The 1153433-nt window shown below is 37.8% G+C and overlaps 3 protein-coding genes and 2 long non-coding RNA genes across 6 annotated transcripts; 2 read left to right on the forward strand and 3 right to left on the reverse strand.

The window, feature by feature from the left end:
• Window positions 1-11701: 11701 nt before the first annotated feature.
• On the forward strand, window positions 11702-766662 carry LOC5572184 (ecdysone receptor). Of its 2 annotated transcripts, XM_021854524.1 has the most exons (10): window positions 11702-12583; window positions 116203-116869; window positions 175872-176663; window positions 329506-330396; window positions 338332-338504; window positions 751188-751358; window positions 751667-751977; window positions 752053-752199; window positions 752281-752433; window positions 763872-766662. In XM_021854524.1, the coding sequence occupies exons 4-10, from the start codon at window positions 329804-329806 to the stop codon at window positions 764652-764654; spliced, it is 2331 nt and encodes a 776-aa protein (XP_021710216.1). In that variant the 5' UTR covers window positions 11702-12583; window positions 116203-116869; window positions 175872-176663; window positions 329506-329803; the 3' UTR covers window positions 764655-766662. The 2 variants fall into 2 exon arrangements, with proteins under 2 accessions (XP_021710216.1, XP_021710217.1); XM_021854525.1 differs by lacking the exons at window positions 11702-12583; window positions 116203-116869; window positions 175872-176663; window positions 329506-330396; window positions 338332-338504 and adding exons at window positions 577992-579076; window positions 616797-617712.
• Window positions 221847-222813, reverse strand: LOC5573788 (general odorant-binding protein 45). The gene has a single exon (XM_021850819.1). It carries the CDS (start codon window positions 222811-222813, stop codon window positions 221962-221964), a length of 852 nt encoding a protein of 283 aa, XP_021706511.1. The 3' UTR covers window positions 221847-221961.
• Window positions 297781-306286, reverse strand: LOC5573790 (protein transport protein Sec61 subunit alpha). Its single transcript, XM_001660992.2, has 3 exons — window positions 305974-306286; window positions 305003-305913; window positions 297781-298792 (listed from the first exon to the last, which is right to left on the reverse strand). Exons 1-3 carry the CDS (start codon window positions 305978-305980, stop codon window positions 298280-298282), a joined length of 1431 nt encoding a protein of 476 aa, XP_001661042.1. The 5' UTR covers window positions 305981-306286; the 3' UTR covers window positions 297781-298279.
• On the reverse strand, window positions 554285-557251 carry LOC5573789. Its single transcript, XR_002502590.1, has 2 exons — window positions 556660-557251; window positions 554285-554757 (listed from the first exon to the last, which is right to left on the reverse strand). It is a non-coding gene; the product is annotated as an uncharacterized LOC5573789 (long non-coding RNA).
• A 49678-nt stretch (window positions 766663-816340) lies between the features above and the next one.
• Window positions 816341-923836, forward strand: LOC110679100. The gene is made up of 3 exons (XR_002502207.1): window positions 816341-817106; window positions 823088-823692; window positions 923782-923836. It is a non-coding gene; the product is annotated as an uncharacterized LOC110679100 (long non-coding RNA).
• The last annotated feature ends 229597 nt before the right edge of the window (window positions 923837-1153433 follow it).

Below are 1153433 nucleotides of genomic sequence, written 5' to 3' on the forward strand. Positions count from 1 at the left end.
TCTCTCTGGTTTCCTAATTGTCCTTCTCGGCCTTTCTTCGGAATCATCTGTTGTCTGATTAGTTGACTGTACAGACTTTTCTTCGCGTGGATCCTGTGTACCTGATTTTGAATCGTTCTCTTTCGAAAAGCTCAATTTTGGAGCCCGTTTAACATCTGCAACATTCCGCGCATACTGTACTCCTTGCTCGCTTTGAATGACTATCTTTGCTCCTTGGCGTGTCAGCACGGTATATTGCTCGGTAGAGAAGGATGGGTCCGTCTTATTCTTCTTTGGGGTTAGAAGTACTACCTTATCTCCGACCACTATGTCAGAGTCTTTGGCCCCTCGACGGTTGTCAGCGTATTGCTTACTTACTAGCTTTGATACTGCATCCTGATCTCTCACGTCTGATCTATCTAATGCCTTGTGCAGCTTAGACTCCCACAAAGTAGGAAAGAAGCCACGGTATCTCCACCCAACTAGTAACTCGAAGGGTGTTACGCCAAGGCGAGCATGCGGCTTGATAGTATTATGGATGTGTACGTATGATTGTAAAGCATCCTTCCAGTTGCAACCATCTTGTTTGGCACCTGCCAAGGCTTTGATGATGCCCTGGTTTTGCCGCTCGACAGCGCCGTTGGACTGTGGGTGCAGAGGAATCGATTTTTTGATTTTCACACCCTTTTCTTCCCACGTTTTAATAAACTCACTGCTCTGAAAAGGAGGGCCATTGTCACTCTGCATGGTCAGTGGCAAACCCCAAGTGAAGAAGATGCGATTTAGAGCCATGTTGGTGCTCTTTGCATCAGTGGCTTTCATTTCTGTTACAGCGATGTACCTTGAATAGGTATCGACTAAAACTAACAATTCGCCGGACCCGCATCCTGGTACTGACAAAAAATCGATCTGGAGCACTTGCCAAGGTCCATCTGGTAAAGTGCGGCTCGTTAACGGAGTAGGCGGATTCTTTCTAGAGATAACTAGACAGGTTGTGCACCCCTTGACGAATAACTCTACGTCCTTACTCATATTTGGCCACCAAAAGTACTCCCGCATTATACGTTTCATAGCCGCGCATCCTATGTGACCTTGATGAGCTGTACGCATTATTTCCGTTCGTAATTCAGTTGGCGGTACAACCTTGTCGTCTTTGAAAATCATTGATCCTAGCGAACGCAATGATTTTGATTCGGCCTCGAATCTTCGGAGATTTTCTGGCCAGCATCGGGTTCCAATGGACAATTTCACCGCAAGAAGCTCTGAATCGTTTTCTGAAGCTTCCTCTATATCTTTCCACGTGACGCTCATCATACCGCCTTCTATGGCGTAGAGAAGATGCTTGTCATTATCTTCATCAAACGGTTCATCTTGGCGGGATTGAGCGATTAGACGAGACAGGGCATCTGCTACATTCAAGTGACCAGGTATACGCTTTACAACAAAGTTAAAAGCTTGAAGCCGTAGTGCCCATGACTCCGCCCTAGTCACTGCTCGTTTACTTGTTCGATGTCCTTCGCCAAAAATGAACTCGTTTGCTTCGGAGTCCGTTCGTATGGCAAACGATTTTCCAGTCAGATAAAACGAAAACCGTTCCACCCCCCATACGATCGCCAACGCCTCCCTCTGGGTTTGAGGATACTTCCTTTCTGCCTGTGTAAGTGCTTTGGAAGCACATGAAATGATTCGGGGCGTTTCATTCGAGTCGAACTGGACCAAAACTGCGCCTAAACCTACAGGTGAAGCGTCCACATAAAGTTCTGTCGCGTCCTTGGGATGAAAATATCCGAGCCGTGAAATCGACTTCAGTGCTTCGTGCTTCAGGAACATGAATTCGTCTTCTTCTTCCGAGGACCAATAAAACGAATCAGATTTGGCTAGATCTCTCAAATGTTTGGTTTTATCTGCTCGCATATAAATAAACCGCTCCGAAAAATTCATGAAGCCAAGAAAACTCTTAACTTCATGCACAGTCTCTGGCCTACGGAATTCCCGAACTGCTCTTAATTTTTGATCCTCCACGCGCAGGCCTTCATCGGACATTGAAAATCCAACGAACTTAACTTTATTTTGCCCAATTACGCATTTGTCCATGTTGATTCGCACATTGTGTTCATGAAGTCGACGAAGCACAGCGTTCAAGTTTTCATCGTGCTCTGCCTTTGTCGCTCCGTGAACTATTATATCGTCCAGATAGCATTTTTGACCGCGGCATCCAGCAAGAACTTTTGTCTGCAATGCTTCCTGGAAGATATCAGGAGCATTGCAAAGCCCAAAGGGCAATCGTTTGAAACGGTACGTAGCGTCACCCGCAAAAAAATTGGTCAAATGACGCGATTCTTCAGCTATCTCTACGTGAAAGAAAGCGCTGGTTAAATCAATAGTGGAAAACCACTTGGCACCATGAAGTTCGGAAAGTATTTCTTCCAGCGTAGGCATTCTGAAAGGAGTACGTATTATGCACTTATTCGGCCCTCTAAGGTCTACCACCAGCCGGATATCGTCCTTGCCTTTAGGCACGACTAACAACGAGGAGCAGAAAGACCTATCCATGGAATCCGTCACACGTTCTATTATCCCAGAACTTAAGAGATCGCCCAGTCTTCGTTGTGCTTCCCCACGGAATGGCAAGGGAATGTTCGTGAAGATGTTACGAGATGGTGGTTTACTCTTATCATACATCAACACCACAGGAGCAAGGTTAAACTTCGGGAACTCATCGGGAGTGTCAATTACCAGAATCTCACCAGGAAAATCGTCGAAGGCACTATTAATAGATACTGTGTTCCGAATAGGTACGCTTAGCCCAACGTGAAGGACGCTGTAACGGAGTGCTGTTTCTTTGCCCAATAAAGATTTGGCGTTACTTATAACGTAAAATTTCTCGAAAAAACGAGGTCGATCTTCGGAAACGAACAGCTCGGTCACAAACGTTGCCACAACAGTAATCTCACCCGGGCTAGCATATGCTCGTAGGGGTCTCTCGGACCCACTTTGAACACAAAATAGTTGTGCTTTGGAATGCTCGTTGCTCATCAGTCTCGTGAAAATTATCTCATCAATCGTATTGACTTCAGCGCCGGAGTCAATTAGGAATTTCACCGACACGTTAGCAATACGAGCGACAATTGTTCCTTCTTGCTTGTCCCAATCATAACATCTGTTGACGAACATGGCCTCTTGCTCAACGCTCTGAAAATAACCATTAATGTATGTTAGTCAACTAGTTAAACCCTCATAAACGCTTGGCAAAGCAAAACTTTTCTCCTAATATCAATAATATCAATTCGAGGTAATAAAATGATTGAACATATAAGCAACCTATTCCTGCCTTTATTCGAATTCATTTATAACAGGTAAAATTAACATAAAAAGAAGATAACTGGCGGACGGCAACTAACTGTCCAGCATGTCGATTAGTTTAGGTTGAATAATCACTTACAGTATCGGTTTCCTGGCTCTCGCTTTCTTCCTTTGACACGATGGCTATCTTCTTCGGCTTTGAGCTCTCTCCATCGTCGCTGGTTCGGCGTTTCGGTGCTTTCGGAACTGGCATTGTACGGCAGGCCCGTTCGATATGCCCCACGATCTGGCAGTTTCGGCACACCTTCTGAATAGCATGACAGTTGTTTGGTGTATGAAAACGGCTGGTACACCGCCAACATGGGACGCCTTCAACACCACGCTCAGCGCCGGTTCTTGCATCGTTTCGGTTACGGTAACTGTTGTTACCTCGGAAGTTCTGCCAGACCCCTGGACGTCCTGGAAATCCGCTGTTCTTGCCTCGAAGCCCTCTAAAGGACCCACCTTGATAGTTCAGACGCTGGTAACTTGTCCCTTGCTGCCCATGTGTTACAGCTGCTACCATTGCCTCCACTGCGGGTGGGTGGGTTTTTGCAAAAATCTCCTCATTCTTTTTGTCCAACTCGTAACCGAGAATTTTATCAACTAGTTCTGGCAATGAACCTCCCTTTCGCAATAACTTACGACCAGCTTCGCGCACTTTTATGTTGAGGGCATGCAGCTGAATAACCTCGGCTACACTCTCCGACAGTTTATCGCCGTCGAAGTCGCACAATTTTGCCGCAGCGATTACTCTTTTCACGTATCTTGTGTCGGATTCGTTGGAAAACTGCAACATCGCTCGCAATTTCTGACGTTGCATGAGGTTATACTCGCGTGAGCCGAAAAAATCCTTCAGTCGCTTCATCGCGTTCGAATATGGTGCAGAAGATACTTCTGGGACGGTTTGCAAAGGGGTCCCATCTAGGACCTCCAGCAATTTGGGACCTGCTTTTACCTTAAACACGTTCATTTTAGTAACTTCGTCGGTTACTCCAATAAGGTCCATGGAGGCCTCAAGAAGTTCCTTCCAAGTCTCAAAAGACTTCCTATCGATATCTTCCTCGTTCTCTGCTGGTTTGCATTCCGCGATGTTTAGCGAAGCAACCGAAAGCGTGTTCATAGATGATGTTAGCAGCAAGTTGCTGTGGTTTCTTGTAAAATCATCGCGCATAGTTGAGTGTCCGGGCATATCATTAACATCTACGTCCAAACGAGACTTTGATTCGCGAAGATGCTTGTTGTCAGCACGAACTTCTTTCAACTTTGCGGATAGGTCAGAACTTCGCTTTATTTGTGCTTCCAGAGCCTTTTCCAACTCTTTTTTGTAGATCGAATGGGTTTCCTAGAAAAATGGTATCGTGGAATATCGTTACTTGCCGTGCAAATGTTAACGTATCTTTTATTTATTTATGGATGTTGTGATTTGAAAGTTCATATATGCTGTCTTATAAATTCATTTATAAAATTTTTCTGTCTACCAACATTATTTGCGGGTTTACGTATTGAAAACATAACTTTAACATAATGGCATGGCAACACATGTTCTAAAATTTTCTATCCCCATAAATACGAAAAAAGGTCAGAACATAAAATTAAAACTGATATATTGAACACACATACAAGTGTCTATTCGTATTGTGGATTTCTTCACAGCAATCGCAGAGACACTGAGCCTTCACAAAACGAAAATAAATTCAACACATACGAGCGTCTAATAAGGTATGAAACACACAGGTGTCTATTTGTATTTAAGACTTTCTCAAAGCCTTCACATAGATACTGAATCCGCCTTCGCAGAAGGTAATTAAATTCAACGCACACAAGCGTCTAATAAGATAAAGGGCCAGAACAGAAAATTAAAACTGATATATCGAACACACATACAAGTGTCTTTTCATACTGTGGATTTCTTCTTAGCCTTCACAGAGACACTGAATCAGCCTTCGCAAAACGAAAATAAATTCAACACATACAAGCGTCCAATAAGGTATGGAACAAACACGTATCTATTTTTATTGTAGACTTTCTAAAAGTCTTCACATAGACACTGAATCCGCCTTCGTAGAAGGTAATTAAATTCAACGCAAACATGCGTCTAATAAGGCTAGACGACCCTCTCAGGAGAGCAAGAATAAAAATATATGGCACACACACAAGTGTCTATTTGAATTTCCTGAAAGCCCTCTCAGAGGCACTGAAACAGCCTTCACAGAAAGAAAAGAAATTCAACGCACACAAGCGTTGTGTAAGATAACACGTCCCTCCCAGGGGAACAGGAACAAACAAACTACAGAAGGTAAATTAAACTTAACGCACACGAGCGTTTAATAAGGCAAAACGTCCCTCCCAGGGGAGCAAGAACAAAAAATAACAGATACATGGTACACACAAGTGTCTTTTTGAATTTCCTGAAAGCCCTCTCAGAGGCACTGAATTCGTCTTCGCACAAGGTAATTAAATTCGACGCACACAAGCGTTTACATGGGTTTTTTCAAAGCCCTACATGGATTTCTTCAAAGCCCTCACAGAGGCACTGAATCCGCCTTCTCAGAAGGTAAATTAAATTCAACGCACACGAGCGTTTAATAAGGCAAAATGTCCCTCCCAGGGGAGCAAGAACAAAAAATAACAGATACATGGTACACACACAAGTGTCTTTTTGAATTTCCTGAAAGCCCTCTCAGAGGCACTGAATTCGTCTTCGCACAAGGTAATTAAATTCGACGCACACGAGCGTCCATTATCCATCAAGCATACACAAGCGTCTACTAGAACTGTCGAGTTGTGTTTGTGCCTACCCAGGGCTTCTGATTTTTTTTTCACTGAAGTGGCAATTATGTGGACGCGCACGAGCGTCTTTTGGTATTTCTTCGTAGTTATCACTATCACAGCAGCGGTTAAGAAAAAAATGTAGCTAACACAGCAACAGGTGCCGCTCAAACTCTCATCTGGCTCTTCTCCCTTTTACACTAAAGCTCCATTTCTTATCACATTCCATGATTAACAGTCACCAATTAATGAGCTTATATTCTATATTTCAGACGCCATTTTTTTCATATTGTATTTCATATTGCAGTCGCCATTTTTTTTTTTTTTGCGAAAAAAGCCAAAGCTACATGTTTTACATCACCGAAACTCAGTCGTTTGAACACTTTTTAGCACTATACTCACTTTTTGGGAGCGCGGTTTGCGCCATTGTCGAATCCGCCGTTCATCCTTGGTGAGTTTCGATTTTTCGGCCAAACCACTATTCATGCGCAACGGAGACGAGAGCTAATTACGTGCTTTCACGTTAACGTATCTCCAAAAACTGCCTGACCTGTCTCTATTTCATCATCCATCTACCTCTCCAAGCTTCGCTAACTCCATGCATTCCCACACTTACACACCCGTATCCCTTGATACATATGTGTATCTCGCCAGCCGATCAATGAGCTCGTGTTAAGCTGCTAGTGCCGAACAATCTCGAATACACACTCAATCCATTCCGGGAGGTGCCTACCATCGTACGGACACGGTTTATGGAAAGAACGAAGAACCGTTATACATACATCTGCAGTTGAGATTTGTGATGCACTGAAACAAATGATCTGTTTTGGCTCATTTAGTTTATTTTGTTTATTTGATCCCCTTCTACATGATATTATCTGTTTAATTCATATGTATTAATTCATTTATTTTATTTTGCTTATCTGTTTCCCTACAAGCTGCATTATGTAATAGGAGCCGTCTATTTATATTAAGTATTGTGGTTTCTAGATATTGAAAACCTTTCAAAAAATTTTTGCTCGAATTTTATGGGCGTAATATATTTATCTACAAAACCATGAAATATATTTGAGAAAAAATCGCGAGTAACGTAGAAGATTAGTAAATTTGTTTGAGATCATAGTAAAGACAAAAACTTCTTAATATAATATATGGGGTTCGATTTTTAGGAACTTTTATGAAAAAAGTCTCGTTTTGAAAATAAGTGGGGTGTTAAGGAATTATCTATTCTAACTTTTCAAAGTTACTAAACTCATTCGATTTATGCCGTAATATATTTCAATATAGTTTTGGGTTGTTCCGTGAAGTTAACCTGCAATGTAAAGTTAAGGAATCTATTTGCTAAGTAACTGAATATCACCAAAAATGACTTATCTCAAAATGTATCCAAATTGGTAGGAAAACGTAGATAAAAACTGATTAATGTGAATATGGGGTTTTCATGATAATATTTTCAAAAGTTGTTCCATCACATTGGTGAAAAGTTAGGAAATAGGAATGATTATCTTATTTGAGATGGTTTTGGAGCTATTGATTATTTTAAGCACTGCCTAGGTCTCAAATAAACAATAATAATGTAAGGTTTTTTCCGAGCTCTTTTTGGAAAACTTTTTATTCTTCGTGTGTTAAGTGTTTTTGAGCATTGAAAACATTGTGATATAGTGTGTGCGATTTCCGCTCTTTATTGGAAATTTTTCGTAACGATTTTTCCGATCATGCCAATTCTGGGTGTTACATGCAAATCCGTTATTTGGTGTTGTGCTTTATCGAAAAGGCAAATTGGACACTTGCCCTATTCAAACTTAAGTCATGACAAGGTTCTAGGATACGAATACTGCACATAAGTATTATAAAATCTTTACAAGGCAATTGTGCGATGCACTGATAGCTTGCTTGAAAATAAAATCAATATGTATATGTCTTCTTCTTCATTCTGGCATTACGTCCCCACTGGGACAGAGCCTGCTTCTCAGCTTAGTGTTCTTATGAGCACTTCCACAGTTATTAACTGAGAGTTTACTATGCCAATGACCATTTTTGCATGCGTACATCGTGTGGCAGGTACGAAGATACTTGATGCCCTGGGAAGTCGAGAAAATTTCCAACCCGAAAAGATCCTCGACCGGTGGGATTCGAACCCACGACCCTCAGCTTGGTCTTGCTGAATAGCTGCGCGTTTACCGCTACGGCTATCTAGGCCTCTATGTATGAGAGATCTAACAGTTAAAATAAAACGGTTAACGGTTTCAGGTGATCTAACTTGAATTATATTGAAGTAATATTATCTTTAGATTGAACAAGACTTTGAAAATTGAAAAGACACATCTACGATATTGACCTTGCTGTTGGCATTATATAGTTTTATTTACAATGCTCAAAATCCTTAACACCCCATTTTGGGTTTTCGTCAAAAATCACACATTTTCATGATTATTTCAGAAATCTTCCATAGGATTGTCTTCATTACACTGCGGAACACGTTTTTGTCTCCAGCACCAAAATACCGCTATTCACTTAATTAAGGGTTGCTGATTCCATTGCCGTTTTCAGAAACATCATAGCACGTCTAGTTTTTGAGATATTGACTGTTGAAAATGCAAAAAAATGACTATTTCAGCCAACTTGCATGCAAGTTTGCCAGCTTGTAAGGTAATATATTTGGCCTAATTTGCCACAGAATTCAAACTTTATGTGTATAACAATACTTACCATCAAAGTTTGTATTACTTTCGATACGGAAAAGTTATTTTTTGAACCGTATTTTGTTCAATTATTGACATACTAGAAGTTGCTCGAAATTTAAGTAATTTTTTTTCTCATCCCTTAACACCCCATTTTACGGTGCATTAAAAAAAACTTACATCGTAGTAGCAGTTGATTTGTTCTGACAACCTATGGACCTATGCACGGGTTCACTATTTGACGTTTTAGCGATGCCGGATTATTTATGTGACCATGGAAACCAGTGAATTCGGCACCGCTCAAACGTCAAATTAGTGAACTCGTGCATCGGTCCATATATGCTCAGTTTAATTGTAAAATGTTCATTCCTCAATAAACCTTCCTAGAAGCTAGACATAACTTTAGTCCCGTTAAATATGGTAAATCATTGACTTTCTATTCTGTTTTCAATATTATGTTTCCATAGAAAGTTCACAAAGTACTTCTTCATACTTCATTGTTATATTTAAGTATCGTCGAATGAGTTTCGCGCAACAATCGATCACTACAGGTACATCGATATGGTACGCCATGAGTGGAGTGAATTAGATGTTCGCATGAACCGATTTATCATTTATCATCATTTTTTACGAACTGTACTTTGTGGCTGTGAGCCATTTCAACGATTCGTTTAACTTTTAGTTAAAATTTGACAGTTCGATAGTTATTTCTTCTCTGGTTGAAAGTTGCTCTGGACCAGAGTTAAACTTGACAGTCCATAATTTATTTTATGCACCCGGTAATTTTAGAATAACTAATCATCTATAAACCTTCTGAAATACTATTAGTCTATCAAGATTGAAATGGTCGACCGCGAAGTTAAATTTAACCACTGAGTAGAATTTTTTGCGTGCCTTAAGTACAGTCAGGCTCTCTTGACCAATGCTGGGAATGGTAATACCATTTTGCTTCGAATTGCTTGACGCTTCGAAAGCCGGACACTATTTTACATTTTTAATAATAGACTATTTTTTTTAAATGAAGAGCCAAGTATTATGTCCTATTGATGTCAAGTGGAAATGACAAAAAATGCTCAGATTAATGGTTTTATGTGAAAAATACTCAGTGTCCGGATAAAGAAGCATATTAATTGACTGCAAATTCGAATTCGATTCGAAGCAAAAGTGTCCGGAATTCGAAGCAATCTATTAATAGTGCCCGGATTTCAAATCAAGAGGTTTATGAATTATAAAAATGGTGCTTGAAATTAACCCGGTGCTTAAGTGTCCGGATTTAGAGTCAAAATGGTAGTAGTAGGCTTGAATTTCGAGAAACTCACGTGGCTCTTTCAGTACAGTAGTTAAAAAATGTGAATCTCATCAAGTAGCCTATGTTAACTAGAGTGAAATTTGACAGGTAAACAATTTATGTTTTAGCTCAGTCATGAAAAAAATCAACTACCGTTTTGATTCATATTACGGACACTTAAGGCCTCAGTGAAGTGTTACTCATCGAAAAGCATATAAAATAAATCAGTTTGTATGATTCCTCCGCGTCATTGAGCCTTGAAAACCCTTAGCTTTCGAATGGTGGGTGAAGATTTTGATTGCGCAACATGAATAATTTTAAATAAATGAAAATATGTGGACTTTCCATGCTTCTTATTCCGGACGCTTGCTTCCTTTGCCTTGATTCCCGGACACTTCGATTCCAATTCCGGACAGCTCATGGAAATCATTAATAGAGAAGTCAAATGATCGAATGAAATCGCCCAACCACTAAACAGACGTCTAAGGCAGTTGGGCATTGTAAATTTTCATAGGTATTTGTGAAAAATACTTATTAAAACAAGCTTTGAAAGGGCGAACTTTTGAACGACAAAAATTGAAACATTTCGTGTGAAATGTTTCCCATACAAAGAAGAGTGTCCGGAATTGAAAGCTGTCCGTAATATGAATCAAAACGGTACATCACTATGAATGAAAACTGCCGACAAATTGCAGTGTGGGAAATGAATGTGGTAACGTCTTATAGGAGACCTGACTGTACTTGTATTGAATGTTGCATACAATATACACAAAACCACGATTCTGATCAAACTTGAGTTATTTCTACAAAGAGCCAAGATATAAAACTCAAGATTGATTATATTTAAGATTATCATTAACCAATTATTAAAAATATCTTCTAATTTGTGTCTACTTTACGCAATATTTTATTTTTCATCTTCCATGGTAACATTGCATTTCACCAGAATTTGGTTTGCAGGCTTATCAACAGAATAAAATATTTCATAAGTTGTCTCGTCTTTTTGATTTATTGCGTTAGTTCTATAGGGGCTCTGTACTGTTTAAATTTTGTATGGGATTTGATGTCTACTGAGCTCGTTGTTTACTAATTTAATAGCAGAGTGTGTGTTAAGGAATGATTTTTGTGCAGAGCCCCTTACGCATGTATGAGAAATAACAAATCAGTTAAGGTTTTCACTGGTTCATGCAAATTTTCCACAACTTTGACACAATTTTTGACGTCTTGAGCTGGTATAAGGATTTTTGCTTCGATGTCTCAAATAAAGAGTATGAATTTACACCAGCACTGAAGGCCAACAAAGAATGTATCGCTGTTTATATTTTGTTTGGTTAAATATTAGTATGATTTGTACACATGAATTTGAGAGTGAAAGAACTTTTATTCAACTTTCATAGATCTCATACTGATTCAGAGATTGGGAACGCAATACAGTCGAATACATGCTGTCGTCCGTGAAACAATTATACGTATGTGTTTGTATCTTTTAGTACAGTTGTATTCGTACCATCTGTGGCACTGTATTTCCATTGGATGAAGCGAGACAATCCAATTGGAGTTTTGACAGTTCTCCTCCGTACCAACAGGGCCGTAGGAAGGAGATCGATACAAAAACAAAGCATGGATGGTAAATACTGCTGTGCCCATTAGAAGGTGTTTGTGAATGGACGGGTGGCAATAAGCAGAAGCGACTATCTTTGGACGGACGGATTTACTTTGCGTGTTATATTTGTAAACCTTGTCTCTTGTCGGTGCTTGGTGCAAGTGAACTAAACCCAAAAATACGAGGGCCCACGACGAATGTGTCTCGAATGTCTACGCGTTTATATCCGGAGAAAAGTCGTGCGAATTCGTGTGGTTTGGAACGTAGTTGGATTGTGTTCTGAACCAGGATTTAAGTGTTTAATCGTATTCCCCATTTTTTCCCTGTCGCGTTCCGTACACAATAAGTCGATTTCGGTCAAAGGAGATCAAATCGCAGAATCTCTCCATGTATAGCACTAGAGAAGCAAGATAAGCGGAATTCCGTAGTGGCGTCATAAAGGTGTAAATCAAAAGTGAGGAAGATTGCAATTTCGGGTGGAGGTTTTGTGTTGTTGTCGTCGTTCTTGGGATGGTTCCGCAAATGGAGTCTGAGATTGAAGACATCGCGATGGAGGAAATACACAGCTTGTGAGTCACTTTCCTGGGGGTTCCGTGTACTATAGTGAATCTCACCCATGAAAGGTATTTGCATGTCCCAGAAAAAAGTGATTTCGTTGCAATATTCGCCAAAGGCGATGTGTGTGAAACAAGGTGTGAAAACTTCGATTTTATGTGTGTTCTTGATCGACTATCAAGAGTGGTGCAATAATCCTTGAGAAAAGGGAATGGGAGTTGGCAAAAAAGGTGCGTGTTAACCAGTGTTTTCCCTATTCAACTAATATGCTCCACCGAGCAATAGCTCTCCTGGTTGCTAGGTGAAAGTAGGTGTAGTTCTATCGGAAGTGTAAAACAGAACGCCTGAACGCCCAATTATGAGGTAAACAATAATTGTTTTGTTTAAATTGCAGTTGTTTGGTTATTTTTTTTGTCGTACACAATACAACACAGTGTGTCATCATAACTGACATGCGTCTCATAATAATTGACCGTAGATATAGTGTAAAACATAAAACATGTTTTGCATTTATCAAATAATTGAAAATGCTGTTCAATGCCATCAATAACTGTAATTGAACTTGTTTCCAATACATTCAATCATAGAACATATCAGATAAACGACGAAAGCTCAATTCTCGAAAATTTTTATTAAGATTAAAAATTCATCGAGGCCATACCTCGAATTTTCGAGAGCACAAATCTAGAGAACCAGACAACCGTTCGCGCTTCACCTTAAACGAGAACAGTTCTCAAAACTACATAAATTCGTCTGAGATCTAAGATAACCAATCTTCTTCAAACAATTCAATTTTCCTAGAACACGAACAGGCATTCGACTGCTGTTGTTACCATGATCTATAATTTCAGCAAGATCTCCTTAAAGCCCTGTGCAACGTCGATGAACTGTCATATTTTCGTTCAGCACAATCGTTTACAGACTATAGTGAGATTAAGCGGTGATTGGAACAGTGATTAGATCTCTAAATCAAGTGATTTTTTGCTTGCCATACAGAAAGATTACTTATCATAAATTGCGAAATGTTACACCTGGCTGTTTAATTACGAACATATCTTCAGAAAAAATCATCATCAAAATCTAGACATAATGTAAGTTTATATTTCCGTTGGAATTTCTGTCAGACATCTGCGCAACTTTCAGCTTGAACACCTATAGCCATGAAGAACATGAGCTAGAGCTACAACTGGATACAGATTACAAAGAATGAAACTGATGACTTCTTCATCTATGCCACCTATGGAACAACAATTCTGCGCTAATCAATTCAAGAGCCTGATGTTCAACTGTGGACTAAAACTTGCAATTGACATCTATTTCAAAGCTAGAAGATTCAGCTGACACCAATAGGAAGAGGGATCAGTAATCGATTGTCAACGTCCTTTACTTCGAATACTGATTTTAGCTACCTGACTCAGTTCTGTCAAGGTCTATAAAGAATAACGACAGTTATAAGCAACAAATCTCATGAGAGATGTTTTAAGGACACGTTCCAAATCAGCTGAGGATATTGAATAGCTCCATAGATCTCCTCTAAATACTGGCGAGAATTTCTGGAAAATCAATCGAAATCTTTCTTCTTGGATACACTACGAATGAACATCATGCATGGTCAAAGTGTTTCCTCGGCAGTCAGCATGGCTCTTCATAGGAGTTTATCTATGATCTGTTACCAAGGACAACATTCATTATTCGAACATGTCAGTTTGGCGACGAGAAGTCTCTTGAGCGAGAATACCGAGTACCGACAATCTTCAGATTGTAATCATCTGAATTCTAAAGAAATACTTCCAGAGCACCGAAACAATTATGCAGGACGTGAACACATAATGGATTCTTTTACAATAATTCTTCAAGCAATTCAGCTTCATCCTAGAACACCTACTGACATTGGACTTCTTGTGTAACAGATTCACAACTCCAGCAGGTTCATGAAGCCCTGCACACCGTCGATAAACTGTCATATTTCCTATCGCCACAACCGATTGACGACTTAAGTGTGATTTGATTTTAATACAGTGGTTGCAGGATACTGCTAAAATACCTTCGGAAATTTAACTGAAAACTGGACAAAAAATTCCAACGAGAAGTCCATCTCCAGCTAATGCTACGATTGCATCCAGATATCCAAGAATGATACTAATTACACAGACAAACAGACGTAACACGTAACAGACATCATAGTCGCGAGAGCATGTACGCCCAATGCTAAAATCACTGCATTTGGCCGATGGGCTAACAGGTGTCGGTAGTATGTAAATGTCAAACACGAACAAAAACGGTGCGAACGCTGCGGGGATGGATTGACCATCTACATTCTATTTGAATCGACCGTTAAACAACAACAATGATGAGAGTTAGACGTTTACCTATGCTGGTACTTTTCAACTTTGGTGTTTTTTCGTTACTAGGCTCAGCTCTGTCAGGGTCTATAAAGGATAACTAAAGGTATCTGCTAAAAATCTGTTGACAAAGGTTTCAAGCAGGCGTTGAAAATTAGTTGAAGAAAATGAGAGAATCATGCCGGATATCTAACTTGAAACGTGGATCTTGCAAGGAATCGTTTCGCGATATAATTAGGAATCCCTTGATAATCTCGCAAAAGTAGAAGCTTATCATCTTATCATCAGCCAACCAATTATCACGAGCTGAATTTATTAAAAAAAATCTTCCTAACAGGTTTGTCGTAGGTTTCAAAAAGATTTGACAAACTTTCAACGATCTGCATAAATTTACCGGTGACATTGCAAGGAGTTCGCAAAGTATAACGCAATAATTTCATCGAATATTTTTTAAAGAATCTGTATACTTTAAAATTTTCAAAATTCGTGTGCTATTGATTTGTAAGGAATCCCATCAGAATCTCTTCACAAATTGCTTAACACTGAAGGGGGTGGGTAGGTGGCATAAACTTGGAACGGCTTACACAAAAAAAATGAAAAAAAAAAAATCATTCAAAAAGCGAAACAAAAAGGTGATTGTTGAAACTCAATTTCCAGCATTTTGAAATGTTCGGTTGAACTCCGAACATTTCTTGAACCTTGATCAAGAATCAGACAAGACTCTTGTTAAGAATCATCTTCTTTCTGGCGTTACGTCCCAACTGGGACAAAGCTTGCTTCTCAGCTTAGTGTTCTTATGAGCACTTCCACAGTTATTAACTGAGAGCTTTCTATGCCAATTGACCATTTTTGCATGTGTATATCGTGTGGCAGGTACGAAGATACTCTATGCCCTGGGAAGTCGAGAAAATTTCCAACCCGAAAAGATCCTCGACCGGTGGGATTCGAACCCACGACCCTCAGCTTGGTCTTGCTGAATAGCTGCGCGTTTACCGCTACGGCTATCTGGGCCCCTTGTTAAGAATCAATGAAGGACTTAAAAAAATATTCCACGAAATCATCAAGAACATTAAGATTTAGTTTGTTCAGGGAATTTTTGAAAAACGTCGCATTGAGCTCATTAAGAGATTCTTCCAGGTGTTTCTGCTACATTTATTTCCCAGGGAAAAACACTACCAATTTCTAAAGGTTTTTAAAAAAGTGCACCAGAATTTATAGAAACATTTCATTCATAAATATTAAAGCATGTAATATAATAATAATCTTGTTATTTTAGGATTTTCTTTATGAATACCTCACGGATTTATTTCTCAGTATTTCTCTGGAGGCATTCCTGAGAGAATTCCTGAAAATAAACTTTCAAGACTTATCTGAGAAAGTCTCATAGCATTACTGGAAGAATTTCTGTAAAAATCTTAGAAGCAATCTCAGGAGATAGCTGCAATCCTACATAATTCCAGAAAGACTAGTTTTAAGGAAATCCCTAGAAATTGCTGAAGAAGAAGTCTTTAGTCTGAACTTTAGAAGAAGTACCAGGAAAATCGATTGATGAATTACTTGATAAAATCTTGGAGGATTTAGGATTATACGGTAATACTTGTCGTAATGTCACGAGGAATTCTCAAGGAAAAAAAAATATTGGGTCTTAGAGAAATGATTGCTCTTATGCTAAAAAGAATCGAACTTTTATCTCCTGGCTCTTTCTAGGTTCTGTTCTTTTTCTTGGTTGATTTTTGGTCTCATTTCGACCTCTTTTCGATTCCTTTTATTTATGTATTTATTTATTTATTCTCATTAAGTAACATAAGACTATTGTCTCTTTGAATTGTTACCTTTTGTAGAAAGGGGCACAGAAAAGTGCATCAACATATCAAAACTAATTCAGTTACAATACAATAATTCATCGCTTAAATCTAATTTAATTGTTAAAGTGCTCTGTACATCTCTTCTTAAAAGCTGAAAGGTTCTCCGACATTACCCGGAAAACCATTACCCGGAATGCAATTTACCGGAAGACCATTACCCGGAAAACCATTTACCGGAATGAACCATTTACCGGAAGACCATTACCCGAAAGACCATTTATTATTTCTCTACAATGTTTACTTTCCTTATTAACGTCATTTTAACCGTTTTACGGCCATTTAGGTCAGTATGTTTTAAGTTAATTTTTTGCATTTCATATATGATTCACCCTTCTTTTAAAAATAAGCAGTTCTTTCAACTTATCTTATTGACAATTCGAGTGACAATTAGAAGTTCGGCAGTCAAAACTTCGGCAAAGTTCGGCGTCGGTATTCTAGTGCTTCACCGACGCATAAGAAATGCCTTTGTCGGCGTAGCCCTTCATTAGATTGCCGACGTCGAACTTCGGCGAACTTTTGTTGGTGATATTTCATTTCTCTTATGAACTTCGGTCTAAAGTTAATCTGAATGCACAATGTCTTATCAATTCACTGAGTCGAGAATGACCAAATATCTTCCTCTTATGATTGCTTATTGTTCTTTCTAGTTTCTCACCCTAGAACTAAATTCGGGGTACAGACATTCAGAGGTATGAAATTCGGAGAAAAATAGCAAAATCAAGAAAACTCAAGGCAAAAGTAGATCTATTAAGGTGCAACATTTCGGACCATTGCAACATCTCGATAACCAAGGTACCAAAGTAATACTTGATTTTTTAGCTTTCTTTGAATAAAAAAGCTAAAATGAGAATTGCACTGTTGTATGTTGCTTTCTTTGCTAAATTTGTCTCTAAACTGTTTTAACTTAAGAAGATTTTTAATTGCAGAAATGTTATATTTACTCAAATGCACCATATCTTATTTTATAGGCGATATTTTCTAAAATGACTTCGGTGTTATTTGGAATCAAATATGCATAATACAAATAACTCTTCTTATACTCTCTATCCTTGCCTGTAGTGTTTCATTTTAAAGCCTAAATTTGAAGACATAGTTTTCCGATTTATATCAGGCGATTCTTTTCTAATTAAATCAGTAATAAATTACACGTTCAATCAAATTCGTAATATTCGTTCATAGCCTATGGCCTACGTTGCGGCAAAGTGAAGCTATGCAAAAAGATTCAGATGAAGTTGGTAGAATTGAATACCGCTGGTTCAAAATTATTTCTGGTTGGCCAGTTTGACGACTCTTCAAAGTACTTATATACTCTTCAAACTATAAACGAATGCAAAAATGATCGGTTGATTTAAGGCTAATAACTGTAGAAATGCTCCTAGCACAGTTAAGAAGCAGGCTTCGTCCCAGTCGAGTCGTGACGCCGGTAAGAAGAACAACATATTTAGTCCATAGCAGTTTGGAGATGTCTTTTGAAGAAGTGTATATGGAAACCGAGGGTGTCGAGAATGTCTTCTTCTTCTTCTTCTTTCTGGCGTTAGGTCCCAACTGGGACAAAGCCTGCTTCTCAGCTTAGTGTTCTTATGAGCACTTCCACAGTTATTAACTGAGAGCTTTTTTTGCCGATTGACCATTTTTGCATGTGTATATCGTGTGGCAGGTACGAAGATACTCTATGCCCTGGGAATCGAGAAAATTTCCTTTACGAAAAGATTCTCGACCAGCGGGATTCGAACCCACGACCCTCAGCACGGTCATGCTGAATAGCTGCGCGTTTACCATTACGGCTATCTGGGTCGAGAATGTCATAACATAATTTATGCATCAATGAGAGAACAAAAATTGTATACAAATGTACTGATGAACATTTGGTTTTCCGGGTAATGGTGCATTCCGGTAAATGGTTTTTCCGGGTAATTGTACATTCCGGTAAGTGGTCTTCCGGTAAATAGCATTCCGGGTAATGGTACTCCGGGTATTGGTTTAAAATCGTTGCCGTACAGGGACTTGTTGTGACGTGAGATAGCGTATTTTCTTGCACGGGAACTACGTAAGGGCTTCAGTTTTGTATAAAGATATTCAGGAGCTTTTGTTCTTGCAAGTTTGGATAAAAATAGGCAACATCTTAGCTGCGAGAATTTTTTAAATGGACAGCCTATCAAATGATATTGAAGATAAGAAACTCGATCATATTTATTCAAAGTGATTGCAAATCTTACACAAGCATTCAAAACTACTTGCAACCTTGATTCAGCATACTTCGACGATTCGGTTAAAAGGAAATCACAGGCAATGAAATAAGGTAGAACTAAACTTTTGAAGAGTTTTAATGTCCGTACTTAAGAAAGAGGAAACTGCATATAGAATTCGTAAACTTGCATATATTTTCCCACATTGTTTGAAAATTAATTTATCAAATTTGAAATTTGTTTGAGTCATAATACCCAAGCTTACACCTTCTTCCAAATACGCATTGACAGTATTGTTCAGCTTCAGAGTTGGTTTAAATATATTATTAGATTGAGAATGGCTTAGGAATAAAGCACAAGTTTTATCGGCATTTAGCAAAAGCTTGTTTCTTAGAGACCGTGCATGTATATTGGACAAATTTTCATTAATTTTCTCGGAGATAGTTATGGCAGTATTTTCCATAAACCCGAAGTAAAACTGCAAAAATATGTATCTTACAGTGTTTTTAAACTTCTGGCAGATCGTTGATGTAGAGAGAAAATAGAATTGGCCCTAGAATGTGCCCGATGATATTGGAAGATAATTGGAAAATATTCCATTGTTCAGGACCGTTTGAGTTCGGCCACTCAGATATGATCTGATGAGATTCTTATCGAGAGTAGAAAATCCAAATCTAGTTGTGAGTTTTTGACATAATACATCATGTGAAATGTTATCGAAAGCTTTCAAAAAATCTATGAGCAGAAGCACAACTGGTCTCCCTTCATCCAAAACTAATCCTATGTCATCGAAAACCTTCAACATAGCGGTTTTCGTGCTATGTTTTTCTCGATACCCGGATTGCTGTTTAATTAGCAAATTCTGCTGGTTGATATAATTGCAGACTTGATTCGTAATTATGCGTTCAAAAACTTTCGACAACGCTGAAAGTATACTTATGGGACGTTTGTTCTGCAAGCTATTGATATGAGTTTTTTCTTCAAGGGTAAGATTTTAGTTTTTGTTTACCATTCATCGGGAAGAGCACTGATTGTAACAATGGAATTGAATAAATGTGTAACAGGTCTAACTATAAGTGGATCGATTGATTTTAAAATGTTTATAGGTAGATTATCCAAATTTGTGGCATTTGATTTCATATGATAAAGGGCATTGATTACATCAATTTAATTTACTTGGTCGAAATAGAGAAATTACTAGCAAAATTTGCATTAATCTCATTGGATTCAAATTCATTTTCTGAACTCTTAGTTCCCTTAACAACACCGATATTTTCACTCTTTTCAATAACTCTTTAGAGGGAAGTTTCATATCTAAATTTTTGTTCATAGTATGCTCTTTTTGTCTGGCGAATGATTGTTGATGTTTTTTGAAGAATCAAGGAGACAATTTTGAATAAAATAATTGAGATATTCCTGGATTATTTCAAGTGTCAATACTGGAATTCTTGGAAAGAAAAATGAATCCCCGATAAATTTCACACTTTAAAAATTACTTTAAGAAAAAGTTTTGGCGAAACCCTAGAAATAAACAAAATAATTATTTACATATCTTAAACGAATAGGATGTTTCTCAGAAAAAAAATTTAGAGATAATATCTAAGAAGGATTTTGAGAATACCATCAAATAAATTCCTGAAAAAATCTGTGACATTAGTTTTGCAAAAATCCCATGAGATCTTAGTATAACTTCTGGAGAAATTTAAGGCAAGGGGCATTTCTTGAAAAAACTCTTAACAAATTCTAACCCTAAATTCTTAACTAATCTTCAAATCTTTAATCTCTGTCTCATGTCAGTAAAGCGGAATCGTCGTTGATCCATCACCATCCTCTACCATTAGCGTACAAAGCGGAATATTTCCAAAAAAGGACACCGAAAGTATTATGACAGTGTTGATACACGATTTAGCTGATGGAGATTCCCGCTGCATGCATGCCCCCTCTATTAAAAGCGAAAAGCAGGTATCGAATATCTCTTTCGAATTTGGGTCATCATCCACCGAAAAAAAAAACAAACCGGATTCATCGAAAATATGTAGGCCGCGTTCCTTGCCATAGCGGTGGATGGTGGATGATAGTTGCACTAGGTTTGTTTAGAATATGGGGCGAAGGATAGAAGCATGGAATAATTTGAAGCCCCAGAATTGTTGCCGTTGTTGTTTGCTGCTAGTGGCGGGGAAGCGCAAAAATAAAACAGGAAGCTGTCAGCGAATTTGTTAATGCTCGCGTTATTGTTTTGCTCGGCTGTTTACTGGGGGAAGCCCGGTGTCGATTTCAATCCATGGAATGGGGTTTTCGGTAAGCTCACTGAAGAGATAGGACGAAAGATCGGACCTATCGATGTTGACAAAAATAAACGGAATACATCATATTCTTCTTGACATAACGTCCCCACTGAGACAGCATGCTTCTCGGCTTAGTGTCCAATGAGCACTTCCAGAGTTATTAACTGAGAGATTTCTTTGCCAAAGTTGTCATTTTCGCATTCGTATATGGTCGGCGTTAAGTCAGAGTGGACCAAGTGACATTTTTCATGTATTGAGAAAATTGGTTTTAAAGTCTAACGCTTTGTTATATTTTGACTCGTTAAAATTTTGGGTCAATATTTCTACACATCTTTGTGTTACTTCCAAACAATATAATGTGAAGTGATAAACATGAAAAATCATAACCCAAATCTCTGATACAACGATTTTTTGATGGTCTATGTGTACTTGGTCCACTTTGACTGAACTAAAGACCATCGTTCAGTGAGTTAGTTCACTCTGACTGAACAATTTCTAGGCAAATAACAATCATTTAATACTTGTTTGGTCAAATCTCTAAGATAAACAGATTATCAAGATCTTTCGACACCAGTATCGTGAATTCTTCAATAATCAGTGCCAATCCCGTAATCAGTGGCATTACGATAGCTTGAAATTTAAGGTTTTGCAGGGTCAGGGCATTGAAGACCAGAAATATTCAAATATGCGTTCAGTCAGAGTTGACTTAGTGAAATTCTTGAGTACCGATCAAAATATACTGGTCCAATAAACGGGTTTCTATTGCATTCCACACTATAAAACTACCATAAACTTCAATCGGACTCTGAAATTGACTCAAAAAATGCAACAATCAATCAGTTTATAGTCTGCACAGAAATTGTTGCAATCTAAATCAAATGCATCGAATTTAGTCATATTTATGAATTTCTGTTCAGGGATGAGTAAAAGAATCATTCGATGACGAAAAATCTGAAAAACCTCTTGAAATGTTTTTCATTTCCTCGCATTCCTCAGCGAGCTGATCATTTTCTCTGTTAGGTAATAAGTACTTGCTCCACCCTGACTGCATACTTTTATCGATTTTTATTGATCATTCAAAATTAATTTATTACATATCTCTCACAGTTTACAACATTCATCAAATCTGATCAGAATGAAATGGAGGTAAGGTGAGGAATAATCCAATTTTCCCAAGTTTTGTACTTGGTCCCCTCTGACTTAACGCCGCCCATATCGTGTAGCAGGTTCGGAAATGTCACATTAAATTTTCACAGTTCTTCAAAAATAACTTGAATCTTAACTTTTAGATTTAAGCAATTTCTTGAAAAAAGACTTCAGAAACATTAACGGCTCAACTAAAGTGAAATTTAAGACAAATTTCGAAAAGCAAGATTTTTTTGTTGGAAATCGTCAGAATATGTTTTGGATTTTTGGCAAGAAAGAAATTTTCGGATTTTCTTGGAAAATAGCTAAAAATTTGTGAAATTCTTTTACATTTCCTTTTTTTGTGAGATGGAAGGTGTTATTCATTTTCGATTTTGCGTTAAACAACTTTAAAGGTTATTCGCTCTTCCTAATAAATGGCCTTGTTACACTCTTGTACGAACTCAAACATAAATTTGATTGATTGCTATAGTTATTTTCACAGGATTTGTAAAAAAAAGGCAAAAAGTTATCGCATTGTTAAAAAAGCATTTGCTCGTCATTCAAGGTATAGCACATGCTCCAGATTGCCAGAGGGGAAAGTACACATAGAAAGCTCTCTGACTACATGCAAGGGGCGTTCCGATTGATGTGTACTCTGAGGCAATGAACTTGTACTTGAAAATTCGTTTATTATCCTCCATCAACGAAACCTTTATCGTTCCGATGCCAAAATTCAATGCACCACAGCACCAATACCCACACATTTTCAGGTTACTCCTGCTGATGGTCCATATTTTTTCGGGGAAAGGTGGAGCATATTGCACAACTTCTTAATCGTGCCGGTTGTTGCGACGTAAGGAACCCCAACATCAAAACGAGCAGGGTAGGGTTACCATATTTGCACAAACCGGAATGAGTAATTTTTTTCAACTTTTTCTCAAAATCAATAGTTCAGTATCTGTGGCGGGTTTGTTTTATTTTTTCTTGTGTTGACCATTTTTTTTTTAAATTGTGTGTTTCCGAAACCTTTTCTTTTATTTTATCTGGTTTATGGAATAAATTAACTTGTATGATGGGCAATTCTGAGAAAAAAGAAATGTAAACAAGGTTCAGGCCAAAAAAGATTACATGCACTCTAGAAAAACTACGTTTGGTAACCCTAGAGAAGGAACGGTCACATGCGCAATGCACATGCGATTTTGCTCTACCACAGCACTGTTGCAATTGGTGTTGGTACTACGATGACGGGTAGCTAGGTAAGGTACATACCGAACTTCATTTTGTCGTTTTCGCGGTCAGCGTCCGCTGCTGACTGCACCTCCCGCAAGGGACCGAAGCATACGACGAGCGTGCGCTAGGTCTACGATCTACGACAACAATCGTCGTCACCCATTACAGAACCAATAAACGACCAAAGCGCGACCTCTGCCGTATGCGATAATATTAGTGGTTGGAAGATAGGTACCCGATCAGTGAGTTACACAAAATTTCTTCTACGTGAAAGGAAATAAGTTTGAGATTAAACAAAAAGTCAATATGCTTAAATTTAAAATTTACATTATGTTGTTTTCCATAACTTAATTATAAGAATTAATTGCTGTCGAATTATGTTGCAATCATGTTTTAAACTAGAACAGCCTTTGTTATTCGGGCCTTCCTATTCCAGTCAGGACGTGATGCCAAGAAGAAGAGCCTTTGTTATTGTATCTTATTTTATTTGAAAAATAATTGTGTTATAATTCTATCCATCAACTCAGGAAGCTCCTAGCCAAAATGAAACAAAATCTGTTGTTCGTAACAAATCCTGACATGATTGTGATACAATGTTATTATCATCCACTGGTCGGATAATAGGACTCTGGCCGTAATAAATATACGAGAAGCGCGTTTCACTAATGGTGTTTGTTTTTGGCGTTATTTCCTTTTTTTTGGTTTCGTGAGTTTGTTTGCCTTCTTATTAGAAATGGGAAAATTGGAAATAACTGGCAGCATTTGCGAATGCGTTTGAGGAGAATTTTGGTCAACGAACTGCCATGTTAGCGTAGGTGACGTTCTGACACGATCGTGTCAGAATGAGCTGTTTTATTTCATCCTTTTCTGTTCTGCATATTCATATTCATACTTTCTAGATTTTTGATTCGACCATATGTCATAGATTCAGGTTGACCTATAAATAAAGATGATCGAGCACTTATGGTAACTCTCTGTCTTTCAAGAGAAACTTTGAAATTTTGTCTTACGGTCATTTACACTAAAATCATTTCATATTTCATTCGTATATAAAATAAACCAAAATGTAGGACACAGCTAAATTGCTGGTCTTTAATCAATATATCAAAAATGTATAATTTAGTGTCTTTTTTAACGAATGTTTGTTTGAAACCTGCTCGAGGTTTTGCTATCTAATAATGATTGTGTGCATCAACGAAAAAGATTGCATCATGGCCACGAACAATTTATATTTTTTTCAAGATAACTGATTTGATCATTCAGTACAGTTGTTTCAAAATCAAGTGGAATCTTTGTTACCGATTCTTCGTAGCAAACAACAATCTAATAAAACCATCTGGTGCAGAATACAAATTCAAATTTTAATCAGCAAAATTCTTGAAAAAATACCGAAGGAATGTAAGATAAAGTTCAGAGATATAAATTTAACGGAAAAATATCATAATAATTAGTGAACAAATTTTTAGATCATTTTCTAGCGATGTTCCTAAGGAAAGCATTTCTTGGCAACATGTGTGGTAATTATATAAAAAATTGACAAAAAACAATTGCAGTTGAGTTTTCAAAAATGTATGAGTGAAGGGTCAATAAGAAGCAGTATAATAATCTAGAGAAATTTTAGCAGAAATGTCTAAAGCAGGCCTGTCCAACTTTTCGTCTCATTTTTGACATAAATGATTGATGCGTCCGCAGTAAAAGTACGATATGAGAAATTTTTACTTCAAATGAGAGTTTTCTTTGTATATTGTATATCTATTTGATCCATAAGTTAAAGTAAAAATTATCTTACATTGTAAAGCTACCGATACAGTTTGGTCGAAAAATTCGTGTGGCCCGCTGGTCAGACTGAATTTTGCTGTTATTTTCCTCGCTAGCAAAATTAATGTCAAGTAATTCAAATCTTTATACAGTGGCATTATGGCAATAAAATGGATCCATTTTTGGCAACCTTTTTGAATACCATAGATATTTGTACCTTTTTGTAAATATTATTGTGTCTGTTGCTATAGTAATTTGAATAACAAGCCAACTACACACCGACCAAATTCCAGAGCTCAATTTTCGTCGATATTCCCCCAAATCCCACCAACTACTAAGGGCTTTCGTACGCGCCTATTTACTTCGGGATGGTCATGGGTCATGCATTCGTATCGTTTCATGAGGCCATTAATCACCTCCAGTATCTCAACTAGAGAATAACCTTTTTTCTTAGGCATTAATAATGCATGACCAGGCCACATGAGTCTGCTGGTGGGTGATTTACTTAATGAAACCACAGGGACCTTTCTTTTGTTTCAACGTATTCTTGAGGATATCTGAAGATTCCTAGCGGGCACTGAAAGTTTTTTTTGCTGAATCCTGAGAATGTATAATTGGTTTTTGGGGAGTGGTTATTGGGAATTATGTCCAATATCTGGTGATTCCTAAGAAATTCTTAAGATTTCTAGGACGTTCTGTGAATTCCTAGCGGATTTCTATTGGTATTTTGAGTGTGTCTGGCGAAATTTTGGGGTTTTTAAAAAAAATGTTTCCAGAGTAATTCAGTAAGTACCAGTGGTAGCCTACAAGTTATTAACTATGGAAAATTTTCATCGGAGACTTGAGGATTTTCAGAAATATTGAAAGGAAATTTTAAGCGTGATGCTGAAAATTCTAGGCGGGATTCTGCGGATTCCTAGCAAGATGCTTCAGATTCCTAGCGTGTTTCTGCAGATTGCTTACGAGAATTCGAAGATTCCTATCAGACTATTGAGGCCTTACAACAGGATCGACGATTTAATAAGGTAGATTTATAACATGTATCAAGCTCAATTTAAACGCATCTTCTTCTATATAAATAAAAATGGAGTGGTTTTTGTATGTCACGAAATAACTTGAAAACGGATCAACGGATTTAGGTGAGTTTTTCACTGTTGCACTCGACAAGGGATGCGACGTGTTAGTGCAAGGAACAAATTTAGGAAAGCCTCCAGAATAAACGGGAAAACGGGAGAAGACTCAGGTGTCATTTTGTATGGGGGATTACATAACGTTTTGCAACAGCCTACTTGATGGCAAGACGAAGTTTGCTGGGACCTGAGACAGCTCACTGGCAATTGGCTTGTTTTCTTGCCTTCTTTGACCTCTTTCTTTTATTCTTTGGTTGTGCACTACGGTAAGATGAACTTATTCTGGTCAAAATTATATTAACATCCTGTAGTTCACTATGAAAGAGAATATGAATATCAAAAATCAATAGTAGTTTGTCAACACACAACTATATTTAGTAATTCAAATTTTTGAAACGTGAAATTATCGAAAAACACCTGGAAATTTTAATTAAGTTTACTTGAGTTTGACGGTTTTTCACGCTCTGCCCTTCGAATGTGCGGTTTTCCAAGGACAGTTGATGACAGATTCCCATGGCTTTTGGGAGCTCGCAATCTAAGCCAGCTAGCTGTCTCCTCTCTCTCAGACCGGGACCACTAGTTTCAAATAAAAATGATAGAATGCCTGTTTGTGTATTCTACAAAATTACGAGCCGCATTTATGGATGATGAGATGTAGTTGTTTATGTTTGCCCTTTGAATTGCAGTAAATCATTTGTTAAGAGATGCTTTGCTTTATCAGGAACATAAATTAATTCAAAACTTACCGAATTTCAAGACAAAAAACTACTAATAATACTTCACTTTTGCAAAAGAAAAAATCAAATACTAAGAATCACTAGTAAGGCGAGCAAATACCTTTAAACTCTAATATATTGCTTATCTTGATAGATAGACCTATTTCGTCTGCGACTTACAGACTTCTTCAGTGTCGAGTGCTCAACTTGAAGACGACATCTGTCAAGATAAGCAACATATTAGAGTTTAAAGGTATTTGCTCGCCTTACTAGTTATTTTTAGTATTTTATATTTTCTTTTGCAAAAGTGAACTAAATTGTTAAAGTTCATTTGTAGTTTTTTTTCTTGAACATACTCTAATGATCCCTTCCATAAATTTTAAATTTAAAAACAGTGTACTTATCGAATTTTGTCAAATTTTAAGTTGAAGCCTGAAAGGTGAATTGATTTTTAATTTTCATTAAATTAAACCAAAATTTGCAGTTTTGTAATAGCCAGCGCCTTTGCTTTGTCGTTATCGTTGTAAGAATACGGTTATACATTTCATTATTTTGTATTCTTACACAGTTTTAAGGAAAAGTGCATTTCTTGAATAAAGGTCACTTATACGGTTATTGATTTTACGTGACCCACTCATACAAATAATGTACATAAAGCTGCTAAAAAATCATCGAAGACATTTAAGCGATAAAAAGTAAGTAGGACGATGGTCACAATTAACATTACGGGGTTGTAGATTTATAGCATAGTCCCACCCTTCGGAAATCTGCTTCGAAGTGAACCATTTCGAAGTCCCGATGCCATATGGTTCCATAAGAATGATGTTATAACATTCCAATGATGTTCTCAAAACCAATAGTATAAAAAAATGGATTTCGGTTTTGTCACGGTTCCGTTTATGGCAACTGAAAATTTCAAATTTGTTGCCAAAAACGGAATCTCACTGAACATTGATCAGAAAGATAGACTTTTAAGCTTTTGTTTGTGGTAAAAATATCTAATTTCGGATTATTTTTGCGAACGCTCCAATCATTTATGTCAAAAAAGAGCCAAAAATGTTGGGCAAGCCTGCTCTAAAAATATCTTTTGCGAAATTTTCAAAAAAAAAAAAATTTGAAATGTGGGAATTTTGAAGTAATTTTTGGAAGATTTATCATAGATTTTTCTAGAAGAATGTAAAAATCAATTTCTTAACCCGCCCAGCAAATGTAAAAAAAAAATCAGATTGACCTTCAGCCAACTCCAAGGAGGTCCCATAAATAACAAAAACAATACCAAAGACCAAAGTTGGTGCTATTGTGTAATTGAGCTCTCATATGTCGTCCGTAGTCAAAACTATAAAACAAGTCGAGTGGGACTAATACTAGTAAGTTGGGCAAAAGTTGAATGAAAAAGAAGTTGGGGTCATTTTCACCCGACTTAACCCAGTGACCCACCGTATTAACTCCGAACTGTTGGACATTTCCAAAAAATCTAATGCTCCTCGAAAAATCAGACATCCAGATTATTCCATTCGAACTAAAACGAAAGCAATCCATTTGGAATTGTCGAAATGACTTCAAATGAAATTTGAACTTTTGTTCATTTGCTGGGTGGATACGGTCAAAAGAATCTCTTGTATAACGTGGGATCAAATCGAAAATTAAATCCATTTCTTCAAAAATAAAAGCCCTGAAGAAAGCTCAAGATAAAACTTTTGAAAGAATCCTTGCATTATTTCCTAGTGGAATTGCTGGATTCTTGATCTCTCTAGATCAACTCTCAGGATAAAGTCCACTTTCACGGATGTTCTCGATCTTCCGGAGAACCAAGAAATGGCCATTCGAGAGCATGCTGAGGAAATGATGGTATATTAATTGAAGGCTCATCATTGTAAGTCGTTTGAAGCAAAATTCTCAGCTTTCTTGGTCAACTTCCAGGATATATCCATTTTTACGGATCTTCCAGAGGACCATAAAGTGTTCTTGACCAAAATAGGTTACCTCACTATAATACAATATTACCCGAGGGTACATATATTTATTTTTTTGTTTAATTTTAGTGTTGAAACACCATTTACTATGTTTGGCTGTTGATCGAATTTTTACCCGACCTGACCTAGGAGGACAACGGAGTAATTCCGGTCGTCGGAAATAAATTGGTCCACTTGTGGTAACATATGGAACAAAAAGCCTTTAGATTGCCTGTAGTGCAAAACGTATCTAAATTAGTTGAATTGAACGTTCACATTGACAATTTAAAAATAAATCTTCGGTTGGACACAGGTTAAGACAAAAATGACAAAATTATGTTCCCCCTGAAGAAGCCACCAACCTCGTGTCGAAACGTTGGGCAAGTATACTGCTTCGCGTTAGAAAATGGGTTAACTAACGTGCGAAATTTGATTTTTGACCAGCTTCGCCGTGTCACAGCTCGATTCTCAACAGTGCGCATAATACACACGGCGGAGGGCATAGATGCGCACTATAGCGAAGTGACTCGCGACGCGGCGAAGTTGTTCAAAAATCGACCTTCGCACGTTGGTTCATCCAGTTTTAGTCGCGAAGCAGTATAATAAATCTCGTTTCATTTTCTTACAAAACTACAGTTTAACCGTTAGATAAAAACAATATTAGAGAAATCCCGACCAGTAGCTTACAACAAAATAGTAGCACGAAAATATCAAAATTTGTTACTAATGATAAATTTTGTGTGATTTATGTTAAAAGCACTTTGAGTATATGGAAGAAAATAGAACATAATTAAAACAAAATCAGTTGTAATAACAAAGCCTGTTTCAAATCTATTTCAATTTTATAACATAATTTTAACAAATTTTATTATAAACAATTGAATTCAGTTATGGAAAATAACAAAATGAGTTATATTTTTTGTTAGATTTTAAACAAAATGAGTTACACTTTTTGTTTAAATTACAACATATTTTATTTCAATTTTGTTCAGTGTAGAGAAAATTGTGTTATATTTTTTGTTATTTTAACTACTAACTAGCCAAAATTATAACATATTTTGTTAGAAAAAAAACGTGCTAACTGAGTAACAAAACTTGATACAAATCTGTTGCAATCCACTGGTCGGGATCCTTGGAGAATTTATAGATACCCTGAGCATTCCTTAGTCTTATGGGGTACGTACGAGGGTATCCTGTGAAGCCATGCAGAAGGTGTCTAGATTAGATCCCCGGATGGACCGGGACTTTTCATAATGGAAATTTCCCTGACATCCCTGGCTGCTGACAAACACCTTACCTTCCACATGATATGCGAATATATACTTTTACATTTATAGCTCACAGCTGATTAAGCATGATCAAGTAAAAAAAAAATGAGGAGCAATCTCTTTCTCAATGTCCAATATATTTAAGCATAGCATAGACTGACTGTACATATCAATGGTTGCTACTCCGTGATTGATCGGAACTGGTAAGAATTGCACTACGATCCAAATGAATAAGGGATGGGAGTTTCCGCTTACTCTCGAAGTGCAATTTTAGCAGATCTAATATTATTGATCAATAACGGCGCCGGCCAAGTGTTGCTTCTAGAGACCGAGAATACCTTTGCATCTCCACAATCACCACGGGAAGGGTGTTTATTAGTGAGGGAGGAAAAGAGTCACCTCTGGTCGATGATGCGATCCATGGACAAGGGGGAAATAAACGACTTATATTTAAAGCTAGTTTTGTATTTTTGTCTCGAGAAGTTTTTGGTAGACGCTTTAAAAATACGACAACATCTATAATGTCGAACAATTCAAAAGATGTTTTTATTAATGACGAAAACTGAAAATTACATGTATATATTTTGAATTATCTTCTTCTTCTTTCTGGCTTTACGTCCCCACTGGGACAGAGCCTGCTTCTCAGCTTAGTGTTCTTATGAGCACTTCCACAGTTATTAGCTGAGAGCTTACTATGCCAATGACCATTTTTGCATGTGTATATCGTGTGGCAAGTACGAAGATACTCTATGCCCTGGGAAGTCGAGAAAATTTCCAATCCGAAAAGATCCTCAACCGGTGGGATTCGAACCCACGACCCTCAGCTTGGTCATGCTGAATAGCTGCGCGTTTACCGCTACGGCTATCTGGGCACCCTATATTTTGAATTATATGAAACAGGAATAATGCCGACACTTGTAGTGACGATCTATATATAGTTTGTTTGAAAATTACATATGAGTATTACTGTGCATTTTGTCTCGATATGGTAGAAGTTTTTAAAAAAAAACGTCAACATTCACAATGTCGAACAATTCAAAAGATAATTTTTAATAATCTCAAAAAGAGAAAAATATATGTATATTGGAATTGTATAAGAAAAAGGCATAATGCCGACACTTATAGTGACGAACCATACAATGTTTGTTTTAATATTACTTAAAAGTTACGCTTTCAAGTAAAAATGTGTTATCACAAGCATGAAACAAACTCACCAGTTGGTAATCTATCCTCGACTGAACACAAAACTTCTTGGCGTCCCGAAAACAAACCGTCTTGCTTGGGCTTTCCCAAATACCTACCCAGCAAGACGCTCCAAAACAGAAAAAAAATTCTTCGGCGACGAAACCACGCGCGAAACCGTGAGCAAAACCTATCTGACGACGCAAAACCGAACCGTCCTGCTTGTGTTTCACGAAGTACAAGAAGAAACCTGGTGAAATTTTTGGAAGAATATCTGAAACTTAGAAGAATAAAGCAATGAAGCAATAAAGCAATGAAGATTTTACGAAAAATTAGTGTGGGTATCAATAGGGCAGCATCCATTTAGGTTTTTGAATGAACATTTTTGAATAAAAAAGAGTCGTAACCTTACCTGCTCTCTCTTTCAATGCATTTGATAGTCCTGAGAATAATTGAGAAGCCCAAACGCAGAAAGAAGTAGTTTTGAGTTGAGTAAACTAAAAAAATCTACTGTTTTTAAGTTTTCTTACAGTATTTTAGGCAATTTTTTGTATTTTTTTGGCTCCTATAGTACAATTTGTATGGAATGAAAAATTGCTGAAAAAAAAACTTCAGAGTCTATTCTTTAAAAACTAGGTTTTTGTCACTTACAGTGTTCACACTATTATTGGCCACCTTGTCACGATTATTGGTCACTCTGTTTTGCATGCAATTCAAATGGAAATGACCCATAATAGTAGGACCACTGTACATCCCCTCTATTATTTGAGGTAAAAAAAGTGACAAAGGACAAATAAACTTTTAAGTATTGCTCTTAATGTGATGAGGGCATAGGAGTGATTCAATTCTACTTTTGAAACGGTTTTGTAGCTTTTAAGCAATATTTCACTACATTCAAATTTTAAACAAAAAACCACGGTTAGAAAGCTTGAAAACGGTAGAATATTTCAGTGAAACAATCTCAAAACCAATCATAATGTCACAAAACCGACCATTGATGATTCCTTTGCGTTTGGGCCCTTCAGTTCTAAACCATTTTCATATGTTCATGCATGGTTGATATATTGAGGCATCGTTCTATGTTACAGTAATGTTTGAATCGGTAGTTAGAATTCAGGGGTCATCCTTATCCTGGTAAAACGCCGACCGCGGTAGCATAAAATATAATCGTGTCTACCCCATGATATACAAATGCCGAAATGGTAAAATTCGGAAAAGAAAGCTCTCTGTGAATAATTGTGGAAGTGCTCTTAGAACACTAGGTCGAGAGCAGGATCTGTCTTGTAAGAACGTAATGCGAATAAGAAGAATATGAAGTAGCAACTAACAGAAACATATAAAGGGTGTACGGAATCAATTGGCACTACTTTTAAATGGCTGTAACTTTTTACTCTTTGGGTATTTTCTATTGAAATTTCGGGTGTATTTTGTTCAATGTGTATTTGTTTACGCTGTGAAAGTTTCATTAGCAGATGTGCAATCGTTGTGAAGATGGAGTCGAAAGAACAGCAGAGGCGCAAATAGTTTTTACGCACGTACCTCAAAAATTCGGAATTTTCTCATCGTGCAATCAGCAGAAAGCTGGGAATGGTACATTCTACGATGCCTCGTGTTTTAATTGGTACCACGAACATTTGACCATCGATCGGAAAGAAAAAAGTGACAAAAATGGATCTCCGTATAGTGTCAAGGGTAGTTCAAGCTTTCAAGAGAAATCCCAATCCAAAACTTTCGTGCAAGATGCGAAAAAACGTGAAGGATTACAGATGTTTACGAAACCACATTGGCTCGTTATGGATGATGAGACGTATGTAAATGCAGACTGCCGGCAGCTTCCGGGGCTCCAGCTTTTCACTGCTCATCATAAATTCGATGTCCCCGAGGACGTTAGAAAGCAGATGATGTCAAAGTTTCCCAAAATATACATTATTTGACAAGCAATTTGCTCGTGTGGAAAGCGGAGTATCCCATTCGTGACAATTGGAACGGTCAATAGGCAGGTGTACCTAAATAAATGCCTCCAAAAGCGTCTACTTCGTCTTCTGAGGTCCTACGATTTTCTGGCCGGATTTGGCCTCATGCCATTACTCGAAAGAGGTTTTGTAATAGTACAAGGCTAAGGAGGTCAATTTCGTGCCGAAGCATCTCAACCCTCCGAACGCATCGGAACTGCGGCCAATTGAAAATTACTGGCCCATCATGAAGCAGGCCCTTTGGAAGCATCCTAAGGAAGCGAAATCGGAGGAAGATATCAAGTAAAAATGGACTGCCACCCAAAAAAAAGCTGGTCCAAGTGTTGTACAGAACCTTATGAGTAATGTGACGAGAAAAGTTCGTGCATTTGGATATGGAATTGAAATTGAATAAAACAAACATCGGAAAACATTTTTGCTTTGTAGCCGCGGACTCTAACCACTCGGCTAAGGAAGGCCCCCAGACTCTTCTTTGTATATAGATTAGTTGTAGAAAAATAGAAACTGAAGCTGAAAAATAGATCGATTGTTCCCTCGACGGTGATGGCCAATCGATCAAATTTCCATTGTGATCGGTTGCCTAGTTTTTCAGATTTGTACTTTTGAAAATTTGAATATTGGCTACGAATCACTTTCACCCAATATGACCCTCGAGCATTCGTAGGATACAAACAAAAAAAAATACAAAAATATTCCAAAAATATATTTTTCATGTAATGCGTGTTATGATACAAAGTGTCAGCCAAAAATGAAATCATTTTCAGTTCCGAGCAACGAAAAAATACCCAAAATTTCAAAGAGTTCTCCGTTGGGATTGGGTATCTGAAGCTTAAAGAATTCTTAGCTAGATCGTAATTATTCCTGGGAAATTAAGGATACCTTAGTTGAACTAAGTAATGTGGTGAATGAATTGTATTTATCATGTACACATCGAGAGATGTCTATGTTTTTTCCGATGCAAGCTTAGTTTTTAACCAAAACTTTTCACGAAAACTATTTCAATGAACTTCCTGGGTGTGACCAAAACACCAAGACAAAACACATAGTTCGTTAAACCTCTTATTTATTCTACGTTAAAAATATACACGCTAAAAGTTCATCGTCTCCGTTCATCGATTACATAAACTCTTGTTTACATAATAGAACTCAGCATCCTCAAAGGATGCTCCGAACGCCATCAGCCATCCCCATCTTGATTCTATGAGCTAACGAACCCCTTCTTCTAACGAAGCTTTTGCTTAGCTCCATCTCTGTGCGACCGAAAAACTAAACAGAACAAACATAAACAGACGAGAGATCATCATCCCCAAAAAATCCACCAACACTTTCTCTCTTGGAGGCTGACGGTGGAGCAGATGTCTGTAGCTACATAATCAATTTCCTGCATCCTTTTCGGTTCCGTAGAATTTCCCTCTCCGCGCACGGTTCAGCAGCCTTGATGGACGAGAAAGCCGTCATCTTCGTCTCTCACGCTCAAGGACTTTTTCTGTGCCGTCGTCATCATTTCAGTTGGAGGCACTCATCTCGTCTGGACTGTTATTCAAACGTCCTTGACCCCGGCCGAGTCAGACGAGAGTCTGATTGTGTCTGTGTGTGCATTATGTCAGCGAGATCCGACAACCGGAACAATGGCCAGAAAAAGCCCTCCTTATGGACACTCCAGTGCAAAAGTTTGATGTCACCTCTTGAAAAGCATACAAAATTGTTTGTTCAAATTTCTGTGATAACATGTCTGATTGAAACTTTTTGTAACTCCACTTGTCAGTGGAGACTAGTAACTGACACTGAAGAAGACTGCAAGTGGTAGTCGAAATACGCATATCTGTCAAAGATAAGCATTTAGGGCGGAATTAAAAGGTACTCCAATCTACTTTTTAGTTTCTCCTCTGAAAATTATTCTAAATCATTAAAAATTTGTATGGTGCATGTATCGTGTGGAAGTACAAAAGGGTGACTCCAAACTTTTGCACAGGAGTGTACATATTTCAGATGCTGAGATGTGGCTCCATTTGAGTGTCTGAGTGGTGGTGGAAAATTGTCGAACGACGGTGAGAACTCACGCTGCTGATTTCTGGGGTGCAAGCCTTCATCTCCACCGTCGCATCTTCCGAGACTGACATGGGAAAACGACGTTGTGGCGAAAACTGCCTGCTGTGACGAAGGTGAGCAGAACTCAGCAGGGATGCTGCGTGGATTAGAATTTCTGTGCCTTGCGGTTGGAGCGTGGCTGCGGTGCCAAGGGTGGGACGATTAATGCGTCTGCAGGTCGTTAGAAGCAGATGATGGGGCTTCAGGTTTTATACACTGTACCACTGAAAAAAAAAATGGAGTGGATTAGTTTTCACTTATACAAATTCCATTAAAAAAATGAATGTACCTCTGTACATGTTCATATGATTTGTTTGTAGTTGTACGACAACCTTGCTTAAAAATATTGTACGAGAGATCTAATCTAGTTTTTCCTTCAATTTCAGGTACTATATGGATCTAGAATACGATAAAATTAAGTTTGTCGTGAGTATGTTATTAATAATAAATTACAAATATCTTGTTTGGAAGCGCATCGAGCTGAACTGAATGTCATTACAAGCATACCTCGATATATTATGCAGCCCACAGACGCTCAGACGGTTTGACCAACATTGACTCCGCCCCCAAGTTAGTCAAGCCGATTAATGTTGCTGCAACCGTTTGACCGACTGTCAAAGTTTGTTGCAGCAACACCATATTTCTTCGCATGTTTTGAATGCTCTCGGCAAGCCTAGTGAATATGTGATTGTTATTTTTTTCGATTTCTGTGGCTGTGGGGATGAAAATTTCTATGGCAAAAATCGTTGTGAGAAAGAGCAGAACTTTCAGAATTTAAATACCGGAAGAAATGGATATTGAGGAGAAATTACAACTACAATTCGCACGAAGTTTTCCGGCAGAATATTCTGAGCAGTCATCGATATGAGAATGGCTAGGGTAATTTCTTCAAAGTTTGTATCCGGAGTCTTTAGCGGTTTCCTCTAGTTATTCTACTTTGAAGTCTTTCCAGAACCATTGATTATACTAGGGATTCCACCAGAAAGTCTTCCTGGGATTCTACCAGGAATTTCATCAACAATTCCTCTAGAAATTTATCCACAGATTTACCCAGAAATTCCTCCGAGGAAAATTCTTCAGGCTGGCTTTCTTCCAGAGGTTTCTTCAAAGATTCCTCTGCTAGTTATTCAGGGTTTCCTCTACTGATTCCTTCAAAGATCAAAAAAAAAATCCTCAAGTGATTTCTTCAGTAATTTTTCAGAGTTTACTTCAAGGCCGACTTCAAGAATTCTTCCGGATATTGCTTTCACAATTTTCAAAGATTCCTTAATTTCCTCTAATGGTTATATCATTATTCAGGAATCACATAACGAATTATTTCAGATACTTCTCAATAAATTTATCACCATAAATTCCCACAAGGATTTCACCAGAACTTTTTTTCAGGGCTTCTCCTAGGACTCCTCCTTAAATTCAACCAAAAGGAATTTCTTCAGCGATTCTTTCTTGTAATTTTCTCTATAGAGTCCTCCAGAGATTTACCCAAAAACTTCCGGGGGATTTATTCATTCAATGCTTCCTTCAAGAATTCCTCCAAAATATCCTCCACAGATGTATTTAGGAATTTCTCCATCGAAATTTCAAGAAATTCTTTACAGATTATATAAGGTTTTTTCCCTGCGCTTCTACTAGGAATTCCTCTAGAAATTTTTATAGAGATTGCTCAAGAAATTATTACAGGAATTCCATCAATAATTCCATTCATCAATAATCCTATGCATCAAAAACCTTTTCCTAGGAATACCTCCAAAAAATCCTTCAGTGATTAACCCAAACATTCTTCCAGAGATTCCTACGCGATTTTTGCTAGAAATTCTTCAAAAACTCCTACAGAAATACATGTAGAGATTCACTTCAGGAACTCTTACAGTGATTCCACCCAAAATTTCTCCAAGGATTCATTAAGGAATTCCTCTTGAGATTCCATCAGGAAGCTTTCGGGAATCCAGCAAGAAATACTGCAAAATAATTCAAAAAAAAATTTCACACACGGGATTTCACCAGGAATTCCTTTAGAAATTCCGCTTGCAATTTTTCGAGAAATTCCCCCAGGTTTCTTTCAGGGAATTCTTCTAGGGAATCTTCAATAAATTATTTTATGAATTCTTCCTGTATTTCCTTAAATGATTTTTCTTTGTTTCTCTTAAGGGAACCCACGAGGCATTCGACTTCGAATTTTTGAAGGAATTACTTCAAGAATCTACCGGATATTTCTCCGAGGATTCCTAAAGTAATTTATCCATCAATTCCTTTCTTGGAGGATTTTTTCCAAGAAACTCCTTCGGGGATTGCTTTAAAAGATCTTACGGAGATATATTAAAGAATTTCCCAAGTGAATTTCTCCAGTGTTTTCTTTGGTGATTCCTCCAATGATTTTAGTATAAATTATTCCATGATTTTTTCCAGAAATTTTCCAAAAAATCCTTCAAGGAATTCAACTTGAAGTTCAGCCCTTCGTGGAATTGCTGGTCGATTCTCTCACGGTTTTCCAGAAAAAAAAGTCATATGAACTTGTGGTTTTTTTTTATTGATACCCTGAGCTCCTGATGGAGGAATTTCTGATGAAATTCGTAGATTAACTAGTGATGGAATTCCTAGAGGAACCCCTGATAGGATCAGGTGGAATCTCTGAAGGAACTGCTGATGGAATTTCTGGAGAAACTTCTAATGGAATTGCTAGATATATTCCTGATGGAATCCCTGGAGAAGTTCCAGTTGCAATCGCTGAAGGAACTCCTGATGGAATCCCTGAAGAAATTTCTGATGAAACTCCTGTAAGAATCTAGAAGAATTCTTTATGATATCCCTAGAAGGAGTCCTGATGGAATTCCTCAAGGAATTCCTGATATAATTTCTGGAGGAAATCCTGATTGAATGTTTGGAGGCAATTCAGGTGGAATCTCTGAAAGAACTCTGGAGGAACTCCCTATGCAATCCCCAGAAGAACTCTGACGGAAGCCCTAAAGGTATTCCTGATAGTATCCCTATAGGAACTCCTGATGGAATCCTTGGAGGAACTCCTGATGGAATCCTTGGAAGAACTCCTATCTATAGATATTCTTGAAAAAACTCATAATCATTGGAGGGACTTCTGATGGAATTCCTTTAAGAACTCCTGATAAAATCCCTGGTAGAAATCCTGATAAGTTTCCAGATAGAACTCCTGGTAGAATCCCTAGAGGAACTCCTCATAATATTTCTAGAAGAAACATTGATGGAATTCCTCGAGGAACATTTGATTTAATCTCTTGAAAAATTCCGGGTGAAATCTCAGAAGGAACTCTTGATGGAATTCCTGGAGGAACTCCTGATGAAATCTCCAGAAGAACTCTGATGAAAGCCCTAAAGGTACTCCCGATAGAATCCAGATGCAGATACATAAATACAGATAATATAAATACAGGAGCCATTGATGAAATCCCTGGGGGAACTCCTAAAGGAATCCTTGGAAGAATTTGTAAAGATATTCTTGAAGGAACTCTGTATGGAATCATTGAAGGAATTCCTGTTGAAATCCCGAGAAGAACTCCTAGAACTAAAGCAACGACGACAGAGTCCATGGAGGAATTCCAGGTGGAATCTCTGAAATATCTCCTGATAGAATCCCTGGAGAAACTTCTGATGAACTCCCTAGTTGAGTTCTAGGTGCAATCCCTTAAAGAATTCCTGATCGAATCTCTGGAGGAATTCCAGATGGAATCCCTGAATAAATTTCTGATGGAATCCCTAGCCGAACATCTGATGATACCCCCAGAAGAATTCTTGATGGAATTCCTAGAGGAACTAGAATCCCTAGAGCTAGTCCTGATAAAAACCCTGAAGGAACTGCTAAATGAAACCTTCGTGAAATTTATGATTGAATCTTTAGAAGTTCTCCTGATGGAATGCCTGGATGAAATTGTGTTTAATTCCCTAGAATAACTCCTGATTCTAGAGGCCTTCCTTAGCCGAGTGGTCAGAGTCCGCGGCTACGAAGCAAAACCATGCTGAAGGTTTCTGTGTTAAATTTCCGGTCGGCCCAGAATCTTTTCGTAATGGAAATTTCCTTGACTTCCCTGGACATAGAGTATCATCGTACCTGCCACACGATTTATGAATGCGCAAATGACAACTTTGGCAAAGGAAGCTTTCAGTTAAAAATTGTAGAAACTCTAGATTAGAACTCTAAGTTGAGAAGCAGGCTCTGTCCCAGTGAAGACGTAACACCAAGAAGAAGAACTCATCATTCTCAGAGGAATCACTGATGGAATCTTTGCAGGAACTCCTGATAGAATCCCATGAGGAATTTTAGTTAAACTTTCGGTAGGAATTTATAAAGGAATTCTTACAGAAATTTCTTGTTAAATCACTAGACAAAATTTTGATTGGATTTCTGGAGGAACAGCTGGTGGAATCATGAAGGAGTTTTGGAAGAATTCCTAAAGATATTGCAAGAGAATTACATGAAGAAATTCCTGGTAAAATTCTTGATGGAATCCCTGTAGTATTGCTGTTTGCATTTGAGGTGCAAATCTTGACTAAATATCCTCCAAATGCGGTAACACAAACCAATCAAAGGACTCCTAGCAACGATTATCTAAATCACCGCTGACCTAGATAGAAAAACCTATCTTTGACATCGCATTTCTTGTGGAAAATCTTACCGCGTTTGGTGTTCCCGCATTTGATATTTGCGTTTCAAACGCACACAGCAATACAAATCCAAATACAATCCATGGATGGATTTTTTTGAATCACAGGTAAAACTGCTGATGGATTCTCTGAAGATATTTCTGGAAAAATTGGTTCAGGAATAATTAAAGAATCCTTGATGAATTTGCTAAAGAAAACGGTTAGAGATAGTTGGAAACGATATTTTACTATCTATATAGAAACAACTCAAGAGCGCGCATTCGATAGATCACTATGGCTCTGACGCTGCGTAAATTCACGCATTTTGACTTTCCACCCATCTGCATCGGTAGTTCATGGGACGTCGAAGCTTCAATTTGACATGATGACGTCGATGTTCCTGCAACATCCTTACAGACGGTACGATCGGTTCGTCAAACATTTGGCTCCGCCCACCGGTGGTTTGAGCAAAATCAAACTCGTTTGATTTTGGCCGACCGACTCGTCAACCGTCAAATCGGTTTCACAAACTGTCAAATTGGTTCGTCAAACAGCATCACACACGGTCAAACATAGCACCAACATGAGCATCAACCTGGGTGGCGGAGTCAATGTTGGTCAAACCGTCTGAGCGTCTGTGGGCTGCATTAGACAATTTTATTCCAAAATTGCCCATTGAATCAAAACTGTGCATAAAATTGCAGCAAATTAATAAATTTACTTTTCATTTTTTAACCAGTCAAAAGATCTCTAGAATGTATCGCTGAAAAACGATCCTTCAATTCAAGGCTCAATTTTCCAAGCACGGCTAGACTTAACGATTTCTTCATGAAAGCAGTCCGACAAATAAGTATTGTTTACTAATACAAATTGTATATGCTTTTCGTCAAACCACCGTGAAAAGATGAAAACTTCTTGATTGCTTCAAATCGCTGTTACCTTCGGTTACAAAAAAAAAACAATGATTATATGATAAATTTTCAATTAATTTTCTTTAGATATCCCAAGAACTTTTCAGTAACCGAAAAAATACCCAAGGCCAAAGCTGGTCCCAGTGTCTAATTTAGTTTTTCCATAACGTCCAAAATTTTGAAAACAAATTGAGTTGTAGTCAGAAAGTTGGGGTCATTTATACCCGACTTGACCCAGTAGCCCACCGGAATAACTCCAAAAAATCCAATGATGATCGAAAAATAGACATCCGACGATTCCAAACGAACTAAAACGAAGGCAATCCGTCAATAACTCCCAAAATAGCAGCAATTTTAACTTTTGTTTCAATTTGCTAGGCGAATACGGGTTAACCCTTAAAATCCCGGGACGAACCTTGAATTTTTAAATGGCTTCATTTCGGAGACTAGTAGATCAATTGATTAAAAATATTTTTTGGAGTAAATGCGGTTAGTTGGTTTTAAAATCCTTGGATGGGACTTCCGACCTGGGTCCTTTCTTAGCCGAGTGGTTAGAGTCCGCGGCTACAAAGCAAAGCCATGCTGAAAGTGTCTGGGTTCGATTCCCGGTCGGTCCAGGATCTTTTCGTAATGGAAATTTCCTTGACTTCCCTGGGCATAGAGTATCGTCGTACCTGCCACACGATATACGAATGCGAAAATGGCAACTTTGGTAAAGAAAGCTCTCAGTCAATAACTGTGGAAGTGCTCATAAGAACACTAAGCTGAGAAGCAGGCTCTGTCCCAGTGAGGTCGTTAATGCCAAGAAGAAGAAGAAGAAGAAGACTTCCCACATGACCTTTCTCCCTTTTCTAGGCAAAGGAAAAAGTGTGGACACAAACATCTGAATGCTAGAAAGTTTGAGTCTGCGGCAAAATTATTCAGCAGATCAAGGGCTATCTGGCGATGAAAAATCTGATTAAGAATTCATCCACTAGGTGGCTTTAGTGACAAATTTTATTCAATCATCTATATCTTAAGATCCTTATCAACTAGAAAGTTGTTGTTTTCGACAAAGCTGTTCAGCAGATCAAGGGCTAACTGCACCAATGTATGGCCGATCAGAAATGATTACCAATGCGTTATTCAAACAGTTTTGAAGTTTACCATATGCTATGCCTGATTATTTAAAAATGCTGATAAGATTTGGATTGGCTGTTCAAAATCTGATGAACAATATGCAACAGTATTGTTGCTCAACATCCTTATCAGCTAGAAGGTTGGAGTCTTCAGCAAAGATATTCAGCTTTCTGACGGTGAAAAGATTGATTGATTGGAAATTCATCATCTAGGTGGCGCTAGTAAAAATAAATTTTCAATTTTCTCTATCTAAATATCCTTATCAGCTAGAAGGTTGGTGTCTTCCGCTAAACCGTTTAACAAATTAAGGGCTATCTGGGAAATCTGATTTGAACATATCCACTAAGAGGTGCTTGTACGGAATATTCTTCAATTTTTTGTAACTCAAGATCCTTATCAGCTTCACCGAGATCACGTATTCACCGTCAGATAGCTTTTGATCTGCTGAACAGCTGTGCCGAAGACACCAACTTTCTTACTGTTAAGGACCTTGAGGTAAAGACGATTGAAGAAAACTTGTCACTAGCACCATCAAGCGGGAAAAAGCTCAATCAAGCTTTTCACCAACAGAGAGCCCTTGATCTGCTAAACAGCTTTGCCAAAGACACCAACCTTCTAGCTAATAAGCAGGCCCGGATTTGGGGGTGTGCAGAGGGGGCAAATGCCGAGGAACCAAAATTAAAATCAAAAAATATTTTGAAATACTTTTCAATATTTCCTGTTCAGATATATAATTCTAACGTTAAACATTCGAATATTTGAGTAGATTTTTTTTCTTTTCCTAATGTTTGAATCTCACAGTATGGTTTGTTCTTTTATTATCCTTCAATATGTTATAAAAATCTTAAATATTGAGCCAAAAGCTTCAAAGTTCTTCTCACTTTAGTTTTAAAAAATTGAATCAAAAATGCGTTGAAGTTTAATTTGAATTCAGCTTAAATTTATTTCAAATTAATAGATCTACTGCTCTCCGAATTGTGGTCAGTTAAAAATTCAAGGTTCATCTCGGGCTTTTAAGGGTTAAGATATCATTGGGAAATATCATAAAAAACAGGGGTAGTAGCGGCTTAAAAATAGGAACTTGAGAGTCTTCATGTCTGAAAAATAGAAAAATATATCAAAACGGGATCATTCTGAAAACGAGAAGTGATCCTATCGAAAACCAAAGAACAAAAAGAATTCAAACAGGAACCAAAAGATAAGCGATTCCTTAAGTATTTTTCAGAGGTTTATGCCAGAGAGTTTTCTATCAACTATCAATAGAACTTTTTATGACGTCAAGTAACACTAGTAACATTAAGATAAGTATTACGGTTGTTAAGAAAATTTTCCAGTTTGCGGTAGCCGCAGAGTTCTACCGCAGCTGTCAAAGTTCTACCGCAGACTTCGAAATCATTCCATCATTGAAGCAAAAATTCAATTATAGTATGCTTGGAAGAGAAAACGCTATGAAAAATAGCAACAAACAACAATCATCAAGACGGTATCCAAGGTATCATCGGAGCCTACTGATGATTTATCAGTGCAAATCAGTGATGTGACAGCTGCGGTAGCTTTTCGTTGAACCGTAAAACGGAAAGTTTTCCCTAAAATTGCAATATTACTGAATAAATTTTTCCATGATTCTAATCTAATCAGAAACTTATGCATGTATTTACCTAAAGTTTCCTCCAAGTATTGCTCCGAAGACTTCTGCTGGAGTTCTTTCATTATTTATTTCCAAGAAAGTCCTAGGTGCTCCTGATTTTGTTCCATAAATTCTTTGAAAAGTTTTCCAGAAGTAATTCCCGGATGACATGCTGAAAAAAATGCTAGACAAATTTCTAGAGACGAATACCTGGAAGAATAATAACTAGATTTCTTAGAATAATTTCTTCAGGAATTCCTGGGAAAATTCATGGTCCTAAAATTTTGGAAATTCATTTTCAATTTTGAAAAAAAAAACCCTTTGAGAGACTTTTGAAAACACAATGAAGATTTCCCTTTGGGGAGGAATTCCCCAAGAAGAATCATTGGAAAAAATGTATTTCTGGAAGGATTTATAGATGATCTCAAGAAGGTATTTTTGAAGGAATTGTTGGCCATCCATAGAGACAGCACCAGAATAATTTCAGCAGGCATATCCTACTGAATTCCTTAAAAAGTAAATATTCTTGGAGAAATTCGTTAGAATTCCATAAAGTAATTCGTGCTGGAGTTAATTAAACCACTCATTTCTAGAAAGTTCTTGCGAAGCTTTATAATAAAGCTCTGAATCCTATGTAGATAAGGGAGATTCAAAGCAATAGCACTTTTTCGCAAAACTAAGTGGAAATGTAAAATTTTTGTGACATTTTTCGCTCGATCAGGCAAATTTTGCTAAATTTGAAGAAAATATATAGATTTCAGGCAACTTGAAATTTTTTCCGTGAGTTTATACATGGGTCTAACTTTTGCCCCGTAGATTCGAACTTTTGCCCCGCTATGGGCCAAAAATTGTTTCCAACCATTTATGCAAAAACTAATACACGTCAAAGCATCCTTATGATAGGCCTAGAAACGCCCTTACATAAAATATTGTAAAATATTTTATTTTCATTTGGTTCCATGCATCGAAAGTTTGACCAAATTTTACAATATTTACGTCGGAAAACTACAAACAGCCATAACTTTTCCAAATCTCAATCGATTTTTATGATATTTTGAGTGAAAGTCTCTTACTTGAATAGCATTCGATCCACCATGACATTTCTAAGTTTTGTTTCGAATTGAGCTAGAAATGTTAAAGAGAAACTCTTACCCCACTCGAACTTTTGCCCCACTTTACTCTAATGTAGGTACAAACTTATCATCCCATAGTGGAAACTCATTCTTCAAAACCTTCATGAAGGATGTTGCTGAAGAAACAAATTTTTTTGAGCTAATTTTGTGTGGAATTTTGGTAGATGCTTGCATTATTCTACCCCGTTTGGCGTAAAGTCGTTTGGCATAAGGTCGTTTGGCAAAAAGCCGTTTGGCATAAAGTCGTTTGGCACTATGGTTGTTTGGCATAATGGCCGTTTGGCATAATGATGGACTTAGAATGAATATCGACATTTTCGAAGCTTTTACCGAGATCAACACCACCGAGCCCATAGCAAAATTTTTATCGTAAGTTCTCAATAAGCGTGGTGATTATTCAGAGAATGTCAAAAATTGTCTTTACGAAATAATAATTTTCTCCACATCCCAAAACATAGAGTATCTATGAACTTGTTGAGATGTACAGGTGCTTCTACCCTATTGAATATTGGCAGGCACTAAAGTAACAGCAAAATATGAAAATATTTAACATTCAGCTAACTAAATAATAATAATTTAAAATAGTATAAACATAAAGAACAGCCTATTTTTCAAAAAAGGCAAAATTTATTATTAAACCAATAGAAGATTGGGGCCTGCCTAAGCCGAGTGGTTAGAGTCCGCGGCTACAAAGCAAAGCCATGCTGAAGGTGTCGGTTTTCGATTCTCGGTTGGTCCAGGATATTTTCGTAATAGAAATTTCCTTGAGTATCATCGTACCTGCCACACGATATATGAATGTGAAAATGGGAACTTTGGCAAAGAAAGCTTTTAGTTAATAACTGTGGAAGTGCTCATTTAACACTAAGCTGAGAAGCCGGCTCTGTCCCAGTGGGGACGTTAATGCCAAGAAGAAGAAGAAGAAGAAGAAGTATATAAAATCGTAGTAAAATTAGTCGAGGGTCACACAGTTATTTGAAAACACATTTTCAATTATCCCATTACAATCTTAAAGCAGAAGTCCCTGTTCAAAATTGAAGTGTTCAAATTTTCCACAAATCGAATTCACCAAACAAACCAAATCCACTTGAATAAATTACCGAACCACAAATCCTTCCCTCCGAAGCGCACCGTCATCTCCATCCTCCATCTCGTTTTTCGCATCCTCCCAAAACCGGAGGAAAACAAAAACGGCCTCGTCCTTTGCCAAGGACGAAAGTTCAACGAACGGTCTCCCGACGCCTTTCAGACTGTTCCGGAACTGTGCCAGTGTTTGTGTGCGTCGTAGGTTTCTTCTTGTGCGAAACTGAGCCGTCTGGCGGCATCCTTGTTTATTTGCAACGGTGTGTAGGCGGTCGATGTACTCGAGAAATAGGCTACCACGCGCGTTTTGTCTGCTGCCTGCAAAGGTTTCGGCTTTCCCGGAAGATGGAAAAGGAAAATGTAGGTATTGACGTGCTTTTGAAAGAAATCTCAAAACTGAAATAGCGGATTTCTTTGGAACGTTAAACCAATCGAAGAAAATGAGAATGTTAGCTTGGTTTGTTTGCCACATAAGACAATCTGACATTTTTGCTTAGTTCGATTTGTTGACAATTTTGACGAAAACTGCCATTCCGCATTTGATATTCGTCGAAACTGAATTGAGCATTAAATGTTGGCAAACGAGTGACGACGATGATGACGGGGTTCAACTGGAGAGATGGCGGCACTCAATTTCGTGTCCCATCACCGCCAACTTCTCATTGAAGCCTGAAGCCTTACGTACATTGAATGAATCGGGCCGACAACAAAGCATCTAGGGCGGATCAAGGGAAAAACTTTCACCGTAGTACAGAGAGACAGCATCTTCCAGTGTTAAACGGGTGGCATTGTGCCTCCGGCTATTCGAATAGCACCTTTTTGTTTGTATTTTTCAACTTTTTTTTCAGCGTTTGAATTAGGATATCAATTAAGTTTACATACTAGATAAAAAAACGATATAATATTTTACTATTCTCGTTGTCAAAGCTGTACGAATAGTCGTTGAAAATAGAAATTACGGATTATATGATTATAGGGGCCTTCCTTCCCGGTCGGTCCAGGATCCTTTCGTAATGCAAATTTCCTTGACTTCCCTGGGCATAAAGTATCGTCGTTCCTATCACACGGTATACGAATGCAGAAATGGCAGCTTTGATAAAGAAAGCTCTCAGTTAATATCTGTGAAAGTGCTGATTGAACACTAAGCTGAGAAGCTGGCTTTATGTCAGTGAGGACGTAATGCCAAAAAAAAAAAGAGAGAACTCTTATAAGGATATCTTGAGGTGAATCAAAACTCTTGGAACGTCCTGGAAAATCCCTTGATGGATTTATTGTTGAAGAAACTTTTGGTGGAATCATTGGAAGTAGCTACTGGATTGACCAAGAGAGTATGAAATCTACCACATAGTCGGAAAAGGAAATCATAATGTTTGCGTCAATAAAACCACTCAAAACCTTGTAATCCCGCAAGCAAATCGTCCAATAAATGCGCAACGAATCATTAATTATGCGCTTATCAGAAACCCATGAACCACCATTAAGGATCGCCGCTTATCGATTCGCTCGACGACTCGGATCCAAAAGAGTAAGGACAACAAAGTCAAACAGCAGAATAAGGAAAAAAAAAACTGGTCCAACGACGTGATTATAGCGCCCGGATCTCGATCCGAACTGAATTGCATACATTCAGTGACGACGCATAAACGACCATCATCATCTTCAACTTCGTTGGGTAACCTTGCTCCATAGCGGCGCACTTCGATAAGATCATAATGTCGATGCTGGCTCTGATCGGGACCGGATTTAGGATTCGAGGAGGTCCTGAATGTGATACACAACTCACAATATCTAGCTGAACAAAGGATTTGAAACACTTTTTACTCAGAGGCTTATTCTGCTATCTTAGTGTTCAGTAAAAGACACCTTGAACCAACCTGTTTAACATTCATTGTTTTTTGGAAAAACAAAATTTTGACCATTTAAACTGGTTTCTTAGTTATCGATTACAGATTATACTATTTTTCACATAATCGAAAGTTGATTTTCGACCTTGTGGTAACTTTGATAATAGGTTTGTAAACAATGCAAATGTCCCTTTTGCCCGGCCCCCTCCAATCCGGCCCTTCCTCCGATGCACACATCCTTGTTTGTTACTGAAGCTCGAGATGGTCCTTGGGAGCGCTGCAATGTTTCCAGAAAAACTTGTTTCTCACGCAGTCCCAACATCGATCGACTCAATGGGGTTAACAATAAATTAAGAGCTTATTCGGACGCTATACCAACACAGCGCACTTAGGATGGTGGGTGGGTGGTTGGAATGCGCCGGGTTTGACCCTCGGACCCGTGTATTTGCGGTGATGGTCATAATTCTAAGTGAGCACGCAGAATGGCAAACAAGCAACTGCTTTTTAGTTGGTTAGCACTTTGTCCTTCCCCAATGGAGGGAGTAACTTTTGCGAGCTGCTCGAATGAGGTCATGTTGGTTATTATGGAGGGGGCGTACTCCAGCTTCCTCCCGCTATTACTATCGCCGCGGGATACAACGTGCCCCACATTGCAGCAGGAAGGAGGTGTTGCACTAGTTAATGCGCATTTATTGAATTATTAGTTTGAAATTCATGATATTACTTCCGCTCGGTCGTTCGACCATCCGTTGAACAATGCACAGTGTTTTAATTTGCCGATTGCGTGCGCTTTTAAAATAGCTCCTAAACCGTCGTTTTTAACGTAATGTTTTGTATAGAGTAGTTTCTTTGTGTATTTAAGCGCCTCTCTGTATAAAAGCATTTTTTTGATTATTTCACCCATAAGTGCAGAATCATCATTGACAACGTTGTGGGAAAAAGCAATTCGAAACAATTTTGTCGAAGACACGATTTTTTAATATCTTGTTCTTCTTCAGATGTATGTCATTGTATGTGAATTACCCCTAAAATCATACAAATATGATCCTGACTTATTTACAATAGAGAAACTTAAAAGTAGATGGAGTACCGTGTACCTTTTAATTCCGCTCCTAAATGCTTATCTTTGACAGAAAGGCGTATTTCGACTACCACTTGCAGTCTTCTTCAGTGTCAGTTACTCGTATCCACTAAGTGGATACACGGTACTCCATCTACTTTTACGTTTCTCTATTGAGATTCTGCTCAGAGGATTCGAACATTAATAAGAGTTATTTACAATATTTTTTTATTGTTTTTTGTCTTTTCTATTTTTGCTGAACATTGCATCACCCCATATTTTAGAAAAAAAAACTTATACCATTTTTTTATTTAAAGGGGTAGTTTTAGATCGAAAATCTGCTTCTGGCGTAATATGGCACAGACAACCCTTATAAATTAAGAAAATACCAAACAAAGTATTTCAACTGCCTTCCGGTAGGCAATGAGAACTTTTATCTACAAAAGCCTTTTCATGTGTTTTACTATCAAATAAAGAGGATGTCTATACCAATGATAGTGATAGTAGTAACAGGTTGAGGATAACAACATCGCCAAAAACATAAGGAGCGCGATTTCAATACTCGAATACGTCATACGCAAGCTTTTCTATTTCCTTTCACGTTAAAAAAAAAATCTTAAAATGATATATTCATTGTAACTTTGAAAAAAGCACTACCTTCATTACAGGAACTAGTGCCACATGCTCTCAGCCACATGCATGTTGCTATCCTATTAGGGTGTCATTTTTTATTCCAAATTTTGTTTGCTCGGAGAACGGGATAGAAATTGTAATTTTTGGAATTTGTTAGGATCCCGGGAAATATTAAAAAAACGTTGAAGAAATTTGACGAAAAAATTATTGAATAAAATCTCCGCGTTCTTCTCATCTTCCAGTCAAACTTGATAGAATTTTTGTTTGTTATTACCGTAATCTGGAGTAACATTCATTACTTTTTTGAATATTTCTTAAAAATTCAATTTCAAAATGCATGTTTTGCAAGTTTGATATTTTTATAACAAGTACTGAAACCAATTCTCGTGTCTATATTCTGTATTTTGTTTTCTGAAAATTTAAAGCATGTTTAAAAAATGTTTAGGTAATTTTTTTTAGCTTTAGGTAACATTGATGAAAATAACGTTCGGTAGTATTGAAAATATCATTACGTACTAAAATCATGGTCTCTAAAACCGAATATGAAGGCCAAGTCATTTACTTGTGTCGGAACATCAATTTTGATCATTTTGCAGCTATTGAAATGGTTTTAAAAAAACCGCGCTTCTCTAGAGCGAGTTTTGTTGATTAACCATTTTTACGGATGTTCCGGATCTTCCCGCAGGACCACCCATCGGCCACTCTGGTCCATACATGTATCAAAACATCAATCTCGACCACTTTGCAGCTATTGAAATGGTTTCAAAAAACCCGCGTTTCTCTAGAGCGACTTTTGTTAGAGGGCCATTCTTACGGATGTTCCGGATCTTCCCGGAGGACCACACATTGGCCACTCTGGTCCATATTTGTGTCGGAACATCAATTTCGATCATTTTGCAGCTGTTGAAATGGTTTAAAAAAAAATTGCGCTTCTCTAGAGCGACTTTTGTTAGATGGCCATTTTACGGATGTTCCGGATCTTTCCCGAGGACCAGGGTATTGTTTGCCAAGATAAGAACCTTTACACTAAATTTCAACATTCTGATAGGTTTCTAGATATCAGTTAGCCAATTTGGTCAAACACTATGGCAAGTTTCATATAAATGTAGGAAAAAATGAAATAACACAGACATATTTGAATCTTCTTAAAACGGGGAGGGTTTTAGCGGGGCGGGGCCAACGCCAAAAGTTAGTACAACTATTCCCCTTCACTAAAAGCTCAAAATTTCGAAATTCGGTTACCCCAGAGATTCCAGTATTTTTTTAAATTGGTTCCGATAGAACTCCATTCCATTACTCCAGTAATTTCTCAAAAGACACCATCAGGGATTCCTTCAACGATTTCTCTAGAGATTCTTCCGGAGGCTCTTCCGGCGATTCCTCCAGAATACTTTCTACAGGGTTTCTTCCAAAGATTTTTGCAGGTGTTTCTCGAGAAATTCGTCAATTTTTCCAGCGATTGTTTCAGAGATTTCTCTAGGGATGCATAGTCTTTACAGTCAAGAAATTCTTCTGGAATTCCTCCGAAGATGCCTCCACAGATGCCACCGAGGATTCCTTCAAGAATTTACTCAGGTAATCAGAAATTTCTACAGATTTTTTGAGATCCTTTTGAGAATTTTTTTTGAACATTTTTTTTTTCAAGGAATTTATTTAAAACTCTCTTCAAAAATAGTTCCAGATTTTTTTCAGGAATTCCTAAAGAGATTTCCCAAGTATTCTTCCAAAGACTCCAGTTTTTTCCAGTGCTTCTTTCAGATATTAAACCTTAGATTCTCCCAGTAGTTCCTCTAAAGATTTTATTTGTAGGTTCCTCTATGAAATCCTACACAGATTTTCCCATATATTTTTTTCTAGATGTTCTTCTAGGCAGGGGTTGCCACAAGAGTCCATACAGGTAATTTTTAAGGAAATTAACCAGGTTTGTCTCTAAAAATATCTTCAAAAAAGAGAATAAATCTTGGAGGAATAAGATGAATTCTTGAGGTTATTTGTGATGCGATTAATGGAGGAAACCTCTGGAGGAATTTCTAGAGGAATCCTCGGAAAAAAATTGGATATTCAAAACAATTCTCTCGAAAAATTTCTGGGTGAATCCCTAAAGGATTACCTCGAAAATCCTTGGTGTAATTCTTCTGTGAGAATTAAGGAAAATATTAAGAAATTCATTATGTAGTTACTTGCATAATCCCTGCATAAACTTCTGGACGAATGCTTGGAACAATCCCTGCAGAAATTACTGAAGAAATCTTCGGAATTATTCATGGAGTAATTTCGAGAGTACTACCTGAGATAACCACTGAAAGTAGCCCTGGGGGAATTTCTAGAGACATGTCTTTAATAATCCTAAAGAAGTTGTAGGAATTTATGGAGAAATCCGTGGGGGCAACTTTGCAAGAATCCCTGCAGAGATTTTTCAAGAGGAATCCTTCGAGTAATCTCCGGAAAAAAAAATCTAGAGAAATCTGAAAATCCATGGAACAATCTATGAAGGAATCTGTCTGTGTACCAGCTGCTGGAAAAATCTCATTAAAAATATTGTCGGAGCAATCTATAGAGGAATCACTGGATTCATTCCTGAAGGAGCACCTACTCTGCAGAGTTTTTCCTGGAGGTGCCTTTGGAATAATTTTTGATGAAATCCTGGAGGAATTCCTATTAGAATTCCTGGAGGAATTGTTCAACGTACTCCTGGAGCCACATCTGAGCCGGTCTGAATAAATCGGGTTGCAAATGAAAGTTCTTCTTGGGGGAATTCCCTGGAAAAACCGCTGTATGTCTGTCGAGATTATCTTGGACAAATTTCTGGTAGAATCCCTGGAGAAATCTTCGATACAAATCCTGGAGAAATCTCTGAAGTCTGCTTTCCGACACCAATGTTATTATTTATCAATCTATGACGAAAGAATAATTCCCACTAAACAACTTTCTATGGTTGCTATGCAACACAAGTTCGACGAACCAACATGATTGAATGCATGAATATGTTTCTAAAAGTAGTTCGTGCACATATTATATAGTTCGCGCGAACATTCGTGCAATTTGCACAAATGTTCGGGCATTGCGCGCACTGTGTAATCAAGGCTTTACTTTAAATTTAAAAACACCTTGAATTGAGTAATACGCCTAAAGGTAGGCAATTTCCTAAGGAAATCGCGCAATCTTCATAGTATTTAGTGAATTATGCTTAACCGAACTTATTTATGAAAGTTTTGACAACGCCATCGTTTTTGGTGATGTCATTTAGTAACAATAGAATTTCTCTTGCTCATATTGTTTTCTGATCTCATGTAAGACATGAGTCTTTGATCGTGTCATCCATTATTATAAAAATCATTGTTTCTAAAAGTTGAAAAAATTACGCTTGAACACAACTCAGTTTTACAAAAACCCCTGATGTTTATTGAAATTTTCATCGATAAATTTTGAATCGAACTTTTTACGATAAGGGTCATTGCGACTAATGTTACCCCGCTGATCAATGTTATCCCAGATTAATTCTATTACACATATTTTTTTATTTTTTCCAAAACTATTCCATTTGGATTGATTTTTAGCGAAAGGCCTTGAAACATTTTCTAACACAAGGTAAATGTTTTTCCTTTAATTCTGTAAATATTTACTTCCATAGCTTCCTTTCCGTCCATTGATTTATGTGTATTTTGGATTGTATGATATTTGCCTTTTCCCAGAATGGACCATTAGCTTAGCTAAGCTTAGACCAGGGCTTCCCAACCGGTGGTCCGCGGACCCGTAGGGGGCCGTGACGACTTCTCAGGTGGACACAAAGCTATTGGTGATGAATAAATGCTAGTTACCTCTTCCTTCGTTTACTTTGCAGGAGATCATCGATTGGGGGTCGTCCATTTATTACGTAAGGGTTTATGGGAGGAGGGGGGTTTGAAATTTCCTACTCACCACACAAATTATTTTTGATTATCACACTAACAATCCTAGCAGGGTAGGGGTCAAAAACTGCCAAAAATGTCTTACGTAATTAATGGACAGCCCTTTATCGGGGTTCAGTACAGATTTCTGATATCTCAAATATTTTTGGAATTTGACTAAGCTTGCTATTATTTCTAAGAGCAGTGTTGGAAAAATTTCAAATTATCATTAACGCTTGAAATTACTTATGCATGAGTTGTTACTCACGTAACTTAAAAGTCCTAAATCAGTGAATCAATTGTCACCCAACACGCGGCAACAAAGACATTGTCATTTCCTATTCTTGTTGCAACAATTTTATTCCGCAACATCAGATTATCATCACTTGAACAGAATATGACAAAGATCGATCACCACGTACGCAGCGATTTTCTGGGCTTCGCATTGCAATTTACGAGAACTTTCTTCATGTTGGTAAACATTGACACACTATCGAACAGCAGCCATAAGAGAATTTTGGTTTTATGTTTAAAATAATTGATTAATCGTGAGTTGAAAAGGTTGCAACAATGTTGCGCCCTGTGATTGTCATGACAATTTTGATTTGAATTGTGTCCTTATCTGCAACAGTTGCAACAAACAAACGAGCTTGCTTTGTTGTTTGTTTTTCGTCTATTTTGATGACAATTTTATTCACTGTCCTAAATTCATCAATGAGTAGGTTTATCCCTAAGACGAGACGTGTCAAGTCAAAGTACAAAAATGAAACCAATTATTGAATTTTTAAATTAGCTGTGGATGAATGAAACGTTCAAGCAACAACCAACACATACTGGTAGCTTTGGCTTTTGTATCGTCAAGGTTATCAACTGCAAAACTAAGGGGGCAATCTTAGTTGAGCTGTCACGTCCTGTCCTAGATTCATCCATTTGACTAATTGTCATGTTTTGCAGTATTTTTTTTTTAATTATGAGATTTTCGTGGCAATACTCTGCTAATTTTTTTACTGAAGAGTTCTATAAAAAAATGAGTGTAAGCCTAAAGATATATACATAGGAAATTTCTGGCATGTTTTCGGCCAAATCCTTGATAAATTTTGCCGGGAAGGCGAGATCCTGAAAACTGGAAGTGCCTTCGCAAACTATTGAAGGGATTGTCGAAAATGTTAACTTTTTTCCAATCAGATGAAGGGCCTTGATTATTATCAGACAAGATTTTTGAAGAATTCCTGGTTAAATATTTAAATAAATCGTTTTCATAAAAAGGTCTTTGATCAGTTCCTATTAGCTAGTTTGGAGGTGTCCATTAATTACGTAAGACAATTGATGAGTTTTTTTAACCCCCCTCTCCCAATGATTAAAAATAAATTGTATGTTGCGTAAGAAATCTCAAACCTCTTTCTCCCCCATAAACTCTTACGTTATCAATGAATGGCCCTTTTATTCACTCTCAAACCCCCAACGTCTGACTTTTCATTAGAAATGAACTTTAAAAAATCATAACTTGGCCAATTATAGACCGATTTTGGATATTTTGAACGAAAACAAACCGCATACGCTTAAAAAATTATTATGTTTCAGAAGAAATGGGATTGGCCTCTTGGTTCCGGAGTTATTCCGGATTCAAATGGGGTATATTCGTTCCGGAAGTGATGGTTCACGTATATTTTTCAAAATTAGCGATAAGAAAATTATTCATTCATTCTATAAGTAAAAAGCTGCCAGAAGGCCGAATGACATCGTTTCTCATTAATTCTGGCCATTTCGGATACCCGGTCATCTGGCACCGGTTCCTGAATGTACTCAAAGAGGACATTTTCTGGAACTTACAGAACAGTAGCGTGCGACGACTCAAAATTCATGTTTTTTCATCCTGAACATCATAGATATAATTCCAAAGAGCAATATGAGGTTCTGGCCACATCCTGATACTCCGGAATGAGTTCCGAAAAGGCCTCAGTGGGACGCTTTTGTAATCCTACTCACTCATATAGTGAGACGGCTCAAAATTCATGGACTTTTATCTTGAATATCGTGGTTTTAACGCCATGAACCAATATGAAGTTCTAGCAACTAGGAACCGGCTCCGATAGGGACTTAGAGTGACACTTTAGTAATCCTATTCACTCATATCGTGCAGTGGTCCAAAATTCTCGATTTTTTATCCTGAACTTCAAAAATGTAATGCCAAGAACAGCCTGGCACTTATCAACAAAGTTCATGATATTTTTGACGCTTAAAAGCTGTTTTTTGATGGTTTAGAAAAATTTTGTATTTTTCCATGTAAGAGAAAAATCTATTTAGGTATGGAGATTGCAAGCATGTCAAAAAAAGTCGATTTAATCTAAATTCAAACGTGCAATTTGAATCAAATTACATCTTAAATGAATGTTAAAATCTTGGTGGATTAGATCACTAAAAAGTTTGATGAATCATACTTTAAATTTCAAGTTGACATCAATGAAACTAGTGTTTTATACAAATTTTGCGATATCACTACGGAACACGTTTTTGTCTCAAGCTTCAAAATACCGCTATTTACTTATTTCAGGGTTGCTGAATCCATTGCCGTTTTCAAAAATATCAGAGCACGTCTAGTTTTTTTAGATATTGGCTGTTGAAAATGCAAAATTGGACTGTTTCAGCCAACTTGCATGCACCCAGCAAACCAGAGATCATACAAGAAAGTTAATTTCAAACCTGACCGCATCACCCGCCCCCGCAGGAGCAAGCGACACGGACAAAGGATCAAACACTACTCCTTCACCTTAATAAGGATTATCCTATTTTCCAAGAAGACGTAAAGTTGAATTATGATCAACTTCTCTAAAGACACGTATAAAATGAACGATAACTGAGAAAACACTTTTTTTTTGCTACATTGTCAATTCGAAACACTGTGCGTTGTGAAAACTAGAACACATTCATTCAATTTTATGTTCCTCGATGAAAGCAATTCCCGTACGATGGGTGGCGATTCTTCATGAATCTTTCCATACCAATCTATGCACGCGTAGCGTGAATCCTTCTTGCGACGAAGCACGGCACCGAGACGAACTAACGCGCGAAGGACCTACCCCAAAGTCCTTTCCCTCTTCCGGAAGAACAAACGTGAAAGTAGATCAAACATTATCCCAACTATTTCTCGGTCCCTCCGTGATGAAGTCCTTGGAAAGTGATAACAATTTCATCTCGATGCACACCGAGGCAACCCGCCCCTCTAGCTTCGTATTAGTATCTGAAAGTGTAATTTGCTGTGGCATCCACTATTCTTGTTACATGGAAGAGAAACTAAAGTTATTAGCAGTTGGGCGGAGAAAGTTTCTGTTCCCGTCCCGAAAATCCTGTCGTCAAAGTTTCAAAGTACATTCATTTTGTCGCCATTCAAACGGGATTAGTCGACGTGTCGTGTGGATAGCCGTGTCATCGAAGCGAGACATTTCCGCTTAAATTAGATGTCTTGACAGTTCGGGCTAGACCGGAAGATGGGATGTTTACGAGGTGGAGATAGTTTTCGATGACTTTCTGACACATGTCAATTTTCTGACGAAGAACGGAGTTCCGTTTGATCTTTCGACCTTGACGCTTGCTTCTGCGGGAGCGGGTGACGAGGGCAGGATCAAACATGTCGCGCGTCGGTCGAGTGAAAGTGAAAAAGTGGCGTGATCGTTTGATCTTCCGACCTTGACGCTTGCTTCTGCGGGAGCGGGTGACGAGGGCAGGATCAAACATGTCGCGCGTCGGTCGAGTAAAGTGAAAAAGTGGCGTGATCGTTTAGTTCCGTTTGATCTTTCGACCTTGACGCTTGCTTCTGCGGGAGCGGGTGACGAGGGCAGGATCAAACATATCGCGCGTCGGTCGAGTAAAGTGAAAAAGTGCCGCGTCCGATTAATTCCTTTTTGATCTTTCGACGTTGACGCTTGCTCCTGGGCAGTGCGTCAAGAAAGCCCGAGCAGTCGTCAGTTGTTTTCCCTCTCGGGTCGCGCACCTATTTTCTCTGAGTGCTTTTATATAGCCGAGCAAACGAGTGAAGCTGAAAGTGGATTATTGCTGCTCAAGGATGACGGATCAATTGGTGAGCTCGTTTCATGCTACTATTTCTAATCTTTAAAATATGTATGACTGCACCTTTAATCGTTACAACGGTGAGACGTAAATATGATTTTTCAACAAACTATGAAAGGTTCGTCACTGTGAGTTTCGACATAAACTCTGATTCATAAATTATTTATGTCTTAATTTTATTTTTTTTTTTCAAAAAACCTTCTTTCTTTTACCTTTATTTTTGTAATTAAAAAAATAACTTTGAATGGTTCGACACTTCGAGTGTAGACTTGCGAAAGGTTCACTTTATTCAACATACTTTGAAAGGTTCGTCACGTCAAGTGTCGGCATGATTTTTCTCTACATAGATATTGTTTATATCAAATGAAAATATTATATTCACATATTAGCATGTTTATATCTCACCAATAATTATTTATCATGGTCTAATCGCTTATCAAAGTGAATCCTGTGACCCAACGATCCTCCCCATTAACAAACATCCCTCCCAGTAACCTTTGTGGAGATGCAGAGGCAAACACGGTCTCCAAATAGCAAAGGTTACACACTAACATTCCTTCCCCCAATCCCACCTGACTGCAAGGACGTGGCCGGCGCCGTTATTGACCATGTAAATAGAGGCACTGAATTATGCACACTGAAGAAGATTATGGCCAATCCCAGCCGATCTTCTAGTTGATTCTTTGTGCATTTTCACTGACTTCGGTCAATCACGGAATAGCAACCATTGATATGTGTAGTCAGTCTAAGCTAAGCTAAGCTAAGCTAATGTCAATTTTCTGACGAAGAACGTGTCATCAAGGATTGATGAGAGGTGAAATGTTTAGCTCATTTCTTGTACAATGGACAAACTATTATCCAAACCAATTCAATTTATCTGTTGGATAATGGAGGGCGTTATCGGTTTGACTCCCGATTGGAAAAAAAAATGGCTGCTGAATCGATGTATGGTCCTATTGACCAGAGCCACAGCAGTTGGAGGCACGAATTCAACCTGAGTTCCAAACAAAACATTTCTGCAGACATTAAAACTAGCATTTATGAACCAACATCTGAACGAATTTTTGTGGCAACCTTGAAAATCTTCCTAAAGTTTTCCCAGTATACCTGTTTGCTCTCATTTACTGAATACCAAGACTAAGACTGTTACTATTTCATAGAAGTTTATCAAGAAATTCTTTGAGTAATCATGATGCAATTGCAGAACAAGAAGGCGTAGAAAAAAATTTTGTCGTGAATCCTAATGTGATCATCTCCAACACAACTCTTCCACAGGTTATTATGTACATTTTTATTTTAAATTCCTGAAGGAAGTACTACAGGAGTTGTTCCGGTGATTTATTCAGGATCCATCAGATATTCCGTCAGAAGTTCCAGCAACACCAACTCTCACAAGACCTCGTCCAACAAACCTCTTAGCGATTTGTCAAGAGATGCTTGAAGTAACTCCACCATAATTTTCTACAAGAGATCCTTCAGGAGTTCTACAGCAATGTTGGTAGGGATTTTTCAGAAAATTCGCCCAGAATTTTCTCTTTTCTTCTTTTTTATCCTACAGAAGAATCATCATAAAAAATCCTTGAGGACAAAACACTTTCTTAAGAAAGAAATCTTTAAATAAAATTCTGGAAAAATCACTTATATGTGATCCTGATTGAATTCTTGAAGAAATCTCAATCAATACCTAACTGAAAAATTCAAAGGAAAATAGGAGGCACTGGTTTCTGAACGATTTCCTGAAAAAATGCATGGAAGTAATTTTCGCAAGGATCTAATAAAAACGCATGTTTTTATATTTGTTTTAGAAATCAGTTGAAGACTCACCGAATGAATTTCAGAAGAAATCATTGGAGTAAAGTGGTGTCATGTATAGGACTTATAGATGTTTTAGAAATACCGTCACAGTCTGGTTGTATTCTTTATGTAATTTTCTTGAAACTCTTGGAATATTACCTGGTTTCAGTTTGGCCCCCATCATACACATCAAATTCTAAAAGAATCACAGAATCATAAATCCGTTCTTAACAATTTAACCATAAGTCTTCACAGATTTTAACTGAACTCTCCACATAAGTCTCCATAGGTCTCCACAAAAATGTCTACAAAATAGTTTCCGCAAGAGATTCGTAGTGGTCTATTTAAAGGTTTTCATAATGTGCACAGAAGCTTCTAAAGAGTAGCCCAAAGTAATCTTCGAGAGGCTCCTAAATCTCTGTACTGAACTCTCAACAGAGACCTCATCAGAAGTATCCACTAAAATCTTCACAAAAAACTAAACAGAATCAGAGATACCAATAGATTTTTCTGAAAGGTATTCAAAGTGGTCTCCGTAGAGTTCTTCTCTAGTCTCTTATATTGAACCCAACGGATATTAACTTAATATAATTGTTGAAATTTTTTTTTGACTGTTTCAACATTTTTGTGTACTTGATAAATGTTTGGAACATTGATTTGTTTTATAGCCTACAAATACCTAGGCCTTATTAAATGTAATAATAATACAAAAATTCGTACATTTTATATTTTTTCTGCAATCTGCCTATCAAAGAAAAATAGCCTAGTGGTATTTAAATGATTTTAAAACATACACGGAAAATAAAATATATATCAGAAAAAAAATTATATCATGTCAAAATACTGTCATTTAAGTTTTTAATGCTGTCAAAAAAAGGAAAACAGAAGAGGCTTCAAGAAAAAAGTAAAACGGGTAGGGGTTTTCATAGAAAAATAAAATAGCTCAATAACCAAAATTCAAATATTTGTGAATGAACATGAATGATTTTAGATAACGGATAATTATATCTCGATCTAAAATTGACAAAATGGCTATTAGGCGTTTAAGGATATCATTAGAGTTCTGATTTTCAAAGCCTAGTCTAGAATTATTTTGTATTTCTTCTTCAAATCGCAGGATTTAATCACGAATGCATCACAAGCTGTACGTGTACTGATTACCACAGCCATTAAAATAACGTTCTCCTACGGTCTCTAACCATAAATAACGATATTTGTACCAACACGGAATATTAGATTACCTGCCAGTGACTCTACCCCTGTCAAAAAATTACCTCTCTAACCGCAATCAACTGATTATGTGAAACAACGCCATCAACCGTCCTCGCTGTCGCACTGTATGATGCTAACCTTTTTTTTCCATTCGGACAGGAATTTGTCCTAGGTCAGGGCTCTGCGCACTCGAACGCATTCCACCTGCTGCTAGCTTCTCCTCTCCGCAAAAGGTAGCGAGCGACTATGATAAGAGTTCAACGGTTTCTCATTTTTAGTCGGTCGCTCGTTCTTCGGCTCAATTCGGTTCGTTTATTTTTACTCGTCCCATCCATTGAGCATTTTATTGACTCCTATCAGCAGCAGCATCATCAGCTGCTTTGCAAAGAGATTAGAAGCAACACTCACGATGCCAAACCGAACAACTTTACGATACAGTAATAAGGGGAGTGAGAGATGCGAGAAAGCAAAGGTATGACCGTTCATGTGAAATTGATTTCGTAGCTGCTATTGGAAACGGATCGGAATCTTGCCATGAAACTGTGCGAGCTCGTTGCTTCGTCATCGTTGTTACCCAAGTTGATTGGAAGGAGTTTGGTATCCTGGAGTCGGACACGTCAAGAAGAAAATGTGAAACTAATTCCCAAAGCAGTTCAACATCCGGAGCGATGAACCACGGGTACTCAACCTGCAAGTTCGTAATCGTTAAAAGTTGGGAAAAAATTCCTATAATTGGGAGGTGGTGCCATTTTACAGAGTCGCTGCTATGAGTAGACAGGGAGACTGGGACAGCCGAATGTTGAACCAAACGTAGGTAATGTTAAACCGAATTTCAATTATCTGAATGCCAATAGGCCGAAACGTTCCAAACGGGTCGTCAATACGAAAAAGTTATCAAAATGGAGAGGCAGTCAGATAAAAAAAGTGAACAAGCCGAAAGGGTCGTTGGGCCGAAAGGCCTTGATAAAAACTGTAAGTAGAAAGGTTCTTATGGACGAATAGTGCAAGACAGAATTTCCCTATGTCAAATTCCATTAGTTAGAAAAGATTGTTAAAAAAAGTTGATAGAGAATGGATTAGATTTAGAATTAAGCGATTTGCATAAAACACGTAGATGGTACAATTCTTTATCGAAATCTGAGGTTTGCCTCTTTCTCGTCATTTATAAACCAATTATTTCCTATATAGACAGATGTTTAAGATTGAGGTGGTTGAAAGTATAGATGGGATTATCTTCTTGCTTTGAAGTTTAGTTATATTTTTTCCACATTGCCTAATAACAAGCAAATGATCTACAATGATTAATGTGGCCTCAATCATCGTTACAGATAGGACTGTAGGTCTTATGTTCTAAACATTACGACTTCCCAGATTGTTCCTTAATGTCTGATGAACATTAGAAAAGATTTGATAAACATAATTACATACTTATCGTATGTTTTCATAACAAAAATCTAGTTGGAAAGTAATGAAAAATGTTACTGATACGACTGATGATCTTATCGTCATACGAGGTTCCCAGGTTTTGTCATGTTATGGTTATGTTCGTTACTTGAAAACTTAATAAATACAGTTGAATACTTATCGAAGCTATGTATACCTACCTTACCTTGATGGCTACAGCGTAGCGTCACGCCATTTCCGGGCGTATTGTACAGCTCCATCTTTCGACATTCACACTAAGTGACCAGCCCACTGAAGTCTGTCGTAGTTTACAAGCATGATAATATTCGCATCTTTGTACACTTGATACAACTCGTGATTCATGCGTCTGCGTCACACACCATTTTCGAGTTTCAGCACTGTTTAATTGGAAGGCAGCACTGTTTAATTGGAAATTTTACCCCTACGTGGCGCTAGTGTGTATGAAATTCGGTTATATTCCGCAGTTTCTAGCTCATGATCCCGACCACCTAAAAAGTTTTGTCTTCGACAAAGTAGTTCAGAAGTTTGAATGCAATTTGAGGCAGCATTGTTTAGTTAGCAATTTTTCCGCTACGTGGCGGTGGTTCCAGGTCATTTAACCGAATGCCGTTTGGCTGAAATTGAAAATCAATTGTGAAATACAGTTAGCATTTATTTTTGTAATGAATTTCCAAGCTGAATTTCAAAGAACTTATCCAGCTTATTCTGAAAGAAGGATGAATGACCATTGATATACATACAATTAGCTTCTAAGTGTTAGTTTTTAGAAACAGCGAGTGCTGAAAGAAGAACATCCTATATGTAAGAAATTATTTATTTCTCTGCTAGCGATAATAGCTACCAGCAGAGGTTTTTGCATTGCGCTTGTAGTCAGCTTTTAACAGTAACGAAAACAGTTTACGGCTTCGCTTGAAAGAACACCGTTTGCAATTTCATTTTTTTTTAATACGAATCAATAATAATCGGCCGGACACCATGGTGGTAGTGTGAATGTAAATCGGGCATATTATAGGGTATCCGTCCTATTATGGAGGACGTAAGCACGGTGTTGAAATGAAAATCGTATTGCAGTGTCCAAAATCTAATTATTATAGTATTTTGCAATGTTAAGTGGTAAAACTATCCTTTATCTGGAGTATAGTGAAGTAAAAAAGTAATTTGTGGAATCATACATACATTTTCTTGACATAAATCTGAAGCTCTACCTCTGTCCTATTATTGCGGTATTTTATCCTATTATTGCGGTAGTGCCGTCCTATTATTGCGGTATACCAAAAATCATAGATTTTATTACATTCAAGATACATTCAATACCACACAATATTCGAGCATTGAAATTATGCTCCCTCCATGTTAATGACACTGCACAGTACTGTCAGTTTGTGTGACTTTGGACATATCTATGAGGAAAACTGATTCATTACTTTATGTCACGATTCGAAAACAAATCAACAGAATCGAATGATTTTCTGCCGGTTTCGTCTCCTCTTTCGTCGTAGGTGGACAATGTTAAAATGAATAGACAAGCTTCTTCCATCTGAGACCACTAGTCGCTATATAAGAAATGAATTTGTTGACTTAAGTATAACCTACAATTTTGATGCTTTTAAAAATATTTTCCATTAGCAACACAATTTCAAAGAATTGCTTCCTTGCAATCATCTTATATCTTAGTTTTTTAACATATTTTTGGCATTTGTTCCGATTTTCAGTCAGTTTACGTGATTTTTTGGTAAAACATTGTATTTATTTGCAAAATATTTGTAAATACGAGGAATTACACGGTAAAAAAACATAAATCTTTTTTTGACTAAATAAATGTATGAATAACTCAAAATTCTGTCCCAAATTAGTTTCCTAATAATATAATTAATGTTTCCAGCAATTACATTTAAAATGACTATTGAAATATCGAATTTTTTAATGAGATTTACAGATACCGCAATAAAAGGCAAAAAGCTATTTTCATTGTCCTATTATTGCGGTATACGCTTTTTCTCAAAAATATAGAACTTTTATTCAAAATTCAATATCTATCATGTAACTACATCTATACTGAACTGATATACCCGCTACATATAATTGTTTTGGTTCTAAACTTAAAAATTTAAGCTTATGAAAACAGGCCCGTAGATAGAGAGACTGGTTAAAAATATAGAATTTGCTTGATGCATCATCTAAAACTGTTCTTCCAACGATCAAAATCGTTTAATTTTTAAAGCATTTATCTGGTACAGCTTGGGAATACTATAAGCTTTCATCATCATCAATAATATTCATAGAAAATAGAGTTTTCGTTTAATAATGAGGGTTTAATTCTTATACCGCAATAATAGGGAATACCGCAATAATGGGCAAATTACCCTAGCATGTTCTAGCTCAGGGGTCATGCACAAATTTCATCACACTCCAAGGGGGGGGGGTCAAGCCAAGCGTGACAAGCCTTACAAAATGTTCGTAGGACTTATGCAAAAAAAACATGACGTGGAGGGGTAGGGTGGGGCTTATATCCAAAAATCTTCCGTAGTCAGGATTTACAAAGTGGAAAATGATCACCGGTCCCAAAATAACATCCTGTGAAAAAATGAGAATTTTCGGTGAAGGTTTAGAGGTGGCGCAAAGGGCGTAAGTGCAATTTTCCCATTTTAGTGAACTCTGAAAAAATTTGGTATGTTTTTCAGCTTGTTTTGGTGATTTTAGGACCTTTCAGGGCAAAAAATCACCTCAAAATTGCGATGTATCTACTCCTTTAGATGATATTTGACGAAATATATTTATGCATGCGATTTTTGACCCTTGTATAGGTTACGCTGACTGTTTACTATGAACCCGAATAAGCATATGATTAGCTTGGGAGAATTCCTATGCTAGTAAAATGGAGCGAAGAGCAAAGAAGAATGAGAGAAAGAACAAAGAACACAGAAGAATGTAAGGTGGGGTGGGTTAAACAGTTGGGTGACTTCTATTTAATATTACCTACTTCAGAAATATGTCGAGCAATGTTTCTTCAAGTAGGGGAAGAGCACCAATTTTTGACCCATTTCTAGTTTTTGACCCATGCATACGATTTTAGATTACTCTTAATAGAAAAATTGCAGTAACGGCTAAAATGTCCTCAACTCCATGCGAAGTTTCATCATTATTCTCCTGGTAGGTATTGATAAATGCATTTCCACTTCACTGCTTTAGTTCAATAATCGTTTTTTTTTCCTGGATGTTGATAGCAATTTATCGAAATGGACCGTTGCAAAATATACATCCTGGAAATTCAGCCTCACACAGTATAAATTAAATTCATAACAAATTTATATAAGCATTTATATATACATAGGACATCCTGTGAAAATTCCTTCATGTAGCTCTGTCGAAAAATATGTTTCAGAACTGTGAAGCTTAAATTTTGTTTTAATTCGACAGGTTTTCAACCTGAAGTGCTTTATCTCTTGCACCATATAGAAGCTCGTGCAGTAATTTGAATTTTGACTACCGATTTTTTCCTTCTGTTGTTGTTTATATACATCGATTTCATATACAGATGTAGAACGATGTATTGAACTTCAACTGCATTTTCGTTTGTCCGAAGTTATGTTGAAGGTGTTGTGGCAAAAGTGAAGTATTGGAAGCCCAAACGCAATTAATTGTTGAAATGGCATCATAATTCAAAAATTCCTGTGGAAATTCTAAGAGGAAGTGTTACTGCTAGAAAGCAGAAATCGTTTATGAATTTACCTAATAAGGATATATTGTGCGGGATCAAAATCCAAACACCTATGAAATGAATCTAAACCCTTCCACTTCATATAAAACTCCTTCTATTTGTATGCAGTGTACGGATTTTGAGCCTGTATGGGTTTAGGCCCCTCTCTAATTTCTTTCAGATTATAAAAGCAATTGCTGGAGTTATATTAAACGGGCATTCTAAAATACAAAATTAGTGTTAAACTTGCATATAATCACATCTCATACATCCAACCGAGATATTTTCACGGTTCCGTAGCTCATTCTAATATAATATCATCAGTTAAACCTTCCCATGTTTAACTCACCCCACCCTACATTCTTCTGTGTCCTTTGTTCTCTCTCTCATTCTTCTTTGCTCTTTATTCCATTCTACTTGCATAGGAATCCGCCCCAGCTATTCATATGCTTATTCGGGTTCATAGTAATCAGTCAGCGTAACCTATACAAGGGCCGAAAATCGCATGAATAAAATATTTTTCGTCATATATCATCTAAAGGAGTGGAGATATCGCAATTTTGAGGTGATTTTTTGCCCTTAAGGGTCCTAAAATCACCAAAACAAGCTGAAAAGCATACCCAATTTTTTCAGAGTTCACTAAAATGGGGAAATTGCCCTTACGCCCTTTGCGCCACCTCTAAACCTTCACCAAAAAATCTCATTTTGCTTTTGAACAACTTTCTAGATCGTGAGATCATGAGCTAGAGTATGGAATATGACCAAATTTACATGCACACTAGCGCCAGTTAGCGGCAGAGCAGCTAAACAAACAGTGCTTATTCAAATTGCTTTCAAGCTTCTAAATAGATTTGCAGAAGAGAAGAAGTTTCTAGGTGGTCATGATCATGAGCTGGAGTCTATTGAAAAATGTCCAAATCACATACACTCTAGCGCATTGTAGCGTCAAAATTGCTAACTAAACAAAGCTTGAGGCAGCTTCCAAATTTTCTGATCAACTTTGCCGAATACGCGAACTTTCTACGTGGTCCGGATTATGAGAATGTACTGGAATATGACCAAATGACATGCACACTAGCGCCACATTTAGCGGCAAAATAGCCAACCAAACAGCATTGCCTCAAATTGCTTTCAAGCTGCTGAGCAACTTTGCTGAAGACACGAACTTTCTAGATGGTCATGGTGATGAGTTAGAGTCTACTGGGATATGACCAAATAATATGCAAACTAGCGCCACGTAGCGGCTAAATTTCTACCTAAACAACGCTGCCTCAAATTGCCTTCAAGCTTCTGAACAAGTTTGCCGAAGACACGAACATTCTAGGTGGTCAGGATCATGAGCTAGAATTTGCTATAATATGACCAAATTACATGCACACTAGCGCCACGTAGCGGCAAAATTGTGCATTAAAAACTTCACCTAATGAATGCCATAAGGTTGCTGGACAACTTTGCACAAGACTGCAACTTTCCAGAAAGCAAGGATTTCGAGGGGGTGACTCATTTCGCAAAAAGACGTTTCGCATAAGGACGTTTGGCATAATGGACTTTCAAGAATTTATCTGTCTAAAGTGTTATGTTTTAATATCCTCCAAGCATGACAATAAACTTTATCCAAAACATGTCACATTGATTTCTCTACGAATTAAACCTACGACTAAGTTGATGGTCATAATTTTGAAAGAATCCTAGAAGGTATTCCAAAAATAATTTTCAATCAAATATTATAAGAATTTTTCAGTTTTTCTCAAAGACATTCCTAGAAAACCTTTAGGAAAAATCGTTTAATATTTTGCATTGAAAATCTCTCAATTAAATTCCTTAAAAGAGATCGATGGAAGTATACTGGTGATTATATGATATTCTTGAAATAATTTTGAATTGATTCCTAAAATGAACTTTGAGAGTATCCCTGAAACAATCCCTAGAGGAATTCTGAGTGGAAACTTTCAACAGAATATGTTGAGGTTTTGTATCATAGTGGAACTCTAAATACTAGGATAATATTTGGAGTAGTTTACTAATTAATCTTTGCAACATATTTAAGTTTAAAATTGATGAGCCTTGTATTTTTATAGTTTTACATTTGATGAAGGATTAATCAAATCCTGAAAAAAAATACTACTTAAATTCCTCTAAACTGCTACGGCAAATGAAATGTCTTATGTTGCTAACAAAATGTTGATAAAATCTTAAATTTGTTTCACAAAATTAGAAAGATAGTGTTGTTTAACACAGAACACCTAGAAATAAAAAATAAATGAAATGTTTGGAATGATACTAATAAAAAATTTAAAAAAAAAACCACTTGAATACCGAGACATTTTTTGGGAAATTACTGATGGATTTATTACAGGAATAGTTTGAAAAAATACTTTAGGATGCCTGCAAACATTAGGGATTTATTTTTTATTGTTTTAACCTACCTTAAGAAGGGTTCAGGATGAAATGTTGATATATATTCTAAGTTGAGCACTATGTTGAGAAAGTGCACAGTGCTCCCCTGATCGTTATTATCAGAAAAAAATCTCCACCAAATCTGTGTATGTGTTTTTTTTCTGTAGCTAAGCTGCATTTCTGGACTAAATTAAAACAAAAATCGTGTTGCCCGTTTTGAAAATACGCCCTTTTGATTTCATAAGTTCACAAATTCAATAGAAATCTGAGATATTTGAACGGTTTTTTATTGACCGTGATTATCAGAAAAAGAAATATACCATCAAAATTTGATTCAAAGTTGGTTTGTCTTAATTATTTGTAACCTCTGGGCGGAGTTTTGAATGAAAAGGGCAGTACAAAGATGGCCAGAACAGCCGGAGGGAAGCTTGTTGGACCATAACAATATGAATAATAATTGAGCCTATGAAAAATCAGCAAATTGTGAAATACTTCAGCGGCATGTACGTGCAATGTGTCATTTAAAACATTTAAACATCTACCGAAAAGCCAAACATTACATATAATTTGCAATTGGATTAGATGGACAAATTGATGTGAAGATTTGCGAAATAGTTACACGTCTTCTCAGTGAGAATCGAACTCACGACTCCCCGATCTCTAGTTGGGGCGCGTTAACCACTACGCCATGAGAGGACTCATGAACGCAGAAGTTAACCTGAATTCGATTTCAGCTCAATAATCACGTGGTCCTTTTCGCAAAGTGCATCTCTTTCGGAAGAATTAGATGCCCATCCAAACACAACGCTTTCTATATATATATCCAATGCCTAGCCCGAGAGCGCATTGTTTTTAGGTATAGGAATAGCACACTACACTAGCCAGCAACTGTGCTGGCTGAGGTTTCTATTGTGTGGGCTTCCAATGGGTCGTGACATTCTCAAACGCCCGATTACGGAACACGAGTCCGTTGCTCGATAAATACTTGTTTTTAATCAATTTTAATGTTTAGCCGTAACCACGATTCAGTAAGATTTAAGAATGTACACAAAAAAAGCGAAATAAAAGGTGACATGGAGATCATTTTGCTAACAGAAGTGATTTTAGAGTCATCTCATATCTTAATAATAAAGTTTTCAAGGGTCTAAGCCAGGTCTGCCCAACCTTTTTTGATCGCGGGCCAAATCGCAGAAACGATTTTGTTTGGTGGGCCATATTTTTAAATGCAAAAGTCTGACAAAAGTCAATAAAGGAAGCATTTTTTTTTTATTTTGAGAAATTGGAAACTTGCATTCTGCTGGATTTTGGGAAAGTCCCGTTCAAAATTTTGCAATAATCTCGCCAAGTATATTTTGAACCATCTACCCCATTTTTAGGTCCTGCGGGAATAATGCCCAAGATTTTATAAAAAATCATTCTCAGAATTCTGCCAGAATTATTCCAAATCTTACATAGGTTATTTTGATATCATGACCCGTAATGTGTGAAAATCCTGTCAAGCATATGCGAAAATCTTGGTCAGAATTGAGTGAGAATTCTGTCCAGGATTTTACAAGAATTGTGCCAAGAATGTCTTAGGATTCCTTCATAATCACTCCCAATATTCATTTCAAAATCCTACCTTGTGAACGTTGTCCAGCATTTCAAAAGAAACCTGCTCACAGTTCTATTATAACTTCACTTAATATTCTTTCAAAATCTCTTCTAGTGTTATATTGTAACCTAGCCAGGATTTTCAAAAAATACGCATTGATTTTTTTTTTCGAAAATATTGGCTAGAATTCTATTGGAAATTCTGTGAGAATCTTGACCATATTATTCGTGAAAGTCGTGTCCTCAGTTCTTTGATTTCTCCAAGATTTTGTGATAAGTAGTCTATTTCATATTTTACAATCCTGCCAAAAACCCTGCATAAATCACTCCTAAAAGTTGATTAGATTAATTTCTAGAAATTTGTGAAAATCTTAGTATATCATCTAGTGCAATAATGTTAGAAAATTCAGTCTTTTGGCAATTACTTTTGTTCAGGCATCGTTCATCGTATATTGAAGGAAGTCTATCAAGCCCGCTTTTCCGTAATTTTGAACTACTCTGGTTAATAATAGTTCTATATTGGCACGTGCTATACAATTACTTGCGCTTTTTCTTGTAATTCTCTCAACGTTGTTTTTATATTTTTTAATGAATTTTAAATTAAGAATTTGAATTGCAAATTTATAAATTAAGTGTGAAAGAAAATGCGGAAAAAGATTGAACGAGCTAAAATATAAGCTTGAAACTCCTTCCATGGGTCGTACAAAATGAGGTCTGGTCTTTGCCTTGTTATGAAACAATCAATTATTTCTAAAATCTACCATACTGATGAGAAAGTAACTTTTTATTTCCAATCCTCAATACTGACTTTGTTCAAAGTACATGTACCTTTTTGCCCAAGTGATGTTCGACTACCACCAGAAAAAAAAGTAGAATCACCAACTTCTGACAGCGATTCCAAGTCATGCCCTGACCGACCGGACACGTACCGACAGTTATTCAATCAGAACCTGACAGCAACTCATTCAAGCGACTCGGGTTCGAAATCCTAAGGGTTTTGACCGTCATCGTTGGGTACTGGGACTCAATTCACTGCTGCTGATGCTGTTGTGATATGGTGGCGTCAATTCACAGCCGTAGAAGTCCTAGCCTCTTGCTCTTACTCAGCACAACCGGATGATGATGGGGTTTCACTGTTCTGGGAAAATTGAATTCGACCGTTTCCGTCGGTGAACTCCATAGCAGGAAAGTACGCGGCAGCAAATGTTGGAAAGGAGCTTGAAAGGATGATAAAGTTAATATCCTCACGTGACCTGACGTCTCGAACGAGCGTAATGGGAAACGGGTGTGCGAGATGTTTTCATTCGATAATGGAATTGCTGCTCGATTGGTGTTTGCTCACGCATTTATGAACAAAATTTAAGTTGTTGCAGAGTGTTGTTCTTGTGCTAATTCCGCACCGCAAGCAGACAGTCTATGACCAACCGCAAGCATGTCCTTCGCGGTTTGCAAACATAAACCCACGTTCGAAGCGATGATCATCGATGACGACCAACGCGTAGCACCACGACAGCAAATAACATTAACCCACAGTTCATACATGTGTGTAGAGATACCACAACGCATTGTGTAAACTTGTCATCAATCCATCATACTGCACCCATAAATGTATTCATAAACTCCAAGACATCTCGCCCTTTTGTCATGTCGTAGTCGTACTCATCATGCTGGACACCCCCACCCTCCCATATCCAGACTGCATCCTGTCCAGACCCAATCGAACGAAATTGCGATGCACGGAATGAGTTGCTGTCGTCATACGCGGGAGACAAACTTTTGAGACACTTCCTTTTGAAGAGGCCTACCACCTAGACTTCGCCTGTGTTGACCGGTGTGACGATGAGGATACGACCCTCACTATACTGTTTGTCTGTCTGCGGTCTTTGTGGTGCAATGTGTACCTTCAGTTCAGTGCTGAGGCCAGGACCAGACAGGAGGTTGTAAATATGAACCTTCGATGCGTTGTCGTTAGACGTTTTTTACTGCTGGTCGGCACATTTTCTTAACCACATGTAGGGTTTTGCGCTGTTGGGATATGTTCTTGGCCTAAATCAATTAAAAGCTCTGTACCCATCATAACGATGTATTCCATTAGTAATAGAGTGGAGTTCATCAATTGTCTTCGTTAAGAATAATGCGAAAAAATAGCTTGCAAATTATTGTTGCAGAAGTTCCTACTAGGAAATTCTACAAAAAAAAAATACCAGCGATGCTTCCAACGATTGTTTCAGAAATTTTCCTAATTATTTCTACAAGAATTCCTTCAAGACTCTGCCAGAGACATTCCTCACTAATTGTACTGCCCATAACTGCATATTTTTCACATTCGACATTTTTGACAATTTCAAGTTAATACCGTGGAGATTCATTAAATGATAAGCACTTTAGATTAACTAACTGAAATATGTGAGATTGTTCTAGAAAATTGTTTTGTTCCATTGGTAATAGTCTGAGACGAGACTCGCAAAGACGGTTTTTTTCTGTGATTGCTGAGAGTTTTTCTTATTCCACCTTGTGTTTATACCACTCATGCGTAAGCCGTTCAAACCCTCACATGAACCTCTCAACAAAAAATGTTTGCGTTAGCATCACACCGACTCATAAATAGCCTTTTGAGTGAAATGTCATGCCAGCAAACGTAGCAAACATTAGAAATAACTAATCTTGTGTTTAGGTTTATCAGCAACTTTGGAAAAACTGCTCCGCCGACTGAAGGTTTTTAATAACAGTTTATTCTGAACACAATACTTTTCACTTTTTCAGCCATTTGGGCTGCATTTGACGTTTCGTGACAGCGGAATCTGGGCTGCATATGACGTTGATATTTTTCCTCTTCGCGAGTCTCTCTCAGGTAATAGTAACCGCATAAATGTCATCCTGTTATACATGATCATAGTAATGTACAGTCATCTCTCCCTTACTCGATATTGAAGGGACCATCGAGTTAGGGAGGTATCGAGTTACAGAACACAAATGCAGTGCAACTGCGTTCCAAGGGACCATCGAGTTAGTCATGAAAACCAACTTTTACTATGGTTCTCTAACTCGATATCGAGATACGGAATATCGAGTAAGGGAGAGTTAACTGTAGTAGCAAAGAAATTTATTTCAGAATTATGTTCTGACTATTCACCCATTATTCACTATTAGCTGTACAAAATTTCAGTCTTTAAAGAGCATTTTTGAGTTCCTGGTAATTTTTAGAAATTTTAGTTTCTTCCCATACTGCCATAAAATGCAAACTTGGTATTCGATTTACTTAAGGTGAAGCGGCGTGTAAGTCAAAGAATCATTAGAATCATCATTGATGTAATAGTAGTAGTGTCGCCTTTCCATGTATATTTTCAAAACAAACAAACAAAAAATATAACATCTGTGTTAAGCATATTTTTATGTAAACACATGGGAAATTTAGTAGATTGACGAGTATTGGAAATCAAAATCAGCTCTTCAATCGTACATATCAAAAGAAAACATTACAATTCAATGAAGGGCAACGAAATTTCTCAGTTTTTAATTGGATTTATCTCATATTTTTGTTATGCATCGGTACGGTTTATGTTTGCAAGGGATGACGGTGTTGCCAGGTGATTGGTGACAGATTTTTCTAGCAATTTTTATATGCTTGTTTTCGGAACATTTGCTGCATATCATAAAAACTTATCATTTTGCAAATAGTTTTCCATCACAAGATCACTGATTTAATGAAATTTTAGTGATTTTTGTGATCAATTCACATTAAATGCTATGATTTTACAGATAGCAACTCTGACATCACTGCGCTCAACGATCGCGATGATTGTGCACACACGATAAACGCGTTCCGACGCATCCCGACGCATCGCACTGTGGAGCTTTTCAATTATTTTGGGTGGTCCAAATTGATAAACTATTGGTATGATTTTATGCTTCGTAGAGATGGTTTTTGTAATTTGAGAGAATCGAAAAACAAACAACGTATGAATTTCAAGTTTCTATGCTTTGCCCAACCTATCCGCACTGAAAATTAATACAACAGAAAAAAAAGTTTAGATATTTTAGACTATAAACACAAGCATGTCTCTGTGTGCGGTGGCGGCGTCGATTCGCAGCAAGTGAAAACCACCGCCATAATAGTTTTGAGTGTTGCGGTTGATAAAACTTTATAAATATTTGATTCCCGTTTGAAATGTGTTCCTTTAAGGGAAGTAAATGAAAGATTTGTTTAGTGGAAGTGTAGTGAACGCAATATGAAATCCAAAACACAAATGTTTGCTGCAGAAATACAATGGAAAAGGTAAGCACCTTCTATTTACAAGTGTAGTTGTGTGAGGCAATGAAATGCGGCATAAAATCGGAGATTTTTTTGAGAATATAAATCTCATGTATATTGTCGCTAAATTGATAATGCTGTACCTGAAAGTGTTGATTAAATATTGAAATACCACCTGAAGCATTTTTCTTCGCAAAAATTATCCATTAAATCAGGTGATAAGCAGTTATATTTCATCGATGTTGCAAATACCAATACTATCATAACAATATGTTAATGATTTTGGAAGAAGCCATTTTGTGATGACGCACCAAAAGGCCTTAATGCCTACTTTAATCGAATGTTCCAAATATGCAGAAATGCATGTTGTTCAAAACTTCCAAAAACTTTGCTAGCGACTTCTTAAGGAAATCCTCCAAGATTTCTCTGAAAGCCCAGGGTTCCTTCCAGAGTTCCTCGTAGAAGGACTGTTGGCAACACGGATCAGCGCATTCAGCACCACTCTCACAAAGATACCACAGGGAAGCAAATTGAGTGACATGCGAATGCAATTGCGCTGATAGGGAGTTTAAGTAGGGCAGCTGTCACGGAAAAAAGAGCGCAAAGATTGAAGTCATGCTTGCATTATAATAAGTAGAGTGAATACATTTGTTACTACTCATTCTACATAATTTGTTATTCTAAATTAATCCTAAATTTGTGAAACAACGTGAATTGAGAGTACTTAATGAATTCCTCAAACTATATATTCTAAACACAATTTATAATACAATTGGCCTTAACACAAATAGGAACAAAACCCTACTGTTACAAACGACGGACAAAATAAAGTTGAGGACAAATTAATGTAAGTTAACCTATGAAAAAAAAAAATTAAAACCTATTAACGAAATTGATAATAATCAATTACAGCTTAAAGCATACTCAACCCAAAATTACGAGTTTGCTCTGAAGAGGTCCGCAACTGGTCCGCTCCCTTAATAATAATCTTTATGATTGCTTTCCTAAGATCGCTTGCCGTCTAAACCGATCCTACATGAAGCATCTGCTGATGCTTAGTGCATTGCATGTAGGCAACTTAATGTGGCCGAAGCCAAGATGGTCCAGTCAGTGCGGTGGGTGCGATCCGCACCGGGCCCCAGGTTCCTAGGGGATTCGAAATCATAGTGAATATTTCTCATAATAGTAGAAATTCAGTTTTTAACAAACTAAAATGTATACAGGAAGGGAAAACCAGGCTTGGAGAGAAACTGAATTGGTAATGTGTAGGGGCCCCTGTATCATATTGATAAATGTAACGTTTATTTAAACCCTATGGAACGGTAATTTTTACAGAACAATTTGATGACAATATCCAGGGACACTCTGTAATTTGATCCTGGAGGAGCCCAGAATCTGCTTTGAGAACATTCCATACCAAGGCGGTCTCCAAACCTTTCAAAATGCTTATACAATCTCCAAAGATTAATACGTAATTATTTCATAGGTTTACCGATTCATCATAGAACAGCTTTAGGAATTCTAGAGCTTTCTTCAGTAGCACATACAAAGACTCATCCAGAGATTCCTCTAGTGATTCTCTCAGAATTTCAGTTTGAAATCTTGAAATGGTTTTTTAAGCTATGCCAATTGAAATTTCTTCACATTATGCTACAGAAAATCGTTCACCATTGTAACAAAAGGATTACTCCTCTTATCATCCCAGAAATTCGTACAGGATTTCTTAGAAAGCTTCTTTTAGTTTAACCGATTTCTTCAATAATTACAATCTCGGAGTAATAACCAGAAAAATAATACATAGGTTATTCTAGGGTTGAAAAAAATCGTGTAGAAATTATTTTGAGGAACAAAACAAGAATTTCTTCAGAAGTCCTGTTATTTTTTCAGCATACTTTGTTTTATTTTAGAATCACTTTTTCAGGAATTACCCCACAGATTATCACAGGAATTGTTCTATAAATTCAACTAAGAATTAGGAATTCTTCCATAAATTTTACTTTAAATTTCGCCGGGGATTCCTCATACTTCTCTTCAAAAATTTTGAGTTTCTTCAAACATTTCAGGGATTTTGAAGTAAATTCCCAATGGATTATTCAATTAAATAGTTCATTTAGGATTTAACACCACAAAATGCAACAGCAAGGCTTCCTGTAATTCCTTCAACAATTCCACTAGATAACTACTTCATCAGTTTTCCGGGACACTTATCCAAGACTTTTAAAAGAGTCTAGAAGAAATCCGGAGATCTTTAAAAGACTTCAGTCTTGTAGAAATTTATCAACTATTTTGCTTGAATCTGTGTAATTTTGTGAATTTAATTTAGAAATATCGACGATATTTTTTTTTTTCCAGGAATTCCATCTTATTATTTCTGGACAAATTCCTTGGAGACGATCTTAGGGAAATCCTGGATGAATTCTTTGCGAAACATGGAAAAAATCTCTCAAGGTTATATTTTGACAAATTTATAGTTACAATATTAAAGAAACTAGGAATGATGATTAAATGAAATTCAAAAAAACCCCCGAAGGAATCTTTCTATTTTTATATCTAATTATTTTTTATAAGAAGTTATTTCGGAATTCTATGGAAAACGCACTAGTAGAGCGCCGAGGAAGATCATTTCCTCGAGAAATTTATCTTTGAAAAAATCTGAGGGTCATGGATAAATCCTTCAAGAAATCCTGAAAAAAAAAATCTTGGAGGAATTCTTTGTGAAATTTGTGTAGGAATAGGTCAATGAACTCCTGAAAAATATTTAAATCTTTAACTGAAGGAACTCTAAGCAAACACATGAATTACGCAATCATGAAATTGTTAAAAACATATAGTAAAATTTGGCGTAACGTCTCGAGAAATCTTCAAAGAAATTTTTAGAAAGACCTTCTTAGAGTTGATTGGTTTCTCTAAGGAATCTTTACTTAACCTTGGTACCTGATCAATATTTCTTTTGATCACGTTTTCAGACATGAGGTCTCTAAGTTCATATTTTAAAATACTTAGCCGCTATCAGTCCTGTTGACTAGTCACATGTCAATTATATGTTAGCATAGCGCCCCTATTTTAAAGGGCCCCCGTATTTAACTCCGCGTCGGGTCCTGAAAGCCCTAGCTACGCCATTGCGGTCCAATGTGATGGATGCCACCACTGGTACCACTTTTCGCGCGCCGGCATCGGCGATAGTTTTGAAGCAGAAGATCGTAGTTATCAGAGCCTGTCCGAGGAGTTCTTGAGCGCCGTTATAGGAAAAATCCAGAGTATCGACCAGTGCAAGTGCAAGAGAGACATGGTCGCAGCTGGAAATGCAGCATCTGATTGAAGAAACGGAGCTTTATGGCTGAAAAGGTTGGAGCCAAGTTGATGGCTGAAAAGGTTGATCAGGATCGGGAGATGCAGGAGAAGGCTCTGCAGTTGGAAACCGAAAGGAGTGCAAAAATGATGGACCATCTGATGAAACTGGAAAAGGAGTTTTTGGACCGTAAGTTCCGGTTACTTCACGCCTAGCGGGGTGAGGACGCGAAGACGAGCTCGAGAGCGAGGGGTTAGCGCAGCCGGAAATGCCGATATATTTCGGAGCTGGATCGACAACCACCTGGTGATCCTGAGTGCCAATTCTGGAAAAGAGGTTTTTGCTGGACTCATTTCACAGATCGGTGGCCACATCGAGCCAACGAGATCGACACTGGTAGAAAGCCCGGTAGATCCAGTCGCAGCAATTAGCAGCCACGAAATTAGATCCAGTCAAGCAGTGACCCAACCAAGTGTGTTTTCAAATACGTTCGACGGCGTCATCTCACCTATAGCGACTGTACACCAAGGAGGTTCCACCGGTGGTAGGTCATTTGGCATAAAGTCGTTTGGCATAAAGCCGTTTGGCATAAAGTCGTTTGGCATAATGGTCATTTGGCATAAAGTCGTTTGGCATAATGGTCGTTTGGCATAATGGCCGTTTGGCATAATAGTCGTTTGGCATAATGAGTCTGAAACCAGGAATTTCTTAAGATGACATTCGATCTTACGTTTCTATTGAATCTTTCTGAAGATATCAAGTTTGTTTTGGAACCAATTGATATAAAATGACACTTATTCAAAAATCATATGCTCTTGAATAAACTAAAGCATTTAAGGAAAGTTATTGCCAATAGTATTTTATCATTTATCCAGAAATTACCCTTTTTCCATAATCCTTTTTTTGAGTTTCGCTATTGGAATGTTTTTTTGCACTGAAGATTTATATATATTTAGCACGATTTTACCCTTCTTTCAATCATGTAGATGTAGGGTTGTGAAGGAGAATATGAGGTCGTGACTGACTTTGATTTCAGATTGGCCGATTACGCTGCAGAATCGTTACCCGTTCGGTGGCGCAGTTGGTTAACGTGCCCAGTCTAACGTACTGGGAATCGTGGGATCGAAGTCCACCAGAACGATTCCATTATTTTTCACAATTATACATCTCAATTAGTCCAAATTGACTTTTGTGTCTACCAACTTCAGGTTTTTTCAAAACACCTTCGGCTTGTTTAAGCCGTAATACACATGTTAACCCTAGTTGCGAAACATTCTATGATTTTTTTTTTTCTAAATATGATGTAGCTATAATTATAAATATAAAGACTGTTGATTTAAAATTAAAATAAATTTCACCTTCTTTTATACATAGGCTGTTCTTTAGAGCAATATTTTTAAGATATTGTTTTATAACTGGAAAAAGGGCGGCAATCGATAACATTGATCTGGTCAAGTTATTGGCGAAAAAAGAAATTGATTTCCGCAGTTACCTCTATGGGTTGTGCTACTTTTCCCTGAATGTCGTTTCCCTGAACGCCAGTTCCCCGAATTCCAGTTCCCTGAATATCCCGTTTCCCCGATTAGCCCACTTCATCCAAAAATTTTTGGCATTCATAATTGTCGTACATTCATACATTTCAGGGTGGTGAACGAACTTACCATCTGATATGCACCCTTCTTTATTTAGTTGGCGGTTCTTTGGAGTTTTACCGTCCTCAGCATTTTTGCCAACATGTGTATAGCCGAGAATGATAGAATACCTCCTTCATTTGATGGCTTATCTTTTTTTATCGTTCATCATCCAACCACTGAAGACTATTACTGAGAACTAGCATTCGGGGAACCGATGATTCTGAACGCCATTTTTGATATCTTTTCGTTTTATTATGCCACAATATATTTTTGCGTCCAATCTTCTATTGGTTTTATCATAAATTTTGCTTTCTTTTAAAATTAAGCTGTTCTTTATATTTATACTGTTTTAAATTTTATTATGTAGTAAAGCTAAATGTTACCCTTTTTAAATATTGTTGTTTAATCAATTCTTGCAAGACGGCTGTTAGAATGATAATTACTTTAGAACCTGCCAATATTTAACTTTTTTTTGCAAGCGCATGATTTCCTTTCGATATATGCTGAAAAAAATTTCAATCACAAATTTTCCCTTCTTTCGATAATAGACGGTGTTTTTGACGTACACTTCCAAAATTAAAATTTATAGTGAATCGTTCAAACATTTTGTCACACATATTTTCTTATAAAAATCTGTTGGTCATTTGATTTATGCTGTGGGAAGATTTTTTGCGTTAGAGCCTTAAACATTTTTAACGAAAAACAATCTGCTCTCGTATATAGGCTATTTTTGTATTATGCTGCAATATTAGGTCTTTGGATAAGAGCTTCAAATATTTTGCAAATAAATTTTCCCTTCTTTTATCAAGTAACTTTCATCAAGTGTTACGTTCAAACTGGGACAGAGCTTGACCTGCAGCGAAATATTCTATGAAAATTCCCTTTATTGATAACTGCGAACTTTCTTTGACCATCTAATATGGTGGTGATGTTGATCTCGGTAACAGCTTCAAAAATGCCGATATTCATTCTAAGTCAATCATTATGCCAAACGACCATTATGCCTAATGACCATTATGCCAAACGGCCATTATGCCAAACGACCATTATGCCAAACGACTTTATGCCAAACGGCTTTATGCCAAACGACCTTATGCCAAACGACTTTATGCCAAACGGGGTACAATCGGTTCCACCAGTTCTACAATCAACGCCGCGGATGAAATCCATAACGCTGTCGAATATTCCAATCGTGCACCCCACTGTATCGTGGCAGAACGATATATATCCGAGTTCGTATGCAGTTAGCCAACCGACTCCGGTTATTGGTTCAACCGTCGGCGGAAGTTCGATGCTTCCTCGGGTCCCGGTATCGGTATCTTCACATGGAAGATACGAACAATCACAAGACGTCAGGCGCAAGTGCATGAATCCTCATGCTGGGTAGCATAATCCGTATGTACTACCTAGTTCGACTGTGGTGAGTACTACATATTCAGAAGTCATTGCAACGATTCTTGAAATGGGATGGCGAACGTTCCTGAGATAATCAACACGTTGCGGATTGTTTATGCACTCCCTGAAGCGATCATCAGTTCTCTGCTGGCTGAAGTGTGCGATCATCAATTTCGGCTTAGCTGTTCGAAATTTATGTACGCATCTAGTTTCGACTGGACAACAGCTGCATTTGGCTAACCGGATCTTGAGCGAGAAGCTAGTAGAACAACTGCCGACCAATTTCAAGCTGGATTGGGCGATACATAAACAGCGAGTACATAACTTTTGCGGACTACATGAACGTGATCGTGGGGCCTCCCTTAGCCGAGTGGTTAGAGTCCGCGACTACAAAGCAAAGCCATGCTTAAGGTGCCTGGGTTTGATTCCCGGATCTTTTCGTAATGGAAATTACCTTGACTCCCCTGAGTATAGAGTATAATCGTACCTGCCACACGATATACGAATGCGAAAATGGCAACATAGGTTTCTATGCTCTCAGTAAACAACTGTGGAAGTGCTCATAAGAACACTAAGCTGAGAAGCAGGCTCTGTCCCAGTGAGGACGTTAATTTCACGAAGAAGAAGAAGCATTAGTCCCAAGAAGTGAGCCTATGTAAAGGCTGTAGAGTTCGTATCTGCATGGTAAATGGCCGTGCAAAGCCTAGAACAGCGGAGTAAATGGCTGCCATAAACAACATCATCAGTTGCTCCACCCAGAAGATTCACTCGAATCAAGACTAAATAGATCGTCTCAGGTTTCTGGCATGATCTCCGTTCATCGGCAGCAACAGGAAATCCTATTCCTTATTGTCACAGCCGGACGTCATGCCGGAAGCGGTCTAGCTCTGCATGACCACCGCTACCGTATAACTCGAAAACAGCCTCGTCGTACGATGGCTGTCCACTACCGCATTGCTCTACGCGTCGTCGTTTGCGATCTTTCGCAATCGAAGCGGAACATTGCAGCTGTGTTGACTGGGGCTGCTGCTGTACCGAATAAACAACGTGTTGTTGTCGTCGTCTTCGGGCTCTCTCGGTTTTTCACCAGACTACTACTGCTCTGCTACTGCTGCTCTGCTTCTGGTGTGTCGTCTTCAGCATCGGACTATTGAATGAGCTAGTCAAAGCAATCGTTGCGCGTTATAAAGATGCCAACGTCTGCACTACAACCAATCAGAAGGAGCGAAGGGGAAATGACGAAGGAAAAAATAAGATAGGGATGCAACGGTAAGAAACAACTAGAAAAAGAAGCAGTGCGGCAAATTAGCTCCACCCTTTTCAATTCCAACGAATTGCTTTTTGCTTTGACGCAATTTATCGTTCACGCCAACGGTCGACCGGTACAAACCTTGGATGGTGCTCCGATACCACTTTGTTGGAACGATCTTTGGCAAAACAGTAGGGTTTGCAATGTCTAACATCTCCGCTTGTATAAAATGCACCAATGGAGTTAAGCGTGTAGAAGAGGAATACCAGAAAATTCAGCTGGATAGTACGGATAGGTAGTTTACTATACGGAGAGTACAAACCATCGAAGGGCTAGAGCTTCCGCGACAGTTTGTGAATATCGAGGAGCTGAGGTACAAATATCCGCATCTGAGGGGTCTGCCAGTGCAAAGCTACAACGACGCAGTTCCAGGTATCCTGATAGTGTTGTTCAAACTAGATTGAAGACTACGTTGAAATTGCGGGAAGGCCGAGAATACGAGCCGGTTGAGCCAAAACTAGGCTGTGCTGAGTTCTTTACAGCCGATCTGGTAACGACGTCAAAAGCTCGTTACAGCGAGTTCTGCATACGTGCACCAAATCTCGCGACGACGAATTGCACGGACTGGTGAAAAGTTTTTTATCCATGGAAAGCGTCGTCATTTCGGTAACTCAGGCGAAGCAATCAGCAGATGACAAGCGGGCTCAAGAGATCCTTCAAGAAACCGTGAACAGGACTGATACCGGCAGATTCGAATTGCACGGCGACAACGTTGAGTTTCCCAATAGCAGGCATATGGCTGACAAAGCTAGCCGGCAAATCGCAAGCTATGTATCTAAGGGTTTGGTGCTATTGGGCCTAAGGGAATTGGGGCCTTCCTTAGCCGAGTAGTTAGAGTCCGCGGCTACAAAGGTGTCTGGGTTAGATTCCCGGTGGTCCAGGATCTTTTCGTAATTGAAATTTCCTTGACTTCCCTGGGCATAAAGTACCATTGTACCTGCCACACGATATACGAATGCAAAAAGGGCAACTTTGGCAAAGAAAGCTGTCAGTTCTTAACTGTGGAAGTGTTCATAAGAACACTAAGCTGAGAAGCAGACTCTGTCCCAGTGAGGACGTAAATGCCAAGAAGAAGAAGATGTCCAACACCACAGGTGCTGACACGCATTTGAGAACAGAACACGAAGTCAGTGAAGAGTTTTACCATGGACAAGGGCAGCAACCAGGAACGAGTCTTAAAAAAAAGATCTGCAACGTCTACTGGATGATTCCGTCGTGCCAACCAAGCGTCAGCTACTGAGCCTCGTCATGAGCGTTTTTGGTCCATTAGGTATGGTTTCTCCTTTCGTAATACATGGCAAAACGATCGTTCAGGAAGTGTGAAGATCCGGAATAAGCTGGGACGAGCCACTACCTGAGGATATCGTACAACGATGGAAGCAGTTTGCCAAATTGCTCGGAATGGTGAAGATACCTAGATGCTATTTTACCAGATACAATCCTGAAGCTTACGATTCGCCTGAACTACACGTTTTCGTGGATGCTAGCAGCTCAACATATGCCACTAAATCTTATTTCCGAATGTGGACTGTGGAAAAGTATGCTGCAGTCTGGTATTTGCCAGAACCACAGTAGTGCCGACCTTTCATCTGTCAATTACTGTCAGTTCCACGGTTGGAGCTACAAGCCGCCGTAATCGGAGCACGCTTCGCAAAGTCTGACATTTCAAAACACTCTTTGAAGATCAAGCGCAAAACTTTGTGGATTGATTCTTGAACAGTGCTGAACTGACTACGATCTGATCCACGGAAATCCTAGCAGTTTGTAGCGTTTTGGATAACAGAGATCTTGGAGGAAACAGCAGTCACCGAATGGAGAAAGTCTCAACGAAGATGAACGTAGCTGATGGTGCCGCCAAGTGGGGGCGATGAACAGAGCAGGTGGTATATGGGCCCGGAATTCCTATATATATAGCCGAAGATTGATTGGCCAGAGGAAGCGATCCAGCCCATTACAGTGGAAGAATTACGAGTGGTTCATGTGCACCAGCAACTACCAATGCAATTGATCATCGAGTTGGAACGTTCTTCGAAGTTGGTGAGACTAACCCGCTCAGTGGCATTCGTTCTTCGCTTTGGCTGCAAGAGGAGGCGAAGAAACGGAACGATGGATGGAAAAGCATCCCTAAACAGCGTGGAATGGAAACGAGCTGAGTTGACTGTGTTCAAGCTGATTCAAGCGAACGAGTATCCAGAGAAATGTAGTATTCATCATAGAAACCTTACGTTGCAGCCATATGAACGTAAAAGATTCCAGAAGAGCAAAGTATTTAAATTGACTCCGTTTTTGGCCGGAGTGATGAGAATGGAATCCCGCATCGCCAGCGCGGAATGTGTTTCGGACGAAAGCAAATTTCTCGTCATCTTGCCTAAAAATCACTATGTCACGCAACTAGTGATCGACTGGTATCACAGGAAGTATCGACACGCCAATAATGAAACGGTGGTGATCTTGATTCGCCAGAAGTTCCACGTTTCTGACTTGAGGAAAGCCGTCAAGAAAGTGGCAAACAACTCTAACTGGTGCATCGTTTACAAAGCCCTCTGCTCGTCTCACGCCGTATGTCCAGACCTTCACATTCACGATGCTGGACTACTTCGGCCCGAATAATGTTCGCTTTGGATGGGGTAGCGTTAAACGAGAGGTATCACTCTGTACCTGTCTGGGGACCCGAGCTGTGCATTTAGAAATTGCCTATAGCCTATCTTCTGAATGATGCAAGATGGCCATACGCAGATTCATCGCCCGCAGAGGTACACCGCAAGAAATATACTCGGATCAAAGTACCAATTTCCAGGGGGCTAGCGCAGAATTGACACAATAAATCAGAGCGGTAAAACGAGGTCTAGTGGAGACGTTCACGTTCCCATATGGGAGGCCTGAGGGAACGGCGTAGGTTTAGCGTACAAGGAGTTGCCGAGGATCCCGAAAGAGAAGACGTTCATAACAGCCCCTGCGGAGGTGGAATCTACGGTGAACTCGTAACCTCTAACTTACCTTCCGCTGGAAAGTGAAGAATCTATCGCCCTAACGCTGAACCACTTCCTATTGGTGAGTTGCAGCGGATTCGTCCAACCATTTGTCCGGCCAACTGAGGAGAGTGCGGCGTTTAAACTTGCTCAGGTTATGTTGGACCGATATTCTAGATGTGATGGATCCGAGAATAGCTTCCGGTTATCGCTCGACAGCCAAAGTGGTTTGGAGAGGTTAAGGGGATCAACGTCGGCGATTTGGTCATCGTCGTAAACGAAGAAAGGAGAAACAGCTGGATCAGAGGAAGAGTCATCCGAGTGTATCCTGGACGTGATGGACGAGTCCGCAGCGCGGATATTCAGACTTCTTTTGCTATCATGCGACGCCCAGTGGCTAAGCTCGCTGCCCTCGATGTAGCCAGGGAAGCTAGTACAGCTTAAGAATACTTGAAGCAGTGGTTGTGTGCTGCCAACACGGATCAGCGTGTTCAGCACTGCCCTCACAAAGATACTACAGGGAAGCAGATTGAGAAACATGATAGAGAGCATAAGTTAGTTTTAATCATGAGACAATTTGACTTGCTGGTTTCTTTCTATTTTTTTCCGAACAAATCATATTATTTCATTAGTGCAGCTGAAAGAGCATTATAAGAGATGTTGAAAACTGAACTTAACTCAATTTTAATGAAAATGGACTGACTTGCGATTCACGGCAGTTTAGCCTAAACACAAATCGGTACAAAACCCTACTGTTACAAACAACGTACAAACTAAACTATGGTTTCTCTCTGAGTATGACAACATGTTTTTATACCATATACAAAATATTATAAAAATTGTTTAAAAAAATAGTTGTACGCATGTCATTCTATTCGATTTAAAACTGTGCTCTTTGGGGCAAGTGTTTGTGTTGAAGCAATACTTATTGAAAAGTGAAAATTCCAGCAACACAATGATAATTACAATTTTCCTAATATTTTATATTGAAATATTTTCCTTTGTGTTGTGTCTATGTAGCCTCTCGTATTTCCCTCTCGATCATTTTGAAAGCATGATTTTGTAGTATTTAAAATAAGCAAAATATCAAACTTTTGCCGTAATTTGGTGCTGATTTAGTGGAATACTACATACGCAGTAATCGAATGCTTTGATTTCATCGCTGGAAAACATCCAAATTCTAACAGCGCAAAACATTTTGACCCAAGTATCCTTTTCAAAGTTTGTTCGCTTCCGAGTAAACGGCATTGATCCTCGACAAACATTTGCCGAAGTCAGCATAGAGGGACCCAATCCCAATGTCAATTATTTTTCAACAAAAAAAACTACCAAACTTGGATGAAACAAAATCCCCCAAGTAAATAGTCCCCACTTCATTTTCTCTACGAAATATCGAAAAGACCGCCAAAAAGTGTGCCCTGCACCGAAGTACGCAAGCCTCAAGGCGGTAGTCATTGTCCTAGGTCAGGTCGTTGCACAACACCGCACCGGCAAACAGCAGCAAAAGCAGCCAGGCAGCGAAGGGAATCAAGCATGTGCACAGCAAAATGCAAATGACTGGCTGACGAAGGCAAGGTTCAATCACTTCAGTCGAACTTTGGTTGGTTGGTTTGACTTTATTAACTTTGTGTTTAGTGGTGATGTCGTCGCACCAGGTCAACCGACGACGGGGGTCACCTTTTCTCCACGTAACGCTTTGGTGATTGTGGGAAATTGATTGTAAAATGTCACCTTGCCCGGTAAGGGTATGCGTTTCGTCTGTTTTGTCTAACCGTAAATATTCCAACGAAATTGTTTGTAAACACTCGAAATAAAACGGAAATTCACGAAAGATGAAATTATGGAAAATTATTCCGCAAAACGAGTTCAAACTTTGGTTTCGTTTTGGAAAATTTTGCATTTATTTGGATTTTGTATTGAGTTTAGCAAAAACAAAATCATATTTATTTCGTTTCGTTTCGTTATCAATGCTGGAAATTCTGTGCATCGTTTCGTTTAGTTTTGCCATTGAATCCATATCATATTCCCTTATTGTCCGGTGCAAGGAATCACGAAAGCATTCACAGCATTTTTTGCCAACGAACTGCTATTCCCAAGAGAGGGGAATGTCGTTATCAAATTTCTACCATTCAAATTTTCTATAAGTTTATGATGAACATAAAACCCTTGTGCCCTTTGGAGTTCTTTGAAGTACGAACGAGAAATGCAGTCGGATCAAAGACGAATGAAATGCAAAGTGCATCAACACCGTCGTCGGTAAGGATGAGTAGAATACATAAACGAAACAGTAAACAACAATAACTACCACCATTATACAAACATTTCCACTATGGCAGTAACGATGGCGCTTGTTAAAATGGAACGAATGCAACAGAATGGGGATACCTATCATCAAACTGTGTACCAACAAATTTTCGAGTGTCCTTGAGAGTTTTGCAGTGAAGGTGAAACGAGATTGTTGCTGATTTCACCCTGGAGAAATTTCATTTGTGGAAAATGGTGGTGTCGGTAATTTAGAAATGCTTTCATTATCAAAGTGGAAATACAATTCCTAGTTAAAAATTGACCGAGGGTGACTCGAAAATGTGCATCATCTTTTTCTATTCTTTAAAGAGTGGCCAGGATATCTATCATTTCAGAATATGATTTTGGAAACATCATCTTGAAATTTGATGCACAGCTTCATACAGTTTCATGCCTTCAAACATAAGATTTAAATTCATGCGATTCTTTCATCAAGTGCTAAAAGTGCATTTGCAACTCAAATCACTCAATCACGGCACATCCAAAACGGCCAATTCAGTGCCCAATTTTCGTCTGACCCAGTAAAACATTTTCATTAGGGATGCACCACATCGTCACCCCCAACTGGCCATCGTGCACCAAAAAACGCCCATGCACGCCGCCAAATGAATATAAATTGCACTTTTATTAGCCTGATTTTGGCAAACCGCTCCATCTGCGAGGCTTTACCGTTTCCCATCGTTAGCCAGTGGTGCCTTGCCCGTGACCACCCCGCAGGAAGGTCCACCGAAAACGTCCAGAAACATGCCGAAATGCACTTGACTCAAGACTTGATTGCAACTGACTGATGCCTGAATCAAGAAACGCGCCTGGAAAGACAACAACTTCGATGTTGAAGACGTTGATAAGTAAATGAGGTCATAAAATGCGCAATCCCGTCCAGACTGGACAAGCACGCAAAATCACTCTCACATGCGGTCGCGGACTTTTTATGTATGTTTCAAATATTTAAATATTCTGATCATCATCCATCGGTGCGACGTGGCTGGATCGGAAGACATCCCGCCGACGATTGTAGGTTGGGAAACTATTGACTAAAGACCTGCAGTATTCCTTGCATTTGTGGTGACAGAGTGCGTGCTTGACCTTGTCGTGTGCCAGTCTAGGTCGTCCGTTGCTAGCATTATGTCTGATCTTGTTTTACAAAATATTGCAAATTATTCAATTTACTAGTTTCAGAGCACGAGATATTTGTATTGTTGAGCTTGAAATAGCTTGGATGAAGCTTCATGCGAAATTTCATAGCAACAAAAGAAACTTTAAAGTTCCGATCAAGTGACGAGGTGCACCATGAGCAGCTTTCAAGCTTGATAAAGGTTTTCAGGAACATCACGAAAACATTTCTGAATAGTTCAATGTTTGTCTTCGTCAGTGTTTCCCGTGAGGTATATGTTACAATTACCTCCGAGCACATTAATCAAACAGCTTAACATCTGAAGGAGCTTGCAAAAAATGTTCCAGACAAAAAAATAAAATCTGTTGTTCCCAGGTCAAGTTAAGGCATCACTGTTGACTTCTATGAAGTGTAAAGTTGCTTTGGAAATAAGCATCAAACATTCAACAGCATTGGCGTAGCTAGGATTTTTTTCTGGAGGGAGCCTAGGCGGGGCCTAGCAAATACTTGTTTTATAGAAGTAATGTCACGATTTTCACAAATTTCGTAGTTTTAATGGATTTGTATTGATTTTAGTTATATGTTATTTTCGTTATATTCGTGACACATCAGTGGTATTCGTCAATTTTGTTTTTCGCTACGGAAAAGATTCATTCTTTTTGTCAGTCAAAAATCCTTGCTTTGAAGAGATTCCTCTGAGAATTACTACGGGAATTTCTTCATAAATTATGTTCGTACTTTTCAGTGGATTCTTCAAGAACTCCTTTACCAATTTTAACTTAATTCATCCTGGGATTCCCACGAAAAATCATTCCCAGACTATTCGATCTCACCAGGAAATTTTTCGAAGAATTTCTATCGAATTGTTTAAAAATCTCTTGAAGAATTCCTCCTGAGAATGCTTTAGTAAATCTTTTAAAAATTTCTTTTGGAAGGGCTTATACGTATTAATTATATATTAATTCAAATTGTTTGTTTAAAGTATCCTCCAGTTGTTTGTGAACAAATGTTTGGGCATTCCAGAAATTTTGTTTGAACAAATCGCAGCAGAAATCCTCTAGACTTCCTGCAAAAAAAAAAAATTCTACCAGATATTACTCTAAGGATTCCCCTTAATATTCCACATGAATTTCATGAGCAATTAAAAAGAATTCAATTGGGAAAATATTTTGCACGTTTTCTCAAAAAAGTTCTATCAGCAGATCTATCTACATTATTCTTTCACAAATAATGTTTCTTTAGATTTCTCTAAAGTCAATGAGCAACACCCCGCATTCCTTCAAAACACTCTCGAAAAAATGGTTAAAGAATTCTAACAGTCTTATAAATTTCTAGCGGATTACGTTCAACTGATTTTCCCAGGAATTAGTTCAGGGATTTCTTAGAGAATTATATTATTGTTTTCCTAAGATCCTCCCGAAAAATGTAACAGAAATTTATCTAAGTATTTTCGATTGATTTGGGAATTTCTTGAAGAAATTTTTCTCAGATTAAATAAGATTTTACAATTCATTCTTAACATATTTCTCAAAAAGTTCCATCAAGTATTCTTTCAGGTTCTAGAAATAACTGCATTTTTTCGGAATGATAATCTCAGGATTCTTCCATAAATAACACTTGAAAATTTATCCACGCTCCATTTTTGGTGCAAAACTACTCCAGGAATATATCAATATTTTTAGGGGGGTCTGTAGCCATGAGGTTACGCTTTCGCTTCATAAGCGGAAGGTCATGGGTTCGATTCCCAGCCCCTCCACAAAAAACCCGTCCAGCCACCAGAAGACGCCTCACGGAGGACCGTGCTTTGGGGAGCACATCCATCCTCCGTCAGTATCAGATGGTGACTGAGACAAACTGACCCTCTTCGCAGGCAGCTAGCCTCACTAATAGCAGAGCTCTCTCCTACCTGCTAGGTGTGAGAGTAAAAAAGTAGGAGAGAGTGAAACTAGATGTAAATATAGATAAGTTGAAAATAGATCTGTATCGGTATAGTAGTTTACGTAACAAGTTGCAGAATGACGATTTTTACAGCACGAGTCGTACATTTGTCCAACGAGGCTTGCCGAGTTGGATAACTACGACGAGTGCTGAAAAATCGAGTTCTGCAACGAGTTGCGTACAACATTTTTTGCAATTTCGTAGAACACCACTGAAGGGTATCAGAAATAACATCTAGATGCTTGCACCATCATTTTGCAATTTCTGAAAACAGTTGCGTAATGAGAAAGCGTTGCGTAATGAACCATTACAGCACTGGTTTCAGTTAGGTAATGACTATTCCCGCACTGCATACTTCAGTGTAGGAAAGTAGGCCGTTTCATGACAGATTGGCGTGATGAAAAACAGCCTATTACGATGAGAAATTGCAAAAAAGAAGTTACAAGATCAACTGAGTCCGGCACAGTAGTGGCCACGAGCACGGAGTGCCTTAAAAAAAATCAATATTTTTGGGGATTGCATTACAAATTCCGCTACGAATCACTCCATATTAGTTTTCTAGAGAAATACATACAAAATAAGGTTTGAAAGAACTTTGTTGGATTTTTTAATAATTGCGGCTTTAATATAATTCGGAAAAATTTACAAAAATAGTCTGTCGTAAAATTCAAGAATTCAACCGTAGAATGAAAATTGTTCACAATGTACTTTACAGAAAAGCTTGAGTGGTCCATGATGGATTTACTCTAAAAATGTTTGTTCTTTTTACTTCGTCTTTTGAAATAGAAAATGATTCGTGTTAAAATGGATGAAATTTTTACAGGAACTATTATTAAATAAAATCTTAGAACATATGTTGTATATACTCCAAAATTTCATGATACTGTGGTGAGTATATTGATGTGGAATGAACCCATTTTTCCTACCTTTAAAATTCCAAACAAACTTGTTCGATGAATTTATTATTGATTACTATGAGACGGGGTTGGTGGTCTGATGGCTACCGCTTCTGCATCGTAGGCAGAAGGTCATGTGTTCAATCCCAGGCCCGTCCCTTTCCTCGTACTTTGTAGTTGTATATCTCTTACTTGTTTCTGACTTCTATTCTAAATCTATCACACTCAAACTATTCGTTCATAGCAAACGCTAGAACCAGAGACGGACAAGAAACCGCTTCCCTAACGTTTCCATTATTCCACGCGCATGCCTTTCCTTACGCCTGATACATAGGCAGTCTGCTAACCACAAAAGGCCAATCAAACTCAAGCTCAAGCTCAAGAATTTATTATTGATTAGTATATAGTACTGTAGAAGATTAACACGAAAATATTTCAGGAATTTTTAAGAACTTTATCGAAGATATGTTGTGGTAAAATTCGTAATGTAAGATTTTAATGAATCGAAATCTTAGGGGAAACTTTTGCATTACTTTGAAAATTTGTTGAGAGATTCCTGATGGACTTTTCGAAACCATATGCATAAGAATTTTGCTTTTTTTTAAACTACCTTTTTTTAGATTCTCTAAAATGTTGATTTTTTGGAGTATGGAAAGATTTTTGTAAGAAATTCCTCAAATGTTGAAGCAGGTAGAACAATGTATTGGTGCAATGAAAGATAATTTATAATCTTTTCTTTAGAGGTAAATTATAGGTTGGTTAAAATTTCTTTAATTAATTTACAAATAAAATAAATTTCTCATGAAGTTCCGTCAGAATCTTTTTAAGAAGTCATCTTTGAAATATATCCATCCTTGACTTCTGGATCTCTACAATTCTGCCAGGAAGCCTTTAGAAATTTCGCCCTCGTATCGCACAAAAATTCAAACCAAGAATATGGATTCTGACAATAATTGGTCGGTTTTTAGACAGACTGAATCAAGTATTTTTAAATGATTTCTGAAAAACGTACTTCAAGCATTTGGAGCAACAAATATTTACCTTGTTTGCTGTAATGTTGGAACTTATCGATTTAATAACACATCTGTGTCAAAATCGTACCGAAAAGATCAAATTTTATAAAATCGTTGACTCATCTTTAGAAGGCCAAAATATCATCTAATCCGGTCTGCCTGAACACCGACCAATTGGTGAAATTATTTCTGAAGAAGCATTTCAAGGAAGATCAATACAAATTTCTTTATGAATATCTTAATGAATCATTTCCCTCTTGCCAGTTTCTCTATAGATTACTTCACCACTATTGAGGAATTTGATTATACTAAAATTCTACAAAGAATATCGAAAGATTTTTTAAAATTTTACTAAAAACCTGTTGGTAATTAATCAAATTAATTGAAACAAATCGAATTAATCAAATTTATTCATGCGAAAATACTTAAAAAATTGAATCAAAAAGAGAATTTATTGTTGGATTTTGTTACATTTATTCACGCCAGGTTAAATTTTTGCCATCCATCTGAAGAAAACTTGACCATGCCGAAGCTCCTTGAAAGTTAAGCCTTATTTTTCAACAAGAATTTCCACCATGTTTGGTCTGAGAAATTCTTTTAGTAAGTTTGTCAATCTCTTCAATTATTTTTTTCGGACGCTATACGAGTTAAAATACACTATGAAGTTAATGCATGGATTTTTTTAGTAAATTTTCATTAGGGACATCATCATCACCAGACACCTCGAGCAGGGTATCCTAAATACATGCGAGATCAGAAGGCACTGAATATGCTGCTTTATGGATGGATGATTCTGGAGGGGGGCAGGCCCCCCTGCCCCCACCCCCCACCACTGTTCCTACGCCAATGTTCAACAGTGATGTCTTAACTGGCACACATATCTAATTTCTAAAAGTGATCAGAGGATCTCGGGAATGTTCATGTGGTCGAAGATATTCCGGTGGGTCACTGGGTCAGGTCGGGTAAAAAAGGGCTATTTTTTGGGACACACCAAGTTATCTTTATTTATTTGCAATGGAATGATTGCCATTGCAAATAAATAAAGATAAATTTCCAAATAAATTAGCATAAATCATTAAGATCTGATATTCAACATTATAAATGAAAAAGTTTGCAACGTTTAATGAATGTATTGGATGTGACCACTCGGACTTAATGCTCTGAAGAACCGGCTATAGTTTTGTTGGATACTGAAGCGTTCCAATTCTCTAACAGTAGAGATGAAACATAATAGTTTTCTGAAATGCGTTCCCATAGGCTTGACACATATGTTTAGATACAAATTGACCACTTTATTATAAATTTGAGGCGCTTTGGGGACCCTAAAATGGAGGATAAAACAAATGCAGGATCCATGGTTATCCAATTCAATCGTTCCTCAAAAGGTTTACGCTGACGTGGTTTTTTGATTCTTTGATATAGTGGCCAAATTATAGCCGATTCCGGAAATTATGTGTGACTTGAAATTTGTCTACCTCCAAAGGCACAGAAGCACAACACTCTTTTCAGCCGACCTGACTCAACAACCCACTTGAATACCTTTGGCCAAATGAACATTCCCGAGATCCTTTGGCCACTTTTAGAAACAAGATATGTGTGCCTGTAAACTGACAAAACATTATTTAAATCCGATGAGTATTCGCTGAGCGATGAGGGTTAAGTTATGTTTCTTTCACTAAGGCCTATACGGATAAAGGCTAAGTAGCCCGTCATTTGTTTCGACAGCCATGTTGATTTTGCTGCTCGCAATTCCAAATTGATAAAACTCAGTCATCATAAGAAATATTGATTCAGAAAACTATATAAAAATATTGTTATAGTTCTCATAAAAAAAGAATTAGAAGCATAAAAAAGCTTTTAGTTTGTTCTCAAGGAGTTTTGCGAAGAGGTGGAGTTTATCCGTGGTTCTTCTCAAGGGTATCAATAGAGATGATTATAGACGGCGCCAGATGAATAGAAGCCGGAAATCGATGTCTGACGACATTTTGGAATTCAAGACAGCGACATTCAGTTTGTGAAAATAATTTGAAACCCATGCAATATGAGTATTTTTGGAACCGAATAGATGAGTCGACGCCATTGTGCAATTCAAGATGGCGATTTTTGGTTTGTGGAAATCACTTGAAAGTCATGCAATATGGCTATTTTTCGAACGGGACCGTTGAGTAGATGCTTGAAACGGTCTTTGACAATACATATTTTGGAATTTCAGGTGGACATCAATTTTGGCCGCCTTAAAAATCGTTATCTTGGATTTCAAAATGGCGTCAGACATCGATTTCCGGCATCTACTCATCGATCTCGTCTCGTAAATATCCATATTGCATGGGTCTCAAGTGATTTTCACAAACCGGAAGTTGCCTTCTTGGAATCCAAAAATCTTCAGATTTCGATTTCTGGCATCAACTCAACGTCCCGATCCAAAAACTACCAATATTGCATGGGTTTAAATCGTTTTTAACAAACCGAAAGTCGCCATCTTATATTACAAAATGGCTTCAGACATCGATTTCATGTTCCAACAATACCCACATTTCATGGGTTTAAAATGTTCTACAAAACCAGATGTCGCCATCTTGGATTCTGAAATGGCGTCGAACATTAATTTCCGTCATCTATCCATCGGTCCCGTTCCAAAAATACCAATGTTACATTGGTTTGCGTAGGTCGTCATCAGGCAGCAGCGTAAGATTAAGTTTTTGAAGTGTAAATGGCAAAAATTTTTCTTATATAAATAAAAATAAAATGTTGTTTGTATGTCACCAAATGGCTTGGGAACACGTCTACGGATTGACCTGATTCATTCACTGTTCGATTCGAGTTTAGGAAAATCTACGGGAAAGACAGAAAAAAGGTAGAAAAGCAGCCGTTCATGAATGACACAGCATTTTAGGGAAGAGTGGGGAGTCTATGATTGTGTGATGAACCATGTATTAGGTATGGGAAAGTAGGCTACGATGGGGGAGGGGTGTGTCAAAAATTGTCCAAAAAATGCTACCTCATTTATGAACGCTGCCAAACTAATCTGTCATTTTGCATGGGAAATTATATTCTAAAAAACATAAGACTTTAAAAAAGGATCTCACGAGAAGTTTTTAGTGAGTCAGCAACTAAGATTTCGTGAGCAGATTCCTCAAGAAGTCTTTCATAGCAATTCCACTACTAATATAGGGTTCATACGCCGCGTCAAAATTAATTTTCCACTGTGCTTGCAATGAATCGAACAAGATCTTTTAACAAAAATTTTCCAATGAAATTACTGAAGATCTGGAGAAGAATTGACACGGATTACTTAATGGGAAATCGCCAAAAACCATCCCGATCACTATGGCAGAAGTAGCGAAAGTTTCAGATTATAAGGATATGCCAGATAGCATCTGATCTTCAGAAATCTGGTACAAAAAAATGCCACGTACCATTCATCGAAGATCTTACAAGTTATGTTTCCAAAATAATAATTGGGTTCCAAAGTTTATTGAAAGGTTGAATTTTCTCGACTGGAAAGAGTTGCAGAGTGGTATTGTCGGCGACGCAGTCCAGTAATGAATTAAAAGCCCTTTTTACTTCAAGGTCTGTTATTGGACTGCATCACAGAAAATTACACTCAGCGATTCATTAAAGATCATGACAAAACTTACTGCCGAGTACATAAGATCGTAAGAAATTTATTAGAAATCCGCTAAAGATCAAGAGTAGATGCCGTCTAGAATCTTTTGGGAAATTCGTCCAATCCTATAAGGACCTTCGAACAGGAATAACAAGGGTTATGTCAGAAATTCATCAAAAATGTTGTCAGGCATCTGCCAAAAAGTTTATCCTGAATATGGCAAGAATTTTGCCAAAAGTCCACTCAAAATCTCGCCATGATGAGGCACCAAACAATCTTCATATACATCTTAATAGAAAAAAAAAGATCCTCCTAAAAGATTGAAATCCATCCAGGATCTCTTCAAAAATATATCATATCAATAAGTGATCGATAAAACAGCGGAACAAGTTAATAATTCAGGGTTGGAAAAAGTCACGAAATTCACGCTACAGTAGCCAAGCAGAGCAAATCGCAGTCAGCGAAGCCAGTGAAATTCAGCCTCTCGGTGCTGTAGGCAAAATGCCTAGAATGTAGTAAAACACCCGTTGCTGAAGACAACCCAAAACTACTGTAGAAAAATGTTTTATTTTTCGGAACATTTCCCGCATTTACAGCCTTGGATGACACTAATGATTAAGAAAATTCATGCACCCAAAGTAGGCTACTTGATAAGATTCACGTTTTCAAAGTGTCACTACAGCACGTGAGTTTCGCGACATTCAAACCTACTACTATTACCATTCCCAGCCCTGATAAAATTCAATTACTCAATAGAATAACCTTAGTTTGAAAGAAGGGAAAATTTCTGATGTTTAATATTAGCAGCCTTGTTGCCAAAAATTTTTCTATCGGTATAATTCGGAAGAACGGCAAATTTTCAAAAGAAGGGTGATTCTCTATGAAAATGGCAGTAGCTATAACTGATATTTATGTTGATGGATTTATTTATCAGTTTAAACATTATTAATTGTTCAAATAGCATAACTCGAAAGAACAACCTATGTATGGAAGAATGGCAATTATCCAATGAAAATGTAGCCTCACTGACTTAATTCATTCTTTTCGATGCATTTCGCTGGTATGAACGTCGTAAAAACTAATCTATGACAATCTAGTGGCATTTCACAAAGTATTCTTGGAGCTTGCCACATTGTTTTTAAGATTCTGATATTACTTTGCTGAAAAAATGGCTTTAAACTGGAAATTGCTTATTTTCTTTTTCATTAAGTAGCTTTCCGGGAAATGGTTTTCCGGCAAATGGGTCATTCCGGGAAATGTCTTTCCGGGAAATGGGGTATCCAGGAAATGATTTCCGGGAACGTCTTTCCGAGAAATGGTATAGAGCCAATTGAAATACTTTCGGTTTTAAAGGTACGGTCTGATGGGTTGGGAATGTATTGAAAAGTGTATAAGGAAAACAACGAATTTTGTGTGGAAAAAGCAATCATGTTAAAAATTCTAGTAAATCGATATGTAACCAACCAATGAAATCAAAATATATTTTAAACAAAAGTTTAAGTTTTATTTTGCATGTTCGATAAATTGAATTACTAAAAATAAATAATTCATAGTTTAAAATTTATTTAAACATCAATAAAACCAGTATTTCATACAACTTTGACGACCTGTAGCACAAAATAGAAATGTTTCTGAAAGCAGCAACGGATGATAGAAAATAGAAAATAGAAATGTTTCTGAAAGCAGCAACGGATGCAGCAACTCCAAATTGACTGGAAACACATAATTTGATTATTGAGACAAACAAAAAATCGGTTTTTATTCCGCTATGCAATCTTGTTAGAAGTCAGTCATGTGTATTTCCAAGAAACCTCCAAAACTCCAATATTACTAGGAAACTGCAAATACTTCAACATAAGAAGCTTTTTTTAGTGAGGATATTAAACAACCTAAAATCCTCGCCAGAAATCTGGCAAAAAAACAAAACTAAAGTATGTTGTTTGTCGTCAAACTGCCCACCTCCGTAATTCTGCCAGAAACAGCATTAACTTTGCTTTGATATCATCATTTTCATAAAAAACATCAACAATATTGCAATTGATCTACATACGCTTAGGGAGCAATTTGCCAGGTATCTATTAAAGATATCTTCACAATCTGGTCGAAAATCTCAATACTGATTGATTTGAAATTGAAAGATCTTCACTTCCTAGAATGTCACCAAAATGGGGTCTTCCTTAGCCGAGTGGTTAGAGTCCGCGGCTACAAAGCAAAGCCATGCTAAAGGTATCTGGGTTCGAGTCCTGGCCGGTCCAGGATCTTTTCGTAATGGGAATTTCCTTGACTTTCCTGGTCATAGAGTATCTTCGTACCTGCCACACGATATACGAATGCAAAAATGGCATCTTTGGCAAAGAAAGCTCTCAGTTAATAATCGTGGAAGTGCTGACAAGAACACTTAGCTGAGAAGCAGGCTCTGTCCCAGTGAGGACGTTAATGCCAAGAAGAAGAATGTCACCATAATCTTAATGTTCACCATAATCTCGTATAAACCCATCACATACCTTATTTATCATAAAATTGTTTCGGAAAGATTTTGCTCAGGAAATCAATTCATAAACCAGTTAAAGACCTCCGAAAATTCATCGTACTCTTTTCTGACTTTATGACGATACCATTAAAGTGGGACCTAAAATAGAATATCTGGCTCGTTTGGATTTAAAACTAAGCTATGCGTATCTTTCAAGCATGTGCTAGAATAAGGGCGTAAGTCGCATGGTATATTTCTCTTCATCGATTCTCTATTCTGTGAATAAAGGTGACAAGATGCGGGATTGTTAGCATTTTTTCACTTCAGACCGCTTGACAGCGATGCAATCTTGCGTCCTGAGATGGAAACATTCTGACAAACCCGCATCCTGTCACCTTTATTCACAGAAGAGAGGATCGATGAAGAGAAATCGATCATGCGACTTACGCCCTTATTCTAGGACACGCTTGATATATCAATTTAAAGTACAAACTTGAAAACAAAGCGGTAAAATGTTATGTTCTTTGAGCAAAGTTAACAGGCTTTTAGGCAGTTAGGTATTTCAAAAATAGTAGAAACCTGTAGATTAGAGGAAACTTCAACTGTGCAGAAAATTCACATAAAAGCTCAGCTCAAACCAAATTGCAAATAATTTGGCTTCGCACGTAAAAAAATATGTTCATATAAACGACCTTAATGACGTGAAAAATCAGAAATAAATTCCACTCGAAAAAATAATAATAATAATAAAACCATCCGTCAACCATAATCCATCGCACGCCAAAAGCGGATGGTTGATGGGACAAATCGCGGTAAATATTTTAGTCTCGTTCGTCACATCGCGATCACACTGGAAAACCGGTTCCCGCCACTCAGCGCAAAGATCGCGAGAAAGCGAAATCAAACAAAACACATAGAAAGATGCGCAAAAGCGCAGTTCGCGATTCGCGACAATAACACACACGGCCAGTCGCGAAAATAAATGCAGCACAGTCAGTACCGTGTGCCAGTCGACAAACTCCCGCCCGCTTCAACCGGACTGGATGAGGTGCGATGAATGGATTCGCAATGTGCAATGGGTGGGTGGATGGCGAGCTTGTATGCGTGCGTGAGTGTGAATTCCATCACACGGATTTCAAAAGGGTACTCACGAGAACTCGTGCTGGGTGTGTGGAAAGAGAGTATAGCTCTCGCCGTTCCCGCAATGTTGCCAAATTTTAGGTTATGCTTCTTTGAAAATCACAATAATCAACTATTAGAATTGTGTCTTATGCATAGAAAAATAACAATGTCTTTTTTCTATATGTTTTTCAGGTATGACGAAATGTGCAATGAAACAAGGAAGCTGCAATAGAACAAGTAACATAGTTGATCGATAGTAAGCAATTAAGATAAGCATGATAATTGTAAAATAACACAGCATAATAGATTAAATAGATGTAGGATAGTAACGTTCTCTGCAAACCTGTCCTCTTAATCGCATCCTGATATTACTCGTTCAGTACATCTCCTCATGCTTAAACGAAGTAATCAAAATTGATTACGATTCCCACAAAATTAAGCATTTCCGGACAAACACATTGTGTGTTATTTTGAAACATTGTAGAAAACTGCTCCTGGGCTGATTTCTTCTTCTTGTTCACAAAGTATTCTGAGAGTTTTGCAGCATTAAGCATCTCTGTGTATGGTGAAATCTAAAAAAAACGAAGCCAAAACCAGCACAAAATTAATCATTCAGCATGTGTTAAAATTATACGCAGGTGTATTGGCCCAGAAGATACAGATATAACTAGGGGAACTTACGTATTCTCGGCAGCTTAAGCCGATGCCGTGCTTCTTTTGTAATTTTCTCGGACATCAGCAGATAAATTCCGTGTTTGTCTATTTACATTTATGCGTTGCTCTATCCTCTATCGATTCACACCGACAGACTTGTCAAAATGCTTTTGGAAACGTTTTTACAACGCTGCGAACATCCCTTGTCAGTGTGACTATTGTCGGCAGCCTCATTCTCTTCGGCAACTTTCCCATAACAACTGCTAGTGAATCACTTCGGCAGCTCCAAATCAGTCGCATTAGGCGTGCTCATTTGAATTGATGGTATCTCCGGCAATATCGTTTGTTTAGTCTCGGAAATCTCGCCAGCGGGAAGCGGGCAGAATAAAGAATCATCTGAATGTTTCCACTGATGTGTTTTGATAGAAAAATACTGTGTATTGGGCGTTTGAAATTTGGTTGCCGATAATAGTCGAATGGTGCCGAAGCCGTAAGTCTCCCTATATGTTAGACTTAATTAATAATAAAAAAAGCCAGTCATCAAAAGACTTGCTCAATGTTATATCATGATTGAAAAATAATTTATTTTTTCTTGTATTTGTGCTCTATGTGTTATACGATAAGAAGAGGCTTGAAATTATAACAGAGCTTTAGCTTAAATGTTACCTCAATTAAAAAAAAATCATTTATTACTGCAAATAGTCCATTATGCCAAACCATCTTTTGTGATTCTTATGTGAGAAACGTCTTTATGCGACATGGTTCACCCTCGTTATGAATATTAGAGTAAGAATTGGATATCGCATAAAAAATACTGCTTTATTCGATATGGGAGAGACCCTCGATTCAATGCTAATGGTCCTTTTGTGACAAATTGACTTTTTGTTAACAAATTTAAAAGCAATTCACGAAAAAAGAGAAGCTTATCAGTAAATGATGAAGGATTCTTTCTAAAATTATACGATAATGTCTTAAGAAAATAATCTAACTAATTTTCTGGATTTTGCTAGGAACTCCCAATCAGTAAAAGATGTCCCTAAATATCTTTCAAGGATTTTTACAGGAACCTTTAAATGATTTTTCTAGGGCCTCAACAATGTATTTGCCAGTAATTTAAAAGCGTACTTGTCAAAAAAAATCATCAAGGACTTTGTAAGAAATTCGTTGAAAGCCTTGAATCCACAGATCATCCATAATATGCTTCTAGATGACGTGAATTTTCCATAAAATTCGACTAATGATGTATTTAGTTAAAGTGACCAGACGTCCACGGTTTATGCCATATATCCAAGCATTCCGGAAAATGTCCTAGATTTGATCAGTTGATCGCATACGTACATTTAGAATAATGGAAGTTTCGCATGAAGCAGTTTCATGCTTTTAAAATAAAATGTTCTATGTATGCAACGTCTCATCATCGTCAAGATGTCTCGAAAATTCTTCATGGGAAGAATTGAGAGAAGTATGAAATTTTCTGCTTTATAGTTTGCTTATGAAAAATTACGTCCAAAACATTCAAGTCCGGCAGCAATTTTGAAAAATAAAACATTATTCTTGTTGTGTTTGACAAAAAAAAACACTTTCACGGTGGAATTACTTCAAAAGTTTGATTCTACTGGAAATTTATTGATTAACTTAATAAACCCAAAGCTAACACTATTCTTCTGTTTAGTTTACTTGAACTTGCTTTTTTCAAGTGATTGAAGTCACAACTGTTACAAGGTGTACAACATGAACACAACAGCAACATATTTTGTGCCTAATATATTCCTTATAATTATTCATATTTTACCACAAATGAGCTTTACCTGAAAGTCTTCGGATTGCCACTCCGGGGTATCTCAGCGATATGTTTAATGAAGATTAAAGCTTAGACTTGGGGTATAGGGCGTTGAACCATGTTTCCTTCCTTTTAAATTCCTTGTGGAAGCTGTTGAGATGTTGATCGGTTCTACTTTTCATCAATCTCATAAAAAAAAACAATACAGATAGTTTTTGTGTAGCCTTTCTTACTAATACTATTGTTTTGGATCTTTCTGAGACATCTGTGAGTTTGATCGCGCGGTATACAAGTTCGATCGTCGTGAGGTATCTGGATTTCAACGCAGATAACCCATTTCAGCATAAAATATTCATATTCATTCAGTGTTGATAGAGTCACACTCAAATCTCAATCAATACGCTCTCCCGTGAGAGCAAACTCATTAGAGATCTGCTTCGCAAATCTCACGCTTAAGATTTTGATGCAAAAGCACTCAATCAACTCAAATCGCAAAAAATGATTCAGTCCCAAAACTCGTGAAAAACTCGTGAAACCCGAATGTTGTTGTTTACGTTAGAAAGGATTAGTATAATTTTACCAGACTAACAAGAAACTATTGCCGTGTGTGAGTTAACTGCGGAAATACGCGACAATGAGTCAAAAGGGTGAGCCAACGCATCCATGAGATTTTGACTGCTGAGTTGCGTGATTGACAACTCACGCATGAAAAAAAAATTCAAGCGTGAGTTATGAGAAATTGAGTTTTTCAGAACACTGTATTCATTCATAGATCGCACGATCATAAAGTTTATTGATTCTTATACACAACATACAAATGGTTGATTGGTAAAGAAAACTCTCAGTTAATAACTTAACGAAAAACTAAAAGAAACGAATTGATATACTTCCACTGTATGAATAAGTGTACGAAAGTCCAACATCCAATCGTTTAAGTGTTCTATGGCTCATTAAGTCCCGAAATTCGCATAGGTCAGTTTTGTCTTCTACAAAATAAGACCTGATACATCTTTATTTTATAAGCATTTATTTGAAATTGAAGCTTCCATAGAGCTAAAAAGGATAAAAAACCGTTACATTTAAAACTAATGTATCCTTCTGAACAAAAATTTAAAATAGAAAAAAAGATCGGGATCCGTAGGTGAATTTTTTTGGGGAACACGTCAAATAAAAGGTAAAAACCTATATTTTCGAATAATGAAAGACATAGCGATGCCTATTCAGTTGCACAGACTGTAACTCAACACTAGAAAAAGGACATGCTGCAATGGCACAAACTTTTTTTATCTTTTTACTGAGATTTTGAGCCCTGGGCTTGTTTACAGTATGGCCCATAAAAAAATGCGAAAATTTTAGAACGTGAATATAGCATCCACAAGGGTTATTTTCATTGTTTTTGCTAGTGAATGAAATTTCTGATTATTGTAGTATTGTATGTATTGCCTTAAAATTGAGAACTTTTGAACAGCAAAAATTGAAACATTTCGCGTGAAATGTTTCCCATACAAAGTAGAGTGTCCGGAATTTGAAGCTGTCCGCAATATGAATCAAAACGGTACTTGTCAAAAAAAAAATCATCAAGGACTTTGTAAAAAATTCGTTGAAAGCCTTGAATCCACAGATCATCCACAATATGCTTCTAGATGACGTGAATTTTCTATAAAATTCGACTAATGATGTATTTAGTTAAAGTGACCAGACGTCCACGATTTATGCCATATATCCAAGCATTCCGGAAAATGTCCCAGATTTGATCAGTTGAACCATATATGGGGGTGAACCATATCGCATACGGACATTTAGAATAATGGAAGTTTCGCACGAAGCAGTTTCATGCTTTTAAAATAAAATGTTCTATGTATGCAACGTCTCATCATCGTCAAGATGTCGCAAAAATTCTTCATTGGAAGAATTAAGAGAAGTATGAAATTTTCTGCTTTATAGGTTGCTTATGAAAAATTACGTCCAAAACATTCAATTCCGGCAGCTTTTTTGAAAAAAAAACATTCTTGTTGTGTTTGACAAAAAACTTTCACGGTGGAATTACTTTAAAAGCTAACACTTTCTTTCTGTTTAGTTTACTTGAACTTGCTTTTTTCAAGTGACTGAAGTCACAACTGTTACAAGGTGTACAACATGAACACAACAGCAACATATTTTGTGCCTAATATATTCCTTAAAACTATTCATATTTTACCACAAATGAGCTTTACCTGAAAGTCTTCGGATTGCCACTTGCTCCGGGGTATCTCAGCGGTATGTTTAATGAAGATTAAAGCTTAGACTTGGGACTTGACTTGACGTTGAACCATGTTTCCTTCCTTTTAAATTCCTTGTGGGAGCTGTTGAGATGTTGATCGGTTCTACTTTTCATCAATCTCATAAAACCCAATACCAATTGTGTAGCCTTTCTTACTAATACTATTGTTTTGGATCTTTCTGAGACATCTGTGAGTTCGATCGCGTTGTATATAAGTGCGATCGTCGTGAGATATCTGGATTCCAACGCAGATAATTCATTCCAGCATAAAATATTCATATTCATTCAGTGTTGATAGACTCACACTCAAATCTCAATCAATACGCTCTCCCGTGAGAGAAAACTCACGTTAGAAAGGATAAGAATAATTTTACCAGACTAACAAGAAACTATTGCCGTGTGTGAGTTAACTGCGGAAATACGAGGCAATGAGTCAAAAAGGTGAGCCAACTCATCCATGAGTTTTTGACTGCTGAGTTGTGTGATTGACAACTCACACATGAAAAAAAAAATCAAGCGTGAGTTATGAGAAATTGAGTTTTTCACAACACTGTATTCATTCGTAGATCGCACGATCATAAAGTTTATTCGTTCTCATACACAACATATAAATGGTTGATTGGCAAAGAAAGCTCTCAGTTAATAACTTAACGAAAAACTAAAAGAAACGAATTGATATACTTCCCCTCTATGGATAAGTGTCCAAAAGTCCAACATCCAATCGTATAAGTGTTCTATGGCTCATTAAGTCCCGAAATTCGCATAGGTCAGTTTTGTCTTCTACAAAATAAGACCTGATACATCTTTATTTTATAAGCATTTATTTGTAATTGAAGCTTCCATAGAGCTGAGAAGGAAAAAAAACCGTTACATTTAAAAATAATGTATCCTTCTGAACAAAAATTTAAAATAGAAAAAAAGATCGGGATCCGTAGGTGGATTTTTTGGGGAACACGTCAAATAAAAGGTAAAAACCTATATTTTCGAATAATGAAATACTTAGCGATGCCTATTCAGTTGCACAGACTGTAACTCAACACTAGAAAAAGGACATGCTGTAGTGGCACAAACTTTTTTTTATCTTTTTAATGAGATTTTGAGCCCTGGACTTGTTTATCTCGGGACCAATCGGTTTACTTCCCTTCCAGAAAGAAGTCGTCACTATAGCCTTTTAAAATTAGTGATTATGTCGGGGATGGGATTCGATCCCAGGTCCTCGGCATGAGAGGCGTGAATTCTAGCCACTACACCAGGTCATTTCCCTTGCACAAACATTCTAGACAAAAAATTTCAATGGCTGAAGCAGGAATCGAACCCACACCCCATGGCACGATGCGTTTAATTGACTGGCGACACTTATCACATGGCCACAAGGCCCATAAAGTTAAGGTTTCCTAAGTCAGAATAACTTCACAATCAGGAGGCCATTGATGGAAATTGAAACAAATTCTGAAAATAGAATTTTTATTTTAGAAGTCGTGTAAAAGGATTGAAAAACAATAAAAGTTATTGGTATGAAAATAATATGCTGACAATAAGGTTTTATGAGTTGATATCGAGTAATGGAGCATCGACTTATGGAAGTTTTTATTGTACAGTCAACTCTCCCTTACCCGATATTTTGTATCTCGATATCGAGCTAGAGAACCATCGTAAAAGATAATATTCATGTCTAGTTTGACGGTCGCTTGGATGGAGTTGCACTGGTTTAATGTTCTGTATCTTGACACTTCCCTTACTCGACGATCGCTTCAATCTTGAATTAGTTGACTGTAGTTAAGGCGAAGTAGGCCGTCATTGAAATTTGTACGCGTCGTTGATGATTATTGCTAATTCATCTTTCGTTTTCGATTCAAAGAAAATCATTTGGTTTTGCACTGACACAGCTGAAAAAGTATCAGCATACTTTATGTATGTTAGCGCGTACAGTGATACTTTTTCAAGTCAATATAAACTATCGAGACTGAGTTTTATCACTTTGAAATGCAAGCTGAAAAGTCATCATTGTTGCCAAAACGAATGACGGGCTACTTAGCCTTAACAGTTTTCATAATATGTATCTTGAAATTTAGTGGGTTTGAGTTAATCTCCAGTTTTTTATCAGTAGTACCGAAATCATTCCTAGAACCAATTTGTAATCCCTGCCTTATCATGTTAAACTATGTTTACCCAAGTATTTCCACTTCAAGCCTTGGAGATATGCTTATAGGTTTTCCTCTGATTTCCCGGTGAAATTCAATAATTTTCCAGTTTTTTTCAAGGTTGTTAGCTTTTTCTGTAATATGTTTTAGTGATAAATTAGCATTTCCATGTAACAACGCAAATTGATGGAGGAGCCTGGTTGCTATTATTCGTTCTTTCAAACAACTTTTCGACACGATTTAAAAGCGTAAAATAGGTCAAAATCGGAAAATGTTTTATGGTGACAGCTAGCAAATATTGTATAATTAGTTTTAGCATATACAACAGTCTTGAAATGTACATTTTGGACCATTCTATTTCACCTTACTCAGGCGAGTCCACCAAGCCTTAGATCCGGAGAAGTAATTCAGGTATTCTGTTTTGTAGTCTCAATAACCAGTAGAACAATCGGTTCAATTCTGCGCCAACGTTCCTTAGAACTTTCCTGTATACTTATCATTTGTAACACGCCTCATCCCATCATCACTGTTTTCTTAAATATTCTTGTGTACCTTATACTTAGCGTGTATCTTCTAAATACAGTGAGAGCAAGAGTTTTGCTGTGATCAGCTGAACACTGCAATAACAAACAAAATTTCACATAAATGGACTATCCATAGAACGTTCCAACATTTTCTAAATGTTTTGTTTCGATTTTGTTTAATTTCTTATAGTTTTATGTATTTAATTCATTTCATTATGAAAGAAATTAAACTATTTATCACACTTTCATTAATCGACGAGCTTCTCTAGTTTTGCGTGTTTAACAGTCACTCATCAAAGCGTCCCGACGCGACGCTACGAGTGGAGTTGTATTTTGCATGGTACTCACCGTGCCGAAGAAGAGCCGGCGGATCACAGTCATCATCCACCCAAATACTCCCGCTCTCGATCACCCACCACCCATCGGCGACGGGCGGCCTCATTCGCTCTGCTCTGTTGGTATTGGTGTGTCATTTTCGTTTATGCTGGTACAGAACCTCCCAGCCACTCCACCACCCTCTCTAGGAATGATCCACACATACCGTGCTGCTAGACTATTCGAGCTTTGGGGAGCTCGGCGATGTTTTTCCTTCTTCTGCTTTCTACACAACGACGTCGACGTTTTTTTTCTTTTATTCGACATTTATTTTTCATTCGTTTGCTTTTCGTTCTGCCGTTCGGCGGCCGATTATTCGCGGTTTCTGGTTTCTCTCTGCTGGTGAATCGCTCGACTCCACTCACTTGGCGCTTACGACGTCAGTCTCTCACCATCCATTGATTCGCTCGGTCGCGCGCGCTTCTGTCTTCTCGACTTGGTGCGGTTGAAGTTGGCATTCGGGGAAGCGACCCAAACCGCCGTTCCGTTTGTGTGTGGATAATAGGAAACGACGACCGGATTTTCTCTAGTGGATTTCCACCGACTGTAAACGACGACGACGAGTTTCTCGGATGGTCGCTCGTTTGTGTATTTCCAGTGCTTTGAAGTGTCTCCACTCGGCAAGTGAATGCTATATGGTTAACCCCAAAACGGCAGATCGAGTCATCTTTTGGCAGCGACATTCAGTGTAAAAGTGCAAGTGCAAAAATGGGTGCAGTAGCAGCACCGCCACTGGGTGACATCCCGGGGGCTTGAGGCCGCGACCGCGAAATCTACCAATACGTACCTTGAACCATTGAAGTTACGGGCCCTCGCATTTTGGATTTGTGTCGACACCCAGTTGGGCAGTCGTCAGCAGTCGAAAACGAACAAAATAAAGTTAAATCACGAAGATCAGCAGAAAGGGAAAAAGCTCGTTTTCGTGTGCCATTCGATACCTACTGCCTGTTATAGGGTAATGTGAGTTGCAGACTAGGTGCAAAAGTGAATCGTACGGAAAAACAGAAGCAAAGAAAACAAAAGATTCGGCGCGCGTGATTGTTGATTAGGGTGTTCCAGAAAAATAAAACAATGTTCGAAAAGTCGCAGTGCTTAACTCCTCCAGCTTAGAACGGAAAAGTGATAGGTAAATGTTTGTTATAATGCGACCATGCATAAATTCCTTAAAAAATGATAGATAATTTCCGGAAGCATCCTCCAAAGATTTCTAAGGAATCTTTGCGAAAGATTCGCATTTCGAAACTAGGAAATCTACTGAGGATAACTACAGAAGTTACCTCAAAGGATTCAGCAGGAATTTCTCCAAAGATTATTCAATGTTTCTTCTATCCTTTTCTCTAGAACTTCCTGCAAGATTCTCGTTTTGAACATTTGCTAAAATTCAACCAGTATTTCCTCCCTAAGCATTTCCAAAGATTTCCACAAATTTGTCCTTCAATATTTCTCTAGGATTCCATCAGGAGTTCTTATATAAAACTTTTGAATTTTTTTCTAAATCGTATTTTTTTTCCAAATTTTATTTTCAGAGATGTCTACAGAAAAATGACATGGATTGTTTTTCTGAAATTAATGCAATTGTTTTACATAATTTGGGATGAGTTTCTGAAAGAAATACTCAAGTCAGATCTGATGAAACTTGATTGAGTTCTAGAGTAACCCTTGATTAGCTCCCACAATGTTCTGTGTCAATAACTGACGGTATATCTGTTTCTTGATTTCCATACAGATTTTTGTTAAGCTTGCTTATCAATTCAATTACATTTCACTACTTCCTCACTCTATCGTGCAGAAATTTCTTGAAAACCATCGGAATGATTCCTTGAAGAAATTTGTGTACGGTGATTAGAGGTATTATTGAAATGATAACAGAAGTACTACCTGGTGTGAAATCACCAAAAAATTTCAAAGAATCCTGTTAGATTTGACTTGAGAAAATACTCAAGAAACTTTTTGAAAGATCTACAGCATCAAACCTTGAATGTACTACAGCGTTTTTTAAGTAAATGTGGATGAATTTTCATTGGAATTCGTACGCCAGGAAAGATGACTGGAGAAAGTGGCGCATGAATTCTAGTAAATCTTCCTGCAAAAATCCCTGAACAATTTTTTTTTTCAACAACCCTGGAATGAATTTTTTTTTGACTTTCTAATCCTGTAGGAACCTTTGAAAAATCTCCTGTAGTAACAACTGGGACAATTCGTGTTAGTTCGTCATTTATATCAGGAGAAATTACTGAGAATTACTTCCACCATTATCATTGTAGAAGTTACTGGAGCGTCGGAGTGTTTAAGTATTTTTCGTAGCTATTTCTAAATCAATTCCTCTAAGCATCCCTTAAATTACAGCTGGGAGATTTCCTTTGAGAATTGGTCAAAGAATCTGAAGAGGAATTTCTGTAGGGATCTCGGAAAGAAGTCGCCGAAAGTATGCAAGAGGAAATCTCCTAATACAACACCAGCTGAATTCCTGACGCTTTTCTCGAGGAATCTGAGGAGAAATTTCTGAAGAACCTGTAAATAGACGCGTAACAGTCTTTGAAGTTTTCTCTAGAACCTTTTAAATTTGACAGCAGGATTCACTGCAAGGAGAATAAAGAAAAAAGTGACTTAGGAGACCATTTTTGTAAAAAAAACTGACCTTCCGTCAATAGAGACTTTTTAAGACTTACATTAAAAAAGAGACCAAGTCTCTAAAAAGAGATCTGCTATTAGCCCTGCTATAAACTGGGGGAATCTTTATTTCTTTCAAAATTCTGTGAAGAATAAAAAACAGATTTACAGAATTTCAATAAAGGAATTAAAGACCAATACTAGTGGCTGATGTGTTTCGCAGTTTGTTCTATTTTTGTATTTTTTTTTTTGTATTTATTTACTGTTAGCTATTGTGTACGATAACTTGTTGTTTATACAAACGTTTGCTCAAGTCAAGGAATTTTTTTTTGTAGAATCTGTCTAAGTAAACTGATTAAAAAAGGATTATACATTTTTAAAAAAATCTGAATCTATGATTTTGAAGCATTCTCACAAGACTTATGACCGACATGAAAACAGTCACTTTCAATTTGAGTCGGGGAATTTTGAAATTTGAAAATTTCTGGACTTCCTTAGACATAAAAAATTTATCCTACCCATAATTTTGAATGTGGACGCGCCTCTGTAGTGAAGTTTTGAAACTATTTTACGCATTCGAACCCTCTGAGAACCCCCGAAAGTCTCAATAAAGAGAATCAAAAAAGTAGATTTGAGTATTATAGCTTTTGATTGCGCCCTAATTAATGTCAACTGAATTGCTGATAGACCTGCTGCGATTATTTAGAAAAATTTCTGGAGAAATAAACTAATTATAGCTAGGGAGGACTTTTGGCCTATCTTTTGAAGAAAGCTCATTAAAAGTCATTCAAGAAAGAAGGCTGACACTTCTATGTTATTTAAAAAAATATGGCCTATGAGAATTTACCAAAAAACAAGTTAAGAACTTTATCAATAAAAAGATTCCAAAATATTACAAGAAACTTGAAACCCTTCTATCTCTTTTTATTCGAAATACGCACTTCGAAATAGAAATATTCGTTGCTTTAACACCCAAATCATGCTCAAATTACTATGGCACAATAGTCACCTGATTCAAATTTTCTCAAGTTCATCGAAAATAGATAAAGCTTCGAAGCTACCGTCTAAGATAGCGAGGGTTAAATTTCAAATAAATTCTTACTGAGATTTTTTCGTCCTCTCGTCGGGAATTCCACAAGAACGTCCCCCAAGTAGCACGCGAAACAACTTTCAAAGAAATGCTTGCCAAAAATGGTTTCAAAAATGTATCAATAAAAGTATCTGTAACTTACCTAGTTCTAGTTCCGTTGCATATTATTCAAAAACTCATAAGGTTACATTGTCGTTCCAATGAACTTGCATTTCACCTCGTGTTTGACGTCTAACATCATTGAAACGGCGAGATTTGTTGCAAATGTCCTCTGCAAGCATCAATGAAGTCAAGTTTATCAAGATGTGTTCTGTAACTTTTAAAATAAATTCTTGCAACTTCTCCAAAAATGCCAATTTTAATGTTATGTTTCAATACGCTTTCATTTAGAGCATCCGCAACATAACTTCATTGCATGCAAGCTGCGTTTCAATACCCACAACTCAAGAAGATTCATCCCAGTTGCGTGAAAGTTGCACTGAACTACGTGTTTGAGAGCTAAAAGTTTGTTTGTTTCAATCAAGTGGCAGTATAGTTTAGTTGCACCTTACGTATCATGAAACAACGAAAACATGTTCTAGCAACAGTTTTTTTGTTTTCATGGTGTTTCTCATATGTTGCGCGAAAGTTTTTGCAAAAACTTTAGCTATGTAGTGCGTTTCCATATTTTGCCAGTAACAAACTTGTATTCCGAAGGGTGCAGTAAAGTATTAAGCAACAAAGCAATGTGGTCGCTTATGTAGTGCATTGGTGAGGCAGTTTTTCGAAGAGCTGGTGGAGTAGTGAGTAGAGGAGAAGATTAATGATCTAGAAGTGGAATTCGATTCTCGTTTATATTTTTGTTTTCATTTTTTTCCTCTTAAGTATTTTGCAACAAATATGCATTTTCTCTATAACATAAATATGTTGCAAACTGGCTCCGCCTCTTGCGCTTTTTGCGTTGCTGTTCACTGCAATTGTAAGTCATATTTTAAACGATTTTCAACTCTGATTTGTTTCAAGAGATATGTTTATTCTTGAGTTGAAACAAACTGTGTTGCTTGGGCCTTGAATTTCTACAATTTTTGTAAGGGTCGCCAGACAACCTTATTCTCGAACTCTTCCTAATACCAATCCTAATGGCAAAGAGATCTGTCAAAATTACTTTTTTTATATTTGATGAATTTTGTATTTCCAGGAGATTTTCTCAAGATTTAAAGTTGTTGCGTATGCCTAGCTCTGCGGCCTAGCTGTTATGCGCCCGTACATGATTTACCTTTCTTTTTTTATTGCACACTCTGTTCCATGATAATGTTTTACAGTCGGCTCTCCACATCTCGATGATTCTGCATACATTTTCACTCTCCATATCTCGATATCCTCCGTATCTCGATATCTCCCTATCTCGATGTGATTTTCCTTCCCAATTTTCTCTCCATATGTCGATATGCCCATTATCAAAGGTTACTAGCAGGGTTGGGAAAAATCTTGAAATCCACTCTACAGTAGCCAAGCAAAGCCAATCACAGTCAGCGAAGCCAGTGAAACTCACGCCCATCGCTGCTGTAGGCATAAAGCCTTGAAAATGGCAAAACACCCGTTGCTAAGGGCAACCCAGAATTACTGTAGAAAAATGTTCTATTTCCCGCTGCATTTCCCGCATTTGTTCTATGTCTCGATCTCTCCCTATCTCGATGGTCCTTTCGGTATCGAGATGTGGAGAGGCGACTGTATATCTATTGTAATTCGGTGAATTTATCTGTATACGTTGAAAGCAGTTATGTATTAAGACACATTTTGAAATACTAAAGGTATTTTTTTTTAATTTTACGTAATGTGTAGGCTTGTAAACATTTTTAGTAATAAATGCAATGTTTTCGTTTCTTAACATTTATTTTGGAAAAATGATCGAAGTTATGAAGTTGTTTTATAGTAACTATTTGTTCACTTTTTTGGTAATGTTAGCCACTTTAGTCACTAATATGTTGCTGTGTGATTGCTACCAGCCATGTGAGTGTAATGAATAGTACTGTTTGGGTGCCAATGAAAAGGCATATTTGTTTAAAAACCATTAAATAAGATACTTATATAACGATTCTCAAGGTTTCCATTTTCAAATCATTCACAAGCTGGGCTCATATAGCTTGACGGAGCCAATATCCCATGTTTATAATATATAATTCTAATATATGAAACAATGATTGTGCTACTTTTCCTCGAATGTCATTTCTCCGAATGCCATTTCCCCGAATGCCAGTTCCCCGAATGACCCGTTTACCCGAAAGCTATTATTCCAACCAAAAGAAGAAGATGTTTGATCATTCTCGACTAGACACATATTGTCATATATGCTGAGGACGGTAATACCCCAAACAACCGGCAATCAAATAAAGAGGGTCCATATTCGATGGCCAGTTTGTTCACCACCTTGAATTGCAAAATAAAATAAGACAATTTTGAGTTGTTTGTCTTAGTTATTGTCGAATTGAGCGTAGTGAAGTTTTTTGCCTTAAGAATGTTCATTTCTATGAAAATAATACGTAAAATTCCAAAATCATGTTTGTGGTGCTATTAATATGCACCCATGAACATTTAGTTCGAAACAAGGATTGGGACATGGTGTCATGGTGTCAAATTTGTAAGGATGCTTAATGTATATTTATAAAACAGATTATATCATCAAAATTCCTACGTTTTTTCTCATTTTGTTGAAATAATTGAAATTCTGTTAGAAGTAAGGAAATTCTAATGGAAATTGCATACATTTAGGCGTTTCCGCGATATGTTCTTAAATTAATTATGGTTTATTTCCATATATTTTGAATTTGTTTATCGGCATATCGGTCTATTTTGCTCGAAGTAAGAGGGAGCATGGAGAAGAAAGCAATGAATACTAGATGGATAGGTACCTTAAGGGAACGGCGAGAGAAATTGGATCAGATGTTGAAGAGGGCATACCATATGAACCAGTATTACTTGAAACGTCCTTCCTTGTGTGGGTGTGTTTTGAGAATGACATTACCAAGACAACCTGTCAGGCTGTGTGAAGGGGTAAAAGTTTGTTTAAGACAATTAATTTTAAAACCGTTTTAACTAAAAATAGTTGAATATTCTGACACAAAGCAAAATTGAAGCCAATATGTCGAACGTTCACTGTGTGGTATTTATTTATTCCAATGACTACAGAAATATTGATAATTTCACTAATGTAGATTTTTTCCCCAGTTCATTGTATAGACAAATTATCAACAAAGTAAAGATTCACACTGGCTAGAAATATAAGCGACGAAAATATCAAGTATTCAAATATTTTTTTTTTTTTTTCACGACATATAGTTGTCGACTCATTGCTAAAAAGTGACTGTATTGCTAAAAAGTGAAATTGATTTGATTTGAATTTGTTACAAAAAAAAAAACCTGTTTCAAACCAAATATATTGAACCACTAACTCTTAAATCTTATTTTTTTCAATTCAATCGGCTTCTTGGGAAATGAAAAGCTTATTAGACTGATTCTTATCAACCCTCTGAAGTTGGCATTATTGTGTGAAGAAAAAAAAGGAAGAAAAATGTAAATGCCAACAACTTAAGCCTACAAAACACCAAGCTATTGTAACAGAATTACAACAATCCCCTTTTATTCACTCTCACTCTGAAAACTCTGAAAATTTTCGGTTGTTATCGATCACTTTTTTCCAAAATAACTATTTTACCTAGCATAAACGACCGACCAGTTAAATGTTTTTAATACTGGGAGAAAACCAGTAGTTTGAAATCAGCTATTTACTGGCCACCTTGGGTTCGCACTAAAATTTTTGAAGCATTATGGCATCCTTTCTCGTTAAAATAAATATCAGAATTAAAAAAATATCTAAACTACTATCTGCGTATTAATTTAATATCATGTTTTTAAAGTGAAAGGTTTACTAAGTAATAGTATTAGAATTACACAACGGTCTTACAAGAAGACTGGTTTACTCAGAAACCGGCTGCCTGAGATAATCTTCCGGCAATGTTGAAAATCCTGTAGTAATACCGCACCAATCAGGTTTCATTTGGAATAAACATTTGATCAATCATCATTCACTGCCTGGTCATGAAAATTTAGATGAAATAGATTGTTCGAAACGAATGAAACGAATGTTCAAAAATACGCATTGAAGTTTTTCGGAAAAAAAAACCTAATAGATTTACAAACAATGGGGCCCAGATAGCCGTGACGGTAAACGCACAGCTATTCAGCAAGACCAAGCTGAGGGTTGTGGGTTCGAATCCCACCGGTCGAGGATCTTTTAGGGTTGGAAATTTGCTCGACTTCCCAGGGCATAAAGTATCATCGTACCTGCCACACGATATACGCATGCAAAAATGGTCATTGGCACAGTAAGCTCTCAGTTAATAACTGTGGAAGTGCTAATAAGAACACTAAGCTGAGAAGCAGGCTCTGTCCCAGTGTGGACGTAACGCCCGAAAGAAGAAGATTTTCAAAACATCTGTACAAAATATATAAATATGAAAACAATCGTCAAAAATGACGAACTGGCGAAACTTCAAATCGATTTCCCAGAAAATTGATTCGTTGTACAGAAAATCTAAAAATAAGCAAACCTATCTTTCATATTCACTTGTTGAACAATGATTTTTTTCTGGAACACCCTACTGTTGGTGTAACATATATCTCATCCAACCGCGCGTATTTCGACGAGCAGTCAGTACCGAGTGCAGAAAGCATAATAGGTCCCAACAGCCCCCCGTGAAGGTGTGTGTACCCTCGATGGTAACCAAAGTTGGGTGTTTGCGTTGAATGATGATCGTTTTTTTTTTGGTGAAGGCGGCAGAAGAGGGCGGCAATGTCTGTTATTGTTTGTCTGATGTATGTATGGCAGCATCTGAAATGAGCATCCAGCCATTCATTCTTCGATGATATGGTTAGATGAAATTGGTGTAAGAGAGGGAAAAAGACGGACGAAGTTGAAGCGAATGGAGAAATTCTAGAATAGCGGATCTCTTGTAGTCTGCGCTGCTCCATACATTACCGCGCGGAAAAAACGGTGTGTGGTGTGTTGGAAGCGCAATCATTCGATGGAGCGAGCATTCTGGTAATCGATGAAGCGCCTAGAAGAGGAAACCGTTTGAAGCTTCCATCCGGCGTGAGTTGCTTTCGTTGCAACAGCGTTGTCGATCGGACTAGGAGCGTTCTGGTTTGCCACGATTGGCCGGAGATAATAACTTGATCGCTTGGAACATATGTTTTGCAATATACATGTGTGTTTGTGTGATATTTGCTTACAAGTTTAACAAGTGTTGTCGAATTATCAGTACATAGACCATACTTCCAATGCAAATTAAAGGTAAATTTGTTTAAAGTATTAAGGCTGAAATTTGCAATATAATATTTTATTTTAAATATCTACCCTAAAACTAAACATTAGAGTAAGATGGGACAAAAGTTCGACCTTGGTGGTATAATCAATGTTTTCGGAAAAACAAAATAAATACCATACAATGAACCTTCAACATATTGGCTATAATTTTGCTGAACAAGCTTGTGTTAAAATATTTACCCATTTTTAGTTATAACAGTTTCAAAATTTATTGTGTTAAATGAACTTAAATGGGCAAGATTTCGAATCTAGGGTGAGGTAAAAGTTCGCTGACTTAAACACAAAATATCGATACTTTTATGACAGGCATACTTTACACCAGCCGTAAACTTATATTTGTCGAAAAGTAAAAACCAAATTATCATCAAAAAATTGCCTAAAACAGAGTTAATAGTAATTGTGGGATATTTTTCTAAGATTGGAAGTTATGAATTTTGAAAATTCTCTGAAAGTAGAATACTTAAGTACTTCCCAATAAATAGATTAGAAGACATAAATTCTCTTCATACATGCTATCTATTTTTTATGATTCATAAACCCAGTGGGTTTTTTTTTCTATTTTTTTTTTAAATTTGTACAATACAAACAAAATCATCGATACGTGAATTCGAAATTTCATTAGTTTTCAGCTCGTTTGAAATAAATGATCCTAATAAAGTCAATTTCCCTTCCATTTACAGGTCATCCACCAGAACACAGTAAGGGAACACCAATTCCTGAACATCTACGTCCATAGTCAACCAAAGTTTGGGGCGGCAAAAAGTGTTCTTCTCACTGAAAACGTTCAGCATTAGACAAGCCGAATTCCTTCGTCGATCGTCACTTGCATGAAGAAGATGATCCCATCCCGGGAACGCCAAGAAGAATTTTCCACATAATTTCAGTTTGTATCTCAAATTGTGTAATAAAGTGTTTCTGTGGGCTCTTTCATTTTCGTGTGCTGGAAGTTCCATAAAAATAAAAGAAAAGGAAGAAGCAATAGTTGAATAGAGTGCGCGCAGACGAAGAGCGCTGTGGCGGCGAGGAGAAGTGAATAATAGTGGAACGGAGGAGGTGGTGTGGAAAAAGTGCGTGGAGAAAAGCGATTCAAGTGCCCGAGAAGCGGAGGAACAGGCAGAGAGCAACTAAAATCCTCTGGTGTTCGCACTACTGGGGGGAAATAGCTGGGCCGCGCAACATAGAAAAAAAAAGTAATTAAATAACAGTTAGATTACGCTGGCTGCCTTGTTGGTTCTCGGGAGCATCGGGGCATCCAACGGCTCCAGAAGCAGAGCTCAGACGAAGCAGAAACCGTCCGGCTTCGGAAATCGGAGAAGAGCCATGTTCAACTTCAACGACGGAATGAAGGTAAAGAACCATACTCAATTTGGTGGAAGGGAATTGTTTGGACCCAGTTTGGATTGGAAGCGTTTGCTGACAAACGATTTTAGAGTAAATTAATTTATGAAGCATTTAGCGTTTTCTATCACAAATGTTGTTGATGAGTTACTGTTTGTTCTTACGTAGACCAACATATTTTGAATTTCTCAAAAAATGACTCCAGCGTTATAATTTGAAAATTGCGCCATGATCAATTTTTGGGAGTCCCTACTAAAAATCATGCTTTTGCCGGAAATAATTCAAAAATGTTGTTAAGAATCCGCAATGGGTTTTGCGAGGAATGTGCCGACAATTATTATCATGGAATCCATCAAAACTCTGCCAGCAGAACTGCTGGATTTTTAAATCGTAGTTTTTTAAGGGGTCATCCATAAATGACGTAGCATTTTAGGGGGGAGGGAGTTTTCACGCATTTGTGACGAGGGGGAGGGAGGGGTCCCAACTAGTGGACGTAGCATTTTGAAAAATTTTGGTAAAAAGAGTAGCACTGAAAAACTGACAAACAGTTTTTTTCTATCAATCTTCTTTGTCTGACTTATCAAACTTGGGTTATGAAATGATGATTTAACTTCAAAACAGGTTGAAAACTTCTATGAAACTTCAAATTTTCCTGATAAATACAATCAAACAGATTTTATGAAGCATTAAGGTGAAGATGAATCGAAGCTGAAGTTCAAATTTTCAAAAGCACGGATCTGGAGAACCGAACATCCGTTTGAGCTGAAAACCCAGCGCAAAACTCAACTAAATTCAATAATTACTATTATTTTTTTTAAAGAATTCGAAATAGTTTTAAGGATTTCTCCAACTTTGTCTAGCAATTCCACAAATAGTTATTCCTGGAAATTCTTTGTATTGTTCTTAGGAAAATTCATTAATCATTCCCTCTTAAATTCGTTTTTTTTTTTTGTTGTCCACTCAATATTTTTTCTTTATTATATGTGCAAATGCATCCATTCTTTCTAATGAACGGTATCCTAAGCTAAATCTTTTTCCGTGTAGTTCTTGTGAAATTCTGCTTTGAAGAACGCAACTAAGTTCTTTAATATATTTTTAATAGTTTTTGCAAAGATTCTTACAGAAATTTCAATTTTTTAAGGATTGCTCCAACTTTGTGTAGCAATTTCACAAATAGCGCTTCCTGAAAATTCTTATCATATTTTTCAAGGAAAATTCATAAGGAATTCCTAATTCAAATTGTCCAGTTATTAAAATAGAATTATCTCAAAGGATTTTTTAACGTCTTCTGGTCGTCCTTACAACATTTTTAATAATCTGAGAAAATACATCTATTGCTTTTCTAACGAGTGGTATCTTGAGTTAATTCTTAAATATTTCTTCCATATAGTTCTTGTGAGATTTTGCTTTGAAAAGCTTGAAAATAAAATTCCCCTTAAATTGTGACGAATTGTAATTTGTTACTTATCATATACTTCGTCCAGCAATGTTGGTACCAGGTCTCTTTTTACTGACTTGGTGACTTTGAAACAAGTATGTAAAAAATATCTATTTTTAATGGACTAACTCTTATGTCTTTATTTGAGCCAACATAACCTTTAAAGTCACTATTCTTCTTTTTCTCCTTGCAGTGAATCCTGATGAAAGTTATTAATTATCAGGTTCTCCGGTAATTACTCTAGGGAAGATTTCTATAGGAATTTGCGCAAAAATCCCAGAAAGCAAGATTATTTCAGCATTTTTGATGAAATTTGTTAAGGGAATTTTCCAGAAGTTCAAGGCCGATTTTTGAAGTTTCTTATTTTTCAACCTTTTTCAATGTGGATACTATCATGACATCATCTACGGTTTGGTTTGTGTCAGGAATTGCTCTTGAATTCTTCCTGGGATCATTCCCACTAAGAAGATTAGAATTCTTCTTAGTAGTCCTCAATAAATACAGCCAGGAATTTCATATTTAGTTATCCCAAAATTTATTTCCATGTAATAAATATGCAGTTCTTTCAAACTAGTCATGCGTCATTTTTCAAAAATTTCCCAAAATATACCCTGGAGACATTCCTTGGGATTTTGTCCAAAAACTTCTGGCGGATTTTCAAAAGGAATCTTAAGAGAAATATCTGGAGTAGTTTCTGAAGCTATCCCTCGAAGATTTCCTGGTTGCATTGTTGAAAAAATTCTGGAGCTGACAAATCAGCTTGAATGTTTGAGGATGTTCTTAACAAAAATCCTTAATCCTTAATCGAAATCAATGGAATAATCACTGGATAAACTCCTGGAAACATAATAAAAGTTTAAAAGAGAGTCATGGTATAATCTCTGTATTTCTGAGGTCATCCTTCAAACAACAGGTTATATTCTTGCAAGTATCATGAAATAAATTCATGGTTAAATGCCTCTAAAAATTCATTGAAGAATCGAATACCTGTTGAAATCTTCGGAGTCGTTAGGAATCTCGGAGAAGAGCTTAACTTCTTCTTTTTGGCATGACGTTCTCACTGGGACAAAGCCTGCTTCTCAGCTAAGTGTTCTTATGAGCACTTCCACAGTTGTTAACTGGAAGCTTTTTTGACAAAGTTGCCATTTTAGCATTCGTATATCGTGAGGCAGGTACGATGATTCTCTATGCCCAGGGAAGTCAAGGAAATTTCGATTACGAAAAGATCCTGGACCGACCGGGAATCGAACCCAGGCACCTTCAGCATGGCTTTGCTTTGTAGCCGCGGACTCTAACCACACGGCTAAGGAAGAACTTAACTTATTTCTGATGAAATTATCTTTTTGGTTCATATTCGATCTCTTTTCTCAAGTATGAGTTATCTAAAGTTGCAATTTTTACTCGGTCTCTACAGTCATGGTCCTCCGAGAAACATCCTAAAATAAGTTTCAATGAATTTCAATTATTTTGATTCAACTCTCAATCAGCGGCTGCAAAATTTCAATACAACTCTGCAAACAAAAATCAAAAATATTGTTTAATATCGTGCAGAAAATGTAAACTTATTACATGGTGTTTGTATTAAAATCTAACATTTTTTTGTAAGAAATCCTTACATTTTTGGTACATCTAACGATAGTATACAATTCTTGAATAAGATCTTTGTTTGGGTGTAGAGTCTTTTAGGAGTAGTTTTGTCAGGAATGTTTACAAGATTTCCTGGAAGAGATTTTTCTATAAGCCTAGGGCAGAAAAAACGTAGTTCCTCTTAGGAGAATTTTTGATTTTAAAAATAAAGACCTACAAAAAAATTAGTTAAATGTTTAAAATTCTATGAGAAATTTGTATTGAAGATTTTTAAACAAAATCCGCTAGAATCTTTTAAGGACTTGTTTATTTATTTTTCTAAAAACACTTCCAAGAAAAGAAAGGGTCTGAGTGATCTGTTGGAATTTGAATTCTTGTAACCTTCTAAGTGTCTCGGTAGCTTAGTTGTTAAAGCACTCGTCTAGCATACAAGAGTCGTGGGTTTGAATCCCACTTGAGTACATGATTTTTTTCCTCTTTTTTCTTTAACACGCGTAATGAGCTAACTAATTTGAAAACCATGTAGATTGGATCACCGAACATCCCAATATATGTATCAATTTACTTCCAGGAATTTCTCTAGACAAGGATATCACAAAAAATCCGATCAGATTTTTTCAAGTTTTCTCCATATATATAACGGAAATACTTTCATAAATTGGACTAATTTTAAGGTAATCTCCCTAAAAGTTCTCCACTTTTTCATATAATTCAGGAAATTAAAATAAATTTTCAAAAAAATATCTCTTGAATATTATTTTGCGCCAAATCGTATTCCGAGCTGGCAGCACTTTCTCAGGTATCAATGAAACTTTATGGATGTGTAGACCTTGACTAAGTAAGCCACTTTGCATACTCAGTTTTCCAAAATTTATCTGGACTGATGTTGTTTGAAAAGGGCCAAACTGTTTTACCCGTTTTTTTTTAAATTGTGTATTCGAAAAATGGCAACTCCTACAAAAAAATGTTGTATCGTTGACTTGTGGATAATTATCTAAGTTTTAGAGTAAAAATACTGAAAAACAATCTCATTTGTGGCCTACACTGAAAAAAATGGTTTTAAAAACTTGAAGTCGATTTAAAAAAATAGTAATATTTTATTTTATTGAAACTGTTTTCTCAAGGTAAGTAATTATGTTAATGACGAACCGTCCATACATCGCGAGATGAGCACTATTAAGGAAAAAAAGTTTTTCCCACAAATCTTTTTCTTGTCTTAAGGTGATTATAAAACGAAGCCAAACTTTGAATTTTCAAATGCACAAGTCTGGAATCGCTATTTCGTTCTCAAGACTTGTGTCCTTGTAAATTCGAGTTGTAGCTTCGTCCTATAATCAGAATTTTAAGCGTGGCATTTTCAAACAAAACTAAACAAGTGAAAGACACAATAATCGTAGAATTCACTAAAGTTCAATAACTCAAAAAGGGAAAAACCTACTGAAATTCTTGCATGATACCGGATTATATAAGCAATTGTAACGGAAAATGAATTGTAATAACAACGAATTGTCAATTCTACCTGACGCCAACACGAATGCACCTCCTGATGTAAAGTGTCGTAAATACAAAAACAAATAACAAACAGATTAGTATGATCAGTTTACTTTAAATTATCAAAAATTCCATATAAAAAGGGTTCCTGACGCGTTTCTCGCCTCATTATATTCGTAGTTGGCAGCACTCTTTTAGAATACAGAAAAAATTTATATGAAGCCTTATCGAAAATTTTATTCCTTTATTGTTTTGTTTAGTCCTGAGGGAAATGGGACAACATGTGAGCGAAAAAAACATCATTTAGATAAATTCCAGAAAAACTAAGTATGCAAAGGGGCTAATTTTGTCACGGTATACACATCCAGAATGTTTCGCTGTGATCTGAGAGGGTGCTGCACACATCCATTCCAGTTGACGCGAGATGCGTCTATTCTTATATTTTACCAAACTTTTTTTTTTTCAAAACTGTTGGCTAAGAAATTTTTTTCTGAATATCTTCCGAGGAAGCTCTCAGAATTTGATTAAAAATTTTTACAGTTATTTCAACTATTTATTTGATTCAATTTTCTCAATTTTTTCAGTTCCTTTTTGTTCAAGATTTGCTCAAGTAAATGAACAATCTCATATTCCTGGAGGTGTTTTTGAATGAATTCCTGAAGGGATTTTTACTGGAATCATGATTAAATCCTTAGAAATTCCCGACGAAATCCTGAAGGAATCCTTGAATCCTGCAATTGAAATACTGTTTTTAGTGTTAAAATAAAAGTTAAACAAGGATTTATCAAATTTATTCGTCATCTAATGCACCAAACATTGAAAATTTTCCCTAAACTTTTATGTAAGAAAATAATATGTATGTCAAAATCTATAAATTAAAAAAAAATAATGTCACACATGCTGGTAAACTGGTGGGCTTCGTTAGCGTGCGGTTAGTGTCACCAAGCATTTAGCCGCATCGAGTCAAGAAGTGTCGGTTCGATTCCAGAAAACGTCCTGATGCAAAAGGAATGTATTTCGACTGTGCCACTGGGCGTTGCATGCGAATCCGTTGTTTAGAGCGGTGCTTCCTTCAAAGAACATAAATGTCCACTAGAAGCATTAACGTGTCGGTGTCTTTGACAGAAATTGACAAATAATGCATATTCAATAGCCAATATCTCAAAAACTTGACGTTGGTTGATATTTGCGAAAACTACAATAGATACAGTTCCACTTAACTCAGTATTTTAGTACTTAGGACTAAATTCATGTGTGAAATTTATCAATATTACCTTTACCGTTTGTCCCCCTCGCACCTAATGAATTGCCGACTACGACCATGCTTGTGGCGCATACCCGCCACAACAAGAAACCGGAAAACGCGCAAGCCACCGGTCACCGGTTGACGTCGAATTTCGTTGAATGTAGAGTAAGGTGGGGCAAAAGTTCGACCTTAGTGGTATAATCAAAGTTTCCAGGAAAATAATAGCAGATGAAACAAAACAAATACCATACAGCGAACCTTCATCATATTGGCTATGACTTTGCTGAACAAACTTGTGTCAAAATATTTACCCATTTTTAGTTATAACAGCTTCAAAATTGATTGTCTTATTCGAACTTTTGCCCCACCGGTGGGGCAAAAGTTCGAATCTAGTGTGGGGCAAAAGTTCGTTGGCTAAAACACAAAATATCAATACTTTTATGCCAGGCATACTTTCTACCAACCGTAAACTTATGTTTGCCGAAAAATACACACTAAATTTTCATTAAAAAATGCCCAAAACAAGGTTAATTGTAATACACCCAAAAAATAGCAGTTTTTCGCAAAACTAAGGGAAATGTAAAATTTTTGTGACATTTTTCGTACGATCAGGCAAATTTCGCTAAATTTGAAGATAATATGTAGATTTCAGGAAATTTGAAAAAAATTCCGTGGGTTTACACATGGGTCGAACTTTTGCCCCGCAGATTCGAACTTTTGCCCCGCTATGGGCTAAAAATTGATTCCAACTATTTATGGAAAATCTAATCCACGTCAAAGCATCCTTATGATAGGCCTAGAAACGCCCTTACATAAAATATTGAAAAAGATTTTATCTTCATTTGGTTCCATGCATCGAAAGTTTGACCAAATATTACAATATTTACGTCGAAAAACAACAAATAGCCATAACTTTTCCAAATCTCAATCGATTTTTATGATATTTGGAGTGAAAGTCTCTTACTTGAATAGCATTCGAACCACCATGACATTTCTAAGTTTTGATTTGATTTGAGCTAGAAATCTTAAAAAGAAACTCTTGCCCCACTCGAACTTTTGCCCCACTTTACTCTAAGCAATAAATTTCGGAGTCAACAGCGACTGCTGCAAAAGTAATTAACATAAACCACTTGTATTATTGCCGCTACCACCGAGTGATTCGTAACCATCAGTCAGCGGTGGCGATCATCACACCACTACCAAAACAATTAACCGACCTTAAATCGGATGGATTGAGGTGACACACATTTATGCTGCGAACTCACCTGGTCCAGAAACCGGAAAACGAATCTCGCGACTCAGTGTGTGACACTTTCATCTCGTCTACTAATCTTTCCAGAGCACAGTAGGTTTTTTTTTTCCTGGCATTAACGTCCTCACTGAGATAGAGCCGGCTTCTCATTCTAGTGTTCTAAGAGCACATCCACATTTATTAACTGAGAACTTTCTTTGCCTAATTGCCAATGATACTCTATGTCAAGCAAATTCCTACTAAGAAAAGATGCTGGACCTATCGGGAATCGAGCCCTGACACCTTCATCATAACTTTACTTTTTTGTCGAGGATGTTACCACTAGATTAAGGAAGGACCAGTAGCATCTAATGAACGCTAAATTACGTTGGCGTTGCTTGACCGAGCAATTTCCGAGAAAACTTTTCAAGAAGAATTGCGCGAAAGTTGTTCCCCATCAAAGTTCGGACACTTAGTCAGAAATTTAAATTCTAGTTCTACTCACGAACAATGAGCAGGTACCTTGAGTGATTCTTGCGCGTAGGAACCTCGTGAGACTGCGCAGAATTCCTGCAGCTTAGCCTTGTCATCGTAGTCGTCGTCTATGGCGGCGACTTCGGTACCGTGACCAGAATACACAAATCCGCTAAAAGTGAGTGTGGGTCTCGAATGGACGTTCTCCATGCATACACATCATTGTGGTTAGGAATATTAATTAGCACCGGGTAAAGCCGGGTACCCCTTCCGCAACCCTCCAAGATGTTCCCGAAGTTGAGCCGCTTCTGGTGGGACGGACGCTGAACAACAAACGGCAACATGCTTCGTTTCCGTTCGACCGCGACCTGCGTTCTACAGCTGGCGGCATCTAATGTAACGCAACAACGTGATGGAAGATTAGACGCGTGGAGGGATTTAGTGGGTGAGAGTGAGAGTCAATGCGGTGTGTAATGCAAGGAAGGTGCGTTATGTGGAGGATCAATAAATGCTAAATTTTAACTCATCTGCTGAAGTTGATCGTTCCTCTGAAAATACTTCTTCGAATTTTTATAAGAATTTTCAGAAGATCATTCACTTATTATCAAGGAATACTTACATGGATTCCTTTAGCTAGTCGTCCAAATAATCGTCATGATGTTTTTTTCCTGGGAGTCCATCTGGTTTCCATCCACACATTTCTTTAAAAATCCTTCAAATAATTAAAAAAATACTTCAAGAATTATTTCAACATTTACCCAAATCATCCCTCCACGTATTTGTTAGATATTCGTCCAGTATAAATCATGGAAGAATTTGAAATGAAATGTGTCAAATGAAACACTTATCAAGGCTAATCACTTAAAATGTCTTCCATTCCCTCGCTTTCCTCAGCGCGCTGTTTATTTTCGCTGTTATGGTAATAAGCACTTGGTCCACTCTTACTGGATACTTCTATCGATTTTTATTGATCATCCAAAGTATTTTTTTTAGATATCTCTCGCAGTTTACAGCACTCATCAAATCTGATCAAATTGAAATGAAGGTAAAGTAATTTCGCATTTAATGAAAGAATAATCCAATTTGCCTTAATTTTGTACTTGGGCCACTTTGACTTAACACTGACCAGTTGTTGGTTTTGCATGAAATTTGTGAAGGTTTGTGAGGTCATTCTCAAACCATATCTTTGTTTGTTTGAATAATTAAGGTGTGGAATACAATTTAATACTGAATGAGATAATCCCTTGTCGTACAATTGATCCATTGTACTTAACCGTTTTTAGTAAGGCTAAAGATTCGATTATGCATCCATTCGTCTTCAAGTACCCCTCGTCGCAGTTTCGTACGAGAAACTGCTTGGCGGTTAAGTCATGTTCGCGGCGAACAATTCTACTTCGATGGCCCAGAATGATGGACACCAATGTGACTTTGAATTTTTATATTTTTGCAAACGCCATGTCTGTCCGAGTGGATTTACAGTGAATCGTACAGTGACAAATGATCCTCCCGACGTCCCGCACTACCTATAGGTTTACATGAGCGCTTCAGGTTCAAAAAGCGCGCTCGTAAAAAATATTTCGCTGAAATGCATCAGCGTCAGCAGCAGTCAGCGGTGAAGACGACAACGACGACTACAGAACGCTGAATCGCTAAAACTCAGCTCAGGGGTGAACAACCCCCACTTCGGCGTCCTTCAGAGCACGCTCTCACGTTGTTTTGTTGATTGTGTAGTTCAAGTCGCGTAGCCATCAAACAGCACACCTATTGCATCACAACTGCCATTGGCGCGAGTGCACACAGCGCTGCACCACCATCACCACCCACCGCCAAACAATAAGCGGCGCGAAAATGCCGAATACGATTCAGCACCAGCGATCGCGGATTCTAGGTTGATAATGGTGGTGTTGAGGGTATGCGATATGCTTTTATTGCCGATACGAAACAGAACGATACACGGAATTACTGGTTAGGGTGTCTCATTTTTTTCCCGACCATCGCAGATTTCACCTCCCCGTAAATTAACTGTTCGCTTATAAGAATCTGAGATTTCCTGCAAAATTTCAGCTCAATCTGTCTTAATATCAAGCATCGCAAGCAATTTTCCGGAATTATGCGCGTTCATTGAAAACCTCATGAGGATGTATGTGACAAATTTGCATGCAAGAAAAATATGCATAGTGTGCGGCAATACTGGTGTTGCTAATGACAAAATGGAAAAAGTCTCGTAAAACAACCCAAAAAATGCACGGAGATTGTCGGAACTAAACGAAATTTTGATTTTGTTCAGCAGTATGTATTTCTTTGCAATTTATAATTGGAATCTGTCTTTCATCATACTTATATTATTTCAAACGTCCCACTTCCCAACACTAAATTATGCGGTATCGTAAATCATTATGAAGATCATTTCAGTTGCGTAATGAATCATTATGCAATGCTTTTATTATTACGCAAAACTTTCGAGTTGTGTAATGACTGATTTACAGAAAAGATCGGAAATAGCAAAATAATGGTGAGCACTTCGTGAACTGGTTTTTGATACCTTAAACTAAATTCTGATAATCCCAAATTGAAAAAAAAAGGTTACGTAACTCGTTGCAAAACTCGATTTAGATCCGGGACAATGTCTATGAATGGTTTCTGCCAAAAGATTTTCTAACAGAATCATCAATTATAATTCAATATATATTCACACAGGAATCTGTTTTGAAAAGGCATCTCATATATCTTCAGTGATTCCTCACAGGATTCCACTTTATATTCCACGAGGTATTCTAACTGAGATTCTTCAAGGAGTTTCTCCTATAAACAGTCCAGGGATTATTATACAAAATGTTCCTGGGAGTATCTCGAATTTCATCATGTACTACCTATGTTTGCAATAATGACGTAAGAGCCACTGAAGTATTCGGTACATTTGCGTCATTTAAATGACAAATAAATAACAAATGTTCTAAAATAGCCCTATAGATATCAAATGAACGAAATCATATGCTGAATAATGTTGATAGAATGCTGAACTTGTCAATAGCACTTACTTCGACCTTGTGTTTGTTGAGGAATTACTTCAATAAGTATCTACTTGTTACATGAAACTGGCCATTAGAGTGATGCAAATTTTGAAATGTTTGCTCCCCTATGCTTAAACAATTTTAATTATGGAAAATAGCATCCTCCCATAGTTTGAAATGATTCGAAAAAAAATTGACTGTGCACACGTCATTTGAAGCTTATATGTAGATTACTATGGAAAACGCCAATCTTTTGTGATCATCCCTCTATCTCTTTGTCATAATATTTTATGGAAAAGTGAACAAATTCTTCTAATGTGAAATTCTCCCAGGTACAACTTTGCCGAAGACCACTTTTTTATTGGGCCTCAGGATAAATTGCTATTCATCATCATAAAGTTAGTTTGCATGTAGCATGCTTCACCAACTGTTCGGCAGGCAACAGTGGTGCTCTTGGCGGGAAGAATAGATCAAAGTAATCCAGGCTACTATGTTCTACAGCAAAAAAGCAGTGTTGCTCTGAAAGTAATTGAATTATCATTTCAGCATGATTTAGACTTTGTTATCAAAAATAACAAATTACACTGCGGAACACGTTTTTGTCTCAAGTACTAAAATACCGCTATTCATTCAATAAAGGGCTGCTGAATCCATTGCAATTTTCAAAAATATCATAGCACGTCTAGTTTTTGAGATATTGGCTGTTGAAAATGCAAAAAAACTGTTTTAGCCAACTTGCATGCAAGTTGCCAGCTTGTATGGCAATTTATTTGCTTAAATTGCTACAGAATTCAAACTTTATGCGTAGAGTAAGGTGGGGCAAAAGTTCGACCTTAGTGGTAGAATCAAAGTTTCTAGGAAAATAATAGCAGATGAAACAAAACAAATGCTATACAGCGAACCTTCAACATATTGGCTATAATTTTGCTGAACAAACTTGTGTCAAAATATTTACCCATTTTTAGTTATAACAGTTTCAAAATTGATTGTCTTAAACGAACTTTTGCCCCACCGGTGGGGCAAAAGTTCGAATCTAGTGTGGGGCAAAAGTTCGTTTACTAAAACACAAAATATCAATACCTTTATGTCAGGCATACTTTATACCAGCCGTAAACATACACACTAAATTTTCATCAAAAAATGCCCAAAACAAGGTTAATTGTAATACACGCAAAAAATAGCAGTTTTTCGCAAAACTAAGTGGATATGTAAATTTTTTGTGACATTTTTCGCACGATCAGGCAAATTTTGCTAATTTTGGAGATAATATGTAGATTTCAGGAAATTTGAAAATTTTTCCGTGAGTTTATACATGGGTCGAACTTTTGCCCCGCAGATTCGAACTTTTGCCCCGCTAAGGGCCAAAAATTGATTCCAACTATTTATGCAAAAACTAATACACGTCAAAGCATCCTTATTGTTCGGACTGAACTTTTTAGAAGCGGGACCACAGAACTGTAGTATCAAGGCAACTTTAACTGGAATATATTTTGTTGTTAGATTACATATGCGTTCATAGATATAGTAGATTACTTACAAATTTTCAGTTTTTGCTCATTCACGGATTCCTCTCCTAGCATTTACTTTAAGGGTTAATCTTCCAGCTGTAGACTATAATTTCATGTTATTTTTAACAATTTTAACTATGAACTATTAGTTACATTTACTCACTATGGTAGCTTAGCTTTATTTTTAATTTGTAAGCCGTAAGCTTTGTTTAAATGTTTGTGTTGATAGAATCAATCTATGCTGTGTAAATGTAAACATTGTAAATTTTAATTAGTAGTAATAATTTTCTTTTTTAGTTCTACAACTCTTACTATTATCTCGGGAAAGGCTCTCTGTCCGCTTCAACTACTAGTATTGCGCAAATTCAACTTCGATAGCTTCAACTTCAATATAATAAAGAATTCCAATAATCCAAATCATTCCATTTCTTCTTCTCTGCTTATGACTCAGTTCAATCGCTGTTTCTCGAACTGTCGAACTGACATAACGGGAGGGAATTCAGGTACAAAAAGCACAACAGGGCAGTCTGGCTAAGGCTAGGGTTGTTCGCCGTCACATTCCCCCTCCTGTGAACGACTACGATGTCCTAGATCTTGTTCACAACTCTGAGCGACGTCGAGCAACGCCAACTTAACTGACGGTCGACGATGCAATCCTCCAGCTGTTCGTACCCAAGCTTGTCGAACTTTACCGTCCGCACCCATAATCACCTTCTCCACACGTCCTCTTGTCCATTGATTCCTTACTTCTCCGTTTATAACGAGTACCAGGTCGCCTACTGAAATGTCCCTAACGTTGTCGAACCATTTAGATCGGCGTGATATTACTGGCAAGTATTCTTTCAACCATCTTCTCCAAAACCCGTCTGCCAAATGCTGTGCTAATTTCCAGCTACTTCTTAGGGTTGTTCGGTACTCTGTTGGTAACACCGGTAGTTGCTTGACACCATTGGAGCTACCCAGTAGGAAATGGTTAGGTGTTAAGGATTCCTGATCAGCAGACTCCACAGGAATGTACGTCAACGGTCGAGAATTTATTATACCCTCTGCTTCAATAATTACCGTCTCTAACGTTTCATCGTCGGGTTTTCGAGTAGCTTCGGTAAAGGTACCTATGGCAACTTTTACCGAGCGTACCATTCGTTCCCACACTCCCCCCATGTGAGGAGCTCCAGGCGGGTTGAAGGACCACTTCGTATTGGCGTTAGTGAAGATTGCAGCAAGCGTACGGTTGCGCTCTTGGATTTGCTTCTTCAATTTATTATTAGCTCCATGAAAGTTTGTTCCATTATCGCTAAATATTTCAGCTGGTGAGCCACGACGCGTAACAAATCTGCGGATGGCCAGAACGCATGACTCCGTCGACAAGGCATGAACTACCTCCATGTGTACAGCACGAATGCTCAGGCACGTGAATAGCGCAATCCACCTTTTAACGTTACTTCGACCCTGTTTTGCTAATATGGGGCCGAAGTAATCGAGGCCTACGAAAGTAAATGGTCGAACAAATGGGGTGAGGCGCACTTTCGGCAAGGGAGCCATAACAGGTGTCCTAGGAAGTGCCTTGCATACTCGGCATTGCATACAATTCTTGGCTGTTTTAGCGATCAATGCTCGCAGTTTCGGGATTTGATAATACTGCCTCATTTCATTAACCACCGTTTCCCGGTTTGCGTGTTGATATCGCCGATGAAACCAATCTGCCAACAGGTTGGTAATAACAGATTCTGGTGGAAGTATTACTGGATACTTTGCTTCGTATGGTACGTATGTAGATAACTCAAGTCGACCTCGCATGCGAAGTACATTGAATTTATCCATGAACGGACACAGCTTAAAAATTTTACTTGATTTCGAGACTACCGTATCGCCATTCTCGCCAAGCTGCTCTACTTCCACAGAGTAATATTCTTGCTGAGCAAACTTCCACAGACTTCTTTCTGCCTTTACCAACTCAAACTGGGTGAGATTTCCAACCTCCAACGGTGCTCCTTGTCGCTTCCGCTGAATGTTGTCCGTGAAACGATGAACGTATCCCATCGTTCGATGAAGCCTTTCCCAACGACTAAAACGTGAAAGATCTATGGGTAGCTCTGGTTTGGATACGTGAATGTTGCAAGGTCTAATTTCTTCTACGGTTGAGTCTATTTCTCGGTGTTGCTGTGGCCACATATCCTCTGGTTGGCGTAGGAATTCCGGTCCACGAAACCACACACTATTTCCGCTAAAATCGGGTCCAGCACCCCACTTAGTAGCAAGGTCAGCTACGTTAATTCTAGTGGGAATCCACCGCCATTCCGATAATTCCGTTGTAGACAGAATTTCTGCTACACGGAAACCTACGAACTGATGGTATTTGCGATGATCGGAGTTGATCCACGAAAGTACCGTTCGAGAATCAGTCCAGAGTACTCGTCGGGTTACTTGGAGATTGTGCATAGAGATGACACTGTTCAACAGCCGGGTTCCCAACACAGCTGCCTGTAGCTCCAAGCGGGGAATAGACAACATTTTCAGCGGCGCTACTTTTGATTTGGCTGACACTAGCGCTACTTTCGCTCCCGAGACTGTTTCCACGCGGAAATAGATTACACTGGAAAATGCTGCTTCACTAGCATCCACAAAAACATGTATTTGCAACGTTGAGTACGTCTGCTGATTCCCTCCTGCAAAGTAACATCGTGGAATACGGAGCAAATCTAATTGTGGTAGGTATCCAATCCACAAACGCCATCGTTCGCACAGCTCATTATCAATGACGTCGTCCCAGTTGATCTTAGACGCCCATATGTTTTGCTTTAGGATTCTACCGTGAATTAAATAGAACGTTATCAATCCTAATGGGTCGAAGAGACTCATAGCGACCCGCAATACTTCTCGTTTTGTGGGAACATGTCCTTCGGCCACAATGTTTTGCAGACTTTCTCGAAACTGCATGGAATACGTAAAGTTGTCACTTGAAGGGATCCAACTCATTCCTAGGACGGATTCCGCATATTCTTCGTTTCCTGCTGGAAACAGTTTCTCCATCGCCGTTGACTGGGATCCTACCGATTCAGCTAGTTCTGCTTTGTTGGACAGGAAATTCCGAATTTCAAATCCACCCCTTGCGTGAATTTCTTTCACCTCTCGGCCGACTGTAACCGCTTCTTCTATCGTCCCGAAACTGTCTAGATAATCGTCAACATAATGATGGCGAGTAATTGCTTCGGCTGCTCTAGGAAACTCACTTGCAAATTCCCGCGCGTTCTGGTTTTTTACATATTGGGCCGAACTTGGAGAACAGGTGGACCCAAATATTGCCACGTCCATTACAAATGTTGACGGTTCCAAATGTGGTCGATCTCGCCAGAGGAATCGTTGAAATTGTCGATCCTCTTCCCGTATCTTGATGCGATGAAACATTTCCTTGATATCGGCAGCCAAGGCGTACTGAAACAGACGGAAATGGCTTAGTACTGACGGTAGCGACACCAGCATATCCGGTCCTTTCAGCAAAGAAGAATTGAATGAAACACCATTTACTGTGGCTCTCGCGTCCATAATCAGCCGAACCTTATTCTTCCTTGGATTGACCACTACTCCAAGTGGCAGATACCAACATTTCTCCGGGCTTGTTGTGGCAAGCTCATCCTCCGTAGCTTCATGTGCATACTGTTTCTCCACGTAATCTCGTATCGTTGTTCGCACACACTCGTAAAGCGGTTCATCCATCGAGAGCTTTCGCTCCAAGCCACAAAGCCGCCTATAGGCCATACCGTAACTGTTGGGCAGCTGTACGTAGTCCGTCTTCCAAAGAAGACCGGTTTCAAATCCGGTAGAAATTCTCCGTGTGGTCGCTTCTAGTATTTCACGTGCACGACGATCTTCATCTGACTCTAACTGAGATATTGGCGATATTATGCCAGCATTATCCAAAGCTACATAATTTCTGACCAATTGGTTTAACTCTTGATCTTGATTGGTCCATCCTCCAACATGAAACCCACAAGTAATCGGTCCCTCACCGTTCGGTGAGCACCCATAGATACTCCAACCAAGACGACATTTGGCTGCCATGGGATGCCCCCAATCGCCTTCACGAATCTTCAACGGTATTGTGAGCTTCAAGTTGTCAAGACCAATGAGTAGCTTTGGCGCAACCTTCTCGTAATCCTTAATCGGAAGCCCTCGAAGGTGGGGGTAACGTGTTTCCAAGCTGCTGTAACACAGTGTTTGTGTTGGGAGCATCAATTTATCGACCGTTCGAGCATCGGTTAGCTTGAATTTCTGATCCAACTGGGCTCCAGTAATATCCATAAGAAGCCGTCGTGATTTGGATTCGTTACGCGTAATATTTCCAGTCCATAATAACTGCAGTGGTTCACAGGGTCCATAAAGACCAAGTTGAGATGCAATTTCTTCCTCTAGAAGCGTTATTTGGGATCCCTCATCAACAAAGGCGAAAATGTCAATCTTTCCAGACGGTCCATATAACGTAACTGGCAGAATTCTAAACAGAGGACCGTTAGATGACTGTTTTTGATCTAGATGACTTGTAGATACAGCAACTGAAATGCTCTGCGCTGATGGATGTAGCAGCGTGTGATGCCGCAGTCTACAGCCTGAGATTCCACACCCTTGCCATGTACGACAAGGCCATCTTCCATGTTGATTTAAGCAGGTTCTGCACAGTGAATTCTGATTCACGATCTTCAACCTTTCATCAACGCTTAACAGTCTGAATTTCTCGCACTCGTGGATTCGATGATCTTCCTTTCCGCATGTTACGCACATCCTCTTCCGCATTTTCTCCTGCCGACCATCGACGCCGATTTCAATCGCACTAGTCGGTTCGGAATGAGTTTGAATGTAAGCACGTTCCTTCGGTTTTTGTTGCGATTTGTATGAGCTCATCGGATGATCATCCGCTACATCAAAGGCAAGCTCTACGATGGAGTTCATAAACGTTCCAAAAATTCGTAGATCGGCGTCAGCACGAGCACCTTTGAACGCTGCCCATTTCATTCTATATTCGACAGGTAGCTTACCGACCAAGTCGTGTAAAAGTGACGGGTTTGTCATATGAGCAAACTGTTTTGCTGTCTTCAGATGCTCAACTAGGTTGTCCACGGCCATACCGAAGTCGATGATACTTTCCAAGTTATCCATCTTCGGCGAAGGGAGGTTTCGAATTTTCTCGGTGAGAGCTCGAATCAAAGTTTCTGGGCGACCGTAACGCAGTTGTAACGTCTTGATTACATGTGGCACACAAGCTGGTGTTAGAAGCCTTCCGCGGACCATTTCAAGGGCTGGTCCCTTAAGGCAACGTTGTAGTCGAATTAGATTTTCATCTTGTGAAAACCCGCATGTCATTGTAGACCTTTCGAAGTTGCTCACCCAAATAGGCCATTCTTCTGGATTTCCAGAAAACACGGGAAGATCTTTACCCATTACTTGACGCGCACCAAGTTGACGATTTGTGGGACCCGCCTGATGATCATACGCGTACAATTGTTCGTTTTCAGCATTTTGTCTGCCAAGTGACAGACACGTTTGTTCCGGAACGTTTATACCACTACAGTCCCGTTCTTGTTCGCGTCTTGTGTTGCCGGAAACAACATTCTGCCGGGAAGTTTCAGCATTCAATCCTTGACTTGACCGTACTTCATTAACGAAATCGTTTAGATTTTGATGGAATCCCGACGGGTGGCCGAAAAACGCCGTTCGTCCCTCGCCTTCCTGATTCGATAAACCGAGCTTTTCGAAAGAATTCACCAGCGCAGGATTACTCAGAACGCTCAGTCCCAAATGATTGTCTTGGTTTTGATCGGCATGTGTATCTGTCTTTTCTAGCCAATTAGTCACTTTTTCACTCACTTCCGATGCACTTTGACTGATATTCGACGAACGACTACTCCCACGAAATGACTGCTCGCGAATAAGCTTAACTTTTTCCTCTAAAGACTTTTTCTTGATGGCCATTTGATCCCTACGAAATTTTAACTCTTCGGCCGTCTTCTTTTCCAAAAATGCCTTCTCTTCGGCTAGCTTCTTAGCCTCTATCTCTAACTCACGATCTTTAATCATCTTTTCTTGTGCAATTTGCCTGGCTCTAATCTGCTTCTCCTCTTCCAGTTCTAATTCTTCTAACTGTTGCTGTTCGTTAAGAACTTCTAACTCTAAAGCTAGGCGTGCTCTTGCACTTGATGTAACACTTACAGTTCTACTAAGGTTGGTCTTTTTCGACTTACGGGATCCTGCTTTGTTACCGGCCGGCTTTGCATTCTTCTTCATGGCTCCAGTGGGAACGGCCAGACTTGCACCGGCTCCTGTAATCGATGCAGTGTTTAATGGGAGGAGTCCACAAGGTTCGCACTTCCATGATTGGTCTTTGATGGCTTCGTCAACCTTCGCACAACCATAATGGTGCCACTTGCCACAATCGTCGCATGCGACCATATCTTCGATGTGGTCGGGGCGGTTGCAGGCCGGGCAGCTCTTCTGCACCTGTGGATCATTCGCTCCGGAAACCGACATGCTGGAGGAATCGGTGAAAATTTTTAAAGGTTGTTCGGACTGAACTTTTTTAGAAGCGGGACCACAGAACTGTAGTATCAAGGCAACTTTAACTGGAATATATTTTGTTGTTAGATTACATATGCGTTCATAGATATAGTAGATTACTTACAAATTTTCAGTTTTTGCTCATTCACGGATTCCTCTCCTAGCATTTACTTTAAGGGTTAATCTTCCAGCTGTAGACTATAATTTCATGTTATTTTTAACAATTTTAACTATGAACTATTAGTTACATTTACTCACTATGGTAGCTTAGCTTTATTTTTAATTTGTAAGCCGTAAGCTTTGTTTAAATGTTTGTGTTGATAGAATCAATCTATGCTGTGTAAATGTAAACATTGTAAATTTTAATTAGTAGTAATAATTTTCTTTTTTAGTTCTACAACTCTTACTATTATCTCGGGAAAGGCTCTCTGTCCGCTTCAACTACTAGTATTGCGCAAATTCAACTTCGATAGCTTCAACTTCAATATAATAAAGAATTCCAATAATCCAAATCATTCCATTTCTTCTTCTCTGCTTATGACTCAGTTCAATCGCTGTTTCTCGAACTGTCGAACTGACATAACGGGAGGGAATTCAGGTACAAAAAGCACAACAGGGCAGTCTGGCTAAGGCTAGGGTTGTTCGCCGTCACACTTATGATAGACCTAGAAACGCCCTTACATAAAATATTGAAAAATATTTCATCTTCATTTGGTTCCATGCATCGAATGATTGACCAAATATTACAATATTTACGTCGAAAAACAACAAATAGCCATAACTTTTCCAAATCTTAATTGATTTTTATGATATTTGGAGTGAAAGTCTCTAACTTGAATAGCATTCGAACCACCATAACATTTCTAATATTTGATTTGATTTGAGCTAGAAATATTAAAAAGAAACTCTTGCCCCACTTGAACTTTTGCCCCACTTTACTCTATAACAATAATTATCATCAAAGTTTAGAATACTTTTGATGCGGAAAAGCTATTTTGTGATGTTTTAAAAAAGTTTTGTATTTTCCCATATAAGAGAAACGAAGAATTTTTTATGGGATAGCAAGCATGTTGAAAAATCGGTTTAATCTAAATTTAATCATGAAATTTCAACCAAATTATGTCTGAAATGAAAGTTTAAGCCCCAATTTGCATGCTTGGGGGATAAGATCACAAAAAAGTTCGATAAGGCGGCATCCATTTATTACGTAACGCTAAAATTGGAAATTTTTGACCCCCTCCCCCCCCTCCGTAACGCTTTTTGTATGAAAAATTTCAAATTTTTGTATGAGCCGTAACGCTTGAACCTACTCCCCCCCTCCCCCTAGAGCGTTACGTAATTTGTGGATGCCGCCTAAGCTATACCTTAAATTTTATGTGAACATCGATGAAACCAGTGTTCTATCCAACTTTGGCGACCTGTGGCTAAAAAGTGTGACGTGCTGGAACTTTTCTAAAAATGGCATCAGATTCAGCAACCCTAAATCTACTCGAAACACATAATTTGATCCTTGAGACAAGCAAAAATGTCAATTTTGTTACGCTGTGATATCCTTACGTTCCATCGAAATGTGGTCTTCCGAAGAGCGTCTTCGGCAAAGTTGTAGCTGGGAAGTTTTCACATGAGATGAGTGTGTTCACTTTTCCATAGATTATTATGACGACCAGTTAGAGGACTGAACACAAAAGGTTTGCCTTTTCCATAGTAATTTCCATATAAACATCAAACAGCGTGTGCACAACCAAATTTCTTCCGAATCACTTCAAATGTAGGGAGGATCATTTTCATCATAATTTACATCGTTTAAGCATAGGGGAGGCAAAACTCCAAAATTTGCATCAGTCTACTGGTCATGGAAGTTTTCTTGCGATGTATGGCTCTAAAAGCTCTTCAAAGGATTCGTTGACTCATAAAAATACGCAAAGCTTTCGCAAAAACTTCTGGGAACTCATACAAGAAATGTTGTGGAGATTCCTTCAGAAATTCCTTTGCTTGTTCATCTGGAATTGGGGTTGGGTGAAGATTATTTCATTCTCGGATTCTTCGTTTGAAATGACGCCAAAATCCAATTTATGTTAATATTATACTATTTGAAAAAAATATTTTAAAATATTTCAAAATTTCATCCCGGATAACATAGCATTGACGAACTGTAGGCTAGACTTCAAAGTGTTAATCTTCACAAGATGGCCTCCTTTGCAGCACGACATACTGATACCACTCAAATTTGTAGTAAATGTTAACTGTCATTATGTTATCGGTCTTACAATGAGCGAAATTTTATTTTCATTCATTGATTTCTTGCAAAAAATCTTACATAATTTTTTAGATGATCGAAAAACTTACCTGATTGCCTTGAAAGGTATTTCTCAAGAAATTCTTTCACCTAGATTGCTTGAATGATTTCTTGAACTGCACCAAAAAAAAACTCCAGTAATTTGCCTTTAGTAGTTTTCAGGCACTACCGTAGATATTTCTCCCGAAGTGCTTACTGGGCTTTCTTAGTTATCATCTTCGGAATACTTCCCCAAGCATGACTCCTTGGATGAAACAAACAATGTCTCAAGATATTATTTTAAAAAACTCCTACAGCAATTACTGTTGAAGTTTTTTCAGACAATTCTCTGGGATTTCACTGAAGATTTTACCAAGAAATTAATTCAGTAATTCTCCCTTGAGTACTTCTTCAAAAAATCTTACCGATATGACTTTTTGGTGTTTCTTTGATAAATTATCGAGGAATTCTACAAAAAATATTCTGGTATCCATTTATGTATTATGTTTTAATTTCTGCCAGCAAATATAGCAAACTTTGTCTAAAATATATTATATATATATATTACTTTTGGAGCCAATTCTGCGTTTTCTTTTTATCATCAAACAGATATTATTCCAAGAACACTTCAGATATGATTCATTTATTCTGGACTACCCTCGTCTACCAATCCTGAATCCTGAAAAAAATCTGATGTTTTTTTAAAGAAATGCCTTAAGCATTTTCTTGATGATCCTTCAAATAAATTTTAGTAACATTTTTTTTGGAAACCTTTGTATGAGTATTTTGAGAAATTCATTGAATTATGCCTCTTGGAATTGCAAGAGGAGCTCCCAAGAAAAGATGGGCAAAACCGGATCTTTTGAACGGTTCAGTGGCTCAGCGCCTCACAAAGGAAGAGCAAACTGAACCAATCGAACGGAAAAAGAGCGGTTTACTCCGTGTTGCGCGACATGTGTCGTACCTTTCGTATCTTTCACTTTCTCTTTCTTCGTACCCGAACCAAAAGGAAACAGTAGAATGTGCTTTGCCATTCCAGTGGGTATACTTTTTCTCTCTGTCTCGCCTTGTGTTCAAGTGGGCGGGGCAAATTTGTATGTCTATACTGAGAGCACAGAGAGCACGGAGCAGCAAAAAACTTTGCTTGCATGTGTGGCGGGGCGCGCAAAGCAAAGCACATGTTAAGTGTTGTAATAAAACCAAGGAACGAACGAAGGAGAATAGGGGAAAATGTTCGGTTCGTTATTTTTCCGGGTCACTTTTTGTCTGAAACGTGCTGATCAAGTGAACCGACTCTCGCAAAAAGAGAGCCACGGATGGCTCGTTATTTAAAGTGATCCGGATCTTTTGAACGGCTTCGATTCTTTTTGCCCATCTCTACAAAAAAACATTTTTTGTCTTTTTAGAGGAGAAGAAGAAGAAAAGAAGAAGTCCTTGGATGAATTTTCATTTTAAATTTTTGTAGAAGAACAGACGTTTTCTGACAGACACCACACCACACTAGACAACGGACTAGCATGCAACGGCCAGTGGAAAAGTCGGAAAATATTCCACGGGACGGGAATCGAACCCACACTTCTTAGCGCCTAAATGCCTCGGTGACACTAACTGCACGGTTACGAAGCTCACAAAGCTTTAGGTGCCTAAATGCTAAACAAATGCCAAGGAGAGCTCCAGAGGAAAATAATGTAGCCGTTTTGGAGGATTTTCTAAAGATATCTTTAGGTAAATTTTAATATGAATCTCAGAAAGAATCACGATACCTAATGTGTGAGAACATAGGTGCCATCTTTGGGGAGATGGTTGCGAAGCACTGTTGGTTTTTGTCCCAATAATTTTTCGGAGGGGCGAAGTATCGTTTCGCCGTTTCTATAATTCCGACAAAAATCCTTATTTTGAAATACCTATCCATATTAAACTGAGGATTGTTTCAAACTTCTTTAATAAAATGTATAAATTCATTCCTATTCATTAAGAAGTATAGCCTTAATCCTGCCCCAGTAGTTAATTTACAGTTCTTAAGTAATGTTGTTAAATCAAAACACTTTGTCCAATTCGAGTCCAATATCTCACAGAGTCTAAGCATGCTAATTTGTAAGGTGAATTCTTGGAAAAATTAACTTGTTCGGTTCTCGACAGCTTTGTTCTCGTTGTTAGGTGAAGTTTTGTTAGCCAAATCGTTTGGAATTTAGCAATCAGATGCGCTTTTGGACATAGAATAGAAATGAAAATGTTGTCAACTACAACAGGTTTTCAAAACTCAAACGACTCCCGATAAGTTTTTCAAATGGTATTGGAAGAAATATACATAATATAAGTATGATCCCTTACATGCTTCTAAACATTACTCGACATTTTTAATGAGAGTTAAACGATCTTCTATATATCTTCAATATATCAAAACACTTTTTTAACACATTTAAACAATACAGCATATAACAATACAGCAATTGGAAAAAGTAGAGGACCAAACAAAAAACGGTTCTAGTTTTTTTCGGGATTTGATGCAATTTGAGCCATACTCCATTAATTCTAAAAAAGATCATTATTCTGATCTGAAATCTGCAAAACAGTTCTGCTTGGGATTTTTAGAGTGTTCTAGCACAAAATAACAGATTTCATTAAGTTTGTTTGGAGTACACCTGATTTGGTGATCGCCCGAAACATACCATAATCGTGAATCAAGAAATTTAAAACAAATCACATGAAATTTAAGCTTTAAAACTTTCTACGGTCTAAACGTTTTAAAATTTTCTAACACAACGACCTCAAATACATTTTCAAAGATATTTCCTTAGCTATTTTTAAAATATAAATTGAACGTAACACATATATTTTCTAGATTTTGGCTGGTTGTTTTTACCCCGTAAATATTTTCATGAAGTTAGCGCCTATGCGTGAGAATGCCTTCAACTAGCGGTAATTCCGAAAGAATCTAAGCAGGTATGCTCGTAACGAGTTCTGAAGAGCTCTAAAAATATGATATATATTTTCTTGAAGACTTCTTAAAGAAATTTAGGAGATATCTTTGGATGCATTTCATTCAGAATTGCCAGAGCAATTTTTTTTTGGTGTTGGGATTTAAACCACTGCGACCATGAATTTGATCTATTGTGGTATACCCCTATTTAATTTGCATTCTTTCAGGACGACGAATTACCATTTGGGGTAAATGCCGTTGACTGATGATGCGAAGTGCTCCAATCCGGTATGATTCTTAGAATGAAACCAATAACCAGATTGGGATTTTCTAACCAAATTTCAAAAGGGCTTAAAATGCCATTATTGAAATATTGTCTTCTACGTACATATAACGCTGGACAGTCACAGAGCAAATGTTGTGAGGTCTCTATTTCACAGTCACAAAACCGACAGACACCAGTTTGACATCGATTCATTTTATTCAAATGATATCTTGTCGGACAATGTCCTGTGAGAAGTCCAATAAGTATGCTTAAAGATTTTTTGTTTAAACCTAAAAGTTTTTCCGTAACGTTTTTATTTGGAGTTATGAACAGTTTTGATTGCCTTAAGGTTTCTGTTGCAATCCAGTTTGACTGTATCATTTGATCCTCCCATTGTTTCAATTCTATTTGTATTAAACATTTTGATACACCGCAGAAGGGTTCTGGTCCTATGAACTGGACACTTGACCCTCTCCTTGCAAGTAAATCCGCTTTTTCATTACCTTCAATTCCACAATGGCCTGGTACCCAGTATAAATTAACCTGGTTCTTAACGGACAATTGCTTTAGCAGTGTTATGCATTCCCATACCAGTTTTGATTGGCTTGTGAATGATTTTAAAGCTTTCAGCGCCGCTTGGCTATCTGAAAATATGCAAATCCGTGCATACCTGTATTTCCTTTTCAGACACAAAGATGCACATTCTAGAATGGCATAAATTTCTGCAAGGAAAACAGTGGTCCATCTTCCCATTGGTATTGAAATATCAATACCTGGTCCTGTAATTCCAGCCCCGGTTTTATCATTCATTTTTGAGCCATCAGTGTAAAAAATTATCGATCCTGGTGAGATATTCGGACCCCCTGATTCCCATACTTGGCGGTTTGTTTCAACCACGTTACCATATATCTAAGTTCATCCTATTTTCCATCCAGTCTTCGTTCTTTACTACCAATGTGCCAGAGCAATTAAACAGGATAGAGATATGGCAGGATCCTAGAATGGCTTGGATATGGCAGGATCTCATCTCCAGGAATAAAAACAGCAGCTGCAGTGATATATTTAGGATAACACGATTGCTGAACAAACTTTGGCAGCATGTATTCCTGAAACAATCCCGAAAAGAATTCCGATTGATATTCCCAAATGAACTCAAGAGAAACTATTTGAAAAATCTGTTGAGAAATTCCTAAATGTGTAATACGAAAAATACTTAGTGGAATCTTTAAAAATGGTTTCTGGGAATTCCTTTAAATAGTTTATGGAGAAACCTTCCACAATAATAATATGAAATTCACGTACACAAGCCACAAACGATTACATTTAATAGAACACATTGCAGAATTTCTGAAAAATAACTGGAGGAAAACTTGGGGAACAAATAATTGATAGAATATGTGTCAGATTTCCTGAAGGAACACTTGTTTGAGGGATACTTGGAAAAATTATGGATTTGTTTCTAGATAATGTGCTGATGAAATCTATTTTGAGACTTTCCAAAGAAATTGTGTGAAATTCACATATAAGCTTATGTAACTAGAAACTCAGGATGGTCTCAGAGCAGAATTTCCAGTCCAAAGGACCGCAATGAATCGAATTCTCGAAATTTCTCTTATCTGGATTTATTCAACACATTTAACCCTCTAATACCCCGCCTTTAAACGGGGTACACTTTGGAATCTTGTGTAATTTTTCGTAGCTCGGAAATCAAAATGATTTTATTTTTGGCTTAAACTTTGACTCATAACACGCATATAAGAAAAGTTTTTTATGACTTTTGAAACTTTTTTGTATTTTTAGAAATTGTTTGAAAAATTGCATTCTTATATAACCTACAAATGCCTGGGCTTCATTTAACGTGTAATATAAAAAATCGTACCTTTTACATTTTTCTACGATTAACCTATCACAAAAGAAGAGCCTGGTGGTATTAAAATCATTTCAAACCTGCTTTTCCGTTAGTTACACGGAAAATAAAATACGCTCCGAAAAAAAATTAAAAATTTAATATTTTTTAACATACCGTAACAATTTAAATTTTTATTATTGCCAAAAATCAACAACTAGAAAAGGCTTCAAGAAAAAATGAAAAAAGCTAGGGATGGTCAAAAATAAAAATTATAAAAATCATAAACCAAAATTTAAAAATTTGCGAATTAAAATTGATAAATGCCCAAAACATGTTTAGAACGATTTTAGATGACGAAAAGTAATAATTAAATCGAAAATAAACATTTGGGTATTAGAGGGTTAACAGACCGGTTGCTCAGATCCATAGTTCAACGTTACATGCAAAAATGGTGTAAAGGTTGTGTATAATGATCGTTTTGCGTGAAATTCGCGAATAAAATTATGAGGCCGCACGCCACTAATGATGGGTATCATGGCTAGGCCCATGGTCCAAAATGCATAGGGACAAAAAGTCATAAGATAAAACGTCAGAAGGACAAAACGTCGAAAGGTGGGATATTTTTCCTTCTTTGATAAAAAAAAACTTTTGTCATAGATTCCCCTTTTATGTGACAGTGAAGAGTCTAATCTTGCAAAATTAAGAGAAACAATAGATTTATATTGAGAACGGCAGATTTTGTGAAATATGCATTTAGTGGCAATCCAAGCCTGTGTTTCACGAAATTTTGTTTTTTGTTTATTTGGAACGTTATTTAACGAAATAATTCTCAGTATCGCATACCGCTCGGTGGATTTGTCATGCCCCTCGCCACCAAACCGTTTGCATTCGCGCGGTTCTATCTAAGTCAACAAACTCAACGAATCGCCGTCATTATTTGCTTTATGTATTTTCTATTTTTTCGACACCAATCACTATGCATGACGGAGTGCACTCGCGGCATAGTCGTCTCGGTAGTCGTCAGGCAGCCGATGAGCCAAAATGTGCCCGAAGTTAGTTTTGCTTTAAAAATATACGCAAACTCATATCGACACCATCACCACCACCAAAAGTGGGAACAGATAGCGGCAAATGCGCAGCTCTTCAGCATAACAAAGCTGAGAGTCGTAAGTTCGAATCCCACAGGGCATAGATCATATTCGTGCTTGCCACACGATAAAAAATATTCGTGCTTGCCACACGATTCAAAAATAGTCAATTGGCAAAGAAAGCTCTCAGTTAATAACTTGAAAGTGCTCATAAGAACACTAAGCTGAGAAGCAGGCATTATCCCAGTTGAGACGTAACGTCAGAAGGAAGAAGAAGTGGGTACACAAAAAACAATCGCGAATTCACCCTCTGCTCCTCACCCAACCGAAATCCGAGCTAGGCCGAAAGTGGCGTTTTTTTTCCTCCGCACAGAGAGCACGAAACTCGGTGAACACACTTTTTGGGGTGGTGTTTGTGTCGGCATGAATGCAACTCAGAGCACAGGTACGAACCGATATGCAGCTTGCAATTTGGGCCAAGGTCGTGCATGGCTCGCTCGGTGCAATTGCACGATGGCACGACTCGACTCGAGGGAGTTCAAAAGCATTTCTCGTGGGACTGACTGACACTCCGTAGGGTTGAGCGTTGCACTTTGAATATACATTGATCCGCAGGAACGTGGCGTGGGGTAATTCTCACATTGTTTGGGGTTCATTGTGGTGGTTTTGTTCGCGACTGATGGATGTCTGGTTTTCGCGGGTTTTTTAAAGGTGTTAATTCACGAACTAGCACATTGTGGTGCGGTGTGAGGTCAAATAGCGACGCAGTTCAAGTGAGCGAGGTTGTTCCACTGGATTGGATGGCAACAGATCTATGGCTTTAAAGGGAATATAGAACGAATCCACACGTTGTACGCTTTAGAAAAAGAAATCTGAGCAACACATCGAAGCAAGTTTCAAGTAAAAAAGCAAAGGGTTCCGCCAATCGTGGACAGTATTTTCTTATTTGATGGATTTATGAAGGAGATCTTAAGCTTCATAAGATGAATGAAGGTTAAAATTTAATCATGCTAATCAACAAGGTAATTTTCTTCCTATCCACTTTGCGGCGGGTTAACTTTAGATATTATTTAAAACACAGCTTGGTAAATATACTTTTAATACACTGGACAGCAAGTTCATCTATTTCAAACTGATTGGAATTGAGTGTATTTTTCGACATTGGAGCAATTCTCAAAGTAATTCCGACGGCAAGATTTTATTTGATTAGTGCTCCTCAGGATATTTTTCATTCAAAACGCTGATAGCCCTACTTGTTGTTTTCTTTTATAGAAACCTTTCTACAATTGATTTAATTTTAACCGATTCTAGTCAGCTTTGTAGCCAACTTGTTAGTGTGATTTAGGATAGGTAAATTACAAGAATTGCCGAGGTTCCATGATGAGATCGCTTGTGAATTGTTCAGTGATATATGAAAGACTCCTTGCAAAAGCTTCGGTTTATTTCTCGTACGATCCTTAATGTATTCAACACAAGATCTAAACGATATTTTTTGTGATATACTGGTAGTTTGTTAATGAAGCCCATAGGAGATTTGAAGTGAATTCTTGGGAAAATATTAATTGATTGTTCTTTACATTTATAGTGTACGCCAGATCCATGTATTTTTTTTTTTTTTTGTTTTAGCGTATTACAGTACCTACATCATTCGAAAACTTTATTGAGAGTTTTTTGGCTTAATCTAGAAAAGTGTATAGATTTTTGGAGAAATCATAGGATTCAAATGGAAAAAGAAAAAAAAATTGATCGGGATCGCAGTAAGCCGCGCGCGCGATTGGACGTGTTTTTTCTTGTTTCCGCATATTATTTTAATTCGGTTGCCAAAATTGCTTATCGGCTAAAACCAAAATTTTATTGGAACAAGCATTAATATAATTATAATTACATTGTAGTTTCAACCTTATTGAAATATATTTTGTTATAGTGTGCTTTGTGAAAAACTAACACGGTGAAATATCATTACGATTCGTGGAAGTAAAACTATTTGTTCTTGTACTTGGAATCAAATTGTGTTAAATGTGAACATTAGTCAAACCATAATTCTAGAGAATGCGGAGAAAAGTTATATAGTTTTTTTTTTATTGTTGAAAACATAACAACAAAAATTGCCCTTCAAATGGCATAAAAAAGAGGTCACATCGTTGGATAGCAGAATCGATTTGATGAATTTGGTGAGTTCGTTCCGATACACACTTTAAATATGTGTTTTTAATGAAGACCAGAATTCGATTCATTTGCTATTATTCAACTAAATTTATTGCAAATGGGTAGGTTTTCATCTCTTTCCAGAGAGCGAGGAAAGGCGCTTAAGCCAAGGCACTTGAGCCAGAGCACAAGGAAGAAATACCTGTGTCCCATCCCAGGATTAGGAACTCATGGAGTGTGCATTAACATTCTTAGCAAAGTCACTTCCAACGATTTTATCTATCTCTCTGAAATGAAACGGTTGGTAAGGTTTTTAAAAAAGTTGGATGGTTAGAAATTTTCCAGAATTATTTTCAGAGTATTTTTGCAGGAATTACTCTATTCATTTGTTAAAATATTTTCCATTCAACATAATCAGGAAATTTCCCATAAATTAAAGAAAACAATCGAAGGATTTTTGACCTACGTGGTATAATGAGCGATTTTTGAAGAGAATCTCCAAATCTAAATAAATAGGTGTTTCTAAAGTAATTTATTAGGTATGATATATTTAGTTTAATATTCAAATAAATTCGCCATAGTTTGCTGTGACAATCTTGGCCCAATGCCACCCCGCACGAGAGTATCTGGAAAATTTCTCGAAGAATATCAAAAGAAATTCACGTATGCATTATAAGGACTGTTTCCCGAGAATGTCATCCAAAACACTTTCATGATTTGTTTTGGGAAACCTTCAGGATATATCTGTAGACCATACTCATTATAATCATTCTGAGATTCTTAGAAAAAAATATTTCTCGATTTCCATCACAAATACTTCACTTTATGGTTTTCCTAAGAAATTGTTCAGAAGATTCTTATCAAATGCAGCTAAGTTTGTTCCGCTAGTCCAGAAATAATAACACCTTTAAGAGTTTTACTCTTTGAATATTTTAGAATTATCACTGACAAATACCCAAGCAGGGTAGGCAATCGTCACCGTCAAATGGAAAAAGTCGTCGACGAAACTAAAAAAAGAATCGTCACTCAACCAGCGTTGGATGACGATTTTCTGCAGTGGTCCGCCACAAAGGCTCGGCGTCATGACGAACAAATAAGCCTCCTTCGTTATGGTCGAATCTTCATTCGGGAGCTCTGAGCCGACTAAAACTATGAATTGTGGCGTCGATAGATTATAAGCCTTTTTTGAAAAATAAAACAAAAAAAAAATAAAACTTGTCCGGAATTGAACAAACGATCTCTGAATCGTCAACGTCACGCGCTTACCAACAGAACTATTGTTGAAGCTTGAGAAGCACGGGTTAAATTGCCAATACCAGCAATTCTGGGATGGCATTCGCCGTTTTGTGCAAAGCAAGCGAATAATACAATAAACGCCTCCTTCGTTTGAGAAAGGGGACCGAACGGAATGAAGACAAAGTTGTTCGTTGACGATGTTGGATTGACGTTCGTCGTGCACTCTTTCATCGATGACGAGGCGACGACCTGCCAGAGTTATTATACTGGATGACGATGTATTTTTTTTATTTCGTCATCGCACTGTGACGAATCTGACGATTGCCTGCCCTGTACCCAAGTTACCAAATAGCACTGTAGATTACTCTGCGTGCTAATATATGCTATTAAACAGCTTATATGCCCTATATTTGCCGTATGATATCCCTATGAGCCCATTTGCCTTTTGGGCTAGTGGTTACCTGGATACTCGAGTAATCAAGATAATTCTCTAATCTCACTCAAACGCCAACAAAGCGCCAATCTCCAAAAAAAAGCTTTCAAAACTCCTCGGAAATATTAACAGTTATTTCTTCACAAGCTTTTTCTTATAGTTCGTTTAAGCATGCTGCTAGAAATTTTATCAGCAGTTTATTTAGAGATCTCAAACATTTCCCAAAAAAAAAAAAAACCTTCTGTAAATTCTCTCGGTGGGAATTTCTTCTACTAATACTGTTTTGCCTACTACTTACGTTACAGTAATTTGCGGCTCTTTGAATGAATTATTTGTGGCATCCTGAAAGCAATACGTACAAAACAATTTCCCAGGGATATTGTTGGATCAGCTATTGAAAAAATCTCTGTGCTGAATGTTGGAAAAAATTCAACGCAAATCTTTGTAGAAACCAAGCCAAAAAATATTTCAGAAAACTAATTAGAAAAATAACAAAACAAATTTCTGAAATACTTGTAATAATCTGTTGAGTCACTTCTTAAAGATTACCCAGGAGATCTTCGGGAAAAAACCCTAGATGAAACTGTTGAAAAAACCTATGATTAAATCATTGAGAATCCCCTCAAGAAAACGCCTCAGGAACTACTTTGAGAATTGTTTAGTGTCTTCGAGTATTTCTTGGAAGAATCCGAAAGGTACGACTGGAAAGAGACAAAAAAAAATAGAAAAGTAGAAATTCCTATCAACTTGATAGAGAGAAAATGCGAAACAATTCCTGGATTTCATTTTTTTCCTTCACAAAAAATCATCCTTGTTTATCCATATTTTTATGAATACTTAACTGATTCCAAACCTTCGAACATACTTTCGAAGCAAATTTATTTGTTTTAAAACTGTTAACACCATACATTTGATTAAAAAATAGTTTTGAATTAGTTATTCAACAACAAAAAACTACCGGAAAACATGTTTTCTATGCAAAATAAAAACATATGTGCTTATTCTGCGTGGCGTGTGAGTCGAGACGACTCGCTTTCACCGCGAGTGACGTGAGACGACTAATGTTAATCAAATGGGAGTGAGTCGACAAATGTCACCTCATTTGACTCGTGTCACCTCACACGCCGCGCAGAATAAGCATAATATTCGCAAATTGCAACAAACGGTCCAATTTCACTTTTCCCTCTGAAAATAACATATTTTCTAAATACTGAACTGAAATTTATAAATCACCTAGTAAAAGCAACGAGTTCATTGATAAAAAAAATTGTAGCTAAGACATTTATGAAGGTACAATGAATGAGAAAAAATAGATTTTAGATTAAATAGTAACTACTTTGACTAGCAAAAATTTGAATATTTGGTATTTTATGTTAAAAATCATGTTTTTTGTGCAGTTTTTGTTAAATAATTAAGTTCAAATCTTTTTTAATTAACTGTGTTGTTAAAAAGTTTGAAAACAACTAAATTCACTTCAAAAGCATTTTAAATGATTCAGAATGCATGAATTTATAATCAAACAGAGATGAGGAAAAAAATGGAGGAAATTACTAGTAGTTAAATATGACTAGTTTTGATTTTAGACAAATTTTATGTTCTACAAACTTTTCATAAAATCAATTTTAAAGAAAATGAAGCTAACAGCTTCAAAATTGGTTGAAAAAAAAACGAAGATATGAAGATTTCACTGAAAGTCTTTGTTTATAATTTAAAAATTCACCATTTTATCGCTTGAGCCACAGTAAATCTTCATATTCTTGGCTAAAACTTTAAGGATTTTTTTATATGCTTTGAACCCCAATACACAATTTTTTGGTTTTAAGAACTTTCCAAAAATTAATGGCAGCCTAATGAACACACATATATTCAATTTTGATCAGAAATTTGCCTGAAACAGGTTAAATTGTGAAATGTGAATTTTTTTACTCTGTTCACAGCATCAGGCATATTCTACTAAATTTGAATTTTTGCAATTTAACAAGTTTGTGTGATGATAAATGACTCTAATCTTTGCCTCCAATAATACTTTCGATGCGCCTAGCTGGGCCAATACGTATGCAAACGAATAAGATTTTTTGTATGTTCCATGCAATGAAAGTTGGATCGGAAATAAATGTGTTTTTTTTTTATTTAAAAACAAAAAAAAACCATATGTTTGACAAAAATCGATTACTATAATATTTGGTGTGGAAGCGTTTTACTCGAATACAATTCGAACCATTATGACGTATAAACTTTTGCATCATCTGATTTTTTGCCTCACCTTACTCTATACAAGGAGCAATTAAAAAAAACCTTAGAGAATTGCTTGTAAGCAAATAGTAATAAATGAATTTTAGTTTAAAGTACTTACTGAAAAAATCTCAATAACTTTTTATTTATTACTGAAACATTTTGTTCCGGCTCACCGCATCGTTTCCCACATTTAGGCAGGCGCAGTTAGGTACATCAGCAGTATTTTTAAAGTGGACATTTTTTTTTTCAATTTATGAATGAAATCGCAATAGATTTTCTGTACATCGTTCGACTATTATTGTACTATTATTGTTTGATTTTTTGTAAATAAAAAAGCCATCAAAATAATTAGTTTTCACACGAATCAGGATCAACGTTTCGAACGATTGATTTTAGGAGGTTATAAGAAACAATGGTTTTTAGAAATTGGCCGAAAAACTCGACAATCTATTTTTTTTTTTTTTCAAAAAGGGCTTGTTCTTTAAAAGCATCATCAATATGAAGTATCCTAAAAATAATCAAGTTATTTTTGGAGCAACAAAATATAACATAGAAACAATTTTCACCAATGTTTTAGAGACAAATATTTTAAATCTCAAGGGACTGAAATGAATAGATTTTTTAGGTTCAAAGTAAGTCATGACAGAAGTAGGTACTAATATAGTATTTTTATGAAAAACAACCTACGCTTTCTTTAAGTTACTTAGTTAGCCCCCATGTCATATTTAAAGTAAAATAGAGGCTTTTTTCAGACGAGCTCTCAAAGCATAATGAAAATTATCAAAATTGGAAACACTGCTGTAATGGAATCGAATTTTCTTTCCATGTATTAGTTTCATAATTTGTTATTCTGAGATTACCGATCGAAATATTTGGAGTCTTTAGTAGTCTTAACTTATTTCAAATGCGTTTCTTGCTTTACTTTTATGCTCGGTGTAAAAGTATGGTATTTCAGCAAATTTCGCCATAAATGGATAAACTACTGGAGTGACCTACTGTCAGAGATTTGTGGAATATTATTAGTGGTTTCAAAACTCAACCTTCAGTAGAATAGTGCAGGATACCAACATACAATTTGTTCATAAAAATGAGAATTTTTGTTTTGTGAAAAATAATGTTTAATTTTGAAAAACATCTTTTATTTAGTTAAAAAAAACTTTACGGCTCGTGAACCAGAAGGGTTTTGTTAGATCTTATATATTAAGGTGAAGATGAATCCAAGCCAAACCTCAAATTTTTAAGAGCACAAATCTAGAGAACCGAATACCCGTTTAAGCTGAAAGCTTAATCGATTGATCACCACCAGCTAGTGACCAATCGATTAAGTTTTCAGCTTAAACGGATGTTTGGTTCTCCAGATTTGTACTTTTGGAAATTTGAGGTTTGGCTTCGATTCATCTTCACCTTAATAACATCGTAGAATAGTAGTTGAACGATGTACAGAAAACTGATTCCGATTTCATTAATAAATAAAAAAGTTATGGCATTATGGGGTGTCCACTTTATAAAATAAACAGTCCCTTACTGCTATAAAACTATAATTAATACTTATTTATTATTAATTTTATGTTTATCGTTTTTCCTCTTGTCTCAATTTTCCTGATGAATGAGACATTCAACAAGCTGCAACATAAAAATTAGGTTTAATTGTTATCAAAATCTATGACTGAAGTGTTCTTTTTTTGTAGTTGGATTATAATATTATGATAATAAATTTTGAAATTAAAGTTATGCTCGGCAAACCCAAAATTCGTCTACCACATCTAATGCTTCCATCATTATCCGCCTTGTAAACAAGAACGACGCCATCGTCGGATGGCGACAGGTGCCAAGGAAGCGATAAAATCATAAACCGGAAATGCGTAAATTTTCTCTAATCGTTGATGGGATCTCAAAATTCCTAGACATTATCACCCTCCAGCCCTACCCAACCGTCCGTTACTCTTGGATGCATCCATCTAGCCGCCGTGCCATTGAATGTTTGTGCATATAGGTACCTTGCGATGGTCAAAGAATACTAAACAAAAATCAACACCGTCGGTTCTTTGCGCGCCCAAATGTAAAACCCGCCGAGCAAACGTTGTTGATGAAGATGTTTTATTAATGGGCCAGTTGTGCGAAGGTCCCCTCGTCGTCGTCCGGCTTCCTCTGCTTCTCAAAGATATTGGTCGATCATTATTCATTCACACTGTGAATTCCTACGGCGAACTAAGGGATATTTGGGCGATCCAGCTGGTCAAAAGTATTGTGATGCATTTTTCCGCATTCCTTATATTCAGTTAGTAGCGAAACACATTTTGAACGGTACTTTGATGTATACAGAACAATGGAAAACTGAGTAGGGAGCCGGATCCTATTCTTGGCACTTTTGATTCACTTCGGCAGTGGGGTTTTTTGAAAGCAACAGAACTCATATTTGGCCACAATATGCGTCGAACTAAAGCACTCTTTATCGCAAAGTTCGCCCGATAAAAATCCTCCATGTCAAAGTGAATCATGGAAGTGCTGAAATGGTTCTGCACCCTATTAGACATTTTTCCTCAACTTTTTTATATATCTTATGTAGAAAACTATTTCAAAATCTGAGTGAATTTTGATTATGACTTTTGACCAGCTAATTTTACCCCATAGTGCGCAACGTCGCGTCCCGAGAGAAGATCGATGAGACCCGGTGCTGTGTGCTGCTGAGCGCTGCGGGGTGGGTCACCTCGAAAGATCTCCCGATGCAGATATCGATGCAGAATGCACTCACCCATTACCACTTCTCGTCGGGGGTGTCACACGATGGCGGCAGGCGGTCGTCGTTTGGTCGGTGTCCCCGTGAGAGACAATGCGCCTGTTGCCAGTGCTCAGTCTGACTGAACCGAGAACCGAACTGAAGACGAGATGGATGGATTGGCTTGGCCTCCTAGAGGATGTGCCTATCGGCTATATGCAAAGCAACAACGTTTCAGCTTGACCGTGGAGGCGAAAAAAGTGGGCAGACAGCGAGCGCATAAGGGTGGCAGCAAAGGTAAATATGCTAATAAGGTTGTCCTTGAACGGGTCTCGTTCATCGCTGCTGCTGCTGGCCGACGGATATCGCTGTTTTATGTGGATCCTCCCTCTATAATGATAATTTGCCATCGCAGCCGTTCTTTACTTGTGCATCCACACGAATGCAATGCGACTCTGCGATGGGACCACACCGTCTCGTCTGGCCGGATGGCGATGCAAAATATTAATATGGGTGTTTGGGAAGATTGCGCGGGTCAGACTTAGTGAGGCGTAAATTATTGGAAATGATGTTATATTGGCTTGCTCGAACGTCGTGTTTGTTCGACGAATTTGAGAACAACGCAATGTATAATAAACACAGAATTTAATTAACTGTGATCAATGTAAGACAGTACACAAAAATCAAATGTTTAATCTCCTATGAATGACTTTGCTTATAGAAGGAGAAGCATCTAAGAAAAGCTTTCCCAAGATTCTAAGAGAAGATTTTCAAAGCTTCTAATAGAAGCTTTCTCAAGCTTCGAGGTGAAACTTTCCCAAGCGACTGAGAGAAGCTTTCGTAAGCTTTTAAATGAAGTCCAAAGCTTTCAAGGGAAGCTTTCCCAAGCTTCTACGACAACCTTTCCAAAGCTTCTAGGAAAAGCTTTCTCAAGGTTCTAGGAGAAGCTTCCCCAAGCCTCTAAGAGAAACTTTCCAAAACTTCTAAGAGAAGCTTTCCAATACTTCCAAGAGAAGCTTTCCTAAGCTTCTAGGAGAAGCTTTCTCAAGCTTCTAGGAGAAGCTTTCCCATGCGACTAAGATAAGATAAGGTTTTAGGAGAAGCTTTCCCAAGCTTCTATGAGAAGCTTTCACAAGCTTCTAGGATATGCCATCCCAAGCTTCTAGGAAAAGCTTTCCCAAGCTTCTAGGACAAACTTTCCCAAGCTCCTAGGAAAAGCTTTCTCAAGGTTCTAGGAAAAGCTTTCTCAAGCTTCTAGGAGAAGCTTTCCCAAGCCTCTAAGAGAAACTTTCCAAAGCTTCTAAGAGAAGCTTTCCAATACTTTCAAGAAAAGCTTTCCTAAGCTTCTAGAAGAAGCTTTCCCAAGCTTTTAGTAGAAGCTATCCCAAGCTTCTAGGAAAAGCTTTCCCAAGCTTCTAGGAGAAGCTTTGTCAAGCTTCTCAGAGAAGCTTTCCCATGCTTCTAGGAGAAATTTTTCCAGACTTCTAGGAGAAATTTTTCCAAGTTTCTAGGAGAAGCTTTCCCAAGCTTCTAAGAGAAGCTTTCTCAAGCTTCCAGGGGAAGCTTTCTTAAACTTTTTCGAGAACGTTTCCCAAGCTTGTAGGAGAAGCTTTCCCAAGCTTCTAGGAGAAGCTTTCGCAAGCTTCTAGGAGAAGCTTTCGCAAGCTTCTAGGAGAAGCTTTCCCAAGCCTCTAAGAGAAACTTTCCAAAGCTTCTAAGAGAAGCTTTCCAATACTTTCAAGAGAAGCTTTCCTAAGCTTCTAGGAGAAGCTTTCCCAAGCTTTTAGGAGAAGCTATCCCAAGCTTCTAAGAAAAGCTTTCCCAAGCTTCTAGGACAAACTTTCCCAAGCGACAAAGAGAAGCTTTCTCAAGGTTCTAGGAAAAGCTTTCTCAAGCTTCTAGGAGAAGCTTTCCCAAGCCTCTAAGAGAAACTTTCCAAAGCTTCTAAGAGAAGCTTTCCAATACTTTCAAGAGAAGCTTTCCTAAGCTTCTAGGAGAAGCTTTCTTAAGCTTCTAGGAGAAGCTTTCCCAAGCTTTTAGGAGAAACTTTCTCAAGTATCTAGGAAAAGCTTCCTCTAGCTTCTATGAGAAGCTATCCCAAGCGACAAAGAGAATCTTTCCCATGTTTCTAGGAGAAATTTTTCCAAACTTCTAGGAGAAATTTTTCCAAACTTCTAGGAGAAATTTTTCCAAAGTTCTAGGAGAAGCTTTTCCAAGCTTCCAAGAGAAGCTTTCCAAAGCTTCCAAGAAAAGCTTTCTCAAGCCCAGGGAAAGCTTTCTTAAGCTTTTTGGAGAACATTTCCCAAGCTTTTAGGAGAAACTTTCTCAAGCTTCTAGGAAAAGCTTTCCCAAGCGTCTAGGAGAAGCTTTCCCATGCGACTAAAATAAGCTTTGCCAAGCATTTAGGAGAAGCTTTTCCAAGCTTCTAGGAGAAGCTTTCCCAAGCGTCTAGGAGAAGCTTTCCCAAGTTTCTAGAAGAAGCTTTCCCAAGCTTCTAGGAGAAGCTTTCAAAGCTTTCAAGAAAAGCCTTCTCAAGTTTCTAGGGGAACCTTTCCCAAGCTTTTAGGAGAAACTTTCCCAAGCCTCTAGGAGAAGCTTTCCCAAGCGTTTAGGAAAAGCTTTCCCAAGCATCTAGGACAAACTTTCCAAAGCTTCTAGGTGTAGCTTTCCCAAGCTTTTAGGAGAAGTTTTTCCAAACTTCTAAGAGAAGCTTTCCCAAACTTTATGGAGAAGCTTTTCCTTGCTTCTAGGAGAAGTTTTCCCAAGCTTCTTGGAGAAGCATTCCCAAGCTTCTAGGAGAAGCTTTCTCATGTTTCATGGAGAAGCTTTTCCACGCGTCTTGGAGAAGCTTTTTTTTCCACGCTTCTTTGAGAAGTTTCCCAAGCTTCTAGGAGAAGCTTGCCCAATCTTCTAGGAAGAGCTTGCCCAAGTTTCTAGGAGACACATCCCCAAGCTTCTTGGAGAAGCTTTCCCAAGCTTCTTGGAGAAGCTGTCCCAAGCTTCTTGGAGAAGCTTTCCCAAACTTCTTGGAGAAGCATTCCCAAGCTTCTTGAAGAAGTTTTCCCAAGCTTCTTGGAGAAGCGTTCTTAAGCTTCTTCGAGAAGCTTTCTTAAGCTTATTGGAGAAGCTTTCCCAAGCTTCTATGGGAAGATTTCCCAACTTCTTTGAGAAGCTTTCTGGAGCTCATTAAAGAGGCTTTCCCAAGCTTGTTGGAGATGCTTTCCCAAGCATTTCGGAGAAGCTTTCCTATGTTTCTTGGAGAAGCATTCCAAGCTTCTTGGAGAAATGCTTCTTGGAGAAATGCTTCTTGGAGAAGAGCTTACCTAGTCTTTTAGGAGAAGTTTTCCTAGGCTTCTAAGAGAAGTTTTCCCATGCTTGTGAATGAGCTTTCTCAACCTCTTAGGAGAAGCAAACCCAAACTTTTAGGATACCTCTTCTATGGTTTTTTTTAAGTATTTTTAAGCTTACAGGAACAGCTTTTCGAAGCTGCTTGGAGAAGTTTTTGCAAGCATCTAGTAGATGCTGGTGCCAAGTTCAAAGGAGACTCGTAAGCTTTCTAGAAAATCTGAGAGAATCTATATAGCTTATAAGAGAAGGCTTTTCCAAACTACTAGGAGAAGCTTTTCCAAGCTTCTAGAATAAGCAGTAATCCGCGGTTCAAGGTATATTTAATTTTTAAATTACTCATAAAGTGAATGACTTGTAAGAGTTTGGCCTTCATATTCGGCATCAGGGGGCATGGTTGGTAAGTAATGGCATTTTCGATATTTTCGAAAGTTTTTTACATGGGTGATCAATTTTACCCCACATCAGAAGAATAAAAAATTCACTTGAAACATTTTTTTGAACATGCTTAAATCGTTCAAAACACAAAATACAATATATAGTCCCGAGCAGTAGGTGTCAGTACTTGTTTTAAAAATATAAGAATTAAAAATTGCACCATTTGCCTTTTCAAATGGAATATTTTAGAAATATGCAAAAAATCGATCAATGTTAGCCTGGATTACGATATCTATAAAATATCAACCAATCGATTGTTAAGATTAGGGCTCAATAATTCAAAGAAATTATAAATCAGTTTAAAAGACTAATTAAATGTTGTACTAAAACTTTTAGGGCAAAAATCATTCGAAGGAAGCCACGAAAATAGTGAAATTTTAATTTAACTATTGTGTTAGATTATGGCCATATTTCGTTTCTGATCTGATTCACATTAAAACAAAAAGATTCCACATATTCATTACTTATATTATCACACAAACCAGGACACAATGTCCATTATAAAATCTTGGTTTCAATTTCCACATAGGGATTTTGACAGAATACCATTCGAGCTTTTGACAAAATTTTAAGTAGCATTCCTTGTCAGTTCTGGAGGGTGTCCTCACGTGATTCTCGAATGTTCATAGAATTTCATCCAAGAATCTGATCGTATCTTCAAAACAATTCTCACATTGAATCACAATGAATCTTTTATTGCATAATGCTAGAATTTACCAATTAATTCCATGCTGTCATTTTTATAGAGATTTATGGAGATATCTTAGTAAAATTTACTTTTAAGTGGGCTTTTCATCCCTCTGAGAATGTCCTTAAAAATTATGCAGCAAAATATGCCTTATAAATTGTATTGATGGAATTTATTCAATACCATGGACAATAATTTAAGAAACCTAAGCAAAAATACATGGTACAGCAATTGTCTATAAGCATTTCTTTGGGAATATACACTATATTGATAGAACCCAGTGATTTCTGCAAATTTATGCCTAGCCATATAACAGTAAATGTATCAGAAATATATTAATAACCTTCGGGCAAACAATCCTTCCAAGAATAAAATTTGATATATTGTATATGACTTCTTACAGAATTTGATCCAAAAATTCAATGTATGTATTCAAAGTTTTAATAAACAGCATTATCATGACCCTTGAGGGTTTCAATGAACCATTTTTACAGAAGTTGCACTAGAATTTGGAGTATTATAGTTAAGAGTAGAATGCCTTATCTTAAGATATTAAAAAAAACTTTAGCTTCAAACAAGGGGCGCTGAAATGCCGGTTCGCCAAGGGCGCCATGAGACCACGCTACGGCTCTGCGAATAAGCTTTTAAAAATTATTGGGAGCAGCTTTTCTAAGCTTTCCCAAGCTTATAGGAGTAGGCTTAAGCTAGTAGAAGTATGGAAATGTTTTCAAGCTTCAAGCAGAAGCATTTCCAAGCTTTTGGTAGAAGCTGTACTGAGCTACTAAGAAAAGTTTAACGTGCTATTCAGTGATTATCTTCTGAAATAAGATTTATAAGCTTTAGACGAAGTTTCCCTAATATCTATGAGCAGCTTTCCCAAACATTTATGAGCAGCATATTTAAGGTTCCAGAAGTATTATTTTTACAGATTTAATCATATTTCCACTCATTTTGACTTTGGAAAATACATTTCTCAAATCAGCATACCGCACAACCTAAGAAATATATTTGGAACACATAAAAGCCTCTTAAATCTCAGTATTTGATTTGAACAGTGGGCAGATTAGATGATATTTGCTATCGTTTATTCAAAATTTCTCAATTGGTTAGGGTTAACATGAAACGATGTTTATATATACATATGCGAAGCCAGACGGGGGAAGGGGAGGGTCGTTGCCCTCTCCCATCTGGCTGACGGATAACAAATCAAAATCGATTGGCTTGCTACATAGGTGAATATAGTTTTTGAATTTTTGATTCATGATCTTCAGAATTTATAATACTGTTAAAATGCGTCATTTCCACGAGGGTGTCACTCTTTCTATGCTGACGATGTCAAATTATATTTAGTTTTTGTAGATAAATTCGACTGGGATGTTTGAGATTTAAACTACGTTTATTTGGCTTTCTCAGTCATGGGAAAAAAAATCAAAACGGTATGTTTTGCTTTTTTCCCATGACTGAGAAAGCCAAACAAACGTAGTTTAAATTATATTTAGTAGTTCGATGCGCCGAAGACTGCCTTCGGATGCAAAATATGATAAACTGTTTTGAGCAATGGTGCTTTTTTAACTTCCTTACATTAAGTATATCAAAATGCAATGTTATCACCTTTCATCGCAAGCTGAAGCCGATTCTACATGAACACAGGATTGGCAGTCAACTACTACAACGAGTTGATAACGTTCGTGACTTAGGACTCCATCTCCACACAGTTTTGACTTTCAACATTCACTACTCGAATATCAAATGAAGCAGGTAGGCAGGGATTCATTTCAAAATTGCCAGCGAATTTCGTGATACATTGTGTTTGAAAGCTCTATACTGCTCCCTTGTCTGGTTAATATATAATTCTATTAGAAATATTCAACTAACTGTTTACAAGTGTACAATGTAGCTCATTTTTATTCTGCATATTCCTTCCGAAGCCCAAACATCCCAAAATCGATCAACCCAATTTCCCAAAAACGATTGACCTCTTTCTCCGGTCGAAAACTTCTCCTGCAATCCAAAGCCACAAAAATATTCAACCAAATCACACGAGCAAACGACAGCCCAACAATGCCGGACACACCTCGCCAAACCGGTTTAAATCCGCACGGCAAAAATATGCACCAACGAAAAGGAAAGCGGCTTCACATTGCATCGATCGCCTGCCTGCCTGATGATTTCCAAGAGGAGCGATGAGACCGGTCGCTACTCCACCACCAAAAACTTGCATCTTCGCGAGCGCATACCTTATTCTTATGTTCCGCTTTTTTTGTTATTGTCAAATTTCTTTTTCGCCTTCGCCATTTGGGATCTTCACGGCGGTGACCAACATTCGGTGGAAGGAGGAATTCGCGAAAATAAATACAAAATATTTGCACCGCAAGCAACACCTTATGGGGAACGTCTTCTTCGGGGCTTTCTTAGCATTCCTGGTGTTTTTTTTTGATTTAGAACCAGAAGACGAAAACTAACCGGACAAAGGCTGAAGGAGTGTTGATTTATTTTTTATTGAATTTGCATTTTATGCAGCTTTCGTGTGGCTTGCCTCGTTTGATGGTTCGGAAGTTGCTTTGTTTGGGAAGTGGGGTTGATCAAGTCAGAGAGTTAGCTGATCTTCAATTCGGGGTCTGAATTTTAATAATAAGTTTGTTTAAGAATTTGAAAATTGATTTCCAACTAGGAATTTCACTATTCTTATTCTGGAGCACTTTCGCTTTAAAACTCAAAGCATTGAAAAGCACCTATGAGCTTCTAATAGACGTTTTTCCAAGCTTATAGGAGAAGCTTTTCCAAGCTTCTAGTGGAAGCTTTTTCAAGCTTCTAAGAGGAACTTTTCCAAGCTTCTAAGAAAAGCTTTTCTAAGCTTCTAGGAGAAACCTTTCCAAGCTTCTAGAAGAAGCTTTTCCAAGCTTCTAGAAGAATCTTTCACAAGCTTCTAGGAGAAACTTTTCAAAGCGTCTAGGAGAAAATTTTTCAAGCTTCTAGTAGAGAAACTTTTCTAAAGTTCTAAGAAAAGCTATTCCAAGCTTCTGGGAGAAACCTTTCCAAGCTTCTAGTGGAAGCTTTTCTAAGCTTCTAAGAGGAACTTTTCCAAGCTTCTAAGAGAAACTTTTCTAAGCTTCTAGGAGAAACCTTTCCAAGCTTCTAATAGAAGCTTTTCCAAGCTTCTTGGAGAAACTTTTCCAAGCTTCAAGGAGAAACTTTCACAAGCTTCTAGGAGAAACTTTTCCAAGCTTCTAAGAGAAACTTTTTCAAGCTTCTAGTAGCAGCTTCTAAGAGGAACTTTTCCAAACTTCTAAGAGAAGCTTTTCCAAGCTTCTGGGAGAAACCTTTCCAAGCTTTTCAAAGCTTTTAGGAGAAACTTTTTCTAGCTTCTAGTAGCAGCTTCTAGGATGAACTTTTCTAAACTTCTAAGAAAAGCTTTTCCAAGCTTCTGGGAGAAACCTTTCCAAGCTTCTAGTGGAAGCTTTTCAAGCTTCTAAAAGGAACATTTCCAAGCTTCTATGAGAAACATTTCCACGCTTCCCGGAGAAGCTTTTCCAATCTTCTAGAAGAAGCTTTTCCAAGCTTCATGGCATACAACATTAAATTACCCAATAATCACATTGCAAGTCTTAAAGCATAACGTCATCACTCGCTTTCCCTGCATCCAACTAATAAGGACTTCCCCTTCCTGCATGTGTGGGGAAAAAGTGTCACGCAAGTGTCACAGCGTGTATTAATTACGCTGAAAGCATGGCATCGGGAGAGCTCATGTAGACCAAAGTTGGTTCTAGTTGTGTTTGACCTGATTTCCGTTGCTGTTTTTCACTGCATTCTCTCTCTCTATCGCTGCCATGCGATTTCCATTGTTGCTTCGCAGGACACATTGGAGGGTCATTCCAATAATTACTGCGATGGATCGGAGGATCGATAACATCAGCCTATGCAACTCATTATAAAAAACTGCAATTTTACATACAATTAAATGTAATACTTTGCATTTTTCTTTGTCCATTTCAATCGAAAGAAAGAAAATACATTCCTTTGTTTTCTTTGTTACACTACAAAGAATTATTCGAGAAAAATAAACTGTTTTATATTTCCTTTCTCCCACCTCCTCCATTTCACCCCCTGGGCAGACTGTGAAGTGACAACAACAATGCAAGAGGCGGGTGTTAAAACTTTACGACCAACCTTCCGTTCATTAGCACAAAGGTAGGTCATGATAGCGATGGTGCATTTCCAGCTCAAAACGCAAAAATATCACGTATGTTACTATCATTTCTATCCAATATGACATTTCTAGCGAAATATTTGAAAAGGACCTATCTGAAAAAAGTAAATAGGGTAGAAGCACCGGTTTTGGCCATGCGTCAGTTGTAGCCATAGTGGATTTTACACCGTTTAACATGGCCAATCAGCCGAAACTTTTTGTGTTCAGTAGATCACATTGATATGATAGAGCTACATTCATTTACTCGTCCAAATTGATTAAAAACATAAGACAAACAATTCATTTTCCTTATAATTTTAACTCCCATATACCTAATTTGGCCAAGGCACTCCTAATTTGGCCACTCTCATGAGAAATCAATGCAATTGGCCAATTTAGGAACCGAAGTTAAATCTATGGCCGAAACTGGTTCCGTTGGCCTATATTGACCAACGGGATTTTCAAATCGAAAAAATGGTTTTAGCTCAGTTTTGATATTTTACACACATAATATGGATTGAAAGCTTGCATTTGACATATTTGTAGTATAAATACGGCTTCCCATTTAATTTTTATTGACATTTTCTCTTAGGCTGGCCAAAACCGGTGCTTTTACCCTATTTTAATTTCAGGGAAATTAGTAAACTTTTGATGCGAAATTTCATGTTGTTACAAATACATGTGCGAAGTTTTATTCAATCTGGAAAATGTAGCATCTTCACGATTTGGGTTTTGAGCTGGAAATGCTCGATGGCATTCATCGTTCACCAGTAATGTCCCAAGCTCAGAATTCCTCTAGAGCGGGAGACAACCTTACTAAATGGATTGATTTGCACCTTCAGGTCACGAAACCAAGTGCCACTTTCCGATTGCATCCATCCATTTGTTGTTGTTGTTCGTCCGTCCTGTTGCTAAGTAGCTTCGCCATTAATTAGATTGCAGCCAGTAAACGGAACGAAGACCGCTTCGGGTTCACAGAGTTGGCAGAGCTGCTTTCCTTGGAGAGGCGCTAGGGATGTAGGCGTTCGTGATAAATAGTCCCAGAGCGTTGCTCGGCAGAAGATCGGGTGTTGATTTGCAGCGTTGGAAAAAACATTTCTTTGGGAGAAATTTTCCAACATACTTCGGAAGATTCCACAAACGCGTTAGAAAGCATTTCCAATATCAGATTGAAACTATTGTTTCGCTTGTTGTCTCTTAGCACAAGCCGGAAGCATTGTTTTATCCATTTTAGAAGCGTTTCTGAACTTTTGTAGAAGATTTTGATACTTCATCTGATAATAGAGAGTTCATTAATTAATATGCTCTTCGTATGCATTTGTCAAGCTTCTTTAAGGTCTGTATTATGGTTTAACAGCCTTTTGGAGTTTTTGTTTAAAGCTTGTTAAAGCATTTTCCAGCTTCTGTTGAAAACTTTTCCAAGAACGCATTAAAATTTATAAAGACTTCTAGGAGAAGCTTTTCCGACCATTCACTTCATCTAGAAGAAGCTTCCATAATTTTGAAAAAGTATTCTCAAATTTTCAGAATAAGTTTTCAATGCTCTTTCGTAAATCTCTAGCAATTAAAACAAACCTTCCTTAGCATCATAAAAAAAACTTTTCCAAAATGGTAAGATAAGCTTTCTCAAGCTTTTAAGTTTCTTGGAAAACATTTCGCAAGCTTCTTTATGAATTGTTCCTATATTGCTTGGAAAAGCTTTGCCAAGCTTCTTGAACAAGCTTTCCCAAGTTTCTTAAAAATCTTTCCTAAGCCCGTAGGATTTTTTTTTAATTTCCAGGATATGCTATCCCAAACTTCTATCAAAAGCTTGTCTAAGCTTCTAGAATAAGATTCACTAGCTTCTAGAATAAGATTCACTTATTATTCACACACCTTCGCATAAAAGAAGGTTCATCAAGTTTATATAAAAAGATTTTTCAAATTCATAGGAGAAACATTTTAAAACTTCTAAGATAGTATTTTTAAACTCCTGAAAGTTTATAAATCAAGGCTTCTAGAAAATTCTGCTAACTACATCTAGAAACTTCTCTCTTTGTTTTTGCCCTCCAGAGATGCTGTTTGGAGTTTTTTTTTTGCAAGCTTTTACCAGCTTCTTTTGGGAACATTTCCAAGAACGCGTTAAAAATATATCAAGGTTTCTAGGAAAATCTTTCCCAACTATTTCGAAAAAGCTTTTCAGTACATCTAGAAGAAAATTCTCTAACGTAAGTTTAATGAAATTTTTAGGAGACGGATTTTAATGCCCTTAGAACAAAGCTTTTCCAAGATTTTTAACCAAGGAGCTTTTCCAGGCTTGTAGGTAAGGCTTATCTAAGCTTCTAAAAGAATGGTTCCCAAGTTTCTAGCAGAAGTTTTTCCCTACTTCTATGAGAAGCTTTTAAAAGCAGCTAGGAGAAGATTTTCTAAGCATATAGGAGTAGCTTCTCCAAACTTCTCGGAAAAGTTTTTTTTGGAAAACCAAGCTTCTAGGACAAACATTTCCAAGCTTATAGGAGAAGCTTTTCAAGTATCTAGGAGAATCTTTTCCAAGCTTCTAAGAGAAGGTTTTACAAGCTTCTAAGAGTAGCCTTTCCAAGCTTTTAGGAGACGTTTTCCAAGCTTCTAGGAGAAGCTTTTGGAAGCTCCTTAGAAAATCTTCTCCAAGCTTCTAGGAAAAGCTTTTCTTAACTTCTATCAGAAGATTTGCAAAACTTCTAGAAGAAGTTTTCTCAAGCTTCTGTGAGAAGTTTTCTCAAGCTTATAGGAGAAGCTTTCTCAAGCTTCTAGGAGAAGCTTTACCAAGCTTCTAGGAGAAGCTTTTCAATCTTGCAGGAGAAGCTTTACTAATCTTTTTTGAGAAGCTTTTGCAAGCCTTTATGAGAAGCTTTTCCATGCTTCAAGAAGAAACCTTTCCAATCTTCTAGTAGAAGCTTTCTTAAGCTTCTGGGATGAGCTTTTCCGAGCTTCTGGGAGACTAAGCTCCCTCGTTGTCCAGTGTTTTGTTTATGTAATAGAAATTTCTTGGAATTCTTAGGACTTAGAATGTCATTGCTCTTGCCAGCTAAGTAATTTCCAAGCATCTATGTGAAGCAATTACAAGCTTCTAGGAGAAGCTTTTCCAAGCATCTAAGAGAAGCTTTTCCAAGCCTCTTGGACAAGCTTTTCTAAACTTCTAGGAGCTTTTCCAAGCCTCCAGGAGAAGCATTTCCAAGCTTCTAGGAGAAAATTTTCCAAGCTTCTAGGAGGAGCTTTTCCAAGCTTCGTAAAGAAGCCTTTCCAAGTTTCTAGGAGAAGCTTTCTCAAGCTCCTAGGAAAAGCTATTCTAAGCTTCTAGTAGCAGCTTTTCCAAGCTTCTAGAAAAAGCTTTTCCAAGCTTCTAGAAAAAGCTTTTCCAAGCTTCTAGAAAAAGCTTTTCCAAGCTTCTAGAAAAAGCTTTTCCAAGCTTCTAGTAACCGCTTTTTCAAATTCTGGAAGAAGCTTTTAGAAGCTCCTGAGAGAAGTTTTTCCTAGCTCCTGGAAAAGCTTATCCAAGCTACTAAGAGAAACTTTTCCAAGCTTCTAGGAGAAGCTGTTCCAATCCTCTAGGAGAAGCTTCTACAAGCTTCTAGGAGAAGTTTTTCCAAGCTTCTAGGAGAAGTTTTTCCAAGCTTCAAGGAGAAGCTTTTCCCAGCTTTTAAAACAACCCTTCCTTAGCATATAACGAAAGCTTTTGAAAAATTGTTTTCCAAGCTTCTTGAATTTTTTTTCATGTTTCTTGGTGAAGCTTTTACATGTTTTTTGAGAAGCTTTTCCAAGCTTCTAGAAGTAGTTTTCTGAAGTTTCCAGGAAATGCTTTTCCAAACTTCTTTCAATTTTTTTTCCAAGTTTGTGGAAGAAAACATGCTATGTTTTAAGAGGCCTAATCATGTTTTTATGAAAACAAATTCAAAATCTTTAGGGGTACATTTTAATATTCCAATGTGTGAAGAGAAGTGAAGAGAAACCATCAACAATTTGGGGATTCTTCCTGTATTTGTGAAGAAGCTCTTCCAAATTGTGGGAATACTACTATAAACTTTTGAAGAATTCTTTTCATATTTAGGGATTAACTTTTCAAAGCTTCTTGAACAAAATTTCTAGAATCTGCTGCTAGCTGCAAGTAGATGTTTTTTCTCTACGTTTTGCCTTTGTTCTTTAGAGGAGCTAGCTCCAATTTTAAAGAAAAATCATCAAGATTATTCCCGAGCTTGAAGGATACATTTTGTTTTTTTAAGCTATTTTAATAGCTTATTTACACTTTTAAGTGAACCATTTATTTACAAGCTCATATATACAGGATGTAGAGAAACTATCATTTTTTGTTATAAAACCTTCGTTGGAAGTTTTTATCTTAAGTTTCAAGTTTAAACTCTTCCATGTTTATATTGGAATCTCTTGCAAGCTACTTTTGATAGCTCTATCAAGCATCTTTAAAAGCTCTTCCTAGCAGCTTCCAAACTATTCTAAGCATCTATTGGAAGCCCTCCAATTTCAAAGCTGCTGTTAAAAATTTTCTCGGGCTTCTGTTGGAAGCTGTTCAAAGTTTTCCAATTTTCTGTTTGACGCTTTTCCAAGCTACTGTAATGATTTTCTCAAGGTTATGTTGGGAGCTTTAGCAAGATTTTGCGGCTACTATCTGAATCTTTCCATAAATTCTGATAGATAATTTGCCCATCTTTTGTCAGAAGTTCGTTCAAGCTTTTTTTGAATGCTTTTGAGGCTTCTGTTGAAAGCATTTCCATGCTTATGTTGGATATTTTTTTAGGCTTCTGCTAAAAGTTGTTTGAGGTTGTCCAGGTTTTTGTTTGACGCTCTTCCGAGATAGTGTTATTATCATTTACAAGGAAACAATCCAAGCTCCTTTTGAAATCTTTTCCTATTGATCGTTTTTCCAAGCTACTGTCATAAACTTTCAGAAGCTTCCTTCGAAAGTTTGCTCAAGATTTTGTTGGGAACTTTCCCGAAATTCTAATAGAAAATTCGTCAATCCTATTTCGGAGGCTTGTCCAAGCTTCAGTTGAAAGCTTCTGAGGCTTCTGTTCATAGCATTTCTATGCTTCTGTTGGATGCTTTTTCATGCTCCAATTGAAAGCTGTTTGAATTTTTCCAAGTTTCTGTTAGGCACTTTTCCGAACTTCTTTCAAAATCATTTAAAAACATTTGTTTGAAGCGTTTCCAAGCATCTGTTAGCAGCTTCCCCAAGCTATTGTTGAACGCTTTTCCAAACTTCTGTTGGGAGGTGTTAAAAAAAATTGGTTTGAAGTTTCTCCACGCTCCTGTTGGAATTGAAAGCTTCGTGTGAAAGTTTTTCCAAAAATCTGTTAGAAGCTTTTCCTAGCTTCTGTTGGAGGTTTTTTCAAGCTTGTGTTTGATCCTTTTTCGAATTATTGGACACTTCAAAATTTCTGCTGGAATTTCATGCTTTTTTCGGATACTTTTTCAAGCTTCTGTTAGAAACTCTCCCAATGGATGCGGTTTCAAGCTGCTGTTGGGTGGAAGGAATTTCAAGCTTTTAGATAATGGAATTTTTTAAGCTTCAATTTTAAGCTCTACCAAGCATCTTTGGAAGTTCTTCCAAGCTTCTATTGGAAGCCCTCCAAAGCTTCTACTTAAAGGTTTTACAAGCTCCTGTCTGAAAATTTTATCAGTTTCTGTGGGAAGCTTTTCCAAGTTCCAGAGCTTTTCCAAGCTTCTGTTGGAAGTTATTCAAAGTTTTTGTCGGAAGCTTTTTCAAGCTACTACTAGAAATATCAAAAGTTTTGACTATTTGAAGCTTTTCCAAGCGTCTATTGGCAGCTTTTCCAAGCTTCTTTTAAAAGTTTTTCGGAATATCTGTCGCACGATCACTTCTTAAAGCTTTTCAAAGCTAACATAAACTTTCCGTAGTTTCTGTTGAAAGTTTTCTCAAGACTCTGTTGTAGCTTCTCCAAGATTTGATGTTATCTGAATCTTTCCTTCAATTCTGGTAGTCAATGCTCTGTCGGAACCTTATCTAAACTATAATTAAAAGCTTATGTGGTTTCTGTTGAAAACATTTCCTTGTTTCTGTTGGAAGCTTTTTCGGGCTTCTGTTGGAAGCTGTTTAAAGTTTTCCAACTTTCCATTTGATGCTTTTCAAAGCTACTGTTATGAATTTTTAGGAGCTGCTGTCGAAAGTTTTCTCAAGAACCTGTTTTTGCTGCATCTTTTGATAGCATTTCTAGGCTTCAGTTGGATGTTTTTCTTTTCAGGCTTCTGCTAAAAGTTGTTTTGATTGTCCAAGTTTCTCTTTGACGCTATTCTGAGCTAGTGTTAATATCATTCACAAGTAAACATTTCAAACTTCTTTTGGCAATTTTTCCAGGCTATTGTTGGCCGTTTTCTTAGGCAACTGTCATAAAATTTTCGAAGCTCTTGTCAGAAGTACTTGTCAGTATTCTCAAAATTTCGTTGAAATCTTTTCCAAAATCCTAATAGAAAATTTGCCAACCCTTAGCCAGAAGCTCATCCAAGCTTCAATTGAAAGTTATTGAGACTTCTGTGATAAGCATATTCATGTTTCTGTTGGAAATTTTATGTGGCTTCTATTGGAAGCTGTTTGAAGTTTTCCAACTTTCTGTTTGATACTATCCCGAACTTTTTTTTAACTCATGCTTCAAATAGATGTTTGCTTAAAGACTGATAGAACCGATAAAACTTCAGAATCAAACATCTGTTTGAAGCATTTTCAAGCATCTGATGGCCACTTTTCTAGCTACTGTTGGACGCTTTTCCAAACTTCTGTTGGGAGGTTTTCTAAACTTTTGGAAGCTTCTCCACGCTTATGTTGGAAGCTTCCAAAGTTTAAAATGAAAGTTTTCCAAACTTATGTTAAAAGGTTTTCCAAACTTTTGTTAGAAGATTTTCTGAGATGCCTTATAATACTTGAGCATGCACATCATTAGTTAATTATGGTAAGTTCTTAAGGAATTGTATGGTTTTATATAATTGAATATAATTATATGTATTGAAATACATATATTGAATTAAAAATCAACGTTTTCGGCCGTTACGTCTTAAAAGGGCCTAACTCAAAATTTCGTCGAAAGATTTTTTCTGCCGAAAGGTGTAGAAAATCTGCCGAAACGTGTAGAATAGGTATATAAACCAACTGGCGTATAAAGTTTTGATGGCCACCGGTGGGGCAAGAGTTTGAATCTAGTGTTACTCAAAAATAGCAGTTTTTCGCAAAACTAAGTGGAAATGTAAAATTTTGGTGACAGTTTTCACACGATCAGACAAATTTAAATAAATTTGAAGATAATATGTGGATTTTAGGTAATTTTCAAATTTTCCCGTGATTTTATACAAGCGTCGAACTTTTGCCCCGCTGATTCGAACTTTTGCCCCACTATGGGCCAAAATTGTTTTCAAGCATTTATGCAAAAACTAATACACCTCAAAGCAACCTTATGATAGGCCTAAAAATGCACTTACATAAAATATTGAAAAAGATTTTATCTACAATTGGCTCCATGCAACGAAAGTTTGACCAAAAATTACAACATTCACGTCAAAAAACAACAAATAGCCATAACTTTTCCAAATCTCAATCGATTTTTATGATATTTGGATTAAAAGTATCTTACATGAATAGCATTCGAACCATCATGACATTTATAAGATTTATTTTGAATTGAGCTAGAAACCTTAAAAAGAAACTCTTACCCTACTCGAACTTTTGCCCCACTTTACTCTAACGGTAAATGAAGCACCGTGAATGTTTTTTCAAAGTTCTGCTAGAAGTTTTTCCAAGAAACTGTTGTTCTAATTTTTAACACTGAGGTAGTTGCACTGATGTATTTTGTACAACACAGCTATCAAAATCTCGCTTGTTGTACTCAACAGCAGTGTGATTATTCTGACGTTGGAAAATCGCGAGATAGGTAACAAGAATGTTATATTTATTTTGGCTAAGTTACTGATGGATGCTTTTCCTAAATTGCTTGCTAATTTGCTGACTTGCTTCTGATGAAAACTATTGCGAACTGTTGGTCCCTTTTCCAAGCTGTGTTGGATACTTTTTCAAGCTTTTAATGGGCACTTTAAAAATTGTTTTGAAAACTTTCAAGCTTATGCTTGAAACAATTTAATATATCTGGTGAACAACGCTCAAAAATTTTTTGGTTGAGTTTCCGAGCTTCTATTGAATGTTTACCAAGCTTCAGTTTGAAGATTTTCGAAGCTTTAGTTAGAAACCTATTCTGCTTCTGTTGGAAGTTATTCCAAGCTTTTGTAGGAATCTTTTCTTTGTTGCTATAGTAATCTTTCCCAAGCTTCTCTCAGACGCATTATCAAGCTTTTGTTGGACTCTTTCTTCCAACTCATTTCGTAAGCTTTTCCAATCATCCTTTGGACGTTTTACTTAGCTTCTGTTGGAAGCTTTTCTGAGTCTTTTCAAGAAACATTCGGAAACTCCTGCTTTGAAGTTTTACCAATCTGTTAGATGCTTTCCTAAGGAATACTGGATAAGTTTGCATAGCAGTACCAAATCGAGCATATTGAGTCAGTAGAACTCTTACCTTCACTTCCAGGTAGTATTCTTCTGACCTAGAGCAACCTTAAGAAACAAGAATTTTCGCAAAAAAATCACGATGAATAATTTCTGAAGAGTTTTAGCATAATGTCTTTTTGAAACTCGCTCAAAAATTCTCGAACAAAGTCATACAGAATTATGGAGATAGGATCTCTTAATGAACTTGCAAAAAGCATATGCAAATCAATCAATTTGCATCAAGGAATTTCCTATAAGAAATTTTCGGCGCGTCGTACCCCATATCACAAACGAATTGCCAATCTAGATCTCCCCAAAACCGGCTAGATCCCATTCGATCCCGGCAGCTAGTTAGTTCTTCCAGTCCCACAACCATCGACTTGAGAGAGATGTGAGAAAAAGCAAGACCTCCCAAAACCGGTAGTGTGGCGAATTTGTGTTCTCCTCCCCAGAGCTTCCCTTCGTCAGTCAAACGACTCCACGAAACGATTCGGTCGGAGCGCGCGCACAGAGAGCACAACATTGTAAATCCAAGCATGATCTCGCCAACAACCGACCAAACCGGTTTGTGTGCTCTTTTCTGCGCGCGATGGTGACTTACAGGCGCTTAGGTTATGTGCGAGAAACTCCAATACCAGCTCATCAACGAACTACTGAGCCGGTTGGCTGTGGAGTTGCGGCAACTACTTCCAACTGTTGCTTGTGTTGGTTGGCAAGTACTTGAGCACTTGGATTCTGCGTTGTGCCGGTTGTAAATTTCACCGGCCTTGGGGTGTCACGGCGTTGATGGTTGGGACGTGACGAAGAGATTGAGTTGCTTTTGCCGGCAATCCAGCCGTCCGGTCTTTACCGTTTCAATATCGCAAAATCGTTCAATCGTTCGGCAGCCGTTTCTTAGTACACTAGAACCTCAATTCATGTTAACCAGTATAAGCCTAAGTGAAAGGAAAAATACTTAAACTTTCGTCTGTAGTCGATTGCAAAAAAGTTTGGATATATTTTCTTCATACTTGCAAAAATGGAAGATTTTTCCTAATGCTTCCAAAACTCAACTAGAAAAAAAATATTCCCACATAAACCAAAAGCTCATTATTTGAAACCTTCAAGTAGACATGTTGTCACGATGAGAGGGGTTCCAATAAAGTGGTCAGATGAAGTTAAGTATCTAGGGCTAATGCTATATAAGAATTCAACTTTCAGAAATCACATTGAGGACATTCAAACCAAATGTAATAAATATGTTAAATGTCTATTTCCACTTAATAACACAGAAAATAGAAACTTTGTCTTAAGAACAAGCTTTTGATCTTCAAGCAAATTTTCGGACCAGCCATGTTATATGCTGTACCAATATGGACTAGCTGTTGTAATACCAGGAAGAAAGCTCTGCAGAGGATTCAAAATAAAATTTTGCAAATGATTCTGAAGTTTGCTTCCTGGTATAGTACATTGGAACAAAAGTCAAACAAAATAATTTATAATTTTAAGCAAAAATCTTTGCAATCTTCTGTTGCCACGATTAATGAGTTATAAATTTAGGTTTTGTTAGGGTAAGTAAATTGAAAGCGTTTTTTCTCTTATAAGCAGATGAAATCAACTCACCTGTAAATTGCCTAACACAGAACACCTAGATAAAAGAAATGAATGTAAAACGCTGGAATTATGATCGACATTTCCCGAATCAGACACTGATGTATTTAAAATTCAACACAAATTTACGTCATTCGGCTCGCTTCTTTTATGTGCATTCAAAAAGACCAAACAAGTCTTATGTTTAGTCTACTCGATATCAATCTATGAAATTCCATGCAAATTGAATTTTGATTATGAGGATTATTTTTACGTAACAGAAATTTTATTTGCTTAAAATTTCATCTACTTACCCCCGACCCATTACGTATGTAGAGTTTTCAATGTAGCAGCTGTAACGGTGTCTGCTCACATTGAGCATTACTTAGAAGCGAAGGAAATTGAGTGTTCGCCAGACAAACGTTTCTTCGAAAGATTGATCGCATCTCAAATATTGTTTGTGTTGATTCTCCACCATAAGAAAGGCCCCGAAATAGGACTCGTCAGAACGTGACAGTTTGCCCAAAACAACTCCATTCGTGCCAAGTTGCCCTTGTGCCGGAAGCTGTGGAGGAAGGAAATCGTCTTATGGCAATAAAACTTCCTGGAATCACCTTCGATTGGGCTGACGCGGAAAAGATGTCAATCAGCCATTGCCGCCACACGCATACTGCCCAATCGCCCACTGGTATTAAACTTTCTCCGGGCGGACGGATAGACAGTCGCACAGAGGTTCACTTTTTTAAGGAACTGAAAAAAATCCAATTCCAAATATGTGTTTAAATTAAAAGGTAAGGTCAAACATTCATCTAGAACATCATATAGTTAAAAATACATACGAGAACTTAAAAAGAAAATTGTGTTTTTTAACGAAAATTAATGATATCTACTTCTGATGAATAAAACTCCTAACAGATTCTGAATACATAATTTTTGCCATGAATTTTGATATCTGGACCACTGTGTAGGCCGAGCCATGTCACGAAACGATCAGTTCCGAATATTGTTTGCGATGTGCCATTTTGGGTGGGACACGTGTGTGGAGTAAGCCTCGCGCCGCGTGGGGGTAAACCAAATAACGATAATTTATTGCGCTGTTGCTTTGGCGGTGTTTGTCTTGTTGTTTGGGTTGCGATCGTTTGCCGGCTGCCGGCAAAATTAAGCCGGTTGGAAGCTTTTTTTTCGGCAAGGTTTGTTGAGAAAATAACTATGATTATGGCAATTTTAGTCTGAAAAAACGATTACAGTGTTTTGTGACTAAAGATTACATTCGAGAGGATTTCAATTGGGCTTGGATGGTATTTGGCCCTTATAAGTCCCAATTAGATTTAGATTGAAGGTCATTTTCTAGAAGCTTGGAAAAGCTTCTCCTAGAGTCTTGGATATGCTTTTCGTAGAAAATCTGAAAACCTCTTATGGAAGCTTCTAAAAATTTTAACTAAAAGTTTCAAATCAATTTTCTTAGAAACAAAACAAAAAGTTTTAAAAAGCATCTCCAAGAAACATGGGACGTCATTTCTTAGAAACTTGGAGAATCTATTCCTAGAAAATCGGAACACCTTTTCCTACAAGCATGGAAAAGCTTGTCCCAGAAGTATGCAGAAGATTAAAAAACATTCTACTAGAAGATTAGAAATGCTTCTCCTTGAAGCTTTGAGGAAAAGCTTCTCTTAGTAGATCGTAAAAGTACTCTTCACAAATCTTGGTAAAACTTGTGCTAGTAACTTGAGAAATCTTTTCGTCTAAGCTTGGAAAAGCTTCTCCCCGACGCCCTGGAAATCTTTTCCTAGAAAAGCTTCTCCTAGAATTTTAAAAATACTTCAGCAAGAAGCTTAGGAAAGCTTCTCCAAGAAGCTTGGAAAAGCTTCTCTAAGAAGATTGGGTAAGCTTCTCTTCGAAGTTTGGGAAAGTTTTTCCTAGAAGCTTCGGAAAGCTTCTCCTAGGAGTTTGAGAAGGCTTCTCCTAGGAGCTTGGGAAAGCTTCCTCTAGAAGCTTGGGAAAGCTTACCCTAGAAGCTTGGAAGGCTTCTCCTAGAAGCTCAGAAAGCTTCTCATAGAAGCTTGGGAAAGCTTCTCCTAGAAGCTTGGGAAAGCTTCTCATAGAAGCTTAGGACAGCTTCTCATAGAAGCTTGGGACCCCAGACAACCAGAAATCGCATGAAAGTTTACATTACAACTCGTTTATTCATACTAATTACATCAAACCCGCAAAACACCGTGGATAAACTCGTCAGATTGATGAGTTTCCTCGCATAAAACACTTCTTTTCTGAGTTCATTTGTACATATTGCTTCGTCTCGTACACTCGCACAAAGTAAGTCGGATCGATCCGTAGCAGCTGTCAAATCAACATTTGTTATCATAAGTTAAGTCGCATAAGATCACAGGTTAGTTCGGTAGAAAATTTATACACTCGCATTGTATGTTATTATTCGTCACATAATATATGCACGCATATCGCCTCCACTTTTGTACATAGAAGGCCTTTTTGCGACATCTTATAAGTGAAATTTTGCACATATAAAGCCTCCAGGTGATTTCGTTATACGTACATTTTGGTTGTCTGGGACAGCTTCTCATAGAAGCTTGGGAAAGCTTCTCCTAGAAGCTTGGGAAAGCTTCTCCTAGAAACTTGGGAAAGCATTTCCTAGAAGCTTGGGAAGCTTCTGCTGCAAGCTTAAGAAAACTTCTTCTGAAAGCTTGGGAGAGCTTATCCTAGAAGCTTGGGAAAGCTTCTCCTAGAAGCTCGGAAAGCTTCTCTTGGAAGCTTAGCAAAGCTTCTTCTAGAAGCTTTGAAAAGCTTCTCCTAGAAGCTTGGAAAAGCTTCTCCTAGAAGCTTGGAAAAGCTTCTCCTAGAAGCTTGGGAAAGCTTCGCCTGGAAGCTTAGGAAAGCTTCTCCTAGATGCTTGGGAAAGCTTCTCATAAAAGCTTGCAAAAGCTTCTCCTTAAAGCATGGAAAAGCTTCTCCTTAAAGCATGGAAAAGCTTCTCCTGGAAGCTTGGGAAAGCTTCTCCTGGATGCTTTGGAAAGCATCTCCTGGAAGCATGGGAAAGCTTCGCCTAGAAGATTTAGAAAGCTTCTCCTGGAAGCTAGAGAAAGCTTCTCCTGGAAGCTTGAGTAAGCTTAAACTGGAACTGAAAGCTTGAGAAAGCTTCTCTAGAAGCTTATGAAAGCATCTCTAGAAGCTTGAGAAAGCTTCTCCTAGATGCTTGGGAAAGTTTCTCCTAGAAGCTTGTAAGAGCCTCTCTTAGAAGCTTGAAATAACTGCACATTGAAAAATAAACAGCTTCTCATAGATGTCTCGAAAAGCTTTTTTTAGAAGCTTCAAACAGCTTATCCTAGATATAGTTTCAGTTCAGTTTCAGTTCAGTTTCAGTTCAGTTTCAGTTCAGTTTCAGTTCAGTTTCAGTTCAGTTTCAGTTCAGTTTCAGTTCAGTTTCAGTTCAGTTTCAGTTCAGTTTCAGTTCAGTTTCAGTTCAGTTTCAGTTCAGTTTCAGTTCAGTTTCAGTTCAGTTTCAATTCAGTTTCAGTTCAGTTTCAGTTCAGTTTCAGTTCAGTTTCAGTTCAGTTTCAGTTCAGTTTCAGTTCAGTTTCAGTTCAGTTTCAGTTCAGTTTCAGTTCAGTTTCAGTTCAGTTTCAGTTCAGTTTCAGTTTAATATCAGTTAAGAATACTTAAGTGGCTCTAATTACGCTCTTAAACCCGTGAAACGAGCTCAAACGTTTATTTTGTTTCACACATAGTGTAATCATAAATATATGCTGCATTTTTCTTAACCTGATGTGAAGGATAAGTAAATAGCGGAAAAACTAAACATTGTTCAAATCAGTCAAGCCTGGGTACCTGTGAGCCTGAGAATCAAACCTCACGGAGTTAGAGCATGGAACAAACAGAGCGCGGCATATAGACTTTTCCTTTGGACGCACATATTTCGACAAATGGTTGGGTGAGCTCGTGCACTGCCTGACTCAATGGTGGGGGAAATGGGAGGGAGAAGCTTGTAGGAGGGTTTGTTGCCGGCTTCTACTACCACAGTAAGATGGTGTAATATCATTTACAGTTGAATAACTGCAACTGTTTCCATCCGTTTGCTGAGCAGGGGTTGGGCGGAACGAAGAAGTATCATGTTCACTATCACAATCGCCTCCACCGCAGCATAGCTTGGTGCGGTATCGAAGCTGTGAAACAAACGCCACGAAACGAGGGAAACGTAGAGGTTGAACAAAAAAAAATGGTAGGCATGAGGAAATAGAGGCAAATTTGCAACTCTCGCACTTGAAATCATTGAGCATGGCTCTTGGCAATTAAGGTGTAATGTGGGTCTGTGGTTTGAGTGGGTGGAAAACCTGTAACGGTTTGAGATTGGTTTTGGAACAAAAATAAACATATTTTTTTATTGGAGTCTCTACAACAAAAAATAAAACTCTTATACAAATTTCTATCATGAAATGTTTAGCCGCCTCCACACTTCGCATACTTAGTCTTTTCATTATTGAAAAGCTTAGTGGTGAATGCAAGAAATAAACAAATAATCTTTTCTATGCTTATTTCTTATAGATTTATATTTTCCCTATCATTCCAGATCCCTCGTCAAACACTTCCAGTGCTGCCAACAGTGAAGTAATACTCCAGTGAAACTAAAAAATAACCTCGTCAAAATCAACTGTACCAGTTTGGTCCCAGTATATCATGTAATTAGTCGATACAGTGTCATACTTCTTACAGTGAATCGTTACACACCAGCTTCCTTTACGGTTGTAAGTTAATCAAGTGCACACAAGAAGCCTTAAGCGTGCACCGAAGAAAGCAATCTCAACAGCAACAACCATTCAATCAATCAATCAACCGCCAGAGAAGCACCAACGGAAAATCTACGCACCAAAATCAGTGTATTCGTCATCACAATTGATCGATCAGTGATAGAGTGAATGTTAAATGTTCTAAAATAGCCGAAGAATCTCGCTTAAGAATATCGAATAAGCCGCGCGCTGAAGCAAATCTCACTGTCGCATGTAAATTACCAACCCGGAAATATCCAGTGCAATATTCTCAGTCAGCAACTAAACCAGCAGAGAAGAAAATCCACAGCTGCCATTTTTACCTTCCGCAAAGTAACCAGTGTTGTATATGTGTCTGTCGTAAAAAAAAGTTTTTTGAGTGTTTGTGAATATTAAACGTCGAGAAAGATACGGCCGCTATTGAAGACGGTGTTGAATCTATAAGTTGATAGTTTTCCCGAAGAAAAAATTGAAAAAAGTAAAACACACAAGAGCGGATGAAGAAGAAAAGCTGCTGAATTTCTGTTCATCGGTGGAAATCTGCCAGAGTATTGTTATCATCTTCAAGCGGAAAACAATTTTAACTGACATTGAAGGTAGGTTGAATTAGTTTTTTCTCGTTCAGATAGAACTATTTCTGTAAATAACAAGGAATACTCTCTCATCTCTCCATAATATGTATGAAATATACTAAGAACCATCAAACTACAAAGAGCGATTAATTACCTATACTGTCTAAATCCAGAGAAAAAAATTGTAGAAATCTCTAGGATCTATCAAACTCAAGAACATAATTTTATGAGACTCCTGAGCAGAATTTACTTCAAATTTTAACAGGATGAATTGTCAGGAATCTGACGAAATCCTGAGGATGAATTGTCAAGAATCTGACGAATCCTGAGAAGGATTTTGTCGGAATCCTGGTCAGGATTCTGACAGAATCCTTCCCAGGATTCTTACGGAATCTTTGTCAGGATTCCAACGGAATCCTGGTCAGGATTCTAACGGAATATTGGTCAGGATTCTAACAGAATCCTGGTCTGGACTCCAACGGAATCATGCTCAGAATTCTGATAGAATCCTTATCAGGATCCTTAATTCTCTAAAGAATTATGAACGTAATTCTGATGGAATATTCCTCCATTGTTATTCTTTTGTTTGTTATTTAAATAAAACAATTATCTGTACTATTCAAAAATCAATTTTCTGATATCAGCGACAGATACTCTAAGTAAAACTCTTTTCTATCAAACAGACTCAACCCCCACTTCCCAACAAGCTAACTTTTTCCGTTGGTCTATGCACTTCTTCACAAATAACTCGCAACACGATAAGCCTCGCAATGCTGCAGCCACGCTAATTTTAGTTGAACTTCGTCCACATTTAACATACCGGTGTGGTAAAGCGTCGGCAATGTTGCTACTCAACTCAACTACTGCACCCCACACCCCACTGTACACTGACTGTGCTCCACTTCTACGATTCTAGCCAAACCAAACCAAAACCCGGATTGGTTCGGTTTGGCGCGAAATTAGGGCAAGAATCAGGAAAAGGTTACTAGGGGAAGACGGGGTAAGAGCGCCCGCCGGGGTAAGACGGACCACCTTCAGTTTGGCATGAAAATGGCAATTTTTTTTAAAAGTTCATCAAGCACTTTCCATAAACACAAGATTTTTGACATTCCGGAGTATTTAGTGTGATATTTAAATCAAATTTTTCATAACAAATGTCAAAAACAATGTTTCTGCTCGTCGATATTGAATTTGATCTAAATTTAACAGATGCTTACTTAAGGATTTCGGAAGGGATTTTTTTGGAAAAACATAACAAATTACCCGTCCATGCTTTAACAGAAATGTGAAATATGCTTCGGTGAAGTGAAATATGAATTGTAAATATTAAACTTTGAAATAAGGCCATAATTGTGAAAATTGCGCAAGCGGGGTAAAACCGACCACTGTTGACGGGGTAAGACCGCCACCCCTAATTTATATCAAATAACTGTGTAAACCATTTTTAAAGCTTTAACTACGTTGTACATTACTGTTCAAGTGAAATGAAATCAATTTTGTGAAAAATACAAGCCAAATCCACATAGTTTTTCCAAAATATGGGTGTTTCAAGGTAATAATAAGTATACATTTAAGTTTTTTGAAATAATTAACCCTAAAAATGATTCAATATTCACGTTAATCAATGTAGAATTCATAAAACATTATACTTTTATGAATCACAGGGAACTGATATATTTTTTCACAAAATTGTGTACGAAAATCGTGGTGGTCGCTCTTACCCCGTGGGTGGGCGGTTTTACCCCGTCGCTAAAAATAATCGTGTTAAGACATCACTTTTTAAAAGCTTAAAGAAATAAATACTTTTTAGAAATACAACACCTGTGATATTTTTTGATCATGCCTAAGGCTTCAAAAAACGACATGCTGCGTCGAAAAAGGATTTATTGATTCTTGATTTTGACATATGCATTAAATTGCTTAGGCGGGCGGTCTTACCCCGTCTTCCCCTATGACTCGGTCGGCGGCATTCTATTCAAATTTAGCACGCGCTCAATCCGGTCCAGTGTTGCCAAACCACATGGTTCTCGCCAATGACTCTTGACATTCAACGTGAATGCAAGTCGAGAGGTATCCCGTTGTAGTGCAAACGAGTTTCGCAGCCTAAAGCGACTAAATTGATTTATCACGAAACCGTAAGCTGAGTAGGGTAGGCGTGCCAGTATTCGTCAACCTAAACATTTTTTCTTTTGCAAATCAGTCAGAAGACTTCTGAATACGTCAATACGTTAGAAAAAGCATTTAATCCATGTTTGTCAGAAAAATATAAAAAATGGTCTCTGTTTGATGTTGTCGATTGGAGTGGCTAACATTACTTTCCCAATTATCGCCATGTTTTTCTATTTCGGTTCTGAAATTTACCACCTACATTGACAATTAGACTCATTGAATCAATTTCCGCAAATCAGTTTAAAGGAGATATATGAGTGTTTGTCCCATACAATGGAATCACATTGTATATATAGAGCGAGGTTCCGTTTTTGGCATGCTTCATTTTTAGACCTACAATTCAATTTTGGCAACAAAATGGATCCATTTTTTCAGAAAGCAACCAATAATTTTCAGTCCAGTATTTTTTTGATGATACGATTTTGATTGTGGATTTCTTAAGGTAAACGGTAATATAGGCATCAGACTTCTAGAAATTGCATCATCGTATTGTTTCTATTTATTATAAGTTTATCTGATATGCCCGTGGTTCTATTGTTCTATGGCGACCCTAACAATATGGGTATCATTCTTCTATTAGGAGTGGCGGTGGATTGGTTTCCTTGAAAAACATTTTGTTACTCTAGAATATACTACATCTTTTGAAGATCTCTTGTAAGGTTTTTATTATCAGAAGTCAAACTATTTAATATCGTTCATAATATGCTTTAAATCCCTTATGAAAGTAACCCTATGTTGAATTTGAAATAATGCAACTAATGTTTTCTTTAACATTTACATCTTTGTAGATTTTATATGTTAACAGGTTAAATTAAATGTTTTTTGGGTATAATTCGACAACAACCAAATTCATTTGATAATTGCCTTCTAATTGGTACATTGATTCAAACAATGCTTATTCTATTCATGTTTCAGTTTCCAAGTTGTTGAATTTACTTAACAGTTTTGAGATGAAGAAATTTGTGTATGGTTTGTAACAGGTCTGTTTCTAAAGACTTCGTATCTTTATTAATGCAAGGCTTTAAAAAGTTTCTATTTTTAATGGAAGGTCTCTATTTTAATTGAAGTGGTCTCTGAAGTCTCATTTCTCATTATTCTGATTGCAGTGAATTCTGATGCATAATTCTTCAGACTCCAGACAAAAAAGTCAAAGACTATAACGCGACTATTCAGCAGGTCTTTCAAAAATTTCGTCTTACATGTCTCGGGAAAAAACTTCATGAAATCTTCTCGTAGTTCTAGTCCAGAGATTCCATCTGGAACACTAAAAGATCCTCTACAAATTTTCCCAGAAATTCTTCCAGCAATGTTAAGGATTTAACGATGCTTAGAGGATTTTCTCCAGGAAATCCTTGAGCACTCCAACGATACTAGCTCCAGTAGTTTCCTCAAGGATTATCCCGATTTTTTTCCAATTACTATACTAGGAGTTCCTCCAGATATTTTTTCACTAATCCTTCGATCGAATTCTCCAGTTGTTACTCTAGCAGATCTTGTATTTGTTAATGGATTTTCTAAACGTAAATCTTGGAGGTTAAAATTCTGGAGGAAGTAGGACTTCATTGAAATATATCTTGAAGAATATTTAAAGAAATAACTGATGAAATCTCTATGGTAATTCCTATGACTTTCCTTGGAAAAATCCAGGTTATATTCTTGAGATATTCGAAACTAAATTCTTGGAGGAATTCGTCAGGAAAACTCTAGGAGCAATTCCACGGAAAACAAGAAGAAAACTTCGAAATAATCTCTGAATCTTTGCGAAAATACCGAAATTCCTTGAGAAATTCATATAAAACACAAACAGTAATATGAGCAGTAATACTGTCGTAATGTAACGAAGAATTACAAAAAAAAAAGTCTGGCCTGATTCTATGAAGGAGAATCAAACTCTTATCTGTTGCTTCCTATTAGGTTAAATTTTGTTATTCTGTTTCCTCTTTTGTCTATATCTGGTCTCGTTTTTGGCACTGTTTTCAAACTAGAGGACTCTACAGTTCCTATATTCAAGGCATTTAAACACTACCAGTCCAGTGTGCAATGTGAGCGATAGTTATTTTAGAGATCGAGTTATTCACAAAATAAACATTCAAATAATTAAGTCCTATTAGTTGCTCTGCTGAGACATAAAAATCATTCGAACCTAGTCTTAAACTTCATTACAGTTGGGAAAGGCACGTTAGAAAATTGTTAGGAATTGAAGTAAAAGGATGATACTCTTCTTAATCTTCTTGTTTCTCGCGAAGTTAATAAAAATCCCATTATGAATGTTGTAATATCATGTTTTAGTCATTATATTTGAGTTTGTTTTACATAAATTTTGCCCACTATTCCTGATTTATGGAAACACGTTGAATTTTGGGGGCCTCTAAAATGTGGGGGCCATGGCTCCCTTGGCCCTCCGTAAATGTGGCCCTGCAGATGTCAAAACATGTTTTTATTTTACTAATATTCTATGTTTTGAAGACATTGAATTGGATTTTCGTCGGAATTTTCATTTCCTGAGACACTTTAAACAGATTTTATGGCGTACAGTTATTCTTCGACATGTCTGTAGCTGGAGGAATGTACACTCTAACCTCTTTTTACGACCGTTTTATTACCGACGGTTCTTTTTCCGACCACTTTTTTACGACCGAAATTCAGATTAACGACCGTTTTCATAAATGATCAATATCTTAAAAAGCATTCAAAACAGAGGGTCATGATATACAACAAAGTTGTTCAGTAGTTCAAAGGCTAACATATGGTCATTGAATTACGGAATTCTGCCACTAGGTGGCGCTAGTGAGCATCGAAATTTTGTTTTGCGGATATCTCAGGATCCTGGCCACTTAGAAAGATGGCGCCTTCGGTGAAGTTGTTCATTAGAAAATTTGAAAATTTGAACTTTGGCATCGATTCATCATCACCTTAAGCAGTATTGCCAGCTACGACAAAATTTTGAACCCTTAATGAAAAAATGGATTACAGTTGAAGAATATTGCCAAGCATTCTATTTTTTTTTTATTCCGCTCAAGTTTTATGGTTTTGAGCATTTCTTCATTCTTCTTAAACAGTTTTGCCAGCCACATTGACATTTGTGATTCGGCCGACTATATGGCAAGCAACACTTCCTTCAACTTTCGGTATCGTTATACAGTCGAAGCGCGTTATAACGACATCGGAAGGGACCGTCGCAATAGAGAAAAGCCGGTATAGAGAATAGTTGTATCATCGAAATGTTTTTCATGGGACCGAAATATGTCGCAATAGAAAGCTTTTGTCGTTATAGAAGTTGTCGTTATAACAAGCTTCGACTGTATTTTTTTTTTTTTTGGTATTTGCAAATCACATCCACATAAAATTGGCTATTTTGATAACAATCGAGCAGTGTTGCCATCTATTACCAAAATATGAAAATTTGAACGGCCATTTTGGAAAGTTCTCATCCCATGCTTCATCTTTGCCGAATATCTCGAATCAGTATTTCCGCATCTAGACGTTGCATTTTTCAAAAACATAACTAAAACCCTGATTTTTTTTACAACCCTCCGATAGCGGTCGTAAAAAGAGGTTGGGGTGTATAACAACATGTTTTGAGTAATATTCATTTTTATTCCTTGAGCATTTTTTGACGTCATGAACATTATTTGACTTTTGAATATTATGACAGGAATTCAAAAAACATTTATTTTGTAAATCACTATATTCGAAGGTCTTTTACGAAATTTCAGAATTCAGCGAGAAATCACTCCAAAAAACATGTCGAAGTGAATCTTAGATGTTATATTTACAGTTGAAATCATCAGTGGCATAATTCGAAAGGAATTCTCATTCTTAACATTACTCAGAATATATGTATACTCAGTATTTAATTATTTCTGAACCAGTATATAGTCCTAGAAAGAGTTTTTCTCGAAATTATTAGCGACTTTAATGGAAATATTTTGAGAGGAAGTCATTTTTACCGTCGTCTGCAAATTTGGTGAAATTTCTAGCGTGGCTAAATTATGCTTGTAAAATTTCTGAAGGTTTATTAAGAAAGCTCAAGAGCACGTAAAGAGTTATTAACGAATGTTTTGAAGTACATTGGTCATTGAGCGTATCCGACAACCTTTCCAAAGAAAACTCACTTGTAAGAATTCCTGATGAAAACGAATAAATGAAATTCTGACAGAACTCATATAGTTTGTTTCACAGAAATCATTTTTTCAGATATTCAAAGTGTTCTAAAATATTCACCTACCTTTCCTTCATGCATTATGCTGGTGTCTTATGTGAAATTTCTCATTTGATTCATTAATGAGTTTTACCAAAATCTCCATCAAAGTATTTGCAGAACAAATTCGTTTTTGAAGCCGAACATTCATCAATACTGCTTACAATTCTTGAAACCGAAATATAACTGAGAAGTCCAGCAATTTGTTACATGAATTACTATTATTATTTCTTGGAGAGCATTTAAATTATATATCACTTTTAGATAAATTTGGTTCATTGTGAGAGAAAATAATCAAATTTTCTTCTGCATTTTTGAACTCCATAAAATGCAACATAATTTTTTTCAACCATATTTTTTACATAATTTGATTATGAATAATCTGTAGGATGTCTTTAAAACAATTTAAATATAACTAAAACTGCGCCTACTTCTGGCGGTTCTATGATTATTGTTACAAAGTATCACGAAAAAATTAAGGACCAGTGCTAGGCAGTCAGAGTTTCAGTGCTAGTAATGGACCTCTTAGTAGCTGAGATTAATTCTCAAAGCTTTTCTGTATTGATATCTTAGATGAATAAACGTTTTGTGCAGCATATTAACAAGGTCCATGTCTTTACTTCGTATCAAAGAAGTTAACTAGTGTTTTTTTTTATTATTTTTTTTTGTTTAGTAGATTTTTTAATGTTACATTTTTGAATATGTTTTTTTTTTTAATTCCACTAACAACTCTCCTATTTCTAGAGAAAAGGGTTTGCCCTATCGACAGGACTTCATTTATCTTTTCTTTGCAGTTATCCACGTATTACTCCAAATTTTTTTGTTTTCATATTTTTGGATTTTTCTCGATTTCACCTTTCGACTCATCTCATGAGAATCCTTTCAAAATTTCTTCACGAAATCTTTCAGATATCTCTACAAGAATTCCTTCATGTACTATCCAAATTTTTCTTCATTGATTCCTTTATTATTAATTTCTACAGCAACCACACCGGAATACTGGATACTGCTTGAGTTCCATACAATTTTCCTCATGAAATGTTACAATCAATTACACACGAAACAATTGGTGTAGGAACAGGGGCCAGGTTCCTCCATGATCCTGCAGACCCCACCCCCACCCAAAACAAATTTCGACATGTTAATCGTTAAAGAAAAAAAAACCGGTTGCAAAACAAACTTATGTGTTGAATAAGTTGAAGAATTGATAACATTGAAAAATTTACGTTGTTTGTCACGTACATAATTGGCCATCTCCATGTCTATTACATTTTCCGAAAGATTCCTCCAAGTACTGTTCAAAGTATTCTACCAGAAATTCTGCTAGTGAAATCTGAATGCATTCCTGCAAATCGTTTTCACAATTTCCATAGCTTTTTCATCATGAATTTGACCCGTATTTTCTATAGTTTTCATCCTTAAAACAGGAAAATTCATATGAAAATGAAATTTGATAAAAAAAAATCCTTATCCTTATCCTCAGTAGAATTTCATGAAAAAATTGGCTTCATCATCCCTGGAATATTTGTGTCTAGAATAATAAATAGGTAAAGAAATCTTTGCAAAGAATAGCAAAAACGGAATCTCGGTTAGATTAGAGCTTACGACTCCCTGTTCACTAGATAGGGCGCGTTACTAGGGTGGGGCTTATATCCAAAAATCTTTCGTAGTCAGGATTTACAAAGTGGAAAATTATCACCGGTCCCAAAATAACATCCTGTGAAAAAATGAGAATTTTTGGTGAAGGTTTAAAGGTGGCGCAAAGGGCGTATGTGCAGTTTTCCCATTTTAGTAAACTCTGAAAAATTTTGGTATGCTTTTCAGCTTGTTTTGGTGATTTTAGGACCCTTAAAGGCAAAAAATCACCTCAAAATTGCGATATCTCCACTCCTTTAGATGATATTTGACGAAATATATTTTATGCATGCGATTTTTGGCCCTTGAATAGGTTACAATGACTGATTACTATGAACCCGAATAAGAATAGCTGGGGAGGATTCCTATGCTTGTAGAATGGAACAAAGAGCAAAGAAGAATGATAGAAAGAAAAAAGAACACAGAAGAATGTAAGGTGGGGTGGGTTAAACAGGGGGGAGGGTGTAACAGATGATATTATATTAGAATCAACTATGGAGCCGTGAAAATATCTCGGTTGGATGTATGAGATGTGATTATATGCAAGTTTAACACTCATTTAGTATTTTAGAATGTCCGTTTGATATAACTCAAGCAATTGCTTTTATAATCTGAAAGAAATTACAGAGGGGCCCAAATCCATAGAGGCTCAAAATCCGTACACTTCATACAAATAGAAGTAATTTTATATGAAGTGGAAGAGTTTAGATTCATTTCTTAGGTGTTCGGATTTTGATCCCACACGATATATAATTATTAGGTAAATCCATAAACAATTTTTGCTTTCCAGCAATAACACTTCTTGTTAGAATTTCCACAGGAATTTCTGGATTATGATGCCATTTCAGCAATTAATTGCGTTTGGGGTTCCAATACTTCACTTTCACCACAACACCTTCAACATAACTTCGGACAAACGAAAATGCAGATGAAGTTCAATACATCGTTCTAGATCTGTATTTGAAATCGATGTGTATAAACAACAGCAGATGGAAAAAACCCAGGTCGATCGATTGTGACTACCACCAACCGTCCTTTTCAGGACGACAATTTCATTTTGAAAGAGAGTTATGGGAATTTTACACCGTGAAGAACGACATTCCTGGTGAATGGATGTGATGGATTCATATTTCGGTCAGTCATTTGCATGCAATCTTTCATTAGCGTCAACATTAGTGCTTTTCGAGAATCACAGGGCCAAGAAATCAATTTCCCATCGCGCTCTTGCAGGGCAATCTTCGACATTGTGTGCATGAGAGATAAATTGGGGTCGGCACTAGAATGAGGATCCCGGTTTGCCTCGCATTTAGCGATGATTGAATAATGCCGTTGTCGTCGTCGTCGCTAACCACATGCATGACAAAGCGATCGGTATAAACTTGTCGATTTGAAAGCTAAAACTTATCAGCAACAGCTTCGTTGATGATTTGATTTGGTAAGAAATTGTCGATCGAAACCAAATATTCGCACAGAGAAGACTGCAAAAATGCTACCGCCGCCCGACGGGAACCTATGTAATACTTTGTTTGCCATTTCACTCCGTTGGAAAACTAATCATCCGAAATTTCAATTGGCAATTAAATAAATAAATACATTAATAATAATAGGTGAAATATCTCTAGCCGTAACTCTTTTACGTGGAATGCATTGTTGTGGCTCTCAAAAGGGCCGTTTTGCTTGTGTCCCAATTCAATTTAAACTCGTTCGTCACTGATACGACGAGCCAGCTAGAAGGCTTTCGGCATGATGGTCACACGCTTGGCGTGGATCGCGCACATGTTGGTAGCCTCAAAGATAGGCCTAGCTCGCTTCCTGCAGGGCCATGACGGCCAAGCTCTGTAATCGCAGATCGGTCTTGAAGTCCTGAGCGATTTCACGGACCAGGTGCTGGAAAAACAATTTGTGGATCAGCAGCTCCGTCGAATTCTGGTAGCGACGGATCTCACGCAGAGACCGTTCCTGGCTGATAGCGATACGGCTTCTTGACTCCTCCGGTGGCTGAGGCGCTCTAGCGAGCGACTTTCGTGGGGCCGCTTCCACCAGTGGACTTACGGGCAGTCTGCTTGGTAGAGCCATCGTCGTAGTGTTCTCTGGTCGGATTGAAACAAATGAATGATTGAATCTGCACGGCTGCCGGTCCCTTTTATGACCTTCTCTTGCGAGCGAGCGAGACGAACAGTGAACAGCGAGCGAGCAAGAAGAATTCATCCATTGCGTAACGCATAAAAGGAGCCGAGCCGGCGGCCAAGCATCAGTTTTGTTACAATCGTTGCCGAAGACAGACCGGACTCGGAAAAGGAAGCGCCAAGCGTCATCGCAAGATTTTGCGTGACAACATCAATTGCATCATCACCAAACCACAGCCGTCTGGCTCGCCGTGGTGACGTCAAGCGTACCTTCGATCTCATCTACGAGAAAACCCGCGGTGTGCTGAAGTCATCCAGAATTCTGTCGGCTACGCTCTGAAGTGGCAGGGCCGTACGCTGTACAGATTTTGAGGTTAAATCACCTCCATCACCGAGACCAGAATTCAAAACTAGCACTAAATCCATCAAACCTGAGCATGGAATGGCGATCGACGATATCCAAACCCAACCGTCCTTTTCAGGACGACAATTCAATTTTGAAAGAGTTTTGAAAATATTTCTACCATGAAGCGCAACAGTATTGGCAATTCTCACAGCAACAGAACTGTCGGTGAACTAAATAATAGTTATTCGATTCTCACAGTTCAATCGGCCCTTTTCAGGGCTAACAAATGTGTACTAAAGAGTTATTTGTGTTATATTTGCTAATGTGTTTACCACATTCTTGCTATAATTCATCTCTCATTAGTTATGAATAATTGACAAAACGACAATTTGGGAATGTTTCCGAAGACGATGCTGCAGTGCTGTCGGAATGCAATATATTTTCTATTGTTAAGGAATGATTCAAATATTTTGAATTAATTGCTCCAAATTAACAATGATTAAGTATACACTTCAAAATCAATTCCTCAATATAACGGACTAAGCTTCCGAATACATGTAAAGTGGTTATTTTGTATCAACACAAAATAATAACACAAATGTCTATAATAAATCAGAATTGACATGCAACAAATAGTGTGAAAGTTCATTGGATTTTTAGCAGTAGAAATCTTTCATAAGTTCGTGACGGTCCCAAGCCAGGAAATAGAAGAGGCTAACGATATCCAACGTCAACTTGGCGGTCGTATCTTGGAAACAACCTCTTACTTTCTTATCTGGGAAATAGGCTATATGAAACTGATGTCTGGGTAAGGGATGTACAGATCAGTGATGCCACATACACAGATTTATCTGTAATTACACAGATTTTTTACTGTTCTTGCCTACAGATATCTGTGATCACAGATCACAGATTTTTGAGATAGAAAAAGATTTTAAAGATTTAAGGATATTTAGCGAATTAAGGACATGGTTTTGGGAGATTTAAATCAGAAATGCTATTACTCTATTTAGTTTTTCTCAAAAACTCAAGTTATAATAAGTTTTAGAAACAATAACGCATTTTTATTTTACATCTAGAACAATAAGTTCAAATTAACAATTGTTGACATGCCAAGAACAGCTGAAATACGTTTGTAAAGAGTCTTTTTTTTTTGAATAAAAGCATTGAAAATTTGATTATTTTACAACACAGATATTTACCAAGATTTTTGGAGGTTGACTTACGATAAAAAAGATTTTTTCAGTCGAAAACACAGATAAGAGTTGGAAAAAATGTGGCAACACTGGTACAGATTAGCATTATGCTGTTATTGCAACCCGACGGCACTGCAGCAGCATCCTCGGAAACAGCTTCAAATTGCCGTATTGTCAATTATTCGTAATAAATCAATTATTGTATGATGCTATGAGATGAATTAAGAGATTATAGCAAGTATGTGGTAAACACATTAGGGAATATTATACAAATAACTCTTTAAAACACATTTGTTGGCTCCGGAAAGGGCCGATTGAATTGTTGAATTTGCGTAACACGGACACATTTTGGCGGCTTTGGTCGATTTTCTTCAGCCATCTCGAACAAATTAAAGAATATTACACAATCAACTCTTTAAAACACATTTGTTGGCTCTGAAAAGTGCCGATTGAATTGTTGAATTTGCGTAACACAGACACACTTTGACGGCGCACTGGTTGCAATCCTCCTCGCCCGATGAGATTTGCGGTGCGGATGACGATGTGCGCTTCAACAAGCGGCTTTGGTCGATTTTCTTCAGCCATCTCGAACAAATTAGGGAATATTACACGGACGGTGACGGCTGTGCCGCTCGATCTAATGAACCAGAATGACCACGCTAGCCTCCCGCATGGCAATGACAGCGGAGCAATGGCTGGTAGCGACGATTTCTGGCCGAAAACGATTATGCTGGCTGGTGCACTCAAATGAGCGGCTTCAGTTGCTGCGGCTCCGAAATGCGTGGTTCTTCGGTTCTAATGCGTGTTGTATTCGCGTCCTATTGAAAACTGAACTGAGGACGCGAATGACTCTCGAAATTTGCTTGCCGACCGTGTTCACAGTCTGACGGCAAAAAGAAGAATGAGGGAAGAAGTTTGTTGTTGTTGTTTGAGAGGGACTTTAACCCGAAGGTCATTCGTCCCTAACTGATATGAGGGAAGAAGCAGGGTGCGGTGCGCTTTTATAGTGGGAAGCGGAACCGAAAAATGTGCTTGAACGTGATTGGTTAGATAAGAAAGGGGTCAACGTTTTACGATACTTCAATAGTTTGTTGCTAATAATCAATAGTGTCCTCCATTTGAATCGACGCGTAGATAAATTTCCAATCGATTCATGGATAAATATTGAAAATCTATCGATAAATGACTGAGTTATTAGCGGTCAAAACCTGACCATTTTTCGTTACATGCTCAATTTTTGGTTTTTCTGAATTGTACCCCCATATGTTGCCGTAAGACGTTATCCAACGTCAAAAAAAATCGGTAGTCAAAATTCAAATTAGTACACGAGCTTCTATAGGGTGCAAGAGATAATGCACTTCAGGTTGAAAACCTCTCAAATAAAACCAAAATTAAGTCGTCACAGTTCTGAAACATATTTTTTAGGACAGAGCTACATGAAGAAATTTTCACAGGATGTAAATAATTATATAAATTAGTTATGAATTTAATAGTTACTGCGTGAGGCTGAATTTCCAGGATGTAAATTTTGTAACGGTCCCTTTTGATAAATTGCTATCATTATTCAGAAAAAAAAAACATCCAAACGATTATTGAACTAAAGCAGTAAAGTGACGTGCATTTATCTATATCTACCAGGAGAACAATGATGAAACTTCGCATGGAATTAAGGACATTTTAGCCGTTATTGAATTTTTTCCATAAAGTCCTATAAAGTTGCAATAACTTCCAATAAAATCGTATACATGGGTCGAAAACTAGAGATGGTTAAAAAATTGGTGCTCTTCCCCTACTTGAAGAAAAATTGCTCGAAATATTTTTGAAGTAGGTAATATGAAATAGAAGTCGGGGTCGGAAATAGAAGAAGGGGTCGGACCTGGTGTAGTGGTTAGAACACACACCTTTCACGCTGAGGATCTGGGAGCGAATCCCATCCCCGAGCTAGTGAGCTTGAGCTTGAGCTTGAGCTTGATTGGCCGCCCGTGGATGCACTCCAGTATCGCCAGATCAGCTGCACTTACACAAGGAACCAACCGAATGACTGCTTGGGACTAACAGGCATCCTCAGTGTATAAGTGCTGGTGATCTTCTATTTTTAGGCAACAATGGCACCTGCCACGTCAGAATGCAGACCAATGAGGGGAAGGGGGAGGAATTGATGATGCATTGAACTGACTCCCACGTAGACCGTATATTCCACTGCATCCACGTCAGTTCATGCGGGAGTGTGTGGATTGGGGGAAAGGCATGGCAGAGAGGTTTGCTTTTGTGGTTAGCAGACTGCCTATGTATCAGGCGTAAGAAAGGTGTGCGCGTGGAAGTAGGAAGCGTTAGGGAAACGGTTTCTTGTCCGTCTCTGGTTCTAGCGTTTGCTATGAACGAATAGTTTGAGTGTGATATTTTTAGAATGGAAGATAGAAGCAAGTGAGAGATATACAACTACAAAGTACGAGGAAAGGGACGGGCCTGGGATTGAACCCATGACCTTCTGCATATGAAGCAGAAGCGGTAGCCATCAGACCACCAACCCCGTCAACGAATCCCATCCCGAGCTAGTCACTAAAAATTTCAGTGGCGACATCCTTCGGAAGGGAAGTAAATCCGTCGGTCCCGAGATGAACTAGCCCATAGCTAAAGAGCTAAAAATCTCGTTAATAAAGTTTGAAAAAAAAATGAAGTCAATAAATATAATCATCGTTTTCTAGATTCCTCAGTTACGCTCAAGACATCACTAGTTTCACCCTGTCAGCTGTTTAACCCACCCACCTTACATTCTTCTGTGTTCTTTGTTCTTTCTCTCATTCTTCTTTGCTCTTTGTTTCATTCTACTAGCATAGGAATTCTCCCCAGCTATTCATATGCTTATTCGGATTCATATTAATCAATCAGCGTAACCTTTTCAAGGGCCAAAAATCGCATGCATAATATATATTTCGTCAAATATCATCTAAAGGAGTGAAGATATCGCAATTTTGAGGTGATTTTTTGCCCTTAAGGGTCCTAAAATCACGAAAACAAGCTGAAAAGCATACCAAAATTTTTCAGAGTTCACTAAAATGGGAAAACTGCACTTACGCCTTTTGCGTCACCTCTAAACCTTCACCAAAAATTCTCATTTTTTCACAGGATGTTATTTTGGGACCGATGATCTTTTTCCACTTTGTAAATCCAGACTACGGAAGATTTTTGAAAATAAGCCCCACCCTAGCGCGTTACCCCCACACCACAAGAGGACTTATGGACGCAGAAGTTAACCTGAATTCGATTTCAACTCAATATTCACGTGGTCCTCTTTCGCAAAGCGCACCTCTTCTGAAAGACTTAATATTTTCATATGTGGTGAAACAACGCTGATTGACTTCATTTCGAGGTGAATCAGACCTGAACCACTTGAATATGAAGTAATTGAGACCTGAATCACGTAAATTTGTAGTATTTCAGACCTGAATCACTTGAATATACCTGAATAATTTTGATTTGAAGTGGTTCTGGCCTGAATGATTCAAATATGATATTAAACAGGTCTAATCCACTTGTACATGAAAGTAATCACTGAATCACTGAATATGAATCAGGTCTTATTAATAACCGGATGTCCTTGACGTTGTGAACAACTTTGCTAAAAAATTGAACAAAATTATGGGATATAACTAGTATAAAATATTTTCTCAAACATTTCGAAGACTCAATCTTATTACCCTATTTTGATCACATAATAGAACTAGTTTAAAATACCCAATTTTATATGCTGATTAGCGCAAACTAGCGGCAATGTTTAGATCCAAACTGTTTGCCTTCCGAATGTTCCTGAGATTCTGATCAACTTTGCAGAAGACTCTAACTCTTTACCTCATGTGGTTCACAAGATAGAACTTGCTTAAAATACTCAATTTCATATGTTCACTAGCGACACTTAGTGGCAAAATTTCTAACCAAACGGTTTGCTCTTCGGATGTCCTTGACTTTCTGAACAACTTTGCCGAAGTCTCGAACTCTTATCTCAAGTGGATCACAAGATAGAACTAGTTCAGAAAGCTCAATTTTACATGCTCACTAGCTCCATAAAGCGGCAAAATTTCGAACCAAACTGTTTGCCTACCGGATGTTCTCGATCTGCTGAACAAGTTTGCTCAAGACCGCACCATTAGAGATAATCAGTATTTCGAGATACAGCCTCATGAATGTTTCTGTTTGGAGGTGATTCTAATTTTTTGTTGTTAAGGTAAAGATGAATCGAAGCCAAACCTCAAATTTTCAAGAGCACGGATCTGGAGAACCGAACATCCGTTTGAGATGAAAACTTAATCGATTGGTCACCACCAGCGAGTGACCAATCGATTAAGTTTTCAGCATAAACGGATGTTTGGTTCTCCAGATCCGTGCTCTTAAAATTTGAGGTTTGGCTTCGATTTATCTTCACCTTAAATACGGAATTCCACTGTGTGCCTTATACCGGTACATCAACCCTATAGCTTCAAACGACTGCAAAAGAACATCACCGCGCCGCGCCTTGTGATAAAAGGGGGATGGAATCGCTTTATCTGATTCCACATCTGGTGTTCTGGCTTGCGATCTCGGTCGTCGCAGCAATGAACTCTCAGGTATCCAGCTCCGAAGAATGAATGCCGCCCATCCTACTGAACGAGGAAGGTTGCCAATCCGTCGGTAGTCACGAGGGTAGGGTTGAGTAATTTAGTAAAATAAATATCAATATAATCGACCACAACAATAGGCGGTCTTCGAACTTGTCGGAGGCCAATGTATATTGGGGAAGGGGAGCACGATTGCACGCCGATTAATAAATAAATGATACCCATTTGTTTCGTTTCTTGACTAGTCTGAGCTGAACGTGTGGATAGTGAAAATGGCGAAAGAAAATTTTCTCCACGATCGGTTTATTGAAGGATTGGCGGGAATGGGTTTCAAGGAAGTCGTGACCATTTGTGAGGTTCTGTGAAACCTGATCTTTGCGGAGAAGCAACAGCAGCAGACGAAGGTCAACGGGTTCCGTGACATTGGTTGTAAATGAAATGTTGAGGAAATAAGAATAATACGACAAGTCCTAAATCGTTTTTCTCCTTTTTTTCTGGTTAATACCATAATCGTCTTTATTTGGGAAACGGGTGCTACTTCCACAGTTATTCACTGAAAGCTTTTTAAACCATTGCGTTGTAACGGAATACAGTAAACTCTGCTTTACTTAATATTGAAGAAACCATCGAGTTAAGACTATATCGAGTAATGGAATATAAAACCAGTGCAACTGCGGTTCAAAGAAGTGAGACTTTGCAGAGCTTCTAGGATAAGGTTTTCAGAACTCCTAGGTTATGCTTTCTAGAGCTTCTAGGACAAACTTCCAGAGCTTTTACGAGACGCTTTCCAAAGCTTCTAGCAGAAGCTTTCCAGAGCTTCTAAGAGAAGTTTTCCAGAGCTTCTAGGATAAGCTTTCCAGAGCTTCTATGAGAAGCTTTCCAGAGCTTTTAAGAAAAGCTTTCTAGAGCTTCTTCGAGAAACTATTCAGAGCTTCTAGGAGAAGCTATTCAGAGCTTCTAGCAGAAACTTTCCAGAGCTATTATATGAGAAACTTTCACTCTGCATTCAAACTTTTAAAAGATGCTTCCCAAAACTTCTAACAGAATCTTCAAAAAACTTCTAAAAGAAGCTTGCCAAAGCTCATGAAAAAAGCTTTTTAATGCTTCTAAAAGAAGATTGACACAACAACTTCGAAAACTTCTTAAAGTAGCTTTGTGGAGCTTGCTTCAACTTCTTAAGGAAGCATGGATAAACTCCTTACAAAAGCTTGTTAGTGGAGCAATATTTTCCTATGAATGCCAGAACATGCCAAACCAGAATATAGCTTCATTTCGCCAATTGCAGCAACAAACAGGAAACCTAAATCACATTCCAGCCTTCTAATCGTGTTTTGTTGCGCGTAGGTGGTCGCCACAAACCTCAACCCGTCCCAATACAATGAGGCAATTAGATGTGCGCTTTCAAAGTCATGTTCAAAACGTGACTAAACTCGACGACGACCACACCGATCAGAATCCCTCGTCCTCATCGGCTGATCCAAGTGTTGACTGAGTGATTAGAGAATGAACAAATGTTCTCGCAGAAGGCCAACGACCGTTTCATTAGCACGTTTAGAACTCTTCGAGATTAGCACTACCACTTGGGACCAAATTGGCGATTCGTCATCGCTTTCCAAGAACTATAACTCCGTTTGTTTTGGCGTGGAAACTTGAGTGTTTCAGGAAACGAACCCCTCGCACTTAACTTAAAGTACTCTGCGCATCAAAGTTATATTTTCTGACCGAGAATTGCGTCATCGAAAATAAAAGCGAAATTTTTTGCCCCACATTGACCCGATAATATTACATAAAATTTGAGAGCATCGTCGTACGTGTTTTTCTTCTTACACGCGTCAGGCAACCCTGACTTGGCACGTCGAACCGACGAAATCCACTTTCACTGAATTTCAGCGTCGATCTAGACCGGTGGTAGAAATAGGGTTACCAAAATTTCCACGCAAAATTGAATTACAAAATCTCCAAATGACATTTGGCCTTTTGTTAAATGATTTGCCAACAGGCATTACATATGACAAAAATATAAACATTTCCCAACAAGACGGAAGTAACAAGTTTAAAACAGAATGGTTCGCTTGATTTTTTTTTATATCACCAGCTATAAAACATGTACCATTAGTAGTTAAAATAACACAAATTCAACAAAGTTTATGACAAAATTATTGAATAATGTGTTTTAAGAAAGTTACCCAATAACAAACATATAGCAAATTTTGTTACTGTTTATTAATTTGAATATTATTTACGACAAAGATGCAAATGCAATAATAAATATAACAAATGGTGTTATAAATGTGTTACAAAAATTTAACAATTGAAGAACAAAGCCACAACTTCTGTTATTTAAAACTGCTGTCAATAGAAATGTGTTATGTGATTCTCGTGAAAAGAATACACTCGATGTTACTGATTAAATACAGAATATTACACGATTTGTAAAGGCACAAAAATTGTACGGATGGTAACCCTAGGTGAAAAGCAAAGCGAAAAATGCATCCTCAACCTCGATGGCAGAATCCACCATACGATCTCAGACCGAGCTGCATTTGGCACACATTAAGATAATGAAAACTCATTTCGTTGCCTCGCCGCCGCAGGGTGTGCGTTAGGAAGCATCTGAAACGTGGTCTCGAGAAACTGTACTGATGCGATTTTTACCCCGAGACTTGGGGAGCTGTTGTTTGCTGTAGTGGAGGAAGAAAAACAGTGCGTCCTCTTGAGGCATCGATGGGGAGTGGGAAGCATTTGGTGATGGGATATTTATAGACGGTGGAAGTAAACATATACAAACGCTACATCTCTCGTCGACCCTACTCCACAGTGCAGTGTGTAATAGACAACGAAAGCACTGGTGACTGCGACATGGCACAGTGGTTTTGAAGTATAATAAAGTTATTTAAAAACTTAAAACATTCGGACGAACTCAGCAAAGATCCTAGAAGAAACTTTCTTGTTAAGGAATATTGCGTGCGCTTGGCTATGAAAATTTTGAAGAAGCAAGCTTCTTGCAGAAGCTTGCCAAAGCTTCATGGAAAAAGTTGCCACAGCTTCTTGGAGAATCTTTTCAATGCTTTTTGGAGAAGCTTGCCAAAGCTTGCTGAAACTTCTTGGAGAAGCTTACTGAAGCTTCTTGGAGAAGCTTGCTGAAGCTTTTTGGAGAAGCACGCTGAAGCGTTTTGAAGAAGCTTACTGAAGTTTCTTGTAGAAGCGTGCTGAACTTGCTGTAGCTTCTTAAAGAAGTTTACTGAAGCTTCTTGGAGAAGTTTGCCGATGTTTCTTAGAGAAGCTTGCGGAAACTTCTTGGAGAAGCATACTGAAGCTTCTAGGAGAAGCTTGTTGAAGCTTCTAGGAGATGCCTGCTAAAGTTTATTGGAGAAGCTTGCTGAAGCTTCTTGGTGAAGCTTACAGACACTTATTGGTGAAGCTTGCTGAAGCTTCCTGAAGAAGCCTGCTGCAGCTTCTTGGAGAAGCTTGCTGAAGCTTCTAGGAGAAGCTTGCTAAAGTTTCTAGGAGTAGCTTGCTGAAGCTTCTTTGAGAAGCTTGCTGAAGCTTCTTGGAGAAGCTAGCGGAAGCCTCTAGGAAAAGCTTGCTGAAGTTTCTAGGAATAGCTTGCTGAAGCTTCTAGGAGTAGCTTGCTGAAGCTTCTAGGAGAAGCTTGCTGAAGTTTCTAGGAGTAGCTTGCTGAAGCTTCTAGGAGAAGCTTGCTGAAGCTTTTAGGAGAAGCTTGCTGAAGCTTCTAGGAGAAGCTTGCTGAAGCTTCTTGGAGAAGATTGCTGAAGTTTCTAGGAGTAGCTTGCTGAAGCTTCTAGGAGATGCCTGCTAAAGTTTATTGGAGAAGCTTGCTGAAACTTCTTGGTGAAGCTTACAGACACTTCTTGGTGAAGCTTGCTGAAGCTTCTTGAAGAAGCCTGCTGCAGCTTCTTGGAGAAGCTTGCTGAAGCTTCTAGGAGAAGCTTGCTGAAGCTTCTAGGAGAAGCTTGCTGAAGCTTCTAGGAGAAACTTGCTAAAGCTTCTAGGAGAAGCTAGCGGAAGCCTCTAGGAAAAGCTTGCTGAAGTTTCTAGGAATAGCTTGCTCAAGCTTCTAGGAGAAGCTTGCTGAAGCTTCTAGGAGAAGCTTGCTGAAGTTTCTAGGAGTAGCTTGCTGAAGCTTCTAGGAGAAGCTTGCTGAAGCTTTTAGGAGAAGCTTGCTGAAGCTTCTAGGAGAAGCTTGCTGAAGCTTCTTGGAGAAGATTGCTGAAGCTTCTAGGAGAAGCTTGCTGAAGCTTCTAGGAGAAGCTTGCTGAAACTTCTAGGATAAGCTTGCTGAAGCTTCTTGGAGAAGCTTGCCGTCAGAGCTGTCCTTCATTAAGCTTGGAAAGAACATTTTGAAATTAATAATGTATATGCTCATATCTCCACTACTCAAAAGTTATTGGTCCTAAACGATTGGAAGTCATTGAATTTTTGGTAAGATTTTCATAAAATCATGAGCATTAATTTTGATCTATTCTGGAGAGAATTCAAGTGAAATGCTAGAGAGGATTATTTAAATAATAGTTCCTCACAAAATCTTGGGCAGAACTGTTCACATTAATTTCATGAAAACCCTGGGCAGGATTGTTATGAACATTGGGCATGATTGGTCCAGAATCTTTAGCAGTATCATCGAAAGAATAAATAATGAATCTGACACATAATTCTTACACAAACTAGGGTAAAGCATTATTATAACCCCAAATTGGATTCTGATACAATTCTGAGCAGGATTTATATAAAATTCTAGCCATAAATTTCCTGGACAGGATTACAAAATAGACCCTGAGCAAGATTCTTATGCACAATTTTTACTAAATCCTGCGCATGATTTATTTTCATTTAATACTAGATAAATTTTCGCCAAATCTTCGGCTTCATATTTCCAAAATCCAGGACATAATCCTATTAGAACCCTGAGCAGAACCTTCAGGAAGAGGTGGTATTCTGATGGATTTGTGATTGAATTATGAGTAGTTTTCTTATAAAATTATGGAATCAATTCTCATTTAATTCAGAGCAAAGTTTGTAGATACACACCTTGACTATGTGATATAATTCTGAGTAAAATGTCACCGTGTTCTCGCTGAGATGCACAACGATTTTTTTTTTTCACTTGTCCAAAGAAAGCTTTGCATTGACTGATTTTTATTCATTTTGAATGAATTGGAATGTGAACTACAAGAAGTTTGGTCTGCCTTTAAATACTGATCCTGAGATTTGGTCCGGACAAGTTTTTGGATATAGCATGCTGAAGCTTCGTGAGAAGCTTGCTGAAGCTTCGAGAGCAGCTTACTGAAGCTTCCGGTGGAAGCATGCGTAGGGTTCCAACAAAAGCTTGCTGAAGTTTCCAACAGAAGCTTGCCGAAGCTTCCAGTAGAAGCTTACTGAAGCTTTCAACAGAAGCTTGCTGAAACTTCCAGCAGAAGCTTGCTGAAGCTTCCAGCAGAAGCTTGCAGAAGCTTGCAGCAGGAGCTTGCAGAAGCTTGCAGCAGAAGCGTATTGAAGCTTCAAGCACAAGCTTGCTGTAGCTTCCAGCAGGAGCTTGCTGAAGTTTCGAGAAAAAGCTTGCTGAAGCTTCGAGAATAAGCTTGCTGAAACTTCAACGAACTGCATCTATGTAATTTTCCTGCAAAACTTCTAAGATAAGCTTTTGCGTCGCTTTTAGGAGAAAGTATAGCAATACCTAGGAAAAGATTTTCTGAAGCTTCCGGGAGAAGCTTTCGGAAAGCTTCCGCGACCAACAGATGCTGCATTATTCTATTGTGTCAACTTTTTCACATATGAACAAAAAAAGAATTCCAACATTTTCGAACCACTGTACCACGACGCATATTTTTCGCTGGTCTTACTACCAGAATGCCATCGACTGCTGCCGGCTGCGATTTCGAGTGGGTGGATGTAAAGAGGAGCAAAATAACATGATGTTATTTTTTCTACGATTCATCCATTTGGAAAAACCGAAGAATCGGAGTTCCATACTCTCCATCCATCTTTTCCAGATTCTCCGTCATAAGCGTGCACTGCTAATGGCGTGCGTTGCCGATGCTGCTGCTGACCCACTGACTGCACTACAGTTCGAAGCGGTAGTTCAGCGAGTGACGACGAAGAGGCGAACACGTGGAGGAGGTTTCCAACGAATGTGTTGGCGTCACTGCCCCGACAGTCGTCTTCGTCGTTGTCAGTCAGTTAGTCCATCAGGTCAAACTGGTTTGATTTGAATTCGATAAAAGTTTCCTAATCGGATTTTGGTGCCCACCAGCCCGAGCAGATCAAAGTTGATTGGGAGCCAAAAATTTGCTGGACCACAAAGCGTGGAGAATTCTTCCGGTTTCACGCTTGAGCAGCGTTTCCGACCGGCTTGTCGCCGACTGGTCTGCAAGGCTTTTTTTGCTGCGTGCTACGCTTTCCTTGTTGTGCACTTCTGGTCTCGTTGCGTTGACGCAGGCTGCAAAAGGGATACCAACTTTGCTTGTCGTTTGCTTGGTGGTGGGAAAATCAATAGCCGTCTGCTGAATATTTGGATAGCGGTGGAACAACATTAGATGGTATAATTTGTAATTTGCAAGTCGCAACGTTCAGTCCGTTATCTATCGTTTTCAATCGTGTTAAACATGGTGCTTAGAATACAGTCAAGCTAGCTAACTATTACTCATCGTCTGGCCTTGAGAAGCACCCTCGATTTAGAAGCCCAACCTTTCGTTTCTCACGTTTTAGCAACGGAAATGACTCAAAATCGACCGTTCCCGAAAGTCCATTCCCGGTTCACCTTGGCCCTTATTCCCTCCCAAATCCAACGACCCGGATCATTGTAAGCCAAAACAGCTAACAAATTCGTTGAAACGAACGAAAAATTAAATTATTGACTCTAAACGATCCCGAAGCACGCCACACAACATGTAACATGTAACGGCTGTTGGCGCCCAAACAAACCGCGCCCTCCTCTCCCCTTCACCAACCATTCAGTAGACTGCCATTGCTCGGTGCGTGTTTTTGTTATTAGAATTCCCAATTTCCGAACGACTAGTTGGCGGCTTATACTTGCCCGATCATAAGTGTTTAACGAAATAGTAACAAACTGAGATATTTTTTACACAGAATGTGGTATTACACTCATAACAGACTTAGATTCTTTTCACGAAATATAGGTGTAACAAATTAACAAAGCAATTGAAATATAATAATTTTGATATAAATGTTGGTATAAAATAAGAAATATTCAACCTTTCTTGGTAATAACTGATGTTGTAATAATTTTGATATGAAAACTGGAAATGATCACTCAAAAGCAGAATATAAAAATATAACAAGCGTTTATATGAATTACAATTCATGATACAATTGTGCTCTATTTCTGTTGTACATTTCTGTTCGGGGATCGACGTAGTTTGCATCACGGATATCGCCGCCGCTGTTTGGAGAGCCGGTCCCAGCAATGTGGCACACAATATTCGAAACAAAACCAAATGCATCACGTTTCCGCAGAGCGGTCAGACACAACAAAACTACCGCGCAGCAGTCCACGCAGTTTGTGGACACGGTTTCCGAGTGCGACTGTGAGAGGGTGCAATGGCTCGCAGTTTTGAAATACAGTTTGATGCCGATTTTGACAACTGCCATATCCCTTTCGGGACGAACCAGCACAATTGTGCTGTTCGGCACCCTTGACATCGAATGACTATTTCAGCCAATAAATCATTGTTTTACTAACCTTTTTTTATTTCGATTATTGAATTATCATTGATACTTGTAATCAAGCACAACAGCTTTTGTTTACATCGTGTTTAGAAAACACCAGCTCAGGGTAAACAAAAAGTAAACAAACACCGTAAGAATTTAAAAAGTTTTATCTGTCGCAACTTTTCAACTATTCGTTTTTTCTAGGTATGCACAGATACGAATCGAGAGTGAAAGAGTCATTCTTTGAAATGGTGAAGACCAAATGAGAATTGATTCACACAGCAAATATTTCTGGAGGGACAAAGTGGGACCAGCACAATTGTGCTGGTGCCGGCACTTACCCGGTCGATGTTCGTTGTAGACTACCAATTTTCATTTTCAGTATTTTGATCGAATTAAGTGGCTGAATCTGGTTCTAATGTCCACAATAGTACATAATATTGCATTAAAACATGATTGAGTGATTTCATACGAATCATAAGGATGATGTACCGTTCGAAAACTATGTAACAGAAACTCATAGCTTTGGTTTAAAAACTTTTATTTTTTATACGTCCATATTTGAAATAGATTGGGAATCACATTTAATATTTTAAATCTCCTTTAGCAAAGTTTAAGACAAAGTAAAAGTTTAGGGGAACGTTCAAAAATTACGTCATTCATTTAGGGGAGTAGAGGTGTATGAAAGTGCGACAGTGCATGTGGGCAAAGCGTGATAGTGGATATGCGGAGGATTTAGATTGACTTAAAAACAATGGACGTAATTTTTGAATTTCCCCTTGCTTTGATAATCGATCAATACCATGTTGACGCGATAATCCATTTTGGTGTTCTACAATGAATGCCGGTTCAATATCTACCATAATATTTATGAAATTTGACAACTGAAGCTGAAAACCTTTACTTACTATTTGCTTCCGAACCACAGAGTCTATTAAATGGCATACTATTGATGTATGCAGCCCATGCTAATCTTCTTCTTCTTCATCTTGGCATTACATCCTCACTGGGACAGAGCCTGCTTCTCAGCTTAGTGTTCAATGAGCACTTCCATAGTTATTACCTGAGAGCTTGCCAAAGTTGCCATTTTCACATTCGCAAGTACGATGAAACTCTATGCCCAGGGAAGTCAAAGAAATTTCCATTACGAAAAGATCCTGGACTGACCGGGAATCGAACCCAGACACCTTCCGCATGGCTTTGCTTTTTTGTCGTGGACTCTAACCACTCGGCTAAGGAAGGCCCCTGCTGGTATTACTCGCAAATATGTTGTTTATGATGTATGAAATGCGTTTGAAATAGTCTACTTAACTATTAAACAATGTATAAAGTTATGGAGTCTAGATTATCCGCTCATATAAAAAATATCGTTTCATTCCTTTTACGCTTAAAGATATATTGTCTAAATCTGGAATTTTGAGACTTAGAAAAGCTGATATATTAAAAATAAAAATCTGTACTTGCAAAGCAACTAGCAGTATCGATCAAAGAAGTTTAGGTTCAATTCCCGCTGCAGTATTTTTTTCGTCAGATACGTATTACGATTGTGCCATTTGGCGTTGCATGCTAGTCCGTTGATTCGTGTGATGCTTCCTTTAAAGGCCATAATCGTACATAATGCTTTCCAGGAAACTTTCTACGGTGGGATTGACAGCTAAAAATGTACATGCAACCGAAACGAAAGGGAAAACAAAACTTACGAGTATGGTCGAGCTTTACATTTTCCTTAGTAATCTAACGGTCACACCGATTGCGAAACTTTAAAAGCTAATGGAAAATCAAAAAGTCTACTGTTTGCAGCTGTCTTCTGTATTGTACTATTAGAATCATTGTCAGTGTCTTTATTTTCAAATCTGGAAGCTTCCAAATATTTAAATACATTGAAAAAAAATGATTGTTCTATGTAATTTTTAAATTAGCTGGAATAACAATTTCAAAAATCAAATTCATTCTTTAATATGGTTATTGACCTGATTTTGTCAATCCTTTTTATATGGGTTTTTGAATTCCCTGTTATATGTAAGCTATCCGACATGGTTCTTTCAATCCTACACACTACTAAAAACTAATACAGTACTGACCCGATTTTGTCTGCCCTCGATTTTGTCAGCTTTTTGACCCGATTTTGTCAGCCTATCTTGAATATATCCAAAAATTGTCTTCGTCATGTAGTACCCGTTTACATTAATACTGATGACGATGTTCGATGTCATGCACGCATGGGCGTATCCAGAGGGGGCAATGGCAATCCTTCTTCTGAACAAAAGAACAATTTTACTATGAGAATTAATCTTGTGTTTGAATTCTTCAAAGATTGTCTCCAGCACTCGTATTTATGCAGTAGTTACGTCATGGTAGATTACAAAACTTAAAAAGTCTACCAAACATCAGACTTTTTGAAAACATCTTGCCAGACATTGTTCGAAGGTTTTATCAACAGTCCGCAATGGAGATATGCACAACTGAGTAGTCGACAAACGAATTACATACATTCTCGAGTATCAGTAAATCGTGCTTCGTTACTTGGCAACCTGGCAATTATTTGTTAAAAATAAAAAACCGAAAAACACAGCCGAGTTCACGAAAAAGAAATTTGGTATGTAGGGTCATTCATGAATTCCTCTAAAAATTTCTCCAAAGTTAAGATGCATCGAAGCCAAACCTCGGATTTTCAAGAACACATATCTAGATAACCAGGTAACCGTTTGTTCTGGAAATTTAACTCATTAGTCACATTTTGTTACATTCTTTCAGGTTTTTTTTTAAGTAATATCTCGAAGATTTCCTTTAAAATTTCCTCCTAATGTTTTATTGGTTTTCTGCCTTGAATAACTCTATAAGCTCTTGAAAGTATCCCTTCAAAGTAACATTTTGATGAAATTTGCTCACAGTATTCTTAATGTAGTTTGGCCTAGGACTCATCAATAGTTTAAAAAACTCCTCTCAAAACTGTCTTAGAGATTTCTTCAGAAATTCCTCTAATTGTGGGCTTCGTGGCCTTGCGGTTAGCGGCGTCAGTCGTTTAGGCGTATTGTGCCACGGGGTGTGGGTTCGATTCCCGCTCCAGTCGGTGAAAACTTTTCGTCAAACGAAAAATTCATCACTGGGCTGCTGGGTGTTTCGTGTTGTCCGTTGCCTAATGTTGGTGATCGTTCAGTCTGTGCAGCCTACTTGCTGAAGACGGTGTAAATTGTCTCTTTTAATTTCACTTCTATTTTTTTTTTGCAAAACTACTAAGATTATGAAGGATTCTTACTGGAATCATTTCACGAGATTTTTCATTAATTCGACCAGGAATTTCACGAAGATCTTTTTCAAGCATTTAATCATCCCATAGGTATGGCAATAATTTCAGATATTTATTCACGACTTTATCGAATGTCATTTATGAATACCTCTAGGAACACAAAAAAATGGCAAACTAAAGAAAGTTTCTTAAAATATTATTTTTTTAATTTTCATACTGGAAACAATTTTTTTACAACAATTCCAGGTCAAATTCTTGATGAAACTTTTAAAACAATTCTATAAAAATCTCAAAAACAGTACTGGACGAATTTAAAAATGTTTTAAAATTTCCATAGAAATCTCCAGTTGAAATGTTCTATTAATTATACTTAACAAATTGCAAGAAGAGCTTCGAGGCAATTACTGATGCCATTTTAAAAGAAATTCTGAAAAAAAAACCTAAAGAAATTTTCGATTGATTTTTCTTAGGAATTGCGGTGTCCTAAGAAAAATGCTTAGATAATTCAACGGTTAGGTAGAACTAAGATTCAGATTGATGCCGGTTGTCTTACAGGCCAGAGCAAAATTGCCGATCAAAGGGATCCTTTGGCGTGAAATTTGAGAATGAAATTGTGAGGGCCGCTTTTCTCCCCCTGATAAACAAAAAAAAACCTAACTACGCCCATGTCCCTCGCCCCCCTTTAAAAGCTATGTAGGTCTTAAACGTAGTTCATAAGCAAATATTAACACGTTAAAATTTGAAAAACAGAAAAAATTGTCAGGTTCCCGATTTTGTCAGCCTAAAATTCATCGGGGGCTGACAAAATCGGGTCTCTACTGTATTACAATGACTTAGGGGTCTATTTTATAAGTCGAGTCGATCAGAATGACTCGACTGGAGTCACTGTCGACCAAAAAATTCGCTCGACACGGCTCTGTCACTCGAGTTTCTCGACAATTGTCACTCTATGTGACTAGATTACCATTGGAGTCGACGGGTGACATCTGAAATATGCCTGCTTGCTTTGATCGACAGTGATTACAGACGAGTCACATGAATCTGCTCGATTTACAAAATAGACCCCTTAAATTCCATTTTAAGCAAATAGACTCGATGTAAAAAATAAAATAAAGCAAATTTTATATTGGGAGCCAGATAGCCATAACGGTATACACGCAGATACTAAGCAAGATCATGCTAAGGGTCGTAGGTTAGAGTCCAGCCGGTCGAGCATCTTTTCGTAAAGGGAATTTTCTCGACTTCCCTGAGCGTAGAGTATGATCGTACCTGTCACACGATATACACATGCAACATTGGTCGATTGCCAAAGAGAGCTGTTAGTTAATATCTGTGGAAGTGCTCATGAGAAGTTGAGAAGCAGGCTTCTTTAGCGTCAGAAAGAAGAAGAAGAAATTTAATGGTAATTATTAGCACTTAAAAACGTCCAAGCTGTCGGACACATATGACGTAAATTTACATGAATTTTTAGGAAAGCTGCTTACGCAGACTGAATATTTTGACGTTTCCATTTTAGCTCTAGGAATAAAATGAATGATTCCACTTATTTAAAATAAATTAGTTCCATGTTACCAACCTTAACAAAAACATCGTTCAAGCATTTTTGAAGGAGGGCTATGTGATTTCAAAAGTGATAGTGTATATGTTAGGTAAAGTGAGTGAAAGAGGTTGGAAGGAGTCTCTAAAAAAATAATTTAATTTTCGAGTCTAGTACTCGACTCTGACAACGGCCTTATAGTGGAGGTCGAATTATGCGTAACTGTCAAAGGATACAAACTGTAGTGGAATAAAATGATATAGTTCTCAATTCGGTTTTCATTTATTTATAGGTATTCCACTAAACAATTCGAAGGTTTATTATTATTTTCAATTTTAATTTTTATTGCATAATTATTTTTGAGGAAAAATCCCACATAATTTAGGAGGATATAAACAAACATAGCAAAACAAAGACGATTTGATTGAGCCAATTAGTTTTCAAGTTATTCATACATGTACCATGCCCACACAGTTACGGATCACCAACAGTGACGGATCACTTTGGCGTTCAACATCGGATAACTCGCTCAAAACATAAACGTTGACGTAAAACATATTTTTCCCATGTTATACTATTTGTCTTCTACCATTTGTAATGTTAAGCATAACATTCAACCGCTAAATAACGGTGTTTTTGACAAATGTTCAGTTGGTACCACACAGCTATCATTATATGGTCGTTTTGTGTAAGAAGTGTCGTCAGCATTCATAAGGTCCCACAGGTGATAAAATTAAAATGTTATAGCATAAAACATGCTTGTTTGCTTCGATTTAGTATGAATTCATCTTTGGAAAACATTTTTCTTGAATTTTGATTCTAAATACCGAATATTAGCACTTCTAACTAGTGATCCATAATATGGACCAGGAAATGATTGTTTACCACGGTTATGGATCACTTCCAAAAAAATGTAGTTTTCTGCCATTTTAAGCATTGGATTCGACATTTTCTGACAATAGCACTAAGGATAAAACTAATAAAACATCAAGGTTTGTCAATTTCGTTTTTTAGCAGACAAAAATAGGTGGAAAACTTGGTGTGGAGCGAAAACAGTTCATGTGTCAGTTACTACAGTGCAGTATCCCAAAAAAAGGGCATTTTACCCTTGTTTCCAGCTCTAACACTGCTATTTTTTGCAGTAATATGTGACACATTGCTAACTTTCGCTAAATCATGCAATACAGATGCATTGAGTGGAAAATCTATTGATTATGCGCACTGATCCGTAATATGTCACAATTTGATCCATAATATGAAAATTGATCCATAATATGGTTTTCAGAAACCGATACAATTTTAATTTTTTTTCCAATCCTATGTTAATATTACACTTAAAACAGTTTACTAACCGAAGTTCCAATTTGAAACGATTCAATTCGTGCTTTTAAATTACAATTTTACGTTCTCCATGTCGTTTTATTCAATTTTATAGATTGGACTCCACACTATTTGATCCATAACTGTGGGATCATGGTATGTTTACCCATTTTTATATGACGTAGACTAGTTCTTGAATTATCTCGATAAAAGTCATCGTCACGTGATGCTTTAAATCTTAGAGAGAATATGAAGTATTTTTATCTCTCGTACATTGTTCTCGTTCCATTTATAAAAAAAAATCATATTAATTAAAGTACATTATTTTTTTAAATTTCAATGTGCATTAAAAAAACATAATTATTTCTGAATTTTTGGGTCACCCTATCTCACGAAAGAGCACCCTAATGACGAAATAAAATAATACGGGTCCAAAATTTTTTAAAAAGGCATGACTTGAACAACTTTCTAAAAAAATAAAAAAAAATATTTTTTTTTTCGAACATCGACCGCCTTGGGGACGGACCAGCACAATTGTGCTGGTCTGAATTTGACCCTAAAAAGTTCATGGAGTGATAGAATAGCCAAAATAAAGAATGTTTTGTTCTACGAGATGATGAGTTTATAAGGTAAATTTTGAAATAATCACTCAAATATGGTCCGTCCCGAAAGGGATATAGACTTAAAACTCCAATTAAAATCATAAACTGTCATATTATTCTGTCTTCTTGTGAATGCCTTCCTAGTGTATTGAGAAAAAGTTTTGTGTTAATTAACATTATGTGTTAATGGCACAGTCCCCACAGGGATTACTCCTATAATTTTCCCATGGTTTCCTATATAAATTCCAAAAATTAATTCAAAAAATTTTGCTTTGAATGTTACCATTGAATTTGATTTTTTTTATAGATTCTACAAGGGATTCCTTCCCAAATTTCTCCAGATGTATTGGTGTTTTTTGTTGTTGCTAAAAATCTCTCAAAAGTTGTAGCTTGAGTGACAGTTGAAAACCAACATCCGTCGTATGTGTTCAACATTCTTTTCAACTAGTACGAAATGGTTTGAAACCAACATATTCAATCTAGATTTAAAGGCTAATATAGCTGAAGGTTGGTAAAGTATGTTAGATGAAATCTGGAGACCAACCCTAGCTTTGATCTAAATGAATCGGCACGTTGATTGGTCAAAGACCAGGGTTTGAAATCTGAGAAAATTGAGAGAATCTCTCACGCATTGCTATCTGTAACTATCGTAATATGCAGCACATTATGAAAGACTGTTTATCGTATACTGGTACAACTTTGATCAGATCGGAGGACCTATAAACAAGCTCCAATTTTGGGGTACATTTTTGCTATCGGAAGTTCGGGATTGTTTATCGTGCCAGTAAAGTAAATCACCTATCCCCAACGGTAAACAAACGAGAAAAATCGATTTTATCATCGCTCTCTCTCTCTTTGGGGCTCTCGTTCGCTGTTCCTATTTATCAAACTTGTTAGAACTTGCGATACATTGACGATCACGGACCGCAACAGATGGGATGTTTTTCTTCGCTTGCTTTGATCGTGCTTCAAAATCAAATGAGAGCGAATTCTGCAATGTCTTCTATGAGTTCTGAAAGATAGAACCAAAGACAAATTTTATGGCTCATAAGGTAATCTAGAATGCCGTGAAAAGTGTACTGCGATGTGTCAAACTTGGGTACCTTTTGCACTACCGAGGGACCAAATGCAGTACTAGAAGTGGTACCCAATCTGAGCCCGAGTGCGACGGACCTGATAGAACTGCAACTCTTTGAAATTTTTGGTTTGCTATTTTAGCTTATCGGTATAGAAGGGTATTTTTTTCTTGGTCAAAGTGCAATAATTTGCATAATTGCAATATAATATACCTACACACAATCGCAAAACTGCTCTCAAACGCCAATTCAATTATAATCCACAAAAAAACCTTACAAGTTGTATAATTTTTCACCAAAACAAGTATGAAAATTGGGTTGTTTGCGAAAAAAAGTCTAAGCGTTTTGTATCGTTCATTTTTTCAATATACAGTGCTGTTCTGAATAAAAGCAGCGCATGCCGATCTTCATACAAACTGCTCAACTTTGGCATACTTAAGATTTGTTTCCTCTCAAGTAATCGAGCTATATTTTTTATCTACAGAGCTACATATATGTTTATTTTTGTAATCACACAATTTTATATTTTTCTAAGCCCCTGCCGGAAAATGAATTATTAGGTGAAATTGTTCGCAAAAGAAGCAGTTTTTTTAATTTAAATTTCTGTTTGGCATTGAGTTTTATTTTTCATATCACATACTATTTTTTAAAGAAAAAAATCAAAATGACAAAAAATGCTATATTTTCGAAAACTTTCACCCTGTGTCTCACTTTCCGGCAGGGGCTTAGAAAAATTTTAAATTGTGTGATTACAAAATTGAACATATATGTAGATCTGTAGAGAAAATTTCATATACATTGCTTGAAAGGGAACAAAACTAGAGAATGTTAAAGTTTAGCATTTTTTATGAAAAACGACATGCGCTGCTATTATTCAGCACAGCACTGTAGCTCCCTAGAATTTATTAAAAAGAGAGCCGATTGTCAGAATGGATCATTCGCCAGAAAACCATTTTCCAGAATAGACTATTCCCCAGAAAGACCATATCCCAGAAAAAAACATGCTTAATTACTTTGCATAGCAATACTTGGGATGTAACATCCTTCCAATTATTATTATTTTCAGTATGCGATATCTAATTAAATGAACACGATTTTTTTGTTTGATTTTCACCTTTTCTATGATAAAATGTTTTCAACTAACTAAGGCTTTCGAGCTTTTCATGGTTTCTGAAGAATGTCTATTCTTTAAATACTATGTTGATCTTCTTCCAGCCTATTTTATACAGCCCATTAGAAGCAATTCTGTTTTCAACACTCTATTAACTAACTAACTAACTTATGCAAGGACTTGTATGCTTCATACAAGATTCACCCTTCTTTATTTCATTGGCTGTTCTTGTTAATTATACTGAAAAGATCTTTTGCTACCTGCATCAAATAGAAGAAATGAAAATTATCAAATATATTCTGTCATATACATTTTCGATTATTACAGTGATGACAGGTGAAGACAGGTGGAAATAAAAATATCTGAAAAGTAGATTTAAGTGAAATAAAAAAAATGCAAAAATTGGAAAATTGTTATTCAATGCCTGTCCGTTAATAAAAGAGACATTCTGAAAGTGTGTTGATCATAAAATTCTAACCACGACGTTTATCTCGAGTGATCCCGAAAGACAAAAATCTACATTACCCATTTGTTTCGTACATCAACTGATTGAATATGAGAAAAAAATGTTACCAAAGGTATCCACCGTTGATCATTGCCACGTGGCAGTCGTCCAAGGGATTTCTAACAATCTCCGGTACTATATAGCAAAGCCTTACAATCAGGGCAAATACTGAAAAGGCAAGAGTTTTCCGGTAGCCTGTCGCATATTATGTAAAACTATCTTAAAATTAAATATACGTGGTTCAAACTATCTACAAAATTATTTCTTTGAATGATCGATTTAGACGTTTCATGGACAAAAGGTTGAAAGACAAAACGACGAAAGGACAAAAGCTCAAAAATGATTTGCTTGTTGGAAATTTTTCTTTTTTTTTGAAAAAAGATTTTCGACCTTTTGTTTTTTCTTTTTTATTCTTCGACCTTATGTCCTTTCGAACTTTTGTCATAGATTAGATTTAGACATATGACCGAGAGGACGTTTAGCTGAATGTTTTCTTCTTCATATAAGTTTTACCCGTAAAATATTTTTTGGCGCCTAACTAATCATATTTCATACAAAACTTTTGTTACAAGGCAGTTCTGTTTAGTTGTTTTGCGGTATTTCGCAAAGATACACTGCCGTGAATCGCAGGGCAGTCCCATCTGTAACAAGCTTATTTTTGAGACAATGGTCTGAGAAGTTCATAAAATCGTTTTCCATATGAATGATCAAAAAATTCCAGAAGATTGAAACATGTTTGATTTCTATTGAAACTTTCACAATTTGCTTCTCATACCGATATTCTTTTGAGAAAAGTATAAATAATAACCAAAACATGGCCCATTGTTATGTTACACAGTGCAGAAACCGGTCAATTTTGACGAAAATGCAGATGGGGCTGACTTGTGATTCACGGCAGTACACTATTAAGTCAAATATCCATTCGACTAAAAGTATTTGTGCCAAAATTTTCAGCCCTTTTTTTCCAGGACAGTTATGTAGCAAAAAATGGTAATCTTAACAGTTCCACCATACATCTTTCATGTTGTGGAAATTGCATAAAATTGTAACAAAATATACTTATTGACATAGATCAATAAACCACGTTTTTTTATTACAATGATAGAAATGTTATTCGGCACAACATACACAACGCGAATGTGCTGCAGAAGTGATGCTAAATTTCAATTCAGTTTTCGCAGTAGCTATGCAGTGATAGTACCCACTCTTTTTGATGAAGCAATCTGAAAATTAAGTAGATGAAAAAAACGAATTTAGTACTATACCATTTAATTCCACTAGAGTTTGTATCCTTTGACAGATACGCGTATTTCGACCTCAACTGTAAGGCCGTCTTCACTAAGGCCGACACTGAAGACGGCCTTACAGTTGAGGTCGAAATACGCGTATCTGTCAAAGGATACAAACTTTAGTGAAATTAAATGGGATAGTACTAAATTCGGTTTTTTCATCTACTTATAGGTATTCTACTAAACAGCTCGAAGATTGATTATAATCTGAAAATTGTTTCATGCTATAAGAATAAATTATATAAGTATAATTGAAATGCTACAAAAAAGTTTCAAAATCTTCAGTAGCTTCAAATTTTTTTATAAATTTTTCGATCGAAAGATTTCATATCGAGGTAGAACATTAATTACAAAATAATATTCTGGGGAATGATTTTTTGGCAAATGGTCCAATCTTGGGAATGGTTTTCTTGCAAAAATCATTCTGATGAATTGATTCTGGCAAATGGTTTGCTGTCAAATGTCATACAATCAAATTTTATAACTGAAACTCAGACACCGAGAAAAACAAAACATGTTTAGGGACGTATAAGTCACTTTTGCAGAATTGAGTATAACGGGACATATTTGCAAAAAAAAAATACCTTACGTAATTATGAACAGTTGATCTGCCAGTTTTAATTTTTGTACCACTGCTCCAATCATTCAACGCACTGTGTGACGCGTTTAAAGATAAAAAACAAATAAAATTGATACGGAAGTAATCTATATGACAAAAGATCGAAAGACAAAAAGTCACAGAGAAGAGGCAAATGTTGAAACTTATTTTTTTAATGGACAACTCTTCACCAAGCAAATCAAATTTGTGTCCACAAACTCACTGGGAGTGCTCCGTGAAGCCTAAACAAGACGGTTGACTTCTGCATTACCAGAGAAGTTTTTTTTTTCGTTTTTGCACGTCTTGGTGGACAGTGCTTCGTGAAGCTCAAACCAGCCGGCACAATATGCCTTGTCAACGATGGATGATCAATTGGTGAGCTCGTTTCATACTTCTGTTTCCAATGAGTGAAATATTTTTACACACATCTTTATCCTGAAAATGGTATAATTGTTGCATTTCAGTATTTTTCCAAAAAAAAAATACAATTGTTGGTTTGACACTCCAAGCGTTGGCGTAGTATATTTCCTAATTTTTGTAATACGGTGTGTTTAAAAAGTTCGAATACAATTTTTCATCGTTGTGTAAGTGCGCACCATGTGTATTCTGTGTATTGGTATTGGTGACAGCTTTAGCCTCGTATATAGGCTAACCAACGCGCATGATGTCGACTTGCTGCCATATGTTGTTCGTTTACTGCATACGATGAAAGAGTAGAGCGACGTCGTATTAAGGTTTTTTACGGTAGGTGAGCGAACCAGTGACATATTCTGGTGGTTCCCACGAGGTGAAGCGGAATTTCATTTATACAGTCATCCGTTGGTACTGGGAGACGGGCTCGACCAAGGATCATGTGAGATTCGGGCGGCCTCGTTCTGCGATCCTGGAGACCGCTGCTGACCTGGATGTGCCGATCGGGACTGCTCACACTATCATGACGAAGGACCTGAGATACAAACCGTACAATAAACGCATGGTTCACGGTGTAACAGCGGCTACAATTAAAAAGAGGCTGGAAAGAGCCAAACTAATACTTTCGCGGCTCGCAGGTTAAGAGTTCGTGTTTTCTGATGAGAAACTCTGTCTTGCAACAGCCGCACAATGTTCAAAATGATCGGCTGCGGGCGCCGACGCTCACCAGCATCTCCCCGTCCCTCATAAACATCTCGCGGTTCCAAAGCGCTGCGTCGGTGATGATTTGGGGCCGTATACAGGCATGGGAAGCTCTCACAGGTGCGAGAAAAGCGTCAAAATCATTATCAATATAAGACCGAAGTTCTGGAGAAAGTTGTCATTACGTCTTTCAATAGGACGGTGCAACGTGAGGGCGAATGTCGTTTTTTTATGGGAAGTTAATATTTTAGCCCCCGAGGAATCGTGTTTGTATGTATGTTTTTTCCCTCTCGGTTTGCACGTTTTTGCCAGGCAGTGCTTCGAGAAGGGCCGTACAATCCAGCTGGTTGTCGCGTCTTGGCAGCCCGTGTATAGTAGAAGAAATTTGTTGCTGCCTTATCGACCATGGATTACAAATTGGTGAGCTCGTTTTATGTTTCTGTTTCTATTGAGTCAAACATGCCAATACATATCTTTATAAGAAAAACTGTATAAATGCTACCCCAGTCAACATTTTGGTTGGTATAACTTTTGTTATACATCATTCTATATGAATCAATTCAATCGTATAGAATGCACGAAAAGGCTATATACATACCAAAGTGGAGGCTATATATGTACTTGGCACGACTTTTTCAGACTTTCTGCGATCAGATATATGATGCCAACAAACTTGGATGAAAATAAAAATAAAAGTTTCCAGCAAGCCTCGAACGCAGGACCTTTGGATTAGGATTCGAATTTCTTACCACTATACCACCAAGGGTTTTATGATAGACGTGTCATTATTTGCCACTATTAATACATGTTTCATGCACAGCGACACATACTGTGCTGTTCTTGGAGGCCCATCGTCAGCAGAACCAAGTTAAGGTGGCAATTTTTGCTAAGTTATTGCGATTTCATACGATGCTTTCTGGATTGATATATGATCTGACAGTTTAAACAACTTAACGTGATTCTATGTTGCACTGTTTACGACATGTTTTGTTGTCAACACAGATTGTCGTTTATGAATCGTATTGGGGATTTATATACAACTTGTGTTTACATTGATAGCGTTTAATTAGGCATGTTGTGCGATTGTGATTTTTGACGGACGAATATGTGATTTTGGATACACATTCTTATACGATACGTGGTTCACTGGGACGTATCTTAATTTATATAAAAAACTAGGATTGGTTCGTTACTCCAAGTGTCGGCATACTCTAATTCATATTTTGCAAAAACACATACCATTGCTCTTGTTTTGAAATTACAAGATGGAAATTTGAATGGTTCGACACAAGAAGTGTGCGCGTTTCCATTACAGAATGATAGTGGGTTAACTTGATTCATGTTGTAGAAGGGAAACGGACCTGGTGTAGTGGTTAGAACACACGCCTCTCACGCCGAGGACCTGGGATCGAATCACATCCCCGAGAGAGTCACTGACAAAAAGTTGTAGTGACGACTTCCTTCGGAAGAGAAGTAAAGCCGTTGGTCCCGAGATGAACTAGCCCAGGGCTAAAAATTTCGTTAATAAAGATAGAAAATAAAATGTTCTAGAACATGAGATATTCTCGATATTTAGTAATAGTGGATGCCATACTAACATTCCTTCCAAACATGTTCTCTATTGCATTTATAAGGTTTTAATCACCGCATGACTTTATTATTATGAAAATTTATTGGTTTTTTTCGGTGAATAACAATACCTATACTCAGAGTGAAAGGGAGTAACGAAAGTAATGAAATGACAAGATGGATAGAATCGCAAGCGAGCGACGAAAGAAATGAATAGAAATTGAAAATTTGTTTTTAACAGAGGGCCATATGTGTGAACAACATCGAAAATATAGATTTGTTTCAAAAGACTAATGTACTGATGATTGCTCAATTACTCACAGTCCTATTTCCATAGGACTCCGGTTTCAATCTGAAATGATAAATGAATCTTACATGACATATAATTTGGTCAGAAGCATAACCATTACAATTATTTTGCTGACAAAAATCAAACTAAAATTATGTACTACACGCTCAAAAAAGAGATCTGGAAAACGTGAACTGTCAAAAATACACCATGAAGTACCATCATGTTTACGCAAAAACATGATCTAGTTCACGGTGTATTTTTGCTTGTTGACGAGTTCACGTCTGCTGTTCACGGATACGAGAACGGATTTTTTTCTGTGTAGGGTAAGTGTTCCCTTAGTTGTGGGTACTCCTATAGTTGCGGTAGTGTCGTTTTCACTGTTTTTATTACAATAGTCACAGAACTGACACTGCCAATCGACGTATTGGCTTGTTGATATACGAAATAGTTGAAAAGAGCGTTCAAATTGCTTCAAAACTGATGAATATCACTAAAATTGATAAACTTTTTCTTACTTGTACCCAGTGCCGTAGCGTGCGGTTAGCCAGGTTGGCACCCGCCAAGGGCGCCAGGCTTCGGGGGGCGCCAAAATGTGTGTTGCACCTTAGATTTTTTTTTGAGCGTACATATTTAGTAAGAGCGTTTCTGGAGTCACAGTATCTAGAGAAACAATCATAGACATAAACAATAAATAAGTTATATATAAATTATTTCTGGAACGATTTTAACAAAATATTTTGGAAACAACTCAGAAGGCGTAGAAAGATTCGTCAATAGAAAATTCCTGTGATTTAGGGTGTCTAAGAAAGTATGGGCACAAATTCATAGGGAAAGTGTACCAGTTATGGCTATAGTGGTTCCCTATTTCTCGAAAACTTTCACATTTTGAATATTTTTGAATGTTTCAACATCAAGATATATTTGATATCAAACTACTTGAACACACAGAATGATTAAAAATTTGAAGTTAATCAAATTATCCCGTATGGCGAAATAGGGAACCATTATGTCCATAACTGGTACACCTACCCTATTTATATATTTTTGTATTTTTCCTTGGGTCATTTTAAATGCTGCATGTGAACATTTCGTTGGATAAAACAACCTTCTACATTGATTTTTTTTTAGAATGTCAATTCTTATTTAGCCAGCACAGACCCAACTTTTGAGTGCACTTGAAACATAACAAGTAATAAATCTTTTTTTAAAGTCAAGGTTAAAGTACATTTCATTAAAAATTATTCACAAGAATACTATCTACACTTTTGGATAGACAACACAAATTTAAGATATTTACATGTTTTAAACTAATTTTGAACTTTTTAAAAATAGACCATCTGAAATTGGATTTTTAGTTTCTATTCCAAAAGAAATCAAAAAAAAAAATAGCAATGATGAATATATTTTTTCAGTTTTTTTGTACCTACTTAATGAATTAGCACAAATTTCGTAAACAAGGTTGCTCAGATATAACGCAATTTGTGCAACACTGATAACAGAAGCTTACAGAAATATAACAACATCAACAAACAGGTAACAAAAGAAATCGCTCGAAATTCAAAATCCGCTTTTAATAAGTGCAAAAATAATATGTGTGAAAATCAGATTTTTACCTGTTTTATTCTCGAAATTTCAGTATGGTTAAGTCTTGCTTATACTTTCTGAGAAACCCTATACGGGTTTATTCATAAAAACTCATACAATATTTTAGAAAACAGTTCTCCATAGCAATGATAAATCTGCTTATGCATAGGGCCTACTTTTAAAATTTATATAATAAATCCACAAACAATATGTAGATTCCACCAACTGGTAGTTAAAAAGTAATATTCAACAGAATAGTTGGATGGATTTCCACACAACTCGACACACAATTACAACAAAAAATAAATCATAAATAACTCCTAATAACCAATATCATAAAATAATACTAGGTGGAATTTGAATGCAGGATTATTTGGTATCAGTTAAGAACCGCAAGCCAAATTTGCATTGAATTTCAATCCTGAGCGAAATTATCATAGAATTCCGAAAAGGATTATCAGATAAATTTATAACATTGAAATAAGAACTAATGATCATTATGCCAAATGGCTTTATGTCAAATGACCCAGACCCATGAAAAACAATAAAATGGGGTATTTTTGTAACATCAGATCTTGGTAAGATGTATGCCTTCTTGCGAAAGCTTTTCCAAAGTTAGCTAATGTTTAAGTATTACTTGAGCTTTATCATATTAGTTTTTGAGAATTTCGATGGACAACAATATTTTCAGGGAACGCTCTAGAAAATAAAAAAGATCCTTCAAAATGTTCTGGAACTTTACGTAGGGGCCCATTCACAAATTTCATAACGCTGGAGGGGGTAGGTGGGTGTCCTTGCGATGTTACGGTTCGAAACAGAAAAATATCAATAAAAAAAGCGTCACAAGGGGGTGGATAGGTGTCCCAAATAACCAATTTTAGCGTTATGAAATAAATGAACAAGCCATAAATCTGAGAAAAATAAAGAACTTTGAACAAAGGGCGCTCAAATCACGGTTTGCCAAGGGCGCCATGAGGCCACGCTACGGCTCTGCTTGTACCAATAGTTGCGGTAAAGTGTTCCTATAGTGGAGGATCCCATAAGAAAACAACGGATACCGCAACTATAGGAACACAAATTAAAAATATACCTCAACTAAAGGAACAGTGTACCAATAGTGGAGGTATTATTTTTTACTGACATGCCGTGGATTACTGCGATGAAATCATTTTTCTCATTGAGTCAATGGCCGTTACTTCCCGTTACAACAGTAACATGCACATTATTTGCGCTTCTTGAATTTTGGCGGTTAAATGAAGTTCAATCGTGCTTAGTACCTCCACTATTGGTACATCTACCCTAAGTGAAAACAGTTCTGCTTTCAGAACCACCAAATCTTCATCCTGTTTTTAAAATTGGTATGCAACTGTAATAATTTTGTAAGGTCTTATATCTACATCTAAACCAAGTACCTCATAAATATTCAGATAGATTTTAGAATAGATCCCAACATTTTAATTCCAACTTGCAAATTAACTTCTAAGCAGCATATCAATTTAAAATTAATCTCTTGACTCGGTCTGACTTGTCGACGACGCGACGTCGACATATGTACACACGGAATACGGATCCGTTCGATGCGGTCGGTAGATCCACTGCACTGTGTCAGGCTGATAACAGCTGACAGCTATTGGCTGTGTAGGATAATACCTACACCCCAACCCAGCTGCCTCCTCTATTTGTATGTCGTCCATTTAGCAGTGTCCGTCGCTTGTGAGCCACAAGCGAACATCTATCTAGTCAAACACTATACCGTAAAATGCAGACAAATAGAGCAGCATATAACAAAACAGGTTTAAGAATAAAAAAAAAATTATCCACTAAATGTGGGTCCCCTATTTCGGAAATTATGTCAAACTCGTGTATTTTACAAATTTATCGCCGAATAAATGAAAAAAACAACAATAAATGTAGGCAATTGCAGTTGAAATAAAAACTCATTAGGTGTTGACTTTTTCAACAGTTTTGCTTACTCCTTTGAAACTGGGAATAATTCTGCACAAAACAAATTAGTTTAAAATCATTATTGAACATCTACAAACAAGAAAATATCAAATGTCTGTGATGCCAACGAAACATTCATCATTTTCAAACTGAAATGCTATTAGGTACCCCGATCTGATCAAATTCGCCCCAGTGATCAGTGTAACCCCACATTACGGTACATATTTACCATGTATGCACCGCAGGGAGCGAAAGTGAGTACACTGACCTAATTTACTGTTCTGTGTGTTGTGTGCCTAGATGAGCTGTTGTCAGTTATAATAGACAACGACGCTACTCTACAGCTACAGCTATATCTCTTCAGTGCAGTTTCGCTAATGTCACAGGGGTAATTCAAGACAACTCATTTTTAAACCCCGATAGGGGTTGATTGCTCCGGGCGGTTCGGTGGGATAGTTTGATAGGAGTCCATTATAAAGGAATCAAGTTGGATTGAATCTATCGGCATTGACAGATTGGTTTAGGAACCTTAATTGCCGTCACGGTAAACGTGCGGCTATTCCGAAAAAGGTCTTAGGTTCGAGTCTCGGCGGTCGAGGATTTTTTCGGTTTGGATTTTTTTTAATTGAAAATATTGTATCTTCGTGCTTGCTAAATGATATACACATGCGACAATTGTCAACTGGTAACCCAAAGCTAAGAAACAGGTTCCATCCCAGTTGACAGTAATGCCACTAATGAATAAGAAGAATCGGTGCCTTGTGTCCTAAAGTATGTTGCCACAAATGACAATGATCAAAACCTTATCTTGCGACACATCAATTAGCATGAAGACATCTCGTAATGATCGATAGAAAATGTTGATCTTAGAGGGTTGCTAGAAAGTCTCTTTTTAGAGACTTAGTATATTTTAACAGAAGGTCGCTAGAGTCTTCATTTTAACCAAAATGGTATCTAAAGTTACTTTTATTTCTTATTCTGATGGCGACGAATCCTGCTGCCAAATTCTAGAGGTTTTAGAGATTCTTCAAGAAAATATCACGTGACTATTTCAAAAGCTCCTCAGGATTATTTTCTTAGATTCATCGGACAAAAGGTTTCGGAATTCTTCAAGAGATTTGAACAGAATTTGTTGCTAGTTTACCTTCAGATATTCCTCAAGAGATCCCTGCAAAAATTCCTCTAGTAACTACTCCACCAATTCCAACAATGTTTCAAGGAATGTTTAAAGGAATTTCTTCGAAATTTGATCCAGAAAATCGTTGAACACTCGAAAGCTTCTCCCTCTTGTTATTTCCACAAGTTTTACTGTGAAAATTTTCCCAGACTATCTTAGAATATCTTCTTCTTCTTGGCATTACGTTCTCACTGGAACAGAGGCTGCTTCTCAGCTTAGTGTTCAATTAGCACTACCACAGTTATCAACTGAGAGCTTTCTTTGCCAGAGTTGCCATTTTCGCATTCGTATATCTTATGCCAGGTACGATGATACTCTAATGAAATTTCCATAACGAAAAGTTCCTGGACCAACCGGAATCAAACCCAGACACCTTCAGCATGGCTTTGCTTTGTAGTCACAAACTCTAACCACTCAGCTAAGGAAGGTCCCAATCTCAGGACATCTTTCACCGATTTAACCAGTTGTAAGTACAGGAGATCTACCAGAGCTTCCTACATGATTTTTCCAGAAAGATCTACAAAAATTTCAACGAAATTTTTTTCCAGTTATCCAATTTCATATGGATTTCTTAAGAATTCATCCACATTTACTCCCAGAAATTGCCCCAAAAATTCCTCCAGGAACTATTCGAGGTAATATGTTAAATACTCTTCCATGATCTTTTCAATAATAATGAGCTGGTATTCCTCATGAAGTTGCTCCGGAAATTGCTCTTGGAAGTTCTTCTATCTGAAAATCACTCCTACTTTTCTAAATCTCCCTAATAAATTCTCAAGTACATTTAAACAATTTCTCGGATAAATTCCTAAGTACATTTTCCATGGATTTTTTAAAAGTTCATTTAAGGTTTCACACCAGCTAATGATATGCCAATTTCTGCAGAGATCCGTCAGAAAATTTTCAATTATTCATGCAGGATGCATATTATAATACAGGATTTTATCCAGATATATGATTGATTTGTTTGTGTTAAATTCTCTAACACGGTTTACTTTAGAACTAAGTCGAGTTTTACCAGATGTTACTCAGGGCTTTCCTTCTGTAATTTCTCCCGATTTTTTAATCTGCGGAAGTTTATGATAAGTACATTTTTTTGGCATTTTTCTGGAGACATTTTGCGAAAAAAAAACACTGGAAATGCTACGAAAACATCCTTGGGAAACTTCTCAATGAATTCCTAAAAAAACCCTTTAGGAATTTTTGGAGATATTCCTGAAGTAACTCTTCATGGTATTTTAGAGAACCTTGAAAATGCTTTGGAGACTTCATTGGGAGATATCTTCTAAAATTTTGGGAAGAATTTGTGAAGTAATTTTTGAAGGCATTCTTTGAAAAACTTTTAGTCGAAATCTTAATGAAATTCATAACAACAATTTTGTTGAAAAACCTAGAAAATCCTTGGAGAATTCATGAAGAATTTCTTAATTGCAATCTTCGAGATCCTTCGAGATAGAAAAACGAATCATTGGATAAACTCTTGGATGACTTGAGACTTTCTTTAAAACTGATGTAAGAATTTTTGAAGTAAATCGTGATGGTAATTTATGTGGTTTGAATTCTTAAGGTATCTGAAACGAAACTCTATATGCGATTCCTTAGAAAACCTTTGAAAAACACTAAATGAACTCCTGAAGATTCTTTTGAGGAACTTTAGCCAGATACCAGAATTATTTTCTGGAGAAAGTGAATGAAACAATGCATATAGTAATACTTTAGTAATATTTGGCTTCTGTGGCCTATGACAAGTATAGCCGCGTTCTTACGTTTAGGAGTATTGGGGAAAATAAAAAAAAATGCTCATAAGGCAACTTGACGGTGGAAGATTTTTAAGGCTATGGTAAAAAAGCTCACCGTCTAAAAGTTCCCGAAGGATCGTGTAAGAGTGACGTGTAAACATTATCCAAAATCTTATTTTCCAACAATTTCTCGGTATGTCTAACGATTTGGAATCCTTAAATCAGTTCAACTTGAGTACCGTTCTTCGAATAGTATTATTATTACTGTGTTTTGTGCTTTATGTTTCCAAACAGCCGAGTGGTTAGAGTCCGCGGCTACCAAGCAAAGTCATGCTGAAGGTGTCTGGGTTCGATTCCCGGTCGGATCAGGATATTTCCGTAAAGGAAATTTCCTTGGCTTCCCTGGGCATAGAGTATCATCGTACCTGCCACACGAATGCAAAAATGGCAACTTTGACAAAGAAAGCTCTCAGTTATTAACTGTGGAAGTGCTCATTGAACTAGATACTTGTGTCATTGAACTTCCAATTTTTCCTAAAAAAAAAATAAAGTCATAGGTATAACATATGATTTGTGTAACCAAAGCATGCTGACGGTTTAATTGTGTGCGCAGATGACTCAAAGAAATGGAACATCTTATTTTTTGTGTTGACAAAAAAAAGGATTTATGACAAAAATAATAATGTGACAAGTGGATAGTAAATTCCTTCCAATGTCTTCCCTAAATTAAATAAAGTAACCCCAACAAAAGTAACCAAACCATCAATATCACTAGAACTAAACTGATTGCCCTGGATGCATTCGTCCATCGTTCGGGTGGCCAGTGAACAGCTGTCAAGCGATTCCTTCTTCAACCTGTCATAACAGCTGACCACCGCTTGCTCGTACTCAGCAGTATACCCCACACACTGTACCGCAAAGCGTCCGATATTCGGTCCCTGACAGTCGCTGTACAATCCAGCACGCACCAAAAAGCATCGGATAAGGCAACGGCCTTCGGACGTTTTGTTGTACCCATCCTTGAAAATCTGAGTCAGCCTATCTCTGGATATCTGCAGCATTTGCGCACAATCCCAGAAGATTTGCGCGGCACGTATTTCAGTCACTGGAACGAACTGCGGAGTCCCGGTCAGCAGCTGTCCGTAGTTATCCCGGTAGCACTGCAAACCGGAGCTTGCCCGCTGACAGTAAGCGTTTCTAGGCACGGTCAAAACCTTTTCGCACAAACACTGATCGGTTCGAGTGATGTAGTCTTGGCTGCCAGTATCCGGTTGATAGTATCGAGCAATCGTTTGCGCAGGTCTACCGATAGAGTCGTTCCAGAAGCGGCCCACCAAACCGATACACCGATCGGTACAGTCTACATTTCGCGATACGTCGATTGACGGTAGATATTTGGAGCACTCCAGCTGCAACTCGTTGGGACTTTTCAGAATAGCTGCGTGATCGAGTGCTTCGGTGTAACTTGCCAAAGTGCAGAGCAACGGCAGTAAAAAGTGAAACGTTTTTGATTCCATGATGATGTATGTATGAAAGCAACTGAATCAACACAAAATAGTGTCAGGCATTTATAGTCAAAAAATGTTTTGAACGAACAGCTTGAGGAAACGGCACGTGTATGATTTGTTTCAAGATAAGTTCGATGCAATTCAAGCGTAATGAAAAAACTGCGTGACTGAATTGCGGAACTGCATGGCTTCGTTCGAGGCAATCAAAAACAAGGCCTAAAGTACAGATATGCCAACAAGAAATTTCGGCTATGGAACACCAACGACAATCTGTAGTTTACTGTTTATTTGGATATAAGGCTAACATTGTGTTGTTTTTACTTTTGCAATCGAACCAAGTGTGGTTCTCTCGTGCCATGCCTAAGGAAATGCGTTTGGATCTCTTTGCAAGACTCTTCTTTTTACGACGGTTCCATTTACGACCGAAGTTCAGATTAACGACCGTTTCAATAATCAATCAATACCTTGATATGAAACAAGAAGTTCATGTGTTCCAATTTTTCTATCATTTTGAAGCAAAAGTATGATCGACACATTAAATGCCGAATTTTGAGTTAATTTTGTCTTATATTTCAAAAACCTTGATTAAAATTCCGAGCAACGTTAACGTCATTCCTATAACGCGCATTGTCTTAGGCGAAATTTTAGTGCTAAATACGATCTATCTTTAGGAAGTGAGGATCATCCTTTTAGTTGAGAACTTGGCCGGTAGAGGCGCTTTTTCTGACTTGCACCATATGAACCTTGAAGGATACAAATGCAAACATTGTAACGTATGATATCTATAGATCCTGATCTATAGATAACATGGAATTTTTGAGTAAATGAAAAATCGAACTTTGCACTATACCATTTAATTCCACTGGGTTTGTATCCTTTGACAGATACGCGTATTTCGACCTCAACTGTAAGGCCGTCTTCAGTGTTGTGTACTAGACTTGAAGTCTATTAACATACAAACCATAGTAGAATTAAATGTTATAGTACTAAATTCGGTTTTTCATTTACTTTCAGGTATTAGTAAACAGTTAACAGTTAGAAGATTTATTATCATGGAATTTTTGTTTTGTGGATAGCTCAGTAGCCTGACCACTTAGAAAGATGGCGTCTTCGGCACAGTTATTCAGTAGCCCTAGTGCTAACATTATTGAGCCAAGAGATTCGAGATTTTGCCACCGGGCGGCGCTAGTGATCATGGAACTTTTGTTTTGTGGATATCTCAAGAGACTGATCCCTTAGAAAGCTTGCGTCTTCGGCAAAGTTGTTCAGTAGATCAACGGCTAACATTACTTGAGCCAAAAGTTTTGAGATTTTGTCATTAGGTGGCACTTGTGAGTATGAAACTTTCGCTTTGTAGATGTCTCAGAATATTGAATACTTAGTAAGATGAAGCTGATGAACATGAAACCGATCACTTAGAAAGATAGCATGTTCGGCAAATTCAGTGAGTTAAAGACTATCATAGTTTGAGCTAGATGATCCAAAATTTGGACACCAGGCGGTTCCAGTTAGGGGTCATGTACAAATTACGTCACGCTCCAAGGGGGGGAGGGGGTCAAGCCAAGCGTGACAAGCCTTACAAAATTTTTGAAGGACTCATACAAAAAACGTGACAAAGGGGGGGAGGGGGTCGAAAAAATCGAAATTTAGCGTGACATAATTTGTGTACCATCCCTTAGCAAGAAACTTTTGTTTCCCAAATCTTTTCATGTAGTCAGGATCCTAAAATATCTGGGTCTCTTATAACGCGGATTCCTATCATTAAGGCCTTCTAATCTATTTTAGACCTTGGGATTTGTAATGATTCTTAAGTTCGAAGCCAGTAAAACAAGCTCCTATAAATTTGGTTGAAAAACTATTCATTTGAATACAGTTAGATCTCCTATCAGACACATGGTCCCATAAGTTTCTGAAGGGAGACCTGACTGTATTCAAAGGAATATTTTTTCAACCAAATTTATGGGAGCTTGTTTTACTGGCTTCAAACTTCATTACAAATCTCAGGGTTCCAAATAGATTTAAAGGCGTTAATATTGAGCATCGGGACACTATTTCATGGGAATTGGATGACATGTTCAGTGCAACATTTCAACAGAATCTCCATACTAAATGTGAGTGTTCGGAATATGAGTTAGTTCGGAAGTTGAGGCAAAACGATACTCTATACCCTGAGAAGTCGATAAAATTTCCAATCCGAAAAGATCCTAGACCAGCGGTATTCGAAAACACGCCCTTCAACTTGGCCTTGGCGAATAGCTACACATTTACAAATTGAGTCCTGAAATTTCTTTTAATGCTTAAATTTCATTGTATGAAAGTTTCAGACAATTTTCTGAATGAGTATTGGAAAAATACTTAAGGAAAATACCAGAGAATTTTTGTGGGATCCTAGGACGAACGTCTCTAAGAATTCTTTGTGAAATTCTGGTGGAATTCTTGGAACAAACTTGAAGAAAAGCTATGGTTTTTCTTCAGAAAATGTTAGATTTCAATAAAAATGTGTTAATATTATCTCACATTTTCTGTATGTGTTACGATATTGTGCAATATTTGTTATATTTACATGCAAAATTTTATGAAAATCATGCAGCTACGAATTGAGTAAACATTCTGTTCGAGTTGTAATAATTGTTGCATGAAATACTCTCAGCAAGCCAAGTTGCTTTCTTACATTAGATCGATGTCATGGAGCTATTCTTCGTTTTGGTTGAGCGATGTTACCAGCTATACGAAGTATTGTGTATAGTTTGAAAGATTCCCAGATGTCAATTATCGCTCGTATGAATCCCAGTGAACCACATATCGTATAAGAATGTGCGCCAAAAATCTCATATTCATACGTCATAAATCAGAATCGCACAATATGCCAAATCAAAACGAATATATGTTAACACAAATTGTATATAATTCTCCACTACGATTCATTGTCGATAAACTTTGTTGACAACAAACCATGCCGTAAATAGTATAATCTAGAATCGCGTCAAGTTGTATAAACTGACAGATCATATATCAATGCAGACAAGCATCAAATGAAATCGCAATAACTTAACAAAATTTGCCACCCGAGGTTGGTATCATCTGGCGGTGGTCTTCAAAGAACAACAAAGCGTGTGTGCTGTATAGCAAACTTCCTTTCATATTGGCAAATAATCACGCTTCATTCAAGAAGCGGTCTGTAGTGTAGTGGTATGGTACCGGGTTAGGGATCCAAAGGTTCGGTATTCGAATCTCGCTGGAAACTTTATTTTTTATTTATATCGGAACTTTGTGACATCGTATTGCTGACCATGGAAAGTCTGAAAAAGTCGTGGAAAGTGCGTATATGGCCTCCACTTTGGTGTGTATATGGCATTTTCATGCATTTTATACGAGTGATTTGATTCATATATAATAATGTATAGCAAAAAATATACCAACCAAAATGTTGACTGGGATATTTCTTTAAATTCAAATTAATTATCCTGAAGGTTTCAAATATGGAATTTTCTTCGGTTGTACTTGAGCAGTGTTGCCAGTGTACTAAAACAATTTTGGATCATATATAAAACATTAGAAAATTGGAGTTTACTCCAATTCCGCTGAAAAATTTTTATTTTTCTATCATGTATTTATTTTCAGCCATTCCATGAAAAACCGATCTAGTGGGTCACCGAATTCCCTGAAAATTTGCTATTTTGTTCCTTATCCGAAATAAGGATACACGTATTTTTGGATTTTTTGATTAGGGTGGCCAGTTCCAAAATAGGGTGACCAGAAAAATCGCGATTTTGCAAAATTTTTATTTAAAAAAAAATTATAACTTTTGAACCGTTTGACCAATTTTCAATCTTTTTGGACGAAATGAAGGCTAGAGATTTTGACTTTTCAGGAAAAATATAAAATTTCACAAAAATTGTGTTTTTACATGGGAAAACTCAATAGTTGTATGTTTTTTAGTTTTTGAGATATATTTTTTGAAAATAAAAAATCAGTCATTTTTCACGAAAAGAACCATGAATGACCATTCTGAGGAGCTTTAAAATCATTCTTCAATTTTGTCGAAAATATTGGATCCATATTTGGATTTTCCAAAAACATGGATGGGCTTTACTTTATTTTACGTCCCTTTAAAGTAGGGTATCATGGATGCAACATGTCAATAACTATAATTGATCTTTTTATAATTGAGGAATGAGTGTAAATGTCCTACGACCAAGATTTTTCAAAATATCCAAATAAACCTAAATAAAAGAGCAATATTTTCTTTTATTGAGCTTTTCTTCTGTTACTGCTTGTAGAATTCTGAACTTTGGTAGCAAATGAAATGTTTTTCGACAAAATGTAAATAACAGTTTAATTTAGTTTTATCGAATTGGGATAGAAGTGTTGTCTAGCATAGACGGTGGGACAGACTAAACGGTATATTCATGATTACCATGCTAAAGTTCATTCGAACATCTACAGCAACTAGCAAAGCCTTGGTCTTTCACACCAATAATTGCTGTGCATATACACTGCACCAGAATAGGATAAGTTTTGCTACAAGGTCTCACAAATTATCATTAGTCATTCATTGAGGCTTGTGGTGATATCAATGGATGGCTCATTCTATGGATATGTACAGCGAAAGTTTTTTGTTACAATTCACGAATTGCTTTCCATTCTGTGTTATGATGATACAAAACAAGACATAGATACCAGCATACCTCATAAGAAGGGTGCTGGAATTGGTTATCATAGAACAGTGAGAATAAGTACAGGTTTTGCTTATAAGATTCTTCAAACTTCACCTATTAATATTTACAAATCAAACTTCTAACTCTACTGGAATATTTGTAAATCGACAGAGCCTGCTTCTCAGCTAGTGTTCTTGAAAGCACTACCACAGTTATTAACTGAGAGCTTTCTTTGCCAATTGACCATTTTTGCATATGTATATCGTGTGGCAAGTACGTAGATTCTCTATGCCCCGGGAAGTTTAGAAAATTTCCAACCCTTAAGATACCCCAGCCGGTGGGATTCGAACCCACGACCCTCATCTTGGTCTTACTAAGTAGCTGCTCGTTTACCGCTATGGCTATCTTGGCCATATGAGGCCTTTTGAGCTCAAAGAATGTTTTAATCTCCAAAGAAATAGAAAAAAAGCTTACTCTCCTTGGGGTCTCGAATTATACGTCAATATCTGCAGAAAAACTCCACATTAGAAGAAACAGGGAAGAACCGTCAACAACATGTGCTTTTATGCTCGGAGCGTTCTGGTTTCTCGTTTCCGAACTGAACGTGATGCTTGTTTCTTCGGATGGGCTGGCTGATGGGCATCTGTTTACACACCTACCTACCTACCTACACTCTTCTCATATATATCACGTGTGTGTGCTTTTCGTCGTGGTCCATCGCTGCTTGCAATATGCGGGAGGAAAATAACATGACCTAAAACAAAAGCCATGTGTGTAATGCCGATGGGAATCCGCGTCGTCATCCGTCCGTGTTCGGTTCGGTTCCGATCGTATGTTGTGTGTTCTGCATCTTTTAATGCTCTTCTCGGGGCCATCACAGTGGCCTAAAGCTGCTCAAAAGTTATAAAGATAAAGTTTGCAATTAGAGCCAATAGATCACGAAAATTAGGTGAAAAATAGGTGAGGGATGCAAAGGTTAATAATTCATAAGAACTGCTGTTTCGTCGATTTTCTTCTTCATCTTCTTATTCTTCTTGACATTGCCTCCTCACTAGGACAAAGTCTGCTTCTCAGCTTAGTGTTCGATGAGCAACTTATTAACTGAGAGGCTTCTTAGCCAAAGTTGCCATTTCCGCATTCGTATATCATGTGACAGGTACGATGATACTCTATGCCCAGGGAAGTCAAGGAAATTTCCATTGCGAAAAGATCCTGCACCGACCGGGAATCGAACCCAGACACCTTCAGCATGGCTTTGCTTTATAGCCGCGGACTCTAACTATCTAAGGCTAAGGAAGGCCCCCTCGCCGATGTATCACAAGTTTTTAACGGTGCAAGAGTTTTACTTTTTGTCAACTTTTTATGAAGTGCGACCACTATACAGCATGTCGATGGAGCAACCAGAAGCCAATCCACCAGACACTCGCCTTTTCGATAGCGTTGTTTCTCACGTACCAAGTGAGTTTTACATCATATTTCATGGTGTGTTTAAACTTGCAGGCGAGTCTGATGCCGAAGGCAAACAATTAGCATCGCACGCAGCCGCCTTTCTTCCACCACCCTGCCCTGAGATGGGTGTCGAAGAGTTCAAAGTTTTCTGTCTAATAATCTACAGCTTTGTCCGAGGGTGGAGTGTTTACATTCTGTTCTGCAGATGATGTTTTGTAGGATGCGGCTTATTTTTCGAATGTTCTCAAAACCAAATACTCGCGTGCTCTTATAAATTAAAATAACATAAAAAGGCGAACCTCAAATTGTGAGCCAAAAATATTAAGATTTAGAGGTGGTGCAAGTGACTTGAAGGTGAATTTTCGAGTCATAAAATATGGCCTTCAGGTAAGTCATCATAACTTTGTTATTTTCTAACCAATTTTTAAACTTACTAAATTCATGAAAGGTTAGTGGAATATCAAATTTGTCTCAAATCAAAACTGATCTTAGTTTAAAATAGTTTTCTCCATAATTCTCCTCTTTTCACTAAAAAAAATCATCTTTGTTCGACCATAATTTCTGAATACTAAATTCTGAGAATACTGAACCGATTCCAAATCTTTTAACATGGTTTTGAAGCTAATTCAGTTGCTTTCAAACTGTGTATACAACAAATTTAATTAAAAATTGTTTTGAGTTAGTTTTTTTTAACGAAAACTACTCAAAATCATGTTTTTTTCAACGAAAAATTTTGTTTTTAGGCATTGTTGATTTTTTTCTACTGAAAATTAAATTTTATCTGTTTAATTGAAGTTAATAAAGCATCCTGTTATTAACTTGTTGGTTTTGAAGGTTGAACAAATGAAAAGAGCCAGTGTCAGCTCAAGTTTTACCGTTCAACCGACAAAAAATTAAATATTATAGTATTTTCCGTGGAAAATTAATGATTCTGTCACTTTTTGTTAAAAATTTAATTCAAAATTGTTTTTCAATTTAATTAGGTGTTTCCACAGTTCAAAAACAGCTAAATAAGCCTCTCAAGCATGTAAACAGATTTGGAATCGATTAAGTATTTATGGAATTATGGTTGAACAGAGATGATTTTTTAGTAAAAATGGAAAAAAAATATGGAGAAAACTACTTTAAACTAAGATCAGTTTTGATTTTAGACAATTTGTTCTACAAACTTTTCATAAATTTAATTTTGAAGAGAATGATGCTAAGAACTTTTGGTTAGAAAACAGTAAAGTTATAAATACTTCACTGAAGGTCATATTTCATAATTCGAAAATTCACCTTCAAGTCGCTTTCGCCACTCCTAATTTTTTATATTTTTGGCTCAAAATTAGAGGTTTGCCTTTTTATGTGATTTGAATTCAGAAGAGCACACGATTTTTTTGGTTTTGAGAACTTTTGAAAAAAAGCCGCACCCTAATGTTTAGGTAGAAATGTGTCTAGTACGATTTTAGTTTTGTTGGAAACAGCATTCATGGTGGTAAGCTCCATCGAAGTTAATACGCCAATCGCATATCATCCTCGATTTTACTACGCGATTGGCGTATTAACTTCGATGGAGCTTACCACCATCAGAGAAACATAATTTTGTAATTTCATTATTAGATGGCTTTCTAAACGGTGGTAGGTCATTTGGGATAAAGTCGTTTGGCATAATGGTCATTTGGCATAAAATAGTTTGGGATAGTGGTCGTTTGGCATAATGAGTCTGAAAATAAGAATTTCTTAAAATGACATTCGATTTTACGTTTCTATTGAATCTTTCCGATGACATCAGGCTTGTTTTGGAGCCAATTGATACAAAATGACACTTTATTCAACAATCATATGTTCTTGAATAAACTAAGGCATATTAGGAAAGTTATTGCCAATAGTATTTTATTACTTATCCAAAAACGACCCCTTTTTTAACTTTCGCTATTGGAATATTTTTGCACTGAAGATTTTGATATATGGCTTTCTAAACGTCAAGGAGAACTATTTAAACCTAATTGGCCCAGCAAATGTGGTATTGCCAGTAGGCCAATTTTATAATGCTATGACTCCCATACAAAGTGTCAGCTTTATTTTCACTCGGTTTTTTATACCGCTTCGGTGAATTTCAGGAACTTTTTGTTCACACGAAGATAGAAGATAGAAGATAGAAGATAGAAAATAGAATATAGAAGATAGAAGATAGAAGATAGAAGATAGAAGATAGAAGATAGAAGATAGAAGATAGAAGATAGAAGATAGAAGATAGAAGATAGAAGATAGAAGATAGAAGATAGAAGATAGAAGATAGAAGATAGAAGATAGAAGATAGAAGATAGAAGATAGAAGATAGAAGATAGAAGATAGAAGATAGAAGATAGAAGATAGAAGATAGAAGATAGAAGATAGAAGATAGAAGATAGAAGATAGAAGATAGAAGATAGAAGATAGAAGATAGAAGATAGAAGATAGAAGATAGAAGATAGAAGATAGAAGATAGAAGATAGAAGATAGAAGATAGAAGATAGAAGATAGAAGATAGAAGATAGAAGATAGAAGATAGAAGATAGAAGATAGAAGATAGAAGATAGAAGATAGAAGATAGAAGATAGAAGATAGAAGATAGAAGATAGAAGATAGAAGATAGAAGATAGAAGATAGAAGATAGAAGATAGAAGATAGAAGATAGAAGATAGAAGATAGAAGATAGAAGATAGAAGATAGAAGATAGAAGATAGAAGAGAGAAGATAGAAGAGAGAAGATAGAATATAGAAGATAGAAGATAGAAGATAGAAGATAGAAGATAGAAGATAGAAGATAGAAGATAGAAGATAGAAGATAGAAGATAGAAGATAGAAGATAGAAGATAGAAGATAGAAGATAGAAGATAGAAGATAGAAGATAGAAGATAGAAGATAAAGATAGAAGATAGAAGATAGAAGATAGAAGATAGAAGATAGAAGAGAGAAGATAGAATATAGAAGATAGAAGATAGAAGATAGAAGATAGAAGATAGAAGATAGAAGATAGAAGCTATAAGCAAGAAGCTAGAAGCTTAGAAGCTAGAAGCTTAGAAGCTAGAAGCAAGAAGCAAGAAGCATGAAGCTAGAAGCTAGAAGCTAGAAGGTAGACGCTAGAAGCTCTAAGCTAGAAACTACATGCTTAAATTATTTTACGGATTCCTGTCGAATCTCAACAGCTGAACGGTTCAGTAAAATAAATTAACGGAGTACGGTAAATTTTTACAGTATTCGGTAAAAATTCACCGGAATACGTTTAATTCCGACGAAGTTACGGTGTTTTATTTCGATGTTTTCGATTTCCGGTAAAATTAGCTTAGTGTGTAGAAGCTAGAAGCAAGAAGCAAGAAGCTAGAAGCAAGTAGCTAATAGCTAGAAGCTAGAAGCAAGAAGCTAGAAACTAGAAGCTAGAAACTAGAAGCTAGAAACTAGAAGCTAGAAGCTAGACGATAGAAGATGGGATGGTAATGGTGCTTAGGCTCTGTGGTCCTCGCTCAACGGTCTATTACGGATGCTAGTCTCTAGTATGGTACAGAGAAAAAAAAGGGGAAATTGACTCTGTTCCACGCTACCTTTTTTTTGGCATGGTTGCGATGTCCGATGCTCCCCCGGAACTATCTCATAGGATTACTTTAGAGAGCTGAGGGCTTGTTGATGCCTCTAGTCTAGGCCTTTCCGTTACCTCTTGCGTTATTCACTGCCACGTCACTTACATTTTGGTATTGGTTAGTCCCCGACAGTGGACTTAACCTACTCCGAAGCTGACCGGGCAGATGCCGATATCGGTCCTGCGATTCCGGTAGAGAGAAGCTTCCGGTATACAGGCGCCCCGATGACTCAAGCCGGTGACTCGCTACAGACTACTCAGAACAGTCCTCGTCAGTGGATCTAATCCTACTCTGACGAAGATTTCTCCTAAGGTGGAAGATGTCCCGAACCGATGCTATTCGATGTCGATCTTGCGATTCCGGTGGCGGGAAACTTCCGGTTCACTTGCGTCCCGGAGACCATTTGCCGGTGCAATTGCGTGATCTACTCAGTTAGTCCCTGACAGTAGACTTAACCTACACCGGAGCTGGCCGGGCTGATACTGAGGTCGGTCATGCGATTCCAGTGGTGCAAAACTTCCGGTTCACAGACACCCGGACGCTGTTTCGCGATCTACTCGGCTAATCTCTGGCGGAGGACCTAGCCTACAGCGACGCGATGTTGGTCGGTCAACTTCCGGAGTCGGTCCTGCAATTCCGGTTGGAGGATGACTTTCGGTTTGCAGACGCCGATACAACGTGACGCTCAAACTACTCGGCCTAGTCCCCGACGGAGGATCTAGCCCACTCGACGCCCTCTGATCTTCTCGCCATTTCTGCTGTAGCGACAACGAGCCCCAGCGTTATCGCTCTGTTCACCGCGTGCCACATTTTCTGCACGATGTTGTCGGGGCTTAGATCTCTGTAGCTGCTTCCGAGCGTTTCGTTCCGCACTTCCACGAATCTTGGGCAGTCAAAAAGTACATTTTGTGGTGTCTCCTCGATGTTCAGCTAACCTGAACAGTGTGGTGACTCTGCGTGCCCGAATCTATACAGATACTTTCTGAAACATCCATGAGCTGATAGGAACTTTGCTAGGTAGAAGTTCACCTCTTCATGCTTCCTATTCATCCACGTCGACAGATCCATCTTCCTTTCTACGCGCAGTCCCACTCGTGCAGCAACCTGGCCATAGATCCGTCATACCGGGATCATACCGGCTAAAACGTTCAATTTAGCTTTCTGCGGTTCCGGTGCCCTGCCCCAAGCAGGAACTCCATACCTCAGTATCGATGAGACATTAACTAGCAGACGCCTTGTACTGCTGCTGGGACCGTCTAAGTTTAGCATGATTGTCCCTATTACATTAATTGACCTCTCGGACTTTTCGTATGCCTAATCAACGTGGCTGTTAAAATTCAACCGATCATCGATCATTACTCCCAGGTGCTTCAATACGCGCTTCGGCGCAATCTCATACCTTCCGACGTTGACCTCCATCTGCTGAACCGCCTTGCATCTCTGTTTTGTGGTGAGCTATCTGCAGTTTGACTCCGCTTATCCAGCTCTCGATTGCGTCAATTGTTTCCCTCACCGACATCTCCACTTCTTCTAGCGTCTCGCTCATCACCGTTAGTGACACGTCATCCGCAAAACCACCTTGACTTTCCTGAGCAGTCGCAGTGCCAAGACTCCATCATACATCCCGTTCCAAAGAGTTGTACCGAGAATGGTACCTTGAGGGGCTCCCGCTGTTACTTGCATTGACTTCTGCCCTTCATATGTTTCGTACACCATGATTCTGCTCTGGAAATAGCTCTTCAGGATCTTGAACCGATAGTCGGGGACCTGCATTCTGTGCAGTGCTGTGGCGATGGCCTCCCAGCTGGCGCTGTTACCACGGCGCAGTATCGATCTCCTCTTCGTTTCTGCTTCGACGCTTTCTCAGCACACTCGAGTACAGCCAGGGTGTCGACTACCTAGAAAAACCTGGAAAGTCAGGGAATGTCAGGGAATTTATTTTTGACCTGGAAAGTCAGGGAAAATCAGGGAATTTCACATGAGGTCAGGGAAAAAATATCAATACTACAACATCAAACGAGTTTATTGTCTGCAAAGTAATAGATCATGCTAAATCAATACACATTCAGCATGGCTTTGCTTTGCAGCCGTGAACTCTAACCACTCGACTAAGGAACCAGGACCCAGAAAATTCTTCAGAAATTCCGAGGATGATTCTCAAAGTTCCTCGATTATTTTTAGTAATCCAGAAAATGATTGAAAAGCAGAAATTTCAGGAATATCATTTGAAATAATCTTGATAATCTATTGACCAGCGCTGGGAATGGTAATAGTAGTATGCTTGAATTTCGCGAAAATCACGTGGCTCTTCCCAGTCACTGCCATGAATCGCAAGTCAGTCACATCTGCATTTTAGTCAAAATTTAGTTAAGTTCAGTTTCCAACACATCTTCATATGCTCTTTCAGCTGCCCTAATGACATAATAAGATTTGTTCGGAAAAAGTAGGAAAAAAACAGCAAGTCAAATTGTCCCATAATGAAAAGTAACCGCAAATCAAACCCACTACAGATTTCTGCACCGTGTAACACAAAAATTAACCGTGTTTTGATCATCTTTATATTTTTCTCAGAAAGAGTAAAAAGTAAAAAGCAAATTGTGAAAGTTTCATTAGGATTTGGACATGTTCCAATCATCTGGAATTTTTTGAATATTCGTATGGAAAACGAGTTTGGAAACTTCACACCCCATTTTCTCAATGCCTACTTTTTACAGATGGGACTGACTTACGATTCACGGCAATACAGTAGTTCAAAAACGTGAATCTCATCAAGTAGCCTATGTTGGGTGCATGAATTTGCTGAAACGTTAGTGTCATTGAAGGCTCTAAATGCGGGAAATGCAGCGGAAAATAGAACATTTTTCTACAGTAGTTTTGAGTTGCCCTTAGCAACGGATAATTTGCAGTTTTCAAGGCTTTTTGCCTACAGTAGCGATGGACGTGAGTTTCACTGGCTTCGCTGACTGTGATTGGCTTTGTTTGGCTACGGTAGAGTGAATTTCAAAATTCTTCCCAGCCCTGCTATTGACAATTTATGATATTACTTAGAGATACTCGTAGATGAGTTCTTAGAAGAGTTCCTCGGAGCATTGCTTAAGGTACGACAAGTACAAGAAAAACATTAGAAACCTTCTAATCAGCGCATTGTTCAAGCCCTGAATGCATTCCGAATATTTAGATATTTTGCTCGGGTAGAAAAGCTAGGGGTAATTCATATTGAAATCCTATTTAAAATATTAACTGTAACGAATCATCGTGAAGAATTATCAAAGATATTCTAAGAAAAAAATAAATAAAAACAATTTTAAAAAAATATGTTATCCTGAAAAATATTTTTATAAGCATTCCTGAAGGTGGTTATAGAACGAAGCCACACTTAAAATTTTTAAGAGCACTAGACTTAAGAACCAAACAGCGCTCCGCGTTAAAAATTTATCCCATTGGTACACACCAGCAAGTAAGTATTTTGATTGGTTTTCAACGCGAACTGTTGTTAGATTCTCCAGTCTTGTGCACTTGAAAATTCAAAGTTTGGCTTCGTTTTACAATCACCTGAAATAGTTCTAGGAAATCAAAATGCTATTTTTAGAAATAATTAAGACTGAAAGAAATTCTTTAACCATTTTTAGAGAATCTTGGAGATGAGAAGCTTCTGGAGGAAATCTTTCAAGAGTTCATTGAGAAGTATTGAAGGAATATATGGAAAAATATCCTAAGAATCTCAAGAAGAATTTCTGAGCAATCTATGTGGAATTCCTTGAAGCAATTCTCCAAGAAAGTTCTATGGCAATGGCTAGTATTTTGCCTGGAAAAATAAATAGCCAACTTTTTGGATTGCTTTCTTTCACTAAAAAAGTATGGTGGATGATCGTAAGTGTTGCCTCTTGTATCAAAAAGTTATAATCAGGAAGGAGTCCAAAATTTTCGTTCATGCCTAAAATTTTAAATTAGGTCTGAGGTAATTCACTAGCCGAGAACATCTTTGTTCATACTGATCTTCAAGTTTGAAAAGTAAATAGATTCTCAATTGTTCAGTTTTATCATATCAACTTGAATAAACGATCAAGAATGCCATCTGGTAGGTACATATATCTCAATAAAATAAAAGCTTTTGATCAGTTTATCCATACGACCTATAACAGTGCTTCCCAAACTTGCAACTTTTGCCCCCTTGAGGCCAATATTAATCTGGAATCGCCCCCCTGATATGTGATTCAAATATTTTAATAAGGACAAAAAATGTCTTCGACTCGCATATCCAAAGAATCATAATACAACAACTATTATGTACATTTTAGAATATTTTCTCAAATATCGGTAACCTGGGCTGTAAATTATAATATCGATTTTAAAAATATCTTGCGCACATTACAGGCTACTGATTTAGTCGGTAAAAGTTTGGTCCAGTTTTAACTTAACAAATGTATTCATAGGCGCCTTGTGACGTAGTTGGGGGCGATTTTCTCCAAAACCGAACCAAATGCAATGTTTTCCAAGCAAATGCATTTATTTTTACATGAATATGTCATATTTGGGTGAACTGCAATGATTCTGTTTGCAATTGTTCGTTTTTGAAAGATCACACCCCGTGAATTGTGATTTATTTATTTATTTATTTATTTATTTATTTCATAATTCATCGAACAAAAATGTCTACATGAATATTGATTTATCCAATCCAAAAACCCTGAAAAAATCCAGAATGTTTTTCAGCTCATTTATCAATTAAATTTATCAAAAGAGTGTTTTTCTAACACCAAAAAAAAAACTCGATATTTTCGGACGTTCTGGAAGTATAAATCAAACAAATCTCTGAAATTTCTTCAAATCTATTTATAAACAGAGTTTTTTTGTCTTTGGCATCGCTGGAACGCGATTTTCGTAGGCTAAATTTTCCAAAATTTGTTTATAAAATGATTAAAAACATCAAAAATGGTACCGTAGATTTTTTTGTAAAAAGCTGGATGCCAGAAATATTAACTTCCAAACCATAAAGTTCACATACAGAAAAAGATCCTTATATATATTGGGCATCTGCAAAATCTCGTGAAAATCTCAAATGCTGACAATTCCTAAAACTTAATATTTTATGTTTAAAAATCATGTGATGTTGTCAATAATAATTTTAAAATGACCATGATTAGAAATATATCGATCTAAGGTAAAATAGTCCTGGAAATATTTAAGTTTGGAATTGATTAACCTTCAGATGTGTGTCCTTCAAAGTTTATGAGTAATTATTTTCAAATGCTCCCATGTTTGCTTTTTCGCCCCGTTTCTGGATTTTCGCCCCCCAAATTCTGTTTTACAAATTTTCGCCCCTTTGAGCCTGAAAATCGTCCCCAAGAGGGCGAATTCGCCCACTTTGAGAATCACTGACCTATAACATAACGAATATGGGGATTTTTTTTATTACCGTACGGGTTTGGGCCGAAGGGTCTCAGATTTTCATGAAACTTTTTCCACAGGCAGGGCTCATGGATATATGAATAAAAAAAAATTGAGAAAAATTCAGGGTCGCCTATTTTTCCGGAAAACTCAGGTGGAAATTTTGTGTTTTCCCTTGACACTACTTACTTTGAAAAATCATAACTCAAGAACGAAGCATCGTAGAACAAAGTTTTTATATGAAAATTTAAGCAAATTTTCTCAAAAATCCAAAAAAAATATGAACTGGAAAAAGTTTTCCACAAAATTTTCCACCCTTGGGAAAATTCGTAAAGAAAAGCCGGAAAAACTATGCCCGAACTCGTGGAAAATTTTCAAAAAAATATTTTCGAGAAGGTAATTTTATAAGCTTTAATCACTGAAATTTTTGGAATGCACTTTTTTCGTTTTTGAGTTATGGCCAATTTTGTGAAAAATGTCCAGATGTGCCATATAAGACTTTTCTTTGGAAAATCATAACTCAAGAACGAAACATTGTAGAAAAAAATTTTTTTTATGAAAATTTAAGCAAATTTTCTCAGAAATCCAAAAAAAATATGAACTGGAAAATGTTTTCCACAAAATTTTCCACCGTTGGGGAAATTCATAAAGAAAAGCTGGAAAATCTATGCCCGAAATCGCGGAATTTTTTTAATAAAATATTTTTAAGAAAAAAACTTTATAAACTTCAATTCTGGTAACTTTTAGGATGCACTTTTCTTTAGTTCCTGATCTATGGTCAATTTTGTTAAAAATGCATACATGCCTTTTCGTTTAAAAATCATGACTCAAGACTCATCATGACTTGTCGAACCGGATTCAAATTATCTCAAAAATATGAAATTTTTGAAATGGAATCAGTTTCCCAGGACATTTTTCACTGTTTATGAAAACAAATAATGAAAACCCGATTAGCTATTCCAGCTTTCAAACAAAGTATATTTGAAAAGAGCGATCAATAAGATCCAATCCTACAATATTTTTCAATACGCTCATTTTTCGTTCCTAAAACATGATCAAATATTGCTAGGATGAGCTGTTTGAACCATATATTTACAAATTTATAAGTTCATAAACAAAATTTCTTAAGAACGAAACTACATAGAAACAAAGTTTTCTTCAATCAGAATGTAGGCAATTTTTTCCTGTTAGGTAACTACAAAATTGACAGTTAAATAAATGGGTAGACAATATGACAAATAGGTATTTATCAATTCAAGTTTAAAGCGTTGAAATGGCTTGAGAATCATAAGTTTACCAAAAACTAACAAAGAGCAGTGAGAAAGTGCAAGTGTTGTCTATCAGCTGTATATTCCTCGTTATTCATTTTTGGAAAGTGAAAAAAGTTTTCCCGAAGCTGTTGAAATGGACAAAGTTCAATATTACGAATACAATTATTTATGCTGTAACCCCTTCGGACTGGACGGCCACAAATCAGTAAGGACAAATCTACGATCGATCAGCCAAGGCCTCATCAGTAAGCTTCATTAGAATGGAGTTCGGTGGATTACGGAAAAGATGAAAATTTTCGAGAAGGGCTCCATTACCGGTGACCAGAAGGCTCTCGTAACGGATCTTCCAGAAGCAATGGCGTTTGAGGAACAAGTTTCACCACTATCTTCGTTGGCGTCGCCAAAGGAAACTCCTTCCTCGGGTGAGATAGTTATCAGTGCATAAATTGAATAAATAAAATTAAAGAAAAATATAAAAAGAATCTTATTTGTTCCATAGAAAAGAAAGAATCCCTTGGAATGGAAAAGAAACAGTTTTTTCAGCTTTGCTTAACGGTATAATATTTCATGAAAAATATAATCAAATCCGACTTATACTTCATTAAAACCAATCCCATATCGTTTCTTTCAGATCTTTTAGAAAATTTGCAATTGCTTTGATAAAAAAAAACTTGTTTTTCTGATGCTTCGATTGAAAATGACTGGAAGGTCAGGGAAAGTCACGGAATTTTATTTTCAAAATTGAGTCGACACCCTGAAGCTCAAATTGCGTCTGTGGTATTTCACTCTTCTGCAGGTCAAATACTTTTCTATAGTCCCGGAAGGCATGTGAAAACCTTCCACCAACCAACTAATTATACACGGAGAAGTCAGACTACTCAAAAGTAAGTTCTTTAAGCTCAAAATTGGGTAAACTGCATTTAGTTTTTACCCACCGATGAGTAGTTTTACCACTTCGCAACAGCAATGTTGTCAAAAACAGAGAGAGACGCACCGATCCAGCGTCGAAGTTCAATGGAATAAGCCAAATTTGAGTTTTTTCAAGTTTACCTAATGTTAAGTTGTTTTAACCCACTACGGAAACTTCGAAAGCTAACGCAGGGTAGATTATTTTGCACATGGTTTCTGTGCACACAGTGACTGTCAAACGGAAACTACCTAAAGATACACGGACGTAGTATAATCAATGTATGTTCTAAATTACCTTTATTATTAAGCTATTCCATCCAATCACCAAGGTGTACATATGATTGTAAGGTAGAACCACCTACATATCCCGAGGGCACCACAGCGTCTATCGTTGATACTCCTATGCGAAATCCAAACTGCATTTTCGACAACCCGTGCTTCACACAGTTAGACAGATAGATGTGGTGCTTATTAGAAATGGCATGTCTTAAAGCTTTGCATAAAACAAATTAACAATAACATTTTCCACTAAAAAGGAAATCGTGTGACACCGTTGGTCACCTGAATTTAAGTTATTTAAAGAGTTTTCTGAGTAAACTAAAAATATATTTAATGATTCCATCATGGACTGCACTAGAATGGCCTTTAAAATGAAAATTGTACATTTTATCAGTATTTTCTTATAAAGAGCTTCACGGACACCAGAGTCATATCATTCTATGAATTTTCAGACTTCATATTCATGGTTTTATGATAGACTAGACTGTTTGGAAGCTAGCATTTACTATTCTACTCAGGTCAAGATGAAACGAACTTATACCTCATTTTTTTAAAGTAGAAACCCAATGAAGCAGACAGACGATAAAATCTTGTTCGATTGAACATCACCAGAGTGACCAATTGACAAAGTTTTCAGCTTAAAAGAATGTCTGGTTCTCTAGATTTGTGCTTTTGAGCATTTGAGTTCTTTGAGTGGCTTTAAAGAACCAAAACTGGAGATGACCTCAAATTTCGCTACAATTAGACAACCTTCGCAATAGTCTACGCTCCGTAATAGCATATCTAGCCGTAGCATGCAAGTTTCCCTTGCATAATTCAAAAGGTTCCTATTCGTGCTCACAGTCCCGGTAAACCTCCTTTACCACGCCAAGTTCTCTCATAAACTAAGTAGTTGATGAGTCGTTCTGCTTCCTCCCCCCACACCGAAAAAGCACATCAACACATTACACCGTGAGGTAGGTCCGGGAGGGCCATCATAAGTGAATGGGAACAAAACAAAATTCGACGCCCGTTGACGAGTGTGGTGCAATGTGCTTCAGCGTGTGTGGACGACTTGGTTGGTCTAATTATATCACGAAACGGCTATTCGAATGAAGACGACATATGCACTGCACTGCACACATGTGTCACACTCGCATAACAAACTGCAGTCAGTTGATATTCACTCGCCTTGCGTAGTACGACACTGCAAGGCCAAATCTTTCGAGAACATTGGCATTTGGGTCTGCCGGTTTTGCTAAGCGGGGGCACGAGGGTCTTCAAGAGGGACTCGAAATGTAACTGGGAAGCTCCTCACTTGCTGTAGGGCATCGGTGCATCGTTTAGTTTTTCGTTTTTGTTTGCCACACCACAATATAGGCCGGAATATCATGTTTCGTCGGTGCACTTGGCGCACAATCTCCTTCTTCTTGGGTCTGCCGAGGAAATGTCTCAAAATACTAACCGCATGTGTGGTGTGTACCTTGTACCTTCACACATGACGAGGGTGATGTTCGTGATGACGAACGCTCAGATCAGTGGCGTAAGGAAGGGAATCATTACTGAATATTTTGTTGGATTCTGAAGTTCCATCATATATTCTCTAAAATAGTTGAGTTGGCTCTTTTACTCAGTATCGAGGTACGAAATAGCAAGTAAGAGAAACTTGACCATTTCATCTATATTTGATTTTGTATTACATACTTCTATGCACATTTTAGTTCATAATGAAAGTGCTTGGAATTTTGCCGCGAAATTTTGGTTTCTGGCCCATAGTGCCCAGAAGTAGCAGATTCTTTTCTCTGCTTTTCGTGCTGAAAACCTCCGGTAAAGGAAAAGAGAACGGCTGGAAAGGGCATGCCATACCCGAGGAGGTGGGGGCTCGCTCTTTTGGTCGATGCAGTTTTTGCATTCCCATCCTGCATGACATTTCGTGCTGGCTGCACACCGTTCTCAGTCGTCCTCGGGGGAAATCAGGTCATCCTCTGTTCTGCTCTGTGGTTTAATAAATAATGCGTTCAAAGGTTCAATCCTTGCGCCATCACGTGCAATCAAGTTCATTCAGAAAACGAATCGCTTAATAATGATCCTTTTTGCTTTTTGTTCTATTTTCAGGTAATGCACCGCTACTCCATAAAACATTGATTCGATTGAAAGGGATTGACTGCTCTTTGCAGTCTTCGTCGTCGTCGTCGTTTAAGTAAGTCACCATTCACCAATAAATCAATAAATTCTCCTCAATGCTCGGTTGATTTGGCTTGCAAAAGACCATCAGCTCGACTAAACCCGTCTCAACTTCAAGGCCACGTGGTCGTAAATTTTAATGCACTTAACCTTAAATCTGTATGCATCGAATAGATACAGCCCTCGTTTCGATGCACTTTTATTCGAATGCAGTCGTTGTCTGTCTGTCTGACTGTCTGCCGAAGAAACGTTCAACTCGTCAGCCTGTCAACCCCAATCGACCACCTCACCGCACAGTGGTTCCAATTTGTTCTGCGAAGCGGTCATAAAACAGATTGTGCTACTTTTTTCCCGAATGTCGTTTTACTGAATTAGTGAACAAAAGTTTTGAAAATAAAATTTCTCAATTGAACCTTTGCTCTAAGCCCTGTTGAATATTTTCTAAAATTTTGGATAAACCTCAGAAGTCAATTCCGGCATTGAAAGAGGAAAACAAACTATTACTACCTGATTGCAAAAAAGCGCAATAATTTGCTATGCAGTTTGAAAGCGCGGACAATGTTAAATTAGGACTCACTAGTTCAATTGAAAATCATGTTACTCAGGATTTTGGAACCATCATCAACATTGGCGTAGCTAGGATTTTTTCCTGGAGGGGCCTAGGGGGGGCCTGGAAAATTCTTGTTTTCAAAAGCATGTCGGTCGCAATAATCACAGTTTTTTTTTTTAATTGTTACTTTGTCTCATTTCGCGGCACATCAGTGATATTTGTAAATTTCAATTTTCGCTACGGAAAAGATTCATTCTTTCAGTAATCCAATCAAAAATCCTTTAAGTATTCATGCAAAAATAAACTCACAAGGAATGTTCTTCATGATTATTTCACGAACTTTTCCGGTATTCCATTATCTGCTTTGATTAGATTCCTTAGAAAATTCCTGCGGGAATTTGAATTATTTTCGTACTTTCCAGTGCCTTCTCCAAAAACTCCTTTACTAATTTTTACTGAGTTCGTCCTGGGATTCTCACGGAAAATCATTCCCAGATTTTCTGATCTCACTAGAATTTTGAAAAAGTCAGATAATGCATTAAAAATTCTTTTAATCATTACTCCTGGAAGAACCTCTTTGTACATACTAAATATTCTTTTCAGTTGTCAATTTAAAGTATACTCCGCTTGTTCATTAATAATTTGAACTAGTGGACCCGGCAAACTTCGTCTTGCCATCAAGTAGGCTATTGAAAAACGCTATGGATCGTCCCATACAGAATGATAGTTCCGTTCACTCTCGTTTTTCCGACTTTCCCGATGAATATCCTAGGATTTCTATACACACAAACACGTCGGAACCCTTGACGAACAAAACGGAGAAAAAATCACCCAAACCGTTGATCCGTTCGTGAGTCATTTCGTGACATACAAACACAAATCCATTTTTATTTATATAGATTTTCAGGAACTACTAAGGATTTCTCCAAACAATATTACAAACAAATCTAGGAGTGTCACCAAAAATGTCTTCAAGATCACCAAGCAAGTATTCATTCAACGAATTCTTCAGAGAGTTCGCCAACAGTTTTTCCAACTTTGCTCTTAAAGTTCTTCCTACAGTTTCTCTACAGTATTGTTCGAAAATATGGCAGCAAAAATTATCCGAAATTTCTGCATAAAAATTGAATGATTCTTCCAGCTGTTACTCTAAGAATTCTTCGTAATATTTCACAAGAATTTCATGAGCAATCAAAAAGAATCCAATTGGAAAAATACTATTCATAATTTCTCAGAGAAGTTCTCCACAGATCTATCTGCGTTTTTCATAGATAATTATTTCTTAGTTTTTTTTTTTAATCAAGAAGGAACATCCCGCATCCCTAAAAACCCTCGAATTTTTTTTTCAGAAATGCCTAACAAAGAAATGTTTAAGGAATTTTAATATTCCTTTAAAGTTCCTAGCAAAATACGTACAACTATTGATTCAAAACCTCTTCCGCGAAAATACTCTTATATTTTTCGAGTAATTTGTTCAGGAATTTCTTAGAGAATTATGTTATTGTTTCTCTAAGATCTTTTCAAAAAAAAAAAAATACCAGGGATCTAAGTATTTTGCCGAAAATTTTCTTTAAACCGCACTAACGATTTTTTTGGGAAGTTTTTAAACAAATTGTTCATCAGATTTACTAAGATTTTGCAATTTATTCTTGAGCTTCTCAAAAAATGTTTATTCATTCAAGAAGTTCCATCAAGTATTCTTTCAGTTCTAGAAATAACTGTCATTTTTTCCGAATGGTTATCTAATGATTCTTCCATAAATAGCGTTATAAAATTATCCACTCCACATTATTTGGTTCATAAATTACTCCAGGAATAGCTCAATATTTTTAGGGATTGCTTTACAAATTCCTCTACGAATCACTTCATATCGGGTTTCTAGAGAAACACATACAGAAAAGATTTGACAGAAGTTTTTTGGTAATTTTTTGAATAATTGTAGCTTTAAATATACCGTTTTGTCTCAAATTTCGAACACTCGTTATTTGTATGGCGATATGGTTGAAATGTTTCACTGAAATATGTCATTACATCACCAGGAAACGGCAGTCAATTGCAATTCAATTTTAACGTAGAACTAGTTCAAAAGAAATTATTTGCTAAATTGTTCATTTGAATACGATTTATTCGTGCTGTCCGAAATTTGAATCAAGGTGTTCGGAATATAAGACAGAACAATCACAGTTTTTGGCATTTGAATCAAAAGTTTAAATGAATAATTTTAACAGTAAACAACTCTCAGTAAACAGTAAACAACTCTCAGTCAGACTATGCGTAGAAATCAAAATTTTCACAAATATCAGCTAATTTATGTCTATCAGTATTTGAAGTCACTGTTGGCCTTAAGTGTTCGGAATATGAGTCAAAACGGTAATTCGGAAAAATTCACTAAATTCTTATCGTAAAATTTAATTTCTAAAACTTGTTGGCAATATACCTCACAAAAAAGCTTAAGTATTTCTTGTAGGATTTACTAGAAAAAATCTTGTTCTGTTTAGTTGTGAAAACGGATGGAATTTTTACTGAAAGTATTTGTTACTAATATCTTAGATAATATATTGTATGAACTCCGAAACTTCATTATACTATGGTAAACATATTGATGTAGAACCAATTTTTCCTACCTTTAAAAATCCAAACAAACTTTTTTGAATGGTCTTTTATCGACAGTATTGTAGAAGTTTAATGCGAAAGCATTGCCTGTATGTTTTAAGAACATTACGGAATTAGTATTGTGGTTAAATTGGTAATGTTGATTTAAATGAATTAAAATCTCAGGGGAAACTTTTGCACTACTTTGAAAATTTGTTGAGGAATTTCTGATTGACTTTTAGAAGTCAGGAAACACACATATAAGAATTCTGCCATTTTTCGAAACACCTATAATTTTCCTATTTTTAAATTCAGGGAAACAACAAAATGTTGAAGCAGGTAGAATAATAGATGGGCAATGGTACAATAAATGATAAGTTATTATTTATAATCTTTTCTCTAGAGGTAAATTACAGGATAGTTAGAACTTCTTTAAAGAATTTACAAATAAAACAAATGGGGACGGACCTGGTGTAGTGGTTAGAACACTCGCCTCTCACGCCGAGGACCTGGGATCGAATCCCATCCCCGACATAGTCACTTATGACGTAAAAAGTTATAGTGACGACTTCCTTCGGAAGGGAAGTAAAGCCGTTGGTCCCGAGATGAACTAGCCCAGGGCTAAAAATCTCGTTAATAAAGTCAAAATCAATCAATAAAACAAATCTATCAAGAAGCTCCATCAGAAACTTCTTTAGAAGTTATCCTTGTCATCTATCATTCCTTTACTTTTGGTTCTCTAGAATTCCGGGGATTTGAAGCAAAATTTCTAGAAAAAGAAAACATAGAAGAACTTTTGACGCAATTTGTGATGTATTTTGGAAATATTTATTAAGGACTCTAGATGAACTTCTCGAAATCTGTAATAAAATTTTTGGAAGAACTACATATTTGAAGGAAGTCACGGAAGAAGTTATAGTAAAAATGTTCCTACGCTAATGATTATCAATCAAGAGAACGTTTTCAAAAATTCCTGGGGGACTGATTTGGAAGAAATGAGAACTATTACTAAAAAATCAAATATATGAAAGCCTCTGGCGATGATGGATTTTCTTACATACTAGTCCTAGACGTAAGTAGGATTTTCAACTTTCGCAACCTAAGCAACTTAGCCATGAATCAGAACAAAACACTACTCGAGTCAATCTTACTTTGGCAGAAATTCATCGATCAAAACGGCGTATCATTTTGTTATTAAGTTTTTGTTGGAAAATGGTAGCAAATCAAAATTTCTGGACTTGCATATAAAGTGTCAAGGATAGATTTGAAGAAGAAAGGTTACAATTTAGATTTATTTTTAAAAAGATTTAGAAATCAGATTTTGATTTTTATCAATTATATTCTCCATGTCATGCGAAATTTACTTACGTCGTATTGAAAAAAGTAATCGAGATTAACATTTTAAAAACAGGAAAATCTGCTTTATAGTTCACGGCCTTACTATAAGGTGAAGATGAACCGAAGCCAAACTTAAAATTTTCAAGAGCACAAATATGAAGAATTGAACACCCGTTTGAGCTGAAAACTTAATCGATTGATCATCATCAGCTAGTGACCAATCGATCAAGTTTTCAGCTTAAACAACTGTTTGGTTCTTCAAATTTGTGCTCTTGAAAATTTGAAGTTTGGCTTCGATTTATCTTTACCATAAGTACACGTGTATAAAATTAAAGTTAGATGAAAAGAATGTGAAATTCTTGAGATTGTAAAACGTATTGAAATGAAAAACATGACAATTTTTTTTTTCTATTATTTGCCTATGGTCGGTACCACTGTGCACCGGCTGCCTTTGGTGGAATACATTGAACCAGAACCGATTCAATTTCAATCATCAAACCTCACAGCAAAGTCACATCAAAGACGTATGAATGTCTGTTCCTGCCATGCCATGTTTCGATACGGGTTAAATGTGCAACGTGTCCCGTTGCTGCCTGCAGCGAATTTGAATATCATCTGACAGAAGAAGCATCTCAATATCTCCGGGTTGTTATCGGATTTCCATTTATCTGGGCAGGATATGCAGTAGTGGACAATGTATTTGCAATTTTTTCGATTGATATTACAAAATTGTCAACTTTAGAGGGTTAGATTCTCCGATCACAAGTTCGAAAGCAATAGAGGGTCTACTGAAGTGATTTTTTTTGCAAATTTTTTTAATTAATATAACATAAAAAGTTGAAGAAGCTTTTTCATGGTATCTTCAGCACAGTTGTAGATTTAGACTAGATGAACAAGTTTGCTAAAGACAGTTTTTGTGTCGAGCTTTCATATTCTCTTCTTGTTCTTCGTGGCATTACCTCCTAACCGGGACAGAGCATGCTTCTTAGCTTAGTGTTCAACGAGCACTTCCACAGTTATTGACTGAGAACTTTCTTTGCCAAAGTTGTCATTTTTGCATTCGTGTAACAGTATATGTTTGACGTGCTGTACAAAATTCATTCAAGTTGGTCCATTAGTAACTAAGATCTAACCCATTAAAGTTTATCTTTTTGTAAAGAAAATAGAAAAAATACAAATGTATTGTCCATTACTGTATACGCTTATTCCTGCATCCGTGGATGGTTTGACGGTGGGAATCCACAATCGATGCATCGTCTGACTGCATTCAGTTTGATATTGTGACGAAGGACCGTTATAAGTGAGGGAGCCTTGACTATAATTTGCCATTCAGAGAGATTTCTAATGCCTCATTTGCATATGTTTTAAGCGTTTTTGTACAAGCATTTTGAGCACGATATTTATAGAGTCACGAAGCTGAAAACCTCACATCTTTTTTACTGATTTATTTCGGTGCTCGTTTTCTTCGAAGAAGGGAAAGGCAAACAAGACAAGTTTTTCTTTCAAAGAAATTCATCGCTAAAATTTTCCTGCTGTGAGACTTAAAAAAGGTTTCAATACCTAATTAAACAGGACTAATTAATCCTAAAACAATCTACGCCTACACATAAATTTCAATTTCTTTTATGTGTGTTTTTCCGACAATGTCAGATCATTTACATCTACTGTTATTCTATGATGAGGAAGTAATTGGAATCTGGCTAGTTGCATAAGCCATTTTATGAACTAACGATGATTGATGTTAATTTCCTTTAGAAAAAGTTTCCATAGCTGGAAATAAAAAAAAACCCTTCTAAGAAAATGAGCACTGCTGCGCTTCGGGATGTAGGCCTAAAGAAGATGCCATGTAAAAATTTCTTGATTTCTGTTAATCAGTCCTAAACCAATCTACACCCACATAAATATGTAGCTTCTTTCATGCCATGGTGCAAAAGTTTCCTTATCTGCAAGAATGAAAATGAATGTGGTGCGTTAACTTCATACAATGAGTAATTCAATAACACTTTCTTTTCTTTTCATCAATCCATTATCCTTATTTTTTATTTCTTTAATTTATTTATTACTCGATCCAAGGCTGTGTCCCTCCAACGCTCTCCAGATCTTGTTGCACCTGATCAAGCCACCTCGCTCGCTGTGCTCCCCGCCTTCTTGTGCCAACCGGATTTGACGCGAACACCATCTTTGCAGGATTGTTGTCCGGTAGTCTTGCAACATGCCCTACCCAATGCACCCTCCCGGCTGTTGCCACCTTCTGGATACTGGGTTCGCCGTAGAGCCTAGCGAGCTCGTGGTTCATTCTCCGCCGCCACACATTGTTCTCCTATACACCGCCAAAGATGGCCCTAAGCACTCTTCGTTCGAACACTCCAAGTGCTAGCAGGTCCTCTTCCAGCATGGTCCATGCTTCATGTCCATAGAGAACCACCGGTCTTATCATCGTTTTATACATGGTACATTTGGTGCGGGGGTGAATCTTTCTCGTCCGCAGCTTCTTCTGGAGCCCATAATAGGCGCAACTTTCACTGATGATGCGTCTCCGTATTTCACGACTAACGTTGTTATCAGCCGTTAACAAGGATCCGAGGTAGACAAACTCATCAACCACCTCGAAAGTATCCCCGTCTATCATAACACTGCTTCCTAGGAGGGCTCTGTCGCGCTCGGTTCTGCCTACCATCATGTACTTTGTTTTTGACGCATTCACCACCAGGCCGACATTTTCGCTTCACGATTCAGGCGGCTGTACAGGTCCGCGAAGCAAACAAATTGGCTGGATCTTGTGAAAATCGTACCTCGCTTATTGAACCCGGCTCTCCGCATGACACCTTCTAACGCAATTTTGAACAGCAGAATATTAGCCCGAAATCTTCACGCTATTCTGCACACCGTCCATCGTTGCTCTTATTAGTCTTGTGAACTTCTCGGGAAAGCTGTACTCGTCCATGATTTTCCATAGCTCTTCGCGGTTGATGCTATCATAAGCCGTTTTAAAATCGATGAACAGGTGATGCGTTGGGACAGTGAAGATTTTGGCCGTCGTGGAGCGGCCGTTGATGAAACCGGCTCAATAACTACCCACAAACTCCTTTGCTATTGCTGATAGACGACGGAAGGTTATCTGTAGGCGGCATTCAGGATAGTGATCGCACGATAGTTTTTACATTCCAGTTTGTCCCCTTACTTCCACTCCTCCGGCAGCTGTTTCGTTTCCCTGAATCTGACAATCAGCCGCTGCAGACAGGCGGCCAACCTCTCCGGGCCCATTTTGATGAGTTCAGCTCCAATACCATCCTTAGCAGCGGCCTTGTTGTTCTTGAGCTGGTTGATAGCATCCTTAACTTCCCTCAATGTGGGGACAGGTTGGTTTCCTTCATCCACCGTGCTGACGTAGTCACTTCCTCCGCTGTCGTGACCTTCTGCGCCTGTGTTATCCGTGCCATTCAGGTGTCCATCGTAGTGCTGCTTCCACCTTTCAATCACCTCACGTTTGTCCGTCAAGATACTTCCGTCCTTATCCCTACACATTTCGGCTCGCGGCACGAAGCTTTTTCGGGATGCGTTAAGCTTCTCGTAGAACTTTCGCGTTTCTTGTGAACGATGCAACTGCTCCATTTATTCACATTCCGCTTCTTCCAGGTAGCGCTTTTTGTCCCGGATTAGGCGGGTTTGCTGCTTGCGCTTCCTTTTATATCGCTCCACGTTCTATCGCGTTCCTTGCTGCAGCATTTCAGCCCGCGCTGCAACCTCCTCCTCCGTTATCCTTATGAGGACTTTTTTTTCTTGCTTATATTACTCTCCTGATTGTCACGCGCAACCGTCGTCAAAACCACCGCCATGAGCACAGGGGCAGGGGGTCGTCCCTAATATAAGCACGTCATGATAAACTTTTTGGAATCAATCGAATATCTAACCCGAAATCATTCGAAGGATTCATAAACAGCCCACAATGGATCTTGCGAGAAATATTTTTTTGCAACTCAAAATAGTGCTGCAAAAGATCTACCAGAACTACTAGTTATCTTGAAATAAATGCTCGTAGGAATTTTTCGAACAAATCATCAGGGAATCCTAATCATCTTCTCTACGTTTGTTAAGTTTTTTTTTTCATATATTCCTTCAGGTTTATGTTCATCTAGAACTGTATCTAGAACTGTATCTAAGGATTACTATATATTATGCCAGAAATTCATCCTTGAAATACTACTTCGAAAATTCTCGATAATCATTCTATTTTATTTTTTTTTTTTTTTTTTAACAAGTTCGGTCATTTTTCTAAGAATTTACTTCAAAATTTCACAACACTTCTCCACAATATCTCTAAACGCTCCTTCAAAAGTTCATGTATGCTATTCTGAAGGTACTTTCTCCAGAAGCCCAAAGAATTTCTACGTCAGTTGTTTCAGTAAATCTAGAACAGAAAATCCCCGCATTCTCTCATGAACTGGTCTTGGACACCCTCTTTTAAGAAATCAATTCAAGAATATTTATTTTACCACCCACCAATATTCATCCAGTTGATTTATCAAGATAGCTTCAGCAATTTCTGAAAATATTCGATTATAAATTGCTATTGGTAAATAAGGACATTTCCGACATAAATGGCTCCATTGACACATTCAAGGATCTCGCAAAAAACTTTCCTCTGATTTTTTTGTTCTTTAAGAACAGGTTTTCCATGATTTTTTTTTATTTCTCTTCAAGAAATACCTTTAATTTTACTTTTGATATTCTTCCATAATGCACACTATCTTCTTTTTTAAGAGTTTTCTAGCAATTGTGTTGAAGGAGTAGGAATTTTCTCTGCTCTCTGAATTTCCTCGTTAAAATATCATTGTATTTGTGGGATTAGAAGCTAAGAGATGTAAGTAACATAAAACTACTTTTAAGCAAAGTGGTATAACATTTTTTCAGCAAATTTACGCTCCTACAAATTTTGGAGCAAATTTACACTCCTACAAATGGGAGCCTAAAAGCAAGTTATTTCTCTACCAATTATGTTGTATTTCAATTTAGACGGTAAAACCATTTGTAATACTGTTGAAAAGCATAAACAGTATTTTTAAGGTATACCTAGCTCAAAATGGACCAAAACGTCACCTACTGGGAAAAATACTGACCTTTTAGTCAAAGTAGACCAGGCTTGATAGAAACTCCTCTGCGATGCAAAGAGGAGGCGATTTTGCCGTTTTTTGAAGGAGTAAAAAGTGAACTCAAAATTTTCAACAAGCGATTTGAGTGAGAGTGCAAAAAAATGCGAGGTTCTTTTCTAGTACTCTCTCTCTCTCTCTTGTTACGATGCTCACCTCTACTCACGCTTCAAAAGAACTCTTGAGGGTCCCGCTCGATCAATACAGTCCTAGGGAGTTGTGATGACACTCTGTTTTGATGGAATTTTACTCTGTTGTGTTTTGTGCTGCATCTTCCTCGCTAATTTTTCGTTTCCTCTCTGTTCAGCATATTTTCGCTCCCACGCAAAGAGGCAAAGGCAGCACACTACACTAGAGTATGTCACCGAACTCTGATGTTGTTGAGGAGTATTATCAAACCTGAAGTAGACTCCTTCTGACACTTCAAGTTCCTAACAAATTTGCAAAAATGTTTGATAGGATTTTCAGAACTCCCAGAGGATAATCAATCCCTGTGAATGAAACAATACAATATTACAGTAAAATGTTTCAGATTCATTCGTATTTTTGAAGCTAAATAACATTTAGCTTTTATTTAACATTTAGAACTATTCGTCTACAAGAAATATATACCTACACATTATTTATTTAAATTCTCAAATTGCCTTCGCTGTCCCTTTTGCCACCATGAAATTCGGGTCTGGACATAAAAAAAAGTATGCCAAGAATTTGCAAGAAGTTTATTTTGGTTTCCTACAGCAATGACTATGGGGACGGACCTGGTGTAGTGGTTAGAACACACGCCTCCCACGCCGACGACCTGGGATCGAATCCCATCCCCGAGATAGTCACTAAACATTTCAGTGACGACTTCCTTCGGTAGGGAAGTAAAGCCGTTGGTCCCGAGATGAACTAGCCCAGGGCTAAAAATCTCGTTAATAAAGATAGAAAAAAAGCAATGATCAAGATTATATAAAATATGTATATTGATTATTGATTAACAAGTTGCTGGTGTTAATTTGGGGATATACTCATAAGGAATGTCTTAAGAATTTAAATATGTTTTTGTTTCTCTTAAAAATTTAAGAAGCATTCTCAGAGATATTTCCGTAAAACTTAGCGGAATCATGGAAATCCAGTTCGTTGAACGATTGCCAAAGAAATCGTTGAGGTGGATTATGGAAAAATCTTTGCCTAAAATACTAGTAAAGGTCATGGACCAATGCTTTGTTCTGCAATAGCTTTGATGGATTACCATGAGGATTTTTTTTAAGATCCCATAACAGAGTAACAAGTACCCAGAGGAATAACCAAAATTGTTCTAAAGAAGTCTACACTAATAACTAAATAAATTCTTCGAAAGATGTCACATTCCTTGGAAGTATACTTCAAAAAACTCTTCATGAAAGGCCTGAGAAAATTCTTAATTAATTCTTTGAAGAATTTAATTTATCTTACTATATTTTGTTGTATTATACAGGGACTTAATTTAGTTCCCTATATAATACACACAACAGTCGTGTACGGGAGTCACCCATTTTTTTAAAAAACACCTACACATTAATGCTACTTGTGGACGATTTGCCATTCGAAGGGAACACCACACTACGTAGATAACGGACTAGCATTTTGTTTGGCATTACGGATGCTCACGGTGCTTTATTTACTGTTATTATCAAATAAAAATAACCATCAATACTATAAACGCCCGATGGTTTACATACTCATTCTACACCTCTGCGTAGAATTACAAAAAAAATTGTTAGTCGAAACATTGAGTTACGCCTTTTTGAAGGCGTAACTGTCAAAACCATTGATTATTGATGCATTAACGAAGTATTTCAATACCGGAAGCTGTTTTCGAATGTTTCCAAATACATACAATCACTCAATATTATTAAACTTTTACATAATTAACTTTTTTTATACAGGCTCAAGCGCTATAAAGCATTACAGAGCCGATATCGAAACATGATTCACGTATGTTCTCATTTAGTGTATGTTGTAGTACAAAGCGAATGTTTGTTTCAAAGAATTCCCACGGGCTTATACGTTACGGCTACCACAAGTGTAAACAACTTCTGGGAAACCTCCATGACTCATTTCGCATGATTTATTTTAAGTCCAGCTACGTATGATTGTCCACATGCTAAGATCACACTCACTGCGGCTGTTGGTATGGGAAAACGTTTTTCAAATATACTTAATCCCTTATATTTTACACCAAAGGTTTAACAACTTGAGTAAAATTTAAAATTCTTCTTCAAATTGTGAATACATTTATATGGTACTTTGAATTATAAGCTCAGTGATGTAATATAAATTTTTGTAAGTGCTATTAGTTTTCGTTTCATGGAATATATTATTGATAGATATTCTCATATTTTCATTCGTTCTGCTTCGTTCTGCGGATCTGAGTAGGTAATTTGACGTCGAAATTCCTTTATCTCTTTTACCTTTATTTTCTAATTTACCGATTTCCTAATAACATCACCGTGCAAGAATATTTTTGATCTTGTAATATACAACTCACAATGAATGGAAGTTGGTAACGATGGAATCACATGATGAATTACTGACTAAGAGCGAATCTTTGGAAGTAATTTTGGGAGATATACTATATCTATATAGAAGCCGTGAAAAAATTTGTGGATGAACACAGAAGAAATGATTGGATCAATATCTGAACGAAACCCTCGGCAAATTGCTGATGAAATTCCTGACAAAACATGTAAAGTAATACCTGGCGTAGTGTTGAATCTCTATGAAAAGAAAACTATAGTGTTTGAATACGTATTTTCTGATTTCAGGGATCTAATTTTTGATATCCTTTTCCAAGAACGAGGTAGTCTTTTGTGTTCTGGTCTTATAGGCACTCAGTCGCTACCAGGCCAATTTTTTTCAAAAATCATCTCAGTCTTGGATTCAATATACAAATTCATAGCACACATAATTTAAATTAGATAAAACATATATTAGGGTGGTCCATAATTATCGACATACTACAGTTAAACCTCCATGAGTCGATGTATACTACATCCCCAAATTTGATCATTCAAATCGACTGAAGCTACTGCGACAATAGGAATGGAATTCATCAAGTCTAAGCTCAATGAGCTTGAATTTTGCATAAGTAAGTCGAGAAAATGTATGATACAATTACATTTTCGACCATTGTGGGCGCTGTAGCCGATGATTTTATCATTTGTTAGTGACTTGAAGATTCTCTTATCAATAGATAAAATACAGGTCGGACACGATTATCCGGAGACTCGATTATCCGGTGACTCGATTATCCGGGATTCGATTATCCCGGAATTTGAGACTTGATTATCCGGAATTTATTTTTTGATGTTCTTGTTTTTCATGCTTTATGCATAAAACTGAGATAATTTGGTATTGCAATATACCGTTTTGATTCATATTACGGACAGCTACAAATTCCGGACACTCTCGTTTGTATGGGAAACATTTCACACGAAATGTTTCAATTTTCGCCTAAAAGTTCTCATTTTTGAGGTTGGTTTTATTAGGTTTTTTCCATAAATATCATTGCAAATTTATAATGCCCAACTACCTTAGACGTCTCTTAAGTGGTTGAACGATTTCAATTGATGATTTGACTGTTCCATTAATGATTATCATAAGCTGTCCGTAATTCGAATCAAAGCGTCCGGAATATGAGGCAAAAGTGAGGGAGCGTCCGGAATAAGAATCATGAAAAGGCCACACGTTTTGATTTATTTAAAATTATTCAAGTTGCGGACGCGTATTCTTTACCCACCATCCGAAAGTTAAGGGCTTCCGACGCTCGATAACGCTAAAAAATCGTACAGAATGATTTATTTTGTATGGTCCAAGCTGGGTTATACTTCACTGAGGCCTTAAGTGTCCGTAATATGAATCAAAACGGTTCAATATGGATGGTTTTGCAGTTTTGAACGTATTTAAGAAAATAGGGGTTCTAAAAAGTGTTATAGAGTATGCTGATCAAAATTTTATTTTCTTGTAAAGACCTCTACCGATTCGATTATCCGGAGTGAAAAAAAAATCGATACTCCGGATAATCGAGTCCGATCTGTACTGCGATTAAAAGAATTTTTTAATGTTTTGCCTTTTAAACCCAGCATTTTAGTTTCTACGTATAACAGTTTTGTTTCTAAACCAAAAAAAAATCAGGTAAATTGTCATACATTAATTAGAGAATCTTCGATTTGAAAACAATAAAAAATCATCAACTACACCTATGGCCGAAAATGTTATAGAAACAGTCGTTTTCATAAATTTGATAGATTTTCTCCATACAAACTTCAAGCTCGTTGAGTTCATCTCTCTTGGACTTACTGTATTCTACTCAAACTTTCACAGTACAGCTGCTGAGGATTCAGATGAAAAATATGAGAAGTGTAAATGAAGATTTTTAGGTTCGGATGATTTTGTACCAAGAGCATAAAAAAATAAAAATAAAAATAAAATAGCATCAAACTATCAAACTCTACTGGATGACACTACCACCCACTCGCGGCCTATTTTAATTAATCACAATCCTCTATGGAAATATGTCGTCTCCCCGAATTTTATTTATCCGACCGTCAGTTCCCCGAATGACCCTTTTCTCCAAATGCCATTTCCCCGAATGATCCGTTTCCCCGAAAATTGTAGTTTGAAAAGGTACAGGAATACCTTTTTTTTTTTTTTTTTTTTTTTTTTTTTTTTTTTTTTTTTTTTTTTTTTTTTTTTTTTAAAGGTTACGATGTCCTTGTTTTATTGTCAAAACATTCTAAATTAGTTGTACATTTTATAAAATTTAAAGTTTGCAATACTGTGTTCCTCTTTAGGCGTTTGAATTACAAAAGAAAGGAAAGTAGCTATTATGTTAATACAACTAAGTTTTTGGTGTCTCGAAAACTGCTTTAGTGATGGGTAAAGCCAATCATTTAGTTGAAAATTTCGAAATCTCCTGTTTTCTCTAATGAGTAGCTGTCGTTGATAGTGCCATATTTCCCTTATAGATATACATTTGAAGATCCTGTGCTCAATATCATCTATTTCCTGGTTGCACTGTTCACAGTATGGGTCCGGTCGCTGTTGTTGGTTGAAGAGCAAACTATTGGTGATAATTTTTCCATGCATTATCCGATACCATATCGAACGTCGATCAGAGTTGATGATTTTAGAATGCAAATTTTGCAGAATAGATTTCCAATCTCGTTGAGGATGATTTCTGATCATTTTCGCATCTTTCAGTCTCTGCACAAAGCACTCATGTAACGATGCTGAGGAAAGGGACTCCATCATTGCTTCAGGCAAGAATGCGGATTCCTGTATGGTGATCCTTATATGCACAAACTTTCTAGGAACCCCATTCACGAAAGGAGGATTGGCGTTTAATGCATAGAACCGATTGAAGAATGGAAGGTGTTCTGCCAGACTTATCATGCGATTGACAAGCAATGCTTTGGATTTAATCGCCGGCAGTCTTCAAAAAATCCCACTCCAAGAGCTGCTGAGATTCAAAACCACCAGAGCAAGATTTATTTCGCGCGCATCTTTTGTTTAAATCTAGGTATGCAATGAATCCTGCCACGTGTATAAGAGGATTGAAACCCAGGATTCAATCCTTGATCGATTGTTAGCTAGCAGAATTGGATCGAGTTAGCATTGATATTTCTTGAGCGTTTATTGTAAATTTATGTCTGACAGGACACTTGAGATGAGTCTGAATGATGTCTGCATGTACAATTGGTTCCTGGATTGGAAGTCTTGCGACAATTTTTGATAGCTTTGTTTCAGGTCATTGACAATCCGACTTGGGAGTTCAATGTCGCTATTCTCATTAAATGTAAGCATGTCTGTATTTAAAAAAAATAATGTTGTGATGTTCAAATCTTTCACTCTATTCGCTTCACAACGAGTGGCTATAGCCAACATTAGGACTAATTTGCAGTAGTTTGATATAATTTTTAGATATTTCTTACGATGTACATGATGTTATTGCCTTCCATAATACTTCGTCTCCCCTCGGTAATCCCGTCTGTCCCTAGGTTTGACCTAATTCTTTATAAAACGTGTAAACATCATATTCCAGATGGAGAGGATTTTATATTCATTTCATTCGTTTGCTTGGCTATATTCTTATGCTCAATGACAGGGATTCAATCCTGGGATTGATTCCTTGCACGAATCACGCACGCTGAGATTGAAAAATCAGGAATCAAAAGGATCCCGATCACTGAGATGAGTTCAAAGCATGCTTGTTTGAATCTTGGAGCAGAAGGATGATCTTAGAAGACTGATCGCCGGTGAGTGCAGATTTAGCCCTCCTCTGTTTTTCGGAAGCGTTAATGTTTCGAAAGGAATTCTTGCTGAGTTTTGACCATACCATAGAAAAGATCCGATTCTTGATATGAATTTCCCAGCAAATTTGTTTGGCAGTGGAAGAACTGAAGCCATGTACCACATTTTGGAGCAGATGTATGTGTTTAGCAGTATGACTTTTTGAATCAGATTCAAATTTCGCACGTTATTCATCCACAGTGCTCGTTGAAACTTGAGTAGTACGGAGCTCCAATTTAGCTCAACTGTCCTAGTAAAGTTGCTCGAAAACTGTATTCCTAGGATCTTAACCTCGTTTTCAATCGTCAACCAATCACTGTCTGTTGTAAGGTTGACATTGCCTATCATAAGTGCAACGGTTTTCGCAGTGTTCAAAATCGCTCCAGCTTCATTTGCAAAGTCAGAAAAAATATCCATGATAGCAATCAAATCTCTCTCATTTTGCACAAACATTGATACATCGTCGGCGTATGCATTCATGATTGCGTTGGGAAATAATTGGGTGATTTTGTCCAGAAGCGGCTGGAGGTAGATCACAAATAAAAACATTGACAGAGGATCACCTTGTCTAACTGAACGCCGAATCTGTATTTCCCGGGATAAGGAACCGTTGATAAGTACCTTTGAGAAACTATTGGCCATAATGTTGCCAATAAGCTGTGTGAAATTTGGGTTTAATTGCATCTTTGTCATGGTTCGCTTCAAAAAGTTTTGATCCACTCTGTCAAAGGCGTGGTCCATATCGAAAGAAACCAATAATGAACTACCACGGGTTTCTTCTAGTTCACAGAGTTTGTCGATTATTCTAGCCGTTGCACCGAAGATGTTTTTCTTGCCGTTCGAGCATTTTTGATTGCTGGATAGCACGAGAGGAAGGATATTTACCATTCGTTGCTTGAGAATTCTAGCTACAATTTTATAATCGACATTCAACAGCGAAATTGGTCGAAATCCATTCACGGTTGGTCGGCTTTGTTTTTTTCTAACGAGAACTATTACACCGTCCATGAATTGCTTTGGTATCGTTCCACTTATCGCATCATTTATCACTGCCGTGATTTCTGAGGAGATGATGTGCCAGGTTTTCGAATAAAACTCTTTGGGGAGTCCGTCGATGCCAGGTGACTTCTTCGATGCGCTATTTTTTATGGCTTCCCGTACTTCTTCGACAGTTGCTCTGTCCGTCAGCTTACTGTTCCAAATGTTGTTGTCCAGTATTTTCCGTATTGGATGAAAATCTAGTTGTTGGCTACCGATTAGTTCTGCGTCCGTGTACAACTCTTCGAAATATTTGGTCACGTGTTCTTTAATATCCGCATGTGCAACTATAGTCCGGCCGTTGTCTTCCAGTTCTTTCAACCACGTTTCAGATTTCCGCTTTTTCGATTGACCAACATAATATATCGTAGTGTTTTCGCCACCAATGCAGATTTCAAAAGGGTATAGTAGAGCTCCATGGTGTCACGAAAATCCTTGTTGAAGAGCGAAGTTTTCCATTTGAAGAAGGAGACGAGTTTAGGTTTGGCGTAAGAGACCCACCAATTCATCCATGTAGGATAATTTCTTCTTGCTCTCGTCCAATACGACCATTTCATGGAAAATTCTTGCATAACCGCTGGGTCATCGAGAATCTGTGGTTTAAAACGCCAAATTCCACGACCTGTGTTTACTCCCATATCAGGTAATACCATGCGTATAACAAAAGCTTTGTGGTCAGTAAAAGAAAGGGGTACAAACTGACTGGTACGTAGCCAAGTGCGCATATCCTTACCTACGTATATTCTATCTATTCTTGATGATGAATCATGCCTTACGAGTGAATACTCGGTGGTAGGTCATTTGGCATAAAGTCGTTTGGCATAAAGCCGTTTGGCATAAAGTCGTTTGGCATAATGGTCATTTGGCATAAAAACGTTTGGCATAATGATCGTTTGGCATAATGGTCGTTTGGCATAATAGTCGTTCGGCATAATGAATCTGAAATCAAGATTTTTTATAAGATGACATTCGTTTTAACGTTTCTATTGAACCTTTCTGATGACATCGGGCTTATTCTGGAGCCAACAATCATATGCTCTTGAATAAACTAAAGCATATTAGAAAAGTAATTGCCAATAGTATTTTATTATTTATCCAGAAATTACCCTTCTTTCAATCGTTTTTTTTTTCTAAATATGATGTAACCATAATTATAGGTATAAAAACTGTTGATTTAAAATTAAAATGAATTTCACCTTCTTTTGTACATAGGCTGTTCTGTGGAGCTATATTTTTAAATATTTTATTGTTTCCAACTGACATAAGGGCGGCATTCGATAAAATCGATCTGTTATCAGCTATCAGCGAGAAGAGACATCGATTACTGCAGTTACTTCGATGGGTAATGCTACTCTTCTCTAAATGTCAGTTCTCCGAATGTCGTTTTACTGAACGCCAGTTTCCCGAATATCCCGTCTCTCCGATTAGCTCATTAAACCGAAAAGTTTTTAGCACTCATAATTGCCGTTACTTTATACATTTCAGGTTGATGAACAAACTGGCCATCTAATATGCATTCTTCTTTATTTAATTGGCGGTTCTTTTGAGTTTTACCGTCCTTAGCATTTTTGCCAACATGTGTATAGCCGAGAATGACAGAATACCTCCTTGCTTATCGTTTTTTCTCGTTCACTATCCAGCCACTGGAAACTATTATAGCACCTATTTAAACTGCATCAGTTTTTGGGGAAACCGGTTATTCGGGGAAATGTCATTCGGGGAAAAGGGTCATTCGAGGATCTGGCATTCGGGGAACCGACATTCAGGGAACCGACATTCGGGGAAAAGTGGCACAATCACTTCGATGACTCTGAACGCAATTGTTGATGTCTTATCGTTTTATGCCGTTATTATGCCGCAATAATTTTTGGCGTCCAATGTTCTATTGGTTTAATCATAAATTTTGCCTTCTTTTAAAAATTGGCTGTTCTTTATATTTATACTGTTTAAAATTTTATTATTTAGTAAAGCCATTATTATATTTTGCTGAGAATGATGATTATGATGATAATGATAATTACTTTAGAACGTGCCAATGTTCAACATATTTTTTGATCTCCTTTCGAGATATGCTGTAAAAAATATTATCTCAATCACAAATTTTCTCTTCTTTCGATAAAAGACGGTGTTTTTGATGTACACTTCCAAAATTAAAATTTATATTATATCGTTGAAAAGGTTTGTCAAAAATATTTTCTTTTAAAAATGTGTTGTTCATTTGAGTTATGCTGTGAGAAATTTTTTTTTGGCGTCGGAGCCTCAAACGTTTTAAACGAAAAATATTTTTGCATTATGCTGCACTAATAGATCTTTGGATTGGAGCTTTTAATATTTTGCAAATAAATTTTCCCTTCTTTTATCAAGTAATTTTCGTCAAGTGTAACGTCCAAACTGGGACAGAACTAGATCTGCAGCGAAATATTCTATGAGTGTTCCCTTCCTTATTAAATGTGAACTTTCTTTGCCAATTTACTATTTTCAAATATGTATATCGCAACAAGCTCAAAGAAACTTTATGTTCTGGGATGCAGAGATAATTATTATTCCGAAAAGATCTTCCACCAGACCAATCACGAGTTTTATTTAGTACTAGTGGTCCCGGCAAACTTCGTCTTGCCATCAAGTTGGGTGATGAAATTGTTACGAATCGTCCCATACAAAATGACAGTTCCGTTCACTGTCGTTTTTCCGGCTTTCCCGGTGAATGTCCTGGAACTTTTATACACACAAACACGTCGGAACCCTTAACGAACAAAATGGAGAAAAAATCATCCAAATCCGCTAACCCGTTCGTAAGCCATTTCGTGACATACAAACACCATTCCATTTTTATTTATATAGATTGCTCCATAATGTCACAAGAATTTTTGACATTAATAGCTTGGAAAATCTTTGAACGAACATCTCGCTTCTTGAGAGTCCACCAAAAAAAAATACTAAAGACTCGGTTATGTTGATCTCGGTTAAAGCTTCAAAAATGCCGATATTTGTTCAAAGTCAATCATTATGCCAAACGGCCATTATGCCAAATGACCATTATGCCAAACGGACATTATGCCAAACGACCGTTATGCCAAACGACTTTATGCCAAACGGCTTTATGCCAAACGACCTTATGCCAAACGACCTTATGCCAAACGACTTTATGCCAAACGGGGTACAATCTGAATACTCTACGTTTGATCCATTCAGTATCTCCCAACTATCGATCAGATTACCGGCTTGTATCAGTCGTTGGAACATTGGACTGTGTGAGTTGGATCCTATAGCATCCTTTCTATTAATCACGGAATTTAGATCGCCTCCAACTACAACTGCGTCCGTCGAATTGTAGATATAGTGCGCAACGGTACTGTTGAAGAACAACTCACGGTTTCTACGTTGGTTTGTACCAGAGGGAGCGTATATGTTGACGAACGTTACTTGGCCAATTCTAACTGAAATTACTCGTGCATCTAGGCTTCGTTGAACATCGTGGCATCGAAACCCTCTTCTGACTGCTATTGCTGTACCTCTTTTCCTCTCATCGATATTGAAGAAAAGCTGGAAACCGTAGAGTTGTAGACTCGCATTGGCAACTTCCTGAAGAAATATCACGTCAAGCTCTGCAGTACGGATGAATAGTTGTAGGGCTTCGGTCTTCGTAGCATTAGTTATAGCATTTATATTGATGGTTGCTATCTTATAACTCCTTAAATCCATAGAAGAAACGGATGAATGGAAAGCTTGATTGACGCGGTTTACAGCACGAAGAACGGGATGGCATCAGTACTCGGTGGCATACAGAAGAATGGAGAAATAACACCTATGAAAACGTTAAGCTTTACTTGTATCGGTGTCTGGAACGAGATTGTCGTTTGGCTTCAATTTTCGATGTTTCTGCTAATCTCGGAGAACCCACTCGTTTCGATCTTATTTCTCGCCAATTTTCCTGTTGGTCACCCATAGTGTCGTGAGTGTCCATACTACCAACAGTACTGGCAGTACTTCTCTCAGTTGAATTTGTGGCACCGCGCAGCTCACGCTGCTTTCGTCGATTGCTGTTTTCCATCTCGCTGTCCGAGATGTCGAAGGACTGCACAACTGCTTTCGACGATTGTGGATCAGCATTTACAAGATTTGCGATTTCAGTTTCAACGGTCATTGCATCTGTAGTCAACGGAGGATCCATCGAAGACAAACGTTGAGAATTATTGCCTCCGGACACAGATGATGTGTTTTCAGGTGATGTAGTGTTTGCTGTTTGTGTGGATTCGGGCAATATTGGATTCACTCCCTGAACAATACTGGCCAGAGACAATCTCTCATTGACGCTCTTGGAGAGAGCCTTCCTTACGTCCGAGCATTTCGTGCCAACGTGAAGGTTGCGAGAACAATACCTGCAGGTGGGTACCTGGTTCTTGTAGCGGATATACGCCGTCTCGGTTTCGATGGACAGATATGATGGTATTGCTTTCTGTATTCGCATTCGGACGGTGCGATTTCCATTTGGCAGGCCTGGAAAATATTCGCGCCACACATCGTCTTTGATGGACATGACTTCACCGTAAGCAGCTAGATGTTTAGCAATGATGGAGTTCGGCATGTGAGGTGGAAGGTCGCAAACTTTGACTTCCACTGCACCATCTGCGATAAACATAGGGATCGCGTACTCGCCACCATCGATTTTGATGGAAAATTTTCGGTTGTTCTCGGCGACTAGTTGCTCTGCCAGAGCCGATGACTCCATTTCGAGATACACATACGACTTCGTTGTGCTCAGTTGGATGCTTTTGATGGAGGCCATTGTTATTTTGAGGGACTCGAAGACGAACTTGTGAATTTCAGAAATAGCTGGTCTAGTTGGAACCACACTGAAATCGATGATCATCGAATTTTTCCGATAATCTGGCATCGTGTCTTGTCTAGCTTTGATATTTCCGGGATTAGAAAAAAAACCGGCCGGACCAAGTCCGCTAGTAATGGTGAAAAACGTTTCTCTCAGCAGACGAATATTTTACACAACTATCGCGCACGAATGCTGAGTGTCAACTGACCCTTCGGTAACAGAGTGGTGAAAGAACGAAAGGCAATTAAAAAGAAGGAGAATATTTGATCGTTCTTGACTAAACACCCACTGCCAAAGATGCCGAGGACAATGAAATTTGAAAAAAAAAAACAATCAGATAAAGAGGGGTATATAAGATGGGCATATAAGATGACCAGTTCGTTCACCACCCTGAAATTTGTGAAGGTATGACAATTATGAATGCCCAAAACTTTTCGGAGAAATGGGCTAATCGGAGAAACAGGGTATTCGTAGAACTAGCATTCGGGGTAGTAGTGTTCGGGAAAACAATATTCAAAAAAACAACAACGTTCAAAAAATAATAATTCCTGCAAACCAAGAAGCTGTTATTATTGCCACTTGCTTCAACGAAAACTGAGAGTTCCCCATTCATCTCATTTCGAAGTATTTTCCAGGCCAACACATCGCTCCTTCGCACGAATTCACAAACGAATCCCAACGACCCAGCCGATAGACGGGGACGCGACAAGGATATTAAATTTCTCATTAATCACACCCCAAATTAGTACACACACAAACACACATAAAAGAACGGTAACGTCGACAACGAAGTCTACTTAATGCGTCCCATGCCGAGTTCCATTTGGCACCATCCATAACCACCACGCGCCTAAGCTTCAAACGAGTGAGATGTCACCCTTAAACAAGAGCTTCAATATCTTCCTACCCCAGTTGGGATCCCAAAATTTTGCGAAAGACTCATCGTCAACATTCGCCACGCCAGAAGAATCAATATTTTGTTTTGGCTCTCGGCACATCCAAAAGTTCCGCCGCCAAAGTTCGTCGACCTTTTTGCACGTGCTTTAGACGGCGCGACGCGCGCTATGATGGAACTCAGAGTCACGTCCTTAATGGGCGGACGGGTTGTCGACGAGCTCCAGGGAGGAGAAGGAGGAAGAGAGCTGCAGGAGGTTTGGAATTATAATCAGCCCAATTTTCACGCCTGCCGGGTCCTTTCGGGTTGAACTTCTTGGGCGGTTGATGGTCTTCTTCTATCTGGCGTTGCGTCCCTACTGGGACAATGCCTGCTACTCAGATTAAAGTTCTATGAGCACTACCTCAGATAAGAACCGAGAGTTTGCTCAATCGAGTTACCACTTATCCATCTGTACATCGCTTTTGGGCAGCACAAAGAATCCCTGGAAAGTAGGATCCTGACCAGTAGGATTCAAACCCACAACCGTCAGCTTGTTCTTGCTGGATAACTGCGCTCTTATTGCTACGGCTATTCTCCACCTTTACGATTGTTAGTCCGTATTCTCTCAGGTCTGGCTGGGGACCGAACAGAATCTGATGAAGGTAAATTTTCGGATGCGACGTGGTTTGGGAGGAAGATTTCGTGATAAGAATGGCGCGTCACATTTGTTGGGGTTGAATTGCAGATGAGGGAATGGTAAACTACGTCAGGTCTGGCCCCATTTGGATTACGGTAGCACACGCATCGAATTCGTCGTCGTTGTGAATCACGACAGAATGGAAAGGAATTTCATTTGATGCGGACTTTGGTCAAAAAACACTAATGATAGGTGATATTCTTTTACTTGTACTAATCAGGTTTAAGTAGATATAATTTTAAAGCCATTATCAAAAAGGTAGATAAGTTCACATCGTACAAAAATTCTCTCTGCAGTCAAAAGTTTCGATAGGGTGATTTACGGCTTCGGCACCATTCGACTATTATCGGCAAACAAATTTAAAACGCCAAAAACACCATTTTCTATCAAAACACACCAGTGAAAACATTCAGATGGTTCTTCGTTCTATCAACTTCCCACTGACGAGATTTCCGAGACAGAACAAACAATAACGCCAAAAATATGGTAAATTCAAATGAATTCGTCTCAATATGTGGTTGATTTGGAGCTGCCGAACAGATTTACCTGCAGTTCTTATGGAAAAGCTGCCGAAGAAAACGAGACTGACGACAATAGTCATACTGACAAGACCTGTTCGAAGCGTTGTAAAAACGTTTCCAAAAAGCTTTTAACAATTATGTCCGTGTGAACCGATAGCGGATTGAGCAGCGCATAAATGTGAATAGACAAACACGTAATTTGTCTGCTGATGTTGCAAAAGAAGCGCAGCATCGGCTTAGACTGACGAGAATCGTAAATTCCCCTTACTACATGAAGCAATAAAATTGTGTGAATCTAAAAGAAAATGGGTTTTCTTACAACAAACAGCCCAGGCTGAGGAAAGTAAAGGATGCCACCAATCGATGGCAGTATTTCCGAATCTGTAGGATTCAGCCAGGGGATCTTGAACTCCATTATGGAAATCAAGGTATCTTTCCAAATCGCAAAGAAAGCCAAATAATCAGAGTTATATGCCTTTTTTAAAATGCTACCTGTTCTTGTATGGAACCGGTTTATGCGAAACGTCCATTATGCCAAACGTCCGTATGCGAAACGTCCTTATGCGAAGCGTCTTTATGCGAAATGGGTCACCCCCCTAATAAAATTCCATTTGGCCAATAAAAAAAGCCCATGCCTTGTTGAAAATCGAAAATGGGCCAAGCATTTAAACTCATATTTTTTTTCCACATAATTGTAAGTTTTCAGAATAAAATAAATTATTAGCGAGTAGTAATAGTAAATCGTCACTCAACTAGCAAGAAATCACATTGATTGATTTGAATACTGAGAAATAGGAATTGAAAATGTGGTGAATAATATTCAAATTGAATTTTCTCAGAGTCAACGATCTGAGGATTGTCCCTTTTGAATTGTTACGCGAGAGTTCATCCTGTTCAGATTCAAGTCAAATGGTAAACCATTTATAAGTGAAGCCCAGCTAGTTCGAAACACAAACAAACAGAAACACTCCTCATACCGTCTCACCTTTCGTTTCCCTCCATGGCACGTTCGACATTTTTGGAATTCTCCCGCGCGCACAAACATTCAGTCCTCCTCGATCTACTCGCGTGCCGCCGTCCATTCACAAATCTATATAGCCCTGCCCTGCCTGCCCTAGTGCTACTAGTAGTCTAGCCTAGGATAGCCGGCCGCGTGGGGTTTTCTCCAATTTTGCTTTTCTGTTGACTTCCCGAAAAAGGAAATCAGGTCGGGTCGGATTGGAGCCATTGTCGTCGTGTCCGTCGCACAGGTATCATCGATAGGGTGGGCCAATTTTATATTGAAAAAAGTAAACCGTAATCATCTTAATACATATGCGACACTTTGCAATATTGCAAGTTTGGTTAGCTCCCCCTTAGAGTTCACGGATGTCACTCAAACTTCCACAGTAGTTTCTAGAGGTCGTTCAAATGTACAAGTGTGGGTATAACTTCAGATTTTTACGGTTTGATCATTATGGGCCACCCTAATCATCAGTTTGCGGCGGACACCGCCATAGGCAGTATGAACAGTAGGCTTCTTTGCGCATGCCACAATCCGGTCTTATATTGGAGGATGGAAGGAAGGATCTGTGTCAACGACGTTTGATGATGATGATATAAAAAACGGCACGAGACGACCGAATTCTCGGCGGTTCTCCATTCAGGTGTAACCAAAATTGCGACTTCCCCTCTGTAAGGGGCAAATCGAGATTAACTGGTTGATAGACATTATGTGAATCCCGTTCTGTAGGTTAGGGTCATGAACTTTTGGAACCAGACTGTCATGTGCAGACAACCGAATTGAAAGATGTTCAATGTTAATGTTAATGTTAAATGGAATTCATTACTCTAAAGTACCCCGTTCGGCATACTCGGAGGCTTTCCTAGCTTCTCAGTACATAACGTGTCTTCGGCTTAGAAGCAGCTTCTCTACCATTTAGGACGAAAATCCATAAAGGAGCATAAGTTGGCATGCTCGGCAAATTGGGTTCTATCGTCTGGCGTAGCGCCGCAAATTTGTTTCGCTCAAACGACGAAAAACTGGCACTAGATGTAGGTATTTGTCGCACAATGCCCCTAATCAGCAACACGCACGCCCATAATGATGCCAAAGAAAAAGAGTGTGCTGAACTCCCTTGGCGCACTATGGGTTCGATCGATGGGTCAAAACTGTCTGGATTTTACCTATGGAGAATTAAAAGTAAATAATTATAAATTCTTTAAATAAATATTCCACGTAAGGGAATAATCACAAATGGAAGCTGCAAAAACTTTTGATTCACTTCGGCTGTGGGTTTTTTGAAAGCTACAGAGCTCATACTTGGTCACAGTATGCGTCGTACGGATGTGCTTCTTATTGCAAAGTTTCAGACAATTCGGACGACAAAAACCCCCCATGCCAAAGTGAATCATGGAAGTGCCCAAGTAGCTCTGCACCCTACCCAGGAATTAAATAGCACATACAATAATAATCAACCATAGATACTCTTATTTTTACTTTTACTAAATTGCGTGCATAAACCATTTGTTTGTCATACTGTCTTCATTTCTTGTAACGGAAGAAATGAACGGGAAAGTTGTTGGGCTTTTCCATCTCTGACCTACGATTGGATAACTGTTACTTTTTGAACACTTCACCAAAAGAAATTGCAATGATAGTGATCAAGTAAACTTAAATAATTGATCCTTCGAAGTGAATGTCAGTGATACTTTTTACCAGGATCTATTAAGATTGTTGGTTACAAAACTAGTAATTATTTGACATTACATTTTTACCATTACGATATTTTCCGAGAGTTGCATCAAGGAAGCTTTACAAAGATACCTCCATGGATTCACCCAATGATTTGTTAACAGATTCCTCTGGAGTTTTTTGGTGAAGTATTAGCAGAAATTTCTGTATACATTCCTGAAACCCTTTATGAATTACACCAAGAATGAATCAAGCAATTGTCTCGGGAAGTACTAGAAGCACTTCCAGAGTCTCTAATGAATTCTAAAAGAAATCCATCTATGAATTATTTTTCACAACACATTCCAAGTATTCCTCTATAAAAATAAGTAGAATGTTACTAATGAGTTTTTTCAAGAAATCGTCCAGTCGTTGCCCTTAAACAGAAAAAATATTTTATTTTCGACATGATTTCTTCAAAAATTATTGTTATTATTTCTCTAGCAACTTCCTTGGAGGTGCGACTGTTATATTGATGTTTGAGGTTAGGGCTTTCTGTCTTAGTGGTCGTGCACAAATTATGTCTACCGTGACAAGCCTCACAACATTTTCGGAAGACTCATACAAAAAGCGTAACAAAGGGGGGAAGGGGGTCGATAAAGTTGAAATTAAGCGTGACGAAATGTGTACCAATCCTTGAATAAAACTTAAAAACGGATTGTCACTTACATCCGACGTTTCGGACACATGTATTGTGCTTTTTTCAAGGAATTAGCTGTGTTCCGTACTATCCCCAAGTAACATTAGTAGCTGAATAACAGTTTGTTCAGCTGATAGGATGCTCTATAAACATAATTGTTGCTGAATTAACTGTCACTCAACTACTAATGTTACTTGGGTCGTTTTGCTTATGCTGTGAGCAAAACGATAGAACGGTACACGACTAGTTCCTTGAAAAAGGCACAATACATGTGTCCGAAACGTCGCATGTAAACGAAAATTTGTTTCTGAGTTTTATTTAAGACTGAAAGCCATAACCCCAAACATCTAGAAACTTTACCCGAGTAATTTCCTTAAATATTTCAATGATTTCTCAAAACATTTGCTTCTTAGCTTCCTTCAGAAATAACACTCAGTTCAGAAATACCAATAAATACTTCCAGACACTATACTATAGGAGGGCCGAATGTAATCTGACCGAATGGGTCTTTTGCCCGAATGCCATTAAGTCGAAAAGGGGGGACGGACCTGGTGTAGTGTTAAGAACACAAGCCTCTCACGCCGAGGACCTGGGATCGAATCCCATCCCCGAGATAGTCATTAAAAATTTCAGTGACGACTTCCTTCGGAAGGGAAGTAAAGCCGTTGGTCCCGAGATGTACTAGCCCAGGGCTAAAAATCTCGTTAATAAAGATAGAAAAAAAAAATAATAAGTCGAATTATGAACTTACAAATTATTTAGTTGCCAACAATTCTGAAGTGAAGGGTTCAGAAATGTGATCCAAAAAATCAAAACTATATCCTTCTCTTATCGTAGGACAGTTTCGAGTTACACATTTCTTATAATTATTACTGTCAAAGTTACTAAAAAGGAACTAACTTTCTACTTTGAAGTTTTGTCTTACTAAAGTTACAAGCAGTTTTTCTAAGATATACAGATTTGGAGATTATTTGCGTTTTAGTTGCTTTAATTTTATCGCTATTCACTCAATTGAAGGTAGCTGAATCCATTGCCGTTTTCAAAAATAACATAACACGTCTAGTTTTTTAGATATTGGCTGTTGAAAAATGCAAAAAATTACTATTTTAGCCAACTTGCATGCAAGTTTGGCAGCTTGTAAGGCAATTTATTTGCTTAAATTGACACAAAATTCAAACTTTATGCGTATTAGAATACTTATCAACAAAGTTTATAATACTTTCGATGCGGAAATGTTGTTTTTTCATGTTTCAAAAAAGTTTTGTATTTTCCCATATAAGAGAATCGAAGAATTTTGTATGGAGACAGCAAGTATGTTAAAAAAAATCGGTTTAATCTAAATTTAATCATGCGCTTTTAACCAAATTATGTCTAAAATGAAAGTTTAAGTGCAAAATGGCATGGTTCACGGATAAGATCACAAAAAAGTTTGATAAATTATACTTTAAAATTCATATAAACATCGATAAAACCAGTGTTTTATACAACTTTGGCGACCTGTAGCTGAAAATTGTGACGTGCTGGAACATTTCTGAAAATGGCATCAGATTCAGCAACCCCAAATCTACTCGAGACACATAATTTGATCCTTGAGACACGCAAAAAAGTCATTTTTGTTACGCTGTGTTATTGTTGACATTATGAAATTATCTTTTCATGAGAGATTTTACTTTTTTATTACTTATTTAATTCTCTTAGGGAGTGTTGCGGGAATCTATCCAAGGATTTCTTAAGAATTCCTTGGATTCCCCAAAAACTCCTCTAGAGATTTTGCCATGTTTTTTTTATGAATACTTTTGAGAATTTGCACAGAAATTTCCTAAGGGACAGGATTTACAGGATTTCGTCCAGATTTTTAAGTATTACTGTAAATGTAAAGACATTTTAGAATTAATTCTTAGAGTCATCTAGGCCCCTTTTAGGATTATTCTAAGATTTATTCCAGAAACGATTCCTATAAATCCTCCAATGGTTCTTCAGTGGTTCAAGTTGTTTTTTTTTTTTCAATGATTCATCCAAGTATTCTTCTAGGATCTTCTCCAAGAATTCACCCAGGTGTTTCTCAAACAGATTCTTTAGTAATTCTTTTCCACTTTAAAAAAAAATCTTGTGCTTTACTTTTGAAACCTTAACAATATCTCTGAGATGTCAATTAGGAATTTTTGTATGGAAGCTTTTAGAATTTATGTGGGTATTTAAGATACGCTTTCAGAAATTTTAGCAATGATAACTCCAAATAATCCAATTAGCAATAAATCGGGAAATTCTCAGGAAACAATCGACGCGTACTGCCCGGTATTGTAAAGTCTTGTAAAGTTTGAATAATATGCACAGCCTAAATCTTTTTCTAAAACCAAATACCAATGCTTTCCTAGTTCTATAATTTCACCGAAAATTTACTGAAAACTGTTTTCCTTTCACCGATCTGTTCGAAAGTTCAGTGAAATTCACAAATTCCGGTAAAATAATTTAAGAGTGACAGATTTCTTTAATCAAAATAGCAGTAATTTTTACCTTGAAGAGGCCCTTTAAATGAATTTAAAGTTTGAAAAAGTTTCGTACAAAATGGCCAAGCTTTGAGGTCTGGATCTCGTCTTCTAGAGGCCCGATTTATCTGAAATTTTTAGCTTATAAATAACATAAATTTAGTTGCATTTTTTTACTTTGGAAAAGTAACTAGAGTATGTAGGGTTTCCTTCGTCGTAAGCGCTATTATTCGTCGTATCTAAGATAAAATGTTTCACTACGGCGGATATTCCAACTTACCGGCAACATACATTCATTTTGAAGTGTAATTTTGTGAAAGCTGTTATGGTTCATACAATTGTACACCAAAAATGCAATAAACCTAGTGTATTTTGATAAATAACTTCAGTTCAACTGTCCACTTTGCACTTTTTCACCGAAATCGCATGGACGAACACGATTTAAAAAAAATGCTTAGCGATGCCAGTCACATCACTTTATGATACAAGTTTCTTCCCCTCCTGTGTGCCTTACTTCGCCGGGCACTTATTTTCACTATGGAAAACCTTCGTGCTCACTGAAAGATTTCATTCCAATCACTCGCCGTGAAAGTTCTATAATTCACGACATCTAATGAAATTCCCTCAACGGCCGCGTAAAATTGAGAATGTAAACAAAGTTCAATCCGTCGCACTGAGTAAAAAAAAGCTTGTGCGCATCAATGTGTGCGCAATTCTCGACGTAAAAATACAGTTCCTTTGATTGTGTTGTTTTCGCTGCACTGTGAGCAAATGTCATGATTGTTCGATCAAAATACAAAATTGTGTATATGTTTGAGTTGAATTTTGATGGCGAACAATGAATTTTAAAGGAAATTAATATATTTCATCATGCTGAAGGAATGGAGGGAGATGCCCGTAGATCTATATATTCTAGTAAAACATTTTATAATAGCATTGATATATTGTATTTTGACCACTCACTATATCACAGTAGCCGTAGGTTGTGAGACAAATCTGAAAACTGATTGTGACAGAAATAAAAACGATACGACGAATTGAGAATACGGCAGAATGTAATTTCATTGCATTATTTCCAAAAAGACGATCAGGATTTAACAAAATATTATTAAACAATGTGAAAGCCGTTTTGAGAAAGAATTGTTTGGCATCGGTTTGTATCAGCATCTTTAATTGCAATAACTGGGAAAATTTTGTGTTCTCACTGGCACATCACCCTATATAAGAAAAATTCTAATTGAATTGAGTAAAATTAAAGAAATCACCATGTTTGAAACACAAATATTTAAATTATTTATAATGGAAATTTATTTTGGAAAAACTATAAAAAATATTCTACTAAATTTTGTGCCTCATAAAACTGCACAATTTTGCAGAAGGACATACTGTTTTAAGTATTTCCATTTACAAATGATTTCTAATTCAAAAAATTATCGTTTTTTATCAATTGTAGATTTGCGATAACTCAAAAGTTTGTATATGAAAAGCTCTGAATTTTCAGCTAAGCAAATTTGAAGTTACTTTGAAGTTGCGATGAAAAAAATAGGTCATTCGAAGCACTAGGAGCCGAGATTTGAGCCACCCAACTTGACCATTGTGTACATATAAAAAACGATCAATGCGTACTTCCCGGTATAGTAAAGTCTTCTAAAATTGGAATAATATACACAGCCCAAATCGTTTTCTAAAATCAAATACCGGTGCTTTCTTAGTTTTTAAATTTAATTTCTCAATGTTATCTTAAAGTAATGTTTTAATTCTGAGCCCAAGTATCATTGGAAGCAATTTGAAGCTGATTTGTGGTAATTAAAACACCCCTTAGGGAAGATTCAAATATGACGTCTATCGTTTTTCGGGATTTCTGGACCCCCCTCCCCCCTCTGTCACGCTTTTTCCAATACCTAATACATGCACTGTCACACTTTCATAGATCCCCCCCCTGGACGTCATATTTGGATGACCCCTTACCAGAAAAGTATCTAGGGAAGACTTATTTTGAGTCTGTTTTAAATCATTAAGAAGATGTTTAAAAAAGGCCCCCACGAATTTGTAGCTCCGGGTCAGCCTTCCGGCCTTGCTCATTTTTTTCAGCTATCATTTAGGTTTCGGGTATTTTTTACACAATCTTCTTCTTTCTGGCGTTACGTCCCCACTGGGACAGAACCTGCTTCTCAGCTTATTGTTCTTACGAGCACTTCCACAGTTATTAACTGAGAGCTTACTATGCCAATGACCATTTTTGCATGTGTATATCGTGTGGCAGGTACGAAGTACTCTATGCCCTGGGAAGTCGAGAAAATTTCCAACCCGAAAAGATCCTCGACCGGTGGGATTCGAACCCACGACCCTCAGCTTGGTCTTGCTGTTTACCGCTACGGCTATCTGGGCCCCACACAATATCCATTTTGAATTTTTCACAAATCTCATAATTGACAGGGAACGTTCCTCTGTAGTCAGTCTTCTGCTGGTAGGTGGTTATGGTGGTCTTAACTTAGGGGTCTGAGTACATTTCCACAGTTATTGACTGAGAGCGTTCCGAAGATTCCGTTGTCGCTTCCGTGATTCTTATCGGTATGTACAATGATACTCTATGCCCTGAGAAGTCAAATAAATTGTCAATACTAAAAGATGCTGGACCAAACAGGCCTTGAGCCTAGACAACTTTAGCATGGCTTTGCTTTGTAACCACGGACGTTACTACTAGGCTAAGGATTGCCCCATTTGACGTGATCATTTAATTTTTGTAAGTAATAATTGTTGATAATTTTCGAAATTTCGCATCAACTATGGCCATAATTTAATATCGTTGTAAAACAATCAACAAAACAATGAAGAAGTTTTAGCTCTTTGGCAATGTTATATCTGTGACGATTAAATGAAAGCATGGAACGAGCTCACCAAAATGTTTGTTAAAAGTGACAAAAATATATTATGTATAGGACTAAAAGGGCAAATAGACAAACGGCCTAGAGAACAAAAAGGGTAGGGCTAAAATAAAACCAATACAAAACATAGATTTTAACCGTTTTGATAATAAACTTCCTAATGTTTTATTGAAGTTTGAAACTGGTAGGAAACGTCTATTCCACACCCTTCTTTACAAAAAAAACATATTTGAGGGATTTAAGGTGAAGATGAATCGAAGCCGAACCTCAAATTTTCAAGACCACAAATCTGGAGAACCAAACATCCGTTCCAGTTGAAAACCTAATCGATTGGTCACCACCAGCTAGTGACCAATCGATTAAGTTTTCAGCTCAAACGGGTGTTCAGTTTTCCAGATTTGAGCTCTTGAAAATTTGAGGTTTGGCTTCGATTCATCTTCACCTTAAGGGAAAAAATATTGTTTCTTTCTTAAAAATATTTTATTAGAAAATTTCCACGAGTTCGGGCATAGATTTTCCAGCTTTTCTTTATGAATTTCCTCAACGGTGGAAAATTTTGTGGAAAATTTTTTCCAGTTTATACTTTTTTTTGAATTTCTGAGAAAATTTGCTTAAATTTTCATATAAAAACTTTGTTTCTACAATGTTTCGTTCTTGAGTTATGATTTTTCAAAGAAAAGTCTTATATGGCACATCTGGACATTTTTCACAAAATTGGCCATAACTCAAAAACGAAAAAAAAGTGCATTCCAAAAATTTCAGTGATTAAAGCTTATAAAATTACCTTCTCGAAAATATTTTTTTGAAAGTTTTCCACGAGTTCGGGCATAGTTTTTCCGGCTTTTCTTTACGAATTTTCCCAACGGTGGAAAATTTTGTGGAAAACTTTTTCCAGTTCATATTTTTTTTTGGATGTTTGACTTTTTTTTTTTTTCTATCTTTATTAACGAGATTTTTAGCCCTGGGCTAGTTCATCTCGGGACCAACGGCTTTACTTCCCTTCCGAAGGAAGTCGTCACTGAAATATTTTTTAGTGACTATCTCGGGGATGGGATTCGATCCCAGGTCCTCAGCGTGAGAGGCGTGTGTTCTAACCACTACACCAGGTCCGTCCCCTGGATGTTTGAGAAAATTTGCTTAAATTTTCATATAAAAACTTTGTTTCTACGATGCTTCGTTCTTGAGTTATGATTTTTCAAAGTAAGTAGTGTCAAGGGAAAACAAAAAATTTCCACCTGAGTTTTCCGGAAAAATAGGCAACCCTGAATTTTTCTCAATTTTTTTTATTAATATATCCATGAGCCCTGCCTGTGGAAAAAGTTTCATGAAAATCTGAGACCCTTCGGCCCAATTTGTACGATAATAAAAAAAAATCCCCATATCTCTCATACTGTCATACTATCATAAGCATGCCTTAAATTTTGTGAAAATTATGCTCAAGATTATATGAATTTCCATTTTTTTTATTGAAATCGTTCGTATGTATTTGTACTTTTTTCAGAGAACCGTACCGAGAATTTATAACAGAAAAAACATTGTTTTTTATTTCATGACTTTACTCTCACTTCACTGTGCATTCGAAAAACAAATTTCAACCTGACGAACAGCTAAACATCCCACTGTACTATTAATTCCGTTTTCATGTGACGTATGCTCGCAGAAAATTTTCTACGCGTTAGTCAGATTGAACTCTCATTTTTGTCCCCAAATTCATGCCACCTCACTGTGTTAGAGGAGCCCTGCGTGAAGGCTTCGGCTCTCAAGATTTCCATAATGAAAATCATTTGAGATGTGAGACGCCATGGTACGTTGCTACCACAAGGAGGGGCGGGGAGTCAGGAAAGCGTCTGCCTGTATCGATCGGCACACATTTCCTCCGTGCCAAAGGCGAGGCTGTGAGGCTTTCGTTCGCACGAAGGCATATTACACACCTTCGCATTGGAGCCCATAAGGGTCTTGAAAAAGTGGAACTCATGGGATGGACCTGAGGAGGGGGATCAAATTTAGTCTGGCACACATCGACGCCGCCGTCGTTCTTGATGTCGCATCAGCCGGTTTTAGGGCGCTTTTTTGGGGACATCGACCGACGTCAAGCAATAACAATACGCTCTGTAGGTGGGGGGTATCGGGATGTAGGCCGATTAATGGATAATGACACGTGCCGTCAGTCACGAGGAGTAGTGTTTGGTCCTTTGATCGCGCGGCGTACAATGCGTTTATCGAGTAATCTCGAGATTTCGGCTAGATGTGATCGCATCATCACTTCTTACTTTATCCCAATTACTAAATATCCTTTCCATGACAACTGTGCAGATGCAAAAGATGCACAACTAACATTACTTCCCTTCCCCGATTAGCGAAGGGACGAAGCCGGCGCCGGCATTGACTTTTAAATGTTGAGCTCTCGATTTATGCACATTGTGAGTGGTTAACTAATTCCAAGTCTCATTCATTGAATCTCTGTGCAACTTCGATTGTTCTGGTCAATCACGAAGTTGCTACTATGAATTATACGATTATCAATGCTTGTGCTCAATGACACCTGCCGTCAGTCACGAGACACTAAACAAAAATATATGAGTTGGATGAAGCATTGAAGATTGTGAGTTACAAAATGAATACTTATTACCTCGCATGCCATGACCTTCTGTGTCTTTTTCCCTCATTCAGGTGTTTTTGTAGTGCTACTTCCACCTTTCAATTAATTGCATAGGGTGAAGATGAATCATTCCCTATCAGGAATTGAATCCAGAGAAAATTGAGAGAATTTCGCTCTCTGTAACCAATATGTTCAGCAACACATCATTAGAGCTTGTTTATCATCTTCTGCTACAGCTCTGATTAAATCTAGAATGGACCGACACAGATGGGATGTTTTTGTACGTTTGCTTTGATCGTCCTTCAAAATCAAATGAGAACGAATTCTGCAATGCCTGTTCCCTAGGCATTTGGAAAAGCAAATTTGAGGTTCCAAAGTTCATCAAACCAAGGCTGTTGGATCAAGACTCTATAGATTAATTAAAGAGTGTCAAACTCTTTCTAATCATAATCTTATAAATCACTTTCGAGAACAGCGTTCGAAATTATATGCAATCTATTGGATGAGATGCTAAACTATCTCTAATGTTAAAACCTTTAAAAATAAGTTTAATTTCGAAATTCCCATTTAAACACATTTAGAAAAAAAATTCCTTCGCAGACTATGTTATTTGCGCCACAGTGCGTGTCTAGTCTAAAATTGTTCTGTTTTTAATCATTTTCGAAAGTCCTAGAAAAGTTCTTGGCGGCAGATTTGAAAGCGGCATTTTTTTTTAATATGGAAGGGATTATTAGAGTACAAGTAAAAACTACTTATTTAACTTCAATACTTCACTTCACTTTTGCAAATGTGAAGTGAATTATTAAAGTTCAATTAGTAGATTTGGAAGGATTATTCTAGAAACTGCTTAAGGAATTTTAGAACAAACTATCCGTCTTTTTTTTCTGTAGAGCTACTGAAGGTAATCTGGTAGAAAGGGTAGATTTCTTGTTAATAAATTCAACCGTTTAGTTTGATCAGGTGACAAATTGCACCCCATTTGGCGCGAAGATCACATCACTAGTAAACAGTGCACTGCTCGGAATATTTCCTTTTCGCGTAAACTCTTTGGCGAGCGGTGGGTGATGATGACTGATGATGGCAGTTTTACAAATAGACAAACAACATCTGACACCGACCGCAACTTTTTCTCCCGTCTTCTAGTCAAATAAAATAAACAAGAGTGCAGTGCAGTGCAAAGCAAACCGCATCTTGATGCGATGATGAGGATGATGATGACGTGCTGCTGCCTCCATCCACATCGTGCACATTTTGCGCCAAAAGGTTCAACGATCTGAACTAGAAGCGCGCAAATGCACTATAGCTGTGTGTACCATGTGAGTGGTTTATGCCGGCAGCAGCTTCCTTCACAATTTAGACAGTCAATTCGCTATGGGACGATTTCGAAGGAATTGTTGCCTACGGGAAGCATCGCGGTTTGTTTTCAAGTTTTTTTCGATAAGGGGATGTAAGGGAATTTAGTGTTCTGAGATCGATCGACGGAGAGTTCAATGTCTGAAAGTTCAACGTAGTTTGCATTACTCATTGTTCATCATTACTTTTACTTGACAGTGTTGGTGTTGGTTTTATGTTGAGTTAGATTCTTTCAAAATGTTTAGAAGGATTTCACAGGAACCTAATCAGAAATACCAACAAAACTGATAGAAAATACTAAGACAATCGAGGGCACAGCCTTCACACAATCCTAAGAAAATGTCGTTAGAATTCTTTGCATGCTTCAACTTTCGTGTACCTTGGATATTTTTATGAAAACGTTCTGCTTTTGAGCTCAGGTTTAGTAATTGGAAAGATAAAAAATATCATGTCCGCGAAAATTTCGCCATAAATTTTGTTTGGGAAAGTTTTAGCTGCAAAATTGCTTTTTTTTTCAATTATGATGGAAAAAAGTCTTCAAAGCTAATGGAACCCAATTTTCGCCGAAAGAATATTTTCAAATTTTTGAATGTTATGTCGGGATACTTATCCTGATTGAAAAACATCAGAAGTACTTTAATATTTGACACTATTCGGAATTTTTCAATAAGTTTAAGTACTTGAAATTTTGACACCATTCGGAATTTTTCAGATTATAGAACATGGTTTGAAAATTTTTGTAGTATATTCTAACACAATCGTAAAGATAATTTTCTCAGTACACTTTGGAATTTTGGTATTTTTTCGTAGCTCGGAAATCAAAATGATTTTATTTTCGGCTTAAACCTTGACTCATAGCACGCATACAAGAAAAGTTTTTAATGACTTTTGAAATTTTTTTGTATTTTTGAAAATTATTTGAAACATTGTATTCTTATATAACCTACAAATGCCTAGGGTTGATTTAACGTGTAATATACAAAATCGTACCTTTCATATTTTTCTACTATTAACCTATCACAGAAGTAGAGCTTGGTGGTATTAAAATAATTTCAAACATGTTTTTCCGGTAATCACACGGAAAATAAAAATATTTCCAGAAAAATAATAAAAATTTAATAGTTGCGAAAGTACCGTAAAAACTTGAATTTTTATTATTGTCAAAAATCAGAAACTAGAAGAGGCTTCAAGAAAAAACGAAAAAGGATAGGGATGTTCAAAAATAAAAATTATAAAAATCAAAAACCAAAATTCATAGATTTGCTAATAAAAATAAATTATTGCCCAAAACGTGTTTAGAAGGATTTTAGATAACTAAAAATTTGGGTATTAGAGGGTAAAAATTAAATTACGAATAACTTTAAATTGCTTTAGTTGGCGTAAATTTTCCCCCAGTGCACAGTGGTCACTGAACACCTATCCAAGAATTTCAGGTTTATTTTAGGCGATTTCTTTAAGACTATCTTAGGAACCTCGTGGACTGTGCAATCAGGATTCTTTCTATTGACTTTTAACCGATTTTTCGATGACAACTCATGAAATGGCATTCTGGGAATTCAAAGTTGTCCAGGAAACGTGCCTCGAACAATGTATGAAGAAATGCTTGACAATCGGGGCGATCAAAATGAACAACTGAAAAATTTAAAGGATTTGCTGAAGCATTTAGTGAGAGAATCAAATGGTTGTTATTGAAAACTAGAGGTCCAACAGCATATCCATTTGCTGTTGGGCCTCTAATTTTGCAGTGACAATTCGTCCAATTGGCTTGTTTGGAGGTATCCAGTTTTTTTCATGATTCTACGATAAAAAATGAGTCAGAACCCAAAATTTCAAAAGTTTCCGTGCCTTAGAACTTTTGTTTAAAACGTGTTTGAAATTAGTGTGGAAATCACCTTTGAATCACCCCTTGGCAAATTTTACTTCGGGGCGAGTCTACGGGTTGAAATCTTTTTAAATCATTCTAAATGTGATATACTTTGGAAAAAGGTGGTTTTTATATTAATCTACAAAAAACTGTAAATTTTTCATTAGAATTCCCATCTCAACGCAAAGCGCATACACTACCTTTTCCTAATCGAATGAAACTTTGCACATGTGGCTTTCTAATATGATATTTCCCATTGAAACTTCACTAAATTTCCTAGGCTATGTTTTGAAAAGAGACTACTAAGAAAGATTTATCCCATTCGAAAAAAAAAAATAACACAAAAGCAGTGCTTTTCATTAGAATGATCTTTAAAAAATATCAGGGAATAACGGAGACTATAAGAAAATCATAAAGAAAAGTTAGTTGACACTTGATCCCCTTTTCAATACATATATGATTGTAAAGGTAACTGATATCGGAAGAATGTAATAAAATTTTGTTTGTGGCCTCAAAAGTAGTGTTTTTGCACATTGACTGGAATATTGAACATTAGTGAATTTTTATTCTTTCATCATTCTTTGGAAAACTGTTCTACAAGCCATATTATTACTGAACAATGTGAACATACTGATTTTATTATTCTTTCAAAATGTCATCGTTCTTCGTAATGAACTGCTGATCTACATCTGATGGAAGCGTTCGAGAGATTGTCGGGTTATTTTGTTTTAGATCCGGACCTTGACAATCACGGACGTCGGTAAGATTTCGGAATGCGTTTCTGACGTTTCACGCTGCTTTTTCATTCAGGCATGTTCTGATGTTCTGCGAGTCAACAGATGAAGATCAGCAGTAGATTACGAAGAACGATGACATTTCAAAAGAATAATAAATAATAATAACATTATGTTCACATCGTTGAGTAATAAAATAACTTGTTGAGCAGTTTTTCAAAGAATGATGATATTTTCAAAGAATAATAAATTCAATAGAGTTAAATATTTCAGTCAATGTACAAAAAACTACTTCTTAAAAGTTAATTTGAACAATCACCAAAATCCTAGATTTTGGCATTACTTCTAGTTATAAATTAAAAGATGTTTGAAATTTAAAATAAGACCACATAAATTTCTTATTTTTATTCAACAAAGTTAATGAATCAGATTATTAAAAAGAATACATTATCTTACGAACTTTGAAAAACTCAGAAAATAATAATCAATTTTACCGAATGATCTTTCAATAAACCATTTGAAAATAAGCATTCAACCAAATTTCCGTTCAACTAAACGTAATTCTCAAAAACAATAAATGTTACAAAGCAATTCGACCAAATGTACTTTCGACCAAATTTCATTCGACAAAATGTCCTAAAGCCAGCAAAATATGATTAGCAATATTGATTGTTGGTAAAATGGCCACTAATTTTTTTCTTAAATTATTCAATCACGTTGTGTACTGGCGACAAAATGTTACTCTCGACGATAACTGGATTGAACGTAAAACTTTGTATCTAAATTATTATGTACATAGGAGAAGGTTTCGACCGTGATTGTTTTGTATTATTTTTGTTTATAGGCCTGTGTTGGTAGCAAAGCTCAAAGCTTTAAGCCAACCCTTTTCCAGTAGAGAAGCTAGGCAAAATACAGGACGCTTGCTCAAATTTTCACTACCTAATTAAATTTCAATCTTGTCGCTCCCTTGCGTCGCCTATGCACCTATTCGTTTCCATCATTTGCTTCTATAGACTCCCTTTACCTTTGAGTCGCATGACCGCTACAGCCATAAAACAAAAATAATATATTATTATGATTCGACCAAATGTCCATTCGGCGAAATGTCCCTTCGACCAAAAGTACTTTCGACGAAATGTCATTCGACCAAATGTCATAGATTCGATTTAATCATACTTCGTGAGTATTTGCAAAAAATAATTAGGGAATTTTTACTTGGAGCTGTCACATTTTTCAAAAAGTTCACTGAAAAACATGACTAGTTTTCTCAGCATTGGATCGACCAAAATTAGAACCGTAATCTCAAAATCTTTGACTATTCAAAATCTTTAAAACAGTGTCATCGTGCAAACGTTTGGATCCACCCTTCAGTATTGTGTATGTGTATGTGTATGCAAAAGTTTGGGATCATCTCAATGAAACGCATTCAAATCATTTTTGACAGTATCTCTGCTATTTTTTTAGCCGATTTCAATAGTTTACGGGTTACTTAAACGTAAATAATGGGGCATATATACTTGGTAAAAGATTTTACAGAATTTTTGTGCTTTAAGTAAGTTCTAGTGACCCCAAACTTTTGCACGATGACTGTTTCAATTATTTTAAATAGTTTTCATAGTTTTCCGCTGAAATTTTGCAAAAGCTTTCCAAAGATTATGGAGTTACAGTTCTAATTCCGTACCGGTTTAAAACTTTGTTCGATTCAATTATGAGAAAAAGAGACGTATTTTATCAGTGTAATTTTCGGGTAAATAAAAATTAAGTAAACAAAATTTATAAAAAATTATTTACGTAATTACCTTCTAAGTAAGGTCAACTGAAGGTGTTTCTAATGAGTCATAAAGAGGTTCAATCAGACTGTAATATAAGGGATATGGACAAAACACGGTATTATGATTTTAAGGAGATGAACCCAAACTTTTGCACCGGAGTGTATATGTACTGTAGCCAAGCGTAGTAATTTTTCTATACCACATTTCATCGTCAGAAATATCATAATTGTGAAAAAATGGAAATTTTCAAATAGGGTTTTATTGCATCGAGAATATAATGTTTTTATATTAGTTCAGGTTAGCCTAAATCTTTCAAAAATAAATCAAAATTAACATAAATACTAAATTAAGGGTATTTTAAATTTTGCGTTTGATTTTACTTATTAAAAATGACCAAGTACTGAGAACTTGAGACTTTTCGACTGCGATATACCCAAAATTGTTAAAATTTTTCTAAGCAATTCTGTAGAACTCTGTTTATTTGTATTTGAGTATGTTGAAACATACTGCTCCTATAAATTATTCCGTATACAGTGGCTCAATGTCATATTTGTACCGGACAGTGTTTTCACATCAAGTTAGTAAAAAACTGTTAAAAGATATATTGAGTTTGAAATACAAAAATGAAGGTCATGGGTGTCATCTATTAGTCGACAAACATAAAATGTTTCCGTTTCCGTTTATCGTTGGAATAATGGCAATGTTTTTAATTTGTGTCTAAAAATGATCCAATTCCAGATTCGTTCACTTACCAAATTCAAATATACAACATTCAAAACTAAATTTGTCTGCTCTCTTTGGTTGTTCAAGTCCTTAATTACGGTAAATTATTAACTTGTCTCTTGAATTAATTTCAACTACGAAGTAGTTTGTTTTACAACAAACTACTCTACACTTAACTTTCCATACCTCAACATCGTTGATGTTATCTTAATATTCAATTATCATTGAGTTCATATTCAAATAATACTCGAAATAAGACCCTATTTTGTAGTTTATTGATTAAAAACTAATGGCAATAATTCAAATTTGCGTTTAAAACGTTCAAGGATCCGTCATCGTAATCATAGTTATCATAATCGAAACCTCAAAAGCAGTTTTTCTATTTAAAAATGAAACATATTTAATCAAAATGTGTTTACTGTGTTTCTGTTAGAGAATAGAATACAGTAAACACATTTTCATGTAAAATTTCTTCATTTTGAACGTAAAAATTGGTTTTGAAAATTCACAAATCAATGACGGATCCTGCCTCCTTAATGTAACCGCCCTAATTTTCAAGCTTACAACACTTGGATAAATATTACCTCTAGAATCTAAGAATAGCGCAAACACTTTGTTGCCATGCCACAAATCATCTTTCCCTCATACAACTCGGACTTGGATCTTGTCCTACACGGAGATGGAATTCAACTCAATTTTGGGTTGTTTCAACGCAATTCCGTAGTTGAGCCCAATAACTCAATTTTGGCTAAATTTCCAAGGTCCCCACTAGGTAGTTTGGCTTTAATTCCATTAGATAAATATACTCAATTTTGGGTTGATTTAACGCAAAATTGAGTTCTTTCGACCCAAACATAAGAAAAGTTGCATTTACCCAAATTTGGCTTATTGGGCCAAAGTACCCCCATTGGGTAGATGCAGCTCTCTCTATTTTTGACAACATTCGTGTGGGAGAAAGAGAAAACCGAGAGATTTTGGGTTGAAACTATAATCGATATACTTAATTTTGGGTAAAGTAAACTCAAAAATTAGGTAAAAATATTTCTCCGTGTAGAGGAGGCATATAAATATCACCGGGCACCGGATGGTGCACATGCACTTGCACACCCTCTCACACACAGAGAAACAATTAATCATCATTTCTCACTCGCTCTTCACCGTAGCGTTGATGCAGTTGAACCCGATTCAGCCCCGTCTCTAATTTATGGCTGCCTGCCTTCCTAACAGACAGAAGGCAGAGACTCAGAATCAGTTCTCCAGGTTAATTTCCCAGTGACACCGATTCTTCAACGAGAAACACATTTTATTGAGTGAATGCACCCCGCATTCGGTTCGCTGCACCAATTGCATTGCGAGGTGACAACTCTATGGCGGAAGGGGGTTGGGGGACGAGGGCGTTCTGAATGGAGCTCTGACCTTGTGCTGTCATTGCAATTCATGCTGTTGCTCTGCTTAAAATGGGGCATCAGAAGATGCTTCATTCAAGTCTCAAACTATTCTGCATCGTTAAAGCTTAGTTATTTGAGCAGTCCGGCGGAAATGGAGCGTTGCATGCTATGGAGATGACAGGTATTTCAACAATTGTGGAAAGAAAATTTAATGCTTTGACCAGGATATAATTCACCTAACAATACAGTCATCCCTCCATGAGTCGATGACCAACCATTACTCGATATCGACTCATGGAACCATACTAAAACATAAAATCATGGTTACTATGATGGTCCCTTCAAACAGCTTTCCAAAGAACAGCTGTTCCATGACTCGATATTTCCATGAGTTGACGGTCCCTTCAATATCGACTCATGGAGGTTTGACTGTAAATATAATCCCAATTCTTGCAGGATTTATAACATAATTTATGAAAACGTTTGCTCGTGCTTAATTTATACTGTAACGAATTTTTTGTTGTTTCTTTATTGAGTAAAACGTTATTAATTTCTTTTTGTAAATACTGCCATATAATTTTCATAGCAGGAACGTGAGTGCGTTGAAATTGACTTCTCACCTTTTAATACGGATCAAGAGTTTAAAACCTCCACGCATTTTTTTTCGGGAATGCTTCTAAGGGACGGTACACAAATTATGTCAGGCTAAATTTTAACTTCAAACCCTTAACCACCCTTCCCCCCCCACAATGTCCCACAATTACTGATGCCCTCCCCCCTGGAGCATGACAGAATTTGTTTACGATCCCAAAAAAAGTTTTTCCTGAAATTTTTGCATTTGTTTCCGAATAACTTTCTTCAAACAAAGCTTTCAGAAGTCCCTCAGAAAATCCTCCAAAAATTTCATCAGAGATTGCTGCAAGATTGTTTTAACATAATTCTCAAGATACCCAGGAAGATTAAAGACATATCCAATATCCATATCAGTCTATCAGAGTATCATCTAGAGGTTTTCACTGAATTAAAAACTATCCTTAGGAGTCCAGCTATTTTTAAGGATTAATAATTATTAATTATTGCTCTGATACAAAAAAAAATATGATTCAATTTTCGTTTGTTTTTCAGGTATGTTAACCGTGACGACAACTCAAGCCTACATAACATTTCGAGTAAGTGTTACAATATCCATAGAATCTCTGACGTTGTGAGTATCCTTGTCTTGGCATTACATTCGAACTAGAACACAGCCTGCTCTTCATTTAAATGTTCAATAAGCATGATTTTTGCCCTGTTTATAAGGGAAGTAACCTGTTTTATAAGGGAAGTAACCTGTTTTATAAGGGAAGATGCTTTTAGAGATTAAGACAAAAATATAAAATAGCACATAATCATTATGACAACTATTTTTCCTTTTGCACAACAAAACTAAACACAACTTTCTACGTATTCTACGTATTTTTAGAACTCCTTTAGTGCAAAAGTTAAAAAAAGTCTAGGCTTGACCATTTTTAATCTTAACACTTTTTAATTTGACCCCCGTTAAATTGCACATCGTATAAAATAAAAATGGTTCAAACGTCATTTAGCCCATGAAGTAAAATAGAACGCAAAAACAGTCAAAAAGGTAATAAGAAACGCGGTTTGAGGGTGACTAGAAGTTCAAATTAAAAATGAATCCCGATAGTTTGCATGAGGTACCATCTAAATTAGCAGGGGTGCAATGTATTTCAATAAAAAAAAAGAATCACTAATTTTGAACAATACTAAACAAAGTTATTTGCTTTCGTTAGGCCCTTTGTTTAGAATTGTTCAAAATTAGGATCATATTTTTTGTAGAATAATTTGTCTAAGCTTTCATTCTGAAGTTCTAAATACACCTTTCATCGTGAATCTGCTTTCTGATCAATAGTGCACAATACATAGTGAAGGACTGATAGCAAGATTCCTTCTAGAGATTCGTTTACTATAGTAATTTAGGTTTCTTAAAAGTATCTATTTACAACGGAAGGTCTCTAAAGTCTCTATTGCAACGAATATTTTCTGAAGTCACTTTTTTCCTTATCCTGCGAGCAATGAATCCTGGCGTGAATTTTAAGAGGCCTCAGAGATACCTTCAGAGATTATTTCGTGACTATTGCACAGTTTATTCAGGAATTACTTCATCGAGGAAAAGCTTCAGAAATTATTCTAGTGATATTTTTTCTGGGATTCTTTCAGGGAGTCTTCTAGGGATACCTCCAGGAATTCCTCTTGAAAAGCCTCCACAAATTCTTCCAAAGATTTTTGTAAAGATCCTGAAAAGAATTTATCCAAAATTTGCTTCAAGAAATCCCACAGCATTTCAACGCTATTGAACATTTCCCTACAGGCTATCATAGGATTATCTCTAGATATTTTCTATTAATTCCACCGATTTATCCAGTTGTTACTCTTTCAACAACTTCAACAATAATTCTTCCAAGATTTTTCAATGATTTCTTTCATGTGGATTCCCAAATAAACTCGACCTGGAATTCCTAATGAAGTTCCTCCAGAAATTTCTCCAGCATTACAGCCAACGATTATTCCTGCAATTCTTCCAGAGTTCAATTGGAGTTTCCCACCAGTCAATACTACAGCAATTATTTCACTGAAATAATTTCAGTACTTCGTCCAATCATTCATGCACACAATATTGCAGATTCCGTTAATCTTTTTTTTTTCTCAAATTTCTTAGCAATTTATTTAAGGTGAAACATCTAGGAATCCAAAGATGGCCGTCACAAAGACCGACTTGTGTCCCTACTACAACGTTTCTGATCTTAGCCGTTCTGATTGTGCACAAAGCAAAAATCAAAAGTGCACTGTTGTTCGATGGTTTCTTCGCGTCTTAGAAGTTTCAGTGCAATCTTAGAAATTCTATTCAAAACTGTTTCACCATAAGACATTCTCATACTCATGTGTTTGGGATTTGTTAAAGATGCTCTTAGGAATTCAATACCGTGCACCCCTGCTAATTTGAACGGTACCTCATGCAAACCATCGGGGTTCATTTTTAATTTGAACATCTAGTCACCCTAGAAACGTGTTTTGGTTACCTCTTTCACTGTTTTGTTTTGATTCTGCGTTTCGTTCCACAGCGTTCCATCTCACTTCACTCCGTTTCATAACTAAATGACGTTTGAACCATTTGCAATCTGAAAGATGTGCAAATTAGCGGGGTACAGATTAAAAAGTGTTCAGATTAAATGTGGTCAAACCAACGGGGGTACCCGGTATATATTATTCTAGATAGGATTGGTAGCGGCCAGACAGCAATTCTTTCGAATTCAAGTCGAAGAAAACCACTTGGGAATGATCTTCCGGTAAATTGTTAAGGTTGTTGAGGGTAAATTACGAATGATTTTACAGGCTGAAAACAGATCAACTTTTAGCTCACCCATAAGCATGAAGGCATGTAGTTTGGAGATGAATTTTTAATGTTAGGAATTTTTTTGGTGAAAAACTTTACAAAAACATCGATAAAATTCAGATTTGAGTAAAATTGCTGAAAAAATAAAAAAATAAAAAAATGTCCAAATTCCATCAAATTTCCAAAAATTATTCCTAACCAAATTCCTGAACAATTTTTTTGCTGAATTCCTGATTTTTGTGAAATTCCTGAAGGGACTTCCAGGGAATTTTATGGTTTATATTCTGAAGAAAAATCTCCATCTCCATAAACTAGAAAATCCATAAGCAATTCATATAACAGAAGTTTGAGTTGTTTTTCGGCCAAAATTTGTGCAAATTCAGCTTTAAATCTTTCACCAAATTTTGCCAGAATTACCACCACAAATTTCTATTAGAACGCAAAAAATGCATTTTTTTACCATCAAATCAGAAATTTCTACATATTATTCTCCAGAAATTTTCACAGAAATATTTTCTTCTCTTGATACTTTGAATTTGAGAAGTATTTCAGATTTTATTATATTTTCATAACCAAAATAGAGCAGGGTATCGACTCAATTATGAAAAAAATAATTCCCTGACTTTCCCTGTCGTTTCCAGAAAAGTTCCAGACCATGCTGATTTGTTGGTTTGGTATGTTTTAGATCGTATGAATAAGCTGAGCAAAAGCATTTACTTTACTTAAATACACCTGTCAGATAACTTTCTCAAGATGATATGATGAAATTGAGCTTTTCTTTTATAAACTTGATAATTCGTATGAATAAAGCGGTAAAATCAAGATTATCCACCATGTTTTTAGTGGAAGTGCTTTCTTTTTGAATTTTTACAATTTATTTTCCCAGGTCAAATTCTCGCCATTACCAAAGAATTTCGCTTCAATGAATTAAACAGAGATTTCTCAAAAATTCCTTTTTTAATTCTCAATCCTATTTTTTTTTTTTTGAGTATTCCTCCAATACTTCTTCAGGAACTTTTCTAATATTTCTCCCTGTAACCACTTAACTTTTTTTGGACGAAGAATCTAATTTTTGTGCAAAGTAACGAACCCAGAGAAGTTTTTTTCTTGCTAGTGTGATCAAGGAAGAGCATTACATATCGAAACGATTGTCAGCCATTCACAATATTGTATTAACCAAATTTCACGAAATTTTTCATGTTACCCGATTTTCTATCTTGTTTTTCTGTCATTTGATGTGATTATCATCACCATGAATGAAAACAGCACGTCGTACTTATATAAAATTTTGAAACTATCCGAGTAAAACTAAACAAATATTTCCTTTTTGAATATTTTATTTTTTTATTTTTGCATAGCATACTTCCACTAACTTTTCACGATGATTCGTTACAGGTTATTTATTTTAGCTAATATTTTAGAATTCCGATATGATTTTTTTCCCTGAAGAATTCATCAAGATATTTTTTAACAGAAACAAATATGTCCAATTTAGAAGTAAGCTCCTGATAAAAAGTGACGCTTAAACTCTAATTCATCACATTTTCAAAAAAAAAAAAAAATGGGGAAAATTTAAAAAGAAAAATCGAAATTGAAATAGATAGCAAAATGGGAAAATGTTAGTATAACAGCACTTTGCGGCATTATATTAATATGTCCTGTTTCCAGGAACGACCTGATAAAAAAATAGGAAATATCCAGTCCTGCCCTTGAAAATGAGAAACCTTGTTTTTTTTTCTCTATTTATTGTTTTATTAAGATATTTTGAGAAAATTCACAAACATTATATGATTTGATGGATTGAACTCCATTGTTTTCTCAAGATTTTCAACAAAATGAGCATCACTTGGAAATGAGTTGATTCAGGAAACTCTAGAACTAAATATTTTTGGTGCAATCTACGCCAACTTCGAAGAGGATTGTTGATGCCTTTCGTATTAGAAAACTTTGATGATGCTTTTCATTTTAGAAAGTTTTAGAGGATAAGTATAAGTAGTAAAGTACAGTTCACTCAGGTCATTTTCTCAATGATTTACTGTTATTTTGAAAGATTGGTTACCAATTTATTCCACTAATCGTATTAAATGCAGAATATCAACTTGTTTGTTGTTGTTTGTTGATGTTGTAGTATTTACAATCATCCTTGACCTCTAGTGCGATTCCCGACTTTCCAGGTCAAATATCTAATCCCCTGACCTTCCCTGACTTTCTAGGGGTTTTCAGGTAGCAGGGTGGCCACCAAATATTCATTTTGAAATTCCCGGTTTTTTCCCGGTTTTCCCGGTATAATTTTCAAAATTTTCCCGGTTTTTAATTGAAGGGTTCGAAAGTAAATGGGTGATTCTTTGGTCATTTTTTTAATTTAATATACCGGAAAATTCTACTTCAAGCATTTCAACGGTATTTTAGGTGATTTTTCCAGCCAATAAAAAAAATAATATTCGAAAAAGATTAGCTAGTTTTTTTTGGCTCCCGTACAATTAATTAGTATGGAATGAAAAATTGCTGAAAATACCGAAAACAGGGTAACTTTGATATTTTTTTTTCGAAGAAAACTTTCATTTTCATTTTCATTTTGCAGCGTTTGGTGGGGCAATGAGAGCGCAAGTCAGTCCAAAGCCGGGGGCAGGGATAGGTAATGGCCGTAATAGTCTATGCGGACCACTTGAACACCATCGGAAATGATAGGAAGGGTTGGGGTAGGGTATAGGAAATTGGAGAAGACTTGACACAGTAATGCGATTAATGCTGCAAAATGTAAATGTGCTGAGAGCAATTTAATTTAAGTTTTGAAGTTTGGTTTGATTTATTAAAATGTTAAACAATTGTACAAGTAAGAAAGAATGAGCTGATCGTTTTATATAAATTTAATAAACAACAAAGTAATAACAATATAAGAGTGATGCTAACAAGGGAAGGTCACGATGGTGTTACACGGGGTTTGCAACCGGAGTACCCCTGTTAGATTCTACATGTCGAAAAATGAAAAACCCCAAAGCCTTTCGGGTGATGGACCAGTGGTGTAGCCAGGAGGGGCTCTGAAAGGGGCAACCCTGTACGTATATTATATTATTAAGCTAATTGGAAACTTGACAAAAATACTCTTCTAATATCTATTGTGATGGTAGATAACAGAATTGACATTTACGTATGTTTAAAATGTATTTTCCATGCCACAGGCGCAATCGGGATGGGTTTAGTATTGGTATACTATTCTAATAAAACCAAATTTGTTTTGGTATTCATATTCCATGTTAGTTACGCCAATGACATGGAAAATACATTCCAAACATACACTCATGTCAATTCTGTTCTCTACCATCACCATAGATACCAAAAAAATATTCTTGTCAAACTTCCAATCAGCTTAATAATATAATATACGTACAAAATTGCCCCCTTCAGAGCCCCTCCTGGCCACACCACCGGTCCATCACCCGAAAGGCCTTGGGGTTTTTCACATTTCGACATGTAGAATCCAACAAAAATAGTCCGGTTGAAAACCCCGTATAACACCATCGTGACCTTCCCTTGTAAGAACTGCTGATGGCACGATGCGACGCTTTAGGAGCTTTTGATAATTATTGAACATTACTATAGAGAACGCAATTCAATCGATGGTGACAACTTTACAAACTTTATCTGTTTTTATCATGTACAGATATAAAATCATAATTCAGTTCACTGATTGGCGGTGCTGATTTATATAAAAATATTTGATATTATTAAAATGAAATGTGTTACTTACTCATGATGTTGATACTTCCCTGACCAGAATTATTCTGTTTTGAGCATCCTTTTCGAAGCTATTCTATCCAGTTATGCATTGACCGCTTACAATTCTGAAATTATTCTTATTGTGCATGCTCATGCATTATATTAGTAATGATCATAATCATGCAACAGATAAGAAGGTGAGAAAGAGAGAATATAGGAACAGTGATTAGTAATGAATAATTATGCAGTTTTGTTAGAATAATAAACAATTAAACAGCTAAACAATGAATAGCTTAAAAAATGACATTACAGCATAGCTGAGCCTTTCGGATCATAAGACCGATGTATAAAAATAATTTGTTTCGAAATTGTCCGCGTGGTCTTCTAGTGCCCCTATTAGATCAGAATCAGTCATACACATACATACCGAATGCTCGCCATGACCCTATGACCAACATTTGTATATGTATAGCCTTAGCTGATGTGGCTTTTCTAATAGGTAGTTCTTTCACTCATTGATTGTCTTCAAAACCTTGTCAAGTATAGAAAATTGATTTTATTTCATTTATTACTACATTGAAGCTACATTGTACTTATTGAGTATTAGGTATTATTTTATGTTTAGCACTATTGATATTATCAAGGCCAGAATTCCCAGTGAGTGAAGAATTTTATAGTACTAGAACACCATAGAAGATCGCTAAACATTACCTAATCATGAAACGGCTTTTTGCTCTATTATTTTAAGTAGATGCTATTGATCTCCCTTTGCTCCTATCCGCAACCCGGTGCACGCGCCCTGTTGGTTTTCGAAAACCTCGTAGAAGATTACAAACCGTCAATGGCATTCCCAATTACTACCCCACATTGCACATTCAAGGGTCTGACTGTGCTCCTAACCCACCCTCAGTTAGTAATCTTCTCGCCAGTTTGAAATTATATTTTCCCGAAGTGAAAGTAATTTTGATGAGTGATAGCCGTACTATGCAGTAGTTTAACCAGAATCTTTAGGTCAGAAGACAAAATCTAAATTTTGTAATAAAAAGGTTGCCATTGTTTTGAAATTCACCCAACATCTAATCAAAGCTACTAACAACAGCGATCAATTATCAAAACTCATCGCTCCCTGGAAAATATAATCCCAAGCCCAGGGATTTTTTTTTTTTTTTTTTTTTTTTTTTTTTTTTTTTTTTTTTTTTTTTTTTTTTTTTTTTTTTCGAAGAAAACTTGAATATTTATATATGCTGTTTCAAAGAATTATAATTTATATTTTTAAAACAAGTACTGACATCCTAGCTATCGATTGCAGTCGATAGATGGCCTAAAGGTTTATTTTGTATGGATATATAATTTTTCATATAATCGAAAGTTGGTTTTCTGTTTTGGGATAACTTTGGTAATGGAGTATGAATCGAACAAAATTGAATGAATAACGAACATTTGCAGGGCATTGCATTTCTGACTTAGATTACAAAAATGATCCCAGTTTGTGAAAATGCTTTTCGCTAAAAGATTTGAGACCATATTCAAGTTCTATGCTAACTACATCAAATAGCAATCGTAGAACAGATTGTTTGTAAGCGTTTCGAAAATGGTAAAATCGTATCCATTATTAATATCTGTATATAAAGCCTCAAATGTTCTCGATTCGAATGAAAATAGCTCTTACATGAAGTGTCATACTAATATTCTTTAGTTTTGCATTCGTTTTGCTTAACCGATTAACAGAAATTATGATATTTTGTTTAGTATGCGGTGGGTAACGCACTATCAATGTTACCCGCATTATCAAAGATACCCCGTTTTACGGTAACTTTGATAATGTGGTTAACTTTGATAGTGGGAGACCCATAACATACTAAACGATATAACAAAGTTTCTGTTAATCAGTTATGCAAAACAAATGCAAAACTAAAGAGTATTAGTATGACGCTTCATGTGAAAGCTATTTTCGTGCGAATCAAGTACATTTGAGGATTTATATGCAAATATTAAAAATTATAAGATTTAAGCAGTTTTGAAACGGTCACAAACAATCTGTCTTACGTCCACTATTTCATGAAGTCATAATGAGTTCGTCACTTATCCTTGACAGCCTAGTTGTAGTAGAACATGAATTCGGTCTCAAATCTCTTAGCGAATACCATTTTCAAAAACTGGGACCATTTTTGTAATCTGAGTCATGAATTTCCATATAGCGTTAAACGCCTATAAGTATGTCCATTATCAAAGTTACCCCAAAGCAGAAAACCGACTTTCGAATATATGAAAAAATATATATCCATTCAGAATAAATCTGTTGGCAATCTATCAACTGCAATTGATAGTTAGGATACCAGTACTTGTTTTAAAAATATAAATTAAAATTCTTTGAAACAGCATGCAGAAATATTCAAGTTTTCTTCGAAAAAAAGTATCAAAGTTACCCCGTTTTACGGTACTCGATTTTCTCATGACTAGGTTTCTGTCACTAACACCCCTCTGCTTCTAACCCCATCAATTGTGTCAATAAGGCGGTTTCTTCTCTTTGAACTTTTGATTCACTTTAGCAACTAGCCGTCCCAGCAAACTTTGAAAAACAAAATCCCGAAGCTTTTGTATAATTTGCATTTTGCGTTTTCTCAACGTTCTTGGAGGATTTTCAAAAATATTATCCCACTCAAACACGTCGGAGCCCTTGCGGAAAACAAAAGTGAAAGAATTGTTCAAATCGGTCGTCCCGTTCTCAAGCCAACTCGTGACATACAAACACTATTCCATCCTATTACCCTATTTAAAGTATTTCAATTTATAATATTAAGATTTTTTTCTATAAAAATGAAGAGTTTACTAAAGTAAATACAGTTAACTCTCCCTTACTCGATATTCCGTATCTCGATATCGAGTTAGAGAACCATAGTAAAAGTTGGTTTTCATGGCTAGCTCGATGGTCCCTTAGATCGCAGTTGCACTGGTTTTGTGTTCTATAACTCGATACCTCCCTAACTCGATGGTCAATATCGAGTAAGGGAGAGATAACTGTAAGTTGAAGGTGAGGATGAAACAAAGCCACAGTAAACTAAAGCAGCTGAAGAAAATTTTGAATCCAATATCGTCCCCTTAATGCTACAACTAGATAACTCGAAAATCAAAATTTTGGGATGTGCCACTTTGAAAATTTGACCGTTTTACAAGGTGACGGTTAATCGCAGAGGATATGGTTGAAAAATAAACTTTAACTTGTGTATTTTGAATCACACGCTTATAAGCTGTAGGTATTTTACAGATCTAATTAATAAAAATGTTTTGGCATATTGAAGTCAAAAATTTCAAATTTCGAGTTATCTAGTTGTAGCATCAAGGGGACGATATGTTTTAGCGCTTAAACCAGTGTTTCCCAAACTTTTTTGACTTTCGCCCCCTTGAGGCCAACACATTTTTGAAATCGCCCCCCTGATGTGGTTTTGAAATTTTTAATTTGGTTTCAACCGTGGTTTTCTGTCGAATTACGGTCAACTCTCCATATCTCGATATAAAAGGGAACATAGAGTTAGGGAGGTATTGACTCACATGACATAAAATCAGATTATTTGCAAACCAAGAGACCATCGAGTAAGCCATGAGAACCAACCTTTACTATCGATATCGAGTAATTAATTTTTAACGACTTCAAAATGTCCAAACCTTTGAAAAAGCATTGGAAAATCCTGAAAGTTGTTTGTACCTCTCTCACTCCAACGTAATTTGAAAAGTTTTTTTTGTTGAAAAAATCCAGATTGCTTTCTGCAGCTTTCGAGGTTTCAATCCGATATTTCTTCTAACCATTTTTTAGTTACATGATTTACGTCTTTAGTAATTAATGGCTTTAATGTTGGCACTTAATTTTCGCTGGTCAAATTTTCTGAAATAAGTTCATAAAAAAGTGTGTACTATATGTTGTGATTAAAATGATCGTAACAAAATACCAAAACAAATTGTATTGAAAACTTTGCCTTAGTGGAAACGAATATCAAATATCGTAAAATAAGCTGTCCAAATCTAAAGTTCATTTATAAATAGAACATCAAAAGTAATCAAAATGAGCATGAAAAAGGAATAAGTTAAATGAATAATCAACTAATCTTTACATTATTAGAGTATAAATCCTCTATTAACTTGGGTGTCTTCTACTCTGTTAAGTATCGTTACTCTCAGTCCCTCACACTTTCGCCCCCTTTCTAGTTTTTTCGCCCACCAAAATCCATTTTACAAATTTTCGCCCCATTGGACCTGAAAATCGCCCCCAGGGGGTCGAATTCGCCCACTTTGGGAATCACTGGCTTAAACCTTCTGCAAAAAGTTTCAAAATTCTAACTTTGAGTCTGATAAGTTAGATGAAAAATCAAGCCTTGATAGTTAGAGAAAATAGCAATAAATATTTCGAAGCATTGCCAGCCAATTTGAAACATTTCTAAGAAGTTAAGTGTAGCAAAGTAGCCTATTTCTACAAGATATTCAATTATAAATGTTTAAATGTTATTTGTCCACGATTACGGATGCTTGATGGCAATATCATCAACCATATTAACTTTCAATAACTTGTTTTTGGTCACTTATAGATGTTCGTTCAAAATTATTTTCCCGGTGACCATCTCAAATTCCCGGTTTTCCCGATGGATTCAAATTCCCGTCTTTTTCCCGGTTCGGTGGCCACCCTGAGGTAGGTAGTCGACACCCTGTAGTGATAATTTTACTGGGAAAAGTTGTTGTAAATGTTGACTTTTTTGTGACCAGTTCAAGTAAGGGGGTAATCTCCATTCAAGACAATCGCCAACCAGAAGTTGAATTTCAATCCAGGACGTCAGCAGCATGATCTTGTATTGTATTCATGCGCGTTACGGTAAGACGTTAGGATCATACACTTTCATCCAAACTGACCACTTCTAAATGATATTGTTCATTTTCATGTGTGATATATTTCTTTTTCTTAAGAATGGAGCTTACAATAATGCTCCAGAAATGTCTGAAGTATTAACATATATAAGAATAATAGCAAACGTCGAATCACTTGAATAATCGTTGTTCTTCCTCAAGGGTTTTCCGAGAAATTCTATAAAAATTAAAACAAATTCGATAATTTTCTAAACTTTTGTTGTTAATTTATTCATCTCACAACATAAACGCATAACACAAAAAAAATGCTCTCCTTATAAGGTATATATTAGTGTACCGAGATTGGGAAAATATTCTAATAGCTTCATTCCCAACTCGTCTTCGATGATTTCGCATCGGACTTCCTGACTTGAATCGACAGTGTCGTCCATTTATTGCTCTTTAGTTTTTCGTTTCTTAAATGTTACAAACGAATTTTGTTTCAATAATAAGGTCGTTTTGTAGAGTTTATGTATCTTTTTCGATTTTTATCGGTTTTCTTTATTTTCTATTTTTTCAATGTATATATTTACGTCCTAAGAAGAAAAAATAAAACTGCCTCTGCTAGTACTAGGACAAGATAGTACTCATACTCGTGTTAAACAGTACTATGTGTGGTTCTATGAGAAACGAGGGAGAAATAGGAGACCTCCAACGTTCGGAGTGGTGATGATTGGATGATTGAATTGCGAAACGGTTTCTTAGAATAGCAACGTTCCCATGCCGCCCATTTCGCTCTGCTCCTTGACGAAGATCTCGAAGTACTGGTAGATGATGGTGACGGCCAGCAGGATACCGGTTCCGGATCCGATGGCTCCCATGAAATCAGCCGTCACCGAGAGGGCACCGATGCACAGGCCTCCGAAAGCGGCCGCCGTCGGGATGTATCGGTTCAGTTCGTGGATCATTGAGCTCTCGCGATGACCACGCATGATCATTTGCTGTTCCTTGAGCTGCTTGGCGACGTCCTTGGCCGAACTGCCGGACACGTCGATCCAGGTCTTGGAGAAGAATGCACAACTGCCGAGCATGAACACGATGTAGAGCAGGGCGTGGATCGGATCCTGCAGGATGTGCGACAAGCTTTCCGGTGGGGAGAGGTAGTAGCAGAGACCTCCGATGGGGTAGGCACGGGCGGGGCCACCCCCGCTAACGTCGGCCCACGTTCCGAGCAGATTGACGAGCAGGTTGCCGTGGAATTTTACCGCCAACATCTGGGGATAGAAGATTGGAAAACAGATAATGAGTGATTGAAAACAAAAGTGATGATGATTTTAGACTGTTGGGCAAATGCAGGTCAATACGGGAAAAAGTAGCAAACTTTGTGTGCTACGAGTGCTTCCGCAATTGTGAACTGATTGCTTTCTCTTTTAATTAATCAGTTTTGCATTTGTTAAACGTGTGTCGTACACAAAAATACTTATTATAACTAAATCATCAACAAAACTTACTATTGGAAAGCATGGCAATACTTTATGCTTTCAACCTTTAATAATTATAATATATAAGACCACAATTAAGGATTAGTTTTTTTTTCTATCTTTTGAACGAGATTTTTAGCCCTGGGCTAGTTTATCTCGGGACCAACGGCTTTACTTCCCTTCCGAAGGAAGTCGTCACTGAAAATTTTTAGTGACTATCTCGGAGATGGGATTCGGCGTGAGAGGCTTGTGTTCTAACCACTACACCAGGTCCGTCCCCATTAAGGATTAGTGTGCCTTCTTGAGAATATCCTTCCACTACTATAATACCACAGATAAATAATACTAATTCAAGAAATATTAACGTTCACACATCGAGAGTCGGGTAATGATTCTCATTAAAATTTGAAAGATAATACTTTCTCGAATGCTCTTTCAATGCCTTCGTAGCTATGTCTGTTTTGGAAACCAACTATAATGTAGCAAAACAAATTTCAAAGACAAAAATCTCAGGAAAGAAGTTTGTTGCGGTTCTTATGTTATATTTGTGCACTAGTAACAATTTAGAAATAAAGGATGTAATTTAATGTATTCGTCAACATTCTTCATTATTGCCAGACGGTAGATTAAACGTTCTGAAGAATTTATGATGCAAGTGAATCACAGTTCTCTTAGAATTTTGGGAGAATAAGCTTGGATTGAGTATTCAGGATGGCTAAACTGTTGTTTCCCCTTTCTACAGCTACAGCGGGAAATATTGCTTTCTGTACCTGTACGCTAGTTAATGTTTTTGATATTATTAATTTCAAGTCCATGGAAAATCATATTAGAATCGAGAACAAGAATGAAAAATTCAAACCAAGAAGAAATAAAGAAGCTAATGAAAATTCTTTAGCCAAATGCGCAATGTTTAGCGCTGCGCAAAGTTAGTTGCGAATGCGTATACAGTAACAATGGTAATGTAAGCTACATTGTTAAGTCTCCTACACACTTAAAAAATTCACCGTAATCTCAACAGCTGAAGCTTCGGTGAAAAATCACCGAACAATCTGTAAAATCTTTGAACGAAAAATAAGAAAATGGCTCAGACCGGGGATCGAACTCCCGACCTACCGATCAGGAAGTAGGCTTGCTACCACTAGGCTAGCTTACACTGCTTGTTAGTGGTGTGCAAAAACTGCAACAAAAGGAAGCTCATGCCTGCAGAGCGACTGTCACACGATTTCACAGAAGTTCGGTGAAAATAATGCTGTTACCGAACTGTTCGTTAGTATTTCACAGGGTTACAGTAAAATTGTTTGTTTCACGGATTATTTCCTGTAAAATAATAGATTTCACGGATTTTCTCCGGTAAAATAGTTGATTTCACGGATTTTGTTGGTAAAATAGTGGATTTCACAGGAAAATCTGTAATTTTGTTGTTTACAGTTCAATTTCGGTGATTTATTTCACAGGATACTGCGATTTATTTTAAGTGTGTAATATAGTTGGTCTTAAGTGTTGATATTTTGTTTGTGTTAAATATTCTTATAAAAAATCGTTCGCAGTTTATCGCGGTATTCTTTAAATTGATTCGTTGATATATAAGAATATTGGATTGATAAGATCTTAGAAGCAGTTGCATAGCTACGGGGGTGTGGTGGGTGCGGTCCCTGGGTTCTTAGTGGCCCGAAATTATGGTGAAAATTTCTCATAGCATTAGGAATTGAGTTTTTGACCAAATAAAATGTATCGGAACAAGGAAAATCGGGTTTGTAGGGCCCCTGAACTGGTAATGAACAGGGGGCCCTTCATCATCTAGTATATGGATAAAGGCTGCATTTATTTCAACGCTACTTTTGAACAGAACATCGTGGATTTGGATACATAAATATATTGTTATGTTAATCATCGAATATCAAGGGGCCTCTGTCTGAGGAAGCCCGGAACTGATTTGGAATCATTTTATTATGAACCTCATCCTGAGCTAAACCGAAAGGAATATTTTATGCATTCCTGTATTTCGATAACGCGAACAAAGGTCTCTAAGGTTTTTTTTTACGCAAAACATCTAATCTACTTAAAGTAACTTTGTTCCTTTTATTCGCATTGCAATGATTCTTGGTGAAAATTCTTGAGGCTCCAGTGGTTACTACGCGACTACTCCATAAGTTCATAAATTTTCCTCTTCAGGAATGCTTCCAGAGATTCATTCAGAGCTTTCTTCATCTATATATATATTATGGATCCCCCCAAGCATTCTTATGAAGATTCCTCTAGCAATTCTTCCAGGAATTTGTCTTGGAATTAATAAAGAATAAAGTCCCACAGACATCTTGAGAAAGACGCTTCAAGAGTTGCCTGGTTGGATTACTTGAGGAATCCTTATTGAAATGTGGTTCCTGTTCAGTCTCATTTTGCTTTCATTTTTCAGGCATGACGTCTCCAAAGTTCCTTTTTTTAGACGCTGTCAGCCCTGAGTGGTTGTATTAGTACATTACTCTTCATTAATTGACATTTTAATTACTAAATACAAATTGAAAACGACTTCAACAATATACGAACTATTATTATTTTTATCTATTATTTTCAATCCCAAATATCAATGTTGATTGAAAGTATATTATTGTTTCGATTAATTGACTGGTAAATTGGCACATACCCCTATTTGGAAGGGCTCCCGAATTTGACTCCACGCTGGGCCCCGAAAACCCTAGCTACGCCACTGCTAAGAAGATATATTCGGTTTTGGCAACCCAAATTTCAGAATACATGGTTGTTTTAGATTGAAAAGATCATAGCATCTAATAAGGTGTACTCTGGAAGAAAATTCATGGATGATCCCCTTGTTATGATTCGTTTGATTTGTTAGAAAGTTTCTTTACATAAGGCTAACCTGTGAGAAATGATCAATGTATATTATTTTATCTTCAAATTAGTAGAAGCACTTCTTCTCAGATCATAACACGAATTTGGATGTTTCTAATTGCAAATCATCTTGAAAAATTAGGCTAAATAAGAATATCTCATACTGCTCTGAAATGAATCATCTTTTGTGCTGTCTATTCTTTTTTCGGTCTTTGGTCATTCTCTATAACTTGAAGTTGCAGAAATTGCAGTTCTTCTTAGACTGCGACTCTCATCAATAGGGTCCAATACCTCTTAAGTTAAAGTCAATTGTAATTAGTTCGTTCCATAAATCTTTGAACAAGGGATAAAGAAACGTCATGAATATTACCACTCTTCCAGGCATGATTATTCATTGGAAAAGCTCCAAAAATTGAGGCATCAAAAAGCGTATATGTATTGACTGTTGGTGGTTTTAACCTTCAAAATACAAGTTTTTAGTCGCCTTTCTGATCGATACATCAGTTTGTACTTGAACTTACGTCTTCTTGCTCAAGATTTGCATATTTCAAGCTAGAAAGCCCGAAAGCGCCTCTTTGAATTAAAGATTAAGCGTTTCAACTTTTCAATTCATTTTGCAATCCTAATACTGTATTTTCTCAAGAAATTGAGATCATTTCTGGGACATAAATTGAAACCATATCTGAGAAAGATTGATTCAGGGTTTCATATAAGACCGTAAAAAACACCTCAACGCCAAACAAGCTCCACTTTACGTAAGAAATTGTAGAATACGATGGATGAGATTCTTATAGGGCAGCACAGCATTGATGAACATTCGAGCACTTTCATTGGAAGTGTAATGGAACGTCATTTCAGTTTATCACCATAGTTTCCCAGTACCTAATTTTGGTTTCTCGAACGCTACTCCACAGACAACTGCTTATCGCAGTGTTGAATTGATCGTTGAAAAAGCTCCTAAAATTGTACAAAATTGTGTTCTTTAAGTAGCTCACTAAGAATTCCTTCGTAAGGGGTTAAGATCATCATGCTTAGAATCAAACCGGAAGTTCAGCAAAGCTCCTAAAATTGTTCAACATATTTTTGTATAGATGTAATACATTTTGATAAAAATATATCAAGAAAAATACTTAGACCAAAAGATGCTTTCGTTGGCCTATGGAATACAAGTTTGTATTCACTTTTGACTTTCCTCAATCATGTGGTATTTTTTAGAATTTTTTTTACAAAGCATCTAGCATGTAGCACTCGTATGGAGTGGTTTTTAATTTTCGTGACTCTGCAGAAAATGCCTTTACGTAGAACCAAGGAGAAAACACACATTTTTTTTTGGTTTTTCAACCTTTACAGCGGTTACGATTTATCTTTCAACTGAATTTGTTCTCTAGAAAACGTTACGAAGGTTTGAACAGAACACAGACTGACAAGATTAAAACACATGAAATTGAAATTGAGTTTTTTAGCAAGCACATATCGTAATATACTTCATAACTATGGAATCGTGGAACTGGGACTTTTCTTAGCCTTGAGGCAATGCACGGGGGGCTACAAGGCAAAGCCATACTGAAGGTGTCGGTTTGATTTCCGCAATGTTCATCGTCTGTTCGTAACGGAAATTTGTTTGACTTCCCTGGGCATGTCATTTTGTCAGAATCTCATCCAGTATTATTTGAAAATCCGTCTCAGGAATTTCTTAGAATGAATTCCCAGATTTTGGAAGAACTCTGTGAAGGGTTCTGTCGAAATCGTCCATAGGATTATGTCAGAACCCCACCAAAATCCATTTCAAAATCCTGTTTCAGAATCTGAAGACATCTTGCTAAGAATTCAGTAATAGATTATTCAAAGATTGTGGAAGAATCTCTCCCAAGATAATATCCAGGATTCGGTGATGGCTGGGATTCTCTGAAATTTGTTTACGGATTTTGTGACAATTTAGCGTAACATTTTGTGAGAATTTTTTTTCCAGTTGGTAATCTGCGCTAAATTGCTAAATCTGTATAATGTTTGTTATAATTCTCAGATATAAAATTGGTGCGCAGAAGTCTGTGACTATGCACCTTATTATTAAGTGAGATTGTGTTTGGCCTCCAACTTTTTATTAATAATTTTTGTTGAGAAATGTTCTGATCTTCAAAATTTTTGGAGAATTTCCTGAGTATAATCTTAGAAAAACAAAATGTCCTGTTCTGCAGAATTGTGCTCTTGAAAATTAATACCCTCACTGTTTTTTTCTCTATTTATCGTTTTACCAGTTTTACTAGGATATTTTGATCAAACTTGTGAAGATTGACATGATTTGATAAAATGATGGTGTTGATTTTGAGCAAAATGAGCGGAACTAGGCAATCAGTTGATTTATGAAATTTTATAACTAAATGTTTTTGGAACAATCTACGCCAACTTCAAAGAACACTGTTGATGCTTTTTATTTTTGGAAATTCTGATGAAACTTTTCATTTTTTTTTTGTTCCAACTGAGAAAGAGTCAGCTTCTCGGTTTAGTGAACATATGAACACTTCCACAGTTATTAATTAAGAGTGTTTTTGCCAACTAACCATTCTTGAATGTGTATATCATGTGGTAAGCACGAAGATACTATATGCCCAGGGAAGTCGAGAAAATTTCCTCTACGCAAAGTTCCTCGACTGGCGTAATTCTAACCCACGACTCTCAGCTTAGTCTTGTTATATAACTGAACGTTTATAGCTAAGACTCTAAGGCTCCATAATTCAAAAAATCCATCAAGTTAAGAATCTCAGATAGAAAATATTTTTCTGATTTTTTTTTTTATTTAGTTAGGAATCAATTAAGGATTACTTTTCAGAAGCAAATATGATTAAAAATCATGGTAAAAATTTGGTAAGACCGAGTTTCCACCCTCAAACCCATTTCATAACTATGGAATTGTTTCCAATGCCCTAATTGATTATAGTGCTTTGCAATCGATAGTCTACGCTGGTCAAACGTTTTGTAGGTAATTGCAAATCTGCAAATGCAAATTTGATAGGCAATTCTGTGTTTAATCCAATACTGATCCATATCTGTGGGACCACCTGAGTAATCCTACAAGTCATAAGTCAAGGCTGGTGTTTGAATATGTAAGTACTCTGCAGTCTTAAGTAAAAATAGTCATCCCCCGTCCCCAATACCAACCTGTGAAATGACGTAAAGATTCGAAACCAGCGCCGACTGCAGAATAATGGGAATGTTGCTCGTGTAGAACAGCTTGATCGGGTAGCTGCTGTATTGGCCGCGATAGCGGGTCGACTTGATTGGCAGATCCACCCGGAAGCCCTGGAAGTATATTACCACCGCAAAGACCAAAACCGTCGCCAACAGATTCATCAAGTTGGGCAGATTTTGACGGTAGAAAGCTTCGCGCAGTCCTCGGACCTTGTCCTGTCGAGTGGCCAGAAGGTGGAACAGAGCAATGACCGCCCCTTCGAATTCCGTTCCCCGTCCGGTGTTGACCGTGGCCGGCGAGAAAGCCTTCCACACAATGGTCTCGCAAATGTTGGTGGCAATGAACAGCGAAATACCGGAACCCAATCCGTAACCCTTCTGGAGCAGCTCGTCCAACAGCAAGACAATCAATCCGGCCACGAACAGCTGAATAATGATCAGCAGACATACACCGGCTCCGATTTCCGCTGGATCGCCGTACATTCCGGTCATGACGTAGACAATGGCCTGCCCAATCGTGATGACCATTCCAAACAGTTTTTGCGCCCCGTTGAACAGAGCCCGGTCCTTCGGGGTGTCACCGACTTCGATAATCTTCGCTCCGGCCAACAGCTGCATAATCAGTCCGGACGTCACAATGGGGGAAATACCCAGCTCCATCAGGGTACCCCTGTTCGAGGCCAAAATGACACGAATCCAGTAGAAGGGATCGGCCGAATCCGAGCTCATGATTCCGAAAAGCGGAATCTGACAGCACACCAGAAAGATGAACAACGTAATCGCCGTCCATAGCACTTTCTCCCGGAATTGGATCTTCCGCTCCGGTTTGGCAATCTCCGGTAGGATACTGCAGAAGGGTTTGATGATTTCCAGGAATTTGACTGAAACGAAGCGAGATTAGACTGACTAAAATCTCAAAAACTTAATCGAATTTAACTTACTGCCCATTTTGCTGCCCTTGGGTTAGGTCTTCTTTTTATTCCCGTAGAAACTCCAACCTCGTTTTCGGCGAGTAGATTTCCACTGCACCCTCGATAAAAGTCCACCGGATTCGAACTCCTTCACTTCACGATAACTTACAGCACTAATTTTCCACAATTCGATGCGAATCACTACGAATTTTCCCCGCAGAAAAATGCAATTTTTCCCTGGTAGCTAAAAACAGGCCACGCAGCAGCCTTCTTTGCTGGGTGATGACTTTTACCGAAATGAATGAATGGAAAACGTCGTCTGGTCTCGATGAAAGCGAACGTGCGTGACGTGAAAGGGTGATCGGCCCCTCTCGCTTGCACTTTTGCTACACGTAAACACCGGAGCGATGTGTTGGAGCTCGCGAACTGTTCGAAAAGCGGGTGACATTGACGTTTCTCTGTGGGGTGGCGATTTGCACTTGCAGCTGCAAGTGCAGCAACAACGGTGGTAAAACTCTACTGAGTGTTTATGTTACATCAATCAAGAAAGTGAATTATTATTTTCGATAAATTTTTCCTTGATTAGTTAAATCCGAGGGATGGACACAAATTATTTTGAACATAATTTATGTTAAGTTCTTAAGACAATAGTATACGAAGAACAGGTTTCACTATTATTCTGAGTAAAAGTATAACAGAGTCGCCGGGTTGAAAACTTTTAACGTGTTCGGTCGGTGGTGATGCATTTATGCAGCTGTCAAAAAGTGGGTGGTGAAACTGTTCGATTCGATTCCGCCGGGCAGTGAGATGTGAGATGCGTGGAAACAACAAAGTGCCGTCTCGCTTGTGCGCTTCTGGTTCGCTCAGGTGGAGTAACAGAGATGGTACTATTGGATGAAATAATTCAACGGTAGGACAGTAGTGAGCTGTGAAACTATTCAGTGGAAAAAGTTATAGTGTAGCAGCATAACGTACGTTACTTTCATGACGCTGATTGAATTGACCGTTGGGATGCACAGTGAAGACTCAATTTCGTGAGCCTATGTTCGTGATTCATTTATATTTCAGTAGACTCTTTTGCAACAAAGGTGGAAAAACACTTTTCGTACACGTCATCGTAATGTGCTTCTGGAGGTGGCCAATCATGTGTCAACTGATATGTTCAAGGTATTCTGAAATACACTTGTTATCAAACTTGCATGGACCTCTAATTTTTTCTAATAGCTAGCCTGCATGCAATACAAGCAAAGAGAAAATTTGCGATAGAAACTACCATTTTAGGGGGAAAACTTAAAATGATTATACAGTCTACTCTCTCTAACTCGATATTGAAGGGACTATCGAATTGGGGAGGAATCGAAGATATAGAACACATATATTTTAGAATTTTGACATTTTCGTTGTTTTTACAAAATAAATAGTAAATAATTATTTTAACGTGAGAAATAGTTAATAGTTAAATAGTTAAAAAATAATTTTATCATTCTGCAACAAGTAACAATCCTTGATTTTACTATAAGCATAATCAAGGATGGAAAAAAGTCAACTCTAGCGACAAACAACACAGTATTTGAATAGTCTAAGAGCAGTTTGAGCCTGCATCTCGAAGCGCTCAGACGTATATTGGAGGCTGAGAGTCAGAGCATATTTTTTTGTATTCTTCGTTTCTTCGGAAACAATAGTAGACATTGTTGAAAGTGAAATCATGGCAGCCAAAATGGAATACGCAAGAAAAAAAAGGGTCAAAGTTCGATTCGGAGATCAAGCCAGATCTCCATCCGAATATAAGTGTGATGAAAAGTGCATAGTTATCAAGTTCAACAACGAAACGTTAATGAAAATGTGTTTGGAGCAGCATATCGGCGAAAAAGTTTTCGGATACTCCAGTGGACAAGGCACTAAGGTCATGGTTACGGACGGAAATGAGGAGATTAGGTACGTACGGTTGTTTTACATCCCTCCGGAAGTTCCGGACAAGGAGGTCGCCGAATTCATAAGGAAGTTCGGAGTTGTCAAGAAAATCGTTCACGAGAAACGCTCGATGGGATCAGGATTCAACTGTTTCTCCGGTGTGAGAGGCATCTATATGGATGTGAACAAGGAAATACCCCCCCAAATCTACATCTGTAACTACAGATGCCGTGTATACTACTCCGGTATGCAGGAAAAATGTTTCATTTGCAAGGCCACGGACCACTTGAAGCCGGATTGCCCCCGGCAAGTAGAGAAAACGTTGAATCCCAGGGAGCGGGTTCGAGAAAAAGAGGGAACAAAGATTCATTCGATGATGACTCTCAGTTAGGTCATGGTGAGAAAAGAGAAAATTCTGTAGCGGACGTTTCAGTGAGTAACAGCATTGCTGGACTATCCGAAGTGGATGATGAGAACGAGAGATCTGACGTAGATCCGAAAAAGCAAAACTGAGTTCTTTACTAAGTTTGAAAAATGAGTAGATTATCATCAGAATAGCAACCTCAACGGTATCGTGTGCAAAGCTAAACAGTCACTCGTAAAGGACTTTGTCAATTTCAATGATATTGATATAGTATTTTCCAAGAAATGTGTATAACTTCGTCATTCTTTCTACCAAGTCATGAGGTTATATTGAACTATGCTAACATGAGTAGGTCTACAGCTGTGGCAATTCGGAAAAACTTCGTGTATTCAGACGTGGTGGTTGATCCCACTGAATGAAGAAGATTGTACAGGAGCGAATAATTTTTGTCCAGGATTGCAACAATTCTCGCATAACTTCTGATCTCGCCCTAAAAGCCATTGGTAACCATGTGTGTAGCTCGTTGTTTCTGAGCATTTGAATGGATTTTCATGTTATTTAACAACGCTATGGGAAAGAAAGGATCATTATCTACCTGCCCGTGATGTTGGTTTGGATGCTTATTCTTTCTTTTGCTTAGAAACAACGAGCTACACACGTGGCTACCAATGGCTTTTAGGGCGTTATCTCAGAGTATGCGAGAATTAATTGATAAAATGAAACTAATCGACGTAGCCAAAAAGCTCCATAAGAAGCCTTTTTTTACTTTTTTCCGTGGCAAAAGCGCTTCCAGATTAGATCGCTTGTACTTTTCTCGCATTTCAATAGATAAAGTTTATGAGGTTAAAACAGTGCCACTTGCATTCTCAGATCACCATTCGGTCGTGGTGAAGATTGAGGTGAATAAATTACCTCCCACTACCTTTTCGAAATCAGCATATTGGAAGCTGAACTCAGCTGTTTTAAAAAATGAGGATCTCGTTACAGATTATGTTCAAAAGATCGAACAATGCAAAACTAGAGAAAAATATCGGAAGGATTTTAATTTGTGGTGGAGTTCAGATTTGAAAATTGCAACCAGGAATTTTTCCGTAGTTACACTATCAATCGTAACATACAAATTACACGCAAAAAAATTGTGCAGTAAAAACTACCATTTTAGGGGGTTAACTTAAGCGCTCGCACCGGCAATTTTCAGCAGACCAGAAATGCGCTTGATTTTACCATGTCTGTTGTCGAAATCAGATTGTTGTAAATTATTTCTGTCAAATGTACCAGAAATGTAGTGGGATGTACCGTAAACATAGTAAATTGGTCCGAAATTCCATGTTAGTTTCAAGAATGGGCGTAGTCAGCTACAATAGTAATTTTTACCACAGAATTGTATGAATGAGAAGAGCATGTATTACAAAGCAATGCAAGAATTTTCGGTAAGATTGAATGCAGGAGACAATGTTAACGAAGAAATGGATTTCATGAAGAAAAGATTATTTGAAATTGAAGAAGCGAAATTATCAGAATTCTCTCATATTTTCCAACCGAGCTCACTGGTGGAAAATGAAAAAATGGGTATTTTTTCAAATTGCTCAAAACAATGATAGGAAACTAGTTAATTCACGATTAAAAATAGGAAATGAGATTACATCAGACAGCTTAAAAATCAAAGACGAGTTTTTAACATACTACAAATCGATATTCCAAGACAGCGAACAATTTTCGAGATCAACTGAATTTCCGTCATTAAATAACATAGCAAAACAATTGAACCACGATCAGAAACAGTACTTAATTCAGCCAATAACTGCAGAAGAACTTAGGGGACGGACCTGGTGTAGTAGTTAGAACACTCGCCTCTCACGCCGAGGACCTGGGATCGAATCCCATCCCCGACATAGTCACTTATGACGTAAAAAGTTATAGTGACGACTTCCTTCGGAAGGGAAGTAAAGCCGTTGGTCCCGAGATGAACTAGCCCAGGGCTAAAAATCTCGTTAATAAAGTCAAACCAACCAACCAGAAGAACTTTTGAATGCTTTGAGCAGCGCAACTAAGAAAAAATCACCTGGTATTGACGGTTTATCCTACGAATTTTATCTGAAATACTACGAATTTTTCAAGGAAGATCTTATCAAATTATGTAATAGCTATCTCGTTGATGGGAAAAAGCCTCCATCCAGTTTTAAAGACGGGGTTGTCATTTTTATTCCAAAATGCCCTAACCCATCGGTTAATGAATTCAGACCAATATCGTTATTAAATACAGATTATAAACTTTTCGCGAAGATTTTGGCAAACCGGGTTCAAAATATTTTGCCAGACTTAATTGGTCCCTATCAAGCTGCGTGTCACAAAGAGAAATCTTGTGTGGACAATTTAAAAGTGTTAAGGAATTTAGTAGCGTCATCGAACAAAAAACGGTCCTTTATACTCGCTTTTTTAAGTTTAGATCTCCAAAAAGCGTTCGATAATGTAGATAGAAGCTATTTATGGGCGGTTCTGAGAAAATTTGAATTTCCCGAAATTTTTAGAACAACTTTAAAAAATCTTTACGACGAGGCCTTTCCCAGTTTACTCATTGGGGGAAGTTTGAAGGAAAAAATCAAAATAAATCGCTCAGTGCGTCAAGGTTGTCCATTAAGGTGATTATAAAACGAAGCCAAACTTTGAATTTTCAAATGCACAAGACGAGAGAATCTGACAACAGTTCGCCTTGAAAACCAATCAAATTGCTTGCTTGCTGGTGGTGACCATTGGGATAGATTTTCTACGCGGAGCGCTGTTTCGTTCTCAAGTCTTGTGCTCTTGAAAATTTGAGGTGTGGCTTCGTTATATAATCACCTTAAGCATGGTCCTTTTCGTATTGTACCTAGAACCGTTGCTGGCAATGCTTGCTGCCGAAATATCAGGAATATTACATGATGATAAGTTTGTAGAAATGGTGGTTTATGCAGATGATATTTGTATAATAATAAAAAACCAAATAGAATTTCAAAAAGTGTTCAGGATTATGGCAATATTTTCTAAAGATGCTAGAATTAGCTTAAATTCAAGAAAATCAAGTATTTTATGCTTGAACGATCTTACATTAGAAAGCGGAGAAATTAACCAAGTTGATGAGTTAAAATTTTTGGAAATAACTTTCAAAACATCATGGGATGATACCATTTCCAACATGTATGAGGTACAGTTAAAAAAAAATAAAACAATCAATATTCGTCTCAAAGTTTAGAAATTTAAATATTATACATAAGATTTGGATTTTGAACAACTACATTTTGTCTAAACTATGGTATGTTAGACAAATCATACCAGCACCTAACAAATTTATTGCAGAGATAATCAAGGTAGTAGGAAATTATTTGTGGATGGGTCATTTGTTTAAAATTAGTAGGAATCAATTGTATTTAGATTCAGAGAAAGTAGGTCTAGGCTTAATTCATGTAGGTAACAAAATTAAAGCACTGTTTATTCGTAACATTTTGTATTCATCAATTGAAAATGGTTCACAGCCCGCACAAGATTTTCTATATAAAAATAGAAAAAATCTTAAATTAGGTAGAACCTGTGGTATTTATATGAAATATGCAGAAAATTTTGTGGGGCTTACAAATTTGAATTCTACCAAGTGGATGTATAATTATTTCATTGAAAATATGCAAATTCAACCCAACATAGAAATAAAGAACAATCACAAAATTTGGCAAAATGTGTGGCAGAATTTGAACAAAAAATTTCTCGATTCGAATCTCAAAGTGTCACTTTATTACTATGTAAATAGCATAATTCCAACTCGCAGTAAACTATTTCAGCACAAGATAAGAGGAACAGACAATAATTTATGCAATATATGTGAACAAATAGATGATATAGATCATCGTTTGAAAAAATGTAAAAACTCTTGTGAGGTATGGAATCACGCAAGTGGACTGATTGTAAAAAAGCTTAAGATAGATGTTATAGACCCCACAGAAATTTTAGACAAAACATTAGGAAAAAATAATGAGAAGTTGTCACTGTGGATACTAGCGAATGTAGTGAACTATAATCTAAAAAATCATGCAAACGGTAATGTAAATGATTTCAACTCGATAATGAGAACAGAACTTAGCTTAGCTTAGCTTAGACTGACTACACATATCAATGGTTGCTATTCCGTGATTGACCGGAGTCAGTGAAAATGCACAAAGAATCAACTAGAAGATCGGCTGGGATTGGCCATAATCTTCTTCAGTGTGCATAATTCAGTGCCTTTATTTATACATGGTCAATAACGGCGCCGGCCACGTCCTTGCAGTCAGGTGGGATTGGGGGAAGGAATGTTAGTGTGTAACCTTTGCTATTTGGAGACCGTGTTTGCCTCTGCATCTCCACAAAGGTTACTGGGAGGGATGTTTGTTAATGGGGAGGATCGTTGGGTCACAGGATTCACTTTGATAAGCGATTAGACCATGATAAATAATTATTGGTGAGATATAAACATGCTTATATGTAAATATTATTTTTTCATTTGATATGAACAATATCTATGTAGAGAAAAATTATGCCGACACTTGACGTGACGAACCTTTCAAAGTTTGTTGAATAAAGTGAACCTTTCGCAAGTCTACACTCGTAGTGTCGAACCATTCAAAGTTTTTTTTAATTACAAAAATAAATGTAAAAGGAAAAAGGTGTTTTGAAAAAAAAATTAGACATTAATAATTTATGAATCAGAGTTTATGTCGACACTCACAGTGACGAACCTTTCATAGTTTGTTGAAAAATCATATTTACGTCTCACCGTTGTAATGATTAAAGGTGCAGTCATACATATTTTATAGATTAGAAATAGTAGTATGAAACAAGCTCACCAATTGATCCGTCATCCTTGAGCAGCAACAATCCACTTTCAGCTTCACTCATTTGATCGGCTATATAAAAGCACTCAGAGAAAATAGGCGCACGACCCGAGAGGGAAAACAACTGACGACTGCTTGGGCTTTCTTGCTGCACTGCCCAGGAGCAAGTGTCAACTTCGAAAGATCAAAAAGAACTAATCGAACGCGCCACTTTTTCACTTTACCCGACCGATCGCGCGACATGTTTGATCCTGCCCTCATCGCCGGCTCCCGTAGGAGCAAGCGTCAAGGTCGAAGGATCAAACAAAACTATTCAACTCGATAATGAGAACAGAACTACATAAAAACAAGAAATTGTTGGACATTGAATTTGGAAATTATGTAAGCTTTATTTTGTAAGTTTTGTAACGTTTAGTTTTTTTAGCAAATAAATTAATTGAAAAAAAAAGATAGCCGTTGCTTTTGCGGAAGCATGATTTAAGCACTTCACTCGGCTCACGCATCACATATATGTGAATGATACGATGTACTACAGTGAAACCTCCATGAGTCGATATTGAAGGGACCATCGACTCATGGAAATATCGAGCAATGGAACAGCAATCCTTTGGAAAGCTGTTTGTTAATTTTGTTATTAGTATGGTTCCATGAGTCGATAGCGAGTCATGGAACATCGACTCATGGAGGTATCACTGTAGTTGTCGCGGGACAAAAAGTTTGTCTGACAATGTAACAAGTTACGATCAAATTGAATCAGAACACATTTCGGCCATTTTCTTCAACCCAAACCATGACCAATTGTTTTTATAATCACAAAGTGCTAACTACAGTGATACCTCCAAGAGTCGATGTTCCATTACTCGTTACATCATTGTTACTATGATCGTAGGACAAAGAACAACTGCGATGCTCCTTGGATTTTATCACGATCACTAGATTTCCATCCTTGAGCATAATCGTAACATTCAAATTTATGGAATTTATTGACATTTGGAGGATATTTATGAAAATATCGAGTTAGAGAGGTAAACTTGCATGGGAAACTTAAACAGATCGCATCGAGTTAGAGTTTAAGGTCATATCACAGTGCCCCGACAGACCGTTATTATGAAAAAAAAAAATGTCTATCAAATCTGAGCACTGGGCTTAATTCCTGAGGCCAATCGGCACCTCTGGACCAATTTTTAAAAAATTCCCCAGGAGGAATCTCGAGAAATCTTGATTTGAAGTTTTTGACTTAAAAATTCAATATTATTCATATTAAATTTACGCAATAGCACTGAAAAATAAACTTACAAAAACGCTCAAAAGGTAGGCCAAACTGTTCTCAACTGGTATAAAATTGTTACCTTTGTTATAACAAGCAATATTTACAACTGACTTAGCTTTCCGGAATGGCTTAAGTATTTTGTTTTTTCATCGTTTACTGGTTTAAGTTTAATTGGGTCCTAAAATGTTTAATGAATTCTCGTTTTTATTCAATAATACGAAAGAGCATGTTCTTGCAACTACTTTAGCAAGTTTTCCCGCTCAAATAACGGCTATATCATTTTTAAACTTCAATTTTAAAAATGGTTCCAAATATCAACCTTGACACTTGTGATCTTGTTTGACATTCACTTTTTCGACAAAAATGCCACAGGGCATATAGTTTTAACACTGGGGTTGTTCCTATCTGACATTTCGGAAGGGACATGGAAAACAAAATATACCCAAAATTCGAGTTTAAACCAAGGGGTGTGACAAAATCTCAAAAATCATAAAAAAATGTTTTTTTGTACTTAAACCAATGAAAATCATTTAAAAATTGAGTAAACATGTGTTTCTGCCCTAAACTTAAGCGTTTGGTAATAAAATTGAGACAGGGCTTTAGGACCCTATTGATTGTTGTTTTCTATGTTGAACCGGTTGAAAGGTAAAACAAATAAATTAACGATTAACAATGTTGTTATTCAAAAAAAAGGATCTGAGAATAAATGTAACATAATAATAGTTAGAAGTTAGGCCATGTGATTACTTTTATAGTCGAATAGAGATAGTATCAATCGTTTGTTTCAAATCTGGATTGATTTGGTTGCTCTGGTACGCTCACGTTAATATCAGAATGAACATACGCGGATGTCTTCCACGGGACAGCCAACCTCCTCCTGATTGTTGCAACTTTTTCTTCTGGCATTCTCACTAAATGTCCAGCTCAATGAAGTTTGCCTATTTTATTCACTTAATATTCTTCGCTCCTGCTCTCAAATAAATGTGCTTAGAGAGCCAAGAATCAGCGTTTTATCCAGGTCAAATTGACAATGATGTTTAATTTGGGTATGCTTGCATTCATAGTTCTCCTTGCATTATTATTGAAAGCTCGTTTATATTTCGAAACACTTCTCAGTGTTTCGGCGAAGTTGTTTACGAAATAATGGATCTATGAAGTCAGATAAGCCTTTGTCAGCAACAGTGTAGAAATGTCGTTTCCCTTTGCAAGTTACGGGTCCCTAAGCTGGTTACGTAATCCGAGTAAGAAGATATTCACAGTCAGAACACGTGTTTTCACTACAAAGGAATCATTATTATCATACGTCACAAGTGTTATATGGGTCATCAACAATTTCAACTATATCTCCATCAAGCACTACCTTAGCACCAATACATCTGAACCTGCGTCTTTCTTTACATGCAATCATAGACGTTTGAATAGATTAAATGACATTACAAGCGTATCCTAGTTGTCCATCTTAAAAATAGTGAAACCCTGTTCTACTGCACTTCGATCGATTCCAATAAAGTCATCGTCTGCAAAATCAAGAAGTATATGCGAAGTATATGCGACAATCTCTTTTTCATTCCATGTAGTTTTACAAAAAAATAGGCTCCTCGTCTACAATTCTAACAATTGTTTGTAGTTATCAGCTTAGTTAGCTTCAAGTCTTTTTTTTTAGTCTTTTATATTACCTGTCAAAGCTAGATTTTTATAACTGAGTCGACCGCAACCTAGAAATATTGATAAACAGATTGACGAGGAATTCTTTTAAAACGAAGTAAATGGTTACAGGTATAGAGAGTGATGTTGATACTCAAATACTTGTTAGGGATTTTTTTGAAGTTGTTAAAAACTTTGTTAATCTTCGAACACTTGTGACATATGACAATCATGGTTCCCATGTAGTTATAATCATGTTGTGGCTGAGAATGTTGACCAAGATATTTTTTAAGTAAAGTTCCCTGAGGGTAATAATCGGAGGAAAACTAGACGTAAACATCAAGGGGCACTTCTACAGATGTACAAAGAAGCAAATTTTATTAGGCAAAATAAATACGGCAGACTTTGGTGGGCTGGTCACTTAGTGTGAAAGTCGAAAAATAAGCTGCGAATTAATAATACTCCGCAATGTATATTTCACGTTTATTGAACGTAACATCAATTGTATATTGAAATTCGTTTCTAAGTATTCATTGTATTAAACTTAGCTTACTGGTTTAAGCCATGTAAAAACATAATTACGCCACTCTGGTGAGTATAGTCAGTTGTAAATTTGTCTAATTATAACAACGGTAACAGTTGTATACTAGTTAAGAAAAGTTTGATCAACTTTTTGAGCGTTTTTGTGGGTTTTTTGAGCAGTATAACGTAATTTTAATATGAATTATGGTGAATTTTTAAGTCAAAAGCTTCAAATCAAGATTTAACGAGATTCCTCCTAGGGATTTTTTAAAAATTGGTCCAGAGGTGCAGAATGACCTCATGCATTGAAACCTGTGCTCAGATTTGATGGACATTGTTTTTTTCATAATAACGGTCTGTTGGGGCATATGAGATTTCCAGCTATGATGTTGGGCGAGCTGTTACATAAAGTGCATGCATTTATGTAGGGCAAGTGTACCAGTAGTGGTGCACCTAAGGGAAAACTGCTAAAACATGGTGATAAAACCATGAAATATATGATTTTAATGTATCATTCGATAGATCTCAAGTCCTTCTATCACTAAAATGTGTAAAAATCACGATTTATTTTAAAATTTCCCTACAAAAAGCCTTACACCAATAATAGGTACACTCTTCCTTTAGTGGAGGTATGTTTTAAGAATGATTGAATTCTTATGGGACCATTGATTTCACTGCGGAACACGTTTTTGTCTCCAGCATCAAAATACCTCTATTTACATAATTAAGGGTTGCTGAATCCATTGCCATTTACAAAAATATCGTAGCACGTCTAGTTTTTGAGATATTGGTTGTTGAAAATGCAAAAATTGACTATTTCAGCCAACTTGCATGCAAGTTTGCTAGCTTGTAAGGAAATTAATTTGCCTCATTTGCCACAGAATTCAAACTTTACGTCTTTAACAATACTTATCATCAAAGTTTATAATACTTTTGATGCGAAAAAGTTATTTTTTGATGGTTTAGAAAAGTATTGTATTTTGCCATATAAGAGAAACGAAGAATTTTGTATGGAGACTGCAAGCATGTTGAAAAAATCGGTTTAATCTAAATTTAATCGTGTAATTTCAACCAAAATATATCTAAAACAAAAGTTTAAGTCCTCCTTTGCATGCTTGGTGGATAAGATCACAAAAAAGTTTGATAAAATATACTTCAAAATTTAGGTAAACATCAATAAAACCAATGTTTTATACAACTTTGGCGACCTGTAGCTAAAAATTGTGACGTGCTGGGAAATTTCTGAGAACGGCATCAGATTCAGCAACCCCAAATCTACTAGAGACACATAATTTGATCCTTGAGACAAGCAAAAATGTCATTTTTGTTGCGCTGTGTTTCTTATGGGACCCTCCACTATGGGTACTGATGCAGCACTATAGGTACAAAGGTACAAGAAAATTAAGCAAAATAATTGTTTTAAATAGTTTTACGGTTAAAATTCATGAATATTATTCGACTACTTGTATTATTTTCGCATCGTGCATCATAGAAAAATATCACATAACCATTTATTAGTACGAAACATGCCAAAACACACTACCTCCACTAAGTGAGCGTTTGCCCTATATCCATTGAACGCCATCAATTAGTATACGGAACGAAGTAGTGACATAGGGTCAATTGTCAATATATTTGAAACGAATATCCCATACAAACTTTGAAAGGAATGAGCTAGCTGGTGGAGCAACCAGTCGATTTGAAATTTTGAGGGAGCTTTTCTCTTACCCTAATCCACATATCTAGGGGGTGCCCCATTGAGTTTTCCAACTTTTCAACTGTTGCCAAATCATTCCATTTTACTTACGCTAGTCTCCCATAGAGTAAATAGGTGCAACGGTTGAAGAGTGGTAAGAGTTTCTTTTTTGAGATTTATTTCAAATTAAAACAAAACGTTATGCGTCAAAATGGTATATGTCATGGTGGTGCAAATACTATTCAAGTAAGGGATTTTTATTCTAAATATTATTCCTTAGCCGAACGGTTAGAGTCCGAAAGTGTCTGGGTTCAATTCCCGATCGGTTCAGGATCTTTTCGTAATAGACATTTCCTTGACTTCACTGGGCATAGAGTATAATCAGGTCCGTCCGACTCGGGTATTCGTAGTGCAAAAGGTACCCAAGTTTGACAGATCGCAGTACACTTTTCACGGCATTCTAGATTATCTTATGAGCTATAAATTTTTGGGCAACTGCAAGGGACATGTAGGTCTTTAATGTGGCTTTGGTATAATCGTACCTGCCACACGATATACGAATGCGAAAATGGCAAGTTTGGCAAAGAAAGCTCTCCAGTTAATAACCTCTTTTTAACGTCTTTTCTACTGGCCACCAGATGTGTTAGCTTTGAAAATATTAGCATTTTCTTCCAAGATTATCAACAAAGATTTTTTGAAAAAAAAAAAAAATTATATATTTTTCTTCGGTGATATCATTTGGAATTGCTATAGATTTTAAAAGAAATTTCTCGCGTTTTTTAGTTTTTAAGAATTTTCGAGAATTTTTGCAATTTATACAGTTATTGCTCAAAGAATAGAAGTTTCTTGTCAGTTATTAACTGGAGTAATTTCAGGATGTATTCTTTAAGAAATTTTTGGATAAAAGTGTTGTAGGTAATATACCTCCAGGATTTTGCGGAGAACTGAGAAAATTTCTGGTGTAATTCTTGAAATTCTCGGAGGATTCCTATTCCTTTGGGTTCATATAAGAATACTTAAAGAAATTCTTAATAGAAATTGTTAAGGAAATTCTGGAAAACAACTGCCAAAACATCCGAAATCGATTAAAAAAGATTTTTTTTTAAGAAAATCTGGAATCAATGTACGTAGAAATTTAAGGAAGAATCACTGAAGGTTTCCTTCAGATATTAAAAAAAGGGTGTCAACGGTATAACCTGTATAATTTAATGAAAAATACTATAATATTTGGGATTCCTTAGATTTCTTAGAGTATACTTGACAGAATTATGTCTGACCTGGAAGGGTTCACGTTCGCATCTTTATAAATATTCCAAATAATGTTTAAGGTTGTTTCAGTAGGAATCCCCGAATGATTGTTTTGGAGATTTCCTTGGAGTGATCTTTAATACCAGAATGAATGCTTTGGATTTCGGCAAGAACTGCTGGAATAAAACTATACAAGAATTTCAACAAACTACCCAAGAAGAATGAAGGGAAACATGAATAAATATCCAAATAAAAGAGTTCCTGGAGGAATTTATGAACGATTTCCAGAAAGAAATTCCAAAGAATTTGCAGTGAGAAAAGCGATGTAATTACTGAAGAAATCTCTTTAATAATTATTAGAAAACCCAAAGAGGAACTCGTGAAAAAGCATGGAAAATATCAGAAGAAATCACTACGGAGAGGAACCTCTCGAAGAAACCAAACTAAAAGTGTGTGTTCCGTTCTGAATTAAAATCACATAAAAAGAAAAATTTCTAAGTTTGAGTTAAAATTGTTACGCAATCGAAGGTGAATTTTGAAATTATATGACATCAACATCAGTGAGGATAACCTTCTAGTACTATTCTCTCAGAAATTCTATGTTTAAAAGATTTGTAGAACTACAAATCTGCTTAAAAATGTAATTTGTTTCAATAGGATCCTAAAGCCCTGTCAACTTTTTAGTGCCAAACGCTTAAATTAAGGCCAAAAACACATGTTTACTTAATTTTTAAATGTTTTTTGTTAGTTTCAGCCCAAAAAACAATGTTGTTTTAGATTTTGCCACAGCCCTTGACTTAAACTAAAATTTAGGGTGTATTTTGTTTTCCGTGTCCGTTTCGAAATGTCAGATAGAAATAAACCCAGTGGTGTTTTTGTCGATTAAGCCAACGTCAAACATGATCAAAAGTGTCAAGGTTAATTTATGGACCCAATTTTTGAATTAAAGTTTAAATATGACATACCCGTTATTTGAGCGTGAAAAATTGCTAAAGTAGTTGGAGTAGCATGCTCTTTCGTGTTAGTAAATTAAAACGAGATTTCATTAAACATTTTAGGATCTCATTTTCCCGCTAAAATAATGGCTATATCATGTTTAAACTTCAATTTCAAAAATGAGCTTAAATTTGAACCTTGAAACTTTTGATCATGTTTGACGATCACTTAGTCGTCAAAAATGCCACGGGGGTTATAGTTTTAACACAGCAAGGCAACGCGGATTTACTCAAGCATGAGTTGTTTTAACGCAAAACCGTGGTTGAGCCTAATAACCTAAACTTGGCTAAAAAACGTATTCAAACAGACCAAGTCAGAAAAGTAAACAAACTTACTTTATCAATCCTACGTGTTTCTCAAGGAAAATTCTACATTTTTCGCTTTAAACCAATTCGATTTTTCACTTTTATAACGTTTAATTTCAAGATTTACAAAACGGCGTAAGTGAGATTTTCAACTTTCGCAACCTAATTACTTTCACCACTTTCACTTTTTGTATGGAGCGACTCAACCACGAATCAGAACAAAACACTACTTGAGTCGATTTAACGCTGGTATAAAAACGTAAGTAACTGAATGAAACGGCTTTTCCTTTTTTGGCGGGAAGAGATAGAAACTACTTAGTATTTTAACGCGAGCTGATTGGCTGCAAAATTCAAGCGATGTACATGGCGAAACAATGGCAGAGCGAATTTATTTTAAAACTGTTTTAGAAGATAGGTTGATTCTTCTTAATCAATTTTCTCACAACTATATGAAAGTTACTTACGTCGGTTTCAAAAAGTAATCGAGAAATCATACTTTCAAAAATGGATTTTTCATTTATTTGTGTTCTAAAAACTCTAGTGAATTTATAATTATTTTCAATCCTATTCACTAACAGCAGCATTTATTTAGCAGCAGCAGTATTTATATACTCAGAAGCCATTTTCGTGTTCATGTGCCACAAATAACCACAAAATCAATATATTCAAACTCCCTGGTAGCGAGAGTTAAAACTTTTCTACCACTTTCTTAATTTCTTCCCCCAAAAGTATACAAATCTCAAATTCTCGAAAGCGTTAGCTTTCGCTCACTCGCATTCTGTTCGATATAGGTAGATAGCTTTTCCATCGTATCTTCCTTTCACCGTCACCAAACTCCACCGTATCTTCATTCTCCGGATGCCCCCTAATCGTCCGACGATGACTTTGCCGCCCAAAACCATGACCTATGACCCCGAAACTGGACTTGTCCGTCTTTTTACAGTCTCCGGTCTTTTTTTTTTGCTCGCTCCCTATATCTATTGCGCATCAATTTAACCATCGATAACCTCCGCCCACGCGTTCTTCGGTCCGATTTAACTAACCTCCCAGAGGCAGTAGGTTAGCCTAGGTTAGGTCGTTACTTTCTCCCACGCGCAGCCCTTTTTTCCCAACCGGGTTTTCCGAGAAAATGTCCTTGCAACCCACAAACTCGCTTTCCAATTGCTGTGCTTGGCTCCTGCCTGATTTTCCTTCAATAATACTCGAATGAAGGGTTGCCAGGTTGCAGAGTGCACTGCCACCCAGCCCACCCCGAATGGACCCTAACCTATCCTAACCTAACTCGGATGGCGCGGGTAGAGGTTTGCGGAATCGACGACAGCAGGCCTTTATGTATAACAAGTCGGTGGAACGCAAAGTTCACTAACACCACATGGCGCGCGCGCCTGGTGGGTAGGCAAAAGTCGTTGCACGCAGTTCTCCTTGAGCTTGATTTCTTTTTGTGATGATTTTTGAGTTCGTGGGAAAGAATGAGCGATGAAGAGCTGATGGCGAGAGAGGACTGTTGTTCTCATTCTCACCAATACAAGCATGAACGAGAAAATTGAGAGAGAGGAATGGAGCAGAGAGCGTGAGTCTATTGTGTCGACAGAAGCTTATGTACTGTCGGGTTGCCTACCGTCGAGGCGCGCGGCATGTGTTCGCTCGCGGGGTGTTTGGCGCCATGCAGACAGATTTTTTTTATTTCTGATCTCGACATTTCCCTTCAAAATCGCGACTCGCCTTGTGTGCTGTGCGGGACCACGAACGTTCACTTTTCGGGGCCCTAGCCTTGGGACGACGGACGGACGGCAGGCGAGCTATTTTCAAACTGACAGTGCGCTCCATCGGTTGAATACATAAATGAAGGAGACGAGAGCGCGGTACAATGCGCCTGCATGTATGCTACTCGAGAGTGGTCCTAGCGGAAGGACAGAAGAGGGAGCTATATAATGAAGGGGTGTGCTTTTTTGATAAGTATACTTCGTGACTGGAAAAATAATTTCAGAATGATTGTTTTCTTTGTGTCGTTGGAGAAGGAGGAGGGATGGAAGCGTGAGGTGGCGCTCAAGGGAAAGCGATGTTCTTTGTGTGTTAGGGATGGTCGTGATAATGGGAAAATTTAAGGGGGTGCGGGTTCAAGACGGGTGAAGGAATGTGGTCGTGGAGGGCATAAGAGTAACATAGAATAAGTTTCCGAGCGTGACATAACAATATAGTGCAGCAGTGGAACAAAAGTTTTTTTTTGTTGTTTCCACGATTGGGGCTTGAGAATAATATTTTCTTGATATTTTTTGTGTTCGGTGGGAAAATGTTGACACGTGACTTTATGAGATGGAACTCTCCGATAAAATTGCGACGTAAATACAATGAAATAATCCTCTAATCTGCATTACTCACAATGGCAAGGTTTGGCCTTGAGGGGACATAGTTATGATTCTTTGGAATGTTTTAATGAAAAATGTTTTAAATAATAGGGTCCTAAAATGTTTAATTCAATTTTGTTTTTATTTAATAACACGAAAGAGCATGTTACTGCAACTACTTTATAAATTTTTCCCGCTCAAATAACGGCTATATCATATTTTAACTTTAATTTAAAACTTGGGTCCATAAATGAACCTTGACACATTTCATCATGTTTGACGTTGGTTTTCGACAATAATACCACATGAGTTTTAGTTTTAACACTGGGGTTGTTCCTGTTAGACATTTCGGAAAGGACACGGAAAAAAAAATACACCCTAAATTTGAGTTTAAGCCAAGGCGTGTGACAAAGTCTTAAAAACCAAAAAAAAATGTTGGACTCAAACAAACGAAAAACATCAAAAAATTGAGTAGAAATGTGTTTTTGGCCTAAAATTAAGCGTTTGGCATTAAAATTGAGACAGTGCTTTAGGACCCTATCGACTTGGCTCAAATCGAACCATTTATGCTGAGTAAACAGTTGAATTAGATACCTTCATTGGTGGAGTTTGATGAGCTGCAGAAGAATACCTCAAGACACAACATCAGAAAAAGCTCAAAAATTCTTAGCTTCAATATCAATTGACACATTTCAAAAAGTGATTTATATAATGCTCTCTTGGATAAAGCTTTCAAGTCTCCAGAAGTATCACGCAAGCCTCAAATCAGATTAGAATTCTCGCGTAACTTTTCAAAAGGACCTATGTGACAATGAGAGATTCTCTCCTCTCTCGCTCTCGATTTCGTTTAAGACAGTGCAATGCTGGAATTTTTGGAAAGTTTTTTTTTTCACTATGGATCAAAAGACGATGTCCTTGGCTAGCAATACATGCAAATCAACGCAAAAGAAGATGTTAGTGTGGCTCATTCAAATGTATTTCAACTGTCAATGTTTTCGAGAATTCACATATGGCGAAATAAAGAATCGCTTGGTACACGTTCCCTACACACAAGATTAAGAAAGCATTCTGAAAAGATAGTAGAGTCAGATAATGCCCAATGATTTTTTTTAACTAGCACAAATCTGCAAAAGATTGCATCCAAAATCTTGTAGAGATTCCCTCCGGAATCTGGAAGAGATTTCGTCCTAAATCTGAAGAAATTCCCTCCCGAATCTGGGAGAGATCCCTATCGGATTCTGGGAGAGATTCTCTCCGAAATTTAGGAGAGATTCCCTCCGAAAATTAAGAGGGATTCCCTCTACAAACAGGGAGAGATTACTCCCGAAATCTGGAATACATTCCCTGGAAAATCTGGGAGAGATTCTCTCCACAATCTGAAAGAGATTTCCTTCGAAATCTGGAAGGAGTTCCCTCCGGAATCTGAGAGAGATTCACTCCGAGTCTAGCAGAGTTTCTTTTCGAATTCTGGGCGAGATTCCCTCCGAAATCTGGGAGAGTTTTTCTCCAGAATCTGAAAAAGATTTTCTCTGGAATCTGGAAGAGATTCCCTCCGGAATCTGAGAGAGATTCGCTCCGAAATCTGGCAGAGTTCCTTTTCAGATTCTGGGAGAGATTTCCTCCGAAATCTGGGAGAGATTCTCTCCAGAATCTGAAAGAAATTTCCTGCGGAATCTGGAAGGAGTTTCCTCCGAAATCTGAGAGATTTTCACTCCGGAATCTGGCAGAGTTTCTTTTCGGATTCTGGGAAAGATTTTCTCCGAAATCTGGGAGAGATTCTCTCCAAAATCTGGGAGAGATTCTCTCCAGAATCTGAAAGAGATTTGCTCCGGAATCTGGGAGAGATTCCCTCCGGAAGTTAAGAGAGGTTCCATCTAGAATCAGGGAGAGATTACTTCCGGAATCTGGGAGAGATTCCCTCCGAAATCTGGGAGAGATTCTCTCCAGAATCTGAAAGAGATTTTCTCTGAAATCTGGAAAGAATTCCATTCGGAATCTGAGAGATTCACTCCGGAATCTGGATTCACTCCGGAATCTGGTAGAGTTTCTTTTCGGTTTCTGGGAAAGATTACCTCCGAAATCTGAAAGAGATTTTCTCCAGAATCGGAAAAAGATTTTCTTTGAAATCTGTAAGGAATTGCGGAATCTGGGAGATATTTCCAATGGATTCTGGGAAAGATTCCTTCCGGAATCTGGGAGTGATTCTCTCCAGAGTTTAAAAAACATTTGCTCTGCCGGAATCTGGCAGAGATTGCTATCGGAATCTGGAAAAGATTCCTTCCGGAATCTAAGAGAGATTCACTCTGGATTCTAGCAGAGTTCCTCTTTGGATTCTGGGAGAGGTTTCTTACAAAATCTGAAAGAGATTTGCTCCGGAATCTGGGATAGATTCTCTCCGAAAATTAAGAGAGGTTCCATCTAGAATCAGGGAGAGATTACTTCCGGTATCTGGGAGAAATTTCCTCCGAAATCTGGGAGAGATTCTCTATAAAATCTAAAAGAGATTTCCACTGAAATGAACGAATTGTGGAATCTTGGAGAAATTCCCATCGGCTTCTGGGAAAGATTCCTTCCGGAATCTGAGATAGATTCCTTCCGAAATCTGGGAGAGATTCTCTCCAAAATCTGAAAGAGGTTTTCTCCGGAATTTGGGAGAGATTCCCTCCAAAAATTAAACGAGATTCACTCTAGAATCAGGGAGAGATTACTTTTCAAATCTGGGAGAAATTCACTCCGAAATCTGGGAGAGATTCTCTCCAGAATATAAAAAAAGATTATCTCTGATATCTGGAAGAAATTCCCTCCGGAATCTTGGAGAGATTCCTATCGGATTCTGGGAGAGATTCCCTCTACAAAGAGGGAGAGATTACTCCCGGAATCGTGGAGAGATTCCCTCGAAAATCTGGGAGAGATTCTCTCCAGAATCTGAAAGCTATTTCCTTCGAAATCTGAAAGGAATTCCATCCGGAATCTGAGAGAGATTCACTCCGAAATCTGGCAGAGTTTTTTTCCCTCTGAAATCTTGGAGAGATTCTTTCCAGAATCTCTCTGGATTCTCTTCGAAATCTTGGAGAGGTTTCCGCAAGAATTTGAAAGACATTTCCCTACAAAATCCAATAGATATGTTTAATATTTTGGAACAGATTTCATCAGGAATCTGGAAAAGTTTCTCTGTAAACTTAATTTTTTCCGCAACCTGAGAGAGATTCCCTCATTAGTTTTTTGGAAACTAAAAAAGCATTCCTCCGGATTCTGCGTGAGATTCCCTTCGGAATTTTGGAGAAGTTCCTGCCAGAATTTGAAAGAGATGCTTTTCATAATCTGAGAAACATTATCAGTATTCTTATAGCAAAGATACCATCTGAAATCTGGATGAGATTCTCTCGGGAATCTGAAAGATTTTGCTCGGAATCTAGGACAAAAAGCTGGAAAAAAAATCCCTTCGGATCTTGAGGATTCCTTCCCGGTGTATTGAAAATTATTTTGGAATCAGAAAGGAATTCTCTCTAAACCTTGAAGATATTCCCTAAATCTTGGATAAATTCGATTTGATTCTTGGTGAGATAATCGTGCAAAAGCAAAAGATTGTTTTCAAATCGGAGAGGGAGATTTCCTATGAACGTGGAAAGATATTTTCACAGGATCTGTGGAAAAAATCTACAAGAAAAAAAAACTTAAAATTCAAGAAATATCTATACAATATTTAAGAAGAATCACTTCGAGATTAAATGTTAGATAGGTCCTTTTGAAAATTTTATTTTTTAAATCTTGATTGCATTTTCTGTGCTTAGTTAGCTTCCATATTTCCATATCACGATATCGAGTTGATATTCATGTCTACCTCCCTTGGATTGCATTCGAACTGGTTTTGTATTCTTTAACTCGATACATTCCTAACTCCTAACTCCTAAGATGGTCCCTCCAATTTTGAGTTATGGAGAGTTGACTGTATTCCATCATATTTTTGTAAACAATCTTTCTCCTTGTTTCTGTAGATATTTTGTCAGAAATCTTCTAATAGACTTCTTGGTAGATTATTATGAAAATTTATTGGCTTTTTTCAGTGAATACAATACCTATACTCAGAGTGAAAGGGAGTAACGAAAGTAATGAAATGACAAGATTCACTTGTCACGTTTTTACATCAGTGTAAAATCGACTCAAGTATAGTGTTCTGTTTTTGATTCGTGATTAAGTCACTTTGGCTCTCCGTACAACGAAAGTTGAGAATCTTACTTAGGTCGTTTTGTAAATCCGAAAACTTTTAACTTTTTTTTGACGTTCTAAAAGTGAAAAATCGAGTTGGTTTAGTGCGGCACATGTAAAATTCCTTCTGCGAAACATGTAGGATCAATAAAGTAAGATTTTTTTTGGCTTGAAGCTGTTTGAATAGGTTTTCGAGATTTCTTTGAATAAAATTGTACTTAGCGTGACAATATGGCTTAATGTACTGAAATTACCATTTATTAAAAAGATCACAATGATATAATAGAGCAAATGGTATATGGTGTGTAATATATTTAACGGTAAATAGCGTTTTCACAACAATATCCACGATTTGATTGAGAAATTTGGGCGAATAACATAGTATTATTAAACTACGATACAGGTCATTGTTTTCAGGATTAAAAAAAATGGCTTAAATATGTTATGAATGTTTTAATTGTACAAATTACCAATAAATTGCGTTTTCGATGAATATGGGTTGTTTCTTTTTGTGATTTATTTGTACAGAAAAAGTGGAAGAAGCTATTTTTTCCTAAAACACAGAAGCTTCCACCTTAGTTATCGTCGTCTCATCTGACGGTGGGAAATATCGAAAACCAGAGACACATACCGTGATGTTTCCTCTTTTAAATCCTCTTTATCTAACAACCCTCCACGTTATCACCATTTCAGCGATGAGTCGGAGGTAGACGGTTTTCTCGTATTCAGATGATTGTGGACAGCAACGGTTCGAGTGAAGGTGCAGGTGGCACGGGGATCCGAAACGAAACGGTTTGAATTATTTTCCGTTTTGTTCCGTGCTGCAGGGGCTGGTAGCATCGCTACACAGCACTCGATTGACGTAGGTTGAGGGTGGATTCGCTGTGTGTGCTTCACTCTTAATTTTAACATGTTGGGGTAGGTTTTCCCTCGCTTTTCCACTCTGAGTAGACTGGTTCAAATGGTATTGAAGTATGATGAATTAACAAAAACAAATTAGTGCAAGTGATTGCTTTTTTCAAGCACAAGTATACAATGATTATATACAATAATGTTATTATTCAATCAATCGTTGTTTGTTTCCAATCACAACCACTGGTTGTATTGTAATACTATTTTCTATATTTTTTACAATATTTCTACAAGACAATCTTAACTATATGGTCAATCTGTTTGATTACCATTTAATATATGGTTACTGAAAAGTTTTGTAATTTTTTTATTTCTTTCCGTTTAAAAATTTTAGAATCACGCATAATTTGAAGGATGCCTTACCGTTATTACTTTATATACAATGATATCTCAATCATTAACTTGAAAATTTCTGTTCTTCGGACAACATTTCTCCGAAATACATATTTCGAACCGGTCTACCAGACACCGCCATGAAATGGGGAAAAAAAACGCGCGGGTTGAGGCAGCGATCGGGAAGGACCTTTATGTGTTCAAAGTACTGCATTGACCTAGATTTCTATGTACCCCCTTCTCTCGCTTCGGGGTTGCTACATAAGGAACGTCGTCCATGGCAGCGACGAAGACTACGACGACGACGACGCCCGTACGGTCGGATGGTTGATAGCTCTCAAGATGACAGCGACTACCGCAATGACAAAAGGATGAAATGGTACTTTTTATCCCGGCCCTGGACTCGGCTTCTATGCGTGCCTTAGGTTGCCTTTACTGGGAATCCCGACAGAATGGAGCGACCGGGGCTTAGGATAAATATTTTATGTGCTATTAGGGATTGCTATTCAGTGGGGTTGGTAAGTTCGGGACGATATCTTCTTTCATTCTTTGCGCTGGAGTTTGAAAGATGGAGGAGAAAAGGAATTTGAATATGCTTTTTCGCCTCGGTTGATGTCGTCGTTGTTGGACAAAATCGATACTGAGGAATGGGATGTTGTACTACAAGTGCCTGTTGTCCAAGGTGACTCGGTGAATCGAAAACGATGAATCATATCTTCACATTCGTGAAATTTGGAGATGTTAGGACATTTACCGTTGTAGAAATGGTAAGGAAATTCAGATATATTGTTACCATTTATAGCATGGTTATTAAATAGTTTTTTTTGAAACTGTAGCCTTCAACGTTTTAGAGAGAAAAATAACATTACATTGAACTGTTCTATTTTTATATCTTTCATAAAATTTCAACCATATAGGGTATCATTCTTGTATAATAATGCAACAATTCCATTCTATCGTCTTTCATTTCAGATTCCGATCGTTCAGATGGGTCACTAGCTCGATACCCTTGATAACTCTTAAAGCTCAGCATCTCAAATCCCACCATGATTCAGCAGTTGAAAGAACACAGCAAGTTCAAAAAGAAGAGACCAGTGCTAGAACTGTACCATTCAACAGATCGTCCCTACCATAAATGAATCTCACCCCTACCAATGTAGAAAACGTTCGAACCCCCTTCCTGTAAGTCCTTTAATTCATTTTCGTTCTTTGAATTGTCCGCAAAACGCGTAAGAACGATCACTCTGAAACGATCTCTCATCGAAAGGTCATGTACCGATTGAACATTGTAAGCACAAATCCATCTGGAAGCGTACAGCAGCAGCAGCAGGCACAGGGACAGCAGGTGATCAGTAGTGTAGTCAGGCCTCAGCAGCAGCAGCCGCCGCCGCAATTAGCCCTGGTTCAGACCGGAGGTTCTGGAGGAACAACGACGACCATCATCGGGCTGACGTCGTTGAATGCCCTCAATGCTACCACGATTACCGGACTGGTGGCAGGAGCAGCAGGCAGTAGCACTTCGGCAATCGCGGCTGCCGGCGCTAGTAACTCGGGTTCTGGACCGTCGACGGCGACGACCAAGCACATCCTGAAGGCGGCCACCACCAACAACAACATCAGCATCGTCAAGATCGTTGATGACATCATGCTGAAGGCTGTCAAGGTGGAACCCCTTCCGATGGATACTGGAGGCGGTGGCGGCGGCGTCAGTATGATTCCAAGTTCGGCCACAACCAGTGGCGGCGTAACGGTGACGGCCATTCCGGCTTCGGTGGCGCCAATGCCTCCAGTGGCAGCCGGCACCAACGTCAGCTCAAACGGTTCCGTTACGGTTTACGCAAGCGGAAAGCGACGGTTGGAAAGGTAAGATACTGATGATTTATTTTATAGAACATCCAAAAATACAAAAAACCATAGAGACGATTGCAGTTAATGTTTTACTAAATTTAAACGATACACTGTATTATACTATGGTATTTAACTATTGAGATGCTTTTTGATACTCTGAAATTTCTTTAATGCTTTTAAAAAGTGATTTAGAGTAAGAACTATTATAACGATAACAGCTATCATTGCAATCGTACGAACAATATAATCAATCATTAATACATGTTCCATCAAGCACTTTGAGAAAAGCAGTGCTATCTCACCGTCAAATCACTCTCTTTATTTTCCATAGCACCCATCCGAGAACCTACCCCAACAAAAACGATCCGTTCGGTCACGAAAGGTCATGGTCCGACTGTTTTATTTATTTTTTTTGCCCGAACCTGCTTAACTCGAATCGGCGGCGGTGGCGTGCACATGGTTAGATGGTCTGGAGGCGTCCGTCCATCAGGTTCTACTATCCTCCCTTTGCACCTTTCGAAAGTCTGTCTCTATAAATAAAGATAGTCAAGCATTGGTCGATGTGGGTACATAGGGTGGTGTTGTGCGTGCGCAAATATTGATTTATAGCTGTACACTTCAACCGAATTTGCGAAATGTTCTCCCGCTTGTAGTCGTTTGTCTCGCATTGAAACGAATTCGAGGAAAAAGGGTAATGCGATATGTTTCTAGGTGCGATGGAAATCGCCGAACTATTTAATGTGATTTGGGAGTATAAATTGAACATGTATTGAACAAATTAGTTATGAGGATTTTCAATATTGAAATTCAAAACATCATAACTGGAAATCATCTACTACGTTGTCTATTCCAACCATATGTGATTACATATTCAAAACAGTTTCTTTATAATATAATCCGATCAATTTCCCTTTTGCTCCCAATTTTTTCATTTCTTCGGGGATATTTCATTATATGTAACCATACAGCTTTTGGTTACTATAAACACAATGATTTTCATATGATTGTCCAACATCGGCAACCCTCCAATATCGGCTTGTAGAAATTTGTGTATTTTTACATATGGATAATGGAATTGTTGGGATACATTTTGTGGTTCATGAATAGTATAACTATTGTATAACCAATCTCAATCCCAATCCCAATCCCAATCCCAATCCCAATCCCAATCCCAATCCCAAATTTCGATTCAATTTCGATTCAATTTCGATTCGATTTCGATTCGATTTCGATTCGATTTCGATTCGATTTCGATTCGATTTCGATTCGATTTCGATTCGATTTCGATTCGATTTCGATTCGATTTCGATTCGATTTCGATTCGATTTCGATTCGATTTCGATTCGATTTCGATTCGATTTCGATTCGATTTCGATTCGATTTCGATTCGATTTCGATTCGATTCCGATTTCGATTCGATTCGATTCGATTCTCGATTCGATTTCGATTCCGATTCGACCCCTTCGAAGTCGATTCGATTTCGATTCGATTTCGATTCCGATTCGATCGATTTCGATTCCGATTTCGATTCGATTTCGATTCACGATTTCGATTCGATTCGATTGATTCGATTTCGATTCGATTTCGATTCGATTTCGATTCGATTTCGATTCGATTTCGATTCGATTTCGATTCGATTTCGATTCGATTTCGATTCGATTTCGATTCGATTTCGATTCGATTTCGATTCGATTTCGATTCGATTTCGATTCGATTTCGATTCGATTTCGATTCGATTTCGATTCGATTTCGATTCGATTTCGATTCGATTTCGATTCGATTTCGATTCGATTCGATTTCGATTCGATTTCGATTCGATTTCGATTCGATTTCGATTCGATTTCGATTCGATTTCGATTCGATTTCGATTCGATTTCGATTCGATTTCGATTCGATTTCGATTCGATTCGATTTCGATTCGATTTCGATTCGATTTCGATTCGATTTCGATTCGATTTCGATTCGATTTCGATTCGATTTCGATTCGATTTCGATTCGATTTCGATTCGATTTCGATTCGATTTCGATTCGATTTCGATTCGATTTCGATTCGATTTCGATTCGATTTCGATTCGATTTCGATTTCGATTTCGATTCGATTTCGATTCGATTTCGATTCGATTTCGATTCGATTTCGATTCGATTTCGATTCGATTTCGATTCGATTTCGATTCGATTTCGATTCGATTTCGATTCGATTTCGATTCGATTTCGATTCGATTTCGATTCGATTTCGATTCGATTTCGATTCGATTTCGATTCGATTTCGATTCGATTTCGATTCGATTTCGATTCGATTTCGATTCGATTTCGATTCGATTTCGATTCGATTTCGATTCGATTTCGATTCGATTTCGATTCGATTTCGATTCGATTTCGATTCGATTTCGATTCGATTTCGATTCGATTTCGATTCGATTTCGATTCGATTTCGATTCGATTTCGATTCGATTTCGATTCGATTTCGATTCGATTTCGATTCGATTTCGATTCGATTTCGATTCGATTTCGATTCGATTTCGATTCGATTTCGATTCGATTTCGATTCGATTTCGATTCGATTCGATTCGATTTCGATTCGATTTCGATTCGATTCGATTTCGATTCGATTTCGATTCGATTTCGATTCGATTTCGATTCGATTTCGATTCGATTTCGATTCGATTTCGATTCGATTTCGATTCGATTTCGATTCGATTCGATTTCGATTCGATTTCGATTCGATTTCGATTCGATTCGATTTCGATTCGATTTCGATTCGATTTCGATTCGATTTCGATTCGATTTCGATTCGATTTCGATTCGATTTCGATTCGATTTCGATTCGATTTCGATTCGATTTCGATTCGATTTCGATTCGATTTCGATTCGATTTCGATTCGATTTCGATTCGATTTCGATTCGATTTCGATTCGATTTCGATTCGATTTCGATTCGATTTCGATTCGATTTCGATTCGATTTCGATTCGATTTCGATTCGATTTCGATTCGATTTCGATTCGATTTCGATTCGATTTCGATTCGATTTCGATTCGATTTCGATTCGATTTCGATTCGATTTCGATTCGATTTCGATTCGATTTCGATTCGATTTCGATTCGATTTCGATTCGATTCGATTCGATTCGATTTCGATTCGATTTCGATTCGATTTCGATTCGATTTCGATTCGATTTCGATTCGATTTCGATTCGATTTCGATTCGATTTCGATTCGATTTCGATTCGATTTCGATTCGATTTCGATTCGATTTCGATTCGATTTCGATTCGATTTCGATTCGATTTCGATTCGATTTCGATTCGATTTCGATTCGATTTCGATTCGATTTCGATTCGATTTCGATTCGATTTCGATTCGATTCGATTCGATTCGATTTCGATTCGATTTCGATTCGATTTCGATTCGATTTCGATTCGATTTCGATTCGATTTCGATTCGATTTCGATTCGATTTCGATTCGATTTCGATTCGATTTCGATTCGATTTCGATTCGATTTCGATTCGATTTCGATTCGATTTCGATTCGATTTCGATTCGATTTCGATTCGATTTCGATTCGATTTCGATTCGATTTCGATTCGATTTCGATTCGATTTCGATTCGATTTCGATTCGATTTCGATTCGATTCGATTCGATTCGATTTCGATTCGATTTCGATTCGATTTCGATTCGATTTCGATTCGATTTCGATTCGATTTCGATTCGATTTCGATTCGATTTCGATTCGATTTCGATTCGATTTCGATTCGATTTCGATTCGATTCGATTTCGATTCGATTTCGATTCGATTTCGATTCGATTTCGATTCGATTTCGATTCGATTTCGATTCGATTCGATTCGATTTCGATTCGATTTCGATTCGATTTCGATTCGATTTCGATTCGATTTCGATTCGATTTCGATTCGATTTCGATTCGATTTCGATTCGATTTCGATTCGATTTCGATTCGATTTCGATTCGATTTCGATTCGATTTCGATTCGATTTCGATTCGATTTCGATTCGATTTCGATTCGATTTCGATTCGATTTCGATTCGATTTCGATTCGATTTCGATTCGATTTCGATTCGATTTCGATTCGATTTCGATTCGATTTCGATTCGATTTCGATTCGATTTCGATTCGATTTCGATTCGATTTCGATTCGATTCGATTTCGATTCGATTTCGATTCGATTTCGATTCGATTTCGATTCGATTTCGATTCGATTTCGATTCGATTTCGATTCGATTTCGATTCGATTTCGATTCGATTTCGATTCGATTTCGATTCGATTTCGATTCGATTTCGATTCGATTTCGATTCGATTTCGATTCGATTTCGATTCGATTTCGATTCGATTTCGATTCGATTTCGATTCGATTTCGATTCGATTTCGATTCGATTTCGATTCGATTTCGATTCGATTTCGATTCGATTTCGATTCGATTTCGATTCGATTTCGATTCGATTTCGATTCGATTTCGATTCGATTTCGATTCGATTTCGATTCGATTTCGATTCGATTTCGATTCGATTTCGATTCGATTTCGATTCGATTTCGATTCGATTTCGATTCGATTTCGATTCGATTTCGATTCGATTTCGATTCGATTTCGATTCGATTTCGATTCGATTTCGATTCGATTTCGATTCGATTTCGATTCGATTTCGATTTCGATTCGATTTCGATTCGATTTCGATTCGATTTCGATTCGATTTCGATTCGATTTCGATTCGATTTCGATTCGATTTCGATTCGATTTCGATTCGATTTCGATTCGATTTCGATTCGATTTCGATTCGATTTCGATTCGATTTCGATTCGATTTCGATTCGATTTCGATTCGATTTCGATTCGATTTCGATTTCGATTCGATTTCGATTCGATTTCGATTCGATTTCGATTCGATTTCGATTCGATTTCGATTCGATTTCGATTCGATTTCGATTCGATTTCGATTCGATTTCGATTCGATTTCGATTCGATTTCGATTCGATTTCGATTCGATTTCGATTCGATTTCGATTCGATTTCGATTCGATTTCGATTCGATTTCGATTCGATTTCGATTCGATTTCGATTCGATTTCGATTCGATTTCGATTCGATTTCGATTCGATTTCGATTCGATTTCGATTCGATTTCGATTCGATTTCGATTCGATTTCGATTCGATTTCGATTCGATTCGATTCGATTTCGATTCGATTTCGATTCGATTTCGATTCGATTTCGATTCGATTTCGATTCGATTTCGATTCGATTTCGATTCGATTTCGATTCGATTCGATTCGATTTCGATTCGATTTCGATTCGATTTCGATTCGATTTCGATTCGATTTCGATTCGATTTCGATTCGATTTCGATTCGATTTCGATTCGATTTCGATTCGATTTCGATTCGATTTCGATTCGATTTCGATTCGATTTCGATTCGATTTCGATTCGATTTCGATTCGATTTCGATTCGATTTCGATTCGATTTCGATTCGATTTCGATTCGATTTCGATTCGATTTCGATTCGATTTCGATTCGATTTCGATTCGATTTCGATTCGATTTCGATTCGATTTCGATTCGATTTCGATTCGATTTCGATTCGATTTCGATTCGATTTCGATTCGATTTCGATTCATTCGATTCGATTTCGATTCGATTCGATTTTCGATTCGATTTCGATTCGATTTCGATTCGATTTCGATTCGATTTCGATTCGATTCGATTCGATTTTCGATTTCGATTCGATTTCGATTCGATTTCGATTCGATTTCGATTCGATTTCGATTTCGATTTCGATTCGATTTCGATTCGATTTCGATTCGATTTCGATTCGATTTCGATTCGATTTCGATTCGATTTCGATTCGATTTCGATTCGATTTCGATTCGATTTCGATTCGATTTCGATTCGATTTCGATTCGATTTCGATTCGATTTCGATTCGATTTCGATTCGATTTCGATTCGATTCGATTCGATTTCGATTCGATTTCGATTCGATTTCGATTCGATTTCGATTCGATTTCGATTCGATTTCGATTCGATTTCGATTCGATTTCGATTCGATTTCGATTCGATTTCGATTCGATTTCGATTCGATTTCGATTCGATTCGTTCGTTTCGATTCGATTTCGATTCGATTTCGATTCGATTTCGATTCGATTTCGATTCGATTTCGATTCGATTTCGATTCGATTTCGATTCGATTTCGATTCGATTTTCGATTCGATTTCGATTCGATTTCGATTCCATTTCGATTCGATTTCGATTCGATTTCGATTCGATTTCGATTCGATTTCGATTCGATTTCGATTCGATTTCGATTCGATTTCGATTCGATTTCGATTCGATTTCGATTCGATTTCGATTCGATTTCGATTTCGATTTCGATTCGATTTCGATTTCGATTTCGATTCGATTTCGATTCGATTTCGATTCGATTTCGATTCGATTTCGATTCGATTTCGATTCGATTTCGATTCGATTTCGATTCGATTTCGATTCGATTTCGATTCGATTTCGATTCGATTTCGATTCGATTTCGATTCGATTTCGATTCGATTTCGATTCGATTTCGATTCGATTTCGATTCGATTTCGATTCGATTTCGATTTCGATTCGATTTCGATTCGATTTCGATTCGATTTCGATTCGATTTCGATTCGATTTCGATTCGATTTCGATTCGATTTCGATTCGATTTCGATTCGATTTCGATTCGATTTCGATTCGATTTCGATTTCGATTCGATTTCGATTCGATTTCGATTCGATTTCGATTCGATTTCGATTCGATTTCGATTCGATTTCGATTCGATTTCGATTCGATTTCGATTCGATTTCGATTCGATTTCGATTCGATTTCGATTCGATTTCGATTCAAATTCAATTTGAGTTGTTTTGGCTGGATTTTGATTAGTTTTGAAGTGCATGGGGTAGGATTTCAATTAGATATGATGTTGAATATTTTCTAATGAGATTGAAATTTACAAACTTTCAAAGTTTTTGTGGGCAAAGGTTGATGCAACATTGGTTCGCTTCGGAAAGTTCATCGTTCCTTGCACTTCACTTCTATTCCCTCGTGACCAAGTCTTAAAATGGCCCCTCACAAGTCACAGAATTTCGGACGAACTTTCTCGGTCTTGCGTCATTGTCCTCCGCCGTTGTCTACCGCCTGTCTGTCTGTTATGTCTGGTTCGGGTTCGGTGGGCTGATTCTATACTAATTATGTACTTATACCTTCGCCGCTCTAGACAGACATATACACAGACAGCATCACTCCCACAATCAAAATTGAGATTGCCTTGGGATGAGGGGCGATCCGATGCGTGGGTGTTTTTGGTTATGCTCTTCGAGAGTCCTAGGCCATGGTTTGACCACAGACAAACAGATGTAATAGTTAAAATTATTTCCTTTGAAATCCTTCGCACAATTCACATAATTATCATCTAGTGGCCATGTTGCATGAAATATGACTAAGGCTTGCAGATGGCGCTAGTGAGAAACGTCAAACACGAAGGAAAACGATGCGCGCGCCTCTAACTGTGAGATATGAGAACTATGAAATATAAAAGCGTGGTCGATTAGAATTTCGTCAGTGTTACGTCTGTTTGTCTGTGGTTTGACGATGCGCTTGCTATTTGGAATATTTCGATATCAAAGAACAGCTCAGCTCAACAGCAAAACGATTGTGCTGTTATGTAGACGAAATTTCTGTGATTAGGGTAATGGTGCATTTGTGGGGAAACAAACGAATAGATGGCGTGGCGGGTGCGAAGATGGTTGCCGCCAGACAGATGCTCGTAAATATTTTATGTGGGTTTTGCTCCGCTTGTCTCATCGTTTTGGATGGGATGAAACTTGCTGGCATCCCAAATAGGTTTTTGCAACATTGTATGCCATGCTCAACATTGTTTGAAATTGTTTGTGAATCTAACCTAACTTTTCATTTCTCTTTTTTTCTTTTTTAGCAACGAGGAATGGATTTCCTCTCCTAGTCCGGGCAGTGTGCCAGGTTCGGCACCGCCACTGAGTCCTTCCCCCGGCTCGCAGAGCCACACCTACACTACCACCATGTCCAATGGCTACTCGTCTCCGATGTCCACCGGCAGCTACGATCCGTACAGTCCAAATGGAAAAATGGGTAAGTCGAAACTAGGGATGCTACGTCATGTCTCCATGTCTCCCTCTTTGAAAATTTCATTGTTCAGGGCAACTTCACTCACGTGAAGTTACACTTGCAAAAATGGTCAATTGGGTTGTTTAGTGAAGAATAATCACAGTTTTTTGTAGTTTGATCGAACAAGCACATTTTTATAATTATAACACAATTTTATTGCATTTCGATATCTCAATGTTGATATAACAAATGATTAAAAAAGATTTCAACCCGTCGACTCAATGACATTTCAATTCACATAATGACAGATCGCCCCGAAGTAAAATTTGCCGAGGGGTGATTCAAAAGTGATTTCCATACTAATTTCAAACGTGTTTTAAGAATAGTTCCAGGTCACGGAAAGTTCTGAAACTTTGGATTCTAGCTCAATTTTTATCGTAGATTCAGAATATGTTAGAAAATGGATACCCCTAAACAAGCCAATTGGCAAAGAAAGCACTTGGCAAAACTAAAAAGTAGGCTCTCTCCCAGTTGGAGCTTATCGTCAGACATAAGAAGAAGATTTCTTTGAAATGACTGCAGATATTCTGAAATGTCTTCAAAATACCTTGCCTCTAATAAAAAAGAAGACAAGCCTTCCAACTTGGCATCCCTGATCTATAACAGCGATCGCTTGTAACGAAGTGGCGACTAGCGCAAACTATCCCACCATCGATCATCTTGAGACCTAGATGGAGCCATGTGCTTGCTTTCTCGCGATCGATCTTGTGCTCGCGAGCGATCGCGATCGTGTCTCACTAACACTGTTCCGTCGCGCATCAATAAAAAATCGTTTAGTTTCGAGAGTTTCTTTGCGTTGGAAGCCGTGGTCGGACAATCCATTGAACCACAGAATGTCGATTAGTCGTTCGTGTTGTAAAACACACCATTCTTACCCATACACAGCGTCATATCACAGACAAACAGACGTAACACTTAGAACGAATTTCTATGTAATGCACCTTCCAATTCGCACTATAATCATCTGGTGAGCAAGTTGCACCAACTACTGTTTTGTGCAATTAGTCCTGGCAGTGTGAAACGTCGCACGTGGTTGTGAGACATGAAACTGCAAACTTCAAATGATCGCCAAATGAGTGGTAGATGAAAATTTCTTCAGTGTTACATCTGTTTGTCTGTGATTATTCCGCGAGAGATTGCTTGAAGAAACATTGTGGCACAAAATGGTAAAAAGAAGTGAAGGGCTTACATTCGTGCGATCTCTGCCGCTTCAATGATGGCAGACGGCGATCGACTGTGATCGTGGTGCTGATGGTGGTGGTCACGGCGATGGCTACTTTCAAGATCAATGCTGGCTAGTGCTCCGGATTTCCCAGCAGCAGGGTTGATTGGTCGTTACATACAATAAGAAGTTATGATTGGATTTGATGACCTTTTTGTTTCGAACAGCGAGCGAGCGAACGAGTGGCTGCCCATTTTTGGGGCGAAACTTGATTGGTTGACAGTGAATAATTTGGCTGGCCGTAAATTTGGACGGATTGGGTGCTAGGTCAAGTATACGCTCGTACAGGTAATGGGGCTGCACGGATTTATGGTTTAATTTGGTCGACTGGGTGTAGAGTCAATTTCATGTTGTAGATTGTTCTTTTTCTGTATCTATTTTTGAAAGTTAATCCACGAATTTGTGCTTCAATTATAGTTTTAGGAAATAAACACAATAGAACAGACCATTCGATTGCCGACAATACATTATTCAGTAGCTGTATGGTAAATAATAATAACCATTGGAAAACAATAATACGAAGGAACGAAATAAAAATCATTGGGCATCGAAAAGTCGTCAGTGTTGCCATGAACGAATGACATTTCTGTTGAATGATGGCAACACTACTAAATTAGAAAAAAGTTAGCAACAATAAATTGGAACTCCTTCAAGATCGATTTGACTATTTAGCTAAGTTGAATTGGGTATCGAATGCCATTCAGTTCATTATCGATTATGATTGCAACTGGCAACATTGCCTAAGAAAAGCCATACAGAACTCTAAGTTCCGCGACCATTGCTAGGCAACGAATAGAATCGTTCATCAATGTTAAAATGGGTTTCAAATGCCATGCCGTGTTTTATGAAATGATACGAATGATCTCTAAGGATACTTCACGCAAAAATGATGTTTTTTTTGTACCATTCGCACCCACTCTGTAAGTTTATTAATAATTTCTGTGTAAAACGTAACACTATGATGGCCACCCAACTTCTTTTTTCTTGAAGTAATGCGAAAAACTTGAATTTCTCGTTTAGATGGGGAACCGGTTTTCATTATTGGCACTTTTGATTCACTTTGGCAGGGTTTTTTAAGCTAAGCTCAATTTAGGCTACCGTCGATTTTGCAAAAACTTTGAAATAAGAAAAAAAATAATGATAATTAGCTGAGTTTTAGAAAAGTTGGAACTCAAATGGTTTCTATGAACATAACTTGAACATTTTTGTACGAATATTACAAGAAACCATTACATCATTATCCCACCATAAACATTCAATTAAAGATTCCTCTAGAAATTTCATAGTCTCTTTTACATCTTCAACAAATTTTCTGTTAATTTGGTTTCTTTTCCTGTAACCTACAAGGAATCACAGAATTTTCGAAGAAATTCATCCAAGGATTCCATTATAAGCTGCTTTGAGTCAGAATTTATTTTCAAAAGTTTCAAATCATGCATCAAAGAACGTCGTTCGTGATATCTTCTTGAATTTCTCTAGATATTCTTTCCGAAAATCCTTCAAATATTCCGATTATAGTTAATCCAGAATTCACACCAACAATAGAGTCCTAAAGCATTGTCCCTTTTTAGTACCATACGCTTAAGTGTAGGCCAGAATCACATGTTTACTCAATTTTTATATGCTTTTCGTTGGTTTATGGTCAGAAAACATTTTTGTGATTTTGTTTTCCGTGTCCCTTATGAACTGTCATTTAGGAACAACCCCAGTGCTAAAAAGTTGGTGGCGTTTTTGTGAACTAAGTGAACGTCAAACTTAATCCAAAGTAACGAGGTTCAAATTTGGACCTATTATTAAAATCAAAGATTAAATATGGTATCACCGTTATTCGAGTAGGGAAATTTGCCGAATAAATAGCACGAACACGCTCTATCGTGTTATTTGATAAAATCAAGCTTTTATGAAACATAATTTTCGATGATTTTAGGGAACTCTGAAGAAATTCTAGGAGAAACTCGTGAGAAATTTCCAAAGGAACTTTGGAGGATTTCTTGGAGAAACTCTGGAGGATTTCCCGGAGCAAATCTCTGAGAATTATCCGAGTAAGAAGGAATTCCTAGTGGAACTCCGTAGGATTTCCAAGGAATTATAGAAGGATTCCGGGATAAACTCCGACTTAACTCTTGGAGGAACTATTGCAAAAATCCGCAGGAATTCCTGGTGCAGCTCCAAAGGAATTTCCGGAGGAGATTCCAGTGGGGCTCGAAAAGAATTTCCGGTGGAGCCGTCCCGAAATTCATGGGAAGATTTTTTCCTAGAATTCCCCCGGAAATTTCCCCCAAGATCTCCTCTGGGATTTTTCCAGAAACTTCTCATGGGATTTCCAGCAGCAATTCCCCTAGAGATTTCGTTCAGGATTTTGTCTGGGGATTTTGCCCAGAAATTTATTAAAAGAATTCCTCTGAGGAGTTTTTTCAGAAGGGTAATTTTCCAATTGTTGAACGGTCAAAATGCTCGCTAATTGTTGAACACGCCATAAGAAGTACAAGAATTGTTCAACATTAGGCGAGGTTTTTAGCCGTTCAACATTAGGCGAATTGCCCAAATTCTCACGGTTATTTTTTTTTGGAGAATTTTTTCGGAGATTTCCTCCAGGAATTTCTCTTGGGATTTAAACCAGGATTTTTTCCGGGGATTTTATCCTAGAGTTCTTTTGGGAATTTCGCCCAGGAATTTTTCCTTTAAAAACTCCTCTGGCGATTTGCTTCGGGTATTTCTCCAGAGATTTTCTCCAGAAATTTTTCCGTAGATTTTTTCCAACAATTCTTCCGGGGATTTCTCCCAAGAACACCTCCGGTATTTTCTCCAGAAATTTCAAAGGGAATTTCCAACAGCAATTTCTTTTGGAATTTCATCCAGTAATTCCTCAGTGGATTTTATTCTGAAATTCTTCCGGGGATTTACTCTAGAAACATCTCCAAAGATGTCATCAATAAATACCTCCACGGATTCAATTAAGAAATTCCTCTGAGGGGACGAAATCCCCGCAGGAATTTTGGAAATCCTCTGAGAATGATTTTCTGAAGAAAGCCCCCGGAATTCTCGGAGGAAATCTCCGGAGAAACTCCTTGTGCAAATCCCCAGAGCAATTCCTGGAGGAAATCTCCGAAGAAACTCCTTGTGCAAATCCCCAGAGCGATTTCTAGAGGAAATGTCCGAATGAATTCTCTGAAAAAAATAAATCCCAGGAGGAATTTCTGGAGAAAATATCAGGAGGAGTTCTTGTCGGATTTCTCCGGAAGAATCTTTGAAATCCCGAAGGAAGTCTTAAAAAAAGAGTAGTTCTTGATATCCCCGGAAGAATTTTTAAGTTCCCGGAAGAATTCCTGGAGGAAATTCTCGGACCAATTCCTTGAGGAAATCTCCTAAGAAATTCCTGGAGGAAATTCACAGAGAAATTCCTGGAAGAAATCTCTGGATAAATTCTCTGCAAAAAATCCTCGGGAGAATTCTTGAATAAAATCCCTGGAGGGTTTTTTTTTTAAATTAAATCCATTGAGAAAATCCCCGGAAGAATTTCTGGACAAAATCCCCAGAGGATTTCCTGGACGAAATCCACGCAGGAAATCTTCGGGGAAATTTTCAAAGGGAGCAAATCATCGAAAGATTTTTTGGAGCAAGTTTTGCAGGAATTCCTGGACGAAAGTCCCAGAATAATTTCTGGAGAAAATCCCCGGAGGAGGTCTTATCGGATACCTCCGGAAGAATCATTGAAACCACCGAAGGAATTCTTGGAAAAAAGTAGGGGGATCTTTAAGTTTCCGGAGGAATTCATGGAGGAACTTCTCGGACCAATTTTTTGAGGAAATCTTTTAAGGAATTCCAAGACGAAATCCCCGGAGGATTTTTTTTTAATAATATCCCTAGAGGAAATCCCCGAAAGAATTTCTAAATCCCCACAGGAATTGCTTTTGGAAATCCTCTGAGATATTTCTGGATAAAATTCCCTTAAAATTCTCGGAGGAAATCTCCGAAGAAACTCCTTGTGCAATTTCCCAGAGAAATTCCTGGAGGAAATCTCCGAATGAATTATCTGAAAAAAAAAATCCCTGGTGGAATTTCTGGACAAAATACCAGGAGGAGCTCATGCGGGATATCCCGGATGAATCATTGAAATCTCCGGAGGAATCCCTTTAGGAAATCTGGTGCAAATCTCCAGAGAAATTTCTGGAAGAAATCTCCAGACAAATTCTCCTAAAAATAACCCAAAGGAATTCATGGAGAAAATCCGCAGAGGATTTTTTAATGAATTTCTGGATGAAATTTCCGAAGAAATTTACAGAAATCTCCCGAAAAATTCCTGGATGAAATCCCCGGAGGATTTTTTGGGGGAAATACCAGAAGATATTATTGGAAAAACATTCCTGAAGCAGGAGGAACTCCTAGAGCAAATTTCCAGCAGGAATAAATCTGGAGTAAATCCCTGAAAAAATTCCTGGATGAAATCCCCCGGCGAATTCCTGGACGAAATCCCCGGAGAAAAAGCTAGTGCAAATCCCCAGAGAAATTCCTGGAGGAAATTCCCGGATAAATTCTGTGAAAATATTCCCGAAGAAATTTTCTGCAGAAAATGCCTGGAGGAATTTAATAATTAAATCCCCGAGGAATTACTGGAGAAAATCTCCAGGGAAATTCCTAGACGAAATCCCCGGAGGAAAATTCCGAAGGAATCCCTGTAGGCAAACCCCGGAGAAATTCTTGGAGCACATCCCCGGAGAAATTTCTGGACGAAATTCACGAAGAAATTTGTGATGGAAATACCTGTTGGGTTTCTGGGAGGGATTCCGGAAGGAAATATCCTCGTCCTCGGAGCAATTCCAATCCTGAAAAAAAAAACTCCCGGAGGAAATCGAAAGTGGAACTCCTGGTGGAAATCCTGTTACAAACCTAGAAAACTTTTGAACCCTCACTTTCTAGACTACCAAGCTCAGGGAGAAAAACCCGAACTGGTTAACAAACGTATACATACAAATACATACATTATACATTATATAATAATAGTCAGGTGACGGGAATATCAAATATCAATTCCATCTTACAATGTACAATATAAATAACCATTTTTTTTGCAATCTTCCGGAGGTGAGTTTTGAGCGATTAATATTGAGGTTATTTTATTATAGTAACTATTAAAGAAGTTGATTATCGTCATAGCAAGAAAATTTCTTATTTGTTCATAATTTCGATATGTGATAGTTTGCTATCGCTACAATTAACCCTCTTATGAACAACTCTTTATACGGGGTACTTTTCAGGACTGTTTGTATATTTCTATAACTTTGAGATCAAAATGATCATTTTTCTGACTATTAGGCTGTACCGTAACACAAGTATTAGTAAAGTTTATTAAACAAATATAAATTTTTGTTAAATTAATCAATTTATTTTTTTTATGACTTTCGAAACATGTTAGTATTATTCTTAAAATGAGGAATTAAATTTTATTACCTACAAATGCCTAATTCCACAAATTAAATAATCATCTATCTAAAAGTGCAGCTCAAACTCATTTTTTTATTATTGTCAAGAAATCAATAATCAGAAGATGTATCAAGAAAAAAAGAAACATAGGGATGTTCAAAAATAAATCAAGAACAGAAATTCATAAATTTGCAAATAAAATTATTACTCATAATCCATTAGGATCGATTTCAAATAGCGAAAAATGATATTTAGATCAAAAATAAAAACTTGGGTATTAGCGTATTGTTATTTTTGATTGTCTCAGATCTGATGAGCGTTGGAAGTTATACACGCCAGACTTCCCGACCAGAACCACGTAACAAGATTATAACACATTCCTATCAGCAGCAGTTAAAAATAACAGAAATTGATATAATTTTGTTATCAAGATGGCTTTGTTTTCATCTTGTTACATTTTTTGTAACACATTTATAACAACATGTGTTATATTTTTGACATCACATTTATAAGTTATTTGCAACAAAATAACATCCGATGTCATAAACAGTATCATAGTTTGCTATAATTTTGTTATTTTGTAACATCCTTGCAACACATTCTGTAATAATTTTGTTATTATTATAACAGGGTTTGTTATATGTTAGTTTAGTATGGTGCAAATTTAGTTAGAATTTTTGTTATTTAACTACTAACGGTACAAGTTTTATAACAACTGGTGATATAAAAAAATCATATCACGGGAACACATTCTGTTATAATCTTGTTTCTTCCTTCTGGTCGGGTTTCAATATAGTAACTGTAGTATAAAGAGTACATTGAATTCTTCGATTTTTGTTATATTTGTATGATAACATCTCAGCATATTATGCACATTCCTCAATATGTAGTTCAATAACAGTATTACGTAATGTACAGGATTATAATTTATACTGTAGACTAAATACAATAAAAACAAAGTGTTGAACATTGCAACATGGAATTTTTGTAACATCCTGACAACACTTAGTACTTGGTATTCAAGGTACTACAAGCATCTGCACACTTCCAATTACACTCGCAACCATTTACAATGTAGTGAACATTTGGTATAATAGAAATATTGTGATGTTTTTTTTTTCCATGAACGATTCCATGACTATCTGAGATGAAGTGTGATCACTTAATTAGCTTAGTGTAAATATATACCATGTACAATTCCATGGATATCTCGGGAATGGATTTCAATTATCTTTTCAGCTTAATCATAGGAAACTGAACTGGGCTTGTAACGTTGAATAAAAATAAAAATATGATTCTTGGTATGGTGATTCATGTTATACGCGAACCTTCGTATATTTTGTTTATTATTCGTGGCACATATGTATGTTTACCATATAGATAACACAGTTACAACAATGATAATAGTTACGATAAGCGCAAAGCTGAAATCTCAGAATTAATAACTACAATAATAATACCAATAAATAAATGGAAAAATTGATAACCTGAATCAAATTCGAACAAACACCGTATGATTCAGACTGTTGCTCCCCCAATCCATCTGGCTGCAGTCCATTACCTTCCCCAAACAGAAAAACCTTAACCATCATTGGCCGCGGTTGTTGTGTTGTGACTAGCACGTTAACCCAATTATCGTAGCCCATCGAAAATCCCACACCCGTCGTCGTCGACGTCCGAAGCCCTAGAAAAGCTCTCCGTTTCACCTCGACACAGTCTACCTAAAGCTGGAAAACGTTAGTCAACCCGTTCTTTCTGTATGTAGCCTACATTACACAAAGGCCCCGTCTTTTTGCCACACACTTCCGCGTCGCACATACGTGTAATCTGATACCGTTCCGCCACAGACGAATAGACGTATCACATAGAACAGCTTCTGTGGAAACTCATCGCGGACTTTCCATAATCATCATCCGGTGGCCATGCCGCACGAAATATGATTAACAATAATGAAACAAGATTATTAGTATGGTGATGCAGTCCATGATCTTTTTATAATGAAAATTTCTTTAATTTCCTGTGGTATAGAGATGATACAGAGTAAAAGACATAACACTGCGCAACACGTTTTTGTCTCCAGCATCAAAATACCTCTATTTACTCAATTAAGGGTTGCTGAATCCATTGCCGTTTACAGAAATATCACATCACGTCTAGTTTTTGAGATATTAGTTGTTGAAAATGCAAAAAATGACTATTTTAGCCAACTTGCATGCAAGTTTGCCGGCTTGTAAGGCAATTTATTTGCTTAATTTGCCACAGAATACATACTTTATGTGTATAACAATACTTATCATCAAAGTTTATAATACTTTTGATGCGGAAAAGTTATTTTTTGATGGTTTAGAAAAGTATTGTATTTTGCCATATAATAGAAACGAAGAATTTTGTATGGAGACTGCCAGCATGTTGAAAAAATCGGTTTAATCTTAATTTAATCGTGAAATTTCAACCAAAATATATCTAAAACGAAAGTTTAAGTCCTCTTTTGCATGCTTGGTGGATAAGATCACAAAAAAGATTGATAAAATATACTTCAAATTTGAGGTAAACATCAATAAAACCAATGTTTTATACAACTTTGGCGACCTGTAGCTAAAAATTGTGACGTGCTGGGACATTTCTGAGAACGGCATCAGATTCAGTAACCTCAAATCTACTAGAGACACATAATTTGATCCTTGAGACACGCAAAAATGTCATTTTTGTTGCGCTGTGTAACACTTAAAACAATTTCCTTTATAATGGAATAGTAAGAAACGTCAAACACGAAGTAAAACGATGCGCGCCTCTGGTTGTGAAGTAGGGGAACCCAGAAAATTTGAAACAGTTCAAGCGTGTGCTAGAATAAGGGATGGATGGATTTCTCTTCATCGATCCTCTCTTCTGTGGATAAAGGTGACAAGAAGCGGGTTTGTTTTTCCCTTCAGGACGCTAAGCTGCGATGCAATATTGCGTCCTGAGGTGAAAAAATGCTGACAAACCCGCATCTTGTCACCTTTATCCACAGAAGAGAGGATCGATGAAGAGAAATCGATCATGCGACTTACGCCCTTATTCTAGCACACGCTTGAATTGTTAAAAGCGTGGCCTATGGATATCTCATCAGTATTTCGTCTGTTTGTCTGTGATTTAGCGATAGGTCATTCGCTTGGCGGGTAAAAAATAGAACCTCTAACAGGGTTTGATGATCTACTTTGGCCGAAACGGAGGAAAGTGAGACGGTTGCTGTGGTCCCCGTAGGTCAGGGTTCTCGTCTAGCAGAGAGGCCCGTTCTGCAATTTAACGTCCGAACGGGTTCAATGATCCTTTGATCCAATTCAGACGATGCCACTCGGTGCAATTAGGGTTTCCGAGCGAGGGTCAGACGAAGTTAATTAGGCTTTTGGTGCGCTTCACAGTTTTTCCTCCAATCGGAAATGCAAAATCGCAAAATGCTGCCTCATTATCGAAACAACACGGACGCACTCAATCGCGATGTGGTCGTTCGTCGTTGCAGCCGGAAAAGTTCAAGGTTACATTCAATCGAGGGGTCCACGGTAACCACGCTGGTTGGAAACTGTTCCGACTCACTCCCACTCATCGAGACAAAATGGCGACGACGAACGAATGAACGAAGCCCGGCGGTGATTATAGGGCTGTAGGAAGAATCGTGACTTTTGCTCTGTTACAACTATTAGCGCAATCGGAATGGGACTTGGTGCGAATCGGTGCCCTTTTGCCGGGGTAGTCATGGGCATTGTTGAACCCGAGTAGAGAAAAAGTTGTGCAAATGAATTGCAAGTTTAATGTTTATAAATTTACATCCCAAGCTGACGATTACTATTGAACGTATCATAATTATATGACCAATGATATCTCTAATTTACATATAATGTGTGTATTTTGTCTTATATCAAGCGGTGGACAATCGTAACATATATCATAACTGTAACACCAATGATGTAACGTAAATAACCACTTTTCCTAAATTATATATTTGAGATAAAATTAATTACGGCGCAAATCAAACAATAATAAAAATATTCTATGTAAACAACCGAAAAAAAAATACAAAAATCTCCTCATTGATAAAACATTTCCATTCGGCACGGACCAACCGTGATAAAATTGCGAGTGCATTACTTTGGCACAACTTAGAAAAGGTTAGTGCCTATCAACCGAAGATGAAGGTTTACTTCGTGATTTATCGGAGCTAGTTTTTCGTTACCAAGACGCTACCAACCATCAAGGGATTTATGATCCAAATGGTTTGGCCTATCATCATCGACGGCACGGCCATTAGTGTTGGTTGCCAGGAACGAAATGGTGCATTATTATTAAAGGCTTCCGTTTTAATTGGAAACTAATATTTGTACAAGTCTCGATGCGAAACGATGGAAAAGCTTTGCCTATGATGGCACGATCTTAGTTTATTTTGTTTCATTTTAAATGAATGGCAACAAGTTTTAATTGCTAAGAGAAGTACAGTAATTATATTGAGCAGAACAAAGATGTTGTATATAAGTGGTTACAGAATATTACCCAACCGAAAATCAAATGGGTGTCTTGGAGGTTGAAGGCCGAAGTTCCTCAAAATAATCAAAATAACTTTGGTCCATATTCCCTAATATTCCACAAGAACTTCCTCTGTGGTTTCCTACACAATTCTTTATGAGGATGTCTCCATAAATATAATTATGGATTTCTTATAGAATTTCTGGAAGTTGTTTCATAATTTGAAAGAAGCAATTTGTATATTAATTTTACTCATAGATATTTACTGAAATTATTAGAAACAATCTTCCTAAAATTCCTGTAAGATTTATCCAAAACAGAGGTTCTATTTCTAAAAGTAACTTTGAAATAATCTTGCACTGATTTTTCTATGAAATTCTCCGGGACTTTTTTTAAGACTCTTCAAGGAAATTTAAAAGAATCCTCCAAAAATTTCTTTTCTATAAAAATCCTGGATTTCCCACAGAGAATATCCCAAAAATTCCAGCGAAATTCTCTTTCAAAGTATTTAGATATATACTTTACTTAACTGGCAACATGTTTCAAGTAAAAAAATTGCATTAAATGTTAAGAATTTGATGCATCCTACAAAATTTTCTCCAAGAAATTCTAAAGATTCCTTAAAAACTAGGTATAAATATGCTTGCAGATAGTTTTCCTGGATTTCAACAAATGGTCTTAAGGCTTTTACACCAGTATTTCCAAACATTCCGCCAAATTTTCTTCCAGCAATTTCTCCACGAAATTATTTAGATTTTTTTTACTTTACCCGATTATTTCCTTCGGAAGATTCACTCAGAAATTTCCTTGAATAAAGTTTTCCAATAATATCTATTGAAACCTATAACTTTAATATTTTTAAATATGCCCTCTTATATTCCTCTAGGTGTTAATTTAACAGTCCCTCAAAAATATCTGAGAAATAATCCTAAAGGAACTTTCCTATGATATTTTTAGAAAAACAACTGCTAGTTATATTTTCAGGAATTCTCTAGGAAATGTTTTAGTATTATTTTATTTTTGAAATTCACATGAGAGTTTTCAAAATTTCTTGATTATGTTTCGCTTGAAATTAGTCCAGGTAATTTCCAGAAGATCTTCACAGACTATCTCCGGAAGAACCTCAAAGAACTTTTTCTGGGATTCTTCTAAAGAATTCCTTCAGGATCTTTCAAGAGATTCCTCTATGAATTTTGGCAGAAATACCTCGAACGATTTTCCAAAATTATACAAAATTTCGTAAAAATAAATGTTTCCTAGAAAAAAATGTACTAGAAATAAAAAAAATCTGGAAATTTTGCCAAGTATACACCTAGAAATAATCCGCTACGAATTTCTCATTGAATTTTTCAGGAATTCTAGAGATTTCCCTAGTAATTTCTCTTCAATTTTTATCAAAAGTTTATCTAGAATTCTTTAGTTATGGAAAGCTATCAACACCTATTGAGTTTAATTGAATAAACCTTCACTTTTGTCTTTTTTCTCAAAATTTTTTTCGGGAATTCCTTCAGGAACTTACTTTCATAAGGAATGCATCCAGAAAGCTTTCCTGAAATCTCACCAGAAAAGTCTTAAGGTACCGCGGGGCAAGTGAGAATACGGGGTAAGTGGGGCGTTTCGTCATAGCTCAACTAGAAAAAGTTTTTCATGGGGGTATTCTTCTAGAAAGTTGAAGATACAACGACAAGGAATGTATTTAGTACTAAACATATTGTTATTTTTATTACCATGTGGTTCATGTAACAGTTGTCAGTTCAGCGCCATTTTCAACTTGCATGACAAATTGTGACACGTTCCACGTCTTGCATTGACTCGCAAAAAATAAATGTGTTTTAAATCGAATTTCCATCAGTATGCTATAATTTTGAGTATTATTACGAGCTGCTAACGATAAACCAGTATTTTGTTTTCATTTCATATGAAATTTTCGATGGTCTATCTTACCCCAGAATATATTTATTCCTATCAAAACAAAAACCAGAATCAAAACTTTTCGTACACGTTTCATACATTCTCCTAGAGAGTAGCACTAAAACATTCAAACATATGATTTTTATCAAAAAAGATCAACCTCAAATTACGTAATTGCATAGGAGGGAGAAGAAAAGTGTTATTATTCTTTATTCTTAAATTTATTTTTTATTTTTGAAATACGACTTCAAAATTGAACAAACACACAGCTGAAATTTGAAATGCATCATGAAAACGATTACTTTTCTATTTTATTTGAACTTTATTTGTTATTTCTACCAAATTAGGTAGAGATGGAAAACAATTCCACCCCATAAGGTGGTTTTCTGCCATGCATATAAATAATAACAAAACATATTTATAATTTCGTCAATTATTGATTGTTTATGTTCTACATTTTAATTAACAACTTATAAATGATATATTTTGAACATGTTTAATACCTCTTTACGCTTTTATTGAGGAATTTTCAGTTAATATTAAATGTGAGGTGACATACTATTAAATAAAGGGTTTCTTCCTAAAACGTAACGTATTTTATGGTTGATCCCTTAAATATGTACTTAAAATTAAAAATCTATGAATTATCAATCCTATTATTGTAATGGTTGACTTACTGATGTGGATTGACGCATGAAACTGGATGTGTCCCACTTGCCCCGCTTAGCGAGGCAAGTGGGACCATTGCACAATGGTCCGAGGGCGGCCAAAACCTCAAAAATCAAAGTTGTTTTATCCGAACAGTAATATTTTTCCTGACTTCCTCAACACTTCTGTTGTTCAAATCCAAAGTTTGAAGCAGATTCGTTGTAGTTTGAATTTTATACAGCTCCTTGAGTGGACCGTGGACATGATTTTTCAAGAAAATTAATATTTACGATCCATTTTTCACAAACCTTTTATGAATTTAAAGAGAGCTTAAGCCGCAATGGTATCTTCAGAGAAGTTGTTTGTATATACATATAGCATACCTAGGTTGAATAAAAATTTTCATTATATTCATACAAAGTGAATTAAAGTTAAAATTATTCAAAAAACATATTATTTTTTAATAAAAGTACCCTAAGACATTAGTAGCCCGCGAATGCCCGCGATGAGAATAAGTTCATTCGAAGGCTAAAAACAAGAGCTTTCGAGTAGGGTACAAATTATTTTGCGAAAACTTGCGATAGACCACTTTCAACGCGTTTGAAGGTGTACGGAGTGCAATTCTAATTAAATAATAATAATCCTGTAATACGCTAGTAATTGCAATCGCAGTAGCCATGAATTGCATCCCTTCCCGAGAAGAAACCAAAAACTTGCTCCAATCTTCTTCTTCTTCTTTTAATTTCTGGCGTTACGTCCCAACTGGGACAAAGCCTGCTTTTAAGCAGGCAGATGTTCTTATAACCACTTCCGCAGTTATTAACTAAGGATTTTCTTTGCCGATTGACCATTTTTGCATGTGTATATTGTCTGGCATGTACGATGATACTTTATGCTCTGGCAAGTCGAGAAAATTTACTTTACCAAAAGACCCTCGACTGGTGGGATTCAAACCCACGATTCTCAGGTTAGTCTAGCTGAATAGCTGCGCGTTTACCGCTAGGACTCTCTGGGCCCCTATATATGCAATATTTTGGTGTTATACCTTAAATAAATATTGTCTATACCTTTATTTGATATTATTAGGATATTGAACTACCTTGAATTTAAATTTGAGCTGTCACTAAATAAAATAACACAAATTATCTCGGCTCATTAAGATGGTTGAACGAAACTACTTCCTTCGACCTGCAGCCTCCAGATAAAATGAAACAAATTGGAGAAAAAACATTCCCTACGTAGACTTGCTTTAGCTGTTAAAACAAGTATGATAACAGACTGAAGCTAAAGACATGACAATCATGCTGAAACTGATTAAATGGATGATACTTGCATAAAGGCAGGGTTAGATCTGAGATATTTATGGACAAATGTTCATGAAATTTTCAGATTTATTTTTCGGACGTCACATGAATTTCGACATATATTTTGAGTGGTTTTTCCAATCACGAGTTCATCGTCTTTTTTTTTACAAATTTGAAAAATTGGCGCATTTAATTAATAAGGTGGTCATTAAGACGAGATGAACATATTTACTTATGATGATTTTTGTGTAGAGCTTCCATATCTTTGGATGAATAATTAATATTTTTGTCAAAAATTGCGCTTAAGCCTAGTTCCCCAGCAACACACATGTTATAATTGTGTATCATCAACTGATATGTGACCAAAATAAGTCATATATAAATTGATAATACACAATTATAACATGTGTGTTACTCGGGTTGTTTCTACTATTGGAGTAGTGCATGGAAAAAATACTCAAAAATATATGTTGAAACTCAAGTAATGCCTAGCATGCTGTGAAAATTTCATTTCAATCCGTCAATAAACAACTGCGAACCAGCCTGCCTAAGTTGACCATTTTGTAAGGAAGATTGGAAAAGTTGAAAATGTATCGTCCAAACATGAATATTCTAATTATCAGTCCAAAACAAGAAAATTCGAAAATAAAAGTCCATAATAGTTCAATATGGCATAAAATATGTCACATATATGATTTCAGCTATTTTAAAGAGAGTTTGAGGTTTTGTCCGACATTTGTTCTAGATCGAACCACTGTGCATTGGCTCATTCTAAAACTTTCTTCCAAGGTTTTCACAATTTCGATATTATTCGATTAGTTTCATGCACACACCAGCAAATATGTTGCCAAAACGTGATTGTGTTGTTGGATTTGAAAAATATTGACATTTGAAAATTTGATTGAACAATTTGTTTGAACTATCCTTTTTTTCGTTCCCACTTGCCCCGCGGTACCTTATAAAACTTCCCTTCTCCATGGTTCCTCAATATTGGTCTTTTATAAGCTTACTCAGACGTCCACTTATAGGTTTATTCCATATTCGGCATGGGGTTTCTGTATAGGCTCCTTCATAAATTGATTTATGGTTTTTTCTCAAGATTTTTCTTTTGAAATACATCCATCAATTTGTCCAGGAGCCTTTTAATAATACTTCCAAAAATAACTCAAAGAATTTTTCCACAAAATGCAATGAGAATTTCCATTGAGATTTCTCAACAAATTTATTTGTGGATTACTTTTACTTTCTGACATTCCGTTCCAAGTGGGACAGAGCCTGCACCTCACACTTTTCAGCACTGCTTGTGTCGGTAGAAAAAGTAGGCCTTTATGTTGGTCATTTTTTTTTTAATAAAAAGTAGGCCGATATGCAACCGAATTGCAATGGACCCAATTGACGAACTCACTAATTTCACGCTTGAGCGGTGCCGAATTCACTTGTTGCTATGGTCACATAAATAACACGGCATCGCTTAAACGTTAGATCAAGCGTGTGCTAGAATAAGGGCGTAAGTCGCATGATTGATTTCTCTTCATCGATCCTCTCGTCTGCGAATGAAGTTGACAAGATGCAAGTTGGTAAGCATTTTTTTTCACATCAGACCGCTAGGCAGCGATGTAATCTTGCGTTCAAAGGTAAGAAATGCTAACAAATTTGCATCTTGTCAACTTTATTCGCAGAAGAGAGGATCGATGTAGCCCAGACAACCAAAATGTACGTATAACGAAATCACCTGGAGGCTTTGCACGTGCAACATTTCACTAATAATATGTAGCGTAAAGGCCTTCTACGTACAAAAGTGGAGGCGATATACATGCATATACTATGTGATGAATAATAGCATATAATGCGAGTGTGAAAATTTCCTACCGAACCAACCTGTTATCTTATGCGACTTAACTTATCATAACAAATGTTGATCTGACAGCTTCTACGAATTGATTCGACTTACTTTGTACGAGTGTACGGGACGAAACAAAATGTGCAAATGAGCTCAGAAAAAAAGCGTTTGGGCGAGGAAACTCATCAATCTTACGATTGTATCCACCGTGTTTTGCGGGTTTGATGTAATTTGTATGGATAAACGAGTTGTTACGTGAACTTTGATGCGACTTCTAGTTGTCTGGGAGAGAAATCGATCATGCGACTCACGCCCTTATTCTAGCACACGCTTGAGATAGTGATCGGTCCATTCAGGTATGATTGAGTATGAATTATTATTTTTTTAACTCCTTTTTCCAGTGATTCATGTCTTCCATGTAGTTTATGACTGATTAACTACAAATAATTTAATACTGATCCCAAAATAGAACTTGCTTAAAATGTTCAATTTTGTTTGCACACTGGTGGCACCTAACGAAACAAATTCGAACCAAACCGTCTGTTTTCTGAATGTACTTGAATACCGTTTTGTCTCATATTCCGAACACTTAAGGCCAACTCTGATTTCAAATGCACCTGGTGGGCATAAATAAGCTGATATTTATGAACAATTTAGTTTCTTCGCAATGTCTTATTGTTAGCTGTTGGGTATATTGATAAAAATGCTCATTTAAACTTGCTTACTATTGTTTTTATGTAAAAGTATAGAACAACATTTTGATTCAAATGACGAGCACTGTTTTAATTCTGTCTCATATTCCGAACACCTTGATTCAAATTCCGAACAGCACGAATAAATCGTATTCAAATGAGAAATTTTGCAAAAAAAAATTATCTGAGCTGGTTCTACTGGTCTTAAACTAAAGAACAAAACAATTTCCTAGGTATAAAATAGATTGGAAGACGTTCAAATTGATTTGCAATTGACTGCTATTTCATTGTAATTTGATGACATATTTCAGTGCCACATTTCAACCAAACCGCCATACAAAAACCGAGTGTTCGGAATATGAGTCTGTTCGGAATTCGAGACAAAACGGTAATTTCATTGTTGAAGCAAGTTACAATACCAAAATGTGAAATAAAATTCGAATTCGTGGTTATAGATGATCTCTTAAAAACGTTAGGAGAAGGCAATTTCAACGCACTCGCGATCCTGCTATGAAAGTTACATATATGCCAGGATCTGCAAAAACAACAATAAAATTTGTTTTACTCAATAAAGAAATAAAAATTTTGGAAATAAAATTTCTTAATTGGACCCTGGCTCTAAGCCCTTTTGGAGATTATTTAAAATTTTGAAAAAAAAAAAACCTCAGAGGCCAATACCGGCATTGAAAGAGGAAAACAAATTGTTTCTAACTAATTGCGAAAAAGCTCAAAAATTTGCTATGCGCACAATTTTAATTTAGGACTTACTAGTCCAAGAGAAAATCAAATTACTCAGGACTTCGAAAATATAAATAGAGAACATTTTCGAAAATTACTGGGAGCCTGATTTGGAAGAAGTGAGAACTATCATTAAAAATAAAAATATATGAAAGTCCCTGGCGATGATGGAATTTTCTACATCCTCATCAAAAAACTTCCAGAAAGTAGCTTATCATTGTTAGTTGATTTCTTTAACAAATGTTTCCAGTTGGCCTATTTTCCTGACAAACGAAAAAATGCTAAGGTTGTACCAATTTTTAAACCAGACAATCCTGCAGAAGCTTCCAGCTATCGTCCAATCAGTTTACTCTCCTCCATCAGTAAACCTTTTGAAAAGGTCATTTTGAACAGAAAGATGGTCCACACCAACGAAAATTCAATTTTTGCCATTGAACAGTTTGGATTCCGACATGAACATTCGACCACTCACTGACACGTGAATGCTTCCAGTGGACGATTTGCCCTTTGAAGGAAGCACCACACTAGACAACGGGCTAGCATGCAACGCCCAGTGGTACAGTTGAAATACATTTCTGACGAAAAGTTTTCCGGACCGAAGCGGGAATCGAACCCACGCCCCTTGACACGATGCGGCTAACACTAACCGCACGGCCACGAAGCCCACACTCATCAACTTTTACGTGTAACAAATTTGATCCGTTCCAACAAATCTGAAGGCTATTCTACTGGTCTTGCTCTTCTAGACATAGAGAAAGCATTCGACAGTGTTCGGCATGAAGGCTTGATTGTAAAATTAAATAAAAACTATAATTTTCCTTCAGGTTGATTATCAGAATTCCATGTTTAAAAGACTTCCTGTAAGAGCTGGTGTTCCTCAAGGCAGCATTTTGGGACCAATATTATACAATATTTTCACATCTGACTTACCTGAGTTACCTCAGGTATGTCAAAAATCTTTGTTTGCTGATGACACAGGCTTCTCCGCGAAAGGACGATGCCTGCGTTTCATCCGTAGTTTCAAAAGAGTTTGGATATTTTTTCTTTACCCTTGCAAAAATGGAAGAGTTCTTTTTATGCTTCATAAACTCAACTAATATTACTCCCACATAAACCAAAAGCTCTTTATTTGAAATCTTCAAGTGGTTGTCACGATCATCTAAATACAATTTATTTGTGATTCGGATCAAAACCTTTGAAATTGAGAGTCGATTACATTTAGTCTCTTTGTGAGCAAAGACTCGTAAATAGGAGAACAATTAGTGTATAAATTAAAATTTTAGCCACAATTATCATTAAAAAGCTACTATGAATCCAATAAACTTATAATGTTACAAGAGCGGTTCAATAATTGAACAAACAATCTATAAAATCAGTACTCCTACTTGAACAACAATGAAACCCAATTACGACCCGCACTGTCAGTCACCCAATCCAATCAGAACCCCTCCGAAAGGGAACCAAAGCCGCGGCCCGGCGTCCGTTCCAGTTCGAGTTCATTCGCTCCTGCACCGCAAACTGCACACAATACCACGACGGAGCCATAAATTTGTTTTTCCCATATCGCAATTGCAATAAAAAAAATAAATGTGGTTCAGCAGAGTAATATTTTCCTACCCGCACCGACTCCAAGCCCCTTCCGGCTTTCCACTTCCCACGAAACCCTTTTGAATCGACTCCAGGTTCGTCCTTCGGATGGCAAGAAATAACCTTCAAAGGTCACTCACCTTCACCTTGGCGAATTCGAAATCCCCTTTCCTTTGCCGTTTCCCCCTTTTTGGTTCTGCGGGTTCCATTACTGCCATAGCACAGTGGTCGTACCCCATATAAATGTTGGTCAAAAGTGAAAATCTTACTCAAATCGATCGAGAATCCTAATTCATTAATAAAGATTGAAAGATACACCAATCGAGCTGAAACTTTATATTCAATACTGAAGAAATCCCAAAAAATATCAGAGGAATAATTTCCAACATTCAAGCTTTGACTCTCAGCCAGTTTTTGGCCACTGTGCCTCGCTTCGGAACAACATTATCTACTTTCATCATCATCCAACTGGAGAGCATGAAACGTCGCTGGTACATAAAACCTACACCTTACCTCTCGCCAAACACAGCACACGGCAAGCATAACGTCACCCAACTGCACCGAGAGAGACAGCGAGACAGAGAGAGCAAACAGAACGACGCCGCCGGTTTTTGGGGCCCACGCCCTTGGATGACACTGACCTGCGCCAAGCGAGAGCAAATTGTGTGCGCAACAACCCGTCGCGCGTCTCGCACCTCGGCAGTAGACAGCGACTGATCCCTGGGACCAGTCTACTTCCCACCCCCTCCAGAATCGCAGTCCAGTCAAATGGAAAAAGCTCATTCGAATCGGAGCCAAGGCTCAGCGATGCCAGCATTTATGAAAACATTTTTAAAATCTATCAACCAAGAATAATGAGTTACTGTCTGGAAGTTTCTTGATGAAGATGTAAAAAATTCCATCATGGCCAAGGGCTTTCATATTTTTGAATTTTTTAATAGTAGTTCTCACTTCTTCCAAATCAGTCTCTCAGGAATTTTCTAAAACATTATTGAGACTTCTTTTTTTTTTTGAGACTTGATTTTCAATTATACTAGTGAGCCCTATATTAAAATCATGCGCGCTTTCAAACTGCATAGCAAGATTTTGAGCTTTTTCGCAATTAGTTAGTAATAATTTGTTTTCCTCTTTCAATGCCAGAATTGGCTTCTGAGTTTTTTTTTCAAAATTTTAAATAATTTTGAAATGGTTTAGAGCCAGGGTTCAATTGAGAAATTTTATTTTCAAAATTTTTATTTCCTAATTGTGAAATCCGTTTTTCTTTTTGCAGATCCTGTCATATCATTTACATAGCTGGATCGCAAGTGCGTTGAAATTTTCTTCTCCTCACGTTTTAAAGACAGATCAAGAGTGTAAGATCATCGTCTATAATGACGGATTTGAATTTTACTTCACATTTTGGTATTGCAATGCCTCTTGCTTCAACAAAGGAATTTGTTAAAGTTTCGAGAGCATTGTCAAGTTTTGTTTGGAAAGCAATGTTAACATCAAGATTACAATCGATGTTTGTTTCATATGTATTCCAGTCGGCTCGTAAATAATTGAAAGTGGAACTGATAGGATTGAGAATCGCTTCATGGGACATTTGAAATGTAACAGGGACATGATCAGAATCAAAATCAGCATTAGTGACCAGTTGACTACAAAGGTGACTAGAGTCGGTTAAGACCAAATCAATCGTAGAAGGGTTTCTAGAAGAGCAAAAACAAGTAGGGCTTCAAGAGTATTGAATTGAGAAATATCCTGAAGAGCACTCATCAAATAAAATTCTGCCGTTGGAATTACTTTGAGAATTATTCCATGACCGATGTTTGGCATTAAAGTTACCAATGACAAAATTTTTTGACTAATTGTGAGTCAATTTCCGCAAGTCAATTTGAAGCAAATTAACTTGCTGACCAGTGCATTGATAAGGTAAATAGGCAGATGGGAAAGTATATTTACGAATCTGTGTTTCAACAAATACTCCCAAAGTTTCAAAAACTTTGGTTTCTAATGACGAAAAGAGTGGATGTTTTATACGCCTATGATCATTATGATAAACAAAAAAGTTTGGATCTCTTTAGAGTTTGGATCCATGTTCAAATATGTTTCAGTAATAACTGCTATATGTATGTTATTATCTGTTAGAAAATTAAACAGCTCGTCCTTTTTACCATTGAAAGAATGAGCGTTCAATTTAAAATTCAAAATATTTAAAAAAAATATTTGGGTCTATTAAAGAAACGTAAGCCAATAACAGTTTTGTCAGTAAGTTCTAGACCAACTTGGACTGCTTCAGTCATAGTGGTGGTTTTGAACATTGCATCAATCATTATATTCAATTGTTCAGTTAGAAAATCTAATTCAGAGGAAGTCATATTTTATGATGATTTTCTTTTGGGATCGGGTAGCTTAAACACTATTTAAAATTTTGTTATAGAATTTTTAGAAGAATCTTTCAAAAGAATCCATAAGGAATGGATTCCCATAATTACGTAAATTTTCGTAGTCTGACATCACTGCCGATACTTGGTTGATTGGGTGCTGCTGCTGCTATGTGCATGTACAAAATTAAATCCACTTTACTCGCTTTACTTGCCCTCGCTGCTGTTACCTGTCTGTCCCCTTGTCGTCGTCATCGTCACCGTCATCATTGCATTGTTGATTGTTGATTCGATTGGATGGTTCGCATGCAGGTTCAGTTGGATATATATCTGCTTACAGAAAGTGTAACGAGACACGAAACCAGAACAACGGGATTCACACCGATCCGATACGCCCTCCTCGGTTCGGTTTGCCAAAGTAACCAAGCAGATGCACACATACACAAATACACGCGCCGAGGGATTTCCAGCGGACGAGAGGTGATTGACAGGGTTAAGCTGGTGGACAGTGGAATTCGTTCACTTGATGAACTTGAAACTATTTCAATATGATCAAAAAAAATAAAACAGATGGAAACAATGTTCTACGTTCTAAGCTTTAAATTAAAAATTAATCGGATGTATGATAAAGATCTTATTACGTTTCTGCTACAATTGTTTTCAACGATTTTTTTATGAATTAATTTCTGATCAAAGTCCTCCTAGAGAAAATCAAGAAAAATACATACAACAATACGGAGGAACAGTAAGACTTGTCGTACTCGCAATTTCATGGAAATTCCGAAAATAAGTTTTTAGAAACATCTTTAGGAATCTGTACAGGATTTTTTTTGAATCTTGACCAGGATTATCTGGAATCCTGATAAGGAATTTCTGGAATCCTGAACAGATTCTTATGGTATCTATAACAGGATTCCATTGGAATCCTGAACATGATTCTTTTGGAATCCTGAACAGGATTTTTCTGGTATCCTGGACAGGATTCTTTTGCAATCCTGAACAGAATTCTTTTGCAATCCTGAACAGAATTCTTCTGGAAGCCTGAACAGAATTCTTCTGGAATCCTGAACAGGATTCTTCTCGAATCCTGAACAGGATTCTTCTCGAATCCTGAACAGGATTCTTCTCGAATCCTGAACAGGATTCTTCTGAAATCCTGAACAGGATTCTTCTGGAATCCTGAACAGGATTCTTTTGGAATCTTGAACAGGTTTTTTTTTTAATCCTGAACAGGATTTTTTTGGAATCTTGAACAGGATTCTGCTTGAATCCTAAACAGGATTATTCTGGAATCCTGAACAGGATTCTTCTGGAATTCTTCTGGAATCCTGGATTCGTTTGATATCCTGAACAGGATTTTTTTAAATCCTGACCAGAATTCATTTGCGATCCTGAGCAGGATTCTTCTTCTGGAATCCTGAACAGGATTCTTTTGGAATCCTGAACAGGTTTATTTTTGGAATCCTGAACAGGTTTTTTTTTTAATCCTGAACAGGATTCTGCTTGAATCCTAAACAGGATTATTCTGGAATTCTGAACAGGATTATTCTGGAATCCTGAACAGGATTCTTCTGGAATTCTTCTGGAATCCTGGATTCGTTTGATATCCTGAACAGGATTTTTTTTAAATCCTGACCAGAATTCATTTGCAATCCTCACCAGGATTCTTTTGCAATCCGCAGCAGGATTCTTTAAAATCCTGAGCAGGGGTCTGCCAAAAAAGAATCCATCTTTATGTCTGCAAAAAAAACACACACACAAAGCACGAGTATCAAACAAAATATGAGATGTCATCAAAAAAAACAAATAAGAGTTTAAGTATATGATAACATCTTGTACCCAGTATATCCCGAATAGATACAGGAATTGGATGACCATAATTTATTATATTATTAAATTGTTTATTCCTCGGTAAGTACAATATGATCAATATCTTCATAAGATTCACCACATTCACATAAATTTGAATCTACAATATTGATACGATATAAATGATTGTTACAAATATAATGATTTGAAATCAATCGCGAAAATGTATTAAAAAAAAAGAAAACAAAAAAAGTTATATTGAGACAAAACGTGAAAATTCCGAACATGTCTCAAATTCGGATGATACTTATTAATTAAAATTAAGAAAATTATGTTAAAAATTGACACATATCATTGTAACATTTCCACAGAAGCAAAATTATGAATACTCGACACGCAGAACAGCTAAATCAATAAGGACAAAAACGATAGACCATGTAAGACAAATTAGACTAGACTAAAAAATTTAAAACTAATTATATATTTGTACAAAACAGTTTTGTCTTGAAAAAGGCCACAATAAATGGCCGAAACGTCGGGCAAAATAAATTAAAACGTTCGCTGCTTGAATCCTAAACAGGATTATTCTGGAATCCTGAACAGGATTCTTCTGGAATTCTTCTGGAATCCTGGATTCGTTTGATATCCTGAACAGGATTTTTTTAAATCCTGACCAGAATTCATTTGCGATCCTGAGCAGGATTCTTCTTCTGGAATCCTGAACAGGATTCTTTTGGAATCCTGAACAGGTTTATTTTTGGAATCCTGAACAGGTTTTTTTTTTAATCCTGAACAGGATTCTGCTTGAATCCTAAACAGGATTATTCTGGAATTCTGAACAGGATTATTCTGGAATCCTGAACAGGATTCTTCTGGAATTCTTCTGGAATCCTGGATTCGTTTGATATCCTGAACAGGATTTTTTTTAAATCCTGACCAGAATTCATTTGCAATCCTCACCAGGATTCTTTTGCAATCCGCAGCAGGATTCTTTAAAATCCTGAGCAAGATTCTTTTGGAATCCTCAACAGGATTCTTTTGGAATCCTGAACAACATTGTTTTATAATCCTGAGCAGGATATTTTGGAATCCTGTGCAGGATTCTTTTGGAATCCTGAACAGGATTGTTTGGGAATTATGAACAGGATTCTTTTGGAATCCTGAACAGGATTGTTTGGGAATTATGAACAGGATTCTTTTGGAATCCTAAACCGGATTCTTTTTTTTCCTGAAAAGAATTCTTTTGAAATACTGAACAGGATTCTTTCCGAATCCTGAACAAGATTCTTTCGGAATCCTGAGCAGGATTCTTTTCACATCCTGAACAGGTTTTTTTTTTTTGCAATCCTGAACAGGATTGTTTTGGAATCCTGAACAGGATTGTTTTGGAATCCTGAACAGGATTGTTTTGGAATCCTGAACAGGATTGTTTTGGAATCCTGAACAGGATTCTTTTGGAATCCTGAAAGAACTCTTTTGAAATCCTGAACAGGATTCTTTCAGAATCCTGAACAAGATTCTTTCGCAATCCTGAACAGGACTTTTTTGAAAACCTGAACATGATTCTTCTGGAATCCTGAACAGGATTTTTTTGAATCCTCAACATTCTTCATGATTATTTTATTTATATACATTTATAACAAAGTATATATTGAATGCAATCGATTTTTACCTTTTATGGTTGCAATTCCCTCTCAGTATTCCATTAAATCGCGCACGCTACTGCAGTCGCATGTCCATTGTCCAACTGCATGCGCCTGTTTCTCGCCCGCGTTCCGAATGTCGCTGTCGTCGTCACGTTTCGGAGCTTGCGATAATTATAATTATCAGAGTCCTCTCCGCTGTTTATTTCCCTCGTCCCCCACCTCCTCTGCTCCAATCCGATTCGTCAGTTCCTCCGTGTGATACTTTTTTTTGCCAATCGTCACCACAGAGCAGTTTGTGACTGAGCGGCAATTGATACCCCCTACGCGACAACAGCGAACAAAAACTGACCCACCCCACCCGAGTCAGCAGTGCGGCTTCTGCTCTCCTTCTGTCTCTCTCTCTGTGCTGTAATGCGAAGTACATGAAAGCATCATCAATAAAAAAAATTAAATAAAATAAAATAAACTGAAATGTGCGGAATAGGGTGGCCCATAATGATTGAAGTGTAGATTTCTTAAGTTGCAGTCCCCAAATTTGTATAGGTGTATGTATGTATATTTTTATTGTAATATACTTAAAATAATCCGGAAAATCAAATTGATGTCCCAAATTTGATGATATGGAATAATCAGGGATTGAATGCAGGGAAAATTGAAAGTATCTCTCACTTATCGCTCTCTGTAACAATCATGATGCGCAGCACATCATAAGAGTCTATTTATCATCTTTTAATACAGCTCTGATTTAATCGGGGGGATAGTGGTGCATGATAAAATCCATCTAAACAAGCTCCTAACCTGGGAGACAGAATTATATCATATGTTCGAGGATTGTACAGCACGCCAGTAAAATAAAACGCGGAGGTTGACGCAAATCAGCCAGAGGAATGTGTTTTATCATTACCCTCTCTCTTTGGGGCTCTCGTTCGCTGCCGTTAATTGTCGAGCTTGTTACAACTAGTGAAACATTGCTAATCATGGACCGATACAGATGGGATGTTATTATTCGCTTGCTATGATCGTGCTTCAATAACAAATGAGAGCGAATTATGCAATGCCTGGGAATAATCCTTTTGGGGCTCGAAGAAGTATCCTTGCAACGATTCTTAAAACATTTTTTTGGAATCCCTGATGAAATCTCGGCAGGAATTTGTTTATCAAACCCACGTTGAATAATTTGTCATAGAAGTTGGTGATGAAATCTCGCGTAATTTTTCAAAAGTACCTATGTAACAACAATGAGAGATTCTCTCTTCTATCGTTCTTTTTCGGTAATAACAGTGCAATACTAAAGCTTTCTCACTACAGATCGCAAGACAATGTCCTTGGCTAGCGTTTCATATGCAAAAGACGAGATTTCGGTTATTGATTAAAGAGAAAGTAAACAAAGAGAGCTTCTAAATGTTAGACAGGTCCTTATGGAAAGTTACGCGAGAAATTCCAGTACAAATTAATGTAGAAGTTCTCTTGCGAGATTTTCATTACGATATTCTTTTAAAAAAATCCAGAAAGAAATCTGCGAATATTTTCTTAACAAATTCTTGAAGTATTTTATGCGAGAATGTCTGAAGAATGCATGCTTGGAATTCTTGCAGGAATGCTGCGTATTCAAGAAGCAGTACTTGCAGAAAATTTCGGTATTTTTAATGAAACATTTCTTTAATAAATCGTGTAAACATACTTGAAAAAAAAAATGGAAGAACCATATGAATTTTTAATAAGAGTTTTTCCAAGAGTTTTCCCGTAATTTTCACTGGAGATATTTTTGAAGAAGCTTAACAAAAATTTTCTAGACTCTTTGGACGAATCCATTTAGGAATTTTCGATGAAACTCGTCGAGAAACTCCAGAAAAGCTTGAAAAAATGCAATAGAAATATTACAGGAGAATTGGATTTGTTCTAGAAAGAATCTCTGTACGAATTCCAGAAGAGATTAGTGTCATGATGCCGCAAGAAATCACTTACAGCAACGTTTAAGTATTACTTGGAAGAACTTTAAGTGCAAATCCAAGAGAGGCTCTTTCAGCCATTGTTGAAAGAATTGATGTGGAGTGGTGTGTGGTTTTTTGATTCCTATGTATGCTCTTGTAGTGTGAGCGATGGAATCAAGATCAATTATGTTCAGTTTGCGTCGCTCGAGTGCGACAAAAGAATTGCATAAATAGTGTGTGATCGTTTGATTCCTTTGCATGCTCCTGTGCGGTGAGCGATGGAATCAAGATCAATCGTGACTGACAACTGGTGAGCTCGTTTCATGCTTTATGATAACAAATTTCTATCGTTGCAATGTTACGTTTATGTAATTTTCAAAAAAAAAACAATTTGGATCACTGAGGAAACGTAAAAAATAATCTCTCTGTTACTTACTTTTATGTTTGACCAACCCTCTGAAACTCCTCGGAAAATGACTGAAATTAAGTGAGCTCAGTATACACAAAATGTTGGGTTATTTGTAGTTCGTTATCCAAATTTCAGCAAATTCAGACTACCAGAAGCTGAGATACAGATCCTCAAACTTGGGCATTTTGTATAAAAAAATCATTTGGTTACTAACTTTTGTCACTGACTGTACTTTTGTTACGTCATTATCAAAAATATTTTTTTTTAATTTGAAATTATGAATACAGGTTGGACTCGATTATCCGGAGTATAGATTTTTTTTCACTCCGGACAATCGAATCACTAAGAAAAAAAATTGAAATCTTTGATAAAAGAACTCAAATATTATGTTTTTTCGTTATTTTATTTATATGATGCGGTGGCGAGGCCAGAAATTTTTTCTTGGTACAGTAGGGGTTTCTACAAAAAAAAAATTGACCAGCATACACAAAAAAACACTTTTTCAAACCCCCTTTTCTTAAATACGTTATAAACTGCAACACCATCAATATTGCATATTGCAATGCCAAATTATCTCAGATTCATCCATAAAAGTTAAAAAAAAACAAGAACATAAAAAAAACAAATTCCGGATAATCGAGTCTGAAATTCCGGATAATCGAATCCCGGATAATCGAGTCCCCGGTAATCGAGTCCGACCTGTATCATCATATTTTTTCAATCTTCTATCAATATCTTTTCACTGCGAAACAAAAATGCAAAACTAGTTTAAATAATAGTCGTATTTTTCCTCATTATCCATGAATCGCATCATCGACTAAAGAAGAGTCCCAGATCTTTTCCCGCCCTCACTAACCAACACTCTTCCCGTGGCGATTGGGAAGATGCAGAGGTATTCTCGGTCATTATAAGAAACGATCAGTACACACTTACATTCCTTCCCCATTCCAACTGACTACATGGACTTGGAAAGCATCGTTCTTGATCAATAATATGACAGCTGTCAAAATGTGCAATTCGAAAATAAGCGGAAAGTCCCATGTCTTATTCATTTGGTCGAAGTGCAATTCTCACCAGTTCCGATTAATCTCGTACATGTACAGTCAGTCTATGATATGCTTAACCTAGAGAAGCTCTTTCAGCCATTGTTGAAAGAATTGATATGCAGTGATTTATAAGCGTTCCCAGTGCATTTTGATTAGTTTTGGCTTATTCAACATCAGCAAAGGCGATATTTCTTGCAAGGTGAAAAGATTTCGGACGAAATTGTTGCATGATTTCCGGAAACAACTCCTGAAGAAAGCTAAAAAAATCTCACAATCAATTCTAAAGTAACCCTAGGAGGAATTCCAATACTACACCATTTTAAATTTTTACACCTTTTTTAATCGTCAAACTTTCCTACAAATTAAATTATAAAAAAAAACTTTTTCTTATCGATTATAAAATAAAAAAGGTGGAAACATAGAGGACTTAAAAATATTTTAGATGAATGCCTGATACATATTGTTCTTCCGTACGGAACGAGCCGTAAACATGTGCGACTCAAAGTGCATCCGAATGTGGCCCCTTCTCGACCCACCCTGACTACGTCACTGAGTGCAGAAGTATCAACAGTGAGCGTGACTACCATGTGAGTTACCAACAGGAACTCAAGTGCCGTGAGTTCCCTATGAGTGTATCCCCGACGAGAGTTCCAGTGAGTTCCGTCAGTGAGTGCTGTTCCAGAAGCTTCGAGAATGAGCACCTTCGAGAATGAGAACCGTCGAAACTTCTAGAACAGGAATGAACTGATATAAATACCGCACCGCTCCGCACTAGGAGTTAGTCTTGATTCAACCGCCGCGAGTATACTATCGACCGAAAGTGACCAAAAGTGGAAGTACAGTGAACAGTAGTGTAGTGTAGTGCAATAAAGTATACTGTGGACTAGCAGAATCAGTGGTGTTGTTCCTTTCATTCCGAAAAATACAGTTCGACCCGACCGGAGTTGGCCACGGTTAACGCGCCATCACATATTTTGTGCGAGTTTTTGGAGAAATTTAGAAGTTATGAAGAAACTCATAGAGGAATCCCTAAAATGTTCCATCCTCCTAAAATACCCAGGGTATTTTCGTATCACATCTGGAAACATATTTAGAATATTTGAGGAAAAAAATTGGAGACATTTGCGCAGAAGTCCTTAAACCAATTTCTGTAGATATCGTTATCAGCAACTCTTAAAAAATTCAAGCTTAAATCTTTAAAAAACCTTTAACTGATCAAAATTTCTGAGGGAACTGCAAAAAAATTCTTGAAAGCTTCCATAGATAAATTTATGGAAAAATCCCTAGAAGAATATTTGGATTGATCCCTGAAGCAATCATTGAAGTTGTTCTTAAATAAATCTTTGAAGAAAATCCATAGAGATTTTTGTCGGAATTTTTCAGATTGCTGAGAGATTTCGTGGAAAATACCATGCAGTAATTCATGAAGGGAACTCTTTGTTAATGTTGTATTAATTCTAGGCAAAATTTTAAGGGAAATCCAGAAAGAATGTTGATAAAAAAAAAACCAAAATGGAATTCTTCAAAAATTCTGAAAAATAGCATGATACAATTCTTGAACAAATACCCAGAGAAATTCGTAGGTAGACCTGTGAAGGAACTCAGGGAGAAACAATTAGAAACCCCTTCAAAATCCCATAGATATTCGGGAAGAAAACCGGGTGAAAACGTCACTGGACATAAACCTAGTGAATTCGTGGAAGAATACTTGAAGGAATCTCTGAAGGCAAGCTTGAAGGAACCCCTGAAGAAACAATGGATGAAATTCCTTGAACACTCGTTTTGGCATTCCGTACATTCATTACTACAAATCTGGAAGGAATTTCTGGAGAAATTCTTGAAAGAACAAATGGAGAAATTTTAAGGAGAACTTCTGTTGGTATCTCGGTAATCATTCCAAAAAGAGTTCTATGAAGTATTCATAAAGGGAGTACTGGAGGAATCCTTGGTTGAATACCTACAGGAATTTCTAGTGGAATTACTGGTAGAAAACTGGTGAATTCGTTCGAGAAATACCTGGCCAAATACCTAGAGACAAATATTTACGGAAGAATTCCTGGAGTAACTCATGAAAAATATCCTTCAATGGATTCTCGATGGAATCTGTAAAAGAATTTTTGAAGGAATCTCAGGATAATTTATAGCAGAAATCTTTTGATGAATTCCTGTAAGAATCCTTGTAGGCATTTCTTATGCAGTACTTAAGTATTTCCTGAAGCATATTTTAAATATTGTATTTTTTTCGAGTTGAATAATTTATCGATGTGAACAAAAACAAACAGGAAGTCTTTTCTTGAAGAAACAAAAAAAAATATTATTTATTATTTATTTATTTTAACAAAAATTTTGGAAGAGGGAAAAACCCCTTTGAGTGATATCGTTACGAAATCTTTCTCAAAGAGGCATCTTCATCTTTCCATACTTCAAACTAAAGGCTCATACGCCAAAAATATGACCATAGCAGAGCCACAAACTGCATCATGGATCCATTGGTAAATGAAGAATGGGTTGACTTCCAAAACAGGATGAAGGAGGGGGTCTGCCAAAAAAGAATCCATCTTTATATCTGCAAAAAAAAAACCCGAGTATCAAACAAAATATGAGATTTCATTAAAAAAAACAGATAAGAGTTTAAGTATATCATAACATCTTGTACCCAGTATATCCCGAATAGATACAGGAATTGGATGACCAAAATTTATTATATCATATATATAAAATCCCAGAGTTGTCTGTCTGTCAGTAACGCTTTGAAATATTTCACCGAAAAGTTTCACTAAGCGCTACAACAGCAATTTTAGAGGACTTCAACAGTTATTTTACAGAACATTCTAGAGTTTTATGGAAAATTTTTCTTCTTCATTCGTAGAATGTTCTAGAATTTTTCATCGTTGTCGTTTGCAATTTGGGAACGTCTCTTTAATAAATATAAACAAAATCGAGCTCTTTTGGACCAATATATCTTCTCATTCTATTGATTGGCATTACGTCCTCACTGGGACAGAGCCTGCTCTCAGCAAAGCTCAGCTTCTGAGTTATTATCTGAGAATTTTCATTGCCATTTTCGCATTCGTATATCGTGTGGCAGGTTGAGGGGGTCTGTAGCCTTGAGGTTACGCTTTCGCTTCATAAGCGGAAGGTCATGGGTTCGATTCCCAGCCCCTCCACAAAAAATCCGTCCAGCCACCAGAAGACGCCTCACGGAGGACCGTGCTTTGGGGAGCACATCCATCCTCCGTCAGTATCAGATGGTGACTGAGACAAACTGACCCTCTTCGCAGGCAGCTAGCCTCACTAATAGCAGAGCTCTCTCCTACCTGCTCGGTGTGAGAGTAAAAGAGTAGGAGAGAGTGAAACTAGATGTAAATATAGATAAGTTGAAAATAGATCTGTATCGATAAAGAAGCTACAGATCAACTGAGTCCGGCACCGTAGTGGCCACGAGCACGGAGTGCCTATAAAAAAAATCGTGTGGCAGGTTCCCTGGGCATAGAGCCAGGGAAGTCAAGGAAATTTCCATTACGAAAAGATCCTGGACTGATCGGGAATAGAATCCAGACACCTTCAACATGGCTTTGCTTTGTAGCCGCGGACTTTAACCACTCGGCTAAGGAAGGCCCCTGTTACCAATATATCCATGTGTAAATTTCACTCATGCTGCAAAATCAGTTTAATGCTTATTTAAAATAAATATCATGTTACATTGAAAAGCTTTATATTGCAAAGCAAAAGAAATCCACAAAAAAGCAGAATGTGTTGATAAACACAAATAATGTGTTGGTTGAAGCGCTCGATTTTGTTTGAATCGTTCTCAACTTTGAGTGTTGTGTTGTTCGGTAATCAAATCGTAAATAAACCAACTTCAAGCAAATTATAGTTCTGTCGAACTTAGATTGGGTTGGAATCAAATATGTGATTGAAGAGGTTTCAACAGTTCCAACATATAAACACGAATTTGACATGTGGAAAAGCAATTTAGACATGGATCAGATTACTGTCCATCGAATTTTTATTTTATTCACAGGGGAACTAAAAATATACTAAAAACAAAATATTGCTATGATGGTCCCCCTAAGAGCTTTCCAAAGCATTCCTGTTCTATGAGTCGATATTTCTATGCGTCATTACAACTGTGATTTTGAAAGACAACAATATATTATGGAACACTGCAACAGCTATTCAGTAGAATATTCGAGAATGTTACTCTCTCTATTTCATAGATTTTTCTGGAATTTTCGAAATGTTTCACAGCTGAAAAAAACACTACAACAGCATCATGGCTGTAATTATTCCAGATTAGAACATAACAACAGCATTGAGGCCACGTGTATTTGATCAGAGTATACATTTAGGCGATTTGGCGGACATTAGTATCATGCGTGTCAATGTCGGGTCATGTTGATAAAATTATAATCATTATCTTCTACTTTTAACGTTACACGTCCACTGGGACGGAGTATGCTTCTCAGCTGTTCAGAGCACTTTCACAGTTATGAACAGAGAAATGTATTAGTCCATATCATCATTTTGCTGTTAAACAATCCTCGATAGATTATACATAGCTTTCCGCTTTCAAATTTTGTGCGAGCGTGGCTAGCCACGCTGGGTAAGCTAGTTATTAAATAGTTTATTCCTCGGTAAGTACAATATGATCAATGTCTTCATAAGATTCCCCACATTCACATAAATTTGAATCTACAATATTGATACAATATGAATGTTTGTTACATATATAATGATTTGAAATCAATCGCGACAAAACAAAAAAAGATATATTGAGACAAAACGTGAAAATTCCGAACATGTCTCAAATTCAGATGATACTTTCATAACTTTTAAATGTAGAGAACTTGAATCATAGACAGATTGATCAACCTGTGAAGAAACTTGAGTGATTTTCTTGAAAAATGTCATGAAACTTGAGTGATTTTCTTGAAAAATCACCTTAAAGAGTAGAGTGTTCGGAATATGAGTCATGTTAGAAATTTGAGACAAAACGAAAACTAGGAAAAATTGAAATTAGTGTTTTCCCTGGGGTGAAATGGGCAGCTCCGAAATAAAAGGTTGGTTTTCAAAAGTGTTCCAATTTCCTTCAAATTTTGTATGTCAGATTGTTATTTAAAAAGATGAGGACAGTATTTTTATTATATTGACATAAAGTGGCTCTTGTCCCGACTAGGGAGGTTTGCATCCCGATATGATTTCTGATGAGTAGTTCCAGAGTTCAAGTGGTCTTCTACAAAATTGCAAAACATGTTTTTTGCATTTGCTCATCGTAATAGGCTGTTTTTCACCACGTCAATCTGACATGAAACGGCCTACTTTTCTGCACAGAATAATGCAGTGCGGTAATAGTCATTTTGCAATTTCTCATCGTAATAGTCTGTTTTTCATCACGTCAATCTGTCATGAAACGGCCTACTTTCCTGCACTGAAGTATACAGTGCGGGAATAGTCATTACGAAACTGAAACCAGTGCTGTAATGATTCATTACGCAACGCTTTCTCATTACGCAACTGTTTTGAGTTACGTAATGAATCAAAACATAATTTTTCAGAAATTGTAAAATAATGAGTAGAAGAAAATACCGAATTTAGTACTATACCATTTAATTTCACTAGAGTTTGTATCCTTTGACAGATACGCGTATTTCGACCTCAACCGTAAGGCCGTCTTCAGTGTCGTGTACTAGACTCGACTTATTTTTTTCATCTACTTATAGGTATTCTACTAAACAGCTCGAATATTTATATGTAAAATAATGGTTATTACGATATAATATCTGAACCCTCAAGTGGTCTTCTACGAAATTGCAAAAATGTTGTACGTAACTCGTTACAGAACTCGATTTTTACAGCACTCGTCGTAATTATCCTACTCGGCAAACCTCGTAGGATAAATTTACGACTTGTGCTGTAAAAATCATCATTCTGCAACTTATTGCGTAATAATACCCATATATTTGGTGGATTTTCTTCATACAAGCTTTCACCATGTTTAGCCTCCCTTAGAGTTGACTTATGTGTCCAAAATTTCACAGTAGTTTCTGGACTTCCAAATGAGTCCAGTAGTTTCCAAGACTTCCAAATGAACAAATTTACCTTGAAATTTTGTACAAATTTTATTTTGTTAATGTAAAAATGGGCCACCGTAGTGCGGCCCAAAGTGAAGCGAGAGGTGCAAGACTGTAGGTAAACACGAACTGTACGGGAACTTACATTGCAATATGTAGCAATCAGCAGCGCCGGGTTCGGTTCATGGGATTGGGAGGCGCAGTCGGTGCAGCAATTGTGTAGAGTTCAACTGGATGGCCCTGAACTCTCTTCTCTTGCTGGAGAGGAGGACACAACGAACTGGGCTGTTGCGGATGGAAGACCTTCAGGGGCAGTCCTACCTCGATTCTTTCTTCTTGTTGATCGTTTTCCTGAACGGAATTGGTCATCTCCCGTGTCCGTCCCGGGTCCGGCTTGTATTATGCCGTATTATGCAATGCCTTTGGTGGCCGTTGTCGTCGTGTCGTGACCGTCGATAGCCCTGAGAGATTTGTTTGAGGAACTGCACTGACGACAGCGCAATCCATTGCACCGCCCGTGAGCACAAGTTGATAACGAGTCACCCCTTTGTCGTCGGCCTTCAACCTGTTCGCTTTGTGAAAGGTGTTGCGGCTTCTCTGGATACACAGATAGATAATTGTTCGGAAGAAAGGAAAACCTTGATGGTTATCGGGCAGTTCCAGCAAGCGATAAAGGTTTATAGTGGTCAATTAATAAAATTGTTTGCGTAGTGAGTATTGCTCTCTTTTCGTCTACTGCTACTTCTTGTAATCACTATTACTTTACATTTCTATGAACTTGACGTTACTTGTTACTCTACTGAGTAGGAGTACTTCTTCAGAGTAGCCCATTTCTCACATTCCACTATCACTCGTTTGCGATTTTCTCTGCCTTTGGAGCACTCTGATTCCATATCTAATTAATTAGTAGCTTTGATTGCCAGAGCATGCAGGCAGGTCTTAATAATACACATTATACCGTCGTCAACATGCCATTTTATACACGTTTGTGTTTGAGAAAGGGAGAGAAAACCAGTTTTGCCCTAACAGAAATCAACATCAATCTGCGAGTGTTTTGATTGGAGTAGCAGATTCAGGGTGATAAACACACATCTAAATTCTTACAAAGTTTGTAAGATTGAAATCAACAATATTCTCATGGATGTGCAACCAAATAGATGTTTGAATAGAAACATTAGTTCAGCATGATTGTATAAGAGAGCTTTATATCATTTGGTAACAGTTCTTGAACATTGAAATTTAAGTCCGTTTTTTACTAATAGATTCTAGGTTTATCCTTGGATTCATCGATATCCTTTGAAGAACTCTAGATAATAATCTAATGGAATAACCAAAAAGTTATTGTGAAGTTCTTATACCGGTAATTATTCTCATTATGATGAAAGATCTTTTGACATTCTGTAGTCAGCTCCGCTAGGCATCTGTTTGTAGCATACACTGGTGAGAATTTAGAAAGAATTCTGACAAAAAAAAATCCTGTTACAATACTAAAGATAATCCTGAAAGGACGTTGAGAGAATTCTGATGAGAATCCCGAGAAGGATTCTGATGAGAAACCTGAGAGGATCCTAACGATAATTTTGAGAAGATTCCTGAGAGGCTTTGAAAAAGAATTCTGAATGGAATCAAAGAGAATACTGAGAGAATTCGCAAGCAAATCCTCAGAGGATTCTCATGAGAATCCTGAGAGGATTCTCAAGAGAATCCTGCGAGGATTCTGAATAGAATCCTGAGAGAATACTCAAGAGGATCTTGAGAGTATTCTCAAGAAAAGTTTGAAAGGATTCTCAAGAGAATTCTGAGAGGATGACCAAGACAATTCTAAGAAGAGTCTGAAAAAATCCAAAAAAATATCCCCAGAGGATTCTGAAAACAATACTGAGAGTATTTTGAAGAGCTTACTGAGCGGATTCCAAATATCATCCTGAGAGGATTCTAATGTGAACTTTCAAAGGATTTTCTCAAGAGAATCCTGTGAGGATTATCAAGAGCATACTGAGTGGATTCTTAAGAGTATCCTGAGACATTGTTGAACTTGAGATTGTTTGGTTCTGTCCTGGGCATAAGTAGGATTTTGTCAGATCAGTATGTTATATTTCACCGTCAATTTCGGGAAAATATCGATAGATACGTTTCGTATAAATTCCTCGTCATATCATATTATTTGGTTGCAATGGAAAGTGGCTGTATGCACCCATATCACAGCACAGAAAAAAAACTAGATATGCACCATCGAGAGCACTTATCAGTGCCAGTCCGGATTTTCCCATATTTATTATCTTTGTGGAAAAGTTGTCCGTAGAAAAGATTCAACACCGGCAACACTAACAACCAGACCTACATATTCGATCCCCCAACGACGCTCGGCGAGCCTCAGATCGAAGTTATGCTACACTTTTAATTGGAGTAGAAAATTTCGCTTATAATAGTAATTCGCAACGTTCCGCAGCAGAGCAGAGGTAGAGTAGAAGGAGGAAGGAAGCCGGAGCACTTCGCCGCCGCCGCATAGGAAAGTGAGATTTTTGCACCGCGGTTTGCCCACATATTAAAAGTGGTTGGTTGCTGTTGTTGTTGTCGAGGGGGATAGAGAAACACTTTTCCATGCATCGTGAGGATTACGGTGCTCCCCATATCGTTATTATCAAGGAAAAATCTCCACCATATATGTGCTTACCAGTCGTTTACGATGGCAGAGCTGCATGTCTGGAGAAAATAAAAAAGTAGAGTTAGTTATGAAGTAACATCTTTTTATTGTATAAGCCCACAAATTCAAAAGAAATTGAAGAAATTTCATCCGGTTTTCGTTTACCATGATTCTCAGATGGAATGTACTATCAGAATTTAGTTCAAAGCTGACTTGTTTAGTTATTTGTAAGCTCTAGACATTATTTTGAATAAAAAATCCTTCAATTTTGAGTTACGCCCTTGTTGCGGCGTAACCATCGAAAGTACTAATTTTAAACAGAATAGTTATTCATATTACTAAAGATTTCAGTCACGACTTTTTTCTGAAGGGAAGGAAGCCGTTAGTCCCGAGATGAACTAGCCCATAACAAAAAAAATCTCGTTTTTCTTCTTCTTCTTGGTATTAAGTCCTCACTGGGACAGAGCCTGCTTCTCAGTTTAGTGTTCAATGAGCACTTCCACAGTTATTAACTAAGAGCTTCTTTGCTATTTTCGCATTCGTATAATGTGTGGCAGGTACGATGATACTCTATGCCCTGGGAAGTCAAGGAAATTTCCATTACGAAAAGATCCTGGTTCGACTGGGAATTGATCCCAGACACCTTCAGCATGGCTTTGCTTTGACTCTAACCATCCGGCTAAGGAAAGCCTCACCAAAAAAATCTCGTTAATAAAGACACAAAATAAGGTTTGAGTGAAAAAAGATGAATAAAACGAATTGATGATCCAACTCATGTATTGTGGCTGTTGAACTGCGTAAGGTACAACTCAAGCGTGAAAAATTTCGAGCATAAGATATGAGAATTTAAAATTTTCGCAACGATGTGAACAACTTTGCCGAAGACAACTGGATCCACCTAGCATTGATCTGCTTGTTAACTTTTGATCTGCTGAATAACTTACCGAAGACTAGATTATCAGGATCTCGGAATACATAGGATTAAAGATAATTTGTTACTAACGCCACCTAGCGGATCAATTCTCAATTTGATTTGTTACTGCCAGATAGCCCTTAATCTGCTTTATTTTGTCCAAAATACCAACCTGCTAGCTCATCAGGATCTTGAAATAGCGGAGATATTCTCAATTAGGTTTGTTACTGCCTGATAGCCCTTGATCTGCTGAAAAACTTTGTCCAAGACAGCAACCTTCTAGCTCATCGGGATCTTGAAATATAGAAGATTGAAGAAAATTTGTTACTAGCGCCATCTACCGGAAAAGTTCCGATTAGTTTTGTTATTGCTGGATAGCTCTTAGTCTGCTGAACAATTTTCCCGAAGACACCAACCTTCTAGCTCATCTGGATCTTGAGATATCCGTTGAATGGATGATGTAGCCAGCTTTGGTACCCCAAGGCAATTCAGAATAACTCCAGAACCACTTGGACTATATTCCTACGTTTCCTGGACCATAAACTGGAAGAGTTTTTTTAGGAAGTTCTGAAAATTTCATCAAAATCCATCGAGAAACAAAAGTTATGCACATTTTAATGTGTTTTTTGCATGTTAAAAGTATGCTGGCTGGATGAAGGCTGAGGCATTTAAAATTCAGCTCAGCAAGTGCACGCAATACACGAATCTAGTTGATTTGTGTCCAGCGTGTTTTGTGTAAGTGTTCAGCGAATTTTTTATCCTAACAATAGTAGATTTTCTGGAGAATTCAACTTTTTCTGAACCCAAATTTTGCGTGAATGGCAAGATGCACTGCTCTTTAGGACAAAACGTACCAATTCAGATGGGTGATTGAATCGGCTCCGTAATTCCTTATATCACTTGAGCCTATGGAAAATCAGTTGATTATTTCAAAATAGTATAGCATAACTCTAATTGCGGTTTGTCATTGACAACATGTGAACATGATTTACGGTATTAACTCTTCTTCTACCATGGGAGTGAAAACTTACGCCAACTACCTAGGGTCCAAAAAAAGTTGAAAGCATATCTCTGTCGTTTTCGAAGCAATTTTCAACATTTTTTCAGAAATGGAACCGGACACTATTTAACATAGAAGTTTATTTTTGAGTTTTTGAAATAGATGCGTCTACCCAAAGTTATTGAGCAAAAGGCACTCCCTAGTTTTTAGAAACACATATTTTCAACAATAAAATAAAATTCAAAGCGATGACATGTAGTTTTTTGTCTTTAATATGCTTGTTTGAGTGTAGTGAACATGTTTGAGCAGAAATTGAAATATTCGATTACATTCAAAATTTGTTGTACTTTAAAAAAAGACCCGACCGCTTTGCCTGTAACTTAAAATAGGGTCATAAAGCCCTGTCCCAATTTTAGTGCCAAACGCTTAAGTTTAGGCCAAAAACACATTTTTACTCAATTTTTCAATGTTTTTCGTTTGTTTAAGTTCAAAAACCATTTTTTATGTTTCTTTAGATTTTGTCACACCCTTGGCCTCAAACTCAAATTTTGGGTGTATTTTGTTTTCCGTGTTCCTTCCGAAATGTCAGATAGGAACAACCCCAGTGTTAAAACTAAAAGCCCTGTGGTGTTGTTGTCGACTAAGCGAAGTCAAACATGATCAAAAGTGTCAAGGTTCATTTATGGACCAAATTTTAAAATTAAAGATTAAATATGACATAGTCGATATTTGAGCGGGAAAAATTGCTAAAGTAGTTGCAGTAACATGCTCTTTCGTGTTTTTTTTTAAACAAGATTTCATTAACCATTTTAGGACCCTTCTTCTTCTTGCCATTAACGTCCCCACTGGGACAGAGCCTGCTTCTCACAATCAGCTTAGTGTTCTTTAAACACTTCCACAGTTATTAACTGAGAGCTTTCTTTGCCAAAGTTGCCATTTCCACATTCGTTTAGCGTGTGGTGGTACGATTATACTCTATGCCCAGGGATGTCAAGGAAATTTCCATTACGAAAAGATCCTGGACCGACTCGGAATTGAATCCAGACACCTTCAGCATGGCTTTGCTTTATAGCCGCGGACTCTAACCACTTGGCTTAGGAAGGCCCCACTCAAAGCGATGATAAATAGTTTTCTTAACATTGAAATTGATTTTGAAAGTCAAGTAAACATTTTTGAGTAAAAAATGAATTTCCGATAACACTCAACTTTTATTTTATCCAGAAAACCACTCAAGAAACGTAATTCCTGAGCTTTTTTTGTCTGTAAGTCAAAACTGAAGGCTATGACACGTAGTTTTCTTGGCAATTATTTACTTGTAGAAGTCATGCGATTACACTCAAAATTTCTTTTGCCTCAAATGTTACGAAAAATCCTATTTTTTTACCCGTTTGCCTGCAACTCAAAATTCAGTGCGATGACTTATAGTTTTTCTCGGAATAAAATTGATTGCAAAAGTCAAGTGAACATGTTCGAGTAAAATTTTTTTTTTCAATTACACACAACAAAATTTTTACCCAGAAAACCACACAATAAACATATTTCCTGAGCTTTTTTTGTCTGTATCTGAATACTGAAGGCTATGAAATGTAGCTTTTCCGGCATGAATTTACTCGCAGAGGTGAAGTGAAATAAATTTTTGACTACACTCTAAATTGTTTTTACCTACAAAACAATATAAATATCCTAGTTTTTTCGCCTGTTAATAATAACTTATTGCTATGACATGTGGTTTTTTCGGCATGAATTTACTTGTAGAAGTCAAGTGAACATTTTTGAATAGAAATTGAAATTTTTGATGACACTCAAATTTTTTTTCCTAAAATATTACGAACACCCCTATTTTGTGGACCCGTTTGCCTGTTACTCAAAATTCAAGGCGATGACATATTGATTTTTCTATATAAAATTAATTGTGAAAGTCAAGTGAACATGGTCGAGTAGAAAAATATATTTTCGACAACACTCAAAATATATTTTACCCAGAAAACCACACAAAAACATATTTCATGAGCTTAATTGCATGTAAATCAAAATTGAATGCTGTTGACATGTTGTTTTTTTCGGAATGAATTTACTTGTAGAAATCAAGTGAACATTTTTTAGCAGAAATTGATTTTTTTGATTACACTCAAAATTTCTATTGCTTAAAATAACACGAATATAACTATTTTTTGGTCCCATTTGCCTGTAACTCAAAGCGATGACATATAGTTTTTTCGACACAAAATATGTTTGTGAAAGTCGAGGAAAAAGTTGATTAAAAAAAATCCGAAAACACTTAAAATTTATTTTACCCGGAAAACCACACAGAAAACAAATAGATTGAGCTTTTTTGTCTGTAAATCAAAATTTAAGGCTATGACTTGTAGTATTTTCGGCTTCAATTTACTTGGAGAAGTCAAGTGTACATTTTTTTTAGCAGAAACTGAAATTTTTGATTACACTCGACTGGTTCTAATAAAAAAAAATAATTTTTGAACGATACCACTCAAAATTTATTTTATCCAGAAAACCACACAAGAAACGTAATTCCTGAGGTTTTTTGTCTGTAAATCAAAACTGAAGGCTATGACATGTACTGTTTTCGGAAAGAATTCATTTGTGCATGTTTGAGCAGAATTTTTAAATTTTTGATTGCACTCAAAATTTCTTTTTCCTTAAATATTTCGAAAACCCCTAGTTTTCGTAACCATTTGCCTGTAACTCAAAATTCAATGCGATTAAAAATACTTCTTTGAACATAGAATTGATTGCGAAAGTCAAGAGAACATGTTCGTGTAAAAAAAATAATTTCCGATGACACTCAAAACCCATTTAACCCATTTTACATGAATATCGCTTCGAAAACTACAAAGATATGCATGGTCAAAGTTGCACTTCCGACTCTTGGGTGTTGGAGTTGGGTGTTCAATAATGCCTCATAAATCCATTCAAAAAAAAGGTGTAAGGTGCCGTCCATACATTGATTAACGCTCTAGGGCAGTGATTCCCAAAGTGGGTGAATTCGTCCCCCTGTGGGCGATTTTCGGTCGCAAGGGGGCGAAAATTTGTAAACCAGAAAAATCTATCACGGGAGCATTTGAAAATAATTACTCATAAGCTTTGGAGTACACACACGTTCATACTAATGCATCCGAAGGATAATCAATTCCAAACTTAAGTATATCCAGGACTATTTTACCTTAGATCGTTATATGTCTAAGCATGATCATGTTAAAATTATGATAGACAACACTTGATGATAGTCAAACACAAAAATTTTGGATGTACAAAGCATTTATCTGAGAATTTTCAGAAATTTGTGCAAATGCTCAATTTTTTATATGGAGTACTTTTGTATGGAAACTTAGATGTTAGGAAGCTAATATTTCAGCCGGAAAAAACTTGCACTCTTCCTCATAAGTTCTTAGGGTACAAATCATTTAATGAACAAATTTTGAAAAAAAAAATAGCAGATAAAAATCAAGCTCCAACGATAAAACCGCTAAATGCCGAAATCATTTAAAAATCGATTTAATGAAATATCAGAGATGCGTTGGATTTGAACATCCGGAACGTACAAAACATGTTTGAGTTTTTCTTGGTGCTAAAGAAAATACCTTTTTGATATATTGCCTTGGGAAATAAATTAAAAAACATTCTGGATTTTCATATATTTTTCAGGGTTTCCCAGGAACGTCAAACATTTATTGTTCAAATTTGTGGAAATTATCCCTTTCAAAATTGCACAGCTGCAAAATCGATGCAGTTCACCTAAGTATCACATATTCATGAAAAACGAAGTGCATTTACCCGGAAGACATTGTATTTGGACATTTGAGCGTCTCACACCTCCAACTTGTATTGAAAACTGATTCAGTAGCCTGTAATACACGCAAGATAATGTTAAATTTGCCATGATGCAAGAAATTGTTATAATTTCCTGTTATCTATATTTGAGGAAACATTTTTAAATGTTTATAATAGTTATTGTGTTATGATTCTATATGTGTTTCAAATGCACATGTTAGAAATTTTTAACACATTTGATCATTTGACCGAGTTTCGGGGGCGAAAGTTAAAAAAAGTTTGGGAAGCACTGCTCTAGGGGGATGGAGGGGTTGAAGTTAACTCAAACATTACGACTCATACAATAATTTTATATCTGGAGGGGGAAAAGGTTCGACTATTGTCAATCATAGCTTTACGTGATAGTCATAAATATGTTATGTTGATCTTTTTACTTTAAACTCTACCCAGAAGCTACGATTAACAAAAAAACGAACTTTGAACCGAATTTGGATGCTCTATTTTTATCGATAATCACAGTAAATGAAATACTTTTTATTTTCCTATGACTTTGTAGACTAATACCGGAAAAATAGGGGGTAATTTCAAAACGGGCTCTACGATTTAAAAAAAATAATTTGTCCAGACATGCAGGTTAGCCATACAAAACTGTTGGTAAGCATAGATCTAATGGAGGGAACGGACCGCCGGAAAGCCGTTGGTCTCGAGATGAACTAGCCCAGGGCTAAAAATCTCGTTAATAAAGATAGAAAAAAAAAGATCTAATGATTTTTTTTTCTGATAATAAAGGTCTGGGAAGCACCGTGGTAGAAAGAGATGAGGAATAGCTCTTGAGTCGACGTCTGTGGTGGCTGTACGGGGAAGGAGAGAGGAAAAGGGGGTGTAAGATAACAAAAGTGGTTTCGCCGCGATTAGATGCATTTCACTTTATGGTTTCGCTTCGGTTTGGTTTCGTTTGGGTTGGTTTGGTGGATGCACTTGAAGCGTGCAAAACTGGCGCGAACGGAACGGCTAATTGTGTGAGTGGGTTTCTCTTTTCTCTTCCCCTCCTGACTCGCCTTTTTGGGGTCTCGGTCCACAGTCATACGGAATGTGGTAGCTTGCTTGCAGGTCATGGTCGATGAATTTGATAGGAATTGGTTTAGGAAAATGATTGGAAAATGCTGCAGTTTGGTAATTATTTAAATATCAGTCTTATGCTTAAAAAAACCTTCAGCAGCTAAATACGAACCTTGGCGTACAATTTCGCAATTATTTATAATTCATCCAAAGCTAAGCTCTCATCATTCGATGCTCATCACGTATTCAACTTTCGAGGACCCACGCTTGAAACACCCCGGAAACGAAATTGCACATCGTTAGATGCAAATCTTTGCAACTACAATTACCTTCTTCCATTCGCGCAGATCCGCGATCTGCCACGCGACTGACTTTCAAGGCTGTCACGTGAGCAGAAGTTTTCTGGCTCAGCCATCTTAGGATCTCCCCGTATGGTTACTTTTCGGCGTAATTCGCATCAACTATGCGCAGAATCTCTCGGTACAATTGCCAAAGCCAAGGTTGTGATTCATAGATGATCCAGTAGAGAGCCTCTTCTGGCGAGCTTTTAAGTGACCAGCAAGCATCTTGCCCTAGTCGTGGATGCTATAAATAAACCATGAAGCATAACTGAAACCATTTTTTCCTTCCCCCAGTTCCTGACGGACCTCTTCTCCCAAGGGGTGAATGCCAAGTTTGAAAAAGTCGTACGATGCTTTGCTGTTGGCTTCAATACTACAGTATCGGGCAATACGTTCGATATTTTTCATACAAAAAGGTCAAACATGGGTCCAGTGAATTCGAGTAACTGACACTGAAGAAGACTGCAAGTGCTAGTCGAAATACGCGTATCTGTCAAAAGATAAGCAATTAGGGTGATACAATACTCAAATCTACTATTTTGATTCTCTTATTTTGATATTCTGATCAGAGAATCGAATACGTAAAAGAGTGCAAATTTCTGGTCCAATACTGTATCTTCAGCAGAGCGAATCGCATCTTCGAAACAATAACGCTAGAGCCATAAGCCAAACAACATCTACTGCCATTATTCGCATGGATTTTTTTAATCTTTTGTGGTGATGGGACAGGTGGTAATGTGCGGAACGGGGAAGCCTTTTATTACTTTGCCGAGTATCTCTAGTGGTTCCCTTTGCTCCACCATCGACAACCGGTGGTGTGGTGCTTGGCTAAAAGAAGGTGTATTATTATTGTTTTCGCTTCGTTTAGCCGGCTCTTCTAAACCATGATCTTCCCCCCGGAGTGGAACGTATGACTTTGAGATTGTAGTATATTTTTGGATTGCGCTAAGCTCTAGCTACTTTGGGCGTCTGAAAGCTATAACTTCATGAAAATTCCACTGATCAAATATATACTAGCAAAAAAGTATCTCAAGATGAGTTTGAAGACTTATTTCAATGATTACCAACATTAAGAATTAATCAAAGGATTAACGAAATTTCTAGTTTTAATGAATTTGTTATGCGTTTGCATGAATCTTCAAAAGATTCATCTGCGATTTTTGTTACAAGCTTCTCCAAAATTCTTCTGAAAAGCCCTTTAATGATTCTTCAAAGAATTTCCACATATGATGTCTAGGGAGAATTTAATCAATGATTCTGATAAACATCCAGAATTTTTGCATGAATTCTCATGGAAATTTCAGGAATTATGACACTTATCCAGCAAAGTTTTGTTTTGAGCAATATTTGTAAGACACCGTCCACAAATTACGTAACGCTTTAGGGGGAGGGGCAGTAGGCTCAAGCGTTACGGTTCATACAAACATTTGAAATATTTCATACAAAAAGCATTACGGAGGGGACGACGTTTGTCGTTTTGATCGGACAGATGATTTTGACGTTTTGTGTTTTGACCTTTTGTCTTAGATTCCTTAATTCTCTTAACCTCATGAATTAAGCATGAGCACGGCCATCGTTTTTTTATTTGCTTGTCAAGGGTTCCGACAAAATTCTGTTCAGAATCCCAACACATCCTGCTCAGGATTTCAACAGTATTCTGATCAGGATGCCAAAAGAATCCTGTTCAGGATTCCAATGCAATCGTGTTCAGGATTCCGACAGAATCTTGTTCAGGATTCCGACAGAATCCTGTTTAAGATTCCAACAGAACTCTGTTCAGGATTCCGACAGAATCCTGTTCAGGATTCCGTCAGAATCCTGTTCAGGATACCGACAGTATCGTGTTCAGGATTCCGACAGAATCGTGTTCACGATTTCCACAGAATCCTGTTCAGGATTCCCACAGAATCATGTTCTGGATTCCCATAGAATCTTGTTCAAAATTCTGACAGAATCCTGTAATGATTCCGACAGAATCCTGTTCAGAATTCCGACAGAATCCTGCAGGATTCCCACAGAATCCTGTTCTGCATTCCCATAGAATCCTGTTCAAAATTCTGACAGAATCCTGTAAGGATTTCGACAGAATCCTGGTCAGAATTCCGACAGAATCCTGTTCAGAATTTCGACAGAATCCTGTTCAGGATTCCGACAGAATCCTGTTCAGCATTCCGACAGAATCCTGTTCAGGATTCCGACAGAATCCTGTTCAGGATTCCGACAGAACTCTGTTCAGGATTCCGACAGAATCCTGTTCAGGATTCCGACAGAATCCTGTTCAGGATTCCGACAGAATCCTGTTCAGGATTCCGACAGAATCCTGTTCAGGATTCCGACAGAATCCTGTTCAGGATTCCGACAGAATCCTGTTCAGGATTCCGACAGAATCCTGTTCAGGATTCCGACAAAATCCTGTTCAGGATTCCGACAGAATCCTGTTCAAGATTTCGACAAAATCCTGTTCATGATTCCGACAGAATCCTGTTCAGAATTCCGACATAATCCTGTTTAGGATTCCGACAGAATCCTGTGCAGGATTCCGACAGAATCCTGTTCAGGATTCCGACAGAATCCTGTTCAGGATTCCGACAGAATCCTGTTCAGGATTCCAACAGAATCCTGTTCAGGATTCCAACAGAATCCTGTTCAGGATCCCAACAGAATCCTGTTCAGGATTCCGACAGAATCCTGTTCAGGATTCCGACAGAATCCTGTTCAGGATTCCGACAGAATCCTGTTCAGGATTCCAACAGAATCCTGTTCAGTATTCCAACAGAATCCTGTTCAGGATTCCAACAGAATCCTGTTCAGGATTCCGACAGAATCCTGTTCAGGATTCCGACAGAATCCTGTGCAGGATTCCGACAGAATCCTGTTCAGGATTCCGACAGAATCCTGTTCAGGATTCCGACAGAATCCTGTTCAGGATTCCGACAGAATCCTGTTCAGGATTCCGACAGAATCCTGTTCAGGATTCCGACAGAATCCTGTTCAGGATTCCTACAGAATCCTGTTCAGGATTCCTACAGAATCCTGTTCAGGATTCCTACAGAATCCTGTTCAGGATTCCTACAGAATCCTGTTCAGGATTCCAACAGAATCCTGTTCAGGATTCCAACAGAATCCTGTTCAGGATTCCAACAGAATCCTGTTCAGGATTCCAACAGAATCCTGTTCAGGATTCCAACAGAATCCTGTTCAGGATTCCAACAGAATCCTGTTCAGGATTCCAACAGAATCCTGTTCAGGATTCCAACAGAATCCTGTTCAGGATTCCAACAGAATCCTGTTCAGGATTCCGACAGAATCCTGTTCAGGATTCCGACAGAATCCTGTTCAGGATTCCGACAGAATCCTGTTCTGGATTCCGACAGAATCCTGTTCAGGATTCCGACAGAATCCTGTTCAGGATTCCGACAGAATCCTGTTCAGGATTCCGACAGAATCCTGTTCAGGATTCCGACAGAATCCTGTTCAGGATTCCGACAGAATCCTGTTCAGGATTCCGACAGAATCCTGTTCAGGATTCCGACAGAATCCTGTTCAGGATTCCGACAGAATCCTGTTCAGGATTCCGACAGAATCCTGTTCAGGATTCCGACAGAATCCTGTTCAGCATTCCGACAGAATCCTGTTCAGGATTCCGACAGAATCCTGTTCAGGATTCCGACAGAATCCTGTTCAGGATTCCGACAGAATCCTGTTCAGGATTCCGACAGAATCCTGTTCAGGATTCCGACAGAATCCTGTTCAGGATTCCGACAGAATCCTGTTCAGGATTCCGACAGAATCCTGTTCAGGATTCCGACAGAATCCTGTTCAGGATTCCGATAGAATCCTGTTCAGGATTCCGACAGAATCCTGTTCAGGATTCCGACAGAATCCTGTTCAGGATTCCGACAGAATCCTGTTCAGGATTCCGACAGAATCCTGTTCAGGATTCCGACAGAATCCTGTTCAGGATTCCGACAGAATCCTGTTCAGGATTCCGACAGAATCCTGTTCAGGATTCCGACAGAATCCTGTTCAGGATTCCAAGAGAATCCTGTTCAAGATTCCAAAGAATCCTGTTCAGAATTCCAAGAGAATCCTGTTCAGGATTCCAAGAGAATCTTGTTCAGGATTCCAAGAGAATCCTGTTCAGGATTCCGACAAAATCCTGTTCGGGATTACAACAGAATCTCGTTTTGAATTCCTGCAGAATTTTGTTCAGGATTTCGCCAGAATTTTGATCAGGATTACAGCAGATTACCGGAGCGTAAAAGTAATGGTCTGTCAAAATTTCATGCTGATTATCACGGAAACATAGTTAAAGTCAGCAAAGTTGAGCATTTTGTATGAAAATCGGTTTTCACTATAAACTTAGAAAACAATTGTTTAAATTTACGTCATAGATGCCTGATATATTAAAGCGAGTACTTTTGCTTCATATTTTCAAAGTTATCAACATAACTCTTCTATTATCAGAATCTGTATCGATATTGATCATCAGTCATCTAGTTTTTAAGATATTAGGATGTTCCTTGGGGACCGAGACAATATATACAAATTCTTTGGCCGCCATTTTTTTTGTCAATATAACATTTATGTAAAATGTGGGTTACGCAATGGCAAGTTAGTAAAAGCTATTTTGAAAAAATATGAAAAACGGTGGAGTTGTCTTCAAGAAATCTAAGAATTACAAAATGAAGTTTTCCGAAGTTTTTGATATCTTTTACGGCCGGAGTAAATTGAGTAAATGAGAAATTCGCATTACTCAAAAACGGTTGCACCAATTTGCTTCATTTTTTCACAAAAGTCTCACATCAAAGCATTGTTTCGAAAAGACGTACATTAGAAAAATTATGTAGCCTGAGTTATGGCTACATGTCGGTTCCCCAAAGTATTTCGGAATATCTACGGATCCAGATGATCCAATGATCTATTGATCAATTATATTCGCTTCTTTGTACTCTTGGTATAGTTTATGCTCGTACTTTCTTCTAATTTGAGCACTTTACGCTGGAAAATACCTAAGGCTTTCTGGTGTAATGAGATACGTCCACGTTTTGTGACCATAGAAAATCACCGAAAGAGTCAGCGTTTTAAACAGAACGAATTTTGTTTCCGTTGGCTTTTTACGGGACCTAAGCTTGCTACCCTGTTCGCGATAACTTTTTTTCACAGCCATAACACTCTGCTTACTTTTTGGTTGTTATTAACGTCCAATCCAAAATATATTCTTCAATATTATAAGCGAAAGTGATCATGTGTGATCAGGCTCCAAAACATTGTTAAAGATTATAAGTTTTAAGAAAGATATTATCGAGCATTGCTCAATATTCCTTTAATTGTTTGATTATTCTAAATGATTCCCTGAGATCCTGATTTTTAACCCAAGAAGAAATAAAAATGCGAAAATTTCTTCATTACAGTAACAGATGTTACTATTTAATTACAATTATTCAATGTTCATGATGTTCGTAGATCAGAGTATTGCTATCAAAAATGATTATTCCTGTTCGATCTTCGATACTTTTTTCTCTGAAATCAATCTTTCACAGCCAATACTCATTTCAATGTTCCTTATCTGCCCACTATGTTCATGGCTAACCCTAGCGTCTCAGTACCCTCTATTCACGCGGTAGATCCACACCGTATGTTCCAAACCAGAACCGAGTAACCTTGAAATACGATCAAGCGCGGCTCCATCTACTTGAAACTCGGCTCGGAAGGGCCCACGGGAAACGCGCACCTATAGCATCGGCCACTCCAAGATCAAGAGCTCTTGCATTACCTCGCCTCGGCGGACTCAAGATTCGAACCTCTTCACCGCACAAACTAGCCCCTCACGCTCCCCCCCCTTGCCTCCATTTCAACAACCACAATTATTAACCATAGAGCTATTCGGCTTCGCTTTCTGCCTCCCCTGTGGAGCTGGTAAAGTCGGATCGCGACGAAGCACATTGGTCGAGTTTTCATGAAAGCTGCCAATACCCAACTTTCCAAACATGTTCCTACTTTAAAAAAAACAATTCAAACGTTCATCTACAAAAAATCGACTAATTGAAGTGAAGTTTGGGAAAAAGTTACACGTTTTCTACGCAAGAATCGAGCTCACGACTCCCAATAAACTAAGTAGGGCGCATTACCACTACGCCACGAAGACTTTGTGAACCTTGAAAAGGAACTTAGTTTTTTCCTAGTTTCAGCATTCTCGGATGAAAATTTATTTTCATCTGTTGCTAACCCTATTAAACTACCAACTACACTGCGGAACATGATTTTGTCTCTAGCACCAAAATACCGCTATTCACTTAATTAAGGATTGCTGAATCCATTGCCGTTTTCAGAAATATCATAGCACGTCTAGTTTTTGAGATATTTACTGTTGAAAATGCGAGAATTCACTATTTCAGCCAACTTGCATGCAAGTTTGCCAGCTTGTACGGCAATTTTCATGCTTAATTTGCCACAGAATTCAAAATTTATGTGTATAACAATACTTTCCATCAAAGTTCATTAAACTTTCGATGCGAAAAAGTTAGTTTTTGATGGTTTAGAATATTATTGCATTTTTCCATATAAGAGATATGAATAATTTTCTTTGGAGACTGCAAGCATTGTACTTTAAATTTCATGTAAACATCAATAAAACCAGTGTTTTATACAACTTTGGTGACCTGTAGCTAAAAATTGTGACGTGCTGGAACATTTCTGAGAATGGCATCAGATTCAGCAACTCCAAATCTACTAGAGACACATAATTTGATCCTTGAGACAAGCAAAAATGTCATTTTTGTTACGCCATGCTATTAAAGGACTAGGTATCAAATTAAAAACCAAAAACTGCAATTTTTTCAAAATTTTGTTCTATGAAAACTTAAAAATTTAGACTGTGTCCAAAAAAGGATCTACAACCTCAAAACTTGTTTCTCCACTCTTGTCATGATCAAAACTTGTAAAATATAAAGCATGCGCAATTTCTGCCACGATTTCTCAAATCTCAACCACTGTGCGGCGAGGAACCCAGCGAGATGGTGTTGAAGTTGCTCCACCGACCGACAACCGGTCCTGCTCGCCAACTTCCCTAGGAATGGAGAGATAGGTTTGCGCGCGGAGTAGCTACGTCGTCGCCGCGCCAAAGTGCAAGGGTGTTTGTAGGTCTTGGGGCTGACCTATCCCCGGCGCGATTCCCTCGCCTCTGCCATGCCACGGAAAGCCAGTTGCTGCCAGAGTTGCCGATTGCTGTAGTTAGTGTTCAAGTTAATTTATAGCTCCAGCAGCGCGCGGAGCGAAGCCCGTTTTGCAAGAATCCAGCGCTTGCGGAGGAGCTGGAAGGCAACCGGGAGATATCCCGGCAGAGTGAGGTTATGTTTTTCTGTAAATGCCATCCGCGGGCACTGATTTCCTATATATGTAGATCCCCACCACCCGTCGGTGCCAGCGCTCCCTCAAGCTGAACAATAGTATTGGCGTACTTAGGACGTTTTTAATGGAGGGGGGTCACTTTAATTCTTAGTCATTATACTCTTTCAAGATTTTCTCGGCTCTATCGCTTTGCCCATTCCGCAGTATTTTTTCCTCTGGAAATTCCTTCTATGAATTTTTCAGAACCAACTCCCAGAGATCCATTCTAGAAATAATACCCAGTGGTTTCTGCTGATATTCCTTACGAGTTTTCGATAGGAAATCTAACAATATTCCGTTATAAGAAACTTCCAAAAGATTTGTCTGGTTTATTTAACTTAAGGGGACAGGATCCGTCATTGATTTCAAAATTTTCAAAAGCAGTTTTTTTGTTCAAAATTTACATGAAAATGTGTTCACAGTATTCTATTCTCCAACCAAAACACAGTGAACACATTTTCATCGAATAATTTTTAGTTTTGAGTAGGGAAACTGCTTTTGAAGTTTCGATGATGAAGATGATTACGATTACGGATCGTTGATCGTTTAATTGACTTGAGCATATTACCTATGAATTCTCTCAGATATGCCAGAGGAACAATCTCAACATTTTTACGTTCTTTTTTTCAGTGTTATGCCTAAAATTTCGTTTTGAGATTCTTTCATTTGTTTTAAATTTACTTTCAGAAAAGGTAATTCTTCAAGAATGCCAAAAAAATCACTGTTCATTCATGAGATCATCATCTCATCCATCAATATTTTTACCTTGTTTAAAATTCAGAAATAATTTCAGCAGTTTCTTCAAAAACTACTCAGAAGAGGTGGGGGCAACCTCAGGATTCTGTCCCCCCTATTCCTACGCCAATGAATAAGGGTCCAAAGTCATCCAGCGGAGAGTGAATGTGTGGCTCCAGGCTGGCGCGGTTCGGGTTTGGGACGATGTGTGTAATGTTGTGTATGCAGCTTGCTCCCCAGTTCTTCTGAGCGACGCTTTAGGGAAGGGGGAGGGGAAACTCAGGGCTGCCTGGTTTTGCCCAGTTTGGTGTTGGGCAAAATAGAAAGGAAAATTTTCCGCGAATCGGTTCCGGTTGTCGTCGCTGATTGTTGCCTACTATATTGTTGGGGTTTTGACCTACACCTTGGAAGTGCGCGATTTTGAGCAGCTTCTCGGGAGGAAGCAATGGGAAGAAAAGCAAGCACAGGTGGGAAGCGAACCCAATAATGATGGGATGGGAGAAGTGTGCGCAACTTCCTATTTGTGGAACATTTTTAAAAATAGACTAATGGGTTTCTAATGGGGATCGGGCCGGGAAATGTTGTTGGTTTAGTAGATAATGGGTCTATTGGTGCATTGATAATTCGATTGGATCGAAGTGGAGCTGTGAAAACTCAACAAATGACGCATATACTGACAATTTCTTTTTGTTTCATTTCAGGTATGTATTTCCGATGGAGCGTTTTCGTTTGAATGGGTAATGTACATTTCTTTAAATTGAGCACCTCTAAATACTACGGATTGCTATTTTCTTCTTCGTTTCAACTACGACGAAGACCTCTTATGTGCTTGCATAGGCCTTGCTTAGCCGAATGGTTAGAGTCCGCGGCTACAAGGTAAAGTCATGCTGAAGATGTTTTCGTTCGATTCCCCGTCGGTCCAGGATCTTTTCGTAACGAAAATTGCCTTGACTTCCCTGGGCATAGAGTATCATCGTACCTACCATACGGTATACGAATGCGAAATTGACAACTTTGGAAAAGAAAGCTCTGTAGACTGTAACTGTAGAAGTGCTCGTTAAACAATAAGCTGAGAAGCTGGCTTTTCCCAGTGAGGACGTAATGCCAAGAAGAAGGAGAAGATGTGCTTGCTGGACGCACACTTGCCGCTTCGGCTATTGGCTATCACTAGTTTTTTATAGATACATGAAAAAGTAAGCTTCTAATATCCCTAATAAGTTTTTATAACATCTATACATTTATAGCTTAAGGTGAAACAGTTTGGAATCAACATCTACGTTAGCGTTAGCGTTAGCGTTAGCGTAGTTACGGTATACTTCGTAGATTGGATACTAGCAACATTCATGTTTCTTTTTAATAATCTCATCCTGACTACTTTCAAGAACAAGGCAGGGGAGTATACCTTGTTCAAATCATAAACAAGAATACTAAAAGCATGAATATCGCTATTCCCGGCCACGCCCATCTTTACCGTAACTTGGGATAGGGGAAGGAAATGTTGATGTAGCACTTACTTAATGAGAGGCCACCGACTCAGCGACACCCTCATAAGTGCTACGGAGTTGGAGGTTGGGGAAGGTATATTGTCAGGATTCGCCTGGAAAGCTGGCGATAGACCATAAATATTTGTTGTTTAAGCGTTTTCAAATTAATCTTTTGAATGCCGGCAATCAAAAGAGAAAACAATAGCTTATTTATAGTATAAATAGTATTTCGCGAAATGCTTGTCGATTGTGTAGTAATATTTTTGCTCAATAACCAGTAAAAAGCAAAACCGATCCCTCCAGGGTCATCGGATTGTATAAAATAACGATACACGTAAAAAAAAAAAAAAAAAATCACGCCTATTGAAAAACTGAACTGTGTTCATTGAAAAACTGTACTGGGTGGTACTGTATTTTTAGATAATCCAAAAACGAAAGGAAGCGCGTTCGAGCTAAACACCCTAGGATAACACAGTCGGTATTTCTGCTCAAAATTATACGAAAAGCAGAATCGATCCCTCCAGGGTCATCGAACGGTTAAAAAGCATCCACAACCGATTGTTAGTTGCGTAACACTCGCCCGGACAGAATGCGCAATCTGAACATAATTATCAAACTCCGAAAATAACATTTTCCATTCAAGAAACGATCAGAAGTTCCACGACGCGGACAAAAACGATTCGGAAGGCTCACAAAAGAAAAAGTATCATACTGGAACAAACTCACCGGATTGATTCTCTAAATTTATGTGCTGCCTGTCACTTCCGGATGGTTCGGTGAACTTAGGGCAGCCAAAAACCAACAGTACTGAGGACACAAATCAAACAAATCACTTTTTCATTTTTCACTTTTCACTATTCCATTTCTGAATGTAAAAACTGTCCTGCTTGGGCATCACGAAGCATTACCCAGCAAGACGCTCCAAAACAGGAAAAAAAAAAAAATCTCCGGCGACGAAAACATGCGCGAAACTGTGAGCTAAATCTATCGGACGACGCAAAACCGAACTGTCCTGCTTGGGTTTCACGAAGCACTACCCAGCAAGACGCTCCAAAACAGGAAAAAAAAAAATCTCCGGCGACGAAAACATGCGCGAAACCGTGAGCTAAATCTATCGGACGACGCAAAACCGAACTGTCCTGCTTGGGTTTCACGAAGCACTACCCAGCAAGACGCTCCAAAACAGGAAAAAAAAATCTCCGGCGACGAAAACATGCGCGAAACCGTGAGCTAAATCTATCGGACGACGCAAAACCGAACTGTCCTGCTTGGGTTTCACGAAGCACTACCCAGCAAGACGCTCCAAAACAGGAAAAAAAAAATCTCCGGCGACGAAAACATGCGCGAAACCGTGAGCTAAATCTATCGGACGACGCAAAACCGAACTGTCCTGCTTGGGTTTCACGAAGCACTACCCAGCAAGACGCTCCAAAACAGGAAAAAACAATGAAAAAAATCTCCGGCGACGAAAACATGCGTGAAACTGTGAGCTAAATCTATCGGACGACGCAAAACCGATCTGTCCTGCTTGGGCTTCACGAAGCACTACCCAGCAAGACGCTCCAAAACAGGAAAAAAAAATCTCCGGCGACGAAAACATGCGCGAAACCGTGAGCTAAATCTATCGGACCACAGTTTGGAATCAACATCTACGATTGCACTGGAACTTCAAGGGCACAAATCTCGTGAAGAAAGCATCAAACAACAATGAACTTTTTATTTTGGCTTTGTGCACCAGCAGAAAGCTTAAAATAAGAAGATCTGAAACGTTTGCCAACTATTTCTCTGAGTGATAATAACTTCTACGATTGCTGCTCTAGGATCCAGGGTTGATTCAAAATAGTCCAAATCCAATCGATTCGCACATACTCAACTAGCAATGGATTTTTAAGTCAATCCTCTATTAATCGATATTGAGTATATCATTGAGCTAGGGAGGTGTCGAGTAATAGAACACAAAATCAGTGCTAATGCGATCATGGTCCCTTGGAGGTAGGTAGGCTTGGTAACTTTAACTATGGTTCTCTTAATGGATATCGGAATATAGAGTAAGGGAGGGTAGACAGTAAGTAACTACTGAATCCTGGCGGCTTATCAGTTCTAAGAGTATACATTAATAACGTTCTGTAGAAATGTTTCGACGTTTACATTTAAATTTAAATGTCCAATCTGATAATAAGCCAAAACTATTAAACAGGTCTATCTCCTGGAAGTAGTTATTCTAAAATGTGTCATGAACAGCTATAGTTCATAAAAGATCCTTATGAAATCCCGAGAGAAATTGAAGGAGAAATTCATGAAAAAAAAAAATGTAACGTCCTTTGGAAATTTCCGAAACAAACTCTATATAAATTGCAGGATAATCTCTGGAGAAATTTCTAGTTGACTCTGTTACTTCTCAACGTCACAGGGAGAAGTTTAAGCAACGCTGGCAGCAGGCAGCCACGGAATCTTCCATTGTTGTCGAAATCTTTGGGAGATATAACGAATTAATTTCTAGAAGAATTATACTAGATTTGCTTCAGCAAGGTCATTAGGCCGAAGTATGTTAATAAGACAAGGACACCGTCTTCAGACATTTAGCTGCACAGACTGTAACTTAATACTAGACTAGATGCACCACTGGGACAGCCGACAAACATTCCTGACGAAAAGTTTCAATGGCTGAAGCGGGAATCGAACCCACACCTCATGACACGATGCGCTTAAATGCCTGACGACACTAACCGCAAGACTAAGCTTTGCTGTATTAAGAAAGTTTTATAACAAACGAAGAGCCAATAATCTTCGTCATGATATAATTGGAAAGAACAGCACATGTTTAAAAGAAGGAACATTTTCTGATAAAATGCAGACAATTTTGACAAGAACTGTTTATTGAAGCAACATCACTCGAAAGAACGTTCAGTGCTTATAAGAATACAAAATTTCTCATAAGATCGTTAGTAGCTCACCAGTCCTACAATAACAACATACGTATATCTTCAAAGAATATCCAATTTACGCTAATTAATGTTGGATTTACTGAAACTTGAATATGAGAGCAGAATTCAAAACACCAGACTTATTGAAAAAAGAAAATTCACAGGAACAAATAATGCCAGATATAGAGACAATGATTACATATTACAACAGTGTGAACGGTCTTCTTATGCGCAGATGATTTTTTCAGTGGTGCCCCCAGCTATCACTGAACTGTCAGGCTCACGTTTGCTCTTCAGCGGTTCGAGCATTGCACTTAGCATCATTGAACAGATTATTTCTGTAGGAGTAATTGTAGACCACCTTAATGTAATAAAATAACCCTTCAAAAAAGGATATTCCTCTACATAAATAAAAAAAACATGAACAAATCTTTCATATTTCGGCTTAACGTTATACGGACACCCTTCAGCAAATAGCTTGAGGAGTCTTCTGGGGAATTCCTGGGTTGTTATTGAAGGGAAATTTTTGGTTGTCATTGAAGGGAGTTTTTGTGGGGTCTATGCAAATGTTCTGGGAATAATCCTCGAGACTATTCGTTGTGTTTTTCATGGAATTTCATTGGGAATGAGTTGATGAAGAATCCTTTAGAGATATTGTTTGTTCAATTCCTGGAAGGGTAAAAGTTGCTAATTTTTTTTTTGGAAAAGGCCCTGTAGTGATAATAACAATGATACCTCAGTAAATTCTTGGTCAAATAACTGAGGAATTCCTTCAGATCTTACAGAGAACAGCTAATAAAAATGATTGCCCAAACAATTTCTGAAGGTGTCTGTGTGAATAATGTTTTGAGGATGTCTGGGTGTAGTGATTTCCTTTGTCAAGTGGAAATGTTCGCGGCTTCTAAGCAAAGCTATGCTAAAAGTGTCTTGCTTCGATTCTCGGTCAGTCCATGTTTTTTTTTTAATTTCCTTAACTTCTCTAGGCAAAGGGTATCATCTAACAGTGTTGGCAGACTCTCACTTGAATCTCAATCATTGAGTTCTCCCCCGAGAGTTAGCTCATTTAAGATCTGCTTCGCAAAATTCACGCATGAGATTTAAATGCAAAAATGGTTCAATCGTTAAACCCATCGGTAATCTGTCAAACCCCATTGTTATTGTTTACTTTATAAAGGTTTGTTGTGCTCTATGCACAAAAACGAATAATAAGTGCTTTGCATGCAAAAACTGTGGAAATACAAGTCAATTGCAATGAGTCAAATGAATGAGCCAACTCCTGCATGATGTTTTGGCTGTTGAGTTACGTGCGAAATATCGCAAGTATGAGAAATGAGAATTTGAGAAGCTGTCATCGAGTATGCTATAATATTCTGATATACAAATACACACATAAAAAATTGGGCAAAGAAATTGCTCATTTACTAACTGTGAAAGTGCTTTTAGAACATTAAGCTCAAAAGTAGGGTCCGTCCCAGTAGAGACACAATACTAAGAAGAAAAAGAAAAAGACTATGTTGATGGCAGTAGGAGTTGCTGAGACCTCTACATCTCTTCATCATCTCTCATCCTCTGCTGAGAATTTGGCAGAAGACGATGTAAATTTTCTCCTAATTTTTGAGACAACACGGAGAGATGAAGCTTAGATTGGCCTCAAGACATTCTGCTTAGTGATAAGAACAGTAGCCATTAGACTACCAGTACCAACTCGTCACCCTGGAGAAAGTGGTCAAAAGTCTTCTTCTTTCTGGCGTTAAGTCCCAACTGAGACAAAGCCTGCTTCTCAGATTAGGGTTCTTATGAGCTCTTCCACAGTTATTAACTGAGAGCTTTCTTTGCCGATTGACACATTTATGCATGTGTATATCGTGTGGCAGGTAGGAAGATACTCTATGCCCTGGGAATCGAGAAAATTTCCATTACGAAAAGATCCTCGACCAGCGGGAATCGAACCCACGACCCTCAGCTTGGTCTTGCTGAATAGCTGCGCGTTTACCGCTACGGCTTTCTGGGCCCAAGTGGTCAAAAGTGCAAATGATCAAAAACCTCTGATACGATTCATCAAATTACGCCTTTTGCGAATGATGAACGATGAAAATAAATCTGAACTACCTTATTCTTCACTAGTAGTTATTCGGAACCGGTTCCAAGTTCTCTGGAGGAAGTTTACTGGAATGAACCATTTACCGGAAAACCATTACCCGGAAAGACCATTTACCGGAAAATTATTTCTCTACATTGTAGACTTTTTTCAACAACGACTTTTTAACAGTTTTACGGTCATTCAGGTCGGTATGTTTCCTTAAAAATATTTGAAATGACTACCAAAGATAATGGAATCTTCCTTCAAAATACATAAGCATCGAGTCTAAGATATCATCATGTCAATATGCATTATTTTCAAATATTTGCATTTCATGGATGATTCACCCTTCTTTTAAAAATAAGCTGTTCTTTAAACTTATCTCTGAAGCTTGTCTTAGCTGAACTGGCTAAATAAGGTTCCTACTATGTAACTTTACTTTTAACACTCGACCGTCAGTTCTCCGAGTGTCCAAATGTTCATAAATAAGCAATGATTACAATTTTCAATACGATTGATTGTGATTCTTTTCGCCGAGTGTCAATTCACCGAATGTCATTTTCGCAAACTTTCATCACCCGCATTCAAATCCCCCCAAATATCCCTTTTTCTAGAATGACCCATTTCGGGTCATCTGATATTCAGCCTTCTTTATTTGGTTGGCGGTTCTTTCGAGTTAGGTACATCGATTTCGGTATTTTTGGCAATATTTGTTTAGTCGAAAATGACCAAATATCTTGATTGCTTATTGTACTTGTGCATTGGGGTCATTTTTGGCCAATCGGCACGGTAAATAAGCTGTAACTTTGTAGAGAAAACAGATATAAATCTGAAATTTTCTGACTTTTCCCAACTTTTGAAAACGAACATTTTCGTGCTAAAAGAAGCTTTCAGCGACCTCTAGGAGCGGCGCTACAAAAAAAGTGACACATTATGCATTACGGGTCAAAAATGACCCATGGCTTTGAAACGCTCTCAAAAATCCATTTCTTAACCGATTTTCGTTCTTTTAACTTTATATGAAAGATATGGAACTCAAGAATGGAACCCTGGAAATTGTTTGTCAGTATGGCCATTCTGGGCACAAGGGCACAAGGGAACCTGGAACCTGTTTCAGAAGGAACTGGCGTATATCATATTCAGCAGTTCATACACATGTATATAACGACGGTTCGAATTTCATGGTTTTTCATTCCGATTTACAAGAGCACCAAGAGGACCAACATTTAGATTTGGCCGGTATTTCGGAGTATTTCGGAACCGGTTCCGCTAGGGTGTGATGTGGACATTTTCAGACCATCATATAGTACCATCATGCGACGGCTCAAAATACATGATTTTTCATCCAGATGTAACTGGACACCATGCCATATACCTGGTGTTACGCACCTAGTGGAACAGAGCCTGCTTCTCAGCATTTATTAACGGAGAGGTTTGCCATCTTACTATTTTTGCCTATGTATATCGCTTGGCAAGCACGATGATATTGAATGCCTGGGAAGTCGAAAAAATTTCCAACCCGGAAAGATCCTCGCCCGGTGGGATTCGAACCCATGCCCCTTAGTTTGGTCTAGCTGAGATGCTGCGTGTTTACCGCTGGGCTTCCCAAACATAAACATATTATATTAGAACATCATCTCCGTTACGGCCAAATTAGAAAAAAATGATTATACAGTCAACTCAGCATAACTGGATTTTGAACGGACCAGAGAACAAGGGAGGTATACAGTAAAAGCTAGAGTAACCTGTCCAGTGAATTACAGCAGAGTTGAAACAGATTTTGCTATTCCGTTATCGCGTTTTTTTTTTCTAAAAAAGTATGTTATAATTATTAATGATTAGTAGTTAAAGTAATAAAAATTATAACACAATTTACTCACACAACTAAACTGAACTGAAACAAAATATGTTATTATTCAAACAAAAGTGTAACTCATTATGTTTCGAATCAAACCAAAATATAACTCATTTTGTTATTTTCCATTACTTATTTGTACAATTTGTTATAAGCAATTGCTCTCACAAATTTTATGAAAAATGTGTTATAATTATGTTCTAAATAGTAACAAATTTGAAGCAGCATTTGTTAATATGGTTTTGTTTCAATTATGTTTAAATTTCTTCCATGAATTCAAAGTACTTATAGCAAAAATGAAACAAAATTTGATATTTGTAATAAATCTTGATATAATCGTGCTACAATATTGTTGTAATCCACTGGTCGGTAGTTGATAAAATAACAAAAAGTGCAATACATTTTCCTCTATACTAAAAAATAGAAACAAAATATAATATAATTTAAACAAAAATGTAACTTATTATGGTTCAAATCAAACAAAAATATAACTCAGTTTGTCATTATTCATAACTTAATTATAACAAAATTTGTTATGTTTTTTACATGAATAAAAGCGCACATGTATAAGTAACTTCCCTCCGATTTTTTATCACGATTTGTTTTATAATTATGTTATAAATTTAAACAAATTTGGAATAGCCTTTGTTTTTATAACTTATTTTGTTTTAATTATGTAAGGACATTGTTACAACTCAACGTGCAGGAACAAAAATGAAATAAAATTTGATATTTGTAACAAATCTTGATATAATTGTGATACAATTTTGTTGTAATCCACTGATTGCATTCTGTGCACGTGCTGCAGCCTTATGTGCAGGAGCCATAAGATCCATGATAATCTCTACTGTAATCCTTACAGCGATTTTTCCATGGCTTTCACAAGCGGTTACCCTGAGATTTCTCCAAGAAACAAATTTTGTTCGCTACCAGACCGTTTCCGATAGAACTCCAGAAATACCAGCAATTCCATCAGGAATATTGCCAGAAGTTCCTCCAGTGATTCCTCCATAGATTCCTCCAGTAAAATTTTAACTAGAATTTCTCCAGGAATTTCTCGAACGATTCCTCAGGGAACTTTTTCATATTTTACTTCTGCGCCACTCAGGCTTCTTAGACACCCGTCTAGAATCACATAAGGGGTCATGCACAAATTACGTCACGCTCCGAGGGGGGGGGGAGGGGGTCAAGCCAAGCGTGACAAGCCTTACAAAAATTTCGGAGGACTCATACAAAAAACGTGACAAAGGTGGGGGGGAGGGGGTCCAAAAAGTTGAATTTTAGCGTGACATAATTTGTGTTCCATCCCTAACAAGATTATGACATATTGTCACAAAAGCTGTTAAATTAACAGAAGTTCATATAACTTTGTCAAGATGGCTTTTTTTTTTTTTTTTTTTTTTTTTTTTTTTTTAATATCTTTATTAGTATCATTCCAAACATTACATTCATTTCTTATATCTAGGTGTTCTGTGTTATTAGACAACACTATCATCCTAATTTGGTAAAATAAATTTAAGATTTAATTAACATTTTGTTAACAACATATTACATTTCATTTGCCGTAGCAGTTCAGTTTTTTTACAGGTGAGTTGATTTCACCTGCTTATAAGAGAAAAAAACGTTTTAATATACTTAACCTAACTTAACCTAAAAATATAACGCATTAATCGTGGCAATAGAAGATTGTAACGATTTTTGCCTGAAATTATTTATTATTTTATTTGACATTTGTTCCAATGTTTCAACATTGGATATTCTATGTAACTCATTGGTACTATACCAGGGAGGAAGCCTCAGAATCATTTTCAAAATTTTATTTTGAATTCTCTGCAGAGCTTTCTTCCTGGTATTACAACAGCTAGTCCATATTGGTACAGCATACAACATGGCTGGCCTGAAAATTTGTTTGAATATCAAAAGCTTGTTCTTAAGACAAAGTTTTGATTTTCTATTAATAAGGGGATAGAGACATTTTACATATTTATTACATTTGGCTTGAATGCCCTCAATGTGATTTTTGAAAGTTAAATTCTTATCTAGCATGAGCCCTAGATACTTAACTTCATCTGACCAATTTATAGGAACCCCTCTCATCGTGACAACATGTCTACTTGAAGGTTTCAAATAAAGAGCTTTTGGTTTATGTGGGAATATTATTAGTTGGGTTTTGGAAGCATTAGGAGAAATCTTCCATTTTTGCAAGTATGAAGAAAATATATCCAAACTTTTTTGCAATCGACTACAGATGACACGCAGGCTTCGACCTTTGGCGGAGAGGCCTGTGTCATCCGCAAACAAAGATTTTTGACATCCCTGAGGTAACTCAGGTAAGTCAGATGTGAAAATATTGTATAATATTGGTCCCAAAATGCTGCCTTGAGGAACACCAGCTCTTACAGGAAGTCTTTCAGATCTGGAGTGTCAAGATGGCTTTGTTCTCAACTTGTCACATTGTTTGTATCAGATTAATTACATGACATTTGTTATATTTCTTACATTGCATGTGTATGTTGGTTGTAAATAACATCTAAAGTTATGAACAATAACAAAATTTGCAATAATGTTGTTTTGTTGTGACAGGTCGGTAACACGTGTTGTAATCATATTGGTATAATTTTAATGGGATTTGTTATATTCTATATCTATTTGGCGTTAAATTTGTTATTCCAACTACTAACGGTATATGTTTTATAACAACTGGTCTTTTAATAAAATCATATAAGAGCAAAACTGTTATAATCTTGTTTCTTCTATCTGGTCGGGGACTCTTCTTAGCATTCCTCCAGGAATATTTCTACAAGGATTTATGCAGTGATGTCTTTAAGGCTTCCTCCAAGTTAAAATACAACGATTTCTTGAAGCATTACTCCAGATATTTCTCCAGAATATTCTCGGGTAGTCTTCTCGAGATTCTTCTACGAATTATCCTGAGACTTCCTCCGGGATCGCTCCCGAAATTCTCTTGGAGAAATTCATCTAGGGATTCTACAATAAATAACTTCTTGAATTCCTTTAGGGATTCCTCAAAAGTTTTTTTTTAGGAATTCCCTCAGGCATGCATCCAGGAAATCGCTACATGAATTCTTCTAAGGATTTTTTTAGGTAATCTTCCAGGAATTCCCCTTCAAATTTCTTAAGAGACTCGTTCTGAGCCTCCAAAAGCTCCTCCAGGCATAGATTTACCCATGAACTGAAGCGGGAATCGAACCCACATTCCTTGGTCGATGCGGATAAATGCGTTGTAATTCTAAAAAAAAAATAGAGTAATCCCTTGAAGAATCCCCGGTTGAATTCCTGGAAAAATGTCTGAAGTAATTCTTGCAAGAGCCAATCGAGGGATTCTTAGAAGAATTCTCTAGAGGAATTCATGAAAAAATCCCTGGAACATAAAATATGCTTTTTGGCTCCGGTTTTTTATAATAAAGACTGCGTAGACGAAAAGCAAATTTCATTAAAAGGTGCAGTTGATTGTCTACCAGCCTATCATTGGAAATTTCTAGAGGAAATCATTAAAAAAAATTTTTGAAGCAATCCTTTGTGATATTCCTGATGAAAAAGCTGAAAAAATCCCTGCAGGAATCGCTGTAGAGATTTTAATAGAGAAATCCATGATTCCATGAAGAGATTTAACAAAAAAATCAATGTAAAGCATTTACTGGAGGAATATTTGTAGAGATTTTCGTCAAATAATCCCTGAAGTAGTTCTTAGCATAATGTATGACTTAATTCCTACAGGAATTCATAGGGGAATCACAGAAGGAATTTCAAGAAGAACTCTTAGAGGAATCCCTGTTGGTGGTTCAGAACGAGTCCCAGTTAGTCTGGAGAAATTATTAAAATAATTCATGTCGCGATTTTCCTTGTGGTAGCTCTGGGAGAGTTTCTCCAAGAAATTCTTGAGGAATTTGTAAGTTGAGAAACACCTGTAAAAATTCCTGGTAGAATCCCTGGAGTTATTTCGGGAGGAATACAAGAAGAAATTTTCGGAATAATTCTTGGAAGCATCTTGAGAGGACTACTTGGAGATATCTTTGTATGTTTCCGTGGAGGAATCATCAGAGAAAATTCTGAAGAAATCACTAGATAAATATATTGAGTAACCATTGAAACAAAATGTCCTATTGTAACTCTTAGAGAACTTCCTGGGGGAAGAATCCCAGTATTTACTTTAGTAATCACTAGAGACATTCTTGCAGAAACTCCTTGCGAAATCTCTAAAGGAATCCCTGTAAATGTCTTGGCTGTCTTGGTAGTGTAATTCGAACAACACGCCAAGCCGTTCCCATAGGGGACGTTAGCCAAAAAGAAGGACGTTTCAAGTAATACTGTTCTATATGGTATGTCCTCTTCAACATCTAATCCAATTTCTCTCACCGTTCCCTTACGGTACCTATCCATCTAGTATTCATTGCTTTCTTCTCCATGCTTCCTCTTACTTCAAGTAAAAAGACCGATATGCCGGTAACCAAATTAAATGCCTGTAAATATTGTTTGCAGGAATCCTAGGACGAATTGCTTATCGAATCCCTGGAGAAACTCCAGGAGGAATTGCCAAGATATTCAGCCTATCAAGAGCCCTATCAAAACTGGTATAAAATGTATCATGGAAAACAATATTTCTTCCTGGAGCAATCTCTGGCAAAAGCCCTAGTGAAGAAATTGCTGTAAGAATTACGGTAGAGATTATTCGTGAAGGAATTTTTGAAATAATTCCTGGAGAATTCTCAGGAAGAACCTCTGGAGATATTTAGAGAGTGATTCTTGAAGGAATATCTGAAGGTTTTCCTAAAAGGATGTCTGGTGCCCTATTTGAGCAGGTCTCAAAATTGCGATTGATGTCAAAAGTTATAGTAGTTATAAGTTAGAATTATGTCGAATGATTTCGATTCCTTATATTACATTTTTTTCACTAATTTGGTAATAACGGAAATAAAATTTAAGTATGTTAACTTCATGTTTAAGAGACCCATATAGCCTCAGCGGTAAACGCGCAGCTTTTCAGTAAGATAAAACTAATGGGCATGGGTTTGATTCCCACCGGTCAAGGATCCTTTCGGGTTGGAATTTTTTTCTATATCAAGCGATTTTTTTTTCTATTTGAATCACAAATTAATTACATGTTCAACCAAGTTTTAGTATAGTAATATTCGTTTATAGCTAAGGGCTACGTTGCGGCAAAGAGAAGCTATTCAGAAAGATCGATCTGATGCTGGTTGAATTGAAAACCGCAGGTTTGAAATTATTTGTGGTTAGCAAGTTTGACGACTTTTCAAAGCAAGAGTACTTACTTGCTAGTCAAACTATATGCTATGTCAGTTGACATGGGCTCTCAGCTATTAGGAAATGTAGAAATGCTCCCAGAACAGCTGAGAAGCAGGCTTTGTCCCAGTTAAGCCGTAACGTCGGCAAGAAGAACAACATATTTGGTCCTTAGCAATTTGGAGATGTCTTGAAAAAGTTTTTATGGAAACCGTGGGAGTCGAGAATGTCCATGGTTAGCATGACATAATTTGTGCTCAGCATCAGTGAAAGAGAGTAAAAATTGTATACAAATGTACTAATAAAGGTTGTCGATTTGGTTTTTCGGGTAACGGTGCATTCCGGTAAATGGTGCATTCCGGAAATGGGTTTTTCAAGTAATGGTACATTCCGGTAAGTGGTCTTCCGGTAAATTGCATTCCGGGTAATGGTATTCCGGGTAATGGTATAGAATCGATAAAATTATATTTGTTAGTTAAGCTATCAAATTCCATAGACTAATTATAATAATGAAAACTTAAGAGTACATTTAAAACATCAAAATCAAAACATGAAACAATTTTTCGATGATGGATTTCATCGATCTGATGCAGAACAGCGAACAAGCTGCAGCACGGAAACTACATCCAAGTAGAAAATGGAAGAAGTCGATCGACTTAGAGAGACTGCACATTTACGATCACGCGATTGGGTAATGGGGGATATAGGCAGAGAAAAACGAGAGCCGCAGATGTGCTTCTCCGGTGAGGGTTTAGAAAATGCACTTTTCTGTGTAAGTATATAATCTTGTCGTTGCACATGTATGGTAGGACAGAAAGCGAGAACGATTAACTTATGATGCAAATTTAGAACTCATACAGGCAAAATGCTGCAAAAACTGGTGACTGCCGGGCATGTCTGCAGAGAGATGGAAGGAAACTGAACACCAAAGACGACGCTGAGTCGCCGAGACGAGAAGGGGGTCTTGAACGCTGTAATCGAAGCACCGAGCAGCAATGTGTTGGTGTGTGCAGCTTGGATGCAGAATATTGCATTGAAACTGCAACGACGGCAGGTTTCCTGCACTTCTTGTTTGGTGTCCTTGAAATTTTTCTCTGATCTTACTCGTTGCGGTGCGATGCAAAGCCACAGATTAACGAAGCGAGTTTATGTGTACCTATAGCAAGCATGAGGAAGTGGTTCAGAAAAGCGCAGCTCGTTGCTCTCGGAAACGCGACTCCTACGAGCTGCAGGAGACACTGACTGTGTGCGCGGAAGGTATTGAATGAAAATTCACTTTCTTTCACTACGGCGACACGGTGTGGAGTTTAAAAATAGCGATTGACTCTTATTTGCTTCTCGACTTCGTTTGTTTTATTATGGTCTCTGTGAGAAAAAATCTTCAAAAATTTGTCACGAATGCACGAAATATTTTTGCTTCCCTCTATTGCGATAACATTTTTTTTTATTTCATATTTTTGCAAAAAAAAAAATCTATTTTTGAATTTTTGTCGATATTGGGTAGTGGTCACCTGGCTGTAAAGATATTGTATATCCTTACGATTTAGGTTGTCTTGTCCAGGTATAATAAAATGCCACCACACAAGGACGTCCCCTATCCACCACACTGAGTCTGCTTATCATGAAACCCATCAACAGTCCCACATTGAGCAAATTGCGACTCAAGATATCACGCTAAAGAAGCAGGTCACGTTCTGTTTCCTCTATTCAAATCGCATCATGCTGCAACATATCATCTGCCGCCCCTTTTCCGTTCGCCACTAGATTGCAATGAAGGGGAAGAAAGGAGATTCCCATTACTCTGTCGTCGTCGTCGTCTTCATGGTCGTGCTCAAACTCCCGCAGCTAAATGCTCCACATCTTTTGCATCACTTTGCTTTTCCAAGACCTGACTCTATCGATTTCCCATTTGCGACGACGACAACGACGACCGACAGGGAAAGGGCGCCCAAGTGTGAATGTGCATTAACCAATTTCCTTCGCCACACACTGACTGAATGACTGGTTGAGGACGACACTACTGACTGACTGACTAACTGACTGACTGCCATGGCTGTATTGTAACTATCCAGGGAGTAACACGAAGGCACCATTTCGCCATCATCCAGCATAAGTTTTTAGGAAGATTGGATTTCCTCTCGGTGTGATGTGACATATTTGCACAAGCCAATCGTAATCGAATTGCTCGGTCACGATCTAACTCGATGCGCCACAATTGTAGTTAGACTTTGACGTTGTTACATTACTCCAAACGGATTTGGATCTGGTAAAGTCAAATAATACGGGACAACGTGATAGAATGGATCCGAAATAAGACGTTGGAAGCGATGTTCAAACGTTGCAGCAGATGGTGTTGCAGTCGAAAGATGAACCCAAATGCAGCCAGATGCAGCTTGATTTATCGTTTCGATGTCCAAATAGTCATTGGTGAATTGGAATTATTCGCTCTAACTTAGCAGTAGAAGAAACAGGCTGATACGTAAATAGTTCTTTGCAGTTATTACAATTGGGAAGATGCAATGAGGTGTTTTGTTCAGAATTCGTACCTTGCCCAGAAAACAATCTCCCAAATCATATTCAGGATTCAGACAGCATTCTGTTCACGATTCAAATGGATTCGAACAGAATCCTGTTCAGGATTCGAACACAATCCTGTTCAGGATTTCGACAGAATCCTGTTCAGGATTCGAACAGACTTCGCACAAATAAGTTCATATTTCATCATAAATGTTATGTTTCATATACCATGACTTCAATTGCACCTTGTATCGGCCTTACGCTTGCAAATATAATTCGAGTTCTACCACCCGTTCTCCTCGATCAACCGATAGAACATCTTCTTCCTTGTTTATCGAACTCAATTTCGCTTAGTCTGGATCAAATAAATCTACATCCTGCGTTGTTGGCTTAGAAGAACCAGCCGGCCTGCCATCGCCATCGTTTGCGTTTTCAATCCGTTCCTCGAGGCCCTGCTGCTTGTTCTCTCATGATTTGGCTTCTCGGCATTTGGTGCACACCTTTGTTGCAAATATGTTTAATGGCACATTTGCTCCCTAAAAACACGGGGCAGCTGATGAGGAGCGCATCCTGCAAAACGTGGTGGATTGGGTCTAAACACAGGATCGCCATCCTTGTCGTCTTCTCCCAGAACCCCACCAGGCCTCATTCCGAACAGAGAGCGATTACGATCGGCCGGTTTGTTATACGTTCATCGTCCATTCCACAGTAGCGTTCCTACAAATAAATGTCGAAAAAAAAACCTCAAAGATTGTACAAAATGGCTGATAATATGATCTTTTGATAATATAGGTATGCTGATCCCATTTTGGCGTTACTTTTCACATACTAGATATACATATTTGCAGCATTTTATAAAGTCTAATACGGCACCGGCCACGTCTTTACGTTTATCGGGGAAGGGAAGGAATGTTAGTTAGACAACCATTGTTACTAGAGACCGAGTATACCTCTGCATTTGCACAGGTGTCATGGAAAGAATATTGGGTTAGTGGGATAAGGTGAGGATCTGGTGATATAAGGAAATCAAATCAGAGGAACATATTCTGTTATCTGGTCGGGATACCACCTAAACCTTTTTTGAGGATTTGTCAGGCCTTTCGACCACTGTGCATCCGTCCGAAAATCGTCCGACCGGGGCAAAAAGCTGAGGATGTTGTTCATTCTAATGCAAAAATTTTATAATAATAAGCATTTGGTGGGCTCAACAGCACAGTCCGAAAGTCAACCAACAAGAGGGCCTGCTGCTTTTCGGGTTTGCTTCTACACACTACCGCTGATGGCTTGGAGGAATGAAAGAGATTGAAATCAATTTTTTGCGATGATGGCCATTTGGAAAATTTGCAGTTGCCGCACCGTGATGTTGTCTGCGTAGCTAAATTTTAGGATGCGATTCGAATGGGGAGTGATTAGAGGGTGCAGGGCCGCCTGGGGGGAGGATCATTTGAAAGCTGCAACTTTGCGACTTTTTGCACCACATTTTTATTTGGGCAGGCGATCGGATGGGATGGCCGGTGGCTGGTAACCAATGTTCGATTGCAGGTTTGCGATTCGATGGAATCAGTTTGTTATGCTTTTAAATCAATTCTTTATGCTATCTACAGAAAATTGAAATGCTCGTTCTTTGAAGGTAAAAACGATACACTATATTCTAACGATAAGTAACATAAATAAGAAGTGTTTACCTTAACTTACTAAAAGCCTTGACTACCTTACCTTTAACTTATTTAAAACCTAGATCAAAACTCAAAAACATTTTTTTTTGGTTTATCGTAATGATTGATTGGATGGAGCATGTGGAGGAGTTGCTATCATCATTCATAAACGTATAAAACATCAACTTTTTTCTTCATTTGAAACCAAATTTTTTGAAACTTCAGATTCAGTTGAAACACAGTTTGGCTAATATACTTTCATTGCTGCCTATTTGCCTTTCCAATACACTGAGCAGCAAGTTAATTTGCTTCAAACTGGCCGATTATGGAATGGATACTGCGAACAATTCTAAACAGGATTCTAAGGAGAAACCTGAACAGGATTCTAAGGAGAAACCTGAACAGGATTCTGAGGAAAACAGGAACAGAAAACTTGATTCTGAGAAAAATCCTGACCAGGATTTTGAAGAGAATACTGAACAGGACTCTGAAGAGAATACTGCGCAGCATTCTGATGAAAATCCTGAACAGGATACTGAAGAAAATCCTGAATAGGATTCTGATGTGAATCATGAACAAGATTCTGAAGAGAATCCTGAACAGGATTCTGAAGAGAATTCTGAACAGGATTCTGAAGAGAATTCTGAACAGGATTCTGAAAAGAATCCTGTACAGGATTCTGAAGAAAATCCTATTCAGGATTCTGAAGAGAATCTTGTATAGGATTCTGAAGAGAATCCTGAACAGGATTCTGAAGAGAATCCTGAATGGGATTCTGAAGAGAATACTGAACAGGATGGGATTCTGAAGAGAATACTGAACAGGGTTCTGAAGAGAATCCTGGACAGGATTCCGAAGAGAATCCTGAACAGGATTCCGAAAAGCGAGTTCGCTCTGTGACGTTGTACAGAACAGTCGTTGCTGTAGGGACCGGGAATAGAAATATATTTCTTTCGTTTTTTCGGGCGCCGGAACATTTTGTCTCCAAGAGCGAGCTTAGATTTATTACTTAGTGCGCGAGTTTAACAACAGAGAAGTGTGTTAAATTGAATCGAATTGAATCTAAGGATTCAATTAGCTTGGACTAGAGCCCCTCTAACCAGTGAGAAACAGTTTGCAAAAGCACGTGCTTTCTGAAACACAGCAGTCCATTGTGTCCCGAACAATAGTGAACAACCATACTGAGTGTGCTGAGAGGTATACAGTATTCTCGTTTCATCGCTTCTCGTTGAGTGCCAACTAAACGAAGTCGCTTCGTCGATTGTTGGCCGCGAGAGATGGCCTTGGGGCCATCTCTGGAGATCGGAGGGAACCCGTTTCCTCCTGATCCTCCAGTAACACAGACATGGGCCAATAGAAATGACATGATATCGAATATGGTGGATGGTAGTTTCGCGGGTCGGAGACAGCCAGAATGGATGGATCCGATCAACGGTGAGTTGTCGATTCTCGTGATGAAGCCTGTCGATGTCAACGGGTCGTTGCCCGATGACCCGTTTGTAATACGCAAGTCCATTGAAGATGCTGTAGGTGAAATTGAAGACGCCCGTCCTGAAGCAAAAGGTGCTCGGTATGTTCTCAAAGTACGGCAGAAACGGCAAATTGAAAAACTTCTGAGATTGCGAAAGCTAGTTGACGACACGGCTATTGTAGTTGAATTCCACTCCACGCTGAACATAAGGAAATGCACTGTAACCTGCCAGCATGGTGTTCACATCTCTGACAGCGAAATGACATCCCGCTTAAGTTCACAACGAGTTATTGAGGTACGACGGTTCACAAGACGAGATCCAAAGGACAAAAAGAAGATTATACCCACAAACACAATCGTTCTGACGCTCCAAGGTACAATCGTTCCAGAGTTCATCTACTTTGGCTACGTAAGGACAAAAACTCGCCCATATTATCCGTCCCCTTTACAATGTACTAAGTGCCACAGATTTGGACACACCAAAAAATGCTGTACGGAGACTGCATTGTGCGCGGATTGCTCCTCGGAGCATGCTGAATCAAATCCTTGCTCAGCTGATCCCCACTGCGTCAACTGTAGAGGGTCGCACAGCTCCAGGTCAAGGGATTGTCCGGTTAAAATCGATGAAACCAGAATCGTGAAAATCAAAGTGGATCAGGATGTGTCATACGCAGAAGCAAGAAAGATTCATGAATCACAAAAAGAACAAGGACCACCAATGAGCACGAGCCCGAATGTCAGCAACCTTATGAAGAAATTGGAGGAAAAAGACCAGGAAATCGCAAAACTGAGAACACTGTTACAAAATTTGATCAAAGAGGTAGTAGAGCTTAAAAAATGCAATCAATTAGCGGCATCAAAACCCAACGAATCCGAAGAAGAACAAAAAATGGACACCAGTGAAGATCAGAAAATCACGAAACGTCAACGCAGTAAGGATACATCACCGACCATCTCGCAAGGCAATGGTAGAAACTCTCCATCGCTGAAAAAGCTGACTGGAACAACGCCCAAGGATCAACAAAAGATCTCACCGAAGAAGGAAACTACTACGAAAACTAAGACGACTCAAGAAAAAACTACTTACAGCCCAACAACTTTCTGCATCTCTCCCACACACGATTCAGGTGAATCTGTGTGGCAGGAACCAAAGCTATGATTTTCTTTCTGTGAGTTTGTCTGATTCTAACTCAACTAACCAGCATTCAACCACGAACCTAATAACGAACTAATTGATAATCCCTCGATAACAAGCCCCACCAATAGTTCTAACACAGACAGACTACATTCAAAAAAGTCACTGCCGTCCAGTGGAATTTGCGCGGTTATAGAGCAAGGCGCTCAGATCTTCAAATTCTAGTGAGAACTCATCAACCAGATATAGTTTGTCTACAGGAAACTCTTTGTCAGCCAAATTATCCATCCTTTTCTAGCAATTACGAATTTTACTGTCTCCACCCAACACGTATAACCGGTTGGGGAGGAGTAGCCATTGCGGTATCGAAGGATGTTCCACATTCAAAAATACCCATAGTGACAAGTCTACAAGCATTAGCCGTAAAAGTACAACTGCCTACCGAACGCACATATGTGTCTTTATATATTCCTCCTTCACACGACAACAACACGTTGAAGGATGAACTTTTGGAGCTTATCCAGCAATTACCAAAACCTTTTATTATCATGGGAGACCTCAATGCACATTCAGAGATTTGGGGTGGTCGCTCTACTGACCTACGTGGTAAAATATTGATAGGTGTTATAGGAGAGTTTGACCTGACGATTTGCAATGATGACTCTATGACCTTTTTTGCCCTGCAAACGGCAATCAATCCGCCGTAGACCTTACTCTTTCATCTGACCATCTTAACAATCTTGGTTGGAGTGTCGATAACGATTTGCGAGGCAGCGATCACTTCCCGATTTTCCTTTCTCCTTATAATTCAATTGCCCCTGAATACGCAACACCCAAGTGGATTTTCGAAAAGGTAGATTGGTCTGAGTACCAAAAAATAATAGACTCAACTATAGATTCAAACAAATGTTATACTCCCAATGAACTCTCAATTTTGATAACAGACACAGCATTATCCTGTATCCCTAGATCTTCAGGGCGAAACGGCAACAAGCGTGTTCCTTGGTGGAATGAAGCAGTTGCAAGCGCAATTAAAAGTCGTCGTAAAGCATTAAGATCCCTACGTCGAATGGAGAAAACCAATCTCATGTACCAGGAAGCTTTATTGAAATTTCGAAAAGAAAGAAATAATGCACGAAAAGTCATTACAGATGCCAAAGAACACAGTTAGCAGAACTTTGTACAAGGTGTGAGTGTACACTCATCTTCCTCCGAGTTATGGAGAAGAGTGAATGTTTTGTAAGGACGACCTCAGCGCTCGAAACCTTCCATAAAAATAGGCGGGAGTTTTTCTAACAATCCTGTTCAGGTATCAGAGTCTTTCGCTGACTATTATGAGAAGATTTCAATTCGAGATACTATAGCTGTCAGTGAAAGAAATTCAGATGATCTTTTGCATTCCAATGTTGATACTACTGCCTCTTATAATCAGGATATTTATTTGAGTGAGCTTGACTGGGCTTTAAGCAAATGCACTAGCAAAAGTACTGGATCTGATAACATAGGATATCCATTGTTAAAACACCTACAAATCACTGGTAAATCAGCTATATTGAACTGCTATAATCATGTCTGGCGTACAGGCAAGATTCCAGATATTTGGAAGGAATCCATAATCGTACCCATTCCCAAGAAAATCAGAAAACATGGAAGTCCTGACGAATACCGACCCATTTCTTTAATAAACTGCATGGCAAAAGTTTTAGAAAGAGTTATAAACAGAAGATTAATAACCTTTATTGAACAGGAGAATTTATTAGATCCTCGACAATATGCTTTTAGAGCAGGACTTGGAACAGACGTCTATTTTTCTGAACTCGAGGATTTTTTGGACAATCCAATTAAACAAAATCAACACTGTGAGCTTTTGTCAATTGATATTTCTAAAGCTTTCGATACAGTAGACAGAGATGCTGTGTTGGATTCCCTCTCGAAAATGAATATCAGCGGCAGAATGTTTGATTATATCAGAAACTTCCTCAGCAACCGTACGTTCAAAGTACGCATTGGATCTACACTTTCCACTGCACGATCTACAAACCGTGGTGTTCCTCAAGGATCGACGCTATCCGTTACATTGTTTTTGATCGCAATAGACCCTCTTTTCGCTGCAATTCCTACGGATGTTCAGGTATTAATATACGCTGACGACATCTTAATAGTTGCTTACGGTAAACAACGAAAACGTCTAAGAACTAAAATTCAACAAACTGCAGAGAAAGCAATCACATTGCTGGCTTCCATAGGATTTACGGTCGAAATTCCTAAGTGTCAACTACTACACGCTTGTACAAATCGTCGACATCGTGGTTCTGTACCTGACATCAATGTCGGTAGTATTACAATTCCGACAGTAAAACAAATGAAAATTCTAGGATTAACCATCGACCATAAATTCGATTTTATGAAACATGCTGGAGAAAGATAAAAGTCTGCATCAGGAGTTTTAAATATCCTCAAGATGCTTGGAGGAAAAGCAAGGAGCTCTCGAGATACGCTGCTAAAAATTGTAAAAGCTTTAATAGTACCACGATTATTCTACGGATATTCGATCACCAGCAGAAAAAAAGACAAGGTCCTGCCAATACTCAAACCTATATATAACAAAGCTATAAGATTAGCTGCTGGAGCGTTCGCAACTAGCCCTACTGCAGCAATATGTTGTGAATCGGGCCAACTTCCTTTTAAATACCTGGCTCTTTTGATAGAATCTCACACAGCTTTAAGAATGATGGAGCTTGGACGTACATCTGAAGACCTTGTATTGATACAAAGAGCCAAAACCTCATATGAATCAATTACTGGACAAGATTTTCCTAAAGTACCTCCACTATTTCGTTGGGGTGCTCAGAAATGGGATTTTGAGTTTCCAAAATCTGACTGGTCCATGAGTAAGGTAGTGAAAGCAGGAGGTTGTGCCACTAAGGCACAGGCATATTTTAATGAAATTGTTAACAACAAATATCGGTTGCACACCAAAATTTTCACGGATGGTTCAAAAGGAGGCGGTAAAACAGGATACGGAATCTTTTCAACTGATTTTACGGAAAAAGGTCGACTTCATAAAGAATGTTCGGTTTTTTCGTCAGAAATAATGACAATCAAATCGGCCATATCAAGTGCTCCTAAAAACAGGAAAATTGTAATTTTTACCGACAGTGCTAGTTGCATCAGGGCATTAGAATGTGGACTTTCAAAACATCCCTGGATACAACAGTGTGAAGATATGATTAAAACTAAGGAAATAAGGTTGGCTTGGCTTCCTGGACATGCCGGTATATTGGGGAATGAAATGGCAGACAAATTAGCCAAAGATGGTAGAGCTGCTGATTGTGCTGGGGAAGAGCTTCCTGGGCAAGACGCTAAGCTATTTATTAAAAAAACAATCTGGAATGCTTGGCTACAAGAATGGAGTTCATCTAATCCTGGTACACAACTTAACACTATTAAAGAAACAGTATATCAATGGACTGATCGAACTAACCAATATGAACAAAAAAATATTAACTAAGATCAGAATAGGTCATTCACGCATAACTCACGATTATCTGTTTACTCCGTATTCTGATTTTCCAATTTGTTCCACATGCAACTGCAAACTTACTATTAAACATATACTATTAGATTGTACAAAATATAATAGATGTAGAAAAGCTATAGGAATTAATGGAACATTGAACAATTTGTTATAAAATGATAAACAACACGAAGATAAAATAATAAGTTTTGTAAAAGCGATAGATTTGAACAAGTTATTGTAATCAATATTCATGTAATAATAATAATAATATTGTCAATAAAGAAAGACGCGAATGACCTATATGGTTAAAGCGTCTATAATGAAAAAAAAAAATCAGAAGAGAATCCTGAACAGGATTCCGAAGAGAATCCTGAACAGGATTCTGAAGATAATCCTGAACAGTATTCTGAAGATAATCCTGAACAGGATTCTGAAGAGAATCCTGAACAGGATTCTGAAGAGAATCCTGAACAGGATTCTGAAGAGAATCCTGAACAGGATTCTGAAGAGAATCCTGAACAGGATTCTGAAGAGAATCCTGAACAGGATTCTGAGGAGAATCCTGAAGAGGATTCTGAAGATAATCCTGAACAGGATTCAGAGGAGAATAGGAGAGGAGAATTCTTGAATAGAATACTGAGGAGAATCCTGAAAAGGTTTCTGAGGAGAATCCTAAACAGGAGGGGAATCTTGAACAGGATTCTGAGGGGAATCCTGAACAGGATTCTGAGGAGAAACCTGAACAAGATTCTGAAGAGAGTTCTGAATAGGATTCTGAGGAGAATCCTGAACAGGATTCTGGGGAGAATCCTGAACAAGATTCTGAGGAAAATCATGAACAGGATTCTGAGGAGAATTCTGAACAGGTTTACGAAGAGAATCCTGAAGAAAATCTTGAGCAGGATTCTGAGGAGAATTCTGAAGAAAATCCTGAACATGATTTTGAGGAGAATCTTGAACAGGAATCTGAAAAAAATCCTGAACAAGATTTTGAGGAGAATCCTGAACATGAATCTGAGGAAAATCCTGATAAGGATTCTGAAAACAATCCTGAACAGGTTTCTGAAGAGAATCCTGAAGAGAATCTTCAACAGGATTCTGAGGAGAATCCTGAACAGGATTCTGAAGAAAATCCTGAACAGGATTCTGAGGAGAATCATGAACAGGATTCTGAGGAGAATCATGAACAGGATTCTGAGGAGAATCCTGAACATGATTATGAGGAGAATTCTGAACAGGATTCTGAGGAGAATTCTGAATATAATACTGAGGAGAATCCTGTTCAGGATTCTGAAGAGAATCCTGAACAGGATTCTGAGGAGAATCCTGAACAGGATTCTGAAGAGAATCCTGAACAGGAATCTGAGGAAAATCCTGAACAGGATTCTGAGGAGAATCATGAACAGGATTCTGAAGAGAATCCTGAACATGATTTTGAGGAGAATCCTGAACAGGAATCTGAAGAAAATCCTGAACAGGATTTTCAGGAGAATTCTGAACATGAATCTGAGGAAATCCTGAACAGGATTCTGAGGAAAATCCTGAACAGGTTTCCGAAGAGAATCCTGAAGAGAATCTTGAGCAGGATTCTGAGGAAAATCCTGAACAGGATTCTGAAGAAAATCCTGAACAGGATTCTGAGGAGAATCATGAACAGGATTCTAAGGAGAGTCCTGAACATGATTCTGAGGATAATCCTTAACAGGATTCTGAAGAGAATCCTGAACATGATTTTGAGGAGAATCCTGAACAGGATTCTGAAGAAAATCCTGGACAGGATTCTGAGGAGAATCCTGACCAGCATTCTGAGGAGAATCCTGAACAGGATTCTGAAGAGAATTCCGAACAGGAATCTGAGGAAAATCCTGAACAGGGTTCTGAAGAGAATCCTGAACAGGAATCTGAGGAAAATCCTGAACAGGAATCTGAGGAAAATCCTGAACATGATTCTGAAGAGAATCCTGAACATGATTTTGAGGAGAATCCTGAACAGGAATCTGAAGAAAACCCTGAACAGGATTTTCAGGAGAATTCTGAACATGAATCTGAGGAAATCCTGAACAGGATTCTGAGGAAAATCCTAAACAGGATTCTGAGGAGAATCCTAAACAGGAGGGGAATCTTGAACAGGGTTCTGAGGGGAATCCTGAACAGGATTCTGAGGAGAAACCTGAACAGGATTCTGAAGAGAGTCCTGAATAGAATACTGAGGAGAATCCTGAACAGGATTCTGGGGAGAATCCTGAACAAGATTCTGAGGAAAATCATGAACACGATTCTGAAGAGAATCCTGAACATGATTTTGAGGAGAATCCTGAACAGTATTCTGAGGAGAATCCTGAACAGTATTCTAAGGAGAATCCTGAACAAGATTCTGAGGAGAATTCTAAACAGGATTTTGAGAAGAATCCTAAACAGGATACTGGGGAGAATTCCGAGCTGTATTTTGGGGAGAATGCTGAACAGGATTTTGAAGACAATTCGAAAATGACTCGCAATAAGTATTTTTTTTTTTGTCATTTGTAATAATTTAAAAGAAAACCTCAAACGCCAATTCCGGCACTTAAAGAGGAAAACAAATTATTGCTAACTAATTTCGAAAAAGCTCAAGAACTGCTGATTTGCAATTGTAATTTAATATGTTGTTAACAGTATTTATATTAACAAATTAATAGCTTATTTACTTTTACCAAATCCCTTACACAGAACACCTTATTAAAATGATTAGGGAATGTTAAACAAGTGTCTTCTGATAGAGTTTAAAATCCTTTGGAAACAAGTGTAACCGTAGTCAACAACAAATGTTTGGTCCATCGAGAGGTCCTAATTGTTGTTATCGTTCAAATGTCCTGATTTTCCACCATCCATCCAACCGAGACAACAATTACGCTCAATCAGATTCCCCGTCTCGCCGTCGTTTTGTCATCTTCAACGAGCTCGATGCACACAAAAGTGCATTTCCTTAATCAAATTTCCACTGCATCAAGATGCACTTCATTCCCAACAAGTTCTCATCCATCTCTCCCCTCCGTAGAAACAAAACAAGATCCTGATTCTGCACCACGTCATCCAATCCAGCTCTCTACGGCGAAAAGGATTAAAAGTCTTTGCAAAACCCGACGACCGTTGCGCATCTGTGTGTTCGTCGAAGTGCAATATCGTGGGATTTTCTTCGGAAAGGATATAATTTACAACGCAACGGCAGCAGCAGCAGCAGTCAACTCGTCCCAGTAACCGCCATATGTGATCCGCCGTTGTTGACCGGACAATTCCACGGTCTGCTCCTCGAAGTGGTCGATTTTTCGCATTATAATTTCACATCGGACGAACAACAGATTGCATAAGAGTGAGATGCATAGCAGTGGTGCAGTGGTTTGCAGATAGTAGTCCCCGGAGCACTTGGTGCTCCATTAAACTTTAGAAAGCGCTTTGCTGTACTTTAGAGATGTAGCAAATTGAGACGATTAATCATAATGTCTACTTGAAGTCGAAACCTTTTAGTTTGGAGCTTTTGGTTTGTGTGGGAATATTATTAGTTGAGTTTTGGAAACATTTGGAGAAATCTTCCATTTTTGCAAGTATGAAGAAAAAACATCCAAACTTTTTTGTAATCTACTACATATGTCTTAAATAAGTCAGATGTTAAAATATTATGTAATATTAGCCCCAAAATGCTGCCTTGAAAAACATTAGCTCTTACAGGAAGCCTTTCAGACATTGGATTTCTATAAAAAACCTAAAGTATACGATTTAACGAATAACTTTAGATTAATCTAAAAATGTATGTAGGAAAATTGAAATTTTTGGATTTTACAGGAAATTTTTCATGACAAACAAAATTGAATTGATTGTGCACCATCAATCTATTCAAAATTACCCTTTCAAAAAGTATACTGATGAAGAAAAGCAAATATATTCGACGACAGCTAGAAGCAACTGCAGGATTTTTGTCTGGATTTAACACTTTGTCCAACGAAGTCAATGAATAAGTGCTCTGTGCTTATACTTATTTTAGATAAGTGCTCTACGGCAAATAGTCTGAAACCCCCCGCAGAAGTGCATGTAGAAAAAGACGGCCGTCGCCTTCCGAGGAACAAAACCGGGAGCCGAGGCAAAGCGTCAGACCACCACACCGTCAGGACGGCAGCTTGTTAGATGCAATTTAGGTCCCGTCCCGCAGCGCACCATGCCGTGCCACGTTGCTGCAACTGCAGTCGATGCATTGCCAGAGAGAGAGTGAGAACAAAGGCGATTGCAAATCGAACCGGATGAGAAAAGAAACCGAAAACTGCAACGGGGGCTGTTTTGCGTGTGCATATATTTTTTTGGTTCGCTTCTAACTCACACACGTTTTGCAACGAACATCGAAAATTAACTTTCCATGGGTTTTGGGGTTCTATTCTTTGGAAATGGCGAGGCAGCGGAATTTTTTGCTCGAGCTCTTCCAAATTTGAAGTTGCTGAGAAACTTGAACTGAATTATGTTGAACATCAGGAAGGAATTCGTTTTAAATTCAGAAATCTTATAAAGCGTACACCTAAATTCCATGAAAACTCTTAGCAAGATTCTGTAGGAATCCTTGGTAGGATTCTGGCGGAATTCTTAGCAAGTTTTCGTTTTCTTCCATTTGGTAATTTTCATATATTTTGAAATATTATATTTACTTAAAAACACGACAGACAGCTAGACAGTAGACACCTACACGTTAATGATTCCAGTGGACGGTTATGCCTTTTGAAGGAAGCACAACACTAGCATACGGACTAGCATGCAACGCTCAGTGACACAGTCGGAAAACCTAAATGTTTTGCCAGTAACTATGCCTAGCCGATTCATAGCTCATAAGGAAGTAACGTGCCAATGAAGACGCCTCATTGAGAACGCTCGTCATCTCCCGTTGCCCCCATGCTGGTATGTCGCCTCAACTCGTTAATTTCTAAATGTCCATAACTATTTCAACGACAGCAATACGCCACGCCACAAATTTGTGCACTTCGCCAGCCTCTATGTCCATTAGCGTGGGACAAAATTTAGATTCTCGCTCCAGCCCACTTTTTGGATTGCATTTGGGTCCCATAACAACTGTGCAAAATTTCAGCTCGATTGGTGAAACTATATTTTAGCGCCAGCCGTTCAAAGTTTGTATGGGATTTACTATGGGAAAACTTACTTTTGCAAAGAAAAATCGCCAGAGGACGCCCATTGACCTCTATAAAAATTCTGAACACACATCTCGATAGGTATTTTCACCATGAAGAATATTGCCGAAGACCGCGAAACAATCCGACACTTGTGAAAAAAGTTATTCAATGAAAACCTATTCGCAAGGCGACGTTGATTAACACGTAAAGGAATAACAATAATAACAAAATTCGGCAAAATTTCCGAATAGTCTATGCTTAATAACTTTTGTCACAAGCATCGGATTGCTTTGCGGTCTTCGACAATGTTGTTCATCGTAAAAATACCTATCGAGATCTGCGTTTAGAATTTTTATAGAATACAATGGGCGACCTCTGGCGATTTTTCTTTTCAAAAGTAAGTTTTCCCATAGTAAATCCCATACAAACTTTAAACGGCTGGCGCTAAAATATAGTTTCACCAATCGAGCTGAAATTTTGCACAGTTGTTATGGGACCCAAATGCAATCCAAAAAGTGGACTGGAGCGAGAATCTAATTTTTTCATATAACCATGTCCCAGGCTAATGTCCATGCGATAATAGGGTAAGTGTACCAGTTTTGGCCACCCTAAGGAAAAATATTGTTTATTTATAAATCAAAAGACCTTTGGTTACTGTCTGGACATTAAACGAAAGCTTTCAATCCATGCTCAGCAGGGAAAATATAAAAACTAATCAGAAACTTTGTTTTTGTATTAAAAATGGTGGTGGCGAATACTGGACCACTTGCACCAGTATTCGCCACGATTTTAATTTCGGTTCCTGAATTCGCCACTTACGTTGATTTCTTATGGAGGGTGGCGAATTCAGGAACAGGTGGCGAAAAATAGGTGCAAAGGAGCTAAAAGTTTAAGGAAAATGATTTTTTTCTATTATTTTCTGAGAAAATTTTGCGGTTTCCAAGAATGTTTCCGTATCATCTCAAAGCAATTTAGCAAACACTAAACAATTGGCAACCATATATGAAGTAAAACGGTATAAAATCTGGGGTGGCGAATAACTGGTACATGGCGAATACCGGTACACCTTCCCTACTGCGCAAGCAAGCACGTCGCCGTAGTTTTACACATTTGTATGCAAATGTGCGAAAAAGTCGAACAGCACCGCCGCCGCCGTGACAACGCAACTCTCTAGTGCTGAAAGCTGGACGTGGACTTGGACAAGCGAGCCCTTTCCGTTCTGGGTGATTGCTTGACAATCTCCCCTCGCGCTGTTCGATTGCGTCATATGCCCTCTACTAGAGAGTGTGAACGATTGTATATTGCCCCGGCAGCACCACTAGGTACCGTAATTCGGGGTAACATTGATCAGTTTATTGGATATTTCTTAAAAATTTCATTCACAAATGCAAATGTTGAATGTTTTAAAGTTTAGAAACAAGTATGTATTTTTTTCATTGTTTGGAAATGTAGATAAATTTAAGCATAAGGTTAACTCAATGTTTTCAAAAAACTTGGTTTAAGGCCTTTTGGTGCGTCATCACAAAATGGCTTCTTCCAAAATCATTAACATATTGTTATGATAGTATTGGTATTTGCAACATCGATGAAATATAACTGCTTATCACCTGATTTAATGGATAATTTATGCGAAGAAAAATGCTTCAGGTGGTATTTCAATATTTAATCAACACTTTCAAATACAGCATTATCAATGCAGCGACAATATACATGAGATTTATATTCTCAAAAAAAAAAAAATCTCCGATTTCATGCCGCATTTCATTGCCTCACACAACTACACTTGTAAATAGAAGGTGCTTACCTTTTCCATTGTAATTCTGCAGCAAGCATTTGTGTTTTGGATTTCATATTGCGTTCACTACACTTCCACTGAACAAATCTTTCTTTCACTTTCCTTAAAGGAACACATTTCAAATGGGAATCAAATATTTATAAAGTTTTATCAACCGCATCACTCAAAACTATTATGGCGATAATTTTCACTTGCTGCGAATCGACGCCGCCACCGCACACAGAGACATGCCTGTGTTTATAGTCTTAAATATCCAACTTTTTTTCTGTTGTATCAATTTTCAGTGCGAAAAGGTTGGGCAAAGCATAGAAACTTGAAACTCATACGTTGTTTATTTTTCGATTCTCTAATATTACAGAATCCATCTCTACGAAGCATAAAATCGTACCAAGTGTTTATCAATTTGGACCACCCAAAATAATTGAAAAGCTCCACAGTGCGATGCGTCGGGATGCGTCGGGATGCGTCGGGATGCGTCGGGACGCGTCTATCGTGTGTGCACAATCATCGCGATCGTTGAGCGCAGTGATGTCAGAGTTGATATCTGTTAAATCATAGCATTTAATGTGGATTAATCACAAAAATCATTGAAATTTTATTAAATCAGTGATCTTGTGATGGAAAACTATTTGCAAAATGATAAGTTTTTATAATATGCAGCAAATGTTCCGAAAACAAGCATATAACAATTGCTAGAAAAATCTTTCACCAATCACCTGGCAACACCGTCATCCCTTGCAAACATAAACCGTACCGATCCATAACAAAAATATGCGATAAATCCAATAAAAAACAGAGAAATTCGGTTGCCCTTCATTAAATTGTAATGTTTTTTTTTTTTTGATATGTACGATTGAACAGTTGATTTTGATTTCCAATACTCGTCAATCTACCAAATTTCCCATGTGTTTACATAAAAATATGCTTAACACAAATATTATATTTTTTGTTTGTTTGTTTTGAAAATATATATGGAAAGGCGACACCACTACTATTACATCAATGATGATTCTAATGATTCTTTGAGTTACACGCCGCTTCACCTTAAAGAAGCTCAACCATACGTGCTTGAGAAGCACCTCTTGTACATTAAAATGGTTTTAACAAAAAAAAAACGATCTGATCAACGTTACCCACTTTTACGGTACTGCACTGAAGAATTGCAGTGGGTTGGGCGCTCGCTTGCAGTTAATTAACTGCGACAGCCTAACTCTGGTGGCGGTATATGATATGCGTGAGTGTAGCAGGTCCACTGCCGGTCACACTTTTTTACTGGCGTGTCGATAGAATCACTTTCCACAGTGTCACGTTACGTAGCACAATCCAATGAGTGCTCGCGCACACGGGACGAATAGCAAGCAAGTTCTGGGTCCAGAACCGTTAGAGGACCTTGAGATGTGTGAAGTGCGAGATGAGCGGGATGGAAGCGACTTGGGCAGGTGCGGGAAACAACGTTGAAGCAATTTGTTTGCAACGATCCCTTCGTGGTTTACGGTGGCAGGAGCATGCGAAGCGAATAAGCTGTGATGCTAGCATTTTAGAATCAATGGACAAAAGATTGCGATAAACCGTAACTTTTTTGTAAAAAAATAAATATTCCTCGGACATTAAAATGCTGGTTCTGCCGGAGTAAAATGGGCAAATCATTAGAAAAAAATCTTTGAATAATGCCTGCGAAGATTCATAAAATATCTCAATCAAGTCTCGTCAAATGTCTTGAGCTATTTCTCCAGGGGTTTCTCTGGTTTTTTTTGGAACAGTGCAGCAAACATTCAACATTTTTTGCAACGTTTCATGGTCAGGAGTCGAATAATTTCTCTTGACTCATCCGCTACCGTCAACTCTAACACACAGCGGTAGAATGAATATTGAGAAATATAAAAACTGTGGAATGAATGTTGTCTGACAAGATGACATTTCCATAAAACAAATTTGGCATAGATTTCAGAAATGTCCGATGGTTGGTTGGTTTGACTTTATTAACGAGATTTTTAGCCCTAGGCTAGTTCATCTCGGGACCAACGGCTTTACTTCCCTTCCGAAGGAAGTCGTCACTATAACTTTTTACGTCATAAGTGCCTATGTCGGGGATGGGATTCGATCCCAGGTCCTCGGCGTGAGAGGCGAGTGTTCTAACCACTACACCAGGTCCGTCCCCAGAAATGTCCGATCATGAACAAGAAAAACAGTTGATTCTAGCTTGTTATGTCGAATGTGACACTCATACAAGGAAAGCAGCTCTTATCATGAAAAATGATAGACATAAACGAAACCATACTGTTTTCTGGTGACACCATCGTGGTCAACTGTATTCAATCGACATTTTTCTTATTTTCGTTCGTTTGTTGCTCGTGTTGTGAATGCTGAAGGCAAAGGCTGTCGAATGTCAACGAAATCATGTCGACTACCGTGATTGCTAACAATACTGTTCAGAAGCCATTTCAAAATATTTTTCCATAAAAGCCAATAGAGATTTTTCCAGATATTCCGTTAGGATTTTTTTCATATTCCACTATATATTTCGCATGATGGCTCTCAAATTATTTTTTGAAACGAATCCTTTAGGATTAATCCAGAATGATTTGTCCAGGGATACTGCCAAAGAAAAAAATTTTTTTTTCAGAAATAGAATAAAATATAAAACCTAGATCCTTGATTACTTATGGATTTCTTGAAGAATAAAAATTCTTGAACATTCCTGGAATTCTTAGATGAATCGCGCGTGCAAACCACTGCGAAGTTGCTATAAATTGTAGAACAAATTTACAAAGGAATTACTGTCAAAGAAATGTTAGGCAGGATTTCTGAACGAACCTTTGGACAAACTCTTTGATGCCTGGAGAACATGCATGAGAAAAAGTTTAGAATTTTATACATATAATAGCAGAGGATTTCTTAGAAGAAGCAAGGTTAGATAAAGCTATTGGATTTGAATGAAAGCAGGTTATTTCTAATTGTAACTGTAGGTCCTGAGAAAAGATTGGTTTGAATATTATTTCTTTATATATTCATGGATTCCTTCCAATTATTTTTTGACATTCCTCGAAAGATTTTTTAAAAGGTTTCTGTTTGAATTTTATTGATATTTAGACATTAATCTTGGGTTTTTTGGAGTTCCATCTAGCAAATATTCTATTGATTTCAAAGGGACTTACTTAAGAAATCATTTCATACAACCATTTGAATATGTCTCGAGAGAAACTTTTCGGATTCGTTAGAAATTCCTTATTCATCAAATTCCTGCTTATCCATAATGAATTTCTCCAAGATTTTTTTTCAGAAATCATAGCAAATCCTTACCTTGTTGCTTCTGATAATTATTTAAGGTTGCTTTTTTCAAATGATTTATTCTGAAATATGTAGATTTTTTTTTTAGATCTCCCCTGTAACGTCTAGTAAAAAATGAATTGTTAGATGTGAACCCGTTTTCAGCAACATAATACACCATTTATTGTTCTAAAATTCCTCGGAATTCTTTTCAAATTCCTTCAAATGCTCTACGAAGGACTCCTTTTAAGATACCTTCAAGATTTTAACAGGAATTAATTTTTGATCTTTTGTCTGCAATTTCTTCAAGGATACCTTTTCAGTTTTTTTTTCGGACGGTTTTTACATATTATTAATTAAAATTTCTCAATGGTGTATTCAAGAATTCTAACAAAAAATTACGGAATTCCTTTAGGACATCTACCACAAATTCCACCAGTAATAAATTTAACTTAAGATTTTTCACAAGCTTTTCCATGAATTCCTATCATATTTTGCTCTAGAAATTCTTCAGAAAATCCTCCAGAGATACTTGTAATACATCCTCTACAAATCTTTCTAGAGATTGCGTTTGAAATTCGTTGAAAAATTCTTCCTGGAATTTTTGGAATTTTATCACAAATGCCTCATGTTTTCCTTGGAAAATTTATCAATTAATAGTTCTCTAGAGTTCTTCCTGAAAGCGTTTAAAGAACATTTCCAGGATTTACTTAACGTGCATAGAAAACCCTCAAAGAAAAAAGGAACGTTAGGGTGCATAGCTCTCAGATTTAGATTGTGCATCAATACTACGTCTCCCCTCTTCAAATTATGCTCTTTCGCATGTCGTTATTGGTTAGCATGTCTTTGATGATACTCTTTGACCATCATATCCTTATCCTTCGCGGCCTCTTATCGCAGTTTTGCAGGTTGATGGATTGAAGTAATCCGATTATGAATTTCTCTTCCATCATCTTTCCAGGTGATAAACCGGTGGCATTGGTCATCACACTTCATTCGTATAAATCGGTCTTCCAGTCATAGTATCCTGTATTGCACTGATCTGCAAACGTTTGCCAATGTTCCTCATCTGACGTTCCACTGGGCCGTTTTGCTTTGTCCAGCAGGTGTTGAGCTTTCATTGACGTGGCTCCTGGGGCATGGTGTGCAATTTCGATCACTTTGGCTCACAATGGCATAGGAATGGGGGATGGCCATCTGCAGCACCTACTTTGCACGCAAGGATATTCGGAAGCACACCTGGAGGCATCCAAATGGTGATATTTGCAACCAGATAGACCATATTCTGGTGGATGGCCGACATTTCTCAGATGTCATTGATGTTAGGAGTTTCAGGGGTCCTAACATTGACTCGGATCACTACCTCGTTGTCAGTAAAATTCGAGCGCGATTATCAACTGTAGCGAATTCAAGACCGCAGCGAACAATGCGATTTAATATCCAGCGCTTCTCAGCAGACGGTGTTACAGCTGAATACCACTAAAAACTGGACGAGCGGATAAGTGAGGTCAATGTGAGCGAAAACCTCAACAATCTATGGGATGCAATCCATGGAGTGGTGAGTGAAACAACGCGAGAAGTGATAGGTACTGCTCGAAGACGCCCGAGAAGCGGATGGTTCGACGAGGAGTGCCAGAGGGTGACGGATGAGAAGAACGTGGCCAGACGTCGGATGTTAGTGTCTGGTACCAGGCTGAACAGAGAGCGGTACAGGGAAGCAAGATCAGCCGAAAAGCGAATCCATCGCAGGAAGAAAAAAGAGTTTGATGAGAACGTGATAGCCGAGGCACAAAACTGTATGGAACAGAACGATATGCGACGATTCTATGAAACTGTCAATGGCGTGCGGAGAAAGTCAGCGCCGTCTCCCGTCATGTGCAACGACCGTGAAGGTAATTTGCTGACAGATAAAACGATGGTGGCTGCCAGGTGGATAGAGCACTTCGAAACGTTACTGAATGGAGGGAATGATAGAGTATCGGAGAACAGAATGAACATCGACAACGACGGTCAAGCTGTGGAGCCTCCATCTCTAGATGAGGTTAAGAAGGCGATTAAAGAGCTGAAGAGCAACAAGGCTGCTGGGAAGGATGAGCTCCCGGCCGAACTTCTCAAGCACGGTAGTGAGCAGCTGCATAGAATAATTCACCATATACTACTAAGGATATGGGAGGAAGAAGAACTGCCTGCTAGCTGGATGGATGGCCTCATTTGCCCTCTCTTCAAAAAAGGGCATAGATTGGAGTGCGCCAATTACCGAGGAATAACGCTCCTCAATTCGGCGTACAAGATAATGTCACGTATTCTGTTCAACAGATTGAGACCGCTTGAAGAGTCCTTCGTCGGCGAATACCAAGCAGGTTTTCGTGAGAGCCGATCAACGTCGAATCAAATGTTTACCCTGCGACAGATCCTCGATAAATTCCGGGAGTACAACTTGCAGACTCATCATCTGTTCATTGATTTCAAGGCGGCGTACGATTCAGTTAAAAGAAACGAGTTGTGGGAAATAATGATAGAACATGGCTTTCCGACGAAGCTGATTAGACTGATTCGTGCAACGTTGGAAGGATCGAAATCAAGTATACGTGTTGCGGATGAGATTTCCACATCCTTCGTAACCTTAGACGGATTGAAGCAGGTCGATGCACTTTCAAACCTATTGTTCCACATAGCGTTAGAAGGAGCAATAAGGAGAGCTTGCGTGCATAGGAATGGCACTATTATCACACGTTCGTATATGCTCCTTGGTTTTGCGGACGATATCGACATAATCGGGATTGATCGCCGAGCCGTGGAAGAGGCATACGTGCCTTTTAAAAGGGAGACAACGCGAATTGGGCTCACCACGAAGACAAAGTACATGGTCGCTGGTAGACATCGTGGGCCCATAGGTGATGTTGGTAGTGAGGTGGTGATAGGTGGTGATATTTTTGAAGTAGTTGAAGAATTTGTGTACCTTGGAACTCTAGTGACTTGCGATAATGATGTTACCCGCGAGGTTAAAAGGCGTATTGCAGCTGCGAGTCGGGCTTTTTACGGACTTCGTAACCAGCTAAAGTCCCGCAGCTTACAGACGAAGACCAAACTCGCGTTGTACAAGACTCTAATTCTTCCGGTAGCTCTGTACGGCCACGAATCTTGGACGTTGAAAGAGGTCGACCGGAGAGCTTTTGGGGTCTTTGAACGTAAAGTGCTGCGAACAATACTCGGCGGTAAATTGGACAATGGCATCTGGCGGCGTCGCATGAATCACGAGTTATACCAAGTCTATAATGAAATGGATATTGTTAAGCGTATAAAACACGGCAGGCTGCGGTGGGCTGGGCATGTAGCTCGCATGTCGGAGGAACGTCAAGCTAAACAAATATTCAGCAGAGAACCAGGGAGAGGCCGTCGCCTCCGTGGAAGGCCGCGCACCAGATGGCTTTTTGCAGTTGAGGAGGATTTAAGGTCGCTTAACGTTCAGGGCGACTGGAAGCGATTGGCCCAGGACCGGGTCCAATGGAGAAGGCTTCTTCATTCGGCGTAGATTCAACGCAATAGCAAGGAATTGTTGCCCATCAAAATCAAAATCAGGCTTAGGAATCACGATCCTATCACCTCGAAGTACTAGGTCACCGTACAAACACAGATCTGAACTTGGCTAATACTCCATCATCTTGTAGGGTCGTTTTTCCAATTTCCTTGATGGGCATCACTGATGGTTTGATTTCCTTGGATATCCAAGATCCTATCTGTACTTTTCTCGCTTTATCCAGGTTCGCAGAATCCAGCGTTCAATTTTAGTTGTTGGTTTAGATTGTGCTTTACTGAAGAGATACTTCAGCGGCTTACAGTCAGTGATGAGCGTAAAGTGCAGTCCGTAAAGGTACATGAACAATTTGTCCATAGTCCAAATGATCGCGTAACATTCTTTTTTCAAAAATTGACGCTTATATTGAGCTGTTTGGTAATCCAATCCGCATGGTAACTAAATTAATTAACTCATTACGCGTGGTAAAGATGGACAAATTATGGGTGAATTTATGAAAAAAATCCACGTCCTCGACTTGTCCATCTTTACCACGCGTAATGAGTTAATTAATTCTTTTTCAGTTTAATAGTATTTTTTTCATAAGCTGTCAAACTTTTCGATACACACGATACTGGTTTCGATGAACCATTTTTCATCTGGATCTGTACAGCGCCTAGTCCAACAAAACTAGCATCGGTAACCAGAAACGTTTCATCTAGCGGGTCAAAGAAAGCTAACGATTCCACCCTCCCCAACAGTTCCTTAAGCTCCTGACCCTACCAAATTTTGAACGAATCTACCAAAAAAAAAAAAATCAATCCTGGCAGAAATTGCGTAGGGCTTCAATTTTCTCATCTGTTGGGTGAATAGCATCCTGAGAAAGGTGGTATCCTAAAAAAGACAAATCGATCACTCCAAATATTGACTTTTGCGAGTTTATTTTCAAGCTCATCTCCTTGATTCGCTTCATAACCTCTTCCAATGTACGATCATGAGCCCATTCCGTCTCGTCGATATACATAATTAGTCTCTTGATGCCAAGGGATAAAGTTTTCATCTCACGTTGGAACAGCTCCGGGCAGATTTGATCCCAAACATGAGACGACAGAAACTGCACGCACCACTCCTAGCGACAAACGTTGTAATGTCCCTGCTATCTGGATGTAATTTAAAGCAGTAGTACGCGGCTTCCTGGTCTATTTTTAACATCTTCACGACCTTTAATTTAAACAAAAATAGGCCCATCTTTTTTCCAACAGTAACAATTGAAAACTTACCTGAGTGATCGTTGTTATCGCGTTATCGATATTTGGCATAGAATAATTCTTGCGCAAGACCGATCGATTTGCCGCCCGCATATCCACGCAGAGGCTAATTCTTCCATCGGTCTTCCAATGGCGATACCCAACATAAAGGCCCTTCAGCTCTTTATACGATCTTCTTTTAGACCAAATCGTTCGCCGCGTCCTTGATATCTGCTTCCATGGCGACTGGGAACCTACACACTGGTTGCACAATGGGATGATCTGTTTTGTCCACCTGAATTTTCAACATCGTATTCGGAATCTTTGGGAATTCGTCTTCACAGATCTTGGATACCTGATTCGCCTTATATCCGATTTTTAGTACTCCTTACGCAAACGCTGTTACTTTGCTCAAGAGATTAACTTGGCCTTCCGAGATAACTAGAACATTGGACCAGATTCCGCTTTCTTCCTCCGGAATCTTTATAGCGATCTCGAATACTCTGCTGAATCGTATCTCTTCGATGTGTTCTATCCTTCATCATCATCGCTTGTTCTGTTTTCAGTAGCACGTATGTCTCATTGTTGATGATGTTTACCTGAGATCCTGAGTCCACCAGCATTTTTGCTCAAACCCCTCCCATATCAAGCAACAGTATACGTCTAACTCGTTTCCTGTGCGCACAAAAAATGCTCCATCTCGTTTGTCCTGCGATGATACGATTGCTTGGACTCTTGTCTTTTTACTCGATGTCGTAAAAGACGTTGCTGATGAATCGTATCTTCGTTTTCTGCAACAAACGGCAAAGTGTCCGACAGTCCACATGAATGACAAGTTACATTCCTTGCAGGACATTTTTCCGAATCAATTGCCAGGTGCCCAACCTTATTGCAATTGTAGTATTTTCGACTATTGCCTAGTTGCCTTCTTACTTGCTGGCCAAAACAGGAAGAATGCTTGTTAATTTTCTGTACAACTGCTCCATCTAGGCTCGACAATCCAGATGTGGACGGTTTCGAGAACTCTTTTGCTTGTTCCTGTACTTCCTTCAAAGTGTTTCACATGACAATTGTTTCATCCTCGGTCAACAACTTTTTCCTTAGCTTCGGAGAAATGCAGCCTTCTATTATCTGGTCCACGATGGCATCATCCACGTCAACAAATTGGATGTGATTTGCTTGATTCTTTATTCGGAATACGAATTCCTCAAAAGGTTCGTGACTTTTCTGTTTCATAGGATGGAAAAGATGACGCTCAAATCGTTTGTTTAGTTGTGGTGCAAAATAAGCATCCAGTAGTGCAATTGCTGATTCATACTTCAACACAATATATTCTTCGTCGTTATCAGATACCGGACGACAGAGCTCCCATTTCGTAATCTTGTAGTAGAATGATTGTATGAAAAGTTCCGAGCCTTTCTCCATTTTATACAATTATTCCTTGGATCATCTCCTGCTTTAAACGGTGGCAATGCTGCCGCATCTATAATAACATAGAGAGAAAAAAAACTTCATTTTAGTAATCCTTTGAACAAACATCCCAATTTTATTATGACAGCAAGTCGTTATTGATCGTTAAGCCATTTTTAGCACGAAGCCGTTACTAAACACGAAGCCATTCTCAGCACGAAGCCATTTTCTAACACGAAGCTTTTTCTCTCATAATTTTGAAACTTTTTTCTTCCTATACGAACCATCGCCATTTTTTTTCTAAATGAAAAATCAGCTCTTCCTCTCATCCATCTCACCCAGCCGCATGGAAATATGAAAAAAAATCCATCCACTTCATTGTTCTTCTCCAACACCTCCGCCATATTTTTTCAGTGTACAAGCTGATATTTTTGATGTGCATTTCCACTCAATTTGCGTCATGGACATCAACATTTTTCACTTAATCCATTTCTCGCAATAGGGAGCCGGATCCTATTCTTGGCACTCTTGGTTCACTTCGGCAGTGGGGTTTTTTCAATGCTGTAAAGCTTATGTTTGGTAAAAATATGCGTCGCACTGAAGCGCTTTTAATGGCAAAGTTTCAGAAAATTCGGCTTTGAAAAAAAAAAAACCCATGCCAAAGTAAATCATGGAAGTCATCAAGTGGTTCTGCATCCTATATAGAATAGTCGCTGCACAAAGCGTTCATTGTTTTCTTTCTAAATTTTGCACTCAATTCCTACCAATTAGCATCCTCGAAACCATTGTAAATTGTACAATATTCCGACCACACAGGAGCTTGCAAGCATTACGTCTGAACTTCTCTAGCTGTCAAACCCAATTGATTCGTGCATTGCATTGTATCAAATTCCAGTGTTCCCAATTGCACAACATTTCCTACATTGAAACTAAAGTCTTATTCCAACTATTGTACATCGGTACAGTTATTGATCGACAGCCTGTTGTGTTGATCAACTGTAAACTTGAGAAAATCAGATACGATACACCAGGACAAATTGAAACGACTGGAGTAAGTGAAATGGTATATTGGTACCTACATTACCAATTTTTGGTATCATATTCAAAATTTTGGCTCTCATCTCATCCCATTCATTTTAACTTGCCACGGTATACCTTAGATCATTCCTCAATGGATTTTTCCTCTAGATTTTCCAAGAAGTTTTCTGTAGGAAATGTTCAATGAAATTTTTCAACGATTTCTTAGAGAATTTCTCTAATTTTCCCAGCAGTTTTTCAAACGGGGTTCGGAAGGAGCACCCAACCAAAGCCTAAAAGATTTTACTACAATATGGCACGGAAAACTTGTTAATATGTATAATTCTATCTTTTACCCCGAATCCCTATACCCCGAATTCCATACTCTCGAACGACCCATAACCCTAAATGTAATTACCCTGAATGCTGTTACCCCGAGTATATAATTACTTCCAATGACATTGCCCCGCAATAATGCAATTCGTAATAAAGCCATTCGGGGTCATGGGTCGTTCGGGGATATGGAATACGAGATTTCCTTATTCGGGGTAATGGGGTAGAGTTAACATACAATACAATCGTTGCATAAACAAAAACAGTTTCTGCATAAGTAGTTACAATTAATGTTAGTATAAAACATTTTATATGCGGAGTCTATTGATATGAAAAAAGTCTACAATTCCGAAGATCTACAAACTATTTTGTAGATCCGGCATCCCTGCGAACAAGACGCCCATTGCACTCAAGTGCCTTCATTCATGTCGTAGACCAACAATTGACTTTTTTCATCAGGCAAGGGGCACGCTCGCTCGCTAGTGTCTGTTCTGGAGGAGATCTATTGCAGGCGGCTCTGAGCTGCAAAACGTGCTCCAAGCGGTCGGTGTGATGATCGTATATCAAATAGATTTACACCACATCGAGTCAGCGTTAGCCTCTTTGGATGACATTTACCGACCAACCGACCGTTCCGTCTCGGCTCTCGCTTCTTAGTGATTTGATCTCCGATGGCCTCTGATGCTGATGCCGGGCCGTTAGAGATTATCTCCTCTTTTTGTACGTACCGGCCGGTCGACTATCTAGCAGTCCCAAACAGTAAACAGATGCGAACTTGAGCTCCTTCTGACTTGTGGCGATGTAAATAAACGATCGTATACCCAAGAACTTGATCCTTCCGCAGGTCACTTATCTGCGCTGCATAATCTCACGAAATCGCTTCCCTCCATTTTATGTAGGGCCCTATTTGGCGACGTCGTTGGTGGCAAACTTCGCTCTGAGGGCCACTTAATCAAACAAGTGCATTTTTGCAGTTTTGGTCAAATCGCCCATCATCCGATCCGCGCCGAGATTGCGTACCCCACCGTCTAATTAGGATCGGATTACAGCAGAATGCTAATTTTTTACGACATTCTTCGGCTGGCTGGACCAAAACGAGTCCAGAGTTACCATTTGTACTCTTTTAAGATATATGTAATTTGTCTCAAAACATAGTACACTATAATTTTTCGCTGAAGAGCATCTTGTGTACTCTTTCCAAAATAATAATTAAAATAGACGAGAAAATTGAACAATTTGTTGAACATTATCACGTGAAGCTAATAGTATTATTATTTCTAAGCTGTATTATAGTCGATTTCAACCCACCCATGGCGGGTTTACCGAAAAAGTAACAAAGTTTCAAGAACACTCCAAATTAAAACTCCAAACATCTTTACTGTTATCGGAAACAAGTTATTAGTTAGAGGTAATCTTTTAAGCCGTTTCTCTTTTACTATTTTACTTTTAATATTACTATGACCCACTTGCTGCAAACACTTTGTAGCATTTTCATTGTGATACGTTTGATAAATCGCATAGTTTGTGCTATTGAAAATGCGAGGTCAAATCAGTTTGGCAGAAACTAGCTACAGTGAATTTTCATCTTGATGAAAAGTAAATTTTGATTCTGACTCTTTTCGGTATGGTAACCCTAACTGAGTCGTAACCGCACCGAGAGGGCTACCGTCTTACCACCGGTTGACTGCCAAAAAACTCAGGTGAAGAAGGTGATTCAATTTCAGCACAAACCGCCTAACCGAAACACCACCCGCGCAAAATTAGGTTGGCCATTGTGCCGTTGTCAAGTCAAAACAATACTCTCCTCGTAGCAAAACCACACCGGAGTGGAGCGACCATTAGACCATGACATCATTTCAGCGAGGTACAAAGCGTGGTTCGAGTACCAAAAAAAAAACGCGTTGGACTTTTGCCAAAAACCAACATAATTATTGCCCCGCCACGCCACGTCATTTCAGCGCGCTCGTTTGTCGTGTGGTTTCACTTTCCGACCCGCACAGTCAAGTTTGCATTTATTTTCCTGATAGCTTAATTGAGGTTTCCCCACTTACAGTTACGGTCAAAATAATAACACCACTTAGGAGTAAGTAGTATTACTCTCGAAATGTTAGGTTTTCTTTTTTTTTTTCAACAATCAGAACTTTTTGTTATAGCCACCTCATAAATAATTGAGAAATTGATATTTAAGGTAAAAATTAGTTATAAACGATAAGACCAGTGCAGCAAAAGCTTTTTTAACATATCTTTATCAGAATACAACACAAAGTCTATTAAAATTTACAATTCAAAACTAAAATTATTTACAATAACGTTTGCTCCAGATGTATTGCATATAAAGCTAATGTATTTTGCAAATTTCAAGCGCTTCTCTGGATGGTACACTTCGCTGTTCAGGGAATACGAAGTGTTCTGGTTTTTTTTCTGCGAAGCTGTGGCCGAATGAGTACCATTTTAGACAATACGATCATCCATACATTGGATTGGATAGATGACACTCGAAAAACTGATGTTCAACTGTTTTTGTGAGTCCTGGATACTTTAGGAAATTTGAAGAAGTTCGATGATTTTGGTAAAAAAAAGCATTTCGTTGGTAGCAGTTTTCCCATGAACCGTTGTTTACCACATAGACCAATTCGCAGCGAAAATCCGATGATCCAAAACGTTCTTGAATACTACGGTCCACTGACGATTTCTTATGATATGGGTTCCCTTATATCTTGAGATAGCTCTTTTAGATGATGATCTGTGCTGTTTCCAGTTTTATACGAGCGCTAATGACTGCTACATACAGGCTCGTTTACTGGTAGGGATAGTCGATTAGACGTTTGGTTTGTGTCGTTTTATATAGGCCTTTTCATGTGACAGCTTCGTGTATACATTTGTTTACATTGGCCAAAGAGCTGTCATTTACGAATAAGAACTGTCATACATCTTCCGAATCAGCTGATTTGGAACGTCTCGTGAAAAGACCTATTAAACGGACCCAAGCCAAATGTCATATCGTTTGATCCCTACCAGAGAGAGAGCCTGTTTGCGGCAGCCATTAGCACTCGTATAAAGCTGGATAATGGTTTCTTGTGAAAGTGTGGTCACTCCTTAAGCATAAACCTTCATTCGTGTCGTGGATAAGCTGCAGGAATATGCAAAAAATTTTCCACATTCAGCCAGCTTCGCTAATAAAGAAGTTTGTGCATGTTTTGAATAGCCCTGTTTACTATCAAAGACGTCAATTTAAATCCAGGACTGTGAAGATTCAATGCATCACGAATCTTTGGTAGATATGGAGTTTCTAAGGAAATATGATTTTTCCACAGATCCAAAGGAAGTTCCGATACTCTTTTAGAATATGAGGTTCGTTTTTTTTTGCAGCGGAAGAGTTGAAGCAGTGTACCATGACTTGGATGATAAGTATTCAACAGAATAACTTTTTGGATCACATTCAGTGATTACATTATTACATTTGTCCAAGTATTATTCATAGTCTCCTTTACCTTGTCGGATTTATGTACTCCAAGAACTTAAGGGAATTTGTGAAATTCAGCCGCTATAGAGGGCTTGTTTGTGGTACGTCCCTTATTTTCAAGGTGAACCGATTTTGCAGATTTAAAACGGCTCCTGAGGCTTCTTTAAAATCGACAATGATGCATGCGGTGTCTTTGTTTCCAATACCGGAGTGTTTTTTTTAGTTTTCGCGTTTTGCTGGGCCGCCGGAGTGACTTTTTCGTGTTTTGCGGGGCAGTGTGCTTCGGAAGCCCGTACAAGCAGGTTTTTGTTTCATCGTTGGAATGACTTTTTCAGTTTTGCTGGGCAGTGTGCTTCGAAAGTCTTTGGAGTTGTGTTTGATCTTCCGACATTGACGCTTGCTCCTGGGCAGTGCTTCAAGAAAGCCCGAGTAGTCGTCAGTTGTTTTCCCTCACGGGTCGCGCGCCTATTTTCTCTGAGTGCTTTTATATAGCCGAGCAAACGACTGAAGCTGAAAGAGGATTGTTGCTGCTCAATGATGACGGATCAATTGGTGAGCTCGTTTCATGCTACTGTTCCTAATCTATAAAATATGTATGACTGTACCGTTAATCGTTACAACGGTGAGATGTAAATATGATGTTTCAAAAAAATATGAATGGTTCGTCACTGTGAGTGTCGACATAAACTCTGATTCATAAATTATTTATGTCTAAATTTTTTTTATTCAATACATTATTCTTTTTACCTTTATTTTTGTAATTAAAAATAAAACTTTGAATGATTCGACACTTCAAGTGTAGACTTCCGAAAGGTTCACTTTATTCAACAAACTTTGAAAGGTTCGTCACCTCAAGTGTCGGCATAATTTTTCTCTACATAGATATTGTTCATATCAAATGAAAATATTATATTTACATATAAGCATGTTTATATCTCACAAATAATTATTTATCATGGTCTAATCGCTTATCAAAGTGAATCCTGTGACCCAACGATCCTTCCCATTAACAAACATCCCTCCCAGTAACCTTTGTGGAGATGCAGAGGCAAACACGGTCTCCAAATAGCAAAGGTTACACACTAACATTCCTTCCCCCAATCCCACCTGACTGCAAGGACGTGGCCGGCGCCGTTATTGACCATGTATAAATAGAGGCACTGAATTATGCACACTGAAGAAGATTATGGCCAATCCCAGCCGAACTTCTAGTTGATTCTTTGTGCATTTTCACTGACTTCGGTCAATCACGGAATAGCAACCATTGATATGTGTAGTCAGTCTAAGCTAAGCTAAGCTAGCTAAGCAGTGTGCTTCGAAAGTCTTTGTTTTCGATGCCGAAGTGTTTTTTTTTCGGTTTTCACGTTTTGCTGGGCAGTGCTGGTGACGAAACTGGAGGTGATTGGCAACTGCCCTATCGACGATGGAAAATCAATTGGTGAGCACGTTTCATGCTTCTATTTCAAATAAGTCATACACTTTAGCACAGATATTTTGTGGCAATGGTTTTAATATAACTGCATTAATAACAAAAACATTGATTAGTTCGTCACTACAATCTTTAGATACTGATGAAGGGTTAGGGTAAATAGGTATGATGCGCCCCAACCGGGCAATACGCCCCACTTCATTTTCAAGGTATTGAGGCTTCTTTAACACGTAAATATGATTACATACCTTAAATATCCGCAAAAAAAACATGATGTTGCGCATATAAAATCTTTGGGAAGTATAAACAACCAATAGATATACCAAAAATATCGAAAATCAGCTTTTTGGCGTAAAATTTTTGGTGTGATGGGCAAGCCTCGTTGTAAATGAAGCCCATCCTTTACTATTGTACTTATAACAAAAACTTTTACCAGAAGACGACTGTTAGTGAACCCTTTTAAGCTTGGCAAGTGGTGGAATTCTCCTTGGAAACATTACTGCAACGCTGCGGAACTTTTTCTACAGGAGAGGCATATTGCCCGGTTTGTTTTGAAACGTCAAGATTTGGACCGTTTGCAGAAAACGTCTTGTACTCGTTTTAGAAGTCACCTGCCAAGAGAAAGTAGATGGAAAATTAATGGATATCACAATCATTCCTTTCTTTATCTAACGACCGTTACATGAAAACACAACACACATGTCTGTTTTTCTATTTACAAAATCTTTGAATGGTTCGTCATCATAGGTGTCGACTTATATTATGTTTAGTCTTCATTTATGTCATTAGATGACTTTTTTAATTGAGGTTACATGAATCGCATTACTTATCAAGGTGAATCCAGATTGTGTAGCTTCTAAATCCTTCCTGCTAACAAAAACTCGTTCCCGTGACAATCATGAAGATGCAGAGGTCTTTATTAACAATGGATGTCACACTAACATTCCTTCCCATCCCCGATTACCGTAAGGATGTAGCCGGTGCCGTTATTGATTTCGAAATGTTTGGAATTCTCTAAATTGTACACTGAAGACGGTAAGCTACTCCCAAGCTCCGTCTGTTGGTTCCTTGTGTAATGTTGATTGTTCCGGTGGTAGCAACTACGAATTGTACGGTCATCTATGCTCATGCTCATTTAAAACGGCTCCTGAGGCTTCTCTAAAATGATCAATGATGCACCCAACTTGCTGTAGCGTATGATAGTCAAATGATAGATACTTCTGTCATCTGCACACACATTGACAGCACCTCCGGCATATCCAGATTCAACGATCTTAACAATCATCAAAAGCAATAGTCAAGGTCAAAAGATCAAAACGTATCAAAAGCATAGTTATTGTTCAAAAGATACCAGAGTGCAGAGCTGTCTTAAGTGTTTAAAAGAAGCGATGTTGTCGAATATTTTCCCTTTAGCCTGGAAAATATTGTTCTGTGGTTTTGAACTGTTTTAATGCTTTAACAGGACCAAATCCACCAATGGTGTCATTATGATCATTGTTATTTGGAATACGAAGCGATCTATACCTTCGCTTGGTTATATTATAACTTAAAAAAGTTTGAATTCCAGCTATAATTATCTATTCTGTAATGCCCTCACTATGCTTAAGAGTTGCATACAATTTCTTTGTCATTGAACCTTCCTGTATTTTTTATCCCCTATTCAAACTTGTTACATTATTTAGCCTGCCGAACAATTATTTTTCAAATTGGTCATGAGATCAAAACGAATTTTGGTTCATAGCAATGGTTCTCAACCTTTGGTAGTTATACAAACATGCAGCAGATGCCTAAAAATGGATGTTCTCGAAATGAAATTTATGGACGCTTTCCAAAAAATTTATTATGAATCAAAAAAAGTCATATCTGTAATCCATTTCGAAGAACACTGGCACTAACTGATTCGTATAAATTTGTAGGAGGTACAGTCCCAGACTGATGTATGAAGGTTGCCTTCTTCTCTTCCGTTATTAAAATTCGTGATTTAGGACTAACTCCTGATTCTCACACAAGATTGACGCATCAGCTGACCTCATCTTTGCAAAACATGGGAAATGGTAATGAGTGACTCAGTGATCACCTACTTCAGAGAGAGAGAGATGCAGAGAACAATTTTTCGTAGGTATGCGCAGATACATACAAATAGTGCAATACATAACACTGTTCGACAAAAAAAATTTTTTGGCTGGATCAGGGACGCGGTTATATGGGTCTTGAAGTGCAAGAAAAGTGTAGAAAGAGGCCGTTTTCAAATGATTTGCAGCACCCCTGGATTAGTTTTTGACAAAGTTTGAAAATTTTGCATTTTTCATCAAAAAAAAAGCGTAATAAGCAAAATATCAATATATTTTCAAATTCAATTATTCAACCATTGAATTAGTCAAATCAATATTTTTTAGCCCTAGATCGCTTCAGGGAAACGTGCACCATTTCAGAAGAATATTGGCATCATTTTTATATATGACTTTGGAATGTTAACGATCATTAAACGAGCATACGAGGATGTGCACCATATAAATACTACTTATTTTTCTATTCCACACATCTGGTTCATTATATAATAATTATTATAGGTTCAAGAAGACGCTTGATTATGATTTATTTCTTTGCTCCATTTTATAAAGCAATGAGCAATGCAATCCAGTAACATTTAAGTTCATCAAGGATACGACTACGGAAAATTGATGTGTCTGTGATGAGATGTGATGTGAATATATGGGCTGGTTGGTCTAATAAACTCTCAGCAGAAATACAAAATATATATAGGTTGGACACTGACATGTAAGTGGTCTTACATGCACTAGTCGGTTTATCAGGAGACGATGTCTGTAAAAAAATGTGATAACATTGTTATTTGCAATTTCTAAATATTTCGATAGGTACTCATTAATAATTGTGTACTTATCGTGACATTCATTTTCCTCGGAATATCCCTAGGAAAATTACAGAATAACATAAAATAGTAACAAATAATTTAGTAATCATCACTATCACATTTTTTGCGAAAGCCGCTCAGGCAGGCATGAGCTCTTTTTGATTCAGTCTGTGCACAATACTAATCATTTGTGAAAATTGATTTAGTGGTAACATGCCTGCTTCTTACTTGTAAGATGAAACAATTTCTGGTTAAACCATTTCCGATATTTTTTATTTTTCGGTTCTAAATTTCACATGTTTTTTTGGCAATTTTAATCAAACTTTCAGTTTTGAGATTTGGAATGAATTTCACAAATAATTGCGATATATTCAAAACTAGTGGTTCCGGCAAACTTCGTCTTGCCATCAAGTAGGCCATTGAAAAACGCTATTGACGGTCCCATACAAAATTGCAGTTGCGTTCACGCTCGTTTTTCCAACTTTCTTGGTGAAAAGCCTAGGCTTTTTATACACACAAACACGTCGGAACCCTTGACGAACCAAATGGAGAAAGAATCATTCAAATCTGTCGACCCGTTCGTTAGCCATTTCGTGACATACAAACACCAGTCCATTTTTATTTATATAGATGAGTAAAACACTTGTTTTTCTATGTCTTCTTGTTTAAATAAAGAAAAATAGAAATTACGTGAAGTTTCGCAAAATTGTTTATCACAAATGTATGGATAAATTGTTTCTTCACTTAATTGAAAAGCATTTTTACTCGTTTCGAGGATATGGGAACGGGGGCTCATAAATGGACACGTTTGTCCTTATATGGGAGACGAGTTTAAAATTAACCTAAATGATCGACTTTTTTATGTTTCCAATATGCTTACAACTAAACCCATTTGAAGAAAACATCACATTGAACAAGAAACTAACGCTCCATTTGAAAGTTTGATTAAAATTGCTGAAAAACATGTAAAATATAGAACCAACAAAGAAATCGGAAATGGTTTAACCAAAAATTCTATCATCTTACAAGTAAGAAGTAGGCATGTTACCACTAAATCAGTTTTCACAAATGATTAGTATTGTGCGCAAACTGAATCAAAAAGATCTCATGCCTGCCTGAGTGGCTGTCAAATGATGTCACAAAAAATGTGGAATTGTTGATTACTGTGTTATTGGTTGCTATTTTACGTTAGTCTGTAATTTCTAGGGATATTCTGATAACAAATGGACCTCACGATAAGTAATCTATTCTTAATGAGTACCTTTAAAAATCTTTGGAAATCGCAAATAACATTATTATGACATTTTTAACGGACTTCGCCATCGGCTCCTGATAAAACGACTAGCTCATGTAAGACCACTTACATGTCAGTGTCCAACCTAATTTTGTATTACTGCCAAGAGTTTATTAGACCAACCAGCCCATATATACATAACAGACACATCAATTTTCCGTATTCGTATCCTTGTTGAAATCAAATGTTACTGGATTGCATTGCTCATTGCTTTATAAAATGGAGCAAAGAAATAAATCATAATCAAGCGTCTTCTTGAACCTATAATAATTGTTATATAATGAACCAGATGTGTGGAATAGAAAAATAAGTAGTATTTATATGGTGCACATCCTCATATGCTTGTTTAATGATCGTTAACATTCCAAATTCATATATAAAAATGATGCCAATATTCTTCCGAAATGGTGCACGTTTCCCTGAAGCGATCTAGGGCTAAAAAATATTGATTTGACTAATTTAATGGTTGAATAATTGAATTTGAAAATATATTGATATTTTGCTTACTACGCTTTTTTTGATGAAAAATGCAAAATTTTCAAACTTTGTCAAAAACTAATCCAGGGGTGCTGCAAATCATTTGAAAACGGCCTCTTTCTACACTTTTCTTGCACTTCAAGACCCATATAACCGCGTCCCTGATCCATCCAAAAAATTTTTTTTGTCGAACAGTGTAATTTTGTTAATATCATCTGGAGTCCACTAAAAATCTTATCAATAGTACCAAGAGTTTACCAAATATCTTTCTAAGAATCCGATAAGAAAATTCTAAAAAGGATGTTGTCAAAATCAACAAAACAATAGGTAATTAAAATGCTTCCAAAAATTCTTCTGCTGGCTTGTTAAAAATAATGTCATAAGTATGATAAAGATTTGTTTGAATATCGTCCCAAAATATTTTATAAGATTTGAACATTTTTTTGAATATCCCAAGGGTTCTATCATAATCTTCAAAGCTTTTGCAAACAAAATCCCATAGAAATGTCAGATGCCTTCAGGATGCATCACCTTTGCTAGCTGCTTATAATAATTTAATAAACTTGCAAGTGGGCTTTTTAGGAGTCAACAAACGGAGGTTGCAGGAATTCCGCCAGGATCAGTCAAAAATCTTATTTAAATCCTGCTTATAAATTGAAGGAGATTCAGCCAATGGCTTGAGTAGAAACAGTAAACAATTGCAACCCAAAAAAGTGAAGAATTTTGAATTTATTCATGTTTTTCAATAGTTTACTAAGGAACTTTCACGAAATTTTCCAAAGATCTCGCCAGGAAGCTGAAAAATTTGAATTTTCTATAGCTAGAGGTAGCGTGTCACAATTGGAAAATTTCTCATGTGAAGTCAGTTAGGTAAAATTGGGCTTGTTGTAATCTCTTATTGGAAGAAAAGCATTGCAAGAAAAGTTAGTGAAATATTTATAACTAGGATATATGCTGGCCTACGTATCCAAAATTTTACCACGAGTCCGAATTTTAACCTTTTTAAAAAGTTAGGATACTTTTGCAAGGAATTCTTCCAAATAAAAATTGTTGGTTTGGAGAAGAATTTCCACAAAGTTATGCAGGATATGTTTACAGTTTTTACAAAACGTTTGTAATGAATTGACAAGGAGCTGTCCAGAAATTCCAGCATGATTGCCTTTTTCCACCGGAAAATACTTCAGATTCCTTCTTTTGAATTTCTCAGGAAATCCTTCTGGGCACTAGAATATGTTTCTATCTTCCATCTATCTATCTATCTGTATAAATAAAAAAGAGATGGTGTTTGTATGTCACGAAATGGCTTGAGAACGGATCAACGGATTGACGTAAGTTTTTCACTGTTGCACTCGACAAGGGATGCGACATATTCGTGTGAGGACAAAAGTTCGGGAAAGTCTCCGAAAAAATCGGGAGAATAATGTGTTATTTTGTATGGGGGATTACATAACGCTTAACATCAGCTTACATGATGACAGGACAAAGTTTTCCGGGATAACTAGTTCTTCAATATATTTCTCTTGAAATTCAGATTAGTATCCCGAGTAGTACACATGTTGAGTATTTTCAACTGATATATGACCAAATCTGGTCATATACAGTTTTAAAATACTCTATTATAACATGTGTGTTGCTTGGGATCAGATAGGGTAATTTGCCTATTATTAGGGTACATGGCAAAAGAAGTGCATTTTAAATAATTCATAAACATTGCGAACAAAAGAAAATCGGATCCTGTTCTTGGCACACTTCTGGCACACTTATTGTGGAGTTTCAGACAAATTGGCCGAGGAAAAATGCCAAAGTGAATCATTGAAGTTCCAAAGTAGTTCTTTTACCTAAGTTGCAAACCCAACAAGATTTAGGGAAAAATGTTGTTATCATTTAATTTGTCATGGTCTTTAACGGAACACATTCCGTAATTCAAGTTAAATTCAGGAATTATCAGAAATAAAAGGAAAAAGAATATGAAGTAGAAGAAAATGTAACAAACAAGAAGAAATGTGAGGAGAATGATCAGAAGGAGAAGATGAAGAAGAAGGAGAAAAATAAGAAGAAAATGAAAAGGAAGAAGAGTAACTAATTACCAAAGATAATGCTTTTGGGCGACATAGCGTTCACATATCAGCTCGTCCTAGCCTTCAGAGGTCATGCTCAAGTTATGCACCGCTTCAAGTAGGCGAGTTCGGCGATCAACAATTCTGGGATAAGATTCTATGTCAGGTCAACGATTTGATATGTTGTGCCCTAACTATAGAAGCGAATAGGGTAATTACGGCCTCGGCACCATTCGGCTACTATCGGCAACCAAAATTCAAACGCCAAGTACGCACTATATAACTATCGAAGCACACCAATGTAAATACTTAGATGATTCTTTGTCCTGTCAGCTTTCCGCTGACGAGATTTCCGAGACTAAACAAACCATTTCGCCAGATATGTCATCAATTCAAATGAAAACGCCTCAAAATACAACTGATTTGGAGCTGCCGAACAGATTTGCCTGCAGTCTTTATGAGAAAGCTGTCGTAGAGAATGAGGTTGCCGACCATAGTCACCCTGACAGACACCTCTTGTGAAAACAAAATCGTCTTGTAAAAACGTTTCCAGAAAGCTTTGACAAATCTGTCGGTGTGAATCGATAGAGGAGTGGGCAGCGCATAAATGTCAACTGACAGACATGTAATATGTTTGCTGATGTCCGAGAAAATTACAGAATAATTGCGGCATCGGCTTAGACTGCCGAGAATACGTAAACTCCCCTACAATAACGACGAGAAAAGGTCATAACATTCATAGAAACATAACATCGATCTGCTTAAAATAACAATGATATACTGGACAGTCTAAACTGAATGTTCCTAAAACAGGCAATGCGAAGTTTCGGGGCTAAACAAGTATGATTTTTGAAGCAGCATTTCATTTTCTCCTATTTCAGTAAATTATCTCTTAGCCATGAGATATGAAACACTTGCTCAAATAATGTTTTAAGTAGTAGCTTCAAATGCTTATCGATGTCTGCAATTATTTTAAATCGCTATGGCGTCTTCTGCGCGATTTTTTTATTGTAGAATTTGAAATAACTCCTTTTTTAATTTGTACAAACAGTACAAATGTCTTATCATCGAAATATTCCTCCAATCTTTATTTTTGTACTTATAAAATCATTGGTTGGACAACCCTTTGATTGTCCTACCCAGGTTTTTTGTGCTAATCCGTCCTTGGTTTAGAAAAGCCGATTCAGTTTTTTATCCTTAAATTTAAATTTTTCTATTTTTCTTGCCTTAGTTATTATTAGGATCTCAAGTAAAATAATAAGAAGGATCATGAAGTAAATGGACTGTAACCAAAAACAATGGGTTAGTTGTACTTTTTACTCTTGGGAAGTCTTTTTATTTTGTCCGCAACTGTACATTCTGAGGAAACACTTCGCAAAAAAACATGGCTTCCAAGCGCAATTGCGAATTCATGCTTTGGCCCCCTGTGCGTGAAGCACGCATTTCCATCACACTGCGAACTTGGATTGGATGTGTTTCGGTGGGTGACAAAGTCATACTGACGTGTTTTTGGAGTCACACACCATTCGGTGCGCGATGATCTGCTGGAGAGTCGCCGACATTGAGATAGCGATCGCGTCGCAAAAATGTAATTTGGCTAATTTTTGGTGGCAGTCCTTGGCAGAAATGGAGAATCAGCTGCGTTTAAGTGTGCGTGTTGCTATTTTGGCAACCTTTGAATGATGAACAATTAAGATCGGATGGAGGATGATAGGCATATTGTGCAAAAATAAACCGAGATCTTTTGGATGATGATTTCATGAATGAACAATAGCCTCTAGTGAATCGTTTTTAATGGTTTGATTTTGTACTATTCATCAAACTTCTGCTTTTGCTTTTTCTTGACATACCATTCCATCTGCCGCAAAGCTTATTTTTTCAAGATTAGTATTACATGAGCAAATACTTTTAATAGAACGCATATTTGCATTTTCATATTGTAAGTTGAAATTAAACTTGATGTATATCAAAGCAAGAGTAAAATCACATATTGAAACATACTTTCATGAAGAAATACCCTACTTACATAGATTTCGACAAAATCCTGTTCAGGATTCCGACAGGGCTATGTTCAGGATCCCAACATAATCCTAATCAGGCTTTCGACATGTAGGGATTATGAGAGGTTAGCAGCAGAGTATAGTTAAAACAAAATATGTTCGTGAACCAACGAACTGTTTAACTAGTACTGAAAATTAAATCAATGCAGATCATAGTAGGCATAGGTTTACGAAAGAAAAAGAGGAATCAGTTTGTTGATGTGTTTTGGGAAGAATAAACGTGCTCTTATAATGATGAAGAAAGTGTTAATTATTTAGTCTAACTCGATTGAAATTCTAAGGGAAGCGTGATCGGGAAAGTGTCTGAATTCGGCTACTTAAAAAGGTCTAGTCACTACATGGCGCATCTGCTCCCAGAGGTGGGAGAAATAACGTGTGCAAATCTGAGGACCTGTTAGAAAATGTCCGTTTTTTGATTTTGCTTGTTAATTAGTGGGGATTTGAAAATGAAATGGATCCTGAAAGTATCCGTTACAATGAACAATTTTCAGTGTTATTTGCCTCAGGTGATCGTGTGTTAAATGGATATACCCAATGAAGAAAGTAATGCGTGCTTTGAAAAGATTGACTCCAAGGATTTTTTTCACGAGCATGCACGTGGGTGACGAAAAACCGAATGCTTGCAACCGTTTATTATATCCTGTTTGTCTAAGGTAGGTGTTGTAAAAAAAAACTTCGATAATGTGTGCGCTTAAATAATTAGTGAAGATAATGAGGATTTTATACAAAATGGACCAATGCAAGCGTTCACTGTTTGAAGTTTTAGCGGTGCCGTGTGGCCATGGCAACCACTGAATATGGCGACACTCAAACGCCAATTTAGTAAACACGTGCATTTATTAATACTGCAAGTATCACGGTCTACTATGTTAATAAAAAAAGGTACAAATGTTTGATTCCTGACACTAGTTGACCAAAACAACCCAACAATGATTGGACAAATAACTTCCGCTCACTTAATAGCCAACTGTATTCTGTCAATGCGAGCAGCGTTGTGAGCTTTTTGAAGTTTATATGGTCGAGTTTGCAACTTTGGAATTGTTAGAGTTTTAGTAAGCATAATTTAATCATTAAAGATATAATTAAAAATATGAATATATTTGAAAGTTATTAAAAGTTGTAAGTGTAAATAAAGAAACGGTTAATAAATGGTTATATAACGCGTTTGAATCAATGTTTTCTAGAAAGGACAAAGATCTTTGTCAATTTTGTGTGCAGTAATATAGTACTATTCTATGCAGATTTATTTGAAATCGTCAATCAACTCTAGGACATTTGCTTTTAAGAAGGCCGCGACGTTTTCTTGTTTCAGCTCTCTGGTGAACACCATTCGAAAAAAAAGGTAAAAAAAAACAATTCTTAAAGTATCTTGGCATGGCCTACTGCTTGACTTTTAAACCATAGACAAATACCGTTTTCCAAGACAACTAGTATTGATATAAAAAAAGTTTAATTTATCTGTACGGGATGCATTTGTACCTGAAGTAAGCGGAATGTTACGTGACTTACAAGTATTTGAATTGCTATTTGCTGATAAAATTAAGAAATGATTTACGGTTTCAAATTTGATATTTCTTGAATTGAGATGGCTTAGATATGGCTTGAAAGAAATAAAAATCTATGCATATTCGATGCTAATTTTGATCATTTTTTATAATGTTTTCTATACCCACTTAAGTATGAGTGCATGTGGGTAATAATAAATAAGAATGTAACCAATATATAAGTTCAAAATTGAAAGTAGCAAGAAATACATAGAGAGTCCCCTAGGATAGCAGAAATTAGATGAGCCCCCTCTGAGGGTAAGATAAAAGAAAAATAGTCTAATGAGGGTCAACACAAACCAAGAACCCTGAAAGGGTAAGCTAAAGGAGCGTGTACCCAAAAGGGTTACTCAGTGAAAGCGAGACACCTGAAAAACGAAATCCATTGAGAGGATAAGCTACGAAACAAAAGTCTCCAGAAAGAGAAAGCTCCAAAAATAAATCTCCTGAGAGGGTAAGCTAACAAGCGAGTTTCCCGAGAGGGCTGTTTTTGTTCAAAGCGGGTTTCCTGAAAAAGAATCTGATAAAAGTAAGTCCCCTGAGAGGTTAACTGGCAAAATAGATTTTTTTTAGAGAGTTACTATGAAAAGCGTGTATTTTGAGAGGATAGTTAACACAAACTTTAAAGAGACTATAAGCTACATAAAATATACCTAACACAAATTGTATATAATGAGAGGGTAATTTAGATAAAGTGAGTATCGTGAAAGGGAAGTGGAGAAAAACGAGACTTGTAAAAAGATAACATAAATAATGCGAATACCCGAATTGTTAAGTGCCAAAGTGAGTTTTCTGACATAGTCACTGTTAAAGCGAGAGCCCTGAGGGAATAGCTATCACAAAACAATTCTTCGAAGTAAGTAATCCTAAACAGCGGGTACTCTGAGAAAATATCTTACAGAAAGCGAGTTTCTATTTTTCCGAAGTAGCATGTAAAAAATAAATAATCAGAAAAATATGATTAGAATGTATAAAGCGATTTATGCTATTGAAACTTTAGAATATTTCGATCTCTTACACTCACTTTAATGTTATGAGCATGGAACACTTTTGCCACAGTAGTATTTTTGTAACATATATAGCCAGTAACACAGAATCAGAATAGGGTAAAGAGCGTAAAAAACACTCTTTTCAAAGTAGTACCCAGTAACAGTAACCAGTAACATAGAATTAGAAGGTGTAAAGCACTTGGTGGTTCTTAAATTTCAGAAGATTTCAATCTCTAGTGCTCACATTGATGTTATAAGCCTTGAAAATAGATATAGAAAATAGAAGCTAAAAGGTTTTATTGTTTAAAAAAAAATAAATAAAATCAATGTATAATCTATGCTTATGTATAAAAGTTTTTTAATTTGCTTTGTCAGGTTAAGTCTGAGTGAAATTAAAAACAAATTAAAAAAAGGTAATAAATGAATTGAATACGATAAATAAAAAGTAGTTTGACTGTTCCGAAAAAGTCAACTAAAAGAATAGCCAAGTTAAAACGAGTCCTCTGAGAGAGTATGCTATGGGTGTGCCGGTTCCTCGAGAGGAAATCTAACAGAGTGCGAGTTATTTGTGAGGATAAACTATAAAAAAGCTGTTCCCCTGAGAGGGTAAGCTACAAAAAAATAGCAAGTCCCCTGAGAGGATAAGTTACATCAGAGCAAGTAAACTAGAAAAGCGAATGCCCTGAGAGGGTTGCTAACAAAAAAAAGTTCCATGAGAGGGTACCTAACAGAAAGCAAGTCCCCTGAGAGGGTAAATGACAGAAAATGCAAGTCCCCTGAGAGGGTAAGTTACAAATGACAGAAAATGCAAGTCTCCTGAGAGGGTAAGTTACAAAAGAGCAAGTTAGTTAGAAAAACGAGTCCCCTGAAAGGGTAGCTAACAGAAAGTGAGTCCCCTGAGAGGGTAAGTCCCCTGAGAGCGTAAGGTACAAAAGAGAAAGAGATTTAGAAAAGCGAGTCCCCTGAGAGGGTAGCTAACAGAAAGTGAGTCCCCTGAGAGGGTAAATGACAGAAAATGCAAGTCCCCTGAGAGGGTAAGTTACAAAAAAGCAAGTTAGTTTGCAAAGCGAGTCCCCTGAGAGGGTAGTTAACAAAAAGTGAGTCCCCTGAGAGGGTAAGCTAAGAAAATTTCAAGTCCCCTGAGAGGGTAAGGTACAAAAGAGCAAGAGATTTAGAAAAGCGAGTCCCCTGAGAGGGTAGCTAACAGAAAGTGAGTCCCTGAGAGGGTAGCTAACAGAAAGTAAGTCCCCTGAGAGGGTAAGCTAAGAAAATTTCAAGTCCCCTGAGAGGGTGAGGTACAAAAAAGCAAGATATTTAGAAAAGCGAGTCCCCTGAGAGGGTAGCTAACAGAAAGTGAGTCCCCTGAGAGGGTAAACGACAGAAAATGCAAGTCCTCTGAGAGGGTAAGGTACAAAAGAGCAAGAGATTTAGAAAAGCGAGTCCCCTGAGAGGGTAGCTAACAGAAAGTAAGTCCCCTGAGAGGGTAAGCTAAGAAAATTTCAAGTCCCCTGAGAGGGTGAGGTACAAAAGAGCAAGATATTTAGAAAAGCTAGTCCCCTGAGAGGGTAGCTAACAGAAAGTAAGTCCCCTGAGAGGGTAAGCTAAGCAAATTTCAAGTCCCCTGAGAGGGTAAGGTAAAAAAGAGCAAGAGATTAAGAAAAGTGAGTCCCCTGAGAGGGTAAGCTAAGAAAATTTCAAGTCCCCTGAGAGGGTAAGTTACAAAAGAGCAAGTTAGTTAGAAAAGCGAGTCCCCTGAGAAAGTAGCTAACAGAAAGTGATTCCCTTGAGAGGGTAAACGACAGAAAATACAAGTCCCCTGAGAGGGTAAGTAACAAAAGAGCAAGTTAGTTAGAAAAGCGAGTCCCCTGAGAGGGTAGCTAACAGAAAGTGATTCCCTTGAGAGGGTAGCCTAAGAAAATTTCGAGTCCCCTGAGAGGGTAAGGTACAAAAGAGCAAGAGATTTAGAAAAGCGAGTCCCCTGAGAGGGTAGATAACAGAAAGTAAGTCCCCTGAGAGGGTAAGCTAAGCAAATTTCAAGTCCCCTGAGAGGGTAAGGTACAAAAGAGCAAGAGATTAAGAAAAGTGAGTCCCCTGAGAGGGTAAACGACAGAAAATGCAAGTCCCCTGAGAGGGTAAGGTACAAAAGAGCAAGAGATTTAGAAAAGCGAGTCCCCTGAGAGGGTAGCTAACTGAAAGTGAGTCCCCTGAAAAGGGAAAAGACAGAAAAAGCAAGTCCCCTGAGCGAGTAAGCTACGAAAATATCAAGTCTCCTGAGAGGATAAGTTTCAAAAGAATCCCTTAAGAGAGTAGCTAACAGAAAGTGAGTCCCCTAAGAGGGTAAACGACAGGAAAACCTAAGTAAGCGGACTGTTACGTGACTTACAAGTATTTGAATTGCTATTTGCTGATAAAATTAAGAAATCTTGAATTGAGATAATGTGAGTTTATCGAATGGGAAGTGAAAAAAGGGAGACATGTGAAAATATAACAAAATAATAATAATTTTATATAATAATAATTATATAAAAATATAATAAAATAATAATAATAACATCGAAATAATGCGAATACCTGAATTGATAGGTGAGTTTTCAGAAATAACCACTGTAAAAAAACTAGAACCCTGAGAGAATAGCTAACACGAAACAAGTCTCCTAAATAGGCCAAAACAGCAAGTACTCTGAGAGAATATCTTACAGAAAGCGAGTCTTTTTTTCCAAGTAGCATGATTAAAATAGGTAATTAGTAAAAATGTGATGAGAATCTATAAAGCGACTTGTATAATTGAAACTTTGAAAGTTTTCGATCTCTTATACTCAATTTAAAGTAATTAGCTAGAAGGACTATTATTTGCGTTACATATACTGCCATTAACACAGAATGAAAAAAGGGTAAAGAGCCTTAAAAAAACTCTTTTATATGTAGTATGCTAAGAAAATAGAGCACCAGTTACAAAAAAAATTAGAGAATGTCAAGCATTTTCTGATTTTTAAATATTGGAAGATTTCGATCAGTTATGCTCACGTTGACTTTATGAGCCCGGAAATAGATAGAGAAATAGAATACGAAGCTAACACATTTCGTTGTTAAAAAACTAAAGCAATGTATACAAATTGCTTACATTAACATTTTTAAATTTTGCTGTGCCCGTTAAAGTTTGAAAGAATTCAATTTTTTTTAGGAAAAAAAAGTAATAAAAAATGAATGTAATAAATAAGTTCATAATTAAGATCGGAATAACTGTTCTGAAAGAGTCTCCTAAGAGGGTAGCTGAATTGGAACGAATATAAGCTAAAAAAATGCGAGTTTCCCGAGAGGGTAGCTTTTGAGAACATAGAAATGGTAACATAAAATTCGAATCTGTAAAACGTTTTGTGCTGTTGAAAATTTGAAACATTTCGATCTCTTATGCTCACCTTCAATCTTATAAGCCTGAAAAACTTTTTCCGAAGTAATATTTTGAAATCACAGATAGATAATTAAATAAAGTTAAAGTGCTGATGTAGTTTTGGAAAATTTCAATCTTTTATGATCACTGTTACGTTATGAGTCTTAACACGTTTTGTGTTGTTGCAGTTTTAGAAGATTTCGATCTTATATGCTCACTTTGACATCATGAGTCTGGAAAGCTCTTTTCAATGTTACATTTCAAAAGCATAGATACTCAGTAATAAGAAATTAAAATGTGTAAAGCGTTTTTGATATTGAAATTTTAGATGACTTCTATTACTTATGCTCATTTTGGCGTTAAGGAATATTGTGGGAGTTAAAAAATGTTCCGAATGTCATTCAAGACCACGCAAACAAACTAATTATAACCTTGATTTTTTCTAGAAGAAGAAGGTATCCGGAGAAGAAAAAATTTGGATCAAACGTTGAAAAAAGGCAGTTGCTGAAATCTTCAATCGTGGTGGATACAGGAAACGAACACTATTCAAAAAGAATCGTAAAGCTGTTTGGGCAATACTAAATTTACTTTTGTCTTTTCAGGGTCATATCAAGATTCAAGTAAACAGTTCTATAACAGATAGCGGAATCGTAATGATGAAACATGGAATTGATGATCAACCAGGAAGAAGCTTTTTTTATTCTCAAGTAATTCTCAAGTATGAAGAAAAAACATCTTATATCATGCAACATAATTTTAAATAACATTTACGTACTAGGAGTAGAGGAAGGGGTGAATGTAGGGATTATGAGAGGTTAGCAGCAGAGTATAGTTAAAACAAAATATGTTCGTGAACCAACGAACTGTTTAACTAGTACTGAAAATTAAATCAATGCAGATCATAGTAGGCATAGGTTTACGAAAGAAAAAGAGGAATCAGTTTGTTGATGTGTTTTGGGAAGAATAAACGTGCTCTTATAATGATGAAGAAAGTGTTAATTATTTAGTCTAACTCGATTGAAATTCTAAGGGAAGCGTGATCGGGAAAGTGTCTGAATTCGGCTACTTAAAAAGGTCTAGTCACTACACGACAGAATCTTGTTCAGGAATCCAGCTCAGCATTTCGATAGAATCCGGTTCTCGGTTCCTATAGAATCCTGTTTAGGATTCAGATAGAATTTTTTAACAGGATTCTCCAAAAGAATCCTGTTTAGGATTCCGAGAACGATGGAAAGACGTCTAATATGAAACACAGATTTTGCTTTAAAGAATTCTTGATTATTTCTCACAGTAAATTATCTTGACATGCTTGAATTGTTTGTACAGCAATTCATATGTATCATAAAAACGGTTCCCTAGCGTCAATTTTTAAAATTGTACTATTGTACTATGAAGGGCAACTTAAACGTCCAACAAAGTAGTGCTGTTGTCGACATTTAAAAAAATGTATAATTTTTCACCGAGCCGATAAGGCCCCCACTTGAACCCGCTCCAACGAACACGAGACATCCATGCGATTTAATAGAAAGCTACCATCCGTTGTGTAGACAAATCCTCTAAGCTGAGCTAATTGCTGTCTGATTAAATCGCAGCTTAGCTCACCCACTTGAATACACACTGGCAGAGCTCTAATGGAACAGAGAATCGCATTACAATCCAAGAGGAGAGGACTTGTGCACTTATCCCAAGCAGTAAGTAACGACTTCGACAACGGCTGCTCCACAAGTTGTTTGACCTTGTGCATTCCTGAACGAGTCTATCCATCCACGCTACGCTAGCTGCCCTCCAGCCTTTACCTGCACGCGATCTTGTTCTCTCTCCAGAGGAGCCAGTGTGGAAACCCAATGCTTGCCTAACGGGTTAACAAGTTCTGTTCTCCCCCGCATCCCCCCGTTTTCTGCTAGGCTGAAGGCTGCCGAAGTCAACCCGCAAATCACGCCGAGCCCGGTTGATATTTAAATTATCATATAGGTTAAGAAGGGAAACTAGAACTCAACGCAAGCTAGGAGCCGTCTAACGAGTTGTTGCCCCGTTTCGTCTGAGCCCCCCTCCCCCCTTTAATAACTTCAGAACCCAGCTTTGTTTACTTTGGCAGGGCCTAAGTGGTCCGAAGCTTCCAATCAAACCTTCGAGAGACCTGTAATTACGCTCGAATCTACTTTAGATCTCCGACGATGACGACGACTGCGATGAACTTGAAGCAGCAGAAGAAGGAAACAAATGGTCGAAATTACCCCACTGCCTGACTGCCTTTTGGAGTGTCTAGCTTAGGAGAAGCGATGCAGCAATTGGAGGCAATTTGACTTCCCCGGCAATTCGATCGATTGGTTTCGGCTCGAGTCTCGATCCTGCTGGTACCAGCAGCCGTGGCATTGTCAGCTTCCAGTGCAGGGTGGGTTGAAAAAATATTTTTTTTTTGACCCATAAAAAATCTCCAAAGGGGGGAAATTTCCGAAATCAAGAAATTTTGAATTTGATCCTTTTAGTATTTTAACACCTCTTTTATAATCGTAGGCCGTTGTCTTCATTTTTGTTTAGAGAGGCTTTTAAATTCCTCTGAATTCATGCGCCTCTAGTTCTATTTGATATGCGACATCATCGTAGGACACTGTTAACATATTTCATTAGGGAGTTTCTCTCATTTTCCATTAGGATGCATCATTTTTCGTACAGTTTGAAACCATGATTTCTCGAAAATGTCTCGTCCAATCTCCTTAATTATGGTGTCATTGTAAAAATTTCAACCTTAATATCTACAGACCGAAAGATTATGGTGTGGACTACTACATAATATTTGCGTAATGTTCGACGAAAAATGTAAAGGTAACTTAGTTAACAACAAAAGAGTTTTCTAGAAAGCCTCTCATTGTTAGAAAGGTCCTTTTGAAAAGTTTTGCGTGATTTTCATTCGGAATGCAACACTTCACTAAGCTGAACCAGTTCGGAGTCCTCGTCTCATACAAAATCCGCTTGCTACTTCGTCATCTCAGAGATCAAGCATTGAGCCTCAGTGACCTTTCCAATTTAGTTTTGCAAATCCCGAAGGAAATTCCAGAGAAAATTGTGAAGAGATAATTTCGAAGAAAATTCTAGGGGAAATACGAAAGGAAATTCCAAAGGAAATTCCGAATGAAATTCCAGAGGAAATTCCGAAGAAAATTCCAGAGGAAATTCCGAAGGAAATTCCAGAGGATATTCCGAAGAAAATTTCAGAGAAAATTCCGAAGGAAATTCCAGAGGAAACGAAAATTATAGAGGTACTTCCGAAGAAAATTCCGAAATAATTTCAAAGCTTCAAAAGAAATTCCAAATGAAATTCCGAATCAAATATAGCATGAAGCTCCAAAAGGAATTCCGAAGGAAACTCCAGAGGAAATTCCGAAGCAAATTGCAAAGTAAATTTCGACGAAAATAACGTAGAAAATTCCAAATCAAATCCCGAAGGTAGCTCCAAAAGAAATTCCAAACGAAATTCCAAAGCAAATCCCGAAAGAAATTCCAAAGCGAATTCAAAAAGAAATTCCATAAAAATAAATCCGAATGGATTTTTGAAGGATGTTCCGAAGCAAATTCCAAAGAAAACTCGGACGGAAATTGCGCAGAAAATTCCAAATGAAATTCCGAAGCCAGCTCTAAAAGAAATTGCAAAGGAAATTCCATAAGAAATTTCAAAGGAACTTCCGAAGCGAATTCCAAGTAAATGAGATATGAAGTTCCGAAGAATACAAAAGAATTTTAAAGGATACTCCTAAGAAAATTCCGAAAAAACAATACGAAGGAAATTCCAAAGTAAATTCCGCGAAAATTCAACGGAAATTCCGATAAAAATGACGTAAAACAGTCCAAAGTAAAATTCCGTAAAAAATTCCAACCAAAACTTCTAAATAAAATTTCGAAATCTCCTTAGGAAATTCCAAAGGAAATTCCGAGGAAACTCTATAACAAATTTGGAAGTAAACTTCAAACGAAATTCCGAAAGAAATTTCAAAGAGAATTTTGAAGGAGGTAATAAAGGAGTTCCAAAGGAAATTCTGAAGAAAATTTGATAAGTAGCCTCAAAGAAAACTGCAAAGGAATTTTAAAGGATACTCCTAAGGAAATTTCGACGGAAATTCCAAAGTTAATTCCGAAGGAAACTAAAAAAAAATCCAACGGAATTTCCGAAGCAAATTTCAGAGGAAATTCTGACGAAAATTGCGTAGAAAATTCCAAAGGAAATTCCGAAAAAAATCCAAAGGAAATTCCGAAGAAAATTCCGTGGAAAATTCCAAAGGAAACTCCATAGGAAATTCCATAAAAAAATTCAAGCAAATTCCGAATGAAATTCAAAAAGGAAATTTCTAAGAAAAAAACAAAGAAATTCCACAGGAAACTTCGATGGAAACTTTCAAAATATAAGGAAAATCCAAAAAAAAAATTAAAAAAAAACTGAATAAAATTCTAAAAGAAACTCTGAAGCACACTCCAAAGGACATTTCGACGACAATTCTGAAAAATATACAAAGCATATTCAAAAAGGAATTTCTAAGGAAATTTCAAAGAAAATTCCAAAGCAAATCCCGAAGCAAATTGCAATGAAAAAAGAAAGTTAAAAGGACATTTCGTTGAAAATTTCTAAGGAATTTTCCATGGAATATCCAAAGCCAACCAAAATAATACCGATTGTAGTAAATTTAAAAGGGAAGTACCCTTACGCTGCAAGTATTTTCATTAATAAATAATAAATAATAATAATAAATTTGTAAGGAAATTCTCAAGAAAACTCTGTAGGAATTCCAAAGAAAATTGTAAAGGAAATTTCTAAGAATATTCCGCACTAAATTTCAAAGGTCCAAAAGAAATCCCAAATGAAATTCCGAAGAAAGCTCCAAGGAAAATTTCGAAGGAAATTCCAAAGTAAATTTCAATGTTTCGAAAGAAATTCCAAATGATATTTCGAATACAATTCTGAAGGAAGCTCCAAAGATAATTACACAGGAAATTCCGAAATAAACTCTAGAAGAAATTCGGAAGGAAACTCCAAAGAAAATTCCATAGCAAATTTCGAAGGAAACTTAAAAAGAAACTCCGAAGTAAATTTCGAAGAAAATTCCAATGAAAAGTTCAGAATGAAATTCCGAAGGACACTTCATTTCGAAGGAAATACCACAGAAAATTCAGGATAAATTTCCAATTTTGATGAAAATTCCGTAGAAAATTTCAAAGGAAATTTCGTAGAAAAGTCCAATAAAAAATTTTAAAAGGAATTTCGAAGGAAATTCTGATTAAAATTCCAAAGGAAACTTCAAAGAAAATTCCGACGAAATGTCTATAAGGAACTTTGTTACATCTTTGAAGAATAAACGAGAACTGATTGTTAAAACTGGAATTGCCTACGTTGTCACAACCGAATCACGTGTACTATAGCAAGCAGAAGGCAACGTACTTTTGGTTCGGGAATGAAGGAACCCAAGGCTGAGAATCTCTTTTGAAAATATAAACTAAACACTTTTGTTGCCCTTCATCGTCGCCCATCAAGCTATTGTCATAATTTGAATACGTCAAAAATTGTTAGATCTGTTGAGAATATTTTTTTTTTAATTTACAAATTAAATGATCACCCTTATGCAAAACTGAGGACAATAGCCTCAATGAAATATCACATATTATATGTTAACAGTGGCCTACGATGACATAGGAGATGTTTAATTACTCTTGTATTTATTATTCCATTCAAATTCTCAATTTTTTTAAAGGACCACCGTAATGGAATATAAGTGAGCTATCCCAATGAAATATCACGAATCTAATGAAGGAAATGGCCTACGATGATGAAAGAGGTGATAAAATACTATTGTTTTTAATATCCCATTCAAATTATGATTTTTCGACAGAAAGGCCCACCGTAATGGAAAATAAGTAAACCACCCTAATAAAATACCACATATTAAATCTCGCGGAACATTACTAAAGGACCTATCGAACATTGAGAGGCTCTCTTTATTTACTTTCTCTTTCATTAATAACTGAGTCACATTAACCTCTTCTGTTGCGTTTTTTGTATGAAACGCTAGTCAAGGAAATTGACTTTCGATCTATAGTGAAAAACTTCCCAAAATCTTCAGTATTCCACTGTTATAATCGAAAGAGAACGAGAGAGAAGAGAATCTCTCATTTGTACATAGGTCCTTTAGTAATGTTCCGCGAGAAATGTAGAAAATGGCTTACGATAATGTGAGAGATGTTCCAATACTATTGTCTTCAATATTCAATTAAAATACTATTTTTTATTTTATTTTTTTAACAAAAAGGACCACCCTAATGGAAAGTAAATGAACCACCCTAATGAAATATCACATATAATATGCTTTCAGTGGCCAACAATGATATAGGATATGTTTCAATACTATTGCTTTGAATTTCTCAGCAATTGAATTTAAATCGTTCATTTTAAATTCAATTCACTCCCCCAACTCAAAAGTTTCCCAAAAGGTCGATTTTGTCGAAAAAAAATTTTTTCAAATAACACCAGATCTCGACGTTTCATGCATTTCTAAGACATCTGGCATCAAAAAAAAATTCGATTTCGTAAATTTCATGTACTTTGGGAGCAGTTCACATAGGGCTCCAGTAAATCCTCCAGGAAAACCTATGGAGATTCCTTCAACAATTCCTCTGAAAATATCTCCAGAGACTCATCCAGAGATTTCTCCAGAATTTCTTTAAAAGATACCTCCAAAAATTTTACCAAAAATTCCTCCAAGATGATCTGCACCGTAATCCATACAGTGATTTTTCCAAGAAATCCACTAGCGGTTTTCCAGAGATGCCTCCAGGAAAAACTTTGTTCGCTTTGAGATTTTCTGGCCCAGTTCCGATAGAGCTCCAGAAATACCTCCAACAATTCGTTCAGCAATTTTGTTAGGATTGTCTCTAAGGATTCATCCAAGGTTTATTCCAGGAATTTTTACAGGGATATTTCTACATTGAGTCTTCTAGCGTTGAAGTTTCTGCTGAAATGCGTCCAGTTTCTCCAAGGATTCCTCAGGGAACTGTTCCAGAAATTTTTGCAGAGATTTTCAATTTCTCCAGAATTACCTCAGGTGGTACTCTCATGATTCGTCTGGAAATTATTCTCGAGATTTCCTCCAGGGATCACTTCAGGAATTCCCAGAGATTCTACCAGAAATTCATCTAGGGATTCTACAAGAAATAACTTAATGAATTTCTATATGGATTCCTGAATAGTTTCATTCTGGAATACTTCCTCCAGAAAAACCGCTACATAAATTATTCTAAAGATTTTTAGATAATCCTCCAGGCATTCCCTTTGAAATTTATCCCGAATTACGTTCTGGGCTTCCAAAAAATTTTCCTGGGCTTTCTCTAAGAATTCCTACAAAAAATTAATCATGAATACCTCCAGGGTTTCTTTTACGACTTTTTTGAATTCCCCCAGGAAATCTTTTCCTGAAGAAGTTTTTTTTTTAAATCCCTGAATTAGTTCCTGGACGGATACCTGAATCATTCCTTAGAAGAACCTCAAGAAAAAAATCTGGAGGAATCCCCGGTTAAATTTCTGAAAGAATCCTTGGAGAAATCCTTGCATGAGCCTATGAAGGAATTTCCGAGAAAATCTCTGAAGGAATTCCTACCGAAATCCCTGGAACAACAACTCATCCCTGGAACAATTCCTGGATGAAACCATGTTGAAGTTTTTCTGGAGCAATCGTTGGAGAAATTCCTGTAACAAAAGCTTGAGAAATCTCTGCAAGAATCTCTGTGGAGATTTTCATAGAGAAATCCCTGGAGGAGACTCTGGAGTAGAGATGGTCGGGTTTCGGGTTTTTGAACCCGAAACCCGACCCGAACCCGAACCCGACGGGTTCGGGTCGGGTTCGGGTTTGAAAATTTCAAATTACTCGGGTTCGGGTTCGGGTCGGGTTTTAAGGCTATAAAATTATCGGGTACGGGTCGGGTTCGGGCTTGATAAAAGTCGGGTTTGGGTCGGGTTTGGTGAGAATTGTGAAAAGAGTAACAACCCGAAAACTTCCCTATGCATCAGAAACGATGAATTTATCATCTTTTAGAAGCCGGGTTTTTCTTGAAAAAAAACTTTCGGGTTTCGGGTCGGGTTCGGGTTTGAACAGCGCCATTTTTTCGGGTTCGGGTCGGGTCTGGGTTTGCTTTTCAATTTTAGACTCGGGTTCGGGTCGGGTCCGGGTGTGAAGAAATAAAACAAGTCGGGTACGGGTCGGGTTCGGGTTTGAGAAAAGTGAAACCCGACCATCTCTCTGGAGAACCTCCTGTAGGAACCCTTTAAGGATTATCTAAGTTAATTGCTGAATGACTCCGGGAGGCATCTCTGAAATCCCTGAAGAATCCTTAAAGGTATCACAGAAATAATTTATGTAGAGATTCTGCTTGAGAAATCCCTGGAATAATCCTTGGAGGAATCTATATAGCAATTTCTGGAGGAAAACCAGGAGAAATTTTTGTAGAAATCCATAAAGAGATTTTTCAAAAGATATTTATGTAGAGATTTTATTGGAGGAATTGTTGCAGATATTTTCTCAATGTAATTCCTGGAGAAATTCTAAGGAAAATTAGAGATAATCCTTAGAGTAAGTTATGTAACGATTTTCTTGGTGGTAACTCTGGAAGAATTCCTTGAGGAAATTCTTGAGGAATTCCCTTAAGAAATTCGTAAGTCGTGAAGCACCTGGATAAATTCTTGATAGAATTCTTGGAGGAATTCCCGCTAAAATCCCTTGAGCGATCCGTGGAGGAAACTCGGAAGAACTCATTGAAGAGATTTTAAGGTTAATTTCTGATCAAATTTCTGCAGGGATTCATAGGAGAATCTCTATAGGAATTTTAATTGTGTGACGAATTTATGCTGACAGAAAGCAATACAACAATGTTGTAGAGCTTAAAGTGGCGATTCCTGAAGCTTGGGATGACTTCGAGATAAAGATCTTGAAAAATTTGGTTTCCAGTATGTCCAAAAGGATTTTCCAGGTTATTGAGCGTGCAGGAGGACCAACTGATTACTAAGATTTGGAAACGCACATTAAATTGTGTATTTTTCCTAAAAAGTATGTACGGCTTTAGAAGGCCTGTACTAAAAGAAGCTCTTTTAAAACCTCGAACAATAGTTGCGCTTCACGGAATATAACTTTTTGGGCCTTTATCAGTATAAATATTGCCCATAAACTTTCGAGAAATCACTAGTTACGCTTGTAGATCTAGAGGCCGGCTTCCCTAAAAGTTCTTAGCTGACCTAGATCACCAAGGTAAATTATGTAGTATACAACTGACATAACTTTACACAGAACTTTTCAAAAATTGCAAAATAATGCTGATTACATTGTAATAGGATTTCTGATAACCCCAAGTAGTTTTCTACGAAATTTATAAAAAAATGTTATACGCAACTCGAAATTATTATTCTGCCACTCGTCGATTTCTATTCGAAACAAATGCCTTCGTTGATTGGCGCCCGGAGAAACTTTACAGAAATTCGTCACCCAAACACCAAAAAAACTGAAATTAAAAAAAAACTATCACGAATTTTTTCACCGCACCGTGTGTAAACCAATTTAAACCTGCGAAAATCGATCGCTTGGAAATCGGAAAGCAGCGAGGGCGCCCTTGCTGAGTCACGCAGGCTGGCGAACCCGGTGAGAGGATACTTAATTAAATTTGGCATTAGCAGCACTAAGCAGCAGCAGCCAGCAGCTTGGCGGATGGTCGATCTTTGGATTTGAATTCTGTTCCATCGCCGGTCCAACCGTCTTCTTCTTGGCATTACGTCCCTAGTTCTAAGAGCATTTCAACAGTTATTAACTAAGAGCTTTCTATGATGCAAATCATTCCCAGGAAAAAAAAAAGGAAATTAACGTTACGAAGAGATCCTGTACCGACCAGGAATTGATCCCAGACATGGCTTCGCTTTGTAGTCGTGGACGTTACCACCAGGCCAGCGAAGGCCCCCAACCGTATTGTAAGCGATTTGCGCATGGACCGCACCGCTCTAGACATCCGAAGGTCCCGCACGTACAGCTTCTCCTACAACATGGACTTGAGCAATTTTCGAGAACTTGAAATTTGCGTGCCGCCGTCGCCACCAACCGTTTATAAAATGCCGGCCAGGATGATCGTCGTCCGGCGAGCCAGTTTGGCCATTTTTTTTTTTGCTTTTTGTTAATTAAACATTCATGGCAGGTTCGGTTGATGCGTGAGCAAGTGTGAAATTGGGCAGCAAATGTGTCATTTCATGGCCTGCGGGGTGATTTTCGAGCGGATGAGGAACACGGGCAGAACTTGTCGTGGTTGATGTGCGTTCTGCATGGAAATGGTGACTTTACTTAGGTGGAGCTTTTGGAGTGAAACTGTACTGAGTGAAGTTTGGAAATAAGAACTGCTTGACAAAAAGAACATACTGGGTTCAACAAATATTAAGGCCACCAATTTCAATACCAAATCGAGAACAAGAATCTGAATAAAATTCGACACGAACTTTTAAGTTAGCCATCAAAAGGAAAAAAAAGAAATACTTTTTAAAATGCAGTGCAGTATTTTGTCCGACTTCTAAGCAAAATTCTATACTTCATGCGATTGACTTAGTATGCTGAACAGATTGTTGAACCCTGATTGGGATTACTTCGAACGGAATCCTGTTGAGGATTCGAACGGAATTTAAAAAAATAAAATAAAACAGAATCATATTCAGGATTCGATTCAGGATTCGAATAGAATCCTGTTCCAGATTCAAACAGAATCCTATTCAGGATTCAAGCAGAATCCTGTTCAGGATTCGTGCAGAATCCTGTTCAGAATTTCAACAGAATCCTACTCAGAATTCGAACAGAATCCTACTCAGAATTTGAACAGAATCCTGTTCAGAATTCGATTAGAATCCTGTTCAGGATATGAACAGAATCCTAATAAGGATTCGAACAGAATCCTATTTAGGATTCGAAAGAATAGTGTGCAGGATTCGAACAGATTCCTGTTCATAATTCGAACAGAATCCTATTCACAATTCGAACAGAATTCTATTCAGAATTCGAATAGAAACCTGTTCAGGATTCGAAGAGAATCCTGTTCAGGATTCAAAGAGAATCCTCTTCAGGATTCAAAGAGAATCCTGTTCAGGATTCAAAGAGAATCCTGTTCAGGATTCAAAGAGAATCCTGTTCAGGATTCAAAGAGAATCCTGTTCAGGATTCAAAGAGAATCCTGTTCAGGATTCAAAGAGAATCCTGTTCAGGATTCAAAGAGAATCCTGTTCAGGATTCAAAGAGAATCCTGTTCAGGATTCAAAGAGAATCCTGTTCAGGATTCAAAGAGAATCCAGTTCAGGATTCCAACAGAATCCTGTTCAGGATTCCAACAGAATCCTGTTCAGGATTCCAACAGAATCCTGTTCAGGATTCCAACAGAATCCTGTTCAGGATTCCAACAGAATCCTGTTCAGGATTCCAACAGAATCCTGTTCAGGATTCCAACAAAATCCTGTTCAGGATTCGAACGAAATCCTATCCAGAATTCGAACAGAATCTTTCCCAGGAATCGATTGGAATCCTGTCCAGGATTCGAACGGAATCCTGTCCAGGATTCGGACGGAATCCTGTCCAGGATTCGAACGGAATCCTATTCAGGATTCGAACGGAATCCTGTTCAGGATTCAAACGGAATCCTGTTCAGGATTCGAAGAGAATCCTGTTTAGGGTTCGAACAGCATCCTGTTTGAGATTCGAACAGAATCTGCTCAGGATTAGAACTGAATCCTGTTCGGGATTAGAACGGAATGCTATTCAAGATTCGCACGGTATCCTGTTCAGGATTCAAACAGAATCCTTTCAGGATTCGAACCGAATCCTGTTCAGGATTCGAACAGAATCCTGTTCAGAATTTCAACAGACACCTATTCAGGATTCGAATAGAATCCTGTTCAAAATTTCACCAGACACCTATTCAGGATTCGAACAGAATCCTGTTTAGGATTCCAACAGAATCCTGTTCAGGATTCGAACAAAATCCTATTCAGGATTAGAAAAAAATCCTGTTCAGGATTCGAACAGAATCCTGTTCAGGATTCGAACAGAATCCTGTTCATGATTCGAACAGAATCCTGTTCAGGATTCGAACAGAATCCTGTTCAGGATTCGAACAGAATCCTGTTCAGGATTCGAACAGAATCCTGTTCAGGATTCGAACAGAATCCTGTTCAGGATTCGAACAGAATCCTGTTCAGGATTCGAACAGAATCCTGTTCAGGATTCGAACAGAATCCTGTTCAGGATTCGAACAGAATCCTGTTCAGGATTCGAACAGAATCCTGTTCAGGATTCGAACAGAATCCTGTTCAGGATTCGAACAGAATCCTGTTCAGGATTCGAACAGAATCCTGTTCAGGATTCGAACAGAATCCTGTTCAGGATTCGAACAGAATCCTGTTCAGGATTCGAACAGAATCCTGTTCAGGATTCGAACAGAAGCCTGTTCAGGATTCTAACAGTATCCTGTTCAGGATTCTAATACAATTCGGTTCAAAGTTCAAATAGAATCCTTTTCAGAATTTTATTAGAATTCTGTGTTGTCCGACGTTGCAACACATTACCTCTTTGCAAAATTGTCTGATATCATCCATCACAAAAACTTCTATGTAAAAACAACGCAGTTGTTGTGCGTGTTCGTGAACGCAGTACCATTTTTGAAGAGGGCATGCACTTTTTCGCTGCAATATGCAACGAAAGAACGCCTTTACTAAAAAGTTAAACCGCAACACCCAATTATGTCGGACGATGTCTCTGCTTAAAGCACCTAATTGGCAGTTGGTGAAATTGAACGCTTTATGAAGGACATGCTGAGAAGACATCTCAACAAAAAAAAAACTTGATTTGTGCTGCGTTCAGCACTGATGCGTGTTCTCAACCTCATGGATAGTTATGTTTTTGGAAGCTGCATTTCATCGTCAATTTTTGTTTCTTGTCAATTCTTGGGGCATTGTAACGTTGTCGCAGAGCAGAGAAAAGAGTTTGATTGTGTTCTTAAGGTTGGCTGTGTATGAGTTCTTTATCATTATTTTGTTTGTTTCATAAATTTAGTTGGAGGTCTTCTATAAACTCTTCCCTTACTCGTTATTTTGAATCTTGATATCGAGTTAGAGAACCATAGTTAAAGTTGGTTTTCATGGCTATCTCGATGGTCCCTTGGATCGCATTTACGCTAGTTTTGTGTTCTGTAACTCGATGACCCCTGTAATATTGTGTTATGGAGAGTTGACTGTAGTTCTTCATTATTTTTTATTATGGTCTTTGAAACCTTCCTTCTTCTTCTACTACTACGTTTCCACTGGGAAGACCTCTTCTATAAGCACTTCCACATTTATTAACTGAGAGCTTTCTTCGGCATTTTTGCATACGCATCGTGTGGCAGATACGATACTATATGCTCAAGGAACTCAAGGAAATTTTCATTACGAAAAGATCCTGGACTGCCCGAGAATTGAAGCCATCATCATGGCATTACTTTGAAACAGCGGACGTTACCACCAAGCTAAGGACGGTCCCTGTTCATTAAGGTGCGGCTTATTTTTCAAAAGTTCTCAAAACCAAAAATTCGTGTGCTTTACTGAATACAAATCACATTAAGAGAGAAACCTCAAAATCTGAGCCAAAAATATTAACATTTAGAGGTGGCGCAAGCGTCTTGAAGGTAAATTTTCAAGTTATAAAAAATGACTTTTAGTGAAGTAGACATAACTTTGTTATTTTTCAACCGATTTTGAAACTTTTAGCATCAATACCTTTAAAATAAAATTTATGAAAACTTTGTAGAACATCAAATTTGTCTAAAATCTAAACAAGTTTTAGTGAAAAGTAATTTATTCTAAATGTTTCCACATTTTACTAAAAATTTCAACTTTGTTTAACCATAACTTCATGATTACTTAACCGATTCCAAATCTTTTTACATGCTTTAAAAGCTATTTCAATTGTTTTCAAACCTCTCATACATCACATTTCACTAAAAAATGTCTTGACCAAATTATTCAGCAAAAACTGCACAAAAACATGATTTTTCAACGAAAAATGACAGTTTTTTCAAATTTTTGCCAGTTAAATATTATCTCTAAAGCTGAAACTGGTTTTTCTCATTTGATTAACCTTTGAGAAGGACTTTGCAACATTTTTTAAGTAATTTTGAAACACATATATGATTGCATATTTTAAAAAATATATGCACTATTTAAATCATAATTAAGGCAAGATGCTTTATAAAATAAAGTTTTATAGAAAAAATGTATTTTTCGGCGAAAAAACTTAAATAATCTAAAGAAATTTGATATTTTCATTAAAAAATAATGTTTTTGGGTAGTTTTTGTTCAATAACTTAGTCAAACAAATTTTTTAGAAAAATGTGTTGTATGAAAGGTTCGAAAACAACTAAATTTGCTTCAAAATACTGTAAAAAGATTCGGAATCGATTGAGTATGTAAGAAGTTATGGTCAAACAACGTTGAAATTTTTAGTAAAATGAGGAAAAATTTGGATAAAAGTTTTTTAAACTAAAACTAGTTTTGATTTTAGACAAATTTGATATTCTACAAAGTTTTCATAAATTTAGTTTTGAAGATAATGGTGCTAAAAGTTTAAAAATCGGTTGAAAAATAACAAAGTTATGTTTACTTCACTGAAAGTCATTTTTTATAACTTGAAAATTCACCTTCAAAACGCTTGCGCCACCTCTAAATATTAATATTTTTGGCTCAGATTTTGAGGTTTCTCTTTTAATGTGATTTGGATTCAGTAGAGCACACGAATTTTTGGTTTTAAGAACTTTTGAAAAATAAGCCGCACCCTACTGTTCATGGTAATGCAAGTATTATTACATATGTTATAAAGCAATCTTTATTAAAATGGTGAGCTCGTTTTATACTATTTTATTATTTTGTAGAAGACAAGTTTTGAGATAAAAGCTCGCTAGCTATTTTTATATTTTAGTCAAGAGACAGTATAAAAAAGTCCTAGAATCCATTCTACCGATGCATATGCTGGTCTTTAAATCTAAATAAAACACCGCTAGAAGTCAGGGTTTCGAAATCAGAAGAAACTCGACACCTACAGCCAATGAAAGCAACAAACAAGTTTCGCTAATTGTAGTCGTTATGGTAATGCAGTTTCTTTCTCTTTTTTCATGAATTCCTATTAGCATTTACCTACTACGTGTTTTTCTCCAACCTCCATGCAAATTTCATCGATGCCTCCTTCTTATAAATGTCCAATAGAATATTGGTCCGACTTATCTTGCATCGCGGGCCGCCTCATTTATATAACAGTAATCGAATTCTATAAATACAGAACGCCCCGAAAAATCCACTGTTTCGGCATTCACCCAGAAGTAATGGTAAACAGGAAGACTGACAGCTGCACCCTCCTTTCGTAGCACTGAGGGAGGGGAGGGGCCCACAAAATGGGGTGGTGGAGACCGGAAGAAAATAACAGTCAGAAGTAAAATAGCGAAAATTGATGCGATGTTGGTATTGTGTCCTACGCCGAATTCAAGCATCATAACAACCAACCGGCGAAGCAGGAAACGAAAGGAGTCGAATTGACTTTGAGGAGGAGCAGCAAAAAAGGCAGAAGGCAGTGCAAGTGAGTGTGGCTCCCTGAGCGGGGAGGCGAATGAGGATGGGGCCCAGATAGAATAATAATAACATGTATAAACAGCAGCGGCAGCAACGCAGTCAGAAAAAAAGTAAATGCCGCCCAGGGTTTCTGTTTTCTGAAGTAAAGAGGGGGAGGGGTGGTATTGCTCGTGCAAGTGGAGGGGAAACGAAAACCAAGCAAAAGAGTGTGATAGGCGAAAAAATGAATTTCAAGTTCAAGATCACCGCTTGTGTATCGTTCGACGATGTCGTCGTCGTCGTCGTCGATGTGGTTGGCTTCGCATATGGCCCAATTCTGCACACAAAATAACGCACTAGCTCAATATGTGTATGTGTCTGTATCGAAGCCAGGGGGTTCAAGAGTGGGTGGATTGGTGGCAAGGGGTTTGTTATTTTCTGGTCACCTATCCTGACCCTCTTTTGGCAGCTTTTTTTTTGGTTCCTTGTGGTGAAGAAGAAGTAGGAGTGTGCGTAAATTTTGCACACTACTGATGGCCGAGTTGTTTTGATGTGGGCCACGCACCCGAATTTTGAGAGAGTCTTCGGGGGACTGACGAGGAAGTGTATGAATCGAGATAAGGCTTCTGCCCAATCAACTTGTTTTGGTAGGACTGCGCTACTGTTGTTGCACACATTCTGAGAAGTTGGTTCGGATTGTTGGAGCGAGAGAACAAATTGTATACAAGTGCGCATTATAAATTGATAATATATAGTTTTCAATATTTTTATTAATTTCTTAGAATTTTTTGTGCAAGAGTGTCATTTGAACCGTTTTTAACTGTATTTAATTTAAGAGTCACAAATATTTTTATGGTAAAATTTTAGCTCGTAACACTCGAATCGATTGCTGCGATCCTCCAATCCACCAAGCAACTAACGCATCCCACAAAAGTTTGAGAAAAACTTCTGAAGAAACCCGTAATCCAGAAACAGAAATTAGATTTGTATTATTTGTGTACTTTAGAATAACGAATGGCAGCTACCTGAAATCAATCCCAAAAAGAAATTTATTAACAATTTTAATTGAAAATATTTGACTAGGATAAATGTCTCTCAGATTCAATTATTTTTCTTTTGATAAGGTATTCACTTAGGGGTGGTCCATAAATGACGTAGCATTTAAGGGGAGAGGGGGAGCTTCACGAATTTGTGACGATGTGAGAAGAGGGGGAGGGAGGGGTCCCAACTAGTGGACGTAGCATTTTAAAGAATATCGATAAAAAGAGTTGCTCAGCAGCTTTTTTAATCAAACTTATTTGTCTGACTTATTAAACTTGGGTTATAAAATGATTCAGCTTCGAACAGAACAGATTTTATGAAGCTTTAAATAGATTTGTGAAAATTATATTGTATTCGTGTCCAAACTATTTTGTTTATAAATAAATAAAAAAAAAGTTCAGCAAGTTAACTAAAAATCAATGCTTTATCGACTCGAAGAATATTGTTTTTTCCATTTGTTAACAAGACATTGAATCAATCGTTTCATTTTTATTCTATAATTTCTTTTCTGCCAAAAATTACAATATGCTAATTTAGGTAATTATTAACGTTATTATAGTAAAACAAGATATCTATTCAGTGTATTTAATGTTGCAAGAGTTCTCCATTCAGTCACTGGAGGACATCAAATTCGCGTGTTTTCGAAATTGTTCTATCATTCAGCTGCCTAAATCATTCGATAATAATTATTTTTATATTGTTTCAGTGTGAGTTGGGTAAGAATATTTCAGTATGCGGCCGTTCATGAATAACGTAGCATTTTTTCACTGATGTTTTACACCCTCCTCCCCCTCGTAGCATTAAGTCACAAATTCTGATACCCCCTCTTGAAAAATACGTAGCATATTAAGCACACCATTTCCCACCCCACCTTAAACTTTTATTTGTTGTTTTTTTTCAGAGATTTGGCAAAATCGAAATATTGAAATCCAGAAATTCAAAACAAAGTTTGATTTGAAACCAAAGGAGGTACTCGCTGCTCTATCTTGCTACCCCAATGCGTCTCATTCAAACAAAATGGTGGTCAAATAATGGTGAAGGGGTAGTCAATTTTCTCTAAAACATTTATTTTATGAATTTGCTGATTAAATTGTCAACTGCGCACTGCAATGCTTGCAAACAATATCTTTCAAGTACATTGGTAAACTGAAATTTTGCGAATTCGGGACTACGAAGCTGCTGCTGTTTTCCTCGGTTTTCTGTGAGAAAAACAAGGAGAGATATATTTTTTACTTTTTTTTACGCACACGATGACAGTTCCTCACGAGGTTTTCCATAAGTGCGAGTGCTTTGTAAATATTTTTTTTTTCGTAGTCGCGAATAATGATTTTTACTTCTCCGCGTTAAGCCTTAAAACTGGCTTTTCAATTTTACTCTTATTTGACAGCTGCTCTCCGATTCTATGACACTACCCCGAACGCCACTACCCCGAATGCCATTACCCCGAACGCCATTACCCCGAAAGCAATTGCCCCGAATGGGTTATTACCCCGAACGCCACTACCCCGAATCCATAATATTTTGAGATTTATTCTAATTAGAAGGGGAGAAAATTGTGCGATTTCTAATGAGAACTAAACAAGTTTAGCTTAACAATGATTTTTTCAAATATTAGGAGATGAAAAAGGAGCTATAATTTCATAAAACAACTTTAACATACTATGTTTCGTTTGGGTTTGTCCTCTAATTTTGATGAGATTAATACAGCTGCGCTGCCATACTTTAAAGAGCAGCCTATTTGAAAAAGAAGGGTGAATTTATAGTTATAATATGCACAAAATAAGGATGTAGTAAAGTTTTGTTTTGGACGCTGCTACCCAGTTCCTTCGCTTAATTTTTTTAAGATGTCAATCACTAGAATTGAGATCTTCTAGAAGATTTTGTTTCATAAACATTGGTAACCGAAGATCAGCCTGATATTATCGCTGCAAGTGTTGTTGTACAGAACCCGTTTAAAGACCAACCTGATAGACAATTGTTCTGCGGTGGCATAGAAACGTTCCATAAGAGACCTTTACAGTCAGGTAAGGTAAGGGGAAAGTTCTGATTAGAATTAGCAGGATTAACTTCAATTAATGTCTTGAGGATATCCTGCTTTCAAAAAAAGCTGTTTTGTATGGAAATGTTAGTGCCTAGCTTATCCAACGAAAATTTAGAAGAACAGTCTATTTAAGAAAGAATGGCAAATTTCTGGTGAAATGCTTGCAGCTATGACGTGAATAATCACTGTAACATCGTAATGCTATCACACAACCTGTATTCATAAGAAAGGATAATCTTCCCAGACAACCAGAAATCGCATTAAAGTTCACGTTACAACTCGTTTATGCATACTAATTACATCAAACTCGCAAAACACCGTGGATAAACTCGCCAGATTGATGAGTTTCCTCGCATGAAACACTTTTTTCTGAGTTCATTTGTACATTTTGCTTCGTCCCGTATACTCGTACAAAGTAAGTCGAATCAATCCGTAGCAGCTGTCAAATCAACATTTATTATCATTAGTTAAGTCGCATAAGATCACAGGTTAGTTCGGTAGATTATTTATACACTCGCAATGTATGTTATTATTCATCACATAATATATGCACGCATATCGCCTCCACTTTTGTACATAGAAGGCCTTTTCGCGACATCTTATAAGTGAAATTTTGCACATACAAAATGCCTCCAGGTGTTTTCGTTATACGTGCATTTTAGTTGTCTGGGTTTGTTAAAAACAAATTTAAAATATTAACACCACCAAGAAGTCCAAATACCGGCGAGCACGCAGCTGTTCAGTAAGGCCATATTGAGGGTATGGGTTCGAATTCTTCCAATTTTATTGCATCCATACAAAATGGTTGCGCGAGGTAGATAGGTGTCTAAAATGGCAATTTTTGGCGTTATGAAATTTGTGAATGATCCCTTGAACTGCAAAAGTGCCCACTGAGCTGAGAAACAGGCACTGTCCCAGAAATAAAAAGAAGAAGATAGTTTATTTAGAAAAAAATAGCTGACATATGAAAGAAGGGAAAATATATGATGAACATTTTACCGACGAATTTTACAAACCATTGATTACCAGTTTACATTAGAGACGCATACATGAATGGTCAATCCTCTATAACAGTATAGTTATCATTTTGGCACGCAAACTGAATTGTATCTCATACTATTCGTGGTAATGACTCATTCGGGGTAGTGGCGTTCGGGGTAATGGCCCATTCGGGGTAATGGCCCATTCGGGGTAAGGGCTTTCGGGGTAGTGACCCATTCGGGGTAGTGGCGTTCGGGGTAGTGGCGTTCGGGGTAATGGGATGGAGCCCTGCTCTCCACCCTTGACTGAATCGACAGTGTAATCTGACAAATGATGTTGTTAATACCTGAAACAAGTTTGAAATGCAAATGTAGAAAAATGGTCTGTAAATGTAGAAAAATGTGAAAAAATAATTAAATCTAATTCGGATTGATGTAAGGCAATGAGTAAGGGTTCAAAATACCGTACACCCCCGTTAATTTGAACGGTACCTCATGCAAACCATCGGGGTTCATTTTTAATTTGAACATCTAGTCACCCTGGAAATCATCTTCATTAATAGTTCGTAGACACAAAAGTCCATTTTGGACAAATTGAGATGTCAAAATGTGAAAAATAATGCAATCGTTCTGGTGGGCTTCGAATCCACGATTCCCAATACGTTAGACTGGGCGCGTAAATTAGCTAAGCCACACAACGGGTAACGATTCTGCAGCGCAATCGGCCAACCTGAAACCAAAGCCCCTTTTGACTCCATATTCTCCTTCACAATCCTACATCTCTTTGGGTTCTCTTAGATGCCCAACTCGACTCTCGTAAGCGTGCCTACGAACAACGATGAGAGATTTTATGTTTAGTGTCGTATGAGTAATGTGATTCAAACAAGGCAACAGTGCGGCACTAAAAATAAAATCTCCCACTGTTGTTCATCTTAATAATAATGTAATGTGAAACGTGATTTTTTTTCCTTTTTTTGCAGGATCTGTCATATATTGCTAAATTTAAAGATAATATGTATATTTTAGGCAATTGCAGGTTTTTTTTCATGAGATAATATTTGGCTCGAACTTTTGCCCCGCTGATAGTAGTGGGTGGCCTTTGATTCTGTTGCATATTTTTGGTTGGCGTTAGGCGAGGGTGAAAATATATTCGTGTTCAATCTAAGATGAATCGCCACTGGTGAGCTCGTTTCATGCTTATGATAACAAAGGCAACATTGCGTTTATGAAAATTAAAAAAAAATTATGGATGGTTCGTCACTACAAGTGTGGGCTTCGTAGCCGTGCGGTTAGTGTTACCAGGCATTTAGCCGCAACGTGCTAGAGTGTGGGTTTGATTCCTACTACAGGCCGGAAAACTTTTCGTGAGGAATATGTTCCGACCTGAGACGAGACTTGCGGAGACGGTCTTCTTTTTCTGTGATTGCTGAGTTTTTTTTTTCTTATTCCACTCTGTGTTTTCGTCAATCATGCGCCAGCCGTTCAAAACTTCACATGAACATCTCAGAAAAAAACATTGCGTTTCCCACACACCGAAGCATAAGTAGCCTTTTGAGTGAAACTGCTCCGCTGACTGTGGTTTTTTATTAACAGTTTATTCTGAATACAATACTTTTCACTTTTTCAGCCATAAAAATCGACGGGCTGCATTTGACGTTTCGTGACAGCGGAATCTGGATTGCATATGACGTTGATATTTTTCCTCTTCGCGAGTCTGTCTCAGTTTCCGACTATGCTTGTGTGAAATCTTTAAAGGAAAAAGGTTTTTGGGATAAAATTTCATGATGGATTCACTTAAACAAAAAGTTTTTTTACAACAACTTTTGGTTGGTTGTCAAGAGTGCTTTTGAAAAGGCTCGAACAATCAAGCCGGTTTTCGCGTCTCGTGTTTCTTTTCTCACTTCTCAAATTGCGCGCGTTTTGCCAGGCAGTGCTTTGATTTGTTTTTTTTTTTTAAACAATGAATGGATCGTCGCTCCAAGTGTCGACATGCTCTATCTATGACTAATCATGCGGGTCAACCTCCATGGCTGTTACAACAGTCACGAATTTCACGATTTGTAGCGGATTTGGGGTCCCAGGCGGGAAAATCGCGAGTGAATGAAATTCTGTCGCGAAAACCGCGGATTTCCAAAATCATGCCACAAAAATCGCCAATAAATTGCTTTGATATGTACAGTTGTGCAGTGGATCATTCGGAAATTTGCAATGAAAATGTAAATTATCGTCTTCAGGTTGAGTGATGTAAACTGCTTTTTATAGTATAATGGTATAATCCAGAGGCTCCCAAACTTGTTCAGATCATGGTGCTCATATAAATTTTCCGGAAATAGCGCGGCGCACCAATATGATAAACGATGAATTTGGAAATAGTAGTTTACGGAACTACTACTCGGCATGCCTAGTAGGATAAATTTACGACTCGTGCTGTAAAAATAATCATTCTGCAACGAGTTACGTTCAACATTTTTTGCAATTTCGTAGAAGACCACTTGAGGGTATCAGAAATTATATCGGAATGCATTCACCATTATTTTACAATTTCTGACAAATTGTTGTGTTATGATTTATTACGGAACTCAAAATAGTTGCGTAATGAATCATTACAGCACTGGTTTCAGTTACGTAATGACTATTTCCGCACTGCATACTTCAGTGCCGGAAAGTAGGCCGTTCTGATGAGAAATTGCAAAATGTAATTTACTGGGGTGAAACTTGGTTTCTTACTTTATTGCATGATCTAGCATATTTTGCCAAATTTAAAGACAATATGTGTATTTCAAGCAAATGCAGGTTTTTCTGTGAGATTATATATGTATGGCTTGAACTTTTGCCCCTAGAGAGTAGTATGTGGTCTTCTGATTCTATTGCATGTTTTATTCGAGCGGACGATGGAATAAAGATCACGCGTGCTCGGTTTGCGTTACGCGAGGGCGAAAAGATGTTCGTGTTCAATCTAGGATGGTGAGCTCGTTTTATGTTTATGACAACATAGGCATATATAGTTTAATATACATTCAAACAAATCCAAAAATGAAATTTGAATTTATATTACACAAAAACTCAATGGATATTTTTTAAAGAAGAAGTTTGGGGTAAAATTTCATGACGAAGACTTTTTTAATGAAAAAGTTTTTCTTAGAACATGTTTTGGTCAATTCACAGAAATTTTGTTTTTCTTTTTATTAAAATAAATTCGTTTTGATGGTACCAAAAATTATGTTGTAATTATTTCTAACCAAAATGATCACTCTTCTAGATGTTAACGTTTTCGAGTTAGTTCAAGTTCAATGCAAAAAATATTGTTTAAATAATTAAATAGGCCATTTTTATTAGTTATTTCCGTTTCTCCATCAAGAACAATAAGTTTTCGGGAGTTAAGGTCATATTTCTCACTGCATGCTTATGGTACATTATGGAGAATCGCGAATCACTAATAAAAAAGGCCTAATTTAGAAATTTTCAGAAAATTTTAAATAACTTGGAAGAAAACTACTGCTAAAGAATCATTTTGGTTCAGAATATCTTAAAATATTCTTATTTTATCATTCTAGTATAGAACGTATTGATTTACACCAAAAAAAAAACAATTCAAAGTTGTTCTTAGAAAAACTTTGTTGTTAAGAAAGTCTTCATCTAGTAATTTTGTTCCAAACATCTGTTTTCTATAAAAATTTGGTAAAAATTAGAAAAAAAACTTAAGTTAAAAAAAGACACCTACACGTACCTGCTTTTTATAAAAACGACAAAATATATTTTCTCTTTGAATTTAACCATTCGTTTTCTTTTAGTTCTCAATGCAATAATCAAATTTGATAATAATTGCTCTATTTTCACGTATATGCATCGACTTTGGTACAAACAACATATATCAGTCGATTTTTATAAGATTGCGTTGTTTTTAAATAGCATGGTAAAAGGTGAACAATTACCAGATTTTTCTAACGTACTGCACATAGTGGAAGTAATCAATTGTGTAAGTTGTTGTGGCATTCGAACGAAAAAAATATTTAGTTTTACATACGAAATCTACACTAGTTGAAATCTATATTTATTGGGCTAGTGTGCCACTTATTATGTAAACGAAAATTTTTGGAGTACAATTAATAAAAAAAAAATCAGTTGACAGCCTTTCCTCGTATTCGTCGGACGTGTTTACTTTTGCTCGAGAGCTCCGTTTCGGTAGAAATGTATAACATCCGTAAAAATACGCTAGTGGTAGATTTGAGCGTTCTCCCAGCGAGACCTGAAGCTGGGAAAGTTCACCAATTTCTCGAAAACGAATTGAAGTTGCAGCTTCCAGATGTTAGAAGCATACAGCTTCACAACACTCGTAAGTGCGTCTTCATTGAAATGGTGGACAATGATACCGCGCTGCGCTATCAAAAAGCGCACAATATAAAGCGAATCTTCGTTTGCAACAACCAGGAATTCAAGATTCCTGTGTATGTTGACAGTAAGGCAGTGACCGTGAGGGTACATGATCTCCCTCCCTCTGTACCTCACAGAACCGTCGGTGATTTTATGACGAAATTCGGAGACGTTATATCGATCCAAAGTGAGCGATGGAGGCAGTTTTTTTCGGGCATACCCAACGGAGTGAGAGTACTACAAATGCGGTTGAGGGGCTCGATTCCATCATACATTACGATTGAAAACGAGGTCTGTTTCGTTGAACATAAAAACCAGCAGAGGACGTGTAGGTGGTGCTCCAGGGCGGTTCATCCCAAGCAGAAATGCCTAGAGATAACCGCATCTGAAAACGTAATACAACCGACCACATCAGCCACACCATCATCACCAATCGAAAAAATGTTCAACGACGCTGATTTCCCACCGATGAGCAGTGTCGGACTCGTCGATATAATAAACTCACTTGTCGAACAAGAAACGCATAACAACGAAGCCTCAACAGAGTCCACACCGATAACAATACCTACGGGGGGAGCAAAACAGCAGAACACCATGATCGATGATGACGACAACGGGAGCAGCTCATCTTCTCCATACGAAGCAAGCGATACTACCTACAAACGAAGGTTGTCAACTAGGCGCATGAAAGACAACAAAAAAAAAAGTGTGCAAATCAGGGTTCGCATACAAGTTGTGATCCCCATTAGTTCTTTGGTTTTCGTTTGAAAATTGTATTGCAGATCGGCCCCGTTAAGCTTTAGGGCGTTTGGGCCTACCAAATAAACGAATTAAAAAAAAAAAAAAATTAATAAAAATAAAAACATTCTCATCAAACTCATACTACTAAACCAAAATAATGCACTAGTAGTCAATTCTAAAGTATAGTAGGGGAACTGCTGACAGTTTTGCTCCCAAAGTGTTTTTTCCCACATATTCAATAATAACATCTACATCAAAAATTTTCCTTTATTTATTGCTGTAATATTATACATATCAGCCGTTATCCATCGTAATTAATGTATTGTATTGAATGAAGACAAAAATAACAATTTTAGTCTTTCGAATTTACTAGTGGAGTGTTCCGCATATGATGAACCATGTTATAAAGCATCCCTTTATGACGGAAATCTGTGAAATATGTTTAAAATCAGCATCTGCTTTGCAAGTAAAATAAATAAGAAATAAAGAAATTTTTATTACACATAGAACTACATGCGATGTGGCGTCCGTCTTGCCTCATAGTGCCTAAAAATACGTAATTTGGGATGATATTTGAGAAGCACCAACACATTTATTGAAGTTATTCTCTTTTTTAAATGGCACAGTGCTTATGGAAAGATGAGAAACTAATACTTTGAGGCTAAATTGGTTTTATAAGATTTGGACAAAGCTAGAAAACAATATGCTTAAGGTGGCGAACTTGCCCCATACTCCGCTACAGAGAACATGTGTGAAATTTATTCCAAATAGAAAAAAAAAACTTCTTAATAAACTTAAAATTACATATTTAAGGAAGTATCAACCAAAAACATTTCTTTTTGAAAAATAAAATGTGCTAAAAAATGGTCAAAATCGTTTTTTTTAGTTTTTTGTCATAAAAGGCCTTATCTTAATTTTTATAGATTTTAGAGCAAAAGTGTCTTCTGAGCAAATGTTAAGAATAGAAAATCCTACAATTTTGCTGAAGAAAGTTTTATTCTATGATGCTTCTATCGAAAGATAAAGATGATCTAGATCAGTTTTAACTTCCGTTCTTCAAAATATTCCCACCCTTATCGCTGCACATTTCTAGAGATTTGGCCGACCGAAACCCCCAAGACGAAGAGAATAAAATGGTTCTGATCTTAGTCGTTCTGTGTACACCCGTATCCCGTATAAAGAAAAAAAAGTTCAAATTGCCGCCATTTCTGCAATCCTTGACGGATTGCCTTCATTTTATTTCAAAGGGAATCGTCTGGATATCTAGTTTTTCAATTATTATTGGATTTTTTGGATATGTCCGCCGGTTCTGAGTTATTTCGGTGAGGTATTGGGTCAAGTCGGGTGAAAATTACCTCAACTTTCTTTTCAACCAACTTTTTCCCTACTAATTAATATAAATCTGACTCCATTTCATTTTGTTTTTATAGCTTCGACTATAGACGTCATGGAGCCTTCCTAAGCCGAGTGGTTAGAGTACGCCAAAGCAAAGCCATGCTGACGGTGTCTGGGTTCGATTCCCGGTCGGTCCAGGAACTTTTCGTAATGTAAATTTCCTTGACTTCCCTGGGCATAGAGTATCATCGTACCTGCCACACGATATACCAATGCGAAATTGGCAACTTTGGCAAAGAAAGCTCTCAGTTAATAACTGTGGAAGTGAGGACGTTAATGCCAAGAAGAAGAAAAACGGACATCATGTGAGAACTAAATTGGACAATGGGACCAGCTTTAGCCTTGGTTGTTTTTTGGTTATTTATGAGACCTCCGTGGAAGCGGCCCCTAACAATCTTGCCCTTCTCAATCACCGTAAGGACGTGGCCGGTCCCGTCATTGACTTTCAAATTTTATACATGGGATATCTGTGTACCTTCGATTGTTCTGACTAATCTCGGAATAACAACTACAAATTGTATGGTCATCAAATGCTTATGCTCATGTTCAACCCAAAAAGATCCTCGATCACACCGCAATTCTAGAGTAGGTATGGGTATGATTTTGATCGTCTGTTTTCAATTTGAAGTGAACTTATCCAAGATGCAATTCATTTCTAATCAAGATTATGAATTCTATTCACACCAATCAACCTCTGTCAAGCCCCTTTCTCGCATGACATTTCCATTAGCGGTTTTAGAAGCACGTTATGCAAACTTTTTTTTCTTGATCCCAAGCCATCTTTCATCACTCGCCTCAACCTCGACGTCGTCTGGAGAATGCAAAACGCATGCTAATCCCGCCGCTAAGACCAATTCGAGCCCAACAGGCCGGCTCTCAGTTATGCGCATTTGCCAATTCTAATCATCGTTTTAATCGACAGCAGCGCCGACAGAGATTTGATTGACACTCCCTTTTATATGGGCGCTGCGGGTGCGAAGTGAAGTGTGCACGCGCCTTCACTGAACGTGAAAGCGTAACTGTCTCATATGGATTTCTGAACCAACGTTGCTTTTTTCATTGCAAAATTCATACTCCAATATATACCTTAGTCCCCTATTAAAGATTGACATATTTTGTTTGAACATGTGGAAGAATATGGCTTGAATGTACCTACTTTTTCCACATGGGACAGTTATGCCGGTTATGGGCAGTTTATTGCTGCCACCCGATCAACGCATTCCTCTCAAACACAATATAATAAAACAAATTTCCTCAACCATCCATTAAAAGAATCAGGTTTTGTGAGTCAGGTAGGTGCCCTTGACTTCAACTTGGATTGCAAAAAGGCGCAACGGAACGGAATAGGGCAAACTCTATCAACTCTTGGATCAACTCCTTCGCGACTCGTTTCCAGCCCACAGACCAGTTTCGATCCCGTCAGAAAGCTCCATGATGGTTCCTTCCCCGCTCTCGTGCTGCAGTAATGCAACCTTAACCGTTCCACATAAGAGTGATTGGACCTATTTCATGGCCAAAATGTTTAAAGACGCTTAGATAGCCTGTTTAAATAAGGATTGAGAATCCAATCATCAGCAATAATCAAAAATTGAGTAAATAACAAGTTAATTTTATGAAATCCACATAAAATTCTATCATCGCCTTACAAATAACAAGTGCCAGGCAATGACAGGTTTTCTTGAAGATTATATTGGGTTTGAATAAAAAAAAAACTGATTTTAAAAATTTGTAAAACCATGATGGCTTTTTACTTCTTGTCGTCATGTCTGTTTATCTATCTGGCAGTCACTCTATTTGTAATGCCATGTGTGCAAATTGGAATAACTTATGACCAGGACTTTGGACTGGTTATTCCCATGTGCACCCTTTCGAGTAAAATTTATTTATTCAATTAAAAATTCATTTCGCTACGAGTTTTAAATTTATTGCACGTTGAAACGCGATTACTGATTTTGCTTTTTTTCCTTTCCCATTTCAGGTGAGTGTGATACCTTCTAGAACGAAAACGGCTTGAAAGACCCCTCAACCGAGAGCAATAAAGATCGAACAAGTAAAGATGCTAATGTGTGGTGAAGGTTATTTAGCGAATGTTCATGCTCTCCCATCAGAAGTGCAACCATTGCTGAGGATCTGCTGACCGACCGTCATCGTTATCGGTATCTATCAATCACTCGGGGGTAGTAAAACTGTCCGGGATTTGCAAAAAGGGAGTGCTGAACGGTGAAGATAGATCTTTGATTGGAGAGGTTACTTGGCGATCACGCTCCTTACTCGAATTTGTCTTACGGCATGGAAGGAGGCGGATTATGAACGGTCGATGGAACTGCAATAGCACTCTGAAGCCTAATTAGTAATTGCATAATTCATGATTCGGTTAAGTTTAAACATGTCTGGCTATACAGTATATCCGTTGATTTCTGTGAAGTCTTTTTGCGAATATAAAGACCTATGTTTCGGCTATTGTTAAAAACAGTCAACATCTTCAGTAACATTACTGGGTGTTTTAAATATAATGGTTTAGAAACTTCACTCTCGTGAAAGTGCTCAGTGGTTGACTTCCAACTTCCTCAAGCCGTCATGATTTTTCATCGATCATTTCCGATTCCGAAACACATGCCCCTGGTGGAGCAAATATTGAAAAGGTGGAGCTTCCTCATCGACGGGTAATTAGAGAATAACAAATTACTTACTTTGTTTCCGTCAGAACAACAAAATTGACGTACTCTCAACCATCAGCAATCGGGTGCAGGTGGTCCAATTGGGAGATTTGTAATCATTATACACAATTTCTGTACAATTATGGCATCGCACCTGATTTACGACCTGCAAAAGCGTTTGCGCTCGCCGATAAATGCCCGCTCACCGAAATAAACACCTGTTTCCTAGCTTTCTTGGGGCAGCATTTGGGGTGTAAGAAATTTAGGGACCGACAGAGAAGTATGCCTGCCTTCCTAATCGCCTCTTCGGACTTCGAAGGGGGTTTCGGCCGATTTTCGACCATGTTGCCAATGGGGTCGAAAAAAGGTGGAATTTTTTTTCCCGGAATCGAGAGATCATCTGTAAGCGATAGCATCGTTTATTCTTCATCATTGAATCGATCGAGTTTATAATCTTTTTATAATGAACTTACGACGTAGAAAGTAAGGATCAAGTATCATACAACAGTTCCATTGACACCAGTACACCACCTTGAAGAAGTCGGAATGTTGGCATTGACTGTGCATATTTCTGTCGTTTTCATGAAATCGTTCGAGCCACTATTGTTACAATTTTGTTGAAAATATCTTAAATCATACTGGAATACTATGATTAAAGGTATTTCCAATACAATTGTTGTTTTTCTAACGAGTCTAACATTTTTCCCCGTAGCATCAATTTAAATCCTTGAATGACGCACAAAAGTCTTCTCTAGGACTTTTCAGTTCTATATAGATAAAAATGGGATGGTGTTTTTATGGCACGAATTAGCTTGAGAACAGGCCACCGGATTTCAAAAATTCTCTCGTAGTTATAAGTTTCTGAAGTGCTGTGGCGTGTTTTTGTGTATGAATAGTTCAGGATATTCACCGCGAATGTACAAAAATAAGAATGAAAGGAACTGTCGTTTTGTATGGAACGTTTAATTGCGTTTATCAAAAGCCTATTAGAAGGCATGACGAAGTTTGCCGGGACCACTAAATTAAAATAAAAACTGACAACAGTCAACTTTCCACCTCACGATATTGAAGAGACTACCGAGTTATGGAGGAATCGAGTGATAGAACACAAAACCAGTGCAAATGCGATCCAAAGGACCATCGAGATAGCTATGGAAGGTAACTTTTCTTATACCTCTCTAACTTGATATCGAGATGCAAAACATAAAGTAAAGGAGATTTGACAGTAGTTCTAATAGGTTTTCTTATACTTGCACTATTTGGATAATTATTAGAATGGACCAATGCATGAGTTCACCCGTTGACGTTTGAGTGGTGCCGTGTAATTTACGTGACCATGGTAACTAGTGAAACCGACACCGCTCAAACGTCAAATTAGTGAACTCCATACTATGGACCGATGCACGAGTTCACGAATTTGACGTTTGAGCGGTGCCGAATTCACTGGTTTCCATGACCACATAAATAACACGGCACCGCTAAAACGTCAAATAATGAACATGTACATAGGTCCATTGGTCCCGACAAACTTTGTCTTGCCATCAAGTATGCTGTTGTATAACGTCATGTAATCCCCCATATAACTTGTGTTTCGAAACCAAAACATCGGATTTGTATCACAAAACTTATAAGTATGTTATAAGACGACAAAAATTTTTTTGGGGTCCAGACAATATGACAATTTTGTATTACAGTCAGATAAACAATAGAATTTTGGCAAATCGATTGAACTACAGTCGCCTCTCCACATCTCGGCATTCCGTCTTTGCAAATTGTTTTGAATCCCTGAATTCTAGTCTAGTATCTTTTGATAATGGGCATATCGACATACGGATTGAAAATTGGGAATGAAAATCTTATCGAGATAAGGAGGATGTCGAGATATGGAGAGTGAAAATGTATGCAGATTGAAAGGAACGAGAAAATCATCGACATAGGGAGCGATATCGAGATGTAGATCCTCGAGATGTCGAAAGTCGACTGTAAAAGCAATTCAGTTGAAAAAAAAAAATAACATATGTTGATTTAACCCTTGAAGCCCCGAAACCGACTTTTATTTTCAATTGACTGGTGCTCAGAAACAAGTAAGCTTATTGAAATACGGTTTTCACTATGCTCGATGGGATGTGTTAGACTTCCTGCAAGTGAGGTTTTCAAACAAGTTCAGGTTTGGACATATTTTTGAACCAGAAATAAGTATTCCCAAGTCATACTTTTAGCACTTGAATTTCATTGAGCTGTCAACAATTGAAAGTGAGCTAGCACTGAGTCGAAAAGCAAGTACTTGGTATGTTTTCTTGCATGTGACGAAAGCCGTGACTTGGTTCCGGAAGTACTTTCCGAGTAGGAACCGTGGTCAAGAAACACATGTAAATGTATTAAAGATAAAAGTTGTTGAAGATTTAAAAAAACTACAAGCTTAGATCAGATCACCGAGTTCGGAGTCTCAACAGCTGAACGTTCGGTAATCGTTTCGGTAAACGAACCGACTACTGAACTGTCGGTAATTTCCAGTTCGGACCACAGCTGTCTAAACTACTGTTCCGTCTGGTAACTAAGTAAACTACCACGTGGGATCGGATTCCATACACCCAAGAAATGAATCTAAAACCGCCCACTTTATACAAAACGCCTACTATTTATATGAAGTGTACGGATGTTGAACCTGTACAGATGTTATATATTAAAACTTAAAATTAAAAGTATAACAAAAGAAAAAGGAAAATATGTATATGTAACAAATTTTGAAACGACTGTTTGTATTCCATTGGTCGTGATACGTTGTATTTTACTGTCCGATCTTCTGGTACATCCACATCTATTGCTGTCGGTACCCTATTCAAGATACATATTTATTTTAAAGTTTAAGAAATGGATGCATCTACTCTAAGACAAAGCTAAAGACACTTCCTAGATTTTTTTTATTTATCATTTTTTTATGAAAATTAAACAGTAAAACAAAAATAGTGATGACAAGTAGTTTTTACGTCAAAACTTGTTCGTCCATAAACATATTCGAGTAGAGATAGACATTTTAAATTACACTCAAAATTTCTTATACCTTAAAAGCTTTAATGAATTTCCATTAAACAATTAACCTTCCTTAGTCCCTAACAAAAAGTTATAAATTGAGACTTAGGGTCGTTTTCGACCCGAAAATTCAAACAGTTTACAAAAATCAGTGTGTTGACCGCATTTAGTTCTGTTGGGCTTAAATGAAAGGCACACAACCTGATTCTTCTGAAAAAAAAATCCCTTTAGAGACCCTTACTTTGACAACCTGTTGTTTCGTAACTGGCTATTGTGGTCCTTTTGGAGCACTGGAATGGCCACCGGGAAACCCGTAATATGGGACCACTCAGTTTTAGCACCAAAAGTAGGCGTGCGATGGCTCAATCTCCATGATTTTCAATCCCTGTGACTGCTAGTTCAGTTATAGATAAAAGACCACCGAAATAACCCAGAAATGCCCACCGGAGATACGCGTATTGTGGGACTTTTTAGTGTTTGTACCAAACTAGGCATGCGACAGCTCAATCTTCATGATTTTGATTATCTGAAGATTGTACCTCCGCATGCCTAGTTTTGGTACAAAAACTCAAATACTCAAGGGTATCTCCGGTGGTCATTCCTGAGTTATTTCGATGGTCACAATAAGTCAGAGTGATCATTAACCCTTAAAAGGCGTGAACGACTTTGTTTCACGTTTTTGATCATATCTTTTGACTCAATAGATATCTGGTGGTCTAGTTTTGGTATAAAAACTGAAATGTCCTACAATACGGGTATCTCCGGTGGTCATTCCTGAGTTATTTCGGTGGTCCAGAAGAACCAAAGTAACCATTTATATATATAATTGAACTACAAAAGTCACAGGGATTCAAAATCATGAAAATTGCGTCATTGCATGCCTAGTTTTGGTACAAAAACTGAAATGTCCTACAATAAGGGTATCGCCGGTGGTCATTCTTGGGTTATTTAGGTGGTCCAGAAGAACCAAAGTGGTTATTTATCTATAATTGAACTATCAGAGTCACAAGGACTCAAAATCATGGAGATTGAGCGGTTGCATGCCTTGCCTACTTTTTGTGCTAAAACTTAGAGGTCCTATATTACGGGTTTCCCGGTGTTCATTCCGGTGCTCCAAAAGGACCAGAATAGCCTTCTATTCATGCTTTTGGTAAAATACATCCAAACATACAAAATCGTAAAGAATTGGACACAATTCATTTTTATCCGAGTAATTTCATCGAATTGACCAGATTGGCCACCTTCCGGGACTCCAGGAACCGGTTCCGCATGGACCATACCGGACCGAATTTTTCAGGGGATGTGCGCCGATAATTGGTTCCTTATTGCAGAGAAAAAAATATTCCAACCGATGTGAACCCCTATTCAACAATTTTTTTTTCTATCTTTATTAACGAGATTTTTAGCCCTGGGCTAGTTCATCTCGGGACCAACGGCTTTATTTCCCTTCCGAAGGAAGTCGTCACTAAAATTTTTAGTGACTATCTTGGGGATGGGATTCGATCACAGGTCCTCGGCGTGAGAGGCGTGTGTTGTAACCACTACGTCCCCTCTATTCAACAATATGAGGACGGTTCAGATTACTTGTTTAGTTACGAAACAACAGGTTGTCAAAGTAAGGGTCTCTGAAGGGATTTTTTTTCAGATGTAGCAGGTTCTCGGTGGCCACAAAGACTAAATCCGGATCTCCGGGATGGTTTCCGAAACAAGAAATGTCTGCCTGGCTCCATCCCATTACCCCGAACGCCATTACCCCGAACGCCACTACCCCGAACGCCACTACCCCGAATGGGTCACTACCCCGAAAGCCATTACCCCGAATGGGTCATTACCCCGAACGCCACTACCCCGAATGAGCCATTACCCCGAATAGTATGAGATACAGTACAGTATCTTGTTTTGCGAGCAAAAATGCGTCTCTAATGAAGGCTGGTAATTAATGGCACGTAAAATTCGTCGGTAAAATGTTCATCATATATTTATTCTTTCGAAATATCTTGATGGCAACTATATTCTTCTCATTCTTTCTGAGACAGTGCCTGTTCATCAGCTCAGTGGGCACCTTCGCAATTCAAGGGTTCATTCACAAATTTCATTTCGCCAACAATTGCCATTTATAACACCTACCCACCCCGTCGTACTTTTTTTTTGTATGGAAATTCTACATATTGTGAATGGGCTGTAACATTTTGAGGAAAACCACCCACAAACGTTTTTGCTCCCTTCAGCGTTACGAAATTTGTGAATGGGCTTTAATAAAATAAACCTTTTATTGACTGAAAGGAATTCGAATTCATAACCCTCAATATGGTGTTGCTTAACATATGCGTAATCACCGGTAGTTGGACTTGTTAGTGGTATTCATATTTCAATCTTGTTTTTGAACAAATATTTTTCTTTCTTATGAATATAGGTTGTGTCATAGCATCACGTTGTTACAGTGATCATTCACGTCATAGCTGCAAACATTTCACCAGAAATTTGCCCTTCTTTTTTAAATAGGCTGTTCTTTCACGTTTTTATTGGATAAGCTAGTCACTAATATTTCTATATAGAACAGCTTTTTATAAAGGAATATATCTTGAAGGCATTCACTAAAGTGATTCCTGCTATAATTCTAATCGAAAAATTTTCCTTTCTTTTATCTTTTTGTGTTGAAACAGACAGGTCTCATATGGATTTACTCACCACTTTTCTGCCATCATCATTTCTTCATTGTCTCGAATCAAAAAAATATTTTTATCTTGAATCAAAAAAAATAATGATCCCACAAATCAACAAAAGTTCTAACTGTAGCGTCAATCATAGGCCGCCGATTTTTCTAACATGTACATGTGTACAAGTGCGATAGCGGAACGGTCGTCTATTAGGTTGGTTTTTAGGCGGGTTCCATACAACAACTTTTGCAGCGACTATCTCAGGGTGAACTTCCATTACCATCGTTTACGAAACAAAATCTTTAAGAAGATCTTAATCTTAATGCCCGACACCTATAAAATGAGTAAAGGAAGTGGCTACCGACGTCCAATAAGAGACTTTACTACATCCTAATTTTGTACATATTATAGCTATCCTTCTCATAATAAATTCACCCTTCTTTTCGAAATAGGCTGTTCTTCAGAGCACTACAATGTGGCTGTGTGAATCTTCCCAAAATTAGAGGTCAAAACTTAGTGTGTAAAAATTATTTGCTGAACAATCAGCTGCTTTTTTATCTTTTAGTATTTGAAAAATACATTTTTGAGCCAAACTCGTGAAATACTCAAAAGGAAGCGTACAATTATCTCCCCACTCTCTAACTAGAATATGTCTCAAAATGTTATCCATTCGGGGTAATGGCGTTCGGGGTAGTGTCCCATTCGGGGTAGTGGCGTTCGGGGTAATGACCCATTCGGGGTAATGGCTTTCGGGGTAGTGGCGTTCGGGGTAGTGGCATTCGGGGTAGTGGCGTTCGGGGTAGTGTCATAGAATCGTCTGCCTTTCATTTAAGCCCAACAGAACTAAATTCGGTCAACACCCTAATTTTTGCCAGCCGTTTGAATTTTCGGGTCGAAAACGACCCTAAGTAACAATTTGTAATTTTTTTTTATGGGAGCTTCCCTAGGGCTCATTCAAAACTTTTGTTCCCATAAAAATAAAATTTTCCCCAATAAAATAATTGTCAGAAAATTTCAAGTTGCTAGGTTATTTCGATAAAAAGTTACATTGATTTGAGTTTTGAAATAGGTCGAAAAAGACCCAAGGTCATTACTAAGGTGAAGTGTAGTACTTTTGTCAAGAATTAACTTATAGAAATATTGCGACTACATATTGTGATCACACTCAAAAACTTATTTACTAAAAAATACTCAAAAAAATAATCAAAATAAAAAAGGTAATACTATCTTGAAGAAACTAATAACTGTGTAATAATTGTTCGTATATTATTCAAAATTCAAAGCAATGACGGGTATTTTTAAAATTATATATTTGCTTGCGGAAGTTAAGTGAACATTTATGGACAGAAAAACATTTTTGATGACACCTAAAATTTATGTGATTAAAACATAAGCAAACTCTTTTTTTGTCAATAGACCATAATTCAAAGCGGTAACATGTAGTTTTCGACATCTGCTTGATTTTTGAAGTCCAGTAAACATGTTTCAGAGCAAACAGATATTTGTATAACACTGAAAAATTGTTCTACTGAAAAACCACAAGAACGCTTGTTTTCTTTTTAAACTGTTTTCCTGGAAATTATAATTCAAGGTGATAACATGCAGGTTTTTTTCGATTTTTTTAAAGTAGTGAATATATTCAGACAGAAATAGATATTCCTTGATCGCACTAAACGTAAACCACATTCGGCTATCCACGAAGCATAATCAAAATCCAACTTCTAAATCCTGTCTATTCCTGAATTTGAATTAATGTTTTTTTGCAATGTCAATCGTTGTAGCACAACGTTGAATTTGTGATAAAAATAAGTTAAAAAAAAAGTTGTTGAATGAGCATTTGGTAGATATATTTGTTGCAAAAAGCTTAGAAATGAACATAGTTTCCGGTTCGATTGCTGAGAACACTATAGTTGACAGAGATATGCATGGTTAACCCTCTTAATATGACGCTGCCATTTTACCCTTTGAGAATAATTAAATAGATATTTTTCGATACTTGTGAACCTTTTTTTCGCAGTTTCTGAAAAAAGTCAAGTGTCTGTGTCAATTTTGATTGTTGTTTATCTGGTTTCAGAGATATTCCGAAATACCTTGGAGGACCGACGCATTGCCATACCCCACGTAAATATGTTCAAAAACAGATTTTCTTCCATGTTCGGTTATTCGCTTTTCTAAACAATACTTGTATGAGAGTCTGTTGTGATTTTTATTTTGCAATTTGTAACAATTTTTATGTAATGAGCATTTGAGTTTCTGGTACCACTCTAGTCACAAAAACAATCTTGAAAGCTTTTTTTTTTGGGAAATAAGCTATAAAACTTTTATGATTTTTTTTTCAGAGAATCTTTTAAATGCCTGACATTGTAAGCCCATTTTTTTCTATAAATTGACTTAAAACAAAATGGAGTTCAATAGAATTTCATATAAAAAATGTAAGGGACCGCCCTTATGGAATGTTGAAATATTTTCTATCCCAGTTATCAAGTTATGGAAAAACCATTTCCCAGAATGCCGTTTCCCGGAAACCCTAATTTTCGTAGCGATTAATGCGCAACTATTTAGCAAGATTTCCGCAATATGTTGCAGGGTCCAATCCCGCTGGCTAGGATCTTTTCGCGTTTGAAAATTCTTCTACTTTCGAGGAAATAGATTTCATTTGTCAATGAATCAATAAATAACCAGCACGATCGCTATAAAAAGCAAAGTTAACGCCACCGTAGCTTTGTGTGTTTGACTGAACAGCATTCCAACAGCATGGTGGTGCCTTTGTTTTGATGCGGTGAGTGCCGAAGGATTTACCTTCAATGATCCATTGGCGAAGAATATTCTCAGTTAATCACTGTCTGAGTGCCAATAATAATATTGAGCCGAGAAGCAAGCTCTGCCCCAGTTGGAACTTCATGATATCAATTGAAAAACTACTACAGCATGCTTGGCGTCACAAGCCTTACAAAATTGATAAGAGGGGAGTCGGTCAAATATGTTAAAATTTTGCGTAAAATAATTTGTGGATAATTCAAAGACTCAACAGAATAACCTTAGGTTGAATGAAGGGAAATATCTGATGTTTAATATATGCAGCCTTCTCGCTGAACACTTTTCTGACGGTATAATTCGGAAGAGCGGCAAGTGTTCAAAAAAAAAAAAATTCTCTCTGAATTGGAATTCATGCTGATGGATTTGTTTATCAGTTTGAACATTATTTTTTATTTTCTAATGACATAACTCGACAGAAATTTTCCAATGAAAATATTAACAGTATGGGCAATAATAACTCTACCATAAGAATACGATAATGGACCGGCCGAAAAGTTCCTCACTGACTATGGTACAGAGGTTTAAAATGCCTTGAGATTATTTAAACTTAAAGTAAGTATACAATTGGAAACCTTCCTAAGAAATATGAAATTTCGACAAATGGTCTACATGATTTATAAGACAACTTAACTAAGCTTGCAATGGTTGAACCAAATCCAAACCCGTAAAAATTCTCGATCTAATAAAAAAAATCTAGCCCAACCCTGAATATAGCTCACTAACTGAAAATAGATAGAATCATTGATATAGTCTTTTTTTTTCAAATTATCTATCTATTCTTCTATATAAATAAAAATGGAATTGTGTTTGTATGTCATGAAATGGCTTGAGAACGGGTTATCAAGTTTTGAAAATTCTTTCATAGGTTTGTTCCAGAAGTGTTCCGACGTGTATGTGTATATAAAAAGCTCAGGATATTGAACGGGAAAGTCGAATAAACGGGAATGATCGCAACTGTCTTTTTGTACGGGACGTTTCATGGCGTTTTTCAACAGCCTACTTGATGGCAGGACTAAGTTTGCCGGGACCACTAGTTGCAAATATTTGTTCAGGGGATACGCTGAAAAATGTCTTTTTATTGTGTTACTCAATTAGCCGGTAAAACTGTTTTTGAAATCAGAATATCAAATATGAGAACACAATCTTCTTTATAAATAAAAATGGAGTGGTGTTTGTATGTCACGAAATGGCATGAGAACGGCTCGATGGGTTTGAATGATTCTTTCACAATTGAAATCGTGAAGGGTTGCGACGTGTTAGTGCGTAGATAAAGTTTTAAAATGTTTCTGGAATAGTCCGAAAAACGGGAGAAAACTAATCTGTCATTTTGTATTGGAGATTACAGACCGTTTTTCAACATCCTACTTGATGGCAAGACGAAGTTAGCCGGGACCACTAGTGTTAAATATTTTAATTCATTAGGTCTAGGTGACTTTGCCCGATGCATTTCATAACTAGCATGAACGTCAAAAATCTCATCTATTGCATTCCGGTGGCTATTAACAAAGCATTCTTGATACTTATCACGTTGTTTTCATAGTTCTGATATTAGGTTGGTTGGATTGACTTTATTAACGAGATTTTTAGCCCTGGACTAGTTCATCTCGGGACCTGTTCTGATATTACTTTGCTGTAGAAATAGTGGCCCAAAGTCATCTTTAAGTTCCAAAGTCACGTCAAATGACGGGACTTGATTTGTTTGGTGCCCAAAATGCGTTACGAGATGTTTTATGGTGTGATGAGATTTGTGAACAAACCCCTTAAAGTATTTTTGACGTTAATTATTTTTAATTACTCTTGAATATATTTCCGGGAAATGGGTCATTCGGGGAAATGTCTTTTCAGAAAATGGGGTATCCGGGAAATTGATTCCAGGAAACGTCTTTCCGGAAAATGCTATAGAACCGAGTTGATCATCTCAAAGCGGTTAAAAACTCACTGTTAGGTGGATCACTGAACCACTCTTGCTGGCCACCAAACCGATCGCTTTCCATTTCGATCGATCGATCGATCGATGGGTTTTCGCTTACGGGTGCAGGAACAACACTTCGTATAAGAAGATCCTTCACGTGTTCGGCTGCTAGAGAACTTCATCGCCTCGTCGTTGGCTTAGCTCCACACCTCCCAGCAAGACCCCCATCCACACCGCCCAAGTCTTGCACTTTTTTTCGGTGCCGGAAAACAGCAAAACGAGCACAACAAGTGGCTTCCGATGATAGCGATCGCGTCATGTTGCTTCTTGGTGCCGCTTTTTCCTGGGTATGTTTGAATCGCTGGATCGGTTCGGTGGGAGGGGGACGAGTGCAGCGTGCACTGGGTCTCGGGGTACGGGTATACAAAAATTACAAATTCTTTTGTGTTTTCGAGCATGGCAAATTCTTCCTTTTCTTGCGCGATTCCTAAGCCCAATTTCGGGCTCTTTTCCGTGGTTCTTTTGTTTTCGGATATCTCTTGAGGCTAATTTCGGACCGAATGAAGAGTTCTTTCCGAACAAGAGGACATAGCGAGAGAGCTAGAAGAATCTTCCGTGAGTCAATTTCCCAAAGCTGACGGTGTACTGTGATCGATCGAGGTTCGATCGAGTGGAGTGTGCAGAAGATGAGAGCTCCAAGTTTAGACTCGATGAGGCCGAAAAACGAGTAGCAAGAATGAAAGGTTGTGGCCAGACAAGAGTGCGCAGATTTCGCACGACTGAGTGGCACTGGGACAAGTTGATTGAGGATTCAGAGCGTTCGGAGTGCGATTTAGCAATCTGGAACGGATTCGGAAATAGCCCAAGATATGTGTGCACCCGATTTGAAATAGAGTATGTACTATTTTTTGAAGCAAAATGTATCTGTTAGTCATCAGTAGACGAAGTTGACTCTTTACTCCTGTAGAAAACATTCTATGAACCAGGACAACTTTTAAAGTTGTTAGTCATAAAAATCTTTTATTAAGCTGGATGGAACTATTTCTTTTTCTCGAAAACACATAGATGGTTGGACAGCGCATATTCATATTTAATAGCAAAGATAAAGCCCTCAGAAAACCCTAATCCAAACTCTTACTTTTCATTTTTTTTTCGTATTCATATACGCAGCTACCGAGCATATTCTTCATCACTGAAGGTCGATTTGACCCATATCAAAACAGCGCATTACAATTTCGAACCCACAATTGAAAACTATATTTCAACAGGAAACGGTACTTACTACGAATAAATCACATCAACATTCAACAACGATTACAAAGGGGAGAAAGGTTTGATTCAACCCTACCGTACGCTCTGAAAAGTCACACAGACCTAATTTCCTCAAGGACTTTCCTTTCCCTTCAAAGCAAATCATAAAAAAAGTTCCTAGTTCGAATGAAAAATGGTAACCGGAGAAATGTTGACAAAACAAAGCAAGACCTTGAAGACGTTCACTCCGGGTTCGGAAGCAACTCGGAGATGGTACACGTGTTATTCATTACCCCACGGTTGTTGTAACAAGCCGATTCCTCCACGTTCAGTCCAATCACGTCCAATTGCGTACGGAATGAAAAAAACTGACTATCCAAAAAGCGACGGAGGAGGATCAAAAATTTGCATAAACTTTGCGTAGCCAGTTACGTGCAGCTTGTTACTACGACTGATTGGTATTTGGGCGTGCCGAAGGAGTTTGAATTAGTGTATGCTAATCAGTTTGTTACAGTGAACGGAGGCAAGCTTGACTGGATTTTTGAAGTTTGTCAAAAAACAATAATTTGGTACGCACAGAATATGGATCAGATTTTCCGATGATAATTTATTATCTTGTTCAAGTCGAGTCTAGTACACGACACTGAAGACGGCCTTACAGTTGGGGTCGAAAAACGCGTATCTGTCAAAGAATACAAACTCTAGTGGAATGAAATGGTATACCACTGAATTGGGTTTCTTTACTTATAGATGCAAGATGCGACAGCCTTCTTTCTTCGCTTTATAGAAAGAGACCTTGTTTCTCTTAATGCAGTTTACGATCTCCAGCTTACATACAGAAAATTCGGATATACTGCTCACGATTGGCGGCACCCTTTGCTTCATCGCATGAATCAAACAGTCATATCACATCTCTCCATCAATCAACGTTAACAATTAAATAATTAATCATCACCAATAAAAAAGGTAATGATTCACATGATTTCCCAACCACCCAATTCCGAGCAGTGTTTATCATAACGGTACCGTTGATTTCAGATGAACAAGGACACCGGCCGGCGTCGAAAATCGAAACCGGAATAGCCACCCGGCCAAAGGCCATCAATTATCCGGGCTCAAATATGCACGCGTTATGACTTGTTAATTTTTGTGCCACTTTGCACAATCTTCAAATTAGCAACTGCAACTCAGCACTGCATCATCGGACCCGGAGGAGAAGACGAAGGCCCTGCCCGCCAACTCATTCCGGTTGATTGAATTGAAGTATTGTTGAGATGGTGAAAGAAATGCTGATTGATACACCTAAGATCGTGGTATTATGTGTTTTCAATCCTTGTATTGTAAAAGTATTTTTTTATCCCAAAAAAAATTGGAATCGCATAACATTTTAACCCAGATAGCCGTAGCGGTAAACGCGCAGCTATTCAGCAAGACCAAGCTGAGGGTCGTGGGTTCGAATCCCACCGATAGAGGATCTTTTCGGGTTGTAAATTTTCTCGACCTCCCAAAGCATAGAGTATCTTCGTACCTGCCACACGATATACACATGCAAAAATGGTCATTGGCAAAGTATGCTCTCAGTTAATAAGTGTGGAAGTGCTCATAAGAACACTAAGCTGAGAAGCAGGCAGTGGGAACGTAACGCCAGAAAGAAGAAGAACATTTCAACATACCATAACATTTTTCGCACTAGTTTTTGGCAAGACACCGGATTTCGAAGTTATTCAGATGTTGCTTGGAGATACTTGAATCCCCAAAGAATGATTTTTGGCCAATATTATCCCAACTTACAATTTCAATGTTTTCTGGTTCTTCTTCTTCTTGGCATTACGTCCTCCGGGACAGAGCTTGCTTCTCAGCCTAGTGTTCAATGATCACTTCCACAGTTATTTACTGAGAGATTTCTTTACCAAAGTTGCCATTTTCGCATTCGTGTATCATGTGGCAAGTTCGATGATACTCTATGCCCAAGGAATTCAAGAAAATTTCCTATACGAAAAGATCTTGGACCGACCCAGACACCTCCATGGCTTTGCTTTGTAGTCGTGGACTCTAACCACTGGGCTAAGAAAGGCCCCAATGCCTTTTGGCCTTAGGTATTATTTATCGATGTTTTAGTATGGATGTATTGAATTATAGAGGGTTCATTAAAGCATCTAATTATGATGAAAATACTTTATAACTTAAACCCCTAGAAAACAACCTGTACCTAACTAGGAGTGCTTCTGATAAAACTTCTGGTCAAGTAATTGCAAAAAAAAAAATTATCAGAGAAGTTTACATTGGAATAATTTTTATATTCCATGTAAAATTTAGCGTTGAATCATGCACATTAATGGAATATCAGAATTAAAGCAAATTTATATTACAAATCATGTAAAACTACATCAACTTCGTGTGAATTTATGCGATCCGTCACGCAATCAGTTAGGGTAACGGAAATTTATATTACACACCAAAAAAATCTTAGATTTACACGTAACGTAATATTAGCCTCAATCATGCAAAGCCATTTCTCATGTATTATTCAATGATGGAACCTATAAGCACATCTATTATATACAACATTGTTTCCAAAATCCTTAATATTGAACGCGAAATGTCTTCTCTCGAAGAATGTTGCATGCATGAATGACCAGAAGGCACCAGAATTAAAGCAAATTTGCCTTAAAAGTATTATAATTATATCTCAGGGCTGGCAGCAAAAAGTGGTGCCGAAACAAGTTATTCTAGTGACCAGATTAGATAAATCAATTACTAAAAGTGACTTGAAAGTCAAAACGTAATCAGTTCTAATACAGTTCTACTACACTTGGTCATCCCGAGACATCTCAATCTCAATGTATAATCTGGTTCAAGAATATTTGAGTGCAAATTTGAAGGATTTTGCGCAACGTTTAATAATAACCAAAGCTTGATGACGGATCAATAGGGTCCTAAAGCCCTGTCCCAATTTTAGTGCCAAATGCTTGAGTTTAGGGCAAAAACACATGTTTACTCAATTTTTTAAAGTTTTTCATTGGTTTAAGTCTAAAAAACATTTTTTTCATGTTTCTTTAGATTTTGTCACACCCCTTAGCTTAAACTCAATTTTTAGGTATATTTTGTTTTCCGTGTCCCTTCCGAAATGTCAGTTAGGAACAACCCCAGTGTTAAAACTAAAACCCCTGTGGTGTTTTTGTCGACTATGCGAACGTCAAACATGATTAAAAGTGTCAAGGTTCATTTATGGACCCAATTTTTAAATTAAATTTTAAACATGATATAGCCGTTATTTGAACGGGAAAAATTGCTAAAGCAGTTATAGTAACATGCTTTTTCGTGTTGTTAAATAAAAACAAGATTTCATTTCAAATTTTAGGACCCAATTGGTGAGCTCGTCACTATGAGTGTCGACATAAACTCTAATTCATGAATTATTTATGTTTAACATATTTTTGTTTTCAAAACACCCCTTTCTTTTTATCTTTATTTTTGTAATTAAAAAAAACTTTGAATGGTTCGACACTACAAGTGTAGACTTGCGAAAGGTTCACTTTATTCAACAAACTTTGGATGGTTCGCCACTGTAAGTGTCGGCATAAGAATAAGAGTGTTATATGATGTTCCAGCCAATCGAGTTTTTTGTTTCTTTTCAAATAAGTAAAATATAGTAACACATGCTTTCGTCCTGACAGCTGTAGGAATGTTACATTTAGGTATTTTTTAACAAACTTCGAATGGTTCGTCACTTAAAGTGTCGGCATAATTTTCCTCTACATAGAAATTGTTCATATCAAATGAAAATATTATATTTTCATAAAAGCTTATTTATATTTGACAAATAACTATTTATCATGGTCTAATCACTTTTCAAAGTGAATCCTTTGACCCAACGATCCTCCCCATTAACAAACATCCCACCCAGTAACCTTTGTGGAGATGCAGAGGCAAACACGGTCTCCAAATAGCAAAGGTTACACACTAACATTCCTTTCCCCAATCCCACCTGACTGCAAGGACGTGGCCGGCGCCGTTATTGACCCTGTATAAATAGAGGCACTGAATTATGCACACTGAAGAAGATTATGGCCAATCCCAGCCGAACTTCTAGTTGATTCTTTGTGCATTTTCACTGACTTTGGTCAATCACGGAATAGCAACCATTGATATGTGTAGTCAGTCTAAGCTAAGCTAAGCTAAGTTAAGAATTTAGCAGCTAAATTCAAAGCACACTTTTTTGAGTTGCAATGTCCATTAAAACTGATTTTTTATTTGAGATTCCCAATCTTCTGATTATGAATCCAACAAAATTCTTTGGAAGTTCCATACAGAAAGTTCTTGCCAAATTTGCTAATGATTCTAACTTAATCCTTAGCAGAACTCACACAATATCTTGGAAAGAAAAGGAGACAATTCAAGCAGAATTATACAAGCAATAATTACTGAACCTAAAAATGAAAATCCGGCAGGCATTCTCAAAAAGTCCAACCACCAGCATATTAAATCCAATATTTGACATCAAAATTCTCATAAAATGCTGGGAGATTTTTTTTTCAGAATCCCAAACAGAATTCGCAAAGGATTCTATAAAATATATGTGACAACATAGATAAAAAGGACGAAAACATTACTTTTTTTTGACACCGACTGACAATCGCTCGATTTTACAACAATATTGAAGTTATGGACCCCTGCAATTTTTTTAGACTTGAACCGCGGTTTGAAAAGGTTGTAGTTTTTAGTGATTTAAAATTAAAATGTCCAAGAAGGACCTATATTTGGTTATACAGTATATATGCGATATGTTGTAAGTAAATAAATTGATGTAGAAAATGTCTGTCAAGCATATTGTAGTGGATGTAGAGTACAACTTTGATATGATAAAAGCATGATAGCAAGACAATGTATTGAAATTGCAGTTCAAAAACTCAACTTGTAGAAAAAATATTGAATTTTAATGTCTTGTAATTTTTTCGTAGAAGCTCAAACGTTTTGATGATGATTCAGAAATGAATAGAAAAATTCATTTATGGACGTGTTTCTGAACGTTAAAAAAGTATTCCTAACAAACGCTTTATTTTTGTTATAGGGGAGGTGTACCAGTTTTGGCCCTAAAAGAAATATTGTTTATACATAAATCCAAAGACGTTTGATTACTGTTAATACGTTAAACGAATTATAAAAAATAATTAGAAACTTTGGTTTTGTATTAATAATAGGGGTGGCGAATATTCGCCTCGTTTTTAATTTCCATTCCTGAATTCGATACCTACGATGATTTCTTATGGAGGGTGGCAAACCAAGGTGCAAAGGAGCAAAAATTTCAAGGAAAATAACTTTTTCTATTATTTTTTTAGCTAATTTTGAGGTTTCTAAGAATGTTTCCGTATCATCTTAAAGCAATCTAGCGAACACTAAACAATTGGCGAATACCGGTACACCTTCACTATGTGTATTATTTTTTAGAAACATCTTTGCAAATGCTTTTGTATGAGTTCCAACATTTCTCAGAAATGTTTTGTAAGGACCAACAGTTTTTAACCCATAATTAAAAAGGTAGGTGTACCAATTATGGACATAATTAGAGATGGGCAAAACGGCTCATTTCAGTGAACGGACCCGATCCGGATCACTCATTTTAGTGAACCGGATCTTTTGAACGGTTCAGTGGCTCGCAAAGGAAGAGCGAGCTGATCCGAGCGAAAAAGAAAAAGAACGGTTCACTCCCGCGACATGCGTCGTTTCATTCGTATCGTTCTCTTTCTCATTCTTCATACATTTTCCCCGCAGAAGCTCACGATGCACTCGGCCAATTTCCCCTACCCCAACAAAAAGGAAGAAGCAAAATGTGCTTTGCCATTCAAGTGGGCACTTTTTCTCTCTGTCTTACATCTGCCTGTGTGCAAGTGGGCGGGGCAAATTTGTCTGTCTATGTTGAGAGAGCAGAGCAGCAGACAACTTTGCTTGCATGTGTGACGTGGCGCGCAAAGCAAGGCACGTGTTTTGCGTTATAATAAAGCCGGGAAACGAACGAAAGAAAATAGGGGAAAATAATCGGTTTGTTCTTTTTTCGAGTCACTGTTTGTCTGATCCGTGCTGATCAAATGAACTGACTCTCGCTAAAACGAGCCACGGCTCTCTCCTTATTTTGAGTGATCTAGATCTGTTGCACGGCTCTGATTCTTTTTGTCCATCTGTAGACATAATGGTTCCCTATTTCACTATACTATCACGTTTATTTGTTAATTTGTTTTAAATTTTTTAATCAATTAGAGTGTTTAAGTAGATTAAAATCAAATATATATCTTGATGTCAAAACAAACACAAATATTCGAATTTCGAGAATTCATTTATGACTAATTAGGGAACCAATATTGCAATAACTGGTACACTCTCCATAGGTTCTAAGTTTAATTGAACATATTTGTCTGTGAATATTTGACCTTTCCCCAATTGTACTGAGAACTCCATAATATTCAATGAGCCAGTCAAGTCATGGCTAATACAATTCAAGAGGAACAAACAAAAAACACGGTACCGTTATGGCTCGGTTGTGTCAACAAATTAATCAGCTCATCGAATAATGTGATTTTTCTTCTGACATTTGAACACTGAACGAAATTAACATCTGAATTTGAAAAAAATGTATATTTCTTTTCCATCAAAAATAGCATCGAGAATAGCAAACATCGATAGGAAACAAATCAAGCGGGATCTATTTCTAGAACCGTAAATGGCATCCAGTTAATCCGGTGAATTATGACAACTCAATCTATCAGATCACATCACGGGATGGGGGCTAATCGTCCACTGGACCGGTTTTAAGTCGCATAATCAACGGATCACTCAAACTCAAGAGTTGTGCTCTGCGAAGATTCACGCCTTTCATTACCGGCGACGTCTATCCGAAGGACAAGCTGTAGAAAAATTTACGACTTTTGCGCATAAACTGACCGGCACAATCTTTGTCCGACAACTTGTCGGACTTGTGGTAGAGTGCCAGCTTGCAAGTTTTACAAAGTCATCAATCACTGTATGCTGAACAGATGGTCCCCCTTTGGATGAAGCGGATCGATCGATCGATCGCTCCGCAGACGATTGAATTAGTAACAATTTGCTGCAAACTAATTGCTGGGGTTTTCTAGGGGTGGGGTGACGACCACGCAGCGGTTTAGTTTTCCAAAAAAGTGGCAAAAACCCATATTCCAAACAAGGGTTTAGTTGACAAATATAGTCAAACATCCATCTCTGATAGTTAAGTACTCATACGAAAATTTAGGAATTTAATTGTTTTGTCGAGTTTTGACCATAAATAGGTACACATGTTCAAAAACCCTCAATGTTTGCTTAAAACTCAACGATTTAATCTTCACTTAAACTCGTGCAAATTTAGTTGTCAGCATAAGTTTTTTTTATCTGACTGGTAACTCATTTTCACCTAAATTCAACTCTTTTGGATGCAATTTTTTTTTCATTTGAAAACCGGTGAAACAGCTTAGAGCCCAATTTCCATAATGTATCAAAACTCCAAAGGCAAAAATCTCACGACAGAAGCAACAAACGACTGTGCTGTTTCTATTTCAGCTATGTGCACTAACAGAAAGTTAAAAAAAAGCTCGACTGTGAACGTTTGTTTTTTTCTGCAGATTAGTGCCTTTGAAATCGTTAGTAGGGACACAAGCCGGTCTTAGTGACAGTTTTGTTTGAATTCCGACATGTTTCATTTTAATTCCATTATATTAACAACTATTAGCTTAGGTATGTCAAATAACTATTAAAAAATAGCTTTTTAATATCTTACAATCTCAAATTAAATGGAAAACAGTAATTTTGTTGAAATTTCGTTCCATGAAAACCAAAAAATGGTTATTATACTAGAAACAAGACCTTCAACCCTTAAAAATATTCCACAACACTTGTTATAATCTGACATTGTCAAATATTGAAAATGCGTAATTTTTCCCTATATTTTTAGAATATGAACCACTATGCACCGGTGGCAAGTGTTTAATCGTAGATTTGCCGGCAATCGGCTTGCGCGTCATCTGTTCAAACAACTAGAACAAACTTTGGCCCGTCCATCGTGTAGTGCCAGTACGAAGTCTAGAGTTACTGGCACCGAGTTCAGTTGAACTATGATGGGTTAGGTACGCGTTTATTTGAGGAGGAATGGTGACTCACCGGCAGCAGTAGTGGGGGGGAACTACGCTTGGGCTGCACAATTACTAACACTAAACACAGAAATTGCGGGCTGGAACTAATCACAGCAATTTCAGAACTCAGAGTACCCTAGCGTAGCCAAGGTCAGGATTAAACGCTATGAAATACATAAATCATGGGGAAATCTGGTTTGGTGTCTGTATTCAAGGGCTTGGCTGATAAAATTGTTCTTCTTGGTTTAATTGACGCTTGTGAGATTAAACAAAATGTTGTCTGTGATTAATGTTCGAGTTTTTGTTGTCCGTATCTATCTAAGTCGATTATTTTTTGTATTTATTTTCTTCGTTAATACTTCACAATTTCATTCTCCCTTCGGGATTTTCATGCCAACTGGCACAGATCATGTTTCTCAGCTTGGTATTGTATGAGCACATCCACACTTATTGACTAAAAGCTTTCTTTGCCAATTGATCGTTTTAGCATTAATCTTCTTCTTCTTCTTCTTTCTGGCGTTACATCCTTACTGGGACAGAGCCTGCTTCTCAGCTTAGTGTTCTTATGAGCACTTCTACATTTACTAGCTGAGATCTTTCTTTGCCAAAGTTGCCATTTTCGATACCTACACATATATTTAGGTGGTTAAGAAATCATTAGTGAGTGAATACATACATTTGACCCTGTCAGAGGCATTCGATGAACGATAGTTGCCTAGGATCACATTCTAACCTTTCTGATTACCCAAGCTGAAACGAACACCCATTCCTGACCCGTCATAATTCATCAATCACTCACTTGAACATTCAATAAATTTTCTGCAACTGCCTTTTCACCAGCCATGGCAAAAGGAAACAATACCCAGACCAAACCATGCCACCAATTTGGGCTCGTTGCCAACAAGATTGACACGTCGGAGGTCACACCCAGCCTCTCTCGTTCGTGGATAGGTATGTCATGTCAGTTGTACCCGTTCGAAAGACTCGCAACAGGCAACGAACCTTCTGCATAACTACGGGTTCCCCTGCCCCCCCGTATCTCCCATTCCGATTGGGAAGTGGTACCTAGTAGCCCTTCGACTCTGAAGCGCAACCGTCAAGTTCCATTTTCTGCAGCTAGCCAACTACAGAGTCAGTGTGCAGCAAAAGGTCAACAGCTTTGTCTCCATCGAATTGGGCAGCAGGGGGAATGTGGGGCGGTAGACTTCGGCCGCGACGTGCGAGGAGGATTAATGACCGTCAGATCAAATAAACAGCACCACATACACGAAAGCGGGCAAAAAATCGCGCACAGTGGTCCAGATTGAAATACTCAAGGCGAAAATTACGCATCATTAGTATTTTACATGTTACGGTCAGGATAAGTGTTGAGGAGCAAGTTATAAGATTGCAGATCCTATTTTAGGCATAATCACCATAATTTAGTTTTCTTGGATTTTTTAACGAATTTGCTGTTTCTCGTACATTTTCCCTCAACTTTTATAAAAGAAACAAAACTTGAAGATAATGCCTGTTGTTATTGTGTAACAAGGAAAAGAGAACGTGCAATTTAGTTCTTTGGTCGCTCATACCTCAGAAACTGTCTCCCGAATTTTTAATGTTTTTGAAATCAATTTTCAGGATAATTGAAAAAAAAAACATATGCAAATCAGACAATAAATAACGCATCAATGTGTGAAAAAAAGATCACTCATTTCTATGGATACAATTTTTTTTTTAAAACAAGATGGGTGGATGTTATTTTTGGCAAAGTTGAGAAATAACTCAAAGGCAGTCTAATGACAGGTTTTTTAATTCAGATTTCTTCCACTAGGTTGCGCTGTAAGCATGAAATGTTTTAATTCCAGCTATTTATTTTTAGCCGGGGATTCCAGTGTGATCATAGGATTAAAGTGTGGATCTTGGAATTGTAATGTGGATCGCCTATTTGCCAGTGTGGAACTTGTGGTTCTATGTGAATCCTAGGATTATAGTGTGCGTTCTGGAACTCCAGTGTGAATCCTAGAATTTCAGTGTGAACAATTTGATTATAGCGGTGATCATGAGAATGTAGTATAAATCGTAAAAAAATAGTAAAGATCCTGGAATTGTAGTGTGAATCACAGAATATTAGTATGGATCTAAGGATTCCAGAGTGAATCTCAGAACTGCAGTGTGGATTCTGGTTTTCCAGTGTGGATCCTTGAATTCCAATGGGATACTGATTTCGAGGGTGGATCGCACAGTGCTTCGAACGTATGGCACTTGGGGACAAAAGTCAGAACTCGATGTTTTATGCGGTTTTGCCCTACGAAGCTAAGGTAAAAGTCGTTATACACAAAAAATCTCATTATTGGCATGAATGACACATGTTCCATCAGTAATGGCATAAGTGGCTTATACGCCACGTTTTACATTTGACACCATAGAACAGTGCTCGATTTTGAATAAATGTTTAAAATAAAAACGCATGAAAAAGTACTTGAGTCGTTTGCATAAATGATGTATGTGGTATGCGTAAATGTAAGTGTCTCAATAATCAAATTTTTATAAACATATTAAAGCACGGATTATTTCAACGACTAAAATCAAACCCAATAAAAAAGGTTATATGAAATTTATTTTTATTAGCAATACAATTCATTTACCAGCTATTAATCATCCATAAACATATCAATCGAATCATTATCTTCTTTTCTACAAAGAAAGTTGAAATGTCGTGGGTTTCTGTTTGATGATTATTAGAAACAATTTGATACATAGGCTACGAACGCGAGCTCTTCAGGTTCATTATTGTTGATAAGATATATATATATATATAGGTTTTTCATGAACATTCATTGAACGGTATGAAAGGCCTTCCCATGCCAGCCTTTACAGCCGAATTGCATCGTCAATTTTCTGTTTGCGCGGAAGCAAAATTGGCTGTGCTAATCAATCGGAGTTTTGCTTCACAAAAATATCGTATAATCTTCTATATTTAGCCCATTTTTGGTGTATTTTGCAACAATAAAATTTACTAAACGTATTTAGCTTGTTTTCAAATATCTGGGAGAAAGAATCAGTGCTATAACAACCGTACATGAAATCCACAACATGACTTTTTCGAATACGTGGATTGGCAGAATACCATTGCTTGAACCAATCTTTATTGATGATTGTGACAGCATAACCTAAAAATCATAAAATGACATACAATCGGCAAACATATGCAGCTGGAATCACTTTCAGAATTTGAAAAATACTTCAAGTTTTATTTTAAAGTGGATTTCAGAAAGGTACTTTGAGGTACTTTTTTGTATGGGCTAGAAGAAGATAGGAGTTTTAATTTTCTTCTATATTAAAGAGCTTATTGTTCAGAAGCATCTTTTTCTACGATTTTTAAAATATATCACAGAAAATTAAACGGAATGACTCCTACTTACTAGTTTCAACACGATCCTTAACGGCTTTCACTTTGAAAATGTGATTAGTTTGGGAATAAAGCGAATTAAAAAGGGATTTGATTGACACAAAAACAATGAATTATATATAACGATGAAACAACTTGTCAACACGTGGTGTTTTGGTTTGTTTTGATAAGCGCACGAACTTTCTAGTATCTGTATTACACGCTCAAAACATATGTCAACATCATGGCCTACTTGATTCTTTCGAATATGAAAGTTGATTTTTTGACTTTTGTCCAAGGGACGAAGCACTGTGGATCGTAGGGTTTCAGTACGGATCCTAGGAACGCAGTATGGACTCTGGGATTCCAGCGTGAATGCTGGGATTCCAGTATGGATGCTGGGATTCCAGCGAGGAACTTAGGGTTCCAGTGGCGATCCTGGTGTTACGGTATGGATTCTGGTACTTCAGTATAGATTCTAATATGTTAGCGTTGATCGTGGAATTCCAGTGTAGATCCTAGGATTTCAGTGTGGATTATGGGATACCAATCATCGTACTCAAGTGTGAATCCTGGTTTTCTAGTGTAGTTCTAGAATTCAGTATTGACCAGGGATTTCAGTGTGGATGTTGAGATCCCAGTGTGGATGCTACGATGCTAGGCCAGTGTGAGTTCTGATATTTTAATGTGGTGCCTAGGATTTCAGTATCGATCCTAGGTTTTCAGTGTTAGTCCAGGGAGTCCAGTGTGGATCCTAGAATTTCAATATGAAGCCAATGTGGATTCTGGGATTCCAGTGTCGATACTAGGTTCTCCATGTGGATTCTGGGGCTCCAGTGTGGATTTTGATATTATAGTATGGATCCTGGTATTCCAGCGTTGATTTTGAAATTATAGTGTGGATCATGGAATTCAAGTGTAGATCCTAGAATTTCAGTATGGATCTGGGGTATCCAGTGTGGGTCCTGGGATTGTTGTGTGCATATGTGGAATGTGTGAATCCTAGAACAACAGTTTGTTGCCTGGAACTCCAGTTAGGACCATGGAACTCAAGTGTGAACCATGGGATTCCAGTGTGGATTCGGGGATTCTAGTGTAGGTCTTGGGATTTCAGTATGGAATCTGGATTTCTAGTGTGGATTTCAAGATTCTAGAGTGGATCCTGGGATTCCAGTGAGTAATCCGATATTCCAGTGTGGATGCAGGAATTCCAGTGATGAATCTGGCATTCTAGCGGGAAACGTTAAATGAGAATCCAAGACCTCCTTTGAGACACCTGGGCTTTACGTTGCAATACATTGGGAATCTTACTGGGGAATCCTGAGATTCTTGTCAATGTCTTGTGGAAATCCTTTGGATATTCTGAGAGGATTTGGTGTGAGTTTGAAGGAATCCTGTAAAAGTTGTACGCAAACATTTATAATTCCTGAGAGAATCATATAGAAACACTTTGGGAATCATGTAAGAATCCCGTAAGAGTCATGTGAGAATTCGATGGGAAACTCACACCAAATTCTCTCAGAATATCCAAAGGATTTCCACGCGACATTTTCAAGAATACCAGTAATCCAGTAAGATTCCTTATGTATTGCAATTGAATGCCCAGGAGTCTCATAGGAGGCCTAGGATTTCCATTTAACCTTTCCCACTGGAAGATTCCTCCCTGAAATTCCAACAACCACACTGCAGTATCGGATTACTCACTGGAATCTTAAAATCAACAATTGAAATCCAGGCTCCATATTGAAATCCCAGAACTTGTACTGGAATACAAAAAACTACATTGGAATCTCAGAATCCAAACTGGAATACCAGGAATAACACTGAAATCCCAATATCTACACTGGAAACATAAGGTTGACGCCAAAATACCAAAAATCCCTCTGGAATCCCAGAATCCATACTGGAATCCCAAAATCCAGACAGGAATCCCAACATCAACACTGGAATACCATGATTCAGACTTGAGTTCCAGGAAACACACTGTAGCCCCAGGATCCACACATTCCAGTATCCACACTGCAATCCCAGGACCGTAAATGAATACCCAAGATCCATACTGAAATTCTAGGACCTCCACTGGAATCTCATGATCTACGCTACAATTTTTGCGAAACCTTGAGAGAAAGGTGGGGTAAAGTTCGACCTCAGTGGTATTACTCAAATTTCCAGAAGAACAATAGCAGTTGAAAAGACATAAATACCATAAGTTAACTTTCAACAGTTTCAAAATTGTTTGTCTAAAACGAACTTTTACCCCATCGGTGGGCATTGGCGTAGCGAGGATTTTCTCTGGAGGGGGCCTAGTGGCAGCAAATTCTTGTTTCATGTAAGTAAAGTCGGTCGCAATAATAACGATTTTCACAAATTACAAAACTATTTTTATTTGTTTGCGATTTTGCCGCATATCGCTGAAGATCAGCGTTATTCGTAAATTTCAATTTTCACTACGGAAAATATGTACATACATTAATAGTCCATGGACCGTAGTAAGAAATATCATCAACAATTATTTCAAAGAACTCACGTGGAATATCACTAGTGATTTTTCCACGAACTTTTCTGGGTATTCAGCCAGGATTGCCAAGCAAGGATGCTTTACGCAAATTCTTCACAGAATTTACCACCAATTTCTCCAACGTTGCCTCTGAGTTTCTTTCTAAATTTTCTCTTGCGATTTGTATGTCCAATCGGAAATTCGCAGCAAAAATTATTCGGGAATTCCTGTAAAAAATCTTCGAATGATTCTTCCAGATGTTAAGAGACATTTTATAGATTGATTTTGATATTTCACTAGATATTTTATCAACAATTACACAGGATTCAATTGAGGTAATGTTGGGAAAATGCGGTTTCTCTGATACGTTATCCGCAGATCTAACTGCATTTTTTCCCTCAAAACTCTCCAAGGTTTTCTTTAAATTAAAATTCTCCTAAAAATCATAAAGAGGTTGCTCCTTCGCATTTCAATAAAACTATCTCGAAAAATAGTATTCTAAAATTTCTTTGAAAATTAGTTATCGAAAAACAAATTTACATTTTTAATTGACTACGAAATTTGCTAGCACGAAATACTTTCAACTATTCTTTCAAAAACCCTTCGTTAAAAAACTCAAAAAAAATCGTCAGAAAATTACATTATTTTTTTCCCTGAGATTTCATCATACGATTTTATCAAAAAATTCACCCGTCATGCATCCAAGTATATTTCAGGGATATTTTTTCTTTCGCTAGTGCTATTTCATTTAAGAAATGTTTCGACAGGTTCACTAAAAGTTCTTAAGCTTGAATTTTTTAAGGAACTCTCGCAGATATTTTATTCAATTTCTCGAAATTTTAACGATTTTTTTTTAACCTATAAAAGATTTCTGAAGAAACACCTACAAAAAAAAAAGTTTTGTAAGAACTTCTAGGAAATTTGATAATTTGCTAATTTTCTGTCGGAAAATTTGAGAATTTTCCGTAGAATGTCTGGAACTTCTAAATGAAATTCTTTACAATGCTGAAGCGAATTTCAAAAGATTGTTTCTGTAAAATATGAGTATTTTACATTGGACAATTTTAACAGTGGTGTTAATACAAATGGATTTATAGCTGAAGCTATTAGTATCGAACATCTAAGAAAATTTTCTTGATTCTTGTGGAAACTTTTTTTGGTGGAACTATTTTGATGAATCTGTAGTAGAACATTTTAGGGTATAAAAGTCAAGTCCTTAGAGTACCTTAATCTTTTAACGTCATGCAAAGGATGAAGAAACAACAAAATGTTGAAGCACGTAGGAAAAACAACAGATGGGCAACGAAACAACAAAAATATGTCATGAACAAATTTCTCAAAAAAATTCACTGGAATCTTCTTCAGTAATTCTTGTACAACTCTTGCCTTTGATTTCTGGATTCCTGAGAATTTTGCCAAATAGCATCCTCTTATTCCGCCCTGGAATTTCTCCAGGATTCAATCCCAGAAAATAGATTCTGACAATAATCGCTAAAACAATTTCTCCAAAAATGTTTTGAGGGAAATTATACAATAATTATTTTACGAGTATCTTAATAAATACATGTTGGAATTACAGCAGAAAACTAAACTTCCCAGTTATTTAGCTATTTTTTCTTTACATGATGCTTTACCGCAATACTGATTTTGGAGCCTAAGTATTCCTGGGTGTATTCAACCATTTTTCCCATAATTTCCACCGAAGATTCGAATGCAAATATTGAGGACACATTTCAAATATTTTTTAAGATATTTCTTGTATAATTCTGGAAGTTGAAGCGGAATTATCATAAAATCTATTGACAAATTCGTGACGCAATTTGTGGTGTATTCTGGAAAAAAAAATCTAGATGAACTTCGCATATTTCTAGTAAAATTTTTGGGACATGCATTTGAAGGAATGCAGTGACAATTTTCAGATGGATCTTTACACAGGAGGAATTTCAGTATAAATCGCCATACTTTTGAAAGGTTGAATCATATTTTAAGATTGAATTCGAGAAATTCTGGATTTTTTTTGTGAATATAAAGTATAAATAGAAGAAATGAATGGCCACCTGAAAGAATTCACGTAGAAAATATGAACTAAACTTTAAAAAAATGACCATGAAAAAAAAATGGCACGATTACTGAAGCCTTCCATTAATATTCCCTGAGGAGGTTGTTTATCTATATAATCGTTTTCATAATTGATTTTCTTGGACTTTACTTCTTGGAAAAATGAAAGTAAACAGCTTGAAGATTTTTTATCATTAAGCAATAAGTTTATTCATATGAAATCACTTAAACATTTTTTTCTGGAATAACATTTTTCTCGTAGGTAAATAATTTCCATCCATCTGAATTGAAATTGCTTGAATAAGCATTGAGCCTTATTTTCCACGAAAATTTCCCCTATGTCTGTTATCCACGATCTTTTTTTTCTGAAATTTTGCCAATTGTTTGGAATTATTTTAACGGTCATTATTTACATACATACATACATTTAATTCTTTAGCAAATCTAAAAGAGATTTAGGAAAAATTTAAAACAATACTGTTTGCATTAATCAGAAGTTACGGAATTTGAATTTCCAGCATATTTATGCAGTTTTGTATTTTGTGCAACGGAGATGTCGAACAACTTTGCTTATCTTACAGAACAACAACAACAAGCATGCTCTAATGGTAATTAACCGATCGACAACCAGATGGTTAAACTTTCGATGGCAGCGTGATTCACCGAAGTCAGGACCTTTCAGCTGATGCAGTGTACGACAAGCAAAGTTTTCCCACTATTGTAAAAACATAAATCAGCGTAACTGTTGAAGGGTTTTTAAATAAGAAAGAAACATGCAAATTGATTGAGATTGTTCTTCACAATACAGTCATGTAATATTTTTATTTTTTTATTTTAACATCTTCAACAATTCTTGGAGGGAGGCTGGATGGTTCTGGAGGAGGCCTGGCCCCCTGACCCCCTCGGTTCCTACGCCAATGTCGGTGGAGCAAGTGTTCGAATCTAGTGTTTGTTTGTAGTGTTCAAAATTTTGATGACTTTTCTCACACAATCATGAAAATTTCATTACATTTCAGGATAATAAGAAAATTTTCGGCAATTTACAATTTTTTCCATGAGTTTATATGGTCGGCGTTAAGTCAGAGTGGACCAAGTGACAATTTTCATATTTTAAGAAAAATGGGTTTAAAGTCTTACGCTCTGTAGTTTTTGAACTCGTTTAAATTTTGGTTCAATATTTCTACACATCTTTGTGTCACATAATCCAAACCTCTTAGAGAACAGTTTTCTGATGGACTATGTGTACTTTGTCCACTCTGAATTAAAGATCACCGTTCAGTGAGTTGGTTCACTCTGACTGAACAATTTCTATGGAAATATGAAAATCATTCAATGCTTGCATGGCCAAACTGGGTGCATATCTCTAAGATAAGCAGATTATGAAGACCCTTCGACACCAGTATAGTAAATTCTTCAATAATCCATATCGTCAATACCGAAATCAATGGCATTACAATAGCTTGAAAATTAAGGTTTTGCAGGGTCAGGGTATTGAAGGCCAGAAATATTCAAATATGTGTTCAGTCAGAGTGGTCCAAGTGATGAGTATCGACCAAAATATACTGGTCCAATAAGCGGTTTCTAGCACATTCCCACATACACCATAGAACTACCATGAACTTCTATCGGACTCTGAAATTGAATAAAAAATGCAATAATCAATCAGTTTATTGCTTCTCAACACTTGGTCCACTCTGTCTGCACAGAAATGGTTGCAATTTCTGACCACCCATCTAAATATGGTAAATGGTCAAAAATCAAAATCAAATGCATTGAATTAAGTAATATTTATAAATTTCTATTGATGGATAAGTAGAAGAATCATTCGATGTCAAAAATTTGACAAATCTTTTGAAATGTTTTTCATTTCCTCGCATTCCTCAGCGCGCTGATCATTTTCGCTGATATGGTAATCTGACTGCACACTTTTATCGATTTTTATTGATGGTCCAAATTAAATTTGTTGCATATCTCTCGCAATTTACCGAATTCATCAAATCTGATCAAAGTGAAACTGAGGTAAGGTAATTTCGCATCTAATGAGAGAGTAATCCAATTTTCCCAAATTTTGTACTTGGTCCCCTCTGACTTGACGCCGACCATATATGGGTTGAACTTTTGCCCCACTATGTGCCAACTTCACAAAACCTAGAAAACAACAATCAATGCATAAGACGATTCATTGGATAAAATGTTAGTTTATCTAAAATAAACTTTTGATCAATGCATACATTCCAGCAACTCAATGCTTTTTGGCCACATTTTTATAATATCAAATGATATTTCAAGCAACCTTTTGCTTGACATTCCCGCCAATGTCATTCGACTAAATGTTCTAGATATTTTTTTTTGTTTTTTAGACATGGACAATAATTCGATTAAATGTTCTTTCGACTTAATGTACTTCTACTAAACATCATTCGACCAAGTCCTAAAGCCAGGTTTTAAAGCAAACATTGAGGTTTTTGTACCTGTGCACCTATTTAGGGTCCTACCATAGGAAACCCAATTTTCTCTTACATTCTTCGTTTGATTTTCAACCATCCGATATTGGAAATTAATTCACTACGTTTTTCCACAAATATCATTTTTGCCAGTTTTTTAGCAAGCTGGACCTCTGTGCGGTCGTCACATCCAACGACCGACCTGCGCTAGGCTTCTGCTGCTGCTGCAAATCAAAGCTTCGGACCTCTCTACGCGTGTGCATTTTGCCCGGTGGGACGAAGCCGAAGTGTGAGCGATTGTGTGCTCGGACCGGTCGCGCCAACTCATTCCACATTATTGGTCTTAATTGGGCCAGGGTCAGCCCGAACTTTGGGGCGAACGAGCCATTTCAGCGCGCTCTGGCAGCAGTGGCGCAGACTTTTGCATGCTGTTCAAGTGCGCGAATTTCGCCTTCGCGGTCCGAACCGGCACGGCGAACGATGATGGTGGTTGTGGCGACGGGCTTTTTCGATCTCACCACTGCTAGATGGATCAAGATCTCTTATTGTGCACAGCATGATGCTACACGTGTTCAATGCCGGGCTTGAGACGACCACGAGGTGTCCCAAATTCGTGATCATGCGTCTGGTCGCTTTACAGCGAATCCCCGAAGGTGCTAGAGCGCGGTGATTGTCCATATGACCGTTTATGGGCAGCAAATCTCCTCCGCGAGAGCAGAAAAAAGCCAACACAAAGCCAACGGCGGGCTGACGGTTTTTGCGTGGCTTGCGCCGAGAGATATTTGGCATTCTGCACAAGCAGCCCCTTCGCTTCACGATCAGGGTTTTTCGATATGGCCAGCGTCCGCCCATTTGGTGCCATGGAGCCGGTTTTGAAGTCGGATCGGGGCGGTCGTCTTTACCACAACAAGGTGATAATGTTGGCCCCAAAGTTGGAGAGGTGGACGGTCGCGACCTTTTATTGCAGTCTCAACATGGGGTCCCTGCCTGCTGATGACGTCCGTCCCCTCGTTTGCTGGCAGAGTTGTTTTGCGAGTCACCACGCAAACGAAAGTGAGTGCGCTGGTGATGACCTGAAAACGAATTTGCCCGACGACCACAAGAGTGGCAGTCGAGTTGGGAAGAGAGTGCTTTACAGAAGGCAAATATGGAGCTGGGAGGGTACTCCAATAAGAAAGAAAGAAAGGGTACAACCAACGCCGAAAAACCATATGATTGCGATTGGTGTCACGGGGAGCTTGACACCGAAACTCACAGTGCGCTCGGTGAAGTATCGTATTGGGACGTTCTTCGCTGCTACAGTACCTTTTTCGAGCTATCTGCTCTTATGATTGACATCCTCGCCGGTAATGAGCGTCATCTTTCTTGTATAATTTATTCCGCTGATAAACCTCTCTCCCTGACCCAAATACCCTAGATGTCCGTGCCTTTCATGCATCCACATAAGCTTTTGCAACGAAACAACCTTGATCCACTCAATTAGCCATCATCCCAACGCGCTGCTGAGTCATCGTCCCGACCCGGATTACAACTTCATTTTTCATGCTTACGCACAGAAAGGATTTTCCCTTCCCTCTCGGATGTAGATAAACACCGTCGGGCCTATCTCCCTTCTTCGATTTGAGTGCTTCAAGGTTCCGTTATCTGCGCACACAAAAACAGGAAATGGCAACCCCTCGGCGAATGTCGTCGTCGCATTCGGAGTCACACACGTTGCCAGATTTAAATGTCAAGTTACCCACACGTTTTGGTTCGGTTCTAGTTTTCCCTCACTCCGAGCTCGCTGCGGGTATTGTTGTAATTAAAACTTTATGGGTAGACCCAGTGGAAAGTGGCGCCACCAGATGCCGGCCGGCCTTCTGTCTCTCCCTTCTCTAATGTGTTGATTACAATTAATGATTTCCTCGGTGCGTCTTCCGGTGCGTGTGGTGAGTAATCAATATCAATTAGGTGATGCTTTTCCAGCATACATTGACACACACACAAGAGGGCAAGGATGAATGTTTTCTTTCGAAATGTGGAATCCCTACTTAATTGGGTCCTAGTATTACCATAATGAGACCTTGAACCATGTGATTGTTTGTGATTGCGATGAAATATTTATAGGATACCTTTTTTTTCAGTTCGTATTGCGATTTGCAGACAGGATTATATTCTTTACTTTACTTTATGACTTATTTTTACATAACCAATAGGCGCTGTAAATATCAATACTCGAAGATTCGCTAATTCACTCGATTCATAGCTGCCTCTCTCCATCCTTGGTTCCGGTCCATGTTCTCCAGGTACTGTCACATCTAATCAATCCATATAGCTTGTTATGGTCTACACTTTATTATTTCAACCGACAATCTTACGCCTTGCCCAACTCACTATTTTAGCTGGCTGCCTTCTGAATACTGGGTTAGCTGTAGACTTTTAGACATTTTCCTACGCACCACAAAAAATGGTCTTAAGCACACAGAAGACTTTCAGTTCCTACTAAAGCATAGTTCACGTTTCGTTCCCGTAAAGAACTACCAGTCTTATGAGCCTTTCGTACATTTTACTTGTTCTTCCTAGAAACATCAAACGATGCGCCTCCGTATTTCGTAACCAACGTTATTATAAGCCGTCAGCAAAGATCCAAGGTGCACAATAATAATTACCAGTTCGTACATATCTTTGTCTATCATAACACTGCTGCTTACTGTAGTTTATATATTTGACGCGTTTTCAACTAAGTTAGTATCACCCACGAAGCAAACAATTTGACTTGATGTATTGAAAATCGATATACAAATAGAAGAGTTCACCTTATACATACATACCGATTTGCACGCCACCTTTCACGTTCACACAAAATTGACGAAGGTTTTCAACGTATTCTTAATCAATGCAACGAAAATTAATCAATATTTCAAGATTTTCTCCTCTAGGGTGACCGTATCATAAAGGTTCAATATCAGGACATTTTGCAATTTTCACAATTTTTCTGTGTTAATTCTGAACATGAATCATATTTATAACAGCTGTGATCACATTTTTTTTGAAATTTTTAACGTTGAAGACTTGTAATATGCGATCTCGTTTCTCGATCTCCCAGTTCAGGAAACCCTGCGACAATCTCGCCAACAATTTGCCAATGTTAGAATGTCAAAAACAGCCTAAGAATGCCAAAAGTATATTTCATAAAATCTAAAAAATATACCGTTTTGTCTCATATTCCAAACACTTAAGGCCAACAGTGACTTCAAATGCATCTGATTGGCATAAATAAGCTGATATATGTGAACATTTTAATTTATCCGCAAAGTCTAACTGTTAGCTGTTGGGTGTGCACATAAAATTGTTTGTTTATACTTGTTTAGAATTGTTTTTACGTAAAAGTATGGAACAACAACAAGTATGGATTCAAATGCCGAACACTGTGTTCATTCTGTCTCATATTCCGAACACCTTGATTCAAATTCCGAACAACACGAATAAATCGTATTCAAATGAATAAATTCGCAAATAAATTTATCTAAGCTGGTTCTACTGGTCTCAAACCAGAGAACCATGACTACTCTCGAGGTATAAATTAGATTTGAAGACGGTAAAATTGAATTGCAATTGACTGCTATTCCCTTGTAATTTGATGACATATTTCATTGAAACGTTTCAACCGAACCGCCATACAAAAGTGTTCGGAATATGAGTCTGTTCGGAATTTGAGACAAAACGGTATTTGAAATCGGCTAAAGTCTTTTCGGAGATTAATGAAAGATCAATCAATGAAATGTCGCTTAGATCCTTTGAAAAAAGGTTTCACAAAGACTATTGTTAGAATATAGTTTCACAAAGAAGCCTCCGTTGAGATTTCATTGAGATCTTCACTGATAATTTGCCAAAGATGACGCTAGAAATTAATGAAGTATCCTACCCAAAATTTATCAATTTTTTTGGGAGAGATCAGGCAGAGATCTTCACTGGGAATCGACAGTTTTTTCGTTAAGGATCTTACCAGAAACTCATGGAATGCGAGGTGTCTAGCGGTCGTGCTCTACAGGTATAGTTTTGTAGTTTTGGCCACGCTTTTTATAAATATTAACTCCACAAGCAATCGTACAAGTTTTTTCAATTTATATTTCATTGAATTCCTTAAATATGGCTAAATAATGAGAGAATGGCTCATTGCGATGCATCAAAATATTGCACAAAGATAGGAAACAGTTCAATCACAGACAAACAGATGTCACACTCTCATTGTTGTCCATCAACCACCTTTTTAACGGTGAATTCAAATACATATATGGTAGGTGGCCAATCTACCACCCGCAGCACTCGCATCGGTTTTGTTCGTGTTTGACGTTTACACACTACCGCCATCTGTTCGCCCGTTGGCCAAACACACCGATTTCAGCATTGGGCGTACATGTCCTCGTGACTATGATTTTGATCGAGATTTGTTCTAAGTGTTACGTCTGCTTGTCTGTGGTTTAATGTTCCCATGATTGGTACTATCTGTGCCGCAACTAGTTTCGGAGATCTTTTTCATTTCGATAGCGATAGAATTCTGTGAAAATTCATGAAATTGAGAGCTTGTGTTTTAGTATAAGCCCAAAGAATTCTACTAAAAACATCAGAATATTCTACATCTACGGAACCTGAAAGGTGTTATTGTACAGTATAAAACGTATCCCAAACTTTCTATGCAGCTGATGTCGGTTTCTGTACTACATAACACAACATGGATTTTAGGATAGAAATAACTTTGACATTTCACGATGTTCGCTAAGTAGGAAAAAGCATGACATAACTTGAAATATGAAAAATAAATCAGGACACCTCAAAAGAAGTCCAGAATCAGGACATGTCCTGATCAATCAGGACGGATAGTAATCCTATTCTCCTCCAATGTTTCTACATGAGAATTGAAACGTACGCCTTATTGGTATAGAATTATTATTTTTGCAATACGGCGGGCTGATTAGATTCCATCGTCCGATAAATAAATGCCAATAAATGAGCTAATTTGTTGAAGTTACATTGTTTTATCAAATGAATTTTATGCACCAACCGAGAATTCCACCAGCTTTTTGCTAACACAAGAATCCATCATAGGGTGGCTGGTCCGCGAATCCCTAGGGGTTTCGAATCTATAATTAGGATTATAGATGAGATTTTTACTGATATCTGTTCTTTTTTTTCTGTTCGGAACATCAACCACTGCGACCAATATTTGATCTATTGTAGTATATCCCGTGTCCTTTGTTTAGTGCATGTCGTGTTACCTTATCACTATTGAGAATTGATAAAGTATTCGGTTTTCTTACAGTTGTAATTCCTAACTTGATCGCAAGAAAGAATTCTAATTGAAAGGTTTCGCTATTTATACCCTTTGAAGAATGTGGTGAGTACACTCTCCACAGGCGCGCCCCTTTATAAGTCAAAATCGGATCCCTTGATAAAACCAAGAAATTACACCGATATTGTCCATGCATCAGAATCCTAGTCCTTACCTCTTCAAACTGGAGAAATAAAATAAATAAAAGATTAGAAAACAAATTGTTGTATTCGACTCATTTTTCTCCTTGTCTGAAGATATTTCTCGGCAACTGGGAAAACCGAGACTTGTCACTTTCAACCAGGTTTAAAAATGTAATAAGGACTAAAAAAATGTTTTTTTGATTACTATAACAACCTCTTCTCTTCGTTTAAAGCAGCCAGGACTAGGGTTCACTGGTAGATCTTTACCCCATAACTCACCACGAAAAGGTGATCTACCCGCGTTATGGGTAATCTGATATACTGATATCTGTAGAAGTGATTATTAAAATATTTCTGCGAAGATTCTTCGTGGATATCTGACAAGAATTTAAATAAATCCATACGACGTTTTCAACGAGTTGTTCCAATGAAAGTTTGTTTGCTCCTAAAAAGCTTATAACCCAGCTCCTTAAAATATTCAGTTTTCTTTGAGAAATTTATTGACCTGATCCTTATTATAAGAACATCGCAGATTTTGGTGTAACCCTTGGGAGATACGAATAAAATTTTAAAATATTATTAAAATCTTTTGGGATGGTTCTCGAAAAAATCTTCATAAATCATACTTCTGGGAAAACCATCCATACATTGCTGGCGGGAATTTTTGTTGGAATGTTATAAATGTATTCAGTATTGGCAAAAACCTTTCCAGATTTTTCTTGTCGGCGAAATTCTTTGAGGACTTAGTGGACTTAGTTAATGAAAATATCAATTTTAAGGCTAAGTAGCCCGTCATTTGTTTTGGAAACAATGATGACATTTTACTTGCATTTCAAAGTGATAATACTCAGCCTTGATAGTTTATATTGACTTGAAAAAGTATCACTGTACACGCTAACATGCATAAAGTATGCTGATACTTTTTCAGGTCATCCTGTTCAGGATTCCAACAGAATCCTGTTCAGGATTCCAACGGAATCCTGCCCAAGTTTCCGACAGTATCCTGTTCAGAATTCCGACAGCATCCTGTTCAGAATTCCGACAGAATTCTGTTCAGAATTCCGACAGAATCCTATTCAGGATTCTGACAGAATTCCGACTGAATCCTGCTCAGGATTCCGACCGAATCCTGCTCTAGGTTCTGTCAGAATCCTGCTCAGGATTCCAACAGAATCCTGTTCAGGATTCCAACAGAATCCTGTTCAGGATTCCAACAGAATCCTGTTCAGGATTCCAACAGAATCCTGTTCAGGATTCCAATAGAATCCTGTTCAGGATTCCAATAGAATCCTGTTCAGGATTCCAATAGAATCCTGTTCAGGATTCCAACAGAATCCTGTTCAGGATTCCAACAGAATCCTGTTCAGGATTCCAACAGAATCCTGTTCAGGATTCCAACAGAATCCTGTTCAGGATTCCAACAGAATCCTGTTCAGGATTCCAACAGAATCCTGTTCAGGATTCCAACAGAATCCTGTTCAGGATTCCAACAGAATCCTGTTCAGGATTCCAACAGAATCCTGTTCAGGATTCCAACAGAATCCTGTTCAGGATTCCAACAGAATCCTGTTCAGGATTCCAACAGAATCCTGTTCAGGATTCCAACAGAATCCTGCCTAGGATTCCGACAGAATCCTGCCTAAGATTCCGACAGAATCCTGCCCAGGATTCCGACAGAATCCTGCCCAGGATTCCGACAGAATCCTGCCCAGGATTCCGACAGAATCCTGCCCAGTATTCCGACAGAACCCTGTTCAGAATTCCGACAGAATCCTATTCAGGATTCTGACAGGATTCCGACTGAATCCTGCTCAGGATTCCGACCGAATCCTGCTCTAGGTTCTGTCAGAATCCTGCTCAGGATTCCAACAGAATCCTGCTCAGGCTTCCTACAGAATCCTGCTCAGGTTGCCGACAGAATCCAGCTCAGGGTTCCGGCAGAATCTCCCTCAGGATTCAATCCTGTTCAGGATTCCAACAGAATCCTGTTCAGGATTCCAACAGAATCCTGTTCAGGATTCCAACAGAATGCTGTTCAGGATTCCAACAGAATCCTGTTCAGGATTCCAATAGAATCTTGTTCAGGATTCCAATAGAATCCTGTTCAGGATTCCAATAGAATCCTGTTCAAGATTCCAACAGAATCCTGTTCAGGATTCCAACAGAATCCTGTTCAGGATTCCAACAGAATCCTGTTCAGGATTCCAACAGAATCCTGTTCAGGATTCCAACAGAATCCTGTTCAGTATTCCAACAGAATCCTGTTCAGGATTCCAACAGAATCCTGTTCAGGATTCCAACAGAATCCTGTTCAGGATTCCAACAGAATCCTGTTCAGGATTCCAACAGAATCCTGTTCAGGATTCCAACAGAATCCTGTTCAGGATTCCAACAGAATCCTGTTCAGGATTCCAACAGAATCCTGTTCAGGATTCCAACAGAATCCTGTTCAGGATTCCAACAGAATCCTGTTCAGGATTCCAACAGAATCCTGCCCAGGATTCCGACAGAATCCTGCCCAGGATTCCGACAGAATCCTGCCCAGGATTCCGACAGAATCCTGCCCAGGATTCCGACAGAATCCTGCCCAGGATTCCGACAGAATCCTGCCCAGGATTCCGACAGAATCCTGCCCAGGATTCCGACAGAATCCTGCCCAGGATTCCGACAGAATCCTGCCCAGGATTCCGACAGAATCCTGCCCAGGATTCCGACAGAATCCTGCCCAGGATTCCGACAGAATCCTGCCCAGGATTCCGACAGAATCCTGCCCAGGATTCCGACAGAATCCTGCCCAGAATTCCGACAGAACCCTGTTCCGACAGAATCCAGCCCAGGATTCCGACAGAATCCTGCCCAGGATTCCGACAGAATCCTGCCCAAAATTCCGACAGAATCCTGCCCAGGATTCCGACAGAATCCTGCCCAGGATTCCGACAGAATCCTGCCCAGGATTCCTACAGAATCCTGCCCAGGATTCCGACAGAATCCTGCCCAGGATTCCGACAGAATCCTGCCCAGGATTCCGACAGAATCCTGCCCAGAATTCCGACAGAATCCTGCCTAGGATTCTGACAGGATTCCGACTGAATCCTGCTCAGGATTCCGACCGAATCCTGCTTTAGGTTCTGTCAGAATCCTGCTCAGGATTCCAACAGAATCCTGCTCAGGCTTCGTACAGAATCCTGCTCAGGCTTCGTACAGAATCCTGCTCAGGATTACAACAGAATCCTGCTCAGGTTTCCGACAGAATCCTGCTCAGGATTCCGGCGGAATCTCGCTCAGGATTCAATCTTGTTCAGGATTCCAACAGAATCCTGTTCAGGATTCCGACAGAATCCTGTTCAGGATTCCGACAGAATCCTGTTCAGGATTCCGACTTACTCCTGCTCAGAATTCCGAATGATTCCTGTTTGGGATTCCGACAGAATCCTGCTCAAGATTACAACAGAATCCTGCTCAGGTTTCCGACAGAATCCTGCTCAGGATTCCGGCAGAATCTCGCTCAGGATTCAAACAAAATCTTCCTCAGGATTCCGATAGAATCCTGCTCAGGATTCCGATAGAATCCAGCTCAGGATTCCGACAGAATCCTATTCAGGATTTCAGCACAATCCTGTTCAGGATTCCAACAGAATCCTGTTCAGGATTCCAACAGAATCCGACAGAACTCTGTTCAGGATTCCGGCAGATTCCTGTTCAGGATTCCGACAAAGTTTATTTCAGGAATCCGACAGAACTCTGTTAAGGATTCCGGCAGACTCCTGTTCAGGATGCCGGCCAAATCCTGTTTAGGATTCCGACAGGATTTTGTTCAGGTTTCCGACAGAATCTCGCTCAGGATACAAACAGAATCCTACTCAGGATTCCGACGGATTTCGAAAGAATTCTGTTCAGCATTTCGACAAAATCCAGTTCAGGATCCTGTTAAGGATTTTTACAGAAACAGTTTCAGGATTACAACAAAATCTTGAAGGATTCCGACAGAGCCCCATATGACTCCGACAGAACTTTGCAGGATTCCGACAGAATCTTATTCAGAATTCTTGAAGAATCTTGTTTAGATTTCCGACAAGATCTGTTCGAATGCTGATTGTAATTCTGATTCTGTTGGAATCCTTAATCCTGAACAGGACTCTATTTGAGATCTTCCAGAATACTGTAAAGAGATCTGTTGAACAGGATCCTGTCGGAAATTTGAACAAGATTATTTTAGAATTCTGAGCAAGATTCTGTCCGAATCCTACAGAATTCTGTCGGAATCCTACAGGATTCTGTCGGATTACTACAGGACTGTATTAGAATCCTTCAAGGTTCTGTTGGAATCCTGAAACTAATTCTGTGAGAATCCCTAACAGGATTCTGTCAAAATCCTGAACTAGATCCTGTTGAAACGCTGAACAGGATTCTTTCGAAATCCTGAACAGGATTCTGTCGGAATTCTGAACAGGAATCTGTCGGAATATTGAACAGGATTCTCTTGGAATCATGAACAGTATCTGAAAGTATCCTCAACAGGATTCTCCTGGAATCCAAACCAGAATTGTTCCAGCATTCTGAACAGGATTCTGCCAGATTCTTGAACAGAATTCGGTCGGAGTCTTGAACAGGATTCTGTAGGAAAGCTGGATAGGATTCTTTCGAGATTCTGAGCTGGATTATCTGGATTCTTTTTTAATTTGGTTCATTACATTAGAATTCAAGAAAAATAGACTGGATTTTTTGTAAATCCTGTACCATATTCTGTTGGACTTCTGTAGGATTCAGAACCATAAGCAGTTTTCTGTTAGAATCCTTAACGATAGTTTAGGTATTATTTTTTCTGAACCATAAATAGAATTCGGACGGAATCTTGAGCTGGATTGTGTAGAAATTCTATTGGAACTCTGAACAGGATTGGATTTGGATAAATTTTCTGACTTGAACTTTCAACTCGTTACCGAGTCAAGGAAAGGGATCCATAAGGGCCATACTAAGTGCCAATAGTCGTAAAGTGTTTCGACATGCCAACTGTCAATGTCATGGAGCACCGTACGTCACTACTAGCTTCGAAGAACACGATATCCACAGCATTTAGTTTATCAAAAACCTATTCCTTTCCGTTGGTGTATCGTTCGCTTCGCTTTAAAGGCTGGGCACGACTTCACCTTCTCACATATCACATAAACTGCAAACTGCAACTTTATAGCTCCTATCGTGCCTACATTTTACGTTCCTGCTTGCCTTCGCGCTATCCGTCGTCGTCGTCGTCATCGTTGGATAGTTGCTGCCATCCATCCACTTTGCACTTCACCGTATCGCGATTTTTTTTCGCCTGTGCTCTGTTTATGTTTGTATACTTTATGCTACATTAAACTGTTGTTATTTTACTCCTGTTCCATCGCGCGAACGACAACGCCGTTCGATCTCGTTTCACTCAACTTACACAGTCAGTGCTCACATTCATGTTGCCAACGGGCATACAAACATATACCTAGTAGTAGAGAGTTGAAATGTTTTCGATTTCATTTCTTTTGCTGCATTGTGGCATTGGCACTCACTTTGACGAGCGATGCATTTGCATTTTTTTTGTTTTTGTTTACTATTCCAACGTCGTTTCGATTGCACTATGTGCCGGTTGGATTTTTACGTTTTTGTTTCCAATGATTTGACATTGTAAACTGATTTTGACAGAAATCTTCAGAAACAAAAATCTGATAATATTAAATAGCTCAGTTGGTAAAAGAGCCATCTCAGAACATCAACGATCTGGTTTCAAATCCCACAGCTTGAGAACATTTTTCCACTAGAATTATTTAACCAAAAAACTTTTCAACCCATCAAAATTGGTTCCAAATACCATGATGGCACCCAATTTGCCTTGCCATGACTACAATCATGCTACCGAGTTGAAATAAATATATGACCCTGCATTTTTTTTTTCGGGACTTCTATTTCAAATTATACACGAAAGGTGCTGATAATTGCATTCACCGAGTCGGTTCTTGGTCGACGTTCATACGTTGTCATCACCAGCGCTTGCCGGTATGATAAGACGAGACATGCAACTGCGTTGTACCGTGCATCGATGGTGGCTTTCAAGGGGAAAGTGAGTTGTTGGGTTCGGTAGCAAAGCGGGAACCAGAGGAGGACTGATAAATGCAATGTGCGCGGCTGTCTAAATATGCAGCCATGTGATAGATAGTGGAGGAATGAGTATGGTTTTTAGAGAATTGAAATTTGGGACTGAAATAATTTGGTAGAACTTGTTGAATTTCGCTAAAATATTTTGTAAGATTTGAAGATTTTAGGAAATTTCACAAAATTCAAACAGAATAATTGAAATAAGATAGATTTTTGCCAAAAACAATATCAACTTAAAATCCATGCAAAATTTACTGAGTCGTTTAAACTAAATTTTGCTGAGCGGAAATTTATTGTTCAGGATTCGAACAGAATACCGTTCAGGATTCGAACAGAATCCTGTTCGGGATTCGAACAGAATCCTGTTCGGGATTCGAACAGAATCCTGTTCGGGATTCGAACAGAATCCTGTTCGGGATTCGAACAGAATCCTATTCGGGATTCGAACAGAATCCTGTTCGGGATTCGAACAGAATCCTGTTCGGGATTCGAACAGAATCCTGTTCAGGATTCGAACAGAATCCTGTTCAGGATTCGAACAGAATCCTATTCGGGATTCGAACAGAATCCTATTCGGGATTCGAACAGAATCCTATTCGGGATTCGAACAGAATCCTGTTCGGGATTCGAACAGAATCCTGTTCAGGATTCGAACAGAATCCTGTTCAGGATTCGAACAGAATCCTGTTCAGGATTCGAACAGAATCCTGTTCAGGATTCGAACAGAATCCTGTTCAGGATTCGAACAGAATCCTGTTCAGGATTCGAACAGAATCCTGTTCAGGATTCGAACAGAATCCTGTTCAGGATTCGAACAGAATCCTGTTCAGGATTCGAACAGAATCCTGTTCAGGATTCGAACAGAATCCTATTCGGGATTCGAACAGAATCCTATTCGGGATTCGAACAGAATCCTATTCGGGATTCGAACAGAATCCTATTCGGGATTCGAACAGAATCCTGTTCGGGATTCGAACAGAATCCTGTTCGGGATTCGAACAGAATCCTATTCGGGATTCGAACAGAATCCTATTCGGGATTCGAACAGAATCCTGTTCGGGATTCGAACAGAATCCTGTTCAGGATTCGAACAGAATCCTGTTCAGGATTCGAACAGAATCCTGTTCAGGATTCGAACAGAATCCTGTTCAGGATTCGAACAGAATCCTGTTCAGGATTCGAACAGAATCCTGTTCAGGATTCGAACAGAATCCTGTTCGGGATTCGAACAGAATCCTGTTCAGGATTCGAACAGAATCCTGTTCAGGATTTGAGCAGAATCCTGTTCAGGAATCGAACAGAATCCTGTTCAGGATTCGAACAGAATCCTGTTCAGGATTCGAACAGAATCCTGTTCAGGATTCGAACAGAATCCTGTTCAGGATTCGAACAGAATCCTGTTCAGGATTCGAACAGAATCCTGTTCAGGATTCGAACAGAATCCTGTTTGGAATTCGAACAGAATCCTGTTCAGGATTCGAACAGAATCCTGTTCAGGATTCGAACAGAATCCTGTTCGGGATTCGAACAGAATCCTGTTCAGGATTCGAACAGAATCCTGTTCAGGATTCGAACAGAATCCTGTTCAGGATTCGAACAGAATCCTGTTCAGGATTCGAACAGAATCCTGTTCAGGATTCGAACAGAATCCTGTTCAGGATTCGAACAGAATCCTGTTCAGGATTCGAACAGAATCCTGTTCAGGATTCGAACAGAATCCTGTTCAGGATTCGAACAGAATCCTGTTCAGGATTCGAACAGAATCCTGTTCAGGATTCGAACAGAATCCTGTTCAGGATTCGAACAGAATCCTGTTCAGGATTCGAACAGAATCCTGTTCAGGATTCGAACAGAATCCTGTTCAGGATTCGAACAGAATCCTGTTCAGGATTCGAACAGAATCCTGTTCAGGATTCGAACAGAATCCTGTTCAGGATTCGAACAAAATCCTGTTCAGGATTCGAACAGAATCCTGTTCAGGATTCGAACAGAATCCTGTTCAGGATTCGAACAAAATCCTGTTCAGGATTCGAACAGAATCCTGTTCAGGATTCGAACAAAAAGCCTGCTCAGGATTCGAACAGATTCCTGATCAAGATTCGAAAAGAATCCTGCTCAGAATTCGAACAGAATTCTGTTAAGGATTAGAACAGAATCCAGTTCAGGATTCGATCAGAAGCCTGTTCAGGATTCAATCAGAAGCCTGTTCAGGATTCGAAAAAAAAAAATAAAAAATTTTATTCAGGATATCGCCAGAGTGATAGCATCTTGTTACCTTTACTCCATGTTTTTAATAAATAATAATTCAACACATTCTAAATGCTCACACACAGCTGAACACACATCGTCGTTTTCGAGATACCAAATCCACTTCACAGAATCAGCATCGCTCCGCTAGTTTGTCGGCTGTATACATCTATTTGATTTAGTGAACATAAATACCCCTACGGGCGGATGTCTTGCCGGTACGGCTCAGTATGATGATGATTATGATGCTGCGGGATCGCTGCATATGAGAAAGCAGCCGGAGTGGAAGATGCTCGAATGAAGAAGTAGAAATGCGATGAATTGTCGTGCCATGCGATTCACCTCTAGGGCAGACACTACACGCATAAACTGCGAGGGATACGACCACGCATCACGTATAATAAAGTGGAGTGGAAGCTAGGTTGAAGCCATCTTTATTGATCTAGGTTAGGAACTAACAAAAGTTGCCACCGTAAATAGAGTTGTGGTGTTTTCCTGTGGAATGGAACTTTGTGCGTATGATGGTTAACAGGTATCACGAATGTGATTTTTTCCGTTTGACTAAGCGGTTTTCCATGATTATACTCAGGAAACCGAATGTACAATTATCAAGAGCCCTTTTTCGTTTATTTTTATTAAATTTCTTTACAAGTACGAATTTCAAAATATCATTCCTGTCTCATATTTAGGTGTGCAACGATTTTTGCCTACAATTATTAATAATTTTATTCGACTTTTGCTCCAACGTTTCAACCTTGGATATTCTATGTAACTCATTAGTACTATACCAGGAAAGACTCTTTAGAATCATTTTATTTTGAATCCTCTGCAGAACTTTCGTCCTGGTATTAAAACAGCTAGTCCATATTGGTACAGCATACAACATTTGTTTGAAGATCAAAAGACCGTTCCTAAGACAAAGATTTGATTGTATGTTAATAAGTATATAAAGACATTTTACGTATTCAATACATGTTTGTCGTAAGTTTTTTTTTATTTTACAGCTAAGCTTTCATGCCAAACACTGTCGAATGCTTTTTCTATGTCTAGAAGAGCAAGACCAGTACAATAGCCTTCTGATTCGTTGGAACGAATCAAATTTGTTAGACGTAAAAGTTGATGAGTGGTCGAATGTCCATGCCGGACTCCAAACTGTTCATTGGCAAATATTGATTTTTTGTTGTTGTGGACCATCATTCTGTTCAAATATTACCTTTTCAAAAAGTTTACTGATGGCGGGATTCCGCAATTTCATTTCCCTAAGAGTATGGTTACAAGTTGCAATCATGCTGACATTTCTAAAATGCACCAAACCAACTCGCCACAATAACCGTTTCCCGAACTGACACACTTTGTAGCCAAATGTATTTCTTTGTACCTAAAACTGTAATCCAACAAATCCCAGCGCACATTATTTATAAAATGCACACCACAAATATAACAAACAATCTCATTCGTCTAACCGCGTGTCCCATCGGTCGCCATCGTCGTTGTCGTCGTCGTCGGCAAAACCGAGTCCGGCAAATCAGGCTGCAACAAATATAAAACGAAAAAAAAATTCGCAAAACAAGAGCAACAAATCAACACCGGAAAGTGCAACGACTTCAAATTTCAAATCACACGGCGACAACGGCGACGGCGACGACTACGACCACGACTATGACGATGACGACGCCACGCGAATCGTTGATGTTGTTTCCCATCAGATCCCTCCGCGCCTCCAACCCGTCGCGATCATCGCATCACCATCCAAGTCCATTTCAAGTGCAAAAGCCAGTGATGCAGAAATACGGTGATCAATCCACCTAGCTGGTGAATGATCACTTGCTTTTCTGGTTGTTTTGTTGTTGCGGTATAATTCCCCCCAATTTACCATGATAACTTTAAATTACTTTTTGTTAAATTTTCGGATAATTTTAGCCAACATTTCTGACTATGTACAATATTTTGCAATTGTTTTTGTTTTCTGATGATATTTAAGTAGCACTGAAAATGCATCATAGGACCATCGAGTAAGCCATGAAAATCAACTTTTACTATGGTTCTCTAACTAGATATCGAGATACGAAATATCGAGTAGGTAGAGTTCACTGTATTATGTTGAGCGATTTCACCTGATACATAACTTTGAATTTCATGCCGATTGGTCATAGGGAAACAAAGTTACAGCATGCCAAAGTTGAGCATGTTTTATGAAAATCGGCTTTCATTACTATTATTCTGCACATATCTGTAACTATCTGAAGTTGATCGTTTTGTATGGGAAAACTGCTTTTACGCATTTTTTATGTTCGATACTAAAAATCAAATTTTCTATTTTATTCTACTCAAAGTGCTCGCACAGCCGATATTGTAGAGTATCCTGGAAATACCGAGATATCTCCCATTATTTTCTTGTCAGCATTAATATTTGCAGCATATCCGTGATATGGTACAAATATTAAAATGGGCAGGCCCACTGTGCAGACTTGGGTTTGAAGGTAATTCAAATACATTACGGCTATCAAATTATCCACGTATAAATGATGTAATGAACGCATATATTTGAATTCTTAATTGAAGAAACGGGGGCAACCGTACCAACTTTTTCATTTCAGGGAGGTAGATAAAATCGTTGGGAGTGGCGTTGCCAAGAGGGTTCATGCACACCCCATGTGTTGATTCTCCTTTTATTGGGATGGGACACAGGTATTTCTCCCTTATGCCCTGGCTCAAAAGCCTTGGCGTAAGCGCATTTTCTCGCTCTCTGGAAAGACATGAAGACCCACCCATAACGCAATAGTTTTGAATAAATAATGAAAAATCAATCGACTCCAGCTCTCGATTAAAAAAACACCTTTATAGAGTATATCTAAACAAGCTCACCAAATTATCCAAGTCGATTTTGCTATCCAAAGGGGTGACTTCCAGTTTCCTTCACAAGTGGTACCGTTTGAATAGCAATCAGGAATAGAAGTACATTACAACTTTTCTTTGCTTCTTCTAGAATTATTGTTTGGCAAATGTTCACCTTCAACACAATTATGATTTGAATTCTTTCCGGGCAGCACTACACAATTCTTCTAAACATGAAAATAAATACTAATTTGGATTTTCACTTCCTCCAGCCGAAACGATATATCGTCGTGCAATTTGATTTTTTTTCACGATACACTAATCGATCTAGTACAAAGGCGCAGGCGAATTGAAAATTTGTTCTTGCACCAACCGATTTGCAAACTCATCAGCCGAATTGAAAATATACGTGAAGAGAAGCAAAATCGTGGCCTCGATACTATAATTCAAGTTTTTGGCAATCACTACACGGAAATATGTCTAATTTTTTTGACGATGTCTAGAGTAAAACTCTTTTTTCAATTCCTTAATTGACAAGCTTCTGGAATCCTGCTTTGAATAACTGTATGAATTCACGTGAATCCCTCGTGAGATTCCTTTCCAAAAAAATTAAGTTGAATATTGTAATGCACTGCAATTAATAACTAATCAATACATTCGCCCAAAAGAAACGCCCAAATCCTTTTATTCATGAAAGATATTCTTCCAAAAGCCGCCTATGGAAAAAAAACTGTAAATGTCAAAAAGTTTGTGATGATCTTACAAAAGCTCCTCGCAGACAACTTCTGTTTCCTTTTTTCAAAGAATTTTGAAAGAAAATCATATAAAATTCCTAAAAAATGATCTCAAATTCTTTCAGGATTTCTTCCGCAAAATATTTCAAATCGTCTTACAGTAGTCCTTACAGTATTCAGTAACAGTGAACAGAAACAGTGATTTGACAAAAAATAAATCATGGATTTTGACTGAAGCTCCTTCTTCAGTTCATCCAATAGTTCCACTTAAATACTTCAAGAAATTCTTCCCAGGAAGTTTCTGAGAACTTTTTTTTTTTTTTTTTTTTTTTTTTTTTTTTTTTTTTTTTTTTTTTTTTTTTTTTTTTTTTTTTTTTTTAAGGCACTCCGTGCTCGTGGCCACTGCTGTGCCGGAATCAGTTTAATCTGTATCTTCGTTACCGATACAGTTCTATTTTTAACTAATCTATATTTACATCTGCTTTCACTCTCTTCTGCTCTTTTGCTCTCACACCGAGCAGGTAGGAGAGTGCTCTGCTGTTGGTCCAATCGATTTCCATAAGCCATAGTCCATTGCTCTTGCGGTGGTTCGTTTTGCCGTGTTCCTGAGTCGTTTGAGGCTAGCTGCCTGCGAAGTGGGTCAATTTGTCTCAGTCACCATCTGATACTGACGGAGGATGGATGTGCTCCCCTATGCACGGTCCTCCGTGCGGCGTCTTCTGGTGGCTGGACGGGTTATTTTTTGGAGGGGCTGGGAATTGAATCCATGACCTTCCGCTTATGAAGCGAAAGCGTAACCTCAAGGCTACGGACCCCCCTTGGGAATGATTCTATACATCTAAAATTTCATACAGTGTTTTTTTTCAGTAATTTCCCAGGTGACGCTCAAATATTCCACCAGAGGAATTTCCAAAACTTTGATCTGAGAAGTTTCCCTGAAGTTTTCCTGGTAAATCCTAAAGAAGTCCTACGAGAAGATCTTAAAGTAATTTCAAGTTTAATTTAGATTCAGAGAAAAAAATGCCATAAAATATATCATTTAAATTTTTGGACGAGTTTTTAAATAATGTTAGAGAAATTTTTGGATTGAATTTTTGAACTGAAACAAGTAATCTGGTCTTTCTGAAAGTATCCCAGAAAGAAACCTTAATGAACTATTGAATGTGTTTTCAGAGAAATCTCTGCACTATGTCTTAGATGATTCTTTGTATGCATATGAATAAGAACTTTACTGCTAATTCCTCTATAAACAGGTTGGTCCTCTTCAGGAAAGGGATCCGATGAGGGTTCATGGAATAATTCATAACAGAATCTGAAAAGAGTTATCGGAAGAAACATCTAAGGAAATGTCCTTAGGGAATATCAAGACGAATGTTGGATGAATTTTGAATGATATATGTTTTAAAAAATCCTGAAAAACTTGTCCAAATCCGTTCATCAGCTACTATTTATCATGATCCTACTGCCCAAGTAACAATTTCAATCCATAATTCAAGCCATAGCGCATCCTAATAGTACACATTGATTAATTTGCTCAAACTGGCTCAATATGTAAATGGTTTTTACTATCCATATGTGACAACCATTACTAGACTATATTGCACTGACAAATGTACCATTCAGAGTTCCTCCAACTAATTAAAATACATCATTAAAAATGGCCGTTAGGCCGAATGCCATTAGACCGATAATGTTTAGGCCGAGTTCCATTTGGCCGAATGTCGTTAGGCCAAAAAAGTTATTATGATGAAAGGTTCGTTAGGCCGAATCAACATTTGACTATTTAAATTGAAAAATACAAACTACTGTTTCAAGTGGCTAACACATTTAGCAGTGTTTTTACTTCCTTTTAAGCAACGGCTGTCCTTTCTAGTAATGTTTTACTGCAGATTTTGTGAAGAACGAAGCAATACAGATAACCTTGACCAAACTTTTAACAACCCATTCGGTCTAAAAACGCATGCAGCCATACAACGCATCAGAACTATCAACCATTTTCGGCCTAAAAGCCTTCTTTGGTTTAACGGTATTGGGTATGATTGTCGTTGACAAGCTGGAATTATCTTGCAGTTTGAAAATAAGTTGTTTGATATTTCGTGTGTAGTATCTGTGCCTTCCTCCCAGCTGCAGGCCACAAACACTTTAAATTCACCTCACCTTATTTTCTTCATCAATACTCACTTCAGAGCATACTATACATCATAAATCATACCTTAAACAAACAGAAATCATATAAGTAATAGCTCAATATTAATGAAATCTTCTACTTACAATTACGATCGTTCTATATAAACACAATGTTATTGTTACCTTCGCATTATATCATTATCTGACAGTTCCAGAAGATTCTGCAGTACAAATAAGTTGAATAACAGTTAAGCAACAATACATTATTGCATACAATAATACACTACTAGAACATTCTATACAAGTTCAATAGGGAAGAACGGTGTAGAAATTAGGCATCATTATCATGTACATATCAGTCTCAAATAAATCGTGAACAAGAACTTATTTCTCTTCGTGTATTATTTCCTATCGGATCGTATCTGGGAACAACCCATATTTTATTTGGTGTGCATAAAATATCGTTCCACAATCGAAATGTGATATACATTGGTTGATGTAGCATACTATTTCAACTAGGCTCAACTCGTTTTATAAAGTCTATCACCCTGTTAGGATAACTATTCCAAATTTCCAAGGGCTGTTATAGCATTTACCAAAAATTTCGTTTTGATTGTATAGTTTACTGTATTGTGAAATGAGAACTTTAATTCTCAAACGTTCATCAAAGTGTCAGGGCCACCATATGTCAAAGCCGTAGGTACTAAAAGTTTCAAAAAGTATTTTGGCTTTGGTAAAATCATGATTGAGATCGTTGTTCCCCAGATTGATTTTGAGAGAAACCATTCAACTTCATGAGCATTACAATGCAAAGCTTGTCGTCTTATGCATCGACAGCTACGATAGGTTTTTAAACTGTTGTTACGATAGTTTGTTTGTGTACTGCCGAAATAAAACCTGGACATCATTTCTGAGGTAGTTGGATGTAAGGAACCCTGGGACAAGTGGGACCTAAAAAAATATATTCCAAAAAATTGATCAATATAATTTTCAAATGTCGTTTATTTACAAATCCAACTACACGGTCACATTTTGACAACATATACCACCAAATATGTGTGCATGAATTCGATCGAATAATTTCCAAATTGTGAAATCCTTAGAAGAATGTTGTAAAATAAGCCATGTGGGCTTCGTGGCCGTGCGGTTAGCGGCGTCAGTCGTTTAGGCGTATTGTGTCACGGAATGTGGGTTCGATTCCCACTCCGGTCGGTGGAAACTTTTCGTTAAACGCTACTGGGCTACTGGATGTTATGTGTTGTCCGTTACCTAATGTTAGTGATCGTTCAGTCTGTGCAGCCTTTGACTGAACACGGTGTAAATTGTCTTTTTTTTTGTATGACGTAGTACCTCGCTAAACAGAGCAAGTAAGTCCCATCCAATTTCATGCGTCAATCCACATCCGAAAATCAACCATTACAATAATAGGATTGATAAATCATAGATTTTTAATTTTGAGAACATATTTGATGAACTATTAAAAACGTAACGCTTCAGAAAGAAACCGTACGTTTAATTGTACAGTTAGTATTACTTAAAAATTCCTCACTAGAAGCTTGAAGAGGAATAAATCATGTTCAAAATATATCATTTATAAGTTATTTATTCAAAAGTAACACATGAACATTCAAAAATTTAAATTGTTAATATGTTCTGCTATTATTGCTACACATGGTAGAAAACCACTTAATGCGATGGAATTGATTCCCGCAACTACTTAATGTGGTTGTTACAACAAATAAAATTCAATAAAAATAGAAACGTAATGGTTTTTATGATGCACTTCAAATTTCATCTCTGTCTGTTCCATTTTGATTTTTTTATTTAAAAAAAAAAAAAAACAAGCAAAAAGAAATATAAAAAAAATATAAATTTTATCGCTTTTTAAGCAGTACTTATTTCAGTTTTCTGAAAGTATTACTCATCAATAAGACCATGTAAAACGTTTCTTCAACAGTTGATTGTTTCTGTGTCACATAAAATGTATAACTTTTTTTAGCGTGACGAAATAATGATCGCACACTTCTAGGCATACTCGGATCATTTTGACGAAAATTTGAGCTTGACAGCAGCCTGACTGCTTGTTGACATCCAGTTCGCACCCCCCAAGTCCCACCTATCCTGGGTATGAAGATATTTTAAGGGTAAGTTAGACCTGGGGGATGCGAATTTAAAATCAACAAGCAGTCAGGCTGCTGTCAAACTAAATTTTCCGTAAAAATGATCTGAGTATGCTTAAAAATGTACGGTAATAATTTCGCCACGCTAAAAAATGTTAAATAATTTATGTAGCATAAGGACCGCCAATTTGTAAAGAAAAGATGTGTATGTTACACATTTTGAATTAGTCTTTTACAACTGTTCTACAATTTGTTTTCTACTAACATACAGCCAGAAACTTTCTGATTAAGGCAATTTATTAAGAAAATTCCTGCATTGAGCTGATGAAGCTTTGTGTGAAGTAATTTAAATGTGCACTTCGAATGTGGTTTCCTGCGAGACAAACAAACAAGCAACGGTTAGCACTCGTGGAAAAAAATGGGTTCAACTTGAACGACCCAAATGTTCGAGTCCGCACCCCCTAGAGTTAGACCATAAACATTTTCACATGAAATGGAAACAAAATACCTGTACATCGTAAGCAGTTTGTTATAATACTTAAAGCAGTAGTTTATGTATGGTAATCCGATTTATTACACAATTTTTTTATCAACTAATGCAAGACGTGAAACGTGTCAAATTCTTCTGCATGTTGAAAATGGCGCTGAATTGACAACTGTTACATGGATAACGTGTTAATAAAAACAATATTATTTTTGGTACCGTAATCCGGGGGCAAATTGATCACTGAGGTGAATTTGATCAAGCCGGTATCAAATAGCATTTCTTTTTAAGGATGCTTAATACTTCGTTGCCATCACAAACATTCCATTATTCTATAGTTTTAGATGTCTAATGATTATTTTAAACTATTTCATTTTTATGAAGGTCAGTTTTGCATAGAAACATTCACAGTTTTTGAAGGTGTTAACATTACTGCTGGAAATGTCGGTGCTAAACAATCCGCTAGTACTAAGCCGGCATGTCAACTTTGAGTGTTAAAAAAGTTGTGTAAGCTTCAATATGAACTGCTGAACTCATTTTTGAAATCGTACAGCATTGAAAGAATAGTTTTTGCTCATAAAACCGTTTATTGTTGAAAAACATGCTTATTTCAAGAGAATTTACATACATTTAGGTTTATTATGCAAATTTACAAGGTTTAATTTTGCAATAAAATGATGATATACACGAGTTGTAAGAATTTTGACATCATTTTCAGATTCAAGAGACCCAAATTTAGTAGATAGGGAAATTTTACACTTTAAAATATGCTTTATTATATAGTGATCAGTTTCGCCCTAATGCGTCGTTTTAAATTTTTGATATTAAAACTAATTTAATGAAATGTTAAATTTTATTTCATGAGAAATCGATAACATAAATTGATAGAGATCAATGAAGTACCGATTTTACCGAAATAAATTTGACAATTTTTGAATTCCAAAGGAAAACATGACAAAAAGTTGTGAAAAAGTGATCAATTTGCCCCCAGATTACGGTACTTAATACATTCCATATCATTGTACCTACAACTTTCTAGAAGAATAGCTCCTTGAAAAACTTTTCCCAAATGAGCTTTGCCGGAAGGTCCCGATTACCCCGGATTCTCACTTGCTCGGGATACCTTAAGGCCGCACGGGATGTCATCATAATCACCCTATCCATTTGAAGAAGCAAATCCCAAGAACCACTCCATATATCGACGCGAAAAATGTGTCACTATGATTCTATATATGTAGTGCACAACCCAATACATTTTCAGCCTCATCGGTTCACTAAAACTCGAGATTTGATTCCACAAAGTTTTGATGATAATTGTTAGAGTGAGACAAAAGATATGAAATTAATTAACTCATTACGCGTGGTAAAGATGGACAAATTATGGGTGAAATTATGAAAAAAAATCCACGTGCTCGGCTGGGATTTGAACCCAGGACTCTTGTATGCTAGACGAGCGCTTTACCAACTAAGCTACCGAGCCACTTGGTGACCCAATAACTGAGTTGGTTACAAGTTTAGAATTCAAATCCCTACAGACCACGCGGACCCCTTTCATAACCAATATCCATCCATCTCTTGTTCCTACACACGCGGAGCGAGCGAGTGCGATTTATTTAGTGTTGAAACTGTTTGCCTATCGTACCTACATCGCTTCCACAACAACTGTATTGTGGAAGAGTAAAGATGTGGGAAGGCTATCAACGTGTCGTTCTCACTCAAGTGACGACATGACTACTACAGAGAGGCAGTACACTCTAATATAAACTGACACTTATATTGAGCTGTTCGGTAATCCAATCCGCATGGTTATTAAATTAATTAACTCATTACGCGTGGTAAAGATGGACAAATTATGGGTGAAATTATGAAAAAAATCCACGTGCTCGGCTGGGATTTGAACCCAGGACTCTTGTATGCTAGACGAGCGCTTTACCAACTAAGCTACCGAGCCACTTGGTGACCCAATAACTGAGTTGGTTACAAGTTTAGAATTCAAATCCCTACAGACCACGCGGACCCCTTTCATAACCAATATCCATCCATCTCTTGTTCCTACACACGCGGAGCGAGCGAGTGCGATTTATTTAGTGTTGAAACTGTTTGCCTATCGTACCTACATCGCTTCCACAACAACTGTATTGTGGAAGAGTAAAGATGTGGGAAGGCTATCAACGTGTCGTTCTCACTCAAGTGACGACATGACTACTACAGAGAGGCAGTACACTCTAATATAAACTGACACTTATATTGAGCTGTTCGGTAATCCAATCCGCATGGTTATTAAATTAATTAACTCATTACGCGTGGTAAAGATGGACAAATTATGGGTGAAATTATGAAAAAAAATCCACGTGCTCGGCTGGGATTTGAACCCAGGACTCTTGTATGCTAGACGAGCGCTTTACCAACTAAGCTACCGAGCCACTTGGTGACCCAATAACTGAGTTGGTTACAAGTTTAGAATTCAAATCCCTACAGACCACGCGGACCCCTTTCATAACCAATATCCATCCATCTCTTGTTCCTACACACGCGGAGCGAGCGAGTGCGATTTATTTAGTGTTGAAACTGTTTGCCTATCGTACCTACATCGCTTCCACAACAACTGTATTGTGGAAGAGTAAAGATGTGGGAAGGCTATCAACGTGTCGTTCTCACTCAAGTGACGACATGACTACTACAGAGAGGCAGTACACTCTAATATAAACTGACACTTATATTGAGCTGTTCGGTAATCCAATCCGCATGGTTATTAAATTAATTAACTCATTACGCGTGGTAAAGATGGACAAATTATGGGTGAAATTATGAAAAAAATCCACGTGCTCGGCTGGGATTTGAACCCAGGACTCTTGTATGCTAGACGAGCGCTTTACCAACTAAGCTACCGAGCCACTTGGTGACCCAATAACTGAGTTGGTTACAAGTTTAGAATTCAAATCCCTACAGACCACGCGGACCCCTTTCATAACCAATATCCATCCATCTCTTGTTCCTACACACGCGGAGCGAGCGAGTGCGATTTATTTAGTGTTGAAACTGTTTGCCTATCGTACCTACATCGCTTCCACAACAACTGTATTGTGGAAGAGTAAAGATGTGGGAAGGCTATCAACGTGTCGTTCTCACTCAAGTGACGACATGACTACTACAGAGAGGCAGTACACTCTAATATAAACTGACACTTATATTGAGCTGTTCGGTAATCCAATCCGCATGGTTATTAAATTAATTAACTCATTACGCGTGGTAAAGATGGACAAATTATGGGTGAAATTATGAAAAAAATAATTTGTCCATCTTTACCACGCGTAATGAGTTAATTAATTTAATAACCATGCGGATTGGATTACCGAACAGCTCAATATAAGTGTCAGTTTCAAAAGATATGGAAAATAACACGGTCTCCCGTGTCACCTCAATATGAAACAAGAATCAAACTGAATAAATAGATGGTTATAAAACTGTTACTTGGGTGAGGATCAAGGGTTTGAATCCCGTCGGTCAAGTAATTTTGCTGGTTTGGAAAAAAAAATCTGCGATTTAGATGTACCTAACAGTACACTGAAATAATGACCATCAAATCCTCTTTCTGAGCGATTCCAACACCATTCGCAATCTCGACCCCGCGCAAAAGGCACCAAAACCGTGCCATTTCCTCTTCATCGGCTTCGAATAACCTCTCAGATTTGCTGCGCCCTGAAACACATCCAAATCAAAGTCTTCTCCTATACACGGCGCAGCGTGGTCGCCTTTTCGCCAGAATCAAAAAGTTGTAGGTATATGCAGTTTCATGGTCGACTCCGCCACTCGTCACCAGTCGCCATCGACGGCACCCCCGCGCGCGCACACCAGAACCTCGCCACCTTGAACAACGATCAGCGAGCAAGCGGGCGACCGATCGGCGGCAGTGGTGCATGAATGCATGCATGCATACGGCAGCAGCAGCAGCAGCAGCAGCGCGCAGGAAGAAGAAATGGTTGTTTTATTAAAGAAATCTAAAATAAACAAAGCAATAAAAATCAACATCGCTCCACAGTTATACCTTATAGCACTAATGCAGAGCAAGCGAGCGAGCGCGGTGAGAAACCGAGGCGAGACACAGAACGGTTTTTGAAAATTTCGGGGTGCAAATAGCGCATCATCAGTTTAGGAGAGAGAGAGTGCAACGAAATGCCGGCCGGCTCGAGCGATCTTCCCACCACCCGAAAATCGTCTTGACACTGCGCTCATACAAAAAAAACTGACATAGTCATAGTTGGTTGGGGTGCAATATATGTATGGGCAACAGTCGTATCTATCGTCGTCGTCGTCAGTACGGTATGGCCGAATGCATTAGGCAGGGTCGAGCCGCGGGCACGGGAATTCGGCGCCGCCGGAGCAACTGAAAATGATAAGGCCCCTGTGGTATGGTTTCGCGATTGACGGTGCAATCGCGGAGCGCGGAGCAGGGGTTTCATATACACGAAAATGCATATTTTTAACCTTGAATAGATGGAGCGGGATGTTGTGTAGGGGATAGGAGGGACATTGGAAGCTAGAGGTACATTTTAGGTGACAGACGACCGTGAGGAAATTCGAGAAAAGCTGTCCCCCAACGGGAGAGTTCATTGGACGTTTTTGAGTTATATAACGAGGAATGTTTTGGATTTGCGTCTTGACGAGAATACACTGGATGCAACTGATAAGTTTTGGAGGTTGGCGCAATAATTCTATGAACACGCTTTCCTGATGCTGATGTTAAATATCATGAGAATGAATATACTTTGCCGTTTGATATTATATGCATATTCAAGAATTTCAACCAAAGATTTTCAGGAGATTTTCCGGATAGTTTTACGGTAAAAATACATCGAGGCCAAATCTCAAATTCTCGAGAGCACAAATCTAGAGAACCAGACATCGGTTTGAGCTGGGAGCTGGAAACTTGTTCGATTGGTCACAAGGCTGTTGGTGGCCAGTCGATCAAGTTTTCAGCTTGAACGGCTATTTAGTTCTCTAGATTTGTACTCTTGAAAATTTGAGGTTTGGCATCGATGCATCTTCACCTTAAGCCAAATTGATGAGGGACTTTCAATAGGAATTTGTGAAATATTTTCTCTAGTAGCGCAACAGGGCAAATCCATCCTAGAAATTTTTAAGCCCGCAATAGAAAAATAAAAAAATCAAGCTAATTATGCACTTCACTTAATGAGTTTTGTGATTGAATGGCTCAAACACCCCGCTTATTTTCTCGAAGAATTCTTTGAGTAATTTGCCAAAGAAAATTCTGACTGATTTTCAAAAACAAAAACTTCTTAAGGGCGAGAATTTAAGATACGAGATCTGATGGTAAACTTCATGAAAATTCCAAAGAAATTTCTAATTGATTTTCAAAAAAAAAGCGAGAATTAAAGATGCAGGATCTGAAGGTAAACTTTATAAGGGTATGTCAGAAAAAAAAATCACGAGAAGTTTATTCGATGTTTGTGAAGGAGATTCTAAAACAATCAGAATTATATCACATATGGGAATGAAGAGAAAATAAATGCGCGGAAACTTCTACCAGAATTTTAGGAAAAAGTTGCTACCATGCTTTATTTTTATCTCAGAAATCGGCACAGAAGACAGATTGTAAGATGTCCTGAATAAAACTTCTAAGTTCTCCAATTCTCCAGTAAGTCTTTAGGATTTCAGTAATAATATGAAACTTATTGTACTAGTATCTATGTTCATCCAAAAATATTTGAGTATTTCACAAGACATTTCATCAATAAATTTCATCAGATATTCAAACTTTTGTTGTGATTTGTTGAAAAATTTCTCCCGGAATCCATCGAACTATTTTCAACAAATCTGTATGAAACCTTGAACCGCATCTGCTCAAAATTTAAAAAAAAACGGAGTGAGACGTTATGAGATTCGTGAAATATTTTCATCAAAATAAATGCTAAAAGTCCATCATCTAACATATCGGGAATTGAGCGGCGAGTTCGCAAAGGGCGAATAACATGATAAACCCCTCTACCAGCAGCTTCAATTTTTCAAAAATTATTTGGCCGCCATTTTGTTTTTAGTCATTTTATCAAAAAACTAAAAACTTAAGGTTTCAAGATCCTCGTATGACCAAATTAGTACAAGACAAAAAATCCTAATAACTCCAAAACGGTTGCATCAATTTGCTCCATTTTTTCACAACAGACTCTCATTGAAGTATTGTTTCGAACAGCGAATGACCGAACTTGAAAAAATCTGTAGCCTGAGCTATTTACGGGAGTTATAGAAAAACGTCGGTCCCACAAGAAATTTTGGAATATCTTCGGATCCAGATAGCTAATGATCAATATCGACACAGATTCTTAAAACAGAAGAGTTTTCTGATGGCTTGCGAAAAAATAATGCAAAAACACTGAAAAACGAAAATATTATCGCAGTTTGAATATTTTTTGTGTTAAAAAAATTAAGCTTCCGGTACCCCTCTACCGTAAAGTGGCAATAATAATAATTTTAATCTCCCAGAAAATACAGTGGAAGCTCGTTATAACGACAACTTTTATAGTGACAAAAGCTCTCAAACGACATTCTTCGGTCCCTTGAAAAAATTTCCAATGTTGTACCCGACCAGAACCACATAACAAAAATATAACACATTTCTATCAGCAGCAGATAAAAATAACAGAAGTTGATAAAATTTTGTTATCAAGATGGCTTTGTTCTCAACCTGTTATATTTTTAGTAACACATTTATAACAACATTTGACATCGCATTTATAAGTTTGTTGCAAATAACATGCGATGGCATAAACAGTAACATAGTTTGCAATAATTTTGTTATTTTGTAACAATCTTGCAACACATTCTGTAATAATTTTGATATAATTATAACACGGTTTGTTACATTTTAGTTTAATTTGGTGCAAATTTTGTTAGAATTTTTGTTATTTTAACTACTAACGGTACATGTTTTATACCAACTGGTGGTATAAAAAATTGTATCAGGGGAACATATTCTGTTATAATCTTGTTTCTTCCGTCTGGTCGGGTAACCGTTCTCTATAATGACTTTTCCTTAGGCTGATACAAATAATAATTTTCTTTTATGTCACCCCCCCCCCCTTCAAAAATCCGAAAATTTTGAAGGGGAGAAAAAAAAAGATTCATAATTTTTTCGACATCAGTTAGTTTTTTTTCAATTTTTAAAATAAAAAACAAATAAAATGATGATCCAGAGGACAATTAAAAAAAGTTTAACAACTATCATTAAAAATAAAAATTCGAAAAAATTATTTTTTTTAATTTTTAATTTTTTTGTTCCTTATTTATTTTTATCCCCCCCCCCCCCTCGTACCGTCCAAGTGGTCTCGGACATAAAAGAAATTTAATATTTGTATCAGCCTTATTACGACGGTCCCTTGCGATGTCGTTATAACGAGCTTCGACTGTATTATGCAATCTACCAAGGGGATCATGTAGGAAATTCTGGAACAAATATATAATAATGTCCACTAGGACTACTTCGTCAATCTCGTCCGTATAGAGTAAGGTGGGGCAAAAGTTCGACCTTAGTGGTATAATCAAAGTTTCCAGGAAAATAATAGCAGATTAAACAAAACAAATACCATACAGCGAACCTTCAACATATTGGCTATAACTTTGCTGAACAAACTTATGTCAAAAAATTTACCCATTTTTAGTTATAACAGTTTCAAAATTGATTGTCTTAAACGAACCCAACGGTGGGGCAAAAGCTCGAATCAAGTGTGGAGCAAAAGTAAGCTTTTTTAATACTTTTTTGCCAAACATACTTTACACCAGCCGTAAACTTATGTTTGGCGAAAAATACACACTAAATTTTCATCAAAAAATGCCCAAAACAGGGTTGATTGTAATACACCCAAAAAATAACAGTTTTTCGCAAAACTAAGTGAAAATGTAAAATATTTGTGACATTTTTCGCACGATCAGGCAAATTTCACTAAATTTGAAGATAATATGTAGATTTCAGGAAATTTCAAAAATTTTCCGTGGGTTTATACATGGGTCGAACTTTTGCCCCGCAGATTCGAACTTTTGCCCCGCTATGGGCCAAAAATTGATTCCAACTATTTATGGAAAAACTAATACACGTCAAAGCATTTTTATGATAGGCCTAGAAACGCCCTTACGTAAAATATTGAAAAATATTTTATCTTCATTTGGTTTCATGCATCGAAAGTTTGACCAAATATTACAATATGTACGTCGAAAAACAACAAATTGCCATAACTTTTCCAAATCTCAATTGATTTTTATGATATTTGGAGTGAAAGTCTCTTACTTGAATATCATTCGAACCACCATGACATTTCTAAGTTTTGATTTTATTTGAGCTAGAAATCTTAAAAAGAAACTCTTGCCCCACTCGAACTTTTGCCCCACTTTACTCTACTGCCCAAGGCTCCAGAGTCGTTCAAGGATAATTAATGATCATTTCTATGTTATCTATCTTTTTTCCATAACGAGAAATGCTTTAAATGAATCTGAGAATATTACACATGAATATTTTATTAACATATCAACCAAAATGGCGTCAGGAACTTCACACACATCTCTTTTGGAATTCGTCGAGAATCTTGTTATTTAAGATTCTAAAACTTATTCGATAATTCAACACAAATTTCATTTGAAATTCTATCAAAAGGTAATTACCGAATCCACGAAATGACTACGGTGATGTTAGTAAAACTTACGTAACTTAGTTTTTTAAGATAAGCCCAGTCATGGATGAAGACAGCCCAAGTAGCACCAAATAGCACTTTAATTCGCCCTCCGTGCCAATATAGTGCTATTGCAGAGCTAACATGCCCTATATTAGCCGTATAATAGCCCTATAAGACCAAAAAGGCGCACTAGCGGGCTAGTGATAACTTGGAAGTAGCATCAACATTCACGAACACGTGGCAATGGAAAGGTGGAAACAGCACTACGACGTACACCTGAATAGTGGTGTAGAGAATCTTTAAAGGATACAAATCGATAAGTTTGAGGGAAGTAAAGGCTCCCGTTTAAGAACAAATCAACATCTAATAAAGAGGAAATGATATCGGAGATGAACTTATCAAAATAAGCCAATAGAAGCTGTCCAAGTATACGTATTAGATCATCCCTCTTTTATAATTCAATTGTTGCACGTAACACCAATACAAATTTATTTTTCAAATCCGAGGGTGGGACGTTTCGCATAAACACGTGAACGTTTCATGTAATGGACGATTGTCGTAAAGAGAATTATATGCCTTCTTTAAAATGTTGAATGTTTTTTATATAAACTGTTTTATGCGAAACATCCAAGATGTAAAACGTCCTTATGTGAAATGAGTCACCTCCGCTAATTCCATGAGTGGGTGTGCTGCTAATGTTGTCGAACCATCACACAAAAAACGTTACGAAAGGGGTAGATTGGTGTCTATATTTTTAAATGTTTTTTTCAGCAAAATTAAATCATTGAATGAATATTTATCGTGACTTCGTTTGAAATTCAGAATATGCCACACATGTCAATCGATCCAATAATTCTAGCAAAAATTATTTCTTTTACTAGTAACGGCATTGAAAGCTCTGGTTTTATTAATTTTCAAACTGTTTATTCCAGTCTGAAAAGATATGCCTTTTTCCAGCTGCCTAATTTCAGGTTTTGTTTGAGACTTTTCGGCATTCAAATGCAGAACAACCGTTGTTTAGAAATTTTCTCGTTATTTAGCGATATATGCCTCATTTGTATCACTCTCGTAAAACACATTTCAAACAATTATGTTTTACAAAAATAGGAGAAACATTCAAGATATAAGATACCGGTAAATACTGAAGGCATCCGCGTGTTTCTATGAAAAAAAAAAGGCCAACGCGGGTACATCAATTCATGAATTTGTTGGATTTTCCTCAAAATTTAGTTGTTTTAACCTTTTAATCGTTAAATTAAGCTGCTTTATCATTAACCATAACAACTGAAAATATAATTGGTCAAACAACAGGTATCCGAATAATCAATTTCTCAGCTTGAACGGTTGATTTTCTATTTTAATTTGTGTTCCTGTAAATTGATTTGGTAGACATTTTCTCCATAATAAACAATGTATTTTCAAGCAAAATTTTAGATAATGTAATAAAATCAGAAGAAATATTCTTAAATTATCGCGGAGCACCTGCCAAGGTTTCATGGAGCACCATGTGCTTCGGAGAGCACGATCTGTAAACCGATGTACTGGTTGATAGTCAAATTCTGGGATATAGAAGAGCTACATGAGCTGTCGATAGAAATCGTCATATGCCTTTTCAACCAGATAGGCGTAGGCAATAAGTTGAAGTGTAAGAATTTCCGCAAAATCCTCAATCTAAATGCCACCTACAAAGTATTACTTTCAAAATCACTATATAATATCGAGTATTTTAAATATGAGCTATGATATGAATTCGATATAAAACGGAAAGTTTTGGTCGTACAGAGCTATCGAAAAGCATGAAATAGTTGATTTGGTGTTACTTGTACAGATACTTTTCAATATAACCTCAATGAATACAAGTGAATGAATCTTAATTCTATCATTTTACTACTACTTTTTGATTCTAACCAATAAAGACGGACTTAATGGAAGCATAAGAGTCGGTTCAAAATTAGAGGATATTACTCGACAACCATTTTAACACGTAAATGGTTATCGAGTAATATCCTTTAATGTTGACACAACTCTTATGCTTCAATTAAGTCCGTCTTTACTGGTTAGAATCAAAAAGTTATTATTTTCCTTTAGGATCTGTTATCGTAACAATTCCCATGTGTACATTTAATCATCAATCCCACACGAGCTTACAAGATTTTACATCCTGATAAAATTTATAAAAGAATCGAAAATAAAAAATCCCAGAACAACAACAACACACGTTGCTTTTCATCCCTTTCCTTGAAAACCGGTGGACCGTAGAATACCCCTGGACTGCACTGCAACGGTTTACGAGCCGTTCCCAAAGTCAGTGTCAGTCGGAGAGGAAAAGTGCACCACCGCAGACGACACACGTTTACCCATTCTGCTTAGTTTGTTAGTCGTGTGGGCAAGATGCAGCATATCTCCGATCCGAGCACAAACCAGAAGACGTTGAATTGTGCAGTGGAAGGGAATATCTCGAGGGTACAATAAAAACTTAAGATTGTAGGGACGGGCGAAGAAGTTGGTGGTAGACGGAGAGAGAAACTCGACGATATGTGTGTTATTAGAACAAATTAAAAGCAGCTATCGACCGACGAAGACGACGACGACGAAGTGAACCCGGAGGCTGCCCTCGCCATCATCTTGTGTGCGATGATGAGAGCATGCAGAGAGAAAAGTGCACATGAATAGGGGGAAGCATGCATTCAACGCTTCGCGCCCGGTGGTTGCCTTTTGTGTCCAAATGGATGCAGATTTTACGTTTAGAATATGTTTGCTCTTGCACCCCGAAGCTGAATGTAGCAGACACTCTGCGCTGGGATGTTCTTGAAATGTTGAGTGAGCAGGGCAGGACGACTTTCTGGCTGAAGGATCCAAACGACCACGCAGTGGTCTTACTACTTGTGCTTGCTTAACCAAAAAACTACGAGGAATCTAGTGGTTTTTGTTTTTCGCAAAAACGATCATTATACACAATTTTTGCCCCCTATTTGCAGGAAGCGTTAAACTATGAAGAACATTTATCTTCCTTCTTCATTCACAATGAGCAAAGTGCAATCCGAAAACGCGCCTTGGTTTAATTTGTTTCTTAACTAAATAGGTGCATCCAAGGATTTTTAAAAAATAATTTTGAGATATCTTTGAGAAAAACTGTAAAAATAATTTCAATATTTTTTATCACAAATTCTTTCTACATACATTTATAGATTCTATCAGAATCAACATTGAAAACTACTCCAAGAATCAAGAATACTCTTAGATCACCAAAATCCCTACAGAGATTCGTATAAGTGCTTCTTTGCGGTTTCACATGAGCTCTATTTAGTATTCCTATGAACAGAAGAGGGGCCTTCCTTAGCCGAGTGGTTAGAGTCCGAGGCTACAAAGCAAAGCCATGCTGAAGGTGTCTGGGTACAATTCTCGGTCGGTCCAGGATCTTTTCGTGATGGCATAGAGTATCAGCGTACTTGCCACACGAGATACGAATGCGAAAATGGCAACTTTGGCAAAGAAAGCTCTCAGTTAATAACTGTGGAAGTGCTCATAAGAACATTAAGCTGAGAAGCAGGCTCTGTCCCAGGGAGGACGTAATGCCAAGAAGAAGAAGAAGATGATGAACAGAAGTTCAAACATTCCTCAAGAGTTTAATCCGCAGGTTTATTCATAAATCTTCCCTGGAAGTATAAAATATTCATAAGGAGTTTATCAGGAATTTCTTCTGAAATACTTAAGGGATTTTTTCAGAAGGCCCACCAAGGATTTATCGACGAATCGACGATTTCACCCTAGCAGAAATTTATATTAGTTACTATAAATTAAAAGTAATATTTTGAGAATTTTCCTAAGAATTCTGCAGATTCGTTTTTGTAGTGTTCTTAGAGATATTCATTGATAATTTGTTATTATAACAATAGAGTCATGAAAAACAATATCTGATCTATTTTCTAATGCATACCTGGAATAATTCCTGTTTCAGTATTTGGATGGATTCTGACAAAAAGTAATCCAGGCAAGTCACATTAATATTATCTGGAGAAATCAGCGCAAAAAATTCTGGATACATTTTCCAAAGAGTTCATAATAAAATCAATGCAGAATTTTCTTTAGGACTTTCTTCTAAAAATATTTCAAAAATTCACTCTTGAAGTCTATTTATTAAATTTATTCAGGTAGTATTATAAAAGATATTCATAGATCAAATAAAAATAACACCAGAAAAAGCATAGGATGAACTCCTGAACAATCTCTGAACAATTTTCTAATGTATTCCTTGAAGAATTCTTATTTCAATCTTATTTCTTACTTCGATCGATTCCTGAAAAAAAAAACTTGCTACAATATCTCGAGGAAGTCATAGGCACTTTTGCCTAAATTCTTGGATCTCTTGGGAATTTCCAAGTTTCTGAATTTGTATATGAATTCTTGAGGAACTTTTCAAGATATCTTAGACAACTCCAAGGAGAATTTCAAGTCAAAACTTTTGGAAAAGTTTTTCATGGAATCCCAGAAAAATTCCTCAAAATATCCTCGCAGGAATCGTTATAAGATTATTTTATGTGATATCTGGAGTAGTTCTTGAAGTAACCCGAGAAGGAAAGCTTGAAAAAATTCTCAACCTTATTTCTTTAATCTGAAAAATTATGCCAACTTTCCTGAAGAAGCTGGAGAAATTCCTAACAAGGGAAGGTCACGATGGTGTTACACGGGGTTTTCAACCGGACTATTTTTGTTAGATTCTACATGTCGAAATATGAAAAATCCCAAAGCCTTTCGGGTGATGGACCAGTGGTGTAGCCAGGAGGGGCTCTGAAAGGGTCGATTTTGTACGAATATAATATTATTGAGTCAATTGAAAATTTGCAAAAAACATTTTTCTCAGTATTTATTGTGGTAGTAATGTACAGAATTGACATTAACGTATGTTTATAATGTATCTTATACAGTGGCGCAACCAAGGGGGGGTTTTGGGGGTCAAAACCCCCCCAGAGCCGAAAAATCTCAAGGGTTGCCAAGTATACTTTTGCAATTCAACACTATCAACATCATACAACTACATAGCAGTAACTTAGTTTGATTTGTATTAACACTGGTAATGTCAGTAGTTTTCACAGTTATATTCTTTAAAGTTGTGTTTTTTTGTGATTCTTAAACTTTTGAGAAAGTTTTATAAAAAACAAAATTATCTGCGAATCGTTACTACAATAAGCTAATTAATACCTGAGACGGGACTCGCGAAGACGGTCTTCTTTTTCTGTGATTGCTGAGTTTTTCTCTTATTCCACTCTGTGTTTTCATCAATCATGCGCAAGTCGTTCAAACTCTCACATGAACAGCTCAGCAAAAACTTATTGAGTTTGCTTCACACCGAAGCATAAATAGACTTTTGAGTGAAATTCCATGCCAGAAAACGTAGCACACATTAGAAATAACAAGCCTTGTGTTTAGATTTATCTGCATCTTTGGAAAAACTGCTCCGCTGACTGAGGATTTTAAGAACAGTTTATTTTTAATACAATGCTTTCAACTTTTTCAGCCATGAAAACGACGGGCTGCATTTGACGTTTCACATTTTCATTTGACAGCGGAATCTGGGATGCATATGACGTTGATTTTTTTCCTCTTCGCGAGTCTCTCTCAGATTAATACCAGCTTTTTTAAACAAACTGACGGCGTTGTGTCCACAGTTTGTGAAATCTTCAGATTTATAGGAATCTTTTCATTGCTACAGCTTCAGATCTTGAACAACATTCCTTTTTTTTCCGTGAAAATATGATGTTTATTAAAAAAAACATGATACTCGGATTTGTCTATTAGAAATATGGATGCATTAGCGTCCTACTACAATAGTAATACGAATTGGACTTAAAAGTCATTCAAAAATAAAGTTTAATTGTTGTTTAGAAAATTTTAAGGTGTTTTAACATATTTGGCCATAAAATCCTCACAATGAAAATAGAACTCATTTTTTATCTTTGGACTCGATTTTATAGATGGCTAATTCTGTAAGATCTGACAATTAGTTTTCAATTATTTTTATTGCAAATTTCTACTCTTAAAGATTATTCTCAAATGCATTCTCATTGTTGAAAAACTCGAAAACATGTTTAAGAAACTACACAGAGGGAGAGCAGCTGAATAGCATCACGCTAATTTATTGTAATCTTTCTTAATTCATTTTACTATGCAAAATATAAAACATACTTAAATACTCAATTTCATTATAAATATTTTTTCTCAAAAAGTATTTTGAATTTTGCAAAACCCCCCCTAGAACCAAATCCTGGTTGCGCTACTGATCTTATAACATAGGCGTTACTAGCATGGAATATGGACACTAACACAAATTGGGTTTCATTACAATCGTATACCAAGAAGAAACCCACTCCAATTGCGCCTATGGCATTGAAAAAATACATCTTTAACATACATAAACGTCAATTCTGTTCTCTACCATCACAATGAATACTGAAAAAATATTTTTGTCAAATTTTCAATTACAGTTAAACCTCCATGAGTCAATGTTCCATAACTCGATATCGACTCATGGAACCATACTAAAAATCAAATTTCATGGTTACTATGATGGTCCCCTAAAACAGCTTTCCATAGCATTGCTGTTCCATGACTCGATATTTCCATGAGCCGATGGTCATGGAGGGTTGACTGTAGCTCAATAATAATATAGACGCACGAAATTGCCCCTTTTAGAGCTCCTCCAGGCTACACCACTGGCTCATCACCCGAAAGGCTTTGGGGTTTGCCATATTTCGACATGTAGAATCTAACAAAAATAGTCCGGTTGAAAACCCCGTGTAACACCATCGAGACCTTCCCTTGTAAGATAATATATTAAAAATTCGCAAATCAAATTACTGGAAAAATCATTATAGTAATTTATTGAGGAATCCCTGGGCCTTCAGCAATGCTTAAAAATGTTCTCTATGCAATTCCCGATTTGATGTAAATACTGTATTCGGTGGTAGGTCATTTGGCATAAAGTCGTTTGGTATATTGGTCATTTGGCATAAAGTTGTTTGGCATAACGGATCTGAAACCAAGAATTTCTTAGGATGACATTCGTTTTTACGTTTCTATTGAATCTTTCTTATGAGAGCAGGCTTATTTTGGAGTCAAATGACACAAAATGACGCTTTATTCAACGATCATATGGTCTTGAATAAACTAAAGCATATAAGGAAAGTTATTACCAACAGTATTTTATTATTTATCCAGAAATTCGTCTTCTTTCAAATCTTAATCCTTCTTTTGAGTTTCGCTATAGTAATAAATTTTTGCACTTTGAGATATCGATTACTGCGGTTACTTCGATGGATAGTGCTACTTTTCCCTAAATGCCGGTTCCCCAAATGTCGTTTCTTGGAACGCCAGTTCCCCGAATATCCCGTTTCTTCGATTACCCCATTTCCCCGAAAAGTTTTAAGCACTCCTAATTATCGTAACTTTATACATTTCAATGTGTTGAACGAACTAGCTATCTAATATGCATCATTCTTTATTTAATTGGCGGTTATTTTGAGTTTTGCCGTTCTCAGCATTTTTGCTAACATGTGTATAACCGATAATGGTAGAATACCTCCTTCTTTTGATTGCTTATCGTTCTTTCTCGTTCACTATCCAGCCACTGAAGACTATTATAGCACCTATTTAAACTGCACCACTTTTCGGGGAACCCGTCATTCGGAGAAATGACATTCGGGGAAAAGGGTCATTCGAGAAACTGGCATTCGGAGAACTGACATTCGGAGAAACGACATCCGGGGAAAAGTAGCAAATCACTTCGATGATTCTGAACGCAATTGTTGATGTCTTTTTTTTTATTATGCCGAAATAGTTTTTGGCGTCCAATTTTCGATTGGTTTAATCATACATTTTGCCTTCTCTAAAAATGATCTATTCTTCGTATTTATACTGTTTCAAATTTTATTATTTAGTAAAGCTAAATGTTGACCATTTTTATATTTTGCTGTTTTATCAATTGTTGCAAGATGTGCTGTTATAACGATAATTACTTTAAAATCTGCTCTCGTTTATAGACGATTTTTGCATTATACTGCAGTATTAGATCTTTGGATTAGAGCTTCTAATATTTTTTATCAAGTACAGTACAACCATGAGTGGATATTGAAGAGACCATCGACTCAAGGAACTATCGACTCATGGAACAGCAATCCTTTGAGAAGCTGTTTGAAGGGACCATCATAGTAACCATGAAATTATGTTTCCAGTATGGTTCCATGAGTCGATATCGAGTCATGGAACATCGACTCATGGAGGGATCCCTGTAATTTTCATCAAGTGTTATGTCCAAATTGGAACAGTGCTTGATCTGCAGCGAAATATTCTATGAGTGTTCCTTTTATTGATAACTGTGAACATTTTTTTGCCAATTTACTATTTTCAAATATGTATATCGCAACAAGCTCAAAGATACTCTATGTATTCCGAAAAGACATTCACGAGTTTTATTTAGTAGTGCTCTCTAATGTCACAAAAATTTTTGACATTCTTAACGAACACCACGCTTGTTGAGAACCCACCAAAAAATTTTGCTGTGGGCTTGGTAAAAGCTTCAAAATTGCCGATATTCATTCTAAGACATTTATTATGTCAAACTTTATGGCATTATGCCAAACGACTTTATGCCAAACGGGGTACAATCGCTATATTTATTCCAGAAGGGAAATGAAATATCTAAAAATATTTTCAAAAGTGTTCTTGAAAGAGTTCTTTGAGGATTCTCTGAACACACTTCTTGACTAGTCACAAGTTCCATTTTAACAAGGATTCCCAGAGAAAATTTTTAGAAAATTACTTTTTGAAGGTCTTTATGGAGTCATTGAAATTACTGAAGGAACAAATGTTCTTGAAGTGAATGTAAAAAATATAATTTCATAAGCGTAACTATGGGTGTAGTTTCCAATCAAGTGCAAGGGGCATAAAAAAAGTTTCTAAAAAAATGTATTAAAATTCCCGAAGGGGACATCTTAGATTAACACTATGCGGAATTCCTATAAACTTCTCAGTATGTTCTTTGCTTGAACTATTGAAACAATTCATGATGCAAAATTTCTTATACAATGAAAAAAAAGGTTTGTGAAGATTCCATGGACGATTTCTTGAAGATGTCATGAGAGAAATTCCCTCGAAATTTTCGTAGTGATTTTATAGAAATTCTAGAGTGAGATCAAGGATAAACTCCTAGAAAAAATTGATTATATCTTGAAATATCATTGAGCACTCGATGGAGAAAGTCGAGCTACTCCCAAGAACTTTTCGAAGAATTTCTTACCGACCATTTCAAAATGACTTAACAGAAGCTTGGAAAAACCTTTTGAGTTTCATGACGGATTTTTGGCAGGTTCCTCACAAGATTGATTGTGGATTGTAGATAAATCATTCGAAAAGCTTCTGGTGAGATCTTTGGCAGAAGTCTGATTTTTGTTTGAACTCCAAGAACTGTTCAAAAAGATTATCATGACGCGATTGAACATAAACGAGGATACTTTTATATGAATATTGAGTATTGATATTGGATATTGCTTTTTTTTCAGCGAGCCAAAAGGGGGGGGGGGGTCTATGGCCAGGCAAGGGCTAACGTTATTTGAGCCAAAAGCCCTTGTAATACTGAACAACTTTGCCGAAGACGCGATTTTTCTAAGTGGTCAGGCTACTTAGCTATCCGCAAAACAAAAAATTAATGCTCACTAGCGCCGCCTAGTGGTAAAATCTGGAAACTTTTGGCTCAATTAATGTTAGCCCTTGTGATACTGAACTTTGCCGAAGACACCATCTTCCTAAGTGGTCAGGCTACTGATCTATCCGCAAAACAAAATTTTGATGTTCACTAGCGCCGCCTGGTGGCGTAATTCCGTATCAGAATGACCACCGCATGTCCGCCCTCGAGCTACTGAACAACTCTTCCGAAGACACCAACCTTCCAAAACATCAGGTTCTAGAGAGCAAATTTTGCATTCCTATCCCTCATGGTTCATATAGTGCAAGTCAGAAAAAGCGCCCCTATCGGTCCTAAAGGTAGAAGGTACTGAGTTCTGAAATTCTGCCGAAGACAGCACGGTGCTATCTATTAACGCATAGGAGATATTCAACAACACCCCCAAACTGATGAAATCTCATAAGCACTGGGTATCCTATAACGCGGATTCCTATAACGCTCCCTGACAACGTGTCTAATAGGAGACCTGGCTGTACTTAAATCGGAGTTTGAAAATTCATATCGTCTTAAGTGTCCGATTCGGGCAGCAAGAAGCTTAGATACAGATCCCCTAACTTGGGCATTTTGTATGAAAAACAACATTTGGTTACTATTATTTTTTTCACTGGCTGTACTTAATTATTTTTTATGTATACTGAACAGAGTTGCTCGCTGTCACTATCAACGCTTCAAATTTGCTGATTTGTACAGGCCGACTGCGATTCAATTCGGATCAATCTATATCACATCAACATCATGATGTCTACTCCATCACAAGTGCATTGATGGCGATAGACTATGGATATCACTGATGGATTAAGTTCAGTCTTAAATTAAGCAGTTAAAATGGCAAGTTATCAGTACGATATTTTTGACAGTGTTGCAGATAGAATGAAACTATTTGTTGGTCACTTAAAAACAGTAATAGCATGGATATTTACCACGTGGTCACTCATTCCGCAGTGATTATGATCTAGAGTGCGATGTCGCATCATTGCTTTTGGTTATCAAATCAAAGTGATATTGATAGCTCGCAAGTGATAGTGATAGTTTTAGACCATCAGCCATCAGCTGATATGATTGATATTAAGCAACTCTGATACTGAAGAGTGAACAAAATATAACTGTTCTAGAACTAAGTTATCTGTAGGATGCGTGTGCAGAATGTTGCCCACATGTCAGTGTCTTTTCATAACGTTTTGTTTGTTTCAGTGATGTAAGCAATCACGGTAGTTGACACGTTTTCGTTAACAGTCAACAGCTTTTGCCTTCAGCATTCCCAACACCAGTGGTGAAACACACGTGCGGAATAAAAATGTCAATAGAACATCGAATGTTTACAATAGTTGGCGTCAGCGGCAAAACAATGCAGGCAACCTTTCGAACATTCAGTTTCGCTCACTGGCCGCCGAGTGGCGACACTTCTCACACTTCCAACTGTCAAAACGCACGGAAAATAAAAAAAATCTTGCAATTAGGAAACCGGATCGAAAAAGTAGTGATTAGAAATCAAGTGTAATGTGAATATATAACTTTTTTTTGTTTAGTACATCTTCCGCACTGCTTTCTTTGCTTAAGAATTTCGCTTTTACTACCATATATTCATTAACTTTTCAATTTGGAATATCGCCCTATTGAATGCAGTCAATCACGTTGACGTTGCCATAAAACACATTTCACATTTCGAGCAAGATTAAACTACCCATATTGTTTATTATTGGAAATATCTGAAATTTATGCGAAATTTAAGCTTTATCAAAATGTCATCGTTTCAGGCGATATTCATTCCACAGTTTTTGTGTTTCTTGATGTTTTTTCAACACTCGTGCTCTGCGTAGAGGATAATCGTAAAAAAAAATCACTGCTGACCATGGATGCAAAACGAACGTCGCGATAAATGTCGAATGTTTTCAACACTGGTTAGTATACTCTGCTATATTCAGATGTTTTTGGTCTTCATGGGATAGTGTGCAAAGTAAGACACTATTTGAGTTCTGATTGTTTAGTCTCTTTTGCCAAAGCCAGATATTGTTTTAACTTTTTATTTTTCCGATAATTGTATCCAAAATTTATGTTTGTTTCACAAAAAATAGGGGAAATCAGGGCAGGAATCGATTACTTGTAATTTTTTGCTTAAGATATTTTTTTTTTTTTTTTGGTTCGATCACGTCAGAATTGCGTCCGTATTTTTTCCCAAAATAGTACACTGTGTACCGGTTCACCACACAAAATTGCATTGCCACCATTCGATCGGACTGCACCAGCAGGAACGACGCTGGCTGTTGTGAGGAAATGATACGGAAGATAATGACAACCCCCTTGCGTTGCACCGTTGAAATGTTTCTGCTGCATCCCACCATCAATGCTGAGTCTCCTGTCAAATGCTCTTCCGGAAGGGAAACTGCGAACTGCTTCCATCATTAAATGTGTCATCGTTTGATTACAGCAGCAGCAGCCTCGACAGTAACACCAACCGGAGCTATAAAAAGACAAATTGAAATGTTTGCTGCCGGAAGATATAGTCAGAGCATGGTTACTATCTACATCCTTCAGTTGGGTGCATTCAGAATGATCCTCGAAGCACTTGCAGTATTAGTTCCGATTTGGGCCATTGAGCAAGGGGTTAAGGATATGACGTTTTATCGAATGGAAGAAACCGCGGGTACTTTCATGTTTTATGAGGATAGTTTCATCGTTTTACGATGAAGTTCCATCCGTTGAACCAAAAACAGGTTAGTTGAAAGTGGTTGAAATGATCTCCTTTCAAAAATTGAACACCCATTGGTTAGAAGGAAAACTCATTTCTCCTAAATCTTCAAGAAAGTAATCCCTAGAATAAGTTTTGAAAGAATCTGCGTGATAATTCGAGAAGAAAGATGAGTGGAATCTTTAATGAAATTGTTAGATGGATCCCTTGAAGATTCTTTGGATGGGTTCGCGCGGAATTGTTCGTGGAATAATTAAAAAGGAATTCTCGAAAAAAAATCATGAATTCATGTCACTTCTTTCAAGGTTGAAGAATCAAACACTACTCCCTGGAGGAATTGATGTAGAAATCCCTGGAAAAAGAGATAAATTACTAATATAACCTGCTGTGGGAATTTCATGGAAAAAATCTTTCAAAAATATCTAAACGAATATGAAAACGAAATGCAAGGAGGATGAAATTAAGAAATGATTATGAATGAACTTGAACAAATCCTTGTAGGAATATACAAAGAAACACTGCAAGAATCTTGAAATAAAAAGTTTCACATGTCTAGTTAAAATAATAGATCCATGCGATATCGTCCTCAAGTCGAGACACGACACTGAAGAAATCTGTAAGTCACAGACGAAATAGGACTATCTTTCAGGATATTTAACATATTACAGTTTAAAAGTATTTGTTCTCGTTACTAGTGGTTTTTAGTATTACTCGCGTTGAGTATCATACAGGCGTAAGAGCAGTGATCGATTTCTCTTTGTCGATTTTCTCTTTGCATTATTACACGAAATTGAATCGGTTTCCGAAACATTTTTCGATGCAGTACGATTAAAGATGATGAGTGCTCTTCATTCAGTCATATGATACTGAACGCGAGATTTTATTTTTTATTTTGCAAAAGTAACGTGAAGTGCTTAAGATCAATTAGTGGTTTTCTTAATCATATAAGAGTATTCCTCCTTAAATATAAAAAAGTGTAGTGATGTGCTTGAAGTTTGTGACAATGATGTTATTCATGAGGTGAAAGGATGGGTTGCGGCTGCGAATAGGAAAAAATGTTTTTCCCTGATTCTTTGGTGGCGAACGCATTAATTAAAAAAGCCTATGCCCTTTGATGAAAAGGGAAAAAGCTTCAAAGTAAAAAAAATACGTTAGGGATTATGGTCCTATACTTTAATAACAGAATTTAATGTACTGCAAATCCTTAAAAGCAACTATTTCTAAAATAAATCCCATAATTCAACATCCCGTATATGGTTCATTAGAAGACGCTATAAATATAGAAAAATTTCATCATTCCAAATAGCTTTGCTGGTAAGTAATTTTTCAATTAATTGATTTAACTAATCCAGAATGTCATTTCATTGCACTGGAACAAAATTGCCCACCGCCCGACTGAGAAACTACGTCGCATTTTCCTTTTCTTATTTCAACGCAACAAAAAAATCAACCCAAATGTTTAAGAATTCATTGCACATCTCCATTCTGCGTTCAAGCTTTCGACTTCCTCATCATTTCTAAACGCGCTTCTTCTGCTCTGACTCCATCCCTCTTGCGCACATTCGACTCCAAGGAACCGACCGAACCACGATGCAGTTCGAGAATCAAGAACGAATATTCCTCCACACTACTAGAGGACCATACTCGCAGGGTTGCAGCAAGCAGCATACTCACACACAAACTGGTTGCACTTCCCGTCGCCCTCGCGCTCAGCTCGACTCCGGCTTGCACTTTTGCTGCACCACCCCAGAAGCAGAATTATGAAATTGAACCGTTTTAGATGTGTGTTTGTGTGTTTCTAGTCTCACAACTTGTTATCGCCGCTCGTTTATTCGCTTTTGCCACTGCTGCTGGCACTGAATGCTGTGCAACGGAAAATTGCACATGTAAGCAACTTTTTCTTTTCGCCGCTGTTCTTGGTGGCACTCTTGATATTGGCGAGAGTTGCATCGAAACAAGTTTTCCTCGACTCCTGTCAACCGGTCGGTCAGTCCGAGTTAGGTCGTAACTCGTTCCGCTCTCCGGGCCGGAGCATTTCTGCTTTGAACTTAGAACTTTTTTTTTTAATATTTATTATTACCGATTTTGCGCTTAGCTACTACTACTAGCGCAGTGCACAATCATGTGCGGTGCATTCTGATGCCGTTATGTACTCTCTCGCTTGACTCTAGGGTGAAATGAGTAGAGTCGCCGCCGCCGCCTTATGTGTCTCCTGAACTAATCATTTCATTCATGGATGTAGTCAGGAGACACGGGGGCTGTTGCCCCTCATAGGCTGGTTGAAAAACATAATTTAAACTCTCAATTACGTTTAAAATTATCCGTCATCAACGATGTATGATACCGACGTCCGCCACGGTACAATCTGGCGCGACTGAAACAAAAAGATGTTCCCAATGCGTACGGCCTGCATTTTGAGGCAGTCGAAATTGGGCTCAAAATTTGAAACATACAGACTGAAGCGGAAACAATAATCCCACCTATTCCGGGACAAGAAGCGCCGCTTGAAAAAGAGGGAATATTAAAAGATGGAGTTGCTGTGTCGTTCTCATGAGACGCAGAAAATCTACCAGAAGCTCAACGCATCCCGAAAAGGATATGTGCCGCCAGCAGAAATGTGCAGAGATAAGGATGGGAGCATCTTGTAGGACGGACGCGAGGTAATCGAAAGGAGAAAGCAGCACTGCAATGAACACCTGAACGGCGTGGAGAACACAGGCACTGAAGGTCAGGACAGTGAAGGTGATGGCTACGTCAGCACAGCAGACAGTGGAAACCAACCAGCTCCCACGATGGGGGAAGTTAAGGATGCCATTCAACAGCTCAAAAACAACAAGGCCGCTGGTAAGGATGCTATCGGAGCCGAACTCATCAAAATTGTTCGGAGAAGTTGGCTGTTTACCTGCATCGGTTGATAAGCAGAATCTGGGAAACGGGACAGCTACCGGAAGAGTGTATATAAAGCATTATATGCTCTATTTACAAAAAAAGTAACAAACTAGAGTGATAGTTTGTACACTGCATAGTTAGATAGACAGTTTGTACATGCAATCACTATCCTTAAGGCTGCCTACAGATTGATATCCCATATTATATTCTGACATTTATTTATAGCAGTTGAATTCGTGGACAGGTATTTCTTCACGGTCATAAAACGCGATTTATATTTCAGGGGAACATACAAGCTCTTCAGGTTATCCAGCGCTGGGTGCTAAGGACGATCTTAGACGATGAGCCACAAGTTCGTCGAACTCTGCGGCGAACCCAGTATCCTAAAAGTGTATAAAGCTGGAAGGATCCGCCGGACAGGGCACGTGTGCCGAACAATAACCCTGTTAAAACGATGTTCGCTTCGAACCCAGTCAGAACTGGAAGGCGTGGATCAGACGAGTTATTGTGAAATATTGTTGACGAGGTTTCTCCAAGATCAGGGATTGAATTTTGAGAAAATTAAGAGTATCTCTCATTTATCTCTCACTCTGTAACAATCATGACCCGCAGCACATCATGAGAGTCTATTCGTTATCTTCTGCTACATCTCTGATTAGGTCGGGCGGATAAGAGTGCCTAAAAAACCCCATCTTAACAAGCTCCAAACCTGGGAGACATTATTGCTAAACACCTACCCTCAATAGAAAGAAAGAAAGAAAGAAAAGAAGCGAGAGAAATAAGTTTAATCATATCTCCCTCTCAGTCTTTGAAGCTTTCCTTCTCTGCTGTTATTCATCAAACTTGTTACACATTGCGTACATTGCTGATCATGGACCGATACAGATGTGATGTTTTTCATCGCTTACTTTGATCTTGCTTCGAAATCAAATTACAGTCGCCTTTCCACATCTCGATATCGAAGGGACCATCGAGATAGGGAGAGATTGAGACAAAGGATTTTTTTTTTTTTTTTTTTTTTTTTTTTTTTTTTTTTTTTTTTTTTTTTTTTATATCGATCTATGGGTTCCCATTCTACTTGTTTCAAATCAAATGGAAAAAACCCTACCGCCACAGGTAACTCCGCTTCTTCGTCTACCGGAAATTCCAATGGGAAATCACATGACATGTCTGCCTCTGATTTTAATTTTCTAACTGAACAATTGAATCTAATGATTGGATGCAATGTTCAAAGCCACCACTATGACTGAAGCAGTCCAAGTAGGTGTAAAATTTACAAATCAAATTGTTATTGGATTACGTTTTTCTAATGGATCCAAATAATAATTTAAATATTTTAAATTGGAATGCTCGTTCTCTGAATGGTAAAGAGGACGAGCTGTTTAATTTTCTTACGGTTAATAACGTGCATATAGCAGTTATTACCGAAACGTATTTAAAACCTGGATCCAAACTAAAAAAAGATCCTAACTTTTTGTTTATCGTAATGATCGACTTGATGGGGCATGTGGGGGAGTTGCAATCATCATTCATAGGCGTATAAAACATCAACTGTTTTCATCATTTGAAACTAAAGTTTTTGAAACTTTAGGTGTTTCTGTTGAAACACAGTTTGGTAAATATACTTTCATACCTGCCTATTTGCCTTTTCAATGCTCTGGGCAGCAAGTTAATTTGCTCCAAACTGACTTGCGTAAATTGACTCGCAATAAGTCAAAATGTTTTGTCATTGGTGACTTTAATGCCAAACATCGGTCATGGAATAATTCTCAAAGTAATTCCAACGGCAGAATTTTATTTGATGAGTGCTCTTCAGGATATTTCTCAATTCAATACCCTGATAGCCCCACATGTTTTTCCTCTTCTAGAAATCCATCTACGATTGATTTGGTCTTAACCGACTCTAGTCATCTTTGTAGCCAAATGATTACTCATGCTGATTTTGATTCTGATCATGTCCCTGTTACATTTCAAATATCCCAAGAAGCGATTCTCAATCCTATCAGCTCCACTTTCAATTATTTACGAGCCGACTGGAATATATACAAAACGTATGTTGACTCCAATCTTGATGTTAACATTTCTTTAGAAACTAAACTTGATATTGACAATGCTCTTGAAACTTTAACAAATTCCATAAAATTTGAATCCGTGATTATAGACGATGATCTTAAACTCTTGATCCGTCTTAAAAACGTGAGGAGAAGGCAATTTCAACGCACTCGCGATCCTGCTATGAAAATTATATGGCAGGATTTGCAGAAAGAAATCAAGAAACGTTTTGCTCAATTAAGAAACAAAAATTTTGAAAATAAAATTTCTCAATTAGACCCTGGCTCTAAGCCCTTTTGGAAATTATCGAAAATCTTGAAAAAACCTCAGAAGCCAATACCGGCATTGAAAGAGGAAAACAAATTATTACTAACTAATTGCGAAAAAGCTCAAAAACTTGCTATGCAGTTTGAAAGTGCGCACAATTTTAATTTAGGACTTACTAGTCCAATTGAAAATGAAGTTACTCAGGAGTTCGAAAATATTCTCAATCAAGAGAACGTTTTCGAAAATGCCTGGGAGACTGATTTGGAAGAAGTGAGAACTATTATTAAAAAATTCAAAAACATGAAAGCTCCTGGCGATGATGGAATTTTCTACATCCTCATCAAGAAACTTCCAGAAAGTAGCTTATCATTTTTAGTTGATATATTTAACAAATGTTTTCAATTAGCATATTTTCCTGACAAATGGAAAAATGCTAAGGTTGTTCCAATTTTAAAACCAGACAAAAATCCTGCAGAAGCTTCTAGCTATCGTCCAATCAGTTTGCTTTCCGCCATCAGTAAACTTTTTGAAAAGGTTATTTTGAACAGAATGATGGCCCACATCAACGAAAATTCAATTTTTGCCAATGAACAGTTCGGATTCCGCCATGGACATTCGACCACTCATCAACTTTTACGTGTAACAAATTTGATCCGTTCCAACAAATCTGAAGGCTATTCTACTGGTCTTGCTCTTCTAGACATAGAAAAAGCATTCGACAGTGTTTGGCATGAAGGTTTGATTGTAAAATTAAAAAACTTTAATTTTCCAACATACATTGTTAGAATAATTCAAAGTTATCTGTCAAATCGTACACTTCAGGTTAATTATCAAAACTCCAGATCTGAAAGACTTCCTGTAAGAGCTGGTGTTCCTCAAGGCAGCATTTTGGGACCAATATTATACAATATTTTCACATCTGACTTACCTGAGTTACCTCAGGGATGTCAAAAATCTTTATTTGCGGATGACACAGGCCTCTCCGCCAAAGGACGAAGCCTGCGTGTCATCTGTAGTCGATTGCAAAAAAGTTTGGATATTTTTTCTTCATACTTGCAAAAATGGAAGATTTCTCCTAATGCTTCCAAAACTCAACTAATAATATTCCCACATAAACCAAAAGCTCTTTATTTGAAACCTTCAAGTAGACATGTTGTCATGATGAGAGGGGTTCCAATAAATTGGTCAGATGAAGTTAAGTATCTAGGGCTCATGCTAGATAAGAATTTAACTTTCAAAAATCACATTGAGGGCATTCAAGCCAAATGTAATAAATATGTAAAATGTCTCTATCCCCTTATTAATAGAAAATCAAAACTTTGTCTTAAGAACAAGCTGTTGATATTCAAACAAATTTTCAGGCCAGCCATGTTGTATGCTGTACCAATATGGACTAGCTGTTGTAATACCAGGAAGAAAGCTCTGCAGAGAATTCAAAATAAAATTTTGAAAATGATTCTGAGGCTTCCTCCCTGGTATAGTACCAATGAGTTACATAGAATATCCAATGTTGAAACATTGGAACAAATGTCAAATACAATCATTAATAATTTCAGGCAAAAATCGTTACAATCTTCTATTGCCACGATTAATGCGTTATATGTTTAGGTTAAGTTAGGTTAAGTATATTAAAAACGTTTTTTTTTTTCACTTATAAGCAGGTGAAATCAACTCACCTGTACAAAAAAACTGAACTGCTACGGCAAATGAAATGTAATATGTTGTTAACAAAATGTTAATTAAATCTTAAATTTGTTTTACCAAATTAGGATGATAGTGTTGTCAAATAACACAGAACACCTAGATATAAGAAATGAATGTAATGTTTGGAATGATACTAATAAAGAAATAAAAAAAAAAAAAAAAAAAAAAAAAAAAAAAAAAAAAAAAAAAAAAAAAAAAAAAAAAAAATTTTTTATGAATACTAGATTGAAAAACACTCCGTTGCCAAGAAAGTAAAACACAAACAAACGTCATTTTGCGCTCCTAATTTGTTTTGAATTCCAAAATATTGGTCTAGTAACCTTCGATATTGGTCAAATCGACATACGGAGAGAAAATCGAGAACGAAAAATCAACAGAAACACAGCGAGACATGGAGATATCGAGATAAGGAGAATATCGAGATATGGAGAGTGGAAATGTATGCAGACTGAAGGGACTTATGAAATCATCGACATAGGGAGAGATATCGAGATGTAGAACATCTAGATGTGGAGAGTCGACTGTAGAACGAATTCTACAATGCCTGTTCAAGTTGATTTATGTAGAACCAAATGAATAAATACATGAAACAATTCTAAAATATTTCCTTTAAAAACTCCTGGATGAATTTTCTACGCATTCTTGAGGAATCTTATTTGCATAACTGTGAATAAAATTCGGAAAGAATAAATCTTTCAATTATGAATTATTAAAAACTAGTGGTCCCGGCAAACTTCGTCTTGCCATCCAGTAGGCTGTTGAAAAACGCTATCCAAGTCCCGTGTAGAAAATGTCAGATTAGTTTCCCCCGTTTTCCCCACTATCCCGAAGACTTGCCTAACCTTTTTCTTCGCACAAACACGTCGCTTTGGACGAATTCAACAGTGAAAGAAACATGTAAGTCTTAAGCCATTTCGTGACATACAAACATCATTCCATTTTTATTTATATAGAAGATTGAATTGTTATTATTTGAGAGGAATTCATATCCATGGGGAAATTATCATGTCAATCTCTGCTGAAGCAAATTCTTAGATTCTTGGTGTTCTTAGAAAGTATTATCTGCAGAAAATAAAATGAGAGTTTTTCTCAGAGATATTTCTGAACGAACTTTTGAAAAAATCCATTATTATTTTCCTTAGCACTATCCAGAGAAATTCATTAGGAAAGTAATCTACGCAACAATCTTTGAGGGATTTCATGGAAAATTTATGAAAAAAAAACAAACAACAAATATTTTGAAAATATCGCAAGACAAAAGAAGTTAAAACTTATAAAAATATGCTTGAAAATCTTTCATTGATTCCTGAAAAAGCCTTGACAGTATTCCTGAAACATTCCGAGTATACTCTCTGAATGAATTCATAAGGAAATATGAAGGCATCTTGAGCACTCGACACTGAAGAGGTCGCAGACGAAATAGGCCTATCTGTCACATGATCAATCACTAGTGATGTTTAGTATCTTCTGTTTTTTTTGCAATGTGAAGTGTTAAAATTCAATAAGTTTCGATAATCCCTCCAAAGTACAAAGTGTAGTGAAGACATCTGTTGAAAATTTTGATATATCGTTAGTTGAACTATTAGAAAGCACTGAGTGGAATTTATAAATATTTGGAGTAGTTTGTCTGATATTATTCTTAGCAAAAAGAACATTATCAACTAAATTTCGGGAAATCAGTACCGTAAAACGAGGGCAGATTAAGCATTGTATTACAACTTTTTGTTACATTATCCTTACAATTTGATATATAAATTTTGGTAAAACCAGTTCTTCGTTGATCTCTACGTAATGGGTTTAATTTTGTGAAATTTCGTGTAATATTTCGTAAAGTAAGCTTGAATATTGAAAACTGAAAACAACACACTGGGGCGAAATTGAACACCATATTAAAAAACCAAAATTACAAAAAAAAAATATATGTACTAAATTCCGGGACCCAAATTAAAAACGATGATATATTCTTATAATAACTCGTGTATTTCACCATTTCATTGTAAAATTAAACTACGAAAACCAGCAACATATGCCTAAATAAAGGCAATTCCCCTTTTGATGCAATGTTGCACGTTTTTTTAGAATAAACAATTTAATTATTGAAAAACTATGCTGATAATGGTGTACGATTTCAAAAAAGAAAAAAATAGTTCGCTAGTGCACTCTATAGCTTACACAGCAATTCAAGTACTCGAAGTATGCATATAGGCTTAGCACAAGTGGATGGTTCAGTATTGATTTTTCCAACGGTATTTCTTACATCTCAAAAACCGTTATTTTTCTATGCAAAATTACCTTTATTGAAAATAAATCAGTTTATAATCATCATAAAACATCTATAAACTAGAAAACATGGAATGTTTGTGATTCCAACGAGTCATTTAGCGATTTATTTCATCTCGGAATACGGCATCTGCAGGAAAAGCTAAGAAGATATTTAAACAAATTTCCCTAAAACAAAAACAAAATATCTAAACATATTCCTGAGAAAATTTCTGTCTGATTCCTTGGAGGAATACTTCAAAAAACTGTTTGTGGCATACCTGCACAAGTTCAGGAATTATTTCTGGTGGAATCTATTTCTTAGGCAGGTTACAATCTGAAAATTTTGTATTGCGACGCAGGAGATTTTTTTTTTCGTTTTCGTGCGTCTTGCTAAGCAGTGCTTCATAAAGCCCAAGCAATCCGGCTCGTTTCTCATATAGTTCCTATGTATTGCTGACGAAATTTAATTGATTTGCAGCTGCCTTGTCACCGATGCATTTTTAACCTTTACGTCACCGAGCTCCGACATGTTTATTTGTCATAAATGAACAATGGTGAATTCAGAACCATACCGGAGATATTTCAAGTTGTATTGGGGTCACGAGGGCGCCAAATTTAAAAAAAAATGTGATTATTTTTTTAATTGTTGCAGTTACAAAACCATAGTTTTTGGTTTGGACATAAAACAGAAATGTCCCCAAACAGGCCCTCGAGGAACCTGTGCCAGAAGTTCTGGAATGGCCACATTTCTTCGTACCAAGTTTTTTTCTATGTTCTCCCGAATTCATGAAGATTGAGACGTCGCACGGTTTGTTTTGGACATGAAACGGAAATGTCCCCAGAGGGGCCCTGTCGTAATCGACTACGGTGTTTAAGGACGGTTCAATAATTCAAATTATGTTTAAAGTATAAAAATCGTTATACGCTATCTAACGTTTTACATAAAAACTTCGGTGTTGTAACTGCGTCGGGCTTAGCCAAACAAGCCGTTTTGATTTATTAGACTGAGAATTCAGTATTGTCCATTTATGCCAAATAACTAGTACCTTTTTAAAGTCAACTGAAGGTGGTTTCAGAAAAATCGAAAGGAAATTGACGAAATGGCATACTGAAATTTCGAAATCCGTTAACGTTCAAGAATCCGCATTAGCGTAGAAGCAGGGAAAGCAAGGGGCCCCAAAATGTTTCATAATGACATTTAAAGACATTTAAAGAAAAAAATATATTTAGTTGGATCTATGAATAAGGTGCAAATAAAAATGAGGCAAATGTCAAAGCTTAAAAAGCCATTTTTTTAACAAACAAATCTATCACACTGCTCTTTTGCTCTTTTATTTACCAAATAAAACAGCTATGAGTTTTTATTTTCTTCGATTTGTCGATTTAAAAGGAGAAAACTGCTATATCACTTTTGACAATTGCACCATTTTATTAAGCTTATTTTTAGCCCTTTCTTTATCTTCAAAATCAGTAAATTTTCAGAGAAAACGTCATAAAGATTGTTCTTGAGAGTTTCCGACACAGTAATTATTAATAATTCTTTGAATAATTAGATCAAAACTATTGATAAGAGTTGATTCTGTTGGTAACTGCAAAAAAAGCTGGAATTCAAAATAATTTTGTCTAGAATTCATAAGTTTGAGGAAGGAGTTCTGGCAGGCGTATCGGCATAGCATATGGAGTAACAATTCGTCATTTTCATGAATGTATTTATTGCGCTATAAACGTTTCATAAAATTTCTTCTGGTGAATCTTTTCGATGGATTGTTATAGGAAGGAACTTCTTATAAAACTCTAGCATAATACATAAAGGAACACTTGATAGAAGACTTCAATTTTATCAAGTAACTGCTCAATGATTTCGCAAATATGTATAGAATATAAACATTCTCTGTCCTCAAAAAATTCCAACAAAATACATTGAAAATTTCCCCTATATTTTGTTTTTTAATCCGTCAAATTCCATTTTTGAGTATTTCATCAAAACAAGCAAAACATAACATCAACAATTTCTAAAAGAAGGTACAAATCAACTCTTCCAAAATTTTCAATATCTAAACATTTAAATGTCTTAAAAATGGAAACACGTTTGCATAACTGATATTCCCTTCGATCTCATATTTTATGTGGAAATCCCTAGAGGATTGTATATAAAAACAGGTGGATTTTTTACGGTTTCCTTGGAGGCCGATCCCCTGACAATACCTTACATAAATCTATTAATAAATCTCTTCGAAGATCTACACAGAACTTCCTGGAGATATTCATGGAATGATTCCTAGAGTAATTCCTGGATTGAACCCTCAAAGACCAGTCTCTGGAGTGCTGAATGAATCTCTGTACAATTAATTATGGATTCCAAGAATCAGTTTATGGAAATATTTCACGAATGGTTTAAGAATCTCTCGGAGTGTTTACAAAATTCAACAAAACTGTTGACGAAACTTTGGGTACATGCCGGTAGAACATGTAAAAGAACAGCTAGGGTTGATGTACCAATAGTGGAGGTGCTAAGCACGAATGAACTTCATTTAACCGCCTCAATTCAAGAAGCGCAACTAATGTACATGTTGATGTTGCAACGGGAAGTAACGACCACTGACTTAATGAGAAAAATGATTTCATCGTAGTAATCCACGGCATGTCAGTGAAAAATAATACCTCCACTATTGGTACACTGTTCCTTAAGTTGCGGTATATTTTTTAATTGTGTTCCTATAGTTGCGGTATCCGTTGTTTTATTATGGGATCCACACTTTACCGCAACTATTGGTACAAGCAAGAACAGTTTTAGCAATTTTAGTGATATTTGATCAGTTTTAAAGCAATTTGAACGCTCTTTTCAACTATTCCGTGTACCAACAAGCCACTACGTCGATTGGCAGTGTCGGTTATGATGGCTAATGCAATAAAATCAGTGAAAACGGCACTACCGCAACTATAGGAACACCCACAACTAAAGGAACACTTACCCTAGAAGTATTGTATTTAATATTTGTTTTCAATATTAGTAGAGGAAGCAATGAAGGAATCTCATAAGGAATTTAAAAATCTCAAGAAAGTTCTGGAATGGTGTCTTACGAAATTTTCAGAATTCGAAGAAACTCCTGAAAAAAAATCTGTTACCAAATCTCAGAAAAATATCTTGGAAGTTTTCTAAAGTGAAATCCCACCGGATGCCTTTAAGAAAACTTCAAAGAAACATCAGTAAAAGTGCTTAGGCTAATTCTTGGAGGAATCTGTTACAGGCTTCTTAACATTTTAAAATAAATTCTAAGACTATTTGTAGAACACTCCTAGAGAAACTCCGATATTGTTAATATCATTTCTGAAGAAATAATTGCACGAACATTGTTATCTATCAATAAATAGGAAAATGTGGAAGTGGGTATTAAAAAATAATTCCTGGTGAATATTTCAAAGGACTTTTAAAACGATGCTTGGAATTCATGGAATATTCCAAGAACTTCCAACTAATTTACTTTCAATGTACATAATTCGTATTACGAAATTGTGCACACCGATAAAAGATTAAATGATAAATCTGCGAAAATCACAGTATAATAATTAAAAATTAATTATAAGTGCGAGATTAGTAAACACATGATTATTGTGGCGGATTTTGCGTCCCCGACACCAGAATATGCTAGGCCCCTTCCAGAAAATAAAATCCTACCTACGCCAATGAGAAGTCCATCATCGTAATCATCGTCACCATCGAAACTTTATAAACAGTTTTTCTGTCCAAAATTATTCGATGAAAATGTACACACTGTGTTTCAGTTGGTAAATAGAATACAGTGAACACATTTTCGTGTAAAATTTCTTGATTTTTAACAAAAAAAACTGCTTTTGAAAATTCTGAAATTAATGGCGGACCTGCCATAATCATAATCGTCTTACAAATTTTCAAAACTACTTTTTGCTCTAAATCGTAGCAATGTTCATGAAAATCTATCATTGCATTACACTTGCTATCTGTAATGCAGTGATAAATTTTCATAAAAATTTCATTAAATTCGAACGAAAAAACTGGTTTTTCATTTTTGACGATTGTCGAGTGGGCCTTAATGGGCCCATTACTCAGTCAACATATTGAACTAAGACACGTTTCCAACGCAACCGTTCTGATTCATATTACGGACTTTTAAACCCTCAGTGAATTTTAACTAATCAAAAAGCGTATGACATTAATCATTCTGTAAGAATCCTCGCAGCGTTACCGAACTTTCAAACCACTTAACTTTCGAATAGTACACTCAGGCAAATGGACTATCGATAAACATAGGAACCCCTTATGAAAATTCGCCACAAGAAATCGGATTGAAATTCATAAATTTGCCTTATGAAACCAGAATTTGAAAATAAAAAAACGTTTTCGCGGCAACCTGGAATCGAACCAAGAATCTTGCGATCGACAAGCTCGAGCGTACACCACGCGCCTATCGACGCCTTGATGTTATGTGATGCTAAAACGATACATAAAGCGATCGTGTTGCAATAATCGTTCCACCTTTCATAAGGCAAAATGTATGAAATTCGATAGTCCAGTTCGCTGCGTGTAGGTAAAGATTTCGGTTCCGCGACATGAAAAAATTATACTAATTGGAAATTTGCATGACTTTTCATGACTTTTATTCCGAACGCTTCCTTACTTTTGCTTTATATTCTGGACACTTTGATCCGAATTCCGGACAGCTCATGGATATAATAATTAGGAATACCAATTCATCAATTGAAATTACCCAACCACTAGTGAGACCTCTGAAGCAGTTGAGCATTCCAAATTTCAATAGATATCTAGGAAGAATGCTTTTTAAATACGAGTCTCGAACGTGGGAGCTTTTGAACGACAAATGCCTATTGAAACATCTCGTGTGAAATGTTTTCCATACAAAATGTCCGGAATTTTAATCAAAACAGTACATTTATCGTTTTTGCGTGAAATTCATGAATAAACATTTGAGTTGAGTTTGCTCGCCCCAGCCCTTCCCGATGGAAATCCTGACTACACCCATAATTTCCATCCGCGGCCAGTTGGTTGCTTTGCCGCTGCCGCCGACGCCTGCATATAGGACTGTGGAGTAGTAGTTCATCAACCACCTTCTTCGCATGCCCTAACCTTTCCCTTGACGCGCTCGTTGGTCATGCGGTGCCGGCGTGGGATGCTGAAACAGGGAGATGAGGGCGGACGTAGAACACTCCTCTTCTTCTATAAATGACATATCCTCTCGTCGTTCGCTAAGGCACTTCTGCTTTTTCTATCGGCCACCACCGTGACAGTGGCACACATTCAAGTTTGCCGCAGCGAAGTGATATTTATAGATCTCTGCGCGTAGCTTTTACTATTCGATTTCTTTGTACGACCACACCGTGCAGCGGGACTTGCAGTTTGCGGCGAACTGCATTGTTCAACACACAAATATCTCGTATTTCCATAAAAAAAAAGAATTCCTCAGCTAAGAAAAGCCTAGAACATTCCTCGAGTAATCCTTTGCCCTTACAACATCTACGCAACCGACACGCAACCGATAGGCTGCAATCCCATGCGTATATTACATCATAGCAACATCATCCAGTCAAAGTGGAGAAAGAGAGTGTGAAGCGCAACAATCGTCGTCAACGGGAGCGACGACTGCGGTGACAGTAGTGACAAACAGTCATCATCGCAGTAAGCCACCAGGGACGGCCGAATCTCACTGATTTCCATTGACCGAGCGCGCTCGCTGTTCTTCAACCTACAAAGATGCCTAGCCTTTCTAGCGTCTGCTAGCTACTGTGCGAAAGACGACAGGCGAAAGAGAGAAGGAGTGCGCAATTTGCAGCACTGTGCCTTCCTTTCATAATAGAAAAAAAAAGTGCATTTTTGTTGTCGTCGCGCGCGAGAAAGCGCAAAGGCAAAAGACGTCGAGGGCGCGACGGAAAAAACTGCGCCGCGAGCATTAAATTTTCGACTTCTCCCTATGTACACTTTTGGGGACGAGCGCGATCCTCCAACCTCTGCGGTGCGTATTGTGACTGTATGGGCAAATGTGTACTGCAGTACACACAATCCCGCAGTCGCCGCGCCACCAACGCGACATTGGCCCATCAACACCGTATGAGATGGTATGCGTTGTTCGATATTTCATTGAAAGAGAGAGGGTGAGAGAGAGAGCGATTCTGATTGGTGAGAGAGCGAACGGAAACCTGAGGCAGGTTCAGTACCTTGATATTGAAATTGAAAACTGACTACGACGACGGCCGACCGAGACGACCGACACAGACGGCGGATTCCATCGTAGCCAAACGCTAGCGCTGACGGAGAACTTCAATGTTCAATGTAGGTGAAGTCAAGAGTCTCGCCATCAGCAGAGTATGGACTACAATGCACGCTCAGTTTGCTTTACAGGAAGTTGAGCTTCTTCAAAATAAAGCACTTTAGATATTTACAATAATTCAAATTGTAATAAAGATACCACAATTCATGGTATGGCTCATATTATAAAATTATTGTTGTGTGAATGGTGACAATACTCTCTATCAAATAATGACTATTTACAATAAACATTGCGAAACCATTGACTTTAATATGAAATCAAGCTCAAACAAAAATGTATGTTCAATCATAATTCTAACTATAATACGAAAATAACGTTTGAAATTGTATAACAATAAGCTAAAAAATGTAGCAAAACGTTTTACCTCTTGACGACAGCAAATATCAAATTACAAAAAACATAAAACTACAATTTGTTCAAAAATAAATTCAAACCTTGGATCAAAATGTCAAATAAAAATATTATAAATATTCTACAATTTCCAACACCGAAAATAAAACAAATTCATTGCCAAATGTTTCAAGTTATCATTGATATTTGTTTACTTGATCTAAATGCTGTCATTCTGTAATTGTATCATTGATTGACAATAACATGTATGGTTATAAAACGATTACCTGTATAATTAATTATTTTCGATTAATTAAATACATATTTTAGTTTCAATGGTTTAATCGCAGTTCATTATCTTAAACTTCAATAATTGTTTGTTATTTTTATGAAATATTATAGGCAAAAGACTTATGTGATAACTGTGCGGACGGTATATACAACTGTGTGAAATTACTTTAACGTGCAGTAGTGAGAGAGAATGGCTGGTGGTTGTGAGAATTGTACAAGCATTTCAATCAAACATGAATGGGACGGACGGAGGATGGTGAGAGTGAACTCCACAATTTGAGTAGCTCTCTTTCAACTTTGTAGCAGTTCGGTGGGTGCTTGCAAGATTTTTTTAGAAAAAAATAGCAGTCCTCTAAATACTTATCCATCTAACATATATTTCGATTTTCTGTTACAACGTTAGGATCAAATTATTCTGAACATCTTTTCATGAAATATCAGGTATATTATGCACAAAACTATCAAACATTAGTGAAAGTGTGAAAACAATCAACATATTTTCTGAATGATAAACAAAAATACAGGATAGAAGTTTGCATAAAGGGAAGTTCTTACAAAATTAAGGGATGCGAAGGCAGTTGAAATCTATCGACTTATTTACTTTATGGCATAGAATGTCACGAACACAATCACTCCTGTTGCGTTAAAACACTAACTGATTATTGTTTTCTTTCTTTTTCCATTTCAGGTGAGTACAACATGAATACAGCGAAATCCGAAAATCTTTACCGGAAACAGGTAACAGGAACAACACGATGCAAACAACATCGAGTCTTATGTATCACAATTTAAGCAAGAGGTAGATTCTGACAGTCTGTAGTGTCATATTTAGTGACATAATGGATAAGCGACAAGTTAAGCCAAATAAAAAAGAATACTACAATCAGAATTGACGAATTCTTTTTACGGCATCTGACCAATTGAGTATCTTCATGAAATAATATTACTAGCAAATATTCTTAAATTATACTTTGGAACAAGTATTAGGGAGCAGCATCCTATTCTTGGCACTTTTCATTCACTTCGACAGGTGTTCTTTTTAAGCTACTGAGCTCCTATTTATCCATAACATGCGTCGTATTGAAGTGATTCTTATTGGAAATTTTCAGACTATTCAGCCCAGAAAACCCCCTATGCCGAAGTTAATCATGAAAGTGCCCAAATTGTTCTGCACCCTACCTAAATTTTGTTAAAATTAACGAAAACTGAGTGAAAATCATTTTGTCTTACATTTTTTTATATATCTCAAAATGAATTTTGTAAATATGCACACACACTAATTTTCTACTTTATCCGTTCTTTTAAATAAGGAGATTTTTGCATCATCTTCATCTATCATTTCTTTTCTTACCCAACTGATTAAGTTGCCATTTACAATGGTGTTTGTATGTCACGGGTTGGCTTGAGAGCGGGTCAACGGATATGCATGATTCTTTCTACTGGTTTCCGCCGCGTTCGTTTGAGGAAATAGTTCAGGAAACTTCCCGGAATAGTCGGGAAAATGAGATCTGACGTTTTACAACAGCCTACTTAATGGATTGTCAAAATTTGCCAACACCACTAGTTTCTCAAAAAATGAGATTTACCAAAGCTTTCCTTTGAATCTCTATCTCAGGGATTTTTCAAGGAATCAAGGAATTCAATGGTTCTTGTTATTGACAAAAAAAAACTCTTCAATAGTTAAGTTATGATTTCCCATATATTCCCTGCTTAAGATGCCAGATGATAAGGTTTTCCTTTATAAGAATTCGCTAGACAAATCCATATGTTAAGGTGAAACATCTCGGAATCCAAATATGGCCGGCACAATGGCCGACTTATGCTCCTACTCACGTTTTCAAAGGCACTAATCTGGAGAAAATAGTTAGCAAACACTTATGATCTTCTTATTTTAAGCTTTCTGCTAGTGCATAAAGCCAAAATAAAAAATTCACTGTAGTTTGATGCTTTCTTCTTGAGATTTGTGCCTTTGAAGTTGTAGTGCAAATTTAGAAGTTGATTCCAAGCTGTTTCACCTTAACTAAAATTGACAAAAATTACAATTTCTTAGGCCATAGTTAGCAAGAATTTGAAGCGAAAAATAAGACTTAATTCACAACAAATCTATTCAAGAATTTTCAACCTGGCTTTGTTTTCTAAGATGGAAGCCAGAAATTTAACTTGGTGTGGGAAAGTCCAACAAAACCGACCTTATTTTTTTATTCCAGCAATAAATTATTTCGAAGATTTTGCATCATTTTTGAAGTATTTTCTTATGAATAAACTTGTTGCTTAAACTCATAACTATACATTTAAAAAAAAATACTAAGGTTTCAAATTTTAAAGATATTGAAAAAAAATTTGACTTATTTCTAACAGCTTTGTAGCAACAGTTGTTACACATTTTTTTCAACAATTTTAGTACAATCAAACTCCCCAAGAAATGCCAAAGGCTGCTACAAATCTCTTGTAAATTATTCAAATAATATTGTGAGCTTTGTTCATACTTTCGACGTGAATTTCTTGTGGAGGACAGCCATTCCTTCTATATCTAATTTTTATCCACAAATAGATTCCGGAATGTGATCCCGAATTCTTCAAAAAAATACTTAACCTTTCAAAAGATCAACGTTTTCCCTTGCATCTCCTCATTGATTTTGTCAAATTTTATACTGAGATACTTCGCTGAAAGTTCTTCTAGAAATTCTTGTGCAAATTCCTTCAAATAGTTTTCCCAAATACTTTATTTCCAAAGCCTTCTGAAGTATCTCCAAAATACTGTGCTAAAAAAATTTTTATGTTATGTTTCTGCAATCTTCAGAGGAAATTTGTTGAAAAACTTCAGGATTATTTTGCTTCCGAAATAAGCATAGCGGTAAACGAAACTTAGTGATCTTGACTGGTATTTCGTAAACTTATTTTGGATTTCGGCTTGTAGTCACAGTCAAAAGCGTTTATAATTTTAGTTCATCGGCAGTGAACTTTTTGATACTTTTGATTGTACATTTAGCCAAATAACTGGTAGAAATGGAAGGGATGTGTTAAGATATTAATAAGCATTTTGTGAGGATCTTCCTTAAAACTTTTTTCAGAAACAGTTTTGATAACTATTGGCAGCATCTATATTGTGCGATTGATATTTTTGCAATTCTAGGTCGGAATTCCTAGAGGCTTTTTGGTAGAGCTCTGAAGCATTCGAAAAATATATATTTTTTAATATTCGTATGGAACTTCTTATTTTTTTTTATTCATAAGATTTAATTATCCTAAAATCATTCACAGCTGGAGAAGAGATTATAAATAAAAAAAAGTAAAGGTAAAATTCCAGGATTTTTTGAAAAAGTGCCAAATTTTTATACGTATGATTTCTGATTTTTGAAATTTTATTAGGGCTTCCTCAAAAAATGTTCAAACTAATGCAAAAAATTCCTCTGCGGATTCCGGTAAAATGAGCTTAGTTAGAAACAGAACAAGTTTTTTTTTGTAGTAGAACAACTTTTTTGTAGTGAATCTAACAAGAACAAGTTTTTTATGAAGTAAATCTAACAAAACCCACTTAAGCCTTTCCGTCAGGGATATCGTGAGGAATTCTGTCAAAAAGTTTCTGAAATTCTTCGTTGAATTTTTGAATTTTCCGCTATGAATTTAGTATTTTTCTTCCAAATTTAATTAAGGCTGGAATTATGTATCAAATTTCTTACGAAATTTTTCCAATAGTTTTTTTTGTAGGTGAATGGTTTGTGGAGAAATTTGTAAAGAAATCCCCAAAAATATTCCTGGAGAAAAAAATCCAGAACCTGAAAGAATACCTGATGGAATAATAGGAGACAAAATGTGGAATATTAGTAGGCATCCTTAAAGTAACACTTGGAAGGATCATTTTTTTTTTGCATAAAGTCTTGGATACATTTTGCTGCAAATTTTTAAGCAGTCCTTGAAACAATTTCGAGAGATTTTCTGAAATATTTGCAAATGGAATCTGAAGAGAAGCTTTAGGAAAAACCTCAACGGCAAAGATAAAAATAAAACTGTAAAAATTTGTGGTAAGATCAGAAAGCCTAAGAAACTGCAGGAAAAATTGGATGTGTAATAACTACCAATCCCAGGAATTATTTTCCGTGGGAATTCCAAGAGGAACGCTGTCAAAACTTGTAAAGTTTTTGGAGAAAGCACTAGGAATTTTCAGAGGAATCTCTTGAAAGCACATAGTCACAGGGGATATTCCTCATGAGTTCCTTGAAAGGATTCGTGAAGGATTTGTTTTGTAGTAAAAATTGAAATTTACAAATATCACTGAAGTGTCTGATATCAAACGTTTATTTTCATGTCTCATAAGTATGAAATATTCATCAGCTGTTTTTTTCCTGCTCACTATATGATGCCATCAAAAATTCCTCTGTGGATTCCATCGGAAGTTCCGCTAGGGATTCCATCAGTAGATCCTCTTCTTAGGATTCCATCGGACGTTTAACTAGGGATTCCATCAGCAGTTTCTTTAGGGATTCCATCTAGAATTTCATTAGGAGTTCTTCTATCAATCCCACCAGAAGTTTCTCCAGGAATTCCATCAGAAGTTTCTTCAAAGATTTCACCTGAAATTCCTTAAGGGGATTCTATCAGGAGTTCCTCCAGGGGTTCCATTATGAGTTCCTATTGGGATTCTATCAGGAGTTTCTTTTGGGCTTCCATCGTAGTTATCTGGGTTTTTCATCAGAAGTTCATCCAGAGATACCATCGAGAGTTCCTTCAGAGGATCCACCTGGAATTCCTCCAAAGATTATGTCAGAAGTTCCTTCAGAGATTTTTTCAGGAGTTCCTCAAGAAAATCCATAACGATTTCTTTTAGGAAATCTTCCAGGGATTTCATCAAGAGTTCCTAAAGGAAATATATCAGGAGTTTCTCTAGAGATTCCACCAGAAGTTCCTTCATAGATTCCACCTAGAGCTGCTCCAGAGATTATATCAAGAGTTCCTCAAGAAAATGTATCAGAATTTCTTAAGGGGCCTACATAAGCAGTTCCTCCTGGTATTTGATAAAGAATTCTTCCTGAAATCTTATCAGGAATTCCTCCAAAGTTTTCAACAAGATTTCCTATGGGGGTTTCATTAGGAGTTTCTCTAGAGACTACATCAGAATTTCTTTCAAAGATCCCACCTGGAACTCCTTCAGGGATTACACCAGAAGTTAGTTTAGGGATCACATCAATAGTTTTTCTGGGGATTACATCAGGAGTTCTGTTAGGGATTTCATCAGGAGTGCCTTTAGATATTCCACCTGGATTTCCTCCAGGGATTCCATCAGTTCCTCTCCAGGAAAAGTTTCTCTAGCGATTCCATCAGAAGTTTATCCAGGAATTCCATCAGAAGTTCCTTCAAAGATTTCACCTGAAAGTCTTTCAAGGTATTCTATCGGGAGTTCCAGTAGGGACATTTCCTAGGGAGTTCCTTTAAGAATATCTTCAAGAATTCCTCCAAGAGTTCCAACAGGAGATCCTCCAGGGATTCCACAAGAAGTTCCAATTGGGATTATATCAGGAGTTTCTTTAGGGCTTCCATCGTCGTTCTTCTTGGGCTTTTATAAAGAGTTTCTCCAGGGATATCATCAGGAGTTCCTTCAGAGGTTCCATCTGGAATTCCTCCAGCGATTATATCAGAAGTTCGTCCAGAGATCATATCAGGAGTTCCTCAAGGAATTCCATAAGGATTTCTTATAGGGATATCATAAGTCATTCCTCTAGGGACTCTTTCAGGCGTTCCTTCAGGAATCTTATCAAAAAATCCTCAAAGGATTTCATTAGGAGTTCCTTTAGAGATTACACCAGAAGTTCCTTCAGAGATTCCACTTGGAACTTCTTCAGGGATTACATCAGAAGTTCTTCTAGAGGAACACATCAAGAATTCTTCTGGGGATTACACCAGGAGTTCTTTTATGGATTTCATCAGGAGTTCGTTTTGACATTCCACCTGGAACTCCTCCAGGGATTCTATCAAAAGTTTCTCTAAGGATTCCATCAGGAGTTCTCCTAAGACTTTGAACAGGAGATCTTCTCTGGATTACATCAGGTTTTCCTCCAGGGATTCCATCAGGAATTCCTATAGGGTTTCTATCAGGAATTCCTATAGGGATTCCATTAGAAGTTCCTCCAGGGATTTCATTTGGAGTTCCTCCAAGGTTTCCTATAAAAAAGTCCTTCCCAGAAGGATCAAAAGGTATGTACACTGTTAAAAATGATGAAGCATACACGTCATGCAAACTTCATTGGGATAATGTAAACATGAAGTCATGTAAACTTAAATTTGAAAACATGGAAATTTTTACTATGTCACGTTAACTCACAGACTCCTGCTGGATTACATGATATGCAATTAAAGTTGTAAATATCTGTAAATATCCATGGTATGTCACGCTCCAATTATGTTCATTATATGTCATACAAGTTTTTATCATGACGATGAATTACTAAAAATTTTAAAAATCCTGAATCGACCTCACCGCGTGCTCCGTTTCAGAAGAGAGCCACGGAGAGCCAACGCAGTACACAACCGACCAGCTCTCTTCTCAAGCGTTGCGTTTGTACCATTCGCTTATACGCAAAGCGTAGGATACAAGTGTTGTATGTAGTTCACCTCTTCCACACACCATCACTTTCGCATGTTTGCCGTAAAAGCTTTTCGTTCCGTTCCAATCAAAATCCAAGTGCGATGGGATGCAAAGCAAAAGCCAACTTATAGCCGCGAGGAGCACACCTAATTGCGTTTTCTATGTACAACACAAAGGCACTCTCACTCTCGCGCGCTCTCACGTTCCGGTGTCCGCGTCGCACCACCCCGTACCTTCTTCCGCCGGGGGAAACCTTCACCCGGCTGGCTGGCGTAGAGTTCGCCGCCGTCGCCACTACAAATCCGTCCGTCGCTTTTAGTATATGTTTGTCCGTCATGCGGTAGAGTTGCGAGTCGTGTTGTCGCGTCGTGGCCTCCCAAAAGCAAAAATCGTCTCTCGTACCCCACAATATACGGTGATTACAGTGATTTGTGTATAGTAAACGCAACAAACAGAGGAACTACTCTCCACAACGACGTCTCGACGGACGGGCAGTGTGTTTTTACTACAAAACCGGAACGTGTCCCTTCCCTCGCGGGCGCTTTCTCGTTAGTTCGTTTCAAAAGTGAAAAATCGTGATTTTGAAAGTGCGTGCTACACAACAACATCGAGGTGTCAAACAATCGAGCCGATATTAGTGAGTGACCTCCGGAGCTCGTAAGCGTGAGTGACGAGACGGCGCGCGGGTGAAAGGCGGAACAATAGAGAGTTTTGTTGACAACGTGCGACTCGCGTGGATTGAACGGCCTACTGAGGTAAAAAGATTGTGACGGATTACTGGAGTGAAGATACTATTGTTCTTCAAGTGGTCTAATGTGACGCGCCGTAGAACGGAAAGGATAGCAGCTGCCCCACCGACTAGGTTTCCCTAGGAAAAAAGGGAATAAGAAAATCGTAAGGGAAGGAGTAGTGTGTGGGAGTAGTGGTGTGAAAGTTGGTGCATCCTAGACCGGGAACTGCAGTCGCTCTAGGATCATCGCTAGAACCAATACAGAAAAGTGAGAAACGCTTCTTCGGCTGGTGCAGACGAAGTTGTACAAGCAGAGAAGCGACCGGCGGAGGAGTGCTACAAGAAGAAGAAGAAGCAGAAGATAGATTGAATCGCCAGAAGTGCATTCCGGTTGGAAAATAGTGTGCCGTTTGTTGAGGTAGTGGATGCATGTGGTACAATGACCTGCATTTAGTGAGAATTATTCCACGGAGTCGCCTCTCTAGTGTGAGTGTGTGTGGGAAGGTGATGCAGCGTTGACATCAAGTATCGAAGCCTACGTGTATAGATGGTTGAATTTCAAGTTCAGCAGTTACTAGATTGAAGATTCTATTGTGCAATTTTTGTACTAACGTTGATTGGCTGTCGGAACAGGAGGTGAAGCAGAACGTGCGATTAGTAGTCAGTGTAAGTGTGCATATGACGACGGAAGTTTTGCCTGAGGATTGCGGCTAAATTCGTGGATTAGCGGTTGAAGGAGTTTGCTCACACACGTGAGAAAGCGAGAGATGTTGTGCAATCGCGCTGATGCATCGTGCAGCGATTGCGGTTGTACAACTGTTCACACAAGTTTGCTTAGTGATAAGATTTTGAGTTGTTCGCTCCCTGTCGTTTCCTTGCAAAGTTGAAATCTATAATCGCGTACACAAGTTTCCCAGATCCGTTAATTGTCTACTCGAATACTCGCTCGCAAGGGGAGACACTTGTCAAATTAGCACCGAACTATCGAATTGATGTCGAGATCATGTTCCCCCCCTGCTAGGTCGGTATCGCCTGTTTCTAATCTCCTCGTCGCAAAGGCAGGCAACCTTCTGCCGAAATCTACTCAGCAGAAAATTAATGATCAAAACAAAACCTTGCCACTGTGCTGCGGCAAGTTGTCCACACACACGCTCTTTTTCTATCAATGGCGTCAACACACGGCCGCCGTGGTGTTTGCTCTGGTGGTCAGGGATGCCAGATTGGAAGGCATGTCTTTCTTTGGGAGATGTTTGGGCTGAGCGGAAGATGTTTGGGAGACGGAGGGCATTTGGAAGACATTTCAGAGTTTGTGAAGACATTTGGGAGATAATTTCAAATGATTGTTTTTTTCCTAATCTCTAGGTTGAACAATAAAAATCAGTTAGCAACCACAGAAACTCTTGAAGAGTTTCCTTCAAGCATGTATGAAGAATTTGCATAGTGGTTTATCTAACAAGGCTTTACGAATCTTTTTTGATATTTATCTCTGAGTTCAATTTCTCATGACTTACTTACAAGTTTCCTTCCAAGAATTTTTCGAGAAATTCTTCATTAATGCTTTACTCTAAAAATTTATCTGAGGAACCATACCTACCAGAATTCCCACAAAAATCTTTTCTGAACTCTTTTACAGATTTTTTTCTAGCAATTTATGCGAGAATTTCAATATGGATTCATTCAAGAATACCCTTAGGGTTTCTCTCAGAATTTTGAAAATTTCTTCATGGATCTCTGATAGAATCTAAGATCACTCCAATAATAGGGAGCCGGATCCTATTATTTTGCCCTTATGATTCACTTCGGCAGTGGGGTTTTTGAAAGCTACTGAGCACATATTTGTTAGAGCTTTAAATGTTGAAGTTTTCAAATATATAAACGAACTAATTGCGTCATGAGAAACTTTCTTGAATTGACTCCCAGAAAAAATCCATTCGTTTTAATTTACCACGTATCTTGTTAAGAATCCGTCATGTTTCTGCAGGGTTTTTTTTATCATAACTACTAGATAACTTAGAATAAATCTCTCCAAGAATTCTTTGAAAAGTTCTATAAGGATTATTGAGGTTTTTCAAAGACGATTTCTGCGAAAAAAAAACAAAGAAACTCTCAAATAGTTTCTCCAAAAATTTCTAATAGAATGCTATCTAGAGATTTTGGAAAGCTGCTACCAAAACTAACAAGGAAATTTTCTAAATACACTTCGAAACTTCTTTACCAATCCACTTCTTTACTATTCCATGATAATTTTTTTTGGATCATTAACAATTTCTCAGAATAATTCTGAAACTACTCACCGTAAATAGTGAAAACTTCATCGCCAAGAATACGTTGAATTTCTCCTGCCTTACTTCCTTGTAGGAATCTCTCGAATAATTCTTCATTAATGCTTTCAAGGATTACTCCAAAGATTTAGCAGAGGAAGCATAAAAGGATTCCCACAAATATCTTTCCTGCATATTTCTATACAGACTCATTCAATAATACTTTCGGGATTACTCTCAGAATTTTGAAAATTTCTTCAGGGATCTCTGATAGAATTTAAGATCTCTCCATCAATATGAAGTAATCCGAAAATTTCTGATTTTAGAAATATTCTCGATGTTATCAATCGAGAGTTTTTTGAAAGGAATTGTGAAGAAATCTGCGGGAACTCCTAGAATATTTAAAAACCCGTATTGTCGGATAATTTTTTATAGGAATCCCAGTGTAATATGTTTGAAAAATTGATGGAATGTACCGTAGAGTACATATTTTTAGTTTGAAATATAAAAGCTTTCCAAAGATATAAACGCATTAATTGCGTCATGAGAAAATTCGTAGGATGAACTCTCCAGAAAACATCCATTAGTTTTATCAATAATATACCACTAATCGAGCTATGAATCCCATAAAAATTCGTCAGGTTTCTAACAGGGTTTTTTTTTCTTAAACTACAGTGCTGTTCTGAATAATAGCAGCGCATGCCGATTTTCTTACAAACTGCTCAACTTCAGCATGCTCTAGTTTTTTTTCCCTTTCAAGCACTCGAGCTGAAATTTTCTCCACAGAACTACAAATATGTTCAATTTTGTTACCACGCAAATTCATATTTTACTAAGCCCCTGCCGAAAAGTGAGATATTAGGTGAAATTTTTCGAGAAAAATAGCAGTTTTAAAAATAAAAATTTCTGCTTGGCATTGAGTTCTTAAATTTTATTTCACTTACTATTTGAACGACCTCCACCTAATTGACATGTACCGTTGTATCAAACCAAAAATGTTGAAAAAAAAAAATTAAAATGAAAAAATATAGTTTTTTTGAAAATTTTCACCCTGCTTTCCGAGCAATGCTTATAATCATAAGCAAGTCTCACTTTCTGATAGGGGCTCAGAGAAATTTGATGTTTTGTGATTACAAAATTGGGCTTCTTTGTGTTCTTTGTAGTTCTTTGGAGAAAATTTCATCAAGATTGCTTGAAAGGGAACAAAGCTAGAGTATACTAAAGTTTAGCATTTTGTATAGAAATTGACATGCGCTGCTATTATTCAGAACAGCACTGTACTTGATAACCTAGAATAAATCTTTTCAAGAATTCATAAAAAGTTCTCTAAGGATTGTTTTGTTTTTTTTTCAGAGATTATGCAATGTTTGCACAAAGAATCAAAAAAATCTCTCCAATAGTTCCTTCAAAAATTTCTCGTTGAATGTTCTCGAAAGATTTTAGAAAGCTACTACCAAAAAGAATTCATCCAACTATTCATTCAAAGGCCAGATATTTTTCATGAAAATCTTCGGTTGGAACTGCCTCAACTCCAAGGCTTTTTTCAAGAAACACTCTATAAATTATCCAAAAAATCATCAATTCAGTTTATTGGGTTTTAAAAAATGAATCATTTAGTTTTTTTTGGATCTCAACCATTTTTCTTTATGTTTTTTTTTCAGAGATTATGCGATTTTTGCACAAAAATTTTAAGAATCTCTCCAGTAGTTCCTCAAAAAATACCGCCTTGAATGTTCTCGAGAGATTTTGAAAAGCTTCTACCAATAAAAAGGAAATTTTCTAAAGACACTTCCAAAATACTTTCTCACTCCGAGGTTTTATAAGGAGTTTTTCAAGAATTCATCCAAATGTTCATTCGAGAATAAGATATATTTCAAGAAATTTCTTCAGGTGGAACTGCCTGTACTCCAAGGCTATTTACGATAAATTATATCAAAAGATAAATTATCTAAAAGATCATCAATTTATTTCTTGTGGATCTTAAAAAAATCATCATTTAGTATTTTTTTATGTTTAGCATTTTATTTTGTTTTTATTTTTTTTTATTTTTTCAGAGACTATGAGATTTTTGCACAAAAAATCTTAAGAATCTCTCCAATAGTAGTCCAGAAATTTCTCCTTGAATCTTCGCGAGATATTTTGGAAGGTTACTACCAAAATAACAAAGTAAAGATACTACCAAAAACAGCAAGATTTTTTCAAGAATTCATCCAACTTTGGTTTTTATGAAAATCATCATTTAGTTTTTTTTCGGATATTCAACCATTTTTTGGATTTTCTGGAAATTTTTCAGAGACTAGGTGCAATTTTTGCACAAAAAAAAATCTAAAGTATCTCTCCAATAGTTCCTCCAGAAATTTCTCCTTGAATGTTCTTGGGAGATTTTGGAAAGCTAGTATCAATAAAAGTAAATTGTCTAAAGACACTTCCAAAATTCTTTCATTCATGTTACGATGGATTCTCAAATAACCCTAGGCAGGATTCTCAAATAATGGTAGGTGGGATTTTGGCAAAATTCTGAATAGGTTTCTTATAATATCTTTGACATGCTTCTAATTCATAATTTTGAGCAGGATTTTCAACGATACCTGAATCAAATTGTGACTTAATTTCTAATACAACTTCTTCGCAAGACAATCATAGAATACTGAGTAGAATTCTTACTAAATCATTGACAGGATGCTCAAAAACAATTATCTTGGCAATTTTCTCATAAGATATTTTATTAATCTTATTCGTTTATAAAAAATTGGATAAGTTTCTGGCCCGCAGGGCAATGTTGTTTCTGAGAAATGGCACGTGGTTCAAAAAGGTTAGGCGGGCCTGATTTAACTGATAAACTCATCTAGGGTGAAAAATCAATACAACACACGCTATAATCTCGATTACTTTCTCAAATCGACGTAAGTAACTTTCATACGGTTTTGAGAAAATCAATTAAGAAGTATCGCAACCTGTCTTCTAAAACTGCTTTAAAATGAATCATCTTTATAAACTATTTTCGCCGTGTACATCGCTTAAATTTTGCATGCAATCAGCTCTCGTTAAAATACCAGGTAGTTTCCATCGTTTCCCATAAAAATTGTATGACAAAATGGTAAAGCGTTTCATTCAGTTACTTACGACGCTTTTGTACCTGTGTAAAATCGACTCAGGTGGTGTTTTGTTTTGAATGTGTTAAAGTCACCATATAACTAAGCTCTTACATACAATCACAGCTTAGTAATACGTATACGCTTCGAAGCATACATGTGTGGAATCAACCTGTTCAACGAATGAATTGAACAGTTTGAACTTTTTCGTTTGATTGGTGCACGCTAAAAAGTTTCCTAATAAAATGTATTTTATTTTGAACAAATCGAGTGTTCATCCACCAACTTAGAAGGATATCCATTTTATAGCTTGAGAGGTCAATCGAAATTAAAATTAAAAAAAATAAATACATGCTATGTACCTACCTATACGTAAATTTTGTTCACCAGCAAATTCTGGTCTTTGGTGAAGATAGTGCAGCCAATATGGAATGTTCTGAGAGTGTAAAGCATGCAAAGATAATGCAAACTTTTATGCAATACGACGTTGGTTTCTCTCGTTTCTCTCAACACGTCCAACCAGCCGCTTGAACAGGCTGAAGAAAACGATAAAAGCTCAGGAAGAATGTATTTACATAGGGTAGGGTGTTGGGATTCGTGGTAAAGTCACTTTGTCTCTCCATGGAACGGAGCGGTGAAAATAATGTTTAGGTTGCGACAGTTGAAAATCTTACTTACGCCGTTTTGTGAATCCTGAAATGAAACGTTTTAAAAGAGAAAAATCGAGTTGGTTTAGAGCGCAACGTGAAGAATTTCGTCTGCTAAACACGTAGCATTGATGAAGCATGTTTGTATACTTTTCTGACTTGAGTCTGTTTGAATAAGTTTTCGAGGAATATCTTCTACTACTTTATTTTATTATTTTTTTTTTTAAAGACTTTCAGAACGTGGCTGGTTCGTCTCTTACTTTCTACTAGTTCATTTGAGGAAAAATCTAGAAATCGTTAATAGATTTTCCAAGAAAAAACAATGTTTAAAACTAAACATATATTTATGATAATTACAAAGGATTCAAGATGGGATGCTCCATGATTTCTTTAAGACTTATTTTTGGTATTTCTTCATGGGATCCACCAAGAATTTGAACAGGGGTTTATAATTTTGTTATAGATGTTACACTTAATTTGTCTGAGATTATTCGAGAAAGTTTGTATGAATTCTTCCAATTTTGAAAATCTTTATTTAATTCGTCTTGACATGCTTTTGCAACTCTTGAAATACTTGAAGGAATTGTTGAAGTTGTCCTTAGAAGAATTTATGATGAATTCTCTGTATATCTTGAAAAAGACATACAATTTGAATATTTTTGAAAATTATTTTGAGATAACTTCTTGAGAAACTTATTGAGGAATCCGTTACAGATTTCCTGAAAGTTCTCTAAGAGAAATAAAACTTCAATTATTAGAAAAATCTGACCAGAATTATTCAAAAATCAAATATTCAACTAATTCTTTGAAAAAGTTTACTGTGTGCAAGTTTATTGGAAGATAGCAAGAAGCTTCGGCAGGATTATTGTCCCGTTCAATAAGGCTTAGAGCAAGGATCCACTTGGAAGGTTTTATTTAAAAATGTTTCGCTTTCAGTATCATAAGGGCGTAACTGCTTCTTTCTGGCGTTACGTCCCCACTGGGACAGACCCTGCTTCTCAGCTTATTGTTCTTATGAGCACTTCCACAGTGATTAACTGAGAGCTTACTATGCCAATGACCATTTTTGCATGTGTATATCGTGTGGCAGGTACGAAGATACTCTATGCTCTGGGAAGTCGAGAAAATTTCCAACCCGGAAAGATCCTCGACCGGTGGGATTCGAACCCACGGCCCTCAGCTTGGTCATGCTGAATAGCTGCGCGTTTACCGCTATGGCTATCTGGGCCCCTAAAATGCAATTTCTTGATTTTCTCGGTAGCTAATTCAGTGGCGACTCATAACCTCACTTTTTACCTGTTCTACGACTCTAAATGTAACTATTTCGGCAAATCTAGATTATAAATCAAAAAGTTAACAATTGAAATCGTCCTTTCTAACAAATCACTACTCATTACATGTAAATTTGTTGCTGAAATTCAAGAATTTCTATTCGTGGAACAGGTAGATTTGAGGTTAGGGAATCGCCACTGAGCTAATTACTTGGCCTCGCTACTGTTTTTGACTGCTCTTTTTGATTTAGTCGGAACAACTTATCGTCCTTTGTTGTGCTACACTGTGAAATTCTACAAAATACTTAATAATTTCGTTTAATTATTTAAAGATAAAATACAGGTCGCACTCGATTTTCCTCTTCGCGAGTCTCTCTCAGATATTAACTAAGTTGTGTTTCAACAGAAATACCCAAAGTTTCAAAATCTTTAATTTAAAGTAACGAAAAATGTTGTTGTTTCATAACCAATAAACGATGATGGCAGCTCCACGACATGCTCCATCCAGTCAAATATTACGAAAAACAAAAAAGTTTGGAACAAAGAAATTTGGCCTTATTTAAAAATTGAGTGGAGTGACCAATGTTGAATTAAAACAAAAAAATACCTAGCATCCCTGCTCTCGCCGTACAATCTCGAAGAAACCACTAGTCGCAAATGGTGCGGCTTTCATGTTTCTAACACCAAAACCGGTTTCTCCAGAGGAGGAGAAACTGAGGCAGCAGCGAAGAAAAAAAAATAACATACAAGTTGTTCCTTCTACTTTTTTTTGTGATTCCATTTCCACTCCCTTCTTGCCTTGGAGCACAACAACGCACAACAAGAAATCTAGATGGAATGTATCGCTCTAAAAAAGTCAGATCTAATGAACCACTCTGCTATACACGCGCGCCGCGACCACTACTCGCACACACTCTCGCGCACAAATCTTACAGAGAACTTCAAGGCCTGCTAGGCACAGCTCGTATGTAGGTATCTACGCGCAACGCAGACACCTGAAGAGCCGAACCGAAAGTGAACATCATCAGTCGAAGAACGCAATGATCAATGCCCAGCGCGCGATCTATCCAAGAAGCTCACGACGCCGCCGCGAAGAAGCAGCGAAAATAAAAACAAAATCTTCGATCTCACTCTCGATCGTCATCATAATTGTGGCTTCTTCCTCGGATTTCTCCCAGCCCGATCATTTCCTCCTTTCTGCTGCTTGCTGGAGAACTAAGGCAACAGAACAGAACGAGATTGGTAATTATCGAGCACCTTTCGAAGTTGTTTCCAACCTCTCCGCTGCGCGTGGGCTTCCACGCGTCTCTCGATTCTTCTAATCTTGTATAGCATAGTTTCCCAAACTGTGGGTCGCGACCCCCTGGGGGGTCGTGAGCGTTTACCAGAGGGGTCGCGAAAAAATTTCTTGTTTCGTGTTTTTTCGCCTACCATTTCGTAGACTTTTAAAAAACTTGTAAACTGTCTTACAAAAGTTACCAAGACAATAATTTTATTTTGCACAAGGTTGAGTTTGAAGAAGGAAAGCTAAAGTTTTAAGCCATAGTCCATTTGAAGATTCTGCATCACGTTCAGGATTGCAACAAACTCTATTTTGATGGTTTGTATGGAATATTTGTTTAGGACAAGCCAGCTACCAAGATTTGAATAGTTTTTTTTTTTCGAGAGATTTTAATATTTGAAAAATTATCTATAGTTCTCAAAAATTTTAGTTGATCAATGAAACCAAAGTATTTATCGGAACATAGACTAACTCAAGAAGTTTTAAATTTCCAACACTCCAGTTAACTTAAATATTCACCATAAAATTTGAATCGATAAATCAAACGATATTTGATAAATTTCCGATAAGTTATAAAATTTTAACCAGGTGAACTATTTTCCAAAAAAAAATCTGAACGAAACCAAAGCTAGGAAGCGTATGGATTTTAATATTTCATCTTAATACTCGCTTAATTTTTGATCTCGCCCTGAAAGCCATTGGTAACGAAGTGTGTAGCATGTTGTTGGGCAACCGAATGAATTTACAAGTTATTTAAAAATGCTGCTATGAAGAGGAGATCTCCCCTACATCCAAATAGTGACAGTTTTTATCTCAGTTCATTCGTTTGCTTAAAACTGCGAGCTACGCACTCGATTACCATTGGCTTTTAGAGCGAGATCATCAATTATTCTCCATGAAGTTCAACGGATGATTTGTTGACATCCATAACATCACTCGAAAAAATAGGAAACAAAATGAATCAATGAAATAAATTTAATTACGTTGCTAGAAATATTCTCCAAAAAATCTTCAATTTTCATCGATGACCCTTATTTTACTTTAAGGTATAAACAAATTAAAATATTATTTTGATATACATTTCTATTTAGCTCAATTTGATATTATTATATTTCATTTTTAGTTTGTTTTGGGAAAGCATGCGAAACGATTGTCAATCACTGAAACATTATAAAAGCTGAAAAACAATAGCATTGTTCTACAAAAACTTTTATCTTACTGTTTCATTTTGGTGGGTCGCGAAAAGTTAGCTTACGGGCTAGGTGGGTCGTGCATCCGGAAAGTTTGGGAACCTATGTTGTATAGTTTTGCTCCACCAACTAGACCTGTGCGTCGAAATAAGATTTTCTGTAGACTCAAAGATTCTCATGAGAATATTTTTTTGAAAATATCCAGGTGGAAAACTAGGAACTTGAAAATTCATGAAGAATATCTGCAGAGATTATTTGAAGAATTCTTGCAGGAACCCTGGAAAATTTCAGAATTCAATTATTTATCGATGTGATCGGCGCACAGATCTACCACCAACGCCATACCACGATCGAACTTTGGTTAGGGCTCGAAGAATTTGAACAATGTTGACACACTTACATGACTCATGCGTCGAAGACGACGACGACGACGACTACGCGCCGTTGACCTCTGAGCTAGCCCAGAAACCGGACTTCCTTCCACACACAGCCACAAGACAAGTTTACAAGTTACAAATTGAAAATTTCCCGAGTTCTCGCTTGCAGCTCGGAAGAAGATCATTCAACCTTCCCGAAAGCCCCCCTGATCCGGTTTCTCTGAAAACGATAGTGTTTTACGATCGTCGATGCCTACAAACCTGTTGCTACTGTACTTGTCATTTCAATGGCGACCATTTTCATGGATGATCTTGAAATCTCTTGTCGCGCTGTATCGCCATTGATCGCGACGCAAAACTATTCACTTTTTTTTCGTTCTTCAAAGTGAGCTGCGTCGCAGTACTAGAATCTGTCAAAAGGCGCAATCTGGTACCGCGCGCCGCGTCCCGAGAATAGCGTTGAAATCACGCGTAGTGTGGCCTATCTTTAGCCGCTAGTCCGTTTTTGGTTCAATGTCACCCGAAAATGGTGGCAAACGTCATTGGCGAAAATCATCGTTCCGGATGAGATTATGGTCGAGTAGGGTCGCGTGGTAGTTGTGCGCGGTGAGCAGGTGATTGGAAGTATACTTGTCTTGTTTTAAATGTGCGAGCAAAATAAAACAACCAAATACGAGTTCTGACTGCTCTGGTGGTGATTGAAACCAGCTTAACGACACACTAGGACAGCGAGGCCTGTCGGTTTCGTTTGATGGCAGTAACCTTGCGCCGAATTTTGGTTTGTCATTAGCGAAATGGGACAGTTGTAATATTTTTTTGAGTCACTTGAGTCGAAATGAACGGTTCTTTTTGCACCAAACATAATTATTCTAACGAGAAGGAAACAGATTTCGAAAGGGGATCAATTTGAGTTATTTTTAGCACAATGGGGCATTTTTCAATACTCTTATTATTTGAACTTGCTTTACCTATGATCTGAAACTGGTCTGCTGCCCAAACCTTTTTTTTTACCTTCTAAAAAAGTGTTGTTTTGTTTTGTCAACTAATGGATTCCTGCTAGAAATTGTACTAGAAGAAAGAATACCTCCAGAGACCTTGCAACAGATCTCGTATTTTTTTTTTAATGGCTTTCATCTGTTTTTCAGACTATTGTTAAGTTTCCGTGGAAGTTTTATTTTCAAATTTTCATTCATAAGTGTTCACGTGCAAATTAGAATAGAATAATCACTATGTAGATTATTAGGTATCTGTGCAAATATAATACAAATTTAGCATAGCAGTTAAACTTTGAACTCAAACATATTGATCAGAGACTTGAATTTCAGTTCTTCTCGATTTCTCAATTGTGCTTTCTGTTCGAAGAACATTGACTGAGCAGTTCAGTTTTGGGTAACAATGATCTCTTACCAGGACACCTTTAATTTCTTACCAAGAAACATAGTTTTGTATCTATTAAAACCTTATTCAGAAAAAATTTCAAATAAACGAAACGAAATTCTACAAACTACAAATTTCGTTATAAAAGCTCCGCATTTATTTCCTTTAGAGATGTATCTTTCAAAAACTATCTGCATTAGAAAGAAAGAAGTCTCTCAGATTCATTAGACAAATTTTTAACTTTCTTTCTACTGTATCCTTTCAGTGGTTCTGTAGATTTCTTGTAACAAGATTATGTAAAGCAGTTATTTTGGATTCTATAGCACCTACATTATAATCAGCATTTTCGTCGAACGCCATTCTGGAAAAAAGTACAAGATCAAACTGAAACTCTCTTCTCTCTGAAAATAACAAATTGCTGTGGACAGGACGTTTTGCTTACCGTTGGGATGTTCGCCATTGAAATATTATTGCCAAGACGGTTATACCTCCTTCTACTTCTTCCTGTTTTGTTCTCTGAAAATGCATTATTTTAATCGGTTTTGAGGTAGATTCTCTTCAAGAACCCGGTAATCGAATGAGGATTGTACGGTTTTGCTCGGATATTCATCCCAAAGATCGTTCAAAGCACTAACGATACAGATTTAGTTAACAACCCGCAAGAAATCTACGATGGATTTCAAAAGGGATTAATCTATATTCTGAGAAGGGTTCTGCCAAGGATATAGAACTGAATCTGCTGACCCTCTGTTACGACTGAACCTTATCAGCAATTCTTTGAGAATTTGAACAGTAATCTAACAAGAGTAATGAGCATTATTTGATGATCTCACAATAGGGTTCTCCAGTCAAGTCTTTCTTATTTTCCGTTAAAAATCGTCGAAGGCGTAGTCCCTTCAATCTAATATACTTTGAACCCTCTTCAAGTCGATACCTCTTTAATTCGAAATTTTCTAACACACAATCTGTTTCAGTTTCCTACGAAAAATAACTTCCCTAACTGGCTATTTTCATTGAAAGCTTAGAATAACCTCTAAATGTCGATACTTTTCATAAATTTTAACATTATGCTCATAGGAAATGTTTCCAGATGATGAACTGTTGAGCATTTGGAATTTAATTTTGCGTTATGTTGGGTGAAATTCAACAGCCTACAATACCGATTTACCGATACCAGCTTTTTACGCTAGCTATAAAACAACGAGGGGTGATTCGATTTTGACAATTCTTGCCTACAGATTTCATACCTCGATCTTAATACGCTGTAGGCTTTTAGGTTGGTGATAGAACTGTCAAAAATTTTCACTACGCTTGTTTAACATCCAAGTTTTGGTTTGAATTCATTTTTATTAAAAGTATTTACCGTATTAATTATTTAATTTGTTTTCAGTTAGGGATCCGAAGGCCAAGCAGCTCTCCGACGCCTGTAAAATGCAATACGCCATTACAGACCACATAATTTCAAAAAAATAACCAACCAAGCATTACCTATATATGTGCGGTCTTCTAACGGCGAAGTAGTGGACACTGAAGGCTTTTTCCGATATTTAAAATTGGATCCTAAAATGTTTAATGAATTCTTGTTTTTATTAAATAATACGAAAGAGCATATTATTGCAACTACTTAAGCAAGTTTTCCAGCTCTCAAATAACGGCTATAACATTTTTAAATTTCAATTTTAAAAACGGTTCCAAATATGAACCTTGACACTTGTGATCTTGTTTGACATTCACTTTTTCGACAAAAATGCCACAGGGCATATAGTTTTAACACTGGGGTTGTTTCTATCTGACATTTCGGAAGGGACACGGAAAACAAAATATACCCAACATTTGAGTTTAAACCAAAGAGTGTGACAAAATCTCAAAAATCATAGAAAAATGTTTTTTGTACTTAAACCAATGAAAATCATTTAAAAATTGAGTAAACATGTGTTTCTGCCCTAAACTGAAGCGTTTGGTACTAAAATTGAGACAGGGTTTTAGGACCCTATTGCTGGCTATGCACAGCTCATTGGAAAACAAGGCTGAAATAAAAATGGGAATTAAGCTAATTCGTGTTTTTATTCAAATTGCACGCCACGATCCTGTTCGGTTTCACTGCACCTGAACTAGAAAGCTTGTGACTGGCCCAGCTCAGTATGGGAGAAAAATAAAGTTGTATGATTCCACGGGGCACCCCCCAGGATTGTTTCTTGAGGTAAGAGGAAGCCTTTCTGAAAAAATCAGCTCATTTGGTCGTTCCATGAGCTGGCGCATTTAAATTGAAGTTAATATGGGATTTTCAACTCAAACATATGAGCAACAGCACATCATCTACTGTTTGGTTCAGGAAAATTAATGATCGCGTTCAATTGGACCCAGAATGTCAAAAACACTACTTGATGTAATAGCGAAGAATATTGTAGAAGATTGTATCATGATCAAAATTAATAAAGTTTGTGTTATAACCATCTGAAGTATATCATGCAATACTGCTTGTATTTCTTCAACATAGCTTGGAGGTAGCCACTAAACGCATCATAGCCACCTATGACGCTGGGCGAGCTGAGGCACATGTCGCATGCATATAAGTGACTGTACGGGATTGCTGATCTAAGCCTAACTTTCAACAACTGAAAGAGTAATGAAAATGAGATTAAATCCAGATACAACCTTCTGCAATTATGTTCATTAGGGTATCAACTAGTGTATTTGTCATTCGGGGCTTATTTGAACGTGAACAATTAGTATACGGAACGAAACAGTGACATAGGATCAATTTTCAATATATTTGAGACGAATATCCCATACAAACTTCAAATCGAATGCGCCAGCTGGTTGAGCAACCAAATGAGTTGAAATTTCGAGAGAGCGTTTCTCTTACCCTAAGGCTCATATCTAGGGGGTGCCCCGTTGAGTTTTACAACTTTTTTGTTTAAGGGCCAGTCTATTGTTCATGATGGTGTGCTGATATAAATTATACCTACACTCTTAAAAATAATGAAAATCACTGCGGACGTAATTCACATTATGACTGAATGACACATGATGTAAGTGATGAAATGACGTGAAAATGTGTTTTGAAAGATGTATTGAACGAAAAATGTAATTTTACATGATGAAGGACATGAAAACGATGCCACTATGATTAATATTTCCCAAATCAGACACCATCGTATTTAAAATGTGACACGAATTCACGTAATTTGGCTCGCTTCTTTTATGTGCATCCAGAAGACGTAAAATCACATGATTTTTTCGGAGTGTGTAATCCTATATCAGAGTGTCTATTACCAGGAAAAACCTGACATTATCAGGGAATGGATTACTCATGGAATTTAGATCACAATCAGGGATATTATTTTGAAAAAGTAATTCATGGTAGAATATGTTCACGACAATGGATTTTTGCGTCAAAAAACAGAGCTAATTATTATTTGTCATAAAGTTCTCTTCAATCGAAAAAAAAGCTTCAGGAATTATCCTTGTGGTTTATCTAGAGAATTTATCTGGAAAACTTTTAGGGACTAAAACAGGGTTCATCAAGAGATTCATCTACCAATTCTTCCAGCAATTTTTAAAAGGATGCTTAAAAGTATTTCTCCCGAATTTGCTTCAGGATCCTTGAGCACTACAACGTTACTTTCTCCATTAATGTTCTCAGATATTACTTTGAACAATTTTTCAAAGATTATCCTAGGACTTTCTTCATATATTTATTCATAACCTTTTCAACCGAATTCTCCAGTTATTACTCTAAGAAATCTTCCAAATAATGCCAGAGAAAACTCGCAAAGGTTAATTCCAGAGTTTTTGATAAAATTCGTTAAAAGATTTTTTTCAAGAAACCCGACAGGAATTTCTTCGCCATTTCATCCACGATTACTCCACAGAATTGTTCCAAAAATTCCTCGAGGATTCGAGTAAATCTTTTTAAATCATTTCAAATAATTCCGAGGATCAAACATGTCGCGCGTCGGTCTCGTAAGAGAAAAAGTGGCGTGATCGGTGAGTTCGGTTGAAGAAAGTGAAAAAGTGCCGCGATCGGTTAGTTCTGTTTGATCTTTCGACCTTGACACTTGCTTTTGCCGGGGCGAGCGACGAGGGCAGGATCAAACATGTCGCGCGTCGGTCTCGTAAGTGAAAAAGTGGCGTGATCGGTGAGTTCGGTTGAAGAAAGTGAAAAAGTGCCGCGATCGGTTAGTTCTGTTTGATCTTTCGACCTTGACACTTGCTTTTGCCGGGGCGAGCGACGAGGGCAGGATCAAACATGTCGCGCGTCGGTCTCGTAAGTGAAAAAGTGGCGTGATCGGTGAGTTCGGTTGAAGAAAGTGAAAAAGTGCCGCGATCGGTTAGTTCTGTTTGATCTTTCGACCTTGACACTTGCTTTTGCCGGGGCGAGCGACGAGGGCAGGATCAAACATGTCGCGCGTCGGTCTCGTAAGTGAAAAAGTGGCGTGATCGGTGAGTTCGGTTGAAGAAAGTGAAAAAGTGCCGCGATCGGTTAGTTCTGTTTGATCTTTCGACCTTGACACTTGCTTTTGCCGGGGCAAGCGACGAGGGCAGGATCAAACATGTCGCGCGTCGGTCTCGTAAGTGAAAAAGTGGCGTGATCGGTAAGTTCGGTTGAAGAAAGTGAAAAAGTGCCGCGATCGGTTAGTTCTGTTTGATCTTTCGACCTTGACACTTGCTTTTTCCGGGGCAAGCGACGAGGGCAGGATCAAACATGTCGCGCGTCGGTCTCGTAAGTGAAAAAGTGGCGTGATCGGTGAGTTCGGTTGAAGAAAGTGAAAAAGTGCCGCGATCGGTTAGTTCTGTTTGATCCTTCGACCTTGACGCTTGCTCCTGGGCAGTGCGTCAAGAAAGCCCGAACAGTTTTTTTTTTATTCTTTTTGGGTCGCGCGCTAATTTTTTTTTTCCTGAGTGCTTTTTATAGCCGAGCAAACGAGTGAAGCCGAAAGTGGATTGTGGCTGCTCAGTCAAGGATAACGGATTAATTGGTGAGCTCGTTTCATGCTACTATTTCTAATCTATAAAATATGTATGACTGCACATTCAATCGTTACAATGGTGGGATGTAAATATGATTTTTCAACAAACTATGGATGGTTCGTCACTGTGAGTGTCGACACAAACTCTGATTCATGATTTATTTATGTTTAACATTTTTTTTTTCAGAACACCTCTTATATACCTTTATTTTTGTAATTAAAAAAACTTTGAATGGTTCGACACTACAAGTGTAGACTTGCGAAAGGTTCACTTTATTCAACAAACTTTGGATGGTTCGCCACTGTAAGTGTCGGCATAAGAATAAGAGTGTTCTATGATGTACCAACCAATCGAGTTTTTTGTTTCTTTTCAAATGAGTAAAATATAATAACCCATGCTTTCGTCCTGACAGCTGTAGGAATGTTACATTTAGGTATTTGTTCAACAAACTTTGAATGGTTCGTCACCTCAAGTGTCGGCAAAATTTTCCTCTACATAGAAATTGTTCATTTCAAATGAAAATATTATATTTACGTATAAGCATGTATATATCTCACAAATCATTGTTTATCATGGTCTAATCGCTTATCAAAGTGAATCCTATGACCCAACGATCCTCCCCATTAACAAACATCCCTCCCAGTAACCTTTGTGGAGATGCAGAGGCAAACACGGTCTCCAAAAAGCAAAGGTTACACACTAACATTCCTTCCCCCAATCCCACCTGACTGCAAGGACGTGGCCGGCGCCGTTATTGACCCTGTATAAATAGAGGCACTGAATTATGCACACTGAAGAAGATTATGGCCAATCCCAGCCGAACTTCTAGTTGATTCTTTGTGCATTTTCACTGACTTCGGTCAATCACGGAATAGCAACCATTGATATGTGTAGTCAGTCTAAGCTAAGCTAAGCTAGCTAAGCTAAGCTAAGCTAAGCTAAGCTAAGCTTAAATCATTTCAAATAATTCCATCATTTCGACATGTGTTTCATTATTGAGTTTCTCTAGATTTTTTTCTAGGAATTTCTCCAGTATTTCATTGGAGGATTACAGCATTTCTCTTCTTTCTCAATGAATTTCTCAAAAAATCCCAATGGAATCTTAAGAATTTCATTTAAGGTTCCACACTACAACGTTTTCTAAAGAAATCCTTTAAACATTCCTATACAATTTTTCACAAACTTCAACAGAATACTCTCCAGGGATTTAATTGATTTGCTTTTTTCAATTTTCTAAGCAGTAATCTAGAAAACCTTCTTAAATTTCCTCATGAGTGAGTTCTTCTAGAAATCCTTATTCGTCAAGGTTGACTTAAGAGCTTTCACAAGTTTTAACAGAGGTTACTCTAAGATTTTCTTCAGGAACAAGTCACGATTGTTTTTTCAACATTTCTGTAAATTTTTTTTTACGTTTCTCTGGGGAAATCTCTAGAAGAATGCTTGAATTACAATTTGGTAGGAAATTCTGAGAAATCCTTGGAGGCATCTCTGGAGAAGTTTCTGGTTGAATATTCCAACATGTATTAAGCGGGAGTCTTGAAGGATGTTCTAGAATAACCGATAAACGAATCACCGGATAAATCCTGGAGAACAAAGGGTTTTCTTGAAAAATATCTCAAATGATATGGGAAGGAATTCCTGATGGTAGTTGTAATTTGAGATGTCCATGACAAAATCCGACAAAACATGTCGGGGCCCAGATAGCCGTAGCGGTAAACGCGCTGCTATTTAGCAAGACCAAGCTGAGGGTCGTGGGTTCGAATCCCACCGGTAGAGGATCTTTTCGGGTTGGAAATTTTCTCGACTTCTCAGGGCATAGAGTATCTTCGTACCTGCCACACGATATACGCATGCAAAAATGGTCATTGGCACAGTAAGCTCTCGGTTAATAACTGTGGAAGTGCTCATTAGAACACTATGCTGAGAAGCAGGCTCTGTCCCAGTGGGGACGTAATGCCAGAAAGAAGAAGATGACAAAATCCTTGGAGGAATTCCTTAGTTTTTTTTCAGGTATTTCATGGAAAATAATTATCGTATGAACTCTTGAAGAAATTCAAATCTTTTAAATAAAGGTATTCATCCCTCTATTTAACTTGAAGAAATCTCCGCAGATTCAAATACAAACCTGAAATAATTTCTGATGAAATTCCTCGGGAAAATTATTGATATGCATACAGTTGCATACACGCAGTATTATTAATCGTAGTATTGCGAGGATTTAAACAAAAAGTTTTGGAAATATTATCTGAAAAATGTCTGGTCTGATCCCATGAGAATTCAAACTTTTTTAACCTGCTTCATGTTAGGATTTGTTTTGCCTTGGTTTATGTTTGGTATCTTTTCGGCTTGGGGCTTATTTTTGGTAAATTTCCTTTTTTCAAGACATACTTCATGCAAAATGTTTAGAATTATTGGAAAATATTTGATTATAGGAAAACCGATTTTTGAAAGGTAATCAGGATTTCGAACAACTTTCAATTGAAAATTTCGTAACAATTATGATTAATTTAGAACTCATTCATTTATCCAGGTTTGATAGAAACTCCTCTGCGATGCAAAAAAGAGGCGATTTTGCCGTTTTTCAGATGAGAAAAAAAAAATTGAACTCCAAATTTTCAACACTGATCCTCAAGCGATTCGAGCGAGAGTGCAAAAAAAATGCAAGGATTTGTTCTGATCCTCTCTCTCTCTCTCTTGTTGCGATGCTCACCTTTACTCACGCTTCAAAAGAACTCTTGATCGTCCCGCCCGAACAAGGCAGGCCTCGGGGTTTTGTGAGAGTATTCTTTTTTGCTGGAATTTTACTCTGGTGTGTTTCTCTCAATTTTCATTGCCTCTCTGCTTAGCATTTTTTCGCTCCCTCGCAAAGAGGCAAAAGCAGCACGCTGCACTAGAGTATGTCACCGAACTCTGATAATGTTGACGAGTATTATCAAGCCTGCATTTATCTATTTTACGATATTTAAATTCCATACAGGTCGGACGCGATTGAAACGCGTATAAAATTTCAGTATTTCTTGAACCTAGAACCTGGAACCTAGAAACGAGTAGATTTCAAGAGAAATCAGTCTAAATTCTTAGAAAAATTCTTCCAATGTTATCAAACAGAAACTGCTCAGAATCTTTTCAGCAATTCGCTTACAATATTAACAGAAATCATTAAAAATCACGTCAAGGGTTTCTTCATGTATCAGGATTACTATGAAAATCTGTCATGCGTTTGGACAGAGATCTAACAAGACTAACACAGAATTCTTCGAGAAGTGAGACTAGGAATCTATTGAAAAACATAATTTGAGCAAAAATCGTAACTGCTGTTTGCACTTTTGAAGGGTGAACTTTCGTATTTTCCATGGAATTCTGTTAAAAAGATAAAATTCCCTTAGGATTTTACGTAGAAGTTCCTTCTACGTAAGATCCTCAACAAGTCCTTTAATTAATCAATTTTCGAAAAAAAACTATACTTTTTTCGAAATTCTTATAGATCTTCATCCTAAAATAATTAATGACATTTTTTCACCTGTTTTTTTACGAATTACCCAAACAATCATCTAAGAAGTCCTTCAAAACCTCACCTGAGAGATTTTCGTAGTAATTCTACTCGCAAGTAAAGTTTGTACTGAGGTTGATTCAAGCAGTATTTAATTCTTTCGGCCAGAGAATTCCAAGAGCTTAGGCATATTTTTTTTGAGTTAATATTTCAGATGATTCCAAAGAAGTTTTTTTTGATAATCTTCAAAATATTCACATGTTTTTTTTTTTAAACAAGTATTTATCGAGCAACAGACTCATGTTCCGTAACCGGTCGTTTGAGAACGTCGCGACCCATTGGAAGCCCACACAATAGAAACCTCAGCCAGTACAGTTGCTGGCTAGTGTTGTGTGCTATTTCATTACCTAAAAAAAATGCGCTCTCGGGCTAGGCATTGGATATAAATAGAAAGCGTTGTGTTTGGATGGGATTTGTTGAAAGGTAACTGCAAATCTTGGCTGTAGCAGTTGATTTCTCCATATTAAATTTTAAAATGTGCCATCCTGACCCTATGTTCTTTCTAAAACATCGAGGAAAGATCAACTATTGAACCAACTTCTTGTTAACGTAGGTAGATCTTAGAATTTGAACTTCAGCAGACTTTATCAGACTAGCTTTCACGTCAAATCTCCAAGCTGATCCAGATTCAACTATCTCATTTGAATATTATTGAAGCCAATAACAAATTACTCAAATGGAATCATAATTTACTGTGTGAACTGGGCTTCGTCCATCGTTCAAAACCAGGATCAAACTTATCGAGTACCTTATGGTTAGGTGAAAATTGAGAAGTGAAAATTTCACACACACTTCAGGATCGCCTTTTCTTTTCATGAAAAAAGTTGATCATGATTTCTGACAGGCGTCCCGGTGCTTCGTTTTATCCAAAAGTGTTAACCGCACCGAAATCGAAAGTATCACCTTACTGCGCAAACTATACAGTTCACAATTTGAACCATACGCCATCTGCGGGTACTAATTATTATTCGGTCATGATGCGGGGGCATCGGGTGAACTGGATCATCACAATGTGATGATCCCTTTCCATTTTTTATGCTTTCTTCCATCCAGGCAGTCCCAATGAATATTCAATAACCCACTTGACTGTTGTGGATGGTTTGGACGAAAATGGCACCCAATTGGCTAGTAATAGAGCAATTTGGGGCCTACTTTAAAACTTACAAATCGATTTTCCTTAGTAGAACAAACTGTGCTAATATGAATGGAAAACTAGAAACTAGCGAACGACGATGTCAACAGAGAAGTTTCTCCAAAATTATTACTGATAAACGTTTCAAAAGAATTGTGTAATCATAGTTTTCACAAAATTTTTGATAGGACACTCAGAATTTCCTTTGGAGTCGAATGATCGGTGTGGAGCATTCGGACAGACATTGCTGTTCAAATGAGTTCATCTAAAATCTAACACTTTCGATCGAAAGATCGAATAGTCCATTTCTGACGCGATCTATGCTACTTTTGCTTACTCTTCTTCCAATGCAACTCACGAGGGGTACCCCACCAACCGAAAGTCAATGTTCTATCTCTTGTGCTGCGCCACCGCTTCGCGGTCCACTGCGGACCTGTGCGTGACTTGAACTGCATTGTACCTATCTACGATGCGCCACAACGGCGGCGGCGGCGGCGATCACCCGGCACCTTCGCCCAAGTTCTAGTTCAGGGTGAGAACGTTTTGTGTGGTTTGGCAGTGCACCCTCTCCGCGTAGTTGCGCCGCTGCCGTCGTTTAATTACCATAGGAAACGCAGACACACTCACTCACTCACAATAGGTGAGTGCGATGCGCAGCGTGGTCAAACGCACAGCTGTCTGCCTGCCAGCGCAGTCGTTCTGATCGAAAGGTTCAACGTTCTACACCTTGTCCAGACCTAACCGGCGATCGTCGTCACTTGCACCGCTCACCCCTGAATGTGGTTGTTGTTATTATTAAGTAGGTAGTCGATGCAATAATTTACTATGACCATGAACTACCACTTGAAGTGCATTCCCACTGATTGCTGCTCGGCCGGTACCTGACGAATCGAGTCCAACGCAGAGAGGCAATGTCCGATAGCGAAGTGAACCTCGAAAGAAATTCTCGTTGGACGACCTTTGTGCAGCAGGGCTGCGCACAGTCAGGTGGAATCCCTACGAAATCGGTTTCGGTTAGAAGCAGTGGAAGAGGGAGAGAGGCGGGAAGCAAGACTTGTAGTAGTGATCGTCCTTCAACGAGTTCACCGACTTTGTCCATGCCCCTCTTCGTCGTCGTCATCATCGACGACGACACGGTAGCATTTATGGGAAATTACTTCCCCAGGTGGAGATCGGGGCAAGATCTCATGCGTGACGCCACATAACCAACAACGGAGAGACGGCGGCGGGGCGCGGAATCGAATCTAGCTCGTCGATCTGAATCGACGGGGATCAAGTGGCTTCCTTTTTTCTATTGTGGAGTCCGACAATTTACGGATTCGACGCCGGTTGCTACCAACCAACCGACCGACCGAGTGAGCGAGTGCTTTTATTTCTGGCAGCTTTAATTGCTTGTTAATGGTGAGTCGAATTGATTTGCGGCGAGGTTGTTTCAGCTAGACGCACAGGTATGCGACTATAGCTGTGCTCGGTTGCTGTCCAGCGGCGACCTCCAAACTTTTGCGAAATGGTCTAACAAAGCGAATTATATTTTTTTGAGTTTCTTGGGAAAAAAAATCAGATTTTTATGGCAAGTTTATGGTGACCTATCTGGCAATTTGAATTTGTTACACTTTTGTCGCAAAAGACAGATGTTGCTGTAAGAGTTTCCAAACAGTGGAGTTCAACATAATTTTAGCAGAGTTTGTTATCCAGTTAGTTCAATCTTTTATTTGACAAAATATGTTAAAATTTTGGATGATTAAACAAATAACAAAAATTATAACAAAACTTCCTGCAACAAAATGTTTTATAATTGAAACGAAAATATAACTCATTAGAAAAATGACAATTTTTAGGCGATTGCTTGCAGAATTTATACAACAAATTATGTTAAAGTTGGAAGTTATGTGTTTTGATCAGAACGAATTTATAACAGCCTTTGTAATGGTAAACTCAGTGTGTTCCTTACAAAAAAGAAAATAAATGTTGTTTGTAACAAATATTGAAATAATTTGGATAAAATTTTATTGTTATCCATTGACCGGATTTCTGATCGAGTGAAAGGCATAGCAGAAAAATAACTCAATAATATGAACCAAATAGCGTGGACGACTCTTTTGCTCATATCTTTTGACTCGATTGATCAATTATCAAAATATTAAAAGTTCTGTGTAGGGAATTAGTTGCACCTCCAAATGCATCCACATAGATTTGGATACCGGTGGCCAATCCAGATATACAGTCGGAAATGTAGTGTACAACTCCTATTCCACTAGTGATTCTTGATCAAATTTCAATATATTTCGAATGTATGAGAAAGTGAAAGGATATAGTGGCTCCATCCCATTACCCCGAACGCCACTACCCCGAACACCACTACCCCGAATGCCACTACCCCGAATGAGTCACTACCCCGAAAGCCATTACCCCGAATGGGTCATTACCCCTAACGCCACTACCCCGAATAGTATGAAATACAGTGAAATATATTGTTTTTCGGGCAAAAATGCGTCTCTTATGCAAACTGGTAATTAATGGCGCGTAAAATTCATCGGTAAAATGTTCATCATATATTTTCCCTTCTTTTTCATGTCAGCTCTTCTTTCGAAATATATTGTTGGCAACTTTTCTCACTCTTTCGGAGGTACCTTTTTATCAGCCCAGTGGGCACTTTCGCAGTTCAAGGGTTCATTTACAAATTTCTTAATTTCTATTTTTGACACCTACCCACCCATTCGTACCACTTTTTGTATGGACAACATTTTTTGTCCCCTCCAGCGTTACGAAATTTGTGAATGGGCTTTTGATAAAATAAGCCGTTTATTGACTGAGACCTCTCCTTTTCAACTTACCATTATTATACATGTTCTATTGTTCCTGGACATAGAACGTCAAGGAAATGCTTAATGCATAAGATCCACCACTGGAGGAATTTGAACCCATAACCCTTAATATGATCTTGCTGAACAGCTGCGTGAACACAGATATTTGAACTTCTTGGTGGTGTCCATAGTTCAATTTTGTTTTAAAGCAAATATTTTCCTTTCTTGTGTATATATGTTGTGTCATAGCATGCTATGACATATCATATTGTTACATATCACGTTGTTACAGTGATCATTCACGTCATAGCTGCAAACATTTCACCAGAAATTTCCCCTTCTTTCTTAAATAGGCTGTTCTTTCAAGTTTACGTTGGACAAGCTAGTCATTAATATTTCCATATAGAACAGCTTTTTTTGAAGGAATATATCCTGAAGGCATTCACTCAAGTGAATCCTCCTATAATTCTAATCAGTAATTTTCCCTTTGTTTCATCTTCTTGTATTGAAACAGACAGATCTCTTATGAATTTGCTCACCGCTTTGCTGTCATCATCATTTCTTCATTGTGCTGAATTGGAAAAAAATTGTGATTGTCTCATCGAAATTCAAATTAATGATCCCACAAAAAAACGAAAATTTTTACTGTAGCGGCAATCAAAAGCCGCCGTTTTTCTAACACGTACAAGTGTATTAACGTTTCCTTGGTTTAGTGGAACGGTTGTCTATCAGGTTGGTTTTTAAGCGGGTTCCATAGACGAACACTTGCAGCAATTATCTCAGGATGATCTTCCATTACCACCGTTTACGAAACAAATTCTTTAAGGAGATCTTAATGCTAGTAGCCCGACACCTACAATGAGTAAAGAAAGTGGGTTCCGGCGTCCAATAAGAAACTTTACTACATCATAATTTTGTGCATATTATAGCTATCCTTTGCATAATAAATTCACCCTTCTTTTTGAAATGGGCTGTTCTTCAGAGCATTGCAATGTGGCTGTGTGAATCTCACCAAAATTAAAAATCGAAATAAAACTTAGTATTCAAAAATTATTAGCTAAAAAACTAGCTGCTTTTATCTCTTCTAATGTTTGAAATATGAATTGTTGAGCCACTCGTTAATTACTCATAAGGAATCGTACAATTATCTCCCCACTCTATCACTAGAATAAGTTCCAAATTGTATGCTTTCGGGGTAATGGCGTTCGGGGTAGTGACCCATTCGGGGTAGTGGCGTTCGGGGTAATGACCCATTCGAGGTAATGGCTTTCGGGGTAATGGCGTTCGGGGTAGTGGCATTCGGGGTAGTGGCGTTCGGGGTAGTGTCATAGAATCGATATAGTATGTATCAAGTCTCGTGAGCTCATGTGGGATATTTGCAAACGACAATAATCATTTGGCCTCAAAGATTTCACAGAATTCTCTCCAGTATCCTCTCATGATTCTCATTCGATTCATCGCTGGACTCATATCAGATTCCCCGCCGGATTCCCATCAAATTCCTCTCAGAACACTCTTCAGAATTCTCTCAGGATTCTCATCAAATTTCTCTCAGGATTCTCTTCTGATTTTTTTTCAGGATTCTCATTAAAATCCTCGTAGGGTTAGCATTAGAAATTTTCCCAGGATTCTTATCAAATCCTTTCAAAGTGTTCATCAGAATCCTCTCGCGATTCTCATCAGATACCTTTCAGGATTTCATCAATATCGATGCAGAATTTTTGTTAGAATCGTGTCAGGAAACTTATCAGAATCCATCCATGATACTCATCGGAACCGCTTCAGGATTCTCATCAGAATTTCCAAAGGATTCCCTTCCAAATTTTTCTTCAGAATACTTTCATCAGAATCATTCCAGGATAAATATTCGCACCAGAATTCGTCCAAGGCTTGTTATCCAAATCCTTCCTAGATCCGTATCGGAATTCTTCGCGGATTTTAGATCAAATCCTTCAAGGATTCTTACCAAAATCCTTCCTGGTTTCTCATAAGAACTCTTCTTGGATTTTCATCAGACTTCTTCCTAGATCGGTCTTTTGGAACCAAAAACGGGGTTCTGAAACTGGACTTAAAATGGTCATCTGTATTTAAAATTACCAGAGAGGCTTTCCACAAAATTTCAAAAGTTGAAATGAAAATCTAGTGGATAAAATCAAAAGTTGTTTTGGGCAAAATACGTACGATGTAATAAGTCATAGAGAGTTCCAAGTGAATATGTAATCACAGTGATATAGACAAAACACTTTTGTGTAGTTTTTAATGTGCGACCCCAATATTTTGCACGGGATTGCATGTTACCTATTATTATAAGGCTACAATTGTATTATAAAATATTTTTTGAAACAATACCTCTGGTATTTATAATTGTGTTACTCCTTTCTGATCGGGTAGTAGCAAAAATGGAGGTACACTGCCAGATGCTACACATAAAATTCAACAAACGTCAAGTTTAGCTCAATTGGCTGATGATGAATAGGGTCCTTAAATGTTTAATGAAATCTTGTTTTTATTTAATGACACGAAAGAGCATGTTACTGCTTTAGCAATCTTTCTTGTTCAAATAACGGCTAAATCATATTTGAACTTTAATTTAAAAATTGGGTCCATAAATGAACCTTGACACTTTTGATTATGTTTAACTTTCGCTTAGTTAACAAAAACACCACAGGGGTTTTAGTTTTAACACCGGGGTTGTTCCTATCTGACATTTTGGAAGAGACACGGAAAACAAAATACACCCTTAATTTGAGTTTAAGCCAAGGGGTGTGACAAAATCTAAATAAAACCTGAGACAATTTTTTTGACTTAAACAAACGCAAAACATTAAAAAATTGAGTAAACATGTGATTTGGCCTAAACTTAAGCGTTTAGCACTAAAATTGGGACAGGGCTTTAGGATCCTATTGCACTTGAGCGATTGCGCGATTGCGAAAAAGTTTCGCTTAACGGCGACTTGAATTCATCGAATGTAATGCTACAAATTTTAATAGATTCACCATGCGGTCTCTCTTATTGTTCGTAAAGACGACTATCGTTGCGTCCAGGAGTGAATCGAATGGTCTAATTATAGTAATTTAGTTCAACTCTTGAACCCCGAATTTGGTTCGTGAAAATAATCAAATGACTAAGTTCTTTATATTCAATGGACAGTTAAATTCACTCAACTCTTCGTATGTACTGTGCCGTCTTGACAAAATATTATGAAACTTACAGGGTCCAAACTTTCAGAAAATCCTCGGTGAAAAATTGAAATATTCGAGTTATAATTTTTTATATGAAAAAGTCCTAAGCAGACGACTTAGGATTTAGGACACAGAGTATCAAAATGCCTTTCATGACTCATAGCCTTATATGTTTTTTAATCTAAAACAATGCAAACAAGACTTGAAGACATCTAAAGTCGAATATGTTATTACATTTAACTGATGGCTCATGTGATATATGGCATTACAGAGCCAAATAAATTTCTAAAATAATTAGATTAGTCAACATTGTAACTAAGCTCTCTTTGCTAGCTTTGGGAATAAATGTTCTCTGTGTTATTGCCCAGGTAAAAGACTCAATAGAAACTTAATTAGATAACACTAAATATCATACTGAGCTTTTCGCTAGTTAACTGGTCCAAAGACCAGTACATCTCCTAACTAACAAAGATAGCTAAGTTGCAAAGATTAAACAAGAAATAATTTCAAAATTGTTTCGGATCCGTAATGTCATATTCTACATGAACCCTCAGTTAAAAGCTATAAAATGTTCGATTTAATTTTTTTTTTCAAATCCGATTCGCATTGTTTTCGAACTTAAATTTCTATTTTAACAATTAATCTAAAAGTCATGAAAGGTAATTTCATACTATGCTTGATGAGTCGTCGACCGGAGATTTTTAATATAAAATATCGAAACTCGAATATTTGAGTTTTTCACCGATAGAATATTTTGAGGCAAGGACTTTCTGAAAGTTTGGACCATAAACCAAAACCCTGTGAAATCAAATGTTAGGTTCATTCAAATTGATTAATAATATCGTGAATCCAGGTATGCGTGCCATATTTCTCAACAACTGTTGTTTTGTACTATTGAATCTACAGTGAACGATAAGGACGTTATGCATCTTAACCATAAAATTTTCAAACGATTTCCGTTACCATTTTGTACGGTTATGATGTTATTTGTGCAAGTAAACGAGTTTATATGTTAATTTTCATACCATTTCTGGATGTCTGGATACGTGAAATCCAGAATAAATCTCTTCTCAAAATTGTATGGTACTATGGGGAATATTCAAAAATCAGTGTATCCAGCTCAGCTAAATATTGAACATGACCATCATTAGACCTTAACACAACAGTTGTTCAGTAATATTTTTTATATTTTTTGTGAGTTGAAATCTTCAGATGAACAAACTTCTAGTATAACAAACAAATAGCATAAAATGAGTGAAAATCATCAGGATCTGCTGAAAAATTCAGCAAACTAAATAAAAAAATAGCAAAAAATGCTGATCAATAGTTTGACAAAATTCAGCAAAAAAAAAATGCTAATATGGCAAACAATGTTGCTGTGAACTTAGGACTGTCTTGTTTTTAGCAGGTGCTTTGGAAACAGACTAACTCCAGATATAATAATGATTTAGAAGTAGTTCATTACCTTGTATTGGTCTTTAAAATAATAATAAATTGTAACTTGGAAGCTTAATAATAATCTAAAATCAGATTGGGCTAATATTGAAAGCGAAATATTGAAGAGAGAATAGTTAAAAATTTTGTGTTGCTGAACTGGTTCTATATTAGGTCAGCTCAATATTGAACATTCCCATCATCAGATTGAACTACACACTAGACTAGTTCAGCAATATATTTTACAATTTTTTACAAACAGAAGTCTTCAGTAAAAAATATGCTGAAATTATAGTATGACGTTGCTGATTATCAGCAGAATCTGTTGAAAAATTCAGAAAACTAAACAAACATTTCTGCAAAAAAAAATGCTCACAAGTCAATTTAGAAAAATTCAGCAAAAAATTACCGATTTGGCGAAAAAAAAATGTTTTGTACTTTGAGTTGTCTTATTTTTGGACTGGTCCATTATAAAACAGACTTATTACTGGCTTAAAACCTTGTATTGGTCTTTATGTTCATAATCAAGCAAAAGCTGTTAACTTGGAAGCTTTACACTGACCAAACATTAGATTGGAGATTGGATGAACATTGTCTTAGTTTAGAATCAGATTAGCCTAGTTTTAAACGGATCTGACATTTAACTTGCTCAATGATGGGCCTGTTAATGTTGGATTGGCTTCTCAGTCCTGACCAAATAAAAAACTGTTATTTTATTTTGTCCAACGTTTCGGTCCGTTTGGGACCTACTTCAAGGACTCAATTGTTACAATTCAGGTTCTACCGAACCACAGTGTGACAAAAAAAACTGTAACAGTTAAGTCCCTAAGATCCCAAACGAACCGAAACGTTGGACAAAATAAAAAAAAACAGGTTTTAATATTGTCTAGTTAACCATCTCCCATTCAGAATTAACACTTCAAATATGTATTTTTTTATATATTTGGTAAAGAATTAAACCGAATAGGCCTTTAGAGTTAAGCAGTTTTTGCTGTAAAAAATACAACAAAACTTTTATCTCACGCATTTTATATAACGCATTGGTTCGATTTAATCTCCTTAGTCCTGATTAGAGAAGAAGTTTTAAAACTGATTCTTGCATTTTCTACCAGCCCGTAACGTCTGATACTTCCATCGTAATAAATCTGTTGCTACGGGCGTTTGTCTCCTAAATTTTAAAAGGTCTTTGAATGGATAAAAAACACGACGAAATTCGCCATTAGTAAATTCGTCAAAATTCCTTATTATCATCCTGATTACCCATAGGACACCACCTAAAACCCAACACGCCTTTCTAAACAGTTGACATTTCTTAATAGCAAGCATTATTTGTAAAAGCCTTTTCGCCCTGTTTTCAGAATGTATTGGCCTTTTCACGAGAGGTTCCAAATCAGCTGATCTTGAAGCGCTATTACAGTTTTTCTACGGAAATCGGCCTTTTCAAGTGACAGGTCCGTGTTTGCATTTGTTTACATCTGTCAAAGTTCTTTAAGATCAGCTGATTTGGAACGTCTCGTAAACAGGCCTTACGTCAGCCCCGTGTATTCACCGGTCCTTCACCGATGTAAACAATTGCAAACACGGACATGTAACATGAAAAGGCATATACGGATTGCAGCATCATTTCTCGCGTTCATAGGGGTGTAACTGCAATGATCGATTCCTCTTCACCGATTATCTGTTTAACTGTTGTGTTCTTTATTCGTCATGCTGATCTAAAATGTTATGAACATTGATTTAATTTTGTGTACTAATACAAAATGAAAATCGAAATTAAAGATTCTTCAAATTGACCCCTAACTTTGCGTCGTATAGATCAAAATACTTGTCTTTAGTTTATTAAATAACTCGATGTTACGAAAAGGCCTTTTCTTGTCATCGAATGTGTGCTTAGCCCAACATGCACAAATATCTGTTTAAGGTGAAGATGAATCGAAGCCAAGCTCAACATTTTCAAGAGCACAAATCTGGAGAACCAAGTACCCGTTAGAGCTGAAAACTTGGTCGATTGGTCACCACCAGCTACTGACCAAACGATTAAGTTTCCAGCCCAAACGGATGTTTGGTTCTCCAGATCCGTGATCTTGAAAATCTGGGGTTTGGCTTCGATTCATCTTCACCTTAAACACAGAAGAAACATTCCACCAATCGAGTTCTCAGAATCTCACACGCCATCCCAAGCCGAGATGGCATTTAATTTTCCACTTGATCTGCCATTTCGCGCTGCTTTTGATGGGAGGCCTTCAGACAAAGCATTCCTTTCGGTGGATTCCCCAAAATACCCCATAAACCCCAACCGTTCGTCGTTCGTCGTTTGCTGTCCTCATCGCTCATCGCCAGCAATTTGTTTTGACCTGTGCAACATTTTTGCACCCCCCAAAACAAAAACGACCAGTCGACATCACACATTCCATTTAATTCGAATGAGAGAAAAACGACGAAAGGGATAACTTGGCGGCGCGCGGTGAGATCCTTTTTATTATTATACCTTATCATCAGCGCATCGAAAGCGATCGGCTGAAGCAGCACAAAAAAAAAAATCATCCAAATCACAATCCGGTTTGAGATGTTTAAATTTAAAACAACCTCGAAGAGAATGGAGAATATCAAGAGATAAAAAAATCCCAACCTGTTCGTTTCGATGCTCGCTTCTGTGCATTTGGGCATTCTCGTAGGTCCTTTCCCTTGGTTGCTTCCAACCAACTATTTCGAACCTTCCTTTTCGATGGGTTCCCTTCACTTTTCGGTGTTTTTCGTTCGTTCGTTTCGTTCATCATTATCCTTCTTTTGGGTTCGATTCCTGAGGTTGGTTCTTTGTGCACTTTTGAATGTATTGGAACGCGTTCGTCGTTTCGTTTGGCTTCGTAATGAAGGGGATGAGTTGGCAAAGCTGGAACCCAAAATTAGAAAGGAATCTTCGAATGAAAAGTCAAATTAGTTCAACTGTCGATTTGGTAGAGATTTTTTTACTCGAAACAATACGCGCAGGGATGTCGAATCGATTATCGATTAATCGACTCAGAACTTGACGGTTCGCATCTCTTTCAGTTTCACAAATGAATTTTCTTCCTTTTTAAAACCTGCATTAGAAAGCGCACTTCTTGCAATGAATTTTTCAATTGAAATTCTATGTCCTAGGGATGGCAGGTCGACTTTTTCCGTTGATCCATCCGAACATCCATCTATTTTGATCGTTTATTTGAGAAAAATGGGCATCCCTCATTACAAAATATGATTCATTTAAAGCATGTTGTTCCATTCTTAAAATTTGCAAACTCTGTGCAAAATTACTTTACTATCAAGCAAACCTCTCATCGTAAAGGCTGAAGTCACAAAAAATACCGAACAGGTCTGCTTTGAAGTCCGTGTTAGGGAACCCGGCCACCCTGCTCATTATCGCAACCTATAATTACCCCGCCCGAAGTACTTTGAACCTCTCACGAACTCAAAACTGCTCCTGTTCCACATCATTTTACCTCCACGAAAACAATCAATCCTGTAATCGACTGGCCCTAATCATCATCGCCGGGTCCCATTCTGGCTCACCTTCGTTGCAGCAAGAATCGGACCTGCTGCAAGCGATACCTTCGTCCCTGAATGCGTTCCTTCGCTTTTTGATCGTTGTCGTCGTCGTCGTCATCATCGGAAACTCCGCGGGTGTCGACTTGTGGCAGCGGAGAGAGCGGAACACAACCTTGATAACACATATTCTGCTCGGCTTTCGCTGTCGCTCTCTCTCCCTCTGCCGAGTTGACGACGACGACGACGAATACCGCGTGCAGTCCCAGTTGACTGCAGTCCACAAGTGCACTTGTGATAACAACCAACCTCGTCGAAGTCCGGCGGCGGCTCCGAGCGCGAGGAAAGACGACTTGCGGACGGAGAGACACTATCTGTAATCAATGCAGCAGTATCATTATGTAAATATAAGCCGAGTGTCTTCCCGCTCTCTGGAACATCGTTTTCACCGTCGGGAGCGCGGGATGATGACGATACGATGATAATGATTGTTTGGACGACGGATGCAAGTTTGTGGCACAATTTCAGGCTGCGCTCAGGCGACGCCTGAGGACGGCGTTTCAGTCTCTGAAGATGGGGGGTTTGTGGACTTCGGCGGGTGCAGGGCTTATAATCCTCCATGTAGGTACGGTAACTACGACTATGGAATCTAATGGGGCCGTGTTTACGGTTGGGACTATTTGGGTAAATAGGGATCAGATCGCTCAAAGTAGTTGCAGGCAGACAATTGGGAAAGCGCTTCTTGAAGCGGATTGGAGCAGGTTGTAGAACAGTGTCGAAGCGTTTGGTTGGGAATTTTCTCTTGGAAGTTTTTATTGAAAAACTACCTGAAGCAATAAAACAGTACTTTTCAGTGCTACTAAAACAGTACTTTTCAGTACTATTTTTTCTACTATTGATCCCTTCACGATCCTTGTTTGGACCCGTGCCTTCGATTTTTCGTTGGATCCTTTGGCGAAAGCTTGCGGTGGTAATCCTTCTTGGACACCGTCTCGGGAAAAAACCTCTTGGGAGGTCTAGTCTTCTTTCGTTTATTCACTAAAGATGGTTGCAACTACAAACAAAAGGAAGGGTGAATCTCTGAATTCACAGCTTCCTTCCAAAAAATTGGGATTTAATACTGTCACTAAACGTGGCAAGAATGGAAGAAAGGACGTTTCCCCGGAATGCGAACTTTCTTCCAAGGGTGAAATGGATATTGCTAGTAATTACATCGAAATGAGCAATCAGTTTGATGTTCTAGAAAAAATTTTCCGAACACCAAATCGAAGCAGCCTCTAGCCCAGGCTTTTTGATTCAAGTGAGGAAGCAAAGAGTGTCGCCTATCGTGGTCAGTTGTTCCGAATTTGGGAGATTTAGGCAGGAGATCTTGAACTCCATTAGGGAATCAAGATCTCCTTCCAAATAGCAAAGAAAGGAGACTGTCGCGTTTTGCCGGAAACTCTTTAATATCGCGAACTTCTTCTCAAACATTTTGAAGAGACGAAGCACATTTTCTTCACTTATGACGACAAAACTGAACGTTTGTTCAAAGTTGTTTTGAAAGGTCTCTCAAGTGACTATAAGTCACCTGAAGAGATCAAAAATGGAATAAATGGTTTACTTGGATTTTCCCCAGTCCAAGTAATCATTATGAAAAAGAGAACCCAATCTGGCATTGTTCGGAAAGGGCTTTCTCAAGAATATTATTTAGTTCACTTTAACAAAAAAGATCTAAATAATAATGAAAGCTTTAGAAAAAGCTAGACTTATTTTCGATGTCCGAGTGACATGGGAACATTTCCAGAAACCTGGAGGAAATTACCAGAACCTCACTCAGTGTCGTCTGTGCCAAAAGTGGGGTCATGGTACAAAAAAATGTCGCATGGATGCTAAATGCATGATTTGTGGAGGTTCTTCTCACGCCAAGGACGTTTGTCCAGTGAAGAAAGCTATCTCCAGGTTTATATGCTAGAAATTCGGGGGCAATCATAAGTCAAATTTTTGGGCTTGCCCTTCGCGTAGGCAAGTCGTCGAGGCTCAAGCCAGACAGACGAACAGTAATATCCGTTACGATAATGGTCGTTTCCGGAATTTCCCTGGTAGAGTATCGCACAATGCTCATTTTTCAGTTAACGATCGCTTGATTAGGAATCATACCCATCAGCTAGATCATAATCATGATCATTCACCAACTAATTATAATTCGTCGGGTAGCCGTTCGAATCTTTTAATTTCGAATGTATCTACTCAAGGAAAATCCTTTGCCGATATCGTAGCAGGTAATTTGAACTCCTCACCTATTCGTACTATCAGTATCCATTCTACTTGTTTCAAATCAAATGAAAAAAAAACCCTGCCGCCACAGGTAACTTCTACATCGCCTCTTCGTCTAACGAAAATTCTAACGGAAAATCATCAAATGTACCCACTCCAATATGTCTGTCTCTGATTTTAATTTTCTAACTGAACAATTGAATCTAATGATTGATGCAATGTTCAAAGCCACCACTATGACAGTCCATGTCGGTGTAAAATTTACTAATCAAATTGTTATTGGATTACGTTTTTCTAATGGATCCAAATAATAATTTAATTATTTTAAATACAAAGATATCGACCGTGATAATTTTATTGTGAATTTGTTTATCGGCATATCGGTCCATTTTGCTCGAAGTAAGAGGGAGCATGGAGAAGAAAGCAATGAATACTAGATGGATAGGTACCGTAAGGGAACGGCGAGAGAAATTGGATTAGATGTTGAAGAGGGCATACCATATTAAACAGTATTACTTGAAACGTCACTTCCTTGTGGCTAACGTCCCCTATGGGAACGGCTTGGGTGTGTTTTGAGAATGACACTACCAAGACAGCCTGCTCGTTCTCTGAATGGTGAAGAGGACGAGCTGTTTTATTTTTTTACAGCCAAAAACGTACATATAGCAGTTATTACTGAAAAGTATTTAAAACCTGGATTCAAACTAAAAAAAGATCCTAACTTTTTTGTTTATCGTAATGATCGACTTGATGGGTCATGTGGGGGAGTTGCAATCATCATTCATAGGAGTATAAAACATCTACTGTTTTCGTCATTTGAAACTAAAGTTTTTGAAACTTTAGGTGTTTCTGTTGAAACACAGCTTTTTAAATATACTTTCATAGCTGCCTAGGGTTCATTCAAATATTACGTAACGCAAAATTTGCCAATTTTGGACCCCCTCCATCCCCTACGTAACAGCTTTTGTATGGAAATTTTTAAATTTTTGTGTGAACCGTAACACTATGTCAGACCCCCTCCCTCCCCCTGGTGCGTTACGTAATATTTGAACAATCCCCTACTTGCCTTTTCAATGCTCTGGACAGCAAGTTAATTTGCTCCAAACTGACTGGCGAAAATTGACTCGCAATAAGTCAAAATTTTTTGTCATTAGTGACTTTAATGCCAAGCATCGGTCATGGAATAATTCTCAAAGTAATTCCAACGGCAGAATTTTATTTGATGAGTGCTCTTCAGGATATTACTCAATTCAATACCCTGATAGCCCTACATGTTTTCCTCTTCTAGAAATCCTAATACGATTGATTTGGTCTTAACCGACTCTAGTCATCTTTGTAGCCAATTAGTTACTCATGCTGATTTTGATTCTGATCATGTCCCTGTTACATTTCAAATGTCCCATGAAGCGATTCTCAATCCTATCAGCTCCACTTTCAATTATTTTTGAGCCGACTGGAATATATATGAAACACACATCGATAGTAATCTAGATGTCAACTTTTTTGCAAACAAAACTTGATATTGACAATGCTCTTGAAACTTTAACAAATTCCATTGTTGAAGCCAAGAGCATTGCTATTCCAAAATGTGAAGTAAAATTTGAATCCGTGATTATAGACGATGATCTTAAACTCTTGATCCGCCTCAAAAACGTGAGGAGAAGGCAATTTCAACGCACTCGCGATCCTGCTATGAAAATTACATGGCAGAATTTGCAGAATGAAATCAACAAATGTTTTGCACAATTAGGAAACAAAAATTTTGAAAATAAGATTTCTCAATTGGACCCTGGCTCTAAGCCCTTTTGGAAATTATCTAAAATTTTGAAAAAACCTCAGAAGCCAATACCGGCATTGAAAGAGGAAAACAAATTATTACTAACTAATTGCGAAAAAGCTCAAAAATTTGCTATGCAGTTTGAAAGCGCGCACAATTTTAATTTAGGACTTACTAGTCTAATTGAAAATCAAGTTACTCAGGACTTCGAAAATATTCCTAATCAAGAGAACATTTCCGAAAATGCCTGGGAGACTGATTTGGAAGAAGTGAGAACTATTATTGAAAAAATAAAAAAAAAATATGAAAGCTCCTGGCGATGATGGAATTTTCTACATCCTCATCAAGAAACTTCCAGAAAGTAGTTTATTATTCTTAGTTGATATATTGAACAAATGTTTTCAATTAGCATATTTTCCTGACAAATGGAAAAATTCTAAGGTTGTTCCAATTTTAAAACCAGACAAAAATCCTACAGAGACTTCTAGCTATCGTCTAATCAGTGTGCTTTCCTCCATCAATAAACTTCAAAAATCACACTGAGGGCATTCAAGCCAACTGTAACAAATATGTTAAATGTCTTATTAATAGAAAATCAAAACTTTGTCTTAAGAACAAGCTTTTGCTATTCAAACAAATTTTCAGGCCAGCCATGTTGTATGCTGTTGTAATACCAGGAAGAAAGGAATTTTGAAAATGATTCTGAAGCTTCCTCCCTGGCATAGTACCAATGAGTTACATAGAATATCCAATGTTGAAACTTTGGAACAAATGTCAAATAATATAATTAATAATTTCAGGCAAAAATCGTTACAATCTTCTATTTTTTTGATTAATGCGTTATATATTTAGGTTAACTTAGGGTAATTAATTTGAAAACGTGTTTTTTTCTCTTATAAATAGGCCAAATCAATTCACCTGTAAACAAATCTGAACTGTTACGGCAAATGAAATGTAATATGTTGTTACCAAAATGTTAATTTTTATAAAAAAAAAACGATACTGAATTGTCTATTTCATGAAATCGTTAACTCGCTATACTGAGATTTCTAGCGAAATAACAATACTGAATTTGCTAGTCATTGGTTGTCAAATTTGAATAGGAAAGTAATGCGACAATGAGAAAGTTTGCAAACGACTGGAAGATCACTTCTGGAGATTAAGTACAGAAGTTTGATGGACAGTTTTCTGTAGAACTCACGTCCCATTGAGTTAACGATACTGATGTGTCTACTAATGACTTCAATTATTCTAACCGTAGCTTTATGCAATCCGTTCGATGACTACTGCTGTGCATGTTACGAAAGATCAGAATCGTTTAGAACATTACAACAGTTATTGGCATTTGGCATTGTCCCCAGAATATCTCGCGTGAATTCAACCCTTTTTTCCCTGCGTGCTCCTCTGGACACCCTGTTATCTTCCATTCCCGACGTGTGATGGCCGATACCAATGCCACCTCCGACGCACCTCACTCACACCAAGAAGCCCGGCGACGGGCGCCCAACTGGGATAAGTGCGCACTCGTGAAGCCACACATTCTTCCCGACTCTCTTATCAGCAGCGCCCGAACGCTTGCCCACATACGCTTGCATTGGCTTGGAATGGCTGGCCCCGACGACCGAAGGATCGCGTATCAGTGCAGTTGTATTTGCTGCGAGCGCTATCACAGTGCATCCATCGGTCCATCCGCTGGTGACCTACTTTTTGCTCGACTCGCCCGCGATAAAAATAGGTAACCGAATCGTTGTCGATGAACGCGCTTCCGAGTGGGGGCGCAAATTAGACATCGATTAACTCGGAATTTCTCGACCTGTAGAATCTTGTTTGCGTGCGACGTTCGATTCTCGGGAAACCGGTTCGCCCCCGCCGTCACCATCATCGATCCGAAAGCGATAATTCGTCGGAGTTAGAGGGGGGTTGACGATCATTAACCACCGATCGCTCGGGTTTTGCGACGGTGGATGAATTCGAAATTAAGTCGGGCGTCTTCCCCAACTCACGCTGAACGTTGATCCTTATTTATGGCAGGTTGATGGCTCCTCCCGTTTCCGCGCCGCTTCTCGTACTCTAGTTAAAGGTTAGGTTTTGCTCGACAATCTGGAGCGGTTCTGATTCTGATTTACGTCCCAATAAATTTGATTTCTCGGAAACGAACGATTAGCATAAATTTCGCAACGCCACGAATTCAGCAATCCTCAGGTTAGTAACAGTACGTTTGCGGACTCGTTGACTTTAATGCGCCTTTGTTTGTTCAACAGCACACCCCAGCATGCGCGGAGTCTCCGGATCGATTCAGACTGGAAGCGTCACCGGCAGCATGCTGAATCGGTCGGAGAAGGGCGTCGTCTTCGTCATCGTTGGATCCGCTGAGCGAAACCTTCGGGAGTGCAGTCAACAGCATCAGCCGTACTGGCTAGTGTGACTTGTGAACTACCGCGAGCGATAGAGACGTTTCTGGAGACGGATTTGAGGATTAAGTGATTTTGGTTTTCTTGATTGGTGACCTGGAGAATACGGTGAGGCCTTTGCGCGGAAGAGCTTACAGGGATATAGTGCGTGTTATACTGATTACATAGATATATAGTCTATACTTTGTTGCCGAACGCCAAGAGTTCGTAGTTGAGTTTATCTTGAGAGAAAGAGAAAGTGGTGGGAGTGTTGTTGAGTTTTTATCTACGGGGCTAGGAAGACTACAGTGCAGCTAGAGCAAAATGATGAAAAGAAGATGGTCCAACAATGGTGGCTTCACGGCGCTCCGGATGCTGGACGACAGCAGTTCGGAGGTAACGTCGTCTTCGGCCGCCCTCGGTATGACCATGTCGCCCAATTCGCTCGGGTCACCCAACTACGATGAACTGGAACTGTGGAGTTCGTACGAAGACAACGCCTACAACGGCCACTCGGTCCTATCGAATGGGAACAACAACCTGGGAGGTTGTGGAGCGGCCAACAACCTGCTGATGAACGGTATCGTCGGCAACAACAACCTCAACGGAATGATGAACATGGCCAGCCAAGCGGTCCAGGCCAACGCAAACAGCATTCAGCACATCGTCGGCAACCTGATCAACGGCGTGAACCCGAATCAGACCTTGATTCCACCGCTGCCGTCGATTATCCAGAATACCCTCATGAACACCCCGCGAAGCGAATCCGTCAACTCCATTTCGTCAGGTAAGTGACTCACTCCATTCCGCTTAAGGTACGCTACTTGCCGACGAATCAATAAGCCCAAGGCAACACAAAAACAACCCTCGTGACCTAGAAATCGAAATCCACATGTAATGCACATTTTACGTCCGCTGCCGCGACGCCGCGGCTACAAAAAATAACGAGGCTACAAAAATATACACAAATATAAACTCATTAGCGCCCGATGGAGTGGCAGGCACTTGGGGTGGGGGCAAGGTGCGCTTTATCACCATCCTGCTCTCAGCCGGCTTGTGTGCTTGCTTGCTTGGATTTCCATAGCACCCGGTGGCACTTTCTTCTTGCATGCGCACACGAGAGAGAACGGCTTTGTTGTAATGCTTTTTTGATTGCAAATTTATCCAAGCAATCGTCGGAAACAAAGACATCGGGCGGCTTGCTCTCGACGACCTATAGAGCGATTCCGAATATGAATACAAAGGGAACGAGCGCGACGACGGTACGGCACGAGAGAAGCCCCCGAAACTGTGTCAATGATGACGAATGAATCCGCTTGCAGTAGCACTTCTTTGTTGCGTTCGCCAAATGACGTGTGATTTGTTGATGACTCTTTCTCTCTGCACCTTTGATGGATGTAGATGGTACGGGGAGAGAACCTGTGTAGACACGATCAACTTTCACTGTCTCGAGAGCGCACCCCCCAGTTGCTTCACTGTAACTAGGACACGTAGGGTGTGAATGGTAATGAGTACACGCTGCCATTGTGATGAAGTTGTTGCAAAATTGCACGCGAAAAACCACCGAAAGTCTACTAGCGCAACGTGATAAGCCGTATTCCAAGGTCTCGGCGATGGAGCGCCGTGCGACGAAGGTTTACCGCGAAACCGCGACGCCAAACCGGAATACTAATGTGGGCTGGCCTCGCCGATTCGTAGTCACCTCCCGCGTTATGTTGGGAAATGGCTCGGAATTTTTGATTACATTTTGGAGGCCAGCTCACTCAGCGGTGAGTTTCGCCGAAACAGCGACGAAATTTGCGTGCGAATTGCGTTATTCGCTGACAGATTTGGCATTGGGCTTCATCGGAACAGCGGTGAAACCCAATTGACCAATGTTTTGACAGTTGACAGGCCCGAATCCCTCGCACTTGCACAGCTGTTCCCGAAAACACATTAATTCTTCCGCTTCCCGAAAACTTTCCGCTGGCAATGGCATCCTATTTCACCGAGTCACCTTGTCCCTCGGCATTTAACGCCGGCAAACGCACGTATCCATTTCCCTAGTGCCACACATTCTACCGCTTCTGCACCGACACACAAACGCACGCACCAGAGAAGGAGATATTCGTGTACACTCACGCATCACATGATGACGCGTTCTCGCTGCCCAGCGCACTCACTGATTGACCCAATTTCCATCCAACAATTTTTTTTTTTCGCTCGCCTCCCGTCAGCGTGGTCGGCGCGCGGTACATTTTCGCTCTCTTTCACTTTCGCTTTTGACGTTTCCCAAAACACAGCAGCCACCGTCATCACGTCACACGGCTTGCTTGGATTAGAATTCGAACCGGTGTGGGGCAATCGCGGATTTTGAAAAATTTCTAACTTGCACACCAACGCGCGAGTTGTGCAAGATCTTGTCGCGGAAAAGTCAAGGGTGGAACTGGCGGCTCTTTACTGCTACCCCAACGTGTCGCTGGTTCTAAAAAGTAAACAACCATACAAAATTCCGACCAAACAATGGTGAAGGCGTAATCAATTTTCTAGAAAACATCCATTTTGGGAATTGAGTCGAATTTGCTGATTAAATTGCCAACAGCGCACTGTAGTGGCACGTAGCAAATAACTGCTTGCAAACAATATCTTTCAAGCGCATTGATTACCTATAATTTTGCGAATAATATTTTTTACTTTTCCGCGTTAAGCCTTAAAACTGGTTCTGGACTAAGGTTGGCGGCTTTTCAATTTTACTCCCATTTGACAGCCGCCCTCCACCCTTGGGAAAAGTACCTGTAGGGGGCAGTCCCGCCCGATTAATCCGAGGCGGGCATTCTTCCCCCGATCGGGGCGGGATTCATTGGTATGCGTATTGGCGGGCGGCGACGACGCGGTGGTCAGGCGATTGTGCGGGAGTGCGTGTGTGATGCGTACCAAAGCAATTCATAAACGGCGACGAATACAGCGGTAATCTTCCCGAAGAGCGAGGGACATGGTAGACGTGCGCGCGAGATGGAACCGACGAAACTTTTGCTTGTTTGACAAAAGTCATTCGAGATCGGTCGCCGCCGTAAAGCACCGTAGAAGCTTGTTTACGCGGAACTCATCGGAAAGTGTAGAAGATGCGGAAGATATCATTTGTCAAGGTGACGGAAACAGCACGGCTATAGCGACGGCAGTGACTATCTCTTTAAAGTCTTTGACGGGAGATTTTCGTATAATAAATGAACTTTTAGACAAGTTCTAGCTAACAGCTATGAGAAATAAATGTCGCATTTTATTAGACTTTTTGCTGTAAGTTGCAATCTTATTTGACGGTATGTTATCAAGAAACCGATATTTCTTCAAGATGTGAAGCAACAGGTACTCAAGAAAACCTGTACTTCTTCATGGAAACATATGTTCGGAAGCTTTTTCAGAATTCTGCGTCATGACAGGTCTGCGTCATTAATAGGAATAGGAGCTTTATGTTCAAAAAAGTAGGTATTGATCCAACTTTTAATAGAATTCATGTAATCTTTACAATTATTTCATGATCCTTTCTTCTGATGTTTTGACAGTGATTCTTTTGGCATTAGTCGTACAGATCATCGTATTGCTGAGAAGTTTGTTGATATATTTTAGATTAAGTCGTAACGGTAAGCGTGCAGCTATTCAATAAGACCAAGATGAGAGCCTTGGGTTCGAATTTTGCCAGGCAAGGAAATCGGGTTGGAAATGTTCTCGAGCTCCTACTTACCAGATGATGTATATGAATGCAATTTGGTTATATACTTCATTAGTGTTTTTTCATCAGTTTCACCTCCTTCTTCTTAAGGTTTCAAAGCGAAACTTAATCAATAATTTCTCTAGATGTTCAACGATAAACATTCAATGAAGAATCGCCCTTGAGTTCTGTTCAAGTTTTCGTCAGTAAAGCGGCTCAACAGCAAATCTTCGCAGAATATTTTCCAAAATTTTAGATAAAAATTTCTGGCGGAGCCTTCGAATTTCTTTGCGTTTTGTCCAAGTTAGTCTTCTTTCAAAAGAAAAGGCTCAGCAACATTTCTCTCAAACGTTCTAAAGCCATATTCTTACGTGATCAATTTTTTTTCCTTCGATCCACAATTCAATACAACAATACAACAACAACAACAATTTTTCTCCGGAAACTTCGCTTATCAATTTTTAGAAAACTCTCAAAAAGATCAGTTCTGAACACTCATTACAAATTTCTTGAAAAGTTCTTTGTAGATTTGAACGTGTTGAATAAAGAACTTAAAATTCCTTGAAATGCTTATCTTTTGACAGATACACGTATTTCGACTATCACTTGCATTGCAGTCTTTCTCAATATTTGTATTTGTATTCGTTTGAGCTTAAGCCCTGGATGGAACAAGTAGACAATTTTACTTGGACTTCTAGAAGTTGGTTTCTCTGTTTGACGCTTTTTCCAGTAATACCTAGAATTTCTGTACCTAATTCTTCAACTTGTATCTTCTATGCTCATTTTCAGATAAACTGTCTCTATAATATGTTTCCTCTTATAAAAAGACGTGACAGTTATTGTATCTATGAGAATCTATATAAATTTGGAACGGAGATTTCTGCAGTAGATCTGGATTTTGTTCAAAAGATCAACAAGTTATTCTATAAGTTCATTTTAGAAATCCATAAGAATTTCTATGTCTTCTCAAGTTGTTCAAGAGTTCGTACAAAATAACTCAGTACAATTTGAACTGAGATTCTCTCTGTCTGCAGCTTCGTTAACTATTTTGGAAGTTCCTAAGAGATCTCCTCTAAATGTTTAAATTCAGAGAAATATTGGGATGTTCAGATCTCAAAAAATTCATAAAATGCTTTCCAGAAAATAGACCTTAAAGATTCATGAATTCTATATTTGATGTTTTGGAGATGTCTTTTGGAGACCAGAATGCTAAGAACTCATTATTCATCTGATTTTTCCATGGACAGAATGACCATCGAGGTCTTGTTTCTTTGGGAGACCAGAGCTTCCACCGGCAAACTTTCATTTCCACTGTTTGATCTGAATTAGAGACGTTGTATTATATGCATCCAGTGGAGATATGTTTCAAAAACTGCAGAAAAGTTTTCCATAATTCTTTTTTCGTATATGTTTAGAAGATATGGGCTCTTCATGAAGGACCTGTATTTCTTCCTCAATCAACTCTTTTTTTAAGGTACCGTAATCCGGGGTATCATTGATCAGCGGGGTAAAATTGATCGGAATGAACCATCTCGTAAAAAGTTCGTATCATCATTTGTTGATGAAATATTTCCAAAGCATGAATTGCGCTTTTCCTTCTTATATTCATGAGCTATTGAAAATTAAGATGTTTTCGAAAATAGTATTTACTTCATGCGTAAATTTAACAACTTTTTGAAAAAACGATTTCAATGGTTAAGGATGACACTACCGAAGATTCATGTCCCACATAAGTTGTGCAAGCGATGTGAGCAAGAAAAATGTGATTCTCACTAAAAATTACATCGCCAAAAACGATTCCGTTGTCAAAACATTCATAAGAATGTTCAATTATGCAACATTTACGAATTACTGTTAAGAATGTAGAATTTCCTTAGGAAATTGCCTACCTTTTGGCGTATTCCGCGGTTCGAGGTATTTTTATTTTTGAAATACCGTAAAACGGGGTAACTTTGATAATGCGGGTAACTTTGATAGTGCGAGACCCACAACATACTAAACGAAATAACAAAGTTTCTGTTAATCAGTTAAGCAAAACGAATACGAAAGTAAAGAGTATTAGTATGTCACTTAATGTCAAAGCTATTTTCGTTGGAATCAAGTGCATTTGATGATTTATATACAATCATTAAAAATTTGTGAGATTTTAGCATTTTTGAAACGCTCTGAAACAACCTGTTCTACGACCACTATTTGATGAAGTCACAATGAGTTCGTGACTTATTCTTGACAGCCAAGTTGTAGTAGAACATGAATTCGGTCTCAAATCTCTTAGTGAAAACCATTTTTACAACCTGGAGCCATTTTTGTAATCTAAGTAAGAAATTTCCATATAGCGTTAAACGCCTAGAGGTATGCAACGCCCTATAAATGTTCCGTAATGCATTCAATTTCGTTCGATTGGTACTCCATTATCAAAGTTACCCCAAAGCAGAAAACCGACTTTCGATTATATGAAAAATCATATATCCATTCAGAATAAATCTTTTGGCTATCTGACTACTGCAATTGATAGTTAGGATGCCAGTACTTGTTTTAAAAATATAAATTATAATTCTTTGAAACAGCATGCATAAATATTCAAATTTTCTTCGAAAAAACTATCAAAGTTACCCCGTTTTACGGTAACTCAAAAAGTAAATGACTTGTAAGAGTTTGGTTTTCATATTCGGCTTCAGGGGCCATGATTTAAGTAAGTAACTACATTTTCAATATAACCGAATGTTGTTTACATGGGTTGATCAATGTTACCCCATATCAGCTAAATCAAAAAAATCACTTTAAACATTTATTTAAACATACTTAAATCTTTTGAAAACCAAAATTCAGTCTACAGACACGAGCGGTGGGTACCAGTACTTGTTTTAAAATTAAAAAACTTGCAACATTTGGATTTTCAAATGAAACATTTAAGAAATATCTCAAAAACTGATCAATGTTACCCCGGATTACGGTATTAAATTTTTAAATTCCGGTATTCTATATTTCTTCTTTCGGAAGATGTTGTTCAGATTCTGAAAGGGTCCCATTAGACTTCAGAAACCTGCTAAAAACTAATATTTCTTACGATGGTTTCAAACTAGGAATGCTTCGTTAGGTATTTTTAGATCAATAAGGCTTTGAAACTGGCATTTCTCTTCGCGAGCTTCAACAATGTTAGAGAGGATAGATCAATTTCATTTAAATACTGGATGACCACCAGAAGTATGTATATTATTTCTACAGATAATACAATTTGAAGAGTTTCTACAAAGGTTTCTTGGAAACAGACCTTTAGGCGCGACATTATTATGCTCGATGGATGGTTTTTTTGAAGCTTTGTCAGTGTATCTTTCGCTGGCAACCTTAGAGATTCTTCCATGAGTTCTATTGCAGGGTGTCTACTACCTGGAAAAACCTGGAATTCTCAAGGAATTGTGATTGTGATTTAAATTATTTTGAGGCAGTAATTCATGATAGAATATGTCCACGACAAAGGATTTTTGCGTCAGAACCCAAAGCTACCATTATTTGCCAGGAAAATCTTTTCATTTGCTGGTAGCAGGTTTCTTTTTAAATATCATTTTTATGCAAGTCTCTAAAAAGTCTCTATTTTTTTTAAAAGGTGTCTGAAGTCTCTATTTTAACCAAAATAGTATCTAAAGTCTCTTTCCTTCTTATCATCCCCTTGCAAGTAATTGGGATGCAAAATTTATTCTCATATTCCCCGAGAACAGCTTCAGGAATTATCCTTGTGGTTTATCCAGAGATTTTATCAGGAATTTTTCAAGAAATTCCTCTGCGAATTCCTTCAGCAATTTACCTACGAAAAATTGCTTACAGGAATTACTTACCGGAATTCCTTCAGTATTTGCTTCAGGAAATCCTTGAGCATTTCAACATTACTACCTCTAGTAATTTTCTAAAGGAGTACTTTGAATAAAGTCTATCCTAGAACTTCATCCAGATATGTTTTCACTAACTTTTTAAAAAAATTCTACAGTCGTTACTCTTAGAGATATTCAAAGTTTCCCACATAATTTCTTCCGAGAAAACCCGAATAATTTCAACGCAATTTCATCTACGGGTATTCCAAAGAATAGCTCTAAAAGTTCCTCGAAGGGTTATTCGAGTGAATTTGTTAATAATTTCAAATTTTTCAAATAATTTCTTAAATTCGACCTGTGTTTCATTATTAAGTTTCTTTAGATTCTTTCTAGGAATCTTTCCATCCAAGGATTAGTGGACTTTATCCAAACATTTTTCAATGAATTTCTCAAAAAATTCCCATGGAATATTGAAAAGTTCATTTAGGATTCCACACCAGTTAACACTAGAGCCATTTTTATTTATGAAATCTTCCGATTGTAGGAATAATTATTCCTACACATTTATTAATGAATTTCTTCCTGTTTTTCCAGGAGTTCATTCACAATATCTTGGAATCAATCTTGGAAATCTTCTAAAAATTCTTCAAGAGTGAGTCTTCCTGAAAATCTTCTTCTATCAAAGGTGAACTAAGAAATTACATAAGAAGCTGTAACAGTAGGTACCCTAAGTTTTGCTTTAGGAATACGTCACGATTTTTGTCAACAATTTTTCAGCTTCCTGGAAAATTTCATTAAAATTTCCTTGGAGAAAACTCCTGGAAGAGTGCTTGACAAAAAAGTTTTGAAGACTTCCTTGAGAAATCTATTAGAGTTATTGGAGGAATTTCCGAAGAAATCTTAGAAACAATCTCTGAAGTAATTCCTAAAGGCATCCTCAGAGAAATTTGTAGTAAAAAACTTTAAAAAATTCTTAATGACAATTTTGTAGAAAATCTTAAGAAATTCTTGGAGACATGCTTGGAGGATGTTTAAAAAAAAACTGATTGAAGATTCACCGAAAATCCTAGAGGACTAAAAACTTTTTCGTTAAATATCTGAAATAATATATAAAGGAATTTCAGATGGAAACCCTGAGGCATTTTTTGTGATATTTTTCTGAAAAATCCTGGTTTTATTTTTAGATATCAAAAACAAATTTTTAGGAGGAATTCCTTTGGAAAATTTTTGGAGCGTGAAAACTCATCCATCTCGTAATATCGTCGTAATACATTAATGAATGTTTACCCTTTACTAGCATATACCAGATTTGCTGGTATGTCGTCGTAATGTCACGAGAATTAAAAAGAAAAGTTTTAAAAATATTATCAAAGAAATGTTTTGAAAATATTATCAGAGAAACTATTTTGTCCTGAATCCCGTTAGGTTTCTTTTTGTTTTTTGATTACTGTTTTGTCTCTTTTCGGTCTCTTTTTTTCTGGAAAAAGGTTTCCAAATTTTCTATGTCCAAGAAACTCAGTCACCACCAGTCCTGCTTCATGCACAATTTTTGAAATTATTGGAAAATATTTGATTTCAGAGAAAAACAATTTTTAGGTACATAATCTGTACCAAAAATACTTTCAAAAAGAAGCCTACTGATGTACTTGGAAGTTCCGTTCAATTCAAAGATCTCTTACAAACGATATAAAATACATCATCATTGGCAAAGACAACTCATTAAGAATAACACTTAAGCTGGTATTGCTAGCATCTTCATATTGTAATATTGGATATTGGAAAAGCTCCAGCATGCTTTTTATAATGTTTAGAAGTGTATAAATAGCTATTGAAACGAAAACACTTTAAAATTTGTCAATAGTTTTTTGTACACATATAAAATTAAAGTATTTCTTGAACCAGGATTTTTTTGTAAAACCTGGAAAAAAACTGGCAATATCAGGGAATTTCATTTCGGTTACAAGAGTAGCCACCCTGCGATTACTATTTCATACAGAAGTTTTATTGAATATATTAGGAATTATTCGTTGTTCCCTTGAACAAATTCCATCAGAGTTTTGCTTAGACTTTTATCGAATATCCCTCAGTAAGTTCATCTAAGTTCAGGTAAGTATGAATCGAAGCCAAACCTTAAATCTTCAAGAGCACAAATCTGAAGAAATAGGACAACCATTTAGGCTGGGAATTTGATCAAAGAATCACCACCAGCAAGTAACTTGATCGATTAAGTTTCCAATTCAAACGATTATATGATTCTTCAGATTTGAGCTATTGAAGAATTGAGGTTTGGATTTGATGCATCTTCATCTTAAGGCAGTTATGTCTTGTTAATGCTTCATCGGCTTTCTTAGAACTCATCTGTAGCACATTTCTTCAAAAGCTTCTCCCCGGTTTATTGTCAACTATAACTTTAGGAAAATTCTATCAGCCATTCTACTGATCTTTCGTCAGTGTTTTTGTTTTCTAAAAGTAGTCTCACATAGATTCTTTTAAAGATTCGCAACTTTTTTTTACGGAATGTCTCTGCTTTGTCGAAAAATATTCCAGATCTTATTTACTCAGGGGAATATGCTGAGTATTCTTAGTCTCATTACAATCAATTTTCAAAAATTCTGTGAAAACTTGAATAATTCAATTAGTTATACTCCCAAAGTGAAACAGCTTAGAATCCAAGTTCCAAAAGTTTGAAGGCACAATTCTCTCGAAAGAAGCATCAAACGACTGTGCAATTCTTATTTTAGCTTTCTGCTCTACCGATTTTTTAAAGTAAGAAGATAGACTTCGTTTCTGCTTTATTTATGCAGATTAATGCCTTTGAAATCGTAAGTAGGGACACATGCCGGCCATTGTGACAGCCCTGCTTGAAATCCGACATGTTTCACCTTTATATGCTCTCCAATGATAATTCAAAAATTCTGCTGATATTTCTTAGATGAATGAAATCAATCAAAAACCAGTTGATAAGTTTCTTCGCGCTCTTCGTCGAGAGAAGAGTTTTAAGAGCGACTCTCTCTGCGAAAATATTTCAAGAGCTTCGATGAAGGTTGCTCTTGTTTCGTAGATGGTTTCTTCTTTAAAAACTCCGGATTAGAAGCAGTTATTCCCATATTTCCCAAATTGATATTTCCAAGAGATCTTCATTTGAAAATGACATTTACCAGGACCGATCACTCAGGCAACCCCCGGAGATGAATGAGATCCTCCAATTCATCAATCACGTCAAACGACTAGACAAAAGCTTCATTATTCACTTCGATCACCCAAGAGCGCCTCTTTTCACACGATCCGTAATGCTACCCCTCGCGCAACAATCGTGATCGCAATCGTGAATCTGCTCCATGGCAAAATGAAAGTGACAATCGCTGCCGTCGCCGCCCTCATTTCCCGCACTCGTCCGCCAGCCAGTCGGGTCGCACGCATTTTCTCTTTCACCCGATGTCTGCTTCGCTCCGGTGATTCACTTTCTCCGAACTTGACTTGGTTTGCTTTCCTCCTTTCTTCGTCGAGCGAGCGCGACACCCCGATCCGATCCGATCGGTGGTGTTTCACTTTCCTCCTTCCGAAGTGGGCTACGTCACGACCCCGCTTCTCGATCGCTAAAGCATTTCTCTTTTCGGCTTTCCACCCGATTCTGGTGGTTGTGTTGTGTCGGGTCGCGTTGCGTGTCGATCGATTGGTGATCTCTTGCGACGCGGCCTACTACTACTAGCGCTGGGGTAACGCATGATCACGAGCACACAGCAGCCGGATCACCGAAGGCGGCGGCGACGGTTGCTAGGTACCGAGCAAAGCGAGGTGCGTTTGGCGCTTGGCCTACTTTTTCCCGAAACTGCTCTGCATCGCACGCACAGCTGAGCGACTTGATTTGTGTGTATGCGGCCAACAAATTTGACGGATGTGTTGGTGTAAAAGCAATTTCTGTGTTATTTTTCAAAACTCGAAAAAATGGAGGAAATGACTGACGGGTGGACGAGTTTGGCGTGATCTGATTTGAAGTAATTTATAAATAGTAAAATCCGTGGGGAAGCGCTCGTAAATTTCGGTAAGTTGTTGCTCTTTAAACGAACTTGTCCGAAGCGAATCGTGATCGAATCCACAAATCATTGACATTTTCCTTCAAATTCGAAGGCGTTTGAACGATCGCGGAGCGAGAGATCGTGGCGATCACGCAATTCCGCGAGGCAACTTTCGCGATTGTGCGTGTTTCGTCGCCAACTGGCCGCCCCTGTCCTACGCTGCCGATCGCCAAGTACGACCGCAAACCATTAGAGAACCGGTTTCAAATGGACTAAACTTTATTGCACGATCTTGGCCCAGGGGGCAGCCCCGCCGGAGTTGAGTGCTCTCCGTTAAGCACCACGGTTTTTTTTTTGCAACAGTTCGAATTTGCGCGAAATGTCAAACTGTGACGCGCGGAGGTTCTTTATTGGACTATTTTTCAACAATAATCTTACTTTTTTGCGCATTGAAAATGGCTTAAGAAAGTTTTTCTCTTGTTACAAGTGGGACAGAGCCTTATACTCAGCTTAGGGTTTTTATGAGCACTCTTACAGTTATTAACTGAGATATTTTTTTGTGGGGCAAGTTCAAAGATACTGTATCTTCTGCGAAATCGAGGAAATTTACAACCCTATAAGATCTTCGAGCGTCGGGATTCGGGATCCTCACGATATTGAAGGGGCCGTCATAGAAATTATAGAAATATCAAGTCATGGAACAGATATTTCTTGGAAAGCTGTTTGAATGGATCATCATGATCAATGATTTTTGTTTGAAGTATGATTCCATGAGTCGATATCGGCTCATAGAGGTATGGCTGTACTTTTCAAAGGTTTGTTTATACGTTGAGTTTTTTTTTAAGAATTAATCAATTTATTGACATTCTTGATCATGTTTGAAGTTCACTTCACCGCCAAAAAAACACCTGGGGTTTTTCTTTCAAACACTGCACGGAGCCACAAATCAACCCAACATTGACTTCTTTTGACGCAATTCGGCTCTTCCGTGCGATAACCCAAATTTGGGTTAACTGACATATACCTATCATTAGGTAGTTTCCATTTGACAACAGCAAAAAAACAACTCATTGCAAAAAAAATCTACCCAGCGTTAGCTTTCGAAGTCTCCTTAGTGGGTAAAAACAACTTAACGTTAGATAAACTAGAAAGAACCCAAATTTGGCTTATTCCATTGAACTTCGACGATGGGTCCAGGGATGCCAAGTAAATTTTTCAAAAATCTGGAAGTTTTTGAAAATTTGTCTGGAAAAGTCTGGATTGAAAGTTTGCAACGCTGGATGGGTCGATGCGTTTCTCTCTGTTTTTGAAAACATTGCTGTTGCGAGAGAGGCAAAACAACCCAACCGTGGGTAAAAACTAAATGCAGTTTACCCAAATTTGAGTATAAAGAACTTAGTTTTTGGGTAATCTGTTTTTTCCGAGTGGGGTTGTTCCTATCTGACATTTCGGAAAGTACACGGAAATCATAATTCACCCAAAATCTGAGTTAAAATCTAGGGGTGTGGTATACACTCAGAAAACAATTAAATAGTTTTTTGAGATCAAATCCAAACATAACATTAGAAAATTGAGTAAACACAGGTTTTTGACGTGAGTCAAGCGTTTGTTACAAACATTGAGATAGGGCTTAAGGACCCCATAGGAGTTGGAAACTATTTTGCCTGAGATAATTCAATTTAATCTCCTTTTCATGAAATTTGCGTAGTAAACCCAAATTTTCGATTTCATAGTTCAAAAATTTGCTGCGCGTCACACCGCCAACATGTGGTTTCTTGTGCTTGTCTGACTTGCTGAGCTGATGAACCGATAATGAGTGCGAGTCATTAGATATTTGTCCTCGTTTTCACTCCAACAACTGCAAAGCTATACCTCCGGAAGCAAATCCACCGAAATCGAATCCTCACCGCCAAAGATGGCGATCACCCGCACATTAACGCAATTATGTAGAGCAAAATTGTTTGTAAGGCCGCTCGTCTCAGGGGGAAAAATAAGCAATCTTCGTTGTTTTTGACATTTCGAAAACAAGGCAACCTCTGAAAATAGATCATCGTCGTCACATGGCGTCCCACTACGAAAGTGGCGACGACGATGCGCTTGTTGAAAATGTTCAAAACGGAAAATTTTAATTTCACTCACTAGTTTAAATGATGCGAGGGCGAAGGCTGCGTGTGTGTAGAAAACTGAAGGGAAAGGCAAATAAATAAACATTTGACATGTCGTTTCGTTGCCTGACAGGGAGCGCAAAGAGCAGGGCTGGCAAAGTTGGCTCGAGAAATTGTGCGTGCGTTTGGGTTGCTTCGATTGGAGACGGAGAAGCGTTCCCAAATGGATGATCGATCGACGGGCACTGTCACAGAGGGAAGAGAAGGGAAATGATGAGTCGCATATGGCTTGGAATTTTCTGGTGACGTTCAGTAGACATTGTTCTATGGAAACTATGTCAGGAAAGAAGGCGGAAATCATGAGAAGCATAACGGATATCGGATCTCCATAAGTATAGTGGGTTTGAGAAATTTCTGACAACTGCTTACGTGTTTTAGTGATGAACTGATGGCATTGGAATATTTCCTAGAACATTTTTCCTGGGTTTTACCTAAGGATTGAAGAAAATATATCAGATATATGTTCTCTTTAGTTAAATTCCGCAGTTAAAAATGCGAACATTCGTATTTCTTTCTATCACAATGAATTATGCGATCATTTGAAGAAATCATCATAACTTTTGAGATCCTGAGATCTAGTACTTGTCAAATGATATACGACAATTGGGTCCTAAAATGTGTAATGAATTAATGTTTTTATTTAATAATACGAAGAAGCATGCTCTTGCAACTATTTCAGCAATTTTTCAAGCTCAAATAACGGCTATAACATATTTAAACATTAATTTTTCAAATTCTTCCGAATATGACCTTTGACACTTTTGATCATGCTTGACGTTCACTTTGTCGACAACAATGCCACAGGGCTTTTAGTTTCAACACTGGGGTTGCTCCTATCTGACATTTCGGAAGGGACACGGAAAACAAAATATACCTAAAATTTGAGTTTAACCCAAGGAGTGCGACAAAATCTCAAAAACCGTGAAAAATTGTTTTTTTGGACCTAAACCATTTGAAAAATTATTGAACATGTGTTTCTAGCCTAAACATAAACTCCTATTACCTATTTCGCGCTGTCATTTCATTACTCATTCGTTGATTACTCGTTAACACTTTGACGTTTATCACTTTCGTTATGCAACAAAGTATCCAGCCACAAATCACAACTGCACCCTTCCATTGAATCTCTCTCTCGAGAGACGTCCCAAAGCCGGCATCTAAAATATAATTCAAGGCAAGGGCAATCCGATCGGTTCGGCTCGGAAACGGGGGTAATCATTTAATCAAATTGGTTCACTCTTGACACACTCTTTCTCGGTGAGTTTTTTCTTTCTTTCCTCTTTACGCCTTTCACCGCACTCACTCGATCACTTTCATTCATCCTGTACAATGCATCGAGTGCGCGCCTCTCGTGTAGAGAGTTGCCTTTACCTACGCTGCACTGATATGGGCTGGGCAAGCGAGAGGCGCATAATCAAATTGGGTCTTTGGCAAATATTTTGGCACACCGAGCGAGGGGCGAGGAGAAATCGCGCTTTACTTCGAGCGGGGTGTGCGTTGTGGGTTTCCTCTTGGTCTCCACCCGCTTGGCTCTACCGACTGACAATGATGATGGGGTGTTCAATGGTATTGGGGAGTGATAACAGCGCTCAGCGCGCGCGGTTTTGATTTCGTCGTTTGTGGTGGTGGTTGGAACGGGACGGGACGGGTGCGGAGTTTAGCGACGTGACGCGCGGCTTTGGGAGACCTTGGTCGTGAATGGATTTCGTTTTTTATTTATTTCACCATATGTGTGTTCTGTTTTAGGTGTAGGCATTTTGTGGAGTAAGTAATCGCACATATTCACACACAGCCGGTACCGACGCCGAGGACCAGGCGTTGCAGAATTCGCTCTCATTTGAGAATGAAGCACGATCAAAGCAAGCAAAGAAAAACATCCCATCTGTTGCGGTCCACGATCGTCATTGTATCGCAAGGTGTAACAAGTCTGATAAATGGAAGCAGCGAGCGAGAGCCCCAACGAGAGAGCGATGATAAAATCCATTTTTCTCGCTTGTTTACCGTTGGGGATAGGTGTTTTTCTTTACTGGCACGATAAACAATCCACGAACGTACAATAACAACAGTGTCCCCCAGGCTTGGAGCATGTTTTGGGGGGTTTTATCATGCACTACTATCCCCCCAATCTGATCAAACTTGTAGCAGTATACGATAAACAGTCTCTCATAATGTGCAGCATGTTATGATAGTTACAGAGAGCGATACGTGAGAGATTCTCTCAATTTTCTCAGGATTCAATCCCTGCCGAGGACACAAAGGAGTGTACTTGTAGAGTAGAGCATGGTCGTAGCCAGGGGGGGGGGGGGGGGGGAGGGTGGTGTTGACGTTTCGAATTCGTCCAAGAATTTCGCAAGCTAATTTATTTGATCTTAATTCAGGAAATTCCGTTTTGATTCATATTCCGAACAGTTCAGGCCAACAGTAACTTCAAATGCATCTGATAGGCATGAATTAACTGATATCTGTGAAATTTTATTTTCTTCCCAAAACTTAACTGTTAGTTGTTGGGTGTGCCAATGAGAATGCTGATTTAATTTAATTTACCATTGTTTTTTACGTAACAGTATGTTAGAACATTTTTCTTTAACACTTCAGTCGTCGCGCTGTTGTGTTTTGTACAACAGTGGTGAAAAAACCTCGCTTTTCATGCACAGCATCAGCGTGGTGGTTCTGACGGCGGTAAACCGCGCGACGACTGAAGGGTTAAATACCAAACAGGAAACAGGAAGTTGCTTTTGGCATTCCCTTTTGAAATGTTCTAGAATTACATCCGGAACTTCTCAAGGGATTCATATTTTCACTATTCATAGTTTTTTTTAATAAAAAACAGCTAAGGTACTGCGGGGCAAGTGGGTAAATGGGGTAAGTGAAAATAATTGGTATATTTTACTGAATATGTGAATTAACGTTTCAAACTCATGCGTAAACCTTTGAGGCCATTCAGAACATTACGATAGGTAAAAGATTCCTGAGATTTTTAAACTATTATTGCATAATAGAGCGAAAGATTGTTAACCTGTCAACTATCACTCCGTAACAAGTTGGCAGCGTGGAATCTTTTTTTAGTATTTTCAGTGGAAACAAGTTGAGGAAAATAATTTTCTGTACCACTTCTTAGTTGTCCCCTCTGACAGTTTCAAACTGCATAAAAAAGTTTTAGAATTCATTCGATGTAGACCTAAAAATAACTAAATTGAAACACCGTCAATTTTCTTATTAGGTGGGGCAAGTGAAAAGTTTATCATTAGAGATTGAATTTGAGTTTTCTCTTTAAGGTGAAACATCTCGGAATCCAAAGATGGCCGGCACAATGGCCGACTTATCCACCTACTCACGTTTTCAAAGGCACAAAACTGGATAAATAGCTGGCAAACGTTCCTGATCTTCTTATTTTAAGCTTTCTGCTAGTGCACAAAGCCAAAATAAAATGTTCACTGTTGTGGGATGCTTTCTTCGCGAGATTTGTGCCTTTCAAGTTTTAGTGCAATCTTAGAAGTTGATTCCAAACTGTTCCACCTTAAGTAGCTATAAGTAAACATGGTTTGCAATTATCATAGAAAAACATAACGTGCTGATAATTCAAGAAACACTATATTCAAAGCGTTAAAAGCTATTAGAAATCATGGAACTTCTCTAAAAGAGGTTGACGAACATTACGATATTAATATGTCTACTTCGGGCAGCCGATTAAAAGGTAGACGTTGACTGAAAAGTTGCAATGTTAGAGAACGCACGGAAATCTCGTGAAATGTCTATGTAAAGCTAGTTCAAAACATGAAAATGAGGTATAGGTCTATCCGCATAAATAAGATTCTAAATACGTTATTGAGTGATTCCGTTTGATTTCTCCCGAAGAATTATCCGACGTCTTGTCCGACTTACTTAAAAAGAACGAGCGGTGGAAATTCTTCAGAGCAGAAATGCAATTGCTGTCCTATAATGTAAGAACTAACATTGGAAATGTTGCAGTTATAATGTTGTCGAATCATTTCAACAAACATAACTGAACAGAAGAAAATTCAAGTGAAAAGAATAAAATTTTCTTTGTTTACATGTTACATATGTTATTGTTCATTGGGACGCATTGACAAATGTTAAAGCTAATATTAATCGTGAATATAACTGTTTGTTTTTGAATTTATTGTTCAAAACGATAAAGGAGTAAGGAGACATTTTTCAAAAACTTTTTCTATATTTTTTTCTTTATTGTTTCATAAAAATCGATTTTAGCATACTGCTCATATTTGGTGGGAGTCAAGCTAAAAAATATACACGACCTCATTTGTTTTAACTTAAAGTCTCTATAATTTGAGGAATCTCAACTATGCGAATTCCATTATCCACTTGCCCCACGGTACCTTATATATATTTTTTAAAATATCTTGACATATGTTCACTCAATTTCTCCTTTAATTACTTTGGGATTCTACCTTGTTTAAATAAATGATCAAGAATTCTTCCAAAGATTTCTTGATTTCTACCCTGAATAATTTCTCCTACAAACTGTAATGCAAAGCCATTTGATACTCATAATTGTCCAGAGATAACTTCAAGTCATATAACTCAAAGAAGTCATGTAAAGATTCCTTTCAGCAACTCCTCTTATTTGTTTCTGGAATTTAATCAATCCGAATTTTATGGCATAATCACTAGGATTCCTGAAAGAAAAATATAAGATATAGGCAAAATAAACATAACATAAAATAAAGCCAATGAAATCTCACGTACCTCTTATTAGGACAACTCCTGAATTTGTCATTAGCATTTTGCAGAGAAATTATATACAATTACGTTTGAACATTCTTTTGATGATATTAGCAGTATTCCTGCAAGAGTTTTTAATGAATCGATCTGGAATTTCACTAAGGACACCTCCACTAGTCTTCAAGTCATTGATGCATTCCTCTAAGCTGATATTTCTTAAAAACTCCAGCATATTCATGGATTTTTTTTTCAAATGTTCCTCTTGAATTTCTTCGAAAACAACTTCAAAGTTTTTACCAGTTGCAGCTTTTCGAATCCTTTAAGGCAGTGCTTCCCATACTTTGTCAACTTTCGCCCCCTTGAGACCAATAATTATCTGGGATCAATCCCTGATATGATTCAAATGCTTTAATTAAGCGTTGTACGCCATAAAATGTCCTTGACTCGCATATCCAGAGAATCATAATTCAATATCAATTATTTACATTTGAAAATATTTTCTTAAATATCGATAACCTGTAATCATTGTACAAATGTTTTACTGGTCTGTAATTTATAATAGTAATTTTATCAATATCTTGCGTGCATTGAAGGCTGCTGAATCAGTTTTCGATTCAGCCCAGGTCAATTATTCAAATGTAATGCATGCATAGGCGCTAACTTGTGACGAAGTTGGGGGCGATGGTTTTCGAAACTGAACCAAATGCAATGTTTTCCGAATAAACGAATTTCTTTTCACATGAATATGTCCTATTTGAATGAACTGCATTGATTTTGTTTGCAATTGTGTGTTTTTGAAAGGTCTCGCCCTCCCCTCAAATGAGTCACAAGTTGGTGCGTTTAAGTAATATGATTCGTTAATTGTGATTTCATACTACTTTTTCACTATCTGCTTCATATGTGTTGTTTCTAAAACTACTTCAATAATTTTCATAAATTGTGAATAATAAATATTTGGCGTTTCTGCAAAGCTTTTGCATCCAATCAAAAAACCCTGAAAAAATATATCAAAATCCTAAGTTTTTTTCGATTCATATTTCAATACAACATATAAAACGGGTATTGCTTCCCAACACCTAACACACAGAAAATTTCAGATTTTTTCGAACGTTCTGAAGGTTTAGATCCTCCGCATTTCTGATATTTCAGAATCTATTTTTAAATAGTGTTTTTCGTCTTCGACATTAAGCGGTTTTATCGTTAGAACCCGATTATTATGAGTAATGATTTTCAAATGCTCTCGTGTTAGCTTTTTCGCCCCCTTTCTTGGATTTTCGACCCCCAAATTCTGTTTTACAAATTTTCGCCCCATTGAGCCTGAAAATCGCCCGCAGGGGGGCGAATTCTCCCACTTTGGGAATCACTGCTTTAAGGAATCACATTACACAAAAGAATTCTTAAAGGGTTTAATGCAGAAATTTCTCCAAGGGATATTCGTCGGTAACCCCAAAGAGTCTCATACGATTTTTTCTTGTGTTCTCCTGAGGAATTTTAAGTAGTTTATCAAAAATGTACTACAGGAATTTCAGTAATTTATCGTTTTGATTCATATTACGATCACTCAAGGCTAAAATATGATTCATGGCTGTTACGTGATTCTTTTGCCTCATATACCAGACACTTTCATTCAAATTCCGGACAGCTCATGAAAATCGTGATTATAAAAATTAAATCATTAATTTAACTCACATAGCTATTACAGAGACTTTTAAGGCATGTGGATATTCAAAATGTTCATAGATATCTATAAAGCATCTTTATTAAAACGGGCCACCAAATTGGGGACTTTTGGCTGGCAAACATTGAAACATTTTGTATGCCATACAAAGTAGAATGCTCGGAATTTGAATCTATCCAGAATTTGATTCAGAACGGTATTCTGTTTATCAAATTTATCTAATTTGTCCAGAAGTTCTTTTTCGGGTATTTTTACAAGTATTTTGTCTTTACTTAATCTAGGATTTCTACGATTTTTTTTCCAAAACATAAAAAAACTTATTTTACTTTACTTTTGATGGCTCTACATCCTTCATGACATGACCTGTGCCACAACGTTACGCCAACAACCACACTGCACTGTTGTTTTGAATTGCTAAAAAGACTGAAAAGCCAGTAAAATTTCAAAAAAAAAAAAAACATTACATTGGACATTATACTACACTTTAAAAAAAGGAAGGGATTATTAGAGTATGTTTAAGAAAAAACTACAAATTGAACTTTAACACATTCTCCTTTCGAAAAAAAAAAATAATAAACAAAAGCAAAACAAATCGAAGAATTTAATTAAGCTATTTTGTTGGGAATTATTGTATGTATTTTAAGGAATCCACAAAGAATTAAATCAATATTTCCTTCTTTCAAACAAGATCCAGAGTAAAACAAATCTACAAAATATGTCCTCAAGAATTCCATAAAACGTTACCGATCTAATTCAAATTCCGGATAGTTTCAAATTCCACTCCTCTTCGTAAAGAAAACGTTTCACTTGAAATGTTCCAATGCTTCATGCTCGAAAGTTCTTACTGCTTTGGCTAATTTCAATAAACATTTCCCACTTAGATATCTGCAATAAAATTTTAATCCTCAACTAACTTGGACGTCTCTCTAACGGTTTACCATTAGCACGATATAAAATCCGCTGTTCACCTAGAAGTTCATCATAAAAGTTTTATAAAGATATTATTTTGTTTATTTTATTTTTAAAAAGAACTTCCACAAAACTATCCATTAGTGGTGGAAATTTTCGCACCACACAGCACCTCGAGCGTGACAATCAATGCAAAACAAACATGACAGACTCGCGAACTGGCTTGGTGTGAGTAAGTTCGCACCCGCTTGCTCGGGAGAACATACCAAATGAAATTGCAAAAAGTTCGTGAACATTTACTCGCGAGTAACCGAACAAAGTATGGTTTATTATGGTTTCAAAAGACAATTCAACTGTATATCCATCATATTGACAGTAAACTACCAGTTTACTGGTAGTCAAAATGCTTGAAAACCAGAGGAAAAAGCTTTTTTTTTTCCAAAAGCGCATTTGACTCTGAACAGTTCCGAACACGTTCATGAAACACTTTAGCTTCGTTTACTCGCGAACACGATAGATGCAATTAAATCAGCACTCTGATGTTCGCGAATATTTTGTTTTGTTTTCATTCTGGTTCACCAGATATTTTCGCTACTTTCCATAACTGCTTTCCGATAGGACGGTTCAAAACATCAGTATTTCCTTCACACCTCTCATTTGGACGCATTTGAATGAAATCGGAGAGTGCACAAGCCCTTCAAAGTTCGTAGCTGACGAATGCATCTATCGGTATAAGCGTAGCCCTAATCATCAAGAGCTCCCCATCGAATGAATTGCTTACTTTTCTCATACCTACAAACTTCGAAGGGCTTATGTAGTCTCAGTTTTTATTCAAATGACCTCAACTTTTGGGAGGGTACTTAGAATTTGATCTGCAATCGAATGAACGGTGTGACGCAAAAACGATATATTGAACCACCCTTCAATCCAGTGATTTGTTCCGATGCTTCTTTTCGGGTATTACAAGAATGTTGTCTCTATTTCTTTTTTTTTTTTAATTTGAAAAGACTTTTACTAAAAGTATTAAACAAATTGTAAGGACATCGTTTTATATATTTTTAGGATCCCACGAATAATTAAACCAAAAACTACTTTAATCCCTCTTCCAGCAGCTTCAAATTTTTACCGCAAAAAATATTCAAATAATATTAACTTTTTCGTTTTTCAACATTTTTGCACAAGTTCTCAAAAATCTCTTCTAGTTTGAAATTCCTTTTCTATATCAGTCATTGATGATATAGTTTTGAAGATATTCCGATGTTTCTCGAGAGATCTCCTTACAAAATGTCTCCGGTCGTCATTTTGTTTTTGGGCATTCTATCAAAAAAATAAAATGTGGGCAATGTCAGGTAATAAGAAGTAACTCTGAAAAAATCATAAAAATCGGTTCAGTATTCTTGGAGATTTATGAAAATTACGATATGATGTTTTTTTGAAGTTTTAATGATCTTTATTTGGCCAGTGTAGTACCAGGAATCTAAATGCTCATTACTCATAGACGGCTGCACCAAATTGCTTCATTTTTTCACAACATACGTTCATAAAAAAAAAATCCTGTGGCCTGAGATATTTACATGGGAGTTTTGGAATTTTGTTTGGATTTTTGGAATATCTCCGGATCCAGATGACCAACACACTTAAATTATTTTACCGCAATCTACAGTTTGGTAAAATAAAACACCGTAATTCCGTCAACATTTTACGAATTCCGGTGAAATTTTATCGAAAACTTTTAAAATTTACCGTCCTCCGTTAATTTAGTTCACCGAACTTTTCAGCTGTAGTGATTACGGTGAAATTCACGGATTTCTGTAAAATAATTTAGGTGTGAATGATTAATATCGACACAGATTCTCAAACTATAAGAGTTTTCTTGTGAAACTTGTGAAAAAAATGGTGCAAAACTATCAAAAACAAAAAAGTTTTAATATATTTTTGGCGGTAAAAAATGAAGCTGCTAGTAAAGGGGTAAGGATCCTATCGAAAAATAGAAGAAAATTTCCAAAAATATTTCTTGTCAAATCCCATAAAATGTTACTTCAAAATTTACTTTCAGGGATTCTGGAGTAATTCAAGAGGAAATTCCTGAAAAAAAAACTCCTTAAACATTTTTGGAAAGGGATTCTTGTAAAAATACACGCACAAATCTCTGATTCTATTTCTGTTTGAGTTTGCTGCAAGCACAACAAGAGGGCTTCTGAGGAAATTACTCTTAAAACTTTGGATTAGTTTCTTAAAGTTTTATAGGGAAATGATTGAATGAGATATTCATGGAATTTTATGATCTCGGAGAAGTGTATAGAATACTGCAGCACTTGCCGAACTTAATTCTGACAAAAATAGGGAAAGAAACTCTAAATGAACTTTTAATGGTTCTCAATGGTATCTTTGGATTAACGTATGGATAAATCCTTAGACGCATTTAATTACAAATTGTCTGAAGAATTACTCAGGATAGGGATTTTATGAGAAATGTCTGAAGTGATTCAAGGCAGGATCTCAAAAGTTATGTTTAATGTAATATCCTGAGGATATCCCAAGTCAAGTGTTAGCTGAACTTTAGTAGGTATTATAAAAAAACTAAAATTGAAAGAATAAAATAGGCAATATTTCGAAAAAAAAAGCCCCCAGAAGATTTCGGGTGTGATTCCTGAAGCAGTTCAAGAGCAAGATACTTGAAACTGATCAGAAATCATCAGTGGAACTGTCCAACGGAAGATTTGTGCAATTTTTGGCAAATTCCTAGAGAAATCTTAGAAGTATTTTATGAAGAAATCTTTCCGAAAATTCCTGGAAAAACTCGTGAAGAAATTCATTGTGCTTTAAAAGTGTTGAAATGTTTGTTGGATTTTGGTTCCTTAAAATTAAATTATAAGTTATCTGAGAAAAGTCTTGAAGAATTCCTAAAGAATTTCTACAGTAATCTGGACAAAAAAATAAGGCAATCCCTGATATGTTTCATGGATGAATCCTACATAAAACTTTTTGAAGAAAACCTGAAAAAAAATCCTGTGTTATTCATGAATAATATAGTTGAGGAATCTCTTGAGAGATTCCCTTTGGCCGATTTCGGGTCTCTTTTGACACTGATCAGATCTTTAGACTTTTTCCAATCCGTCCAAACCTTTTTATAAAAAATCGTAGAATGATGCATTTCAAGTCCCTTCCCTCCCCAATGCAAATCCTATCTACGCCCATCTAGTAGAGTTGTTGGGAATAACAACCGCGTAAGGCATTGTTGTTGGATTCTCTTTTTTTTACTGTCATGGGGCAAGTGATAAGCGTGTGCAAACGCTTTGGCCTGATTGGGGTTGAAACAGTAGGAGCTACAATTTTCTCGATGGTACAGCACAAAAAAAAATAACACGGCTAATGATAATTAACCTATATTCGGGTTGCGCTCGAACGAGTCACTCTGTGGGAGCCCGCCACTGCTGGACGTAGACAGCGAGCGTAGCGCCGCGATGATGAACAAAGAGGACTATTGTCTTAGGGGGTGATTATGTGAATATGTAGGCATAGCACATTCGGTGTCACGTGTAATTTGACATTGATCGTTAATCTAGATCAGGCAGAGCCGGTGACCTTCCTGTGTGTGTGCTCGCTGTTCCATCTTTAGGATGATCTGGCGGTGGTGGTTTGACGCATTCTCTCGCTCCATCCAAAGTCAAACGATGGTGGTGGGATGATGGTGGCGTTGGGCTATCAATCATCAATATCACCTCATGACACACAGAGTCTCCATCGCCGCCGTTGTTTGGATGAAGCTCTAGGAAATGAGGTTTCGATGTCAGTTGGGCGATCTAATTAGGTGCAGAAATTAGCACGTAGCACAATCTCTTACGGACGGGAATACGGTCTGGCAAATGCTTCCGCTCGTGCGTAGTCAACTGTGGTAATTTGATGAGCTTGGTTCGATTTATCGGTCACGAAACAATGTAACGGTGCTCTGATTGGTAATGATTCATAATGATTTTCTAAAATGATGCATTTGAAAAGAGTGAGAGCTCGAGAATTGATGACACATTTGGGCCAATGAGATGTGAGATGTCGCTATTCACTGCTCTCAATGTGATAATTTATGTCTCAATATATTATTTACCATATTTTTGGAGACTATCTATGCAATACATATTCATTGCGATACTTTTTCTTTGACATTGACAGAAGGATTCTAGTTGAAACTTTAATTTTTTGGTACTTGAATCACTGGCACTTCAGTTATAGGTCAAAATGTTGCACTTTTTTACGTTTCAGTAGAATGTATAGTAGCAATTACGACAGCAATCTGGTCAATTCGAGTTTCTTAGTTATCTAATGCTTCACCCATTAGGTTTACATTTTACCACAGTTGATCGAAATGGTCAATAGAGTTTATAATAATTTCAATTTAGAAGTCTGTTGAAAATGTTCTTGAATCAGGTATGCATTGGTGACCGTTTGACCAGTTTTCACCTGTTTTCATAATGAGGCTCAAGTGCATTCAAAACTTTACGGAGCCGAAAGACATATTCCAAGCTGTCTACTGACTGCAAGCACCAAAAACGTCCGCCACTCAAGCGACTCAACTCAACCGAGAATCTTCTTCACGGTCAACAATCCCCTAAGTGTGTCATCTTCGTTGTAGTAGTTTGCCAAAAAAAAAAAACTTATCCGCCCAGCATTTGCTACTAAGTAAACAAATCACCACAAATTAGAGAAGAGAACCACAACGACACAGACTAAACAACCTCGTGTGCACTTTCACTGGCTGGTCGTCGTCGTCGTCACCATCCAAATGACCAAGCAACTGACAAACGAGCCGGTTAGTCTAGTGGCACTAAATTCTAAAACCGCATCCGCCCGGTGCCCGGTTTCCCGCAATCATCTCGTTGGCAATAACAACAAAATCTTGATTTAATGCCACAGTAGATATACATCCAAACCTCGCCGTCACCGCTTCAGCGCGCGGCGTCCTTTCTAATCTGGTGCAAGTTTAAGCCAATCAAGTTTAATGCCCCCTTGCGCTCCGTCTTGGTTTTCTTCGTCGTATTTGGCTTGCCTTGTGCAGTGTCACGCTACCCTAGTTTCATTCGCTAAATCCTAAGTCTCGTGAGGTGAGTTCACCACAAGTCACGACGATATGGCCGCTGGCGGTTTAGTTGCAACAGCGCAGCGCACCCATTGGATGAATCGTGTTGGTGACAATACTCTTGGCGAGTTTTGCGCGATTCGGACGAAAATAGAATCGGTTGGTTGGTTGTGTGCGATTTTGCACCGCTCGTTGTCGACTTCTTGGCCAAACCGGTCCACAGTTGACAGTTGGGACATGTGCGCCCCCGTCGTCCATCCAATTGGGAAGATCACCTTTGAGCTGAATCAGGGATGCCAGATTGGACATATATCAACCTCCACTTTTGCACTTATAAGACCTTTGACAAACCTTAACGCAGAAGGTGATTTCGTTATATACATCCTAGTCGTCTAGAAGACATCGTAAAAAAATTACCCGGCATCCCTCTGACGGCAGCACCTGCTACTATAAAGGTAGATCGAAGTTGGCCGTGCGATTTCGAAAGTTCTACAAGTACAAACCCGCGCATGACTCATCCACCTACTCGCGGAAAACGAAACCATCAAGGAAAATCCTCATGAATGGCGGTTTGCAGTTCATCAGCGAGTGCGCGTGGATGACAGCTAAGTGACAGGTCTGCGCGGTTGTCATAAATTTAGACGCATCTATCGCGGTTATGTGCACCTACTTTTCGGAAGAAAGCGAAAGCATCGGGCTAGATCGCGCACCGACCAGTGCTGAATCCGCACAAATGAAAAACAGGTCACTGCGATTGAGGCCATTCACGCGCTCACGGGCTTTGCCGTTGTCTTGGTAACTCGCGACGAGTTGGCGGCGCGGCGGTTTTAAATTGATTATCAAAAATAGTCGCGTTTCGAGGCGAGCGCACACACATATGAAGTGAGGCCGCGCGAGGATGTGGAATGGGGCGAGGAGTGCGCGAGAAATAATTGTTTCAAGGACAACCAAAGCGAAAATAATGCCGCGCTTGCGGGCGCACCCCTCGACTTCTACTTGCGCAGATGTGTCAAACGCGATTTGCCCATGGTTCTGTGCCACAGTTTGTTTTGGTGGGTTTTATCAATTTTTCAAATGTTTACGCGCTGCGCCGATCGCGCTGTGGTGTGCGAGCTTTGCGTTCGAGATTAAGCCGAGTTTGTATCAGTTGAGCTGCAATGGAATGAGGAAAAATGGCAATCGTTTCGTTGTTTTGTAATCATTTGGCTCTGTAATGCTAACAGTCGTGAAATCAATTCTAATGATGAGACATGATTCCAGCAGTTCCGATCATAAAAACGTCATTTCAATTAAACACAAAACTGTTATAAAATGTTGACGTAGGACTACGTTTTGTTATTGCAATTTAAAACAAAAGTTACTAACATATACTGTTGTTCATATACTATTTGATATATTTCTAAAAAGTAATATTTTCAAATGACAAATTTGTTTTGACCCTGAAGTACATAGACAATCCAATAATCGAAAGCTTATATGTCAAAAGTTATATAAACAATGGTTGAAATATACTGTGGCAATGATTATTTTCTGTGCTAATCGTGATTTTCATTTTCAATTTTTTTCCATCCCTAAATACTTTGAAATTCAATAAAAATGTTCATAAATCTTTAAATCAACTGTGGTAATTAAATAACCTTCCGATTCCAAACTGATCCCCATTCTAACGTTTCTCCATTTCATCTTCTCATCTCTTTACAGGTAAGCACTGTGGTCCGAATGACGTCAATCGGAGTTGATTCCGTTTCCTTTTTGTTGCACTTATTGTGCCCAGCAACAACCGTGGCAGTCCACCAGTGAGTAGCTAGCTAGAAGGGAAATAAATTTTCATTAGCTTTTACGATTGTTTCAACAAATTCCCACCTGCTGCGGTGACTGCCGTCGTGGATTATCTTAACGCTTCGTCGAGTTTCTTCGTGGTGGAAGAAACGCGTTTCATCCCAATAGCTAATTTCCAATTCTCGAAGGGACGTTTACGACCTAGCACAAGACGAAGGGCCCTTCGCGCCGCCGTCATATGTGAGTAATTCTTAAAGTGTTTAAATAGCGAAATGATGAGGGAGTTACTCGCTCTAGTGTGAAAGGGGTTTCAAAAGGGAAACTCGTCAAACGGACGGACGCGAGGGAGCATCGTGGTGTCAGTTACCTACTAGCTCAAGCGTTCTCGTCTTGCTGCCACTTCAGAGAGAGTCATAATTCTTCATTTATGGTCGGGACCTATTAATTCTGCCCAAGCTAATTTCTTAGCTGTTAGTCGGGGAATTTCTCGAGGGAGGATTTAGAGGGTAATGCAACATACTTAGGATGAAGATGGACGGACAATTTTCTGATATTTGGATTGGAAAGTTTTCTAGGATACATTTCATCGTGATTCTGGAAAATCAAGACAGATACTCGAATCTACGGAAACGCCAAAGCCTCTATTAGATTTGTAATAACATCTAGAAACTGAACTGAAACTGAACTGAAACTGAACTGAAACTGAACTGAAACTGAACTGAAACTGAACTGAAACTGAACTGAAACTGAACTGAAACTGAACTGAAACTGAACTGAAACTGAACTGAAACTGAACTGAAACTGAACTGAAACTGAACTGAAACTGAACTGAAACTGAACTGAAACTGAACTGAAACTGAACTGAAACTGAACTGAAACTGAACTGAAACTGAACTGAACTGAACTGAAACTGAACTGAAACTGAACTGAAACTGAACTGAAACTGAACTGAAACTGAACTGAAACTGAACTGAAACTGAACTGAAACTGAACTGAAACTGAACTGAAACTGAACTGAAACTGAACTGAAACTGAACTGAAACTGAACTGAAACTGAACTGAAACTGAACTGAAACTGAACTGAAACTGAACTGAAACTGAACTGAAACTGAACTGAAACTGAACTGAAACTGAACTGAAACTGAACTGAAACTGAACTGAAACTGAACTGAAACTGAACTGAAACTGAACTGAAACTGAACTGAAACTGAACTGAAACTGAACTGAAACTGAACTGAAACTGAACTGAAACTGAACTGAAACTGAACTGAAACTGAACTGAAACTGAACTGAAACTGAACTGAAACTGAACTGAAACTGAACTGAAACTGAACTGAAACTGAACTGAAACTGAACTGAAACTGAACTGAAACTGAACTGAAACTGAACTGAAACTGAACTGAAACTGAACTGAAACTGAACTGAAACTGAACTGAAACTGAACTGAAACTGAACTGAAACTGAACTGAAACTGAACTGAAACTGAACTGAAACTGAACTGAAACTGAACTGAAACTGAACTGAAACTGAACTGAAACTGAACTGAAACTGAACTGAAACTGAACTGAAACTGAACTGAAACTGAACTGAAACTGAACTGAAACTGAACTGAAACTGAACTGAAACTGAACTGAAACTGAACTGAAACTGAACTGAAACTGAACTGAAACTGAACTGAAACTGAACTGAACTGAAACTGAACTGAAACTGAACTGAAACTGAACTGAAACTGAACTGAAACTGAACTGTAACTGAACTGAAACTGAACTGAAACTGAACTGAAACTTAACTGAAACTTTCGATTCATTCGATTCGATTTCGATTCGATTTCGATTCGATTTCGATTCGATTTCGATTCGATTTCGATTCGATTTCGATTCGATTTCGATTCGATTTCGATTTGATTTCGATTCGATTTCGATTCGATTTCGATTCGATTTCGATTCGATTTCGATTCGATTTCGATTCGATTTCGATTCGATTTCGATTCGATTTCGATTCGATTTCGATTCGATTTCGATTCGATTTCGATTCGATTTCGATTCGATTTCGATTCGATTTCGATTCGATTTCGATTCGATTTCGATTCGATTTCGATTCGATTTCGATTCGATTTCGATTCGATTTCGATTCGATTTCGATTCGATTTCGATTCGATTTCGATTCGATTTCGATTCGATTTCGATTCGATTTCGATTCGATTTCGATTCGATTTCGATTCGATTTCGATTTTCGATTTCGATTCGATTTCGATTCGATTTCGATTCGATTTCGATTCGATTTCGATTCGATTTCGATTCGATTTCGATTCGATTTCGATTCGATTTCGATTCGATTTCGATTCGATTTCGATTCGATTTCGATTCGATTTCGATTCGATTTCGATTCGATTTCGATTCGATTTCGATTCGATTTCGATTTCGATTCGATTTCGATTCGATTTCGATTCGATTTCGATTCGATTTCGATTCGATTTCGATTCGATTTCGATTCGATTTCGATTCGATTTCGATTCGATTTCGATTCGATTTCGATTCGATTTCGATTCGATTTCGATTCGATTTCGATTCGATTTCGATTCGATTTCGATTCGATTTCGATTCGATTTCGATTCGATTTCGATTCGATTTCGATTCGATTTCGATTCGATTTCGATTCGATTTCGATTCGATTTCGATTTCGATTCGATTTCGATTCGATTTCGATTCGATTTCGATTCGATTTCGATTCGATTTCGATTCGATTTCGATTCGATTTCGATTCGATTCGATTCGATTCGATTTCGATTCGATTTCGATTCGATTTCGATTCGATTTCGATTCGATTTCGATTCGATTTCGATTCGATTTCGATTCGATTTCGATTTCGATTCGATTTCGATTCGATTTCGATTCGATTTCGATTCGATTTCGATTCGATTTCGATTCGATTTCGATTCGATTTCGATTCGATTTCGATTCGATTTCGATTCGATTTCGATTCGATTTCGATTCGATTTCGATTCGATTTCGATTCGATTTCGATTCGATTTCGATTCGATTTCGATTCGATTTCGATTCGATTTCGATTCGATTTCGATTCGATTTCGATTCGATTTCGATTCGATTTCGATTCGATTTCGATTCGATTTCGATTCGATTTCGATTCGATTTCGATTCGATTTCGATTCGATTTCGATTCGATTTCGATTCGATTTCGATTCGATTTCGATTCGATTTCGATTCGATTTCGATTCGATTTCGATTCGATTCGATTCGATTCGATTTCGATTCGATTTCGATTCGATTTCGATTCGATTTCGATTCGATTTCGATTCGATTTCGATTCGATTTCGATTCGATTTCGATTCGATTTCGATTCGATTTCGATTCGATTTCGATTCGATTTCGATTCGATTTCGATTCGATTTCGATTCGATTTCGATTCGATTTCGATTCGATTTCGATTCGATTTCGATTCGATTTCGATTCGATTTCGATTCGATTTCGATTCGATTTCGATTCGATTTCGATTCGATTCGATTTCGATTCGATTTCGATTCGATTTCGATTCGATTTCGATTCGATTTCGATTCGATTTCGATTCGATTTCGATTCGATTTCGATTCGATTTCGATTCGATTTCGATTCGATTTCGATTCGATTTCGATTCGATTTCGATTCGATTTCGATTCGATTTCGATTTCGATTCGATTTCGATTCGATTTCGATTCGATTTCGATTCGATTTCGATTCGATTTCGATTCGATTTCGATTCGATTTCGATTCGATTCGATTCGATTTCGATTCGATTTCGATTCGATTTCGCAAGGATATTTCGCTCTTATCGAAAGCCTACTATACAAAGACTAGTCCTACGTCAACCCAATCAATGATTTGGAAGAAATTTGGAAGCTTGAGGACATTGAGATACCAACAGAAATCTTTGGTAGAAATCCTTCAAAATGGACATGAATTTCGTCAAACGACTTCCTGTTAGTTCTGCATTTCAACGGCGTCTGCCTTGACATACAGTTTTCATTCTAAGATCAACTGTGGCCCCATAGAAAACAAAATCGATTCATTTCACACACCGCACGTTATTCGGCTCGGCGTGAAACAAGAAAAGTCGGAATTTCGCTTCTGCACAAACAGAATTCTAGCAAACGGAAGACATTTGACCACTCGGTCCCTTCTGCTCCTTCCCATTCCGCCATGGCAGTTTAAAAACTGTGGGTACGGACAAACAGACGTAACACTTGGAACAAATTTCTTCGAAATCCACGAAATACTGTTTTGTGCCACAACGCCACCAGAAGGCGCTAGTGTGAAACGTCAAACACGAAGAGAAACGATGCGCGCGCCTCTGGTTGTGAGATCTGGAACACATTAAATTTGAACTGATCTTTAAACGAGTGGTCCATGACAAATTTCGGTAACGTTACGTCTGTTTGTCTGTGCTGCGGTCCTCCTTTATAGGCCTCCACAATGTGTGATTTTCGGAGTTTGATTACGGGCCCTGTTACCGGCCGCGGCACCGCCGGTAACTAGGCAACCGATCGGTGGTAAACGAATCGCGGCCTACTTTTGGAATTAGCATTTTTTTCCCCTTGGTTTGGTAGGCCGTGTTCCGTACCACTCGGCGGTTCAGGGGATGGGATGAGGCCCTTCAACGCGGCCCAGTTGAGTACACAAGCTAGTTGATTGATTTTTTGAGAGAAGGGCATAGAGGTGGGGCTGTTGGAACGGCATAGGCCTTCGGTTTGGACGGGGGCCGTTTTGTAGTTCACTTGACCAACGGTAGAACTTGGACCGAAAAGGTCAACGCCCGGCAGTTGACGTGAGCCGTCGTGTGCGGTACAATTGGCTTTTTGGGGTCCTGCATTCTTCATGAATCATATAGTTTATTTATCGGAATGTTGGATCTGGTGGCTTTCGGAATTAGGCCTATTGAGACACGTTCCCCGCGGAAGGTCGATAACGAGTTCAATACGGTGAAGCGGTAATGGCTTTTTTTCGGTCGTTGGGCGGAAGCAATGACAGTTAGGTCACGTCTCCGCTAGCGGAGAACGTGGACATTTCCCCTTTTGATTAGCGGGTAATTTGTCCAATTTGACACGTCCCGCTGATGGGCGGCGATATCGGACGAATCTCAAGGTAACTCACCTCGTGGACCAAAGGTCAAGATCTTGGACCGAATTCCACGCGATGATCTGGATGTACAGAATGCTCTCTCGTTGTGAATTGAGCTGTAGATGCCGGGTCACGTTCGCTTGCGCGAATTATGTGCAGGTGGGTGGAATTGTTTTGCGTGTTTTCAATCGACCGTGCCGTTGCGGTTGTTATCGTCGTTGTCGCCACTGTCAATGACTGGCGTTGAATTTCTAATGAGTGTTCAACCGAGCAGGGGGTACAGAACTCTACACGGGAAATTCCAGAAGCCATCGGAACCGATCGACTAATTTGTATTAGTTTTCGATCAGGTGATTTACGATCGGATCGAAGTGAGCGACGTCTGACACCAGAATTTGTAGCACGTAATGTTCACAGTTAGATGGCACCAGTTTATTTTAACTAATTCGCTTAGATTACTTGATTTTTGCGCACAAATATAAATCGTGGGAGCTGAAGCGAGTCGTTACTGACGAAACTTCTATTGAAGACATGCCGAAAAAAGCGCTGAGCACCCCACCGCTAGTGATAAACCATAATGAAAAATCACTAAGCGTAACCAACCGAGTTTTCTAAGTGGAACCCAAATCTAAAACCGGAGGGAAATTAACACAAAACAACCATTTTAACGGACGGGAGCCTCCCGTGGTTCGGTGATTAGCAATTTACGCAGCTGTTCGACGCCCGTGTAGATCGGTATCGGAAGAAGTTTGTAAAATGTAGATTTTTCCTACCGTTGATGATAGCTTAAGTTCGGTTTGAATTTATTGCCTAGAGCCACAGTTGATAGGATTACATAATTCGCATCCCGTGTTATCTCGTTCAAATCGAAATAAATCTCAATCAACTGTGATGTTTCCATTAATCGCTAAAACGTGCTCGCTCTTCTTCCGTCCTTCGGGCCTTTGTGACCTTCCGTTCACTTCGATACCCCCCTCGAATCAAAGAGGTTAAAAACGGCTAGGCCTATGGAGGGAAATCCGAAACGATCCACCCGGAATGTGTATGTGGTCGCCTCGGAAGGAAAAAGTGCGTAGAAGAAAAAACCGGCCATCAGTGACATAACGCATCGTGAGCTGTTGTAAGCTCTGAAGGGAGCGACGAAATTATTAATGATGTGTTTGGAGCAGTGCTTTTCCTTTCGGTGGAGAAAAGTGTGCTTTCCGTATCGGTTTCCCTGTTTGGGTAGGGATGTTCCCATATTGCTAAATATCGTTTTTTGAGTCAATAAGATAATAATATGCCGAATGTATATTTTGACCAAGCAACATATTTCTTTTTATTTTTTTATTTTTGTGGTTTTCAGCAAAGAAAGAGAATTATTTACAAAATTTGTTGAATTTATCAGTACATTCAGATACAGTCAACTCTCCATAACTCGATATTGAAGGGGCAATCGAGCTTGGTAGGTATCGAGTTATATTACACAAAACTAGTGCAAATTAGATCCAAGAGCTCATCGAGGTAGCCATGAAAGCCAACTTTTACTATGCTTATCTAATTCGATATCGAGATACGAAATATCAATTAAGGAAGAGTTGACTGTAATTATATTCCAATTGTAACGTAACTTTTATCTATTCCCACTTTAATATACTGATCAGTGAAAGAACTTGTACTAATTTATTAGTTTTCGACACATCGAATGAAAATATCGACATTGTCTATAAACTGAATAAAAATATCGAATATTGAAATCAAAATATCGATATTCCGATACATCGCAAATACCGGAACGTCTCCATGACCGAGTCGTCTTCGGTCGTCATCATCTCTCATATAGGACGGATTTTCGGCGGCCAGGGTGACACTTGATATTCGTGTCCACTTTGCGGGTGGAGAACCAGATGATTTGCGGGTATCCTTAAGCGGGGTTTTTGTCACACTTGAATTCTTTGAATGGGTGACAAGATTTGATGATGCTTTCTGTCCGCAGAAATGGAGGGTTGGTATTAGCTGAAAGTGGCAACTCTACTAGATAAATGAGTAAGATTGATGGGATGGGATGGCTTAAAGTTGCTTTAATATTTTGATTTATGCGATTTTTTCTGATGTTTGGGATTCTGGAGTTTCAACATATTTAATGTATGTTGTCTTTCTATCATTCGTAAACAACCGTTTTTTTAAATACATAGTAGTCAAACCATGTTAGTATCAATTTCTGCGAAGTCGTTAGGTTTTTGTAAAACTCAGAGATTCCGTGAAGGATTATTCTTGGAAAGATATTCATCATATATTTTAGGGATGTCTCTGAAAATTGATTTATACCTTCTCCTAGGAACTCTTCGAGATCTTTATCCATATACCCTCCCAGATATTTTTCCAAAGATGCTATCGAAAATAGTCCTTTAATTTTTCGTAGTTTTCTACTGGTATTTCCTCAAAATCCACTCAAAATCTGGAGAGATTCTTCCATGAATTGAAAAAAAAGGTCTTCTGTTTGGGATTTAGAAAGAGAGTTCTTGTAGTATTGTTTCATTTCTCTAGAAATTGATTCAGAGTACATGTAAATAATCTAGTTTCCAAAGCTGTTCCAACGGTGATTTCTTCAGTAGCTGGTCAAAGAATTTTTCAAGAAATTTATTCAGAGATTTCAACAGCAGATTTTCCAGAACATGGTCAATGTATTGTTTCGGGTTTCTCAAAATATTCCTGCAGAAATTTTCACAAAGATTTCTGAAAAATTGGTTCTGAAGATACTCAGCTGTTTCTCCAAAATTTATAGTGGCAATTCCCACCAAAAACTTGGATTGAGAGCTCTTACACAAGGAACCAACAAGCAGTTGTTTGCAAGCAGTTATTTGCTACATGCTACAGCAGTGCATTGTTGGCAATTTAATCAGTAAATTCTGCTAATTTCCCAAAAGGGATGTTTTCAAGAAAATTGATTACGCCTTCACCAGCGTTTGATTGTAATGCTGTATGGTTGCTTACACTTTAGAACTAACGACACGATAGGGTAGCAGTAAATAGTCATAAATTACTAAAATTTAGTATTTCTGTGACAGGGCATTTTTATGTGACAGGTCCGTCCATGCATTCGTTTACATCGGTGAAGGACCGGTGCAAACACGAGGCTGTCATTTCCATAGAAGAACTGTCAAAGAGCTTCCCGATCAGCTGATTTGAAACGTCTTGTGATTAGGCCTACCCGTGTTTCAGAATGTGACATTTCGGAAGGGACACGGAAAACAAAATACAGTTAACTCTCCCTTACTCGATATTCCGTATCTCGATATCGAGTTAGAGAACCATAGTAAAAATTGGTTTTCATGGCTAACTCGATGGTCCCTTGGAACGCAATTACTCTGCTTTTGTGTTCTGTAACTCGATACCTCCCTAACTCGATGGTCTCTTCAATATCGAGTAAGGGAGAGATGACTGTATACCCAAAAATTGAGTTTTAACCAAGGGGTGTGAAAAAATCTCAAAAACCGTAAAAACAATGTTTCTTGGACTTAAACCAACGAAAATCATTCAAAAATTTATTCAACATGTGTTTCTGGCCTAAACTTAAGCGTTTGGTACTAAAATTGGAACAGGGCTTTAGGACCCTATTCTGTCTTCATATCCTGAAAGCACACAAAAACACCCACACTTTCTAGCAGAACCCTATCTGGGTTTTGACAGATTAGTTCAAAATTTGGAGTTACGCCCTTTCAAAACATTCAGCTTGATTTTTCCTCAATACGGCATTATCTCACAAAATATTGGAAATTTTTCAATCCAATCTTTGAGTCTTTTTTACACCCAATTTTTGTGAACATGCCGTGTTTTTTTTTTTCATTTTTTCGTAGTGTTTTAGTGCAAAAACTCCGAAAATTGACAAAATTCCGCCTTTGTTCATCATAATTCAAAAAACCGTTTATATTTTAGCGTGAATCCCTTCCACAAAAATATGCTCTTAATAAACACTAGCAACTTTGTTGAGCATTTTGATAGCAAAACTTGTATTGAGATAGGGAAAAAAACACTTTCAGAAATTTTATTTTTCAATACCCCTATACATCCTCTTGTACGAATTTCTATATTTCCCGCGTAAATCACCCGTCAATCAATTTTTCAGACAATGCTCTTGAGATTATTGCGACAATTTCACTGGAGATTCTTTCAGACATTACTCTAGTAATGAAGTCCACCAAAAATTCCTTTTAGTGATTTTCAGAAATTCTTTTTTAAGAATAAACCGTGATCATGGAGCGATATTGTTTCATTTTTTTCCTCAACACCTTCAAAGATTATTTTAAAAATTTCTCCAATCTTCCAGAGATACCTTCAGTGATTCCGATCCTTTAGTAATTCATCTTAGCCTTCTTTTTTTCAGGAATTCGGTTAGTTGCTCTTCGGGCTATTTTTTGTTTTTTTTTTCATGAATTTCCTGAACGTATACCATTATATATTGTCTTCGAGATTTCTCCAAGGAATCTGTTAGAAAAAAAATCAAGGAATTCCTCCAGATGTTCTATTTTTCATTCTTCTAGAAATTCCGACTGGATCACATCCAGAGGTATTTTCAGAAGTTCTATCAATTTGTTTGAGGTTTTCTCGTGATTTTTTGAAATAAAATTTCCTAATAAATTCCACTGATAGTTGCTGTTGATTAAGTGTTTCCACTTTGAATTGCATCAAAAATTCATTCAATCATTAAAAATTCTATTATTATCGTTCTCGAAAAAAAATCAATAATTTCTCCTTCAAGTAATTCAAATTTCAAAACTTTGTTTCAAGTTCAAAAACACAGACAAACACAGATAAACATCTATAATATCAGACAGTAAAAATGACATACGATAAATAAAAATAAAAATATTTTTCAACATATAAGATCACATGTCTAAGAATCTCAATTTTCGCTTCAAATCTCGACTAATTCATGTTCATCAAAACCCGTGCAAATTTGGGTTTCGGCATATTGTTCACTCATTTTCATGTAGATTTAATTCATTCTTATGTAGATTCAGCACCCTCGAGTGCAAATTTATATTTAATTGTCATTAAATATAATTGAATTGAAAATTATTATTGTATATATGCCGTATAGTGAAAGAACAGCTTCTTTATACCGTACAAATCCCTCCCCGACACTCTCCGTGGAGATATTTTGATCGAACGCGCATTCTACACTAAGAAATCGATTGCAGAAGATTCTTTTTGCATAAGTTTGCCTAGACGTCAGTTTTTTTGTAAGAATTTTGTTCTAAGGAAACCAAAAAATTGCAATAAAGCAAAAAATGAAGTGTTCAACCTCAAATCATGTTCGAAAACACTTTTCATGACAGAAAAGAGTATAATATTAAGAATGCGGAATTTCTGCCGTGATTTTGTAAATCTAAACCACTGTGTGGCGCAAGCGACTTAAAAGGTGAATTTCCTAGTTAGGAAATATGAACTTTAGTTGAGTCTTCATAACTTTGTTGTTTTCCAACTAAATTTTCACCACATTATCTTCAAAATTGAATTTATGAAAAGTTTGCAGAACATCAAATTTGTATTGAGTTAAAATTAGTATTAACCCTGTGTTGAAAATCTAGTTGATGTAGAAAAAAATAGTATTAAAGTAGTATTCTCCTCATTTTTTTTTTCAAAGCATACTTAAAAGAATTTCTTCAGAATTTGCTACAGGAAATCTGTGAGAAATCTAAAGCCACTGCCTCCAGTAATATTCTCAGGTATTATTTTGATTATTTTCCCCAAAACTATCCTGGGATTTCTTCCAGATTTTTTTTCACTTTCAACCGAATTTTACAGATCTTCCAAAGATTTCCAGAATTTCCCACGAGGAAAACTACAAAGGTGTATTCAAATATTATCAATGCAGTTTTTCCAAATATTCCTTATCATGTTTCACAAGACATTCCCATGCAAGCTTCAAAAGACTATTAAAGTTTTCACACACATTTAATGCTGCAGTAATTTTCGCAATAATTCCTGAACAATTTTTTTCGAGATTGTGCCCAATTCCTTTGGAAAATTTTGCGAAATACTATCCCGTGGAACGATTGATTTTTTTTCTCGAATATTTCAGCAAACTATCCATGAAATCTTCCAAAACTTCCTCGTAAGTCCAGGAGTTCCATTAGGGATGACGTTGGAACTTACACAGGTTTAACGGAGGTTACTTTAAGATTTTCTTCATAAATACCTCACAGATTTATTTAAAAAAAAAAAAAAATTGGCGTTTTCCTAGAGACATTCCTGGGAAAGTTCCTGAAAATAAAAGGTTTTAAGACTTACACTAAAAAACCTGATCGAATTAGTGGAGGAATTTCTGTACAAATCTTGAAAGGAATCTCTGGAGCAATTGCTGAAGGTATCTTCAGATAAATATCTAGTTGAAATCTTAAATAAATCTTGAGAGACAATTAGAAATTCTTTGAGGCATTCTGGAGAAGTTATTTATTGAATTTTAAAAGATTTACTGACCAGGAATATTGGAGGATGTCCTAGGGAAATAACTGGAAAAATTCTTGAGACTTTCTTAAAAGATTTCTCAAAGAAGTTGATGAAAACCCGAATTCAGTACTATACCATGTAATTCGGTTCTTCATCTACTTATAGGTATTCCACTGAACAGCTCGAAGATTTATTATTCTCGAAGAATGTTTATGATTTCGGAAACAATCTTTGGAGAAATACCATTTCTGTGGTACTCCTTGGGAAAATCCAGGCTGAATTTTTGAGATAAAAGCAAAATTCTTGGAGATTTCTTGGACAAGTTAAGGTACTCAGTCGCAGCCCTGTAAAGACAAAAAATTTTCTAAGTTTTGTGGTAACGACTGGTACCCTTTGCGTTTGATCCCCTTGAATAAAGTAACTTTCAATTTTCAGTTTCTGAATCCATTGGGTTAACATTTTTCTTAGATTCAATATGTACAAAATATTTGCCAACGTTCGTCCTACCCATGGTTTCGAATTTGAACGCACCTCTGCTTTAAACCTTAAAATTTTCGGCTCAAACTTTGAGGTTTCCCTTCGCATGTGATTTGAATTCAGAAGAGCACACGAATTTTTTATTCCTTCATCCTAATGAATATTCGTATAAATTTTTTAAAGATTTTCTTTCGTTAAGTGTTTACAAGGATTCTATCTGGATGTTTTTCCTTAACTCTGTCAGTAGCTTCTTCAGATGCTTCTGCTCTACTTTCTCTAGAAGTAGTTTCAGGTTTTCTAGTGCTTTTTTTAAGAAATTCTCCAGAGAGATTTCTTCGAAAGTGAATAGGATTTATGTTATGAATTCTACCAAAGCCTCTTTCTTAGTCCTTCAACTTCCAACTTTCCTTCTGAGATATGTTTCGTGATTTCACTAGGGTTTGCTCTAGCAAAACATCGGGAATCGCTTTAGTATAACTATAGTGTATTTTTCATAGGTTATTTCCAACAATCACCATAATAATCATATAGAAATCTTTTGATATTCTCAAAAATCCTTGAAAAAATTATGAGGGAATTTTTTTTACGAAAAAACTCACATATTTTGACGAACTTATAACCCAGGTAACCAGTTAGCATACGATGAACACCTAAACGGCGCAGAGGAGGAAGATCAAGACAGCAGGAGGAATGGCTTCATCAGTACGGCGGATGAGGGAGACGTGCCAACTCCCACAATAGGTGAAGTTAAGGATGCTATCAAACAGCTCAAGAACAACAAAGCAGCTGGAAAGGATGGTATTGGAGCGGAACTTATTAAAATGGGCCCGGACAGGTTGGCCACTTGTCTGCACCGATTGATAGCCAGGATCTGTGATACAGAACAGCTACCGGAGGAGTGGAAGGAGGGAATAATATACCCAATATACAAAAAGGGTGACAAGTTAGAATGTGAGAACTATCGAGCGATCACCATTCTTAATGCAGCCTATAAAGTGCTTTCCCAGATCATCTTCCGTCGTCTATCGCCACTGGCAAGCAGATTTGTTGGAAGTTATCAAGCCGGATTTGTGGACGGTCGATTGACGACAGACCAAATCTTTATGTTGCGGCAGATCCTCCAAAAGTGTCGCGAATATCAAGTCCCTACGCACCACCTATTCATCGATTTCAAAGCGGCCTATGATACCATCGACCGCGAAGAGCTATGGAAGATTATGGACGAGAACGGTTTTCCCGGGAAACTGACTAGACTGATCAAAGCACGATGGATAGTGTACAGTGCTGTGTGAAGATATCGGGTGCTTTATCGGACCCGTTTGAAACACGCAAAGGACTTCGACAAGGCGATGGTCTTTCCTGCCTCCTGTTCAATATTGCGCTAGAAGGTGTTATGAAACGGGCGGGCTTCAACATGCGGGGCACGATCTTCGTTAAATCCAGTCAGTTCATTTGTTTCGCTGACGACGTGGACATTGTCGGAAGAACGTTCCAGGTGGTTGCTGAACAGTATACCAGGCTGAAACGTGAAGCAGATCGGGTTGGATTGAAGGTAAATACGTCGAAGACGAAATATCTGCTGGCTGGAGGAACCGAGCGCGATAGAGCTCGCATAGGCAGACGCGTGACGATCGACGGGGATGAGTTCGAGGTGGTGGACGAATTCGTCTACCTCGGATCATTGATAACGTCGGATAAGAACTGCAGCAGAGAAATTCGAAGACGTATCATCGCCGGAAGTCGTGCTTACTATGGACTCCACAAGACCTTGCGGTCTGGTAAACTTCACTTCCGTACTAAGTGTACTATGTACAAGACGCTAATAAGACCGGTAGTCCTCTACGGGCATGAGACGTGGACAATGCTTGAAGAGGACCTGCAAGCGCTAGGAGTTTTTGAACGACGTGTGCTTAGGACGATCTTCGGCGGAGTATGTGAGAACGGCGTATGGAGGAGAAGAATGAACCACGAGCTTGCGCAACTCTACGCTGAACCCAGTATCACGAAAGTCGCCAAAGCTGGAAGGGTACGATGGGCGGGACACGTTGTGAGAATGCCGGAAAACAATCCCGCAAAAATGGTGTTCAACTCAAATCCGGCCGGTACAAGACGAAGGGGAGCGCAACGAGCTAGGTGGTTTGACCGAGTGGAGCAGGATCTTAGAAGTGTGGGGCGATCGAGGAATTGGAGGTTAGCAGCCATGGACCGAGTTAGTTGGCGTAACATTGTGGCGCAGGTCCTGACGTAGCAAAAGTAAAGTAAGTAACCAGTTAGCATTTAAAAAAGCTTTTATTTATCGGTATACGCGCCTTTACTGCAGGCCATCTGATGCTAGCAAGCCGTGTATGCGCCTTAAATGCTACCAAAATGCAGGTTTGGTCCGATATACGGCTGTTTAAATTCAAGGCCTCATTTATTTCATATCCAGCTGCTAACGTCTAGCACGTAACGCCTTGCGTGGAGAGCAAAACAAAAATTATCTCTTCCTCTCATTCACCTGTAACCTTCGCACACCTCCTCTCTCGTCTCTCTTATTACTGTCTTCGTCTCATATCGCTGTTGTCTCTGTTCTAACATGTTTTTTTACATATCTCGATTACTTTTTCAAATCGACGTTAGTAACTTCCATACGGTTTTGAGAAAATTAATTCAGAAGTATCACAACCTGTCTTCCAAAACTGTTTTAAAATGAATCACCTTTTTAACATTTTTTCGACGTGTACATTGCTTAAATTTTGGTATACAATGAGCTCGCGTTCAAAAACTATAGAGTTCCTATTATTTCACACAATAATTTTATGACAAAATGATAAGCCGTTTCATTCAGTTACTTGCGACGTTTTGCTACCAGTGTAAAATCGACTCAAGTAGTGTTTTGTTTTGATTCGTGCTTAAGGCACTTTGTCTCTCCATACAGCGGGGCGGCGAAATTAGTGGTTAGGTTGCGAAAGTTGAAAATCTTACTTTCGTCGTTTTGTAAATCCGAAAATTAAATGTTCTAAATGTGAAAAATCAAGTTGGTTCAGAGGGAAACGTGTGGAATTTCGAAACACGTAGGATCGATAAAGTAAGTTTGTATACTTTTTTGACTTGAGTCTATATGAATAAGTTTTCTAGATATGTCTTTTATCAATCCATTGGGATTCGAACCTACACCATACGCTTGTTGAGTGGTAATTGATGGTGCGCCGTGCTACAGGATGATCTATAGATGAAGTGATAATGTGCGATGATTTTGTGCAATACCTAAACTTTGCTTCTGCATAAATTCATTACCGCTTCGCAAACATTTGGGCGGTTTGGGCGATCATAGAAAATAGGTGTTGAAAAAGGTATTGACTTGAGAAGGATCTTTCTCTTGTTGGTTTGATCCATCGTAAGTGGAAAGTGGAAGTAACGAGAAGGAATAGTGTTAGACATGAACGTGACACTCATGGAGCCACCCTTTCTTGTCATTCAAAAGAATCGTACAAATTGGACGTATAAAAAGTACTCTTTATGGAATCTCGCACCCTTGGAGTCCATATTGAAGCTCCTTGTGGAAAATTGAAAATCTTGTAATACCCTCTAACACTCTAACACTTGCCGGTGGGATAACTGTGGAGTATTTCTTTGTTTCTGATCTAGAAACTTCTTCGAAGACTTTGTGCTTTTTATGGAATCTAGAAACCTCGGAGTCCATATTGAAGATTCTGATGGAGATTCCTTTGGAGATCTTGTTATACCCTGTGGAGAGCTCAGTACTTGCTGTAGAGATAACTGTGGAATATTTCTGTCACTGGTATACTCATGTGTAGAGACTTCTGTGAAAAGCTCTGAAAGATAACTGTGGAGTATTTCTGGTTCTGGTATACTCTTTGTACCTCGGAATATACCCGGTTTAGCTCACGTTAAACAAAAGGAAAACTTTTGAAACAAAAGCTACGAAAATCTTTGAGTGGACTGTAACAATATATTTAAAATATTCTGAAAGATCTCTCCGTAGAATCATGTTTGAAGTAAGCCATACATCGGATCTTTGCGTTTCAGTATGAAGAAGATTATTGATGAAATCTATTGTTTTAGATTTAGACTTTCAACGTTTCAAAATCCTTTTGGGTTTGTTCCAAGAACAGTTGTTATCAAATACAGTTCCTGACTGATCATTTCCAACTTTCAATGCTTTATTTCACTTGAAAGGGTTTTAAAAAGGCTGTAATGCAGCTACAGCAATCAAATTTAGATTTATATAATTCTTCTCTTCAGTTGGACTAGCAACTTCGTGTGGGGAATTCTCTCTAAGTTGACTAGACAGGTAAAGATTTTAATGAGAGCAGAAAAAAAAATATCTAAAAACAAGTATTTCGGTTTTAAGAAGGTTTTATCGATGCTTTTTACAGGTTTTCTTCTATCTTCAGAGATCGGTTTAGTGAAAGGTACACGATAGATTATTTCCATACTTGTACCTTTCAAATGACTTAATTACAGTTCTTTGTATACAATCCATTAGGCAAATGAGCACAATTTCAACCTCAACAGCAATTACTTCAATCAAAAACCCTATCTTGAATCGAATCTGTCCTCCTCTCGCAGACCATTTCAACCAATCGTTATTGTACCGTGTGAGATTCCCCACCGCCCCGAATCACGATTTTCTCACTTCTTGTTGTTCGCCTCTATCCGAAAGAAAGTAAAAAAAAATGGCCAGCTCCAAAACAAACACCTGGAGAAAGTGCGGTGTCTTCACATCAGACGACGACGCGTCGAAGCCCATTGAATGAAAGTAAAAACTCCGGGCTCTCCGCGAATCATCTACGTCTCGTCGTCGTCAACGAGCAGCGCTACTTTCAGTTGCCTGTTCCACTTTGACTACTTTCTTCTTCACCGTCCTTGCTTCACTTCGCACTCTCTATGCTGTCTGACTTGCTTGCTAATGTACGCTAAACATATCGCAAAAAACCTCCCCATTGATCGGGCTTCTTTTTCGCATTCTCGACAGCCTTTCTCTCGAGCCTCTTGTATGCTCGAGTGTCTGGTCTCCTCCAGTGTAAGATTTAATTGAAAACACGTTCCGATGGAAGTTTGTAGCTCACGGGCACTCTCTACAGCGTCTTCGGGGAGTTACACGGCCGACTGACCAAGATTCCGTTTTCACTTTTTTCGCTTCGCGATATGCTGGCGGGCTGGCGGGCGGTACAAGTTATGATTGTGATGCTGTCATTTCCCCGCATCATTTGTCTCGAACTGACAGCTGATTGCAATTTCATGGTAAACAAACTTCCCACCGTTCCATTCTTCGTCGGAATGTACAGAACCATCCAAGCAAAGAAGAGTTCAACGAACTCCGGATTCATTAGTTCTAGTAGGAGACCAACAACAGCGCCTACTATTCTTGCTTGACGCAATTGCCGGCACAACTACCACTTGAGCTGCGCCATTTTTGCGTCTTCTTTTCCTCGTCCGCATAACAAGTTCTAGGTCCCTGTTGTTTGGGCTAGCAATAGCTCAGTCGCACAGCACAAGAGGAACGAAGCAATCAACTTTAAACAAGAACCATCATCGCCTCTCTCGTTGCCGTTTCCGCTCCGCACTCCCTCCCGTACAAATCAAGGCATCGCCGAGCAAAATATGCAATTCAATGGCGGCTTCACTGGATTCGTTATAAAGTGAATTGCCTCCTTCTATTTCGTTTGGCTTCGCTCATTTCCTCAATTGATTTGCCACGAGCGTTTAGCTGCTAGAGCTCCAGAAATGGTGTGTTGGACTGTGCGAGCTGTACTTCCTCAAATTCATTAGAAAAATATCATTTGAAGTCTAAATTCCATCAGTGATTTTTTAAATATAAATCACATCATCCTTCGTTTTCAAAAAAAAAAACTTGGGCATATGCATTTATAACCTTCCTAATATTAGCTGTAAGAATTGTACAAAAGTCAATATAGCTCAGAACATATCCTACCGTACAAGTCGTTGAAGTTATCCTACTATCGAAATGTCATAAGCTTTCATCCAGAAAATTACATTCAGTGTATTTCAGCAAAACAAAACAAATGAGAAAACTACTCTTCGCTTTAAGAGTGCCTATTTTCGGCTCATTCTGTTCCGCCACCAGCACCACAATTTCCCAATACACCCGATTCTGTTTTTGCACGGATTTTTTTTACATGGTCGTGCAAAAAAAGTTTCCATACATTTTTTTCCGCCAAAACCTTATTTTTGCATGAAACGTCGAGAAATGGTGTTACTTTTTTAACACGGTTTTTGAAATTTTGAACTGAAAACTTTTTTTGCACGGTACGCATCCCCCGAGCAAAAACAGAATCGGGTGTACTCTCCGAAAACTTCATTCTTTCGGCAGATAGAACGTTATTGATCTTCTATCTGTGCCAAATCATTGTTACGTTAATTATACCTTGGGATCATATTGATTTCAAATTCAAAGTATGCAAAATTTCAACTGAATTTCGATTTTTCTATTGTTTTGGAAAGTCATATTGACCCAGAATACAGACAGAGGGTTAACTAAATAACCGCACTCCAACAAGCTACGATCCTTCTGCTTCGCGTTGTTACTTCCATTAGTTCTCGAAAAAAAAAAAAAAAAAAACTAGGCATTCTTGCGCACCACCAATCTATCCAGCCAACCTACCGACCGACCGACTTGATTTACAGGTTATTCAGTTGGTTAGTGGAGAACTGGAATTGTTCGAATCTAAAATTGGGCACCCCTTTTGGGCCGCTGTGCGGAAGCGGGAGCGGGAACCACAACAATGGGGGACCTACACCTCTTTTTTTTCGTCGATCATCCCCGGGTTTCTTGTTTTGAACGCGATTCTTATTCGAATACTCGTGCGATAGAAGATGACTTGTTGATTCTATTATTTCGATCACAGAGTGACGAAAAGAAGCGAGCGAAGTGTGACGAAGAAAAAATCCGGTCAAGCGAAGGCTAATCTTCGAACCCTTTCACCGGCTGACTGGCTTTTGGCATTCGCCTAATTTTTTTTCGAGAAAGCCTCACAACTCTCAACAAAAGAGTAACCTTGCTCTCGAATCGCTGCGTTGGATGCAAGAGTGAAAAAATGACAGTTCAAGTGGTGGTACTTTGAGAGCGGCGGCACGCAAGCGGGCGTGTCAATTCCCATTACACGCAAATTTACTATTTTCTCGTGGTTCCCCGACTCCATTATGGGTGTACCGGTGTACCTTCACCGCTGGAGGCCACGGTTAGCTAGCTCGAAGGTAGTGAAAAGTAATGCCGTCGGCGTCGTCGTCGATGGAATAATGACAAGGTTTGCGCTTTCGAGGTTAGATGGTTGAAGTTGCAACGGAAGGTTGGATTTTGCATGGGCAACGAGGTGGAATCTGGGTTGCGATTTGTTCTAGTGTAGCGATTTCGATCGTGTAAAATTCTGAACGAAGATGTTTCAGAGAAGCCAACTTTTGCATGGATTTGCTCTATATCCGTATCCGTGGACACTAAAATAAATCTAAGGAAGGTAAATTATTCAAGGAATTTCAGGTTTATCTATCGGAAGTCTCAAGGGACTTTTGAAAGATGTTTTGTTAGGGAAACTACGAAAATTACTGGATGTATTATTGGAGGATTCCGAGGAAGACTTCTCTGGTGTGTTTCTTGTGTTATTTTGAATACAACTTAATGCTAACTCCTATGATAGCATCTTCCTAACGCTAATTTGTTATAGCGAATATAATGTAAGATGAAATTTAGAGAAAAGCCCAAATATATTGCTTTAAAAATTTTTTGGGACAATTCATTCTCGATTTTTCAACAAAATATTTGCAAATTCCACTTCTACTTTTAAGCAAAGTACTTGAAGTAATTTTCAGACCATTCTGGTGGAATCTCTTGAAGAATATTTGGTGAGAATGCATGAGAAAACCTTATTGTCCATTGCACGGTGACGTCATCAGAAAATCGCTCTCTTCCCCTCCTTCGGGAAATCTGAAATCAACGGTGCCAGTACCTGTCAATGTTGACAGGTACTGGCACCATTGTTTTCGAGTTTTGTTGAAGAGCGAAAGAGAGAGAATTTCGCCGTGAAATGCCTAATAGACACCGTTACACCTATTGAAACTTTCTGAAAGTATTTTTCGAGAAGGTTTTAGCGAAACTGCAAAGACTCAATATAAAACTCGAATAAAACTACACTAAATATGTTTTGTTGGCAGTTTTGCCCAAAATTTCACCAGGCGTATAATCAACAGACCTTCAAAAATTTCTACTAAAACGAAAAATCTATGGACTTTATCCGACATAAAACCAACGAGATCATCCAATTTCAACTATTCGATTAAATTTATTGGAGAGTAAAATATTATATTCAAATTTTACATCTCGATATTGGCAGATTTGTGGGTTCGTGAAGTAATTGTGAAAATTCCTTATGTAGTACTAGAGGTTTCCAAGGAGTTCTTTTGAAAGCCGCTAGCAACATTTTTGACAGATTTCTGACGAGATTCGTGGCAAATCCTTTGGAGATAACTCTAAACATGTTTGAAAGTTTTCAGACGCGGTTCTTGGCGGTCCCACATCAGATCTTTCTTTCCGAGATCATTTGTGAATTTGTGGTGAAGTTTTTGTTAGATTTTTTTCAAAGTGGGTTGTCAAATAAATTTTTTAAAAGATTTTTTTTCAAGGATCCAAGATTAGTGCATACTTTGCATAAATTATGCAATGTGTTCTGATGGAATCTTAGCGAAATCTTTGTAATAATTCTCCAGACCTATTTCAAGAAACTTGGAAGCATTCGTCTATAGAGATTTTTGAGAGTTTGAGTGACATCTTTACAAATTGTTACAAAATCCAAAGGTTATCGGCGAACTCTTGACAAGATCCTTCGCAGGTTCCCCTGGACTCGAGGGGTTTGAGGTAAAAAATGGATTCTTAGCAAGTTGTCTAGTGCACGCCTGATCAGAACAATGGAAGTTCACTTTCAGCCACGATGTATAACCGCTGTATTACATGATTGTTGGTGGATTGCTTTAGTTCTTGTACTTTGTAAGGATCATGTTTTGATCCGGATTCCTAAAAGAATCATGTGGTGATGAATTTACATATCTCTAATAATTTTCTCTATAGATTAGGGGTTGAATTCCGTTAAAATTTGAGAATATTTCTTACTTATCGCACTCTGTAACAATCGTGATCCGCAACACATCATTAGAGCCTGTTTAGCATCTTCTGCTACATCTCTTATTTGGGGATAACAGTGTATGATAAACCCCATCTAAATAAGTTCCAAACCTAAGGGCACTATAATATCATGTCAGTACAATAAAACACCTACCCTAATGGTCAATCAAATGATAACGAATTCTAAAATGCGAGAGAGATCTTTCTTCATTTTATGCCGATATTCTTGATAAATTCCGCACAAGACCTTTGGCGATTTTCTGAGAGATCTGAGATGCCTATTTAACGATATTTTTGGTAAATGCTTGATTTTTGGCATTTTTCGCAACAAATATTCCGAAGCAATTTTGTCAAATGTTTCGGAAGGTTAGTTTTGTAAGTTTCTTGGTGGACTTTGACAAAATCATCTACATATTTGACAGACTCCGGTACCATTCAGTCTTAGTTGATTTATTTTGGTAAGGTCCGACTATCAATGTTCAGATGTTGAGTATTGACTGTAGATTAAAAAACTCAAAAGGTACAACAAAAAACTCTATGGAATAACTGGAATAAATGCAGAATTCTTCGTAAAAAGCCATTAGTATTTCTGAATAGACTACCAGTTTAACCCAGATCTGAACAGAAATTCGACACATAATTGACCCAATTTTTCCATTCGCGAACAGCCCGCGTCTATCAACCATTTAGCCACTATTAGTCGCCGCACATTAGTATTGGAAACTTTTGAAGGACCCGCCGAAGCCGTCGGCCACTTACTCACTTCATGTATCCGCATACCTATTTCCGAGTAGATTGTTACTCCATCCAGGCCGGCAAACTAGCTAGGCTTCAGACATTGATTGTTGAACAATAAACCGCGGACGATCGCTCAAATAGCTGAATTACCTATTGAATGCACGATCCAATTTGGCGGTTAGGCCTTTTTGACAGCGTTTACTTTGCGGTGGAATTTGTGTCTCACTTGAATGGAGTTTCTTTTCCCCAGCTGCAAGGGTCTCGAGTGTCAATTGTGTTTTGGTAGACGAGACTTCGAAGCAAGTCGACTCTTTCAATTCACGTGAAATTCAAATTTCGATTAATTCACTGTCATTAGTCAGTCAGTCGATTTTGGTGGATGGTGGTACATAGTAGCGGTTGTTGAGGTTTGGTGGAAATTTGCATTCCGAATGATTTCACACGCGCGTTGCTCCAGTGGATGTGTGTTGGAGAAGCGTGTGCGGAATGGACAGCAATATACCTACTAAACTAAACGGTTGTTGCTCGACAGTGGGAGTTGACCTTGGGTAGTTCGTTTGACATCCAGGAAATTTATGCTTCGGTTATTTATAGCGTTTTGTTTGGCTCCGTTAACTGCGTAGTTAACTACTCCCTATAAGGCAGTGAGGCGGCATAAGTTGAGATGCATTTAGCATATCTATTGTTGGTTTGAGGAGGTTGGCAATAGTACTTACAACACAATGTGTTACAGTGTTAAAAGTGAATATAAATTTAAGATAATCAGAATGATAGAGTCATCAAATAATAAGAAATATCGCTACAAAAAAGCACACAGAATTTGGTGCAACTTCAAGGTCCGGAGCTATGAAACAAACGATGCTGAAGGTGTCTGGGTTCGATTTCTGAACGGTTCAGAACCGGTTCGTACCTAATAGACATTGCCTTGATTGGGCAGGAAGTAGCATCGTGCCTGCCACACGATCAATACAGTATTGGACAATACATTTGCAACTTTTTTAAATTCCTATACGTAATGTAGATCTAAGTTTTCATGGATTGATTTAAATGAAATTTCCACAGTTATTCAGACAGAACTTGAACTTCAACATATATTTTTGAGTGCTTTTTCTAATCACGGGTTCAAAAGCAATGACGGTTTAACTATATTTGATAATTATATAATAATTTAACAATTTAAGCATTAGAGTCACCGCCAAAATAAAATGCCCACATTCTTGTTTTAACGAGAATTGATTAAATAAACGATTGTCGTGACTGGGTAATCTTTCGTTAAAATGTTTTTATTTCATAACATATATTCTCTGAGATACACAGCAAAAACACTTATATTTGAAGAAAAAATAAAAAGACGAAACAATTGTGTCCGAAAATGGTGTGTTAAACTCACTTGATGTTTCATTCTCTCAGCAATATATTACTCTTATTTGCCCATGTTTTTTGTCAATAAAATATTGTGTTTTGGGCGACAGCTTTAAGCTATTTGTGCCAGTTTTGGGGAATTATTGGTTAATATCTGTTCAGTTGTATTGTTGTAATGTATTATAATTCGTCATGGGCAAGTAGTTTTCTCTAAAATAATCTACAAATCGAAACAAATAAAACCACCCAGCTGTTTTATTAGCGAAACAAAACAGCTGTGTGATTTTACTTTTTGCAATTTGTTGAATAATTTGGGGAAACTCCTTTTTCAGCTTTAACATCTGCTCTAATTTTACTTGTGCCTTGCGAGGTATATGAATAAATAAAACTGGTTGAATCACTCTTGTTGATGTGTCGCGGAAAACAGATAAGTGTAGCTTCAGACGTATCTAGTATAAATTTGACTCCATCATTTCAAGTCGTTAGTTTTAAGAATTATGTCATTGAGATGACCATTTAAGCTGTTTACTTACGATAAATAATTATGAAAAGTGCTTCTGGAGAATTTTCCATGGGTTTTAAATGATTTAGGTGATTATTTTATTGAGTTTTTGTGTAGATTAGATCTTCTGAAACCAGTAACACAACGAAGTATATTGATTTTTCAACATGAACCACGTTATTCAATAGCTTTACCATCATTAACACACGAAGAATTACTAATTTGATTTGATTTTTGTAGTTTAAACACATTCTTAAATTGCTCGTGAAATTTTAGAAAAGGATACAGAAACCAGCACAAAAACATCGGAATCCAAGCATGGCTGTTGCAGTGACCGGATTGTGCTCCTACTAACAATTTCAAAGGAACTAATCTACAGAAATAATGAACGTAAGAAGTCAATCTTCTTATTATGAACTTTTTGTTAGTGCACAAAGCTAAAAAATAAATTTGCACTGCCGTTCGATGCTTTTTTCACGAGATTTGTGCCTTCTAAGTTTTGGTCGCTACATTATTAAATTTGTGTGGGCCCAGATAGCCGTAGCGGTAAACGCGCAGCTATTCACCATGACCATGCTGAGGGTCGTGGGTTCGAATCCCGCAGGTCGAGGATCTTTTCGTAAAGGAAATTTTCTCGATTCCCAGGGCATAGAGTATCTTCGTACCTGCCACACGATATACACATGCAAAAATGGTCAATCGGCAAAGAAAGCTCTCAGTTAATAACTGTGGAAGTGCTCATAAGAACACTAATCTGAGAAGCAGGCTCTGTCCCAGTTGGGACGTAACGCCAGAAAGAAGAAGATTATTAAATTTGTGGTGGAAAAGTGGCCATCTCAAACTGTTAATTCAACCAGTAGACGGTTGAAAACGCATCGAACATTCACAAATACATTAACTGAATTCAATCATACGTTCAAGTTCAACAAAGGTTTCATTCTTTTACAGTATATCAGTTTTAAGAGATGTGCATTGTACCTTTGTCGAAAGAACTAGTGAATCTTTGTGTGCTTTCATTAATATAGCAAAAACCTTGACAAATATGATTCACACAGAAAAATCTGTTTTTGCTACTAAAACAAGGAGAAACAAGAAAACATAGATTCAAAATCGAACAACATTTCTTCAGAAGCACTTATATTGATCGTTTTGAACTTGTTGTATATAACCAGAATAATTCAACCTATTTTATTTATTGAAGTAGTAAGAATAATCGATTGAAATACATTTACGCCATTGAACAGAACAACTCATAAGGTTTGGATAAATAATTCCATAAAACTGTCGTAGATTACTCTTGTTTGGTTCCCGTAAGTCTTAAATAGCTAACACAAAATGTGTTTGACATTTTTTTTGTAATATAAGAAACGTCAAGTGGGCGCTCAATTTTGAATGACCTTTGTTCGATACATTTATATCATATTGATAATGATAATACTGATGTTTGTGGTATCATTCATACAAATATTTAGAGCAGATTATGACGAGTTGTTAAAAGTTTTTTTTTTGCAGGATTGTTCAAAAAATTCTAGTCGTCAAATATTTGAAGGAGTTTCTGCGCGATGAATCTATTTTTAAGCATCTTCAGTTTCTTCTAAAAACATTTGCTATTAGATCCACTTCAAAGTAAAAAAAAGATACACACATTAGAATGTTGGCTGTTAATCAATTTGTTATCTAGGAAAGTAGATCAACCTAACTGATTGTAAAGACAAGCAGTTTGATCTATTTTTGTCAAATTTTCTTAATGAAATTGATGTCAAATTGATTTTTATATATTATAATATGAGTGATCATTTAAATGATTCTAAAGACAAGGCTGATAGTAGGTATCTTTTTAGATTCTTGGTCTCTATTTTAATGCAAGTCTCTATTTTCAATGGAAGGTCTCGCAACCCTGTATTTTATACAAAATAATCTCTGAAGTATCTTTTTCTCCTAATTCTACTTGTATTGATTCCTGATGCAAAATTGCACAGGCTCCCAAAAAACCTTCAGAGACTATAACGGGTATAACAGGCTCTTCAAGAATTTCGGAGAAAAAGCCTCAGGAATCAGGATTTTTATACCCATTCTCTTAGAAATTTTTCAAAGGATGCTTAGAAAACCTGAAAAAAATCCTCCGTCTGTCCAAGTGGATTCCTTCAAGAATTCATCCACAATTTCTCCCAGAAATCAAAAATTCTTCAAGGAGTTCCACGAAAGAAAACACATTTTTTTCTATGAATTTCTCCAAAATTTCAACCAGGTATTACACCTGCAATCTTCTGAAGTTTATTTAATCCAGCAAAAATGCAAAATAGGATTTAAACTTTCACTTTAGATATAATTTGATTGAAATCGCATGATAAAATTTAAATTAAATCGATTTTTTTTTCAATATGCTTGCAGTCTCCATACAAAATTCCTCGTTTCTCTTATATGACAAAAAATAATACTTTTCTTATTCACCAAAAAATAACTTTTGAGCATTGAAAGTATTATGAAATTTGTTGATAAATATTGTTATACACATGAAGTTTGAATTCTGGGCAAATAAATGACCATACAAGCTGGGAAACTTGCATGCAAGTTGGCTGTTTATAGTCAAATTTTGCATTTTCAACAGCCAATATCTCAAAAACTAGATGTGCTATTTTTTGAAAAAGACAATGGATTAAGCAACCCTTAATTAAGTGAATAGCGGTATTTTGATCTTTTTCTTCTTTCTGGCGTTACGTCCCCACTGGGACAGAGCCTGTTTATCAGCTTAGTGTTCTTATGAGCACTTCCACAGATATCAACTGAGAGCTTACTATGCCAATGACCATTTTCGCATGCGTATATCGTGTGGCAGGTACGATGATACTTTATGCCCTGGGAAATCGAGAAAATTTCCAACCCGAAAAGATCCTCGACCAGTGGGATTCGAACCCACGACCCTCACCTTGGTCTTGCTGAATAGCTGCGCGTTTACCGCTACGGCTATCTGGGCCCCCTAGCGGTATTTTGATGTTTGAGACAAAAAAGTGTTCCGCAGTGTTATCGGCGAACTTGGCCAGCAAATAGGTTTTAATAGGAGCACCTGCAAAGCATTGTGAAGTGGTTTTTACTGTGAAGACAGTTTAGATCGGTTCAATGGTTTATTGAACCTGTTATGATTGATTGGACTTCTAATAAAACCTCAATAAATAACATTAGAGATTAGTAAGCTTTATATAAACGAAAAACTGAATTTAACACCATATCATTAATTTCGGTATCCTTTGACAGATATGCGTATTTTGACCTCAACTGTAAGGCCGTCTTCAGTGTCGTGTACTTGATATTAATTTATAGGTATTCCACAAAATAGCTCGAAGATTTAATATCAATAAGCATTGAATTTGTTACTTGAGTAAGAAGAGATTATAGTCAAACTACTCATGTAGATTCTTCTTGAAACCCCCCAACTATTCCACGTGGCACCCAGCGCAGCATCAAGTGTCAAGTTCAGAGATGCAGATTATGCATGCAGTCACCTTGAACCTCACTTATGACCCCCATACCCAGACCCATTGCTGGAGACCCACCCCAATATGCAACTGTCGCCATCAGGCTGCAGTACCGATCTCCGACTGTACCATCATTATCAAGCCCATCAACGACCGGTGCAGTTTGCACAAACGCCTCCCCCATCTAACCCCATTCCCTTACCTACATAGAGACAATACCCTATTGTTGTCCGGTCCGATGGCACAGAGCCCTTTCGAAGTGCTACTACTGTAACCGACCCAGGGCTCCAACTCGACCGCATTATACAGCGAACTGATGTGGGGTCCAAGGGGGTGTGTAACTTATGTAAAATAGTTGCTACTCGACTACGAAGACAACGATGACATGACTAAGCAGCGCGTCACAACGACGACATGAATAGATCATGGGACCCCCACCATCAACGACGACGACGACGAGAGGTATTGGTGCTAGTGGGAATAGGGCAAAAAAACGACACAGGAAACGCACTAATTATTTTGTTAAACTATGCGAAACTTGGAAGCTACCAAGACCAAGCTAAAAAAAACTAGTTTTGCGCCATGTAATGGGATGCTCGTTCGTTCTCTCTTCTTCCACAGGCAAAATAAATACATGTTCAATTTTACTATATGATAATGAGGACCGGTGGAGCTCTCTCTCGCGGTGGGATAATATTGGATGTTTGGAATTTATTGTTGGAGATCATGGGGTCGACTCCGTCCGGGCAAAAAAGAGAACAAGCCGTTGTGAGGTGGGAACAACTGTATTCAGATCTGTTTTATTGAGATTACATTAACATTTAATGTATGATAATACGAGGTGTTTGTTTGGAGATTAGATGTTTTAACAGTTAACCAGTTGTAATCATGCAATGATTATATTGGTGATAGAATGTACTAATTATTCTTGTTTCTACTGCCAACAAAACTGCCAATTATCATACAAATTTCTGTAAGTCATTACAGTCCCAATTGTGTGATATGTTTCTTCTTCTTTCTGGCGTTACTACTGGGATACAGCTCATCCGAAAATATTCCTAGGAATTCACCTGAGAATGATTAGTCCAAGAAATGTTTCAATGATTCTCTTAATACACAAATAAGTTTCAAGAATTTTTTCTACATTTACCCACAGCTTCATAAGCGATATTTTTCGAGGATACCTTAAAGGTATTCTTCAGAGTTTTCTTTTGGAGGATTTCCCAAGACTTCCTTCAAGAACACCTTGAATGAGTTAAACGAGGTTTCCAGCATTGATTTCTCCGGGGATTAAAATAGAAAAAGATTCTTTAGCGAGTTCCTTTGGAGTTACATTCAGGATTTTTCCGCAGTTTCAATGAGATATTACACAAGGAATTATTCATGAATATTCCAGGGATTTTTATACATAGTTCTTTGGGAAATCCTCCGATAATTTTTCTTAGTTTCTCTGGAATTCTTTCATGAATTAATCTTAGATTTACTCCAATAATTCTTTTTGGCATATACAGGAACACTTGTAATGATTTCATTCATTGACGTGGCATCAAATAAATAATTTCTGCATAGTTTCATTCAAATATTCCTCTCACATATGGTTCGATAATTTTTATCAGTCAGTTTCAGTACAGTTTCAGTTCAGTTCCTTTGTTTCATTTCATCAAGGTCTATCGTTTTAGTGCAAATTTTTCTTCTTGTTGAAATTGTGAGATTTATGGTTCAATATTTGTAATAAATATACAATTGTCGCATTGTTCTAAACGTATGCCTCCAATAAAAATCGAAATAACTAACATTTCTTTTTTCTCTTTCTGTTTTCAGGTAAGCCAAAGCTGAATCATCAAATGCAAAACCCTTCTCTCTCATGGATGGGACGCATTCCAACTGTGAGCTCTGCAATATGCCAATCATCTCGTTCTGTGCTGGAATTAGCTTCCTTCTTTTCCGCAAAATCCGTGCGCGATCGCGATGATGCTAATAAACAGCAAAATTTAATGCACTTTTCGGATCGAGTCATTCTGTGTTTCCGCGTCGTCTTCAAGCCGGCCGGTTTGGATCGTCTCGGTAACTAACCCAGGGTCGGAAATGTTGTTTTCGTTGCACACACGCGTGCAACAAATTAAAGTTCAACAACAACGACTAATGGTGGCGGCATCGGCAGAGAACTGTGCACATGCCCTATTCTGGATCGTCGGCAGTCTCGGCTCTCTCGAGGGTGGACCACCCCCGCAGTTTTGCACTGCGAAAATAGTTCACTTAGAAACTACCTGAAATTATAATAAAATCATGGATTTTTTTTTCATCTAGTTTTTTTCGTTAGCAAATTTTTTTCTCTAGGAAGTTCGATAAAATTTTTGTGAGTTTTCTTTCTGAATTGTAGATTTTCTTAAAGTTCTCAGAAGTACTTTTTCCATTCTGTACCCTTGTAATTTTAGATTTATGTATACTCACTAACTTTTTCTCATATGGTTTTGACAAGATTTTCATTGCAAATTCATAGGAATTTTCAGCGAGGGTTACTAACTAGAATTTTGAACGATCACTAACTTTTTTTTCAGTAAACTTTACATCGAAAGTTTTCTGAGTGTAGTCATCGTCGTCGTCACGGTCGTTGGCGGTGGATGGCGGCGGCAGTGTTGGAAATTCCCTCCCGTAGAGAGGGAATTGCATTTGAATTTATTGCACCCGTCGCCGTCTTCCTGCGTTGGATCTGCCAGAGAGCAGAATAAGGATTTGAATTGTTGTTTTGAAGTGTTACACGTTGCAAATGAGTCGGGAGCCGAGCTCTGGTTGTTGTCAGCTATGATTTTATTCGATTTTTTTTGCTGATTGAGGTTGATTTCAATGAATCTTGAGATTGATCAAATGTATATGAGTAGATGTGTAGAAAATATATCTTACAATCCTAACATATATGTGACCAACTTATTCTTGAAAATGTATCATGTTTTAATAGTATCAACGATTTTATTCATAGGTAATCGTTTTTACACAATTTTTGGAAAACTTCGGCCCATTTAACTTTTTTGTGTTTATAGGCCATCTTTACGAATACGAGGCGTGTTTTTAATGTAAACTCATATAAAAAAAGTTATATCCAATGACAAAAAGATACAAATTGGAAGATTCTAATGCGGTGGGAATATAAAGTCTCTTCTCTTAATTAAATAGAGATAGAAAACTATAGAGGACGAATGTCGCTGCTGTTCCCTTTGTTCTCGCTCAGAAACATGTCGGGTGCATAAGTGTCAAACTGCATACTTTTTCGCGTTGACATTTATAGCCCCGCATATCTCCGCCAGCAAAAGATGTTCCTGCAGCGACGCCAGCGACATTCTTCCTCTATAGTTTATTACCTCTATTCTTAATTATGAACATTCCCACAATTTTGCATTAATCTTGATTGCATATGAATTCATTGGATTCAGTTTCGTGTGACTCCTACCAATGAGAATACAATTTAAGTGGTTTATTCAATCATACAAAAAATCAAAAGAATTAACATTATTAAAAAAAAGGATTTCTTCAAGTAGGTAAAAGGAAACGATTGTTGATTTGTTCATTGCATTCTCAAATAAATTGAACCGGTTGAGTGTTAATATGAATTGACTTGTCAAAAAATCGAGATTTATTCAACAAGGTAGGAAGAACAAATTAGTTTATATTTTCTACACTCAGAAATAAAAATAATCACAGAATTACTAAAGTGTATGCATTAAAGACTATTTTCTATCTGCCTCTCTTTCAGTCTGCTGTGAATTTCTACACTAAATGTCATTTCGCCTGGGTTGAAGCTTAGGGATGCTTCAACCCAGACGAATTGACAAATAGGAATAAAATTTCCTGCAGAATGAAAGAGAGGCAGATAGAAAATAGTCATAAAAAACTAAAATTTAGTTATTCTGTGACTACCCGTGTTTCTGAGTGTATCTGCTATCAATGACTCAGTTTCAGAATGCAAATTCCCTGTAATTTACACAATATTAAATCCATCATCAAATCGTCCAAGTTTCCCGACCTTTGTCATTGAGACGTCGTAATTACAACCGCAAACATGACTTATTCCACGGCATAACATATGTCGGCCGACGCTTCGCAGTGCAAATGGAAAAATAAGAAAATGAAGCAATTCATTCCATTCAAACAAACTCAAACAATTCGAACCACGGCAGCATCCAGTCCTACCATGTGTGAATCTTCCAAATAAACTTACATCTCCGGCGCATCCTTCTCTCGAGGCAGCGACTGACTCAAAATGCATCGCATTGTTTCGGAAGAAAGCGGTGGAGATAGGGTTGCCGTATTTGACCTTATTAGAAAAAGTATCATTTTTAAATTCTGTTATAGGGTTAAAAGGGTTTCTGTGCAATGTACGTGCTGTTATTAGACGTGTCAGCATTTGCAGAGCTATTATAATACCTGTTTGCATATATGATGCTGATTTAGGGCTTATTATTATTGCTTATTGTCATTTGGGGTCTGGTAACCCTAGCCAGAGATCAGCGGCGGAATGAGGAATGCAGCAGTCGCGACGTGAAACGCAGCAGATCCCACCATTACGATTATGATGAAGTTCGAACCAACAACGTCAGATCCCGATGCCGGGATGCATTTCTCGCCTCGCCGCGCCCGTGCATCGGGAATCGCCGCGAAACACAAAGACTTGTTCTGTTTATTACGGAGCGAACCTTATTTTTTGCGCCGTCTTTGTAGTCAGACGTTGTGGAGATTTTTTTTCAGCCCCGGCCGTATCTCGTTCAATGCTGTAACCTTGAATTGAGTCAAGCTCATAATTTATGGACCCGTGTGCGGGAAAAGGGAGGAAATGTACACGACCCGAGAGGGAGATTTATCTGAATATCTTAATTCGGATATTTATATTCGGATTCCGATTTGGTCGCAGCGAAATTCAAGTTGAAACAATGTTTCGTTTTTGTCTAGTGTAGAACAATGGAATTCGCAATCGTTTTCTGATCAGTGTATTCTTTTGTGACTGTCAAAAACTGACAGCCATTTTGGGGCAAGGCGCTTTCAACTATATGCCCTGTCACACGTTTCAAGAGCCATTTTCCGCTCAACCTTCAACCAGTTCATTTCCCTTTCACCCCCTAGTGAAAGACCCTAAACTAATTAATAATATTTTTTGCGAGCATGACACCTTGAAATACTTCATTTCTCTCTGAAATGTCAGAAGCCGCATCCTGTCCGCATAAATTAGTGTGACCCCCCGGCGTTGGTTGGTCCAGTCCCCCTTGAGCTACTTCGAATAGGAGGCTCCACAAAACAAAAAAAATCACAATCTAAATTATAACCGATTTCCGGTCCGGGCACGGATTTGGTTTTATGGAACTGAACCGAAAATCAAGAAAACGAACGAAAACACGTTTCGTCGTTTTCCTCAGCGGCGATTCCCTGATGGGCTTTTGTTATGATTGGGTAGGCGAATTACGTGTAGTTCTGACGGCGACGACAGTCGTATGAACACGGGGGTCAAGTTCAACTCGGGCGGCCGGCGGCCCGTCGATTGTCCGAGTCTAAAATTGCCACCTTTTTGGATTCACACACTCGCGCGGTGGCGTTGTTCTGGGCAATGGTTCTGCTGCTCTCATAAATAATTAAATAATCGCTGAAGCGCGCCACGGCGCGGTGACGACGCGCACCATTGTCTATAGGTGGTGGTATGAGCAACAGCACTTTGAACGGTTTGTCATCCGAACGTCACGACGACGGTGATTGTGCGGTTCGTTTCCGGCTGGTCCCTCTGGTTCGGATTAATTACAATTTTTTCAATAGCTACTACACTATGGGTGACAAGTCATTCACCTGAGGATGGTTCACCAGCGAGAGTTCAAGGTGGCTGTGGACTACACGTGGGGATTATAGAATGAAGTCTATGGCTGAAAAACTCAGACATATTGAACATCTGTATTTAAACTAGTTCAAATCTGATACTTTTTACGCTGCTCCTATAAAATTGGAGACAGGCTTTACCGAATTTCTGAAACTATCCAGACAAAATCAACGAAAGTTGCTGTTGTTCATACTATTTACTTCTTATAGACGAATTCATGTTATCTAGCTGGACTTTCGCGAAACCTACTCCATCTTCAAAAATCCAGTGCTTTACTATAAGTTTACTATACTTTCCGATTCCGGATTCCGGATACTATATTTTTTGCTTTATAAGACAGAAATTAACACAGTTATAAAACCATTACAAAGGCTGAAATAATACTCAAAACAGATATTTCTTGATATACTTCAAGCTTGTTTGAAAAAAGGAAATGAAATAATACTTGAATTGGGCTTGAACTTGAGATTGATTGGCCGCCCGTGGTTGCTACGCCAGTATCGCCAGATCAGCTGCACTTACACAAGAGACCAATCAGATGATTGGGACTAACAGACACTCTCAGTGTATAAGTGCTGGTGATCTTCTATTTTTGAGCGATAATGGCGCCAGAATGTGGACCAATGAGGGGAAGGAAAGGAATTGATATTGCATTGAAATTGGTCCACTGTAGACCGAATATATCCCTGCATCTGCGCCAGTTCATGCGGGAAGTTTCAGGTGTAATGTAATTTTATGGCAGAGAGGCATTTGATTAGCAGACTGCCTATGTATCCGACATTATGAAAAACTAGGAAACGGTTCCTTTGCCCGTGTCAAGTTCTAACTATTTCTATGAACGAATAGATTAAATTACGAAGGTCTCTTGAAATCAGGGTGTCCATTAAAAATCAGTTTTCAAATTCCCGAATTTTTACCGGGTGCTAAAAAGATTAAAAAAAAATGGATGACAAAATGATCCTGCAACTTGATATTTTCGTTGTTATTTATAAAAAATGGTCACAGTTGAAGGACTTGATCTAACTTATTTATATGCTAGTTTTGCTTATATTTATAAAATACTATGAGCTCAAAACGGTTTGAGCCTCGACAGAGTTTTGGACACAAATAATGAACTATTTGTTGAAACGTCTAACAGAGCGTCCACTTCTTATAATTTATAGGAATTTCAAAAAGATTCTTCTTTGTGTTTCTGAATTTAGACTATATTTCCACAAAAAAAGCAAATTTCTAAGAATGCCTTCGAAATTATGCGTTAGAGATGGCCCATGACTGGTTCATGGAGAAATTCTTGATTCTTGGTGTAATTTATATTGGCTCCAAGAGGAGATCTTCCTAACAGGGAAGACATTTCCAAAGAACCTTTTATTGTTCTCTTATGAAGGTAGGTAGATGTTTGACATAAATCCAAAACTGCATATTCCACGCAACCTATCAAAGATTTTGCTAAGATTATCGTCGAGAACCTAACAAAAATCTGGCCGAGAATAGCGAAAGGACCTCGCTTTTTATTAACTCAACGAAGATCTTGTAGGGCAAACGATCCCTTAGTGGAGGTAGCTCCAATAGTGGAGGTAGTGTGTTTTGACATGTTTCGCACTAATTTATGGCTATGTGATATTTTTCTATGATGTACGATGCAAAAATGATACAAGTTATCGAAAAATATTCATGAAATTTAACCGTAAAACTATTTAAACCAATTATTTTGCTTAATTTTTTTGCTCCTTTGCACCTATAGTGGTGCATCAGTACCCATAGTGGAGGGTCCCATAAGAAATCAATGGATTGCGCCACTAAAGGAACCATTCTTACAACATACCTCCACTAAAGGAACAGTGTTCCTATTATTGGTGCAAGGCTTTTTGCAGGGAAATTTCAAATGAATCGTGATTTTTATACATTTGAATGATAGAAGGATTTAAGATCTATCGAATGATACGTTAAAATCATATATTTCATGATTTTAACACCATGTTTTAACAGTTTTGCCTTAGGTGCACCACTAATGGTACATTTGCCCTAATGAATTCTTAAATAATCTTACGAGAAATTTTCTGGAAATGATTGAAATAATTCGCTGTAAGTCTGAAAAAGTGCATATCGAATCTCGTCAGAGACCTCATAAGAAGTTTTCTCATAGATCAAGGACTAGTCAAACTAATCCAGACGGGGTTTCAACATGAATCAGTACTATCAATAACCTCAGAGATCCGCGAAGGCAATTCTTAATTAATAAAATGAAAAAAGTATCAATGTAATTCTCAAATTTAGTGCACAACCCATTCAATTTTCAGCTTAATCGGTGCAATAAATCACGAGATTTGCTTCTGCAAAGTTTTGATGACAATTGTTAGAGTGATACAAAAGATAGGTTCTCGCGTTAAGGAGTTCAAACGAAATATCTAGATTGTTTGAAAGATTTTGTCATTCCTATCTGAATATTATTCCAGTCGATATTTTTCGAAGATGTTTTATTTCTCTACGGGAGGCGAATATGTATTCGTTAGGATCTCGGTAGATCAAGTCTCACATTTCGCTTGTAATGTTCTAGTCAAATTCCAAAGCTATAGGCCTTTTCACAAGCCGTTTACAATCAGCTGATCCAAGAAGCACTTTGACTGTGCTTCAATGTTCTTCTAGAATTGACAGACCCGTATTGCTCCTCCACCGATGTAAACAAATGCAGATCCGTGTCTGTCACATTAAAATGCCTATTAGAAGTCGTGTAAATTAGTAACGCAGTTGTTTTTGTTTACGTTTTTTCTCTTCGCTAATACATAGTCATTACTTCTTCTTCCACATCTTGGTATATAATCTCATTGGTAGTCGACGCAGACCAGGCTTGATAGAAACTCTTGTGCGATGCAAAGAGGAGGCAATTATGCCGTTTTTCTAAAAACAAAAATATGAACTCAAAATTTTCAACACAGATCCTCAAGCGATTTGAGTGAGAGTGCTAAACAATGCGAGGATTTTTTCAGTTACACTCTCTCTCTCTTGTTGCATTGCTCACCTTTACTTACACTTCAAAAGAACTCTTGAGTCTGCCGCCCGACCAAAACAGTCTTCGGGGAGTTGTAAGAGCATCGTTTTTTGATGAAATTTTGGGAATTTTACTCTGTTGTGTTTTGTGCTGCATCTTCTTCGCTCATTTTTCGTTGCCTCTCTGCTTAGGATTTCTTCGCTCCCTCGCAAAGAGGCAAAAGCAGCACGCTGCTCTAGAGTATTTCACCGAACTCTAATGATGTTGAGGAGTATTAGCAAGCCTGACGCAGACAACTCACATAACCAAGGTATCTAAAAGGAACGTGGATCAATCTGTCAGAATAGTTCATCCGCCATGTTGAAATACCCGGTGACAGCTGGCGAGTTTGTTTTTTTTAGAAGATGCTCGAAAAAGCTATGGCTCACATACTTTGCCTGAATGTTTAGATTATTTGTTGAGTTACTCATCATTGGATTAAGTTCTTCGAGCAAGCATGTATTCAAAATTTCTAGTTCAAAGTCGCTGAAATTTCGTCCGTATTATTTTTGAATCTCTGGATGGATTTCTGCATCAATTTATGAGAAAAAAAATCTGAATGCTTTTGAGTATTCCTGGTGATAATCTGGACGAAATCTATTTAGATATGTTTGAGTTATCCTTGAATTACAGAGATTTAAAAGAAATCCAAAATTTTTAAACAAAATATTAAGGATTCTCGTCGGATTTCTATGTTTCCACCGGAATACCTATTAGCCAAAATCTCAAAAAAAATTCGAATTTTCCAAACGTGTACCCGTCTAGACAAGGAAGGATGTCATATTTCTCTAATAATATTGTGGTTATTTCGAGAGATCCTAAAAGCTTTTTGTGTTTTTCTTGAATCTTGTAGGTGTTTCCTAAATAGATCTGTTTCTTGTCGAAGTTTTATGCTTCTTCCTCATTAGACTGGTAGGAAATCATACAAACTATAAGTATTCTGTCAAAATCCACTTTAAGTTTCTTATGTATCCCAGGAGCATCTATTGAACCTTATAGCACAGACAAACAGACGTAACACTTGGAACAAATTTCTTCCAAACCCATCGCTCAGTTTACATCATCATCACCTGGTGAGCATGCTGCACGATACACTATTTAGTGCAACAAGACCTGCAGATGGCGATAGTGAGAAACGTCAAACTCGAAGTAAAACGATTTGAAACTTAACGAATTTGAAATGATCGTTAAATGTAGTGGTTAATAGAAATTTCATCAGTGTTACGTCTGTTATATGAGGTTCTAGTAGAAGCTCACCATTTTCTGCATAAATCCATACATATATATCTTAATTTTGGGATTTATACTGTTATCCAGTAGGTCTCATCGGAATCGAAGCGTTTTGTTGAATTTTATAGGGTTTTCAATGATGTTGAAGCTTATTCTAGATTTCCGCGAAGTATCTGTCTCGTCGACAAAACTCAAAATTCTTGCAGAATATTGACTGTTTCACCAAAGTCAAACCATTTTTAAGGGACTTCCAGCTTTCTATCTGATACTTCATGCATCCGATCTACTTCAAAAGTAAAGCCTTGATTGTTCAGCCGCAATCCTGTGACTAGGGCTTCATAAATATTTATGTCGAAGGCTCTGAATATTTGGCAAGTCCTCGGGTAGCTGATAAAATCTCAATCTTACTGTCGAATTTGAATAGCTTCTGTCAGAGTCGATAAAGTTCTGCAGTTATCTCTACTGTATTGCTTAAATTGAACCTATTTTTGTCAGAATTTCAGTGTTTTCGCCATAAACCTGTACTTCAAGAGTTGAATTCTGTTAATTCTTGAAGGTTATGCTAACTAAGACATTTCTTGCATTTTCAGGATTCAGACTTGAAAGAAGCTCTACTGTTCCTTGTTAAAATTCATGCCCTTTCAATTAAATATAAGGATTTTCTTCCATTTTTGTTGGAATTTATTCTGAAATAACTAAATTTCTGATGTAGTCTTCCGTTGTCACTGCTCTCATCAACGGACACTCTAATGATATTGTAGTTTCCGCTGAAATCATAGAATTTTCATTGCAATCTCAAAGATTCAGCCGAAATCCACTGGTTTCTTTTTGAATTAGGCATTTCACGGCGAAATTCTCTCTCTTTTGCTCTTCAAAAAACCTTGAAAACAATGGTGCCAGTACCTCTCAACTTTGACAGGTACTGGCACCGTTGTTTTCAGATTTCCAGAAGGAGCGAAAGAGTGCGATTTTCTGATGACGCACCGTGCAATGGGCAATAGAAATAGTTCACACTAAATAGGGTAAATGATGGCTTCGGCACCCTGAGGGTATTTTCGGCAGCACTTACTTATCGTCCTTGTTAAAATTTATCTACGGAACAAGAGTTAACTTCAATGTACTCAACATATTCCTTGAACTATAATCTTTCATGTGAATCTCATCGTTCACAAAAATATTATGTAACATGGGTTTAATCAATAAATGAAATAAATGCTTACGAAATTATCGTCATTCGTGAGCTGCCGAACAAAACAACACATGAACAGCTTAAAAAACTCACCACTTTGAAAGGTCCAATTGTCCGCTTAAAATGCCAATTTGTCACAAAAGCTACACACCGATCACTTATGCACTATTAAACTTTTGACTTTTCTATAAAGCACTCAAATATACTTAATGTTTCTGCTTCAAATCACAAATTAAAATTAATGCACTTTGCTTTCCTCGGCAATCACTTTTTATTACGGGAATAGGTTGCCAGAAAACCATATTCAATTGCGGTGTATTTTTTATTCACAATTTAAATTCATTGAAAAAATCGAACACAACTAATTAATTCATTGGAATTAGGCAACAAAGCATGCATTGGTAATAATTGAGCCTTTCAATACTTTCCTTATCTGAATATTATAGCGCATAAACTGCAATATACTGAGAAACATATAAAATATACGTCCATTTCCATTCAGATCCTTTCAGCTTCTGTTGATATTCTATTATCATATGATTCGAAGATCAAGTTGTAGTGAGAGAGCTGTAGCAAGCAACATACAGATCTTTCACTATACAATACTAACAAATATTCCTTCTACTTCCTCAACATGATTATTGCGACATTCTATACTAAATTGAGTTGAAAATGACGTTCGTACATTGCCTTTTAGTGATTTTTGCTTTTGCGATTCTGATTTCTATTCAGTTCATCCTCTTTGACCACGATCTGCACAAAATGGTGGGAACTTTTGTGATGTCTCATTTCGCAAAAATTTCGCACAGAACTCGTAAACTGCTTTAAGTTAAAAGTCCTCATGCCTTCATAAAAACTTCTAAGGGGCTGTCCATTAATTATGTAAGGGTTTATGGGGGGAGGGGGGGTTTGAGATTTCTTACGCGCCATACAATTTATTTTTAATTTTCATACAAAAAATCTTACCATGGGGGAGGGGGGGTTGAAAAACCCCGAAAATTGTCTTACGTAATTAATGGATCGCCCCTAATTTGCAAAGACTACCTACTTGGCTACCGTAACTCTTGTCGCTGTTCGTTCTTCCGCGCTATTGCGCAGCCATTCTCATCGGTGAAAATTACCACACAATTCGTCCACTGGGAAAAGCAAAGTTGATGGCGCCCAACCTCCACTTATCAAGCACCACAAAGAGTGGTGTAGATTTTCGCACAATCATCTCTCGCTGCTGGAGGTGGTTCCACACTGTTCGGACTGTCCAGCTGTATGCGGATGAGTGGCGCTCTAGATGAGTATAGGAAAATCTCTTCAACAGCTGTGCCCATCGGAACCGTAGCTAAATTTTTGCTAGGACCAGCATGATAGACCTACGGTGGCGTCAAGCTGCGTCGAGTTGGAACAGAATGTTGTGGAATATAGAATCCATTTGTGGTGTCGAATAGAAGTCATGTAAATACAGTGTCGGCCAAATTGATTTGAATTCATTTCATTTGATTTGAATTGAATTTCACAAAAATCTGGAAGATGCACATATTTTTAAAATGAATTTGTAGTGTTCTCAATGTACGATAGACTTCTTCCAAATAATATTAATAAAATCTTCTCGATTTGAATCGATGATACAGCATCCCTTGTTCTGATCGATTTCCTGAACAGTCAGCTGCTTGTGCTGAATGCCCTGTGGTAATTTTGCAAAAGTTATTCCGGTATTCCAATGGTCTCATCTGTCAGAATTAGTAAACATTATTATTCTAAATATTTTCGAATTTTTCGTTCAGATCTAAAGTTCTTAGTTGGATGTATTTTTGCATTATATTGGCTGTATTCATTGCTGGCCAGTGCCCACAACTCTCTGCACGTTCTTCTTTCCTCAACCCATTAGTGTTGTTGTTATTGTAGCTCTTTGCTCGGTGTACCCGAGCTGGGAATTACTCACATAATATATAGCGAGCACGGCGAGTACACCGGAGCAGGCCGGCCGGCCGGTATTTAATGGCATGTTCTTTCCTATGATTCTTCCGTCTCGCTCTCGTTACCGACCGGCTTCTCCCCCTCATTCTCCTCGTACAAATTATGTAGCATAGTGGAAGAAGAACGTGGCTTGTGGTGATGACGAACGACCGGACGATCCGAGGAATGGTTTGATGGTTGGTTGATTGCCGGCTGCTGACTTCCTTGTTTGGGGTTCTTCTCCCGCTCTCGAAAGAGTGAGTGGCGGGGCGCGAAGTGGTGGGTATTATGATGGGGAGGTGACCTTCAAAGTGTTGATCACCCGCCACGAGAAGATGATGGACCACCACTATCGAACTGTGTGGTTGCAGCACCACCTTTCGATTTTTTTTATTCTGATCCGGATTCAAAGCGAAAGAGTTGTTACAATGTAACCTGGGTCGGCATCGACATCTGGTGATTCATGGGCAATATGGAGCACGTTCATGATCTTGAGACATACAAATATCCGATCGAACAGAACGTGATCTAGGTGTAAGAAGTAAATAGCATTGCTTTGCATTAGGACACGACTAAGTTAGTAAACTATATCAATCACGAACGTCTCATCGAAATGGAGTTCATTGATATATAATCGTGTTTTCTTTCAAAAACGTCGTCAACATTTAACTAGTAGGGCCATTTCTTTAGTCAAAAACAAAACAACAGTTCATTGCAAATCAATGTAGAAATTTATTCCAGTGTATAAGGTAAACGTCAAACATCTCAAGCTATCTCAAGTAGTCATAAGGCAATCTGACGTTTAATCGCCTTTCTCTTTCCAGCATATGCACGCTTATGGATTGTTTTCATACGGAAACCGTTTCCGTATGAAAACAACAAACAAAAAATCCCATTTGATCTTGTTCCTGGAAAGAGAAGGGTGCGATAGCCTTATGGTAAACGGAGAAATCAGACTACCCAAAGTTCTTTTTACTCGAATATGAGTAAACTGCATTTAGTTTTATCAGTTGTTTGGTTGTTTTGCCTCTCTCTCTCAACAGCAATGTTGTCAAAAACAGAGAGAGACGCACCGACCCAGCGTTGAAAGTCCGTGGAATAGGCCAAATTTGAATTCTTTAGAGTTTACCTCAAATTAAGTTGTTTTAAACCCACTACAGTACTTCGAAAGCTAACGCTGGGTAGATATTTTTTTGGCATTGAGTTGTTTTTTTTTTTCGCTTCTGCCAAACGAAAACTACCTACTGAGAACTATATGCCAGTTAAGCCAAATTTGGGTTATCCCACGGAAGAGCCGAATTGAGTCAAAAGAAGTCAACGTTGGGTGGATTGTGGCTTCGTGTACGTACAATATTTTTCATCATTTTTTAGCGTCCCTACAGTGGTTGTTTTAATTAAAAGTTCTCTTCTAGGGATGTCCTAAACACAACGTCTATTCTTGGTGTTTTGGACATCCCTTTAAATTAACTTTTCGCAAACAACCAGGGTTGCAAAGTCAATTTTTCAAAAATCTGGAAGATTTTAAAAATTTGTTAGAAAAATTATTTACAAAACCTTACAAATTCATTTCAAATTTTATCTGGATCTTCCAGATTTTTGTAAAATGGGGCCTCACAATTCTGGAATATTCCAGACAAATCTGGAAGGTTGGCAACGCTGCAAACGACAAACCTATTTAGGGATGCTCAAAAATGATGAGTGCGTGGAAATGATAAATAAATCTCGCGTAATTTTTCAATATCTAACATTTAGAGGCTCTCTTTGTTTTCTTTCTCTTTACTCAATATCTGAGCCGAATTAACCTCCTAGGTCCTGTAGTAATGTTCAGCGTGAAATTAATAAAATCGTGAAGTTTCTTTATTTTCTAAAATAAGTCGATTAAGCTTCTCTACAACAAAATTCCAAAATCACGAAGACAAGACAACAAACTATCTTCCAAACCAGTGCTTCAAATGCAATGAATTGAGTCGCGGTCATCGGAAATCAGTGCATGCAGTAGGAACCGGAACGAACCGGAGAGCTCGTAAAATTAATTCCAAAACCATTCAAAAGAGTAACGCTGAACTCTAAATCGTATTCCGTCGTCGCAGAAACCGTAGCGAGGATTATAATTCTTAACGCAGCCGTCGAAACCACCAAGTGAGATGCTTTTTGGTGCATTCTCGACGGCTCACGGAAGAAAATACGACCATGAAGAAGAAACAAGACTGCTTTGACAGATTTATGTCACTGTGGTGGATTTGGTTATCGTTCTTAGCGAGTGTTTTATGGATCAGTATTGGCATCTTTCGAATCAAGAAGATTTCTCCAGAAGAGTTTTGAAAATGATCGCTCTCGATCGAACTTGACTGTCAAACACTGAAAAACCTTTCAGCGTTTCGTTTGCGTATAACTTTCCTTCTTCAAGGCCTATAAATGTTGCTTCTGTTTTAATATTCGTAACTAGTTTACATTTATCACTTCATTGATGCAAATCTGCTCCAATCAAGAGACCACATATCGCAATAATAGTCGCCACTAAATCGTGCATTCATTCCGGGCTTTCGTTTTTGTTTTTGTGTCTCATCTTATATTGCGATTCATTTTTTTTTGCCTCGTTCCTAACAGAAAGGAAGTGCACCGGCGCTCGACAGCAAAAAAACGACCAAAAGCTGTTTTGTTTGTGATTTGAAAAAGTCGATGCACTCATCGTCGTGCAAAACTGCTCCTACCGAGCCGCACGCGCTCATTTGACTTCGAGTTGAAATGCTGTTGGCCGGTGATGGTCGCACATTTCCTTCTGCATATATGCATTTTCCGTCGCGCGATTAGAAGGCGGTGGCGATGAGTCAGATAAGTCTATAAAATGTGGATAATTTACTACTTTCAGACTGTTCAGCCGTAACGATAATGAACTCGACGATGACACAAACAAAAACAATAATACAACCTCGGTGAATGACATAAGAGAGTCGATGCGTCACATTCCACCATTATCGTTCGAAATTCTTCCGAAAATAAAATCTCAATCTTCTTTTCGGTCATCCACCATCGCACTCTTCCCCAAACGACAAGACAGCTCATTTTTATAGGTTATGGTGTTACGCAGTAGACGCTCTAGAATGGCTCTAGAACCGCCGCCGATCGTTAGACTGACATCAAATTTTGACACCACTACCATCAAGCTTTGCGATCATCATCACAGTACGATGATGATGACCGAAAATTTAGTTCAGGGTCAATGGAATAAAAACAAGACAGCAGCGCCAGCAGCGGCATCGCTATCGAGAGAAGTAATTTGAGAAAGATCGCACCAAAAACAAGTGTCACGCGCATATTCCTGAACCGGATTGGGCATTTGACATATGTGTGTGGGAGCCAAACATGGCTGTGTAAATGAGAGATGTTTGGGGATGTCGTTGAGTTATCAGTTGCTCAGATCGTATGATCGTTGATTGATTGATTGATTGATCTTCTGTTTTAAACATGTTCGATACTATAAAATCGATTATTCTGCGATCAATAAAACATTAATCGAACAATTTAAAAATGTGACATCCCTAATAGATCCCTATGTTTGCGCTCTATTTCACCTTCGATCAGAATAACAAATATTAAAATTCGATTTTTTCAGATCGATAATCGATTAATTCGACATTCGATTGCTTATCAGACATCCCTATCCTGAACAGATTTTTTTGTCGCAATTTCGGTAATAAGCCATTTTACGAAGCAGGTCAAATGACAGGAGACCTGGGATTTTTCAATCATCACCGTAAGTTTTCGCGATGATGATGGTTGATGACTGTACGCATTTCTAGCGTAGCTTTTCATCCAGGCGAAAACATAAATGGAGACAAATTATTAAAATATTTCTTATCACAAAAGTGCCTTTTTATGTGCAATATAGGTAACAAAGAGGTAGCTGATACAATAACTATGTGTAATGTTGCAGTAACGAACATTTTTGGATCTCTTTTCTGTCATTTTCTCCATGTCCCCGTTTGGTAAGATGAGGCATTGTTAAAATTCACGCTGTAATTTAATCCCAGGTCTCCTGTCAATTGACGCCGTCGCGGCGATCAGCTGTTCCGAAACGTCTCGTAAAATGGCTTATTCCGCATTTGCGCGATTGTTTTTACTGGTGCTGCCTCAACGCAAAGTTCAATGCAGCATCGTTCAGTGCAAACAAGATTGCGCAAGGCGTTATCGTCACTTCCGAAATGTTGAAATATGATGTTCGTTTGTGTATTTTAGAAAGGAATTATTGTTTGTTGGATTTTGCCAAAATTAATCACTACCTAATCTGGTTGAATTTGGTTCAAGTAGGATTTGAACAGAATTATTTTGGATTCAATCTTTTCATGTTTGGATTAGCTTTGGATTGGATTTGGATTGGATTTGGATTGGATTTGGATTTGGATTGGATTTGGATTGGATTTGGATTGGATTTGGATTGGATTTGGATTGGATTTGGATTGGATTTGGATTGGATTTGGATTGGATTTGGATTGGATTTGGATTGGATTTGGATTGGATTTGGATTGGATTTGGATTGGATTTGGATTGGATTTGGATTGGATTTGGATTGGATTTGGATTGGATTTGGATTGGATTGGATTTGGATTGGATTTGGATTGGATTTGGATTGGATTTGGATTGGATTTGGATTGGATTTGGATTGGATTTGGATTGGATTTGGATTGGATTTGGATTGGATTTGGATTGGATTTGGATTGGATTTGGATTGGATTTGGATTGGATTTGGATTGGATTTGGATTGGATTGGATTGGATTTGGATTGGATTTGGATTGGATTTGGATTGGATTTGGATTTGGATTGGATTTGGATTGGATTTGGATTGGATTTGGATTGGATTTGGATTGGATTTGGATTGGATTTGGATTTGGATTGGATTTGGATTGGATTTGGATTGGATTTGGATTGGATTTGGATTGGATTGGATTTGGATTGGATTTGGATTGGATTTGGATTGGATTTGGATTGGATTTGGATTGGATTTGGATTGGATTTGGATTGGATTTGGATTGGATTTGGATTGGATTGGATTTGGATTGGATTTGGATTGGATTTGGATTGGATTTGGATTGGATTTGGATTGGATTTGGATTGGATTTGGATTGGATTTGGATTGGATTTGGATTGGATTTGGATTGGATTTGGATTGGATTTGGATTGGATTTGGATTGGATTTGGATTGGATTTGGATTGGATTTGGATTGGATTTGGATTGGATTTGGATTGGATTTGGATTGGATTTGGATTGGATTTGGATTGGATTTGGATTGGATTTGGATTGGATTTGGATTGGATTTGGATTGGATTTGGATTGGATTTGGATTGGATTTGGATTGGATTTGGATTGGATTTGGATTGGATTTGGATTGGATTTGGATTGGATTTGGATTGGATTTGGATTGGATTTGGATTGGATTTGGATTGGATTTGGATTGGATTTGGATTGGATTGGATTGGATTTGGATTGGATTTGGATTGGATTTGGATTGGATTTGGATTGGATTTGGATTGGATTTGGATTGGATTTGGATTGGATTTGGATTGGATTTGGATTGGATTTGGATTGGATTTGGATTGGATTTGGATTGGATTTGGATTGGATTTGGATTGGATTTGGATTGGATTTGGATTGGATTTGGATTGGATTTGGATTGGATTTGGATTGGATTTGGATTGGATTTGGATTGGATTTGGATTGGATTTGGATTGGATTTGGATTGGATTTGGATTGGATTTGGATTGGATTTGGATTGGATTTGGATTGGATTTGGATTGGATTTGGATTGGATTTGGATTGGATTTGGATTGGATTTGGATTGGATTTGGATTGGATTTGGATTGGATTTGGATTGGATTTGGATTGGATTTGGATTGGATTTGGATTGGATTTGGATTGGATTTGGATTGGATTTGGATTGGATTTGGATTGGATTTGGATTGGATTTGGATTGGATTTGGATTGGATTTGGATTGGATTTGGATTGGATTTGGATTGGATTTGGATTGGATTTGGATTGGATTTGGATTGGATTTGGATTGGATTTGGATTGGATTTGGATTGGATTTGGATTGGATTTGGATTGGATTTGGATTGGATTTGGATTGGATTTGGATTGGATTTGGATTGGATTTGGATTGGATTTGGATTGGATTTGGATTGGATTTGGATTGGATTTGGATTGGATTTGGATTGGATTTGGATTGGATTTGGATTGGATTTGGATTGGATTTGGATTGGATTTGGATTGGATTTGGATTGGATTTGGATTGGATTTGGATTGGATTTGGATTGGATTTGGATTGGATTTGGATTGGATTTGGATTGGATTTGGATTGGATTTGGATTGGATTTGGATTGGATTTGGATTGGATTTGGATTGGATTGGATTGGATTTGGATTGGATTTGGATTGGATTTGGATTGGATTTGGATTGGATTTGGATTGGATTTGGATTGGATTTGGATTGGATTTGGATTGGATTTGGATTGGATTTGGATTGGATTTGGATTGGATTTGGATTGGATTTGGATTGGATTTGGATTGGATTTGGATTGGATTTGGATTGGATTTGGATTGGATTTGGATTGGATTTGGATTGGATTTGGATTGGATTTGGATTGGATTTGGATTGGATTTGGATTGGATTTGGATTGGATTTGGATTGGATTTGGATTGGATTTGGATTGGATTTGGATTGGATTTGGATTGGATTTGGATTGGATTTGGATTGGATTTGGATTGGATTTGGATTGGATTTGGATTGGATTTGGATTGGATTTGGATTGGATTTGGATTGGATTTGGATTGGATTTGGATTGGATTTGGATTGGATTTGGATTGGATTTGGATTGGATTTGGATTGGATTTGGATTGGATTTGGATTGGATTTGGATTGGATTTTGGATTGGATTGGATTGGATTTGGATTGGATTGGATTGGATTTGGATTGGATTTGGATTGGATTTGGATTGGATTTGGATTGGATTTGGATTGGATTTGGATTGGATTGGATGATTGGATTTGGATTGGATTTGGATTGGATTTGGATTGGATTTGGATTGGATTTGGATTGATTGGATTGGATTTGGATTGGATTGGATTGGATTTGGATTGGATTTGGATTGGATTTGGATTGGATTTGGATTGGATTTGGATTGGATTTGGAATTGGATTTGGATTGGATTGGATTTGGATTGGATTTGGATTGGATTTGGATTGGATTTGGATTGGATTTGGATTGGATTTGGATTGGATTTGGATTGGATTTGGATTGGATTTGGATTGGATTTGGATTGGATTTGGATTGGAATTTGGATTGGATTTGGTTTGGATTGGATTTGGATTGGATTTGGATTGGATTTGGATTGGATTTGGATTGGATTTGGATTGGATTTGGATTGGATTTGGATTGGATTTGGATTGGATTTGGATTGGATTTGGATTGGATTTGGATTGGATTGGATTGGATTTGGATTGGATTTGGATTGGATTTGGATTGGATTTGGATTGGATTTGGATTGGATTTGGATTGGATTTGGATTGGATTTGGATTGGATTTGGATTGGATTTGGATTGGATTTGGATTGGATTTGGATTGGATTTGGATTGGATTTGGATTGGATTTGGATTGGATTTGGATTGGATTTGGATTGGATTTGGATTGGATTTGGATTGGATTTGGATTGGATTTGGATTGGATTTGGATTGGATTTGGATTGGATTTGGATTGGATTTGGATTGGATTTGGATTGGATTTGGATTGGATTTGGATTGGATTTGGATTGGATTTGGATTGGATTTGGATTGGATTTGGATTGGATTTGGATTGGATTTGGATGGATTTGGATTGGATTTGGATTGGATTTGGATTGGATTTGGATTGGATTTGGATTGGATTTGGATTGGATTTGGATTGGATTTGGATTGGATTTGGATTGGATTTGGATTGGATTTGGATGGATTTGGATTGGATTTGGATTGGATTTGGATTGGATTTGGATTGGATTTGGATTGGATTTGGATTGGATTTGGATTGGATTTGGATTGGATTTGGATTGGATTTGGATTGGATTTGGATTGGATTTGGATTGGATTTGGATTGGATTTGGATTGGATTTGGATTGGATTTGGATTGGATTTGGATTGGATTGGATTTGGATTTGGGATTTGGATTGGATTTGGATTGGATTTGGATTGGATTTGGATTGGATTTGGATTGGATTTCGATTCGATTTCGATTCGATTTCGATTCGATTTCGATTCGATTTCGATTCGATTTCGATTCGATTTCGATTCGATTTCGATTCGATTTCGATTCGATTTCGATTCGATTTCGATTCGATTTCGATTCGATTTCGATTCGATTTCGATTCGATTCGATTTCGATTCGATTTCGATTCGATTTCGATTCGATTTCGATTCGATTTCGATTCGATTTCGATTCGATTTCGATTCGATTTCGATTCGATTTCGATTTCGATTCGATTTCGATTCGATTTCGATTCGATTTCGATTCGATTTCGATTCGATTTCGATTCGATTTCGATTCGATTTCGATTCGATTTCGATTCGATTTCGATTCGATTTCGATTCGATTTCGATTCGATTTCGATTCGATTTCGATTCGATTTCGATTCGATTTCGATTCGATTTCGATTCGATTTCGATTCGATTTCGATTCGATTTCGATTCGATTTCGATTCGATTTCGATTCGATTTCGATTCGATTTCGATTCGATTCGATTCGATTCGATTTCGATTCGATTTCGATTCGATTTCGATTCGATTTCGATTCGATTTCGATTCGATTTCGATTCGATTTCGATTCGATTTCGATTCGATTTCGATTCGATTTCGATTCGATTTCGATTCGATTTCGATTCGATTTCGATTCGATTTCGATTCGATTTCGATTCGATTTCGATTCGATTTCGATTCGATTTCGATTCGATTTCGATTCGATTTCGATTCGATTTCGATTCGATTTCGATTCGATTTCGATTCGATTTCGATTCGATTTCGATTCGATTTCGATTCGATTTCGATTCGATTTCGATTCGATTTCGATTCGATTTCGATTCGATTTCGATTCGATTTCGATTCGATTTCGATTCGATTTCGATTCGATTTCGATTCGATTTCGATTCGATTTCGATTCGATTTCGATTCGATTTCGATTCGATTTCGATTCGATTTCGATTCGATTTCGATTCGATTTCGATTCGATTTCGATTCGATTTCGATTCGATTCGATTCGATTCGATTTCGATTCGATTTCGATTCGATTCGATTTCGATTCGATTTCGATTCGATTTCGATTCGATTTCGATTCGATTTCGATTCGATTTCGATTCGATTTCGATTCGATTTCGATTCGATTTCGATTCGATTTCGATTCGATTTCGATTCGATTTCGATTCGATTTCGATTCGATTTCGATTCGATTTCGATTCGATTTCGATTCGATTTCGATTCGATTTCGATTCGATTTCGATTCGATTTCGATTCGATTTCGATTCGATTTCGATTCGATTTCGATTCGATTTCGATTCGATTTCGATTCGATTTCGATTCGATTTCGATTCGATTTCGATTCGATTTCGATTCGATTTCGATTCGATTTCGATTCGATTTCGATTCGATTTCGATTCGATTTCGATTCGATTTCGATTCGATTTCGATTCGATTTCGATTCGATTTCGATTCGATTTCGATTCGATTTCGATTCGATTTCGATTCGATTTCGATTCGATTCGATTCGATTTCGATTCGATTTCGATTCGATTTCGATTCGATTTCGATTCGATTCGATTTCGATTCGATTTCGATTCGATTTCGATTCGATTTCGATTCGATTTCGATTCGATTTCGATTCAATTTCGATTCGATTTCGATTCGATTTCGATTCGATTCGATTCGATTTCGATTCGATTTCGATTTCGATTCGATTTCGATTCGATTTCGATTCGATTTCGATTCGATTTCGATTCGATTTTCGATTCGATTTCGATTCGATTTCGATTCGATTTCGATTCGATTTCGATTCGATTCGATTCGATTTCGATTCGATTTTCGATTCGATTTCGATTCGATTTCGATTCGATTTCGATTCGATTTCGATTCGATTTCGATTCGATTTCGATTCGATTTCGATTCGATTTCGATCGATTTCGATTCGATTTCGATTCGATTTCGATTCGATTTCATTTCGATTCGATTTCGGTTTTGATTTCAATTTAATTTCCATCAGAGTTCGATTCGATTTGTTTTTCAGTTCAGTTTGAGTTCAGTTTCAGTTTCAGTTCAGTTTCAGTTCAGTTTCAGTTCAGTTTCAGTTCAGTTTCTGTTCAGTTTCAGTTCAGTTTCAGTTCAGTTTCAGTTCAGTTTCAGTTCAGTTTCAGTTCAGTTTCAGTTCAGTTTCAGCTCAGTTATTCTGTTCGTCATCAGAACAATCAACAATGTTGTTCCAATTTCCAGAGCCTGTAACTGAGCCACTTCATAAATAATCATGTTTGTATCTGCATCCATCCAATCGCTCGAAGCATAATCATAAATCAAACATTTAAACAGTCGAGACACACTTCCCACACAAGCACTAACGCATTCCTCCTACGATGAGCCCCATTGGCTCCCTTTCAAGCGGATGTCTTCTCGCGTGAGCATCACACTCACTATCCTCCCGACCAACGACGAAATGTGTAACACGCTTCCAACTTTCGCCACATTGTTTCAATTGAAGTGAACGGTAGCTATGGGTGCTACAATTTTGCATCGCCAAGAGCCACCGGAATGCACTTGTTTGTGGATGATGATGATGTTGTGACGTTCATGGTGGTAGAAATCATTCACACATGCTTGAACAATGAGCGAGCAGTGCACAGAAAAAAACCCTGAGGTGCACTTGAAATAACACTGCTGCAGTTTATTGCAGCGATGGTGGTAGCAGTGCAGAACCAGTTTTTCTTTCTATAGGTGGCGCTCTCGGCTTTCCTTTATGCACTTTCTTTCCTATACAAGAAATGAGAGAAATGGCTCCGAAGGCAAAAAACGACGACGACGATGAAGGAGCACAAACACTCGTTCTCTTCTGTCTCAGATGCGTTTAGTCGAATGGTGAACCTGAATGGATTACATTTTTTCTCACAAAAATGTTCAACATGAAAATTTTTAAATTTAAGCAAATTCTGGTTTTTTGTTTTATATAAAAATTTTAAATATTTGCGCGAAAAATGATCAAAGCAAGCGCTTGAGACATGCTACGACCTATGAGCAAATGCTCTTTCGCTCCATAAATCCGAGCGAATGGCTCCATTTCTCTTTGGGTGACACATGCACCCTTTTGACCGAAAAATCCCGAAGTCTCCGGCGAAGCGGTAAACCAGAGACACCAACACGGATCGATCACAGATGGATATGTGCGGTGCACACAGCAAAACAGCCAATGGCCCTACTGCTCGGCGTCACTGTATTTACCATTGGTATAGGTCATGTACGTGCCGTACCACCGACGATGCGAGCGCCGCCTAGCGTCGTCGTCGTTGGCTGCTGTTCGGCAAAAAAAAAAAAAACGGCAAAAAATTTTATAGTGCCCTCCATCCCCGGAAACCCGCTGCACCCACAGTCTACACTGAGTTCCAAGTGCGATAGCTTTCTCCTTGGCTGTCTGTCTGCTTTCGAACAGTAGAGCGGCTTGCTTTGGATGATGGTGATGACGGCGACGACGAGAAGAGAAAGGCGGTATCGGTATTCGTCGGAAACTGGTAAATTGCCGAACGAGAAAGGGGCGGTAGACGAAAATCGATTTTTTAAATGTTCAGTTGTTATTTGTGCGGAAAAATGAGTGGAAATTTGTTGCCAAATTGTTCAATTGAATAGAAATTTCCTACGAAATTGTCAAAGCCAATTTTGTATGGGTTTTTAATTACAACAATTTCGACATTGGAAGAGCTTCATCAGGCTTATCATTGTTGAAGTTTGTGGTAGTGAAGCACCGCCCAACAATTCCAATAAGAAACCTGTTTCGAATCGAATTGGTGCATTGATCTTTGTCCCGTCGCCTTCGATTGATTTTTCCTACGAAATCAAAATCGCTCTCAAACTGAAAAAAAAAATCGTCGAGTACGACGACGAGATCAGCTCATACCGATAATATTTAGATGGAGCAGTAGGCTGAGCACCCAGTGAGGAAGCCATGTTGCGGTGGTGTGGTGCGGCGATGTGGTGCGACCGATCGACCGCCGACAGAGGGCACTGTGCGTCCTTGACTCATGCAATAGATTACGCTTGCTCGCTCGCTTGCAATGGGTTTCAGCGTTGTCGTAGTCCGCCTGCATGACTGCAGGCGCGGGTAGTCACAGTTGTTGCTACGTATGCGACGGCGACGGCGACGTGAATGTATGCGTGCGAGTGCGAGGAGATGCACATTTGCATCACTAAAACGATGATGGCGGGTGGGTGTGATTGGAGCAGGCTGGATGGTGTGCAATTGCACTTGCACCGGGTGTTGGTGTATTTGCGGGAATGAATGGCAGAACGAGAAGCGGTGCGATTCTGGTTCCTCGTTTGGTTTGATTTAAATTTAGCTGAGAGGTATGTGAGGTACCTACATGCATATAAATTTATGATTCTGTGTGGAACGACCGGAGTGCGGTTTCGAGAGCATGAATTCTGAGGGCACTACGCTCCCTTCGGTCGATTCATGGTTAATTGATGGAGGTGGTCCATTTGGCATAGAAGCGTTTCACATAGGGACGTTCGAAATGGGTCAGTTTCTGTAAAAAAAAGCAAGCAATTAAATTCTCATTATGATAATTTGCACTATGTAACAAGCCCACGCCAAAAAAATTGCGAAGTGTTTTTTTTCCATTCAATTCAATTTTTCAACGTGAGGATAAATTATAAAAAATGTAAATTATTGGAAAATTTTCCATCTAAAGGATGCCTTTTACTGAGACAAGACAATAATTGAAACTTGTATTCAAATTTGAAAGAAAACAAATGTTTAAAATATGCGCCAGATGAGTTATTTGTTTTCAGCACACTTAAATTATTTTACGGAGAGCTGAACTGTTCAGTAAAATAAATAACGGAGCACGGTAAATTTTCGCAGTATTCGGTAAATATCACCGAATCCGTAAAATTTCGACGGAATTACCGCATTTTATTTCACCGAACTGTTCAGCTGAATGCCACTTCCTCGAATACCTCGTTCCTCCAAATAGCCAATTTCCCCAAAACGTTATCGCCGCTCATAATTGTCATAGCTTCATACATTCCATGGTGATGAATGAACCGATCATCTTTATCAGGCTTGATAGAAACTGAGGAATGATGAGGCGATTTTGACGTTTTTCTGAGGAGCAAAACTGAACTCAAAATTTTCAACGACCTTTTTTTCTGGTACTGTCTCTCTCTCTCTCTCTGTCTTGGTGCGATGCTCATCTTTACCCACGCTTGAGTGTCCCGCCCGAACAAAACAGTCCTCGGGGAGTTTTGATGGCATTCTGTTTTTTGATGGAGTTTTACTCTGTTGTGTTTTGTGCTGCATCTTTCTCGCTCATATTTTGTTGCCTCTCTGTTTAGCCCTTAGCATTTTTTCGCTACCTCGCAAAGAGGCAAAGGCAGCACGCTGGTCTAGAGTATGTCACCGAATTCTGATGATGTTGAGGAGTATTATCCAGCCTGTCTAATATGGAACCTTCTTAATTTGATTGGCAATATGCGTGTATGGCCTAACATCTCCTTCTTTAGATTGCTTGTCGTTCTTTCTAGTCGATCACTTTATCACTGAAGACAATTCTCACACATTTGAGAACTGTACAACTTCTCGAGGAAAATGGTCATTCTGAGAACTGGCGTTTAGGGAAATTACATTCTGGGAAACGACTTTCGGGAAAAAGTAGCACAATCAGTAAACCCTTATATCTAATTCATTCCCTGCCTATCATATAAACAATTACATACCTATGATTTTTCGAGTTGCTACAAGTAAATTGGCCCCTGCTCGTACTAATTTTGGTACGTACGAAGTCTTAAATTGAACTACAAAAAATCAATATCGACTGCGTGAAACAACTCGTTCAAGACTATGGGATGCTCAGAGTGCTTGAAGTTCAATTTTACTCCTATCTTATAGTGTTTTTTTTTTTTTAATTCTAGAGGAATTCGCGATTAGGGCCTATCTGACAAATCAATAACAATGAGAAAATAATCAATGAAATTTTCATGTGCAATTTTAAATCCGAATTGGAGAAAATATACTCAAACTTTAACCTTTTCACATTAAAACATATTTCATAAGCTAAGTTTTAAAATCCTCATCAATACCACACACATCTCCTACAATTCCCCTAGCTATTTCGTACTCAAAAAATCTTTAAAGGTTTCGCCTAAAACGTACTCGAGAATGCCAGTATCGCCCAATGTTATGAGCCTGTAATCGATATTATTTTCAATGTCGCCTATTACTTTGCGCCGTGTTTACATTCTGGTTTCAATTAAGCCCGCCATGTACGCCTTGTTTATTTTTTGTTTGCAGTGTCGCCGTTTACTCTCGCCGTGTTTTGATTTCGATTTCAGATGCGCCCATCACTTTGATAAACAAAAACACAGGCGTAATCAATAAAGTGTGTGGTTTTGCATGAGGTGAAGTTTCGTCTTCTACAAATTTGCGTTTTACGAATAGTTAAATTATCGATAGGGGGAAAGTTCAAGTGCAGTGAATAGACAATCAAGCTACAATTTCAACGCTATATTTTCTTAAATTGTGTACATTTTGTCAGTTTCGCCTGATTCGCGAATCTTTCTAGAATTGAACTAAAGCTCATCTAAAATGAAGGTCAACTTCACGTTTTGACTTAATGTTGGTAGCCTAAGATTCCTTTTATTATGAATTACAGGTCGGCCTCGATTATCCGGAGACTCGATTATCCGGGGACTCGATTATCCGGAATTTATTTTTTGATGTTCTTGTTTTTAAATTTTTATGCATAAATCTGAGATAATTTGGTATTTCAATCTACAATATGAATGGTTTTGCAGTTTAGAACGAATTTTAGAAAAGCAGGAGTTTGAAAAAGTGTTTTTTTGTGTATGCTGGTTAAAATTTTTTTTGGAAAAATTTCTGGCTAGCCCACCACATCATATAAATAAAATAACGAAAAAAGATAATACTTAAGTTCTTTTGTCGAAAATTTCATTTTTTTTCTTTGCGATTCGATTATCCGGAGTGAAAAAAAAATCGATACTCCGGATAATCGAGTCCGACCTGTATTCGATTTGAAATAACAATTTGACAAAAGTCCGCAGGATATAAAACTTAGATTCTGAATAATTTTTACTGACTGTGTGTGAAATTATCATTTTTTTGACATACATCGTATATTCTGCATAAGAATCAAGGAATCAACAATTTCTCTAAGAATTAGGAAATGGGATAATTTTCAATGGCATAAAAATAAAATCGTAGTAAATCAATCCCAATGAGCTACTTTTCTGAATTTATAAGCCTTCTACCTAGATAATCTATCTAGCTTCACGTTCACTAGCAGCTACTAGTACCAAAATTTCACATTAATTGGACATGCGGAACATAGCTCTTGGCTTAACGAATAATTTTGCTGGAAACATCGAAATAAACGATTTGGAAGTAGCCACAACACAATGGCCTGAAACGACATTTTAGCAGGAAAAAAGTGTTTTCTCAGTTCTCGTCAATTTTAGACGTATGATGTCTTCAGAGAAGTTTTCGTAATCGAGTTTTGCGTCTTCTAAAAAAAATAATAGGGTGGCCCTTATTTAGCATTTAATTTTAATCAAACTTTTTTGTTTCAGGAACTATGTGGTTACGCTGTTCTATGAACTTTGAGAAAACATTTTTATGGACAACATTGTCTAATTCTTCATTTGAGTAAATAACTTGATTATGAAAATTTTAATTAAAGTGGACCCAAATCAGTTTTTTGCTATAACTTTTTGTTTTCAATTTCAGTTTCAGTGGATGTGGTCTTCAGAAGAGTTGTGGAGGAAGTAATGAGAAACATATATGCTGAACGTTGCAAGTTTGTAGTCCTTGTGATTTGGAAGTTATAAGCAAGTTTAAGTAAAAAAACTATACATCTTTAAACCTCTATAACTCATGGATGTGGTTCGATAAAATGTTTTTCTTGGCAGCATTTGAAAGGCCATACCATAGGCAACTTTTGCTGTCAAAAATGTGAAAACGTCATTTTTGTATAATGATAAAATTCATTTTAAAACTCACTTACAAAATTCGAAATTCGCCTGTAACTCAAAAAATTTCAAAGTTGTGCTGCCTTCAGCAACGTTGTAGGTTTTAATTAGATTTCAAGTAGTCGCGGCATAATTTAAATGTTCAGCAAAATTGTGTATCATTACTTCCCCTACAACTATCCTGAAGACCACATCCACTGAAACTAAACTGAAAACAAAACAGTTAGAGATTTTTCGGGTCTCAAATAAAGTGTTAGATAAAAACAATTTTTCAAAAATGTTACTCAAAATAACATTCTCTGAGATTTCGCAGAAGAGCGCAGCCACAAATTTCCTCAAACAAAAATGTTTCAGTCAAAATTAAATCCTAAATAAGGGGCACTCTATTCATTTTTATTCGTAGTATATGCAATTAAAATTTATATTTGCCCGCTGCTCTTCAAATACTGTGGCGCCTCCAGTTGTCATAACGAGAAACTTATCACAGCCTTTTGATCCGGAAGAATTGTTCCAAATGTAAAAATTTCATGAAGTTTCAAAAGATATCTTAGTTGGAATGCGAAAGACGTTGGAAACCTAACACAGTCAGGAGAAATGATCGCAAAAATTCATAAATTTTCAAATTCTGTACCAATTATTTCACCGTGCAGAACGTAAGATGGATTTACCGGGCTAGTTTGAATTTTTTTTTTGCAGATAAGTTCACTTGAAAGTTGATGTTTGGGCAAGTTGCCTGCGGTTTTGTAAGAGCAACACCATTGATTTTTAGCACTGTAATAACAAAATGGACAAGTTTACAAAGAAAAATGTCTTTAGAACAGAATTTTCCCATTTCATTCAATCGAACAAAGGACTCGAGGAGTTTCTGATCTCACTAAGTCAGTTGTTGACATTACAGATCTGACGTCAAAGAATGTCCACCAAATTGTCCATATATCCAACAGAACGAAAAAATTCGGGCAATAGCCAAGCGTACATTCAAAAAATAAGTTAAAATACAGTCAAACCTCCATGAGTCGATATCTGAAGGGACCATCGACTCATGGAAATATCGAGTAGTTGAAACAAATGCTTTGGAAAGCTGTTCGAGGGGACCATCGTAGTAACGTAGTAACATGAAATTTTGGTTTTAGTATGGTTCCATGAGTCGATATCGAGTTATGGAGCATCGACTCATGGAGGTATCACTGTAATAGAAATACTGGTGCTGACATTATCTTGAAAAAAAAAAAAAAAAAAAGAATGACAGATAAGGGAGTAAATGATACTGTGCATGATTTTATGGGTGGAGTTCGGAAAAAAGTTCGAAAACTTAACTGAAAAGCTGAGAATTTTTTTTTCTTAAATTTGTTCCTTGAAACTTATTTAAAATGTTACAACATGATGCGCCAAGATTATTTGCACTTTTCTTTCTATTGGAGAAATTCATCATTTTATGCGGCCAAATTCTAAGTGGATCAGACTTCACGAATAACTTAACTCTGAAGACATCAACGTCTGAAATCGACGAGAACAAAGAAAACAGTTTTTCCTGCTAAAATGTCGATTTATACAATCGTGCGTCGATTTATTGAAGATTTTTGAGAATATTTTCCATGCCAATGTGTTCTACAGTAGACAAGCGTTCAAATTACTGAACTTCTTCTCTGAAGATATCATCCTACAGAAAAGTAAAAATCAAGAGATAGAGGAATATATCTTTTTGGTTCACTGACGGTAAATTAAGCTAATTGTGACTCAGTGTAGGAATGCTATTAAAAATCTTGAGTCATTTAACCTTCCAGTCGTCGCGCGGTTTGTCACCGTCAAAACCACCACGCTGATGCTGTGTACTACAAGCGAGGTTTTACCATCAGTGTTGTACAACATACAACAGCGCGACGACTGAAGTGTTAAATAGCTTATATTGGCCAATTTATAAAAAAAAAACAAGTAATAATTGCATCTCACAAAATATCATAATCTGTAGCAAATTGACTAGTGTCTCCTTTACAATTTGTATTTAGCGAAAAATTGTTGAAACGAAAAACTTCGAAGCCGTTTTTTCAAAAGTTTTGTGATTTCCATTCCTGTGCCTTTAACCCCATTCGTAAGTTATTCATTTGGCGTCAACTAAATAATCAGTTTCGCGAATCCTTGTTTCGTCATTCACCTGTATCATATATCTAAATGTGAAAGTACTGTAATGAGCTGAACGGATACTACCGTTTTAACAACAGAATGTATAATGGCGAAATTTAACAAAATGGACCGCACTTTTTTAAGTTGTAGATTTTAGTCTAAGACAAAATGGGCAAAAATACTGAAATATACATCTTATGATTTAGTTGACGCCATATCGATGTCTATATCTAAATATTTGTCATTTTTTTCTGAAAAACATTTAATGAAAATGGAAGCCAAATCACTTTTTAACAATTTTATTCACGTTTGCGGGAATTAAAACCAAATGAAGTAAAAACGTAGTTTCTGAAGTCATTATCGCCTCGATGTCTGGACAAAGTATGTCGGGTAAATGGTGTTAAAGAAATTTTCAGCCCAAATTAACATTTTTCATGAAGATAGAGTAAATCATTTTTGATGCCGCATTGCTTGAAAACAGTCCAACATTGAAGAAGGAGCTACTGTTGTCCTTCAATAGAGGGGAAACGCACCCCAAGCATTCAAAATATCAAATTACTTGCATTATTTGCTGTAATTACGGAACTTATCTATTTGATGATAGATCTGTATCAAAATAGCAAATCAAAATTGATGGAGTCCTCAACGTATCTTTTGGACACCAATATATCGTCTAGTCCGGTCTGTCTGAACACCTACCACTTAGTGGACAAAAACGCCAAAGCTTTTTTATTTTCATATGGCAGCTCCGTATATGCATTTGTTTACATCTGCCGAAGAGCGGTGCATACACGGATCTGTCATTTCCATAGAAGAACTGTCAAATAGCTTCTGAATCATACTGATTTGAAACGTCTTGTGAAAAGGCCTGTAGTCCATTTTATGAAACGACAACACTAACGATATTGCTATTGCTTTCACACGTCACGGCGACGCCTCCTGTCAAAATTTCATTCATAAAATCAGCTGTTCAAAAACGTCTCGTTAAATGGACTATACACGGTGGTTTGCGAATACCCTTTAATGGGTAAAAAATTACTCGTTTTGAAATAGAACGGATATCTGTCACAAAATGGGTGAATTCAGATATGTTAAACGGGTAAATAAATACCCATTTTAGACAAGCAACGGCACTTTAAAAATGAGTGTTTTTAAACCCATTTATGGGTGAAAAAATTGATTCATTTCATAGTCGTTGGCCGCAGCTGCATGCAATTTCGGATTTTTAAATAATTATTAATATATCCATTGGTATAACCTTTGTGTACACCATGTATTCACGTTGAAGGAATTAGAGAAGCGGTAAGTTTTGAACGCACATGCTATTATTCAGATAAACTGATTGCCTGATTGCTTACAAAAATTCGAAACTTCCAGGTAGTCTCGTTGTTTCTGCCGCAGACATCTTCTATGACCAGTGACCAGAAAAAAGAAGAGATTGCTGCTGGAATATAAACGTATCATTATTTTGACTATGTTTGAAAAACAATGAATTCCTTGAATAAAAACATTTTGACATTTTTAGTTTGTTAATTTCATTATAATGTTCAGATTCATATTGAGGTTATAATTTTACATATTTATCATTCACAAAATGGGTAAATTTTTACCCTTTTTATGGGGCGAGCGCGATTTACAATATGGGTAAAAATTTACCCATCCTTTGACATAGACTGCGTTTACCCGTTAATGAGTAAACAGGGTTTACTCATTAAATGGGGAGAGGCACTTCTAGCGGAAATGGGTATTTTTTTACCCATTAAAGGGTATTCTCAAACCACCGTGTAGAGCTTTTACTGTTCAACACTGGGGTTGTTCCTATCTGACATTTCGAAAAGGACACGGAAAAGAAATATGTCCAAAATTTGAGTTTGTACCAAAGGGTGTGACAAAATCTCAAAAATTCGAAAAATTGTGTTTTGGACTTGAACAAACGAAAAACATTTAAAAATTGAGTAGACATGCTATTCTGGCCTAAACATAAACGTTTTGTACTAAAATTAGGACAGGGCTTAAATACCCTATTTTCGACAATGATAAAATTATTAAATGTATTGTACTAATCTCTTTCTTTTGTTTTTGATTTCAGGTAAGCAATGGACCAATCTGATTGGATTAGCTTCAATTTGTAAGTATTTCGGATGCCACCAATAAGATGATAGTTGGAACGTACTTCAGCGTTTGATGAACACTTTCAAATTCTCGATTACTTTTTCAAATTGACGTAAGTAACTTCCATACGGTCTTGAGAAATTTTATTCAGAAGAATCACAACCTTTCTTCTAAAACTTTTTTAAAATTACAGTCGCCTCTCTACATCTCGATATCGAAGGGACCATCGAGATAGGGAGAGATCGAGACAAGGAACATATTTTTGATGAATACTTGATTGAAAAACACGTCGTTGCCAAGAAAGTAATACACAAACAAACGTTATTTTGCGCTCCTAATTTGTTTTGAATCCCAAAACTTTGGTCTAGTAACCTTCGATATTGGTCATATCGACATACGGAGAAAAAATTGAGAACGAAAAAACATCAGAAACACATCGAGATATGGAGATATCGAGATAAGGAGGATATCGAGATATGGAGAGTGAAAATGTATGCAGATTGAAGAGACTTATGAAACCATCGACATAGGGAGAGATATCGAGATGTAGAACATCGAGATGTGGAGAGTCGACTGTATCACCTTTTTAACATTTTTTCGACGTGTACATTGCTTAAATTTTGCATACAATGAGCTCGCGTTCAAGAACTATGGAGTTCCTATTATTTCACACAAGAATTTTTATGACAAAATGATAAGCCGTTTTATTCAGTTTCTTGCGACTTTTTTCTACCAGTGTAAAATCGACTCAAGTAGTGTTTTGTTTTGATTCGTGGTTAAGTCACTTTGTCACTCCATACAGCGGGGCGGCGAAAGTAGTGGTTAGGTTGCGAAAGTTGAAAATCTTACTTTCGTCGTTTTGTAAATCCCAAAATTAATCGTTCTAAAAGTGAAAAATCGAGCGAAACGTGTAGAATTTCGTCTGCAAAACACGTAGGATCGATAAAGTTAGTTTTTATACTTTTTTACTTGAGTCTATATGAATAAGTTTTCGTGAATTGTCGATGGCGTTTTGGAACAAGCTTGGCGCTTTATTTGTTGGACTTCAAACCACATTTTGTCAAGATTCATAGCAATAACTTGAACTCGAAAAGGTCAATAAACGGATTCCCTTTCAGGGTAGCCACCGAACCGGGAAAAACGGGAAAAAGACGGGAATTTGAATCCATCGGGAAAAAGCGGGAAAAACCGGGAATTTGAAGCGGTCACCGGGAAAATCGGTTTTGAACGAACATCTTTGAGCTCTAAACTCACAAATCATTAAAAATTGATTGACAGCTTTGATTGTATTTATCCATACATCTATGAATTTGTACAAATAGGGCAAACGCTTTCTTAGAAGAGGTAGTGTGTTTTGACATGTTCCTCTCTAATAAATGATTATGTAATATTTTTCTATGATCTACGATTCTAAAATGAGACTAGCAATCGAATAATTTCCACAAAATTGAATTGCTAAGCTATTTAAAACAATTAGTTTTCTCGAAAATGTTGCTTCTTTGCACCTATAGTGGTGCAGGGTCCCATCAGCAATCAATGGATTTCACCGTTGAAGGAACCATGCTTAAAACATACCACCACTAAAGGAACAGTGTTCCTTATATTGGTGCAAGGGTTTTTGCAGGGAATTTTTGAATAAATCGTAATTTCATACATTTAAATGATAGAAGGACTGGTTAGTTAAAATCACATATTTTATGTTTTTATCAAACAGTTTCAGCTGTTTTCCCTTAGGTGCACCACTAATAGTATATTTAATATGTCTTATTAAATATTAATTATTTGACTTGACTATTCTTTAAAATGTTTTATTTTACCAATGGTTAACGATATTTCGATTTACTTTTAATATTTCCTCTTACTGTCAGGGATAACATTTTTTGGACTTCTCTATAGCTTATTTAACTTACTTAAACTTCAGAAGATTAGCATTGCACTCAAAATTATCGCATTGAAAATAAGTCCAGATGTTATTGAAAACAATCCTTTATTTATAAGAGATTGTAATATGATATAAGCTAACTAATCGATTAAGAATAAATAAAGTACATATTGATGCTTTTACTTGTGTGGCTTCGTTTCATTTTCAAGAGATGCGCCAGCCTCGGCCGGTAAATCTCTCAAATAAAGTTATTTATCTATCCTGTTTATCATCATAAACTTATTTGGTTTAGAGAACCTTTCATTCTCATGAAGAAATAATCGAAGGATTAGAAATTGTGGAAATATCTTCAACCTCATTAACTGTTTGGGACCCTGGATGGTTTACTTTGGCATCTGGGGCAATTGTCTTGACAGTAAGATACACCAAAGCAAGAAGCGTTTGTTGAAAAATATGGGTTCAGTAGCTTTATAAAAAGGCTACCAAAGTGAGCAAAAACTGACAAAAATCTCCTTACTAGCACAAATAAAAACCGGGAAAAACTGAAAAATATACCGGGAAAACCGGGAAAAAAGCAGGAAATTTGAGAATTGGATTTTGGTGGCCACCCTGCCCTTTCATTCAATAAAAGAAAAGTAAATAAGTCTGTACGACAAAGAGAACCTCAGAACCTTACCTATGCAATGAACTTGTGTAAACGTAAAGGCATACTCGATCAGCAGTGGGCGAATTAATGTAATACCAATTCTTCATCTTACCCCGCATTGACCTGCATTCTTAGGTGGCAGGCATTGAAAATACAGATCATCGACACTTATACATACTGGCTAAGTAGAGTAGTTTGACTCAAAATGTTTAACCTCCAAGAAAAGAGAGAACACAATGTCGACGAAAGATTAAAAAGTCTATTCTCCAATCCTGAGAAAGGAAATCAAACGAATTTCTTCCAGCAATTCAGCCCTTTCCTCTCACACATACTCCAACTCCATTTGGGATCTCCCAAACACTCCCTCGAATTACCCGACCCTGCCAGCAGACGCACATCAAATCGATTTCCGGCCCCAATTTTTCAGAGTGCCATTGTCAGAAAACTTGCCCCAAAATTAATCGATCTCTCTTTTGGCGCTTTTGAGTGAAGCTCAATTTCACGAAAAGTGAGCATCGAAACCAATTGAGTTCTTTCGGCGAACGTAAATGAGGCCTTCCCCAAATTGGGCAGCATTTTTCCCGAAATTGAACCCCCGAATCGTCTGCCAGGTGAAATCAAGCCATTGAATAGCCATAAAAGCCGGCTAATTCCGCCGGCCGCTGTTGCGTTGGAAGATCGTCCACACATGAATTGAAGAAATTGTAGATTTCTTAGTTTTTCACACATTGTATCCGATCAGATTGATCAGTGTGTGTGTGTGTGTGTGTGTGTGTGCGTACGTGAGCCGCGTATGTGACGGCATGTTACGAAATCCGAATCGAAACGTGATCCGAATGGGGAACCTTCCGAAGGAAATGATGAGAAGATGACGAAAAGCGGAGTGTTCTAAAGTACCTGAGCTATGGCTCAGGCCCGCGATTCGACTCGACTTTTCTAGCCTCTGCTGTAGTAGCTGAAGCGTAGCGAATAATGGCTTAATTGTGTATCATTGTGCTTCATCATTTCCATTTTCTCCTTCGGTGGTTTTCGATGTGTACTTTACTTCCTTGCTTGTTTGAGTTGTTACTTTTTTCTCTTGATCATGTTTTTCTTTCGATTGCTTGTTTCTTGCTTTTGTGTTGTTTTAAGCTGTTTTGTTATTCCTTAACTAAACTCTACTAGAGAGTAGAGTTTAGCTAAGATACTTCTCTACAAGAGTAGAGTATTAGATAATCAAAAGATTTGACTGCCTACTTCTGTGGAATCAAAAATCACGAATCCAATAACTTTTTAACGTTTTTATGTTTTATGAACTAGATTAATTTATTTTATTACCCTGATTAATCTTTGGGACAATTACGAATTTTCGATCGATAAATGTTTGACGATCATAAACTGTTTTGCCAGCATAAACTTCACGCTACATCAACAAAACCAGGACATCACTGTAGTCCGCAATGAAATCGAACAGAATTAAATTCATTTGAAAGAAGATTCCACTTTGAACGCCTCGTTGGTCGCTTCTGCTGCTACTGCTGAGTAACAATGACCTAACCTTAGAAAGGGATCGACATTCAAGCAACTATTATATCGCAAGTGCTTTGCATTCGCACGCCCACTCCTCGCCATATACAGTATTGAACGATACATTTGCAACTTTGGTATGGTCCTTTTTGGTGTGGTAGATCTCAGATATTTATGAATCGATTTGAATGAAATGTTCACAGCACTTCAGACATAACTTGAATTCAAACATATGGGGATCTATTTCGTCACAAGCGCTAATATTCGTCGTATCAAACTTAAAATCTTCCACTACGACGGGTATTCGACCTTGCCTACAATGCAGATTTATTTTTCAAGCGTAATTTTGTGAAAGCTTTTATGGTTCATCCACTTGTACACCAAAAATGTAATAAAACTAATGTATTTCGAGAAATAACTTCTTATTTATAATATACTTTGCAGTGTTTTACAGAAATCGCATGGACGAAGACGTACCGAGCGGAATCTGATTAGCGATCGACTAAGCCAAAATTTTAATCAAAAGGATCAAAACCTGATTATTTGGTATGGAAAAACGAAAATGTTGCAAATCTTTTGTTCAATACTGTATCTACTATAAAACTTTGCCCACTATCGAGAAGAACAAGTGAGTTGTGTTGTGCATCACTACTGGCTGGGGCTATCGCATGCCGCATCACTTGCCCAGTAAACTTGACTGACTGAGAACGAGGAAGTGCAGTTCAGAACCTAGTTCATAGAGCCGATATACATATACCTTCACAGAGCTCTCTACGGAGCGCTTCACGTATACGGCAGCCATCCGACGTTGCTCGTTATACAGAACGACCACGCGAACGATGAGTTCATCAGCACATGCTTTTTGACGTCGTTAGGTTCTATTACCGCAGAACCGCACCGGTGGCGGCGACAATGAGAACCGTGCGAAAATCTTCGCTCTTTGAGCTGTGTAGCATCTGTGTGTAAGTGCATTTAAAGCAACGCAGCGGACCTCTAGTCCAGTAAACTGCAAGTAGAGTTGTGTATGACTTTCCGGTTTAACTAGCGGCTTCATATATTGCTGTAGTAAATTAGATGTAGAGATGACAGATTGACGATAGAACCATTTGTTTCTCGAAAGTATTGACGCTTCAGAACGTTTGGCATTCCAAGCTACAAAGAATCATCGTACTCGTTGCGTACTTAATCAGAAAAAATGCACATTCCTAGACGGGAGTTGAACCCATGCCCCTTGAATGCTAAACGGTACTCTGACCGACAAAGCCATCCTCGCACACTATTTCCCAAGTAATCGAACGATCGATCTGGATTACACCTATCTAGATCAAGTTCTACAAGATCTATGATACAATGTAACCCCCTAGTAGTTAACGAGTGGAGATCGTTGACGTCATCGGAGGCCGTGAACGCGAACACCAGTTGCGCAATGTTTAATTGTTACTCACGATGATTAACTGTACAATAAAAATTGCTAATGCTGCTCCAGCTGCCGGCTGGATAGGCTCTCCAGCTAACTCGGACGCATCAGTGAGGTAGGACCTGGTGCTGTTCGTAACCTTGGTGCGGTTGCGCATTTACGACGACCTGTGTGTGTATGCGAATCATCGGTTCGGCGGTCGGTTGCTTTGAGGTCAAGTCGAGCGGCAACACTCCTCTCTATTCCAACTGAGCTGAAATCGACATCAATTAGAAAAGTGATTGGCGTACAATTAAATGTAATGTGTAAACTGCCAAATTTGGCGGATTACGATTAAATTAGTAGAGTTTACGGGTACAATTAGCAGAAGGTCGTAGGAAACTTATAACAATTAGAAATGCTTCTCTGAGATTGTTTTTCAAATCATAATTCGGCACTGTTGTTTCGCCCATACTGGGTGTTGATTATCATAACGTCGTAGTTCGAATTTTGCGCTTGAACTTCAAATCTGTTATGAGAAACGGCCGATAGTATAAACTTTAGAGTTCTTCCTCTTGCTTATTCTCGGGGGTTTCCAGGTCTTTTCCAGAAGTTTCAAACCCATTCTGGAAATTTCGGAAATTATACAGAGATTCCTCTTGAAGTATGCTGTGCAGATTTGGCTAGAACTATTTCTAATGAATTTTTAAAGTATCACAAAACACAACGATTACTGGGGGGACAGACCTCTCGTAGGGGTTAGAACACACGCCTCTCACGCCGAGGACCTGAGATGAAATCCCATCCCCGAGATAGTCACTTATGACTAGGCTTGATAATACTCCTCAACATCATCAGAGTTAGGTGGCAGAGCAGCGTGCTGCCTTTGCCTCTTTGCGACGAAGGTGCCAAAAAAGCACAAAACACGCCAAAGTATAATTCAATAAAAAAAGGGTGCCATCACAACTCCCCGAGGACTGTCATGTTCGGGCGGGACACTCGAGAGATATTTTGAAGCGTGAATAAAGATAAGCATCGTCACAAAAGAGAGTGAGAATACCAAAAAAACCTTCGCATTTTTTTTTGCACTCTCACTCGAATCGTTTGAGGATCTCGTCATATTTTTCTCCTCGGAAAAACGGCAGAATTGCATCCTCTTTGCATCGCAGAGGAGTTCCTATCAAACCTGCTTATGACGTAAGAGTGACGACTTCCTTAGGAAAGGAAGTAAAACCGTTGGTCCCGAGAGGAACTAAAGAATACCGCTTGAGATAGGTAGACATAACAAGAGATATAAAGGGTCTTGTGCCTCAAGGGGTCCTAATGTCTCAATTTTTGAAGATTCCATACAAAAATTGTAACGCAATGGGTCGCAGTTTTTAAAATGGTCTAATTTCGAGCGAAGCATTTTATGGACGTTGTCTAAAACTGTACACATTAACTCTTGGTCCAGAAGAGCCCAAATACGCGTGAGTCGTACTCAATTATGTGTTTTAGAATGTAAAGATTGCATAAAATATACTATAATGCATTCGTTCAGAGATTCCTGGTAGATACGTCAAACAGAAGCGCAGAAATTACTGTTAGTTTGGAGGACTTCTTAAGAACTATTTTGAACTAAACTCTAGATTTTGGTAGTCTGAGGAAGAGCTCCTACCATGAGCTTGCTGGCAAGATTTTATTTATCGTTTTACTGGTTAAATTTGTACGAAAAAAAACGCAGTAATGTTATCATTTTTAATTTATCTCTTAAGATGCTCCAAGAATCGTTAATACGGTGACACCTTAAACATATAAAAACCTAGAGCAATCTATTGATATATTTTTGGAGAAATTCCAGAAGGATATCTTGAATAAAAGGCTAGTGCAATTGCTCTACAACTCAAAACACTTAAAGCTAAGTAGCCTATCATTCGTTTTGGCAGCCATGTTGGATTTGCAGCTCGCCACTTCAAAATAATACAACTCAGTTCCTATACAAACTATTGATTACTATATTGGATTATATGCAGAAACTATGTTATTACTTTTTCAGCAATGTCAGTGCAAAACCAACAGATTTTCATTACTTCGAATTTGTGAGATGAATTAACATCAATCATCAATAACGCGTACAAACCCAACTAACAATTCAGAGCCACAAACAAGCATGTATGTTTAATTATTGTTCAATAATGGTAATGACAGCTGAATAAAAATTTTGCTCTATAAAGAGCTGAGAAGGTGCTTTTTTAACACAAACTTAGGTCAATGTTCAACGTTATGCATTAGAATGAACAAAAGTTGAATCGACTAGTCAAGATTGTTTTACTAATGAGCTGAACAAGACATGTTTCCCCCAATTAAAAAGCCAATATTCCACTAAACAAATGTATATGTATAAAAGGATATTCAGAAGACGAACTAACGTTTTACTTGCGTCGCACTTCAGCTATTTCCACATGTTTAACACAAGCATGAATAAGAGCTGAATAAGAATCTTATAAAATCCTAACTCAGCTTCAGTATATTATAAGAACAGTTGATCTAATAGAGGCCAAAATGATGATTAACAAACACATTGTTCAGCAATAAATAAGCCTTGTAAAAGCGATCACACTATAGCAAAATTTCATAAAATGGACAAAATATCCGAAATTCGTGTTGAGTTCCGAATGATTTTCAAAGCTTATAATTATGCTTTCTCGAAACTTTTTAAATAGCTGTTCATAAAATATACATGGTCAGCCTCCAGAAATGTAGGATTATTTTGAAAAACAAAAAAAAAAACATTTGAGCTAAGTATTCCTAGTAGAAGCGAAGTACTGACAAACAAAGCGTGATTTTGATTTGATTGACATAACAGATCTGAAGAAAACATCAAAATTTTGTTTGTTCTTTGTATGTAGTTAATTTTAGATGTCATTTCCAGATCATTTATATATTATATCTATAAAGTTAATATCACTTTTAGCTATCCATATTATAATTTGCTATTGCTAAGCTTTTTCGCCTGCTCGGGATGTTGTTCCGTACAAGAAAAAATGAAAATTCTTTGACAGAATTGATTAAATAAATTTCTATAGCGAGCTATATTTGAAATTACATTTCTTTACAACTGAATAGTGCGATCTAAGAAAAATGATTTACTTGGCCATTTCTGAAAAAAATCCCACGATTGAGGTGAAGATGCATCGAAGCCAAATCTCAATTTTTCAAGAACACAAATCTAGAGAACTAAACATCCGTTCAAGCTGAACCACCAGCGTGTGACCAATCGATTAGGTTTTCAGCTCGAACCACTGCGCTGTCTGGTTCTCTAGAAAATTTGAGGTTTGGTTACGATGCATATTCACCTTTATCATTTCAGACTGATTTCACTTCGTGTAAATAAAAATTAGTTTTGACCATCATTGACATAAATTTTCTCACTGTGCGCTAAAAATAGCCGACTGAACTCAGCACTAAACAGCAACTGAATAATATGCTTGTTCAGTTGTTAATTAGCATACCATGTGTTGATTAGACGATGTCGAATAGAAGCTCAAACATGATCAATATTCAGCTATCAGAGGCTTATATTTTGCACTGGACGATTTATTAACTAATCCTAGGATGGCGCAGATGGCAAGGCATACCGCTGACGATTGGAAGGTCTCGAATTCGAATCCAGTATCCAGGCGATTTTTAAATATGGTTGTTATATCATGATGATTGTGTGCACTACATTTGAAGCGCCTAAAAAATATTGTTTTGGTTTTTATTTGTTTTTAATTATTTTTGGGCCAGTCGTATAAAAGCTGAACTAAGTTCTTGTAAAACGTTTTAAAAGCTGAAAAATAAAGTTGGAATTCAACGACATGCTTTAAAGTTTCTCCAAATTTGTGTGAACAACGCCTGAACAAAGGCTGGCCATGAAAATTATTAAAATGTTATTAAACATGATGCTGAATAAAACTGCTATAATGGTGTTTGTTAAATGAGTGAATGTTAGTTGGGAACTTCAATGACGATCTATTTCGCCTTAAATAAAAAAAATCTTGGAACACAAATCCCTTAGAATATTATTTTGTGGAAACTCCTGAATCACATTTATCAGAAGTACTTGTAGAAATTAAATAAAACGATGTTAAAAAAATTGTAGAAATTGTAGAATTGAGAGGTTTAATGATAAGCAGGATTTGTTGAGGATTCTTTTAAAATTCTACTGAGGAGCTTCTGAGAGACTTTTGTGGGATAATACTGAAAGGATTTTTTGAGAAAACGTTGAAATTCTGAGACGAATTCTCGCTGAACTTCAGATGAAAACAGTGCAATACTGATGTTTTTGGGACGTCCTTAGCTATAGATCGAAAAACAATGTCCTTGGCTAGCGTTTCATAAAAAAAACACAGAAGAGGTTAACGTGGCTTAATTATTGATTAAGGAGAAAGTAAACAAAGAGAGCCTCTCAATTTTGGATTAGTCCTTTTGAAAATGTTACGCGAGAAGTTCTGTAGATGTTTCAGGCTAAAGCCTGATTTGCTGCTGAAAAGAAATCGCTAAATAAATATCTCGCCAATTCCTTGCAAAAACTTTCTGCAGGGACTCCCGTTTGACTCCTTCTTACCAAAGTAATTTTGACAGCTTTTACTTGCAGAATAATTGAGCGGCACATTCTTCCTCACGGAAAAGTGACAGCTCCAATGGATCATTGAAGGTAGTTTTTGTCAGTGCTCACCGCATCAAAACAAAGGCTTCACTGTATATGGGATTTAACATTGTGACAGCATTGCTGTTCTGTTAAACACACAAGGCTAAGGTGGCGCTATCTATGCTCTCCATAGCGGCCGTTTTGGTTATATTGATGATCCATTGATTTGTTTGGCAGGCGTTACCGACGTTATGAAATCAGCTCTACTTCTCAATCCTTGACTGTTTCTTGTCCTATCCTTTTGCACAGTACTTATGAACAGCATCGCAAGCATAAGACAAGACGTGTCAGGTCAAAGTACAAAAGAAACCAATTGCTTATCAAAAAATACCACTTCTCATTGGTCGTTTTGGCAAAGGCCTACTTTCACATCGTTGAGTTGAATTGCAACAGGGCTCGCCCGGCCGTGTTGCCAGTTCAAAAAATAGAGTTTTTATCAAAATATTGGAAATTTTCCATGAAATCATTTTGTTTCAAATATATTTATATTCGATGTGCTCCTAAAATGTTAAAAAAAATAGAAAATACTTAAATGAGAGTAATATAATGGAAAATGTGTCAATTTTCTTCAAAAATATCGTTGGTGTTGAATATAAACCTGATTTTTAAAAAAATTGGGGTGGGTAATGTCTATTACATTACCGCGGGGTTGACGTAGAACTACGATGAATAATAATTTGATTTGTCAAGTGTATGAATTTGTAAGTGTACTAGTTTTGTGTTGTTATTGATCGGATGAAGTTTTCAGAAGTTAACTCTTTTTGGACTTATTTTGGTAGTCCTGAAAAGAACCATTTGTCGTTCTGTGGTTCCGAGAACCAGTGTTTGGTGTTCCAGGAATAATGCCAGATGATTGAATTTGTTTGTTTGGTCGTTGCTTCCTTGTGTTGCTTGGTTGGGTGATTGGTTTCTGGCTGGTTTCGCCAAACTCCTCCAGTAGATTAGATGTTTGATAGCTCGGGTGCTTCGATCGTGATAATCGATAGAATCGGTCCAGTGCTTTGGTCTGTAGCAATATCCATTGCATGAGCATTTAGGCTCTGTACATTGATACTCATCAATATGCAGGCTTGGCCGCTATGATCCAGTATTTCACGCAGTTCGTCTCAAAGCGTCACTAATAGATGATTGCCTAAGCGCTGCAGCTCATTCCTCAAGTCAACCCTCTTGGTAGAATTGCTGCCTTTGGCGTGATTGAACTTAAAAAGTAAGAGGTTGTTTCCGAGATACAACCGCCAAAGTGACGTTGGATAACATTAGCATCTTCTATTTCCTGGCTTGAGACCGTCATGAACTTATGAAAGATTTCTGAGAGAACAGCACCAATTTTCGACCCAACACTTTCGACCGATTTTCGATACGGTTTTGGCCTACTTTGTATGAAAATCCGAAAATTGGCACAGAATTCTTGTAGGTCGAAAATAAGTGCTCTTCTAATCAATTTTCACACTATTTGTTGCATGCCATTGTTGACCTATTAAGAACATTTTGTGTTATTATATGGTTGGTTCGATTAACTCTTCAACCAGTCGATGGAAGAAGAAGCATGAGCGATAACTTTTGCTCAACAAACAAATATTCCGCTTGAAGGTCCACGCATGATCCACTAAGATTGATTGCTTAAGTGGGTTCCGAAGCCTTTCGATACTCGTCGTATCCGTGGCGAACGTGCTGAAATTGCATTGAAGCACAATTTCAAACAACTGCCCTTTTCAGGGCCAGAATTGATTCAATAATTTATTTAGTTATCAATTATAGTTTCGGATGATTAGTTTTCAACGGAGATAAATGGCAAACAAAGTTTAACATAGGTTCCCGTCGTTCGGGTCGGGCGGCGGTGGCAGTCTTTTCTGTGTGCGTATTTCCATTCGTTCGACAATGTCTTACCAAATCGAAACGTCAACAAAGCAGTTGCTTATTAGTTTTAGCTCTGTGTTCGTCGAGTTGATACTGATCGCTCTAGTATCATTTAGGTAGCGACGGCGACAACGGCATTATGCGATCATCTCTAAATGCGAAACAAACCGGGAGGAATTCTTCATTCAAGTGCCGTTCGCAATTTATCCGACTCATGCACACACTGTCGAGGATCGCCCCGCGCGCACAATTGGAAATTTATTTCCCATTTATGGTTGCGTGCAAATGACTGACCAAAATCTGAATCAATCACATTCAATCATCAGTAATGTCGCTCTTCACAGTGGAAAATTCTCACAACTCTTTTAAAATGAAATTGTCGTCCTGAAAAGGACGGTTGGTGGTAGTCACCGTCGATCAAACTGGGTTTTCATTCCATTGTTAGACAGGAACACACCAAAAGATTACCGAAAACGATTAAATTTAAATGCGGTCGGTAATTTTGTGCTCTCTTGTCCATCCTTGTATTCGATGGTTTGCTCACTCCTCCGACGGTAATTATCAAGGTTTCTGGACGCATTCTCCACGAATTCGATGGGCTAGCTGGATGCCAAGGGCCATGATGAGCGATTACACGGAACCCGCAGCTTTTAGCTTGGGAATAAACAGCAGCAGCAGCGACGAACGTGTAAATTTTATTCCGATATGAGTCCTTCTCCGGTTGCTGGTCAACGATTGACTGATGCGCGCGTGAAGTCGAGTTTGGTTGGCTTCGACTGAACACGAGATAATAAAGAGAAGTAAGAAGAAGACCGAAAGGGGCGTTTCCCTTTGAATGACGAAAGTGGCTAAGATATCGCGCAATGATGTCTGTGTCAGGAATACACAAGAAAAATGGGCTTTTCTATAAAAAATAAGACATGCTTCGATATTTCCCAATTTTTCAATAGTTTAGTCATGATAATCAATAGTTTTCATTGTTGGAGTAGATTTGAAAGATTTCCAATCGATTGGTGCAAGAATCTTGAAAATCTATCCGGGCGTTAGTAAATTATTAAAAGTCAAAATCTAACAACTTTTCGTGACGCGAGCGATTTTTCGTTTTTCGAAATTGTACCCCAGTATGTTGCCGTAAGACGTTATCCAACGTCAAAAAATTGGAAGAGTTTGTCAAAAATAGCCCTTGCAGTGAAGTAACCCGCGACAAACCAACATATACCAATTGCTGATCCTGGCTTTTGTCATAGTCGTACACGACCTCGGGGAAAGTTCCACCTTGCGACTTATGAACAGTAAAAGCACAGGCGCTAACCATCGGGAACTGAATGCGTTTGCATTTGATTATGCCGCACAGTTTGAAAGTAAAATAAAAATTCTCTATACAGGAGTGAAATTGGAGTTTCAAAACCAAGAGCCTTACGTTGGCATGAAATATTTTGAACTCTTATAACTGTTTTCTGGTTTAACAAAATTCCTGGAATGGCACCTCAATTGAAAGATAAGACATCAAAGGGTCATGTCGTTTACTTACTGAATCCCACATAACTGTCTAAATAGTTTAATAACTGTTTTAGAAGAGAACGTTGATTTCAAGCAAATCTATAAATAGGGGTGGCTAGAGAAAATTTGACGTCATTTGCTTTCCATTCTCCGCTTGGATCGCATCTCAGCAGGCAACAGATCGTCTTGCTCTGACCGGGCGTGCTTCTCAGGCACAGACTTCGATAGCGAAGGACCAAAGACAAATTAAAGACCCCCATGTCCCTTGCAGTTACCCAAAATTTTATGGCACATAAGGTAATCTAGAATGCCGTTCAAAGTGCACTGCGATCTGTCAAACTTGGGTACCTTTTGCACTACCGAGGGACCAAATGCAGTACTAGAAGTGGTACCCAATCTGAGCCCGAGTGGGACGGACCTGGAAGGACTTCCCCGTTTGTCTTGCTTCGCTCAAATCAAACTGTCGAGCGAGCGATAGAAGATGCCGTCCGAAGCCAAAGTCATCACCGCTGCCGCCGCCAAGAAGAAGAAGAAGAAGAGGAAGCAGTCCACAGGAAAATTTGCGGTCGAACTGTGAACACGGTCGGGCAAGTCATTCTCGCTTTGTGCTTCACCGCTTGTTTGCGTTCACCCAGCCATCGTCATCGCCGCCATCATCAGATTTCAACTTAAGCCCGGTGATCCACTACCTGTTATTGTTGTGCGTCATCCACGCCACGAATCTTTCGGTTCGTCGTATAAGCAAATAACTTGCTCAAATTTATACATTTGAGTTGAGGATTCCCCGTTTGACCATGGCAATCAACTGATAACATCCCGCAGTGTTATTTATCTGTAAGAGCATCAAAGCTAACAAAGCCATCGGCCCTTTTCAGGGCCATCAAATTGGTGTAAAAGAGTTAAAAGAGAAATATTTCCGACTTTATATATGACTTCTTATATTCCTAAATCAATTTCACAGCTTCATACAAAATTTCATTTGTCATGAATAATTTATGACTAAACATTTTGAGACTGTAATCGCGGACGCTGCTGTAGTGCCGTCGGGGTGAGTGCTCAACATTCCAAAACAATTGTAAAATAGAGTGGCATTTCCAACAGCGTCTTTGATGTTCCATATTTTGTGGGAACACTTTGATTAGCAAAATTATCACATGTAACAAAATTGCGACATTTTAAGAATGCATTCGAATAGACATTCTCATTGAACAATTGTAATAATTTTGGCACCCATGGATCAGAAATTTACCGTCATAATAAAGAAAACTATTGAATATCATGCGTGATTTTAATTTATTGTAAGCTATTAAAATTATGTTGATATTTTTACTGTCCATACGAACGCGCATGTGAATTTTCCAAGATATGTAAATCCCTAACCAAGACATCAACTTCATGTACCTTATCCTAGATTGGTCAATCAGAAGAAGGCGAAGAATACGAAAGGGAGGAGCATCGTCTGCAATTCAAATTATGTAAAACATACTATCTTTGACAGATTCGGTTCATTTAAGGGACGAATGACCTTCGGATTAAAATCCCTCTGTAACAACAACATGATTCGGTTCATTTCATTTACACTTTCGAGCTAGTAAGAACTTCTCGTGATAATATAGCTAGTAATATTTCTTAATGTGCTTACCAAAAACTTGCTATAATCTCTTAATTCATCTCGTAGCATCATACAATATCTGATTTATCACGAATAATCGACAATACGACAATTTGAGGATGTTCCAAGAACGCTGCTGCAGTGCCGTCGGGATGCAACAACAGCACAATGCTCATCTTGTACATCCCTTGCCAAGAAATCAATTTCATATAGCCTATTTCTCAGATTAACGTAATAAACAACATGTAGAAAATCAATTCAGATCAATAGTTGCTCATTACAATTGGTCAAGAAACAATTTATTGATTTTAATGTCGCAATTTTAATACATTTTCCAATTTCCGTACTCGAGAATTTTGGAAGCGGGGGCCATGATGCTCTGGATGGATTGTCCTCCATGACTGGTCCTGGCTGGATATATTCGTGGGGAGAAACTCGACCCTTTACTGCAGGAATTTCATTACCAACTCTTTGGTAAAGCAGAAATTTTCCGAGGAAAATTCTGATGAAAGTGAACTTTTTCAAAACAACTCTTATTGATTGGAATATTTATCAACAACTCTTTGTTAAGTACAATCATCCTTAATAACTCTTTGCTTCATCGCCAAACCAAACCATTTCATTGAATTCATCATATACAAGAATATGAATGGTAAGGAGAGGCAGATGGTGTATATTTCGCTGGCGTTACTTTCCAACAGGTCGCCGGTTCGCGCTGACTACTAATCCGTCCACTGAATGATTTTCAGTTGTTGCTTTCGCTTCGTTGATCTCTGGTTCCGTTCGCTACTCGCACACTGCTGTGGCTTTCACGCGCTCTTCTTTGCTGCTCCGCTGCTTGATCCGTTCGTTATGTCGTTCGATTTGTGAATGAGCTGGGAGCAGAACAACCAGTGGTTTTATTTGCTCGAGCTCCGTTCACCGATGGCGAGTGGTGGGGCTCTCCCTTGATTGTTTCGTCACTCCGTTCGCTACTCGCACGCGATTGGTTATTGCTTTCGCGCTATTTTCGTTGATGGTGTAATTCTTCGCTGAGAAAAAAAGGCAACTCTATTGATTTTTCATGCAAAATGACCGACTTTGATAAACTATATCTCAGTTATTTATGGACCGATTTGAATGAAATTTTCACAGAATATCAGACATAACTTAAATTTTAACATATGTTTTTGAGTGATTTTTCCAATCACACGTTGAAAAGCAGTTACGGTTTGACTAAAGTGAATATTTTGACGATTTTTTATGATTGACATAACTAAACATATTGAAGGAATAGCTTCATGGTATCTTCAGCAAAGTTGTAGACTTTGACGAGATGAATAAGTTTGCTGAAGACAGTTTTTGTGTAAGGCTATGAAATTTTAAGATAAAAAGTTTTGAATTTTTCGTCGAAAATTACAGTTTAGTCAAACCGTTATTACTTATAAACTTGTGATTGGAAAAATTATTCAAAAATATATGTTAAAATTCAAGTTACATCTGATGTTCTGTGAAAGTTTCATTCGAAAATATTTCCATAATAACTGAGATGTAACTTACCAAAGTTGGTCATTTTGTATGGAAAATCGAAAAAGTTGCAAATGCATGCGAATAAGTTGGGGCCTTCCTTAGTCGAGTGGTTAGTGTCCGCGGCTACAAAGCAAAGCCATGCAGAAGGTGTCTTGGTTCGATTCCCGGTCGGTCCAGGATCTTTTCGGAATGGAAATTTTCTTGACTTCCCTTGGCATAGAGTATAATCGTACCTGTCACACGATATACGAATGCAAAAATGGAAACTTTGGCAAAGAAAGCTCTCAGTTAATAACTGTGGAAGTATCACTAAGCTGAGAAGCAGGCTCTGTTCCAGTGAGGACGTTATGCCAAGAAGAAAAAGAAGTGAATAAGTTCTCTGTTTATTCAACAAACCAGCTGAATAATTCATGGGTGCACAACAGAAACAGGGTAGCAGATCACAGGGATTTAGTTGAAATCTGGAAACGTAGCTCAATCTTGAAATCTTGAGCGATTTCACAAACCAGATTCTGGATTAACAGCTCAGCAGGCTTCTAGCAGCGAGGTACTTCTCGCTAAGCAAGTTCGGAGGAGCTCTTACCAGCTCGAAAGCGGAAATGGAATGAAACTGAATCCAACGAAGGCAGCATGTTTTATAACCTTGGAATAGCAGATGATGCTCCTCCCTTTTGTGCTCTTCGCTTTCTGAACGACCAATCTGGGAAATGGGTATGTGCCAATAATGTGTTGGGCTTGGAATTACTTGAACATTGCGGAGAATACTATTACGTGAGAAATTGGTCGAACATGAATTGTTGGAATGATTGGCATTCCCTAAATATTCAATACGAGCTATTGATAATTAATAGTTTTCTTTATAATGACGGTAAATTTCTGATCCATGGGTGCCAAAATTATTACAATTGTTCAATGAGAATGTCTTTTCAAAAGCATTCTAAATATGTCGCAATTTTGTCACATGGGATAATTTTCCTAATCAAAGTGTTCCCATAAAATATGAAACATAAAAGGCGCTGTTGGAAAAGCCACTCTATTTTGCAATCGTTGTGAAATGTTGAGCACTCACTCCGACGGCACTGCAGCAGCGTTCGCGAGTACAATCTCAAATGGTTGAGTCATAAATTATTCATGATAAATGAAATTTTGTATGAAGCCGTGAAATTGATTTAGGAATATTAGAAGTTATAAATAAAGTCGGAAATATTTCTCTTTTAACTCTTTTCCACAAATTTGATGGCTCTGAAAAGAACCGATGGCTTTGTTAGCTTCGATGTTGTTACGGATAAATAACACTGCTCGGACCAGCAAAATTCAGGGGGCTTCTGGTATTTGCTCCTAACGGGATTGCTCCTTGACCACCAATGATGATTTCATCACGAGTCGAAATTTTGAAGCGCGGGTCAACAGCTTCTCGGCCGATGAAATTTGCGGCGGCGATGACGATGGCTGGGTGAACGCAAACAAGCGGTGATCCACAAAGCGAGAATGACTCGCCCGACCGTGTTCACAGTTCGACCGCAATTTCTCCTGTGGATTGCTTCCTCTTCTTCTTCTAGGCGGCGGCAGCGGTGATGGCTTTAGCTTCGGACAGCATCTTCTCTCGCTCGCTCGACAGTTTGATTTGAGCGAAGCAAGACAAACGGGAGCGTCCTTCGCTATCGATGTCTGTGTCTGAAAAGCACGTCCGGTCAGAGCAAGCCGATCTGTCGCCTGCTGAGATGCGAGCCAATCGGAGAGTGAAAAGCAAATGACGTCAAATTTTCTCTAACCACCCCTATTTATAGATTTGCTTGAAATCAACGTTCTCTTTTAAAACAGTTATTAAACTATTTAGACAGGTATGTGGGATTCAGTAAGTAAACGACATGAAGCTTTGATGTCTTGGCTTTCGATTGAGGTGCTAATCAAGAAATTCCGTTAAGCCAGTGCAAAGTTATAAACGTTTAAAATATTTCATGCCAACGTAACGCTCCTGGTTTTGAAATTCCAATTTCACTCCTGTATAGAGAAGAAAGACGTACTTCTACGTCAAAAGCATCATCCTCTATTGCACTAAATGAATGAAGCATGCAAAAAACAATCAAATTGAGCTTTGATATTTTAATTTGTTCACAAGATTCTTAGTTGAGCTGTCATATCCTGTCCTAGGTTTCAAGCAAAGTTCTGGTAAGAGCTTTTTGAAAAAAAAAAAAAAATGGTGCTGCTGCGATTCTTTAACGACCTTCAAACGGTACTCTCATAGCAAGGATTAGAAAAGAACGAGGGATATGTGAATTTAAGAACAAATGGGATTGACGAAGTCATGGAGAATCTACCGAAAAATGTAAAGAATATCACTTCGATGGATTGCAGATGAAATTTCTAACATTGTTTTCAGAGAGCTCCTTGTTGTGAAACTTGTGGATTTCATGGCATATCTGTGAGATCCAACATTATTTGACTGAAAAACAATGAACGTTTTGAATCACTGTTCACAGAAGCAATGAATCTGTATTAAAACTAATGATGACAAAAAGTTAAGTACACTTCGTAGATTACTTTGGTTTGTGATGGCTTATTTTCCCTGGGTTTTATCGTCTATCAGGTGAAATATATGCCAAAACGTCGGAAAGTTGAAGCAAAACGCGATTCAACTGGTCAAAAACTGATGGAGTCGATGAAACCCAGAAAAAAGGTTTAATGTATCTAGTTTAGTGGACCTCATATCCTGCGGCCCGTGGGTTTCCTATGGTACTCGAAACCAAAGAATGCGACCCACGAGGCATTTTTGGTTAAATGAAAGTAGTTATTTTTATTTTTCATTTTTTTTTTTTTGAGAATGAATAAATTGTTGTAACGATTATTATCGACTGATATTCAAAATTTTTCAATGTTTTTGATGAAATTTTAAAACTATTTGTCTTAGATCCTAAATTTGACTCTTTTACAAATATTTAGGGTTTCTTATATCATTTGACATTTAAATAAATGAATGATTTTTCAAATATGTTTCACCCCAGGAAGAAACCTAAATATTAAGAATTTCTCAGTCAAAATTTTAAAAAATCTGTAAATCCCTGGGCTTGGAATTATATTTTCCAGGGAGCGATGAATTTTGATAATGGATCGCTGTTGTTAGTAGTTTTGATTAGATGTTGGGTGAATTTCAAAGCAATGGCAACCTCTTTATTACAAAATTTAGATTTTATCTTCTGACCTAAAGATTCTGGTTAAACTACTGTACTATGCAGTTGGGCTGCACTACGCTATCACTCATCAAAATTACTTTCACTTCGGGAAAATATAATTACAAACTGGCGAGAAGATTACGAACTGAGGGTGGGTTAGGAGCACAATCAGACCCTTGTATGTGCAATGTGGGATAGTAATTGGGAATGCCATTGACGGTTTGTAATCTTCTACGAGGTTTTCGAAAACCAACAGGGCGCGTGCACCGGGTTGCGGATAGGAGCAAAGGGAGATCAATAGCATCTACCTAAAATAATAGAGCAAAAAGCCGTTCCATGATTAGGTAATGTTTAGCGATCTTCTATGGTGTTCTAGTACTATAAAATTCTTCACTCACTGGGAATTCTGGCCTTGATAACATCAATAGTGATAAAAACATAAAATAATACCTGATACTTAATAAGTACAATGTAGCTTCAATGTATTAATAAATGAAATAATCAATTTTCTATACTTGACAAGGTTTTGAAGACAATCAATGAGTGAAAGAACTACCTGATAGAAAAGCCACATCAGCTAAGGCTATGCATATACAAATGTTGGTCATAGGGTAATGGCGAGCATTCGGTATGTATGTCCATAACTGATTCTTATCTAATAGGGGCACTAGAAGACCACGCGGACAATTTCGAAACAAATTATTTTTATACATCGGTCTTACGATCCGAAAGGCTCAGCTATGCTGCAAAGTCATTTTATAAGCTATTCATTACTACTGTTTAATTGTTTATAATTCTAACAAAACTACATAATTAACTCATTACTAATCACTGTTCCTATATTCTCTTTTTCTCTCCATCTTATCTGTTGCATGATTATGAGCATCACTAATATAATGCATGAGCATGCACAATAAGAATAATTTCAGGATACCTGGATAGAATAGCTTCGAAAAGGGTGCTCAAAATATAATATTCCTGGTCAGGGAAGTATTATTATCAAGGGTATGTACAATTTTTCCATTATTAACACATAGAGCACACAAACAAATGAACTAATAATATCAAATATTTTTTATATAAATCAGCATCGTCAATCAGTGCAAAAACAGATAAAGTTTGTAAAGTTATCACCATCGATTGAATTGCGCTCTGTATAGTAATGTTCAATCAGTATCAAAATCTCTTAAAGCGTCGCATTGTGCCATCAGCAGCCCTTAGCATCACTCTCATATTGTTATATTTTTTGTTTATAAAATTTCTACAAAGCGATCAGCATATTATTTCTTACTTGTACAATGGCCGATCTATTTGGAATTTTAATAAGTCAAATGAAACTTCAAAATTCAAATTAAATTGCTTTCAGCACATTCACATTTTGCAGCATTAATCGCATTACTGTGTCAAGTCTTCTCCAATTCCCTATACCCTACCCCAACCCTTCTTATCCTTTCCGATGGTGTTCAAGTGGTCCGCATAGACTATTACGGCCATTACCTATCCCTTCCCCCGGCTTTGGACTGACTTGCGCTCTCATTGCCCCACCAAACGCTGCAAAATGAAAATGAAAATGAAAATGAAAATTTTAAAAAATCTGTAAATTTTGTTAGTGCAAGCATTTAGCCGCATCGTGTCAAGGAGTGTGAGTTCGATTTCCGCTTCAGTTCGGAAAACTTTTCATTAGGAATGTTTCCCGATTGTACCACTGGGCGTTGCATGCTAGTCCGTTGTCTAGTGTGTTGTTTCCTTCAAAGGACAAATCGTCCACTGGATGCATTAACGTGTAGGTGTATTTTTTTTTTCAAATCTACATTTTTCGTTCCAATAAAACCGATAAAATGTCTTAATCGGAAGAACATAAGAGCACGGATTGAATCTGGAGAAAACATTGATTGAAACAAGCAGAAATTCTGCAATGCATGTATAAAAGTGACCAGAAGGGATAAAGCAAATACAGTTCGAGGATGACTGGAAAAAGCTTGTCTAATCTATATATCTATATTTCTTATGTTAATAAAAATGGAATGGTGTTTGTATGTCACGAAATTGAATGGAAATGGGTCAACAGATTCACACAACAATTCTTTCACTATTACCTTCGTTAAGGGCTGCGACGTAGGGGGGTCTGTAGCCTTGAAATTACGCTTCCGCTTCATAAGCGGAATGTCATGGGTTCGATTCCCAGCCCCTCCACAAAAAAACCCGTCCAGCCACCAGAAGACGCCTCACGGAGCACATCCATCCTCCGTCAGTATCAGATGGCAGCTCGTAGTCAAAATTAACTGAAAAATATAACAATTTCATGTGTTTTTTTATATTTTTATTTTTGAGAAATTGGATTCTTTGAGGTAAGGATCATACTTCTAGAATGCATTAAATTATCTTGCATGGCTCACAGGCTCTGATTAATAAATCGTAATTCGGCCTGCAATGTGCTGCAGTTTTAGCACCACTGATATATTCCTGGCCTATAATAAACGATTCACCGTGAATTATCTTCTTCTATTTAATAGTAAAAAAACTAGTCCCACATCAAAAGTAGCTGTGTGGGATTAACTGAAATTAACAATACTTGAAACAGGCAACATCCGCAAACAATAAAAATCCAATCACACCTGTGCACGACCACAAGTACGAATCCTACTTTCGCATCACCACATCCCTCAAAAGAATACTCAAATCGTCGAACTCAACGAATCGTGACCACCGCACATCGCCGTCGTAGACTGGAGGAAACAAAATCCGTCATAAATTTTTGGCATTTCGTGGTTCCTCTCTAGTGACTGCCCGCTTCCTTCGCTATCCTCACAGACCTCGTCCAGAATAAGATTTTTTAATCGCGTGAATTCGACTTAATTACTGCCTAATTTACGACGCAAGCAAACCCGCTGAAACAATTGGACCGTCCTGCCCCTTGTCCGCGCGTTGAAGTCCACACTGGATTTGGTCTCGTATCGCAGGAACGAAGTAACGATTCGCCATTTATCAGCGGTGGACGTTCGCGTTTTCCGTATGTAATTGCGAATTATTTTATTATACGATTCAGGTGGTGTGGAAGACCTGCGGAAGTGCGACGCAAGAATGGACTCATTAACCATCCGTATATTATCCCTTACTGGTGGCACAATGGTCGGAAAACGGATGGAGTTTGGCCAAAACTTGTTCTATCTTGTAATCTCGCGTAACTTTCCGGAAGGACCTATCTAGCATTGAGAGGCTCGCTTTGTGTACATTCTATTTAAGCAATAACTGAGCCACAACAGAGGAGATGCGTTATTTTAGTATGAAACGCTAGCCAACATTTAATTTGTATTAGATCGAATTTAATCAAAATGTGTATGAAGAGTTTATACATATTTTTTCAATAAATTTATGAAAAAATTTCGTCAATGTAATATGTTTTGAAATAATGAAAAATATAAAAATCTCAGTTTTGACCACCTTTTGGTATGGATCCCGACCATTTTGCGGTGGTCGCGTTTCGCAGCCTAATATACAATCGTTAAGGCACTCTTGTACGATGCGGCGCAGCTTTCGGCGCGGACAGTTTTGCGTTGTTCTTTTCGTCTGCCAATAATGTATTCCGGTCAGGTTCTGGCTCTGATTCTGATTGCTTCGCGATTGGCTCAGGTATTCTTTTTTACGATGCGAACGGGCGATTGCGAAATAGAACTGGGATAAAAGAGTCCGAATGCTGACGCGAAATGAGCGATTGTTCTCGGTTGAGTTGGATTTTTGAACATTTAATCAAAAATTCATGGGATTATGAATCGGACCAGATTGTATGAAATATGACTTCCTTCAGCCTAACTGATAGAGTCTTATGAAAGTCAGAGAAATTTAGGTTGGATTCATGAACCTAAACTGGGATGTCGAATGACTTTTTGGGCTCCTGCTATCTCTCCGACATTTTTCATAAAAATCACATGATTTGAGCACCGTTTCATTTTTGACAGTAGAATGCAATAATTTCCGCTTAAATTGCAACATTTTAGTGTTCAGTACTAAGACAATAGCCACTTTTTTTGGGGAACCTCATCAGGGCTGGTAGCAGGTCTCTTTTTGAAGACTTGGTTACTATTTTAATGTAAGTCTTTAAAAAGTCTTAATATTTAACGTGTGGTTACCTAAATGGTATCTTAAGTCACTTAGTTCCATACAGGGAGATTTTCACGCGAAAATTCTACAGGTCTTCAATAATTTCAAATTGGATTCTTTGAGAATAAGCCTCATGAATTTTCCTAGTACTTCTTAAAAATGTTTTTTTTTCTGAAATACTTTTAGGGATTCTCCAGAAATTCATTCTACAATTTTCCCAGGAGTTCGTCCGGAAATTCTTCCAGCAATTTCTCAAGTGATGCTCAGAGAAATTTCTCCAGTATTTGTTCTACGAAATCCTTCAATACTTACACAAAGGTAGTAGGGTAGTTTACACAGGGATTACTCTAAAAATGTTTCCAGAAACTTTCTATGATTCCCTTTAGATATCTAGATCAAGATCTAGGTGATTATCCAATTATTTCAATGGGAGATCTTCCGATAAAATCTATAATTCCAGAGTATTTGAAGAAATTCTTTCAGAGATTTTCTCAAGAAATCCTACAGAAATTCATGCGGTACATATTCATATCGACTTCTTCAAGAGTTACTCTCAGGAGTTTCTGAAATTTCTTTGACCGTTGTAAAATCAGGGATAGGGTGCGACTCAAATCTCTTTCGATGCGCTGCTACGAGACAACACCTAGAATTTGAAAGAGTCGTGCAGGAGTAATTTTTTCTGCACTCCACCCCGGCTCCGCTGACTCGCACTGTGCGATGGACTGCTTGGTATCGAATTGTCTCATTCTCGTTCTTTGCGTTTCGTACACGCGTCAAAAATTCCACTTAAATTCAAATCACCAATATGTGACCGTCAAGCCTTAAAACACAATGGGCATAATTTATTACCACCTTAAGTTTCTGACTTTACCCTATTACATTAAGATTCATTATGCGTTTTTGCAGTGCACTCATTAAACTTGTCCGATGTCAAAGCATACCTTACTGAAATTTTCCTAGCGTGAATTTTTCTGCTGACACGAAGAGATTGAAAGAGTATAGACTGTGTTTCGCTTTGTCTCGCACAAAAAACAGGTTGTGTCCTGCACTTTGCTTTGTGTTACTCCCAAAGAATGGGAGACGCACATTAAATTTCGAAGTAGAACGCATGTTTTCTGCACGGCACTGATTTTTCAGGCATTCCCTGTGCAAAAGTTCATCAGTTCCTGGAAGAATGCCTGGAAATAATATTTAAAGACATCCTTGAGGAATTTCTGATGAAATCTTTGGAGAAGTTTCTGGACTATTCCTTAAAAGTGTCCTTAGATAAATTTCTGGTTAGAACAACAATTTTGTTAGAAATCCCTGATGATATCTCTGGAGAAGTTAGAGGTTTTTCAAACGGGAATCTCAGAGCAAGTCCTAGGAAAATCTATGGAAATTTCTAGAGAACCTAGGACTTTTTTTGGGAATTTTCTGATAGAAACTTTGGAGAACTACCTGTTGGGATTTGAGGTAATGTCTATGTTTTACCTAAGGAAAATTTCAGGTGTTTCGTAAAAATCACTATTTTTTTTTTTTTTTTATTAGGCACTCCGTGCTCGTGGCCACTACTGTGCCGTGGCCACTACTCAGTTGATCTGTAGCTGCTTTATCGATACAGATCTATTTTCAACTTATCTATATTTACATCTAGTTTAACTCTCTCCTACTCTTTTACTCTCACACCGAGCAGGTAGGAGAGAGCTCTGCTATTAGTGAGGCTAGCTGCCTGCGAAGAGGGTCAGTTTGTCTCAGTCACCATCTAATACTGACGGAGGATGGATGTGCTCCGTGAGGCGTCTTCTGGTGGCTGGACGGGTTTTTTGTGGAGGGGCTGGGAATCTTACCCATGACCTTCCGCTTATGAAGCGGAAGCGTAACCTTAAGGCTACAGACCCCCCTAAAAATCACTAAATGAACTCCTGAAAACAATCATGAAATATTATATACCAGAATAATTAAAAATTTGCGCAAGTCGCTTTTTTCTGGCAATAAGACCCTGAAGTTCATATTTTCAAAACAGTCCGTCGTTACCAGCCCTGTCAAAGCCATATTCTTCAAAGCTTCTCGCTTGTAGCACTGCTTTGGCCTGGTTACGGAAGTTTCACTTGCTGTCGTCAAGGAGTACTGACTGAGCAGTTGGACGATATAATTCTCCGTCCTCGTATAGTCGAGGAACGTGATACTGCGAAACGTCGTCATTTAATCGACGACCAGACTCAGTGAGAGTTGAATTTCTGGTTTTCCACTGTGGAGTGGAAGTTCCAACTCCGTCTCGATGTTTTATTGCGGAAAATTAACTTCCAGCAACGAGTCGTGAGTTATATTCTGGACTTTTGGAAGCCGATCTTGGATCTCGGTGTTCCAGTCTTCTATAATGTGTCGTGTAATGATGATGATGATGATGATGATGATGATGACGATAATGTGGATGACGATCAAGTGAACTTAATGCCGCGCTTCATATCCATCGCTTTGGTTGGTCATGTTTCCTAGGCGATTAATTCCCATATCGAGATGTTGGAGTTGTTGGTGGTTTTCTGTCAAGTCCTTCGCATTACCGATTATGGCAACACGCACCGATGAGCGCCATTTCTTCACCAGAGAGGACCGGTTTTTACGCGGCTGGATGAGCTGAACTGACGTGGAGTTGCGGGGAAATGCCTTGGACTTCAAGGCTTGTACTCTCTTGGGCTGCAAGTACCGACGGCAGATCTGTAGCTAGGAAAAGAACTTCAGGAGGGGCGTTTTGAACAGAGCGTGATTAAATTATCCAATTAAGATGGGTAAATCCAGTTTCGAAAAGGGTCTCAACGCGTATAGTCACTTACGACCCTGACGACGAAGTGATGCGTATATGACGAGATGTCCTGTTTCTCGCGTCTAGATGAGTGACAAGCCATTCGGCAGTTAATGGCAAGTCTGTGTTGGCCGTCGTGGTCGTCTTAATTAGTGGTCATTTGTCGAGGATGAGGAATCCATTCGTCGTAAACTTCTTGGAATTTATTGCGCAATTATTACAATACCCGAAGGCTTCAGTCGTTTCGATGGGTTTGCAAGAGGATAATTCGAATTAATTGTTTTGCTCGAAGATAAGTTGATACTTGAATACCTTTAGATTTGAAGTTGTTTTTCCTTATTTTAGTAAAGCTTTGATCTGTGAGAACATGCAATTTTCCTCGTTTTGCAGTGAATGATGCTAGTACAATCCGATGCCAAACAATTATTTCGGCTTTGCGCCTATTTTCGTCGTATCCATTTTTATTTTGGTCGCAATCAGTTTTGATTCGTCTCACAGCTAAAACGGTTTCACTTCAACGTTATCATAAAATGTTTAGCTAGATTATTTATATTTGTTTGCTTCAATAATCATGGGTAACTATATGTCAGTGATGATTAGAAATGTCTATGGTTGGAAATGGGATATCAAATGAGAATGTTAAGAGTCTTAAATGGTCCTATGTGACATATTCCCTTTTGGAACCGTCAAAATCACTGTCACTTTCAAACCCATCTCACAGTCCCCATCTTGACGTGCAAAAGGTCACCCAAACAACATATTTCATCGAGTCGCATGGTGTAAATCATTGCGCTGTCATGTTGTTTTTATTTTCGCGGTCCCCATCAGATTCATTGCTAATATTCCTGTTCCAGTCCGGGTCTTCTCTCTTGCGCTAGAATTGCATCTCGAGAACAAAATCAAAAACCAACAAACATCACACACACGACATGTATGAGTTTCCTAGTATACACGGCAGAGTCGCCGCCATCACTCTTCACTTGACATCATTCCGAGACCGGACCGGACAAGGTCTGTCACCAAATTCCTGATTTCGCGTGAGAAGAGGCGCACGCGAGCGCCAAATTAATTAGTGTGGACAAACGGTCTAAATTCACTGGCCGAATAGAGTTTTCCCGATGGATCTGATCTTGGAGGTTAATGGTTCAGGGTTCATTCAAATATTACGTAACGCAAAATTTGTCAATTTTAGACCCCCACCCACCCCCACGTAACAGCTTTTGTATGAACAATTTTGAATTTTTGTATGGACCGTAACACTGTGTTAGACCCCCTCCCTCCCCCTGTTGCGTTACGTAATATTTGAACGGTCCCTCATCGGCTGGCAAAAATAAGGCGTTTTGGACAACCCTATAAATTGAACATTTCGAAATTTTTGAACCTCTTGAGCATTCCTAAAATAAATTTTGGTAATAGGGTTCTAAAACTTTCGATAAAATCTTGTTTTTGCAAAAAAATAATATTCATTGCGTCGACTAAAAGACAACTTTTGACGTAGAAGTACGTCTTTCTTCTCTATACAGGAGTGAAATTGGAATTGCAAAACCAGGAGCGTTACGTTGGCATGAAATATTTTAAACGTTTATAACTTTGCACTGGCTTAACGGAATTTCTTGATTAGCACCTCAATCGAAAGCCAAGACATCAAAGCTTCATGTCGTTTACTTACTGAATCCCACATACCTGTCTAAATAGTTTAATAACTGTTTTAAAAGAGAACGTTGATTTCAAGCAAATCTATAAATAGGGGTGGCTAGAGAAAATTTGACGTCATTTGCTTTTCACTCTCCGATTGGCTCGCATCTCAGCAGGCGACAGATCGGCTTGCTCTGACCGGACGTGTTTTTCAGGCACAGACATCGATAGCGAAGGACGCCCCCGTTTGTCTTGCTTCGCTCAAATCAAACTGTCGAGCGAGCGAGAGAAGATGCCGTCCGAAGCTAAAGCCATCACCGCTGCCGCCGCCTAGAAGAAGAAGAGGAAGCAGTCCACAAGAGAAATTGCGGTCGAACTGTGAACACGGTCGGGCGAGTCATTCTCGCTTTGTGGTTCACCGCTTGTTTGCGTTCACCCAGCCATCGTCATCGCCGCCGCAAATTTAATCGGCCGAGAAGCTGTTGACCCGCGCTTCAAAATTTCGACTCGTGATGAAATCATCATTGGTGGTCAAGAAGCAATCCCGTTAGGAGCAAATACCAGAAGCCCCCTGAGTTTTGCTGGTCCGAGCAGTGTGAGTTATCCGTAACAACATCGAAGCTAACAAAGCCATCGGTTCTTTTCAGAGCCATCAAATTTGTGGAAAAGAGTTAAAAGAGAAATATTTCCGATTTTATTTATAACTTCTAATATTCCTAAATCAATTTCACAGCTTCATACAAAATTTCATTTGTCACGAATAATTTATGACTCAACCATTTGAGATTGTACTCGCGGACGCTGCTGCAGTGCCGTCGGGGTGAGTGCTCAACATTTCACAACGATTGCAAAATAGAGTGGCTTTTCCAACAGCGCCTTTTATGTTTCATATTTTATGGGAACACTTTGATTAGGAAAATTATCCCATGTGACAAAATTGCGACATATTTAGAATGCTTTTGAAAAGACATTCTCATTGAACAATTGTAATAATTTAGGAACCCATGGATCAGAAATTTACCGTCATAATAAAGAAAACTATTAATTATCAATAGCTCGTATTGAATATTTAGGGAATGCCAATCATTCCAACAATTCATGTTCGACCAATTTCTCACGTATTAGTATGCTCCGTAATTTTCAAGTAATTCCAAGCCCAACACATTATTGGCACATACCCATTTCCCAGATTGGTCGTTCAGAAAGCGAAGAGCACAAAAGGGAGGAGCATCATCTGCTATTCCAAGGTTATAAAACATGCTGCCTTCGTTGGATTCAGTTTCATTCCATTTCCGCTTTCGAGCTGGTAAGAGCTCCTCCGAACTTGCTTAGCGAGAAGTACCTCGCTGCTAGAAGCTTGCTGAGCTGTTAATCCAGAATCTGGTTTGTGAAATCACTCAAGATTTCAAGATTGAGCTACGTTTCCAGATTTCAACTAAATCCCTGTGATCCGCTACCCTGTTTCTGTTGTGCACCCATGAATTATTCAGCTGGTTTGTTGAATAAACAGAGAACTTATTCACATCTTCTTCTTCTTGGCATAACGTCCTCACTGGAACAGAGCCTGCTTCTCAGCTTAGTGTTCTTATGACACTTCCACAGTTATTAACTGAGAGCTTTCTTTGCCAAAGTTTCCATTTTTGCATTCGTATATAGTGTGACAGGTACGATTATACTCTATGCCAAGGGAAGTCAAGAAAATTTCCATTCCGAAAAGATCCTGGACCGACCGGGAATCGAACCAAGACACCTTCAGCATGGCTTTGCTTTGTAGCCGCGGACACTAACCACTCGGCTAAGGAAGGCCCCAACTTATTCGCATGCATTTGCAACTTTTTCGATTTTCCATACAAAATGACCAACTTTGGTAAGTTAGATCTCAGTTATTATGGAAATATTTTCGAATGAAACTTTCACAGAACATCAGATGTAACTTGAATTTTAACATATATTTTTGAATAATTTTTCCAATCACAAGTTTATAAGTAATAACGGTTTGACTTAACTGTAATTTTCGACGAAAAATTCAAAACTTTTTATCTTAAAATTTCATAGCCTTACACAAAAACTGTCTTCAGCAAACTTATTCATCTCGTCAAAGTCTACAACTTTGCTGAAGATACCATGAAGCTATTCCTTCAATATGTTTAGTTATGTCAATCATAAAAAATCGTCAAAATATTCACTTTAGTCAAACCGTAACTGCTTTTCAACGTGTGATTGGAAAAATCACTCAAAAACACATGTTAAAATTTAAGTTATGTCTGATATTCTGTGAAAATTTCATTCAAATCGGTCCATAAATAACTGAGATATAGTTTATCAAAGTCGGTCATTTTGCATGAAAAATCAATAGAGTTGCCTTTTTTTTCTCAGCGAAGAATTACACCATCAACGAAAATAGCGCGAAAGCAATAACCAATCGCGTGCGAGTAGCGAACGGAGTGACGAAACAACCAAGCGAGAACCCCACCACTCGCCATCGGTGAAAGGAGCTCGAGCAAATAAAACCACTGGTTGTTCTGCTCCCAGCTCATTGACAAATCGAACGGCATAATGAACGGATCAAGCAGCGGAGCAGCAAAGAAGAGCGCGTGAAAGCTACAGCAGTGTGCGAGTAGCGAACGGAACCAGAGATCAACGAAGCGAAAGCAACAACTGAAAATCATTCAGTGGACGGATTAGTAGTCAGCGCGAACCGGCGACCTGTTGGAAAGTAACGCCAGCGAAATATACACCATCTGCCTCTCCTTACCATTCATATTCTTGTACATGATGAATTCAATGAAATGGTTTGGTTTGGCGATGGAGCAAAGAGTTATTAAGGATGATTTTACTTAACAAAGAGTTGTTGATAAATATTCCAATCAATAAGAGTTGTTTTGAAAAAGTTCACTTTTATCGGAAAATTTCTGCTTTACCAAAGAGTTGTTAATGAAATTCCTGCAGTAAAGGGTCGAGTTTCTCCCCACGAATATATCCAGCCAGGACCAGTCATGGAGGACAATCCATCCAGAGCATCACGGCCCCCGCTTCCAAAATTCTCGAGTACGGAAATTGGAAAATGTATTAAAATTGCGACATTAAAATCAATAAATTGTTTCTTGACCAATTTTAATGAGCAACTATTGATCTGAATTGATTTTTCTACATGTTGTCTATTGCGTTAATCTGAGAAATAGGCTATATGAAATTGATTTCTTGGCAAGGGATGTACAAAATGAGCATTATGCTGTTATTGCATCCCGACGGCACTGCAGCAGCGTTCTTGGAACATCCTCAAATTGTCGTATTGTCGATTATTCGTGATAAATCAGATATTGTATGATGCTACGAGATGAATTAAGAGATTATAGCAAGTTTTTGGTAAGCATTACAGTAAGTATTACTAGCTATATTATCACGAGAAGTTCTTACTAGCTCGAAAGTGTAAATGAAATGAACCGAATCCTGTTGTTGTTACAGAGGGATTTTAATCCGAAGGTCATTCGTCCCTTAAATGAACCGAATCTGTCGAAGATAGTATGTTTTACATAATTTGAATTGCAGACGATGCTCCTCCCTTTCGTATTCTTCGCCTTCTTCTGATTGACCAATCTAGGATAAGGTACATGAAGTTGATGTCTTGGTTAGGGATTTACATATCTTGGAAAATTCACATGCGCGTTCGTATGGACAGTAAAAATATCAACATTATTTTAATAGCTTACAATAAATTAAAATCACGCATGATATTCAATAGTTTTCTTCATTATGACGGTAAATTTCTGATCCATGGGTGCCAAAATTATTACAATTGTTCAATGAGAATGTCTATTCGAATGCATTCTTAAAATGTCGCAATTTTGTTACATGTGATAATTTTGCTAATCAAAGTGTTCCCACAAAATATGAAACATCAAAGACGCTGTTGGAAAAGCCACTCTATTTTACAATTGTTGTGGAATGTTGAGCACTCACCCCGAAGGCACTGCAGCAGCGTCCGCGATTACAGTCTCAAAATGTTTAGTCATAAATTATTCATGACAAATGAAATTTTGTATGAAGCTGTGAAATTGATTTAGGAATATAAGAAGTCATATATAAAGTCGGAAATATTTCTCTTTTAACTCTTTTCCACCAATTTGATGGCCCTGAAAAGGGCCGATGGCTTTGTTAGCTTTGATGCTCTTACAGATAAATAACACTGCGGGATGTTATCAGTTGATTGCCATGGTCAAACGGGGAATCCTCAACTCAAATGTATAAATTTGAGCAAGTTATTTGCTTATACGACGAACCGAAAGATTCGTGGCGTGGATGACGCACAACAATAACAGGTAGTGGATCACCGGGCTTAAGTTGAAATCTGATGATGGCGGCGATGACGATGGCTGGGTGAATGCAAACAAGCGGTGAAGCACAAAGCGAGAATGACTTGCCCGACCGTGTTCACAGTTCGACCGCAAATTTTCCTGTGGACTGCTTCTTCTTCTTCTTCTTCTTCTTCTTGGCGGCGGCAGCGGTGATGACTTTGGCTTCGGACGGCATCTTCTCTCGCTCGCTCGACAGTTTGATTTGAGCGAAGCAAGACAAACGGGGAAGTCCTTCGCTATTGAAGTCTGTGCCTGAGAAGCACGCCCGGTCAGAGCAAGACGATCTGTTGCCTGCTGAGATGCGATCCAAGCGGAGAATGGAAAGCAAATGACGTCAAATTTTCTCTAGCCACCCCTATTTATAGATTTGCTTGAAATCAACGTTCTCTTCTAAAACAGTTATTAAACTATTTAGACATGACCCTTTGATGTCTTGTCTTTCAATTGAGGTGCCATTCAAGGAATTTCGTTAAACCAGAAAACAGTTATAAGAGTTCAAAATATTTCATGCCAACGTAAGGCTCTTGGTTTTGAAATTCAAATTTCTCTCCTGTATAGAGAATTTTTATTTTACTTTCAAACTGTGCGGCATAATCAAATGCAAACGCATTCAGTTCCCGATGGTTAGCGCCTGTGCTTTTACTGTTCATAAGTCGCAAGGTGGAACTTTCCCCGAGGTCGTGTACGACTATGACAAAAGCCAGGATCAGCAATTGGTATATGTTGGTTTGTCGCGGGTTACTTCACTTCAAGGGCTATTTTTGACAAACTCTTCCAATTTTTTGACGTTGGATAACGTCTTACGGCAACATACTGGGGTACAATTTCGAAAAACGAAAAATCGCTCGCGTCACGAAAAGTTGTTAGATTTTGACTTTTAATAACTTACTAACGCCCGGATAGATTTTCAAGATTCTTGCACCAATCGATTGGAAATCTTTCGAACCTACTCCAACAATGAAAACTATTGATTATCATGACTAAACTATTGAAAAATTGGGAAATATCGAAGCATGTCTTATTTTTTATAGAAAAGCACATTTTTCTTGTGTATTCCTGACACAGACATCATTGCGCGATATCTTAGCCACTTTCGTCATTCAAAGGGAAACGCCCCTTTCGGTCTTCTTCTTACTTCTCTTTATTATCTCGTGTTCAGTCGAAGCCAACCAAACTCGACTTCACGCGCGCATCAGTCAATCGTTGACCAGCAACCGGAGAAGGACTCATATCGGAATAAAATTTACACGTTCGTCGCTGCTGCTGCTGTTTATTCCCAAGCTAAAAGCTGCGGGTTCCGTGTAATCGCTCATCATGGCCCTTGGCATCCAGCTAGCCCATCGAATTCGTGGAGAATGCGTCCAGAAACCTTGATAATTATCGTCGGAGGAGTGAGCAAACCATCGAATACAAGGATGGACAAGAGAGCACAAAATTACCGACCGCATTTTAATTTAATCGTTTTCGGTGATCTTTTGGTGTGTTTCTGTCTAACAATGGAATGAAAACCCAGTTTGATCGACGGTGACTACCACCAACCGTCCTTTTCAGGACGACAATTTCATTTTAAAAGAGTTGTGAGAATTTTCCACCGTGAAGAGCGACATTACTGATGATTGAATGTGATTGATTCAGATTTTGGTCAGTCATTTGCACGCAACCATAAATGGGAAATAAATTTCCCATTGTGCGCGCGCGGGGCGATCCTCGACAGTGTGTGCATGAGTCGGATAAATTGCGAACGGCACTTGAATGAAGAATTCCTCCCGGTTTGTTTCGCATTTAGAGATGATCGCATAATGCCGTTGTCGCCGTCGCTACCTAAATGATACTAGAGCGATCAGTATCAACTCGTCGAACACAGAGCTAAAACTAATAAGAAACAGCTTTGTTGTCTTTCGATTTGGTAAGACATTGTCGAACGAATGGAAATACACACACAGAAAAGACTGCTACCGCCGCCCGACCCGAACGACGGGAACCTATGTTAAACTTTGTTTGCCATTTATCTCCGTTGAAAACTAATCATCCGAAACTATAATTGATAACTAAATAAATTATTGAATCAATTGTGGCCCTGAAAAGGGCAGTTGTTTGAAATTGTGCTTCAATGCAATTTCAGCACGTTCGCCACGGATACGACGAGTATCGAAAGGCTTCGGAACCCACTTAAGCCATCAATCTTAGTGGATCATGCGTGGACTTCAAGCGGAATATTTGTTTGTTGAGCAAAAGTTATCGCTCATGCTTCTTTTTCCATCGACCGGTTGAAGAGTTAATCGAACCAACCAAATAATAACACAAAATGTTCATAATAGGTCAACAATGGCATGCAACAAATAGTGTGAAAATTGATTAGAAGATCACTTATTTTCGACCTACAAGAATTCTGTGCCAATTTTCGGATTTTCATACAAAGTAGGCCAAAACCGTATCGAAAATCGGTCGAAAGTTAGTGTTGGGTCGAAAATTGGTGCTGTTCTCTCAGAAATCTTTCATAAGTTCGTGACGGTCTCAAGCCAGGAAATAGAAGATGCTAATGTTATCCAACGTCACTTTGGCGGTCGTATCTCGGAAACAACCTCTTACTTTTTAAGTTCAATCACGCCAAAGGCAGCAATTCTACCAAGAGGGTTGACTTGAGGAATGAGCTGCAGCGCTTAGGCAATCATCGATTAGTGACGCTTTGAGACGAACTGCGTGAAATACTGGATCATAGCGGCCAAGCCTGCATATTGATGAGTATCAATGTACAGAGCCTAAATGCTCATGTAACGGATATTGCTACAGACCAAAGCACTGGACCGATTCTATCAATTATCACGATCGAAGCACCCGAGCTATCAAACATCTAATCTACTGGAGGAGTTTGGCGAACTACAGCTGGAGCCAGAAACCGATCACCCAACCAAGCAACACAAGGAAGCAACGACCAAACAAACAAATTCAATCATCTGGCATTATTCCTGGAACACCAAACACTGGTTCTCGGAACCATAGAACGACAAATGGTTCTTTTCAGGACTACCAAAATAAGTCCAAAAAGAGTTAACTTCTGAAAACTTCATCCGATCAATAACAACACAAAACTAGTACACTTACAAATTCATACACTTGACAAATCAAATTATTAATCATCGTAGTTCTACGTCAACCCCGCGGTAATGTAATAGACATTACCCACCCCAAATTTTTTTTTCTTTTGACACGACATGTTTCGTTCTAACATTCCGAAAGGTAAACGCAGAATTTAATTTATCCAATATCTGAGTTTCAATCGAGAGGCTTGTAGTGTTCCAATGCTATAGGGTTTTAGGACTCTATAATCATAATTCATTAGAGATGTGTCGAAGACCTCATGTTCGCATGAGTAATAATTTCGTTGGCGAATCATGTCAAGCGAAATTGTCCAAATGTGCTTGAAGTGTAATATTTCTAGAAAATCAAACAAAAGAAAGTAGGAGAATCGCTAAAACATCAAAAGTTTGTAATAAATGTTCTTTTTGTAGGTATTTGCATCGCTGGGACTGGTCTATTCAGTGCTACAGTGTTCACAGCACCGGTGGCGCGGCAGTGCATCAGCAGATTTATGACACTAAAGTTTCGTTCATTTTGCGCTATTTTCTTTTGAGGCCAAGTGCAATCCTGAAAGGTATTCGAGTGCGATTTGAACCTTGCTTTTTACTAAACGAGAGCCGAACAACACGTTTACTCAGTTTTCTTAAGTTTTGTCTTGATTGAAACAAAAATAAAATCAAAATAATATTTCTTTGATGTGAGTTTATGCAACACTTCTGGATTTAAACTCAAATTTTGTACATACCGTAATCCAGGGTAGCATGGATCATTTTTTTTTTAATTTATTGAAATTTTCATTCGAAAATGCAAATGCAGCAAGTTTTATATTTTTAAAACAAGTACTGGCACCCATTGCTCGTGACTATATACTGTATTTTGTTTGCTGAAAGTTTTAAGCATGTTTAAACATATATTTTGATTGATTTTTCGATTAGGCTGATATGGGGTGACATTGATCATCGATGTAAAAAATGATTGGTAATATCGAAAATATCGTTACTTACTAAAATCATGGCCCCTGATGCCAAATATGAAGTCTAAACTTTTACAATTCATTTAGGGTAGGTGTACCAGTTATGGACATAGTGGTTCCCTATTTCGCCATACGTGATAACTTTAATGTCTTCTAATTTTCAAAATTTTTGTGTGTTGTAGTAGTTAGATTTAAGACATATTTCGATGTTAAAACATTCAAAAAGATTTAAAATGTGAATGTTATTAAAATTTCACATATGTCCAAATAGGGAACCACTACGGCCATAACTGGTACACTTTCCCTACTTTTATTATTTTATTTTAGAATGAAAAACATCATGAACCGCGAAATACGCCTAAAGGTAGGCAATTTCCTAAGGAAATTCTACATCCTCTTAAGTAATTAATCAATTATGCAGTATTGACAACATTCATGAGAATTTAGACAACAGAATCGTTTTTGGCGATGCCATTTTTAGTGAACAACACATTTTCGTTGCTTCCATCATTAGCAGAACTCATGTGACTCATCAATGTTTGGTAGTGTCATCAATGGTCATGGAAATTATTGTTTCGAAAGGTTGAAAAAAAATACCTATGAACAAAACTCTATTTTCACAACAACCTTAATTTATATTAGCTCATTAATATTAGAAAGACAAATACCATCAATGCATTGACAATATTTCACCGATAAATGTTGATTCGAACTTCTTACTAGGAGGGATATTCCGATCAATGTTACCCCGGATTACGGTAATGCTATTCCTAAAAGACCCTATTACACCGGATTTCGAACGAATTTATTACGATTGTTCGAAAAATACTTCAGAAGAGCCCTGGAATACTTCTAGGTGTCTTACTCCCACCGTTCCCACTTGCTTTTTCGTCGTCTGGACACCAGTGTTTGATTTAGGAGGAATGAAAACTCAAACATGCCGCCCATCCTGTGTGATGGCTGTTGTCTGTCTGCTCCCGAACGATGCTCCAATGAATTCGAAGTGATCGTGAAATTTCGGCAACTGCACTGCATTAGTCAGTCGCATCGCATCTAATGCATTGCATCTGTCTCGCCAAAAGAAACCGACAACACGGAATGAGAAATGTGTCTGCTAAAATTTAGGTTTTTAATGCGTGTCGGGTTGTGTTTTTCGGGAACCGATTTTGAAGGAAATACACTTCGCAGCATGGAACTGAAGGCATTTGGCGAAAACATCGCAATGCGATGTTTTTGTTAAATTGTTGTTGTTGTTGTTTGAGAGGGACTTTAACCCGAAGGTCATTCGTCCGTTTGTTAAATTAATTATCTTGATTGTTTCTTAAAAAAAAAACAGATGAAATTGATAATTTCTGTTAAATTCAGAAAATGTTTGTCTGGACATGACTCATTTTAAATTAAGTTTCTTTTTCTTTTTGGCATTACGTCCTCACTGGGACAGCGGCTGCTTCACAGCTTAATGTTCAATGAGCACTTTCACAGTTATTAACTGATGGCTGTCTTTGTCAATGTTGCCAGGGAAATCAAGGAAATTTCCATTATGAAAAGATCCTGCACCGACCGGGAATCGAACTCAGACACCTTCTAACTAAGAAAAACCCCTAAAACCCCTAAATTAAGTTTGTGGTATTGTATTACGCAGTTACGAAGAAACAAGGCAATCGAACTGCTGTGGTTAGTCCGAGAACTAAAAGGTTCAACTCTGAGTATTTTACAATGATTTAAGTCTGTTATGTGTCCACATTGATAGGATCATTGACTCATTTGAAATTTAATACAAAATATCAGGTTTTCTTCAAATAATATTTTAGCGTTTTCACTATAATTGAATATTTGTGCAAGGGTTTTAAATTGAAAAATCCAATCTGCTCTCAAGTAAACCTTGCACAATGGAAATCCGTTCTACATCGATATGGGTTTTTCTCGATTTTACTACACCCGCATTCAAACGTCGTTTCCACACTCCAAGCCGCGCGTGTCAGGAAGCTTCCAAACTCTATTCATAGTTGTCCTGCCCTAGCGTTGGCTGCTACAACTAGCAACCATTGCCACCGGCTTCCAGCAATATGCAACTATTAACTTATATTTTATGACGCCAGTAGAATTTTACGATTGACGCGACCGCCGCCAGTCTCCGCGCGCCGTGGAGATTGTGAAGAGTTTGAATATATTCCAATAGACCTTTCCTGGTAGAAATAAGTTCATACGTTTCAGAATAAGAAGTACAATCATTTTAAAGAATCTTCCTTTCTTTTTTAGAGAAAATTATGAAATTATTATTACTCTACTGTATTTCTTAACATTTGTGGAAATCTAAGATGTTTTAAGCATCCCTAGAAATGAATTTTTGTTACTAGGGATGCTTAAAAATCAATTTCGAAAAAAACGCGAAAAATTTCAAATTTTAAATTGTAATTTTTATCCAAACAGAAAGATCTATTCCATTGAACAATCCGAACCCATAGGGCGGGGAAATGGCGGTACGAAATAGATTTCCGACTCCTTGGGTTTTGAATTTGCGCGCGATTACTTTAATGCAAATCGAGTGTTTGTGTGTTTGCGTGTGTGCCCGTTCACGGGTACTTCTGCTGGTAGCTGACGGACGCCGTCGATGTAGAACCCCCAGGCCGCCATCACTTACCTGGGTATGGAGAGGTGCAATAGCTGTTAGTTTGAGCAGAACTACGTACGGTAGTCACATTATCCATTTCGAAATGAATGGCATACCGTTGAAAGCTTAAACTACCGCTGGAAGACCGCCGTACTTGGATGGTCGTAAAAGTGCAAGTGTGCAGCAATTTTTGACTCGATAATGACGCCATCGAAGGATTCGATTATGGAATGATGAGCTAAATTTTTTTAATTGAAAAAAAAATCTTGAAAAATATTTGAGCAATCATTTCATTTGAATGCTAAATCTTACACGATGTTTTTTGCATTCAATATCGATAGAATCGTTTCAATTTATAATTGTAATTCTGTTTCTCTTCATACTGCTACTCGGCATCTGTCCATTTTCAAAAGCGAGTCATGTAATTTGGGTGCACAGAAGCATCGCATTTCCGGTCTTTGGCATGTCTTGTTTGATACCTAACAAAGAAAAAGAATTTTCAACATGTAATAGAATCAAATTTACAAACCTCGCAAACTTAACGACTTTGATTGACAAACTAGGAAAACGTTTATTTCGATTTTTTTGTGTAATTGCGAATTTTAATTGAAATTGAATCTTAAGTCAAATTGTTTCAATTTTCAATAAAAATTCAGCTTAGCTTCTATATATTACACTGCTGCTGTTGTAAGCTCTTTCGAAGCTTAAAAAATAGTGAGCCTCGAAAGTCCATTTGCACGAAATATGTGCAAATACATCGCATTCACGATGTTTTTCATGTCTCGATTAACAGGTCATGTAGAAATTGGTTTTAAGCATCCGAATTAAATTCATTCGTTTCGAAAATGACTAAGTAAATTGATTGTCATCAAATGCGATGATTTTATTAGCTCATCTTTATTGTAATTTATCGTTCAATATAAATCTTGCATTGTATCCCTACAGAATCCGTCTCAAAATTTCTTTCTTGGAGATGAATCATTCGTGTCAAATATTTCAAAATGTCCCCCGTCATATATTTGTCCCCGCCTTTCCTGGAAACACGGAAATCATCGCACGACGATCCATTCCGGCGCTCTCACCTCATCAATCTTCATGATTTCACACAATCCTAATTCCACCTTCTTTGTGTTCTCATTTCTCGCTCTTGCCCGACCAAAGAAAACGACCAAAACCTAAATCATCCGCACTTAATTTAGCTGGAAATCAAGGTCACCGGCATGTGTCAGAGAATACGTCCTACGATGACACCAGCAGCGACGAAGACAGCTCAACATCGCCGTCGTCATCATTCTTACACTTTCCGGGAATTCTCCGACACAGCTTGTATCCGCGTCAGTACTCGCTTTTACATACATGATACACTTCCTTCCTGGGCCCCCTTCCAGTTCCCGCCTGTAGAAACGAAAAAAGGAAAAATATGCAAATGCAAGCAGCCGCCCAGCACATCGCAAAACACGGAGTTGCAATTTTTGCCTTCTCGTGAATGTGTGTTGCACCGACAACAAGCGCGAAGCTTTTTATGCATTCCTGGCGAAAGGTTCCTTCGAACCGATTAACATTTGTTGGACAAATTGTGAGAAAATGTCAAATTTGTTTGATGAGCGATGTTTTTCGGATATTTTGCTATTCATGATTTATTCTAAACAAGTCTGGACAAACATTTCAAAAGGGCACATCGGCATTGGTAAACATTGGCTTTGCAAGACGCTGTTGATCCCAATTCAAGTCTTACACGCTCACCAATACCACTATCAGGAAGAGCTAACACTAATTTTTCTGATAGTGGTGTTAGTTTGCGTGGGCGGGCTAAAAAGGGCTCAACAGCAATGTTTCTAAAAAAGGCTCAAGACCTCTTGGGCCCTTTTCAAATGTTTGTCCAGAAGTGTGTCCAATTTGACATTGGTTTGCGATGTTTTTTAAGGAATTTTTCACCGTATCCCATATAGGCCTATTCACATGACGTTCCAAAACAGCTGATTGGGAAGCTCTTTGACAGTTCTTCTATGAAAATGACAGCTTCGTGTATGCACCGGTCCTCTACCGATGTAAACAAATGCATAGACGGACCTGTCACATGAAAAGGCCTATTGCATCACCAAAAGCGTTTTTGACACCTCTGTCCAGCTTGACAGTTTATTTTCTAGGGATGCTCAAAACGCTGTTTTATCCACTTTTTTCATTCATTTCGTCGACTTCAAAACGCTGGTTTGATTACACTGCGAAACAGGTTTTTGTCTCAAGCATCAAATTACCACTATTTACTTAATACGGTGTTGCTGAGTCCATTGCCGTTTTCAAAAATTTAATAGCACGTCTAGTTTTTGAGATATTGACTGTTGAAAATGCAACATTTGACTATTTCAGCCAACTTGCATGCAAGTTTCTTAGCTTGTAAGGAAATTTATTTGCTTAATTTGCCACAGAATTCAAAGTTTATGTGTATAACAATACTTATCAGTAGAGTTCATAATACTTTCGATGCTCAAAAGTTATTTTTTGATGTTTTAGAAAAGTATTGTATTTTGCCATATAAGAGAAACGAATAATTTTGCATAGAGACTGCAAGCATGTTGAAAAAAAAATCGATTGATTATAAATTTTATCGTGCAATTCCAACCAAATTATATCTGAATTGAAAATTTAAGTCCTCTGTTGCATGATTGCTAGATTAGATCACAAAAAAGTTTGGTGAATCATACTTAAAATTTTATGTAAACATCAATTAAACCAGTGTTTTATACAACTTTGGCGACCTGTAGCTAAAAATTGTGACGTGCTGCAACATTTCTGAGAATGGCATCAGATTCAGCAACCCCAAATCTACTAGAGACACAGAATTTGATCCTTGAGACACGCAAACTGTCATTTTTGTTACGCTGTTATAAACGAGTTATCCAGTCACGCCAAACACATTATTTCTGTTCAAGTTATTTGTAGTATTCCTAACGACGTTGAACAAGTCAAGATTGGAAAATAAATGCCTGAAAATGACATTTCTATACGTCACAAAAGAAAGCGCCATAGCAACCTCATTCGATTCGCAGAATCCCGTCCAATCACGATGGCGTACGTGACCGGACATGGCCTCAATCTCTCGATCGCGTCGAGTCGAGTCAGCAATCTCTCGAGCCGATCACTAACCAAATGCTATCAAGATTGCGTTCATCGATCATGGTGTACTATCAGCCAGTAGCCCATCTTTGCACCGACAAGCGGCAAAGGTCAAAGTCGGCGACCTAAATTGGATTATCTGCGTGTTTTTGCAAACATGCCCCAGTTGGGTCATTATTACGTCTTTGCTGCTCTCCCTGTGGTTCAGCAGAATATGGCCGGACTCAATTCTTCCGATGCGGACTTCAGGAAATAACAAGTTCATGATTTTGTTTTGATCAGAGCAATGAACGGGACGCATACAAAGTGAGCGTCCTTCTCTGAGTGCTAGCTTTGCTCATGGACGTCATTGGGAATGATCGAAAAATTTCCATATTAATTGGGGTCTTGTAAATTATTCATCGAATCGGTACACGGGATTGACAGGGCGAATCGTACTTGAAATTGAAAACATTCCTTGAAACGGTTCATCGGCTTGTGTGGGTAGCTTGGGAATGCCACAGATCATCGATACAGATAGATGGCTTGCGATGATTTCGATCAAAACTGTATAATAGGTAAAATGTTGAAAATATGTATGTTTACTTTCTCACATCAAACAAAAGCAATGTTGTGACAGTTCTCACAGCAAATAAAGAGAATTTTGTCTACATTACACTACTACGCAGGCAATAGGGTCCTAAATGTTCAATAATATCTTGTTTTTATTTAATAACACGAAAGAACATGTTACTGCAACTAATTTGGCAATTTTTCCCGCTCAAATAACGGTTTTATTTTAAAATTGGGTCCATAAATGAAATCTTGACACTTTTGTTCATGTTTGACGTTCGCTTAGTCGACAAAAACACCACAGGGGTTTTAGTTTTAACACTGGGGTTGTTCCTATCTGACATTTCTGAAGGGACACGGAAAACAAAATACACCCCAAATTTGAGTTCAAGCCAAGGGGTGTGACAAAATCTAAAATAATGTTTTTTTGGACTTAAGCAAACGAAAAACATTCAAAAAATGAGTAAACACGTATTTGTGGCCTAAACTCAAGCGTTTGTCACTAAAATTTTTACAGGGCTTTAGGACCCTATTGGATTGGTCTATTCATGTCGGCTGTCATTCGTTGATCACATTTGCCATGAAAACGATATAATTTGTTCGGTCGTTAAACGACGAAAAAAAAGGATCTATTTCTCAACAGATATCAAATACAATTGAAACGATTATCAGTTATTCATCTTTTAGCTGAATATCTGTGCCCGCTCCAAAAAATTCACAACAAATTCGGAAATTTCCATTTCGAACGAGCAAAACCTAACCTTGCGAAATTTGTTTTACAAAACATCATCGCACGCTAACATTATTGGTGGCTACTCTCGCTTTCGGCTCCCGGTTTTGCGCGCCTTTTAAATCGCCCTCAATCGTAATTCCCGGGCACGATTGAATATTAACTTCCTGAAGCCCTCACCTCGCCTTGTTCGGAGATCAAAAATCGTCACCGCGCTGCTTGTTCTTGATGATGGCCTGTCACGACAACGATCGTTCCGAAGTCCAAATCTGTCCCGAAAAGGAAATCGAAATGCTTGCATTTTAAGGTTGCACAAGTGAGCACGTGTTTCGCGTCCAGAATGCGTCATGTCGTGCCAGGAAAAGTGGGATCTTGGGGTAAGAGAGTTATTTCTTCGAATGCGATGTTCGAAATGTCGAAATATATAATGTAATGCAAAGTGATTGCGCTGTTCGAGCTTTCAGCAAGGCAAATTTTGTTTGTTTGACTCACATCTACAGTAAAACGTAAACGAATAAATTCAGATCGAACAACGGTTATTGAAATGCGATGTTTTCGCAATTTTTATTCAATAGGGTCCTAATGCCCTATCCCAATTTTAATACCAAACGTTTAAGTTTAGGCCAGAAGCATATGTTTACTCAATTTATTAATGTGTTCACGGTTTTTGAGATTTTGTCACACACTTTGGTTTAAATTCAAGTTTTGTGTGTATTTTGTTTTCCGTGTCCCTTTCAAAATAACGGACAGGAACAACCTCAGTGTTAAAAAGTTGACCCCTGTGGCGTAATCATCGACTAAGTGAACGTCAAATTTAAACCATATTTTTTATTAATTAAATCCTTTATTTGAGCAGGAAAATTTGCCAAAGTTGTGGCAAGAACACGCATCGTCGTGTCATATAATGAAAACAAGATTTTATCAAAATTTCAGGACCCTATTGAGGAATAGACGATTATGGGCCCAGCCATGAAAATGTTATCAACGCAATTCACGTTAGCTTAACATCCAGTTAACATAACAAATGACATGCGATGTTTTCTCTCCTTTCCGGTAAATTTTCAGCATTGAGTCCAATGATGAATTATTTTCGATGTTTCCTTAACCGACTAAATGTTTCCCAACATTCAAATCCTCTCTAAACGGTCAGTAGGGCATAAACGTCTTACCTTAGCTAATACCGCTGGACCGACTCGAATTTCATCCGTCATCATCGCCGTACAAGTTTCGCGTCCATGAAATGCTTTTCCTCTCGCCATCGCTTCGGATTACCGCGCGCAGGGTCAAGCGCGTCTCAAAAAAATCGCCGATTAATTATGCAATTTGCTGTTGTACGTTCAATCGTTTCCTAAACTCTTCTTCTTCTTCTTTCTGGCATTACGTCCCCACTAGGACAGAGCCTGCTTCTCAGCTTAGTGTTCTTATGAGCACTTCCACAGTTATTAACTGAGAGCTTACTATGCCAAAGACCATTTTTGCATGCGTATATCGTGTGGCAGGTACGAAGATACTCTATGCCCTGGGAAGTCGAGAAAATTTCCAACCCGAAAAGATCCTCGACCGGTGGGATTCGAACCCACGACCCTCAGCTTGGTCTTGCTGAATAGCTGCGCATTTACCGCTACGGCTATCTGGGCCCCTAAACTCATTCACCCCGATTCGCCGGCGCGATCCGGCGATCGTGTGTGCATCCGAAATCTTCAGATTTCATTGAATGCTAATTTTTTGCGCAGCAACAACAGCAATCGCTCAGATTTCCGCCTTCCGGTGTTTCAAATTTTAACTTGTCTTCTTCTTTTTTGGTCTTATTCACAGGTCGTGAGGATCTATCGCCTTCCAGCAGTCTCAATGGCTACACCGACGGCAGCGACGCCAAGAAGCAGAAGAAGGGACCCACGCCGCGGCAGCAGGAGGAACTGTGTCTGGTGTGCGGCGATCGGGCGTCCGGTTATCACTACAATGCCCTCACCTGCGAGGGTTGTAAAGGTATGATTCAGGTTTAGAAATAGTGCAGAGTTGGAATTTCGCTGAGGTATCAAATGACGTTACAGACTTTGTAATACAAAACTCGTGACTAGGTCGATAGTTACAGTTAGCGTTCGTTATAGATCATCGCATGCTAAATCATAAACATCGATAGACTTTTTATTCCAATTTTCGGAAATTTCGATCATAATTCTACAGAAATCGTATTTGCGATGTTTTATCATCATAGCATTCAGTAATGTACTGGAACATGTCTCATGTTCTGCTATGTCAAAAACATCGCACCAACTAATAACATCGCATTGCAGGTTTCTTCCGGCGGAGCGTCACCAAGAATGCGGTGTACTGCTGCAAGTTCGGGCACGCCTGCGAGATGGACATGTACATGCGGCGGAAGTGCCAGGAGTGCCGGCTCAAGAAGTGCCTGGCCGTCGGGATGCGGCCGGAGTGCGTCGTGCCGGAGAACCAGTGCGCCATCAAGCGGAAGGAGAAGAAAGCCCAGAAGGAGAAGGACAAGGTGCAAACGAACGCCACCGTCAGTACAACGAACAGCACCTACCGGTCGGAGATACTGCCGATCCTGATGAAATGTGATCCACCGCCGCACCAAGCGATACCTGTACGGAACCCGAGTGCTGTATGCGTCCTCGCGGAACAATCCTTTCGCTAATCCGCTCTTTCCCTCTCATTCCAGCTACTACCGGAAAAGCTCCTGCAGGAGAATAGGCTAAGAAACATACCTCTACTGACGGCGAACCAAATGGCCGTCATTTACAAACTCATCTGGTACCAGGACGGGTACGAGCAACCCTCGGAGGAAGATCTCAAACGGATAATGATCGTGAGTGCAAATCGGGTTCCATCAAACCAACTACGTAGCTCCAAGCGCCTAAATCTAACCACCTTCAACCTTCTTTTGTAGGGTTCACCCAACGAGGAGGAAGATCAACATGACGTGCACTTCCGGCACATAACGGAAATCACAATCCTAACAGTACAACTAATCGTGGAGTTCGCCAAGGGACTGCCAGCATTTACCAAGATTCCACAGGAGGACCAGATCACGCTGCTGAAGGTGAGTTCAAGGGATATACTGCAACCCTTTTGACGGGTCTACCCCGTTTGGCATAATGCCGTATGGCATAATGCCGTTTGGCATAATAGCTGTTTGGCATAATGTCATTTGGCATAACGATCGTTTGGCATAATCGCCATTTGGCATAATAGCCGTTTGGCATAATTGTGAAAACATTGAATTTGATCAAATTCCTGCCATTAAGAAAAGGGGTGCGTATAAACTGCTCACGATCGTACATTCCGTTGTCAGTTAGTGATAGGACAGAAGTATGTCATCATTTTTCAAGGAAACCAATATCCAATAAAGCTCTTTTGGAATTGCATCATACATGACTTCCGGGGTCATTAAGTGCAGGATATTATGGCGCAGCTTTAACAAAAATATATCCAACGCCTAAGTTATTCGATGTCATTTGAAAAAATAAAGAAACATGGAATTTTATGAAGCTTCTTATGGTACGGCATATCGCTGTACCACTGCAGTATCTTCCTTTTTCAAATTATGCCAAACGACCATTATGCCAAACGACTGTTATGCCAAACGACTATTATGCCAAACGACTTTATGCCAAACGACTGTATGCCAAACGGCATAATGCCAAATGGCATTATGCCAAACGGGGTAGACCCCCTTTTGACCGTCATTTCCACTTGCTAGAAGTACATATCGTGTCCTTGATTTATACAAAATAGCAAATACCAGTTATGAGAAATCTAGATGAAACTGAAGTCTCTTGTGTCCAAAATAGTGAGGAACCTGGAAGGCCCAATGATCTAAAAGTCCTCTGCTTTAACAGTCATACAACTCCCTCTTCAAAAACAAATAAGGGAATGATAACACCGTTGATTTTTGTTGAACTTCTGATAATTTAAGATCTTCGTTGTTTTTTGGACTTCACTACTTTTTTTTACTTTTTCTTGCTGTTCAGACTTCATATTTATTGGCTACCTTTTTTCCTTTTTTTTCACACACTGATTCGATAATATAAGAAAGCAGAATCCTCGTCAAAAGTATAGCCGGTTTACCTTGGAAAATTTGGTCCTTCTTGCCTTCTGATCATTTACACCTTCAGGAGCCAAACATCTGAGCGATTTACTTCACTCAGGTCTTTCTTCCTTCTGATTTTTCTTCCTATCTATCATTTATGCTCTTTAGCCTTTCCTATTTTTCAGATCTCTCTTCCATCTTTTGGTTCTTCTTTCTCATTTTTGTGTTTCTACCTTCAGCCTCACTACTTCTCCATGAACCCTTGGTAGTAACGCGCTAGTGGTGGATACGCATCTTGTTTTCTCCCGTAGTCGATGCTTGAAAAGTAGTCGTTTGCGGCTTCTCGTTGCGTTCCGAGTTACTCTTGGCAAGGTCAATATGCACATCCACGGTGTCTTCGGGAGTTCTCCCGTGTATCCTTTATACTCCGAAGCTTTTTCCGATCTTCTCCACAATTTGAGGTCCCTGTCGTTCAGTTGTATACAATCTGATTAGTTGCCTTCTACTTCTCTGCAACAGTGCTCGTCTGTCAGATTCCCTCTATTCCTCTTGTCTTTTTTTTTCGATTGCTTGTCGTCCTTTTCTTTTGATTTATAAGACTGATCTATTGTTTCAGCATTACGGTTTTGCACCATTTTGTCATTCCTACTGTACTTCTCTACTTTCCAGTTTCTTAATGATCTTGGCAACCCTTCCTGTTTTCTCCTCTCATCTTTCTGCCCTTATTGCTGTGTGTCTTTGCTGTCGTTAGGCATTGTGGTTTTCTGCCTGGTCTTTCTCATCTTTTAATCTTTTTGTTTTCTGTTCGTTTTGAATTTATGCTTTGCTGGTAATTTTGTCCGTAGGTCCTATCTTCTTTATTGTCTGCTCCTTCTCGAGTGTTTTTCCTTCTAATTTTTCTGCATTCCTTTTCCCTTCTAAATTTAAAGGTCCCACGATTTTGATCAAATATTTCTCTACGAAAAAAGCGTGCTTACTTCCTTTTTATGTTTTACATTTTGGTGTTTCTCGTCTTTTTTGTCTTTTGATTTTTGACTGATCTGTTGTTTTAACCATGATGTGCTTTACTTCATAAGTATAGAGTATTTTTGCCTCCAGAACTTTTCTTACATTGAATCATCTGGGTATTATGGTCTGTCATCTGATCTTTCTTATCTCTGCCTTCTGCTCGATCCCACTATCTTGTCTTGTCTTAGTGTTTGTCCTGCCTTATGATTTTGCTATCAAATTTGTGTGATGTGAAGCCAGATTCATTTCGGAAGATCCTAGACCAGGGCTACTCAACTTACGACCTACGGACCACACCCGACCTGCAATTTCCCTTGCTGCGGCCCACGATGACCTCAGTATTTGTTAGAATTGAATTTCAATTGAGCTTGCACAAAGTTGTTGAATTGGTTCAAAATACCGTAAAGTGCCGTAATTCAGCGCAGTTAAGGAATAAAACGATTCAAATGGTTAACTAAAAAAAGTATTGCATCAATAAAAAAGCTTTATGAGTGGATCGCTAGCAAATCCATTTTAGATTATGGGAAAAATATAAACTAGACTGTATTCATAATTTAAAATTGAGATTTTTTTGAAATAGTTCACTTGTAGAAATTGCCTAATTCCGCGCACTTTTGAAACGCTTTTCCATATTCCGCGCAGAAGAACGCCTAATTCCGCGCACTCGCGAAGCAATCAAATTAACATTAATTTCAATGTAAGGCAGAATTCATTCATTACGTAACGCTGAAATAGGAAATTTACAACCCCCTCCACCCTCCATAATACTTTTTGTATGACAAAAAGTAAATTTTTGTATGAGCCGTTTAGTTTTATTTCTTATATTTTTATGACTATCACATGAAACAAAGATAAACATTTGTTATGGTCTTTTCATTAACGTGGCATTGATACTTGTGAATTTCGTATAGGGGAATGTGTGGCAGTTTGGAGACCTTAACGAAATTCGATAGAAGTGCAGAAAACATTATCGAATTATCAGTTCTTTGTACTATTTTCAACAATTTTTAGATCCGCACTATTTCCGTTGTCCTATAAAGTTCACGAATGAATGAATGATTTTTCAAAATTTGTAATTTTTCGTGTCGATTTTTTATTGATGGGATGATATGAGCACCCTATTTTAGATTGTGAAATTATCTCATAGAATCATGTAATTAAACTTTAGCCGCTATACAATTGAAATCGACAAATAGAATCATACTGTGGACATTTTTTGTGTATTTACTCAAATTACCTTACTTTTTGAACTCGTCAGCGGACTACTGGAACATGAGCAGATACTGGTAAATAAGTTGATGGTATTTCGAGTATAATTTATTTAGAAAACTGACTTATAACATACATATTGCTTAATTTGCTTGCCAGCTTTGGAGTTGCATTTTACTTCAGTTGAAATTTCAAAAATTTATGCAGTTTTCAAGAAGTGCTCATTCCAATCCATTGGCGAAACCGCCCCTACTACCCCTATAGTTATTTGTATTCTGCATTGTTCATACAACACAAAAACCAGTTCGCATTATTGCTTGGAATCGATATGTCTTAAAAAAATCAATCAATTGTATCCGCTAATGCCACGAATACCTGAAACTTAAATCTGTTAAGCAAACTAGAAACCTCAGAAGATCCATAAAGTTTATCCATAAATTACGTCTCACAAAATATGGCCATTTGCAATCTCTCTTCCCCGTATATCATACTTTTTGTTATTTGTGGTTCACAATGTTAAGTAAATTTTGTGTGCACAGATGTATAGATTCTCTCCTCTTGTGGTATATTGTTCAGACAACAATTTTAAAATTTTTATGGGCTTTGGTCTTTGGATAAACTTTTTCTCTTAACATGAATGACCACGTGGTTTCTGGGCGGTCGCTTTTAGTTTCCCTGTAAGTGAGCTTTCCCGAGATTCTGCTTGCCCGTGAAACGTATTTATGCATGAAGACACTTTTCATTGAAATAGTTAGATGTGAAGACGAATATAGCATGTTTACCTTGTTTATTGTTCAGCGAAGAATAGTGCGCGGAATTAGGGCATTATAAAAAAAAACGTGACCTAAACCCGCGCATTACTTTTTGGGATGAGACTCAATGCTAATATTTGATAAGATTTCATAGAAGCACCATGAAACATATCTGTAGCAAGTAGTTCCATAGAAAATTGCATAAAAAAATAAAACATTTTCAATAAAAAAATCGCTTTTGTTTTTGTCCTACAGTCTTAGCACGGACGCTAAGGAAATTAGAAAAATGGCGTCAACTTCGACGGGCCTCCACTGATTATTTTTTTAAAATGCCTTATTTGCTTTTATTGATGATTCGAACTTATTCTAAATAGTAGTAGCATCAAATAGCATTGAAAGTTGTTGCAATATTGATGTGTATTTCCATATATAAATCGTTTTGTATGAAATGCGCGGAATTAGGAAATGCGCTGAATTAGGGCACTTTACGGTACATGAATTGATCGATCAATAGGTCTGCCCTTGTGCATCTGGCGTCATGTATTCTGCTTTCTGGTAATTTTGCCTTCTTGTTTTACTCTTATTAGGTATATTTGCCTTCTATTTATGTCTTTGCCCTTTAGTTCTTTTCCACTTTCTAGTTTTTTCATTTGTTACTCAGATCGATTGGTTTTGTCTCGCACTATTCTGGACTTTCTGCCTTCTACGGGCCACTGTTCATTCTGAGTTCTGTTTGATCCTTCGACATTGACGTTTGCTCCTGCGGGGCGGACGACGAGGGCAGGATCAAACATGTCGCACATCGTCCGAGTAATGGAATGAAAATGCGCCGCGGATCGTTAGTAGTGTTTGATCTATTGATCGCGTCACTTGCTCTTGCGTGGGCGAGTGATGAACACTTGTTCAGCGTACAACGCGATTATCGAACTATATCGTGAATCCGATTAGGCGTGATTACATCATGGATCGCATCACCAATTACTGGTGACTCCCACATCTTGACCTTATCCCACTAACCCAATATCCTTTCCATGATAACTGTGGAGATGCAGAGGTATACTCGATCTCTAGTAACAACGGTAGTCTAACTAACATTCCTTTTCTTCCCCGATGACCGTAAGGACGTGGCCGGTGCAGTTATTGACTTTTAAAATTTGAGCTCTCAATTTGTGCACATTGGAGAATGAGTAAGCTAGTTCCAAGCCCCATTCAATAAATCTCTGTGCAACTTTGATTGTTCTGGTCAATCACGGAGTAGCAACTACGAATTGTACGGTCATCTATGCTCATGCTCATGCTCTACGGGTCATTGTTCATTCTGACCTATTCCACCTTCTAGTTTAAAAATTATCTATCGTTCACGATTCTTTTGGTCTAGTTATCTTCGAACGTTCTGGTATCTTACCACTCTTCCTTCCTTGCCTTCATAATTTATCTCTTATTCGGTCTTTTGTCACATTTAGGCCTTCTTACTGTCCAGCTATAAAACTTTTTAGATTTCGTTTGTAGTCGGTTTTTGGACATTTCCTCATTGATTTTTTAATCCCTGCTTGCTTTAGCTTTTGTCTATCATATTTTTTTCTGCTATCTGAGTTTTATGTCTGATCTGGTGTTTCAGCATGATGGTCTTACTTAGAATATTGAATTATTCTACCTTCTTTCTGAAGATGTCTAACTTGCAGTCTCTTATGGCTTTTGGCTTGTGTTATTATCTATTTATTCTGAATTCTTACTTCTGATCTCTCATTTTCCTCTTCTTCCTGCCTGCTGGTGTTGCATTCATTTATGGCTGTGGGCCGTTTGTCTCGTACTTCTTGCCTTCTGGTACTTCTACCTTAGGGTACTTGTTCCTACTGATATTTTCTACCTTCTAGCTTAACTGTTATCTATCATTTGTTCTGTTTTTATTTTTTTTTATTTTCACATTTTGGCCTTCATAAGGACGAACTAAACTTGGAAAATTCAAGGTCTTGTATGTATATCTTGTGGTATTTCTGTCTTCTGGTCTTTATTGCTTCTGTCTGCTTTGATCTCCAGCAAAGTTTTTGATGTTGTTCTAGTAACATTTGCTGTCAGCTAGCTTTCATACTTACAAGCTTTTTCTGTTATTTAACACCTTGGTTTATCTCTTGTACAGTTTTCGTGCATTCCAGGTTTTTCTACAATCTTGTATTTTACTGAACATTTGAACTCTTGATCGTTTTGCCTTACCATCTTCTCATTTCCTGATTTTTATTTCCCATCTTCATTATGTTTTCTATTTTCCCGTCTTTCTTGCCTTCTGAGTTTTTTGACTGATTTGGTTGAAAGTTAAGTCTTTCTACTTCCTAAACTCCTCTTACTTTCATCTGGGCTTTATGTGTTTTGGTTTACTTTGTTGTCTGATCTTTCTGATCTATGCCTTCTGGTCATTCCCACCTATTGATTCTCGTTTTACTTTTTTTTTGGCTTTTCATTTTGCTGTCTTTTCTGCTGATGTCCTATGCCTTCTAATTTCAATCTAATGAACCATTGTAAATGAAGTGTAACTTCTTAGCTTTTCCAACTTGATCTTCCTTGTGTTTCTTATTTTAGTTATAGTATTTCTGTCTTCTTTCGAAATTGTGTACAGGTTCGCATAAGCTTTTTCTTTTTGTTTTTTTATATGACTGATCAGATCATGGTCACGTTTTTAAAACATTCAGCACTCTGGCTTCTGAAACTCCAGTCTCTTGTACTCTCTGGTCTTTATATCAATTACTTACTATTAGTTCTGTCGTAAGAACTTCATGCTTTTTGTCTTTGCTGGAATTGAGTGTTTCCGCGTAAAGGTGTTTGTATTTACAATTTTTTCTGTTTACTGGTTTTGTTGACAACTTTAGCCGTATATATAATCATCTTGGATGATTCTGAACTTTTTGTTTTCTGGTCCTTGGACTTTGGATTTCTTGCTCCTTCTATTTGTTTGGCTTCTAGCTTAAATGTATTCTATCACTTATGCTTCTCAGCTTTTCCTTTGTTTGGTATTTTCTTCCATCTGTTGTTTCTATCTGCTTTTTGTCTGTCAGGAGGCAAAAAACAAAAGGCTGAGATACCAAAGGCATGGAGCTTAATGCTCTTTTATGTTTCAGCATTTTGTTTTCCGCCTCCTGACGTTTCTGTTAACTAGATACCAGTTTTCAAAGTTGTGTATGGATTTGCATTTATGATTTTCGATTTCTGAAACGTACTACTGATTCTCATTTTGCTCCTATTTTTTTGTCTTTCGATTTTGCGTCAATTTTGGGTGATGCAAAGGCATTTTCATCTCGGAAGATTTCAGACGCTTTGCCTTCGGGTCTTTATACCTTCGCATCTTTGTTTCTTCTGATGTTTTATACCTTCTTACTTTAATGTAATCAACCATCACACTTCTTAGCTTTTTCAACTAGTTCTAGTTTTTTTCTGAGTTCTTTCTGGTATCCTTAAGGCTTTTTTGCTTTCTGATATTTCTGTCTTCTGGTCTTTAGACATACTGATGTTTCTGTTTTCCACCATAGTTTTCGAAGTTCTGTAAAGGTTCGCTAAAGCCTTTATTTTTTTGGTTGGTCTAAATGATTAATCAGATCACTTCCTTATCTCAAAATATGGAGCTTTCTGCCTTCTGAATCTTTTGGGTTTCTTGTACTCTCTGGAGTATATCCTAATTACTTCTTACCTGGTTTGTCGCCTAATCTTCCTGGTGTCTTTTTATACTGCCATTAGATCTTTCGGCCGAAAGGCTTTTCCCACTTTCTTTCTATTTACAATTCTTTCTGCCTTCTGGTTTTGTTGTCAACTTCGATCGTAACGCCGAATCATCTAGGAAAATTCTGATTTTTTCACCTTCTGGTCCTTAAACTTTCGAGCTTCCGTTCCTACTGATATTTTCTGTGTTCTAGCTTAAAGGTTGTCTATCAGTTATGCTTCTTTGCTTTTCTTTCATCTGTTGTTTCTGCTATCGATATCGATTTCCATCAACTGTTTCGTACTGTTTAAAAATGGTGTGAATGCCGGCCCAAACAGAGTCACTATTTGCTCATGGAATGGTGCTTCATGGGTTTCGAATAGACGATTTCTGTCGCAAGTGTGTTTTTTTCCTTATTGATACAGCGCCAGATTGACCATGGTATTTCCAAGAATATGAATGTTGAGTTAACACAAATGACAGACTGTTTTCAATGTAAAGCGTCGTTTCAGTACAAAATTATTCATGGTAAAATTTTACTGAATTGACGTTCCCAAAACATGTCGATCGGTTGATAAATGTCAAAGTTATTCAAAGTTTATATACCAACATGAAAGTTGGCGCTGTTCTACCATCTAGCTTTCATACTTTTGTCTTTTTCTCGACTCTTTTTTGTTGGGTTTTAGGGTAAATTGGTATAATGCGCCCCAACCGGGCAATACGCCCCACTTCATTTTCTAGGGATTAAGGCTTATTTGACACGTAAATATGATTACACACCGTGAATATCCGCGAAAAACTGATGTTGCACATATAAGATCTTTGTGAAGTATGAACAATCAACAGAAATACCAAAAATATCGAAAATCAGCTTTTTGGCGTAAAATTTTGGGTCCGATAGGGAAGCCTCGTTGTAAATGAAGCCCATCCTTTACTATTGTACTTATTACAAAAACTTTTACCGGAAGAAGACTGCTAATAGACCCTTTTAAGCTTAGCAAGTGGTGGAATTCTCCTTGAAAACATTTCTACAGCGCTGCGGAACTTTTTCTACGGGAGGGGCATATTGCCCGGTTTGTTTTGAAACGTCAAGATTTGAACCGTTTACAGAAAACGTCTTGTACTCTTTTTAGAAGTTACCTGGCACTAAGTAAACAACACTTTGACACCAATAACAATAGAAGTAATCCATTTTCCACTGAAATAGAGCAATTTTCCGTTAGGGGGGCGTATTATACCTGTTTACCCTAATGTCTTCTAGATTATTTTACTGTTGGTCTCTTTTGATTTATATACTTATCTACTTTCTGATCTGTTTGCCTTCTCAGCTACCGGGCCTGTCTGTTTTGTGATCTATATTTTTGCGAAGGTCGAACTTTTGCCTCACATTACTCTATTTGTCATGTATGTTTCCTAGCATTTCCTACTTTTTGCTTTTTTTGTCTTCCGTTTTTTCTTCTGTTTTGTTGTTTTAGGTTTTTATATTTTGACCTTTCTATTCACTGATATTTTTGCCTTTTGGTATATCCTCCTTCTAATATGTCTGCCATTCGAAATATTTTTTGGATTTTTTTTACAGATATACCTTTTGTACTATCCACTTTCTGACTTTTTTTTATTTTCCTATGTAGTAATCTTCTGGTTTTCTGCCATGGTTTCCTACTTTATTTTTTGTTTTTTTTTTTTCATTTTGGATTTTGTTTTCTAAAGTTTTCTACTTCTTCTACCTTCTGGACCTTTTTATATTACGTTTTTTTTAACTTTCAAACTTTTTTTTTTCTATCTTTATTAATGAGATTAGATTAGCCCTAGTCTAGTTCATCTCGGAACCAACGGCTCTACATCCCTTTCGAAGGAAGTCGTCACTAGAACTTTGACGTCACAAGTGGCTATCTCGAGGATGGGATTCAATCCCAGGTCCTCGGTGTGAGAAGAGTGTGTTCTAACCACTACACCAGGCCTGCCCCCTTTTCAAATCTTGTTTACTTTCAAGCCTTTAAGTCACTGGTCTCCAACCTTTCTGATGCTACGGTCCCCATAGAAGTTTAACAAATATTCTGTGGACCCCTAAGAATGGATATCCTTGGCAGACACATAAAAGTTTCGTCCATCCCGTCCAGCCATGGAAGTTCATAAAAAATCGAGTGTGCTGACAAAATCTTCTAAGGATTAAGCTAAAATATCATAATAATTTCCCAATGTTTCCGCTATTAACCATGTTAATTTTGTTTTCAAGTTTGCTGAAAAAACACTCATATTTGGTGAGATAAAATTAGCAAGTAATCTTCAATTGACAGTATAGCATGTACTTTATTAGTAATTGTGTAGATAAAAGAGTAATTTGATAAAATATTTGAAATATTGACCATTTGTAACCCACTAACAAAATGATCTCTTTGCCAAACAAACGAGGTGAACGATTCTTCACATTTATTCATCCCTTTTTTACAATTGCTTCGCGGAACCTCTGAGTAGTCGTCACGGCCCCATAGGGGTCCGCAGACCATCGATTGGGAAACCCTGCTTATGTCATTTTGTTCTTATGATATTTGGCTTATTTTACAACCTTCTATGATATTCATGATCAGATGCATCATTATCAGGACTATGCATTTTTTTTTGCTTGTGAACTACTCCAACTTCATAACTGCTCTTGTGACATCTGGCAGTCTGATTTGTTCTGTCGTCCGATTATTATGCTTTCTAGTCATTTTGTTCTCTTGTTTTCTTTTTTATTAGATTTGTTTTGCCTTCTATGTCTTTGCCCTTTGTTTTTTCACACCTTCTAGTAAATTTATTATCTATTCTTTCTGGTCTTCTTGCCTATTGGTCTTTACATGTACGGGTTATTATTTTCTGCTCTATTCCACATTCTAGCTTAAAAATATCCATCACTCATCATTCTCGGCTTTTCCGACTTTTTTTTGCTTCTCTTTCTTATATATTCTTGCTATGTTCTTGCTCATAATCAGAAGACAGCTGGATTCTAGTCTAGTGGTCTTAAGATGTTCTGCCTTCCAGCCTTCAAAATTTCATGCTTTATTTTACCCATTTCGGCCTCTCTACCGTCCAGTATCATGCTTTCTGGATTTGTCTATTTTTTTCTTTCTGGAGGTTTCGACTTTTTGGCCTTTTTTTCTACTGATTTACTCTGCTTTCGTAAGGTTTGATGTTATGTTTTCTGGTTTTCATTATTGATCTGATGTTTGAGCATCGTGGCATCGTTTTGAAAAGTTGAGATTCTGCCTTCTGGACTTTTTTGACTTCCAGTATTTTATGTCAATTGCCATATGCCTTCTGGCGTGTTCTATCGACGGAACCTTCTGCTTAATGTTCTTGTTACCTTCTGTTTTTTATGTCTTTCGGTCTTTTTTGTCTGCTAGGCTTTTGCCTCCTCGTTCTTCCTACCTTCTAGTCTCTCTATTTGCTCGTCTTTCTACATTTAGATTTTGCTGTCAGTTTTCAAGAATTGTAATTATGGGAGCCTGCATTAGCTATGTCACGATTTTAGGGATCGAAATTCAGTCATATTTGTTGATTCATGCTAAATGTACTGAAAATTGATGCATTTGAATGTGAATTGAATCCATCAGAACCATAGAATTCAACCTTGAATGTTTCAATTTTATGATGCAAGGTTAGCGAAAAGTATTAGTCCTGAACCCTTTTTTTCTTTCTCCACTTTTCGGCAGACCAAATACCGTACAGTCGTTTGACCTATGAACCATTGCGCTAAACTTCCAATATCCAACATCCCATTTCTAATCACAATTCAATTTCTTTCTTCTCCCCAGGCCTGCTCAAGCGAGGTTATGATGTTGCGAATGGCCCGCCGCTACGACGCTGCCACCGATTCGATCCTGTTCGCGAACAACCGGTCCTACACGAGGGACTCCTACCGGATGGCCGGCATGGCGGACACGATAGAGGACCTGCTGCACTTCTGCCGGCAGATGTTCTCCCTCACGGTAGACAACGTCGAGTACGCACTCCTCACGGCGATAGTCATCTTCTCGGATCGGCCCGGACTGGAGCAAGCCGAACTGGTCGAGCACATCCAGAGCTACTACATCGACACGCTGCGGATCTACATCCTGAATAGGCACGCGGGCGATCCGAAGTGCAGTGTGATATTCGCCAAACTGCTGTCGATCCTGACGGAGCTCCGAACGCTGGGCAACCAGAACTCGGAGATGTGCTTCTCGCTCAAGCTGAAGAACCGCAAACTGCCACGGTTCCTGGAGGAGATCTGGGACGTCCAGGACATACCGCCCTCGATGCAGGCCCAGATGCACAGCCATGGCACCCAGTCCTCGTCCTCATCGTCCTCCAGTAGTAGTAGTAGTAGTAACGGTAGTAGTAACGGTAACAGTAGTAGTAATAGTAATAGTTCACAGCACGGGCCACATCCGCATCCGCACGGGCAGCAATTAACGCCAAATCAGCAGCAGCATCAGCAGCAGCACAGTCAGTTACAGCAAGTTCACGCCAACGGCAGCGGAAGTGGTGGCGGCAGTAACAATAATAGCAGTAGTGGGGGCGTAGTCCCGGGCCTCGGCATGCTCGACCAGGTATAGCTAGTGTAGGGCACGGTTTCCGGGCCGGTTTCCATTCCACTGCTGGCCAGCGAAACCATGCTTCCGCCACCGTCGTCGGTGTCGCCTTTCCCCGGAGCGGACGACATTCTGTTCATTGTCGATGGCTAGATAAAGAGGGGGAAAGAGAGAGAGATATAGAGACGCACTCGCCGCACGTGGCGCTTACAGATTCTACAGATTTTCTCTATACCTATAATTGTAAAAAGGCTTTAATTTATTTCTTCTTTTTCGTTTTGGACTTTGTTTTTGTATATTCTTGCGGTTTTCCTTACGCGCGCGAGCATGCCGCTCGTAGGGACCTTGGGCAGTGCTGGACACTGCTGGTGGAATATTGACTTAAGTAACAATACCTAGATAGGAGATACGAGGGGGGCGCAGATTAGAAGGCGAGACGGAACGACACAAGAGGGAAATTCAACATTCTGACAGCATCGTCCAGTGGCACGGTTCAACGTAGCAAGTGACTGAATTACAATTTTTCATTTTTTTTTTGTTTGAAACTTACATTTAGTAGGGCTATTACGTTTAGGTTTTGACTTTTTCGCAAAACAATAAAAAGTATTCCAGTAGAACGCAAACACGGTACATACGCGACGAGAAAGGTTGGGGCGGAACCGTCGGTTCGAAAGTTTTTTGTTTGGTCTGAACGCAACACAAAGAGAGAAAGTTCCGCTGCGCAGGCTTTACTGTGTAATATTAGGAAGTTAGGAAAGAGTCGTGTTTATACTAAATATGACCATTTATAGCAGGAAATCGGGGGGAAACTGCGACCCGCGACATAACTCATCCTCACTCGGAAATGGTTTGGTTGGAAGTAGATGTGTTTCGGACGAGTTGTGGACTCTAACTCCTATTTTAGAAAATAGAATAAAAATTACGATAGAACGAGCTCACCATTACTTGATTGTAGTGGTTATCTTTGTGTCGAGTCATTGTAATGATAGTGGAAGTCGAAACATTCTCCATGGCTTACGGCTCCTGCTGTTGAACAGGACTTTGGCTGTCGAGATGTGCTTCGGGCACGTCAATGCAACTGTCAAACACAAAGAGTATCGTTTCACTTGCACACATATACTTCTATCCAGACATTTCCGTATGCATCTACTACCACTACCCCCTCTGTAACAAAACTGAAGAAAACCCAATCCCCATCCTCCCCTCTCAAAACCCATAAACACACACACTCGTACAACCGTAAGTTTACGCAAATAAACACACGTTTTAGCTGGTAAGGAAAACGAAAAGAGATGGAAGAGGTTCCCCAGTTTTTGGTGGTCGGCGAGAAGAAAACAACCCGGTGAGACATAAAAATCAAACAGTAGTAGGAAACAAGATGCTGCCACCTGCGAATCCGATCGTCGGATTCCGAACACACACACACACAGACACCCATATGATACTAGCCACCCCTTCCCGAAAGAATCACACACACTCACTCATTCACACGAAACAATGGAACTACTGCTAGTTACTACCACTACCACGACAACCACTGCTGTGGGAATCCACGTGGATCCCCCTCCCCCGCGGAGCTCCGTGCGGGAGAGGCCACGTGGTCGTCCCTTCGGTGGCGACCTCTTCCGGTATCGTTTGGCTGTGACTTGTTAATATTTTTAAGATGATGATCAATATGATAACAGAAAGAAATAATGTAGATTATGATGATGATGATAATACACACACACAAACACACTATAGTATAGTTTATGATGATGTATAGTTTTTAGGGAAGTTTCAGTGCGAATCAGTGTGGAGTGCCGCAAGGCAAGAAATCGAGCAACAAGGATACGTTGTAGTTGTACTAAACTAACTCCAGAGAGTGAGGTTAGGAGCGGCGAGTGATTTTATAAATGAGCGAAATGCGAGCGAGTTGTGTATCATACTAGTTGGTAGGGTAGGATAGGCGAGTGAGAATCTTGGCGTGCGAAGATATGATGAAGCGGATCAAAATATGAAGTAGTTGGAAGAGAAAAGAAGCTCTATTATATATGTACAGTAGCGTGGTAAGGAGTACGGCACGAAGGAGCAACACAGTTTAAGATGTACATTTTTTCCTTTACTTTTGAGTAGGGTTTAAAAGAGTGGAGAAGTACTATTATTGAGGATGGAGAGGATGATGTTGATGAGTGAGATGGATGAGAACGCAATCGGTACGGCGCAGGTTAGAGGAGCAGGGCAGAGTGTGGGCGATCGGGATTGGGAAAAGGAGGATCAAAAGCATTGTTTGGAGATGATCATGGAACAATTCAAAAGGAATATCTTAGGGGCTAACTTCTCTATGATTTTTTTTTTTCAATATTTATCAATTCTTGAATTGAACAGATTCCACCTTAGGGAAGTCAAAGATGAAATTCCACATCAGACGAAGAATATATCAAGATTATTTTTCAATTTCAGTCTATTCTACGACTGGCGTGAGGTGACAATTGTCGGTCTTGTATAGCGAGGTGACAACTCTCGACTCGAATGAAGTGACTCGCCGTGTAAATCAAATGGAGAGTCACATCACTCGAGTCGAGAATTGTCACCTCGCTATACGAGACCGACAATTGTCACCTCACGCCTGTCGTAGAATAAACCCGAAAGTGTTGCATTTTTTCCGATTACAATCTTTACACTTTTGGACACATTCCAAAAGTTCTTATCGGATTTCAAATGATAAGGATCCATGAAGGTTGCTTTTCAATGTGATGTCAAAAGGGCTTACTTCACCTGGTTTTTTTTTTGTCAATATTTAGCAAACATAAAGTTTTAAATCGAACAAAATCCATCTAACGGAAAACGAAAATGTGAGGAAAGCAAGCAAACCATTGGTTGAAATTTTGTACACAATCCATAAGGTCTGTTCGGATTTAAGGTGGAAAGTTTCTATCAAAATTACTTTTCCAGTCTAGTTGAAGGCTAACTTGACGTTGGGTTTGTTGCCAGTATCTACAAATGTTGGAGGTTAGAATTCAACAGAATCCACCTAACAAAATACATAGATGGGAATGCAGAACTGAAAATCAAGGGAATTGACATTCTCTTATTGTAAAATTGATACACAATTCATAAGATCTGGTCGGATCTCAGATGATTTGGATTGGTCAAGATTGTCTCTCAATCTGATTTCTTAAAGGCTAACATCGTTTTGTTTTCGTCGATATCTAACAATTTTGGAGTTTTGATTTGAACAGAAACCGCCATATGTGAGGGCAGAACTGAACATCAATATAATGTACATTTATTTACTGCAAATTTCAATATGGCGAACTTCATTTCGTTGTTTGACAATATCTAACAATAATTTGGATATTTGGATTAAACAGCTCCGATTTCTGTTAGAATTTCAAGATCTTGCTTGAACGTCAGATTTGACGATCTCTACTCAAAGCATATCTTGGATAAACTTAAACGGTCGTTGAGTGCAAAACTTGACAGAACATATTCTCATGAGTCCATATGGGCAAAACATGCTGTTCAAAGATGTGTGGAATTTCAATCGAGAAGAGTATATCAAGATTGCTTTTTAATCTGATTTCTTAAGGGATAATTACCTTAGATTTTTGGCCAATATCTAATAATAATGAATGTTTGAACCAACTTCTTGAGTGCTAACTTTAACTTGATTTTTTTTTTGCCAGTATCCAAAAACAACAAACAGAACCCACCTGTCGGGAGACAAAGATGTGAGGAAAAGAATAAAATCAATAGAAGGGACACATCTGCATTCCATTTTTGTACACCATTCAGAAGTTATAGTTCGATTTCAAATAAAAATTAACCATCAATATTGCTTTTCAATGTGATGCCTTAAGGGGATTTTATTTGTATCTAGCTAACATGAAGTTTAGAATCGAACAACATCCTCTTAACGGAAGATAAAAATGTGAGAAAACGAATAAACTTCGAACGATTGGACGACATTTTGTAAATAATTCGTAAGTTCTGTTTGGATTTCAGAAGAAGTGGATCTACCAAGATTGCATCTCAGTCTGATTTCTTAAGGGCTGACATCGTTTTTGGGCTTATTCTATAAGCGGCGTGAGGTGAGAGTTCTAGGTCTCGTAAAGCGAGGTGACAATATTCGACTCGAATGAAAAGACTAGCCATGCAAATCAAATGGGGTATCACCTCATTCAAGTCAGATATTTTGGTTTATTATACGAGTGGCGTGAGGTGACAATTGTCGGTGTCGTGTAGCGAGGTGACAATTCTCGACTCGAGTGAAATGACTCGCCTTGTAAATCAAATGGAGAGTCACTTCACTCGAGTCGAGAATTGTCACCTCGATATACGACACCGACAATTGGGTCCTAAAATTTTTAATGAAATCTTGTTTTTATTTAATTATCCAAATGAGCATGTTACTGTAACTACTTTGACAATTTTTCCCGCTCAAATAATGGCTATGTCATGTTTAAACATTAATTTAAAAATTTGGTCCATAATGAACCTTGACACTTTTGATCATGTTTGACGTTCGCTTAGTCGACAAAACACCACAGGGGTTTTAGTTCGACCACTGGGGTTGTTCCTATCTGACATTTCGTAAGGGACACGGAAAACAAAATACACCCAAAATTTGAGTTTAAGCCAAAGGATGTGACAAAATCTAAAAAAATGTTTTTTGGGCTTAAACCAACGGAAAACATTAGAAAATTGAGTAAACATGTGTTTATGGCCTAAACTTAAGCGTTTTGCACTAAAAATGGGACAGGGCTTTAGGACCCTATTGTCACCTCATGCCACTCGTGGAATTAACCTAACTTATTACTTAACATAATGGAAGACACGATAAGAGTTTTCATGGTTTTATGCCTAGTGAAGCGTGGCATGGTTTGTGCATGACCCCCAAAAAGTTCTAACTAGTGTGAAGAATGATTGATAATATTTATAGTGAAAATCTTAGGAAACTAACTGTAAGAATCGTTACTAGAAACTTTTTTAACCGTTAGAAAATAATTGGAGCAATTCTCTATGGCATTTCTGAATGAATCAATGGACGGTTTCTCAAAAATATCTACGATCAACCCTGTATGATCTGAACGATTTTTTTTGGAGAATAGTTGAAGTAATAAATGGTGTCTTTATAGACACTTGGACTCTATGGACACCAAATTCAAAATATCTCGTCAATCATGTTATTCACGAGTGATATCACTGATGGTATGCTGCAAATATTAATACTAACAAGTAATTAGCAGTAGAAACGCTGATATTTCCGGTATGCTTTTCATCATTAGCAGTGCAAGCACTAGAATACAATAGAATAAAATAGAATGCTCAGAAGAGTTTCCATAGACAAAATCCACAAAGGTTTATTTCAGTGTTTTTGAAAAAATAGCTTAAGGTTTTTCTTGAGAAGCCCAGCATGAATTCCTCCTTAGTTCAACATTCACGTTTCCTTCCAGGTGTTCAAAATTCCTTGAGGGGTTCTTCGAACAAATCTGGCAATTTCTCTAGTATTTTATCTAAGTATTACTGTGCAGTTGTTCCAACTATTTCCTAAAACGTTTCTCAAGTAATTCTCATGCGATCTTCAAAAGTATATTTAGGGTTTTACCCCAGTTAATACGACAGCAATTTTTCCAATAATTCCTCCGATCACTCCTGCACAAATTTATTCAGAGATTCTGGAGAAGCTAATGATTGAATTTTGGAAGATTTTTTTACCTGGAATCTTGAAGGATTTTCCAGAGAAATCGATGAATGAATCTTTGGATAAAATCTTGAAGGGATTAGGATTTTCTTGAAAAAAATCTCCAAGATATTTTGGATAAATTCAGATGATATCTCGAATAACCTTTTTGAGAAATTTCATTTATGTGGTAATTAATGTAGAAATTCCTTCAAATCCAGAAAATAATAACTAAATATGCTATTTTAGAAATTTTCGGAGTTCTACCTAAACACACCTGAAATCGTTTCTGATAAAATTCCTGAAGAAGATCGTGAGAACACATACAGTAATACGAGTAGTAATAATTGTCGTATTGTCACGAGGAATTCTTAAAAAAATATGTTAGATTTTAGATAAATACCTGCTCTGGTGGTATTAAGAATCAAACTCTTATCCCCAGGTTCCTATTAGGTTCCGTTTAGTTTTCTTGGTTCTTGTTTGGTATCTTTTCGGCCTCGTTTTGTTTTTTTTTTATGTCTCTTTTTGGTTTATTTTTTCAGGCGATAGAGACTTATTTCCTATTGTTAAAGTACTCAGTGGTTACCAGTTCCGTAAAGACGAAACACTTTCCTAGTCTACTTGTAACAACTGACACCCTTTGCGTTTGAGCCCCTAGAAAATAGTAATTTTCAATTTCCAGTCTAGGATTCCATAGTGTTAAAATATTACTTAGCTTCACTGTGCACAAAATATTTGCCAACGTTTGTCCTACTCATGGTTCTAAACGTGAACGCGCCTCTGTTAATATTATTTTGGATGTTTGAATTAAACAGAACCCTGTTCTGATTGCATTTCGGATGATAAGTAACCATCAAGATCGCTAAACGATCACTGGTTAGGCTTGCAAATCAGACGACCTCTACTCAAAGCAGATCTTGGAGAATCTTGAGCGAGACTGTTGAGCGCAAAACTTGGCAGAACATGTTCTCACGAGCAGTGTTGACATACTCACACTCAAATCTCAATCAATGAGCTCTTCCGTGAGAGCAAATTCATTAGAGATCTGCTTGAGTTTTCTCGTGCAAGATCATGCTTGAGTTTTCTCGTGCAAAATCACTCAGTCGCAGTCATGTCGTCAAAAATGAGTCATAAAGCTCGTCAAAAACTCGTGAGAACTGAATGCTGTTGTTTGCTTTAGAAAGAATCATTATAATTCTGCCAGAGTACCAAGAGATCATTGCTTTGCGTGAGTAAACTGTCGAAATACGAGACAATGAGTCAAACAGATTAGCCAACTCATCCGTGATTTTTTTGGCTGCTGAGTTGCGTGATTGACATCTCACAAATGAAAAATTTCATTCGTGAGTTATGAAAGTTTGAGTTTATCACAGAACTGCTCATGAATCCATATGAGTAGATATTCTGTTCATAAACCATTGAGAGATCACTGGTTGTGCTTTTTGAACTAAAGTTCTGCACGGTAGGGCATATTTGATGGAGCATGTTTAGGTATAAACCATATTGATTAACGTCAGATAGGTAACTGGTTATGCTTGTAGAGCTGAAGGCCTGTACTCAAATTAGTTCTTGGATAACTTTAGTTGGACGTTGAACTCAAAACATAATATATCACAGTTGTTTGATCCAGTGAGGAGAGCATGACCCTTTTTCATTAACCTTCGAGAGACTGCTGGTTACGGTTGAAGATCTGAAGGTCTTTATTCAAAGGACTTCAATGATAACCTGGAAACGTCGATGGAAGTAAAACTTAGTGTAACAAAATTGTATGAGCCTGCGTGAGTGTAAACCATTTTCTTAATCTTCAAATGATTACTGGATACGCTTGTTGAACTGAAATCCTGTACTCAATGAGCTCTTCGATAATCCTAGACATGATACATCATGTTTGTTTGAGTTTGCTTAAGCTTGCTCGGGTATGAATCTCATTCACAATTCTCCGAGATATCATTGGTTACGCCTGTTGATTCGAAGGACTGTCCTCAAAGGAGTTTTCAATACCCATAAACAATTGTTGAACTCGAATCTTGATAGGACATATATTTGATAGAGCATGTTTGGGTGTAAGCCTTATTGATCAACACCAGATAGGTCACTAAGTACGCATCTAGATCCGAAGCCCTGTATTCAAATGAGTTCTTGGCTAGCTTTAGATAGACTATGAACTTAGAAGGTTATAGAACACAGTTGTTTGAGCATGAATCATACCTGCGAGAGATTGCTTATTACGTTTGTAGGTCAGAACTAGGATCTGAAGGTCTTGGTCTTTACTCAGACGAGTTCAATGATAATCTCAAGTGTAAATCATAACTTAATGTAGCATAATTGTATGAGCCTACGGGAATGTAAACCTTATTCATATACCTTTATATGATCACTGGTTATGCTTGTTTAACTGAAGTCCTGTATTCAACGGAGTTCTAGGATAATCGTAGATAGCTGTTGGGCTCGAAGATTCATAGGTTAGGTTTGGAGTCTGCTTGAGTAAAAATAGCATTCATACTTCGAGAGATCACTGGTTACGGCTGTTGATTCGGAGGTCTTGACTCAAAGGAGTCTTTGGCCCAATTAAAATAATCTTTGGACAGTTTGCAATAGAAATTCGATGCCAAACATCAAACACCTCCATATTTGTTGGATCTAGCAGGCAATAGTGGTTATCACGCCCAATGGTATGGGTGCCTTAGTGTAGATGTGGTTGTGAACCTTAGAGAAAACAATATGCTCTCTGTCTCGAAAAACACCCAGAATCCGGGTGTAAATTTTTCAAATTGGGTAATATTTCCATATGTGTTTTGATGAGTCTGGAAAGCGTGTGCAAGTTTCTTTGAGGAAAACAAAACCAAACTATGTATGACGAGCGTATGCTAGTTTTCGTGCGTTCAAATGTCACTAAGCTCTATCCAGCTTTTTAAAAGCGTCAATAGCTGCCGCAAACGGCCTCACTTTCTGGTAGGGATAAGTCGATTCAATGTTTGGCTTGGGTCGTTTTATATAGGCCTATTCAAATGGCGTCTCAAATCAGCTGATCGGGAAGCACTTTGACATTTCTTCTATGAAAATGACAGGCCCGTGTTAGCACCGGTCCTTCACCGATGTAAACAAATGCATAGACGGATCTGTCACATGAAAAGGACTATTGAACGGACCCAAGCCAAACGTCATATCGACTGATCCCTACCAGAAAGCGAGCCTATTTGCGGCAGCCATTAGCGCTCGTAAAAAGCTGGATAGGGACTACAAAAGTGTTTAAATTTTTTCATGTTTCCGAATATCTCATTTAGAGATTATATGGCATAATGCTCATTTGGCACAACAGTGTTTCATAAAAAAATCTTTGAAATAAGGAACTTAATTCTTATTTATACTAAATGGCCAACCAAATGACCTTAGGCCAAAAAGCTTTATTGCCTAATGGACCGCTCCCTTCTGTATCAATAATATGGATCCGTTTTCCACAATCAATTAAGAAAAGTCTGCAATTCATCCCCCGAACTATACTCTCGATCCTACCAGAGAGTACCATTCACATCTCTTTTCAGAAAAGTGATCGTACATTTACCAGTAACTACCGAAACCGATCGCCCCCTAAAACCCCCTCACTCTGCCCTCGTATGGGGGGCTCAATTTTACACGAATCTAACCCCTAGAAAGCGCAAAAGCAGCGAGCGAATGAATTTGGACAGCGGATGTGTGTGCAGCACCTGCGCACCCATTCGTGCAGGCGAAAGCAATATCTTAGTTTTCTGTTAGAAGTTAGAGCAACAAACGGAAATCGGTCGGAACCAATAGCGGCGAAAGCACGACACGCGTGGAATGAATGAACAAACCGAAAAGCGAACCACCAAACTGCCACACAAATAAAATCACAACTTGAACAAACACAATCAAAGAGCGAAATGAGAGAGATGAGGGAAAAGGAATGTCGCACAGAACAGAGATTCCGATAGAGACAGAGATGTGAGCAGTCAGAACGCTGTTGCGGCAGCTCGCAAAGAAACCGAGTCAGAATCTGTGTGTTTTTTTTTTTTAGGAAAATTTCGTTTTTCGCTACCCAAAGTTCTGAACTTTCAGTTTTTGAATTCGGATTCGAACGAATTTAGCTACATGCACGTATCAAAAAAAGAAAATCCTTAGTAGAAATTTTTAGTCAATCATTTGATTTTCCTCAAGGAAATCCAAAAGTTTCGTTTTCAAACTCAATGGAAGCAGGTGAAATGCAAAGCAAAAAATAGTCAATTAAATTGTAGGGAATTTGTTTCGCTTCGTCGCCCTCTGGAAAAAACTTAGCAAATTATTTGAACCGTAGATGTGAAGCGACATTTTTTTTCTTTTGAAGCCAATCTAAACGGGGATCAGTTGCGAAGCACGTAGGTTTTTTTGTGCCGCTTATAAATAAATCACAAGAAGGAGAGAGAATAGAAGAATCGGTTTTTGATGATCAAACACACACGCATACAAAAAAAACGAGTATATTTCGGAAACGGAGGTGCCTTCAGAAAAGAGATGAAAAACGAGAGAAAGAAAGAAAACAAAAGATGATAAAACAAAATGTAAAAGAAAATCTAAATGAAGAAAAGATAAAACGAGCAAAGTGCAGTTGTTAGCGAGCGGTTTGCGAAATAAAAGTAAGATAGATGCACAACAAAAACACGACACCTGGAACCAGTTTGAACCCTAGCCCTAGCGAAAGCGAGAAGATAGCAAACGAAAATTGATAGACTTGTACTGTGTAAGCCGTTGAAACCAATTCGAGATGAGTAATTTGAGAGGAAATAGGAAAAACAAACACAAACACACACAGATCGCAGATTTTGTGAGACAGATAAAGGATAAAAGCGACAGATAAGAGAGCTGATAGACAGACGATAGGACGTCGTTTTTGGGGGGAGAAGGAAAGCGTTCGAGCGAAAGCGACCGATTGGTTGGCGGAGAGGAAAGCGTTGTAGAAAGAACTGGGATATGTGCAAGAATAAGAAATTTCTCAAATACTATTAATATTTGTATTAGTTACTATTATTATTGCTATATTATTTTATTTTATTTTTTGTAATAAAATATTTTTTAACAATTTCCGAGATGTGTTTTAGTTCGGCTCAAAAATTGCTTCCGTTTTGAGTTCTTCTTCCCTTCTGCTAGTTTGCCTAGTTTGATGTATTATTGCGTTAGGCATGAGTATTTGGTATACAGTCAACTTTCGTTCGTTGCACTAAACCGGTAGCCCACCTAGTGAAAGACTTTCACTAATCGGGCCAAGTTTTCAGCTGTCAAAATATCGAATACAATAGAAAATCAGGGCTACCAACATTGATAAAACGTGATTTATATCAAAAAGTAACGTTTGTCTTCATTTTAAGTGGGCTATAGCCCACCTAACGGGAGCCCAATTAAAACGAAGCCCACCTAAAGATAGTGCAACGAACGAAATTCGGCTGTATTCTGATTTAGTCATAATATTCTGAGCTGTTGATTTCGACGAGAATTTGAAATGAGTATTTTTACTGTGCTAACATAACTCGAAGTCGGTGGAGTGCAACTCTTATTTATTGTACGTAAACTTGCGTACAAGCTTTTGCATGCAATTCATTTGGAAGGAACTAACTCTAAAACAATTCTACTCACAGAATGTGTTGACGTCACAAAAAACAAGCTCCGCTTAAATTTATCCATTCTGAAAATCTGATAAAAATTTCTACTAACTTCCATGAAAAAATTCTTAGTTTTTTGAATTGTTTTTCACTGTAATTGAGTTGGGATAACTCATTGCTGTCCAGAAGGATTTTTTAATAAATAAGTAGAACCTGAGAAGTAGAACTAAGCGATACTCCAAGTCGAAATTTTTTACATCTGATTGGTGGTCTGTGGTGAAGTACTTACAATTGCATAACCAACGGCGATTTCTGAACCATTTGGTTTAGAGTTAGTTATGTATTATGAGCACTTTGTCGAAATTTAGCGTCACATAATTTGTGCACCATCCCTTGCCAAAGTTGCCATTTTTGCATTCGTACAACGTGTGGCAAGTACGATGATACTCTAGCGGCAGACAAGATGTTGTTCTGGAAAAAACAAGGAAATTTCAGCCTAAGAGGCTCCTGGTTTTTTCAATGAATCGAAACCAGACGCCTTAACCTTCGGGCTGTCGCGCACAGTTGTGATTTATATGCTATAATTTTGCAACAAAGATATCTATCGACACCAAACCAAAATGTATTCCTCAGGAATTTTCTTAAGAACAATACTCGACAGTTTTTATTTACAGTATGGCCCTTTATAATACGGTAAAATCAACAAATGTACATGGAAGTCGCATAATAATGAACGCACTATGTACGGTACGAGGAAACCACAGTTTGAAATCGTCATATCTTAAAATCCAGATAATATAGAAACTTGGGGTCTTTATTAAAGTAGTTCTGGAGGTGAAGCGCTATCTGATGGTATCTCATTTAATTCAAAATTTGACCGCTAGGTGGCACTAGTTGGCATGGAAGTTTTACTTTTGTTTTGCAGATATTTCAGGATCCTGTCTATTTAGAAGGATGTCGTCTTCGGCAAAGTTGTTTAGTAAGTTAAGGACTATCATTTTTAGAGCTAGTTGATGCAAAATTTTGACACTAGGCGGCGCTAGTGAGCGTGAAACTTTTGTTTGCATATATCTCAAGAGCCTGACCACTTAGAAAAATAGTGTCTTCGGCAAAGTAGTTCAGTAGCTCAAGGGCTATCATTATTTGAGCCAATAAATAGGGTATTTTGCCACCAGGCGGCGCTAGTGAGCATGAAATTTTTGTTTTGCGGATACTGCAGGATTTCGACTTTTTAGACAGGCACCTTCGGCAAAGTTGTTTTATGCTCACTAGCCCACCTAGTGGCAAAATTGTGAATCAACTAGTTCAAACAATGATAGTCCTTGAGTTACCGAACAACTTTGCCGAAGACGTGATCTTTCTATGTGGTCAGGATTATGAGATCTGAGAAACAAAAGTTTCATGCTCACTAGCGCCGCCTAGTGGCAAAATCCCGAATTTCTTGGCTATAATAATAATAGCCCTTAAGCTACTGCACAATTTTGCCAAAAGCGTCATCTTTCTAAGTGGTCAGACTCCTGGGATATTCGCAAAACCAAGGGTGTTGTACAAAGTACAACGCGCGACTACTCGCGTTACAAAAATTCACGCGACAACCGAAAGGTTAAGCAAAGCTCGCTGCAACTACACACGTTACCACAGGACAAGGTCCTCAAATATGATTCTTAACACGAGACTTTTTACAAAGGGATGACACACAAATTATGTAACGCTAAAATTTGACTTTTTAGCCACCTCCCGCCCCCCTTTGTCACGTTTTTTGTATGGGTCCTTTGGAAATTTTGTAAGGCTTGTCACGCTTGGCTTGACCACCTCCCCCCTCCTTGGGGCGTGACGTAATTTGTGCATGACCCCAAATTCCGAATGGACTTAACAACAATCATTCGGAGCAATCGGATAGCGTGGATCTCGGAGCATGATTTCCCAAGGCTCTGATACTATATTCTACGTTCTCTATTATCATACTCTAGAGTTTTCTGTTATCATAAATCTCACTCCAACTGCAATGATATCAAACAGTAGTTTGGTTCTTCTTATATACCCATTATCAAAGTCACCCCAATAATCGAGAATTGATTTTTTTGTATTTGAAATATTATAGGCGTATTTCTCAACCACATTGACTAACACGACTTGCTCACTAATATCAGTGTAACCTGTACTAGATGACCGTTGTTTATCTTAGGGCTTGTTCATATATTTCATAACGCTAAAGTTGGCCATTTTGGACACCCACCCACCCCCTTGTGACGCTTTTTGTATTGATATTTTTTCTGTTTTTGTACGAACCGTAACATCGAAAGGACACCCACCCACTCCCTCTAGCTTTATGAAATTTATGAATGAGCCCTTACTTATTTTGTGCTAAAGAATCTTCATTTGTACACGGGAAAAATTCTGTGGTAATAATTACTATTGTAGCTGACTACGCCCATTCTTGAAACTACCATGGAATTTTAGACCAATTTACTATGTTTACGGTACATCCCACCATATAACTGGTACATTTGACAGAAATAATTTACAACAATCTGATTTCGACTACAAACATGGTAAAATCAAGCGCATTTCTGGTCTGCTGAAAATTGCCGGTGCGAGCGCTTAAGGTAACCCCCTAAAATAGTAGTTCTTACCGCACAATTTTTTTGCGTGTATGAAAATAATGAGAAACTCTAGAATCATGTTCGGTGTGGTATTGACAGACATCCATCAACTTCTAGTTCCTAAAAAGGATACAGCCCCAAAACAGATTACATCATAATAATCCGTACCAATTTGCTCATTTTTTTTTTAAATAATCGAAATTCTGTTAGATATTGAGAAAATTCCTTTGAAAATTGTCTACATTTAAGCGTTTTATGTAATACTCTCGAAATTTTATTCTTCGCTTTGTTTCATATGCATTGCATTGTGAAGAATTAGCAAGCATGTTCGGATTCAGGATGCCCAAATCAGTGTTGTGAAAAACTCAATTTCTCACAACTCACGTTTGAGATTTTTCATTCGTGAGTTGTCAATCACGCAACTCAGCAGTCAAAAAATCATGGATGAGTTGGCTCACCTTTTTGACTCATTGTCTCGTATTTCCACAGTTTATCCACACACGGCAATAATTTCTTGTTAGTCTGGTAAATTATGCACAGTACCAAAAAATAATGTGATTTACGTCTTTTGGGATGCACATAAAAGAAGCGAGCCGAATGACGTAAATTTGTGTCGAGTTTCAAATACGTTAGTGTCTGATTTGGCAAATGTCGATCACAGTTCCATCGTTTTCGTGTCCTTTAACATTTAAAATTACATTTTTTGTTCAATACATCTTCAAGGACACGTTTTTGTGCCGTTCCATCACTTACATCATGTGTCATTCAGTCATAACCAGAATTACGTCCAGAGTAATTTTCATTATTTTTAAGAGTGTGGTATAATCCTTTCTACCGTTAACAACAACATTCGGGCACAGGCAATATCTTGGTCAACATTCTCAGCCACAACAGGATTATAACTACATGGGAACCATGATTGTCATACAGTGCTGTTCTGAATAATAGCAGCACATGTCGATTTTCATACAAAATGCTCAACTTTGACATGCTGTAGTTTTGTTCCCTTTCAAGCAATCGAGCTGAAATTTTCTCCACAGAACTACAAATATGATCAATTTTGTAACTACAAAATTTCGGTTTTTTCTGAGTCCCTGCCGAAAAGTGAGACACTAGGTGAAATTTTTCAAAAAAATAGCAGTTTTTCATTTTAAAATTTTTCTTCTACAAATATTTTAAACATTTTCGGTTTAGGTGTAGGTTTGATAAGTAGGAGGAGATTGTTCCAATGGTAAGTGATATACAATTTAAAACTATAATGTCAAGCCGAAATTCAAATTTTTAAAACTGATATTTTTTCGAACAATTTCACCTAGTATCTGATTTTCCGGCAGGGGCTTAGAAAATTTTGAAATTTTGTGTTTACAAAATTGGGCATATTTGTAGTTCTGTGGAGAAAATTTCAACTCGATTGCTTGAAAGGGAACAAAACTACAGCATGTCAAAGTTGAGCATTTTGTATGAAAATCGACATGCGCTGCTATTATTCAGAACAGCACTGTATGTCACAAGTGTTCGAAGGTTAACAAAGTTTTTAACAACTTCAAACAAATCCCTAACAAGTACTTAAGCATTAACATCACTCTTTATACCTGTAACCATTTACTTCGTTTTAATAGAATTCCTCGTCAATCTGTTTATTAATGTTTCTAGGTCACGGTCGACTCAGTTATGAAAATCTAGCTTTGACAGGTAATATAAAAGCACAGAGAAACAGACGTAACACTTAGAACAAATATCGATCAAAATCATAGTCGCGAAATCATGTACGCCCAATGCTAAAAACACTGTAGTTGGCCGATGGACCAACAGGTGGCGGTAGTGTGTAAACGTCAAACACGAACAAAAACGACGCGAGCGCTGCGGGTGGTCGATTGACCATCTACCCAATATTTGAATCGATGGTTAAAAAGATGGTCGATGGACAGCGATGAGAGTGTGACGTCTGTTTGTCTGTGATTTGGGTTTCACGAGTTTTTGCCGGGTTTTGCGACTGAATCATTTTTTAACGGTTTGAGTTGATTTTGCATCAAAATCTCAAGCGTGACATTTGCGAAGCAGATCTCTAATGAGTTTGCTCTCACGGGAGAGTGTACTGATTGAGATTTGAGTGTGAGTCTATCAACACTCAATATGATAGATTTTACACATAATTGATGCGTGCCACTAGTCCTCTCTTTTACTCTCCCGCTGTTCTTATGCAGCGCAAATAGTGACGTCACTATTTGCGCTGCATAAGAACAGCGGGAGAGTAAAAGAGAGAACTAGTGGCACGCATCAATCATCTGCGCCACCTTAGTAAAATCCATCACATTGATCAACACTGGCCCAAATAAAGTATGTTGAGTTGTATTCAAAACTATACAAATCTCGAGAACTTATTCAAACAGTCTCAAGTCAAAAAAGTATAAAAACTTACTTTATCGATCCTACGTGTTTCGCAAACAAAATTCTACACGTTCCTCTTTAAACCAACTCAATTTTTCACTTTTAGAACGTTTAATTTTCCGATTTACAAAACGGCTTAAGTAAGATTTTCATCTTTCGCAACCTAACCAATACTTTCGCCTCTCCGTTGTATGGAGAGATAAAGTGACTTAACCATGAATCAAAACAAAACGATTAAGTCGATTTTGAGCGGTTCCACGCCAGATCGGTAAACGATGAAACTCGACTACCTTGGATTCAAATGGAATTTTGGACATAGTTTCGATATAATAGAATAAGTTTTTTCCACTTCTCCACCAGTGGACCATTTAAAATCAAGAGTAACTTCTGATAAGGACGTATCTATTTTTGGCACCACCATTTAAAAAAAATTGTACCTCGGAAACCGTTTGTTATAGATAAATAGTGTCTGAGGAGGGATGGTAGACAATCTAATAGGCTTTGTAAAAAAATATACACTGAAAAAAAATACTCTTATTTTCATGAAAAAATCGAAATTAAACCTTAAAACACAAATTGCAAAAAATAGGTATCTTTGATTTTGTTCAAATTTTTTCTTTTCAATGTAAAACCAGATGTTTTAAGCACAGTTTCAACATGATGCAATCTAAAATAAAAAAGTTTTTCTAAGAGCAACTTTTGGTGCATTTCTGAAAATTCAATTTCTGGCCGTAGAAAAGACGTTTTGATGCTGTAATATGATTCTTCATCCAAAAACAATTCAAAACGCTAATAACAATGATCTTTCTAAAACTAGCCGTTTTCTAGATATTTAGGATTCAATTATATTAATATCATAAAACTTAAGAAAATACGCACGTTTCATAAGTTACTCCAGATGCTCCACCAACAATGTTACGTTTATCTCTATCCACATTAATATCGCATGTTTTAAGGGCAGTTTCAACATGGTGCAATTTAAAATAATTTTTTTTTCTAAGGGCAACTTTTGGTGTATTTCTGAAAATTCAATTTCTGGTTATATAAAAGGCGTTTTGATGCTGCAATATGATTCTTTATCCAAAAACAATTCAAAATTCTAATATCAATGATCTTCCTATAAGTAACCGCTTCAAGGTATTTGGGATTGAATTATATTAATATCATAAAACTTAAGAAAATACGCCTGATGAAATAGAACTGATGAAATTCGCCCCAGTGATCAATTTGTCTCTGGATTACAGAATAAAAAGTTGGTAAGATTGACTCAATTTTTCTGATACAGTAAAATAGTTGCTAATTACTTATCGATCGAGTTTATAACTTTTTTTTTGAAGAATTTGCCTACAGTAAAAATCTTGTTCCTTGTCGATCAGCCGTGTACAGAGCCGGCTGGATAATTCCCCATTAGTAAAGATCTTACTAATAGGATCCTAAAGTCACAGAGAAACAGACGTAACACTTAGAACAAATCTCGATCAAAATCATAGTCGCGAAAACATGTACGTCCAATGCTAAAAACACTGTGGTTGGCCGATGGACCAACAGGTGGCAGTAGTGTGTAAACGTCAAACACGAACAAAAACGACGCGAGCGCTGCGGGTGGTCGATTGACCACCTACCCAATATTTGAATGATCGTTTAAAAGTTGGTCGATGGACAGCGATGAGAGTGTGACGTCTGTTTGTCTGTGCTAAAGTCGTCAATACCAAACGCTTAAGTTAAAGCCAGAAACACATGTTTACTCAATTTTTAAAAGTTTTTCATTGGTCAAAGTCCAATAAATTTATTTCTGGTTTTTGACTTTTTTTAAAAGCACTTTTTAAAAAATAAATTCCCAGTGCAAATTGATCGGCAAAGTGAACGTCAAACATGGTCAAAACATTCAAGGTTCAATTTTGGACCAATTTTTAAATTTAGAGTTTAGATATGATAAAACCGTTATTTGAGTGGGAAAATTTGCCAAAGTAGTAGCAAGGGCACGCTCTGTTATTTGATAATATGAAGATTTTATCTATAAGAAAAAATTGGGACCCTATTGTTGGAAATCTCTCTTGCATTCTTACAAAGTTTCTGCAATGATTATTCTTCGGATCAGCGAATGTTGATAGCGATTGATATAGAATCGTTGGCGATCGTCATCGTTAGACAAAGTTCTATAAAGAAATGTTGACACGGGTTGATCGAGGTGTTGTGTTTGCTGAAAGTAACAATATCAACTGGATCCTCGAGCTTTCCTAAATGGAAGTTCGTCTTACAAAAGTGCACTATGGCTGTATTGTTTTGCTTTACTCTATAAAGATTGATCGTTGCTGTTCTTCTAAGCTGAAGACAAATCTCAGCTGTTGTAAACAACCTAACCAAAGACAGGATTCAGATTTTTGCAAACCTAGAAAAATAACAGCTGGGGAAAGCTAATAGGTATTTATTGATAGAAGCCTAAGGAGAACAGAATACACTAAGTAACACGAAATTCATATTCTTATCCCTATTAAGCCATAGGTCTAAAACTGAAGAATGGCAACCATTTGTTCAGTTGCTTTATGAGCTATACCTGAGTACCAAGTTCTTGGGGACGTGATATCGAGTTCATTCTTAGACTCTCGTCGAATTCAAGATTAAAGTTTTGATGCTTTTCTGGTGAGAACATTTTTGAGTTTGATCCTTGAAGGAGTGCCTGGCCTGTCTTCCAGTGATTTGTTATAACAATCTTGGTAGATTACTATCAAAATCTTTAACAAATCTTCCAATATTATCAACAGATATCCACTATTGTCTTTTAAACAATTCTTCAAGGATAACCAGTATTTCACTAATTGGGTCCTAAAATTTTTAATAAAACCATGTTTTTATTTTACAACATAAAAGAGCATGTTACTTCAACTACTTTAGCATTTATTCCTGCTAAAATAACGGCTATATCATGTTTAAACTTTAATTTAAAAATTGGGGCCATAAATGAACATTGACACTTGAGATCATGTTTGACGTTCGCTTAGTCGACAAAAACACCACAGGGGTTTTTGTTCTAACACTGCACGGAGACGGAATTCAACTCAATTTTGGTTTGTTTCAACGCAATTCCGTAGTTGAGCCCAATAACTCAATGGATCATTGAAGGTAGTTTTTGCAAGTGCTCACCGCATCAAAACAAAGGCGCCACTGTATATGGGATTTAACATTGTGACAGCATTGCTGTTCTGTCAAACACACAAGGCTACGGTGGCGCTATCTATGGTTTCCATAGAGCTTAGTGACATTTAAACACACGTAGACTAACATACGCTCGTCATACACAGTTTGTTTTTGTTTTCCTCAAAGAAACTTGCACACGCTTTCCAGACTCACCAAAATGCATATGGAAATATTACCCAATTTGAAAAAATTAAACCCGTTTTCTGCGTGTTTTTCGAGACTGAGTGCATATTGTTTTCCTCTAAGGTTCACAACTACACTGAAACAAGCGTTGCAGTAATGAGAACCATGAACGTGTTTTTAAATCTACTATTCCAACCACGATTGAGCTATCATGAACAGCGTTGCGGTTGAAAATACTATATCAGAGGGTTAAATTAAATACACAACGCCACTTGATTTGTGCAGACTTAATTCGCATTTATTTAGAATATTTTGTGCATTCAATTTTACCATGACACCATTTCGACAGTAAAAATTACTATATCATGGTTAAAAACTTGCAGCAGACCAGAATCGAACCGAGGATCTGGCGATTGCCAAGCGCGAACGCTAGCCGCTCGGCTATCGACGCGGTTGGATTGAGAGGGAACAAAACGCAAATAAAAAGCGTTCATGATAGCTCAATCGTGGTTGGAATAGTAGATTTAAAAACACGTTCATGGTTCTCATTACTGCAACGCTTGTTTCAGTGTATCTGGCATTTCGGAAGGGACACGGAAAACAAAATACACACAAAATTTGAGTTTAAGCCAAGAAGTGTGACATAATCTAAAAAAACATAAAAAAAAATGTTTTTTGGACTTAAACCAACGGAAAACATTAGAAAATTGAGTAAACATGTATTTTTGGCCTAAACTTAAGCGTTTGGCACTAAAATCGGGACATGACTTTAGGACCCTATTATGTCCACATCGTATAGTATTGCAAATAAGTAAAATGGCAATATAGCTAAGAAGTTGGCACTGTTCCATTTGGGGTTTATTGAGCCCCGAATGTCAAAGTCCCGTTTCAATGTCATAGAACCTCATACTTTGAGATATAAGATAAGGGTGCATGAAAGATTAAATTTTCTAGGGGGGGCTTGAACTTTTCTTGGAAGTGCTGAGACCTTGGCCCCCCTACTCACGCCAATGTTTGAGCATTTATAAAATCAGTTTTTGATGCAACTTAGACGACCTACAGCTCAAAATTCTGGCGCAGCTTTAGATTTATTACTCCAAAATATGTTAGAAACACATAATTTGATCTTTTAAGAAGCAACAATTTTAATTTTATTACTCTGTGTTATATATTGGGTTTTTTTTTTAGGAATTTTGCGATACAATCCCATATTTGATTTAATATAATATAATCTTATGAAACGCCAAATACTCATGCTTTGCGTATATTTTATTTAGTCTACCTCATGCTTGAAGTAAATAAGTAAACCTCCTTACTATGGAACACTCGTGTTGCAGAGGACTATTGAAGATTTGAAAGAATTTAGACATTGTGAGGAATAGATGTAGATTAATGAAGGGGACACATGTATCATAAAAGATACCATTCTAAAGATGAACAACCCGAATTCTGATACATTTGTTCCGTTTATGCATCAGTTGACAATTGCAGAAATAGAGTCGCATTTATTGCTATTAATCACTGCCGATTATACTAATAGTGTTTAGCATTTAACAACAATACACATTTCATGTTTAATCCACATCGTAAACTACTGACGTGTAAGCTGAAAAGACCGAACCGAAACCTTGCTAGGCTATAAGTGTAAAAATACAAAAATGAAAGTACATAATTGTTTAAAGTACATAGCTAAGGAGTAACACTAACAAGCAGCCCGTTTCGAATTCCATCGCTGATAGTATAATCGCAAATTTCACAAATAAATGAGCAAATTTCTTAACTAAGTAAGATTTTAAAATTCAACATAATTTTTACAACTTAAAAATCGATGCTAAGTGATGTTAAACAAAATAAAGATCAAAACATTGTAACTCACTTAAAATAAAGAATCATTAGTCCTCCAGTAATTAACAGCAAACAACCAGAAGAGAGAGAGAGAGAGAGAGAAGGAGTAAATTTCAAGCATTCAATGTCAAACGATAATCACTGACATAGATCTGTCGTCGTCGCCTCCATCAGTCCTATCAAATGTCGAAGATAAGTACATAAATATTTTACCAACTAACGATTGTACAACTATAGCGATGTAAAATTAAATCAAGCATAGCTCCAGTGGATGAGCCGTAATGTTGCGTTGCCATGGTTTCGAAATTTCCTGTCACATGCGTGAAATTCAAGCAAAAGATCGGTGTACTGTCACTTTTCACAGTAGGCGGATTGTTCTGTTAAATAATGAAGCCGAGGAAAATGACTTAAATAATCGCACAAAAGAGTATTTTCAACTTTTCAATTCATGCAAACAATAAATTTAGCAGCGCTTAGAATTAGGACGACCAGAATGAACACTCGCTAGCATTATGGATAAGTTAACCATTGAAATAAAAAAGTAAATTCAAAAGTTACCACATACAAAGTACTTAGAGTTAAACGGTAATACAGTAATGTTAGGAATAAGTGACAACAAACAAAACACACTGCCATTATTGGGGAAGAAATTTTTGACATTTTATTCCCACATTTTAGAAGCGTAAGGTGTACAATTAGTGACCCTTGTAGAAGTTTTCCAATGCTCCTTATTTCACCTCCAGCTCCGTCTCCAAACCCCCAACCGATCTTGAACATGAAAAAATAATCCAATTCTTTCTATAAGCCCATCTCGTAGGCTTCTTGGACATTAACGAATAAGATGAAAAAACTGCCAGATTTTAGCGAATAAGTGCTTGTAGGGAGAATTTCGCCATACACAGTAGAATAACCACATAGAATTCGGTAGAGGTATCTGAAGCGCGTGGAAAGTGACAGTTCTCCCAAATCTGGGCTTGTGAATCGTATAGCAGGCATTGGCAGCGATGTTTCTAAACGGGAGGCACGCATCCGTATCTATAAATGTGAACAAGAAAGTATGGTTTGCAAGTGGCACAGTGTTTCCAAAAAGTATGAAGGAATGTGAGAGTGGATTTTGTTATAATTTACACTAGATTTCGAAAAATAGCTAACAGCGCTATAATTATCCTTTGAAGTAATGACAGTTTTACTAGACATTAAGTATGAAAGGAAGAGTTGCCAGTTTTGCTGCGGATGTGATGTTAGAACACAGACCTTATTCGCAACGATGCTCGTGAGCACCAACGATATGAAAACGTGTTTCGATTTACAAGAATGTTTGCTGGCGTATGATGCAATGTGTTATCATTTCTGATTTTTTATTTGTCCTAATTAGGGTTGTCATTAGAAATTGACTTCAAAACCAAATATTCGAGCCCCGAAATTATTTTCAAATATTATTTGAAATTTTTTAAGAAAATTTTCAATACAGACATCATGGCATTGACAAACTGCACAATGTTGGTCCAGACAACCAAGTGTTGATCTGCGCACCATGACCTCCTTTGCAATTCGTAAACAAACTGTGCACGTTACACCGAACCGAATCCGAAACCACGCAAAGTTATGGTGAAAAGTAAGTCGTTATTATGTTATCCTCTGTTAACCATCTTAATACGACTAAAGTTTCTGCGATTTCTTTTTATTTCAAAAGTGCAAAAAAAAAAAAAAATGAAAAACATAGTCGTTTACATGTAGACATCGAAGCGATAGAGATGTCGGCTTCGTAACCACGCTGCCTACCGTCCACTTACCGGTATGTGCCAAATGTACATCTCATACATCCGACGGAGCGATCATCAGGTTATTTCTCCGGAGAATCCTTTAGAAATTCCTGAAGGAATTCGTCCAAGGATTCCACCACGAATTTCTACGCGAATAAATCTGAAGATTCTTCAACGAAGTCATCCTACTGAAGTTTTCAGAACCTCTTCCACGAATTCTACCGAAGTTTTTCTGATGTGTCTTACAGAGTTTCCACAGTAGAATTCCTCCTTGGATTTCCTCCGGGAATTTCCCGTTGATTTCTTTTAGGAATTTATCCTGGGATTTGCTGCAGGAATTTCTCCGAGGATTTCATCTACGAATCCTTTCCGGAAACCTTACAGTTATTTCCATAAAAATTGGATGGATTGGTGGATTTCCTCCAGGAATTTCTCTGGGAATTTTGTCCAGGAATTTTTATGGAGATTTCCATCATGAATGGAGAAAATCCCTGAAATTCCTTCCTCCAGGAATTTCTCTGGGGATTCACAATAGCTATTTCTCCGGGGATATCGTCCAGGAGGTCCTCTGGGGATTCCCTTCAGGGAACTTCTCCACGAATTTTTCCAGGTATTTACCCCAAGAATTCGTGCTAGAAATTTGCTTTATGAATTCCTTCGGGGATTTTTTGCGAAGAATTTCTCCGGGAATTTCCTCCAAGAACTTCTGCGGAGATTTTATTCAGGATTTTTTCAAGGGATTTCCAAGAATTCTTCCGGAGATTTCGTCCAGTTCTTCTGGAGATCCGTGGATTTTCTCCATAAATTCCTTCGGGGTTTTTTTCAGAGAATTTATCCGGAGATTTCCTTTAGAAATGTCTTTAGGGATTTGCACCAGATTTCCTAATGGGATTTCAAAGACTCATCCGGGGATTTCCTCCAGAGGAATTCTATAGAAAATCCTCTGGATATTTTTTCCAAGAATCCCTCCGAAAATTTTCCCTCCGGGGATTTTCTCCTACAACTTATCAGAGGATTTTACTGCGGGGATTTCGTCCAGGCTGCTGCTCTCCCCGAATTCCATTATACCGAGACAATGTCATTCTAAGTAATTGTATGTGCGGGGTAAGGAACTGTCAAATAATTATGTAAAACAATTTACGTTTACAAAGATTTTAGACCCTCCCTTTTGTGTGAAAATTCAAAATAATTTGTATGATACGTGAAAAACCTTAAAGATCACGAAGTACATACTTATTTCAGTGCTTTGGGGTCAATAGGGCAGCGATCGAAATGACTTAGTTTGCCCTTGTTACCATCCTTGGAAAAACAAATTGCATCATATGTTCAACATTCATTCAAGCTTAAAAATTCTGTTCCAATCAAATCCAAAATTTGCGACAGATGCAGATTCCTAAAGTAATGTACCACGTAGATAAATTCTCTAATCGGCACAATACACACCAAAAGACTTGATAACATTTGGAACATTTATCATCACAAATGCATGACACTGACTTATAATTTAGGTTCATCAAAATTAAAGAACGTAGAAAAACCAACCACAACATAAAAAAGAATGAAGAAAAATCAAAACTTATAAAATGACTGATAGCGGTGCTCTTTGTTTAGGAAAAAAAAGTTCTTTTAGAAGAGGCAAACAAGTAGAATGACTAATATTAATTGGTAATCAAGTAAAATTATACTAGAACTTATGTCTGAAAGTAGTGAGTAGGAAAACACCTAACCATAACAATTGGCAAACCTAATTGGATAAAACTAGAATTGGCATAACAAGACTAAATTGGATAATGATTTTTCATAACATGAATAAAACGACTGAATGTAATCATCACAAGGAACGTCCTCAACCAAGGAAAGCTGCTGAAGGTATCTAAACTTTTGGAACCCCGAGCTTTGCTATCAATTGCTACTTCACCCAGAGATAACTATTTGATCCCAATTGAGTTGTATGCAAAGAGTAATCATGATTTGTTGATCGTATCAGTGGAAACTGAATGTGCAATAAACTGTGTAAATAAACGCAAATCCTCAAAATACAAAAGCTAAAGAGCAAAAGATACTTGTTACTAGAGAGTTTAGTTGTTCATTTTTATAAGAACCTATATATAAACTTTATGAGTCATGAGGAAAAAAAGAAACAAATCGATTGTATAGAATTATCTTCATAATCTTCTATCGGTAATCCCATCCTAAAGGAAACAAAAGAAAAAGCATAGATGCATCACACAATTTTATTGTGTACATGATTGTCATATAAATTGTACTCCTATATAAAGACTTTTATGAGATAAACCAAAATCATCCATCTATTACTTGAGATATAAGTGAGCGAGCAAGAAAGAGAGTATAAAGGATGAAACAAGATAAGAATGCTATTAAACAAAACAAATCACAATGATTCCAGATTTTCACTCAGATTCACAAACCTAGATGAAACCTACACAAGAAAAAGAGAACCAGGAAAATAGAATACCGCTAAAAAATCGTTGACAGAGAATGAGATAAAGTCTTATTTTTATAAAAGTAACTACAAATGAAGAAGCATCACAAAGCAAACAAACAAACAAAACAAAACAGTCAGGAAGCAAGTGAATACAAATGTAAAAAAAAACAAAGACAGCTGTTTCATTTTTATAAGTAAAACAAAAAAACGAACAAAACCAAACAAAAAGAGAGCAAAACCTACGTAAATGAAAAGTACAGAAACCGCAAAGTACACATACACACAAATACAGAAAAATAAGAGAGAGAGAGAAAAGAGATTCAAACCCATGAGAGAATGTTTGTTGTTTTGTCATTGAAGCGAATCGTAGCGATTCGCGGTTTATGAGAACCAGAAAAAGTCTATCTAAATCGTACACATTATATCTAACTATTAAGATGGGCCCGTATGATTCCGAACTTTATCAGAAATATATGCGTAATGGGAGGCGAATAATACAATAAGAGAACGAAAGGGGGTTGCGATCTCGGTAGGAGATGTTAAGCTGACCGTATGACTATATTATTACAACATTGTAACAGTGAAAGGGGATGAGCGTGATCGCAAAAAAATGATGGGAATCCAAAGCATGAAGAAACGAGAATCTGAATAAAAATATATATTATGATCAAAAATTCGGTGGTTGTTGTTAATTATTATCAATCGAAAGTTCGAGTTGGCAAAATGATTTCTCACACTTTGATTCTGAGTAAGAACTTTCCTACGAAACATAAACCGTTTTGCCCTTTATCAGTTTGTTGAATAATTAGAGCAAACCGCAGATGACTGTACAGTATCCGTTCTCATGCATTAGGTCACGACGTTTCGACGTTTTGGGTAAACACACATTTATGCGCAATCATCATTACGCTGTGGGTGCCGACTGGAATGCTTCTGAGGTTTATTGATAACGAAGCGAGTAGCAAAGTTCAAGTCTACGCGGTGCTGTCTGCAGATTGCAACGGTTTTAAGGTCTAGGATGCGGTGAATAATATATACGGTTTTGAAATAGAAGGTCAAGCTGGTTTTGGGTATAGGCGGTGTATTTGAATGCCTGTGATAGGTTATCTCATAATATGCTGGAAATTGATAGGAGCATGGCGATCTGTTGTTTGAACTGTTGGAGTTTTTAGTCAATTTGTAAACTTCCATGTGTCCTATCAACAGGTTTATGTAACGCTCGTGGTCTGATAGCCTTTGGACCAGGAAAATTACAGGCTGATTGTGGTACAACTTATTAGAATGCATGGCAGCCTTCCTTGGATTTCATTACCTTTGTGCAGGAAAACAAAATCATCAATTTTTATCTCCTTTTGTATATGCTTAAAACTTGAGTAAAATCGGAGTAACGGTCCTACTCTAAAACTGCGGATCCGTAATCTGTAATCGGAATCGAATTCCTGTTTAGCGGCACAGCTACTGCCACAATCTCAATAATTCAAATTTTGATTATTCGAGTAAATTTGAAAGACGAGTCAGTTAAAACTCAATTACTTGATGGGCTACAATTCACTGCGTTAAATCTTCGCCGAATGGATGGTTCTTCTCCACAAAATTCCTTAACCAAGATTTCCTATTATAATTTACCTCCAAGTATAGTTTGCAGCGTTCGAAGACCCCGAAAGCTCTTCGATTAATTTCCTTCCTGTTTATGATTCATGACCCACAACGTGAGTTTGGTCTAGTTTGTAGATTACGGGAATTCAGCAGGTTACGAAGATCGTAGAAATCCTGGCTCGCAGCTGCGATACATATTTTTACCTCACGGCTGTCACTATCATTCCATGAAACACAAATTTTTTACCCACCTTGAACTTACAACCACCTAGCACCATATCACTACCACTAACACGTCCGGACCCCACATAAAGTTGGGATGGCCGAGAGTCAATCTTGACGTAACCTTCTATAACCCGGGGCTTTCAGGAAGTTCAAACTAACGAGGTGCCGTCCACAAATTATGTAACGCAGGAGGAGATGTGGAAAACGAAGTTTGACAAGGTGGTGTTCGTTGAGGCATTGAGGTTAAAGCGCAATACTCAGCACTTTACTGCGAATGAGCTGACAGCTGACAGCGACTTTAGCACGAGCGTGCAATGAAACCATGCCGAAGAAGGGTAAGCCCTGACATAGTTGCCGCCCAGCCTACTGGTGGAACTCGACGATTGCCGATCTGCGTGCAAACTGCTTTCAGGCTAGGAGAAGGATGCAGTGAGCCCACAACGAAGCTGATAGAGCAGGTCGAAGACCAGCGTACAAGGCTGCACAAACCGCTCTCAACAGGGAAATTAGGCCCAGCTGTACCGTCCGATAGGTGTTCGGAGAAGATGAATCATGGGATGAATACTATCATTGAAGCGTTATTCTCGCGGCACGAACTGACGAGCTGGCCATCTACACCGTACGGTGCTCGGGATGATGATGAAGAATAAGACCAGGTAACGAAAGATGAGCTGATCGCGGTGGCGAAAGCCCTAAAAACCAGGAAGACTCTTGGACCAGACGGTATCCCCAACATAGCTTTTAAAAAGCATCAATCCAAGAAAACCCGAATATGTTCAGAATCGTGCAGCAAAATGTATCGATGAGGGTAACTCCACCGACATTTGGAGAGGAGATTCTTCAGCATATCGACCTATATGTCAGCTGGACACAGTTGGTAAAGAGCTGGAATGAGTAATCCAAAACAGGCTTACGAAATACACGGAGGGAGGGACTTTCGGAAGGGTAGATCCACAGTTGATGGAGGCGGCGTGGAAGCAAAAGAGGAGAGGTAATCGGTACTATGAAGTGGTCACTCGGGACGTAAAAAATGTCTTCAACAGTGCCAGTTGGGCTGTGATCTCCGAATCGCGGCTCAGATTTGAGGTCCCCAAGTATCTTTGTAAGATATTGGGGATCTGCTTTCAAAATCGTACCCTCTCGTACGTCGTCTACGAATCTACGATACGCTGGGAAAATGTGCACAACAATCACGGCGGGCGTCCCAAAGGGTTCTATTTTTGGCCCGACTCTCTGGAACGCTATGCATGACGGAATGTTGAAGCAGAGCTTCCCCCGGGGTGCGACGTGGTACTCGTAATCATCTGCGAATCACTAGAGGAAGTAGAGCTACTTGCTACTGAGGCACGCAGACTACAGACGCAGTGGAAGAATGGATGGGAGGGAAGAAGCTTGTGTTAGCCCATCACAAAACCGAAGTAGTGATGATAAGCAACCGAAAGGTAGTGATGCATGCCAGAATCTCGGTTTGACAGTGTACCATCGACTCAGAGCGGAAAGTCAGACACCAGGGAGTGATGAACGATGAGCAGCTGAACTTCAACAGCCATGTAGATTATGCATGTTAGAGGGCCGTAAAGGTGATATCAGCTCTATTCCGGATCATGCCCAACAATTCAGCGATCAGCAGCAGCAAGAAGCGATCCCTATAAGCCTTCAACTCGGCACGTGGGAAATTCGGGAAAGTGCCAGAGATGAAACTATGAGGAAATGGTGGGATAGCGCTGATAACAGTAGATGGACCCATCGAATAATTCCGTGCACGGAGAAGTGAATTTACACTTGACGCAGTTTTTGTCTGGTCATGGCTGCTTCAAGAAATGAGTTAGTTGTGTTTGATCCTTCGACCTTGACGCTTGCTCCTGTAAGGGCGAGCGACGAGAGCAGGATCAAACATGTCGTGCATCGGTCGAGTAGTTGAATGAAAAAGCGCCACGGATCGTTAGTAGTGTTTGATCTACTGACCGCGTCGCTTGCTCTTGTGAGGGCGAGTGATGAACACTTTTTCGGCATACAGTGCGATTATCGAATTATATCGCGAATCCGACTAGGCGTGATTATATCAGGGATCGCATTACCAACCATTGGTGACTCCCAGATCTTTACCTTATCCCACTAACCCAATATCCTTTCCATGACAACTGTGGAGATGCAGAGGTGATCTCGGTCTCTAGTAACAACGGTAGTCACACTAACATTCCATCCCTTCCCACATGACCGTAAGGACATGGCCGGCGTCGTTATTGACTTTTAAAATTTGAGCTCTCGTTTTGTGACCATTGAGGAATGGTAAGCTAATCCCAAGTCCCATTTACTAATTTCCTGTCCAACTTCGATTGTTCTGGTCAATCACGGAGTAGCAACTACGAATTGTGCGGTCATCTATGCTCATGCTCATACTCATGAGCATGGCTGCTTCAAGAAATACCTGAATAGGTTTGGAAACGCAAGGTCGCCGTTATGCACCGGGTGTCAATGATGTCAATGTGCACAATATTGTCCAACGAATGTATGCTGACGAAAAACAAAGGGACGCGGTAAACAGGACAATCGTAGCTGATGTCTCTATTACAACGAAGATGGCGAGAGGAGCAGCGGCACTTAACGTAGCGAACAGCACATGGCTCTGAGTCGTTGGGGCAGCCGGAATCGTCGGACCGATCTTGGCACTCGACAAGTCAGTTTGTTGAAACGAGCATATGAAGGAGACCAACGGGCACAACCGGAGTAGGCTAAATCCTCCGTCGGGGAATTGACCGAGTGGAGCGGGAGTAGCGTAGTATCGGTAATAAGTCGTCGAAGCACCTGCAAACCGGAAGGCATCTTCCAACCGGAATTGCAGGACCGACCCCGGCATCTGCCCAGAAAGCAAAAGGTTTGGGAGATCTTCCGCTGTCGGGAAAATCTTCGTCGGAGTAGGATAGATCTTGGGGGCTGTTTGGGCACATCAGGAGTTAATCATCAATGTTAACTTCTTTTTCCCGATCAGCCTAGATAGCCGCGTAGTGTCGGTAGCGGTTGTTTCAATTGGCTAAGAATTAACACTACGGACTGCCTGTTCCGGTGGTAAAAGTCCACCTAACAGGTGACCCCTAATTCATGTGGCTTTAAGCTTACCGTGCCTAAGAATGAATGGTTAGGGGGGTCTAAATAAAACCTAACCGCAAACGGAGCCTGTGGAGTACCAGGGCGCCTTCTACAGTATTATGCCCTTCCTGTGCTACCCGGAGCAATGGTGCAGGTGACCTTGTGTTTCTCCGAGATAATCGGCTGTCCTTCTTCAGTCTCAAGCCTGAGGCTAAATAAGGGTGGGGTTATTAATACGTTGTAGCTTAGTTTAAATTTTCACCTCTATGGTTTCGCATTATGCGTATTACACAGTGTGTTCTGTGCTTTTCGCCTTTGGCGACTTTTAAGAGATACCGATATGGTTTTTTCGCTGCTGGTCTTTTTCGTTCTGAGATTGCGAAAAGCTTAACCCTGCCTAGTTTGGGTAGTGGCTACGGTTAGGATAGCTTTGTTAGACCAATCTTCAGCATAAAATATCAGCAATGATCAATCTTTGTAGACTCATGCAAATGCTACAGCTCAAATGGCGCTAGTTCAAAAACCTTACTTTTGTGAACTTTTATCTAGGTAACCTTGTGGACCCAGTTTTTGCTACTTTCAGAAAAATGAAATGGCAAACTCGCGTGCCATGCCTCGTGCATGCGTGCTCGTAAATAGCGCTATCGTTGCTACACTCATTTCTGAGTTAACAACCAGAGATGTATGTGCTGTCACAATTGATGTTTCTGTTGGTGACCTCAATAGGAAATACGTCTTTCGTTATGAAGTGTATTTACCACATGATGAACCATCCCAATGGATGATTTCAAACGAGTTGTTCACTGCCTATGAAAAGGCCTTCTGTTCCGTGTGGGCAGTGATGCTGATACTCATCACATCATCTGGAGAAGATCAGCTATCAACTTGAGAAGCTCCAGTCTGATAAAGTGCATAAGTAGTTCAAATCTTGGATTACTTATTTTAGGGAATCGCCCAACCTTCATGGTATCTGCTAGTGAAGAAGTGTTAGACATGATACTCTGCTCGAACAGAATCAGTCACAAGTTGACGAATTGGAATGTATCAGATGATGAATCATTATCTGATCATCGCTACATACACTGGGAATTGGTTGTGACCAAATTCCATGGATTCTCTCCGTCCATTGGAAATCCTAGTATTTCGGATGTTTCCACTTCCGGTGAGTTGGGACACAATTGCCCTTGCTTCGAGTGATCTCATAATTGCTTGTCATTTTGCTTATAGGTAAATTTTCTACACAACTCCCTTCACAGGAGAAGTGGACGTCTGGCTGTTTGTAAAGTATGTCAGATAGTCAGGCTGCTATAAAAGCTCTTGCTTCGGCCAACTCAAGGTCGAAGCTTGTTAGCGCATGTCGAACTCAAATTGAGGAACTGAATTCAGTCAACTCTGTAAACCTTGTATGGGTACCTGGCCATTCTTCCATCGCTGGAAATGAATTGGCTGATGAGCTAACTCGCGATGGAGCATCGCATGACTTCATTGGTCCTGAGCCGGCTATTCCAATTTCGAAGTGCTGGGTGAAGCTTCAGATTAATTCTAAAGCTGCAACTCTGCACAAGCAATATTGGAATAGTTTGGAGTCGTGTCGTCAAACAAAATTGTACATAACTGAGCCATCTCCAAGGGTGGCGAAGTATTTAACAAATCTGTCAAAGCAGAATTGCAGTCTCTTTGTCAGAGCGTTGACAGGTCACTGCCGACTCAACTATCACATGGCAAATATTCAGCGTGTTGTCTCATTTGTGTGTGATAGTTGTGACTCCGATTATGGAACTTCGTATCACCTGATATGCAACTGTCCAGTTTATGCGCAAATGCGTTTCCAATTATTTGGTAAACATTTATTAAGTGAAACTGAATTCAGAAGCCTGAATCATCAGGACATTCTGTTATTCTTAACCCGCTGTGGTAATGAGCTATAGGCTCTCTTTACGCTCATGCGTTTTGCAGTGCCCTTTTTAGGGCGCTGTTCGAACCCATTGTGGTATGGAGCTACATGCTCTCATTTCGCTTATGCGATCTTCCCTCTTCAAGGGACCCCACTCCTATTTCCTCCCATCTTTCCCTTCCCTTTTCCTCTCCCATCGGGTAGATGATGAAATAGGCTCTGTTACGGATAATAAATATGCACTGGCCGGATAAACCCCACGGAAATCACTCGCGGAATAGTGCGTTTTCGGAATTCGTTTTACGGACTCGAATTAACATTGAACCCCGACACACGGACTTTACTGTAGCGGACTGTATTTTGAATGGTACCGACACGGCGGACGCACGGGAGAGAACTAACTGATCGGTCTCGATCTACTGATCGTTGCCTATCCCGACGGTACTCAACTACCGAAGATTGGTTGCCCTACACTGCTATCAGTGGTGATGGTGATAAACAGATAGAGATAACTGCCCCAGTGGGACTCACTCTCAGTCGGCTATCATTTCGTTCTGTGAGTCGTATACAGGTCTATCCTATACTACGTAACATGCCGGCGGCCTTGAGTTTACTCAACACAACAACAAACAACATTCTTAGAACAATAATCTAACTAAACAATAAACAATAGCGATACAAATTTGTTTTGATCGAACGTTCGTAACAAAACGACTAGACGATCTCGCCTGAGATTCGTCTCCTTTCCAACACATTTTACACAACGATAATATCACTTAACAGGACCGGATGGTCCTCCTGCCGCTGGTCACTGATGACGACGTCCGCATCACGAAGACGATGAATCCGTGCACTGATGTCATGTCTCGTAGATTTGGCATACGACACTGGAGACTGCGGTATCGGACGGGGTGGTTCCTGTCGAAGATAAACACGGCTGTAATCCAACGCATGGGCTTACAGAGGAGACACGTAACTTAAGGTTCGGCCCCCTGGCGAAAACGGACGGTTGTGTCCAATAGCTTGCCAAAGTTGCCCCTTGGGGGCAATGAATACTCATCTGCAGTGCAGCTCCTTGCTGCTCGATGACACGATGAATTGGGTTGTTGAACGGAACGATTGACGATGGCAGACACCGGATGGTTATACCGGCGGCCTTTCCTGGATACTCAATAGGCTAGGAAGTACTGACGGCTAGCGATGACGAACGAATGGACGATCTGTCGAAGATACGGAGCGATTGGGATCCTGCACATACACAAAGGTGGATCAACGTAACTTATACGTCGCCCCCGTGGCGTAGCGGTAATAAAGCACCGCAGGTTGCCGACAGATGCCCCATATGGGGGCGTACTTAGCCTGATTGTTGTCCAAATAGGTAACGGGAACGGTTGAACTTCACATCAGATAAAACACTTGGGTTCCGACGACTACAGCTGGTACAGTTGGTGTTCACATCCCTAGCGATGGAAAGCAAAGCAAATACGAAAGGAGGGATGAACGTAACTTGTGGGTCGCCCCCAGACATAAACGGCGAAATACTTGCCGCCTGCTGCCTAAAGTGCCCCAACGGGGGCTAAAATACTTAGTTTACTTGGCGGATGAACGATGTGCTGGTGCTGAACAGTCTACTGAGCTTCCTCAGCTTCCTGTTGATTGTCGCGAATAGGAAGAATGCATATCTTCTGGATACCTCGACGGAATGATCCTTGCTGTGTACGAACGGTAACTACCCTGATGATACCATCAGCGCCTGGGTGAATCTCCGTCACTCGACCAAGCTGCCACTGCAGCGGCGGTACCTTATCCTCCTTCAGCAACACCATTGTACCGATATGCAGGTTGTCCCTTCTTTTCGTCCATTTGTTTCGGTTGTGAAGATCCGACAAGTAGTCCGTAGACCACCGCTTCCACAGCATTTGAATGAAACGCTGAACCAGTTGCCACCTACTCAGTCGATTCTCCGGAATATCTGTGAGACTGGGCTCCGGAATTGCTGACAGCGGTCGCTGGACCAAAAAGTGTCCGGGAGTTAACGCCTCCAGATCTCGATGATCGCTGCTAATCGGTGTTATCGGCCTCGAATTGAGACAGGCCTCGATCTGAGTGACAACAGTCAGAAATTCATCCGTACGAAGTACGGTGTTGCCGATGACCTTCCGTATATGTCCCTTGAGTGACTTCACAGCCGCTTCCCACAATCCGCCGAAGTTCGGCGATTTGGCTGGAATGAACTTGAACTCGATGGAATCCTTAGCTGCATCTGACACTACTGCGTTCTGGAATTGTTCTGCTCGGAACAGTCGATGTAACTCGCTGATTTCTCTCCGCGCACCAACAAAATTGGTCGCGTTATCACAGAAGATAACTTCTGGCTTGCCACGCCTTGCAACAAACCTCCTTAATGCTGCTATGAACGCCTCCGTAGTGAGATCTGCAACCATCTCTACGTGAACCGCCTTCACTACTAGGCAGACGAATACGCACAGGTAACACTTTACCGGAGCGGCCTTACGTGATCCTTGTCGAACACTGAAAGGTCCACAATAGTCAACTCCGACACGAAGAAATACAGGAGCAGGAGTCACTCGTTCCATCGGAAGATCTCCCATTAGCTGTTCGTGGACCTGTGGACGAGCCCTGAAGCAGGTTACACACTCGTGCACTACCTTCCTTGCTAGGTTTCTTCCGGATAGCGGCCAGAACCTTTCCTTCACACAGGATAGCATCAGCTGTGGTCCTCCGTGCAGTAGTCGATGGTGGTAGTCAACCATAATCAACTTCGTCAACGGATGATTACTGTCCAACACAATCGGATGCTTTCTGCCGAACGACACTGGCGCATGACGAAGTCTTCCCCCAACGCGGATCAATCCATCTTGCAAAAATGGATCTTTTGTGTGCAATCTCGAGCTTGACTTCACCTCTCCCTTCGCTGCAAGATCTGACAACTCCACAGGAAAACACTCCGACTGCGCTAACTTCAATAACACGCTCAGAGTTTCCTCGTGTTCCTTCGCGTTGAGCACTCCAGTTCTTCTGCATGCGCGGTTGCTGATTCTGCAATTTTGGACGAATCGAAGTGTCCACGCCGTTGACCGTATCAACTTCAACAACGACGAATACCGGGTAAAGATTTCGCTCGGCGGTAGCATCTGCAGCGCTGCTGTTACTAGCGGTTTCTCCTCCAAAGTTACCGAATCAAACTGCTGTTCTGAACTGCTGCTCATCTTCGGCCACATAGTCGAATCTTCTTGAAGCCACGCCGGGCCATTCCACCAAACGGAGCTTTCGGCGAGTTGTAGCGGTGTTACACCGCGCGAGATAATGTCGGCCGGGTTCTCGACGCCGGGCACGTGATTCCAAAAGCCATCTCGAGTAATGTGCTGAATCTCCGACACTCTGTTGGAGGCGAACGCTTGCCACCTCGATGGATGGGAGGAAAGCCAGCACTTCACGATCGTCGAATCGGTCCAGAAGTAGGTTTTTGCTGGAATCTGAATACTCTCCGCTACTGTCTCGTACAAATGCGCCAACAGTAGAGCCGACGACAACTCCAATCTGGGGATCGACTGCCTCTTCTTCTTCCGTTTCAGATCCTCCAACGGAGCTACCTTGGACTTAGCCATCACTAATCGGACTGTGACTTCTCCCTTCTGTGTTACGCATCGCAGATATATTACCGCTCCATAGGCCTTTTCTGAAGCGTCGCAGAATCCATGTAACTCGCATGATACCACATTATCACTGAATGCGATCCAGCGGGGTACGGAAACTGCATCAATCCGATCCAAATTCGTCCTGAATTCTAGCCACTGTGACTGCAGGTCTGGGCTCAACGGTTCATCCCAAGAATACTTCTGTTTCCAAAGCTCTTGGAGAAACATCTTTGCCTGCACGATCACTGGCCCCACTAGTCCATACGGATCGAATAAACGTGCGGAATCAGACAGCACGATGCGCTGAGTAACGGGTGACTTCATATTCCAACGTGGAGATTTGAACCAGAACATATCCAACGCTGGCTCCCAGGTCAAACCTAGAGTTTTCACAGTCGATGTTGTATCGATGTCCAGGAGATCTCGCTTGTCGTGTAAATGGCTGGGAATGCTCTTCAGAATCGCTGGTTGATTTGAGTGCCACTTCCGGAGGTTGAAACCAAAAGATCCGAGAAGCGACAGGACATCCTTGCACAGCCTTGCTCCTTCTTTCACAGATTTCGCTCCAGCTAACATGTCGTCCACGTAGAAGTCATGCTTGATGATGTTGGCTGCTGCTGGATACATCTGCTCTTCTTCCTCTGCGCACTTCTTCAAGCTCCGAGTTGCCAAATATGGCGCCGACGAAGTACCGTAAGTCACAGTCGAAAGCTGATACGTTCGAAGTGGCTCATCAACGGACTCTCGCCAAAGAATCCTTTGCAGCGGTTGGTCTTGCTCGACTACGTTGATCATGCGGTACATCTTCTCCACATCAGCGACGATTGCGTACTTGTGGAGTCGGAAGCGAATCAAAATGGAGAGTAGATCGCTCTGGACCACCGGACCCACCATCAGGGTGTCGTTAAGAGAAACTCCTGTATCTGTCGCACACGATGCATCAAACACTACTCTGAGCTTCGTTGTGGTGCTGTCGGGCTTCATCACAGCATAATGTGGCAAATAGTAGGTGTGCATCGGTTCTTCCTCGTCGTCTCTGACTTCTCTCATGTGTCCCATCAGCAAATACTCATGTATAAATACTGTGTAGAGAGCCTTCATTTCTGGGTTTGCATTCAAGCGGCGTTCCAAACCCATGAATCGCTTGGTGGCTATCTCCTTGGATTTTCCTAACTGTTCCAGCATGTACTCCTTCTTGGGCAGAACTACTCGGAACTTGCCATCCGGATCCCTTGTTGTGGTCTGCTCGAAGATAGACTCACACGAAGACTCTTCAATGGAGAGGCAGCTTTTCGTGCGGCACGACTCCAACTCCCAAAAACGTGCGAGCTGCTCACGAACTTCTTCGGTGGTAACAGAAGTGGTTACTGCACTGAAGGTAGACATGGAATTGTCAGGAACTTCTCCAGCTACTATCCAACCCAGCTCTGTGTTTCGCAAAATCGGACCAGCATCCGATAGCTTCATCTGCTCACTTAACAGCAACTCGTAGAAGATTTCCACACCCAGAATAGCATCTACGGCCGAAGACTCGTGGAAATCGGGATCGGCAAGACAGATGTCTGTAGGCAGATTCCAGGAACTGATGTCGATGTTCTGCTGTGGCAGGTTCAGCGTAATCCGGGGTAGCACAAAAAACTTCACTTCTGCAGTTTCAAACGAAGAGTAGCGTGACAGGATCCTCGCTAACACGGATTGTTTGCACACCGTCGAAGCACCACCTACACCATTCACCGGCAGATTCTCGTGGAACCGCTTGAAGTTCAGTCGCTGCGACAGGTTTTCCGTGATCATATTTATTTGCGAACCGTTGTCCAGCAGCGCACGGGCAATGACAGTGTTTCCGAAGCGATCGGCGAGTTTCACGAGCGCGGTTGACAGAAGAGTGGTGTTTCGCTGACTTCGCATGTTGTGTGAAGTAGCAGTGTGGTGAGAAGTAGTCGGTGTGTTTGTGGGAGGTGGCTGTCGTGTATGTGGCGGCGTAGTGTTTTGGACTGGAGGTGTGTGTGGATTTGCTTGAGTATTCATCCGGGATTGGCCTTGATACTGCGATTGCGATTGTTGTCCTTGAGACTGAGGACGAGACTGTGATTGAGCGTTTGTATTCGCGTTCGCGGCTTGAGGCCTGCTAGGGTTGATCGGTGGTTGATTCTGCGGGGTAGAAATGGGTGGAGAATACGGATGCAGCAGGTAATGATGTCGTTGACCACACTTGGAACACGTACGTCTGGAACAATCAGCCACAAAATGTCCGGACGATAAACAATTCAGGCAGAGTCCAAGTCTACGAATAAGCATTTTCCTGTCGACCACTCTCATTTTTGCGAAACGACGACACTGCTCGATACTGTGCTGTCCACCGTTGCAGATTAGACAACTGCTGGTAACTGGCACTAAGGTGTGAACAGTTGAGCTTCTGAAGGGTCGTTTTTGTTCTACTGCACTTCGAGTAGAAGTAGACTGAAGAATGGCGCACTGCTTCTCAAGAAAATCGACCATGGCTTCGTATTGAGGGATATCCTTGGATCCATGGTGAGTCTCCTAGCTTCTGCGACAGCATGAACGCCAAAAGAGTGCTCCAGTCTTTGGTGTTTTCTCCCAGCTTCTCCAGTTGCTGCAGATTGACCTTGAACGTCGTAAGAACGATGTTCAGCGCCTCAAAGGTCTCAGATTTCATTGCAGGAACTGCAAACAACGCTTTCAAGTGCTCGTGTGCTATTAGCTTGTGGTTTTCATACTTCGCCTCGAGGATACCCCAAGCAATCGGGTAGGATGCAGCGCTAACTTGAACCTGATTGATCTGCAGCAACGCGTCATCTTTCAGGGAAGCTCGCAAGTAGTTAAACTTGTCGATGGGATTCAGGTCGTCGTTGTCATGAATCAGCGATAGGAAGTTATCACGGAAATTGATCCACTCCTGCAAATTCCCGGAAAAGGAAGGCAGCTTCAGCTCAGGATACTTCAAACGCGACTGTTGGACACCTCCGGCAACAGGTTGACGATCAATAACACCTGGTTGGGTCCTAGGGCGTTTCGCAAGCAGTGCTGACTTGAGACGGAAGTACGCGTTCTCGAATTCCTTGTAGGTTCGGACACTGTCAGCGATGGTAGGGACGGACTTCTTACTGCTTTCATCGTCAGCACTTTCGTAGTCGCCCGTTTCATCTAACAGCACATCGATTTCCACTCGAACTGCACAAAACCGATCGAATATACTGTCAAGTTTCACTAGCCTCAATTCAACCACTGACTGATCACGATCTTCATCATAACCATCCACAAAATCTTGAACGTTGTCCAAAGCAGCCTTCAACTGGTGTTCTTCCTTCACTAACTGCCTTAAACTTGCCTTCGTCATTGCTGATCACCACCCACTATTGCACTGCACTACGCGACAGAACCGAAACCGAGACCTCAAGCGGAACGAATGACAGAATTGACAGCTCAATTATCAACCACTAATTGTGGGAAATTATCAAACGGCAGATCGCAAGTGTACCAAAATTAAATGGTCAACCGGAGAACTCAAAATAATTCTCCACAATTAAAATCAAAATTGTCCAAACTCGCACCACAGTACGGTAACAGAACGCAAGCTAAGTGTAGCATTCAAATGCGCTATCTATTTATGCCTTTACATGCAGGCTTCTCTATTCTCAGCCACCTCAACCACACATTCACACACACTGGCTACTTATCTGACTCCTATGGGCGCTGAATGATGCTCCTGGGGGGACGAAATGGCGAAAAAAACAGCTTCCAATAATCCAATGAGCAGCCGACGGGTCGATCAAAGGTGAACGGCCGAGGTATGTGAAGGAAAACAGCATCCAAGGCTCTGGACAGCAGCTGATATGTCGATGGATGGGGAACGGCTGATTTACGTTAATCCCCAACTGCATACAGGGCAATGCTGCAGCCTTTAGCACTTTTTTTTTTTTTTTTTTTTTTTTTTTTTTTTTTTTTTTTTTTTTTTTTTTTTTTTTTTAATTTCTTTATTAGTATCATTCCAAACATTACATTCATTATTTCTTATATCTAGGTGTTCTGTGTTATTAGACAACACTATCATCCTAATTTGGTAAAACAAATCTAAGATTTTATTAACATTTTGTTAACAACATATTACATTTCATTTGCCGTAGCAGTTCAGATTTTTTACAGGTGAGTTGATTTCACCTGCTTATAAGAGAAAAAAAAAAGTTTTTAATATACTTAACCTAACTTAACCTAAACATATAACGCATTAATCGTGGCAATAGAAGATTTTAACGATTTTTGCCTGAAATTATTGATTATTTTATTTGACATTTGTTCCAATGTTTCAACATTGGATATCCTATGTAACTCATTGGTACTATACCAGGGAGGAAGCCTCAGAATCATTTTCAAAATTTTATTTTGAATTCTCTGCAGAGCTTTCTTCCTGGTATTACAACAGCTAGTCCATATTGGTACAGCATACAACATGGCTGGCCTGAAAATTTGTTTGAATATCAAAAGCTTGTTCTTAAGACAAAGTTTTGATTTTCTATTAATAAGGGGATAGAGACATTTTACATATTTGTTATATTTGGCTTGAATGCCCTCAATGTGATTTTTGAAAGTTAAATTCTTATCTAGCATGAGTCCTAGATACTTAACTTCATCTGACCAATTTATTGGAACCCCTCTCATCGTGACAACATGTCTACTTGAAGGTTTCAAATAAAGAGCTTTTGGTTTATGTGGGAATATTATTAGTTGAGTTTTGGAAGCATTAGGAGAAATCTTCCATTTTTGCAAGTATGAAGAAAAAATATCCAAACTTTTTTGCAATCGACTACAGATGACACGCAGGCTTCGTCCTTTGGCGGAGAGGCCTGTGTCATCCGCAAACAAAGATTTTTGACATCCCTGAGGTAACTCAGGTAAGTCAGATGTGAAAATATTGTATAATATTGGTCCCAAAATGCTGCCTTGAGGAACACCAGCTCTTACAGGAAGTCTTTCAGATCTGGAGTTCTGATAATTAACCTGAAGTGTACGATTTGACAGATAACTTTGAATTATTCTAACAATGTATGTTGGAAAATTAAAATTTTTCAATTTTACAATCAAACCTTCATGCCAAACACTGTCGAATGCTTTTTCTATGTCTAGAAGAGCAAGACCAGTAGAGTAGCCTTCAGATTTGTTGGAACGGATCAAATTTGTTACACGTAAAAGTTGATGAGTGGTCGAATGTCCATGGCGGAATCCGAACTGTTCATTGGCAAAAATTGAATTCTCGTTGATGTGGGCCATCATTCTGTTCAAAATAACCTTTTCAAAAAGTTTACTGATGGAGGAAAGCAAACTGATTGGACGATAGCTAGAAGCTTCTGCAGGATTTTTGTCTGGTTTTAAAATTGGAACAACCTTAGCATTTTTCCATTTGTCAGGAAAATATGTTAATTGAAAACATTTGTTAAATATATCAACTAAAAATGATAAGCTACTTTCTGGAAGTTTCTTGATGAGGATGTAGAAAATTCCATCATCGCCAGGAGCTTTCATATATTTGAATTTTTTAATAATAGTTCTCACTTCTTCCAAATCAGTCTCCCAGGCATTTTCGAAAACGTTCTCTTGATTGAGAATATTTTCGAACTCCTGAGTAACTTCATTTTCAATTGGACTAGTAAGTCCTAAATTAAAATTGTGCGCACTTTCAAACTGCATAGCAAGTTTTTGAGCTTTTTCGCAATTAGTTAGTAATAATTTGTTTTCCTCTTTCAATGCCGGTATAGGCTTTTGAGGTTTTTTCAAGATTTTAGATAATTTCCAAAAGGGCTTAGAGCCGGGGTCCAATTGAGAAATTTTATTTTCAAAATTTTTGTTTCTTAAATCTGCAAAACGTTTCTTGATTTCTTTCTGCAAATCCTGCCATATAATTTTCATAGCAGGATCACGAGTGCGTTGAAATTGCCTTCTCCTCACGTTTTTAAGACGGATCAAGAGTTTAAGATCATCGTCTATAATCACGGATTCAAATTTTACTTCACATTTTGGAATTGCAATGTTTCTGGCTTCAACAATGGAATTTGTTAAAGTTTCAAGAGCATTGTCAATATCAATTTTAGTTTCTAAAGAAATGTTAACATCAAGATTAGAGTCAACATACGTTTCATATATATTCCAGTCAGCTCGTCAATAATTGAAAGTGGAGCTGATAGGATTGAGAATCGCTTCATGCGATATTTGAAATGTAACAGGGACATGATCAGAATCAAAATCAGCATGAGTAACTAATTGGCTACAAAGATGACTAGAGTCGGTTAAGACCAAGTCAATCGTAGATGGATTTCTAGAAGAGGAAAAACATGTAGGGCTATCAGGGTATTGAATTGAGAAATATCCAGCCTTTAGCACTATTGGGTAATTAAATTCGATCACCACTTCACATGGGCAATTCAGACGGCCCTCTTTGTAAAAGCCACACTGGGCAGGGACAATTATCATGCGCGGGCAATGGCTTCGATCAAGGGTTCACTGATCGAGAACAAAAATAAAACCGACAGACAATGGGTCACCGCACAATGTACCCAAGTCACACTGCACTGTTCACTTTTACGTGGTCCCGCGGATTGGCCTAATCCGGTTCGAAGGACCAGAAAATGTTACGGATAATAAATATGCACTGGCCGGATAAACCCCACGGAAATCACTCGCGGAATAATGCGTTTTCGGAATTCGTTTTACGGACTCGAATTAACATTGAACCCCGACACACGGACTTTACTGTAGCGGACTGTATTTTGAATGGTACCGACACGGCGGACGCACGGGAGAGAACTAACTGATCGGTCTCGATCTACTGATCGTTGCCTATCCCGACGGTACTCAACTACCGAAGATTGGTTGCCCTACACTGCTATCAGTGGTGATGGTGTTAAACAGATAGAGATAACTGCCCCAGTGGGACTCACTCTCAGTCGGCTATCATTTCGTTCTGTGAGTCGTATACAGGTCTATCCTATACTACAGGGGGTTCGTAAATTATCCGAACAACAAAATATGGGAAAGATGATCTCACATTTAAAACGATAAAAAATCAATGACCGTGTACCTTTTTTAATACATCCATATGCTGACACAAAATAGAATTTCAAATAATTTAGAAATAATTGCTTCTTTCTGAGATTGGCAAATTTTAATTTTTCGGAGACGTTATTTATGAGGGCCGCTAGTCATTTTAGAGATGTTTTCTCCCTAAAATCTGAAATTGATTATTTCAAATTTTCTATTACTGTTTGAAGTAATCTAAAGATCCTTGGCTTCAAGTTAAGCTGCTATTAAAAAATGAATCAGTTCCAATCCTGTGAGTTCTGTGGACTTTTATCTTCCTTCAAAAAGCTCGAAAAACGGCTCTCTCTAAGACCTTTCAAAACTTTTGTCTTGATTTTACAAATATTTGAAATCGAAAATGTGTGAAACTTACTGCTAAAGAACATAATAGGTCAATGTATTATACCATGCAAGAATACTGAAATTATTCCGCCTAATTGCATTGAGCCATGCCTTCAAAGTTTGTACGGATAATTTGCGGACACCCTGTACGTAACAGGCTCAAATATGGCGATGGCACAAATCTCCCAAATGGCGGGGAACGTGCCTTTGGAGCCGGCCTTCTGATACCTGATACCTGGCACTCGACAAGTCAGTTTGTTGAAGCGAACATATGAAGGAGACCAACGGGCACAACCGGAGTAGGCTAAATCCTCCGTCGGGGAATTGACCGAGTGGAGCGGGAGTAGCGTAGTATCGGTAATAAGTCGTCGAAGCACCTGCAAACCGGAAGGCATCTTCCAACCGGAATTGCAGGACCGACCCCGACATCTGCCAGAAAGCAAAAGGTTCGGGAGATCTTCCGCTGTCGGGAAAATCTTCGTCGGAGTAGGATAGATCCACCATCGGGGATCACCAGCATCCAACTAGTCAAACCTAGAGGGCTCAAGAATCAATAGACTAGCAGCAGGCGCAGAAGTTGCGCAGGGTTCTGGCGAGATGCCAGCCCCAAACGCGTTGCAGCAGAGCAACGAAGCGTAGAAACCACAGAAGCGGCATTCATCAATTCAAAACTTGTAGCAGAACTTAAACATTTTTACAGAAGACTACCATAGGCAGTACTTACCCTCTACAGCAAATTTTTTATACCTGTCTACTACATACTACAGGAAGCCCGAAGGCAGATTGCTCGAAGATTTGCAATTGATTCGCACCACCAGTAAACCGGCGGCCTGTTCACTCTAGGAGGGGCTTTTCTCGGCATGGGAGCATCACAAGCTTGTGATATCACAGTAACCTTCCCTTCACCGTTTAGGTCCAGAGTGTTCCTTTTGCGCCCCAGGGCTTCAGCGAATACTTCGCTGTCGAAGCGCGCTGTTTTCCAACTTCTGGCTTGGATTGAGTTACAACGCACTGCCCTTCGCCCGCCTGGTATTACACTAAAGCGAATCGATAGATGATCGCTATGAGTCTAACCGTCATCAACGCGCCAGTTCATGGTACCTTAAAGGTTAGAACTACAAAACGTCACGTCGTTAATTGATTCTGCGGAAGCTACTCACGGTATCCACATTTACTAGCTCTATAGCCAGTGATTCCAACAAAAATTGGCATCTTTGGTTGGCGCAGCGGCTACCCTACTCCACTGCCTATGCATTAAAGTCACCAGCTAACACTACTGGCTGCCGGTTAGCTAGTTCGACTGTATCATCCTGTCGACCATGTAGGAAAAGTCCTCAAACGACCACCTTGGGGGCGCGTCACAACTGCAATAGAACACTTCGTCAATTTTTGCTATCACGAAACCGTCATTTGAGATAGAGACTACTTCTTGGATTGGGTATGGTCCTGTTGTCCCTATATAGCTGTTGAGACCTATCGACCACCCAGTGTCCGATAGTAACATCACGTCAGTCTTCGTTTCCGAAACTGACAGCCAAAGTAGTTCAAATTTAACTGTGTTACCCCCGTTTTGGCTGCTTTGATACTCCGCTCGTGCCCGGAAATTGGGTCCTCCCATTTAGTGTCCGTTGTCTGCTCTTTCGACACACATTAGGCATTTAGCGATTTGCTTACAATCGCTTGCCCTATGGCCTTCGGTGCCGCATTTTCTGCACATCTCACTTCTGTCGGGACCATCAAAATTCCACGACTTATGGCACTTGAAGCAAACTTCAGAAGGCTGTTGTATGCTCAGCCGGCGAATCGACCAGTCTACCTTGAGTATACCCAAGTTCTTCGCTTTGTTGGCCTTTGCAACCGACAGCTTAATCGCCGCCACCTGGGTGCCTTGCGGAGCCTTTCTAAGATGGATGGCCTTACTGGCTACGTCGATGTCACACTGCTCTTTCAGAGCAGCCGAGACCTCCGCTGCATCGGTGACCTAATACAGATTTTTACACTGGAGAGTCGTTTCTGCAGTCAGGGATCTTACATCAACCTCTTCGCCAAGTAGTTGCTCACACACTTCCCCCCCTTTTGCTTGGCGTCCTTCTCAAGACTAGGATCATTTCACCAATCCTAGTCCTCTTTATGCTTCGCACATCTGCGCCCAATGGCGATAACTTCTCCATAATTCGCATCGCTTTCAGAACTTCGGCGTATTTCGCTTCCTCCGAGGGCCTCTAACGAGCGCCTTGCCTAAATTGACTTAATGAGAAAAAATATTTTATCGCAGTAACCCACTCCATGTCAGTGAAAAATAATACCTCCACTATTGGTGCACTGTTCCTTTAGTTGCGGTATCCGTTGTTTTCTTATGGGATCCTCCACTATAGGAACACTTTACCGCAACTATTGGTACAAGTAAGAAAAGTGTTAACAATTTTAGTGATATTTCATCAGTTTTAAAGCAATTTGAACGGTGTTTTCAACTATTGCGTGTATCAACAAGCTAATACGTCGATTGGCAGTGTCGGTTATGTGCATAGTGTAATAAAATCAGTGAAAACGGCACTACCGCAACTATAGGAACACCCACAACTACGGGAACACTTACCCTATTTTACGTAATTATTTCATTAATGTTTGTAAATTAAATAAATATTCTGAAAAAAAGTTCATAATCCAAATGAAAGCTGCATTTTGATTTTGTGATATTAAAAAGTAAGCGAAATATCATTAATTTACCGTAATTTGGTGCGAATCTAGTGAAATATTACATACGCTATAATCGAATGGTTTATTTTGTATGGAATAAAGAAAAATAACAATTTGAGGCATTTAGTATCTTAGACACACCCAAATAAACTGATAGATAGTTCAGCATGCGATAAAACTTATTATTAAGTAGCTTCTTGTGACGGTAAACTTTAAAATAAAGCCCAAATTGCCACTCAGACTCTGCTTTGTAAGTCATATAAACATTAAACTAGGAATTTTTTTTTAACGTATTGCTTAAATTGATACATAAGGTGAAGATGAATCGAAGCCATACCTCATATTTTTAAGAGCAGAAATCTGGAGAGATCCGTTTGAACTGAAAACTTCATCGATTGTTCACTCGCAGGGGATGACCAATCGATTAAATTTTCAGCGCGATTGATTGTCTGGTTCTTCAGAATTGTGCTCATTGCGATGTGTGGCTTCGTTATATCTTCACCTTAATTGGTGGCCGTCTTGTCCAATATTTGAGAATCATTTTCATTTTAAATCACAAATCGCTTACGAGAAGATGTGAAACTAACACCATGATACTGAATTGGTGAATTTGATAAGCTTAGCACAAAGCTAGAGAACGAATTACTTTAGGTGGCACACTTGCCCCGAATTCCGCGTTATGTGATTTTACCATGCCTTACCCTAGAGATGTTCTGGTATAGACTCTATGACACTACCCCGAACGCCACTACCCCGAACGCCATTACCCCGAATCCATAACATTTTGAGAGTAATTCTGATCAGAAGGTGAGGAGGAAATTGTATGATTCCTTAAGAGTATTTAACAAGTTTGACTGAAAAATGAATTTTTCAATAATAGGAGATCAAAAATCTAGCTCTTTCATAAAACATTCTTAGTTTCGTTTGGGCTTGTCCTCTAGTTTTGATGAGATTAAAACAGCTACACTGCAATGCTATGAAGAATAGCTTATTTCAAAAAGAAGGGAGAATTAGTTATGGAAAGGTTAGCTATAATAAGCACATAATAAGGATGTAGTAAAGTTTCGTTTTGGATGCTGCTACCTATCAGGTATCAGAAAGTCGGCTCAGGTGGCACGTTCCCCTTCCAAATGGGAGATTTGTGCCTCGCCTACACACCAAAAAAAATCTTAGATTTACACGTAACGTGATATTAGCTTCAATCATGCAAAGCCATTTCTCGTGTATTATTCAATGATAAAACCTATAAACACATCTATTATATTCAACATTGTTACCAAAATCCTTAATATTGAACGCGAAACGTCTTCTCTCGAAGAATGTTGCATGCAAAACGGCACGGTTTACATGATTTTCACGCTGAAAATTCAATCATAAATAATGCACATGGAATGACAACCCGTCGATCCATCCATGTGCATTATTTTTGACAGAATATTCAGCGTAGAATCATGTAAACCGAGAATTCTTGTTTGCAATTTCACTTTCAAGATGCAAGAAAGCATGCAACATTGGCGAATGTTGGATGGAAGATCATGAAATGTTTCAGTTTCACTCAAGTTTGCAAGCATTATCGAATGCAATGAGACAGTTTACATTAATTATCGTTGAATGTTCAGTTGCAACTAGTTTTACATGATTATCATAAAAAATTACGTGCCATATAAATTTGAGAATTTTTTGCTGTGTAGTGAAAGCCTTTTACATCAATTACCTGTAGATTTTAAATAAACTGAAAAGATCTTTATATTACAAAATAATCTGCTGAACATCATAAAATAATACATAAATCAACACATTGGTATAACATTTTCCACGTGAGTAGAAAACTAAAAAAAATACAATTATTAAAACTTATAAAGATTCTGTTGGTTTATAAATAACTAAAGTGTCAATATTCCATAATGGATTCCATATAGGTTCTTCGTTGAGTGAAATGAAAATAATAAAATCAGTTTTGTATTTCATTTTGCGTATTTATTTAATTTATTGAAGAAGGATAGTAGAACAATTGGTTCAGATTTCAATTAGTTGTAGTCTGTAAGGGATAGACTTTAACATACACTTTAGTTAATGAGTAGAATATTTTGTTTCCTTGGTTTTCTATAGTTTCAACGGATTTTTGATCTATTGCTAGAATAATGGGCTGCTTTCCATTTTCTGGAGCAAGAATGCGTGCTACTTTCCAGTATTTGGTGTTTAGGTTAGGATTTAATCTAGTCTAGGATATTAAGAATAGTCGCATGGGCATTTCTCTTTAGTCTTGGAACTAGGGGTAAAGGTAGGTAAAGTTGTAAACGGAAGAATCTCAAGAAATGGTAGCATTTTGGTTGACTTAATAGATGTTAATGAAGCTTTGAGCCATTTCATGCTAAAATCATTTTCTGCGGAAAACCAACCAATACATACCTTGTACGTGGCCAGATCCGGAGAAAACGGGTTGATTCTCGTTCTCTGGAATATTCTGCTGCAGTCCAATGAGCTCTAAAGACAGTTTTTCGAAAAATCGATGTCACCATCCGGACGTTTGATCATGAGTTTTAAAGAATCGACGCCGTTGAATCGAGCTCTTTTGCCGTCATTCACTGCCGGTGATATGGCTGTCCGTTTAATGGATTCTTCCAGAGATGTTGTTGAAGAAGAACTCATTTCTTTGTCTTCCTGAGACAATAGAAGTAAGTCTTCGCTGGAGTGCTAAAAAGGGAAAATTTTAAACATAAACGTTTATGTCTGTTTAAGATATGATCTTTCCGATCATCTAATGAAGTTTAATAGAATAATACTTACATTTTTCATTTTGGAACTGATGAGCGATTTACGAATTTGATTCAAAGAGCTATTCTACCGAATATCACTAGTTAAATGCTATAGAACTAAATTGACATGCGATCGCAGGCGAATAATTACGAGCATTGAATAGATGAAGGCTTGAAGCCGTACATCAAGTCTGCTCATCAAGTTTACAATAGTGCTAGGATTTACCACAGTATACGATGACTCGACACACATGGACAAAAAAGTGATGAAATAAAAAAAGCTCATAGAAACTATTTGTATTGCTACTATGCATCAGGGTGACACTTGTTTTTAATACACTTCCACTTCACGTATATGTATCGTACAGATCTCCCAAACTGTGTCATTTCGAACACCACTCAATAAAGGCCTCTACAGCAATACATGAAGAAAAATCTCTTCCTGTGATCGATGCCACTCACAATGTAGTATTCGAAATTGCACAACGACAGAAAATCACGATGGCAACTATTGCGCATTTCATTCGAAATCGGACGAACGCAGAAGCTTTAACAAGTGCGAAAACGCTAATAACATTGTGCAATTGCATCAGATACACTCCGGTGTCTTCAGCGGACTCATTCTTCGAGAAAAAAAAAAAATAAGTGCTCTGAAGACATCAACATAATCCGATGCAATCACGCACTTTTATTCGCATTATATCACTTATGAAGCCGCACTTCCCAGTCCAGTGGTGAAAGAAACACACAAAACTGAAATCTATATAGAATGCAGAACACTTGTAAACAATATGAGCTTTACGAACTTTTTATTTGCATGTGACCGTATTTTTGCACCGTACTATGATGATTATCATAAAAACATTACACATTAACACGAAACTAAAAAGTTTAACAAATTGTATCAAAACTGTTTGATATGCTACATAGAAATATTGTTTTAAACGATAAGCTTTACTCTATAGGCATGACGTAGACATGTCTACATACATAGGCAACAATTAATGATTTAACACACAGCAAAGCAATTCGCTCCCAATACGACAATTCGTCCGGTGGGGTTTACTGCTGTCGTCATGATGATGGTTGACGAGAACAATGTCAAACTCATTCATGGTTTCAAAACATTCGGAACAAAATATTTATTGTCACCGCTTACTTCACTTATGTATGAAATTGAATGAGATCCAATGGTAGAGAATTCATTTATCTACCCAATGGTATTTTTAGGGGCAGCGGAGAATGTCCCGAATCGTGTTTTATGCAAGCGCAAAAATCGCTCAAACGAAAGTTCCAATGAAACTAACCTCACATATCCTGGTTTTCCTACCAGCCGGATCTCAATTTTTATGAAAGTAGTGCTGGTAGGAGCACTAGTTTGAGGTTGGAAAACCAGGATATGTGAGGTTAGTTTCATTGGAACTTTCGTCTGAGCGATTTTTGCGCTTGAATAAAACACGCTTCGGAACATTCTCCGCTGCCCCTAAAAATAACATTGGGTAGATAAATGAATTCTCTACCATTGGATCTCATTCAATTTCATACATAAGTGAAGTAAGCGGTGAAAATAAATATTTTGTTCCGAATCATGACGACAGCAAGACAGAAAGTAAAATATTTGTTAAAAACAACATTGGAACAACATCACCAAGAAGTCCACTGAGCTGAGAGACAGGCACTGTCCCAGAAAGAAAAAAAAGAAGATAGTTGCCCACAAGATATTTCGAAAGAATAGCTGATAAATGAAAGAAGGGAAAATATATGATGAACATTTTACCGACAAACTTTACACATCATAGGTTACCAGTTTACATTAGAGATGCATACATGAATGGTTTATGCTCTATAACAGTATGGTCATCATTTTTACACTCAAAACAAGATACTACATTGTATCTCATACTATTCGGGGTAATGTCTCATTCGGGGTAGTGACGTTCGGGGTAGTGGCGTTCGGGGTAATGGCGTTCGAGGTAATGGGATGGAGCCTCTGGTATAACTTTGTCCACAATACTGCACATCTATACTTCCCCATCACTACAACTAATAATGAACCGTTTCTCAAAATTTCATAAAAGAAGCTATTGATTTATGCTCAAATACGAGCAATTTGAATTTGAATAAAACTCCCCTTGCCACGCCACTGAATTGTATCACATAATAATAAAAAAATCAGATATAGAAATTATCATCTTATATGTCTAAAGACATAGTTCTTTTGAAATTTTCTAGCATTAAACCTTTTAAAAGCGTAGTGAAGATTTGTCATAGTGTGCCTTCCGGTATTTGAATCAGAACCGTAACGCGTTAACTGCCGTATGCAGATGGAAAAACTGGAGCCCAATGCCTCCCCCAGAGAGTCCTCTCATACGCCATAAAGTTATCCACCACAAGCGACTGTTGGTGTTTAACGGCAGAGACGGCGGCTAAATGCGCTTGGGTTTATCAAGTTGGCCGTCTTTGGCCGCCGAACTCATCGTTAAAGCGAGAAAACACTATAGGAGACATTTCCACCTGACACTTCCACCCTCCCAGCCACCCCCAACCCACAACCTGCTGGGTATCGTTTTCACTCTGTTTGGAGAAAAAGAGACGAGCCAGCGCTAGAGGAAGACCACCATATCCAGTCCAGGGAACGGCAGCTCTCAACTGCGTTTGCTCCAAGTTGGAAACTCGTGGAAAGAGATCGCAGCAACGATTCGCCAAGGAAGGTTCACCCTGCTGCCAGCCTTCGACTCTCATATCATGCAAAGGATCCAAACGCTATGGGGATTCGCTTCATGCACTTTGCGCCTGGATGGGCCAGCCAAGAACACGAGTAAGGAGCGGTACGATAAAAAATAACATAACTAGCAACAGCAATAATAATAATAACGATGGAAGGATGGAAAGCGCCGCTGGGCCGAGGAAAAGTTTGAAAAATGAAATTAGTTTTGTGACAACATCAAATCAGTTTAGTTTGGAATTGCATTCTGACGAGGGAAGACCGAGATTTTCCTGGACGCGCAGTGTCGCCGTTTGGCCCCCCTTTTGCTAATCTAGTTCCCATGATTGCTATCCGTGGTATACCGAATGGGAGTAGTCTGGAAAAGCGCGAGTTCCAAAAATAGCCAACTTGGATCATCTTAAGCCCCCTCTTGCAAAGAAGAAGTGTTGGTCCGCACAGTCAAATGGTGAAGAAGCAGAAAGATGATCTTGGCAGGCGGCGTTTGTCAACGCGCCGGTCGATCACGTGGAGCACTTGGACTACTGCTGCAGCAGTTGTTAGACCGCTATGATGTAGCTATGGTGGGACACAACAGAGGGGGTTCCCCATGCAGAGAAAACCGTGTGCGTCTATCTAATTTACGGCTTCGGTATTCTGTCGCGGCGGCAGGCAACACCAAGAAATTATGTGGCCTCTAAAAATAGCCCAAAAACTCTCCCAGTTTTTCCCGAATCCGCGCCAACCGTGGCCCTCGCATTGTGTGTCCCTCATCGCCAGCACCAGCACAGTGGTTTGAAAGAGTGAAAAGGTTGCTATACTATGTTCGGCAAAGTTACTACATATGTTAAGGGGCAGCTTTCGACGTTAGGAAATTTTTGATGAATTTACTTACAAGTGAGATAAAAATTGGGTCGTTTCATACCAAGTGTCCACAAAAAAAGTACAAACATATAATTGACCATCACTGGTTTCAACCAAATTTTTGTCAAATTTTCATTCACTTAATTGATGTAAAAATCCAAATTTGTATGCCTATCGGATCACCCTTCAGCCCATGGGAACATCCGTGTCTTTTATTTTTTTTAAAAGGAAATCTGAGGAGCCAATGAAAAAATATCGTTGGATGCAATGTAACCAGGGTACCCCCGTTGGTTTGACCACATTTAATCTGAACACTTTTTAATTTGTACCCCGTTAATTTGCACATCGTTCAGATAAAAAATGGTTCAAATGTCATTTAGTTCATGGAACGAACTAAAGTGAAATGGAAAGTTGTGGAACAGAACGCAAAATCAAAACAAAACAGTGAAAGAGGTGACCAGAAACACGTTTCTAGAGCGACAAGATGTTCAAATTAAAAATGAATCAATTTATCGTCGAATTAGTATTATTTTGAATTAAATTTTTGTTTTCATCGTGATTTTAAGTTATTTTGCAGTTGAAATCACTGTACTCTGCGTGGTGTTTTGAGACAATTTTGAGATAATGTTTTTTAAGTTTAAAATTCTTTATTTCCCGTATAAAATCAAATGAAAATTTAGATTTCTGTCTATTGCTGAATTGAAACAAACCTTTTTAGTATCACTTTATTTTTTTGGAGTACCCACAAGGAAAGAGGCTGTGTCTTTCAGCACTAAAACTATACACGTTTAACCGGAAGTACAGTTCATCGTAAAAATAATTACCTCTTTTCGAACTATTCAGCATATCTTAATCTTAGGCATATACAATGAACCAGAGAATACCTTTACCATTTAACAATTTCGAAGACGAGTTTATTGCTCATTAGTAAGTATTATATGCTGATTTAGAAATAAACATTCTATTAACAAAAGTGCACAACAGTGATTTCAGATATATTACCATAACAGCGATAATAGACGAAAGATCTTCTCTAACCAAATGTCAATGTGGCTAGAAATGTTAATTTATGAAAAAAAAATTCCTCGTTTTGATCAACAGATGATTTAAATACTGAAATCATCATTAAATTTCCGATTATGAAACATATTTCACATTATCGGCAACACTGCCACCTAATGCTAAACTTGGTAAATATCAATATGTCTTACAATAACTAGAGGTTTGAATTTACTGTATTCTCTTTTAGTTTAACTTATTATTATCAATTCAAGTAAAACAAGGTAATCTGGCAACACTGTAGTGATTTTTTATTACTTTCTATTTGTTGAATTCTTAATCATCCCAGCATACATTAATTCAGTAAATAACATCTAAAGTAATGAACAGTCACATAATTTGCAAAAATTTTGTTATGTTGTGACATGTCTGAAACACATTCTGTAAAAAATACACCTACACTTAAATGCTTCCAGTGGACGATTTTTCCTTTGAAGGATGCACCACACCCGACAAAGGACGAAAAGTTTTGCGGACTGAAACGGAAATCGAACCCGCACTCCTTTGTCGATGCAGCTAATTGCTTTGTAACTCTAGAAAAAAAAATCTAGACTAACCCCCTGAGCAATTCCTGGATGAATCTCTGGAGAAATTCTTGTAGGAGCCCATCAAAGGATGCTTGAGAAATTCTCTAAGAAAATTCCTCAAAAAATCCCTGGAACATCAAATATGCTTTTTGGCTACGTGGTCTTTATTTTTTCAACGGCTTTTTTATAATAAAGACTGCGTAGACGAAAAGCATATTTCATTACAATATGTTGTTTATTGTTTACCAGCTCATCCCTAGAACAATTTCTAGAGGAAATTACAAGAGAAATCTCTGGATCAGTCTCTGGAGAAACTCCTGTAGGAATCTTTGAAGGGCTTCTAGAAAAATTAATTGAACATTCTTTGAGATATCCCACGAAAAACCCCTGTTTTGATTTTGCTGGTGGAATTTGTGGAGAAATGCCTGGAAAACCCCTGTAAAGATTTTTCTGGAGAAATCTCTGGATTAATTCTTGGAGAAATCCCAGGAGAAATCTCCGGAGGAATCTATGATGAGATTTTCCAAAAAGAATTAATATAGAGCATTTACTGGAGGAAATTTTGTATAGATTTTCCTAAAAATAATCTCTGAAGTAATTCTTGGGATAACTTCTGATAAAATTGCTGCAGGAATTCATAGGAGAATCTCTGAAGGAATTTCAAGAAAATGCAAGGAATCCGCAAAGGTTTTTTTGGAGGCCCAGAACGAGTCCCTGGAGAAAATCCAGGAAAATTTATAGGGGATTATCGGAAGAAATCATTAGAATAATTCATGACGCGATTTTCTTCGTGGTAACTCTGGGAGAATTTCTGCATGAAATTCTTGAGGAGTTTGTTAGTTGTGGAATACTTGCAGAAATTCCTGGTAGAATCCTTGGAGCGATTCGGGAAGGAATCCTGGAAGAAATCTCCGGAATAATTCATGGAGGAATCTGGAGAGGGCTACTTGGGGATATCTTTGTATGTTTCCGTGGAGGAATCCTCGGAGGAAATTCTAAAGTAAACACTAGAGAAAAATCTTGAGTAATCCTTAAAGAAATTGTACTAGTGTAACTCATGGAGAAATTCCTGAAGAAAACCTTGAAGATTTGGAAACCTCTTATTGAACTTTAACATACTCTAATAATCCCTTCATAAAAAAATGTAGCCTTGAAGATATCTCTGCTAGAATCCTTGATTTTCAAGAGGAATCTTAGAAGGAATACCAGAATAAATCGCTTGAAAAATCTCTGAAGAAATTCTGGAGCTTTCCTGAAAGAATTTCTGAAACAGATCTTGAAAAATTTCTGGGGGAAATTCCTGGAAGAATCCCAGTAAAAATGTTACTGATGGAATCTATGAAGGAATCACATTCATGCAGGAATTTCTTGCGAAATCTCTAAGGGAATCGCTGTAAATATTGTTTTGCAGGAATCCTTGAATGAATCCCTTATCGAAACCCTGGACAAAGTCCTGAGGACATTGCTTAGATATTCCTGGAGTCCTATCGAAATCGGTCTAAAATGTATCATGGCGAACAAAAGTTCTTCCTGTAGGAATCTCTTGCAGAAGCCCTAGTGAAAAAATTTCTGTAAGGATTACGGTAGAGATTATCCCTGAAGAAATCTTCGAAATAATTAGCGGTAAACGCGGCGCAGCTTTTCAGCTGGACGAAACTGAGGGGCATGGGTTTGAATCCCACCGGTCGAGGATCTTTCTGGGTTGGAAATTTTCTCGACTTCCCAGGCATGAAGTTTCTTCATGCATGCTAAATGGGACCCACTTGCCCCGTTTAGCGAGGTAACTTCGTCTAATTGCTCATTTTACAAATATTTTCTAAGCTCTTCACAATTTCGAAATTGTTCGATAAAATTCAAGCACACACCAGTTTGCCGAAGTGTGACCGTGTTGTTGGATTTGCAAAGTTTTGACATTTGAAAATTATATTGAACCATTTGTTCGAACTATCGTTTTCCAGGTCCCATATGCCCGGGGTAGGAGAAAAGTACCAGCTAGTTTTCGACCCATTTATACGATTTTGGCCTACTTTGTATGAAAATCTGAAAATTCGAGCTGAATTCTTTTAGCACGAAAATTAGTGCTTTTCCCCTACCTTATATCAAAAATTTATCATATGACTTCTAGAAAGATATGTTGCTTTCATTAAAACCTCTGTTGTTACTGCAATTCAGCGTAGTTCTCAGAGAAATATCTGAAAAAGTGAGTAAACCTCGAAAAAACGAAACGAGAATCATGACGAATACTTGTGGAGCAATCACTGAAAATTTGTGTGTATAATTGTGAAGAAAATTAAGGCTCGCATGTATTTTTGAAAAAGGTTCTGTTAGAGAATCTCATTTAAAATTATTGAATCATTCACCATTTATTCAGAAATAATCTTAAATAATTTTTTAATCCATATATTCTGAAGTCATCTCTAATTGTCAATAAATTATACATAAATTTCCCATTTTTTCTTAATATATCTACTTTTTCATAAGACATGTACAAAAAAAAAATAGTCCGTGCATTTGCAGTAATCTTTACATTATCCCATTTGGCCTAATTATTATATTTCCATAATGGCTAGTATATCTTTTTATGACCATATTAAATATTTTCAGACATCTGAAATAATTTTTGAATTTGTAGTGGTTCACCAACAGCCTCAATATGATTTCTAAACTTTTTGAAGTCCGAAGCTTCCACCAACAATATTATATATAATAAAAACATAAGACATTTTCTTTACCGTAGTTCCAATTTGACTGAATATTCTGCTGGAAGTCAGCAATATCAAAAAGCATCTCAGAGTTTCGTAATATTTCTCCCGGTAGTGCCAACCAACACTAGAGGAACTAAACTTGGAATCAATTGAGCAAATCTTGAATAAGTTTCTGAAAACGCCTTCGAACACTGAGGAAACGGAACGTATGAGGTACATAAGAATTTTTTATGGAATAACGACATAAGAAGTATTTTGTTCTTCATTCGAGAATCTTATAACATTCCACAACAGACTTATGAAATATTACTCATTGCATAGACAGATATAATTCTATAAGAAACTCTTTTTGGATATCAAACGCATTGATCATTGGCATTCATAAGACAATCTAATGGAGTACGATTTTCTTAACAATTTCATACGAAAATCTTATGAATTACGTGGAGAGATGCTAATAACAAAATATTCACGATTGAGATTCATAAGCGCGCGTATGACAATGATTAGTAACACTTGTGAAAAAGAGTCGACTTCCTATCAAAAACCACGTAAGAATTTCATACGAAATTCTTTCAGAATAAATACATAAGAAGCATCTAATGAGACTCATAAGAAAAACTTGTGAACTTCCATCGATCATTGCGTTCATAATACAAATAGGTATAATATCATAAGATACTCTTATGAAGGATCATAGATATCAATTATGGGATTCTTTAGGACCATTATGTATTTAGAGAATCGCTCTTTGAATTTAGGAAAATAAAGATATTCATAAGATCTCTAATGATAACAACAAGAATTTCTTGTGAATATCGGACGTTTTGTGTTTCATAAGAATCTTATGAAAGAGAGAAAATCAGTCAAGAAATCAATTCACAAGCGTTCTCTTATAAAATTCGTACGCAATTTCTGGCTCAGTGAAGAATTGCTCGAATTTACTGGCTAAAACCAGATTTGGTAGATTAGGTGATTTTGAGGTTTTTTTTTTGAGGACGAAAAACTGAACTTAAAATTTTCAACTCAGATCCTTAAGCGATTCGAGTGAGATGCGAGGATTTTTTCTGGTACTTTCTCTCTCTCTTACTCACGCTTCAAAAGAACTATTGAGTGTCTCGCCCGAACAAGACAGGCCTCGGTGAGTTGGGATGTTACTCTTCTTTGATGGATTTTTTCTCTGTGTGTTTTGCGCTGCATCTTCCTCGCTCATTTTTCGTTGCCTCTCTGCTTAGCAGTTTTTGCTTCCTCGAAAACAGGCAAAGGTAGCCCGCTGCTCTAGAGTATGTCTTCAAACTCTGATGATGTTTAGAAATATTATCAAGCCTGCCTAAAACCACGCAGAGCTACGGGGGAAAGGGTGTTGTAAAAATCAGGAAAAATAAATGATTACATGGTTTATGGATTCCTTTTAGATAAGGTAAAGTGCGTTCCTCACTCATCATTTCCCAGTAACTTTCCCTTTCTTCATTTCTTCACTCATCATTCCCGGTAACTTTGCCGAAGACTCCATTTGTTTTATCGTCAAACAGAAAAAAATAAAAATTGTATCTCACTTATGTTGAATTCATTAAAGTATAGTGATAGTTTTACAATTTAAATCCAAAAAGCTATATTTGTGTTTTTTACAATTCAAGCCACTGTGTCCAGCGCTTTCTTCGCAGTCTAGATGGATGGGGTTTGTCAACTCGTCTCTCCGCCTTGCTCCACACATCCATCGTCGCGGACAATTCCCCCCCATAGAAAAACCAAGTTCAGTTGTTTAGTGCATGCGTTTTTTTTTGTTGGATTCACTTTCGGTGGATTATGTGACGAAGAATACGGGCGATGAACAACTAGGAAGAACAGATTGAAACTCAAGAAGGACCCATCCGAAGCCCTGTCGCATTCGCATTCGAGAGATAATGCGGTGCAATTCCCAGTCGAACACTTTGACACGAGTGAAAGTTGCAGGCATTTCTAATAAAATTAAATCGCACTGAAATGATTCAACGACTGTTAGCGAAAGAGAGGCAGGAAGGGTTGCGGGGTTCGATGAGTTCAGAATAAGAGTAAAACACTTGAAGCAAGCAAGTAGGAACACAAGTTCTGCACATGTTACGAATTCCGATTGGGAGCTACAGCGGGAACGGTGGAACACGATGGTGAATTTGATGATCGACTTGATGCAATCGGTGTGATGCGTTTGGAATGTGTCAATTGCGAACGCGATTGAGAAATATACAGTCACACTGAATTAAGGGTAAGTAGATTTGTTTTATGATTGAATTGTATTTTTATTTTAGTCTATTTGAAGTGCATATTTTAGTAAGTCTCGAGCAGGAATTGGTGTGTATACCTACCATATTTTGGTGTCATACCATAATTAGGTATTGTTCACTAGCCAATACCTCAATTTAAAATTATTATGGTATAGAAAAAAAATGTTGAAAACAATTGAAAATATTTCATTGTTCATTGTTCAGATGTTTGAGTAATGAGATATTAATAATTATGAGTAATGTTTGGTCCATCGATTGTATCACTTGCTCCTTTGAGTCATGAAATCATTATTTATGAAACCATGACTATTGTTCAAGAATTTGGATACTTAAAACTTTACACAAATCTGTCATTTTCTTCATCTTAGTCCAAGCGTCTGTGAAATTAAATCATCATTAAAAAACAGTTTGTTTGCTCAAAATAGAGACCATGTTCTTCGGAATATTGCCATAATATTGAAGACATTATTAACTGTATTTCCAAAAGTTTTCACATTGTTTCACGACTCAATTCATCTGCCGTTGAGGTTAGATGTTGCAGAATGTACTTTCAAGCCTTCCTTCTGACTATGCAGTACTGAGCAAAGATTGACGCTAAGCGAAAATTTTAGTTGACAAGCTCTTTTAACGGTTAGGATGTGATCCCCACGACATATTTTGTTCAGTAAAACTGATTTTAAATAGGTTAACCAAAAATACAAAAGTGTGCGTACTCGCAAACAAGCATTCTCAAATCAGAACTTTTTGGTTAACAACTCTTTTCGTAATAGTTTCATGAGTAAGCGTATAGCAGTCTCCATGTGGAGAAGGAGTGCATGTCTGCCTAAAGATCAGTCCCAGCAAAAATGAGATTCGAACGTGTGTGACATATGAACGTCCGATATCAACAGTTTCTCAAATTGTCAGCTATTTCAGCTTTTTCCCCGATGCAAGCATATTGTATGGTGATTCCGAAATTTTCAATAGATTTGTAAGTTTTGCTAGGCCTCTTCCCCTACCCTTCGAAGTCGGACCTATTTAATGGCTATTTGCTATAATCTGTGAAATGCTTCGAGTTTGAGAAATAACAGATTATGTCCAAAATATGACGTGGTCTACAGTCTATCGCAAATAAAATAATATCGATTATGTCCCTTGCCGCTCATTGGAAAATATTTAAATTGCTTCAAAATATGTCTTTAGTTTACGAAAAACCATTTTTTTGTGTGTTCATAAAAACGTACTAATTTGTTGAAGAAATCGGAACGTGACAAAAATGTACCTGTATGTAAGTACATAAACAAATATCTTCCCACTTTGATAAACAAAATGTCTTTGGTACTGTGTTTGGGTCTCTCATACTACTTATTACTGTTTCCATAAAATCCTTCCTTTCATTTTCTGGAAACATTTTGAACATGCCGCATGTCACCGTTTTTTGGAACCATATTGATCAGTGGGGTAAAATTGATCATTCATAGATACAGTTGACTTTCCACAACTCGATATACTATAACTTGATGGATTTTTATCGGCCCCTTCAAATGTCCATATACCGTGCTCTCCATTAATCAATGACACATAAAAGAAAACATGATTTTTCGAACATTTTGAATAAAAAATAGTTTTTAAACGCTATTAACAAAATAACATTGTGAGTAGTGTTTGATCCTTCGACCTTGACACTTGCTCCTGCGGGGGCGGGTGATGAGGGCAGGATCAAACATGTCGCGCGTCGTTCGCTCAGAGAAATGAAAAAGCGCCGCGGATCGCTAGTAGTGTTTGATCAATTGATCGCGTCGCTTGCTCTTGCGTGGGCGAGTGACGAACACTTGTTCGGCGTTTAATGCGATTATCGAATTATTTCGCGAATCCGGTTAGGCGTGATTATATCATGGATCACATCACCAAACATTGGTGACTCCCAGATCTTTACCTTATCCCACTAACACAATATCCTCTCCATGACAACCGTGGAGATGCAGAGGTGATCTCGGTCTCTAGTAACAACGGTAGTCACACTAACATTCCTTCCCTTCCCGATGACCGTAAGGACGTGGCCGGCGCCGTTATTGACTTTTAAATTTGAGCTCTCAATTTGTGCACATTGAAGAATGGTAAGCTAATCCCAAGCCCCATTCATTAATTCCCTGTGCAACTTCGATTGTTCTGGTCAATCACGGAGTAGCAACTACAAATTGTACGGTCATCTATGCTTATGCTATTAACAAAATAACATTGTTTTCTGGAACATGGCCGGCTAGAATATTTGTATGAAGATCAAAAAGCTTGTCTTAAGACCAAAGTTTTAATTTTATGGTATTACGTGTACATAAAATATTGTTGATGCATATGGTTTGAATACTCTCCATGTGATTCTTGATTTATGTTTTTTTGCAAATATGAAGTTAAAATATCCAAACTTTTATGCAATCCACTACAAAGAACACGCAGGCTTTGTCCTTTGAACGAAAGGCCTGTGCATCTTAAAAAAATTCTTTCGATTTCGTCGCATTTCCACCATTGCCACGCTTTTCTGCAGGTTTATGTCAGGGATGGTGCAATAAAAAAAAATGTTTATCTCAAAATAAACCCTTTAGAGTCAACTTTAGGTATCTCTTTGGCGGCCATTTCTAATATGGTCGCCATGTTGAATTTTGTTGAAAAAAAAAATCGTTTTTCCCCATTAGCGCACCGCTCGTTTTGAATTCTGAGCCACCACCAGCAAGCTGAGAAAAAAAACTGAGTGAGATAGGCTTCAAAAACTAGGTGAGCAATCACATTTACCTTTTGAATCAACGATTTGTTAATCATGTTCTACGATTTTGACGTACCTTTATGGCGAGTGCATTCAATGCAAACATCATTTTTTGTACAACAAACAAACAAGTTTTCAATCGTTAGTATATTGTTCGAGTCAAGTAAAGAATAGGAATATTATTTTGAGTGAAAAAATCTGGCGGCCATCTTGGATTTCGACTTTGTGGCTTTGAAGTAGTAGAATGAGTTTTTCACCTTGTTAGTACCCAACATGTTTAATTTTAATGCTACTGTTACGCTTACTATTCTTCTTGTTCTTCTTTTTACCAGGCGTTACGTCTTAACTGGAACCGAGACTGCTTCTCAGCTTAACTAGTTCTAAAAACAGGTTATTAAAAAGAAAAAAAAATCGAAATTTAGCGTGACATAATTTGTGTAACATTCCCAAAGGTAAATGAGTTTTGAGTTAAGCATACTGATTTGAATATTTCTTTGCTTTCTAAAAATATTTTCTGCTCAGTATACAAAGTAACATAATTCGTATGAGATCAATTTGTATTTATGGATTCCATACAATTTTTGGAGCATGTCCGTTGTCTATGCTATCTTCGGACGATTTTTTTTATGGAATCCTTCAACGCATTTGATCGAGAATCGTTCGAGAAATTTTCCAAAAATAATTTCTAGTGTGTAATGTCAGGAGGTATTAGTTTCAGAATGTTCGAATAAATATCTTGAATAATATGTATCCATTGGAACATATTAATAATGGAGTTCTTTGATAAATAATACAAAGAAACTTTGAAAAATTACCGGTGGAATGTTTAGAAAACTTAATAATGAAATATTCAGAAGATTTTTTTCGTTAATTAAACGCAAAAAACACCTTGAAAAATTTGCAGATTTTCCAAAAGACCTTAAATAATCAGGATTGCTTCTGGAAGAGTTTATGAGTAAATATGCATAGCGAGATCCTTATTGAATTCCAATTGGTGTGCTTGCGAGATTTCACCAAAAACCTTTTAGAAGAATATCTAGAAAAATCTTAAAAGGTCGTTCACCTCCCCTCCTGACAGAATCATGGCTGCTCCATGAAATGTTCTTTTGAGATATAACTTCGAAATATTGTAACAATGCAATGTATGTTAGAAAATTGAAGTGTTGTTTTAATTTTACTGTCAACATTTCTTTTTAGATTTGTTGGAACTAATCAAATTCGTTACACGTAACAGTTAGTTGAAGGCCTGTGTCAGAATCTTAAAGACCGTACTCGTTAAAAAATTATTATTATTATTATCTTTATTAGGGCGATTTTCAGCCCAGGGCTGGTTCATCTCCATATGAAAATCGTTAAAAAATGAGACATACAAAAATGATCACCAAAAATTCATTTGATATCGGATATTTCTCAAATTTTATAACTAAGCTATGTTTTGACATAACTTATTCATTAAATTTCCTCCCCTAACCTAAGATCTTGGGCGAGGCTTTGCCCATTTTTCTTACACGCTTGCTCCCAGTTTTTCTAGTTCAGTTTTGAATGCTTCAGTTTTGAACGCTTGCTCCCAGTTTTTCATCGGTTTTGAATGTTTTTCCGCTTTTGTTCAATTTCTTCTACATTATCGCCCAAAACTTTTCGATTGGACGAAGTTCTGGTGTATTTGGCGGGTTCGCCTCTTTCGGGACCACATTAACGCCCTTCGCTTCGTACCAATCCATTACAGGCTCGGCCTAATGGCACGAAGCGAGATCCGGCCAGAACAACGTGGGACCACGGTGAGAGCGGAGGAAGGGCAGCAAGCGCTTCTGCAGGCATTCCTCTCGGTAAATCTGCCCGTTTATGGTGCCGGTTCTAACGAACGGCTAGCTGTAGCATCCGCACTCGCAGATCGTCTGCCACAACAGGTACTTCTTCGCGAATGTGTCCATCTTTCTCTTCAGAGACTTATTCGGCACCTCCATGCGGTACGTATAAACAGAAAACTCGAGGCCGGGGGTTTGTTTGGCGTCCGCCTTGAAGTATGTCTCGTCGTCTATGACGAGACAGCTTGGCTTGACCAGCCACTCACGGTACAGCTTCCGCGCAAGCAATTTGGCCATAATGGTGTTTTGCTTGTCAGTTCAGTTTGGCGCCTTCCTGACCTTAAAACACATAGCCCAGCCCGCTTCATAGTCTGCTGGATGAACCACTTCGACGAATTGACCTTTTTGGACACGTCTCGGGTGGAAAGGTTCGGGTTATTCTTAAAATACTGCCTTATCTTCCGCGCCTTCTCTGGGTATTCCGTTTTCGGTTTTCAGCCGCTTCAAGCGCACCGCTCGATGGTCATCGTCTTCTGGAACATGTTCACAACGCGGGACACGGTAGAATGGTGGATTCCAAGCCTTTTTTCGATCCACCTGTTGTGACTGACCAGGATTATCGATCACCGCGCCAAAGATTTGCTGGCGTAGCTCTTCTTGTTTCGAATGCATCTTGAAAACTACTTGACAGATCGCAATAAAATTTTTAAACACTCTAAAATCCAGATTTTTTCGCTGGCTATAAAACACCGGGGGGTAATTTGGATTCTACATTTCTTGTCCCCAGATTTTATAGCTAGGACTTAGTAGGCAGTGAAATGCGTTTGTTGATTTATGTGTCAAAGATTTTCACTTCACTGTTATGATTTTTTTCGTACATCGATTTTCATATAATTGCTATACCGTCAAACGGGGCTTCTTTTGACATTATTTTCACATTCTTCAACTTTGAAGATTTGTAACTCTTAGAACCATGGATAGATATTGATAATTCTTACATATATTTAAGTTGTATATGTACGTAACAAATGTGCCAAATATGAGGCAAATCCATCAAGAAATAACAAAAAAGCTTGAATAGCGAAAAAAGTGTGTCTTTCAAGACAAAAAATGGGCTACTTTGGACATTTTCAGAAATTTTCACAATTTGATAATAAAATGATTTTTTCTCATAAATTTCAAACTGATTATATGGATTATCGTCCATTTTGATGTAATAGAACGTTTTTTCATCGATAACCATAATTTAGAATATTGCAAAACTTGAAACAATTACACATATACCTATAACAATTAATTGAGCTTGAGCTTGAGCTTGATTGGCCGCCCGTGGATGCACTCCAGTATCGCCAGATCAGCTGCACTTACACAAGGAACCAACCGAATGACTGCTTGGGATTAACAGGCATCCTCAGTGTATAAGTGCTGGTGATCTTCTATTTTTAGGCAACAATGGCACCTGCCACGTCAGAATGCAGACCAATGAGGGGAAGGGGGAGGAATTGATGATGCATTGAACTGACTCCCACGTAGACCGTATATTCCACTGCATCCACGTCAGTTCATGCGGGAGTGTATGGATTGGGGGAAAGGCATGGCAGAGAGGTTTGCTTTTGTGGTTAGCAGACTGCCTACACTCTTAAAAATAATGAAAATTACTCTGGACGTAATTCTGGTTATAACTGAATGATACATGATGTAAGTGATGGAACGACACAAAAACGTGTCCTTGAAGATGTATTGAACAAAAAATGTAATTTTACATGTTAAAGGACACGAAAACGATGGAACTGTGATCGTCATTTCCCGAATCAGACACTAACGTATTTGAAATTGGACACCAATTTACGTCATTCGGCTCGCTTCTTTTATGTGCATCCCAAAAGACGTAAATCACGTTATTTTTTGGTACTGTGTAGGTATCAGGCGTAAGAAAGGCGACCAGACCATCAGACCACCAACCCCGTAATATACCTATAACAATTACCTATAACAATTAATTTCAGCGAAACATGCAATTAACAATTTTCAGTTCCTAGTATGAAACTTAAACTTTCAACTTCCTCTTACATGAAGCTGTCAGTTACGAATGCTTGATTTTTAAATTGATATTGACGAACGATGTAACTACCAGGTAATGCGATGATTAATGAGTAATGTGCAAAATCTGTCTCTTCTATTCTTCTTCATATAACATGACCGATATGTAGAGGGATCACATTAATACCTGTAACTAAAAATTATTTTTTAATTCAAACGCAATCTATGAAGTAAAGTTTTGCAAGTTGGTAAAGAAGAAAAAGTTTGCTTTTGTGATATGCTTTTAGCTTCTGGGCAGTTAAGAGCTGGCTTAAGAGTAGTTTATTTAGAAATAGAAAGGTTGCAATTGTTTTATACTGCAAATTCATGTAAAATATGACGGCAAATATTTTTTTTTGAGATTATGTTGTGAACTTGCCATTGATACGTTTTGAAATATGTGTGTTTTATGTCTATGACATTTTACAAATATTAATTTAATTTTTTTATGTTGTAAAATATATAAATCAGAACATGAATTTTTAGCAAAACACTATCACATTTTTATGCGGAACATTACGATTCGATAGTTTTGTGATGCTCCCAATAACTTCCCACGACTTGGGGAAAATTAGACAATGTTTGCATAGCCAATGTTTTATACCTTGTGAATATTTATTCCGATTTTTTGAAATGTTTTCTTGTTTATCGTGTTATTGTTGATGTTGTTCCAAAAACAAATCTTGCCTAGTGGTAAAGCATATATTTGTTGATAAAAGTGCTGAAGACACGAAATTGCTCAGATCAATATTTATACTGCAAATAAATTCAGCAGGTGAGTGTCCAAAGTAGCCCCCGGAATCAAAAGTAGCCCCGTCCGACGGCATTTAAAAGTTTTATTTTTGATTTATCTCATTTTAGGTACCTTAATCACCCTTCTTAGGACCGCTATAATTAAAAATGTAACGAATATTTGGCTCATCCTTGCAAGGTTATCGTTGTAATATGAATCTAAGAACGATGCTGATGATAAAATTTCATCTGGAAGCCGGAATTATAGACGTGTGACAAATATCGATTTCTTTAGAACCTTGAACATGAATCAAGCGTAACCCTGAGAGGTATTCACACAGGGTCCTTGCAAAATTTCCTTGCAAGTCTTGAGAAGTATAATCCACAAATCTCGACACAGTTATAGGCGAGATCCCACGAGGTCCAGGACATAACTTTACTCGAATCCTTGGCGGGAATCTCACATAACGCTAGATTAGGCGTAAAACGAAACAGTTTGAATTAGCAGAATTGCTAATGCAGTAACATTTTTGACCCCCCGACAATATACTTCTGAACATTCGCCCACGACTCGAAAATTTTTGACAGACTTATTCTAGGTCAAATGACCTTCTTTCAAAATCGGCTATCGCAAAGCCGAATGACGTCTTTATTCAAAACCAATTATTTCGTAGCCAATAATTGTATCATCAATCATCATCGATAAGGCACTTATTACTGCTACATTCAAACCTAAAATAGATAGTAAAGCACATTAGAAAAATAAGAAAATCAAATACCTATTCTAGTTTGGATTTTCAGATACCAAGAGCGGTAAACCCGTTGAACTCTGGTATTACATCGTCAACATTAGAAATTTCTATCTTCTCAAAGCTTGCAAAAAATTACAGTGTTGATAAATGTACAGTGCACTAAATGTCAAATGGGGGTGGTTCAAATTTTATAGCAATTTAGCGTTGAAAGCTGGATAGTATTACCCAAAATTTCATTAATTTTATCCACACGATATAAAGTTACACCCAAATCAAAGAGACGTATTTTTTCGAGTCCGATCTTTAACTGTTCATTGGAAAACAATAAATGTTCGTTGATGTGAATCATTATTGTGTTCAATATAACTTTTCCAAAAAGTGTACTGATAGGCAAGCTGTTTGAACAATAGCTAGAAGCTTTGGCAGGGTTTTTGTCCGTATGAAAATTGGCAAAACTTGAAAAGGAAACATATGTTGCCAAAAGAAAACATATGTTAAATCAACTAAGGTCAATTTTGCCTTTTCACTACAGGGTGATTACTATATCCTGTCAGTAAAATAAGTAATCATACAAAAAAGATGGTTGTATGAATTTTAATAACCAGTGCATATCCAGTTTTGGACATCTATAACATTTGTCTTCGCTATACATAGATAACGATGCCATTGAATTTGCAGATACTGTAAAGAATCTCGGATTAATAATGGATTGCAGATTAAATTGAAATGACCAAGTCAATGCTGTATGTAATAAAGTGTATAAGGCTCTTCATTCTCTTGTTGTTGTAAGAAGTAGCACTCCGCAACACACACGACTTCTACTTGCTAGATCATTAATTATTCCGCTGTTCGATTATGGAGATATTTTATACTCGCTTATTTCGATGAAAAATCTACGTAAACTGCAACTAGCCTTCAACACTGTTACTCGATATGTTTTTAACCTCGGAAAATTTGATCACGTATCCAGATATGCAAACTCGATACTTGGTAGAAGTTTCGCTAGCCATTTAAAACTTCGAATCTGTACGCAAACTTTCAAAATCTTAAATGATCCTCCATTGTATCTAGAAAATTTCTTTTCATATGCACGATCCATGAGAGCACCTTTATTAATTGTGCCTAGATGTCTTTCTGGTGATCTGAAAGATTCGTTTCGCCATCGTGCAATCAAAGCCTGGAATGAGTTACCGAGAATGTGTAGGTGTGAGAGAAATTATATTGCTTTCAAGAATTGTTTAAGTTTGTTTCATAACTAGTTTGTGCATCGGCATTAATGTTAAATAGTAACATATACTTGGAAAACCGTTAGTAGGTTATTTGTGTTATTATATTGTGTCAATAAATAAATAAATAAATAAATAACATATTATTTTTTTTACCTCAATATCCAGCAACGAGCATTGTTTCAGAAGCATTACAGTTAACACGCACGTTATTCAGAAGCATATATTTTAACCAAAAAATACATATTTTTTTCGCTAAAATTTTCCATAATCTGTCTTATGCTATTCCCTAGTAAGTCTAGAAGATTGTGATAACATGCTGTTTCAATCAGGCAGTTTTTTCAGCGGAGTTTAGTATAAAATACATATATGTGGGAAACGTGCGTGCTAGGTGCAATGCCTTTAAAACAACACATATGACTAAAAACTAAGGTAAATGAAAAAAGATTTAATCTTTACTTTGTCAAAACAAACTTTATAGATGTGCAAAACAGGATGTACACCGGAAATTAAAATTCATACATACATTTTTTTTCTACGATGATTTACTTTACTGACAGGAATTAGTAATCACGCTGTAGTTGAGTTAGTTCAAGCTTGTGTTTACTAGAATAGTGATGTATCTAAACCCATTTTTTGTAATCGTAAAAAAATTATTTAAAGATTAAAAAAACTTGCTTTATATTCTTATGAGCCTCTGTACGTGCCATAAATTCTTTTGTTCCTTTGACTTTTATTGTGCGCCGTGTTTTGGTGGTGTCTCGCTCTCGCATACGGGAGACTTGAAAACAGGGCGCACAGTAAAAGTTAATCTTTTTATAGCATGCATAGGCTCATTACGTTGAGTTCCGTACATATTCGTACGTCTCAATTCAAAAATTCGTATATTATTCCGATTACGAAAAGTACTTAAAATAGAGCTGCTAATCATTCACGTGTTCCAAAACTTTGAAATTGAATTATTTTGAATAATTTGTTATATAATTCGCAATTTTATTGAGTCGATGGTACTATTAACATCGACTTAATAAATCATAAATCTTCCAGTTGTTTAGTGGAACACCTATAAATAAATGGAAAATCGTGTTTAGTACTGTACCATTTAATTCCATTCAACTGTGAGCCTGTTTCAGTGTCGTGTACTAGACTCGACTTATTAAAGGTGAACTGTAAATTCATGAAATAATATTGAAATAGTCACCAAACTGAAGCATAGATTTCAATTTAATCAAATCACTCCCATAACGCGATTCACAAATGTACGTAGAAAGCAATCGGGAATCTACAGGAAGAATGCTCAATGCCGATAAAGATGCAGATCTACAATACCTATATCCAACTATGTCATGAAGCTATACAAGAAGCTAAACTTAATTGATTTGAATGAACCTTGTTCTACAATCAAACCTTCAGCACTAATCCTAGACTGATTTTTTGCCAACCATATCCACCTCATGGCTCAATAATTACCCCGGTATCCCAAACCACCCTCGATCGTAGATGTCTGCATTTATTTTCGAGCTCCCCGTTTGAAACATTGTATGGTCAAACCAAGCGCGATCGCCGTCCCAAACTAAGATGTGACTGTTGTCCGCTGCTGCGGTCCGATGTCTCAATCAAACTGGGAAATCTATTTTTATAGAGAAAATCAACATTTTTTTTCCTGATGCTTTCTTGGTCGTTTCGTTTCGATTTGTCTCGCATTCCGCAATGTGCCGCATGCATGGCGCGTTTTTGCGCTTCGAATCAAAAGACCGGACAGTGGTTCCATTTGTTTCATGAAGTGGTCATAAATCATCTCATACAATGTTCGATGAAAACTATCATCAAAGATTTACAAATCTTTGATGTTTTGGCGGCAAAAATGGCTGGGTATGCTTACCTTGTTTACTCCGAACGCCCGATTCGCATTAGGACGTTTGGTATAATGAGAATTATATGCCTTCTTTAAAATGCTACCTGTTCTTGTTTGAAACTACATTATGCGAAACGTCCATCATGCAAAACGTCCTTATGCAAAACGTCTTTATGCGAAATGGGCCACCCCCCACTTTGGCATAGGGTTTTTTTTCTCGACGGGATTGCCTAAAACTTTGCAATATTCGTCTTCGTTTACGCCTTTACTACGAACATTCATTAGTGACGTGACGTGTATAAAATTATTGTTCCTATGTTCTCGACATCGTAATGTAAAGAGGTATGGGAGTGAAAAACAAAACAATTTATTTTTTGACCTATGGACGATACCACTATGAACCCGAGCCTTATGGGTCGCTTTGTGGTTGCTCGCAGTCATAAGGGTGACGCTGAGACAGTTAATTTCCCGGGTTAGATTTCAGGGGGCGAAAAATGATTGTTTTTCAAAAACTGACAATTTTGAGCGCATGGAGCGTTTGAGTTCAACAAAACCGGTCCACGAAGTTTGTTTTTCCAATCGCCCAACTAAACGCCCACTCCACTCGTGCGCCACCTCTTCTGGTGGGTGGGATGATCATTAAATTAATTTGTCATCGTCATTTGCCACACTGCCCCTTCCGTTGTTTTCCACTTCCTCTCCGCGCGACAACACTTAAATAGAGTCAACCCGCGCGATGGTTGTCGCTTCGTGTGGCGTGAAAACTCGAAACTCTCGAAACGAAAGGGAAATTGCCACTTTGGGCCAGCTAGCTAGCCAAGCATTGTGTCTCCTCTTTTGAAGTCGTTTTTCTCGCGTCAATTGCTGCTCAAGTTGGACATTTATGAGGCATCCCGGGCGCGGTGCCAACCACCCCACCCCACCCCAAAGCACCATAAGAGACAGCGTTTAGTAGAGTGATGTCGGAGCTGCGTGTGATAATTGATTTTTCCTTCTGCCTGATGTGCGAGTGCGGTCTTCCTGCTTTTCGCTAGTTTAAGAGCGTTGTTTCAGAGACGGCGATTTACGGAGAGTGGGGTGACATTTTTCACGATAATTTTCCGTGTGTCTTTCTGTTGAAATACTCTCGATTAGTGAAGCGTGATTGTTGACCAAACTGTTGGTTAAATAATAACTGAGCTTCTAGAATCGTATCGAACTGTTGACGAAGAAGTTTTAGAATGTTTATTCAACATTCTAAAACTTCTACCTCGGAACAATAATTTTGAGTGAAACTAATCAATTTTTAATGGTTTTTAGATTTTTGTTATTAGAGACATTATTCCTAGTATGGGGAACTTCAGTAGAACTCTGCCATATATGTTCCACAATTCTATTAAAGATTCTTCATGGAGGAATTTCTTTAGAGATTTTTAATGAAAAACATCTAAGAATTTCTCCGAAATTCTTTCAGGGATATCTATGAGAAACACTAAAAAAATCTTTTGTTTTTTTTTCAGAAATACTCAATAGATTTTTTTTTACAATAATAATTAATAATTAATTATTAAAACCAACAATTACATTAAAAATCAAGAATTACTCCTAGATCACCAAAACTCCGATACAGATTTATATGAGAGCTACTCTGTAGATCGCTTTAGTAAATCCTAACAGTTATTTTCTCAGGAGTTCTTCTTAATGTTTCTTTGAGCATAATATAAAAGATTCCTCCGGATTATTATCCATGGATAGCTACATAATTTCTCCCCAGATTTCATGAGAGATCTAAAAAAAGTTTCTTAAGAAATTTCTTTTCAAAATACCACAGAAAGTTCTACAAGAATTTATCCAGGATTTTCCCTAAGTATAGCTCTTACGGAAATTTCTAGAGTCCAAGAAGCAGTATCTTGAGAAATATCGATTGAATTCTGCAGAATAATTTTTGCAGAAGTTTCTTTAGGTTTTTCTTCTGAAAATACTTCAGAAATTATTTCTGTAACTCTCAAAAGGATTTATTCAGGATGATTTATAAGAATATGCCTTGTAGAAATTAATTGAATCCATGAAGTAGTATATTCCAAAATTTTCCATAGATTCTGCCGATTAATTTTTTGCCAGTGTTAAATTATATATAAAAAGATAAATTATATTTTTCTACTTAGAGACTTTGCGGTAGAATTTCTATATATATATATATATTTTTTTTTTCAAAATCTCTGACGGAACCCTAGTGAAATGCAAGGAGAAATTCCTGCAAGAATCGTTATAAAATCTTTATGTGTGATACCTGGAGCAATACCCAGATTAATCTGTTGATGAATGCTTGGAAAAATATACAGTAGAAATTCTTAAACAATACACTGAAAATATATATTGGTTTATATTACGAAATCGTTCGTTTGAACTACGAAATTATTCGTTGTTTTCTGCAATGAAACAGTTTCGTAAAATGTATGCAACCAGCTTCGTAATATGATTCAAGCTCGAAATCAAAACAATCAATGATTGTTATAATGTACTAAACATTTCGTAATCGAAATTCGTTCTTTTCGTATTCAGAACGAACATTTATAAGCGCTTCTTCTTACCTCCCTCGGCTGCGGTCCTGTCATGTTGTATTTTACAAAATATGTCTACGAAACCTTTCGTTGCAGAAAACAACGAATGATTTCGTAGATTAAACTATCAGTTTAGTAATACTAAACAATTCGTAATACGAACAACACGATAACGCACATCTACGAATTGTATATCGTACATCTTACGATTATTTCGTAAAGTCACTGAATCGCGAAATTCTGTCAAGTACAAATATTTCGTACAATGAATGAAAATAGCATTATATGTACGAAATCTTGTTTTACGAAATGGATTTTGGAAAAAATACGAAGAGATGTTTTCAGTGTATCCAGTTATCTGAAGGATTTGGCTAACTTCGTTAAAAAGCTTGCACACTTAAATTATTTTACGGATTCCTGTGAAATCTCAACAGCTGAACGGTTCGGTAAAATAAATTAACGGAGTACGGTAAATTTTTACAGTATTCGGTAAAAAATCACCGGAATCCGTGAAATTTCAACGAAATTACGGTGTTTTATTTAACTGAACTGTTCAGCTGTTGAGATTATGGTGAAATTCACCGATTTCCGGTAAAATGAGCTAAGTGTGCAATAAGCATTCATGTAGAAATTGCAAGGATATCTTAAAACTGTTCAAGGCAAAATACTGAAAAAATCTTAGAAGTATTTTTTTCAAAGAATCCTTATTTTAGACAATGTTTGGTGATGTTCTCATTGGAATTCCTGGTTTGGTGTAAATTCTGTATTTATTCCAGAAAGAAATGCAATTTTTGGAACCATTTCAAATAAAATTCAAATAAAATAAAATAAAATTTCAAGAAGATTTCTCATTGGTTACTCAGAACATTCTTTTTGACTTATCGCCAGTTGCATTCCATCAAATATTTTTAGCGAAAATAGATTTATGAAGGATTTTATGAAGTCACTTAAGGCAAAATCCTGAGAACTTATCATGATAAATTTTAAAGGAATATCCTGAGGGATTACTAAGGGTATCTAAAGGAGAATAATAAAACAAAGAACTGAAACAAAACAAATCTTGGAGTGACTGTTAAAAACGTAATTCCAAAAACGTAGCTATGAGTATCATTCTGAGTTAAGTTTGAAAAAGAAGTTCCTTAAAATATGGAGAAGAATTCCCGAAGATGGCATCTTAGATTAATAGTTTTCTCTCCTAGACTTCACTTCCTCTCTAAAAGCTTCCCAGTATGTTCTTTACTAGAAAAAAAAAAGTTTTGTCAGGATTCCATAGACGAATTCTTGGAAGTGTCTTAAGTGAAATTGTATGTCAAATATTTGTATAGATACCTTGATGGCTACAGCGTAGCGTCACGCCATTGCCGGGCGTATTGTAGAGCTCCATCTTCGTCGGTCTTGGGCGAAACTTCTCCAGTTGCCCCGAGCGTTTAGGGTCTCAAGGTCCTCTTCCACTGCGTACAGTTAGCGTATTCGTGGTCTTCCCCGAAGCCTCGAAGCCCCGAAACCTCTACCCGGTTCCCTGCTGAATATTATTTTCGCAATTCTTTCTTCCGACATTTGCACTCAGGGACCAGCCCACTAAAGTCTGCCGTATTTTACACGTTGATAATATTCGCATCTTTGTACACTTGATACAACTCGTGATTCATGCGTCTGCGCCACACACCATTTTCGAGTTTCCCACCGAGTATTGTCCGCAGCACTTTACGCTCGAGAGCTTTCCGGTCTGACTCTTTCAACGTCCACGCTTCGTGCCCGTAGCGAGCCACCGGAAGAATCAATGTTTTATACAGGGCAAATTTTGTTTCCGTTGGCACGCTGCGGGACCTAAGCTGGTTACGTAGTCCGTAAAAGGCCCTATTCGCAGCCGCATCACGTCTTTTTACTTCGCGGGAAACATCACAAGTGTTCCAAGGTAAACAAATTCTTCAGCAACTTCAAACACATTCCCATCAAACACTACCTCAGCACCTACACCACCAAGCCTCTGCACGCCATATCTCCTAATAGCGTCCTCGAGTGCAATGTTGAACAGTAAATTCGAAAGTGCTCTTCCCTGCTTCGACCCATCTAACGTCACGAATGAGGTTGACACCTAGTCTGTGATCCGAATGGTTTCTATGGTTCAATCGCCGCGAACTTGATTCTCCATTGGTTCATCGATTGGTTTTCGGCGAGAAATAAACACAAATTTTATTTGCCAGACTGTCCGGACGTTTCGGTCGATTTACTGGCTTTCGACCATCTTCTGCGGACTCTAAAATATATTTTAATTTAAAAAAACACATAAAATACATCAAAAATAAAAACTCACAATCTTCCAGCCGTTTGTTTACATTCGACGGCTATTACTTTTACACTAATTACAGTCCCTACATACATTACATACAAACATATCTTTTACATACATACATATTTTCGTTAGGTGATAGGGGTGGATTTAAGCTTATTGATAATAGAGATGTACGCTGTTTTGAAATTTGCGGAATCTCTTTGTATGTTGATCCGAACACTTGATTTTGAACCATCCAGCGTAGCACGTATCAGCCTTATTAGTTTCGCCGGAAAACCATGTGCAAACATTATCTGCCACATGAAAAGAAATGTTCACTGAATCGTATGCCGCCTTGAAATCAATAAACAGATGTTGAGTTTGCAAGTTACACTCCCGGAATTTATCTAGGATCATTCGCAAGCTAAACATCTGGTCCGTTGTCGAACGGCCCTCACGAAAACCAGCTTGGTATTCGCCGACGAAGGACTCCTTGAGCGGTCTCAGTCTGTTAAACAGGATGCGCGACAGAATTTTGTACGTCGAATTCAGCAGGGTAATTTCTCTGTAACTGGCACGCTCCAGTCTGTGCCCTTTCTTGTAGATAGGGCGGATGAGGCTATCCAACCAGCCGGTGGGCAATTTTTAGTTCTCCCATAACGAAGTACTCGGTGGATCGACTGGTAAAGCTGCTCACTTCCGTGTTTGAGAAGCTCGACCGGGATCTCGTGCTTCCCAACAGCCTTACAGTTCGTCAGCTCGCGGATATGATAACCTCTCCTATGGTCGGTGGGTTCACAGCTTGATCGTCATCATCTATGTTCGTCCTGTTCCTCGTTACATTTCCATTTTCACCGTTCAACAATTGCTGAAAGTGCTTCTTCCACCTGGCAGCCACCGCCGTTTTATCGGTCAGCAAATTCCTTTCTTGATCATTGTACATGGCGGGCACTGGTACGGTATTGTGCCGCGCACCATTGACCGTTGCATAGAATCTCCGCATATCATTCCGGTTCATGCTTTGTTGAGCTTCAACTACCACCAGGCTTTGCAGAATTCGCTCTCATTTGAGTATGAAGCACGATCAAAGCAAGCGAAGAAAAACATCCCATCTGTTGCAGTCCACGATCGTCATTGTATCGCAAGGTGTAACAAGTCTGATAAATGGAAGCAGCGAGCGAGAGCCGCAAAGAGAGAGCAATGATAAAACCCATTTTACTCGCTTGTTTACCGTTGGGGATAGGTATTTTTCTTTACTGGCACGATAAACAATCCACGAACTTCCAATAGCAATAGTGTCCCCCAGGCTTGGAGCATGTTTAGAGGGGTTTTATCATACACTACTATCCCCCCAATCTGATCAAAGTTGTAGCAGTATACGATAAACAGTCTCTCATAATGTGCAGCATGTTATGATAGTTACAGAGAGCGATACGTGAGAGATTCTCTCAATTTTCTCAGGATTCAATCCCTGACTACCACACTTTCTTCGTGCAGCCTTTTCTTTCTGCGGTGGATTCGCTTTTCTTCGGCTCTCGCTGCCCTGTACCGCTCTCTGTTCTGTCGGGTATCGGCCACAAGCATACGGCTTCTGGTGATATTCTTCATGTCTGTCACTCTCTGACACTCTTCATCGAACCAGTCGTTTCGTCTTCGTCGTTGACCAGTGCCGATCATTTCCCGCGCCGTTGTTGTCACAGCTTCGTGGATAGGGTCCAGCTACTTCATCAGTCGATAAGCATTGTATATTGAAGCGCTGCGTTCTGTTTGTTCTAGAACTCGTGACGCTGGATAACCGTTTGCTGATATTCTTTCGTAGGAAGTAGGTATTGCTAATTGCCATCCCTCTTGCAGCAGCGAATGTTACTAGCAGCAGGCCCTTATCATTGTTAAGGCAAAGTAGGCCGTCATTGAAGTTTGCTCGTGTCGTTGATGATTGTTGCTAATTCATCTCAAGATTTTGAATCAAAGAAAATCAGTTGGTTTTGCACTGACACACCTGAAAAAGTATCAGCATACTTTATACATGTTAACGGGTACAGTGATACTTTTTCAAGTCAATTGAAACTATCAAGGCTGAGTATTGTCACTTTGAAATGCAAGCTGAAAAGTCATTATTGTTGCCAAAACGAATGACGGGCTACTTAGCCTTAACGGAATGGAGGCTTTCCGTTCCAATGACGAGTCGGAAGAAGACTTTTTTTCCGATCTGCACATTTGCGTCTCCGTTGACTATCTTGACATCTTGTTTTGGGCACTCTCCGTAGGCCTTATCCAGGCTCTCATACAACTTATCCTTCATGTTATCAGGCTTATCGTTCGTTGGCGCATATATGCTGTTCAGGCTGTAGTTGAAGAACTTGCCCTTCATTCTCAACACAATTCGGTCGCTTACCGGTTTCCACCGAACAATTCGCTTCATCGGCTTCCCAATCACTATGAAGCCAACTCCACGTTCTGCTCTGTCACCACCGTTGTAGTAGATGTGGTACATTAATGAAGTCCCAGTAAACACAAACTCGTATACGATAGCGCATAAGTGTACAAATGTGGAGGCGATATACGTACATGCGCCATAAGGCTGCGTGCAACATGTACGTATATCGCCTCCACATGTGTACTCTTGTATCCCATAATATACGATGGTGTGTTGGCGATGGGGTCCACCGCTCGGAATTCACGTTCTCCGATTCTCGGCCAGCGTATTTCCTGGATAGGGGCCCAACACGCGCTGGTTCATTCAAAGTTCTCACGTTCCAAGATCCAACTTTCCAATTGTTGTCCTTTATTCGTTGCCGGGTCTGATGGAGTCTTCGAGAGGCCACCTAACCAGGGTTGCGCTACCAACATCAAGCTAGAGGGGCTGCCTCCTCGGTGCTGACACGATACAGCATTGTCCGTTTGTTCTATACATGATGACCACGGTCAAAGTCATCACAACCACCTCCTTTATCATAGCTTTGGACCTGTAGCTCTGGTTCTCAATACAGGGGATAGGCAAAATGATTGAGATAGGCAAAATTTTACCTAAATTCAAATGCTTATAACTTTGCGAACAATTTATGAAATTGGATGCATCCGGAAGCAGTCGACGGCAAATTTGGTCTCATTTTAGGAACTTGCTTGGTCATGCAGATTGGCCACTGGACAACGGAGATGTTCCGGATTTTCTGAGGTCATGTCCAAATGTCATTTTTTCTGTCGCTTGTATTTTTGTGCGGTGTATGGTTGGATAGATGTTTACAATTTTCCTAGAAACTAGAACTAATAGGAAGTTCAATGCCGTCGGACGCATTCAGATTAGTTGGAAATCTTCAGAAATATGACCATTTCCGTAAAACTGGTTTCGGAAAACATGGTCAGTCATGTTCGTATTTCCTAACATGTAAATATTATCCGGAGCTATATCCAAGTGGGCATCAACCTTCAAAATCAAGTTCCTTGCAGCATATTCGAAACCATTACATGCACAGACCACTCTATAGTAGGTTCCAGATGCCCTGGGGGGAAGTGGCCAATTAGGAACATATCTGGAACTATATCAATAAGGGCATCAAACTTCATGATTTTCAAAGGTTATGCTTTCCGAAGCCTTTCAAGCACCACCGGCTACCATGACCTAGGTTCTAGGTGCCCCGGGGGATGTGGCCAATTTAGAAAATGTCCGTTCACCTGTTTAGAATAACCTTCTACCAAGAATAGTAGGATCCATATGATTTGGAGGATGTATAGCATTTTCAGAATCACAAGATGTAATAACCACTGTATAGTAGATTCCAGGGGTTCCTAGAGATGTGGCCAATTCGGAACCTGACCACATCCCCAAGGGCCCATGGAACCTACTATACAGTGGTCATATAAATAAGCTGCTCTGTAAATGCTTTTAGTAGCATCACCTTCAAAAATCTTGATGTTTATACCCATAGTGATGAGTTTTCAGGCATGTTTCGAATTTGCCACATTCTCGGGGGCACCTAGAACCTACTATAAAGTCGTCATGGTAGCCGGTGGTGCTTGAAATGCTTCGAAAAGCATAACCTTTTGAAAATCATGAAGTTTGATGCCCATGTTGATATGGTTCCAGATATGTTCCTAGTTGGCCACTTCCCCCAGGGCATCTGGTACCTACTATAGAGTGATATGTGCATGGAATGGTTCTGAATAGGCTGCTAGAAACATCATTTTTAAGTTTGATGCCCACTTGGATATAGCTCCGGATAATATTTACATGATTGGAAATACAAACATGACTGACCATGTTTTACGGAACCAGTTTTACGGAAATGGTCATATTTCTGAAGATTTCCAACCAATCTTAATGCGTCCAGCGGTATTGAACTTCCTATTAGTTCTAGTTTCTAGGAGAATTGTAAACATCTATCCAACCTTACACCGCACAAAAATACAAGCGACAGAAAAAATGACATTTGGACATGACCTCGGAAAATCCGGAACATCTCCGGTGTCCAGCGGCCAATATGCATGACCAAGCAAGTTCCTTAAATGAGACCAAATTTGCCGTCGACTGCTTCCGGATGCATCCCATTTTATCAATTTTTCATAAAGTTATAAGCATTTGAATTTAGACAAAATTTTGCCTATCTCAATCATTTTGCCTATCCCCTGTAGTTTCAAGTTCTTTCGGACATGGTACTATGGTGAGTCGTCATGCGCTAGCGGTGTTGAATGCATTTGTATAGATTTTATACAATTCTCGGATGAAATCAATGGAATTTTTAGAAAAATTTTGAGCGGCAGAAAAATATCTTGAGATTCTATTGTGGATTCGATGTAGAAATTAGAGTTACTCCCAAAAACGATTTGAAGAATAGATTATTGGAATGGATATTAAATAATTCTTTGAACAGTACAAAGAAAAATGTAAATACAAAGGAATCTCAGAAAGAATTCCTGTCGAATATGTGGTAGTATCTATTATCGGATTCCTTGGCAAATTATTGGAGGAATTGCTAGATGAACTTATTTTAAAATAACTCAACTTGTGGTTGACAAAAACCATTACACGGTTCATTGCGGATTGTTTATAATACGTATAAATGATGTTTGGTAAAATCTTCGACAGAAGCCTGTTTCAGATTAGATGTGGAAGAAATTGGATAAGATGTTGAAGAGGGCATACCTGAGACGAGACTTGCGGAGACGGTCTTCTTTTTCTGTGATTGCTGAGTTTTTCCTTTCCCACTCAGTGTTTACATCAATCATGCGCAAGCCGTTCAAACTGTCACATGAACATCTCAGCAAAAAACTATTACGTTTGCATCACACCAAAGCATAAACGGCCTTTTGAGTTAAATTTCATGCCAGCAAACGTAAGAGACATTATATATAATTAGTCTTGTGTTTAGATTTATAAGCATCTTTGCTCCGCTAACTGAGGTTTTCAATGATAGTTTATTTCGAATACAATGCTTGTCACTTTTTCAGCCATAAAAACGACGGGCTACATTTGACGTTTCGTGACAGTGGAATCTGGCCTGAATATAACGTTGATATTTCACTTCTTCGCGAGTCTCTCTAAGGTATAAGCTACACCACATGTGCTATCCAGGCGACCATTTCGATAAACGTAAATATTTAGATCTCTTGAGAATTTAGATTCAAGCTAGTAATTACTGCTATATGTATGTTATGACCATTTAGAGTATCAAACAACATGCCTAGTAAAAGAGACGAGAACGAGCATTCCAATATAAGGTATCCAAAAATTTATTTGGATCCATTAGAGAGATTCAATACAATTACAATTTTATTGGTGAATATCACGTTAACTCGATTTTGCGTTTGATTGTTGAAATACTCTCTATTAGTGTAGCGCGATTGTAGAACAAACTGTTGATTAAATAAACACCGAGCTTCTAGAACCGTATAATCTATGATGACTGAGAACTTCCACAGTCGACATTCAAATCGTAAAAACTCATGTCCTCAATGAATAATGGATATGGCTAGGCCAATTACACGCCTGCGCCAGATGCAACTCTATCCTTTTTTCTACAATGCAAACCAATTTGAGTTAAGTCGTTCATATCTGTCAGCGCAGAACCCCAAGCAGCCAATCTGCATATGAATGCAATTTGCAGTATGGGAGTAAAAAGTTACACCTGCTCTAGAGTCGATGATGATCTTTTTAATCCACCTTGCATCGGAGCTGGTTCTAGTAGGTATGGAGACGCCTGGGTTGGCATTTCTCGCTTAATCTTAATCAACTCGTCGATGGCGAACGGCCACCACCTTGCCCTGCTCCGCCATCTTGCACGCGATTATCTGTGTGTGTCCATTCACCGTTCAATATCGGGATTAATTAATGTTAATACACATGTCGCTATTGCTGCTGTCGATGCCGCGTGTACACACCACTCGTAGTTGATACTTACCTACAACTTTACCTAATTGCCCTTCCGATTCAATGACGATGAGGTATGAAACGGGGGCCTCATGGAAAAGTCCAAGACAATAAAGCAAAGCCATGCTGAAGGTGTCTGGGTTCGATTTCCAATCAGGATCCGTAACGGAAAGATTCTTGACTTCCCAGGGGATAGATTATCATTGTACCTGTCACACGATATACGATTACGAAAATAGCAAATTTGGCAAATGAAGCTTTCAGTAAATAACTGTGGAAGTGCTCATAAGAACACTAAGCTGAGCAGCAGGCTCTGTCCCAATGTGGACGTAATGCCAAAAAGATGCAGAAGAAAAGATATGAAGTGCCCCAACAAACGGCGGCGACGACGACGACGACGACGGCGACGGAACAAGCTAATAGCAAAAACACGTGAAAAATGTATCGATCGGTGGAGCAGTTTATTTTGCTATTTTCTGTTTAGGGATGTGACTGATCGCCCCACGCGAAGACACGATGTGTATTAAAAGTTTATTACGTGTATTGAAGTTACCTAGAAGTAGGATTGTATAGAAGAACAATTGTGAGCATACAATACTTACCAGACGTATTTTTGGCTTTCAGAGGATTTCATAAAAAAAATAATTCCCAAGTAGTAACTAGAGATTCCCAAACATTCTCATGAATTCCTAAAGGATTTCCCGGGGATTCTCATGAAGGTTCCTCAAAAGCACGCAGTTCGAAAATTTCATCAGGAATTGTCAGCAGGTTACCAAGGTTTCTAAAAGAGCTTCAAGTGTTCTATGGAATTTCTCAGAAGCTCTCAAGGGCGAACTTCTATATCATTTTTTACCCTTTGATGCTGGTCTATAAACTAAAATACAATGATGGCAGAGGGATTTGTGCGAAATTATTGTTCTTGAATTTGTAGCAGCATTACCTGTACACAATGAAAAAAACTTCTTTCAGAGATTTTTTTTTGCCAAAGCATCACCAAAAATTTATGTGATTTATATTCTATTGATAGTTTAAATATAAATAAACTTGGTTAAATGCACACATCATTTTCTTAATTTGTATTCGTTCTTAAAATTAAGCCATTTCTTTACACTTTGTATCCTTTATTATAGTTGCTGACGACAGTATTGAAATTAGTTGCCAAGCTCTTCCGTGAGCTCCTCCCAACCAAATTCACCTAGCATCAATTTCTAAAGACTAGCAAGCTCCTTCCAACACTGTTGGCCAGTTCCTTAGATGAGTCAGCATTCGCTTCTCACTAAATTTGTTCGACGCGTATTGACCTTCAAATCTTAGATCCTCGTCCATGTTACCTCTTCCTCCAGACTAGAGCTCAGCCTCCAGGCTATATCTCCACGAAGAGGTTCTACTTCTGCGTCCAGGCCCTATATCCTAGTCCAGGTTATGTTTCCTTATGGTCACTTTTCGAACCAGTCTCAGCATCTCGCTAAGAGTATCCATTTCAAGTATCTGGAAAGAACTTTTATATTGTTTTATAGAGTGTTGATGTTCAATAAATATTTCGGGGTATCCAGATGCGACCAGAATCTCATATTGGTCCACGGCATTATAGCTATGATGTTCCGGATGAAAAATCATGAATTTTGAGCCGTCGCACGATATGAGTGAGAAGGATTACAAAAGTGTCCCACTGAGGCCCTGCCGGAACCGATTCCGGGGTATCCGGATGTGGCCAGAACATCATATTGGTCTTTGGCATTATCTATGATGTTCCGGATGAAAAATCATGAATTTTGAGCCGTCGCATGGTAGTATTCTTCAAGTTTAAGAAAATATCCTCTTTGGGTACATTCAGGAACCGGTGCCAGGTGACCGGGCATCCGAAATGGCCAAAATCAATGAGTACCAATGTCATTCGACCTTCTGGCAGCTTTTTGCTTTTCTAATAAGTACACAATAAATAATTTTCTTACTAAGGTGAAAGTTCAATAAAATGTATTATTATCACTGAAAAAGTAACTTTCGATATTCAGTGTTTCATGGCTGGCTTGAATTAACAAATTCTTGACGAAAGCGAGCCGTTATTGAAATATTGCATTCTAACTCAAATGTACACAACATTTTTGTCTGTTTTTTGAGGTATTATTTAAAGCCGTTTTTGTCTGTTTTTAAGGTATTATTAAAAAACAGACAAAAACGGCTTCAATTCTGTTTTACACACTTAGATTAAATTACTGGAGTCGGTAAAATTTTACTGGGTTTTGGAACTACCGAAGAAGTCAGTAAAATGAAAACTTTCGCCACGCGTAATTGAAAAGCAAATTTCACCATGTTTTATTTTTTATCGATATATGAAATTAAAAGAAAGCTCTCTGCAAAATTTCAGTAAAAAATCTCTGTTTTTCGATTTCTGACATTTTGTTTTAGCTTACTGACTTTTTCGGTAGTTCCAAAACCCAGTTATTTTTACCGAACAGATTGAGTGTGTACAAAGTTGTTTATTTAAAGGCTCAAGCACCATCATGCATTACGGAGCCAAATTCATTGGAATTTTTATTACAATTTCGTATCATTCCTTATATGTTTCTAAATGCTTGCATAACCCCTCTACCAGCAGCTTCATTTTTGACCGCTAAAATATATTCAAATCGCGATAACTTTTTTGTTTTTTGATATTTATGCACCATTTTTTTCACAAGACTGCAAAAACTCTTCTACTTTCAGAATCCGTGTCGATATTAATCATTGGTGATCTAGTTTTGAAGATATTCCGATGTTCCTTGGGGGACCGACATTCTTCATATAAAATGTCTTTGGCGGCCATTTAGTTTTTGGTCAATTTATCAGAATAATTTAATATGTACTATAAAATGCCAGGTAATAAGGAGCTACTCTGAAAAAATCATACAAATCAGTTCTGTATTCTTGCAGAAATTTTAAAATAACGATTTGAGGTTTTTTTGAGTTTTCAAGATCTTAGTTTGTCCAGTGTGGTACCAGAAACACAATTGCTGATTACTCAAAGACGACTTCACCAAATTGCTTCATTTTTTTCACAACATACTCGCAGTACTATATCATTCCGAGAAGTGAATATCCGAGTACGATAAAAACTCTGTAGCCTGAGAAATTTACGTGGTTTATGGTAACGCGTCGATCCCCCAAGGAATTTTGGAATACCTGTGGATTCAGATGACCAATTATCAATATCGACACATATTCTTAAACTGGAAGTTTTTTAAGAGCTTATGAAAAAATGGTGCAAAATTATTGAGAAACAAAAAAGTTTTCGTGATTTGAATATTTTTTAGCGGTAAAAAATGAAGCTGCCGGAAGAGGGGCTAAGGCAGTGGTTCTCAACTTTTTTAGTGCCGCGACTCCCTTTGAAGCTTTACAAACGTCTCACGGACCCCTAAAGATGGATGTTATTAAAATTAATGTTTATGGACATACCAATGTGATCGAAAAGCGAGGTTTTCTCAACTATGTTGTACAATATACATAATGCGACAATTGAAGTGTTATGTAATGAACTGGACAGGCACTCCTACAAATCATGTTTATAATCCACAACAAATCCTAATGAAGAAATCGTCAATACAAGAATCCTACTGTAATCTTTTGGAGGAGTCCATTATGAATTGAGTCTGGAATACCTTGTATTTTCCAATAATACGACAAGGATCTTCCATAAGGCATCTTTGACAAAACTCAACAATTCATGCAGGGCAAGAATGACAAACCACTGTGAGGTTTTTCACCTTCCAATTGCCTGATTCAAAATACTAAGCTGCATTTATATACGGTTCAGAATTTATTACAAATTTTGGCACTTCCAGGATCCACTTTTACCGAGGGAATTTTCTCGGCTGAATTGTGTGAAACTTGGTAAAAAGAAGGCGCTTGGAAACAACGCATATTATGAAAAGTAGTTTGAAAAAAAAAACCCTGTCTTAAGTGAATGAGTAGCGCAAAGAATAAAATATTTCACATGGAATAACTCCGTATTTCACCAATAAATCGCCAAAAATATTGCTAGGATTTTATTGCAGATTTTACAAGCCACAGGGGAAATTATCAAAAAAAATCGTGAGGGAATCTCCGAAAACCTTGGATCTCGTCAGTAAGGCCGCAAAACATACTAAGGATTAATCTTCAAATATTTCTGATATATGTTATTGATACCTCCAGAAATTATCTTAGTTTTCAATTTTCACACTGGATATAATTTTCGTGGCTGTGCGTTGAGTAACTATAGCTGACTTGCAACACTTAACTAACAGGATTATTTTGATGATATTTTTTCAGTATTTTCACAGTTGAAAGGAACTATTGGGGGTTGCGGCTGGAAGTTGGAGTGTAAATTCTTGGTTGTCGGCTATCTCAGATTAAGACCGAGGTAGTCGACAGCCAAGAAATTCACGTTGAAAAGAAACAAAATAGGTTTCAGACAGATCATATATTTGCAACTCGGTAAAAATGTTCTCTTGTAACCAAACTGTATTAATGCCCAAGAAAAAATGAAGCAAATTCCAAAAGAGATAAAGCAGTTAAAATCGACAAATCGTTAAAAATAAGAACACAAAGCTGTTTTACTTGCAAAATAAAGAGGCTCTGTGTTTTTATTTTCTTTGATTGGTTGATTTCAACGACAAAAAACGACATTTGCTCCATTTTTACTCGAGCCCTTAAGATTCATCACATTTTTCGCGTTAAAATTCTAAATCCAATTGTAAAAACGGGCTCTGAAACAGTTCGATTGTATCTTCCAACACATACAAACATTGTCAACATAATCATAAAACTCGTTGTAAAACGTTATTAACTCGATTTTCAAAACAGCCAATGCCCGCTTTTTTTCAAATCATACATTGGTCCACTGCTCAAAACGACCGATGATCGGAAAATTCGCAAACTGTCATTGGCCTTAGTATGGTGAGAGGCCAATGACTCTCTCTTGCTCATTCGTTGGAAACTCAAAGGGCCTATCCTATGTCCTATGTCTTCTTGAAAATCGAAAATGTGTAAAACATTTGATCTAATTTTTTCCACATTTTTAGCAGTTTTCATAATAATATCTTTTATTAACGTGTTGAAATTGTAAAATGCAATCAACGAACAAGATATCATAGAGATGTGTTTGAATACAGAGAAATAGGAATTGAAAATGTAGTGATCATCTGATTCAATGATTTGAGGATCAGCCCTCTTAAATTTTTATTCATCAGTTAGGAAAAACAACACTTATTCTCAATGGCTTCGCGGACCCCCTAGGAACTCTTCACGGCCCCTAGGGGTCCGCGGACCACCGGTTGAGAAACCCTGGGCTAAGGAAACCGTACAAATCATGGTTTGACCGAGGTTAGAAATAACAAATGTTTTGGGCATTGGCGTAACTAAGGGGGATGGTCTGGAGGTCCTCCCATCGCTATATAAATGTTAGACTGCCAAATAAAGTTTAAGGTTTTTAGTTAAGTGGGCACTTTGCATCAGTTCGCTGCATGTTAGATAACAAGCGCAGTGCAATGATAGATTTTCATTAGCATTGCTTCGATTTGAAGTGAAAAAAACTGGGTTAGATTACAGAGTTGAATCTGCCTTTGGCTGAAAATCTCTCCAATGAAGATAAAACAAAATAAATAAATGGTTTAAGTTATTAGTAAAACGGTGACGGTTTTTTTTCTCTTGAGCGACCAAGTTCACCCGCAATCAAAGGTATCCGTGAGATAATCGTCTAAGAAAACAGACCTGATATTCAAATTTTCATCATACAGCTCTTAGTGAATTGCTGGTAAATTTTGTATATTATTGACAGTCTTGAAAAATGATCGAAAGAATTGACATGTGACATTTTAAAATATAGTGAACAGTTCCTGCAATTTATCGTATAAGTACAAACTACACAGAAAAGCATCCCATATAAAGAAAGAATTGTTCCGTCTTTATGGAAAAAAATGAAGAAAAAAATGAATAAAGAAAATGAGCTCTTATGTAATTTATAATATAAACTTAAACCCTAAGAATGAACATATCAACAAGCTTTTAATCAAGAAATTTATGAAGTGTCAATTGACATGTGAGTGAGTCATGGGTTCTGTGCGCTTCCCGTCCTTGGTTCGATTCCAAGTTACGACTCTTTTACTCCTGTCGAATGTTGTTTTAAAAGATGTCTCACATAATGTTTTTCTAATGAGAATTACATAAAAAACCTTTATCTAAATACCATAGTTTAATCACATCATGCTCCTGTATGACCAGTTTTGCTTGTGTTTTCAAAAATTTCTAAAGAAATTACTTTGAAAAAAAAAAAATATAAATGTTTGAAGTAATTCATTGAGGAATGTGTCAGGGAAAACTCTTAGAGACACACGAAAAACTCAATTGAAAAATCAATCTGGAGAAATTTGTTCACGAATCAGTGTAAAAAAATCTGTATCTCTGGAAGAATTCGCAGATAAACTCATGGTGGAGCTCCAGCGGGTTTGTCTAAAAAATCCTGATAAATGGTGAATAGTTAAAGTAATCTGTTAATCAATCCTTGGTGAGTCTTATTGAACAATTCCTTAAAGAATTCTACGTAAAAATTCTAGAAGTGCGCTTGGATCGATCTGTAAATCCTATAAAGTCGACAAATAAAAAAATCTATATTGTGGCTTTCATAGTTGAAAATTGTGTTTAACAATTACAATTCGCATTGAATGTGATAAATCGCAAAATATTAAAAAAATAATCCTTTATTTGCATCACACTATACAGAGGAAATTCGCTGGTTGGAACAAAATTTGAATGTTGAAAAAGGGCTAAAAAAGTGGCACTGAAGCCATCATACTGTTAAACCCCTCTCATCTTGTGAGAGAATTACATCGCATCAATTAAGGGGACTACCAAAACATGAATTAAAATAAAAGTTTAGAACGGACGATATCTGAGGTGTTTGAAAACCACAAAGTAAATTAAAGCAAGGTTTGCCGCAAAACATTGAAACAGGATGTCAAGGAAAACTGAAGTTTAATGTACAGTGCGGCATATTTGATGAAAGATATCATCGATGCAGTTGAGGTTGGGTCGTCTTGAAGAGCGTCTCGGATGCTGCCTGAAATCCCGTTTATCTGCCTGGACGGATTTGTTGTATATTTATTAAACTTTTATGAGAAAATTGAACCCCACCACTCTATAAGCATATTACACTTAAGAGAAATACACTTATAATTTTATAGTTTACGTAACGCATGTTTAGAATTGGTTAAACCACATAAAATAAAACATGAGGAGGGGACGGACCTGGTGTAGTGGTTAGAACACACGCCTCTCACGCCGAGGACCTGGGATCGAATCCCATCCCCGAGATAGTCACTAAAAATTTCAGTGATGACTTCCTTCGGAAGGGAAGTAAAGCCGTTGGTCCCGAGATGAACTAGCCCAGGGCTAAAAATCTTGTTAATAAAGATAGAAAAAAAAACATGAAATTTTAATGTCTAAAAAATCGAAGTACATAAAATTGAGGGTCCACTAAATCGAGGTATACCTGTATTTGTTTGAGACCAAATGATCCAAAATCAAATAATAATTGGCCAAGTTATGATTTTTTAAAGTTCAATGAAAAGTCAGACGTTGGGGGTTTAAGAGTTAAATCCCTTTGACGACACCAGGCTTATTTAAAGGTCAATTGATACAAAAATGACACCTCCGTATGCTCAATCATATGCTCTTGAATGAACTATAACAGCGTTAATTTATTACGTAACGCTAAAATTGTAATTTTTTGACCAATGCTTTTTGTATGGAAATTTTATAAATTTTGTATGAGTCGTAATGCTCGAGCCTACCCCATTCCCCCTCCCAGCGTTACGCAATTTGTGGACGTCCCCTAAAGTATGTCAGGAAAGTTATTGCAAATAGTGTTTTATTATCTATCCAGAAATTACCCTTCTTTAAAATACTAATTCTTCTTTTGAATTGCGCTATTGCAATATTTTTTGTACTGAACATTTTTAAATATTTAGTACAAATTTACCCTTTCTTTTGAACATTGAATATTCTTTCTAAATATAATGTTATCTTAATTATAGGTAAAAAACTGTTGATTTAAGAGTGATATAAATTTCACCTTCTTTATACATTGGATGTTCTTTGGAGCTATATTTGTTTTAGATATTCTTGTTTTCAACTGATATAAGGGCGGCAATCGATAACATTGATATGCTCAAGCACGAGTTTTATTTAGTTATGCTCTCTAATGTCACAACAACTTCTGACATTCACAGCTTGGCAAATTTCTGAACGAACACCAAGCTTGTTGAGCACCTACCAATTTTATTTTGCTATTGGCTCGATCAACTCATGGAAAGCTTCAACAAATGCCGATATTTATTCTGAATTACTCATTATGCCAAACGGTTTCATGCCAAACGGCTTTATGCCAAACAGGGTACAATTGTTATGAATGCATTATTCTCAATTACGAGTAACTTTTTCTCAGCATGTATTTTATATTGAAAGTTCTCTCAATCATTTTTCTTTATTTCCCAATGACATCAATTGATACGATCTCATACCATTTGAATTGAAATAGTTAAACAAAGCAAAAAATGCAAACGTTTGTCGAACTCAAGCTTTAAAATTATTTTTTTGATTAAACTTCTTATAATGTATTGTACACCATAAATCCAGGCTGATGACTATAAGATTATAATTTACAATCACAGTTTTGAGATGTTGAAAGGAACTTTTTACTCACCCTTAATGAGAAGTGGGTCCTTCCTTAGCCGAGTGGTTAGAGTCCACGGCTACAAAGCAAAGCCATGCCGAAGATGTCTGGGTTCGATTCCCGGTCGGTCCAGGATCTTTTCATAATGGAAATTTCCTTGACTTCCCTGGGCATGCGAAAATGGCAAGTTTGGCAAAGAAATCTCTCAGTTAATAACTGTGGAAGTGCTCACAAGAACACTAAGCTGAGAAGCAGGCTCAGTCCCAGTAAGGACGCAATGCCAATAAGAATAAGAAGAATCTAAAAAAAAAAATTATTATATTATTGACTTAAAAAATGTTTTTATGAAAAAAAAAATCCGTATTTGGCTACACTGTCTTCTCAAGTCCTTATGAAAAAGGTTATACATCTAATAAAAGAACAACAGAATTGCATTAACAGTATTTAATAAAGAAAAACTAGCTCTATTTTTATAAACTATTCTACTACTACTCTATTATTCTATAGTTATTCTATAGTTCTCTCTAGTTATTCTATAACTACTCGATTTATAAACTAAACTCTATTTTTTATTGCTTGTGTCATTCTTAAAAAAAGCTCAGAATGCCTTAGCTTTGCTTTTAACCATAGAGTAGAGTGGGGCAAAAGTTCGAGTGGGGCAAGAGTTTCTTTTTAAGATTTCTAGCTCAAATCAAATCAAAACTTAGAAATGTCATGGTGGTTCGAATGATATTCAAGTAAGAGACTTTCACTCCAAATATCATAAAAATCGATTGTGATTTGGAAAAGTTATGGCTATTTGTTGTTTTTCGACGTAAATATTGTAATATTTGGTCAAACTTTCGATGCATGGAACCAAATGAAGATAAAATATTTTTGGAATAATAATAGTTGGAATCAATTTTTGGCCCATAGCGGGGCAAAAGTTCGAATCTGCGGGGCAAAAGTTCGACCCATGTATTAACCCACGGAAAATTTTTCAAATTTCCTGAAATCTACATATTATCTTCAAATTTAGCGAACTTTGCCTGATCGTGCGAAAAATGTCACAACAATTTTACATTTTCACTTAGATTTGCGAAAAACTGCTATTTTTTGGGTATATTACAATTAACCCTGTTTTGGGCATTTCTTGATGAACATTTAGTGTGTATTTTTCGGCAAACATAAGTTTACGGCTGGTATAAAGTATGCCTGGCATAAAAGTATTGATATTTTGTGTTTTAGCCAACGAACTTTTGCCCCACACTAGATACGAACTTTTGCCCCACCGGTGGGGCAAAAGTTCGTTGATTGTCTTCAATTTTGAAACTGCTATAACTAAAAATGGGTAAATATTTTGACACAAGTTTGTTCAGCAAAGTTATAGCCAATATGTTGAAGGTTCGCTGTATGGTATTTGTTTTGTTTCATCTGCTATGATTTTCCTGGAAACTTTGATTATACCACTAAGGTCGAACTTTTCCCCCACATTACTCTAAACTATTCGTCAAAAATCAATATTGCTTGAATTTTAAGTGGAAACTCCGGAGTTTTTTTTTTCACATCTGAACCAAATTTTTCCGGACTGTTTTGAAACATTTAGTATAAAATGCGGCTTATTCTACCGATAATTGTAAGTCATATGATGCTCATAAGTAACTCAACTGTTAAGTTATAATATAAGAGAATACCCGAATGCACAGTTGCTTCGCTATTGACTGTTTAACGAGAAACTTGCGACGAGAAGGGTATAATGACTAAGTTGAAGGTGATGATTTCGCAATTAAAATGTAAATATCACCTCCAAACACTAGCGATTTTGCGGTGGGATATGACGTTTGATCACAATTCGGTAATAAGTTATGTTTTTCAGTTCCTTAATTAATATAGTTTCAGTCATTACAATTATTTCTTATGTATACCTAGCTGGTTTATGTTGAGCAACCATTCCTAGATGAGCTTCTTGTATTCCCGCTGATTTGGAAACAATTTTCGACGATTTTGAAGGAATCTCTGGAAAATCCTTTGGAAGAATCATAAAAAATAGTTAAATTCCATAAGATAATATTTCCAACAATGCTCCGAAACACATGTCCTTTAAAAAAAAATCTTAGGAATTGTTGGAATTGACAAAGTTTTCAGCCAAATCCAATAGATGTAATTCTTAGATACATTTTTAGATAGTCAGTTAACTTCTTGGAAAAATTTACAAAAATATATTGAATATATTGAAAATAATCCGCTTTAGAGTTATTGAATTCACCTCAGCGAACAGCTTAAGCAACTCATTCTCATACCCACTTGTTTCATCGTTCCGAAGTAAAAACTTGTCATCCTTCTCCGGCAATATGTTTTGTAACACTTGAAGATAGTCTTCTGAAGGCTACGTCATACGCACAGTTCTCGGCCATACGGCAACCCAATTAACTGGCGCAGCTATAGCAGTGATGATGACGATGACTGCGCGAAGTGACACCACAAGTTCAAGATCTTAGCGTAGGTAACTATTGGAAAAAGTTTCCACTCTAATGCCCACTGCTGTTTCTTGTTTTTGCCAACCGTTCCTGAGCGAGTCCTCGCCCCAAGTTGAAGTACGCACACACCTCTCCACTTCTCTCCAGCGATATAAGTTTACTTTTCATTATTATCGTTCTTGACTCCACCACCATCCGCCTGCGACCTCCCCAACCATGGGCGTCGCCAGGTTTTCCCCCTGTTAGGCAACCTCAGATGTTCATTCACGAATTTTACACGGGAACACACTTTTTGTGAGAAACTTTAGAAACATTCAGGGAAGATTCAACACTACGTTTTATTCCACAGTTAACTAAGTGGAATCCGAATCGCGTTGTAGTTCATGAACTTATCAACACATTCTTGAGAATATTTTTTTCAAAATTCAAACATACGGTTGATGTTTGTATCAAAATATTTAAATTCGCCTTTCTTCTGGATACACCCATGTCCCCAACGTAGTTCCCTCGCGCTTGCACCTCACCGGCAGCCAAGCCAGATCTGCTCTTGCTGTAAATTATATCATTACTTGATGTTACTGTTGCTCTTGGTGCTCTTGCTGCCAGGTGGATATTAGTATGCAAATTGAACTCCCTGGGAGCTTGCCAGAGTAGACAGACATGCCTGGATGTACCGGTTTCTCAAGATGTGTTTTGTGTGTGATGTTGAGCTATCGCAGAACCAGTTTCCTTATCGTCGACGACAACAAAAACAAGCATATGCTGCTACTTCTGGACTGACGCCGTGGTGCGTGGTTATGATGCCCTCTCCGTCAAACGAGTCGTCTAAATTTGGGATATTTTCATCGGCGACCGGTCAAGCGTGTCGATACGGATGCTTTCACTTCCGTACTTCGGTTGGGTTTGGTGATGAATCTTCCTCGTGGATAACGTAAGGTGATTCCCACATTGTAACCAATGAGTTTCTAGCTACACCTCTGGTCAGGCCTGGGGTATTGGACCCTTGAGCCCTTTCAATCAAGGGCCCCACCTAAGGATAAAAAAGAATTTACTATTCAATGTTTTATACATTAACAGTTTTAAGATTGAAATCAAAATTAGATTACATTTCACAACAAATATATGACTTCACTTTATTTTGTATTCTAGATAATGACATTATTTCATGCAATTTATCACAATCTTGTAGTTTCAATTGAAATTCTTATATTCGTTAATATTTGAGGTTATGTCAAAATCTTCAAAGTTCTTTTTAAGTTTACATATAAAAAACTGTCATAGCTTTATTGAAGATACTGTAGAAATAGTTCATAATGTCTTAAAAAAGACGAAGGTCATTGAGTACAGCTTAATTCATACATTTTGTTTATTTTCTATCAAGGTATTGTAATTATTTTCTTTTTAAACGTGTTTGACATTCTACAGATGACTCAGACGCAAGTGACCTGCTGTGCTTGAAGCGTCTATAATTTAAAAAATTCTTCAGATGACTTGAAGTTATCGTACGTTACGTTTTCATCCCTTTTAAATTATTGCGTTTTTTTGTGTAACTATTGAGATTTTCATCAAAAGATCAGAATTTACCGTGTTGACAAAAAAAGAAAATAAATACGATTCTTTGGTTTTGGTAAAATCTGGAATTCCGAAAATTTCTACTTTATAAAGTCCATCGCTGATACAAGAAACAGTACATTATTTACTTATGGCGCTGATTGATAAATAATCGATTGAGCGCCAATTGATAGTAAAACGCAAAATCACGACGTAATACACTGGAACCATCGGATGATGTTCTTTCCAAAACATGTTTGCAGGGCTTAATAATCCCATAATAAGCTAAATAATAGCAAACAAACTCATGAATATCTTGTCTGCTATCCGTCGGATTGAATTTCTCTCTTCGGCAAATTTCTTTATTATGGTTTGAAGAATGTGTTTTTACATGGGATAATAAGTTTGTACATACATTACAATACTAACGTGTTTGGAACATATCTCAAAATTTCTCCATAGTAATTTACACCTTTAAATCACCACCTAGAAAGCTGAAAATTTCACAGAGCACTATTTTCATGGTAAGGATGGTAAGGAACAGATGGGAGATTGGATTCTCAATCATTTTCAAATTTTGAACCGCCCTAGTATTCAGCCATTTGAAATTTTAAATAACTGTGATCTCTGATGTTCTCTTTGATGTTCTGAGTCTGAAAAATTCTATTTCAAGTAGAATTTTTACAACAAAGATTGACAATGTGTAGTAGTGTTAGAAAATGTAATGTGTATTTATTAAGCCTAGGGCGGTTCAAAATTTAAAAATGTTTGAGAATCGAATCTTTTATTATGTTCCTGATCATCCTTACCATAAAAATAGTGTTCTGTTAAATTTTCAGCTTTCCAGGTGGTAATTTAAAGGTCCAAAGACAATGTAGATTTATATGGAAGTTACTATGGAGAAATTTTGAGATATGTTCCAAACACGCTACTACTGTAATATGTGTACAAACTTTTTATCCCATACTAAAAACTCATTCTTCAAACCATAATGAAGAAATTTTCTGAAGAGAGAAATTCAATCAATATTCAATTGTTTGCGATTATTTAGCTTAATATGGGTTAAAGCCCTGCAAACATGTACAAATCCCAAAATTAGCTCAAAAGCCATTTGTTTCTTCAGAAAATTTCTCCATTAAGGTTCTAAGAACGAGTTTTTAATATGGGATGATAAGTTTCTACTTAAATTACAGTACTAGCGTGTTTGGAACATTTCTCAAAATTTCTCCATAGTAAGTAATTTCCATATAAACCTACATTGTCTTTGGGCCACCTTTAAATCATCACCTAGAAAGCTGAAAATTTCACAGAACACTATTTTTATAATAAGCATGGTAAAAAGCGTATGGGAGATTGGATTTTCAAACATTTGTTTAATTTTGAATCTCCCTAATTTAGCCATTGATTTGTTTAGCTTTCTTTGATTAGAACTTCAAATTATCCGAAGTAGCATTTTGAGAACAAATATAGACGATGAAGAAGAGTTAGAACATGGAAAGTGTATTTAGCCATATGAAAAATCAAATAATTTTATCTCTTATATTCTCTTTGATGTTCAGAGCCCAATAAACTCTATCCAAAGTGTATTTTGAGAACAAATGAAAATAATAAAGTAGAGTTAAAACATGTGAAGCCATTTAACAATTTATATAATTTTGATCTCTGATGTTCACTTTGATAACTAGTCGATCCATCGAGTACTTCTGAAGTACCTTCCAGTGACACTTTACGGGCACGACGCGTGGAAGTTGAAAGAGACAGATCGGAAAGCCTTCTATATTTTCGAACGTAAAGTGCTGCGGACAATACTCGATGGGAAACTAGAAAATTGTTTGCGCAAACGCATGAATCACGGTTTTTAACAAGTGTACACAGATGCGTAAAACATGGCAGACTTCAGTGGGCTGGTACTTAGTGTGAATGCCGGATAATTGTCGGCGAAAATAATATTCTGTAATGTAACCAGGTAGAGGTCGGCGACTTCATGACAGACTACGAATACGCTGGCTGTACACAGTGGACCTAGCGGCCCTAAGCAGGGGCAACTGGAGAGGTATTGCCCAAGACCGACGAGGATGGAGATCTACAATATACCCGACTATTTTATTGAAGATTAGTTTTGCATAGACATATTTAATTTTTGAAGGTGTTAGCCATAATGTTGGGAAAGCCAGTACCAGCAAACCGCTGGAGCTAACGCTAAGAGTATACTGATGAACTCATTTTTGAAATCATGCAGCATTACAAGCATAGTTTTCAATCATAAAACTGTTTATTCTAGAAAAATCATATCTATTTCATGGGAAATTACCAACATTTAAACGTATTATGTTGATTTCCAAAGTTGAGTATCTTAACAATATGGGTGAATACACGAGTTGTAAGACATCATTTTCTGTTTGAGGTTCCAACATTTTGTGGTTGAGAATGTTCTCTTGTATGGAAATCAATTTTGCCGTTTTCAATTCACGTTTCATCCAAATAATTATTTTAATTGATTGGGTGAAGTATCCTATGCTTCTAGTTTCAGTATACATTTTCAAGCAATTGGATTGGAGTCGCTTAAATCTGGCACCGCCTCTGATCATCTGAATTTTATCAGCGAAATCTAACAATCCTCGTTAGTAGATTTCCATCGAGAAACGTAACGACTATAAAATTTAAGATGCGCGATCCCAGCCCAAAATCGAAGCCCAAGTCACGCGCGTACCGGTTTGTGCCCTCGCGCGAGTAAATTTTATTTCGGTTGCGCCTCAATGAGTTTCCGATGAGTTGGTTATGATGAACAGCATGAACATGAACGGTTGCACGTAGGTAAATTAGGGTGGTTCAAATTGCGAGGCAGTTGAACAATCCATCCGTATCACCCTTTTTATTTTATATTTTGAACAGAATGATGGTACACATCAACAAAAAAAAAAAAAAAAAAAAAAAATGCCAATGAACAGTCATGGACTTTCAACCCCCCCCCCCTTATTTCATCTGCTTTACGAATTTGGTTAGATCCAATAAATCGTAACGTTATTGAATTGGCAAAGGCTGATACTAAAATTTAACAATAAAAACATTAGTCTTCCAACATGCATTGTTAAAATAATCCACAGTTATCTTTCACTTCAGAACTCAAAGCCTGAAAAACTTTCTGTAAGAGCTGGTGTTCCCCAAGGCAGCATTTTGGAACCAATAGTATACAATATTCTCACATCTGACTTAGCTGAATTACTTCAGGGACGTCAAAAATCTTTGTTTGCGAATGACACCAAACGGACTTAACCAAATTAGCTCAAAATGTGTTTGGTTTTTAGTAACTTTCTTCATTGTAATAATGAGCTTTTTATTGGCTTTTATCGGTGAAAGCGATACTACTCTAAGTGGAAGGAAGTAAGGAAAGTAATGAAAGAATATGATAGATAGAATCGCAAGCGAGCGACGAGAGAAATGAATAGAAGTTGAAAACTAACAGAGGGCCATATATGAACAACATAATCTAAACGACAAATTATAAAGCCATGCGGTGATTAAACTTTGGAAAACAAATTTCTTTATTATAGCTTGGATACTAGCTGTGACGAGCTGAGACGAAAATTGAATTGTCATTGTAAACATATAACATTGGGGCAATTCAAATTTTGAAAATGTTTGAAATTCAAATCTCCCATATGCTCTCTACCATCCTTACCATAAAAATAGTGTTCTGTGAAATTTTCAGCTTTCTAGGTGGTGATTTAAAGGTGGCCCAAGAACAATGTAGGTTTATATGGAAATTACTATGGAGAAATTTTGAGAAATGTTCCAAACACGCTAGTACTGCAATGTAAGTAGAAAATTATCATACCATATTGAAAACTCATTCTTAGAATATAATATAATTTTTCACATAAACTTCAACCTTTATTTTCACCAAAGTGGATGAAAGTTTAACAGAGCTCAATGTTCACCATAATAATTGTAGAGAGGTGAAATTTTCAAACCTATTTTCATTAATTTGAACCACCCTAAGGGTACATACCTTGGTGAAAAATAAAACACACAAAAACTGCTGGCCCATACCTAACGTTCTCCTCCGGACAGAGCTAGGTGTGTAACATATGGTTCAAATTTCTATCCGCTCAACAAATTCCGTCCGTCTGTCCGATAGCGCTCAGCTTTCCCCGTGTTTTAAGCGATGTTATTACTGCCAAGCCGACACCACCGGGTGAGCAGAAATTCCTTTTTGGACAATCGCTTATCGCGGTTTGGCTGACCTAAACATGGCCTTTTCCATTGCTTTTCGTTGTTGAAGTGTTCAACGGTGGAAAAACGCTCTGTTCGTTCGCGTAATAATTGGCAGTTGAGGCAGGAAAAGGGGGAGGGCGATGAAAGCTGGAGGTATTGACTGATTAACAGAAATTTTCTGCATTTGGCAGAGGTGAGGTGCGAGGGTTTTCATATTTGAAGTTGTTGCCTCCGTTATGCAATCAAAAGGTCAACATTTGGTTTGCTCTTGAAACAAAGGAACAAATTTCTCGACTAAAATGATCTTAAGCCATTTTCTTACCAAATAAGATTGGTCGTAGCTATATCTATATATTAATAAAAATGGAATGGTGTTTGTATGTTACGAAATGGTATGAGAACGGGAAAACCGATTTGCTTAGTTATTTTTTTTTTATTCTTCTTAAAGTGTTCCAACGTGTTCATGTGAAGAAAAAAACTAGGAAAGTTTTCGGAACATTTGGTAAAATAGGAGAAAACTAATATGTCGTTTGGTGTGACAGGTTCATTCCATTTTCAACAGACTACATGATGTCAAGACGAAGTTTGCCGGGACCATGTTGAATATTAAATTCAGAAAAAATAATAAAATTAATGGTAAGTAAATGGGTTCACGACACTGAAGACGGACATACAGTTGATGTTGAAATACGCGCATTTGTCAAAAGATACAAACTCTAGTGGTATTTAAAAATGTTGTACTAAATTCGGTTTTCACTTACTTACTAATGGACCCAGCAAACTTCATGTTACCATCAAGTAGGCTGTTGAAAAACGCCATGCATCGTCCCGTATAAATAGAAAGTTCCGTTCACTCCAGTTTTTTCGACTTTTGTGTTCAATAACCTGGGCTATTTGATTACACAAACACTTTAGAAAAAATAACAATGGGAAAAAATAAAAAATCCGAAAACCCTTTCTCAGGCCATTTCGTGACATACAAACACCACTCCATTTTTATTTATATAGATAGATAGTTTTATAGGTATTTTACTATATAGCTCGAAGATTTGGTTGATTAAATGAGTATTGATGGATTTTCCACAACAAACAATAAAATTTATTGTTTTTCTTATGTGGAAACCAGCAGACTAAACAGAAGCAACTAACTTTTTTCCTTTTTTGTTTTTCAGGTAAGAACCTCACTTTGGGAATCAGGTTTGTAAGGGAAACAGCCAAAAAATTAAATCCCATTTGGCTAGTTGTCCTATATGGCTCTCCATCTTTTGCTGAGCAGCTGAATTTATAATCTGAGATATTATAGACTACAGTACATTGGTTCATTAAGGGTTGACAAAATTGGGAAAGAACTAAAATCAGGAAAAACAATTTGTCTGGTTTCAAGTTTATTTTAACTAAAGGACTTAGTTTTATGGTTTTGTTAATATAAACATTGTTTTTTATTTCCATTTTCTATGTACCGTAATCCAAGGTAACATTGATCAGTTTCTTGAATTATTATAAACAAAATCAAATTTCAAAATTTCGGTCTTTAGATGATTGTATAGACGTGGCCAAGGTCATAGTTGACTTTATGCACCCAATATTTCCAGCATAGACGTGCTTATTCTGATTAAATTAAACATCAATTTAAGGCTGACAAAATCGGGCAAAAAACGATGTTAAAATCGGGGGTAGACAAAATCGGGTCATTACTGTATAGAAAATAGAGATTTTACTACGATGATTGTGGACCATCAATGACATTCCGTTTGCTTAGTATATTGGTACACGCACATTTTTAATAGTTTATTGATATTATTTTTAATATCACATTTATTTCTAATATCTAGGTGTTTGCGTTAGGCAACACTGTCATCCATATTTGATTGAACCGAATTAAACTATTATTAACATTTTGTTAACAATACATTACATTTCATTTACCGTATTTATAATTTTCCAGGTGAATTGAGTTCACGTTCGTTCATTAATTGGTTTATCGAGGCATTAACCGCTGAAACGGTCATTCATCTTACAATTGAGTGCACCTGTTTTCAATATATTAAACATAACCTAATTTATCCTAAATATTCAAGAAACTCATAGTGACAATGAAAATCACGATGATTTTTCTTCTTGGAATTATTGATAATTTTTATTTACGTTCGCCTAAATGAATCAACATTGGATATTGTATGTAACTCATTAGTATGACGGTGTGGCTCATTTAGAATTGGAACATAGGGGGAGATCCTCCAATGCCGGATAGCACCCAATACCGGACAAAGTCAAAAAATTGAGAAATCAAGGTCCAATCTAGATGGTGTATTGGAAGAAAATAAAGCTATTATAGAGAGTAATGTTTGCATAGAATAACACATCCTTGAAATATACATGCCTTTTTCAAAAAGTGGCAAAATAGTTTGGATCACGCAATAATAAAAATGGAATGGTGTTTGTATGTCACGAAATGGCTTGAGAACGAGTCAATGGATTTACCTGATTTTTTCACAGTTAGGTTCTTGAAGTGTTTTGACGTGTTTGTGTGTTTAAGGTGAAGATGAATCGAAGCCAATCTTCATATTTTCAAGAGCACGGATCTGGAGAACCAAACATCCGTTTGAGCTAAAAACCTTATCGATTGGTCACCATCAGCTAGTGACCAATCGATCAAGTTTTCAACTTAAGTGGATGTTTGGTTCTTCAGATCCGTGCTCTTTTTTATATGAAGATTGGCTTCGATTCATCTTCACCTTAAACACACAAACACGTCAAAACACTTCAAGAACCTAACTGTGAAAAAATCAGGTAAATATATTGACTCGTTCTCAAGCCATTTCGTGACATACAAACACCATTCCATTTTTATTTATATAGATAGATAGATAATATAGAAGATAGCGAAAAATCTCTCAGTTGGTCTGAATTGGGGTCAATTAGGTGAAAATTTACGTAGATTTCATCATCCATCAAGAAAAATCCTCAATTTTCGTCAACACTTGATCATACAGCTTCCTTGTACGTTGTCTACAGACAATCTGTTTAGTTGTCTTAGGTTGTGTTCAGGAGGCTTCAATATCTGGAGATGAATCCGTTGTACGGTACTACGTTCAGCACCAAACTATTTGGTCAAATCGGTATCAGAAATGTTTGGATTCGACTCTATGGACCTGATAACCTAAATCCACAGCTGACGGCGCCTAGTAACAATGATAGTGGCTTGCGGTCAGTCTAAAGAATTTCTTAGTACTTTTCCAGTTCATGGCACACCGTATTTCTTGACAAACCAATCACTTTCGCAGTTCTTAATCCTGATCAAGATGTTTTTTCCAAATTTTTGTGCAAAATTATTTTTTTTTTCTTCTTCCACGATGAATTTCAAGGAAATACGTTCGAGCCAAGCTGCGAAAAAGACATCTGATGTGAACAGTTCAGTTTCTAAAATCGACCACTAGAATCGCTGTGAGAACCAAACATGATTGTTCCAAATCTGAGTGCGTCATACCAGTAGAAGCATTAACCTAAGAATGCTAATGTCGCTACTGTTCGTGTTACCAACATCTAGTTTGCCACGCGCTGACAGCTTGAGTACCGGTCCTCAAAGTGTCAAATAAATTTTGAAATCATCCACTACAACATGCCATCGAACAAACAATGAATAGATACAGTTAAAGGTGATAATAAACTAATTCAGTTTTGTTAGAATAGCGCTATTAGTGTTCTACTACTAATGTTTCTATTGTCATACCCTATAGGGTAACCCGGTGTTATAGGTTCCACCCGGGCAATTTGCCCCTCTTCGATATTTAACGAATAAGATTCAATATAAAATTGAAAATGACTGGGAATCCTTACTATCCATGAGACTGTCTCACTATGAATTGTAACGCGCAACAAAACAGAGATAATACAGAAAATATCAAAAAAGGGGGAGGGGCATATTATACTGTGTTACCCTACCAGGGTGCTAGCTTCAGAATAATCCTCAAAAATTTATTTTCAATCCTCTGCAGAGCCTTGATACTGGTCCCAGACAACCAGAATGTACGTATAAGGAAATCAACTTTTGCGTTATGCGATACTAATATGTGCAAATTTAAGGTATAAAAATGGTGGCGATATACGTGTATATGTTAAATGATGAAAAACAGATTACAATTGATTTATGATAACAAAATTTATTTGTCTGCTGCTACGGATTGATCGGAATTACTTTGTAAGAGGATACGGGATGTAACCAAATGTACATTCGAAAAAATTTACATTCAGAAAATAGCGTTTTGTGCGGAGAAACTCATTGATCAAACGATTTCATTCATGGATGTTCTCCTTCTTCTTCTTCTTTCTGGCGTTACGTCCCAACTGGTACAAAGCCTGCTTCTCAGATTAGTGTTCTTCCACAGTTATTAACTGAGAGCTTTCTTTGCCGATTGACCATTTTTGCATGTGTATATCGTGTGGCAGGTACGAAGATACTTTATGCCCTGGGAATCGAGAAAATATTCTCTACGAAAAGATCCTTGACCAGCGGGATTCGAACCCACGACTTTCAGCATGGTCATGCTGAATAGCTGTGCGTTCACCGCTACGGCAATTTGGGCCCCGGGTGTTAAATAATTTGTATAAATAAACAACTTTCTTCGTCAACTGTTAAGCGACCTCTGGTTGTCTGGGGTCTTTGATATTGATACAGCATACATCATTGACGGCCTGAACATTTGTTGGAGATCATGGTATCGTTTTGATTTTCTGCTCAAGAGTAGATACTGACATTTTATATACAGTCAGTGACAAAAGTAAATAACCAAATGCTGTGTCCATACAAAACACCCACTGTATACACCAGAGTATGCGACATTCAAAGGCTTTCTCTGACTCTTAGAGAATAAAATTTTGATCTATTTTGCTTTAACAAGGCTGAAGCATTGACAAGGTTATTAAAACAATGACAAAAAAGGCTTTGCATGGTGAAGTGATTTTACAATGTACTACAGTAATGTAGTAATCATAAATTACATTCAACTTCTAAAATATGAAAATTACCAACTACCGAAAAGCTAAACATTACATATAATTTGCAATTGGATTAGATGGACAAATTGATGTGAAGATTTGCGAAAAAGTTACACGTCTTCTCAGTGAGAATCGAACTCACGACTCCCCGATCTCTAGTTGGGGCGCGTTAACCACTACGTCATGAGAGGACTCATGAACGCAGAAGTTAACCTGAATTCGATTTCAGCTCAATAATCACGTGGTCCTCTTTCGCAAAGTGCACCTCTTTCGGAAGAATTAGATGCCCATCCAAACACAACGCTTTCCATATATATTCAATGCCTAGCCCGAGAGCGCATTGTTTTTTAGGTATAGGAATAGCACACTACACTAGCCAGCAACTGCGCTGGCTGAGGTTTCTATTGTGTGGGCTTCCAACCGGTAACCGGTCGTTTGAGAACGTCGCGACCCATTGGAAGCCCACACAATAGAAACCTCAGCCAGCGCAGTTGCTGGCTAGTGTAGTGTGCTATTCCTATACCTAAAAAACAATGCGCTCTCGGGCTAGGCATTGAATATATATGGAAAGCGTTGTGTTTGGATGGGCATCTAATTCTTCCGAAAGAGGTGCACTTTGCGAAAGAGGACCACGTGATTATTGAGCTGAAATCGAATTCAGGTTAACTTCTGCGTTCATGAGTCCTCTCATGACGTAGTGGTTAACGCGCCCCAACTAGAGATCGGGGAGTCGTGAGTTCGATTCTCACTGAGAAGACGTGTAACTTTTTCGCAAATCTTCACATCAATTTGTCCATCTAATCCAATTGCAAATTATATGTAATGTTTAGCTTTTCGGTAGTTGTTAAAACTTCCACTCGGCTGGTTGGCCGTAAACCACGATTCATAATTAAAACAAGTATGAAAATTACGTTTGTGTGTGTTAAAGGTACGTTAACATTTTCGCACTTTTATTTGTCATACTATAGAAAAAAAAACAAAAACCTTTTCAGAAATCAATTAGACATCACATTAGTAATCGAAGAAAAAGTTATATAGAGAACATTAATTATTTTCTCCAAACCAGCATCCACGGAATGTGTCACCTCCGAACTTCACTCATCACAGTTCCATTTCCCCCCCACATTTGGTCCAATCGAAACGAGTTCCACCGGTTAAATTTTTAACGTTTTCCCTCCAGAGACCTTGTGGGCCCGATTCCCGCAAATCAACGCGCAACGGTGCCAAATTTTCGCACACTTTGCAGCATTTGAATATGACCGTACCTCCTCACGGTTTCACGGGTTTTCTTCCCCCTCCTTGGCGGGTTGGCCATTACAATGGCCAAGAGGGCTACGCATCCACCACGCTCTTGATTCACCTGTGCATTTGGGGCTGAATTGTGGGTCTGCGCGCTTTGCCCATGTTTAGCATTTTGAGCGCTCGCGAACGAACATAAATGAGGCACGAACGAATATGTGCGAGCAGGTTTTCCTGCTTCTGCTTATTTTTCCCTGGTCCAGAGGATGCGGATTCGGAGTTTTGGTGTGTTTTCAGTGATGACAAGGCTTGGTCAAGACGAGTTCAACGAACCTGATAATTTTTTTACGTTTTTGCCAGTTTGTTGCTATTATATCATCGGATGATGCTTTATGCAATGTTTGGTTTTGCCGTTACACACGCAACATCTCGTAATGATTTACGAATTTAAATGCTATAGAAAATCTTATCATCATTTACCTCCGTGTCAAGAATCCTACAGTGGACTGCATACTCACATAACACCGCTAATCCGAGCTCCAGCAGTGCGACAAAAGTGCCATTCCTTCGAAAATTGATTGCTACCGCAGCAGTGTCAGTATGGTCACAATTGATGCAAACACATAAAGTGAGCTCCAATTGCAGCAGCAAACAAAGCAAACCCCAGCAAAAACGTAATTCCTGCCAGAGGACATACCTAGCTACAAACGTCTAAGTAAAAGACCCACGTCAGGAATGTACTGAAGTCAAATGCGACAGCGGCACCAGGAACGGTTTTGGTCGTGAAATCCATAGTTCATTGCCGTGACGTCGTGGTCACACCGGTCTTCGCGCTGCCCGGACAAACGTTAGCTGCTGATAGTGCCTTTCTTGATGACGACTACCATGGGCGTAATTAGGGATTCTAAAGATTCGTTTTGGTATTTCTACTACGATTCTTCCAACAGTTACTCCCAAAAATTGTTTGAGGAACTTGTGTGGCAGTGAATGTATATGTCATGGACCTTAGCTTTTAACACCCAAATAATAGCTACCATAAAAGAGTCAACTAACAGCAGGCTGAGAATGTAGCATCAGTTTGCACATCTAATGCCGCCTTGATATCGATGAATCGTTTGGATCTGGAATTTACGACATTTTTTGGAGCAATTGCCTTATATTAAAGATCTGATCCGTTGTCGGTTTGATGTTTTCCTACGAACTCGTTTACTATCCGTGAAAAATGGCAGATGATCTGGGATAACACTTTGTGCGTTTACCTTATGCGTAAATTTGTTAACTTTTCGAAATAATGATTTTAATTGTTAAGGCTGACACTACAGAAGATTCATATCTCACATAAGTTCTGCAAACTATATAAGCAAGAAAAATGTGGTTCTTACTAAAAATGGCATCGCCGAAAACGATTCCGTTGTCAAAATTTTTTAAAGTATGCTCAATTAGGCAACATTACCGAATTACTGTTCTTCTTATCGGCATTACGTCCCCACTGGGACAGAGCCTGCATCTCTGCTTAGTGATCTTATGAGCACTTCCACAGTTATTAACTGAGAGCTTACTATGCCAATGACCATTTTTGCATGCGTATATGACTCGTGTGGCAGGTACGAAGATACTCTATGCCCTGGGAAGTCGAGAAAATTTCCAACCCGAAAAGATCTTCGACCAGTGGGATTCGAACCCACGACCCTCAGCTTGGTCTTGCTGAATAGCTGCGCGTTTATCGCTACGGCTATATGGGACCGAATTACTGTTAAGGAAATTGCCTACCTTTAGGCGTATTCCGTGGTTCGAGGTATTTTTAATTTTAAAGTCACTCAAACAGTAAATGACTTGTAACCGTTTGGCCTCTATATTCGGCTTCAGGGGCCATGAATTAAGTAAGTAACGACATTTTCAATACTACCGAACGTTGTTTACATAGGTGATCAATGTTACCCCATATCAGCTATATCAAAAAATCGCTTAAAGTATTTTTTAACATGCTTAAATCTTTCAATAGGGTAAGGGATCTAATTTTCGACCCATTGATAAAACAAACGTTATTTTAACTACTATTTGAAATTTCCAAACATTTATAAATCACTGGAATATGCCATTGCTGTTATATCTATCATGATCCAATAAAAAATGCATCTATAAAACGGAATTTTAATCCTAAATTGATAAATCCTGATTTTCTTGTGTCTGAATCAGTCCTTTTTCTTCCATTGATGAAAATTCGTCACATATTCAGTACATCAGTATAAAAACTGATCAAAGTGATGCCTAATCGATAAAGTTTGGTAAAACCTGATAAAATTTAAGCAAATTATTATTAATTTTGTGCATCTATAAGCGAAAATAAATTTTATTACGCGTTTGAAATTGTTCGAAAATTGAAACACCAGGTTTCAATTTTCGACCGATCGAAAAAGCATGCCATGATTTCAGCAGGTGATGTGTTTTAGTTTTCGACCCTTCATCAAAAGTAAACATCGTTCAAAGTGGTAATTGTTTTTTCGTGGAGTTGAATTTCTTGCTTCAACGGTTTTTAACCAAAACGGTAAGAAAAATACTGATCTTGTTTCAATTTTATCAAAATTATATGGATTAACATATTATAGCGCCCAGAACAGTACAGACAAGTCTACGCAGAAACCGAAATCCAGCAAATAGCATCTAAGGTAGTCAACAAGAACTCGATTATGGAACTCCGAAATTTCATATACATATTCAATTCAAGATTGGCGGAAAAATATCTATCAGTCCGTTATTCGTCCTAGACCGACCACAATGAAGGAGGAGACCGAATTTGAAAAGTTGATATTCGGCAGTCAGCGACGGGGATGGCTAGTGAAACGTGACTCAATGTTGGAGCATGTTGAAGGGTTTCTTGATATTGCTGAAAGGCAAAACTATTTTAAATATAACCATCCAGGTGAATTGATAGAGCAAGATTAATAATATCGCAATATTCTTAGAAAGGAGTTGAAGAGAGAATCCGAAATGAAGAAACAAGACCACGCTGGAGCAAAACGATTCGAGCAAAATGTGTAGTGAAAAAAAAGAAAACAATGTACCGAAATGACCCATAAAATAAAATTCAAAGCCTAAAAAAGCAGTCAAAGTCGAGAGTTAAAAGAAGAATTTGAGGTTTTACTTGAACTATTAAATAATGAAATTAAATAAATGTTTTAAACAAAATGGTTTTACATGTTTAAATGACAATTGTTGTACTATATCCTATCGCAACAGTAGAATATAATGTAGTTTGATCCACGTAAAACCGTTTAAATGGTAGAAAAATCGATCAGTGTTCATGAATGTCGCTTTTCCTTGGTCGTACAGGTTGTACATAAGGATCAAGAATCCACCATTCAATCATCAGCAATAATCGAAAATGAAAAAAAAAACACATTGAACATTGCTTAAATTTGGAGCAAAAAAAAAACGTAAAACGATGATGGTTATTTTCTTCTCAAATCATGATATCGTAGTTCACAACTTAATCACGCAATTCCACAAACAAACTATTAGACTTTTGACGAAACGTTTTACATTCAATATCTTGAAAGGATGTGACAGGGATACAAAACCAGTATTTATGGTATTCAGGAGCCTTCCATAGATCTATCAGATAATAACTGTTGAACTGCTTATCATAAAGTTCGTTACGGAAATGGGAAGCTTACACTGTTTCCACTGGAATGTAATTCTAGAGGAAAAATCATTGAAGAATATTCAACAGTTTCAAGTTTTTTCATACAATATACCCGCTATATTGTTTCAATCTGGTACAGGTCGAAAATTAGCACATGCATGGGTCGAAAAATAAAACAGTGGGTCGAAAATTAGCACAAAAAGATAAAGTCATTAATCTATAAAAATACAAAAAATGCAATGAAAAATCATCTAATATAAGTTACACATGAACAAATAATATGTTTTTCTATTCGACTACCAAATTTGAATATTAGTTGATGCTTTTTTGCAGGGTTTTTGGGAGTTTTCCACTCATATGCTGGTTTCATGGGTCGAAATGTAGTGCTTTTACCCTGTACAAAATACAGTATATAGTCTCGAGCTATGGGTGGCAGTACTTGTTTTAAAAAAATAAAATTTGCAGCATTTGTATTTCCAAACGAAATATTAAAGAAACATTATCAATTACGGTAATTGAATCTGACAATTAATCCAAATAGATAGCTACAGGGAATAGACAAAATGATTGAGACAGTCAAAATTTTGCTCAAATTCAAATGCTTATAACTTCTTGAAAAAACGATGAAATTAGCTGTATCTGGAAGCATTCGATGGTAAAGTTGGTCTAGTTTCAGGAATTTGCTTGGACATGCATATTGGGCCCCGGAGATGTTCTGGATTTTCCAAGGTCATGTTCAAATCACATTTTTTCCAAATCACATGTCAATCTAACATCCATTTCTAACCGGAGAAGAAGCAGTGCAGCACTTCAAGAAACAAGTTGGAACTGAAGTTTGAAATGTATTGACTGCATCAGATGTTATGAAGACAAATAGCCTCTGGAGTCAACAGCAGATGAAGGGAATATCAATTGGATTTTTTTCTACGAGTGGTGCGAGGTGAAATTTGTCGATCTTGTATAGCGAAGTGACAATTATCGACATGATTGAAGTGACTCTCCATTTGATTTACACGGTGAGTCACTTCACTCGAGTCGATAATAATAAGAATGTGAGAAATCCAATAATTTTGTATATTTGGATCGTGAGAATTTCATGATAGCTCAATGTTTTTCTTTTTATTCAAAACAAGATCTATTTACATCAGTTAGCTACTTGTCAAAAATCGATGTAGTAATTGCGTAAAGGTCAATTGAATTTACTGTTGAAAATAGTGTATTATTTATTCTTATAAAAATAGTTACATAAATTTAATCAAATTTTAACAACTATTGTATTTTTTATTATTGAAAACATATTTATTCTTTAACTGAATACGTACAAATAAATTGATTTATTGATTTAGTTTTCGGAATAAATATCTTCATATTCAGTTTTTAATATGTACTTTTGAATAGCCTTCTATACATTGTTTTTTTTTGTGTTGAAAATATGTACAGTTTTATCGTATAAACATTAAATAGTAAAAAAAACAATGCAAGTATCAACTGAATGATTTATTTCAATCCATCCCTTTTTTAATGTTTGACTCAAACTTTGTGAGAATTTGTGAAATTGGTGAGAGACTCCAAAAATAGTTTTTTAATTCAAAGATTAAATTAAAATCTTAAGTAGTTTCGAATATTTTAAAGTATTTTCTGTTTGATTTTTTATTATCCCTTCCAAGCCCAGCTAAAATATCGGTATTATAATGATAACATTTGATAAGAATATTTTGATATGTTTTAACTGTTCAAACCATTGTTCAATATTTTTATCACGCGTTACATTTTTATCAATTTTATTCGTATTCCTTATTAGTCGACGTTTTGTCATGTATTATCATATTTTTTTTTCTTTTCGATAGGTTGTCGTGTTCGACATTTTATTCTTTCGGCGTTTTGGCATTCGACGTTTTGACTTTCGACGTTTTATCCTTTTGGTGTTTTGTCCTTTTGACGTTTTGTCCCTTCGACGTTTTGGCATTCGACGTTTTGGCATTCGACATTTTGTCTTTCGACATTTTGTCACCCAACCGCCATAGTGGTGGTTTTGAACTATGTATCATAGCTATAGGTTTTGGATATTGCATCGATCATTAAATTCAATTGTTCAGTCAAAAATTCAAATTTAGAAGGAGGTGTGTTACTAGAAGTAGATACATGTTCTTTTAGGTTTTTCCGTTTTTGTTGAGATGAAATAGAAATTACATGCGGTGACATAAGCATGGGCATTTCCGTTTGAAATGAAACAATTTGAGCGATTACCTGTAGGAAGACAATTCGAACGGGAGGAAATGAAATTACCTGCGACGAGTGTACCCCATTAGGCATAAAAACGTTAAGCATAAGGACGTTAGGCATAAAGACATTAATGCAATGGATGTTAGACATAAAATACGTTAGGCATAATGGACGTTTGGCATAAAATAACTTGCGCGTGTGTCATTATAACAGTTCTCATATCAAAAATTGTTCGAGTCTTCCGTCGTCTATCACCTATAGTAAGCGAGTTCGTGGGAAGTTATCAAGCCGGCTTCGTTGACGGCCGATCGACAACGGACCAGGTCTTTACTAGTTAGACTGGTGGTGAATGCGTCCAAGACAAAGTACATACTAGCGGTGGGGCCGAGCGCGACAGAGCTCGCCTAGGTAGCAAAGTTACGATAGACGGAGATACGTTCGAGGTGGTCGACGAGTTCGTCTACCTACCTTGGATCCTTACTGACGGCTGACAATAACGTTAGCCGTGAAATACAGAGACGCATCATCAGTGGAAGTTGGGCCTACTATGGCCTTCACAAGAAGCTGCGGTCAAAAAAGATTCACACCCGCACCAAATGCACGATGTACAAAACGCTCATAAGACCGGTAGTCCTCTACGGGCATGAGACGTGGACTATGCTCGAGGAGGACTTGCAAGCTCTTGTGGTTTTTGAACGCCGAGTGCTAAGGACGATCTTCGGCGGCGTGCAGGAAAACGGCGTGTGGCGGCGAAGGATGAACCACGAGCTCGCCCAACTTTACGGCGAACCCAGTATTCAGAAGGTGGCCAAAGCTGGAAGGATACGATGGGCAGGGCATGTTGCAATAATGCCGGACAGCAACCCTGCAAAGATGGTGTTCGCTTCGGATCCGGTTGGCACAAGAAGGCGTGGAGCGCAGCGAGCTAGGTGGGCGGATCAAGTGCGCACCGATTTGGTGAGCGTGGGGGCAGAACCGAGGATAGAGAGATGCGGCCACGAACCGAGTATTGTGGCGTGGAATTGTTGATTCAGTATTATCTGTTTAGACGTTAACTAAATAAATGAAAAATGAACCAGCAAGAATCCACAAAACAGCATATTATTGGAACAAGGACCCTTTCGTATAGTCATTATATTGACCACATAAGTATAAAAAAAGCCTATGATTCAAAGAATGGAAAATTTAATGTATGATGGGAGTATTAAGAGCGATAGTGATATTGCAATAAGAATAAGTTTGTCTTGAAAGAACAGTTTAATTATAAAAGAAGAAAAATTTTCGGATTTAAACATTAGCAGCACTAACTCCAATAATTTTGTTGACAGTATAACTATAAAGAACAGCCTCCAATTTAAAGAAGGGATAATGTCTGATGAAAAATTTGCCAATAATATGTGAACAACCAAACACAAAAGATGAGCAGCACTTACAGAATCGTTCATATTCTTGGCAATACGCCCCAACCCAAGCTCTTAGCTTAGTGTTATAGGACCACTTCCATAGTTATTAACCAAATGTTTGCTTTGCTGAAGTGGCCATTTTGTATTCTTATTTGTGCACGATACATGAGCACGTTTACACTTCATGGCCAAGGATGCTGGATCGACTGGAAACCGAACTAAAATACCTTCAGCATGACTTTACTCTATGGTCGCAGAAGTTACTACAAAGCTTATGAAGGCAATTACCAGGATTTTCATGCTAATCATTTAATCAAGTATTGTCCTTGATTAAAAAAAACACTTACAATTTTTTATTTTGGGAATTATGCCAAACGTCCATTATGCCTATCGTATTTATGCCTATCGTACTTTTGCCTATCGTATTTATACCTAACGTCGTGCACCCACCTGCGACAACATCGGCATAGAAGTTTCTTCGAACAATTCTTCTACGGAAGAAAATTAGCTTGTGGATGAGCATGATTATAATTTACCTGACGGGTTCAATAATTTAGCAAACGATCGTTAATTGAAAAACGAGAATTGTTGAGGACTCTGCCTGGGACTACGAAAAACGTTGCCGTTCATCTGCCTAGTGCGAGCATCAAAGATTCGTTTGCGCGAAGGGCAATTCCGAATGTTCGACTTATGGTTGCCCCCGCAATCTGCAAATACGAACTTTTTGGTATCTTCCTTCAGAGAACAGACATCTTTATTGTCAGAAGAACCTCTGCAAATCATGCATTTAGTATAGGCTGACCATAAGCCAACCAAATAAAAACGGGACAAATAAAAAACAAAAACGGGACAATTTTAAAAGACATAGATTATGCGATTGTGCTACTTTTCCCCGAATGGCCCGTTCCCTTGTAAAGCAATAAAGCTCAAAAAAGTGCAATAATAGTCTTTACCCGAGCAGGCGAAAAAGCTAAGTAATAGAAAATTTTGATATAGACATACAAAAGTGATATTAACTTGAAAGATATAAGAGATAAAAGATCCGAAAATAATATCTAAAATTTTGATATTATCTTCAGATCTTTTATCTCTTATGTCTATCAAATCAATATCAATACCATTAAGGTCAGAACTTTGCTTCTGCTCGGGTAGTGAGATAGTGTTGAGTTAGAAAGATCGATAAGCTACCAAAGAAGGAGATATTTGATCATTCTCGACTAAATACATATTGCACAAAAATACATATTGTTCACCACCTTGAAATGCGAAAGGTTCTGACAATTATGAGTGTTATGACTTCTCGGAGAACTGAGCTGTTCGGGGAAACGGGGTTTTCGGGGAACTAGCATTCTGAGAACTGGCAGGAGAACGACATTCGGGAAACCGCCATTCGAGGAAAAGTAGCAGAACCAGATTATGCAATCCTAAGCTACATGTCTGTATGATTCAATACAAATCACTTAAGAACCTTGGAGCGCAATCTTTGATTTCCGAAAAGCAGCGTTTTTTAAGTATTTCACAAAAAAAATCGTTACACTTTTCAATTTTTCCAATTCAAACGTAAATTTTTCTAATATTTCATTACTTTTTTGAAATATTCACTTTTTAAATAGTTAATTCAATCAATTGCGTATCAGAAGTAAACACATATAGATGTTCTTTATAATTTTAGGTATTATAGAATAATTATCCTATCAAGATCATTATTTTGAAAATCTTCCAAATGAGTAAAGAAACGCAAAAAGTTTAGCATAAGCATGTACGGATCAAGTTTAACTCTGTTTGAGAAACTAGTAATTGCTTGGAAAGTAGATGAGTAAGACAATATACTCTGAATTATTTCTAAAAACTGTTTGTTATGTTTTTAATGTTATTGTTTTACTGGTGTTGAAAATTACGTGCCAATTCTCCATTCCCTAAAATACGGGACAATTCGTGCATTTTCCATAAAACGACGGGACAGCCCGTCGAGAGGATGAAAACGGTACTGTCCCGTTTAATACGGTACGTATGGTCAGCCTAATTTAGTATCAATGCGGCAATGTTATGTACCATGATCACAGTTTTGGCACCGACATCACTGAGTGGGTACTGGAAAATGTTCTCATGTTAAATGGACATCGAACATAACTTTTGCTTTTTCTAAAACAATTATGCACTTAATACACTTTTGTCGAAGTGAAGCATATAATATTGTTGAGAAGGCCCTTTCTGGTTAATGCCAGATTGGGATCACTTTTTTTATAAAAATTACATAGTAAATCATCTATTCCATTTTTGATCTCTTCAGGTGACTTATACTCATTTGAAAGACCTTCCAAGATGTCCTTGAACAAACGTTCTGTTTTTTGTCATAAGCAAAAAAAAAGTTCTTTTTCTCTATAAGATGCTTAAGAAGAAGTCCGCGTTCCTTAAGAGTTTCCGGCAAAACGTGGCAGTCTCCTCTTTTTGCTATTTGGAAGGAAACTTTGATTCTCCTAAGGGAGTTCAAGATCTTCTGTCTAAACTGACCAGGATGAGCGACAGCCTTTGCTTCCTCGCTTGAATCAAAGAGTCTGGGCTAGAGACGGCTTCGATTTAATGTTCTAAAAATTTGTCTGAACCATCAAACTGATTGTTCATTTTGATGCAATTATAAACTTTAACCACTTGACCCTTGTAAGTAAGCACGCATTCCAAAGAAACGTCCTTTCTTCCATATTTGCCCCGTTTAGTTACAGTTTTAAGCCCCACTTTTTAGAAGGAAGTTTTGAATTTAGAGATTCCCCCTCCTTTTTGTTTGTAGTAGCAACCATGTTCAGTAATTAATCATAGAGACCTTCTTAGGTTTTTTTTAATACGGCATCCAAGAAGGATTTTCACCGTTAGCTTTCGCTGCCGGGTCCACCTAAAAATCGAAGGCACCTTTTCAAATATGGATTTAAAAGGGATCAATAGGTACGAAAAAGTAACACTGAAAGATATTGTTTTTGTAAAACCTGACTGTGCCTCTGAAAACCATCACCAGCAGTAAGTAGCCTGATGGAGGTGGTTTGACACATGCGCAGATCTTGATGCTACCGGTTCATTGCAGTCGCAATACGTCCCCTCCTGCAACTTGCACACTGCAAACAAGCAAGTTAAGACCTACAGCCCATTGATTGCATGCTCCAACAAATTCCGTCAACACCCTGTCAGTGAAATGGCCAACCGACGACAAAGGCGTCGATAAAATTTGGCAATGTTGCCGCTGCCTTGCTAATTTGAATATCGTTAGAAAATCTTCACACCTTTTGCAGAGCTAGGACTCTGAGCTGCGAGGGTCGGTACTTGCTGTTTTATACCCCCGGAGGGTGCAAAATAGAACATTATTGACAGGACTTCCGGTGTTGACGCAAACTGACCGTCCATACGTGTTTTCTGTTCGACTCCTTCCATCGCATCGATTGGGCAATCAACTGTGACCCGTCATGTTTCGGGACCAGTTGCGAAAGTAGATTAATTGAATTGCACTGGTCATGGATCGGGGTGTCCTCGAGTGAACAATGTCCCGATCGCTATCTTGCCATGGATAGTTAATGAGCTGTTGATATTTAAACTTCCATTTCCTGCCACCGGATCGGCGAGTAAGGGTCGAGGAATTTATCACAAAGTCACCCGATATCATCTGAATAATTTTAATCGATTAAAATAACGATGACAATCTTTCCGCACGCAAAAAAAGAATGCACCGTTGCTAGCAAAGCGAGGTAACTGGTTTTTGGGGTTCATCGGAACCGAAAACATAAAATCCGTTGCTTCTGCTGGGCCATGGATGTCGTTCTGACCGATGATTGCGATGTCGTCTATCGATTTCAATTAATTTTCTCCATTTCCACCACCCTCAGATGTGTGGAAGCGGTTTTTTACGCGCCATTTGTATCTTCGAGATGTAATCATGAACTTTGGACTGGTTCAAGTAATTGAATCGGAAAACCTTGTTAGCGTAGACATTTGCTAATGTGAGCATTTTTCGAACACCTGTAGACAGACCCTTTAGACGATAACTCAGGGAGTGTGGATTTGACGGACAACCAAGTCCCTTAAGATAAACACTAACACTAGGCATTCTGTGCCAGCCTAACACCTCCACGCATCGAACTGGTTTGGGCGTCGTTTGTCCAGCGTGACACAAGACCGAAGACCGCTGACCAAGAGAGCCCAAGCCAAGCGGGAGTCCAGCGCAATAATTGCTGCCGCGCTGCGCTGGTGGTAATGATATAAATTAATATATTTTTCGATTTTTTTTTCGCTTCGATCTCCAAACCGGTATCTATTTAAAGTCGAGGTGAAAAGCCAGTAGAGGCAAGCATTGGTTTGGACCGGGCAGGCAAGCAAAAAAAAAAACGCCGATGATGAAACGAAGAAAATCAGCTAAACACAGGAAGAAAGCGATATCCACAGGCATTATGCAGTCCGGATCGGGCTTCTTCCTGGTCCTTTTTCCTTCTTGTTCATTGATGGTTGTAGCCGGCTTATTGACATATGGGTGGGACCCCAACCGCCCGCCGCTCGCCACACCGATTAGCATGAGTTGACGAGTAGGAGCCATGGGGCGGGGAGGTGCGTGGCTTGTGTGTAACATTAGAGAGACAGTGCACTAAGGGGTATTTGGGCAACTTGCTGGCTAAAAGTGTTTAGAGACATTTTTGACATTATTTGCGTTCATTTAGTAGCAAATTACATTTTGAACGGTATACACTCTCAATCTGGGCTGCAAAACGGTGAGTCGACAATCAGGAAGGAGCGACCAAAACAGCTCTGGTCTACACAAGTTCCTACCTCACGTTCACGGGTCAAATGATGACAAAGACCGCCGGCCAAAACGCCACTTTAAGGATTTGTGTTCCAAGATAAATCTCAGAACTACCAATATAATCAGACATTGCAGAATTCGCTCTCATTTGAGTATGAAGCACGATCAAAGCAAGCAAAGAAAAACATCCCATCTGTTGCGGTCCACGATCGTCATTGTATCGCAAGGTGTAACAAGTCTGATAAATGGAAGCAGCGAGCGAGAGCCCCAAAGAGAGAGCGATGATAAAATCTATTTTTCTCGCTTGTTTACCGTTGGGGATAGGTGTTTTTCTTTACTAGCACGATAAACAATCCACGAACTTCCAATAGCAATAGTGTCCCCCAGGCTTGGAGCATGTTGAGAGGGGTTTTATCATGCACTACTATCCCCCCAATTTGATCAAAGTTGTAGCAGTATACGATAAACAGTCTCTCATAATGTGCAGCATGTTATGATAGTTACAGAGAGCGATACGTGAGAGATTCTCTCAATTTTCTCAGGATTCAATCCCTGAATATAATAGCCACTTCCCCTGGGGAACAGGGTATCCAAAACAACCTGGCATGTGATCAAGTCATCTAAAAACGTATGAATCATCCTTCTTTAGTCTTAATTTTGGAAGTCATGAAGTTTGATATGTCACCAGCTAGGTTTCAGAATCGCCTATTTCCACCAGGGAATCGGGTATTTGGAGCAACCTAGTCATCAGTCAGCCAAGTCATTGAACTAATCTTATATAGATTCAGTTTTTGAATCATAAACTTTGATGTGCCGCAAGCCATGGATTTAAAATTGAAGTGGTTACTGATTCTTCTAGTAGCGTTAGCACAGTACCCCCCGTGATAAATCCGAAATAACTATAATTTTCGAATCAATTACCGATTTACTACTGTATGATTGCAAGGGATATTGTTGAAACAAGTGGGGGTTCACAGTACCATTGAATATCCGTATGACATTTCAAAAGTTTTGCAGATGTCTCTAAAGGCCTGGAAATAATAAATATTGAAAACAAGTGAGAATCAGCACCAATAGATTCAATAGATATTGTAAAGCTTGTCATCAGAGTAATTTAAAATTCATAGTACAACCAAAAAGCTCCTTAACAATGTTTTTGGCCTACAACGGAATCATATGATCAATAATGGATTTATTAAAACATCATGTTTGAATAATAAGTCAATCTGTACACCGAAATTGATGCCCACTACTTCAGCGTGTTCTGAAGGCCTTAAGATTAACAATATTCATAGTAGTACATTAACCAAGCCATATGAAGCTTGATGTTCCACGAGAATTGGGTGAGTATAGACTTTAGTAGATTTTGTAGATCATAAGGGCCTGAAATCCAGAACGATTCTAATATGGAATATCTTGAAAAAATTTGTGAACACGTTTGTTATCAGGTATCAGAAGGCCGGCTCCAAAGGCACGTTCCCCACCAGTTGGGAGCAGGGTTGCCACATTTAAATCTGTATATTTTACTTCAATTATGTGTATCTCTGTATCCTAGAACAAAATATCTGTATATTAAATCTGTATGCATCAAAATTGAGAAATAAGTTAACATTATGCAATAAATTCATTAAAATACCAATCATTTGTAACTACATTGCGGAATCGACACATCAAAGATAAAATTTTAAGGTTTTCAAAAATACAAATTTTCATTTTTCTCAAAAATCTGTATAAATCTGTATAATATTCAACGAATTCTGTATACAGATTCTGTGTATCTGTATATTTGCAAAAAATCTGTAATCTGTATATACAGATTCTTGGGCACAAAATATTCGAGAAAATCTGTAAAATACAGATAAATCTGTATATGTGGCAACCCTGGTTGGGAGATTTGTGCCATCGCCATATTTGAGTCTATTTCATCATCTACCCGATGGGAGAGGAAAGGGAAGGGAAAGATGGGAGGAAATAGGAGTGTGGTCCCTTGAAGAGGGAAGATCGAATAAGCGAAACGAGAGCATGTAGCTCAGCCTCCTGACACCGCCCATGGCGAAATCTTTTTCTCCGAAAAAAATATTTTCCCGCATAAAAACAGTTCTTCGAACAAATAAACGGTTGCAAACTATTGCATTGTAGTACAGCAAATCAATTTGGGTTGAACATATTTTAGTATTGGAGGAAAAATTCCCTAATATGATTAGGCGTACGTACGTTGCTCTTGAGTTTGATGCTGACCTCGAAAACATGGCTGCCTAGCACCGGGTTGATGTAGCTCCAACAGCACCCTAAAAAGGACACTGCAAAACGCATGAGCGCAAAGAGAGCCTATAGCTCATTACCACAGCGGGTTAAGATTAACAGAATGTCCTGAAGATTCAGGCTTCTGAATTCAGTTTCACCTAATAAGTGTTTACCAAGTAATTGGAATCGCATTTGCGCAAAAACTGGACAGTTACATATCAGGTGATACGAAGTTCCATAATCGGAGTCACAAATATCACACACAAATGAGTCAGCACGCTGAATATTTGCCATGTGATAGTTGAGTCGGCAGTGGCCTGTCAACGCTTTGGCCAAGAGACTGCAATTCTGCTTTGACAGATTTGTTAAATACTTCGTCACCCTAAGAAGTGGTAGACGAGATGGGTAGTGGACGTATTTTCAAACTGCTCCTGATATCGGGGCTATTACAGTGTAACTGTGGTGCGTTAAATTAACGTTATTGGCTTTTTTGTTAAGTCGTGTTCTGTGTTTTCTAATTAGAGTGAATTAGAGTGAAGTACGGGAAAATTAATAACTGCTTTATTTTTTCGGAATTGTGGTACACAAAAATCCCTAAATTTCGCAATTGCAGTGAGTGGCATCCAGTTTACAGAATTTATACAGGTGTCTTTGTGTTAATTGTGGTAACTAATGTGTATTTGTATGACGGAATCGTACGTCATCAATTACTATAGTGGTTTGCGTTGATAAATTCTAGTGACGAAGAGACCACTCATTGAATGTGATCTAATGCTATAACGCGTTGTGTATCGCACTCTTTCTGCTCGTGCCGCATGAGACGTGAGAAATGGTTGAGGTTATTAGGCTCACTCTTTGGTCATTTTTGATGACCATTCCTCCGCATCATCTTTGCGGAACGGTACCGATGATAAGTTTTCCCAATACATTGCATCTGGTATGAATTGGGTAAGTAAAACCTTATACGTATTGTAAATTTCGTAATGGAATGTTTGATTTTTTTACATCATGTATAATTAATGTACCGGTTTTCGTAAACTTTTAGGGGTACTGATCCTATTTTGATCATATCCGAGACAAGTGATTTTTTTTTTCAAAGTTTGAATTTCAATAAAAACTTTCGATTTTTTTTAAGCTTGCGAAGCTTTGTATTAGACGCATGATCTTATTAGTGACCTGTGTGCATTAAGTGATTTAAGTAGTTTATCTTCTGCATCAGTTTTGATGATGACAGATAAACAAGTTTTTGTTTAGTACAAATAAGTTTTGATGTAAGATTGACTTGAGCGTTTCAATAGCATCAATGCATATATTTTGCTATTGAAATGTTCAAAACAATTGTTATGAGATTATCGAAAATTTTCATTGTTGGTCGGAACATGAACCTAGTTTGTCTTATTGGAAAAAATAGGTAAATTCACCCTACTTTCCTCTCACTTTCTTCTGAAAGGAATATCCAATGTCGTGTTTCTCCACTCTCGAGTTTTGATCTTGGTGGTGGTAGTGTGACTTGATCTGTGGTTAAAAATGAGAGAGTACTCATTTAGATTACTTTAAGATAGTTATTGGTATTGGTATTGTGTGCAGTATCATAGTAAGAATGTGAACATATATATTCTTGTATGTGATTCTGTATTGCAACCAACTCCCATTTTAGCTCACGGGCTAACATTGACAGTATGTTTTTGTCTTTGGTGTAGTTACAGTTGTTTGTAATAAACAATACTTTTCTATACCAATGCATCTTGTCTGGGCACGGATGGACTGTTGAGAGCTATACTCTTTCTTTCTTAATCTGGATTCCATCGAGATATCATCGTTCTTGCTTCAGATCGTACAAGTGAAAATCAAGATGGCTGCCAACAACATTACCGAAGTTGAAATGCAGGATGGAGCCGGCACTTTGTCTGGTGAGTCTGTGAATGCTGAATCCCAGGTTATTAATTCTGGTGATTCGTTTGACGCTGGATCAGGCTTACCAGCCTTATTTTCGGCTGCAGGTGCTGTTAATTCAGGTAATAGTGTACCGCCACGTGGTGTTGATGTGCCTGCAAAAATTTTGTAAGGCGATAACATTTCTAAACCATCAACAACATCTGTCGTTCCAGATGGAACACTAAATAGTGAAAAATGGCGTTTTCAAGTCCGACTTGAAAACGGCCAGTTCACTCCTGCGTTGAAAGACGCTCTTTTGAGGGATCTGCATACATGCCTGTATTCGGAACCTTCCTCTTCTTTTACTCATAGTTTTAGGGGTTGTGGCCTTAAGTTTGGCGTTGTTTGGTTCACTCCAGGCAACGAACTAAGCTACATTTGGCTTGTTTATAAACATACCGCAATTAATGAAAAAGCCGGTGAATTTAAGTTTACTATTGAGCTTTTCGCGGCTCACCAAAATAAAATTTGCGTGAACATTCCTTGGGACCCCAAGGAAGGCCTACGCGAAGGAAATGTCTTGAAGAGACTCAAATTCCAGAATCCTGTGATTTCAGCAGATCGCTGGAAAGTCTGGAAAACAAAAACAGCAGATAGTAATAAATTGCTGTTTTGTAGCATTGATGATGCTTCCTTGAAAGCTTTGCGAAAGCAAAACTTTCGCTTGAACTTCGGGTTCAATAAGGTGCAAGCAGATTTACTTCATCAGAAGAAATCAGGTGAGCGTTCCAAAATGCAATTTGCATTTCCACTTTGCTTGCTTGAAGCTTTAATGTTGCGTAAATCTCTCGCAACCCTCCATTGAACTGCGGGTTCTTGGCTTTGCAAAACTAATATTTTGCTTTCTTTATCCGTACGGCGGTTTATTTCAGAAACATCTACTAAAGATGTTCTGATAACTACAAATAACCCAAACCTCATCTTTTTCCCTTTCCTTTTATTTCCATCCACCCACCTTTTCCTACTTCCAAACAGGTATATGATGGTAAATGATGAAACAGGCCGTTTTTTTTCTGGCGAGGCATAAACCTCCATTGGTAGGGGAACGTGCCCCTTGAGACGATTTTCTGATACCTGATACCTGATAATACCTGATACCTGATTCTAATTTTTATTTATTTATTTCGTCAATCAATTTTAGACTACATGTTTGCTTAATACTATGTTGTATTATATCTAAGGGAATTAAAATATTGCCTAAGCTTCGTTCGCGACATGGTCAAATCAATTTCTGTGTAATGCTGGTTATAAAGAGACACCATTTGATTTATTGGGCCGAATTTGGCATAATTAGTTCGATGATTGTTTGATGCGAACAAATTCCGATTCCTCAACTGTCTAGCGGGCGTGTAGAAATTCAAACTAGATAAGAGATTGGTGGAATCAATACGATGCGATACTATATCATTGACAAATGAAATCATGGCTAATTCGCGACGCTCCTTTAAAGTTTGGATGTCAATAAGCATGCATCGAGCCTCGTATGATGGCAGTGGAAACGTTGTCCAGCCTAATTTGCGTAAGGCGTATAAAAGAAATTGCTTCTGTACTGATTCGATTCTATCCTCATGTGTTTTCATATGTGGGGACCACACAATACTACAATATTCTAAAACTGATCTAACATAAGCAATGTACAAGGTTTTATTATCGAATATCTTGTAAAAAATTGTGAACACGTCTGTTATGGTTTAGTGAGTGCTGTAAAGCACTAAACGTAGAAATCACTCGTTTAAAACTAATGTATGTACCTGTGTAATGATCAAAACTTCAGAATGTTCTGGAGGCCTTAGCAGTATTCTTGGTTATTTATTCATTTCTCAATTCCCTGGTGCATCGTAACTTATCTATATAAATAAAAATGGAATGGTGTTTGTATGTCACGAAATGGCTTACGAACGGGTCAACATATTTGAATGATTCTTCCTCAGTTTTGTTTGTCAAGGGTTCCGAAGTGTTCGTGTGTATAAAAATCCCAGGATATTCACCGGGAAAGTTGAAAAAATGAGCGCGAATGAAACTGTCATTTTATATGGAACGATCAAAAGCGTTTTTCAACAGCCTACTTGATGGCAAGACGAAGTTTGCCGGGACCACTAGTTACAAATAACTGCCCTGTTCACTTTTTGTATTAAAACATTTCGTTTCATGGTGATAAATGAGTTCTAAAAGGAAATTTACGTGATTTTCACCCTACCTGACCCAGTGAATTCCTGGAATAACTTTGACAACAATACTCCGAATATATACATTCTCATTGCTCATGAAGCTACAACTAATAGTGAAGCAATCCTCAAAATTTCATTAGAAAATATTGAGTTGTGCTCAAATTCGAGCAATTTGAATTTTATATGTCAGCGCCGTAGCCTATTGGTTAATGAAATCATCGGAAAACCTTAATATTCAGGCAAAAAAGGGAAAAATGTTGAATTTCACCGGAAATGAGGTGAGCCGTTTTACCCCATCAGTGCGTCTTGGACCCTGTGCCCCTCTTAGCTGCTAGTACAGCCTGGGCACTGTTGTCCTTCTGACATCAGCTACAGTGAGGAGGTACGTTCATAGCGTCTGTACACTACAAGGTGCGTCTGTTTTGGCATTCAGCGGCTGAGTATGAAATGCTGTATCACGTGAGCTACACCTAAGATGGCAGCCCTATTAATGTGATGTAGGTAGCGCAACCCCGGTGAGGTAGCATACCGAATTTATTAACCACCACGAAAAATGGAGAAAGAAGAACAACCGACCTGGCAACGAAATAAGGACTATGATTGGACACTCGGTACCTGGAACATCAGGACCTTAAGGCTCAAGGATCCATCATTCAATCATCAGCAATCATAGAAAAATTTAAAACCAGTTTTTTGTTCAAATTTCAATCAATCCTTATGAAAATCTATCATTGAATTTCTGATAGCAAGTGCAATGCAATGATAGATTTTCTTGAGCATTGCTTCAATTTTGAGCAAAAAAAAACTGGGTTTGAAAATTTGTAAAACGATGATGGTTATTTTCCTCTCATATGAACCTGGACGAGTGAGCCTTTTGGCTCATGAATTGTGAAAAGTTGGCGTGTGCGTGGCTAAGAACGTGAATTCAGAGCGATGGACCCCATCGCTAACACTGTGTTCAAACATACAGGGGATAGGCAAAATGATTGAGAAAGGAAAAAATTTGCCCAAATTCAAATGCTTATAACTCTTTGAAAATTGATTAAATTGGATGCATCTAGAAGCATTCGATTGCAAATTTAGTCTAGTTTCAGGAATTTGCTTGGCCATGCATATGCCATCGGGCACAGGAGATGCTCCGGATTTTCCGAGGTCTTGTCTAAATCACATATTTTCTGTCGCTTGTTATTTTGTGCGGTGTGAAGTTCTATAGATGTTAAGATTTTTCCAAGAAACTAGATCCAATTGATGATTGAATGCAGGTGGACGCATTAAGATTCGTTGAAAATCTTTCGAGATATGGTCATTTCCGTAAAACATGTACCATCTAAATTAGATGATCTAATGCTTCCAGATACATCCAATTTCATCCATTTTTCAGAAAGTTATAAGCATTTGAATTTGGGCAAAATTTTGCTTATCTCAATTATTTTGCCTATCCCCTGTAACATCTACCACAGTGGTGGCGATAAAGCTGAACACAAAGTCGGTTTTATAGTGTAGGTAGATGAGTAGATGAAGCGTATCGTTAGGTGGAAGCCGATCAACGAGCGGATTTGCGTATTGAGGATTCGGGGCAAGCTCTTCCACTACAGCCTGATAAACGTCCATGCTCCGACAAACGACAAACCCGATGACGTGAAGGATGCGTTTTAAATACAAATGTCTCGACAAAACCTATGGAGAATGCCCAAAACACGACGTTGAAATTGTCATTGGCGACGCTAATGCCCAGGTTGGAAGAGAGGACTGCTTCCGCCCTATCGTACGGAGAGCCTTCACTCCGTTACCAACTACAACAGCCTACGTTTAGTGAACTTTGCTGCCACTAGTGGGATGGCCATCAGTAGCACCTACTTTGCACGCAAGGATATCCTTAAGCACACCTGGCAACACCTAAATGGCGAACTTTGCAACCAAATCGACCATGCTCTGGTAGACGGTCGACATTTTTCCAATGACATCGATGAAAGAACTTTCAGGGGTCCTAATATCGATTCAAAGCACTATCTCATTGTAAGCAAATTTCGAGCGCGGTTATCAATCATTTCAAGTTCTAGAAATCTACAATCGTTGTGTTTCAATATCCAACGCCTGTCACCAGATGATGTAGCATCGGAATACCATCAAAAGTTCAAAGAGTGGATTACGAAATCAATGAGAGCAAAGAGAGCGGCGAGCACAGTAGCGCGTCAAGACAACCAGAAGTGTAACAATTTGCGTAAAAACTTCAGAGAGCTATATCTCCGCCGTTTTTTAACCGATTTTTCTCATTTTTTCTGTGACGAACTACAAATTACCTCAATTTTTGATAACTATTGAAAAGGTTGTGTGAAAATTATTAATTTTAAAGTTACAGATAGGTTGAATTTTGACATAAAAAATGCACCAAGACGAAAAGTAATGTATCAGACAAACTATGCGTCGTATCCTTTCGGTGTCTTCAGCGCATTTGGTCCTCATCACACAATGAACAAATGCACTGAAGACACCAAGATGCTACGACGCGTAGTTTTTCTGCTACATCATTTTGTGTCTTGGTGCATTTTTTATGTCAAAATTCAACCTATCTGTAACTTTTAAACCAATAATTTTCACACAACTTTTTCTATAGTTTTTGAAAATTGAGGAAATTTGTAGTTCGTCACAGAAAAAATGAAAATAATCGGTTGAGAAACGGCGGAGATATAGCTCTCTGAAGTTGTCCATTTTGTATGGAAAATCGGCTTTGGTGCATTTTATATGTCCGATACTGTATGTACATTCTGGTTGCCTAGGCGAGAAGTGGTAGTACTGCTCAAAGAAAACCAAGGAACGGTTGGTTCAGCGTGGAGTGCCGGAGAATGCCGGACGAGAAGAACGTGGCTAGAAGCCGGATGTTGGTGTCCGGTACCCGTCAGAGCAGAGAGCGGTACTAGGAAGCAAGGGATATACCGCAGAAAGAAAAAGGAGCATGAAGAGGCAGTAATTGCTCAGGCACAAGAAGCTATGGAACAGAACGCCATGCGACGGTTTTACGAATCTGTCAATGGTGAGCGGAAAAAAAACCGCACCGTCTCTCGCCATGTGCAACAACCGCGAAGGAAACTTGCTAACGGATAAAACAATGGTGGCCGCCAAGTGGAAAGAGTACTTCGAATCATTGTTGAGCGGAGATAAAGGAAGTGGATCGTGGAATCGATGACGAAGGACAGGCTGTGGAACCTCCAACGCTAGATGAGGTAAAGAAAGCTATTAATGGACTGAAGAATAACAAGGCTGCTGGGAAGGGTGAGCTCCCGGTCGAACTCCTCAAATACGGAAGTGAGCATCTGCACGAACTCCTTCACCGTATCATTTCGAGGATATGGCAGGAAGAACAAATGCCTACTAGTTGGTTGGATGGTTTTATTTGCTCTTTGTTCAAGAAAAGACATCTTCTGGAGTGCGCCAATTACCGAGAAAAAACACTCCTTAATTCGGTGTACACAATCATGTCTGGAATTCTGTTCAACATACTGAGACCGCATGAGGAGTCCTTAGTCAGCGAATACCAAGCTGGTTTTCGTGAGAGCTGATCAACGACCGATCAAATATTTACCCTGCGTAAAATTCTAGATAAATTCCGAGAATACAAATTGCAGACTGATCCTCTTTTTGTAGATTTCAAAGCAGCGTACGATTGAGTGAAGAGAAACGAGTTATTGCAAATTATATCTGAAAATGGCTTTCCGGCGATGCTTATTAGATTGATTCGTGCAACGCTTGATTCCATTGATCTCTTTGGAAGAATCCTTTAAGGTGAAGATGAATCGAAGCCAAACTTCAAATTTTCAAGAGCACGGATCTAGAGAACCAAAGACCCATCTGAGCTGAAAACCTAATCGATTGGTCACCACCAGCTAGTGACCAATCGATTAAGTTTTCAGCTTAAACGGATGTTTGGTTCTCTAGATCCGTGCTCTTGAAAATTTGAAGTTTGGCTTCGATCCATCTTCACCTTAAGAGATTTTTAATGTGATTCTTTTATGGGCTTCGCTAGCCTTGCGACTAGTATCACCAGCCATTTAGGCACAACGTGCTAAGGAGTTCCCGCTTCAGGCCGGAAAACTTTTCAAGAGGAATGTTCTCCGCGTGTTATCCACAGATTTCTTCATAATTTTTCTCGACAAGCCCTGAAAAAATCATCTTGGTGTTACTTCAAGAATTTCATATATCAGTTCATGATTTTGAAGAAAAAATTTTATATTTTAATTCTTTCGAAATAAGTGTGCTTTGCGCAAGAGGACCACGTGATTGAACCAGTTTAAAACATGACTTTTGGCCTGCTAGACTCGCCAAACACCCCTTAGTGCAGCGGCCGGCCAGTGGGGTGGCGAATGTGGAGGCAAAAAAAAAGTTTGTTAATTTGTCGAGTTTTGTGCAGGGGCTTCTGTCTTAGCTTTTACGATCGGTTTCAGTTTTGTGTCTGTTTATTTTTCTCCAGTTTAGTTGTGTTGAGCGAGTCGGTGGCGAGGGTAAGAGATGGCATCGATATGTAGTAATCCGGGTCGGACTTGCGTTTTTCAAACGTTGACAAGCCACAACTGCAATGCTAGGGATCGGATTTCGATTGCGTTTGCTGGACTGGTGCGATTTTCATTGACACTTGTAAGGCGTTTATGCAGTTTATGAATTGACTGTATTCGTGTTTCAATTTAAGCAATTAATATTTATCACTGTTATAGAACGGCAGCCCTCAACGATTTAATCAATGTTCATATAAAACATATTTTCAAATAAGTTTTAATTCGAAATTGTTCGGTCGCTTAACAGCTTAATGTGTTAATGTCTAGGTTGGAGAGCAAACTAATTTCAAACCATTTATAAAAATGGTAAATTTTTATTTCATCTTTCAATCTTATTTTGTCACAAAACGTAAAAGAGAATAACTAAATTGTAGCTTGTTATGCTTTAATAGCATAGTTGGTCTTAATCAGGTCTCGACAGTGGTTGGCATGGAGACTTGATAATAAAATTAAAAAAAAAAAACTCTTATTTTCCAATATACATTGTTGGAATAATCCAAAGTTATCCGTCAAATCGTCAGTTTAATTGTCAGAACTCCAAGTCTGAAAGACTTCCTCAAGGTGGTGTTCCTCAAGGCAGCATTTTGGGACCAAAATTATACTATATTTTCACATCTGACTTACCTGAGTTACCTCAGGGATTTCAAAAATCTTTGTTTGTGAATGGGACAGGCCTCTCCGACAAAGAACCAAGCCTGCGGGTCATCTGTAGTCGATTGCAAAAAAGTTTGGATATTTCTTCTTCATATTGCCTGAAATGGAAGATTTCTCCTAATGCTTTCAAAACTTAACTTACAATATTTCCACATTAAGTACAAGCTCTTTATTCGAAACCTGTCACGATAAGAGGGGTTCCAATAAATTGGTCAGATGGAGTTAAGTATCTAGCGCTAATGCTTGATAAAATTTTAACCTTGACAAATTACATTGAGAGCATTAAAGCAAAATATATCAAATATATCTTTATCCACTCACAAGCTTTTGATATTCAAACAAGTTTTCAGGCATGCTGTATGGACTAGCTGTGGCAATACCAGGAAAAAATCTCTGCAGAGGATTCAATATAAAAGTTTGAAAATGATTCTGAAGCTCCCTTCCTGGTATAGTATTAATGAGATACATAGAATATTCAATGTTGAAATATTGGAACAAATGTCGAATCAAATTATTAATTATTTTAGACGTTGCAATTTGCCAGGATGAATGCATTATTTATCTAGTTAGCTTAAGCTAATTGGAAGCGTTTTTTTTTTCACTTACAAGCAGGTGAAATCAACTCACCTGTAAAAATTCTGAACTGGCCCTTCTTATAAACTGGTGATTATTTCAAACTCATAAAGGGATCATAGCCACATGGCTATGTTTTTTATGAATTGAATTAACAATATGAATTTTACAATGCCTTCGATTCCAATGGTTCACTGCATTTAATATCATAATACGACTGTTGCGCGTAATTCCGTATTGCTCTTTCGCAGTCACACGTCGTACAAACACACCGAAACACACGCACCTAGCGAACTCCAAATGCGACCCATTGATCCCTCGCGAACCTTGGGGTGCGGCAGCCAGGCTTATCGCTTGTTCTAGATCTCCTAGAACCGCACAGACGCAACTCAAGGGGCAGCAGCGGATCCATCAAACAACACGACAACAAGTGGAACAACACCACAGCAAAATAGGCGCCATTCCCAGCCAGCGATCTGCGAATACTGCACGCCATATAAAATCACGGTTTGTCTTAAACCGATATTTGCGGAAAATGTATTCCACACTTATCACTCTCTGTAACAATCATGATCGGCAACACATCATGAGAGTCTGTTTGTCGTCTCTGATTTTATCGGGGGGATAACAGTACATGGAAGCCTTTCTTAGCTGAGTGGTTAGAGTCCGCGGCCACAAAGCAAAGCCATGCAGATGGTGTCTGGGTTCGAATCCCGGTCGGTCCAAGATCTTTTCGTAATGGAAATTTCCTTGACTTCCCTAGGCATAGAGTAGCATCATACCTGCCACACAAAATACGAATGCGAAAATGGCAACTTTGGCAAAGAAAGCTCTTCGTTAATAACTGTGTAAGTGCTTATAAGAACACTACGCTGAGAAGCAGGCTCTGTCCCAGTAAGGACGTAAATGCTAAGAAGAAGAACAGTACATGATAAAACCCATCTAAACAAGCAAATTTGGGGGCACTATTGGTAAAGGATGTTCGGGGATTGTTTATCATGTCAGTAATTTTAAACATTTACCCCCAATGGTAAATAAGCGAGAAATTGGGTTTTATCATGGCTCTCTCAATGCCACATTCCCGAATACACCGTTTTCCCGATTATCCCATTTCCCCGAAAAGTTTTTGGCATTCATAATTGTGGTAACTTTATACGTTCCAAAGTACTGGTTAACCAGGAAGAATGATATGCACCCTTTTTTACTAGCGATTTAAGTTGTATTGTCCATATATTGACATTACGGCACCATGTTTTAGACAAAATGACCAAATATCATCTTTTTTGATAGCTTTTTGTTCTTTCTAGCTAAACCATCCTGTCACTAAGCACTATTTATGCTTATTTTCGACCAACATCATTTTTCGGGGAAACGGGTCATTCATAGAACTAGTATTTGGGAAACTGACGTTCGGGAAAACGACTTTCTGGGAAATGTAGCACAATCACAGAATTGATAGTATTTTTTTGTTTATAGCAATTTTAAACACACCGTGAAACGCTAATGGCCTTTGGGGGGTGCTGCTGTTGCTTCTGCCTAGGAATTAATTTACCACTTACATGTATAGGTTGATACCTTATGGCTGACCAACTTCCTCACCTATCCTCACCAGTGCCCCCTCCTGTTGTCTGAAGGCCGACGCAAAAACCATATAATTACCGAACGATAATCCGACCACACTTTTTGTTGTTCCTATGGCATAAAAATGAAAAATGCGGTCGAAAGTGCGATCCAAGATGGGTTCATATGTGGTCACTGGCAATGGTTTTCGCTTACGATTTAGATTGGGTCAAGCGGTTCGGGGGAAAATGCCGAAATTAGGTTAGTGTTCCAAAGTAATTAGTTCCGACGGATATTCTGATACCAACGGGTTTGACTTGTGATAGTTTGAATTGATTGGAAATAGTATGCAGATGCCAATACTAGTAGCCTGCAACTAGGAAATAGTTTGCAGAGCAAAGATTCCTTGTGATATCCTGGTTGCAAGCTTCAAACTAACCTTGAGAATCCTAGCGGAGAATACTATGGAGTACTTGTAAATATATAATGGCCAATGTTATCCCATGTTGCCCTAAAATGAAATTTTCTCGCTTTTTTTAGTGGCATACGAAAATGAGATGGAGTACATTTCATTCAATGTATTTCACTAGAAAGACCGACTCTACCCTCTAACACACTATTTTCTTATATTTTTGTGTGATTGCAATCAGGCATTGCAGAATTCGTTTTCAATTGATTTTCAATCATGATCAAAGCTAGCAAAGAAAAAAAATATCTGCAGCGGTTCATGATCGGCAATGTAACACAAGTTGTAACAAGTTTGATACATATGAGCAACGAACGAGAGCTCCAAAGAGAGAGAGCGATGATAAAAATAGACCGACTCCCATGATGTGTTGACAATCATGATTATTACAGAGAATGATATGTGAGAGATTCCTTCAATTTTCTCAGGATTCAATCCCTGATTGAAAAAGATTGTTGCAGTTCGAATCAATACCATAATCAGTGTTATATATTACTAAATATCAAACATTCTTGAATAAACATCAACAACAACAAGAAACCGTTTAAACATAATCTGATCAAATACTAACACGGTACCAAACTTTTCCTATAAAAATATGCAACAGCTGTTGTAATTTTGTGTTCAAAATGGTTGTTTCCTTAAAGAACAATTGATCGGAGGTCTAATTTTCATGACTTATCGACTTTGTTTTATTGTAAAATGCTAGTTTGTATATCTTATACTCAACTCAAACAAATTTCAGAATGTGTTTAGAAAAGTAAAAAAGTAAATCTGTATTTTTTATGCTTGAATGTCTTTTGCCAAAAATGTAAATTAATGGTTGTTCTGGTCCTTTCGTGCACTAGAATGGCCACTGGAAAATCCGTATTATGGAACCACTAAGCTTTAGCAGCAAAACCAGGCATTCGATGGGTCAGTCTTTTTGTTTTTTGAGCATGTGAGCCATCTCACACAATAAGAAGAATCTCAAATCTCTTTCCGTTTAGAATTTTTTTTCTTGTAAGAACACGCCTACTTCAATTATGAATATCTCTGATTCGAACAAATATAAAAAAATAAACGAAAGAAGTTAAAGTAAGTAAAAACTGGAGTTAAAAACGTATTTCTCTTGGACCATCCTAAGATGGTCGAGGGAATTGCTCTTAATCGATCAAATTTTCAACTACAGAATAACTTTATTTTTGGAAAAGTTAATTTTTATTTGACGTTTTAATATTTTGTCCCGAGAATATATACCATTAACTTTGCTAATTAAAAAGTGAATCAAATTATTTATGTGATATTAGACTGGTTCAGCTCAGTATGAGAGAAAAATAAAGTTGTATAATTCCACGGGGCACCCCTCAGGATTATCCCTTAGGGTTAGAGGAAGACTTCCTGAAAATTTCAGCTAATTTGGTCGTTCCATGAGCTGGCGCAATTGAATCGAAGTTAACATGGGAATTTCAGCTCAAACATATGGGAAATAGTCAATTTTCAATATATTTGAAACGTATATTCCATACAAACTTCGAATTAAATGCGCCAGCTGGGGGAGCAACCAAATGAGTTGAAATTTTGAGAGATCATTTTTCTCACCCTAAAGCACATATCTAGGGGGTGCCCCGTCGAGTTTTACAACTTTTTTGTTTAAGGGCCAGTCTAATGTGATATTGTGGATCTCTTTTGTTTTCAATAGCACTTTATAGTAACAAAAATGGTTAAACGAGAAAGGATGAACGACTTTTAATTTTCTCATATATTTCACCGGCGACGCGCTATTCAAGTAACACTACTGCCATCTGTTGAGTGAATACATAGCACGTGAACATTATTTTTTTTTATAAATTCATATTGTTGTGTAATTAGAATACGATAATTAAGAGGAAAAAATCAAAACAAACATGTTTAAAAAAATACGCAGAATTGAGTTCCATTCCAAATCCCATAAACAAACAATAAAAATATTTTCATGATCAAATTGCTAAGTAATAAGAAGTACATTCAACTAAAATCTAATTCCTCCACTCACCAAATTACGCATTTTTTTAAGCTCTAAAAGTGGTTCATAGACTACTTTGATGAGATATTAGAATTGAAAACGCTAGAGCCACCAAATCAATTTTTTACGGATCACCCTATGTCAACATAAGAAAATAGCTCAAAATTGACCAATTGAAAGTGGCCCCGGGCCACTCCAAGGAAGCAGAATAAAAATCAAAAAAACATTTGAAAATGCCTTTCAATATTTTCTTTTGAACAGTGTGAACATAATTCATACGTTCAACTCAACTTTCCAATCCTGTTTCTGTTCGGTATGAACCACTGCGTTTTCTTTAATCTTTTGTGGTATACCCGAGTCCTTTGTTTAGTGCATGTCGTTCTACTCCATTACTATTGAGAAATAATGAAGTAGTCGTTTTTTATACAAATATCATTCTCTACCATTTTGCATAGAGCATCTTTAGAAAAAATACCACTATTTATACCTTTTGGAGAAAACAGTTTGTCACCATTAAACTCTCAAAAGCGCGCCCCTTAATCAGGTTCGGCCACAAAGCTGGTTGAATGATACTTATTTTGACCATGCATCGGTACTCTAGCGTATCAAATTATTGCTTCTACTTATAAGTTTCAAAATCGTTTTTTGAAACTTTGAACAGGTTTCATCGCATGAGACATTTAGATTCCTTGATACAGAAAGCTTATTTTAGAAGTTAAGAGGTCTGCTACTCCACTGATTCGGAATCGTTTCCCTCCTAGATAACGAAAGATAAACTCTTGAACTCGGAAAGAAATTGTCTCATGAGTTGAAACCAACCTCAGATGCTGATTGAGCCATTTTTCCACATCGACCTCCTCATCATCTAGGACAAATAGGTGGGTCTTAGTGGCTTGATACTCTCTTATACTCTTCCGACCGTAACTTATTAGTATTCACAAGAACAGATACAGCAAGAGTACAATTTGGTAGATCTTACCCCGTAACGCACCTCGAAAGGGTGATCTACCCGCGTTACGGGGATACTTGAGTTATTTTTTTTTTTCTTCATCTATCATCTGAACTGCACAGTATGGTTTGGTCAATGATTATCCTTCAATATTTTACAAGAAAACACGAATGTTAAGTCAAAATCTACAAAATTCTCAAATTATTTTTCAAAAAATTTTGATTATCAAAACGCGTTTAACGTTTTTGCAGGATCTTAAGAAAATACGGCTAAACCTGTAAAGCATTGCTCAATTCAGTTTATTGGGATCCTATCTAAACTTTAAAATTTGAACATATTCGCAATTCAACGCAAATTCGCAATCAGAAAATTGAAGTGCAAGAGTAATTGTAACGCATTTGTATCGCAATAAATTGAAACGCATTTGTAACGCGGTATTCAGTATTTTTAAATACTTTCCTATTTTGTATGCCATAGTTGATGAAGTTTTCTTTGAAAACATTATAAGCTTAGTTTTGCTTCAGTAAAGGTTTAGCTTTGGATAAAATCCATATCGGGGCCCAGATAGCCGTAGCGGTAAACGCGCAGCTATTCAGCATGACCATGCTGAGGGTCGTGGGTTCGAATCCCACTGGTCGAGGATCTTTTCGTAAAGGAAATTTTCTCGATTCCCAGGGCATAGAGTATCATCGTACCTGCCACACGATATACACATGCAAAAAATGGTCAATCGGCAAAGAAAGCTCTCAGTTAATAACTGTGGAAGTGCTCATAAAAATACTAATCTGAGAAGCAGGCTCTGACCCAGTTGGGACGTAACGCCAGAAAGAAGAAGAAGAATAATCCATTGAATTTCGAAAACAGTACACAAAGGCCAATTTTCATACAAAATGTTCAAGTTTAGGGAACTGTAGAACAGCTTCTAACGAACCGATTGATCTGAAATTTAAATTAAATCTCATAAATACTCAAACTTTGATTTATGGGGAATTAGTTAAATTCGATTCAAGAGTTTTGAAGGTATTAAAAAAACTATTTTCATAAAAATGCTCAAAATTTCAAATTGAAATAGTTTTGGAATGTGAATCATTTGAAGCAGGCTTCTGCAAATTTGTTCACTTATATGAAATGCAAAACTTTGTTGAAGATTATACTTGTCGTCAATTGTTTAATTTCAAATTATCTTAGTATCAAAATTTGAACATTTTTGACAAAATTGGCGAATTTTAAGTACCTAAACTTTTGTATAGAATTTGATGATTTTTTCACAAAATCTGAAATATTTCTATTTCAAACTACTTGAAGCTATTTCCAACATGCAGTTTGAATTTCAGATCAATCGGTTGGCTAGAAGCAAAGATGCTGGAGACCTGACTTGACCATTTTTTTTAAGAAAATCGGCCTTGGTATACTTTATTCTTGCCAGCACTGTTAATATTTTTCTTTTCCAACCAGAGGCAAACTGGAAACTTCTAGTGAATAGAATCAGAAGGAGCTTTGAAGAAAATCGGCTTTAAATATTTTCAGCAATTTGTCACTCCATACAAATTATTATATAGAAGCCAATAAACGAACCAATTTTCAACGAATAAAAAAAAATATTTTCCCACTGGACGGAAAAATCACCTAAAAACACTATTGGAAAATTTGAAAGCAGTTAAATTTTTCAATGTATATGGATCACAACCGTAAATGTAATTTACACCACATTGCATTTTAGACCCTCAAATCTTTGAACCGACCATCTCGTTCAAACTCAAATTCAACGTTGGTTTGTGGAATCCCAAGACGTGCTGAATTTTGCCCCCTTTATGAGATCTGACCCGGGCCCCCCAAAGCCCAAATCTGGCACTGTTCATTGTTCATTTGTGTTAACTTAAACAATAAAGTTTTGGTCACTACGAGTTTCTTTGAAAAGTTGAAAAGTTGAGTAGTTTGAAAAAAGTAAGCTTAAAGTTTCATACTGCCAATTGAAAGTTGCGAAAAACATGTTTTGTTAAAAAGTTTTCAATAATGCTTTACAATTCTATAAATTATGTTCAATGATGAAAAACCATGATATTTTTAACAAATATAGTTTAAACAAATCCATAGAAACATAGCATATTTTATTTTGCTTGACGGATTTACCTAATATTTTGCTAATTTGTTACGTACATATACAACCTATCCATAAATATTTAACAACTTTTTACAATATTACACTTAGGAATAAAATATTTTTTAACATAATTTTGAATGCAATCTTTCTGGAAATCGCATAGAATGTATAGTCAACTCCTAACTCGATATCGCGTATTTCGATATCCAGTTAGAGAACCATAGTTAAAATTGGTCTCCATGGCTCCTCGATGGTCCCTTGGATCGCAATTGCACTAGTTTTGTGTTCTATAACTCAATATCTCCATTGTTCGATGGTCCCTTCAATATCGAGTTATGGAGAGTTGGTTGTTGCTATCTTAAATGTTTTCTCTTGTTTGGGCACTCGCCTACAATGTTCCAAGTTTACAAAGCTGAAATACCACTGTGTAGTTCAAAGCGCACATAATAATGCTTATATATATATATATATATATATATATATATATATATATATATATATATATATATATATATATATATATATATATATAAAACAATACACTTATTATAAGAAACATATATAAGGTATACTGAATCCTAAACTGGGGGTCAACATAATGATTTGTAAACGTTTTTCAGTGAACCTAAATTTTTACATTTATTATTATTCATTTGGACTGATTTTATATGCAGTTTACACTCCTTGATGAGGAGACAACGACTGTCTTAGAAAGTTAAGTATTCGCTTTACAGATCATAACCTCGACCCACCCAAAATTACCCAAAACAAAAAAACACATCACCATGCGCCAACACGTGAAACAAAAAGCATCACATTCCACTCATTTCTGGCGAAGAAATGAATAATTATCTCCAACTGCATGCATGAAGCATAAATCATCAATTTCACCAACAAAAAGTGTACCTTTCTTATCCATTTATTTAATTACCGCCACTTTCCGCGCACGTTGTTACATTTGCCTTGGTCAGCAACCACAACTCGTCTTCTACTTCCCATGAGTGGGAAATCTTCTTCCTACACTCACTTGCCCACCGCCGGGTCACCATTTTTCCTCGTCAACGCGATCCGATGGTCACGTTTGTTTTTAGAAAGTATCTCACAAAAAATAATCGTATCAAGTTTTAGTTTCAGTTGCTCCTCCGGTGGAGGGTTCCCTCGTCTTGGTGGACAAGTTGCATTCCTTGGCACCTGTTTTCACAGGTGGATATCGCGCTTAATCCAAAATGTAAAAAAATACTGTCTTGTACAAAGTGCGCGATGATGGTCGCGATCAATGAGGCAGCCAAATTGAGAAGTTTTTAAAGAAGGGGAACACTCAATGTTTTATCACAATATAAATAACAAAATAATTAGATATAATAAACATTTTTAACATTAAAAATATCAACGTTAACACTTATCTATTTTGTACTGGTGAATCGATAAAAAGCAATGAAAAATTGGAGAGCAGCAATTAAAAATCAATCGATAACTCTACAGTCAACTTGTTGAAAAATTTCAACATGTTTACCGATGTGACACTTTGTAAATAGTAATATGGTATAGTACTAAATTCGGTTTTTTTTATCTACTTATAGGTATTCTACTAAACAGCTCGAAGATTTATTATCATGGATATCTCGTTTATGCTATAGATATATTTTTATAGAGAAACTATATTCATATAATAGATAGCTAAATCGTGAATTTAAAGCGCATTTTAAAGTATTAATGGTACTCTTTATGTCACTTTATTGAAAATTTTTACACTTTTCAAAACATGTATGCATATTTACCAATCTACACCACGTTTTTATCCAAATGATTCAATCTGAAATCTCAAAATAGCATATTACGAACATAATACATGGAAAGTAAATTCGATTTTATTACAACAATTGTCAATTATGATGATTTTCATTGTGCTTTGCATGGTGTTCTAAAAAAGGCATTTTTTCTCTATTGTACTTTAAATATTACGTAAGTATTAAATAAGAAACTCTATGGAGGTGTAGGTTACTTAAATTTATATAAATACTATTTTAGTACTTCTCTTAGGACGTACTTCAACCCTAAAAATTCATTTCAGTTCCCTTGTACAGAAAACCTTTTGCGATGTCATTGAATAATTGAAAAAGTATAGCTTGCACATTGAATTCATTTTATAAAATTAACATTTCTGAACATTCTGAAACAGATCCCATCGAGTTAGGGAACATCGACTAAGCTAAGTATCAACATGAGCTATCAGTACACGATGGCAAATACTTGGATTGAAAAGAAATTTAAATATTTGACTATACAAAGATTTGGTCAAAATTGAAACCGAAGTTTGTCTATCAAGATATACCTAGCCAAATAATTACATGTTCGGCAAAGTGTGTACTTAAAGCTTTACAGAGGGATCAGAGTTTGTTATATCGAAGGTACAGCCACGACTACCTTTGGCTTATGGAACCACCCCATGATAATAAATTTGACAAATACCTATGACTTTAAATAAAATATATTATGGTAGGTACTATATTATATTTTATTTAAATCTTTAAAAATAAATTACATAGGTAAAAATGAACTTCAGAATGAAATTATTTTAAGTGTCTAGTAGTAACAGTTTTGCTGGATACAGTGTTGCCAAATATACTTGTTTTCAATCTTAATACTTTGTATCGTTTTTTTTTTTTATCGAATGTGTATTTTCATTTCAAAAATGATTATTCCGTCGTGTAAATCAGGCAATTTACAGTCAAAATTACTTAACTCCCCGAGGTATTTTGAGCCAATTTTGAGAATTAAATCTCAAGCAGTCTTGGCCTTCAGTGAAGAATTTATTTCTCAATGCATAGTTAAGATATGCTGGGCTGATTGAGAACTAAACGAACAAAAGACATTTAAAAAAAGTTCTCAACAGTGTTGCTAGATCACCAATTTTTACAAAAGTTAATAGCTTTTCAATCCAATTCTTATATTAAAAGGATCTACTTTAACCATAGATAAAATGGCAGTGCTACCAGAATTATTTTTTTTATTATAAACAGGCGCTTAATTTTTTTATTATTAGTTGAACTCAGCGATTTTCTGATCATGCTCCGCGACAGTTTTAAACAGTACCAATGCTTTGAAATATCTCAACTTTTTTTTTAAATAATTTCATTTATACCAAACCAAACTGATCGCGCTAATAATTTTATTGATTAATAACTCGTTAACTGCGACCAATTGATATAATTTTCATTAGAGGACACTGTTTTGATCTTTTGATTTATACACTTGAGAATATAGATGTAGTTTTAATCCACTTCCAACTTACGATGTTATCGACATTAACAATACACAGTTTTTATGAGTTTTGTACACACGGTATCGAAATTTCGATCACTATCGAACTATCATGTACCTCCGATATGTTGACGAAAATGTTCAACATATGGGCTAGATTTACTGGCGTTGTAAATTTTCCTATACAATTTGCATGAGACAAATTAAGCTGCAAAATGGGGTTGAATTTAAAATGAAAACAATCCTTGAAGAAATCCAATTTTTCCTACAATATAATTAACAACTTTCAGGGTGTGAAGGATTTGTCGGGAAAATTACAGACCTAAGAAATTTTGCCGTTTTCAAGCCACGCATTATTTGACATATATTTGACGATTAACCAAATTTAGTTCTATTAAGATGTCTGATTGTTACATTTTAGTTCTGAAATAAAAAAGTGTGCTCAATCAAAAAAAAAAAAAAAAAAAACAATTAGTTTTAGATTAGATAAAAATTCTTAAAAATAGTCGTTCACAATTGACGTAACACAAGAAAGGGAGAGAGGTCACAAATTACCTATTTTCGCGATACTAAATGAATGAACGCTGCCAATTAAAATCAAAATAACGAAAAATTTACTAATCTAAATTTGAAAATTTAGAAATATGGAGCTGATTTAAGCGTGAATAAAAACGCAGCTGGTGCTCCGCACAATAATCTCATTTCAAAAAATACTCCGTAAGCCAAAAAACCTGAAACCCCTTAACTTTATATTCTAATTATGATAAAAATTTGGTTTTCGGAATATTTTCCGCGTATTTGGCAACACTTCATCTTAAACTTTAAATGATACATTCAAATATGTTTTGAAATTTCAAGAGCCTTCAATTTATTCCTCGCTTTCAAGTTTGGTGTTGAAAATAAAGGTAAACTGGGAACACGTTTGTGAATAATATTATTGTCTGTCATTTGAGGGGGTTAGAAGCAAATAGCTCCCATAGGTGTCAAAAAACCAGTTTTTGTAAAATCAACTTTGAAACTTTTACAGCAATTTTTCATTCCACACAAATTGTACGGGAGCCAAAAAACAAGTTAATGTTCTATGAATTATGCCACATTTTTTCTGTAGGACGTAAAAATACCGTTGGAAAGCTTAGAAACAGTAGAATGTTTCAGTATACGCAACTCAAAACCGACCAAAATTGCTTTTACACCACTTTGCGTTTGGGGCCCTTTTTCTTCATTTTTGCGTCTTGATTGGCAACATTTTATTCCTCCATATTATTCCTCCCATTCTTCAGATTTCGTTTGTCTTAATCCCCACGTAACGTCAAATATTAGAATTCGAGATGAAGAGGGATTCCATGACTGGGATTCAGTCCTGGGATTGAATCCTTGCTCGAATCATGCACGCTGAGATTGAAAAATAAAAGGATGCAAAACGATCCTACTTAAAGAATGTCCACGATGAAATTGCCACACACAAAATTGATAAGCAAAATTCGAGTTTTCATCCGATTGCCATCAAATTTTCAGGGATTGAAAAATATCTATTAAATTTCATTTTACCATTGTATTCGTATTTTATTTACAGTCCATACGCAAATGCCCGCACCTTGGCCTTAACCCCGACCATAAGATTCTGCACAACCTGTGAATCAACCTTTTTTTTGCATGTAAATCCATACTTTCTTCAGTTCCTCGACTGTCTTCACTACCTTAGGTCGTTTAAGAAGGTGCTACTTCATAATCGCCCAGTACTTTTCGATGATGCGGATCTCCGGAGTGCTGGGAGGGTTGAACATTTTTGACACGAAATTGACCTTATTGTCCGCATACCACTTCAGCACGTCGTTGGGGTAATGGCATGAGGCCAAATCCGGCCAGAAGATTGTTGGGAAGTCACCTGTCCGTTCATCGTGTCCTGGGTCACGAAAGGTGCACTCCGCTTCCCGCACGAGCAGATGGCTTGCCAAACCAGGAATTTCTTCGCAAATTTGGACATCTTCTGAGTGCGGACATGCTCCGGAACGCTGAACTTATCCTTGGCCGTGAAACACAGGTTGCGGGGGATCTGTTTGAAGTCGGCCTTCACATATGTTTCGTCGTCCATGATGCAGCATTCAACTTTCGTCAGCATGTTGAGGTACAACTTCCTGGCGGACTTGTTCTGCTTCTCGTCGCGATTAGGGGCCTTTTGTACCTTGAACGTTCGAAGCCCAGCCTTAGTTTTGGCCTTCTGGACAAAACTTCGGCTTAGGTGCAGGTTCTTAGCCACATCCCGAACGGAGGCGGGTTGGGTTGGCCCCAATCTACGTGGTTTTTTGGTGTTGCACGGAATACTTTTTCCTTCACTTCTGGGTTTCCGATCGGTGGTCAATCGTTCCTCGAACCGCTTAATCAGTGTTGCGATGGATCTTCTTCGCGAACTATCATTCGCCAAAATTCATTTTTCATTTTTGCGTCACGAAGAGCATCGCAAAAAGCGAAAGGATGCAGCGCCGAAGAAGCAAAATTAACACACCGACACGTTGCTCGCGAAGCCCTTTTACTCGTAGGATTCATTTATCCACGCGCTGTTCATTCCTGTGATTCATTTCAAGGTTGCTTCTTCTCGCAGTCAAGCAAACGCTCTGCTGGTCGCATCGTGTACTGAGTCCACACAACCCAACAAAAGCGCGCTTGAAGTACACAGCACGAGCGTGGCTGGGTGCTGCTGGCTATGGCTTGGAGTGCGGCCGCTCTTGAGGAAATTGCGCAACAATTTTCTGGCATTGTTTAGGTACAATTGCATGTATACGAATAGCAAAATGTACCGATTTTACGGACGGGTGGGAGGGGGTCCAAAAATTGCCAATTTCAGCGTTACGTAATAAATGGATGCTGCCTAAACATAAAAATTGTTTTCGTTATTATGTTGTTGAATTTAATTTATTTTACCTAAATGTTGTTAAAAAACATGAGAGGTCTGTGGGATTATAGGTTTACTATCATTCGAATAAACTAAAGTAGGTACATGCAAATAAATTTTCTTTTTCAAATTAATAAATCAATCAATGACCCGCATGACAACCACGTCTTTCATGGCGCACCTGCGTGTTGCGAGCCTGCATGAAGATGATAGAAGTGAATATTTTCCTATTCTTCGCGAAGAGTAGGCAACGTGGATCGTATCGCTCACATTAACAAGCGATGGATAATCACCCGATGAAAGCGTCGGGAGCAACAGCAAACCGAAAATGAAACACGAACGAATGAAGCACCCGAACGGTTGTTCAGGTTCATTCGCAGATTCTGTTTTGATGGCTAGGAAAATTCTTCTTGCCTCGTGTTTCCGATCGCTTTTCAGCAACGTTGCGCTTAATCACTCGCGATACCGTGGAATTCGAGATTCCCAACGTTTTAGCGATGGAACGATGCGAGAGATCCTTGTTCTCGTGATGAATGCGCAAGATTGTTTCACGCACGAGCTGCTCTTTCGACTCCATTTCCGCGAGTTTTGATCACAGGACTTTAAAACTTGCAGGATGCAAATAACCAAATCCACCCAAATTTTTATTAAATTCTACCCAACGGTTAAAAAGTTAGAGCAATTTCATAGTGTGGCAATTTCATCGTGAACACCCTTTATTGAGATCGATTCAAAGCATGCTTGTTTAAATCTGGGAGTGAAAGGATGATCTTAGAAGACTGGCGCAGCCTGGTGGCAAAATATCGATTTTTTTGGCTCAAATAATGATAGCCATGAAGCCACTGAAAAACCATGTCGAAGACGCCATCTTTCTAAGTGGTCAGGCTCCTGATATAATTTCAAAACAAAACAAGTACGCTAGCTTTGCATGGTGGTGGAATTCCAAAACTGTCATCCCTTGATCTCCTAAACAACTTTGTTATCGAAGATTGTTTTTGTATATTCAATCTAGATTGCGAGTTATTTCATGTTAAACATGAAAAACCAAGGGTGTTGTACAGAGTACGAAGCGCGACTACTCGCGTTGCAAAAATTCGCGCGGCGATCTAAAGTTTAAAATTTTAAAAATAAAAATAATTATGTTTAGCATCACTGTATCCAGCAAAAACATATGTTTTGCAACTCTGTTGCATATCAGCCTAATTTTATCTACAGAATGAACGTCATAACGGTAAACTTTTCCTACCAAAATAACGAATTCTGAAAAGTGCTACTTTTCAGCACTGTTAACGGTGCTGAAAACGAGCACTTTTCAGTTCTGTCTTGGGAATTGTTAAATTTATATCTGAGTGCTTCCATGAGCTGAATTGCTCTAGAGTTCTAGATAACTTCTCTGATTCATACATCCGTTGGACGATCCTAAGACGACTCAAGGATTCTGAATTGGATTAGGTTCATCATGCGAACGTAGAGGGGGCAGTAGAGACAGTTGTTCAATACTTATTTTTTACAAATAAACGGGAGCGTCACGCTGTTTGTATAAGCAGTTCAACATACCCAGCATGACTACATAATTTGGATAGAAAATTGTACTCGATATCTTACTAAGGGAGAGTTGACTGTAATTCGTTGCAAAACTCGATTTTTTCAGCACTTGTCGTATTTATTCAACTTGGCAAGCAGGCTTGATAATACTCCTCAACATCATTAGAGTTCGGTCTAGAGCACACTCACTCGAATCGCTTGAGAATCTGTGTTAAAAATTTTGAGTTCAGTTTTTTCTTCTCAGAAAATTGGCAAAATCGCCTCCTCTTTGCTTCGCAGATGAGTTTCTATCAAGCCTGTCGGCAAGCCTCGTTGGATAAATGTACGACTCGTGCTGAAAAAAAACATTATTTTGCAACTTGTTGTAAAAATAACTATTATAGACTCCTTAAACGATTTCCTTCAAAAGTACGAATGTCTTTTTTAAGTTTAACAGTTTCGAAGATATAAATTGAATAATGTAAGCTAAACCATGGATTTTTGTCAAATTCCAAGTTAATTAACTATTGATCTAAATTTGGATTAAAGAGTGCTTCGTGAGGCCCTAGCAGGAAGGTTCGGTTTTGTGTCGTCCGATATATTTTGCTCACGATTTCGCGCGTTTTCATCGCCGGAGAATTTTTTTTTGTTTCCCCTGTTTTGGAGCGTCTTGCTGGGTAGTGCTTCGTGAGGCCCAAGCAGGACAGTTCGGTTTTGCGTCGTCCGTTAGATTTTGCTCACAATTTCGCGCGTTTTCGTCGCCGGAGAATTTTTTTTCCTGTTTGGAGCGTCTTGCTGGGTAGTGCTTCGTGAAGCCCAAGCAGGACAGTTCGGTTTTGCGTCGTCCGATAGATTTTGCTCACGGTTTCGCGCGTGTTCTCGTCGCCGGAGATTTTTTTTTTCCTGTTCTGGAGCGTCTTGCTGGGTAGGTATTTGGAAAGGCCCAAGCAAGACGGTTTGTTTTCGGAACGCCAAGAAGTTTTGCTGTCAGTGTCAGTTTTGTGTTCAGTCGAGAATGGATTACCAACTGGTGAGTTCGTTTCATGCTTATGATAACACATTTTTTCTTGAAAGCGTAACTTTTATGTAATATTAAAACAAACTTTGTATGGTTCGTCACTATAAGTGTCGGCATTATGCTATTTTCTTATACAATTTCAATATACATATATTTTTCTCTTTTTGACATTATTAAAAATTATCTTTTGAATTGTTCGACATTGTGAATGTTGACGTATTTTTTAAAACTTCTACCATATCGAGACAAAATGCACAGTGCTCATCGAGACAAAATGCAATACTCATATGTCATTTTCAAACAAACTATGTATGGTTCGTCACTACAAGTGTCGGCATTATTCCTGTTTCATATAATTTGAAATATATACATGTAATTTTCAGTTTTCGACATTAATAAAAACGTCTTTTGAATTGTTCGACATTATTGATGTTGACCTATTTTTTTAAAGCTTCTACCAAAAACTTCTCGAGACAAAAATACAAAACTAGCTTTAAATATAAGTCGTATATTTCCCCCTTGTCCATGGATCGTATCACCGACCAGAGGTGACTCCCAGATCTTTTCCTCCCTCACTAATAAACACCCTTCCCGTGGTGATTGTGGAGATGCAGAGGTATTCTCGGTCTCTAGAAGCAACAATCATTACACCCTAACATTCCTTCCCCATCCCAACTGACTGTAAGGACTTGGCCGGCGCCGCTATTGATCAATAATATTAGATCTGCTAAAATTGCACTTCGAGAGTAAGCGGAAACTCCCATCCCTTATTCATTTGGATCGTAGTGCAATTCTCACCAGTTCCGATCAATCACGGAGTAACAACCATTGACATGTACAGTCAGTCTATGCTATGCTATGCTATGCTATGCTATTGATCTAAATTTGGATTAAATTGGTGATGGTCCATTACATGTTTGTACTTTTTTTTTGTGGATTCTAGGTATGGAGTAACCCAGATATAACACCATTTTCATACAGCATACGAAATATTTGTACTTGACATAGTCTCGCTATTTCTCACTATCGTACTGTATGCAGATTGTTTAGTATTATGAAGCTTATCGTTTGCTCAACGGAAATATTAGTTGTTTTCTGCAACGAAACAGAATCGTAGGCTTATTTTGTAGAAAATCTTGTATTTTATTGTAGTCTATCGTATCTTTTGTAAACACACATTTCGTCAAATGCACCAGAGCTCTAGCAAATCGTAATGTTTTACAAAAAAGCAGTAAATTTTTAACGTTCGTTTCAAATACAATATGGCAATTGTTTGTTTTATAAGTTGGAGATTGTATTACTTACCATGAAATTATTTCGTTGCCGAAAACTACGAATGATTTGGTAGTTTAAACGAACTTTTTCTGTACTGTTGCTATTTATAACTTTTTTTTATTTTTGAAATGATATTATAGTGTTTATTTTCAATTTATTCTTATTCAATTCTTAAATGTTTATTTTCGGTTTAAATTGCTGTTTTCAGCGATTTTCTGCAGTGAAAAATATGTTCTGCAATGTTATTTTTTAATTTTTTATTGTTATTCCATACAAAATTATTGCTTGTAGTTCTATTTTTGGCTGTATTTAATAAACGAGTGATGATTATCCTTTTCCTAGTGTATGATAGTTTGTTGTCTGATCAAAGACCTGAATGACTGCAACAGCTAGATCGCATTCCGTACACTTTTCGTCGTTTTTTGTCGTTATCATTAAGAAGACGCGTGCTCGTTCATTCTCCTGAATCAGCAACGGTCATGTGCCCCCAGACAACCAGAAGTCGCATACCAGTTTACGGGCAAAGTCGTTTACTCATACAAATTGCATCACATCCGCACTAAATAGTGGATGAAATCGTTTGATCGATGAGTTTCCTCGCATAAAACGCTATTTTATGAGACAATATGTACATTCAGTTTCGTCCCGTATACTCGTACAAAGGAAATCTGATCAATCCGTAGCAGCTGTCAAATTAATTTTGTTATCATAAATTAAGTCGCATAAGAGTACAGATTAATTCGCAATAAAATCTACACACTCGCATTGCATGTTATCTTTCATCATATAAAATATGCACATATATCGCCTCCACTTTTGCACGTATAAGGCCTTTTCACGACATCTTATACGTGAAACATTGTGCATATAAACATCGCATAACGCAAAAGGTGATTTCATTATACGTGCATTCTGGTTGTCTGGGCCATAGGTGCTCGAGCAAATTAATGCATGCTAGAAGCATGTGCCTTCTAGATTAAGGCACGAACTGTAATTTTTGTGGGGAACAAGAGACCAAAACAGAAGATGAGCGAGAAATATAACATGAAGAACCGCGAAGGTCATCGAAAGCGTTGCTCCGATGGTGAACAGATAACGGCCACGTGTGAGCTCGAGGTTGTCAGGTCGCCCACGTTTTCCGCGTGTCTTCCAAAAATAGTCTTCTTCGGATACTAATACGGTACATATTCATGAAATTATACCTGTTTGGGTGAACACGTTGTTTTCGGCTCATTTGGTTTGTTGCTGTACATTCACTAGGCTATTATATTTTTTTTTTGAATAAAATCTCTTAGTTCACTAGTCATCCAACAGGCAATAAAATGGCAACATCAGAAATCTTCGAAAATTCAACCTCTAGTTATGTTGACACATCCTTCAAATCACTTAATACACAATGATCACATTCGTGAAGGCAATCATGTAAACCGGAAAATAAACCATAAGGCAGTAGCACAACTCTAGTCCATGATGCGACTGTTGGCAAACAGTATAAACGGCCTATAACAACTCAATGTAAGTTCTCTGCGGGTGGCGGCATGACGTTGAAGATTCACCATCATCATCATGAAACTAGGCTCGACTGATGATGGGCCAAACTTTTTTTTTCTCTCCACTTTGTAGCAAGTAAAACATCATACCCGAGTCAGGTCAACTGCCGCAGGCTTTCCTCCAAACCAGCTAATAAACTTGTTAATTAAAAGCCAATTAATTAAATGGAATTTCGTTTCGCTTTCGTGGCGCTTGCGGGCCAATTCCCTCTCTCGCATGCAGCTCACACGAAAACGGCTGTTATGATACATGCCCACGAAATGTTACACGTTTTGGGCTCGAATGCTTAGCCGGAGGGAAAAAAGGGCGCTTTTCCCAAATACCTACTGTACAAGCTTGTTGTACAAATCGATCGAAACATGGGTTCGAACCGAGTGGTAGCAAAACGCGATCGGTATGCAGCAGGAATTTGATCTACGCAGTACGATTATTGATCGAAGAAGCGCATCGGGAAGCTATGTGTTTTTTGTGTGACAATAAACTAAAGCGCGATCGGAACGTGCATTTAATATGAATTTGATGAATTTATGTGTAGGAGATGATGACTCGAAACGAACCTGCTAAGACTTCGGAAGATGAACGAACATAAAAGACAAACTTGGCTTACTCGGAACGTTCTACCATTGTAACATAAAATAATCTTTCATCCAAAGCTCATTGTTACTTATAGCGCCACTTAATACTACAAGGCCTTACTGATCTACTGTGTTAGGGTGCGGAAATTTATAGATTTGCCCTTGCATCATTCACATTAGCCTCAAATCTGAAGTGTCAATCTCGTTCGTGACGTTAGACGGGTTGAAGCAGGGAGACACACTTTCAAATTTACTGTTCAACATTGCACTCGAGGGTGCCATTAGGAGATCTGGCGTGCAGAGAAATGGCACTATTATCACAAGGTCGCACATGCTCCTTGGCTTTGCGGACGATATAGACCTTATTCACGGGTTGTATATGGGAAAGGTTTAAAATAGGCATCGCTAAATCTTTCACCATTCGAAAATAAAGGTTTTTAGCTTTCATTTGACGTGTTCCCCAAAAAAATCCACCGAGGGATCCCGAACATTTTTTTTTATTTAAAATTTTTGCTCTTTAGAGTACATTATTTACATTTACATATTAGGTTTCATTTAGTAAAAAAACAGAACTGTCCTCAGTGATTTTGAGCATTTAAAGAGCTATAAGACACTTATTCGTTTAGATATGTTGGAAGTTCGACTGTTCACTTATTCGTACTGTGAAAGTATATCGAACCGAGCACTGTTTACTTTCATAGTTAGAATACATTAAATTTCTTCTTCTTATTCTTTCTGGCATTACACCTCTGCTGGTACATAGCCTGTTTCTCAACTTTTCGTTAGTACTTAGTTATTGATTGATAATTTTCTTTGCCAATCAACCGTTATTGTTATGAGGTTCATAAAAAGTAGAATGCATCAACATTACAACAGCCTACAAATGTAAATAGAATATCCCTCTAATACCCAAATTTTTATTTTCGATTTAAATATTATTTTTCGTTATCTAAAATCGTTCTAAACACGTTCTGAGCAATTATTTTTTTTTATTCGTGATTTTTTGATTTTTGGTTTTTGATTTTTATAATTTTTATTTTTGAACATCCCTAGCTTTTTTCATTTTTTCTTGAAGCCTTTTCTGGTAGTTGATTTTTGGCAATAATAAAAATTTAAATTTTTGCGGTGCTTTCAAAAATATTAAATTTTCAATTTTTTTTTGGAGCGTATTTTATTTTCCGTGTAACTAACGGAAAAACCGGTTTGAAATTATTTTGATACCACCAGGCTCTTCTTTTGTGATAGGTCGATCGTAGAAAAATCTAAAAGGTATGATTTTTTTTATTACACGTAAAATTAACCCCGGGAACTTATAGGTTATATAAGAATACAATTTTTCAAACAATTTTCAAAAATACAAAAAAGTTTCAAAAGTCATAAAAAACTTTTCTTACATGCGTGTTATGAGTCAAAGTTTAAGCCAAAAATAAAATAATTTTGATTTCCGAGCTACGAAAAAATACACAAAATTCCAAAGTGTACCCCGTCTAAAGGCGGGGTTGGGTATTAGAGGGATATGCTTAAATGCCCTATACCACAAGCCTTAACAAAAAGCTTATAAAATCTCAGCATAATTATTGAGTTAGTGGCAATCCAAAGACTTTTTTAATAGTATTGAAATTAGTTTGATGTTTTTAACATAGAACTCCAAAATTTAACAAAAATATAGTGGAAGCTATTTCCTGTTAAATCAAATTATAAAAAAAAATCCACAATGAAAGTGGTTTTCTTTCAAGCATAACAACAATAACACAATTTTTAAAATTTGTGCAGTAATTAAAGCACGTAAGCAGCTTACAAACATGGAAGTTTTACCATTTTATACTCATATTAGATTGATACCATATTCAAATAATATAGGTTTTCAACATTTAATATGCTTTATTATGTGATTGTTGGCAACGGTAACAAGTTTAAATTTCATGTGCCAACTTGCCCCGCAGAGTTTATACCTTCCCAATCATGCGCACATCAGCGAGTACAGGGTGTGCCTTCTTTTACGTCGGTAAATTTCTATATATGAAGTTATTTATTTAATTTAAAATTTTGCAATTTATTTGGGCTAGTTTTTAAAAACAACATCAATCAAGTGACTGCATTTATTGATCGTAACAAAATGGTCTCCATACAGCATGCATTTAACATTACCTTTTGGAGCTTTTCGAGGGGTTTTGCAAAGATATCGGCACAAGAGTCTGCCTTGAGCTCGCCAATAGTCCAAGATTTTCTAGCATACACTTTGCTTTTCAAGTAGCTCCATAAACTTAAGTCAGGAGGAGTCCAATTAGGATCTCCATAATCAAATCATATGCCCCCTTTTTATATCAGATGCCCATGGAATTTCCGTTGCAGAGACATGATGAACAAACTACCAAAGATATCGAATTCCATTGACTGTTTCGTACTGCTTGAAAAAAAAAGTTGCTTATTTATGAAACCAGATGGTACCAGTTGACCACGATATTTTCGAGGATATAACAGTTGAGTTAACACAATTGCAAGACTATTTTCAATTCAAAGCGTCACTATTTTGGCATGTTGTTTCGGTGTAAAGTTATTCATGGTTTAAAGTTTACTGAATTGACGTTTCCAAAACATGTCAAACCAAACCAATCGGTTAATAAATGTCAATGTTATTCAATATACACTCAATAGTCTCAATAGGGGTGTAATTCCAGACAGAAGAAAATGAAAATTCATCTATTCTAAACATGAAAAGAAAGAGTTATACACTAGAATCAAATATACACTTAATTCAGAATGCCGATCTTAGCTGTTGCAAAGCTCGGCTAAAGGTCGTTTGCTGACATCTTAGTAAATGTGACGGTTGGTGACGGCACCCAAAGGTTCTGTTTTATGTGAACTTGATTTTTTGCTGACATATTAGTATTTGCTGACCGCTCAGCTGTGTCGATCTCGATAAAAAAAAAATAAAAATAGTTAAACTCAACTGAGTATGTCCTTCACTGTACGAAAAAGTGTCCTATGGCATATTAAATCCACAAGATCACAAAGGACAGTTATGTCCATTACAACATGTAATCTTATATATCTTTATTATACCAACTTTCATTTGAAATTTGTGCTACCATCGTGTAAATGTACACCCACATGAAACGCGAGGCAGCGAAAGTTGGACTGGTGGCGAATGCGACCAAGACAAAGCAGATGCTAGTTGGTGGGGCCGAGCGCGACATGGCTCGCCTAGGTAGCAGTGTTACGTTAGACGGGGATACTTTCGAGGTGGTCAACGAGTTCATCTACCTTGGATCCTTGCTGACGGCTGACAATAACGTTAGCCGTGAAATACGGAGGCACATCATCAGTGGAAGTCTGGCCTACTATGGCCTCTACAAGAAGTTGCGGTCAAAACAGAAGGAAATCCAAAGCTGGAAGGATACGATGTGCCGGGCATGTTGCAAGTATGCCGGACAGCAACCCTGAAAAGATGGTGTTCGCGTCGGATCCGGTTGGTACAAGAAGGCGTGGAGCGCAGCGAGCTAGGTGGGCGGATCAAGTGCGCATCGATTTGGCGAGCGTGGGGCAGAACCGAAGATGGAGAGATGCGGCCACGAACCGAGTATTGTGGCGTGAAACTGTTGATTCAGTGTTATTTGTTTAGATGTTAACTAAATAAATGACCTGCACTCTAATGTGCGAACACTTATGACACTCATACGAATGTGGCGGATTTGGTTCAAAATCAAATTTAGTCTTGTTCGGTGTGCGAACTTTATAGATTTGAGAAGTGGTTCGACTACTTCCTCCACTTTATCGAACTTAGTTTCTAGAACTGGTTTCTTGAACAACTGGTTTCGCAACAACGGATCGTCCATCCACAGTCGTAGCAGAATATTACCTTGGGTCTAGGACAGTCCCTCCATCAATAACCGTTCTGCTGGAAATACCAGCAAGTTCGTTGAGCCGGTTGTGCCGCAGAATTGGACACCGATTGACCGGGGTTTTTGTTTTACTGTAAATTCGGTGCACTCTGGGTTGATTGCCTGTTCTCTCGGGTTGGGCGCGGTTGTATTGCGTTAATCGTCACTGACTCATCGCTGTAGTAATCCAATCCATCCTTGACCTCCACATTGTGAACAATACGCCGTGAACAATGGCCGTGCTTCACCGGCTACTGCAGGCTTGGATCAAATGTGTTGATCCGATGTGATCAGCTTGACTAGCTGCTGTGAGTAGTTCACGTCGATATGGATGGATATCTTCGACCGGTAGTGCCGCCTCATGTTGTCTTAGATGGCTTCGAATTTTGTTGTCTTCGACAACGGCTTAGAGAGCATTCGATTCAGCTTCTCGATCACGGTGACGAATGCGATGAATGACTCTTCTCGATGCTATTTCCTCTCCAAATATCTGATTCTCAGAGCGGATTTCTTGGAGAGCTTCGGAATCCAACCGTTGGTTGATGTAGGGGACGGGACAGAGGGTATTGAAGCCCTCAACGAGGTAGCAGGACCATAACTCTGCTTCAATATAAAGCCATCCGGTGATAGAGGAAGAGAAGGAACCGAATGAAACCCTGGACTTGCCAACTTTTGAAATACCAGCAGAGCCGGTGCCAGAGGGCATGAATTGACGAAGAGAGAAAGGAAGAGACTGATTGAGACTATCTAGCGGTTTTATTTTACAGCACAGTAAGTTGGGACGATCCGACATAATCCAGCACGAAATTGTTCTCAAGGAAGATGCGAGGCCAAGGAATCAGCCTATCTAAAAATGTTCGCCTTTGATGCAGAAGGAGATAGACGCGGAAATTGAACGGTTCAAGGAGCAAGGTGTGATTGAAGAATGCTACGGCGTGTGGACCAATTTGCTGGTCCCGGCCAAGAAGTCGAACGGGAAGATTCGGGTTTGCCTAGACTCCCGGAGGTTCAATGACCGTCAAGAACACGTATCCGATGCAGAATATGCAGGATATCTTCCATAGATTAGGACACGCGAAATACGATTCGATAATAGACTTGAAAAATGCTTGTTTTCAAATCCCTTTAAAGGAGGAAAGTCGGAGTTATACCACATTCCGAACGTTGAGAGGGCTATTCCGATTCAAGATATGTCAATATGGCCTGGCCAATGCACCTTTCACGATGTGTCGCCTGTTGAACAAAATCATTGACTTTGATCTTCAGCCCTTTGCTTATTTAGACGACATCGTGATAACCATGGAAACTCTGGAGGAACATTTTCGCCTCATAGAGCTAGGGGCAAAACGATTGAAGTTAACCATTTTGTTGGAAAAATCTAATACACAATTTAGCAGGTGATGTATTTAGGTTAGCTGCTGACAGAGCGCGGCGTGTCCAGCGATCGTTTAAGCATTCAGCCGATTCTGGACTACGCTCGGCCACAATCAGTCAAAGACATCCGAAGGTTATTGGGCCTTGCTGGTTTTCTCCAGAAATTTATCTGGAATTACAGTAGAAAGACTGCTTCGATCACAGATCTTTTGAGGAAGGACAAAATAAGTTCAACTGCTCGAAAGAAGCGGAAGCAGCGTCCAACGAGCTGAAATCCGTCTTTATATCAGCTTCGATTCCGGATTTCTGAAAGCCTCTTGCTGTCGAGTCAGATGCTTCGAAGAATGCGGTAGTAGCTGCATTAGTCCATTAGTAATTAGGACAAATGAGAGTTATCGGATATTTCAGCAGGAAGCTCAGTTGCACCCAGAGGAAGTACTCCTAGCCATTGACAACTTCAGGCACCACGTGGAAGGCACTCGATTCAAAGTGTTGACGGATAGGAGAAGTCTGCTGTGACTCTTTAAAATCAGGGCAGAATCTGGGAATTCAAAACTCTTTCGGTGGGCCCTTCGGATCCAATCTTACGACATCGAAGTACCGCAAAGGAAAGAACAAATTTACTGCTGATCTGATTATCCAGATCAATCGAAACAGTCATGATGATCCAGTCGGATCCAGACTACGATGAATTTGCGGCAGATATTCTAGCAAATTGGTTCAACCGTTTTTGAGTCATGGACATTTATGTTTCTAGTACAACCCTGGCCGCATGAAAATCTTGGAATTATCCAAAAACATCATATTGTAATTTATAGAAATCCAAAAGGAAACTCAACCGATTTGTATGATTTTATTAGATTTTGTTTTATTTTCTGACATCGAGACCATATTATGTGTTTCTTGAGAAATTTGACTAAAAACAAAATGGCGGCCAAAGCTATTTTTATGGCAAGAGTCGGTCCCCCAAGTATTCCCGGAGTATCTTCGATACCAGATGACCTAGGATCAATATCGATACAGATTTTAAATATAAAATGTGTTTTGAAAACTTGTGATCAAACTATGCAAATATATCGAGAAACAAAATAGGTAATAACGATTTCAATATTTTTTTGTGGTAAAAATGAAACTGTCAGTAGAGGCGTTAAGTATGATCACATGATTTGAAACAAACTTTTAGGATCAATCAACTAGAATATTTTTATAATATATAGCTTTGTAACGATATAGAATGATTCATAAATCTATTTTAAAATTCAACAAGTTAAGGTGACACCTATCAAATTTCTCTCTAATCTGTGTTTTCAATGCAAAATTGAGAAAATCTTGAAGAATCAACTACAAAGGTGTTTCTGAAAGTCACAATGATATTGAACATGAATATATGCTAAACCACAAAATATTCTAAAATTTCCTAGGATTTTTCTTTACTGTTTTATCACATCTGATGAAACGTGTAAGGTAGAGTAAAGATGAAGTATATGTCGATGAAACTGGTGGTCAAAACTTTTTCGGTTCATATACAAGATACCGTCCGCCTTGCTTATTTCAAACAACTGTTACCGTATGAATTTAAGGTTGAAAAAGACGTTTCAATACTTCTATTGCATAGATGATATCCATGCAGCTTTAACATGTGGTAGTAGTTTACGCAACAAGTTGCAGAAAGACAAATATTACAGTACGAATCCAACGGCAACGAGTTGCGTACAACATTTTTTGCAATTTCGTAAGAGAAACCCAGGGAGTATCAGAATTCATATCGGGATGCATTTAGGTAGTTTCGAAAAATGGTTGTGTAATGGTTGATCACGCAACTCTAAACAGTTGCGTAATGAAAATGCATTGCGTAGTGTTTATTACACAACTGAATTCAGTTGCGTAATGGTTATTACGACACTGCATAATTCAATGCAGGAAAGTAGACCATTTCATACCAGTTTGGCGTGATTTGAAACGTTGAGAACGTGACGTGTAAAAAAAATCCTAGCAAAAAAAGAATTCCAAAATTCGTGCAAAAATACCGTGTTAATCCAGAAAAATTTGTAAAAAAAAACATGCTTGAAAAACGCGTAAAACAAACCTTTTTCTGCATGTGAATTAGACTTGTGGTCATTTTTGGCTTCAGGGTTGGAGTTTCATATTTAGTCTGCATTGAAATTCAACCAACCCAACATTTAAAACTGCATCCTGTTGTATAATTATGATAAAACTAGGGGTCCTGGCAAACTTTGTCTTGCCATCAAATAGGCTGTTGAAATTTGCCATGAAACGTCCCACAACAAATGATTCCGTTTACTTTCCATTTTTTCGACTTTTCCGTTCAATATACTGTGTTTCTTAATATTATCCAAACAAGCATAGGAAAGTTATGTAAATCTTGAGAAAGAGGAGACAGTTCACTGACAGTTGGCATGTTTTCTTGCCTTCTTTGACTTCTTTCTTTAAATTTTGGTTTGTGCACAAATGAACTTATTTTTATCAACATCATATTCACTTCTTGTTGTTTACTATAAAAGAGGACAAGAATATAAAAAAAATCAATAGCAGTTTGCAACACATAACTATATTAAGGTATCCAACATTTTAAAATGTGAAATCACCGAAAAACAGCTAGAAATTTTAATAATGTTTACCTGAATTTTGACGCTTTTTCACATTCTGCCTTTTGAATGTGCGGTTTTCCAGTGACAGTTGGTGACTCTCTAATCCTACAACCTTCAATGCGAAGAGCTGATAGCTATGTACGCACGCAGACTACACAGAAAAACAAAAATAATTGAATGTCATTCAGACGCCGTTTGGTGGATCATGATGAATACTGTTAAATTGAACGACCCTGTTGCAGTTGATCAAATAAGATGTTATGAAGCGATTCATTTGAAACTTGTTCAAACAGTTGGCTAGAAACTGGTTCGATATTTGTTGTGTATACAATGGAAAATTGCGAGAAAGAGAAATAATTGTGGCAAGCCACGATGAGTTAGCCGTGGCAAGCTTGCTTAACCCCTCTACCGGCAGCTTCATTTTTTACCGCAATAAAAATCCAGAAAATCAAACTTTGATAACCTTTCTTGTTTCTGGATATTTTTGTACCATTATTTCAACTTCTCAAAAAACTCTTCTAGTTTAAGGATCCATACAAATATCTGTCATTGGTGATCTGGTTTTGAAGATATTCCGATGTTCTTTGGGGAACCGACATTCTCCATACAAAATGTCTTTGGTGGCCATTTTTTTTTTCGTCTATTTATCGAAAAAATAAAATGTGGACTATATAATGACAGGTAATAAGGAGCTGCTCTGTAAAAATCATACAAATCGGTTAAGAATTCAAGGATATATCTGAAAATTAGGTTATGATGTTTTTTGAAGTTTTTTAGATCTTTATTTGGCCAGCGAGGTACCAGACATATAGATGCTCATTACTCAAAGACGGCTGCACCAAATAGCTTCATTTTTTGACAATATACTCTCATTAATTAGATATTTACGATTGGTTATGGCAAAACGTCGGTCCCCCAAGGAATTTCGGAATATCTCAGGATCCAGTTGACCAAGGATCAATATCGACACAGATTCTAAAACTAGAAGAGTTTTTTGAGAACTTGTGATATAATGGTACAAAAACATCGAGAAACAAAAAAGTTATCGAGATTTGAATATTTTTATTGCGGTAAAAATTGAAGCTGCCGGTAGAGGGGTTAATACTTAATTCAATTCAGCTTCTAAATGTAGTACTCAGAACAGCACAAAAGGAACTCAGTGGCTTCTAAAAGTCTCAAAATATAAATAATCGTCATTCATATAATCCCTGGAAACTTTGATAGATAAAGACTGAGCTGGGGCACCATTGGGACTTCACATGCCTAGACGAATATAAAAAAACATCTCACTCTTGTCTAGTAACTCCTATCCCTACCACCTTACTGAACTGATCGGTGTAAAAATCGTATAACATAAAATTTTCAACATACAAAATGCAAAATAGTATCCAGAAATGCGCCAGGATGTGGTCTATCGATTCGGTTGCATGCTTCATTGGGACAAGCGATGGAATCAAGATCGATTGTGCCCGGTTCACGTTGTGCGAATTCGAAAAGATATTCGAATTCAGTCAAGAATGGAATACAAACTGGTGAGCTCGTTTCATATTTGTGATAACACGTTTTCATTGATGCAACGTTCGTTTATGTTATTTCAAAACAAACTATGGATGGTATGTCTTCATAAGGTTCGGTATACACCCTTATTCATGATTTATATAATTTCATTCCGTATTTTTCATCCTTATACATGGATCGCATCACCAATCAAAGGTGATTAACACACGGATAAAAATCTGATCCCCAAATCATGATTAACAAATCATGAAATTCATAAATTGGTTAGGTCATAATATAAGGATCACAAATCATGGTTTATAATCATGATTCTTAGGGGCCTTCCTTAGCCGAGTGGTTAGAGTCCGCGGCTACAAAGCAAAGCCATGCTGAAGGTGTCTGGGTTCGATTCCCGGTCGGTCCAGAATCTTTTCGTAACGGAAATTTCCTTGACTTCCCTGGGCATAGAGTATCATAGTACCTGTCACACGATATACGAATGCGAAAATGGCAACTTTGGCAAAGAAAGCTCTCAGTTAATAACTGTGGTAGTGCTCATAGGAAGACTAAGCTGAGAAGCAGGCTATGTCCCAGTGAGGACGTAAATGCCAAGAAGAAGAAGAAGAAGAATCATGATTTTTCATAAGCGAAACATTCAGTGTGAAAATACTAAGCGGTGCACTTTGCTTCAACTAATTCCTATCGATCACCCTCAATTCCATATGACGAAGTGGCTGAGTGGTAGAGTACGTGGCTCGGAAGGTTCTTGCCTCGAATCTCAGTGAATGCTATTATTTTATTTTATTTTTTATTTTGTCGATCATAAACAGATGCGCGACTCAGTATTTCTGGCATTTGAATCATGATTCCGAGCTATCAGCAACAAAAACCTAACGCGTGTGTTGCGTTACAACAATCTGACTCAAAATATCATGAGTCAGTAAGATGGAAACACACTGGAATCATAATATCATGAGTCATAATCTTGTTTTTGGATTCTGATTTCTACCCGTGCAGATCTTTTTCCTCCCTCACTAATCAACACTCTTCCCGAGGTGTAAGGAATAAGCCAGTGTTGATCAGTAATGTGAGATTTTCTCAAATGTGCACTTCAAGAAGTAAGGGATAGCCCGGATCGAAGTACGATTCTAACCAATTCCGATCAACAACGGAGTTGTAGCCATCCACATATTCCAGCATCCAGATTCTTCATGACCATTGGACAATTTGGCATTTGGCTATCGCATGGCAAGCACCTAAATACTCTGAGAAACCAATCAAATTTCCAACGCGAAAAGTTCCTCGACCGGAGGGGTTCGAACCCACGACCATCAGCATGAAATAGCTGCACGTTTATGCATTTTCCTACGGCTATTTGGAACGACTACAATTCCCGGTATTGAAAAATAAATCATATGTTTACATATCATTATTTACGATAAAGGGAATGAAACGTCTAAGATACCTCACACATTTTTAAGAAACTTTGAATGTTTTTAATGCTGTAATGACGGGCAAACCTCGGACGTCGCTTCTGAAGAAGAATGTGCTCTACATGACCGTCACCTAAACGTCAATTAACGGCATCCTAATTGCCAACAAGCAGCTCCCTTAGTTTTTTCTCCAAGTGAGAATACGCATAAAAATGTCACAAAAACCAACGTCCCATAAATCTACCGTCCCTTTGACACAGTTTCCACTACGAAACGCATAAGAAAAGTATTCAACACCGCGTAATATTAATGACAGTCCAGTCCCTGCCATACAAACATTCTGTAGCATAAGGTGTCCCATTTGCATTCCACTGGAACCAATTTTCGGATTTCAACTCCCACAAACCAGAGACGCTAATTTAATCTTTACACTTACATCTTCTCCACTTTCCAGATCTTGGACCAAATGGCGAAAGACCAACCTGTTGGCTGCTCGTAAAAATAATGCGGTAAGTTTGCCAAGTTTCGCTTCTTTTCCGGAATCCTTTCCAACGAGGAACACTTCTTGGATTTAACCCTCTAATACCCAACCCCGCCTTTAGACGGGGTACACTTTGGAATTTTGTGTATTTTTTCGTAGCTCGGAAATCAAAATGATTTTATTTTTGGCTTATACCTTCACTCATAACACGCATATAAGAAAAGTTTTTTATGACTTTTGAAACTTTTTTGTATTTTTAGAAATTGTTCGAAAAATTGCTTTCTTATATAACCTACAAATGCCTGGGCTTCATTTAACGTGTAATATAAAAAATCGTACCTTTTATATTTTTCTACGATTAACCTATCACAAAAGAAGAACCTGGTGGTATTAAAATCATTTCAAACCTGTTTTTACGTTAGTTACACGGAAAATAAAATACGCTCTGAAAAAAAATTAAAAATTTAATATTTTTAAAAATACCGTAACAATTTAAATTTTTATTATTGCCAAAAATCAACAACTAGAAAAGGCTTCAAGAAAAAATGAAAAAAGCTAGGGATGTTCAAAAATAAAAATTATAAAAATCAGAAACCAAAATTTTCAAATTTCTGAATAAAAATAAATAAATGCCCAAAACGTGTTTAGAACGATTTTAGATAACGAAAAATAATACTTAAATCGAAAATAAAAATTTGGGTATTAGAGGGTTAAATAATGCCGGCCAAGAGAAGGATCGTATGAAGAGACGCCTTCGCACTTTTTGTTCGCGCATCGACCAGCCATTCAGCCTCCCAAAGACGTGAGGTTTATTATTATTAGTTTTATGATCGGTACTTGATGGCAATGATGGTGAGCATGGGCTTAGCCAGGGGAGGGCAAACGATCTCAACGGCATTATTCACCAATTACTCACAAAATGATAAAATTGAGCCCTCCTCATTAGCGTTTTGTACATGGTACCTTTGGAGCGGGTGTGAATCTTTTTTGACCACAGCTGCTTGTGGAGACCATAGTAGGCCCGACTTCCACTGATGATGTGCCTCCGCACAATGGGGCAGAAACGAAAACAACGCGGAAACAACCTGTAGTTCTTCGCTAAGACAAGACGTGTCAGGTAATAGTGCAAAAATGAAACCAATTGCCTGTCAAAAAAGACCACTCCTCATTGCTCGTTTTGGCAAAGGCCTACTTTCACATCGTTGAGTTGAATTGCAACAGGGCACTTTGTTGCTAGCAAGGCCGTGTTGCTAGTTCATAAGTTAAGGTTTCCATCAAAAGTTTGAACATTTTGCATTAGATCTTTTTGTTTCAAATCTTTAAAAAAATCGATGTCCAGTTTACCGCAAGTGCTAAAATAAATAAAAAATAATAATTGAAAGCAAAATAATGGTATTTGTTTCAATTACCTCTAAAAATATCGTCAATTTCAATAATAAATCTGATTTTTCTCAAAGCTGTATTGAATGAATGAAGCGTGCAAAAAACTAACAAATTATTAGCCTTGATATTTAAATTTGTTCAGAAGATTTGCTTAAAAAGGGTACTGGTAGCACTGGCTTTTGCATCGTCAAGGTTATCGACTGAGAAACAACGTGGCAGTCTTAGTTGAGCTGTCACGTCCTGTCCTAGGTTCTTCGGAATGAAGAGATAGACGTTTGGTGTCTTCAGCGAAAACGACCCTTTCAATGAGGCCGTTGTTTTGAGATAAAGTCATATTTTTGTGTTATTCGCATAAATGGCTTATATGCCATTTCGGTAAAAAGGCATTTTAGTTGTATGGTATCTTCGACAAAGTTGTTTATTGTTTTATGCTGAAATTTATTGCTGAAGACGGCAAATTCCCAAGGCCTACTATTTTTAAAATATAGACATTTTTTTAAGAAAATGGTACTAAAACCCGAAATATTTGAGTTTTGCTTGCATTTTTTCAATTGATATGCCATATATCTCCTATGACTATGTCATTTATTGGCTTAAAGCAGGTCTGGTAAAAATTTGATTGTAAAAATAAAATTTCGTTTGATTTTCTAAAGAATACTTACTAAAAACAAGGCTATTGCGTATAGGCCATTCTTGCGATCGGGCAAGTTCGGGCAGGTGTTTTCATCGCCATCCACTTACGAAAGGTCAGAGCATTATTGTCTATTATTTTCTAAGATATGATATTTAATATATTTTTTCTATGCGATCTGGGAGTATGCAAAGCTTATACAAAGTTTCAAAATTATTCATCATCACAATATACCAATTTTCTAATGAAAACAAAAGTTCAAAATAACAATAATCATTCTTGCGGTTTACTGGTGGCTATATTTACTTAAACAATTGTTGTATACATTCCTTATGTATTTTCTATTCGCAAAAATGCCCTAAGAGCGAGATTCATTATGCAAACCATTTCGGTCGATTGGAAGGGTTTATCGTTATTTTATGCTGGAAATAATGGCTAAAGTTGTCAAATCTCCAAGGCTTACTATTTTTGCAAAACTGCTAAAATTTTACGAAATTGTGTTTAAAATATTTGTTGTTGTATGTAACTGTGTTCAAAATATTTGTTGTTGTAAGTAACATCAATAGTTGAACAATGATTTCTTGAACTGAAATAAGCTTAATAGTGATCTGTTCAGATCTTATTCAGCGAAAATGTTTGTTGGGTTGCTTGGAAGTTTAAGCTTCAATATCATATATCGCCTATGGCTATGTCATTTTTTTGACATAAAGTAGAGCTGTTTGTTTGATTATTTTACGAAAGTTTTAATAAAAAAACATGGTCATTAAACAAAGGCTATTCTTGCGAACAGTAAAGTTGGGGCAGGTTTTTTATTGCTATCCACTTTTTACGGCCAGGGCATTAATGTCCATTTTATCCAAGGGCATATTTTTTTTCAATGTTATCTGGCAGTTGGCCTAGCTATAAACAGGCTTGAAACAGTAGTTTTTCAATTATCGATGTCCAAAATAATGATGAATATTCTTGAGGTTAACTATGTCAAACCTTGTACAGCTTTCCCTATGTTGGACTGTAATTCATATTCATAGAACATATGAATATAGTACTGAAAACAATTTTATCAGTTTTAAAAAATAGGCTTTGGAAATTTGACATCTTAAGCAATTAATGTCAGCATAAAATAACGATCATATATGCTGAAGAAATCATATACATACTTAAATTGTCATTCGACCGAAAAAGTTTGATATAATGAGTCTGACGTTTAAGGCATTTTTGTGAATAGAGCCATGTGTAGGCAATATATATAGAGTAAGGTGGGGCAAAAGTTCAACCTTAGTAGTATAATCAAATTTTACATGAAAACAATAGCAGTTAAAACAAAACAAATACTATACAGTGAAGCTTCAACATATTGGCTATAATTTTAGTAATAACAGTTTCAAAATTGATTGTCTTAAACGAACTTTTGCCCCACCGGTGGGATAAGAGTTCGAATCTAGTGTGGGGCAAAAGTTCGCTGGTTAAAACACAAAATATCGATATTTTTATGACAGGCATACTTTACACCAGCCGTACACTTCAGTTTGCCGAAAAATACACACTGGCTGCGTTTTGAATTTTGCGTCACGTTTACCACGCTCTGCTTTTTTTTCAATTCGGCTTGTAAAAATTAGATTTGGCGGATGGTGCTATGCCACGTGCAAATGTTCTGTGGAAACATGTTTTTCAAAGTGCTAAAAGTGTTTTTTTTTTTCGGGAGATGGTTTTCTTGCGTTTTACCTGAAAGTGCTCTGTGATATATCCAGCAATTGAATTCGTTTCACGAGACTCGTTTTTTTTTCTATCTCCTGTTTGTGTTAAGCGTGTTGATTGAAAATATGGAATGTGAAAAGCGACGGATTGCAAAGGAGTTTCGAAAAAGGAATTTGGTGAGTTTGTTCTGATCAGCAGCGCATGATCACAATGCGTAAATATTAACCATTTGTCGTCCAGAACGTCTACCAATCGTATCCTATGGCACTAACCTTTCCATCAACATTCCACAACATCCCGTAACACCTATGAGAGGTCGTAGAGTTCTCTGCATCTTTCTTAAGTAGGTGTTCAATCAATCATCCTTTCCCATTCCCCAGCTTTCGCAAGGACGTGGCCAGGACAGCTCTCGATTATTGGAGTATGCGTCAATCTTGTCTAAGAGTTAGAGGTTAGTCCCAAATTTCTAACTTTGGTAACGGACGGGAAGGAGGCAACCCTCATACAATGGTCTAGGACTGTACCACCTACGATTTTGTGCGATATTCTTTATGCTAATGCCAAAAATATTGCCGAAATACAAACTTCCTATTGAAACTTTTATCATCACATTAATAGTCACTAATTAAATTTATCTATTTTGACCATGGTAAGCATAAAAAAGGCTCACAACAACATTGAGATGAACAGTATTGTTTGTTCAGTTAAATGACATTTTTGGCAAAATCACACGATCCCGGTGAATGAAACCGTCACCATTCGATTATTTGAGCAAAAGTGTCTAACTTGAAAACAATTCAAACCATCACGACGATTCAAACAATTGTTTTTTGTTGGACTGGTTTTGGATGTTGAAGTGACAGAGTCCAGTAGCTGTTTGACTGAACAACTTCTAAGCTGAAATATATTTGTTATTAGTTTAAATCTAATTCAATACATGTTTGTATGCTTACATTTCTGTATAATCCCTAATTCAACGTATCTCCAAATCCAATAATTCAATCGGTTTCTACTGCAAACTGCTATATATGAGCGATAAAACAATAGTTAAAATCACACACTTATCCGGTTTGCTGCATATGATAAGGCGGCATCCACAAATTACGTAACGCTCTAGGGGGAGGGGGGGAGTAGGCTCAAGCGTTACGGTTCATACAAAAAATTGAAATTTTTCATACAAAAAGCGTTACGGAGGGGGGGGAGGGGGTCAAAAATTTCCAATTTTAGCGTTACGTAATAAATGGACGCCGCCTAAGCTACGTTTGTTTTTAGATGTTTGCATGTGTGTAGGTAATCTGCTCTTGCTGGTAGTCTGCAAGGGATTGCTACAAGGACCTTTTTTTGTTGTCTCTTAGAAAACGATTGCGAAGCTCACCCATACATTTGCACATCAACAAAGTAGCTGGTGCGAATGTGGGAAAATGAACCACGGCACACAAATTTAATGCATAACTTGCGTCTCGTTCTGAAAAAAAAATTATTCGAAACTCTTTGTTTCTGTGTGTTATCTATGGGTTGATTATCCTAAGAAACATTTAGTTTGCTGTAGCTCATTATTAGCCTTAGCTGATTTCGTTGCACCCAATGTGTTTTGTACTGTGTTCTCTCGTAGGGTAAGCATCCGAAAAATATATGTGTGTGAGTGGAATTTGATACTGCAGAGTATAAATTATGCTTCAGATAAGGAGGCACAGTTCAACCTGTCAAATATCATAGTGCAAAAATAGGACGTTATTCCTCTGGTAGTCTGCTAGCGAGGAAATTTTTAAGTTAATTCACACATGCATATCGGCCCTACTGCACAGTGGTTGCGGCAACAGTTTTTTTTTAATAATATGAATCTTATGTACTACTTCTACATAACTAACTTTTGCTAAACCTTACTCTTTACAAGGATCAATTTAACAAAAAATATATCTTACAGAATTGCTCGTAAGACAAAAATGTATTTTGCTATGAACTGTTGAAGATTTTCTTGAAGTACTTACTAAAAAGATCTTAACTAATCATAACTAAATGCTGGCTATAGTCATGTTCGTAACAGAATACAAGAAGAAATTAAAAAAAAAGTTTCCCAGAAATCCATAAAAATGCCTTATATGTATTGAAATAGTCTGTGCGAAATTAACTGAATAAAATTGGTGAAGTCTTTTTGGAAAAGATTATCTAGGGTTTCCTAGATAAATTTTGGAAGAAGGCTTGGAAATAATTTATTTGACAAGAATTCACTGATAATTTTGTGAAATTTTTTTAAGAAATTTCTTTTAGAGCATTATGAGGAATCTCTGAAGACTTTTTTTAAGAATTTCGAAATATCTCCTTAAAAAAATCAGACGGTTCATGATGTATTTTGGAGAAAAATCTCATTGAAATCATTTATCATGATGCTATTTCTTATCAACTTGAATACAAGCGAAAATCTTTGAAAATTTCAAACAAAATATTAACTTTTGCATAAAAGGTCAAAGCCTCTAAGAAGTGTACGATACCATCGATCGCGTCATTGTTCTCAAGAATATGTTCAAGAAATCTTTTTTGAGGCAAAACGGTACTCAGGTGGCGGAAGATGACAAAATTGTTGTTCATGTCTGAAATTTGTGAGATTAGTTCTGAGGTAGTACGGTAGTCTCTATACCGTAATCGATCGTTCAATACAAAGTATCCAGAAGTGTTTATTGAAAGCATCTTCAATGGAAACAAATATTGGAAAGCAATACAAAGCATCAAAACTATGACATCAAGCGTCGAGAGTGACAGTTGTCGGAGTGGATAGAAAATTGAATTGTGTCGTTTGTTTTTAACATTCTTTTCAACTATTATTTTTATTTATTACATCAATTAGCTTGATAAAACCTCGCCAACAACATTTCGCCAATTCACTCGGTTCATGGCCGCTTCTCTCCATCCTCGACTGCGACTCACGCTCTCCAGGTCCTGGTGCACCTGGTCAATCCACCTAGCTCGCTGCGCCCCACGCCTTCTTGTTCCTACCGGATTAGTAACGAACACCATCTTCACAGGGTTGTTGTCCGGGATTCTTGCAACATGCCCTGCCCATCGTATCCTTCCGGCTTTAGCTACCCTCACGATACTGGGTTCGCCGTAGAGTTGGGCGAGCTCGTGATTCATCCTTCGCCGCCACACGCTGATCTCCTGCACGCCGCCGAAGATCGTCCTTAGCACTCGGCGTTTGAAAATCCCAAGAGCTTGCAAGTCCTCCTCGAGCATAGTCCACGTCGCATGCCCGTAGAGTACCGGTCTTATGAGCATTTGTACATCGTGCATTTGGTGCGGTGGTGAATTTTTTTGACCGCAGTTTCTTCTGGAGCCCATAGTTGGCACGACTTCCACTGATGATGCGCCTTCGTATTTCCCGACTAACGTTGTTGTCAGCCGTCAGCAAGGATCCGAGGTAGACGAACTCGTCCACCACCTCGAAGGTATCCCCGTCTACCGTGACACTGCTTCCAAGATGGGCCCTGGCGCGCCAGTTCCGCCTACCAGCATGTACTTTGTTTTCGACGCATTCACCATTAGCCCTTGGGTGAAGCCTAAGCAGGACAGTTCGGTTTTGCGTAGTCCGATGGATTTAGCTCACGGTTTCGCGCAAGTTTTCGTCGCCGGAGATGTTTGTTTTGTTTTTTCCTGTTTTGGAGCGTCTTGCTGGGTAGTGCTTCGTGAAGCCCAAGCAGGACAGTTCGGTTTTGCGTCGTCCGATAGATTTAGCTCACAATTTCGCGCATGTTTTCGTCGCCGGAGATTTTTTTTTCCTGTTTTGGAGCGTCTTGCTGGGTAGTGCTTCGTGAAGCCCAAGCAGGACAGTTCGGTTTTGCGTAGTCCGATAGATTTAGCTCACGTTTTCGCGCATGTTTTCGTCGCCGGAGGTTTTTTTTTTTTTTTCCTGTTTTGGAGCGTCTTGCTGGGTAGTGCTTCGTAAAGCCCAAGCAGGACAGTTTTTACATTTAGAAATGGAATAGTGAAAAGTGAAAAATGAAAAAGTGATTTGTTTGATTTGTGTCCTCAGTACTGTTGGTTTTTGGCTGCCCTAAGTTCACCGAACCATCCGGAAGTGACAGGCAGCACATAAATTTAGAGAATCAATCCGGTGAGTTTGTTCCAGTATGATACTTTTTCTTTTGTGAGCCTTCCGGATCGTTTTTGTCCGCGTCGTGGAACTTCTGATCGTTTCTTGAACGGAAAATGTTATTTTCGGAGTTTGATAATTATGTTCAGATTGCGCATTCTGTCCGGGCGGGTGTTACGCGACTAACAATCGGTTGTGGATGCTTTTTAACCGTTCGATGACCCTGGATCGATTCTGCTTTTCGTATAATTTTGAGCAGAAAAACCGACTGTGTTATCCCAGGGTGTTTAGTTCGAACGCGCTTCCTTTCGTTTTTCGATTATCTAAAAATACAGTACCACCCAGTACAGTTTTTCAATGGGCACAGTACAGTTTTTCAATAGGCGTGATATTTTTTTACGCGTATCGTTATTTTATACAATCCGATGACCCTGGAGGGATCGGTTTTGCTTTTTACTGGTTATTGAGCAAAAATATTACTGCACAATCGACAAGCATTTCGCGAAATACTATTTATACTATAAATAAGCTATTGTTTTCTCTTTTGATTGCCGGCATTCAAAAGATTAATTTGAAAATGCTTAAACAACAAATATTTATGGTCTATCGCCAGCTTTCTAGGCGAATCCTGACAATATACCTTCCCCAACCTCCAACTCCGTAGCACTTATGAGGGTGTCGCTGAGTCGGTGGCCTCTCATTAAGTAAGTGCTACATCAACATTTCCTTCCCCTATCCCAAGTTACGGTAAAGATGGGCGTGGCCGGGAATAGCGATATTCATGCTTTTAGTATTCTTGTTTATGATTTGAACAAGGTATACTCCCCTGCCTTGTTCTTGAAAGTAGTCAGGACGAGATTATTAAAAAGAAACATGAATGTTGCTAGTATCCAATCTACGAAGTATACCGTAACTACGCTAACGCTAACGCTAACGCTAACGACGCATTCACCATTAGCCCTTGCTAATGCTTCGCGTTTAAGGCGGATGAACAAATCTGACTCCGTTTCAAATTTTCTCCCAATAATGTCCATGTCGTCCGCGAAGCACACAATTTGGCCGGATCTCGTGAAAATCGTGCCTCGAATGTTAAGTCCGGCTCTCCGCATGACACCTTCAAGCGCAATATTTAACAACAGGCACGAAAGTTAATCGCCCTGTCGTAGTTTTGTACATCGCCCATCGTTGCTCTAATCAATCTTGTGAGCTTTCCGGGAAAGCTGTTCTCGTCCATGATCTTCCATACCTCTACATGGGCAATACAGTCGTATGCCGCCTTGATATCGATGAACAGATGGTGCACAGAGACCTGCCAGTCACGGCATTTCTGAAGTATTTGTCGCTCCTGATCCGTTGTCGAGCGGCCGTCGATGAACTCACTTGATAACTTCCCACAAACTCGTTTGTTATAGGTGATAGACGACGAAAGAGAATCTATGATAGCACTTTGTAAGCGGCGTTTAGAATAGTGATTGCACGATAATTTTCACACTCCAGTTTGTCGCCCTTTTGTAGATAGGGCATGTAACGCCTTGCTACCACTCATCCGGTAGCTGTTCCGTTTCCCAGATTCTTACTATCAGCCGATGCAGACAAGCGGCCAACCTGTATTCTTCACCTCTAAAACCTCCTGGCACTCCTCGTCGAACCAATCGTTTCTTGAGCTCCGTTCCACATATCCGACAATGCTTTCGGCAGCGTCGTTAATGGCTGCTTTGGCTGTCCTCCAGCAGTCCTCAAGAGGGGCCCTTTCGAGCTCGCCCTCATCCGGCAACGCTGCCTCAAGATGCTGCGCGTACGCATTGGCGACATCCGGTTGTTTTAGTCGCGCTCTGGTAGATGGTATGATTACCTCTAAACGTTCGCACCTTCGAATCTGTCCAGCACATCTCCTGCAGCGCTACGATACCGAAACCGCGGGTCTTCAGTACACCGGAGAGTATGCGAGTACTTCCAATGAAGTTGAGAGATTTGCAGTTCCACGTACCGAGTTTCCAATCGCTAGTCCATTTCCGTCGCTGTGGTCTTTGCGAATTGTTCCGGTCCGTATTCTCTGGTTGATTATTCGTTGCTTGATTTTTTTACGGCTGGCTTGCAGGGCCTGACACCAACCCCCTAGATTTCCGGAGGAGCATTCCCCCTAAATGTTCGGAGGACCATAGTGCGCATTTTAGCTTAGGGTCCCTCTCTGGCACTCGGAAGATGATTAGCCACCCCTCACATGGGAAACAGACGCTGTTGTGAGCCGCTCCTAACATGGAGTACAGACGCTCCAGGTTTGCAGAAGCAAGAGCAAAAGCAAACCCCCCCTTCCCTGTCAGCATACGACCAAAGTTCCCACCGTGGGTTGGTTACCCGATCTTCCCCAAGGTTACTCGTACCCCGGCTTGTACCACGAGGAGGTAGGGATAGGAGTTGCTGGGCAAGAGGCAAATCCATTCGTAACAACAAGCTACGCAATTGGTTACCAATGGCTTTTAAGTCAAGATCATAAATTAAACGAGTACTGTTCGTTTTATTTTCTTCTCCGTCAATCAGGAAGGAACAACGGCTCCTCCGGAAGTGAAACGTTTCTTATAAGACATACATATTGCATAAGGATGCATTGCATGCTGCACATTTGTCATTTAACGAATTTTATGATTCATTTGATAAGCTAACTATTCTTTATGAATCTGTTTCATGCGTAGGGGAATTCGGGGTAAAACCGACACCCTAAGCTTATTGATAAAATTAGTGTACTTTCGCTTGTTAAGCGAACCTAAAATTGTTGTAGAATCACATATTGGTTATTAATCTATCAATCCTTGTGATCGCTGGATGATATATTAAGGATTTATAGTGATTTAAATCAAATTGATATTTCATCCTTTTTAGGTGAGACGATTGAGAGTGCGGGTAAGATCGACAACCTGTTGGGGTAAAACCGACACATCTGCTTTGAGTAGAATTTATACGTTGTGAACATCACCATCACATTGCATATTTAAATGGATGCTTCAAACATGACTTTCGACATTTATGACCCCTTCATCTAAAGGATTATTCACATATTACGTAAATTATTGAGGAGAGGTCAAAGATCCACTAAATATATGTGAAACTTTCAAATGTCCCTAAGATTATAAAGTTGGGGTGAAAACACATGGATATTATTATTTTTGTTTATGGAATGCTTACGAAGATGAAGTTGTAGCGAATGATTGGTTGTGAAAATAAATAGTGTTTTATTTTAACAAAACAGAAAAGTTTAATTATTTTTAGATATTCAAAACTGTTGAACATCATGGTTTGTAAATAAACAATAAGATTAATTTATGTGAAAATATTTCAAATTCTATTAATTCTTCAACTTTAAATGAGAAAAATTTCTTCAAGCTTCATCAAATAAGTTTAAACATGATAACATAGAAATAATGTTTTCATTACTTAATGAAAGGTTGTGGCAAGTCGTATAGTGTCATATTTTACATCTTAACAAGTACGCCATTCGTAAACTACACTGGAATTCGAAAATAAAGACTCACATTAACTACAGATATAGTCTTCCAATTAGAAAGATTCCTTGAAATTAGATTATGAAGCAAATAAAGGTGTCGATTTTACCTCAAATGAAAGTGTCGATCTTACCCCGAGTGGACATTTATTTTTCAAAAGCATTTTCAGCTGTCGAAAAACCAAAAATTAATTTCTCCTTCATGTTGTATCAACGTAATAAAAGTAAATGATGATGTAGACGCAGAACAAATAATGACATTTTAAAAATTTCACATGCAAAAAAGTTAAAGAATAACAACAAAATATTGCAACTACTGTTGCTTCTATGTTATCCAATATGATTTTGTTGTTTATTTTGGCAGTTTATTGGTACCGTCAGTTGTAATGTCATTCAAAACACAACATTTCGCAAGTTAAGATAGAGCATAGTGGAAACTGTATGAAAATCTGCTCAAAATATGAAAAATCAAAGGGTGTCGAGCTTACCCACAGTGTCGGTTTTACCCTGATTTCCCCTAACGTTCTTACGTGATACATTTTTATGCGAAATGGGTCACCACCAAACTACTCCTCCCTTGCCCCCCTCTGGCTACACCCATGGATGGTGAGTGTGGTCTCGTGCGCGACCAATATATTGTGTCCAGTTCTGAGATGGTAGGTAGACACAAGACAGAAAAGGGTAAGCACCTGTTTCAACGACCTGCTTGGCTGCAGCAAACGCTTGCCGTGGGTGGGTGTAGAGAGACGACCATAAAATATGCGGAAAATTATTAGCGCCGCGTCGAAGGCAGGGAAGAACACAACATATTGCACTTGCCAGCCATGACGAGGGCACCTTGCGAAGCGGGTCAATATACTTGCACTCATACTCGACCTCCGAACCGTTTGTGTACTCTAGGGGGCAGCCACGGGTTCACGAAAAAGGTACCGTAAAACGGGGTTTCTTTGATAATGCGGGTAACTTTGATAGTTCGGGACCCTTAAAAAACTAAACGAGAAAACATAACTTTTGCTAATCAGTTGAGCAAAACGGACGCAAAATGAATAGTAGATTTTCTTTAAAAGAACAACTATCAAAGTAATCCCATTTACGGTACACAGGCGAGGGCAGTTGGCAATAATTTGAGCAGATCCAGATAAAGTAAAGCACCAAAGGTTCGTGTGGGTAAACGAGTGAGTACTTGGGCGGGCTTCGAAGGGTAATAAACGGGTCTTTAAAAAGTATTTAAGTGCTCATGAAGGGTTAATGGCGCTTTGGGTTCAGTAAACGCAAGCCTGAATAATTGGATTTACTTTCGTTGGGTTTTCGTTGCCGTCGTCACAAGTCGTGTGCGTCAATCTGCGGCTGATTGCGAGACAAACATTGATTTTTGAGTTTTAACTTTACCGGGGCATGAGCGTTATCTGTATGGGGCAGTGTCCATTTTCCCAATCAATTCGTGTGATGTTACTCAAACATCACATTTCTGCTTGAACGTTTCGTAAGATGCTTTCTGGAAACTTTGATATGTCTTTGTTCAATTTTGGCACGGTTCGATTTTGGCAACATGAATTTTTTTGGCATGTTGCCAAAATCTAACGGACACTGTATTGAACATGGTACACTTCTTCATTCTTTTTGATTGGATGGAGTAAGTGGATCGAGTTTTATTATCATCTATGGGCAGACTGCTTATGCGAATTTGAATATGTTTTGATACCCTCAAATGTTGTTTCCCTTTACTTTTCTTTCATTCCTAGTTTAAATTTATCAAACTGTTGATCTATCTAAAAGTTTTTTACAGTCTCCTTTGGTAAAAAAAAATATAAAAAAAAGTATTGAAAACTTCAAACAAAATTTTTGGTCTTTCATCTAAGCTGAATTGCGAAAGACCTAAATGTAAAAATACTTCAGTTGAAAGCATATTATCGTACGTTATTTGATCATATCAATTGGTCTAGATAGATAATACAAATATATTCAATTAAAAGGTTATATTATTTAATAAAAAGATTTCAGTACGTTAAATAAAAGTAAATGTAATCGTTCACCGTATTTTATAGCTATTTGGGCCTCCTCAACCTCAAATCAATATATCCAATAAAATTTCTGTCACGGGCAAATTAGATAAATATAAATGGTAATATAAGAAATCGGAAGTAAGTAAAAAAGACATTTTATCACTGAAGAATTATAATTTCTGACAACAATCACAATTTTGTGACCAGTTCAAATAGGGCTTCGGTGAATTCTTCAGACTTCTCCAGGAAATACTTCAAGAATTCCTCTCGTAACAACTCTAGAGACTCTTTCCCGAGTTTCTCTAGGAATTCCTTCGAAGATTTCTTCAGCAATTCAACCAAAAAATCCTGTACCGTAAACATTACAGTGATTTCTCCAGGGTTCCCACTCGGGATTTTGCTAGAGACTCCTCCAGGAAAAATTTTTGCTTGCTACTAGAGTTTTTAGACCTGTTCTGATAGAGCTCCAGAAAAACCTTCAGGAATTTGGTCAAGGATTCATATAAAGGTTTGTGTTTTTTTTTCAGAACTTCATTCTGAGCCTCCGAAAACTCCCCCGGAGATTCCTCAAGAATTTCGCTAGAAATTTGTATGAAGATTGGTAATTAAATCTCCCTGGAGGAATCTCTGGAGGAATTCCTGAAGAATCCTTGGGAATATGCCAGAATGAATCAATGCAGAGATTTTGCTGAATCCCTTGAGAAATCCCTGGAGAATCCATGTGAACACTTCTGGAGAAATCCCAGGATAAATCTTTAGAGGTATTTATAAAGAGATTTTCCTAAAGGAATTTATGTAGAGATTTTACTTGAGGAATCCATATAGAGGTTTTCTTAATGTAATCTCTGGAGAAATTTGTAGGATTACCTGGAGAACACCTGAAGGAATTTCGGATGGAATCTCTGGAGAAATTTTTGGTAGGATTCCTGGAGCGGTCCATGTAAGAATCTTCAATTATTCCTGGAAGAATCTCAAGAGAACTACTTTGCTATATCTCTGTATATGTCCATGGAGGAACCAAGGAGAAATTCTTAGAGTAATACTAGAAAATAGATTGTCCTAGTAAAACCTCTGGAAGAATTCCAAGAGAAAGTCTTGCAAACATATCTTATAGAACCTTTGTATAGATTTTCCTGAAGTGGTCCATAGTACTCATTAGTCCCTGGAAGATTTTCTAGAGGAATATCTAAACAAAAATCCTCGGAAAAATCTTTGAAAAAATTGCAGAGTATTTCTGAAAGAATTTCAGGAACAGATCCTGGAGAAATCCTTGCAAAAATTCCAGTAAAGATTTTGATGAAGCAATCTATGAAGGAATCACTGGAAGCATTCATTCATGAACTCCTTGCGATCTTCAAATGAATCCCTGAAGAGCTTTTCCTGTAGGAATCCTTGGAATAATCCTAAGAGATTTCTTTTCTTGAGCTCTATCAGAACCGGAAACTGGTAGCGAACAAAAGTTCTTCCCGGAGTAGTCTCTTAAAATCTATTGTGAAATCCCTTGAGAAATTGCTGTAATAATCACAATAGAGCCTATCTTGGAGAACGTTCTGGTAAAATCGTTGAAGGAATCTTTGAATGAATTCCTGGAGAAATTTGTGGAAGAGTCTCTAGAGATATTTCGAGAGGAATTTTCGACGAATTCTCTCGAGATTTTATTGAAGGAACTCCTGGAGGATTAACACCTTGCTCGAGACGAGCCTCTTATTTTTAAATGGGCACAATTCAAAGACTAGTAGATCAGTTTATTTGAAATAAATTTTGAAATAAATGCGGTTAGTTGGTCTTACAATCCTTGGAGGAGACATGCCACCTGCCCCTTCCTCATTTATAGGTAACGGAAAAACGAGGACACGAGGGTTCTAAAATTGGTCTCAAATAGAGCTAGAAGGTTGGTGTCTTCTCTACCTTAAGGTGCCTTCGGCAAAGATATTCAGCAGATTGAAGACTATCTGGAGGTGAAGAACATAAGCGCCAATGTATGACTGATCAGAAATGATTAGCAATGCGTTATGCAAGCAGTTATGAAGTGCCCAAGTAACCAAATAGCACTTTAATTCACCCTCCATGTTAATATAGGGCCACTTTAGAGCGGACATGCCCTATATTAGCCGTATAACAGCCCTATAAGCCCAAAAAGGCGAATTAGCGGACTAGTGGTTACTTGGGTGTGCCATAGTTTAAAGATGACTAAATAAACACGCTGATAAGATTTGGAATGGCTGTTCAAACCTGATTGGATACATAACCAAATCAGCAACAATATGCAACAGAATTGTTGCTCACGATCCTTGTCAGCTAGAAGGTTGGAGTCTTAGACAAAATTATTCAGCTTTCTGGCGGTGAACAATCTTGGTTGAGAATCATCATCTAGGTGGCGCTTGTAAAAAGAAATCTTTAATTTTCTGTATCTCAATCTTCCTAAGGCAGCATCCATTTATTTCGTAACGCTAAAATTTTCAATTTTCGACTCACTTCCCCGTTATGCCCTCCTCCCCATTGAGCGTTACGTAATTTGTGGACGGTGCCTCAGCAGCTAGAAGGTTGATGCCATTGAACAGATTATAGCCTTGTAATGGAAAACATGATAAGAAGAAATACATTCACTAGGTGGTGCTAGTAACAATTTTTTTTCAATCTTTTATATCTCAAGATCAAGGGCTATCTGGTCATGAAAAGTCTGATTGAGATTTCAACTGCTAGGTAACGATAGTTACTTCTAGCTGATTAGGATCTTGAGGTAGAGATAGCCCTTGACCTGTTGAACAACCTTGCCGAAGATACCAACCTTCTAGCTGATAAGGAATTTGAGATACAGCTAGTTGACAAAAAAATGTTAGTAGTGCCACCTAGTGGATGAATTCTCAATCATATTTTTCATCGCCAGATAGCTCTTGATCTACCTTCTGGCTCATTTGGATGTTAAGAAATCCGTTTAAGACCAATTTTAGATTCCTCGTGTCCACGTTTCTTCCGTTACCTAGAACAGGGGAAGGGGAAATGTCTCAATCAAGGATTGTAAGACCAACTTACTTCAAAATGTACTTCAAGGTTCGTCTCGGGAATTTTAAGGGTTAACTGGAGCCCTATTTGAACTGATCATTAATTGCGACTTCTATCAAAATTCTGAAAATTCGACATCGATAAAATGTCTTTGTACTTTGAGATACAAAACATGAACTATGACTTGTGGAATGATTCCGATTCCTGATATTATCATTTTTGTTTTCTTATTTAGCCCTAACGAAAATTTTATCGGATATAGGTGCTTCGTGAAGCCCAAGCAGGACAGTTCGGTTTTGCGTCGTCCGATTGATTTTGCTGACGAATTCGCGCGTTTTCGTTGCCGGAGAAATTTTTCCCCCTGTTTTGGAGCGTCTTGCTGGGTAGTGCTTCGTGAAGCCCAAGCAGGACAGTTCGGTTTTGCGTCGTCCGATTGATTTTGCTGACGGATTCACGCGTTTTCGTTGCCGGAGAATTTTTTTCCCCCTGTTTTGGAGCGTCTTGCTGGGTAGTGCTTTGTGAAGCCCAAGCAGGACAGTTCGGTTTTGCGTCGTCCGATAGATTTTACTGACGGTTTCGCGCGCGTTTTCGTCGCCGGAGATTTTTTTCCCCTGTTTTGGAGCGTCTTGCTGGGTACGTATTTGGGAAGGCCCAAGCAAGACGGTTTATTTTCGGGACGCCAAGAAGTTTTGCTGTCAGTGTCAGTTTTGTGTTCAGTCGAGAATGGATTACCAACTGGTGAGTTCGTTTCATGCTTATGATAACACATATTTTCTTGAAAGCGTAACTTTTATGTAATATTAAAACAAACTTTGTATGGTGTGTCACTATAGGTGTCGGCATTATGCTTTTTTCTTATACAATTTGAATATACATATATTTTTTTCTCTTTTTGACATTATTAAAAATTATCTTTTGAATTGTTCGACATTGTGAATGTTGACGTATTTTCTAAAACTTCTACCATATCGAGACAAAATGCACAGTAATACTCATATGTAATTTTCAAACAAACTATGTATGGTTCGTCACTACAAGTGTCGGCATTATTCCTGTTTCATATAAGTTAAAATATATACAGTTTTCGTCATTAATAAAAACGTCTTTTGAATTGTTCGACATTATAGATGTTGACGTATTTTTTCCAAAAACTTCTCGAGACAAAAATACAAAACTAGCTTTAAATACAAATCGTATATTTCCCCCTTGTCCATGGATCGCATCACCGACCAGAGGTGACTCCCAGTCTTTTCCTCCCTCACTAATAAACACCCTTCCCGTGGTGATTGTGGAGATGCAGAGCTATTCTCGGTCTCTAGAAGCGACAATCATTACACCCTAACATTCCTTCCCATCCCAACTGACTGTAAGGACTTGGCCGGCGCCGTTATTGATCAATAATATTAGATCTGCTAAAATTGCACTTCGAGAGTAAGCGGAAACTCCCATCCCTTATTCATTTGGATCGTAGTGCAATTCTTACCAGTTCCGATCAATCACGGAGTAGCAACCATTGACATGTACAGTCAGTCTATGCTATGCTATGCTATGCTATGCTAACGAAAATTTTATCGGATATAATAGATTTATATTGGGCAGTCCCATATAGCCTTAGCGGTAAACACGCTGCTTCTCGACCCCACTGGACGAGGATTTTTTGGATTTAAAATGTTTATAACTTTAGGCTTTCCTCAGCCGTTAGAATTAGTGGTTAGAATCCGCGGCTACAAAGCAAAGCCATGGTGAAGGTGTTTGGGTTCGATTCCCGGTCGGTCCAGGATCTTTTCGTAATGGAAATTTCCTTGACTTCCCTGGAGATTGAGTATCATCGTCCCTGCCACACGATATACAAAAGTGAAAATGACAACTTTGGCAAAGAAAGCTCTCAGTGAATAACTGTGGAAGTGCTCATTTAAAACTAAGCTGAAAAGCAGGCTCTGTCCCAGTAAGGACGAGATGCCAAGAATAAGAAGAAAATTTTCAACTTTCCAGAGCATATACAGTCGCCATCAAGATAGCAAAAGATCGAGACATAGAACAATTATTCAATGAATACTAGATTGAAAATCTCTCTGTTACCAGAAAAATTGAAAACAAAAAGACATCATTTCGGCTGCGCAAATTGTTATGAATCCTTTAAAGGTGAAGATGAATCGAAGCCAAACCTCAAATGTTTAAAAGCACGTTTCAGCTAAAAACTTGAACGATTAGTCACTAGCTGGTGGTGATCAATCAATTCAGTTTTCAGCTTAAACAAATGTTTGGTTCTCCAGATTTGTGCCTTTGAAAATTAAAGGTTTGGCTTCGATTCATCTTCACCTTAAATCTAGTCTTTGATAATGGGTATATCGTAGTAACCTTTGATAATGGGTATATCGATAGTTTGATTTGAAATGCTGTTCGTTTTCCATTGATTTATTAGTTTTTTTTTAAATTCCATCTGACAAAATTCCAATACCGTTCGATAAGGAGGAGTAGTGGGCTGATGGGAGGGTTGAGGTATTTGGGTACCAAAACCACGTTGTTCGCATCATATCCTTCGATTGCCTTTTCGCCATAGTGGCAGCTCGCCAAGTCTGGCCAGAACATTCGAGGTATATTATGTTGCTTAAGAAATGGTAGCAGCCACTTTTCTACGCACTCCTAGACGTAGATCTCTTGATTGATGGTTCCCGTAATGATGAAAATGTAACTTTTTAGACCACACTGCAGTACACTGGCATATGGCATGTCGGATGAGGTGTTGTTTCTGGAATTTTGATAGTTTGATAGTTTTAAAAATTTCAGGCATCTTCCCTTGCCCTAATGCGGTATAAAACTCCTGTCCCGGAAGCTGCTTGAAATCCTTCGGAATTTCTTGCCGGGCGAGCAAAATTATGACACGCTGCTCCTCTTACTTGGACGTCATTTTAAAAACTGGAGAGCAAAAGGTGAAAACTCATCATAGCAACCATTGTAATAAACTTAATTTTTAAATGCAACATTTAGTTTTTTTTTAATGCATTTTCAATAGAAAAACATCAATTTAGATGGAATGGAAGTCGAGTCTAGTACACGACTCTGAAGACAGCCTTACAGTTGAAGTCGAAATACGCGTATCTGTCAAAGGATACAAACGCTAGTGGAATTAAATGGTATAGTACTAAATTCGGTTTTTTCATCTACTTATCAATTTGAAGTTGACCAATTTTTGTGCGTTCCAGTCTTTAAGGAATATACCGAGATATAGAGAGCGTAAATGATGGAGAGATATCGAGCTGTAGAACATCGAGATGTGGGTAGTCGACTGTAGTATCTTCGTACCTGTCACACGATAGCGGGCGTCTGTACCAGTTATAGAGGCAATAGTACCGTGTTGAGGAATAAAAAATCGCCAACAAATAATGGAAACTCGTTTTTTATATCTAAATACATCATTCGAAAGCTTTTCTACTCTATTTAACGTAAAAAAAATCTTAGAATGATAAAATCATTGATACTTTCAAAACAAAAATTCCTCGATTACTGAAACATGTTCCAATAATATTGGTATTTGCTAACTTCTGTTCCTATAATAGTGGTTTACATTGATTTCCCATTGAGATTCACTATTATAGGAGCGTCACAGTATTACTGGTGCAAAGGAGCAAAAAAGGAAAGTTTAATTGTTTTCTGCTTTTTTTTTTTTTACTAATTTCCAAGATTTTTTTACACATTCATTTGATTTTGATAATATCCATCTTAAAAAATAAATTTGCTTATAACACGCTCGAAACGGCACTACCACTGTTATTGGTACACACTCGACAACTGGATCAGCCACCCTACACATGCAAAAATTGACAATCATCAAAGAAAGTTCTCAGTGAAGAATTGTAGAAGTTCTTATAAGAACTCTAAGATGAGAAACAGGCTCTATCCCGGTTAGGACGTAATGCCAGAACAAGAAAAAATATGTTTAATATTTGTCTATTTGAATCTGTATGAAAAATCATGACTTCTGAGCCATCGTATGATGGAACTATATGATGGTCTGAAAATGTCCACATCACACCCTACCCTACCGGTTCCGGAATATTCCGACCAAATCTGTTGGTCCTCTTGATGTTCTTGCAAATTGGAATAAAACCTATGAAATTTGAACCGTCGTACACTACCGAAGAGAACACGTCCCCGCACAAAATAATTAAGAGGATATGTGGAGATGCCAAGTGCTGGAATGCGGTAACTACATACGTCTGTCACACAGATTTTGCTGGAATTGCAGCGCCTATAACTTGTCGAACAACAGTCAGCTGCCGAGGCTAACTCTTACAATTTTTAAGTAAGCCAGGAAAAATAGGTTCCTCAGGCTACTTCTGTTAAAGTGCAATATGCGTTGGTCCCTCTCCGATTTGATACCGTAAGATGGTTCTGAAGAGAGAAAAGGGTCTGAAACCTAGGGTATGTGTTCTCTGTGCACCTTAACCCGTATAGCAGTGAAAGCAGTGAAAGCAAAAATTCTTAAGCCCTCACCGCTCAGCGAATTCTTAATGGATTCAAATGATTTTTTGTCAGTATACTAGTTTCTAAAAGTGGCCAGAGGAAGGCAGAAATATTCCTGTGGCCGGAGTTATTAGTATTGAATCACTGGGTCAGGTCGGGTGCGAAGGGTACTGTATGTTTATGCCCCTGAAGGTAGGCAAATTTCAAGTTACATGTAATTTCAGGAATAATGTGGCCACTACATGGCGGAGTTTTAAGAAAATTGCATCAGTGTAAACCTTTAAAGAAACGATTGAATTGGATAACTACGAGTTTTGCATTTGATTGATCCTACAAATGACCATTTTCAGGTCCCGGGACGCCTCAAACTTACGATGAAGTGGTCAATTTACAATTTGTTTACTTTAGATGGTTATCGTACAAATTACGCCAAATTTAGTCCTCTAAATCAAATGATGTCTGTTTACAATGAGCACTGTGAAATGATTGATCTAAGTATGCCCCGGACCAAATTGAAATCATATTTCAACTCACTAGGAAATCTTGGAATATAAGAAACTGTGTAACTATGTAGTCTACAAATGATTGACGAAATAAATAAATAAATTTGTATCTAAACATCTGTGCCAAGCTTATGGGAACGCATTTTAGTGCACAATTATGTTTGATTTCTACTTTTCGAGAATTGAAACGTTTTAGTATCCACCAAATCTATAGCCGAATCTTCCGGGCATTACATCCGAATGGCCACATCCGGTATATTTTGAACGGTGCAAAACTCTTTATTTATAATGTTGAATATCAGATCTTAATGATTTATGCAAATTAAAATGATTGTCATTGCAAATAAATAAAGGTAACTTGGCATGTCCCAAAAAATAAGCCCTTTTTTACCCGACTTGACCCAGTGACCCACCGGAATAACTCCGGTCACACGAATATTTCCGATTTTCTCTGGGCACTTCTAAAAACTAGATATGTGGGCCATTGAACTGACAAAAAATCATTTGAATCCGTTAAGAATTCGCTGAGTGGTGATGGTTTCAGTATTTTTGCTTTCACTCAGGCCTATACGGGTTAATGCAGAATATTAGATGGTTTTGGCAGGACAACGTAGATGCGTCAATCTCGCACTTCGTCTGTTTGCGAATTCCCTTCTATGAACAAAAAAAAATCATCGATGCAAACAAGTCAAATTCCAAACTCCCCGTCTCGTAATGGCGTACCACTATCCACTGCACCAAACAAAAGCCATCAACGCAGTAAAATGTAGACATCCGACAAGATTCTCCGTGCCAAAAATAATGCTCACAGTACTTAGGCAAGATTTGCTGCACTATTTTTAAACTGTCACACCCGCTGTTCTACGAGGTATACGAGCGTCCTGATTGCCATAGCTTTTCCCACCACTCAATCTCATCATCAGCTCGCATCGGCTTCATCAGTGTGTTCAAAGTTGCTGGTCACTCCCAACCAGTTGTCGTTGTAACGAACTACGAATGTGATTGTTGATTGTCGCCACTGACTGAACGACGACGATGACAATGTGACAAACCCATGTTATAAGTATACTGGGTTTGGTTTTGTTCGGAAGTTCGCTGCCGGAGACTATATTCAGAGAGACACAGTTTTCACTTTCTGTGCTCTGACGATGATTTGCTTATAGACTGGGAGTATTGTTTAGTCAGTAGGATAATCTCATTTACTACATCGCACCCGAGACCAGACTACTTTTTGGTCATTCCGTCAACCGAAAATATCTTCCATTCTCGATTGGACGCCGTCCGTTGTTGGTAGTGTGGGTTTTACCATTCTTATAGGTGTGGCAGATGCAATAGTTACTTGATCGTGCATATAAATTGAACTATATTGTCTATTTTGTCCAAAATAAACAAATACATCGAGGAATATTAAATTATCAGTTTGTTAGGTTACATACCGTTTTTTTTAGAAATTCATCCAACAATATTTTCATGAATTCTAATAGGAATGCTTCCAGGAATATTGCATGCAATTGCAATATATTTTTTTCATGAATTGAGTTTAACCAGAAATTTACCCACCAATTCTACCATAATTTTATGGATTCTTTCAGAAACTTATTCTTTCCAAAGCATTCTTCAAAGTTGCCTTCAGCATTTTTTAGTGAATCGTTCAGAGACTCTACATTAAATTTACATAAAAATTCTTCGAGGAATATTCTAGAGAATTCTTGTATAGGTTCTATTACAAAGTCTATATAAAATGCATAGAAGAAGTATTGTCATAATAGTTTAGTAAATTTTTGATCGGAAAAATCCACTAAAACTCCTTTGCATTAAAATCATGCGAATAATCTTGAATGTTTCTATAACATCTTTTATGATTTCAACTACGTTTTGTATAGGTTTCTAGTGGATACTAGTGGATTGCTAAGAAATTAATCAGATGGTTGTCTACTAATTGCTCCTGAAATTCTTTGAATAAATATTCGCAGTTGAAGTTGCGCGGATCTATCTATCTAAGGGACTGTCCATTAATTAGGGTAACCAATATATTTTGGAACCCCTGGGCCATTTCTGGCTAATTTCTCAGTTCAAATCGAAAGACCAACTCAATTCGCATGCCATTTGAAAAGATAGGACTGTTCCGCACTTGCATCAACCGTTTGTACCAAAGGGGTAACGTCCATATTTGTTACTATGGGATTTGACAAGTTGAGCTATGCCTTCTTATCTGGAGCATAATGTATACTCCAGAATCGATTTCCACTCACACATGTATAATGCTCGGATGTTTATCTTCCCTACCAGGAAGAACAGCACTAAACACATGAGGTGCAATAAAATCTGCCATAGCTGATAGATGGTAAAAAGTTACAGAAAACCAAATTTTTCTTGCGGTAATAAACCATAGACAACAGATACAAAAAAAGAAAAGTGATAATTTTTTCAGAACGAAACGCAAGTTGTTCGTTAAATTTGTGGGCCGTGGCTCATTCCCCCACATTTGCCCCATCTACTTTGATGATGTTGCGATCAGTACTCATTCGTATGGGTGAGCTCTGTTACCTTTTTATAAGAGACAACAAAAAGCGGTCATCGTGACTATTCCTTGGCTTGTACATAGATAATGTGTTTATTTTATCTGAAACTAATATAATTTAATCGGTTCATCCATGCAACTGTTACAACACGTTACAAACAGATATTGAAGCCGCCAAAATTTTTTCAAATGTAAACAAAAACTTTTTTCAAATTTGTGGTTCGGTTTTCCATTGTCAATCGATTGATTAGACTATGGGCAAGCATATTATACAACCAGTGTCGTGGACTTTGTCGCCAAACGATAAAAAAATGCCGGGTGTCCAAAATAAATGCTTTGAGGGTCCAAAATGTATTGGTGTGGCTTCACAATTCAATTATTTTCGACGTTATTTGGATCCTACATGACCGTATGGGCGTTATTATCTCGTAGAGGTAGTTTTTCTCTACATGTTGGCATGTTCTTTGACTTGGCTATGCTGTGCAATTAAGGTGATTATAAAACGAAGCCAAACTTCGAATTTTCAAGTGCACAAGACTAGAGAATCTGACAACAGTGCGCGTTGAAAATCAATCAAATTACTTGCTTGCTGGTGGTGACCAATGGGATAAATTTTCAACGCGGACCGCTATTTGGTTCTTAAGTCTTGTGCTTTTGAAAATTTAAAGTGTGGCTTCGTTTTATAATCACCTTAATTAATTGGTACGAACATCTAAAAAAAAACCCTAAAATTAAAACAATATTGTATATTATTGAAATGCATAACTATCTATTTATTTTGTTATAAAGTTGTTAAAAATGAACAAAAAATATCTTAAAGGGAAATAAAACACATTATGTAATATTTCAGTTTTATTATGTTCTATGGATAACGGAGCCTAACAAAATTATATCATAATATGATATGCATATCATATTCTGATAAAATTTTATTATATTTTTGTTACAAGCCTCTTGTCGGGTTCCTCCAAGGAGAACTTTTGATCGTTATTAGAATTTTTAGAACGGTTTCGACTGGGTTCCAGGAATACCCTCAGCAATTGCTGATTCCTCAAAGTATTACTCTAGGAATTTCTGCAGAATAATCACTACCAGGATGCTTCTAGAGATTTTGCGAGAAGTTTCTCTAATGATTCCTACAAAAGTTCCTCCAGTATAATATTTATTGAGATTCCTACAGGAATTTCTCCAAGGATTCCTTCAGAGATTTCTTTAAGAATTCCTCAAACGTTTTTTTCCTGATGTTCTTATAGAGCTTCCTCCAGAAATCCTATCAGAGACTCCTGCAAGGATTCCATCAGGAAGATTTCTACAAACATTCTTGGCTTTATTTCGAAATTCCTCCTAGTGATTCCTGCGGAAATTCCTACTAGCATACTTGCAGAAATTCCTACAGGTAGACTTCTCGTGATTCCTCCAGGAACTTTTTCCGGAGTTTTGTTAAGGGATTCCTCCAGGAATTCCAACAGGAATATCTTCAGAGTTTCCGCCAGGAATTCCTTCAGGGATTTTACAAAATTTTCCTTCTAGAATTTTCCTAGAGATTTCTCTAAGAATGTCGGAACATGAAATGCTCTAAAGTTTTTCCCAAGTACAAGGTGATTACTAATTCCTGTCAGTAAAGTAACTCATCGTAGATAAAATATGTATGTATGAATTTTAATTTCCAGTGTACATCTTGTTTTGTACATATATAAAGTTTGTTTTGACAAAGTAAAGATTAAATCTTTTTCCATTTACCTTGGTTTTTAGTCATATGTGTTGTTTTAAAGGCATAACACCTGGCACGCACGTTTTCCACAATTATGTATTTTTGACTAAACACCGCTGAAAAATTTTCCTGATTAAAACAGTATGTTACCACAATCTTTCAGACTCACTAAGGAATAGCATAAGACTGTTTATGGAAAATTTAAATTTTCCATTTAAGCATTTAAAAATATGTCTTTTTTGGTTAAAATATATGCTTCTGAATAACGTTCGTGTTAACTGTTATGCTTCTGAAACAACGCATGTGGCTGGATATTAAGGTAAAAAAAATAATATGTTATCTATCAACAGTGAAGACAAATGTTAAAGATGTCCAAAACTGGATATGCACTGGTAATTAAAATTCATAAAACCATCTTTTTCCTATGATTACTTATTTTACTGACAGGAAATAGTAATCACCCTGTAATCCTCCAGGAATCCCTCGAGTATTTTTTCAAGAGATTCGTCATTCCTGTACAAATCCCTCATTAATTTTTCCAAAGGATTCAATCAGAAATTACCCTAAGATTGTCTCGAGCGATTCCTCCAAGAATGTTAACCAGAATAGCTCGAGAAATTACTTTGCTGAAAGAGTTTTTGGAAAGCCCCTAGATAAATTCCTGAAGCATTCGCTGGAGAAATTCTATGACCCATCCCTGAAGGAACCTCTAGATATCCTTGGATGATTTCTCCAGAAAAAATGATGACCCTGAGAGTGCCTCTAGAGACTCTTTTATGTTTTTTGCAGGAGTTGCTCAATGAAATCTTTTATTGAAGAAGTTAATGAAAAGCCCCTGGGTAATTTCAATGGAGAAATTCATTGGACCATCCCTTGAGAACCCATAGAAAAATTTCACAAATTTCTTATGAGTAATGCCTGGGAGAATCCTTTGCAGAATCCCTAGAAGATTCCTTTGAAAATTTTCTTTGGAAAAATATTGCAGAAGCCTCTGGATATTCGAAGAAATCTTTGGATGAATTCCTAAAAAACACACTAGAACAATTTTTATATTGAGATTTTTCTGCAGTATTTTCCCGAGAAATTCCTGATAAATTTTGCTAGATAAATCTTTGGAGGAATCCCTGAAGAGATTTTCCTGAGAGAATCCCTGGAATTCCTGGATTCCTGTATGAATCTATGAAAAGTTACCTGGGTTAATTGATGAAGGGACATTTGAAGGATTACCTCGGTAAATTGCTAAAGGAATCTCTGGAGGCCTCTCGGGACGAATCCCTGAAGGAATTCCTGGAGTAATCCTTGAAGGAACTCCACTGTGAAGATTATGCGCAAGGAATCCCAGCAGAATTATTTCTGGAGAAATCCGTGGATGATCCTTGAAGGAATCCATGGACAAATTTCTGGAGAAATATTTTTTTGTTAGTCTGGTAAAATCATAGTAATCCTTTCTAACTTAAAAAACAACATTCGGGTTTCACGAGTTTTTGACGATTTTAGCGACTGAATCATTGTTTACGGTTTGAGTTGATTGAGTGATTTTGCATCAAAATCTCAAGCGTGAGATTTGCGAACCAGATCTCTAATGAGTTTGCTCTCACGGGAGAGCGTATTGATTGAGATTTGAGTGCTATCAACACTGATCTAGAGGAATCCAAAAAAGGGATTTTTCAAGAAGAATCTAGGCAGAGATTTTCGTAATGTTATTCCTAAAAAAAGTTTTTTTTCTGACAAAATTCCTGGAGGATGATTCCAAGGTTAATCTTTGGAGGAATTCCTAAAGGAATGTGTAGTGACCGAAACCTAACTGATCGGCCAAACTTGAGCCGAACCAACAAATAAACACACTATAGCAAACACCGACCGTTCGCTACAAAAGTTGTCACCAAACTGGATCGAGTTGTTTTCAAAACTGGCTTCTTTCCCGCACAGTTCTCGTTTCGCCCGTTTCGCCTAATTTGCCTTTCGTTCATTTTCGCTCGTTGTTTGACATCTCTTCTACACGCTTAGCATAATACAAGTTGAATCGAAAACAATTTACTTTATTTTTTTATATTTCAATCTATAACAACTCTATTCGCCACAGAATGAATTCCCGAATCTCTGATGAACCTCTCGAGGGAAACCATGGAAGTTCACCTGGAAAATTCCTTGCAGCAATTCGCGTAGCAAGGAATTCCTGGAGGAATCCCTCAAAAAATTCGTGAAGTAATTTCTTGTGGAATTGCTGGAGATTTTTTTGATGGAACCCTTAAGCGATCCCTGGAGGTATCCATGGAGCTCTAAAGAAGACTACCTGAGGATCCCTGCCTGTATTTTTGGTGGAATCCATGGAGAAGTTTTAATGAAATATCTAGAGTAATCCTTGAAGAGATTGTTCTAGTGCAACCCCTGGAGAAAGACTTGGAGACATCGCTGCATGGATCCCTATAAAGTGTTTCCAGGATGAATTCTTGAAGGAGTCTCAGGAGGAATCTCTGAAAGAATATCAGGATAAACCTTGAAGAATTCCTGAAGGAATATCTGGAAGGATTCCTAGAAGAACCTTGGAGAAGTTTCTGGAGGAATCCCAGGAAAAATGTTACTTTCGGAATCTATAAAGAATTCACTGGCGGCATTTTTGCGGAAACTGATAAAAAGTTCATCCCGGAGGAATCATTGATATTATCTCTAGTGGAGTCCCCGGAGAAATCGCTATAGAGATTAATGTAGATTATTTCGGAGGAATTTCTAGTAAATCTCTTGAGAATCTTCGAAGGTATATCTGGAGAAACCTCAGGAAGAGTGCCTCTGGTGGAATACTTGAAGTAATCATTGGAGATATTCCTGAAGGAACTGGGGTATTCCTGGAGCCAAATGATCCCAAAATTGCGTTTGTGGTCAAATGTTCTTATTCGTCAGTTACAAATTGTATTTTTACTTATAGGTACAAAATACGAAAAAGGGTTTTTCGAATGATGCCGATTCGCTGTATTACCAAATTTTCATAATTTGGCCAAACGGAAATAGTTACGGGTATTCGGATATAATAATGTTATGTTCGTGAGGCTAATATAATCGTACCGTAATCCGGGGTAACATTGATCAGCGGGGTAACATTGATCGAAATGACTCATCTCGTAAAAAGTTCGTATTATCATTTATTGATACAACATTTCCAAATCATAAATGGTGCTTCTCTTTCTGATATTCATGAGCTAATAAAAGTGAATATTTTTGCGAGAATTGCGTTTACTTTATGCGTAAATTTGGCAACTTTTCTAAATAATGATTTTACTGGTTAAGGATGACACTACCGAACATTCATGTCTCACATAAGTGCTGCAAACGATATAAACAAGGAAAGTGTTATTCTTACTAAAACTTACATCGCCGAAAACGATTCCGTTGTCAAAATTTTCATAAGTATGCTCAATTAGGCAACATTACCGAATTAATGATAAGAATGTAAAATTCCCTTAGGAAATTGCCTACCTTTAGGCGTATTCCGTGGTTCGAGGTGTTTTTAATTTCAAAATAACTCAACAGGTAAATGACTTACAAGCGTTTGGCTTTCATATTCGGCTTCAGGGGCCATGATTTAAGTAAGTAACGACATTTTCAATATTACCGAATCTTTGTTTACATAGGTGATCAATCTTACCCCATATCAACTAAATCAAAAAATCGCTTAAAACATTTTTTTTAACATACTTAAATATTTCAATAATCAAAATACAGTATACAGTCATGAGCTATGGATGGTAGTACCTGTTTTAAAAATATAAAATTTGCAACATTTGCATTTTCAAACGAAATATTAGAGAAATATTCAGAAAAATGATCAATGTTACCCCGGATTACGGTAGCGGTAAACATGCAGCATTTCAGCAGGACCAAGCTGAGTTCGAAGATCTTTTAAAGTTTGGAATCTTCTTGATTTTCCAGAGCATAAAGTATCTTCGGCAGGTAGCCGTTACATCATTAACATGTACATTAATTGCGCTTCTTGAATTTAGGCGGTTAAATGAAGTTCAATCGTGCTTAGTACCTCCACTATATTCTACACTGTATTCTATATTCACATCTTCACATCAATTTGTCCATCTAATCCAATTGCAAATTATATGTAATGTTTAGCTTTTCGGTAGTTGTTAAACTTCCACTCGGCTGGTTAGCCGTAAACCACGATTCATAATTAAAAACAAGTATTTATCGAGCAACGGACTCATGTTCCGTAACCGGTCGTTTGAGAACGTCGCGACCCATTGGAAGCCCACACAATAGATACCTCAGCCAGCGCAGTTGCTGGCTAGTGTAGTGTGCTATTCCTATACCTAAAAAACAATGCGCTCTCGGGCTAGGCATTGGATATATATAGAAAGCGTTGTGTTTGGATGGGCATCTAATTCTTCCGAAAGAGGTGCACTTTGCGAAAAAGGACCACGTGATTATTGAGCTGAAATCGAATTCAGGTTAACTTCTGCGTTCATGAGTCCTCTCATGGCGTAGTGGTTAACGCGCCCCAACTAGAGATCGGGGAGTCGTGAGTTCGATTCTCATTGAGAAGACGTGTAACATTTTCGCGAATCTTCACATCAATTTGTCCATCTAATCCAATTGCAAATTATATGTAATGTTTAGCTTTTCGGTAGTTGTTAATCATTAATGAGGTTTAATCAAATTTATTGATGTAACTCCAAGTAAATAAAATTAATAACCAGTACTTTTACATTAGCGAGGCCACTGATCCTGAGTACCGTCTATTCTTGCAATAACTTAGCAGCAACTGCTGGTGGTCAATCATGCTTATGCTCGATTACAACAGTTTTAGCGAACAAAATTAGAGAAGAGCAAAACTCTGTTCAAATAATTAAGATACCAAGTACAGTGACTGCACCCTATAAGTGAACAATCACAGCCTCACGCTACTAGGTTTGGATGATAAATTGCTGCACATTGACGTGTCACACGATCGCACAACGGCAACGGGAGCTTCGGAGACAATTCTCAGGCATTTGTTATTTTCTGCCCGATTGGAATTTGGTTAAGGTTTTTTTTTTCGCCTCGCACCTCTTAGACCATCACCGTGAATGTTTGTTTGCCTTCGATCGTTCAACAGCTTAGAACGCACATCACTATTCACTTTAGTCAGCAGGCCTAACTGAAAACAGTGGCAGCGCATCATCGGACCGTCGTTGATGAGAGATGTCATGACATTTCTCTGTCATTCAGCGGTTTGTCCTGTTACGTCAGCAGCGACTTTCCTCGTGCTGAGTTTGAGATGCTGTGGTTTCTTTTCCGGTAGGAAAGCCGGCTAAGTGGCGACGTGATGGCGAAACTGTTATCAGCAAACCTGACCCAAGGGGTCGAGAAGTCTAATATTTTGATTTATGCGGGGATTGTTTGAGTTTATTGGCGAGTACGGCTAGATTTGTTTCAGAAGCATGTATCAATATTTGCTTATTCTAGATAGCTAAAGAGCAGTGGAGCGTAATCATATTCTGGATGAAAGCTGTACATTGAAAATAACTATCAACCCGTATAAATTAACAAGTGATCACCTCCTGGATGAAAATTCCAAAACTAAAACTAGAGGGTGGCCGTTTCGTTTTACTCGAATTAGTGGACCTCTCGAACGCCAGCTAGTTAAACATTTTGCGACAAAGCCCTTTTTTATAAATCTCAGCCGTTTCTTCACGTGATGTGTGTCATATTTTCCTCAGAACACATATCAAACTTAATGCCATCGTAAAGACTATAAAGAAAGGATAAAGTTTTAATTTGCTGTTAAATAAAAGTAGCGGCCGCTTTAAACTTGACCACCATCTTGAATTTTGTCAGAAAAAAACATATTTTTACCATTAGCACACCGCTCGTTTGGAGTTCTGGGATCACCATCAAAAATTTTAGAAACAAAAAATGGATAAGATCGGCTACAAAAACTAGATGAGCAATGGTATTTACCCTATGAAATGAACGATTTTCTAATGTTCTGCAATTTTGACGTTTATGGCAACAAAAAACAAGTTTTCAATCGTAAGTAAATGAAAACCGAATTGAATTCCACTAGACTTTGTATCCTTTGACAGATACGCGTATTTTGACCTCAACTGTGAGGGCGTCTTCAGTGCCGTGTACTAGAATCGACTTTCTATCGTTGTTTTTTCTTCAAGACAAATAAAGAATAGGAGCAGGAGTTAAATACTGACAAAATTGATAGAATTTTTAACATATCGCTCTCTGTACGGTACAGACTGTACCTATCGTAATATGCAGCACATTATGAGAAACTGCTTATCGTATACTGCTACAACTTACGAAAGTTCTCACAATCTAACTTGTCGCCTTTCTTGTAGATGGGGCACATTACCCCTTCCTTCCACTCGTCCGGTAGCTGATCTGTTTCCCAGATTGTGCCTATCAGCCGGTGCAAAAAATTGGCCAGCCTCTCCGGGCCCATCTTTATGAGTTCAACTCCGATACCATCCTTACCAGCAGCTTTATTATTCTTGAGCTGGTGAATGGCATCCTTAACCTCCCTCAAAGTAAGGGCTGGTTGGTTTCTATCCTTCGCAGTACCGACGAAGGCATTTCCTCCGATGTCCCGACCTTAATTGCCTGTGCTCTCAGCGCTATTCAGATGTTCGTCGAAATGCTGCTTCCATTTTTCGGTCACCTCACGCTCGTCCGTCAAAATGCTCCCATCCTTATCCTTGCACATCTCGGCTCGCGGCACGAAGCCGTTGCGGGATGCGTTGAGCTTCTGATAGAACTTGCGTGTTTCTTGAGACCGGCACAGCTGTTCCATCTCCTCACACTCCGTCTCCTCAAGGCGGGTTTTTTTCTCCCAAAAGAGCGAGTTTGCCATTGCCGTTTCCGTCTATAACGCTCCACGTTCTGCCGGGTCCCTTGCTGCAGCATGACCGCCCGCGCTGCATTCTTCTCCTTCAGAATCTGCCTAGATTCCTCGAAGAACCAATCGTTCCGTCGACTCCGTCCCACGTACCCGACGTTGCTCTCAGCTGCATTGTTGATGGCTGCCTTCACTGTTCTCCAGCAGTCCTCGAGAGGGGCTTCATCCAGCTCACCCTCTTCCGGTAATGCAGCCTCTAGGTGCTGCGTGTAGCGACATACGGTTTTTTAGCAGCTCTATGTCATGCCGGGGTGGCTGTCGGAACCGTACGTTTTTAAAGACGGGGAGTTTTGAGTGCAGTTTAGCCATCACCAGATAGTGGTTAGGACGATGTTGGCGCCACGATAAGTCCTGAGTCACGGCCATTGACGTTCGCAGGATTGAGACCCGAGGCAGTTGAAGCGTTAACACCAAATCACTTCATGAAAGGTGTAGACCTGGCTGTAGACCAAGTTTTGAAGGCAACAAACGCGGAGGCTGTGCGAGACCTCTATAAACGGTCGCAGGTGTTTGCCGATCGTATGTTGGACCGTTGGATAGCGGAATACGTGTCGGCGATCAACAACCGTACGAGAAGGAGACTCAGCCAATTACCTGGCGTGGTCAGCGAGGGTATGCTAGCGCTGATAGTCGATTGAGGCAAGCGTTGGGGAAGACGACGCCTCAGTATGTCATCGTACATCGCATTCCATAACATCAGGCCCAGGATTGAACCTTTAGGTACACCCGCGCTGATTCGAACGCTTTTCTGTCCCACCTAGACTAGCTTTCTAGAAGCTTACACAACTGCACCGGTACCTTGAGGCGGTATAGTGCGTGGGCTATCGCTTCTCAAGTTGCAATGTTAAACGCAATCTTCACATCCTGAGTGACACTTGCGCAGTAACGAATGCCGCTCTTTCCATGCAAAATTTCCTCCTCAGCTGTCTGAACGACTGACTGGATAGCGTCAAGAATAGATTCAACTTTTCTGAATCCAAACTGGTTGTTGGACAGGCCGTCCGAACCTCCCGTATACGGTACTAGCCTGTTGAGGATCAACCTCTCCAACAACTTACCTGTCGTATGTATCTAGTAGACAGTTATGTCTATACTCTGACGGGTCACCTGGTGGTTTCCCCGCCTTTGGTAGTAGCACCAATATCTGTCGCTTCCATATACCCGGGAAGATTCTTTGATCTAAGCAGCGTTGCATCGTGATTCTGAGCATGTCCGGATCCGCACTCTCTGCCGCTTTTAAGGTAACATTCGGGATACCATCGGGTCCCGATGCCTTGTTTAACGCGAGTGAAATCATTCTGTCTGAAACTTCTGTCAGTTCTTCGTTCGTCACCCTCGCCACTTCTTCTCCTTCATCTAACGCATACGGCGCTAGGGGCCATGAGCTTGTGAGATAATGCGGGAAGAGTACATCGATTATCGATCGCAGCAACTCGGGTGACTTCTCTTGGTGTGCTATGGAACCACCAGGTCATAGCCATTACCACTCTGTAGGCACCACCCCACGGACTCGAATTGGCACTCCTGCATAGACTATCAAAGTATGCCCGTTTTCGACTCTTGGTTTTCTTTTTGAGAGCTAACTCTGCCTCTCTGAATGCTGCACAGCGATCTTCTCTTTGTGCTTCTGTGCGTGCGCATTGCATTCTTCTTCTAGCCCGAAGGCAGATCGCTGGAAGCTTTGCAATTGATTCACACCACCAGTACACCGGCGGCCTATTCTCTCTGGGAGGGGCTTTTCTCGGCATGGAAGCATCACACGCTCGTGGTATCACAGCAACTATCACTTCACCGTTTAGGACCATAGTGTTCTGTTCACGCCTCAGGGCTTCAGTGAATACTTCGCTGTCGAAACGCGCTGTTTTCACTCGGGCTTAGGTTGAGTAAAATCGCATTGATCTAGGCCACTTGGGCTGCGTCATTTTGCATGAATCTGCAAAGGTTGATCGTTGCTGTTCTTTTAAGCTGAAGATTAATCTGAGCTATCCCAACCGTTGCCAGTAGAGATGGGCAAAAAGAATCGGAGCCGTTCAAACGAACCGGATCACTCAAAAGAACGAGTGATCCGTGGCACTTTTTTGCGAGAGTCGGTTCATTTTACTAGGGTTTCGTTCTACTTCGTCGTAAGAGCTACTATTCGTCGTATCAAACTTAAAATGTTCCACTACGGCGGATATTCCAACTTACCTGCAACATAGATTCATTTTCCAAATGTAGTTCTGTGAAAGCTTTTATGATTCGTCCACCTGTACACCAAAAATGCAATGAAACTAATGTAATTCGATAAATAACTTCAGTTCAATTATCCACTTTACACTTTTTCACCGAAATCGCATGGACGAACACGATTTGAGAGAAATGCTTAGAGATCGACATCAGTCACACCACTTTCCAACACAAGTTTCTTCCATTCCAATCACACGCCGTAAAACTACAATAATTCACCAAATTTTACGAAATTTCCTCAACCGCCGCGTATGATTGAGAATGTAAACAAAGTTCTATCCGTCGTACTGAGAAAAAAAAAAGCTTGTGCGCATCAATGTGTGCGCGACGCTCGACGTAAAAATACGGTTCCTTTGATTGTGTTGTTTTCGCTGTACTGTGAGCAAATGCCATAATTGTACGGTCAAAAGGAATTGTGTTCATATGTTTGGGCTGAATTTTGATGACGAACAATTAATTTAAAAGGAAATTAGTTTATTCCAACATGCTGAAGGAATGGAGGGAGATGCCCGTAGATCTATATAATCTAGTGAAACATTTTATTATAGCGTTGATATATTGTATTTTAACCACTCAATACATCACAGTGAGCCGTAAGTTGTGAGACGAATCTGGAAACTGATTGCGACGGAGTTGAAAACGATACGACGGATTGAGAATACGATAAGATGCTTTTTCTTTGCATTATTTCCAAAAACAGATCAAGATTTATCAAAATGTTATTGTACAATGCTAAAGCCGTTTTGAGAAAGAATTGTTTGCATTCGGTTTGTATCAGCATCATTCACTGCAATACTGGGAAAATTGCAGTTCTCACTGATCAATGCTTAATACGATGGATACTAGCACATCACCCTAGTACGGATCAGACAAAAAGTGACCCAGAAAATAAACAAATCGATTCTTTTCCCCTTTTCTCCTTCGTTCGTTTCTCGGCTACGCTTGACACGTGTCTTGCTTTGCGCGCTACGGCACGCATGCAAACTCATTTGGCTGCAGCTCCGCAATCTCAGAATACACAGCCAAGTAACTAATTCGGCCCGCCCACTTGCACACAGACAGATGAAAGATAGAGAGAAAATGTGCCCGTCATTAGTTTCTGGGGAAGAATGTACGAATAATGAGAGAGCGAAAGATACGACGCGTTGCGACGCATGTCGTGCAACAGGGAGTGAAACGCTCTTTTTCCCGTTCGCTCGGTTCAGTTCGCTTTTTTTTTTGTGAGCCGCTGAGCCACTGAACCGTTCAAAAGATCCGGTTCACTAAAATGAGTGATTCGGATTGGATCGGATCTAGTTTCTAGTACCCTACTTAGGCAGAATTAAGCTTTCCCAGAATAAAAAAGACCAGTATCATAATAAGCTATCTATCCATTGAAAGTCACCAAACGTAAAAAAAGCAGGGAGTTCACTGTGTAACACGAAACATGGTAATCCATATAGGTAAGTTTAAATTAAATAACAGCATATTCATAACCCCACCCTTATTAAGCCTTAGCACATAACATATGTGGAACTTAGTAGTCAAAGCGAGTCGAAAATTTGTACCCACTTCCAGCTGCTGGAAAATGGTTTATCCAGTATAAATTTTAAGATCAGTAGTCGAGAACGTTGAGGAAATATTTGAAAACAAAACACATTTCCAATTAAAAAAAAAATTATGTCATTTTCATTTAATTTGTATGTTTTATACTCACACAATGTGATCTGAATTGGAAAACATTAGTTCCTATCTAAAATAGTTTCGGTTTCATAACGTGAAATAGTTGTTATTTTTTCAAAAATTCTTCAATTTACTAACTATTTCGTGCTAGAAAAAATTTATGTTGCTAATACATTTACTCAACTTTCTCGGGCATGAATGGCGTAAACCTAATCCTAGAAATATTGAAAAAAAATGTTTTTTTGATTTTTCAATACAACATCAAAGGGCACACCGATAATCTTATGGTACTCTGAGCGATAGAAAATAGTCATAAATTAATTTAGTATTTCTGTGATTATCCGCGTTACTAAGTGTGATACTTGAAATAGTTACTTGCAAAAAAAACAACAGCATTTTGCAGAATGGATTTTTAGTGTGATACGAGATTAAATTGTGAGGGCTGTCGATTTGAACACATTGCGCTTAACATAATGACAGGGAACTTTTATAAACTACCACTGTGTAATAGCACACAGCTGAGTGGTGAAAGTTTATCATCGTACATAACAATATCTTCTACATCTAACAATTTTTTTTGTATGTGGAAATAATGATTAAGTGCAGAAACACGTGATCAAATTACATTTCAAGCGTGTGCTAGAATAAGGGCGTAAGTCGCATGATCGATTTCTCTTCATCGATCCTCTCTTCTGTGAATAAAGGTGGCAAGAAGCGGGTTTGTTAGCATTTTTTCACTTTAGGGCGCTAGGCAGCGATGCAATCTTCCGTACCAAGGTGAAAAAATGCTGACAAACCAGTATCTTGTCAACTTTATTCACAGAAGAGAGGATCGATGAAGAGAAATCGATCATGCAACTTCAGGTATCAGAAGGCCGGCTCCAAAGGCACGTTCCCCGCCATTTGGGAGATTTGTGCCATCGCCATATTTGAGCCTATTTCATCATCTACCCGATGGGAGAGGAAAGGGAAGGGAAAGATGGGAGGAAATAGGAGTGGGGTCCCTTGAAGAGGGAAGATCGCATAAGCGAAATGAGAGCATGTAGCTCCATACCACAATGGGTTCGAACAGCGCCCTAAAAAGGGCACTGCAAAACGCATGAGCGTAAAGAGAGCCTATAGCTCATTACCACAGCGGGTTAAGAATAACAGAATGTCCTGATGATTCAGGCTTCTGAATTCAGTTTCACTTAATAAATGTTTACCAAATAATTGGAAACGCATTTGCGCATAAACTGGACAGTTGCATATCAGGTGATACGAAGTTCCATAATCGGAGTCACAACTATCACACACAAATGAGACAACACGCTGAATATTTGCCATGTGATAGCTGAGTCGGCAGTGACCTGTCAACGCTCTGACAAAGAGACTGCAATTCTGCTTTGACAGATTTGTTAAATACTTCGCCACCCTTGGAGATGGCTAAGTTATGTACAATTTTGTTTGACGACACGACTCCAAACTATTCCAATATTGCTTGTGCTGAGTTGCAGCTTTAGAATTAATCTGAAGCTTCACCCAGCACTTCGAAATTAGAATAGCCGGCTCCGGGCCAATGAAGTCATGCGATGCTCCATCGCGAGTTAGCTCATCAGCCAATTCATTTCCAGCGATGGAAGAATGGCCAGGTACCCATACAAGGTTTACAGAGTTGACTGAATTCAGTTCCTCAATTTGAGTTCGACATGCGCTAACAAGCTTCGACCTTGAGTTGGCCGAAGCAAGAGCTTTTATAGCAGCCTGACTATCTGACATACTTTTCAAACAGCCAGACGTCCACTTCTCCTGTGAAGGGAGTTGTGTAGAAAATTTACCTATAAGCAAAGTGACAAGCAATTATGAGATCACTCGAAGCAAGGACAATTGTGTCCCAACTCACCGGAAGTGGAAACATCAGAAATACTAGGATTTCCAATGGACGGAGAGAATCCATGGAATTTGGTCACAACCAATTCCCAGTGTATGTAGCGATGATCAGATAATGATTCATCATCTGATACATGCCAATTCGTCAACTTGTGACTGATTCTGTTCGAGCAGAGTATCATGTCTAACACTTCTTCACTAGCAGATACCATGAAGGTTGGGCGATTCCCTAAAATAAGTAATCCAAGATTTGAACTACTTAAGCACTTTATCAGACTGGAGCTTCTCAAATTGATAGCTGATCTTCTCCAGATGATGTGATGAGTATCAGCATCACTGCCCACACGGAACAGAAGGCCTTTTCATAGGCAGTGAACAACTCGTTTGAAATCATCCATTGGGATGGGTTATCATGTGGTAAATACACTTCATAACGAAAGACGTATTTCCTATTGAGGTCACCAACAGAAACATCAATTGTGACAGCACATACATCTCTGGTTGTTAACTCAGAAATGAGTGTAGCAACGATAGCGCTATTTACGAGCACGCATGCACGAGGCATGGCACGCGAGTTTGCCATTTCATTTTTCTGAAAGTAGCAAAAACTGGGTCCACAAGGTTACCTAGATAAAAGTTCACAAAAGTAAGGTTTTTGAACTAGCGCCATTTGAGCTGTAGCATTTGCATGAGTCTACAAAGATTGATCATTGCTGATATTTTATGCTGAAGATTGGTCTAACAAAGCTATCCTAACCGTTGCCACTACCCAAACTAGGCAGGGTTAAGCTTCTCGCAATCTCAGAACGAAAAAGACCAGCAGCGAAAAAACCATATCGGTATCTCTTAAAAGTCGCCAAAGGCGAAAAGCACAGAACACACTGTGTAATACGCATAATGCGAAACCATAGAGGTGAACATTTAAACTAAGTTACAACGTATTAATAACCCCACCCTTATTTAGCCTCAGGCTTGAGACTGAAGAAGGGCAGCCGATTATCTCGGAGAAACACAAGGTCACCTGCACCATTGCTCCGGGTAGCACAGGAAGGGCATAATACTGTAGAGGGCGCCCTGGTACTCCACAGGCTCCGTTTGCGGTTAGGTTTTATTTAGACCCCCCTAACCATTCATTCTTAGGCACGGTAAGCTTAAAGCCACATGAATTAGGGGTCACCTGTTAGGTGGACTTTTACCACCGGAACAGGCAGTCCGTAGTGTTAATTCTTAGCCAATTGAAACAACCGCTACCGACACTACGCGGCTATCTAGGCTGATCGGGAAAAGGAAGTTAACATTGATGATTAACTCCTGATGTGCCCAAACAGCCCCAAAAAGAGAAGAGAAGGATCGATGAAGAGAAATCGATCATGCAACTTACGCCCTTATTCTAGCACACGCTTGATTTTATCTAATTCACTTGATCGTATGAGATAAACTGTATTCGAAAAAAACTTTGAGCATGATTTCGGTCAATTTTGTTCAGAATGCATCTCTGATCATCTCTTGTAAGCAAATAAAGTGTTACCAAATCATTTCAGTTAATTAGTTTTTTTTTATCTAGAAAATGTAACCAAAATAGAATCTACAGATTAAAAAACTTCGATTTTGACTGTGTGAAAATTGATCATTTTGCGGGTGCACCAAGTCATATGACAGTTTTATTATTTATAAACTGGATCGAAGTCGTATCAAACTAAAATTACTTGTGAACTTGTGAAAAAATGGTGCAAAAATATTGAAAAACAAAAAAGGTTATAACGATCAGAATATTTAAGCTGCCGGTAGAGGGGTTAAAGACTCAAGGTCAATATCAACAGATGGGCAGTACGGTAATGTAAATTAACGGGATACGGATTTGTTTTCGACTTTTTGGACTTCCCAGATAACTAGTACGCACAGATCTGTGTGTTCGGGATCATCAGTGTTTTGAAATTTACAATATTGGTAACAGTTCAGTCATCGCGCTGTTGTATTTTGTACAACACAGCTGAAAAAACCTCGCTTTTCATTCACAACAACAGCGCGGTGGCTCTGACGGTCTCAAACCGTGCGACGACTGGAAGGTTAAGAGATTACCCAGTGCTTCCCACTTATGTTCGACTATTCGGATGTTTTTGATTTTATCATTACTTTGAGCGCTTAACCCGTATAGGCCTGAGTGAAAGCAAAAATACTGAAACCCTCACCGCTCAGCGAATTCTTAACGGAATCAAATGATTTTTTGTCAGTTCACTGGTCCACATATCTAGTTTCTAGAAGTGACCAGAGGAACTCGGAAATATTCCTGTGGCCGGAGTTATTCCGGTGGTGTACTGACAAAAAATCATTTAAATCCTTTAAGAATTCGCTGAGCGGTGAAGGTTTTAGAATTTTTACTTTCACTCAGTCCTATACGGGTTAAGTTCACCCCCTCAAATGATAGTTTTACCGCACATTTTTGTTGCGTGTAGGAAACGCAATGAAAATCTTATATCCCCTTGATTGATTAATTGGTGGTATAACTCATTTAACATTTCGATGTCCCTATACCAGATTATCCCAGAGAAACACAAGGTCATCAGCACATTATTTTTGTTGCCAGTTGAATCAACCGCTACCGTCTATCAACACTGATTGGGAAAAGGAAGTTGGAGAAATTTTGCAGAAAGTTTTACGATTTTTGCAAATTGAAAGTTTAAACAATTTGCAAGAATCATAAAGCTTCTTGTAAAATTGTTACTTGTGACAGTGAGTGATAAATTGCCTCAAAATGCCGAACATCCTTCGACCTAACAATGAAATGGTGGAGCACACCGCTCGAGCCATCGATAACATTCCACGGTGAGTCATTTTTTGCCATTGGTAGATTGCCAACTCTCACTCTAATCAGCGTCACAATGTGTCAAATTTGACGTCGATCCATCTCAAACCATATTTATCTACACAGATTGTATGTGTTCTTGTCTAAACCAATTCATGGCTGCTATCTACAGACCAACACTTGAGATACGTGTTCTTTGTATGTAAACCTTGTCGGCCAATCAGATTTACGTTCGGTTTAAGAATTGCAGACGATATTTGTTGGAAAAATAGCAGCATTAGCATTGTCTACGTTATTTCCATTCCAAATACTGCATTCTATTTCTAGATCTCCCATCCTTCATGTTTTCTACTTAAACAACTTATTCCGTCACTTGTTCGACTCAATTTGAATCCGAAATAGATTGCACTCTGGGGGTAATAGTGATTCAGCATATCATCCAGCCATGAATGCACCGCAATCTGCCGCAAATCCACAAATACCAGAGATATCGCATGCCGTATCAGTCGTAGTCGTCGTAGTCGTTGTCGTCGCCGGGAGTGTTTGAAGAAACGATTACCAATTACGACCGGTGAATCAAGTGTGTGACACTACCGGGTACAAGTTAAACGTCTGTCGTCGTCGATGTCATCGTTTTGGTTGTCGTCGTTACACACTGATAAGATACGGCAGAAGCCGCTTTCGGTAGCTTCGATAAACACTTTATACGACAAGCTCTATGCGTTGTTCTTCCCCGGCGTGGTGCTTTCAACAAGTGGATTATTGCCCATGTGGAGCAGAGTCTTGGGACTTGAGCTGTCAGAATGTTACAATGCCAATCACTCGGGGATCAGTTCAAATTTGACCGGGCTTCGGAAATTTCCGTTAGTTGGTGCACTGTGAGTAACAAGTTCTTCGTCAACCTATTCTCCTTGGACACAACTCGGGATTCGAGTCAGTCAAGTCAAGGAGAATATGTAAAAATAACACACGCTGGCTCTTATCAGTGAGTGGTTGCTTATTTGTCTCACGCTTTCCGAGACGAATGTGGGAAGTCTCGATCGGGAGCAGCAGAACAGCATTTTTCGATGAGCTGAGTTCTCTTAACAACAGAGCTAACTCTCCAGTGGCAATAAGTCATTACTTCATGGACGGCTTGCGAGGGTTTCGTAATCTTAACCGCTCGTTTATTTATATGTTTATGGTCTTTCCGAACAGAAAGAAATCTCGCCGATAACCCTGAAAGGTCGCATGGTACAGATTAAAATGTATTTGTTTGAGTGTGCGATGACTGTCGAATGAAAAATTGCTTGTAATCCGCATTTCCCTATGTTCACATCAGTTAAGAAATTTAACTGATAATGAAAATCGAGAAAGTTTCATTTCAGTTACAGTAAAGTAGTTCAGTTCCAATAGATTCTGTAACTCTAACTGATATGAAACTGAACTGAAACTGAACTGAAACTGAACTGAAACTGAACTGAAACTGAACTGAAACTGAACTGAAACTGTACTGAAACTGAACTGAAACTGAACTGAAACTGAACTGAAACTGAACTGAAACTGAACTAAAACTGAACTGAAACTGAACTGAAACTGAACTGAAACTGAACTGAAACTGAACTGAAACTGAACTGAAACTGAACTGAAACTGAACTGAAACTGAACTGAAACTGAACTAAAACTGAACTGAAACTGAACTGAAACTGAACTGAAACTGAACTGAAACTGAACTGAAACTGAACTGAAACTGAACTGAACTGAAACTGAACTGAAACTGAACTGAAACTGAACTGAAACTGAACTGAAACTGAACTGAAACTGAACTGAAACTGAACTGAAACTGAACTGAAACTGAACTGAAACTGAACTGAAACTGAACTAAAACTGAACTGAAACTGAACTGAAACTGAACTGAAACTGAACTGAAACTGAACTGAAACTGAACTGAAACTGAACTGAAACTGAACTGAAACTGAACTGAAACTGAACTGAAACTGAACTGAAACTGAACTGAAACTGAACTGAAACTGAACTGAAACTGAACTGAAACTGAACTGAAACTGAACTGAAACTGAAACTGATTCGATTTTGATTCGATTTCGATTCGATTTCGATTCGATTTCGATTCGAATTCGATTCGATTTCGATTAGATTTCGATTCGATTTCGATTCGATTTCGATTCGATTTCGATTCGATTCGATTTCGATTCGATTTCGATTCGATTTCGATTCGATTTCGATTCGATTTCGATTCGATTTCGATTCGATTCGATTTCGATTCGATTTCGATTTCGATTCGATTTCGATTCGATTTCGATTCGATTCGATTCGATTTCGATTCGATTTCGATTCGATTTCGATTTCGATTCGATTTCGATTCGATTTCGATTCGATTTCGATTCGATTTCGATTCGATTTCGATTCGATTTCGATTCGATTTCGATTCGATTCGATTCGATTCGATTTCGATTCGATTTCGATTCGATTTCGATTCGATTTCGATTCGATTTCGATTCGATTTCGATTCGATTTCGATTCGATTTCGATTCGATTTCGATTCGATTTCGATTCGATTCGATTCGAATTTCGATTCGATTTCGATTCGATTTCGATTCGATTCGATTCGATTTCGATTCGATTCGATTCGATTTCGATTCGATTTCGATTCGATTTCGATTCGATTTCGATTCGATTTCGATTCGATTTCGATTCGATTTCGATTTCGATTCGATTTCGATTCGATTTCGATTCGATTTCGATTCGATTTCGATTCGATTTCGATTCGATTTCGATTCGATTTCGATTCGATTTCGATTCGATTTCGATTCGATTTCGATTCGATTTCGATTCGATTTCGATTCGATTTCGATTCGATTTCGATTCGATTTCGATTCGATTTCGATTCGATTTCGATTCGATTTCGATTCGATTTCGATTCGATTTCGATTCGATTTCGATTCGATTTCGATTCGATTTCGATTCGATTTCGATTCGATTTCGATTCGATTTCGATTCGATTTCGATTCGATTTCGATTCGATTTCGATTCGATTTCGATTCGATTTCGATTCGATTTCGATTCGATTTCGATTTCGATTCGATTTCGATTCGATTTCGATTCGATTTCGATTCGATTTCGATTCGATTTCGATTCGATTTCGATTCGATTTCGATTCGATTTCGATTCGATTTCGATTCGATTTCGATTCGATTTCGATTCGATTTCGATTCGATTTCGATTCGATTTCGATTCGATTTCGATTCGATTTCGATTCGATTTCGATTCGATTTCGATTCGATTTCGATTCGATTTCGATTCGATTTCGATTCGATTTCGATTCGATTTCGATTCGATTTCGATTCGATTTCGATTCGATTTCGATTCGATTTCGATTCGATTTCGATTCGATTTCGATTCGATTTCGATTCGATTTCGATTCGATTTCGATTCGATTTCGATTCGATTTCGATTCGATTTCGATTCGATTTCGATTCGATTTCGATTCGATTTCGATTCGATTTCGATTCGATTTCGATTCGATTTCGATTCGATTTCGATTCGATTTCGATTCGATTTCGATTCGATTTCGATTCGATTTCGATTTCGATTCGATTTCGATTCGATTTCGATTCGATTTCGATTCGATTTCGATTCGATTTCGATTCGATTTCGATTCGATTTCGATTCGATTTCGATTCGATTTCGATTCGATTTCGATTCGATTTCGATTCGATTTCGATTCGATTTCGATTCGATTTCGATTCGATTTCGATTCGATTTCGATTCGATTTCGATTCGATTTCGATTCGATTTCGATTCGATTTCGATTCGATTTCGATTCGATTTCGATTCGATTTCGATTCGATTTCGATTCGATTTCGATTCGATTTCGATTCGATTTCGATTCGATTTCGATTCGATTTCGATTCGATTTCGATTCGATTTCGATTCGATTTCGATTCGATTTCGATTCGATTTCGATTCGATTTCGATTCGATTTCGATTCGATTTCGATTCGATTTCGATTCGATTTCGATTCGATTTCGATTCGATTTCGATTCGATTTCGATTCGATTTCGATTCGATTTCGATTCGATTTCGATTCGATTTCGATTCGATTCGATTCGATTTCGATTCGATTTCGATTCGATTTCGATTCGATTTCGATTCGATTTCGATTCGATTTCGATTCGATTTCGATTCGATTTCGATTCGATTTCGATTCGATTTCGATTCGATTTCGATTCGATTTCGATTCGATTTCGATTCGATTTCGATTCGATTTCGATTCGATTTCGATTCGATTTCGATTCGATTTCGATTCGATTTCGATTCGATTTCGATTCGATTTCGATTCGATTTCGATTCGATTTCGATTCGATTTCGATTCGATTTCGATTCGATTTCGATTCGATTTCGATTCGATTTCGATTCGATTTCGATTCGATTTCGATTCGATTCGATTTCGATTCGATTTCGATTCGATTTCGATTCGATTTCGATTCGATTTCGATTCGATTTCGATTCGATTTCGATTCGATTTCGATTCGATTTCGATTCGATTTCGATTCGATTTCGATTCGATTTCGATTCGATTTCGATTCGATTTCGATTCGATTTCGATTCGATTTCGATTCGATTTCGATTCGATTTCGATTCGATTTCGATTCGATTTCGATTCGATTTCGATTCGATTTCGATTCGATTTCGATTCGATTTCGATTCGATTTCGATTCGATTTCGATTCGATTTCGATTCGATTTCGATTCGATTTCGATTTCGATTCGATTTCGATTCGATTTCGATTCGATTTCGATTCGATTTCGATTCGATTTCGATTCGATTTCGATTCGATTTCGATTCGATTTCGATTCGATTTCGATTCGATTTCGATTCGATTTCGATTCGATTTCGATTCGATTTCGATTCGATTTCGATTCGATTTCGATTCGATTTCGATTCGATTTCGATTCGATTTCGATTCGATTTCGATTCGATTTCGATTCGATTTCGATTCGATTTCGATTCGATTTCGATTCGATTTCGATTCGATTTCGATTCGATTTCGATTCGATTTCGATTCGATTTCGATTCGATTTCGATTCGATTTCGATTCGATTTCGATTTCGATTCGATTTCGATTCGATTTCGATTCGATTTCGATTCGATTTCGATTCGATTTCGATTCGATTTCGATTCGATTTCGATTCGATTTCGATTCGATTTCGATTCGATTTCGATTCGATTTCGATTCGATTTCGATTCGATTTCGATTCGATTTCGATTCGATTTCGATTCGATTTCGATTCGATTTCGATTCGATTTCGATTCGATTTCGATTCGATTTCGATTCGATTTCGATTCGATTTCGATTCGATTTCGATTCGATTTCGATTCGATTTCGATTCGATTTCGATTCGATTTCGATTCGATTTCGATTCGATTTCGATTCGATTTCGATTCGATTTCGATTCGATTTCGATTCGATTTCGATTCGATTTCGATTCGATTTCGATTCGATTTCGATTCGATTTCGATTCGATTTCGATTCGATTTCGATTCGATTTCGATTCGATTTCGATTCGATTTCGATTCGATTTCGATTCGATTTCGATTCGATTCGATTTCGATTCGATTTCGATTCGATTTCGATTCGATTTCGATTCGATTTCGATTCGATTTCGATTCGATTTCGATTCGATTTCGATTCGATTTCGATTCGATTTCGATTCGATTTCGATTCGATTTCGATTCGATTTCGATTCGATTTCGATTCGATTTCGATTCGATTTCGATTCGATTTCGATTCGATTTCGATTCGATTTCGATTCGATTTCGATTCGATTTCGATTCGATTTCGATTCGATTTCGATTCGATTTCGATTCGATTTCGATTCGATTTCGATTCGATTTCGATTCGATTTCGATTCGATTTCGATTCGATTTCGATTCGATTTCGATTCGATTTCGATTCGATTTCGATTCGATTTCGATTCGATTTCGATTCGATTTCGATTCGATTTCGATTCGATTTCGATTCGATTTCGATTCGATTTCGATTCGATTTCGATTCGATTTCGATTCGATTTCGATTCGATTTCGATTCGATTTCGATTCGATTTCGATTCGATTTCGATTCGATTTCGATTCGATTCGATTCGATTTCGATTCGATTTCGATTCGATTTCGATTCGATTTCGATTCGATTTCGATTCGATTTCGATTCGATTTCGATTCGATTTCGATTCGATTTCGATTCGATTTCGATTCGATTTCGATTCGATTTCGATTCGATTTCGATTCGATTTCGATTCGATTTCGATTCGATTTCGATTCGATTTCGATTCGATTTCGATTCGATTTCGATTCGATTTCGATTCGATTTCGATTCGATTTCGATTCGATTTCGATTCGATTTCGATTCGATTTCGATTCGATTTCGATTCGATTTCGATTCGATTTCGATTCGATTTCGATTCGATTTCGATTCGATTTCGATTCGATTTCGATTCGATTTCGATTCGATTTCGATTCGATTTCGATTCGATTTCGATTCGATTTCGATTCGATTTCGATTCGATTCGATTTCGATTCGATTTCGATTCGATTTCGATTCGATTTCGATTCGATTTCGATTCGATTTCGATTCGATTTCGATTCGATTTCGATTCGATTTCGATTCGATTTCGATTCGATTTCGATTCGATTTCGATTCGATTTCGATTCGATTTCGATTCGATTTCGATTCGATTTCGATTCGATTTCGATTCGATTTCGATTCGATTTCGATTCGATTTCGATTCGATTTCGATTCGATTTCGATTCGATTTCGATTCGATTTCGATTCGATTTCGATTCGATTTCGATTCGATTCGATTTCGATTCGATTTCGATTCGATTTCGATTCGATTTCGATTCGATTTCGATTCGATTTCGATTCGATTTCGATTCGATTTCGATTCGATTTCGATTCGATTTCGATTCGATTCGATTTCGATTCGATTTCGATTCGATTTCGATTCGATTCGATTCGATTTCGATTCGATTTCGATTCGATTTCGATTCGATTTCGATTCGATTTCGATTCGATTTCGATTCGATTTCGATTCGATTTCGATTCGATTTCGATTCGATTTCGATTCGATTTCGATTCGATTTCGATTCGATTTCGATTCGATTCGATTCGATTCGATTTCGATTCGATTTCGATTCGTCGATTCGATTCGATTCGATTTCGATTCGATTTCGATTCGATTTCGATTCGATTTCGATTCGATTTCGATTCGATTTCGATTCGATTTCGATTCGATTTCGATTCGATTTCGATTCGATTTCGATTCGATTTCGATTCGATTTCGATTCGATTTCGATTCGATTTCGATTCGATTTCGATTCGATTTCGATTCGATTTCGATTCGATTTCGATTCGATTTCGATTCGATTTCGATTCGATTTCGATTCGATTTCGATTCGATTTCGATTCGATTTCGATTCGATTTCGATTCGATTTCGATTCGATTTCGATTCGATTTCGATTCGATTTCGATTCGATTTCGATTCGATTTCGATTCGATTTCGATTCGATTTCGATTCGATTTCGATTCGATTTCGATTCGATTTCGATTCGATTTCGATTCGATTTCGATTCGATTTCGATTCGATTTCGATTCGATTTCGATTCGATTTCGATTCGATTTCGATTCGATTTCGATTCGATTTCGATTCGATTTCGATTCGATTTCGATTCGATTTCGATTCGATTTCGATTCGATTTCGATTCGATTTCGATTCGATTTCGATTCGATTCGATTTCGATTCGATTTCGATTCGATTTCGATTCGATTTCGATTCGATTTCGATTCGATTTCGATTCGATTTCGATTCGATTTCGATTCGATTTCGATTCGATTTCGATTCGATTTCGATTCGATTTCGATTCGATTTCGATTCGATTTCGATTCGATTTCGATTCGATTTCGATTCGATTTCGATTCGATTTCGATTCGATTTCGATTCGATTTCGATTCGATTTCGATTCGATTTCGATTCGATTTCGATTCGATTTCGATTCGATTTCGATTCGATTTCGATTCGATTTCGATTCGATTTCGATTCGATTTCGATTCGATTTCGATTCGATTTCGATTCGATTTCGATTCGATTTCGATTCGATTTCGATTCGATTTCGATTCGATTTCGATTCGATTTCGATTCGATTTCGATTCGATTTCGATTCGATTTCGATTCGATTTCGATTCGATTTCGATTCGATTTCGATTCGATTTCGATTCGATTTCGATTCGATTTCGATTCGATTTCGATTCGATTTCGATTCGATTCGAATCGATTTCGATCCAAATCCAATCCAAATCCAATCCAAATCCAATCCAAATCCAATCCAAATCCAATCCAAATCCAATCCAAATCCAATCCAAATCCAATCCAAATCCAATCCAATCCAAATCCAATCCAAATCCAATCCAATCCAAATCCAATCAAATCCAATCCAAATCCAATCCAAATCCAATCCAAATCCAATCCAAATCCAATCCAAATCCAATCCAAATCCAATCCAAATCCAATCCAAATCCAATCCAAATCCAATCCAAATCCAATCCAAATCCAATCCAAATCCAATCCAAATCCAATCCAAATCCAATCCAAATCCAATCCAAATCCAATCCAAATCCAATCCAAATCCAATCCAAATCCAATCCAAATCCAATCCAATCCAATCCAAATCCAATCCAAATCCAATCCAAATCCAATCCAAATCCAATCCAAATCCAATCCAAATCCAATCCAAATCCAATCCAAATCCAATCCAAATCCAATCCAAATCCAATCCAAATCCAATCCAAATCCAATCCAAATCCAATCCAATCCATATTCAATCCAAATACAATCTGAGGCCAATTCAAATTCAATTCGAATGCATCTTAGATATTAATTGTAAAATTAAATTTTAATGAACCATTTCTCAGATTGCTGTTTATATCAAACTTAAAATAATGTGCAAATTTTAATCTTAATCCAATATGGAACTCATTTCATGAGCATTCAAAAGGTTCTGGAGATGCGGGGCATCGATCCCCGTACCTCTCACATGCTAAGCGAGCGCTCTTCCATCTGAGCTACATCCCCTTGTGTTTATCGAATAACTTTCCGAATTTAAATTCAATCTACTTTACTTCTTAGTGACCCACTCTAGTAGCTGAACACTCCCTCCCGGGGGCCATTCAGTGCCAAACTGCCTTTCACTTATGAGCGCTCTGAAAATACTATCTACTAGCAGCGAGAAACCCGCTCCGCATACGAAATGCCAACCGGTTCAATTTATTTTTTTAATTCGATTTTCTTTTTTATGCTATCAACGTACTAGCTATGGCTGGTGAACTTGATTGAGTCACGACACAGCAGATATGGGGATTATTTTTCAAAATTATTATGTCTTTCAGTTTCCAACATGGGGATGTAGCTCAGATGGTAGAGCGCTCGCTTAGCATGTGAGAGGTACGGGGATCGATGCCCCGCATCTCCAACCGACGAATATTTTTTTGACGACTTCAGCTCTAATCAATCAATCAATCAAACGTATCAACGATGGAGCGTGTGAGCTGTTTTGTGATGTTGAGCCTCTCTCCCCAATCAATTATCGACGTTCAGCCAAATTACCCACCAATAATGGCTTTGGGGGGCTAATCAATTTGTCCGTCCCCACAACCTTGTTGCGAACGATTACCGTGGATTTGAATAGAGAGCAGCAGCAGGTGTTTGTGTCATTAAATTTTGACACAGGTTCCTCCTCATTTGTCCCAATCGGGCCACGCAACGCCAAAGGGGGAAAAGGCGTAAATTGCTTGCGATAATTTCTTCGCCTCGTCACAATCGGGTTGGTGTCTATACAAACATAAACCTTCAAGTGGAACAAAGTGAAGAATGAAGCGAAGCACATAGGAGTAAGTGGACCAAATTTCTGGCCATAAGTCAAAATATACTGCTCTTCATACTGACAAGAAGAGCTATAATTGTTTGTATAAAGTAGAAGAAAAAAGAAAGGTGATAAATCTGATACCTTGTTATAGTTAAGGACGAAAGTAAATTAAAACGATAAACATTATTTAATTACAATAAGTATTACTGATATAGTTGTATTAACGGTAATAACATGTAAAATTAATTTTGATAGCCTTCATTCGTCTTCAAGACTTTTAGCAACGAAATTGATCTTGTTACTCCTAAGTGCGAAAGAAGTAACACTTGAGCAGCGTTTCGGTCGGCGGCGGCGGCGTTTTGGGAGGAGAAGGTTGGTCTTGAAATTGAAGATGATCATTATATGCCGAAGGCGATGAGTAGGGTAGCTATCTTTCTTTTTTGATACCGTGAACGCGCGGACATGTACAAATATACCTTCCTACAACAGTCGGCCTCTCGCGATTAGATGGGAAGCTGAAGAAAGAAAAAAACGGTAGCAGATAAATCGAAAATAGAAGTAATTAACGTTTTATTCATCCACTTAGCACGTCATTACCGGGCATGAAAGCGAGTCCGAATGAATGGAACTGGTTCTTGTGATGGTGGGCTCGCTTGCACGCTCGATCGGTATGGAATATGGTGCTGGGCATTCCTCGGGCATGTTTCTTGTGCATGCAACTAAAACGGTAGCTGCAACAACATTGTGTGGTGATCAGTGGTCTTCAGACTGCGATGGATTTTCGTGCCACATATTGAGATTCTGGAAACTCTGAATCGATCAAATTATAATGCTATGAAACCATCGATGAAGTGGAATCCTGTTAAGCTGAAGGCGTCAGGGGAAAGGATGAGTGTTCTTGACCGGGGTTTCCCTTCGAGACGTAGAAGAAGATTCCCCATGGTGTTTTAAAAGAAAAGAAAGGTATTATGGAGAGTTATGTTTACATAGAATAACAAATCTTTGAAATATGTAAAAGTAGAGATGTTTCGTTAAAAAGTTGACCTTTGGCTTTAAATTTGACCCTAATGAGTAATTATTTTGAATATGGCAAAGTAGTTTGGATCGCGCAGGCATGATTGAATATAATCATGATTGAAAAGTAGGAATTATTGTGTACCATATTCAAACTAAATGTGGACGAATTACAATTTTAGTCAAGCACCTCCTGACCCTCAGTTTCGGACAGCTTGATTTGTTACAGGATGTATTTGTAATTTTTGCTTCTGTGTCTCAAAGCACATTGATTTTTCATGGATCCCGTCGATCATAGTTTTAAACGTGCAATAAAAATAAGAATAAATAACATTCAGAACAACATTGTAGGATGTGTTGCTTTTCATCATATATGAAAGAGGTTTTTGATGGGTATCTTGCACACTAAGTAAAACTCAAAATATTCTTGTGAATGGTGTAAATGCATTAAGTTAGCTATGAAATACTATTCTTGGAGTAAAAACATTCGTTGACGTACACATTTACAGAAATCAAGCCATTTCCAGATTGCGTTTGATATTGGCAGCCACCATTTTGGATTGGTCATTTTGGTAGTGAATTACATCTTAGTATTTTGCTACGCTATAAAAAAGATAATACAGCCAAACCTCTTTTTACGCTCCAAAAATTCCAATTTGACGACCCACGAGAACCAATGTAACATGGGTATTCTGGAACGGGACGGATGACGAGCTGCCGGAAATCAATCTTGGACTCCAATATGGCGACTGACGGTTTGTGAAAATCACTTTAAACACACGCAATATGGGTATGGTATTTACGAGATGGACCAATGAGAAGATGCCTAAAATGGTGTCAGACATAAACTTTCACCTTCTATCTATCGATCCCGTTCCAAAAATACTTATATTGTTTGGTCAGATATCGATTTCCATAACCTATTAATTGTTATCGTTTCAAAAACACCCATATGGGTTGTAAGTGATTTTTATGAACCATAAGTCATCATCTTGGGTTCCAAAAGTGCGTCATACTATGTATACCGTCCTCCCTATTGATACCCTTGAGAAGAATCAGGGATAAACCCCACCTCTTCGCAAAACTCCTTGAGAACAAAGGAAAAGCTTTTTTTCGCTTCAAATTCTCATTACGCTCAAAATTAGAACTTACTCTTCCTTTTTTTTAACGCTTCCCATTTAGGGGAAGAGGTTTGACTGTATTTATCATAAATGGGTAACAAGATCACCAATATTTTTGTAATTATGAATTTAGTGGCTTAGGTAGGGGATTTTTCCCCAAACAAGCGAAAAATTATCCAGAATTTTTTAATTTTCAGATTTTAGGAGACAATCCGGTTAAACGAATAGCGAAAAGGTCTTAGAATTCTTTTCTACATGTTGAACATATGGCTTAATGAAGAAAATGTAAATGTAAATGTAAAATGTATTTCATCATCGTCAATTTTCGTGGGAGTTGTTGACCACTAGATCAACAACTCCCACCAAAATTGACGATGATGAACAACATTTAACATTTCCTTTTTTTTTTAAGCAAACAGTACAAAAGAAAAATGTTTCAGGGCAAAACCTCTATGAAAGTAAGACAAGAACTACTTGAGAATGAATTAAAAATTAGTTCCATATTGTTGGAAATCGAATTCTTAGCATTAAACCCCCTAATTTGTTATTATTTACACCGTTTATTCGAAAAGTTTGGTCACCATTGCGTGTATAATTTGCAAATACTAAACATCTACTTATCATCTATTTCATGCTCAAGATGGTCGAAAAAATCCACAACCCAATCTGCATCTGTGAAAAGAACCCAATCACATTCTGTATGATTTTGTTTTGTATCTTTACTAATTGAATTAAAGATTTCTCAATGCTTTGAACACTTCGAAGTGTTTTAAAAAAATATCGAAGATGTGCGTAGTGCACGAAATGCAACAAGATAAGAATTAAACAAATCTTAAACCGAGATTTATTTGAAAGTTAGTAAAAAGTCGATAGTAGATTAACATAAATTAAAGAATGATTGACATATAAGAAATGAGTTTATCGAATTAGTATCAAGTGTAACTGAATATACACTTAACAATATTTGTGAAAAAAGTATGTCAAAGATCATGCATACAAAAAAATAAATCCCCATTTTGAATCGGACTTAAAAGTATACCATAAATATCAAATACCCAAAACAGCAAGAAAACTGATTAGTGCTTGTTTGCAGCAACAAAAAACTCGGGCACACATGAGCGTGAGACGAAACTAAGCTTTTATCATAAGTGGTGTTTGATATAAATTACTAGTTTCTCCGGTTTCAAAACTATTGAAATGGTCATCAACTCCCCACCGTTCCCTACATTTATTATTTTCACATTTTCAGGCAATAGCGTGAAGAACAACCTGGGCACTTGAGAATATTGTAGATAAATATGAGCTGATTAGCTACAAAAACAACCACTGCCGAAATAATACCAAAGTGTATCCGGGTCCCTACCATTCTTTTTCATCACCGTCACTTTTAACATTTATTAGAACAGGATTCCAGGTTCATCCATGTTCACACAGATGCTCTAGATGGCGGTGTTTATGACAAATATTGTGTTGCTATTACATAGGTACCAAAATATCGTAGAAGTGTCATTAGCACACATAAGCTTGACCGTTCGCTAACATTCTGTATGAATTCATCTTTGAAATTTTTTTTTTCCAAATCTTGATTTTAAACACTGAATATTAGTAGTTCCAACAAGTGATCCATAATATGGATTAGGAACTGATTGTTCATTACAGTTATGGACTACTTTCAAACAAAGCCAATTTCAGCATTCGACTTCATACCTTCAGGCAATAGCAATAAAACATTAATACTTTAAAGCAAACACAAGAAGTTGAGATGCTTCGTATAAAGTAAAAACACTTGAACTTTTAATAACTTTAGTTCAGTATCACCAAAACAAACATCTTCAATAAATTCAAAATCAGAGCAGCAACATACACTCCCGTGCATAAGTTTGGGTTCACCCCCTAAAAAACATGCATAAGTGTTCAATCCATATCTCTGTGATTACACGTCCAATTGGAACTCTCTCAGCCGCGTTCGAAAGGCAAAAAGTTATTCTTACTTCGTATGTATTTTTCCAAAAACATTATTCGAACTTTTAATACTAAATTTGAACTTAAAGTTGTGACATTTTTCAAAAAACACACTGAAAAAACATAGCTAATTTCCTCAGTATTGGATCGACCAAAATTTTGAAAACAAGGTGTCATTAGAATCGTAATCTTATAAACTTTGAAGAGCACTCATAAAGTTTTGGCGGAAAAATCTGAAAAGTATTCAAAATCAATAAAACAGTCAGTCAAGTCATCGTGCAAAAGTTTGGGTTCACCCCTCAGTATGGTGTATCGTGAAAAAGTTTGGGTTCACCTGAACTTACTTAAATCTGTGAAATCTCAAACCAATCATGTGGGCGCCATTGTTTGCACTCAAAAAAGCTTTAAACTATTATAATCGATTGAAAAATGGCCGAGATATTGACAAAAATTATGTGCGTGCGGATCAGGTGAACCCAAACTTTTGCACGATTTGCATCATACTGAGGGGTGAACCTAAACTTTTGCACGATGACTTGACTGACTGTTTCATTAATTATACTTTCCAGATTTTTCCGCCTAAATTTAGTGGGGTCTCTTCAAAGAATATAAGATTACGATTCTAATGACACTTTGATTTGAAATTTTGGTCGACCCAATGCTGAGGAAATTAGATATGATTCTTCAGGGAGTTTTTTGAAAAATGTAAAAAAAGTATATATATATACTTTATTTTATATACTAGTATATAAAATTCAAAACATGTTTTTGGAAAAATACATACGAAGTAAGAATAACTCTTTGCCTTTCGAATGCGGCTTAAAGAGTTTCAATTGGACGTGTAATCACAGAGATATGGACAGAACACATTTGTATGTTTTTGAGGGGGTGAACCCAAACTTTTGCACGGGAGTGTATTTAGAGATTAAATATGCTTGAAAACAAGGAAAATATCACATATTGGAATGGTCAAAGCGCAGTTCCAATTATCTGCAAAGTGCTATAAGATGTGACGCTTTGTTAACTTTAGTCAAATCGCTGCCATACAAATGCATTGTCCTGAAATTTCTTTATTTTTTACTGTTTTTGACACTGGGAGATATGGTAAGATATAATCGCCCAGTGAACACAAAATCGTATACGACACCAAATATAAGCAGTGCTGGAAAAGTTCGCATCACGAAGCAGCTCACGAGTGTATGCCAACGCATAACAAACATCACAGACTCGGGATCTGGCTAGGTGTGAGTAAGCCCGCACCCGTCTGCTCGGGAGAACATGGCAAAAGAAGTAGCAACAAGCTCGCGAGCGTTTACTCGCGAGTAACCGAGCAAGGTGTGATTTATTATGGTTTTGACAGACAAATTAATTGTATAACCATCATATCGATAGTAAACTACTAGTTTGTACTCAAAAGCCCTTGAAAACCATAAATCTCGGAGGGTAAGCAGCTTTTTTCCCAAAAGCACAATATGACTCTGAGCAGCTCCGAACACGTTCGCGAATCACTTTTTGCTTCAGTTACTCGGGAGTCGACAGATGCGAGTAAGCCAGCGCTCTGACGCTCGGGAGCGTTTGGTTTTGTTTTTGTTCCAGTTCAGAAGAAGCGTTCACCACTTTCCATCACTGAATATAAGTACAAATGTGGATTCAATATAGGGTAAACGCTTTCTCAGTGGAGGAAGCTCTAATAGTGGAGGTAGTGTTTTTTGACATATCTAGCAGTAATAAATGACTATATGACGTTTAAGCATGTCCGAAAGAACTAGAAACCAGGCTTGATAATACTTCTCAACATTATCAGAGTTCGGTGAAAAATCAGCGAGAAAGATGCAACACAAAACACACCAGAGTAAAATTCGTCAAAAAAGATTGCCATCACAACTCCCCGAGGACTGTCTTGTTCGGGCGAGACACTCAAGAGTTCTTTTGAAGCGTGACTCACGCTGCGTGAGTAAAGGTGAGCATCGCAACAAGAAAGAGAGAGAGAGAGAGTACCAGAAAAAATCCTCGCTTTTTTGCACTCTCATTCAAATCACTTGAGGATCTGTGTTGAAATTTTTTTTCTCCTCAGAAAAACAACAAAATTGAATCCTCTTAACATCGTAGAGGAGTTTCTATCAAGCCTGGCTACAGGTAAAAAGCCCTGATAAAGGTGGATGATTGTGGTGGCTATGACCGTGGTCATCTTGAATCGAGTTGTTCGGCGGAAACCGGTAAGCGACCGAATTTATGTGTTCAGAATGAAGGTCAAGTTCTTCAACTACAGCCTGATCAGCATATATGCGTCAACGAACGATAATCCCGATAACATGAAGGATGAGTTCTATGAGAGCTTAGATAAGGCCTACGGAGAGTACCCAAAACAAGATGTCAAGAACGTCATCGATCACGCGGATCGGGAAGGAAGACTTCTTCCGACCCGTCATTAGAATATATGATAATGGAATGCGGCTTGTAACCTTCGCTGCTGCTTGAAGCATGCAATCCTCAGAACCTATTTTGCATGCAATAATATCTGCAAACACGCCTGACGACACCCAAGTGGCGATGTCTGCTCCCAAAAAGACCACATGCTGATAAATGGGCGACATTTCTTGGCCCTAATATCGACTTAGGATCATTATCTCGTTGTAGCTAAAATTCGGGCGCTGGATAACCAGCGTCACGAGTTCCACAACAAACAGAACGCTGTGCTTCAATATCCAACGCTTGTCGAATGATGGCATTGCTGCACAGTACCGTCAGCAGCTAGACGATCAAATGAGAAGAATCAACGTTACTAGAGATGTCGACAGCCTGTGGGACCGTATCCACGAAGCTCTGTTAACAACGGTGCGGGAAGTGATTGGCACTGGTCAACGACGAAGACGAAACGACTGGTTCGATGAAGAGTGCCAGATAGTGACAGACATGACGAATGACACCAGAAACCGTATGCATGTGGCCGGTTCCCAACAGAATAGAGAGCGGTACAAGCTGAAGCTGAAGAAAGATAGGAAAATTGTACCGATTATGGCAATAGTGCATATTTAAAAAAAAAATATGTTTAAACATCAAGATTCATTTGATATAAAAGTACTCTTTTGTCTCAAATTCCGAACAGACTCATATTCCGAACACTCGGTTTTTGTACGGCGATTTGGTTGAAATGTTTCGCTGAAATATGTCACCAAATAACAAGGAAATGGCAGTCAATTGCAATTCAATTTTAACGCCTCCAATATAATTTTTACCACGGGAGTAGTGATGATTCTCTAGTTTGAGACCAGTAAAACAAGCTCAGATAAATTTATTTGCGAAATTATTTATTTGAATACGATTTAATCGTGCTGTTCGGAATTTGAATCAAGGTGTTCGGAATATGAGACAGAATAAACACAGTGTTCGGCATTTGAGTCAAAATGTTGTTCCATACTTTTACGTTAAAACAATACAAAAAATAATCAAATCAACATTAATATTGGTACACCTAACAGCTAACAGTTAGACTTTGCGAAGAAATTAAAATTTAAAAGACAATTTACACCGTCTTCAGCCAAAGGCTGCACAGACTGAACAATCACGAACATTAGGCAACGGACAACACGGAACACCCAGTAGCCCAGTGATGACTTTATCGTTTGACGAAAAGTTTTCACCGACTGGAGCGGGAATCGAACCCACACCTCGTGGCACAATACGCCTAGACGACTGACGCCGCTAATCGCACGGCCACGAAGCCCAGCCAATTTATGCCAATCAGATGCATTTGAAGTCACCGTTGTCCTTAAGTGTTCGGAATATGAGTCAAAACGGTACTAAAACACACAGAATGATTAAAAATTTGAAAATAATCGAATTATCACGTATGGCGAAATAGGGAACCATTATGTCCAAACTGATACACCTACCCTATGTGGGGATTTTATACAACGATCAATAGCGCAATAATCGAGATGGGAATGTACTGACCAATAAAATCGCGGTGGCTGCCAGGTGTAGGAGCACTTTTGGATGGTACACGAATTATGTCACGCTAAATTTAGACTTTTTCAAACACCTCCCCCTCTCCTTGTCACGCTTTTTGTATGAGACCTCCAATTGTTTTGTAAGGCTTGTCACACTCCCCCCCCCCTCTCTTGGAGAGTGACATAATTTGTGCAAGAACCTTTTCAGCAATTGTTGAACGGTGAAAACGGAAATGTAGCGAGAAACAGGATGTACATTGTTGATGACGATCAAGCTGTGGACTCGCCGACCATAGGAGAGGTTAAAAAGGCTATCGACGAGCTGAAGAACTGTAAGGCTGCTGGGAAGGACGAGATCCCGATCGAGCTTCTCAAGCACGGAAGTGAGCAGCTTTATCAGTCGATCCACCGAGTACTTCTGAAGGTATGGGAGGACGAAGAATTGCCCACCGGCTGGTTGGATGGCCTCATCCGCCCTATCTACAAGAAAGGGCACATACTGGAGTGTGACAATTACAGAGGAATTACCCTGCTAAATTCGGCGTACAATATATTGTCGCGCATTCTGTTTAACCGGGGAGTTCTTCTTCGGCGAATATCAAGCTGGTTTTCGTGAGTGCCGCTCAACAACGGACCAGATGTCTACCATGCGAATGATCCTAGATAAATTCCGGGAGTATAACTTACAGACTCACCATCTGTTTATTGATCTCAAGGCGGCGTACAATTCAGTGAAAGGAAATGAGCTGTGGCAGATGATGTCTGAACATGGTTTTCTGGCGAAACTAATTAGGCTTATACGCTGGTTGGTTCGAAATCGAGTTTTCGGATTGCAGACGAGGTGTCAACCTCGTTCGTGACGTTCCTGCTAATTGAAAAGACCAATTGCGGTTGCAAATAGGATCTTTTACAGACTACGTAACCAGCTTAGTTCCCGCAATTTGCGAACGGAAACAAAATTCGCTCTGTATTAAACATTGACTCTTCCGGTGGCTCTCTAAGGGCACAAAGCGTGGACGTTGAAAGAGGCAGACCGGAAATCCTTCGGTGTTTTCGAGCGTAAAGTGCTGCGGACAATACTCGGTGGGGATCAAGTTGGATCAAGTGTACAAAGATGCGAATTTTACTAGGCGTGTGAAATATTGCAGACTTCAGTGGGCTGTTATCTTAGAGCGAATGTCGGAAGAAAGAATTGCGAAAATAATATTCAGTAGGGAACCAGGTAAAGGTCAGCGACTTCGTGGAACACCACGTATATGCCATGCCGGCTGTACGCAGTGGAAGAGGACCTGTCGACCCTAAACGTTCGGGGTAACAGGAGAAATATTACCAAAGAATCGAAGTTATTTGTGTACCTTCAGTTTGGCGACCACTGGTGTTGATTTTTCGATGCTCATTCGCAGCATTCTGATGTTTACTTACTGTTGGACCCCACACTCTCTCATCATCCACCACCGTACTTGCAACGTGTTCCATGTCTGGGGAAGTAAGCAGCTGATAGTAAGAGCCATAATGCTTTTCGTTCCGCATTAGCAAAACTGTTGCTGCTGCATACTTACCTGCTGCCTCTCAACCACTGCAATATCCATCCAAACTAGAAGTACAGTCAGGTGTAGGACGTGCCAGCCTACAGTATTAAACATTACATTTGCCACTTTTTCGATTTTTTGTACAAAATGCTCAACTTTGGAGGCTTAGATCAGAGTTATTTGTGGACCAACTTGAATTTAACAGCATTTCGGAAGTAACCATAATTTTAACATATAATTTCAACTGTATTTTCTACTACGAATTCAGAAACTTTAAATAAAATTTATTTAGTTGAAATGTTATCACTTATAATTTCGGGCATGGAAAAATACTTAAAAATATTCATCGAAATGCAAGTTATGTCCAACGTGCTGGTAAAATTCTAATTACATTAATTCATAAATGTCTAACCCATCAAAGTTAACCATTTTGTATGGAAATTCAAAAAAGTTTCAAATCCATTGTCCAAAACTGTATATTGACTCGCGCGCACGCTCGGTCATTTCACTAATCGATCATTCACACGGCTCTCCGGTCCAACCGACAACGCAACGCAACGTGTTTAGCCAGAGTTGTAAAAATCTCCCTAAACAGCATCTCGCCAATAATCATCTCGAGATGATGCTTATTGGATCTTAAGTTAAGAGCAGTAATGTGCAAGCGGGTTGTTTGCCAAGTGATGAGTGATTATCGTCATTTATTTACAGAAGAAGATTTCCGCTCCTCTGGCCACCATTCGACGACCACTCACTCGCTCTTGAGTGGTGAACGGAATGCTGCGCGCTGGCCGGCTGGTCGTTTACGATTGATTGCTCGTCACCGCGTTAATGCTAATGGATAATTTTCCCTTTCTCTGTTTTCTTTTTTTAGTGTGTCAGTCGGTACAACAATGATGGACGTCCTTCTTCTTCTTCTTTCTGGCGTTACGTCCCTACTGGGACAGAGCCTGCTTCTCAGCTTAGTGTTCTTATGAGCACTTCCACAGTTATTAACTGAGAGCTTACTATGCCAATGACCATTTTTGCATGCGTATATCGTGTGGCAGGTACGAAGATACTCTATGCCCTGGGAAGTCGAGAAAATTTCCAACCCGAAAAGATCCTCGACCGGTGGGATTCGAACCCACGACCCTCAGTTTGGTCTTGCTGAATAGCTGCGCGTTTACCGCTACGGCTATCTGGGCCCCTTGACGGGCAGTAATACGAAAGAGATTTGGTGAGTATTATTAATTAATTTTTTTGTCACGTTTTCTAACTTTTTATGCCTTATAGCAAGAAAATGGATTGTCAATACAGTCAACTCTCCCTTACTCGATATTGAAGGGACCATCGAGTTAGGGAGGTATCGAGTTGCAGAACACAAAACCAGTGTAACTGCGATCCAAGGGACCATCGAGGTAGCCATGAAAACCAACTTATACTATGGTTCTCTAACTCGATATCGAGATACGGAATATCGAGTAAGGGAGAGATAGCTGTATTTATAAGTTTGGTCAAATTTCACCACTCACAAGTAGAGTTACATATTTCTCAGGAGCACATAAATGTACTGACTAGCCTCCAACCAAACCGTCTCACAGCTCATCGGAATCCTAGTGTGCTGCGCTAGCCGGAGGCTCACGAAAATTTTGAAAGCGCGCGCAAGGCGATGTGCTCCCGAGGAGACTTGTCTCATGCGCTGCTCGGCGCTATGGCTCGCCATCGGTATCCAAGTAGTGAAATAACTGCTTAGTAACGAAGAGCGTCTACAACTATTTTCGCCTCATTATGCAGGTGTCTAGATGGGCTACATGATATGGTCGAACACTCGCGATCTAAGAGTTACAATTTCGATCCTCGTTGAAAACTTTTGTAATCACTTCAATTATTGCGCTGAGTTTTAAACAGCACATGTGACAGAGCGCATGAGACCGCATTGAGACACATCTCAAGAAAAATGAGGCGCACCAAAAAAGGTCTAACAATGTACAGCGCACCCGTGCGCTAGCAAGCAATGAGCCTCCTGCACCTAAGGCTCCAGCACGTGCACAGTAACTCTACTCACAAGCAGTGCTGGGAACGGTAATAGTAGTAGGCTTGAATTTCGCAAAAATCACGTGGCTTTCCCAGTACAGTAGTTCAAAATCGTGAATCTCATCAAGTAGCCTATGTTGGGTGCATGAGTTTTCTAAATCGTTAGTGTCATTGAAGACTCTAAATGCGGGAAATGCAGCGGGAAATGGACCTATGCACGGGTTCACTTTTTGACGTTTTAGCGGTGCCGTGCTATATATGTTTCCATGGCAACAAGTGAATTCGGCACCGCTCAAACGTTAAATTCGTGAAATCGTGCATGGGTCCGTAGAACATTTTTCTACAGTAATTTTGGGTTGCCCTTAGCAACGGGTGTTTTGCAATTTTCAAGGCTCTTTGCCTACAGCAGCGATGGATCTATGCACGGGTTCATTATTTGACGTTTTAGCGGTGCCGTGTTATTTATGTGACTATGGAAACCAATGAATTCAGCACCGCTCAAACGTCAAATTAGTGAACTCGTGCATTGGTCCATGGACCGATGCACGAGTTCACTAATTTGACGTTTGAGCGGTGCCGAATTCATTGGTTTCCATGGTCACATAAATAACACGGCACCGCTAAAACGTCAAATAATGAACCCGTGCATCGGTCCATAGGCGTGAGTTTCACTGGCTTCGCTGACTGCGATTGGCATTGTTTGGCTACTGTAGAATGAATTTCAGATTTTTTCCCAACCCTGCTCACAAGGAATGACGTGTTTACCAACTGTTTAATATATCCAAAACTTGGATCCTTTACAATTGAAATAAAGATGAATCGAAGCCAAACTTCAAATTTTGAATTTTGGCTTCGATTCATTTTCGCCTTAAATTGTTTGAAATGCATGTAACGTAAGTGATCGAAAGGTGGAAGTAACACTGCGACAAACTCCTTATTGGCACTGATAGCGAAGGTCAAAACAGTGGAGGGAACGCCTTCGCCAGTACTGCGGTCGATGGAAACCAACCAGCCTCCACTTTGAGGGAGATCAAAGATGCCATTCACCAGCTCAAGAACAATAAAGCTGCTGGTGAGGATGGTATCGGAGCTGAACTCATAAAGATGGGCCCGGAGACGCTGGCTATTTTTCTGCCCCAGCTGATAGGCACAATCTGGAACTGCTACCGGAGGAGTGTAAGAATGGGGTAATATCCCGAGGAGGTACAAATAACTCGCAATAATCTATGCATACCATATTTTGGTATCATACCATAATTAGGTATTTCTTGAGATGCCACATTTTGGTATTATAATGGTATTGGGAAAAATGTTTAAAACAATTAAAAATACTTCATTTTGGTACTTGATAGCTATTGAGGTCTTTACTGTACGGCAAATTTCCAAAAATGTCGTGAATACCAAGTCCCAACGCATCACCTTTTCTTCGATTTCAAGGTGGCAAGCTATAAAAAATCATGGACAAGAACAGTTTTTTAGGAAAGCTCACAATACTAATGAGAGCTACGATGGAAGGTGTGCAAAATTGTGTGAAGGTTTCAGGCGGGAAGAATAGATGAAAGTAATCCATTCTACTATGTTCTACAGCGAAAAAGCAGTGTTGCTCTGAAAGTAATTAAATGATCATCTCAGCATGATATAGACTTTGTTATCAGTAGTAACAAATTATCATTACTTCCCCCTTACTAAGAGGATTTCACATAAGACAAAATTTTTCACTTTTTCAGATTTTATTATGACCAGCAGTTAAAGGACTGAACGCAAAAAGTTTGCCTTTTCCATAGTAATCTTTAAACTCCAAATGGCCTTTGCACAGTCAAATTTCTTCCGAATCACTTCAAACTTTGCGAAAATGCTATTTACCATAACTAAAATGCTATAAACATTGGGGAGCCAAAATTTCAAATTTTGCATCACTCTGGCGTCCGTATTTAGACTTAGTACCAGAAATAGGAGTACATAAAACTACAACTGATGCCGAAGGGTGTCGGTTGGCCAGAAAAGGGGCAGAACCGATTATGGAGAAATGCGGCCATGAATCGAGCAATATCAAGATCTTTTGCGACCGGAGTTTTACCAAACACATAAATGCTCATTACTGAAAACTGTTGATTTCATTTTTTTCCACTACAGATTCTCATCAAAGTATTGTTTTAAAAACTGAATAATCAAACATAAAAAAATATGTTACTTGAGATATTTACCGTGCTACGCGTCGGTGCCCTAAGCAATTTTGGAATTTCTTCGAATTCAGAAGACCAATAAGTAAAATCAACGCAGATTCTAGAAGTAGAAGAATTTTAAAATCGAAAAACAAAAGAGTTATCGCGATTTGAATATTGTTTTATGTAAAAATGATGCTCACGGTGCTCCCCTGACCGTTATTATCAGAAAAAAATCTCCATCAAATCTGTGCTCATTAGTCGTTTTCTATAGCTAAACTGCATGTCTGGGCAAAATTTAAAAAAAATCGTAGTGCCCGTTTTGAAGTTACGCTTTTTTGATAAGTCTACAAATTCAATGGAAATCTGAGATATTTAAACGGATTTTTATTTGTCGTGATTATCAGAAGAAATATACCATCAAAATTTGGTTCAAATTTGGTGTTTTTATTTATTTGTAACTTCTAGGTGGAGTTTTGAATGAGAAGATCAACAAAATATGGAGTTACGCCCTTTTGAAGGTGTAACCATTAAAAACACTTATTTTCAATACATCAGTTAGGCATTAAAATAACGACAGGCACGTTCAAATGTTTTTAATGACACATTGCTCTTACATGCCTCAAAAATCCCTCACATTTAACTGATTTTTCATAGGCTCAAGTGCTATAAGGCATTACGGAGCCAGTTTCATCATGTAATCAAATTAGTTTTCATACAACAATATTCTGGATAGTTTGGTTAAGCAATGAACTCGCGATTCAGATTATTAAACATGCAATTCAAGTTGTATATCGAAGCGTAAGTTGACGTCAGAGAATACTTTCGGGCTTCAGTTTTCGATTATGGGTAGCAGGGTACGGAATAAAATGAAATTAACGAAGTAGAAAGCAGCGATACAAAATGGAAAAAAAAATAATACAAATTATAGAACATCCGTTATCATTTTGTTAAATAGAATTAGAAATCGTAGCACTTACAGAGCCTAATTTTAAATATTTATTTTTGTCACCTATCATCGTTGGAGGTGAGAATGGGTCAAAAAAGGATATGTACGAATTATTTATTGGATAACTATCGCAATTTAACTCCAATTAACTTCAAATTTAGTGTGTATGCACTTTGATTAAAGAAAAGAAAAATATTTATCCACTACAGCATTGTATGTGAATGAAAAATTACCCAATCTCACTCCATAGACGGAGTGAAACTGTAATTGAAATAATTTGTTTTTAAGGATATGATTTCGAAACCATTCAAAACTGAAAAATATTGATTAAATACGATGCAAACAAGACGAAATGACTTCTCAGGTGTATCACAAGCATGACAAACTCTTTTAAAAGTACGATTATACCAAAAAATTGAAAAGCTATGTAAATAGTATATAAAACCAGCATTAATCGTCAAGTTTACATAATTTCCCTTGTTGTTTTTCTTTGATTCGTCTTTGGAGTCTTATCTTCAATAAAATATAGTCTATTAAGTTTCCCCAAAAGTGCACTGAAAATGTGACTATTTTACACTTTCGGAAATGATTTATTATCGGTGCGACATTCCACTATTTATAGATTTCAGGCAGTTTGCCAAGTTGTTGACGTCATAGTCCCGGTAATTTTGAGATCCATCAATTCCCTTGTACTTCCGTTAGATGTTTCTATGAGATGGTATACTAATAATAATTTAAGTTTGAAAAAAAAAAACTGATTGATTGTTGTGCAATATTGCTCCACACGAAAAACTGTTGCTGGTTTGTGAAGCTGTCCAAATTCTTTGCATTGTTATTCAATGCACGGAATCCACAAGTAGAATTGTTTGGTGTTTCAGTAGAACGAGTTGATTGATTCATACAATTCTTTTACTATTGCATTTATACAGGAATCTTACGTGTTTTTTGAGATCAAAAAGACCGGCCACAGGTAACATTGAAGATGCCTAAATGTTGTAATGTATGCCACAAATGGTCACAAAAGCACATACGTAACAGCTAGAACAATTATCAAATTAAAACATAATCACGTGAATATATACCCGCCCTTGCTTAAAATACTCAATTTGGCCAACCGCGATTCAAGTGGCGGTAGTGAGCAAACGTCAAACTCAAACAGAAACGATGTGAGCGCCACGAGTAGCCCGTCGGCCAACTAATAAATATTAGAATTGGGCACATGTGCGATGAAAATGTTAGAAGTGTTACGTCTATTTGTCTGTGACTAAAGTATTGTCAGTGGTCTTGAGCTCTGGGGCAGTACAAAGTTAGCCAAAATAGCCGGAGGCAGCTTGTTGGGTTATTACAATATTTTATGACTATTGATTACATTACAAAATTGGCTCCGTAATGCCTTGATCGCTTGAACCTATAGAAATTCGATAAATTATGAAAGATTTTGACGGCATGTCATTAAAAACATTTGAACGTGCCTGACTTTATTTTAATGCCTTATTAATCTATTTGAAATTAGTGATTTTGATAGTTACACTTAAAAAAGGGCGTAACTCAAAATTTCGACAATATTCTCATTCAAAACTCCGCCCAGAGGTTACAAATAACTTAAAACACCTACTTCGAACCGAATTTTGATGGTTTAGTACTTCTGATAATCACGACCTATAAAAATCCGTTCAAATATCTTAGATTTTCTTTGAATTTGGAGACTCATACAATCAAAAGGGCGTAACTTTAAAACGGGCCCTACGATTTTTTTAAAATTTTTCCAGACATGCAGCATAGCTATAGAAAACGACTGGTGAGCACAGATTTCATGGAGATTTTTTTTCTAATAATAACTGTTAGGGGAGCACCGTGATGCTGCTAGTGAACCCTCTACATCCTATTGGAAAAATAATCTAGAATGTTGCTTATACATTTAAGATAAAGCCGTCACAAACGTAGGCATTGTTTGATCTTTTTTCCCTTTTTCATAAACTTGAAAGATATAGAATAAGCGTTTTACTTTAACCATGTTGATGAAACATGAATACAAGCTTCGTGTTAGTACTTTTCTCTTTCCTTATTCATGGTTAGTTTTTCATTTAAACGCATTTTAGCATTTTTTGTATAGTTCATCATAATTTTAATGTCTAATGTGATGCTAAATTCTATACAAAAGATGGCTAAGAATTTTGCTAAAGTTGATTAAAACTCTGATACATTTTCATAAAACTTTCGGAAATGCCTTGCAAATTCTTCATTTTTTTATATATTTTTTTCATCTAATTTTAAGAAATTTTCAAACATACCTCTATAAATGCTTCTGAAGCTCGCTCCAAAGATCTATTTCCCGATTTGTTGATAAACGCAACCTGTGATACAACTGCACATTTGTTCAGTATATTTAAAACCTTTATTAACGTGAAACATTCGCCTAGAGACAAAACTCATTAGTGATTATTTTTGGGGTTTCCTCCTTCCTCTTATGTTAGACCTGGAATATTTCCATGCTTTAAAATCTCACTTTGTTTCCTGAACAATTTCACTAATAATTTTCAACAAGGGATCTTGAACTCGCCTAGGCAAAAACACCACATGTGATAAAACTAAAAACAATATTCAGCAGTTCATGTAGCGAACCATTTTGTATTAATAATAAATCTTACAAATTCAAACAATTCATTTAAACAATCAAACAATCCATTCCGTTCTTGATGGAGTCCTACAAAAATTATCACAGGATTATTTCAAACATTTGACCTGAAACTTCACTAAGTGCATCTTCAAGAAGGCAGTGATTGCCTAAAAGATTTCATCACCAGCGCTAACTCCTTTTATAAATATTTCAAGAATTTGGCCTCGAGTTTCTGTTTGAAAATTTCTATATGTATGAGAATAAGAAAAGGCAAGATTAGTCCGAGGGCAGAATACAGTTGAGTGCCATTTCGAAGCCAAATTTATGGTTCTCTGGAACATGAATAATTTTATCAGATGACAAACTTATGAATACTAGAGAGTTAAGTATTAATCCTTTTTTTTTATACATCAAATAATATGCAATGTTGAATACATCGAAAAATTTATTTATCGTCAAACCGTAAAAAAACATTATGTAAAACTGTATACGCTTCTAACCAGACCTTTCAACTTCCCAACTTCTGATAAATTGTAAAAGAGCAAGTAGCTATTTTTAACGACAGAGTGTGTCTACGATGTAATTAAAATAAATTGAAATGCGGTTGAGTTTCTCATGTTATACATTACAGACAATCGATACATAATTTAAAACGGGAAAAGCTGAAACTTGACGAAACTTGACGAAACTTGAGAGGGAACTTGACCCATACGATCAAACAATCCATTAAGCAAGATGCGGATCTAGCATGAGACTTGGAACCCCCTATCCCCCCGTTTTGGGTATCTTCAATATATACCATCAATCATGAAGCTGGAAAAAGCTATTTGAATAGTATTTTTTTTAAATAAACATAGGTGTTGAAAAAAAAATACATACAGTACGCATCATACTCTCGTGCTGTGCGTAGATAATGTAGTGCGGTTTATTTTTCGAAGTCTCCCAAGAACGAAAAATTCGTGTACTCCTCCAAATTTAAATCTTACAAAAATATTAAATATGACCTTCAATAAAGTCTACATAGCTTTGTTATTCTCTAACCAATATGGAAGCTTCTAGAACTATTGAAACTATTGAAAATAATATTTATGAAATGTTTGCAGAACATCAAATTTGTCAAAATCAGAACAAGTCTTTGTTAAAACAATTATCACTCAATTTCCTCATCTCAATTACAAAATCTTCTTTATTTGACGAGAGCTTCCAGACCAGACCAAATGAAAAAAAAAACTACTCTTAACTAAGACTTGTTCGTGACTTTCCATAAACCTTTCGTTAGATAAAATTTTAAAGGGACAAAAGCTTTAATATTGGTAAGAAAATGACAAAGTTACGAAAACTTCATTGGAGGTCATATGACGCCGTCCACAAATTACGTAACACTCTAGCTGCTCATGTTTACATGGTCGCATCTTTGCTGGGAAACGTCGACTATGCGGATATGGGCAGTAGGGTGCGGCTTATTTTTCAAAAGTTCATTAATTCATTACACATCAAAAGAGAAATCTCAAAATCTGAGCCAAAAATATTAACATTCAGAGGTGGCGCAAGCGTTTTGAAGGTGAATTTTCAGCATCAATACCATAAAAAAAACATTTTATAAAAACTTTGTTGAATACCAAATTTGTCTAAAATCAAAACAAGTTTAAGTTAAAAGTAATTTATTCCTAATTTTTCCTCATTTTACTAAAAATTTCAACTTTGTTTGACCATAACTTCATGAGTAATCCGATTCCAAATCTTTTTGCATGATTTGAAGCTAATTCAATTGTTTTCAAACCTTTCATGCATTACATTTCACTAAAAAAATGTATTAACCAAGTTATTCAACAAAAACATTATTTTTTAACGAAACATGCCAGTTTTCATTAAATTTTTGCCAGTCAAATATTGAGTAGTGTTTGGCGCGTTGAATCTATTGCTTGCTCCTTTATGAGCGAGCGACGGAATCCGGATCAATTGTGGTTGGTTTGCGTAGTAACCGCACTATCGGTATCGATCATCCGTGTAAATGCTTTCGTATCCATTTCAAATTATATCTTTACCGTTTACCAAAACGAATCCTTTCCCATATCAAAACTCCCAGTGTTTTCTTGTGGAAGTGCAGAGGACTCCTCGGCTTCTATAAAGCAAGTAACACGTCAACATCTCCCTCCCATCCTCAAATTGACGTGCATTCGGACGCAGCCGGCGCCGGTATTGTTTGTTATAATAATGAGAGCACCAGTACTTACACATTGAAGATGCTACTGATCCCGAGTAATGTCTGTTGGTTCCCTGTGTAAATACAGCTGTTCTTGCAATAACGGAGTAGCAACTGCAGGCGGTCAATCACGCTCATTTTTTTTTTCAAAATATTAGAGATGGTCGGGTCTCGGGTTTTCAAACGTGAAACCCGACCCGAACCCGAACCCGACAGGTTCGGGTCGGGTTCGGGTTTTGAAAATTTAAAATTTTTCGGGTTCGGGTTCAGGTCGGGTTTGAAGGCTACGAAATTATCGGGTACGGGTCGGGTTCTGGCTTGAAAAAAGTCGGGTTTAGTCGGGATTGGTGAAAATGGTGAACAGAGTAACAACCTAAAAGCTTCCCTATGCATCAGAAACGATGAATTTATCGTCTTTTAAACTCGGGTTCTATTCGGGTTTTTCTTAGAAAACTTATTCGGGTTTCGGGTCGGGTTCGGGTTTGAACAGCGAAAATTTTTCGGGTTCGGGTCGGGTCCGGGTTTGCTTTTCAATTACAGTCTCGGGTTCGGGTCGGATCCGGGTTTTAAGAAATAAAATAAGTCGGGTACGGGTCGGGTTCGGGTTTGAAAAATGTGTAACCCGACCATCTCTACAAAATATACATTTTCCAAGCACAAATTGTTGACGCAGGTGTAAAACAGTTATATCTATCCAAATCACAAGCGAACCAAGTTGGTCTTTTGGGGTCCAAAATATATAGAGCTCCAAATTATGTTGGTTAACCTATGTCTAGAATGACTTACGGAAGAAACTTTCAACGAATCCTTCTCAGGGGTAACTCTGAAGAAAGCTCTTAAGGTGAAACAGTTTGGAATCAACTTCTAAGATTGCACTAAAACTTCAAAGGCACAAATCTTGCGAAGAAAGTATCCCACAACAGTGCACTTTTTATTTTAGCTTTGTGCACTAGCAGAAAGCTTAAAATAAGAAGCTAAGGATCGTTTGCCAACTATTTCTCCAGTTATGTGCCTTTGAAAACGTGAGTAGGGGGAGAAGTCGGCCATTGTGCCGGCCATTTTTGAATTCCGAGATGTTTCACCTTAATGCATTTCATGGATAATCTCTAGAGAAAATTATCAGTACGGGACGGCTTTCTAGGTGATGATTTGAAGGTAGCCCAAAGACGATGTAGGTTTAAATGGAAATTTCTATGGAGAAATTTTGAAAAATGTTCCAATCACGTTAGTACTGGAAATGACAGCACATACTAATCATCCCAAAGTAAAAACTCATTCTTCTAGCCACAGTAAAGATGTTTGCTAAAGAGAGAAATTCAATCAGACGGATAGCAGAAGAGATATTGATAAATGTGTTTGCTCTTATATGGCTTAGTATGGGATTAGAGCCCTACAAACATCTACAAAAATCCCAAACAAAATTAGCTCAAAACGAATTTGTTTCTTCAGCAACATCCTTCATTAAGGTTTGAAGGATGATTTTTTACTATGGGATGATAAGTTTGTACTTTCATTACAATACTGACGTGTTTGAAACATTTCTCAAACTTTCTCCATAATAATTTCCATAGAAACCTACATTGTCTTTGGGCCACCTTTAAATCACTACCGAAAAAGCTGAAAATTTCACAAAACTTCATTTTGATGGTAAGGATGGTAAGGAACAAATGGAAGATTGGATTTTCAAACATTTTTAAATTTTGAATCGCCCTAATGCGGATGAGTGGAGAAATCTTTACAAGAATCTTGAGACACATCCGAGGATTCTTTCAAAACCAAATGTTGACGGGATTTCGAAGACATATTGGCCTTTTTGAAGATTTTAAACAGCCGTGTGCATGTGGAACTCAGGGTAATTGCGGAACTCGAACTGGTCAGAACTCTTGAGGTGAAGATGCTTCGAAGCCAAACCTTCAAATTTAAAGAGCACAAATCACCGTTTGTGCTGAAAATTTAACTCACTGGTGACTCGCTAGTGTCAGGTTCTCTAGTTTTGTGCTCTTCAAAATTCGAGGTTTGGCTTTGATGTATCTTGCCCTTAAAAAAAACTCAATGCTCAAGATATGTTATACAGTGGGGGATCGGAATCCGTACACTTCATACATATAGTAGGCGTTTTCCATGAAGTGGACGGATTTCGATTCATTTCTTAGGTGTACGGACTTCCATCCCTCACGGTAATGCATGTTATGGTATACCCTTTATAACTCGTCGATATTTCATATCTCGACATCGAGTAAATAAATTGTACTACAAGTTCGTTTTCATGGCTCCCTCAAAAGTTCATTGAATCCCAGTTGCACTAATTTTGTATTCCACAGCTCTATATCCTTCTTACGCGATGGTTTCTCAAATATCGAGTAAGTAATAGAGAGTTGATTGTTCATCTGAAGTGTTGTAAAAATCAAATCGATTTATTAATTATGTGCTAAGATTTCATCTTCCAATGTTTGCCATTAAAATATCGAAAAAGTAGCAATTGTATTGTCAAATACTCTATGTTTTTAACCATTTTGAACATTATCACCTCTTATTTAAAATTGCCTTCCAACGCCTACTTAAGACATGGGCAGTCTGTTTCATTTATGTAGGTTACGAAATCTACTTTCACTGACAGAACAAAAGAAGACCTCATTTAGACTAAATCAATCACAGAAAAAAAATCAGTTGACAAAAATCGACAAACGCACATGCGCTCTGCAAGCAAGTACAGCACACTCTCTCTTAGAAGTCTAAACCGACAAACCGCATGGCCAGACATTCCTTCCTGAAGCGAACCGCCGAAATCCATGTCCAAACAACCAAACCCACCATCCATGGGTCAGGCCAGCCAGCGTCACTGTTGTCTCATCGCCATCGCGGCTAAAATTACTTAATTATAGAATGATTGACAGTGTGGTGTCGCGGTCCACCCGGCGAAAATCTCGAACAAATCTCCGTCAACCGGCGTGGCGCACGCACTCGACTCACGCACCGCACCATACAAAAGTATTGCACATTTTGACCCGAAAATCGAAAGTGTCTATTTTTTTACACACTCTCTTTCGTTCGCCGCGCGCACGTCATCGCGAGTGCGCAAGCGCATGTTCTCGAAGAATAAGAATCCGCTTCATCACGGTGACGGAAGAAGAAATGGAGGAAGAAGGAGAGAGAGCGTGATCGCTGATCGACGTTGCTCGGATTGGTACCGACGGTGGACGCGTGGCGGCGCCCTACGGCTAACGGTCAATTTTTGCGCTGCTGTTGCTGTTGTTTATTTATTTATTTACCGACCGACCGACTCACACAGAGAGACATCGTCGTCAATTAAATTGCATTAGGTGGGCTTTTCGATCGGCAAAAAAGCAGTAGCGGTAAGTAATAGCAACAGCGCGGCGAAGTAGGGTGAGATGGTTCAAAATGCTGACTTGAGCTCAATCGTATTTCACGAAGATAAGGCAAAGTGTATTATAGAAACTTATAACGTTTTTTATTATTTTTAAATAACCATGTTAAGCCAATTTACTCGATCAATGTGATGCTATCTTCAGAGAACGGAAAATTTCGCACAAAGTAAATCAGTTGCGACTTTTTGTTCATAAATCAGTCCATGTGTGTCTTCAACTTCCATTTCTGTCCACGCTTTCCAGATCCTATTGCACCTGATCAATCTACCTCGCTCGCTGCGTTCAACTTTCTTTACCGACCGGATTTAACGAGAACACAAATTTCACAGGTTTGCTCTCCGGTAGTCTAGCAACATGCCTTGCTCACCGTACTTTTCCGGCGTTCGTTTCCTCCTGGATATCGGGTTAACCTTAGAGTCCGATGCGCTAATGGTTCATTCTACGCCGCCATTCATCGTTCTCCTGCACACCTTCTGCAAATATGATCCTAAGTACCCGTCGTTCGAACACTTCAAGTGCTTGCAAGACCACTTCCAGCATGGTCCATGCTTCATGTCCATAGAGGACCACCGGTTTTATCAGGGTTTTGAACATGGTACATTTCTCGCATAACCTGTGATCTCGCCCTAAAATCCATTGGTAACCGAGTGTGTAGCTTGTTGTTACCGAGCGAACGAATGGATTTACATGTTATTCAATAATGCAAAGCTGAAGAGAAGATACTCCTCTATCTCCCAGTGGTGATAGTTTTCATCCTGTTCCATTCATTTGCTCAAAAGCTACACACTCGGTTACCAATGGCTTTTAGGGCGAGGTCACAGGTTATGCGAGATCTGGTGCAGAGTTGAATCTTTCTCTGCTTCTTCTGGAGCCCATAATAGGCATGACTTCCATCGATGATGCGATGAACGTGTGTTAACGGCCGGGAATTTATAAGGTCTTCTGCCTCCGCAATCGTCGTCAAGAGCACTTCGACGGTCAAGAAACACCCATCGTTCAGCACGGTTAGTACAGCCTTCACAGAGCGAACCAATCGTCCCCACCCGTGTGAGATGGGTTGAAATTCCACCTGGTTCTTGAATCGATGAATTCATTCTCGCATTCGATCCCGATCTGCTGAACGATCACCTTGCTCACTGTTTTAAAGCTCGTGCCAATGTCTGAGTAGAACTCTTGCGGCTTCCCTCTGCGACACATGAACCGTCGTATGGCCATCAAACACGCTTGAAGCGTCATGCTGTGAGTAATCTCAAGGTAAACAGCCCTCGTCATCACCCAGACAACCAGAATGTACATATAACGAAATCACCCTTTGCGTTATGCGATGCTTATGTGCGCAAAGTTTCACATATAAGATGTTGCGAAAAGGCCATATGCGTACAAAAGTGGAGGCGATATACGTGCATATTTTATATGATGAAAACTAACATGTAATGCGAGTGTGTAAATTTTATTGCGAACTATTCTGTACTCTTATGCGACTTAATTTATGATAACAACATTGATTTGACAGCTGCTACGGATTGATCCGACTTTCTTTGTACGACTATACGGGACGAAACGAAATGTACATATGAACTCATAAAAAAGCGTTTTATGCGAGGAAACTCATCGATCAAACGATATCATCCACCATGTTGTGCGGGTGTGATGAAATTTGTGTAAATAAACGACTTTGTTCGTAAACTGTTATGCGACTTCTGGTTGTCTGGGCAGACATGTGAAGAGGTAAATCTAACGCTTCTCCGATCTGCGGCCGACCGTAAATGTCACCGGTCTGCGGTAGTTCACACCGGTATGACTGAATGGTAGGTTTTGAATGCAGACACGTTGCCGAATCTCGTTTACTCCAGTTTCTGCATTCCGGTGTGCTACTTGCTAATGATGATTCCAGCAGCTTGTCTGTCACGAAGTGCTTCTTCGGCAAAATAATCGGGAACCGCCACTCAAACGGCAGTGGCGATCCTTGTGCCGCTCTTCCTTTCATGCGCAGTACATCCTCAGCATCCAGGAAGGGACTTAAGATATAGATATGCTGCAGGACTTCTCCCCTGGGTAATGCTGCTTCGGTTTTTCAATTATGTCCGGATCTCATCTTCTAAACAACCGGCTTTAGTCGACCTCCAGAGGTACGCCTCGATCTGCAACCCATCTCGCTTTCTTCTGCAGTTCAATATGAACCTGTAGACGCACTACTGTCCTAACCAGCATCTTCGACATTGAAAACTGATGTTGGTCTATTATAGTTTTGGTCACCGAAACATCGTGAAATTGCAGGCACGCTCGGATTTCCTCGGAAGTATTCAGTGTTATGCTCTCTTGCTTCGGCCAACAGTCCTTTGGCTGATAGAGGAACTCTGGGGCACGAAATCGTGGCCCATTGGAACGCAGTCTATGCGCTTTTTCCCACTTCGTCAACGCTTTGTCCACGTTGAACTTTGTCGGCACCCAACGACATTCGGAAAGCCTTGTCAGTTTATCAATCCGGACCACTACGAACACGAAATGTTTGTACCGACGGTGGTTGGAGTGGATCCGTGACAATACTGAACTTTGAAGCAATCCCCGGTGGAACTTCCGGGAAATTGCTGAAGGAACTCCAAAGGAATTTCTGGAAGAAAGGAATTCCTTGAGGAACTCCGGAGGGAATCCAGGAGGAATTCTTGATAAATTCGTGGAGGAACTCTGGAGGATTTCTCGAAGAAAATCGAGAGGAATTCCCGGAGTAACTCTAGAAGGAGTAGTGTTTGATCCTTCGACCTTGACGCTTGCTCCTGCTGGGGCGGGTGATGAGGGCAGGATCAAACATGTCGCGCGTCGGTAGTGAAGCGGCGAAAAAGTGATCGGTTCGTTAGTAGTGTTTGATCCTTCGACCTTGACGCTTGCTCCTGCGGGGGCGGGCGATGGGGGCAGGATCAAACTTGTCGCGCGTCGTTCGCTCAGAGAAATGAAAAAGCGCCGCGAATCGCTAGTAGTGTTTGATCTATTGATCGCGTCGCTTGCTCTTGCGTGGGCGAGTGACGAACACTTGTTCGGTGTTTAATGCGATTATCGAATTATTTCGCGAATCCGGTTAGGCGTGATTATATCATGGATCGCATCACCAAACATTGGTGACTCCCAGATCTTTACCTTATCCCACTAACCGAATATCCTCTCCATGACAACCGTGGAGATGCAGAGGTGATCTCGGTCTCTAGTAACAACGGTAGTCACACTAACATTCCTTCCCTTCCCCGATGACCGTAAGGACGTGGCCGGCGCCGTTATTGACTTTTAAATTTGAGCTCTCGATTTGTGCACATTGAAGAATGGTAAGCTAATCCCAAGCCCCATTCATTAATTCCCTGTGCAACTTCGATTGTTCTGGTCAATCACGGAGTAGCAACTACGAATTGTACGGTCATCTATGCTTATGCTTATGCTTATGCTTAGGAATTCCCGGAGTAACTCTAGAAGAATTCCTAGAGAAACTCCGGAGTATCCGAGGAATTACTGAAGGAACGCTGAAGAATTCATGGAGAAACTCCGAACTTTGGACAGAAATCCGATGAAATTGTCAGTGGAACTCCAAAGGAATTTTCGTAGGAAATCTGAAAAAAAAATATGAGGAACTTTGAAGAAATTTTTGGAGGGCCTCGAAAAGATTTGCTGGAGGAATACCAAAAGATTTAATGGAGGAACTGCGGAATATTTATGAGAAAGAAAATTCCTGAAAAAGAAATTCCTGAAAAAAAACGATGGTTGTGAACTGTTTCACCGGTTCCTTTAACTTTGAAGACAACTCTTCATCTGTCAACTTTGTTCTGAAATACTATATGACTGTTAAAACACAAATGGGTCTTCAGGGAAACTTGGATTAATCATTTGAGGGGAAAATAACTATCGAAATGTCAAATTTCATCTAAAAGTTAAAGGAATCAGTAAAACGGTTCACAGTCAATGCAGAAAATCCCGGAAATTTTTGGAGGATCTCCAAAGAATTCCTGGAGGATCCATAAAGGAATTACCAGCAAAAATTTGAAAAGAATTCTTGGCGAAATTTCTAGCGAAACTATGAAAAAAATCCTTGAGAAACTCCGAAAGAATTCCTGGAGAATTTCCGAAAGAATTCCATGAGAAACTTAGAAAAAAATCCTGGAGACTCTGAAAAAATTCTTGGAGCAATGCCCAGAGTAACGAAATTACTCTGAAGGAATTCCCGGCGGATTTCTGGAAGATTTCCAAGAGGAATTCTGGAGGAATGCCCAAAGCAATTCTGAAGGAATTCCTGGAGGAACTCTGAAGGAATTCCTGAAGGAACTCTGAAGGAATTCCAGAAGGAAATCTTAAATGATTCCTGGAGGAACTTCGGATGAATTGCTGGAGGAACTCCAGAGAAATGTCTGAAGGAACTCCGGAAGAATTACTGGAGGTTCTTTCTTCGTCTTCTTTTTGGCATTAACATCCTCACTGGGACAGAGCCTGTTTCTCAGCTTAGTTTTCCGTTGAGCACTTCACGTTGAGCAGTTATTAACTGAGAGCTTTCTTTGCCAAAGTTGCCATTTTTGCATTCGTATCTCGTGTGGCAGGTGCGATGATACTCTATGTCCTGGGAAGTCAAGGAAATTTCCATTATTAAAAGATCCTGGACCGACCGGGAATCGAACCCAGACACCTTCAGCATGGCTTTGCTTTGTAGCCGCGAACTATAACCACCCGGCTAAGGAAGGCTATGGAGGATCTGCTGAGGAATTCATGAGGAAAACCCGCAAAAATTCCTGTAAGAATTTCTGGAAGAATTTCGGAATAATTTCAAAACGAGCTATGAAGGAAATCCAATGAAATTCCCTGTGGAGCTCTGGAGAAACTCCGGACGATATGCTGGATAAAATCCACTTGAGCTTGAGCTTGATTGGCCGCCCGTGGATGCTACTCCATTATCGCCAAATCAGCTGCACTTACACAAGGAACCAACCGAATGACTGCTTGGGACTAACAGACACCCTCAGTGTATAAGTGCTGGTGATCTATTTTTAGCCTGCCACGTCAGAATGGAGACCAATGAGGGAAGGGGGAGGTATTGATGATGCATTATACTGGCTCCCACGTAGACCGTATATACCACTTCATCTAAGCCAGTACATGCGGGAGTGTATGGATTGGGGGGGAGGGATATGGCAGAGAGGTTTTGCTTTTGTGGTTAGCAGACTGCCTATGTATCAGGCGTAAGTAAAGGCATGCGCGTGGAAGAATGGAAGCGTTAGGGAAACGGTTTCTTGTCCGTCTCGGGTTCTAGCGTTTGCTATGAACGAATAGTTTGAGTGTGATAGATTAAGAATGGAAGAAGCAAGTGAGAGATTTACAACTACAAAGTACGAGGAGAGGGACGGGCCTGAGATTGAACCCATGACCTTCTGCTTATGAAACAGAAGCGGTAGACATCAGACCACCAACCCCGTCTAAATATGCTGGATAAAATCCAGACGAATGACTGAAAGAACTCCGGAGGTATTTCTGGAGCTACTCAGAAGGAATCACCGATGAACCTGCAAAAGAATTATCAGAGGAACTTTGAAGTTGGAGAATCTCCAAAGGAAATCTTGGAGGAACTACGAAGAAATTCCTGAAGGAACTCTGGAGGCGTTTCTGCAGTAACTCCGGATGTGTTTCTTGAGGTACTCCGGAGGCGTTTCTAGAGGAAATCCGGGGTAATTTCTTGACCAACTCCGGAGAAACTCCTAGACGAACTAAAGAGGAAATTTAAAAGAATCCCCGATGGAGCTCCGGAGGAACTTTCCTGGAATTACTGGATGAAACCCAGAGGAATCGCTAGAGGAACACCAAAGGATTTTCTGAAAGAACCCTGGAAGAATTTCCGATGGAAATCCAAAGGAAGTTCCGAAGAATTGCTGGTTTCAATCCAGAGGAATTTCTTAAGAAAATTCGGAAGAATTTCTGGAATGACTTGAAAACCCCGAAAAAACTTTACGTGGAACTCTGGAAGAAGTCTAAAGGAATTCCCGGAGAAGCTCTTGATACATTTCATTAGAAACTCTGGAAGAATTCTCGGAGAGAATGCAGAGAATTTTTCGAAGTAGCTTTTGAAGAATTACTAGTGAAAATCCGGAGCATTTCCTAGGAATTATTTGAGGAACTCCGAAATTCCGGAAAAAACCGGGAGAAATTGTGTAGGAAATACGAAGGAATTCCTAGAGGAGCTCCAAAAGAATTCCCGGAGGAATTCTTGGAAAAAGGGAGAATTTTCTCCGGAGGCATTTCTGGAGGAAATTCCTGAACGAAATTTTCGGCCCGTGGGAAATCCTTGTGAAAATCTTAAGAGAAATTCTTGGGAGAAATCCCCAAATTAATTCCTTGAGAAAATTCCCGGAGGAAATCCCCAGAGCGGTTCCCGGATGAATGCCTGGAGCATTTCCCCGGAGGAATTTCTAGAGAAAATTCCCACAGCAATTCCTGGGGTAAATCCCCGGATGAATTTCAGGAGCAAACCCTCGAAGGAATTCTGTGAGGACATTTTTGATGAATTTGTGAAGCAAATCCCCGGAGCAATTCATGGAGGAATTGCAAGAAAAATTTCTGTAAGAAATACCCGCAGAAATTTATGGAAAAAATTCCCGGAGGAATCCCTGGATGAAATCCCTGGATGAAATCCCCGGATCAATTCCTGGAGGAAATGCGCGGAGGAGTTCTTGGTGAAATTTTTGAAGGAAATCTCCGGAAAATTTTCTGGAGGAATCCCTGAAGAAAATACCTGGAGGAATTGCTATTGGGAATTCCCTGAGGCAGTCGTTGAGAAAATTCCAGAGTAATTTTTGGGTAATTTCCCCGAAGGAATCCTCAAAATCCCCGGAGAAATTGCTGGTGCAAATCCTCAAAAACTTCCTGGAGGAAATCTTCGGAAAAATTCTCTGAAAAAAATCCTCGATAAAATTTCTGGAGAAAATCCACAGAGGAATTCTTGGAAAAACAAATTCTGGAGGAATTTGTGAAGGAAAACTTCGAAACAATTTCCCTGGAAATCCCTGGAGGTACTACTTGAGGAAATCCCCGGAGCCATTCCTGGAGGTAATCCTCGGAAGAGTTTCTGAAGATTTTTCAGAGGAACTGCTCTGAGAAATTCCTGGATGAGCTCCTTGGAGGAATTCCTGGAACGAATAGCCGGGATTGCTGTAGAAAATCTCCGGAGGAGTTCTAGGGGAAAGACTTGAAGGAATTTCTGGAGCAAATCGCTAGAGGAGTTTCTGGAGGAAATCATGGACGAAATTCTCGGAAGAATTTCTGGAGTAAATCTCCCGAAAAAATCCTGGAGAAAATCCCTGGAGGAATTGCTATTACAAATCCCTTGGGGAATTCAAGAAGAAAATCTCCGAATGAGTTCAAGGATATCCTCGAAGGAACCTTTGAAATTCCCGGAGGGTTCCTGGAGAAAATGAATTTTTGCGGAAAATCTCCTACTGTAAATCCTCAGAGAAATTCCTGGTGGAAATCTCCGGATAAATACTCCAAAGAAATCCTCAGAGGAACTTCTTAATGACATCCCCAAAGGAATTCCTGAATAAAAACCCTGGAGGAATTGCTATTGGAAATTGTTTGAAAAATTCCTGGAAAATGTCCCCAGAGGAATCCTTTGAAAAAATCTCCGGAGGAATCTCTAGAGATAATCCCCGTAACAATTCCTGGAGGAATTCCCCGGAGGAATTCCTGAAGCGTATTAAAAATTCTCCTCTATCCTTTGGAATTCCAAACTGCTTTCCTTCGTTTCTCCAATGTTTCCGAAATCGTCCTTTGCTTTCCCTCGTTTCTTCTTAAATCACTTCAACTTTAGCACCTGTGTCTGTTTCAGAGAGAAAAATCCGCACTGGTAAACAAACTTGTGTCGAACCAGATTTGGAACAGCTCAAATTTTGGTCCAAAGCCTGTTCCAAAATAGAGACCAGAAAACTGGTATAAAATAAAATTGGAACATCACTTCCCACCGGTATTTCAGCTCCAAACTTTAATGGACAAAAAATTTAGACCACCGTTGAAGTTGCCCTCAGTATTGGAGGATCAAAAGAGTCGATAAAGGTAAAGAGTTTAAAGGTAAAGAGATAAAGGTTTATCGCATCTTCCAGGTGGGCTCCCCATCATATCCTTTAACTTGTAGCAGGACGTCGCACTGAAACATATCAATGTCCTGTAAAAAAAAACAAAAACGAGGTAAGATAGGCTAACTACAAAGAAGTACCATGGGTTAGATCCACAATCTTTTCAACGTGGAAATTTCTCGGATTTCCCTGAGCATTTTCTCTGAATGTATTACCTGGCGTACTGTTTTTGGGAACAAACTGGCGTTTGAGGAAACGACTTTCGGGGAGTCAATTTTTTTTTTAATGTAGTATGTTTGTGAAATATGTAGTTATATTTCAACTAGTATTCCTCCTAAATTCCTAACGGGATTTGGTATGACTCCTTGGTAAACACTTCAAACAGCCCTAGAACACAACTTTTCTTCCGCTTTTTCAATTATTTCTAAAACTTTCACAAACTTTTTCTATGTACAAACACGTTAGAGTCCTGACCGAGCGCAACTGTGATACCCGTACTCAAATCAATTTGTGACGTACAAATAAGATTCCATTTTTATTCATATGAATACATAATACATTTAGTGACAAAAGTTAGTAACCAAATGTTGTTTTCCATACAAAATGCCCAAGTTTGGGGCCTTATATCGCAGCTTCTGGTAGTCCGAATTGGCTGACATTTCAATGACAAACTACAAATAATCGAAAATTTTGCCTGTAATTTTTCAAAGAGTTACAGAATGTTGCTTAACCCCTCTACCGGCTGCTTCATTTTTACCGCTACATAAATATTTAAATGTTTTGTTTATCGATATTTTTGCATCATTTTTTCAAAAGTTCTCAAAAACTCCTCTAGTTAAAGAATCCGTGTCAATATTAATCATTAGCGATCTGGTTTCGAAGATTTTCCAATGCTTTTTTGGGGGATCGACATTTTCCATATAAAATGTCTTCAGCGGCCATTTTGATTTTGGTCAATTTATCAAAAAAAAAAATGTACATTTTGATAAAGTTGATAGCACCTAATAGTAACTTCGCTAAAGACCCGGGGCGACTGAACTGTCAACGAAGGAAAGTCAACCAACACTAAGTCGACAAGCATGTTATAATTCATGCTGGTGAACCATTTCCGTTTCCGTCATTGTATTTGGCCCTAACGCTAAAATATGATGCTGCCGTTAAACGGTCATTACATGTCATTAAAATGTAAACTAGAGATGTACCGAATATTCGGCCGGCCGAATATTCGGGCCGAATATCTCAATTATTTTGATTTTGCCGAATATTCGGTCTGCCGAATAATAAATTCTGTTATTCGGCCGAATAGGCCGAATAGTGACCGAATAGTAACGAAATTAAATAATTAAGAAAAGTTTAAAAAGTCAAATATTTTATTCAAATGATGATACATTAAAATTTTCGTTTCATGCATTCTATGAAAGGAGTTTGATGCCAAATATTAAAAAATATGTGAGAATTTCTCCGATCTATGGCATTAAGGTGACTACGGTGCTGCTCAATACATAAGGCATTCTCTGCAAATGAGCCTTAAGCTAACATTACAAGCTTTGCTAATTGTGCAAATATTTCGCTAGGCATAAATCAACAGACAAACATAGGTTTCAACACCAACCAAATCTATGCGATGACAAACTTTGTTTGGCACTGTATCAATCCATGCCAAATATTTGCCATAGTGTACTTTTAGCTTTATAATCATTTTTCTGGGGCTGTAAGGAACCACTAGACTAAATAGTTTGACGCGTATGGACTCAATGCTTTTAATTTTAACCGTTAACATATATTAGCACTTTCCATTCTTTCGATATTGTTTGGTTTGAGACACCTGCTCAAGTTTTTCCTTTTAGCATAATAAAGTGGTCTGCAGTCTGTTTGTTCCAATTTCTTTGAAAAACTTCCAAAAGTCGGATGAGAAATCTAGTAACGTATATTGGGTTATATTTTAACAAAACATGAGATGGATAAAAAGTGCTAGCAATAGAATATAAATCTCTTACTTTAGAAATACGAAAAATCTTTGAAATTTACTGTTTTTGTGATTTCTACAAATTGGTTTCAAAAGCTCAAGAGGACGACCATTCATTTTCATTAATAATCCGTTCAAATTTTCACCGTAGAAGCTTTCCTTACTTAAGCAAACTCGTTTTTTTCTTTATCCAGGATTAAAAATATAGTTTTAGAGAAATTAGACGGTGTTATTCGGCCGAATATTAGGTTTTTTTTGGCCGAATATTAGGTCATTATTCGGTCGAATGTTCGGCCGAATAATAATTTTCCAACTATTCGGTATTCGGCCGAAGGCCGAATAGTGCTATTCGGTTCATCTCTAATGTATACTGAGCCATTTTACCCCATTAAGTGCACTTTGAACCATTTTGCCCTAATGCGATGCGATACGCGGTGACCACCACTGGAACGTATCGGTCATTTTCGGCCCGGCTGATAGCGAAGACGACGACGTCGACGATGATGACGAGGACAGTGGCGGGAAAGAGAGGGGGAATAGATCGCGTCAAGTTTACCGCGCGCGAAGTGGACACGTGTTTCGGCTTTAATCATTTTGCGTTTCGTTCGTACTCGTGCGGTTAAGCGGGTTCCGTGGAACCGGGACGACTATAGTGCGTTGCATCGCACGAAATCTTCGGCGCTCTCTCCCTTTCTCTCTCTTTCGCTCGTTCGCTTCGGGACTTTCTCTCGGCGGCGGCTAAGTTTTCCCTTATCGCTCCGCTCGGCGGTCATCGCGCTCGCTCGTTTGAGTCTCTCTCTTTTCACCAGCCGAGATCCCCGCGACTACTTGGCCTGGCCGGTTCCGTACGGAGATAATTTGAATTTTCAAAGAAGCACATTTTTCCTTTGGAGCTCGCCAGTCGCCGCAGTTAGACATCAGTCTTATTTTAAGTCGCTCGCGCGCGCATCGTGTCTTTCGCGTTCCGCAACGCTTCGGAGTGTGTTCTTAAGTGCATCGGCGCGTTAATCCATGGAGAAATCGCTGGACAAGTTGAGTTAATTAATCGAGGCTCGTTGAAGGGTCGACGAGGATCGATCGTTCGAACGATCGTTGGATCGTTCGATAGCTGGTTCAAGTCCAGGGCTGTCAAAGTGATTAAGTACGCCGAGTCGAGCAGGACTTGGCCGCAGTACGGCCGGAGGATTCAACAGCCATCAATCTACAGGCAGTACGGCAGCGTGTAGGGTGTCTGTTCACATCTTACCGGGCAGCATTAGATATTTTTGAAATACTTCTAATACTGTCAGGTAAAGATGTCGTCCGAACCCAATTACATCGGATTCGGTTGTGCGGTACCCATCAAGCGAACCCGTAATCGGATTGCTCGTTCTGGAGATGTGCAGAATGCGGTGATGATAAGTGTGACGTGGTGCAAAGAAACTGTGATGGTTCGAAGTCGGAACAACCAAAGAGCGATACGACGATACGGCGAGTCCTCCTCGGTAATTGCGCTGTGAATAGGCAATTTATGAGGAACCGCTCGCTCTGTGTGTGATGTGATAAGAAAAAGGGGGCTCCATATATTTTTCTCAACGCGCGAACAAAGTGCTGATCCCCTTGAAGTGAATGTGCTGATTTATGGAACATTTCCGTTGTGCATGAGATAGAAGGCGATGTGTGTCGAGCAGGGTGCTCCAGAGACCCACGGAGGAATAAGTGCGTTTGCGGTCGTCGTCGTCATATGTGCGTATCGGCCAGGGCCAGAACAGAGCAAGGAACACACAAAAAACGTCCCAACAAAACCATATGTGAGTGTATTTGAATATATGTTTTTGTGTGTCAATATATGCACAACAAGTCATTCGATGATGATGATAGGAGCAGTTTTTTTTATGAAGGGATCTCTCCTCCGCCAGGCAGGGGGCAGCTCAAAACCATATGCGTGCAAACGAATGAACGAAGAACGGCTTCATCAACGAGGCACAGAGGAGTAACTAGAAGAAATTCGGTGTCACAGTTTTAAATTTAAAAAATCGAGATGTTTGATCTCGCTATATTTTTTGGAATGATGGCTAATAGTATAAATATGTCCATTGATGATACGTCTTTAACATAAAAAGTAATAAAACCCTGCTTATTACTCTTCAATTATTGTTTTTTCACCTTTCTCCATTATTTGGACATATAAAATGCACAAAAGCCATTTTCCCATACAAAACCGAATCATCTTGGAGTCTTTGATACATTCGTTACTTATTACACTGCGGAACACGTTTTTGTCTCAAGCACCAAAATACAGCTATTTACTAAATTAAGAGTTGCTGAATCCATTGCTGTTTTCAAAAATATCATAGCACGTCTAGTTTTTGAGTTATTGACTGTTGAAAATGCAAAATTTGATCATTTTTGCCAACTGGCATGCAAGTTTGCCAGCTAGTATGGCAATTTATTCGCTTAATTTGTCATAGAATTCAAACTTCATGTTTATAACACTTATTATCATCGAAATTTATAATACTTTAGATACTCAAAAGTTATTTTTGCCGGATTCGAAAAGTATTGTGTTTTGCCATATGAGAGAAACAAAGAATTTTGTATAGAGACTGCATGGATGTTGAAAAAATCGATTTAATCTAAATTTAGTCGTGCAATTTCAACCAAATTATATCTGAAATGAAAGATTAGTTCATGTGTTGCATGTTTGGTGGATCAAATCACGAAAAAAATTGATAAATCGTACTCTAAATTTCATGTAAACATCATTGAAAACAGTGTTTTAACAACTTCGGCGACCTGTAGCTAAAATTGTGACGTGCTGGAACATTTCTGAGAACGGCATCAGATACAGCGATCCCAAATCTACTAGAGACACATAATTTGATCCTTGAGACACGCAAAAATGTCATTTTTGTTACGCTGTGTTACAAATGCGCCGAAGACACTAAGATGATTTGGCGCATATATTTTCACTGTATCACTTTTTGTCTTGATGCATTTTTTGTCAAAATTCGACTTATCTATAATTTTTGTATAGCTTTCAATTTGTAATTCGTCCTAGAAAAATGTAAAGAAACGGCGGAGATATGGCTATCGTTTTATATGGTAAGACGGCTTTAGTGTATTTTTAATATGTCCTATACTTCCAAGGGCCTTCCTTAGCTGAGTGGTTAGAGGCTACAAAACAAAGCCATGCTGAATGTGTGCGGGTTCGATTTCCGGTCAGTCCAGCATCTTTTCGTAATGGAAAATTTCCTTGAATTCCTTGGACAAAAAGTATCGTCATGTCTGCCACACGATGGCAACTTTTGCAAAAGAGCTCTCAGTTAATAACTGTGGAAGTGCTCATTGAATACCAAGCTGATAAGAAGGCTCTGTTCCAGTTCTTGGACGGAATGCCAAGACGAAGAAGAAGACTTCCAAGAAACTGGTCCAATTCTCACCCTACTTTGTGTGAGAAACATTTCAGACGAAATGTTTCAACATTTACTGATTTAAAGTTCCCACGAGCCTCCACGTTTTGAAAAGCATTTTCTAAAGATATCTATGAAAATTTAGTATGTCCATCTGCCTTGGACGTCTCCCTAAAGGCTTGTTGAGTCCAATTAATGATTTTACTTTTCTTATTATGTTTTACATGAGCTATCCTGGATTCGAAATAAAGTGACCAGAATATGAGGCAAAAGTGAGGAAGCGTCCACAGTAAGAACCATGAGAATAACTCATATTTCCATTTATTGAATATTATTACGTTACTGAATAAATTTGTTTACCAACCATTAGGAAGAGTTTTCGAAGCTTGACAACGCTTAAGAATTAGAGATGGGCGACTCATTCACGAATCATTCAAAAGAGTCGACTCTCGAAAATGATTGAACGAATCACGGATCTTTCCAAAAGAGTCACGATTCATAAGTATCGACATTTTTGGAAAAGGACTTTGAAATTTACTAGGAATAATATTTTCGAGTTGAACTTATTAAATTTAAACAATTCGGACATGTATGAATAGTTAGCATAGTTGTTCGAAAAATATTCGCATTTAAAAATTGTTATATTTTTCGTGTCTTGTATGAAATACATGATAATTTTTGATTTTATAAAATGAGTCACCGAGTCGTTCAAAAGAGTCGATTCACTTTTGTGAGTGAGTCACCTACGATTCACTCCCAGAATTTGACGATTTTGCCCATCTCTATTAAGAATCATACGTCCCATAACTACATATGTGAAACATTCGACAAAAGTAGGAAGAAACTAAATTTTCGAATTTACCAAGAACTCTAAAGTGTTTATTTGAGGCAAAAATGTTGTACAGCTTATAAGTCGCATATAGAGTGAATAGTCAGAAAATTATCTCAATGTGTCTGTTATGCGATTATTTTCTAATAGTTTTAATGTAACAAACATGCAGTTATAGGCAGCATCTAGAATTATTAAATTCATACGCCTTTCGATGATTTATACTTTACTGAGTTGTTTTTTTATATTCGTTGTTTCAAATTGCTGTATTGTACTGCCTTCAAGCACTTTTCTCCAGCTTCTGTAAGCGACTATAATTCATCAATCTATCTGTGTAATTTTTAATCGAATCTTCTTAGCCTAAACTTTGGTTTTGATACATCTAGGCACTGTTTGTGCTCAAGTAGTTTGAAAATCACAAAATTGATATTGGTCCAATTCGGACTTATTGCTATGGTTCAATATGATCCTTTTAATTTATGACAAGCACTCGACCTATTCCAAGGGCTCCACCACGTAAAAGTGCCCTCGGCGTGGTAGAAAATCATTGATGTTACTATATTGTGACTTTTGCACTCATTGATACTCACCCCAAATTTCTTATTACCACAGGATAGGCTGTTTCAGATTTTTGACAGTTGGCCAGTTAGCTTATCTAGTTACAGTGAAACCTCCATGAGTCGATGTTCCATGACTCGATATCGACTTATGGAACCATACTAAAAACAAAGTTTCATGGTTACTACGATTGTGTGATGTGTGCGCAATAAATCGTACTGTGATAATCGATAAATGTCGTAGCGAAATCATGCTTGGAGGGATGTTAAAATTATCACAGAAATCTAAACTTTCGTGAGAGTATTTAAAATTTAGTACCGTTTTAATTCATATTACGGACACTTAAGACCTCGGTGACTTATAACTCACCTAAAAGCATATAACATACCTCATTCTGTATGATTCTTTCCGCGTTATCGAGCCTTATTAAAACACCTACATGTTAATGCTTCTGAGTGGATGATTTAATCCTGTGAAGCAAGCACCACACTAGACAACGGACTACCATGTAACGCCCAGTGGCACTGTCGAAATACGTTCATGACGAAAAGTTTTCCTGACTGAAGCGGAAATCGAACCCACACTCCTTGACTCGATGCGGCTGAAGGCTTGGAAACATTAACCGCGCGGCCAAGAAGTCTATTTTGAAAACACTTAACTTTCGAATAGTCGGCAAAGATTTTGCTTCTGCCACATAAACAATTTAAAATAAATAGAATTGTATGGCATTTTCATGATTCTTATTCTGGACGCTCCCTCAATTTTGCCTTATATTCCGGATTCAAATTCCGGACAGATAATGAAAATCATGAATAGAAAAGTCAATTTAAATAATAAAAACCATTTATTGAAATAATCAAACCACTAAAGAGACGTCTAAGACAGTTGGGAATTATGAATTTGCATAGATATCTATGAAAAACAAACTTTTTAAAACGGATCTCGAAAGTGAGCACTTTTGAGCTGAAAAACTTGAAACATTTCGTACGAAATAATAAAAATAAAGTGTCCGGAATATGAAACTGTCCGTAGCATGAATCAAAACAGTAAGGAAGCATCAATGAATGAACCAACCAGATTAAGATTTCACTTGCGTTTTCCAATGAAATACACATTTTACGTGAGCAAGTCTTTGGATAAATTGAAATTCTGAAGCCATTGCGTTTGAATTTATCTCCTTGCGGTTTACAAAAGTGTTCAAGTATCAACAAACTTGATGTTGAACAAATCGGAGTTACAGTCTATTATTACCAATAAATAGCAATATACGATAAGATATAGGGAGGATTTAATAAGAATACAAGGGGCCGAAATGGCACAGAGTTTGTCTAATTCTGATCTTCTGAAGAATTTTGTTCAAATACGGTACTCTAAACTCCTGATGTCGTTTATCGTGCTTAAAATATATGCCCTTAAATTGTTACTTTTGATCCAAACCATGTTCTGCTGAACTGAAAATTATTATTCTGTTGTGATGAATTTAGTGAAATTAATATGATTTTTTTTCCACACGTTTGTTTGTCAACACAAGAATACAGAGGCGCGTACACGTTCGAAACCATGGGTAGGACAAACCGTTGGCAAATATTTAATGCACAATGAAGCTAAGACATTGTTTAACAATGGATTGGAAATTGGAAGTTACTATGCATGAAGGGCTCAAACGTAAAGTAGTGTAAGTAACATTTTTGGTCAGTTTTAAGTTGAGTTGAGGAAATTCTAGTGTTTTCAAGCCTTCCAACGATAGTTGTCACTTGATTTTTTGTGCTTAACAGAAAAATAACATAATTCTTTGAAGATTGGCTTGATTTTTTCGTTTCTCATACAGTTTGTATAAAATGAAAAATTGCTGAAAAAACATCAAAGTAGATTTTCTTAAAACTAGATTTTGTCACTGACGCCCTAATTTTTTTCTAATCTCCTCTTTTTAATGTCAATCGTTACCACAAGACTAAAAAAGCTTTTTAGCTTTACAGAGCTGGTAGTGACTGTGTGTCTTAAACTTAGGAAATTAGATACCAGGGAGAAGAGACCAAAAAATGACCTAAAAGGAACCAAAATGAGGCGGAATTCAGGAATTCTCCAAGGAATTGCCAAGGATTTTTGACTTGTTTGATAACGACTGATGAAAAGACTTGAGCCCCTCAAGGAATTTGGGATTTCTGTTGAGGAAACTTGGATGAATTCTTGACAAAATCCGCATGAACAGGCGGAGGAATTCTTGCAGGGTTTCTTAAAAAATAAACCTTAAGCTTTTTTTTCAAACACTCTGGAATGAACCTTTGTGCGTTTCCTCGGAAGAAATTCTGTAGAAATCATTAGAAGATCTCCTAGAGTAGCAACAGCCGGATTCGGTTGAAGAATTAGTGAAAAAATATCTGGAGAAAATTCCAGGATAGTTCAAGGAAAAAAAATACCTGAGGAAATTAATGGAGGTAGTAGTTTTGGAGTTCTCAAGAATTTCCTGGAGAAAATCTGTGGATATTCTTCTAAGCACCATTTGAAAAATTGTTGGAACAATTTCTGGGAAAATTGGTAGAGCAATCTCTAGAAAAATTTATGAAGAGATCCCTGTAGGAGACCCTGAAAGTATTCTACATAAAATAACTGTAATGTGATAACTCCTGAAGTTTTTCCTCACGTAATCTGAGACGAAATTCTTTAAGAGCCTGAAGGTTTCTTTTGAGCCTGTACTATTTTGCATCAGGATAAGCAGCAAGAACCATTTTGGTTATGATAGGTATTTTAAAGACCTTCCATTGAAATTAGAGACTTTTTAGAAACTTGCATTAAAATAGAGACCAAGTCCCTAAAAAGAAACTTTTTATCAGTCCTGTCTTTAAGATCATTCATTGGATAAACTTTGGTAAAAATACATATTAAATAATCTGAATAACTTTTATATCTATAGATTCTATTAAAATCAATTTTATTAAACAAGTTTGACAAAAATCTACCAAACTGTTTGCCTTGACAATGAGGTAATGTGAAGTTGTTCTAATTTCCTCATCTATTGCTAGATAACAAATGGATGAATCGTGGGTAGGACAATCCTTTGACTGTCCTACCCAGGTGTTTTTGTGCGTAGTACATGTCCTACCTGTCCTACCCACTTCCCGCGCCACTGCAAGAATAGCTTCTGCATAATACTTTCCAAAATTAATGTTAAATTTGTTTATTCCAAAGGTAATTTCGAATTTTGTGTCATTTATCAATAACTTCAATATTGACAAAGTTGCCGATCCTGCAAGGCTTCAATTGCAGTATGAAACATGGAAATGTTATTTAACAGTAAAAGCGTAAAACTCTTCCATATGGTTCCGCCCTTAAAATTTAAAACGTTTTGTAAATTTCTTTTTTTTTTGCATTTTATTAACGTGAAATTTGGCTCAGGGTTAAAAAAGTTGTATAGACCTTATTAGTTTATTTTTTTTCAAACACCGATACGTTAATGCTTTCATTGAGCTCTAATGCCCTTTGAAGGAAGCCCCACACAAGACAACAGACTAGCCCAGTGGTACAGCAATCCTTACGAAAAGTTTTTTTGGTCTGAGGTGGGAATCGAACCCGCACTCCTTAGCATGATGCGGATAACACTAACCGCACTGCTACAAAGCCCACTTTGCAATTTTTTGTCTCGTGAAAATTTTGGTTCAATATTTGCACACATCTTTGGATTACTTTCAAGTAATATGACGTGAAGTTTGCGTGATTCAAGAAACAAATGATGTGTCTCTAATGGATCTGCGGTTGCTGAATCTGATGCTGATCTCAGAAATGTTCCAGCACGGCACAATTTTTGGCCAAAAATGTATAAAACACTGGTTTCAAACCTTTTTTTGATCTAATCCACCAAGCATGCAACATAGGACTTCATAAGGAAAAATAAAATGAAATTATTCATTATTTCTATTATTTAACCTGTTTAGACTCTGTTTTTCACTTTGAACATGATTTTTATCTGTTATTTTCACCTTACTAGAGAGGATTTGGAAGCATACCTTCAAATTTTATCACGCAGTCATCGAGTTCGATATCTTTGTGATGAAAGCTTTTAAAACATCCACGATGGGGTGAGATTTTTAACAAGGCTTGTTTCAAACATTCGCCCTTATCAAGTAGTTAAAGAATTAATATCTGGAGCACTGGAGATATAAACATAATTTATAATAAACGGCTCATTTTGGAAAGCCGTGGTTGAACCTCCATAAAAGTGCGATAGGCGGCTCTGTTTTGCTCAAAACCTATGAGCCAGTATTGATTTAAGTTATCTCTAATCGAAGGAACAAACTTCTTCTTCAAAAAACTTTTACACAACTTTGCATTTATTTTTTTTATTAAACTTAAACAAAAAATAAAGGCACATCAAACTCATAAGAGGCAAATGCTCCTAACACTATGACCCAGGCGAAACATTATATTGCGACCATGAAAACACGTTCTCTAAGACCTCCTCCATCCTCTGATACCGAACAATCTAATATTTTCAACAATTAAGCGTGATTTTCGGAGGTGGAAAATTTATCACCAAAAAATACGGTGATCAAACGCTTTTACTAACTTTTATCGAACAAAACCTTCAAACTTTTTTGCTTTAGTACATTATTTAGGTTAGCAACAAAAATATGAAAAAAAAATCATTTTAGACAGCAAAGATATCTCAGAATATACTACAGTAATCAGAAATCACATTTACTTACGAGAGCAACGAAAATAACGCTTGTGGATGCTATATTCACTAGTGTGGGACAAAATTCAGCTTCTCGCTACAGTCCACTTTTTGGATTGTGTTGCCGCTGGGAGCACTGTTTATATCCTACGGTTGACAGCAATCGACACTATTCAACCATTGACATGAGATGAAGAGAGAGTTGAAACAATAGAATAATCATATTTCTGTAGACAATACAATACTTATATCTAATGTGAATTCGTTCTTACTATTCAACCTATTCAAATTGTTATTCTACCTTAAACTAAAGGATAAATAGTGAGTCACAATATTTAATAGCTACTCAATCGTAAATTTATAAAAACTTATACTACTTACAGTGTCTAAAATTTGTTAAAATCATACCACACAAAATTGTAATTGTGTACTAAAATCGATTGTTGCGACGGAAGGTACGAAAGACGCTGAAATTGTAAGGATGCACCGAAAGTGTAAGAAGCACAAATATTCAATGAATTGTTCATAAATTAATAAAATCTGCTTTCAGTTTAAAGCTTCGCTGAACAGCAAAATACCTGTTGAATCTGTTGTTCAGAACCCGGTGTACGAATCCTGCTTACTTCATTCCTCCGCCAACAGATTGCATTTAATCCAAAACAACTGTGAAAAATTTCAGCTCGATTGGTGAAACTTTATTTATGCGCCAGCTGTTCAAAGTTTGTATGGGATTTACTATGGGGAAACTTACTTTTGCAAGAAAAAAAAATATCGCCAGGGGTCGCCCATTGACCTCTACAAAAAATCTGAACACAGATATCGATAAGTATTTCTACAACGAATAATATTGCCGAAGACCGCGAAACAATCCGACAAAAGTGAGAAAAGTTATTCAATGAATACTTATTAGCAAGGCGACGTTGATTAACACGTAAAAGAATAACAATAATAACAAAACTGGGCAAAATTTCCGAACAGTATTTGCAAAATAACTTTTTTCACAAGCATCGGATTGCTTTGCGGTCTTCGACAATGTTGTTCATAGTAGAAATACGTATCTAGATTTGTGTTCAGAACTTTTGAAGAGGACAATGGGCGACTTCTAGCTATTTTTATTTGCAAAAGTAAGTTTTCCCATAGTAAATCCCATACAAACTTTGAGCGGCTGGCGCGTAAATATAGTTTCACCGATCGAGCTGAAATGTTTCACAGTTGTTATGGGACCTAAATGCATTCCAAAAAGAGGACTGGAGCGAGAATCTAAATTTTTCATACAACCATGTCCCAGGCTAATATTCACGTTCAAACAATTTGCGCATTTTTTATGGGCCATGCTGTAACTATGTTGTTCTCTATCACCTTTCCATTAAATGTTAATGCCGGTTTTTCTTTGCACTTCCATAAAGACTCTAGAGTTTTCCAATCGCTTGCTGTTTCCTCTATTTTGTTGAGTGAATTTCTGCTTTAGCTTTTCGTATAGACTATGAATACTCATCCCTTCAAACTTTGTACTGACACCAGCTAGCTGCATCCCAGCTAGTACTAGCATTTCTATACGCATCGTCTTTATCAAGTTGCAAACATTTCAACTTCAACTCTATTGTATAATCGTCACGTTCAACTAATTGTCGCTACAAAATACTAGATCGATAAGAGTCTGTGACTTAATAGTACGCCGCCTAATATCATTCACTTTTTGAAGCTTAAAGCACTGCATGCAGTGCATATTAGATTTCGAAGTTTTCTGTTATTGCTGACGTTCTTCCAGTTGATATTAAAGACACCTGCGAATAGGGTCATTACTTTGTAGTCAATTACTTTCTCAAGCCAAATGTGCTCCAAATGCAAATAAGAATACCTAAGATTTATCAAAACATGGGCTTTTTCGCAAACTGTTTAGCTGGATGGCGTACGAGGGGTCTACGAATTTGAGAAAACCAAAATGACCACCCTCTAGTTTTGACATATACCTACTAAAGATCAGTGACTGAAAATTGGAATTCTAGACATGAAATTGTAATTGCCATGGCGGCCTGGTTTCAGCGAGAATTACTCAGTCAACTAAGCGCTTTCTTTGTCAATTTTACCATTTCCGCATTCGTTTATCGGGTAGCAAGACGAGTACCTACAACCATTACTCTATGCCTAGAGAAGTCAAGATAATTTTCATTACGAAAAAATCCTGGACCGATCATGAATCGAATCCAGACATCTTCAACATGGCTTTGCTGAGGACGAATTTTGTCCCCAATTGACCCAAACTACTCTTCTGTGCACTGAGAGTCAAAGTCGAGGAGGAAAAGCGCTGAATCGACGGCAAAGGCGACAACGAGGCGAGAGAGCCTACCCTCCCGAAGAAGCATAATTGGTTAAATTGATATGATTTTTGTTCGGCTTCTTTTCGCGGCTTGCGGCGGCCTAGCTGAAGCTACGAATCGTACAAAACGAGGCGAGAAATGGGATTTTTTTTCGGCGGGGGCTCGGTTATATGACCATTATCTTTAAATGTATGTACAATTGAATGTTCAGCTCATGCAAGGTAACGCCCATATGTTGGCCAGCTTGGGAACTTTCGGTATACTTCCGCAGCAAATTATTCCCGCATCTAATCAGGCCATTGCCACGTTTTCTTGTTGCGCTGATATCGGGACAATTTTCGCTGAAGCGCTTGATTTGTTGATTGGAATGATTGCTGTGAAAGCGTTCATTTCATATTCAATTATAAATTAAGGTTCATAAGTGTTTTTGGTCTTAATGATTGAAGTAAACATTTGAGATCATTGATTCGATACGATTAACGAATCGAAGTATCGATTGCTCTACACGATGCTGCTAATTTTGCTACGTGTACCAAGACATATCAGTTGAGGAAATACCAAAGATTTATCAAAAAATAGGCTTTTTTCGCAAACTATTTGGCTAGCTGGCGTACGAGTGGTCCACCAATTTGAGAAAACCGAAAAGACCACGCTTTTGTTTTAGTATATACTAGCGATCAGTGTCAAAAAATTTTAATTTTAACGATTTGTTCCGATGATGGCCTGGTTGACTCTTTTCAAGAGCCTTTTATTTTGCTACTGCTGAAATATATCAGAAAATACAGAAATAGGGCAATTATAGGCGCCTTAAAGGGTTGAAACCGCAACAAGGCAGACATGATAACTTAATTAAAGTGCGTTTGTAGCATAACATTGAAACTGAAACAGCACGTCTGTTCAACGCTTTCCCTTTGGTGAAGTCCTCGTTCACATCGATCGTGACAGTGGACGATTAATGACCAACGGGAAAAACGCACCGAAATTCTTCACTTATCACCCGGAGTTTGCTGTTGTTCTGGTTGTTAGTTGAAGGAATTCATTCCGGCAAAATTGTTGGATAGTCGGATGGAGTCTTTTGGGCTTTGCCTCCTATCGGAGATGGGTGAGGTCGATAGCATACTGCAGGGTATTACGATAAGGATCTCCACCACGTCATTCAGGTGATTCTCGAGCTGTCGTTTTTCTTCGGTAGCAATTGGGGAATGAAAGCGCCTGACGTAACGATGGTCCGTTGATTGCTGTGGAAAACCGTGTGCCAGTGAATAAATTAAAGCCAGCTATCCAAGGTTGGACAATTTGAGATGTAGGGTTTTTTACCTTCTACAGGGGTGGAGAAAGTGAGTGTTACTTTTGCCATGTTTTAAGAAAAGTTTCCGCTAAGGAATCTTCAACTTTAAGTGGACCATTGAAGCCAAAATGTAAGATCATTGGAGAGATCAATTAAGCTCAACTGGCAAACAAGCCATAATTTCAATCACAAAACAAACTTTTAGTGTATAATTTATTAAGTCCAGTACTGTCACTGCGTAGTGGCACAATTTTTAGCAATGTGTTGAAATGCATGCGGATTAATTCACGATTCGTGCCGTGCGTGGAGTGCAACATGCCACGGCAGTCGTAAACCTGTCAGCTGAGGTTCTGGAAATGAAATATGTGGGCGCGATGAAAATGTTCCGCACTATGTACAGCTGTACAGTGTACCTTAAGGTGTCAGAATGTAGCTCAAAAAGTGAAAAAAAAGTTAGAAATGGGATATTCGACTTTGATTTCCATGAAAATGCGTTTGATTTTAAACATTGTATAAACCTTTCATTTTGAGAAGATAGTAAACCGCTATCTGTGTATTTTTGCAATCAGAGTAAGAAACCGAGGTTCAATTTTATAGGCGAATCAAACTTTAGAAACTACAATTGAAACTACCTATATTCAAGGTTGATGGACGGCTTCATGAGTATCTTGTTTTTATTAACCTTCATCATCACACGCTGAAAAACGCACTAAAATATGCATAACTTTTTGGTTTATCTATGAATTTTGTAGAAATTTCAAGAGCTTTTCGAACAACTCTTCTAATCTATGGTCCATCAAACTTAAAAATATGGATTCCAGAGTTATTCCAGATTGTCTTGAGGTACCAAAATTAGCCAAATCATCCGTTCAACGGATATCTAAAGACCCTGGTGAGCTAGAAGGTTGGTGTCCCCTGGGTCCAAATTGGGAATTTATCCACTAGGATGCGCTAGTAACAAGTAGTTTTCAATGTTCTATATTTCGAGATCACGATTAGCTAGAGGGTTGGTCACGGTGCTCCCCTGACCGTTTTTATCAGAAAAAAATCTCCATCAAATCTGTGCACACCAGTCGCTTTCTATAGCTAAGCTGCATGTCTGGGCAAAATTTAAAAAAAAAAATCGTAAGGCCCGTTTTGAAGTTACGCCCTTTTGAATGTATAAGTCCACAAATTCGAAGGAAATCTAAGATATTTCAACGGATTTTTATTGGCCGTGATTGTCAGAATAAATAAACCATCAAAATTTGGTTCAAAGTAGGTGTTTTTAGTCATTTCTAACCTCTGGGCAAAGTTTTAAATAAGAAGATCGTCGAAATTTTGAGTTACGCCCTTTTTGAAGTGTAACTATTAAAATTACCAATTTCAAATAGATTAATTAGACATTCTAATATCGATAATCATGTTGAAATGTTTTCAATAACACATTGCACTCACATGCCGTAGAAATCTTTCACAATTGACCGATTTTCCATAGGCTCAAGCGATAAAAGGCATTACGGAGCCAATTTTATATTGTTCTATTAGTCATATTGTTATAACCCAACTAGCTGCCCCCGGCTGTTCTGGCTAACTTTGTACTGCCCCAGAACTTAAACCTCAATTGCTGAGTAATGCACTATTAACCAATCTGTGGCACTCTAGACCACTATCAATACTTTTGTGATCATTTGTAGCATACATTATAACAATTAGATTTTTCACAAATCTATAATTAGCCGGTCTTTTCGATCTCACATACACGTAAGAGTCCTGAGTCCTAGAATACAATAGTGAAATAATTGTATAAATCAATCAACCCATTCTCAAGTCAACTCGTGAAGAATAAGTTTCAATACTTTAAATACAACTACCGAAAAGCTAAACATTACATATATTTTGCAATTGGATTAAATGGACAAATTGATTTGAAGTTTTGCGAAAAAGTTAAACGTCTTCTCAGTGAGAATCGAACTCACGACTCCCTGATCTCTAATAATCTAAATAATGCGTTCTCGGGCTAGGCATTGGATATATATATATATATAGAAAGCGTTGTGTTTGGATGGGCATCTAATTCTTCCGAAAGAGGTGCACTTTGCGAAAAAGGACCACGTGATTATCGAGCTGAAATCGAATTCAGGTTAACTTCTGCGTCAATGAGTCCTCTCATGGCGTAGGGGTAACGCACCCTAACTAAAGATCAGGGATTCGTGAGTTCGATTCTCACCGAGAAGATGTATAACTTTATCGCAAAACTTCACATCAATTTGTCCATTTAATCCAATTGCAAAATATGTGTAATGTTTAGCTTTTCGGTAGTTGTTAAACTTCCACTCGGCTGGTTAGCCGTAAACCACGATTCATAATTAAAAACAAGTACTTGAAATACGTGTGTGTGTGTGTGATACAATCCACCTCCCACTGACCGGCAGTGCTTTTATGGAAGAAAATTGTATGCATGTATTTATTGATACCCTACGATATCTTTATATCTGCAGACAATTTTAGCCCAGGAGATGAAAGGTGATAGCTCTACTGAAATTCCAACGACCCATTTCAAGAATGGCAGTAAATACACACACATTCTGAGGTCATTTTCATTTACAGTAAGCCCCGCATAAAAACACTCAGATATCAAATGGATATATGAAATGCTTTTACACTTCCCGAATCGAAAATTATATTTTCGACCCTGGCACGTATTTAGTTTCAATTTGTAATAGGTGAGCATGTAATAATAGAGTACGATTTTACCAGGATGTAAAGCTGTTTTTTTCCGTCGCCGCGCTGGGGTTACCACGAAACACTATACACTTTTTCACTGCACTAGCAGTCAAAGGATCACACACTACTGAAACAATACGCGGGTGACGCCACTTTTCTTCTTTTGTTTCCCCCCCCTGCACTCCGCGCGTAACACGATTGATCCTGACTGCATCACCCGCCCCCGCAGGAGCAAGCGTCGCAGTCAAAGGATCACACACTACTGAAACAATACGCGGGTCACGCCACTTTTCTTCTTTTGTTTCCCCCCCCTGAACTCCTCGCGTAACACGATTGATCCTGACAGTATCACTCGCCCCCGCAGGAGCAAGCGTCGCAGTCAAAGGATCACACACTACTGAAACAATATGCGGGTCACGCCACTTTTCTTCTTTTGTCCCCCCCCCCTGCACTCCGCGCGTAACACGATTGATCCTGACTGCATCACCCGCCCCCGCAGGAGCAAGCGTCGCAGTCAAAGGATCACACACTACTGAAACAATATGCGGGTCACGCCACTTTTCTTCTTTTGTCCCCCCCCCCTGCACTCCGCGCGTAACACGATTGATCCTGACTGCATCACCCGCCCCCGCAGGAGCAAGCGTCGCAGTCAAAGGATCACACACTACTGAAACAATATGCGGGTCACGCCACTTTTCTTCTTTTGTCCCCCCCCCCTGCACTCCGCGCGTAACACGATTGATCCTGACTGCATCACCCGCCCCCGCAGGAGCAAGCGTCGCAGTCAAAGGATCACACACTACTGAAACAATATGCGGGTCACGCCACTTTTCTTCTTTTGTTCCCCCCCCCCCTGCACTCCGCGCGTAACACGATTGATCCTGACTGCATCACCCGCCGCCGCAGGAGCAAGCGTCGCAGTCAAAGGATCACACACTACTGAAACAATATGCGGGTCACGCCACTTTTCTTCTTTTGTTCCCCCCCCCCCCCTGCACTCCGCGCGTAACACGATTGATCCTGACTGCATCACCCGCCCCCGCAGGAGCAAGCGTCGCAGTCAAAGGATCACACACTACTGAAACAATATGCGGGTCACGCCACTTTTCTTCTTTTGTTCCCCCCCCCCCCTGCACTCCGCGCGTAACACGATTGATCCTGACTGCATCACCCGCCGCCGCAGGAGCAAGCGTCGCAGTCAAAGGATCACACACTACTGAAACAATATGCGGGTCACGCCACTTTTCTTCTTTTGTTCCCCCCCCCCCCTGCACTCCGCGCGTAACACGATTGATCCTGACTGCATCACCCGCCGCCGCAGGAGCAAGCGTCGCAGTCAAAGGATCACACACTACTGAAACAATATGCGGGTCACGCCACTTTTCTTCTTTTGTTCCCCCCCCCCCCCCCCTGCACTCCGCGCGTAACACGATTGATCCTGACTGCATCACCCGCCGCCGCAGGAGCAAGCGTCGCAGTCAAAGGATCACACACTACTGAAACAATATGCGGGTCACGCCACTTTTCTTCTTTTGTCCCCCCCCCTGCACTCCGCGCGTAACACGATTGATCCTGACTGCATCACCCGCCCCCGCAGGAGCAAGCGTCGCAGTCAAAGGATCACACACTACTGAAACAATATGCGGGTCACGCCACTTTTCTTCTTTTGTCCCCCCCCCCTGCACTCCGCGCGTAACACGATTGATCCTGACTGCATCACCCGCCCCCGCAGGAGCAAGCGTCGCAGTCAAAGGATCACACACTACTGAAACAATATGCGGGTCACGCCACTTTTCTTCTTTTGTCCCCCCCCCCCCCCCTGCACTCCGCGCGTAACACGATTGATCCTGACTGCATCACCCGCCCCCGCAGGAGCAAGCGTCGCAGTCAAAGGATCACACACTACTGAAACAATATGCGGGTCACGCCACTTTTCTTCTTTTGTCCCCCCCCCCTGCACTCCGCGCGTAACACGATTGATCCTGACTGCATCACCCGCCCCCGCAGGAGCAAGCGTCGCAGTCAAAGGATCACACACTACTGAAACAATATGCGGGTCACGCCACTTTTCTTCTTTTGTTTCCCCCCCTGCACTCCTCGCGTAACACGATTGATCCTGACAGTATCACTCGCCCCCGCAGGAGCAAGCGTCGCAGTCAAAGGATCACACACTACTGAAACAATACGCGGGTCACGCCACTTTTCTTCTTTTGTTTCCCCCCCCTGCACTCTTCGCGTAACACGATTGATCCTGACAGTATCACTCGCCCCCGCAGGAGCAAGCGTCGCAGTCAAAGGATCACACACTACTGAAACAATATGCGGGTCACGCCACTTTTCTTCTTTTGTCCCCCCCCCCCCTGCACTCCGCGCGTAACACGATTGATCCTGACTGCATCACCCGCCCCCGCAGGAGCAAGCGTCGCAGTCAAAGGATCACACACTACTGAAACAATATGCGGGTCACGCCACTTTTCTTCTTTTGTTCCCCCCCCCCCCTGCACTCCGCGCGTAACACGATTGATCCTGACTGCATCACCCGCCCCCGCAGGAGCAAGCGTCGCAGTCAAAGGATCACACACTACTGAAACAATACGCGGGTCACGCCACTTTTCTTCTTTTGTTCTTTTGTTCTTCTTTTGTTCCCCCATCTATCTTCCATAACAGAGTTTGAATACTACACAAATTGAAGATTTATCTGTAAACTTTCATTTTTTTTTTTCTATCGCAAACTGTGCCTGTGAAGTAAAGACTCACCCGCTGCTATGATTAGTGAAGACAAACGAAAAAAAATCATACTTTGCTAAGCAAACCTTTCATAGGTGACAAAACATTTAAAATTATGCTTCCATTATATTTCAATAAATTCCATTATAATAACAGATATTCTACACTTTGCAATATAAAATTGGCTCCGTAATGTCTTATATCACTTGAGCCTATGAAAAACCAGTCAATTATGAGAGACTTTGACGCCATGTAAGTGCAATGTGTCATTGAAAACATGTGAACTTGCTTACCGGTATTAGAATGCCTAATTAATTTATTTGAAATTGGTTATTTTAATACTTAGTTACACTTCAAAAAGGGCGTAACTCAAATTTTCGACGATTTTCTCATTCAAACCATCGCCCAGAGGTTACAAATAACTAAAAACACCTACTTTGAACTAAATTTTAATGGTTTTTTTTCTTCTAATAATCGCGGTCAATAAAAATCCGTTGAAATATCTTAGATTTCCTTCGAATTTGTGGACTTATACATTTAAAAGTGCGTAACTTCAAAACGGGCCCTACGATTTTTTTGAAATTTTGCCCAGACATGCAGCTTAGCTATAGAAAACGACTGGTGAGCACAGATTTGATGGAGATTTTTTTCTGATAATAACCCAGACAACCAGAAATCGCATGAAAGTTCACGTTTCAACTCGTTTATTCATACTAATTACATCAAACCCGCAAAACACCGTGGATAAACTCGTCAGTTTGATGAGTTTCCTCGCATAAAACACTTCTTTTCTGAGTTTATTTCTACATTTTGTTTCGTTTCGTACACTCGTACAAAGTAAGTCGCATCAATTCGTAGCAGCTGTCAAATCAACATTTGTTATCATAAGTTAAGTCGCATAAGATCACAGGTTGGTTCGGTAGAATATTTATACACTCGTATTGTATGTTATTATTCATCACATAATATATGCACGCATATCGCCTCCACTTTTTTACGTAGAAGGCTTTTTCGCGACATCTTATAAGTGAAATTTTGCACATATAAAGCCTCCAGGTGATTTCATTATACATACATTTTGGTTGTCTGGGAACGGTCAGGGGAACACAGTGTTGGTGCCTTCGGCAGAGTTGTTCAGCAGATCAAGGGCTATCTGGCAGTAACACACGTATTTGGGAATTTATTCGCTAGGTGCTAATAACATTTTTTTTTTCTATGTTCTATATTTCGAAATCCTGGTAAGCTAGACCCAAGCAACAAAAGGTAATGTTTTTACTTAAGCAGCTTACTTTTTAGGTAACCGAACTTGAATTCACATAAAGTTCATTGAGGCTGGTTAAATAAAATGATGTTTACCGTAAAGCAGTAAAAATTCGAGTCGAACTATTTGTGAACTTTTAAGTGCATGATTATTTTTACCTTTCCGTGAATTAAGTTATGTAAGTATTCGTTCTGTTCTCTTCAGCAGCGATATAGTTTCTTTGGAACTCAAATTTACTAGAAGTGAACTTTTGAGTTCACTGGTTAAATAAAATCCAAACATTTGGTTTCATGGGGAAGGTTGGTGTATTCGACAAATTCTCATATCTCATGCTCGATATTTTTAACGGGTGAGTTGAAGATCACGCAGTTCAACAGCCATAATTTCATACATGAGTTCAGGGCCGGATTTACAAGTGTGGGGGCCCGGGCCATTGTCTTGTGGTGGGAAAATCCAAAGAGTCATAACAGAAAATCATCACAAAAAAAGTTTGGCATTAAGACATTTGGTGGCGCTAAGATCGACTCTATATCTATCTATATATGACCACTATTAGGTAATAGTTAAACTGATATTTGCTTTGGTTTGGCATCCAGTCTCATAAAGTTAGAGGAAAAACAGCGATTTACTAAAAGTTGTGCCATGATGTGGAAAACAATAATAAAACAATTTTCCTTGGATTTAAATACATAATGACAAAAAAAAACAGTCCTAAAAAGAAGGCGAAATACATTGCGCCGAAACGTCGGAAAATAGTAAACAGCTTTTTTTCCTTGGATTTTATGAGACTGGATGCCAAACCAAAGCAATTCTGGCAACACGGCCGTCACATGTTTGAATAGAATAGATATCCTCGCGTATACGATTCGATAAGCTTTAATTGAGAAGAGAGATTTGTTCCAATCCACGATTTATTTCCAACGGATTTGGTACATTTTACTGTGCCCTATTTATACTCCTCTACCCTATTTATGATGACAAATAACACGGAGACGCGATTCAACTCAATTTTGAATTATTTCAACGCAATTCCAAAGTTGAGCCCAATTACTCAATTTTGGCTAAATTTCCAAGGTCCCCACTAGGTAGTATGCCTTTAATTCCATTAGAAAAAAATACTCAATTTTGGGTTTCTTTAACGCAAAATTGAGTTCTTCAACCTTAACTTAAGAAAAGTCGCATTTACCCAAATTTGGCTTATTGGGCCAAAGTGCCCCCTTTGGGTAGATGCAGCTATCTCTAATTTTGACAACATTCGTGAGGAACAAAGAGAATACCGAGAGATTTTGGTTTGAAAGTATCACCGATATACCAAATTTTGGGTAAACTAAACTCAAAACTACACTATCCGTGGATATTTTTGTTCCTTACTTATTGTATGCAATTTTGTGTAAGTGTTAGTAGTGGTATTCTATTGAATGCTTTGGACTTTTCTTAAAGTGTCAGCAATAGACAGTGTAAATAATAACATCAAATACGGGTGTACGACGTTAGGCATAAATACGTTAGACATACGGAGGTTAGGCATAAGTACGATAGGCATAATGGACGTAAGGCTTAGAGAAAAGTGGGGCAAAAGTTCGAGTGGGGTAAGAGTTTCTTTTTAAGATTTCTAGCTCAATTCAAAACAAAACTTATAAATGTCATGGTGGTTCGAATGCTATTCAAGTAAGAGACTTTCACTCCAAATATCATAAAAATCGATTGAGATTTGGAAAAGTTATGGCTATTTGTTGTTTTTCGACGTGAATATTGTAATTTTTGGTCAAACTTTCGTTGCATAGAACCAATTGAAGATAAAATCTTTTTCAATATTTTATGTACGGGCGTTTCTAGGCCTATCATAAGGATGCTTTGAGGTGTATTAGTTTTTGCATACAGTGCGCATCGTACCTTCGTGCTGTGCGTACACGAATTCTCTCTGCTCTTGGAAGTTTTCTTAAAAACTACCTAAAGCAATAAAACAGTACTTTTCAGTACTATTTTTTCTACTATTGATCCCTTTACGATCCTTGTTTGGACCCGTGCCTTCGATTTTTCGTTGGACCCGTTGGCGAAAGCTAGCGGTGGTAATCCTTCTTGGACACCGTCTTGGGAAAAAACCTTTTCGAAGGTCACGTCTTCTTTCGTTTATTAATTAAACATGGTATCAACAACAAACAAAAGGAAGGGTGAATCTCTGAATTCACTACTTCCTTCCAAAAAAGTGGGTTTTAAAACTGTCACTACACGTGGCAAGAATGGAAGAAAGGACGCTTCCCCGGAATACGAACTTTCTTCCAAGGGTGAAATGAATAATTGTATCGAAATGAGCAATCAGTTCGATACTCTAGACAAATATTCCGAACACCAAATCGAAGCAGCCTCTAGCCCAGGCTCTTTGATTCAAGTGAGGAAGCAAAGAGTGCCGCCTATCGTGGTCAGTTGTTCCGAATTTGGGGGATTTAGGCAGGAGATCTTGAACTCCATTAGGGGAATCAAGGTTTCCTTCCAAATCGCAAAGAAAGGAGACTGTCGCGTTTTGCCGGAAACTCTTAAAGATCGTGAGCTTCTTCTCAAACATCTTGAAGTGAAGAAGCACAAATTTTTTACTTATGACGACAAAACTGAACGTTTGTTCAAAGTTGTCTTGAAAGGTCTCTCAAGTGACTATAAATCACCTGAAGAGATCAAAAATGGAATAAATGATTTACTTGGATTTTCCCCAGTCCAAGTAATCATTATGAAAAAGAGAACCCAATCTGGCATTGTTCGCAAAGGGCTTTCTCAAGAATATTATTTAGTTCACTTTAACAAAAAAGAACTAAATAATATTAAAGCTTTAGAAAAAGCAAAACTTTTGTTTGATGTCCGTGTGACATGGGAACATTTCCAGAAACCTGGAGGAAATTACCAGAACCCCACTCAGTGCCGTCGGTGCCAAAAGTGGGGTCATGGTACAAAAAATTGTCACATGGATGCTAAATGCATGATTTGCGGAGGTTCTTCTCACGCCAAAGACGTCTGTCCAGTGAAGGAAGATACCACCAAATTCATATGTTGTAATTGCGGGGCTAACCATAAGTCCAATTTTTGGAATTGTCCTTCACGCAAAAAGGTCATTGAGGCTCGTGCCAGGCAGATGAAAGATAATATCCGTTACGATAACGGTCGTTTCCGGAATTTGCCTGGTAGAGTATCGAACAATGCTCATTTTTCAGTTAACGATCGCTTGATCATGAATCATACCCATCAGGAAGATCATAATCATGCTCATTCACAAACAAATTTTAATCCGTCGGGTAGCCGTTCGAATCTTTCTATTTCGAATGTATCTACCCACGGTAAATCCTTTGCCGATATCGTAGCAGGAAATTCGAACTCCTCTCCTGTTCGATCCATGGGTACCCATTCTACTTGTTTCAAATCAAATGGAAAAAACCCTACCGCCACAGGTAACTCCGCTTCTTCGTCTACCGGAAATTCCAATGGGAAATCACATGACATGTCTGCCTCTGATTTTAATTTTCTAACTGAACAATTGAATCTAATGATTGATGCAATGTTCAAAGCCACCACTATGACTGAAGCAGTCCAAGTAGGTGTAAAATTTACAAATCAAATTGTTATTGGATTACGTTTTTCTAATGGATCCAAATAATAATTTAAATATTTTAAATTGGAATGCTCGTTCTCTGAATGGTAAAGAGGACGAGCTGTTTAATTTTCTTACGGTTAATAACGTGCATATAGCAGTTATTACCGAAACGTATTTAAAACCTGGATCTAAACTCAAAAGAGATCCTAACTTTTTTGTTTATCGTAATGATCGACTTGATGGGGCATGTGGGGGAGTTGCAATCATCATTCATAGGCGTATAAAACATCAACTGTTTTCATCATTTGAGACTAAAGTTTTTGAAACTTTAGGTGTTTCTGTTGAAACACAGTTTGGTAAATATACTTTCATAGCTGCCTATTTGCCTTTTCAATGCTCTGGGCAGCAAGTTAATTTGCTCCAAACTGACTTGCGTAAATTGACTCGCAATAAGTCAAAATTTTTTGTCATTGGTGACTTTAATGCCAAACATCGGTCATGGAATAATTCTCAAAGTAATTCCAACGGCAGAATTTTATTTGATGAGTGCTCTTCAGGATATTTCTCAATTCAATACCCTGATAGCCCCACATGTTTTTCCTCTTCTAGAAATCCATCTACGATTGATTTGGTCTTAACCGACTCTAGTCATCTTTGTAGCCAACTGATTACTCATGCTGATTTTGATTCTGATCATGTCCCTGTTACATTTCAAATATCCCAAGAAGCGATTCTCAATCCTATCAGCTCCACTTTCAATTATTTACGAGCCGACTGGAATATATATAAAACGTATGTTGACTCCAATCTTGATGTTAACATTTCTTTAGAAACTAAACTTGATATTGACAATGCTCTTGAAACTTTAACAAATTCCATTGTTGAAGCCCGGAGCATTGCAATTCCTAAATGTGAAGTAAAATTTGAATCCGTGATTATAGACGATGATCTTAAACTCTTGATCCGTCTTAAAAACGTGAGGAGAAGGCAATTTCAACGCACTCGCGATCCTGCTATGAAAATTATATGGCAGGATTTGCAGAAAGAAATCAAGAAACGTTTTGCTCAATTAAGAAACAAAAATTTTGAAAATAAAATTTCTCAATTGGACCCTGGCTCTAAGCCCTTTTGGAAATTATCGAAAATCTTGAAAAAACCTCAGAAGCCAATACCGGCATTGAAAGAGGTAAACAAATTATTACTAACTAATTGCGAAAAAGCTCAAAAACTTGCTATGCAGTTTGAAAGTGCGCACAATTTTAATTTAGGACTTACTAGTCCAATTGAAAATGAAGTTACTCAGGAGTTTGAAAATATTCTCAATCAAGAGAACGTTTTCGAAAATGCCTGGGAGACTGATTTGGAAGAAGTGAGAACTATTATTAAAAAATTCAAAAACATGAAAGCTCCTGGCGATGATGGAATTTTCTACATCCTCATCAAGAAACTTCCAGAAAGTAGCTTATCATTTTTAGTTGATATATTTAACAAATGTTTTCAATTAGCATATTTTCCTGACAAATGGAAAAATGCTAAGGTTGTTCCAATTTTAAAACCAGACAAAAATCCTGCAGAAGCTTCTAGCTATCATCCAATCAGTTTGCTTTCCTCCATCAGTAAACTTTTTGAAAAGGTTATTTTGAACAGAATGATGGCCCACATCAACGAAAATTCAATTTTTGCCAATGAACAGTTCGGATTCCGCCATGGACATTCGACCACTCATCAACTTTTACGTGTAACAAATTTGATCCGTTCCAACAAATCTGAAGGCTATTCTACTGGTCTTGCTCTTCTAGACATAGAAAAAGCATTCGACAGTGTTTGGCATGAAGGTTTGATTGTAAAATTAAAAATCTTTAATTTTCCAACATACATTGTTAGAATAATTCAAAGTTATCTGTCAAATCGTACACTTCAGGTTAATTATCAGAACTCCAGATCTGAAAGACTTCCTGTAAGAGCTGGTGTTCCTCAAGGCAGCATTTTGGGACCAATATTATACAATATTTTCACATCTGACTTACCTGAGCTGCCTCAGGGATGTCAAAAATCTTTGTTTGCGGATGACACAGGCCTCTCCGCCAAAGGACGAAGCCTGCGTGTCATCTGTAGTCGATTGCAAAAAAGTTTGGATATTTTTTCTTCATACTTGCAAAAATGGAAGATTTCTCCTAATGCTTCCAAAACTCAACTAATAATATTCCCACATAAACCAAAAGCTCTTTATTTGAAACCTTCAAGTAGACATGTTGTCACGATGAGAGGGGTTCCAATAAATTGGTCAGATGAAGTTAAGTATCTAGGGCTCATGCTAGATAAGAATTTAACTTTCAAAAATCACATTGAGGGCATTCAAGCCAAATGTAATATATATGTAAAATGTCTCTATCCCCTTATTAATAGAAAATCAAAACTTTGTCTTAAGAACAAGCTGTTGATATTCAAACAAATTTTCAGGCCAGCCATGTTGTATGCTGTACCAATATGGACTAGCTGTTGTAATACCAGGAAGAAAGCTCTGCAGAGAATTCAAAATAAAATTTTGAAAATGATTCTGAGGCTTCCTCCCTGGTATAGTACCAATGAGTTACATAGAATATCCAATGTTGAAACATTGGAACAAATGTCAAATACAATCATTAATAATTTCAGGCAAAAATCGTTACAATCTTCTATTGCCACGATTAATGCGTTATATGTTTAGGTTAAGTTAGGTTAAGTATATTAAAAACGTTTTTTTTTCTCTTATAAGCAGGTGAAATCAACTCACCTGTAAAAAAACTGAACTGCTACGGCAAATAAAATGTAATATGTTGTTAACAAAATGTTAATTAAATCTTAAATTTGTTTTACCAAATTAGGATGATAGTGTTGTCAAATAACACAGAACACCTAGATATAAGAAATGAATGTAATGTTTGGAATGATACTAATAAAGAAATTAAAAAAAAAAAAAAAAAAAAAAAAAAAAAAAAAAAAAAAAAAAAAAAAAAAAAAAAAAAAAAAAAAAAAAAGTTTTTGCATAAATGCTTGGAAACAATTTCTGGCCCATAGTGGGGCAAAAGTTCGAATCAGCGGGGCAAAAGTTCGACCCATGTATAAAACCACGGAAAAATTTGCAAAGTACCTCAAATCTACATATCATCTTCAAATTCAGCTGAATTAGTCTGATCGTGCGAAAAATGTCACCAAAATTTTACATTTTCACTAAGTTTTGCGAAAAACTGCTATTTTTGAGTATATTACAATTAACCCTGTTTTGGGCAATTTTTTCATGAAAATTTAGTGTGTATTTTTCGACAAACATAAGTTTACGGCTGGTGTAAAGGGTGCCTGTCATAAAAGAATCGATATTTTGTGTTTTAGCCAGCGAACTTTTGCCCCCCACTTGATTCGAACTCTTACCCCACCGATGGGGCAAAAGTTCGTTTAAGACAATCAATTTTGAAATCGATATTACTAAAAATAGGTAAATATTTTGACACAAGTTTGTTCAGCAAAATAATATCCAATATGTTGAAGGTTCACTGTATGGTATTTGTTTTGTTTCAACTGCTATTGTTTTCCTGGAAACTTTGGTTATACCACTAAGATCGAACTTTTGCCCCACCTTACTCTACTTTTCAAAATAGAATCATTTTAGCGATTGGCTGACTTATTTGGTTCTTGTAAAGGGCTTTATGGGGAAAAGCGTGCTTCGCGAAGTGGTTGCCAGTCGCTTTATAGTTGCAAATCCACTGAAACTATTTAAATCAATCGATTAGGAGTACTGATCTTATGTATCATTTTTATTGGATTAATATGCTGTTCTTTTGAGTTATTTAATTTCAGTAAATAAAAGCATTATTGCTAACATTTATTTTTCATCAGATATTCTGCATTTTTGCAATCAAAGGCTGTTCTTAATACAGTGGGATTCCGTTTTTGGCATGCTCCATTTTTGGCACCCCCCGATTTTGGCAACATTTTTGAATTTCATTGAAATCTGTAAATATTTGTGAATATTATTGTGTCTGCTGATTTAGTCATTTGAATGGCAAGTCAACTGCACACCGACTACATTCCTAATCTCTAATTTTGACAACATTCGTGAGGAACAAAGAGAATACCGAGAGATTTTGGTTTGAAAGTATCACCGATATACCAAATTTTGGGTAAACTAAACTCAAAACTACACTATCCGTGGATATTTTTGTTCCTTACTTATTGTATGCAATTTTGTGTAAGTGTTAGTAGTGGTATTCTATTGAATGCTTTGGACTTTTCTTAAAGTGTCAGCAATAGACAGTGTAAATAATAACATCAAATACGGGTGTACGACGTTAGGCATAAATACGTTAGACATACGGAGGTTAGGCATAAGTACGATAGGCATAATGGACGTAAGGCTTAGAGAAAAGTGGGGCAAAAGTTCGAGTGGGGTAAGAGTTTCTTTTTAAGATTTCTAGCTCAATTCAAAACAAAACTTATAAATGTCATGGTGGTTCGAATGCTATTCAAGTAAGAGACTTTCACTCCAAATATCATAAAAATCGATTGAGATTTGGAAAAGTTATGGCTATTTGTTGTTTTTCGACGTGAATATTGTAATTTTTGGTCAAACTTTCGTTGCATAGAACCAATTGAAGATAAAATCTTTTTCAATATTTTATGTACGGGCGTTTCTAGGCCTATCATAAGGATGCTTTGAGGTGTATTAGTTTTTGCATACAGTGCGCATCGTACCTTCGTGCTGTGCGTACACGAATTCTCTCTGCTCTTGGAAGTTTTCTTAAAAACTACCTAAAGCAATAAAACAGTACTTTTCAGTACTATTTTTTCTACTATTGATCCCTTTACGATCCTTGTTTGGACCCGTGCCTTCGATTTTTCGTTGGACCCGTTGGCGAAAGCTAGCGGTGGTAATCCTTCTTGGACACCGTCTTGGGAAAAAACCTTTTCGAAGGTCACGTCTTCTTTCGTTTATTAATTAAACATGGTATCAACAACAAACAAAAGGAAGGGTGAATCTCTGAATTCACTACTTCCTTCCAAAAAAGTGGGTTTTAAAACTGTCACTACACGTGGCAAGAATGGAAGAAAGGACGCTTCCCCGGAATACGAACTTTCTTCCAAGGGTGAAATGAATAATTGTATCGAAATGAGCAATCAGTTCGATACTCTAGACAAATATTCCGAACACCAAATCGAAGCAGCCTCTAGCCCAGGCTCTTTGATTCAAGTGAGGAAGCAAAGAGTGCCGCCTATCGTGGTCAGTTGTTCCGAATTTGGGGGATTTAGGCAGGAGATCTTGAACTCCATTAGGGGAATCAAGGTTTCCTTCCAAATCGCAAAGAAAGGAGACTGTCGCGTTTTGCCGGAAACTCTTAAAGATCGTGAGCTTCTTCTCAAACATCTTGAAGTGAAGAAGCACAAATTTTTTACTTATGACGACAAAACTGAACGTTTGTTCAAAGTTGTCTTGAAAGGTCTCTCAAGTGACTATAAATCACCTGAAGAGATCAAAAATGGAATAAATGATTTACTTGGATTTTCCCCAGTCCAAGTAATCATTATGAAAAAGAGAACCCAATCTGGCATTGTTCGCAAAGGGCTTTCTCAAGAATATTATTTAGTTCACTTTAACAAAAAAGAACTAAATAATATTAAAGCTTTAGAAAAAGCAAAACTTTTGTTTGATGTCCGTGTGACATGGGAACATTTCCAGAAACCTGGAGGAAATTACCAGAACCCCACTCAGTGCCGTCGGTGCCAAAAGTGGGGTCATGGTACAAAAAATTGTCACATGGATGCTAAATGCATGATTTGCGGAGGTTCTTCTCACGCCAAAGACGTCTGTCCAGTGAAGGAAGATACCACCAAATTCATATGTTGTAATTGCGGGGCTAACCATAAGTCCAATTTTTGGAATTGTCCTTCACGCAAAAAGGTCATTGAGGCTCGTGCCAGGCAGATGAAAGATAATATCCGTTACGATAACGGTCGTTTCCGGAATTTGCCTGGTAGAGTATCGAACAATGCTCATTTTTCAGTTAACGATCGCTTGATCATGAATCATACCCATCAGGAAGATCATAATCATGCTCATTCACAAACAAATTTTAATCCGTCGGGTAGCCGTTCGAATCTTTCTATTTCGAATGTATCTACCCACGGTAAATCCTTTGCCGATATCGTAGCAGGAAATTCGAACTCCTCTCCTGTTCGATCCATGGGTACCCATTCTACTTGTTTCAAATCAAATGGAAAAAACCCTACCGCCACAGGTAACTCCGCTTCTTCGTCTACCGGAAATTCCAATGGGAAATCACATGACATGTCTGCCTCTGATTTTAATTTTCTAACTGAACAATTGAATCTAATGATTGATGCAATGTTCAAAGCCACCACTATGACTGAAGCAGTCCAAGTAGGTGTAAAATTTACAAATCAAATTGTTATTGGATTACGTTTTTCTAATGGATCCAAATAATAATTTAAATATTTTAAATTGGAATGCTCGTTCTCTGAATGGTAAAGAGGACGAGCTGTTTAATTTTCTTACGGTTAATAACGTGCATATAGCAGTTATTACCGAAACGTATTTAAAACCTGGATCTAAACTCAAAAGAGATCCTAACTTTTTTGTTTATCGTAATGATCGACTTGATGGGGCATGTGGGGGAGTTGCAATCATCATTCATAGGCGTATAAAACATCAACTGTTTTCATCATTTGAGACTAAAGTTTTTGAAACTTTAGGTGTTTCTGTTGAAACACAGTTTGGTAAATATACTTTCATAGCTGCCTATTTGCCTTTTCAATGCTCTGGGCAGCAAGTTAATTTGCTCCAAACTGACTTGCGTAAATTGACTCGCAATAAGTCAAAATTTTTTGTCATTGGTGACTTTAATGCCAAACATCGGTCATGGAATAATTCTCAAAGTAATTCCAACGGCAGAATTTTATTTGATGAGTGCTCTTCAGGATATTTCTCAATTCAATACCCTGATAGCCCCACATGTTTTTCCTCTTCTAGAAATCCATCTACGATTGATTTGGTCTTAACCGACTCTAGTCATCTTTGTAGCCAACTGATTACTCATGCTGATTTTGATTCTGATCATGTCCCTGTTACATTTCAAATATCCCAAGAAGCGATTCTCAATCCTATCAGCTCCACTTTCAATTATTTACGAGCCGACTGGAATATATATAAAACGTATGTTGACTCCAATCTTGATGTTAACATTTCTTTAGAAACTAAACTTGATATTGACAATGCTCTTGAAACTTTAACAAATTCCATTGTTGAAGCCCGGAGCATTGCAATTCCTAAATGTGAAGTAAAATTTGAATCCGTGATTATAGACGATGATCTTAAACTCTTGATCCGTCTTAAAAACGTGAGGAGAAGGCAATTTCAACGCACTCGCGATCCTGCTATGAAAATTATATGGCAGGATTTGCAGAAAGAAATCAAGAAACGTTTTGCTCAATTAAGAAACAAAAATTTTGAAAATAAAATTTCTCAATTGGACCCTGGCTCTAAGCCCTTTTGGAAATTATCGAAAATCTTGAAAAAACCTCAGAAGCCAATACCGGCATTGAAAGAGGTAAACAAATTATTACTAACTAATTGCGAAAAAGCTCAAAAACTTGCTATGCAGTTTGAAAGTGCGCACAATTTTAATTTAGGACTTACTAGTCCAATTGAAAATGAAGTTACTCAGGAGTTTGAAAATATTCTCAATCAAGAGAACGTTTTCGAAAATGCCTGGGAGACTGATTTGGAAGAAGTGAGAACTATTATTAAAAAATTCAAAAACATGAAAGCTCCTGGCGATGATGGAATTTTCTACATCCTCATCAAGAAACTTCCAGAAAGTAGCTTATCATTTTTAGTTGATATATTTAACAAATGTTTTCAATTAGCATATTTTCCTGACAAATGGAAAAATGCTAAGGTTGTTCCAATTTTAAAACCAGACAAAAATCCTGCAGAAGCTTCTAGCTATCATCCAATCAGTTTGCTTTCCTCCATCAGTAAACTTTTTGAAAAGGTTATTTTGAACAGAATGATGGCCCACATCAACGAAAATTCAATTTTTGCCAATGAACAGTTCGGATTCCGCCATGGACATTCGACCACTCATCAACTTTTACGTGTAACAAATTTGATCCGTTCCAACAAATCTGAAGGCTATTCTACTGGTCTTGCTCTTCTAGACATAGAAAAAGCATTCGACAGTGTTTGGCATGAAGGTTTGATTGTAAAATTAAAAATCTTTAATTTTCCAACATACATTGTTAGAATAATTCAAAGTTATCTGTCAAATCGTACACTTCAGGTTAATTATCAGAACTCCAGATCTGAAAGACTTCCTGTAAGAGCTGGTGTTCCTCAAGGCAGCATTTTGGGACCAATATTATACAATATTTTCACATCTGACTTACCTGAGCTGCCTCAGGGATGTCAAAAATCTTTGTTTGCGGATGACACAGGCCTCTCCGCCAAAGGACGAAGCCTGCGTGTCATCTGTAGTCGATTGCAAAAAAGTTTGGATATTTTTTCTTCATACTTGCAAAAATGGAAGATTTCTCCTAATGCTTCCAAAACTCAACTAATAATATTCCCACATAAACCAAAAGCTCTTTATTTGAAACCTTCAAGTAGACATGTTGTCACGATGAGAGGGGTTCCAATAAATTGGTCAGATGAAGTTAAGTATCTAGGGCTCATGCTAGATAAGAATTTAACTTTCAAAAATCACATTGAGGGCATTCAAGCCAAATGTAATATATATGTAAAATGTCTCTATCCCCTTATTAATAGAAAATCAAAACTTTGTCTTAAGAACAAGCTGTTGATATTCAAACAAATTTTCAGGCCAGCCATGTTGTATGCTGTACCAATATGGACTAGCTGTTGTAATACCAGGAAGAAAGCTCTGCAGAGAATTCAAAATAAAATTTTGAAAATGATTCTGAGGCTTCCTCCCTGGTATAGTACCAATGAGTTACATAGAATATCCAATGTTGAAACATTGGAACAAATGTCAAATACAATCATTAATAATTTCAGGCAAAAATCGTTACAATCTTCTATTGCCACGATTAATGCGTTATATGTTTAGGTTAAGTTAGGTTAAGTATATTAAAAACGTTTTTTTTCTCTTATAAGCAGGTGAAATCAACTCACCTGTAAAAAAACTGAACTGCTACGGCAAATAAAATGTAATATGTTGTTAACAAAATGTTAATTAAATCTTAAATTTGTTTTACCAAATTAGGATGATAGTGTTGTCAAATAACACAGAACACCTAGATATAAGAAATGAATGTAATGTTTGGAATGATACTAATAAAGAAATTAAAAAAAAAAAAAAAAAAAAAAAAAAAAAAAAAAAAAAAAAAAAAAAAAAAAAAAGTTTTTGCATAAATGCTTGGAAACAATTTCTGGCCCATAGTGGGGCAAAAGTTCGAATCAGCGGGGCAAAAGTTCGACCCATGTATAAAACCACGGAAAAATTTGCAAAGTACCTCAAATCTACATATCATCTTCAAATTCAGCTGAATTAGTCTGATCGTGCGAAAAATGTCACCAAAATTTTACATTTTCACTAAGTTTTGCGAAAAACTGCTATTTTTGAGTATATTACAATTAACCCTGTTTTGGGCAATTTTTTCATGAAAATTTAGTGTGTATTTTTCGACAAACATAAGTTTACGGCTGGTGTAAAGGGTGCCTGTCATAAAAGAATCGATATTTTGTGTTTTAGCCAGCGAACTTTTGCCCCCCACTTGATTCGAACTCTTACCCCACCGATGGGGCAAAAGTTCGTTTAAGACAATCAATTTTGAAATCGATATTACTAAAAATAGGTAAATATTTTGACACAAGTTTGTTCAGCAAAATAATATCCAATATGTTGAAGGTTCACTGTATGGTATTTGTTTTGTTTCAACTGCTATTGTTTTCCTGGAAACTTTGGTTATACCACTAAGATCGAACTTTTGCCCCACCTTACTCTACTTTTCAAAATAGAATCATTTTAGCGATTGGCTGACTTATTTGGTTCTTGTAAAGGGCTTTATGGGGAAAAGCGTGCTTCGCGAAGTGGTTGCCAGTCGCTTTATAGTTGCAAATCCACTGAAACTATTTAAATCAATCGATTAGGAGTACTGATCTTATGTATCATTTTTATTGGATTAATATGCTGTTCTTTTGAGTTATTTAATTTCAGTAAATAAAAGCATTATTGCTAACATTTATTTTTCATCAGATATTCTGCATTTTTGCAATCAAAGGCTGTTCTTAATACAGTGGGATTCCGTTTTTGGCATGCTCCATTTTTGGCACCCCCCGATTTTGGCAACATTTTTGAATTTCATTGAAATCTGTAAATATTTGTGAATATTATTGTGTCTGCTGATTTAGTCATTTGAATGGCAAGTCAACTGCACACCGACTACATTCCAGAGCTCTATTGTCGCCGATATTCCCTCAAATCCCATCAACTACTAAGGGATTTTTTACGTGCCTATTTACTTCGGGATGGTCATTGGTCATGCATTCGCAATGTTCCATGAGGCCATTAATCTCCATCAGTATCTAAACTAGAGAAAAACCTCTTTTCTCAGGCATTCTTACTGAATGAACAGCCCACAATAGTCTGCCAGTAGGTGATACACTTAATGAATCCACTTTTCTTCAGATTTGAAACACTTGAACAAAGCACAAGCACTGACACAAGAGCAACAAGAAGTCTATGACTTCACAGAGTTTTAACCATAAATTTCATCTCACTATTTTGTATTTCATTTTTTTATATTATTTCGAAGTGCCGTTTAATACCGCCACCATGACAAATGTGCGCACAGTCCAAGCAACATTTTATTAAATTAATTAACTCATTACGCGTGGTAAAGATGGACAAATTATGGGTGAAATTATGAAAAAAATCCACGTGCTTCGGCTGGGATTCAAACCCAGAACTCTTGTATGCTAGACGAGCGCTTTACCAACTAAGCTACCGAGCCACTTGGTGACCCAATAACTGAGTTTTTTTTTTATAATTTCACCCATAATTTTTCCATCTTTACCACGCGTAATGAGTTAATTAATTTAATAACCATGCGGATTGGATTACCGAACAGCTCAATATAAGTGTCAATTTATATTTAACATTTTATTGTCAATAACATCAGTGAAACGTGCGATAAATACGATTGAGAGTGTTTAAATGTTTTGTCTGTAGTATTAGTGTGTATATTGATCTTTCTGCGGCAACTATTTAGAGCTACATTTCATAATTGTAACAGATTAAGTAAGACGTTAGATTTGTTAAGAGACGATCCTACATTATATAAAATATTTTTTTATCGAGAGTATGGGCCTCATAAAATAATCATTAGGATCTTTATAAACTGGGTCTATGAGTTTCCTAGCTAACCCTGGAAAAACCTTAGGGGATTCTTGGTTTTAGGGAACTTCTTAGAAATTTCAACGTATTTTTGGAGATGTCTGCATGTTCCTAATGGACACTGAGGGTTTTTGCGGAATCCTGAGAATGTATAGTTGGATATTGAAGATTATGTCCAATATCTGATGCCCAATAAACTCTTAAGATTTCTAGGGCGTACTGTGAAATCCTAGCGAGATAATGGATTTTTAGGGGTATTTTGTGTAGGTCTGGCAAAATGTTGTAGATTTTGAGAAGGTGGTTTCCTGTGGCATTCGGTTAGTGATAATGGTAGCCTAAGAATAATGAATTTTTGAAAATTCTCATCGGAGACCTGAGAATTTTCAGCAATATCGAGGCGAAACCCTAAGCGAGATCTTGAGAATTTTAAGCGTGATTCTGCGGATTCTTACCAATATTCTTCAGAGTCCTAGCGTAGATTCCTTACAAATACCCGAAAATTCCTATCAGGCTCTTGAGATTTCAAAGCAGCATCCTGTAATATGCTTGTTTATGTTTGTGCTTTTGACTGCTGTAAACCATTCCTTATGAGATGATTTGCTTTAACAGAAAAATAAATTTATTCTAAACTCACCAAAGTTTGTCAAATTTTACGCTAGAGCCCAAAAGTTGAACTGATTTTTAATTTTCATTAAATTGTATAAAAAAAACTCATGCAGTTTTGTAATACTCATCGCCTTTGTTTTGTAAGTACGTCTTTGAAAAAATACGGTAATACATTTTTTCATGTTTGTATTCTCACAAAGTTTCAAGGAAAAGTCCAATCTTTGAACAAATGTCACTCATGCGATTATTGATTTTACATGACCCACATATACAAATAGCGTAGATAAAGCTTTTAAAAAATCATTGAAGCGATAAAAACTATGTAGAATGTTTGCCATAATCAACATTACGGGGTTATAGAATCGTAGCATAGTCCACCCCTCCGGAAATCTGCTTCGAGCAGAACCATTCCGAAGTCCCGGTGCCTTATGATTCCACAAGGATGATGCAATAACATTCTAATGATGTTTTCAAAAATAATAGTTGAAAAATAATATTTACAAAATGGGTTCCGATTTTAGCATGGTTCCGTTTTTGGCAACTGAAAATTTCGACTTTGTTGCCAAAAACGGAATCCCACTGTAGTTTTATTATCTCTGTTTCTGATGGATGTAAGAGCTGCTCAAATAATTTCAAATTTTCCTCTCTTTCATATTATGCTTTTCCTTCGTGTCATTATATTATAATAGTAATTGGCAGTCATTATATTAATATTATAAAATTCATACCAAACTGATTGCTAGCTTGTAATCAATTGAAAATTAGTAAAAAAAAAATATTGCCAGAAAAGGCAAAATAAGTGTTTTCACAACACTAGGTTGATGAGCTAGCTCTGAGTGGCAATGTACGCCAAGAACATCACCAGAAAATTACAATTTAAGATGGTATTACCAATCATGTTGATAATGGGATCATAACTTTTCAGAGCAATATAACTCATATAAATGTAATTTACACACGAAAACAAATTAAACTTCAATTGAACATCGAGAAAATTACTGATAATTTAGGAAATTGCGACATTTTCATTCTAAAAGTTACTAACGCGTAAAATATCTACTTCAGACACCCACCCACCTCTCTAGAAAGGCTCGTGTACGCAGAATTTTATGCCTAACATCCTTTTGCCTACCGTCTTTATGCCTAATAGGGGTAGTAGGGGCGGTTGAAAACTGCAAAAAAAAACTGTAATTTCATCTGAAATAATCTGCAACCCCAAAGCTGACAAGACAATGAAGCAATACGCATGCTGTAAGTCAATGTTTTAAACTCAAATAAAAATAAATAAGTGAAGTTCGAAAAAACTGCCCATATTGCCCCGAATGGCTCTTTAAATTTCATCATTTTAGAATGATGATGTTTGACTGTAAGAATTTTCTTCAAAATTCAAACTTTTTGCAAAGAGTGCAATTAAATACTAATGACTTTTAAGTGTAGTGAAAACAATAATTGAATTTTATGATTAAATAAGATAATTTTACAGCCAAAAATAGGGTGCTCATTTCATTCCATCTGTAAAATATCGACATGGAAAATGACAAATTTTGAAAAATCACTCATTCATTGGTGAACTTTATAAAACAATAGACTGATGCAAATTTCGAAGTTTTTGGTCCGCTATGTTTAAACGGTGTCAATTATGATGAAAATTATTCTCTCAAAATTTAAAGTGATTTAGAAGAAATTTGGTTGTGCACACGCCATGTAAAGTTTATATGGCTTTTGTGTTCAGTCCTCTGACTGCTTGTAATAATAATTTATGGAAAACTGAACATACTCTTCTCATGTGAAATCTTCCCAGCTACAACTTCGCCGAAACCCACATTTTGATGGGACGTAAGGATAATTCTTTATTACTGATAACAAAGTCTTAATCATGCTGAAATGATCAATCAATTTTATTCAGAGCCACACTGCTTTTTTTGCTGTAGAACGTAGTAGCCTGCATTACTTTGATCCATACTACCCGCCAGGAAAATATGAGTGGGCTTCATATCCGTGCGGTTAGCGGCGTCAGTCGTTTAGGCGTATTGTGCTACGGAGTGTGGGTTCGATTCCCGCCCCAGTCGGAGAAAACTTTTCGTCAAACGAAAAATTCTTCATTGGTCCACTGGTCGTTCCGTGTGTCCATTGTCTAATGTTAGTTATGTTCAATCTGTGCAGCCTATGGCTGAAGACGGTGTAGTTTTTTTTAAACCATTGTTGCCTGCCGAGCAGATGGTTAAGCATGCAAAATGCAAACCTTCTTTATGATGATGAATAGCAGACGTTCAATTGAAATGTGGTCTTAGGCAAAGTTGTAGCTGAAAAGATTTCACATGTGAAGAATTTGTTCACTTTCCAAAAAATATTATGACGAAGAGATAGAGGGCTGTACACAAAAGGTTGGCGTTTCCCATAGTAATCTTCAAATGGCGTGTGCACAGTCAATTTTCTTCCGAATCGTTTCAAACTTTGGGATGATGCTATTTACTATAATAAAAATTGTTTAAACATAGGGGAGCCAAAAATTCAAAATTTGCATCACTTTAATAAAACAACGTATATCATACGGATCTTGTTTATTGATCTAAAGATTGTTGGAAATCATGCAAAAATCCGAAGAATCCATAATTCAGCACCATGTGCTGAAACATCTATCGACTTTTCCTCAATGTGGCCAAACTGCCGCACTTTCCCCTAATCAATTGTATGCATAACAATGTTGATGCGAGAGAAAGGTAAGTAAATTGTTCAGCGAATTGTAATGTTTCGTTCCTTTTCAACAGTGATCACGGTATGTTTAAATGATCCTAAAGGCAAGTACAGTGAGAATTAGAAATGTGCGGATTGGAACCTAAGCATGAGGCATGTTCGTCTGTCGGGCTTACTGATGGCCTCAACATCTACCACTGGATTAGCAGACATATAAAGCAATTGTAAAAATCGATGATCTGGCAACACTGATGTGAAATCCAAGACTGACTATAATATCAACTGGGGAATTCGGACATTTTAACTTAAAGACGCAATTTATCAGGATTGGCTTAAAACACCTTGAGGATTTACACTCGCGTTCCCACTGGAAATCTCTATGGCTCAATTTGAAGGCAATGAGTTCATTTTATTTCCTAGGGGAAGATCCTCCAGTACCGGACAGCACCCAATACCGGACACCGTCGAAAAATTGAGAAATCATGGTCCAATCAAGATGGCGTATCAGAAGAAAATGCCATTATAGAGAGGAATGGTTGCATAGAATAACATTGTTTTTGGAAAAACAAAGATGCTTGAAAACCGATAAAATAAACTTATTTAATACTTATTTTGAATAAAGAAAAATAATTTTGATCTCCCAGGAATGATGGAAAATCATCATAATTTGAAAATGAGAATGTCTTTTTTTCCATATTGGAACTAAATATTGTCAAACTACAATTTTGGTCTAGCACCTCCTGTCCCCCAGTTTCGGACAGCTTCATTTGTTACATGATATCTTTGTAATTTTTGCGCCAATGTCTTCAAGTTTATTCATGTTTCATGGATTTTATTGATCATGGTATCAAATACGCAATAAAAATAAGGAGAAAAAGAATTCAGAACAACACGTAAAATATGATATTTTTCATCATATATGAAAGAAGTTTTTTGATGAACCACTTGCGCACTAACTAAACCTCAAGTTATTCGTGTGAATGTTGCAAGTTCATTAAATTGGCAGTAAAATACTTATCCTAGAGAAAAACATTCAATGATGTACAAATTGACAGAATTCGAGGCATTTCCAGATCGTATCCGGTATTGGGTGCCTCATTTTAATATTGGTCAATTTTGTACTAAACTACATCATCAACATGCATGTCAAAATTCATATTTAAATTTTCATATTTATTTTTGTACGCTACAAAAACGATAATATTTATCATAAATAGGCACCTAGGCCGTATAAAATAAATAGTTTTTGAAATACGAATTTAGCGGATTAGGTGTCCGATACTGGGGGATCTCCCCCTATGTGTTTTGGCGAAAACATATTTTAAATTTGGTTTACTGAACATTTACTTGTAATTATTAGAAAATGTCCCAGCTTAAACTTCCTAAAATTACACTGAAACATGGGTATTTTATTCAACATTGGAAACCGGTAAGGTATTTGAACCGTAATCTCATGATCTCTGAATACCACTTGCAGAATTTTGGGAGAAAAATCAGAAAACTATTTAAAACTATTAAAGCAAAAGTTTGGGTTCACCCCTGAATATGATGTATCGTGCAAAACTTGGGGATCATTTTATATCAATTATATACGCCCTATTATCCACGTTTAAATAAACCACACACCTTCAAATCAGTTGTAAAATGGACAAGATATTGACCAACATGGTTTGCATGCGTCTAGGGTGACCCCAAATTTTGCACGATAACTTGAATAACTGTAATAAATATTTTGAATAGTTTTCAGATTTTCCGCCAAAATTTCGCACCTTGAGAGTTTTTGTTCACTTTTTGCGAATCCCTTAGAATTTGGGGGGAATTGATATAAGAATGGATTACCGTAAAGTCACCAGTCATCGTGCGGCCTCCATACACCGTGCACATATACAGATTCCTGCAGCATATTCATAAAAATTATACAAATTATTGTTTTGTTAGCAAAATAATACAAAACTGAAGAAATGAAGTAGTTCTTGTCACAATGCTTTTTGAAAAAAATGGTTTATGTAGTTAAAATCATGTGAATTCTGTTTAAAATTGAGATTTCTTAACACTCTTAGTAGAAACGCCAAAAATTCACATTTTTCATTCTAACGTTAGAGTATCAAATATTCCATAATTTTAACAAGTTTCCGCTGTGGATACTACAAGCAAGATGTATTTCATTGTATGAGGAATGAGATTTTATGCAATTTTTTTTATTGTGTTTCAGTCGAAACCCAAATGCACGGTGAATGGATTCTTCTCAATATGTATGGTTCCTATTATCGTGCATTAGTATCAAAGGCATGAAATTATTGGGTAATTTTAGATGTATTGTTATGTCGTGATTTAACTACTTTATATTCAGTTTTTGTGCGAATATGGAATGGTTTGGACAATACATTCAAACCCACTATAACGATTTAAATGAAAAATTAATAATTTAGCCATATATTATACTTTCCATGGCTTTTATTGTAAATAACGATTTGAATACTCTTGAAAATGAATGCGCAAACTACTAGCGACATAGTTATTCCACCAACAACGTTTCTTTAAGATACAAAATTATATCATGACGAAAACAATACGCACGGTGAATGGTGCATCAATGTGCAATGAAAATGGTGACATAGAACGGTATTTGTTAACATGATTTTTGAGTATTTTTTGTTATGCATCACTAGTTTTAGATTTTTCCCTGAAATATGGTATAAATGTACGCTTCGAAGTGGTATTCTAGTACGCTTAAAATTATTTGGAAAAGTTATACAATTTTTTGAAGTCCAGATTTTTTTTAAATGCACGGTGAATGGTAGTTTGACGGTACCTGTTTCGCTTATGTTCACATGTTGATTCAGAAAATTCGTTCAAGAATGCTGATAAAGAACGCATTGAAAACAGTAGCGTAGCTAGGGGGGTGCGGTGGGTGCGGTCCGCACCGGGCCCCGAGCTCCTGGGGGCCCCAAAATCGCAGGGCGGATTTCTCATAATATAAAAAGTTCGACATAGCTTGTTGGAAATTGATAATTTGTAAGATCCCAAAAGGATAATGAACATGACAAGCATAATTTGTTGAGGAGACTAGGATCAGCGATGTACAGGGGCCCCTTGATTATCCATTATTTTTAATACTTTAGAGCTAGGTTCAGAATGGGTCGAGGGGCCTGAGGGACCATGGCTTTGGGCCCCCACAGTTTAGGGGCCTACACAATTTGTTTTGTAATATGTTTTCCTTGATATTGTTCAATCGATTGCACTCATGAGAAAACTGAGACTTCGATAAGCGGCGTCGGTGGCGTAGTGGTAAGCGTGATGGCCTCTCACCCAGTCGATCGGGTATCAATTCCCGTCGACGCCGTCAGGGATTTCTGAGGCATAAATTCGGAAGGGAAGTAAAGCCGTTGGTCCCGGCCCATGTGTTGATGAGTTCGATATGTAAGGTCTCACCCAGACAACCAGAAATCGCATGAAAGTTCACGTTACAACTCGTTTATTCATACTAATTACATCAAATTCGCTAAACACCGTGGATAAACTCGTCAGATTGATGAGTTTCCTCGCATAAAACACTTCTTTTCTGAGTTCATTTGTACATTTTGTTTCGTCCCGTACACACGTACAAAGTAAGTCGGATCAATCCGTAGCAGCTGTCAAATCATCATTTGTTATCATAAGTTAAGTCGCATAATATTGCAGGTTAGTTCGGTAGAATATTTATACACTCGCATTATATGTTATTATTCATCACATACTATATGCACGCATATCGCCTCCCCTTTTGTACGTAGAAGGCCGTTTCGCAACATCTCATAAGTGAAATTTTGCACATATAGAGCCTCCAGGTGATTTCGTTATACGTACATTTTGGTTGTCTGGGCAGGAGTGTGTTGAGGCCTCCCTGAGCGTCCGTGTTTAGGCTCAGCACCAGAACTAGGCTGAAGTAAATCTACAACAATGAACATGAATTCTTATTTCAAATCAAATCTACCTAAGTTTGTAGGCCTCCAAAAATCAAGAGCATTGGTGAGCTTTGAGCTTGTACACATTTTCCTACGATCTGAACCATTATCATTGTTTTTCATATCAGAAATGATACAGATACCTTCTCAATATGATAAATGAGTAAAGGCCTAGAAGTTTAAAGTTTTTAGATTTCAAAATATTTTCAAAATAATAAATTTTGTAAAATGTGTAAGTCAAAGATTTTGATTTTTATTAAAATATTTAGACTGATGCAAATACCTCAGATAAATGGAAATCGTTTGGAATTTGCCCTTCATTTTTTTTTTCAGTGAGCCCTTATTTATAACTACAAGTACCAGTTTTTTAAGCATTCTTTTAAATATTCTAGCAAAATTTCTTCTAAGATTTCGATTACCTAAAGTTCCGAAAAAATTCAAGAATTTAAGGAGTTTCGACAGAGTTCAAGAAGTTCCAGATTTTTACTGCAGAAAAATCTGTGCATGTTTTATTTTTCAAAGCATTGAAAAAATTTCTCTAGGGATACCTCTATAAGTTTCGCTGAGAATTCCTCATAAAATAACATAACATAGCCTGCTTGATCTACATAAAAAACCTCAATAATGAATTTATCAGTAATTAGCATAATACTAGAATATCTGAAATTTGTCCAGCGATTTCATCAGATATATAATAAATATGTTCCAAGAATTTTTCACGAGAGTTCAAGAAGTTCAACTAGGAATACCCCTAAGCATACTACTTAATACACACTAAAAAAATACAGATTACGGTGAAATTTCACCGTAATCTCAACAGCTGAAGGTTCGGTGAAAAATCACCGAACAATCTGTAAAATCGCTGAACAAAATCATGAAGAAAAACAAGAAAATGGTTCGACCGGGAATCGAACTCTTGACCTACCGATCAGGAAGCAGGCTTGCTACCACTAAGCCAGCTTTCACTGCTTGTTAGTGGTGTGCAAAAACTGAAACAAAAGGAAGATCAAGCGGCTGTTGCAAGATTTCACAGAAGTTCGGTGAAAAAAATGCTTTTACCGAACTGTTCGTTAGTATTTCACAGGATTACATTAAAATGGTTTGTTTCATGGATTTTTTTTCCGGTAAAATAGTAGATTTCACCGATTTTCTCCGGTAAAATAGCCGATTTCACGGATTTTGTCGGTAAAATAATAGATATCACTGGAAAATCTGTGTTTTTATTGTTTACAGTTCAAATTCGGTGATTTATTTCACAGGATACTGCGATTTATTTTAAGTGTGTACAAAAAGTTATTCAAGAATTTCTCTAAAGATCCTTTTAAACCGAAACATATAGCAACTTCTGAGGCAAACGCTTTACATATATATTTTTTTTTAAATCCACAAGACGTAGCAAGAAAAACTATTTCCTGGATGAAATTCTAATAACGCCCTGGTATGGGTGATTATTTACAAGCAGAGATTATTTTGACCATTTAATCACAATTTTTTTACAACTATTAGGTTTAAATTTGAAACTTGTAACCGTCCGAGGTATTGAATCGCCAAGTGGCTCGGTAGCTTAGTTGGTAAAGCACTCGTCTGGCATACAAGAGTTGTGTTTTCGAATCTCACCTGAGGTTTTTATGATGTCACTCATAATTCATCCATCTTTACCACGCGTAATGAGTCAATTAATTAATATATTGAATGTTTTCAATAAAAAAAAATAGTGCGTGTGAGTTCGGTAATAAAATAATTCTGCAAACCTCCTTCGGAGGAGCCCTTAAATCTGGCTCCGCACCGGGCCCCAAAGACTCTAGCTACGCCACTGTGAAAACCCAGAGTGACAGATTAGTTTCTCTTGTATTTTTTTTTTAACTATCCCGTTGACTAATTCTACGCTTTTTCCTCAAATAAACACGTCGAAACAGTGAAAGAATCAGGTAAATCCGTTGACTGGTTTTCAAGCCATTTACCGCTCAGCTATTCTGCAAGGCCAAGTTGAAGGTTATGTTGAAACTTTCCTGGACTTTACAGGGCATAGAGTATCTTTGTGCCTGCCACATGATATACACATGCGAAAATGGTCAGTTGGCAAAGAAAGCTCTCAGTTAATAACTGTGGAAGTGCTCACAGGAACAAAAAGCAAGCTCAGCCAAAAAAGAAGGCCAACGCTGAAACTTTTGACAGATTTCAATAATCGTTTAAAATTGACTGAGATAGGTCCACCTATCTTCTGCGTTCTGAAAACATTAAGATACACTATCTGACAAACATATGTTATCAACACATGCACATCTTATCTCTTCATTCTGCTTAGCCATACTTCAATCAATTATAATCGTCCCAATTACAAAATATTAAGACATTTTGTTAGCACTAATCCGTGCCCGAGATCGAGACCTGCTCCTCCCAAATCAGTCTGACACAATAATCACCATTCGACTGTGGACGCGACAAGAGCACCCAAGGAGGGTGTAATTCCTCCCCTGGGAAAACGATTCAACGACAACGGCAACGGCGGTAGCGATGAGGAAAAAATGAAGATCTCTTCCGCCTGCCTCGAGGAAAAATCTGCCGAGCAGCCAAGTGAGTCCTCCGATCTTGCGAGATGTGATCTACGCGGCCGATCGCATTTTCCCAAAACAACAACACACTTAGCAGAGGAGTTAAATATTTTGTCTTAAAATGTGCTCGCGGGAAAAGTGACAAAAATTTCTGACTCCTCGCACTCCTTTTCCTCCTCCTTGTACCTTAATCTCCACCATGCAAGCTGACGTTCTTTCTTCTGCCTAAGCTGCGAGCTGTTTCTACCGAAGAAATGCGGTGTGCAATGCGCGTTCTTTTATTTGTCTTTTTTTTCGACGTGGCCTTCTCAACTGCTGCTATAGAAGTTTCGGTCGGTATGGTGTGGTGTGGTGGCTGATGCTCATTTGACTGACTCGGTTGTTCAAAACTCACTCACGTATCTAATGTAGCGGAACAGAAACTGTTTTACGTATTTTTTCGTTCTGTTTTTGTTGGTGCTTTTCGAATTTTCGCTTTTCCGCCTCACCTCTTGGGCTCTCTTTTTCCCCGGTCGACCGGTCGATGATTAGCATTAGGTAGGTAGGTGGTGTAGTTGATGAGTTGCTCCAACTGAGCTGAGTCGAACTGCCATCAATTCTTGGCTATATGGCGGCAGTAACAGCTCTGTTGGGCTTGAGATGAGTTCACGTGGTCGCGGGATCGGAAAACGCAGCTATGCGAAGGGAGGGAAAAGAGAGGGTTTTCTTGGGTTATCTACTGGTGGTGAAGATACACTTAGTGAACTCTGAACGAAAATGATTGGCGTTAGACTGGTGCAAAACTTTTTGATGAGATTCAGATTACCTGATCAAAAACCATTTACGGAGCAAAACAGTGATTGAAAGAAATTTTCGTATAATACGAGATTATTTGTCAAGAGTAGGACTACGGTCAAAGAATATGCTTTCGTAAGAATAATGAGCAAACGATTGCCTAAATCGTTGCATTCATGTGTAATGGTAATTAATAATCCCCTGCACTGTAATAAAAAACCGCAAATTTAATTTTCAAAGTATCCATACAAAAACAACGACATAGCTGAAAGTGGGGCCCTTTTTAGTCGAATGGTTAGAGACCGCGGCTACAAAGCAAAGCCATGCTGAAGATGTCCGGGTTTGATTCCCGATCGGTCCAGGATCTTTTCGTAATGGAAATTTCGTTGACCTCTCTGGGCATAGAGTATCATCGTAACTGCCACACGATATATGAATGAAAAAATGGCAACTTTGGCAAAGAAAGCTATCAGTTCATAACAGTGGAAGTGCTCATATGAACACTAAGCTGAGAAGCAGGCATCTGGCCCAGTGAGGACGTAATGTCAAGAAAAAGAAAAGCGCGGAGTAATTTATAGAAAACCAGATATTTTTCCAAATTAGTGACATATGATATGACAGCTCACTTCACACTTCTATTTTCAATTTGCATTCAAACCATCCTAAAATTTGGAAGTAAAAAAGCAGTAGTCAGTAGTCCATATGTATTCCAAAGGTAACTGCCAATACGGGCTATGGAGACGACACACGTTAGAATGGATGGATGGCTCGGTTGAACGGTGTAATAAGAACAAGACCACAGCGAGACATTAGAGACGTCCATACAGACCGAAAAAGCCGGGAGAGCAACGACGACGACGAGGCAAAAACGCTGCTGAAATATTCAAATAAAACATATGTTCATCAATCCCACTGACTGACTGAATGACTGGCATCGCCAGAAGTTCGAATAATGTTGCTGCTATTGTTGGTCCCATATTCCCGTTTGGCGCGGTTGGTTTTTTCTCGTGCCCTCTATCATTCGGGTTCCCTGAGGCCGCACTGTTTTCACGGTGAGTCGGAAAGCGTTATTAACGGGAAAATTATTACCATTCGAGAGATATTGCATCCTAGTATCCTTTCCGTAAATTTGAAAATGCTTCATCTAGGGGAACAATAGTAGTTTACGGAACAAGTTGCAGTTGATTTTTACAGCACGAGTAGAGTATCCATTTCCCGACCATTTTGCTCGTCCCGGAATTCGGGATTTGTAAATTTATCCTAAGAGGCTTGCCGAGTAGGATAATTACGACGAGTGCTGTAAAAATCGAGTTCTGCAACGAGTTACGTACAACATTTTTTTTTCAATTACGTGGAAGACCACTTGAGGGTATCAGAAATTGTATCGGAATGTGTTCACCATTATTTTACGATTTCTGAAAAATTGTTGTGATATGATTCATTACGCAATTCAAAACAGTTGCGTAATGAGAAAGCGTTCCGTAACGAATTATTACAGCCCTGGTTTCAGTTGCGTAATGACTATTTCCGCACAACATTCTTCAGTGCAAGAAAGTAGGCCGTTTCATGACAGATTGGCGTGATGAAAAACAATAGGCAACGATGAGAAATTGCAAAAAAAAATAATTGTGAATTGAGGTCATTTTTAATTAACATATTCAGTTTTTGAGATAAATTCGCAGATTGTGCATCACTCCCAAATAAATTAATTAACCGTCAGTTTAACTTTAAACTTTTGAAATATGTGTTTTCTATTATCTTATCTGTATACACCCGATTCTGTTTTTGCACGGATTTTTTTTACACGGCCGTGCAAAAAAAAGTTTCCATTCATTTTTTTTCGCCAAAACCTTACTTTTGCATGGAACGCCGAGAAATGGTGTTACTTTTTTTGCACGGTTTTTGAAATTTTGAACTTAAAACCTTTTTTGCACGGTACGCATCCCCCGTGCAAAAACAGAATTGGGTGTATTTGGAAGCATTTCGTTGATCGAATCACAAGTTTCAGTAGTTTGTTTCTTTCACGTAACTATCATTGTTTATTTTAGGACTTTTTTACAAGCTGGCAAATCATTGAATTTCATCGGCAGATAACAGATATCTATATAATTGAAGATTGACATTCGTTATAGTCTTGTTCTTCTTTCTGGCATTACGTCCCCACCGGGACAGAGCCTGCTTCTCAGCTTAGTGTTCTTATGAGCACTTCCACAGTTATTAACCGAGAGATTTTTGCATACGTAAATCGTGTGGCAGGTACGATGATACTCTATGCTCTGGGAAGTCGAGAAAATTTCCAACCCGAAAAGATCCTCGACCGGTGGGATTCGAACCCACGACCCTCAGCTTGGTCTTGCTGAATAGCTGCGCGTTTACCGCAACGGCTATCTGGGCCCCTAAGTAATCGAGAATTTGCTTTAAAAATTCGACTATATCCTATCGTTAGAAATCAAAACCACAGTGATTTGAAATTTTGGACTAATCTCCAATCATATTCATTTAATGTTCGAAAAAAGTGTTTAGAACGATATAATAGGAGATGATAGCAGATAGCGCCTTCATTCTGGCGTTATGTCCCAACAGGGACAGAACCTATTTCTTATCTTAGTGTTGTTATGAACACTTCCACAGTTATTAACTTAAAGCTTTCTTTGATAATTGACCATTTTTGCATGTGTGTATCGTGTGGCTGGAATGAAAGTACCGTAATTCGGGGTGTAGTTGATCTGTTTGGTAAAGTTGATCATTCCCGTACCCACATGTAAAGTCTGTTGATAGAGCTAAAATGAGATTTAAATTATCAAAATTTCTGTGATGTCGCATTGTCTATTGATTTTCATAAAGTTGGATTAACATTGGAGATAATTATACCATTAAAAATCAGTATGTTAAGGAAATGTTTGATAAACTGTTAAAAGGTTGTTCCCAAACAATTGACTTTTACCAAGCTCATATAAATACACCCTTCAAATAAACTGTCTCATACATTCCAGATTTGTTTTCTAACCCAGCTTAGAACTTTAATTGAGTATGCATAATCTATTTCAAGAGAAAAAAGTTGTTTCGTGAACAAGCTGTCAATTTCAAATAAAATTACCTACATTTAGGCGTTTAATGTGGTTTACTTTGTAATTTATCAACTAGTTGAAATATTTTTGAGACTTGATTCGGATTCAGTGCCCCATGTTAAGTGAATAGAATGCCTTTTTATATTTGAAAACCAATCACAGTAATTGATCATCTTCTCCCTGGAATCAAAAATTTCACTATTTGATTATTATTTTGATATATTATTGCTATATTTTTGTTATTTTTATAGCATTTTGTCAACATTTCCTTTACATAATTCGATAAACATCCAACCAGTACTGGTTTAAACAATATTTAGATGATAGTACATGCAACCAATCAGATCTCATTAAACAGAATCGCTCAAAAGTGATCAACTTCACACCATTTCACGTTAGCGGAAGGAGTGGTAAAATTAACATCATGCAAAATACGGAGGTCAATTGCAGTGAAAATATTGACGAATACTAAGACTTTGGAAAACATTTTTTCGAAATTGTAACTGAATGTTTCTGAAAATTTCATTGCATTACCGAAAATATATTCATTAATGACTGTAACCTATTCAAAAAGAAATTTAAAGGGATCAGATTCGACATCATATCATAACGATATCAATTTCACTGAAAAACCTCAAAACCTCCAAGCTAAAAATAACATCAGTTACAATTTTTAAAAGAAAAGTAGTTTTCCAAAGTCTTGGTTTTCGTTATTATTTTCACTCCAATTGGTCGGCGTTAAGTCAGAGAGGACCAAGTACAAAACTTGGGAAAATTGGATTATTCTCTCATTAGATGCTAAATTACCTTTCCTCCGTTCCACTTTGACCAGATTTGATGAATGCTGTAAACTGCGAGAGATATGTAACAAATTTACTTTGGATGATCAATAAAATCGATAAAAGTGTGCAGTCAGAGCAGACCAAGTGCTTATTACCATAACAGCAAAAATGATCAGCGCGCTGAGGAATGCGAGGAAATGAAAAATATGCCAAGAGATCTGTCAGATTTTCCGACATCGAATGATTCTTCTACTTATCCATCAATAGAAATTAATAAATATAACTTAATTCAATGCATTTGATTATGATTTTTGACCATTTTCCTTATTTGGATGGGTGGTCAGAAATTGCAACAATTTCTGTGCAGACAGAGCGGACCAAGTGTTGAAAAGCAATAAACTGATTGAATATTGCATTTTTTGAGTCAATTTCAGAGTCCGATAGAAGTTTATGGTAGTGCTATGGTGTATGTATGAAATGTGCTAGAACCCGCTTATTGGACCAGTATATTTTGGTCGGTATTCAAGATTTTCACTTGGTCCACTCTGACTGAACGCATATTTGAATATTTCTGGTCTCCAATGCAATGACCCTGCAATACCTTAATTTTCAAGCTATCGTCATTTTGGTATTGACGATATGGATAATTGAAGAATTTACTATACTGGTGTTGAAGGGTCTTGATAACCTGCTTATCTTGGAGATATGCACCCAGTTTGACCATTGAAGCATTAAATGATTATTATTTTCCTAGAAATTGTTCAGTCAGAGTGAACCAACTCACTGAACGGTGATGTTTAGTTCAGTCAGAGTGGACCAAGTACACATAGTCCATCAAAAAATCGTTCTATCAGAGGCTCGGATTATGATTTTTCATGATTGTTACTTCACATTATATTGTTTGAAAGTAACACTAAGATGTGTAGAAAAATTGTACCAAAATTTAAACGAGTTCAAAAATTACAGATCTTTAGACTTTAAACCAATTTTTCTCAAAATATGAAAAATGTCACTTGATCCACTCTGACTTAACGCCGACCAATTGACCTCCGTATTTTGCATGATGTTCAGTTTACCACCAGCAGCTGTTCATTTTACCCACAAAGTGCAAGTAAAATGAACATTTGCATCGTTTTTTGCTAGCGATAAATATATGAGAAAATTTAGCTACCGTCGATGGGGGTGACAATGGGTCTAGGGGGTGAGATTGGGTCATAACGGAAAAATATGATTTATTATATATTTCAGCTAATAACGCTGATATTACTAAAATTGATAATTCAAATGTAAGGGAACATATTATTACACGTAATTCATCACAATATACATTTTTAGAAATAGTAGTTTTTATTTAATATATCAATAAACTTGTATGTTGAAATTAGATAAAATTTACAATATCAAATTTCTCCTGTGCAAAGTATCACACATGTACTTTAACCTCTATCGTTATATTAGTAGACGGCTGAAAGTCTTTTCATTACACTTCACACGTATTTCCCGGAATCTATTTGATTTTTCCACAAAAATTTCATTTTTTTTGGTACGGTGTCTAAAACATCAAAAATGGGGGTGAGATTGGGTCAAGCAAGAACGATAGTAAATGAAATTGCAAGTCCACTTTTTTGATATTTTACGGTGCTCGGTGTTCTCTTTTTTCATTAAGATGTGTGTATTCTTTCTAAATACAGCATCGATATTTTGATATTTTTGATATTTCAAAAATTTCAAAAAAATGTTATTTTTTAGTAATAACTTACTATAATATTCAAGCTGTTCAGTGGAATATCTATAAGTTAATGAAAATCGAATATAACACTATACCAGCGGTTTTCAAATCGACCTCCGCGAGGACTTGACGGGTATTCCACGACATGTATGGAAATGTGTGCTAATGCCATGATAATTTTCAACTTTATACTTTAAAATATGGTTTGAATTATACCAAACTAAGCCACACCTAGCATTCAAAAGTACTTATTTGGAGAACAAAACAACCGACTGCGTTGAAAATTTTGAGCAATTAGTACCGTCGGACGGAACTACTTTTGATTCCAGGGGCTACTTTGGACACTCACCTTTTGTATTTATTAGCAGCGTAAATATCAATCTGAGCAATTTTGTGTCTTCAGCACTTTTATTAACCAATATATGCTCTACCACTAGGCATGATTTTTTCTTGGAACAACATCAACAATAACAGGATAAACAAGAAAATATTTCAAAAAAGCCCGAATAAATATTCACAAGGTATAAAACATTGGCTATACAAACATTGTTTGAATTTTACCCATGTCTTGGAAACTTATTGGGAGCATCACAAAACTATCGATTCGTCAGATTTCATGAAAATCTTGTGATTTGTTTAACTTAAAATTGTTTAACAACTACCGAAAAGCTAAACATTACATATAATTTGCAATTGGATTAGATGGACAAATTGATGTGAAGATTTGCGAAAAAGTTACACGTCTTCTCAGTGAGAATCGAACTCACGACTCCCCGATCTCTAGTTGGGGCGCGTTAACCACTACGCCATGAGAGGACTCATGAACGCAGAAGTTAACCTGAATTCGATTTCAGCTCAATAATCACGTGGTCCTCTTTCGCAAAGTGCACCTCTTTCGGAAGAATTAGATGCCCATCCAAACACAACGCTTTCTATATATATCCAATGCCTAGCCCGAGAGCGCATTGTTTTTTAGATATAGGAATAGCACACTACACTAGCCAGCAACTGCGCTGGCTGAGGTTTCTATTGTGTGGGCTTCCAATGGGTCGCGACGTTCTCAAACGACCGGTTACGGAACATGAGTCCGTTGCTCGATAAATACTTGTTTTTAATTATGAATCGTGGTTTACGGCCAACCAGCCGAGTGGAAGTTTAACAACTACCGAAAAGCTAAACATTACATATAATTTGCAATTGGATTAGATGGACAAATTGATGTGAAGATTTGCGAAAAAGTTACACGTCTTCTCAGTGAGAATCGAACTCACGACTCCCCGATCTCTAGTTGGGGCGCGTTAACCACTACGCCATGAGAGGACTCATGAACGCAGAAGTTAACCTGAATTCGATTTCAGCTCAATAATCACGTGGTCCTCTTTCGCAAAGTGCACCTCTTTCGGAAGAATTAGATGCCCATCCAAACACAACGCTTTCTATATATATCCAATGCCTAGCCCGAGAGCGCATTGTTTTTTAGATATAGGAATAGCACACTACACTAGCCAGCAACTGCGCTGGCTGAGGTTTCTATTGTGTGGGCTTCCAATGGGTCGCGACGTTCTCAAACGACCGGTTACGGAACATGAGTCCGTTGCTCGATAAATACTTGTTTTTAATTATGAATCGTGGTTTACGGCCAACCAGCCGAGTGGAAGTTTAACAACTACCGAAAAGCTAAACATTACATATAATTTGCAATTGGATTAGATGGACAAATTGATGTGAAGATTTGCGAAAAAGTTACACGTCTTCTCAGTGAGAATCGAACTCACGACTCCCCGATCTCTAGTTGGGGCGCGTTAACCACTACGCCATGAGAGGACTCATGAACGCAGAAGTTAACCTGAATTCGATTTCAGCTCAATAATCACGTGGTCCTCTTTCGCAAAGTGCACCTCTTTCGGAAGAATTAGATTCTCACTGAGAAGACGTGTAACTTTTTCGCAAATCTTCACATCAATTTGTCCATCTAATCCAATTGCAAATTATATGTAATGTTTAGCTTTTCGGTAGTTGTTAAACTTCCACTCGGCTGGTTGGCCGTAAACCACGATTCATAATTAAAAACAAGTATTAAAATTGTTGTTTTAATAAAATAATTGATCAAAGGTCTTATTATTGCGACTTTTATTTTATTATAATGTTTTGGTTTGTGTATTTTACAACATAAAAAAAATAAAATAAATGTTTGTAAAAGTGAATAGACATAAAACACATATATTTCAATACGTACCAGTGCCAAATTCACAACATAATCTCTAAAAAACTATTTTTCGTCATATTTTACATGAATTTGTAGTACAGAACAGTGGAATCCTTAAAATGCCTAAATTAAACTACTCTTAAGCCAGCTCTAAACTACTAAGAAGCTAAAAGCATATTACAAAAGCAAGCTTACTTATTTACGATGTTGCTAAACTTTACTTCATAGAAAGCGTTTTTAATGAAAATTACTTACTGGTATTAAATTAGTTACCAGTATTAATGTGATCCTTCAACATATCGTTCATATAACAGTAAGAATAGAAAAAAAAGAGTTTTTGTACATAACTCATTCATCATCGCAGTACCTAGTAGTTACGTCGTTCGTTTATGTCAACTTGAAAATCGAGCACTCGTAACTGATAGTTCCATTTAAGAGGAAGTTGAAAATTTAAGTTTCATACTGTAAACTGAGAATAATGAATGGCATATTTCGTTCAAATTTGTTATATATGTGTAATTGATTCTAGCTTTGCAATTTTCTACATTAAGTTTATCAATGAAAAACGTTCCATAACATCACAGTGGACGGAAAAAATGTTCGTCCCACACCAAATGTACCATGTACAAAACGCTGATTAGAGCGGTAGTTCTCTACGGGCATGAAACGTGGACAATGCACGAGGAGGACTTTCAAGTATTCGAACGCCGGAGCTTAGGACGATCATTGGCGATGTGCAGGAGAACGGTGTGTGGCGGCGAAGGATGAACCACGAGCTCGATGTACGGCGAACCTAGCATACTGAAGGTAGCGAAAGCTCGAAGAATGCATTAGAAATGGCCCTAGATTTCTTAATCAATAATACTTTCGTTTCACTCGATAACATATTTTCCATTTCACGGAAAGTATAGTACACTAGGATAATTTATATTCTGAATAGTGGGTGATGAATTGAAGATCATTTTTTCGTTAATAACGGCTTCAAAAACACCCTGTTTCGTGTGTGCCGTACTGTTCTGGCCCGGTCTCACTCGCTGTTGGTCGTCGGGTATTTTCCTCGGATTGGGACAAAACACACCACAAAAGTCAGCGAAATATGTGTATGGATGGTTTGCGTTCCTTCGGTTGCCGGCGGGGTCGTTCGGTCGGTCGGTAGCTGATGTCTGAGAAGCAATATGACAACAGTAGTGAGGAGGAGGAAGACGTGTGCTGCGGGCAGAAACACTCACATAACACGGGCTGAGGCCATCGGCCGGGGCTAAGCCAAGTCAACTGAGCACACGGTGGCAAGACCTCAGGGCGAATTTTTCGGCTACGTATTACATCAATTTATTACTTTTATAACAATGTGAGCACGGATTGGTGGGTGCTTTAGCCGCTGTCACAGTTTAGCGACAATAGACGAGCTGATTTTTTTTTCGGGTGCTGCCTTGATATTCCGGGGGAAATCATTGGGAATGGACCTTGATTCGATTTTGATATGAAATGTGAAGTTTTTTCAAGGACATAATTCAAATCAGAATGACAAAACCTTCTCTTGTTTTACACAAATAAGTCAGTTATTGAGAAGCCAGTAGCGACTTGAAACATTTTTCATTTCGATTTCGGTTTTAAGCCCTTGAGAAGAGACAGTACTGGGACAAATAAAAGAGCTAAATCGTAAAATTGTTGATTTCTCGTAAATTATCAGATTAAATAGAAAGAAAGAAACGAAGTTTCAACGGAGGAAATGAAGTTCTGTGTATACACTATACTATGTTGAATTCAAATACACTCAAACGGGGATGAACTAGCCTCGGGCTGAATTTCGTCATAATAAAGAGTCAATTAATTAATTAATTAAATACACTCAAATCTGGTTTTGCACGAAGGATACGTGCAGCAAAATAACACATTTTTCTCAACGTTTCATTCAAATATATTGTGGTTTTACTTCGAAAGATTCTTAAAAACTATCTTAGAAAAAAAAATTGAAATAAAAATTCGTACTTTAGTTCGGGTAAATGTGAGGACTACATTGAGGAAAATATATTTGATTTTTTTTTTTTTGGACTAGAGATTATTTTAAAGAAATGATTGAATATCGCGGTGATTAATATAACCATAACTATGTTATATCTAACATTTATAATGGTTTTCGCAGCGCTGATCGCACAAGTGGCATATAGGCATCAAAACTCTTCTTTTCACTATAGGCCCTTTTCAGAAATTCAAAAAACTTGTTTTTTGAAAATAAAACATCAAGTTTGCATCATGCATGTACATCATTACATGTGCAACTGCAATTCGTGTTTTTTGTAATCAATCCAAATGTGTAACAAATTCGTTACAATTTCTCATCGTAATAGGTTATTTTTCATCATGCCACTTTCCTGCACTGAATTATGCAGTGCAGGGATAGTCATCACGCAACTGAAACCAGTGCTGTAATGATTCATTACGCAACTGTTTTGAGTTCGGACAAATGGCATTCGGCCAAATGACCCGGAACCAAAATTAATCATATAGTTTTACCTGTACACTTTGCAGTACTGCATCAAATTGCTTTCAAGCTTCTAAACAACTTTGCTGAAGACACGAACTTTCTAGGTGGTCGGGATCATGAACTAGAACCTGTTAGAATATGACCAAATTACATGCACACTAGCGCCACGTAGCGGCAAAATCACGCATTAAAAATTACACTCTATTAATGCCATAAGGCTGCTGAGCAACTTTGCTGAAGACCGCAACCTTGTAAAAAGTATGAGATATTGCTTTATAAATATAATAGTTTTTAGGTGATGCTAAACTTTTTGGGGTGCTGCAATATTCAACTGGGGTGTTGCAATACTGGGTGATGCGATTCCATACTTATGGTGGGTAGTGTATATACCTACATTATCTTATGTTGACACCAGATTCACCAGGTTCAAAACCATGGGTAGGGAAAACGTTGGGAAATATTGTGTAAACAGGAAAGCAAAGAAAAATCTTAACCCTATGGAATAGAGTTAAGATTTTTCTTAGGGACTCTAAAGCAAAAAAGTGTAAGTGACATTTTGGTCCATTTGAGTTAAGTTTAGTTGCATTGAAAAAAAAATTCCAAATCTTCTAACGATATATTCAGTTGATTCTTCGGCTCAACAGAATAAATCATATAGTTTCTAGAAGACTGGCTTGTTTTTCGAGTCCCATACAATTTGTATAGGTTAAAAAATGCTGAAAAAACTTCAAAGTAGGTTTTTTTTTGAAACCCAGGCTTTTGTCACTAACACCCCTTTGCTTCTAATCCCTTCATTTTCATGCCACTCTTTATCACAAAACTAAAAAAACTTTTCGTCTTGACATGACTGGTAGCGACTGAGTGCCTTAAAAGTAGGGAATTAGACCCCTCTTGTCAGAAAAAAAAGACAGACCAAAACGAGACCTTAAGGAAATCAAAAAATAACAAAAGGAGTCGAAAAAAAGACCAAAACAGGAACGAAGAAAATAAAACGAAACCCATTAGGTGCCAGGAGATAACACTTTGCGTTTTCATGGCATCAAAGTAGATTTTTCTCTAAGATCTAAGATTTTTTATTGAGAATTACTCATGACATTACGACAGGTATTATTGTATGTGTTTTTTCATGTTTTCTCAAGAAATTCCATCGAAAATTTATTCAAGCGTTTTCCCAAATGTTCAGATTTACTCCGGAAGTTTTGAAAAGAGTTCATTTCCCAAGGAATATCTCTTCACAAATTATCTTAAGGAATTTCTCCAAGAATTTCACTTTAATTTTGAAACCTCAAGGATTCAACCTAAATTTTCCAAAGGAGAACCACAGAAATGTAATTTCTACAACAAATATTTCAGAAATCATCTGCATTCCTCCAAAAGCTTTCTTCATTTTTTTTTTTCAAGAAAATATTAATTCCTCCAAGTATTCGGCCATCAATCGATTTTCCTGGGACATCCTTCAAGATTCCCGGTCAAAACTTCTTCTAAAATTCACTCAATAACTTCTACAGAAAATTTTAAGGATTTCATTCAAAATTGACTTTCACGGTTCGTAAAAGATTTCAACAAGGGTTTTCTTGAAAGATATCTTCAGTAATTACTCCAGAGATTACTTCTAAGATTTCTACAGAAATTCCTACTTTGAGATTTTCTCAAGTAAGTTTTAGAAGTTTTTTTCAGGAATTCTTTTAGAAATGCTCCCAACTTATGTAAGTTTTAAAATGTGCCTTCATTGAGGATCTCTGAAATAACCCGTGGACTCTCGAGGATGTTTGAGAAGATTTCCCAGATAATTTGCTAAGATAATCAGAAGAAAATCAATCCAATCTCAGGATAGTATTCCGCAGAATTTTCTAAAGAAATTTCTCGAATCATATTAGACAGAACTTCTATAGAAATTTGTGTAGGAATGAACAGAGGAATTATTGGATATATTGATGTAGTATGAACTGGCGTGAAAACTAACAAAAACATTTGAAAATTGCATGGGAATCTTTCAAGAAACTTTTTAAGAAATATTTGGTAAAACTGCACAAGTTATAATTGGAAGAAATGCTGAAGAAATTCTTAGAACAATAGATTTGTTCAAATTCTCTATTGTGGGCTTCGTGGCCGTGCGGTTAGTGTCGTTAAGGCAATGAGCGCATCGTCTCATGAGGTGTGGGTTCGATTCCCGCTGCAGCCATTGAAACTTTCCGTCAGGAATGTTTCTCGGCTGCACCATTGGAGCATGCTTGTCCGTTGTCTAGTGTTAAGTTACAGTCTGTGCAGCTAAATGGCTGAAGACGTTGTCCGTGTCTTTTTTTATTTATTCCTTAGAAAAATTTATTCAGGAAAAATCTTTGAAGGAATCCTTGAACCTTCAGAGAATCTCTAAAAGAAATTCATAAATCAGTTCTTTCAGAAACCTTTAAACAAGCTGATGTGGAGCAGTCCATGAATATTTTTAGCAGGCAATTATGGAAATTCAATAATTTTGTTATAAAGAGCTTGTGGTAAAACTCTTAAAGAAAATTCTTTGGTCATTTCTTGACAGAATTTTAGAATGAATATCCCAAGAACTCTTCAGGATCTATAAAGAAGTCACTAGAACGCTCCATTCAAGAGAAGAACCTTGAGGGATATTCAACGGAAAAGTTTCTGAACGAATACTTGGTGGAATTATCGGGGTAACTAGGGAACTGGCTCAGTTTTTGAATGAATTCCTGAATGTATTTTTATAATAAAAAAAAAACATAGAAAAATTACTTGGTGTAATTTTTGATCAAATGTACAGTAGAATGCAAATATATATTTTAAAAAAAAAACACTATTGGAGAAATTCATAATCATTGAATTGAAAATACCTAGAATCTGGAATTCCTTAGACATATTCTGGAGAAATTACTGGAGGAATATTTGAACCATTTTTTGTTCGAATGAAATGAGAACATTCTGAAGAAATTCCTCAAGTAATTCTTAAGACAGGAATCCGTTAAGTTTATACCAAGCATATAATTAAACGAATACAGATTGTTGTATCGCATAAGACACGATAAGCTATGGTTAAGCTAATCTAATATTCAGTGGAAAACCAGGTGGTTTCTTGCAGTTAAGGAGGATTTAAAGGCCAAGGAAAAGATCCAATGATTTAGGTTACTCATTCTCAGTGTTGTTCATCAAGTATATTAAGTATGTATGATAGACATATAAAGAGTTTACTCTTGATTTCTCTATTGTTGGATTGTTTAGTAGTGCTTGATCCATTGATTGTATTGCATGCTCTAGTGCAGTGCTTCCCAAACTTTTTTAACTTTCGCCCCCTTGAGGCCAATATTTATCTGGAAACTTCGAAAACCCACTGTAGATTTTTTTTTTCATGGAAAGCTGTATGCCAATTAACACATCAGTCGCCGCACTGTTGTTTTTTGTACAACACTGTTGAAAAACCCCAGATAGCCGTAGCGGTAAACGCGCAGCTATTCAGCATGACTAAGCTGAGGGTCGTGGGTTCGAATCCCACTGGTCGAGGATCTTTCCGGGTTGGAAATTTTCTCGACTTCCCAGGGCATAGAGTATCTTCGTATCTGCCACACGATATACACATGCAAAAATTGTCATTGGCATAGTAAGCTCTCAGTTAATAACTGTGGAAGTGCTCATATGAACACTAAGCTGAGAAGTAGGCTTTGTCCCAGTGGGGACGTAACGCCAGAAAGAAAGAAAGAAAGAACTGTTGAAAAACCCTCGCTTTTCGTTCTTAACATCAACGTGGTGGCTCTGACGATGGCAAACCACGCGACGACTGGAAGGTTAAAGAAATATTAGCTTCCTAATCTCAAAGCTCCCATACAAAACAAAAGTCCTCATATAAAATATTGGGCATTTGAAAAATTATGTCAGATACATGTTGTGTACATCCAGAATATGTTGTATGTTTTAATTGTTATCTGTGACTAATCATTCTGACCTTGTGAAAATCTCAAATACCAACCATTCTTAAACTCACATAATATTAAAAAACCTTAATGTATAAAATTAACATTTTGTGTCTGACAATCATCAAGTGTTGTCCACCATAACTTTAAAATGACCATAATTAGAGATATATCGATTCAAAGTACAATAGTCCTCGAATCAGGTAAGTTTGGTGTTAATTAACTTTCAGATGTGTGTTCTCCAAAGGTTATAAGTAATTATTTTCAAATTCTCAAGTCTTAGCTTTTTCGCCCCCTTTCTGGATTTTTCGCCCCCTAAATTCTGTTTTACAAATTTTCGCCCCCTTAAGCCTGAAAATCGCCCCCAGCGGGGCGAATTCGCCCTCTACGGAATTACTGCTCTAGTGGGACGAGTGAAGGAATGAGGATCAATCGTGTCTGCTCCATTGTTTACGTAGTGCAGTGAAAAAAAGTGTCACTAACCATGCCTATGCCAACTATGGAGATGTAGAAGTGATCTCTAGTAAGAATGGTTGTCCAACCAACACTCCTTCACTTTATGGTGAACATAATGACGTAGCCGGAGGGGTTATTAACTTCTAACCATTGACACTGTGTAACTTTGCAACAAATCTCAAGCTCATGATTGCTATATTGTTGAATTCTAGAATGACTGCACTGTGTACTATGAGAATACTTGACTAGTTAAACTTTTATAAGGCTATTTTGAAATTATCACCCTTAAAGCCCCTGTCTTATCCCTTTTTTTTTCTTAAAGTTCTTGCAAGATCATCAGAACTGTTAAGCGAATGTCACATAGACAAGAAATTTGATAAAATCCATTTTTCAAAGCTCGATCTGCTCCTGAATTTCATTACTCCGGAAAACGATGTTAATTTCTCATTCAAAGTGTGTACAATGTCGATCCATTTTGTTCTTTGTGTGTTATCATCATTTAAGCGGCAATTAATACCCACTGAACGTATTGTCCACCACCAACGGCAACAAAAAACAGAAGGAAATAAACCAAGAATGAAGCATACAACAAAAAAACGAACAAAGCCATCAAACACAAGTGCTCCTACTGCTGCTGTTTCTGCTGCCATGTGGCCCACTTCTTCGATTACCAACAACATCAGCAATGGCCAATGCGACTGTGTCAAGAAAGCCGTGTTCTTAAGGTGCTGCTGCCAGCTAAATGCTGATGAATGAAATGAAACGAAAATGAACCTCCACTTACTTCAACCACTCCTCCTCTGACTCCTATTGATGTTGTCGTCGTCGTCAATTTTATGGGTCCCATCAGAGAACCGATTACGACTGTGAAATGGCATACGCCTAGGTTGGTACCCTGCTGCATGTGAGTTTTTCCCTTCGTTTCATATACACCCAGGAAACTGAACATACGAATATCAAAAGGTGGAAGCTATGAAACAATACGAATCCGGAAAATTGAGCTTTTATAAGGCTCTTATACTTGTCATAATTCCTGACACTGAAGCTAACAATGGCCTTTATGAATCATTTCAATTTCCGAAAGTAAGAAGCTATAAAATTACCATGTTGATAGTGCAGTTATGCAGCGTATGCACCAGTTTACACGAAAAAATAAAATAAAATGATGCATAAAATATTTATAAATGATTTATAAAGTAACTTTATAAAGTTACTTCATTGATTATATCTTCTTCATCTGCTTGGGAAGGCTTCTCAGCTTAGTGTTCTTATGAGCACTGCCACAGTTATTAACTGAGAGCTTTCTTTGCCAAAGTAGCCATTTTCGCATTTGTATATCGTGTGGCAGGTACGATGATACTTCATGCCCAGGGAAATCAAGGAAATTTCCTTTACGAAAAGATTCTGGACCGACCGGGAATCGAACCCAGGGGCACCTTCAGCATGGCTTTGCTTTGTAGCCGCGGACTCCAACCACTCGGCTAAGGAAGGTCCCATTGTTTATATACGCTACATTATGAAATCATAACACGAGTTTAGTCGGCGTTCATAATGTCGAATAATGATTTTCTTGAACTTTGAAGATGTCCGTTTCTTCATGTTTTATAATAAACCTTATTCAATATTTATTTCAAACTTATAGCTTATTTTCAAAAAGCAGTTCAATGTATTCCACAAGATTATTTGTCTGAGTGCATATTTCCTCAGGGACTGGCCGACGGTGGCATTCTTTATAATCACCTTCTTGCATGATGTAATTGTGGCACGCACGAGACTACCGGCGATAGTTTTGCGACGATTGGACATCTGAAATTTCACAAATCGATAAGGGATAGCAGGCGGCTGTTGATGTATGGGGGCTTTGTTATAGGGTCATTACGTCATCCGAAGCACTTGCTGATAATATATTCATTTCCTATGAACGGTTATGTGGAAATGGTACTTCAAGGCACTTTAAGTATTACTAAAAAGACCTTCTTTATTTAGTATAAGATGTATTCACATAATTTCAGTGATCAGTTCTGCCACTGTTTCTTATATTCAGCTGCCACATGTACTACGAAGCAAACATATTGACTGGATCTTGTAAAATTGTACATACATACGATGCGATGCGATGCAGTGACTTTGTGTCTTGTGAAATTGCATTACAATTACATAAGTATACGAACGATTTGGATGACCTCCAATATCCAATCTGATGTAGTTGACACGTCCTTCCGCAAAGCCTTCATATGCTGCAGATCATTACTTATAGTAACTGAATGCTTTCAAATGTTTTGTAGACTTGATTAAATTTAAGATGTTCAGGAGGCCGTAGAACTAATCAAGGTTTATTATGTACCGTAATCCGGGGTATCATTGATCAGCGCGGTAATATTGATCGGAATGACTCATCTCGTAAAATGTTCGTATCATCATTTATTGATGGAACATTTACAAATCACGAATGGTGCTTCTCTTTCTTATATTCCTAAGCTAGTTTAAGTGAAGATTTTTGCGAAAATTGCGTTTACATTATGCGTAAATTTGTCAACTTTTCGAAACAATGATTTCAATGGGTAAGGATGACACTACCGAAGATTCATATCTCACATAAGTTCTGCAAACGATGTGAGCAAGGAAAATGCAGTTCTTACTAAAAATTCCTTCGCCAAAAACGATTCCGTTGTCAAAACTTTCATAAGTATGCTCAATTAGGCAACATTAACGAAGTACTGTAAAGAATATACAATTTCCTTAGGAAATTGCCTACCTTCCGTGGTTTGAAGTGTTTTTAATTAAAAAAAAACTCAAAAAGTAATTGACTTGTAAACGTTTGGCCTTCATATTCGGCTTCGGGGTTTCCAATATTACCGAACGTTGTTTACATAGGTGATCAATGTTATCCCATAACAGCAAAATCAAAAAAATCACTTAAAACATTTTTTTAAACATGCTTAAATCTTTCAAAAAACAAAATGCAGTACATAGTTACGGTATGTTTAAAAAATATAAAATTTGCAACATTTGCATTTTCAAACGAAATATATAAGAAATATTCAAACAATTGATCAGTGTTACCCTGGATAAGGTACTTCATAATCTCCGGTTCATAGTTATATAACATCGTAACATCGTGATCACGGGTCTGTTCTACAAAAACGTTTCGTTTCCAATTCATCAAACAGTTGAAGAGGAGCTCTTGTGATTCTTGTTATACCGGATCCAGTGATGTTCTGCATTATTATTGTCCACAATCTATATTGATGATTTCTTAGGACGTAACGCCAGAGAGAGAAATAAGAAGCAAGGAGTCGGTTCGTTGGTGCTAGCAGGCACTGGCAGCGATGGGTTGTTATTTACTTTCTATTTTCGTTGCATGGTTGATTTTATTAGCGCACTTAGACAAGCCGTAGGTCAACAACGACGACGGGCGAATCGAGTAAAGTCCTTTTCTTTGTTGGATTGTGATTGATTGAACTGTACTGGGGCGCTCGTATGTATGTTTGGGCATTTGTGCACTCTGTTGGGTTATCAAATATAATGACCTATCAGACTATGTTTGCTCCCGTTTCCAGTCGTGATATGTTTGCAAAACTTTGCGCCACGAGTTGCTACAGGTTCTTTCGAAATGAAAAACAACATTCCTAGGCAAATTTGATTGAACTATTTTTATATTAAATTAGAGATGGGCAAATGTGCAAAAACTTCACGGTTTAAATAGCTGTTCAAATGATTATCTTAAGAATCAGTATGATCCAAAATAAGTGCATGTTAGGTACTAAGAACTATAATAGACACTACCACTTGAGGTAATTCAACGAACGATGGCCACCACGTATTAATTATAGCACTTTCTATTAAGTAATACATGATAAAATCTCGTAAATCCGACACGTGTTGCACTCGCTCCAGAAAAAAACTAAAACTTTTTTTCGGAGCTTGTACTTTAGAATAACTCCAGAATAGTACTGCAATCCCAGTTGTTTTAATTCCATTAGAAACCTAGTGAAATGAAACATCCTTACATCTGGTTGTAAAACCAAATTATCAATTTAAAGGACAAATAAGTGCAAGGACAAAGTTTTCCTTTTGTTTTGCCAGTTTACACTTAAAAAATGCGTTATGAATATGATTTCTATCTTTGAAGTTAGTGGCTTAACATGCACTATAATTTGTTCTGCTGGCTCTTCTCGTTTTCTGGCAATTTCGATTTGTCCACATTACTTCAAATTATCACGTTTCATCCATAAGTACAACAGTTTAAAGTAAAATGCATCAATAACGTAGCAGTTTTTGGCAAATTGGTCATTTACGATTTTGTTGGGATTTTTTCAGTAATGATGAAAATGTCAAACAACTGCATTCAGAAATACAAGTATGACGGTGAATCTAATTGACTCATGTACCAATTTTTGTCTAACAAATCTCGCCCAACTTTTCAAAAGTACCTACACTCCCGTGCATAAGTTTGGGTTCACCCCCTAAAAAACATGCAAAAGTGTTCAGCCCATATCTCTGTGATTACACGTCCAATTCAAACTTTTCAAGCCGCATTCCAAAGGCAAAGAGTTATTCTTACTTCGTATGTATTTTTCCAAAAACATTCTTTGAACTTAGTATGCTAAATATGTACTTAAAATTGTGACATTTTTCAAAAAACACACTGAAAAAACATTACTAATTTCCTCAGCATTGGATCGACCAAAATTTTAAAACAAGGTGTCTTTAGAATCGCAATCTTATATTCTTTGAAGAGAACTCATGATTTTTTTGCGGAAAAATCTGAAAAGTATTCAAAATCAATGAAACAGTCAGTCAAGTCATCGTGCAAAAGTTTGGGTTCACCCCTCCAGTATGGTGTATCGTGAAAAAGTTTGGGTTCACCTGAACTTACTTAAATCTGTGAAATCTCAAACCAATCATGTACGCGCCATTATTTGCGCTCGAAACAGTTTTAAACTATTAAAATCGGTTGAAAAATGGCAGAGATATTGACAAAAATGATGTGCGTGTGGCTCAGATGAACCCAAACTGTTGCACGATTTGCATCATACTGAGGGGTGAACCCAAACTTTTGCACGATGACTTGACTGACTGTTTCATTGATTTTGAATACTTTCCAGATTTTTCCGCAAAAATTTCGTGGGATCTCTTCAAAGAATATAAGATTCCGATTCCTATGACATTTTGATTTAAAATTTTGGTCGACCCAATGCGGAGGAAATTAGATATAATTTTCCAGTATGTTTTTTGAAAAATGTCACAACTTCAAATATAAATTTAGTATACAAAATTAAAAAAATGTTTTTGGAAAAAATACATACGAAATAAGAAAAACTCTTTGCCTTTCCAATGCGTCTTAAAGAGTATGAATTGGACTTGTGATCACAGAGATATGGACAGAACATTTTTGTATGTTTTTGAGGGGGTGAACCCAAACTTTTGCACGGGAGTGTTTGTAACGATGAGATATTCTCCCCTCTATTTCGATTATAACGGTGCATTTTTAAAGCTTTTGTAATGTTTTTCACAATACATTGGCAGACGCTTCATACATAAAACACAACAGAAGAGGTTAATGTGGCTCAGTCATTGACCTAAGAAGAAGTGAACATAAAAAGTCTCTCACTGTTAGATTGGTTTTCCCGTTTTTCTGGGTAGTGCTGGAGACGAAATTGAGAGTGATTGGCATCTGCCTATCAACGATGGAGTATCAATTGGTGAGCTCCTTTCATACTTCTATTTCAAACTGTTGGATTCTTTCTTCGCGTGATTTGTGCTTTTGAAGTTCCAGTGCAATCTTAGAAGTTGATTCCAAACTGTTTAACCTTAAGAAAGATGAAACGATTATTGCAATACGAACGCTTTATGTGTCGTTTTAGCATCACTCCATACGGCATGGGTCCACCTGCTAAATTCGGATTTTCTGAATTTGAATATCTTATCAAAATTCTCACAACTCGTGTATTTGATCATTGATTGCAAAATCATACCAGCATAATAGGCCTAACTGTATTCTAAATCTCCAGAGTTATTTTCGAATAAGAATTCTAAGAGGAATAACTTTAGTTTCCGCAGGAAATTCTAATGAAATTTTGGAGGCATTTCTAAAAATCTTGGGTTGAAATTTCTGAAGAAATTTCAGGATTTTAAAAGAAGTATTTCTGAAAAAATGGATGAGTTACCGAAGGTGTTTCTACAATATGCTAGATAATCCTTCGAGGAATTTCTTGATGAATTCTTGAAAAACTTTTTAAAGAATTTAATGAAAAATCCTTTGCAGAGTTTTCGGAAAAATACCCGGAGAAACCCAGAAGAAAGTCCATTACATTTTTGAATTATGGGGCTTCCTTAGCCAAGTGGTTAAGGCCAGCAAAGCCATGCTGAAGGTGTCTGGTTTTGATTCCCGGTCGGTCCAGGATCTTTCCGTAATGGAAAATTCCTGGACTTCCTTGGGCATTGAGTATCATCGTACCTGCCGCACGAGATACGAATGAGAAAACGGCATCTTTGGAAAAGAAAGCTCTCAGTTAATAATTGTGGAAGTGCTCATTGAACACTAACCTAAGTAGCAGGCTTGGTCCCAGTGAGGATGTAATGCCAAGAAAAAGAAAAGGAAGATGATCACCATCAGTCAATTATATGTTGTTTAGCATCTAGAAAGACCGTTCAAAGATCGAGAATACACAGTAATCGACTCAATTATCAAGCCATAAATGAGATCCTTGTAACAGATAGGGTTCTTTTGTTTAGAAACTGTTTCTGTCGGAGTTATGGCTGCTGGGCGCCCACTGAGGGCACTAATTAATCTCCGGAGAGTAATCATGTTCTAAAGTTTAGCTATCGTTTGAAACAGGAGGAAACTAATGAGAAAACAGCAAATGATGGCGAGTGGAACGAAGAGATACGTAAAAGGTAGATTTGATTGAAAAGCTAAAATAGCGGCACATTCCTCCCTCTATCATCACACTCAGCCATTGTATTTAGATTCAATACAATGGTTGAGTGTGATGATAGAGCAGTTGAAATGGTCAGAATTACTCCACAGTAAAGAGTTCTTTTGCTGTAGAAAAGTAATCTAATTAACCATTGATAAATTTCGAACTACATCACTTGCAAATGAATTCATAATTCATGTAGGTCTCTAGTTAGCCTAAAGATTGTGATTCCAGAGATGTGAGTTCGATTCCCGGTTTATTTGAGGGTCTATTCGGTGAAAATATTTCACGACTTCGTCATCTAGGTGTCATTGTTCTTTCCATACAATACCCATATCCTTGCAATGGAAGACATAGACATAGTTAAAAACTATTCCGTATGAAAATACTAAGTTGAACAGACCAAGTTCAAGAGGGAACGTACAGCTTTTGAGAAGAAGAAGAAGAATATTTTGTTTTAGATTGATAGCCCATTTACTCTATAGTAGTTGTTGTTATGGTTAGCACATAATAATTGCAATATATTAGACATAAATGATGCAGAAATGTTAGATTATTTTATGAACGGTTCCTAATATCACAACAAATTAAAATAAAATGTTGAACATTCACTATCCTCTGACTGTGATGGAACGTCTTCTATGACCGCTCCCAAACAGTGGCAGCAATCATCACGCGCTAACTTGCGTTGCGTTGGCCACTTAGTAGGATAAGTAATGTGGGCATGCCAAGACGGAAGAACTTGATGACACAAGACAACGTTACGGAATGAACGAAATCGAGAGTGGATTTTCCCCCGGTTGTTTCCAATCTGTACTCTATTTTCAGAGCCGTTAGCTTGTCGAAGCAGTCGAGAATAGCATCTGAATCTAATAAAAGATATCTGAATTCCAACGATTGGGAATTGGATTTGCTGCAGTGATCTATCCTGCAGTTCCCTCTAGGAATCACAACTTGGTGGCAGGAATGCCGCCCCTCGAGCATCGATCAATCCATCACCAAGCTCAGCAGATGTTGAGCTGCATCCAGATTACGGTTCTCCATCATTGCCCTCCTGGGAAACCCTACAGCAGAGCCGGGAGATAAATGATGTCGACGGTTGATGTTCCTAGAAGTGACCCGTGCTCGGTCGCCGATAACGTATCTCGTCAAACGAGAAAATCCGACGACGAGCTTCCACCTCCACCTTCCACCATCGCGCTATCAAAAGATTATCTTCTCTCGTCCAGTGGCGTAATCCGAATTCCATGATATTTTTGATAAAGAAATTTCTAGTTAAGTAAACTGCATGTTGAATAAAAATTTCTGGGGGACTGATTTGGAAGAAGTTAGAACAATTATTAAAAAAAATCGAAAATATGAAAGCCCTGACGATAATGAAATATGTCATATCCTCATCAATGAACTTCCAGAAAGTAGCTTATCATTCTTGGTTGAAATATTTAACAAACGTTTTCAGTTGGCATGTTTTCCTGACAAATAGAAAAAAGCCAAGTTGTATCAATTTGAAAACCCGACGAAAATCCTACTGAAGCTTCTAGCTATCGTCCAATCAGTTTGCTTTCCTCCATCAGTAAACTTTTTGAAATGGTCATTTTGAACAGAATGATGGTACACATCAACGAAAACTTTTGCCAATGCTCACATCGGATTGCAACATGGACATGGACAAATTTGATTCGTTCCAACAAATCTGAAGGCTGTTCTACTGGTCTTGCTCTTCTAGACATAGATTGAGCATTGTAAATCTCTAACAATCTACCACCTCCAACGCGAAGGGGCTGTTGCCCCTAGTTCTTACGACTATTTATGCCGATGATCTAGTCCCGTTTTTTCCCGGTTTACTGTTGCTGCCCTCAACCGCTCAGCGCACAGCTCAGTGCTCAGCTAATCCGACAAGGGTTATTTACGGCGGGAATAGCTCTAGGACACGGTGAGTTGCGGCCGAAGTGACACATCTCGCTTATCTCGAGGCATTTGTTTTCTTCTGGTTTGTGTTCTGGTGGTGGTGATTTGATGTGCAACAGCCAGAGGTCGCTTATCGCTGTGTCAACTTTGCCTCACACCGAACCGAAGACGAAAAACGGACATCATCACTCGTATACAGGGTGTCCCCAAATTATGGATCTATTTTAATGTGCATTCAATTTGAAAATTTTGAAATTTGCTTGAAAAAACAACAATTTTAACTTAAATCGCTGTATATATATAAAAATTTGTTTTTTGTTGACACATAAATGCATTCCAACGGGTACATGTACATTGTTTTTTTTATTGTTTCAACGAAAGATCCCATATTTTGTTGTTCAGACAATATATGAACACCCTGTATACCTTCTGAACGAGCGGAGCCCTAAAGACAAAGTAGGAGAGAATGACAAATTTCGAAAAATCCCATGCAATTTATCTCAATGAAGATAGGATTGGCTGATAAGGGTTTGTTGAGCTGGAATTTTGTTCCACGTTATCACGTGGAAATCTTCTATATTGGATGAGCTTCATTGCATCTGGAAATAATTATGTTAAATTATTGGTTCACTTATCATAATGAATTTGGAACTGTTTTCTTCAAGTGGGTCCCAAAATTTTCCCAGTCTTACTACAGTTATACCTTGATACGGGACCTCTATACTGTCCATAACTGCATATTTTTAATATTTGACCAAACTAGGCGTTTAGTAATGGAATACCAAGTGTGCACTTTACGGCAGTCTGGGAAGAAGCTTAAATTTCTTAAAACTACCAAGAACTCACAAGTGCTTTTTTGAGGCTGAAATGTTTTACAACTTATATTGCATATTGGGTGAATAGTCAGAAAAAAACTGCTACAGGTATGTTCCGTTTTTGTCACGTTCCGATTTTGTCACGATCCGATTTCTTCAACAAATTATTCCGTTTTTACCAACACAAAAATTTTGAAAATTTTTATTTTTGTTAATGTTTAGAATACAGTCTAAAGACTTATTTTGAAGCAAGCTGAACGTGTTTCAAATCCTTCAGGATTAAATTTTCGATATTATATTAGTGTTGAGCACATATATCGTAGGTGTCAAACCTATACCATTCAATGAGGGTTGACTTCTTCTCGATCGTTATCCAAACAGAGTGTTCAAGTTCGACTAGGGCTGCTAGACAACAATTACACATTCTTCAACAGTCGAGAGTTGTCCCGGGCACGTCCAAGCGACAGCTAGAAATTGTAATTATAAGTCATCCATAAACCACGTGGCATTTTTTTTATTTTCAGACCCCTTCGTAACCTTTTGTGCATACAAAAATTTCAAAATTTGTATGAACCGTGGTCATTAGTCAAACCCCATCCCTCCCTCCATGTATGATCACATGGTTTATGGATGACTTCTTAGTTGAATTGAGTACTTCTAAATAAATTTAGTACCTATAGACCTGAAGATATCTTTCTTTTTCTTACAAAACATAGCATCACAGAATGTTCAATGTAAATATTATAGACATTCGATCAGACAATGTCCAATGGATCTATGCACGAGTTCACTATTTGAAGTTTGAGCGGTGTCGTGTTATTAACGTGACCATGGCAACGAGTGAATTGGCACCGCTCAAACGTCAAACCAGTGAGCTCGTGCATTGGTCCATTCGTTATATGGGATGAACCAGGGAATGAACTCAAAATATTCTTTCATAGAAGTAGAAGCGGTAACTTTTAGACCAGAGACGAAATAAAGGGCCCTATTTTATAAGTCGAGTCGAGTAAAATGACTCGCTTGACTCGGCTCTGTCACTCTAGTTTTCCGACAGTTGTCACTCTATGTGACTGGATTACTATAGGAGTCGACGGGTTACATTTGAAATATGCATGTTTACTTCGATCGACAATGCACAATGGTCGGGCTCCATATAAAGGAGCGGCCAATACTACCAAAACACTTTTTTGAGATTTTTATGGTTTTTATCATTTTGAAATATACCTCATGTATTATATTATTATGATTCTTAATTGAAATTGAAATAAAATTTAAATTTCTTTGACTTTTATGACGTCAAACTGACTGAAGTCAAAAAATTGAAAAATGTAACAATAATATAAAGTACAAAATTCATATTTAAGGAATGCAATATTTTCCCAAAGTTACGCACTATCTGAAAGCTTATGGTTCAACACTTTTATCGAGCATGAGGATGGAAAAAAATATTTGGTTGAAGCTTTAATACTGTTCAATATTACAATTTAGTAATTTTGATGATTTTGAACATGAAAAACAACTCTTGTCGCGTAATGTCGCCGCCATTTCGAATATTGCACTTTTAAATACATCCTTAGAACTTACAAAAAACGTTTAAATTTTTTGCAGAAATTTGCTGATTTGCAAGTTAGAGCTATTTGAATAATTCAACATTTTCATACATTTTGACGATATTTTTCATACAAAGTTGATATAAAATATATTTAACCACTCTTCATACATATTTTGATCAAACTCGTTAAAATACAAACAAATTTTGTGCTTTCAGCCGAATTTGATTGCATTTTAATGAAAAAAAACCTTAAAAAAATAAGTTACGTTATATGTGAATAACCCCTTCTGAAACAATAAAAATGCCAAATAACATATTCAGATTACATATTTCATCGATTTAGGCGATAAAACTAGTTTTGGCCAAACTTCGTTTTTTTCCGACCATTGTGCAATGGCTTCAGGCGAGTCACATGAATGTGCAAGGTTTACAAAATAGATCGCAAAGACGTTTTAATGAAGCTCCTAATACTAAATTCATTACCTAAGTTTGACATATTACAGTACACTTTTCTAAGCACTTTGCTTTTTCTAAAGTGCCATAAATATTTGGATAACGCCACACGGTACAAGATCAAGTTTATTTCGTATTTGAAGAGACTAGTTGTCGACTCGTTATATGTTGGACAAAGAAACTTTCATAATTTTTTATCTCTTTTGACTCAAACATGATAGAATTTCACAGATTATTAAAAGCTTCAATGTAGGGATGTTTGTTGTTGAGTATGTACATTTTTATGTTTTCCATTAATCTTTTCAAAATTAGTTCTACTGAATAAACAATAGGAACTTTAGTTAAGTTTTGAGTTCAAAAATACATTTTACACTACGTAACAAAAATTACCTTTTCGAGTGTCTCAGAGATCAAATTATATCCAATAAATTTCAGAATATTTAATCTTATGCCACTCACAGAAATTTACTAGCATGTCACAAACTTTCGCTACAGGTCTTCAAAATTATAAAAAAAAAATCTGATTCTATTGATGTCTCAGTGTAGTTTAAACTGTGATTTTTTTAATTGTTTGGTTATTAAATCCATCAAGCTTGCAAAATAGGATCTAAACTTTAGTGTTAGGCATAATGTGATCGAAATTGCCGGATTTATTAATAATTTAATTGAATTTTCAATCATGCCTCCACTCAAAAAAAGTTTTTGCGTTTAGTACCATAAGGGCGTAACTGGAGTGATCGATTTCCCTGCATCGATTTTTTTTAGCTACCCAGACAACCAGAATGTACATATAACTAAATCACCTTTTGTATTATGCGATGCTTATATGTGCAAAGATTCACGTATAAGATGCTGCAAAAAGGCCTTGTATGTACAAAAATGGAGGCGATATACGTACATATATTATATGATGAAAAATAACATGCAACGCCAGTGTGCAGATTATAGTGCAAACTAATTTGTACACTTATACGGCTTGATTTATCATAACAAAAAAGATTTGACAGCTACTACGGATTGATCCGACTTACTTTATACAAGTATACGGGACGAAACGAATAAAATAGCATTTAATGCGAGGAAACTCATCGATCAAACGATTTCACCTACCATGTAGTGCGGGTGTGATGCAATGTGTATAAATAAACGACTTTTCACGCAAACCGTTATGCGACTGCTGGTTTTCTGGGTAATTACTTGGTCAAATGACTGTTTTCAACCGCTATTCCTTACAAAAATAAATAAATAAATCAGCTTGATACACTTCCGCATTCGTCATTTTTACAAATATGACTAATCTCATAATGCATAGTACATTCATGTGGTTATCGTTTTAATATTACATTTATAATACATCCATAGACATTCTGACTAAAAGTAAAACTATAACTATTAAGGATTTATCGCAAAATAACATTTATTGATTCGAGACTGCAATCAAATTCCATTACGAACCCTTACGAATCGGAAGGCTCAGAACAGCCCCTAAATATCAATACTATGCATGTGTTTGACGAAAATGTATACCTTAATGCTAAAACTGCCATCTTCTATTCAGATTGTCTAAGAAAATTATTCCGTTTTTATCACGATTCCGTTTTTGTCAACTGAAAATCACCGATCGTGTTGATAAAAACGAAACATACCTGTACTACATTACGAGGCTCATGTATAATCTCAAAGTGACTGTTATGCGGTTATATTTATCAATATGACAACACAACCTGGTATTTTCTTTCGAATTTTCTGAAACAATCTCACAGATTTCAATAAGTTGATCGAAAGTATTTATCATTTGATGACTCTCCACGGTATTAACTCAAAATTGTCATAAAAGTCGAATGGGACAAATATGCAGTTATGGACAGTATGTATCCACGTGACTGTGAATTTTCTTTGCAAGGCACTTTGCCTTCCGCTTTTGTAGACCTACGTTCAACCCACTGCACCCTGGATTTTGTGGTACTGCGTCTTCTGTCGTTGCTGCTACAGCTGTATACTGTGATTTCAAACGTATTTGGAGACCTGTCAAGGTTTTATCGGGACGGGGAACCGTACCATTACCCCACTCGCCGTTTCGGGTAGTGGAATACCGCAGCTGACTGTTGCGCCATGTTACAATATTACATTTCGAGATTCAGTGCGGGTACGTATGCAGCCAGTAAACCATAATTAAAACCTCACTGACATCGGTCCTAATGTATCGGATTGCACTCCTGCTGTTGGGCTAGTACTTTGGAAGTGTCACAAGTCTCTTGTACAGAGCTGCTTTTCGACCTGTGTTTTTTTAAGATTCAACAGAGCCCATGATTAAATCCCCGTCACGTCTCTCAAGCAGATTCCACTTGGGCTGACTGGAAGCCAGAAACCTGGTTCCAGCACCCGGTCGCGCCCCGAGAGAAACGTCGACTGGTAGTTTTTCATTGGCGTCCGGGAACAAGTCCCGAGCTCCCATCCCATTTTGATGCACGTATATTGCCTCCACCTTTGTACGTATAAGGCCTTTTCACAACATGTCATACGTGAAGCTTTGCAGATATGAGTTTCGCATAACGCGAAAGGTGATTTCGTTATACGTACATTCTGGATAGCTAGGTAACCGCTTTTGTATGAACGTTGTGATGGAGCGTATTGAAGCTCATCCATGCTCTACATCTGCACTATCAGAAAGAGTGATCATTTTTCCAATAGTAGGGATATATTGCGTTGGGGGAGTCAAGGAGTTTTTCAGGAAATCCTACAAAATTATCCAGGAATTCCTGCGCCAATTTTTCTAGTATTTCTTCAGACTCTTTAGATTACACATAATGCCGATAATAGTCGCATGGTGCCGAAGCCGTAAGTCTCCCTATTTCCATTTCTGTAAAACTTTTTTCAAAAATCTTTGGAATATCTTTGAAAGAATTCTTAAATGAATTTCTTGAGGTGTTCCTTGTACGAAAGAATCTTAAGCTGTAATTACACAGTGCGTGCGATGCACGAACATTTGTGCAAATTGCGCGAATATTTGTGCAAATTGCACGAATGTTCGCGCGAACGGTGTATATTCCAGTAAAATATCCTAGGGTAATTCATAACTAATTATCTAAAGGCAAATGCCGGGATTTTAAATAACAACAATTCATGGATAAATCCGAGGTGAAATCTCTGGAAAAATTCATCTGATATGAACTAAAAAACCTTTAGGAATCTCGAGAAACTGTTGAAAATTCTTTCAGGAATATATTGAACAATTGGGTTAAGGAATTGCTGGAAGTAGTTATGCAATGAGGAATTTCTTTAGGCTTCCAGGAATCAATAGTGGATTTAACCGTGAAAATATATGTAGCAAAACTCATTTGAATCAGAAGACATACTTTAAGAAATTCGTGAATAAGTGCTTTGAGGAAGATGTCTTTATGAACTTTGCAATTCGTTCACGTTCAAGAGTCTATCATCGTAATGATCAACACTTCAAAAACAGTTTATCTGTTCAAAAATGAAATTTGTTCGGAGTAGTGTTTGGTCCGTTGAATCTGTTGCATGCTCCTTTGAGGGCGAGCGACGGAATTCGGATCGTGTCCGGTTCGCATAGTAACCGCACTATCGGTATCGATCATCGGTGTATATGTTCACGTATTCATGTAAAATTATATCTTTATTGTTTACCAAAACGAATCCTTTCCCATATCCAAACTCCCAGTGTTTTCTTGTGGAAGTGCAAAGGACTCCTCGGCTTCCATAAAGCAAGTAACACGTCAACGTTTCCCTCCCATTTCCAAATTGACCTACATTCGGACGCAGCCGGCAGCGGTATTGTTTGTTATAATAATGAGAGCACCAGTACTTACACATTGAAGATGCTAATGATTCTGAGTAGCATCTGTTGGTTCCTTGTGTAAGTACAGCTGTTCTTGCAATAACGGAGTAGCAACTGCGGGCGGTCAATCATGCTCATGCTCATGCTCAATTAGTACAATAGCCAGGTAGATATCTATCTTAAATTAGAAATTCATTACTCTTAACCTATAAACTACTATCACAGTTGAGTTGAATCAATCTATTAGGCAATCCCTGACGATTTCCTTAAAACAATTGCAAGTAGCAGTTGTGAAAAAACTCTTTTTAGAAAAATTTAAAATGAATCTAAAAGAAGTTCATAAAAAAAAAATCACTAGACATATATTCAGGAGGGAATCCCAGAAATGTACCATATATTTTTTAAAGAAATTTCGGATACATATCTTTGCAGGGATCTCTGGAGTAATTTCTGAAGGTATCCCTAGAAGACACATTGGTTGACTGTTTGCTGAAAAAAATATTGACAAACTCCAAAATGTATTTCTGATAATCTTAGAGTTCTTTTTAGATTCGAGCATTTGCAATGAAAAAAGGTAGTTTTCTTCTGAATGGACAACAAATCTTAATAAAAGTCCGTCTATTAATTTTGTTGTGAGAAATACCTGATTTATTGATTTATTTATTCATTTCGTCTGGCGATGTAAACTTCATACATGTTCAAAGGTGTTGGTTCGTTCCTTAAAACTATAGTTTGCATTGATTATTAAACAACTTGTATTTTTAAAAGCAGAACATATTTTATCCACTACTCGTCCAACTATTTAGAATACGCCGGAAAAGATTTGACAAGATAACATTCAATCGCCCAAACTGCCTCAATCAGTCCAGCAAACCGGACTCGATTTCCGTTTCCCATTTAAAGGTGATCCTCATTTTCTGTCACCATTTCCTGAAACAGACAATCAGACGCACTCATATCGTAACCCCAGACAGGAAGCGTTGCACTTTGAGGCCGATCTAAATCGTTTTTCAAACACTCATCCCGACTGTTGCTGTCAGACCCAATCGAACTGAAATAGTCAATCGAACAAGAGCAGCAGTAGTGACAGAAAAGGAAACGGTTTGACGAAAAAAAGAACGTGGAAGAAAAATGACGATGCGTTGACAAAATGCAAAGATATTCCAGGTCAGCTGGGGTCATCAGCGGTGGTTATAAATAAATTCATTTTCTTTGAAAACGATGGGCGTGCGTTTTGTTGCACCTCTCACAACAGGGCGTTCGTTGCCGGCCCCACACAGAGGTCTAGTTTTTCAAAAAGCTGGCAAAAACGATGTTTCCAAACATAGATGAATATTGAAAAACTAAGTCAAGAAAGGCTGAAAGTGGTATAAAATTGAATATAATTAATTTTTCATTATTTTCAAAATTTGGACCACTATGCCCCGGTCCTTGACGTTGTTGCCTACATGGGCTGAAAGGTACAATTTCAGGTCGTGTATGTGGAACAGCGCTTGATGGCACGTCCCTCGTCAACCGGGTGCTGTTTTGATTTTCAAATTTAGAGGAATTAAGTATACGAAGCCGTTCAATACTGAACTCCGGAGGATTATCGATTCCAGCTGAACCTCCGTCCGGCTACGATAGTTCTTCTATGCATAGAAAATAGAAGAAATTTCCCGATAGTTATGAAAAGACTGAGCTAAGCAATGGTGCTGCTTCAGAGCAATCCCGAGTGAAAACATATTTGTTTTAATTTTATTTATTCATTATTCTTACAATTTCATCTAACTTTTGAGTTGTTTCTTCAATTTTTAAAAAATAAAATGTAACAAAAGTTTTTCTATCGGTCAGGAAGGAACGAGGCAACACCAACTTCTCTGAATGATTTGTGGATGGATCTATGGAAGAAGTTTGATTTGTATTTGACTCCAAGAATTATTCAAAACGTTTATCACGACGAAATTTTGCATAGATATGAATGATGAAAACAGCCATTGCTCTCCTTGGCCTACACACATAATTTTTTTTTCCAACCTCAGCAAAAGGTTTCGGCGAGAACCCAATAGCTGAGATTTTGGTAATTTTCGAGATTTCAGTAAACCTATTTTTCCCGAGATCTTGGCGAACGTTACAGAGATTCGGTAGACGTTTACCGAGATTTTGGTAAAAGTTTTACCGAGATTCGGCAAATAATTACCGAGACATAAGCTATTGGGTTTTTGGCGAATCCGTTTACCGAGATCGATTTCTGAATTTGAGTGTGTAGCCCACGTTCAATGCCTTATTTTATCAAACGTGTAAATAATTATTTTTCTATTAAATTTAATTTATTTTCATTTGCAGACGATACAACTTCAATATGTTTTACTCGGGTAATCACGTGTGAAACAAAGTGGCGAAAATTCCTCCATTCACATTTACCGATAGCAGCTGGAAATTGAAGGCGCAAAATAAGTCTCAGCCTTCCATATTCCGTTTCCGACCCCACTTCAAACGAAATGGGTGAAGCCTTACACAAAACGTATCTAAAAGGTGCTCACAATGTATAAGCATATTGAATATCAATCGTCGGTTTGAAGAGGAAAATGTATTTTTTCTTCGGCGGATTTTCACTAAAAGGACAATTTTTAACTCCAGTTGACAATCGCTGCCACGAACCGGCAAAAAACAGCAGCAGAGGAGGTATCGATTAAACACCTGGGTGTCAACTTATTCAAACAAGATCTTAAGAAACATTCGATTCAGCAACGACCCGGAATTAACCCACATTTTTGATATTCAACTCCGCTGAAGGAACCTCGTTTGAATTTCCATTCGGCTGGCAGTTCGTCGTTTTGAATGGTGATGCGCTTGGTATGAATAAGTCATTTGATCACATTTCCCCCCTAAAAGAAGTCGATTGATCCGAGCGTGGATTAATTTATAGAGTTCATTCATAATCACTGAATAAATGCGACAATCGTATGTGGAGTGGACTCCGGAATAAAATGCAAACTGACATCCTTATGAATATATTTTATTCTGCCCCTTTGGATATCTTCACAGAGAGTCGCGTAACGGTACACAAGTAAGAATGCGGAATAAGAAATAACAATCCTTTAATATTCTAACAACTATTTGTAAGTAATTACTAAGTAACTTCTTTCGCCCGGATGCAGATTTTTTTTTTTTTTTTTTTTGATGAGCGCTCTTTGGGATATTTCTCAATTCAATACCCGGATAGCCTTACTTGTGTTTCCTTTTTAGAAACCCTTCTACGATTGACTTGGTCTTAACTGATTCTAGTCATCTTAGTAGCCAACTGATCCGGTCACTCATGGTGATTTTGATTCTGATTATGTCCCTGTTACATTTCAATTATCCCATGAAGCAATACTCAATCTTATCAGCTCAACTTTCAATTGTCTACCCTGCCATATTGAGATTCACATTAACCGTTTATTATTTAGCCGACTGGAACGAAACATACATCAATTTCAATCTTGAAATTAATATTTCTTTGCAAACAAAACCTGATATTGACAGTGCTCTCGAAACTTTAACTTATTCCATTGTTGAAGCAAGGGACATTGCAATTGGTGATCATTTTTTTCTGTTCGGAACATAAACCACTGCGACCAATATTTGATCTATTATAGTCTCCTTTGTTTAGTGCACGTCGTGTTACTCCGTCACCATCAAGAAATGATGAAGTATTTTTTTTTTTACAGTTGTAATTCCTAACTTGATCACAGGATAGGATTCTAATTGAAAGGTTCCGCTTTTTATACTCTTCGAAGAGTGTTGGGGGTACACTCTCCGCAGGAGCGCCCCTTTATCAGCCAAAATCGGATTCCTTGATAAAGTCAAGAAATGACACCGATATTGTCCATGCATCAGAATCCTAGTCCTTACTTCTTCAAACTAGAGAACTAAGTAAATAAAAGATTAGAAAACAAATTTTTGATATCGACTCATTTTTTTCCTTGTCTCAAGATCATTCTCAGCAACTGGAAAACCGAGACTTGTCACTTTTAACAAGGACGAAAAGTGTTCTTTTGATTACCATAAAATCTTGTCTTCTTCGTTTGAAGTAATCTGGACTAGGGTTCGCTGGTAGATCTTTACCGTATGTATCCCGTTTGGCATGAAGTCGTTTGGCTTAAGCTCATTTGGCATAATGGCCGTTTGGCATAATGATTGACTTAGAATGAATATCGGCATTTTTGAAGCTTTTACCAAGATCAAAACCACCGAGCCCATAGCAAAATTTGTTGGTAGATTCTCAACAAGCGTGGTGTTTGTTCAGATATACTCCAAGCTATGAATGTCAAAAATTGTTGTGACATTCGAGAGTATAACTGAATAAAACTCATTACGGGTCTGGTAGGAGATCTTTTCGGAATAATATTTTTTCTACATCCCAGAACATAGAGTATCTTTGAGCTTGTTGCGATATACATATTTGAAAATAGTAAATTGGCAAAGAAAGTTCACAGTTATTAATAAAAAGAACGCTAATGGAATATTACGCTGCAGATCAAGCTCTGTCCCAGTTTGGACGTAACACTTGATGAAATTTACTTGATAAAAGAAGGTAAAATTTATTTGCAAAATATTTAAAGCTCTAATCTAAAGATCTATTACTGCCGTGTAATGCAAAAATGTCCTATATACGAGAACAGATTATTTTTCGTTTAAAATGTTTAAGGCTCTATTGCAATAAAATCTTCTCACAGCATAACTCAAATAAATAATAATAGTCACATTTAAAAAAAAATATTTGTGATAAAACTTTTCAACAATCAAACACAGATTTTAGTTTTGGTAGAAAGAAGGGAAAATTTGTGATCAAGATAATACTTTACTTCAGGAGATCATGTGTATCCAAAATAAATGTAATATTGGCAGATTCTAAAGTAAATATCATTCTAACAGCACGTCTTGCAAGAATTGATAAAACAGCAAAATATAAAATTGGTTAACATTTAGCCTTACTAAATAATAAAATTAAGAAAGGTATAAATGTAACAACCTATTTTTAAAAGAAGGCAAAATTTATGATTAAACCAAAAATCATTGCGGAATGATAAAACGAAAAGACTCATCCATTGCGTTCAGAATCATCGAAGTGATTGTGCTTCTTTTCCTACTTTGTAAAAAATCCACGTGCTCGGCAGGGATTTGAACCCAGGACTCTTGTATGCTAGGCGTTTCTGATAGAACATTTATTGAAATTTGTTTTTCCTCGGTAAAAGGCACGGTGTTCATTTTACCACCCCTTCCCCTAATAGTCTTCAGTGGCTGGAAAGTGAACGAGAAAGAACTATAAGCAATCAAAAGAAGGAGGTATTCTGTCATTCTCGGCTATACACTTCTTCTTCTTGGCATTAACGTCCTCACTGGAACAGAGCCTACTTCTCAGCTTACCCAAGTAACAATTCCGATTCTATCTGGATTTGTTCAATTTTTATGGTGGTTTTATAATAGCATGATCATTGTTTGCAGTTTTATTGCACCTTTTCACAAGTTGAAGTAATCTCCTCCAGTTTATTCTCTTCAAACCATCTTAACAAATACTTGAAGTGTGCTCTACAAAACCTTTGATTTTATAAGAATATTTCAGAAGTAAGTTTTACAAGGCTCTCCATAAATTCTTCAGTATAGCACATTCAATTGTATTGTGGATTATTTATGCTGATCACAGTAAAACCCAATATATTTACTAAGCTCATTCTTGAATCACTCTTAAAACTCCTTGTTCTCGAACAAAAATCAGAACTCTTTCCTAAATACTGATTCCAATAACAAGTTGTAGCACTAATTTTTAATCATGTTCTTGACAATATTTCCATATTCCAACATTGTTTGATTTTTATTGAAATTAAATGTAATCTTAACAGCTTAAAGTAATATAAACGGCTAAACAACTGATGTATAGGGAAGGTGAAAAAATGGCACCTTATATTGCCAGTGTAATCCGTCTCCCACTCAAAATACAAAACAGCACCGCCGTGTTCATTGACCAGAATTCCTTAATCGGTACTTACTTGGAACATTTGTCACTTTATTACATTTAATATTCTTTTAAGTTCAGAAATGATTTCAATCGCTATACCAAACGAAGTCTGATTGTAAAAAAAGCACTTTACGAACGATAAGTGATGTAAATAAACAAATGTCAAACTTTTACTCCTGTATGAATCCTCTGAGTTTTATATTAGATTGGATTAAAATCAACCGTTCTTCACCGAAGTGTTCATGAATCTAAATGGTCTCCTTTGAACTGCATTGGATTTGTGAAAGATGTAGTGGATTTGATAGTGTCTTATGCTGCACTTAATCGAAAACATCCATGAAATATGGCGTATGTATGATGATTGTATCACTGAGTTGGAGGCCATGTTGAAAAAATGCAGAAATGTATGCTTCAAAATGGAAAATGCTGTATTAATTTCTTAAAACTTTTGGGATGTTTCTCAATATAAGCGTGGCGCATTTTAATTTTCGGTAGTATCATGCACGATAATAACGATATACTGAGAATAGCAGCTTAAATTCGGGGTGTAGGGTGATTATCTAGCAATTAATTTATTTGCGTGAAGATAATAATAACGTGTCAGTGGATTCATTCAGTTTTTGTTCTAGTCATATTTATTCCCCATCTCAATCAAATACGAACAAAAAGCATAATTATGATTATGATTTATTTTTATCTACAAGTATTTTTGAAACAGATTATCACAAGGTCGATAGGTTTAGAGGTATTCTCATCATAGTTTTATGATGCTCCCATTATCGATGATAGGCTTTCGGCCACAAGAGCATCAACATTTAAGAGAATCTTAAAAAATAGTCTTGAAAACCTACTGAAGCGTGGGCCAGATTAGTTTTATGAGATTTTCATCGTGTTTTTATTCTGGTTTTGCAGGATAAATCGATTTATTCTTGAGTTTTATGATTTGTTCTAGTAAAAATTCTGAAGAAAATCATGTAACTAATTTTGTTACTTGGGTAGTGTTCTTATAAGCACTTCCACAGTTTTTAACTGAGAGCTTACTTTGCCAAAGTTGCCATTTTCGCATTCGTATATCGTGTGGCAGATACGATTATACCCTATGCCCAGGGAAGTCAAGGAAATTTACATTACGAAAAGATCCTGGACCGACCGGGAGTCGAACCCAGACACCTTCAGTATGGCTTTGCTTTGTAGCCGCGGACTCTAACCACTCAGCTAAGAAAGGCCCCACATGTTGGCAAAAATGTTGAGGACGGTAAAAATCGAAAGAACCGCCAATCAAATAAAGAAGGGTGCATATAAGATAACCAGTTCGTTCACCACCCTGGAATGTATGAAGTAACGACAATTATGAGTGCTTTTCGAGGAAACGGCCTAATCGGGGAAACGGAATATTCGGGAAACTGGCATTCGGGGAACAAGCGTTCGGGGAAAAGTAGCACGATCCATCGAAGTAACTGCAGTAATTGATTTCTCTTTTCGCTGATGATTTGAGCAGATCAATGTAATCGAATGCCAAAATAAAATATTGAAAAACATATAGCTCCAAAGAACAGCCTATTTATAAAAGAAGGTGAAATTTATTTAAATTTTAAATCAACAATTTTTATACCTTTAATTACGGTTACATCGCATTTAGAAAATAAACATAGAACGTTTGAAAGAAGGGTAAATTTGTGCTAAATATATCAAAATCTTCAGTGTGAAAATTCATTCCAATAGCGAAACTCAAAAGAAGAATTAATATTTGAAAGAAGAATTATTTCTGGATAAACAATAAAATACTATTGCCAATAACTTTCCTTATATGCGTTAGTTTATTCAAGAGCCATTTTGTGTCAATTGACTCCAAAACAAGCCTGATGTCATCTGAAAGATTCAATAGAAACGTAAAAACTAATGTCATCTTAAGAAATTCTTTTTTTCAGACTACTTATGCCAAACGACTATTGTGCCAAAGAACCATTATGCCAAATGACCTACCATCATCTTTACCCCATAACGCACTAAGAAAAGGTGATCTACCCTCGTTATGGGTAATGGTAACCAGCGTTATTGTGATCCAACGCACATCTAAAATGCGTAGATGGCGCTCTTCTAGAATAGGTATTAGTGAATCATAATCAAAATTTCTAGTGAGAACTTCTACAGAAAAATAACCACAATCATTTTACTGACAAGATTTTTGCAATTTAAGGCACCGTCAAACCGTAAATATTCATTTCAATTTGAAAATCTTTCGCTATATAATCTTACTTAGGGGCCCAGATAGCCGTAGCGGTAAATGCGGAGCTATTCAGCAAGACCAAGCTGAGGGTCGTGGGTTCGAATCCCACCGGTCGAGGATCTTTTCGTAAAGGAAATTTTCTCGACTTCCCAGGGCATAGAGTATCAACACATAGAGTATGGTACATAGATGTACAAGCCACACGATATACACATGCAACTGTCCCAGTTGAGACATTAACACCAAAGAGAAGAAGAAGAAAAAGAAGAACCTAACTCTAATCAAAAGAGTTACATATTTCTCAGGAGCACATAAATGTACTGACGAGCAGGCTTTATTCTGCTCATCTTGATCTGATAGATGAACACGCTAAACTTGTCACGCTCAGAAATGAGTGCCGAGTACACAAAATCAGGCTCTCTTCATGCAGCACAGATTCTGTGCAAAGGGGGCTGTACACAGTTTTGAGCAAACGGTGGTAAGCAAACCGAATGAGTGAAATGCGCACAGAGGAGGAACGCTTGGAATGCGGAATTCGCTTTCATTTTTGTTTTGCTTCTGAAAACATAAAAAAAAACATTCAAATTTTCAAGTTTTCAGAGATTTTTTCATTCGAATAGCCGAAGCGGAAGCAAATGGGGAAAAAACTTCCACATTTGCAACCATCTTCCGGCTTTTCGCCTGAAAAAATCACAGAAAACTCCCCATCTTACCAACGACCAACTGTTTGCTGCCGCGCGGGAGAGATTGACAGTTCCATTTCTATCGATCCCCGCACAGCCGAAGGCCAACACATCGGCTACACACAGCGTGAGTACGACTTACACAGAATTTTCACTCAGCCAGAGAGTCCTGCATTGGTTGCCTAATTCTGTGTAGATTTTACACATGGGCTGCGTTGAGCAGGCTTAGCGTGATGCTCTTGCGTTGACGGAGAAACCAACCTCAGTTCATCCCAAAAGCAATGATGATGTGTTTGCAGAGCCTCGCAGTAAGCTAGAGCTGTCAAATGGAAGATGTGCGTTCACGCTAAGCCTGCTCAACGCAGCCCATGTGTAAAATCTACACAGAATTAGGCAACCAATGCAGGACTCTCTGGCTGAGTGAAAATTCTGTGTAAGTCGTACTCACGCTGTGTGTAGCCGATGTGTTGGCCTTCGGCTGTGCGGGGATCGATAGAAATGGAACTGTCAATCTCTCCCGCGCGGCAGCAAACAGTTGGTCGTTGGTAAGATGGGGAGTTTTCTGTGATTTTTTCAGGCGAAAAGCCGGAAGATGGTTGCAAATGTGGAAGTTTTTTCCCCATTTGCTTCCGCTTCGGCTATTCGAATGAAAAAATCTCTGAAAACTTGAAAATTTGAATGTTTTTTTTTTATGTTTTCAGAAGCAAAACAAAAATGAAAGCGAATTCCGCATTCCAAGCGTTCCTCCTCTGTGCGCATTTCACTCATTCGGTTTGCTTACCACCGTTTGCTCAAAACTGTGTACAGCCCCCTTTGCACAGAATCTGTGCTGCATGAAGAGAGCCTGATTTTGTGTACTCGGCACTCATTTCTGAGCGTGACAAGTTTAGCGTGTATCCAAATTCACGCTAAACTTGTCACGCTCAGAAATGAGTGCCGAGTACACAAAATCAGGCTCTCTTCATGCAGCACAGATTCTGTGCAAAGGGGGCTGTACACAGTTTTGAGCAAACGGTGGTAAGCAAACCGAATGAGTGAAATGCGCACAGAGGAGGAACGCTTGGAATGCGGAATTCGCTTTCATTTTTGTCATTCTTAATGCAGAAAATAAAAAAAATGAATTGGACCCTGGGTCTAAGCCCTTTGTAAACAATCGAAAAATTAAAAAAAAAACCTCAAAACTTTGACATTGAAAAAAGAAAGAAATTATTACTAACTAATTACGAAAAATCACATTAACTTGCTATGCAGTTTGAATGCACGTATGATTTTAATTTAATTATTTAAAAAAATAAGACAGAACTATTTAAAAAAAATTAAATCTCCTGGAGATGATGGAATGTTCAACATCCTCATCAAGAAACTTCCAGAGAGTAGCTTATCATTCATGGTAGGTATATTTTTTTCAGTTGGCATATTTTCCTGACAATTGGAAAAATGCAAAGGTAGTACCCATTTTAAAACCAGACAAAAATCCAGCAAAAGCTTCTAGCTATCGTCCAAACAGCTTACTTTCCGCCATCAGTAACCTTTTTGTATAGGTTATTTTAAACATAATGGTCCTGTCAACGAAAAATCAATTTTTGCCTACACAGAAAGAAAAATCCATGTAAAGTTCAGCCTAAAATCATGCACATGAAGGGAATGCCAGATTTGTCACAAATTTACACGTCACATCGTGTAAAACTACAATAACATCATGTAAGTTTCCACTATATGTCGTGTAATCTATCATGGACTCTAACCGATTACACGACAATTCGCATAAATTTACATGATGTTGATGTCATTTTACACGATGTGTCATGTAAATTTGCGACAAATCTAGCATTCCCTTTATGTGCATGATCTTACGCTGAAATTTACATGGATTTTTCTTTCTGTGTATGAACAAGTCAGATTCACATGACACACACAAATGACATATGGACATTCGACCACTCACCAACTTTTTGAAAAATTCCCACGCCGTGACGAACCTACGCCTAGCAAATGGAAATGAACAAATTTTGGTACACATATAACCTCCCTGAGGAAAGCTCCTACCACGAGCCGAATCGTGCTGTGTTATAATAAACAGACTCTATGACACTATCCCGAACGCCACTACCCCGGTGTGAAATTACAATAAATTAGAAATTTTATACTGCCACAGCGCATCACTGGAGAAGAAAGAGCAATCAATATCTTCAATCAATTACCCTTAGTATTTAACTAGGGTAATAAATGAGTAGGTAATAATCACAGAAGGCAAGGACCTAAAGTTTGGAGCAAATTGACTTGCTGACCAGAGCATTGAAAAGGCAAATAGGCAGCTATGAAAGTATATTTACCAAGCTGTGTTTCAACAGAAACGCCTAAAGTTTCAAAAACTTTGGTTTCAAATGACGAAAACAGATGATGTTTTATACGCCTATGAATGATGATTGCAACTCCACATCCCCATCAGGTCGATCATTACGATAAACAAAAAAGTTAGGATCTCTTTTGAGTTTAGATCCAGGTTTTAAATACGTTTCGGTATAACTGCTATATGCACGTTATTAACTGTAAGAAAATTTCATTTATCAATCTTCGTTAGCAAGTCATACAGTCTGGGATCATCTCTGCATCCTGATAGTTGTCATGGGAAGGAGTTTTCTTAGTGGGGAGGGATCATAGCTGCATGATCCGGTTTCACCTTGGTAAATGATGCGATTCATGCAACCTCAGTTCAAAAAATATACATCATTACTCTAAAGACATCGTGAACATACAGTAAGTCGACACTTTTAGCGTCGAACCATTAAAAGGTTTTTTTTTATAATTATAAACTCAGATAAATGGGAAGTTATGGGATACTCAATATACAAAAGTCTATGTCGACACTTACAGTCATGAACTGTTCATATTTTGTAAAATTGATTCATTCAAGTAACATTCCTACCGTTGTCATGATAAAAATACGTTTCATAATATAATGTACATTTAAAATAAAAGCATAAAACGAGCTCACCAAATTAATCTTCCATCCTTGATTGAGCAGTTGTAAGCTACTTTAATATGCACACTCATTTCACAAAAGCAAAATATCACTCCGGCGACTTGAAAACCTGAACTCGATTGCAAGCAGAAGGCGTGCAAACTGGTGAAGATGAAACGAAGCCAAAACTCAAATCCTCAAGCGCAGAGCACTATATAACGGCTCAAGCTGAAAACTTAACCGATTGATCACCACTAGCGAGTTATCAATTGATCAGTCCGTCAGCCCGATCCACTGTCTGGTTCTCCAGACTCGCGCTCCTTAAAATTTGAGGTCCAACTTCTGTTTGGGCTTTCACGAAGCTCGCTATGCACTAGTTGTTGTTATGTCAGGAAGAAAATCGTATTGAAGATCCAAATTAAAATTAAAAAGATGATTGTGATGCTCTCTTTCTTATATAGTAATAATGAACAACAAAGAATATTCTATGTTGAAACATTCTAATGCCATGATAATTGCTTTCTATAATTAAGTTTATTTAAAATTAAAAAGAGTTTTGCGTCGTATAAGCAGGAGAATTCACATGTAAAAGAATCTGATCCTCTATCAATACAAATAAACTAATGAAAAAAAAAAAAAACTGCCGCTTGATGCATAAACTACTGTTTCAACACTTCCAAGTGACAAAAACTTCATACTTCTATATTATACTGTCGAATCACATAATAATTCTCATTGATAAATTACTAACTTGTAAAGTACACTTTATCGAATTCATTCAAGTTGACATAGATGCTTCTTACTCTTTCTAACGTCTCATCTAAGGTAGAGCCTGCTTGTCAACTAAGTTTTTTAATCGAGGTCTTTTTGTACCATTTTTGCTCATATGGCAAGCACGAAGAAACTCTATGCCCTGTGATGTGAACCGGAAAAGATTCTCGACAGAATCAGGTTCGATATGACCCAAAATCGAAATCGAATGTGGCGCGAAGAGTCAGTACAAAGTTTCACTCTAAGCCCTGATTGAACATACTTCAAGGAAGCTCCAGTGCATGATGCATGCCCCCTCATGCAATCGACGAAACTGTTAGACAATTATGCCAATAGGAAAAATCAACCCTCCGCGCTGCGAAAAAATGTGTCATCCCTTTTCCTTTCCATATGTCAATTTCAAACAAACAGGTACCCAGAATGGAAGACACCGGAATTGGCCCTGATGGTCTCACGAAAAAAAAATGCTGTCTGTCGCCGAGACATCTCATTGAACTGTAATAGGTTTTATTTTTACGTAAATCACCACCGAAAAAAAAACACGAGACAAAGAAAATATCGGAAGTGTGCTTTCCATTTCCACGATGATAAATTGCGCGATTTGGCTTGTTTGATTTTTTGCTGGAAAATAAAAGAATGTTACGCTTGGAGAACCTCGGAGGCCTTCCGCACCTGGTCCTAATTTGAGCTCCTACCGGGATTCGATCCGTGTTGAAGTCACCTTCGATGTGCTAGAACCATATTTCATCGTCCTAAAATCGTTTGGTAAGGTTTCCGAGGGGGGTGCAATTGTTACCTCCCACCCCATTCATGCAGCAAGTACAAGTACCCGGCCGTATTCCTTTCGGTACAAGAAGCCATTCATTACAAACGGCTGCACCAAGTTCCATTTTTTGCTTCATCGAACGAAAACTGTTATCACCATTCAATAAGCGGGTGTTTCCTTGCCACAATTTTCGGCAATTGCTGTGCAAGTCCTCTGTCACTCAAACGCGTTTGGGTACGGCTGGCTACTAGGGGTATGCGATATTTTGAATGATTTCTTCAAGTAGGGATAACACAGAGAAATAGATTTTACGATCTACAATAATTTTAGCTGTGAATTTTTCACTCGTTTTACCTGTGGTAAAGTCTTAATGCAAAGAAACGTCGGGCAAAATAAAACTTTCCGATATGATTTCGAAAGCGTTATGACCGCGTAAGCCAAAAAATCACAGTAAAAATCCTTCTATTCGAGTATCCTACATCAAAAATTATAGTCAAACTTGACAAACTTGTTTGTCATCTCAGCGCACACAAACATGTTTGTTTAATTCAACCTAAAATGTTTGTTAGATCTACTATCATGTTAGCTGTCACTCAGTTCGAAAGTTTTTCAAATTTAACAATAATTTTTGTCAAATCAAAAACCATTTTTACTAAATCTAAGGTATTGCCTGAAATTTGAATTGATTTTTTTTTTACTTTTCAAACTATAATCCGACAGGAATTGAAATTATATTTAAAAAAAAACAATGTATTTGTTGTTTTGTCTGACGTATTGCAAACTGCAATATTTTTACAACATAAATACCACATTTTTGGGCGTGATTACATTGATTACATCGACTACAGAATCTGATGAAGGGAAAATAATGTTCTCCAATTTGCCAAATTGAAAATATTTCGACAGTATTTGTTGCTGCTGGGAACACTTCCATGGTTAAGCATTCCGCAGAGTAAGCCTCATCGGAGCGAAATGTCATTCCGACAGATTTGGAACCTGCAAGCTAGACAGGAAAATATGATGAATAGATTTCGGAGCCATTGTGCCATATGGATTAGTGCGCAGATTTGCTATACCATAGATTATAATTCCAATTACTCCAAAAGTTGATTTGTGATCTTAAATTCTTTGAACTTGAACTAAAATTAGTTGTTTAAAATAGAAGGTTGTAAAACTATAAAAAGAATAAACTTACTCTTAATTACAGAACACAAAATGGTTAAAAGTACCTAACAGATAATCATGCACCATGTACCAGAATCCAATTATATTATCGATTACGATTAATTTGCGATTAAAATCGAAGATTAGAGGCAAAGCCGAACTGTTATGTGTAGCAAAAATACCGATCGTGTAAGTACGAAACAAAGTAAACATCTATCTGAACTAATGGAATAAAATATGCAGTTTAAAGCATCGCTAAGCTACCCAGAAACAGCATTTGTGCTGCTAAAAACCTGGTGACCAGCTCCCCGTTTCTGCTCCCTGCCAACAATATTATTTGATGAAAAACAAAATTTCGCAAAATATCAAAATGCTGAATGCTTGACCAAAATAATCAAATTGAAATGCATGCTAAGACTGCACAGTGGGAAAATATGGACCTAAAACAACTCCTCCAGTGATGAATAACAAAATAATTATAAAATAAGAACAAAGTTTACAATCAAATCTAGTTTTACCATTGTTATGTTATTATAAATGACACTCAATAACTGGGCTCCCCGGGCACTTCAACCCAGGTGGTACGTCCCTTTTCGTCACTAGCCCTACTGGTGCCAGCACGGCATCCTACATCACCTCCTCCGATTTGACCACCAGGCCATCCCAGCTTGGACACCATCTTAGCCTTACTTCAACATTGAAACCGGGTTAAGTACAGCAGCTTTGCCACCTTAAACTGGGCGACAGATCTTTTCTATTCCAAACGTCTCCAAACTCCAGCGGAAGTTCATCGATTTCCCGGACTTCTTTTCCCAAGCCAACTCTACCAAAACCAATCCCGTTCCTTCTTCAATGGAACATGGAACAATGGAACTGGTTTCTATAATATCCTCATAAACTTCGAACTTCTAGTTCATGATAATCCACCGTGATGCTAAGCTCTGTAGGAAGTGAACATGGTGTCGGTCGAGCAACTCAACCGCTCGCTTCGTGGCCAATATCATTGGACTATGCACCGTGGCAGTAACTTGTAAGTCTCATGACACACTCAGTCGCCATGGAGCTTAAGCTTGAGCTTTATTGGCTGCCCGTGGTTTCTACTCCAGTATCGCCAGATCAGCTGCACTTACACAAGGAACCAAATGACTGCTTGGGGCTAACAGACACCCTCAGTTTTTTGATGCTGGTGATCTTCTACGGGCCCAGATAGCCGTAGCGGTAAACGCGCTGCTATTCAGCAAGACCAAGCTGAGGGTCGTGGGTTCGAATCCCACCGGTCAAGGATCTTTTCGGGCTGGAAATTTTCTCGACTTCCCAGGGCATAGAGTATCTTCGTACCTGCCACACGATATACACATGCAAAAATGGTCATTGGCATAGTAAGCTCTCAGTTAATAACTGTGGAAGTGCTCATAAGAACACTAAGCTGAGAAGCAGGCTCTGTCCCAGTGGGGACGTAACGCCAGAAAGAAGAAGAAGAAGATCTTCTATTTTTAGGCAACAATGACGCCTGCCACGTCAGAACGCAGACCAGAAGCAAGTGAAAGATACAACTACAAAGTACGAGGAAATTGGTGGGCCTGGGATTGAACTCATGACCTTCTGCATATGAAGCAGGAGTGGTAACCAATAGACCACGAACCCCGTCATTGAGACACTCAGTCGCCATGGATGTATTGACGTCCATCCCTTTGGAGATTCTCAGGCTCGACTTGGACCAACCTGTTGCCGGAATACGACTCAACGGGCCTATCAGGATTCCCGTTTGGAACATTTATCTTTGAGCGGATTAATAGAATCCTCGAAGTGATACCCAGGCCTATCCTGCTTGTTGGCGACGACATGAACGCTCATCATTTGGGGCGGCAGCGTTCCTATAACAGCAGCCTACTACTTATTTTCGAGAAACATGACCTTCTTATCCTTAAAAACGGTGCAAACACCTCGTCAGCCATCAACATGGCCAAAGACAAATTAAAGACCTCCATGTCCCTTGCAGTTGCCCAAAATTTTATGGCTCATGAGGTAATCTAGAATGCCGTGAAAAGTGTACTGCGATCTGTCAAACTTGGGTACCATTTGCACTACCGAGGGACCAAATGCAGTACTAGAAGTGATACCCAATCTGAGCCCGAGTGTGACGGACCTGAACATGGCCGCAATAAATCGCACCTTTGTCAACCGTCCTAGTGTTTACTCCAATACGTACGGCAGTGATCACCATCCCATCCGAATAGGCTCTAGTCGTTCTAGATGGATATACGAAAAGGCAAACTGGAACGAATATACTTAAAGCATAAGCGATATTCCCGAAATCATGCTCCTATCAATTTGACCGATCTGGCCAAAGTGATCCACAATGCCGCTGAATCATCAATACCTCGTATAAGCAATAGACCGGGCAGGAAGGATCTACACTGGTGGACGGACGACACCAGGAAAGCAGTTAAATCTAGGAGAAAATTGGTTATTAGAAATCTTCCTCTTTCCTGCAAACTACACGGAAAAAATCCGTTGCAGGAATCATGAACAAAAAGTCATGAAATCATAAAATTTTATGTTTCATGATATCATGGCTACAAGTCATGAAACCATGGCTATTAATCAAGAATTTGTGTGCTCAGGGCGTTACATAAATCCAACTGTCACTTTTTTCATTTAAGTCAACACGTATTTTGCGATCGGTAGTATTTTTTAAGTGAAATTATGAATAAGCTTTGTTTACGGAAGAAGTTAATTTGAATACAATGCTCGTCGGAACTTTGCCATCTTATCAATGACATTACCGATAACCCAATTAAACTGCCGGTGCTATCAGATGTGCGAAAATGTACTTACCAGCTTTCACACGGATTATTCCATACCGGGCAATGATTGACGAAGGTTTTGCTTGACAAATTCGTCGGCGATTTTCAATGTTCGGATGTGATGCATTCTCCAGATCTTACAATAGAGCAACTCACACAAAACTTCGGCAGCTGGCTGATCTTTACCACTCTACACGCCTGCAGAGTCATTTAGGAATTTTCCATCGCCAATACAATCCAGCAGCATTTTGCAGCCCAGGGACAATGTGCCAATTCTTTGATGTTCGAACTGACATTTTTCGTGCAAACCTAACCACCGGATGTTCGCGTTCCTGTCCAAGATGTGGCATTTGTTGACTCTTCTCACAGTTTATTCCGAAACTACTGGCACAAAATACATCTTGATGTTATTTGTTTACCTATGACAAATATACTGGGATCATAATTGACATTTGTATGTTTTCATGAAATTAGTTCATGATTTCATGATCCTGTTTCATGATTTCATGACTCAAATTTCCACTTTTCATCGCCAAAACTGGAATCATAAATGACAGGTATCGAAATCCATGAATAGTGTTCATGTTTTCATGAATTTTATTCATGGTTCCAGCATATATAGTTTATGATTTGATGATTTGAATTTACACTTTGGAAACGTAACGTACAGCTGGCGTTACGGTAAAAAGATTCATGATTTCATGACTTTTGGTCATGGTGTATTTTCATAACATGAAAATACACCTTCCTCCCAAAATCATGACCTTTTCTGCTTGTTTAGAGTGCCGCATTTTTACCCGTGTACCGTTTTGATTCATATTCCGAGCACTTAAGGCCAACAGTGACTTCAAATGCATCTGATAGGCATAAATAAGCTGATATTTGTGAAAATTGTTATTTCTTCATATGGTCTAACTGTTAGCTGTTGGATGTGTTGATAAAATTGTTTATTCGAACTTGTTTAGTATTGTTTTTACGTAAAAGTATGGAACAACGTTTTGTTCCAAATGCCGAACACTGTGTTCATTCTGTCTCATATTCAGAACACCTTGATTCAAATTCCGAACAGCACGATTAGATCATATTCAAATGAATAATTTCGCAAATAAATTCATCTAAGCTAGTTCTACTGCTCTCGAGCTAGAGAATCATCACTACTTTCGAGGTATAAAATAGATTGGTAGACGTTAAAATTGAATTGCAATTGACTGCCATTTCCTGGTTATTTGATGACATATTTCAGTGAAACATTTCAACCAAATCGCCATACAAAAGCCGAGTGTTTGGAATATGAGTCTGTTCAGAATTTGAGACAAAACGGTACTACTCCTGGATCAAAACAACAAAATATGGCTCACGTACTCTTTTCCGTCAGAATGGAGTGAAAGCCTTATCAACCTCATACCGAAGACCAACAGTAACTTCCGTGGCCCTTTAAAAATTCCAGCCAGTTGCACTTACATACAGCACGTCAAAGGTGATGAAGCGAATGGTGAACTGTCGACTGAAACACTTCCTGGAATCTCATGACCTCTTGGATCGTAGATAACATGCCTTTAGAGCAGGGCACGGTACTTCTACCTATTTTTCCCAACTCGGCGATGTTCTACATAAGGCTACTCCAGTGGCTTGCATACCGAGATCGTCTCCCTAGATCTATCGAAGGTGTTCAACCGGACATGGGATCCATTGATGCTCGGTAAACTATTTCAATGGAATTTATCGGGGCACATCATGCGTTTCGTTCAGAATTTCCTACAAAAACGTTCCTTCCGAGTCCTTGTTAGCGATTTCCTATCTGACTCATATCGGGAAGAGACCTGCGTTCCACAGGATTTCGTAACAGTCGTCACCTTATTTTTGGTGGCAATGAACGGAGTATTTAGCTACCGTCCCGGTTGATTATATGTATTTGTATACGCTGACGATATCGTTCTTGTCGTTTGCAGGAAAACACCAGTTCGTGTTAGAATCAAAACCCAAGCAGCTGTCAACGCGGTATACAAGTGGGTTCCTGCAGTCCGCATCGAAAAGCGTTAGATGTCACGTGTGTCCATCTAACCATCGAAACCCCGTCCCAAGAGTGGTCAACGGGGCAGTTATTCCTACCAAAAACATCGTCAAAGAGCTTGGAGTCACCGTTGACCATGGGTTCACCTTTGCCTCGGTAAAACAGAGTTGTCAAACTCGCTGCCTTAATATAATCCGGACGATCTGATGCCCCCACCGAACGAACAATCGGGCAGTGCGCTTCCGGGTTGTGCAACTCATAAGCAGGCGGGTTTGACCTCACTTCCATAGCGTTAGACCGACTCGTTAGAACTCTCGCTCCCGTATACCACGGATAAATACGTATAATACCAGGGTTACTTGCATCAACTACGGCCACTTCTCGAACTTAGTTTCCCTGGTTCGATTTTCCTGAACACCGTTCGCAACAACGGATCGTCCTCCCAAGATGCCCACAGCCGTAGCAGAATATTGCCTTGGGTTTAGGACAGTCGCTCCATCCATGACCGTTCAGCTGGCAATTCCAGCAAGATCGTTGAAGAGGTTGGGCTACATTATTGGACACCGATTGTCCGGGATTGTTGTTCTGCTGTAGTTTCGGTACACTCTGGGTTGATTGCCTGTTCTCTCTGGTTGGACGCGGTCGCATTGCGTTTATCGTTGCTGACTCATCGCTGTTGTAGTCCGATCCATACTCGACCTCTACGTTTGTGAACCATACGCCGTGGTTCACCAGTCTGCTTGACCAGCTGCTGTAAGTCGTTCACGTCGACAATTGATATTTTCGATAGGTAGAGCTGCCTCATGTTGTCCCGGTAGATTTTGAATTTCCTCGTCTCAGACAACGGTTTAGAAAGCATTCGGTTAAGCTTCTCGATCTCGGTATCGAATGTGAATGACTCTCCTTGCTGCTGTTTCCTTTCCTGGATTCTCTGGCGGATTCCCTGATCCTGATTGGGGTTCCCGAATCCAAATTTGATGAGCCTTTCGAATGTCGGCAAAGGTGAAGAATCGTCAGATGCGGGGCCTTCTAAAAGAAGATCGATGTCCCTCAGCAGCTGTCGCTCTGGAACTCCCTCTAACTCAGCGATTTTGTTTAGTTCATAGAGGAAGTTCTCTACGCTAACAAACTTCGAGTCGCCGCTGAATCTGAGTTTCCATTTCTCCACCCAGTTCAGGTGGTCTCTCATACCCTGATCACGTCCTCGATCACGCCTCCAAAAACCTTCATTCCTGCGGTAAAGCTACTTCCGTCTGAAACCTCCAAATCGTCCTGCTCGTCTCGCGCTCTTAGATTTCTCATAGTCCTCTGCTGACCTCGAGCCGTTTCGTAATGCCGGCTGCTCGGACTTCTCCCACTTTCGTTCTCTCCATCTGCCTCCTGCAAACAATCCGGAATCAAGATCGAATCGTCACACACTCTGCTTCCGGTTCTCTGCTCTGTTGCCTAACCTGTGACTGCCGCTCCTTCAATAATGATAATTGATTATTAATTGATTATTGAATAATCTACTGACGTTTTTCAGCAAATCAAAAAGCTCGTGCTCCTCTGTTAGGCTGGTCGGAAAAGTTCGTTGCGGTGTTACTGTCGCGCTTATCACTTTCGGTTGTCGCGTTGTTACCTCTCTCAGCGGCAATGTAGCATTCATCCGCGTCATCGGTGGCTCTCGCTCCGTCAACATTTTCGTCACACTTTCGAGCCGAGGGTGTGGTGGTGTTCGTGCATCATCCCCGGTCAATGAGAATATAAACTAAGGTGTGGAAGAAGAAGCAATAGCTATGTATTAGTAAAGATAAAAAACGTAAACAAAAATAACTACGTCACTAATTTACACGGCTTCTTATGGGAGCTTGTTTGCTTGTAGTTGTGAAACATTTTGCACCGTACACGGATGTCACGCACACTAAATGTCTTCTTCCTCACCTCGGTATATATTCTCATTGATCCCCGGTGCCCTCCGGCATGGTACTGGTTGCCTTAGGGCGATGACATATTGCAGGAGTAGAGAAGGGATAAAAGGAGAGAAAAGAAAAGAGTCAAAGCTCTCTCAATGCAAACTATATGGAAAACGCGCTTACCTGGTATACTGAAGGCGAAGCGAATAGGTTCAAAGAGTTCTGTGAAGATCATTTGCTGCTTCGACGCGCAAGAACGCTAGTGAACGCTAGAGGAATGTGATATGACTGCGCTCGTTTTGGGCGTGAATGGAGCACGGATCAGAACGTTTGGTAATGCATTAAATCCATAAATAGGAAAATTAATGGTTGATGTATTAACTTTTGTAACTTTTATTTTTGTAATTTAATTTTAATCCTTTTCCTTCAATCTAGCATGCTTTGATACCTCTGTAAGTCGATACCTCTCTAACTCGATATTTTCATGAAAAGTTCCAAATGTCCTCCAAACGTAAATAAATTTCATGAATTTGATTTTTATGATTAAATTGATAGTAAAAATAAAGTTTACTGCCAATTTGTGGGTGCTATTTTTTTTATTTTTTTGCTAAACGGTAAAAAGTGTCACATAGGTAAATGTGGTAAAATTGTATTATTTTTTACGTGAAAATAACTATTCTGAATGTATTTTGTCAAAATTATAAAAAGTTTAAAATTTTCAAAAATATGTGTTTTGTATCTCGATACCTCTTCAACTCGATGGTCCCTTCAATATCGAGTAAGGGAGAGTTAACTGTAATTACAACTGATTTATTAATACACTGTTAATCAGTATTTTTGTTTTTCAAATTATTTCATTGCTTTCTCCAGTTGATCACTACTTCAGAATATCCTTTTTCATTAAATGTGATGGAAGAATTCCTACTTGGTTTTGTTGGCGTAAATGAAAAACTGTTTTTGAACGTAAGCACGTCAAAGCAAGAATAGGAGTGAATAATATTGTGCTTGTTCAGCTCTAACCTCTGTTTTAAGTGTCTATGATACTGACATATTACATTACTAACATTTTTCAACAATAAAATAATAATGACTAGTTATGATTCGTCAATCGAATATTACTTATTGCTATTTGTTTTGTTTCCTGTATATATTTTCCTAATAATACGAGATAAAAAGATGTCGAAGAATATGAACAGTTGATCATGTGAGCCTGATGTTTGATTTAAACTATCAACAGTTTAAACATTAGCTCTTGTATAATTTTAGGAGTTCTCTTGGCTTTATATGACTCCATTCAGGCGATTTGAAAAACAGATTGGTTTAGCAACCAATAAACTAATACAAATATCTAAATTCGAAAATCAGATGGATTTCCATCGAAAATTCAACTTCAAAGAAAATGCAATATTATAGCACGGATCAGAACGTTTGGTAATGCATTAAATCCATAAATAGGAAAATTAATGGTTGATGTATTAACTTTTGTAACTTTTATTTTTGTAATTTAATTTTAATCCTTTTCCTTCAATCTAGCATGCTTTGATACCTCTGTAAGTCGATACCTCTCTAACTCGATATTTTCATGAAAAGTTCCAAATGTCCTCCAAATGTAAATAAATTTCATGAATTTGATTTTTATGATTAAATTGATAGTAAAAATAAAGTTTACTGCCAATTTGTGGGTGCTATTTTTTTTTATTTTTTTGCTAAACGGTAAAAAGTGTCACATAGGTAAATGTGGTAAAATTGTATTATTTTTTACGTGAAAATAACTATTCTGAATGTATTTTGTCAAAATTATAAAAAGTTTAAAATTTTCAAAAATATGTGTTTTGTATCTCGATACCTCTTCAACTCGATGGTCCCTTCAATATCGAGTAAGGGAGAGTTAACTGTAATTACAACTGATTTATTAATACACTGTTAATCAGTATTTTTGTTTTTCAAATTATTTCATTGCTTTCTCCAGTTGATCACTACTTCAGAATATCCTTTTTCATTAAATGTGATGGAAGAATTCCTACTTGGTTTTGTTGGCGTAAATGAAAAACTGTTTTTGAACGTAAGCACGTCAAAGCAAGAATAGGAGTGAATAATATTGTGCTTGTTCAGCTCTAACCTCTGTTTTAAGTGTCTATGATACTGACATATTACATTACTAACATTTTTCAACAATAAAATAATAATGACTAGTTATGATTCGTCAATCGAATATTACTTATTGCTATTTGTTTTGTTTCCTGTATATATTTTCCTAATAATACGAGATAAAAAGATGTCGAAGAATATGAACAGTTGATCATGTGAGCCTGATGTTTGATTTAAACTATCAACAGTTTAAACATTAGCTCTTGTATAATTTTAGGAGTTCTCTTGGCTTTATATGACTCCATTCAGGCGATTTGAAAAACAGATTGGTTTAGCAACCAATAAACTAATACAAATATCTAAATTCGAAAATCAGATGGATTTCCATCGAAAATTCAACTTCAAAGAAAATGCAATATTATTCGTCCCATCCTCCTCAGCTATCTAAAATAAATCAATCCAATCCTACATAAAACAAAACCAAAACAACGCCATAATGGGTTCCAGTCAATTTGATCGGATAAACCTTGAGTATCTGATTTTGCAAAACGCCTCTAAAATAATGAATTCACATAAGAATTCTTGATTACGATGCAATCAAGTGACAATTAAATTTTGTGAAATTTTCAGAAATTCTGTGCAATTCTATGGCTTACATAAAACAAACTTGCTTCGTGTGGATTGCTTTGTCAATGCGGTATAGAAAAAATGATAAGACATGTTTGTTAAATTCTCAAACCGTATTACCTAGTACAAACTGAAGTCGAGGATGTAAAAGAGAAGCGTACGCGTTGAAGGTCTCTCCATGCATGTTGTATGAAAATCGCGCTTACATGGCATACTGAAGCGATGCGAAGTGGCATGGAAAGTGTGCCAAAGCGTGAAAGCAGTGCGTGTGGTGCTTCGACGCGTCAAAACGCTAGAAGACTATTTAAACTATTTTTTGCAGCACTCATATTGTGCGTGAATTTGGATCTGATGAAAACAGTTTTGAGAAAATTCAATTGACAAACACAAAAAGGGTTCTTATTTATATTTGAAAAATAAAATGTGCTTTGTACCACTGAACTGATTTTCAATATTATACAATAAAATTTCCTAACTCAAAATTATCATTTGGCCATTCCATAGAAAACAATAAAATCTCATAATGTTCCATCACTTATAAATACAAGAGTCGTTATATTTTCAATTATTATAGCCCCAGCTTTTACTATAATAAAGTGGTAAATTGTTCTCAAATTTTACCTAAAAACGAACTGCATTTGGAGCCATTCGTGATCTTGTTTATGACATCGAAAGGATACCCATTAAACGTTTACAGTGCTCGAAGGAAAGGTACACATTTAAAAGAATATTTCATTCCGTAGATACAAACATGATCTTATATCTATAACTAGTGTGTTGCTTTAGTAAATGTAAAGCAATTCTTCGTTCATAACAATAGAAGTTTAATCATTTGTGTGTTTTGTGTGAAAAAAGGCATTAAACTTCAAATTTCTCGAAAATTATACTTATTTTTTAATATTCGGTTCACACTTAAACGTTTCGCCGAGAACCCAACAGCTGAGAATTTGGTAATTTTTCAATCCACATTTTTTGCCGAGATCTCGGCAAACTTTACCAAGATTTGGTAAACATCCAAGATATCGGTAAAAATTTTGCCGATTTTGTTCTCGGCGATTCTGTTTAAGTGTGTTGGCCTAATAGCCATCATTATGCACAACCAGTACACACTTAGAAAATATCACCGACTCCGGTAATTTTTTTAGCGAAATATAAACCGCTGAGCGCTCGGTAATGTTTTCGGTAAAGCTAAGGATTACCGAACAATAAAATAGAAAAATGATGAAAAATGATTAGAACAAAATAAATTGCATATTGATGTCAAAGTCCATCGATTTATTTCGCGTTTTCGTTTTTATACCGTTTGAAGATGAACTGCTCGTCTGTTTATGGAGATGGGAAACCAGTGGCATCACCAACAACTCGAACGCGCACTTCAAATCTTGAGCTACAATCCTAGCTCATATGCAACTGTTCACCTCTTTTGCAAAAAACCGCCACCGAATCCGTCATAGGTGTTTATGCTGGTTAATGTGATGATGCTATCCAGAAACGTAATTGGGCAGTTACAACAACGACAAGTACTACAACGAAAATATTTTATTCAACCTTAAACAATAGGTTTTTTAATAAAATCACTCAGGTCATACCTACTTACGGAAAACAATCAGAGAATATTAAACGGATGCAATACTATCGCGTTGACTATCACACAGAAACAAATATGGCGGCCTCAAAAATATCAAATTACAATTTGATCGATAACGAAGCCAACCTTCGAATTTTCAAGTGCACAAGACTGGAGAATCTTTCAACAGTCCACGATAACAATCAATCTACAGTTAACTCTCCCTTACTCGATATTGAAGGGACCATCGAGTTAGGGAGGTATCGAGTTACAGAACACAAAACCAGTGCAACTGCGATCCAAGAGACCATCGAGTTAGCCATGAAAACCAACTTTTACTATGGTTCTCTAACTCGATATCGAGATACGGAATATCGAGTAAGGGAGAGTTAACTGTAATTACTTGCTTGTTGGTAGTGACCAATGGGATAAATTTTCAACTAGGAGCGCTGTTTGGTTCTCAAGTTTTATGCTCTTGAAAATTTGAGGTGTGGATTGGCTTCGTTTATAATCACTTTAAGCATTGTAGCACTACGAACTGAAGTTCGGTGAAAAATTACAGTCTACGGCGAATCTAAACAATTTACAGTTTTTTCGGTAAATAAAACGGCGATTTCGGTAAAAGTGGACGAACATTGTTTTGATTTTTTATATATAATATAGGAGGGTTCGGTAAATCTCGTTTGTAATACCGAAACTTCAGTTGAATATTTATTTACAGTACGTTGCCGGTAAAAAACATTACCGAACAACGAGAAAAAATCCAAGTGTGTACCAATTATGTTTTGATCTTGAATTAATCAATTTGTCTTTTTAATAGTTATTTTGGTAGTGATTCAAATTTAAGAACTGTGTCATGAAAATCTGGATTAACTATTCATTGGTTATTTCATTAACGTGCACAACCGTGTGTTCGGTCATGTAAATTAACAACAACTCATTAATTCTGTTATAATTTTAATATTGTATATACTATTAATCATATCCTAGGATTGCTATTTCTACTTGTTTCGTTTAGGTTTTATGGGTTAATTCACAAATTTCATACGCAAAAAATTGTCATTTTTTACACCCAACCACCCCCTTGTAACGCAATTTGTATGAATATTTTTCAAATTTTATAGGAGCTGTAACATCTTCAGTACACCCACCCACCCCCTTTAGCGTTATGAAATTTGTCGGTCCTACATAGAAATTTTTAGTGGACTGGACTGCCGAATGATGACGAAAAACAACTTGCTTTGCGATTTGAACGGTTTTCTTGTACGTCATCACGAAGCAATGCTCCTGCTTGATGAAATGATTTTTACCCCCTTGCTATACATTCTACAGAGTCGCCTTTACAGGCGCCAGTTGATGCAGATGGACATGGGAAAAGAGAAAAAACCCGAATGAAGCAGCCATGCGCTCTCTCTCTAGTTGCAGGCAGCATGCTGTTGCTGAAGCACAAAATCAATGAAAACAAGGAGCGCATTGAAACTCTTTCGAAACCTCTCCCAGTATGCCATACCATTTTTACCTCTTCTCTTCTCTTTTCGCCAACACTTCACTTCACTTCTCTTCTCTTTCAATATGTCATCGCCCTTAGGGGTGCTGCTGTTCTGTAGTCGCTGTTCGGTAGGACCGGAACTATTGACTGTTTAACGATAAACTCGCGACGATCGACGCGCCACCATATTTCATATAACGGAGTGTATTAGAACTAGCTTGGAGGTGATGATTTGGAGGTTATTTGGCAATTTGGAGGTTAAAATCCCCTCCAAACACTAGCGATTTTGCGGTGGGATGTTGACGTTTGATGACGAATACTATTAGCTGCCTCGTTAAGCATGTTGCTGATCTGCTCTACGTACTGAAACGCTGGGGGCCCTACTTTGTACTCTTTCATACATTCTTCGATGCGACGAACAAGCTTTCGCTTAAGTTGCGTTTCATCTTCTTGATCAGCCAAACACCTTTTTGCACGGTAATAGTAATGCAGCAATCGAGAAATGTACCATTGTACATTGTACCACACCATAGCGCTCAGTTATTATTTTTGTTATTTTAACTCATATTTCAACAAACTAATATCAAATATTGAAATGGTACAATTGCATATTCATTTGCAATTGTGTTCTGGGCTACACACAGAGATAGTTTATTCAACAAAATTATGGGTCGAAATCTACAAACGTGTTTGACATTTCAGGGCTTATCAGCATTTTTGTTGAATTCAACGAATCTACAATCATAGTTATTACCATGACATGACATTTTTGACATTTTAATAATCGTTTTTTTTTTAATAAACAAACAGGTTTGTAAAATCAACTCTTGATTGGTTAATTAGCTACTTTTGGTTAGATTTCTCTCTGCTTCTATTTTTATTTTTTATTTTAAATACTTCCAGGATGCTCTGAAGCCATTTCAGGGACTCTGGAAAATGATATCAATCCAATTATTGCAAACAGTACCATGCGATACATCAATCTTAAAGATTTATTACTAGAAGTATAATACAAACTGGGACCATTTTTGTAATCGAAGTCGAAAATATCCTTATAGCGTTAAACGTCTAGAGGTATGCAACGCCCTATAAATGTTCCGTATTTCATTCAATTTTGTTCGACTATCAACGTTACCCCAAAACAGAAAACCGACTCTCGATTTTATGAAAAATTATATATCCATTGAGAATAAATTTTTTGGTAATCTATCAACCACAATCGATAGTTAGGATACCAGTACTTGTTTTAAAAATAAAATTATAATTCTTTGAAACAAAAATATTGCATAAATATTCAAGTTATCTTCGAAAAACTATCAAAGTTACCCCGTTTTACGGTACTCAATTTTCATTTAGATGGCTTTCAATAAATTGTTTTTACCAAAGGAATATTTTCTGCCTAAACTGTCAGAGACTGTTTATAAATAACGTGGACAGGATTTGGTACCGTAAAACGGGGTAACTTTGATAGTTTTTTCGAAGAAAACTTGAATATTTATGCATGCTGTTTCGAAGAATTATAGTTTATATTTTTAAAACAAGTACTGGCATCCTAACTATCGATTGCAGTTGATAGATTGCCAAAAGATTTATTCTGAATGGATATATAATTTTTCATATAATCGGAAGTCGGTTTTCTGCTTTTGGATAACTTTGATAATGGAGTACAAATCGAACAAAATTGAATGAATTACGGAACTTTTATAGGGCGTTGCATACCTCTAGCCGTTTAACGCTATATGAAAATTTCTGACTTCGATTACAAAAATGGTCCCAGTTTGTAAAAATGATTTTCGCTAAGAGATTTGAGACCGAATTCATGTTCTACTAGAACTAGGCTGTCATGGATAAGTGACGAACTCATTATAACTTCATCAAATAGTGGTCGTAGAACAGATTGTTTGAGAGCGTTCCAAAAATGCTAAAATCTTACAAATATTTAATATTTGCATATAAATCATCAAATGTACTTGATTCCAACGAAAATAGCTTTGACATGAAGTGTCATACTAATACTCTTTACTTTTGTTTTCGTTTTGCTTAACTGATTAACAGAAACTTTGTTATTTCGTTTAGTATGTTGTGAGTCTCGCACTATCAAAGTTACCCGCATTATCAAAGTTACCCCGTTTTACGGTACCCTCTCTTAAGGTTCCCAAAAAAATAATCCTAGGTAATTGAAATCGAGATTTACACAGCCGAGCAATAAGATATAAAGATTATATATAAATACCGAGAAAAGTGAAAATTCGTTCGTTGAAATGCTTGTTAATATGAACACTTTATGCAATTAATTTAAATATATTTTCATCTTCCTGTTATACACAACTGCAGCATGCACTTTAATGTCATTCAGACACTGCATGTGCATAGCATTCATTGATTACAATGTGCAGATGTTGCAATGAACGAATAGTCACTGTATCAGTAGAGAAGACCGGGGACACTTCATCACATCCTATATTCTCGGAATCGAAACAAATTTTATTTCAAGTCATTTTGTGCAAAGCTTCGTCCATGAGAAAGACAATTTCAGCGTTTGAAATTTGTCAGATAGTATGTAGAATAATATTTATTGAGCAGAATGTAACAACTTGGGAATCCCTGATACCCTCGAAAAATCCCAGACAACATCTCGGATCCGCTTGGAAACCCATGAGAACCTCTGTAAATCCTTTCTGGAACTATATTCCTTGACTGATTATTAGAGTGATGCATATTTTGAAATTTTTGGTCCCCTATGCTTAAACTATTTTAATTATGGTAAATAGCATCTTCCCAAAGTTTGAGTTCATTCGGAAGAAATTTGACTGTGCACACGCCATTTGAAGTTTATATGGAGATTACTATGGAAAACGCCAATCTTTTGTGTTGAGTTCTCTATCTCTTCGTCATAATATTTTATAGAAAAGTGAACAAATGCTTCTAATGTGAAATCCTCCCAACTACAACTTTGCCGAAGACCACTTTTTGATTGGACGTCAGGATAAATTGTTATTCATCATCATAAAGTTGGTTTGCATGTAGCATGCTTCACCAACTGTTCGGCAGGCAACAGTCCTGGCGGGTAGAATAGATCAAAGTAATCCAGGCTACTATGTTCTACAGCAAAAAAGCAGTGTTGTTTCAGGCATTGCATTTCATCTCATCTTTCGATCTTCTGAGCAAGATACGGATCAAATATTAGGATATTACCGTAGAGCTCTTTGATCGATTTTTGAACTTCATCTTTGACTCACTTGATTCTAGATGAAATCTTATCATCTGAGCAATCCATGCATCAGAAAGCTATACCAGAAAGAATCGGAACAGCCCAGCTGTCACGTCCTGGTAATCTCTGACCTAACAAAATGTTAGGTTATGTTAGATATAAATCAACGGAAGTAAGTAGTTCCTAGAGGAAATAAATTTTCTTTTTTCATATATTTATAGGTTTGGAAGCATTCTAATTGCGGCTACACCTAGAAAGTGTTTGTATTTGCTGTCGTAGGACATGAAGACCTCAAAAGCAACTCTCAAACATTAGGATCAAGCAACGGAACGCTTTGGCAGAAATCCTTCATAAACAATGAATATAAATATAATGAGATTGGATTGTGAAAAATAAAAGTATTCATGTTAAATGAAATGAAAGATTCCTTCGAGAGACATTAAAAAATGCAGACATTTATTCCATTGGTTTGGAGTTCCAGAGTTGCTCATCGTTCTGTAATACAATTTTTTTTGCATGGGGTTGCGACTGGAAGTTAAAACATGAATTCTTGTTCTATCCAAGTCTTAATATTCAAACGTTTTATTTTATTTTATTTCTTCTTAAGGATGCTCAAAAGTCAATCAGTATTATCACTTTTTTCATTATTTTATTATTTTCAAACTCAGCGGTTTATCAATGGATCTAACGTATTCAGCATGTAGCTTTGAAAGGGAACAAAATGCTCACTTTGTAAGATTTACTAACTGAGATGTAAGCTGTTTGAAATATCCGTACAGCTGCTATGACAGTATAGCAGTGTAATCAAATTTTAAATAGACATACAAACCAAATAAGCATCAAGATCATCATCTGATAGAGAGATGGACTCATATCATAGCGCTCTTGGATTGCTGATAATATCTTTCACCTGAGACGAGACTCGCGAAGACGGTCTTCTTTTTCTGTGATTGCTGAGTTTTTTCTTCTTCCACTTTGTGTTTATACCAATTATGCGCATGCTGTTCAAATCCTCACATGAACCTCTCAGCAAAAAATGATTGAGTTTGCATCACATCGAATCATAAATAGCCGTTTGAGTGAAATTTCATGTCAGCAAACGTAGCAGACATTAGAAATAATTAATCTTCTGCTTAGATTTATCAGCAACTTTGGAAAAACTGCTCTGCCGACTGAAGTTTTAAAAAACAGTTTACTTTGAACACAATACTTTTCACTTTTGCAGCCATAAAAACGGTGGGCTGCATTTGACGTTTCGTGAGAGGGGAATTTGGGTTGCATATGACGTTGATATTTTTCCACTTCGCGAGTCTCTCTCAGACTTTCACCATCCGAAGATGATCAAAGTGATCAGATGAGATTGTAATGCTTTTGTTGTTCTGAATGTAATTGAATGATCATCTCAGCATGATTAAGACTTTGTTATCAATAATAACAAATTATCCTTACGTCCCATCGAAATGTGGTCTTCAGCAAAGTTGTAGCTGGGAAGTTTTCACATGAGATGAGTGTGTTCACTTTTCCCTAGATTATTATGACGAGCAGTTAGAGGACTGAACACAACAGGTTTGCATTTTCCATAGTAATTTTCATATAAACTCCAAACAGCGTGTGCACAACCAAATTTCTTCCGAATCACTTCAAATTTTGGGAGGATCATTTTCATCATAATTGACATCATTTAATCATAGGGGAGCAAAAACTTCAAAATTTGCATCAGTCTACTGATTATATTACGGATCAAAAAGTGTGTGAGTTAACCGCGATGTAATGAAAACGTATGTTACTGTCATACATTTCTCATTCAAATGAATGGACAAAATTTCAGAAATTGAATGAAATTAATGTTTAGAAAATAAAAAAAACAGCTCATATAGTAATTATTAATTGTTTAATGGTCATCATTGTACTTAAATGTATGAAAATTATACAATTATCTTTGCATGATAAGGATATGGTGCTGAAATCCGATGAGAGACATAATCAAGCAGTAATATAATTAAGAAACTACTTCATTGGAAACTTCCAAAGCGACTTATAATTTTATGAAAGCCTCTAATAACCCTTTAATAAACCTTTATAAGTTTTTGATACCTTATTTAATATTAACTCGGGGACCAGATAGTCGTAGCGGTAAACGCGCAGCTATTCAGCATGACCATGCTGAGGGTCGTGGGTTCAAATCCCACTGGTCGAGGATCTTTTCGTAAAGGAAATTTTCTCGATTCCCAGGGCATGCAAGTATCTTCGTACCTGCCACACGATATACACATGCAAAAAAATGGTCAATCGGCTAAGAAAGCTCTTAGTTAATAACTGTGGAAGTGCTCATAAGAACACTAAACTGAGAAGCAGGCTATGTCCCAGTTGGGACGTAACGCCAGAAAGAAGAAGAAGAAGAAGAACCTTATTTAATATGCTTGGCAAACCTCCAAAAACCTAATTGAAAACGCCATTTGGAATGCTTCGGAAATTTTGCTTAGCTTAGCTTAGCTTAGCTTAGACTGACTACACATATCAATGGTTGCTATTCCGTGATTGACCGAAGTCAGTGAAAATGCACAAAGAATCAACTAGAAGTTCGGCTGGGATTGGCCATAATCTTCTTCAGTGTGCATAATTCAGTGCCTCTATTTATACATGGTCAATAACGGCGCCGGCCACGTCCTTGCAGTCAGGTGGGATGGGGGGAAGGAATGTGTGTAACCTTTGCTATTTGGAGACCGTGTTTGCCTCTGCATCTCCACAAAGGTTACTGGGAGGGATGTTTGTTAATGGGAAGGATCGTTGGGTCACAGGATTCACTTTGATAAGCGATTAGACCATAATAAATAATAATTTGTGAGATATAAACATGCTTATATGTAAATATAATATTTTCATTTGATATGAACAATATCTATGTAGAGAAAAATTATGCCGACACTTGTGGTGACGAACCTTTCAAAGTTTGTTGAATAAAGTGAACCTTTCGGAAGTCTACACTTGAAGTGTCGAACCATTCAAAGTTTTATTTTTGATTACAAAAATAAAGGTAAAAAGAAGAAGGTGTATTGAATAAAAAAAAATTTAGACATAAATAATTTATGAATCAGAGTTTATGTCGACAGTCACAGTGACGAACCATTCATATTTTTTTGAAACATCATATTTACATCTCACCGTTGTAACGATTAACGGTACAGTCATACATATTTTATAGAATAGGAACAGTAGCATGAAACGAGCTCACCAATTGATCCGTCATCATTGAGCAGCAACAATCCTCTTTCAGCTTCAGTCGTTTGCTCGGCTGTATAAAAGCACTCAGAGAAAATAGGCGCGCGACCCGTGATGGAAAACAACTGACGACTACTCGGGCTTTCTTGAAGCACTGCCCAGGAGCAAGCGTCAATGTTGGAAGATCATAAAGAACTAATCGAAAGCGGCACTTTTTCACTTTACTCGATCGACGCGCGACATGTTTGATACTGCCCTCATCTCCGGCCCCCGCAGGAGCAAGCGTCAAGGTCGAAGGATCAAACACAACTAACGGATCACGCCACTTTTTCACTCTCACTCGACCGACGCGCGACATGTTTAATCCTGCCCCCATCGCCGGCCCCCGCAGGAGCAAGCGTCAAGGTCGGAAGATCAAACACAACTAAGCCATTTGGAATGCTTCGGAAATTTTGGAAAAAAAACTGGGAACCCCTGGTTTTCTTCGAAGATGTTTTGAAACCCCTTGGGTAAATTATCCAAAACCTCGATTAACGACCCAAATTCTTCCGTTATATGAACTGATTCTATATTCAAACCTTGGTAATTGAAGGATCCAGCGTATTTTTTTATTGAATCTGGTGTAGGCTTTGACCATAACCTCAAAACGTTCCTCGAAAAGACGACTTAGTGTCAAGTTACTTCAGGAGGAAGCAGTACAATTGTGCATAATAATTTTGCAACGGCTCATAAAAGGCCGGTTTCATTTATCAATAACCAATGAGTTACATTAACACTTCATAGAGAGTACAATTTATTTTGGAGCGTAACCACTTAGCAAGAGAAATATAATTATATAGATGAAAACCCGTCTGACCTGGAAGAAACAAACAGCAAACATAAGAGAATGTTAGATTCCCATTTTGAAATCAATAAATAATGGATATTGTTAAAACATATATTTCGCTAAACAAAATCAGAATATTGTTTCGTTCTGAAAAATTTTATGCTGTATCTAATTTCGCACATCATCGCATCATTTACATCACATACCCTTACTGGCTACGCGTCTCAACAATCCGAGTTTTTTATTTGGTTGTAGGAAGAAGAATTTCCATTTGTCGACAAATAAATTTTCCGAATCAGGACGACAGCCACGACTCGGAAGGATTCGAAGGGCGCGCGAATCGTTGCAGACGCGCTTTGTGCCCTGGAAAGTCGGGAAAGGATTGATTGAGTTCAGCTGTTTCCAGTTGTCAATAATTACAACAAAACGTGGCAATAAAGTTTTTAATTACCACCTTGTCGATCACGACTGACCCTGTGAAAAACAGAGCAACGATGACACTTTTAGCCAGACTGACAGAAAGAGGTTGTAATCTAGTAAAACTGAATTTCATTCCAACCAATGGTTTACCAAATAACTCTTTGGATGTGGAGCACCGTCTCTACAAGCAGTAACACAATCTCCGGATGACATGCGACACTCCTCGCAATCCAGTGGCACGGCACGACCATAACTGTATTAAGAGCCCCGTCCCCCTTGTATAATGCCAATAAATAGCGTTCCGTGGAACCATAAACCAAAACCCAGCCCACCTTATTTTGACTATTACACTATGCGCTGTGCGCCAAAGGTAAAGCGGCACTTCCGGTTGATGGCTTAGTTCCTAGGGCACTTTTTCTCTATCTCCAGCAGTGTGAGACCCTTTTCCCGGGGGAAATTTGCCCGAAATGGAAAATTTGTTGCACTCCTATAAATATGCGGCGTTGTGTAACGGAACTACAATGACGAAGTCGCGGCCGGTTGTTGTAAAACACCAGCCGTATGCGGCGGAATGCAATCCCGATTGGGGACGAAATATTGCCACCACTGTCACATTTGTCCTTGGTGAGTGGAATTTTTGGTTGAAAGTTGAGCTGGGCACTGTGACATGTTACTGCAGTAGGGTGTTGGAGAAAGCTTGTTAGAAAAGCTAGTTACAACAGCTTGGACAATATGATTGTGTCTTGGCATTTTAAGAAAACATGAAAATATCTTCCTATATTTCTATCTTCCTATCTTCCTACCTTCCTATCTTCCTATCTTCATATCTTCATATCTTCATATCTTCATATCTTTCTATCTTCCTATCTTCCTATCCTCCTATCTTCTTATCTTCCTATTATAATATCTCATCTTTCTATCTCCCTGCCTTCATATACAAGACCATTTATCTTCCTATCTCCTACAAAAATGATGAAACTAAGCCATTCATGATTCCACGCATATTTTCCACGTGAAAAGCACATGTTTTGAGCCGGTGAATCAATTGTGGTTTCGTCTATGTCCTTGAATCCCATCACTGTATCTCTGTAACCAGACTTCCCCGTTCAAACAAAAACCATAACCCAATAAAAATCTTCTGCTCAACCAAACTTGAACCAACTTTGAATGAAATAATTGTCAATGTATTGAGAACTTTATTAGAATGGGTACTTTAATTAACAATAAGAAGAGTTGGCGCAGACGAACGAGTTTTACGACTGTGACACATTTCGAGGTGCGTTTTTTTTTTCGGGAGAAGATGAACCGTGTTCCATTGTTGGGATTGGGACCGATTTTGATACGGCAGCTGCTGGCCATACATTATTGTCGCATTTGAGGCTTCTTTTATTAGTGACACTCGTCACACGCACACGCGCGCTAGGAAACGCTTTTGATTCTTCTTTTCCTCGGTGTGTGGGAGACAACTATAATGGGCCGGATGATTTGTTTCACAAAAAGTGGGAAAATCTTTTAAAGTTTAAATAGTGATGAAGATGGGAATGTACTTTGTATACCGTTGCAAATGGGTTCAAACAATTTGTGAGCGGACTTAAGTCACTTGGGTCATTCGCACATCAGGATTAAGGTTGTAAGCCGATTCATGCTGTCTGTTTTTCTGCACTACAATTGAAGGTGACTTGATCAGTAGTAAATTTGTACACTTTGGTTCCAAGTTGACCTCTTCTGCGGATATTGTTTGCTCTGCTTGCAATGTCTGTAGAAATCCCTCAAGAGTTTTTCATGAGATTTAAAAAAAAATAAGCCAGAAATAGGGGCTTAATAATTTGCTTCGGAGAACAGAGAATTCTATCAAGGATATCTTCACTGTTTACTCCAAAGACAAAAGCAAACTTTTTTCCAAGGATTCAACCAGTAACGCTACTAAGCATAGACCTAAGTATTGTAAAGAGTTAAAAAAAATTTCAAGAGCTTATTAGCTCATAGTTTTTCTCCTTGAATTCATTTGGCGATTAGCACAGAAAAATTCTACAGATAGTTCAAGGCGAGCATGTAAGATATAACCTAAGCGATTGTTTCAGCTTAACACACACAGATTCATGTACAATGATTCCTCAGATAATATGACAAAAATGTTTCAAGGAAGTTATCAAAGGGTTTCTACGGAGCTGAATATAATATATTCTATGTTTGGATTTCAACAGCTCTTTACGGATATCTAAAAAAAATTTCAGATCTACAACTGTAACACTGGGGCCCAGATAACCGTAGCGGTAAACGCGCAGCTATTCAGAATGACCATGCTGAGGGTCGTGGGTTCGAATCCCGTTGGTCGAGGATCTTTTCGAAAAGGAAATTTTCTCGATTCCCAGGGCATAGAGTATAATTGTATCTGCCATACGATATACACATGCAAAAATGGTCAATTGGCAAAGAAAGCTCTCAGTTAATAACTGTGGAAGTGCTCATAAGAACACTAATCTGAGAAGCAGGCTTTGTCCCAGTTGTGACGTAACGCCAGAAAGAAGAAGAACTGTAACACTATGGTTAATACAAAGGGTTTATATTCACGCAGACACAATGCAATCCATGAACCATTGAGTCCAAAAGTTGTCTAAGAAAACATTGAGCACAGAACTTCAGATCAACAAGTGTAACCGACAATTTTTTTAAGATAATTTAATTACGTTTACACTGACATAGACTCATAAACATAGTTTTCCACTATGTATCCTGAATACCCTCCGACTGTGCTCTTTATATGGTAATAGAATGAGCACAGACTGTAGTGTGCCAATCAAACAGGAACTACCCTGCTGGATTCGGCGTACAATATACTCTCACGCACTCTGTTTAACAGACTGAGTCCGCTCGAGGAGCCCGAGGGGTGAGGGATGCTCGACAACGGACCAGATGTTTACCTTGCGAATGATCCTAGATAAATTCCGGGAGTGGAGGGAGATCCCTCAGTACTGGACAGTACCCAATACCGGACACTGTCGAAAACTTGAGAATTCACGATTCAATCAAGATGGTGTGTTAGAAGAAAGGGAAGCTATAATAGAGAGTAATGTTTGCATAAAACAACACACCCTTGAAATATTAACGTCTTGTTGAAAAAAAAATGATTTTTGAAAATCGATAAAAAGTTGACGTATCACCTTAAAATAGAACTAATTAGTAATGATTTTGAATATAGAAAAATAATTTGCACAAGTATAATGCAAAACCATCATAATTTGAAAATAAGAATGTATTTTGTACCTTTTTTGAACCAAATATGGTCAAACTACAATTTGGGCCTAGCACCTCTTGTTTCCCAGTTTCGGACAGCTAGATTTTTAGCATGATGTCTTTGTAATTTTTGCACCAGTGCACTGCAGTGTCTCAAATACCATTCATTTCTTACGGATTTTATCGAGCATGGTATCAAATATGCAATAAAAATAAGAAGAATGAAAATTCAGAACAACACATAAAAACAACACGTAAAATGTGTTATTATTCATCATATATGAGAGGTTTTTTGATGGACGATTTGCGGGCTAAGTAAAACTAAAATTACTCTTGTGAATCTCTCATATGCATTGCATTGGCAATAAAATAATATTCCTAGAGTAAGAACATTCAAGTATATACAAATTTACAGAATTCGAGGCATTTTCAAGTTATGTCCGGTATTGCCAACTTTTAAGATTGGTCAATTTGGTACAAAAATACATCAACAAAATGTATTAACAAAACGTATAAACAAAAACATATTTATATTTTCATATTTAGTTTTGTTATATCATTTATCATAAATTGGCACAAAGACCGTATAGAATCAAGAGTTTTTGAATCATGAATTGATGCTCAAATTTACCATGTATTGGACCTCAAATTTACAACCTTGAAAAATCAGCTCTTGGTGGTTTGCAATGTACTATGGGTTTTACTCGAAGACTGTCCAAGAACTGTTTAGATTTTAAATAAACAATATTAATCTCAAGGAATTTAAACCTAAGTAATTGAATTAATGAAACTTCGAAAAACGTTTTATTTGGAATCAAAACTAGATAGAACACAGTTTCCTGAGCCTGCATGAGTTTAAGCCTTAACGGTTAATTTCAGTGAATTACCAAGTTACAGTTGTAGATGTTGAGGCCTTTCCCATCGGAGATCTTGAATAATTTTTGTAAGCGGTTGAACACAAAAAAATAACAGCACACAGTTGTATGAACCTTTTTGATTATGAACCTTTTCAATCAAATTTCGAGAGATCACCGGTTACGCTTCTTGATTTTACTTGGTTGCCTTGGAAGTAAACATGAATATAATTAGACAAAATTAATATGAATTCTGTTTTGAAGTCCATAAAGATCACTCTTCACGCTTTTACATCAAATTACCTATAATCCAAGCAATTTTCGGGATACTTCGAACAGTTGTAGAACCCGAGAAGAATAAAATCGCAGCTGAATACCAAACTAAGGTATTCAATACTATCAACTGTACTCTCAACATCTCGATATTGAAGGGCCCATCGAGGTAATGAGAGATCAAGACAATTAATTTTTTTTTAATGAATACTAGATTGAAAATCACTCCATTACTAGTAAAACAGACGTCATTTCAGAAAGAAAATCGGGAATGAAAATCATATCAAGATAGGGAGAGATCTAGATAAGGAAGATATCAATAGAACATTGAGACGTGGATGGTCAACTGTAATTTTACTACTTACTACCTAAAATAGGTATGAAGGAGCGCTGGTAAAATACCTAAAATAATCTTTATGTAAATAAATTCTATAAACACCAAACTGATAATTGGATCAGGTATTCCAATAATACATGATGTTAAATATTAAATAAGGAAGAAATGATTTTTTTTATGTTAGTCCAATACCTCTAGTTGTTCTCAAAAGCTTTCGAATACCTTACTGAGGTATTTTTAGTTGGCTTAAGCAATATTTTAGGTACCATAATAATAACTGAACTACTGAACAATACCTTATTATATGATATCAAAATATGGTGTGCGAAGATAGGTGTGAGCCTGGGAGGGAGAAACCAATACGAATTATATGTACGTCAAGGTGAGCCGAGATTCTGCTGTCACGAACTGTCACTGTGAGCCCAGATCTTAAACAATGGACAAACATGATAGAAGCGCGTAATTGCTCAAAACATATTTTTGAAATTTATCAAATGTGACAAAAAATCATTGAAAACCTATTCATGCTTATTCAAAATTAATGTCACGATAGCACCTTTTATTCTGATTGAATATAAAGTATTCAAATACGAAACATTTCACTTTTTCGAAAATTAAATGCACAGAAAACTTTGGCTCTTTTTCTAGGTTTGTCCAGAACGATCGGAGGTACACAACAAAAGAAAACTAGCGATTTTCATCAAGTCTGCCTTGATTGTCGTTGGAAAGCTGGAGTTTTCTTGCAGTTTGAAATAACTTTGTGTCATATTTCCTGTGTAGTATCGGTGCCTCCCTCCCAGGTGTGAGCTATTCGTTCCTAAGGACTGTACTCAAAAAATATGCACCATTTTTATCCGTGGGTAAAAATTGATGAAAATTTGAGTATAATTAGATTGGAGTATTGTTTACATATGCAAAATTTCATAACAATCGGTTCAGTGCTTATTGAAATGTCATCGAAACAAGAAGAAAATCGCCGGAAAATTTTGCGCGCCATGATGAAAAATCCGACTGCTAGCATGAGATGGATCGGAAGACAACTGAGAATCACCCATACAACTGTCTCTCGGGTGGTAAAATCTTTTAAGGAGTCCCGGACGACCGAGCGGCGAGCTGGAAGTGGAAGAAAGTCGAAGACAGCTGGCCCTGTGAAGGCCCGGAAGGTGTTGGATTGTTTCAAGCATAACCTTTCGATTCGCGACGCGGCTCTGAAGTCCAAGTGTTCAGTCTGGTTAGTTCAGCAAACCATGACACAAGCTGGGCTTCGTGTATTCATGTTCCGGAAGGCACCGAACCGGCGTGATCAACAAAACACGGCCAAATCCCGCGCTAGGAAGCTGTATCGAGAGTGGTTAACGAAATTGAAATGTGTAGTTATGGATGACGAAACCTACATCAAGCCAGACGTAAAGCAGATCCCGGTACTTCGTTCGTGCCAAATCACGACTTGATGTTCCGGAAGACATAAGGAAGAAAAAAATGGGCAAATTCGCCAAAAAATACTTGCTCTGGTAGGTCATATGCCAATGCGGTAAACTGAGTAAACCGTACATTACAACGGGTACCATCAACAGCGAAATTTACCGCACCGAGTGCCTACAGAAGCGTCTGTTGCCGATTATGCGTTCTCACAGCAGCAGAAATCACATATTAAGAGAAAAGAAGTAGTTTTGAAAAAAATGTTTGAAAAATCTTTAAAAGAATCTCTTTAGCAATCTCCGAAAAAGCTTCTGGAAGAAACACTTTAAGAATTCTGCAAAAGAATCTGTCGAAAAATTCAAATGTTTCTATAGATTTTCAACTTTCAGTCTACAAGAATCATAAACGGATTTCCGTTCTACAACGGACGTTTCGGAAACATAACCTCCATCACAGTCAATTCCTGTACATTGCGAAAAATTCAGAAGCATCTAGAGTTTGTGTAAATTTTTCTTCGATAATTCAATTCCCAGATGTTTCAAGATATTTTTGTAATGGAAATTTTCTTCTCTAGGCACAGAGTACTACTATTCCTACTTACCACTCGATATATCTTGTATCTTCCTTACTTCCTATCATCCTAGCTTCCTATCTTCCAACCTTTCCATCTTCCAATATTCCTATCGTAGTATCTTCCAATCCTCCAATCTTGCCATTTTTCCATTTCTCTATTTTCTTATCTCCCTATCCTAGTATTCGAAACATCTTTCGGTTACTTACTTTTCTCTTTGACCAACCCTCAAAAACACCTTGGAAAATGACCGAAATTTAGTAAGCTCATTATACACAAAACTTCAGGTTATTTGTAGCTCGTCATCCTAATTTCAGCATATTCCGACTACCAGATGCTGAGATGCAGATCCCTAAACTTGGGTATTTTGTACGGAATAACAGCATTTGATTACTAACTTTTGTCACCGAATGTATTTGTTACATTTTGCCTGAATGCCCTCAATGTGATTTTTGTAAGTCAACTTTTTATCTAGCAAAGCCCCAGATACTTAACATTCTTTGACCAATTTATTGGAACCCCTCTCAAAGTAACAACATGTCTACTTGAAGGTTTCAAATAAAGAGCTTTTCGTTTATGTGGGAATATTATTAGTTAAGTTTTGGAAGCATTAGGAAATATCTTCCAATTTTGCAAGTATGTAGAAAAAATATCCAAAATCTTTTGCAAACTACTACAGATGCCATGCAGGCTTTGTCCTTTGACGGAGAGGCCTGTGCCATCCGCAAACAAAGATTTTTGACATCTCTGAGGTAACTCAGGTAAGTCAGATGTGAAAAATTTTTATAATATTGGTCCCAAAATACTGCCTTGAGGAACACAAGCTTTTCCAGGAAATCTTTCAGACCTGAAGTTCTGATAATTAACCTGAAGTGCACGATTTGAAACAATTCTAAGCAAATAGTTCATCGTTAATTCATGAATATGTTTAAAAATGTATGTTCTTCGTCTAGGAATATTCATTCCAATTTCATCTGATAATAATACATCATAAAAACCTACTGCAGACACTTTCAAAATTTGAATCAGAATAGATTACTAAATTCTTGGAAATTAAAACGAATGAAAAACCCACAAAACCAGTTTCAGACTAGAATATACCGCGTTCAAAATTATTGCCGACCATGCCTCGAACAAACCGTTCGAAGGTAATAAATTGTGTCCCATTCGGGTGGCATATGTTACACTAAGTAGCGACCAGAGGGGCCATTTGTGCGGAAAATTTATGAAGATAAATTTCACTCTTTGCACTATTTTGGCATGGCATGTGGTCATCGTGAACTCTTTCTCGACTCTCTGGCCATTCACAACGTGGATGCTTTCGTCACACGACGACGCAGTCACTTGTTTGAATTCATTGCGTTTCCGCCACATTAAGTTCAATATGGATCCTATGGCGCCATTGTTCCTACCAGACAACACCATGCGCACAAAGGCCAGTAGGAAATTTGTTCACCCTATTTCACGTGTTGCCAACGGCAGCATCCAAGATGGCGACCGTAGCGCAGCATCCCTCAATCCAGATGACCTCCGATGATAACGACACAACCCTCCTCCAGTAGAATGTTTGAACAAATCAGCATCTCGGATTTCTTTCTCTCGGCTTCTAATTAGAGCATGCGCGCATCAACGAATCGATTAGAGTTTTCTTTATTACCGCACCGCGTGGTTTGCATGCACCTTAGACTGGTTCAGGGTGATCACAATCAATCAAAACGAAACTCAGCGCATCGTCATACATGAACCGGTCCAATTTACATGTTTACTCATAGGAATCGACAAGGTTCCATTTCCATTATCAGCTCGATTATGCTGAGTGTATGTGATACACTCCACTTGGCGGAGTTGACCCGGTGATCCCGCGAGTCAGAGACACGAGCAATGACAACGGAGCTAAACATTTAGACGCGTTTCAGCAGTTGCTGATTGCATTTACAGACAACTTTTCCTTATTCGATATTCTGTAACTCGATATTTCCTTTTAATCGATGGAATACGCGGTCCCTTCAATCTATCATTATCATCATTATTGTTTTGAACCATATTTTCTAAAATTACTGCTTAGAATTCATAGGACCATTGAAGGGGAGCAAATATTATTACTTTGGTTTTAAAAAAATAAAATTGAAGTTTGATTGCATTTCCAGCAAACAGTTTAATGTTCTGGAAAGCAAATCTACTCCGAATGTAAATAATTTTCATTCATTTGGTTTCTCTGATTATGCTGATAGTAAAATAAAGATTTAAAGCTCCATTCAGGTGATAAAATTAAATAATATTGATGACTATTCAAAAAGTGTCACGTAGATAAATGAATGATGAAAAATATATGAGTTTTGTACCGAACTCATTTGAATATCTAGTTAGGGAGAGTTGACTGTGGTCCGTTTGAAGCAGACCGTTCCGTTCCAAAAGGAGACATAGAACAGCAAAGCGGCGCGATAACCTACGGCGGGATGAAGGTCAGACTTGAGATTGTGTGTTCAATCGATGGACTAGGTACCCTGGATGCAACCAGGGTCTATCGGAGTTATTATGAAACCATGCCATTCGTTATACAACAGCGTGGTTGACGGATGAGCTTCAAAATCGATGGAGAGATTGTAAATCATTTCTACGTTCCACAGCATCAATCCGTTTACTTCTCAAAACTGGCACTAGATATTCTCTCCTGTAATCTGTATATTTCTAAACCCAATCATAATGTTTTTCGTTTTGTTTCTTCAAAATAGTTACTGATATATGCGCACTAGACTGATGCAAATTTTGAAGTTTTTGCTCCCCTATGCTTAAACGATGTCAATTATGATGATCCTCCCAAAATTTGAAGTGATTCGGAAGAACTTTGGTTGTGCACACGCTATTTGAAGTTTATATGGAAATTACTATGGAAAACGCAAATCTTTTGTGTTCAGTCCTCTAACTGCTCGTCATAATAATGTATGAAAAAGTGAACACACTCATCTCATGTAAAAACTTCCCAGCAACAACTTTGCCGAAGACCACATTTTGATGGGACATCAGGATAATTTGTTATTATTGATAACAAAGTCTAAATCATGCTGAGATGATCATTCAATTACATTCAGAGCAACACTGCTTTTTTAAGTAGATGAAAAAACCGAATTTAGTACTATACCATTTAATTCCACTAGAGTTTGTATCCTTTGACAGATACGCGTATTTCGACCTCAACTGTAAGGCCGTCTTCAGTGTCGTGTACTAGTCGAGTCTAGTACACGACACTGAAGACGGCCTTACAGTTGAGGTCGAAATACGCGTATCTGTCAAAGGATACAAACTCTAGTGGAATTAAATGGTATAGTACTAAATTCGGTTTTTTCATCTACTTATAGGTATTCTACTAAACAGCTCGAAGATTTATTATCATCACTGCTTTTTTGCTGTAGAACATAGTAGCCTGGATTACTTTGATCTATTCTTCCCGCTAGGAGCACCACTGTTGCCTGCCGAACAGTTGGTGAAGCATGCTACATGCAAACCAACTTTATGATGATGAATAACAATTTATCCTGACGTCCAATCAAAAAGTGGTCTTCGGCAAAATTGTAGCTGGGAGGATTTGACATTAGAAGAGTTTGTTCACTTTTCCATAAAATTTTATGACGAAGAGATAGAGGGCTGAACACAAAAGATTGGCGTTTTCCATAGTAATCTCCATATAAACTTCAAATGGCGTGTGCACAGTCAAATTTCTTCCGAATCACTTCAAACTTTGGGAGGATGCTAGTTACCATAATTATAAACGTTTAAGCATAGGGGAGTTAAAATTTCAAAATTTGCATCACTCTTATGTTCAGAGTACTCACATACAAATTCAAGATATAACTTTTTCGCACTAGTTCGTCTGACATCATTATTGGTGATTTTATAAATTGATGGAGTCCCAGATGGCCATTGTGGTAAACGCACAGTTTTACAGCTTAACCAAGCTGAGGGTCGTGGGTTCAAATCCCACCGGTTGATGATTTTTTCGCAAAGGAAATTTTCTCGACTTTCCATGGCATAGAGTATCTTCGTACCTGCCTCACGATATACACATTAAAAAATGATCAGTTGGCTAAAGAATTAGACTATTCTACCTTTATTAACGAGATTTTCAGCTCTGGGGACCCTCCCGAACGGCTTTTAGTGACTATCTAGGTGATGGGATTCGAACTCAGGTCCGCGACGTGAGAGGCGTGTGTTCTAATCACTACACCAGGTCCGTCTCATGGCACTCACTAGAGCAGATCGCTGTTTTTGACGGCCAAAACCTCTAGTACTCTGGATATGCATAGTAGAGGTTTGGTATCTTCAACAAAGTATTTTAGAATAATTTGTACTACATTTTGACTTCTTCGGATTTGATCTAAATAAGTTAAAACTGATCTAGATCAGTTTCACTTCAGAGCACTTTCAGCAATTGTTGAACGGTGAAAATGGAAATGTAGCGAAGAACAGGATGAACATAGATGATGACGATCAAGCTGTGGACCCACCGAACATAGGAGAGGTTTAAAAGGCGATCAGCGAGCTGAAGAACTGTAAGGCTGCTAGGAAGGACGAGCTTCTCAAGCATGGAAGTGAGCAGCTTTACCAGTTGATCTACCGAGTACTTCTAAAGGTATGGGAGGACGAAGAAATGCCCACCGCCTGGTTGAATGGCATCATCAACCCTATCTACAAGAAAGAGCACAGACTGGAGTGTGCCAATTACAGATGAATAACCCTGCTAAATTCGGCTTACAAAATTCTGTCGCGCATCCTGTTTAACAGACTGAGACCGCTCGAAGAGTCCTTCGTCGGTGAATACCAAGCTGGTTTTCGTGAGAGCCGTTCGACAACGGACCAGATGTTTAGCTTGCGAATGATCCTAGACAAATTCCGGGAGTATAACTTGCAGACTCACCGTCTGTTTATTGATTTCAAGGCGGCGTACGACTCAGTGAAAAGAAATGAGCTTTGGCAGATAGTGTCTGAAAATGGTTTTCCGGCGAAACTAATTAGGCTGATACGTGCTACGCTGGATGGTTCGAAATCAAGTTTTCGGATTGCAGACGAGGTGACAACCTCGTACGTGATGTTAGACGGATTGAAGAAGGGAGACGAACTTTACTGTTTAATTTACTGTTCAACATATCACTCGAGGATGCTATTAAGAGATCTGGCGTGCAGAGAAATGGCACTATCATCACAAGGTCGCACATGCTCAGAGTCAGACCGGAAAGCTCTCGGTGTTTTCGAGCGTAAAGTGCTGCGGACAATACTCGGTGGAAAACTCGAAAATGGTGTGTGGCGCAGACGCATGAATAACGACTTGTATCAAGTGTACAAAGATGCGAATATTATCAAGCGTGTAAAATACGGCAGACTTCAGTGGGTTGGTCACTTAGTGCGAATGTCGGAAGAAAGAATTGCGAAAATAATATTCAGCAGGGATCCAGGTAGAGGTTGGCGGCTTCGGGGAAGATCACGAATACGCTGGCTGTACGCAGTGGTAGAGGACCTGGCGACCCTAAACGTTTCGGGGCAACTGGAGAAGTTTCGCCCAAGACCGACGAAGATGGAGCTCTACAATACGCCCGGCAATGGCGTGACGCTACGCTGTAGCCATCAAGGTATCAAGGTAAGGTACTCATAGAGCTTAATGACTACTCGTGTAACTTTTCAAAAGACCTATCTTACATTGAGAGTTTCTCTTTGTTTAATTTCTATTTAATCAATGAATGACTGAGCCACAATAACCTCTTCTGTTGAGTTTTTTTTGTATAAAATGCTAGCCAAGGGTATTGTCTTTCGATCCATAGCTAGTGAAAACTTCCCAAAAGATTTATTGTTGCACTGTTATAATCGAAAGTGAGCGAGATAGGAGAGAATATTTCATTGTTACATACACTCTTAAAAATAATGAAAATCACTCCGGACGTAATTCACATTATGATTGAATGACACATGATGTAAGTGATGAATTGACGGGTGGGCTTCGTGGCCTTGCGGTTAGCGGCGTCAGTCGTCTAGGCGTATTGTGCCACGGGGTGTGGGTTCGATTCCCGATCCGGTCGGTGGAAACTTTTCGTCAAACGAAAAATTCATCCCTGGGCTACTGGGCGTTTCGTGTTTTCCGTTCCCTAATGTTAGTGATTATTCAGTTTGTGCAGCCTATGTGCTGAAGACGGTGTAAATTGTCTTAAATTGTCTTTAAAATGGGTTCTGAGAGATGTATTAAAAGAAAAATGTAATTTGACATGATGAAGGACATGAAAACGATACCGCTATGATTGAATTTCCTGAATCAGACACCATCGTATTTAAAATGTGACACAAATTCACGTAATTTGGCTCTCTTCTTTTACGTGCATCCAAAAGACATAAAATCGCATGATTTTTTCGAAGAGTGTAGATCCTATTGAACAGTAACGAGAGACTCAAACGTTGCAAACACATAACTATCTCGAATAAAATAAGCACGCAGTTTGTGCGATTTGGGGGAATATCTACAAAGATCCACAGCTAAATAAAATGTTGTAAATTTACTTGGAGAATCAAAATAAATGTAAATTCCATCGACCAATCTCTTATTCTTCAAGTAAATTCACTTAAAATTTAAACGCCCATGTGAAATTCAAGCATTCTTAATTGAAAATAAAAGTATATTCATTTAAATTCACACACGGTTCCATCTCATCACCCCGAACGCCACTACCCCGAAAGCCATTACCCCGAATGGGTCATTATCCCGAATGACGCATTACTTCGAATAGTACAGGATACAGTGCAGTATATACCGTTTTGTCTCAAATCCCGAACACTCGCTTTTTGTATGACGATTTTGTTGAAATGTTTCACTGAAATATGTCATCCAATAATCGGGAAATTGCAGTCAATTGAAATTCAATTTAAACATATTCCAACCTATTTTAGACCTCGTGATAAGTGATGATTCTCTAGTTGGAGGTCAATGAAACTAGTTCAGATAAATTTGATTGCGAACAAATCGATTTGTATACAATTTATTCGTGCTGTTTGGAAATTGAATCCAGGTTTTCGGAATATGAGACAGAACGAACACAGTGCTCGGCATTTGAATCAAAATGTTGTGACTTGGTTTTACGTAAAAACAAAACTAAAATTAAATAAATCAACATTATTATCGGTACACCCAACAGCAAACGATTAAGTTTTGCGAAGAAAGATACCTATCTGCTAATTTATGCCCATCAGATACATATGAAGTCACTGTTGTCCATATGTGTTCGGAATATGAGTAAAAATGGTAATTCAGCGGGCAATAAATGTTGAACATACTCTTATAAAAGATTGACCATTAACGTATGCGTCTTCAATGTCAACTTAATGGTGCGTAAAATTCATCTGTAAAATGTTTATCATATATTTTCCCTTCTTTCGTATGTCAGCTATTTTCTCGGATGTTGGCAACATTATTCCTCTTCTTTTTTCTGGGACAGTGCCTATTCCTTAGCAAAGTTGGCACTTACGCAATGCAAGGGATCATTCACAAATTTCATAACGCCAAAAATAGCAATTTCTGACACCTAATCAACACTTTTTGTATTGAAATTCTAGAAATTTTGTATGAGCTGTCGTCATCGGATTAATTTGAACCTATAACCTTCAATATAGTGTTGCTGGACAGCTGCGTGCTCACTGATATTTAGACTTCTTGATGGTGTTCATATTTCAATTTTGTGTTTTTTTTTAGCAAAGATTGCTCTTTCTTATGAATATGGGTTGTGCCACCTCATAACTGCAAGCATCGTACCAGAAATTTGCCCTTCTTTCTCAAATAGGCTGTTCTTTCATGTTTCGTTTTTTCATGTGGAAAAGCTATTTTTTACAAACAGGATATCCTTTAGACATTCATTGAAGTTAATCATGCTACTTATAAATTTAAACAGAAATGTTCTCTCCTCTTATCTTCTTGTATTAAAACAGTCAGGTCTCTTATGGAACTTCTCATCACTTTTCGGCCATCATCAATTCTTAATTGTCTTGAATCAAACACAACTCATTTGGTTTGTACACCCAAAAGCTTACATTTAAGATTTGCGAAACAATTAAATTTTTCACAAATGAAGAGGTTAGAAGCAAAGGAGTGACAAAAATATTCTTTTCTGAAAATCGAGTTTGAAGTTTTTTCGCCACTTTTTATTCCATACAAAATGCATAGGAACCAAAACAAACAACCCAATCTATTAAGAATTCTGATGGTTTAATAAGGAGAAATCACCTGAAAATATCGTTGAAAAGCTTGAAAACAGTAAAAAAAAAATCAGAATACTTCACTGCAAACCGACCAAAATGTCACTTACACCCCTTTGCGTTTGCGCCTCTCAAATATCAAAAACTAGCTGATAAATCCTGTTGACATTAGGTGTTTGAAATATGAGTCAAAATGGTATTTAGTTCCATTGCAGTTCTGGACTCGCTTCCCAATAAAGCTTCATAAGCGTGACCTGGGAGGGAGGCACAGATACTACCCACGAAATATGACAGAACACTTTTTCAAATTGCAAGATAACTCCCGCTCACCAACGATAATTAAGGCAGGCTTGGTAAAAATCGCTAGTTTTCTTTTGCTGTGTATCTTCGATCTTTCTGGACTAACTTGGAAAAAGGGCCATAGTTTATGTGCATTTATTTTTAATTTTGATTGGAAAATAAAAAATAGATGCGTGTTTCAATACTTTATATTGTTTTGATCAATTACGGCTTTTAGCATATTTGTCCATTCTTTAAGATCTGGGCTCACAGTGACAAGTCGTTCCAGTAGAATCTATAGGAGTCTACCAAGATTTTATTTAGTAATGCTTTTAAAATTATGTTTCGCATACGAGATATTACATGACCAACCATGTAATATTAGTACAAAAATGAACATAGATTGCTTCAGTGCGCATCGTACCTTCGTGCTGTGCGTACACGAATTCTCTCTGCTCTTGGAAGTTTTCTTAAAAACTACCTAAAGCAAATAAACAGTACTTTTCAGTGCTACATAAACAGTACTTTTCAGTGCTAAAATTAAAAACGGTACTTTTCTGTGCTACTAAAACAGTACTTTTCAGTACTATTTTCTACTATTGATCCCTTTACGATCCTTGTTTGGACCCGTGCCTTCGATTTTTCGTTGGACCCGTTGGCGAAAGCTAGCGGTGGTAATCCTTCTTGGACACCGTCTTGGGAAAAAAAACCTCTCGAAGGTCACGTCTTCTTTCTTTTATTAATTAAACATGGTATCAACAACAAACAAAAGGAAGTAGGGTGAAACTCTGAATTCACAACTTCCTTCCAAAAAAGTGGGATATAAAACTGTCACTAAACGTGGCAAGAATGGAAGAAAGGACGTTTCTCCGGAATGCGATCTTTCTTCCAAGGGTGAAATGAATAATTGTATCGAAATGAGCAATCAGTTCGATGCTCTAGACAAATTTTCCGAACACCAAATCGAAGCAGCCTCTAGCCCAGGCTCTTTGATTCAAGTGAGGAAGCAAAGAGTGCCGCCTATCGTGGTCAGTTGTTCCGAATTTGGTGGATTTAGGCAGGAGATTTTGAACTCCATTAGTGGAATCAAGGTTTCCTTCCAAATCGCAAAGAAAGGAGACTGTCGCGTTTTGCCGGAAACTCTTAAGGATCGCGAACTTCTTCTCAAACATCTTGAAGAGAAGAAGCACAATTTTTTTACTTATGACGACAAAACTGAACTTTGTTCAAAGTTGTCTTGAAAGGTCTCTCAAGTGACTATAAATCACCTGAAGCATAGCATAGCAGCATAGCATAGACTGACTGTACATGTCAATGGTTGCTACTCCGTGATTGATCGGAACTGGTAATAATTGCACTGCGATCCAAATGAATAAGGGATGGGAGTTTCCGCTACTCTCGGAGTGCAATTTTAGCAACTCTAATATTGTTGATCAATAACGGCGCCGGCCAAGTCCTTACAGTCAGTTGGGATGGGGAAGGAATGTTAGGGTGTAATGATTGTTGCTTCTAGAGACCGAGAATACCTCTGCATCTCCACAATCACCACGGGAAGGGTGTTTATTAGTGGAGAAGGAAAAGATCTGGGAGTCACCTTTGGTCGGTGATGCGATCCATGGATAAGGAGAAAAAATATGGTTTATACTTAAAGCTAGTTTTTAGTTTTGTCTCAAAAAGTTTTTGGTAGAAGATATGAAATAAACGTCAACATCTGTAATGTCGAACCATTCAAAAGAAGTTTTTATTAATGGCGAAAAAAAATATATATGCGTATGTTTTAAATTATATGAAACAGGAATAATGCCGACACTTGTAGTGAAGAACCATACATAGCTTGTTTGAAAATTACATAAAAGTATTACTCAAGAAGAAAAGTTTTTGGTAGAAGTTTCAAAATAAACGTCGACATTCAAAATGCCGAACAATTCAAAAAATATTTTAAATAATGTCAAAAAGTTTCTATGTTTATTTGAATTGTATAAAACAGGCATAATGCCGACACTTGTAGTGACGAACCATACAAAGTTTGATTGAATATTACAAAACAATAACGTTTACATGAAAAATGTGTTATCATAAGCATGAAACGAGCTCACCAGTTGGTAATCCATCCTCGACTGAACACTCGCACTCACACAGCGTGCCGCACTCACACGCGAACCGAAAACCAAACTCCCGGCGTCCCGAAAACGAAGCGTCTTGCTTGAGCTTTAAAAAACACTGCCCAGCAAAACCCGCGTAACGAAAACCAAACTCCCGGCGTCCCGAAAACGAAGCGTCTTGCTTGAGCTTTAAAAAACACTGCCCAGCAAAACCCGCGTAACGAAAACCAAACTCCCGGCGTCCCGAAAACGAAGCGTCTTGCTTGAGCTTTCCAAAACACTGCCCAGCAAAACCCGCGTAACGAAAACCAAACTCCCGGCGTCCCGAAAACGAAGCGTCTTGCTTGGGCTTTCCAAAACACTGCCCAGCAAAACTCGCGTAACGAAAACCAAACTCCCGGCGTCCCGAAAACGAAGCGTCTTGCTTGAGCTTTAAAAAACACTGCCCAGCAAAACCCGCGTAACGAAAATCAAACTCCCGGCGTCCCGAAAACGAAGCGTCTTACTTGAGCTTTCCAAAACACTGCCCAGCAAAACCCGCGTAACGAAAACCAAACCCCCCAAGTGACTATAAATCACCTGAAGAGATCAAAAATGGAATAAATGATATACTTGGATTTTCCCCAGTCCAAGTAATCATTATGAAAAAGAGAACCCAATCTGGCATTGTTCGGAAAGGGCTTTCTCAAGAATTTTATTTAGTTCACATTAACAAAAAAGAACTAAATAATATTAAAGCTTTAAAAAAGCAAAACTTTTGTTTGATGTCCGTGTGACATGGGAACATTTCCAGAAACCTGGAGGAAATTACCAGAACCTCACTCAGTGCCGTCGGTGCCAAAAGTGGGTACAAAAAAATTGTCGCATGGATGCTAAATGCATGATTTGCGGAGGTTCTACTCACGCCAAAGACGTCTGTCCAGTGAAGGAAGATACCACCAAGTTCATATGCTGTAATTGCGGTGCCAACCATAAGTCCAATTTTTGGAATTGCCCTTCACGCAAAAGGGTCATTGAGGCTCGTGCCAGGCAGATGAAAGATAATATCCGTTACGATAACGGTCGTTTCCGGAATTTGCCTGGTAGAGTATCGAACAATGCTCATTTTTCAGTTAACGATCGCTTGATCATGAATCATACCCATCAGGAAGATCATAATCTTGCTCACTCACAAACTAAGTTTAATCCGTCGGGTAGCCGTTCGAATCTTTCAATTTCGAATGTATCTACCGACGGTAAATCCTTTGCCGATATCGTAGCAGGAAATTCGAACTCCTCCCCTGTTCGATCCATGGGTACCCATTCTACTTGTTTCAAATCAAATGGAAAAAACCCTACCGCCACAGGTAACTCCGCATCTTCGTCTACCGGAAATTCTAATGGGAAATCACATGACATGTCTGCCTCTGATTTTAATTTTCTAACTGAACAATTGAATCTAATGATTGATGCAATGTTCAAAGCCACCACTATGACTGAAGCAGTCCAAGTAGGTGTAAAATTTACAAAACAAATTGTTATTGGATTACGTTTTTCTAATGGATCCAAGTAATAATTTAAATATTTTAAATTGGAATGCTCGTTCTCTGAATGGTAAAGAGGACGAGCTGTTTAATTTTCTTACGGTTAATAACGTGCATATAGCAGTTATAACCGAAACGCATTTGAAACCTGGATCTAAACTCAAAAGAGATCCTAACTTTTTTGTTTATCGTAATGATCGACTTGATGGGGCATGTGGGGGAGTTGCAATCATCATTCATAGGCGTATAAAACATCAACTGTTTTCATCATTTGAAACTAAAGTTTTTGAAACTTTAGGTGTTTCTGTTGAAACACAGTTTGGTAAATATACTTTCATAGCTGCCTATTTGCCTTTTCATTGCTCTGGACAGCAAGTTAATTTGCTCCAAACTGACTTGCGTAAATTGACTCGCAATAAGTCAATTTTTTTGGTGACTTTAATGCCAAACATCGGTCATGGAATAATTCTCAAAGTAATTCCAACGGCAGAATTTTATTTGATGAGTGCTCTTCAGGATATTTCTCAATTAAATACCCTGATAGCCCCACATGTTTTTCCTCTTCTAGAAATCCATCTACGATTGACTTGGTCTTAACCGACTCTAGTCATCTTTGTAGCCAACTGATTACTCATGCTGATTTTGATTCTGATCATGTTCCTGTTACATTTCAAATATCCCAAGAAGCGATTCTCAATCCTATCAGCTCCACTTTCAATTATTTACGAGCCGACTGGAATATATATGAGACGTATGTTGACTCTACTGGGCCCAGATAGCCGTAGCGGTAAACACGCAGCTATTCAGCAAGACCAAGCTGAGGGTCGTGGGTTCGAATCCCACCGGTCGAGGATCTTTTCGGGTTGGAAATTTTCTCGACTTCCCTGGGCATAAAGTATCATCATACATGCCACACGATATACGCATGCAAAAATGGTCATTGGCATGGTAAGCTCTCAGTTAATAACTGTGGAAGTGCTCATAAGAACACTAAGCTGAGAAGCAGGCTCTGTCCCAATGGGGACGTAATGCCAGAAAGAAGAAAGAAGAAGAAGATGTTGACTCTAATCTTGATGTTGACATTCCTTTACAAACAAAACTTGATATTGACAATGCTCTTGAAACTTTAACAAATTCCATTGTTGAAGCCCGGAGCATTGCAATTCCAAAATGTGAAGTAAAATTTGAATCCGTGATTATAGACGATGATCTTGAACTCTTGATCCGTCTTAAAAACGAGAGGAGAAGGAAATCGCCCTCGCGATCCTGCTATGAAAATTATATGGCAGGATTTGCAGAAAGAAATCAAGAAACGTTTTGCTCAATTAAGAAACAAAAAATTTGAAAACAAAATTTCTCAATTGGACCCTGGCTCTAAGCCCTTTTGGAAATTATCTAAAATCTTGAAAAAACCTCAAAAGCCAATACCGGCATTGAAATAGGAAAACAAATTATTACTAACTAATTGCGAAAAAGCTCAAAAACTTGCTATGCAGTTTGAAAGTGCGCACAATTTTAATTTAGGACTTACTAGTCCAATTGAAAATGAAGTTACTCAGGAGTTCGAAAATATTCTCAATCAAGAGAACGTTTTCGAAAATGCCTGGGAGACTGATTTGGAAGAAGTGAGAACTATTATTAAAAAATTCAAAAACATGAAAGATCCTGGCGATGATGTAGAAAGTAGCTTATCATTTTTAGTTGATATATTTAACAAATGTTTTCAATAAGCATATTTTCCTGACAAATGGAAAAATGCTAAGGTTGTTCCGATTTTAAAACCAGACAAAAATCCTGCAGAAGCTTCTAGCTATCGTCCAATCAGTTTGCTTTCCTCCATCAGTAAACTTTTTGAAAAGGTCATTTTGAACAGAATGATGGCCCACATCAACGAAAATTCAATTTTTGCCAATGAACAGTTCGGATTCCGCCATGGACATTCGACCACTCATCAACTTTTACGTGTAACAAATTTGATCCGTTCCAACAAATCTGAAGGCTATTCTACTGGTCTTGCTCTTCTAGACATAGAAAAAGCATTCGACAGTGTTTGGCATGAAGGTTTGATTGTAAAATTAAAAAAACTTTAATTTTCCAACATACATTGTTAGAATAATTCAAAGTTATCTGTCAAATCGTACACTTCAGGTTAATTATCAGAACTCCAGATCTGAAAAACTTCCTGTAAGAGCTGGTGTTCCTCAAGGCAGCATTTTGGGACCAATATTATACAATATTTTCACATCTGACTTACCTGAGTTACATCAGGGATGTCAAAAATCCTTGTTTGCAGATGACACAGGCCTCTCCGCCATCTGCGTGTCATCTGTAGTCGATTGCAAAAAAGTTTGGATATTTTTTCTTCATACTTGCAAAAATGGAAGATTTCTCCTAATGCTTCCAAAACTCAACTAATAATATTCCCACATGTTGACATGTTGTCACAATGAGAGGGGTTCCAATAAATTGATCAGATGAAGTTAAGTATCTAGGGCTCATGCTAGATAAGAATTTAACTTTCAAAAGTCACATTGAGGGCATTCAAGCCAAATGTAATAAATATGTAAAATGTCTCTATCCACTTATTAATAGAAAATCAAAACTTTGTCTTAAGAACAAGCTTTTGATAGTCAAACAAATTTTCAGGCCAGCCATATTTTATGCTGTACCAATATGGACTAGCTGTTGTAATACCAGGAAGAAAGCTCTGCAGAGAATTCAAAATAAAATTTTGAAAATGATTCTGAGACTTCCTCCCTGGTATAGTACCAATGAGTTACATAGAATATCCAATGTTGAAACATTGGCACAAATGTCAAATAAAATAATAAATAATTTCAGGCAAAAATCGTTACAATCTTCTATTGCCACGATTAATGCGTTATATGTTTAGGTTAAGTAAATTCAAAGCGTTTTGTTTTTCTCTTATAAGCAGGTGAAATCAACTTACCTGTAAAAATCTGAACTGCTACGGCAAATGAAATGTAATATGTTGTTAACAAAATGTTAATAATATCTTAAATTTGTTTTACCAAATTAGGATGATAGTGTTGTCTAATAACACAGAACACCTAGATATAAGAAATGAATGTAATGTTTGGAATGATACTAATAAAGAAATAAAAAAAAACATAGATTGCTATCCAAGTAATTTTCTTACAGTATGTTGTGATACATCAGAAAAAAAATCACAGATGTTTCGTATTCTTTTTTGGCATAACGCCCCTACTGAGACAAAGCCTACACGGAGAAATCAGACTACCCAAAAAATAAGTTCTGCTTTTGGTTTTTACCCACGGTTGGGTTGTTTTGTCTCTCTCGCAACAGCAATGTTGTCAAAAACAGAGAGAGAGGCACCGACCCATCGTAAAAGTTCAATGGAATAAGTCAAATTTGGGTTCATTCGAGTTTACCTAACGTTAAATTGTTTGTACCCACTACGGAGACTAACTAACGCTGGGTAGATTATTTTTTTTTCGCTGAGTTGTTTTTGTTTTTGCTGTTGTCAAACGGAAACTACCTAATGATAGGTATATGTCAGTTAACACAAATTTGGGTAATCCCACGGAAGAGCCGAATTGCGTCAAAAGAAGTCAAAGTTGGGTTGATTTGTGGCTCCATGTAACAACGAAGTCAAGGAAATTTCCTTTACGAAAAGAACCTATATACCTTCAGCATAGGTTTGCTTTGTAGCCGCGGACTTTACCATAAGGCTAAGGAAGTGTAACGTAAATATGACATAATTGAGGCGAATATGGGTAATAAATATGAAGACTTTAAATCCATATTCAGAAATAAATCAAACATCCTAACAGATTCAAGGAGTAATAACATCCCCAAAATTCATTCGAATTGTTATCAACACTGCATTTTACATAGACCAACCCTTACTATCAGCAACAATTTCCCATCATGAAAATTGATTTTCCTAGCCTCGCATGGGATCCGTACCATGTCAGCACAGTGACAGCAGCAACAGAAACCTGCCACCCATCAAACACCCTCATGGAAGGGGGAGGGGTTGGAATGGGTGGCAGAGTCGGCGTCTTCAATGACAAATTTCCAACAATTTCAATTATTTCACACCCACACGTTCAGTCCCAATTAGCGGGAGAGTCTAGCACCACGCATGACTTCATCGTGTACGTACGTTGATTCCACCTCGCGTACCTTTGTACGGAAAGGTGCGTGCGTGAGTGAAAGCATTTCCATTTTCGCTGGTAAACTTTGAGTATAGTACAAATAAATGTACGACGACGGTACCAACAGCGTTATAAACGCTGCAAATATCCTTTCCATTTCCAACAACGAGTTTCAGTGCTGTGGCGGAAAGTATGCAAACATCCTTCTCCACTTCCCGCTCTGCCGCCAGAGCCGACCGTATCTAATGGAAATAACGACGGAAAACAATACACACGGGGTAATGGGTCTTGCTCGTAAGGTACCGTAAAATGGGGTATCTTTGATGTTTCGAGTTTCACAACATAGTAAATTAAACAACAAAATTTTAGTTTATCGGTTAAGCAAAACAAATACAACAGTCAAAAGTATAAGTATGACACTTTATGTCAGAAAAAATTCATAGCAATCGGAAACATTTGATACTTTATATTCAAATTTAAAAATTTGATAGTATAAGGACCGTAAAGTCAAAGGTTTTTTCATCTAAAATCCAAGATCCAATGCTCTATTTACTTTAAGTAATTCATACAGTTTCTTTCTTCAAACATTTCTATTTCTGCCCTAAACACGAAAAAATCAATCGGTATCTATTGAGCAATATAATTTTATACAAATACAATCAACTCTTCCTTACTCGATATCAAGTTAGATAACCATAGTAAAAGTTAATTTTCATGCCTACCTTGATGGTCCCTTTTATCGCAGTTGCACTGGTTTTGTCTTCTGTAACTCGATACCTCTAATAAGGTGGCAAAACCATACAGTATGAAATACTTTATTAAAAGCAGGCTCGACAATCTGTGAAAAATGATCAATTCCACCAGAATTTACGGTACCGACTCCCCATCAGCAACCAGCGCAAACCACGTTCAACAGCAACTCTCAAATGTCACGCATGGTCAGGTCCTTTGCGAACAGTGGCACCAACACTCACTCTGGGGTATAGCGGAACACGCGATCGGAGGAAAATTGTTTTACGCGTGAATGGAGACCCATCCTCCATGCTTTTAAGGTATGAAACGCTGAACTGCAACAGCTGATGGGGATTGAGTCGAAGGCTTTGATGATTAGAGACTTGCAGCAACAAGGCAAATATTACAGTGAACTGGATACTCTGTATCTCAATAATTTCGTTAAACCAATGGAATGCGCGATTCCTTCAATTTAGCATACTTTGTTCCCTCTGTAGGTCTATAGATCCATCCCCCTAACGATACACATGAACTTTTAAATATCCATCATGCCAAACGACCTTATACGGAACCCGACCTTTTGAATTTCGAATTTGAAATTCGGCCTTTTGTCCTTTCGACGTTTTGGCTTTCGACCTGTTGTCGATTACCCAGGCAACCAGAAGTCGCATCAAAGTTCACGTAATAACTCGTTTATTCATACACATTACATCAAACCCGCAAAACAAGGTGGATTATCTCGTCAGATTGATGAGTCTCCTCGCATAAAACGCTTTTTTTTCTGAGTTCATTTGTGCATTTTGTTTCGTCCCGTACACTCGTACAAAGTAAGTCGAATCAATCCGTAGCAGCTGTCAAATCAACATTTGTTATCATAAGTTAAGTCGCAAAAGAACATAGGTTAGTTCGGTAGACAAATTTTACGCTCGCATTTTATGCTATTATTCATCTCATAATATATACACGTATATCGCCTCCACTCTTGTACGTAGAAGGCCTTTTCGCGACATCTTATAAGTTTTGGTTTTATGACCTTTTAACTTATAAAAGTCATTCAGGTACACCTTATAAGTAAAATGTTGCACGCACAAAGCCTCCAGGTGATTTCGTTATGCGTACATTTTGGTTTTCAGGGTATTCATGTTTTAGTAATCCAGCAACCAATTAAACAGTGATCGATTCATGAGTTCTGGTATATTCGATTTGTCTTTTTAAGTAGCCTTCAGGCTTGTTTGACGAACGATGACGTGGTAGGTTTATTGATTCATTTTGAAACGTTTCGCTTTTCGGTGAAACGGATCATTCGGGAACTGACATTTAAGAAAATGGGACACTCGGAGAAAGTACATTAAGCGAAACGACAATTGGGGTAAAGTAGCATAAAAACAATTGGAATGATGATGAGGAAGTGAAATATAAATAGAAGTACAAAATTTACACATTTATTTATGAAGCTTGTTCATATGGTGGTTGGTAAATGGCTGGGCATGGCGTACCATTGGTACCTCGCGTACCTGAAGGAATAAAATAGACCCCTTTGTGCGGTCCTTAGCCTCTTGCCCAGCAACTCCTATCCCTACCTCCTCGCGGTACTGGCCGGGGTACGAGTAACCTTAGGGAAGATCGGGTAACCAACCCCCGGTGGGAACTTTGGTCGTATGCTGACAGGGAAGGGGGGGTTTGCTTTTGCTTTTCCTTCTGCAAACCTTGAGCGTCTGTACTCCATGTTAGGAGCGGCTCACAACAGCGTCTGTTCCCCATGTCAAGGGCGGCTGATCATCGTCCGAGTGCCAGAGAAGGACTCTAAGCTAAACTGCGCACTATGGTCCTCCGAACATTTAGGGGGAATGGTCCTCCGGAAATCTAGGAGGTTGGTGTCAGGCCCTGCAAGCCAGCCGTAAAAAAATCAAGCAACGAATAATCAACGAGAGAATACGAACCGGGACAATCGGCGAACCCCACAGCGACGTAAAGGGACTAGCGATTGGAAGCTCGGTACGTGGAACTGTAAGTCTCTCAACTTCATCGGGAGCACACGCATACTCGCCGACGTGCTGAAGGACCGTGGATTCGGCATCGTAGCGTTGCAGGAAGTGTGTTGGAAGGGATCAATGGTGCGAACGTTTAGAGGTAACCATACCATCTACCAGAGCTGCGGCAATACACATGAGCTGGGAACAGCTTTTATAGTGATGGGTGATATGCAGAGGCGCGTGATCGGGTGGTGGCCGATCAATGAGAGAATGTGCAAGTTGAGGATCAAAGGCCGGTTCTTCAACTTCAGCATAATAAACGTGCACAGCCCTCACTCCGGAAGCACTGATGATGATAAAGACGCTTTTTACGCGCAGCTCGAACGCGAGTACGACAGCTGCCCAAGCCACGACGTCAAAATCATCATAGGAGATCTAAACGCTCAGGTTGGCCAGGAGGAGGAATTCAGACCGACGATTGGAAAGTTCAGCGCCCACCGGTTGACGAACGAAAACGGCCTACGACTAGTTGATTTTGCCGCCTCTAAAAATATGGCCATTCGTAGCACCTACTTCCAGCACAGCCTTCCATACCGATACACCTGGAGATCACCACAGCAGACAGAATCGCAAATCGACCACGTTCTGATTGATGGTCGGCACTTCTCCGACATTATCGACGTCAGGACCTATCGTGGCGCTAACATCGACTCTGACCACTATCTGGTGATGGTCAAACTGCGCCCAAAACTCTCCGTCGTTAACAACGTACGGTACCGACGGCCGCCCCGGTATGACCTAGAGCGGCTCAAGCAACCGGATGTCGCAGCGGCATACGCGCAACAACTCGAGGCTGCATTACCGGAAGAGGGTGAGCTGGACGAAGCCCCTCTTGAGGACTGCTGGAGAACAGTAAAAGCAGCCATTAACGATGCAGCTGAGAGTAACGTCGGGTACGTAGGACGGAGTCGACGGAACGATTGGTTCGACGAGGAGTGCCAGGAGGTTTTGAAGGAGAAGAATGCAGCGCGGGCGGTCATGCTGCAGCAAGGGACCCGGCAGAACGTGGAACGCTATAAACGGAAACGGCAACAGCAGACCCGCCTCTTTCGGGAGAAAAAACGCCGCCTGGAGGAGACGGAGTGCGAGGAGATGGAACAGCTGTGCCGGTCTCAGGAAACGCGTAGGTTCTATCAGAAGCTCAACGCATCCCGCAACGGCTTCGTGCCGCGAGCCGAGATGTGCAGGGATAAGGATGGGAGCATTCTGACGGACGAGCGTGAGGTGATCGAAAGGTGGAAGCAGCACTTCGACGAGCACCTGAATGGTGCTGAGAGCACAGGCAATGAAGGACGGGACAACGGAGGAAATGCCTTCGTCAGTACTGCGGAAGATGGAAACCAACCAGCTCCCACTTTGAGGGAGGTTAAGGATGCCATTCACCAGCTCAAGAACAATAAAGCTGCTGGTAAGGATGGTATCGGAGCTGAACTCATAAAGATGGGTCCGGAAAGGCTGGCCATTTGTCTGCACCGGCTGATAGGCACAATCTGGGAAACAGAACAGCTACCGGAGGAGTGGAAGGAAGGGGTAATCTGCCCCATCTACAAGAAAGGCGACAAGTTAGATTGTGAGAACTTTCGAGCGATCACCATTCTAAATGCGGCCTACAAAGTATTATCCCAGATCATCTTCCGTCGTCTGTCACCTGTAGTAAACGAGTTCGTGGGAAGTTATCAAGCCGGCTTCGTTGACGGCCGATCGACAACGGACCAGATCTTTACTGTACGGCAAATCCTCCAAAAATGTCGTGAATATCAGGTCCCAACGCATCACCTTTTCATCGATTTCAAGGCGGCATACGACAGTATCGACCGCGTAGAGCTATGGAAAATCATGGACGAGAACAGCTTTCCCGGGAAGCTCACGAGACTGATAAGAGCGACGATGGAAGGTGTGCAAAATTGTGTGAAGGTTTCAGGCGAACACTCCAGTTCGTTTGGATCCCACCGGGGACTACGACAAGGTGATGGACTTTCGTGCCTGTTGTTCAATATTGCGCTAGAAGGTGTTATGCGGAGAGCCGGGCTTAACAGCCGGGGTACGATTTTTACGAGATCCAGTCAATTTGTTTGCTTCGCGGATGATATGGACATCGTCGGCCGAACATTTGAAAAGGTGGCAGACCTGTACACCCGCCTGAAACGCGAGGCAGCAAAAGTTGGACTGGTGGTGAATGCGGCCAAGACAAAGTACATGCTAGCTGGTGGGGCCGAGCGCGACAGGGCTCGCCTAGGTAGCAGTGTTACGATAGACGGGGATACTTTCGAGGTGGTCGACGAGTTCGTCTACCTTGGATCCTTGCTGACGGCTGACAATAACGTTAGCCGTGAAATACGGAGGCGCATCATCAGTGGAAGTCGGGCCTACTATGGCCTCCAGAAGAAGCTGCGGTCAAAAAAGATTCACGCCCGCACCAAATGTACCATGTACAAAACGCTCATAAGGCCGGTAGTCCTCTACGGGCATGAAACGTGGACGATGCTCGAGGAGGACTTGCAAGCACTTGGAGTCTTCGAACGTCGGGTGCTTAGGACGATCTTCGGCGGTGTGCAGGAGAACGGTGTGTGGCGGCGAAGGATGAACCACGAGCTCGCCCAACTCTACGGCGAACCCAGTATCCAGAAGGTGGCCAAAGCTGGAAGGATACGATGGGCAGGGCATGTTGCAAGAATGCCGGACAGCAACCCTGCAAAGATGGTATTCGCTTCGGATCCGGTTGGTTCAAGAAGGCGTGGAGCGCAGCGAGCTAGGTGGGCGGATCAAGTGCGTATCGATTTGGCGAGCGTGGGGCAGAACCGAGGATGGAGAGATGCAGCCACGAACCGAGTTTTGTGGCGTGAAATTGTTGATTCAGTGTTATCTGTGTAGATGTTAACTAAATAAATGAAAATGAAATGTTCATATGGAAGTCACTAGGTCCAAGACTCATTAGAGTATAAAAAGTCAAACTACGACCAAACCATTTCGAACCAATTTGAACTTGAGGCTCATTCAGTCAACGCAAACTATAACTTCTCGTTCCAACTATTGTAAATTAGACAACATGCGAGCAGTCAGGGTGTGCATGTTACCTAATTTATGGCCATTATAAGTAAATCAGCTTCGGAGCGTTATGCTGATAGGCGCCCGGGTATGCTAATTCGTGAGCCCTTCGAACCCTGCCATACACACATGAAGCACACGGATCGTGCCAATGGACAACTAAAAATTCACCACATGCTGAATAAAAAAAACCACTGCATGAGCTCGGTTGAGTTGGTATCGGATGAAGCTTGGACGGCCAGAAGGGTGGACATTTTTGAGAAATTACCTCCTTCATACCTCTACACACGATCCTCGGGGACAACGCTCCCAACCTCCGAAGTATGTTTTGAGCTACAGCTGGATGGACTTTATGATTTTATACTTACTCACTCATTTGCCGCATCCAGAACAGCGTAAGTGCGCCTCACGCGATGTAATGTGAGAGCTTTTCTTCAATCACCACCGCCCGACCCAGTCATTGCACAGTGTTTTAAATTTTCGATTTTGTGTGCATTACAATTACAATTTAAAACAACTTTGACGAAAACACGATTTGACTACCTCGCATACTTTAAAAAAAATACGGTTTCAATGCTAGGAATGGACCCCTTAGTAGCTGAAATTCACTCTCGATGCTTTTCCGCAATGATATCTCAGACGGATATACGTTTTGTGGAGTCTAACAAAAAGTTCAATGTCTTTACTTCACAGTAGGGGAATTCGGGGCATAATGGACACATCAAGCAAATACTTTTTTTAAGACCAAACAATGACATTTTTTCAAATTACTCCCGACTTGTTTTCAAGTTTGATATTAGTATGACGTGCTACATTCATTCTTGTTAATAAAAATCATATCATATGCCAGAAAAGAGAGATAGAAAATTAGGTCCAAAACGAGGCTGATAAAAAGGTATCAGGGCAAAATGAACACTTGAATGAAATTTAATGATTCTATACTGTTAAATGTCTGTCAGTCATTTCGATGTGTAAAAGGACTCCCCTTCTATCATAAGAGCTAAAAATAACCTTTCTGTGTTCATTATTTTGCTCAAAAATTAGATTCTCCCACCGCCTTGCTTATATGCCAATTTGAAGCAGAGAAAAACTTAAAGTCAAATTTTGAAGGACAATTGAAGCAAAACATAAACTTCTGTACCGTCAAACATTTCAGATGCAATACAGGTTTCATGCAGTGTATGAACTTTTGATGAAGTATGCATACTGTCAGAGATTGAGGGGGTGTCCATTTCGCATCGGGTGTTCATTATGCCCCTAATCCCCTACGTTTGTGAAACACACAAAATTATTCGATTTTTCCAGCGAAATATACATTTGGAAAACTGTTGTCCGAATGCCTATTATGGACCCTCTCGGGATCCATAATAGGAATGTTTGAAAATTTGACCCTCCATTTGATTCCCATGTAATCCGGGTCGCTGCCGACGTGCCTATTATGGACCCACCATGAAATACGTATTATGGACCCTCTTGTGTGGTTTCATTTCCAAACTGTCCAAATATCTGTATTTATGCGTCTAAAACGAAATATTTTGAGTGAAACTGTTGACTAACAATACGATCGAAGTTCCCCCGGTGGATTTTCATAGGAATAAGGTTGCTTTGAGTGTTAATTTTATGTTTTTCTGTAGGGGGTCCATAATACGCAAAGGGCCCATAACCGGCATCGACTCCCTATGTCGTAGTAAGAAAATGACCACCAAAAATCAAATTTTAATTATTTTTTCCCAAAATTTTCTTTTTTACGGTTTTATGTTTTATACAAAGCTGTTTGCTATAAAAAAAAACTTGTTGATCACTAAATATTTAATCACATTATCCATTTCTATAACAAAGTTTTTCATTATTTCTCTTTTCAGAGACGACTTTTTATTTTCACGACGATGAATAATTCACCTCGAAAATTTGGATATTTTTACAGGAATATGCTTTACAAAATATTTAGGCAATGCTTTAAGAATTCCTGCAGGGGTTCTTACAGAGATTCATCATGAATTTATTTCAAAGCTGTCTAGGAGATGTCAGGAAGGATTACGGGAATTACTTCAGTGAATCGTGAAAATCATCTCCAAAGATTCGTCCAGTTAATAATTAAATAATCTTTTAATCATCAATACATTCCTGGGAGAACCCTTGAAATATTCTTGTATTTCTCCTGGTTCTCCGGATCTGGGAATTTAAATCATCGATGAATTCCTTGTATTTTATCATTCTAATATAAAAGACTAAAGTTAGTAGCCAAATGTTTTTGTTTTCCGTACAAAATGACTAAATTTGGGGATCTGTATTTCGGCATCTGGTAGTCCGAATTGAATGAAATTTGAATTTCGAAATACAAATAACTTGAAGTTTTGTCTGTTGTAAACTCATTATATTTCAGTCATTTTCCTTTCCAGAGAGTTTCAAAGGGTTGTTCAAAGACTAAAGTTAGTCACCGAGAGATTTTTTTAATTTATTTCTATGAAGGTAGAAGATAAGGGTATTATTCACAAGATTAGCTTGAAAAGGATACTGGTAACACTGGATTTAACATCGTCAAGGTTATCGACTGAAATACAACGGGACAACCTTAGTTGAGCTGTCATGTCCTGTCCTAGGTGAAAATATGGTAATTTTACCTTTACAAATTACAATAACCTTAGGCCATTACGCACCGGAAGCACTTTTGACTCAATGGACCGGATTTTAACATTTTAACGGTTTTGTGTTGGGGATTAGTTGTACCAGCTAATACATCATAAAGATTTGGATACCGGAGGCCAATCCGGATGCACGGCCGGAAATGTAGTGTACGGTTGTGCTATTTTCCCCGAATGTCGGTTCCCGAATGCCAGTTCCCCGAAAACCCCGTTTCCCCGGATATCCCATTTTCGAAAAATATTTGGCACTGATAATTATCATAACTTTATACCTTCAATATGGTGAGCAAACTGATCTTCTGAAATACACCATTCTTTGTTTGATTCGAGTTTCACCTATCTCTGCATTTTTGGCCCCATTCGGGGAAATGGCGTTCATGGAAACGGGATGTTCGGGGAACTGGCGTTCGGGAAAACGACATTTGGAGAAAAGTAGAACAATCGTAGTATACACCTCCTGTTCCAGTGAATCTTGGTCATATTTCAATGTATTTCAAATGTATGTATGCGGAAATAAATGAATATTGTATGTAGTAAGGCTAGCGAACTAATGTGGAATCACTTGACCATTTGACATGTTTAGGTATAGGAGGCCGGAACTCTGAGTATGCGATCCACGAGAATCAACTCAAATCAAATTTATTTGATAAAAAATTACCAGCGGATTCAAGTCTTGCGATTTCAAATACAGATGACCATTTTAGCCCAAGTTTTAGAACCCTGTTTTTGGTTCCACAGAACCATGTTTTATCATTAGAAATAACCCATCATGCAAAACTTTAAAAAACACTGTTTCGGCAAATAACAACTGATGGAGGTAAAGTTTGGTCTTCTGGACTATAGGTTTTGTTCATTAGCTCCGGTAGCTGTATCCAGAAGCTAAATTTGTATTTTCAAGGATCAGTCATCTTGCATTTTGGGTAATTCATTAATTATGCCGGAGCTCTTGTTTAGTAACAAAGTTTCTCTTTTTGATTGTGTACAATCAATGCTTTATTTTTGAAGTTTTTATTCTAGAAAGAATTCTGTAACTATTCTGATGAGAACACTTGAAAGTTTTTGATGAATTATCTTATAATAGTCATCAAACTTATCATCAATATTCTCGCTAGGTTTTCATCAGAATAATCTGTGGATTCTGATAAGAATCATCGCAAGATTTTCATTGAAATCTCTTGTCGCTTCACCAGATTCCTCTTATAATTCTCATCAGATTCATGTCAGGATCCTCATCAGAATTTTCTCAGAATTCTTAGCTGAATCTGCCCAGTAGTTTCCACAAAATCCATTCAGAATTCATAATCCTATCGGGATTATTATCAGAATCTGCTTTGGATCCTCGTCAGAATCCATTAAGAATTCTGATTGAATCTCATCAAAATTACCTTCAGATTTTAAACAGAAAAATCCCATGATTATCATTAGAATCCATTCCAAAATTCTCATCAGAGTCCTTTCTAAATTTTCATCAAAATGATTCCTGAATTCTCCTGAAAACCCATCCAGATATTTTCGCGGAACCCTTCTAGAATTCTTCTAAGAATTCTTCAAGAATTCTCATAAGCATCTTTGCAGGATTCGCATCAAGATCCTTCCAAGAATCTCCACATAATCCAACGTATTTTGACAGCTACTAAAGGTACGCTGCATTTTGGTCTATCTTACACGAAAATACTCACACATGGAAATCGCTTCTGAATCATTCCTCGGCAAATGTTACTACGGGACGAGCTGTTATTATGTAAATTGAAATGTCATTGAGTCTACAGATTTAAATCCTCATTAATTATTTTTAACGTCAACATTATGATATTGAAGCGCTATCAAATTGTATTATACTTGGACAAATTTACTCTTTCGATCAAGCTACGAAAATATTTTCAGTGCCAGTTTTCGCCGGTTTGAAACTAGAAAAGTGCTTAAATTTCATCATCAAAATGTCGAATGGTCATGTTCCGACATGCAGGAGCAAATTATATTCGAAAAAACCCTAAAACAGAACTATGTGAACCGGTTACTTTCCATGGAGTTCCAACGATCAATGTGCAGAGAAACCGATGGCTAACATTTTTGGGCTAAAACGTGAAAACAAATACCACGAATCTTTTCGTATGTTCCAAGCACTTCCGAGAATCAGATAGCAGGACCATAGCGGAAGAAAATAAAGAAAATCCTGATGTAAGTTTTGAACAACTATCGAAAGTTAAATTATACTGAACAATAAACAACAAGTAAATGCACTTTGTATTATTTATTTTATTATACCTATCTAAAATATCGAAAGAGTCGATCGAAAATCTTCCAAAAACACTGTTGTAAAGCTTGAAACTTTTCTGTATACTTAACTCAAAACCGACCTAAATGTCACTCTCACCCCTTTGTATTTGGGCCCCTCATGTAACCTAGACTTTCGGTCAAATTTCCCAAATTATATCAGATTCAATTCCTGCATTCAGTACAATAAGGCCTTTTTATGAACATATAGTAAATATAAACTTGTATATAAAATAAAAAAAAACAACTTGCACGGCTAGTTATTTCTGAGGGAGGTAATGGGTTGAGATGAGAAACATGAAAAATTCTCCTCATAAATACAACGAATGCATCAAATGACCTCCTAATCAAATACGTAACAAATTATTTTGCTAAGCTATCGATATTTTTCTATCCTATATAGCTTAATTTACTTAAATTGCATTAAAATATAACAATTTCCATAAAAATCCGGTAAAAGTTCATAACTATCTACTAATACTAATGCACAGTCGTGAATAGCATACCTTCTATAGCTGTCAATATACTTAGCACATAATCCTTCCAGGATTCTCATTAGCATCCTTTAATGATTCTCATCAGAAACCAGGAGTTTCCAGGCGTTGCAGAATTCGCTCTCATTTGAGTATGAAGCACGATCAAAGCAAGCAAAGAAAAACATCCCATCTGTTGCGGTCCACGATCGTCATTGTATCGCAAGGTGTAACAAGTCTGATAAATGGAAGCAGCGAGCGAGAGCCCCAACGAGAGAGCGATGATAAAATCCATTTTTCTCGCTTGTTTACCGTTGGGGATAGGTGTTTTTCTTTACTGGCACGATAAACAATCCACGAACTTCCAATAACAACAGTGTCCCCCAGGCTTGGAGCATGTTTAGAGGGGTTTTATCATGCACTACTATCCCCCCAATCTGATCAAACTTGTAGCAGTATACGATAAACAGTCTCTCATAATGTGCAGCATGTTATGATAGTTACAGAGAGCGATACGTGAGAGATTCTCTCAATTTTCTCAGGATTCAATCCCTGGGAGTTTCATCAAAACCCATCCTGGGTTTTTATTATAATCGTACCAGGATTCTCAGGAATGGCTTCATCAGTACGGCGGATGAGGGAGACGTGCCAACTCCCACAATAGGTGAAGTTAAGGATGCTATCAAACAGCTCAAGAACACTAAAGCAGCTGGAAAGGATTGGAGCGGAACTTATAAAAATGGGCCCGGACAGGTTGACCACTTGTCTGCACCGATTGATAGCCAGGATCTGGGATAAAGAACAGCTACCGAAGGAAGGAGGGAATAATATACCCAATACACATTACCGGACCCGTTTGAAACACGCAAAGGACTTCGACAAGGCGACGGTCTTTCCAGACTCCTATTCAATATTGCACTAGAAGGTGTTATGACGGACGGGCTTCAACCGGACGATCTTCAATTATTCCAGCCAATTCATCTGTTTTGCTGACAACGTGGACATTGTCGGAAGAACGTTCCAAGTGGTTTCTGAACAGTATACCAGGCTGAAGCGTGAAGCAGATCGGGTTGGATTGAAGGTAAATACGTCGAAGACGAAATATCTGCTGGCTGGAGGAACTGAGCGCGATAGAGCTCGCATTGGCGGACGCGTGATGATCGACGGGGATGAGTTCGAGGTGGTAGACGAATTTGTCTACCTCGGATCATTGATAACGTCGGATAACAACTGCAGCAGAGAAATTCGAAGACGTATTATTGCCGGAAGTCGTGCTTACTACGGGCTCCACAAGACCTTGCGGTCTGGTAAACTTCACTTCCGTACCAAGTGTACCATGTACAAGACGCTGATAAGACCGGTAGTCCTCTAAGGGCATGAGACGTGGACAATGTTCGAAGACCTGCAAGCGAACGTGTGCTTAGGACGATCTTCGGCGAGTATGTGAGAACGGCGTATGGAGAAGAAGAATAAACCACGAGCTTGCGCAACTCTATGGTGAACCCAGTATCCAGAAAGTCGCGCGATCGAGAAACTGGAGGT

Source organism: Aedes aegypti, chromosome 3 (genome assembly GCF_002204515.2).
Source record: "Aedes aegypti strain LVP_AGWG chromosome 3, AaegL5.0 Primary Assembly, whole genome shotgun sequence".
NCBI classification, from domain to species: domain Eukaryota; kingdom Metazoa; phylum Arthropoda; class Insecta; order Diptera; family Culicidae; genus Aedes; species Aedes aegypti.

Bases quoted from the DNA above. Each gene is read 5' to 3' on its own strand.
- LOC5573788 (XM_021850819.1), bottom strand. From the start codon at position 222,813: ATGGAATCAAAAACGTTTCACTTTTTACTGCCGTTGCTCTGCACTTTG.
- LOC5573790 (XM_001660992.2), bottom strand. The intron at 298,793-305,002 runs GTTGGTATTGGG...TTCTATCCCCAG, and splicing joins ATCTTTACGTCATTTCACAG to ATGTTGGCGGTAAAATTCCA.
- LOC5572184 (XM_021854524.1), top strand. From the start codon at position 329,804: ATGTACCGATTGAACATTGTAAGCACAAATCCATCTGGAAGCGTACAG. The intron at 751,978-752,052 runs GTACGGAACCCG...CTCTCATTCCAG, and splicing joins CGCCGCACCAAGCGATACCT to CTACTACCGGAAAAGCTCCT. The intron at 752,200-752,280 runs GTGAGTGCAAAT...CTTCTTTTGTAG, and splicing joins ATCTCAAACGGATAATGATC to GGTTCACCCAACGAGGAGGA.